Source organism: Lissotriton vulgaris, chromosome 7 (assembly GCF_964263255.1).
Source record: "Lissotriton vulgaris chromosome 7, aLisVul1.2, whole genome shotgun sequence".
Taxonomy (NCBI): Eukaryota; Metazoa; Chordata; class Amphibia; order Caudata; family Salamandridae; genus Lissotriton; species Lissotriton vulgaris.
The window spans coordinates 1,696,944,260-1,698,097,692 of NC_141695.1; the positions used below are offsets into that span (position 1 = coordinate 1,696,944,260).

At 44.1% G+C, this 1,153,433-nt stretch overlaps 1 protein-coding gene across 1 annotated transcript; it reads left to right on the top strand.

Moving 5' to 3' along the window:
* The first annotated feature begins 125,422 nt into the window (after window positions 1-125,422).
* On the top strand, window positions 125,423-925,082 carry NTSR1 (neurotensin receptor 1). The gene is made up of 4 exons (XM_086932828.1): window positions 125,423-127,276; window positions 702,898-703,099; window positions 863,994-864,084; window positions 921,115-925,082. The coding sequence occupies exons 1-4, from the start codon at window positions 126,587-126,589 to the stop codon at window positions 921,365-921,367; spliced, it is 1,236 nt and encodes a 411-aa protein (XP_086788954.1). The 5' UTR covers window positions 125,423-126,586; the 3' UTR covers window positions 921,368-925,082.
* The last annotated feature ends 228,351 nt before the right edge of the window (window positions 925,083-1,153,433 follow it).

Below are 1,153,433 nucleotides of genomic sequence, written 5' to 3' on the forward strand. Positions count from 1 at the left end.
CTAAGTCTTTGAAAAAGGGGACTGAGGGGCATATTATCAAGGGGTTTATCTCCGCTTTTGTGGCTTTAAAAACCAAGAAAGCGGAGATAAAATTATCTCCCTATTACCTAGCTGTCGCTAACACCAGTTAGCGACAGCTAGTAGTGTCGTAATTTGACAATGGCCGAGTTAGCGCTTAGCTGTGCTACACGTTTTTTCCCTTAACTTGACTATACTTGGAAACGCCATTTTGTGTGTTACGGCGGCCATTTTAGAGAATGAGCGGCCTCGTGGTCAGCATGCCCTTTAGTCCGTTGTCCGTACCACTGACCACTCGACTTTGCCCAGCAACAGGCTATTTTTAGCAACGGTCAAGCCTGTACATGCGTAGTTTCAACTGACCAGTCACCCCTCAGGAATGTGCCGCCAAACTGACCAGTGGGGTTCTAACCCCTCCCATGAGTTGGCTGTGTTCCAAAAATGACCATATATGTACATAAACTCTGTAACCTTGTGCCGCCTATCTTTTATTGCTTGTAAATTGTATAAAAGAGGGACTCACACCAACGTTCGGTGTGATACTTCTTGCATTGCCGAAGGGTGCTGTAGGAATGTACCACCACCCCACGGGGTCTTAATAAACTTGTTCTTTGTACTTTTCAGTTTCCGTGCCAACAGTTCTTTCAGTGTAAGTGGGGTATTTACGGAGCATGTAGGTCTTGGGAACCCGATACCACAAATTGGCGACCACGAAGGGACTCATCGGCGACTCGGATGCCCGAAGGAGAGGTCGTGACGAAGGTTTGGAAACTCGCCATGGATGCGTACGCTGCCACCGAGTGACCCGAGTCTTGGCACCCACGGTGTTTCTTCCCTTCCTTCCGATCTGACCTTCCAGGTGGCGCCGGTCTCCGACTGAGTTCTTCATCGTCTGCGTTGCTGGATAAGTGCTGTTTGGCTGATTCGATTAAAGACCTTGGCAGTCGGAACCTGGATATTTGATTTGGGTAAGATTTGTGATAGGTAAGGTAGTCTACGGACGCTTACTGAAGTTCTATGATTGTGTCTTTGATTTGAGTTAGCTAACATTTGTGACTTTGTGACCTTTGAATCATATGTGTAGTGCACTTCACATAGGCAGGCATGTAGAGATGTTTCTCTAATTTTGTTCTTCTTACTCTGAGCGGCACATTTGTGTGAAGTACTGTAAGTGCCAGTTTACATGGTATCGGGCTTTCGTGATTTCTTTTCGAACATGCCTGTTTTAAGCACACTCCGAGGGATGTGCTGTCTTGGAAATGGTACCTCAATTAGGTTAGCGGAATCACAGCCGCCTCCCCCAGAAGGAACTCCAAATCATGAAATGTACATAAAATTTGGCCTTCCCCCTATAATGTATAGTAAATTATGGCATAAATACACCAAAACCGATCCTGAATTGCAATGGCCACCACATGGGTCGTTTGATTTACGAAAGGTGCAGTTTGTGGAGCAATGTTTGTTTCAGCGCAGGTCTAGACAGAATATGTTTGATTGTGTACGAATGTGGGAGAAAGCGGTGCGTGAACGTATGAAACGAGAAGTTGCCTTGGCGGACAAAGAGCAGCGCAAGGCTGCTCGAGATAAGGCTTTACAGCTTGAGGAAAAGGAAGCGCAGGAAAGGAAAGAGAGGGAGGAACGGGAACGAAATTTGCAAACGACCGGTCAATTTCCTATTCGGCGACCACTCTATCCTGTCCTTACTAATGAAATTGATGATTTTTCATTACTAGATCGATCACCGCCTCCGTACGTTCCTCCTACGGCTCCAACTGCAGAGTCTGACGATGAAGGACAGGATAAGTGGGGAAAAGGGGACAAGTCCAGTGTCAGGTTATCTGCGGAGAAAGCCGCGGATTTGCGTAGTTGGGCCCGTAAATTGAATACAAATTTTGTAACTGTGTCTGACGTTGTTGCCGAGAGGGGTAAATGGACAGAACGAGAATTGATGTGTTTTTTGACTACTTTGGCTGATGAAGTTGTTACTACATTTCGTAAATATTTGGATACGTTAGAACCTAAGGCTGTGTCGGTTCATCGTGAGAATCTAGATAAAGGTTTATTTGTTCTTGCAGATGTTGATACATTTTTCAAGCAACTGATCCAGCTGCGGGATGAGACGTCCAGATTGCGGGACGAGCGGAAAAAGAATAAGGAGTCCGGGCCGGAGTCCACTGAGCAGTCTAAGGAGTGTTCTCTCCGGGGTTCAGATAAAAATTCTAACGTGCATGTTATGCCTATGCGTGAAGCTGCACCTTTGTATGTTCCCCCTAAGGGGGATGGTACAGATGAGGATAAAACGTCGAAGGATGCGAAGGGGTACTTTATATATATTTGGGTGTATACGCCTTGGAATAGAGCAGATGTTATGGCGCTTAAAAATTCTTTGCCTGATCTTCGGAAAAATCCGGCCGCATTTTATGAAGGGGTGGAAGGGGCTATTTCGTCCTGTGTCATGACTCTTGTTGATATAGATCTGTTTTTTGGGTTAATTCTTCCTCCTGATATGTGGAGATTGATTCGTAAAAATAATGATGAAACACTGCTCGGGGGAACGTGGAAAGAAATAAACCAGGCTGATTTAGACAGGGAGCCTGCATGTAAGCCATGTGACTTGATTCTAGACCTTCCAGCGGCAATCCTAACTAAACTGAAAACGCTTGTTCCTTCTAAGAAGATCGATTGGACCATGCTAGCTTCGTGCAAACAAAAGTCAGATGAAACGGTGTCAGATTTCTTTACACGCTTCGAAGAGGCATTTCATGATTACAGTGGTCAATCGTTAACAGACGATAGGGGTAGGCATTTGTTTGTAGATAAGTACGTGGCTAATCTCCTACCGGAGATTGCGAAGAGATTAAAGTCGAGTGAAAGTTCCTGGGCCACGGCGACCCCTGCATCTTTGTTAACTATGGCTCAGTATTATGAGCGGCAGGAATTGGAGGCTAAAGAAAGTATTGATAAGAAAGCGAAGGAGTTGAAAACGAAGGTGATGTTGGCACAGGTTCGTGGAACGCAATCTAGAGGGAATGATAGAGGCAGACGAGGAGGGGGTAATGCGTCGTACGGGCGTACGGATATAGCGGAGGATCAATGTGCTTACTGTAAGGAGTTTGGGCATTGGGCTGATGATTGTCCGGTACTTCGTGAGCAGCGTAGTCAGCGTGGTCGAGGAGGTGGACGGTCGAGGGGAAGTTACTCGGGGGCGAGAGGCAGCGGAGGTGATCGTAGCAGGTTTGAGGAGAGGGGCCGTGGCCAGGATGAGCGTAATACATTTGATAGACGGAACCAGTATCAGATATCAGAAGGTGAGAATGTGGAGCATCAGGATTATGTTCATGCATAGGATTGCGTAGGATGGGGTACGGAATCAGTTGAAGTGCCAGTAGATCAGAGTGGTCCATATGTATCAGCGGGCATTTTGGGTTCTACTGATCAGTTTCTACTCGACACAGGAGCTACTCGTAGCGCTTTGTCTAAAAACTTGGTTCCAAGGGCTCCCCTGTCTGGCGACATGATAACATGTATAGGGTTTGATGGCACACCCACTCCTAGCCCATTATCGAAGCCTCTTGCACTTTGTCTTGACAAATTTTTCAGTTTTGGGCAATTTTTACTGTCACCTTATACCCCGGATAATATTCTGGGCATTGATGTGCTCAAATATTTTCGAGCAACGATACGGTGAGCTCCGGAGGGAGTGCGAGTTATTTTGAATGATAATTATCCAGATTCAGGCAGGTTTTGTACTATACAAGAATGTGAAGCATTAGCTTCTCTCCCTCACACGTTATGGGCAACCTCAGATACGGATGTGGGACAGATGCTTATTCCACCTATTCGCATTACTGTAAAGGAGGGAGTGCTTTTGCCACGTGTACCACAGTATAAGATCTCCAGGGAAGGTGAAATTGCTCTGACACATATTGTCCAAGATTTGATCATTGCAGGGGTAGTGGAAGAAGTCCCCTATAATGTTTGCAATAGCCCTATTCTTCCAATCCTTAAGAAAGATACTGACGACAAGGTCTATCGATTTATTATTGATTTGAGAGAAGTTAACAAAATTGCCATCCCCCAATACCCGGTGGTGTCTGATATCACGACATTGCTCAAATTGGTCCCCCCAACGGCGACGACCTTTAGCGTCATCGACCTGAAAAATGCGTTCTTCTCCATCCCCATCCACCCTGATAGCAGATATTTATTTGGCTTTACGCTGAATAATAAATCGTGTCGATTTTGTCGTGTTCCTCAAGGGTACACTGAGAGTCCTAGTATCTACAGCCAGGCCTTAAAAAGACAACTTGATTCTTTCCAATTGCCATCTGGAGTTGCTCTTATCCAAAATGTTGATGACCTTTTGTTAGCTGCAGACACTTATATACAATGTGAGGAGAGTACGCTTGCTTTGCTTTCCTTTCTGGTTCAGAATAATCAAAAAGTTTCGAAGAAAAAGCTCCAATACTGTAGACCCAAGGTGACCTACCTCGGTCATCTTTTGTCTAAGGAGGGGCGTGCATTAACATCGGATCAAATTCAGGCGATTCTAGATACACCAGTTCCCCGCACACAGAGAGATGTACGTGCCTTCATAGGATTAACGTCCTTTTGTAGACAGTGGATCATGGGGTTTTCGCACATTATCAAACCTTTGTTAGCGTTGCTGTCCAAAACTACACCAATGCCCCTTGAATGGACAGATGAATGTCAAAATGCTTTCGAACAATTGAGACAGGCCCTTTGCTCTGCACCCGTGTTAGGTACACCAGACTATTCAAAGATTTTCACATTGTACGTGCACGAGAAAGATGGGTGCGCGTTATCAGTGTTAGTGCAAGCACACGGGGATAAGCAGAGGCCATGCGCGTATTTTTCAGCTATTCTTGACCCTGTAGCACGAGGATTACCTGGGTGTTTTCGAGCAGTTGCAGCAACAGCAGTAGCTATACGACAGAGTGAGGGAATAGTATTATCGCACAAACTGTTGGTGCTAGTTCCCCATGCAGTAGAGACCCTGTTAAATCAAACAAAGACACAATATCTTACCAGTGCACGTTTAACAGGATATGAGCTTACACTTTTGGCGCCACATATCACACTGAAAAGATGTGCTACCCTGAACCCTGCCACTTTATTGCCCTACCCGGTTGAGGAGGGTCAGGAAGAAAAACATCATGATTGTGTTTTCCTGACCGAGGAACAGACAAAGGGTCGCGTTGACCTACAGGATATTCCACTTCCAGATGTGGATGGGGAGCTGTGGGTTGATGGGTCGTGTTTGAGGCTGCCAGATGGCACGACTTCCGCAGCATATGCGATCACGACACTTAAGACAGTGGTAGAAACGGCACGAATACCACAAAAATCGGCTCAGGCAGCAGAGCTGATAGCTTTGACAAGAGCCTGCAAATTGAGTGCTGGCCTATGTGTGAACATATACACAGACAGCCGGTACGCCTTCGGAGTAGCACATGACTTCGGGCTACTCTGGAGAGAACGTGGGTTTTTAACTTCTCATGGAGTACACATTATGCACAGAGAACTGGTGCGTGATCTCCTAAACGCGTTGCTTTGCCCAAAGAAAGTAGCGATAATTAAATGTAGTGCCCACAAAAAGATCACTGATAAAGTGGGTCAAAGAAATGCTTTTGCAGACAGCATAGCGAGACAAACAGCTATGTCCCGAACTGACTCCCCCATGTACGTAACAAAATCACAAGCTGAGCGATGGTATGATGCTAGAGCGGAGATACTAGATATCCAAAAATCAGCTACTGAAGCAGAACTTGCGGCATGGGCAGCAGATGGGGTGCTAGATGATGAGGGTTGTTGGAGAAGCAAAGACGTGGAGAAATGGAAATTGCCTGCAGCTTACTTGCAAGCGATGGTTCAGATGACACACGGATTAGCACATGTGGGAGCTCTTGAGATCACTCGATTGTTATCACGAGTTTGGGAGCATCCCGGGATTGCCAATACTGCCAAGAGAGTAGTGCAGACCTGTCTGATATGTTTACAACACAATCCTGTGAAAGGGACCCATACTCCGAAAGGAGGGTTCGTTCCACCTTCTGCACCATTTGAGGTACTCCAAATGGATTACATCCAGCTTGAGCGCTGCAATAACCTTAAGTATGTCCTAGTGGTGGTGTGCGCTTTTAGCAAATGGGTTGAGGCTTTCCCCACGAAGGATAATACAGCTTTAACAACAGCTAAGGTGTTGCTCAAGGAGTACTTTCCTCGCTTTGGAGTTTGCAAATTTTTGTGGAGCAATAATGGGCCTCATTTTGTTGGGGAAATTGTGGAGTATGTGCTGAAGGGGTTAGGGATCCAGCAGAAGTTTCATGCTGTGTTCCACCCTCAGTCAGCAGGTCTTGTTGAGCGGTACAATGCTACGTTGAAGCTGAAACTGGCTAAGATTGTGGCGTCCACGTCATTGAAGTGGCCGGATGCCTTACCGCTAGCATTGCTCTCTCTTAGATCAGTACCCCACTCTCGAACAGGCCTCACACCGTATGAAGTGGTGTTTGGAAGGCCTATGAACATATGGGGAGTGCCTAAGCCGCGATTGATTCATGATGTGCCTTGTATAATGATGAATGATTATTTGGCACGATTAACAAATGATTTGCTTTCTATTCATCAACAGGTTCGAGAAGCGCTCCCTGACAATTCTACTGGAGAGGCTCACAATCTCCGTCCTGGGGATTTTGTTATGGTCAGATCGTTTGAGAGGGCGAATAGCTTGGAACCGAGGTGGCGTGGCCCCGAGCAGGTCCTCCTGGCTACTCGGACAGCTGTATGAGTGACCAACAGAAAGCGGTTGGTGCACTCAACTCATTGCTGTCGTGTTTCTCCGGATCTGGTGAATCCTGCCGTGCTGACTGACTACAAGGAGATTCTGGATAAAGAAAAGAGCCCAGCTGTGACATCGGCGGAAGTCGAGGGAGCCTTCCCGGACCACACTGTTTCTGGACGACAGTGTTACGATCTGCGGCCACGATAAGGAGAAGATTTTTTTTGGTTTTCGAGACTGGTTGGCTACCGCTCTGGGGTTTGTGAAACGGAAGCCGGGAATCTCAAGGGGGGGGGGATCAGTTCTGCCAAGAGTAGCGACACCCGTCTTGACCCCGGAGAAGAAAACAACGGCTACCTCGGAGCTCAGCACCGTACTTTTCTTTTTTAGGTATATATTTGAGACATTGAGAACTCTTTGAACTATGGCGTCTTCTGCATCACGAGACAAAAGAATACTTGGTGCCATCCTGTTTGTCTTGACAATCGTGGTGATAGCAGTAATAGCCTGGGTAGTGGAACTTGTGGTGCCTGTACGTGAACATTTGCTGCCGACTACCCCGGCTCCATCTGAACATTTTCATTTCACTTTGCCTTACCATGAAGAACGGCATCGACAGACTTATTTGAACAATAGCTTTATTCAGATTTTGCATCATACTCACAATATGACGAACACTTCAAATTGTTGGGTGTGTGGGATGTTGCCTGGGCATCAGAAGAAAGGGGGGCACTCCACTCATTCCACTCCCATTTTCGCATAATGGTTCCTGTAACGCCTGGTACACTCTTCTTTTCACCTTACGATGGCCAACGAAAGGGGGGGTGCTCTTCCGTTTGAACAAAGTTTGCTACCATGACCGAGATGGGTATCCACGAGCTGAGGGTACTCGATTCGAATGGGAAGAGTACCGCCCCGATAATGTGTCTGCACCTCGTGTTTACAGCAATCAAAGGAACATTAATATGTCCAGTACACATGTTATTAATGTCATCACTACTAAGGCAGACCTTTGCATTCGTAATAAAGGCACGATCCCGGTGGGGAAAAGTGAATGTAACACTACACTTACATTTGACAATCCAAACGGTATATCATTTGTGGCATCCCGAAATACGTACTTTATTTGTGGCAATAAAGGTTACCATCAGCTCCCTTTAGGATGGTTAGGCACATGTTATGTATCGTTTGTGTTGCCCCCTGTATTCATCGCCCCACCAATGTACCATAATGACTATATTCTTTATCATGACTTTGTACTAAATCGTGTTAAACGTGCTGTGATCTTGGATGACATCGATCAGACTGATACTGCCTTACAGCAATATGTGGACTTTAATTTGGGATTATTTTCCTTTGTGGGGGCTGCATCGAATAGTCGGAAAATACGACGGCTGACCCGTGTTGTTGAGGCTGTAGCCAATGATACTGCTATTGCATTGGGGAACATAACAGAAGAACTCCAAATTTCTAGGATTGTTACGCTCCAAAATCGCATGGTTCTAGATGTTGTTCTAGCTGACCGTGGGGGGGCATGTAGAATCATCGGAAGTAGCTGCTGTGTGTACGTGCCAGATAATTCGCCTTCTGTTTATGATGCCATTTCAAAATTGCACAAAATAGCTGCTGAAATACACCCGGACAATGGAACTTGGACTCTTTCAGGGTGGTTCTGGTCGATGCTTACCACCTGGGGTTGGAAACTGCTGACGATTTTTTGTATCATTGTTGGGATACTGTTCTTTGTATGTTTATGTATACAATGTGGCCCAGCTTTATGTTACATGTGTTTATCGGCTTGCATACCATCAAGACGAGCTCTTGCTCAAAACAAAATAATGCTTCATAAAGAAGTAGCTCAAATAATGCTAATTGATATTGAAGATGAACATCCCGATTACGTCCACTATGAGGTAGCTTCAGCTAAACGCTAAAAGGGTTGTCTGTCGTAATTTGACAATGGCCGAGTTAGCGCTTAGCTGTGCTACACGTTTTTTCCCTTAACTTGACTATACTTAGAAACGCCATTTTGTGTGTTACGGCGGCCATTTTAGAGAATGAGTGGCCTCGTGGTCAGCATGCCCTTTAGTCCGTTGTCCGTACCACTGACCACTCGACTTTGCCCAGCAACAGGCTATTTTTAGCAACGGTCAAGCCTGTACATGCGTAGTTCCAACTGACCAGTCACCCCTCAGGAATGTGCCGCCAAACTGACCAGTGGGGTTGTAACCCCTCCGATGAGTTGGCTGTGTTCCAAAAATGACCATACATGTACATAAACTCTGTAACCTCGTGCCGCCTATCTTTTATTGCTTGTAAATTGTATAAAAGAGGGACTCACACCAACGTTCGGTGTGATACTTCTTGCATTGCCGAAGGGTGCTGTAGGAATGTACCACCACCCCATGGGGTCTTAATAAACTTGTTCTTTGTACTTTTCAGTTTCCGTGCCAACAGTTCTTTCAGTGTAAGTGGGTTATCTATGAAGCATGTAGGCCTTGGGAACCCGATACCACAGTAGGAGATAGCGACCATCTTGGGCCCCACTTTGCATGTCAGTGATATTTATCACTAATGACATGCAAAGTAGGCGTGCCAAGATGTTAGCGACTGGAAACAGTCGCTAACATCGCTATCTCCTATTACCAACTTTTGGAGATATTCGCGCTAAGCGCGAATATCTCCAAAAGCTAACACCTACCCTGAGCAGTTCTTAGCCATGTTATCCAATGGGAGGTGGATAACATGGCTAAGAGCATTAGCTCGGTAATGCATGAATATCGCTGACTTTTCAGCGATATTCATGCATTGCGGCCGTTTTTTATCGCATTTGCGATAAACCTTTGTAATACCAAGGTTTATTTGCGATAAAAATCGCTGCAGGTCAGCAGTAATTTTTTGTCTCTAACCAAGCAATAGCGATAATTATCGCTATTGCTTGGTAATATGCCCCTCAGTTCTACCAAACCATTGGATTATTGCTAGGGCTTTTCATTTCAAACAGTTTTGATTTCTGATTTCAGTGTGCTTTGAGAAGGAACTACATAATTGAGTTGGGTCCATGGACAATACCAGCACCACGATTAGATTTTTTGGTATAAATTTGACACCTCTAAGTTCTCCTGAAAGGTTACATTGGAGGTTCCCCTGTAAGCTGATAAACAATGCTGGGAAATTATAAAATTCCTTAGCATCCCTTGTTATAATATGGATCAGTCACTGATGGTTCTCCAGATAAGCCAGAATGCTAGCAAGATCAACTTTGTAGAACATTACAGCAATCAGGAATGAGAATCAGACATGATCTCCTGACAGAAGGTGCTAAAATGTCTTGCAAGAAGATGTGACAGCTTCCAACTGGAGATCTTTCTAGGTTCTTACGTCAACATATATTCAGATGGCTCTAAGTATTAAAAACTGGGGCCTGCCTCATGGTCTTTGAGACTGCAGTGAACCAGAAAACCAATATCAGGAAAGAGGTGTAACTATGGTACATGTTACTCCAAGAAGTGGCAGAAACCAAACTGGATCTGCTGGATCTCATCTGGAAGAAGAGTTTATGTAAACTGGAAAAAAACCAATATACAGCAACTACTTCTTCATTCTTTACACAGAATTGTTCAACCACCTGTGCTAAAAAGAGACCATTATCATGCCATTTCTAGGTCCTATATTGGTCCCAGATGAAACTACATCACACACAACCTGCTGGTGAAGTGCCCCAAATGTTGTCTGGAAGATAGTGATGATGTGTTTATCAGCTACCATGATTTTGAAAAATACTTCTCTGCAGTGGGTAAATGAATCTGTAAGGTTTTCAGGAAACATTTTTAGGTGGTGTTGGACTTGGCTCTTTTTGCAGGGTCATCCCAGAGCTTTTTGCCTTCCTCCTGTATTTTTTGTTTACCATTTGTTGGTGGTTGTGTGGCTCTGGACACTTTATCACTGCTATTCAGTGCTAATGTGCATGTGCATTGTATTGTAAATTTGGTAAGATTGGTCTACACCTGTTTGGCATATTTAATTTACCTATCAGTCCCTTGTACAGTGGTATCTCATAAACCCAGGGCCTGTAAATTAAATGCTACTAATGGGCTTGCAGCGCTGCTTGCGCCACCCATTAAAGTAGCCTCTCAAACCTATCTCAGGCCTCTGCCACTACAGGGCTTGCATGTGCAGTTTACTGCTGCTGTGATGTGACACATAAATTGGTTGCCACGTCTGTGACTCCCCTTTTATTATATATCAGTCACCCCTAAGGTAGGCCATAGCTAGCACTATGGGCAGGGTGCAGTGTAGTTAAAAGATAGGACATGTGTCTTAACTGTGTGGCATGTCCTGGTAGTGACAAACAGTCTATTTGGTTTCACACTGCTGTGAGGCTGCCCTCTCATAGGAATGCATAAGGGGTTCCCTGACATGTGCTTCAGTGGTAATTTCTGAGAGGGGTAGCGTGATCAAGTTTGGCATGTTTGGCATAGTAATGATAAATCCTGCTGATTGGTGAAAGCGGATTTATTATTACTATTTTAGAATTGCTTCTTTTACGAGTAATTATTTCTGTGTGCTATGTGTCTTTGGTCCTCTGCTAGGATGTGTATTGACTGTCTTGCTTTGGAGTGACTGGGGCTGGGGGAGTGCAGTGGAGTGGTGGGAGTAGCACCTGCACCTGAATAGGGCTGTGCCGGCCTTCCACAATGATGGCTCCCCCCCTCTGGTAAGTCTGGGTCCAGGGCTTACATTTACAATGGGGATTGTTGTGCACTTGCAAAATGCCCCAGAACTGGTTTGGACTGGGCTCAGAGCCCTGGGCCAGGAGAGGACAAAGACGCCTAATGATATAAGTACTGGGACTGTGACCGTATGTCTGGTGAACTTCTGGAACAGTACTGGAGGAAGAGGACGGCTGTGGCCCGGAGGAACCGCCATTGGGGACTGATCTGCTGCCTGCTGGGTGGCTGAAAGAACTGACACTCTGCAGGGTGACCCTGTGTGCTGGCCTGTCTGGACCTTGTCCTCCGCCCTAGTGTTCTCTGGGAATATGTGGCAATGCAACGCATGTGTTTACAATGCATGCCTTTACAACGCAGCCAGTACAACGACTGCATTGTTACCACGCATGCCATTACATCGCAAGTCGTATCAACGACTTGCTGTAGGGGCAGACTGGACTTAGGAATAGTATTCATTACTATTCCTACTCCAGTTTGTGCAACAGCAGGAAAGGTGTTCTGTTATAATCTAGTAAGTGATTAATGCATCCTCTCTGTTGTTGCCCTTTGCCTTGCTGCTCAGTCTATGTGATGTCATCAGAATGTTGAGAGTGTTTGAGTGGAAGAAAGAATCAGTTTGTGTGGAAGGGCTGAGCGGCAAGGAGGCTGCTCCTGGTGGGACATTGTATGTGGCATAGTATGAGGCATAACTTGGACCCTATCTGAAGAATAAAGCTGTGATCCTAATCTACATCACTGGACTACGTATCTTTCCTTTAATTGTAACATGTTGGATTTATAATCCAACACATTCCCTGGTGTTGCACCCCCCCTACAGCTAGTCGTTGATACGACTTGCAATGTAATGGCACACGTGGCAACAACGCAGTCGTTGTAACGACCGCGTTGTAAAATTACCACGTGGAGACAGCGATGTAAACGCTGTTTCTCCTTCTCTGGGGACTCAGTGCCACATCCCCCTCATCCAGCTCATGAAGGGCCCCTGGATTTATCCCTGACAATTGTGTGGGGATCATTTCCCCTTTGCTGTGGCCCTAGGTGCTGGTGTCCTGCACCCTAAAAACGCGTGGAAGGCGCTTTCACTTTGTTTATTCCCTTGTCCATTAGAGGGAATACAGCGTTTTGAGCACTTTGAAATGGGCAGTGGCTGAGCCCAAGATGTGGGCTCACATTGCCTTGAAGCATGTGGAGGGCTTTGTTGTTTTGCGCTCAAGAGCGATGTGCCCTGCAGCCAGTTTCATTCCGGACTCCTGCAGAGAAGGAATCCTGGTGCGGGAATACCTCTGTGTTGCCCGAGCCTCCCCCTCGAATCAGCAGACACCGGAGGCAACGATGGACAGAACAGGCCTCGTTATCCTGAGTTAGGATCAGGTGAAGTGAGGTGCAGTCTCCGGTCAAGAGGAATGCCATCTGCATCCCTTGAAGTGGAGGATCGGTATAAGTAGAATGTATTTATTCCAACCTTACTGTGGTGTTAATTTTTCACTCTATTCTTTTTACACATGTTTTGTATATAGACTTACGCAGTAGCAAATCTTAAGAACAGAGGTCCTGAAGAAAGCCTAAGGCACTTTTACCCCATTGGCTGAAACATGTTGACCTTGATAATTTAGCAGTCATTTGTTAACACTGCTTCTTGCACTGTTCGGATTTTAGATTAGAGTGTGAGGCGATATTCCTAATAAACTTTGTCTCTCTCCTCACAACTCTATTTTAAACATCACACACTCTTGTTTCTTTGCACTGCACCTAATTCTCATGTGGTCATGGACCCAAAGAATGTATAATCTGTCCTCCTTTTCTTTGGTGCTCCTGCTCTGATTCCATTGAGCGAATCCCTTTCTGGAAGGTAGTCTCTATGATCAAGAGACATATCATCCATATGGGTGGATAAACAGATGATAAGATTGATCACATTGACAATTGATAGGAATCCAAGCTCTGCTCAATGATTTCCTCTCTTTCACAACACTCCTATTTCTTTGCTCTTTTATCTTTGTCTTTAGCAGCTTGAGGCACCTGGTGGCATTGTATCTATTAGACCCCCAGTTCAGTTGGTTATTGTTATTGTGCACATTGGGGATTGGAACTGTAGCAGGTTGTTAAAATATCCCTCTAACCCTATCTCTCTCTGTTGTGTTTCTGTTGCCCAGCAATGCCCCTGTGACCCCAGGGTGGAGCCCAGGTGAGGAGTAGTGCAGGGCTGGAGAGAAGGAGTCGACGGAGACTCTGCTCCGTGTTCTTCTGGGTGCTACCCTCTTCCCAACACGCAGCGGCTACCCCGTGGGGTTAATGGAGGTTGCAGATCAGAGAGCCAGGGCAGAAGGCCCTGGCCCAGTGAAGGCTTTTGCCGGCCCAGGAGTGAGAACCGGCCCCAACGAAGGTGGTCTCCCTCCATTGGAGCCACCAGGTCAGTGAAGCTGGAGGCCGGGGAAGGCCTCCGAGGAGTTGATTGTCCCCACCTAGGGCCCAGGAAGCCTTGCGTAATATTTGCTCAGGAAGGGTCTCCTACCTATTTGGTTTACCAGCAGCAGCGCCACGTAAATCGTGGCAGCTGCCGAACTGTGTCCACTGCTGGGGGCTTTTCATGCACCTCTGGCCATCGCAGGGCGAGCCCAAGACGGGCCCCCACCCCAATTACCCCAGCAGCTGCACCACGGGTCTGTGGGCAGGGCCTCTCACTGTTGGGGGCAATCTGGCGCAACAGGATGTACTTATGTGCACTCTAAAAGTTACGGCTATGGTGCATGGTTGAAGATGTCTAGGCAAAAGTTGTTATGCTAAAGTACCGCCCCTACCAGTTGTTACTGGGTGGGGACAACTGAAATGTTTGTTACTGCAACATGTGCACTAATGCTGATGGTGCTGGTTATTGTTAGGGTGCACTATGGATAATTATGTTCTGCCTAATGCTTTGTGCTATGTACAATCCTGTCAGTGGTTACTGGTCATCCGGATGATGTTATGACAGTGGCCTGATTGGCCTAATGATTTATGTAATCCCTGTGAAGTAATGACAAGTGCCTGATGGCACAGTGCATATATGTGATTGGTGTTCTAATGTGTTTTTATGCATAATACAAAAGCTATTTTTGATATAACCTTGTGTGGAGTTTCTTTTGTGGTGTGCCTAGTGTGTTGCTACTGTGTGAGTGTGTTGCGCAAACGCTTTTCACATTGCTTCTGGGATAAGCCTGACTGCTCTGCCAGGCTACCCAGGGGGTGAGCAGAGGTGATCTTCAGTGTGTAACTCGCTTTCCCTGACTAGAGTGGTGGGTTCTGCCTGGTGGGTGCATGCCCTAGCCAACTAGGAACCCCATTTCTAACAGGTGGGTAAATGTCTAATTAATTTGTGGGTCACAAAAGATATTACTGGTTTGAAAAAGGCTGAATATGAATTATAACTATATCTAATAGTGTTGCCAAGTAATTGCATCTAAAAGAGAAAACATAAACACACGGTCCACAATCAGTGACTAGGTGGCCGAGGTTTTTAGAGTTGTTATCCTTGATACAGTGCACAATACTGAAACTACTATTCTGCTCCCACTGCTTCATCATTTTTCAGCAGATATCAGTTCCTTGACTGAGTCAGTCCAATGAGTAAACACTGATAGTGAACCACTGGTGGCTTTCCTGACCTAACTTTTTTTTTCTGCAGAGAAAACCACCATCATGATGAGCAGTAAGATGGTTAAGGACACAGTTTGGTATCTCATGCTTAGTGACACGAGGACAATGAAAAAAACAAGAATTAGCCAAGACAATAGGTCTGGGCTTAATTTTCTAACACATGTTAAGACAGGCATGCTCAAGCGTACATTTGTGTAGGTATTAGCAGGGAGAAGTTAGACGAAGCAAATGCATTAAGAAGTAAAATAGTCCCTCATGCTTTGTAGTGCATGTACTTCCGTGGCAGTGGAAGGACTCAACCAAACATTTCAAAACAACAGGTAGGAGAGAAATACTCTTTTGCGCTAAGGCTGGATGTCATTGACAAAGTCTCAAGCCAGTGCCTGAAAGAAGCCGGCTGAAAAAGTCTGGTGATTAAAAGGGAGGACCCAAGCCCCACTGTGTGTATTTTGGAAACAATAATTCTATATAGACAGCTTCTCTTTCAAACTCAGTCCTAAAAAGAATGTTGTTTAATTAAAACGTAACCATCCCAGAAGGTTAATGAACAGGACGAAAACAAGTATTATTACTTAGCATCGAGTCCGATTACTTTAACAATGCCCCTAAATATCATTCTCCACTTAAAGTGATAATGTACTAATCAAAGAGTAGCTCATAAATTATTTAGGATGAATAAAACATCCAAAAACATATAGAGTGCAGCTGTGGATAGCTGAGGCGACTTGCTTCTGGGGTGAAATGTACCATGGAAAGCTGTCAAGCAGTAATTAAAATGGCTAAGTGAAGCTGTAATTAAATTGGCCACAGGTCTGGCCTCCTGGTCTCTTTTCAAACCACCCTGGATTGGCAGATATTAATGGTGGAGGAGAGATGGGATCGGTGGTTGAGAGAAGGAACACTACCTCCTGATGATGCATGCTTTCATGCCCCCACAATAAACTTCTACATAAACACCTCTACAGCTAAATCAAGAAAGATGCCACACAATGCACAGATTTAATAGTCTGCAGCAGTATCCATCAACATCTCTACAACATGGAGCGGAACACATGATGAGTTACTTTATCAAGTAGAGGGGCATATTGCCAACAAGTAGCGATATTTATCGCTAACGATTTTTTTATCGCTGCCTATCGCTGGATATGTTAGCGGAGAAAACATGCTATTAGCAACGTTTTTCTCCATTGTGCTAAAATATCCAGCGATAGCGGCGAAATGCGTGAATATCGCTGAGAATACAGCGATATTCACGCATTGGCGACGAAATGCTCTTAGCCATGTTATCCACCTCCCATTGGATAACATGGCTAAGAAGTGGTCTAGGCAGGTGTTAGTATTTGGAGATATTTGCGCTTAGCGCGAATATTTCCAACACTACGCCTGCCTTGCTAATAGGCGATAGCGACGTTAGCGACTGCTTTCAGTCGCTAACTGGTTGGGTACGCCCACTTTGCATGTCATTAGCGATAAACATCGCTGACATGCAAAGCGGGCCCCAAACCACTCGCTATTGCCTAAAAGCTGTCGCTAACATCAGTTAGCGACAGCTTGCTAATAGGGCGATAGAATTATCGCCGCTTAGGGGCCGAAAACGGCCGTTAAATCGGCGATAATTGCCTATCGCCCCCCTTGGTAATATGCCCCAGAGTCTTTAGGAAATCACTCGACTGCCCGCCTGATGAGATGGTTTGATGGGATTTTGAATCTTTTATGTCATCCAGAAAGGTCCCTCGAGGAACATTTGGAGGTGGTGGTGTGGTGTACCTACTACATCTTTCATACGTAAAAAAAAGGAGGCAACTTTCCTCAAAGCTCATTGAGCGATGTGTAAACAACACACATCTTTACAGCCTTTCTCCGGCTTCCTGTAGATTTCAAGGAATATAAATCTTTCATCCCATCATAAAAACAATTTAAGAAAAGGAAATGCTTTCACCCTCTTGAAGCTAAAATACATCAGGAACAGCAGGAGCTTCTGTAACTTGCATGTTTGATTCTTAAAGACCCGGAAGTGCCAGACGTGATAAATTACACCTCCTTGGAGGATGACTCATCATATTCATTTTCACAGAGCTTTGCAGACACCGTACAGAGATTGGAACTCTGACTAACATTATTTTGCCATTTCTGCCTATTTCTTCCTGTGATGCTATGTTTTTATAAAAAGCTCTGTTCTGTTCTCTTTAAGTGTACAACAGGATAGTGTTGTAAATGTGTCTTTGTTCATGGAAGCTGTTTTTGACCTTTTTGGACCTCACCTGTGAGGTTCAGCTTGATTGCTAAAGGTCTTTGGGACATATTAGCAAGAACCTCATTAAAAATATAGCAGTTTTAGCGGCAGGAAATTGCCGCTAAAACGGCGATAATGGGCTTGCTAATATGCGGTATAGAATTCCAATAGAAGCCCAGGTTCGATGTCCTGCACATCTAACCAGGGCTTCTATTGGAATTCTATAATGCATATTAGCAAGCCCTTTATCGCTGTTTTAGTGGCAGGTTCCTGCCGCTAAAATGGCAATAATTTTAACGAGGTTCTTGCTAATATGCCCCTTTATCAGGGGAAAAGATCACAATTTGGCATAATTTAGGTGGTAAGGAGATACAATGAGGTGGCAGTGCAGTGCTCAGCATAATGTGGTCAATGCAGTGAAAGATCAAGGGCCCGATGTAGGTAAACGCGATTTTCCGATTTCAAAATACCGAGGCGGGCCGAATCGGTATTCTGAAATCGGAAAACGATATGTAGGAAAAAAATACCGAATGAAAACCGAATCGGTCGGCATCGGTAATGAGAATCGGTACGTTCCGATTCAGCTCGTTCCGAATCGGAAATTACCGATTTGGCCAACAACGAATCGGAAAACACCGAATCGGCTCTCATCGAATCGGATAGTTCCGAATCGGCGAATACCGATTCGGTAAAAGCCGAATCGGTAAAAACCGATTCGGCAATCATAGACCCATGGCGAAAAAGCCCATAGGAATGCATTGCATGAACCGATTCGGCTTTTACCGATTCGGATAATACCGAATCGGATTTTACCGATTCGGCTAATACCGAATCGGTAAAAGCCGATTCGGCAATAGGCGATTCAGCCAATGAGGTGGCTCCCCCTCCCCCACCCAAACAGGGAGTGGCAACCCTGGCAGGTGCAGACAATTAAGAAGTTTCTAGAAGTTACTGGAAAGCCTGCCTGAGCCCAACACACAGTTAGCAGCAGTGGGAGAAGGAGGTTGCAGACTGAACAACAGCAGAATGGCAGATCAGGCAGGAAGCCAGAAGTCCTCCCAAAAGAGGAAGCCCAAATTCACCACCACAGAACTGCAGGTGCTGGTTGAGGAGGTGGTGAGGGTGCACCGCCAGCTCTTTGGCAGGCTGTCCCTCAACGTGCCAGACAGCACGAAGAGGAGATTGTGGACCGACATCGCACAGAAGGTCAATGCTGCTGGAGTCACCCCCAGGTCCATTGAGGAACTAAAGAAAAGGTTCTACGACCTCCGCAGCCTCACGAAGAGGAAGCTGGCCGAAATCCAGAGGCAGGCTGGACACACCGGAGGAGGCCAGAACCCGGCGCCACCCCTCACCGAGCTGGAGGAAATTGTCTCCAGCACCATCGAGAGGGCGAGCATCGTAGGGATCGGGACCCTGGACAGCACTGCGATGGCCACAGCTACAGGTAAGAAGCATGCGCATCATGACACACCCTACCAGACACCTCCCCATTAGACACAATGCATAGGCAAACACCAGCACTGTACTGCCACCAACATACAAGAGACAAGCATCATGGTACATGTAGTCAGCAGAAGTTAGCCAGATATGTCAGTGCAGAATCACAAGACAGGAAACAGTGTGACACGGTGTAAGGAGATGCAAGGACATGTGGAATGCCATAATTGTACTGCCTGTAATACATCGGCACTCAGTTTACAAATGCTTCTTTGTACCTAGGGGCACCATCAGGCAGCACCACTGTGGCACCAGAGGGAGCCTCGACATCTACTACTGCAGTGGCAGGGCCCAGCACCAGCCAGCCTGGCCAGGAGGAGGAGGATGAGGATGAGGAAGGAGACACCACAGGGCTTGGAATGGAGGGAGTCCTGGTGATTGATTTCCAGGCAGTGCACTCCCCAGTACTGCCCAGCTCACCCCCCTTGCAATTTTCACCATGCAACTCCCCAACAAGGCAGACCATTCCGCCAACAACAGCTCCTGCCACAACCGTGGCCTTGCCACCCGTCCTACCTGTCCTGGGAGCAGGGGCACCGGGACCGGCCAGCACCACACCACCACCAGTGGCACCCCAGCCCACTCAGCAGGCCGGAGGCAGCAGTGCCAGACGCCGTGCCACCACCACCACCACCACCACTGCTGCACCAGCACGGGAGGGCAGTGTGTTCCTGGGCCTGGAGGGCCAGATGGTCAAAATCCAGCGCCAACAGGCCAGATCCACCATGGCCTGCCAACGCCAGCTCCTGCAGCACAACCTGCAGATGGGGGAGTTGGTGAAGGGGTTCCAGGCTGTTGTGGACAGCAACAAGGAGGTGGCAGCAGGGTTGGGCAGGCTGACCACTGCCATCACCCACTCCTCTGCCAGGCAGGAGGAGCATGAGGTTGCGCGCAGGAGGGATGCCCGGGTGCTCAACCGGGCCATGGCCCGCCTTGCATCGGCGACCGCCCAGCTGTGCATCCGAAGCGCAAATCAGGAGTCGGTGCAGAGTCAGCAAACGGCTGAGCTGACCAGGGGGATGGCCAGAATCACCACGGCCATGGAGGCCATGTTAATTTCAAACGCCGCCTCCAATCCTGCCCTGGACCTGGGTGATGCTGGAGACAGCAGCAGCCGCAGCAGCCCGGCCAGCGCTGCATCAGAGCCAAGGAGGAGCACCAGGCGATCCGCTGATGCTGCAGGCCATTCGGAGGGGGCCGGGGGACACCCCAGTGGGTCTGGAAAGCGGGCCAAAAAATAGGCTGGCAAGGGGGGATGATCATACCAGGACCCTGGACTTTATTTGTTTTGACAGACTCCATTTTTTAATGCACTTCAGTGATGTAACTGTGGTGCATCACTATTAAAAATTTTATTTTCCAAGCAACATTTAGCTGTCTTTGCATCTGTACTCAGTCAGAAATAGTTCTCAGTGATCTCCTCACGTCTGTATCTGCCATCACATGGCGTACACACCCCAGCTGGCTGTGTCAGTGGCACAGCTTCGTCGTCGTCATAGTCCTCGTAGTCAGACAACTCCACCTCAGTGCCCTTCTTGACCGCAAGGTTGTGTAACATTGCACATACAGCTATGATCTTGCAGCAGGTGATGGGGGTATACTGCCTTGCACCTCCACTCTTGTGCAGGCATCTGAATCTACTTTTCCAGATGCCAAAGGTCCGTTCCACAACATTCCTGGTGCGTATGTGGGCCCGGTTATACCTCCTTTGGCTGGGTGTGGAGGGGTTGAGGTAGGGGGTGAGTATGAATGAGCGGAGGGCATAAGCACTGTCGCCTGGAAGAGAAAGGGGTCACATTAGACACATGCATACATGTATTACACCTACCTACCATGTGTTATGGGGGTCTGATGATGTGTCTCACCTAGGAGGTATCCTTCTCCAAAATCGCCAGCCATCAGCCGTGCATATATGCCGCTCTGTTGGAATATATAGGAGTCATGGGTACTCCCTGGAAATTTTGCTACCAGGTCTGTGATGGTGCACTTGGCATTGCAGATCACCTGCACGTTGATGGTGTGTGTCGATTTCCGATTGCGGTATATGTATTCGGTGTCCGCTGGTGGGCAAATCGGAATATGCGTGCCATCTATGCAACCGATGACTTGGGGAAAGTGTGCCATCTGGTAGAAGTCCGCTTTGGTTTGTAGCAGTTCTGCGTGGGTTGCAGGGAATGAGATGTATTGGTCCATCCTGTCTATCATGGCGTCAAGGAATGTGTGGAAGAACCTTGACAGGCTGCTCTGGCTCACCCCTCCTGCTGCTGCTGCTCCACTTTGATAGCTGCCAGACGCTACCAGGTGTAGGCTGCATAGCACCTGGACGTGCGCAGGGATGGCGTGTGCCCTTGGGGTGTGGTGGTCCAAGTATGGCTTAAGGTCCCTGATGAGCTCAAGTATGGTGTCAGAGTCCAGCCTGTATCTCTGTAGGATCTCAGCCTCAGTGAGCATGAACAGGGTTATCCTCTGTCTGTAGACCTGTTCATTTCTTAGCCATTCCCTCTGTCCTTCCTGCTGTAGCCGTAGCCGCCTCGCAATGACATAGAAAGCTGCCATCCTGCAAGTTGCAATGCATTTTGGGACTGTTTATATGGGTTGGAGTTGGTTACCACCTGATTGCAATCCATGGTAAATACCGAGTGAATTCTACCGATTTTGAGCCGATTTCGGTGTTTCTGTGCCTCCCTACATCTCCCCAACTGTTGGAATCGGGGAATTTCCCGATCGGAGATTCATACGAATCGGCATGTTTTCCGATTCGGTTCATGTCCGAATCGGTATTTCTACCGAATCGGTACATGGACCGAATCGGTGATTTCCCGATTCGGTGTCACTAACGAATCGGTAGTGGGACCGAATCGGTGAATTCCCGATTCGGTGTCACTAACGAATCGGTAGTGGGACCGAATCGGTGAATTCCCGATTCGGTGTCACTAACGATTCGGTAGTGGGACCGAATCGGTGATTTTCCGATTCGGTGTCACTAACGATTCGGTACATGGACCGATTCGGTCTTTGTCACCGAATCGGTGTTTTTCCGATTCGTTACATATCCGATTTTCGGTATGTACGTATCGGATCCTTTCACGTTCGGTACACATTCCGATTCGGTTTTCTATCCGATTCGTTCTGGTTTTGGTTCCCTACATCTCGATGGCTGTTTACCGATCGGTAAGGGCCAAAAATCGGTATTTTCGGCCGATACCGATCGGTAAAGCCCTACCTACATCGGGCCCCTAGTGAGTATCTAGTCATCGTGCAAAAGGCCAGTTGCGCCACACCAGTCAAATTGAAATATAATATCTTCCCCCCATTGGTTAAGCGTGGATCCAGAGCAAGTTTGTCCTTCAGGTTTCTCTCACAATATTTTGACTGAACCATTGATTCTGTGATACACAAGTTGGTTTCTGGGTTATGCCTTGAGCCCTCAGATTTCTGTCATCAGCAGCTACATATTGCCTTGAGTCCTGATGAAGACCTAAAACATATATATATAGTATATTGAACACCACAAAACTGGATCTGCATGCCTTCCAGCATACACCTCTCTGACCATTTTCTCTATGAAATGAATTGTGCATCTATATTCTGCCACACATGTTCTTTACACTCTATTCTATTGGTCTTCTCTTGTTCCCTTTACTCTGAGTGTTGTGCCGTCACCTCACTTAATCACCTTAGCACATATATTATGAATGAAATTACAGTTTGAGGATGTATCAAGACCAATATATATTTCTCACAATTGCAGTTCCCAGTTTGCTCAAACCTCTGGCAAACAATGTAGTGGAGATTACACTCATACTCCTTGGGTATAGCTCATTTTACGTGATTTTATCACTTTTGACAAATGAATCCACTTTAACCATCATTTCCACTGTATTAGCCATACTTGCCTTTCAAAGAAGACAGGGTAACCCCAATTTTCATCTACTTTTCACTGGTGAACAAGCCACATCATTTTGGCAATGGGTCCGCCTTGACTTGCACAGCATGATTATGGTCAATTTTTTCACCTGGGACAGCAGGAATTACACTGGCAGTAGTATGCTAAGTAGTGCCATCTTTAGTTATAACCTTTTTCTGAATTTTGGTGAAGAAAAGTTTTTTTTCTAGGGATATAAGTTCTATAGTGTCTTGTAGTATAATCATGTGGGATTACCTAAGGATTCCGTGAGATGACACGGAATTACGCGACAAGGGTAATTCTGCTTAGTGCTATTTGTTTGCTCATTCGCGTCTACGAGGATGCGTTTTTTGGGCTATGAAATAGCTCTAAATGCAGCAGATCACAATTAGCGAGTTCGAGCTGCTGCTTGCACTTGCTAAATGTCCTCATGGGGTACGATTTTACCCCAACTCCCTCCTGACATTTAGTTCTATTTTCTGAGCGCAAAATGCACCCTCACATACAAAATGGACACAAGGATGCATTTCTGTACGAACAAATTGTGCTAAATGCAGCAGAACACAATTAGCAAGCTGTTGCACTTGCTCGCAAAATGTGCTCTCGCTCTAGGATTACTACCCCTCCCAAATTACGCAAGCAGGAGGTATTAATTATCAGTAATTCCACATCAACGACTAACGCAAAATGACCAAAATTACTCCTATTACTCCAGTGTAATTGAAATTTTTCCCAAGCCTACATTTATTACTTCAACAGCACCCTATAGAGAGGGTGCTGTGGTTGATATAAAAAGACCGGTGTTGGGAGATTGCGTTCTGCACAAAGACACACCACTCTCACTCAGCCATGAGCCAGAGTTTGAGCGTGTAATTAGCAGATGAAGGATCAGTGCATGTGCTGTGCAATGCTTGCTGTTTATTGCCAGTGACTCTCTTCCAAACTCAAGAAAAAACTCAAGGCAGACTTCAGTGTTGGTGTGCATGCAGCTCTGAACCTACTGCTGTCATTTGTCCCAGTAGTTTTCTACAATGATAAACTTGAGGACTGTCCTGTTGAAGTGGTGAGCTAAGAAGTCATTTTCTACAAGACGTTGAGTGCATACGTATTTCAGCTTAAAATTGAGTACATTTCAAGGCTGGAAAGCTCGACCTATCGCAAGGAAATCGCAGACACTCCAATCCAGTTTGTGAAAGAGCGTCCTGATTTAATTAAAGACAAGGAGGTGAATATTATGCTTTCTCTCTTGCTTTTTAGGTCTCGCCTACGGATGCGCTGCTCACGTAAGCGAGACTTATAGTCGCGGGTGCTTTGCGAAGTGGGACAGGAGAGGTGCACGAGCTTGCCAAACACATAGGCGACAATGGCTGTGCCCGTGCGCATTAGGAGACACGTGTTGTGAGCGCTCTCACCGGCTGAGACCTCGGCTTTAAGCACGGCAGGCGGCAGGCAGAAAAGCAAGCAGATACTGGGAGCGTGTGGGACAGCGGCCATCAACCCTCTCGTCCTGCCAGCTCTCGTGCATTTCCTGCGCACACCCCCACATCTAGAATTGATGCCTGCTTAGGGCAGATGCTTCGGGCCAGGGACTAGAGCATCTGCTAAATTTATGGAGGAGAGATGGTGCAGCAGGTAATTCACTTTCTTTTCCGCTTGGTGCTGGCATTGCGTCACAGGGAGGGCACTGCGGGTGTTAATCTGTCCCCCGCCGCTTCCGAAATGTTTTTGTTAATGTAAGGGCACTGCGGGTGTTATTCTGTTCCGCGCCGCTTCCGAAATGTTTTTGTTCGTGTAACTTCAACTCTTGTGCCCGATCCCTCTCGTTTTATTGCTCATTGTTTCAACCCCTCTTTGTTGCCTTTCCTCTGAAACAGACCCCTCCTACCTCACCATGGCCGTGCACCTTTATTTATTTAATAACAGCACCGGTTTCACTTAAGGCACATATGCTTAGAGTGTTTTTTTGTGGGATTTCCTGCAAAGCAGACCTCTCCCGCCTCCCGACACCTTTATTTATTTAATAGCGGCGCCTCAATCTGACCCCTCCCACCTCCCAACACAGCATGGCTGTGCGCCTTTATTTCTTTAATAACGGTGCCCGTGTGCTTCGAAAAATGTTCTTAGCTTGCCTCCAAAACAGGTCCATTAGATCTCTGACAAAGCATGGCTGGGCACCTTTATTTATTTAGTAGCCGTGCTGCTTTCACTTTGGGCTCATCTGCTTAGAGTGTTATTTATGGGATTTCCTCCAAAGCAGTCCCCTCCCACCCCCGACACGGCATGGCTGCACCCCTTTATTTATTTAATAATCGCTCCGCATTCAGACCCCTCCCGCCTCCGACACAGCATGGGTGCGTGCCTTTATTTATTTTTATCTGCGCTCACGAGCTTCATAATTATTTCTTGTCTTTGCTCAAAAGCAGACCTCTCACATCTCCGACACAGCATGCCCTTACGCCTTTATTTATTAAATAACAGCACCTCTTTTACTTTGTGCTCATCTGCTTGGTGTGTTGCTTGTGGGATTTCCTCAAAAGAACCTCCCTTCCACCTCCCGACACAACATGAACGTGCACCTTTATTTATTTATCAACAACACTGGTTTTATTTTACATTTAAGGGCTAGAGCTGAGAGCTGCGCTTCAAAACTCTCAGCTCTATTTCTCCGCAGCGCCATGCAACTCCGCCCCTGTTGTTGGTTGCTTCCCCTGCAGCTCTCACTTCAGAGGGGCTGTGGTTGCGAACTTCGAACCACTCCTTAATGTTGCCGTTAATACATTGTTAAGATCCAGATGGTAATGTCCCCACCACCAGCATCCTGTTCAAAGAAGCTGCAGCCTGGGGCTCTACCTGCTTCTGCTCTGTGCCCAGTACATAGGGGCTGAAGCTAGCCTGCTACTGCCTTCCACAGCTATCAGTAAGTGCAGGACATATTAACTTCAATGCATCCCGCAGCCCTAGGCTGCCGTGCCATAAAGTGCGCATCCCGGCAGTGCTGTGTGCTGCCTCACACCACTCACCCCGTCAACTCCTGTGTGGTGTCCCCAGTATTAACGCAGTACTCAGCCTAGCACATCCAACTCTATAAAATATTGCCATTCACGCCAGCGCCAATAGCTCTAACTCTCCTTGTATTTCAGCTCGACCCCCAGCCATGACGCTTTACATAGAGCACATACAATCATGGCATCAATTTGTCTATGCTGCCTGCTGCCTGGTTTTCAGCCATGTTTCCTATACGTTTTCATTAAATTTACAAGCTATTATTACTTTGTGTTTATACACCATAGCTGTCGTCCCCGGGGCTCAGTCATTATCAAACCAGTCTCGTTTTACACAGCTTTTAACCCCAGAGGCTGCTTATCTCACTGCCATGCAAATACTTAAGCTTTGCCAGAGGAAACTCAATGTTTATAAGCTCAAAAACACTGCTTTAAAAAGATCTAAACTGCAAAGCCAAGGCATGCTCCCAGTTAGTATTTCAATTCAATTGCAAAGTCAGCTGTTTTACCTGTTACGTTTCTGCACTGCAAACAAATAAACATAACTTAAAATGTACCTTTTGACATTTGTTTGTTTACGAGTGTTATTTACTGATGTTGCGGCAGTAGAAACCAAATGTCAGGGGCGTCTAGACATCTAACTTTGAACTGCCTTGAAAAAGCCTATGTTAGGCGAAACACGTGTTGGCTGAATCTTTGCTGGAAGTACCAAATGAATAAACCAACAAATTGAATAGGAATTGATGGACTCTTGTGTTTGTCTATATTTCGAGAAACGATATCATTGACCTTTGAATTTTTTTGCTAAACGCGAAGTTGCGTATAACTACATTCGTGTTGTTAAACTTATCCATGACATGATGGACATTTGCATTTACCTCTGAGAGTGCTGAACAAGGTTCTATTCTATATATGTTGGTACACATTAGATTTCTAATGTGCAATTAGCACCTTTTGGTAGTAGGTAAACTGAACCTATATAGCACCTCAACTTGACTAAAATTAGCTTCATCAATATATTCACACATGACTTGATTGAAAACAACGTAGTAATATTCGAGGTGCAGTAATTTTCCCATTGGTGACCACCACTACTGCAATTTAATTCATAGTGGGCCCCATGCATCAAACTAAATACCGGTCGCAAACGGGCAGATTCTCAGATTCCGCCCCTTTGCCACTGGTATTTTTGCATTTGGGATGCATCATCCCAAATGCACAAATCGCAATTTAAGGAATCTCTAAATTGCGATTCCTTAAATTGCGATTGCATTTAAGGAATCCCAAATTGAGATTTCTTAAATGCAATGCATGAAAGTTAAAAAATGTGGCATATGTGTGTGCAACATATGTGCAGAGATCAATTTCATGGGTGCAACAGGGTGTCATTTTGACAGCCTTGCACGCTTGAAATGCATGAGCAATTTGCGAGTACCTACTGGTACTCGCAAATTGCTCATGCAATCTCCAATTCATTCCAATGGGCCTGTAGGCCCATATGAATGAATGGGACAGCATTCCTTAATTGCGACTAGCAATTTGCGAGTAGCAATTAAGGAATGTTTAGGAATCGCTATTTTTATAGCGATTCCTACATGCATAGGCTTTTGCGATTCCTAAATAGCGATTCCTTAATAATCGCTATTTAGGAATCGCAAAAGCCTACGTTGATGCATGTGCCAGTTTATGTTTTTAATACCATAGCACCCTGGCAGAAAAAGCCTAAAACTGATTTGCATCCAGATCCGCTAGGGGGAGGACTTTTTTTACCCATAGACTTAGGTTAGAAGAAGAACTCGAAGCATAAGATTTACTAAAATAGATCAGAACCTGATGTGAGGATTTTCTCAAGTTCCTTGTAGTCTGTACATGTTGCTTAATACAGCCAACCACACTTGGTCAAGGGTGTAAAGGAAAAGCAAAAAAACTATATTGTAATAAATGTATTTAGGTATGTCTGGTGATAGTGAAGTGAATCCCAACTTGAGAAAAATGCATTGAGGAAATATCCAATGGTCTAACATCTGGACTCTCCTAATAGACACTTAGCATGGCAAGGACAAGCTTAGCAGATACACATTTCAATGAAAGCTTACCATTGTCTTCCCATGACTGAAAGAGCTGTAAAACTACACTAACATCCCAAAGCACAGACTATCGCAGCTTGGGCAAGTTTAAATATCTGATTCCCTTCAACCCCTTCGCTGCGGCGGCTATTCCGCCGCAGCGCTAACGGAGAGGCGGGGCCGCGCGGCGCTCTCGTGCTCGTGACGGAACCGCTCTGTCACGGCCCGCGGGTGAGCTGTGCTTGTGACGGAACCCCGCCCGCTCTTCAGAACGCTCAGCACAGGCGTGGAATTTGCGCCGCGTCGGCGAGGCGAGCGGCCGTGATGGAACCGTTCCGTCACCAGCACAGCCCACCCGAGGCTCGTGACGGAACGGTTCCGTCACGAGCATGGGAGGGGTTAAATTAGGGGTGAGCGGAGCTCGTGGTGTTGCACTAAGCGGAATTCCGCGGAGTGGCATAAAAACTAAAGATGCGTCCTGCTCCTCTCCGTTTACATTTCTGTTCCCGGCTGTGATTATTCAGGGTACATTCAAGAGTTCAACTCTTCTTCTGTGAGCAGTGTTCTGCATTGCTATCAGCATTCAAAATAACCCACCTTCCAAGTCACCCTCCTGGGAGCTGGGAGCTCGATTGTAGGAGAGTTAAGGCCTAGCCGCACAGAGATATTGCTTCTGTACCTTGGCAGTTGTGTATGTTGTTGCACACATGCTTCAAGTGCACACAATGACAAGGCCAATAAATCTCACTAGCGAGGGCATCATAAAAGAATCATTAACTCATTTATAAATCAAAGGCATTCAGAAAAACATTTCTAGTTTGCCATTTAATGCGGTGAATTCATATTATGCCCTTGTGTCTCCTACAAAATGTAAACAAATGATGAGCGGCAAACATCTATGCATTTCCAGACAACATTGTAATTTGAAGCCACGTACGCCAGAAACTTTGTTTTTATAACCTATTGACCCAGGTCCGTTTGATGTTCCTTAAGTACACCCCTATCTACATGCAACAACTAGATATACAGTAACGGCCACATGCATCATTGTTGCCGTTTGCGATTTCTTAATTGCGAAAATTAAAGGAATCGCAATTTAGAAATCGCAAACGGCTATGCATCAAGAAATCGCAATTTTTTTTGCGGTTTCTTAAATTTCCTTAATTGTGATTCACAATTTGCGAATCGCAATTAAGGAATCCCTTCCCATTGATTCCTATGGGCCTAGAGGCCCATAGGAATGAATGGGAAGTCATTTTCAATTTGCGATTAGCAATTTGTGAATCGCAAATTGAAAATGCAATTTCAAGGCTGCAGGGGGGGTCCAAAGGACCCCCCCCTGCACCCCTGAAATTTAACTTTGAGTGCATTTTTCACACACACATGCCCCAAGGGCATGTGTGTGTGTAAAATGAAACTTTCAAAAATGCACTTTTGTGCATTTTTGAAAGTTTTCGCAAATTACCATGAATGTCAACTTCATGGTAATTTACCTCTCCCTATTTGCGAATTCGCAAACTTAAAATGTTCATGCATTGCATTTAAGAAATCTCAAATTGCGATTTCTTAAATGCAATCGCAATTTTAGAAATCGCAACATGATTGCGATTTCTAAAATTGCGAAAAACATGATGCATCCCAATTTTGTCAATTGCTTTCGCAAACGGCCAAAAATTGCAATTCGCACCGTTTGCGAATGCAATTCACAATGATGCATGTGCCCGAAAGTGCCTGTTTATGGAGTCAACCACATTTCCGGAACCTTCAATGGAAGAATTCCAATACCGAAACACTTCAGTGTCCACCCTTTCTCCTAGTACCGTGCTGCCCCACATTTCCCTGTAACCCATAACACAGAATGCTTCCCCTTTCCACAATGAACCCACACGCTGAAATCACTTCACCACATCTGATAAAACTTCTATTAAAGTAGAAAAAATGACATTGCCTTACTTCACCTTCTTGCTTTGTCTGTGTCCGCACTGCGTGTAGTGTGTGCGAAGACTGCTCAGTAATTAGGTCAGGACTGGAGAAGGATGTGGTAACTTGCAGCCATGTCGTTGCGGGGGCACTCTCAGAGGTGTTCTCGAGGTGCAGCCAAAGGGGACATGGCAAACAGATGACACTTTCACTCTGTGCTCGTGACTTGAGTGTAGGCCTGAACTGTAAATTCGGTTCCGCTCACTGAATTTGCGGAATTTGGGTGATTTCGCATTCTGAAGAGAATGCGGAATTGCCAAACATTCCATGATCCGCGGCTTCGTGGAATGTTTTGCTTGTTCGCGCTTTCAAAATGCGTGTTCACAAGATATTTCTTCCTAAGCACCCAAACAGCGTTTGCGAACAGGAAAAAAGCATTGCAAATGGGTGGAACAAGGAATTCCGCATGTTTGCAGAACTTATGTGTGCTCGCTGAGATTTTTTACCGTTTCGCGGAGCATTGTGCAGCGTGTCTACGCAAATTCCGCCCACCCCTACTTGAGTGCCAATGATCACGTTTTCCCTTTTTAGATGGAGGAGGCTCCACTAGATATTCAGTTTCACTTTCAATTTGAGCAGCGTTGGCTCTAGCCTGCAGAGAAGGAAGTGGAGGGAGAGTGGAGACTGAGTCCGACTGTCCATTGCCAAGCCCAAGTTAGTGGGGGCTTGTAAAACTCGGGCACAATCTGAACTCTTTTGAGTTCTGACACTGTTTACTATCCCCAAATAGCAGGGACCACACCTACAATGTGGGCTGGCACCACCAAACTCTGCTATGCTTCGCCTGAGGTGGTGTACTTTTGCCAGATTTAGCGCTCCAAGTGGAGCACTGGAGTTCACCAACCACCCCTTCCTTTAATATCTTACTTATAAAATAGTGCGGTCCACAAGTGGCTTGCCATCCAATTTCTAATCTCTGGCTGAAATCTCTGATCTATAGCTATTTACCATCCAGTGTTCTTTCTGATGTGATACCATAAATGCTAAGAAATGAAGAACCTCATTGGCATCTGTTGAAACAGGATCAGTATCCTGTTCCATATGTCAGCCAGTCCAGATGTCCAAGGCCGCCCTGTTTGCTTAATTTGTACGCCTCAACCGGATGTACGTTGTTACAACACATGCTTTTACCACGCATGCCTTTACAACGCAGGTTTTTCAACACAAGTCGTTACAACGACTTGCGTTGGGGGGTGCTGGATAGTGAATAGTTTAATTTACTATTCCAACTCCAGTCCCCGTGGATAGTAGGGAAGGTGTTGGATAGTAAATTAAACTATTACCTATCCTAGAGTGCCCCCCAGCGCAAGTCGTTGTAATGACTTGCGTTGAAAAACCTGCGTTGTAAAGGTACTGCGTGATAAAAGTTGCGTCGTAAAGGATGTTTTCCGCCTTAACCAGGATGTCCTGATGTATACAAAAGCTGATTCTGAAAGTCCTGCATGTCTGTAAATGACCCAAAATGTTCCAGGTCACTAGTTCAAGATTACCATCTAGTGCTACATTTTGAAACAGCCCAAACAAACCCATGTATCAATTGAAGCCCCAAAAGTATGATAAATGTAGAGAGGCTCTGATCATACTCTTACAAGGAACTCTCACAAGCAGTAATAAGCACTGACGCAAAGCGCATTACACACAAGATGAACTTAACTCATGTAGCAGCTAGAAAAGAGGAATCTAATTCTGGATAGCTCCTTTATAGACTTTTTGATGTCCCTTTTCTCTGTTTCTATCTCCTGTCCAGTGGAGAGGGACTCTGGTAAATGTAGTGTCACGCTGAATTATGTGGTCCTATAATAAAACAGCAAGAGGAGAGACTGCATGCTGCAGCCTCCTGTGTTTCAATAAAATTGTTTGCTGAGGAAAAATTCATAGTCTGAGGAATTATTGGGTTGGTTGGTTATGGAAAAGCATGAAGGGGTTTTGTGGTTTTGTGGTTTGTATGTACAAAGACGTGTTGGAAAAGTGAGAAAGTGCATTGACTGAGAAGGAAAGAAATGAGACTTCAAAGGGACACTCAGTTTTGGAAGGAGATAAAATTGAACTCTTGGAGAGCAGAAATGTAAAGGACTCTGATTGGAGCTGTGTAACCCTTCTTCAGGGTGGCTAAAAAACTGCCAAAGAAAAATGGTATGAACATTTTAAATCTTCTGTGTCGAATATGTGAGAAAAAGTCAGATGAGTAGGCTTCTGATTCAAACCTTGTAGAAATAAATGCAAATACAAAGACAATTTCTGGTGGTTTCCATACACCAGGATGTTGAAGATTGGGTTGAATATTACATTGATTTGTAGAGGAGTAATAATGGAAAGGGGCGACCACTCGGTCCCCCCGAACGTATGGCGGAATACCACGATCCCCCCGGGAAGCCATCTTGGGCGGGTGCTCTGAAGCTGCACCTCCTCGCTGCACGTGAGCTCGAGACGGAACGAAGAGCCAATTTTGAGCGTTGTAATCGTTCTTGTTTGTTTTTCAGATACTCTGTTGGAAAATGCCGAAGAAGGCGGGAAAGCGCATGACTACTGATCAGATGCTGCGCGTTCTCATGAAGGAGGTGACCGACCTAAAGAGGCGAATGGATAAAGACGAGGAAGGGGGGCCGAAACGTCCTTTGGTGGGAGCAGCCCCGGGAGGGAAAAACAAGAGGCCCAGGAGGGGAGCAGCTGGGGGAGACATTCCGGGTCCCAGTACCCCGCTCGAGGCACCCACTCCCGTGCCGGAGGAAGGGAATCCGATTCCCGTTGTGGTCACCCCCGTGTCCGGGGAAGATATGCCGCCCGAGCTGGCAGCACAATTAGCAGCGTGGTTGGGTAAAGGTAGCGAGGACGCCACGGCTGTCGACGCGCAGGCGCTGATGAAGCAACTGCGTGAGAAACGGGAAGCAGCGAAGGTGTCCACGCCGGCTGCAGCAGTAGAAAAGCCACAGGGGACGAGTTCGGCCGCAGAGGCAGCGTCCGGTTCAGGTAAGCGGCCATTGCCGGTTGCGAGGGATGAGTCAGCACCCTCTCGTAGGGAAAAGTTGGGTCAGCATGTTCCTTTGGCTATTAAAGAGAAGATATGGGCAGGGGAGTATGTAAACATCTTCTCGTTGCTTACTGATCACTATGAGATGGAGCATGTTAAGGGCCAGAAGGACCTCATGCATCCGAGTGTTTGGCGCGCTAAAATGGCCGCCTTTAAGGTAAATGAAAACATTAACAATTGGGGCAAAGCGTGGGGGGTTTTTACGTCGATCTTGGGGGAACGAAGGGCCGATTTGCTACCCGAATTGCCGATTTATCAGTCACGAATCATGGGGTACTCGATATCACACGAGGGTAATCATTGGTTCTGCTATGATAATCTTTTTAAGAAGGCTAAAGAACATGATAAAAACTTAACTTGGGATTGTTATGATTCTGTGTCATGGTCTAAAATGAAGGATACTGGTATGTTGAAATTGCCATTAGTAGGGAGTAACGTTGGCGAATCCTCCCGTCAGTATGCGGGGACGCCCTTTCGATCAGGTGCGGGTACCGATAATTACTCGAGGCCTGCCGGCAATACAGGAAAAAGGGGGGTTTGTTGGAACTTCAACAGGGGTAAATGTACTAGGCCCCAGGGATCGTGCAAATTTAGACACGAATGTAGTGGGTGTGGGCAATCATCCCATCCTGAGTCCACGTGCAGAGCCAAAACGGGTGAGAACGGGGGTAGAGGAGGCGCCAAACAGGTCTAACATAGTCCGAGGGGCGCCTTTACCTACCCCGATTGATACCTTGGCAATGATTCCCTGGCTCAGTGAATACCCGGATCGTACTTCTGCTGGGGTGTTGCGGAACGGGTTTTCTTATGGTTTCCGCATCCCAGTGGGGGACTTTCAGGGTGTGGAGAAATGTAAAAATCAGCTCTCGGTCCTGCAGCATACGACCGTGGTACAGGATAAGATCCGGAAGGAGGTTACTCGAGGTCGAGTCGCCGGTCCGTTTAGTGTACCCCCGGTTCCTAACTTTGTTTGTTCTCCTTTAGGAGTGGTCCCCAAGAAGGACCCGGGTGAGTTTCGGCTGATACATAATTTATCAGCCCCACGTGGTCTTTCTGTAAACGAAGCGATAGACCCGGAAGTGTGTTCGGTGCGGTACGCATCCTTCGAGGGGGCCGTAGCCATTTTGAATCGCCTGGGGCCCGGGGCGCTGATGGCAAAATCGGATATCGAGTCAGCGTTCCGGTTGCTCCCGGTACATCCAGACGATCAGCGTCTCCTAGGTTTCATGTTTCAGGGTCATTATTACATGGATAGGTGTATGCCGATGGGGTGCTCTATATCTTGTTCCTACTTCGAAAAATTCAGTAGTTTTCTACAATGGGTCTTCACAAAGAAGACGGGTTTCCAACATGTGATGCATTACCTTGATGATTTTTTGTTCCTGGGGGCAGCCGGGGATCCGGAATGTGGGCAGGCTTTGGCTGAATTTTGTGTCTTAATGAATCAGTTTGGCGTGCCATTGGCACCAGGTAAGACTGTGGGGCCTTCCACTTGCCTCGAGTTCCTAGGGATCGAGTTAGACTCCGGAGAAGGTTGTTTTCGTTTACCAGGTGACAAAGTGTCAAAGTTCAGGGCATCCCTGCAAATGTGTATAAGTGGATCTAAGGTTAAGCTGCATCAATTACAGCAGTTAGTTGGTCAGTTGAATTTTGCCCTGAGAGTTATACCAATGGCCCGCCCCTTTTCCCGTTCGATTGCTCAAGCCATGGTCGGCCTGAAGGAGGGCCATCATCGCACAAGGCTCTCGGCAGAGGTCCGCCAGGACATGCGCATTTGGTTGGCATTTCTGGCGGATTTCAATGGTCGAGTCGTCTGGAACAAGCCGGCCGTGTCCTCTGAGGAACTGGGGCTGTGGACAGATTCGGCTGGGAGCATAAGTTTTGGTGCCATCTTCGGCACAAGATGGTCTGCACAAAAGTGGCCGGCATGGTGGCATGACAGTGGACTGACAAGTAACATTGCTTTCCTGGAACTTTTCCCCATTTTGGTGGCCCTGAGAACTTGGCCTGAAGGGTTCAAAGATCATTCTGTGGTATTCTGGTCTGACAATATGACCGTGATCGAGTGTATCAATAGCCAGGCAGCACGATGCAAATGGATTTTGAGACTGCTCAAGGAAATTGTTTTACTATGTATGCAATTGAATGTGCTATTCAAAGCAAGACATGTCCCGGGGGTAATGAACCAGGCGGCTGATGCCCTGTCTCGTTTTCGTATGCAGGCTTTCTGGGGTTTCCTTCCCACAGCGGACCCGGAGCCGGCACCCTTTCCCGAAGCTCTCTGGTCTCTCGGTGCCCCGAACTTCGTAACCTCGTGGGAGAGAGTTTAGCACCCAGGACGAGGAAGGCATATGAAGGGGCGTTCCGGTCCTATTTAGCCTTTTTGGGGACTACTAGAGAGGAGCTTTGGGGCCAGGAGGAATGGGTAGTGAATTTTCTGATGTCTTTACATCTGGCAGGGAAATCGGTGGCTACGGCTCAGAGGCATCGGGCTGCCATTTCCTTTGTTGCTAGGGCTCATGGGATCCAGGACCCAACAGCGTCTTTCGTTGTACAAAAGGCGCTACGGGGGTGGCAACGCCTTGAGGGCCGCAGAGTAGATGAGAGGCGCCCGATAGGTTTGGATAGGTTGGCCCAGTTATTATCCAGACTCCCTGCAACATGTTCATCTCAGTTTGAGACAGTGTTATTCCGAGCCGCTTTTACCCTGGCATTTCATGGGGCTATGCGGGTAAGCGAACTAGTGGCGAGGAACAAGCAGGATGTGACGGGAGGACTGTGCCAAGAGCACGTTCAGATCAGAGGGGAGACAATGACTGTCTCATTTGTGAGGTCCAAGACCGATCAGAGTGGGATGGGTGACTGCATAATCATACGCAGGATTCCCGGGTCCTCCATGTGCCCGGTGAAGTGTTTAGAGGATTATTTAGCACGAAGGGTGGCATCATGGGAGGGGACCTTGTTGAGACACGCTGACGCCACCCCACTGACAAGGTTTCAGTTTCAGCGGGTGCTTGCGATGTCGATTACCGCTGCGGGCTTGAACCCGGGCGAGTTTGGGACCCATTCCTTTCGGATAGGGGCTGCTACAGAGGCTACAGCCAGGGGTCTGAATGTGGAACAAGTTAAACGGGTGGGGCGTTGGTCCTCCAATTGTTATAAAAGGTATGTGCGGTTGCACATGTTGTGAAGCTGTAATGATGTACTCACGCTTCTTGTTTTTGTTTGGTTTTCAGTTGCGCAAGCCTACGAGGCGGGGCGGACTATGCAGTCGACCCAACACCGGGCCAGCGGTCAGACATCACCGGCTGTGAAAAAGGAGGTGTGGGTCGTGGGCCACTCATACGTGAGGCGTGCCGCGGACGTATTCAAAGCAGGTGACATGATTCACGAGGCTGGGGAATACGGGTACAGTGTGTCCTTCTACGGAAGAGGCGGTCTCTGTATTGACCAGTTTCAATCATTTTTCGAGGGTCTGCTAGGGCGGACGAGGTCACCGCCGTCTGTAGTCATAGTACATCTTGGAGGTAATGATTTGGTCACCACTGGTAGACGACTTCTTCTTGAGGCGATGCTTTCCACTGTAAGTTGGTTAGCGAGGAGAGTTCCAGGGTGCACAATTGCATGGTCCCATATGATCCCACGAAAAGTGTGGCGGGGGGCTATTTCTGTTCCTGCTTTGAATCATTCTGTTAGAAAGCTTAATAACAAAGTGAGTAGGTTGTTCCGTTCCAAGACACTGCATTCTATTTCGCATGGGTGTATTAATGATGACAGTATGTATTTGGGGGATGGTGTGCATTTGTCTCGGGTGGGGAATGAGTTACTCATAGGAGACTTCTTAGCATGGCTAAAGACGTTATAACATGACCTTTAGGTAGGAGTTTTGTGGGGGGTCCGGATAGCCGGTCAACTATCCGGCCTGTGGCGGTAAGGTCATGATCGGTGAGCACTAATTGGAAGATCCCTATGAGTGGGCGTCACCCAACACGGATGGGAGCGCTCGGGGGAGGTGGCCATTGGCCCCTCAACGGGGAGGCGGTCCCTTCTAAGGATGGGTCGCCGAAAGAAAAGGAAAGGCGGTCAAGGCCCCTTCCTGGGTAGGAGGGGTTACAGCCCCCTCCTGGGGAATTTCCCGGGGCCAGGACGTCTGAGACGGCAGATGTGGTAAGTTGTGTGGGGTTTGGGGGGGGTCTACGCTACCTTCTAGATACCTCACACGAGTCCTCGTACGACCTCTAAGTGGCATCGAGTTTTATTGGGGCCCCCGTCAAGTCAAGGGAAATTGGTAATTGCACTTGAGGTACGCCTCTGGGCCGCCCCTCACAAGTGAGGGCGATATTTCTGGGTTAGGGATCTTGACACCGGTTACGACCTTGCCGTTGGCCCTTAAACGTTAGGATGTACAATTTCAAAATTTCAAGTAAATGTTTTGTAGGATGTTAGTTCGGCTAGGAGAACCTTTGTATTAGAGAATCTGTTAAGGTTAGCCAAACATCGCAATGTGGTAATGAAATTGTACATTAATATGAAACTGTTGATTTAATGTTTTAATTTTGTTTCATATTTTAATAAATACGGCCGGGAGGGTCACTCCCTCCCGTCTTCCAAAAACTTCAGAATTGTTTCCGGTTTCCCATCCTTGGGGATTGTGTTGAGAGGGGGTGGCGGGTATCTCAGCCATATGGAAAGGGGCGACCACTCGGTCCCCCCGAACGTATGGCGGAGTACCACGATCCCCCCGGGAAGCCATCTTGGGCGGGAAGCGAGTCTCGGCTGGTATGCCCGAAGCGGCGTAGCCGGGGCGCGCTTTTTCCCGCCCTAGAGTGGGTTGGCCTAGACACTGACGCGGCTGGCCACGCCCTTGGGGCAGGCAGGGGCGGGTTTACGCCCGCCCTGAAGACGGATAAAAGGAGAAGCAAGACCAGAAGGCATCCTCTTGTTCCTGTGCTCTGAAGCTGCACCTCCTCGCTGCACGTGAGCTCGAGACGGAACGAAGAGCCAATTTTGACCCACCCACCAGCCCCTGAGGACAGCAAGTGGTTTTGAATAAAGTTGATGGATAATTCTGAATTTTGTTTGCAGGTTGTGGTATTATCGTGATGATTTTGAGTATGTAATAAAGAATGGTCGATTTGTTTATGTTTCGCGAATAAAGAAATTCTGCTTTAGTGTTCATTGGTAAGCATGCTTTTAATAAAGTTGTAGTTGCCACTGTCTTTTTAGTTTAGTTATTTAGTTAGCATTGTCGTATTTATTTTGGTCGGGCGGTAAGGTCATGATCGGTGAGCACTAATTGGAAGATCCCTATGAGTGAGCGTCACCCAACACGGATGGGAGCGCTCGGGGGAGGTGGCCATTGGCCCCTCAACGGGGAGGCGGTCCCTTCTAAGGATGGGTCGCCGAAAGAAAAGGAAAGGCGGTCAAGGCCCCTTCCTGGGTAGGAGGGGTTACAGCCCCCTCCTGGGGAATTTCCCGGGGCCAGGACGTCTGCGACGGCAGATGTGGTAAGTTGTGTGGGGTTTAGGGGGGGGTCTACGCTACCTTCTAGATACCTCACACGAGTCCTCGTACGACCTCTAAGTGGCGTCGAGTTTTATTGGGGCCCCCGTCAAGTCAAGGGAAATTGGTAATTGCACTTGAGGTACGCCTCTGGGCCGCCCCTCACAAGTGAGGGCGATATTTCTGGGTTAGGGATCTTGACACCGGTTACGACCTTGCCGTTGGCCCTTAAACGTTAGGATGTACAATTTCAAAATTTCAAGTAAATGTTTTGTAGGATGTTAGTTCGGCTAGGAGAACCTTTGTATTAGAGAATCTGTTACGGTTAGCCAAACATCGCAATGTGGTAATGAAATTGTACATTAATATGAAACTGTTGATTTAATGTTTTCATTTTGTTTCATATTTTAATAAATACGGCCGGGAGGGTCACTCCCTCCCGTCTTCCAAAAACTTCAGAATTGTTTCCGGTTTCCCATCCTTGGGGATTGTGTTGAGAGGGGGAGGCGGGTATCTCAGCCATAATGTTTGCCGCTGAGTTTTTCTTTTAAACATTATAGCTTCCAATGAGTTATGGGAGAAATTATGGCTATATTTTAATGGCTTAGAAATGCTAAGAAAAAGAGTGTTTAGCTGCAGTGTCTTCTAATTTTATGTCAAAACCCGGAGGCCAATATTATGCAGTAAATCCTTTATTGCCACAGCATATTTAAAGCTTATAAAACGTAGAATATTAAAACGTTCCAAACATTTTTAAAAAAACAGCAACCAGTCCTCTTCCTTCTTTTATTGTTGCTGCTCACTCAGATAACTTCATATGTGGTCCACTTGTTTCTGCCTGTGAATATAATTGTGTTGCCTTTTATGTTTTGATGAATTACCTGTGTGATTTATGGGCATGTTTGTGATTTTCATTCTAGGGTGAATGCCGTTTTATGTGCAGATACAGCGTGTGACTGATTTCATATATTGTGAACCCTTCAGCCCGCCGCACTATTGTTGCAGAGGAAGTGCTTGCGTTCATTGGAGGGAATTGATGATCAATAGTTTCTTTTATAAACTTGTGTTGAAGATGATGCCTACCTGTGCTGTCTTTGCGTTCTCAACCGTTACTTTATATTGTTGAGACTCGGGGCTGTGTGCGTCCTTGGTGACGTCTTTGGCGAGCCTAATCCGTAGTGGTGTAGTATCGGGTTCCCAAGGCCTACATGTTCCGAAGATAACCCATATACATTGAAAGAACTGTTGGCACGGAAACTGTAAAAATCAAAGAACAAGTTTATTAAGACCCCATGGGGTGGTGGTACACTCATACAGCACCCTTCGGTAATGCAAGAGGTATCACACCGAACATCGGTGTGACCCCTTCTTTTATACAATTCTACAGGTAATAAAACGAGCACGCGGCACAAAGTTACAGAACATTATGTACATATAAGGGCATGTTTTGGAACACTGCCAGCTCATTGGAGGGTTTCAAACCCACTGGTCAGTTTGCGGCACATTCCTGAAAAGTGAATGGTCAGTGTGAACTGCGCATGTACAAGCTTGACCAATACTAAAAATAGCCTGTTGCTGGGCAGACTCGAGTGGTCAGTGGAACGGACAAAGGACTAGAGGGCACGCTGGCCACGAGGCCGCTCATGATCTAAAATGGCCGCCGCTACATATAAAATGGCGTTTCTATGTATAGCCAATTTAAGCGAGAAACGTGTAGCAAAGCTAAGCGCTAACCCAGCCATTGTCAAAATACGACAGTGGTCTACGGATTAGGCTCGCGGCTGCATGTGTGTGGTAGTGGCCATGAAAATCTAGACTGCTAACTGTGCATGTGCACGAGGCTTTAGCTCGTTCTCGAGGTTTTTTGCCAGTTTAAAGACTTTGTATGAGGCGCTCCTGTCAGAACATTCATATTCTGACAGGATTACTCTCAGAGGAAACTAACACTTCTCAAGTGTTTTTTCTGGTGCACTGGTGAAGTTTTGGTTTGCCAGAGTTTCATCGCATATGTTACGCTTCATTATTTGGAGTGTGAAATTGTTTGTGACGCTTGGGGGATTTTGACTGAGACATATTTAAAAGAGCATTTCAGGTATTTTTAAATCTGTGTTTGAGAACTTTTCCAGGAATTGTTGAATGTGCATGTAACAGATATTTTGATTAGTATTTAGAATCATTTTTTAATTAATTAAATATTAATTATTTATTACATTTTATTAATTGATTAAATAATGAATTATGTCAATTGGGTTATTTTTGGAGGAGTGAGTTGTGGGTGTATTTGGGAACAGGATGGGTAGTAATTTATTTTGAATAAAGTAATTAATAATTTTTATTTAATAGTATTTATTTTAGATTTAGATTTTATAGTGTTGTTTGTGGCAATGTATTTATTATTAATTAATTAATAATTGTTTGGTAATTATATTTTATAAATCATTAAATATGTTAATTGTGTCAATTACATCGGAGTCTTTTATGCGTTTATATGGGAATATGGTGCGAAGTGAAAACAATTGAAATCATTAATAAATATTTTTTTGATTAAAATGAATTTATATTAAATAAAGTTATTTGTCTGTAAAATGTTTTTTTGAACTTCTATAAAATAAGGTTTGTAGTTAGTTTATAGTACTTTTTAACGTTAAAATATTTTTCTATGTTTAGTAATTTTTTTTTGCGTTATCCAAAATTTAATTGACATAAAATAAATCACTTCTAAAAATTTCACACATACATTTAAAAAAAGAAAAACAGCTAAACGTATGCAAAAAACATTAGATCACATACTTTTAACATACATACTAAAATACAGAACACTAATATAAATATCGATATTATTAACAACGATATTTTGACAAACGATATTACCTACTTTAATATCACAGAAAGCGATATTTCTTACCTTCAAGTCGATATTCTGGGAACGGATATTCTTGAAGCCGATATTCTGGCACTTCGATATTTCCAACTCAATATTCTGGCATTTTGATATTCCAGACTCAATATTATGTCTGTGCGCCATAAAAGGGAACAGGCCAGCTGAGTGAAAGCTGGGACACTTTTGGACCCTTTTGGACAGAATATGTTGACCCTTTATTAATTAAATATCCATTATCTCCTGAGTGGTCACGCTTTGATCGTGTGGTGCAATATATTTAATATTGGATTAGAATGGAGATACCTAAGAAGTTCGGGTCAGATTGTGATCAGAATGTTCAAGACCCACAGTGGACAAGAGAGTTTTGGCAAAACCTGAGGTAGATGCTAAGATACTTGCTTTCATTTCTAAAGGGGGTTGTGGCCATAGGAAGGCCTTGATAAGGGTCTAAGGTCACGCTAGGACAGTCTTTAAGACATAGCGGGTCCACTGACGAATATTTTTGAAATAGCTGAAGAAGCCTGTGTGTTTTAGAATCTCATTGATGTTGAGAAGCTTTGACAGTGTATTCAGAAGGCAATTTCCCTTCTACACAATGCCAATACGGCATTGTCTAATGAAAGAAGGAAAAGCATCCTGTTACAAATAAATTCTACATTTTTGGACCTTGCAGGCAAAAAAGAGGGCCCATCTGGTCTGTTGTTTGGTGATGCCTTTAGTAAGGATCTTTCGAGATATGTGGGTGGTTTCAGTTTCCTTCAAACATCTCAAACAGAGATTAAGAAAGTGTTTCAGAAGCATGTTTTTGGAATGACTGGGAGAACAAGGAGTCAGTTCCCTGACCATGGTCAAGGTATCACAAGAGGCTGCTTTATTCAATGATTTCGAGGCTATCATGAACAGCAATCTTACTGCAGAGGCAGATTGTAACACAGAGGCAGAGAGCTCATGGGAGATAGAACTGTGGGGACAGAAGTAACAGAGGACCAACAGGTAAGACTAGACCTTTCTGTTATCCCCTTAAAATTGGGTTGCAGACTTGCCCAGTTTTATCAAAATTGGTTGTTGATTACAAGGGATCCTTAGGTGTTAGAGACTGTGGATTTCGATTAGAGTTTGTATGAAGACCAGTGCAAAATTTCATGCCAAGGAGGCTGGTCTTTCCAAAAAATCAAATCAAATCAATCAAATTAAATTAATAGATTTGGAGGTTCAGGTATTGATTGCAAAAGGAGCAGTTGTAATAGAAGAAGAACAAGTGCATGGTTTTTTAAGCAATGTATTCCTTGTGGAGAAAGAGGACAAGGGTATGCGTCCAGTAATACATTTGCAGGAGGTGAGCGACTAAGTGGTTTACCATCATTTCAAGTTGCAAGGGACACTCTTGTTGAGGGATGTGTTGCAAAAAGGGGATTGGATGACACGGCTGGACTGGAAAAATGCTTATCTGACGGTTTCCGATTTGGGAGAATCATCAGAGGTTTCAGTGGAGGAAGAGGTTGTGGAAGTTTGTGGGTCAGTCTTTCGGTCTCTCATCGGCACCTTGGTGTTTTACTAAGATCCTTCGACGAGTGGCTGTTTATTTGAGAGAGAGCGGTATACGTCTGCTGCTTCTTTGGATGACATTTTAATTATGGACCAGGACAGAGTATTTCTCATCTAGCAGTGAGACTGTTGGAGGATTTGGGTTTTGTTGTAAACAAAACAAAGTTACAGTTTATTCCAAGTCAGCAAACACAGTTCATGGGTTTTATAGTAGACAAAGTGGAAGGGGTACTGAGTTTACCAAAAGAGAAGCTGAGGAGGATACAAAAGGAGATAAGGGGGCAGATGTACGACCGTTTTTTGCAGTCGCAAATGGGACTTTGGCCTGTTTGCGGGCGCAAAATAGGTCAGCCCTAGGTACAAACCATATTTTGCAAGTCGCTAACCTATTAGCGACTTATAAAATATGGTTTGCAACTCACAATTAAGAAGAGGTGTGCCAAGGGCGTCCCTTCCTAATAGCGAGTCTCACACCAATGTATGATTGTTTTGTAACTGCATTTGTGATCGCAAAACACTCGCAGTTCACCACCCTTTTCAAAAGGGTGGTAAGCCACTCGCAAATGGGAAGGGGTCCCCATGGAACCCCTTCCCCTTTGTGAATGGCTGCGAAAATATTTGTTAAGAACAGGCAGTGGTCCCAGGGACCACTGCCTGCCCTTAAAAAATGAAACTGAAAAGTTTCATTTTTCTTTTTTAAATGCATCCCGTTTTCCTTTAAGGAAAAACAGGCAGATTTTTTTTTAAAACTGCTTTATTTAAAAAGCAGTCACAGATATGGTGGTCTGCTGACCCCAGCAAGCCACCATCCCTGTGAAAGCTAGCCATTCCCAAAAGGGGTCGCACATTGTGCTTGCCGCATGAATATTGATGAGGTATGCAATTAGCGACCCCATTGAGGATCGCAAACAGTGTCTGAGACACTGTTGTACACTGCATTTTGCAAGTTGCAAATTGTGAGTCACATTTTGACGCAATTTGCGACTCGCAAAATGCAAGTGTCGTACATCTGGCCCAAATATTACTCTCAGGTCAAACAGTGTTTCTCTGAGAATGTTAGCCCATATTTGAGCCCTTTCATCCTCTACTATTGAAGCAATATTCCAAAGAGCCCTTTCATTATTGGGCCTTACAGAGATTGAAAACGAAACACTTAGGGGATGGATTGAGGTGCTCAGAGAATGTTTGTCTTTCTCAGGGAACAAGACAGGAGTTGATTTGGTGCTTGAGGAATATGGATGCTAGGAACGGGCCCGCAATTATTGGAGAAAATGCAGATTTGATTGTGGAGTAGGATGCAAGTTTGTAAGGTTGGGGTGCAAGGTGTGGGTTGCTAAGTACTGGTGGACGTTGGCTGGAGCAGGAAAATAATTTGCATATAAATTATTTGGAGTTATTAGCAGGTTCTTTTGCAATTGGGTGTTTTGCAGAGCAGACAATCAAATGTTCTGTTGTTTTGAGAATAAACACTGCATCTGCAGTGAGATATGTCAACAGGCTGGGAGATCCTCATTTAGCAAAACAAATTTGAGAGTACGCATGGAGAGGGGCCTGAATGTTCAGGTGGAGCACATTCTAGCAATGTCACATTCAGGGGCGGATTGTTTTTCAAGGAATTGCCACAATTCTATTGATTGGATGTTGGACAGAAGTGTGTTCAGGGATTTTGACCAATTGTGGGGTCCTTTTCAAGTAGACCTTTTTGTGAACAGACTCAATACACAAGTGGAAAGATTTTATAGTTGGCATTCAGATCCAGAAGCTGCCAGGATAGATGTTTTCCTCCAGGATTGAAGAAGTTTTGAATCTTACACTTTCCCACATTTTGCCATGATCGGCAGAGTGAAGGGATGATTTGCACATGAAAGGAGATAATGGTTGTGATCACTCCATTTTGGAGCTGTCAGGAATGGCAGCCAATTATGTTGGAGAGGAGTGTGGATTGCTGGTGTTATTACCGTTTTTTTCTGGAGATTTTGTACGAGGTTCTCAGGGAGAGGCACACAGTCGAGTAAAAAAACAGGTCTGCTAAATTGGTGGCATGGACACTTTCCGGATTGTTTGGTAAAAGCCAGGTCTTTAACCAGAAGCTTTGAGACTCATTGAGTAGTCATGGACTCCAGGGACTAAGAAGGCATATAGATTGGCTTCGGGGAAATGTCTCAGCCGGTGTGTATAAAATGGCGTTGATCCATATTTCAGCAGATATAGTACAAGTTACTAAATTTGTGACCGATTTATTTTATAATGGCGTGGCTTATAGTTCTCTGAACTTGTATAGATTGGCTATTTCAGCTGGGCACAATTTGGTGAATGTTTTTTCTACAGGACAGGATGTTATGTTGAAATGGTTATTATGAAGCATTAGAATTGTTAAGCCTCCAGGTACTAGGTATTCACCCCTTTGTGATCTCTCAAATGTTCTCCATTATCTAGAATCTTGGAGTGATAATCGTGATTTGAATCTGAAGGATTTATCTTTGAAGTTGACATGCTGTTGTGCTTGGTATCATTCCATAGGGTTTCGAATGTTTGTGCTTTGGAGGTGTCTTTTAGATCTTTTACACCAGAAGGTATATGTTTCCATTTGAGACAGAGAACTGAAACAAATTCTTCAACAATTTTTAATCCATATTTTGATGAGAGGCAGAAATTTTGTGGTACACTGTATAAAGGAATATGAACACAGAATGACATTGTTAAGACATTCTGGGGTAGAACAGTTACTTATGTCTTTCAGACATCCACTAAAGGCTGTTTTATCACCAACTCTGGCAAGATGGGTGAAAGAAATGTGGTGTGGATGTGAGTAGGTTTGGCAAGCACTCAGTGCGAGGTGTAGCTGCTTCTAAAGCTTGTATGGTATGTGGATGTCTGCAAGACATTTTGCATTGTGCTGATTGGTCTTCTAATTCTTTATTCAGGCATTTTTACTTTAAGGTGATTGAGAGTGCAGCTAGATGTTTAGTGAATAAGCTTTAAACTGGCCTTGGTGTCTTTTAATAAAATGTAGATTTTCCACAGCCATTGTGGGATGAAAATCTGGATTTTATTAATATTATCCCTCCCAGTTTGTTACGCATCCCTGATTGCATTTATTCTTTTTAGTACAGGACAAGTTTAAAAAGTTGCTGGAGTTTCGATGGAATTTTTTGGACGAAGGGTTTTCTTAAAGAAGAGTTTTTTTCTTATGTTGAGGGACAGTTTTGGGAGCATATATACAGTCCAAGTACGCAGTTCATAAAAGAAGGAAGAGGACATGTTTCTGGGGGGGTTTTATTATGTTTTGAAAATGTTAAGATTCTACATTCCAGATTTTTAGCCCATCATGGCTTATGAGTTGGAAAATGAATTTATTTTACCTCTGAAACCCCCATTAACAGTAACTGCCCACACCGAAACAACAGAACGGGTGACTCAAATGTACAAAAAATGCCAAATTAGCCATAAGAGGAATCTGCCATAAATATATGATAGACTACCTTGAATGTAAATACAGTTAAGTTATGCATATCACTCATACATACAAGCCACAAAAACATAAAAGGTAATTAAATTGCACAAGCAGAAGTAAGTAAACAGCACATGTGAACTTATCTGTGTGAGCAGCAGCAATAAAACAAGGAAGGGGACTGGTTGCTGGGAGGTTTTATTATGTTTAGAATGTTTTAAGATTCTAAGTTCTAGAAGCTTTAAAGATGCTGCTGAGTAGTAGCAATAAAGAGATTTACTGCATAATATCAGCCTCTGTGTCTGTAATAAAAGCTATGTTTTGGTTACCACAAAACCCAAATCCTCCAATAATCTCACTGCTAGATTTGTATGGGTAATAGTTTGCCTCCTGTCCTGGTCCATAATTAATATGCCATCCAAATAACTTATCAGTCGTGCACCTCTCTATCTCAAATAAGCCACTACCGGTCGAAGGATCTTCATAAAACACTAAGGTGCTGACAAGAGACCGAAATGCTGGCACACAAACTTCCACAACCTATTCCTCCACTGGAACCTTAAAAACCTCTGATGGATCTCCCAAATCGTTACTGTCAGATAGGCATCTTTCAGGTCCAACTGTGTCATCCAATCCCCATTTTGAAACACCGCCTTCAACAAGTGCATCCCTTCCATCTTGAAATGATGGTAAACCACCCAGCTGTTAAGCTCTCCCAAATGTATTACTGGACACATACCCTGGTCCTTTTTCTCCACAAGGAATATATTGCTTACAAAACCATCCATTCATTCTTTTTCCATCAGAACCACTCTTTTTGCAATTAATTCCTCAATCTCCAAATATATCATTTTCATTTGATTTTCCGGAAAGACCGGCCTTCTTGGCATACAATTATGCACTGGTCTTCCTACAAACTATTAGAAATCCATGACCAGTCTCTAACACCCAAGGATCCCTTGTAATCAACAACCAATTTTCATAAAACTGGGCAAGTCTTCCGCCCAATTTTAAGTGGATAAAAGAAAGTTCTAGTCTTACCCGTTGATCCTTTTTATTTAAATAAAAGGACAAAGACAAATTTGCAGACAATATTTTATCCATATTTCGATGATCGTGAAAATGTGTGTGTGGTACATTGTATGAAGGAGTATGAGAGAAGGATGTTGCAATTAAGATCGGTGAATGTGAGAAAATTTCCTTTAGATATCCTCATAATGGTGCATCATCTCCAAATCTGGCAAGATGGTTGAAGGAAGTTATGTGCAACTCAGGTGTGGGTGTGAGTTTGTTTGGAGCGCATTCAGTAAGGGGTGCATCTGCTTCGCAGACTTTTATGCTGGGAGATGCATTACAAGACATATTGAGGTGTGCTGATTGGTCAAATTAAGCTGTTTTTCAAAGACTTTACTACAAGCCTGTTGAGAATGCAGATTGTTGATTATTAAGAAAGCATGGACCTTGCAATAATTTTAGTCTCCGGTCTTGATATAACATGTACATTTTCCCCAGCTTTGATGGTCAGAAAATCTGGATTTTATTAAAGACACAATGGATATTATTCTCGCCTTGTACCCAACCCTGTTTACATGTGAATTTGTTATTTTGTGGGCCGTTTTCAATAATAGAAGAAACGGGTGGAGAACACGGCAACCATGTAGAAATGCAAGTACAAAGACAATTTCTGGTGGTTGTTCTTGAACAAGGATGTTGAAGATTGGTTTGATCATTGCATGGATTTGAAGGGGAGTAATAAATGTTTGCTGCTGAGTTTTCCTTTAAACATTATAGCTTTCAATGTAGTTATGGGAGAAAGTATAGTTAGATTTTACTGGCCTTAAACATTCTTGTAAAAAGAGTGTTTAGCTGCCTTGTCTTCTGATTTTCTTCTGCAAAAACTGTATTATGAGTGGTGGGAAATGCCCAAATGGCCTCACTGACTGCCAGCTTCACAATCTGCCTTTACCCATTTTGCAAACACAGAAGAACATTTGAATCCTTGTTTGTTGAGAAGAGGAACAATAGTAGTAAGCTTTGAAAGAAATAAGTCGGAGGGAGAGTAAATGTGTAGAGGCTATTTACCTGTGCGGTTGGGTGAAGGTGATTTTCTTAAGACTTCAGATGCTACTTTTTCTGAACCAATGTTTGTTGAAGATGAGAGGTATAGTTGTATGATCAAAAGTGCAATATACATAAGATTGTTATTTATAAAGAGAGGTTAAAGATGATGCAGGGAGAATTGTGGGGTTATAGAGTAGTTATAATTCTGTACGAAGTGTAGTCATGTTAGCAGGTGATGAGCAGCGAGTTGTTCATAGAGATTACTGCAGATGGACTATAGAGGGGATTGTAAAATAGATTGGTCTTTAGAGGGGATGATTGTGTTTGTGGAGGGAGTATGCCTTTAGGTTTAAGTGTTCATTTATTGGAGTGATTTTTTGTGTCTTCTTTCCATAAGGGTATGTTTATGTTTGTCTGGATGCGTTAATCAAGTCTGTTTCTGGGCCCTGAGGGAAGGGCCTTAATGACTTAACTGTGAGACCTGTCGTCCTTAGGGTGGTCTTTCCCCAGATTTTTGCCTTTTACCTCCTGTTTGGCTGATGCTTTTTGGTGGCTCTAGGACTCTGAGCACTTTACCATTGCTAGCTAGTGTTAACGAACATGTGTTCCTCCCCTAAAAATGGTGACGTTGGTGTATACCTGATCGTCATATTTGATTTACTAGTAAGTGCCTTGCAAAGTGGTATAACATAACCCAGGGTCTGTAAGTCTTCTTATATACTTTATTTTGACAACGTTCACTTACAGTACAGAAAGTGTATTAAATGGTACTATAGAGTGCAGATCTTAGTCTAAACCTATTCAAGACATTAAAAGTACAAGACATATTTTGATACATTTGCCATATAGCACATGCAAAGATGGATAACAGCAATACTAGATTGGTGTCATTACTTGAGGTACATACATGTCATAAAATAGGGTACTTGTAATTGGTTTTGATCAATAACATAATTTGAGCAGGCAATAATAATCCACATCAATTTCTTTGTACCAATTACAATCAATAGTGAACTATATATATGTCACATTTTACTAGTGAACCTGCAGTGCCGAGCTCACTCACCTGAAAAGCATGTTTTCTGCGGGGGCAATGCTTGGCCCACCCCGATCTCTTATACAACCTCTCGATACTACCTGAAGGGTGCGAGGGAGTCTTGGCAGGTGTCCTAAAAGGGACAGAAGAGAAAGAGACACTCCTATGCCTTGCTGCCTGGTCCAGCCAGGCACTCAGGTTCATTGGGAGTGTAGGGAACAGGGCTCTTCTTGAGTGTGAGTGGTGTTTCCATTGCAAATAAAAGCACAGATTTTTAACACTTATACAGGAGGTATTCCTAATACTAGTATCATACCATTGGATGAGTATCTCTAAATGTTAATCACCTTCAGGAGAGTTGTCACTCGAATTTTGAGATATTAAAGAAGGTGTCTGTTCATGAACTAAGGCTGGTGTCTTGAGTATACTGGGGTCAGCACCAATGAGCCTGTCTCTGTTGGTGCAAGTGCACGTTTTACACAACATCAATTATAGCACACTCATGATGCCACATGAAAAGCAACAAAACAATAATCCCCAGCTCTCTCTCTCTCACGTGCAATATTAAAGAAATAAAACACCAATAATAAAACAGTGATCAGGCATAACACATCCCGCTTTCACTCTTATCAGCAATAACATAAAGGGAAAAAACTAGGCCCCTGAGCGAGGTCTGCGCTGGGGGTGCTTGCAAAGTCAAAGCGCGTGTGCCTTTCAAGTTCAAGCGCACTGTTTGGAGGCAAGATGCCAGAGTGAGGAATGGAGTGCTTTTAAAGTCAAAAGTGTGAACACGGCACTTAGCTTAGGCTGATGGGCGATCTCATACTTCGTCCGAAGCGGTGACCGCGGAGATTTCTAGAGAACTTGCCAGTTCCACACCCGTTCCTTTGCACATAGGCCACCCGATGCTCAGGAAGTGCTTGGAGACGTGTCCACTTGTAGGGACGAAGAACAATGCCAAGCAAGATGCGGGCTGGGGCGTGACTGTAAATTCCTGTAAGCTGGCAAGGAGCCATCAAGCAGGAGGCTTACGTTGGCCACGTGTTGCCCCTCCCACCAACAATAATACCCGGGCATGAATCACATGCCAGGACAAGGTTCCATGAAACATTTCGACCATAACAAAGCACAGGACGTTTATGAGGGGGCAGAGTGTCCGTAATAAATTAAACAACACAAAGCAACATGATGTCATGTCACATATAATGAATGGAACCTAAAATATTGCATTGTGTAGAGGCAGGGGAGAGGGACTCCAATAGTCCTATGGTAAAGCTGCAAAATTTAGGGGGTGCTAAGAAATGGTAGAGGGCATGGTGTGACCGTTGCTGAAATGCAACAATGATTGTGCCAGCCACATAAGTAGCCATTCAAACCTGTCTCAGACCTGCCTTTGCAGGGCCTGTGTGTGCAGTTTGCTGCCACTTTGATTTGGCATCTAAAACTACTTTCCAAGCCTTAAACCACCCTTTTATTATTTATGCTTCACCCCTATGGTAGGCCCTAAGTAACCCTAAGGGCAGGGTGCCATGTAAGTAAAAGGGAGGATATGTGTTTTAAATGTTTGCATGTCCTTGTAGTGACAAACTCCCAAATGTGTTTTTCTCTACTGTGAGGCTAACCCCTTTCACAGGCTAGCATTGGGAGTTCCTTAATACATTTTAAAACTCTAACTCCTGATCAGAGAGGAGTCGTTTTATTATGTTGCTTATCTTCTGAATGGTAATGATAAATCCTCCTCACTTGTGAAGTATGATTTAACATTACTGTTTTAGAAATAACACTTCTGAAATTACTGCTTTGTGTGCCTGGCAACCTGTCTCCAATACATGTCTGGGGGGATGACAGCTACACTTTGTGCATTCCCTCTAGAAAGTCACATCACAGGATTGATAGGTGTGTTGTGAGTACCCATCTACATACATGTGCATTCTGATGGGCTTGCCTTGGCAGGACAGAAGAGAGGGACTTCTGCTCTGATACCCTCGGGTCAGGCTAGCGCTATATAAAACTACTAAAATAAATAAATAAATAAATAGACAGTGTCCTATCCCCACACAAAGGACTGATTAGCCCCCACAAATAGCCTAGCAGACAGGACAGGGTTGAAAGGGATACTTGTGCATTAAATAGGGTTGCTTTGGAGTTGCTCCCCACATCAAAGGCCCTTTTGGATGTAAGTACTGGGGTTCTGACATCTAAAGTCAGACAATACCAAACTTTTAACTAAAGCTCTGCCAGGAGAACTGCTGTGCTGCTTAAAGGACTCAACTGGACTGCTGATCTGGAAGACCTGCTTTTATGTTTGTTGCCCTTCTGCCTGCTCCTCTCTGACTCTGCTGAGTGAGAGCCAGACTCTGCCTTAACTCCAAGTGATCTCCAAAGGCTTGCTGGCTTGCCACTTGTTGCTTGAGACTCAGGGCTATCAAAGTCTCTACCCTGATCTTATGCCTGGCTGATGACGTGGGGTGAATATACAGTAGGTGAGTTGCAGCACCCCAAGTACATATACTACTGAAAGAAATCAACTTAAAATGTGTGCAGTTCTACTGGAAGGGGAAATCACCCTGTCCTCTCAAAATTGGATCATCAAGATGAGGCGCCAAACTTTGAAGTGTACTCGCTCACAGATTGACAAGATTTTGATAGGGATCAAAAAGAATGTATGAACCACACATATGAATAGTAAATTGACAAGCACCAATTACTGAGCCACGCCAGATACAGAGAACATATATTTTGGAAGGCACATATTGAACGGTCTAGGCGGAATTAAAACTGGCTTGGAGTTTGGAATTGCTAAGTGACATTTATAGGATAACAGCTCTGAAGAAGTCGTGGGGAACTCCCCTTACAATACAACATGTGTAGGCTGGGCATAAGAGGTTAAGAAAATAAAGACAAAGAACAAGAGAACCATTGTGCATTTACTCTTTATAATAATTATGCGCTTTTTTTGGATATTGATTTTGTCTTATGCCATGATCACTGAAAGCGGTCCTGATACATGCAACATGGATTTTGACGCATCTCCTGTCTGAGTGTTGCAGAACTGGTGCATCGACCTAGTTTCAGGAATAAAATTGGCTCCTCGCCTTGGAATCAGAGCTTTCCACTAGCGATCGACGCATCAGACAGCGAACCGGCCTCTCCACTTTGGCACCCGTCTTCAGAACAGACGCATTGTCTTCACTTCATGGACAAGATCGACGCATTCTGCACCTGCTGGCCTTGATATCGACGCATCTCGCTGTTTGCAACTAGGAAAGGTACACCAGAGCCATGCATAGGCCCTGTAGCCAGCTGGCACTTTATCGTGTTTGGCCCAAAGTTTTACTTTGCTCTGTTCCAGCACAACCTAAAGTAACCTTTTTAGAGTTGCTTGCCTCTAAGTGCTTTACTGCAATTATTCCTTTAAACTTCAATGTTTCAAATTCCATACATTTGATTTTTGTCATTTTGAACTTGTTTTGTTCAGAATACAATAATCTATTTTTCTAAACCTGGATGGAGTCACTTTGTAGTGTATTCATTGTGGTACTCTGTGTGTGTGTGTGTGTGTGTGTATGTGTGGGTGTATTTGTGTGTGTGCTGCACAAATACTTTAAACATTTCCTCTTTAGATAAGCCTTACTGCTCTGTGCCAAGATAACAGAGGGTGAGCACAGGTTATTTTTTTAGTGTGCATCTACTTTACCCTGACTAGAGTGGGGGTTCCTGCCTGGCCTGGGTCCATACCTCATCCAACTAGGAAGCCTGTTTCTAATATTAACCATTGTCCTAATCTTTCTGTGTATGGATCACATGCTCTGCTGTGTTTCAGAGTAAAACACTGGTGAGGATTTGTGTGTGGTCATTCCCCAGGGTGGATGGCTATTGCGGGTCAGGACATTTACTGTTTATCACGCTGATGCTAATAAAAATTACAACTTTTCTATCATGCTCTGCCTTATTTCTGAACCTTCCACAAAAGAATACCAGTATAAGACCTAACTGACTGATTCTCCATGATGATGATGCCTCAAGGGACCAAGTTGATCAGGATTCACAGGTTTTCGTGCTGGCCAGAATCGCCAAGAAGTAATCAAGCACCACTAAAGGTTTAGGAGCTGCAGAAACACTTTCCAGAACAACATCATCTGTGGAGGGCACACACCTCCCTGACCTCCGGAGAATACCATTGCCTATATGTGACTGATTGATGCCTACAGGGACTTTGGGCTTGAGTCACAAAGGTACACTTACATGTTTGTGTAAGTTTACTTGTTTTTGTTATTCTCAAAACATCAATTTAATAGTAACTTTATGACTGGAGAGACTCCGCAGTTGGGGCCGACAACTCCACACATAGAAAGACAGGCCTTTCCTATGAAAATCACATTCCATTCTAAAAGCATAGTTTCATGAAATTCTTATGAAATTTCACATCATTTTGTGAAAAAAAATTAAGATTTTGCACAGATGTTATGAAGCCCCCAGTCTCCTACCAGAGATTTGAGACGAGATGTGTCCTTAACGGGTTTCTGTGCCTAGATCTTGTGCCCAGATTACTACATCGAGGTAGACCCTTTAATTGAGCTCCAAAACTGTGTTTGAGTTGACGTTAGGCAGTCTCAACACTTCATGAATGTTGGTGAGAACCCTGTTTCTATGGTGGTGGGTTTAGAGGATTACTGGAAATTTTAGAATTTTGATCTGGAAACTGAGTTGCAGGTTCGCCTCTCAGACTTCGATTCTTATGCTATTGTTAGGATCATTACAAATACTGTATTTCTTTTCAAGATGGACCGTATAGAAATATGCATGTGGTCCTGTGCTCAGTGTCGAAAACAACATCACCACAGCGACTGTCCTGCTACCAGTTCCCAATACGTACCATTAAGTTGAATAACAGTAACACTTGCTATTAACAGAGCTTAGAAACAGCATGCATGCGATATGAAGCGCTATATAGAACTACGGGGCATATTAGCAAGAACCTTGTTAAAATTATTGCTGTTTTAGCGGCAGAAACGGCCGCTTAAACAGCAATAATGGGCTTGCTAAATGCCTTATAGAATTCCAATAGAAGCCCAGGTTAGATGTCCTGCACATCTAACCTGGGCTTCTATTGTAATTCTATATCGATCATTAGCATGCCCATTATCTCAGTTTTAGCGGCAGTTTCCTGTCGCTAAAACGGCGATAATTTTAACAAGGTTCTTGCTAATATGCCCCTACATTTTTTGTGATTATTTTTACGGCACTAACCTTTATTTTGTGGGCAGAGAATGACTTCAGGGCAGATTTATAAGCCCCTTGCTCCACTTTTGTGTCACTTTTAACATGGGAAAAGTGATGCAAAAGTGGCGCAAGGGGCTTGTAAATCTGCCCCGAAAACTGCAAAAATGTTTCTTCTAGCGCCAAAAATGATCCCCCATTCCTACAGTATATGGTTAGCAGTCTAGATCCACAGTTCCGTGGCATCACGATCTTCAAATCTGTATTATTCCAGATATATTGCAACAATTGAATGAATCATTTAATACCTTTATGAGATGATTAGATCAGATGCGGCGGTAGTGGAAGTACCGGCCGGGCGGTGACGTGGGGAGGGGGAGGGGCAGGGTGGGGGGTAGTAATGTAAGGATTATGAAGCTTCACAGGTAAGTAAACATATAAACATATAAATACATAAATAAAATTACATACTAGGTATACTAGGTATTATAGACAGACCATCCACTGGAAGTTTCAAAAGACTCTCATTGTTCTAAAAGAGAACTTTTATCTGCTGTAAACCTATTTTATGTTTCAGACCGGAACCGGGGAGCATAAACCCTCTCGAGAGTGACGGGGTAGCTGCGGGAGGCGATCCCCCGCAGTGCTCACTACCCAAACTCTGGCCCTCTTGATTCTAACCGACACACAAGTACGTCATGAGGGAAACGGTGCTAGTTAATGCGCCACCACATCCGGCAGCAGGCTGTTCTTACGACCCACAGCACCAAACCCCCCACATCTAGGGTGACCAGGCGTTTCCGTTTTGCCAGGTAGGTCCCTGGCCCTCATTTATGAAAAGTGACGCATCGCTGCGTGAAAACAGCGATGCGTCACTTTTCACTGCGCACTCCTTACGACATTCCTGATGCGTCATATTTAATGTATGACGCATCATGTCGCAAGGAGTTACAGATACGTCAGTATTTCTGACGTATCTGTAAGCTCAAAAGTGACGCATTGCTGGAGTGTGTCACAAAAGTGACGCAACTCCAGCAATGCGTCCTTTCACATGGGGAAAGCCCCATGTGAAAGGGCTTGCGTCAGTCTTACGCCTGCTGTGAGGCAGGCGCAAGATTTTGACGCAACAGCGTCCTAAAAGTGACGCAGTGAAATCTCATAGATTTCACTGCGTCACTATTACGAGGCTTTTTGCGGGGGAACGCCCCCTCTGCATACATTATATCTGACGCAGGTATAATGTGGCGCAGGGGTTTAAAAAGTGACGCATCTACCTAGATGCATCACTTTTTAAATATGGCGCAACGAGGCGCATTTTTTACACCGCTGGTGCGTCACAAAAAGTGACACACCGGCGGCGCAAAACTGACGCAAGGCCTTCATAAATAAGGCCCCCTGTTTTTAACCTGCTGTCCCAGCAAATTTCAAGAAATTTAGCTTATGTCCCCGTTTTTGGAGAGGGTCGACTGAAAACGGTGGGAGGTGTTTTTTATGTTTTACAAAGCAGGGATAGTTAGCAGTTGTTTCAAGAAAGCAATTTAATTAACAGGTAAGCTACTGGGCTTAAGAATTGCATTTTATGTATGTTCTTACTGCCAATTCTGTAATTCTCTGCTGGGGAGCACTCTCATCGCTTAAAGTTAAATTGTAGTCCTTCTTCTATTTTTGTGAAATGTCCCGGTTTTTGACTTTAAAAATCTGGTTACCCTACCCACATCCAGTATCAGAGGAAGGGTCTGTTGCCCTCGAAATACCCTCCCTCCTTGCTGAATACACCATATCTCTGCTGCCCTCGCCGTGATATGATGTCATATAGGTGGTGTCTGCACGCTGTGTTTAGCAAACCTTCTCTCCCAAGCCTTCCCTCTTTCCAATTTAAGGCCAGTCCCATTTAAGCCGGTTTTGTCCCAGGATGTTGCTCTACCTGCGTGCGTGCCCCCCGACGCATCCCCTTGCGCTCTGAGGCAAACACAACTGCGAGTGCAATCCTCATCTGTGATCGTCCAATCAAACAAGGGTTCTCCATCTGAGATGGTTCAATCTGTCTGTCCTCCCATTGGCTAGCGGTGCTCACCCCTCCGTAGAATCCCATTGAGGGAGGGCTTCAGAACCTTGGACAGAGCCGTCGCTGTCCTCGGTGCTGAGACCGGTAGACTATCGTGTCTCATAGGCTAGCAATGCACACATTGAACGTCACTGGACAAGCAGTCACCAGTTTTCTCTGAACCTGTTTGGAAGTGGATCTTAAGGAAGGTTTGGGTTACAAATATGTGGCTGTTGTTTGTCTGGCGTATTTGTACAGGCTGGAACATATTCGTAGGTGTGGGTGAAAGAAATCCATTGAAATGTGGCAAAGTTCCCTCACCTTCGGCCGCCTTTGCTGGGCGAGCTGGTCAAACTGCAAATGTAAAGGGTGCCTGGAAGCGGGTATTGGCTTTAATTGATAGAATTACTTGAAGCTTCCTGATGACGCACATTCATTCTTTTTTAGAGGCATTGTAAGCGACCTATCAGCTAAGATGTGACCTGTGTGCTTTAAAAAGACAGTTACCAAAAAAGTAGTTTCCTAATGACACACATTTGTTCTTCATGAGGGATATTGTAAAAGACCTACCAGCTAAGCTGTGAAGTGTGTGCTTTTAAAAGACAGTTATAAAAAAACGCCACTACTTACAGCCTGCAATAAATCTATATCTTGGAAACACTTCTTATCTGAAAACGTGTTGTCCATTCTGTAGAAGCCTATCTTATACTGTGTGTAATACAAGTTTAAAATAAGGACTTATATGTTCGCAGTGCTTTCTGTCACAGGCTGGGATCTTGTAACACTAAACATGCACAAGTCACTGTTCTCCACTGCACCAACCAGGATTTAGTGCTGTGCATTAACTTATAGAGGTTTCATACTGTATGATAGCGCATTTCCCACTGATTACCAGAACTTGTATTTAATTCGAATTTAAGTGGTGCATTAATTTTTTATGTAGTTACTGGAAGGTGAAAGACCAAAAAATATTTAGTTTTTAGCCACGCCCACACACTAATTCACCCCACCCCGTTGCCTGCAGCATCCCAGTTCCCATACTTTTTTTAATGCACTTCAACCACTGCATATGAGAGTGCAATACACTAGCAAAAAGAGCATTTTGGGGGGATGAAAGTGGCATGAGGTGAAATAAAATCTAGACTGCCTTGGTATTTTGCATCCCCATCATTCAGCAGCAGGGCCAGCGGGGTTCTTAGTAACATTTGGGCCTCAGCACTGCTTTTTTGTCTCATGAGGGATGTTTTTGGAGCTGGTGATGGTGTATGAGGGACGCATGCCATGTAGTACCAAGGCCATGCACAATACCATCATGCGCATGCTCTTCCGTGTCAGGGCACAGGCTATGGGGGTAATAAAAAGGACTAGGTGCACACAGGCAGACGTGCAGTGCCCAATGGCCGAAAGGCATTTAGCTCCCACTCCCATCATGTCTGCTAGCCAGGGCTGTTCAGCTTCTAGGATACACACACAGTTCTGCGCCTGCTGTGAGCTCAGCCAGGCAGGGGCTGCAATCTCAGCTCCATCCAGGTACATAGGTCTTCAACAGACAATTTACTGTTAACAAGGCTGTGTTTGTGTTTTTCACGATTCCAAGCACCCTGCAGTGCCGCTAGGCCTCTTCATTTCATTTATAATGACTTTTCCTGCCAGAGTGGCAAAATGTATTACCAGAAAAGAAACTAGGCATATGGAAGTGATCCTGGCTGAAGACGGCTGATAGCCAGAAACTGTTCCTAGGATGCTTGATTCCGGTCCAGGAAAGACATGGCTTGGCAGTTCGGGCTGGTCTGTTCCCATGAGGCACAGGGTCAAGGCTGATTTGCATATGGTTGTGTCTGAACTGGGGTGGTGTGGAGTGCAAAAACGATGGATTTACGCCCAGATCTCTGTACTGGGGTGAATGTATGACATTGTTCTGCATTCTGTCCATCAATTGCGTTTTTTGCATATGGAAGTGACAGACAGTTTGTTGCAGGATCAGTGAATCATTTCTTTGATCAACCCTAAAGCCCTGATTGACACCATAACATTAATCCATTAAATTACAAATAAACCTCCCACTTGTCAAAAGTCAATGATATCAATCATTCAGGATGTGTAAAGCGTGGCTAATCACCGGATAGCATATTCAGGCGCTTGCAGACCCAGAGGCTTACTCAAACAATCTGGTCTTGAGGGCCATTCAGAATTCTGGAAGTGAGGTGATGGTACAGAGCTGCATGAGGAGGCTGTTCCAAGTCTTTGCTGTGATGTGAGAGAAGAAGCATCCTCCACTTCTGCTTCAGTAGATGCAGGGAGTATGGGTAAGTGAAAGGGAGGTGGAGCGTAGTCTTCCTGATGGTTGGTGGAAATTCAGGGGTTGGTAAATGTAGGAGGGTCCTTGGTTGTGTAGAGCCTTGTGTGTTTGGGTCAATGGCTCGAATTGGTATTTCTTCTGTACGGGGAGCCAGTGGAGTTTCCTGAGGTGGGGTGTGATGTGGGTTCATTGGTAAAGACCGAGGATAAGTTTGGCTGCAGCGTTCTTTATGGTCTGAAGTCTCTGTAGAAGGTTTGCAGCGGCTTCTACGTAGAGGGCACTGCCATCGTCCAATTTGCTGGCGATGAGGGCTTATGTCACATTTCATCTCGTGTGTAGGGGAAGCCAATTGAAGATCTTACGCATCATGTGCAAAGTGAGGAACCAGGTGGAGGAGATAGTGTTGATCTGTGATTTCATGGTGAGCTTGTTGTCAATGAGGATTCTGGGGTTTCTGGGATGTTGGAGGGAGTGAGTTGGGGCCCTGGTGATGTCCACCAGGATTCATTCCATGTATTGTTGCTGTTGCCAAAGATCAGTACTTCCATCTTGTCTGTCTTCAGCTGCAGGCAGTTGTTCTTCATCCAGTTGGTGATGTTTGTTATATCCAACCCGGGGGACTAAGAGTGCCTATTACCCTCTCTCTCTAATTGTTTCCTGATGTTTGTCATGCATCTGTGGAAGTTGGTTCTGGTGTTGTTGGGGTTGTTCATTAGTGAGAGCATGAGTTAGGTGCCATCGGAATAGGAAATTATGTGGAGACCATTGGATTTGACGATGTTGGCCAATGGGGTCATATATGAGTTGAAGAGTATGGAGCTGAGGGATAAGCCCTGGGTGACACCACAGGTGATCTCCTTGGGTTCAGAGGTGGGAGGTGGATTCTCTGGGCTCTACCGGTGAGGAAGGTGGTGAGTGCGTCCCCTTGGATGCTGATGTGTTGGAGTCTTTCAATCAGTATGCGGTGGGATACAGTCTCAAAGGCTGCCTGAGAATCTCCACACAAATGCAGACCACACCCTGCGCTCAAAGGGGCACATGGCTTACAATACTCACCCTGCACACACAAGGGCATTCCACTCACCCATCATTCACATAGCGTACCTTTCACTCTTACTGATCACCCAGCACTAATATGGGCAAAATGTTCTGTCAGCACACAGATGGGTGAACCGCTCACTCTGTCCTCAAACAGGCAGATCGATTCCCTTGTACTCGCACCACCCATTCTGCATGCAAATGGGCGCAAAGATCTGCTGGGACTAACAGGGACACACCATTCACCCTTCATTCACGCAGTCCACCCTTCAATCTCATGGCTCACCCTGCACTCACACAGGCTGAATGGTCTGCTCAGACAGAGAAGGCCACATAGCTCTTCCTGTCTCATGCCACATACCCTGTAATATTACCTCTCACCTTGCACCTAAACTCAAAAGGGTAAATTTCTCACTCTGTACGGCATCACTTAACTTGCACTCACTCCTCTCACCTACACTCACTGGTCATCATGCACTCACTTATTCACACAGGTCACCCTGCACTCACATAGGCTCTTCTCTCACTCTGCAATCATGTAACTCAGTCCGCACTCACATGAGCCCTCCTCTCACTCTGCATTTGTGCAGCTCAACCTGTGGTCATATTGTCCCACCTCTCATTCTGCACTCGTGCAACTCAAAGTATACTCACATGGGCCCTACTCTCACTCTGCACTCATGCAACTCAACCTGCACTTACATGGGCACACCTTTCACTCTTCACTCACACCACTCATTACTCACCATCACCCAGCACTTACATGAACATACTGCTTACAGCGAACACACAAAACTACCAAATACTTGTGAACATATGCATATTTATACAAACCCTAAAACACCTGCTATTTCCATTTAACTAGATGCCTCATCAGTTCCATCTGAAACTAGGAAGCGGGTGCAAGAGGGGAAGTGAACTGAGGCTGTGGGATGGTGTGAGAAGGAAGCCCAGGCTGAGGCCCGGGATGTGGTTCGGGATTGGGTAGGTCTGAGCCTGTGGGGATGAGCTGAGAGGGGGTGGTGAAGAGGAAGAGAAAGCAGGCAAAGGCTGCAAAAGGGAGAAGCAAGTGAAAACTACTAAAGGTAAAGCGATGCAACTGAGGCTGTCGGCTGTTGTGGGGATTCATTGGGGACTGCAGGCTAAGGGTGCGATTTGGGTGGGGAAGCAGGTACAGGCTCCAGAGGTGCTTTTTAATCCTGTGCCTGGTCCTATTACCCTACACAAAGGCCTACTATTTTTGCTGCTGCAGAAGCCAAGAAGTAGATCAGCATTTGGGCACTAGTAGCCTACATGGAGGTAGTGCTCTGCAGCACGGAGGGTGCTAACATAGTGGACATCAGGCTGGGGCTGTGGTCACGGGCGCCAACTTCCAGGGGCACAGGGGCTCAAGACACAGCAAAATGTCAGCTTCTGCGCTGGGGCTTGAGCATGCACACCAAAGTGTAGGGTTTGCAATGGAACACGTGTGCTCACAATGAGAGTTTCTCTTTATCTTCCCAATTCAGCCATGCTCCATTGCTGCTGCTACACAAGGGGACCAGAGGACCGGTGGCGTTTGCAGGTGCTGCTATGACATTGGTCTAACAGCTCCTGGGGGCTGTTACTGTGACGGGCAGTCATGTTTTTCGCAAGCTCCATTGTTTTAACTGGCCATAGCATACTGGAGGCATAGTTTGAAGAAAGGGAGCTTCCTCCTGGCACACCATTTAAGTACTGTAATATTTCATGAGAGTTCTTTCATGGTCAATTGTGTTTTAGCAAATGTATCTGAAAACTGTGCTTTGAAATGCACAACTTGATCCTGTACTTGTTTGCTAAAACAATTTTGATTGATTTTCATGTTGAAAAAACAAACAAGGACCAAAAAGGTCTGTCTTATCCCAGACAATGGAACATAATTGTTGTGAGACAATCTACAAGAACTACAAAAACTCAACACATTCACCATCAGGGTCACAAATACCATCACCATTTTATGCACCACTCTATCCCATTACTGCATCACCCAGTGACATATGCCTGTTTTCATGTGAATTCATTGTAACCTTCTGTATTGAGTCGAATATTTCCAGATTTTATGTTACTGCAGGCGCTTTCCTACCTGGAATAGCTTTCTCCAAAAGTGTGCACTTATCGGGACTTTTTTTTCCCAAACCCTCTCAAGAGGAATGGTTTGAGTACTTCCACTGACAAGTCATGACCATCTTTGCAATAAGAAGCCCCAACCATAAGTGTCATTTTATATCTGTTTGAGTCCATATGACGAATGGTCATCTTGGGGTCAGTGGGCAAATCCCATGATCCCATATTTAAAAACAAAATCAGGGAGAAATCTCAGGGGAGAGTCCCCACTCCTCCCAATTCTGACAAGAAGAAGTCTGTTTATTGCCTTTTCTGCTGGCCCCTGGAGCAATATTCTTAGCCAATTCTATTACAGCATGGTTTAGGGTCTGCATACTGTTTCATCATTTTTGGTTAGGTGAGGCAACATTCCTCAGGAGTCAACATGGAGGGCACCAAGCAATATTTTGTGGTGTCAGCAGACAACGTCTGCCCAATTGAATGCTCTTCTACAGGTAACCAACATGTGGGTTAAGCCAAAGCCCCTCTCTCAGGTATGCTTTTAAAACTCTCTTAATTACATAAGGTCTGGCAGCAACTGGGTTGTGAAGCCCAATCTATAAAGTCAATCTCAAATTTTCTAAAACACACTGTTATGTAAAGTGCTTTAAAAAAATGACCATCACAGCACTATACAAGTACTTCAAAATTTCCAAAACTAATGCATTGAATGATATCATGTGTTGTAGAGCACTGATAACTATCCAGAAGAATATATTGTTTTAAATTAAAAATCACCTTGTTTTCATTTCTTTCCAGTAGTTCCTTTAGTGTCAAAAATCCTGCACAGTTTTTACTTGAACCCACTGTTCTCTTAACTCTCCTTGAAATCTGAGTACTAAGGGCACGTACAGCAGGCCGGTTTAGTGACTCGCAAATTGTGATTTTTAGTGACCTACAATTTGTGAGTCACGAAAGCTGATGTACAACAGAGTTTCAGACATGGCTTGCGATCCCCAAATGGGTCGCAAGGGACGTGCCTCAATAATATTCATGAGGAAGGTCGCTATATGCGCTCGGACTAGAGTTGACGAGAGACGCATTTTTCACTGTATGGTTTATTAAGACCAGCAACAGCTTGCACATATTCCTCTGGGCCCACAATATACTAAGAGGACCCAGATCTACTAAGACTTTGCCCTGTAACAAGCAAATCATACCTGTTTTAAGGGCCCTAATCACATTTGATCCAATAGCGTTTCATGGATGTTTTTATTACTTTACATAACCATAATGGCGTAAATTCAACTGACCTATGAACAGATTCTCGCTCAAACATAAGCTAACCATTTCCCAAGAAATCTAAGAAGAAGACCATACTGCATCAGCCATTTCTATAACCAGTTGGCCTGCTCTCCTCAGATAAGAGCAACTTTTATACCCATGCCCTGAAGAAGTCCATTTGTATGGACAAAACGTGTCGGTTGCACAAAACTATCAAGATCATTGTTTTTATGCTGTTTGAATAAAAGAAGAACTTTGAAGAACAAACTGTGGACACAGATTGAATATTTTTCCTTGTTCTTGTGGTGCACCTTTGCTTTTTGCTTTTAGAGTTTCAGACACTTTTTGCGGTCCCCAAATGGGTTGCAAGGGATCTGCCTCATTAATTTTCATGAGGCAGGTCGCTAAATGCGACCTATTGGGAATGTTTGGCACTCACAGGGTTGGTAGCCTGCTGGGGTCAGCAGACCACCATGTCTGCCGCTGCTTTTTAAAAAAGCAGTTTTTCGTTAATGCAGCCCATTTCCTTAAGGGTAACAAGACGCATTTCAAATATAAAAATGAAAGGTTTTCTTTTAAGTTTTTTTAAATTTTGCAGTGGCCCCTGGTACCACTGCCTGCTCTGAAAAAAATTTTGGTTACCACTTATTTGAAATTGGTGGTAATCTCTGAATGTATTGCGACCGCATTCCTGGCCGCAAAACATTCATACATATCTGTGCGGCTTGCTGTTAGGAAGGGACGCCCCTCACACACTACTTCCTAAAAGCAACTCCTAACAGGTTTCCAACTTACAAAATAGGGTAGGTACATATGAAATCAATTTTACTGGTCGGGCCATTTGCAACCGGTAAAATAGTTGTACATTTGGCCCTATGTGAATAACAGTAACCTTTTAGTAGAGGGCATGTTTATGCATGTTATATTTTCCTAAATTAAAATGGCTTCTCTTGTGGCCTGTTCATCCTTACATGTTTAGTCGACCCCTGTAAATATGACTTTGAGTAGATACTAAACTTATGGAAATTTGTATTTGAATTGAAAATCATTGGAATAAGTATATATATTCTTTCCAATCATTGCCCATGTCTATACAGAGCACACCTCCAGAAATAGCCACTATCACCCTTTAAATGGTGACCTACATAGATATTTCATTTTCTTTTTTGCAGGAGAAAATCCCACAGTAGGTAGCAAGGAAAAATGATTGAAGCAAGTAGACCTGATGCTTGCCATGCTTCATGGAGACCTGCCCTATATCCTGGAGAGCTTATCTGCGCCCGAAGAGCTGACCATTAGTGAGGAGAGTAGACAATGGTCAAGAGACCTGAACATGAAACAGGAGATTTGAACAGAGAAAGGGAATAAGGAGACGCAAATCAGGAAAAATAGAAGAGTTCACAGGAAAAAGTGTCATCCAACAAAAATTCCTGAAGTGGGAATACCTTAGGTCAGCCTGATGCCTTGGTATCACAGCTGAAGGCCACACCACCAGCCTGTGCTGTATAATGGCGCACCTGCATTATGTCTAACCCTCTAGACATTTTCAGAGTCCCTGTTTACCGGGAAACAACACTTACAATGCAACTTTTACAACGCACTACCTTTACAATGAAACTTTTACAAAGCAACATCCATTACAACGCATGCCTTTACAACGCAACCATTACAACGAATGCCACTACAACGCATACCACTACAACGCATGTCATTACAACGCAGTCATTACAACGCATACCATTACAATGCATACCTACACTATCCAACACTTACCCTACTGTTGCACCCCCTGGAGTTAAAATAGTAATTTTTACCCCTACACTATCCAATACTTACCATACATGCAATGTAATGGTATGCGTTGTAATGGTAAGCGTTGTAAATGTAGTATGCGTTGTAGTGGAATGTGTTGTAAAGGTAGTTTCAAAGAATTTGTTGTAATGGCATGCGTTGTAATGGAATGCGTTGTAATGGATGTTGCGGTGTAAAAAATGCGTTGTAAAGGTATGAGTTGTAAAAGTATGCGTTGTAACGACATACATCCCAGTTTACCTCTCCACTCCTCAATCACAATTCCAGCATTGAGGCTCACTAGAAAATAAAACATGAAAACAACTAGTTGCTCACCTTAACCCTTTGGGCACGGCTGGAATTCCATGCGGTGTGGGCAAATTCCACATGTGTGCAAATCAGACGGCCCCCGGCAGTCCGATGCACACGCCCATCGTGAAGTCGGATGGCCAGGGACCGTCCGACGTATGCAACGGGTTAAACCTCCTGACCACACAATACTTCATCAAGGCTGAAAAAGCTTGTATGCCAGCACGCTCTCTGTCAGACCTGTGTCCTGCTCATATGTTCAAAAACCTCCTCATGAAAAGTTCTGCAGCTATTCCAGTCAGAGCTACCAACAACTCTTTTGATGAAGGTATCATCTCAAAAGAACTCTAACAGCCCGATTCATGAAACAAAATTGCGCTTGCAAAGGGCCAGATTCTGAGAATCTGGCCCTTTGCGAGTGCGATTTTTGCATTTGGGATTCATCATCCCAAATGCAAAAATCGCTACTTGCGAAATCGCATATTTGCGAGGAATTGGATTTAAGGAATCTCTAATAGAGATTCCTTAAATGCAATTCATCAACCAATTTGAGATTGCGAATTCGCAATATTTGGTCGCTATTTACCACGAAGTCTGACTTCGTGGTAAATTGCGAAAAAATAGAAAAAAGCACTTTAGTGCATTTTTTTCTTTTGCATGTTACACACACACATGTCCTTTGGACATGTGTGTGCGCACCACCTGTGTAAATTTGCATTTCAGGGGTGCTACAGGGTGTCCTTTGGACACCCCTGGCACCCCTGAAATCGCTATCTTATTTGAGAATAGCTAATTGCTAATCGCAAATAAGGAATACTCCCCATTCATTCCTATGGGCCTTTAGGCCCATAGGAATGAATGGGGAGTATTCCTTATTTGCGAATAGCAATTTGCTAATCACAAATAAGGAATGTGTAGGAATCGCATTTTATTTTGCGATTCCTACATGAATCCCGTTTTGCGAGTCTGTAATAGCGATTCCTTATGAATCGCTATTAAAGATTCGCAAAACGGGTCTTTGATGAATCTGGCTGTAAATGCCTTACATAAACCCTTCTAAAAACAAACAGACCTTCAACATAAGGTGCATTCTAACTTTTGGCCAGCTGTTTCTAAGCAAAATGATTGAAAGATCCTCTTTCATGGAAGAAAATACCTTCTCTCAGATTACCAACCAAAATCTGGTTTGGCAGTAATGCTGAACTAGCATCGCTTTCCACATTGGATGATTTTAATACTATACCAGATTCAATTGGAGTACACACATGCCTATTACTTGAAGTCTCCCTTGCATTTGGCTCTTTTCAACATTGCAGGCTTCTATGGGGACTTGAAACTGGAAAACTTCTTCTAAAGAAACTTAGCTTCAATAGGCATGCTAGATCTCTGCAGCACTCTAGATTGGAACCTCTGCTTACATTATCCCATGCAAAGATATGTCAAGGCAGCTGTGTTTTTTGCCAGCTCTTTAATAGCAGCTTGGCACATTTCTGTCTGGATGTGGCTCAATTATGGAAAATATATGAGAACTTCATAATGTGTAATACTAGCAATAACTATGTAATTTGTATTTAGTGCAGCACAGATGTGTGGCAGGGCAATTACAGGCAGCAATATTACTAATTTATAGGCACACATGTGCTCTCAGGAGGGAGAGGGATATTTCAGGAATTTAACTCGTGACTTTGAAAGTCATACACCCCCAGATTATTCTGTGGTAATCCACTAAACCTAATATTTTGAACCTGTACACAAGGGTAGCCTCAAACAAGAAAATGTTTTAGTGACTCAATGGGTAAACTAAAATTGTGCCTTCAGTCAACAATTTGTCAGGAGAGTTTTCTTTGGCTTGCAATATTTCATATTTCATAAGCAAATTGTTCTGCTACTGAAGTAATCAGCTGACTGACAAAAAGGGTTGTTGCCTTACAGTAAAGTGGAAAAACCCCATCTAGTGTGCTTTGGATTACCATCTATAAAAGCTGTTTTTAAGTTGTTAATGCAGTCAATCTACTTTTCAAAGATCGCCGTCAGTAGCCTAAGAACAATATCAAACCCACAAAAACATGTTTGTTCGTATTGTATCACATTTGTTGGATATGTTTAAATTGCACAAATTTCACTTCTTTTTTTCAATTTGGTTATGAGGATAGCTTCGCCCCATTGCTTGAAATGCTTGTGGCGCCTCATTGCTGGAAGTGATACCCCCCCCCCCCCCTCAGAAGTTTAGGTCTGGTTGCATCCCTGCAACATGAGCCACCGTTTTGGAGTCAGAATCTAGCATGGTGCCACCCTAGCCAGCCTCTATTAGTACACTAGCAGGTACATGCATCAATATTGCATTTTGCGATTCCTTAATTACGAAAAATAAGGAATCGCAATTAAGGAATTGCAAACTGCAATGCATCAAGAAATCGCTATGAAAATAGCGATTTCTTAAAATTCCTTATTTGCGATTCTCTAATTGAGATTCGCAATTAAGGAATACTTCCCAATCCATTCCTTTGGGCCTAGAGGCCCATAGGAATGAATGGAAAGACATTCTTAATTTGCAATTCACCATTAGAAATTCGCAAATTAAGAATGCAATTTCAAGGGTGCAGGGGTGTCCAAAGGACACCCTGTTGCACCCCTGAAATCTGCTTAGAAGTACATTTTGCACACTCCCATGCCCCAAGGGCATGTGTGTGTGTAAAATGGAACTTTGAAAAATGCACTTTAGTGCATTTTTCAAAGTTTTCGCAAATTACCATGAAGGTCAACTTCATGGTAATTTGCAGCCTGATTCATGAACGGGCCGTTTTGCGAGGCTCAAATAGCGAATCCTAAGGTATCGCTATTTGAGACTCGCAAAACGGTAATCATGTAGGAATCGCAATATTAATTGCGATTCCCAGTGATTCCTTATTTGCGATTAGCTAATTGCTAATCGCAAATAAAGAATAACTCCCCATGCATTCCTATGGGCCAAAAGGCCCATAGGAATGCATGGGGAGTTATTCCTCATTTGCGATTAGCAATTAGCTAATCGCAAATGAGATTGCGAGTACAAGGGTGCCAGGGGTGTCCAAAGGACACCCTGTAGCACCCCTGCAATGGAAATTAACACAGGTGTTGCACACACACATGTCCAAAGGACATGTGTGAGTGTAACGTGCAACTCAGAAAAATGCATTTAAATGCATTTTTCTGAGCTTTCGCAATTTACCACGAGGTTTGACCTCGCGGTAAATTGCGGCCCGAAATTGCGATTTCGCAATTGTAAAATGGATGATGAATTACATTCAAGGAATCTCAAATAGAGATTCCTTAAATGTAAATCCTCACAAATGCGAATTAGCAAATAGCGATTTTTGCATTTGGGATGTTGAATCCCAAATGCAAAAATCGCACTCGCAAAGGGCCAGATTCTCAGAATCTGGCCCTTTGCGAGCGCTATTTTCATTGATGAATTGGGCGGTTGGTCCTCTTATTTGCGAATTCGCACATTTTCAGAGTTTGATGCATTGCATTTAAGGAATCTCAATTTGAGATTCCTTAAATGCAATCGCAATTTAGGAAATCGCAATTCTGAGATTTCTTAAATTGCGAAAATTACAAAATGTTAATGCATCCCAAAAATGGAAATTGCATTCGCAAACGGACGAATTTTGCGATTCGCACCGTTTGCAAATGCAATTTCCTTTGATGCATGTGGCTGTTGGCCTCCCTCTGTCATGTTACACTGCCAATGAGGGCTGTGCACCTGACGCCATGGACCAATCCGCACTGCATGGGAGGAGAGTAGTCACCGCAGCAAACTCCAGAGGCATAGTAGCAAAGCGGAACAAACCAGCTCACTTTAAGTTGCATTGGTCAGGTTTCAACACCACCAGAAAACGTGACCCACCGAGAGCCCATCAAAGGCCTGTAAGCCAGGCAGACAGCCCTGCAGCATACTCACATTAAACAGAAATTGATAGACAACAGAAAACCACTGGCCAACAACTAGGAGTACAGATGGTCACCAGGTGGCACCACAATCCCTGACCAACCCTCACTGCAACTACTAATAAGCAGAGAGAAGAACAATTAAAGCCACAAGTCAGCTCACAAGGACAGGAACAAAGACTGCACAGCCACACTCTCCACAAATACCGTTCAGGACCCTCTCATCATAATAATGAGCGAGAAAGAAGAGAAGAGGCGAAGAACATAGTAATCACCCAGGCAGAAGCTTAACACATGACAGGGCACAACCACAGTATAAGACATCCAAGCACTGGCTGGAACTCCCATGCACAAAATAGGGAGTGCTGCCAGCAACCAACTACCTACATTCAGCCAATTTGCATATCTGGCCACAGCAGCATGGAAATAGCATATTTGGCTAGGTAAACTAAACAATTACTTTAAAGCACCAAAAGAAACAGATGGAGCAATCAAAAGCCTGGGACAAGCCGCTACTCCTGGGAGGAGATATTTAAACTGTCTGAAATTCCGACTAAGAGACGAGAGAAGCTGAGGAAGCAGCACTGGAATCAAAAGTTAGAACCCAGTACAATCCTGACTGTGAACTCTTTAAAACCCCCCTCACAAATCAGCACAAGAATTAAACCATCAATGTATTTTATGCACAACTAGGAAAAACTGGTAAGTTCCTGCACAGAAGATCGCAGGGCGAAAGAAGTTTGAGAACAACAGACACCATAGTTGCAGATCCAGAGTGGGCAGAAGACTGATGTTCTAAAAAAAACTGGTCACTTGATGATATACTGCATCTAGGATGGTCCCATGAGTTGGAAAAAGTGAGAGTAGAGTGCATGCGGTCAGCACTCACCAAGCTCTCAATCAAAGAGGAACCTGACATGATGTCAATGATCAAGAACAAAACTATCAATACCACGAGAGGCAGACGCAGGCTGAGAGGTGATAGCAATTGCAGACAACTTGCCCACACAGGAGGAAATGTATTTGAACTGTATAAAAGGACACCACTTCGCAAGGGTATATTGAGAAGGAAAGGGTGGTCTACTACAGCCAGAAGAGGATGCTTCTAGCCATCAGACAGGAAAATAAAGAACACAAAGCTGGTCCAACACCATGGCAGCCATCACAGAACCGGAAGTAGAGGGAGAAGACAATGAAAAAATCTTCGTCATACCTTTCACTGGTCAGCTTCGAAGGATAAACTCCAAGACAAGCTGCACATTCCAGCACATTACTTGCTCACTTTGCCACTGGATTCAAGCAAGCCGGGCTGAAGACGGCTCTCGGAAGCTTGTTTCCGGTCCAGGGAAGACATGGCTTGGCAGTTCGGGCTGGACTGTTCCCATGAGGCACAGGGTCAGACTGATTTGCATATAGCCATGTCTGAACTGGGGTGGCAGAGTGGGCTAAAGAACGGTGATGGATTAAACCCAGATCTTTTGACTGGGTGTGAGAGTTTGATTGATTCAGATGCTCCGTCCATCACCACCCCCTATTGTACCATTCCGGCACAGTAGACAGTAAGTACTGCCCTCACAAACACCGCAGCCTCAGAAAACGTTATGTGTCATCAACAATTCTGGCAGCCAGACCCCTGCCCTCAGCTGAAAAAGACAAAAACCTGCCATATGTGGATGCACTTAACCTCCCTTCTGCAAGGCACCTCCAGCACCGGTGCATCACATGAAGCAGAAACCACGGGGACAAAGTTATTGTAGCAGCGCAAGCATGGTAAAAATGTTCCTGTACTCTTACTTTCTTTTATTACTCTAACTGTACCAAGCCTTTTACGATTAGACAATCTTCAACCTTTCCTTTTGCCACAGAGGGATTGGCACTCTGATGGATCATGTGGGCTCTAACTACTTCAATCTGCTCAACAACACCCAGCCATTTCAAAACCCACACTCCTAAGCAAAAGCAGTAGCAGCGTGCATCCCCATTAATACTCAAACTCCTTTTCTGCTGCTCATTAACTCTTATTCAAAACGATATTCCATTTGCATCTCATCAGTCAATCTTTTTCCCAAACCAAAAAATTGTGGACTCTCTGGACTTGGGCAGAGGACCGTTTTTGGCAGCCTAAAATCTCACTTCACTACCCCGAACCATAGCTCTGCTACCAAAGTTTTGTTGCAGTGCAAGCATGGTAAAATGTGTTCTGTACTCTTACGCTCTTCTATTGCTCTAACCATACTGGGCCCTTTACGATTAGGCAATCTGCAACCTTTCCATTTACCACAGATGCAGTGGCCTTCTGATGAATCTTTCTCCTCTGATAGGAGGGGTGGAAATTAGAGTGACCAAAACACCACGTTAGCTGCCTAATGAGGACCATTATATTACAGCTACCGATATAAATAAGAAATCAGGTTTAAGTACACCACTCTCAGGACTATGCCATAGAAGAAAAGAATTGTGATAGGAAGACCCAATCTCCTAAAAACGTTTAAGTCGGACAATAATTATTCAAAACAAGAGTTCTGCTCTAGCTGCACAGAACGAATGAAGCAGAACTTGATGCTCGGTAAAAGCTTGCTGATTCTCCCTAGAACGCATTTAATTAATTGGATAAATAGCACAGTTTCAACGAAAGAATCAACAAGACTCAATAATAGACTCTGATATATATTACATTAATTTTGGTTATTGTATTAAAGATTCAAAGTTCATGGCAATAAGCAGTCTCTTTGAGTATCTCAGTCAAGAATATCACAGCTTACTATATAGTGCCAAAGATTTAGGCCAAGCTTCAGAAGATGGTTGTCACATAAATCAATTTACAGAGTTACAGAATCCTACTACCATCAGAGGAGAATGGTAGTTCATTTATCTAACAGCTTCAAAAATCCTTAAAAAAAAGGGAAAAGGGTCCAGGTTTAAAATCAATTAAGGGCAAGTCCATTAGCATGAAACAAACAAAAAAATAAGGAAATGATATGGTTTGGCTAAGAATGGTTCAGCATAACGCTAAATGTCTCAAAGAATGAAAAATCAGAACAGCATTCATCAAGAGGCAGCAATCAAGCGGTGTTTGAAGGAAAATCAAAAAATACATGGCATTGCCTCTCTTTTGGGTTTTCTTGCTTTATAATTCTCTGTTACAGTCCCAGTGATGCTGCATCACACCACTGTTGTCTGTTTGTCAAGTGGTTCATTTCACATAATGTCACCTAAGACATTTGCAACTATAGAATAGTTTCCCATGCTAGTCATGAGAAACAAGTAACTTGCTGTCCACATAGGCCTAACAACAGGGAAAAAGAATACATTGTCTCTGTCTATGACAGCAACTGAAATCCTGGTTCCCACAGGAAGATTTCACCATGTACGTAAAGAATCCTTTAAGAACATCAAATGTTTCAGATTTGCTGAACAAATAAAGCAACATTAAATAGCTGCAAAATAACCATTGTATTAGGCCAAAGAATAAGTCCGCATTAGGGAAAAAGCACATTCAAAAAGGCCTAATGTTTGCAGATGAAATTTAAATAAAATAAACTTTACATCTTTATCAGATATAATGTAATAAATTAATTTCATATGGGAAATAAAGTAGAACTGTAACCAAATATTATCACATGGAAATCACTAACATTAAAAATATCCTACTACCACAAATGTTCACAACTTTTCACATGAGTAAATAATTCTCTACGTTCATACAGTAATATTCGTTTCTAGCTTTTCACAATCTATAAGATATCTAGTATTATCAGTTAACATTTCAAGTTGATATCTATTATTTTGACAGTTTTGCACCGACTTTTCTATGTGATGCATATTAATGAAAGGTAATACAAACTCGAAGCCACTTTATTAATAGCTCATTATTTCATGAGTAAATGACAATAGTCAACATTTTCATAAGTAATCTCACATCCCTCATTTAAAGCACGCTTTTATGGTGCTTCTACTAAACTTGTCTCTTTTCATATGTCACTGCATCTAACGTGTGCAAGGTGCACTTTCAATTTTTGTGTCTTCAATCAATAAATGTGTTAAGTATTATGATTTTTGAATTCCTGCGTCATCATTATTCGTCATCACTGAAGGGGCAGATACATTGATCAGCTGCCACATGGTAGAGTCATTGTGGCTCATAGCATTTGTCCACCATGTCCACATAGCAGGAGTTTAAGATGTACTGAAAGGAATTTCTGCACCTATTCAGTGACATAGGGTGCTTAACCAGTTGCGTATGTTGGACGGTCCCTGGCCGTCCGACGTCACAGTGGGTGTGTGCGGGGGCCGTTGGAAACACGCCCACTCATTAATTCCCCAGCACAACGGCGGAATTTGTGCCGCGGTCAAGGGGTTAAAGTCAAGTCCAGCAAAGTGGATTATTGGCGAATCAACCTATACACAACCATTACACCCTAGGTCAACAGTCGGTCAGGAATTGAGAAAATTAAAGGTGTTTGACATAATAGATAAGATACCAGGACCCAGTCTGAATGACCCCAATTCTAGTCACACGTAACTCTAAGCAAGCAGGCACCATATTAATTTGTGTAACTATCGAACAAGGCAATCCGAAGAGAAAGGCACCCTGATGATGGATGACATCCTACATGACCTCAACAGGACACAGTGGTCCTCCAAGTTTGACCTGAATGCTGAGTGCCATCAGATCCAATTGAACAAAGGCCGTTGGTACGTTATGAAATTCTTGACACACACCGGCCTATAACATTACAAGAGGTTAAACTTTAAGATCTCCTCCACCACCTAAGTCTTCCAAATAATGAACAACGAGGTCCTGTCAAGCTTTCAGGAGTGCTAAATGTCAGTGATGACATCTTCATACAGTTAGGCCCACATGCATCATTGTTTCATTTTGCACTTCCTAATTTGCGATTTTTAGGGAATCGCAAATTAGGAAATGCAAAATGGGGTGCATGTACATTTTCGCAAAATATTTGAGAATCGGTAAAAATCGCAATTTTTACCGATTCTCAAATATTATGCGATTAGCAAAGTGCGAATTCGCAATTCCCATTCATTCCTATGGGCTAAAATGCCCATAGGAATGAATGGGAATTGCGAATTCGCAATTTGAAATCGCAATTCAGCAATGCATTTCAAGGGTGGAGAGGGGGGTCCAAATGACCCCCCCCTTCACCCATGAAATGTACTTTTGAGTATAAGTAAGTTACATACACACATGTCCTAAGGACATGTGGGTCTGTAACTTTACAGTTTAAAAAATGCATGTTTGTGCTTTTTTAAACAATTTCGCAAATTACCACGAGGTTCAACTTCGTGGTAATTTGCACTTGCAATTTCAAATTTCGCAATTTGAAATCAAATGATGCATAGCATTTTAGAAATCGCAAAATTGCGATTTCTGAAATGCTATCGCAATTTTAGAAATCGCAATAAAGTTGCGATTTCTAAAAAGCATGATGCATCTCAAAAAGCATTTTTGGAATCGCAAACGGACGATTTTAAGGAATCGCACCGTTTGCGACTCCAAAAATGCTTGATGCATGTGGGCCTTAGTATGAGAATACAGCACGAAACTTGAAGCTACCCTACCAAGACTGTAAGGCTGTGGGTTGAGCCTTCAGAAAATGAAATGCATCTTCCTGACAGTTAAGGTAGAATTCTAGGATTATGTTTTCTCCAGCAACTGAGTCAGTGTAAACCCCTAAAAGGCCCCTGACATTTGAGACACCAAAGCCCTGTGATATGACATGGAGGCAGTGAGCATTCAGAGAATTGCCACATACTGTGAGAGATTTTTTACTCAGTCGTGCCATCCTCACAGAGCAGCTGTAGCAGCTGACAAGACCAAACAAGCCATGATGGTGGGTAGAACAAATATATGACATTACAATGCATGCAATTTCAATGCATTCTTTTACAGCACAGTCTTTACATGACAACTACCATTACATTACATGATTTTACAACGCATGCCAAAACAACACATTTTTAAAAACTACCATTACAACGAATACCATTACAACACAAAATACATTTAGGGCAACAGTAGGATAAGTGTTTGATGGTATAGGGGTAAAAAATACTATTCTCACTCAAGTGAGTGCAACAGTAGGGTAAGTGTTGGATAGTGTAGGGGTAAAAATTACCAAGTGTTGGATAGTGTAGGGGTAAAAAATAGTATTCCCACTCAAGTGAGTGCAACAGTAGGGAAAGTGTTGGATAGTGTAGGGGTACAAATTACTATTCTCATGTACCCCAAAACCCATACCCACCCTAATACTAAAATAATCTCTATTATTTACCTTATAATGCATTGTAAAGGAATGCATTGTAATGGTATGTGTTGTAATGGCATGCTTTGAAGTGACATGCGTTGTAATGGCATGCATTGTAATGACATGCGATGCAAAGGCAGGTTGCGTTGTAACAGTTGCATTGTAAAAGTAGATTGTTGTAATACCTGCATTGTAATTGGTGTTTCCCGGGTAGCACCACACTAAGGTGCATTCACAAATGTAAAGAACACCCCTCTGTGCAACACTGCGATGAGGTACTCCAACTCTGAGACAAGAACTGAACTGGTTGTCAACACTACCACCATGGACATTCACCCGTCGAGCACACTTGACCACAGAGGTAATTGCATGCAGTATATCCTGTAGGGTTCCTTTCTTGAAGGTATGTTGTACAGAGCAGACTTTGCACCAAAGAAAGCACAGCATTTTACAAGACCATGATTGCAACAGGAGCATTTCATACATGAGGTGCTGTACCCAGAACAACATTGCTTGGGCATTTTTGAGGCAAGAGTACAGTGCCAAGATGTGATGGGCAGGAGGGAAAATGGGAGCAAATGGGAGCACGTAACTGTCATAGGACTAGATAGCACACTATGGGCATGGTCTTCACCTAAATGTATTACCCAAATTTACACATCCGTGATCTGTGTGTTATATTTTCAGAGGGCCCGATTCACAGAACTAACTTAAGACAAAATCCTAAACTTACTACCATTCTGGTATTCACAGAAGGCACTTACTCATTTTGGTATTCACAGAAGGCACTTACTCATTGATGATTAAGTGCCTTATGTTAATACCAAAATGAGTAACTTACTCATTTTGAGTAATTTACTCATTTTGGTATTCCCAGAAGGCACTTACTCATTCATGAGTAAGTGCCTTCTGGGAATACCAAAATGAGTAAGTGCCTTCTGTGAATACCAAAATGAGTAAGTGCCTTCTCTGAATACCAGAATGGTAGTAAGTTTAGGAATTTGTCTTAAGCTAGTTCTGTGAATCGGGCCCAGTTTGTAGATATCGTAACCTACTTCATAATCCACCATACAAGGATGCTATAAACAATCTGCCTCAAGAGACAATTTAGCTAATGTCTGAGATTATTCGAACTGGAAGCACTGTTCACGTTCTCCATTCCCTAGGGCCACTTTAACAACCTCCCATTACTTCTCATAAATGCTTTCTCTCCAGGGTACATGTCAGGAAGGGAGGGGGGAGACAAATATTTCAATTGCAAATGAAAGTTAGGATTGTGGTGAATCATGTTCCTGCTCTTGCACCCCAGCACACCTAAGTTAATTTAAAGGCATGCCTGATACTGTTCTCATTTGCATTCCTAAATTGAGGTGTTGTGGGTTTTCTTGACTGTGATATCTGCTAAATTCAACATGGATGCAATTGATGAATTGGCCAGTCGCTGCCCGTGCAGGTCAGAGCAGCTGCGGCCGGGTGTGGTGGGATTTCGACAGACGACATAGAGGTAAAAATAATTATTTATTTAATTTTCCCTTGTCATCCTCCAACAAAGTCCCCCCACCCAGCCACACCGCCCCACTACTCTTACCTGCACGAGTTGCAGCTGGAATTGGCAGTTTGCCTGGGGATATTTCAATTACCCTAGCGCAATTTGCATAATTTTGGAAATGTTGTGTTTTACTTTTTAACTTGAAATTCCTGACATTATACCATTGTGTTAATTTGTGTAACTAAGCTGCGATTGAGGAAAAATTATAAAGTGGGAGCACTTCGAATGACTAGAATGCTATTGACAGTCACTTGCGCTACTTTTTGGTGCTATTTTTTGTGGGAAATGTACCTTTGCGTCCAAAACACACAACTCCCCTCCCCATCTAGCATTACATATAGTGTTAAATGCTATATTTTCATTTTCGTGTAATTTCACATAATGTTTTTTGAAATTTCACGTGATTACCCAAAAGTAAACTATGCAAATGCTGCACACTCCTAGCTCTGCAGGTGAACCAAACAGGAGAGGCTATTGGTAAATTCCATGAACTATTGTCCCTCCTCGAAATTACGACTTCAAGGGCTAGGTTGGCAGCTGGGGACAGGGTAAAATAGATACCTTTTTTTTATTGGTAGATACTTACATAGAAAGCGGTAAAGTCATATGATATGCAACATTCAGAATAAACATTCTCGATGAATAGCATGAGAGAGGCATTGTAGGGTACCTAAAATCGTACAATGTGAACATGGCACGTATATTGCAGTACAAACAATTTTTAAATACAGTTCGAGATCTGAGACAATTCGAAAAAACAGGTAGAAACTTTACATATGCAAAGGATATAACCGAGCAATTTAGTTATTCTGTACAGTATTTACCTCGTCTAGTTCAGTATTATTTAGGGAAGTAATCCAATTCACAAACGTACCCCAAATGTCTTTTGGTCGAGACGCTGTTGTCATTAGGTTCCAAAAAGCAGTAAGCTGTTCTTGACAAAATGGTATGTCTGTGATCCAATCTTTAACCAAGGGGGGACGAGGCCTACCCCAGGCCACAGCAATCCTTCTGTTAGCCAAGAGTGGTAGCATGGCCACCAACCTCCTTACACCCACTGGCACCTCCTTTACATATCCAAGTACACCTATACTAGCAGTGGGAGGAATATGTATCATTAACATGTCCTCAATTTTTTGAAAGATTTCCTTCCAGTATGTCACCAAACTCGGGCATTTCCAAGCCATGTGCAAAAAATGAGCCTGGTACGCGTGACATCGCCGGCACTCTGATGTCGGTCTGAGTCCAAAATGGAATAATTCCATAGGGGTTCTATAATACTGATTCAGAAACTTAATAGATACCCTTATTTACAGAGCAAAGGGCAGACTAGATGGGTGTGTTAGTCTTAATCTGTAGAGAAAAGGGCAGCCTTGATGGGTCAATGTGGGGCCATTTATGTTCTGGAGACCAGCAATCTAGGTTACTCTGAGGGTCCATGTTTGAAAGGAAAAGGACACAGTTACTGGGCGTTTTGTGGAAAGGGGCGACCACTCGGTCCCCCCGAACGTATGGTAGGGGGCCCGGATCCCCCCGGGAAACCATTTTGGGCGGGGGCGTGTCTCGGCTGGTATGCCCGAAGCGGCGTAGCCGGGGCGTGCCTTTTCCCGCCCAAGAAGGGTTGTCCTAGACACCTACACCGTTGGCCACGCCCCGTAGGCGTACCAGAGGAGGGTACACGCCCTCCCGAAGAGGAATAAAAGGAGCAACGATCCAAAGAAGCATCCTCTTGTTCCTGTGCTTGGAAGCTGCACCCTCTCGTTGCACGTGAGCCCTCGACGGAACAAGGAGCAATTTTGACCCACCCACCAGCCCCTTATGGCAACGTTAGTAGTGCAATGAAGTTGATTTGCTTTGATAGTGTCTTTTTTCTCCAGGGTTTTTGCATGTAATAAAGATGTCAAGTTTGAACGGCAATAAAATGACTTGCTTCATAACATGTTTTTCACTCAGTTGAGCGGAGTATCACAGTCTAATTGACAATGTGTTGCATGTGTAGATAAGAGGATGAATATTACAATGTTCACTTTAACCGCTTTATCACTCTCTTCATTAGGTTCAAAAACGTCGTATTTATTTTGGTCGGGCGGTAAGGTCATGATCGGTGAGCAGTAATTTCAAGATCCCTAGAGGAAGGGCGCCACCCATTATGGATGGGAGCGCCCGGGGGGAGGCGGCCCTTGGCCCCTCACACGGGGAGGCGGCACCCACTAAGTATGGGGTCGCCTAAGGGAAGGTGGTCATAGGCCCCTCCCAGGGGAGGAGGCGGCTCGATGCCCCTCCTAGGAATTTCCCGGGGCCAAGATATCCGCGACGGCGGATGTGATGAGCGGTGTGGGGTGGGAGGGGGGTCCACGCTACCTTCTAGACACCTCACACGAGTCCTCGGACGACCATTAAGATGGCGTCGAGTTAAATAAGGGGCCCCCGCTAAGACAAGGGAAATTGGAAGTTGGCACAGAGGTACAGTCCTCTGTGCGCCCACCCCTCACACAGTGAGGGGGGAGTACTTGTAGTAGGGATCTGACACCGGTTACGACCTTGCCGTTGGCCCGTAATGTTAGGATGTACAATTTTTTAGAAAGTATGCATTTGCAGGATGTTTAGACTCGGCTAGGATAACCTTTGTATTAGAGATTTGTTAAGGTTAGCCAATAAACGTGACTGCATCGTATGTATAAATGAAAAATTGTACATGATATGAAACTGTTATTTTAATGTTTTAATTTTGTTTCATATTTTAATAAATACGGCCGGGAGGGTAACTCCCTCCCGCCTTCCAAAAGTTCAGAACTGCATCCGTCTTCCCATCCTTGGGGATTGTGTTGGGAGGGGGTGATAGGCATTCCGGCCATATGATGTTTTATCCTGTTAATGACGAGACACGTCAAGGATCCTTATTTGTAGATCAATGTGCAGGCTCGATGGACTAGAAGAATAACTCAGTTGCTTGAGGCAGTGGGAGTAAAAGCTTGTCCAGTCACCTTGATGCTAAGTGTGATTCCCAAGGTGAGGTTCACTCAGCCTTTCATCCTCCCAAGGTCAATAAAAAGAGTACGCATTCAATTGGCTGATAACTAATGTCCCCACATCAAGTGCCTACACTAAGGTAAGAAACACTATATAGATAAAAAAAAAGGGAATGATCCAGGCCTGGGTTCCTTTTCTGCAGAATAAACAGCCCACTAATAGTTGGGCAGACCAGCTTCTATGAGGGGGATACTGCTTCACCAAATTACCAAGTTTACCACGCACAGGAATGCGATCTGATAACCATATGCTTTACTGTGCATATTCCAGCAGATGAAAAATAGGCACTGCAAAGGCCCTGCAACTGGGGAACTGCATGTGGGAATGACCTCAGTGATCTGGGCACCCTCATGTTTTCCCTGATTCCAGAACCAGTAACTGGTGATGCCTTGTAACTGCGGGTGGTGGACGGATCATAAAATCTCCTGCTCTTGTACCATGCATCTCGTAATGAGAGCAAAGATGTGTAAAGTGAAGCGGTGTAACTCAGGTCCCTGCAGCCCATGTGGTCTTGAGGGGGGCGGAAGTGGGCAACACTCCAGGGGGCTCGCAACCCTGCAATGTAATGTAATGTAAATTGATACTTGTATAGCGCACTACTCACCCGCAAGGGTCTCAAGGCGCTTGTACGAATACCGCTGTGGAACCCATCCTGGCTTTCCCTGTGAGGCATCCACTCCTGGGCACCCCCAAGGTGGAGGCCAGGCATCCTTAGCGTTGTGGGGGCCGTTGTGGAGATTAAGCAAGCTATTGCCCAGAGTTGCAGAGTGGGACTCCATGATTGGAATAGGCACCGAGGCGAGAATTATCAGGTCTGTGGAATTTTTGAGCCCAAGACCCGCTGAGGCGGGGAATTGAACCCTGGTCCCGGGCTAGACCTCTGCATCAGGGTCTGCCGCTCTAATCATTGAGCCACACTTCTCCACTAGAGGCTCCTACTCAGCCAAAGGCCAATGAATATCCCTAAGATATATGAGACTCATGGGCCCCTCATCACATTCTTCTGAGGAGCCCCATCATTGTGTGTTATGCGACTGGGCTTCAAGGTTTTATGGTTTTGTAAGATTGTCCACAATTTAGCACTTTCTGCTAGTTTTTGAAAGATGCACATATTTTTAGGTATGCAAACTTTGGAGCAACAGGGTTTCTAGCGAAATGTGTCAAGGAGCCCGGTGGCATAATCTAACATACATTACTGGTTATCGCAGACTAAAGAGTGAATCACAAGCAGACAGACTTAGGGGTCCAAAGACAGTCAAACAGTGGCAAACTACAGGGTAAGTCAAGGCAGGAAACAAATTAACTTCTGCATTTAGAGGAGGGTGATGGTGGGACAACCCCTTAACTATAAGTAGAAGTCCTGTTCACCATCCTTTCTGTAGCCTATGGGAGTACATAAGACTGATGGAATGTCATCTGAAGGGTCAAGCAATGTATAGTGGCCCGTCAGATGCCACCAGATTCTGTGTGTTGTTGTCCCTTTTGCCTGGGACCATCACTGAATTCATGGTGGTCCTGGACAGAAAACCTTTTAAATGTCCCTCCTTTTCTTCCATTACCTGGGTCACATATTTTATGTGAGTCCTTGAAATGATCTCTCACATAAGGGGTGTATCTCTAGAACATATGTAGGTGACAAACAAGTTCTGCCATGTCACCATGGCATGACAATCCTTCTGCCTGGTCATTTTTCACAGAAGCTGCTGCACCCACAACACCACCCCATGCAGGGGGGATAAGTTTATGAAAAAATGACCACTGCCATGTAGGTAATACACAATTTATTGACTCTACAGGCAATTAGGCAGCCGTAAAGTCAACAAATGTTGTATTGTCTTTATTCGAGTGGTCATTTTCCCATAAACTGGTCCTGCCTGCATGTGGAGTGGGTCAGTAGAGCAGCTACCACTGTTTCGTGTCAAGACTTAAAGTGGTTTATGATCCTAAATTGAATATCACAACATCATACACAATCATATCACTGTTAGGTCGAGCCTGGGCAGCGCATGCGCTGCTCTGCGAGCCATGCTGTATTGGAGTATGTACTTGAAGCCCCGCCCACTCTCTGCCCTTATTTGTCCTTGTCATTGCCATTCATATATGCTGGCTTCTGATTTCTAAATAGACTTCTCAGTCCCTCCTTAGTACCGCCTTGTCTTCATTTGTAACCTCCCATGAGGACTGACCCTTTAACTTCGGTTGTTACCCGGTATGTGTTAGTTACTCTGTAAGCACTATTTTCTTTAAAGAGTTTCTCTCACTGCAGGAACGATATGGGTGCCTGCAACATTTGGCACATTCAGCACACCATGCGCGCTTACACGGAGCGCTTTGACAAAAAAAAGCGCCCCATATCGCAATGTTACTTTAATAGCGACCACGGGCGTTTCTTTAGACACAGCTCGTCTAAAGAAAGTGGCACGGTCTCTATCAACGTGAAAGGGCAGGTCTTACGCTTTCACGCTTAAAATAAAATAAGGTGGTGGGTATGTGCTTGAGTGGGTGGGTTGTAGACACAGGGCCACGGGAATTATGTGGATGGACCGACTAAATTAACCACCAGAAGAGGGAAATGACACAGTGCAAACTGGCACTATTTCACTGGTTTATGTTTAGCACACATTAACATTACGTGGGTACAGTTTTCTCGTCAGTAATGTCCGTTTAATACCCGATTACAGTACACAGCGATAAAAGGTGAACAGTTGACCTTTTCAAAGTGCATGCACTGCCTGGCAACGTTTCAGGTAGAACATTTTTGTTGAAATCTGCAAGTATGCTGAAACAGTGGATTTTGAGGCTAGTGTTGTAAATACACACTTCCGCACACCATGCTTTGACTTCAGACCCACGTAATAACAATGACCCTGATTATATGTATGCCATTTGTCCGTTTCACATTTTAATTGCGACTGCTTGTAAGTAACTTTCGTGGTTGTCATAAATAATGTTGTGTTCTGTTGTGTTTGTAGGCCCTGTGCCAACTTGTTTTGGCTGTCAGTTTACTAGGTATGCTGTTTTCATATGGCAGTGGCATCTGTGGTGGTGTGTGTGGGCTTTTCTCACGTTTATAACAACTTTCTTCAGGTGATTTGCGTTTCATTTTTATTTTCGGTGTACTGCAGCTATATATGCAGCGGGCTGATTGTCACATGTTTGTTTTTTATTGTGGTGTCTGTGGCCCTGGACCTTTCTTTAGACACGGCTTGTCTAAAGAAAGGGGCGTGTCCTCTATTAACGTAAAAGCACGGTATGGGGGGCCTAATTTATGAGGCTGTCTGTCACTTTTACGCCGCCGGTGCGTCACTTTTTGTGACGCACCAGTGGCGTAAAAAATGCTCCTTGTTGCGCCATATTTACAAAGTGACGCATCTAGGTAGATGCGTCACTTTGTAAACCCCTGCACCACATTATACCTGCGCCAGGTATAATGTATGCAAGGGGGTCGTATTGACGCAAGGAAGGTTCGTAGAAGTGACGCAGTGAAATCTATGAGATTTCACTGCGTCACTTTTAGGACGCCGTTGCGTCAAAATCTTGCGCCTGCCTCACAGCAGGCGCAAGACTGACGCAGGCCCTTTCACATGGGGCTTGCCCCATGTGAAAGGACGCATTGCTGGAGTTGCGTCACTTTTGTGACACACTCCAGCAATGCGTCACTTTTGCGATTACAGATACGTCAGAAATACTGACGTATCTGTAACTCCTTGCGACATGATGCGTCATACATTAAATATGACGCATCAGGAATGTCCCAAGGAGAGCGCACTGAGAAGTGACGCATCGCTGCTTTCACGCAGCGATGCGTCATTTCTCATAAATGAGGCCCGGGGTGTTTTTTACCAAAAAAGTATTTATTTGTCAACTTGACAGACAAATGCTTTTTTTGTAAAACCGCAAAAGCATTTGTTAAACAAATGCTTTTTTGGGTGAAAACACCCCATACCGCGCTTTCACTTTAATAGCAGCCCTGGACCTTTCTTTGGACACGGCTCATCTAAAGAAGAGGGCGTGGCCTCTATTAACGTGAAAGCGCAGCATGGGTCGCTTGTAACTAAGCATTTGCAATACAATAGGTCTAGCATTTTAGAAACTTTGATTTATTGTTATTGTAAATGACAGTGCATTTTTTCCAGATGTTTTTTAAACACATAAATAAAAGGCATACATTTACAATGCCAATGGGTCAAAAGCTCACAATTGCGAGACCTATTGCAGTGCAAATGCTTGTCAGTATGTGCTATATGTTTTAGCATTGTATCATACTGTTATGCCATCTGTGTTATATGATATAATTGTACACCACGTAAGCACTCACTAAGCCCTAAACCTAGCCCTAACCTGTGCTACGACTTATCCTACCCTAAATCTGACCAAAACCCTACTTTAGCTTGAAGGAGGATGTAAGCGCATATGAACTAACTGCAGACAATATTTTGATTCCCCATGTCTTTGTCTTTGCATTGTGAATTCCAATGTTGTTATGGTAGCATGATGCTGTTCATGAGATACTGTGGTGGTGCATTGCTAAAAGACCCCCTGAAACAGACACAGACACAGGCAGACCTCTGGACCCATAAACACAGGACACAAGCTGCCCAGAGCATCAGTGACTACACTGTGGTGAGTGAACCAGGCAGTAAGAATACTGGAAGCACAGCAATGAGAACTATACCTCGTAAGAAAGGCGATCCAGCCCCACACTGTCCCAAATACAAAGAATTAGGGAAATGCTGCTGGACATTGCCAGGCAGATCACAGACTTGGATAAGCTGGGCACAAAATGTAAGATTCACAAGCCACTGAAGTGTAAACAAAAAAAATGGATACATGAATAAATAGAAGCAAATTTATCAGACTGTGATGCTCTTTAACCTCGAAAGCCTCATTGAAATAGAATAGATTGAATGAAAGCAGACATGAAAGGAGGAGAGAAGAAACAAAGAGACCAAACTCTACAATACAATTGTTGAACTCTTGAGGCACTTCCTTTTGTGTGTTTTTTCTTAAAGCAGCCTTGCGTTCCTGAGGGCAGCATGAGCAATGAGAAGTGGTATGAACAGCCTCCCGCCATTTATTTCATGAAGGTAAAGTCTCTCAGGCCACCCTTTAACCTACACATAATGAAAACCCTGGAGCACATATGGGTTGCCCCTTAATCTGCGACCCACCCAGTCTTCCATTAACCTACAGCTAAAGATCTTAAAACAGTGCTTAATTTGTGCCAGTGTCTGCTGATGTTCGGCACCGGAACTTATTTACAAACACCTGCACTTTATTATGACAGTCCACCACATGGTGGCACTGTATGTCTTTTTTATTAAGACCAGAAACGTGTTTCACGGTGTCATATACTTAAAAGAATGTGATGAACTAGTTCATCTAGTCCATTCTTACAAGTTACAACCCCAAGGGACTTGAAATAGTGCAAAATGTCACACTTGTGCCAGTCTGATGATTAGTAGTAGGTGCTACAACTGGCATTTGGCAGACCTAGCACTATGAGGCGGGAGCCCCGGTGGCTTCCTGAAATATAAGTTGGGCACTGGCACGTACTTATTTTACAAATTAGCCACTGCATAAGACCTAGCCTGCCTGCCATTAGTCTAGAGCTAAAGGAACTGAAACCCACCAGGGCTGATCATTAACCTGCATCTAAAATGTCTGAGATCTGGAAGTCATTGACTTGTAGATGATGACCCTCAAACAAATACTGACTGTCCGTTAACCTAAAACCCAGGCGGTCCGCAATTTACTTCCAGCTAAACACCAAGACCCATCTCGTCTGCTCACTAACCGGCAGCTAAATCCCTAGACTCAGCCAATCTGCCTATAAACCCACAGCAACAGACGCTGAGACCAATCCAAGCTGATCAATAACATGCACCTAATTAGTAAAACCAAGCCAATCTGCCCCATTATCCTAAATCTAAAGACCTTGAGACCAAGCCTGGCTGGTCCTTATTCTTCAGCTAAAGACCCAGAGAAGCAGCCACTTCTCCCACTAAACTTGGACCCAGCTAGTTTGTCCATTACCAGTCAGATAAAAACCCCACCAATCGACCATTGGGCTAGAGCTAAAGATCATGAGATCCATCCTGTGTGCCCTTTAACTAAGACTCTTTTGGTCCACTGATAATTATTCAGTGGTTGACATGTGAAAAAATAAGTGCCGGGGGTCTCGTCATGAGGCAGCTTGCATCAGCCCAGAACTAACTGCTAACCATGCAACCCTACAAGTGGCGAGAGGATATGGAGTAACAACCTGAGCTGCAGACTTTGAAGCTGGGGTACCAGCTTCGAGTCTCAGCGTAGGCGCAACATCCTGTGATTCTGATCAAATCACTTAACCTCGACGTGCCTACAAAAAATGAATGTGTCCTTCACTGGTGGTCATGAAAAAGCGGGTTGTGTTTGCACTGGTGTTGACAATTAAGTGCTGGTGCCGAACACCGGAAACCACGGCTCAAATTAAGCACTGATAATTATACAGACAGTGACCCTAGAATCAGGGCTACTGCAGGAATAAAGGACCACATATTACCACTGGATTGACTAAATTATGCAGCGCCATAGGGAAAATTGTGAGGCATAAGTCAGAACATTTTGTGGCACTATTATTTTGCTGTTTTGTCAAATATAAAAGACATAAATACTTTGTGGGAAAATGTTTCACCTCATTAGTACCAATTTAGCACTAGAAGCAGCAACTCAGGTGTAACCTGTTAACCTTTGCAAAGGCTCTGCCTCTTTGCAGGACCAGGTGTGAAGCTTTTTTAAATAACTTTGGATCTGTTTGAGCTAGAAGGTTATCATTTTTGTTGAAATCTACAAACTATGCAGCAGAGAGCGGATTATGTGACATAGTTGAGAAATCCATAATTATGTGGGAAACAGTTTAGCTTCAGAATCGCATGATTCTAGTGGCCCTGCCAAAAATACACACAATCAGTCCTTCAGCCTATGGACCCTAAAGAACCTGAGACCCATCTGGTTATCCCATTAATATTCAAGTAGACACTCCAAGACCATCCAGAGTGCCCAATCCCAGGCAAATAAAACCCCCAGTCTCCATCCATTATGCCCTTGAGCAGCATGTGAATTTATAGACTGTAGAGTGGTGTAGCATTAGTGCTTTTCTTCGAAGTGCCCCATCTTTTGTGGGCACTTTGTGACTAGAAAAAGTGCATTAATTCAGATTTTTAAAAATGCAAGCTTCCCAAAGTGTGGATCTTTAGTGGTATTTGCAGCACCAAGATATGGGCGGTGGAGGTTGTTGCCAGATGACTCTCAGGGAAGCACAGAGAGTGTGGTGAGCTGGCACCACTTTCCAAATGCCCAGTCACCTGAAGGTTAGCCTCCTGCCCCACACAGCACTTCCCAAGAGCGACAGATGCTTTCATTTGCTCCTGACCACTAAAAAGAGTCACTGCTGTGGTCAGTACTTAATTTGAGCCAGTGGTTGCCCGTAGGGGCCCATCAGCACTCATTTTTGGGACTGGCACTTAATTCCCCTCATTGGACTTTCACCCAGAGCAAGAAAGAGAAAAACCCAAACTGGGGAAAGAAAGACCAGGGCACAATTTGGAGATATAGGTGGGTAGACGGCGTCCAACCGTTACTTTCAAGGGGTGACACCGTCCACCCTGTCAAGAAGGTGACCCCATAAAAATATGCTAAATTCATCGTGGTGAATCTTTCAGACTCGGGGACACTTTCAGCAGCTCCTGCACGTTGTTTGCATTCATTCTGAGCAGCAACGTGCGTGCAGTTGAGATGACTTTCTTATTTTAAATTCCAGCTGGGCTAAGAGCTACCTGGAGCCTCACACCTAAGTGCAATGGAGGGAAAACAAAGGTACGCTGGTTATCACTTCACGGGTACTTAAGAGAGGCATGCTTTTGACTTTGTTTGGTCCCTGTATATAAGAGATATGCATGCCCTGTAAGAATGTCACATGTGTTGGTCTGTCTCAGTATTTACGCAAATAACAATTTAAATACCACTATTTTGTTGTATTTCTTTTATAGCACTACTCATCCCAATGTAGGGTGTTAAGAGTGCTTTACATCACAAGTAAATCTTATATTTTGACATTAATCATATGTGTGTAAATAAATGTACAGAATGTGTTACATAGGACAGTGAAGGTTACAAGGTTTAGGAGTCACATGTCCTTCATAGCTCCTTGTGCGATATTAGGATTACAATTAGGGCTCCCGGTTCTACAGTATTTATAGTTTACAGTTTACAGTTTATTTTTATTTGTTTTGGTACTCTACTGAGGACCACAAATTTTATACGGTAAAATTCAGTTACATATACTTTTAGAATTTCATACAGTATTTATTATTTTAACATTTCCTTCTGTATTTATCCATATTTCATTTTTGCCCACTTTATCTGTATTCATCCATATTTATTTTGTGTTTTGGAGATAAATGAAGTTGTAAAACTCTGCATTTCCATATTTATTTAACTGATAGACACGCACTCATACATTGATATCTGTCAAATTTGAGCTATTTAAACTGCCAAATATTACTTACCAATACATCCACTGGTAAATACTAGCATTATACTGCAAATGTATGTTGACATACAGGCCCGGACAGGCCATAGCGGGCACCGGGCAATCCCCTGGTGCGCCGCACGGCTGGGGGCCCGCCTTGGGGTCGTTTTAGTTACAGGGCCGTTTTTGCAGCATAGCTGCAAAAATCGGCCCTGTACCAAAATCGGCCGAAAACCGGCCCCTTCAAAGAGCTCGGCGGCACTCCCAACCCCCACGAGTGGGGAGGGGGGCCGGCTGAGCACTTTGCCGGGGCCGATATTGTTTCCCAGTCCGGCCCTGTTGACATATGCCATTATTTAAAGAAATTGCATCCTGTTTTATAACTTCCTAGGCTGTCTATCTGCTCAGCTGTTGACCCATAATTCATGAAAGCACAGAGTCACTTAAAATAACCCCAATTTTCTGTATTTATCCTCTTTTTTTAAAAAAAATGCAGACAGAAAACACATTGTTTTCTATCTGTATTTATCTGTAGAAATACGTAAACGGAAAACTGGGAGCCATAATTACAATTTATGAAATGCAAGTGAGAAAGGGTTCTTTGTGTAAAAATCAGTAACCCACTTACCTAGCTACATACAAAAAAATCTGTCATCTGCATATCACATGGTGTGCTTAGAAGGAGACACATTAACCCTCTACACTACTTTGATTCAAAACTGGGACTAAACTTTTAATTCACTTTCTTCCGTCTCCATACTGCCATATGTGAATTACACCCTCAATTCCCAGAGTGACCCCCCTACTGCATGCACTGCATGCTTTACTGACTGGCACAACGCGTAAGGGACTCATAACAAAGTTATATGTCTTGGTTCAAAACGATAGGCCCGCAGCCCCTGATCCGGTGCTGGAGAAATGGAACGCCGTGTTGGATTAACAGATGGAGCTGAATGACTGGGCATTCTGTTTTGCACAAACTAGTATGCTTACACCGAATTTTAATTTACGTATAATTCACTTCAAATACCTCCACCAAATATATTATACACCTGCTAAGCTGTACAAATTTGGTTTGAGAGAGTATGTTAATTGTTTCAGGTGCGGGATGCCTGAAGCTGACTACTGTCATTTGGCATGGTCCTGTTCCCCCATAAAGCAATTTTGGATGCAGGTCACAGATGCTCCTGATGCCATCGCACTGGAGCCTGTGGCGTGTCGGTAACACATGTGCCTCTGGGTATAGTTAAAGATCTGCAGCCGGCAAGCCGTAGACTCACAGCAGTGGCACTATCGTTGGCCAGGAGGTGATTTTTGATATACTCAGGCAAGCGTGCGAAGCCCGCTAAACAACAATAGATATCAGATATGGTTTATTGTAAGGAACAATAACAACTCTAGGCCGATGAAATGTAGGTACCCTCATGGCCCAAGGACTTACGGGGCCCCCTCACTACCTACCTGCTGACCATCTTGGATTGCTCCTAAGGGTGTGGAGCATGAATGCTTCTAATTCCACAGACAAAACACACATATCTCAAAAAAACACAATTATCTTACCAATATTATTATTACTTGAGATTTAATGGCACACAAAGATCTATGCAGCAGGTGTCTTAAACCCATAAGATATTCTAAAATGCAAACTTTTCAACCAGTAAAGCAGAACAGATTTACTGACACATTTCTCCATGCTGTTAATTTCTTTATTGCAGGATTTAAAAACAATGTATAGGTTGAACCCCAGATTTTGTGTTGGGGCAGTGTCACTTTTTTAGCACAACCCTGAGGCAAAATTTCACTTTTAAAATCTTGTAATGCACTTCAATATATTCATGGTAGAACTGCTAAACATATGTCTGAGATGTTAAGATCTGATGTCTCTTCTTGTGATGTCACTTCCTGTGAGGCCATGGGTTATGATGCCACTGCTTGTGATGCCATGTGCAATGTCACGCACCGTGTTGTCATGTGCCATGTCACTTGTGTACTGCCTAACTAAGGCCCTCATTAGGATTGCGGTTTTTACGCATCCTCCGGGCCAGCGGAAGTGTCCGCCGGCCCGGAGGATGCGGAAAAACCGCTGTGGACACTTCAAAGACCCCCCGCCAGATTAGGATGGCTGGGGGGTCAGGAAGACCGCCCGCCACTTTTCCGCCACGGTCACCTTACGACCGCTGCGGAAAAGCTCTACTATGGAGGCGGTGTCTAACAGACACCGCCAGCCATATTAGGATGGGGAAAACTGATGCCTTTCCGCTACAGCTTCTCCGCCCTGGAAAGGCATACCAAGATGTCTTTGGGCGCCCGTTGTGGGCCCCTAGGCTGATGGGGGGTGGGGGGTGCACATGGGGGGTACCTATGGTACCCCCCTGATTTGCGGGCACGAAGCAGCAGGCACCGCGCGGTGCCTGCCGCTTTGTGCGTGCAAATGCGATGCATGCATATTTAACCTTGCGGCGGGTGCTGCTTCAAGCAGCACCCGCCGCAATGTTAAATATTGAGGATGTGACCGTCAGGGTGGCGGTCACATCCTAATCTGCACGGAGGGACCTCCGCTGCCCCTACGGACGGTCCCTCCTACTCTGGGGTGGTGGACGGACGCAGGTCAGTCCGCCATCCTAATGAGCACCTTGGTTAGTCCCCCCACTTCTTTTTTTAGGGACTTTTGCCTAGAGAAAGAGGAAGAAAAAGTCAGAAAAAAACCACTGGGAAAGGAAAAAAGAAGGTACGAAAAAGAATGTACAAGAGTGAGATAAAAGGGCAGGGAGTGTATAGTGATGGATGAAACATGTATGAAGTGGAATCAAGATTATATAGCACTGGCCACAGGCTTATGAACAAAACCTTATGTTCCGGCACTTTTTGTTTTACAAATTAAACACTGACTGTAGTGCCCTATCCAGCACAACCCTTAGGTGCCCCACACCCATCCAGATCCTTAAACACATTATGACCTTCCAGTGAAGTATGATCTTCTCATACCACTTGCACACACGCCAATGTGGCCTGGCCACAGCCAACTCTGAGATGCACACCACCAAACATCCAGATCATCACTCGCTTTGCCCTTCCCCTCATCTATCCCCTGTGGCCCTTTCCGTACCTCTTATTTGGTGATGGGGGAGGGCTACCAAATGCAATTATCTGCTTCAGGATTTGCTGCTGATGGGGCATCCTGGGTCAAAACAAATCATCAACCCATGGGGGTGGGCAAGGTTTTCCAGTACACGCCCAGAGAGTCAAATGATGTCAGGAAAGATCAGCAAATGTCCTTAAGACTAGTATGTCCTGATTTCATTTGTCTGCACAGCTGTAATGAACTCCAAGCATACCTCTGGTAGTTTGAACAACCATGTGCTTAAATTTAACACTATGGGGCCAATTCTGATCTCGCTGGGAAAGCCCTCTGACCGAGTCGGATACAGAGTGCTTTCCGAACGGCTCGCACTCCGGGGCTCTGAATGCCCGAGTTCGATGTGAACACGCGCTTACGGACACAGGTCGCTCGGAGCCCCATTTAAGTCAATGAGAGCCTGTTGTAGGACGCGTACATAGGCTCCCTTTGACGAAAAAGGTATAATGCACAAAAGAACGCCCCCTGTAGTAGGGACGCGTCTGTGCCACCCGCACTGTTCATCTGTTCATGCACGTGTTGGGGAGACCCTTGGGTCCCCCCCATGTTACCGACTCTTAAGGCTACGGGTGAAGGGGGGTCCGACGTAGACCCCCGAAGTCCACTTCTCAGATCTTTTACAGTCAGACACTCTGTCTCGATCGGGCTGTCCGAATTGTGCATCATACTGGCTCGGTCGGAAATCGCCTCCATTGTACGGCACAGTTTGCTTACGACTAACACGTACGGAGTGATCCAGATTCAGAAACATGCCTGTCGGCGATTTCACGTTTCCCGCATTGTACTTGCTTGCTCGTACAGTTGTACGAGTCGGTCGGACAACACGCGTTCGGCTTGTACTTTTCCCGGTCGGATCGCGTTCGGAGCCATTCTGAGCGAGATCGGAATCGGCCCCTTGATTGTATGTTATCTTTGTATGTGAATTTTGTTTGCATGCTTTTTTATCTTAGTTTTTACTGCATACACATTTATGTTTATATTTTGAGACATTAATAATGTTTTGAGCCTTTATCAATACCCAAAACTCTCACTGGATATTCACAACTGGGATAGCTGTGTTGCAATGTACCCTGACCCACACTCACACAACCTCAGTTGAGCTAATTCTTGTCTTCTCGACCACAACTACCACAAGAGTCAAGAACGGTTTGGAATCAGAGTTTCCATAGTAGAGTGGGTAACAAGTGTCCTAATTATTGTCAACTACAGTAATGTCACATATATTACTTATTGGTCTGTTGGACAACAAAGATTAGCAAAAAAAACTTGCCAGATAAAAAGTTATTTTGGCAAAAAAAATAGGAAGAAACAAGAAGAGCCATGAAATGATAAGGCAAAAAACAGGAAATGTGCTAAGAAATCAAATGAAAAAAAACCTAAAAGAACTGTAAGAACCCGAAAAATAATTCTGATACTATGAACCAATAGACGAAACTGGAATGATCAGAAAGCAGAAACAAACAAAATAGATAAAGCAGTATTATGAAATGGAAACAGAACAGGAAGAATCAGAAGGTGTTGAGAAAAGAAAAGGAAGAGACAGAAAAATAACTGGAAAAATAACTGGAGAACTGGAAAATGGCAACAGGGTGTAGAAAGTGAAGAACTTTAATAAGAGGCGGGCTACAAAATTAAGACAAAGAAACTAGAAGCAAACAATGCAATACTGGTAACGAACATGAAGAACATGAAAAAGGAATAGGTACATTGAAATTGAAATATTAACGGTGGGAATCTGGGAAAAGACAATTGAATTGGAATAAAGATGATGAAATATGAAAAGAGCAGCGCGAGGGAGAAAAAGAATGGAATATAAACTGGAAGAAATATGAAGGAACAATAAGAACAAGAAACACATGTGTAATAGGGAAAAGAACATAAGGAAACTGTTGGAAATAGAAAAAAGACAGTAACGGAAAATCAAGGAGGCACAAAAGATCAGGAAGTAGTGGGAAAAAACGATGGCAATGGGAAACAACTGTCTACACATCAAGAAAATGGAATAGAGCAGGGTAAAATAGGGAAAGAATAGGAAGAAACAGAAAAAGAAACAGAAAACCTTAACATGACAGAAAAATAGAGTGACTATAAACTAAGAAGAAGAAAAAAGGGAAAATCACAAGGATATAAAATAACTGATTGTGACAGGAAAAGAGAATGTACGGAAGGAAAAGAGTTTGTAGCAACAAGCAGGAATAAGAAGAAATTAGAAGATGGAAGAGTATGTGGATCTGGGACATTGGAGAATGGTTAATTGGGGTGTTGTGTCGAGAGGTTCATTTTTAATTTGCCCTAGTCTCTTTGAGACACTGTCCTGGCATTATCATTTGATAAGAATTTTGCTTTGCATAAGGCTCACTTAATGTGGGGGAGAATTTTTAGCTCCCTCCTGCCACTTTTGTGTCAGGACCCTACAAAGAAACCCAGCTTAAAGACACATATGTTAAGGAACTCCCAGCATTCTTCTAGGTTGCAACAAGTAGGGAATCATTAGAGAGATCAGGCACTTGAGAAGAAATCAACCATAATAGGAAGGGAACTATGCAACCACTGTGCTTACTTTTTTAAAGAATGAGTGTGGGCGCCGAAGCTCTACTCAGAAGCCTAATACCAAGGCTGGTAGTCTTAAATCCACCTCTGGCCTCTTTAATCCACTAAATTAAATATGATCCAATTGGAATGTGGATTGTCGCACTACCTTTTCGTCAACTGATTGTTCCACAGATGACTACCTACATCAAATACACTACTAACTTCCTAAACACCATAGAAGAACACAAGGAGAGTTTCAAGGAAAATGTAATCATGGGTACTATAGTCGTAAAGTCTTTATATACATCCATACCTCATGATTTGGGGTTAACAGCAGTAGAAAGCTCTTTGTTAGAGAGTGATAAGGATGAAGATTTGAAATTACTGTTAATGGAACTACTCCATTTCACATTATTTCACAGTTATTTCCAGTGGGGCAATCAGTTTTTTGTACAATCATCTGGAACATCAATGGGAAATTGTGCAACACCATCCTACGCCAATATTTTCATGTATCATTTTTAAAAGAACCACATTTTGGAAAATTTGGAATGGAAACAAAATCTCATTCTTTATAAAAGACATATCGATGACATTTTTGTGCTCTGGAGAGGATCAGAAACCACCTTAAATACAGCTATTGAAAATTTGAATAAAATGAATGAGAGGAGTGTATTTATATCAACCATTAATAAACATCAATTATCATTCTTGGATGTCATGCTTACAAACAACAATGGCACATTGGAAACTAAAGTATTTTGCAAACCCACGGATAGGAATAATATATTACATTATCAGAGCTTCCACCTACTATCCTTAAAAAATCATCTGCCATTTTCACTACTCCTTCGAATTAAAATAATTGCATCATCAACAGCAATTTATGACAAACACAAAGATATTATCAAAGAGAAATTCACACAGAGAGGATATCCTGAATCCATCTTAAACCAGGCTATTAAGAGAGTACAAAAGTTGGAAAAAAAACAATTGTTGAGAACACAACGCAAACGTGACGACCCAAGGGCAGTCTTCGTGTCTAAATTTTCGACGAGGAGCCAGAGAATTAAGAAAGTCATATTAAAACATTGGCCACTCCTTGTACTTGAGGAAGATTTCAAAGGCATTTTTTCAACGAATCCGAAATTTGCGTATGAACGCACAAGCAACTTGAAAGAATTGTTGAAACCAAAAGAAACATGGTCCACCATTGGTCATCGATTTACCCTTCCATGCCATAATTGTGGTAATTGCCAGTGGTGGCTCTTCTATGGGGGCGTCTGGGCGCTGCCCCCCTGCTTTCTCACCGTGCGAGAAGGCAGAAACAAATGGTAGTTATTGCGGTAATAACTACCATTTGTTTTTGCCTTCTCGCACGGTGAGAAAGCAGAAGTTCCTGGTTCGGGGAGGGCGGAGTTGCTCGAGGGCAGGGGGAGTGGCTTGCCCACTGTTCTTCACACTGACTGCTTGGGCAGCCCGAGGCAGCCCGAATAGACAGTATTAACAACAGTGGGAAAGCTGCTCCCCCCTGGACTTGAGCAACTCTGCCCACTCTCCCTGTTCTCTCTGTATGCTGCAGCATACAGAGAGAAAATGACACAGGTGGGGCAGCGGCCACACCAATCAACAACGCAGCGGGGAGGGAGGCTGCCTGCCACCTTCCTGATGAGTCATAACGTGCACAGTGCTGCATGAATTCGAAACTAGGACGGCGGGAGTCGGGAGTCTCAGCAGTAACGGTAAGTTTACTTTATTTTTATATATTTCCATTAATCCCCTCACACCTCCCCACCATCCCTTACGCAGCGCGACCCCCCCACCCACCCGTAATGCCGGCCGGGACTGTAGTCAGGTGTTTCACGACTTGCACATTCCTCAGGACGCCTACAGATCGCTTTTGGGACACATATTACATACAGCGATGTAAAGAAAGTTACCCCTCTTCAGAAATCTCTGACCAGACTTTCACCAACTTTCCTAGAGGCACGCGCCTGGTGACAAACAAGCTTGCAGTGCGTGCTCTGGTAAATAAATAACAGGATGGCTCACCTTCCGGTAGAGCACGCTAGCCTTGCGGAGCGACCCTACAACGAGACCAGGATCCTGCTGTGGGTGCCTCACGCTCACAGTAGAAGAGTCGGGCAGCCTACATGTGCACTCACTCTACACACACACAGAGCTTGCTTTCTTCACTACATGCGAAGCGCTAGTTTTCTGTACGTCCCCTCAGGAGGAAATTAACTGTTTGTAAACGTGTGGTCGAGATAACGCAGGAAGTTGTGGGACCACCTGTTGCCAGGCCTTCCAAGCTAAACCTGACATTAAAAAGTCAGGGAAAGCTGTCGTCCTCATGAGACGGAGACAGAGAATAACCACCTTCCTCACCAGAATCCACTGGCAATGATTATGGTGCTGTCCGTCCTTTGCTTTATGACTGCCTCGCAGCACTACTATATGTAGAAAAGTGCTGAGTGAAATGTTTGAAAAGTTCGAGGGTAGTTACAGTACACTTATGTATTGCTCCTACTCCTCAAACTAGTGGATGCCGGGGAGCTTGCAACACTACTAGGCGCCATGTTTTCACTAGGAGTCATGACTCATGTACTTGCGTGCTCAGCATACACTGGGACTGGGTCTGTGTCACACAAGTGCCGCAGCGGTGCATAGCCCTACTTCAGTCTGCCTGATCTCTGTTGCAATAGAAGATCTGGGATTGGGTCACTACATTGTGGTGTGCCAGCAGTAATCTCTGGATTTAAATAGCGGCAGTGTAATGATTAGTCGGGGGATTTGGAGCACAAACGTATTGTGCTCATATGCTAATTGATGCATTGTTTATACTGTAACATGATACTACAAATGTACTAGTATATGGCAGTGTTTTGTTCCACTGACTCTTGTTCTCTGGTTTGTGTGTGCTGCATTCACGTAGCTCTCTTTGTGCTTATTTTCTGGGTTTCCAAGTTTAATGCTGGTTTCATGTGCTTGCCAAATCTTGTTTTGCACGTTGTACCCATAATGTCCTCAGACTATTATTCTCAGGATTGCACACATTATGGTGTTGTGTCGCATGTGATGGCAGTGTTTATTTAAGGGCTGTGGTCCTCTGGTTAATCATTGGAGGCTGTCAGCAGTATTCAATGAGTGATAACATGATGCGGTTAGATCTTGCACACTTTTTATGGTTTGGTGTGGCAGTTTACGCCCCACTATTTTACAAGTTCACCGCCACTGCTAATTGCAATGTGATAATCAAAGGAAGCAAAATCTCACACCCCACGAAAGGGACACCTATAAAATTGAGGGTCACTGGAACATGTGATCGTAGTAATTTGGTATATATGTTAAAATGTCCTTGCGGACTGATTTATGTTGGAAAAACATCAAGAAAACTAAAGACACGAATAATTGAACATAAAAGTAATATAAGACTTAAAAACATCAAGTCTACAGTTGCAGCACATTTTACCCAGAAGAACCACAATCTTAGCCAGTTGTGATTCTGTATTTTAGAAAAAGTGCCACTCCTGCCTGAAAGACACAATAGGCAACATTTAACATTTATTGAGAAGAGAGACATTTTGGATAAATTATCTATCTGCACTACAACCAAAAGGACTAAACAAGCGTTTAGAACTGAGTTGTTTTTTAAAACACTGTACACATACTATTTCGAATGCCATAAGATTTTTTACATGTAAACAGTAAGGAGTATAAAAGTAATGATGTGTTTTAATGTGTATCACGAGTAAGCACATGGTATTAAAAATAATGAGGTCTTTTATTTATATTATGGAGATGTTTAATCACCATATCCGATGATTTGAGCACATTATTATGCGTTTTTTTAATCAAATCACCTTTTTATTATACACATTTCGCGATATGTTTTGTTATTCTATTTTTTATTGTCAATTAAACATCTTTATTGAGCGGTCAGCACCTCACATTTAGCGCGTTCATCTAAACGTGGTAGTATCTCTCCAGTGTCTACTGAGTAGGCACATCACGTGACCAGAATGGGGAAAGCGCAGCGTTCAAATGCTGTGAGAATTTGAGAAACAGGCACACAAAATTTTCGATAGACGGATCATTTCAAGCGGCGCAACTGTACGGGAGACTTCTTTACACCCCACTTCTCACTGCCATACTGGTAATTGACGCTGAAGTATGTTCAGATTTAAACGAGTTGCATGTTCGACTTTAAAACGAGTTGCAATGTGGTTTATATTGCTATCTAACCGTCGCGTATCTGTTTCTTTTTCCCAACAGAAATTTGGTCACTGTCCTTTTCTTTGCAGATAGCAGGTAGATTTTTTTCGTGATACACCCACATCTACGCTCACTCGAGTTTTGTGTTCACTTATTGTCAAATGAAAGCACCGGTCGGGTGCACATCGGGTCACACAGATGTTTTTTAAAGCATGAGCACAGTGTTGATTGCGTTTATATAACTATCAATGCACTAAATACCACCATACATGAAAACATGATAAAATGGCATGCATTAGGTTGTGTAAAACAGATAATTTTGGACTGTTCTTTTGTGTTCCCTTTTTACAAATGTGATATTATTTATGTTTGAACTGGTGCTTAAAGAAGTTACACCTTATATGCTTTCAGACATCAAGTCCCCTGAAGAAGGGCCCCAGCCTGAAGTGCATTGGGCAGAAATTAATTGAAATTGAATTGTTAAACCACATACTATGGATTGAATAGTACAAATATGATGAAAGAATAAAAAACACCACAAATTTTTATTGAAAACATATGAAATCACAAAAAGGAGTGCCTAATTGGAGACTTTACTCCTAAGGGAAATAATGTGTGTTTCTACTCTTTAATCCACTACCAGACACTCCCTACCCCTTTATTTCACTTTTGCAAGTTCTTGCTTTCTCCATTATCCGGATTTTCCGTCTTTCTCTTCCTCCATCATTCCGATCTGTGTGTTTTTCTTCTCTTGTGATAGGTAAATATCAGATGCTGAAAAATAAGTGCTAGTCCCCAAAAATAAGTGCTGGTGGCCCCCACTGGCTCTAATTAAGCATTGACAATTCCTCGTTCAAAGAAAAGGTATAAAATATTACTAGAGGCAACATTAAAAGATCCACCTTGATAAACAATGGATGCAATTTCCAGAGATTTGTAAACCAGGCAATTTAAGGGAATTTTAGATAGTAATTATTAGCCTGGGAGGCGAAAGAATTGGCAAGAGGGGAAACTTACTTTTGGAAAGTGATTGGGTAGACTAAATATCCCATCATTAGTACAGTCTAATTGTCAAGAAGCTCGGGTGCCATCAAGCTTGGAGGACGAAATTGAAAGCCCATGTACCTCAGCAGATATTCTTGATACAAGCAATACAATAACAGTGGATCGAGCACCAGGGCATAGCAGCACTCCTAACAGACAATTTACTGAGAATTCTGACTTTCTGTCCCTAACAGGGATACTAGTAGCCTTATTTATTCCATTATAAAAACATGACTACAAGTCCCATAATTCAAAGAAAAAACCTGGACTGGAGCAGCATATCATGCACGAACCTGGGAAACTTGACAGCTCTGCCACAGGTTTTAGCAAGGGTTATTTTGCTCTCACTTTATTAGAAAGGACATTACTTCCTTCCAACACCCTATCGTGTATTAGCCCTGCTAGACACAGATGGTAAAATAATATGTATCTAGTATTTATAGACCTAGGATTGAATTACACTGAGCAAACGAACCCCTCCACATCAAACATGATTTCCTATGAGCCTGTGACACCATTGAAATTATAACACACTCTATATCTATACTACTATTATAAAGGAAGAACTTTGAACCTTTGAGGCGGGTAAACTTGGGAACCACAGCGCCAATCCACACACCCGATACATCGTTGTAATCGTCAGGATGTGCAGATGGACATAGGCTATATAAACGTAATAAATATACGTTATTTAAAAAATTTACAGGAAAAAAAAGTAGTCCCTTGGAAAAAGCGCCGGCAGCGACTTGCGAGCCCGACGTGAGGAGCGCGGGGAGGAGCGGCGTCCAGGAGCGGGGGGTGGACCGGCGGACATGGAGCGGTGAGGAGCGGCGGACAGGCGGCGAGGAGCGGCGGACAGGCGGCGAGGAGCAGCGGAGAGGCGGGTAGGAGCGGTGAGTGGCGGATGAGGTAGGTTATTTATTTATTTATTTAGGAGCAGTGAGCGGCTGAAAAATGAAGCAAAAATGAAAATCGTGAGCAAGAGGAAGCAAACGGAGCATTACAAAAGTGAGCCAATCGGTGCATTACAGGAGGAAAAAGTTACGTGTGCAGGTTACAAAAGCATACATCGTGAGCAAGAGGAAGCAAACGGAGCATTACAAAAGTGAGTCAAACGGTGCATTATAGGAGGAAAAAGTTACGTGTGCAGGTTACAAAAGCGTAGAAAGTAAACATAGAGGTATAGGAGGAAAAAGGGACATGTTCAGGTAGCAAGAGGAAGAAAATGGAGCATGAAAAAAGTGAGCCAAACGGTGCATTACAGGAGGAAAAAGTTACGTGTGCAGGTTACAAAAGCGTAGAAAGTAAACATAGAGGTATAGGAGGAAAAAGTGAAGTGTGCAGGTAGCAAGAGGAAGCAAACGGAGCATTAAAAAAGTGAGCCAAACGGTGCATTACAGGAGGAAAAAGTTACGTGTGCAGGTTACAAAAGCGTACAAAGTAAACATACAGGTATAATACTGCAATATATGGAGGAAGGCTCCGGGGGACCCACGGACAACGTCGGGGCGGGCGGGGGCCCTGAAGCCTAATTGCTCCCAGACAACGCCGGACGGGCTGCTAGTTGATTTATAAAGCACATGCCAACAAGTCAAAATAATATGTATGCTCCGTTGATTGTTAACTAGCTTTCAATATAGTAGACAGGGCCATACAGTACAAAGCCCAATGCAACCGGAGGATAAAAGCAACCGTATAAAGTGCTGGGCAGTCTCTTTACTTAAATCCCATGGAAGAATTGTTAAGTTTGAACAATCATCTTGCATGTAAAGTCAATATAAATAGTGGTCTTAAACAAGGTTGTATCTTGCCAACCCTGTTGTGCAGTCTTTAAACAGTATGGGCAGTGCTTAATTTGAGACCGAGCTGGGGTTGGGGCCCATCAGCACTCTACTGTTGGGGGCCAGGTACTTATTGTTCCATCATTAAACTCAGACCCAGAACAAGAGAGAGAGAAGAGTAGCAAAGGAGAAAGAGAAAAACTGTGACAAAGGGAGAATGCAGGGATGAAAAAGAACCTGCAAGTGTGAGAACAGGGAGTGTTTGGTAGTGGGTAAAAGAGGCATGAAGTGGAGATCAGACACAGCCACAACTTTAATAATTTGCAGCTTCTGCTAAAATGCTTGGGCCCCAGCACTTATCATTTTACAAATTAAGCACTGCAAATGAGTCAGGGACTTTTACAGCTGGTAAAATTTCCTAACTGGGCCCTTTTTCAGGTAAACATTTTGCAATGTGCAGAGGACACAATTAGAATGGCTCCCACTTCAAAGATCATTTACTCCTCTTTGTGGGTTTAATCAGAATAGCTTAGTGATAACCACACAAAAATCTGCAAACATCATCTTCTGCTGAGTGCATGAAGAAAAGGAGTACTAGTAAATAGGAGCGATGATGTAGATCGGGGAACTAGGTGTAATTATTGAGGGTCCTGGTTAGTGGAAAATGGAAATTGTAAGTCAGGCTTACCTAAAGACTGTTAAAGTAAGTGATTCTTCATGTAAGGCCATTAAGCTTAAATTTAAATGTTAAATGACAAAATTTGCAGTTTTAATTGCCTGCAGTGTTTTCGTATTACCCTAAACGGTCTTTAAGGGCTCAGATTTGTTCCCAAAGTCGCGGTAAGATCATAGGCACTAATGCGTGCTTTTAATTGTTATCCCTTTCCTGGTCCAAGTTACATTGACAATAGTTTGGGATACTATATAAGGCCCTAAAATGTTTACTTTAGTGGTGAAAAAACAGATTTCATACAATTTATGGTAATTGAACTAGAATGATTTTAGCACCAGGAAGGACGTGGTGTATATCAAAGATAGTTGTCAATTGGGTTTTCGCCATGTTAATTTCATGCAGCCTTTGTCAAGATTATATGTGGGCTAAAGTATCCCCTACCATATATTATACGGATAGTATATGTCAGAGAAGAGTTTCATGGTCATATAGAGGCAAGAGGCTGAAGGTTTAGTTCATTTAAATGATATGGAACTCGGAGGTGACTTGCAATATCCTTATACAGCATGGGGTACTTTATTCTTTATAATACATTTCACATCATCACCATTCCAACAAACCACTTAAAATCTCGGTTCATAGCTCCTTCATTTAAAATTGCATTTGCATTTTTGCAAACACGAAGAATAAAAATAGACTATCTAATGAAAAATTTAAATAATCAAATTAGCTTTTAGATATTTGTTGCAAAAATATATTAGAATCTGTTTAATATAAGTCCATTAAAAAAAGGTTCAGTCGTTTGAAATGTGTAGAAACATGCAAAAAGAGTCTAACTTTTCTATACTTACTCAAGGAGGGGAAAAAAACCAAGTTGGCATAAATATCTCCTTTCCTTTTGTCAATGTCTACTAGGGAAAAAAACAGAGCAGAAGAAAGAAAAGCATCCTTTTTTAAACAGCTGCTTTAATTATGCTCTGTGACCTGCGACCACTGTGCCTTCCTAGGCCGGGCCGCCCCCACGCTCCTCCTGCTGCTGCTGCCAGTTCTGCCTCCTGCCTCCTGCTGTATTTTTTTCTCCGCTGCAGACGACCCAGCCGCCGCTGAGCCGCCTGCACTCGTGTTCCCGCTTTCCCGCCGCTGCCTCCCTGCGGCCCCGCCCCCGCCAGCCGATTGGGCACCCCGCTCCCGCCACCCAGCGGACCCTCCCTCTGGGCTCCCTTCTTAAGGGGACTTTTGCACCGCGTCAGGAGCGACCACTGTGCCTTCCTAGGCCGGGCCGCCCCCACGCTCCTCCTGCTGCTGCTGCCAGTTCTGCCTCCTGCTGTATTTTTTTCTCCACTGCAGACGACCCAGCCGCTGCTGAGCCGCCCGCACTCGTGTTCCCGCTTTCCCGCTGCTGCCTCCCTGCGGCCCCGCCCCCTGCCAGCCGATTGGGCACCCCGCTCCCGCCACCCAGCGGACCCTCTCTCCCGGCTCCCTTCTTAAGGGGACTTCTGCACCGCGTCAGGAGTGACCACTGTGCCTTCCTAGGCCGGGCCGCCCCCACGCTCCTGCTGCTGCTGCCAGTTCTGCCTCCTGCCTCCTGCTGTATTTTTTTCTCCGCTGCAGACGACCCAGCCGCCGCTGAGCTGCCCGCACTCGTGTTCCCGCTTTCCCGCCGCTGCCTCCCTGCGGCCCGCCCCTGCCAGCCGATTGGGCACCCCGCTCCCGCCACCCAGCGGACCCTCCCTCCCGGCTCCCTTCTTAAGGGGACTTCTGCACCGCGTCAGGAGCGACCACTGTGCCTTCCTAGGCCGGGCCGCCCCCACACTCCTCCTGCTGCTGCTGCCAGTTCTGCCTCCTGCCTCCTGCTGTATTTTTTCTCCGCTGCAGACGACCCAGCCGACGCTGAGCTGCCCGCACTCATGTTCCCGCTTTCCCACCGCTGCCTCCCTGCGGCCCCGCCCCCGCCAGCCGATTGGGCACCCCGCTCCCGCCACCCAGCGGACCCTCCGTCCCGACTACCTTCTTATGACGCCTCCTCGCTCGCGCAGCGGTCACGCGCAGCGGGCGCACCGATTTTGCGCCAAAGGCGCGCCAAAGGCAAGCCCGTTTGCGCCCGTCCGTGCCTGGACCGCGCCCAGTGCCAGAACCCCTGGCCCCCCCGGATGCCAGCCCATCCGCCGGACCTACGACGCCGCAACACTCAACGCACTCAACACCGGCCGAACCTCCGGATGCTACAGAGCCACCCCGAGACGCACCCACGGACCCTTCTGCTGCCGATCCTGCAACTTCTCCTGCGCGCGAACCTGCGATGCACCCGCCAAGACGATCACCAGCAACAACCACCTGAAGTGCATCCTGCTCAACACCCGCTCCATCCACAGGCACGCCGTGGAACTCTGGAACCTCCTCGACACCGCATCTCCAGATGTCGCCTTCCTGACAGAAACCTGGATGAACGCCTCCTCAGCGCCCGACATCGCCATCGCCATTCCAGACGGATACAAGATCAGCCGGAAGGACCGCATCAACCAGACTGGAGGAGGCATCGCCATCGTCCACAAGAACACCATCCGCATCACGACCTACTCCGACGACACCCTCACGGCGGCCGAACATCTTCACTTCCAGATCCACACCGACCCCAAGACCACCCTCAGAGGCACCCTCATCTACAGATCCCAGGACCCCGCACACAATTCAGCAAAGACATCGCCGACTTCATCAGCCCGCACGACCTCCCCTCCGCCGACTACATCCTCCTCGGGGACCTCAACTTCCACCTGGAGAACAACAACGACCGCAACATCACCACCCTGCTGGACAACCCCGCCAACCTCGGACTCAAGCAACTGATCAACACCCCCATCCACTACGCCGGCCACACGCTTGATCCATCCTTCTCATTCAGCAAGCACATCACCTTCAGCCACTCCACAGGACTTCACTGGACCGACCACAGCTGCTTACACTTCAGCTTCAAAAGAACCACGACCCACCACCACCCGCAACAGGTTCCCCACAGGAACTGGAGCAAGATCACCGCTGAACAGCTCACCACCTCCCTCAGTCAGAACCCACCCGCCAGCACAACGGACCCCACCAAGCAGCACGCAACCTCACGAAGTGGCTGACCGACTGCGCCGAAGACCTCGCGCCAATAAAGAGCCCTACCAGCAGACCCAGAAGCAAGAAAGCCTCCTGGTTCACTGACGAACTCAAGGACTCCAAGAAAAACTGCTGCACCCTCGAGAAAGCCTGGCTCCTCGACCAGACCACAGACAACATGACCGCCCTCAAACACGCCACCCGCAAACACCACCAGCTCATCCGCACTACCAAGAAAAAATCACTGAAGGAATGACTGGACAACAACGAGCACGACAGCAAGGAACTCTTCAGCATCGTCAAGGAGTTCTCGAACCCCAGCACCGGCAACAACGACATCACCCCCTCACAAGACCTCTGCGACGCCCTCGCCTCATTCTTCCACCGCAAGATCGCTGACATCCACAACAGCTTCGGTGCACCTTCAACGCACCCAACCACCGAACCAACGACCTCCACCACCACCCTCCGCTCCTGGACCACGGTGACCACCGAAGACACAGCCCGCATGATGAACACCATCCACTCCAGATCTCCGACTGACCCCTGTCCCCACCACGTCTTCAACAAGGCCGACTCCATCATCGCACCCCAACTACGGGACATCATCAATGCCTCCTTCAACACCGCCACCTTCCCGGAGAGCTGGAAGCACACCCTCAAGAACTTTCGCCCTATCTCGCTCCTCCCCTTCCCTGCCAAAGTCATTGAGAAGACCGTCAACAGACAGCTGGCAGCCTTCCTCGAGACGAACGGATCCCTCGACCCATCGCAGTCTGGCTTTCAAGCCAACCACAGCATCGAGACCGCCCTCATTGCAGCCACCGACGACATCAGAACCCTGCTCGACAACAGGGAAACAGCGGCCCTCATCTTCCTGGACCTCTCCGCAGCGTTCGACACCGTCTGCCACCGCACCCTAGTACAACGCCTCAGCAACATCGGTATCCAAGAGAAGGCACTGGAGTGGATCATCTCATTCCTCACCGGAAGAGCTCAGAGAGTCCGCCTCCCCCCGTTTCGATCCGAAGCCACCGAAGTCATCTGCGGCGTCCCGCAAGGATCATCAATCAGCCCCACCCTCTTCAACATCTACATGAAACCTCTTGCAGCCATCGCACACCAGCACAACCTCAACATCATCTCCTACGCGGACGACACCCAGCTGATCCTCTCCCTCACCAGAGACCCCGCCACCGCCAGAATGAACCTACACGAAGGGATGAAAGACGTCGCTGAATGGATGAAGAACAGCTGCCTGAAACTGAACTCAGACAAGACGGAAGTCCTCGTCCTGGGACCATCGCCCTCCGCCTGGGACGACTCCTGGTGGCCCCCCGCCCTGGGCGCCACCCCCAAGCCAACAGACCACGCACGCAACCTGGGCTTCATCCTGGACTCCTCCCTCTCGATGACCAGACAAGTCAACGCCGTCTCCTCATCATGCTTCAACACCCTACGCATGCTCCGCAAGATCTTCCGATGGATCCCGACCGAAACCAGGAAGACGGTCACCCAAGCTCTCGTCACCAGCCGACTGGATTATGGAAACGCCCTCTACGCCGGAACCACAGCCAAGCTACAGAAAAGACTCCAACGCATCCAGAACGCCTCCGCCCGACTCATCCTGAACATCCCCCGACGCAACCACATCTCCGGCCACCTGAAGGACCTGCACTGGCTCCCCGTCAGCAAGAGGATCACGTTCAGGCTCCTCACCCACACACACAAATCTCTCCACGACCTGTGCCCCAAGTACCTCAACGACCGCCTGACCTTCTACACGCCCACCCGCCAGCTACGGTCAACAAGCCTCGCCCTCGCCGCCGTACCACGCATCCGAAGAGCCACCGCTGGTGGCAGATCCTTCTCCTACCTGGCGGCCAAGACATGGAACTCTCTCCCCATCCATCTTCGGCTGACCCAGGACCATCTCGCCTTCAGGAGACAACTCAAGACCTGGCTGTTCGAGCAATAGCAGTCCCCTTCCCCCAAGCGCCTTGAGACCCTCCCGGGTGAGTAGCGCGCTATACAAGTGTTATGATTGATTGATTGATTGACCTGAAATGCCTTTCCTCTTGGCTGCTGCCTCTGGCAGAAGGCATTGTGATGTAAGATCTCAATTGTAAAAAGTTATTACAGTTGATTTCTGAAATCACTTCTTTATAATCCATAACTGGGTGCATCACTAGTTACTGATTAGACAGAAGTTAGAGGCCAGTTTTTATGCAGGAAGTGCAGAATCCCATGTATTATATATGGAAAATTCATACGTTTAGGACTTAGCGTCACCCATTTATCTGAATTTAGATCGGGTTGGAAGACTTGCAGTGTAATTACTGGCATCTGTAGACGTGAAATGTAAATTAGAAAAGACTAGAACATCTTACTTCTAATTATTGTACCTTAGCTAGAAAGAGGTACCTAAAATACCTGTTTAATGATTTGCAAAAGACACTTGTCTTTCAGCGACCATCTTCAAATTTACCAGTTTAGATGCGAGAATGACTGAATGCTCAGAAAAGTTTATTGATTTTACTGTGCTTGTGCTAACAAGATGACCACATGTTAAAAGTGTTTTGCTTTACACAGCCAGTTCAAAGCTTATATACTTCACGCTTTTAGTTTCAGTATTGTGCTAGGCTAATTTATTATCCTAATGGATTGCTATTTGTGGCTAATGCAAGGGATATGATTATATAAATTGTTGATGAGTTTAATTATTCTGAGCAATACAAAATTTTACTGACAATGATATAAAAAAGAACATGTAATGGAGGAAAATGAAATAATAATAATAGAAAAGAACTGAACAGAAGACACCAGTGGCTGCAGAACAGAATGACACATAAAAAAGTTGCGAGGAGACTAGAACAAACAGGATGAAATAGAAGAAGAGGGGAAACGGAGAGAATGGATTGAGGTCCGAGAAAGAGGAGAATGAGCATAAAGCGGGAGCAGGATGGATTCAGATTCCAAATGCCCCTCTTAGTGTGGACCTGGTCTCTGGTCCACACCCTTCGAGCTTGGGGGCATAGTCTTAAGAAAATGTTGGAGCATGGAGCTGTGCCAAATTTGGCAGCGCTGTACTCTGAGATTTTCAAAATGCAGAGATGCGCCTTATTCACAAGAATACGGCACTCCCCTGTATTTCCTCTAGCACTGGTGCAAAAAAAACCTGCCTAGCACCATGGCAGGCAACCTGCGGCCATGCTGCAGGGGTGTCTGCACTGCCGTGACAATTGTTTTTGTGCAAGAAGGTGTCCCTTCCTGCACATGGACAATCAATAACGGTGATTTGCACCTTCTATGTGTCCTGCAGATTACAGCACACATGGAAAGAGCAAAAAATGGGGAGAAAATAACAATTTCTCCTTGTTGTGCCTGGTATTCCATGGCGTTAGTTTTTGGTGCTGCCCCAGCATTGTAAATATGGGGCAGTAGCAAAGCAATGGGTGTTATGGAGGAACGCTCACAGCAACACCCACCCATTGCACACCCCTTTGCCACAGAGGACTGCTGCAGAAAGGGGCATATTTACAGGGTGGCGTTAATCCACGCTACATGGCTTAGTACCACCTTGTAATTATGGAAATGGTGCTACGCCACCAGAGAGTCAAAATAGTGATGCTCTGGTGGCGCTAAGCGATTGTAAATATGCCCCTTGATATCATATTTGTTGTGTCTCCCTGCAGTTTTTACACACCAGGACACTTTGTTGGGGCGGGAGCCGATTACGGCTGGGTTTATTGCACTGTGTGCTGTAAATCATTCAAGCAAAAGACACACAGCTTGTGAAGCAGTGGTCTGCAGAGCGGATGATTCTTCCCAATGCAAGCACCCAACCCCTAGAAGCTCACGTCAGGGACAGATCTTTATTCATTTTTATCGATTTGTGTATCCTGACTTGGAGCCAGTGCCTCAATTCACAGGGAGCCCAGCCGGCTGCGCTGCAGCCTTTGCATGATATAAACCAGGATATAAAATGGGTCTACTTAACCGCATCGCTGCTACGGCGATTTGTGGGCTGCGCGGCAATTTTTAAAATACCGCGCTACATGACGAGCTGAGCACACGCCACCCGTGGGTGATGACGAGCTGAGCTCGTCATCAGCATCGAAGGGGTTAAAGCAATCTACGTATGGAACATAAGTCTGTCTGTATGACACCAACAATTACTATTCACCCCGTAGCTTACTTCATGATGATTCTTGTCTGTGACCAGAAACTGAAACAGATGTTTGCAGAAGTAACCTAATTAATCATCTATGCTATTGTACTGGTATGATACCACACAATTTCTTGGATACTAGATGTGGGCCAGCCAAGGAAGGCTCTAGCCAGGCTCGAGCCAGATGTCTGGCTCTGGCTCGGCTCGAGGTCTTCTTGGACGCTCAATCTCAATACGAGCTGAGCTTTCATTTGACCCATATTTTAACCTTATATGTCGAGCTAGAAACAAAGCATAAACCTTAGATGCTTAAAAGGAGGGAGCGAACAAGATATCTATTGGCAGAGTTACATAATGTGAAACCAGAAAACCTGGGGTCAATCACGGCTTCATCACTTGACCATATTGTGTTGTGAAAAGCAAATAGTTTGTATCTCCTTTTTCTTTAAATCACATATGAGAACATGTTCAAATACGTATGGTAAGGATGTGTGCAACACCAACACCTCTTGTGTTTGATTTACTAGACTATAATGTTGCGCCATCTCTTTTAAGAAATTAGCCCACATGTAAGGTACACATGACTAGTGAGTTGCTCTCAGTTAGGCAATGACATTGCCATTGAGCCAAGAAGTAGCAATGTGTTTAAACCCATATTTTAAAACTATCACTTTTAAAAAATGCCACTCAATGCAGTAATATTATCAGAGGCACTGAGGAGAGACACTTCCAGTGTTAAAGAAGCACACTTTTTTAATTTTAAAGAGACTTTATCAAAGGTTTCCTTTACGTTGCATGATTTAAGTGCCAACTCTTTTCAGGGCTCGGCTTGTGCACTGGCTCATAGGTCCTTGACTTGGCTCGGCTCACCCTGTTAATTTGTTGGCTTGCCCACCTCTGCCAGATACCCCTGGATGCCTACAACAGCATCCTTTGCCCCAAACATACCTGAAAAGGTGGGATGCCTGTGGCTACTGAAGTAAGTTGTGGCTGCATTAGTATGTTATGGTGTTGTGTTAGGTGTTCTTTTAAAGTGCTCGAATACCAAAAGAGGCGTCTTGGCGCTAGCTGAAGTAGCAGAAAGATTGAGAAACCTGTGCATGGGATATAGCAAGAAGAGAAGAGCCATCAAATCGTCGCCCTCACATTGTTAAGAGTATCATATGATACCAGGTAATAATCTTTAGGGGTGTAATTTGGCAAACATTGCACATGCCCTGGCAGCCCAGGAGCTAATGGTCCTTAACTCTGCTCCACTTGGCTTCACCCCTTAAACTCAAGCACTTAAAAAGGATTTTATAAAGCGCTGCTACTCAGATGCGAGGGTATCCAGGTGCTAAGAGCCAGTCTGCTCATGGATCCTCCAGTGCTTATTTTGAGCCTGTGGCTCCTGGTGCTCACCACAGCACTTAATTGTCAACACTGGTACTTATGACAGTCTGCCATATGGTGGCTCTATTTCAAGTGCAGGTCTTTAATAAATAAATATGCATTAAAAATGACTAATGCCTGCCTCCCTGGCCATTACTATAGCTTTGGGGACCTGGATTATTCTGAATGTTCTCACTTAGAGTAATGTGGTGCTTGGTAGTTGTATTGCGGCTGTCATTGGAAGCCCCGCTAGGTTCATTGGGTGGTGCAAGTTACAGAGGCCAGAAGAGGTCCCTGTCACTTCATTTTTTTTTTAAAATTAAGCACTCCCTTCAGGATTACCTCCCCACCTGCTTGCCCCAATGTTTTCGGCTCCCCAGGTCTTTCAAAATGGTGTCCAGCGCCGGGGCTGAGACCTTGTCCTCGCTTAAGTGTCCCTCATCCAATATATTGTTACATTATCTCCTGTGCTGGGGGGGGGGAACACACCCACTGATCATTTTCAGATTTGTCCAGGGCTCCAGTCGGGGTACCACGCGGGTGGACGGCGTCCCCCCACTAATTTTACTGGAGGGACGCCGTCCCCTTTGCCAAACAGTTGGACTTAACTCTTTGGCCTCTCTGGGACGAGGAGCTCGGGACCTTTTGTGACATCACTTCCTATCGTGACATTACTTCCGGTGACAGCGTCCCCCCACTTCTTTTTTTACAACTTGTGCCCTGGATTTGTCCTATTTTTCCGTAAAATAGTTCGGTGGGTAACACTCATGCTGCAAGACAGGGTGTGCACCTCCAACGTTTGAGGATTCGAAATTACCCCATCTAGTTGGTTAGTAATGGAAGAAGAAGGAAGGTCGGAGTCTTCGATTGCCAATGAAACTGTAATTTGTATTATTCGGTTAGAATTTAAATCCTCTTAATTGTTTTAGGGTAGTGTTCAGTAACGCGCTGTTTAAAGGGTCCGCCTGTGATAGTTCTTTTTCAGGCAGTGGCACGTGACACCTAGCAGGCCCGGGCACGATACATTAATCGGCGCATAAGCTTGAATCCAAATGAATTGGAGCAAAATACAGTTGTTGGTTCTGAAGCGCTCTAACCGTTTTATTACGAGCGAAGACCTGCTCTCCAGCATGAGCCAAAGATGTATCCTGCCGCGCGCTCTCTGCATTCTTCATGAATGACATCAGTAGAACTGGGAAAAAGCGCGCGCTGTGACGCGCTCGGAGTGTGTTTTTCGTGAATGGATTACGCAGGCTCCTTGGTCTGATAAAGCAGCCTCTCTGCAGTGGCAATACCTGCCGGCCTCCCATTTCGACTCCACCAGCTCTTGTGCCTTACCTACCGCACCCATGGACACCCTCCAGACCCTGCATGCACCTCGTGCTCTATACACTCAGGTGCTGGCTATACACCCGCTCCCTGCCTCTACACCCAGCTACACCCTCTACACACACTCAGATGCTCTACAAACAGATACCCTATACTCTCAGACACTGAATGTAAACCTTCCCACTGCCTAGATTCACTCAAATGCTCTGCAAACTCCTCATACCCGATACACTCAGACGATAGCTATGCACCCACACACTGCCTAGACAGTCAGCCACATCCTCTACACACACTCACACACTCTACAAACACCACTACCCTATACACTTATACAGTGACTGTACTCAAGCTCATTGCTTTACGCTCAAAACACACCCTCTACACACTCCCAATATGCTCTACAAACACCAATACCCCATACACTCAACCACTGACTATAAAATTGGGGTGGGCGGAATTTGTGTAGTCGCACTACGAAAAGCTCAGCGAAATGGTAAAAAATCTCTTTGCGCACGCAGAGTTCAGCGAGCTCGCGAAATTGCTTGTTCTGCCCGTTCGCACAGCTTTTTTCCTGTTCACGAATGCTGTATGAGTGCTCAGGGGGAAATAATACAAGCAAGAAATTCTGCGAAGCCGCGGATCACGAAATTTTTGGAAATTTTGCGTTCTCCAGGGAACGCCAAATTACCCAAATTCTGCAAGTTACCCAAATTCCGCAAGCGGAACAGAATTTACTGCCCAGGCCTACTATATAAGCGCTCACTGCCTGGACATTCACTACAAATACCCACACGCTCTATAAACACCAATACCGTATGCACAAAGGGCCCGATTCACAGAACTAACTTAAGACAAAATCCTAAACTTACTACTTTTGGTATTCACAGAAGGTAGGATTTTGTCTTAAGTTTGTCTTAAGACAACCTTAAGACTGACTTAAGACAAACTTAAGACAAAATCCTAACTTCTGTGAATACCAAAAGTAGTAAGTTTAGAATTTTGTCTTAAATTAGTTCTGTGAATCAGGCCCTTAGACACTGACTGTACACCAGCCATCTGCCTATACATTGAAGCCACACCTTCATACACACTCACACTCTCTACCAACACCAATACCCTGTAAACTCAGACACTGCATATACACCTGCCCACTGCCTATACATCCAGCCACACCCTCTACACACACTCATGCACTTTACAAACACGAATACCTCACACACTCATACAATGCCTGCACAGCCACCCATTGCTTATACACCAACCACACTCTCTACACACACTCTCAGATGCTCTACAAACAAATACCCTATACAATCAGCACTGACTGTATACCCTCCCAGTACCAGGACAGCCAACCTTATTCTCTACACACACTCACACAATCTACAAACAGTGATGTCCTAAACACTCAACACGGACCGTACACCCTCCCAATGCCTAGATCCCCTCACACTCTGCAAACACCTCATAGCCTATACACTCAGGTGCTGGCTATACAACTGCCCGCAGCTTATATACCGAGCCACACCCTATACACATGCAACATGCTCTACAAATACTTATACCATATACACTCAGACACTGGTTATACACCTGCACCCTGCCTAGCCATCCAGCCACATCCTCCACACACACTCTACAAACATGATACGCTGTACACTTATACGATGACTGTACTCCCACTCACTGCTTATGCTTCAAACACACCCTCTACACACACCCAATACTCTCTACAAACACCAATAGCTCATACACTCACCCACTGACTATATAAGCGTTCACTGCTTAGACATCCACTACAAATACCCACGTCTATAAACACCCATACCGTATACACTTAGACACTGACTGTACACAAGTCCCTTGTCTATACATTGGAGTCACATGCTCATACACACTCATACTCTCTACAAACACCAATACCCTCTAAACTCAGACACTACATATACACCTGCCCACGGCCTATACACCCAGCCACACCCTCTACACACACTCACAGACTTTACGGACACCAATACCCTACACACTCATACAATGACGACACAGCCCCCCACTGCTTATACACCACACACAAACTTTGCAAACATCAATCCCCTATACACTCATACAATGACTGCACGGCCACCCTTTGCTTCGACACCAGACACACCATCTGCACACACTTAACAAACACCAATCCCCTATACACTCATACAATGACTGCATGGCCACCAGTTTCCTTGACACCAGACACATCCTCTGCAAACCGTATGCACTTAGACACTGACTGTACACCAGCTATCTGCCTATACATTGAAGCCACACCTTCATACACACTCACACTCTCTACAAACACCAATACCCTATAAACTCAGACACTGCATATACACCTGCCCACTGCCTATACATCCAGCCACACCCTCTACACACACTCATGCACTTTACAAACACGAATACCTCACACACTCATACAATGCCTGCACAGCCACCCTTTGCTTAGACACCAGACACACCCTCTGCACACACTTTACAAACACCAATCCCCTACACACTCATACAATGACGGCACAGCCACCCTTTGCTTAGACACCAGACACACCCTCTGCACACACTTTACAAACACCAATCCCCTACACACTCATACAATGCCTGCACAGCCACCCTTTGCTTAGACACCAGACACACCCTCTGCACACACTTTACAAACACCAATCCCCTATACACTCATACAATGACGGCACAGCCACCCTTTGCTTAGACACCAGACACAGCCTCTACACACACTTTACAAACACCAATCCCCTATACACTCATACAATGCCTGCACAGCCACCCTTTGCTTAGACACCAGACACACCCTCTGCACACACTTTACAAACACCAATCCCCTACACACTCATACAATGACGGCACAGCCACCCTTTGCTTAGACACCAGACACACCCTCTGCACACACTTATCAAACACCAATCCCCTATACACTCATACAATGACTGCACGGCCACCCGTTGCTTAGACACCAGACACACCCTCTGCACACACTTTACAAACACCAATCCCCTATACACTCATACAATGACTGCACGGCCACCCTTTGCTTAGACAACAGACACAGCCTCTGCACACACTTATCAAACACCAATCCCCTATACACTCATACAACGACTGCACAGCCACCCTTTGCTTAGACACCAGACACACCCTCTGCACACACTTAACAAACACCAATCCCCTATACACTCATACAACGACTGCACGGCCACCCTTTGCTTAGACACCAGACACACCCTCTGCACACCCTTTACAAACACCGATCCCCTATACACTCATACAACGACTGCACGCACGGCCACCCTTTGCTTAGACACCAGACACAGCCTCTACACACACTTTACAAACACCGATCCCCTATACACTCATACAACGACTGCACAGCCACCCTTTGCTTAGACACCAGACACACCCTCTGCACACACTTAACAAACACCAACCCCCTATACACTCATACAATAACTGCACAGCCACCCTTTGCTTAGACACCAGACACACCCTCTGCACACCCTTTACAAACACCAATCCCCTATACACTCATACAACGACTGCACAGCCACCCTTTGCTTAGACACCAGGCACACCCTCTGCACACCCTTTACAAACACCAATCCCCTATACACTCATACAACGACTGCACAGCCACCCTTTGCTTAGACACCAGACACACCCTCTGCACACACTTTACAAACACCCATCCCCTATACACTCATACAATGACTGCACAGCCACCCTTTGCTTGGACACCAGACACACCCTCTGCACACACTTTACAAACACCCATCCCCTATACACTCATACAATGACTGCACAGCCACCCTTTGCTTGGACACCAGACACACCCTCTGCACACACTTTACAAACACCAATCCCCTATACACTCATGCAATGACTGCACGGCCACCCGGTTTCTTGACACCAGGCACATCCTCTGAAAACATCCATATGCTCTACAAACACTGATACCCTACACACTAACACACAGACTATACACTTGCAAACTGCCAGCCACAGGCTCTACACTCACCCACTTGCTCTACAAACCTTGATACCATATACAATCAAGCCCTGAATATGCACCAGTCCACTTCCTCTATACCCAGCCAACCCTCTATTCCATCCTCCCCATCTACATCCACCCACAGTTTTGTAATGTACCCCTCTGTCTTGGCACCCATCCCTACTATATTCACCCATTGGTGCCCACTTAAACCACCCATTCTCTTTAGCCACACCTTCTTGCAGTGCTTTAAATGGGAAATTAGAAGTGCCGGTACTCACTAATTAGACTGGGTCGGTAGTGAGGGGCGTGTCTGGGGCGTGGCTGTGAGCCAGGAATTTAGCAATAGCCACATAAGTAAGCTTTAATGCAAATGCTCTGATTGTCATGTAAAGCGCTTGAATGCCCATGGGCCAAATTCACGCAATATCAAACTGCCTAATTACATAGGAGACATGGCAAGCATTAGCTTCTATGTCATACCTGCAGAGCCTCATTTTTGGCAGTTTGATACTGCGGGAATTTGGGCCACTGGCATTTAAGCGCTTTACATGACAATCAGAGCATTTGCATTAAAGCACCCCTGGTTAAGGGAGTTGTCCAGAATCACAGGATGATGAGCCGACGTCAGGATTCAAACCTGGTTCTCCAGTTCCACTGTCGGCACCTCTGACCATATCCTCATTCTTGTTGCATTGCCAATGACAACCTAACACTGCAGGAGCAACCCAACGTAGGAATACACAGGCTGATGCCAGCCAGAGCGGCACATAAACACGCTCCATCTGAGAGGGTCATTTTCAGTTTTTGCGTTGCACGTACCCTACTTCAGGGCCTGAGCCCGGCTGCTTCTGGGAGTACTGGTACTCCCCTTGCCTGAAAATAAGTTCCGGTACTCGGGGGGGGGGAGAAAACGGAGAAGTGCTGGTACTCAATACCGGTGTGTACCGGCCCATTTAAAGCACTGCCTTCTTGTCAATACAGGCTTATTCTACACTGCTGAATGCAACTTCTTTCAAAGGTTCGATTGTTGACTTTAGCCTCGATTATATCACTAATTTGTGATTTGACACTAGACACCTGTACAAAAAAATCACATGAGGGTTTCTCAATTCACGAGGCACACCCGTCAGGAAAAAGAGGCAGAGGTCTCAACTTTATAATCCAAATCTCCTAGAACAGTGCAAAAAAATATATATTTGCGACTCAGCACTGGATGCACTCACAATGAAGTTTAAAATCCCTCAGGTATCTATTGGTCCTGCATATTAGCCAATCGCTTGCTGTCTGCCTCAGCATCTGCATGTGATTCTGTGGCATCAGACCTAGCCCAAGCAACCAGACGCAACTCACATTTGGTTCTCATGGCGAATTTAAATATTCACTTTTAATCAAAACTTTCTTTTCTCTGGCAACAAATCTTTTGGATTTGTTTGCACTTTTTTGATCTTATCCAAGTTTCAAGTTTATTTTATTTATGTTTTGGAACTCATAACAGAGGTCCACATAAAATCACCAAACATTAGAATTTGTACAATTACAGCAAATGTATCCCTTCTTTCCCACCCATAATTTGGGTATTTAACTTCATATTATTGGTTTAGACTCTCCGAGCTGTCAGGCATACCTGCCCCACCCGTTTCCTTATGCTGATTTTCTAGGTATATCTTCTTTTCCCTAGATTTTGCCAAATTTAAAGGTAATTCTAAAACCTCCCTCTTCTCAGTTGGTAGGAGGAATTAGAAAATGGTGTCAGGTGAGGGATTATGTAATACCTTCCCTTCATCTGACTCCCTAAATTGATTGTTGCTTTTTCCATCTTGGCCCAGGTGGACAGTACTATCCTGTACTGCAGTCTTCAGCAGACACTCCAGCCCCCCGCCATGCAAATAACTAAGAAAAAGTTTGCTGATAACAACTGGTACACATCTGAGCTGACAGCTCTTAAATTGTCACTGAGTGTGACTGAATGCCACTAGCAGCAGATTTATAGCCGTAACACGGAGACAAAATGAAAAAAATTGTAATCCCATCTACAAACAAGCTATTCGAAGGCTCAGTCTGCCTTTTATTCCAAGAAAATCTCTGATTTTTCTAACCCTGATAAAGCTATTTTCTCTATCAATAGAAGCCCCCGGGAGCCATCGCCTCGGGAGCAGACTATACATTTAAACTCAAAATGCAATTTGATTGCAAATTTCTTCATAGATAAATTTGATGATATCCAGCTGTCCCTTGATGTCTCTCCTTAACTACTCACAGACAGTTATTTATGTCCCTCCTTGTTGAAGTTTTTCTCCTCCTGGCTGACAATGATTTTAGCTCGCTGGTTGAAGAAAGTAAAACTTTAGTGTCTTCTTTGACCCTGTCCCAGTGACTCTGCACACGGATTACTTTATGCATGATAACAACTGAGCAAAACCCATTATTAACTCTTCTTTTAGAGAAGGGTGTGTCTCAGATATCTTTGAAAAGTGTAGGTATCTCCCCTTCTGAAGAAACCCTCTTTGCTCCCTGAAGACTTATCGAACTGTATAGACCTATTTCACAACTGCAATTCCTCTGTAAGCTAATAGAAAGGCAGTCTATCTACAACTTTCTAATTTTGGGATTGTAAAGGACTGCTACATCCCTTTCAAAAGGATTTCTGAGCAGGCAACAGACCTGATCTTACCCCAGGTGAGAGACCATACCGTTACCTATACAAATCTATCCACCAAAGCTTCCCACCCCCCTCCTGCAAGGTTGGAAGCTTCCTCCTAGGATGACAGAGACAAGCTAAGGAGATTCTTGCATTAGAGTATGTAACAATTCTCAGGCCGTATTTATTACAATTCATAAACACGATATTTAACTATTTCATAGCTTTCTTGAATCTTATTTAATAAATGTATATCACTTCATTTGGGGATAACTAGTACATGGAATCTAATAACAATAGCTCTTGATGTGGTCACGGATTACCATCTCCTGGCACCAATGGCATTGACTACTCCAATTGACTCAGGGGCTGTGATCCCCCCAACAACAAGTTGCACATCACAAGGTGAACTCACCTGCCCCTTCAAGATGGACGCCGCATTGGCCAGCATGGAATCTGGACCCCAAAAACCAACTAAGCCAGAACCTACCCAAAGAAGGGATGCCCCCTGGCACCCAATGGGAGATGGGTCTGGACAACCCCGGGCCATACCTAAGTCTCCTGCGCAGTCACCATCCCCTGACAGCCCCAGAGCCATGTAATGGAGTACAGTGGGAGGCTATGGACAATCACTATAGCAGGTGTCCAGAGCCCTCCTCAATATATACAGTAGTACCCCAGCCCCAGGTTTGATTGAAATGTTTCTAAATTCATCTGGAATTTGCCTGCACTTCTGTTCCTGATGCCAAGATTGTCGACCGGCTTTGTGTCCAAACATGGCTCCTTCCCGGCCACAATAGCCCCACCGAAAGAGGCTATCTACAGGGGTGGGCAGATGGGAAAAGAGTGAAATCATTGCTGGGTCCACAGTAGGCATGGGCGGAAAATCCGTTCCGCTCGCGGATTTTGCGGATTTTCGGGAAATCCGCAATCCGCGAGATTTGTGAATCTCCCGCAAAATCCACAAATCCGCGAGCAGCGGATTTTGCTCGCACTGCTCGCACTGTTCGCGTGAGTTCGCGTGAGTTCGCGCCCCGCGAATAAGTGCAAAATTGCAGAAATACGATCTTAGCAAAACTGAAAGTAACTACTTACCAGGTTCAAAAGTTCAGGCTCATCATTAGTAGCCATTTCCTGTAGTGCTTCCTGAGGGGCCCCTCCAGAGTTCAGTTGCCAGTTGCAACTAATATGTGACCCTGCTCTGAACCTCAGAATAGTTACACATATGCCACAAAGGTCCTGAATTACAGCTAAGGGAGACAAGCAGGAGCCAGGCTGGAAGTTAAAATCCATTAATCAGCCCCTAATTCATTATTGTCAGTTGGGGCAGGGCAGGTGTTGTAACTAATTTTGCAACAATGAAAGCACTTAGCAAGTGCAAAAGATCACTAATCAGGGCGCACTAAGGAAGCAGGTGCCAGCTAAAAAAATATTCTGTGACACATTAATCAGCCCCAAATTAATTCAGGTCACTTGAGGCAGGGAAGGTGTGCTTTGCTTTGCCGAAAATAATGTACACTGGACAACCAGAGGGTGTGGTGATGAAACAGAGGGTGGCATGGGTGGGCCAGAGGGTGGCATGAGTAGTCAGAGAGTGGCAGTGGTGACAGAGAGTGGCAGTGATGAAGAAGAGTGTCCCAAACAGGCTGGACACGTAGAAACAACAAGTTCGCGAAACTTGCGACCCGACAGGTAAGTTCGCAATTTGCGAAAGTGTACAAAACCCTCGCGAACTGGCAGAAACACGGGCGAACACAAAAAAAAAAATCCGCAAATTCGCGGATTTTGCGGATTGCGAATCCGCAAATCCGCAAAATTCGCGAACGCGAGATCCGCAAAATTCGCTCATGCTTAGTCCACAGGAAGGAAGATCATAGGTGCAGGCACGTAGGTGGTCGCCATGGGCAGCCAGGCAAAAAACAGGTAGCAGTGAGTGGGGCTGTGCCCCCCTTTTTAATCAGCCCGGCTGTTCCTGGCACCCACTTAGGTCACCCCATAACACCCCTACCAGCCAAACATGGAAATTCAAAAACATGGTAGCCACCGCTGACCGCTGCCTTGAGCCAGTTCGATGCGGCCTGGACCTCTCTTCAGACCCACCCCCACCTGCCATCGCCCCTGGTCCATAGTTTCAGTGCTCAATGATCTGCTACAGGCTGCAGATGCCGGCATTCCTACTGCCTTGTTCATTTTAGATCTCACAGAGGCCTTTGACAGTCAACCACAGCGTCCTTCTGAAGCCGCTTTTAGAAGTGGACATCACCACGCAAGCCTCAGGATCTCTGGCAAGCTATTTATCCCTGAGATCCTTTCGGAAGACCCAAGCATCTTTTGGTTCCTCTGAAAGGTTCCATCTTCTTCTTCACAATTCTTTTTTTTTATATGTTATCTATTGGCCCTCCTTATTGAGCCTTTGGTTTTGAGTGCTTTCTATTAGCAAACAATACCTTAATCATTAAATCTGAAGATGACCCTCTGACTGCGGCAGCCAAATTGCATGAATGCCTCTTGCATGTTCCGCGGTGGATGGAATGGAATGGGAATAAGGTTGAGATTTTATGTTCACTCAAACCACCAGAATTTTACATTTTTCATTCTGGTCCTTCTCAGTGAGCCCAACACCTGCCCCAGTGAAAGTGGTGGAAAATCTAGGAATAAAAATGGGCTCAGTGCCAACATTGGCTGCTCCAGTATCCGAGGTGGTAAAATCGTGCCCTTTCCAACTCCACCCCCTTGGGTGTAGGCTTTATTTTTTCTGTCTGGCTGTTAAGATCCAAATTCTGAATGCCTTTGCATCCTTTCTGTCCTCTTGCTTAATTATTGCAGTGCCACTTATTAGGGTTTGACCTCCTGTCTATTTAGTAAACTGCAGTTGATCCAGAATTATGCAGCCAGACTGGGTGGGGGCACCAATTGTTGGTAATATATTTCTGTTGCCCTTAGTTCCCAAGACTGGCTACAGGTGAGGGAGAGCATTCTCTTTAAATCCCTCTGTTGGGTCCATAAAGCTTTCCTCTCTCCCAACAGGTCACAACTATCCCAATATTTTACGTGGTATCACTCATCCCTTCTAATAAGACTTGCAAATCTTACCTTTCTTATGACCTCAAAGCCCCATCTAAAATCTGTGGGTGCCACAGCATTTTTGATCGCAGCTGCAGCTAACGGGAATATGTTGCCCTTATATCTTGGTTCTGAATCCGAATTACTGCAGATCAGAAAGCTGTGAAAATACTAGTATTTCCCCGTATGTAGTGGCTTTCTGTAGTTCTAGTGATTCTGTATATCTGTCAGGAATCTTTCGTTTTAGTGCCATGATTTCCTAGTAAGGGTGATAGACCACATTACAAAAGCATAAACATTATTAACCTGAGAAGGATGAATGTTGCTTTGGCCTCTTGAGGAGGGCCCTGGCACTTCATGATTTTATAAATTAAGCACTGATGAAAGGGGGAGTGTACCCACTGGGTTTTGGAAATGTGACCAGGAGGTAAAGTGAATTACTGATCACTGAAGTGGATGGATTAGTGCATGACACACCACACCTGCCCACCTACTACCTATACAACCAGCCACAACTTTTACACACACCAATATCCCCATCTACTCCCTTTCTCCCTGTCCACACCACCTGCACTTTCTATAGCCATCAATATATGTTTAACCTATCCACACTCTAAACCCCCACACATGCCCTCACACCCACTCATACCCTCTACACCTTCCCACTCCCACCCCATCTCCTGCACTCACCCATACCATAGCCCCTTTACACTCACTCATATTATCTATATCCATGCACATCCAATTCACCCACCCAGACACTCCACAAATACCTGCTTAGCTCACACATAATCTCTACATCCACTCATACATTTTACACCCACCTTCAACCTTAACACCTACTGATGCCCTCTGTACAATACTCATACCTTCTAAGCAACTCACGGATTCTATACCTAATCAACCATATGCACCCATGACACCCTTTCTGTATCCACCTATACCATATAACCCTCTTATACCTCTACAGAATGCCATATGCCCTAAAAAGTCACCCACACCCTTATCCCTCACTAATACCTCCAAATCCCAACAGCCTCTTCACAACCCCACTTGCTTACACTTACTCACCAACTCTTTACTAGGAGTGGGTGTAACTCACATAATTCCGTGATGCATAAACATGCAGAATTATGCAGGAATTATGTGAGATTATGCGAAATGCGAAAGAAGAGTAATTCTGCATTCAGCATTATTTCCTAGCAGAAAAATACCCCATTGCGTCCAAAATGGGCACTAGGATGTAATTTGCACTAAGTAATAGCGCTAAATGCAACATAATATGAATAGCAAGAGTGAGCAGCCACGTGTGCTCGGTGAATGTGCTCTTGCTATAGGATTCTCCCCAGCTTACTCCTGGAATCTGTGGATATTTTCTTAATGCAAAATGCACCCTGGTGTCTGAAATGGACGTGGGCAGGGCCGGACTGGCCATAACGGGCACTGGGAATTTCCCCAGTGGGCCGGAAGGTTAGGGGCCAGGTTTCTTGCTCAGGGGGGGCGGTGTTCTCACTGGGGGCCGGTTTTGCATCAAAGCTGCAATATTGGCCCCCTGTAAAAAAGCGGGAGTAGAGCGTTTTACTAGCAATGTATACCACTTAGACCACCTCACCATGCTCACTACGTGCTCTAAACCATCTAAAAACCCACTCAAATCCTGTACGTCCAGCAAAACCCTCCCTATACACCTACATCCTCTTTAATGACTGCTACCCTTCTGCACTCACTCTTTCTAATTTACATCTACCTGCGTCCATACTTTCCACGCAACCAAATATACATGCATAACACACCCACCCAACATCACCACCTACACGTATTCACACCCATTCTACACACACCCCCAACCTCTATTCTCACCAAGACAATCTCCCAAAACACTGCTCAGTATCTAAAAAAAACAAGCATATAGCAAGCTCTCCCAGCATACTTTTAGCCACCCCCAATCTACACTGAAAATATTTACACCCATCAATACCCTCTACATACCTCGCACCCTCCACAAAAAGAACATCTGTACCCACACTGACCACACACAAAACACCCAGGTTAATTCTTCTATAACCACCTCAACACACATTCACCAACCTGTGGCATCTTTTTATTTAAACTCACTACTTTTACCCTAACCTTCTGTACTATGCTAACCCATATCCTGCCTACTGTCCCAACGCCTCCATGCACTATAGACCCCTTTGACCACTCTACACTCACCCCACATCTTCTGCACCACGAGAGAAAACCACTTCCGAACGATCACACGTCGGACCGCACCGCCATAATCCTCCTGGATGCCCTGCGTTCGATTAATAAACCCGCTTAACACACAAATAGAAAACATTCCCCCAACTCCACATTAGCATTCAAAAGTCGTCCCATAACCGGACATCTACATGTCTCCCTTCAGCCTCTCTCCAAAATCCATCATCACCAACGCCTTGGTGTGAGACTCATAGGTTTCACCCCAAGAACCTACCGCTTACATTCACAAACCCTACAAGATTCCCCCACCCATGGCACGCACTCCAAACACTCAAACTTCACACACTCACATACCCACACACACACCATCTATAGCCACATCTACACCTTGATGTATAGCACCCACCCACATCACACCTATAGGCTCCACTGAGTCTTCTTCGACACCACACACCCACATCAAATTTCCAGTAAGTACATTACACAAACACATACACATGCCACACACTTAGAGCACAACCCAACACATATACCCAAGAAACTACCTTCTCACGTCCACTCATACCCTTCGCATGAACACGAAACACTCGTCCAACACCCATTAACACTTAGCCCCTCTCAACTCCCCTACAGAATCTCTACGCCAGTCAGTAAGTCCTACACCGACCCCACCAATTTGACACCACAACACCTCATTCACTCCGGCGCACCCCACGTCCCCATGTCTCCTGCATACCTGCTCACTCGTACGAGTTCAATTCAATTAGGAAAGCAACGCATTTTATTTAGAGCGCTTAGAAACCTAGAGGTGTTGTGTGAAGCGCTATATATTTTTTTTGTTTTATAGCGTCACTGGTACTGCTAAGGACGCCGCACACTGTTAAACTCCTATGCCGTACCACGCCGACCTCTCGCGCCCGTTCCAAGCACCACACAACATTCCCACCAAGCCCTGCCTGCACACCACACCCGCCGCACACCCTCTTCTAGCGGCTACTGACCTGCTGCAGCATCGAAGCGCTGGCAGCCCCAGCCGGTTCATTGTTGAGTGGTGGGTGCTGTGTTTGTTTGTGTTTGTGTCCTGCGGGCGTGTGTGGTTCCAGCGCAGACGGCAGAGCGGGAGAGAGGTGTGTGGAGATGCGAGGTCTGTGCGGCTCTGCTCTTATGTGCGTGCGCGTGTGGGGGGGGGGGGGGGGGGGGGCGGTTGCGGGGAGGCGGCGCTGTCTCGTTGAATCAACGAGAGAGTGGCGCTAGAATATTGGATGGGAGGAGAAATGGATGCTCTGGGTGGGATTCGGGGCTGTCGGAGCGGCTTCTTGAAAGAGATTTCCACCACACGGCAAGGACAGCCCCCCTCGCCCCCCTCTTTTCCTCCGATATATTAAGGACAGGCAAGTTTCACGCGCAGCGCCTTCCAGCTCTGAGAGGCTCAGAAACTGGACATCGGAGGTGGCGGGCACTGCCTGGCACTTTATGGATTGTTGAAACTAAAGGACTCGGCACTGCAGGGACGGTTGACTTTGAAAGGGTCACTGCCTGGCACTGCCACCCGGCAAAGGGGCGGAACCACCTGCTACTCCGGGAACGCTGCATTTCTTCGCAGCGTGTTCATTATCACTGCCAACATCTGTCCTGGCAAGTTGTCAGGGGGCATTAACAGTTCACCAGGAGCACTGCCTGTATCTGAGGGGTGCCACCCGGCATGCACAAGTCAGCCTGGAGCAGTGATTTAACGCTGCCTGGCACCGTGAGTGGACATACCCTGGCACCGACAGTGTTTACTGCATGGCACTGTGAGTGGACGCTCGTGGCATCGTGAGTGAATTCATCCGGACAGTGTTGGTTGGCTGCCTGGCATCACGAGCGGACAATTCCTGTGAGTGGTCCTTCTCTGCCATCCTGGGTCTACAGTGGCTGGCACTATAAGCATAAGGTCCCTGGCATCATGTGTGGCTGGCCTGCGCCGTGGGTGAGCACCCCCTGGCACTGCGAATATATGGACTGAGGTGGCACTGTGGGGGCACATTTCGTGCCTTCGTGAGTGGTCTTTCTCTGGCATCGTGAATAGCCGTGAGCGTCATGACTTTGCACCATGGGCAAAAACCCATCGCACGTTGAGAAGATCGACCCTGGCATGGAGAATGGGCACTGCCTGGCACCAGAAGGCTTGGATGGCACTGGAAATAGATCATCGGCTGGGGTCGCTGGTGAAATCACCACGAAATACACCGCACGCGCTGAGTGCGCAGTGCCCAGCGGCATGAGGGCGCACCCCGCTCCCTGAGTGGAACACGGCAGTACAGTGATTGGACCTATCCTGGCAGAGTGGCTGGGGCTCTATCGGGGGCATTACCGGGCTCTGAAGACTGGCAATGCCTACAATGCTTGGCACTAGGAGGGGGATACCAGCTGTCACCAGGAAGCGCAGCATGTCTTGCCACCAAAGTGAGAATCGGATGCCACAGTAGAGAACGGTTCAGAACTTGCTGCCACAAGAAAGTGGCACTCCTTCGAACCAGTTAGGGGCACTCCCTGGCACCGGGGGGTCACCTACTGCTGGGACTCCAGCGGGCGGGAAGCAGCCACCAGCCATGGATTTTATACTGAATGCCACCTCGGAGAAGCCCACCGGGCTGGCATGGGGCGCCCTCCAGGACGAGGACTTGGCCCTCAACTCGTCCAACCAGAGCGGGGACCCCCTGACCAAGGCCAGCCACGCGGAGGACGACCTGGACGTCAACACGGACATTTACTCCAAGGTGCTGGTCACCGTCGTCTACCTGGGGCTCTTCATTGTGGGCACCACGGGCAACTCCATCACCGCCTACACCCTGGCCCGGAAGCGCTCGCTGCAGAACCTCCAGAGCACGGTGCACTACCACCTGGGCAGCCTGGCACTGTCCGACCTGCTCATCCTCATCCTGGGCATGCCCATCGAGCTCTACAACTTCATCTGGGTGCACCACCCCTGGGCCTTCGGCAACGCCGTGTGCAAGGGCTACTACTTCCTGCGGGACGCCTGCACCTACGCCACGGCGCTGAACATCGCCAGCCTCAGCGTGGAGCGCTACATGGCCATCTGCCACCCCTTCAAGGCCAAGAGCATCATGTCGCGCAGCCGCACCAAGAAGCTGATCACGGTCATCTGGCTGGCATCGCTGCTGCTGGCACTGCCCATGGTCTTCGCCATGGGGCAGGTCTACCACTCCGAGAACCGGGACCCGGACAGCCTCATCTGCACCCGGATCGTGGAGGTCTCCACCTTCAAGATCGTCCTCCAGGTGAGCGCGTGACGTCACCGCGTAGGATATGACATCAGAGGAGAGGCGCCATAGTCTCCATTGGGTCAAAGTCAGGTCTAGCTGGGGAGGCTGGGGTCACGAGGATACCCGCCAGCCAAGGGCAGAGGGGAGCCAGGCCTGCTGGGCCAAGTGCAGGGTCAGAGAGCTACAGCCAACCCCGGCCGGGCTCACAAGAGTCTGCCAAATACAGGCAGTCGGGGTCAAAGGGGAAGAACACAGGATCGGGGTCTGTGGATATGTCAGTGTCTGGAATGCCAGGATTTGGGTGGGGGCTGTCAGTGCAGCGTCTGGAACGCCCCAGAATGAGGGGGTAGTGTAGGTTATGAAATGCCAGTATGGAGGGTCCGGTCTGTGTAAAATCTGATACGCCACAACCTGGGGTCAATGCAGTGCACTGAACGCCAAAATTGGGTGTGTAAGTATGGTCTGGACCACACAAAGCCAGGCCGGTGGGCTAGGGGTCTTCAGTGTTCAGATCCGAGGGTGTGACGTGGATCTGGGGTCACGGGTTCTAAAAAGATCAGGTTTTGGAGGAGGAAAGTCTGCTCTGGGGAAATCGCCTCCGCAGCACGTGCGCAAACTTCTCTGGGGTGTTCAAGGTGAATGCGCGTTTTATTTCAGATGTGTTAACACGCGCACGCCATTCTCGACCTGGCAGCGACGAACAGAAAGAAAGACAGCAGGGAAGGAAGTTCTGATGTGTAGTCACGTGGGCAACAACATTCAAAGTCACAGAAGCACGTACACTTGCTGTCCTGAATTTGCACCCATGCCAGTTGTTCACCCTACGTAATAAGTCAGCCCATAGATGCGTTATCCTATGGTATGGTACGTTTTATAGCGCTGTATTACCTTGAGAATGAGCTTCCGGCGTACAGCTATATTTCGAGGCATTTTAAAGATACTTTCAACTTGAGCCTCCTGAAAAGTTTACGGGGTGTTTTTGTTTCCGCTGATCTATTTGAGTATTGTTTCACAAACGTGGCCTATATTCATAGTCAATTGTTTTCTTTTCGTCTGAATTTCGTGAATTAAAATGTAATTGCAATTTCACTCCTAGTAATATTTATGAGTTATCCAATAGTTCATTCGTCCACCTGTTTTGATAAACTAGGCACTATTATAATGGTCACGTGGCTTAATTTGAAGGGGGTCTATCTTCGCCAGCTAACAACATGTGTGATCTTTGGCGTGCCAGCTTTTCCTCGTGTATTCAGTCAGTGGAAACCAAATCACGCGCACGCGCTCTCCCCCAGGTTCGGTGACCCGTCAAGGGGCGCGCAGGTTGTTTTCAAGTGCTAAGAGTCGACCATTAGCGGGGAAAAACACTTCGCGTGCTTTCAGCCTCCGTGGAGAAATGTGTAGCGTGGAGTCTGCGTGTTGGGGGCTGCGGGGACTCTCTGGCATCACTAATGAGCCCACGCCGGCAAGATTTACGGAAGGCTGTGCAATTATGTCCCATCTGCTGCCTGCTCCTTCCGCCCTGTGAGCGGCGGATGCCAGGATGTCTTTCACCCGCAGGGATGCAAGAGGGGCGAGTGGGTGTGTTAACACAGAGCCCATCTGACACCGCATCCAGCCAGCCTCAGGAAGACCCCGAAGCAGGGGCACCTGGAAACTTCCGTGCTCAGCCAGAGAGACGCGTTCCAGAGCAGAGACACCTGGGGACATCCGTGCTCAGCCAAAGAGACGCCGTTCCAGGGCAGAGAGACACCTGTGGAACGTCCGTGCTCAGCCAAAGAGACGCGTCCCAGAGCAGCCAGAGACATGTGGGAACGGCCATGCTCTGGACTGGAGAGAGACGTGTTCCAGAGTAGAGACGCCTGGGAACCTCCGTGCTCAGCCAAAGAGACACGTTCCAGAGCAGAGACACGAGGGAAAGAAAGTATGTCAGTAGTCAGCCAAACAGACGTGTTTAAGAGCAGGGAACGTCCGTGTCTCTCCAGAGACGCGTTCCAGAGTAGAGATACATGGGAACGTCCGTGCTCAGCCAAAGAGACGCGTTCCAGAGCAGACACACGTGGAAAAGTCTGTCAGTTGTCAGCCAAAGAGACGTGTTTAAGAGCAGAGATACCAAGGAACGTCCGTGTCTCTCCAGAGACGCGTTCCAGAGCAGAGACACGAGGGAAAGAAAGTATGTCAGTAGTCAGACAAACAGACGTGTTTAAGAGCAGGGAACGTCCGTGTCTCTCCAGAGACGCGTTCCAGAGCAGAGAGACACCTCGGGACGTTCGTGCTCAGTCAAAGAGACGTGTCCCAGAGCACAGACGTCTATAGAAGCCCCCGTGCTCAGCCAGAGACTGCACCAGACCCCCTGCACGCAGGAGGTTGGGGGAGGGGCGGCGAGGGGGCGCTCTGCTGCGCAAGTCGCGCCTGCGGAGCGTCCCATTAGGGCCAGCTGTCCTGATGTCAAGCATCTCGCATTCAATGACATACTTAACTCTGCTCTATGCATCGCTATACAGCGCCATGAGGCGGATGCGATGGAAAAGCTGAGCTATACAGGCAAGGTTTCCATCCGCCCAGTCCTTACTCGTGATCTGCGTACAGTGGAAGCGCTACAGGGAGCGCTATCATGATAATATAGGGTCGCGCGCTGCACTTCTGACAAAGTGTACCCTCATTTAGGAAGCCCGCTAGTTCGTGCAGGAGCTGCAGGCGGTTCACAGAGCGGCAGGTTCCTGTTTTCCCATTGGGAGGTGCGTGCAGAGCTCAGCAGGTGAACCCGGGGTGCATTTATGCTGCAGAATTGGCTACGGTTTGCCAGACTCAGCGATGGCACGCACCTTCCTTCTCCCACACGCGAATAAAGTGCGCAGTGCTCCCCGGGTGCACACACGACACACCTCTATGGCTCGCGCGCCCCCCTCCCTCCAGTGGGAGATATTTGGGAGATGTTTGCAGCGCTTCCTGACAGAACACTCTATTCTGCTCCTGCGTCTTCGTGGCGGCAGTAGGTGGTGTTTACAGCCCCCCTTGAGTGCACGCACCTCTCTGCTCCAGCATCACCGTGTCTGTGGTGGGTAAAGTTTGCAGTGCTCCTGAGTGCACGCACTTCTCTGCTCCTTGATCGGTGTCTGCAGTGGGTGATGGTTGCAGTGCCCTTGAGGGCACTTCTCCTGCAACCCAGTGTTTGCAGTGGGTAAATGTTGCAGTGCCCCTTGAGTGCACGCACTTCTCTGCCCCTGCCTCTCTGTGTCTGCAGTGGGTGATGGTTGCAATACCCCTTGAGGGCACACACCTCTCTGCTCGTGGATCCTTGTGTCTGCAGTGGGCGATGGTTGCAGAGTTTGTTGAGTGCACACACATCTCTTCTCCTGGGATCTGTGTCTGCAGTGGGCGATGGTTGCAGAGTTTGTTGAGTGCACACACATCTCTTCTCCTGGGATCTGTGTCTGTAGTGGGCAATGGTTGCAGTGCCCTTTAATTGCACGCACCTCTCTGCTCCTGCAACCCTGTGTCTGCAGGGGGTGAGGGTCGCAGTGCTCCTGAGTGCACGCACCTCTCTGCTCCTGGGTCAGAGGCGCAACTCGAGTCAAATTTCGGGGGGGGGGGGGGGGCGGGGGGAGGGGGCTAAGAAAAAAAATCGGGGGGGGGGCTGAATCTTAAGGCAATTGGCAGAGTCGAGCTGCAGGGGCTCTTAGAAGGGGTGAAACAACAAAGCCCCATTAACATGCACAAGATCTTTTAAAGACATGTGAAGTGCTCGGGTGCGGCTGTGAGCTGGCCTGGAAGTATCTCATCCCGGGCTGTGAGCTGGCCTGGAAATGTCTCATCCCGGGCTGCCACACACGAGGGGGGGTTGAAGCCCTTTGAGGCCAATGGGTGTTGCGCCCGGTCCTGGGTCCCCTGTGTTTGCAGTGGGTGATGTTTGCAGTGCTTCTTGAGTGCACGCACCTCTCTGCTTCTTGATCAGTGTCTGAGGCGGGTGGTGTTTGCAGTGCTCCTTGAGTGCACACACCTCTCTTCTCCTGGATGTCTGTATCTGCAGTGGGTGATGTTTGCAGTGCCCCTTGAGTGCATGCACCTCTCCTGCATCCCTGTATGCAGTGGGTGATGTTTTAAGTGCTCCTTGAGTGCACACACTTTTCTGCTCCTGCGTCCCTGTGCCTGCAGCGGGTGATGTTTACAGTGCTCCCTGAGTGCGCGCACCTCTCTGCTTCTGGATGTCTTGCAGTGGGAAATGTTTGCAGTGTTCCTTGAGTGCATGCACCTCTCCTCTCCTGCATCCTGTGTCTGCAGTGAGTGATGGTTGCAGTGCTCCTTGAGCGCACGCACCGTGCGCCTCTCTTCTCTTGGTTCCCTGTTTCTGCGGCGGGTGACATTTGCAGTGCTACTTGAGTGCATGTACCTCTGTTCCTGGATTCGTGTCTGGGTGATGTTTGCCGTGCACGACTTCTTTTCTCTTGGATCCCTGTGTCTGCAGTAAGTGATGGTTGCAGTACCCCCTGAGTGCACGCACTTCTCTTCTCCCGCATCCCTGTGCCTGCAGTGGGTGATGGTTGCAATGGCCCCTGAGTGCACGCACTTCTCTTCTCCTGCATCCCTGTGTGTGCAGTGGGTGATGTTTGTAGTGCACGCACTTCTCTTCTCCCGCACCCCTGTTCCTGCAGTGGGTGATGGTTGCAGTGCTCCTTGAGTATACACACCTCTCTTCTCTTGGATCCCAGTGTCTGCCGTGGGTGATGGTTGCAGTGCTACTTGAGTGCATGTACCTTTGTTCCTGGATTCGTGTCTGGGTGATGTTTGCAGTGCGCGCACTTCTCTTCTCTTGGATCCCTGTGTCTGCAGTGAGTGATGGTTGCAGTGGTCCTTTGGTGCACGCCCCGCTCTGCTTCTGTGTGTCTTTGTCTGTAGTGACTCCGTTTGTGAAGAAAGACTTCACACACCAGCGCTTCCCGCTGCTTATCGATGCCAACCCTGACTTTGCCCCCCCGTGTCAGCGGTTATATGTATGTGTGATGGAGTGTGATAAAGCGCCGCGCGTTCCCTCGTGGCTACTTCATCGCGCTCTAATGTGCCTCAAAGCGCTGGATGTGCGACGATCAAGTGCTTTAATTAGAATCCTCACAGGGGCGAGGTTTGTTTTGACCCCTCTCTGTATTTTCCAATGTCCGTCTTTAAGTTAATTCCGCCCCGTCACGCCTCACGCTGCGCCCTCATGCCAGCTTCCCTCGAGTGCCACCGGTGCTATCTTCCCGCGCAAGTCGCCAGTGCAAGCTTCTCATACATGGATGCCCTGCCTGCCGTCGTCTCACACAGCTCACTAGTGACTGTTTCTCACATTGGTCACTAGTGCACACAAGTGCCCGCTTCACACTCTATACACCAGTTCCAGGTCTTTACATTGCACACCCACCCATACCAACTCTCCACACCTCGCACAGAGCTTTCTCACACACACACGCACGCACCCACGCACACACACACACACATTTTATCACCAGCAGCAGCAAGGGCGCAACTTATCTTTTCGCCCGAGCTCAGATCGTCTCTGCCTGCGCCAGACTCTCGCCCTTCACACCAGTCCGACTCCCTGATTGTCACACTTCTCACCAGTGCACGCTCCTGACAATATACATCAGTGCCAGGCAGAGGCGCAACTAGAGTCAAAATTTTTTTTGGGGGGGGGGCTAAGAAAAAATTTCGGGGGGGTGGGGGGGGCTGATTCTTCAAGCAAAAGGCAGAGTGGAACTCCAGGGGCTCTAAGAAGGGGTGAAAAACATCAAAGCCTCTTCAACAAAGAAAAAGGTCTTTTAAAGACCTGTCAAGTACTCGGATGCGGCTGTGTGTGTGCCCGGAAGCTGTCTCATCCCGGGCTGCCACACACGAAGGGGGAGGGGGGGAGCTGAAGCCCTTTGAGTCCAATGGGCGATGCGCGCCTAGTGCCAGGCTCTCACCCTTCACACCAGTCCCACTCCCTGATTGTCACACTGCTCACCAGTGCACGCTCCTGACACTGTACATCAGTGCTGGCTTCTCATGCTTCACACCAGTCCCATATCCTGATTGTCACACTGCTCACCAGTGCATTCTCCTGATACTATACATCAGTGCCAGGCTCTCACCCTTCACACCAGTCCCACTCCCTGATTGTCACACTGCTCACCAGTGCACACTCCAGACACTATACATCAGTGCCGGCGTCTCATGCTTCACACCAGTCCCACTCCCTGATTGTCACACTGCTCACCAGTGCACGCTCCTGACACTATACATTGGTGCCAGCTTCTCGCGCTTCACACCAGTCCCACTCCCTGATTGTCACACTGCTCACTAGTGAACACTCCTGACACTATACATCAGTGCCAGCTTCTCGCGCTTCACGCCAGTCCCATACCCTGTTTGTCACACTGCTCACCAGTGCACGCTCCTGACTCTATACAGCAGTGCCAGCTTCTCGCGCTTCACACCAGTCCCATATCCTGATTGTCACACTGCTTACCAGTGCATGCTCCTGACACTATACATCAGTGCCAGCTTCTCGTGCTTCACGCCAGTCCCATACCCTAATTGTCACACTGCTCACCAGTGCATTCTCCTGACACTATACATCAGTGCCAGGCTCTCACCCTTCACACCAGTCCCACTCCCTAATTGTCACACTGCTCACCAGTGCACGCTCCTGACACTATACATCAGTGCCAGCTTCTCACGCTTCACACCAGTCCCACTCCCTGATTATCACACTGCTCACCAGTGCACGCTCCTGACACTATACATTAGTGCCAGCTTCTCACGCTTCACACCAGTCCCACTCCCTGATTGTCACACTGCTCACCAGTGCACGCTCCTGACACTATACATTAGTGCCAGCTTCTCATGTTTCACACCAGTCCCACTCCCTGATTGTCACACTGCTCACCAGTGCACGCTCCTGACTCTATACAGCAGTGCCAGCTTCTCGGGCTTCACACCAATCCCATATCCTGATTGTCACACTTTTTACCAGTGCATGCTCCTGACACTATACATCTGTGCCAGCTTCTCGCGCTTCACGCCAGTCCCATAACCTAATTGTCACACTGCTCACCAGTGCATTCTCCTGACACTATACATCAGTGCCAGGCTCTCACCCTTCACACCAGTCCCACTCCCTGATCGTCACACTGCTCACCAGTGCACGCTCCTGACACTATACATCAGTGCCAGGCTCTCACCCTTCACACCAGTCCCACTCCCTGATTGTCACACTGCTCACCAGTGCACGCTCCTGACACTATACATCAGTGCCAGCTTCTCACGCTTCACACCAGTCCCACTCCCTGATCGTCACACTGCTCACCAGTGCATGCTCCTGACACTATACATCAGTGCCAGCTTCTCACGCTTCACAGCAGTCCCACTCCCTGATTGTCACACTGCCCACCAGTACACACTCCTTACACTATACATTAGTGCCAGGCTCTCACCCTTCACAACCAGTCCCACTCCCTGATCGTCACATTGCTCACCAGTGCACGCTCCTGACACTATACATCAGTGCCAGGCTCTCACCCTTCACACCAGTCCCACTCCCTGATCGTCACACTGCTCACCAGTGCATGCTCCTGACACTATACATCAGTGCCAGCTTCTCACGTTTCACACCAGTCCCACTGCCTGATTGTCACACTGCTCACCAGTGCATGCTCCTGACACTATAAAGCAGTGCCAGCTTCTCACGCTTCACACCAGTCGAACTCCCTGATCGTCACACTGCTCACCAGTGCACGCTCCTGACACTATACATCAGTGCCAACTTCTCGAGCTTCACACCAGTCCCACTCCCTGATTGTCACACTGCTCACCAGTGCACGCTCCTGACACAATACATCCATGCCAGGCTCTCACCCTTCACAACAGTCCCACTCCCTGATCGGCACACTTCTCACCAGTGCATGCTCCTGACACTATACATCAGTGCCAACTTCTTGCGCTTCACACCAGTCCCACTCCCTGATTGTCACACTGCCCACCAGTGCACGCTCCTGACGCTATACATCAGTGCCAGGCTCTCACCCTTCACACCAGTCACACTCCCTGATCAGCACACTTCTCACCAGTGCACGCTCCTGACACAATACATCCATGCAGGCTCTCACCCTTCACACCAGTCCCACTCCCTGATTGTCACACTGTTCACCAGTGCACGCTCCTGACACCATACATCCATGCAAGGCTTTCAGGCTTCACACCAGTCCCACTCCGTGATTGTCACACTGCTCACCAGTGCACGCTCCTGACACTATACATCAGTGCTAGGCTCTCACGTTTCACACCAGTCCCACTCCCTGATTGTCACACTGCTCACCAGTGCACGCTCCTGACACTATACATCAGTGCCAGGCTGTGACCCTTCACACCAGTCCCACTCCCTGATTGTCACACTGCTCACCAGTGCACACTCCTGACACTATACATCAGTGCTATGCTCTCATCCTTCAAACCAGTTCCACTCCCTGATTGTCACACTGCTCACCAGTGCACACTCCAGACACTATACATCAGTGCCAGGCTGTCACCCTTCACACCAGTCCCACTCCCTGATTGTCACACTGCTCACCAGTGCACACTCCTGACACTATACATCAGTGCCAGGCTTTCACCCTTCACACCAGTCCCACTCCCTGATTGTCACACTGCTCACCAGTACATGCTCCTGACACTATACATCAGTGCCAGGCTCTCACCCTTCACACCAGTCCCACTCCCCGATCGTCACACTGCTCACCAGTGCACGCTCCTGACACTATACATCAGTGCCAGGCTTTTACCCTTCACACCAGTCCCACTCCCTGATCGTCACACTGCTCACCAGTACCACTCCTAACACTATATATCCATGCCAGGCTCTTACCCTTGACACCAGTCCCACTCCATGATTGTCACAATGCTCACCAGTGCACGCTCCTGACACTATACATCAGTTCCAGCTTCTCTCGCTTCACACCGGTCCCACTCCCTGATCGTCACACTGCTCACCAGTGCATGCTCCTGACACTACACATCGTTGCCAGGCTCTCACCCTTCACACCAGTCCCACTCCCTGATCGTCACACTGCTCACCAGTGCACGCTCCTGACACTATACATCAGTGCCAGGCTCTCACGTTTCACACCAGTCCCACTCCCTAATTGTCACACTGCTCACCAGTGCACGCTCCTGACACTATACATCAGTGCCAGCTTCTCATGCTTCACACCAGTCCCACTCCCTGATTGTCACACTGCTCACCAGTACATGCTCCTGACACTATACATCAGTGCCAGGCTCTCACGTTTCACACCAGTTCCACTCCCCGATCGTCACACTGCTCACCAGTGCACGCTCCTGACACTATACATCAGTGCCAGCTTCTCATGCTTCACACCAGTCCCACTCCCTGATTGTCACACTGCTCACCAGTACATGCTCCTGACACTATACATCAGTGCCAGGCTCTCACGTTTCACACCAGTACCACTCCCTGATTGTCACACTGCTCACCAGTGCACGCTCCTGACACTATACATCCGTGCCAGGCTCTCATGCTTCATACCATTGGTGCAATTTTTCCACACACCTCATACTGCACACAGGGGCGCACCCTGCACTAGAGTTCATGTATGCACCGCACATGTGCAAAAAGTAAAAAGGTGCTCACACTGCCCACCTGGGTCCGTTTCATGGGAAACTACCGTTACAACGTAACTCTTACAACGCACACCGTTACAACGCACACCATTACAACGCAGGATCCGTTAGAACGCCATGGCTTTACAACGCATGACATTACATAGCAGATGCTATTACAACGCATGCCATTACAACGTAAGTATAGGTAAGTAATTTATTTTATTTTACCTTTTTTTAATGACTAAAATATTTTAAATAAATAAAAAAAATTAATTTAAGTAATTTTATATATATAGTTTGGATTTTTGGGCACAGGGGTATTTTTAGGGTTCAGGGTTGGGTTTGGATTTTGGGGTACAGGGGTATTTTTAGGGTTAGGGTTGGGTTTGGGTTTTGGGGTACAGGGGTATTTTTAGGGTTCAGGGCTGGGTTTGGGTTTTTGGGTACAGTGGTATTTTTAGGTTTTAGGGCTGGGTTTGGGTTTTGGGGTACAGGGGTATTTTTAGGTTTTAGTGCTGGGTTTGGGTTTTGGGGTACAGGGGTATTTTTAGGTTTTAGGGCTGGGTTTGGGTTTAGGGGTACAGGGGTATTTTTAGGTTTTAGGGCTGGGTTTGGATTTAGGGGTACAGGGGTATTTTTAGGGTTTTGGGCTGGGTTTGGGATTTGGGGTACAGGGGTATTTTTATGTTTTACGGCTGGGTTTGAGTTTTGGGGTACATGGGTATTTTTAGGTTTTAGGGCTGGGTTTGGGTTTTGGGGTACAGGGGTATTTTTAGGTTTTAGGATTGGGTTTGGGTTTTGGCGTTCAGGGGTATTTTTAGGTTTTAGGGCTGGGTTTGGGTTTTGGGGTACAGGGGTATTTTTAGGTTTTAGGGCTGGGTTTGGATTTTGGGGTACAGGGGTATTTTTAGGTTTTATGGTTGGGATTGGGTTTGGGGTACAGGGGTATTTTTAGGTTTTATGGCTGGGTTTGGGTTTTGGGGTACAGGGGCATTTTTAGGTTTTAGGGCTGGGTTTGGGTTTTGGGGTACAGGGGTATTTTTAGGTTTTAGGGCTGGGTTTGAGTTTAGGGGTACAGGGGTATTTTTAGGTTTTAGGGCTGGGTTTGGGTTTTGGGGTACAGGGGTATTTTTAGGGTTCAGGGCTGGGTTTGGGTTTTGGGGTACAGGGGTATTTTTAGGGTGCAGGGTTGGGTTTTGTGTTTTGGGGTACAGGGGTATTTTTAGGGTTCAGGGTTGGGTTTGGATTTTGGGTTACAGGGGTATTAGGGTTCATGGTTGGGGTTGGGTTTTGGGGGACAGGGGTATTTTTAGGGTTCAGGGCTGGGTTTGGGTTTTGGGGTCCAGGGGTATTTTTAGGGTTCAGTTTTAAAATAAATAATTTAAAATAATTAAAAAAATATTTTGATTAATTTTATTTTTTAATTATAGTTCTTCAATAATAATAGTTCTTTTAAAAATAAACTATTTTTTAAAATATATATAAGTATAAATTAATTATTTAAAAATAATTTAATTTATTTAATTAATTAAATGTTAATAAATTACATTTTTAAATAAAATAATATACTTACCTATACTTACGTTGTAATGGCATGCGTTGTATTAGCATCTGCTATGTAATGTCTTGCGTTGTAAAGGTACGCGTTGTAAATGTATATGCGTTGTAAAAATTGCGTTGTAACGGTGTGGGTTGTAAAAGTTCGCGTTGAAACGTCATACATCCCCGTTTCATACACGCTCATCTCTGTAGTCTCCACACAGCAAGTAAGCGTGCAGATAAGTGTACATAAAATTCCCTGACACAGTGAGGAGTATTCTCAAGCTGCGGTTCACAGCATGCGCTGCATGATTAACCATTCATTCATTCATGTAACTATTCAATCATTCATTAAGCGCTACCTCACTGCCATAAAGTGAGTAAAAGATAATTCTCAGCCCACTGGAGTGCCATTCATTTGGCAAAGCACTAAAGATGCTCACCTTGTTCATTGCTCTTTGAAGTTTCCTCATTTTTGATTAGAAAAGGCAGGTGGCCTCAGTACCGGCTCGCAGTGGGAGTGCTGCGGGGCAGTGGGGCGGGGCAGGGTGGGGGGTAGTGAAGTCGGACATACGACGTCCACGAGTAAAGTAAGTAAATCAATAAATAAAACAATTTACCTTGCGCTCGCTGCATCGCCGAGTTTTCTTTTGGGGTATCCTGCCTTTTATGAATGGAACCTTACGTTTCAATAAAAAAAGCTGGATTAAATAGAGTATGTGTTAGCCCTCCCCCTCTCCCACTTGTGCTGCTTCCTCTAGGGGGCGCCTTTCTACTGACAGTGCAGCAGCCGCTGTTACTCAGGGGATTGGGGGTCTCAGGGCTTCACTGCTCCCCAGTTATGACTGACTGGGAGGTTGGGAGTGTGGACACATTTTCTTTCCTTGTTTTGGGGATAATGACACTGTTAATGACGCTGTTTCTATGAGGTAGCACAGCAAGGATGCCATTGGCCCTCGTCCAAGCAAGAACATTGTCCCTTTTAACGGCTGGGGTAGTAAAACACAGCAAGTATCATGGTTTAATGGGCGCCGGCTCCACTGCACCTGCTGCACCATTGGTACCAATGCTCCTGTTTCCTGGCCGTGTTTGCAGATTGTGCAGAGCTCCTGGGCCCGGACTGCGGCAGCTGCTCCCCAAGATGTGTCCCACTGCTCAGTAGGGAACTGTCCCACATAGGAGCTGGAAGTAGGTAGCACCCCAAAATAATCGTGCTGGAGTTCAGAAGGTAGCGAACAATGGCTTGCTTGAATCCAGTGGCAAAGTGAGCATGAACAATAAAGATTCCTTTATACTTTGTTTTCATCTTTTCACATTTTCTGTGCCTTCAAAGACCGAGGTCAAATGTCAGGTTATGTTTCTACCAGATTGTCATTTATTATTTGAACATGGGCATTGGACGTTACTTTTATTTCTCTGACTTCTAAGGTAGAGCATTTTGTAATGTGAACTATCTGACAATCTTGCTAAGGTATAAGGAGTGTGAAAGGAGAGGATGGAGACTGTCATTTTGTTCTGACATAAAACAACATTTAAATACCTGTAAATTAAATGTACACATTTTCCAAAATATATCAGCAGTTAGGAAAGCACAAATGGAGCACATGTTTTTGTAATTTTGGAGTCGAATGCAAAGATTTTAATATGATGAAAATAAATTAAGACTCTTAACTTGGTGATGTTCAAATGATAAATATTTTAGGAAACACTATTTCCACGCATTACTGTTTGTGCTTTATATAGTTTTATCAGTAAAATTGCATGCCAGTGCGAATCTTGTGGCCATTCAAATGAAAATGAGCTGTCTGTAATTGGCAATGCACTTCTGTAGATGCTTAAATAATATATTTGCGGCAGTGTACTCCAAAATACACCGTAAGATACACAACGCACCCTTACTGCTCTCCTGCTGAATGGGCATGGCTCAATTGCTCAATTTGTCCTTGGTGCAACTTGTGGATTTTTTACAATTCCTATGACTTCAGTGATGTAACATGCAGACCAGCCCCCTCACCTTTAACAAAGGCCCAGTGCCGAAACGTGTTTGTCAGCAGGGGGTTGCACTTATGAATTCAAGTAAACTTCTTGGAAATTAAGAGCCTGGAGTGCCCAGCGACTTCTTTGGGAACACATATTACATCCTTGTGAGCTGGTGCACTTACCATGACAAGAGCGGAAGTCATTGACGGGAGAAGTGGGCAGAATATATATATATATAAACTGACTGTGAACAAGGGCAACTGCCCGAAACGCGTCAGTTTCGTTTGCTGCTATTTGCCAAATAAAATAACAACTTGCCTTGATTTTGGGATTCGTGTAGCTTTCTGTTCCTGGGAGACCGGAGTTGCAGTTTGCACTTGATGTGTATATATATATATATATATATATATATATATATATATATATATATAAAAACCACAATCCTGAAGTTCAAGCAGAAGCACAGAAATCAGGGACGGACCACCAACGTAGATTGGGCAATAAAGTGCTTTATTCCGCAAGGGACAGCAGCATGACGCGTTTCGACCGGGTAAACCCGGTCTTGATCACACATATATCCGTTAACCCATCTGAGCGGGAAAGAATATGAGGTAAAAAACAATAGATGTGCACATATAATTTTTTTAAAAGTGTCCTCAACATTTCTTGAACAGTCACATGATTATCAAAAAGAGGAATTGACCAGGAGTTTCCTTGGGAACCTGTTTAAGACTCTTAAAGTAAATGAACCTATAGTGCAGCTCTAGGCTGTGTTTCACCCTTTGTGAGCACCTTCGACGGTTCTCATCAATTTGGAAAGATGCATCACAAGATGGTGCAGGACCTCGCTCACAGGGCATGCGCCTTCCAAAGGGTTTGTAAGGAGTTGGCGGGTGTGCAAAACTTGAACATACAACATGTCAATGTTTATAACATAAAGGAAAGAATACAAAGCTTTGTTGGTTCTAAATGATCTTTAAATTTTGTTTTGTTTCTTCTTCGCAAATACATTTCCATACCAAACTCATTCAGGATTAGTTTAGGCTGTTAAACATACATACACAGTATTTTATGAAAATATAGTGAGGGTGATTTAGGACACATTGTTCTCTTGGGAGAACACAGGATTATGGTTCTCTTGATAACCTTCAGAGCTTGTCTTTTACTGGAAAGCAGCCCGACAGTGCTTAATTTGTATATAAAAAATAAAAAAATAAGAACCAAGGCTGTCGTTAGAAGGACTTTGCAGTTTATACCACCCATTGCCCTGGCCAGTGCTGCCGATGACTGTAAAAACACACATACAAACATCACACTACTTCAAGTGTGACACTACAGACTATTCTAGGCCCCCAAAGCTAAAAGAATGGCTTGGGTGGCAGATATTAGCCATTTTTAATGAATATTGAATTAATAAATAACTGTTGTTGTGCTCATCTCCAAATAAGACAAACAGCGCCACCATGTGGCAGACTGCCAAAGTTACCAGCTTTGACAAATAAGTGCTGGTTCCACTACCAAAAACCACCGGCTCAAACTAAGAACTGTCCTAAAGTAACACAAAGTTGCACTAAGCTCTACTTTCTGATACTTTCCATCAATGGAATGTTCCATGGGTGCCACATGGGCATTCCCATAAGTTTTGAAGCATATCTTTGTCTACTAACATTGGTAGACAGGGTTTTGCATAAAATATACATTCTTGAAGCAGGGACGAATTTGGGGATAGGTTTTATTTCCTCCTAAATTTTCTGACTTTTACAACCAAAACAGCTGCCAGTGGGAAGCAGTCATAGGAACACAAAGGTGCCACATTCTGCCTGAGATTTCAGTTTTTTCCTAAACCTGAGAGAACAGACCTCCACTTCAGCAGAAGCATTCCTGACCTGCTTAAGATTCGTATTTATTCTCCATGGCAACAGAAACACCATTTCAGAAGTGTTAGATGTTTTCAAAATTCGACAAGGAGTGAAGAATCAGTGTGTGGGATTCTGCATGGACAAACATAAACATGTCAAGCACTGAACAATAAAGCGGAAAGGAACCGAGAAACAGCAGTGCAGCATAATTACAAGCAATTTTTCAATTTTTCCCCTTCTCTCGTGCTGTTTTTAAACACTGTGGGCCCGATTCACAAAGGGCATACACACTCGTGTTGGAGGCTCCGCAGTCATGGGGGAGTTTCTGCACTTTTGACGGAATCTCTGTAATGCTCTCATTGCGGAGATTCCGCCCCAGTGCGGAGACTCCCCCACGACTATGGGACCTCTGCCACGAGTGCAGAGACTCCAACGGGACTGTGGTGCCTCCCCTCCAGGGCCGAGACTCCTCCATGACTGTGGGGCCGCTGCCATGAGTGCAGAGACTCCCTCAGGACTGTGGCACCTCCAAAACCAGTGCAGAGTCTCCCCCAGGACTGTTGCGTCTCCACCATGAGTGCAGAGACTCCCCCAGGACTGTGGAGTCTCTACCACCAGTGCAGAGACTCCCCAGGACTGTTGTGCCTCCACCACGATTGCAGAGACTCCCCAGGACTGTGGAGTCTCTACCACAAGTGCAGAGACTCCCCCAGGATGGCGGGTCCTCCACCATGAGTGTAGAAACCCCCCCAGGACTGTGGGGGCCTCCACCATGAGTGTAGAAACTCCCCTAGGACTGTGTGGGCCTCCACCATGAGTGTAGAAACTCCCCGGATAGCACCCTGACGGATTACCACCAAGAGTGCTTGCGGAGTGGCATTGTTTAGACGTTGGTGCCTCTCTTCGCGTGGTTTCTGTCGGGCACTTTTCTCCCCTTCTCTTCCTCCCGCCCCCCCGATGCGCACTTAGCAGATCTTGTGATTAGATCTTCATTAACGATATAATGCAGAGCATGCCTGTTCCCCCCGCCTGCCCCGAGAGCACCGCACATACACACGCACTCGCTGTTGAACACCGACTAGTATCTCGATTCCGCAATTTTCAGTTTGTTCTTTACACTTGTTAGTTTTTTGTAATAAAGCTTTGGACAAATGTTAAATTGCTGATGTACCCAACTTACCTCGATTTGCTGCCACAGCGCACTCTGTAACCCGGTTAGAACAAATCTCTGACGTGCTATTGGGAAGCAACACTTGCATTATCATCACCAACGTTGATCAATATTCTCCCTTTGATATGTCTGTGGCTAATGATGTTGACAACCTGTTTTAAGTAAACTGCTTTTAAAGTGATCCTTACGATCAGACTCCTTTATGTATCTGAACAACCGAAGCAGCATGAGACTAATTTTCTGTACTACGGCAGAACTAATCATTTATATTTCATATGTGTAATGCTGTGTAACGACAAAAAATGCAATAAACGTATTCAAACAAAATGAGTGTAGAAACTCCCCCAGGACTGTAGAGCCTCCACCACGAGTGTTGAGCCTCCCCCAGGACCGTGGCACCTCCACCACGAGTACAGAGTCTCCCCCACGACTGTGGAGCCTCTGCCATAAGTGCCAAGACTCCTCCCGGACTGTGGCGCATCCACCACAAGTGCAGAGACTCCCCAAGACTGTTGCACCTCCACCACGAGTGCAGAGACTCCCCAAGACTGTGGAGTCTCTACCACAAGTGCAGAGACTCCCCCAGGATGGTGGGTCCTCCACCATGAGTGTAGAAACTCCCCCAGGACTGTGGGGGCCTCCACCATGAGTGTAGAAACTCCCCCAGGAATGTAGAGCCTCCACCATGAGTGTTGAGCCTCCCCCAGGACTGTGGCACCTCCACCACGAGTGCAAAGACTCCCCCACGACTGTGAGGCCTCTGCCATGAGTGCCAAGACTCCTCCAGGACTGTGGCGCATCCACCACAAGTGCAGAGACTCCCCAGGACTGTTGCACCTCCACCACGAGTGCAGAGACTCCCCAAGACTGTGGAGTCTCTACCACAAGTGCAGAGACTCCCCCAGGATGGTGGGTCCTCCACCATGAGTGTAGAAACTCCCCCAGGACTGTGGGGGCCTCCACCATGAGTGTAGAAACTCCCCCAGGACTGTAGAGCCTCCACCATGAGTGTTGAGCCTCCCCCAAGACTGTGGCACCTCCACCACGAGTGCAAAGACTCCCCCACGACTGTGGGGCCTCTGCCATGAGTGCCAAGACTCCTCCAGGACTGTGGCGCATCCACCACAAGTGCAGAGACTCCCCCAGGACTGTTGCACCTCCACCACGAGTGCAGAGACTCCCCAAGACTGTGGAGTATCTACCACAAGTGCAGAGACTTCCCCAGGATGGCGGGTCCTCCACCATGAGTGTAGAAACTCCCCCAGGACTGTAGAGACTCCATCATGAGGGTTGAGCTTTCCCCAAGACTGTGGCACCTCCACCACGAGTGCAGAGACTCCCTCACGACTGTGGGGCCTCTGCCATGAGTGCCAAGACTCCTCCAGGACTGTGGCGCATCCACCACAAGTGTAGAGACTCCCCCAGGATTGTGGCGCCTCCACCATGAGTTTGGAGGCCCTTTGTGAATAAGGCCTTGTTTGTCTACGATTGCCACCTTAGCATATCCACAAACCAGAGCAAATGCAAGTCCACTTACCAATGCTTCAGGCAAGGATTCAGGGGCTGTTCCCCCTACTTCCTTCAGGAAGATTTTTTGTAAAAATTGTGCAAAACGTAGTGCGCTATTTGAGCATAAACTAGAACTTTTGCAAACGCATGGCAACAGTTTCACACATCTATTTTAAACACACGCTACATATAGTACACTCACTACCACCATGAATTATAAATTTAGGACAAAAGTCACAGATATTATAAGACGAGATTTATGATGAGCTGTGGGAGGCTTGCCAGCTACCACTATGCACTACCTTTGTCGCACATCAGACATAAAGATTACCATCATGCAGTTTAGAAGTAGCAAGATAATGTATTCATTAAAAAACACAATAGACATGTTGTAATCTGGATATAAGATCTCAAGGAAGAAAGGGGTTTATAATGAGAGGTTGTATATTTCAAATTAACCTTAAACAGTGTAACATTAGCAAGTAACACATTTTATTGCAGTCATCAAAATTGGATCAAAGTCCTTTGCCAAAAAGAGGCACAATCTGCTGAAAATTTAATTTGGGAAATTGTTTCTTTTGAGGTGCCTGAAAGTAAGACCTTTACCTGCAAAGATGTGTACATTTTGAACATTTATTAAAGCATGGCTTCCCCCCCAAGGACTGCACAACTGTAGTTGTAATTTATATTTATATAGCGCTTACTACCCCTGATGAGGTGTAGAAGAACTGCAATGTTTGTGAGCCACAGGAAGGGTGGAGCATCCCGTAGCTGGGAAAGGGCCTCACTGTATGATATAATAGCTGATGGGGCCTAGGTCTTTCGGGTGTCTGAAGTCCTACAAATGGTGAATGGAAAAGTGAGTTTCCCTAGAAGGAAGGAGGCGAACTTGGCAGGGAATCATACAAGGCATTGGATGTGCTGGGGAGGGCTCTCATGGGGCGGCTTCCAAGAAGTGTACTGAAAAACACATAACAGGTGATGGGAGGATGCTTGCAATAAGTCTAACCACTGGCAATCACTTGGGGTAGCATTCCAATCCACTGTTATTTTGCTCACCATGCCACCTCAGATTAAGGTACAGCCGTACGCAAATCATTTTAGACCCTGCTTCAATGGGAAGAGTCTAGCACGAACTGACAAGTCAGGCCCATTCTGAACCATAACACAAAGCACCCCAAGACTGGTTTCACCATGTTTGGGGTTCTTCAGTAGGTGTAGCTTGGTTCCAGTGGCACAGTGAGTAAGGGCCCCACGTCTGGGCATACCCTTGTCAACCTATGCGCTACATGAAACACACAACTGGTGATCGGAGAAGGCTTGTAATGAGTCGAGCCAATTGTTATTCGCACAGGTGCCAGCCTCAGATTAGAGCCAGACATCTACAACTTTTTTTGCATGCATTAGTCCAAGCAGTGTACATTCACTTGTGGACAGTGTAGCATCGGAAATGGGTTTCCACTACCAAGAAGTGTTGCTGAAGTTGCCTCATTTTTTAATGCTTTACCTGCTTCTCACATTGAGAACCGCACGAACTGTAAAAAAAAAAGAGAAAGTTCGAGTCCCTCGGCTTCATAACTTCAATTACCCTTGATATTAATTTTCAGACATTAAACAAAATGTGCCTGCATTTTGTGTTTCTGGTCTACATTAAACTCTTTAAACTCTTTAACATTCTGCCATTTACCGGTGCTCCTACATTTTATAGATTTTTTTGTTTTATTAAGGATATGATTATGATAAAACATGGAAAAAATATTCAGAATGTTTGGTTGTTGGGAATGATGGCATCAGTCAAAAAGGTCCACATTTAAGTAATTCCATAAGACATCAGATCTTGACTTCTGTGGACCACCACTGAATCATTACTGAAATCCGGGGACCCCTAGTAAATCATTATTAGAAGCCGGGGACCCCTGGACTCTGCAATTCGTATGATTTGACCTTCGAAACCAAACACAAAAATATAAAAACAAGTATATATCAAACAAATGGTCAAATATTGAAATATGTTGATTATTTCACAAAAAAACCTACAACATGTTCAAATATTTGAATGTTTCTTCATTATTTGTGCATGTTTTTAAATTTTTATTTTAATACCTTTAATAATATTTAATTTTGTAAAACAGTCAAGGACAGCCTGAGTAGGCCTTTCATACCCCCAGGGGCCCTCGGACCACAGGTTAAAAAACAAAGACCACATATAGAAAGTACGAAGTCAAGAGCAGTCTTAACAGAACCACCAAATATTTATGTCTGAGTTCCCATGTTTTAAAAAACTTCTTCGGCATCCACCTTTTCTCATAAACTACTTTCTCTGAGAGCATGCCTCAATCCATGTCTCAGTGCTAACCTCAATTGAGTTTTTTTTGTGTCTATCGTCATCAGGGCAGCATCTGTCAACGTCATCACAAATCCCAAGAATACCTTGTTAGTCTGTGTTTGGGTATGTCCAAATCCCCATAAATGCCTAATATTATAGCCTGTGATGTCATGGGCACGTCCATACTCAGGACAGGTCTAAGAGAACTCTGCCTCAGAACTTCTGCACATCATCATGCAACCAGATTATTTCAAAGGATGGCCTTGGTTCTCAGCTGTGGGGAGAGGTGAGTCTGCACTGTGGTGCAAGGTTGTCTGTGGCCCAAACAACTCCTAATAGGGTATTAATTAGGCTATCACTCACTAACACACATTTGCAATTGTGATATTATTTTAGCAACAAGCTTATCTGAATAAATAACAGCCGCAAAGGCACCTTTTTTTCATTCTTTTGGCTTTATAATGTAAATAAATGGACCATATTTTTTCAAACTTGTGAAATACTTTGTATTCTGTAGAGTTAAGGGCATGTCACTATTGCAAACACAGATTCCTCTTGTTAAAAATGAGTGAAAGAAAAGTGCTCGGTGCTCACACGTGTGACACACTGTGATAAAAATACATTCCAATGCAAAACACTAGGGGCCAGATGTAGGTAAATCTGAAATACCGATTTCTTAATAGCGAATTTTACCGATTCGCTATTAAGAAATCGGTATTTCCTATGTAGGTAAAGATTTGGTAAAAAATACAGAATCCTTAATATTCCTTATTACCAAATTGGTAATTGAGATTCGGTAATAAGGAATACCTACCCATTCATTCCTATGGGCTAATAGGCCCGTAGGAATGAATGTGAAGACATTTACTATTAGCGATTCAGTATTACCGAATCGCTAATAGAGGGAGCACTTTCAAGGGAGCCAGGGTGCCATGAGGACACCCTGTTGCACCCCTGAAATGTGCATGTGTGCACATGTGGTGCACATACATGCCCAAAGGGCATGAATGTGTGCCACATGGCACTTAACACAAAACAAAAAGTGATTTTTTTTAAAGGAAATCGGTAGTTATCACCAATTTGAAGTTGGTGGTAATTACTGATTTCTTAAGGCTCAAAAGCACTCTTTAATGTGCTTCCTACATTGCAATTAAGGAATAGGTATTACCGATTCCTTAAATGGAAGAGCAATAAGGAATCGGCATTTACTGATTCCTTATTTACCGATTCCTTACCTACATTAGGAATGGCTAAATACCGGTCGGTAACGCTGAAATTAACCAATTTTCGGTATTACCAACCGGTATTTAGCCACCTACATCTGGGCACTTGGTGATTATCTATAAGGCAAAAAAAAAAAGAAATACAAAACATGAGTTTGTAGGCTCTTAAGGTATGGTTTGCAACGTTTCGATCCCATCCTTTTTCGGGGTCATCAACAGGTCTGGGCAATATAGAGAAAAAGTATGGAGAAGCTGTGAATACGAAAAGGGACAGGAAGTCAGAAAAGATTGATGGCTCCATTGCAAAAAAAGTCCTATGGAATAGTGTGTGGAAACGAAGCATGCAGTACCACCATGGATCCTAAATTGTTCTAAAGGGGAAATGAAAGGAGGGTGTAGGTTAAAGAATAATAGACAAACCACAAGTTAGAGATCAACTCAATGCCCTTAACGATAATTGAAACTTATCTAGCTTTTGATCCCCAATAAGATAAAAAAAGGGAGAAGTGTTGCTCTATAAAGAGATGGCCAGAGTGATAAAGGGGTAAAAAATGAAAAAAGGGATCAAAAACGATAAGGTCTTTACGACCGTCATTGTAATAGTTTTCAGTGTGGCCAATATAACAGAGTACAAGTTTATTAAGTAGCCAGAAAAACTTTTGAGATGTTTAAATGGAATTTTTTAAGGAACCACAACTAAAGAGCACACCAGACCCTGTTGATTCAGTGTTCTTGCACTTGGAGGTTTTTTTTTTTGGGATATATATCTGTAGACGATTAGGAAGAAGGGAAATGGATTCTAGCCATAACTTAAGATGATATATTGAATATTAATTATATAAAGGAATAACAACTGCTTATATAGTCAAAATTGCTCATTGTAAAGTTTTAATTCTGCTCACAAAATAAAATATAAAAAAAATTAAATAATGCTTTACAGCATGGCTGAAAAAAGAAGAAGCACTATGATATGGTCAACAGTGACCGCGTCATAGCACTTTTATTTTGTTTTGTACTTTCAACCATGCTGCACAGCAGCTGTGCTACTGTACAGCGTAGCAGCAAAAACATTGACAAAGCAAAGAAATACAGCATAGACTTAGTCAATGCTTATTTTAGTGCCTGTTACAGTCTCAGGCTATGCCCTGCGCACAGTTATAATAAATGGATAGGAAAACGGATATGAATTCCTTCATGTGCCTTAGAGAACAAACTATGATAAGTGCATTGGGTTTCACCTATGTGAATAATAATAATTATTTGTGTTGTAATTTGTAGTTTTGTGAGTAGTTGTGCAATGTAAGTTACTGAAACTCTGTTAGTGTTGCAAGTTGTTTATTGAAAAAGGCAATATAATGTACTGTTATTGGTGGTATTATAAAGCGGGATAGTAGGTAAAGTGGTATAAAATGTCTACTATTAATAACAGCTGCTGGGCAATGCTCACGTTTTATGAAGTAAATGGAGGATTGATATTCACAGAAAACCCTTGGATCTAAATTACCAAACAAACAGCAAAAAAACAGAGATTATCTCATGATGCTTGTGGGGAAATCCCTTTGTTAGGACGAAATCCCTCACCCACCTTAGGCTACAGCACACCGCCGCCCGGAGTACCGACGGATAGAGCGGTGCCCCTTCCCTGAGCTGTTGCCAGGTCGAGGTGATGCCTATTTATCCATAAGACACGAGTATGACCAGTGAATCATCCATGCAATCAGCAGGATCGCTGGTTTTGTATTAATATGTATTTCCTTTGGTTTCATTATCATTTTCAACACTTCACAGTTTGTGAAGCAGTAGCAAAACTAGGTGCTGACGAAAGCCGCGATGCCTCTCTGGGGGCCTGATTTATGAAAAGTGACGCATCGCTGCGCAAAAATATCGATGCGTCACTTTTCATTGCCCCCTCCTTGCGACACCAATGATGCGTCATATTTACAGTATGATGCATCATTGCGCAAGGAGTTACAGATACGTCAGTATTTCTGACGTATCTTTATGGCGCAAAAGTGACGCATTGCTGGACAGTGTCAAAAAAGTGACACAACTCCAGCAATGCGTCCTATGAAAGGGCCTGTGTCAGTCTTACGTCTGCTGTGAGGCAGGCATAAGAAATTGACGCATTTGCGTCCTAGAAGTGGCGCAGTGAAATCTTATAGATTTCACTGCGTCACTTCTAGGACCTTTTCTTGCGTCAGAACGCCTCCCCCCCTGCATACATTATACCTGGCACAGGTATAATGTAGCGCAGGGGTTTACAAAGTGATGCATCTACCTAGATGCGTAACTTTGTAAATATGGTGCAACAAGGCACATTTTTTACGCTGCTGGTGCGTCACAAAAGTGACGGACCGGCGGCGTAAAAGTGACGCACAGCCTCATAAATGAGGCCCAAGGTCTTTAGGCTGAAACTTGAGACTTGTCACTTGAGACCTACTTTGTATATTATCTGCAGTCATAAATTACCACTTCCGGTGTTCTGTTTTTAATCCCGGCCCCAGGAACGACGCAATAACGTTTTTTTCGTACCTGGTAGCTAGTTTTAATATCACTACCCTCACTGTTTATATATATATATATTTTGGCACTGAGCCCTCTTCTCAACCTGATATCTTTCTTCTCATGTAGGATTTAGTATACCTAAAAACTAGGAATAAAACATCCCTGAGCTCCTCCCTCCCAGTGAGGCCAGACTAGGTTTTGCCATCACGAGGAGAATCCCAATGATGAAGCATGTCACCTACGGTGGGTGAGGGATGTCGTCCTAACAAAGGGATTTCCCCACAAGCATCATGAGATAGTCACAGTTTTTGTGTGTTTTTTTTGGTGTTTGTTTGGTAATTCAGACCCAAGGGTTTTCTGTGGAAATCATTAATTGTTTGGGGAACTGACCCTTGCGGGTCTATAAAGTTCCCTCCTCTCTCTTGTGTGTACTGTAAATGGAGGATTTCCACCAAGTGTCAAATACACCTTCTGCCTCCTAATTAGCTTGTGCAATAGGTGCAGCATGGCCGGTAATTACTCGAGTGAAAATTTAGCAATTTGTTCACTAATCTGCATATTTTCTGTTAACATGCAACTCTCAATAGGGCCCAGAGTCTCTTGTGAGCCCCCACCAAGGTTTCCGGGAACTAGTGAAGTGTGAGTTAGAAGTTGCCACTCGTGAATTCAATCATTCATTTGAAATAGTTGTGCTTGCTCTGCCATTGGCCCACACAATGTCCATCGCTGGAAACGTCCGGGTGGACGCACCTTTTTCGGTGCGCTTAGAAGCCTTCCTATTGTACATGACTGCACGTTGCATTTTGAATCTTACAAAGATGCGCATGAATGTTGCTTTTAAGTGATAATATAACTTGTGGTTGCACACTGATAAAAAAAATAGACCTGCTCCTATTAATTACAGTGAAAGCAAATTTGCAGACAACAGATTACAGGGAAAGGGTTTGACCTAATTTCTATACATGTATACATATGTACATGTTATCAGGTGGTTGCATTTATGGGATGCGTTCAAACCATGCTGCATTAAAAATGGGGAGAAAAGCAATGGCTAGGTTCAGTAATCAGTAATGGATGACCGCTTACACCCTGTTCCACGTGGACAAGTTAAACCTTTATTTATCCTGGTTTACTGTATAGAAATTAGGCCTGGGCAGTAAATCCGCTTGCGGAATTTGGGTAATTTTGCGTTCCGTGGAGAACGCGGAATTGACAAAAATTCTGCGATCCGTTGCTTCGCAAATTTTTTGCTTGTTTGCGCTTTCAAAATGCGTGTTCATGAGATATTTCTCCCCGAGCACACAAACAGCATTCACGAACAGCAAAAAAGCATTGCGAACATGTGGAACTAGCAATTCCGCGTGTTCGCAGAACTTCTGCGTGCACACAGAGATTTTTTACTGTTTAGCGGAGCTTTGCGTAGAGCGACTACGCAAATTCCGCCCACCCCTAGGAAATCCACTCGCCCATCTCCCTTTATCCCGTGCCCGCCTCTTCCTACCTCCAAACATGAATAATGAATGAATGAATGAATGAATTGGTTTTTTATAGAGCACAGCGTTCACTCCAAGGAGCATCTTGGCGCTATTGAACAGAGACTGAAGGAAAGACAGGGAAGGAAGGGTGCAGAAAAGAGGATGACTGAAAAAGGATCAGATTAGGGCTAAGATTTCCTGATCTGAGGTGCTGATGATCCAAGTTTTTAATAGCTTTCTAAATATGGGCTCGTTGTTGGTGTGTCTTAGTTGGGTGGGCAGGTGATTCCAAGCTTTTGCTCCCAGTGTGGCCAGGGTTTTCCCTCCTCGGGTTTTAATTTTAAAGTGGGGATTTGTGAGCAAGTTCTCATTGGAAGACCGCAGGGTTCGTTTTGTTTTGTAGGGTCTAAGATGATTTCTAAGATAGTGTGGCCCACTTCCAATGGTGGCTTTATAGGTGATGGTTAGGATCTTAAACAAGATCCTTTTATGAATGGGTGGCCAGTGGAGGGTTTTTAGGGCATCGGTCGAGGATGACCGTTTGGGGAGTCCCAGTACCAGCCTAGCAGCGGCATTTTGGATCACTTGTAGTCGTTTTATCACCATTTTTTGTTCCTGCATATAGACCATTGCCATAATCAAGGCGAGATAAAATCAGGGCCACTGCAACAGTTTTTCTAGCGTGCTGGGGAAGCAGATCAAAGATTTTCCTCAACAGTCTTATGATTTGAAAACAAGTACCTGCGACTGTGAGTGCCTGTTTGTGAAAGGAAAGCGTGGGGTCAAATTTAAAACCTAAATTTTTGGCCGTGTCCACTGTGGCGGGCGGAGGGTCTGAATTACTGGGACACCAGAGGGTTGGGTTAAAGTTGTTAGCTTTCCCAAACAACATAATCTCTGTCTTGGAGCTGTTACACCTGAGATGGTTTGACTCCAACATGAGGAAAAGGATGTCAGGGGCTGTGCCCTTCAGTTTGCAAAAGCTTCTTTGGTAGTGCTGCAAATTCTGCTTCACATCTCCAGATGTTGTTTACTTTTTCGGATTAGATTACAGGTTAATGATTAACAAATGGTGCAGCAGATTGCCTTCAAACTCCCACCTCAGGTTTGCACTCACTAAACACTATGTAACAGCTGGATCCTGAAATGCTGCTAATAACTGTACAGATGACAGGAGCAGTACTGATCAGTTTACCAGCTGTCGATTATTATAGGCATCGGGAAGATGCAAGGCGACTAATGACTCTAACAAGCAGGGATAGCAAATGACTCTGAGGCGGGCTCAGGACTCAACGAGAGGCTTAAAGGACGAGTGTAATGATACATTAAAGGAAATAAAGCATTGGTAAATGCATTGTAAAAAAAGTGGAATGTAGTCCCGGGGCGTTGAAGTTAGGGAAAGTTTACTGTGCAGTGAGGAAAAGTTAAGTAAATAATGATAGTGTAGAAGAAATATAGGCAGGCATGCCGCTACAAAAAGAATTCTTCAGATGCATCGGCAAAAGTAGTTCCAGTCAATAAAGCTGATGAGAGGTGGATGAGAATGAGTAATAAGGCATCGGAAAATTGATAAGAGAAGCACACAAAAAAACAAGCATTGAAAAAAGGAATTACAACACTCAACCAATGGAAAGAAAGGAAAACGAAAGTGACAAGTCCATAGACAAATAAGAAGTGAGGGCGGGATGTATGTCCCTTTTAAGATATATCAAATACAATAGATTTCACAAACACCGCACAAGCACTGTGCAGACAAAACCTGAAAAAGGGCAAGGGCAGTGCATTTTGAGGCCAGGGTGGTGCCTCTGAAGCAAACACTTTTTAACCCGCTGAGCTGTCTTAGTGAAATGTGATCTGCAGGTTGGACACAGTGGCGGCTGGTGAAATCTGAAAGGGGTAGGGCAAGAACTTTGAGATGTACTTTAAATGGAAAACAGCATATATTTACAGATCCTGTTTTCATCTGTGCTCGGATTTGAGATTGAGGACTGAAAAACAGCAGTGCGGCTGCACTTTCGGGTTCACGTTTCCTAATCTGCCTAACTTGGTGAATAAAGTAAACTTGGTAAAAACTGTTTCACCCAATTTTCAGTCATAAATGTGAGCTCCAGCACAGCTAAAAATCAAAAACAGAATGACTGAGAGACCAGTCTGCATGTTTTTCAGTTAGAGGACGGGACTGCAGCAACAACAAAACATCAATCAACTGGTGTTGGTTGTTGCTGAAGTCACAGGTGGTATACTTTTATTGAACTAGCAGCAGGGCACAAGTCCTAAAAAAATAAGTGGAGGGACGCTGTCACCGGAAGTGATGTCACAACAGGAAGTGATGTCACAAAAGGTGCAAGGGCCGGGAGCAGGGGGGGGGATTAGCGATAGGGATGCGGGCGAGCAGTTTTTCAATATTTTTATTTTTCTTCAACTTCCAGGTTAATTGGTCATGGGAATGTGATTATTGGCACCTGTTCTGGATTTTCAGGGGTGTGGAGGGACAGAGAAGATGTGTGTATGTGAGTGTGTGTGTATGGGGGTGGGGGCGCACTTTAGCCATCCACTGGACGCCCTCGCGACGCAGGTGTGAATGTCAGCCCTGAAGAGGGGGCAAGGATTCCTCGGGTCTTCCGCGAGTCCATTATATGATGGGGAGGGATGAAATGATAATTAGCGATGGAAGCGCCCTCTCATTTGTAAGGGGGGGCTCTTTATTCTGCCACTTCAAGAATCTGCCTCTCACCCTCCCCTCTCACCCCCGCCGAGTGATGATAAAGAAATCTGGAAGGTAGTAGTAGCAGCTCAGAGAGCCCCCAATGCCCCCCCCCCCCACTCCCTCAAGTGATGCAAGGTGTTGGGGGGCATGTGTAATTATCAATAATAGAAACCCCGTCGCTTGTGATTGGGGGAGGAGGGGCGGTGAGTGGGCGGCTACTCCCTTCTCGCTCCAGATGCGAGATGCCGGCCGTGCAGGCGAGTAACGCCATAATCGGAAGTCCAGCTTTTGCACAGGGGGGACGGCGTCCACCCGGTAAAACCCCTTAAAATAAGTGGGGGGATGCCGTCCACCCGCGTGGTACAACGACTCGAGCCCTGACTAGCAGTGCATGACAAAAGCAAAGTCTGTTCAGTGGACACAGTTTTAAAAGTAAATAGCATTGCAATAAAGCCACTCACTAGAGTTATGCTGAGCATAACAGACAACGTGCTTGCTCTTCAATGCTTCTGACTCGATAGAAACCAAAAGTCAGAATGCAGGTCTCTTTCTGCAGCTAGCCCCTTAGCTTTGAGAAGTAAACAAACAGGGGCTAATACTAGAGGAGGTGGAGCACTCACTAAGCTGATCACTACCCACTCCTTCCTTCAACTCATCGGTCTGCTTGAAAGGAATTCTGTTGGCCCTGTCCGGGGCCACAGCAGTAAACGCCCAAATGGAAGCCTATTCATCACTGCTGAACCTAGCCCCGCCCATCACTGTGATGTCACCTGCGTGGCTTGTTCCTCCAGGACGAGGGTTTCCTCGACCGAGACATGCACGCAGGGCTCTATTTTCTTAATCACTCAGAAACAATAACACAATCTAGGGTGAAACTGACGCGCATCTGCTTGAATGTCCTTCCCCTCCTCCCCCATGAGTGGCAGGGCAATGCCCATCATACCCTTAAGCACCAGCTGCCCCTGCACATATCTCTTTGACAAGTGTGTTTGCACATTGAGCCCTTGGTCTGCAGATTGCGTTGCAAATCTTCAAGAGCTTATTTTATTTGCATTCAAACATGTGATCCGCATGTTGTCCCCAGATCTCTGCATCCAGTACATTAACGGTGGAAAAAAGAGAGAGATGACCCCACTAGTTCCAGGGAACAGGGTACTCAAGACAAATAAGCCTAAGGAAAAATCCCTGGAAACAAACTATAACATGACATGATATAGTTTGTTTCCAGGGATTTTTCCTTAGGCTCATCCGGTACAATAATCCCTGGATTGGCCTTGTTATGGCTATAGCCGACTGCCTGTAGGCTGCAAAACACCGCTCTACAATGTCCAAAGTAATTCCCTAAACTGCCTCACAGAGGATGAAGCATATAATCTTCCTGTTGCACAGATTTTGGCAACGGATATGGCAAATCCTGATATGCTGTGCTGGGAGGGAAGACGGGTTGCACACGCATCCCTGTCGCATGTTTAGTACCCAATAAGCTGTATTACTAAGAGTGACACCTCTGGTCTGCTCTTGCAATGAGATCTCTGCAGCGGGTACAGTAACCCCATAAACTGTCATATGTGGGGTACAGACTGTGATCTGTGTATTGCAGACAGATCCCTGAGGGGGTACAGTAACATGCACACTGTCTAATAGGGAGTGAAGCCTGAGAGTGGCATGTTGCACACAAATGTGTGCAGTGGGTGCAGGAACCCTGCCAACTGCGTCATGAGGAGTGAAGCCTGAGAGTTGAGGACTGGGCAGTAAGAGCAGGAAAGCCACGACGGGATGGTGGGCGGGGCAAGTTAAAATTTGTAGATTTATATAGCGCAGCTTATCGCCCACAAGGGTATCCAGCGCTGTCCATGGACATGGGGAAGATTAAGTGATTTACCCAGAATCACAGGATGTTGCGCCGATGTGGAGACTCGAACAGGAATCCACAACACCCAAGTAGCAGGTCTGACCGCTGTGCCGAATATTCTCACGGCAAGCAACTTCAATGGGCAAGTGACGATAAGGAGGGGGATGGGGGGTTGGATGGGGGGACAAGCACTGATGACAGGGAATCAACCAAAAACAAAAAAAAGCATGACCGAGCAATGGAAGGGCATTCATAAAGTAATGAAGCAGTACTTGGTACATGATCCACTGATCAGCCAATCAGAAGATGATAAAGCGAAACTGAGAGACAATAAGAAGCAATGAAATGACAGTGACATCAAAGCCAACCAATGGTAAGTAATGGGCGGGCTCTAAATCCTTTGTTTTTTACAAGAGGTTTTGCAGTGGCCACACACACATGCAGTGTCTCAGGTGAGACCTAAAAAGCTGCAGCTAGGAGTGTCTGCACTTTTAGGCTGATCCACCAGATCCACGTGATGGGTTCCTCTCGGTTGCTTTTCAAGCTGCAGATGTCTGGGGGCGAATAATTCTCTTGGTAGTAGGCAGTCTCTGAATAGTTCCACAGCCTCGGGTCCACTAGTAAGGAGCTGATTATGAAAAGTCTTTGTAAAAATGTGTTCAGTTGGAGCACCATGTCAGGTACAGTGAGCATCTCAGAAAGTCTCTCCCAGTCAGTTTTTGCGAAAATGACATCGAGTCATTTGTGGAGTGTTCCCAGTGCAGTTCTGACACTTACTGCTGAAGGCCTGAGCACTTAAAATGTTATGGACTCTGCTCTCAAATGACAGAATCTTGGCACAGCTCCTGTCACAACACTAACATGGTTATATTTTAGAGCATGGACAGACTGGCCTATAGTGTAATCAGGCATTGCCCGACAAGGTGCTCTGACAGGTCAGTGTGTGGGCTGATTTTTTGGGGCTTGTTAGCCGTCTTAATGGTCTACTGGGACAGTTTTTACTGTTGATATTTCTAATATTAAAACAAACATTGTCTGCAGCAAACACAAATCCATGCAGACTTCCATACCTTGCAAAGCACTAACACAACATGTCTTTACAAGTTCAAAAATACCCCAATTTGCAAACTTGGCACTTTTTTCTATTTGATTAATTAATTGGGGCCACTGTAATTTTGGTACCCTGGCCTGTTTTCTGTCTCAGTTCGACCTTGTGCTAGAATGTTGTGTACAGAAATATTGCCGGACCTATAAATATTGTCCTAAATATTAATTACAAAAGTAGTGGTCCAATGGGTGTATATTTTTTATTAATAACTCCAATGCAGTAATATTTATACAACACAACATTTAAAAAAGGATTTCATTTTTTATGCCACATGAAATGCAGGCAATGATACTGTGGCACAACACCACATATATTCTAATTTTGCCCCATTGAGAAGTAAATAAGCCGAACTCCACCATAAAGAGAGCCTCCAGAGAAGCTGCTAAAGTTCACATCTCCATTTAGATGTGTTTTTTCAGACGGTGATCTAACTACACCTAGTAGAAATTTTCATATTCTCATCAATATCAAAACCCATTTTAGTAATAATTTTAAAAAAAATCACAACTAAAGACTGTAAGTTTTCTCAATCGCTATTCAATTGTATAACATAAAATGATGGCCGGCCCATGCAGAATGTGAGGAGATGCCCCTGAGTCTCCTATATCTCATAGATATATGTAAATGTAAATGAATTTATATAGCGCAAATCACCGAACGGTTTCTAAACGCTTGCTTAGGGAACCCGTCCTGGTATCACCCTGTGAGATAACCCCGGCAGGGTATCCGCAAGGTGAAAGCCAGGCATCCCGCCGCGAGGGGCCGTTGTGGAGATTAAGCAAGCTATTGCCCAGAGTCGCAGAGTGTGAACCCGTGAATTGAGTAGGCACCGGAGCGAGAATTGTCAAGTCCATGGACATTTTTAGGACTCAAGACCCCGCTGAGCCGGGAATTGAACCCTGGTCCCAGGCTGACCTCTGCTTCCAGGTCTGCCTCCTCTAACCAGTGAGCCACACTTCTCCATAATATATTCATTAGTCATTGATCACAATGGGGCCCCCTCAAAGGGTTTGGGGCCCCGGAAGAGTTGGGCCCTCCCAGGTGCTGATCCGGCTTACGGGGCATGTGTTACACCCTTACAGCTATCCAGATGTGAAAAAATCTTGTAATTCTATGCTCATGACAAGAATATATTAAAATTAAAATGTTAGTATGGTGATAGAATTTGAATTCCAGCAAAGCAGGAGACCCAGTGGTGGATTCATGCTGACATGAAAAACACACAGACATATCACGAGAAGGTGTCCACCTTCTTTCAGGTCTTTATAGATTCTGTTTCCAGTACTGGGCTTTATTGTGATGGCTTAATGCATTCTGGATGTTGAGGTCTTGTTTAACTTTTATTGAACAAATCAAACTAACACACCCAAAATCTGTGATTTTTAGGTGAACGTTCAGAACTAAAGACAGTGGGCAAGATGTATGACCATTGGCTTTTGCGACTCGCAAATTGCAAAAAATTGCGAGTCGCAATTTGTGAGTCGCAAAAGCCAATGTACAACAGTGTCAAAGACACTGTTAGCGATTCCCTATGAGGTCACAAAATGCGGGGCTCATGAATATTAATGAGCCACTCGCAATTTCCGACCCCATTGGGATTGGCCGGCCCTCCCAGGGATGGTGGCCCGTTGGACTCAGCAGACCTCCATGTCTGGGACTGCTTATAAATAAAGCAGTTTTTAAAATGTTTTTAAATGCAGCCTGTGTTCCTTAAGGGCAAAAGGGATGCATAAAAAAAAATGAAACGTTTTTGTTTCATTTTTTAAGAGCAGGCAGTGGTCCCTGCCTGTCTTTAAAAATATTTTCCCATGCACTCCCAAAGAGGAAGGGCTCCCCTGGAGACCCCTTCCCGTTTGCGTATGCTTTACCACTTACTTGAAGTAAGTGGTAAATTGCGACTGTTTTGCGACTGTAATTGCGGTTGCAAAATAGTCATACAGAGGGCTCAGACTCGCTATTAGGAAGGGACGCTTTTGAAACGCCCCTTCCTAATACGAGTCACAAATCCTAATTAGCGAGTCGCAAATAAATAGTGACTCGCTAATTAGGGTTTGTACATGGCCTTAGGTATTTTTGCATGCGCAAAAGGGTCGCAAATCTGTTTGCGTATGCACAAATATGCAGTACATCTGGCCCAGTTTTTCTTATGACCTGGAATGAGATGGCAACCCAAACTGTGACACCAGAAAACTATATCTGAAAATTATAACACTGTTACTCTGTTGTATCCAGGCACGCCACTTTTTCATTTTGGATAAAAAAACACAAGATTACATGTACAACAAGCACATGGTCGGCTTGTCGATTTAACATATCTCGTTATGTTACCAGTGTGCACTAACTGTGGTCAGGTGATGTTGTAACAAGAGAAACAAGTGAGTCTTAGGCAAAATAACCACGAGATAGATAAAAAGTCCAGACATGCAAAAGAAAAGTGAGGTGTCAGAGAAGGGCAACTGGATCCATTATAAAAAAGCTCACATTAGATAAGCCATGCGTTAGAAATAGAAAGGTTTTTCTGGGTCTTTGACTGGTTTGGAAGACATGAGTAATACACAACTGCCTTTGTTTTTCTTTCAGTCTAATGTGTGGATTAAAGGGTTTAAGATCTGTCCTAGGTGATAAATCGAGTGCTCCATTCTGGGAGGTCCAGCGGTGGCTGGTGCTGGAGAAACTTAAAAGACCAAATTTTGGCTGCAAATTCAGTGTCTTCTAGAATTTATACTTTTGGCTAAAAAAAGACTGTTTTCAACTGCAAAGAAAGTTCCCAGCTTGAAATCTATATATACACTGTCACCTCCAGCGTGCTGCTGTCGCGGCTGTCTGCAGGAGCAGGGAGCTGCCACTTGGATATTGCAATTTAGTGATGCAATAATTACATAAATCCGAAATGGGAGGTTCAGGGGAGGGCTGGCTGCATTAATAGCTACCTGCCAAGATCCAAGCACTACAATCTGGGAGCTTTGAGGGAACGTCGGGGAGAGGTAGGAATGCCCCCATGCATGCACTGAAGGGTTGCAATTCAAATCAGAAAGGCAGCAGAGAGAGGCAGGCGCCCACGCTGAGAAATGTTAAACAATGTACGAGGAAACAGGGACCTGGAAGCAGCAAAACCTGTTCTAAAGGTGTAGTGATCAAGGGAAGTGCCTCCATAATGTCTGATGGCCCCAAACTACTTCATATGCCTGAAAATGACCTTTATTACTGTGTATAAGGAGGATTCCAAACAATAATATACTTCTGTGGTTGGAGCATCTAACATTGATAATAATATCTTGTCCATTACAGAAATAATATATTTTCTTTGATGTTAACCCCCAAAAAACTGTCCATAGATAGCATAGTCATCCTTTCATTTAGCTTGCCACTTAAAGGTGCTAAACTTGGGGTCAAGCAGCCTCATGTGACAGGGTGAACTTCTGCCATTGGTGTTTCTTATCTGATAGGATTTTTACTTTCAACTTCCCAATAAAAGTAAAGGCTTCCAAACTCTGCATGCTTGGTGCTGGGGCTGAATAAACAGGACTAATAGAAAGAAACCATCATGGGACGGGGTCCAGCTGACAGTGATGCAATGGGGTGGGGTGCAGAAAACCAGACATGTTACACCTGCAACAGAACCTGACCCCACCCAAATACACCCCAGAACACAAAGATGTGCTAAAGGTTCCTAAAAGCAACGTGCAGCACTTTATAAAACTACCATGTAAATAAATGCATAAGCAAACACACATGCATGATAATGTTGCTGAAATGTCCAGTACACACATGTGATATGTCCCACTGCATTTACACCCCCAATCCCAGCCACTTACACACCACCCCCACTTGCGCTGCAAGTTTGTTGACTAATAGTTGCCCACACTCGCCTCTCACACTATGAATGTAGCATATAGTTTGAGTTATTGAGATATAGAAATTACTGGCCACCAAGGACCACTGATCTCATAAAATGAGCCAATTTTCCTGCTGTTGTTACCTCAGAATCTACTTAGTCTCTGTTGCCTGTTGGTATACATGCTTTCATTGCCAGAATACATGTGAAACTGTGTTGGAAAGTGGGTTATTAGTAGTGGCCAATATGCTTAACCACTGGCAACAAGGCCACTAATACAGGCTAGGGCTCATTACAGGTCTCAATAAATTATTCCCATGGTCAACCTTGGGTCGCTTGGCTGCGAGCAGGCAGGCTTAACTTAAGAGACAGATAGGCAAAGCATTTCGAAATACCAATACAGTAAGTAATTAAGGCACTGCACAATGAAATACCAACACCAATGTATACAAATAAAAAATGTTTCTATCTTTAAAATGACATAAAAATGGCAAAAACCCAATTTCAGGGAACCGGAAATATGAATTTTTTAAAATGAAACACTTTCTAGCAAATAGAAACCTATAACGACCCCCTGAGACATCTGGTCCCGCTTGACAGGGACAAAACCAAACCTTCAGGCCAACTGCAATGGAGCCCTGAATGGTGATACTGAGCGGGAGGTCCCAGTCAAAGTTTTATCTTTGGACTGTCGGGGTTCCTTGACGCTCTTTGCCAGTACGTATTTGGTGAGGGTTTGCCGGCATCCCTTTCAGGAAGCTCCCGGTCAAACTCTGAATGTCTGACCTCCGGCGCTCTTCAGCAGGACGAACCTGGAAAACTGGCTGGGTCACGGTTGAAGGTGCCTGGCTTGGCTCTCGCTGTTGAGTCAGTCACCTTATGGAGCTTTTTTTCTGAATTTGCTCTAAGCTTCTCTAAACTTCTAACACTTCTTCCTGAAGTTCCTCTTAAAGGTCCAACGTGTCCAAAATACAATCCAAGGGTCTGGAAGATCCTAGTTGGCCCTTGTAAGCTTGGGATCACAATTCCCACAATACACCTGGACAAAGCCCTTACAAATCCACTGGATGCACTCCAGGCAAGGAATTGTTGGTGGTGATGGTCCAGGTGAGCTCTGTTAACCTGTGGCTTGGAGGAAGCCCACACTTTAATCCTTCAGAAGCAAGGTACATCCACAGGGCAGTAGTTCCATATAATGCAGCAGGCGCTGACAATCTGAATGCAGAGCCTGATGGTGCAGATCAAGTTTCCAGCTTGGAAAACCTACATCTTCTCTTAGTTTCAAGCAGCAGATTTGAGAGGCTCTGCTTCTTTCCCATATGTATTTAGTTTTCTCAGGGAGCAAGCAGGATAGCACTCCTGTCCAATGAGGTGCAAGGCAATACCCCAGAGCATGACCACTTCCTCCAAAGTTAGGCATAATCTCCTAGAAAGCACTATTCCTTCAACATTCAACATGGCTGATATCTCAGCAGGGGAGTAAACTATTTAAACCAACCTCGAGTATGTCTCATTTCCAGAGCTCTCCTCCCTCTAACATCTGCTTTCTTCCTTAAGCCTGCCATTTGGTTGGATCAGAGGGAAAGGAGGGTAGATGGACCTGGAATTCCTGTGTAGCAGAGTTCTCTCCACCAGATAACCCCTCCCTGGGTGAGCCACTTTTTTCTTCTTCAAAGCAGCCTGGCTAATCCTGTTAATTGTGGCCAATCAGAGAAGACCGCAGGAAGGCTGACTTTTGGCTTACAGACAAGAAAGTCTTATAACTTATTTTCTGTGTATTTGTAGGATAAATTCAACAATTGCATATTGTTAGATTTATCAATACCATTCTCCTAAGTCCTTGAATGATAATTATTCAATTCCTAGTGAAATGCATGCATTCATAAGCGATTGCAATGTTATCCAATGGGGCTAGGCATCTACAACGGGGAAACTAAAATGTTCAATATCTCCATCATCAGGGCATGTAAAACGTCTTTTATAAGGGCCCTGCTGATAGTTACAGGGTCCTCACCCCTGGGACACCTTGGGGAGACCTTGAAGGTTCTGAATATGCAAAATATATGTAGATCCACACTTCATAGCACAAAAGTCAATTTAGAGAGGCATTTTACTACAATACGGGAAGTGAAATGTGCAATTTCTCTATCCCTGGGGCATGTACAACATTTTTTATAAGGGCCCTCCTTATAATTACCTACCTCCCCCACCCCTAGGATATCTAATTATATGCCTCCTTTCCCCCCACCCCTGGAACACCTAGGAGAGACCTTGGGGGTTCAAATTGTATAAAAATATATTGTAGATTTTCACTTTTTAAGTGCCCTTCAATCAAAGTCTGGTTTGCAGTGAATTTACTTTAACCACATGGCTGCTGGGCGTTTTCCCCCCCCTGTGCTGGAAAATGCCATTTTAGTGGCACCATGACGAGCTCAGCTCGTCATCAGCACACGACACCTTTTGGTGATGACGAGCTGAGCTCGTCATCAGCGTCGAAAGGGTTAAAAAGCAGTGCTACTACATAAGGCTGCATTTCAAAAGACCTCAGGCGCTCAGCATTGTACACATGCAAGTGCACAATGGGCTGTGTCTTCCACACTGCCATGCCTTATTATATATTAGGGACTTATTGGTAATCGTATTACCCTCTGCCCTGTTATCTAATAGGGATTTTTGGGTAGGTTATGCCAAATGTAAGTGTGCCCTAATGTATAGTGTACCCTAAGACATGGGTGTGTTTTCACATGTGTTTTCAACGTAGCACTGGCCCTGGGCCTGGTTAGACAGAGCCTAGGTACAGTCAGAGCCAGTTACCACCTGTAGCAATCAGCAAACTAATGGGGGTGCACAGGGTATACAGGATAACTTTCCAACAAACTGGTATAGCAACTTTTTGTTTGGCCTTAGCATCACACTAATCTAGGGTGTGTTTGAATTCCTTAATTGTCCCTGATAATGTGTGGTCCAGAACCTTTTCTGTCATCTTGGAGCTGCAAGTTTCAGTTCGAAGCTGTTTTGACCAATGAAGGGAGTGCTCATAAGAATACTCAAAGCGCCGCTATGTGACCAGGGCCAGTTTCTGCCTTACCGCCAGTGCCCCAGAGGTGAAAGGACATCACCTCTGGTCTGCATTTTCTGCTGGAGAAGCTGAAGATCTGCCTTAAGTGCCCAGTTGCATGCCTGCCTGATAAAAGAGCGAAGGGGTGTGTCTGGCCCTGCAGGAGGAGGGGACTGTCTGGGCGAGAAGCCTGATGTATTCCCAGCATGGGGACCACAATGAGAAAGATGACTGCCATAGAAAGTGAAGCTGATAGCAACCCATGCTATGAGGGAATCCCCCGGTCTCTCTAAGCAGTTCCAATATGAACTCTGCCAAGACCTTTGCAAGCATCATTGTGTTGACTGGTAATCTGCAGTGATTCTGAGACACTGGTGCTGATGCTTCATTGTCAGGAGTAGTGCCACATTGCCATCTAAAAGCAAAGCCCTGATCAGCCCGAAGGCTGCATATGCAGAAAACACACCACCACAGATTACGTGCAACTTCCGTACCTCAAGACCTGTCTGCACCCAGCAGAGGAGACCTCCACTGCTGAATACATGACCCGAGCTTCTTGTAGCAGTCCATCCAATGAAAGGTCACCAGGTATAATGGATGTAGGGTGGGTGCACCCCCGCAAGAAAGGGTTGTAAGAGTGGCGCAGCGAAATCTATGAGATTTCACTGCGCCACTTCTAGGACGGCAATGCGTCAAAACCTTATGCTTGCCTCATGACAGACGTAAGGGTGACGCAGGCCTTTTCAGATGGGGCTTGCCCCATGTAAAAGGAACATTGCTGGAGTTGCGTCAGGTTTCCGACACAACTCCAGCAATGCGCCACTTTTTGCACTGACAGATACGTCAGTTATACTGACGTATCTGTCCTTCCTTGCGAATGATGCGTCATATTGTAAATATGACGCATCATTGGTGTTGCAAGGAGGGCTCACTGAAAATTGGTGCATCGTGGCTTTCACGCAGCGATGCGCCACTTCTCGCAAATGAGGCCCAAAGGTTTTTTGATAAAGTTTCTAGGCATTTTGTAAAATGATGCATGTTTTTTTAATGCAATTATCTGTGCCTTCTTTGAAAACTGAACACAAGGGGATAAATTGCGCTCCAACGTCAACCGAAATTCCAGAAATGGTGGAGAAATGTATTTTCTCACTTGATTTTACACTTTACACTTCACAGAAAAACCACTCACTTTTACAAATTGTGTGTAATAAGATTTTCCTCTTTTTCAAGGCTTGTCTGTTTTTAAAATGACTTTTGTTTTGGGCTCACTCTTTGCTCCCAACACAGGGTTTCTGGGAGCACGCCACTTCCTTCGAAGTAGAGCGAGCCCTTCAGGCATATTTATTACGCACGTCTATTCTTAAAATCACTTTAAAATACAGTCTATGGGTGGGAGATGTGGCCAGGCAGAGAAACAACACTTACAACGCAACTTTTACAATGCACTACCTTTACAACGAAACTTTTACAATGCAACATTCATTACAATGCATACCATTACAATGCAACCATTACAACGCATGTCACTACAATGCATACCACTACAACGCATGTCATTACAACGCAGTCATTACAACGCATACCATTACAACGCATACCTGCACTATCCAACACTTACCCTACTGTTGCTCCCCCTGAAGTTAAAATAGTAATTTTTACCCCTACACTATCCAATACTTACCCTACTGTTGCACCCCCTGGAGTTAGAATAGTAATTTTTACCCCTACACTATCCAACAGTTACCCTACTGCTGCACCCCTACCCTACTGCTGCATCCCCTGGAGTTAGAATAGTAATTTCTACCCCTACACAATCCAACACTTACCCTACTGCTGCACCCCCTGGAGTTAGAATAGTAATTTTTACCCCTACACTATCCAATACTTACCATACATGCAATGTAATGGTATGTGTTGTAATGGTATGCGTTGTAAATGTAGTATGCGTTGTAGTGGAATGCGTTGTAAAGGTAGTTTCAAATAATTCGTTGTAATGGCATGCGTTGTAATGGAATGCGTTGTAATGGATGTTGGGGTGCAAAAAATGCGTTGTAAAGGTATGCGTTGTAAAAGTATGCGTTGTAACGACATACATCCGGCCAGGCTTTGCTTAAAACCTTCCCTAATGTTTAAGGGAATCTTTGCGACTTTGTATAGTTTGTGAAGTGTTTTACTTCAGGACATTACATCTTGCCTTTTTCAATACTGTATATTGTGTCTATCCTTGTTTAACCCTGAGGAATGGGACGGGAGTGTGTGCACTTTGCAGAAAGCTGTATTCGTCTCCTTTGCAAGGCAAGGGTGCACAGAAAACCTCTGCACAATGTAAACTTGTAAAAGGAAATGATGCAGGTAGATTTCCAGAATGAAATTGTGATGCGCATGTGGCCCAGCTTGCATAACATTCAATCGTTTATAGACTGCTGGACTCCATTACAGTGAAAATAACGGGGGAAATGATCTTGCTAAGAGGATGAAAAACTATGCATGTGTGAAGGGAAAACCGCAAACTTGTGAAGGACAATGGGGCATAATATCAAGGGTGGCGATAGGCAATTTTCGCCGCTAAGCGGCAAAAATTCTATCGCCCTCTTAGCAAGCTGTCGCTAACAGCAGTTAGCGCCAGCTTGTAGGCGATAGGGAGCGGTTTGGAGCCCGCTTTGCATGTCAGCGATATTTATCGCCAATGACATGCAAAGTGGGCGTACCCAACCTGTTAGCGACTGAATGCAGACGCTAACATCGCTATCGCCTATTAGCAAGGCAGGCGTAGCGATGGAAATATTCGCGCTAAGCGCGAATATCTCCAAATACTAACACCTGCCCAGACCAGTTCTTAGCCATGTTATCCAATGGGAGGTGGATACCATGCCTAAGAGCATTTCGTCGATATTTCGTGAATATCGCTGTATTCCCAGCGATATTCACGCATTTCGCCGCTATCGCCAGGTATTTTATCACTTTTGAGATAAACATTGCTAATAGCACGTTATCTCAGCAATAAAATCCGGCAATGCTTGGCGATAGAAAAATTGTCGTTAAGCCTATTTAGTGATAATTTTTGCTAGTTGTTGGTAATATGCCCCAAAAAGTCTTGAAAATCTTAAAACCCCTACAAATGTTTGTGTGTTGTTTGATATACTTCTAAGCTGTGAGTGCATCCGTGAAACTGCTACTTTGAGAACATTGCGGCCTAAACATGGCCTTAATTTGCCTGAGAATTGAAACAAAATATATTTTTGGCAGAAAATAATCATTCTTTCCGTCCTGTTGGAGTGAAATGTAAACACTACAGTTTATGTTTCCTGCTACAGACAAAAGCCTTTCCTGAGATGCATCAGCTGGAACATTTACACCGTCAGAGCAAATAATTTCACCTGTTTAATATATTTGTTTGAACTAGTTCTGTAGGGTGCAATTAGCCATGAGGGCGACAGAGTGTTTCACAGATAATATTGGGGAATATTATCAACAAATAGTGATATTTATCGCTAAGTAGGCTTAGCGGCAATTTTTTTTTATCGCAGCGCATCACTGGATTTTATCGCTGAGATAACGTGCTATTAGCAACGTTTATCTCAAAAGCGATAAAATTCCCGGCGATAACGGCAAAATCCGTGAATAAAGCTGTATTCTCAGCGAAATATCACTAACCGGGTCTTAGCCATTATATCCACCTCCCATTGGATATAATGGCTAAGAACTGGTCTGAGCAGGCGTTAGTTTTTGGAGATATTCGCACTTAGCGCGAATATTTCCATTGCTATGCCTGTCTTGCTAATAGGCGATAGCGAGGCTAGCGACTGCTTTCAGTCGCTAACAGGTTGGGTACGCCCACTTTGCATGTCATTAGCGATAAATATCACTGACATGCAAAGCGGGCCCCAAACCGCTCGCTATCGCCTACAAGCTGTCACTAACTGCTGTTAGCGACAGCTTGCTAATAGGGCGATAGTATTATCAAATAATGCCAAAAACGGCAGCTAAAGCGGCAAAAATTGCCTATTGCCCCCCTTGATAATATGCACCATTGTCACATAGAACTATTGCAAAAATCGATAGGTGCAGCAGGAAGGTGGACAGAGATTAATAAAGAAAGTAAAGTCTCAGGGCCTTATTTATGAGAAGTGACGCAGCGCTGCGTGAAAACAGAGATATGTCACGTCTCAGTGCGCTCTCCTTGCGACATGATGGATGCGTCATATTTACTGTATGATGCATCATGTTTCATGGAGTTACGGATACGTCAGTATTTCTGATGTATCTGTAGGCGCAAAAGTTACGCATTGCTGGGGTGTGTCTGAAAACAGACACAACTCCAGCAATGTGTCCTTTCCCATGGGGTACGTGTGAAAGGGCCTGTCTTAGTCTTATGCCTGCAGTGAGGCAGGTGGTAAGATATTGATTCAATGGCGACCCAGAAGTGGCGCACTGAAATCTCATAGATTTCAATGCGCCACTTCTACGAGGCTTTTTGAGGGGGAATGCTCACCCTGCATTCATTATACCTGGTGCAGGTATAATGTGGCGCAGGAGTTTACAAAGGGATGCATCTGCCTTGATATGCCACTTGGTAAATAGGGTGCAACATGGCGCATTGTTTTACAAAAAGTGAGGCACCAGTGGCGTAAAAGTGACGCAAGGCCTCATAAATAAGGCCCTGAGTGTTTTCAAATTTTTTCAGAATTGAAGGAGATTAGGAGGACTCAGTTTGATGTGGTTAGTATATGCAGTAGACCGTTGTGCTCTCTACCATTCCTATGTGACTCTTAGAGTATATCCATTTGTATCCCTTCCCTATGTATATAGAGATAACTCTAATCACTAGTATATGCAGTAGACCTTTGTACTATCTACCATTCCTATGTGACTCTTAGAGTATATCCATGTGTATCTCCTCCTTGTGTGACTTTACATCTTGTACATTTGCAATTTTTTTCTGTTTGTATCCTTTATGTAACGCATGTATTCCTAAGTCCTCATGTTTTTCAACTGGTTCTTATGTAAAGCGCTCTGACACCTTCGGGTAAAGTTCGCGCTATATAAAATCGCATAAATAAATAAAAAAATATCTCCAAGTAAAACATGAGAAGGCTTGCTTTGAGGTTTTGGCTTTTCTGGCTTTTGGGTTTTCCAGAATTGTGTGGTTTCTGTTTCTGGTTTGTCTTTGACCATCTGCAAGGTGGAGTTTCCGTTTTTCAGGTGGTTAGTAGACCATTGTGTATTTCTTTGTGTGTTATACAGGCTATCTTGAATTCATTTCTAGCTTCAAGGAGCCGATGGAGATGTCTTGAGATGGAAGTGTTTTTTTGCTTTGGTATCTACTTGGTTGGCCGCAAGAGGGCAGCTTTCAGAGGTACAAGAGAAGATTTGGGAAGTCTGATCAGGATAGCATTCTTTCTGTCAAATAGTGTGAGTACAAGTGTCTGTACCGCCTATATAAAGTCCTTGTGGTCAGTTTTTTGGTATGATCATTTACGCCTAGGTTCTGCTTGATGGTGAAGATGAGGGACTTGAAGTTTTCGTCCTATGTGCATAAGTATCCAGAGCATATAGAGTACTGTGCCATTTCTGGACTGAACAGGGGTTCATTGCAAAAGAGAAGTAGAAATTCCATTTTGGTAGAGTTTGTTGTCAGAAAAAATGAAAACGTCCATTTGGTTGCATTTTCGAAGAAGGATTTTAAAAAACGATATTGGTCTATTTTGCTTGAATAACTTTGTCCTTCAACCAATATCTGAAAGTTGACTAGTCAACTTTGGTAAAGTGTCATAAACTGTGTAGTTCTATCAGTAAAGTTTGATCAATTTGAACCAGACCAAACATTTTATAATTAAAGCCTACAAATCGTACTGCTGATGCCCCCAAGTCATCTTGTAATTCTGTGTCTTTATAAAGGAATTCAGATTTTTGGCCTTGTTCTTCCCTACGGTCATGTAAAAACATTGCGACTTGCACTATTGTTTTAACAAAATAATTAGTCCTCATATAAAGAATGCTGTTATATCACCTAATTTGAGGAATAAACTATCTCTATGATGCATTACAACGATGATGCAAATAAATGGGAATTTCCATGGACATCTAGAATTGGAAGTTAAAAAACACCTACATCTTTTCACCTATGGTCGCAAGCATTTATTTTTCTAAAAATTATGAAAGGGTTCTTCAACTTATAAGCAGGGCCACTTTAATTACATGACAGGGGATGACCTATTTATGCAGCAGGATCTACAAAATTATACCGCAGGAAAAGGCAAATTATGTGGTATAATGCTGCACATTTTGTGATAGTATCTCTATTATTTTTCATTTTACTCGTTAACCGCATGGCTGCTGCGGTGATTTTTGCGCTGTGCTGCAAATGATCATTTTGCTGTTTACATGACGAGCTCAGCTCGTCATCAGCACACGACACCCGTGGGTGATGACGAGCTGAGCTCGTCATCAGCAGCGAAAGGGTTAACACTGTCTTGACAAAGGTTTCCCATCATTAGTACCAGTTCACACCCAAATGCAGCACTAACAAAAAGCAACTGAAAGGTGACCCAGCCAACCTTTACAAAGTGTCTTCCACTGTTTTGCAGCATGTCACAGGATTTTAGTAACTTTTGATCGGTTTGAGCTAGAGACAATTTATTTTTGTCAAAATGTGCAAATTGTGCAGCAGATGATGGATTAAGAGGCCAGTGCGGAGAATCCATTACTATGTGGGAAATCCAGCAGCCACAGTGACATATGTCTTTATATCTATGGATGGGATAAACCCCCCTCAGTGTAGGGTAAAAGGCTATTGAAATGACCAGGAAGTCCCATTACCATGAAGAGCTAGAATAGGAAACTTACAATAAGCTTCTAAACGTATGAGAGGAAGAAATTAATTCTTCCTAGTATATGGCACCCATTCCCAATGCACCATTGGCTTCTTGATCTTTTGCTCCCTTAATACAAATGTTTGAGTTTCAAATGTCTGAAAAAATTGAATGTATTTTGAACCAGCCAACATGCAGCTAGTGAACTGTTGCTAATAAATATGTTAAGCAGTTGTATGTAATTCACTGCTGTCAAAGTTCATTAGTACACTAATTACATACATGGGCATAGATGTATCCATAGCAGTATTATCACAGAGAGACACTGTATAGGAAGACAAAAGTCTGCACAGGTGAAAGTTTAAATGTCACAGCGGGTTCTGCTCAGGGAGTACTTTTCACCCTGTCTCTTGGCTCTAGCATCAGGCATTGAGACATCTGATGTGAACATTACCAAATGATTGCAGAATGGTGTCATATCCTCAGTTCAAATGAGTAGTGAGGTCATGATTATATTGTAATAGGAAAATGACTCAGATGGCATACGAATGTCATATGCGGGCTGGTTTATGGTGTGTGTGCGCGTGTGAGCACTTGTATATGTACAGGTACAATAACGCATGCAAAGCCAAAAGAAATGTCAGCGTGCATGCCACACACACACATTTTTCTGTAACCCCCAACACTATTAGGGCTCTGTCATTATAAATGACTTAAGCGTAAATACGTTAAATTAACCCCTTGCATGCTGATGACGGCCCCCATCCGTCATACACTAAGGCGCTCGTGTGCTGATGACGGCTGGGGGCCGTCATAAACCCGCCCACTCGCGATTTTGCCGCACAGGCGCAGAATCGCGGCAGCATGCAAGGGGTTAATAAACAGTGGCCAGTAGGGCCAGACTGGCCGGACCGGGCATCGGGCGTTTCCCCGGGAGGCTTGAAGGGTCAGAGCCGGTTTTGCAGTTGTGGAGGCCAGTTTTATTACTAGAGCTGGTTTTGCAGTGGTACTGCAATATCGGCCCCCAGTAACAAAAGCAACAAGCAAGCTTTTCCAGCCGGGGCCAGCCAAAGCTTCAACAGGGGTTGGTCCGAGAAAATTTCCAGGCCTGCTCTGGGTTCCCAGTCCGGCCCTGGTGGTAAGAGCCTATTAATGTGCTACAAACAGTTGCTTGAGTGTGGTACCTGCCTTCAGGAGGACCCTGAGGGAAGGTGCTGCATAGAGTCTTTCCTTCTTTAGAATTTGCTTTGAAGCACACTCTCCGCCATGGTAATTGATGAATGATCCTGTTACAGGTTACTGTTTTATTGATTTACATTCACTGTTTGTTGACTTGATCTTTAGCCTTCTTGTTTTTTTCCCGATGCTTACTCGTGTTTACTTTATAGTTTGTTTATCCCATTGTGAAGCCTGCTGCTATTGCCGAAGGGGTCTAGTGAGCACTGTATAAAAACGTATAAAGACCTCTAGGTCTGGCTTGTCATGGCCTCGTAAATACGGCGTAAACCCCAAATAAGCCTGCGTGACACCACTGGTAGCTCGGCACAAAGCAGTCGTGCTTATCTTATAGGCAATGCTTAAAGTATTTACACAGCACATCAAATAGTAATAAAGTGAAAATACAACACAAGAAAAATTGCACACCAATTTAGAAAAATAAAGTAAATTCTAATAAATTATTTAACACCAAAATGGCAAAAATCCAATCAGTAGAACCTGAGTTATGAAATTCTAAAGGTATTGGAGAAATCAAGTGCTAAGAAACAAAAATCACCAACAGCTGTTATCTGGTCGCAGTGGACCAGGTCCAAGTCACAAGTTCAGGCTGGCCGCGATGGAGTATGGCTAGATACAGGGATGAGTTCTGTCTGCTGACAAAGCACCTTGTGGCATGGCTGTTGAGATGCAGAGTCCTTGTTTAGAGCTTCATGGTCCAGCATCGAGGATTTGTCGATCAGGAGTTACGATGTGAGGTCCTGTGTTTAGATGCATCACACAGCGGCGGAGTCAATTAAGCTGATGACGGAAGCTTGTGATGCGAGACCTTGCACCATTGTGGAGGAAGTCATCGATGGGAGCTTGCAAGGACTTGTGGTGTACTGTGTCAGCACTGTGAAGAAGATGCATTGGGCTGGGCCGATGTTTGCGTTGAGATATATTGTCATAGAAGAAGCCACTTAGGCTTGCAGGGCCTTGCACTGTGCTGCATTTCAGTCATGGATGGGATGTGTAGAACCGGCCTGGTGACAAATTATTAATTATTTGAGACCAAAATTGCAAAAATCCAAGTAGTAGAACCGGAGATATGCAATTTTAAAGGTCTAAGTAAAAACAGTGACTAAAAGCACAAAGCGCCAGCTGTGAGTATCTGGTCGTGCTAGACTGGAACAAAGTCATAAGTTTAGGCTGATGGTGATACAGCGCGAGTCCGATACAGGGGGCAAATGAGGCCCACTGAACAAAGTATCTTAAATCCTGGTTGAGGAGCGTTGGGAGATCCCTCATGGAGGATACCTCATCAGGTGGTGGCTCTGGTGAGCTACTGGCCTGCGATGTGAGGTCCTGTTTAGAGGATGCTTTGCACAGTGGTGATTCCAGAGAGCTGCAGGGCTGAGATGAGAGATCCTGCTTTGAGTTGGAGTCGCACAGAAGGTGGTTTTGAAGAGTGGCAGGGTCCTACGTTGGGGATGTGCTGGGACGGCAGCGATATCAATGCCGAGCTGCAAGGAGATTTGGCGCACTTCATTTGTTCTGCCCAACTGAGCACAGCTTGGCAGACAGATCTCCTTCAGGCCCTCTTCAAAGGGTCCATTCAGGACTGAGGTGGCACAACTTGGGGGACAAGAATCACAGCAGGCAGAACCCAGGTGCAGAGCTTGATGTGGTTGGAGGTATTTCTGTCCCTGAGGCTTTGATAGGGCTGGGCTCATGATGCAGGTCCAGTCCTTCTCACTCAGGCAGCATGGCAGCAGAGTAGCAGGGGTAGCAGAGAAGTCCTTCTTGCAGGAGAGAAGCAAAGCAGTCCTTCTTCTGAGTCCTCTAGAGGTCCAGATGTCAACTGGAGGGTTGAGTCTGAGGGTCTACTATTTATACTTAGTGCCAGCTATGAGGTAGGAGAAGTTTCAAGAGGCTTCTATCCTCTGAGCTGTCTGGAACGTCCTCCCTGCCCTGGCCACAACTTGTAAGGGGATGCCAAAAACTGGTGAAACCCTTTGTGAGGGTGCTAAGGCATAGTCTTTATGATATTCAAGTGTGGTAGGTGACAGGCTCCCTGCTTATCAAGTCAGAGATGGCCCATCCTGCCAACACCTAAACCTATTCCCCCTTTGTCTCACTGTCTTGGAGTAATACACAAGGCCAACTTCCAGCTACACCTAGTCATGTGATCTAGGATACGGGCGACAAGCATTTTTAAATGCCATCCTATAAAAGTGTTCTTTTCGGAATTGTGATTTATAATCCAACTTCATCATTAAAGAGAGTTTTGAATAACAATTTGTGGACACCAAACTCGACATTTCTTTCTCCTCCCAATTGAAAGTTATCATTTATTACATGTAATAAGGTAACTCAATTTTATCCTATTGGAGAAGTAGGCCTTGCAGTCATGAAAAACAAATGTAAGAGTTTTTTTACTACCATGATATCTAAAAGTTAAAAGTACATGTCCAATCTTCTGAATACACTGCACCCTGCCCTATGGATTGTTTAGGACCTATCCTGGGGGTGACATATTTATATTCAAAAAGTAAGATTTGGGACTGGCAACATTTTTATTTTGATAGGTCCAAATGGTTGTTTAAAACTGCACACACAGGCTGCAAGGGCAGGCCTGAGGGATGTTTAAAGGGGTTAATATAGTGGGTGGCACACTTAGTGCTGCAGTCCCACAAGTGCAAAAGGAACAAATGATGGACAAAATGCTGAACAATGCAAGCATGCACCCCCAGTTGCAAAGATGTGGGTTTAATACATCGTTATTTTGCTCACCACCCCATCCCAATTTTGGACCCAGCCATGTTCAAATCAGTAAGCATGGGCGCAAAATCCGTTCCGCTTGCGGATTTTGCGGATTTTCGGCAAATCGCAATCTGTGAAATCCCGCGAATTTGCCGAAAATTCGCAAATCCGCGAGCGGAACGGATCCGGGGGGCAAAAGTTCAAGCTTGTAACTATTTTAGAATGGCGCCGGCAAGCTGCCAGCGCCATTCTAAAATAGTTACTAAGTTAGCTTCAACAGGAAGCACTAATAGATAAAATGAAGCAGGTGCTCAAGTTTAACTGAATTCGAGCTTCAACTCGAGCACCTGCTTTATTTTATCTATTAGAGTTTCCTGATGAAGCTAACTTAGTAACTACTTTAGAATGGCGCTGGCTGCTTGCCGGCGCCATTCTAAAATAAAACAGGAGTGGGGCAGAGGGCAGAAGGGCACAACAATGAGTGTGGCAGAGGGCAGAAGGGCACAACAACGAGTGGGGCAGAGGGCAGAAGGGCACAACAATGAGTGGGACAGAGGGCAGAATGGCACAAGAATGAGTGGGGCAAGGGGCAGAAGGGCACAACAACGAGTGGGGCAGAGGGCAGAATGGCACAAAAACGAGTTGGGCAGAGGGCAGAAAGGGCACAACAATGAGTGGGGCAGAGGGCAGAAGGGCAAAACAACGAGTGGGACAGAGGGCAGAATGGCACAAGAACGAGTGGGGCAAGGGGCAGAAGGGCACAACAACGAGTGGGGCAGAGGGCAGAATGGCACAAAACGAGTGGGGCAGAGGGCAGAAAGGGCACAACAACGAGTGGGGCAGAGGGCAGAAGGTCACAAAAAAGAGTAGGACAAAGGGCAGAATGGCACAAAAATGAGTGGGGCAGAGGGCAGAAAGGGCACAACAACGAGTGGGGCAGAGGGCAGAAAGGCACAAAAACGAGTGGTACAAAGGGCAGAAGGGCACAAAAAACGAGAGGGTGGCAGTGATGAACCAGAGGGCGCATCGCAGTCTCGCACAAAAAAAAACCCAGCGAACACGCAAAGCACCGCGCGAACACGCAAAAATAAAAAAATCCGCAAATGCGCACTAATTCGCAAATTTTTAAGATTGCGAATTTGCAAATCCACAAATTCGCAGATCGCGAATTCGCAAATTACGCCCATGCTTACAAATCAGTCTTGTCCCTGTTCCTCATGGGAACAGTCCAGCCCAACCTGCCAAGCCAGGTCCTCCCTGTACCGGAAACAAGCATCCTGGGATCGGTTTCGAGGCATCACCCCTCATAAACCAGGCTAGCTTTAATCCAGTGGTGCAGTGCACATGGGACCCATATCTGGGCATACCCTTCCCACTTAGGGCGACAAATCCAAAAGGAACAAATGATGGACAGAATGCTGAGCAATGCAAATACTCACACCCAGTCACAAAGATCTGGGTTTAATCCATCAGTCTTTTGCTCACCATGCCACCCCAGTTTGGACCCAGCCATATGCAAATCAGTCTTGACCCTGCTCCTCATGGGAACAGTCCAGCCCGAACTGCCAAGCCAGGTCCTCTCTGGACCTGAAGCAAGCATCCTGGGACCGATTTTATGGCATCACCCTACATCAGCTTGCTAGACTGAATCCAGTAGCATTTAATGTACAGGTCCAGGGTACATTTAGTATCACTTAATTAAATTAATTTACAAGTAAATTAAATGTTCCAATCGAGTAAAAGACAATTTTGCCATGTATAAAGGAGTGAACACAAGCCCTTTATCACTGGTTAGAAGACAGTCCTAAAACCAACAAAAACGACTGCAGAAAACAGTAAGGTGAAGGCCTAAAATCTTTAGGGATGACACTGCAGAAAGGGCCAATTCCAACAACTGGTATCCATTCCTTCCTTGCACACCGCTCTCAGTCAGTTTTTCTCTCCCATACCAATCCTCTGCCACATCACTCAAACGCGGCATTCCTCTTGGTTACAATGAAGCCCTAAACTCTTCAGTGTCTATGTTATCATTTTGGCTCACTTGAGTCATTTTCATGGTCCCCCTCATGGCCTTTGCAGATGATAAACAGAAGATCATCAACAAATACAGCTCGAGTAGCAAGGCCCAATTCCAACTCCAAACATATCTGTCCGATGTAGCTCATTGGATGAGGAGTAACTCATTTAAACTAAACTAGGACAAGACAGAAGTTCTAAATATGTCTGGAAATCCCTGTAGAGGCCTTCAGTCCTCTCTTCAACCTTCCACTTCAGTAAAGAACCTTGGCATTTGGTTTGATGAGGTTTAATCCTTTTCCGTATTAGTGGATTGCACCTCTGCTACTTGCTTTTCTGTCATTCAATCTGTCATCTCTTGCCACGATTATGGTAGCGCTCTTTAACTGGGCTTCCCAAAGACCTCCATTGGCTAACTTAAGGTAAAACAGAATGCCATGCTTGCATCCTGTGCAGTCAGCTCAGCAAATCATCAATGTCTCCTCTTGTTTCCAAAGTGCACTGATTGTCTATCAAAAAATGGATCATATTTAAAGCCTTTTTACATGTCATTGAGATTATTATCAAACATATCTTCTTTACTTACAAACGTGCTTCCAACTGTATACACATGACAGCCTCCTTCATTCCTCTCAACTCTACCTCATGTAACTACGCCAACCACCATGGTACAGAGGGTCTTTCCTAAGAGGCGTCGTTTTCATACCATGTGGCTAAACATTGGAATGTTCTTATTAACTCTGTTATGGTTGTACCAACTCAAGTGTAGTTTCAGAAGCTTCTGAGAACTTGACTGTTCTCCCTCTGTAACTAATATGCCCCTTTCTTCTCTTTGATTATGCCATTATAACTCCAGGACATCCTCTGGAATAACCGCCTCCTCTACAAACATTTACGCCGCCATCAAGATAGACATGGTTTCAATAAGCAAAGAGCCCTGCTGAATGCCGCAAAGGGAGGCCAGCAGGAATGAATCCAGGCAACTCCCATGACACACCTTACTGATGCTACTAGTTGCCACTAGTATGCCCCTTTTAATGATTCATGGGCCCGGTCTTCCTTATCTTGCCTGTACCCTTGAAGGCTTATTTGAGCATTTTGATAGAGCATCCTAAAAAGCCAAATAGCTTGGTTTCTATTCTGGCATGCAGATCACTCAAGCTTCACACTCATTGAAACCATGGGCACCTCCCATCACACCTAATCCTTGAAAAATGCAGCCGTGCTATGAGGTCACTCTGGTGTCACTCAGTCACTGAATGACACATGCATTTCTAATGACATGCTCTATACTATCTAAATTAATTGAACAAAGACTATTCTTTTCAGCTGCGTGCTGTCCCCTCATGGCAGTCCAAGATAAAGAAAGTCTGTAGACACAACCTTTGCAACTTCATGAAGTACAAAAGTTGAACTTCACTCAACTTCAGCAGTTGCATTAAAAATTGACCCATCACTAGCTTTGAGCCTCCCCACAAATTGACCAATGGCGCAACTGATGGATTTCTTAGCATTTCAGAGAACCTGCTTCTTACCAGAGGCCCACAATTCCTGCAGGTCAGACTTGTCACCACAGACAAAACACATTACTACAGAGGATTTGAACCTCAGACCATCATTGATTTCACAGACCCCACTTGGCTCCCCAGATCCTACATGCTTGTCATAGCTCATCATAGGTACCACTGATCTTGCTTAGTCCGAGAGAAAAACTAAAGAGAGTAAAACCAGAAAAAAATATGATGCCTACAGAAGGCCCTTAATGGACAGGCGTGCTTGGTTCAGCTGAGACATTTTTTACTTTAAAATTCTATATTTGTATGTTTTAATCAGGCGCAGCCGGTTCAGATAAGTGCGGTGGAAACCAGTATCTATATTTAACTTTTAGAAACTTGTTAGAACATCACAGATCTGTGGTCACCCAACAGACAACCCAATCCATTGGTAAACTTTTGATTGACAACAGAAGGAGGAAAGGATGAGTTGGACCTTACAAGATCCAATTCTGTGACCTGTCCTTTTTGCAGAGATCTCATTAGCAGGTGTTCAAACTAGTCAGCTACTTTTATTTCTTTTATTAGAAATCCCTGTTTAGGCTAAAATTGTTCTGAGTAGGCAAAATGTTATTATGCCAGCATAACAACATGTAATTCCAAGAATTTTGTGCCAACCCATGAGATCCCAAGAACTACAGATTCATGTCCTTGCTCCCCTTCTCAGCCGAGCTCATTGTAAAAGCTATCAACATCCAGCTAGCCAGACACCTGGAGAACCACAACCTTCTGGACCCTTCCAAGCCAACTCCAAGAAAACTACAGCACCAAGAAAGCTCTAGTTGCAGCCACAGATTACATCAGAATGCTGCTATACCACAGAGAAACAGCAGCCCTTATCCTCTCAGCAGTTATCAACACCGTATCCCACCACACACTGATTAACAGATGTGGGAAAGTAGATATCTGACTATATGGTTACCCCAACTTTTTGCCTAGTGTTTAGCTGGTTTTCGACTTAGTTGGCCTGGGATCCTGCTAATCAGGGCCCAGGCTTTCTGCTCTCACTGTAAAATGGACTCCATGTACTTTAGGTACATCTCCAATTGGATATTGGGTCCCATTATGAGCCCCTGTATAGTGTACCATAGGTACCCAGGGCATAGGTGCATCCAAGGCCTACCAGGGGCTGCAGCATGTATTACGCCACCCCTGGCTGGCCATCCAAACTGACACAACTGGCTGATCACTCAGCTGGGGCAAGGTCGTGTAATCACCCCTTGCTTGGGTATAGTATTCCTATACCTACCATTATATATAGACACATATATACCTATAAGTCACTCCTATGGCAGGCCTTGACAATCCTGAAGGCAGAGTGCTTGGTTTTATGTGAGATGGTGCTCTAGCATGAGCGTAGTCTGTCTGCAGCTTTTGGAACCATGTCCTTATAGCTGTTCTATGATATAGCAATACCATATACTCTTAAGTGCATTATAATCCTCGCGGTTAAAATGCTAAATTTGGTTTGACTTTATCAAAACATGTTGTGTAAGGTGTCATACGCTTTGGAATACTACCCCCCCCCCCCACCACCACCACCACCAGTCCTGGCGGCGGGGGTAGCATTCCACCCTTATAGAGGGAGAAGACATGTAGTTGTAGCTTTACCTGGTTAATGTTAAACAGAGCCTCAGCATCATAAAATGGATGCTGCTGCCACAGACACGAGTCTGACCTCCTGCTGATGGACGAAAATCCGGCAGGGGAGGCCTTGACAATAGGTTTCCTGCCTTGGGAGGTGCGAGCACCTCCCCAGACAGGCTATAGTGTATTGGGGCAGGGTGGGTTGAAAAAAATGAGACACTGCCTGGGGAATACAAGGTGCTCCATGCATAGCCCGGTTCAAACCAGTTGCTGGGGCACTCCAGCCCCAGCTCTGGTGCGAAACTAGACAAAGGGAAAGGGGTGTAACCACCCCCTTCCCAGGTTCCACCCATAGGAGGGACCTAGCAGGTAATCCAGCCCCTTAGATTAGTATACAGCTAGGAGCTGTGTCTAGAGACATTGGATTATCCTGAACTGAAACTCTGAAATGAAACTCTGGACCTTCGACATTCTACTGCAACTAGAAGACTGAAGAATCTCCCTTGTGGTCAAGGAGTTACCACCCTGTGCAAACAGGCACCATCAGTGACTTGCTGGTTTGCTTTGTCGACACTCCTGCCAGAACCCGAAGACTTAGCAATACAGCCTCAAGATTTGCAGACTTTTCTGACTCTGACCCACATCCACAGCAAAGCTGAGACCCGTGGCGGACACGAGAGACGTGGGACCGGACTACCTGCAGTACCTGCTTTTGCTAACTATGCAGCTTCTGAGGCATCCTTGAAGTTGTGCATTGTGACTGGAGAAGCCCCAACCCCAAGCCATAAGTGCACCGAAGCTCAGCCCTCCATACTCCACGAGTGCCGCGTGGGGCCTGCGCCTGCATTTCTCTTTGATGCGTCTTTGCGATTGCTAGCCCGTTGGCTAGTCGCCCTTCTGAGGACATCCTTTTGAATCAACACCACTTGCCTGATTGCTCTGGGCTTGCTCCGGCTTTCCTGAACAGGGGAAGCTCCCCAGACCTTGCTGGTCTGAACAGAAGCCGATCTTCCCTTCCTGCGTGGGTTGCCTTTGCTAAGGCTTGTTGACTCCAATCCGGAAGCCAACACCGCCAACAGTGAGATCCTTTGTGGGACAGTCTGTATTGAGCTCTTGGTTGTCGTTGATGCCTCCTGGTCCACGTGGCTGTTGAGACAAGCTTCACCTCTTCACCAGTTTGCAGCTCAACATCGCCTGGTTCCTTCCTGGTCACTGGCTAGTGACAGATACTCTGTCCCCTCTGCTTTCAGGTTCTTCACTGCTCCGATCCACCCTTGGATCCATCCAGACATCTTCCTCCTGGTCGCCTGCAACATCTTTGTGCAGCTCTCCATAAGATTCGACGATGGACCCCGACATGAAAGAACACCTATGCACCCGGCTTCCCTGGGTGAGGTAACTCGAGTACTCTGGTGCTCCCGTGGGTAATAACTATCCAAGTGTCCTAGTTTAACTGGGTTTTCCCGTAGTGCATACGGAAGTGCCCGAAATCAACTACTTTGTAAAATGTATGTCCCCATTCAAAGTCTATGAGAACTTGCGTGTGTCTTTAGACACTGCACATGCATCCTGTGGGACTCCTACTTCCTAACCTTTGGTTGTTCAGTGTAGCCCCAGCGATTTCCTAGGCCCTAGGCCTACTCACCTTTCCTGAAGGGGTTCTTATACCACTTACTTAGTATATGGTTTGTGAGGCCCCTAGGGCAGAATTGTATTTGTGCAACTTATAGTATGCTTATTGAGTCACTTGTGCTGTATCTCGAACTCTGACCTCATAAAGGGCCCGATTCACAGAACTAACTTAAGACAAAATCCTAAACTTACTACTTTTGGTATTCACAGAAGTTAGGATTTTGTCTTAAGTTTGTCTTAAGACAGACTTAAGACAGACTTAAGTTAGGATTTTGTCTCAAGTCTGTCTTAAGTTTGTCTTAAGACAAACTTAAGACAAAATCCTAACTTCTGTGAATACCAAAAGTAGTAAGTTTAGGATTTTGTCTTAAGTTAGTTCAGTGAATCGGGCCCAAAGAGTGCAGAGGGGTTGTGTTAGTAATAAATACATATATATTTGATATACACCTTGTGTGGTGTCCTTTCATTTGGTATTCAAGGGGTTATTATTGGTAAAACAATTGGCTTCACATGCTCTCTGAAGTATTAGCCTAAGACTGCTTTGTCCATGCTAGGATAGCTGGTCTATAAGGTTGACTTTACAATCATCACCATAAGGGTTGTTTGGACTGATACAGAGTGCCCACTAGAATAGTGGACATCACATATCAGGCCAACTTCTCCCAACAGACTCCACCAGATCGGAATCCAAGGAGTGGCCCTCGAGTGGATCGCATCCTACCTCACAGGAAGAACTCAGAAGATCATCCTCCCTCCCTACTCCTGGCTCCCTCAGAACATCCGCTGTGGTGTACCTCAAGACTCATTCCTTAGTCCAGCCCTCTTCAATGTATACATGGCACCCCACGCCAACATCACCAGGAGCCACGGAGTCAACATCATCTCCTATGCTGATGACACCCAACTCATCTTCTCCCTGTAAAACGAACCAACAATCATCAAAGACAAGTTCCAAAGATGCATGTAGGACCTAGCCGCCTGGATGAACAACAACCATCTCAAACTCAACACAGACAAGAAAGAAGTACTCATCTTCAGGGAAAGGCAAGGACACTCTAAGGAACAACTAATAGTGGCCACCTGAGCTGAGCCCTACCTCCAAATCCACCAAACACTCATCCAACCTGGGCATTATCCTCAACAGTCAGCTATTCATGAAGGAGCAGATCAGCACCATCTCTGCTGCTTGCTTTCTTACTCTCCGAATGGTCAGGAGAGTCTTCAGATGGCTCCCACCCAACACTAGGCGAACTGACACACAAGCTCTCATCACCAGCAGACTCGACTACTGCAACTCCTTCTATCACCACCCAACTCATGCGAAACCCCAGACCATCCAGAACACAGCAGGCAGACTTCTCGTTGACCTCCCCAGACAGATGCACATCACCCTCTTACATCAGGAAACTCACTTGGCTACCAGTCGCAAAGAGATGCCAAAGAGATGGGTTCTATAGCGCTGGGACGCTCCCGGGTAACCACACGCTCTATAAATCCGCATCCAATCCAATCCAATCCAGTTCAAGCTGCTCACCCATGCCTTCAAGGCACTAGACAGCGAAGGACCGGCATACCTCAACAAACAAATGAATTTCCACCAACCTACCAGGAAACTCTGTTCCAGATCCCTCTCCCTAGCAGCCACCCAATGCATCCACTGATCAAACAGTGGAGACTGCTCCTCTCCCTCCTGGCGGCAAAGACCTGGAACACCCTCGCCCTGCACCTCAGACCCTCACCCTCCAGCAGTTCAGGAAAGCCTCAAGACCTGGATATTCAACCAATAGGCACAGGCAGCATGATCCAGCTGCATGAACCCCACATCGCCTCGAGACCCTTACAGGTGAAACAGCCACGCTTTACAAATTCTGATTGAATAATTGTGCTATGTACATTAAGCAAAATTCACAAAATTGTGCCATTACGCCACATGGCGCATTAGCACGGGAACAGGGTGAATGACGACATAACGAGTGACTGTTTTTCGCAGCACTTGTGTTTTTTGTGCTCATTTTAGCACAAAAAAAGTAATTGCATCCAAAATGGATGTAAACATGAATTTTGCCCTTCAGCATAACGTTAAATGCCAGTTTTGCATGTTGCTTAATTTTGCATAATTTTTTTGTGGAATTTAACCTTATTATTTTAATAGCAAGTTCCACGAATTTCGAACATTTCCCTTTGCTTCTTTTAGAGATAGCATAATGGTTGCTAATTACTGTGAAGGTGTTCACAAGGCAGTGTTCGTAGGCACCGAATTCCTTTTCAACCCCCCCACGAATTCTGCTTTATCAAGCCCATGTAATTATTGTTTCAGATCCAATTAGGATTTCTTTGTCCCCAAAAGTAAGGAGCACGTTACATTATCAGTCAGATCAGAAAGCAACGTCAACGCTTCTAAAGGCTCTTCGACATCGCTGCAGGTGCGAATGCGAAGAAATGATAATCCCACAATGCCGCTGCCAAGGAAACTGGGCTGCGGACGTTATCACTGAAAGGGAGCTGGAAGTCCACACAATGTCTGTGCTTTCCGCTGTCGCAGAGTTGCTCATTGATTTGATGATGGTTGTTCTGCTGCAATTGTGCTGAAGAAAGACCTTAAGGGTTGGCCTTGAGGGCATCCCATAGGAAAGAGCAGCATTCATTGGAACACCTTGTGCAGATTTACCAATTATCTATCAGGGATCTGACAATGCAAGAGAAGAGCTGTGTCTACAGTATTGCAGTCCTCTCGAAGGAGCGTGCCTTCCGCGCCGGTGAGTCAGAGCGAGTATCTACGGAACTCAATATGGTTACAGTTTTTTTCGACAATGGTTCTTGGAGTCTGTTCGCTGCAGTCACCTCTCTCCCTCCATTTGTGATATCATATCTAACGTCTTGCCTTCTACCATCTGCAGTGTTCAGCTGGTGTCTTGGAGTACTGGCTAGATAGGCCCTTATGAGAGTAAAAACAGATATGTTCATCAAAATCCTCTTCCAGTTTCCTTCACGTTTGGAAAGTCCATAGAACCTCTACAAGCTCTAGATTAAGGGACACAGGGTCCGCTCGATGAGGGACCACGGCATACCACAGCAAGATAAAGGGAGTCTCAGATGTGGCTGGGGACATCTGATAAATATTCGAATGAGGTTAGTTATGGACCACAAGGGACAGAGGCTAGTGAGCACCAGGAGGCTATATAGAGCTCAATTTAGTAACAAAGAAACAAGCAAACTCTATCTGTTCTGGAGTGTTGTTGTCGCTCTACACTATATTCGGTTCATATCCTCATTGTCATTTTTCACTACCTGTAGTGGTATTGTCTTACTACATTATCTCTGGCCAGTTTTGTTTATCGGACCGCACTCTCTTTGGTTCATGGTGTGATTCCCACTCTCCACTGTCTCTGGCCCATTGTCTGTGTCTCGCTACCTTATCTCTGGCCCTTGATGTCATTTTTGTTCAACACCATCTCTGGTCTGTGGTGTCCTTGTTGCTCAACACCCTCTGTGATCCATGGTGGTGCTATCATTCTACAATGTCTCTGGCACGTGCTGTCATTGATGTGCTACACTATCTCTGGTCTGGAGTGTCACTGTCACTCTAGAATATCTTTGGTGTGTACTCCACACTTTCTCTGGCCCCTGGTATCTTTGCTCTACACTTTCTCTGGAATCTGGTGTCATTGTTACTCTACATTATCTCTGGTCCATGGCATCGTTTACTGCACCATCTCTCGAATGTTGTTTCATTCTCACTCTACACTGTATCTGGCCCTGTGGTATAATTTGCTGTGCTACACAATCTTTGGCCTATGGTGGTGTTGTCACTCTACAATATCTCAGGCTACTGGTGTCATTGTCCCTTGCAAGGGATTAGCAAGAAAATAAAAATATCCCTCCCACTTCGATCCATACCTCGAATGCCATTCGGTCAGCGAAGTCAATAAGATCTACCCATCATAAAAGAAGTTCCATCATCCCTTATTCATCCATCTGTCTTCCATCCTTTAAGTCGTCCATCCATCAATCCATTCATCCATCACATTTTCACACTTCTATCCACCCAGCCTTCCTTTACCACGCTATTCATCCACTCTTATCATTACAATGTTTATCCTTCCTTCCACAAATCCTTCCAAAAATTCATCCACCCTTTTACCCATCTGTACATTCTTTTCATCCATTATTTCACAACTTTTTATCAATCCACTCACCCATCCTGTCACCATTTAGTGTAAGTTTCTATCCACCCATACATTCATCCCACCGTTCATCAACTCTCCCATTCTTTCTTTCGCTCAGGCATGCAGATCTTCTTTTTCCCCTTTTATCTGTCAGTTCTTTAACATTTTTACCTATCCTTTCATCCTTTCGACCATTCTTTCTTGTAACAGTTTCTCCATTCTTTTGTTAGCTTTCTCCCTTCCCTTCTGCTTTCTCTTTCTTTTTCTCTTTATTTATCCATCTGGGCCTCCTTTACTCCAATTCACTGTGCATCCCTCGCCTCTGTTACAGGTTTTCAAAACTTTGCATTTTCAAGCACTTTTGTCAGTTGAGCTGCAGACAAAAGAGGCCTATGAATAAACAGCATTTCTACTGTCAACTTCACCCAAGCTTCAGCTGCTAAAGCTGGGGCTTCACAACGCCACTGGTCACTGACACTCTATGGTCACTGACATTCTATGCCATAGAGTGTCAGTGACCATAGAGTGTCAGTGACCATAGAGTCTATGGTCTCTGACACTCTATGGTCCATGGTGTCCTGGTCAATCTAAGCTATCTCTGGCCTGCAGTGTCATTATGGCTCTAAACTCTCTCTGGTGGTGGAGTTTTTGCCACTCAACTATTAGTGGTCCATGGGGTCTGGACAGCTTCAACCTGTTATGAGTCGGTGCCTCCGTCCTCGTCCTACTGGGTTGGCGGAGAGCTCTCCATGCACTCAGAGCTCCATGCAGCAGGTACACAAAGCAGCCGAGCCCCGGGATGTGCTTCATGCTTAGTTCCAGCCTAGGAGGACTCGGTCGGATATCTACATCCATGACTGGACCAGGACAGGTCCATGCCAGAACGTTCTTGGAAATGTTCCCCCATTTCCTAAGGTAGCGCTCGAGCTGGATGGTCAGCCCCCCCCCCCCCCCCCCCCCAAAAAAAAAAACCAAGGAAGGCATTATCAGCCATCATCCCGCCAACAATAAAAGGGTACAACGAGGTAAAGCTCTAGAAGCAACGAAAAAATTACGGAGCATCCATTTTGGGGGATACCCTACTCCAGCAGATACCAGGGGTGTCAATCAGGAGCACCGGTCTTGGTGTTCGCGTGGCTCCACGGGATCTTCGTCGGAAATCAATACTGCATGAAAAATGCATGACAAAAGTGAAAATCGAGGAACAGGACAGCTGCAACAAACAGCTCCAAATTGTGTCCTATACGCCCATCCTTGACCTGTGTGATTACATCAAAGTTCCGCGACCTTGGCGAACAAGTGGCGCTGGTATTGAGTTTAGTGGTTAATGCTGCTTATGAATGACATCATGGACTCCCTTTCATTGCCTTTTAGGGTTAAACAGACTCTGTTCCCTACTTGCATAGGTGTCGCGCGCCTCCCCACGTACCCTTTTCGCAGATAGTTCCTTTTACGTTAGTTTATTACATTTATTTGCAGAGAGAGCTGCACTTCAGAGCGTGCATTATGTCTGAGCACTTTATAGGTAAACGTAAACTACAGATGATACCTATCACGCGCCACAGCAGTTTCTGTGATTGAAGGGAAGTCCTCATGAGATCAGGTTTGCAGTCTCCTTCAGGTGTTATCACCGCGTCGATACGCCGCTATGAAACAAACACATTGTTTTTGTTTCGCATTTCCTGAAACACTGCAGATTTTGTGGTTGGCTTCAGATCTGCTGGCGCTGACTGCTGAATCGGTGGGACCTGGTGTGGAGCAAGAGAGCCTGTGTTCCTCAGCAGGAACTAGCAGCTTTGTAATTAATAAACAGGATGGCAGCGAGGCCTGGAATAACTTGGGCTCCCTGCCATGGCAGCGATTTATGGAACATGTACACTGACTTGGACTGGCCACCCTTGGGCACAGGAAACCAAGACAGAGCTCCGGCGAAGACAGATTGGTGCACAGTCCAAGGGTAGTAAGGAAGCTGCTGACAGGCAGGGCTGGATTGGGAACCAAAACCGGCCCTGGCAAACTGCTCTACCGTGGGGGGAGGGGGCTGCGGCCGAACTGTTTGCCACTGCCGGTTTCGGACGGTTTTGTTACAGGGGGCTGATATTGTCGGCCCGTTAACAAAAACACGCCTAAGGGGCCCAAAACTGGCCCCCAGCCTGGCAGCCCACCATGGAAATACCAGGTGCCCACTATGGCCAGTTTCGCCCTGCTGACAGGAGACATGTCCGAAATCAAACTTTTCAGTGGTGGCAAGGGGAGCGGATGCGGCCTAATGGCTAGGGTTGGCGACCTCGAAGCTGGGGAACCGGGTTTGAGTCTCAGCAGGGTCGTTCCACATGCTGTGATTCAGGGCAAATCACCTAGAGCCTCATTACGATTAATCTCCAAAAATAGAGAGTTTCCCAGGGACCAGAAAGGACTGGGTATCAAGTATTTATCAAAAGAAAATCCTTTCTGTGTATTAGTCTTTCATATGGTGACCATGAGGCCTACGCATTCAAGTCAATACCTATTACGATTAACCCTGTGCGGACAACTATGCTATGCTTGCGAAGTTTGTGTAGTTTGTGCTACTTCACGCTACGTGAATTGCACAAAGCACAGTGCATAATCGTGTAGCTTAGCTGGCATTTTTTGCTCGCTCGCGGTCCTCAAAGTCAAGTTGGCGACCGCGTGCGAGTATGGAAAATAAAACTCCCGGCGAGATAGTCAATGCGGGAGGGCAGGTTTCTCATTGCGAGTGGTCACGTATGCTCATGGCCTCTCGCAATGAGAAACTACCAGTCTGCGTTGAGAAAGCTGCCGCTCAAGTAAAAATCTACTTGAGCGGCAGAAAACAACAGCTCACACTGTGCGAGATGCCGTTTTCAATGATTGCAAAGTGCCGACAAGCATCCGGCACTGTGCAATTATCCCGAACAGCGTACTACGCAGTTCGCGGAGCACTACTAGGCGAACTACACCCAGGGTTAATTACGATGTCGAGCAGAGTTTCCTCCGCATGACATCGTCTCAGTCAAGGGACCAACCTACACCCGGTCGGCGGACCCGGCCGACTAATTAGGATGCGGCAGAACACTGTTCAGTCGCACTCCTATACTTTGCAATGGGAGCCTGCATTCTGACCGGAATGCATGCACCCATTGTAAAAATGTGAGGTACAGTTCATCCCTGCATCCTGTGGCAGGCACCTCGAGGTGTCTGCCACAACGTTCAGGGATCAACACAACTTCGTACTGGAGGTCGCGCACCAAAGCGGGCCCTGCTGGGGTGCCCCAAAGTCCTGACAGCCTTTCTGTGTCAGAAGGGCCAACACAGAAAGGCTGTCTCCACCCGACATCGTAATCCCAAGGGCTGCCCATGGGATTACTGGCCACTTTCCGAATGGAAGATGGGCTCTCGACAAGAGACATGCATGAACTCCAACAGGCCACTGACAGCAAGCAGCTGACAAGAGACATGCATGAACTCTAACAGGTCACTGGCAGTATTAACAATAAATGATAGAAAAATGCTATTTACAAAAATCTCTTAAAAAATTATTCAAGGTCATCCGGGCAAGACTCTGCAGAACATAGCTGGCTCTATCAGGGGGCCCCCTGAATGGCTGGTGTCCTGGGTCAGAGCCCACTTTGCCCATGCCTTAAAATGTCTCTTTTACCGGCATGATGCTTTATATACAAATCACAATTACTTAGTTCCATAAGACATTCTTGGGACTACATGTGCCTTGTCAGTCCATCTGTGCTATTTCACGGTAGAGTTGTAACCTGCGTTTCTCCATTCAGCCATCTTACAATGATTACAACTGAGAGTGCTTCGAAGTAGGCATAGAAGTGAAGTGTATTTTGTATGAGCAGCACAAGCCACCTGTCTTAAATAGTTGGCCCTGCAACACATTCTGGTTTTTGCCAGAGCACTGATATTTGTCACTGCACCCACACGTGCGGTCGGGTTCTTGCTGAACATAGCCTTGGCTGCAGTGCACAGAGACTTTACACTGCCACATAAAGTGAAAGAAATAAGAGTGAACATTGGCAGTGACATTTTATTTTTATAATCATCACTTCTTGTGAGAGTAAGAAGGTTAAATTAACCATTTCTTAATATCCCCATGGTATTTTTTGCACTACAGGTCAGCTTTGTGAAGTTAACTACATGAATACACCTTCAAGAATATATGTAGAATGTTTCCCATAAAAAATGTGGGCTTTTCATCTGCTTCACAAATCTCAGTGCACCACAGGGACCCAGATTAAGTTTTAGGACTTCTCCAGGACATGCTCTCTTTCCAAGACAGTTATGTCACTGAGTGTGTAGATCCAGTGACTACCCTTCCTGGAAGGCAACCAGGCATGTCATGACAGGTTCAAAGGATAAGTGATGTCATTTCTGCTATCCCTGGGATTTTGTTCAATTGACATCAAATTCAGGTAGTTTTAGCAAGCAACTGCCAAGAGCAATGTCTTGAAGTCTATAAGGGACCTGCCAGCAAGCAGATAACAAGAGAAATGGGCTGCATTCTAACAGGGGAAGCATCCTTTACAACGCAACTATAACAACGCATACCATTACAACAAAACTTTTACAACGCAGGATCCATTACAACACATGCCATTACAACGCATGCCATTACAACGCAGCTGCTATTACAACGCATGCCATTACAACGTAAGTATGGGTAAGTATTTAATTTAATTTTAACCCCTACACCATCCAACACTTACCCTACAATTACGCCCCCTGGAGTTAGAATAGTAATTTTAACCCTTACACTATCCAACACTTACACTACTATTACGTTCCCATTAATTAAAAAAATAAATACCCAAACTTACATTGTAATGGTATGCGTTGTAATAGCAGCTACGTTGTAATGGCATGCGTTGTAATGAATCCTGCGTTGTAAAAGTTTTGTTGTAATGGTATGCATTGTAAATGTATGCGTTGTAACGTCATACATCCTTCTAACAGGCCTGTCAGAAATCAGTGGGTAAGGGAAATGTCCTGGAGTAAAAATGGCCCTGTTAGCTACCTACTGACAGGAGAAATGCCTGAGGGTTGACAGGGCACTACCGGCAAGCATCTGACAGGTGAAATGGGTTGCAGTCTAACTGGCCCTGTCCACAATCAGCTGACAGGAGAAATGGGCTACACTCTAGAGCAACCTGTCAGCAAGCATCTGAGAGGAGAAATCTTCTGCAGTCTAACAGTCTCTTGAACAATCAAAGGAGAGGAAAAATGAATTAGATACGAACAAACCCTTACAGCGAGCGGCTGGCAGGAGAAACAGCTTAAGTCTCACGGTACTTGCCAGCAAGCACCTCACGGGAGGAATGCTCTGTAGTCCATTGGGCCATTGACAACACACAGCTGACAGGAGAGATGGCTATGGGTCTAAGAGACAATGCCAACAAGCGGCTGATAGGATTATTGGCTAGCAGGAGAAATGGCCTGGAGACTGAGATGGTGCTATCAGCAGCAGTCGATGATGGACGGATGAAAAGCAAATAACCTGATGCGTAGCAAGGCATGGAGGAAGACTGTCTGAAATGCTAAGGGACGTGGAAGTGACATAATGATCCCTTCGACTCTGATGACATCAAAGGTTGACTCTCTGCCCCACTTTTGTCTCTCAACAGCCCTGTCAAAGATGATAGGCTTGGGGTTACACTTGGAGGACTAACATTTCAGAAAGTAAACATTTCTGCTAATGTTTTTTGACACCTCAAACAAGGTATAGCAAAGGCAGGGCCATTGGTTCCAAGGCCAAAATCAATTTTAAAATTCAAAAACTTGATTTGATACTTATAAAAAGATGTATTCAAACATAGATTTTTGGATAAGTAAATCTACCCCAAGGACTAAGAGCGGTAACTGCTGGGATGGGGTGCCCTTAAACTTTGGAAAGGTTTACACATGTATGGGTATTCACAAATGTTTTCTGGACCCATTACCACTTAGAAAATGGTCATACATATTTACTCTTGTCAAGGGCAGGAGTAAATTCCTATCCTGGGTGTCAATAAGCAAGGAACACCACAAACAATGCTCATGGTGGTGTAGCTGAAGGGCATTCTCCAAGGGGGAAAATATTTTTAGGTAGAAAAAAATCACAAATGCACCCAAAGGTATTTCCATTGCAAGTGGGCAATCGTGTCCTGTTTGTTTATGCTTGCACAAAGCACTTTCTTTGCAGTAAGAAGTAAGTAAGAATGAATCAATTTTTTTCCACACGCACTCTCAGAAGCTTTTGTTAATGTCAAATATTATAGATCTCTTCACATGCTAGGTAGTAAACCTACATGTGCAGATTCCAATTTTTTTAAGTACCACTCACCAGTTCCTGATCAACCAAATCTCCCTAATTTTAAAATAGGCTACCTATTGAAGATTGACTCGCATTGATTTTCACAACTGATCTGTCGTGGGTGGGTCAGTTCGAAGACAGTGAATGGAAGGGGGCATTAATGGCACCAAGGGAGTTGGCAATGCCCTCCAGGCTCCATCTAATTCAATTGAAATATCTTCATATTTCTTACTTTACACCGCTGCGCTTAAGGAGGGCTCACCAATGCTTGTCTCCCGTGTGCACTAGGTAAGAGCCGACATTTTCAATGATTTGGACCCTCCCAGTCATTGTGAGGTACTGGGTTGCGGTTTTGCATTCTCTTATCCAGGAAAGGACTATTGACCTCTCTCCAAGTACCGCCCGTTTGGGTAGATTTGGGGACATGGGAGGTGACAGAGGCATCCTTATTGCCAAAAGAGATATTGTCCAAGCCTGAAACAGCCTTCTGGCCATGTTGCTGACATGGTGCAGGGGGAAAAACTGGTACTCAAAATGGGAAGCACTATTTATATTGCAAGAGGCTGCCCCCCCCCTCCCCGAAGCACAAGCAAATGTGGGGCAAATGGTGGTTCTGTCTTGGACTGGAATAACCCGAATGCTGTCAAATATTGTGTTCTATATATCAGTGTTGTATTTGAATGTCTGGTATATTGATTTCTTTTTAAAACTTAATAAAGTCTTGATTAACAAAACAAAAACAATTGACCTTTCTTTGTATCATAAGAGTTCTAAGACACCAATGTAAGCTAATGGGCGAGAGACAAATCACCATCTTGTAATGTACCCTTTTCCTTTGCTGATTTGAAATGTTTTGCAGATTCTTCCAATCATTTTAATGTTTAGCCCCAAAATTCTATATACAAAATCTATAGGAATTGTGACACTTGCATCCTTATTTATCACTAACAAAATGGTTCTAAATTATAATTTGCTGGTCTGGTTTCTAGGTTGCTTGAAATGATATGATGGTGATGCACCTCACCCTGGCACTAGTTTTGCAACTGCACATCTTTGCGTCTTTAAAAAATTTGCCACAATTGTGCATTCTACAGTTTTCCTACAGCTACTATTGGAACAAGGGTTTTGCTGACTTGAGCATCTGCTAAGGTGCTGCTCAAGATGTAAATGAATACTTCATGTTGCTCTCTCCGTCATGTGCTTCCCTCCCCAGTTTGCACCCACCATTGTTTGTATCTACACTACCCTCTGTGTTGCTCTCCCCTGCGCCTTTCAGTCGTTCCTCCTTTGTCTGTTTCTCCACCTTCCTGTGTTGCTGTTTACCTTGGGCTGTTTTTCTCTCCCGCACCCACCTACCCACTCCCAATCCGCTATCGAATTGGAGAAAATCACATGGGGAGACAAGAACATGGACCACTGGGGAGGTCGAGTGGAGGTACAAAAGTATAAAGAGAGAGAGCAAGTATTTCAGAGAGAGAGAGAGAGAGTGAGAGAGAGAGAGAGAGAAAGAGAGATAGAGAGAGAGAGAGTGCAAACAGGGCACAAGGATACGTATTTTTTTGGGGGTGAGAAATGCAAGCGGGATAGAGCTGTAAGACACATGCACTCTGATGACGTGCTTGAACAAGAAGGAAAAAGTAGTTTTTTTTGGTTTCGTTTTTATAGCGCAAACTCAGCCCAAAGGTATCAGAGCACTTTACATGAACTCCAGTTACCTTACAGACAGACACATGTATTGTTGTTAGGCACAGGGAGATTGAGGGATTTGCCCGAATCACAGGATGTTGAGCGCCCCTGCCAAGACATGAACCCAGTTACCCAGGCTTCGAGATTGACCGCTCTAACCGTTAGGCTACATCCTCTAAAAGTGAGAAGTGGATAGACACATATCAGCCAGTGAAGAGGATGGTAAAGAGGCTTTACTCCAAGGGAGGGAGAAACACAAGATGAAAAAGGAAAACCGTCAAATAGGAAGCAATCAAAAGACAGTGACCATAAAGCTAACCAATCGTAAGCAATGGCTGGGCTCTAGGACCATGTAAGTTCTCAGTAAGCCCACAATAGGTCTTTTGTAACCAGAAAGCTCCCCATGTCAAGAAAGCTCTACCTAAAAACACTTGCAAACCTCTGCACAGGGGTCCTTCTTATGTAAGGCTCGAAATGCATGTAACTGTAAATCGTTGGTAAATACTGTACATAATAATTGCTCCAAGCAATGCTGCAGTTGGGCATCACTTCATGCCAAAAACTGTAAATGAAGATGGTTCCAGGCCAAAAGCTTAGGATGGTGGAGCTGGTGAAGTGCCATAGGGCGAAAATCTTTAAACGTAAATCATTTCATGCCTATAGAATGTAGGGTCATTCCATGGTCAAAAGCAATAACTACAAATTGGATTGTGGTTGGAACCAGCCGCGGCCCGTGCATATAAGACTGGTGGGGCCGGGTTGGGGAGATTTCGACAGACGACAACAAGAGAAAATTAAATAATTAATTTTCCCTCCTGCTCCTCTGTCGAAAACACCGGCCTACCGCTCTTACCTGCACAAGCCCCTCTGGTTGGAAGATACTCTAAATCAGGGGTCTCCAAACCGGAGGCTGGATCCATGCCAGATTTTTTGGATATCCGCATTGAGATACATGTAGTAATTTTAAAAATCTGGCATGGATCCGGCCCTCCAGGACCGGTTTGGAGACCCCTGCTCTAAATGTATGGAATCCTTAGCCACCATGGAAGAGCTTTGCAGAGACCTTGATGAACACTCCCTGTTCCCTCTTTCTACTGTAATGTAATGTAAGAGACATTTCTATAGCGCTTCTTTCACTCCAAGGAGTATCTTGGCGCTCACCCAACCCAGATGGAGGAGTTGGAGGGAAAAGGATGACTTACACTCTACACCACAAATTACACCAAGGCCCTACATGTCGCATCGGGCAAAGAGAAGATCCAGGTTTTTAATGCCTTCCTGAAAGAAATTTCTTGGGAAAATGAACGTAAAAAGGGCGGAAGCTTATTCCAGGCCTTGGTGCCTAGTACAAAAAGGGATTTACCACCTTTTGTAGCCAGCTTGAATCGGGGAGGTGTGAGTAGATTCTGACTGGCAGACCTCAGACAGCGCGTCGGGTGATATCTTTTGAACCCATTGCATATATATACTGTACATAGGCACAGTTGCTTCTTCAGTAACACTTTGCTGTTGTCAGTTATCTTCAGCTGCAGTTCTCAACATGACACCAATATCAGGCGGTGGGTCATATTTGAATTGTGAAAAAATGTATACATTGTCTTTCGCTGAGTACGTCAGCTGCTTTCATTCGCTTTATCCCTGCCGGTGTTGATTGTTACACAATGTACTTGCTGTTACATGCTGTAACACAATGAACTTGCTCCGCTGTGTGGTAACACAATGTACTTGCGGCTGTATGCTGTAGCACAATGCACTCGCTGTGGTGCACAGTAGCAGAATGTCTTCGCTGCTGTACGTTGTAACAAAATGTACTTGCTGCTGTATGCTGTAACACAATGTACTTTCTACAGTGTTTGGTAACACAGTATACTTCCTGCAGGATAGGTAACACAATGTACTTCCTGATGTATGTTGTAACACACTGTATTTGATGCGGTGTATGGTACATGATGGACTTGCTGAGGAGTGTGGTAACTCAATTTACTTGCTGTGGTGTGTTAACACAATGTGTTTTCTGCTGCATGCAGTAACACAATGTACTTGCTGCTGTGTGTTGTGCTGTGTTGTACGGTGGGTGGGATGAAAATAATGGCTCAAATTCATGGCTTTTTGGAGCCAAAACAAGATGTGGGTTGTCCTCTAACCGATGTTACTTCTGTGGCTTCTGTGGCTATTCCCCATGTACTATAAGGTTGCAATTGCTAAGTGCTGCAAATAGTGTAACTATTATCTAAGTTAGTATCACTCAATTTACAAAAATGTCATGGCCAGAATATCACCTACCACAGCATTGCGAAAATGTACATATTTACATAGGTAAGTATAGATATACTGTCCTTAACTCCAGATCTACCTACCCTTCACGCGTTAGTCAAAGGGCATATCTAAAGAGTTAAGTATAGTGAATCTGTATTTGCCCACTGTGCATACTTATCTTCACAATATTGTTGAAGGTGATATTCTGTCTATGACAAATATGTACGGAAATATTTACAACACAATATTCTAACAGAAAACCCTCTTTGCCACCCCTTTATCTTTTCAGCACACAGAATGTGGACCCCTGATGTTGTGTCCCCCCTGCCCCCCAGTCAACAGCAAGGGATTGTGTTATGCCCCAGGGGCTACACCCTCTCTCCCATCTATCTCCATCATCAGGATGATGGCCTATCTCATTTATGGTCACATTTAGGCTTTGACGGAGCTTCTTCCCTTGAAGCTTCACCTCATTGGGGGCCAGATGTAGGTCGCCCAATACAGGTCGGTAACGGCCGAAATTACTGAATTTCGGCCGTTACCGACTGGTATTGGGCTTTTTAGATGTTGGTGGCATTTTTTTAGGATTCGGTATTTTACCGAATCAGTAATTTAAGGATTCGGTAAAATACCGAATTCTTAACATAACGATTTGGTAAATTACCGAATCCAGGATGTAGCGAGCACTGAAGTTGGTGCATTTCTCAGTTAAGGATTCATTATTTACCACCAACTACAAGTTGGTGGTAAATAATGAAAACCTTTGAAAAATATTTTATTTTGCTTTTCCTACAGTGCCATGTTGCAGACATACATGCCCTTAAGGCATGTATGTGTGCCACATGTGCACCCATACACAATTGAGGGGTGCAACAGGGTGTCAAAGTGACACCCTGCCATCCTTCAATGTTTTCCCCCTTTTACTGAATCGGTATTTACTGATTCAGTAATTGCTATTCATTCCTATGGGCCTCCAGGCCCATAGGAATGAATGGCAATTACTGAATCGGTAAATACCGATTCGGGAATTACCGAAACTTACCGATTCAGTAATTTTTAACGAAAAATTACCTACATCCCATTTACCTATTCTTAAATACCGAATCGGTGTGATTTGGTATTTAAGAGTAGGTAAATTGAGATTACCCACATCTGGCCCTTAGTGTTGGGTGAATCCCCGGGTTGCTGACAGCACAGCCTCAGCTGGCTCTGCTGTCGGGGATGTTTGACCGGGTCACTCATTGGCCGCAGAGCTGCCAGGTCACAGTGGTGGGGCTATTCAGTGCTTGGCTACAGTCACTGGTTATCCACTGATCAAAAGAGGCGAATGAAATGATAATGCATAATGCAAGCCTCCTGTCTTGCCATAAAATCCGCTTCACATCAGGATCGACTATGCCAAACAATTGCACTGAAACCAGACAGGCATGCATTGTTTTACTAGGGCAGTTGTGGTGATCTTAGGCTCTGGAGATACAAGAGGAAATATTTAGAGGTGGGCAGATGTGGGACATATGCCATCCAAATGGTAAATTTTCCACTTATTGGAAGATGTCCAGCTCTGCCAAACTCTCAATAAAGACCTTCATACTCTCCCTTCTGGCTGACTCAAGGGTCCCTTGCCCACCCCAATGGACTACATTTGAACTGTGGGACTTAAACTTGATGCCAGTATTTATACTACTGCTTGTTTCAAAGTTGTTCATTAAAACCTGCTTCACGAAAATACCTTCACCTGCTGAAAATCTTGAGAAAGATGAAGCCTGCGGTGAGCCAGAAAGCCAGATCTGTTGCTGATGATAGTTGGTTTATGAAGTGACCATGGCTAGATGATTTTTTGGGAATGCCTGCCTATCAGAGAAGCAAATTCAGCTCATCCAAAATGCCACTGCCTTGCCTCTAATCATGATTGCAATTACAACCATGTGTCTCACTACCATTCAGCAGATCACAGATTACCGAAAAGCACTAGATCCTTTTTAGATCATTCTTTGTGGTCCACCAATCCCAAATATGTGCCCTCACCACCATTCCTGAAAGGATAAACCTCACAGTATCAACATTGAACATCAGCAAAGTAATGAAGGGCGCAGCAGAACTGAAACCCCACATTGTTTCTTTAGAAACTGCTGCACACATGGTGCAGATGGAAATTACTTTTCTAAAAGAGGAGCAGGCTGCAATCTATTTAAAAGGAATAGAGGAAATTGCTTTCTATAGAAATTGTATGGAATAGGAGTGCTCTTCTAGAGCAGGCAAACAACTGACAGAAGTAATTGAAAAGACAACCAAAGATAACCCCCTACTATCAATAGAAGAACCTGTGCAATTAGTGGAACACAGGACAAAGAGCATCTCAAATGTCTAATGGACGTCCTTTCATCACTAGGACCTGACGCTGACGACTCCTTGTTGAGCAAGTGACGCACTGGCTACGACACAAGTGTCAGAGCTTTTCAATTTTCAAGGACGATATAACCCTTGTGCATGTCTGTTGAGTATGTCCATCTGAAGCCTGGGAGAGTGTGTGGCCTTACTGCCGGAGATACTGACTTTGGAGCTGGATAACCAGGTGCGAGCCTCAGCGGAGGCTCAGTATCCTGTGATTCTGGGCAAATCACTTAATCTCCCCGTGCCTACCAAAAAATGAATGTGTCCTTGTGTAATGAAACTGGTTTTCATTTGAAAAGCTCCAATACAATGCACATAGAGGCATATTTATTAAAATTCTTTGCAACACAGGGCAGCAAGCAAAGTTGTATGAATGGATGAGAGTATTACAGCACTATATCTAATAGGATACGGTGCTCTTCAGATTGCTAACTGCACTGCCGCACTTGAGGTTTGCCTATCGCCAAAGCAGGCACCCTTACACCATGGTACAAAGGTGCCTGCATCACAGGCTGGATTGTTTTTCTGCAGAGAGGCATACCTTCCTGCACAAAAACAATCTTAAGAGGCAATATCCTCTGTCTATGGGTGTGCAGAATGCTTACCACATAGAAAGAAGGAATAAAAGGGAGAAGAAAATATTTTCTCCTTCGTACTCCATAGTCGGGGTAACATAGTATTTTGATGCACAAGCCCCTGTGTTGCATTACATTTCTTTACAATGTTGCAAAAGGCTTAGCAAATCTAGGCTATAATTTTCAAGAAATGCCTATTAAGCCAAATGCATTTCACTAGTACGCCAAGTAACTTTTCTCAATGAGGATATAACTCACACCAAAAGTCCCCCCTTATAACGGCATGACACTGGTAGGATGAGGAAATGTCCCTTTAGTGATAATGTCTCTCTACAAGACCTTTTCAACTCAAACTTACATCTCTCGGACAAAAATCATGTAAAAATGCATTTTATGCAAAACTGTGAAAATGTCACATTTCACGTAATGCAAAATTTGGCCATTATGCAAGATACACTAGTGTCACAAAACCTTCCCCAGGCCTACCCAATGACAGCTCATTAATTCTTGAGCTAAATTGTTCCTATCAAGAAGTCTTACAGTCATGCAGCAGTAGGTGTCCTCCAGAGGACTTTCCAGTTTCGCACACAGTAACATTCGGGTGATCATGTCCCACTGATGAGCAGTGAGAAATTAGGCTGAAAATGTATTGCTAACTAATATGTAATAACGGGGGGCCCGAATCACAGAACTAACTTAAGACAAAATCCTAAACTTACTACTTTTGGTATTCACAGAAGTTAGGATTTTGTCTTAAGTTTGTCTTAAGACAGACTTAAGACAAACTTAAGACAAAATCCTAACTTCTGTGAATACCAAAAGTAGTAAGTTTAGGATTTTGTCTTAAGTTAGTTCTGTGAATCATGCCCAGGGAACCTATGATGGTATCAACAGAAGCTGCACCAACTTAAGTCTGCTCTAGAATATCAGAGGTGCAGAAGAAGAACTGTGGAAACTGACTGCAGACATTTCATAAATAAGGTACATATTTGTAGGCTTCACCAATTTTGGCCAACCACATAGATATAATTGAAAAGCAACTCTGATCCTAGGAAATTTGCCTTCAAATCTCAGCAGTATGTCAATAAGGTAAAGGATTCTGCTCATATGGTCATCTTGCCTGTGAGATAAAAATCATTATATATAGTTCTGGTATTTTTAAATGATTACACTCGGGGCCAGCTTTAAGGTAAGTGGTATCTGGTACGACTATCATTATTGGTGTCCCCACATCCCATGAGCGCCTGTTCAGATTCTCTCACTACTACCAGGCAAAAGTTCCCCTCGTCTCTCCAATCAACCGTTGTTGCTAAACATAGCGCACCCCCTGAGGTCAGCGCCCCCCTCCTCAGGTCAGCACCCAGTGCGCCCGCACCAGTCGCACTGCCCTACACCTGGCCCTGCTTACAACAAGAAGATTCATTTGTGAAATATTTACTTTACAAACATTCATAACAATGCTATGGCCTTATTCTGACCACTTGGAAATGCCAGGTTTGGGTGCAAACACGTTTATTGTCCATTCCCTGATTTCCTGGTAGTATGGAATTACAGCACCTCAGTTTGTTTTTTCAGCCCTTTGCAGATTTCGCAAGAAAAAAAAACGATAACATTTGCAACAGGAAAACAGGTTGGAAGAATGAAATGTCTGTCAATCATCTGCAGGAAATATTGCAATGAGTAGCTAAAACCTCAACAAAGAAACAAAGCCCTGTGCATTATCGGTATTTTCCCAGACAGGTGAATTACACATAACTAAATGTGAATCCATTTTTACATAAACACTTGTTACCTCTGATCATGATGAGGGTGGAGATGGGGAGGGGTTTGGGTGATCAAACAAGTGGGAACTGTTTTGAGCATTTTTAAGCAATGAACTCAGTTCAGTTCAAAATACTTTATTCGGTATGTGTAAACAACCATAAAAGCGATAGCAGCAATAAAACAATTGCACACAATTATAATCTAAAATAGCAGTACAAAGAGTGAGTGCTAAAAATTGCCTAAAAGCTTTCCACCATGTTCCATAAAAACAGTTATTACACAACAGACACTTCATGGTAGCATTGTTTAACAGGAAATACTTTTAAGTACATTGATTGCTTTTAGAGTAAAAAGTGCAACATTAAAACACAGACCTCGCTATGGTTTAACTCAACCATAAATTTCAGGGCAACAATGTGTGATCTGATGTTTTGTGCTAACAAGAGGGGTTTTAAATAGCAGCACCTAAAGTTGGAGTGAAAATCACAAAATAGCATGAAGTGGATTGGATGTGCTTGCTCTGGCCATCACAAGGACGGTTGGTGGTATCTGGAGAACAGGATTTCATCCAGAGCAAAGAACTCTTGTGGGTGTAGCATGTTGGTATTAGGTGAACATATGCTCTTGTTATAAAAACACTTGTTTAACATTTTTTTACCAATTGTTTATATTTTCATTTTTATCTAGGAATGCATGGCTAAAATTACTCCTTGCACGCTTTGTAAAGATTTTAGTAATCATCAGTAAACTTTATTACTACTGCTCCAGATTTGAACTGTGGCTTATAGCTCGAAGAGGTGACCTCAGTGCTAATGCACTGGAGGAAAGCAACATTTGTAGCAAATATTTGTGACGTGGATGTTTTCCATGTGGCTGGCATTTCTTCCACGATGTCCAATTAGGACAAGACACAAATGCATCTTAAATGTTTCTCTACAAACATTACATTCCTTCTCGTCCTGTTAAGAACAGTAAATCCATACTTACCTAGAAATACTTATATTGATGAGACAATGATAATCTATATTTTTGTAAGTCGATTTGAAATCTTTTTCATTTTGAAGAACAAATGCAGGAAAGGTGTGTGTCAATAGGAGCACAATTATTATATAGACTTTTTTTTAGCTTGAATACAAAGTGACATTGCTTACTTACGGGTGAGTAGTTGCACTTAACAAACACCTTATTGAGTTTAGAAATCCGACAGGCCCCCCTTCATGCTGATATGGCCCAGACACACTCTCAGCAATACGTTTTTGCTTCTGTAGCATAATGGATGGAAACCATAACTAAAATAATTTAAGCTTAAAGCAGACATATTATAAGCAATTGATATGCATATCATAACCGAATTATACATTTTCTTATCATTTGTTTTTTATGAGCAACACTGAAATTCACTGTCTCCCCGACTCCCCAAATATTTCCTGTCCACAAGGCTGACAATTAGAGGTGCCCTTTGGTATCCACAGCTCTACTCTTGCAAACCCTGGCCTTGGAAGTAAATAAATCTTAAATTACCCAGCTCTTCAGGAGCAAATAGGCAACTAATGAGGGGCTAAAGGAGAAACAAGGTTAATGGACTTATAACATTAGGTGTGATAGGGTGCTTGATGACACATTTGCATCCCCTGGAACTTTTCTGATTGAACATCCATGTATAGCCTTGTCGACCAAATACCCATGATGCATCACTGACTATTCAACTAAAATACATGCTTAAGTATACAAAGTTATTGTAGCCGTAAGGGGCTTTCCAAACACCTCACTTAAGGTTTCATTTAACCACTTCCCTCATTCAATACCAAACAGAGAGATAGGGTATCTTGACAAGTTTTTGCATGCTACTTAGAGCTGGATTTACTCAGCTTGATTTTGTGCAAGATTGGGCCAAGTTCTTCTGGAGTGTAGGCCATCCGTCCTATTTACCACCTAGAAACCTCTGACTTTGAAATAAGTAGGGCTTATGTGAAATTGAAACTTTACTGACAACATTTTGCAGGATGTTCACATTTTGTGACAGAGCAATACCTCAAAAGTCTGACATTTTTACTTTTTACTTCTCAATTTATTAGTTTTTAAGTTGTTCTTCAAAAAAAATTCTCACATTTTACAAAAGAAAAATGCAAACATTGGGAATTCTAGGGTTGGAAGGCATAATGAAAGCCAAGAAAGAGAAAGGAATCATCAGAGGGGAAAGAAAGGTGGCACTAACAGTAACCGCCATGAGAAAAAAAGAAAAAAGGCAACACCAACTCAATGGGGACAAGCATGTGCATGATCATAAAGAGAAAAAGAGATAGAAAACAACAAGGAAAAAGAAGGTAAAAGTGTTACCCTCTAAGAAAAAAACAGGAAGCAACCATTTTTTTAAAAGTTTGAAGAAGCAAGGGAACAATGTCGCTGTTGAGGTGTGCAACGATGGGGAACGTCATTTTGGATGAATACCTCTGATTAGGGCATGTGTGTTTATGCTGTTGTGTTGCTAATGGGAAGGTTAACAATTGATTATAACTTTAAAGTGTGTATACAATGTGTATCTCGTTTTGATTTTAATGAGTGTGTGATTGCAAAAACTAGTGTTATACTAAAGGTGTGGAATTTTTTGTGGTGTACAGAGTGTGTTGCGTGGGTGGTGCTGTGCCAAGCTATCCAAGAGTGAGCACAGGTTATCGGACACGTGTATCATACTCATCCTATCTAGAACGGTGAATTCTGACTGGCTTCGATGCATCCCTGCCAGCTGGAAATCGCTGGGTCTAACAGACATTACTTCCATTACATTATACATATACACATGATATACCCTAGGGCAGTTGCCTTGCTATTGAGAGTTATACAGGAGGGTGTGCCTTAAGTAAAAACTCACTTCAGCAATACTTTTGCGCTACAACTTAACTCTCAATCTTATTTAGAATCACGCAAACAAGGCATTTTTAGCACGAGCTGTGACTGATGACATCAGCACAGGACATGAGATAAATATGAAGCTGCACATTTTTTTAATTTTGCACAATGCAACAATGCAGTTTTAAGCATTGCGTTGCACAAATTTTAGTAAATTTGGCTTCAATTTCTATTCTTAGAGCACTTTGCCTCTGGAGGTGTGTCAGCAGAACACTATCACAACTGACGCGTAGTTACAAAGTCAATGCAATGTTGTTCCTGCTGTTTGACGTCCATGAATAGTTAATGAATGGAAAGGTACATTTCAAAGATGGCCTGCTCTTGCACCAACACTGCCTCATCTGTTTGTTCTTTAGAATATCCTTTGAAGGACACTGAACACTCTTGCTCATGTGACATTTTACCTTTAAAGGGCAAGCGCTCAGAGCAGGGCAAGACTGGGAACAGCAACCAGCCCAGGCAGATTGCTGCTCGACCAGCCCTGAGAGCGGGAGGTGCTAGCAAGCACCACTCCCCCTTTTGTTACAAGGGGACAATATTGCAGCACTGCTGCAAAACTAGCCCCCTCAGGCACAAAACTGACCCCCAACCCTCTGGCCCACCGAGGAAATGCCTGGTGCCTGCTACGGCCAGTCCAGCCCCGGCTCGGAGATAACCTACTTTACCTTCTTACCTGTGAGGCTCAGTAGTTTTGCCTTTTTTCTTAGGTCATACACATAATGCAACATTATGTGCAGCTTTTCCAGTGTGTTCTGATTTATTTTTTACACAGAGGCATAGAAACTAAAATGTCATCCACTTTTATCTTCGGACTCAGTATCAAGAACATAGTTAATACTGATGAGCGAAATCCCAATGTTTACAACCTGCCATTTTGTAAATTTCCCCCATTTACTGTGTGCCAATGTGTGTCATTCTGAAGTTTTGTTTGGTAAATCCGTGTCACTCTTTGATGCAGAATCACTGATAATAATTAAGGGTAATTTAAGGGAAACATTCCAACCACAAAAGCACATTTCACGTGCGCAAACATTTAGTGTTCTGCTGCATTGAATGCTATTTCTCAGTCAAAATTGCATCCTTTTGTCTGTTTTGAGTGCAAGGGGGCTGTTGTGAACCAAGAAATAGCACTAATTGAAAATTTACTCTTCCCTCATAATTAGGAGAAATGTTGCAGAATTTGTAGGTAATTCCGTGTGATTATGCTACACTGAATTAGATGGCTTTTACCCACCCCTAGTGAAATCCTGATGTGTGAACTCCTAATGTTTACTGCATGATGTTCTGTGAAATCCCAATATTTATGGTACATCAATAAGTGAAATACAAATGATTACACTTTGTTAAAGATTAAAATTACGATTTTTACATTTGTCTTATAAGTGAAATTCCAATATTTGCATCACATCTATTTTTAAAAATCTGACGTGTACAGTATGATAACGGAGTATTTTTCGATTTTTGCAGGGGTCTCATTCATTTTAATCCTAGTATTTACAGTAGGACAATGTGTGAAATCTTGATGTTTATGATATGCTTATGTGTGAAACCCTAACATGTATAGTGTGGTGGTGTGAACATCTAATGTGTGAAATACCAATGTTTACAGTATGTCAATGTGTGAAATTCTGAGGTTTGCAGCATGATGAGTTGTGAAATTATTATATTTGAAGTATTCCGATGTGTGCAATCCTGAAGTTTGTGCTATGCCTATCTGTCAAGCTTAAATGTTTGCAGGTATGATGATGTACAGCATCCCCCATCCATATAAATGAATCAAGATAATTGTTAAATTAATAAAATAAACCTTTACAGTAATAATAAAAGAACATTCAAGCCAAAAAAGCAAACATAGAACGAGAACGTCAGGTTTAGGACTGGGGGATGAACTCCGCTCCGTTCGGAGAGTTTGCGTAGTTTTCTGCACTCTGCAGTCCTTGGAGCACGAGGAGTTCTGAAATCTTGGAGCTGAGTTTTTTCCTCGCTCGTGCTCGCCAACAATAAGTTGGCGAGCGGGAAAAATCCAACACTAGACCACTCCCAGTGAAGTTGGTATCGACCACTCATGCTGAGAAACCATCAGTTCATGTCGAGGAAGCTACCACTCGGGTAGAAAATCTACTTGAGCAACAGAAAGAAGCAGCACCCTCTTGGGCTGTGCATGCCGCAGTTTGGGATGATTTTACAGCGTGGGACAACCACCCATTGCTGAAAATCAGCACGAACGGAGCAGCCTAACGCACTCTTGCAGGACTCCCCATAGCGCTGCAGACTTTTTTGGTCACGTCATGGAGTTCCGCATAGCTAAACTCCACAAACTCCCCCAAGCCTAGTCAGGTTGACCAGTGGAGAGATCTAAGTGCGCATGTTGGTTTGGCTGCCCTAAGACAACTGGCCAAACCGGCAAGGGCCCTTGCAGTGTCCACCACTTCTCCTCCCTGCTGCAGCTGCTGTCCATCAGGATGGCCGCTCCTCACCCTGACTCTTGGCCCGGTGATGAAAAATAAAATGGTAATAAAATAGTTTTCCTATCATTTTACTTTTCATGTTTGAATCTGCTGGCTCTCAGCAGTGGGGCAAGACTCCTCCGCCCTAATGGAGGAGCTGCCGCTGTGACCTTGGCACAAAGCTTAAGACCAGCAAAGGATCTAGATGTACCTTCAGTAGATCTTCGAATGCCCATAGCCCTCAAACTTGGGATAAAAAAGACATTTAAGGTCCAAGGGGAGAAGAGAACAAGTGCAAAGTATGCAGACAATGTCCTCACTCTTGGGACTACATACAGGTGGAGCACTTTTATTGGCAAAGCAAGAAATCTAATAGGGGGCATTTTCCCTTCAAATAATTTGATATCTGGTCTAGAAAATATTATATGTAGAGGCAGATGGTTAGATAAGGTGCCTGCAAACCAGACTTCAACAAAAACTCTCCAATGCCTTCTTGTAAACTCTCCTGCAAGGACCCAAACACAATCTGTATAGAAAAAGGGATCAGTGCACCATTCTGATACCGGGAGGCACTGCGGCAGATGTGTTCTCTAAATGTGGTGGGGAATGTTATGTATAGTGTGCTTGTAAATCCAGTGTCCACCCTGTAATTATGATGCGATTGTTGGTCCCTGGTCAGGCTACCGCTCCCAGGCTCCAAAGCAGACATGGACAGAATCAATTCTTGGATTAGGAGAATATAAAAGTCTGTGCTCATCCTTTCACTGTGGTGGAGGGCATTCCAAAGGAAAATGTTGGTGGATCCATAGAAGATGTTCTCAATGAGTTGTGGCTGAGATAAGGTGAAAAGTAAAAAGTATGTTCAGAGTGGGTTACTAAAGAATTCTAATGTATGTTTAAAATTTTTTCGTTGAAGCTCTGAAGCAGGCATCTTTAGAGCACTCTCTGAAGGTAAAGATATGCAACATACATTATGGATATGTATAAAAAATGAATGTGATGAGGCTGATGGAGGGAATTTAAGATTCACATGTGAGCCTCGCACAACCCAGGCAATGGTTATTCTAACTCTGATATTAAATTTGCAATGCCCTATCAAATGTAGGGGGATCCCAATGCACCCCATCTTTTTTCAATGAAATGTATTGCGCTTCAATGTGTTAATGAGGTGGTGTTACGTGGTAGCCATTTGCTTCAAAATGGCAGCTGCTTTATGTAATAGTCACGTGAGCCTGCCTGGGCTCAGAAACTGTCCTCCTCCTCTACCACTCACTCCTCCAAGCCATATTAGCAGCACACAACCTGCCCAGCTCGCCTCTGCTAGCCCACCATGATGTTCCTGGACACCACTCCGAATCTAAACTTAAGGGCCATGGGGAATCAAAAGTTTACATTCAGCTCTGTAAGAAAGAACTATGCAACCTCACTTACATTCCACCAGGTGCTTTACCTGCAACCGGGAATAAAGCGAGATAAGGGAGAATGTGCGAAAGTTGGTTGTGGTAAACCCGAATACCCATGTCATTCGCTACTTCGATCAGCGGAGCTTGGATTGGGGCTGTAAAGATTCCCGGATAGTGCAGTATGAGTAGTCCTTCAAGTGGTGTTTCAACCTTAAAATACTAGGACACTCAGATTGACATCCTTCTGTGTGCCTTGAGGAGCACCACCATCCCTGCTCCCAGTCATAGGAGCACCACCAGCGATGGACTCAGTCATGTGAGCACCACCGGCGATGGACTCAGTCATGTGAGCACCACCAGAGATGCACTCAGTCATGTGGGCACCGCCAGCGATGGACTCAGTCATGTGAGCACCGCCAGCGAGGGACTCAGTCATGTGAGCACCACCAGAGATGCACTCAGTCATGTGAGCACCGCCAGCGATGGACTCAGTCATGTGAGCACCGCCAGCGAGGGACTCAGTCATGTGAGCACCACCGGCGATAGACTCAGTCATGTGAGCACCACCAGCGATGGACTCAGTCATGTGAGCACCACCAGAGATGCACTCAGTCATGTGAGCACCGCCAGCGATGGACTCAGTCATGTGAGCACCACCGGCGATGGACTCAGTCATGTGAGCACCACCAGAGATGCACTCAGATATGTGAGCACCACCTGCGATGAACTCAGTCATGTGAGCACCACCTGCGATGGACTCAGTCATGTGAGCACCACCAGAGATGCACTCAGTCATGTGAGGACCGCCAGCGATGGACTCAGTCAAGTGAGCACCACCAGAGACGGACTTAATGTAATGTAATGTAATGTAATGTATTACTTGTAAAGCGCACTGTTGCCAGCCGGCGTCCAGGCGCTGTATTCCACTGGGGAACCCGTCCTGGCTTTCCCTGTGGGATGGTCCCTACTGGAAGTCCCCAAGGTGGAGCCAGGCATTACCGCGTTGATGGGGCCGTTGTGGAGATTAGGCAAGCTTAATGCCCAGAGTTTGCGAGTGGGACCCCTGGTTAGAGTAGGCACAGAGGCGAGAATTATCGAGTCCGCTGACCCTGGTCCACGACCCTGCCGCGTCAGGAATTGAACCCTGGTCCCGAGCCGACTTCTGCTTCCGGGTCTGCTGCCTCTAACCAATGAGCCACACCACTCCACTCCACTCCACTTAGTCATGTGAGCACCATCAGTGATGGACTCAGTCATGTGAGCACCACCAGTGATGGATTCAATCATGTGAGCACCACCAGCCATGCACTCCATTATGTGAGCACCACCAACAATGCACTCAGTTATGTGAGCACCACCAGTAATGGACTCAGTCATATGAGCACCACCAGCGATGGACTCTCGCATGTGAGCACCACCAGCAATGGATTCAATCATGGGAGCACCACCATGCATGCTCTCCATCATGTGAGCACCACCAGCGATGGACTCAGTCATGTGAGCACCACCAGAGATGGAATTAGTCATGTGAGCACCACCAGCGATGCACTCAATCATGTGAGCACCACCAGCGATAGACTCAGTCATGTGAACACCACTAGTGATGCAGTCAGTAATGTGAGCACCACCAGCCATTCATTCACTCCATCATATAATTCAGGCATTCTTTTTTTGACATTATTTTCTGATTTTCAGTTGGCTAATTATTGAACCCCCACAAACTATCAGAGAAGTGCTAAATCTAGGGAAGAGTCTGTCTGTATCATCTCAGCCACTACAATATTCACTAGCAGCGCTCTGAAGTGTCTATAAGCCTACATACAGCACTAGCGGTAACTCGACCAATAAATAAACAGGGCTAGCACAGTGGACATGATTCTACCACTGGGTTCTCTAGATATGTCACTCATCCACATATCGGATGTTTTTCCATTAGCATCTTCTTTTAAAGCAGGCCCTTAGTTATTTTCAAACTAAGGCCCTCTTCAATACAGGTTTATTAAAAAGTATATTTTATAATTTTTGTTTAGCACCCGATATTTGGAGAATTACTGTCTTATACATTTGCCTTTTATTCTTTATTAAAGATTCAAGACCAAAGCGTGTCTACTTGCTGCAGTCTAACCAGTCCCCTCATTTCCTAAAGTGCGATTTTTTGCTACTATGGCAATTAAAAATCTGAAGGGCACAAAGGAAGGCCTTGGCAATGAGGTAATTCCCGAGCGACCTTGAATTCCCAGAGTGACGTCATCAGTGGGGGACAGAGCCAGCTTTCTGTTGCATGTAAGACGTTGTCTAAGGCTATGGAGAGGCAATCGTTCTTTAAAAAGGGTGAGATAAAATAGGAACTGCTTGAGGAGTGATTGATGACCCACTCTGCATAATCAGACGACAAAGCCTGCCAACGGTTCCTGGGAGCCTCATAAAGCACGGAAGCAAAACTCAAGTTTGAAGCTGTTGTCATTTTCATTGAAGATTTAAAGCCTCTGCCCAGGCAGAGTTTGGTCTGTTTTCAAGGGCTGTGAAAGCACAAGTGTTGGCAAAGCCTTATTTCTCGATTTATTAACTTATCAACCTTGCTGATGTTTTTGGCAGTTTCTATGAAGCATCTGATGAAAAAAAAGGAAAGAAAATGCATGCTGGCGTGGTGGCTGTTAAACTATGCACGGGCAGTGATTGGAGGAATCCATATGATGAAACTATCGATAGGACACAACAAATTCAATCCTATGGTACACAGTCCCTTTATATTTCCAATTATTCACATTAAGGCACCTAACAACTCTGATTCCAATAGGAACAATTAGTAAATTCTTTTAATTGGTCTCTTCTTTTTATCGACACATAAAATACATAAAGTATATCAATACAAAACATGAAATACAATATATAATAATACAACAGCTCACAACACTGAACATGAACAAAAGACAATTACATGCATACAATTGCCCATAATAATACACATATTCATATATTCCTTTCTACCCCAAACTTATAGTTTCGTGTTTGCTATGTAACTATGAGCAATCCAGCTACAAGATAATCCTATACACAAGAGGTAAATACTTACACCTCTAAGTCAATCCACAGAGCGTATATCAAATTATTAACAACATTTTTTTCATTCATTGGACTCCTCTTATTAATGCAGTTGATGCGTTTCGGCTCGTTCATCTGGGCCTCATCAGGACAAGGGCACAAGGAAAGCACATCACCCGAGTAGAGCAGCGCTGTACATCAAGGTCCAATCAACACTAATGAGGCACTTTCCATGGGGATGCAAAAATATATATTTTCCAAATTCAAATGGGCAGAAAACTGTGTCTGCGCTGTAAGCATCAAGTTAATACAGGCCCCGGGGAGAGTCACTGCATGCCCCCTTGGCATGCTCACAACTTGTAACGAGTATTTATAGAAGCTGGCAACACTAAACGCTATCACATACGGTCATCCTTGTCAGTCACATTATTCCCTAGGCACCGTCCTACTAGATGATGCACAGGAAAAGATGCAGGCACCATTTTATTCCAGACCCAAGATGGCAGACACTGCTTGGATCAGTTAATAAAAAAATGAGATGGTAGAGGTGCAAAAGTGCTTTTAGTACGGTGGTGCAGCCAGGAACATATGGCAACTGCCAGGCCCTCAAAACAAGAAAGAAAAACATTTAAAGTATTGTGCATAGCAAGAGGTTCAGGGAGTAACAAACTATGGACCAGGTGGAGAGGAAAGCAATAGGAAGTGGACAGGGAGCAAAGGAAGCACTGGAGGTGGGGTTAAGGAGGTCTCAAAAAAATATTAAAAGCCAGGGAAGCATGTAGAAAGCAAAAGTGGCATAGCTAGACCTTTTGCTGCTCATGGCAGTCCCTGCTTTTTCCGCCCTTCGGACACGGGTTAAGAGCACGGGGTGTTGACGATTCCTGCTTTTGCCGCCCCGCAACAGCTGCAGGTCAGAGGGGGGAGGGCCCTCCAGCTCCCCATGCTAAACTACTGGAAAGCAATTGGCGAGCTTAGAGACAGGGATGCGGGAGCAACATTGAGTGTGGATAGGGGAGCAGTGTCTGGGGGAAGCAGCACAGGAAGGAGAGAGTTAAAAAACATTTGCACTCCGATAGAGTGCTGAAAGAAAAATAAAAAAAATAACTTGCCTAAGTGGGAGCAGTGGAAGTAAAGTAAAACACCAGTCAAAAAGATGATAGAGAGGCTAACCTCTGGCCATTACGCCACATCCTCTCCCCACTTTCATGGTCAGTAGTTGCTTCTGTTTTAGGCAGCACTAACAGAAGAAATGGGCTGTTGCAAGCTGCCTCCTGACGAGAGCCCAAGCACTTATTTCTTTTACAAATTAACAACTTGTAACATCCCAGGAGCTCAATCGGATACAACTGTGTTTCATAGTTATTCCTATAGTCAGAATTCTGTCTGTGCAAATTGTGCCCTCTGTGGTGAAGGTAATGCATAGAGATAACAACCCATGCTTCACTACAACTGTAAGAAATGGGAAAGAGCACACGTCTCTATGGATATATGTTTATTCAAATAAATGTATGCATTTTTTAATTATTTTTTATTACAAGACCCTTTCAGATAGCTTAACCTACCACACCTTCCGAAGCGATTTTAGGAAGAATTATTACAGTGTAAATCTTCTGTCTAGGCTCTGTCAGAGGTGGTAACCAACTCCAAAATCCTTCAATACAAAGGCAATCTTTGGGATTACATGCTGCAAAATGCCCATCTGTAGACTTTCAAGAAATCAAAACAGTCCCTATCTTTAACTTAAAAAAAGGATAATCCTATCTATAGTGTACCACCATAACTCAAGAGATCCTTACAACTAAAACCACTTTGTCAAAGTATATACACAATGAAAAAAAACTATTCTTGTAAAATTTGAACAATTTATTGCAAAATGTACAGTATCGAATATTAATCACAGTGCCACAATATAAAATAGTTAAAAGAGTGTCAGCACCCTTCCAATGGTTCAGTGGTGCAAATGTTTTAAACACACAAAATCAGGATTAAAAAGCAAATGGCATAACTCAAGAAATCTAGTTGCCACTGTTCACTGTGCCCCAGTATAATATGTATCTTTTAGAAAATGTGTTCCCTTGTTCTACCTGAGAATGAATTTATTAAGCTGAATATATATAAATAAAAAGCAAAGGGCAGAATGCAAAAGAGTGATGATATAGTTGTTTTCTAAAGAAAATGTTTTGTTAATACTATGTTTCTTTATTGTATAGAACCCTGTCCTGATGAAGGTGTCATCATAAAAACCGAAACGCTGCGTCGACAACTTGTTTTTAATAGCCATTTGCTTTTTAATCTTGCTTTTTAATCCTGATTTTGTGTGTTTAAAACATTTGCACCACTGAACCATTGGAAGGGTGCTGACACTCTTTTAACTATTTTATATTGTGGCACTGTAATTAATATTCAATACTGTACATTTTGCAATAAATTGTTCAAATTTTACAAGAATTGTTTTTTTTCATTGTGTATATACTTTGACAAAGTGGTTTTAGTTGTAAGGATCTCTTGAGTTATGGTGGTACACTATAGATAGGATTATCCTTTTTTTAAGTTAAAGATAGGGACTGTTTTGATTTCTTGCTTGTCTTTCACTCCTCGTCCTGACACTGGAATCGTGAGGAGACCTCCCTTTCTGTTTTTGATCATCTGTAGACTTTGACACAGTAAAAAAACAATCCACCCTTAACCCCTCCCACGCTCATGACGAGCTGAGCTCGTCATGAGCCACGGTTCTCGTGCGCTCATGACGAGCTGAGCTCGTCACAGCCGTTAGAATGCTCACACGCTGGGATAATTCCCCCTGCTGTGCTGAGCGTTCTATTGAAACGGGCAAGGCCGTGACGGGCTTAGCTCGTCATGAGCACACGAGAACCGTGGCTCATGACGACCTGAGCTCATCATGAGCACCGGGGCCCTGTGCGCGCCCCCCTCCCCCCAGCACGGCAGGGGAATGACCCCAGCAGCGAAGGGATTAAATGACTATTGATTTTAACAAATGATTTTCACAATCAAACAGTCAGCCCTTTTGCCTTTGTCTTAACGTTTCATAATAAACAAATCAGACCTACAGATTCTGAAATATCTTTTCCCAGTGAACCAGTCTTGTTTATAGCTGTTACGAACAGCTTGCCACCTTAACCAACACAGGCCTTCTGTATTGAGCGAAAGCTTTCACACAAGGCAATCATCAAACATGCTTAATTAAAATGATAAAAATACAAAATTACAGTAGGAGTAGCAAAATATTCTTTCTATTAAAAGGTCCAAAGAAGGATTCTTACAGTGCAAATCTTCCATACCTACAGTTTCTCAGAGGAAATAACCAGCACCAAAACCATTGACTAGTAAGCTAGACTTTGAGATCCCTTGCAATAAAAAACCTATCTGTAGGCCTTAAAATAGAGTAAAAGCAATCTGAACTTTAAATGCTTATTGAGTTTAACATATGTTTTATGCGATCAATATGTCAGGCCATTATTGTAACTTTTCATTTTAAATAATCAGGCTTATGTCCTTCATCATTGGCTTGTCACCATGATCAACTCAAACTTGCTGCATTAGGCATAAGTCTTTCCATAAGACAACCATCGGGTACACCATATTAAAATAACAAATATGTACACAATTACAGATGTTGAAATGAAATAAAATCCCTGCCAATAAACTATTTTAAGGATTAACATAATGATAATCTTCTATCTCCATTGTTTGTTTGTGTAGATTACAACACCAGATCTGTTCCCTGCTGCTGCAGTAGCAATCCACTCTTAAAAGCCTGCGGCCTTCAACACATGCTTTTCACAATAAGCCAGTCGGCCACATTTGCTTTTCCGTAATGTTTCATTATAAACAGATCACACCTATGGAATCTGATGTAAGTTTTCCCAGTGAACTGTTAAGGACTGGACCCTTAATCATTGGTTTTGTACTGTGTCCAACACAGGCCTACTGAAGTGCACCTACGCTGGCAACCATGGTTATAAAATTACAAATATGTACAGAATTACAGTTGGCAAAACAATATACAACCCCTCAGTAAGGCCTAAGAAGAATCATCACAGTAATTTCTTTTCCTCCTAGGGTTTGTCGAGTGGTTGACCAACACCAAAACCCCTGCCTACTATTGCAATCTACAAGGCTACTTATAGCAAAAACTCCATCTGCAACCTGTAACATTGCAGGACAATTCATTGTTAAGTTCCTATTGGCTCCAACAAATGCTTTTCACAAAAAAGCCAGACCTTCTGCCTTGTAATAGCTTTTCCTGATAAACAGACCAGGTCTCTGGCATCAAATTTCCTTGTGAAGCCTATTGCTGTTGTCATTGGCTTGTCACCATAGCCAACTCAGCGCCTACTCTATTGAGATTAAGCTACCCAACCAGACAAATATGAGGCATGCAGTCAAAATATTAGGCATGTCTCTTCTTCCCATGATCTGGGCTAGGTGCCATAAAGTGTATGTGCTTCAGCCTTCATCCAGCTGACATGTGCCGGCTTAAAAAGACAAGGATGAGTTGTTCAATTGCTTCTGACACCTCTTCTCTGACAAGTATTAGACCCATGCACAGTTAACACTTGGTCTATGTGGTTGTGTGTAGTGAATATGCGGATGCAATGTTATATGAGACTCGTCAAGGGAATAAGCATAACATTCTGTGTAAAAAATGTATTCAGCCACAACCAAAATCAAGGCTTTAAATCTGTGCATAATGGAAAGATTACACCGAAAAGGCCTATGACATTTAGGGAAGTTACTTACACGTATAAAGTTATTGTAGCATGCAGCTGGTGAGGCAGTAAACTTTTTTTCATATACATTTCTCAGTACTCTGTTCATAAACTGTACTTTGTTCTTTGTGCTGTAGTAATAAAGTGTGAATCAGCATTTATATTTACATTTACTCTAAATAACCTGTGCTATTGGGCATTTTTTTACTGAAATTCCTTGTCAATACTTGTTTGGGTGCTTTTATTGCACAAGATTAACGGGTATAAAATAAATAAACTCTATAATACGCAAAATACGTCTTCCTGTGTAATGTGGATCTCATCTCTCTAATGGTATTCCAACATAATACTTGTTAGACCTGTCAACCTTAATTAAGGGTTGTGACATTTTGCCTTTTGCTTCTCCTTTTTGCTGATTCTTTTTGTATTTCTTAGGACTTTGAGCACTTTACCACTGCTAACTATTGCTAAAGTGCATGTGCTTCTCTCCTAAAAATGATGACACTGGTATGTGTATACCTGGTTGGTATATGTGTTATACTGGTAAGTCCTTGTAAAGTGGTATACCATATACCCAGGGTCTGTACTTCAAATGCTACTAGTGGGCTGCAGCACTGACTGGACCACCGACAGAAGTAGCCTTTCAAACTAGTCTGAGGCCCACCACTACAGTGCCGTGTGTGCAGTTTACTGCCACTTCGACTTGGCATCTAAAACTACTTGTCACACCTTACACTTCCCTTTTATTACATGTACGTCACCCCTAAGGTAGAGTAACCCTAAGGGTGGAGTGCCATGTAAGTAAAAGGTAGAACATGTACCTTTATGCATTGCATGTTCTGGTAGAGACAAATAGTCAATTACATTTTCACTACTGTGAGACCTACCCCTCTCACACGTCAGCATTGGGAATCCCTTAATGCACTTCTGACCTGTAATCCCTGATCAGAGAGGAGTAGCATTTTCATGTTTGATATGTTTGGAATGGTAATGACAAAAAAAGCATCCTTACTGGTGGTGTTGGATTTAACATTACTATTTTGGAAGTGTTACTTTTACAAAGTGGAACCTTCTCTGTACTTACGGCTCTTTGTGCCTGACTGCCTGTCTCCAATACACATCTATGTTGGGTGCCAGCTACACGTTTTGCATTCCCTCTAGATAGGCTCAAACACAGGAAGGTGAGGCTTATCTGCATTCTGAGCACTCGCGTTCATCTGCATTCTGATGGGCCATCCTAGGCAGGGAGTAATTTGAGGGAATTACACTTATACTTCAATAGATAGGATCCTGTCCACACACAAAACACTGTTCTACCCCCCACAGGTAGCCTGGCAGACAGGGCTGGGTTAAAAGGGATTCATGTGCACTTTAGAGAGATCCTTTGAAGTCACCCCTACATCAAAGGCATTTTTGGGAATAAGTACTGGGTCTCTAACCCCCTAAAGTCAGACCCTTCTTGATCTTGAACTGAACCTCTGTCAGAAGGACGGCCGTGCTGCTTAAAGGACTAAGTTGGACTGCTTTTCTTGAGGTGAGGAACTGCTTTTCTGCTTGTTGCCATGTTGCCTGCTGCTCCCTGACTCTGTTGAAAGTAGAGTTGGACTCTGCCTTCCCTCCAAGTCATCTTCTCGGGCTTGCTGGCTTGCATCCTGTTTTCTGAAGTCTCAGGGACACAAAAGAGTTCCTGCAGTTCTGCTGGTGCTGCTGAACTCTGCCTTCTGTGAGTCCTACCCTTGCCTGAGGTTCCCCCTACACGCTCTGGACCTCAGAAGTGGGTTCTGCATCTGTTTTAATCAAAAATGGACTAAGTGCATCGAAATTCCACTGTATCTACCATCAACGCTGATACAGAGGCTTCCCATATGACAGCCGTTCCATAGCCTGCACAGCTTGACAATGATGCTCTGCGCAGGTCGATGGCGACACATTGCATTCATTTCACCGGAGCTCAACGATGATGCAGTACCCCCTTTGCGTGGCTCAACGATGACGCCGCAGACTTTCAATGTTGACAAAAGCTCCAACCAAGGAATTGTTTCAGGCGGCCTGCCGTTAATCGCGGTCAGCCTGAACTTTGGATTTGCGCCATTCCATCAAGACCTCAAATATTCCTTTTGACCGCTAGTGCCTCCTAAGCACTATTTTTGCATTTAAAAATTCATACCTCGGCTTCTACTGATTGGATATTTGTTGTTTTATTCTTATTTTTCTCAGTTCAATATTTTCTTTTTTTCTAAACCTGTGTGGATTTTTTTTGTGGTATATTTATTGTGTTACTGTGTGTGTTGCACAAATACTTTACACATTGCCTCTTTAGATAAGTCTGACTGCTCATTACCAAGCCACCAGAGATGAGCACAGGTTATCTTACTGTGTATCTCACTTGCCCTGACTAGACTGGTGGTTCCTGTCTGGGTTGGGTGCATACCTCAGCAACAAGGAATCCCCTTTCCTACACTTCTCTGAAGAGCTTTACCATTTTTAGCCCTGCTAGGATTATGAGGCTTAGGAGGACCAAGTTATGAGGTAGGAACATGCAAAATATATAGCTAGCCTAATAGATTCATAATTACATAGTAAAAGTGTCAGCCATACAATCACATAAATTCCACTTCACTTGTCCTACCCATTCTTGGTTGTTTTATCAACAATGTATTCATGAAAGATAAAGAACACCTACACATTCTAATTCCAACTTGAATACAACAGCTTCAACAATACCTTCCTACGAATGTCTGACATAATATCGACAGACAGAATATCGAAATACAAAAATATCGGCACAAAAATATCGACATCAAAAATATCGGAGTCATATCTTCATAAAGGTAAGTACAAAAATATCGAAAAAATAATATCGTAGTACAAAAATATCGAAATTAAAAATATCGTTTTTTTAAATGTATTAATAATAATGTAAAAATAATTTTAAAATACATATAATTTTACAAATATTAAATAAAAATATTAAAACAAAATTAAAACTAATACATATACATTTAAAATAAATAAAACACTTAATAATTTAATGTAATTTTCTTTTTTTTTATTTCATTTAATTGATTTAATGTAATTTTTTTTTATTTTTACCCTGTACGCCTGTACCCCAAAAACCCAAAACTGACCCTGAACCCTAAAAATATCCCTGTACCCCAAAAACCCAAAACTGACCCTGAACCCTAAAAATATCCCTGTACCCCAAACACCCCAAACTGACCCTGAACCCTAAAAATACCCCTTTACTCAAAAACTGAAAACTGACCCTGAACCCTAAAAATACCCCTTTACCCAAAAACTGAAAACTGACCCTGAACCCTAAAAATACCCCTTTACCCAAGAACTGAAAACTGACCCTGAACCCTAAAAATACCCCTTTACCCAAAAACTGAAAACTGACCCTGAACCCTAAAAATACCCCTTTACCCAAAAACTGAAAACTGACCCTGAACCCTAAAAATACCCCTTTACCCAAGAACTGAAAACTGACCCTGAACCCTAAAAATACCCCATTACCCAAAAACTGAAAACTGACCCTGAACCCTAAAAATACCCCTTTACCCAAAAACTGAAAACTGACCCTGAACCCTAAAAATACCCCTTTACCCAAAAACTGAAAACTGACCCTGAACCCTAAAATACTCCTTTACCCAAAATTAATTAATATTATTTAATTACCAATAATTATTAATTAACAATAACAATAAAGTAAATATATTAGCACATTAGCTGTAATTAATTTAATTTAATAATTAATATTATTTTTTCCAATTAATTAATTAAGAATAACAAAAAATTATATATAAAAAAATTACTCTAATTAATGTAATTAACTAATTAATATTAATTAATTACCAACTAATTAATAATTAAAAATATGTACAAAATTATATTCATTAATTAACTAATTAATATAAATTAATTACCAATTAATTATTAATTAAAACATGTACAAACATATATTAATTAATTAATTATTATTAAATTACTTCCCACCCTATTCCCCTATAAACCCATAACCCGCTACAGAACATATTTATCAATTAATAAATTAATTAAAATTAATTAAAAATTAATTCTCAATTAATTAATAAATAATTCCTACTAATTAATAATTAATTTAACATAATTAAATTACTTCCCATCCTATTCCCCTATAAACCCACAACCCGCTACAGTAGTAAAAGACAATATTTAATTAAATTACATTAAAAATAAATAATAAAACATAATAAATACAATATAATATACACTAAATTTATTTAAAAATTGATATTAGTAACATCGAAGTTATTTATATCGATATTATTGACATCGATATTTAAAACTTCGATATTACTGATATCATACTAATATCGATATTAAGACTGTCGATATTACTTACCTTCGATATTTTGTCCCATCGATATTTAAACTTCGATATAATTGTATATCGAAATTTAAAACTCGATATTTTGTCTGTGTACCCTTCCTACTACTGAAAGTTTTTATTAAAGCATACTATATTTTTGTCTAAAATTCAACATTCTTAATAACATAATTAAATATTGTTCTCTTCTCATAACTGAAGACAACCACCCGATATAGCCAGTATTTCACTTACTATTTTCCAAAAACATTTCCCTGTGTGTAAAAAAAGAACCTTTTAAAAGGTAACTACCCAAAAATACATACATAATAATAAAATTGCAAGAGTCACATGTACAATAAAGTCCTATAGTGCCATAACGGCACTCTGGGGACATTTACAATCAATTCTCCCTTCGTTCTATTGGATTATGATGTCACCAGGCCCCTCAATGGCAATGTTTAAGCATATTTTACAATTACTAGCCTGTTATGCATCTAACTATTGGCTGCCCCCTGTGCGGTTCATGTAAGTTATTTAATTCCCCGCTCTCCCCCATTGTCAATCTCAGCTATAGGGGCATATCTCTGAATGGAGCTAAATTGAGCTGGAATAATGCCTCTTTGACTCTTCGTACTTTGTTCTGTGACACTGAAAGGGAGAGAAAAAGAATAGTAATGCAATGCACAAACAAATACCCCTAAGGGTGTCAAGGCGCTTGGGGCCGTCAGGAAGATTAAGCCAGCTATTGCCCAGAGTGACATGGTGCCGGTGGTTGAACCGTGAGCTCCCATGTTCAGGAATCAGCCGTCTGACTGCTGCGCCACACCTCTTTCAGTAGTCAAGAGGGTGCATCGAAAGGTAAGAGACAAATACAAATTAGGCCCAGGCGAAATTAAAATGTTACCATGGAGTTTGTAAAACTTTTAATGTTTTTAAACTTGTCCCATTTCCCTTTAAAGGAAACAGGCTCCATTTAAAAAATATATATTGCTCTATTAAAAGCACTCCCAGACATGGCTGTCTCCTGATCCCAGCAGGCCACCATCCCAGTGATGTCCGCAAATCATATTGGGTCGCAATTTGTGACCTACCTCATTAATACTGTTGAGGTACATCGAATTGCAACCCACTGCTATTTAATATTTTGTGAACTTATCTATATAAATAGATCAGTTTTCAAACTACCACACCACAAATTTCAACCAGTATTTTGTGGCCAGAGCATAGTAAATTCTGCCCTAAGTAGGTTATAGTTAGATCATCAATGTCTTCACAGTATAGCAGAGTAAGCAAAAACAAAAACCAATGTCACTTTGAGGATGGTGGCTCTTGCCCTCCACAGAGTAGCAAGCACACAGCTCTCTCTGAAGCACCATTGAGTAGAGGACCAGTTGAGCCATACTCTATTGCTCAGCAAATGCTGCTCTTTCTCAGCCATGCTAAGTGTGAACAGTAAAGCTGTGCGTGGCAGCACATCCAAGGTACGCTTCGCAAGCTCTTTGATCAGATGGGATTTTCAAAGTTCTAAGGTGACATGTTTCTTCTTACAGTTCTCTTTTCTCTTTTTGTGAATTGTCGCCTGGAGGGAGAAGGTGGGGGCTAGGTGGTGCAAATGTGCAGAATACAGATCTGCTTATTAGCATGTCTCCAGTGCACCGTAAACAGCCAAAGATGTGAAGCTGGGGTAATGATCGCTTAAGCAGGGGAAGCGGAGTCGCTTTGGCTTCCAGGCATCTACTTGGATCATCTGGCTTCATCGGGTAATTGCTTTTCTTGAAGGCTTTTCCGCTGGGGTTCCCCAGTACCAGCTGAGAAGCCAGGTCTAAGCATATGGTGTCTTCACAGGGATAGAATGAAGACATGATTGCATTTATATCTTTTAGAAAAGCTCCATTGTAAATCACCCAGGTTTCACACATACAGTTATCAGACCAGCCAACTCACACAGTGCCGGCATATATCGTACGATTACAGAACCCCCACATGGGTACTGGGGAACATACTTTATCACACAATGAGCACTAATGGGAGCTGCCAATCATTACACAGAGTTGGTTTCCAAATCAGTTTTTGAGCATCTGCTCTGTTGTCATACATTGGCAGATTTGCCACTTTCCCAACAATGGTAGGTGGATTCAGACACATCTGAAGCTGAGGTTATTTTCAGTGGCTCAGCTTTTCAGGCAGTTTTGGTGCACCAAAGCCCCAGGGAATTATCCGGGACCACACCTCCTTTAGGGCCTCTCCTCACCTGTTGGACCGTTTCCTTGCTGTATTTTTACATCCACCCAAAAATGCAACTGCATATTCCCCAGTCCTACAAACCTTCAGAAGTTGAGGTCTCCTGGGAGAATTAGAGTTTCATGAAGGTTAGACCATCTATCTTTAGACCCTATTGGCAGATGTGACCAGAGCTCAAAGGAGCATTAGAAAGGAGAAGGGAAAACTTAGCAGTGTGACCCTGTTGTTTTTGCACCCACAAGTAATCTGTTTGGGATATTTTCTTTATAACTCCAAAGAGGCCTGCTTCAGGAGTGTCTCTCTAACTCTGTCTGTCTGGCTTGAAAGACAGAATCACAGGACCTCCATGGTGTTAATAGATATTGTGAACTGTAAAGATTTCTCTGTAGACAGGAATACCAACATTCTTCCCCAGCACCATTTACTAACCCATCTAATACAGATACCACTCCTCCCTTCTCAATAAATACAAACACAAAAAGAGGAACAAGCACACAATAGACATGATATAACACAAGCAAATATAATGCTACAATAAGAAACAAAACATTTCCTAAAAGAGATAACAAATATTAAGATAGCCGAAAAGCAGTCAAGATTAATAAAGAACTGGCTAAACTCAGGGATAGAAGTGAAAATTAAATGAAGCAATATGAAACACAACCCTTGAATGCCACCACTTTATTGAGGTTTCTAATTCTTCCATCTTCCAATTTAACAGCATTGCAAAACACTTTCACACTTCTTTGCAGAACTGGAAATTTGGGAACACTTCCAGTCCTCAAAGGACTATGTTACCCAATACCAAAATTACAATGTGTTACAGTTTTCGGCCAATTATAGTTCCACTTATGTTGAGCTACAGATCTTGATAACTTGGTTAAGACATTATTCGATACCCATTGAATGCTACTGTCTTTCCCCCAACTCATCCAAACTAGTGACATTTCCGTGTTCGCTCTTCTTCCCCTGAACACTTCAAATGGAACTTTACCCATCATAAAATGAGGAGAAAATCTGTGGCATACAAAAATTTCTTCAAACCTTCATTACAGTTCCTGCCGGCACTCGTTTCCAACTGTACATACTTTTTCATTGGTTCACGGAACCTCTCCACTGTTCCGTTCACTTCAGGATGATACAACTTGCACCTTCTATGTTTGATCTTCTTACGAATCAGAAAGTCTTCAATCTCTTTAGAAACACGTTGTGGCCCATTGTTCGTGAGAATCACACCTGGGAGACCTTGTCTACTAAAGATCTCACTTAGGAAATATGTAACTCTCTTAGTCTCAATACTGACTACCATTCTAATCTTAGCCCAGCAGGAAAACTGGTCCACAAGAACGAGGAGATATTTACTTGCCCCTCTAATATGTAATGTTCCTACAATATTAACTGTAATAATGTCCTAAGGTTTACTAGGCATATCTCTACACTCCATGGGTGGTCATCTTACCTTGTGCACTTTATCACTCCTCACACAATCCACATACTCTCTTATTAACCTCTTAATCTGTGTCCATACCAGGCCATCACTATGTCAATCTCACCCTCACCTTTGTATTGCTAACGCCCTGATGACCTTCATGCCCAAGCATCATAATTCTTTCCCTGAGAACTCTTAGCAGCACCAATCTCATTCCACGCATCACAACACATTTCTGACAAGATAACTCAAGTCTTCCTCTCCAGTACCAATCCAATTCAGAATTCTTACACAGATCAGAGTTCCAACCATCACACATTCCCACCATCACTTTCTGTAACACAGAGTCATTCACAACAGCCTCCAATCATTCCTCCTGCAAAATTACTCCCTCAGTCACACGACAAATGTCCTAATGATCTTCATCCTCCTCTTCCACAACCAGACTGAGTCTAGAGAGACGATCTGCTACCCGATTGTAAGAACCAGGCATATAGTATTAATCCGGGGCATTATTCGCGTAGTAGCGCTACGCGTAGCTACGCGAAGTGCACTTCACACTACACGAGCTACGCCTAGCAGTACGCGAACTGCGTAGTGCGGTAGGAAATGCTGTCCGCAATGATTGCACAGTGCCGGGTGCTTGTCCACACTGTGCAATCATTGCAAATGATATCTTGCACAGTACAAGCAGTCGTTTTCTGCCGCTCGAGTAGATTTGTACTCGAGTGTCAGTTTTCTCTACGTGGACTGGTAGTTTCTCATTGCGAGCAGTCGCGAGCATACGCGACCACTCGCAATGAGAAACCTGACCTCCCCGCGTTGAGAATCTCACTAGGAGGTTTATTTTCCACGCTTGCGATTGGCAACTTGATGTTGCTGATCTCGAAGTAGGAAAAAGTCTCACGGGATGTCATTTTGCCCGCTCACAGTCGCCAACTTGACGCTGAGGACCGTTGGCAAATAGAAATGTGAGCAATGACAGCTTCCGTAGAACTTCACAGGCGAGTGCTCGCGGTGCTTGCAGTGAGTCATACACTCAATACCAAGAGAGTTCCAAGTGCTGAAATGTCCATGAGAGAAAATGCAGAGCGCGTAAGCAGAATCTTGGGCAGCGCCTTAACGATTTCTGTATGAGAGCTTGGATTATGGTTAAGCAAAGGTAGCCCAGTGTCTGACAACAAACACATTGCAAACAATCCTCTATGCAGTGTATGATGGTGCAAATGAAACAGTACCAGTTTATCCGATGCAACAGTAAAAATCCATTCAAGCATTCTTTGCATTGGTCTTCAGAGTCTGTAGACACCACGATGTTGAGATGTTCCTGCCCGATCATCGCCATTGTAAAGATTGCTCTGTTGACAGGAATAATTATAAAAGTTCTTTGTAAGGACCGCCCCAAACACATCCAAGATATCCTTGGTTCAGGCTCAACTGTCAAGAGTGGAACAATCCTCACAGATCATCACCAGCCTTGAATGTTGACCAACCTTCTACCCCAGCAGCATTCTCTAACCCATCGAATACAGATACCACTTGAAGCTCCTCTTGATAAACCGGCCACCACCTTGGTAGGAATGTGGTCCAGTGGATAGATAGAACCCTTGGACCAAACTAACATGGCTTCATAATAGTATTTTGTGACTGTGGCAAATCTACCTGTGTCTCAAGATATCAAAAAGTAAAATGCTTTATTTTCTTTTTTGCCTTTTTTGTAAAAGTTTATTTTTGGAGAAGCTGCCAGGCCTTCTTATCGAAGAAGAAAAAAATACAGTGGCAAAATATTTTTTATTTGCTCAAAAACCACACATTGCCATAGTGGTTTCTAACACTGAAGGGGACATCTTTGTGTGGAGATGAGCAGAATGTAATGACTCACAGTGACATCAGCCAATGACTGAAGTGGGCGGAACCACTGCCCCATGCAGTAGTGGGTAATAGAAAAACTTGAACGACACACTAACAGACACTTGTAGGAGGAAAGCTAGCTAAAAACCCTGATAAGTAAGTATACTTTGTTATAATTATTTTAGAGAAAATCAAGAGGTCTTGAATAATTGATGATCTCAAACTCTCTACATAATGTTCAGTTGCTCTTTCGAGGTAGGTTACATTACTGTATGAAATGTCTACATTTAGATTAAAACCTCATCAGGAAATGTACTGCATTACGTTGTATAAGTGTGACAGCAATCAAGGTCGCTTCTTTCTAGCGTGAATGTTGTTCCCCATTTGTGGGCAGTCACTTTAGCTCAGCCTGTAATATCTCACTCTCAATACCTTAAAACAAACTCTGGCATCAAACTGGAAATCCACACAGACAGCTGCACTTAAGGTGTTAAATAAATTCTTCTAGGAACTGTCACTGCCACTTCACTAAGATTAAATGGAACCGGTCCATCGTTAAAGGTCTGTCTTACAGAAGGGTAATTAATCATTGCAACAGCAAAAGCATGACCTTTTTGGCGGAGCACATAAAGATTTTAGCACCAAAAGCTGTTACAAGTGCGTCGTTTACTGTAAAACCCCTGAACATCTAAGCAATGTGGCTAAAGCAGGTTGGAACCTAACCAAAAACTCTCATGATTTAATCAGTGCTGGATTTAGGGCTGTGCGACTGGTACTGCTGCACCGGGAGCAAAGCTTGGGAGCCCCATTCTAAATCTGGGATGGGCGAACACTGCACACAGCTCAGGCATGACACGTGAGACAAGAGGGGCCTGCAGATGCACATGTATGACCAGCAATTTTCAAGGGATAGCAATAAAGGCAAGATTACTCGGTTAATGTACTTGCTGGTGAGATCTAAATTTTGCTAGCCATGGTTTTGACTTTCTGTTAAAGCTTTATTTGTTTTGTAATAACAACCATATAAGCATACATGAAAACATAGATTACAACTTTCATTTCACACTTTGATTATAATGCTTGACAGAGGAACTAATAAAAATGTGTACAAAATCGCAAGATCACAATATTCAATATATGTAAATAGCACATCGTGTAGCATGCAGATCACAGGTTTGTATTTGTTGTAGCTAGCTCGGTGGGTTACTGCTTAAGTCACAGAGATCCCCTTACACTTGCAGGTTCCTGCTATTTAGGCCAGGTGTTTTTGTACCACGATATTTCTGTCCTCAATTTGTGAAATAAAGCCACACAAGGTTCAATTGTGCTTGTCCTCTCCCTGCAACTTCTTGCCGGTAAATGCGAAAGCACCCTGAGCCGCCATCCGGATAAGTTGTCAGCGAAGGGGCACTGATGGGCCTGAGATGGTAGTGTGCTTGGGTGGTAATCAAGTAATGCCCCACAGTGTATGCTCAGCCTGTGGTGTTGACATGTGCAAGAGTTTAGAGGAAAGTACCCAACACCTGATGGAGCAACTCTTCAAAATGTGACACTCCCTAAATATTTGTCTGGAGGAAGGGGTCCTTTAAGTGAGGACTGTCGCCTTTGTGGTGAATATGTAAACCCCACACTCTGACCTTTGCATGAAGGGCAAGCTGGTCCAATGGGCTTTGAGCTCCCTAAAATGTGCACCTACATTCCAGTGAAGTATGGTTGTGATGCCAAACTGGTTATAAGGCAACTGGAACCAATCAGCGTCCAATACTCTGTCACATTTTTTGCTGCAAAGAATGAGGCTTACCATGATGTGGGCCGATGGCAGATCAAAGCTCCAATTAGCTGGGGTGCCAAGCTAAAGCGCAACCTTGGAATCTGGTGATTGGAGGTCATTCAGACCTCCCAGCAAATGTCCTTCTGTATATTCTGAACAGGCGATGGCCCTATGATATTAGGACTTATCATCCAGGAAGCCATGACCATGACTTAGTCAGAGGAAGGAAACGGCATGGCTGCCAGGTAAACACAGAGACCAGTGAGTGTCCTAACACTCAAGCAGACGTATCCCACCACCTTTTCGAGGTCTATCCTGAAGTCAAAAGGTGGAATATTGCAGTACCCATGGCATGCAATCATTGACTGGCGGAGATTCACATGCTTTGGTGATGTTATGTTATGTTATGTTAGATTGCATTTACAGAGCGCCTATCACAGAGAGGTCTCTAAGCGCTACAACGTAAATCAGAGGTCCGGAATCCCTACACGCAGCTGCCTACAACCCACGACCGAGTAGGCTTATCTAAACGCCTCAGTAAAGAGAAGGGTTTTGATTGGGAATCATCTCATGAGTCTACCTGGGTACTGGAGGGTAGCATACTGGTGGTCGCTCGTTTGCACTGGTCGCATTGCAGCCTCTGGTACCAGGTGCAACCAGGTTGCATCCACCAGCATGACAGAACCAGTTTCAGGCAACTGCAGACTGCCCAAGCTCTTCTGAGTGGTTTGGCGTATTTCCACCTAAGGAAGGGCCCAACGGGGAATAGAGGACCAGGCAGACCCGATGCCTCAACACCCACAACCCATCAAAATATGGCCACTGTGTGGGGCAAAAGAGATTGATATAAATGCCAGGGGCATGTGGAGCTCTCCGCTGCAGAAGGTACATTTCTCCATTAACAGGTATTTCCGGCCATCTCGTAGGGAACATATCTCTGCACAATGAAGCTTGACACGCTGTGTCCTTGGAGACATGGTGTTATCTGACAACACGAATCTAGGCTCCAATGTAAGGAACAATTGTCTCAGCAAAATTGGATTATTTTTATTCCTTGAACTCCAGCTCCAAGTATCAAAATACCTAATGCTTAAACTGAACCCAAAAAACCAATACAAATTCATTTCTGCTCCTGTCACTGGATGATAATGCTGACTGTTATCATTCTCTGCTGTGCATAACCAGCACTTCACCGCAAGTGTATTATCTCTGCAAACAGCCTCTATGTTTTATTGCTTGTGCCTAAAGCTCTTGGAACCTGAAGTCAGATTATAAATGATTGGTGACTGGGGCCACTGGGTCACCACCAGGTACAGAAAGCTGCAGAACACTCTCCAGAAAGAGACTTTCTAAGGAAAGGAGGTGCATGGGAAGTGTCCACAGTACAGCACCTGCTTGGTGCCAGAGGAAAGCAAGCACTGCTGCCTCTGCTGTTCCTGTTCTGCAGGTGAGGGAACCTTATGCTGCCTCACCCTGTGCTGCACAAGAGATGTGCTCTGTGAGGGAAGCTTGCCTGCTGCTGCCTGTGTAGTTGGCTTAGTATTTTGTTTAATCGAAGTTTGCCCTGCTGCCGACCCTTCTGCACTCTTCTGCCTGTTATTTAACCCCTTGTATGCTGATGACGGAACCGCTCCGTCATCAGCTGCGGTGGCGCTGTGCTGATGACGGAGCATCCGTCATGGCCCGCCCGCCGCTCATGCGCGGTGCGAATTCCGCGCCTGCACTGAGCGTTCTATTGAGCGTGCGGGGCCATGATGGAACTGCTCCGTCATAAGCACAGCGCAACCGACGCTGGTGACGGAGCGCTTCCTTCACCAGCATGCGCCCGCCGCTCTTCCGCCCCACCCCGTTAGCACTGCGGCGGAATAGCCGCTGCAGTGAAGGGGTTAAATGGCTTAATTAGATGAAAGATGTGTACATCCAGTTTTAGGAACAGAATAACTTTTTTGCCCAGAGCGAATAGCACAACCACATTGGTATCCTTGTAAAACATCAAAAACTGAGAGACAGAAAGTTCAATAAATAAAAAGATATACACCCTTTTCCTTACTTCTAGAGTGTGTACCATGCAAAACCAAATCCGAACCTTTCTCAAGATAGTGTTTATGAGCCCACATGCCCATATTGCTGCACGCGCAAAGTAAACATCTGGGGCCGTATTACAGAAAGTGACCCGGTTTTGCCACAAGCATGCGCACCCACTTTGTGCTCCCGGGACAGCAGACGCTTGTGCGGACCCCCCTGTAATTCAGATAGTGCTGGCAGACATGTAGCACCCGCGCTATCTCAAGAGGTCATTCCCGCACTTGCATGACGGTGTAGCTCCATGCAGATGTAGGAATCTCTTTACCTCTGCGCCCACGCTGTATTAAGGATGCGGGTGCAAAGAAGCTGTCGGGAGCCGCACTGAAAGTGCATCACAGACAGTCGGAGCACTGTTAGTGCGCCCCCTGATGGCGGCCTTCTTGAGGGAGAAAAGAGGATCCCATGGGGCCCCAGACATCCTCCTGCAGACTGCACCCACCTGCAAAGGGGTCTCTAATCACTTTTGAAAGTGCAGGCGGGTCTCTACCTGCACTGTGAAACAGAGAGCCACTTTAAAGCAGCTGCACTGCATGATGGGAGCACGTGGTTGCGGCTCCTTTATTGGCAGTGCATTCAATATAATGGCACACTTTCCCTGTTTGCCCATGGTGCACCTGTTTGAAGGTATGCCGTGGTGCAAACGGGGAAAGTTTGCCCATATAATAAAGATTGTCTTACCCTGTAGGAATACAGACCATATTTGCTGTCCAAAAGGAGAGATGCAAATTGTCTGTATTAACCTCTAATGAAGCTGTTTTAAAGTCTCATACACTGAGTATAATCATAAAGAACACTTGATTGCCACTTCTAAAACTCGCAAAACAAATGTTATTAAGGTGGGATGACTTGAGACAGCTTTATTAACAGAATTAATAGAGCAAATCTTTATGTTTAATTTGTCTACTACGATCACAAAAAAAAGTAATAGTTAATCAAGTTACTCAAAATGATGACTCCCACAGAAATGCTGAGATGAAAGACGGCCATTGAATTTCTAATATAAACAAAATATTGTAACTCACAATATGAACTGAGACACTGGTGTGTACATCCACAGCCTCCTTTTCCATCAGGATAAACTGTCTGTTTGCTCCTCTCCTGTCCATAGTGAAGTGGAGGATACCAAACATTCAGGGCCGGACTGGCTGTAGCGTGCACCGGGCGTTTCCCCTGTGGCCATTTTACAGCATAGCTGCAAAGTCGGCCCCTGTAACAAAATCGGTCGAAACCGGCCCTCGCAAACAGCTCGGCCGCTCCCAAAGGGGCTGGCCGAGCTCTTTGCCAGGGCCAGTTTTGGTTCCCAGTCCGGCCCTGCAAACGTTTACATTTGGTCGATATTTAGTGGTTTATTATGGTTATTGAAATGATACACCAAAGATTGATGTATGCCATTAATTTTAATAGCTCTTAAAAATTCCTTCCCTCTGACTTTAATTTCTCATTTAGTGGAGCCTACGCATCTTTGGTCACAGATGCATACAATTACATAAATGCAAAATGTCAGATTGCAAGTCATAAACGAATGCATTATGTACTATTTTGTTCTATTATAATTGCTAAAGGAGTCAAACATGTCTGAAATTAATGGACAACAAATACAATTCTATCATTCATAGAAACATGTTGAGGGCACAAGCACTGAAGCTGGAAATTCTTTTGTGTGGTTATGGGAAAGAGAATCACTTTTAACCACAAAATTACATAAGGGGGCATATTATCAAGGAGGGCGATAAGAGATTATTGCTGCTTTAGCGGCCGTTTTCGGCCGCTAAGCGTTGATAATTCTATCGCCCTATTAGCAAGCTGTCGGTAACAGCAGTTAGCGATAGCTTGTAGGCGAGAGCGAGCGGTTTGGGGCCCGCTTTGCATGTCAGCGATATTTATCGCTAATGACATGCAAAGTGGGCATACCCAACCTGTTAGCGACTAAAAACAGTCGCTAACATCGCTATCGCCTATTATCAATGCAGGAGTAGCGATGGAAGTATTCGCGCTAAGCACGAATATCTCCAAAAGCTAACGCCTGCTCAGACCAGTTCTTAGCCATTATATCCAATGGGAGGTGGATATCATGGCTAAGACCCTATTTGCGTTAATGCGTGAATATCGCTGTATTCTCAGCGATATTCACGCATTTCGCCGATATCGCTGGATATTTTAATCGCTTTACAGATAAACGTTGCTAATAGCACGTTATCTCTGCGATAATATCCGGCGATGCTTGGCGATAAAAAAAAACTCGCTAAGCCCATTTAGCGATAAATATCGCTAGTTGTTGGTAATATGCCCCAAGGTTCTTACCCACTATCGGTGATCAATGGTCTTCTGCCAATGTGAGAGCCAACGATTAGCTGTATCTAATAAAGCTATGCATATAACATTATTGTATTGATCATCATTATATTAGTGATAAACATTTCTGATAACAAAGAGAAATATAAAATCTAGTTCATTTATATTTTAAATACATTAAAATGAATTAGATTTATTAGCATAAGAAGGCACTCCCATCATCATATTTTAATTTTGAGAAAACAAAACCAAAGATCAATTAACCCAATACTATGTTGTCTTATTTAACAAATGTAAAGACATTATAAGTTACAGCACTGAATTACATATTGTGAAATTTGATAATTAATAGTAACTGGTTCACTGGGATTCTTTTGATACTTATAATTTCAAATTGTTAATTTTCAAGATTGGTATTTTATTGCTAAACTTAAAAAGGGAATATTGCTGGGCTTTTTTCTTTATTCAAACATTTCATTCATATATTTGGAGATTATAATTTGTATATTTAATACCTTAAAGGGAAGAGACTATGAGAGATTTCTAAAGAGAAGCTGTATTTATATACATTTTAGAATGGAGACAGCAGAAGAATTTGGATGTAGATGTTTCCTAAACTTTGTTTATTGCTATGGAAAGTAGTTGGTTACCAGAATATGGACATAATTGATAATTATTATACTGTTTGAAATCTGGAGCTCCCTAAATTGCCCTTTTTCTGAGGATATTGTGCAATCTTTGGTAAGCATCATAGCACGGGACCATTTATCGCCTACACCACAAATTAGATTCATCGTTTACTGTGTTAAGGAGAGTGTTGCAGGTTACATTGACAGTGTGTGCAATGGACTTTGTTCAGCCTGTCCTTTAGAATTATTCAAGAATGTAACTCACTCAGTCAATCTCTGTCACTTTCTCACACTATCTCTGACACAATCTAATATTTTTATTGTCTTTCACACTCACTCTCTTGGGGTTCGATCTGGCATCCTGAGATATTGATGACATATGAATTTGTTGGGGTCGGAGGTTGCTTAAGAAAGCTTTTCTTGTGCACAGCTGGAGGCATTGCAAAATATGTAGGATTGTTTAGCATTGTCCACAAGAAAGGACCTAATTAAAAGTATCCGCTGAAAAATATTAGTTATACTCCTTTTCTTCATACATAAATGCTTTGCTGCAATCAGGGCCGGCTTTAAGCAGAGCGACCGGTGCAGTCGCACCAGGCGCTGACCTGTGGAGGGGGGCGTGGACCTCATAGGGTGTGCTGTGTATAGAAAAAACTTATGATTGGAGAGATAAGGGGCACTTTTGCCTGGTGATAGAGAGAGAAGCCGAGGAGGAAGTCATGGAGGTGAGGGTACCAAAAATTATTGTCATACCGGGCGCCTCCAGTGCTAAAACCGGACCTGGCTACAATTCTGCATTAATGCATACATCACAGTGATGCTGCTACTATATGTATGTATCTGACAATATGTGTATGTATATAGTTGCAAAGACACTACATGTCAAAGCGCATTACTTTAAACTTTCCTTACTTTTTATCCAGATAACACTGCATTCTGTGACTTGTAGTTTTCATTTGTCATTGTTGATATGCAATGTGGAGTTAACTAAAAAGACAAGGCTGGCTAAACATGTCAAAACTAATGTTTTTCTTTTCTTTTCCAACTTTGGGCTCTACTGTGAAATGTATTGTAGCTATTAAATCTGGTTCTTTACTAGATCCTTGTCCAGTGTATGTTTTATTACATTGTAAATGTCAGGTCCTGACTGGCCATAGCGGGCACCAGGCATTTTCTCAGAAGACTGGAAGAGCGGGGGCGTTTTTTTACCCATGTGGGTCGCTTTTGTTACTGGGGATACTGCAATATCGCCCCTGTGTAACAAAAGCGGCAGCCCTGCAACATTGCTTGACACTTGCACCACCAATAACCCCCAGCCAGTTCTACTCAGTACCACCCCTCATTGACCCCCCCGCGCCTATTGAGCGGAATTGCCAAGGATGGTTTCGGTTCGCAATCCGGACTGGTACATTTATTACATCGATCAGATGTTTCAAGAGCTGTGCAACCATTGATTTCTAGTGCTTTTGTGCCTCCAATCAGAAACATGCTCATGTTGTTCTCCCAAGGCTTATCCAGTAATTTTAATTGATGGACATCCTAATTCTTTTCTTCCATTTCACATCACAATTTTAAAAAAGGGAAATCAATACTCACATCACTAATTTCCTATAATCTTCCAATCGATTGGATCCTTATTAATCAGGCTTCAGCTGGCTGTCGAGAATCAGTACTGATTGCTCTCTTAGATGATTTGAAACTTAGAGTTGACCAAGAAAGTAGTGAGGCTCTGAATCTTTTAGATATGTCAGCCGCTTTTGACACAGTATCACATCAAACTCCTGTTGACAGGTTCTTTCCAACAGTAGAGCAGGGCAACACTGTCTCGGCTCACCTCCTACTTGACGGAAAGGTTCCAATCTAGGTCCACCCATCCGTTTGTCTTACAATCCCAACCCACATGGAGCCCCTCAAAGTTTCATTCTTGGTCCCAAGTGACAAAACAATCTGTCTCCTGCCCAAACCGTCCACAAGAAGCAATGCATTGGCATGTTTTTCCCATTGTAATAAGCAAGAAACATAACAGCCAAAAATATGGAGTGAATTATATATAGTTTGCCCAAATCTACACCTGCACTGATCTAATCTGTCCAGAGCAGCTAAATCAATTGCTATGTGCCATGGGGAGACACACTGTTACTGACTGCTCTGATGAGGGGCTGTAGGGTGAAAAATGTTTAGTTTCATGAAGTGAATTACTATGTTTAGAAAGAGGATCCGATAGCTCCACTGAAGGTGCGATAGTAGATTTTAGATAAACATTTAATAAGGGTTTTTTAATATCATCAAAGATGTCTCTTGCACCGGCGGCTTCCTTTGTTATGGCAGAGGAGTGTTGCCCCCCTGCTGAGTGCCAGGCAGCTGACAGAGCGTGATAAATAACATGATAAGAAAAACATTTTTTTTTATTTCTGCTAAAGGCAGCCAAGTCAGGGTGTAGTCATGATGAGAGCAGGAGAGGAGCAGTGCACACTGTAATGAAAGTGAGTATGACGTTGAACGTGAGCTCTTTAGAAGCACTAGGGCAACATGGAATACATGGATGATATACAAGGATGTTTGAGCCAGTTCAATTAGACCTCATTATTCATGGCGAAGTCAATTAAGCTTGTGTCCAGAAAAACAAATTAATCGTAAGGGACTTTAGGTCATCCGACCGCAACTCTCCACGGTCATCTTACCGCAACTCTCCTAGAGTTGCTGTCGGATAACCTAAAGTCTCTTGAGATTTATATATATGGACACAAGCTCAATTGATTTGGCCATGAACAATGATGTCTAATTGAACTGGCTCAAACATCCTTGCATATCATGCATGTATCCCATGTTGCCCCAGCTGATTCACACGCCCTGGCGGCTTATTGGGAGATCCTTTGGATCACGTTGAATTTTTTGGATTAGGAGACTTGGGTCCTATATGGGGTAGTTCCGATCGGGAGCCCGTTACCCACCTTACGCATGCACTACTATAGGTTGCCCTAATAATTCTTCACTACTGTCCTGATGAAGACCTGTATGTAAGGTTTTAATTCACCTTATACAACAGTCAGGTCGAAACGCTGAAATTGTTTTCCAAGCCTAGATTGAATACCTATGTCCTTGTGGACAGTGTGTTATAATTCAGTGATTGCTGGCTCTTAGCTATGGATCATTAGTGTTGAGTTGATAATTGTTTGTCAAACAAGCATATTGGCTAAGTTGAGGCTCATTAGCCATTGTTGAAAATTGTATAATAGAACTTTGTGACAATCATCATTCTTAATTTCTGTTTCACCCTGCTCAAGAGCACTTCAATTAACACTTTTTCTATGCACCTTTTAGAACAACCATCATATAAATGTCTATGTATGTATGTATTACTCGAAAACCTTTGAAAAATATACATTGAACTGATTTTGAAAATCCCAGTGTGTTCATATCTCATTCTCGCCATGAATACTATACGTTATTATGTTGTATTTTTCCTTGTAAATAAATTGCCAGTGGAGCACATTGTTGCATGTACCGTACATTACCCAGGTCCTCTGTCTTACCATGAGTTACCCCATTTGTTTATAATGGCCCAGAAATCGAATTCTCAGTGGGGACCATACGCTTTTGTGCTTTCTTCATTGGCATTGCATACAAAATGAATGAACCCAAAGGGGAAACAACAGAAAAACCCAGGAGTGAGGGCAAGTCAACCAGCACAAATATCAGCCTTACATAACAGATTAATTTCAGTTACACTCAATCAATCAATCAATAAGTGCATTGGAAAGCGCAGATACTCACCCGAAAGGGTCTGAAGGCGCTGGGGGTCTCAGGGTGCTGGGGGACACTGAAGCAACAAGGGTATGCAACCACCAATGTGAGATTTATCATGTCCATGCTGATCCCAAGCCACATTAGACTTTTTTTAAATTTATTTTTGATTGTAGTCCAAAAATAATAATGCATTAAATCCATTACAGCCAATACATCCATCCAAAGAAATTACCTTTAGGCAAACATGAAATTTCCACAATATCCTAAATAATACACAAAGCATCATGAAGTCAGGGACAAATGCACAGAAACCCAAGAAGAAGTTTTTTAACCGCATAAATAAGGTAATCCCCCCTCTCAATCTCAGTCAAAGTTCGTAGCCCATATTTTCCCAAATTTCCTAAGACCCCCCCACACGTAGGGCATACGTATGTTCACTTTTTCTAACTGCTTTCATTTTATGGGCCCATTTCAGGACAGAAGGAATTACAGCAGTGCACCACCTTTGCAGTATAAGTGATCCGGCTACTGCCATTGCAATATATGGAAATTTAACCACGTGATGAGAAAGGGAAAGGTCAGGATCGTAATCAATAACGATTAACAAATCACTCACTGCTAATTGAGTGCCACATTGGACTTCCAAATAACGAAAGATATCCTTCCAGAATTTCTGGATCATAGGGCATTGTACCATTATATGTGACCGATTGGCTAAGCAAAAATGGACAGAACGAAAGCAGCGTGGTGAATAATTGGCATACATTTTCGACAAAGATAAAGGGGTTCGATAAAGTTGTCATTTGCTAAAGAAAAGCATCCTATTGGCATACATTTTCGACAAAGATAAAGGGGTTCGATAAAGTTGTCATTTGCTAAAGAAAAGCATCCTATGCCAGTTCGCACCTCTAAGCGTGTGGAAAATATGATTGCTGATAGATGACCACAGATTAGCTGATATATCTAGGTCTTCAAAATCCTTCCATTTTTTAATAGCCTTCTGCCCATGATCTGGGGCCCTAACTGAGGCTGAGCGCTTTTTCCATGCCCCTGGTTTCCTCACTGATGGATCTTCTAAAAGTTTGTTAATTAACTGATATTGTTTATTAATTTGAGACACATCTAGCTCAGCGAGAAATTTAAGGAAGGTGTTATATGACCCCAAAAGAATAAAGTCATTGACTATTAAATGTGCTATTTCGATCATGGTCGGCCATTTTCCATTCCTCAGAAAGTCTAAAACCTTACAAAATCCTACCGACGCCCATTTTAGAGTAAGTTCTGAGGATTGTGTGATCCCTGCTAATGGTAAAATATCAGCTAGTAAAGTGGTTGAATTGATTACCGGAATAGAATATCTTTCATAAAGTGCCTGTCGTTTTTAAAAAAAGGTACTTATAGAGAACCCGCTTAGGGGATTGGAAATAAACAATGGGGAATGGGTTTGACTTTCCTTACACATTAATTCCATAAAGCAATTAATAAAAAGATTTGACTGAGGTTTAAATCTAGATAAATACTGAGCAAAATAAGCATAATAATAATCCCTGAGATTCGGGAGGGCTAAGCCTCCTTGGTCCTGTTATTCATATAAAGTGCTGAGTGCAATACGTGGTGATTTTTTTGCCCAAAGAAAAGATGTAAACATAGACTCTACTTGGGTGAAGAAAGAGCTGGACAGACAACAAGGAATGGTTGAAAACTAAAAATTAAACAGAGGAAGAACAGACATTTTAATCAAGGCGACCCGGCCCAAAATAGATAACGGCAAAGAGTTCCAGCGGGAAAACAAGGCCTCGATTTTCAGCAAAAGCAGAAGAAAATTTAGATGATATAAATCGGAAACTCTTTCAGAGAAATATTCTCCAAGCCACATTGGACTTGTGAGGCTGCCAAACACTTGCAGTGGCCATATGTCTGACCTGTAATCTGTTTCAGTGTTGCTGACTTCACCAGGCAGTACCAACATGTTAGGTTAATCTTGGGTCTTTGCAGATGCAAGGATCCTTCGATGCATTTGGCTCAAAAATACTTCTCCCAATGATGGCAGACATGTCCATTCTTGCTGAACTTGCTGAACTTAAATCCTCTGGAAAAAAGACGATTAATCCTTCTGGTGGGCCTGTCACAAAAAATATTAGGGAACGCCCCGCAGACTGCAGCCACAATGGAACAAATCAAGCTGAGCCTGGGATCTCTGATGGATAGGAACAAACCCCGACTAAAACAACAATGAAACTCCAGTGCCTTAGAGCACATTACAATAATCAATCAATCAATTTCTTATCAAATCAAAGCTCACTCAGCAGATGACATGCAAGTCGTACCAAACATTTAGGTTTTACCATTTACCACCCTTGTGACTGAGGTACCACTATACTTCCTATTTCTTCTTTTTTAGAAAAGGATCAGACCAAAATAAAGATATTGCCTCTCAGCAAAAAAATGAAAACATCATAACCAGTTCTGCTATTGTGGTATTTATGTCCTGGGCTACCAATATCGTTTCTAAAATTATGATTACTTTATAGTGAGCAATGCTATATCTTATAAAAGGGACTTTAGGGATGCTAATCTCAAAATCCAATCACCCTTCTGATTTTCAATTTTTCAATAACGTTCACATACGCAAAATAATACGGAATTATTCTGCTGTTTATTGACTTAAGTTTAAATATTTGATTGGTTTTAATGAAGTCTATATTTATTAATCTTTTTTGTCTGCTAATACTAAACTGAAAAATTACTTTTAAAGTACATAAACAGAAAAATATTACAGACTTCATTGAGGGAAGGAGGAAAATCTTTTTTTAATGGGTAGTATGAGATCAGTTATGTGCCCTCTAGCAATATAATCAAGAAATTTCTTCGCAGGAGCATATGTCTGCCAGCTTTTGTTATCAATGTTTAGATGGTTAGAAGATGCTCTGAACAGATTTACACTACACGGGCAGGTCTCAGACCTTCAGACCAAAGCAGGTTTTAATTTAATTTTAACAAGTCTCTAGAGTACTGAGGATATCTGAAAGCTGCAACTTACCTTCAGCCTCTAATGTAAGGCCATAAAACCTTCTCTGTCCCCTTCCTTGGAACAAAAGTTATCTGGGATTTAGAAACGTATGAGGTGTGAATTTCTCATTTTTATTTTGTCAATTGCTCTGTGAGAAGAACAGCTGCTCTAACTAAGTGTGGGCGGCCAGCTACGCTCCGTCTGCGGAGTGTGCGTAGTGCCGCCTACTCCGCATTTTGCGGAGCTGGCGGAGCCAGGCGGCACTACGCACGCTCCGCAGACGGAGCGTAGCTGGCCGCCACCCGCCTCCCTCCCGCCCTCCCTAAATACTTTAAAATAAAGGAACACAATCATTTTAAAAGCACTTACCTTGCCGCCGCTGGCCGCCGCGTTCCCCGGGGCTCCTTATCTTCCGTCTTCCGTATTTTTCAATAATGCGCATGCGCGGGCGGCCGCGCATGCGCATTTTCACGTGAAAATGCGCATGCGCGGCCGCCCGCGCATGCGCATTATTGAAAAATACGGAAGACGGAAGATAAGGAGCCCCGGGGAACGCGGCGGCAAGGTAAGTGCTTTTAAAATTATTGTGTTCCTTTATTTTAAAGTATTTAGGGAGGGCGGGAGGGAGGCGGGTGGCGGGGCTGGCGGCCAGTGGTTTTGCGGAGTGGGGCTACGCGGAGTGCGGAGGTGGGCGTAGTTTCTCGCCCACTTCGCGTAGCTCCGCGAAGCCCCACTCCGCAAACTCCGCCCAGGGTTAGCTCTAACACTGTTGTAGTATTTTCCTTAAGATGTCAAGAGGGCAGTGTCAAATTACAAGGCTCCTCTTTTATATCAATGAGAAGCGAAGACGGTCTCCGGGGGCAGCGGGCATGTCTTCTCAACTCCTCTTTCTATAACTCAGACCACACCTCTAAATCCTGCTGCCATATCATGTATTCATCACTGTGGTACAGGAAGCAACATTACACACCACGCTATTAAGTTAAAAATAACTTTGAAAACACACATGTATTTGCCATCTCAGGTCTAGTTCCACTGACTCTGTTGTAGTTGGGGTATATTGGTAATCTACAAGATTGAATCACATGTTCTGATCACAGCAGATGAAACCCATGTTTAAATGGTGTATGCATGGGAGGGCGTTGAGATCTTCCTCCCAGAGAAAATTGATTACCCCCAGAGTCCGCAAATCCAGATGAGGCGGCCGTTCCTTCTCGGTGGCGGCCGCAAAACTTTGGAATACCCTACCTTCCTCGATTTCCCAGGTAGAATCGCTTCCGAGGTTCAAAAAGCTGCTGAAGACTTGGCATTTTTCAGTTTAGTCAGCAGCTGTGCACTCGCCTCTCCTCTTTTCTACCGCCCAGCGCCTTGGCACTTACGGGAATTACTGTGCTTTATAAATCTTCATCCCATCCCATCCCATCTCAAGCTATTGTTTCCAACTGAGAAAAAAGTTCCTCTTTTTAAAGAAATGTAATACACTTGATGATAGATGCTTAAAAAACACAATTGGTAAATAAGAGTTCTTCACATTCCTTTGTCACATTTCTCTTCCTCAAGGATATGTTGTGAATGTTCTGCATATCCAAAATGTAATCTTGGAAATCTTTCTAATTCGAATTTTATGGACAAAACTGGAATGCTAATTCACAAGTCGGAGTGCCCAGCAACTTGCTCGCCCACCAGTGGACACTCAGATGTTTTTGAAGTCATTCTAAATTTCCATTTCTTATCAAATTAATTGAGACTTTTAATTTCCAAAAACATATTTTTAATGATCACACCAACATTTGCATTTCAATTATATTTGGAAAAATGTTGACATGGATTCACATTATACACGATTGGGTTATTATATTACAAATTCAAAAATACTACCGGAGTCTGCTAGATTGTAGGTTTTTTGGCTCATGAATTTGTCTATTTGATTATCTACCCCAGGACCACAAAAATATGTGCCCAGGTCCTTATTACGGTTGCTACTGTGCTAGAAAAAATTATATGCAGAAAGCCTTATCCCAACTTTTATTGTAACAGGACCTAACACACTTTTGTGCAAATTGACTTAATCTCAATGTTTTCTATGTAATGTGCATTGAGCAGCACTGCAGTGCACTGAACACTTTTTATTACATTCACCCATGCACCTTCCTCTGGATAAGGGGCCATGCTAGATGCTTCTAAGACCAAACCTGTGCTCTCATGTATAAGTGTATATGTATGTGTTGTATGTATAAAGTTTAAACTTTAGACATATGGGGCGTTTGACGTTGGAGACATCCTGATGTATCACTGGCATTAGACCAGCAGCGAGAAGGCTGCGGGTCAATATCACCAGCAGATGGGACAGTCTTGAATAGAGGAGCTGTCAGTTCTTTTCTGAAGTGCAGGAGCTCTGTAGCAGCATTAGTAAGGAGTTAAAGGATGGTTACATACCTTGACCGTCTGTGTCTCATGGGAAATTTGATTTGCTCTTCTTGCTTTGCTGAGGCCTGGTGAGATGGTCAGGTTTTCAGCCAGGTAAAGTGACGCATTGTTCATTACATCCTCGTCAAAGATTCACTGGCCTTGAAGGTGGTGTAGGCCTGCAGGCTTGGAAGAGTGGTTTCTTTTAGGTGGAGGCAATCTTGTAACTGTCTCATTGTCTATCGGGCAGGCAACCAACATGCAGGGCTTCCTTCAGTAGGGCCATCATTGGGAGACTGAGACGGGTCACCCTCAACATGCAGAGCTCCCTTCAGTAGGGCCATCATTGGGTTACAGAGACCAGCCACCCTCAACATGTGGGATCTCTTCAGCAGGGCCATCATTGGGAGACTGAGATGGGCCACCCTCAACATGCAGGGCTCCCTTCAGTAGGGCCATCATTGGGAGACTGAGACGGGCCACCCTACACATGCAGGGCTTCCTTCAGTAGGGCTATCATTGGGAGACTGAGATGGGTCACCCTCAACATGCAGGGTTCCCTTCAGTAGGGCCATCATTGGGAGACTGAGATGGGCCACCCTCAACATGCAGGGCTCCCTTCAGTAGGGCCATCATTGGGAGACTGAGACGGGCCACCCTCAACATGCAGGGCTTCCTTCAGTAGGGCCATCATTGGGAGACTGAGATGGGTCACCCTCAACATGCAGGGTTCCCTTCAGTAGGGCCATCATTGGGAGACTGAGATGGGCCACCCTCAACATGCAGGGCTACCTTCAGTAGGGCTATCCTTGAGTTACTGAGACGGGCCACCCTCAACATGCAGGGGATCCCTTCAGTAGGGCCATCATTGGGAGACTGAGACGGGCCACCCTCAACATGCAGGGCTCCCTTCAGAAGGGCCATCATTGGTCGACTGAGACGGGCCACCCTCAACATGCAGGGCTCCCTTCAGTAGGGCCATCATTGGGAGACTGAGGCGGGCTACTCTCAACATGCAGGGCTCCCTTCAGTAGGGCCATCATTGGGAGACTGAGACGGGCCACCCTCAACATGCAGGGCTCCCTTCAGAAGGGCCATCATTGGTCGACTGAGACGGGCCACCCTCAACATGCAGGGCTCCCTTCAGTAGGGCCATCATTGGGAGACTGAGGCGGGCTACTCTCAACATGCAGGGCTCCCTTCAGTAGGGCCATCTTTGAATGACTAAGACGGGCCACCCTCAACATGCAGGGCTCCCTTCAGAAGGGCCATCATTGGGAGACTGAGACGGGCCACCCTCAACATGCAGGGCTCCCTTCAGTAGGGCCATCATTGGGAGACTGAGGCGGGCTACTCTCAACATGCAGGGCTCCCTTCAGTAGGGCCATCTTTGAATGACTAAGACGGGCCACCCTCAACATGCAGGGCTCCCTTCAGTTAGCCATCTTTGGGTGAATGAGACGTGCCACCCTCAACATGCAGGGCTCCCTTCAGTAGGGCCATCTTTGAATGACTAAGACGGGCCACCCTCAACAAGCAGGGCTCCCTTCAGTAGGGCCATCATTGGGAGACTGAGGCGGGCTACTCTCAACATGCAGGGCTCCCTTCAGTAGGGCCATCTTTGAATGACTAAGACGGGCCACCCTCAACATGCAGGGCTCCCTTCAGTTAGCCATCTTTGGGTGAATGAGACGTGCCACCCTCAACATGCAGGGCTCCCTTCAGTAGGGCCATCTTTGAATGACTAAGACGGGCCACCCTCAACATGCAGGGCTCCCTTCAGTTAGCCATCTTTGGGTGAATGAGACGTGCCACCCTCAACATGCAGGGCTCCCTTCAGTTAGTCATTTTTGGGTGACTGAGATGGGCCACCCTCAACATGCGGGGATCCCTTCAGTAGGGCCATCATTGGGTTACTGGGACGGGCCACCCTCACATTTCTGAGCTCCCTTCAGTAGGGCCTTCATTGACTGACTGAGTCGTCTGAGTAGTCCCTTGTGTCTATCTGGGCGGGTGAGGACCAGACTTGAACAATGGCATGACTCCTTAGATACAGATTTATAGCATGTTTTCTGGTACTCTTCCACATTGATAGATACCTTGATGGAAACATAACCAAATAAAATAGTTTAAAAAATAACAATCACATATTTATTCACGGATATATAAAATACCATATGCTTGATAACGACAGGGTCAGCCTGAAAATCTTACATACATAAATACATTTTGCCTGACTACCCCATAAAATAAAACAATCAATATTATATATATATATATATATATATATATATATATATATATATATATATATATATATATATATATATATATATATATATATATATATATGTATATATATATTGATCATGCAAGAGCTTTGACTGCATTTTAATTTATCTACAAAGCATAAGAGCTGAGACAACCCTTCCTCCACAGAGTATTACGAATTTTAATATGGTCTTTTCCTCTGAATTAAGTCCCCTGAGCAAACAATATTCGTAATTGTATTCTTTGCATTTCATTTTCCTTTTAGCTGCTGTGGCCAAGGTCGCATGGCTGCTCTGTCATTTAGTTAAAACCCCCACAATTCAATTATTCTTTGCGGCTCTGTGTTCGCAGACCTCTGTGGTGGGAGTGAGATGTGATGTCTCTGCAGGCAGCCATTAGGAGCCAGAAATGGATGGAGCCTGCCTGCCCTGCTCAGCCCATAGTCAAGGCTTTCTAGCCCAGAAATAGAGCAGTCCTGGGGGATTTTAGAACACTTATTAATAGGTGATAGAAAGTTTGCAACTCCCCTATATGCCTTCACATGCAGATTTCAGGGGAGGGAGAAGTTTACACTATTTCTGCACAGACACATTTTGACAGAGAGTCCTCTCAAGCTATTTAACCAGAAATAATATGAAATGGTAGATTGGAGTGATCAGCCGTCAGAATTCTGATATATGTCTCACAGGCAACATATGACCATCTGTCTATATGCATCAAGCAAGTGCTTGCATATAGGGCTTGGCATGCGGCTGTATGACAAATGCCTGCAGACCTATGGAAGCTGGCCTGGGACCAGCTCTGTTTCTGCCCTACTGACCTGTCAGAAGCTCTGTCCTCTGTTCTGATGTTTTATGGACACGTTTGCCTTTAGGCTCAGCTGCTAGGTATGAAACTTGACGGATAGCATTGCTGTCTAATGTCTGAACCTGTAATACCTGTTGGATACGCCCTGGGTATAAGTCAGGTCTTAGGGGCCCTGGCCTGTGTGCTATGTGTAACTCAAGGGACATCTCTGCTCGATGAGACATGTAACTTTAAGATATATTTATCAAAAGGAAAAACACTGCTCTTTAAGGAGTAAACATGTAATCGAAGAGGTTTAAAAGAAATCAACACAGCCTAACAAATATTTTATTTTTCTGACATGCATGCAAACCACAACTATTCATTGTTATCCTGACTAATGCGGTGTAAAAACAAATGGCCTGATTTCCACCTAATTTCCACCAAACAAGCAAATCATGTGAGCTTTCCAGCCTCTTCCCTAAGGGTTAGGTAATGTTCAGGGTTAGGTAGTGGTCACCCCTGCGGTAACCTTGATTTAAAGGGTAATTTGACAGTACACTTTCTCTAAGAAACTGGCTAAAACACAATAGATTAAATAGACATTTCAAATAATCCGGTAAATAAAATATTACATTACCTCATGTTAATTTTTCAAAAATAATCATGTATCTTCCTTCTCTTCCCCCTCTTTCTTCCTACTAGAAGCAACTGCATGTGAATTGAATAAACTACATAGGTCATAAAAATACGGCCGAGAAACTATTGAGGGCATGGTGAGGTTGTAAGTACAACTAGCACACATATTTATTTTAATACACTGATTTTACAGACTGGAATGTCAGTCAGGACTTTTATCTTTTATTATTTTACACTTTCGGTGTAGATCACAAAATAACCTCACAGGGTTCGTGAACTAACTTCTCTGGCAGCAACTAAGTGTCATCTGACACCTTAGGAATGGTGTTCTTTCACCAAGAAAGGTCCCCAACTCCAGGTGAATTGCAGATAAAATATCCCTTATGTATATTTATAAATGCGCTCTGTGTCCGCAGACACCAGCTTGGCACATTTCTGAAAATGTACCCACGTTGCCATCGAATAACTGTTGTTTAGTATTTGGCAAGTAGGCAATTCTTTCTCAAATAAAAGCTTTTCTAAATAAAATATATGCTTTTGTCGTCTCGAAATGGCAATGTTTCATTTTCCGAAACGGATGTTTTTTGTGTCAAATCATCATCTTTTTGTTTAAAAAAAAAAAACACAATAATTTTTTGTCACATGTCAGATTTGAGTAAAGTCACACTTTTTGTCCCCGTAATTCGACTTGTGATTTACATTAAGTAATTTTATCAGCTGCTGGTTGACATGGAAGTTACTGCGAACTGGGTCATACCGATAAGCACCAGAGGCCTCATTTATGAAAAGTGACGCATCGCTGCGGGAAAACAGCCATGCGCCACTTTTCACTGCGCCCTCCTTGTGACACCAATGATGCGTCATATTTATAGTATGACGCATCATTGCGCAAGGAGTTACAGATACGTCAGTATTTCTGACGTATCTGTATGGCGCAAAAGTGACGCATTGCTCGAGTGTGTCACAAAAGTGACGCAACTCCAGCAATGTGTCCTTTCACATGGGGCAAGCCTCATGTGAAAGAGTCTGTGTCAGTCTTACGCCTGCTGTGAGGCAGGCGTAAGAAATTGACGCATTTGCGTCCTAGAAGTGGCGCAGTAAAATCTTATAGATTTCACTGCGTCACTTCTAGGACCTTTTCTTGCGTCAGAACGCCCCCCTGCATACATTATACCTGGCGCAGGTATAATGTAGCGCAGGGGTTTACAAAGTGACGCATCTACCTAGATGCGTCACTTTGTTAATATGGTGAAACAAGGCACATTTTTTACTCTGCTGGTGCGTCACAAAAAGTGATGCACCGGCGGCGTAAAATTGACGCAAGGGCTCATAAATGACACCCCAGAATCATTAAATTTGGGCAGCAGTGGCCCATGCAGATAAGAGCGGTGGGGCAGTGGGGCTGGTTTGGGGGGATTTCAACATACAACCGCGAAGGAAAATTAAATAAATAATTAATTTTCCATTATAGTCGGATGTCGAAATCCTTCCGCCCCCCACACCCCACGGGCCTCAGCGGGCCCCAGCGCTCTTACCTGCGTGGACCACAGCTGACTTTGGGGCATATTTATGAAATTATCACGCAGTGCAGCAAGTCACTTTCTTGTGCTGCGCCGTACTGAGTCAGAGGGAAAGAGCAGGAATACTTTGTAATTAACAATATACGGTGCATTCCTGCTTTTTTTCCAGCACTGGCACACAATGTGCTGCCTAACGGCATCACAGGCACCCTTGCACCATGGTGCAAGAGTGACTGCTTTGTACGCAGGATTGTTTTTGTGCAGAAAGGGGCACTTCCCTGCACAAAAAAATCCTGTGAGGCATATTCCTCTTTCTATGTGTGCTGCACAATGCATCACGCATAGAAAGAGTAAGTGACGAGGGGAAATCATGATACTTCTCCTCGTTACACCTCACTTGGGGAAGCGTAGCCTTTTGTCCACATTCCCAGGTCTACCAGTGATGGTAAATCTGGGAATGTGCCTAAATCCATGGGTTGATGCATGGAAACACCCAAGCTCTACCCATGGAACGCCTCCGTGGTGCATAGTAATGCAACACAGCGATTTGTGCTGTTTTGTGCTGTTTTGTATCTGAATTTATCAAGCCACGGTGCATTCCTCCTTTCTTCCAGCACTAGCAAACTATGTGCTGCCTAGCGTCAACACAGGCACCTTTACAGCATGGTGCAAGGATGCCTGCTTTGTAAGCAGGATTTTTTGTTGGGTAGGAAGCTATAAAAAATCAGGCATTTTCCTCTTTCTATGCGTGCTGCAAAATGCATCTCACATTGAAAGAGGCGGTAACAAGGAGAAATAGGGATATTTCACCTTGTTACGCCTCATCTGGGCAGGCGTGGCCTTTTTACACATTCCCAGGTCTACCAGTAATGGCAAATCTGGGATTGTCGCAAAATCCATTGGAGGATGTATGTAAACACCCACACTCCACCCAAGGAACGCCTCCATGGTGCAGAGTAACACAACACAGTGATTTGGGCTGCATTAAATTATTCAGAATTTATCAAGCCACTCTGAGCCACGCAAGGTGGCCTGGCCCATCTTGATAGATCCTCCTTAGGTTTTGCGTCACCCTTTCACCCCCCTTCATGGTGCAAGGGCAACACAATACCTAGACTAATATGCCCCTTAATCTTTATTTCTGTCACTGAATATTATCACTAAGAAACTATTATTTTGCTGTGTGAACACTCAATAATCAAAACATTGGCAAAAAGCATCATAACATGGTAGTTCCCTACCTAATCTAGGGGCCTATTAGGATGACGGGCGGACTTAGTCCGCCCGCCATCCTATCGGTCATTGGGACCGCCCACCATAAGGGCGGGGGTCCGGTGGGGGTATTAGGATGCGCCCGCCACTGTGGCGGGCGCATCCTGCATTTTTAGCATTAACAAAGCGGCAGGCATCGCGCGGTGCCTGCCTCTTTGTTAATGCAAATGCGGGGGGTACCACAGGTACCCCCCCCGTGTGCACCCCCCACCTCTCCTTCGCTCTGGGGGCCCGCAGGGGGCCCCCGAAGTGAAGACCGCATGCCGATGCTGCCACAGAAAGGCATCTGTTTTGGCCCATCATAATAAGGCTGGCGGTGTCTACTAGACACCCCCACCATATTAAACATTTTCCGCCCGGCCGCAAGGCGACCGGAGCGGAAAAGCGGCGGATGGTCTTTCCATCCGCCACAGACCCCCCAACCATCCTAATGTGGCGGGGGGTCATTTCAGTGCGGATGGCGGACGGATTGCCCCCACCAGGCCGGCGTTGGCTACCGCCAGCCTGGCGGGGGTAATCCTCCTTCCATCCTAATGGGCCCCCTAGTTCCAAACTTCTGGAGTGCATTGATGGCCCTCATAAAATGAAGGGGCAGATTTATGAGGCCCTTGCGCCACGTTTACGCCGCTGTTGCGTCACGCAAGGCAGCGTAAACGTGGCGCATCCCTACGAATGATTTACAACGTGACGCATCTAGGCAGATGCGTCATGTTGTAAAGCCCTGCGCCGCTTGTGGGCGTTCCGGCGCAGGGTTGGCGTTCCGGGGCAGGTGCGCCTCGCAAAAGTGGCTGAGTGAAAACTATGAGATTTCACTCAGTCACTTTTAAGTCAATGCTGCGTCAAAAGCCTGCGCCTGCTTGAAGCAGGCGTAGGTCTTGACGCAGCATTGTTGAAATGGGGCACCCCCGAGCCTTGCTGGAGCTGCGTCGCGCTTGTGACGCAACTCCAGCAATGCGACACATTTCCGGCACAGATGCGTCACGCATCTGTGCCGTTTTTGCACCATGGTGCGCCGAATTATAAATGCGGCGCACCATGGCTGGCGGAGCTGTGGCGCACTGCGGCGCATGTTAACTGGCGCATCCCTGGGGATGCGCCAGTTAACATAAATCTGCCCCGAAGTTTTCTAGGAGTAATTGCCTATTTCCAGGATCTCTGGCTATCAAACATGATGCCCAAGTAGAAAAAAGAGGAGGTAAAATAAATATTAGTACCTCCAGTCATAAGATCACAGCAGCTCATTTTTATCCTCCCACATTGCATTGCAAAGGCCTTGCCAATGTTAACTAGCAGTCCCAGATTGTTCATACAGTCTCCAAAGCAGGAGAGAAGCCGTTGCAGAGCCAAAGGGGTGCAAACCATAAGAACGGCATTGTCTGCATCTGTGAGAGCCGGAATTGGCCACTTGCCACCTTGAGGGAGGTCAGCACAGTTTTCTGTTAAGACACTACCTAAATTAATTAATACATTGAACAGAAAGTGGGCTAAAATGTACCCCTGTCTGACTCCCCGTTCTACACTAAAAAAGCTTGTAAATTCCCCCTCAGTCTATAGCGGACCCTGACTCTGCTTCCCAAGTATAGCTCCCTCAGAAACTGAATTATGGGAGGATCCGCTCCAAGTCTCAACATAATAATCCACAGCTTTTCGTGTATTATGCAATCAAAAGTGCTAGATAAGTCAGCAAAGGCTAATAGCCGTTGCTTCACTTTATTAAAGTGTATTTTCTGACTACCAAATTTAAATTAAGACCCTTATTCACAGTTCCGGGACTACTACTGAAGCCGTATTGCAGGACTGATTATGTATCCTTACTTGCGGCCCACTGCACCAATCTACCCAAGATAATATTCCCTACAACTTTCACTAAGGAATCTAACAAAGTTACTGGGTGGTAGCAGGCTAGTGAGGAGTGGTTGCCCTTTTTAAAAATAGGGTCTATAAGTGATTCTGACCAAGTACTCCGGAACCCTGTAGTGCAAACCGCATCTAACAAATGAGTTAATAGTGGACTCCTGTATATTATATATACAGACCACTTTCTTGTTTTAGTCAGAGGAGCAATCAGCTGACACTGCGAGGTCACTGCGTGCTGGAATTCCATCGCAGCTGATTCCTGTTTACCAACACAAGGGATGTGCAGCTCTACAACAAGATGAACACTGATAACACTAACCCACAGGTAATGGGGAGTTAGACTACCTGGCAGGGATTTGTCAGATCACCCACCCTAGTCAAAACTTGGATAGGGAGCGCTAGGTAGAAGTATACTATACACAATATTTATATACCAGCATATATTCAGTGTTTTGTCACAATGGTGACACTAGTCTCATAATGCTAATTATGCTGCTCTACTTCATTCTACTGATCATCGCAGCACACATATTTTATACAAGAATCACAATGTTTCAGTAAATATCAGAGGGCCACACCTAGACCAGCGGTTGGCTGCTTGAAAATGCCACTTCGCTTCACTTAGGAAACGCTGCTCAAAACCCTGCTAATTTTTAAACTGCTGACGTTTTAATAAATTTTAAGAATTTTACCTGTGTAATTTGTGATTTGTACTTTGCACTTGTAATCTCCTGCATCTCTCTCCCAGCGCCCCCTCACTTCCGCTTTTTGCACTTCCTGGCATTCACACGGTCTAGTGCTTGGAACAGGCAGCCGCTGCACAGCAGGGCTGAGTGGTGGGTGTAAGGAGTCCCTGGCCTTAAAATCAAAGCTGGAGCAAGCACACAGTGCGCGCCCGCCGCAGGCGTGCCTAAGGCAAGACCGTCTGCGCCCGTCCGCGCCCGTCCGGGACCAGGGTCCAGAACCCCTGGGCCCCGCCTCATGTACTCTATGAAGGAACTCCAGTCCTTAAACTAAGGCTTGCCGCCGCTACATAACAAAATAACAGCTAAGCTCAGATGGGAAGGGTTGCTGAAGCCACAATTAAGCACAAGGAGGTTAAACCTTACCACACCACTCCCAAGGCCGGCAAGGCCGGCGAGCCCACAAGGATGTAGTTTTGCCACTCTCAACAAATGCTCATTGCAGAAGCACTGCCTCGAGGTCTTGTAGCTCCTTCAAGAGGATAACCTGGACATTCTAGGTGTCATGGAAACGTGGCTGGAAGAGTCCTCAACCCCGGATTTGGTAGTTTCGCTTCCACCAAATTTTGCGGCTATCTATCATAACAGACCTAGCAGCACGAAAGGGGGGGGGGGGTTGCCATCCTTTACAACGGCTCACTAAAGACAGAAACTCTCTGCTCAGAAAGCATTGAGGGTGCTGATGTTCTGGGCATTAAGTTCTGTTCCCCCATGGACTGTTTTGTAATACTGATAGTATATCGCCCACCACGTACGCCGCCCGGGTTTGTGGAACTCTTCCTGGACTTAGTCAACGATCTCCGCTCACGCTATCACGGGTTGATGATGATGGGGGATTTTAACTTCCACTGAGAGAAAACACTTAAGGATAGCGAGGCAAAACAGCTAGAAGAGGCACAGATCTCTTTAGAACTTTGCCAAATGGTGGTTGGGCCTACGCATGAGAAGGGCCACACACTGGATTTGGTCTGGTCGTCGCACCCATTGACCAGCCCCATTGTTATCTCCCCTTGCTCCTGGTCGGACCATTATTTAATCCAGGGCCGACTCTCCCTTCCCAACCTAACGGCAAATTCTTCGCCGTAGTGGAAAGTACTGAGGAGTTGGAACAAGATTAGTGCAGACGACTTGAAAATCACCCTACTACACTCTAACCCATCAATGACATTAAAGGGAAACCTAGAGGCTGATAGTTCCACCCTATCGTTAAGGCTTAAGGACGGCCTTGATTTCGTGGCTCCAGCGCAGGGTGAGAATTAAGGACAAGGGCAAAGGGGCTCCCTGGTTCAACGATGTACCTAGGAAAATGAAACAATCACTTTGCCAGTGCGAGAGAGCCTGGCGAAAAGTGTACCAACCCAGTGCCTGGGCAGTTTATGTATCAATGTTTGCCTCCTACAAGAATGCTATTCTATCAGGGAAAGCTGAATTTCATGAGGCAAAGATTGCTGCTGCCGTCAATCCCCAGAAGGAGACTTTTAGGGCCCTGAACGAGGTAAGAAAGGATAAGGGGCTATAACCCTCCTTTAGCCAGAAAGATTGTCATAAATTCCAGTCCTTTTTTTCAAGAAAAATAAAGGATCTCCTGACTGAAATTCACTGCACCCCGACTTACCTTCTCACCCCCTAAGTTCACCAACCCATTAACCACCTTGCCATTACTCACAAAGGAGTCCATGACAATATTAACTGGGCGGGTGAAATCAGGCTCACCATCAGACCCCTGTCCACCAAAGATCTTCAAGATGGCCCTCCTGGGAATTGATAACGAGGTGCTCTCGCTCCTTAATAGTTCCTTGGAAGCAGGGCTTATCCCTGCTAACTTTAAGGAGGCCCATGTTATCCCACTCCTAAAAAAACAGGCGCAGACACCAAGAATTTAAAAAAGTTTATGCCAATCTCACAGCTGCTTCTCTTGCCCAAAGTACTAGAACAGCGTGTTTTACAATCCCTTTCACGCCATCTTGAAGGCAATCACCTCTTAGAATTTAATCAGGCCGGATTCAGGGTCCACCAAAGCATGGAATTGGTCATGCTTTCCCTGCTGGATGAATTAAGACTAAGGGCAGATAAGAAAACGCCTTGTGCCCTGGTGTTACTGGACCTATCCGCGGCATTTGACATGGTCAATCATGACCAACTACTGCCGTGGATTGCGGATATGGGAATCCGAGGCACAGCTTTGGCCAGGATCACTTCCTTTCTTAAAGACCGCTCTCAGAGACCAGTTAGCTGATTTGGTGTCCAATCCAGCCACTCTTTCATGCAGCGTTCCTCAGGGCTTGGGTCCTTTTTATTGCCTATCTGCAGCCCCTGATCTCTGCACTGAACCAGATGGAGTGCTGGATTTATAACTACTCCGACAACACCCAAATCATCATCCAGATTGAGAGCTCATCGACGGCTCATTTAACAATGCAAAACATTTGAAAATTTACTGTCAACTGGATGTCGGCGAATTCCCTAAAGATCAATCCCGATAAAAATGAGGTACTGGCCGTCATCACAGTTTCCAATCCATGGAACAATCTCTTCTGGCCAAAAGAACTTGGGCCTTATCCGGAATCGGCTGGGGCCATGAAAAGCTTGGGCATCAAAATTGATGACAACCTATCCATGACACAACAGGTGCCGGCAGTTGTGGGAACCTGTGTAGACCTGCTGAGACAGCTGCGGAAACTGTCCCCGCTTCTCACCTTTTCCACACCCAGACGGGCGCTCTCAGCAATGATACTGTCATGTCTGGACTATTGCAACTCCTTGTACTTTGGCTTCCCGCAACAACTGTTGGCCAGATTACAGATTGTTATGAATGACGTGGACAGACTCATTTTTAAAATGCCGAGATGAGTACAAGCCACTCCTCTGCTACGCGAGCTACACTGGCTCCTGGTCAGGCAGAGAATTAAGTTTAAAGGTCTCTGCATTACACATAAAACCATGTACGGCCAAGCCCCAAGACACATCAAGGACCGCCTAGACAACTATGTCCCCAGCAGGGCGCTTCGGTCAGCAGAGGCTAGCCTACTGGTCTGCCCCCATTTTAAACTGTCTTCCAGGGGAGGGAGAGTCTTCTCAACATCAATCCCTCAGGTATGGAACAGCCTCCCGGTAAATCTACGCAAGGAAGCGAACCTCCTTCCCTTTAGGAAGAAGCTGAAGACTGTGCTTTTCTCAGAGGCTTGAAGCACTATGTAAGCAGCCGCCCTCCCACACCACACGGTTAGGTTCTCCCTCTGGCAGCGCTTAGAGACCTCTGGATGAACACGCGCTTTATAAATATAAATTACAATTACAATTACAAATATTGAAATGCCTTGCTGAGTATTTCTTGTGTATTTATTTGAGTATGCATGAGATTCAAAACAAAAAGGATTCCAGATATGTTACCATGATTTGCTTTGGGGGATAGGGTTGTCATGTTCTAATGGTGCACACATTTGTTACCCTGTAAGGTTAGGGGTCCAGACTATAGGCCAACATATCCTGAGGGTGTGCACTGAATCAATCTGGCACAATCCTGGTGTTTACTTTGTCCAACAAATGCACAGTTGTACCGGAACTGTACAATCCATCTGACAATACTAGTGCACATTCATACAATGAAGTATTAAAGCAGAGACAGCATTTCAATGTCACAGGAACATTGTTCAGCATTTTGAAGGTTAAGTGCTTTGCCAAACTGCACTCCCTTCGTTCAGCAACATTTGTTCTTGTGTATTGTCTGCTCTGTGCCTGTCTACCCCCCTGCAGGACAGTTAATAAGATTATTTTCTAAATAGACAGCTGGTTGCTCAACACCACAAGGGGGCTGTAAGAAGCCGCTAATGTGTAAATCATTCCTTTACCTGGCACACCTCTGCCTGGGTGTAAAATTGGTCATTTTTGTATGCAATCTTTGCACACACACATCACTGGTGCTACTTTTACATACATGCACAATAAAATGGAGTCTATCAATGTGCAGGGTCAGAAAGGGAACCAAAAGCAACAGTGGCAAAAATGCTCAAAGCAGCCCACCTATTGCTTTTTATTCTCTCTCTCCCTCTCTCCTTTCCTCCTTCCCTCGTCTCGCCTCACTGTGCCTACTGCCATAAACCCTGGGGGCGGTGACAAGACTAATAGAGGCAGAGGCCTTGGTTCTTAAAACTGTCCTCATAACAGCAGGCCAAGTTTACTATGTCCAGGAATTATTAAATACTCCAGTACTTGTTTTTGGGAGTTGTAGTCTTGTGCATTCCATTATAAAACAGGAACAACAAGTCCCAGTATTAAAAGGAAAAGATCTGGTTAGAGTAGCTCGTCTCGCATGGAGCAGGGAAACCTGGGAGCTATGCGTCATGAGTCTCCAGTCCTTTGGAAAGCCTGATAGGAATAAATATCCAATCCACCCCTTGCAATGTGTGTTGATGGGCTGAGACACAAATAGCTGCTGATTCAGTGGTCCCAGCAGACCTCCAGTTACTTTTGGAGCATACATAATGCATTATCAAGGGCAATGTCTTGATATAGAATATCTTTGTCCTAATGTTCTTTTGTAATCTGAATCAGAGATGCAGGACTCGCTTTCCCTGTTTGGACTTACCTTATGCGTAACTCACTCTATTGGATGCTTTCCAAGCAGGGTTGTTACTTATTGTATAATGTAAACTTGTGTTGCATTTTGTTAGCAGAAGAATAAGTAAACATTTATAAAGCACTAGAATTTACACAAAAAGGTATACCGGTACTAGAGGAAGAAGCACACAGAAAAATACTTTATTGGAAGTAATCTGATGTAAGAGCCAGGTTTTGGGATGCTTATGAAAATGTAAGTGATTAATTTCAGAATGCAATTAGAAGGAGAGAAAATTCCAAAACTAAAGTGCAAAATTAGAGAATGCTCTGCCTCCTAATCTATAAAATAATGGATTCTCAACGTCTGATAGATATTGCCAGAGGAAAGAAGTGATTCTGATACTCATGGGAGAAAGTAAGACTTATTGTGGTGGAAAATATAAGGTACAGATCCTCTCTCTTGGTGGTATTTTCAGTTCATACAAGTTAATATGAGGATATTTGTGGAAATGTGATTTTCTTATTTCGTGGTGTGATTAAGGATGGGACCAGCTAACCTCTGCCCTGCTTTAAAGCATTCTCAGCCCTGCTCACAACTCTTAAATTCCTAAAGTACTGAACCTATCGTACCTGCTAAGATCTTCTTTCTATTTTAGCCAATATTTGTGCAATATTAGAATTCTTATAGATTTGTGTAATATTTGTATTTTTATATTTGTGTACTATTTTGTTTTTATGTTCGAGTAATATTTTTGTTTTTGTATTTGTGTAATATTTTTGTTTTTGAATCCTAAATAAGTTGATTTTGTGTCCACCATTTTCGGATTCTATCAATTTGATTCATTTGAATATCATAAATTATCTAAATCATATCACTTATATTGTTGTTAAAAATTTACTATTTGATGGCTGCAGTTACAAATAACGTCATGTCGTTTTGGCTTTCAGACCTTAGCGTGCTCTTCATCAGGAGCTTGCAGTGCCTTATTAAATAAAGTTTTTTTATTTAAACTATAATTAAAAAAAAACACAAGATAATCTCCATTACCTTTTTGTACCCATAACAACATTTCAGTGTCTTAAATATTTCCCCAAACTAGTCTTGTCTGCAATTTTGTTCTGGTGCCGAAATCGGACCTGCCAAGGACCCCCCTCTCCTAGTGCTGTGCAAACAGTCTTAGCTGTTATCCATTTCTGTATGCCATGGGACCACTGGGATCTGTGACGTGTGGTTCTTCAGTAGTTTTTTGGACAACCTAACAATCAGTTGACAGTTTTATTTATAGTTCTTACCAGGAAAAAACGAAACTCTAATTTGCAATTTAAATCTTTTGAATATAATCTGTGCAGTCATTTTATCTTTCTGTTTGTGAAAGAACTTTCTTTTTGCCTCTGTTTGATTGACTTTTTTTATCACTTGAAGTATTTAGCATTTTAGTTGATTCATACTGTGTCATGAGAAACTTTAGATGTTCATTGTGGGTGTTCCTTTGGTGTATATTTATTCAAGCTGTAATTTTTCTTTGAGTGTTCCCATCATATGTGAGCCGTCATGGCAATAAAATGCATACATAATTGCATGTATCGCATGTGGCCCAACGTATTAAAAGACAGGTCACAAAAATAAGTTCACAAATTCCACACCAACTGTTTGCAACCTGTCTTTGATTTTACAATGTGACCTTTGTACTAATCACAGTACAAAATCTCCAGTTGAGTTAGTTGCAGAATGGCCTTCCTAATAATTATTATTTAGCCAGGTCACTATTTGCGAGCTTCGGTGATTGCTACAAACACAGGGATGGTGGCCTGCTTGCACCAACATCCCTGTGTTTGCATTCCCAAACAGGAAACGTCCATGTTTCCATTATGGAAGTCGGAAAGGATTTTCCAATTTGCAAAATGGTGTTTGAAAGAAGACATTTTGTGGTCACAAACTCTATGTTTTTTTTAATTGCTGGATTTGCAATAGCAAAATGACTTTGTACACTTGGTCCTTAATCATTGAATTTAATATTTCTGCCACTGTCTGGAAGTGTAACATCTCCTCTATTTATGATAGACTTGCAGTGGATTCAATTTGGGCATAGAAAATTTTCCTTGTTGTTTCTTGTTAAGAATGCACTGTTTTTCTGAGTCTTCATCGTGGGTTTTGAAATTATTTCTTTTATTTTCATTCTTCGTTGGATATTGAGGTAAAGGCGCTCATGAGCGCTTTCAGGTTTCTTTATGTTGGAGATACTACGGATTTTGTCCGTTGAAATAATGGTAAAAGAAATGAAAGACTAATAATTGTAAATAATTGCTTTGTCATTTTCTCAAAAGGATCCCTTTAACTACCCTGATTATATCACTATGTGTGATTGGCTTGTCGAGAGTATTTACATCTACAGTGATAAAATAATGTCCTACCTATCATTGTAGAATGCTGTCAGCTTCTGGATCAGTATGATCCTTTGCATCATAATATCTCTTTTTCACCTTATCTTATACAAATATATTTTTCAATAGGTTTTCAATAGGTTGATGTATAGAATCAATACTAGCTATTATTACCATAACAGGAATAATGAGGCTCTTTGGGAACACGTAGATTTTAGCCCATCTTCAATTTTGTTGAATTGAATTTGCTGGGTGTTACTGGAGATGTAATCCATGTCAACACCATTTCGCAAAAGTTCTCTCTAGATTTCACCGAATTTGGGTGTTACATCCATATCCCATTTAAAGGTATTCTCTTGAGTGACATGTTATTCTACAGTGTTTAGAGAGAAATTAGGAGACCACCTGCTGACCTTTCATTTTCACAGTAACAGTTGTGTGTCTGATGAATTTGTCAAGTGTGACTTTCTATTTATTCGTCAAATTTGACTGTTTTTTTTAAATCAAAAATCAGTTTTTTAATTCATTGGTTGCCAATCTTTTGAAAGAATCCGGGATTTTATGACTGGCTGAATACACGGAGACATGGAGGTGAATTCCATATGTTCCAGTGATACAATTGTCTCCAAAATGTTTTCCAATTAATGTCTTAATGATGTATGAATTAAAACAACAAAATCTTTGCATATTATAAAGTTATTTGATATGTAGGGACATACAGATTTTCTTTTTATAGAACATTAAGTTTGTTTACATTATAACATGTAGATCATTAATGTTACATTTCATTCCTAAGTGCTGTTTCTTCCCCGCTGGGTTATTTGTTTATGCTGGGCTTATCTGTAAGCAACAATAGTATGTAGGCATTGTGGAAGCACAGAAAAGGCTACAATACCTATAGATAAATCTTTTTTAACAGATTAGAACAGCAGTAAATGAAACAAATGAGGGTAGGGGATGTTATCATATAATAGAGCTCTGCTCTCTCCCTATGAACAGCAGACTGATGCTGAAAAAACATTGAAGACATTACATCATTAGGATCTGCAGTCAATTCAGTTATGAATGATGATTTTTGTGGTTTCAATTGAATTAAATTGCATATTTGCCCATTTCAACATTAATTATAGATTCAAAAGCAAAAAGTGTATCCATATACATGATAATAGAGACAAAAAACTTAGAAGGTGCAACAAATGGAGCATGTTTGTCAGTTATGTCCCCTAACCCAAAAAAGGAACATTTACACAAAGAACAAGTTATTTACTACTATCAAGTCCAGAAAAATGATTGTGAAGGGCCAAGTAGTAGTTTATTTGTCCTGCCACAACACTCCCACTGACATCATATGGTCACTAACTTGCCATCCTATTCTAATTCCATCTGACATCTTTCCATGAGAGTCGAGTCACCCCTTCAACAATACTCCACACACCACACTACAGCAGTCAACGTGTCTTTCCACAACATTATACACGTGTCTCCCAGGACAGTCCACACATCATCCCTTGACAAGAAAGGAAGTCTGTACTCTCATGTAGGAGGCCTAGACTATAATGGGAGTAGACTGTGGTGGGTGGATGTATTGACTGTTGGAGAAGTAAGATTGATCTCATTGGGAGTCAAGGTTTTAGAAGGAAGATGCTAGGAGTTTCATGTCAAGAGGTTTGGAACTGCCAATGAATAATGCTGTTGGAAGGCAGGTGGATTGTTGAGGAAGTGGAAAGGGTCTTTTAACAGAGGATATTTGTACTGCTAGGAAAGGAACTATGAACTGTCATGGGAGAAGAACTGGAGGATGTTGATTGCCATTGAATGACCTACAGATTGTTAAAGGGCATGCATTAACTGATGACTGTGCTCTGTTGTTCGATCATGGATGGAGTGGATTCTCATAAATTGGCAAGAATGTTTGTTGAATAAGCATTAAATTACCTTAGAATGACAAGTGAATGATCATATAATAATGACGTGTGTGTGAGCTAGTGTTGGATAATTTAAACTGTCGGAAAGCATAGATTGAGGATGTGTGACTGATGGATTGTGAAATAGTGTGGGTTGTCATAAGACCTGTGGAATGTAATTTGTACTTGTAAAGCGCACTAATACCCCAACTGGGGTGTCCTGGTGCTGTAACGCATACCGCTGTGGAACCCTTCCTTGCTTTTCCCTGTGAAATGTCCACTCCTGGGCCCCCCCAAGGTGAAGCCAGGCATCCCAGCGCTGTTGGGGCCGTTGTGGAGATTAAGCAAGCTATTGCCCAGAGTTGCAGAGTGGGAACCATGATTAGAATAGGCATCGAGACGAGAATTATCAGGTCCGAGGAAGTTGAGCCCAAGACCCGCAGAGGCGGGAAATTGAACCCTGGTCCCAGGCCAGACCTCTGCATCAGGGTCTGCCGCTCTAACCATTGAGCCACACTTCTCCACATCGGATGGGGACTGTGGGAAGATGACGTGGATTGTTGTTGGATACGTATTGGGTTCATGTGAATTATTATCATGTGATATGTGAACAGCCATGGGATGCTATGACCACTCCCACACCAAGACAGGGCTGTACATTTCAAGCATGGACAGGTGTGATGCAAATGCAAGTTGGGAATATCAAGTCCCATTTATAAGCTGGACAGAATATTGCTACAATATTAAAGGGCAACATAAAAGGTATGCTTTATGCATTCTGTACTTAACTCCACATCTACGTACCTTGGTGAGATATGTATATGTATGTATGTGTGTGTGTGTGTGTGTATATGTATATGTGTGTATGTATACATATATATATATATATATACACACACACACACACACCTTGGTGATATACATATATCTCTCGTAATTGTAACAATAGTCTGCCCCGTCGATATTCGGGATTCGCTATTCCCTACCGCAATCTTGTGACTTTCTTTAACAGGCCTCTTCCATTTCTGTGCTCTTATAGGCAGAAAGCGCAGTAAATGACCGAGGTGAACGCACCCGTATCACACTCTTTGAAAACAGCAGTATTTACGCTGGGCAGTAAACGCTAAAAGGTACTTCTGTGGACCGTGCCAGAGCTCTGCGGGCGATACACTTCACTCCTGGGCTTTTTCTCCTTTAATGGGACATTTATGGAGGGCTGTTGTTTTACGGGCCGTTTCCAGCTCTCCGTGGGGTTCTTTATCAGATCTGGCTTCCCAGCATCGGGCTGAGCTGTGTTTATATGCACTTTAAATAGGTTTAGTCTGCGTCGGGCGTCTGTCAGACAGCGCCTCGGCGAGGAACACCCAGAGGCATCATTTTAATACCCTACTCACACTTGCCGACCTCCAGCTATTGCACACTACATACGGGTAGAGTAGTTACACCTGCCCCAGGGTCATAGGTTGAGGTGCACGAGCATGTAGTTTAAGGGACATTGGCCCACTCATCTTCTTCAGTGTGGCCACTAGAGTTCTCCTGGGGCTTTCGATTACTATAAGGTACAGTGAAAGAATGAGGATTTCCTACAAGTTGTGCTTTTGGCCTTTCATATTTTGTTCTAGTTCATTCCAGAGTTTGCGATCCTTAACTTAAAGTGTTTCTTATACAACTTTAGCTTTAAGGACTAGTCTCGGCATCTTTCGGCTACTTTTATGTCCGGCCCACTTTTTACGCACGCGGTTTCCAAAGGGTCCTTTGCCCGCAGCGCTTTGTGCACAGAACATCACACCTATCTATGCCAGTCGTGTTCATCGTTGTTCAGGAGAACAGGAACCAAACTAGATTTGTAGAAGGATTGTTAACCGTGGAAGTGATTTGCATTTAGTCAATGAATGCACATTTATCTTACGTTGATTTCTTGTCTTGCATCCAGCTCCCCTGGGCCCACTTTGGACACCCACGTGTATGCTCTGTGTTTAGAGCAGCAGAGAGTCATCGCCTGGTTTTACTTCAGTTTCTTGGTCAGGATGTATTTCGGCCCAGTTGTGTTAAGGACCCTTGTAGGGCTGTCCTACACATTACAAAGGCTTATTATATGCAAGTGTTGCCGGGAACAGCTAGGTTGCTTCTGATATATGGTTTCCATTTTAGGTGCGGCGTCAGCTAGTTTCTGATAAGGGTATGAGGCCTTGCCTTACTACGCCTTGTGCATAAGACACGTTTTCATTCTGAGTCCGATCCCTTTGGTTTTAGAATGAGGAGGTCTGTTTAGACCTGTGTGCTCCTACTGCCTGCCATGATTCCAACCGGAAACACCCCTAGCACATTAATGTAACTCGGACACCACTTATATATGTTAAATGGCATGACGCTTGTGTTAGATCAAGAGGTGGCAAGCCTAACTTGCATTACTTTAAACATTACTACCCAATCAGTACTGCGTATTTAGGTATAATTTTTTAGAAAAAGTTATATTTCACCTTATGGCCACTTCAGAGCGCTATACTGTTATTAATACCCCGTATTAAACCTAGATTTAGAGCAGCAGTTAGAGTCCAGCGAAAGCCTCTATCTGGGTTGTATGTTGAAATATTGACTATATTAACATTGTGCTACAAAATATTGTGGCCAAAATATTGAAGACAGAGATATTGAGGGTGTATATAGATGAGTAAAAATGTACCTTTCTGAACCCCAATCTATGTACTTTGAATATACATGTGTGTGTGTGGGGGGGGGGGGGGTGCCGTCTCTGTGGTGTGGAGTTGGGTAAAGTAAAGCTTTAATTACCTATATAAACTTGTGTTATAGATATTTTGGTCTGCGATACTTCGTCCACAATCTTCTGGAGTCTACAATAGGGTTCAATATCCTCTATCAGAGCATTTCTGCTCACTGCCACTAATTTTTTGATGTGAAACAAAGACGATGCAGTTTCTTTCAGGGTGAGGTTCAAAGCGTTAGAGTTCCGGACCCTGAACTCCCAAAGATTTGCCTCCTTGTTTCTGTTAGAAGTTTGTTGTTGGATCAGATACAAGTTGGTTGATTGTTATTTCCCGAGGATGGTGTGGTGGGTGATCAGATTAAAGAAGATATCTGGAACATATGTTCCACTGTGCCATGTGGACAGCACACGTTCTTGCTGTCTTCATCGTGAATCAGTGAAGTGCTTTAGGGCTCAGTTGTTGTTGACATGTTTCGGCAACATGAGGCACAAATTCGCTGCCTGGATCTGTACCCTTTTGTAAGCTGTAAAACAGGGTGGGGGCTGGTACGGATAATATTGTAGTAGGCCACCTGGCCCAAACCTTAGCACCAGGTATACAGTTACTCCACTCACGGTTTACTTGCAGCAGTGGGAGCATTTTCTGAAGTAATAGTAGGTTCATTCATTTAATTATTGCAGTGATTTGTGGAGGAGGACGGATCTTAGTCACAAATGATTCCGAAGGTTCTTTCTGATTGTGCAGTGTTGCCGGTGTGTTAGCAGAGGTTTGTGAGACATCTGAAAGGCAGCCGTTTGAAGTCAATGCCTGCATATAAATGGGTGTGTGTTTTTGCACTGTTCAGAAAATGTTTTCCTTCTTCCCAGGACTCTGGTCAAGGGTTTCAGTAGTATTTGTCTTGTTTTCTGGTTCATAGTCTATTGTTATCAGTAGCATTATTGAGCTATTTTTAAAAAGTACAAAAGTCACTCATATAGTAGTCTGTTGGCACTGTCTAGCAACTTTGACAAAGTCTTAGAGGAGATGCTGGCTCAGTTAGTTCACAAAGAACAAGGTTTTATCCTGGTTTCCATGGGAATATCCTTCCAGGCCATGGCTCCTTGAACAATGAATGCTCTAAATCCATTTAGGAATGAAAACACCAGCATTGAGCTCAATCTAAGACTGCAACCTGGAGACTATTCATTGAACTTCATGGCTCGAGAGCTTGGGACTTTGCTAAACAAATCTTATGCATACCGCATGCCGTCGGATAAAATCTCTATTTCTAATTAGAACATTGGAATGTTGAGCGCTCCCTTGAAAACAATGGAGTGCTTCGGGTTTCTAATGGCTGGTAGAAGCCCAGAGCATCAACATTCCAATGTTTAACAAAGGCCGTATGGAGCCCACAGGTTTTTCAAACCCCCCTGGGCTCTATGAGGCATTTGTTTTAAAAATTAGAACATTCTGCCCTCTAGGGGTCTTTCAGGTGAGATGCTAGTTGCTCTCTTCACCCTCAGCCTCAAGGCAAACTTTTTGTGTGCCATTTGCGGCCTTCTGAGTTAAGCTGGCAGAAGCCCATCTGATTCCAACATGTGGCGATCAGTATGTCAATTTGTCCAATCCCGTGAGGCTGATCATGCATGGTCAGTAAAGTGAGTACCATCAAATTTGGGAATAGTTACACCACTTAGAAACTGCAGACTTGTGGCAGGAGATGACTGCAAGAAAAGATGGATGGGTGCATCTGGAAAGCCTGGAAGGCACCTACACCGCGAACAGCAAAAAGGACGCCCCACAATCAGGTCTGGCTGCTCCCCAGATCTCTTGCTGCATCCACAGGAGAAGATGAAGTTTGCCATGGACTCTAAGGAGTGGAGATACATGCAAGGACAAATGAGAAAGGAAGTGAGTGTGTGAGCATGTCACATCCACACTCAAGGCTTTACCCTTTGTAAATTTGGCGCATTATTAACATATAGGCGTATGTAAGTGTGATGTCATCTCTGTAGCAACATGATTGTGCACGCGTCTGGTCATCATGTACAATGCCCAATGCTTTCCGCAAGTCATGCAAAAACATGGATACTTATTCAGAGACAGATGCCCCATTCACCCTGTTTAGATTTTATTGGGCCTCTAAGCATTCTAAATAGGGCGGAGGGGGACTCCCTCAATTTCTGTTGGATGTCCCACATCCACCAAATTCTAAATAAAGGCCACACGCTCAGCCATTCATCCATAACTACCAGGATAGCATCCCCCTCTACTTCCATACCAGTGGTGTGGGGCAACACCAGTGGTATAAAGGGCTGTGCATATGTTAAAATACAATATATAAGGAGACATGTGATCAGTGACTGAAGAATTGGCCTGTGACAAGTGAATCGATTTAGTAGTGCACAGGCCACATTATACACACATATGTCTAACTTCCACCCATTGGCTGAGGAAGGCGCATTATACCACCGCACAAGGTGGCAGGAGGTGAAAAAACAGCCATCCGGCAGACAGTAAGTGGTGAGGACAATATGTAAATATACATCCCTGCATTGCATGCTGCCAGCCCACCCAGAAGTATTAATTGATGAGCACACCTTACAGCTGCTCCACATGACACATCTGCTACAGTGGTCCTGATGAGAGGCCTGTACCAGCTGTGACAGCTCTACCAGTAGCAAAGCCCCCACAGCAATCACCTGAAGCCTAGCATGCCCACGTGCTCACAGCTATCACACTTGGGTTTGAAATATTACATCATCTTTTACCCAGTACATCCTGCAGGTACTGGGTGTAGTAAGGGCTGCTGTGCCCTGAGAGGTAAAGGAGAGCACCGATAACATGTATTTAGAAAGGGCATGTTAGCCCTGTGTTTCTTTGTGCTGAACTGAAGATTACTTTATCGACCATGGAAGGATGAAAGTTGCTGGAATTATAAAGAGTGACCACGTGGCTAATGACAAATCTCTAAATTGGATGCATTGGTCCACCGAGCCATCTGATAGACAACACAGGTACTTCCTGGATGACATAACATCTCGCCTGTGCACAAAGCCACGCATTGCACACCAGCCAATTGCAGTACCATGGACATCTGAAAAAACACACGCCATACTGAATGAAACAGTGAAGGAAAAGAGGCAGACAGCACACAGTAAAGGAAATGAAAATGCCCGGGAGAAAGCAAAGGCTGTATTGTTGTAACTAGCCTGTCGACAGGCCGGAAATGAGGATGCTTCCGTCGCGAATCGGGTCACAGATGAGTCACCCTCAACTCGCCTCTGTGTACTCTTCCATTAATTAAAGGTGTCTTTTCCTGATGACATGGGTGTTTGTTGATGTAGTGTTCCTTCTTTTAAGTCTTGCCAAGGTTTCATTAGCGTTGGTGTGTTGTTGCTCCCACTCTGCGTTGTCTCGCCGTCACACTTGCTGCCAATGTCTGCTGTGAGTAATCTTCATGGATTTCTATATGGGAACACGTCTTAGGACATACTTGCAAACCATTTGAGTAATGAGGGATGCAGTTGTACCAATTGTTTCTTCTCTTTTGTGTTGTGTGGTGCTGAGTCAGCTGTGTTTGTCTTTGCTTGTGCATAGTGACTGGATGATGGTGTGATGTTTTAATAATGCTATTTGGCCCCTCATTACGAATGTAAGAATACAACGAATGATAATACCAAAGTATATCGCAAGTTAAATCACACACTCAATATTGTGACAAAAGCAAATGGTAAATAACATAAAACAGAAAATTTAGAAACTTCTTTACTCATCTTTTTTTAAGTTCTTTTCTTTCCTTTTCAGTGTTCTTCACACTCTAGCATTTAATAATTCTAGGTGATATTGAGACAAAGCCAGTACATGTTTCGCCCCTTCTTTGGCTCGCAGACTTGGGCTTTTTCAGGTCTTTGTACTTCAGTTGTGAGAGTTGATCAACAATCAGTCAATGCAGAAGGTGCAGGTATGATGTTAGAGACTGAAGTAACATTGCGGCATCACACACAGGTGGGAGCCTTGGAATCCAGAGATGTAGTCGCAGGTCAGGTAGGCTGCCTGATGGTCAGTGTATTATAGGACAATGGGATCTGGCTTCTATATGCTCTGTAATGAATCTGCAGATCCTATTAATCAAAGTCAAGCTGCCCTGGAGTCACAGTGTTTAGTTACTGAAAATCAGTCTCTCCATTGAGGAGTGTAGGGATTCTTCATGAGAGAATTAATATGCTTTAAGTCTTGTGGCTCTCTTTGTAGTGAACTTTCTCTAGGGATGCTGGTGTTGAAGGACTTTTCCATTGAAATTTGCTAGGTTGTGGCCTTTACAGAGGTGATTGTTATGTTGGGCGGTGTCAATAGCCGTATAGCTTCAAGACACTGCTTTGCATGTGTAGATATGATCTACATAACACATCTGAGTGGTTCAGGTTAGTATGTTGATATTAGGTTTTGGGTTGTCGTGCGGGATAAAAGCACACACTGCAAACAACACACACCTTGCAATCATAGATTCAGAGATCTCTTGGCAGAGAAAAGAGAACAAGTTGCATAAGTAAGTTCTCACACTATCTGCTCTTTCACTATAGGAAAGGGCAGATGAGACGAGAGTATTGGTGCTGGGGTCCCATATCATTCGGTGCAATGGTAGCCCCAAGTTCGGCAGAGCTCTAGGTTTTCGGTGAGCCTATGGACATCCAGATCTGGCCAACCTTAGGACCCAAACATGGAGCGGTGAGAAGCTGGGGCATTAGTGGAAGAGGTGACGGGTGGGTAGAAGGGGCTTTGGGAAACTTTAAATGTGGGAGGACATGAGGAGGTTGTGGGAGATGTCTGCAGTAGTAAAAAAAGGAGACCAAAGCAATAAACCCAACCGCAACAAAAGGCCAATGAGAGTGGTCAACCAGATCTATTAAGACCAGAGCAGGTTTAAGAGAGGAATGAATTAAGACCAGAGCAGGTTTAAGAGAGGATGAAGCACAATACGGTGGTTGTGTTTTGAAAGCCTACAGCCAGGGCCAATGCCCATCTTAAAGGCACCCAACGCTTGCTGCACAAGTTCTTCAACAAGATGCATTGGGACTTGACGTTGACAAGTTCTGCAAGAGCCAACTTCACATCCAATCCAGCTGCACACCTTCTTTGCCCATTTGCAGCAAGTTCTCGGTGTACGGGTCTGGCCATAGGCATGCACAACATGTTCTGGCCTCTGTGCTACGCCTACAGCTGGATCCTGAACCCCAAACAGTGCTTTGAAAATCTGAAGCCAGAAAACATATATTCAAGTAATTACTTAATTTTTTTAAAGAGTGGATCTGGATTCACTTATCCACCCAAAAATGACTGTTTGAGGGAACTTCAAATCCTTGGATAGAACTGGCAAACCATCATGATAAACATATTCCTTTTATTTAAAGGGACAGAAGAATCTTCTTCACTGGCAGCAGCGGGCGGTGCAGGTAAGCACAGTGGGGCGGAGGGGCAGGGCGTTGCGAGGGGAATGTCGACAGATGACAGAATAGGGTAAAATAAATAAATAACTCCTATTCCGTTGTCTGACGCCATTGCCCCCGCAGCGCCCCGCCCAACCACCCCGCCGCGCTTACCTGCACCTGCTGCTGCTGGTCCATAGAATGATGAAAGTAAACCCGTTGTGATTCCCCGACAGGACAGACTCAATTGCCACCAGACAAGGGTGCTGAGGGAAGGCCAGATACCTGAGCCCAGGACCTGGAGATCTGAAGCTGCTGAGTGACAGTGAGACCCGAAGCAAAAAAAAGTCCAACAGAGTCAAGTCAAGTCAAGTCAATAGATTTATATAGCGTGCTACATACCCAGAGGGTCTCAAGGCGCTTGAAGAAGGGTGGGGAATTACTTGTCAAATATCCACGTTTTGAGTTGCTTTCTGAATGCTAGGTGGTTCTGAGTAAGGGGAAGGTGAGTGGGAAGTGAGTTCCAAGTTTTAGCTGCTAGGTAGGAGAAGGATCTACCTCCCATGGTGGTTTTGTTGATGCGAGGTACAGTGGCAAGGGCTTGGTTGGAGGATCGTAGCTGGCGGGAGGGGGTGTAGAAGGATAGTCGTGTGTTGAGGCATTCGGGTCCGATTTTGTAGAGTGCTTTTTGTGCGTGGGTTTGGAGCCGGAAAGTAATCCTCTTATTGAGGGGGAGCCAGTGGAGGTTTTTCAGGTGACCAGAGATGTGTTCTTTACGCGGGATGTCTAATATGAGCCTGGCTGAGGCGTTCTGGATGCGTTGTAGTTTTTTCTGGAGTTTTGCGGTGGTGCCGGCGTAGAGGGTGTTTCCGTAGTCCAGTCGGCTCATGACCAGAGCGTGGGTGACTGTTTTTCTAGTTTCGGTAGGGATCCAGCGAAATGTTTTTTTGAGCATGCGAAGAATGTTGAAGCAAGATGAAGAAACGGCGTTGACTTGTCTGTTCATCGAGAGTGAGGAATCCAGGATGACGCCCAGGTTCCGTGCGTGGTCCGTCGGGATGGGTGCTTTTCCAAGGGCCTCTGGCCACCAAGAGTCATCCCAGGCGGAGGGGGAGGTGCCTAGGATGAGGACTTCTGTTTTGTCTGAGTTCAGTTTCAGACGGCTGTGCTTCATCCATTCGGCTACTTCTTTCATTCCTTCGTGCAGGTTGGTTTTGGCCGTGTTAGGGTCTCTGGTGAGTGATAGGATCAGTTGAGTGTCGTCGGCGTAGGAGATGATGTTGAGGTTGTGTTGACGTGCGATGATCGCGAGGGGGCTCATGTATACGTTGAAGAGGGTGGGGCTGAGTGAGGATCCTTGTGGTACGCCGCAGATGACTTCAGTGGCCTCTGACTTGAATGGTGGAAGGCGGACTCTCTGGGTTCTTCCGGAGAGGAACGAGGTGATCCATTCCAGTGCTTTTCCTTGGATTCCGACGTTTCTGAGGCGTTGTAGAAGGGTGCTATGACAGACCGTGTCGAAGGCTGCGGAGAGGTCGAGGAGGATGAGGGCGACTGTGTCTCCATTGTCCAGTAGAGTTCGAATGTCGTCTGTTGCTGCGATGAGGGCGGTTTCAGTGCTGTGTTTGGCTCGGATGCCGGATTGTGAGGAGTCGAGGGATTTGTTGGTTTCGAGGAAAGCGGCGAGCTGGTTGTTGACCGCTTTCTCGATGACTTTGGCCGGGAATGGAAGGAGTGAGATAGGGCGGTAGTTTTTGAGTTCGGTGGGGTCAGCTGTGGGTTTCTTCAGGAGGGTGCTGAGTTCGGCGTGTTTCCAGCTTTCCGGGAAGGTTGCGGAGTTGAGGGAGCAGTTGATGACGTCTCGGAGGTGCGGTGCAATAATGGAGTCTGCTTTGTTAAAGATGTGGTGAGGGCAAGGGTCTGTGGGGGATCCTGAGTGGATAGAGTTCATCAGACGGATGGTGTCCTCAGTGGAGATTGGCTTCCAGTCATTGAGGATGTTCAGGGAGGGTGGGGGTCCTGCAGGGGATTGGGTGGGTTGGTCTCCGGGTTGGTTGTTGAAGCTGTTGTGGATGTCCGCAGTTTTGTTGTGGAAGAATGAGGCTAGGGAGTCGCAGAGGGCTTGAGAGGGGGTGATGTCGTTGGAGTTGGCTGAGGGGTTGGTAAATTCCTTGACGATGTTGAATAGTTCCTTGCTGTTGTGGGCGTTGTTATCTAGACGGTCCTTGAAAGCGGCTTTCTTGGCATTTCGGATTAGTTGGTGGTGTATGCGGATTAGTTGGTGGTGTATGCATATAGTCATCTATATGGCGAGACAGAGATTGGTGTGGTCTTCTACTCTACTACTCTCGCCTCAAGAATGCAGCATAGATTTACTACCACTAACCAGCAGAGGGCGCTCCTTCTCTCACCTGGTGGTTAAGACCTGGAACAACCTCTCCCTGAACCTCAGATCCTCATCATCGCTCCAGAAGCACAAGAAGGATCTCAACACCTGGATGATCAATCAATAGGTACAAGCAGCATGATCCCACAGTGCCTCAAGACCCTCATTGGTGAAGCAGTTGCGCTTTACAAATACTGATTGATTGATTGATTGGCCATTATGCCAATATTGAGCTTTAGCTAACTGGGAGCAGATTGCAGTGGCCTGCAGGGGACTGCAGAGGGAAAAGTAATCAGTAATTAGAATAATGAGACAAGATACACTGAGACAAGGTGAAGTCGTCACCAACAAAGAGAATGACTGACCGATTGGGCCTAATGTTTAGAGGGGAGACCCCTGGGGCCTTGCAAAGAAGGCTTAAAGCTCATTTATAAAAGGATACACACTTGTTTAACTAGTTCACAGCACCAGACAACCTTTTGTAGCACAAATTTCTCAAAACCTACTGAGCAGATTTACACCAAACCCAAAAAGCTCTATGTATAGTAAAGATCTATGTTCACTCAAAGTTTGGTATGAGGGAGTTGCATAATTTGCTTAAAAAATACGGTGCTTCTGTAATGAAGCTTCTAATTCCTGCTAAGCAAACTACAATTTCTAATTCAATAAAGTACTGCCCACAGCACTCACTTGTTTCAAATCCTTTTGGAGATATCAGACTAATGGAGTGAGGTGCACTTTGTGAAATTGCTGATTTTGTGGTCTGTTAAGAGATGGGGGTGCAAGCCGTGTGCTTTATGGACTGAGCTTAGCATGTTCAATTTTCTAATGTGTCATCTGTTTCATCATTGATTAATTTGAGTTTCAGGGGTCATCCCAGAGAGGGTGGGTTAGAGGGGCATGGGAAATTAAGTGGTCCATGAGCAATAGAACGGATTCCCTTCCAAAAGAAGTCAGTAATTGAGTGGGTGTTGACATCCCATACATTTCTTCCCTTCAAATTTGATTTCCTCTTCAGATGGGTTGAAGATTTATTCGCGAATGAAGCCTACGTGCATCTATCTGACTATCTGTCCTTTTCTCCTTTGGGGCAAGTATGATCGAAAAAAGCCTAAGGAAGGACTACAAAGAAAACAGCAGAGAGGAGTGTTATGTAGTAGTACAGAAGTGGTTTTAAGCCCTGAAGGTAAATCAAGAGAAGGAAGGGCAGATGGACCAATCACTGATAGTCATGGTATCAACAATTTCCTGAGTGTAAATAACAAGGCCTAGACTGGTCATTGTGCCACTCTGGCGTTTTCCTGGTGGACTGAGACTACTTTAAAGCAGGATGTGCTACCATGACTCAACCATAACCCTATGGCTTTATTCTAACCACCACCTCCTGCAACAGAGGGACGGGCTGAACTTTCATGCTAGGGTTGACTTTGATTTACAGGGTGGCAGTGGGACTACCTACTTGTAATGATAGGATGACTTTTCCTGCTAAGTATGGATTTTAAAGAACCATTTTGTTCGTGTTAAACAAGACTGTATGCTGCTTACATATGTGCAAAATTCCCAATTTTCACACAGATGAGTAACAGTGAAAACGTTTGCAACTTTGCAAGTCCTCTATAAACCTATGATTTGGTTGCAAAAAATATTTGCAACTTTCCACACCACTAGCACCACTAGACTGTGATGCTCAGCACAGAAAAAAATTGGTTCTGTCTTAACATCTGTAAAAAGCAGAAAAACATGAAAATTCAATTTCCGCATTTAATTGCTCACTTAATGGTAAATTCTCTGAATATCATGATTACTGACTGTGGTGTAATTACTAAATGATTGTGTTACACAAATGATCTAAGGAAAATAAATTACTGGCAATGAGTTGGATCTCTTTAAAAAAAACTTGACCGATTAGTACCACATGCAGTGAACTGGGTTCTGGGCTAGCTTGTATTGGCAACAGTTTGCCACCATCCAGTTCCTTTACTCAGTACTCTTTGTGAACGGCGAAAGCAGTATTGTAGTGAATATATACTGTCATGGCCCTCAAAGTGCAGACTTTGATATGTGCCTATGTGGTCTTGTTAAATAAAAACAGTCTTGGCGCCAGATTACGTGGCCTTGCAAATTCTGTGAATACTTTCTTGATAATCCATTTTAGGGGTTGTTGTTCCTGAGGTAGGTCTGTCAGTGAAGTGAGTTGTTTTTGTTGCATGAATGAAAGATTGGAATGAAAGAGAGCTCCCCTTCTACAGTGCTTTGGGTCAGATGTACAAATATCTGGTTGCATAGTACTAGTTGCAAACCACGACTAGTGAAGAATTTTAAGAACCGACTTATGTAGTAATACATCAGCTCTTAAAGATCTGAATCACAGTGAGTCGGAATCCGACCTTCCTCATGAATATTACTGAGGTACGTCTCAAATTGTGACTCAGTATGATTGGATGCCATCATAGGAATGTTGGTATACTGGGGTCAGCAGACGACCATATCCGGGATCACATGTCAAAAAAAAAATATTTTTTAAATGCACCCGTTTACCTACAAACTATTAAAAAAATTCACAAAAGGGACAAGCGCCTCGAGTCTCCTTCTCTTTTGCGAACGGGTTACCACCCCAACTTGGGGGGTCTGTGCCTTTTCAATGGTTTACAACCAGTATTTCTGACCTAACCCATTGATATATACGCTTAGGAATCACTATTTGGAAGTGGCACCTACAACATCTCCCTTCTAAATAGCGATTTCTTAGTCCTATCTAAAACCATTTTAGGAGTCAGTGATCTGTCACAGACTCCTACAATGGTTTCAGTACTTTCCTAAAAGCAAAGCAATTTTGGGGTGCAAACTCCTAATTGGATGGGTTGCATCCAAACACTCTGCTTTCTTCACCGGGTCCTAGCTCTTTGTATCTTCTGTTATTTAGGTGAATCAGCTACATACCTGTGTTATTTTGCTAGTCCATTGTCACTGTTGATGGTCCTGTGATGGCAGCTAGAGATCAAAGTGAAAACAGGCAGTGTCAAAGCCAATAGGTATGGTGTTGTCTGTCAGCTTCCCAAAAGCAATATATATATATATATTTTTTTGTTGGGAGTTTTATACAATGCAAGCTTGACCCGAAGGTATAAGAGCACTTTACATAAGCACCAGTTGCATTACAGGATGTTGAGCATCGTTGCCGAGACTAGAACCAAGTTCCTCAGAATTAAAGGTGACTGCCCTAGCCATTGGACCACATCCCCTCCCGGGAGAATTTGTCTCAAAATACACACATTGCCATAGTAGACTCTGGCATTAAGAGCTTTACTTTGAGTGCAGATAAGCTACTTATGAAAGAGCAGAATGCTGTCACTCACAGTTAAGTTAGCCAATGGCTGAAGTGAGCTGGCAATTTGTCCCATGCAGTATACTGTAGTGGGTGGAAGAAAAACATGAATGGCAATAATAGTCACAATAACAGACCAATGGATGAAAGCCCCTATAACTAAGTATATTACAAATATATATTTTTAGGAAAATCAAGAGGGCTTGGCTGATGCCAGACCTAGAAAGACATAAAACTGAGCATTCCCTACTAGACATAGGGAGGATTAAAGGCTTTAATGTCCTGCTACCTACTGTGCATAGCTTTAAGGTAGCACACATTGTCTTGAGGATGATATAATTTTCCCCATTGTGTGTATGCTCAGGCAAAACCCAACTTGAAAACCCTAACTTTGAATGATTTGCAGCTGTGCTACAACAGGTGTGTTCAGTTACACACACACAGGAGAGCACAATCTCTGCCTTGCATCATCTGCGTGTACACATCCTTGAGAAGCAGCTCTGTCCTACATGACCACCTCTTTTCAGGTCATTACAGACACTGTGGCCAGTCCTGAACTTTTGCGTGATCCTAATACGTTCTCGATGTTGTTTCCTTCCATTGCTTCCATTGAACTAATTAGACTAACACACCTGAAAATGGTGATTTGTATTTGAAAAGGTCAGTACTGAAGGCAGTGTCCATAGTGACCTAGCTTGAAATGGTCACCCTGACCGCACAGCATAAGTATCCCAGATCGGCACTCCCATCTGTAGTCAGTTTCAGTTTCAGTTTCAAAATGCTTTATTCGGTTTGTACAGGTACAACCATATAGCAACATTCATGAATGCAATTGAAGTCACTTTTGTAAAAGATTAAAGAATAATGAAACTTTCTAAAAACAATTACATTAATTCAGCCAATCAAGTTAAAACCTGCAAGATATCACATTTATGTACAGTAGAAAATAATCACTATGTGTAGCGTCAATTTAAACGTCTGGTGCAAGGCATGCCGTGGGATGGTACTAAACAAGAGGCCTATGCTGGACGTAAAGTGCAATAATATGTGCAAAATATGCAAAAATTGGACATAGTGTAATTTAGCAATTTAGTGCAAAGCATATCACAATTATATACAGTAGAATAATCACTTATATGTAGCAGCCGTTTTAAACGTTTGATGCAGAGCATGCAAATGGGATGGTACTAAACAAGAGGCCTATGCTGGGCATAAAGTGCAATAGTATGTGCAAAATATGCAAAGATTGAACGTTGTATTTAGCAGCAATTTTAAAATTTTGTGCAAAACATGCCAAGTGAGGTAGTACAAGTCGGAGAGAGGCCTGCGCTGGGCATAAAGTGCAGTAGTATGTGCAAAAATATGCAAGGATGACTAAAGTGCAATGTCTATAAAATCTCTTACGTATTTTAGCTGCAGTTATGTACAAGAAATTTAAAAAGCATTAGTCCAGGGAGGTACAGAACCGAGGGAACAATCGATACCCGGGTCTAAAAACATAATAATAACAAAGTTCATGTATAAGAGAAATGCAAAAGGTTTGGCAGTAGCTCACAGTTGGTCAATAGGTGTCTTTTCCAACGGAGATCATATAATGATTGATTTCCTGTGCCCGATGCATTTAAGAACATAGGTGGCTACACGGTAACACACATTAGGGGACGACAGGTCAAACAACAGTTGCATTGCAGCTCTTATATCACACGTACTATATTCTAAAAATAGTTGCTTTAGGTAAAACTTTCTAAAACCAATATAAAAGTTACAAAGTAGTAAAAAGTGGCAGATACTCTGTTTAGATTTCCCGTCGCATGGGCACGGGCAAGACCCGGGCTTCTTTACAGTAGGGAAAGCCACCAGATGGTGGACTATACCCAGCCTCAGGCGTGCCAGAACGAAGCGATGGGAGTTAATACTGACAAATGTAAGGTATGATGGGAATCCTGTGCTTAGATTATATTCCAGGTACAATTTAAAAGTACTTTGTGTAGCATACCCCTTCATTCTAATCCCTTTTGCATGATCCATATAGGTGGATTTAAGGTCACGCTTCGTTAGAACTAATTCTGTTGGGGTGTCTTTAAAAATATCCTGACCAAAAAGGGAATTATACCAGTGGAAAATGTGTTTTAGCCAAGGGATTTTTAAGTGCTGGTCCAGTTTAATGCAGTCTAAAATTACTTCCTGGGTAAACTTGGTTTCGTCTTTAGCCCAAATGGATCGCCAGAGGGAGAGGGGGCGTAGTGCAATCAAGTCTGTGGCATGGTGTATGCCCAGCTCCCTATGAATGATTTCGTTGGATGCTGAAGCAGGAAGACATAATAAGCGTTTAAGGTACTTGTTTTCTTCCTGCTGAATGGAGAGGGCGATCTGCGAGTTATATCCCCATATCCCTGCTCCGCATAGAGCAGAGGACATGCACCTGGAATTATAAATAGAAATCATCTCCCTTATTCTACGCCCCCCTTGTTTGGAAGCGAATCTGAAGATACAGTTTGTATTTCTAATCATCTTCATGCCTATACAGGATTGCTCGTTTACCCATCTCCCATCCCCTGAGAAAGTAATGCCTAAGTAACAGAAATGTTGCACAGACTCAAGTTTATCCCCATCAAGGAAGAATGACTTACTTTTCTTTAGTTTCTTTCCACAGGTCATAGTCATAGTCTTGCCCTTGTTAATTTTGAGCTTTCTGCCCTTGATAAAAACATTGAATTTGTCAATTAGCTTTTGGAGCCCGTTTGCGGTCCTGGAAATCAGGACCGCGTCGTCCGCGTATAAGAGGACGGGTATTTGTTTGCCATTTATCATAGGGGCGTCAGCAAAAGACTCTTGTAGGGACTGGTCGACCTGGTTTATAAAAAGGGAGAACAGCAAGGGTGCAAGAACACACCCTTGCCTAATCCCTCTGCCTATTTTAAAAAAGGGGGTGCATTCTCCGTTTGGACCGAATCTAACTTTACTTGATAAGCTGCTATACATTCTGGCCAGCAAATGAATAATTTCGGGGGGTGCGCCCATAGCAAGTAATGTTGGCCAGAGCAGTGTGTGTTCCACTAGATCGAACGCTGAGCTTAGATCGGCAAAGCACATGAACAAATTCCCTTCCTTTGCTTTTGTGTACTTGCCGATGATAAGCTCAAGGTTCACACACTGCTCCATGGTTCCTATGCCCCTACGGAACCCGTACTGGATTGGTGACAGGACATTTTTGTCCTCGACCCAGGACTCTAATCTTCCCAGAAGCACGCGACTCAGTATTTTTAGTGACGAGTCCAAAAGGGAAATTGGGCGATAATTTCGTGCTAGTCAGACAGCGGGCCTGGAGCCAAGGCTTTATTCTAGAGCCGAGGAATTGTGCAGCACGTTTCAACGTCTCCCCAAGGGGGAGTCAACAGACGAGGGTATAGGTACAATTGAATAAATACATAACTAAAACCACTTACCTGAAGGTAAGTGGTTTTATTTTTTTTTTAATTTAATTTTACCTATCCCTGTCTGTCGACTAGACACCCCCACCCTGCCCTGGCTCACCGCTCTTACCTGTGCCAGCCGCCCCTGCTTCATACCTTCATAATAAGTTTGCGGCCTGTTTTGTTTTCCTATCAGCAGTGTGGGTGGGAAGTGTCTTTGCTTCCCATCAGCACCACAGCAATTAGTGTTTCTTTGTAGTTGCCCCTAGAGCACTGGCTAATTTCTGCCTCACAGGTTCCGCCACAGTCCAGTAAATCCATCCAACCTGGGAAACAGGCAGGACTACCCGGCTGGACGGGCATCCCAGCGCGCCTGAAAGGATGGAGCCACAGCAGCGTGAAATGTGGACCCTGGGCCTCAGGTCCTGCTCTTATCAAGGAGTAAGTCAGGTGATCAGAACATCACGTGCACTAATATAACCTGTAGAGACAACAGGCCAACCACAGGAAGGATAGAATTGAGTGAAAGGGTCCTTCTACGTCAATGATCTCTTCAGCAATTCAAATTCTATTTGCATGATTGGATATGATCAGGAAATGCAAGGCCTGTACTGAATTGCTGATGATACTATCGTCACCTGACCAGGCATTGTAGGTTGAGCTAATTTAGCAGTGAGCCTGTAGTTTTTCCATTCACACATTTGCCAGATAATACCTGGCAATATCTTGAGAGGACAACATCTACCAGATTCTGTTTTTGTAGCTTGAAATGGAGAGAAAACGTAAGGTATACCCCCATTTCAGCCTGTGGAGTTCATACCACACCAAGGAAAAATGCACCCTGGAGCCTTGCGATATCCACAGACGATGCTTCTACAATCAAATCACGGGCTACTCAGAAAATGAGAGCATATAAAGGTGTTTTTAGCACCATAAACATTTTAAAACTTCACCGCCATCCCCTTCATTGCCCCGGCATGGATTTTACATTGATTCCATTGACCAATCAGGAGGCTGAGTAACAGAGGATCTGACTGGGCCCGACAAAAAGTATGCCCTACAATTCGTGAGCACCTTTTTTCAGACACTGTCTACATTGCAGAACATTTTTCTTTTTTGAGCTAGATGTGGCTGAAAGTGGGGGTTCTGTCACAATGATGCAGGATATCACTGTGAGTCTTTTTTACAACCCCCTCGTGCCACCAGTGCTTCACTTTTAATATGGGAAAAAGTGACGTACCGCCGGCGCATGGAGCTTGTATCTAGTCCTAATACAGTAGGAATAGAGGGCATCTTGGTTAATGCCCGCTCCCTTGTCAAGAACAAGGTCATGTTCAAGGAGATGGTACTGGATAGAACGCCCACTCTAGTGTTTGTGACTGAAACATGGGCCAAGGATTCTTCCGACCCTGATCTAATCGAGGCGGTCCCTGAAGGGTACTGCCTGGCCAGACTCGATAGACAGGGACGAGTGGGAGGGGGGATAGCGATCCTTTACAAAGATCACCTACAATGCCATACTGTTCCCATACCCGATTTTCCTGACAGTTTTCAAGCATTTTATTTTTCAATAAAGGAAGCGCAACGCCCCTTCTTCAACGGTATCTTAGTCTATCGACCTCCCGGCTCGAGAACCCACTTTACGCACAACCTCCTCCAGTCCCTTGAACCCTATTTTGGCCGAGATAACTTCTCCATCATGGGTGATTTTAACTACCATCTAGAACGGCTTGACCTCTCTGATACCTCCTGTCTCACTGAGGCCCTGGAATCTTGTGGGCTCACGCAACGTGTCACCGGAGCCACACATCGTGCAGGACACACTTTGGATGGTATCTTTTCCAATGACCTCCGTCTGACTACCAAGGACCCGATTCATCTTTCCTGGTCTGACCATCTGGCGGTCCCTTTTCTTTTGAAATATCATAGGATGGACTCCGGTAATAAAGGGAACCATCTAATGGAGACTGCCAGAAACTTTAGGAATGTTAACAGCGATTCCTTCAAGCCCTGGGCTGCAAGCCTTGCTATCACTGGCCTAGATAACGTACAGACTGCAGTCGCTCACTTTGAACAGGTCACCACCGAGGCCTTGAATAAACTGGCCCCAGTACAACCTCGGCGCCGAGCCAGAAAGAGACCATCGGCCCCTGGTTCTCCGACTCCCTTAGGCTCCTCAGGCAAGAAGTGAGGAGAAAGGAGAGGCTTTGGCATACTAGTTGGGACCTTAAGAACAAGGAAGCTCATAAACTCCTTGTTAAAAAATACAAAGATGAAATTGCACAGGCTAAACAGGAATACGTTGTTACCGTGACCACCTCGCTCTCCTCCCCGAAGGAGCTCTTTAAAACTGTTGATTCCTTGGTCAAACTGCAAGCCCCTGACCCTGTCATTCCTTCACAGAATCTATGTGATAAGATCGCCTCCTTCTTCCACACTAAAATCCAGGATATCCAACAGGCCCTCGAGGAACAAAGAGCTGGTCTCATTGCATCCACATCCGGGGTAGAGATGAGTTTAACCACCACAGAAATCTCCCCTTCAAGCACCCTGGACTCTTTTTCCCCCTTGGTCTTGCAAGATCTTGAGGTATTGCTAACTAAGACCAAGTCTGGCTCTCCCTTGGATACCTGTCCACTGAAAGTCATCAAGCAGTGTAGGGATACCCTCCTACCTCCGCTGCTAGAGGTAATGAATCTAGCCATTAGAGACGGTATCTTCCCTATAGAATGGAAGAAGGCGGTAGTAAAACCCCTGCTGAAAAAGGCCTCCCTGGATCCGGGGGTCCTAAAGAACTTCCGGCCTATTTCCCTGCTCCCTGCCCCAGCGAAGATGCTTGAGGCACATCTTAACAAGCATCTCGCTGTTTTTGTGGAAAGCTCGGGATGCCTAGACCCCTCCCAGCATGGATTTAGGAGAGAATTCAGCACCGAGTCAGCCCTCACCATTGTGCTCGATAAGATCCGTACGACAGTAGACGAGGGCCAGACCTCTCTCCTGGTCCTGCTCGATCTAACTGCGGCTTTCGATACCCTCTCCCCCTCAGTCCTTACATCTCGGCTGAGGGAGGTGGGGGTGAAGAACGCAGCTCTGGATCTTTTGACCTCCTTCCTCGCGGGGAGGGAAAAAAGAGTCAAGCTGGGGGAGTTCCTATCTCCATCCCGATCTGTGCTATGTGGGGTCCCTCAAGGGTCAGCACTTAGCCCGACCCTTTTTAATATCTATGTTACCCCACTAGCCAAACTAATAAGATCTTTCGGGATGGAGGTAGTCTCTTACGCAGACGACACTCAAATCCTCGTCTCTCTTCCCCATGCAGATGAACTAATCGCCTCCAAGTTTAGATCCTGCATGAAGGCGGTTGGTCATTGGATGATTCAGAACTCTCTAAAACTGAATGGGGAGAAGACTGAGGTGATGGTTTTCGGGGGGAAAGAAAACATCTGGTCAGCCAACTGGTGGCCTGACTCACTAGGAACATGCCCTTCCCCTACAACTTCTGCCAAGAACCTCGGGGTGCTGATAGACCCGGCTCTCGACTTAGGCAGCCAGGTGAGCAGAACTGTTTCCACCTGCTGGGGTCTTATCCACACCCTACGAAGGATCAGGAAATATCTCTCCTTGCAGGCAAGGAAACAAATAGCTGTTGCTCTCATCGGCTCGCGCTTGGACTACTGTAATGCACTGTATGCTGGGCTTAATAAAGGCCAGCTGCAGCGCTTACAGGTAGCCCAAAACGCCATAGCTAGATTTGTCCTGGATATCCCCAGACGCTCTTCGGCCACTGCAGTCAGGAAAACGCTGCATTGGCTGCCGGTAGAACACCGTATCCGGTTCGAAGTTCTATGCATGACCTACAGAGCCATTGCCAAAAATAGCGACACAGGGATTGGGTCCATCATTTCCCACTATATTCCCGGAAGGAACTTGCGTTCCTCTGGGAAATTGCGTCTGACAGCCCCCCGTGTACGAAGAGCCAAATGGGGTGGCAGAGCCTTTTCCACTCTTGCTCCTAAGTGGTGGAATGACCTTCCCCTGGACCTGAGATCTCTCCCGTCTTTACAGCACTTCCGCTCTGCTCTAAAAACTCTTCTCTTTCAGCAAGCTTATATGTAAGGTTTTCCTGTCTCCTTCTTTGATCACTCTCTGATCATTTTGTTAGGCGCCTTGATACCTGCGGGTTATTGTCTTGCGCAATATAAATCGCCATTCAATTCAATTCAATTCAACCCCCTGTGTTTTTGGCTCCTCGGGGAAATACATGCTACGCAAAATGCTGATGTTGGGCCACGTATACGGGTTGTCAGTCTGCATGGGTAATCAGTAGGCCTGGGCGGTAAATTCCGTTCCGCTTGCGGAATTTGTGGAATTTGAGCAATTCCTCATTCCGCAGAGAATGTGGAATTGCCAAAAATTCTGCGATCCGCGGTGTCGCAGACTTTTTTCCTTGTACGCACTTTCAAATTGTGTGTTCGCACGCGCAGGAACTACTTACCCGGATCCCTGCATTCGCCAACGAGTTTTCCTATCCTTTCGCTTGCGCCACAAGATTTTGGTAGCGGGATGCGCTATCCCACGAGAGTGTGCGAACGCAAACACGTCATTCGGACACACCCGCGTTCGCGAACAGTAAACACGCATCACGAGCGGGCGGGGCAAGTGGAAGAAGATGGCCGACCACATTGGTAAGTTTGTGAATTATTGTTCCCTGAGCACGCAAACGGCGTTCGCAAACAGGAAAAACGCATCGCGAGAGGGAGAAACAAGCAATTCTGCATGTTCACAGAACTCTGCATGCTCGCAGAGATTTTTTCCCATTTTGTGGAGCTTTATGTAGTGCGACTACGCACATTCCGCCCACCCCTATGGACCTCTTTGGGAAGTTATTGGCAGGTAGATTCCTAAAGGGATGTTGCAGTATACTTGAATCCTGTATATTAGGATAAAAGTCTGCTAACGGCTGGGGTTTGTGATGGAAAAAAAGTCTTGCAGCTTGATATGGACAATGCATATATATGTATGAATGAATGTATGTATTTATTTGAGTTCCTCTTACAGTGCTTCAAGACCCTTGCACAGGGTGACAGAGCACTTTACAGCACAGTTATTCAAATCAGAGTTGCAAGATATGTTATCAGCATGATTTAGAAATCCAGAATAGAGAGGCATTCATCTATCCCTTTGGATAGTCAGGTGATGAAAGCAGCTTATTGAAGGGAAAGAGACAGTGCTTAATTTGAGCCAGGGATTGCAGGTGCAGGCTACCGGTACTGGTTTTTGGGAACAGGCACTTATTTTTCCTCATCAGACTTTGAACCAGAGCAAGAGAGAGGAAAACACAAAAGTGGGAAAGAAGAAGCACGAGAAAGAAGGAAAAAAGTGATAAAGGGAAAAACAGAAATGAAAAACATCTTGCAGCAGTGACAGAAAGGGGCAGGGAGTGTCTGGTGACGTGTTACAGAGAGAATCAAGACAACGCAGCCTTGATTTTCGGCACCCCGACCTTCGATAGAGCCGACCACGGATTACTGAGCCAAACTGGGCCCCATCACTTATTCTTTTACAAATTAAGCCCTGTTTGTGTTGTGTACCAGGACAGCATTCCACATCCTTCAACTTCAACTCACCCCGACAATATGAAACCCCCTACAGTCTGCATGATGGATCAAATTACTTGGTTGACCAAATTATGAATGGAGCAAAGGGAGCATGTCTATTCATATCTATTCCTCCATTTTCAGGAAAGATCAATACTTGTAATCTGAGGTCCCCTGACTCCCTCCAGCACACTATTTAAGAGACAAGCACGTTTGTGAAATTGATTTTAGCAAGTCAATTGCACCAGAGGGTTGCTGCTTAATTTCCATAAATTATTCACTCCAAAGAGACAACAGAATAATAACGGTCTTGATCAGTATTTGTATCCATCCTACATAGATCTAAGTCTCAGAAAAGCTCTTCTTTTCCATCCCAGGATTTTTTTTAAATTCCATAAGCAATCAGTGATAACATTTACCTGATTGACAAAGTTAGCATAAATATAAAATATCTCATTAGCTTTAAAGATCACCAAGGCTATGTGCTGCATTTGATGAAGCGCCTGTGTGCTCTTCAAAGCTAATATCAGATTCGATCCGTGTTCTGAATGTTCCTTCGTGAGTCTGTCGCACTGGTTGTGGCATCCACGGAGGGGGCTCATCAATCGTGCCACAGGTTTCCCTTGATGGGGCCAGTGTGCACAGGTTACTGTTGCTCGGCTTGGCATTTGAAAAGCTATGTGCCAAGGTTCTGCATGTCTCTTGCTTTATCAGAGTTCTTCCTATTGACAGGGTGTGGTGTTAGGAAGTGGTAGGGCAGGTGCCGTTACATGCATGGGTCAAGAATGGCACCAGATGGTGTCTTTGGTACGATGGGGCCTGCTTCTCACATTGCATTAGCATGGGGAAAGGTAGGGAAAGGCTATTGAGCAGTATTTCTTACGTGCAGAATAGTAGTAGTATAGTGTTTGATACTGATGAGTTCGTAATGGCAAATTCTTTCCGGTAGTGTGAGTGGATCTGGCATTATGTGTGTGGGAATGTCACTGTGGGAAGGTGGGCATTTTGGTGCTCATGGCTCTGTGTGCCTGTCAGCCTGTCTCCAACCCAAATCTGGGTGCTGGAGGGGCATCTACATCTTTGCATTCCTGATAGGAGGCTATAAACTATCTTGTATATAACAAACTGCCTCAAGCTTAACTCCGATAAAACGGAGGTGATGACATTCGGGAGCTTGAAACCAGCATGGTCCCCACAATGGTGGCCACCGGAGCTGGGATCCTCCCCCCCAACCGGTGACTAAGGTTCGCAACCTGGGAGTTACCTTCGACAACAAACTGACCTTCCACCACCACGCCAATGCCGTCGTATCATCTGCATTCTATACACTCAAAAAAATCAAAAAACTTCTTCCATATCTACCACAGTCAGCCGGTAAAACACTTATTAGTACTTTAGTGTTTACAAAAACGGACTATTGTAACTCTCTGCTTCTTAATGCACAAGAAGGAGTCCTCAACAAATTCCAGACCGTTCAAAACGCGGCTGCAAGAATCTTACTTTCTATCCCCAAATTCACATCAGTATCCCAACACATCAAAGAGCTCCACTGGCTCCCAATCAGGAGCCGAATAAAATTCAAGGCTCTTTGCATAGCCTACAAGACTCTTAACTACCCAGGGCCTAGGTTCCTAAAAATAGCTCTTCATCCATTGGAGCATCGCAGAACACTTCGATCCTCTACAACCTTTATCCTGTCTGTCCCTCGGACAAAAAAAGCCACTTGGGGAGATAGGTGCTTTACTACAGCCACTGCTAAACTATGGAACACCCTCCCATTGCATATAAAAACTGCCCCACCCTCATTAAGTTCCGAAAGAGCCTCAAGACATGGCTTTTCTCCTCTGTTTAACCACCCTCAAAGAGTAAGGAGTTCTCTGATCACTAGCGCTGAGACACCTGTATAGGTATTTGCGCGCTTTAAAAATAGCAAAAAATAAATAAATAAATAAAATAAACTAGGGGATCAGGGGAATCCGCACATCTCAGATTCTGAGGAGCCTCTCTGGGATGGTACTGTGGGAGTAGAATTGGCACTTGCATTCCAAGGGGCAGTGTCTTTGTTCCACTAAAGATAGTGATCAAACTTCCTGAGGTAGGATGGCAGACAGGACAACATTTAGCGAGGGCCTGTACATTTCAATGGTGGCCTTTTGTACTAATTAAATATTCAAAGGCCATTGTGGGTATAGCTATTGGAGCTCTGGCCTCCAAAAGTAGGGACGCATTTGGGTTAGGAACCATACAATGTTGGTTCGATGCTGGGACATCGACATGAGGAATCATTAGGGGAGGAGGGGCTGCAACTGGATTATCCGCAGACTTGTGGTGGCCTGGAGCTTGTCGTTCTGAACATTGCTGGCCTGCAGCTAAGTGCCAACTGTCATGGCCCAGTTACCTAAATACTCTCCAAAGGTCGGTTAGCTAACATTCTGTCCAGGAGATCTGAGGGACACTAAGGATCTCCCCATTTCTGGAAGATCATAAGGACTATGTAGGGTACGGTGGAAGCAAGTAGAAGTGACCGTCAGTTGGGACAAGGACCATCCTGACGTACACTATCGTCACGCTGTGCAGAAAAGTGTGATTCTAAAGATCAGCAGCCCACCTGAGGTGCCGGGACACCGAGAAGTTCAATCAGTGCAGGGAAAAGCTTGCAGAATCCATTGGACCTGTGCTTGCAAACCCGTGCTAGTTTGCACTCCAGAGCATGTGGTGTCTGAGGAGTGTTGGGGGGCCTTAGCTGAGACTGTCTCCAACCTCCATATCAGGAGGACGACAGTGCCTGACATTGCACCTCTGTCTCAGGCCACTGGCTCCCTCTCACTGGACCCAGGCCACAAGGTACTCTGTTGTGAAGAACATCACGACGGGCCCAAGGGGCTTCGTTGTGCCTTGTGGGCACCTACAGCTGGCTGTAGGGAACTATGGCAGCTCGTACCTATGACTGTGGGGAAAATAATTTCCAGACTTGGAAGAGCGCTAGGCTACTGGGTCACAACTTTTTGTCTATGGGAGGGATAGCGATGCCGCTCTCATGCAGATGCCACCGGGCACCTGGAGGTCTAATCTAGATGGACGAAACTAAGTAACTGTTTCTTTCCATTTTAGGTAATTCCGTCAATCTAATCAACTTGGCACCGGCATGGGCAACGTGTATTGTTGTCTGTGTAGTTGAGTGACTGAGGAGTTTGGTCATGAGGCATAGTCAAAGACCTGTGATTGCTTGACCATTGCAACAGTTGGTGATACACGATGTTGGGGAATGTTGTGTCAGAGGAATACCTCTGACTAGGGCATATATGTTAATGCCGTTCTGCTTCAAATGGTAAAGTTCAATAATTGCACATAACTGTAAAGTGTATGTGATATGTGTATTTCATTTTGATTTCAATGGGAAAGTTCGACAATTGCATATAACTGTAAAGTGTATATACGAGGTGTATCTCATGTTGATTTCAATGTGTGTGTAATAGAAAGACCAATATTTTATACGTACAGTGTGGTGCCTTTTTGTGGTGCATACAGTGTGTTGCAGGAGTGGTGCTGTGCCAAAACATAACACCTGGGACCTGAGGATAAGCCTAACTGCTCAATGCCAAGCTACACAAAGGTGGGCAAAGGTTATTGGCCACATGTATTGTACTCATCATATCTAGAACCGTGGATTCTGACTGGCTTCGATGCACCCCAGCCAGCCGTAAAACCGTGGGTCCAGCAGTTAATATGTGTGGTCACAAGCACAGAGTTCAGAAAGAGTAGATTGACTTGTTTAATCATGCAATATTGGTTTGTGTGGAGTAAAGTGCCTTGTATACTGTTTTATGCATTGTAACATGTCATGTTAAGTGTTTTCATTATTTATTTATGTATGTATTTATTTATTTGGGAGTTTTAGGATATTGTGTGCAGCATTTCAGTTACTTTAGAGCACTAAAAGACAAATAAAAGTGTAAATCTGAAGAACAAAGGGATGGTTTGTGAGGAATGTGCCCAAACAAATAGAGTGGGTGCCCATATATCTAGTTCTCTTATTTGTGGTCCCTGAAGGTCTATTGAGAGTAAGTCTGAATAGATGAGTTTTCACGAGTTTCCGGTGGTTCAGTTCAGCTCTCATGAATGGGTTGAGGGCATTCCACAGTGTTGAACTCTAAACTCCCAACAATCAGCCTCTATGCTGTGTGATGTTATGCTATGCTATGTTAAGTTCCGTGCACATATATAGTGCACTTTCTCAATTTGCTTTACATTAATCATGTGGGGGCTTCACCTCGGGCACATCTGTTCTATTAATGTGCCACTGTGTCAAATGTGTGAAATAATTCCACAAAAAAATGGAAACCTGGCATTTCCAATGGGCCCTAGTCACAAACGTAACCCCCTTCTCAAGGCACCAGGATACCCTACCGGGTGACATGCATGCCATACAAATACACATAACATAATATAACATATCTCCTTCAACTAACTACAAACTCACTCAAAGTTACCTTCTTCAGCAGCACTACTTTTGCTGCTCTTACCATGGGGGCTGGCTCTAGGGTGGTGCGATCGGTGCGACCGCACCGGGCCTTGACTTGGGGTGGGGCATTGTGTACGCAAGTAGTTTACGGTTTTAAAAACACCTGCTGATGGGTTTTTGGCCTCCAGACATTTTCAGGCAACAATATAAATGTCTAGTTTACTCCGGTGATAAATGTTTTTCCTGGAGAGAGATGGGAGGTTTGTCTAGTGGAAGTTTTGACTCATGGTAGATAGTACAGAGGGTTAATGTGCCTGCTGCAAAGAAAGTGTACCATTCAAATTACAAAGTGCATATAATGTAAATAGTAACACACAAAAGATTGCCCCCTCTCAAGTTATTTTAAATTGAGGACCAAATAAACTATTGTATTGAATCCGGTCCGGTATATTTATTCATACCTTTTAATCATGTTCTTTCATACAAAAATCATTTCAAATGGCAGAAAGAGAATACACAAAACAAACAATTACTAACAAACCTATTAAATGAACAATTGACAAAAAAGCATATTACGAAAATATCAAACAGTAAACATCAATATTACATCCAACAATCAATATAAATTGCAGTACAGTAGTTTTGCAATATGTTAGATCAATTCAATGATCAAAGTTCTTTGCATGAAAAAGAATGAAATTACTACATTCAAAGAGCAAATAGAGGCATGTATCACTATTATCCTGAAACACTTTAGTTGTTGCAATTCACTCTTGCTGGGGTAGCCTTTTTTTTATTTTTTTTTTATATTTATTTATACCTTTTAATCATGTTCTTTCATACAAAAATCATTTCAAATGGCAGAAAGAGAATACACAAAGCAAACAATTACTAACAAACCTATTAAATGAACAATTGACAAAAAAGCATATTACGAAAATATCAAACAGTAAACATCAATATTACATCCAACAATCAATATAAATTGCAGTACAGTAGTTTTGCAATATGTTAGATCAATTCAATGATCAAAGTTTTTTGCATGAAAAAGAATGAAATTACTACATTCAAAGAGCAAATAGAGGCATGTATCACTATTATCCTGAAACACTTTAGTTGTTGCAATTCACTCTTGCTGGGGTAGCCTTTTTTTTAATATTTATTTATACCTTTTAATCATGTTCTTTCATACAAAAATCATTTCAAATGGCAGAAAGAGAATACACAAAGCAAACAATTACTAACAAACCTATTAAATGAACAATTGACAAAAAAGCATATTACGAAAATATCAAACAGTAAACATCAATATTACATCCAACAATCAATATAAATTGCAGTACAGTAGTTTTGCAATATGTTAGATCAATTCAATGATCAAAGTTCTTTGCATGAAAAAGAATGAAATTACTACATTCAAAGAGCAAATAGAGGCATGTATCACTATTATCCTGAAACACTTTAGTTGTTGCAATTCACTCTTGCTGGGGTAGCCTTTTTTTTATTTTTTTTTTATATTTATTTATACCTTTTAATCATGTTCTTTCATACAAAAATCATTTCAAATGGCAGAAAGAGAATACACAAAGCAAACAATTACTAACAAACCTATTAAATGAACAATTGACAAAAAAGCATATTACGAAAATATCAAACAGTAAACATCAATATTACATCCAACAATCAATATAAATTGCAGTACAGTAGTTTTGCAATATGTTAGATCAATTCGTCGTGTTCTTTGTTCTTGTGAGGCGAGAGGCGACGCCTCGTTCTACTAAAGGCACAGGTACGAAAACCTGTTTTAACAGCTAGGCGGTCATTAGCATAAAAATTTGAGAATTTTTGTAATTATTGGGTACTTATAAGTGTGTTATATAAACAGGTAGACGTGGCAGGATTGAAAGAACAAGAGAAAAAGAAAAAGCGAAGTCCCTTGAATGGTACCATCACGTGATTTGAAGGTACGAGATGGGTTTGGTAATGACACGTACCCACATATTCTTATTTACATACAAGGGTTATCTAAAAGCAGGTTATATGTCATTTAATTAGGATCATAAGAACAAAGAACACGACATTCCTCCGCCGCCCGGTGCATTGCAAGATAGCGCAGACCAAGGTATGAAAAAACCACTCCAAAAAAACAGTATTAGGTGGTTTTTAAACCCCTGATATTGTGGTGAGCAAATATAGACAATATGTTGTTTGTTTCACAGACTGTTTCTTGTGGAATAAGGTGCCCAGCTTGACAGTTGAAGAAAAGAGTTGTGCCCAGTGATAGAAGCTAAACTACATAGTATCACACAGGTACATTTGTTTTTATCCAAATGGTTGAGTTTCAATAACAGAGGCCAATTGGTTGTATTAAAACTACGTTTTTCTGCATCCTAACAGAATAATACACAGCCCTGATGATGGTTTGGACACTCATGGTCCGAACTTGAAACGCGTCGGCTACCCCAGCGAATTGCAACAACTAAAGTGTTTCTGGATAATAGTGATACATGCCTCTATTTGCTCTTTGAATGTAGTAATTTCATTCTTTTTCATGCAAAGAACTTTGATAATTGAATTGATCTAACATATTGCAAAACTACTGTACTGCAATTTATATTGATTGTTGGATGTAATATTGATGTTTACTGTTTGATATTTTCGTAATATGCTTTTTTGTCAATTGTTCATTTAATAGGTTTGTTAGTAATTGTTTGTTTTGTGTATTCTCTTTCTGCCATTTGAAATGATTTTTGTATGAAAGAACATGATTAAAAGGTATAAATAAATATACCGGACCGGATTCAATACAATAGTTTATTTGGTCCTCAATTTAAAATAACTTGAGAGGGGGCAATCTTTTGTGTGTTATAATTATATAGTGCCCAGCCCTCCCTCAGCCTCACCAAGGGCCTACCTCCTTTTTGTGTATAATGTTAATAGGTCAGTGGATTGCTGCTTTGGTCTGAGAGATCTTTTTGTTACTTGCAGTTTATACCTCATAATCATAACGCTCTAATCCATACCTTGCAGTTTGCATTCAGCTCTTTGATGACAGTTAGTAGATCACTGTGGTTCTGGTGGTGTGCAAATGCTAAGCTGTTTGGGGTTTGCAGAGGTGCGTGCAATATAGGTGATGCTTTCTACCTGTTGCAGACTAGGAGTCTACTCTCAGCTTCCTGAGCTGAGCCCCATGCTGAGTCCTCAACAGGGGAGACACCTTCTCTGCCTCTCACACTGCACCGTCAGCAGCTGAGTCTCTGGCTTGCCATTTGTCCCCTGAATGTCATGATCTGTTTGCACCACATCACTTCTATGCCTCACACTAGCCTTTGTCTGTGGTTCATTTATCCTACACCCCCCTACTCCCATTACACCCCTTTGTCAAGGACTGGATGCAGTGAGGCTCTCTCTTGTTTCCTTTATGTGCTTTAGAGCTGAAAATGAAAAGTAGTTTCTAATGGGAAAGAACTGGTTAGAAATGTGAGAAATGTCTGTCCATTTAAAGTACTGTTTGCCTGAAGAAATTGTGACTCCTCCCAGTACCAATAGTGCCACTCTGCACATAACATGCATATTTCACATGCATGTTATGTGCAGCATAGCACCACAAGGGGCTGAAAGACTTCCTTGGAGATATGGATAGTTCCTGAATTGCTTTTGAAGAGTTGGGAAGCAAGACACTAAAACAACCCTGAGCAGAGAAAGACTCTGAAACAATCTTCTAGGTTGATGGATCCAACAGGAAAACCCGCTTTAGAAGAAAGAAGCAAAAATCAATACCAAAGGGTATAGCTAAAGTGTATGATAAACTCCTTGCAAAATTAAGAAATAGATAACATAGTTACACATCATTCTCAGAACTAAGCTCTCTCATATATAAGTAGACCAGTAAATGACTTAGGAAAAAAGAGGCTGACACCATCTTGGACAGGGAATCTCAGTCTGCACACACCAGGAGGAGGATCCATTTGGCTAAGGAATGAATATGGATCTAACACACCCACTGTCACAATACGGTACTCTCCTTTTATGCAGGTTCAAGAAGACAGATCAAATGCCTGACATCCTGCCTTTGATCGATGTGGTCTCTCTGATCCTATGAAACAATATGCTCTTTCCTTCAAACTTTCAACTCGACATTCTCGACTGTATGCAGCACAGTCCACCAGCAGCAGAAACCATTCCGGTCTTATATGACCATGTCAGCGCCTGCCTACAGTCATGGGCGAAGCAGATGAAGAATCTTTCTTGAAAGCCAAACATACTGCCTTTGAATTTGCTAATCTCAAAACTGATGTCCATGCGACAGCCTCCGTCAAACCAAGGCCGCTCTTTGCAAAGGTCTCTCTGCAGATGTGACAGCCTCCTGCCTCTCCCTGTCAGACTCAGAAGAGTTCAGCCTGTGCTTGTTCTCCATCCTACCCTTCCTGTCCAGAGGCACCATCAGGGCAGAACACCAGTCCTGCCACGATCCAAACCAACCTCCTGAGATAATACTTGGGTCCCCATCACTCCATTCATCTAATCTCTTTCCTTATGTACAGATTTGGTTGAAAGGGGATTCTAGGTTGCATTTTCTGGCTAGAGTCTGCAGCCCATTCAATATCGTTGGGTCAGTTCCAATAGTTCAACGGTACACAGCGTCGGTCCAATCATGTACTGAAGATACATATTATTGGAGGCTCAGCAGAAAATCCACCCTGTGAAGTTTTGCAAATTCTTCTGCAGAAAATTCTGATATTGACGGACAACCCTCAGCAACTTAATGACTCAAAGATGAGGACATCATTTTGGGTACCAAGAGTGGGCTCAGATATTCTGTTCTTAAGACTTCAAAACATTTTGGTTTACAGTTAGGCAGAGCCAAGATGGTGAAAATCTGAGGGTTGCTCTTTGACTAGGGCCACGTTGTTTCTTGTCTTCCCAGGTTAGGTTTTGGCTAGCTAAGTGCTGTATTTGTCATCAATTAAAGTTAAGATTTACTCTCTCCCTCTTATCAAACGTTAATTGCACCTTTGTGGTTGGTAGCACCATAAACTTCTATCTGAACTGCTTCAGTGACCGTTTCCTGTCTCTTTATCAACATGTTTGCACTCCAAAGGGCACAAATGTCAAATTTAGGGCCATAGTTAGGTTAAGAAGACAAGGCAATATCTTTACCCCAAGGTGATCCATGCACTTACTTATCCAAATGTCTTCAATTCAAAGTGACAACCCTTTTATATAAATGCCCCCACCCCCTGCGACCTGAATACTTTAAATGCATGATAGGCACATACATTCCTTCAAGGAGCCTTTACAGTGTGATTCAGGATCCCCCACAATTCTGTGGCCATATACAGTGATGTCTGAAAGACTGAATCTACAATACATCACTTCATCAGATTTGTTTAATATTAGCAATTCTAAAATCCAATCTTCTATTATAAAACTGAAGTATGACTTCTACACCCTCAGGGCCCGATTCACAGAATTAATTTAAGACTCAATCCTAAACTTACTAATATTTTGGTATTCCCAGAATGCACTTACTACTTTTGGTATTCACAGAATTAACTTACTACTTTTGGTATTCACAGAAGTTAGGATTTTGTCTTAAGTTTGTCTTAAGATAAACTTAAGACAGACTAAAGACAGACTTAAGACAGACTTAAGACAGACTTAAGACAAACTTAAGACAAACTTAAGACAGAATTTAGACAAACTTAAGGCAGACTTAAGACAAAATCCTAACTTAAGTCTGTCTTAAGTCTGTCTTAAATCTATCTTAAGTTTGTCTTAAGACAAACTTAAGACAAAATCCTAACTTCTGTGAATACCAAAAGTAGTAAATTCATTCTGTGAATACCAAAAGTAGTAAGTGCATTCTGTGAATACCAAAATATTAGTAAGTTTAGGATTGAGTCTTAAGTTCATTCTGTGAATCGGGCCCTCAGAGCGGTGCTCAAGGTCACTGTGGATGGCTAAATGTTGGCATTTTGCATTGCACTTGTTACGGGAAACGTCAGAGTAATTATGCTATGTGGTGTAAATGCAATATCATTCAGGTTAACATTTCTATTGCGTTAGCATTGGGACAATGCAAACAAACAAGGCGCAAGCTGTTGTTTTGGCACCATGTGCCATTTCCCATTATTTTTTAGTGCAAGATGCATCCTTGTGTCCTTGTGGGCTAAAAGGACGCAAAGACTCATTTTGCACTGAAAAATAGGGCACAGTTCTGGTCTGCATTATGCATACTTTCAAGTACACCGGTTTAATTTTTAGGACATTTTACGTCAATACCACAAAGGAATTACTCACATTTTGCCAAGGAGTTATTAATATCATAGGTATCTTTAATATTATGAAGAATTTGCTGTAGAGTAGATATACCCACATGAATTCTGAATATCAATTCTACTCTAGTCTGTCAAAGACCTCTAATCAAAACTGGGTCTAAATGTTCTAATCAATTCCTGGTTCCATCCAACTTGCATTCAGTTCCAAATGCTGGAAAGCCTATTGGGACATAATGCAAGAAAATCCTTTTCACTTCTTCCTTATTTCTGATGCTTATTGAGTCTATCCCATGCTATTTTTCTTATGACAGATACCAATGAACCAGGCTGGACAGCCGAGGGCATATTTAATTATATTTCAACTTCATACTCCACCTGGAGAGCTATTTATATAGCTGTTACAGAACATAAAGCTGAAATGATAATTTGGCCGCTGAAGGATAATTGCATTGAGCACAAATAAATCCAAGATTAAAGAAGAGAAACTGGACCAATTATCCCAGGCTTTGGAGACTGCAAGTAATAAACTATGAGTGTAAAGGCGTTGAGACTGGACAAATGTATGTATTTGATTTTCGTACTTTTATTTAGAATGGAACAGGTGCCATTCATGAAGGTCAACAGAGTAATGCGAATTTAGAAACCGAATAATACAGAAGTTAATGGAACGGTCAATATAGTAGCACAGATATAAAAGCAGTTATTATGCAGGTTTTGGTATTTGTAGAATAAATGTTTAAATGTTATACACATAGTGCAAGTGCCGAGTACAATTAGAAAGAAGTCTTAAGGAGAGCATATATATATATATATATATAGGGAAGCAACCTTTACAACGCAACTTTTACAACGCACTACCATTACAACGAAACTTTTTCAACGCAACATCCATTACAGCGCATGCATTTACAACGCAACCATTACAATGCACACCACTACAACACATGCCATTACAACGCAGTCATTACAACGCATACCATTACAACGCATAGCATTACAACATATAGTACCCTTACACTATCCAACACTTACCATACTGTTGCACCCCCTGGAGTTAGAATAGTAATTTTTACCCCTATACTATCCAACACTTACCCTACTGTTGCACCCCCTGGAGTTAGAATAGTAATTTGAACCCCTGCACTATCCAACACTTACCCTACTGTTGCACCCCTGGAGTTAGAATAGTAATTTTTACCCCTACACTATCCAATACTTACCTTACATGCAATGTAATGTTATGCGTTGTAATGGTATGCGTTGTAAATGTAGTATGCGTTGTAGTGGAATGCGTTGTAAAGGTAGTTTCAAAGAATGTGTTGTAATGGCATGCGTTGTAATGGTATGCGTTGTAATGGATGTTGCGGTGTAAACAAATGCGTTCTAAAGGTAGGCGTTGTAAAAGTATGCGTTGTAAAGTCATACATCCATATATATAAGGCCGAAATGCATCATGCTACGCTGTGCTGAATAAAGAAGCTTCCGACATTTCCCTTGAGTGGCCTTCTCCTTTTTCCGACAGAATTTGGATGTGTTACATGTGTACGCGCTGGCCAGAAGCGCGTTTGAAGGCCCCCCTCCATCAAGTAGCTGGAGTTTTACTGGTCCCCTGTTGCTTGCAGCGTTTCTGCACATTAAGTTATTGATAAACTCCAGACCCGCCCCCGAATGCATGCCAAGCAAGGAATCGCTGCTTGATGCAGATCGCCACTAAGACGAGGAGGCAGGTTTAACCCCTCCTGTTTCACGATCCTGTGGACACCCGCATTCAGAGGTTGGAGCGACAAAAGGGGCCGAAGGCAGAACTTTGTTTGAACCAAAACTCGGTATCACAACATCCCGCACCTTCCAGAAAACTTTTCTCCCCCAACCAACATTTACCTGGGAATACTGATTTCCGGGAGCTGTAGTCGTGGCAGGACTGCAGCGAAGTTGGTATCAGGTGACCACAGGTCAGCGGACTTCCGCCAATGAGGGAGATGCTGGACATTCAAAGGAGGGGTGGAGTTACACTTGGTATACAGCGGCATTTGAGAAAGGCCGTAAGGCCAAAATGCATCATGCTACGCTGTGCTGAATAAAGAAGCTTCCGACGTTTCCCTTGAGTGGCCTTCTCCTTTTTCCAACAGAATTTGGATGTGTTACATATATATATATATAAATACAGATATATATATATATATATATATATATATATATATATATATATATATATATATATATATATATATATATATATATATATATATGTATATATATATATACAGATATATGTGTGTGTGTGTGTATATATATATATGTATTTATATGTATATACATACATTATACATATATATCGAGAACAGATTTTTTATATGGAGCACCCGACAAAACCTTGCAACACTCTGAGTCTGCTCACCTTCAACATCTATTTTTCTAGCAGAATTTAAAGCATAAGATTAGCACCTCCTCATCCTTCTGATCGGGTTTATTTCTGACCGACAAATCAGCTTACTTCGATGCTTCGTTTGGGGTTTGACTGTTACCCCGTTTGCCGTATTTGGTTCCTCAATGTTCTTAATTGAAGGGGCGTTCTAGATAGAGTATAGTTCCCTCGTGTCCTGAATCAATGGACCAGTATAATGGCCCAAGGACCTTTGATTACTATGGAGGGTAATACTTTGGAGATTTGTCTGTGAGGGGACAATTAACAAGGTCACATCACTGGTTGTGACATCATTTCTTGTCATATATTGCCCTGAGGAAGTCAACTTTGGGAATACTTCCCCGTTTCATAATAAATGGGGATATACAGATTAGGTGCGGTTCCCTTGAGGGGTCTGCTGTCACTGTTGGATATTGATAGGATTAGCACCATTCCAGCCATGCTGAGCTAAAAAGGGATAAAGTATTTTGCCATTTTTGCAACAAGAGTCTTTAAGCATATCATTAGCACAGTGACATCCACATGGAGGAGAAAAATGACAAAAGTCTTTTACCACTCCGGCACTATCCAGAAGCGCTTGCTTCCTGTGTTGCATAAATTATTCAGCACTCTAAGCCTGAAAGGGTTTTTGTAGGAAATTGAGTTATTGGCTAAGGAGGGTGTAAGCCTTGATCAAGCAGCAACCACAATCTATGTCAATGTGAACCACAAACATACCCCAAATTAACCTGTGCTATTGTAAAAGTTGAAGTAAAAATAGTGCTTAGACTCACCGAGCACCAACTGTGGATATCTGTTGTGGCGGACCAGGACAAAGTCACAAGTTCAGACCGACAGAGATGAAGCATGGGCAGGATACAGGGACTGAGTTAGGCCAGCTGAATATAAAACCCTAAATCCTGGTTGCGGAGCTTTGCAAGAGCCTGCGTTGAAAATGGGTCACACACCGGTGATTCCAAGGAGCTGCAAGACTATCATGCGAAGTCCTGCGCCATCATTGAGGGTGCCGTCAGCGAGGCTTTTGCGATACAAAGTCCGGCATCAAAGATGTGTTGCGCACCAGCTGTTCTGAAAAATCCACAGGGCTGCGATACGCAGTCTGTCATAGAAAATGTCATAGATGAGAGGCTTGCGATGCAAAGGCCTGCTTCAAGGACACATCGCAGAGTGGCCGTTCCAAGAAGACTGCGGACTGCATGGTGAGGTCCGGTGTCGGGGATGCATCGTGCTGTGGAGGTTTCGAAGCAGAACTGCAAGGAGATGCATCGCGCTGCATTGGCTCTGCCCACAAGACTTCAGCTAGGCTGGCACTGCACCTTCAGGTCCACTTCCAAGGGTCCAGGACTGGGGTGGCACCATTTGGGAGGTAGGAGTCACAGCAGACCGAGTTCAGGTGCTGGGTTCAGGGTGGTTGGGGCCTTTTTGTCCCTGAGGCCTAGATCAGGAGGCCAACCAACTAGCCCTTAGAGTCACTCTCGTAGATCAAGATGCAGGGCCAGTCCTTTCACAGCACGACAGCAAGGCAATAGCGTAGCAGTCCTTCTTGCAGAGCACCACAGCAGTCCTTCCGAGTCTTCCATACTTCCAGAGGTGGACTGAAGAGTTGAGCCAGAGGGTCCAACATTTATACCTGGTGCCCACTTTGAAGTAGGAAAAGGTTCTGGAGGTTTCCATTCTAGAGGTGTTTAGAATTTCCTGTCTCCCTGCCCTTGCCCCAGTTTGTCTGGGGATGCAAAGGACTAGTGTCAAACCCTTTGTGAGTGTGCTCATGCAGAAGCTTTGTGATGTGCAAGTGTGGTGGGTGACACCTACTCACCCTCAACAAGTTGCAGGCACAAAATGGTTATAATAAGAAAATGTCACTTTCAAACGTAAAACAAAGAAGAAACACATGCCATTTACAGTTCTTTTTAAAATGGTATATTATTTTGTCATGTACAATGAGGAATTAAAGGGTGATCACAATAATTAAGTTGTGTTATCACATTTGAAATCATTGTGTTGTCTAAATAGAGTCAGCACTGGTGTATGTTTGTTCTTTTTGTTGCAGTGGCCTAGGCTTGCTGACATTAAATAAGCCCAACCCCTTGTTAGTTATTGAAGTTTCTAAACGTGGCATTTTCAGAATTGTGACTTAAAATCCTATTTTACCATTAAAGGTTTTAAATTACATTTCTTTAGACACTAAACTCACAATTCCTATTTGCGTCAAATTGTTAAGTTAGCACGTATTAAAGTGAATAAGGTAACCCAATGTTATCCTACGGGAGAGATAGGTCTTAGTGTAGTGAAAAACGAATATAATCATTTTTTTCACTACCAGAACATGTAAAAGTTAAAAGTGCAAAGTGCATCTCCAAATTTTTAAATACCCTGCACCCTACCCTAAGGGCTGTTTAGACTTACCCTAGGGTGACTTATATGTATTCAAAAAGAAGGTTTAGGCCTGGCAAAAGGTTTTTTTGCCAGGCCAAAATGACAGTTTAAACTGTACACACAGGCTGTAAAGCAGGCTTGAGACAAGTTCGAAGGGGTAAATCAGTGCTACAGGCACTCTAGTGGCATTTAATTTACAGGAGATAGATGGATGGATAGATAGATAGATAGATAGATAGATAGATAGATAGATAGATAGATAGATAGATAGATAGATAGATAGATAGATAGATAGATAGATAGATAGATAGATAGATAGATAGATAGATAGATAGATAGATAGATAGATAGATAGATGCCAAATGAAAGGCCTGAAGTAGAGTAGAGTAATCAATACCTAGATACTCATCTTGAGAATATGGCTTTAGGAGGCCCTGAATAATATATATGTCTTGGATAAGATGTGTATTTCAAATGCTGGGGAAACACCCAGAGAATGCACATCATGATACAATGTTTCTTAACACCTTGGGTCTCCTGAAGATGACTCTTTCTGTCGCGAATGGATACCCCTGATACTCATTTTTTGAGCCAGAGCAAGCTCAAGGTACTTGCTGAGCCGGTCAGTATGTATCATTTTCTCATTGCCTCAGCTGGACAACCAATGAGTCTGTTCCTTTTGCATGTCCACGTTCTCCTACAAACCTGAGTGAACAGTCTTCCTGCTCTTAAAGCCAAAATATGGGTTCTCCTGTTTGACGTGCTTCCTGAAACCAGCTTGTATGAATGTGGACTGATCATATCTAGAGGGCCATTTCGCATTTACACATTTGTCGTCAGCAAAAAATTGTGAGGAGTGTTCTACTTTATAAGAGAAACTAAGCCAATTGAAAGGGCAATCAGTTGACTGTCACTTCCACTCCCCAGTTTCAGGAAGGGGAATAGGAGAATTGTACATTTGTGCAAGCATAATCACAACTACAACAACACCCTGAACAATGGATATCACCATTGTTATATGATTCCTACAACTATGACAGGACTGCGCACTAGACCAACACAAACTTCATGGTAGAGGGGCTTAGTCTAAGTATACCATCAGGAAGTGTTGGTGGGTTTCCGACAAGCTCACAGTACCACATCTAACCCCTAAACTGACCAGGGTAACAGATGTTGTTGACAACCTCAAGCATCACAATTTGATTCTCTAGGAATCTGTGGAAACAAATATAACCCTTTCGTTTGGTCACTCTTGCATGCCCAAGGTAAACACAAGAAAAATACAAAAATGCATTTTCAAACATTTATTGAAATGAGGGTATTCTTGCAAAGAAAGCATGGGCTGCAATTCTTAGAAAGATAAGACATGTTGCTGTAACGAGCATTATTAAAATAGCAAACAATATGAAAAAAATCAACCGTGTTGATTGTTTCTAATGTTTTCTTACTCACTCCTATCTGTAACTAATACTATACGGAAGAGAGAACAGCTGGAGTACCCTCTGCCAGCCGAACCCCCCTACCTTGGTTTTATGTGTCAGAAAGCCGGTCACAGTGCACAGGTTATCTTCCTTAGCAGGGCAGAGGTCGAAGTCAGCAGGGCTGCATCTCATTCACCATTCGCAGCAGTTCCATGATAATCAGAGCATACAATGCTCCTATCTAAGGGCCCGATTCACAGAACTAACTTAAGACAAAATCCTAACTTACTACTTCCTCACAGAAGTTAGTTAGGATTTTGTCTTAAGTTTGTCTTAAGACAGACTTAAGACAGACTTAATTTAGAAAGAGGCTCCTTACTGCGATAAAACAATCACAAGAGGTGTTTTCCTCTTTCTATGTGTGCTGCAAAATGCGGTACAAAAGGGGGTGGTGATGGACGGAGCATCTGAATCAATCAAACACTCACACCCAGTCAAAAGATCTGTGTTTAATCCATCACCGTTCTTTAGCCCACTCTGCCACCCCAGTTCAGACATGGCCATATGCAAATCAGTCTGACCCTGTGCCTCATGGGAAAAGTCCAGCCCGAACTGCCAAGCCATGTCTTCCCTGGACCGGAAACAAGCTTCCGAGGACCGGTTTCTGGCATTCCAGCCGTCTTCAGTCCGGCTTGCTTGAATCCAGTGGCAAAGTGAGCAAGGGACTCACGTCTGAGCATACCCTGCCAACTTATGGCGGCCAAAAGCAGTACAAAAGGTGCAAAATGCAGCATATGTGGAAATAGGAAAAAACATGGAGAAAAGTAAACACTTCTCCTCGTTAAGCCTGCTCTAGGGAGGTGCAAGGCTTTGGTTCTGCCCCAGGTTTACCTCATGTTGTAAATCTAGGACAGCATCAAATTCCATGAGTGTTGAATGGAAACACCCACAGCAACACCTAGGGAATGCCTCTTTCACACAAAGTAAGGCAAGGCAACAACTTTACGTGACTTTGTAGATAGAGTTAAGCCTTGTGCGTCACAAAAAGTCACGTTCGGGTGTTACACAGCTTTTAAATATGCCCCTAAGCTCTTCACTCATTGCTAGCAATTGTTTAATTTGAAGGTATTTTCGAAGTGTTGGAAACGCCAAGGGAATCGCTGTCTAAGCTTCTATCCATAGAGGGAAAGAACAAAAAGCTGATTAATGGTTCCGCTTCAGGTATGAGAGTGAGCTCAGAAAACATTTTGAGAGTGGACAACACGCTTCTCACACATAGTAAGCCTGCAGTAAGTGATTAGCAGTAAACCATGTTTTGAGGCTCTGTGAGCTAGCTTAGTGGGCTAATGCAAGTGCTGCAGAGCCCTTGTGTATAAATTGTTGGTCACATTTTCGAATGCTGAAGGATAACAAAATGAGTGGGATGAATTTAAATATTAGCAACAACTGTTTCCCAGATTGAGGATTGAATTATTTTATTAAACTCAAGCAGGGCAAGAGTGTGCAAGTTTCCAAAGTTTTTTGCACCTTTTGTGATGCTCTATGGAAATTGTGGGAACGTTTTGGAGCTTCACTAAGTTACAGACATTTATACTTGTTGCCATATTTGAGCGTAACTTGTGACTTTTGCAAAAATATATAATGGAGAAGATACACTTTCAGAGAAATTGATGCATACAGTTTTCATTGTGCATAGAAAAGCCCTGGTAAAGGCAAATTTGCAGAGTAAAAGGCTGTGATAGAAAGGGGACTGCCTTCCTTGTATCCAATATCTCATCTTTACGGTGGCCAATTTGGTATGATTTGATGTCAATAAATCCAAATGGTACAATTTCTATATTTCACTTTAATAGCCTGTTAACAGACCTAAGTCCTCCAATGGGGATGCAATACGGTGACATTTAAACGCTAGGTGTGCCGCATATTATCATTTGATTAAGTTTTGCTGGAACCGAAACGCATTATGCTTTGAACATTTTTACCTTGCCTGGAATAAATGCATCTTTTTATTGAAGCACGTCTGGTGGACCTGATTACGCAGCACTGAAGTTGTGCGTGTTCTTCTTTTGGTGTGTGTGTTTGCGTGCATGCGTGCGTGTGTGTGTGGATGCATGTGTGGGTGTGTGGTGTGTGGGTGTGTGTGTGTGTGTGCTTGTATATAGAAAAGAAGGTTGAATTGTGTTGCCCGAGAGTAAATCTTTTTTCTTGAACAGTGCAATCCTGGAAGGCAAGATTTTGTGTCCTGGACTTGGGGACATATTTCTTCTAAATATATGTGTGTAAGTGCTAAAATTACCCATACCCCACTTTTCCTATACCCACACCTAAACCCTAAAATCACCCTTATCTCCCTTTACCTTGACCCATATCCAAACTGTGAAATCGTCCCTTTTAATCTACCCCCACCTGACTCTAAAATAACGCTTATCTCACTTTTCCGTTCCATTAAAATCAACCTCACCTCTCTCCCTAAACTGTAAAATCACTTATTTTTTTTAAAATAGCCTAAAAAGTATGGAATTTTTTTCACAATAACATACCTCTCTGGTAAAGTACTGTGTGGTAAAGATATACAGCTAGATTCATGAAGCTCAAATTGTGCTCGCAAAAGGCCATATTCTGAGAATCTGGCCCTTTGCAAGCGCAATTTTTGCATTTGGGATTCATCATCCCAAATGCAAAAATCGGTAAATGCGATTTCGCTAAATTGCGAGGAATTACATTTAAGGAATCTCTATTTGAGATTCTTTAAATGCAATTCATCAACCATTTATAAATTGCGAATTCGCAATTTCGGGCCGCTATTTACCGCGAGGTCAAACCTCATGGTAAATAGCGAAAACTTAGAAAAATGCTTTTAAATGCATTTCTCTAAGTTGCATGTTGCACACACACATGTCCTTTTGACATGTGTGTGCGCAACACCAATGTAGATGACATTTCAGGGGTGCTACAGGGTGTCCTTTGGACACCCCTAGCACCCTTGAAATCGCATCCTTATTTGCGATTAGCAAATTGCTAATCGCAAATAAGGAATAACTCCCCATTGATTCCTATTGGCCTAGGCCCATAGGAATCAATGGGGAGTTATTCCTTATTTGCGATTAGCAATTTGCTAATTGCAAATAAGGAATGTGTAGGAATCGCATTTTTTTTTGCAATTCCTACATGAATACCGTTTTGCGAGTCTGTAATAGCGATTCCTTATGAATCGCTATTAAAGACTCGCAAAACGGGTCTTTGATGAATCTTGCAGATAAATCCTTACCAGGGTGGCACTTGCCAATATGGTAAAGACTGTGAGTCCGATTCACAAAGAGCCTCCGCAGTTATAGCAGAGGCTACGCACTGGTGACGGAATCTCCGCAATGAGAAACTGTAGTGCGGGGATTCCGAGACGAGTGCAGTGACTCCGCCATGACTGCGGAGGGTCTTTGTGAATCAGGCACTGTGTGGTAAAGGTCCTGTGTGGCTAAAGGTTGTGTGCTAAAGGCTGTCTCCTATATTGTATAAATATTGGGGTTTAATTGAGGGAAATTGTGCCGACTAGGTTGGACATAGGGGCCCTTAAATGTATGCGGGAAAAACATGCCACCCTTTTCTGGAGGAAATGGTTAGCCTGGGTGGGCCTGCTAGAATGAGCATGCTGGGTGATCCCTGGGTCTCTTAACTTGCATACGAGCAGTACAGGCAATCCTACAACTCTGTCATTTCCCAGTAGGGTGCAGGCTAGGGGGCGGTTTTCAAAGCAGACAGTGTGCAGTGACCTAGCCATGTCACCATGTACACATTCTAGTCATGGCCTCCTGTAATGTGGTGCTGGTTTTGACATTTTTGCCAGGGTTGATTTTGGTTTCCAGTTCAGCCCTGTCTGTTGTATCCTGTTTAGTGGAAAATCCCATTCTGAAAATTTCCTGACCCTAAAATTTGCTGTTTTGAAGATTTCAGTGTCAGTGGATGTCGGAGGACTGCCCTGAGAGCTCCCTGTTAGTGACTCTGAATAATTAATCTCTTTACAATATCCTCTTGTCCCCTGCTTGGTAGATATTTGCGTTTCTTCCACAAACTGTAGCACCTTCGCAGACGAGCACTGCTCCGAATCCGCTATTATGCAGCTGCATACCTGCCAACTCACACAGTGCCTCAGTGTGACACATGATATCAGCTCCCATCACAGATCTCCCACGAGGAGCCGACATCACACCGTGTCAGGGAAAACGAGCTGACAACCACTGTAAATAGTGTTTTTCCTGCTCATTTTCGAGAGGCTTTGAACTGCCGACATCCGTTAAGGGGCGTGAAAACACCTCAGGACATCGGCACCACCCTCTGCAAGCTTTTGTTCTTGGGGATGAGGGGGTTTGAGGGCCGGGTGTGGTTCAAAACTGCATCCTGCGTACTTTTTGGCATGAGCCCTCTCCGCCATCAAGCCCCGCCCCCTTCTCACAGTGGCGGCTCCTTGTGATGGGCGGAGGGGCTGCGCCCCAGCCGCTTTACAGGCCTTATGAATGATAATTGCACAAAACAATTCCATCCATATTTTCATCATATTGGTGTGACTTTGCCTTTCTAGAGTGACGCTCCCGAAACGAACGTTAGACAGTTAGGCAGCTTTTTGTGGCAGCTATGCCTTTCAGTTTCCAGTGGTCCTCAGGCTGACATGGTGCCCGACCGGGCCGACAATACTTCGGGTCCTCGAGGACCGCCCAGTAATGACGTGATGCAGCATCATGGTTTTGAGCAGCCCAGGGCGTCTGCGGTATCAGCCCTGTACTTCCCTGGGCTGCTTGTCAATTATTTCAAGCTGCCTATCACCACACCTCCCTTTCTCAAGTTGTGTGGTAAGGGAGGAGTTACAGCCAGGAGGCCTGACTTCAGAGGGTCAACTCATAACTGTGAGGCAGGGACACGTGCTGCATGCTCTAAATAGAATACACTGCACATCCTTCTGTGCCTTGTGTATTCTGCTTACAGCAATTCAGTTAGAGAGCATGTCAGCAGCTGCCAACATGGGGAAAAGATGAGACTTCTGGTGCGCTTGACCTCCGCTTTGGAAACCAGCCAGACAAAGTTGTTTGGGTTAGTGATCTTTGCCTTGCTCTAGAATAGTCAGCTGCATAAATGCCTTAATTTAGGCATTCTTGTGACCAGCAGTTTGTGGCAACATTTGGAGATTGCAATTCCCAATTTAACCCGTGGAACGTCCGCACCGCGGCGGAATGTCCATCCGTGGTGCGGGCGTTCCACGGAGTGGGCGGGGCTTTGTTGGCCGTTGGTCATGAGCAGCCCCCCAGAGGTAGTGCCAACGGCCGACGCGAGCACGCAACGGGTTAAAGGCAAATGAGTGGTAACACCGGGTTACCGATTTCGGGAATTTATAGAGAAGCTCTCCATGAGGTCAGAGAGTGTGTCACCTAATACCACAGCATGTCTATGACACTGAGTGTGTTCATACAAAAAGGCAGCGGGCTAAATACTTCACGGTCTTAATAACAATCACACCCTCACCATGAGTGTGCTAGCCTGCTTGTAATGCATTCGGTATGTCTCAGAGTGTGCGAAGCCCTATAGGAAAGCAACTGCAGTACAATGTAAAACACAGGGTGAGCAGCCTTTACAACGCGGGCATTACCACGCGCTGCCATTACTACCCTGCTTTTACAACGCTGGTCGTTACAACGACTTGCGCTGGAGGGCACTGTTGCATAGGGAATAGTTTAATTTTCTATCCAACACCTTCCCTACTGTAACGTGGGCTGGAGTTGGAATAGAAAATCAAACTATTCCACTATCCAGCGCTTACAGCGCAAGTCGTTATAACGAGTTGCGTTGTATAAACAGCATTGTAATGGCAAGCGTGGTAATAGCCCGCGTTGTTCTGTCATACAACCAAACACAGGCACGAGAGAAGCAGTGTCCTCTGGCCACTGCCTGTCTGTGCACAATGTATTCATGTGAAATAAGAAGAAATGCACAACAGCCCGCCCAGCAAAGCTCAACACCAGCCATTCGTCTTTGTGGGCTTTTCTGAGGCCTCTGGCAGCCTTCCCTCCTCGACTCCCTCATTAAATCCAGGGAGAGCCCCTTCCCTAACTAAAAGAGAGAGCCCAGTAGTGACATCACTGAATCGTCGCCACTATTCTCAGTTAGCCACTCATCTGGAATAAAATACAAATTATAAATAATAACTGCTAACTGAAAGATTAAAGTAACCATCTGGAAACAGAAAGTTTTTGGAGCAGGCACAATTTCCGACTTCAAAGTGGGCTCTTTGTGCAGTGCATTTGTCCCGTGTATTCCCACTCCCCCACCACCACCGACCCCAAGGGGGAAACATCCTTTACAACGCAACTTTTACCACGCAGTGCCTTTACGACGCAACTTTTACAATGCAAACCATTACAACGCATTGCGCTGGGGGGCGCTCTAGGATAGGGAATAGGTTTAATTTACTATCCAACACCTTCTCTACTATCCACGGGGACTGGAGTTGGAATAGTAAATTAAACTATTCACTATCCAGCGCCCCAAACACTATGCGTTGTAAAGGCATGCGTTGTAAAAACCGCGTTGTAAAGGCATGCGTGGTAAAAGCATGCGTTGTAATGTCATACATCCACCCCAGGCTGGTGTACACTTGTCCTTCTCACCCTTCTATCTGCAGAATCTACCCCTTTGTTGTAATTTCAGTTCTTCCAACCCTCCTCTCTCTCACTTCAGCTGATGAGGCTGAAGGCAGTGCAAGTTTCTCGTGTGTCTGTCAGTGGGTCAGGGAGTTGTTCAAAATGTTAGGCCTCGCTGCAGGGTGCACTGAGCAATGGTCACGTATTCCAGTTGCAGTTGAGATTCTGTGCATGCATATGTGAAGGAGGTACACAGTTGTCAAAATTGTGTAAAGGCAAAAGTCAAGAGGTTGTGCTTACAGCTGAGTGGGTCCATAGAGTGTTCAGGAAGTGAGGGAGATGCAAGGAAGGGAATTCACGAGATGTACAAAGAAATAGGGCACCAACATTGCACCAAAATACACCATTTTTAAAAATGTTTCTTGGGGGAAGCACTCCCGTACTCCATGATAAGCGTTAGGCTGGTTCGATTCGCTCATGCCCATAAATAGATGCATTGTCCTTCTTTCCGCCTCACCACTTTCAAACTCCACCAGCCACCACTGCCTCCTCACACTTTGAGATTGTTCTTCATGTTGGCAGGTATGCGGCTGAATAATCTGCCACATTTTTCAATTTTCCTGAGAAAATCACATAATTTCGACCCGCACCAAATTTCAACAATTTTGTATCTGCCATCTTGCAAAGTTAAGGTGAAATTTGTGTGGACCACTAAATGGTAAGGTGCAACACATTTTCCAAATATGCAAATATTTCAAAAAAGGTGTGAAAAATCACTTGTTGAGGGATGCGGACTGTAACAATAACCACAAACAAACCGTGGTAATCCCCAAGAATGCAGATTCGGAGCAGTAGAATTTGTTTTTTAGGTTCAGCCAGCAGGGTGGGAGCACTGGCACAGAAGAACCCCCGGGACAGACCCTAGCATACAACTGGCTTTCTACACAGGGCCGGACTGGCCATTGCAGGAACTGGGCATTTCCCCGGTGCGACACTAGGGTGGGGTCCGTTTTGTTACCGGGAGCCGGCAATATCGGCCCCCTGCAACAAAATCGGCTGAAACTGGCTGTTGCAAAGAGCTAGGCCGCACCGCTCCTCCACCACAGGGGGGGCCGGCCGAGCAGTTTGCCAGGGCCGGTTTTGGTTCCCAGTCCGGCCCTGTTTCTGCAGTCCCCAGACCTTTGACAGGCACCAAACAGCCTGCCAGACAACCTGCTGGTTCCCCCACAAGGGCCTGCACGCGCCACTGACTGGCACCGCGTGAGCATTGTGCGTGATGGGTTCACATGCATTATATATTCATGGGACATCAGACCAGAAAAAAAACGAATCTGTGTTGGAGTGAAGCTGTTAAAGGTAAAGCGAGATGACATTTATGGTGTCTGTAAAGCATCACTAAGTGGTGTGTGTTTTCAGAAGATTCACAGGTAGGATTTTACAGGATTACTTCAAACAGGACTAGAATAGAACAGCGTGTATATTAGGGAAACATATCACCATAGTCTTGTATTTTTACCCTTACCAGTGCATACTTTAAGCAGTAAATGTAAGCAGAAAAACTTTAAAACATGCTCTACAGCTGCCCCGATGACCCCTGACTGATAGAGTAAACAAAAACAAAAGAGCCATGTAAAAATTTAATATGGACGATTTTAAGTAAAGTTCTACTAAAGAGTCATGTCTGGGCCTCTGCAGAAAGTTGAACTGTGAACAAAGAGCAGGGGCCTCATTTATGAAAAGTGACGCATCGCTGCGTGAAAACAGCGATGCGTCACTTTTCATTGCGGCCTCCTTGCGACACCAATGATGCGTCATATTTACATTATGATGCATCATTGCGCAAGGAGTTACAGATACGTCAGTATTTCTGACGTATCTGTAAGCGCACAAGAGACGCATTGCTGGAGTGTGTCACAAAAGTGACGCAACTCCAGCAATGCGTCTTTTCACATGGGGCAAACCCCATGTGAAAGGGCCTGCGTCAGTCTTACATCTGCTGTGAGGCAGGAGCAAGATTTTGACGCAACGGCGTCCTAGAAGTGACGCCGTGAAATCTCATAGATTTCCCGGCGTCACTTCTAAGACCCTTTCTTGCATCAATACGCCCCCCCTTGCATACATTATACCTGGCGCAGGTATAATGTGGCGCAGGGGTTTACAAAGTGACGCTTCTACCTAGAGGCGTCACTTTGTAAATATGGCGCAACAAGGCGCATTTTTTACGCCACTGGTTTGTCACAAAAAGTGACGCACCGGCGGCGTAAAAGTGACGCAAGGGCTCATAAATGAGGCCCCTGGTGTTTTCCTCTGTGTAAAGAGCCGTTCTAGGGCCAGGCCTTGCTGGGTCTGAGCACTGGCAGTTTTAAAATCCCATTGTTGAGACTGGTCCCTATTAGACCCTCTTTTATGGCTATCCCTCCAAATAAAACAAAGTTGAACCAAAACTGAAAAATAAGCATTGGAAAAGTCAATAGGTCTCACATTTGGAACATGTACCGCACTGCAATACTAAAACAAAAGAACACTCAAACACCACAATCTATTGTAATAATATACTTAAAAAGATTTTGCGTCTGGAAATATTTTACAGTGCCTTTTCGATAATTTCAATGCAGTCGAAATGAATGATTTTGTAGAGTACATCACACTACAGTTTATGCCAGTAGTCTTCAAACGTTTTAATGCTGTGCCCCAGTGAAAAAATAAAAATAAAAATCACCCCCCTTTTTTCCCATTTAGTTTATTAAATGGCCAATGTTCAAATATGCCTAAAGTTTTTTTTAAATGGCACTGAATTTCTGTTACCCCTTTGAGTGCCAAACAAACTATTCTAGTCAGATAGGCCTTACTAACAAGTACAATTATCCACAGTGTGATGGTTAGAAATATGGGTGGGCGTGGAAGTTTTGAAGAATATTTGGAGTCCCTTCCCGATTGACATATACCATCAGCTAGGAAATGCATGACAAAAGATGTTAGTGATGGCTCACAACAGAGCTTCTTACTGTTGCTCAATTTGACCCTCTTAAAACAAAGCACTGTTATCAGCACAATGCTTCTTTTTCCCAGAGCCTGGCACCACCCCGTCATCACTTGAGGCCCCCCTAGAGGCCCGCCCCCACTGGCGGCTGCTACCTGAAAGCCGTCCGTCTGGCTGGCCTGCCGCCGCCTCTCCTACGTCTTCTTCCTGGCTTCTGGGGGGAGACCGGAAGCACCAGGGCTCCCAGCAGCCAATCACAATGCTGCAATGCAGTATTGTGATTGGTCTGAGTGCCGTGACACTGCACTCAACCAGGGGCTGGAGGGGTGGGCATGTTCTCACACAGGCTGTAATGCTTCCTGCATGGAGAACACAGTATGTGCGCATGACGGTTTTGGGTTGCCCGAGAGGACCTGCCAAGCACTCATGCTCAAAAAGGGAGTGAAAACCACTCCTCCCCCTGCTCTGAGAGCAGCCCCGTCCCACAAAGACGCCATAACGAGGAAAACTAAAATGATAATATCCTCGAGTTATTATCATTTTATTTTCCCTTTTTTTTACACTGCAAAAAGCAGTGGGGCGAGGCTCGTCCTCCTTAGCGGAGGAGCCGCCACTGCCTCCCCCCCCAGTTTAAGAGCTTTGATTTATGCCATCAAAAACACTGCTAGTCATGTTTGTCCTAAACTGTTTCAATGTTTCCATCGCCATGGCAAATTATGGGACATGTGTGTCCTAAGAGACCAGAACATATTGTGTCCACAGTGGAAGAGGTGTGGCGCAGCGGCCAGGGTGCCTGACTCCAGACCACGGGTTCACAGTTCGATCCCTGGCGGCAGGTTAGCCCAGCACCATGTGACTCTGGGCAATATCTTGCTTAATCTTCCCGAGGGCCCCCAGCGCCGGGACACCACTTCGAAGGTAGCTGTGCGCTTTACAAATACTGGTATTTCATTTCAAGTGAGAATTATAGGAAATTTGTGTTTCAGGAAAGTGGCAGATGGGTTTTATGAGAGCTATATGAATGAAAGGTCACTGGTTGTCAAACTGGTTCTGTCAATTTCTTTAAACAGATTACACTGCAGGCTACCAGCATCATCCAGATTGAAGTTCATTTCTGAACTCAATTCAGTACAGGGGTGAGTGCCACCTGGGTGAAATGGAAGAACAAAGAAGATGAGGTGCAAAAGTAGTGAATTGTGGGAGGAGGAGAACTAGCAGGATAAAGTGGTGGTCCAGGGTGACAAGGGGTTTAGGAGGACCAAAAAGTCCAAGGGAAGGGAGATCAGGAACAATAGAATGATCAGAAACATCAGGACTCAGGTGCACAGGTATGGACCTACCATTGGCTGAGAGTGCTTGGATTATTATGCAAAATGAGTTATTTTGGCTCAAATGAGCACCAATAAGGGGATTTGCCCTTTTGCAACTCTTGCTGGAGTCATGTGAAGACATTTTTCTGAAAACGAATGCGACTAAATCTATCATGTTTTGAAAAGTGACCGACGAGGGACATTTGGAAAAAAAACACACTAAACCCACTGTCTAAACACACAAGAAAAATGGACGGTTTTATTGCCTGAACACAAAAAAAACACCTCTGTAGGGCCTATTGCTCCTCCCTGGGTGCTTGTGGTCAGATGGCAAAACGCTGTCCAGAAATGACCTGGCTGCCCACTGGGATTCTGTTTGGCCAATTAGAATGACACTAACGCAATGACCAGTCAGTGGCAAAGCTACACTTTTTCCCACCAGTGATGGTCCCTGCAGGGAGTGCTAGCAATTCCTGCAGCGCCTGTGCCGCAATGTATGTTGGTAAGAGCCGGGGGAGGCCGCCGCCCCCAAAACTAGTGCAGTCCTGGGCGTACCCCCCCCCCCCCCCCACATCCTCCTTGCTATGCCACTATGACCAGTTCTGGATTTTTGAAAGCCTGGACTCCTTTATAAGCAATCAGACTTATAGCTGGTTAGCTTCTGAAAGCCAATCAAAACAGCCCATGCACAAACCACTCTAACTACTGTCACTCATGCCACTTTGCAGCATTCTCAGGCATGCTACAAATCAACCTGCAGTTGATCCTCTTTTTAAGCTTATTTAGGCGATAGTATGTGATATGAAAATGGTAATTCTGTGCAGTGATTTGCACCTGCGGACAGAAAAAATTATCAACCATGGCAACATATGGCACCGACCGTGCTCCACCTAGGAACTGATAATCAGTCAGAAGTTCTTCGGTGCAGGAATAATGACTGTCGAAATTTACATTTTCAGACAGTATCTTGGCACCTTGCTACACCTCCTACAAATCTTAGAGCCGGATATAAGTATTCAGGGCCTTTATCTCCGTTAAGCTCTGATGTACTGAGAGTTTTTGGACAGATGGAGGTCTTCTGGCACTCTACCTGTGCTGATCAGATCTTCCCTGATCGATCGAAGACAGCTCATCTTGTGTGCACATCACAGAGCCCTTTGCTCATCTCCAGAGATCATTTTTTTTCAACATCCCATTGCAAAACTTGAAATCAAGCTCTGGCTTCACAGGTGGTTGATGGTACCCCCGCGCAATTACATTTAACGAGCTGGTCATGGCGGTCTCCATAGCGAGGATTTGAGTATTGCTCACATAGAAACGGTTGCAATTAGGCTTGGTATGCCGCCTTTTAAGTGTACATCTGACAGTGCGATGGTGTAGGCATTGCTTACGCTCATCCACGCAATACCTCATTATAGTCATTCTTTTGACCTTTTGGTAATGATCTCCTTAGCTAGGCCTGCACATGAGATTCAATCAAGAACAGTATTTGTTCTCTCCTTGGAATCAGGCCTATATCTTTTAATGAAGACAGTCTTTTTTTCACTAAGCTGTCTTAAAGACATGGGAGCATATATTTGAAGGGATTGACTGTGCTTCCTGAGGAAAGAAAGTAGGGGGAGATATCACTACAACTAATGCTTGTTTACAATAACTCAATTGCAACTCCTATTTGCCTAATTAGTCTTTTTGATACAGATTCAGAGTTAATCTTGCTGTGGACAAAAAGTATCCATAAATTGACATAATCATGATCTTCTCAGATGCCTACTGAATTGAACAAGTAAAACAAAGTATGACTTTAATGCATTTTATCTACCTTGGCATACCCAATATCATCTTCTAGTGGCACCTACTAGGCTGTTCCAGTGTTTGGTTGTGTCACTACCACAGGGCATGCAGAGCCATCAACACCAGCCTGTGTGACTCAAAAATAAATTGTCTGGATAGAAATTTCAATATTGTCATAGTACAAAAAGCCTTAAACACAGATCCATTAACAACAAGCACTTGCAATTTTAGATGCAGAAGTAGAAAAAGAGGATACTAATAAAATGTAAAATATTTCAGTATCTCTTTTTGCAACTTGATAACACAAAACGAGGGAAGACCTAGTGAGGGGGGAGCCTCGCCATACAGTTCATAGCTCTTCATAATCTATTGAAATATAAAGCAAATAAATACAATATAGAATCTCATCCATTATTTTTATTTGGAAAGAGAGATAAGAATTTCTAAGAGTGGAGAAGCGTGGCTCAATGGTTAGAGCAGAAGACCCTGATACAGAGGTCTAGCCCGGGACCAGGGTTCAATTCCCCGCCTCAGTGGGTCTTGGGCTCAATTTCCTCGGACCTGATAATTCTCGCCTTGGTGCCTATTCTAATCATGGGTCCCACTCTGCGACTCTGGGCAATAGCTTGCTTAATCTCCACAACGGCCCCAAAAGCGCTGGGATGCCTGGTTTCACCCTGGGGGTGCCCAGGAGTGGACACTCACAGGGAAAACCAGGAAGGGTTCGTAAGTAGAATACGTACAGCGCCGGGACACTACCTTCAGGAAGTAGCTGTGCGCTCTATAAATATCGGTACGGTACAAGAATAACAAACATGTAGGAATAAATTAATCATTAGGAATGATGTTGGCAACATGATTTAGAGCGCAAAAGAAAAGTAAAGATTAAAACATTGATGAACTAAGGTCTTTGATCTAAAAAATTTAAGAGGTTCCATGTAGTTGAATCATGGTATGTTTACATTAATAGTCTGCAAGAGCCATCGGACAATAAGCAAGGTGCTCCGGATAAAAAATCACAGTTGAGTGAGACAGCAGGGCTCTAAAACCAAGTAGGTTAAATCTTTGGCAGTTATGCATCCAATTTATCCTGTAACGGCGTGCCTCAAATTTTTACTTAAATTCAAGAAATGTTAGTTTAAAACGTTGAGGGCCAGATTCTCAAAAAAGGTCACGCAACACGATGCAGTGACAAGGAGGTAGCAGGAGAGCTCATTATCTTCAGAGGTATGGCTCTCTCCTCCCCTCTCCCTAGCGCCTTCACTGATTTCGGCTGCCGAGCGCCACGCACACACCTTAGCGTCAAAGCGCTACGGCGTGTGTGTGAGTCTAGCATAGGTTTTGTGCAGGAAGGGTAACCCTACTGTACAAAATACCATGCCTGAGCAAGTTTGAAAGCTTTTCCCACTTTGTATATTTGCTGGACAGTAAAGCACTCATGCAAAGTCAAAAAAGAAAGGAGAAATAAAAACACTTCTCCTGGTAGTTCTTTCTTTACAGTGCTGTTAACTTTTGACGCTAAACCCTGTTTATAATTCTTTGTATAAAGGGTTTTGCATCAAAAGACATGGGTGGTTGCATGAGAACACCCATGTACCACACGTGTACCGCCCACTTGGCGTTAATTTAACTCAAAGCAGTCTGCTACTTTTAGTACTTTCCAGTGCAAAATTTTGCGCTGGAAAGTAAATTCCCCCAAAAACATTTTGTGCAGGCTAACCCCACGCAAAATGTTTGAAAATCTACCCCTGAGTCTTGACGTAAGTCTAGTTTCAATATGTACATTTTATGAGGTAGATTCTGGAAGCTGAATAGCGGCCTATACAGCCGCGGCCCGTGCAGGTAACAGCGGTGGGGCGGTGGGGCCGTGTGGAGGCAGATTTCAAGGGACGACGCAGAGGGAACATTAATTTTTCATTTAATTTTCCTTCAGCGTTGTCCTTCAAAATCCCCTCCACGCGGACCCATTGCCCCACCACTGTTACATGCACAGACCGCGGCTGAGCCTAAACCCTTTGACCACAGGATGGTACCCAGTTTAAACAGACTTGTCTGAGGTCTTGGTTCATTTCGTGTGAAGTAACCACTGAAAGTATTGTTTTATCATGTACCTACTCCCATCGACTGAGAAGTCGTGGTCAAATACTGAGACCCTAGTATTCCCATTAATAAAGTGCCAGAGAGCACAGATTTCAGGCATCAGTGATGTGAGCAAAACACCTCATGCCTGGGTATAGTGCAAATATAAACTATAAAATGATAGACCCCCATATAAAAAGACTCAGAAATATAGACTGTAAAGGTAAAAGACTATGCCAACAAAATATTGACATAAATTTAATCCCACAGTCAACCATTGTCAACCACCGTCGAGTATGTTATGACCTGAATTAGGAAAGCGATATTACCAAGTCCTACAACTTGTGTGAAGTAAACATGGCTGGATGTGTGCTCTCTCTACTAAATGCTATTGTAAATAGAACATTTTTGAATGTTGTTTATTTTGTAGTGTGTACCTTTGAGCCTTTTCTTAACTTTTTGGCCCATTCAGATGCATTTTGAAAAACCAAGATGAAATATATGTCAATAAAAGCATGCAGTGTCAACCATGTAAAGACAATGCTGTCCTTTGACTTGCACAATCTGTCTGCCTGTAAGGAAGGACATATTTATTTGCTTACAATATGTCTGCATCCACCCTCTTCCTTTTCAGAGATGATGAAGTATTTATAAAGACCACATCAAATATTCAATACCTGCCTTTGTCAGATGTTTACAGTCTTTTTGCAGTTCTGGGTTTCAATTCTCAGAGGAAAAAAGTTTGAGAGTTTGCTTCATGCAAGGAATTGAATGTTAAATCTTGTGCAGGTACCCAGGCATTATGTATCAAAATATATGATTTCACAGCAAAGAGTACATTTGGAATTGACCCCAAAATTAGAGGGTCTGTTCAAGTCCTTTTAACTGACACGAATGCATGAAGTCTTGTGAAAACCTGCTATTTTATGCTATGTTCTATTTTGTTATACGAGATTGAGTTATGTTATTGTCTGTTGTGTTGCAATGATGCATTTTTCTACACTGTGTGTTATACTATGTCATTTTGTTTTTTTAATACATTACTATTAAGCTTTTTAACCATTTTCCCCCACCCAATCATTTTACAAGTCTTCTGCAGCAAGTCTACATAAATACAATAAATAATAACAAATCCAGCAATTGGGTTTAAATGAATATTCATCTCAGATCAAGTTTCAACAACATAAGAAATGCAGAAAATCTCAGTCATGCAATACAGTATATAAGATTAAAACACCTGGGTCACCTGAACAACCTATCCTAATTCCCTTCAGCTTACTTCAAATGAACAAGTAACTAATGATAGGATAACACCCAGTCCGAGAGAGACCCCCATATCCTCGTCCCTTTTAACCCCTTCAGCGCGGCGCGAATTCTCACGCTGTGCTGAAGGTTCTAATGAGCCTATCGGCTCATGACGGAACGGTTCCGTCATGCGCACAGCTTAACCGACGCTCATGACGGAACCGTTCCGTCATGAGCATGGAAGGGGTTAATTTACCTTTCTTCCCCTTTTGCGCTTAAATTGCATTTTCCAGGAAACTGATATATAGAAAGTGCCCCTTCCATTGATGGAATGTGGGAGGTAGGTGAGCCAACCAAGCAGAGGCTTTAAAAATCCTAAAGTCTGCCATCGCGACATAAATGAGCTCAACCCCCATCCATAAGATTGATTCTTCTAGACCCAATAGCATAAACTGTGGTGATCGGCTAGAGATTCTCCTTAAGGATCTCCCCTAGAAGTAGTGCAATTTCTGAACTCAGTATATAAAGGCGGGAACACAAACAAACCATTTGAACTATATATATATCAATCAAAAATCGTTTTATAGTGTTGGGTTTGTAAATTAGATGAACATAAAATTGACCTTCCCAACTCTAAAAATTCTAGAAAGCAAGAATTTTCCAAATCTAATCTCGCCTGCCATTTGATATCACGTGTTTCCAGATTGTGTGGGATCCCCTCTATAAGGCACCCATATACTTGTGATATTGAATAGTTGGTTCCCCCTCTTAAAACCCCCAGCGGGGGTATCCTAGAAAAGCCCACAACCCCCCCGCCTACTATGTCATTTTGTAAGGTTATTGTCTTTAGTTTTTGTATTATGTAGTGTGTATTGTTATGCTCTGTTGACAATAACACATCATGTATATGCAATACCATCCTTTGGGCATTCATGCTAGCTGAGGCAATTTGTGAATGGTGACTATCAAACTCTATTTAGAAACTGGGCTTGTGGATGAAAGATTAGTCATAACTTGCCTTTTGTTAATTTATCAGCATTCAAATAGCACCCTTTCTGCCAGTGGTATAGCATAAAAGAGCTTTGGTCAGTCATATGACTATCCACATGGTCCTGAGGGTACCAGTGATTATGGAAGTCTAACTGGGTGGATAGTTTGCACAACTTTGTAGGGAATCTGTGCAAGCTGCTTGGAAGCATGCTCTGGGATGAGCAGACCTTGTTGAAAACCACACAAACAAAGGTATTTGGAGGTGTGCGTCTGTGTGTGGACGCATGCTGGGGAATATGTTTTTTTTTTGTTTGTTATTTGAAGGAGGAACTTAATATTAGATCAAAGCGGTCCTTCATGTACCAGGTCATGACTTAGGCCCCTAAAATGACTTTGGAGGAATTCTGCGGCCAGATTCCAGGCAGCTGGAATTATTTTTACAAGCAGGAATCTTCACTCAGAATTCCTTCAATTTTAAGTTAAACTCCTCACATTTGGGAATATTTTACGATTTGACACCAGAGAGGTGATTGTTATTGCAATGACAAAGTCTTTGCATGCAGCTTGGCTCATTTGCAAATGCAGTGTTAAAACTTTGAAGTGTTGATATGTTCAAATAGCACTTCTCTATCTGATGCGAGCTTTTTATTATAGTTTTTCTGCACCTGTACCTTGTTTTAAGCTGAACGCTGTCATAACATCATCAGGGTTATCCTTTTTACTACACCTAAGGCTGTTACAATCCCTCCAGCAGTTATTCTTCATGATATGCTTAATATTATTTATGGGCAGGCGCAGGTAAGAGTGGTGAGGCTTTGGGGCGGGGGAGGGGGATTGGGGGGGGTATTGACAGATGACGGGATAGGGGAAATAAATAAATAAATAAAACCACTTACCTTTCTCTCACTGCATCGCCGAGTCAGCGACGCGGCGAACGCAAGGGAAGTGGTTTTATTTATTTTATTTTCCCTATCCCGTCGTCTGTCGACATCCCCCACCCCGTTGCCCGACCGCACTTACCAGTACCGGCTGCGCCTGCTTATAGGCAATTTTATCCTTCCCCGTCGCTGTGCTTTATGAATCATTTTCTTCTCTTATGATTGTGGAACTGGCCCTTTGTATGCCACTGTCGGTATTCACCATTTTTAATTTACCATATCTATTACGTTTTTTAACTCTTAAATTTCCATAACTTTGGTGCACATTGTTTTATGGATTGTTATATCCGAAATAAAATGTTATTGTTGATGATAAATTGTGGAATATGCTGTTGTGCCTTTCTTTTCTTTGTGCCTTGGGCACTGGCAGTCGGTGGTTACTGCATAGTACACAATGTGGGTGCAGTTGTGTATTGGTGCTTTATGGCCTGTGGAACTGATTAACAATTTGCTAATTTTGTTGACTTGACCCTCCAAGAGTAAGAAGTCGATTATTAGGGTTTACTGTATGAAGTATTGACGAATTTGGAAGTCAGATACTGAATGAGACAGATAATTACATTCAATCAACCCAATGCTAGATCAGAAATATATTTTTGAAAAATATTATCCAGGTTATTTAGGTTTTGACAGGAGGACAACGGTAAGATTGGAGAAATCGACTAATCTGACCCAGCTGTGGCCTGCATACCAAAATTAAAATGGCTTCCCCCATTATATCTGTTTTTCCCCTACAGGGTGTCTCCCCTTTCCATAGTGGGAGCTGCTTCAGCGGAAAAAAAATCAGTGATGACATTAGGGAATGGAAGATGGCAGGGACTTTCTTCAGAAAAAGAACTTGATGTGCTCAGAGTTTTCTCTCAACATGTGAAGGTCATTTGTGCATTTTCCGATCAGAGATCACCATGGTGTCAGTTCTGGATTACCAAATAGGCAAAGTAGGCACCGACCTCTGGGGCCGATTCACAGAACTAACTTAAGACAAAATCCTAAACTTACTACTTTTGGTATTCACAGAAGTTAGGATTTTGTCTTAAGTTTGTCTTAAGACAGACTTAAGCAGACTTAAGACAGACTTAAGTTAGGATTTTGTCTTAAGTCTGTCTTAAGTCTGTCTTAAGACAAACTTAAGACAAAATCCTAACTTCTGTGAATACCAAAAGTAGTAAGTTTAGGATTTTGTCTTAAGTTAGTTCTGTGAATCGGGCCCTCTGTGCCTCGCACTTTTTAGGGGCCCCACGACAGCGGATCAAAATAATATTGTTTTGCTCTTAAAAGAAAATTACAATCAAGCTTTCTCAAATATTGTTTCCAAAAAATAGAAAAAAATGAATCCACTCAAAGAAACAAAAACTTTACATTAAAGACTCCATAGAGAAAATACTATGTTAATGTAATGCACCCATAAAAAACTTAAAGTACATAAACCAGAGACATGAGATCCACATAAAAGTTTGTCTCTTAAAATTTCATCTTCTGGCAGCTGTCAGTTTGTAAAACAAAATATGGAGCATTAGGTAGTAGGAGATCATTTACGAGGAGGCCCCAGAAATTTTGACTGCCTGGGGTCCTCCAGAGGGTTTAATCTGGCACTGCATGGTGAATGTAGCAGTTCCCGTCAAAGAAAAAAGCAGATGCGCATGACATGAAAAGGTCCATCCAAAATCTAGCGGCCTCCACTATGCCCGACACTATAGGAAAAACTTTCCCAAGAGAGTTTTTCCAATGGCAGAAGTAGTAGTGACTGTGCAGTCAGGAAAACCACCATCCCCCGACATCTAAATGAGACTCACACATGCAAGAGGTGGGTGGATGGTACAGCTGGCATGTTTGGAAGCGGTTCTGTTACAACCCACTTGTCAATGAATCCTTATGTCTTTTGTTTAAATGTTGTAAAGTAGTGCAGTTAAAATTTGGATAAAAAACACAAAACAGGAGGTCATTTCACCATCTGGGTCTAAAAACAACATAAAACACCATTATATCGTTTTCACACTAAGCATTAGGTTTTCAAATAACATGTTAGTTCAGTGGTCTTTGTTTAAATGGGAAAGAGCTGGGGTGTTTTCAGGAGTAACGGCTGGTCTGCGGGTGGAGTGCAGGACGGGGAGGTGACAGACACCAGTTTTCCTGAGATACATACCCAAGATTCTCTTCTCTAGTCAACTGAAAGCAACCACCTCCCTCTTCGCTTTCAAGACTTCTGTTTGAGCCTATCTCCTTGGACTAGAGGACAAAAAATCTGAACCAATCCTACACCCAAAATGTTTAACCCTTGAAGCTTCTGCATCCCCAATGTAAAATATGATATGCTTTCTATGTCTGTAATGTTGATTTTATTGTCTCATTGACAACCAGTTATGGTTCTTTACCACTCCTAAGTGCACCACTCAAGGTTGCCAATTTGGCTAAACTGCTGGGGACTTATAGCGTGGAGGCACACCTCTTGAACCTTGACCACTTAGAGGTAGAAGAAACTGCCAATGTTTGGTTGGGTTTGTAAAACTGTTACCTACTAAATCCAAGGGCATGGGGAACTTTGCTATGGCAATGCCAGGTAATTTGTTATGACTTACTGCAAATTCACCAACACAACGTTTTACCACCGGGGTGTTTTAACACCTGGACTGCCATCCAGCAAATGAGGAAGACATCTTATGACTGGTAAAAAGTCAGTGAACTCCATATATGTGTGGGCATTAGTGGGCCTAGGGCCACTGCTGGGGCTTTTTCAGGAGGCCACAGCATTGTGCTGGTTGGTTGGATGAGAGTCAAGGAGATCTTTGTGGGAAGGGAGGGGAGATGTGGCATATTATGAAACGAGGGGCAAACCTTTGAAGGTAAATGTAAATGTACAGGAATTTATATAGCGCAAATCACCAAGCGGTTTCTAAGCGCTTGCTTAGGGAACCCGTCCTGGTATTCGCCTGTGAGATAACCCCAGCAGGGTATCCGCAAGGTGAAAGCCAGGCATCCCACCGCGAGGGGCCGTTGTGGAGATTAAGCAAGCTATTGCCCAGAGTCGCAGAGTGTGAACCCGTGAATCGAGTAGCACCGGAGCGAGAATTGTCGAGTCCATGGGCATTTTAGGACTCAAGACCCCGCTGAGCCGGGAATTGAACCCTGGTCCCGGGCTGACCTCTGCTTCCAGGTCCGCCTCCTCTAACCAGTGAGCCACTCTTCTCCACTGGTGCTTGGGTTGGCAATTGTCCGCTGATTTGCACAGTAATTGGCGCAAGTGTGAATGATTTCCTGCTGCAGCACAAGGATGCTGAAACTACTCTTTTTATTTGACTTTCCTAGCTTCTCATTTTGTGATGCTTTCAAAGCTGCAAAAAGAATTTGCTAAGCCTGTTAAATAATGCCTAATCATGTGATATATGTATAAATTTAGGAATATTTTTGCTTCCTAAAGAAATTCTTAAGATATCTGGTTTTGACCAAGCCCAGTCCTCCAGTACACTTGAGAGTGCTGAGAGAAGATGCTCCCTCCAATCCTGACTCTACTCTCTTGCTGATTAACAGCACAAAAGCAGTGCCAGGATCAGGGCTGGCTTTAACAATGGTGGCGCCATGTGCGAAAATATTTGTTGGCGCCCCCCAAATAACCACCGCTGCCATGAATTCCCTCACTAGCACCCTTTAACAGTGCCCCTCAAGTCTCCATAACCACTGTCTCTTAGATTCATTTAGTTTTATGGAACCACTCATACTAGTGAAAGGTGTCAGAGCACTTTACATCACACAACACATTGTACAGAGACAATCATATGTGTGTAAATGAGTGTATAGGAAATGATACATCAAACCGGACCACAAGGTGTAGTGTAGGAGTGACATGTCATCAATACTGATGGGCAATATAGTTAGAGTCCTTAATCTTGAACGGCACAAATTCAGAATTTAAAACATAACATCATTGTTAGGGGTTCTGTTTCATAGTAAGAATTGTTTTCTTCCCAAATGAACCCTTTTGGCAAGATTAGGATAATGAAAGACTAGGCAAAAAATACATATAGTGCTAACATATATCTTGCAGTTCTTTGATAATAGCTCAATGTTCTATATTAGGATTTTGACTTATAAACAACAAGTAACAAAAGGGGCTCTTTTACGGAAGAAGTAACCCACTGACCTATTTCCATTATATGCACTTTGTTATCTGCATGGTGCACCTTCTTAGCAGCAGGCATTTTAACCTTCTGTACTACCTTAGGATGAGTCAAAACTTCCACTAGACAAACCTTAGGATGTTTAGGGGCAAGGGGCGGGACAAAGTGCCTACACTGTCTAACCCATCAGGGATAAGAGTGCAGTTATCTAATTTCCACTCGCCTGGCTATTTTTGTGCACTAACGCCATTACTTTTCCTCCTGCATAGGATGTATATAATCCTGGCCCAGTGATATCTAGTGCTTAATTTGTGCGGGTTGTTTCCGGTCCTTAGCACCGGCACTTAATCATCAACATCGGCGCTATAGTTTCACACTCATTTTTGGTAGGCACAGAGATTAAGCGATTTGTTATGTTATGTTATGTTATGTTAAAAGGGACTTTTATAGCGCAACGGCTACTCCAAAGGAGTGTCCCGGCGCTTTGTGCTCCAGACCTTAAGAAAGAACTGGACAACATAACAATAACAGACAGAAACCAAAAAAGAGAAATGCTCTAACCAGAAAACAGCCAAGTTTTTAAGCCTTTCCTGAAGGCAAACAAATTCGATGTGGTCCGCAAGGATAACGGCAGGGAGTTCCAAAGCTGGGGGGCAAGGAACCTAAAGGACCGACCGCCCAGTCGAGCCCTTTTTATACGTGGCACCACTGCCAGCGCTAATGATTCCGATCTTAGGGATCGTGTAGGCCGGTAGAAATCCAGTCTCTTCTGGAGATATTTTGCACCATTGGCATGCAGGGCTTTGTGGGCTAGTGTCATGGCTTTAAACATTATCCTCTTCCGTACAGGAAGCCAATGGAGGGATAGAAGAAGGTTTGAGGCACAAGAGCGGCGATGCAGGCCAAAAATCGCTCGAGCTGCAGCGTTCTGGGTCACCTGCATGCGCTGTAAAAGATATTCTGGCAGACCCAGATATAGAACATTTGCATAATCCAATCTGGATCCTATAAGTGCCTGGACGGTTATCCTCCGATGTTCCTCGGATAGAAGAGGAAAGAATTTACGCAACATCCTGAGGATCCCGAAACACGTTCCCGTAAGAGTGGACACCTGGGATTTGAGCGAAAGCTCATTGTCAATTTTGACTCCTAGGTTCTTAGCCCATTTAGATGACTGAGCTGGGGGGAACATGTCAGCGGGCCACCAACCATGCCAATCTGGTTCCGATGGGCATCCGAAGAATAGTATCTCGGATTTGTCCGAGTTGCACTTGAGGCTGTTAAGTTGGAACCAATTAAAAACAGCCCCAAGGCACTCACGGATACTTTCTCCATCGAAATCTTCTCTCTTGCGGCAGGTGAACAGAAGCTGGGTGTCGTCAGCATAAGAGACGATCCGGGCCCCATAGGACTCCGCCAATGTCGCCAGAGGGGTCATGAGGATGTTAAATAGAGTGGGGCTCAGTACGGAGCTCTGAGGGACTCCGACTCCCAATGGCGGCATTTCGGCGGATCCCGGTGGGACCCAGACCGTCTGTCGGCGGTTGGCTAAGAAGGAACGAAACCAGTTGAGCACCGTCCCCCCTAGACCGATGTCATGTAGCCTAGTGAGGAGATCCTCATGGGGGACGGTGTCAAACGCCGCCGACAGGTCTAACATAACTAACATCACCCTGCCTCCGGTATCCAGCACCTCCTTCACAATCTCGGTGACTTCCAAGAGCGCCGTCTCGGTGCTTAGGTTAGAACCAAAGCCCGATTGGGACTCATGGAGTAGCTCGTTAGACTCCAGGAAGTTAGATAACACGCTATGAACGTGTTTCTCTAAGATTTTGGTGAGTGCTGGAAGGAGCGAGATTGGCCTGTAATTGGATGGCACTACTGGGTCCAGGTTGGGCTTCTTGATGAGAGGAATGACCATGGCCTGTTTCCAAGAATGAGGCAGAGACCCCTGGCTCAGGGAAAGGTTAAGGATGGGATTAGCTATAGGGTTGACAACATCTGCCATTCTCGCTAGAAATTTTGCTGGGCAAGGATCAAGCGGTGAGCCCGATTTAAGGTTCCGCATCAAAGCTAAGGATGCGGAAACCGTAAGGGGCGGGAAGTCTAACAGGACAGGGCCTGAGGTCGACAGAAGAGTTGTCTCGGCCGACAGAGTCAGCGGTCATCCATAGAGCTCGAAGGAAAAGAATCCTGTATTTGCCTAATTTTGGTGGTGAAAAAATTAGCAATAGTATTGGCCCAGGTCTCCGTCGGAGCGTCCTGAGCTGAGATTGAGCGCGGGGTGGTAAATTCTCGGACAATTGAGAAAATCTCTTTGCAGGAGTTTGCCGCATCCTCAATTCTTTTGGAAAATTGGCATTTCTTGCCCTGAAGAATTAAATCATGATAGGATTTCATCATGGATTTATAGAATTGTTTAGCCTCAGGATCATACTGGGCCCTCCAGGCTCGTTCTGCAACTTTACATTGCCTACGGTGATGGGCCAATTCCTCCGTAAACCAAGGGGCCGAGATCCGTTGGGTGGCAGACCTAGCTGGCTGTAGTGGGGCGAGCTCATTTAATCTAGCTAGAAGCCAGGATTGCAGGCTCTCAAGGTCATTCTCCAAATCACCCGTATACGACAGAGGATGATCCACCAGAGCCTGAGCTAACAGATCTGGTGTCACCCGATGGAACGCCCTATGGCTGCTACCCTGTAGTCTTGTAGCACTGACCGTAGGTTTCACAGTAGAAGATATTTCGAAGTGAACGAGACAATGATCAGACCACAAGACTGGTAGAAGTGTAACAGCCATGATAGGTGAAGTGGAAAAGACCTGGTCAAGTGTATGGCCTTTATCATGGGTCGGGCCGAAAAGATAGGGAGACAGGCCCAAGGTAGATGTAATATCCAATAGCTTGGTAGCATCTTGGTCTTGGTGGTCGTCCATGTGGAAGTTAAAATCTCCCGCCAATAGACACTGCTCAGATCTTAAAACAAGAACCGACAGAACCTGTTGGAGATCATCAAAAAACGATCCCACAGGGCCCGGAGGTCTGTAAACGACAAGACCCTTCACCGCTTGCTGAGGCGATAGGGAGAGGGTGAAGGCAAGAGAGTCGGCCCCTGCGATGGTGTTTGTGTGCGTGACCGTACATGAAAGAGATTTTTTTACAACTAGGGCGACTCCTCCCCCTCTTCCCTTGTCTCTATCTTGTCGATGGATGATATAATCAGAGGGAATGGCTGCCATAATGTCCGGATGGGAGGACTCATTGAGCCAGGTCTCAGTGAGCATCAGACAAGCAGGACTGGTCGTAGAAAGGAGATCGAAGATCTCCTGAGTGTGTCTATGCAGCGACCTTGTGTTAAGGAGTAGAAAAAGATGTTTAATGCTACAATCCTTAATAAGACAGGTGGAAGGGAGGTTGCTGGTAGGATGCCACTTACATACAGGGCACTTATGTTTACCCCTATAACGGCCAGGAAATACTAAGTGACAGGCAGCATCCGCGGCGCGCAGGGAGTAGAGCTCCTGAGCGGAGTAGGAAAGCATAATGGCCAGAAGTACCTGCCACGCCAGACGCCTCCGGGACGCTGACGGGCGCAGACGGGCAGGACTCTGGCACAACTCCGGCGCAGGTCCGGCGCGTCCGCTGTACGCGTCCGCTGCGCGGAGGGAGGGGGGAGCTTTTTATAGCGCTACTAGAGCGTGAGGGCGGAGAGTCCTACCCCCAATATGGCGGCCGAAATGAGATCCCAGCCCTCGGCGTCAACACTCAGCCGAGGGCGGTCTACAATCCCAAGTAAGGGAGAGGGAGCAGGGCGAAGCGCTTACAAGCGCTGGGAAGTCTAAGGCAAGGCAGCAGCACGCTTATAACACAAGCGCGAACTCAAACTGCGCAAAGTAAAAATAAAAATAAAAATGACAAGCATGTAAGACAAAACACACTCGATATAAAATTGCCAAAGAATAGAAGAGAGACCTCCCGGCTTCCGCCTCAGGAGGGAAAGGTAAGGTAGCAGTTGTTAATCACATGCACGATGTTCCAGTTCCCTTTTATAGCGCTACTAGAGCGCGAGGGCGGAGAGTCCTACCCCCAAGATGGCGGCCGAAATGAGATCCCAGCTTTCGGCGTCAACACTCAGCCGAGGGCGGTCTACAATCCCAAGTAAGGGAGAGGGAGCAGGGCGAAGCGCTTACAAGCGCTGGGAAGTCTAAGGCAAGGCAGCAGCACGCTTATAACACAAGCGCGAACTCAAACTGCACAAAGTAAAAATAAAAATAAAAATGACAAGCATGTAAGACAAAACACACTCGATTTAAAATTGCCAAAGAATAGAAGCGAGACCTCCCGGCTTCCGCCTCAGGAGGGAAAGGTAAGGTAGCAGTTGTTAAATCACTTTGCACTGAATCACAGGATGTTGAGCCAATACTGAGACTCAAACTTGATTCCCCATTTCTGAATCGGCAGCTCCAGCCATTAACCCCCCCCCCCCCCCCCCCCCCCCCACTTCTTGCTTAGTAGTTGGCTCTGTTTTAGGAGGCGTTACCGGAGAAATGCACTGGCGCAAGCGGCCTCCTAACGAGAGCCCTGGCACTTATTTTTTTTACAAATTATTAACTGGCGATATCTCCCCAGTGGTTACACGTGGATGAGAAAAACCCTCTCCCGGCTGCCATTTTGACAATCACAATAGAGTCAAGGTTGAGAAATCAGTTTCCAAGACCAGAAATCTGCTTCTTAGAGGTTTGCTTTTGTTTCTGCCTGCTCATCAGGGTGTTGGCAGATGATGAAGGGCCTGGCTTGCATCTTATTCAACGGCGCGCGCTGCATCACAAAAGGCAGCATTATCTGGCACCGACTGGCAGCAGAAAGCTCTGTTTGTTCTATTTTGCGCTCTTGTCCCTCGAGATTTAGCAAGAAGTTTTTTCTTTGTGTGATATATCTGTAACCTTTCACTTTTTATGAATAACTAATTAATTGCTCTGTTGAGAGTCTGCCAGCAGAGAATGGCTGGCACTATAAAAAAAAATCCCATTAGCTGGTGAAGGCAAGAGAAGCGGATCACGTTAATAAAAATGGCGGAATGCTTACTAAAGTCTCAGCCACTGGCAATCGCTCGGGCCACATTCCTGTCCACCATTTTATCGTTCACTCATAATAGGGACCAACCATTATCAAATCAGTGTTGAGCCTGCTCCAATAGGAACGCCCAGCCAAACACAAGCATCTCTAGCTCAATTCATTCTTGTTAGGCCTCATCAGTGGGGCCAGCCTAAATACTATAGCCCAATACAAGCATAGGACCCCAGTCTGGGCATATATGTCCAACATAGCAGTAGAGGCCAAAAGAGTCTTCAATATGATCAAAACAACATATAACTCTCTCAGAAGACTGTGTGGGATGGCCAAACATTACTCTTCACCTAAAATTAGGTAATTCAATTGGCATATGAGAAAATCACTACCCCATATATAAGAATACAAACATCTGGCAATATTTGAAAATCTCTACCTCATAAATAAGAAAACAGACAGAATGAATAGATGTGGTATGCAGTCAGTAGGTGAGAGGCATTCGTAGGTTGTGGGTTCCCTTCCAAAATAAACAAGCATTTGCAATGCAATAAGTCTCGCATTTGCAAGAGTTTAAGCTATGGGCATTGTAAATGACAAAGCCTTTTATTTATCTATTTTGCTATTTAACACATAAATAAAAGGCATTGTCATTTACAATGCCAATAGCTCAAACTCTTGTAAATGCCAGACCTATTCAAAGAAGCGTCTCTCATTGTCCCGGCTGCTCAAAAAGTGAAAGCACGCATGGCACACTGAATCTGCTGCAGGAAAGTATGTTGTGCCTGCCGTAGGAGAAATTCCTTAAAGAAAATAGTGCATAGAGACTGAAAAAAATATACTGTGTAACAACCGAAGTAAAAGGGCCCGTCCTCATGGGAGGTTACAAATGAAGACAAGGCGGTACTAAGGAGGGACTAACAAGCCTATTAACGAATCAAAAGCCAGAATTTACGAAGGACAATGGCAAAAGCCAATGACAAATATGGACGAGGATGGGCGGGGCTTCTATTCTATTCCTTACTCCAATACAGTATGCCTCGCAGTGCGGTGCATGCATTGCCCAGGCTAGACCTAAAAGGAGTCACACATAATAGAAACACTTGAGTTACTTGCTTCCTGGTGATTCGGTACAGTTTGCAGTTTAGGCCAGTGAGCCGCCTCTCTGGGTGATGTGATATTCCGTAGAAGAGGGCGTATTGGTGGTGTCTCTAGAATGAGTGACATTTTCCTTTAAGGAGACACACTCTGCTGAGCTTCTGAGGACAAAAGGCCATTAAGTCTAATAATGTTCTCCCTGGACTTCATTATTGGTTTATTGAATGCCTGCACTTTGGCGGTGGACAGCATGTGTTACGCCTTGCAGTGAAAACCATGAATGGTGCCGGGCGGACGGTGCCAGGAAAAGGATAGCAGACTAGTCCAAAGGGATGAGTTACTCTGTCAAAAATAAATCAATAATCTCTCACAAATGATTAAAGAGCAGCAATTCAGCTTTAATGTAAAATGTCATCTAGTGCATTCCTTGCTATAGGTCTTCCTCTTGACTCCTTCTTCATCGTTTTAGGTCTCTCCTGCAGGCAGCGCACATGTGCTGTCGCAACGGCTGAGCTATGGTTTATTAAAAAAAAGAAACTCTAAAAAGGGGCTTTTAGTCTGTCCATTACTTACCATTCTTCAGCATCATTATCACTCTTCTTTGCTGCCTTCGTATTTAGCAGCGCGTCCCAGACGTCACTTCCCGCATTGCTGCCTTTTCTTTCCATGGCACAAGTACTAAGTACAGACTGATTGCTCTTAATTAGTGCAGTCGATAATATCGTTCCTAGGCAATATGCAATATATCAAAATGTAACAACCTAACCTAAAGTTAAGAAAAGAGCTCAGTGTAAAGACCAAAAAAAGGTAACTGTAAATCTGTGGCATTTCCTGACGAAAGTGCTACTCGCCGCCAAAACGCGCTTCGAAGATTCTTTTTCTGCCACCCTTGGTTTTAATTGTATTTTTGTGACATTTATGTATGGAGAAATTAAAACATTGTCAGCATAATTAATGTATTATGTAATGCCATCAATATGATTTTTTTTAAACAGTATTTGTTTATAGATCATTATTGTATTGAATTTATTGAGATTAAAACATTTATTATTAAAACAGAAACCTTTTTTTGGTCTTTACACTGAGATCTTTTCATAAATGTAGGTTAGGTTGTTACATTGCAAGGGATTGCGAAAGTACATCATACACATCTAAAGCCCTAATAAAATCACTGGGTTGACCCCATGTCCCCACCTCAGCTTCTCAGCAGCTTCCTATTTGTTGCAGACATACTAAGTGGAAACTATAAAACATAAATAGGCTCTTAAATCCCTGTTTCCTTCTGTTTCTGCCACTTCATTCGTTGCCCCTGAGACAGGGTATTGAAGGAACTTCCGGTCGAACGTAAAAATACATTAGGAGCAGTATCTGCTGCTTCTAACCAGCACTGCCCTTTATCAGAACCAGATGCCACAGGCATCTTGGGCAGTGTTGATTGTCTGTAGTTTGAATTGGTGGCTAGGAAGTTACAAAAGTCACCACCACTTTGCAAGGGGCCCATGTGATGGAGCATTCTAAGATGGCGGCAAAAGATGCTTTTTCATCCAAATGATTGGTAGGCAGTTCAGAAAGAGGACTTATGAAATACTCAAACAATTAATCTGCAAACATGCTTGAGCTCCCTCCATAGCAATCATCTAACTTTGGTGAAGTATAATGTTGTCTTCTTTTATTATGTGCACCTTCTCTGGTCTCTTAAAAAATGTTCAACGCTAAATTGATACTCTATCGGCACCTTTGTTGCCGTTCTCTGTACCAGCAGGCTTACTCGATTGAGATTGACCTTATTGGTGCACCTTTCTAATGTATTTCACCTGGTGAATATGGGTGGACATTATTATTATTATAATTATTATTATTATTATCTTTCTTCTCAGACACATGGTTGTTTTTTACTTTCCTATATTGTTTAGCACCACGAGTCTTAGATTCCTGGACGTTTCAGCCCATTGCACGAGGACAATTTCTCAGCTATCCTTGTTGCACTAGGTGTGTAGCGTCATATACAACTTCTAATTTCCATGTTAACCCCTTCGATGCTGATGACGAGCTCAGCTCGTCATCAGCTACGGCGCTCGTATGCTGATGACGAGCTGAGCTCGTCCTGTAATGCAGTATTTTGAAAATAGCCGCACACAGCGGGAAAAGTCGCCGTAGCGATGCAATTAACATAAGATTCTGGATGGCTAATATATTTTTCTCCAGGGATCAAAACCCATTTCTTGGGTTTGTGCGCCTCAATCTGGTCATTCCGACTAATCAGGTAGATTTCCTTTTGTTTGTTCATGCTGTATGATAGGACACAAACTGGGAGCCATTCTGTTATAGGGATATTTCACTAGTGGTGATTTGACTATTTCCTTTCCCCTTTTTCTTATTTGAACTCCCTTTTGGTTTCTTTTGAACAATTCTTTACTTGAAGCTCACTATGATCTGACTATGTTAATGATTTTATCAAATTTTATCAAATTCTTCTGGTATTTTTTCACACAATTTAGGCGATTACTGCCCTTCATCTTGGATCATACTATGATCTGTCAATGATAGCAATGGTTTCGTCTTCTTTGGCTACACCAATCTTCACTGGTGTTTTGATCTGTGGCATGCTAATTTGGGGGCCTAACTCTATGCACCCAGTCTAATTTCAAATAATATACTGATGTTTGTATATTTGAACTTACAGCTTTGAAAACGTCGCCTGTGACAAAACACATGTCGGCTTATGTTTAAATAATACAGTCACAGCTGGACTTTGGTATCTATCAGTAATAAAAATTGGACCTGCTTCACTGGCAGACCAACAAAAAATAATGTTGTAGTGCTCTGGGCTCACTATTGTGTCAGCCATTTGTTAGCAGTGATGTTATATTCCTTCCAATACGACAAGACTTACAGGCTTAGATGAAGAGCTATCGCTCAAGCGAGTCAGATCTAATAAACTCGGACCGTAGAGCGATCACTCAGTTTTAAGGGGCTCTCAAGCTTCAGACACATTCTTTAGTTTCTACTGATCTGGCTGTCACAGAGATGCATAATGATAAAAAAGATATAAAGAGTTATGAATAGACATAATGAAATGCCTTCCCTTGAGTCTTGAAATGGCTACCACAGCAGCATGTAAGCAGGCTCTGGCACCAAGCACATGATATGATAACAACTGCAACAAATGTCTCCAACTATACACGTGATCAATTTCATATCAGCTTTGAACCTATTAGGGGACACTGTCAATTTCCAAACTAGCTTGTGGTTTTCCAAGTACACTAATTTTCCGCTCAAACGCCAACTTTTCATTTGTTGTCATATGAGTTGATTTTTTTCAAGCGTCATTTTATCACAAAACACACTCACTTTGCCTCGAAATATGAACATTTGAAGATTCATTGATTATGCCATCTCTTGTCTGTTTTACAATTGGGGCAAATAAGCAAATGTTTCCAGCCATAAAAGCTTTTATTTGTTCCAAATATTAGAATTTTTATCTGCGGGTTCGAGTTTTCGTAAAGTATCAAATTTGGTCCCCAAATTTCTGATTGTCATTTTCATCTAGTACCTTCGTTAGCTTCTGTCCCAAATTGATAAATAACAAGTCACACTCAAGAAAGCACTAACAAAAAGCATTTAAAGGGCTCAATAAATGACAACGGATCTAGCTTTTTGGTGTGGGTGAGGTAGTTGGACGGCCAAGTGAAAGGGAATTTGCCAGAGAGACATGGAGCTACCCACAGAGATGGTAATGGTTCCTTTGCAGTTCAACTCCTGATGGCGTTTGGGCTGAGGCAGTGGCAGTACCTCGGCGCTACGCTCGAGAAGGGCAAGCAGATTGCGAGGGCTCTCCTCTGCTTGAAATTATCATTGCTACATTTGTACTGATGTGCTTTTAAAACTACTGATGTGCTTTTAAATTTACCGATTTTAAAATCTTTTACATGGATTGTGTGACATTATTTTCTTACTCACCGCTACTTTGCCTGTCACTGACTGTATTCCCCCTAAGCCCCGGTCCACCGCGGCTTCACGTGCCGTTTGCTGTGGAGGGCTAGGTCGGCCGCCATCTTAGGTGTGGGTCGGACCCTGCCGGACCGGAGTTAGCGGTCCAGCGGAGGTTGGGGCTTCAGTCTATAATTAGACCTGATGCTCGTTGGATAGCGCGTTTGGGCTGAGGCAGTGGCAGTACCTCGGCGCTACGCTTGAGAAGGGCAAGCAGATTGCGAGGGCTCTCCTCTGCTTGAAATTATCATTGCTACATTTGTACTGATGTGCTTTTAAAACTACTGATGTGCTTTTAAATTTACCGATTTTAAAATCTTTTACATCGATTGTGTGACATTATTTTCTTACTTACCGCTACTTTGCCTGTCACTGACTGTATTCCCCCTAAGCCCCGGTCCACCGCGGCTTCACGTGCCGTTTGCTGTGGAGGGCTAGGTCGGCCGCCATCTTAGGTGTGGGTCGGACCCTGCCGGACCGGAGTTAGCGGTCCAGCGGAGGTTGGGGCTTCAGTCTATAATTAGACCTGATGCTCGTTGGATAGCGCGTTTGGGCTGAGGCAGTGGCAGTACCTCGGCGCTACGCTCGAGAAGGGCAAGCAGATTGCGAGGGCTCTCCTCTGCTTGAAATTATCATTGCTACATTTGTACTGATGTGCTTTTAAAACTACTGATGTGCTTTTAAATTTACCGATTTTAAAATCTTTTACATCGATTGTGTGACATTATTTTCTTACTTACCGCTACTTTGCCTGTCACTGACTGTATTCCCCCTAAGCCCCGGTCCACCGCGGCTTCACGTGCCGTTTGCTGTGGAGGGCTAGGTCGGCCGCCATCTTAGGTGTGGGTCGGACCCTGCCGGACCGGAGTTAGCGGTCCAGCGGAGGTTGGGGCTTCAGTCTATAATTAGACCTGATGCTCGTTGGATAGCGCATTTGGGCTGAGGCAGTGGCAGTACCTCGGCGCTACGCTCGAGAAGGGCAAGCAGATTGCGAGGGCTCTCCTCTGCTTGAAATTATCATTGCTACATTTGTACTGATGTGCTTTTAAAACTACTGATGTGCTTTTAAATTTACCGATTTTAAAATCTTTTACATCGATTGTGTGACATTATTTACTTACTCACCGCTACTTTGCCTGTCACTGACTGTATTCCCCCTAAGCCCCGGTCCACCGCGGCTTCACGTGCCGTTTGCTGTGGAGGGCTAGGTCGGCCGCCATCTTAGGTGTGGGTCGGACCCTGCCGGACCGGAGTTAGCGGTCCAGCGGAGGTTGGGGCTTCAGTCTTTAATTAGCCATGCCTTTCAGGATGCGCAGCGGCCACGCGCAGTGGGCGCGCCGTCTGCGCGCCGAAGGAGCGCCAAAGGAGGGCCCGTCTGTGCCCGTCCGTGTCCCGGACGCGGCTAGCGCCAGCCCCCCTGTGGCTGCCTCCCCATCCACTGATTGGCCGCGTGTCTCCTACTCTCGTGAGCATTTAATAGCACTTAGTGCTAACTCTTGCCTCTGCTCGAACCGATGGGACTTGGTAGATTCATCTCAGCGCACTTGTCAAGCATGCACATTCCGCTTTCAACCTACTCTACCTACCCCTACACAGTGTTCTACTGACTCGTCCTGCCTCCGGGCCGGCTTGATCAATGCCAGATCACTTGTAAAACATTCTAATGATATATTTGAGCTACTAAGTGACAACGAGTTTGATATTCTCTTTGTCACAGAAACGTGGCTCAATGAAACATGTAACCCAGTGATCGAACTTGCCATCCCACGTGGCTTCAAAATCATTAGACAAGACCGCCCCCTAGGCAGAGGAGGTGGCATAGCAGCCATTTTTAGGGATAAGTGGAGCATTTTCTCTAGACTCCATGGGCCCATCTATTGACGCCGAGGTACTCCATTTCTCTCTCACTCTGGGATCACATTTTACCTTAGGGGGATCTCTGGTGTACCGACCACCTGGCCACGCAGGAAAATTTCTAGAGGCACTAGAGGACATGATAGTCCCACGTGCCCTGAAATACCCCACATATCTCCTTTTGGGGGACTTTAATATTCACGTGGACCAGCTTGATCTACCTGACACAGTTCGGCTAAACGATGCGTTTGCGATGGCCCAGCTAAAACAGTGGATCAAGGCTCCCACCCATTCAGGGGGTCACGTCCTTGACCTATTATGTACCAACTTTAACATAAATATGTCTGAGCCTGAAAGAGTAAACTGGTCTGATCATATGCTAATAAGATTCTCCTGGCCCCTGTCTCGCCCTGCTGAGACCAATCACCCCGCGGCTCATACACAGAAAATTAACATAGCTATGCTCTGTGATCATCTTGATACCTCTCGCCCCTCACTTCCTTCAGAAATTGAATCAGCCGTGAGGTCATTTAACTCATGGATCGAAGAAGGTGTTGCTCTTTCAACCAAAACAGGTCGCGTCTGTAGAGCTCGCTCCTCCCCTTCTAAACCTTGGTTCTCCAATACTCTTCGCGATCTCAAATCAGGCTGCAAAAAACTCGAAAGACGTTGGAGACAAGCATATCTCCCTGAGGCCAAGAAAGAACTACGAATGGCTCAAAAGAAGTATTATGCAGCAATTAAAGTGGCAAAAAGCTCATACTATGACGGGCGCATTACCAAGGCCAATAACAATAGCGGAGAAACTTTGCTATTGTTAAAAGCTTTGTCTCCCCCTGCGCCGCTCAACCTCTTTTAGCCTCATCGGCAAAATGGTGTGAAGAACTCTCTGTATTTTTTGTGGAAAAAATTGAAAAAATCCAAGATGATTTGCTTACTGTATGTAGCAATTTTCCAGTCTCCATGACTATTCCTTCCCCTACTATGCCCATCTCTATGGATCAGTTTGCCCTCTTCACTCCAGTGAACACAACTGAGGTTGTGAAAATTCTGGCTACCTTACAATCGGGTTCCCCCGCTGACCCCTGCCCAGCCAGAGTCCTTGCTGGCCTGGCTAATACAGTCGGTCAAGAGGTGACACATATTGTCAACCTCTCTCTTTCCAGCGCCACTGTTCCAGCCTGCTGGAAACAGGCAAAACTGTTACCACTTCTCAAAAAAAATGGCCTAGATCCAAAGACCCCCGCTAACTTCCGGCCCATATCTCTATTGCCAGCTCTGACAAAGATATGCGAAAAAGTTGCATTCTCACAGCTGGACAGATTTGTTGAAAGCTCTCAAGCTCTTCACCCTGCGCAATCAGGCTTTAGAGCCGCTTTCAGCACAGAGACGGCTCTAGTCGAGGTTTCTGAGGCTATCCGTGAGTGTTTGGATGGAGGTGGCAGAGCGGCGCTGATCTTATTGGACCTCTCTGCCGCCTTCGATACGGTTCCTCACTCCCTCCTACTTACCAGACTAGCAGCCATAGGCATAACTGGCCCAGCTCTCAGCTGGTTAACATCTTTTTTAGAAAACAGGTCCCAGCAAGTGTGGATGCCGCCTTTCTCCTCCTCTCCCAAAAAACTTTCTACTGGTGTACCACAGGGCTCCACCTTGAGCCCCCTGCTTTTTAATGTATATATGACCCCCCTCATTTATCTTGCGGAACAACTAGGTGCCAAAATTATGGCCTATGCCGACGATACTCAGCTCTTGTTTATATGGCCCAAAAACAACTCGGACACGTCGAGAGTTCAATTCTGCTTATCATCGGTTTTCCGCTGGCTGGCCTATGCTCAACTTAAATGTAATGAGAGCAAATCTGAAATTCTGCTGTATGGCTCCTTTCCAGATAACTTTACTGACTCTCTCTGGCCCACCGACTTTCCTAGCCCCAAATCCATAGGCGGACCTGCAAAAAACCTAGGAATTTGGTTTAGCAACAATCTCAGATTTGAGGACCACCTGAAAAAACTCACTGGAATTTGCTTCTCCACCCTTAAAACCTTGCGCAGATTTCTTCCTTTGCTTCCGAGAGCAGCCAAGGAGACGGTCATTCGCGCTCTGATATTATCCAGATTGGATTATGCGAATGCTCTCTACTGCGGACTCCCAGCCTATCTGATCCACCGCCTCCAAGTCATTCAAAATGCTGCGGTCCGGCTGCTGTTTAACATACCCAGAAGATCTAGCGTCCGCCAACCTCTCAGAGATCTTCACTGGCTCCCAGTTGCTCAAAGGATCTTATTTAAGATCCTTGTGCTAGCATACCGAGCACTACATCTAACGGGCCCAACCTATCTGAGAAAAAGATTTTCCCTCTACGTTCCCAACCGCCCTCTCAGATCAAGCAATCTTCACCAAATGACGGTACCAAAGTTCAAATATAGCAGGCTTGGCGGACAATCCATCTCTGTCAGAGCAGCGAGAGCTTGGAATACCCTGCCTCTGCAGTTGAGAACAGCCCCTTCCATCATGGCTTTCAGGAAAGGCTTAAAAACCCACCTCTTTAACACCACTGCCTAATGGCTGTCTCTCTTTTGCATATACTGTGATCTGTTCCCCTCTCTTTCGCACCAGGATACTATACTATTTAGTAACAGAGCGCGCTACAAAAGCCTCTATAATAATAATAATAATAATAATAATAATAATAATAATAATAATAATAATAATAATAATCTATCCAGGTTCTGTAAATTGGTGGCCTATTTTTCTCCCACCAAGACCACAAGATGTTGTGCAAAGTTTTCATTGATTTTCAGAAAGCATTCATTGCACCTCAGTATTGACCGGGACATTTATCATGATTTTATGGTTTGAAAACCTATACGGGTCCCTACAATCTACCTTGGAACAATGAAAAGCAGAGTGTATGTGCTGCAGGGTGTCTGTGCAATCTAAATAGAAATGCAGGAAAGCTTGAGAGATGATTTCGTGAACCACTCTAATAATAAATGTTACAAATTGGTGGAGAGTCCTTAAAAGGAAATCATAATAACACTGTTTGAATTAAAGTACAATTTTATTTTTTTGTTGAACATCTCAATACAATATTCATTTAATTCGTATTTGATTTAGAAAGGTCATATCTTCACGTGGCACGTAAAATACTTTCAAAATTCTGTATTGATAGTTTAAATGTTATTGATGTAGTACAGTCAACCACCTTCAAATTTCAATAGAGTCACTTTCCATTCAGATCAAGTGCAATAATTGGCTTCTTTGATGTTGGAGAGATAACAGGTGTTTCACGACTTAAAGTGAACTGTTGCTTCTTCAGGACAGTTTGGAATTAATATTTGCAAAATAATTAGAAAGCCACATTAATTGATCCAATTTAAAAAAGCAATCTCAAAAATAGACAGTAGTGTTCTCAAATCTCTTATTCCTATTTACTTAATATTAAAAAATGAAACAGAGATCATAAAATTAAAAAAGATTGAACAGCAAAGGAGAAATTACATATAAGCATTCACTTAATTAAAATTTGGCTGCAGGAATCAATATTTTGTCAATCTTTTTTGCTTTTATGATCTCATGCCCATATGCCAATTGGGTATATGCCAATCTAACATGTTTTAAGGATAGAGCAAAAGCACTTTGGCGCTGGTTTGCAGTGGCAAAGTGCATACAGTCCCAATGCCCACACAAACTAATTCAGAAAAAATAGAAAGAGTGACAGCGAAAAGTTTGGGAATTACCTTGCAGAATGGGCCAGGTCCAACCGTGATGGACTTGTCCGTCCCTGCAGGGTCATCTCCAAACATTTGCCCTTCACCCCTGCTGTTTTATGAACCAGTTTTTGTTGGCTATTAGGACTCTGTGCACTTTGCCACTGCTAACCAGTGCTAAAGTGATTGTGCTCTCTCCTTTCATCATGGAAAAATTGACATACACCCAATTGGCATATATAATTTACTTATAGGTCACCAGTAAAGTGGTACAGAATGTACTCAGCAGCGACGGCCCATGTAGGGCGTTCCACTGCATCGCATTTGGCGTTGAAGTGCGCGCAACAAAATTAGTTTTATTTATTTTTTACATTACTTACCTGTAATCGTCCGTTTCCCGTATTTTACACCCCCCCACCCTGCCCCTCCCCCGCCCCACATCACTGCCCGGTGGAACGCCCTACACGGGCTGTCGCTGTACTCAGGGCCTACGAATTAAACACTTCCAGTGAGCCTGCAAATAAGTAGCCTTTTAAAACATGTCTCAGGCCTGTCATTTCATCCTCTGTGCAATTTTAAACTGCCAATTCGACTTTGCAAAATAAATCTGTTGTCAGCCTACAGCTATACAGCTAATGTTTAAAAAAAAAAATGTATACTCCTAGGGTAGGCACTAAACAGTCCATAGGGTCGGGTGTATTCTATTTAAATGTTTTTTTCACTACTGTGAAGTACACCTCTCCCATTAGAATATGTTGGATTTCCTTATCACATTTAGTAAGTGATGACTTTGGTTTGGGAACAGGTAGAAATGTCATAGTTGTTGTCTAGGGAATTGATTTTAAGTTACAAATCTGAAAATGTCACTTTTAGAAAGTTGAAATGTTATTGTCCTAACCATTTTGTTTCTGCACCCTGTATCCTGGGTCACATCACAAAGTGGGGTTGGCAGGTGGCCTATGTGTATTCCTCCCAAACAGTAACACAAGGGGGACTCCATTTCGGCTAGATGGGCCATCCTGGCAGGATGGGAGGAGCCAAGCTGTGCACAGCACCAATTACATTTCAAAGGAGCTGAATCAGTGGCAATCAAAAGGACTTCACACAAGCCTTTTGTCACCCCAGACATCCTGGGACCAGAGAGTGAGGGAGGACATTCCAGAACCATTTGGGGGGGAGGGGACCTTCAGAAGTTTCTTCCACTTCAAAACTTGCACCAGGTATATATAGGACTCTCAGATAGACTTTTCAATAAACTCCTGGACTTGAAATACTACAGAAAAGGGACTACCGCATTTGATGTAAACAATGTCTCCCGGCCCATTTTCCATTGCAGTCAGCTTGAACCTGTGACTTGTCCCTGGTCTAGCACAGTCAGATAGCCACAATTGGCCCGTTGTTCTTTTAGGCACTATACTTAAATCTTTTAATTTGCATATCTCCGGGTCTACTGATTTGATTTTTGCTGTTTTGGTGTCAAATAATTTGTGAATTCTACTCTTTTTCTAAATTTGTGTGGGCTTTTTCTTGCGTTGTGTTGTTACTTATTGTTTAAATGCTGCATAAGAACTTTATACATTGTTTCTAAGTTACGCCTGACTGCTTTTGTGACAATCTACCACAGAGAGTTAAGAAAAGGTTAATTTAGTGGCTTTTTGTGGTCACCGTGACTAGAATTGTGACTGTGCTTGAGTAGGGCTCACCCCGACCAACAATCCAGTTTCTCACAGATGGGGTTCTGCACCATATCCCAGAAAGGCTGATCACACTTGCATATAAGCTTTCCATCCCCAAAGCTCTAATCAAGTTTTCTTTAAAATGGCTCCTACATATGTAAACAACAACAGCTTCACACAACTACTCAAAACAGTTTTGAAATGGTAACTTGATTCAGATGAGCTATTGATGGAAAGCATATATTCTTAGGTGAATTATTTGAAGACCAACCACCAGAAGGTGTGCCTTTATTGATAATTTAAAGAGCAGCTGTACCCAGATTAACCCCATTGCTGCTGCCGTCGGCCGCTGAACGTTCGGAGCACTACCTGGCTGGTGCTGCGAACATTCAACGGCCGACGTGGCCCCGCCCACTCTTTGGAACGCCCAGCACTGCGCCGAAATAATGGCCGAAGCTATGAGGTTAAGGTACTTGTGTGAAGAACAATCTATTGTCTTGCCTTACTTCAGCCCTCTTGGGACGTGGGAGTAATTGAATTCTGAATCTGGCGGGTGCCTCTTCTGTAATCTGGACTTTGGTACTGCAGAGCATCTTTGATTACGGTCCCCAAGACATCACAACCACAGAGCAAAATCAAGCATAACTCTACTAGGCACACGACATGGAGTTACACAATGCTCTGACTGTGCTCTTCACACACTAGGTGGGCCTGTATACAAACAAAATGGCTACTTTTTCAAAGTATATTTAAATTGTATTAGAACATTGGAATGTTGTGAGCTCCATCGAAAACAATGGAGTGCTCTGGGCTTATAATGGCTGATATAAGCCTGGCGATCCAACATTCCAATGTTTCTTTGTTTACAGCTCTGGCTGTGAACAAAGGCTTCAAGGAGCCTGAGGGGATTCTAATCCCCTCACGCTCCCATAAGGCTTTGTTCTTTTTTAGTTCTAATAGCCTTATAGCCCTTCGTAGATGGGCTATACCGGCCATTAAAGTTCCTCTCCCTTGTTAAAGGCCTGAGCCAGAGGGCCTTTAATAACCGGTATAGCCCTCTACGGCGGGCTATAAGGCTATATTAATAAGGGTAATATTTTATCATGATGTACAATGTTGATGTTTGTTTTTCTTTTTTAAAGGACATTTTATGGCTTAATAAACCAAATGAATATACTTTTAGGAAGATATCCATTCTCACTTGGGTGACTACTGCCTTCCCGCTCACTACAGACATTAGCACCAGTCCTGAATTTTGTTGATCACAAATGTATTCTTTGTAATCTTACTATACTTCCATTAATTAGACTAACACACCTGAAAACAATGATTTGTATGTAAAAAGGTCTGAGCTGGAGCCAGTGTTCACAATGACCTGGAGTTAGGTGGTCGCTCTGATTCTGCATGGATGTAGGCAGCTTTTCCCTACTTCGTTCCAGAGTGCATCTGGTGCCTGATACCATGTTGCCCAAAGTCAGTGAGAATCTCTGTGTGGTTTCAGTCTCTTATTGTGATTGTGAGTAATGGATTTCCCTGAACTACTGTATCTATAGTTGATGGAGCCATAAGTACCTCTTATTATTAGCTTCTAGCATTTAGGCTTATTGAACCATTGATCTTTGGACATACACATAATCTGTATAACATGAAATAAAGTTATCTGTATCTTTTGACTGGATTACCTTATCATTGTGGCTGTGTCTCATAAGTTCTGCTAGCTCCTCTATCGTCAGTGTGAACAACTGGGGTCAATATGGACACTGTGTAGTGTGTTCCTGTTTAATTCCTTTGATAGTATTTCACATGCCTGTGTCTAAGAGTTTGATCAGTGTAGCAACGATTTGGTATATTTTGTGCTAGTTGAAAGAAACTATGTTTACATCGCTAATATCAGACTACAAAAATATCACATCCACTACATTGTCATGGTGAATACATATTTACTAATTTTAACACCACAAATACTTACCTGAGCTTTACTTTTAATATAGTGGTTAGGTCAAGTCAATGTATGCAATATTTATACTATGCGATATATCACATACAAATATAATAATGTTGGACCTCCTGCCCTTACAATATACTTTGAATATTTAAATACACAACATTGATTCGACTGAATTTTCTACATCTCTTGGTTCTATGCAAAAACACTAATTTGTAAAACTAAGGCCCTTAAGTATAAAGTTCCATAGCATCGACCTGATCATTTCCAGAAAAGTAACTTCCTCTAATTAATTCCTAAATCCAGCAAAACTCACTTACCACATACTTTAGGATTGTGTTACTTTACTAGTCCAACTTCAGTCTTAGACTATTTAATAGCAAGTGCTTGGAAGAAGAACTAAGTCCAGGCTAACAATATGGAGGACAATTTACTACAACTCACATTGCAGCATTTGAAATGTATGTCGGTTTTCCTGTTTTCAATTTCCATTTATTGTGAATTCCAATATTCTTTCTGTGGTTTCAAGTGTTTTCAAAAAGTGTAAAAATCAGTGGTTATGTTCGTCTACTCCTTTTTTGCTTCATTCAAAATCATGAGGTTAGTATTTTTCATATTCTTATAAACAAAAATTGCATGTTTTCAATCGTCTGTTCTTCATTGACATTGTTAGGTATTCCCCAATTCTTTCATACTCATAACTCTCTTCTCTATAGACATTCCTTGAATTTGTTATTTCAAATAACTTTTCTTTATTTTGCCTCACTGTCTAATTTCTCAGTATTCAAACTCCCTTTTTAACAATCAAATTCCATCACATCAAGCATGTGCACGGATGGAGATATGTTTGAACCTCATTAAGATTTGATTGCAAAATATAAATGTTTGGTATTTAACACATACTCGTGTGTTTCTGTTCTCTAGACAAATAGCAAAGATTGGAGGAATTCATATTTTTTACTTTGAGCAATAGATACACTTTGTGGGGTGCTGGTGCTCTGATATTGTAGACCAGTATCACACTGCCCTGTTCTTTGTCTCGAGATACCATGATAAAACTGGCCTTATTACTGTAGGATATGGGCCCATTCCTGCTCTGTGTGGTCCTGCACCTGCTCAGAAATTAATATGCACAGTTAGCCATAGGGACTTTGGTGACAGCAAATTTTGCTGCTGTGTAAAATGTAAATGTACATCCATATTTGTAAAGCGCTACTACTCACCCTTACAGGTCTCAAGGTGCTGGGGGCCATCATGGAAATTATCGGCCAGATTCATCAACGTAAAATCGGCTCCCAAAGGGCCAGATTCTGAGAATCTGGCCCTTTGCGAGCGCAATTTTTGCATTTGGGATTCATCATCCCAAATGCAAAAATCGCTATTATAGAATTCACAATTTTGCGAGGAATTGCATTTAAGGAATCTCTATTTGAGATTCCTTAAATGCAATTCATGAAACATTTAAAAATTGCGAATTCGCGAATTCGCAATTTTGGGCCGCTATTTACCGCGAAGTCAAACCTCGTGGTAAATAGTGGAAACTTAGAAAAATGCACTTAAGTGCATTTTTCTAAGTTGTATGTTACACACACACATGTCCTTGGGACATGTGTGTGCGTAACACCTGCGTCCAATATCATTTCAGGGGTGCAACAGGGTGTCCTTTGGACACCCCTGCACCCTTGAAATCGCAAACTCAAAATGCGAATCGTTAATAGCGATTCGCACATTGATATGTCTTACCATTCATTCCTAGGCCCATAGGAATGAATGGGGAGTTATTCCTTATTTGCGATTAGCAATTAGCTAATCGCAAATAAGGAAGCTGTAGGAATTGCAAAATAAATTGCGATTTGTACATGAATCCCGTTTTGCGAGTCTGTAATAGTGATTCCTTAATAATCGCTATTACAGACTCACAAAACGGGACTTTGATGAATCTAGGGGTAAGTGAGCTATTGCCCAGAGTCACATGGTGCTGAGCTGAGCTGCCGCCTGAGCCGGGGCTCGAACCATGAACCCTGTGCTTTGAAGTCAGCTGCCCTGGCCGAACCAAGAACCCTGTGCTTTGAAGTCAGCTGCCCTGGCCGCTGCACCACACCTCTCCAACTAAAAGGCAATAGAGGTATTTAATAACCTACAGGATGCCTTGGGTCATTTAACCGTTCAGGTCACACAGCGAAAGAAGTTTATTTTACAGTAGGACGTGTCTATACGGTTTTGTGTTGATTTGAGGTTTATTTGAAGGCCAGCACTAGGACATCTTGGCATCGATTTTAACCAGTCTTGTGTGCCTTTGTTTATTTGAAAGCAGTGTGTGACTGTGTTCATGCCAGGCATGTGTGAGAATGACACAAAACGCTTTACCATTGGGCTCTGTGCAGCGTGCAGTATTCTGGCACATTTTCCATCTTGCGAGAAAGAACAAGCGCAGATCAATAGATTTCAATTATGTGCAGTCACAGGGGTTTGTACAAGTGATTTTACTAAGCGTCAAGCCTTATTTCAGCACAATAAGTTCCAAGCTTCATTTTGACAGGTAGGAAGTAGGAATGAAAAGTTGAGTTTGTTGATCCAGGGGCAATTTCATGAACGTTTCCTACTTTAGGACATAGACTCAAACTGAACCTATGCACCTGTTTTTTCTCAAATTGAGCTGCCTGCAGAAAATACCAGGAAGTGCAGAGCAGTGATTGCTTCTTCATGTTTCTGAGCTGTACTGCTGACATCTCATACACCAACTCATACATATTTTGAATTAATGTATGTGCACTGTCTCAGCAAAACCAATACAGGAGCGATTGACTTTGAAGATAATCACAATATGGCCCCTGGTCGTTCTATAATAATAGGCACATTTATAAAGCGCAATGGTTACACTAAAAACAGTGTGTCCCCACGCTGCGGTAATGTTGACGAGATTCTGCGACCCTCCACCGCCTACATATCTCGGGGGAAGAGGTACGTTTTTAAGTTTTTCCTGAAGCAGCTCTCCTGCACCTCCATCCGGAGACCCACCGGGAGCGCATTCCATTGCTTAACAGCCAGTAAGCGGAAGGACCGTCCACCCATCCTAGCTCTCTTGGCAACGGGTACGCACACCAGACCCACTCCACCCGATCTCAGCTGACGCATGGGGTCATAGGGGGTCAATAGATCAGACAGGTATGATGGAGCACTCCCCCGCAGGATCCGGTGACAGACACAGAGTGCCTTGAATATGTCTCTTTCCTTTATCGGGCGCCAGTGTAGCGCCGCCCGAGCTGCCCTCGCAGACGACCTTCTTGGGCGCCTCAGGGTTAAGCGGGCTGCCGCATTCTGTACTCCCTGAAGACGGAGCATACATTTTGGTTCTGTATGATAGGATATGGCCCATGTAGACATGCGTTTCAGGCCCTCATGAAGTAAACATAGGATGAAGAGTGTCAGGTGTGGTGTTTTATGGGAGGCCATTGATTCTGGAGGCATCCATATGCTGAGTGGTATTTGTTGGCACAATCCTGATACCACAGCTTTCAGAAAGCAAAGCTCTGTCCTGCCCTGAATGAAGGGGGACGGAATCATGGAGGTGATGCTTTCCTGCACAGACACCCTGCTTAAAGTTCAGCTGCAAAGGTGCTGGCCACTGCATAGCAACATGCAGTGAACATTGAACTCATGCTATGTGAAATGAGCCAGGCTCCCAAAACAGGAGTGTAATAGAGACCTTGTGGATGGTAAAAAAGGGCATAGTAAGTGACTTACCATTGCTCAAGTTGGTCACAGTGGGGTAAATCCATCACTATAACGATAGGGCTGACCTTTCAGCAGATGCCACTCTTCTGGTTCGCCCACGCTTTAGACTAGCTACCATGGGCGGGCGTGCTTTCTCAAATGCGATCCCAGTGGCATGGAACAACTTGCCAATACATCTCCGCAAAGAACCAAGCCTCCTGCCTTTCAGGAAGATGCTTAAAACTGTGCTCTTCCGGGAGGCATGGGGCTCGTCCTAAGGTTGCTTTGGCCCTGTGAATATTCTGTGTGTACCTCTGGACAAGCGCTTAGAGACCCCTGGGTGATAAGGCGTTATACAAATCTAAATAAATAAATAAATAAACCTGGGAAGCAAAAGCAGTCCTGACAAAAATGCCCAAACTATTGCTGCTTCTCATAATCAGGGGGGGGGGAAGGATCACTAGTCCTGCTTGAACCAAGGTTTTGCAGGTCGGTAAGTAGGTATCTCCCAAAAAAGACCCTCATACACGTGTATGTTGGAATAATCTCGTAGCGGTATATAATGTGTCCCCGCTTTTGTTTACACGTGCATGCGTAATCATCGGGTCGTTTTTTTTGTGTGTGCACCCTCCACCAGGAGGTTTTACCTTTGGTTTAAGGTAGTAGTGATCATCGATAAGTGGTGAGGTGAGTGGTGATTTAAAAAAAAGTCCGGACAGCCAGAGAAGGAAGTTTTAAGGATTCTGGATTCCGACAATTACTGAGATAATTCGTGCAGCTTTAGAATGGGTTAGGGTTTCGAGCGCACTTCATTCGTGGGTTAAAAAGGTCAACATGTTTCAGCCTTAAGTTGCCGACAGGTCAATAGGCTTTCGTCAGGACCATTAGGGGTGAAAACGTGAAAAAATGTATAAAGAATAAAGAATAGGTGAATTGTAACCTGATTCTTCAGGGAGTAGAAGGCTTCATTGTACCTCTACAATGTGGAAGAAGTACTTCCTCGGGGATACGGCAGGAAAGAGAGAGGCCTCACTCCGGTCCTTCTTCTCAGTCCTGGCAGCTTGTGATTGCTACACCCTTTGCCTCCCCATGCAAGCTGTCTCTTTTCATCCATTCATTCTCTCTCTCTCTCTTTCTTCTCTCTCTCTCCTCTCTCTCCCCCCTTCCACCTCTCTTGTCCATCTCTGTTTTTTTTTCCTCTACCTTCCCTCTTCCGCCCTTTTTTTCTCCTGAAGCCTCCCCGTGCCTGTTTCAAATACCCTAGGGGAAATAGGGAAAGTGACAGAGGCACCAAGCAATGACTTGGGCTTTCAAAACTGGCCTCCCAGGTCTCCCGTCCTTCAAGGAAATGCTCAGTGGAATAAATGATCTGTCCAGCCCTGAATAAAGAGATGAAAGATAGATGGGGGTTGTACTTATGCTGATTGACACCAGGAAGTGCCTAAGCAGTATGGGTGCAGCAAAATTAAGTGTTATCTGGTTTCTACACAAATAAAAATATGCCCTTGAGAGGGGTCCTGGAACCACCCCTGACAAGGTAGCTGCGTGAGCGCTCAGCGCGCATTTGCTCTCACCTTCGTGAATTTTAACAACTTTTGCTTTTAAATTGTTTGTATGCCTGCTTTTAGACAGCGCCCTTTACTTGCACCATAATTGGCCCCCGCACTGCCGTTTTGGCGGATTTGGCTCTGGGGTGGGTGACCTGTCCGTTTTGGCGGCCATTTTGGAGTGGGGTGTGTGGACAGAGGTGTCTCTACCCTCCAGCGCTTCAGTGCGCAGGAGCAGCCTGGGAAACACCTACTTAAGGCGAGTCCCTCCTGGAACCACCCCTGACAAGGTAGCTGCGTGAGCGCTCAGCGCGCATTTGCTCTCACCTTCGTGAATTTTAACAACTTTTGCTTTTAAATTGTTTGTATGCCTGCTTTTAGACAGCGCCCTTTACTTGCACCATAATTGGCCCCCGCACTGCCGTTTTGGCGGATTTGGCTCTGGGGTGGGTGACCTGTCCGTTTTGGCGGCCATTTTGGAGTGGGGTGTGTGGACAGAGGTGTCTCTACCCTCCAGCGCTTCAGTGCGCAGGAGCAGCCTGGGAAACACCTACTTAAAGCTCCTCCCTTAGCGCAGCGGGATCGCGCAGCGGGCGTGTCCTCGCGTGGCCGGAGTCGTGCCAGAGTCCTGCCCGTCTGCGCCCGTCCGCGCTACGGACGCGCTGGACGTCGCGGTACTCTGTGTAAGGACTATCATTCCATCCTGGGTCCAACATGCTGACTTACTCGCGGGATCGCCTGTTTGCCATCGGTCAGGTGAGCTGTTGTTGTACCCTCCTACCGGTACACCCATTGCGTGGTCCATATCATTGCCCTTGTAATGGGTGGGCTCTCGACTCTCCGCATCCTCTCCCAAGGTTTATCCCCTCGGAGATCCGCCGTACTACAGACATTTCTACCACTCTGAAGATCCTGAATTTAAACGTCAGGTCTGCGCTGAAACACTATCAGCACATCTATGACCTCATTGAGGAGGAAGCTCCAGACGTATTTGCCATGACGGAAACATGGCTACAAGACGCTGATACCGCTATTACCAATCTAGCCTGCCCACCCGGCTATTCTATGTACACCCTGAATAGGCTGTCTAGGGGTGGAGGTATCGCGTTAGTGGTAAAATCTATCTATCCCTGCGTCTGGAGTGCCCTAAACATCTCCGGGTGTGAAAGTGCCATGTTCAAGGTCTCTGTCGGCCCTGAGTTTACCCTGTCCGGGATGGTCGTTTATCGCCCACCCGGCAGCGATGTAGCGTTTAGAAATGCTTTCCCTGATACTGTTGGTCCTTTGGTCGCCGACTGTGCCAACTTCTCTATCATGGGTGACCTAAACCTACATTTTGACACCCTCTCTGGCCTGACAGTGCGTTCCATCTCTTCGGACCTGGAGGCCTTTCAACTTCCCCAGATGGTCTCCCAGCCTACTCACCTGGGGGGGCATATTTTGGATCCCCTGTTTACCAATCTGTTGGGGATTCAAATTACTTCTGTCTCTCCAGTGGAATGGACAGACCACTTCTTGGTGTCCATCCTCTGCCCGGTCTCGGCCACCCCTTCCATCTCTACGGCTAGACGGGTTCAGAAGAGGGCTTGGAAAAAGCTTCGGTTAGAGGACTTTCACCGTCTTCTATTAGAGGAGCCGCTGGGCCCTTTGACGGATGTGGAAAGGGGGTATGACCTCTTTTGTTCATGGATTACTAGGGCCTTGGACTCTCTGATACCCATCGTTTCAACTAAAATCAATCCCAGAGAGTCGAGTCCCTGGTACGATGGCACTCTCCGGGCCCTAAAGGGCGCCTGTAGACGAGCAGAGCGGGCTTGGAGGAAAACCTATGGGGCTGATCTAAAAGCTGCATACGCCAAGTCCGTTAAGCTCTACCATCGAGCTATCTGCCGAGCCCGTGCGGCTTTTTATGCCACCGAATTCCGGAACAGTCCGAATCCGTCTAAAGCTATCTTTAAGGCTGTTAAAGATCTCACAGCGAAGCGGACTACCTCTACCACCGTGAGCTCCCTTTCCCATTGTGAATCCCTTGCATCCTACTTCTTGGGGAAGGTCCAAGCTATATATAGGACATTCCCTAGCATAGGGTTCACTGAGGAAAATATTATTGGGGTCCACCATCAGACTACACTGCTTGCTTTCCCCCCCCTCACCTTGGATGGTTTTGACAAACTTGCGCTCCAAGTCAAATCTGGGTCCCCATCCGATCCAGTAAGGCCTGCTCTCTTTCGAGACCAAGCTTTTATGGGCCGTACAGCCGTATGCTCCCTTGTCAACCTTTCCTTGGAAACGGGGATTGTTCCATCTAAGTGGAAACAAGCTGTGGTGTCCCCGATCATTAAAAAGCCCACCCTGGACCCTTCTAAGCCTGAAAGCTATCGCCCCATTTCGTTGTTGCCCTGGCCAGCCAAGATCACGGAGGCCCACGTCAACCTGGCCCTGTCCGAACATCTGACTCGGACCAAGGCCCTGGACCCCACACAAAACGGATTCCGTGCTGGGCACAGTACGGAAACTGCGTTACTTGTGATGGTGGAACATCTCCGGGCAAAGTTGGATGCTGGTCAAACGGCGGCGCTTATTTTGCTAGATCTTAGCGCCGCCTTTGATACGGTAGACCACAGCATCCTCCTACGCCGGCTCGAGGAGACTGGCATTGGCGGTCAGGTGCTGCAATGGTTCCGCTCCTTTTTAGATGACCGCTCCTTCTGTGTTGCCATCCCTCCCTTCAAGTCCAACTTTCAACCACTGGCCATGGGGGTTCCCCAAGGGTCCTCGCTGAGTCCCACGTTGTTCAATCTTTACGTGAGACCGCTGGCTGATGTCGCTAGGCAGTGGGGCCTTACCTTGGTCTCATATGCCGACGACACTCAGCTGGCGGTTACCCTCAGCGGGGATGCGGAGATTGAGGCCCCCAGGTTTCAGTCCGGACTGAAGGCGGTGGCTAGTTGGCTGACAGGCAACTGCCTTCAGCTAAACGCCACTAAAACAGAGGTGATGGTCGTCGGGAAGGGAGTGGAGCTGTGGGGTGACCACTGGTGGCCCTCAGAGTTGGGACCTACTCCGATCCCGGTATCGGAAGTGAAAAATCTGGGGGTATGGCTGGATGCGGGCCTCTCTTTTGTAGGCCATACTAAAAGAACCGCGGCCTGTTGTTTCGGTCTCCTGAGGGGCTTGAGACCTGTTCTCAAGTTCTTTGATGCCCCGACCAGGCAGTTGGTGATCCAGGCTACTATCATCTCCCGCCTGGATTACGCCAGCTCTCTCCTGGCTGGGGCTAACCAGGCTGAACTAACCCGCTTACAACGGGTTCAGAATGCTGCGGCGAGGGCGATTGTTGGTTTGCCCAGATTCTGCTCAGTAACAGGTGTCCTTCGCTCCCTACACTGGCTTCCGGTTAGGAAGCGTATCCTCTTCAAGGTTTTGTGCCTTGCTTTTAAAATCTTGAGAGGTACAGGCCCGGAAATCCTGTCGAGTTGTCTGTCTTTCTATGTCCCTGCCCGTAGCCTCCGCTCTCAGGGTCTGGCCCTTGCGGTGGTTCCCAGATTCAGGCTTAGCCGTATGGGGGGCCGCTCGTTTAAGGTAATGGCTGCGTCAGCATGGAACTCCTTGCCTGTTGAAATCCGCTTGCTGGAGGACCTTCTGACCTTTCGGAGGGCGATAAAAACTTTCTTGTTTTAGCTGCTTCTTAGTTTCTGTTCTTAGCCTGTTGTTGTGTTACGTGCTACCTTGTCTCTGCGCCAGGACGCTCCTTGGCTGGAGTATCTGTGCGCACAATAAATAGTCGTAACAATAAATAGTCGTATACATGGTTTAATTGAAAAATAGAAACCCTAAAAGTATGCAATATACATCTTTATCAATGAAGTACAGCATCTTTTCTTATCACCTTGTTTGCCACCTTTAACCACCTTTAACCATTAGCACCTGCTCAACCTCTGGAAGATTTGTCACCGCCTCTCTTGGACTCTGCTAACCCAAAATTCAACACGTTCTACCCATTCTGGTTTTGGTTACCAGAAATTGCGATATACTCCTCATAACCGGCTCACGATGGGCAGTTTTTCATTTTGATTGGCGGAACATCATAACAAGCACAAATGGCCCCAACCTGAATCCCACATTAGCAACGTGGTCAGCCCACCTGCCCACCAGCAATGCAGCAAAAATACCTTTTTTCAATGTAATAAATTCAGCTGCTTCTATTTCCCAATTTAATTACACTCATGTTTAGTAAAAAATATAAAAGGTGGGGCCAGCCTTTGACAGGACTTGTAACCTTCACATCATAGTTGATGTCACTGGTGAGCTTTTAACTCACTGAGCCAAGTGCTTACCTGGAAGTATTAGTGAACTCTGATCTCCCTCAGATCTGAGTGAACTTCAAAACAGCCTATAGAAGCCTCTCCTGGGAGCTTCATCTGCTAGTGGGACAAATCTAAAGGAAGCCAAGTTAATCCTAGGCCTCTGGCTCACAATGCATCTCTGCGTCTGGATGGCAGCTGTTCATCTGTATTAATGGCTGCTATGCATCACTAAGGTCACAGGGAGTTATGTCTCCTCGTTTATGTAAACATCTATATGTAAACTGTTTGCTAGTGCATGCAGCTATAGTGATCATTGTTCACACTCACACTGCTTTCTATCCATATACAGAAATATTGTCTGACATAAACATCTTGTCCTAAATATAGTTTAGAAATACTGCCTCATTGGATGCACATTTCCTGTAATAGGCTCCAATTGGGTGATATTTTTGGAGCCAATATTTTTATCTGTCAGATAATATTCTGACAAGTGATATCCTGGGAGCACAGCTGTCGCCACGTCTTCATATAGATGACCTACTTCTATGTACGCAGGCCACGAAGTATACCTGCAACACACAGACATATACATATTGCGAATATCTATCTCTTTACACTCTGTCTGCACGGCATTTCTAATTACACCTGTATACTATGTATGCTATGGCTGCATAGGGTCACTATTTATATCTATGTACATAGTGTGATTAGACATCTCATTAATCAGAGATACAAGTAACCTGTATTCAGAAAAGGGCTACTATCTGTCTCTCTGGCCTTAGGAAAACCAGGATCCTCGTTTACTTATGCGTTCATGCTCGGGCAACCGTGCACCCAAGCCTTTAACCCCTTCCCCGCTCATGACGAGCTCAGCTCATCCTGAGGCACACTGGAGCTGTGCTTATGACGAGCTGAGCTCGTCAGGAACAATGGTATATCTTACTTTGTAGCACAGGAGGGGAAAACCTCTAGCACCCAAGCCTTTAAACATGGTATGTAAATTGATGCCATCTATTGCATTGCAATACATCATGTGAGCACCAGCATGATATATTACAGAGGTCCCATGAACCGCCACGTTTGCAGGCCTTTTTTGTGTCTATATACAAAAGCACCCGTTTTTATCCATATGTGCATGTTACTTTTGCAGCTCTCTGTTCTCAAAAAGACTGTGGCCATGATTTCAATTTTGTGGGAATTCAGGGGCTCTTTAATCCACTAGTTAAATATTGATACCCTGAGGTACGTTATATATCTGGTGCCATAAGTATCATCTAATGGTAGTTTCTGAACAATAACATGCAGATTTTGGTGATTACTGCACTAAAATCCGCATGGTATGGTAAATATTGTGCCCTTTTCCTCTGTTATATTCTGCAGGCTTGACCTGACAAAATTTACCAAAGGGTGAGATATTTATTACAACTGGTAATTACTGACTGGATGAGGCCAATACTACACAACTTCTAATTCTGACCCCCTGCAAAAACAGGGTTATAAGTAGGGGTCGGACTACACCAGCCCAATCGTGGTCGGGCCTATGTATCTGTAAATTACAGTGGTGGCCGGCATGAATCGCGTGTGGCGGGTTGGAGCCGAGCAGGGGGGCTGCGGGCGCAAGGTAGTAAAACAAAAAACAAAAAAACCCCAGAAAATTAAAACACTTACCTTGCCGCAGGTCTCGCCGCCGTGTCTCTGCTCCTTGCTCCTGCACTCCTCCTGGGACAGGAAGCCAGGCTCCCCAGACTAATCACAGCACTGTAATGCAACATTGTTATTGGTAAGCACCCAGGCTCCCCTGATCAATCACAAAGCTGCAATGCAGCATTGTGATTGGTTTTTGTGCATCCTGGTTCGACGCTCAACCAGGAAATGGGGGCCTGGGCTTGTTCTCCATGCAGGCTGTAATGCAGCCTGCATGGAGAAAGGGGAAAGAGAGTATGACTGGATTTGGAGTCCCGAGGGTGCCGACCAAACAGTCATGGTGCAATTTGGAGTTGCGCCAACCACTTCTCCCCTGCCCTGCTCTGTGCGCATTGCAGCCCCGCCCACCCACCCGCCCACAAAGGAAGGAAACATAAAATGATAATAACTCAAAGTTATTATCATTTTATGTTTCCTTCCCTTTACACTGCTCAACGCAGTGAGGCGACACTCCTCAGCCGCAGCGGAGGAGCCTCCACTGGTAAATTATATATCTGTACACAGGATTGTGTGATTTATGTGTACACGGCTCATGTTTTTACCAAATTTACACGGTCACGGTCTGACCTCACACCTTTATGCATGGAGAGACTTTGCAACTTTATGTACGTTTCTGTTCTCAGGGCATGTATGTATCTGCACATTGTTTATGTTTCATTACATATAGTTCATTGGTCCATAACTCTGTGCTTTCACAGGGTGTGGTGCATCCCTATGAACACAATGCTGATGGCTAAGGGGCATATCTATGAAATGAACACACAGCACAGCAAGTCACCTTGCTGCGCTGCATGACAATATATAGGACAGTCCTATAATTTCCCAGCACTGTCATGCGGGATTGTTTTTGTGCAGGAAGGGACACTTTCCTCATAGAAACAATTGCCTGAGGCATTTTCCTCTTTGTATGTGTGTCCCAGAATGCAGCACACATAGAAAGTGGGAAAAAAAGCTAGGAGAAATAAAGATATTTCTCCTTGTTACACCTTCCCTGGGAAGGGGTAGAATTTTGACACATTCCCAGGTCTAACACTAATGGTAAATCTGTGAATGCGCCAAAATCCATGGGTCTATGCGTGGGAACACCCGTACGCCACCCATGGAACGCTGCCCTGGGACAGAGTTACTCCTGACTTATCAAGCCACGCAGGGCCACGCAAGGTTGCCATGCGCGGCTTGCTAAATCCAGCGTAGGTTTTGTGTTACCCTTGCGCCCCGTTGCATGTCACAAGGGCAATGCAAAACCTACATAAATATGCCCCTGTGGGGCATATTTATGAGTTTTGTGGTGCAGGGCAATGCAGCAAGTCACCTAGATGCACTGCCGTGCTTCATAGAAAAAGGGCAGAAATGAGCAGAATCTATTCAATACGGCAAATTTTTTCCCCCTGCGATGGTGCCGTTTTGACACCCTAGTACCAATGCAAGCACCCTTGCACCATGGTGCAAAAATGCCTGTGCACCTTCCTGCACAAAAACAATCCTGAGAGGCTTTTCCTTCCAGAATGCAACACACTTAGAAAGAGGAAACAACTGGGAGAAATAAAGATATATTTCCTCATTATGCCTCTCCTGGGGAGGTGTATCTTTTTGGTGGATTCCCAGAGTTGCAAGTCCTTGTAATAATGTGTAAACAAAACCATGGGAGTTGCATGGGAAGACCCACTGCAACGCCATGGAATGCCTCCCTTGAGCAGAGTAGGGCAACACAGAGATTTATGCTGCGTTGCCGTAATCCAGAATTTTTAAGCCATTCAAATCTACACTAACATGTAGATTCATCATCGGCATGTTTTGCGAGTCTGTAATAGCGATTATTAAGGAATCGCTATTACAGACTCGCAAAACGGGATTCATGTAGAAATCGCAATATTTATTGCGATTTTTACAGCTTCCTTATTTGCGATTAGCTAATTGCTAATCGCAAATAAGGAATAACTCCCCATTCATTCCTATGGGCCTAAAGGCCCATAGGAATGAATGGGAAGACATATCAATGTGCGAATCGGTATTAGCGATTCACATGTTGAGTTTGCGATTTCAAGGGTGCAGTGGTGTTCTAAGGACACCCTGTTGCACCCCTGAAATGATATTGGATGTTGGTGTTACGCACACACATGTCCCAAGGACATGTGTGTGTGTAACATACAACTTAGAAAAATGCACTTAAGTGCATTTTTCTAAGTTTCCGCTATTTACCACGAGGTTTGACTTCGCGGTAAATAGCGGCCCAAAATTGCGAATTCGCAATTTGTAAATGTTTCATGAATTGCATTTAAGGAATCTCAAATAGAGATTCCTTAAATGCAAATCCTCGCAAATTTGCGAATTCTATAATAGCGAATTTTGCATTTGGGATGATGAATCCCAAATGCAAAAATTGCGCTCGCAAAGGGCCAGATTCTTAGAATCTGGCCCTTTGCGAGCCTATTTTACTTTGATGAATCTAGCTGTAAGTGGCTTCATAAATCTGAGGTTTGCGTCACGCATGTTGTTGCGTGGTGCAGGCATGCCTCAAAGTTCTCATAAACATGCCCCATAGTGTTTACAGGTTTAAAGTCTGTTGCACGTGCATTTACCCACCTCTGAGACAGTGCTTTGCACAAATGCCAGTGGCATATGTACATTTCTGCACTAACACTTCCTTGCCACAGTTCCACTAAACAAAAGGTTCCTCGCCGCAGACTTGTATTTTTCGAATGCAAGTAGCTGGCTGATAAGGGGCAGATTTGGTCTATGATGTTCTTCCCGTTCCTCAGATCCCCCATCCTGACCAGTGTTAGCAAGAGCTTTATCTGCAAACACCCATATTGTGGCTGCAGGTGAAGCCTCCAGGACGCCTATAAATCACCGAAGAAATTGGAATCTCACAGAGCGAAATAAAAGATTATTAAAGCACAGCGGCGGTGATGGAACGCTGCCTCGATGAGAATTGATTAGCATGAAAGTGAGTAAATCCTTCCACTCGCTTCCACGTCGTTAGCTATTACCGAAACTCTGTATCTTGTTACCTGAAAAAGAAAATGTATCTTTCGCTGCTTTTGTCTAACCCTCCAAGACTCATTTTAGAGCAATTTCATCTTTTTTATGTGCAGATTGATTTGCAATGTTTTGCGTTTTAGGAGAATACATCTGATAGCTACAGCTATTATTCACAGAGATGGTCAGGAAAAAATGCCTCCGGAAAACTAAAAGGTGGGAGAATGTGATGGCAACAGAAAGGGGTGAATCTACGTGGGGCAAAGCCACAGAGATGTTCAGATGTCTATGCATTCAGGGCCGATTCACTAAGGTAAAGTTAGACTTTGACAAGCGTGGAGAATCACGACGCGCGCACTTAGGACCCGGCCTCTCCGGACCCGCCCGCTCCTGGTCTCTGGTGGTTGGTCGGGCGGACGGCCCAATCAGCGTCCGGCCCACCCATTTCCGCTCCGGCGATATCGCGTGACCCGAGGGTCAGGGGGTGGAGACTCTGGGCCTATTTAGGGTCAACTCCCTGTGACTGGGGTCTCTGTTCCCGCTATCACTCCTTGATACCTGACTGCTCACGCCGGCACCTGGCCAGTCTCGTGTTCCGGGCCGGCTTTCCAAAACTCTAACTTTACTCCTTTTGTTTATTCACAAAGGTAAATTACGAGTATCATCTTAACACTGCCGAGTTTCTGCACTTGGGGCAGATCTCGCTATAATCCACAGTCGTAGAGATACTACTCTTAACCTACGTTTGTGAATACCAAATAGTGGTAAAGTTAGACTATTGATCTAAACTTAGACCAAAAGCCTAACTTCACCTTTGTGAATCGGGCCCTTAATCTTTTACCAACTCTAAGCCAAAATACATTTGCAACGTAGACGATAGTGAAAGTAAAGCTATTCTGCCTTACTTATATGGTCGCAAAAGTGCATTTTAAGATACCTTAGGCAGTTAAAGCGCCTGCTGTCGAGATCTATATTGCAGGATATGATACTTGTAAAATCACCCCGGAGGTCAGTACACCTGTTGGGGGGATCCATGTGGAGTCTCTAATGATAGACTTGAATTATTATCTAGCTCAGAAGGTCAATGTGCCTGCTACAGAGAGTTAAAAGTAACATATGGGACAGAGAATTCTACTTCATGTCAGATAGATCAGTGGGTTAATGCTCCTATTGCAGACATCATTATGTCACCTGTGAGACATGCAGATCACAAATTACTTTCAAGGAAAACAGTTGAGTGAGGTATGTACCCATTGAAAAGATCTAAGTCTGGCTAGTTTTAACAGTCTTTATTTAAGGTTGGTTAAATGGGTCCAATTGGGCACTAATAAATTGCATTATGAAATATACAAATAAATATTAGTTTAATTATTGCCAGATAGACCTACCATTTATATCTACATATCAGCCTAGATAGAGCTCAAGCCAAAAGCACTCTCACATGTCACATCATCACTTGGAAACCTGTGTTGTGACGTTGCGTGAGCTTATGTTAGTTGTTGGATGTGAAGGCGAAGTTCTCCAGCTTGTACTCCAGCTGATTCCATCAGCGTCCTCATCTAGGACAAAGGGTACTCCTTGTCCGTGAAGGGAGCCATTTACTGACTTGCTCCTCTGGAGAGAACCAGAGCCTTGGCCACTCTGCACGTGCAGCGATGCGTATCGAAGCCCCATGAACGTGTCTCGGTGTCATGGTCCATCATCCAGATGATTCACTGTTGACCATCCATATCTTGGCACCATCTCAAAGAGCTACCAAAGCCGGAATCCAGCTGGTTCCCGCTCTATTCCAGCATGGACTACAGAGGTGTACCCATGAGATGAAGGTGTACTTTAGATATCTTTCAGTTTTGACCCACAGAGACCAAAGGGATTGAGCGCTCAACTTGATCGTCCAAAAAGGAGCACATGTTATTGATGGGCTCCATCAGAGGCTGATGGAACACTGCATCATGGTGGCTAATATGACAATGTGTGATAGAAACAAGGGCAGCTTTGCTTGAATAGAACAAATTGATGCTAGCCTCAGCAACCTCCACTTACCTTGTGTCCTCCACAAAAAGAATTGGCCCATATCGCTTGCCCTTTGCTGACGTTTATCAACAATATTTTCTGATCACTAAAAACATGTATCTATTGAATGTCTGTATGGGAAACATTGTTTGCTCCTTCTGCGAAAGCAAACATATACAAACATCCAGGCACATGCCTAAGACACTAAGGGCCATATTTATGACCCGTTTTACGTCGCTCTTGCACCACTCAACGTGTGGCTTTGAGCCTTTGAGTAGCTTGAAAAATCTAGAGCAACACAGCTCAGAGCAAATCGCTGTTTGCATTACTCTGCCCTGGGTAGGTGGTACATGGGTGTTGCATGGGTGTTTCCACACAATTCCCGTGGTTTTTGACGTATTTACAAGACCTTGTAAACCTGGGAATGCACCAAAAAGATATGCTTCCTAGGGTGAGGAGTAACAAGGAAAAATATCTGTATTTCTCCTCACTGTTTCCTCTTTCTATATGTGCTTCATTCTGCAACCCTCTTAGAAAAAAGAAAATATCGCTGAGAATTGTTTTTTGTGCAGGAAGGCGGCCCTTCATGCAAAAAAACAATCCTGCCTACAACACAGGCCCCCTTGCACCATGTGCAGGTATGCTTGCATTGACCTTATGGTCCATAAACGGTGCCAGTGCAATGGAAAAGGACAGGAAGGCGCCGTATTGGAGAAATACTGTGCAATTCTGCCCATTACCCATGACACAGTCCCACGCTGCAAGGTAACTTGCTGTGCTACCCTGCACCACTAAAGTCATAAACATGCCCCTAAAAAATGTAAGGGGTTATTTACAAGCTCCTTGTGCTGACGGTGCGTCACTTTTAATATGGGAAATAGTAACGCCCCGCCGGCGCAAAGGGTTTTTAAATAAGCCTCTTAATGAACAAATCCTACCTCATGTAAAATTGTTCAATTAATGAATAAATCATTAGAAAACGTTTAAACTTTATTACAGGTCAATATTATATTTAATTTAAAAAATCACACAGTGACGTGATCATTGGCCCAGAAAGGGACAAGTAATCGCACTCGTTCCCATGCAGACAGTGATATGAATTGAGGCAGGGGGAGACTGGCAGCGTGATTGATGCGAGGACCACGTCAGATTTTAATGAAATGCTGTCGTTTAGCTTTTGCCTGTGGCACAAATGACAGGGGTAGAACCTTTACTGGTATTGCAGTTATGCATAATTTACAGCCATTTGGGCTTAAGGCGAAGAAACAGGGGGTGGTGGGTGCTACAGGGAGCTCAGCACAAGCTGTACCCAGGTAGGTCACGTCAGCTCTCCAATTGGAAAAAGGCTTAAAGAAAATGGTTATTTGCCAAAAATATGAATGATGTCCACATTAAAAATTATCTTAAGCAGATGTAAAGGCCTGGCTTACATTCTGGGGCATATTCACAAGGAGTTAAAGTCACTGTTTTGGACATTCCGGTGGCGTTTACTCCTTCGCCTGATTTACAAGACAACATTAACCCCTTCGCTGCGGCGGATATTCCGCCGCAGTGCTAAGGGGGCGGGGGGGCGCGCAGCACGCCCATGCTGGTGACGGAACCCCTCCATCACCAGCTGCGGTCGCGCTGTGCTCATGACGGAGCGGTTCCGTCACGGCCCCGCCCGCTCAATGGAACGCTCAGCACAGGCGTGGAATCTGCGCTGCGCAGGTGTGCCAAGCGGGCCGTGATGGAACCACTCCGTCATCAGGACAGCGCGATCGCGGCTGATGACGGAGTGATTCCGTCACCAGCAGGGGAGGGGTTAAGCCACGTAAGGTGGCTCAATGCTGTCATGTAAACAATGCCCCTATTCATGCAGCACTTAGCATGAAAGGGCAATGCAATAGGTGTTGCTGCTGGCATTCCGCTGCAACATCCGTTGCTTTTTGACGCTGCTCCATATTTACAAGGTATGGGGCAGCTCCTCAAATACTGCCAGGGAAGACCTGGTCTTAAGCAGGCGATATGAGGAGAAATGTTTTATTTCTCCTCGTATTTTGATCTTTACGCGTGGGCTGCATTCTGCAGAACAAATAGATAAAGTAAATATCCTGTAAGTATTCCCTTCCTTCATATAAAAAATTGTGCCTGTAGCACAGGAACCCTAGCAAAATGGCACTAGGGTGCCTGCGCTTGTGCTAGGCAGCTTTTCTAGTGTCTGCGCTAGCGGTAACGGAGTGGTGCGCCATATTCTTGTGAATACGGTGCATCCTTGCGTTTTGGAACTGTCGGAGCTCATTGTTACCAATTTTGGCGTAACACAGCGCTCTGCCAGTTTCTTGTAAATATGCCCCTCCGTGTCTTCACTAAGACATTTAAATGAGTATGCGGAATTCAGCGTTATTTTTAGGTGTAAAATAGTCCCTTGTGCACTACAAACCAAGCTCTCCCAATGGATGCTATGCTAAATGATACAGCTAACAGCATGAGGTGAGAGAGGTTTATTCTCTGGGTTGAACCAAAGCCAGCTATGCATATTTTAAAGTATTGGTAATAATATAAGCAGTCAGTGGGAGGCGGAATGATAAACTAAACATCCAGTAGCATGAGGTGAGAGAGCATCTTCCTCCTCTAAGTTAAATCAAAGCCCACAATCTATATTTTAAAGTATTGGCAACAATGCAAGCCCTCTATGGGGGCAGAATGATACAGCAAACAGCCAATAATATGAGGTCTGAGGAGATCTAGGCCCACCATGTATATTTTAAAGAGTTGGTTTTGCAGACAGCTTTTTTCTAAAGCTAGACCTAAAAACACAACGTGACACAGGTTCTCATTTGGAGAGTGTTGACATCTAGGGGTAAATCCTAAAGTGCTAATAGTGTTTCCACAATTAGGAGGTAAACCTTTAACTCGAGATTTAGGGTTTTACTTTACTGCCAGTTCTTCTGCATTTAAGTGCAGTAGTTACAGCTAGCATTGTTGTGGTCAGAACGTCATGCATTTTCCATTTTGTAATGGTGTATATTACTCAACATGGGTTCCACAGGTCAGAATGGGGAGTACTGCAGCAATCCCAAGTTCTTACCTGTACTAAGTTTAAAACTTGGAATAAGGTATTTTCTTCCTGCATAAATTTGAAGATGTTTTTTCCTGTGGAGCAATTTCGCTCACATCTTAATCCCTGTGGCGCCACAAACAATAATTTGTGCTCAGATTGGAATTATTACCGACCAGCCTGATCAGAATGCGGGGTTTAGTGTCAGCTGGAGTAAAGTGAAAAGTAGAGCACAGCATCACAGAAACAAGCATTGGCACAGACAATTAATCTGGCTTTGCCTGTCCCACTATTGGTTATGACAGTGCTTGTTTCCTTTTAATACTTTCTTATATAGTTTAATAAAAACTATTCAAAGATGGCAACATGTGTACGCATGTGTGAGGACGACAAGGTAGCCATTTTTTTTGTACTTTATTCAAAACCTTTCAAAGAGTGAACATCAATGTGCACTGATCTTGGAATTTGATTGGTTCTTTACAAACAAAAAATACAATTGGCCATATATGCTGCATACAAACACCTGCGCATTCTTACACCGATATGGGGTGGCTAATTTGTAATGGTATTTATTGTCCTTTACAAAGAAACGAATTCAAATATGTCAGCGTGCTCATGCAGAGATATACTCATGCATGCTCCGCATAGGTATTTATCTTAGAATTCTTTTTTTGAAACGTCCAACAAAGGAATTTAAAATGTTCTTCCATGTTCACTGACATATGTGATTGCCAGTAGACCATTGGGGGCATTTAAGTAAAGTGGAACAATGGGGCATATTAGTAAAGTGGACCAATGGGGGCATTTTAGTAAAGTGGACCAATAGGGGCATTTTAGTAAAGTGGACTAACGTGTGCATTTTAGTAAAGTGGACCAATGGGGGCATTTTAGTAAAGTGGACCAATGGGGGCATTTTAGTAAAGTGGACCAATGGGGGCATTTTAGTAAAGTGGACTAACGTGTGCATTTTAGTAACGTGGACCAATGGGGGAATTTTAGTAAAGTGGACCAATGGGGGTATTTTAGTAAAGTGGACCAATGGGGGCATTTTAGTAAAGTGGATCATTGGGGGCATTTTAGTAAAGTGGACTAACGTGTGCATTTTAGTAAAGTGGACCAATGGGGGCATTTTAGTAACGTGGACCAATGGGGGAATTTTAGTAAAGTGGACCAATGGGGGTATTTTAGTAAAGTTGACCAATGGGGAATTTTAGTAAAGTGGACCAATGGGGTCATTTCAGGAAAGTGGACCAATGGGGGCATTTTAGTAAGGTGGGTCAATCGGGGCATTTTAGTAAAGTGTACCAATGGGTGCATTTTAGTAGAGTGGTCCAATGAGGCGTTTTAGTAAAGTCGACTAGCCTGAGCATTTTAGTAACGTGGAGCAATGGGGGCATTTTTTGTAAAGTGGTCCAATGGGTGCATTTTAGTAAAGTGGACCAATGGGGGCATTTTAATGTGACGCCTATGCGTGGGTATCAAAACAAGTGATGGGCCACTTGTGTTTGTAGTGGGGCTTCCGAGCCCTTGCGAAGGAAAATTCAAATAAATAAAAATAAAAAAGTAAAGCAATCATTGGCCTAAGAGCCCTGATGGTGAAGTGGTTTCATGTGTGCATGAATGATGATGTAGTGTTTTCAGAGAATAGCATAGCTCACATGGAAACGAATCATTGGCTGCAATGGGCTGGCCCTTTGCACCATGTTGTATTCTATGGGCAGAAGGAAAATGTGCATGATACTCCAACTGACCAATGAATGAAGAGGGATGACTGAAGGCCACTCTGTCTCTGCATGCATATTTATATCTGTTTTAAGGATTCTTTTTAAACAACAATAGATCTTTGGTAAGACCAGATCTACAAAGCACACAGCTTACAATGCTCAATGCCTTGGTCATAGGAGACCTCAGTTTTCCAAGAAATAGATCTTTTATAAGAAACATCATGAATGGAAGTTACAATCTCTTTATATAAAACTATATACCTGAAGCAAACCCATGCACATTAAATGTATACCTGTCATCATCTAGGCTCCTAATATGATGTAGGAGGCATGTTGTATCAGTGGTTGGAGTTGGGCTCAAGAGGGGAGATGAAGCAAGGAGAATAGTTAGAACCCGTTCGGCCTCGGAGGTAGAAGCCTTGCTAGTGTGGCGGGACATCCAGATGCTAGGGCCTTTGCAAGGCACGCAAGATCCCTGGTGTGTTGTATGTAATCAGGGCAGCAACCTCATCATGCTCAAGACATACCAAATGCAAGAAGAAAACAAGATTCCAATCTATCCCTTTCTACTTAACCAGTGGTTAATTTGTGAAAAAACATAGGTGCTGGGGCTCTCTCAGGAGGCAGCTTGCACCAGCTATTTCCCCTGTTAGCGCCACCTATAATAGAACCAACCACAGACCATGAAAGTGGGGCGAGGATGTGGCGTAATGGCCAGAACTGCCTATTTCGGAGCTGATGAACCAGGTTCAAGTCTCTGCATGGGCTCAAAATCCTGTGATTCTGGGCAAATCACTCAATACCTACCATTAATGAATGTGTCCTTAACTGGTGCTCTTGGAAAGATCTGGTGTTGATGATTAACCGCATCGCTGCGGCGGCTTTTCCCGCTGTGTGCAGCAATTTTTAAAAAGCCGCGTTACATTGTCTTACTGGTCTGCTTGAGTATCTAGGGGGCATTATTACTCCCTGACTCCTCACCATCCTATGTACATTACCTTTTACTGTATTAAGTTCTAATGAATGACTCTAAATTCATCAACAGATAGGAATGTAACTTCTTTAAATTGTACTAAATGATTGTATAATTTGTGCAGATCCAGTATATTCTTTGTTTCACTATAGTGGTAGTATGTGGTATGACTGATTGAGATATGAATGTGATGAATGCTGTGTTGATTGTGATATGATTGAAGGTCTAGAATGTATGAAGTCTCTATTGAATGTGGTTTGTTGATGTGTCCTCATTTCTTATATGCTTCTCTTTTTATAAAATAGAAAAACTTTGTAATAACTGTTAATTTTTAAAAATACAAATTGCGAGTAATGAGCAAATACCCCATTTTGAATTAGTTTTCTTGGTGTGGATGTTAAGAGTGATAATTGAATAAATATCATCAGCACTGGCATCTCTTTTGTTATTTGCGTTACATGATGAGCTCAGCTCGTCATCCGCACACAACCACCGTGGCTGATGACGAGCTGAGCTCGTCATCAGCAGCGAAGGGGTTAAAAGCCAGTGCTGAGAACTGTCAACCACCGGCTCAAATTAAGCACTGCACCCACCTAGAATATGGAACCATTTTTACCCTATCAATCCCTGTCAAGCTCCCTCAATCCTGCTTTTCTGGAAGCCTCTGAAGATCCTCCTTTTCAAGCCAGACCACATCCACATGTGGCCATCTGGATGCAGACCCAAATGAATCAGAGTTCCAGATGCTAAACTCCATTGTCCTGTCTGCATCTATTCAGAGATGCTTCATTTCTCTACTCCTCTTGGGACCTCAATTTCTTTACAGTGCTCACTTACTTTAGAGATTTCTTGTACGAAATATCGAGGAGGGAATATCCAGGACACACAATATCATGATCTGATTATCGATGACAAAAATATTGAGAAGGTAAGTGCGCAGAGGGAGGTATAGATTTGCTATTCTTAACTCCACATCTAGGTGCCTTGGAGATATATAAATATCATAAAGTTGTGTATATGTACATATTTAATTACCTATTAATATTTTAGTTATTGATGATCTTGTCTCATTATTGTATGACCTTGATGTTCTCTCCTTGACATTCTGAAACCATGCCTTGTGGACAGGGCGGGACAGGGCATAGTGGGCATCGGGCGTTTCCCACGGGAGACTGGAAGGGTGGGGGGCGGTTTTGCAGCAGTTGGAGATGATTTTTTGTTATTGGGGGCTGGTTTTGTAATATTCGCCACAGTACCAAAATCAGCAGTTTTGGGAGGGGGCAAAAGGTAGTGCAAGCTGGAAATGCACTCCTGACGAAGGCACTGGCACTTATAGTTTTTTGCAAATTAAGCATGGTCGGGACTGAAGTCCATGCCACCCTTTGTGGTATTTTGTTGTTGTTATTGTTGATTCGTCAGTTTGGCAGCCGAACTAGCAGATCGGAAAGATATGTGTAACTTCTTAGATAATTAATATGTCTACAGGTGACAGTCGTGAGTCAAACCAACGTAATTCATGCGATCATCAAGGCATCTTGCTTGAGCCAAGGACCTCATTTAATATTATGTTCCTAATGAAGAGGAGACTTCCTCAACTCCCTAAACATCAAAGTTTGTGTGTTAGAATAGCAACAGAAAAATTATCTAAGTACAAAAGTGTCAGAGCCTAATATTGACAACCAAAATAGTGCCAAGGTAGGTGTGTGCAGGTAAGTGTAGATTTAATACTTAACTCCCATCAACATACTTGGAAGGCACATATATCATCAAGGTTCCTAAACGAAGAACTAAGTATGTTGATGTTTAAGTCGCAGTAGGTTTGTACATCAATATTTCCGCCGCGATTCAGGTGGTATCCTGCTTTGAAAGGTCTCTGACGCTGAGCCTCTTCAAGAAAGCTTTTTCCAATCACACTCCTCTTTAGATAGGTCTTTTTTATCTCCCTTGCAAGCAAATCTGTGTGTGATGCAGACATGATTATGCTTCCTACCTAGAAGATAATGATGCCATTCTTCTCCTTGGCTGACTTTGCCACCCAAGAGACAATAACCGGCTGTGTACAACCTGGGGCTATCCTGAAGCTCCTCTGAGGAGTCCTGGTATGAGGCTAATGAAGCAGATCTTCTGCAGTGACTGTTACCATAAACGTTTAGTTATCTCACAGACAGCTGTGGTCTTCTCAGCACATACTCATCTGGAGAGACTACTGACCGAGACTGTGTACTACAGGGCAGCAGTTCTTTAACTTTTGATTTCATTGTACCCTCCCTAAATCACTATTGAAAGACTGCGAACACTGGCTAAGCAATTTCTATAATTGAACCTCAAAACAACGCACAAATTTACAGAATTTTTTTTACAGCAAACAAATAGCGCCAAGATGCCTCCGGGCATGTGAGCGCTGTACAAACCTCCACATCAAATCAAATACGCAAATAGGGAGTATTTAATTCACAAATACAATAAGCAAAAAATCCGATTTTGGTTTTCCCTGAAAAATAGGAGCATTTCAAAATATAGTTTTATTTCTCAAAGAGATATGGTATACTCAAGTATAGCATCTTTTGCTCTTAATGCATGCTTTCTTTTTGTCGGTGCTGCTTCGATTGTGGCCACCATTCATCCATACTGTAATCCGTTTGCAGTACTTGTGCTCCCAGCAGCTCCAATCATGTCAAAATATCCTCTTATTTTCAGGTCAATTGTCCTAACCCATGAGATTATTCATTTTGTAACACATAGGCTGGCTTCCCTTGGGAGCCAATCACAAAGCACCATATAATATCTAGCAGCTGCTTCCATATATTTCTATAGAGTGCTCTGTACCTTGATATTTTCCTTTGTTGCTAGTGGCATGGCCAAAGGGTTCCTCTTAGCTATTCAGTTTTCAGGTTAATTATTTCCTGCTGAGGCTGTTACTCTCTTTTAATATTATTCACTCATCTGAAAATGGCCCAGAGGCACAGATGGAAATATAGTACTTTGTCAGAGGAGCACGAGCAGAAGCCATCTTGTATTTTTCTTTCAATGCACTGCCATCCAGAGCCAATGTCTTTTCTTCAAAGGTCAAAGATTCTGCAATAATCCTCAGGGGGAGTCAATAGAGCACCGAGCAAATTTTGTATTACACTAGTGAAATACATATAATTATTTTGCATGCTGAAGTCTTGTTCATGCAGAAACTGTGTGGCTGAGTTTATTTACTGGAGAGACCCCTGTCACACAGACTTGTTCACTTGTTGAGATCAGGCAGGCAGATGTTGAAGATCCCATGTACAAAATCACGCTGCACAGGGTGTTGGAGGTTTGCACAATAATGACCTAATATATGGAACTCTCTGCCTAAGGAAATTAAATACAACACCACGCTATTGAGTTTAAGGAAGCAGTCAAAATAGTCTTGCATAATCTCTTCCTATATTTCCTTGAGATTCCATTTCCAATTTTCTTTTATTGATTTTTTTCTATTTTTGACATTGTATGAGCTTTTGACACAACTCTCTTCAAGTACAGTAGACGCTAAATAGATTTGTAGCTGCACCCTACACATACATAAAAGGGCAGAGGCTGAAAGACATTCTATCTCACTCTCATCACTTGTTCTTAAAAGTTAAAGAGAAAATAAATGTAAAACTTTACAGAAGTTATTTGGATTAGATAGTTAAAGAGAAAATAAATCTGAAACTTTATAGAAGTTATTTGGATTCGATAGTTAAAAAGAAAAAACTACTTTATAGAAGTTATTGGGATTAGATCTACTGTGCATTTCAAATGTAGTTGTTGTGACATAAGTAACTTATTTGTGGGGTCTTCTGCCACGTCATAGATATCTGCAGGAACTCCCACCCTCTTGGGCATCAGACTAGGGTGCATCTCACAGGGTGTAGTTTGCACTCTTACGTATTCTCCTCCAATGCATTATGGTAGATTTTGTTCAGTTTATGATGTTTTCGGTTATATTTGCAGTCAAATACTTGCTCAGCCGTACCGAAAAATTCGTGGCCAATGGGTATCATAGCTTTTGCCATTCCTTAGAGGGGAATATTTCTTTCATTTGGGGGTGCTTACCTGCTGTATATCTGTTTTAGGGGTAAATTGCCACAACTGCAGCTTTCAAGGTGTGGTACCTGCTGCATTCTGTTGGCTCAGGCAACCGATGTAGGAATTCCTTGCCACCCAAAAGAGCACTTTCAAACATCTCACAGACTGTTGTTCACACTCAACATGCAGTTGCGGCCGGTATCGCTCACGGGTGTGGGCGGGTGCAGGGTTGCGGAGGGTGGGGTTATGGAGAAGTGGTCGCGAGGGAAGGGGGTCGCACGGGGAGGGGGGGTTAAATAATAAGTAAAAATAAAAAAAAACATACCTTTCCCGGGTCTGCCCCGGCTTTCCTGCCTCCGCAGAAACAGGAAACAGGCCACCTCCCTCCCCTGCCCTAAGCCAATCACAACGCTGCAATGGCAGCATTGTGATTGGCTGGGACCCTGACCGCTCAGGCGTCTTTGGGGAGGCCATTTTCTCCATGTTGGCTGCATGCAGCCTACATTGAGAAAATGGAGAGTGCACATGACCGGTTTGGTTGGCCCCAGATGGCTGACCAAACAGTCAGAGCCCACAACATTTTACTAGCCACTCCTCCCCTGTCCTTGAGCAGGACCGCCCAAGCGCCCGCCCCCACCCAAACCCTTCTTCTGCTTTCTCGCAGTGTTAAAATGGTATTTACAATAACATTTTATGTTTCTGCTTCTCGCACTGCGAGAAAGCAGTGGGGTTAAATAATAATATATTTTTTTAAACGTACCTTTCCCGGGTCTGCCCCGGTTTTCCTGCCTCCGCAGGAACAGGAAACAGGCCGCCTCCCTCCCCTTCCCTAAGCCAATCACAACGCTGCAATGGCAGAGTTGTGATTGGCTGGAACGCTGACCGCACAGGCGTCTATGGGGAGGCCATTTTCTCCATGTAGGCTACATGCAGCCTACATGGAGAAAGTAGAGAGTGCACATGACTGGTTTATTTGGCCCTAGAGAGCCGACCAAACAGTCAGAGCCCACAACATTGGGCTAGCCACTCCTCCCTTCCCCTGGAGCAGGACCGCCCACGCGCCCGCCCCCAACCAAACCCTTCTTCTGCTTTCTCGCAGTGTGAGAAGCAGAAACATATAATGGTATTTATAATAGCATTTTATGTTTCTGCTTCTAGTACTGCGAGAAAGCAGTGGGGTGACGCTCCTACGCCCAAATAGAGGAGCCGCCCCCGTCAACATGTTGCAGCAGTTCCCCCCTCCGTACATTCCAGTTAGTGTCATCCAGTTTATTGACAATCCAATTGATTTTTCAGTTATGTACTTGATCAGTCACACTAAACTCTCATGACACCTGTGATTCATATTTTTCCAGCTCTTTCTTCCACTTAGAGGTGATTACATCAGATTTGCGGCTGGTAAGGTAATACCCTATGGATCCTCAATACAAATATTTACTGCAGGTCATGAATGGAGGTACCCAGGCGACTCTGAACGTGGAAGGCGCTCTGTGGGTGATGCCTCTTCACAGGCAGGTCTAGGGGTCCTTTAGCTTGATAAACACAGAGCTCCATTACAAGAAAGGCTGTGCAATGTCTCCCTTTAGAAGTGCCACTGTGTCAAGACAAAACCCTGATTCAAAGTGACAGGCACTTCATCAGCTCTTCACGGTACAGTACATGTGAAATCTCCTTCCAAAGCCTCTTAACATCAGACCAGTTTCAAAGCTCTTTCCAGGATTATTCACAATTTTCAATAGTCAGGATTCAGAGAGGATGCCGCTTGGCATGCCACTATCGAAGACTGAAAGACACATATTTCTTAAATATTTTAGTTGGTGCACAGACATAATATCGAGTCCAAAATAAATAATATAGACTGGCCAAAATATCGACTGGACTTAATATCGACTACAAAAATATCGTTTGTAAGGTAAGTGAAGTAATATCGACTGTATAAAATATAGATAGCAAAAATATCGATTTTTTAATAATATATAATATTTTATAGTGTATTTTTATGTAATAATATGTGTGATAAGTGTGTATTTATGTTATAAATAATTTTATTAAATGATTTTTGTTTTTATAATTATTGCATAATGTAATTCTGTAGCGGGTTGTGGGTTTATAGGGGAATAGGGTGGGAAGTAATTTAATTATAATTAATTAAATATGTAAATTTATTAATTGATATTAATTTTTAATTAATTGTTAATTAATTTATATGTGTCAATTAATTTAATAGTAATTGCAAAATAATTATTAATAATTGATTAATTGGTAAATATGTAAATTTTACTAATTTAATGCAGTAGCGGGTTGTGGGATTATAGGGGAATAGGGTGGGAAGTAATTTAATTAAAAATAATTAAATATGTAAATATATTTATTGATAGTAATTAGTAATTCATTGTTAATTAATTTATATGTGTTAATTAATTTAATAATAATTGTTAATTATTTTATATTAATAGATTACTTGGTTATTATGTGATTTTTACTAATTTAATTTCTGTAGCGGGTTGTGAGTTTATAGGGGCATAGGGTGGAAAGTAATATATTAATAATTAATTAAATAATAAAATAAAATACACGTTATTTATTTGGAAATATTAGTGAAATAATGTTTAATTATTAAAAAAATAATTGTTTATGTTTAATTAATTTGTATTAATAGGTGAATAATTAAAAGAATTGTTGTTAATTAGTAAATGTCAATTATTTTTTATTCTATTACATAAAATTTTTATTTGATTTTTAATAATTATTATTAGATATTTCTTGTTAGATTTTTGATTTATATATGAAAGATTTACTTTCCCTAATGTTGTATTCTCTGGAGTGTGAATTGTAATTTTTACAACTACTCTTTCCAACGCTTTCCTTACTGTTGCACCCACTGGAGTTGGAATAGTAATTTTAACCCCTACGCTATCCAACGCTTTCCCTACTGTTGCACCCACTGGAGTGGGAATAGTAAATTTAACCCCTATGCTATCCAACGCTTTCCCTAATGTTGCACCCACTGGAGTTGGAATAGTAATTTTAACCCCTACACTATCCAACACTTTCCCTACTGTTGCACTCTTTGGAGTGGGAATAGTAATTTTAACCCCTATGCTATCCAACGCTTTCCCTACTGTTGCACCCACTGGAGTGGGAATAGTAATTTTAACCCCTACGCTATCCAACGCTTTCCCTACTTTTGCACCCACTGGAGTGGGAATAGTAATTTTAACCCCTACGCTATCCCACGCTTTCCCTACTGTTGCACCCACTGGAGTGGGAATAGTAATTGTAACCCCTACGCTATCCAACGCTTTCCCTACTGTTGCACTCTTTGGAGTGGGAATAGTAATTTTAACCCCTACGCTATCCAACGCTTTCCCTACTGTTGCACCCACTGGAGTGGGAATAGTAATTTTAACCCCTACGCTATCCAACGCTTTCCCTACTTTTGCACCCACTGGAGTGGGAATAGTAATTTTAACCCCTACGCTATCCAACGCTTTCCCTACTGTAGCACCCACTGGAGTGGGAATAGTAATTTTAACCCCTACGCTATCCAACCCTTTCCCTACTGTTGCACCCACTGGAGTGGGAATAGTAATTTTTGCCCCTACGCTATCCAGCGCTTTCCCTACTGTTGCACCCACTGGAGTGGGAATAGTAAATTTTACCCCTACGCTATCCAACGCTTTCCCTACTGTTGCACCCACTGGAGTGGGAATAGTAAATTTTACCCCTATGCTATCCAACGCTTTAGCTATTGTAGAATTCACTACAGTTGTTACAATAATTGTTAACTATTTTGCTATGCTACGGTAAAATTATTATATATGTTTATTTAATATTTAAAAAATTATATAAATATATGTCTTATTTTTTTAGATTTATTTTTATTTTAAAATAAATAATTATTAATATAACATTATTTTAATAATTTAAAGTAAGTTTAGACTAAACATATTTATTACTACATTAGTATTACCTTAATTTAAAGACATTTAAAAAAAACGATATTTTTTACAGTCTATATTTTAGTAACTCGATATTTTAGAGTTGATATTTTTGTACTTACCTGTTTAAAGATAGCCAGTCGATATTTTGTCCATCAATATTTTGTCAACGATATTTTGTCAACTCGATATTTGTGAGGTCGATATTATTTCAGTGATCCATTTTAGTTTGTGCAGCTTATAAAGGAATATGTGAATCTTCTTTAAAATGTAAGCCAAATAGCATCCATTTTAGGTCTCTCCTGAGTCAGCACCTGCGCTGTCGCTTGTGAGACGTATCTTTGCTTAGAGAGGGTCTGGAGCCCACCCATTGCTTACCATTCGTTAGCTTCATTGTCACTCTTTTTTGCTGGCTTCTTATTGGTCACTATGTATCTGTTTCACATTCTCCTCTAGTTCTCTCTATGCGAGATTGATTTGGCTTTATCAATGTGTTTTTTAACCAGGTTGTACGCATCGCGACTACTGTGCAACATGGTTGGAATTTTATTTTTTAAAGTGCTACAACACTGCCATTATTGACCACATCATAGTTCTCTTTTTTTTTACATTCAGCTATGCTGCGCAGCAGCCGCTCTGTTGTACAACATGGCTGAAAAACAAAAACATTGACAAAGCCAATAGATCATATGTAGGCGAGACCTACTGGTATTGCCAATACTTGTTGTTAGCGTACAGTTTTTCAGGTGTTTTTCACAATGAGTATTAAAGATGATAAGTGAGTTGCTATCACAAATGCCAAAGAGTTGTAATGTTAAACAAGTCGATTTAAATTGCTGGACGAAATTATATGTTTACCTGTTTTTTCAGTTTAGCCTGAAGATTTTTTTCTCTGAAAAATAAAAATCAGACATTTCAAGAACTCCAAATGATATGTCTCTTCTCAGTTGAACTAGCAGGTCATGGAAAGTGTCAGAGCCTGGGCACAGTGCCTTAATTTATTTCACATCGTGAATTACAACGCAGAATTCATCAAATCACACCTTTTGCGAGCTGCTCTTTTCAGACGTGCCAAGCTGTAAACTATCAAACCTCTTCACATTTAAAGGTGAACTTGAAAGTACAACGTTTATAACGGGTTTCAGTACCTGAGGTGAGTCTGGAGATCCCACTTCTGTCTCCATCAGTGAGCAATGATGCATCCTGTATTTCATTGGAGTTCCGGACCATTTATACTAGGGTCAGCAAAAATATATCTCAAGTCAAAAAAATAAAAAAAAAGGTACTTTATTCGGCCACTAAAAGCCCTAACAGCAAATAATTTAAAAGAAGACATCTGATAAGAGATACCATGTTTGAAATCAAAATCCCACATATACAATTAAAAATCCAAATCACAATGTTTTCAGTACTGGTTACACCTAATGTTCAATGTTTTGCACATGTCTGTAATTTAGTGTAACTATTTCCCAGCAAATGTTTAGTATCTTATAAGGAAGAGCCATCCAAGATATTTAATACAAACCACTGATCTTTGAGCTTCTATGTACACATTCTGAGACCAGGAGAGGGGAGAATGGAAAGAAAGGGGCATATTTTCAAGGGCCTTATCTACACTTTTTTGGCTTTAATAACAAGGCAGTGCTAACATGCATTAGCGCATGTTAGCAGTCTTGTTACCGAAACCTTGCTTTGTATCTCTAATGAGATGCAAAGTGGGCGTCACTGGGCAGTACAACCTTGCAAATATCGCTGATGTGCACATCGCAATATTTACTAGGCTGCCCCAGCATTTAAGCAGACTTTAGTTTTTGGAGAAAACAGCTGAATGCAGACTTACCTATCCCTAACATTGCGGTGGATAAGGCTGTTACGACCACAGGGTCGTATCAGCAAGGTTATCGCCGTTTTGCAAGGAAAATCTCTGGAAAACCGGCAATGTTCCCTGTAAAACGGCTATTTCCCAGCTATCGCTGGGATTTTTATCTCCCAGGAGAAACGCGTTGTTAATAACGTGCTACCAGGGAGGTAAATTCCAGCGATGGAAGGCGTTATTTATCGCAGACAACAATTGTAAACTTCTCAAAAGTATGCATGTGTAACTTCCCATCTTCGACCTATTACTAGCATGTGTGAAACTCGCGTACATTTTTTTCATGTAATTATGTGAAAAATCCACAGTAATTTGTGTAATTATACAAAATACAAATCCTTCATTTAGCAATATATATTGAAGTGTAAAAAGGATCTACATTTCAATTTTTGACACAAGGGCTGTAAAAAATACCACAACAAAGACAAGTAGTGCGGGCAACTCCACTTGAGGTCTGGCCAATTGCATTATTCCTGCGTGCTCATTCTAAGGTTTAGCCCCAAACAGCCCACAATTATGCAATGTGACTTAATGGCGTAATGTCAAGAATTTAGCGTTATAAGCATAGCACAAAATTCCCCAAATCACGCAAATTCCGCCAGCTTAAATTTAAACTTGCCCGGGTATATCTATTACTGAATCATCCCCTTCTGTATGAGTTACGAAGAACGCTGCATTACTCAGAGTGAGGATTTAAAGTAGAAACAGACATTGTAATACATATAAGTTCAAGTTCAGGAATTTGTATAGCGCACTACTCACCCAGAGGGTCTCAAGGCGCTTGAGGGAGGGTGGGTGCATTACTTATCGAAAAGCCAGGCTTTCAGCTGCTTTCTGAAGGAGAGGTGGTTCTGTGTGAGGCGGAGGTGAGTGGGGAGAGAATTCCAGGTCTTGGCCGCCAAGTAGGAGAAGGATCTTCCTCCCATGGTGGATCTATGGATGCGCGGAATTGTGGCGAGGGCTTTATTGGATGATCGTAGTTGGCGGGTGGGTGTGTAGAAGGAAAGTCGAGTGTTGAGGCATTCGGGTCCTAGGTCGTAGAGGGCCTTGTGTGCGTTGGTGAGGAGACGGAACTTTATTCTCTTGTTGACGGGGAGCCAGGCTATTCTGGATTAAGTCCTAACCTTTCTAGAGTCGGTATCCAATCTATTAACCAGTATTCCTTGATCAACAAAATAAGCACAACTTTCCACTGTTGTAGAAAAATACCTCAGATATGAATACTTTTATAGCGTTTTCCATTTGGAGTTAAGAATTATGGCTATGGAGTTTTAATGGTTCGATCGTTTTTTTTTACAGAAACTTCCCGAATGCAATTAAGCCCTTCACTTCAGCATTTGGATGTAATAAGGGGAATTTAAACTGAGTCAAGCAAGTTTTAGGGTGAAATGTCAGCGAGCTATTTTTATCCCAAGCTGCGGGTTTATTCCTGTTAGAACAGCACTTCTTTCAGAGCCAGGGAGTTCACCACTTAGCAAATAAATCAAGGGCAGCCATTAAGTGGTTGAGGGGGTGGGGGGGGGGGGATGGATGGGGGTCTAAAAATAAGTATGCAATGAAATAAGTGTAAGTGCCTACCAATAACTTCCTGTATCATTTAATATTTCTTTTAAACAGAATCTCTAGATTTAGGTGTGTGCTGAAATACATTTCAGTGCTTTGTGGAATTTATTTCTGCCCATTGACAGGACCAAAGTTAGAAGCAGATCTGGGCTTCTCACCATAAATGTGGCACTTTAACAGCACATAGTGGTCTTGGAGGAGGGGGAGAGAGGTGTGCAGTCAGCCTGCAAGGAGCTTCAAGATCCTGATGGAAAGGCTGAGTGAGAGGCTGGTCCCTAGAGGAGGGAATATGCTCTTTCCCAGTTGACCAGGCAGAAGGAAATGATTGGTGAGAGTGCAAAATGTGATTCGCTGTGGTGTAAAAGATGGACTGTGAATGCTGATTGGATGCACAGTCTAGGGTGAAACGATCTGTGATTGGTTCATGTGTGTTGCCTGGGATGTGGTTAGATTAGGTGCACCAAGACATAGGATTGATCAGAGTTGAAGCGTGACTGGCACAGTGGTGCAGAAATAAACATGTGAAAAAATTATAACAGAGTTTATTTCAGAGAAATAAATACGGCAAAAGTGGCCAATATGCCAAATGAATCAATGAAGCAAATAATTGACTGAGGGAACTATCGTATGTATAGTTGTATGTATGTATTTATGTATGTATGTATGTATTTATGTGATTTATAAAGTCCAACCCTAGTTACAGAGCCATAGAGGAACATACACAGCAGTGGTTTACAGTGGTAGTATAATGAGAGCGCGGATGAGCTGAAGTGAGGTTGGGGATTTACAGCAGAGAGGGCAAGGGAGTTGGGGGTCGATTTAGAGAGAGGTTTACGCAAGTTTAGAAGTGGTAGAGTAGCGTACGGGAGAGAGGTTGGAGCTTGAAGAGTTGACAGTACGAGCTCTACGGGTGTGATCCAGCATCCATGTGGGAACTCTGTGATAAGTTATTGATCAAAGAGAAACACCAAATCTAGAGGCAATGAAAAAACTCAATCCACCAACTGAACAACATTGCACAGACCCCCTCCCATTTTTGAAGCAATACTTTCTGGAATCCATTAAGATTTTGTGAACAACCCTGAGCAACTATCACACATTCCTTTGATCACAAAGCTGTCTCTTGCCATGTTTAAACACATCAATCACAAGAAGGAGCACCAGGGGGTAGGTAGTCAGGTCGCCCTCCCACTCAACAACAATATATCTCAAAAAAGACCTGACATACTTGGAACAGTGTATTATAATTCACAGGCCGGGGGTACATACTCCCCTTACAGGACAGTACAATTGTTACTTGCCTGTATGTCCCACTGTTCACAATTTACATTAAACATCATCATGTCCCACAGTTCACAACAAGCTTTTTAAAATTAAAAATTGTACCACCACACAACTTTGTGCTGAAAATGTGTGAAAGATTGAAAAGCACCTCACATTAGTAACACCGAGGGGGCTGCTGTCATATATTTACCAGTATGCCCACACAATCGTCATCGGTAGCTTTCCATTTTGAAAAAAAAGGTGAAAGTAAAAAGATTCTTCCGAGGTGAGAAATCAAATAAAAATTGAGTGAAAAGACAACACTGTCAGTGCAAGAGTCACCGAGTGCCCCCAGGTCCCACAAACTACAAAGTGAAGAGCTGCAATCCTCAGTTAAAACGAGGTACCGCTTACTTGCTCAGGAGATTTATTCAATGCAGTAAGTGTCCTCACATAAAAACTGCATCTATTTGGCCATTTACACATAAATAGGCCAACATGTTTCGTTGCCTGCTATCATTCCGGCAACTTCATCAGGACTAGTATGGGACTATGCATCTCCTTGCTTGTTGGTCACTCAGACCAAGTGGTTGCTGTATTGTAGTTCTTCGTTCCTGCACACCACCATCAGTGATTCTGCTCCAAACAGTCGCAATCCCACTCGTAACTGCTTATGTCACTTCCATCGCGTCCGCGGTTTCTGGAATTACTTGGTGCTCCATCCCCGTCATCCGGTACGAAGTTGGAGGGAAAGGTATATGTTTTTTGGGTTTTTTGGGCGCCTATGGGTTTCTCTAGGGGAGAGTGGTGTGGTGATGAACATGGTAATAATGGGTGGTACAAGATCATATTGTATTGCGAAGTTTACCAATAGGTAGGCATGTGAGCTGCTTCTTTTAATTATTTCAGAATCCCCTGATGAAGAGCCTGTTCGGCTCGAAATGCATTGGGCATATTGTAATGAACCTTCTTTGATGTACATTTCACCTATCTGTGTCACTGTGAAAAAGCCTGGTTTGGCACACAGATGACATAAGAAAATGTTAAATAAAGCAATAAGGTGCCACTACGCAGTCTCTTCAGTGCTTCAGTACGTTTGGAAAAGTATGGATTAAGGAGTAGCATTAACATTGGCATCAAGTGATGAAACTGGACGATCAAGAGTAAATGAATTAAAAGAGAGGGATGTTTTCCTCCACTGCAGTGCAACGGATGGGTGCAAGAGAGATGTGTCCTATCAATGTTAAGTTTCTGAAAGCAGCATTTTCAGAATTGTAATTTAAAATCCGGCTTCACCATAAATTAGGTTTTTAAATTAGGATTCCAGAGACACCGTACTTAAACCAGTTCTATCTTCCCATTTGGAAATTACACATATAAAATGTAGTAAGGTAATTCCAATGTCATCTTATAGAGATAGGCCTTGCAGTAATGACAAATGAATTTAGGAGTTTTACACTACCAATACATGTAAAACTTAAAGGTACATGTCCTACTTTGTAAATACATTGCACCCTGCCCTCGGCTATCCAGGACTTTCCCTAGGGGTGACTTAAAAGTATTAAAAAGGAAGGTTTGAACCTTGCAAATGTTTATTTGCCTAGTCGAAATGGTTGGTTAACTGCACACATAGACTCTGCAATGCCAGGGTTGAGAAATGTTTAAAGGACTACTTAAGTGGTTGACACAATCAGTGCAGCCCGCCCACCAGTTAGATTTAATTTACAGGCCCTGGGCACATGTAGTGCCACTTTACTAAGGACTTGATTAAATATACCAATTTGGTATAAGTCCATTCTACCATATCCCGTTCTTCCTTAACTGTTAAACATTTATGCAAAAGTTTCCTAATGTTTAACTTATGCAACTAATTTTGAACTTTGTATTAGAAATCGTTTTAAAGCTGTCACATAATTTATCAAGGTTGTTTCAGGGTTTAGAAACGAATTCTTTGAAGTTTAAAAGCTTTTGTTTAAATGTTAACTGCTAGAGTAATTACTCAATAAAATCTTAATTTTTGTTAAAAACTGTTAATGGAACATTTTCAACTTAATAACATTGCTCGTTTTTCTTTATCTGTAAATGTTTAGTCCAAAAGATTGACTAGCTGTCAGTATGCTGACTTGCAAAGTACACAAAACTTGGATTAACTATTTTAACACAATTTTGGACTGGAAGAAAAAGTTTAGGGGCAAGAGGCATGAACAATGAGAGCCTTCCTGGATTGTGATTATGTGCACATTTTTGTGAAGGAAGTACGCAGTTGTCAAAATATTGACAAGGCGAAAGGAAAAATAAATACAGGGCTTACTGCATTTACTTCAGTGTGCTGTGGGGTGGTGAAGTGAAGGAGACGCAAGTAAGTGCATTCAGGGAGTGGCACTAGCATCTACAGGGGGTTGGGCATGAGCGCACATGCGCAAAATAAGATAAAATAAATACAACTTAACGAAAACGACATCCTCCTCTCCGGTTTTCTTCTTTCCACAGGAACTAGATGCAGCGACTCCCTTGACCAATCCTGGCACTGCTCTCATGGAACATGAAAGCAGTGCCCTGACTGGAGGGAGTGGCCTCACTCGTCACGCCACTGCGCTCTGGAGGCCCGTACTTGCTCTAACTCAGCTGCTGGGTGAGAGATGTTTACAGTGCGTATGTGTGGTTGGCCGTTGTAAAACAGTCGGCCAAAAAGACATGCGCAGTTTGAACAGTGCATAGACTGACCACCCTCCTCCCTGCCGTTGTCAATCAGCGGTGGTCCTGCTCCTGTCCTGACACCCTGTTTGGGATAGGGGATGAAAAATAAAATGGTAATAAATTATCTCTGGGGTTTTTGGGGATTTTAAGTGGAGCACCACTCCTCTACTCCAATGGAGGAGCTGCTCGTGCATTCAGGAGAGAGTCAAAAGAGGGTGCTGAAGAAAGAGATGTGCTGCATGAAATGCAGATTGGTGTGATATGGAGAGCAACAGAGCATACATATCCAACAAATAGGAAACACAAAGGGAATGATTGAGACACTCTGAAGACACTGCCCCTTTAACAGGTCTCAGTAATGTTTATTCACAGTCTCACAAATACAGAACTGAAAAAAGCAATATTATTTAAAATAAAATCACAGTTGTTACTCCTTTATTTTAAACATCAAACACCCATTGACAAAGCCAATAGTCCTGTCCGGTTTCAGATTTATGTCAGTTGTTGAGTTATCTGGATGCAATAACAGAAAGCTCAGAGGAACCAAAATATCAGATGGTTCGCAGACCGTTGGAATCACAGACATTTAGGGGCATATTTACAAGCCCCCTGCGCCACCACTACGTCACTTTCAAAACGAATGAGTAAAGAACACAATCATCCAATTAAAACATAACACAATGTATTACTACAAATGTATTACCATATTGTTCAATTATATATTACATAACTAAAAAATACGCAATTATTTATATAATTCAGTAATTAAAACTTATAAAACATGTATAATCAAATGAGTACATTTTAAACTACTTCCTACCCTATCCATCTACCAAACTGATAACCTGTCAAAAAGGACTTAAAATAAAAAAATCCTTAAGAGGAATTACCAAAATAAAAAGACAACAGTAAAATCATAATTAAGCATACATAACATCTAAATAATTACACCTTTTAACAGAAAACTAACAAAACTAAACTTACAAATTAAAAAAGATTTAATGTACAACTACATTTAAAAATGATACATAAACAAGATAAAAAATTATGTTCTTGCGATCTATATTCTGTCATTCTATATTGTTGGCATCAGAATATTTCTGACATGCAATTTGTGTCTTAAAATTTTTAATACGATATTTTGCCAGAAGAACATTTCATGTACCTCAGTATCTAACCATATAATTCCTTGTGCCGTGTCCCAGATATCTTTCTCTGCATTCAATTTATCCATGTGATTCACAATGTGAGTCAATTATGTCAGAAAGTAAAGTAGATAAGAGATGGTAATTTGGTCTATCAGAACAAGTAATAAGACTCAAATTAAAGTCTAATTTTCTCAAAATTGGTCTGTTTGACTTTACAAAGTTGCTAACCGGGGCTGAGCACCCTCGAGCCAGGTTTGTGCGTGTGACTTGCCAGTGACAGGTTTGAACCCTGGTATGATCATCTCAGTTTTTCAGCTTTTCCAAGTTGATAAAATGAGTAACATTGAGTTTGGTAAAATGCCAAGCTTTATAGGAAAAATTAATATATTATGGGTTAATGCAGCCATTGGCGGGCCAATGTACCTAAACAATACACCATTTGTCAGTGGCACAAAATTAGCTGAACATCTACATAATAAGATTATATGCTGTACTGTTTGTTAGAAGAATTAATTGTTGGTTAAGGATAATATATTTTATAGCTGATATTAGTAAAAACATAAAACAGTATGGTTAAGCTCTCATAGTCCTTCTTAGGTGGAACCTTAATCCAGGGTTTGAGATAAATTTAAAGGACAGGGAAGTGAGTCCATTAACTCAGTCAGTCATGCACGTTATTTAAATGTGAAATTTTCATGCACAACTATTACAATTAAAGTGAGCAAGTTCCAAATTATTTATCACTAGCAGGCCGTCCCGACGATGTCTGGGTATGAATTGCTGCCTGCCAGTAGTATATTGTTTTGTAGGATTTCGTTTTGATAGCATTTCTTATCTGTGACAGGCTTGTGAAACGCTCCGATTCACAGTGCACTGCTGATGCACTTAAGAGTGCGCATGTGTGAACTCGAGTTTCCCTACTTTATTTTTCTTGCAATATTATATAGCGCAAACTCAACAACATGGCATGAGCACAATTTAGATTACAGAAGAACACATTCATTTGTGGTAGGCACAGGGAGACAAAGCGATTTGTCTGGAATCACAGGATGTTGAGCTGATGCCGAGATTCGAACGTAGCTCCCCAGCTCTAAAGTTCGCAATTCTAGAACTTGTGGCGGGAGGTGTGTCTAAAAGGGTATGTCGGTGCTGGCCATCAATGAGAGAGACCTGTGCATTTTTCAAATGGGTGGTGAAAAAATATGAGTATGTTGCTGGAGATGTGGACCGCCGTACCCACCAATGTACTTACCGGGGGAGGGTAAACACCCATTATTCCGCAACGTTCTTTCCGCATCCCATCACTCCGCATACTTTCATTACAAAAGTACCATGACTCCGCAATGCCAATTTAACGCATGGCATTACATTTTATATGCTTTTACCACGCATACATTTACAACAAAATTAGTTGTAAATGCATGAATGGTAAAAGCATGTTTTTTTAAAAATGTTTGGATAAGGTAAGTATGGGTATAGGGGTATATGTTTTGGGGTACTGAGGTATATGGTTTGGGTATTTTAAGGGTTCAGTTATAGTTGTGGGTTAAGGGGTAAAGGGGTAGTTTTAGGGTTTAGGGGTAGGTATGGGTTTTGGGGTACAGGGGTATTTTTAGGGTTCAGGGCTAGGTTTGGGTTTTGGGGTATAGGGGTATTTTTAGGGTTCAGGGGTAGGTTTGTGTTTTGGGGTACAGGGGTATTTTAAGGGTTCAGGGCTAGGTTTTGTTTTGGGGATACAGGGGTATTTTAGGGTTCAGAGGTAGGTTTTGGTTTTGGGGTACAGGGTTATTTTTAGGGTTCAGGGCTAGGTTTGGGTTTTGGGGTACAGGGGTATATTTAGGGTTCAGGGGTAGGTTTGGGTTTTGGGGTACAGGGGTATTTTAAGGGTTCAGGGCTAGGTTTCGGTTTTGGGGTACAGGGGTATTTTAGGGTTCAGGGGTAGGTTTGGGTTTTGAGGTGCAGGGGTATTAATAGGTTTCAGGGCTAGGTTTGGGGTACAGGGGTATTTTTAGGGTTTAGGGATAGGTTTGGGTTTTGGGGTACAGGGTATCTTTATAGGGTTACGATGGGTTAGTGTTTAAGGATGTTAGGGTATTTTCAGGAGTAAGGGTGGGTTATGATTATGGGGTGCAGGGATATTTAAAGGGAGCAGGGTGGGATTAGCACACAATATGAGTTTACTATCACTGAGATATAGGAGTGATAATGTACAGTACTGTGATCAAGCTATGGGGCACAGCATCATCATAGATGCATAGGACGGACAATGTGCAACACTGCCATTGAGATACAGAAGTGACATCACACAGCACCACCATTGAAATGCTGGATTAGCAACGTGCAGCATTATCCCTGGGATAAAGGAGCGGCATTGTTCGGCATCATTTGTGGAATATAGGAGTGACAATGAGCAACCTTGTCGCTTTGATGTAGGAGTGACAATGCATAGTCCCCTTTTTTATACAGAGGAGCGACAGTGTGCACTACTATCCTTGATGCTTAGGAGTGACAATGCGCATCACAATCATTGAGAGGCAAGAGTGACAAGGCACAGCACTGCCATTGAAATATTGGATTGGCAGCATGCAGAGATAAAGGAGTGACAATGTGCAGCACTGTCATTGGTATATTCTTGTCTTACATTAATTGGTACCTTAGTTTAACAGGCAGCACACCTTTCTTGATTTTAATTCTATCAGAAAAGTCAGTCAGCTTCCCTAAAGTGTCATTGAATATGTTAGGACATTTCTCAGTTGTGTAAGATTCTTTACTCACATCCGTAATAAATGACACTGGTTCTTTACTTCTGGGATTCAAAATTATTCACAACTTGCATTGGTCCATCCACTCTAATACGTCGAAAACTTTTTCAGCCACATACAATTTCATGTTAGCACTCCTACCTTTAATTTCAACCTTGACCCATTCAAAACCAATGATATCAATAGTGGTACCACCAAACACTTTCAGCAATTATATCAGAAATGTGTAGTTTCATAAGATCCTAAAAATTTCCCAATTTTTCCATAGAGTGTTCTTTGTAATCATGTAATGTAATGATGGTCCAGGGTGAGCCAGAGACAGCCATGAGCCCGAATTCAATTCCGAAGATCAAAACATTTACATTTAGGAGGTTTTCTGATTAGCAAACTTTCCTTACCTAAACATGAATCATTAGCCAACAACACAATACCGTAATTCTCTATTTTCTTCCCACATTCAGACTCTCGCTTGGAATCCTCATCGCAAGTGATACATGAAACTTTCCCACAATTTTTTATACATCTTTACACGGAAAAGACGCAAACGTCCACACTTTTTACACTCCTTGCCCATTGCAGGACACCATGCAAACGAAGAAATATGATGAATACTTCTGCATCTGTAACATACACCAACCTTGTTGACTTTCTTCCGAGAGGCTCCATTATTATGGCAAGAGTTGTTCATGCTACACCCACAGGTTTTTCTCATGCTACACACGTCTTCAGGACTGCTGACATTTACACTCTAGTTATTTTTCAAATGCATCCATTTTGTCAATTGCTCTGCTGCCTTAGCAGTGGCAATGGCATCCTGCAATTTCGGATCACCCATGACCCACAACTGTCTGTATTTTTGTTTTTTTACATGTACAATTATTTGATCCCTAATCATCTCACTCATCATGGGACCAACATTGCATGTCATAGAAAGGACCATATGCAGTGAGACACTCATCAAAAGACTCCCCTTCCATCTGTTCACTGGTATAATAAAATTTAAATCAATTCAATGCAATTCTCATAGTGGGTTTAAACCAATGCTCCATCCTCAATAGTGCCTCCTCATAATCAGCAATATCTCCTTGATCTTCCAACGGTACAATGTGTGGTAAAGTTCTGAAAACAGCTTGGTCCTACTTAATGGAGAAAAATGTTTTTCCCTCTCTGCTCCCATCCTTTTGCCATCAATGACCTTCATATAAGTCATACATTCTTCCTTCCATCTTGTCCATGGAACAGGAGGGTCTCTCTTATTCTGTTAAAATTCCATAGGAGGTGCAAACTGCATGATGTATAGTCCACTCCCCAAAGAAATAGAGGACAAATACCTTCAGTGTCCAAGCACAGATGAATATAAGCCAAAGAGAATGTGCTGGAACAGCAACAGCCCAACAAAAAGTGTAAAATTGTGTTCAATGGGCTTATTCCAGTACAGCCAGTCCATTTTATTTTGTGGTAAACAAGAAGCAGGTACTATTGTCCAATGATCATGATGATAAGATCACCCTTTCAATAGAATTGCAATGTATTCCTATGCCACCCAATATCCAATAGAATAGATTATAGTTTCCACAAATCAGAGTGTACGATTCATTCTAGCCAGTCCTTCCGTGCTCTGGTAGAATCATCAAGTCCACTTTTCCATCACTGTAGCCCCCAAACCCCCCCACCAACCAGCACAGCACCTCCCACAGGAACAGGCCAAGATTCCTGAATCCCATGGACCAACACCCTCAACACCTCCTTTCCAAACACCTCCTGGAGACTCAAAGTGGCTGTCAATAACTTCAACTCCTGGATCTCCAACTGTGCCAACTTGGTCACCCCATCAAATCTGCAAAACTAGGCAAACTCGCCAAGCACAGTAGCTGTTACATCCCGGAACAAAAAACCACCAAAAGCAACTGCAAACTATTGGAAAGGATCTGACATGCTAGCAAGGAGCTAAATGACCAAGCTTTCTTCAAGCTGGCTACCACCAGTGCCTGAAAAACACCAAAAAACACTCTAGCCTCCTGCCTCGAGGCCAGCTCGAACCACAGCAAGGAACTCTTCCTCATCATCAAAGAGTTCTCTAACCCCTCAGCAACTGAAAACATTGTTGCTCCATCCCAAGATCTCTGTGACACCCTTGCAGACTTTTTCCACAATAAGATCTCCACCATTTCTGAACACTTTGACTCCCAACCGCCTGCTGCCAGCATCCACAGCTTCCTCAACTCCACTGACTCCCACCCCAACCTCTGGATTACAACATGGAACCAACTCACTACACAGATCACCTCTGCCATCATGAGTTTCATCTAATCAGATGTGCCCATGGACCCCTGCCCCCACCACATATTCAACCTAGGGAACAACACCATCAGCAACCAACTCACCATCATCTTCAACACCTGCATCCCCTCTGCCAACTTCCCAGAGGGATGGAAACATGCAGAAATCAAACCACTCCTAAAAAAACCATCCACAGACCCCCAAAGAGCTCAATAATTACTGGCCCATCTTCCTGTTCCACGCCAAAGGACTGGAAAAAGCCATAAACCACCAACTGACCAACTACCTAGAGAACAGCGACCTTTAGGACCGGTCCCAATCTGGGTTCCACTCATATCCCAGCACAGTAACCGCCCTAATCACAACCAGCGATTATATCAGGACCATCCTAGACCAAGGAGAAACTACCCTCATGATCCTCCTAGAACTCTCAGCATCTTTAAACACTGTGTCCCTCTACACCCTCTGAGAAAGGCTCCACCAGATGTGGATTCAAGGGGATGCCCTCAAGTGGATCGCATCCTTGCTCACAGGAGGATCCCAGAGCGTCTGCCTGACGTCCTACTCCTCGGGCCCAAAGAACATCATCTGTGGCATCCCACAAGAGTCCTCACTCAGCTCTACCTTGTTACAAGCCCTAGGTAGCCCCACTGGCAGCCCTGGTTAGGACCTATGGAATGAACATCATATTGTATGCAGATGACACTCAGGTCATCCTCGATATATCTGCTGACCCTGCCACCACCAAGGCCAACTTCCACTAATGCATGATTACCATCGCCCACTGGATGCAATACAACTGCCTCAAAGTCGACACCAGCAAAACAAAGATACTCATCTCCAGGAGCAACACATACCTGTGGTATGACTCCTGGGGGCCATCAGAACGGAGACCTTCACCCACACCCACAGAACACACTAGAAACCTGGGCATCTTACTGAATAGAAAACTCACCATGAAGAACAAGATCAGTTCAAGATCCTCAGCCTACTTCCTCACTCTCCGCATGCTCTGTGCCAGCACCAGACGCACCCTCACCCAGGCCCTCATCACCAGCTGTCTAGACTACGGCAACACCCTCTAGGTAGGAATCACCTCACACCTGTTCAACAGACTACAGATCATTCAGAGGTCAGCCACCAGACCCGTCCTTGACCTTCCAAGATGGCCCACATCACCCCCACCTCAGAAATCTTCATGGACTCCCCGTCCAAAAGAAGTTCCAGTTCAAAATGCTAACCCACACCTACAAGGCCCTTCACAATTAGCATCCATCGTACATTAACCACCGGGTGAACTTCCACCAGCCCCCCAGACAACTGCTCTCTGCCTTCCTCTCCCTCACCCAGACCCCCCGCAGCAGGAGTGATGTCCACTCCTTATCCTACCTGGCTCCCAAGCCCTGGAATGGCCTCCCCTCCACCTCCATACCTCTCCCTCCCTGCAGGTATTCAGAAACGATCTTAAAACCTGGCTCTTCGAGTGACTATACCCCGTTGCAGAAACCCCAGTGCCTGGATACCCTCACGGGTGACAAGCAGCACTATACAAATGCATTTAATTGATTGATCCAATGAAAATGCACCTCGACGCGGTCCACACAGGATGTGGCATGCTTGAGCTAGTCCCTGATCACTAGCATGCTCCAGGTGATGCACATAAAATGCTTTTTCTGCCAACTAAAACAGTGCACTGGAGCCGGTAACTCTGTGCTCTCAAGTGACCATAAAATGCAAAATGGCCAAAGGTGGAAAAGAAAGGTATGCAAGTCTCCAGTAGTAGTAGTACATCTATTGTTATCACCACAAGGTTCCTTGAAAGTATACACAGGCAACCATAATGTTCCAGTGCCGTTGTAAAGACAAATGCACCTCTATAACTCAGCGTCAATTGTTGCAAAGTAATAAAATCCAGAATAAAGTTGACAGCTCTTTATTAGTGCAGCACAGCATCTTCTTTCAGCCAGGCAGTCCAAAGAGAAATGAGTCTAAATATTCTTCATTCTAATAGCGAACCCTGTAGACAGTTCCTCAGTTAAACATAAACAACACACAAACCACAATAGCTAATTGAATGTAAACTCATTACTACAACTAGCTCATAAAATGTGTCAGTCGCTTAAAAAACAATGGGGCATATTATCAAGAACGAAGTTAAGATTATCGCTGCTTTAGCTGAATGAAACTGCTGCTAAAGCGGCGATAATGGGCTTGATAATAAGCCATAGAGAATTCCAATAGAGGCCCAGGTTCACACCAGAACATGGGCTTCTATGGGAATGCACAAGGGCATATTATCAAGCCCATTATCGCCGCTTTAGCTGCAGTTTCCTGCCACTAAAGCGGTGATAATTTTAACCCAGTTTCTTGATAATATGCCCCAATTTCCCCCCCCCCCCAAAAAATAATCTTTTTCAGACTTACTATACTAATGGCACAGAAAAAAATGTCTGCATAAATTTAAATATAATAATGCTAATGGTTTTCTAGAAGAACTGTTTATGAATGTGTGCAACATAGGATTCTAGCCTCTCTATTAGACCATGCCCTTCATTACAGAGTTTTTTAGAAACAAGGGGGACCCAACGGATAGCTAAGGACGATGGGTATAACTGCGTTATAGAAAACAAAGGTGCCTAGCTTATTCAACATAAATGCAATACAGTATAGGAACACAATGGAATACTATACGATTTAAGATTTCCTGACCCAGCCGGGAAAGGAATTTATTCTCAAGAAACAATGTCCAATATACAATACAAATGAGATAACATGACACAAGCCTGTGCCGTACCAAAAGAGGAAAAGGAAAAATAGGAGTAGGGTGAAAGGGGTGTTTTTCAGGCAAAGGAAGGGAGCAAGAACAGGGCACTGTAAATAAATTAAAGATCAATGGCAGTGTCGCCTGGAGTGGAGTGTACACAATCTCATTTGACAATATTGTGAGTGTAAACCCACTCATGGGTGTCGACGTTTCGATCCCTATTGCTCAACTAGATACATGGGATCATCATCAGGACTTTAACAATAAACAAAGCATGCCTGAATGAAATAAAGCCTGTTAGGAGAAACAAAAAGATAAAGATTTTTTAAAAAAGGTTACCACTAAGGAGTAGTTTACACATGTCTGCCAACGTTGTAACACAGTCGAATTCGCAGTGTGTGAACAGGTGCAGGGTGTTTGTGCCAGGTACGAGAACATAACAATACTAATTTGACAATACTCGGAATCGCAGTGGCATGCGTGAAATACTGCGTTCACGGACTGTGCAGTGATAGTGATTGTTCCAGTTCGTCTCATGATATGATGGTGAGATGGGATTCTCATTGTGCAGTGATAGTGCAAGTTTTGAGTCGTTCTGATTGTTAAGTGGCTACGAGTGGATAAGTGGCTGGGGGTGACTCTATGAGCCCTTTTGTTGGACTGGTTAAAAATAATTGGTTCATACCTCTGTTGTTCGAGGTAAGAAGCCTCACATAGGAGGTTTCCTGCACTTCTAGGTTTTGGCGGAAGTTGTCGCGCCAGGCTGGGGGCACAATTACAGATTAGAAATTTTAGTTGTGAATCCACCTGTTTATTTTAAGCAGTGAAAAGTAAGCTATACATACTCAAAACATACCACGGGGTTGTATGTCGTGGAGGTCCTTATTAGGGTCCAGTCGAATTGTTAGTTTTTTAACAAATTAAAATAAAACTCGTTGCCCGTTTTCGGTAACGTCTGGTGGCCGCACTGAAAACAATTTAAACGGGAATTCCTTGTAAGTATTTCAAGGGTTGAATTTAATTCAGAGTGTTAGAAACAGGGCCAGGAGGCTCCGAACAATAGTAGTAGGGTGTGGAGGGACCTACCTTTCTTCACTCTGCGTGAGAGCGAGGTACGGGATTTAAAGTGTAGGCATCAATGGCCATACACGCAGGGCACCAACAATGTGGCGTTCAGGCGCTGAAATGAATAAGGGAGGTCAGATCAGTGCGCGGCTCCAAAACGGGCCATGACTGGAAAAGGCTTTCTAGTTCTGGGTTACTTACTCAGTCTGAATGAAGACTCGCCTCTGCCGGGGATACTCGGTCAATGCCGGTTTCCATGCAGCGACCAGTGTTTGGGAGCGGATTGTGTACTCCCTCACCGGTCACTTCATTACAGAGGGCACACCACTTTACAGGAGTCCTAGTTGTTTCTTGACCATGTCCCTTTTGAGACCCCCTGCACACCTTTTCAAGCCCATTTAAAGCCCTCCCCTCAGTCCTAGGATGCACGGCTAGCCTCAGAGGGCACACACTGCACCATTCACCTGGCCTAAGACTAATACTCTCCTTTGTGTGTCAAGATTCTTAATCGTTGAGCGATTATTTCTCCGGAAAGTGACCAGCTATGGTCGCTCTGGAACCAGGTTATGCAGGGTTTGCCATTCCGGCTATGGTCGCTCTGTGCCCAGGTCATGCAGGGGTCGCCATTCCAGCTGTGGTCACTCTGGACCCAGGTCATGCAGGGATCGCCATTCCAGCTATGGTCGCTCTGTGTCCAGGTCATGCAGGGGTCACCATTCCAGCTATGGTCGCTCTGTGCCCAGGTCATGCAGGGATCGCCATTCCAGCTATGGTTGCTCTGTGTCCAGGTCATGCAGGGGTCACCATTCCAGCTATGGTCGCTCTGGAACCAGGTCATGCAGGGGTCGCCATTCCAGCTATGGTCGCTCTGTGCCCAGGTCATGCAGGGATCGCCATTCCAGCTATGGTTGCTCTGTGTCCAGGTCATGCAGGGGTTACCATTCCAGCTATGGTCGCTCTGGAACCAGGTCATGCAGGGTTTGCCATTCCAGCTATGGTCACTCTGTGCCCAGGTCATGCATGGATCACCATTCCAGCTATGGTCGCTCTGTGCCCAGGTCATGCAGGGGTCACCATTCCAGCTGTGGTTGCTCTGTGGCCAGGTAATGCAGGGGTCGCCATTCCAGCTATGGTCGCTCTGTGCCCAGGTCATGCAGGGATCGCCATTCCAGCTATGGTTGCTCTGTGTCCAGGTCATGCAGGGGTCACCATTCCAGCTATGGTCGCTCTGTGCCCAGGTCATGCAGGGGTCACCATTCCAGCTGTGGTTGCTCTGTGGCCAGGTAATGCAGGGGTCGCCATTCCAGCTATGGTCGCTCTGTGCCCAGGTCATGCAGGGATCGCCATTCCAGCTATGGTTGCTCTGTGTCCAGGTCATGCAGGGGTCACCATTCCAGCTATGGTCGCTCTGGAACCAGGTCATGCAGGGTTTGCCATTCCAGCTATGGTCACTCTGTGCCCAGGTCATGCATGGATCACCATTCCAGCTATGGTCCCTCTGTGCCCAGGTCATGCAGGGGTCACCATTCCAGCTGTGGTTGCTCTGTGGCCAGGTAATGCAGGGGTCGCCATTCCAGCTATGGTCGCTCTGTGCCCAGGTCATGCAGGGATCGCCATTCCAGCTATGGTTGCTCTGTGCCCAGGTCATGCAGGGGTCACCATTCCAGCTGTGGTTGCTCTGTGGCCAGGTAATGCAGGGGTCGCCATTCCAGCTTTGGTCGCTCTGTGCCCAGGTCATGCAGGGATCGCCATTCCAGCTATGGTTGCTCTGTGTCCAGGTCATGCAGGGGTCACCATTCCAGCTATGGTCGCTCTGTGCCCAGGTCATGCAGGGGTCACCATTCCAGCTGTGGTTGCTCTGTGGCCAGGTAATGCAGGGGTCGCCATTCCAGCTATGGTCGCTCTGTGTCCAGGTCATGCAGGGATCGCCATTCCAGCTATGGTTGCTCTGTGTCCAGGTCATGCAGGGGTCACCATTCCAGCTATGGTCGCTCTGGAACCAGGTCATGCAGGGTTTGCCATTCCAGCTATGGTCACTCTGTGCCCAGGTCATGCATGGATCACCATTCCAGCTATGGTCGCTCTGTGCCCAGGTCATGCAGGGGTCACCATTCCAGCTGTGGTTGCTCTGTGGCCAGGTAATGCAGGGGTCGCCATTCCAGCTATGGTCGCTCTGTGCCCAGGTCATGCAGGGATCGCCATTCCAGCTATGGTTGCTCTGTGTCCAGGTCATGCAGGGGTCACCATTCCAGCTATGGTCGCTCTGGAACCAGGTCATGCAGGGTTTGCCTTTCCAGCTATGGTCACTCTGTGCCCAGGTCATGCATGGATCACCATTCCAGCTATGGTAGCTCTGGACCCAGGTCATGCAGGGGTTGCCATTCCAGCTGTGGTAGCTCTGGACCCAGGTCATGCAGGGGTCGCCATTCCAGCTATGGTCGCTCTGTGCCCAGGCCATGCAGCGATCGCCATTGCAGCTATGGTCGCTCTGTGTCCAGGTCATGCAGGGGTCACCATTCCAGCTATGATCGCTCTGTGCCTAGGTCATGCGGGGGTCGCCATTCCAGCTATGATCGCTCTGTGCCCAGGTCATGCAGGGGTCGCCATTCCAGCTATGACAGCTCTGTGCCCAGGTCATGCAGGGGTCACCATTCCAGCTATGGTTGCTCTTTGCCCAGGTCATGCAGGGATCGCCATTCCAGCTGTGTTTGCTCTGTGCCCAGGTCATGCAGGGGTCGCCATTCCAGCTGTGGTTGCTCTGTGGTCAGGTAATGCAGGGGTCGCCATTCCAGCTGTGTTTGCTCTGTGCCCAGGTCATGCAGGGGTCGCCATTCCAGGTATGGTCACTCTGTGCTCAGGTCATGCAAGGATCACCATTCCAGCTATGGTCGCTCTGTACCCAGGTCATGCAGGGGTCACCATTCCAGCTGTGGTTGCTCTGTGGCCAGGTAATGCAAGGGTCGCCATTCCAGCTGTGTTTGCTCTGTGCCCAGGTCATGCAGGGGTCGCCATTCCAGCTATGGTCGCTCTGTCTCCAGGTCATGCAGGGGTAACCATTCCAGCTATGATCGCTCTGTGTCCAGGTCATGCAGGGGTCACCATTCCAGCTATGATCGCTCTGTGCCTAGGTCATGCGGGGGTCGCCATTCCAGCTATGATCGCTCTGTGCCCAGGTCATGCAGGGGTCGCCATTCCAGCTATGACAGCTCTGTGCCCAGGTCATGCAGGGGTCACCATTCCAGCTATGGCCGCTCTTTGCCCAGGTCATGCAGGGATCGCCATTCCAGCTGTGTTTGCTCTGTGCCCAGGTCATGCAGGGGTCGCCATTCCAGCTGTGGTTGCTCTGTGGCCAGGTAATGCAGGGGTCGCCATTCCAGCTGTGTTTGCTCTGTGCCCAGGTCATGCAGGGGTCGCCATTCCAGCTATGGTCACTCTGTGCTCAGGTCATGCAAGGATCACCATTCCAGCTATGGTCGCTCTGTACCCAGGTCATGCAGGGGTCACCATTCCAGCTGTGGTTGCTCTGTGGCCAGGTCATGCAGGGGTCGCCATTCCAGCTGTGTTTGCTCTGTGTCCAGGTCATGCAGGGGTCGCCATTCCAGCTATGGTCGCTCTGTCTCCAGGTCATGCAGGGGTAACCATTCCAGCTATGATCGCTCTGTGCCCAGGTCATGCGGGGGTCGCCATTCCAGCTATGGTAGCTCTGGACCCAGGTCATGCGGGGGTAACCATTCCAGCTATGATCGCTCTGTGTCCAGGTCATGCGGGGGTCGCCATTCCAGCTGTGGTAGCTCTGGACCCAGGTCATGCAAGGGTCTCCATTCCAGCTATGACAGCTCTGTGCCCAGGTCATGCAGGGGTCACCATTCGAGCTATGGTCACTCTGTGCCAAGGTCACGCAGGGACTGCCATTTCATTCTGCAGAGATACCAGATATTGATTCAGTCCCCAAAGAAGGCCGTAAAGAAAAAATGAAATATTTATAAAGCTGAGCGAATAAATGGGAATGTATTTTACAGCAAAGCTCATTTTCCCGCCAAGACCAAGAGGTTCGAGAGGCTTTCCTTGCTTTATAGGTTTGTTCCGAGGCCTGATGGGGGCTATTAAAGGTGCCTGTAAGGGCTCTGCAGTGCAGGGCCTGCAAGACATCTTTCTTTCACCCCTGAAAATCAATACCAGGATGTAGGAGCCCTCCTCCCAACCAGACTATAAAATTCAAACCCGAAATACTGCATTTCAATTGGCTAAGGTAGCACAATGTCCTGATCAGGAATCGAGAATTTAGAGGCATGGTTAAAATCCAAGTGATAGCTGGTTTCAAGATTATTTCTTTGCTTCTTAATTTTAACAATCAGAATGCTCAAATTGTGCTGAACAGCTGAAAGCATTTGGGGGAGATTTTAATGTAGCATCCTGCAAAACAAGAAATGCCCATCGTTTGCCCAAGAGAGCTGCATCTAAACAAAATGTTCAGTGACTATGTAAAATACTCTTAGATATTTAAATGTAAATATTTTAAACAAGGTTTGGCAGCTCCTGTAAAGCTCTTTCTTAATGGAAAATAATCTTCTAAAGGCCCACAGTGTGGACTAAGAGTAAACCCAATGCCGAATAAGAGCTCTTTAAATATTACTAGTATACACAGAATAAAATAAGTATGCATTTAATTGCAAGACGTGTGTACATATAAGCTTGGTTTGATTCAACTATTTTATTTTTGCAGAGAGAAGGGACAGTGTTAACAAAACGGTGTTCTCCATTTCCCATGCAAGACAATATCATTAATTGTTGGTGAGGTATTAATATGTTACCATGTCAAAATAGATAATTTACCCACACAATGTGTCACTTAATCCCCTATAACTGGCTCGTCTTTGCTGTATAATTTAGTCAAAGCTGCTGCATAATTTGGTGCTTCTTTGCCATTTAATTCCAGTGGCCATGCCCACCATCTCAGATGGTACTTTTGATGAGGTACTTCTTGGCGTCTGGTTTGCCCTGATCTGTCTCTTTAATGTATACTTTTAGTTTGATACTTGAATGAAAATTGCTTAAGATTACTAACCCATTCCTATGGCTGAGAATATAAGAAATGCCCTACATATTACTGATTCTTCATCAAGCATGTTCTTACTTAGAACAGTTAAAAGTAGCGTTGGGCGTAACTGGCCTAATTCTCTCTTGCGTAATTACATGTAACCACCACAGAATTACTCATAATCATGTGTAATTACATGAGAAGTGTAATCCAGCATTTAGTGCTATTTTCTTAGTGCAAAATGCCCCCTCACATCCAAATTGGGACCAAGATTTTTTTTTACGCTAAGAAAATAGTTCTAAATGCTACAGAACATAAACAGCAGTCACCAGCAGCCACTAGCTCTGTTTTAGGATTTTCACCTCAAACTACTCTTAAACACTCAAGCTGGTGTATTCGTGTAGTTTCAGTAATGTCACATCACAGTAGTTTTTAAAAGGATTTCAACAAAGATGCTGAGAATGAGGAGATATGTGCAAATGTGTCGGTCTCTGCTTCCATACTCTTTGTAAAGGTTGTTAAGTTTCTTTGTTAAAATCCACAAAATTACTTTTGCAGGAGAAAACACTGTAAATCCATATCTTCCAGGATTCTGCATCGAAATGTGAGAAACTGCTCCCTAAGGCGGATCTGGGTAAAGATCAGAAACGGTGTAACTTTCCAAACTTCAAAAAAAGATGAAAATGTTCCTGAAAAATAGCTCACTGGTGGGAAATATTTTTAAGAACTTTTAAAAAAATAATTTTTCAAGGGTCCTGGTAATGTCTTTGAGAAATTCAAGGTTTCACAATTCAGTCACTGGAATCAGACCTCTAAATCAGAAATTAGACATGCTGAAGGGATTAAGAGATACAATGCAAACCAGAGATGGAACACAATTAACAAGATATCTGCAAATCTTGCAATAGTGTTAAGAGCAAATGTCAGTATCCGCCTTAGTCATTCACCCGAGCTATATGTGTAGGCACTGTGGATTCCATGGAAACAGTGTTCTGGTTTCAGACTCCGTGTAAAAACTAATATTTCATCTTGCCATTTTTTATATCACATCTCTCTCTGCCTCACCCATCAGTAAAAGCCCTCCATTCTCCTTAACACAGTTATCTATCAACCCCTCCCTCTAACTACCTCCATCTACCACTCTCTCTTTCTTCGTCCGGCATATATTTCTCTTTCAAGCCTCTCTCCTTCATTCACTGTACCTTATATATCCCATACCTAACTTCTTTCTGTTTCCACCTATACCTATTTCGACATCCTTCTGTATCCACCCCATATCTCTAGTACTACTCATTCTACCACACTTCGAAGTCGCACCCTCTAAACATTCATCACGTCACCTTTACCTTTTGTACAATCCAGGTACAAGCTGGCTTGACATTGACATTTTCATAATAGGCTGTTGTTGAAGACAAAACAAAATTAGATCAAAATGCAAGAAGTAATGATTGTATTAAAGAGTGCTCGAACCTTATGGTATGATTTGATTTGCAGTTTTGTGTACGCCTTTGTTTCTGTTTAATGTATAATACAATATTGTTTGGCAATATTTGGTCTTGAGTGAGCTGGAAATGGGGAATACATTTGAAACTGTTCCAAACGGGGGGACAAGAGTATCTCTTGCCATTACAAAGGTCCTAAAACTCAAGATATCCCTGAGTAAGATGAATGACTCTGATCTGAACTGAGCTAACAGTATTCATAACACATGTACCACTGGAAAACAACCTTTATAACGCAACTTTTACAACGCACTACCATTACAACGAAACTTTTACAACACAACATCCATTACATCGCATGCCGTTACAACGCAACCATTACAACGCAAGATACTACAACGCATACAACTACAACGCATGTCATTACAACGCAGTCATTACAATGCATACCATTACAACACATACCATCACAACGCATAGTACCCTTACACTATCCAACACTTACCCTACTGTTGCAACCCCGGGAGTTAGAATAGTAATTTTTACCCCTTTACTATCCAACACTTACCCTACTGTTGCACCCCCTGGAGTTATGAATAGTAATTGTTACCCCTATTCTATCCAACACTTACCCGACTGCTGCACCCCCCTGGAGTTAGAATAGTAATTTTTACCCCTACACTATCCAATACTTACCATACATGCAATGTATTGGTATGCGTTGTAATGGTATGCGTTGTAAAGGTAGTATGCATTGTAATGGAATGCGTTGTAAAGGTAGTTTTTGAAAATTCGTTGTAATGGCATGCATTGTAATGGAATGCGTTGTAATGGATGTTGCGTTGTAAAAAATGCGTTGTAAAGGTATGCGTTGTAAAAGTATGCGTTGTAATGGATGTTGCGTTGTAAAAAATGCGTTGTAAAGGTATGCGTTGTAAAAGTATGCGTTGTAAAGTCATACATTCGTACCACCTCTAGGGTGAGGCCTCCTGACAAAGGTGTGAACCAAGTAAGTTGATAACAAACAACAACAATATGTTTTCAAAAGCTTCTTGGAAGCTTGAAGTGGCTGAGAGCACCCTAGTTTGATAGGCAGTGAGTCCCACAAACAGGCGTCTTCAGAGTTGAATGCCCTGCCGCGATCCCAGACTTTTGAATACCACACTGGCAGATTTTTCTGAGTAGAGTGCAGAACTTTTGTAACTGCATTTTCTCTGCAGTTGCACGTTGCTTGAGCAAAAAGCCTTCTCTCTTCCACAAACATCGAAATGAATAGTTAGAGCTGTGTTTTTTTCTCCAGGCCACAGATTTGTTTCTAATCTTGCATTATCCAACAATTCTATGTTTTGAGCCCCTTTGGAATACATTGCACCCATAAATCCCACACACAGACTGTGGAAAATGAGCTCTCAAATGAACTCCAAGGTGTGGTTAGATTTGGAAGTTTATGAGCATCCTTAAACCTGCACATTTGTGGGTATTCACCAACACCTCTTGTTCAGGGAAAAATTCCTGCACAAAAACAGTCCTCAGAGGTATTTTTCTCTTTCTCTGTGTGCTGCTGCAGCACACGTAGAAAGTGGGAAAAACGATGGGAAATAAAGATATATCTCCGTGTTACGCCTTCCCTGAGGAGGTGTACCATTTTGACAAATTCCCAGGTCTACCACTAATGGTGAATCTGTGGTTACACCAAACTCCATGGATGATTGCTAGGGCACAGCCATACTCTACCCAAGTTTCGCCTCCCTGGGGCAGAATAACACATGACCACAATTTGCAGGGCCTTGCATTACTCCAAAGTTATCAAGCCATGCAGGATCACACAAGGCCACCTTGCGTGGCTTGAGAAACCTGAATTTAGTGTTGCATCGCCTTTGTGCCCCCTTGTGAGCCGCAAGGCTGACAAAAAGTCTTGATAAACCGTTTCCCCAAGGGTGACGAAAAGCCTTGATAAATCTGGCCCCTAGCTTGATTTTAATCGCTAGTCCACCTTAATTCCCTTGGCATCACTTTTCCCTATTCAAGCCGCCTCTCTTTTGAAACTCCAGGAGTCCTATAATTAAGAGTATATTGGCAGATTTATGAGTTTATGTGGATTCAAACCCATCATTTGGAGAAGCAACATGCCACTGGGCACTCATAGGGTGTGATTAACAAATTTGGCTTTCAGATAGATTGGAGGAGGAGAAGCCATTTGTAACATCATTTTAAGGTTCATTTGTTCAAACAGCAAAGAGATTATGGTGCCTCTTAAACAGAAAAGCCATGAATAAAGCGATTTAATAAATGAAATAAAATGCTTATAAGTTTTTTTTTACCAATGTGAAAGTTGTCAGAGTAGATCAAACAGGATGAGTCGAATTTTACAATAAGTGTGGAAAGGATTGCATTGAAGAAATGTAGATTTGCAGTTTGGCACTCACTTGTTTTCTCGCTGCATGGGATTGAACATCTGTCATAATGGAGAATGTTCTGCTGTTGATTTCTTTGCATCCTGGGGGGACAGTGGTTGTGGTGCAGGAAAGAAGGCGGGAGATGTAGTAAGCAATGAGATGCACAGATGCTTTTAGTTTATTTCCATTAAACTTTCAACATTAATTTCCCTGCAGGGAACTCGACCAACCTCCTCCGATAAGCCTAAATTCTTGGTCTATCAGAAAAATTTAAGAATTTTCAGAAACTTGTATCCTCATTTCACAGGGGTTTTGGCCTCAAGTTTCATTCAAAGGATATCCACTTTGACCAGGGGTGGCTCCTCCACCCACTGTTGAAATGCCGCAGACAGAAAAAAAAAAATACCAATAAAAAGATTTTATTGTCATTTTATTTTTCACTTACAGTACGCGAGTCTGAGGCGGGCCATGTCTCGGCTACAGCAGCATGGGGAGGAAGGAGCGGGTATAGGCACTTAAAGTGCACATGCGCACTTTGATATTTCCAAATTCTCCCTGGGAGATATCATCAGTGGTCAGGGGCACAGGCCTGTAGACCCTGCTGGAGCACTAAATTGGCCCGCTCCGCCCAATCCCAGTGCTTCTCTCATGCTGGGAGATATGCACGAGAGAAGCATTGGTATTGTGTAGGGAGTCTGGAGCCAGTGCTCCTGGGGATCGTAGTGACACGGAGCAGAGGTGCAGCTAGGCGTGGTGAAGGGGCAGATCGGGCGGCCAGCCACTGAAAGGTGTTTGTTTTTTTTTAATTCTTTTTTATGCCGCCCTGCCCACCCAAGTTGGATTGGCTGCAGCCGCCAATGAGTTTGACACTGATGTAGAATCAATTTTGGGGTTACCTTTTCTTGATTAAGAACTGAAGGGGTACGAGCCTGCCACACTATTTCATACTGAGAGATAGTAAGTGTTAAGTCTACCAAATGGTATCTGGAGACATTGGGCAAATGTCTCTGATGGATGCCAACGTATGGTCATCATCAGGAACTGACTCGGGATAATTTAAGTATTTGCATTTCTGCCAGATAGGTAGCAAATCAATTTCTTGCAATGTGCATGCATGCTATGACTTTGTGCATAATCTCTCTAATCCTGTTTTTCTTTTAAATTTTAGTTCTATTTCTGCTCCTTCTCCGTCTTGCTCTCTGTCTTTCAATGTCTCTCCCTCCTTCTTTCTTTTGGATCCTCTTTATCTCATTTTCTGTTGCTTTGGCTGTTTCATTAATCCCAACACTGTGCTGTAAAGAGTGACTGGGTTCTTTACAATTCAACACCCTATAAGAGCACATGAGGTCAGTAGCGCTGTTCCACACTCCTAGGTTCCAAACAGTACTAATAGCATCCGCACTGGTAGCCATTGTTTAGATCTACACTTTGCATAGTAGCCTGTAATTCACAAGAGAGCCATATTAATTATCTGATGTTCTTACAAAGACTCCATTTATCTTTCTAAGTGCAGTGTGTGTGCGCACGTTTACATGAATACATGTGTGTGCACACACTGTGACTCAATTATCTGAACACTTGCCTGAAATGCGCTTGCCCCTGACTCTTGTGGAGGGAGGCTACCAGACAATCCTCTCTACGTATGTCTCATTGTCCCCATCACCACCACATCACCCAACACCTCCGCGATCCGCCACCATCAAAAGAAAAATAACCTTCAAGCTCCTCAGTCACACTTACAAGGCTCTCCACAACATCGGTCCAGCATACCTAAATGACTGCCTTTCTCTCCACGCACCCATGAGGCACCTCCGATCAGCTGACTTCTCTCTGGCCACCATCCCATGCATCTACAACACCAGAACAGGAGGATAGTCCTTCTCCTACCTCGCAGCCAAGGCCTGAAACGACCTCTACCTCCGGCAAGTGCCTACACTGCTCCAGTTCAGTAAGGACCTCAGGACCTGCCATGTCACAAGCACAACGTGCACCAAGTTTCTTAGGGTTGTCTCTGCATTTTATGCTCACAAAGCTGCTATAACTGTCTTGCATAAACTGTGTTTTCAAATATATGATGCCATGAGCACATTTGAACAAACTACTGGGAGTCTTCCTTTCTTTCCCTTTATGTAATGTCGTGTACATACATGTGTATTTGCCTTTTCATTGAATCCGGTTGAGACATTGTTGCTAGCTTTCTCACACTTACCCAGATCTCAATCTGGTCTCAGGGTTAAACTCCTGTTGTCATTTACTACTACTTCATCTCCTCCCTGACACCTTACAATAAGTCACACACTACATATACCCCACATTTTTCACCCCTCCCCCCCACATTGTGTTGCAATCCCAGTTTCCTGGCTACCCTTTCCAAGGCACTCTATTTTTCACATTCTTTCCCTCAACACAAACTCTTTGGAGTGCATTAAACCATGCTTTGGGAAATGGGCCCTATATGTCTAATAAATAAATTTAACTTTCCTTTGAAAGTCACTATGCTCCATGATTTTGTTGCATTACTGAATGAAGGGATTTGTAAAGTGCTCGGCTACTGAGAGAGTGTCCCAGCGCTAGGCACGTATCCAAGGGAGAATCGAGAATATCTTATACTGTGAACAGGTAGGTTTTCAGCTGTTTGCGTAGGAGTTTTTTTTATCCGTAATACATCTAGCACTTTTCTATGTACAAAATATTGGGGACCATATAACGCTATCGGTTAGATCGAAGTTCAGAATTGAGCTTGATCAATTAAACAATAAATTCAATAAATAAGAAACACATGAGGCTCCACAAGAAAGTTTTCAAACCATAATAGTTTATTTAAGGTTAAAGGTTTACATAAATCAAAACCAGATTAATAGCCATTAATCAAAATATGAATGCATCAAATAATATGAAGTTTAAAGTCATGTAAGTAAGAAGATAAACCAGCAAGGAGTCACCTTAAAGGGAAGGGTACAGAAAAGTCAGGGGCATATTACCAAGCAATAGCGATAATTATTGCTATTGCTTGGTAAGAGACAAAAAAGTATCGCCTACCTGCGGCGCTTTTTATCGCAGATAAACCTTGGTATTACCAAGTTTTATCTCAAATGCGATAAAAATCGGCCGCAATGCATGAATATCGCTGAAAAGTCAGCGATATTCATGCATTAACGAGCTAATGCTCTTAGCCATGTTATCCACCTCCCATTGGATAACATGGCTAAGAACTGCTCAGGGCAGGTGTTAGCTTTTGGAGATAATCGCGCTTAGCGCGAATATCTCCAAAAGTTGGTAATAGCAGATAGCGATGTTAGCGACTGTTTCCAGTCTCAGCCCACTTTGCATGTCATTAGTGATAAATTTCTCTGACATGCAAAGTGGGGCCCAAGATGGTTACTATCTCCTACTAGCTGTCGCTAACTTGTGTTAGCGACAGCTAGGTAATAGGGAGATAATTTTATCTCCGCTTTCTTGGCTTTTAAAGCCAAAAAAGCGGAGATAATCCCCCTTGATAATATGCCCCTCAGTTCTCTCAATCTGAGAGAGTACTCTGAATCTCTTACTCTGCTCTAAACTGCATTGAAAACAGAATAACCTGTAATGTACTCTTCAGTAACTTAAATAAAAAAATATATAATTTAATACAACTGTGCACAGTGCTCATCAGATGGTGCAATCAGGTTAAAGATGATACAAGCATATGCTTGTTAGGTTCCCAGCAGTCCTCACAATACAGCTTCTCTCAGCATCCTTCTATCTTACCTCATCTGCAACAAGGTGAGATACAGGGACCAGCCTGTACTCTGCTGGTTTCTTCGAGATTTTTTCTACTCACTAAAACATTACCAGGCACATGCATCAAGCGATTTGGGAATCGCAAACGGTGCGAATCGCAAAAATTGGCCGTTTGCGATTCCCAAATCACTATTTGGGATGCATCAACTTAAAAGTGAATAAATCGCTATTTTAGCGATTTTTTCAAGTGCGATTGCTTTTAAGGAATCGCAAATTTGCGATTCCTCAAAAGCAATGCATGAAACAAAAAAAAATTGCGAATTCGCAATTAGAGAGAAAAAATTACCATGAGGTTGGACCTCATGGTAATTTTGCGAAATGTAACAAAAATGCAATTTTTTGCATTTTTTTAACTTTCATGTTGTGCACACACATGCCCTTAGGGCATGTGTGTACACAACATATGTGCATTGTTTGATTTCAGGGGTGCAACAGGGTGTCCTTTGGACACCCCTGCACCCTTGAAATCGCAATCTCAATTTGCGATTAGCTAATTGCGAATCGCAAATTGAGATTGTCTTCCCATTCATTCCTATGGGCCTCTAGGCCCATAGGAATGAATGGGAAGGGATTCCTTAATTGCGATTCGCAAAATGCTAATCGCAATTAAGGAATTCTAAGAAATCGCAATTTATTTAGCGATTTCTTGATGCATAGGCATTTGCAATTCCTTAATTGCGATTCCTTAAAAATCGCTATTGAGGAATCGCAAATGCCGAGTTTGATGCATGTACCTGTACATGATTAGCACAAAGAAAAGAAAACATTTCATGGGAAACAAAGCAAAAGAGCATTACATTCTTTAACTGGCATCCAGCTTCACCTAGACAAAGAATGGTCACATGTTACAATGCAAGATGGCAACCGATGTTAGCCATTTTACAAAACAAGTCTACATTAGTTATGGTCAATCTAAATGTATTTGAATATGTCCTTCTACAAACAGTGTTAACATATCTAAGTGTGTATGTTGTATTATTGCCAACATTTAGCAAATGAAAAACTTCAATAATTAATAGAAAATATGCTTTCTATTTCCCAGTGAGAAGTCCATTCCCAATGGACAAAAGCTACTGCAAACAGACTGCAACTAGAATCTGCTACCCAGAAATATACCCTCGATTATAGGTCTTGTGTGAGGAACTTGGTTGTTTGTTGAAGGAGCTTAGAGCCCTTCTCAAGCAACAGCCACGATCCTTGTCAGGGTGAAACACAAAAGTCAGTAAATTTACCTATGCTTAACCCTGTGGAAGCTTGGTACAAAAGCAGTCAGGCTTAACTTAGAATTAATGTATAAAGTATTTAGCAGCACTCAAACAGTAATAAAGTAAAAACACAACACAAGGAAAATCTCACACCAATTTGGAAAAGTAGAGTAAAATGTAATAAATTACTTGACACCAAAACGACGAAATCAGTATAGCTGGAGCTCAGTACAGACAAAACCAAAGACCCAATGTTCGGCAACAACCACTTCCCCTGTACGCCTGTTGGTGGCCCTCTGAACTAGGTCCCCAACCCACCCCTGCAGACCGTGCCAATAATTTCAAGATCATCCTGGACCCCAACATCTCCATGAGCAGACAGATTAACTCTGTCTCGTCATCATGCTTCCACATCCTGCGAATGCTGCACAAGATTTTAAAGTGGGTCCCACTGTACACCAGACGAATGGTCACCCAGGCTCTAATCACAAGTACCCTTGATTATGGAAATGCCCTCTACATCATAATCCCAGCTCATGCCCTACAAACCACCCAGAACACCACCGCCAGAATCATCCTTATCATCCCGCAAAATAACCAGATCTCTCCACACCTCAACAATCTCCACTGGCTCCCAATCTAGGAATGATGCAAGTTCAAGCTACTCCCCTTTGCCCATAAAGCTCTCCGTAACACCGATCCAGCTTACCTCAACCACTGCTTCATCTTCTGGCAAGCCACCAGACACCTTTGATCTGCATCCCAGGCGTGAGCACACCACCCTTGCATCAAGAAGCAGAGGACCCTCCCTCTCATACCTTGCAGACAAGACGTGGAACAACCTCCCAAAACACCTGAGACTCTCCCCCTCCCTCATGGACTTCGAAAGGAACCTTAAGACATGAGTTTCCCAGATGAAACAGGCAGGATCACCTCCGCCCCCTTCAGGCATGCCCTATTCAGTGCCTGGATTCCCCTCATGGGTGATTAGCCGCGCTCTACAAAGTCATATAAACACATCATAACAGATGTGAATTTTCAAAGATTTAAGGTGAGTATAGCTCCTAGAAACACAAAGCACCAATCTTAGTTATCGTGTGTCCTAAAAGCTAATACACTTGATGCAAATGACCTCGGAGGTGCTGTCATTCGTTTAGTAAGAACCCATGGTGGAGACCCAAGTGATGATGAGAAGAGGCACTTATATTTGAGCTACTTTACCACAGAGTGTGCCGTTGAAGGCGGCAGCAACAAACCGCTAACCAGCAGTATGTTCAGTGTTGGTTTCACCAGAATGAGGTTTAACCTCAAAACAAAATAAGGCAAACAAGCACTGGCAACGCATTAGGAAATGTGTGGTGCAGCAGCCACAGCGGCTGACTGTGGAGGGCAGAGATCATGGTGCAGTAGCACACCTGAGGCCAGATTCATGAAAGACCCGTTTTGCGAGTCTGAAATAGCGATTCATAAGGAATCGCTATTACAGACTCGCAAAACGGGATTCGTGTAGGAATCGCAAACTTAAATGCGATTCCTACACATTCCTTATTTGCGATTAGTAAATTGCTAATTGCAAATAAGGAATAACTCCCCATTCATTCCTATGGGCCAAAAGGCCCATAGGAATGAATGGGGAGTATTCCTTATTTGCGATTAGCAATTTGCTAATCGCAAATAAGATAGCGATTTGAAGGGTGCCAGGGGTGTCCAAAGGACACCCTGTAGCACCCCTTAAATGCACATTTCAACAGGTGTTGCGCACACACATGTCCTAAGGACATGTGTGTGTGTAACATGCAACTTAGAAAAATGCTTTTAAAAGCATTTTTCTAAGTTTTCGCTATTTACCACGAGGTTTGACCTCGCGGTAAATAGCGGGCGAAATTTGCGAATTCGCAATTTTAAAATGTTTCAAGAATAGCATTTAAGGAATCTCTAATAGAGATTCCTTAAATGCTATTCCTCGCAAATTTGCGAGTTTCTAAATAGCGATTTTTGCATTTGAGATGATGAATCCCAAATGCAAAAATTGCACTTGCAGAGGGCCAGATTCTCAGAATCTGGCCCTTTGCGAGCGCAAATATGGTTGATGAATCAGGCTGCTAATCTCTCCGACAGCCCCCAGTGCTCTGAAACATTAAGGGGTGATAAGTTTGCACTTTTACAAATGTGGGTTATTATTATTATCATGCTTGGTATTGGCTGCTGGCCTTTTGGCTCTGTTAATCGTTGTTTTGGATTCTCAAGTTTTTTGAAAAACTGTATTGTTGGGGAAGCTGCCGGGCCCTTATTATTCTAAAAACTACTGATAAAGAGCAAAAATATGTTTTGGTCTCAAAAAGTGCACATTGCCACCAGACACCTAAGGGAACTTCTTTGTGGGTGGATGTGCTCCTTGTAAAAGGGCAGTATGACATTACTCACAGTGAGGTTAGCCAATGCCTGGTCCCCTGCACCAGGATGTATGCCTTGGCAGGAGCAAGAAACTGGGAATGACACAATAAAAGACCAATGGTTGAAGACGGCTGGCTGAAAGCCCCCATAAGTATATTATACATATAATTGTAGTAAAATCAAAATGTGAGGGCTAACGCCAGACCGAAAAAGGCAGTGCATTACAGGACAGCTTGCATTATATCACCACAACGATTCACACAATAAACTCAATACCTGTAGTAATTGGTTTTGATCTGTTCTGCGCTTACAAATACATATTGGGCCATTTTTACTATGGCTGTGCATTGGGGCCTATGCAATGCTAAACAGCAATGCCAATCAACTTTCATGTGCCAGAGCTAATTTGCACCACAGGTTCATGCAAGTGCAACACCAAAGTTGTGTCATTGATGTTTATGACCAATGCAGACTGATTGGCATCGTTTTTGACCAAAGAGTGACACTGGGTGGGACCGATGCAGACATCCCCCCTTTGATTCCACTAAAGCCAGATCGATTAAAGTAGTACACCTGACTGAGCATAGGATTCTACACGTACACATCTCACGTAAGAGACCACTCGCTCGGGTTTGCAAATTTTTGAAGTGAGCAGGGGGCACAACTTGTACTAAATATAGTGCAGTACAATTTTCTCCCATTTTTATAATGCAGCACTGTAGGCATGCTACCCATTTCTAGTAGGAGTGGGGATTGTTTGAATCTCTGCTGCCTCTGTCTCTTCCATCACAACCCAATCCAATAAAATGTGGTCTGGAGATTGCTAAGCTATTAATCAGAAGGACAATCCTAATGCCAGCTTGTACTGTTTAAGCAACACCAAAAAGTGACAATGATTTGTAATTTATAAACATGGCAATGCTGCCAGATAGAATGCACTGATCCCTTTGATTCCAATGTAAACCATGGTTGCGGAACATCAAACTGTATTAACAAAAACTGAAAAATTGACGCAGCCGCCTGCCAAATTCTGGGTGAAAATAGGAGAAAAGCAGTTGGTGTAGAATTTTTCAGTCCTGTAGAACTTAAATATCAAACCATTGCCCCTGTCAAATGTGCAAGGGTAAAGGGTGATGAATAGGTCATGTAGAAGGAGATGTGGCCTAATGTATTGAGCTTCAGATTTGGAAAATTGAGATCCACGTTCAAATTCCAACCTCAGATCAGCATCCTGTGATTCTGTGCAATTCACATATCAAACCCCACTCCCACCTTGCTTAAAAAAAAAGAATGTCTCACTTTCAAGTAAAGCATTCCTATGCCCCCAGGCTAAGTTCATGTACAACTGCAAAGCTTAATTTGTCTGTGAACATTAGAAAAATGAGAAGCACCCTGAACAATACCATCATTAAAGACCATTACCTCCCAGGTCCCTTCTGTCCTTGTCCCATTCATTATTAAGTGAGATGCAAACTGTCTCACAGACAGGAAAATGACAAAAGGAATATTGGAATCCATACCCCACCCCCTCCCACCGGATGGTCTTAAGTCATACTTATGCAGCATTCCTTCTGGTTTTTTTTCTGTCTGCCGACAGAATGGGACGAGTGACCATCCATTCGGCCAGGCACCTTGATGAAGTGGGGGCTATGATTTCTAGGGAACCCTTTTGTCTTTTTCTGATAATGGTGTAGTGTTGTTTTTGGAATCTTCCTTTGTGCCCAAGGTGGCGTCTCAATTCAATAAGTCTCAGGAAGTGATTCTGCCTGCTTTGGTTGCAGATTTAGGGTCAGCAGAGGAAATTCTGTGGTCCTTGTTGGACATAAAGCAGGCCTTTCTGGTTTCTTTTGGTCACATGAGTTCCTTCAAGAAGACTGGCTCTTTATTTGTTCGTTTGGGGTGTCCTCCTGGGGTGGTAGGGCTTCTTCATTGTCCATCAGTAGGCGGATCAAGCAGCTGACTGAGCTGGCTTATTCTCTGTATGTGTCTCCCCCTCCGGCAGCGGTTTCAGGGTGCTCTAATTGGGGGTGGCAGCTTATTGACTGCAATTGAGAGGGGTGTCCCTTTCGGAAATGCGCAGCGCTGCTACTTGGGTTTCCTCAAATATCTTTGTACTGCATTATTGTCTGCAGAATGTGTTGGGTGATGATACCAATTTTGATTTGGGAGAGCTGCATGCTGCAAGCTACTGAATTGTTTTTTTGCCTGTGTTAATAAATCACTTTTGGATGCTGCTGTATTGTGTTGTATCCTTTTGCGGGTTCTTTCTATATGATTGCCGGGTTTTTGACTTGGGTATTCTCACTTCGTACTAAATGGGTCGAGAAAAGGAGTGACCTGGGATAATGCCCTATTACTTACTGGTAATCTTTAGTCCTGGTCCTGTTGTCCTCGTCCCATTCATTATGCTCGGCCAAAGTTCATATGTGTGGCTTGGAGTTCAGAATGAACACTGGGTAAGTACGACTTAAGTACTCCAGGTGGGAGGAGGTGGAATATGGCTTCCAGTATTCCTTTTGCCTTTTTCTGTCTGCAAGATAGTTATATCTGACTTAGCAATGAATGGGATGAGTACAACAGGCCCAGAAGTAATGAAGATTACCGGCAATTAGCAGGGCATTAACATCAGTCAGCACTGAGTTCTTCAATTGCATACATTTCATTAATTGTATTCGATGATTCCTGTGGTGCGCGGCCACTTATAGACATGGATCTACTCATTTGTAAAATCAAAAGGAAGCCTATATGGTGATTAAGTATCCTAAAAAGATTGTTAAAAGGAATTGAACAGTGAATACTGTTTCTAAATCAAGCAAGCATGTTCATATATAAACTAATCTCTACACAGGTCATGATAGGAGTTGAGAGCATGAAAGCATTCTGCTAATACAAATTACAATTTGTTTTTTTGTAAATAAATCACTGACCCACAGCATCTATTTGCTTATAAGATTGGGGATAAGCATGGTATCTCATAGGTAACCTAAAATGTCATGGTCTATTACCTTCCTTGTATTCCTATTGTCATATTGTAAACATCTTAGAAAAAACACTAGTGTTGTTAATAAACTATTTCCACCACACAACTGAAACAAGAGTCTGTGATTCTCAGTTTGTGCAAGACAAAGTTTTTTAAAATTATTTTTTGGCTTATAAAAGGTCAAGGGTAGCACAGCTGAGGGTATCATCATTTGTAGTAAAACATGATCTACAACATCTTTGCCAAAATAAGTTTCCATAGACAATCCGCAAATGTACTGAACCATTTATGTGTTTCAGCCTTTTAGAGAAGATTGCCACTGGGGTATTACTCAGGACAAATAATGTAATTTATGCAATATCATTTCGTCAAATGATATTGCATCAATACAATACAGGGTCAAATGAAAAAAGAGAAATGTGTGTGATTTGAGTTTACAAGGATTGAAACAAAAATGCAGTGACCCTCAGTGACCAAACATATTTTACCCTTTTTAAAACCCAGAAATTCAAATCAGGCAGATTAAGAGAAAAGCACGATCCAGTGCATAATTTGAGCTGGTGGATTCCAGTGCTCAGCACCTGCACTTAATCATCAACACTAGCACTTTTCATGAGCACCAGTTAAGGACACATTCCTTTATGGTAGGCACGAGGAGATTGAGTGATATGCCCAGAATCACAGAATGTTGAGCCAACTGTCAAGACTCGAACCTGAGTCCCCAGCTCCGAAGTCGGCAGCTCTGACAATTCTGCCACATCCTCTCGCCACTTTCATGGTTAGTAGTTATTCTGTTTTAGGCGGTGCTAACAGCGAAATAGCCTGGGGCAATCTTCCTCCTGGCGAAAGCCCCGGCACTTCGTTTTTTACAAATTAACCACTGGTGCGAAAAGTGCAATGTTGCTTTACAATTAATAATGATATGCTGATAAAATTCTACACTGTTTTATTAATCTAAGAACCAGGCATCAAAGGGCCTGCACTATCAAAAGCCCTGCAGGGCAGATAAGCATTGCTCATGTGCAAAGAAAGCATAGGAAACATATTTGATGATCTGATTAAATATCCTTTTAGACAGATAGTGCCATTGCACACATTTCCGACCAATGTACTCTGATTGATAAGGTTTTTGACTAGTAGGTGATTTCACAAGCAGCAAAAAGATTATTGTTTTGTAAAAGCGGGAGTGCCAAGCCATTATTCATGATGTAAAAAAACACATTAGTGGCTTGGCTTCACTGTTGTACCAAATTGAATCTGAATTATCATAGGGTCTGAACAGCATTAAATTAATAATTCTGCATTCTGCATTATTTTTTCAACACAGATAAACAGAACATGCGTGGGTGAGATTAGCAGGAATTCGAATACATGTTTTGTTCCAGTTTACAAATAACACAGCTTTCCATCTGTTACCTCTTAAATGCCAAGAGGTTTCTTTAGTGGGCTTCATATGTGGCACATTATTAGCAAAAACACCGGGGAAGTATTTTTGTCAATGTTGCATTATATAGGTAACACACAGCTGAATAACATAGCAATAATTTGCTTTGTTCTTCAGTGCTTCCTACCACCCTTCTGCCCCTTTCCAGCTAAGCAAATAACATATGTTACTAATACCCGATTTAATGGTACTCAATTTACTCACCTTGAAAGTCTGAGGGGGATATTTACAACAAAATGCCGTAGAATGGCGTTTCTCCAAAATTGGTATTGCCACGCTCTGACATTTTTTAAACACAGGGATGCACCGTATTTACAACAATCCAGCTCACAACTTTGTTTCCCCTAGTGCTTGCATTAAAAAAGCTGTCTAACGTGAGCGCCGGCACCCTTGCGCTCTATTGTAAAGGTGCCTGTGCTGCAGGGGTGATTGCTTATGTGCAGGAAGGGCACATAAACAATCTTTAAAGGTGATTTGATCTTTCTAGGTGTGCTGAATGCAGCACACCTAGAAAGAGCAAAATACGAGGAGAAATTAATATCGCCATCATAAGACCAGGTATTTCCTGGAGTTAGTTTTTGGCACTGCTCCATCCTTGTACATATGGGGCAGCATCTAAGGGCAATGGATGTTGCAACAAAACATCCGCTGCGACACCCATTACCCGCCCCTTTGCTGCAGCGGACTGCAGCAGTAAGGTGCATATTTAGAAGGTGGCATTAAGCCATGTTAAGTGGTTTAACGCCACCTTGTGAATATCAATTTGAGAGCAACGCCACCGGAGCGTCAGAAAAAAGTGACACTCGGGTGGTGCTAGGGGGTTATAAATATGCCCCTTAGTTTGCTCTGCCGGCATTTAAATTTATGATCCCTAAAGTCAGCCCAAAAAGTGAAGATTTAGTAGTCCTATTATGGTAAAAGAAAATTGATGTTTCTGTTGTTTGTTGTTGTTGATCAATTTATAATGGGCTCTGCCCTTAAAGCAATCCTTGGCCTGCACCAGAGCTGCATCTGTTTTGTGCAACACAATGTCCTTATTACCAAGACAAGATGAAAACTGTATGCCCAGCTGTGTGCCCAGCTGCTGGGAGCTGAGTTGGTGCTCCTTTGGCAGCAGAATGTTCACTCTTTTTTTGTGTGAGAGTCATGTAGAAGCAATCATGACTCTGTGAAATTTGCAAAGCCGCCATTTACCAAATTTGAGAATTTTTATAAAAACTTTGCTAATATTGCCTGTTTTGTAAAGTCTGTATTTTTAAAGAATAAGTAATTGGTGAGAAGATCTGCAAAAAGTAAGCTTTGTGTGAAAAGAAGAAACCCAATATTTTTTACAAAATATGTTTTCATAAAGTGCTTGAAAGATATACGTGTAATACAACAATGTTTATTTGTGGGACATTTTATCCACACACAAAGATTTTCTGAGGTGGCAAACTTTGCATCCTTTTAAACTTATAGTAAGTAAATCTTTATTGTTTGATTATTTAAAATCTTACAATATTGCCAATACAAAACATATACTATAATAGATAAAACTATAAAAAAGCAAATGCTCCCTAAAAATCATTACAATTCATTATACCGCTTCATTTTATAACTTCATCTCCCAATTTTGACTTAGCTATCAACTTATAAAGTTTGCCTCCTTTGCAAAACCTCTTGAGTGAAATTAGAACTTTTCGAGAGGCTGAAATATTGCCACTTCTCACACATTGTGTATTTCAAATATTTTCGGCACTGCTTAGGTCAGCAAGCTCAATTATGATTCAGGTGGGCTTACAGTTTTCTGATGACAGTCACACTACTCACCGGCTCAACTGCCAGAAAATAATTCTGATGGCCTGACAGAGTAGGGGCTAGTGTATGGCGGCATCATACCACCCTATTTAGAATAGACGGTCCGATGCCCTTTTCTTCTGTCGGTCACAAACATTTTCACCACACCCTGGGAGAAAACTCCCAGCATGTGGGGGTCATTCGCTTTTTTTGTTTTTTATAACAAATTCCTGAGTTGAGAGTTTTTTTGTGACAAAAAAAAGAATTGGCGCACAGCTGCCTAAAAGAAATTGACCACGCCCAAACTTTCAGTGCCTTCATAGGAGTCGTCATGGCACCGACTTCTGTGAATGGGCAGAGATCACTTCTAGGCCAGAGGTGACATATCAATATGGTGGTCTTCTGTTTTCAGGGTGTCGGATCTAATGTTCTCCCCCAACATTATGTACAGAGGTAAGGCCCAAAGATTAGAAATCCTAAGCATTGAAAAAATTAAATGTAGGACATCGTTTTAGGGTGTAGTCCAAGAATATAAGATTAATTGGACCTCAATAATGCGAACGTGTGCAGTGGCATGACCCTCAAGCAATTTGGTTGGGCACACTGGTTGAAAAATTGCAGCTAGAAATTATGACACTCAACAAGCATCCTCTTTTTGGACATAACAAATGGAGATCTCTGAGTGGCATTCTTCAAGATATTGATTTTTCAATACATTGCATAGGGTTGCGTCACAGAAGTAAAAGCTGGTGGAAAGTTGACTAACATAATGCAAAATATTGCTATGCACTACTTGGCTCTACTATGAGCTGTTTTGCATCACAGCGGCATTCCATGCAAAGTACGTTGGTGTTCCCACGCAACCGCCCATGGGTTTTGAGGCAAATCCCTAACTAATAACATTTGTAGATAGGGTTTTGTACCAAACAATTATACCTCCTTGAGGCAGGCGTAAAAGTGGAGCATTGTTCAACGTTTGTCCAACTTTGCATGTGCGGGGAATGAGATTTTGATCTCGTTTATGATTAATCTGATGACTTATCTCATTCAACTAATTTTTGGACCGTTGGTATCTGTCATTGAGTAAAAGACAACCTCTGTATAGGTTAGATAAACCCCATTAACTGACGCCACTCTGAAGAACCACTTACAATTGTTAAAGCTTAAAAGGTTTAATATAAAATTAATAAAAGTTGCATATACAATCCTCTCAGGATTAAATTCATCAAATATACAGGAACCAATAGGAACATATATTCCCTAAAGAACCTCAGTCTACAAACGAATACAATTAAAGTCAGTTAACCAATCAGCAAATTAAAAAGCATCGATATGAAGTGGTTCTTCTGCGTCATCTACAGAAAGAGAAAAATAATCAAGTTAAATCTGTCCCTACTCTATACTAGGTGACATCCCTACTTCGCAAGTTTCTAGAACCCTAAAAAGGTGTCAGCAGTTTGACTCCCTAAGAAGTTCAAACTCTCTTAGCCTCTAAAGGTAACTTAAGTTTAAGAAGCAGTACCCTCTCTGCCTACCCATCCGCTCTTCTAAGGGTCCTCGGCCTACTGCTCCCTTGCGCTCTGATCTCTCTCAGCGCATCTGCTCAAGTCATCTGCTCCTTCTAACTTGCCTCTCGCTGTTCTCTCTGAGCTCTTGCCATCTTCTCCCCGGGGTGCTGTCCCTAAAATACACAATCACAGTGTGGGTGGAACGCCCCTTGACGCCCACCACGGACTTTCCCCGATGATGTCAGTTTCTGGCTCTTTCCATTGCTTCATCTCTTTGCGTCGTCCGTTAGATTGACCCTTCTCCTTAGATGTCATCTTCGTCTTCTTGTTGGCGACTTCAACTGACACTTTTCAGATCAAAAGTCAAATGAACTTAAACAAGACTTTAACTTACAACTATGATTCTTGACCTTACTAGGTCCTGCGAATGGTCATTCAAAACAAGACTCAAATTCCAATCGTCTCCTCTCATGTTTAGGCAATAAACTTCGTTCGACATTTGTCACCTTAAATCTAACAAGTGCTAGACTCTTCGGCTCGCACCTTTAAATGAAGGCTATTCACGACTCCTGTGAGCCCACTAAATTACCAACAGCGGACTACACTCCTGCGAACCCTTGGTCAGTCAGGTTATAATCACAAATGACCTAAACTCTTCTAAAATTCCTACAAACTTCTTCTACACAGTATAACCTTTAACATACATTCATATATGATCGCATTTAGCAAATACTTTGCTCATGTGTGATTACATCTTACATAGAATACAATTACGTAGAATATGAACCTTAATACATAGAATATAAATTATATTCTCATTGATTACATCGTTGTGTGTATGCTCCTTGCACATTTCTCCATGTTACATTTCTTGCCGTTTCTGCTTTTAATATTACACACGTACATGAATTCTACTTTGCACGTTCTTCTGTTCGTAAGCATTTCTACACATTTCTACATTAGTCCATTACATATACGAGCTTTCTAAATCTAATACATCCTAAAGTGAATACAGTTACATTTATTTCTTATACCACGTTGTCACTTCTGTTGACCTTTATGCTATAGACGTCACTTTACGTTCGATATTCATTTCATTCCTACGTTTATACGATATACCTCTAAATATGACTCGGATATACATTTTATTCAAATTGCGCTCTCTCAGTTCCCCCCTTTGATGACTTTTAGGAGTCATCACTAAATGCAATTTGAATAGCACCTTTAAACAGAACTAGTTACATCATTCCCTCTTTTCATCATTTCAAGTGCTCTCAAGCTTTTATACTGTTGATCTTGTAAAGCAGCTAATCTCCTTTCTTGTTCTCTCATAGATCTTTGTAACCGGTTCGTCCTATACCATTTATATAGTTTTACTAATCCTAACAATGTGATTATACAAATTAATACTATTAATACAGGTTTTAATATATACCACACTATACTTTTGCCAAGGTTAGCAAACCAACTTCCAACCTTTCCTACTCCGTTACCTACTTTTTCCCAAACATTTATTTTTGTCAAATCTTCGATTTCTTGATGAATCTGTGTAATGTTTCTTATGACCTTCTCAAGTGGTTTTGAATTATCAGGAATATAAGTACAACATTCCTGAACCTTCAAAGCCTTGCAAACTCCGCCTTCTTTTGCTAATAGCACATCAAGAGCAAGTCGATTCTGAAGAACCATTGCTCTAATCGATTGCATCTCACCTTCTATTAGCATTAATGACCTTGCAGTACTTGCAGATAATCTATCTACGACTGTAGCTAGTCTCCTGATCTTAACATCGTTAAGTATTAAACCTAACATAGGAAACATCGCTCCAAATACGTCTCCTACTACTTCTGCATCTCCTACTTCTCTTTTCGTTCTTGTCGAAGCCTTTTCTTCTATGATTGCTAAATCCTTTGCATGATATATTTTGGGGAAGACAATTGCCAAGTAACACGAACCATACCAATTGTCAGGCAGTTTTACATAGGCATTTCTCCCACATACAAAATATACATTAGGAATCACTTGCATCTCCTTCATGAAATCTTTCGTATAGTACTCTAATCGAAAAGCATGTTCGCAATTTACTTCACCTACAAATACACTCTCATAATATGTCTTGCTTCGAGTTAAACATAACTTTCCTTTCTGCGTTCTATCCAATGCTATTGGACCATTGCTCCCTTTCTTTTTATGTGCCTTCTCTTCTTCGGTCCAATCAGTTTTCCACTGTCCTGACATTTTTAGAATCTTCTGCCTTCTGTATCGGTCATCTACTTGTGCTATGAACTTTTTCTCAATCTCTGACACTTTGCAAGTCAGATTATTTCTACGTGCGTATGATGTATCTAATGTATCCCAAGGAAGGAAGAATTTGGCTAGTCTATCCTCCTTTTTGTAATAGTCCCACTTATTCATTTGCTTATAATTCGGAACTTCAGGCAGTACCGAATCATAATTTGAAAAGTAGTACTCAAACCCTTCTCTACCATAAAATATACTTAGCAGTAAACTACATGTTATCCCATAAGTCAATGGGAGATGATGATATCGGATGCCCTCATCTACAGAAGCCGGCAATTGCATACAAACGTAGCAATCTTTGGCCTCCATGGCATCGATATATTCGTATAACAGTTTAGCATATGCGTTTGACCTAAAGTTTCCCTGTGACTCATCTACATGTAATCTACGAGCTTCATCTACCAGTAACGCCTTTTCACGTATAACATTGCTCTCCTTTGTCTTCCCATCAAGAGCAGGTTTCAAAGTCGTTACAAGTTTTACATCTGCTATTTCCTTATCGGTTTCATGTCCTATTATGTATGATATTGTCCCTACTGTAATTATGAGAAATATTACTACAGCTATAAGTGTACCTATTATACATCTAGCTTTTCTGTTTGGGTTGCCGTTCTCCATGTTGTCAAAAACAGCGCAACTCTTTCTTTTGCGAAAAAGTTTTTCAGTTCAGTCTTTAGTTTGCTTTGTTTTCTTCTCAGTTTGTAAAGTGCTCTTTATCAACAAAAGTCTCTTTTTCGCAACAATGTCTCTTTATTTTTAACAACAGACAACCCTAACCCTTCTCCGTCCTCTAAATGTAATCCCTAATTTTATTCTTCTTTCCACTCGGCGCTAGGTTATCTTCTTCTTTATAACTTATATACAAAAGTCTTCATACATCAACAATTATTCTCGTACCTGCAGCTCTTGCAACAAGTTCCAATAATTCAAAACGAATGACTTTTTCTTCTTCTTCCGGAATTCGTTGACCAAATGTTGGAAATTGTAATCTGTTTAGCACTAAATCTTTAATCTGACTCAAGTATGGGGGTATGGGAAGTGTGAAAGTCAGTAATCCCTCAGTCTCGAGTCCAGGCGTCAACATCCATATCTCCACTGCCACAAATGGATCGAGATCGATTACTTTCACGTTCTTCACTCTCCCAGATTTCTGTCCCCAAGACATCTGCTAGATAAGTCCACTCTGGGGTGGCGTACCTTCTGCAGGGCACACGTACCCTTCTCGATCTTCTTGGACTCTCAGTTCCTGAGTCTGTAGTTTCTTCTTCTTGGTCTGATTCTTCAGAGATTGGGACAAGAGTTTTCTCCGGTTGTGCCTTTAAGCTTGGCCTCCTTCTTCTCTCTAGCCAACTGGCTTCGTCACTCCTTGTCCTCCTGCTCCTTGTTCTGGGACTTGTCTCCTTGTCACTCTCAGCTTGTTCAGTATCCGATTCAGTCTCCCAGTTACTTTCTTCTCCTGAGGCGACTTCGGTCTCACTGGTATCTTGACCTTCGTCGACCTGTTCTGACACAGTCTCAGCCTCTTCGATCACCTCCACAGCTTGGCTTTCCCCCTCTGTGGCTTCTCCGCTTTCCGCCGGATTCTCATCCGAGAGAGGAGCTGTTTCTTCTAGAGGTGTTGGCACTCTTCGGGTGTGTGAAGCGTGTATCCAATTTGGCAGGCCTCCACACTTCACTGCAGTGTTCGTGACAAGTATGACTTGAAATGGTCCTCGCCAACGCACGTCTAAGCAGTTCTTCCTGACATGCTTTTTCACCAAGACCCAGTCCCCCGGACTCAGGTCATGGCACAAGTCTTGTGCTGATGGAACCTCTGCAGCCTGGACCTGGAGGGACACAGAATTTATGGCATCAGATAGTCCCTTGCAGTAATCCAAGATCAAGTTGTCTGTGATGTTCAATAACGCTGCAGTTGGAACCGATGGCAATCTCATAGCTCTCCCCATTAGCACTTCATGTGGAGAGAGACCTGTTCTTCTATCTGGTGTGCTACGTATGCTCATAAGAACCACTGGAAGTGCGTCTGGCCAACTCAGGGATGTTGACGAACAAACTTTGGCAAGTCTGGACTTAATTGTGCTGTTGATTTGCTCTACAATCCCTGAAGCTTCTGGTCGATAACTGCAATGGAGCTTCTGATCGATACTCAAAGCTGAGCACAACATCTTCACTATTTCGCTGTTGAAATGAGTTCCTCTGTCCGATTCCAAAGAGGATGGCACCCCAAACCTCGGTATTAACTCTCTAAGTAACAGTTTTGCTACTGTAAGTGTATCGCATCTACGTGTAGGGTAAGCTTCAACCCATCTAGAAAATATACAGACAATCACTAAAACATATCTGAGTCTGTTACATGGAGGCATTTCTATAAAATCAAGCTGCATTCTATTGAAAGGCCCCCCAGACCTCCCAATGTGACTCAATGTAACTGGTGTTCTCTTTCCCACGTTTAGTTGCTGACGGATCGCACATCGCTGACATACTGCTTCTGCCGCTACTCTAAACTTGGGATTAAACCACGTATGTCTGAATACTCTCACCATGGCATCTCTACCTATGTGTGCTGATCCATGCAATTTCCTTGCCATTGGACTAACAAGTTCATTTGGTAAAACTGCTCTCCCATCGGCAGAGACCCAAAAATTCATCTCGCTTTTCATACAACCCGCTGTTTCCCAACTCTTTTTCTCATCATCTGGTGCATTCTCCTGAACACTCCTTAGCTCATCCCACGTATCTGCAGTGTCTAACAACATTGTCAATTCAGTTCTTTCCTGGATTCCCCCCACTTTCACATCAGTGTGAGAATATCCTTGCTCTGCGCAATAACGTGCTACTTCATCCGCATAGCGGTTACCTTGTGACACAAAATCTGCACCTTTTGTATGCGCAGCACATTTGACTACTGCGATAGCTGTCGGGCCTTGCAATGCCTCTAACAATAATCTCACGAATTCTCCATTCCTAATGGGAGAACCCGAAGAGGTCATGTAACCTCTTTGAGACCATAACTGCCCGTAATCGTGAACTACCCCGAAACCATACTGGCTATCGGTGTATATGGTGACTCGAATTTTGTTACCTGCTAAACAGGCACGCGTCAAAGCAATAATTTCAGCTACCTGAGCGGAGTGTACTCCTTCCAGGCAAGCGGCTTCTACAACTCTGGTAATTGTACAAACTGCATAAGCTGCTCTCAGCTGACCAATATCGTCTCTTACGCATGAACCATCAACAAAGAAAATTTCATCAGGGTCAGTCAATGGCTCATCTACGATATCGGGTCTTGGTTTGGTGCATAGTTCAGTCACATCAAGGCAGTCATGATCTGTACAATTTTCATCATCCACCTCATTTGGAAGTGGCATCAACGTAGCAGGATTCAAGACGGAGCATCTTTTTAGGATCACATTCTCGGCAGCCAGTATGACTTGCTCGTAGCGTGTGAGCCTGCTATTCGTCAGATGCTGAGTCTTAGTCCTGGTCATTAACAATTCCACAGAATGCGGTACGTACACCACTAACTGATGTCCCATCACCACACTTTCAGATCTTTCAATGCTGACACCCGTTGCAGCAACGGATTTGAGACATCCGGGCAACGCTGCGGCTACTGGATCTAATGTAGCCGAAAAATACGCTACTGGCCTACGCGCATCTCCGTGAATCTGGGCCAAAACTGCTAAAGCGCATCCCTCTCTTTCGCAGCAGTAAAGCAAAAATGGTTTTGTGTAATCCGGCATTCCTAAAGCCGGGGCGCGACATAAGTCCTCCCTCAGCTGCAAAAACGCCATCAAACAGTCTTTGTCCCATGGTACCGGATCACTCACTCCTTTGTGCGTCAGTTGTAATAAAGGTTTTGCCTTCAGTGAAAAGTTAGCTATCCACTGCCGACAATAACCAACCATGCCTAGAAACATCCTGACCTCTCTTTGTGTTGTAGGCGCGTTCATTTTCATAATCGCCTCTATTCTGTCTGGAGACACCTTCCGTTTCCCCTTTTCAATCCTGTGGCCCAAGTATTGCACTTCAGTAAGACAATATTGCAATTTACTTGGAGACACCTTATGCCCGTTCTCGGCCAAGTGATTTAACAAGGTTATGGTGTCTTCTCTGCAAGCTTCTTCTGTTTCTGACGCAACTAGGAGGTCGTCTATGTACTGGACTAGAACTGAGTTCTTGGGCAGCACTAGACTTTCAAGATTTCTCTTTAAAAGCTGGTTAAAAATCGATGGGCTTTCTGTATACCCCTGAGGGATACGACACCATGTTAAAACGCGATCTTCCAGCTTAAAAGCGAAAAGATACTGGCTCTCTTCATCTAAAGGAATCGAAAAGAAAGCCTGGCACAAATCTATCACGGTGAACCATTCAGCTTGGAACGGTATCTGAAATAATATCACTGATGGATTCGGTACCACTGGACAACATGAGACAACAATATTATTAATCTTTCGAAGATCCTGCACTATTCTGTATTTTCCACTAGGCTTCTGCAAACCCATAATCGGTGAGTTACATGGGCTACCCACGATCTCCTTCAGTATTCCCTGTTTAATCATGGATTCGATCACAGGCTTTATTCCTGCAATCGTCTCTGGTGTCAACTTGTACTGTGGTGTTCTTGGATACTCGGCATTGGGTCTTACCATGATCTTTACTGGTTCTACCCCCTTGATTAATCCTATTTCTTCTCCAGTAAAATCCCACACCTCAGCTGACACTTTCTCCCTCAAATCCTGTGGAAGCTCCTCCACTGTTAAGGTAGGATATAATTCCACGCATTCCTGCGAATTTACAACTTTAAAATCGGCATCTTCATCATTGGTCTGCACTTCTACTCCTTCAGGTGTGCAATGTATTGTGCAATTCAGTTTACACAACAGATCTCTTCCTAACAAACACACCGGGCTAGAATCACAGATCACAAACTGATGTTCATCACTGTAATTCCCTATTTTCACTGACACTGGTTCTGTCAGAGGATTCGTCATCCTCTTGTTTGCGACTCCTACCACCTGAATCATTTCTCCTGATATTGGCAGACCTGGGACTACCGCTGATCTCAACGTGGATCTAGTGGCTGCCGTATCCACCAAAAAGGTCGTAGGACATCCAGCTACTTCAGCTTCTACGTATGGTCCTCTCTGATCTACTTCCAGGGCTGCTCCTAAAGTACAGTCTTCTTCCCTATTGACTCGTTGCCCTGTAAGAGGATCAACGTAGTAGCATTCTTCTCCTCCTACGAATAATGGCATTTGTCTATAGGTTTTCCCTCCATTTGCAATTCGAGGCGGTTGAGGAAACGGGGCTCGAGGAGTCTGAGTCCCCCCTTTGATAAACTTTCCCTTCGGGACTGTTGCTCCCTTAACCACGTTATTCTGTACCTCTTCCTCCTCCTGTTCTAATTCCCCTGTCTCAACATTATAAGGACACTCGCGTCTCCAATGTCCCACCTCGTTACACTGATGACACCTGGTTGTCCTTTTCAGTGTAGCGATATCCATTCTCGGTCTCGGTCTTTCTTCCTCATCTCTGCTCTGATTATTCTGTTTCTTTGCTTGCGTTCCTGTTCCCTGCTGTCGCTGTCCACTCTTTCCGGCTGCTTGCATCTGTACTAACATCAGCTTTTCCTTGAGCTTCTTTGCCTTCGAGTCTATCTCATCGCTACAGTATCTAGCATACCTCAGAATTTCGTCTAAAGGTTTGTTCTGCCAACAGATCAAGTGCTGTTGAATCATCAGGCTTATGTCTGGTCTCAATCCGAGAACAAACTTCGACACAAACTGTCCTATGTCTTCAGGATCCATTACGTCTAACCCACTGTACTGCTTAAATGCTTTCAGTAACCTCTCATAGAACTCATGAACTGTCTCTTTAGGCTCCTGAGTTGTTCGATCTATCTTAACCCAGTCTATGTCTTGCACCGGCACTTTCTCTTTCAGCCATGTTATTACTCTCTCGTATTTTTCCATGACTCTGTCTGATGGACCACCTGTCTGGGTATCTCTCTGAGGCTCACAAGTGGGCCATTCAATACTAAGTTTGCATGCCGTCCACAAATCTCCGGGTACTACGATATCGAACAACGTGTTCAAATCGATCCACAGTACTTTAGAGATCTTCACGAATCTCTCTACCTGCTTGTACCACTCTACGGGATTTTCTCTAAGCTTCGGGAAGGAATTAGTGAATGCCGCTAAATCCCCCCTACTCCATGGTACATGCACGTAGTTTCCGTTCGCGATTTCTCGCAAAGGAAAAGCTTCCATTCGCATTAGGTCTGTATCCTGAGACTTCACAAGTGTACTCCGTCTGACAGATCCCTTCTTGGACCATCTTTCCTCCCATCTATCCAGATCTCTCCATATTCTAATACACATGACCAATTCCCTTATGTGTACTCTCAGCCCAATCGTTCTGCGCTCATCTAAATCTAGATCCGTGCAATTCAGCCTATGGTTGGCCTGTAAAGCCTTAGTTCGCGATATGTCTATCATGTACCTTTCTGCCAATTCAGATAACTTTTCATGAGCTGCTCTCGCTTTCCGAGTAACATCTTTGGATAAAAACAGTATCTCATCTGGTGCGTACAGCTCTAACCTCTCGATTGCCACTGTGCCGTCAATTATTTCGTCTAAGTCTGACTTCAGACTCATTACATCAATCCGTCTTGCTTTTATTTCAGCTTTCAGTACGTCAGTCCTAGGTTGTTCTCTCATATCCCTCTCTCCTCCACTATGCGCCCTACGCCTGAGCACAGGTGAGTTATGAGGAATTTTTCTTCCATCTCTTTGTTCCCACCTCTCTAGATCCCAAGCCTTTCCATCTTCCCTTGGGGTGTGGTGGAACAATGCTCCATCCTTCAACCTTACATTCCGTCTTTTCGATTCGGTTTCTCCAGATACAAGATAAGATCCTCCGTGCTGTTCTAAACCACTGTAACTTGCTTGCTGTCTGGTATCACTTAACAAACGATAAGGACCTTCATGGCTCTCCATGCTCCCGTGATCTCGTTCGTGATCACCGGATGTATGGCGAGACGTTTCGCGGCTCTCCATGTTCCCGTGATTCCGTCCGTAATCACCGGAGGCATGTCGAGACGTTTCACGACTCTCCATGTTCCCGTGATTCCAATGTTGCACATTTTCGTCCGGAGTATGGTGTGTGCATCTGAAAGTGTTTCGGTATTCCTGCGTCCTTCGTTCTCCCTCACTGAAAGTGACGCGAGGCACTTCCCCACACCCTGCACTCCTATCGTTGCACATTTGCCTATTGCCGCTAATGGTAGGGCACGTATCTCTTCTGCTTTCTTGACTCCCTCTCTCCCACTCCGGGCTGCTTTCACCAGCTCCACAATGAGAGAGGATCTTGTTATCCTGGTCTCTCCAATCTGCTCCCGTTTCTAAACTTTTATTCCGAGCCTCTTCGGCAGTATCCCATTCTTTCAGGTATTCCCTTAATTCCTTATAGGATTTCGGTTTTGGTCCCCTCAAATCCATTGATCCTCTTTGACCCCCTTGTTCGATCCAGGGACCCGTTGCGGAATCTAATGGGGTACTCCGACTCATCGGTGCTAAAGTCTGCCTCTGAGCATTCATTACGGCATTCCTATTCTCCATCTCTGCCCTTTCCCTGTCCCATCGTGCCTGTTCCTCCTGCTGGACCCCCTCTGGGTTGTAGATTGACACTATAGGGCCTATAGTAACAGGTACTTGTAAAGCGTCTGGCATTTGGTACGACCTTGCACATTGCGTCTCTGGCACCTTCTGGACCACAAATCTTCCCACTACTCCCTGTTCGGAACTAGCTTGGGGTATTTCCTCACTCTTGTTGGAGTCCCACTCTGTTACTGGGATCGATTTATATTCACCCCACCTAGCTCCGTCCCCTTGCTGTAATATGGGACTTGCAGATTCACCGCTATATGGAGGTGGTCTATCTGTTAACAGCCTATCTATTAGATCCTCCTCCGTCTCGCTTTCCTCATCTTCTTCCTCTGGAGGTTTCTTTTCTCCCGTAGCTTCTATCATGGTGAACAGTTTGTCTGCTTCTATCTTTTGTACTCTCCACTTCTTAGCTTCCTCATCCCATTTGGCATCCTGCACTGCCTTTACTGATCGTCTCACTCGTTCCTGGCGTCTCTTTAAACTCTTCTCGTGTGCTGCTCTAAACCATGCACTAAGAGCTTCGAATTGTGTTGGCCTCGGTAGAGGTCTTGTTGCAAGCATTACCGCTTTCAGTTGGTTCAACACGTCTAGTTTAAACGTTCCGAATCTCGGAAACGTCAGTTCCTTTTCCCCTTCAGTTAGCCTATTCCACTCGGAGATCCACATTATTGAGTGTAAGCCGACATTTACTGCCATATGATAAGCTGGTGTGCCTTCTGGTGGAGCTTCTTCTCCAGCATATAAGTTTCTTCTATTCCTCCTAAAGATTTTCCTTAAACCCTTAAAGCACTTCATTTTTTATAGTCTACGATTTTCTCTTATTAATTCTCTTCCTTGTTTATGTCCCGATGACAATCCACCAATCCCTGTGCGACTCTCGCTAATCAGCCTATACCAGTGCTGTTCTACGCTAACCGACCAATCTCAGCGCGATTCTACGCTGACGTCACTCGTTCTCTCTGCAGCAATTTCCTTCGTTTCTCAACTCGTCTCACGGTCTTACATGCGTTTCATTCATACGCCGAAAAATGATTACTTCCGTCCAAGCGATCACTTTTCTCTGACTGTACGGCCACAGTCTAACTGTAATTGCTACCTCAACTGGCGAGACGTCTTTCCTCTTACGGTCGGACGCTTGCCTCAACTGATAGGTTACTTACACACAGTAAACGTACGACCAGCATGCGTTTACTCATACACTCACTCAAACGCTCCCCCTATCATCGGTCTGTGGGCGATCAATGGTACCTCATGACCCCCTTTAAATGGTAGACAAATTACTCTGGGTGTTCGATACACCCGAACCACTTAAGCCCTCTCTGGACATAAGATTTTTATCCGGTTGCGCGCGCTCACAACCTTCCCTCAATCACACTACAGGCATTCAACTCCGCTTGACATTACAACACAGGTACAACATAAAACACCGCAATCTTACAACGCATGACCCTTATACTCACTCTCGACCGATTCTGCTGCTTTTCTCTCGACGTCTCGACGCACCGTCAGCACCGTCTTCGGCAGGGATTCTTCTTCTGGTCGTCGATGACTAGGGACCTTGGGGTAAACTAAACCTGGCCTAGGTCGTCTTCCTCAAGAAGATAACCATCATTACTCTGCTACCAACTGCGGGGAATGAGATTTTGATCTCGTTTATGATTAATCTGATGACTTATCTCATTCAACTAATTTTTGGACCGTTGGTATCTGTCATTGAGTAAAAGACAACCTCTGTATAGGTTAGATAAACCCCATTAACTGACGCCACTCTGAAGAACCACTTACAATTGTTAAAGCTTAAAAGGTTTAATATAAAATTAATAAAAGTTGCATATACAATCCTCTCAGGATCAAATTCATCAAATATACAGGAACCAATAGGAACATATATTCCCTAAAGAACCTCAGTCTACAAACGAATACAATTAAAGTCAGTTAACCAATCAGCAAATTAAAAAGCATCGATATGAAGTGGTTCTTCTGCGTCATCTACAGAAAGAGAAAAATAATCAAGTTAAATCTGTCCCTACTCTATACTAGGTGACATCCCTACTTCGCAAGTTTCTAGAACCCTAAAAAGGTGTCAGCAGTTTGACTCCCTAAGAAGTTCAAACTCTCTTAGCCTCTAAAGGTAACTTAAGTTTAAGAAGCAGTACCCTCTCTGCCTACCCATCCGCTCTTCATAGGGTCCTCGGCCTACTGCTCCCTTGCGCTCTGATCTCTCTCAGCGCATCTGCTCAAGTCATCTGCTCCTTCTAACTTGCCTCTCGCTGTTCTCTCTGAGCTCTTGCCATCTTCTCCCCGGGGTGCTGTCCCTAAAATACACAATCACAGTGTGGGTGGAACGCCCCTTGACGCCCACCACGGACTTTCCCCGATGATGTCAGTTTCTGGCTCTTTCCATTGCTTCATCTCTTTGCGTCGTCCGTTAGATTGACCCTTCTCCTTAGATGTCATCTTCGTCTTCTTGTTGGCGACTTCAACTGACACTTTTCAGATCAAAAGTCAAATGAACTTAAACAAGACTTTAACTTACAACTATGATTCTTGACCTTACTAGGTCCTGCGAATGGTCATTCAAAACAAGACTCAAATTCCAATCGTCTCCTCTCATGTTTAGGCAATAAACTTCGTTCGACATTTGTCACCTTAAATCTAACAAGTGCTAGACTCTTCGGCTCGCACCTTCAAATGAAGGCTATTCACGACTCCTGTGAGCCCACTAAATTACCAACAGCGGACTACACTCCTGCGAACCCTTGGTCAGTCAGGTTATAATCACAAATGACCTAAACTCTTCTAAAATTCCTACAAACTTCTTCTACACAGTATAACCTTTAACATACATTCATATATGATCGCATTTAGCAAATACTTTGCTCATGTGTGAATACATCTTACATAGAATACAATTACGTAGAATATGAACCTTAATACATAGAATATAAATTATATTCTCATTGATTACATCGTTGTGTGTATGCTCCTTGCACATTTCTCCATGTTACATTTCTCGCCGTTTCTGCATTTAATATTACACACGTACATGAATTCTACTTTGCACGTTCTTCTGTTCGTTAGCATTTCTACACATTTCTACATTAGTCCATTACATATACGAGCTTTCTAAATCTAATACATCCTAAAGTGAATACAGTTACATTTATTTCTTATACCACGTTGTCACTTCTGTTGACCTTTATGCTATAGACGTCACTTTACGTTCGATATTCATTTCATTCCTACGTTTATACGATATACCTCTAAATATGACTCGGATATACATTTTATTCAAATTGCGCTCTCTCACATGTGTGCTGCACTGTGCAAAGCACATACGAAATGAGAAATTTATTAAAGGATAGGCTTTGTACTGGAATTGTCCTCCTCCAGTGCAAAATCTATGATTTGGGAGAAAACACATGCTTATGGTCTAAGGTGTAATGGGGTGTAATTGGAGAATGGCAGCCTTAACCCCTTCGATGCGGATGACAAAGCCAGCTCACGTTACCCGCGATTTTTAAATTTCAGCGCGCAGCGGGAAAACCCGCTAGCGCGCATGCGGTTAAGTAAGCCAGGGCAGGCGTAAGAAAAATAGCGCTTCTCTGCTCCCTCCCTTTCACGCAATGCAGCGCTGAGTAGCAACTTGGGTTGCTGCACTCCGTTGCTTGAAAAGTTAGTATATCTACCCCATAGTGTCTAGAAATGACAACATGAAATATGTGTCTCGTAATATTGTCAATTAAATATTCTTACTTTTTAAAGGTCTTTTTTTTCTACATAGCATGATTGTGGGATTTAATAAGTTGTTCAGCTAAGCAAATATCATTGATTCTTAAATCATTTCTTATCATCTGACCCAGGTTTGCTTTTTTATTGATCCAGAAATCAAAGATTAAATCAATAAAATATTTATAGGTGTGTTAAAGAAGTGATGTCTTATAACTGATTTTTCTGTGCTGGACTCCATACGGTTAGCATATTAGTAGAGTACACTTATTAAGTTTGATTAGACATATTAGATCATTAGGTATAAACTCCTTTAATCTGTCCACACACCAAATCTGGTCAATGAGTGCAACATATTCTGGTGAATTTATCTTTCATTGGGGTGGCACAAACCCAAGATGGAGGCAACAATAGCCTCTGCAGGCCAACAAAGTCAACTGTGTCAAAGGAATCCTAGAATCTCTTAAATCGAAGACCTGTGCCAGTGGAGAGGTGTGGTGCAGTGGCCAGGGCAGCTGACTTCAAAGCACAGGGTTCATGTTCGATCCCCAGCTCTGGCAGCAACTCAGCTCAGCACCATGTGACTCTGGGCAACAGCTCACTTAAATTTCACAAAGCCCCCAGTGCCTTGAGACCCAAAAGGATGAGTAGTTTGTGCTTTACTAATACAGATTTAATACATTCAGGAATGCAAAAGTAACAGCAAACCTTGAAATCGTGGCCAACATTTGCATGGTGTCAAATCAACACCACCTAGACCATTTGACTCTTTTCACTTTCAGAATGAAGAGGGGAACATAAAGCAATAGTATCATTTTGGAAATCTCCCATCCAGGAACTGCACATACCTTGCCACTGCTTGACTGTAATAGAACAAACAGTGTAATTCGCAGCACTGATTCAGCAAATGGCACCATGGTTGACTTTTTCTTAATATTTGGAATGCAATGTTAGTTAAGTTAAGTTTAAACATTTGTATAGCGCACTACTCACCCAGAGGGTCTCAAGGCGCTTGAGGGAGGGGGGGAGCTTTACTTATCAAATATCCAAGTTTTTAATTGTTTCCTGAAGGAGAGGTGGTTCTGTGTGAGGTTGGAGGTGGGTGGGGAGGGAATTCCAGGTCTTGGCCGCTAAGTAGGAGAAGGATCTTCCTCCCATGGTGGATCTTTGGATGCGTGGAATTGCGGCGAGGGCTTAATTGGACGATCGAAGTTGGCGGGTGGGGGTGTAGAAGAACAGGTGCGTGTTGAGGTATTCGGGTCCTAGGTCGTAGAGAGCTTTGTGTGCGTGGGTGAGGAGGCGGAACGTTATTCTCTTGATGACGGGGAGCCAGTGAAGGTCTTTTAGGTGACTGGAAATGTGAGCTTGGCGGGGGATGTCTAGGATGAGTCTGGCTGAGGCGTTTTGGATGCGTTGGAGTTTTTTCTGTAGTTTGGCTGTGGTTCCGGCGTAAAGGGTGTTTCCGTAGTCTAGTCGGCTTGTGACCAGTGCATGGGTGATCATCTTTCTTGTTTCGGTTGGGATCCAAAAGAAGATTTTGTTGAGCATACTTAGGATGTTGAAGCATGATGATGAGATGGCGTTGACTTGTCTGGTCATCGAGAGGGAGGAGTCCAGGATGAAGCCCAGGTTATGTGCGTGGTCAGTTGGTATGGGTGCGATTCCCAGGGCCAGTGGCCACCATGAGTTTTCCCAGGCAGAGGGGGATGATCCTAAGATGAGGACTTCCGTTTTGTCTGAGTTTAGTTTTAAACGGCTGTTCTTCATCCACTCGGCTACTTCTTTCATCCCTTCATGTAGGTTGGTTTTGGCGGTGTTTAAGTCTTTGGTGAGGGATAGGATCAGTTGAGTGTCATCTGCGTAGGAGATAATGTTGAGGTTGTGTTGGCGCGCGATGGATGCGAGGGGACTCATGTATACGTTGAAGAGGGTGGGACTGAGTGAAGATCCTTGGGGTGCGCCGCAGATGACTTCGGTGGCCTCTGATCTAAAAGGGGGGAGGCAGACTCTCTGGGTTCTTCCGGCGAGGAACGAGATTATCCAGTCCAATGCTTTTCCTTGTATTCCGATGTTGCTGAGGCGTTGTATAAGGGTGCTATGACAGACTGTGTCGAAGGCTGCAGAGAGGTCAAGTAGGATGAGGGCAGCAGTTTCTCCGTTGTCCAGTAGAGTTCGAATGTCGTCTGTTGCTGCGATGAGGGCAGTCTCGGTGCTGTGTTTGGCTCGGAAGCCGGACTGTGAAGGGTCGAGGGATTTGTTGGATTCGAGGAAGGCGGCGAGTTGACTGTTGACAGCTTTCTCAATGACTTTGGCAGGGAATGGGAGGAGCAAAATGGGGCAGTAGTTCTTAAGTTCAGTGGGGTCTGCTGTAGGTTTCTTCAAGAGGGCGCAGAGTTCGGCGTGTTTCCATCTTTCCGGGAAGGTGGCGGAGTTGAGGGAGCAGTTGATGACGTCTCGGAGATGGGGTGCGATAATGGAGTCTGCTTTGTTGAAAATGTGGTGGGGACAAGGGTCGGTTGGCGACCCTGAGTGAATGGTGTTCATCAGGCGGATGGTGTCTTCAGTGGTGATTGGGTTCCAGGCGTAAAGGTTGTTGGAGGGGGGTTTTAGTACAGAGGTAGGTGGGGTGGGCTGGTTTCCATAGCTGTTATGTATGTCAGCGATTTTGTTGTGGAAGAACGAGGCTAGAGAGTCGCAGAGGTCTTGGGATGGAGTGATGTCGTTGGTGCCGGCGGTGGGGTTGGTAAACTCTTTGACGATGTTGAATAGTTCTTTGCTGTTGTGGGCGTTGTTGTCGAGTCGATCCTTGAATGCTGATTTCTTGGTGGATCGGATCAGTTGGTGGTGTTTGCGGGTGGCGTTCTTGAAGGTGGTCAGGTTGTCAGTGGTTGGGTTTTTTCGCCAGGCTTTCTCGAGGCTGCGACAGATCTTCTTGGATTTCTTAAGGTCATCAGTAAACCAGGGGGCTTTTTTGCTGCCTTGTTTGGTTTGATGGTTTTTCAGGGGTGCTAATTCGTCAGCGATGTGGGTGATCCATTGTGTGAGGTTGGTGGTTGCTTGGTTTGGGTCCGATGATTTGGCAGGAGGGTTTTGGTGAAGCGATGTGAAGAGCTGGTCGGTGGTAATTTTATTCCAGTTTCTCCGGGGAATTGGTTGTGGGTGGTTGTGGGTCGTAATCTTTTTGTAGTTGAAGTGAACGCAGCTGTGGTCCGTCCAATGGAGAGCTGTGGTGTGATTAAAGGAGATGTGCTTGCTGGAGGTGAAGATTGGGTCGAGCGTGTGCCCAGCAAAGTGGTCGGGGGTGTCGACAAGTTGTTTGAGTCCGAGATTGGCGAGGTTGTCCAAAAGGGTGGTGGTGTTGCTGTCGTTGTTCTTTTCCAGGTGGAAGTTGAGGTCTCCCAGTAGGATGTAGTCCTCGGAGGGGAGGGCGTGGGGGCTGATGAAGTCAGTGATGTCTTCGCTGAATTGTGTGCGAGGTCCGGGTGGTCTATAGATGAGGGTGCCTCTGAGTGTGGTCTTAGGGTCGGTGTGAATCTGGAAGTGAAGGTGTTCGGCGGTTGTGAGGTTGTCATCGGAACTGGTTGTGATGCGGATGGTGTTCTTATGAACGATGGCGATTCCTCCTCCTGTTTGGTTGATGCACATGGAATGGAAACCATAATTATGATTACTGTGTACAGGTGAGTGTACCTCCAGATACTTCTTCAAAACATGCAAACCTGGAAAGAGCAAAAGAAACAGCACCCATATTAACAGAAGCCTTGACGTTAAACTGAGGTTGAGATTGACTTATTGTACATTGATGGGTGCCATGGCTGTCCTTCACCACAGTTATTCAGAGTGTCTTTATTAGCCAGTCTCATGATGTCCAGCAAATATTATGGATTTGGGGCCAGATGTAGGAAGGCAAATACAGGTCAGTAACGGCCGATTTCGGCCGTTACTGACTGGTATTTGAAGATGGAGATGTAGGGGCATTGTAAAATGCAGATTCAGTAATTTTACTGAATCGGTAATTTTAGGGGGATTGGCAAAATTGGCTCCCCAGCTTATTCATCTTGACCAGAAAGGGTTTATTCCAGGGAGGCAAATCCATTAACTGACCCAGCAAGTAATTGGTTGCATGGATATTGGTTGCATGAATCTGGCCACAACATATTCGATCCCCTTGGCTATAGTTACTCTGGATGCCGCCAAGGCTTTTGATCATGTCTGTTGGGCATATCTATGGGAAGATTTGGCAGCTATAGGGTTTGGTCCCTATTTTAAAACAACATTGAAGGCCTTATATAAACAATCAACAGCTAAGATTCTCCTTAATGTTTCCCCTACAAATATTTTCCCGATATCTAGAGGTATACAGCAGGCGAAAACGGGCGATTCCCTCTCAAGATTCAAGTGTCTCCATCTATCATCCTGGGCGGTGCCCATCAGGCAAGGATTGGACTGTGTTTGAAACGGAGGATAAGAAGCTAAAAGCTTCATATGAGATTCGGACAGATGCCATTCAGATGACGGAGCCGCAATCAATCTGGCAACTTTCCTTAAATATACTTTATAAGGTTGTCAAACCCTCAAATTTGAAAAGAAATCATTTCTTCACAACAAACAGGCTGTAGAATTCTATGTGCAATCAAATAGCATTTACAGCTAGATTCATCAAAGAAAAATGGGCTCGCAAAGGGCCAGGTTATGAGAATCTGGCCCTTTGTGATCGAAATTTTTGCATTTGGGATTAATCATCCCAAATGTAGAAATCGCTAATTGCAAAATTGCTAAATTGCGAGGAATTGCATTTAAGGAATCTCTATTTGAGATTCCTTAAATGCAATTCATGAACCATTTTTAAATTGCGAATTCGCTATTTTTGGCCGCTATTTACCGCAAAGTCAGACTAAATAGCGAAAACTTAGAAAAATGCACTTTAGTGCATTTTTCTAAGTTGGATGTTACACACACACTTGTCCTTTGGAAATGTGTGTGCGCAACATCAGTCTACATTGACATTTCAGGGGTGCTACAGGGTGTCCTTTGGACACCCCTGGCACCCTTGAAATCGCATCCTTATTTGCGATTAGCAAATTGCTAATCGCAAATAAGGAATGACTCCCCATGCATTCCTATGGGCCAAATAAGGAATAACTCCCCATTCATTCCTATGGGCCTTTAGGCCCATAGGAATGAATGGGGAGTTATTCCTTATTTGCGATTAGCCATTTGCTAATCGCAAATAAGGAGACTGTAGGAATCACAATTTATTTTGCGATTTCTACATGAATCCCGATTTGCAAGTCCTTAATAGCGATTCCTTAATAATCGCTATTAAGGACTCACAAATCGGGACATTGATGAATCTGGCCGATAATGTTTAAATGTAGACAAATTGAGCGTATACAGCACTTAACATGAGTAATAATACACAGTGCAGGGAGACAGGACATGCTCTTCTGTTTCAGGAACTAGGCCACATGCTGAACACTTATCTGAAGCTTTCTCTCTATTCCAATCACCAAAGGTCCTTAGTGGCAAGCAGCCCAGACGGAATCTCAAATGCAAGCTCTTTGCTCGTGGCGGTAAAAATAATTCATATTTGGGACTATACTTGAAGCTCAGACATTGACTAGTCAAGCGTCCTGACTTTGTATTCCAGGTATATTGGTCATGCACATATTCCCAGTATTTTGTTTTCACAGTAGGTATCACTGCCTTGCTTATCCCCTCAGGGTGATCACATAAATAAAGCATGTTTCAACCAGCGAATCTTTTTGCCACTATTCATCTTCAACAACTCCTTCAAAGCCTCTAGATAATTGAGTAGCTCAGCTTTTATACAGGGTAAATAACATTGGTGCCAAAACGCACCCCTCGCGTACTCCACGCTGTATCGGTATTCTTTCAATTATCTCTCCTTGCTTCCCCCAATGGACCTGCGCTTAATTGGCATCATGCATCCTGTGTATCAAAGTTACCAGGTTAGTAGGGGATCACATGCTGAACAATACAGTCCTTTCTCGAGGCACAAGATCAAAAACTGATCTTAAATCAACAAAAGCAACTTACATTTTCTGGTTGTTTAGCAACACATATTAAAAGTTAAATAGTGTGAACCTAAAATCTTGGTCACAAGTACTTGTTTGAGCACAAAAACCTGATGAAGAGGTGAAAGAATACAGTTTGCATCCATCCAGGCCTACACTGTATCCAATACTTGTCTAGAAAAGATTGTTTGCAAATTGTCAATCAAGTTAAGTTAATGGGTCTATAACTCATTGGACTAGAAGCATCACCTTTCTTGTTCACTGTAAAAATCTCTGCACCCCTCCAAGAGTCACAAACTTCTCCCCTCCTCCCCCCCCCCGCAGCGATGGCATTTGATTTAATATTAATTACTGTCCAGTGCCCAGAATAGGGGCTCTGACTTACAGAGGTCACCAGGAATATGATCAGGGCCAGGAGCCAGGTTGATGGCTGTGCATTTGTATCCAAGACTGAAAACTAGTTCAGCATCTGTATATCTATCATAGAGATTAGTGTTTAATACTATGGGCTGGGGTATAATAGCAATAGTATCATCTTTGGCATAGAGTGCAGAAAAATGATGAACCCACTCCTCCGACTGAATGTGATAGCTAGGAGCGCTAATACTATCTAAACTTCCATGGGAAACAATATGCCAGAAGGAGTGGTCATCTTTGACCCTAGCATTTGTCAGCAAGTCCTGCCAATTCTTATCAGCCCATTTGTTTTTCACTTTGGCAAGTGTAGCTTTATATCTGAGCTGGGCTACTGAGATGTTCGGATGGCTACAATCTCTAGTAGCCGCATTGAGATCCTTCCTTGCCAACATACACTTGGCATTATACCATCCATGCCCATTTTGGGGAGCTAGAGTCTTTTGGGTTGCCACCTTATAAACTTCTTGGCTCAGCATTTTAAAGAAATCACTGTGGATAGCCAGAAATAAAATAGGGGGAAAAGTGCCATTGTCATACCTAATAAAAAAAAATGCAAAAATAACTGGTAAATCCTAGAGTGAGAATCTGTTAAAACTCGATGACATGTGATTCTTCTTAAATTGTTTGTTAGGATGGGCTCTTGAGCTACAGTGTGGCAAGGAGGCAGACAGACCTCTCTTGAGCGAATTACCGGTCAGCGATAAAAGCAATGGATTGTGATCGCTATCTGATCGAAAAACAATTCCCATGCCACTGAGTAATGGCCAAAGTCTTACATCAAGCTGGATGTGATCAATAATAATGCTACTAATTCCTCCTTTAAAAGTTGGCTGTCTATCTGGATCGGGACGTGTTTGCCCGTTGCAGGCCCTTAAGCTCCTTCTTACCACTAGGAAAGCAAGCTGAAGGGCAGCACTAGAGAAACCATGTTGACCTTTGCCTGACAAATGGGGGATGTGCCAGAGCTCATCTTCCACCTTTATCAAGGTGTTAATTAGAGGAGACTTCCCAAAAGAAATATTGAAATTCCCTGTGACAATAATCTTAGCCTGCTGCTGATAAAGGCCTGCTAGATCATCTAACATATCAAAACTAATGAGTAAACGCCTGAAGAGACCTATTTTGCATAAACATTGAGTACAATCAGATTTAACCCTTGAACGTGAGCCCCATTATATCAGGGGAATTAATTTTTAGCTGCTTTTGGGTACAGGCAATCTCATCTTTTACTAAGATCATTTAACCCCTGATCGCTCTCCCAGCTTTTTCTGGAGGGCGGGCTTCAACGCTATATCTAGAATAACCATTAACATACATTTTACCCACTGCCCATGTCTCCTGGAAAACACATATGTATTTTTTTCCAATAAACGTGAGCCAATCAGGATCAGAAAGTTTAGAATGAATCCTTGCCAAGTTCCTTGACATCAAACCATCACATAGGGCACTCCTGCGCTCAGTGATAGCCTCCTTCCTGCCAGATCAATTTCTGTTTCCACAACCCCAATTGCCCTCTGCAACATTAGATCAAATTATGTAGGGTTGGGTTTGGAGGGAGGAGTGGTCAACAAAGGCCCAGCAGTGCATTTCTTTTTTCCCATAATTCCTAGTTAGAGGGGTGGCACCGCCTAGCCTTGTCTGGCCATGGATGGGCGCAGATGGGCCTGCTGCGCAACTGCGAAGTGTGCTTTAGTGCCGTTGAGGCTGGCCACGCCCCCTCAGAGAATCGTGTGCAGGAGCACCTCTTGGCGCGAGATGTGGTGGATAGAGTCCCCAAGTGTCTGGCGAGTCTGTTGGGGCCAGAGAAGCCCTTTGCTGCCATCAAGAACCTGTTCTTTTCCCATGAATTGGATTATTAGTGCAACGCAAGAGCTTTATGTATTTTATTTTTTACCTTTTTTAGTACCATGAATTACTGCTTTCTTTTGTGCTGCTATTTCTTGCACTTTCTCCTGGATTTATTTAACTGTTTTATGTGATGATTTTAATGGTTGTACTGTTCAGATCCATCATATCTTATGTGCTTTTATCGTAATCTGCCAAAATAAAGAATATAGAATGAATGAGTGAGTAAAAATGACAAAATAATCAAGTTTTACTATTAAAAAATCAGCTGCATCATGCTGCATAGTTTGTATTTTCTTGTACATAATGTAGTCAACGTTGCAGCATAGTTTGTGCACTCCCTGCTGCCTAACTCCAGTGGCCTTGTCTGTACCACAGAGAGCTTTTCACATAGTTTACTTTACAAAATCCTCTCACTTTGCAGTCAAAGGAAGAAAAGTAAACAACATCGCCACATTTAAAGAATGAACAGCAATTTTTCAGGAAACATAGCCTGACAGTTAACCTGCCTTGGAAAACGCAGAAAATGTAACAAGATAACATTTAAGTGCATTTCTTTTTTTCTCATTTGCCGTCTGAATTCCCACATGTCTACACTGTGCCAGGTACCTACACTGTTTGTGGGGTGGGGAAAATATTTCTATGGGCTGGACTGGCCCTCATATGCCTCCCCCACCACCCTGTGGCTATGGCAATGAGGTGAGCAGTAGCTACATCAACATCCACCCCTTCATTTTGTCTGAAGATGGTGTGAGCGGTCCCCGGCCTCCCCGTGCTGCTGCGTCGCTCTTGCTCCTGTCTTCTTGCTTTTCCCCCTGTTTTTTTGTCCCTTCTCCTTGCTTTTCTCTCATTCTCACTGCTATCTCCTTGCTTTTCCCCCAATTTCTGTGCGCTTTCTTCTTGCTTGTCCCTTATTTTCACTGCTTTCTCCTTGCTTTTTTCCCCTTTTTGTTTGCCTTCTCCTTTGTTTTCCCTTATTTAACTGCTTATTCCTTGCTTTGTTCACCGTTTTTGTGTGCCTTCTTGCTTTTCACTCGGTTTCTCTGGTTTCGCCTTGCTTTTTCTGCAGTTTGTTGTGTACTTTCTCTTTGCTTTTCCCTCGTCGTCTCAGCTTTCTCCTTGCTTTTTCCCCTCGTTTTTTGGGCAGTCCCCCCACACAACTCCAGACCATCACCTAACTTCCAGAATTAGGGCCCCTCAAGGCCTGGCTGTTCGAATGAGCCTCTGGGACCTTCAAGCGCCTAGGTACCCTGTCGGGGATTAGCAGCACTTTACAAATCCTGATTAATTGATTGATTGATTGATTGAGAGAGGACCCTTCCTTGGTGAAAAAGACTGAAAATATAAGCATTGTGTAAAATTATCTACTCTTTACATTGAAGTGTGATGACTGTTGGACAGGCCACAGGAAAGGCCGCTCCCCCCCGGCCCGACCAGGCCCGAGCCCGGTCACGCAGGTACCACGCACCACCATTGCACGTCCTCCGTCCCCTCAGGGACCCCTGCCCTCGAGTATGCCGACCTCGTGGGTCCGATCCACTGCCGGCCCGCGCGCCCATCCTGGGGCGCCATCTTGGACTCTCCACCACGAGGCCGCCTGGCCCCCGATCGACCTCAACCCGGGGCCTGGCCCGGCCTCAGACATCCCGGCACCACCATCCACCCAGGAGGTGAGCGGGCTACTTGGCAAGTCAATGGGAGAAAGAGGTGTCGATGGCTCTCCCCCACCAAGTGCCGCTCGGCCATCGCCTCCCCGGGCGCTGGCTCCACCCCCCTGCTGGGTGTCTGGACTCCCTCATCCCGGACCTCCCGACCTCCAAGTGCGAGGGTCCGGACATCAAAGCACACCAGCCCTATAACTGGGGCAGCTCCAGAGCAGGAAGGCAGTTGTATCTTGGAGTCGAGAGACGCAAAGAAGAACTCATCCTGGACGGACTACTGGCGCTGCCGTAGCTCTGTCTTGTGCACCATCGTCTTGTCTGCTGGCGCTGCCGCAACCTTTTGCAACCTTCGTATCCTTCATCGTCGTCGGGACCTGCTGGCGTGGCCGCGGACCGTTTGTAACCGTCATCTTCATCGGGACCTGCTGGCTCCGCCGCGGACCGTCGCTTCCTTCGTCCATCTCGGGACCTGCTGGCTCCGCCGCGGCCCGATCTTCTAGAACGCCGAGCTCGAGGATTGAGAGCTATTTCCATCTTTTGGTGATAAGACTGTCCCGCTACCCTTTCCCTAAACCAGAGACCAGAATCGAGGGGACCCCTGAGTCCAGACCTCCTTGTACCATCTCATCGTAACGTAAAGAATTGCCTATAAAGTCTCGTTGAACTTTAACCTTGTGTGGTGTCCGTCTGTGGGGGGGAAGTTACTTGTCTGTACGATCGCTGGAGACGGCTCTCCCCGGAGACCTCTCCCCTTATCCTCGGCCGACCCTCCCGGTCCGTCTAACATTGGTGGCCAGCGGCGCGATCCGAATCACCGCATAATCGTACAGAGAGTAGCTCACCCCGCGACGAAATCACGATGACAGCTAAAGAAAGCGGAGCAACCGAGAAGTTCCAGATGGAGAAATTGGACGAGTACAGCCATCGTGAACTAAAACAATTCTGTATCGAACTAGGTATCGCTACCACCGGACTAAGTACCAAAGATGATTTTAAGCAGGCCCTAGAATCTTGGGCAGAAACCGGGGCTGCCGGAACCCCCGATCAAAGCACCGCAGCAAAAACCACCACGGCCCCTGAAGGGCGAAGAACGGGTCTCTCGCAAGACGAGATCCAGGAAAGAGAAAAAACCCGACTACATGAGCTGGAAATGGCCCGACTCAAAATGGACGTTGAACTTAAGCTGGCCGAACAAAAAATCAACTTAGAGCACCTGCGTCTCCGAGAAGAAAGAGAGGAGAAACAGAGACAAAGGGAGCTCGAGGAAAAGAAACTGGCGTATGAACACGAGCGGAAACTAGCTGAGATCGATCTACGCAAGCAGAATAAAGAGGTAGGGGTGTCCGAGCAACCCCACACCCCAGGAGCAACAGAGAAAAAGGTACACATCCCCAAGGATGTCGTTCGAGAATACTTCCGAGAGGACGACATCCAGCAATGGTTTAAGGCTTATGAAATCGCTATGACTGCACACCGGATCGATAGAACGATTGGGGAGCCGGTCTATGGGGGAGATTCCTCAATGAGGGCCGCGACGCCCTGCTACAGCTCCCGGACCACCAGATGACCTCCTATGACCATATGAAAGCTGCACTCCTCACCCGCTATGGCCTCACACCCGAAATGTACCGTCAGAGGTTCCGAGACTGCACCCGCATCCCGGGTACAACTTGGGTGGACTATGTAAACTACTTCAGTCGAGCCTTCGAGGGCTGGATCAAAGGAAGCAAGGTCACAACCTACGAACAACTGTTCAATCTTATGGTATGGGAGCATCTGTCGAACAATTGCTTCATTGAACTCCGCCAGCACCTCCTCGACAGCAAATTAACTGATCCCCGGCAGCTCGCAGCCGAAGCTGACCGGTGGGAAATCACCAGAGTGGGCCGGAATGGGTCCTATGAACAGAACCGGAACAACAATGGTCAGCACCGTCCCCGAGGAGGAGGAGGAGGCCAAGGACGCGGAAGAGACAACGCTCCGGCCGCCCCCGCTACCAGCACCACCCCCCCGGCCAACCGGGGCAGCACCCCGGCACGACCGGGATACCGAGCCAATGTTACGTGCCATTGATGCCAACGAGTCGGCCACTATGCAAACGACCCAAACTGCCCCCAGTACCAGAGCCCAAGACCCCGCCAAGTAGCCGCTGCTGCTCTGGGGGAGGAACAGATCTCAGAGGAACAAGAAGAATATGAGCAGGAGCATCAAGAATGGGAACCAGCCGCCATGGCTCTGGCCTGCTTAGGGGGGAGAGACATGATCCCGCGGGTCCCCCTACCCGCCAACACCCAGAAGTACAGCCAATGGGTGAGCATCAATGGACGCCAGGCCGAAGCCCTTCGTGACACCGGGGCCAGTGTGACAGCTGTCCGCTGTCACCTGGTGACCCCAGAACAGTACCTACCGAACATTCTCTGCCCGGTACGCTCAGCCGATAACTCAGAAAGTCTGTGTCGGATGGCCTGCGTCCCCTTTGAATGGGGAGGGGTCTCCGGCATGTTGAAGGTAACGGTCCGAGACGATGCCCCCGTGGACTGCCTCCTGGGGAATGACCTGGAAAGCTCCCCATGGGCAGCCGTAGAACGAAGAGAACACCTGGGGATGTTAGGCGTCCCGGACTGGGCGTGCGTCACCACCCGGTCCATGGCCGCCCGTGCCAACCACCGCCCAGAAGAACCCGACTGGCCGGCGCCACCGCCTCCGGTCGCCCCCGCCGAAACCACCGACCGTGACGTCCCCCCAGAACCAGCTCAAACTTCCGACCTCGCTAACCTCGACCAGTGGCCTCAAGAGGGGGGGCCCACGCAAGAACAATTTCGCCAAGAACTGAAGACCTGTCCCTCCCTCGAGGGACTCCGCCAGCAAGCGCTCGCCCAAAGCGCAGGGGATACCTCCGGAACTCACTGGGTCTACTGGGACAATGATCTGCTGTACAGTGAGCAAAGAATCGCAGAGCTGGGGGCCAGCCGAGTACTAGTGGTGCCCCTCCGTTTCAGAGACTTTCTGCTAAACCTGGCCCACGATGTCCCCCTGGCAGGACACCTGGGTCAAGATAAAACCTACAGTCGCCTAGTGACCCACTTCTTCTGGCCCAAAATGAGGAACGATGTACACCAGCATTGCCGATCTTGCCCCACGTGCCAAGCCAGTGGAAAGAGCGGCCGCAAACTAAAGGCCCCCCTGCAACCTTTTCCCGTGGTCACCACCCCGTTCGAGAGGGTCGGGATAGACATCGTGGGGCCCCTGGACCCACGCACAAAACAAGGCCATCGATTCATCTTGGTGCTAGTGGACCACGCCACCCGCTACCCTGAGGCTGTTCCCCTGCGGACTGTGACAGCCCCGGTAGTCGGCCGGGCTCTGATGGGGATCTTCTCCCGTGTGGGCTTCCCCCGAGAAGTCGTCAGCGACAGAGGCACGAACTTTATTTCTAAATATATGAAATCCCTCTGGCAACAGTGCGGGGTTACCTACCGATTCACGACCCCCTATCACCCTCAAGGAAACGGACTCGTTGAGCGGTTCAACCGCACGCTAAAAGGGATGATCGGGGGGTTGGAAGAGCCCCTCCGTCGCCAGTGGGATGTGCTGCTGCCGTGCCTCCTCTTCGCATATCGGGAGGTCCCCCAGAAGTCCCTGGGCTTCAGCCCGTTTGAATTGCTATATGGACACCCCGTGCGGGGGCCGCTCAGCCTAGTCAAAGAAGGCTGGGAGATGCCCCCTCTAAAGAACCCACCAGATGTCTTCCGGTACCTCCTCACCCTCCGCAACCAGACCCGGCGGTTCAGAGAGCTGGCAAAAGCTAACCTAGAGGCCAGTCAAGAGGACATGAAAAAGTGGTATGACCGGAATGCCTCATCCATTGAATTTGAACCTGGCCAACAGGTATGGGTGATGTCCCCCACCGAGCCCTGCGCCCTGCAAGACAAATGGACGGGGCCCTTCAAAGTAGTCGAACGCAAGGGCCCTGCCACCTATCTCATCGACATGGAATCTTCCCGGAACCCCCTCCGGGTCCTCCACGCTAACCGACTGAAACCCCACTTTGTGCGTACAGAACTCAGCCTCCTGATGGCCACAGACAATGGGGCTGAAGAGGACTCCGAGCCCCTCCCTGACCTCCTACGGACTCGGGAGCAAGACGGCTCCGTAGATGGGGTCCGACTCTCGGAGGCCCTCACCAGAGAGCAACGCCAGGAGTGTCGAGTCCTCCTGTCACAGTTCGCCAGCCTGTTCTCCCTCACCCCAGGTGTCACTTCCTGGTGTGTGCACGATGTGGACACAGGGGACAGCCCCCCTATCCGCCACCGGGCCTACCGCGTGCCAGATCGGGTACGGGCCTGCATCCAAGAAGAAGTAGCCAAGATGCTCACGCTCGGGGTCATCGAGCCCTCAGACAGCCCCTGGGCCAGCCCTGTGGTACTGGTCCCCAAAGCAGCTGCCCCCGGCACCACACCGGAACTCCGGTTCTGCGTCGACTACCGGGGCTTGAATGCGGTCACCAGAACAGACGCACATCCCATCCCCCGGGCAGATGAACTAATCGACCGCATGGGAGCTGCCCGCTACCTCAGTATTTTCGACCTGACGGCGGGCTACTGGCAAATCGGCCTCACACCCCGGGCACAAGAACGTTCTGCCTTTTCCACCCCCGATGGCCATTACCATTTCACGGTCATGCCCTTCGGCATGAAGAATGCCCCAGCAACATTCCAACGGCTCGTCAATCAGGTCCTGGCGGGGCTCGAAGGGTTCAGCGCCGCCTACCTAGACGACATCGCTGTCTACAGCCACCATTGGTCCGAGCACCTCCACCACCTCCGAGCAGTGCTGCAAGCCCTTCAGCAAGCTGGCCTCACGATCAAGGCCAGCAAATGTCAAATTGGTCAAGGGTCTGTAACCTATCTCGGGCACCAGGTGGGAAGCGGCCTGGTGGCCCCTCTGCAGCTAAAAATTGCCGCCATCCAGTCCTGGCAGCCCCCCATCACCCAGACCGAGGTACGAGCCTTCCTGGGCCTCACGGGCTATTACCGAAGGTTCGTGAAAGACTATGGTACCATAGTGGGGCCCCTCACAGAACTCACGTCAAAAAATCAACCCAAGAAAGTCAACTGGACCCCAGAGTGTCAAGCTGCATTTGAACAATTGAAAGCCGCCATGTGTTCCGCCCCTGTGCTCCAGGCCCCCGACTACAGCCGAGAGTTCGTCGTCCAGACGGATGCCTCCGACCATGGCATTGGGGCAGTCCTGTCACAAGTGAACACCGAAGGCCTTGATCAACCGGTGGCCTTCATCAGCAGGCGACTCCTACCACGGGAACAACGCTGGAGCACCATAGAGAGGGAGGCCTTCGCTGTGGTATGGGCCCTCAAGAAGCTCCGGCCCTACCTCTTTGGCACACACTTTCGGGTGCAGACCGACCACCGACCCCTGCAGTGGCTGATGCAAATGCGGGGGGAAAACCCAAAGTTGCTACGCTGGTCCATCTCCCTACAAGGTATGGACTTCACAGTTGAACACCGGCCTGGGCCAGATCACGCCAACGCGGATGGCCTGTCCCGGTTCTTCCGCCTCGACGAGGAGAGTCCCCAACAGGATGGGTAACTCTCCCCGCCTTCAGCTGGGGGGGACGCATGTTGGACAGGCCACAGGAAAGGCCGCTCCCCCCCGGCCCGACCAGGCCCGAGCCCGGTCACGCAGGTACCACGCACCACCATTGCATGTCCTCCGTCCCCTCAGGGACCCCTGCCCTCGAGTATGCCGACCTCGTGGGTCCGATCCACTGCCGGCCCGCGCGCCCATCCTGGGGCGCCATCTTGGACTCTCCACCACGAGGCCGCCTGGCCCCCGATCGACCTCAACCCGGGCCTGGCCCGGCCTCAGACATCCCGGCACCACCATCCACCCAGGAGGTGAGCGGGCTACTTGGCAAGTCAATGGGAGAAAGAGGTGTCGATGGCTCTCCCCCACCAAGTGCCGCTCGGCCATCGCCTCCCCGGGCGCTGGCTCCACCCCCCTGCTGGGTGTCTGGACTCCCTCATCCCGGACCTCCCGACCTCCAAGTGCGAGGGTCCGGACATCAAAGCACACCAGCCCTATAACTGGGGCAGCTCCAGAGCAGGAAGGCAGTTGTATCTTGGAGTCGAGAGACGCAAAGAAGAACTCATCCTGGACGGACTACTGGCGCTGCCGTAGCTCTGTCTTGTGCACCATCGTCTTGTCTGCTGGCGCTGCCGCAACCTTTTGCAACCTTCATATCCTTCATCGTCGTCGGGACCTGCTGGCGTGGCCGCGGACCGTTTGTAACCGTCATCTTCATCGGGACCTGCTGGCTCCGCCGCGGACCGTCGCTTCCTTCGTCCATCTCGGGACCTGCTGGCTCCGCCGCGGCCCGATCATCTAGAACGCCGAGCTCGAGGATTGAGAGCTATTTCCATCTTTTGGTGATAAGACTGTCCCGCTACCCTTTCCCTAAACCAGAGACCAGAATCGAGGGGACCCCTGAGTCCAGACCTCCTTGTACCATCTCATCGTAACGTAAAGAATTGCCTATAAAGTCTCGTTGAACTTTAACCTTGTGTGGTGTCCGTCTGTGGGGGGGAAGTTACTTGTCTGTACGATCGCTGGAGACGGCTCTCCCCGGAGACCTCTCCCCTTATCCTCGGCCGACCCTCCCGGTCCGTCTAACAATGACCAAGAGCATAAACCTTAAATCAACATGTTGAGAAAGCTAATCCCACAATAAAACATGGTTTAGGAGTGGCGCAAGCAAAACCACTCATCCTCTGAAGATTAGCCTGTTACAAAACTGTGTGTACAGACCAATCCCAAAATTCAAATCCAGAAACTGGAAGGCTAATGAACTAAGCAATATAGATGTGTGTTAAAACCCAAAATCCATGAGCACACGCTCCAGTTCAGGAAGCCTTTATTTGGTTACCACTGGAGCAAATTCATCACCGGTGGAGCAAAATACAAAATTCAAGGCACTTTGCATTGTACACATTATGTCCAGAGGAAATGGTCCCCCAGTAACCTTCACAAATAGAGGTGGGCGAGCCACTGAAATCCCAAATCCAGGCTCAAGTCTAAAGACTGCCTCTGTTTCAGTTTGAGGTCCTATTGGCACCTTAAACCCATAACAAGCAGCTTTCACATGGCTTCTGCCTTCCCCACTCTACCCAGGATGTGGTTTTACGGCCAGAGGTGCCGACTTTGGAACTTGGGAAACAGGTTTGAGTCTCAGCGTCGGTATCATCATGTGATTCTAGGCAAATCACTTACTCTCCCCATGCCTATAAACAATGCATGTGACCCAGAGTACTGTATCTGATGCTCATGTGAAGATATCCATTACCTTTGCGTTGAGTTTGTGCTATATTTTTAAATCTATAGAAGAATGCACCAAGAGATAAAAACAATTCTTAGCCTAAGGAAAGACAAATAGATGCCCATTTACTGGCTGATTTGTGCAGATCGAAATCAGAAAACCTAGGTATATTGCGGCATCCCTGCTGAAATTGTGTGCTTCTTAGGCAAATATTTTATTTCACCAAAACTCTTTTTTCTTCATTATCGCGTATTAAAGCACTTTCGAATATGTGAGTTTAGACTACAGGTTGTACAAATTTATCCCTTTTAATATGTACTTCTCAGTGCAGTGCTATAATGTGCCTTATTAATGTCAAAACTACCACATTTTAAAGAAATACACTTGTTTGAACTTTGAAGAGACTTTATCATATTTTATGTAGTTTGTTGTTTGATTTAGATCACATATTATCAGGACTCGACTAATGCACAGGCTCTAAGATCCGAGCCAGACCATTGGCTGGGCTCTGTCTTGGCTCTCTCAGTTCATTTGTTGGCTCGCCCCCCTCATTTCACAACACACTAGTAGCTGCTCCTTTTGGTGACTTGTGGCACAGGTATATGACCATTTTCTTCAGACCCCCTCGCAATACAGGAAGAGAAGCTGAACATACTCGCCATCAAGGTTTTATGCCACATCAAAAATGCTCAGTGAAGGGAATGAAGTAACCATGAGGCTGCAAGCCGTACAACAGAAAAACTCAAAAACAAAAAAAACTACTTCTTCAATTCATCGTTATTAAACAGGACCGAACCAAATGGAAACAGATGGGTTTACAGATTCGAAAAAAGAGTAAAGGAAGGAATAATGGGGAGTATTAGCAAGGACAATATCGCCGCTTTAGCTGGACTTTTTTCCGCTAAAGCGGCGATATTTTTTTCGCCCTATCAGCAAGCTGTCGCTAACAGCAGTTAGCGACAGCTTTTAGGCGATAGCGACCGGTTTGGGGCCTGCGTTGCATGTCAGCGATATTTAGCGCTAATGACATGCAAAGTGGGCATACCCAAACTGTTAGCAACTGAAAGCAATCGCTAACACAGTTATCACCTATTAGCAACGCAGGCTTAGCGATAAAATAAGTCTTGCTAAGCGTGATTATCGCTAGAATCTATTGCCTGCTAATAGGATGACTTACCTGTATATTCAACGGGAGGTGGATTTTCAGGTTAAGCCCCCATTGGCGTTAATGCGTGAATATCGCTGGATTTCCAGCGATGTTCACGCATTTCGCCGCTATCACTAGATATTTTAGCACAATGGAGAAAAACGTTGCTAATAGCATGTTTTCTCCACTAACATATCCAGCGATAGGCAGAGATAAAAAAAATACGCTAAGCGCGTTTTGCGATAATTATCGCAATTCCTTGCTAATATGCCCCAATGTCTTTTAAGTGCACCTAGGTGAAATTTTAATTATACTTACAAAATATGTGACATTTTCGAATTTCATGAAATGCAAATTTGAAAAATGGTCCAATGGGTAATTTTGTGCATCCTGGAGACTGATGTTCTCGTTTTCTGCTCTAACCAATCTCCTGCCATTATCCCGAAGGGCTTTAAATGTTAAGTATGCCTTGAGTGAAAAAAATCACATTTAAATACCAGCAAATCAAACTTAAGCGTTTTCAAATTATTTAATGTAATTTCCCCAAACATTTGCACATTCCTGCTTTCAACGTTCTTTGCCTGGTTCACCGTCCCATCTCTGTTATGTCTCCAGGGTTACTGAATTCATACTCCTACATCCATGCACACTGTCTCCCTCAAAGAGTCTCGTTTTAGAAAGGCCAGGGCACAAAACTACCCCTTCTCAGTCCTGGATCCCTAATTCTGAAATGCACTTCTTTTAGTTCTTCTCAAAATACAACCTTCTGCCATGTACAAATACAGTTCAAGACACTTCTTTGACCAAAATAAGGTTAGTTAGACTCTTTCTCCAGCATAATGAGATACCACAGGTATCAGAGCACATATAAAGCTCCAAAGGGCAACATCGCATAAAACTATACAGAATAAGATAATGTAACAGAGCATAACTCAAAGTCATGTAACATGACCAGATGGCATTGACCAAGGCATGACATGTTTATTGACTGGCAAGGAATAGCATAGCATGGGATGGTGTTACGTAACAATACATAACATTACATTGAATAACAGCCTAAAACAGATCATAATACAAGCATGAAGACCATTAACCAGATGTAGGAGAGGATGGTGTTTAGAACATTCAAGGAAGGGCTAAAGGCCAATAAGAAGTTGAAGTCGAGAGAAGAGTCAAAACTGTCTAAATAAATAAATACCACTACTTAAATAAACATACACCTGGTGTTGGAAATGGAAACATTTTACTTTTGGATCCCATAAATTGGGTACAGCATAAATAGGGAGAAGTCATGCGGGCCGTACCAGGAGGGACGATGTCCTGAAGGGTGGAGCCAATGATAGCATATGTGGTAAACTATGCACCCAAAGAAATTGGCAAATAGAAAAAATATATTATCAATATTTTGTGGCTTGTAATTGAGGACATGCGTTTTAAGATAGCCGTGGAGTTGAGCAGTGCTTTAATTTGGTTGAAAAAGTCACGGGTCTGTAAACGAGCTATGGCTCAGGAAGAACACAGAAATGTGTACGAGAGGTGTGACTTCTGTAACTAAGGGCATATCCTTATAAATGTAGACCAGAAACATGTTAGCCCCTCCTCCTCATTTCCTCTTCTTTTTCTGTGTGGTCCTTCTCCTGATCATCCTCTCCTGGTCCTTTTCCTTCTCCTGGTCCTTCTCCTCCTCCTGGTCCTTCTCATCCTCATCCTCCTCTTGTTCCTTCTTGTCTTGGAACATCTCCTCCTTCTGGTCCTGTCTTCCTTCCCCTTCTCCTACTCCTGTCCTCCCCCTCTTGGCCTTGGTCCTTCTTGCACTGGTTCACTGCTCCTTATCTTCCTTACCTTGGTCCCTTTGGTATTTCTGGTTGTGGTCATGTTGATCTTAGTTCAAGTCCTCTTGCTACTTTTAGTCTTGGCCTTACTTTCCATCTGGTTCTGATACTTTTGGTAATAGTCCTCTTCATCTTTTTGACCCAGTACTAGTGCCCCATGTCCCGGTCCCCCTAAGCATTGTCCTCCTCCAGCTCTGGGGTTACTCCTAATTCTGGTGCCTTGGCTCCTTGATCCTGGTCCATCATGTCCTGTTATTCTTCTATTCCTGATTGACCTTCTCCTTGCCTTTTCTGTCCTGGTGCTGTTGCCTGTCCCATTTCCTCCTCACCCTTTCCAACCCTCTGGATTTGGTCTTTCTGGCCCAGATCTGCCTGAACCTCCTAATTCTCCTGTTTTTCTTTCACTATCTAATACTTTTCCTCAGGGTCCAGTTTCTCCTTTTTGGTTCTGAACTGGTACTCCTGGTCCTTTATTTTGTTTCTTCTGACCCTCCAGGTCGAAGTCCTTCTTGTCTTCTTGGTTCTGGTCCTCCTGATCTTCTTTGTCCTGGCCTTTCTGATCGTAGTTCTTCTCCAAATCCTGGACCTGGTTCTTATGATCTGCCCCTTGTCCCCTGATCATAGCCATGATCATAAACATATTAGTCCTCCTTGCCCCCTAGCATCATGGTCTGTGTCAGTCCCTGTTGCATTTGCTCTTCAGTGCCCAGGACTTTCCATTCCAGGTCTTAGTCATTCTGGCAGTGGTGCTTATCACCCTGGTCCTGGTTATTTTTTATATTTGTGGTGTTGGTCCCCATGGCAGGGTCCTTGTAATCCTAGCCCAGATCCTTGTGTTGTTGATCCCCCTGGTGTTGATTCTGTATGTTTTATTGATCCTAGTTGTCCTTGTACCAGTGGTCTTGATACTCATGATCATGGTTCTAGTTCTGTTCAAGGTTTTCCTGACCATGGTTCTACTCCTCTTGCTCCTCCTGTTCTCTTTAGTCCTATTCCTCCTCATGAAACCACTAATGGTGCTGGTCTCCATGTCCTGCTTCCTTTCGTCTTGATCTTTTGTGCAGTTCCAGACAACTGGGAGACTTGTAAATACATGTCGCATTGAGAAGCAGGTCATACTTTCTGGTACCATTAAAATGATGATAAAACATGTTTCTAAACAGTTGACTGAGGTCAACAAACCTTCTACTTGTGCTGTAGTGTAAATGCATGTGAATAGAAGGTATTTGCAACATTCAACAACATAGCCCAATGAATCACATATTTTTCTTTGAATTCTTGAGAACAAAAACTCTTTTGTATATCTCAAATCTGTTATGTGAAACTTTCTGTGCAGAGTATGCACAAGGTGCATCTACATTTTTCAACAGTAGAATAAGAGGGACGGGGAGTAATCAAGGTCCCACATAAATAACATCCAACAAAACAATGTGCTGTTCCTACAAAGAGCTAAGGTTATCTAAAAATCTCTGGCTGAAAGGGATATTGAAAACATCAAAGCATGAGCCCTCTCCCACCCATAAAGGTGGCAATTCTCATCATGTGGCTAGCTCCTTGATTCTCTGGAGCTGTAATGGCCAATGGACCCCTAAAAAGGGACTATTTGCCAAATATCTTTTCTTCTTTATGCCATCTCGGAAGCCCAATGTTGACTTTATGTGCAGATTGGTCAACTCAAAAGTGTTAAAATGAACTAGAGTATCCCTTAAAATACTGAAAAGATGCTGGTTAAAGGTTCACAATAAAGTAAGCAGGACTATGGTATTAGTCCCCCTAAAAGGGCGACATGTTTTTTGCCTAATGTGTCTTAGCAGATCAATGACAATTCTTCAGAACCAAATCACCAAATCTACAGTGAGAGGGACCCCGTTCTTATTCCATATAGTATCCCCACTTATTAATTCACCTTCATAAGTTAACAAAAAGGCATTACATTATACCTCTTGTATATTGTAGGTCCCCACAATATCCATGGCCTACCCTGTCCCCAGAATCCTGGAGGATATCGACCACCTGCAGTAGACAAATAGCTATGGGTGGCCGAAGATCCTGCGAGTTCCAAGGGACCCAATTCGAGTAGGGATAGGTCAGGTTTAGGAGGACCTACAATGTACAAGAGGTATCATTTTATGCCTTTTTATTCACTAACAAAGATGACTTAATAAGTGGGGCCACTATATGGATTAAGAACTAGGTCCCTCTAACTGCAGATTAGGCAATTTGGACCTCATTAAGTCACCTTCATTAGTGAACAAAAAGGCATAAAATGATACCTCTTGTATATTATAGGTCCTCACGATATCTGTGACCTATCCGGGCTCCAAGATCCCGGAGGTGAGGCCATATGCAGTAGATATATATCTATGGATGGCCAAAAATCCTGCAAGTCCCAAAGGACCTGATTCATGTAGGGATAGGGTCAGGTTTAGTAGGACCTACAGTATACAGGAGGGATAATGTTATGCCTTTTTGGTCACTAATGAAGGTGACTTAACAAGCGGGGTCAATTTAGTGATTTGGTCCAGAAGAATTGTCATTGATCTGCTGGTCACATTAAGCAAGGAACATGTGGACCTTTTAGGGGAATATAGGAGGACATCATATTCTAGCTTCATTTATTTTTAACCTTTAACAGGGGTCTTTTCAGTATAGTCTTTCTAAGGGACACTCTTTAATGTTAATACTATTGAGTTGACCAAACTACACATCTAGTAAACATTTGGCTTCTGAGACAATTTTCAGATGGCATAATCAAGAAAAGATCTCCAGCAAAGAGCATCTTTTTAGGGCTGGCCCAATGCGAAGCTAGTCCAATGATGAAGCATGCCACCCCTAGGGGTAGGTGAGGGCTCTTGCTCCAATATTTTCAATATTCCTTCCAGTCTGAGGTTTGTTTGGTAAGAGGATTGGTGGTAATCTAAACTCTTTGTAGGAACAGTGTCTACATATTCTACATCACATCCATTGCATCAGGAGCAGTCGCGGCTCGCATGACTCGCGGGTGGCAGAGTCCCGTGGGTGTTCGCACGGATTGGGGCAATTTAAAATGAAATAAATAACATACCTCACTATGTCCTGCGCCGCCTCCGCTGTTGGCCGGGTACCGCGTTGTTTCCGGAGAACAGGAAGCAGTCATCCTCCTTACCCTCCCATAGCCAATCACAATGTTGCAATGGATTGGGTGTGAGTCTAATTTCTTACTGCAGAGTCACCCTTATTGAGTGTCTCACTCCAAATATTCACAGACAAACTCATTTCACAACTACTACAGAATTATTATTGCAGTATTAACGCATTTGAGATCCAGTTCTTTATAGTAGATGTAGGTGCATGTTGATGTTTTTTTAATTGAGATATTTGTGGTGGTAGGCATTTTGCCAGGCAATGTTATTGAGTCAAGGCATTTTGGAATATCTAAAATGGGAATATTGATCAAGCACTATGGCCCTGATTACGATTTTTTAATGAAGCGGCGGTGACGTGGCGGTGCAAACTGCCATGCCACGGCTCCGCCAAAGTTCTCCCTGCCTACCAGAATATAACTTTTACGTAGTCTTGCAGGTGGGCGGCACAGCGGTCCAACGGCATGAAAAAAGGGGAATCAACACTTACAACGCAACTTTTACAACGCACTACCTTTACAACGAAACTTTTACACCGCAACATCCATTACAACGCATGCCATTACAATGCAACCATTACAACGCATGTCACTACAGCGCTTACCACTACAACGCATACCTATACAACGCAGTCATTACAACGCATACCATTACAACGCATACCTACACTATCCAACACTTACCCTACTGTTGCACCCCCTGGAGTTAGAATAGTAATTTGTACCCCTACACTATCCAACACTTACCCTACTGTAGCACCCCTGGAGTTAGAGTAGTAATTTTTACCCCTACACTATCCAATACTTACCATATAGGCAATGTAATGGTATGCGTTGTAGTGGTATGCGTTCTAAATGTAGTATGCGTTGTAGTGGAATGCGTTGTAAAGGTAGTTTCAAAGATTTCGTTGTAATGGCATGCGTTGTAATGGAATGCGTTGTAATGATTTTTGCGGTGTAAAAAATGCGTTGTAAAGGTATGCGTTGTAAAAGTATGCGTTGTAACGACATACATCCTGAAAAAAGGCACCGCAATCCATGCTGTGCAGGAACCTATGTGCACGCACACATCCACATATGTTTGAGTCCTCTAATAAATATCAATTATGTTGAGTCCTCCTTTGTCCTCTCTGATAAATATCAACTGAAACCACCACTGCATCTTATCATTATCTCACGTCCTTTAGTGCTCCCTTTGTTTCCTCTCTGCCAGGGTTTTCCTAGCAGTGGAACCACCATGAAAAACCTGGCTGAGAGTAAACTCGTAACATTCTTGACGGGACCCAGACGGTCCTACCAAGCATATTGCAGCCTCTGACTGCTGCTCCTATGCCGCTGTTCCCTGGTGGAGCCAGTGGTTCAGGGCGGTCCGACTGCCCGAGTCGTAATTGGGCAGTGGCTGGATACGGCACCCCTGCGCCACCACGAGTATGGTTGTCCTCGGACCCCCAGACTCATAATAGTCCTCTTACTCATTTATGAATAGTTAGTTGGAGTCTTTGTCTTAATTCACATAACCATTTAAGAGTATGCTAAACCATACTCATGTAGCAATACGTACCGAAGTCTGAAATATAAGAGTGAATAGCCCCTTATGTTTTTGAGTCTGTTTTGAAGTCCACTTTTTTACTTTGTGTTTTAACCCGTTCAGTGCTGCGAACGTCCAACGGTCGTCGCATGCACTACCTTGCTAGTGCTGCGCACGACCGTTGGACGTCTGGATCCCGTTAGCGCAATCGAACGTCCGCACTGGGGCGGAATTTGCGGCGCGCTTAACGGGTTAATGTACTCCTGTATTATTATGTCCCTGTTCTTCTCTTACTTTTTTTCTTTAGCTGCACATTCTTTCATGTGTGTCTTGTTTCACAGCTTTATTTCATTTTTCATGTGTTCCTTTTACTTCATCCTCTTTATTTGCGAAAAATAAGGATTTTAGTGCATTTTTCAAAGTTTTTGCAAATTACCATGAAGTGCAACTTCACCATAATTTGCTCCCCATATTAGCGAAATCGCTAGTTTTTTTTTACTTTAATGCATTGCAGTTAAGGAATCGTTGTTGTAGTACTTTATTCGATAGCAAAGTATCATAAAAGTAAATACATCATAAATTGAATTAAAAACTATTACATCATAAAAGGGATAAAAGTTGCTAAAAGTATTCAATATAAATTTTGTTTAAAAAATAGGTTTTTCTAAAAATTCCAGATTAGTAAAAAAAAGAGAGGAACCCAAATGAGTACGTCACAGCAAAAGAAAAAAGGGTGCTAGGAGGTAAAGTGCTAATTCAAACAATTTAACAAGATTTGAATGACTACCCAGTACTCAATCGCACCAGCTTAGATCGTATTTGCCATGCACTTCCCAGAAATTTTGCAACCCCGGCAATTATCAACATCGAGGAAGTGTCCGTTGTCAAAATGCGAAGAGCCACTGAACACTGCCGTGTCCCCAATTCTCTGCATACTGGGCGTAGCCATCTTTTCCTTGCCCCCTTGTATGCTCTACAGGCAAACAGGAAGTGCCCAAGCGTTTCAGTAGGATTAGGGCACCCCGGACATGCCATTTGGTGATGTTTGAAATTTTTCCACCTGCTGGTAAAGATATTCAGGGGTAAGGTGCCATGCCGCATTTTGAGGAACAGAGATCTGTCTCTTGGTAAGGTGATAAAATCAAGGAATGGCTCCAGCTTCGGGATAGGCTTATGTAATAAAAATTGATCAGTTAAAGCACCCCACTTCGGGTTTGACGAGTCCCTTTCTTGAATCCTCACCCAATACAACTTTTTAACAATGTCTTTCGGCGGCGGCTGCTGAGATAGCCATTCTTCTTTAAGTCCCATGTTAAACACCAAGTCCCTTACATTTTTCAGCCAGGGGATCACCCCAAAACCATTCAACTCAATAAGTTCGTCGAGGACTGCAGCATAGTGACTAAGGTCCGGCGTCCTTCTTAAGCGGACCCAATATAATAAAGGTCGGAGACCGACAATGTCTTTAATGGAGCAACGTCCCAAATCATAGAGTAGCGGTTTAATAGGGGTGGAGACCGGGAGGCCCACTAGCTCTCTCATAAATTTGTGCTCAGCTGTAGCTAAATCAGTAATTCTTTCGAACCCCCAAAGTTCGGAGCCATAGGTTGCAGCAGAAAGCGCCTTGCCCTCATACACTGCTAGGACAGGGCTAATAGGTTTGCTGGATGTCAAACGGTGGTCTCTAGCAATTGCTCCTGACACCCTTTTAAAGTTAAGCAGCATCTTGGCAATATGAGCATCCCAGTTCATCTTACGATTTATTCTGACCCCAAGGTAATCAAATGCATTAACCTCCTCCAATAAGGTACCATCCAATGCAATATGAATTTTCTTCAATTTTTTATTTCTAGACAAAACCATCAATTTGGTTTTGGTGGTGTTGATTATGAGGCCACGATCTTTACAAAAGCCACTAAACCTGTCTAGAAGTTTCTGAAGACCAGAGGGGGTTTTAGACATGAGGAGAGTGTCATCAGCAAAGAGGAGGGTGGGTGTTTTTTCTCCAGCCAGGGTGGGGGCATCCGCTGGGTCCTCCCTCAAATGGTCTGCCACCCCATTTATAAAGAGGGAGAACAAAGTCGGAGCCATCACACACCCTTGGCGGACCCCCCTCTGCACAGGTATTTTCGCTGTCAGCTGACCTTCATTCCCCCATCTGATTCTCGCGTATGTACCATCATGTAATCTTTTGATTAGTTCCAAGAGGTAACATGGGATGCCCATTTCATGCAGTACCTGCCACAATTTGACCCGGGGGACCAAATCAAATGCGGTCTTGAGGTCAATGAAGGCCAAGTATAACGACCCTTTACCAATAGAAACAGTCTTCCAATAGGTCGCTATGAATCTAAATACTTGGTCCATTGTACCTATTTTTTGTCTAAAACCCGCTTGTAAATGTGTTAAAATGTCCCCCTCTTCAAGCCAAATCCCCATTCTGGAGATAAGAACCCTGCCAACCACCTTTTGGATGACGTCAATTAGACTTATTGGTCTGTAGTTGGCAGGGTCCTCTTTCGCCCCCTTTTTATAAATTGCAACCACCTCCGCTCCCTTCCATGAATCTGGGACTGGGTAGCCTTTTAACAATAAATTCATCAAATGAAGAATAAGGTTGGCCCATAGGAGGGGGTCATGAAGAATAAGATCGCCTGGGAGCCCATCTGGGCCTGCGGCCTTCCCACGGGTTATGCTTTTAATGGCTGACTGGACTTCCGAAAGTATAAAATAGTCAGCAGGTTCAGGTAGGATAGGGACTGTCTCGGGGTCTTGGGGGATAATCAGGGATTGCTCTGACCTTACCTCGCTGCAATAGAGATTTGAAAAATGCGTGAACCATTGATGTTCAGTTATGGTATTAGGGATGGAATCTGAGCCCCGTCTAGTTAGTTGGTTTATTAGGGCCCAAAAAGTAGTAGAATCTTTTAGGTAAGCCGCCTTTTTTAATTCCTGCCAATGGTCCTCCTCCCAAATCCGTTTGGCAGATTCTGTAGATTTTTTATATTCATGTCTGGCCAGCCTTACTGCTACAGGATCTTTTTTCTGTAAGGCCAAGGAAATCGCATTCCTTCGGACTCTACATTCTTTAGTGAACCATGGATTACCTTTTTTAGGTACACATTTTATCCCTCCCTTGGAACCTCTTATTTTAAAATGAGAACCTATATTTTCTATAAATTCATTATAGGATTTTCTAAGGTCTACACTGATTACAGGATCAAGCGCGGAGTTGAGCTGGGAAAATTCTACCACCATTGAAGCCACTTTAAGTCCTATGCCGGCTAATGTATCCTCTTGGCATGCTACTTTATTCCATTTGAGCTTCCGATTGCAGTTGGTAGGCATCACTGCTTTTGAAGTTAAGGGAATATTACTGGGGTTCCCGCTAGTTTCCCATCTAATATCTGCACAGAGGGGATTATGATCACTATCAGGCATCTGCTTGACCTTCATGTCAACAACATATCCCCATGAATTTACATCTAGGATAATGTAATCAATACGTGAGGGCCCATTCAATCTGTTAAAAGTCATTGCCCCGCTAGGGTCCGAAATGGTTCTCCCATTGAGTGCCCGTAGATTGAACTCCATAGTCAGAGCATTGATTTGCAGTGCCCTCACCGTCCACCTCTTGATGGGAGTTAGATTTAGAGGGGGTACAGAGTATCTAATATCTTCCTCCTGGGACCCTAAAAGATCTTCAACACATAGGGGTTCATATGTACAGTTTAGGTCCCCTCCCAAAATGATGTTAGAATGTGGGGGGATACCTGCCAAGGCCATTTCCAAACAGGAGATTGTAACCGAGTTTTGGTGAGGTGGGCCTCCTCTTGCATATACATTAAAAAGGTCAATTCTGCTACCATTCAATGGCCCTTTAAAGGATAAATGGAGGATGTCTTCTGAGTTAGCATTGTGGATTTTAATATTCAAGTTCAATGATACTTTAACCCAGATATGGAGTCCCCCCGAGGGTCGTCCCATACCTTGGGTTACTGCCGGTATGTAAAAGGTGGAATAACCAGGGATATACAGGAGTTCCAAACTCCAGGTCTCCTGGAACATGCAGATCTCATATTTATTAATAAATTCATGCCAATCAGGGATGGCCAGTTTCTTTTTGAGACCTGCAATGTTCCAGGACAGAATATGGATTATTCCAAGGTTGCCCTCTCCTACCCCACCTGCCCCTCTCATGATCTGATTTGGAGGGTCCAAGCTGGAAAGAATCGGGGGAGCGCTCAGTGCATTTGAGATATTTACCAATGGGTTCCCCTCAAAAACAGAATCTTGAAGTGAACTAGAATTAATACCAATTAGTCAGTCTATTCTATTAAGACCTGAGTCGTCGTCTGCCCCTTCAGTAGACCATGAGGGCAAGCGTCTGATCTGGATGTTAGAGTGGCTAGGGGGAGAGGACCGGAACTCCAAATTCACCAGATTATCCGCCATGCTATGGTTATTAAATTGGATTTCAATGCAATCACTACTAGAACTAAATAAGGACAATCTCTTGACACTTATCAGGTCTTCTCTAATGATGGATCTGCAGCCCCTGACGTGTCTAAGCCAGTGTATGGTTTTATTATGTAAGGAATCCCTGGGTTCATGACCATATTTATTGTTTAATTTTGGGACCCCTGTCATATAAACTATCTTATTATCAGATCTTGTAGGGTTATGCCCAGGTGTAAAGAATTGGCTCCCCGTGGTCGGGCTATCTCTTTTCGTCCTCCTATTACTGGATGATGGGGCAGTCGAAGGACCAGACTTACTTTTGAGATCTAACCCTTGAGGTCTTATAGTATCAGCATATGATTTTAGATGGGACTTAGTGCTTAGAGGTGTGTTCTTTAAGCGCTTACAAGAAGCCGGGGAGCTAGAGGCGGTGTGCAATAATTGTTGTGGTGGATTTGAAATTGGTAAAGGAGTGGCTAAAGGCAAGGTTTTATTGGGGAAGGCTGCATTTCCTGTATGGTGTAATGTTGTCAGAATTTTCTTAATATCCACCATATCATGTTCTAGTTTCTCTAATTTAGAGAGGATAGCTTTAATTGAACCAGAACAATTCAGGCAACCCTCCGATCTTGGAACACAAATGTCTAGTACATTATCAATGTCACCCCGTTTTGACACCTGAGCAATTACATCTGCTGCATCACCTGTTTCCCCCTCCAACACAGCATATTTATTACTACATGGGATTGTAATATCCCTAGGGTTTGGCTGTAAAGACCCGTTGTCGGCGATATAACTTTTAGCCATTAGAGGATCATCATCTATAGAGCCTGGTAGACCCACTGTAGCCAGCACAGAGGTGTTCTCAGGGCGGGTGTGTACTAAACAGATAGGTAAGGATTGAGGAGTAGTAATTTTCCTTTTAAAAATATCCGGGATCACTTTCCCTCTACCTATACCTGGCTCTTCTAGATTGAGTGTAGTAATCACCTCCAATTGTGGTGTATTATCAGCTAAGATTTCCTCAAAATCACCGACAAGATTTTCAATACGTGTCAGGGTGGAATCTGCACTCTTGACATTAAGCTTTTTTGTCTTTTTCCCCTTCTTTGTTTTCGGCTGCTGAACACCCCCCTCCATGGATTTGCGTTTGCCCATTGCACTGGTGTTTGGCCGGTGTACTTATCAATGACACACAGCTACAACTAAGTTCCCCCAGCTAAAACTCCAGTGTACCTTGTGGACAGGGTTTGATGTCCGAGCTGTGTAAAGGGGATTTTGTCGCGGACGTAATGGGATGGGCCCAGCCCAGCTTCCTCCTGCTGCTGACGGCTGTAGACGGCCCGCCCTCTGCCCGGGCTCAGCCCGGCGCAGCCCGCGCGCGTCCCGCGAGGCGGGAGGCGCTTGATGAACTTAAGGCGCCTCCAGGCGCGTTAGTGGCGTCTGAGGACTGCGCCGGCCCCCAGTGCTGCTGGGCAGTGTAGTCCTAGTGTGACTACTGCCGTTCCCGTCACGGCGTCCGTGGATGCTGATGGTGCAGGATAGTACTGCTGGTCCTGGCGCTGGTGCCGTTTCCCTCACGGCAAGCAGCGCTCTGCAAGTTGGTCCCAGGAGCGCTCGGCGCTTGATGAACTTAAGGCGCCTCCAGGCGCGTTAGTGGCGTCTGAGGACTGCGCCGGCCCCCAGTGCTGCTGGGCAGTGTAGTCCTAGTGTGACTACTGTTGTTCCCGTCACGGCGTCCGTGGATGCTGATGGTGCAGGATAGTGCTGCTGGTCCTGGCGCTGGTGCCGTTTCCCTCACGGCAAGCAGCGCTCTGCAAGTTGGTTAAGGAATCTCAATTTGCGATTCCTTAAATACAAAGGCAATTCAAGTAATCGCAATTTAGAGATTACTTAAATTGCGATTTTTGCATTTGGGATGATGCATCCCAAATGCAAAAATACCGGTCGCAAAGGGGCAGATTCCTAGAATCTGCCAGTTTGCAACCGGTTTTTGCTTTGATGCATGTGGGCCATAGTTTCTTAATTTACCACTGCCTATTGTGCCTTGTCATTGCTCCTCCACCTCACACCCAACTTCTCCACCTGCTTCCCGGTCGCGTCATCTTCGCCGAACGTGTTTGCAGTTGAAGGCTCTCTGCATCTTTCTGCATTTGTCACGTCAACATCCACAGACATACTTTTGAGTTGCGTGAGAGACGTTGCAGTAGCTGCACTGTGAGAATTAAAGCAAACAGCTGCTCACCCTCCAGCAAATTGTTGTTTGGGAAGCAAATCCAGATGAGGGGTGATGCGTGAGAGAGGAACACCGCTGTATGAATATGTAGGGGAGTATTGGACTTGCAAATGTGATTTAAATGTCATCCTTCATATTTGAGATTTGGGCAAGATCCAAGTCGAGGTTCATGAATCTTGATTAGATCAGAGGAGACACTGAGAAAATGGCAGAGGGGAGGCATTTGGAAATACCCCCAACCCGCTGTGATATTTGCTAGTTTCGTACAGTCGTTCCCTGATCCTAACATGCAACAATGTGCCAATTACCTCTAATTAAAAGCAATCTACCAATGTATTAGTCACTTACGCTATAATTACCAGTGACATTTGTGGACCTCTATAATGAGATTAGACAACGTGTCATGGTGACCAAGCAACAAGAGCCGCCATTTCATGACCCGTCAGAGCCGCCATTTCATGACCCGCCAATTAGACTGTTCACGCACAGTGAACGCACACATTAGGAGCTGTTCGTCCGACGTCACAATACATGAGTCTGTGTCGGCCCTTTCATGAAAGAAGTGAGCAGTTGCCCACTTAGAAATTCTGGATTAGTATTTCATACCTGGGAAGGTTAATTGTTTACTTCCCTCATCCACCGCCCGCCCAATCATGACAGCATTGCCTTCAATTAGGGGTAGCCATGAACAGCACCTGCTACCTGTGGTTTTCCCTTTGCTTTCCCTGCCACTTTCCTTACTACTGCCTGCTTACTCTGGAGTAATAAAAGCACCAACAGAAACAGAAAGAAAACAGTCCTCAAAGAGATTATAACAGCTGTAGTTACTTTCCCTCTAGCCCCTCAGCAGCAAACAGGAAGATGTTGGGTTGGACAATGAGTGTAATTTATGATGTCTTCAATGTTCAATGGCTTTGGGATGTCACTTTCGCTAACCCTGGCATTTTAGTGTCTTTATGTCGAAGCACAAGAGGAGTCGTTGTGGGAATATGTAGTTCTTTAAACATGGTAAGGGAATGAAAGAGGAGAGAGAGGAGAATAAACTTTAACTTGAAAAAAAAAGTGACCCACTGGAAATAGGAACTATTTTTGTAGCCTTACATATGTTGTCCCCTACCTGGGGCGCGCAGAGATATAGGGCCAGATGTAAGAACACATTTTCCCACAGACACAAAATGGGTAAAACTGTTTGATACATCTGGCCCATAAAGTTTTCCAAAGAATGGATCCTTTCTTTTTAGTTACTATAATCCCACATTCATGAATAACACTTTGCTCGGGCAAGACAAGCTGTTTGTTTTCAATGGGATGAGCGATCTACTACCTAAATGTTCTTTAAATATACACAGCCCCTACTTGGACCTTTTCACTGGGCTTTTCATTCATAAATTTAGCCACAGTGAGGTTTGGAGTGCCCTTTGAAAATTTTGGGGTGAATCCCAACCACCACACAACTTGATTTGAGCTCTGCGGGGCTTGATCTCACAATCACCCTGCTCTCTCCTCCCATGATTGCCGCAAAGACAAGTCAAAATACACTGTTCTACCATACATTCAAACCACACTGAGAAAGAAAGCCCTGCAAAGAGGATCTCTAATGGGTTAGAGGGAAAATAGATATTCTCATTAGCAGCATCATAACATGTTATCTCTTCAAAGAGCCATGAGTGACCGAAAGAGAGATATTTCTTAATTTATTTGCAGTTCTGATTCCTTTCTACCACTCCATTTCCACACCTCTAAAGCTCTTACGCAGAGGTACAAAGGTATCCGTAGAATTCCTAAAAAGGTCTTAGAGAAGCTCTCCAAGGGATTTTTACAGACACATTTTGAAGGGCTAGCCAAGAGGGGGGTCAGAGGACATTCTTCTTTGTGTAATGACAAATTATAATATGAAAGATGCCACAAGCTATGTCTGATTACCTTTAGAAAATAGGCTACTTGGATTCACCTTTCTTATATCAAACTTGTGCGACTTTAGAATCTCAATACATATAACTATGTTGACATCATCATGATATATTGAAAATAATAACCTTAGTCTGATATGTCCTCGTGAAGCTTGGACATTTCCATTGTGTAAATGTTTTGGGCCAAAGAACTGGCATTGGATCTTAATATGGTGAATTTGAGACTTTTCTAGTATAGTTTTTACACAGCGCAAATATTCAAAATCAATGTTTTCTGTGCAGATCCTTGTTTCTGACAGGAATTTGAGTGTTTCTGCAAGAATTACAAGGGGACGTAAAGAGCTGAAATGTGCCTCCTCTGAGATTTTATTAACACAATATAGTGGGCTCCACCAATACAGAACGCAGCAAAATCATCTTCATTTTCAGATTGTTTCTGGGAATTTGCTAATGATTGTACCTATATGTGTCAATTTGCTCTAAAGATGTGCTACGATTCCCAATTCCCGTCTTACTGGAAATGTTTCATTAAACTGGCAGAAAAAAATTATTTTTTTGAATTTAATTTTTTTTATTGCGTTTTGTCTTTCAAAGAACAAAATCAACATGAGATCTTAAATACTGAGATGTTAACATACAATTGAATAAAACAGTCAGATTTATAACAGTATAATGATTGTAGGAGTACTTCTATATGTATATCCTGAATGTCTCATATAACATGGTACATGTGTAAGAGGAGGAGAAAAGGGTATGCACCTGTTACAACGCAATTTTTACAACGCACTACCACTACAACGCAGGCATTACAACGCATACCATTACAACGCATTGCGCTGGGGGGCGCTCTAGGATAGGAGGTAAGTTTAATTTACTATCCAACACCTTCCCTAGGGTCCACGGGGACTGGAGTTAGAATAGTAAATTATACTTACCACTATCCAGCACCCCAAAGCGCTATGCGTTGTAACGGTATGCGTTGTAAATACCGCGTTGTAATGGTATGCGGAGTAAAAGTATGCGTTGTAACGTCATACATCCGGAGAAAAGAGCAGGGGGGGAAGATAAAGAAAGAAAAGAAGAGCCTGGGGTCTGAGTGTTGTCAATCACGATTGGATAAAACTTGTACAAGAAGCCTCTCGAAATACTCTAGGGCGGGCTAATCTTTTGCAAATATAGGTTGAGTTTGGGCCATAAGACACAAGAAGACTTTCATTAAATAGTCGGTTGTGTATAAGATTATCAGCACTCCTGAAAATGATAACCATCCCTACCACGTGTGGTATGTGTTGTTATCATTTATACAGTTTGCAAGGATAATTTTGATACCCATTGAAAGAGTTCCAAGATGACAAAGAATTTTGTGTATACGAGACTGATGCTGCATGTATACTCAGGGAGAATAAGGTATGTGATAGTGAAATTTTTATATTGAATATGTTTGCAAGTGTCACTTAAATAGATTGCCAGAAAGGAGTAATGTGTTTCCTGTAGAATAACAGATATTCTAAATCACCTGAGGGGCGTTGGCAATGACAACAAGGAGCCTGAAGAAAAGAGACCCTGTTTATACAGCCGTTCTGGAGTCCAAAATTCCCTATATGTTCACAGAAAAAAATTCCCTCTGAAGATTCGAAAATGGCATAGATCAGTTCACTAGAGCTCCCACTCAGGATACCCACTCAATTGGAAAATTGAAATGAAAACAAAATGTGCTGAATTTTTGCAAAATCTGTTTCTTGGGAAGAGAAGGGTAGCGAAAAACTGTTCCAATGTGTCGTCAGCGTTGTTGAATTCAAGTGAAACTCACAATTCTTCAGAAATCAGTGACCCAGCGTCTGGCTTAGGTTCAGAGTCACTGAAAAGGTTTGTTCCTAAGATTAGAGTGCAAGATTGTCATGAAATGCACCCACTTGTTCCAAGCTAACCAGAATAAGCATGAGAAGATGGCTCAGTGAGTGAAACGCTTTTGTCAAATAAATGCCATTTGCAAGGCGCGAATTTCAGTCTCAATCAGACCAGTCTTCCATCCTTCTCAGGTTAGTGAATTGAGTCTCATCAAATTGGGAGGCAATGACAAGCGTTATTTTTATTTAGGGTGCTTGGAAGTGACAGAAGTGATTCGTGAAGCACTATAAGAAAGTAATTATCATGTTATGCAGTGCTGTGCTATGGTGTTTGATGTGGAAGGTTTTGGCGTAGGCATGGCAGGTTGTTTAAATTATTTATTCTTGATGCACCTGCAAGTAAAGATGGCATTTAGCATTTTATTAAACTTTTTTAACCTGATTGTATTTTTTAATGGTTTTTGATGTTCATGTTGATCTGGAAATAAATTAACAACTATATGAAAAAACAAACCAGACAGCAGACACTGCCAGTGGGCATCATCATGTGTGGTGCAGTACGTGCATAAGACCACAGGTGTAGTGATGGCAGAACTCCAAGCATAGAGATGAACACAAAGGGCCTCATTTATGAGCCCTTGCGTCACTTTTATGCTGCCGGTGCGTCACTTTTTGTGACGCACCAGTGGCGTAAAAATGCGCTTTGTTGCGCCATATTTACAAAGTGACGCATCTAGGTAGATGCGTTACTTTGTAATCCCCTGCGCCACATTATACCTGCGCCAGGTATAATGTATGCAAGGGGGGCGTTTTGACGCAAGAAAGGGTCATGGAAGTGGCGCAGTGAAATCTATAAGATTTCACTGCGCCATTTCTTGGCCTCTGATGCGTCAAAATCTTACGCCTGCTGCAGGCGTAAGACTGACGCAGGCACTAACAACATGGGACTTGCCCATGTGAAAGTACACATTGCTGGAGTTGCGTCACTTTTGTGACACACTCCAGCAATGCGTCACTTTTACGCCTACAGATACGTCAGAAATACTGACGTATCTGTAACTCCTTGCGCCATGATGCGTCATACTGTAAATATGACGCATCAATCATGTCGCAAGGAGTGCGCACTGAGAAGTGACGCGTCGCTGCTTTTACGCAGCGATGCGCCATTTCTCATAAATGAGGCCCAGAATGAGCAGAGACTGGTGAAAAGGCAAGCACTGCCTCGGGACAGGAGGAATGGAATTGCAGGGAAAGGGCAGCACCCCCAAGGGTGGCCGGATGCTAACCAGCCTGTCAGCGAGATGAGCAGAAAAGAGCAGGCTGTCTCTGCTGGAATGAAGCGACTGGCAGCGGGGCCTGTGACAAGCAGAGTGTGGTGGGGGGAGGGGAAGAGTGGGGGAGATCTCCCACATCGTGAACTTTCACGTACTACTCTGACTAGCTTCCTTCTGCAGGAAACTGAATGTTCTTTTAAATGTAGTGCTTCCTTATGTGCCTGTGTATTACAGGAACTTTAAGATTGTAATATCAGTCGGTGCATGTAATTGCTACATTATTCATGATATAGGAAAGTCAGCATTAAACCCTTTGGTGACAGGTGGTAGTAAAAGGATTGACAACATAAGAAGGAAGTGGGGGGATTTTTTTTATTTCATTCCACCCTTCTATTACTCTCCATCGAATGCCCCTTAAATAATGGACCTGGTACTGCTAACGTGTCATTTTTAGTTACATTATATGGGATAATGGACCCCAAATGGTACATTATGAGGATATTGCCAGTAACTGAGTTTACTGTTTGCAATTTTATGTAGTGCGGACATGGCCCAAAGGCATCACAGCGCTTTACAACAGTAGCATGATACAAGGGTACGGCAAGTTACAGTTACAATATTTATGTTCAGACATTTGCATCAGTAGCTGGGGCCAAGGTGAATGCAGCCGTTGGACAAGAGACGTAAATGGGTCAGCATCGATTCAGATGGTGGGGACACACAATGATGGTAGTTCGTCTCCTGGATAGAGTACTTGGGCGTGGTCGTGGGTGATTAGCCCAGATGTCTGTCAAAATGGGAGGAGCTTGAGGTCCCTTTTGAAGGCGGCTATGCAGGTTGTTAGGCGTAGGAAGGGAGGTAAGGAGTTCCAGATTCCTGTGGCACTACCAGCAAATGACTGGCTCATCTACCATTTTCAATTGAAGGTGAGGGGTTACCAGAGCAGGGATTGGGCATTTCTGGAACCCCTATTTGCTCCAGAGATTTTCATTTTCTCACTTTGATAGGACAGTAGAGAGGAGTGGATAATGCAGGCGGTTTTGAATTCGGCCCAAGCTTCAATGAGAAGCCATTGGAGGGTTAGCAGAGCCAGAGAAATGTGATCACATTTCTTGAGACCCAACACAAAGCACACTGCTGCATGCAGTTTTGCTTTCAGTGGGCCTAGATGAACTTTAGGAATGCCTGACAGAAGGCCAATTCCGTAATCTAGGTTGGAGAGGACGAGAGACTGACCACTGTTTTGAGGTCTTGTTTTGAGCTCAATTGTCTGACGTCCCACAGCTGCCTGAGTTGGTGTTGTGCGATTTTGTCCATAGCTGTGATGTGGCTGTGGAGGTTTTGATGACTGTCAAGGGTGATTCTGGACCACGGTGGGGGAGCCATCCAGGGCAGGAAAGTTTGCCATCCATTCCTGTACTGGGGGTTTTGTTTTCGGAGGCGAAATCAAAAGAAATTCTGTTTTAGTTGGGTTTAGTTTTAGATGATGGTTAGACGTCCAGTTTTGAATCTTTAGGAGCATGATTGAAAGGAGGGCCAGGTGTTCAGGGGAAGAGATTTTCATGTAAATTTGAGTGTGGGCAGCATAGAGGTGGACAACGAGAATCCCAGTTTTTTCTGAGATTCACACATTGTGGTTCTAGGTTCAGGTTAAAGAAGGTTAAGAAGAGGATTGAGCCTTGAGGGACCCCTTGATGAACATTGACTGGTCTCAAGAACGAGCTGCCCATTTTCACAATTTGGGAGCGGTTGGTTACGTAAGAGCAGAACCAATTGAGGACAGTGTCTCCACAGCCCATGTCTTGCTCAAGAGTGTGAAGGACGTCTAGATGGTTGACAGTGTTGAATACAGTGGACAAGTCGAGGAGGACCAGGAGGCAGGAGTTCCCGGAGTCAAGGGTCCTTAGGGAGTTGTTGAATATTTGTACAAACTTGATTTTGTACTGTGGCCCTGGAGGAAACCGGATTGGAGAGGTAATATATGAGGTTGTCTGTTAGAATGAATGAAGTGAGCTGGGAATCAACACAACTTTCAATGACTTTGCCTAAAAATGGAAGTGTGGAGACTTGGTGGTATTTGTTCATCTTCTCCCTGGGTCGTGAGATTGTTTTTTCACGAGAAGAGAGATTTGACGCACTTTTTTCATTCTGGAAAGAGACTCTGTTAAAGAGAGGAATTGACTATGTTGGTTGGAATGTACCTCCTAGCTTGCAAAATGTTATTGCAAGGTAGGGGTCACGCTATAGAATGTTCCTTTAGTAATAAAATAATATAGGACACAATGTATGCTCATAGCATTCTCACACTGAATACATAATGTAATAAATGCAAATAAATGTACTGATAAATATGCATGCAATGTGTTGCGATCAACTACATTTAAAGTGCCTCTTATATGTTTTTGTCTTGCTGGAAAAACCAGTAATATCTTCTAAATGACCAATAAATATTCAGTCTCCACAGAAATTTACAATATGTGTATTTTCTTCATGCATATTACTTTTAGATAACCTGTAAAGTTATATAGAATTTGATATTTTCTGACTTGTGAAGCCAAGCCCTATTTTTTTATACATGTTGACGAATTATTGTGGTCAACAAGATCCGACTGAACTTTAAAGGGGCAGAACATATTTACATATATTAATTATCTGTGTCTGCAAAGAAAGTGCACATTGTGGAGAAGTGTGGCTCAATGGTTAGAGCGGCAGACCCTGATGCAGAGGTCTGGTCTGGGACCAGGGTTCAATACCCACCTCGGCGGGTCTTGGGCCCAATTTCCTCGGACCTGATAATTCTCGCCTCGGTGCCTATTCTAATCATGGGTCCCACTCTGCAATTCTGGGCAATAGCTTGCTTAATCTCCACAACGGCCCCAACAGTGCTGGGATGCCTGACTTCACCTTGGGGGTGCCCAGGAGTGGACATTCCACAGGGAAAAACCAGGAAGGGTTCCTAAGTGGTATAGGGACAGCGCCGGGACACCTCCGTTGGAGGTAGCTATGCGCTTTACAAATGCCATTTACAAACATACAATACATACCCTTATGTGTAAGTTAGTATCATCACATTAGTAGTGACTGTCCAGGTAAGATACCCACACGCCTTAGAAAGACTGAAACATGGAAGCAGCCAAGTTTCTAGGCTCTGGAAATCCCTGAACCCAAAACTGAGACCGTAGAATGTTCCGGGAGTATCTGATAGTTCCACCTTGTTTCTGATGCAGGGGTTCTGACACCATTCACATGTATTCAGAGAAATACCAAACTTTGGTCTAGGTGATGAACATTCGAATTACCTTATTTAAAAAAAAAATCTAATATATTGATCCTAGGGTCAACTTTCAAACTGTCAGAAATGTCCTTCCTAGTGGAGTTTCAGCTTTTACTCCAGGGTCCAGGTGACTCTAGATGCCTTCACACTTGTTGGCACTTATGAAACCACTACCTATCTTTCTGAGCTCTTGAAAAGCTCTATTCACTCTGTGACTGTGAAAAATATATCAAAAACATACATCCAGTTTTCAGAGCTGTACATTTTTAATTACAGAGTTTGTGCCTTGACAAGGTCATAACACTGACAAAAAATGATCAACTTGACTTGTTCAGGTCACAAACTATCTAGCCTGGTGTCCCTATCATAAGACGTTTGAGGTGGGATCTGGGTGGTACTACTCTTGGGTGATAAAGGGTTAGTGGACTCATGGGATACCTGACAACGCTGAACCACAGCTCCTTCCATGATCTTGTCCCAAATGTCAAGAATTTGAATCAAGCTGCAGCTTGAAATCATAATTCTGACCCACAGGCCTCAGCCTTGGAGGCTGATGTCAACTCCACAATTCTGCTTCAAATATGCTCATACGCATGCCACAAAATATGTGCATGCCCAAAACATTCTGTTTCTCTAAAACATTTTTAAAAAACAGTGAAACTGCCAGTGGCGTAGCAAGAGGGGGCGAGTTTTGGGGCCGGCAGCCTCCCCTCCTACTACCTGCGGCCGTTGCGGGAATCGCCAGCCACCCAGCCTCCCCCCAGCTCTTACCTGTGCCGACGCGGGAATTGGCAGCACCCTTTCTCTCGCTCTTACATGCTGCCAAAAATTTCTAAAAGTGAAAACTCCTTTGAAGAGTCCTCAGAATGTATTTCTGTGCATCCTCTCAGCCTTCAATCACTGTAGGAATATGTTCATTGAACTGCACTCTAAGGTCATTGTTTCTCTTTTAATTTTTTGAAAAAAGCAACTCACAATTTATGCACCCCATCTTTTAGTTCTTAATAGATTTTTTCATGATTTATACAAATTTCCAGTTACACTACTTCACCATGGGAGTAATGAGATTTTACTAATAAACAGTCAAATGAAGTCATTGCCACTCTATTTTGCCTCGCTTTTCCCTTTTTTAACACAACTCACTGAAGTATTGTGTTTGCTTTTTCTTGCTAATGGCAATATTTTTGCTGTTGCACTATTGGTTGCTACCCTTGATTTGCAATTACTTTTTCAGTCAGTAGTACCAATGTATGGTTTTTTTGCACAGCCAAAGTTAAGTCTGGTCTGGCCACATAGAGCCCAGTTTATGGGTACTCTGGGGGATGAGTGAATCAGACCCATTACAAGTTAGACCCTGAGGGTCCACTAAGGATGAAGCATTACCAGGGAAAATGGTAATTATGAGTCAGGTTCCACAGGTAAGTACTTAGGGCCCGATTCACAGAACTAACTTAAGAGAAAATCCTAAACTTACTACTTTTGGTATTCACAGAAGTTAGGATTCTGTCTTAAATTTGTCTTAAGACAGACTTAAGACAGATTTAAGTTAGGATTTTGTCTTAAATCTGTCTTAAGTCTGTCTTAAATTTGTCTTAAGACAAATTTAAGACAAAATCCTAACTTCTGTGAATACCAAAAGTAGTAAGTTTAGGATTTTGTCTTAAGTTAGTTCTGTGAATCGGGCCCTTAGATTTTAGCAGTCAGAAATCGCTGGGTAAAAGTTAAGAGATCTGTATTGTTTCTGCAGATCTCATAATTCTGATGGGGCAAGTAACTAGTGTTACCGGTCCCATCAGAATTAAGAAGCCACTCGTAATGAGGCCCTTAGTAATATGTCACTTAGGGTAAGATCGGTGCCTATTCACAGAGGAACTTTGGAGTAAGTGTTCTTGTTCTCTTGTTGTAATCTTATATAATCTTCCTGCCTTTGTAAATTTGCCACAGAACATCTAAAATGGGAATTATGAGGGAATACAGATATAGTTTCGGTATAATATATATTTTTGGTAAATTCGCAATCCGCGAGATCCGCGAATCTCCCGCAAAATCCGCAAATCCGCGAGCAGCGGATTTTATGGCTTGCTCGCACTGTTCGCGTGAGTTCAGTACAACTTCGCACCCCGCGAGTAAGTGCTAAATTGCAGAAATACGATCTTAGCAAAACTGAAACTACTTACCAGGTTCAAAAGTTCAGGCTCATCATTAGTAGCCATTTCCTGTAGTGCTTCCTGAGGGGCCCCTCCAGAGTTCAGTTGCCAGTTGCAACTATTATGTGACCCTGCTCTGAACCTCAGAATAGTTACACATATGCCACAAAGGTCCTGAATTACAGCTAAGGGAGACAAGCAGGAGCCAGGCTGGAAGTTAAAATCCATTAATCAGCCCCTAATTCATTATTGTCAGTTGGGGCAGGGCAGGTGTTGTAACTAATTTTGCAACAATGAAAGCACTTAGCAAGTGCAAAAGATCACTAATCAGGAAGCACTAAGGAAGCAGGTGCCAGCTAAAAAAATATTCTGGGACACATTAATCAGCCCCAAATTAATTCAGGTCACTTGAGGCAGGGAAGGTGTGCTTTGCTTTGCCGAAAATAATGTACACTGGACAACCAGAGGGTGTGGTGATGAAACAGAGGGTGGCATGGGTGGGCCAGAGGGTGGCATGAGTAGTCAGAGAGTGGCAGTGGTGACAGAGAGTGGCAGTGATGAAGAAGAGTGTCCCAAACAGGCTGGACACGTAGAAACAACAAGTTCGCAAAACTTGCGACCCGACAGGTAAGTTCGCAAATTGCGAAATTGTAAAAACCCTCGCGAACTGGCAGAAACACGCGCGAACACAAAAAAAAAAAATCCGCAAATTCGCGGGAATTCGCGGATTTTGCGAATTGCGACTTCGCAAATCCGCAAAATTCGCGAACGCGAGATTCGCAAAATTCGCCCATGCTTATTTCGGTATAAATAGAAAGCAATGTGCCCTGTTTTCTCTTTTACTTTCAGAGAGATGAAGGATTTAAGTAAGCCTGGGCGGCTAACTCAGCTCCACCAGCAGAGTTTACAACGTTTTTGAACTCCGCGCTGGCAGAGGAGCGGAGTTTACTGGTGCCGGGAGGACAGGAGTTTAGGACTTACCTACTCTTGCTGCTGGCTACACTTGTCTCCTGCTGCTCCGCCGGCTCCTAGAATTCAATTAACAGGAAGAACTGCAGTGCGCATGTGTGAAGGCATGCCTTATCCTAATATAGCGTCTGGAATGAGTTCACGCATGCGCACTGCAGTTCTTCCTGTTAATTGAATTCAGAGCCAGCCGGAGCAGTGGAAGACGAGGGCAGCCAGCAGCAGGGGAGTAGAAAGGAAGGACGCAGGAAGGTAGCTGGTGTCCCCAAACCCACCCATCAAGGATAGGAGTAGGCCCACAACAGGTAAGATCAGACCTTCTAACGTGAGGGAGCGGGGGCGGCAGGGGGTGCAGGGTGGGTGGAGGGGTGCGGATGTAACTCTGCCAGGCCACAGCTCTCGGCAGAATTTCACGGAGTTGCCCACTAACTCTGTGAAATTCCACGTAGTACTACTCCTAATGCTCCGCCCAGGGTTAATTTTAAGGCCAATGCACAAAGGCATGTAAGAGTGCATAAAAGATCACTCCTGTAGTACTACTTCGCGTTTCATGAATGATTTGGGGCCAGATGTATGACCCACCAATTTGTGACTCGCAAATTGCGTCGCGTTTGCGACTCGCACATTGGGATCTACAACAGTGTCTCAGACACTGTTTGTGATTCATAATGGGCTCGCAAATTGCATGCCTCATTAATATTAATGAGGCAGGCACAATTTGCGACCCCATTGAGTATGGCTGGCACTCACAGGGATGGTGGCCTGCTGGGGTCAGCATACCACCATGTCTATGACTGCGTTTAAATAAAGCAGAGGTTTTTTTAATGCAGCCCATTTTCCTTAAAGAAAAATGGGATGCATTTAAGAAAAGAAAAATTAAACTTTTCAGTTTCATGCCTGCCCTTGAAAAATCTTTTTTGACCCATTCACAAAGGGGAAGGGGTCCCCTAGGGATCCCTTCCAGTTCGCAAATGGTTTACCACGTACTAGAAATAGGTGGTAAATTGTGAGTGTTTTGCGACCGCAATAGCGGTCGCAATACATTCATACATACAAATGTGAGTCGGTATTAGGAAGGGAAGCGAATCACAACCTTCATTTTGCAGATCAGTAAAATTTACTGATTCAAAAAATGAGGTTTGTACATGGCCATGCCCTAAATTGGGTTGCAAACGGGGCAATCGCACAGGAGAAATGGGCTGGGGCAAACTGCGTCCTGATGAGAGCGGCGGCACTATAATACAAATTAACCACTGCCTAGAATGCTTCCAGCACCTCCGCCTGTTATTCGTTTCACCTGGGAGGTAGTTTGCCCATCAGTTTTCTTGATATCTCCAATCAAGCGCAAGCCCGTCAAAGATTTCAAATCAATCAGAGGGTGTTATGATGATGCGTGCATAATGATGGGGCTGTCAAATGGAATCTATAGGACAATTGTCACTTCTGATTCAAGGCACCAGATTTGAAAGAGTACTGAGGCATAAGGTGCAGATGAGCAATCCTTCCATTCCTTTTAGGGCATCACTAGCCTTGGGCAAAAATTGTCAAAAGTTTTAAATTGTCATTCAAAAAACGATACAGCAATCAGGTTTTTTCAGAGGTGCATTTCATTTTAGCTCTCCTTAAGTAGACCATAAGCTTTGGTGCAGACAGCCTGTTGCCTCGGTTGTATGCTTTAGAATACTTTTGCCTTCTTGCTGACATCTGGGAATGGCATGCTGACAACTCTCATGGGGGTCTTATTCCACCAGTGCGTAATTGTACATAGCAGAGAATGGAGCGCCGGTTGTATATGGACATTGCTTTTTCATCTGTAGGCAAAACATTTTATCTCCATGGAGAAAGCTTTTCTTCTGCATCCACACCACATGTGGAGGGGGTGGGAGGTGAGGGTTGTCCATTCCCTTCGCCATCTCAGAGTGGGAGTTTCTCCAGCTCTTTGCTGGCCCTGAGTGAAATTTGATTTATGCCGGTGTAATAAGCATAATTTTAGTAATTTTGCATTACTCTTTTTACATGAAATTTTGTAAAGCTTTACTGCATAATAACGTGACATTCATGGTAAAAACAAATTACTGTTTAAAAAATTAGTGGGAAAGAACGCGAACAAAGCAAATGACAGAGTGGTGCAAGAACACTTTTCCTACCACAATACAGAGCCAAAAGCCAGTTTTGCGTTTCACTTAATCTTGCCATAATTTTGAATAGTTACCGAAAAGCAAATTACGTGAATTTAGAACACCCCACAATAAATCTTCAATGATTTCCAAGGAGAAAAAGAGTCAGATCGAAGTTTAAGAATGACCAAAACATACATTTCTGTGGGCATTCCCAACCTTTGGAGCACCCCTTCCTGACCCCTTAAGTGGATTTATAACTACAGATTTCTACCCACTGTTTTAACAGCATTTACACCCACCAGAAATCCTTTCCTGAATTCCTGACAGGGGTATATGGAGGTATTTACAGCCACACACATACGTTAGAAGTTGACCTTTTTCTTCCTGCCTCTCTTTTGCTTTTCAGTTTTTTTTAAATGCTCATTGTGGAGAATCCCCCTTGTCACATTTGTGAAGTTACCTTTTCATTTGTGCTCACTGTTCACCTGTGACACTGTTTTTTTCACTTGCCTTGCCCACCCACTCCATGTTTTGCTTTTGACCATTCTTGGTTTCACTTTTCCTTGCAGGGCTGCCAGGTTGTCCCACCTCTGTGTCCCTCTCTCAGATCATCCTTGCCCTTTGCCTGTCTGCTTCGTCTGACCTATCGGAGCATTTTGATATGTCGACTGCATATGCACTAGAGTGTCAGAACTGAAAAGTACAAACTCTGTCACCATCTAGTGATCAGCTATACCTGCATGCCAGGCCTTTGGCAAACAGAAGCATGTCCCCAGATTCATTCTGCCACTTAAGCTCAAGTGGGTTTACACTGGCCCCAGTTCAAATGAGAATAGGGTTTAAAGCCCTCTGTATAACTTATAAAGCACTTCAGGGATCAGGCCCACCCTTTTTAACACCTTGGCTGTGGCTGGAATTCCACGCCGGTGCTGAACATTCCAATCGCGGGCGTGGTCATAACGGCTCCCAGCCGTCATCAGCACACGCCCACCGTGACTCCTGATGGCTGGGAGCCGTCATGAGCACCGAAGGGGTTAAGAGAGAAACTCAAAAGGTATGCCCCTGAGAGAACTCTTCTGTTGTACTTATTCCTGCTGCTCAGCCTAGAATGTTGGTGTGAGAGCTTGTTGGAATGTGGAGTATGTAAGGAACTACAAGGACTACGCTACCTTTATTTACAACATCTTCATTCTAGTTCAGCCACACATTTGGTGGTGCCTCTTCTTGGGGAGGCGGGAGCTTTGTGGTCTGTCCTACTCGGAACTGGAACATGCTTCATCTGGAAATAGAAACTGCTCCCTCCCTTTTGAGTTTTTGGAAGTCACTAAAAACATGGCTTTTTGGGAATTAATGACCACCCTCTTTTCTCTCTACCTTATTACTTTAGCGCCAAGACGCCTCTGGGTATGTGCTTGTGCTCTATAAAAAAGCTGAATCAAATCAAATCAATTGTTCTCATCATTGATCTGTTGGTCTTATCTTCAAATTGTAATAAGGTGCAAGGTGTTAGGCAGACAGGACAGATGTGATGTAGGTGTTCTCTTATATGTTAACTGACTCGTCCACAGTCAGCTTAGGACCAAGAATGGCTCAACCTTGTCAACATTGCGATTTGCCACTGTTCACTGATGGTGCAACTAGACAAGCCTGGGATCTGGGATCTCAAGCAAACTAATCCTACCAAAATACCTAGGGGGAGATTCACAACTTCTGGCGCATCTCTGCTAATCAGCAGGGATGCCCCAGAAGAGTTGCGATGCATCTGCCCACTCGTGTGCCACCACTGATGGGCCGCATTTACAATGCGGCGCACCGTGGTGCTCGGATGGGCAGATGCGTGATGTATCCCTGGCGGAAATGCGGCGCATTGCTGGAGTTGCGTCGCAAGCGTGATGCAGGTCCAGCAAGGCTCAGGGTTCCACTATCTCTGACATGCTGCGTCAATCCTTACGCCTGCTTCAAGCAGGCGCAGGGTTTTGACGCAGCATGGCCCTAAAAGTGACTGAGTGAAATCTGTACATTTCACTCAGCCACTTTTAGGAGGCGATCCTGCGCCGGAACGCCCCCCCCCCCTGCTCCACAATGCCTACATGTGGTGGAGGGCTTTACAGCGTGACGCATCTCCCAGATGCGTCACATTGTAAATACCCCGCAGCATGGCGCTGGCTTTGCACCGCCGCTGCGTCACAAAAGTGGCGCAACGGCGGCGTAAAAGAGGCGCAAGGGGTTTGTAAATCTGCCCCTTAGACCCTAACATGTTTGGATCCAGGAACTGAACCCCTCTAGCACAACTCCTTCCATTATGCATACAGAGCAAGGAACACAACCCATCCAGTACCAACCATTCCTTAATGCAAGCAGAGGTGAAACCACAACCCATCTAGTACCAATCATTCATGAATGTGCATAACCCAATGTACTCATCCCTCAAACTCCAGCCATTCCCTACTGCATACTGAACCAGGAACTCAACCCATCCACTAGAACCCACTCTCAATCATGCTTATATCCAGGGTCTCAACTCCCCCGGTATCACCCAGCTCCATGTTTGTACCCACTGGCCTCTCTCTGAACTAAGGTGGTCATTCCTTCCCCGTCAGTGGAAGATTATACCTGCTACAATGTTATGTTGACAATCCCATTAATTACCTTCCCAGCCTTTCTACGTCTGTAGGGGCTGTGGCTGCTGGTGACATTTCAAAGTGGAAAGGCCTAAAAGTTGGGGACGAGGGCGGAGCTAAGCGAGCCAACCCGCCAGGCATAAGGGGGTTCAGGTGGGGTGTTCCCCCATCCCAGAAACACTTTTTAAAAAGGAGAAGCAAACTGCACATTTTAAAGGACATTTTCATAAAGATTTTTTTTGAGAATAAAACAAAGATTATAAAGCAATTGTGAAAGTGTTCTCTTGAAATAGTTCAAAACATGTTCAAATGAAAGAATATCGCATGTTGTTTTTCGCTTTCCCTGACCTTGACTTTTCCCAATCTATCCCATTCAGAGCGCTGGCTCATTCTTAATGTTTTGAATCAACTAGACGAAATGCAAATGTGCCATGAGAAATTAAAATATTCATCTCTGGTTGAATGGGCTTGGTTGCTTGCACTGATAAAACGAGAACATCCTATATTGGTGGTGCAGTATCTGAACTCCCTCCCTCTGTCTGTGACCGCATCAATCACAACGCCTAAAATGTCACAACCAAGAAAAATATTTATTTTCTGCATGTGGAGTCCCTAGACCATTAGTGACATTGAAGAATGAATTGCTTGTCTCCGGTAGCCTGCTCTGATGAAGTGCACCTCTATGTATTGATACAGTGTAAAATAAATCTGTTTTACTTACGTTCAGAATGGCCACTGTACAAAAAGCTCTGTTGTGTTTGATTTACTGGGCTATAATTTTGCTCTAAATATAATACGAATCTAGGCTATATATATGTGGCACCTGACAACTGACTCGCCTCTAAGTTCACTAATGGCATTGTCATTAAAGCGGGGGGGGGCATTAATACAATTTACAATAACTGGCGCATCCCTGCATATCAGCAGGGATGCGCCAGTTATTGTACGCCACGCCTCCGCCACCATAGATGAGCCGCATTTACAATGCGGCGCACCATGGGGCAAAAATGGCACAGATGCGTAACGCATCTGTGCCGGAAAGGCGGCGCATTGCTGGGGTTGCGTTGCAAGCACGACGCAGCTCCAGCAAGGCTCGGGGGTGCCCCATCTACACAATGCTGCATCAAGACCTGGGTCTATCAGCTATCCGATGCTTATGTGATGGCCGCTATCTAGAATTTCCATCTTCTAACTCCATCCACACACAATTTCTCAGCGCCAAGATGCTCCCTCCGGAGCGATAGGTTGCGCTCAATAAATACTTACAAATACAAAAATACAAAATACAAAGACCTACGCCTGCTTCAAGCAGGCGCAGGGTTTTGGCACAGCATGGGCTCAAAAGTGACTGAGTGAAATCTTAAAGATTTCACTCAGCCACTTTTAGGAGGCGTTCCTGTGCCGGAACGCCCCCCCTCCTCCCCCCCCCTGCGCAGGAACGTCTCCTTCCGGCGCAGGGCTTTACAATGTGACGCATCTCCCAGATGTGTAACGTTGTAAATGGCACCTTTTTTGCGTCGCTGCTGTGTCACAAAAGTGGCGTAAAAGAGGAGCAAGGGGCTTGTAAATCTGCCCCAAGGATTTTAACTTCAAGTTTAAAAACTTCGATTTAATAAATGCCTGTAATGCAGTAATGCAGTCTAAAGTAGGCTGGTAAAACGCTTCCCGTGTTATAGAAATACACTTTTTTTGCATTTTGAAGGTACTTTATTATATTTAACATGGATGTCTGTTGCAAGAATTATATGTCAAACACTTTGATGAGCTGGCTCGTGCACAGTGGGGCTTGGCGCAGTAGCCCCGTGTGTCTGGCTGCATCTCGATGCAGATGCTGCGAGTCCCGGATGTCCAGGGTCACACGTTCTGCACGAATAGGTACCAGGTGGAATGTTCTTACCTGCTGCAACCCCTGTCGGCCCTCCCTCGAATCTGTGTGCTGCTGCCACTTCCAGAAATGAAATACAGGAACCTGGTAGTTGGCCCCATAAAGCGGGATGACGTCCTAATTAAGTGCTACCCTACAATACAGTCAGCCGCGGCCGGTAGTGGAGTACCTGCTGTGCGGTGACGTGGGGAGGGGGAGGGGCAGGTTGGGAGGTAATAATGTATGGATTACAGAGCTTTACAGGTAAGTAAACATATAAATAAATAAAACGAATTTCTTTGCGCGCACTGCATCACCAAATGTGATGTAGTGCGCGCAACAAAATTTGTTTCATTTATTTATGTTTACTTACCTGTAAAGCTCCGTAATCCATACATTATTACCCCCCACCCTGCTCCTCCCCCTCCCCACGTCACCGCCCAGCAGGTACTCCCACTACCGACTGAATACAGTGCACTGCGGACACAGTCAGCGCAGCACCGAGGCCAGAGAGTCACCGGAAGAGAAGTCACCAGCTCTCTAGATTGATTGATATTCTAGATTAGGCCCCATGAACTTGTACTGGCACTCAGTACCAAATACCTTTACAGGTAACGACAAACCGATGAGGCCAGCCCTAGTTTGTCAAATGGTTTTCCACCAAGAACGGACCGAATTGAAAGCAGATAGAGACTGCAGTAATTTTTTACCTAGCACAAATGGTGAGTGATATATTAGTACTAAACGAGATCCCAGTTGAGTCAATCACTAGAATTTTAATTAAGGCACAAATTGTAATCCCTTAGGAAAATTACCGACAGCAGCGGTTATAAAAATGGTGGCTCCTCCTGGCAGGCAAATCCAGCAAGAATACATCTTAGTCACAGGTACAAGGTGAACTGAACTATATTAAAACAAATAGGTGGATACGACCCATGTAAACCTAAAAACTAAGGGGTACCTTTGTTTGTTTTTCATGCCTATAGACATTTACTGATGGTGATCAATAGATGTAGATGACAACAGAAAGGAACGTTGACATAACTCCTCATCCAGTGAGGTATGTAATGACGGTATCGTCCGCCTAATATAAGCAGCGACATATGAGAGTATCATTAAAGGATCTAAAAAATAAAAAATAGAAATTGTTTTTTTATTTAAAAACAACACACTTTGCTAATTGAGTACAGCATCCTGTGATGGGTCAATCATCTAAAAGCCTATAGAAACTCTTTTTAATCAGCACTCTCCAGTAGAGATATGACCTCCATCTGGGACAAGCTAGGCGTGCTGCAAATATTATGCTAGAGTTTTTAAGTCTAAATATAGGGGCCAACAGCATTGGACAAAAGGTCCAAGGGAGAGGCAAACAAATCTAGCTGTATAAATATGTGGAGATAATAAGGAATATAATGCCAGAGGGGATGACATGTACATGATATTAAAGAAAAAAAGGAATATGATATTGTGTTGTTAGGCAACAGTGAAAAAATGGGTATAGGGACATATGTTTTGAAATATAGATCTAAATTATATGACAATATGAAAGGGTAATCACATCTGTGGGACAATGTGAGATATAGAGATATATCCTTATAAAACTGTATGAAAAAATAGATGGTAACTCTGTGTTTTTAACCATTTAGAATCAGTCCTGAGGAAGGTGTACTAACAGAAAACCGAAACGCCACGTCAACTTTTTTTGATTCTTTGTGTCTTTTATTCTGTAATTTTTATCAAAATGTATACTATGATATGTTTTTAATGTTGTGATTTGAATAATGAATTATAAATTTACTGTATGAATAAATCTTAACAGAGTTTTACCAAACATGTATTGTGATGATTATCATTATAGTCAGTAATATTGTCGGTAATTTATGAAAATCTACAATTGTCCCTATTGTGATACTGTTATAACTTGAACACACCATATTGTACCTTTGCCTTTCCCGCCCACTTGATGGCATGCTGTTTTAAACAAAATACCCCTATTAGTAAATACTGAAATCGGACATATCCTTTACTGTCCATTCAATTGGGACTTCTTTCTTTTAAACATTCTTCCCCCCAGTCCCTTACAAGTCTGTGTGGGGTCCTCCTTTTCTTTGAAATATTATGCACTATGGGCATAGTGTTTCGTTGTATAGAGTTATGTGGCAGCTTAATTTACTAAAATGCGACAGTGCAGATCAAAGAGTTGAATACATGCGGAAATATGCTATTTTATGATTTCATTTATTGTGAAAACGCAAAATAAATATAGATGAACACCAATAAAAAGGATCAAAAAGAAATATGGATAAATACAGACGGAAATGTTAAAAAAATAAATACCATAAAACCGGGGGCCCTAAACATATGTGTGAGCACCTCTATTATTTATATCAAAAGAGCACTGTACCCTGAGACAGGAGTGGGGGGCATACAAGGCCTTGTTCATCAAACCGAGAACTTGCCGATTTGAATTAGACAATCAGATCTGATATTTGAAGTGCCATCACATTAGTGATTCAGACATGTTGAGCAGATGAAGGGATTCGCCACAATCATACCATTTAAACCCACATGCCAACCTGTTATTACAGGAGTTCCAAGGCGGGTAACTTTACCATGAGACCACTTCTTATCCCCTGTGCCTCGCTGCGTTGACATCAAAGCTGTGGGGCTCCAGGTTCCTGATGAGAGTACCAAAAAGTTGTCCTATATGGGCCGGGTACATCCGAGTAAAATGAGGATTCGACCTTCCAAACATTAGCGGTCGTGGTAGGAGTAGACGCCGGGCAGTGACGTGAGGAGGGGGAAACGCAGGGTGGGGGGTAGTAATCTATGGATTATGGAGGATTACAGGTAAGTAAATATATAAATACATCAAACAAATTTTATTGCACGCACTGCATCCCCAAATGTGATACAGTGCACGCAACAAAATTTGTTTTATTTATTTATATGTTTACTTACCTGTGATCCTCCGTAATCCATAGATTACTACCCCCCACCCTGCCTCTCCTCATGTCACAGCCCGGCAGCTACTCTCACCACCGACCACTACTGCTTCCAAATACAAAACTCAGGGGCTTTATGGTTTTGTATGCAATCCCAATTATAGGACAGTAGCACAAGGGGCTGGAGTGCCAACTGCTGAGCAGGGCCGGACTGAATACCGGGCGATATGGAATGTGTACTGAACAAAATTAGTTTTGCTTTAATTATTTCAAAGTACACGCAGGTCTCCATGCACGAAATCAGCCCCCACCACAATGAAATCAGCCCCCAGCTCGTCAGAATTCCAAAACACCCGGTAGTCAGTCCGGCCCTGCTGCTGAGGCGTGTGTGTGTATGTGTGAGTGCATGTGTGTGTGTGTGTGTGTGTGTGTGCGTGTGTGTGTGTGTGTGCTTGTGAGGAGTCCTCAGATTAACGCGTCTCGCCACAGGAAACCAGCTCAACGGGTCAGGGTTCCTGTGACTGGCATGTGCCTTTAACCCTCGGGACGTAGCTCATAAAGAATAGCTTAGCTGGTTACTCTCCTTGCCAATAAGATCTGTGTGCAACGAGCATATCCTGAGTGCATTCCCGAAATAGCAAAGCACATTATAAAGTAGTTGTTATGTATGATATAATAAAGAAACTTCCCCAAACAGCCAATCTCAGAGCCCCAGATGTTTTACAAGTGACCCTAATTACAACAGCCTCTGGGTCTCTAACCCCTCCTTTTGGCACCCTCGATCTCAGTGGCGGCTGGTGTGGATTTGGGGCGGCAGGGGGGGTTAAGGGGATAAAAATAGAAAAATAAACTTACCTGATTGACGTGTCTCTCTTCGTTGTCCCTCCTCATTGTCCCTCTGCGCAGGAAGCACCCAGGCTGCCCCTTCTGAGCACAGAGGTTCAGCGCTCAGCCAGGGAACGGGAGCCTGGGCATGCTCTCCACCCAGGCTGTAATACATCCTGGGCGGAGAACGTGCAAAGAGGCAATGAATGTTTAGTCGACCAAACCTTCATGCACACTTTCAGAGTGCTCACCACTCCTCCCCCTGCTCCTCTGTCACCAGAGCAACCCCGCCCCACCAGCAAAGCTGCTCCAGCAGGAACAAAAAGAATGGTAACATTGAGGTATTATAATTTTATTGTACCTTTATTTACATTGCTAAAAAGCAGTGGGGTGACGCTCCTTCACCTTAGCAGAAGAGCCGCCACTGGGTAGGGGAATGATTGATGCAAAGACCCAGTCAAACAATACACAAAACCAGTTGAACACTAAATCCCCCTCTCCTGCCCACTCCTGACCATCTTTTTAATAAGCGAAACCTCAAGTTTCCAATCCTCAAGACTGTGGCTCAGTCTCCTGCTAGCCCAAAACTCCTTCCTGTCTCCAATGCACACGTCTATCAGTGACTGGGATTTAAGTTGTGTCCCAGTCTCGTGACCACCCCTCCTGGACGATGACTGACCCACTAAATAATGATTGTCCAGACTAACCTGCTATCTAAGGGGAGTTACAAATCACTACCTGGGTCAGAGTTGCGTTCTACACATTGGGGGCATATTTACTAATCTTTCTTGCAACACAGGGCAGCAAAACAAGGTTGCTGTGCAGTGTTAGGTGAAAGGAAGAGAGCAGAAATGCTTCACATTCACAAAGATCTAGAACAGAAACTTCCCTTGCATTGGCACTTATGCAAGAAGGGATACTGTCCTGCAGAAAAACAATCCTTAGAAACATTTTCCTCTTTCTATGCGTGATGCAGAATGCAGCCCCCATAGCAAGAGGAAGTAACAAGGAGATATTTCTCATCTTTATTTCTTACCGAGACAGGTCTAGGCGTAGCATTTTGGTGCATTCCCATGTGCACTAACTTCAGTACATCTGGGAATGCCCCAAGATCCATTGGTGGATGCATGGGAACTCCCACGCTCCACACATTGAAGGCTGCCCAGCTTGAAATGTAACATAACGCAGCGCGAGCAGCTGCGCTACATTTCTTGGCAGCGCAAATCACCTCTTGCCTGGCTTTGTAAATATTACTGAAGCCTTTGCATTGGCATTGCGTCACCTTGCGCGACACAAGGACAACTCAAAGGCTTGATAAATCTGGGCCTTGATTTCCTCCACCGATAGATTACTCAAGGATGACGTGTCCTAACGCTGGACATGCCCACCTTTACCTTTCAAACTGTTCTGGAATGCGAGCAGCTCGGGCCTCCCTAGCTTCAGCAAGCGGAGACCACTGTCTGATGACGTTGCAATCTCAGCAGTAGCGGCCCGTGGTGGGAGTGCTGCCGGGTGCTAACGTGGGGAGAGGGAGGGGCATGGGGGGGGTAGTAAACTATGGATTATGGGGGATTAGAGATAAGTAAACATATAAAATAATAAAACGAATTTCATTGCATGCGCTGCATCGCATTTGGCAAAATTCGTTTTAATAATTTATATGTTTACTTACCTCTATTCGGCTGTAATCCATAATTTACTACCCCCCACACCACCCTCACCCTCCCCACTTCAGCCCCCTGCCACACTCTCACCACGGGCCGCTACTGAATCTCAGTATTCACAGTTCGGGCCCGATTCACAGAACTAGCTTCAGACAAAATCCTAAACTTATTACTTTTGGTATTCACAGAAGTTAGGACAAACTTAAGAAGGACTTAAAACAGACTTAAGACAGACTTAAATTAGGCTTTTGTCTTAAGTCTGTCTTAAATCTGTCTTAAGTCTGTCTTAAGTTTTTCTTAAATCTGTCTTAAGGCTGTCTTAAGGCTGTCTTAAGTCCTAACTTCTGTGAATACCAAAAGTAGTAAGTTTAGGATTTTGTCCTAAGTTAGTTCTGTGAATCGGCCCCTTTCTTCCTCCACCAATAGAATACTTAAGGATCATGTGTCCTAACTTTGGATACATCCACCTTTCAGAATATTCTGGCATGCGAGCAGCTCAGACCTCCCTAGCTTCAGCACGTGAAGAACCGCTGTCTGATGACGTCGCCATCTCAGGATGCACAGTCCCTCCAAATGTTCATGCGTACAATACAACACATTTCCTCTGCACGTCTCATGTACCATAGCGCACTTAACCAATGCTCAGTAGAAGCCCAGGAGCATTCACGCGAATCCATCAAAACGACACGTTAATCGTGAAACATAGAAGCGTGTTTACTTCTTTACAAAGACAGGAAATTATTGCTTTTGACAAATACTCGCAAGCTTTGGTTTGCAAGCCAAATATCTGTGTTTACCACTTGCCGCTGGAGGATGACAATGGCCAGTTATACAATGGTCAGTATTTATAGCCAGAGATGGGGAAATTGAGTCAGATTTCTGGCAGGAAGGGTTGAGCCGATATAACCTATTGCCCAGGAGAGTTTCAATTATCCCAACCAACTTTCCTTGCCTCTATGGTGAATTCTTATTCATTTAAAGCATGCATGATGGAATTTCTTTCTTCCTGCAACTATAAACAAATTATTACTATGAGTGAAAGCGAAAAAAGAAAATTATTTGTCTTCAAACTCGTCGTTTTATTTACAATTTTATTGAACTAGAAAATACAAAAACACCAATGGCTGCTACTGTAGCATCAAAAGCAACTTACTTTTATAATGGGTGTCACTACTCAGGGGGTGTGGTGAGGGGCTTGGGGCTGAGATGGGCTGTGCTGGCACACACAGCCAACTGCATTGCCAGGCTGTGCTGTGCATACATAATTCCATTCAAGGGGTAGAATTAGGCCAGTTTTACCACAAAATGGCCTCAACCTGCCAAGACCAATAATTAAACCCTCCCCCCCCCCGAATCACAACTCACCTCCACCCAACGGCCCACTATACATTTCTTTGAGTTTTATATAGCGTGAACTTGACCTGAGGGTATCAGAGCGCTTTACATGAGCACCAGTTACGTTATGGATGGACGCATTCATTTTGTTAGGCACGTGGAGATTACGTGATTTGTCCAGAATCACAGGATGGTGAGTGTCCCTGCTGAGACTCAAACCTGGTCCCCAGCTTCGAGGTCGACTGCTCTGGCCGTTAGGCCACATCCACGTTCTGCCTCCACCCCCCACCCCACGCGGCTGCACTTGCTTCTGTGAGCTTGGCACCGTGGCTGGTTGGTACATCAGGCTGCTTCTCTTTGGCAGGAGATGCTGGCACAACGATTACAGTGATTGAGGAGCTGAAGGCAGCCGGTGGGGGAGCCTGCCAGCAAGCTCAGGTTTTTTTTCTTATCAAGCAAGGCACATTATGAATGAAGAGCCGTCTGCTGCCTTCCGATGTGTCAGAGTAATGTATTCTGCAGCCACGGAAGAGGACACATATTCTATAATTATAGTCATTCATTATGTAGCCACCACAGACGAGATAAATGCTCTTCATCCGGGTAAAATGCACAAAAATTCTTTAAATCGGTCTCAGGTGTTGGAACGCAGACATTGCATTAAATTAAAATATAGAAATGCAGGTACTCTTTACTTAAAGTACCTGTTTGCTCCTGAGAAGTGCCAGTACTCTTCCATTAAAGCATTGCAGCAGTGCTGAGAAGTGCAGGCACTCTTTATTTAAAGTACCTGTTTGCTCCTGAGAAGTGCCAGTACTCTTCCATTAAAGCATTGCAGCAGTGCTGAGAAGTGCAGGCACTCTTTATTTAAAGTACCAGTTTGCTCCTGAGAAGTGCCAGTACTCTTCCATTAAAGCATTGCGGCAGTGCTGAGAAGTGCAGGCACTCTTTATTTAAAGTACCAGTTTGCTCCTGAGAAGTGCAGGTACTCACCCAGTAAATGTAGCACAGCAGTACTTAGAAGTGCAGGTACTCTCCCTTTCAAATGAAAGAAGTGCAGGTACTCAGTACCGGACAATACCTGCCCATTTAAAGCACTGAACACAGAGGAAAAATACTTTATACATAGCGCTCCTCCCTCGTGGGCGTTAAAGTGCATTATGGTAGGTTGAGTCCTATTGCACTGCTCAGAGGAGGCTCTTAACAATGTGAACAGGTGCAACAAGGTTGAGTGTACTTGAGTGTAGGTCCCAGAAAAATGTAAATTGTGACAGAGTAATTTGCATAATTTTGGGAATTTCGAGTTACACATGTTTCGCGAAATTGCCAAAATCAGCACCAAGCCACATATTTATGCTACAGATTGCTGCAAAATTATAGCACGGGAATAATTCAAACAACCACAACACGAGCAGATGTTGTTCAATGCAAATGTGTTCTATATTTAGTGCAAAATGCGTCCTCATGTCAAAAACCGGTATGAGTATGCATTCGGTGCTAAGATATAGTGCTGAATAACAGATTTGCATTAAGCAAAATTAGATGTAATTTCATTTAATTTTCCCTAAATTTTCCGTAACCACGCGAAAGTCCTCCTTACGTAGGAGTCCATTGGGCATCTTCAAATAACACTGACCTAAGATTTCAGCTATTCAAAATACCATGGCCTGGGACCTTTTTCAGGCCGGTTTTTAGGGGCTGGGGGCTGCTGCTGGCACCTCTATCATGGAGGAGAGAGTAGAGAGAGAGGAAATTGAGACATGAGACTCAGTGGTGGCTGACAAAGATAAAGTGCCAGATTTTTTAACATTGCATTTTGCAATTCTATAATAGCAAATATTACCAGTTCGCTATTATAGAATCGCAAAATGCAATATATGTAGGTTTCTCAGAAGGAATAGTGATTCCTACAAATTCCTTAATAGCAAATCGCAAATTGTGATTCGATATTAAGGAAAGCCTTACCATTTATTCCTATGGGCCTAGATGCCCCTAGGAAGGAATGGGAAGGCATTCGCAATTTGCGATTACCAAATTGAAAATCGCAATTGCAAATTAAATTTCAAGGGTGACAGGGGGCCAAAAGGCCACCGTGATGCACCCCAAAAATGTCATGTGTGCACATGTGGCACACACACATGTCCTAAGGGCATGTGTATGCGCCAAATGGCACATGACACTTGTAAAAATGCAATTTTGTGAATTTTTCTAAGGATTTGAAAAGTTGGTGGTAACTTGCGATTCCTTAATGCAAAGTCACATTCTGAGAATACTTCTTGCATTGCATTCCCTAACTGCATTCGCAAAATAGATAAAATAGGTAATCACAAAAATTGTAATACATCCCAAAAGACTAATACCGTTTGCAAATGGGCCAATTGCAGGGGTTTAGTAATAGAAAGAAACAAAAGACCTACCTGGTGATGCCAGCCGCCCTGTGCTCCTCTGCTTCCAGTTCCTGATCACAGCAGTCCCTGGGACAGCATTACGGACTCCCCATCCAATCCCAGTGCTGCTCTCAACCTTGAGAGCAGCGTGGGAATTGGCCGGAGCGGGCTAGATTAATCCTCATTCAGGCACAGGGAGTATGTGCTGTTTCCTCAACACGGCTGTGTAATACAGCTGGGTTGGAGAAACCTAAGTGGCCTAAGAGAGACCTTCAATCTGATATGCGCACTTAAAAGAGGATCTACCACTCCTCCTCCCCCTTCCATGGCTCGGCCCCACCCCTCCCTGCAGCTAAAAAATGAAAACAATAACAAAATAGTGTTTTATTTTTCAGCTACTGGCTCTGAGCCAGTGAGGGACCGCTCCTCTGCAATTGTGGAGGGACCGCTGCTGGAGAGAGCGAGGACGAAGGATGTAGACTGGCTTGTACATTCTTGCCGGGGCTGCTGCTGGTTTCCTGACTGTCCCTGAGGAGCTCCATATGATATGATGGTTGCAGGAGTTTCCACCTTCACTGCAGGACTCATAGTAGGTGCGGAAATCTATCAGAGAATGACAGCATCAGGGTTTGCATCCAGTGGCAGCAGCAGTAGAAGCAAACATTGGCAGAGAAAGGCAGGATGAGGACTTTACATTTTCAATAAATGCTACCAGTGAGTGGCTTTAGTAGATATATGAACATGTGACAGATACAGCCATTGGAAGACAATCTGATTATTGAATATGAATGAGAACCAATAAGGTGGAGGGTTTATTGATAAATCCAAATTTCCAGACTTGCAACCAGTGCCTCTAAAAAGCATCTGGGTTAGTAAAGTCAGACACATGTCAGAGCTAGCCCCTCTAGACTTTTGGAGGGTTTGTGTTGCGTCTGTGGAGGTGGTGATATCATTTATTTTCCGACATAGAACACCTCGGAAGAAGCACTGAGTGAGTTCTAAGAGTGATAACTGCTGTGAGATTGAGTGCTGACAGGAGGTGCTGCTGTGGGCCCCAGATATTAACCTACAAAGTCCTCACCATTGCTGGTAAGACTTTACCCTTCACCTGGTGGAAAACAATACAGCTAACTTTTGAGGCAACGACCACCTGTACATGCAAACCCCTTGCTTAGATAATTGCATTGAGCAGAGAGTAGAACATTGGCAGTGCTATATGTACAAAGAGTTGTAAGAGGAAGATGTCATTGGTTGCACTGGTGCAAAAAATTGGTTTTATGAAAAGCCAAGAATTTTGCTGTGGAACTACTGCACAAAAGACCAGTGTTTTGCATAACATGTGAAATCTATGGACACCCTTCAATAAAATTTCTATATGCAGACAACTGCCCATGGGAGAATCATGTAATATGTTTAATTTTGCAGTGATTACAGATGTTGCGCTCAGTAGAAACACACTATTTCCCTTCTGCATTGTAGGCATCTGCTTTTAGTTTGCACTTGAATTTCATGCAAAGCCCAGTCAGGCTAAATTAGTAGATCTAAGTTTGAGGGAGTGCTGAGAGTGCCTATGCTTGCCCCACCTCATTGTACATATTCCCGGTTGTTTAGCAATTTGCAACGCGAAGCCATTTTGTGGTGTGCTTGAGTCACCCTGCTGGCATTAGAAAGATTTTGCATACAAAATATGATTGACACTGCTCTTTGTGCTTCTTTACGCTGTTTGAGTACCTGTGCTAAAGAACAGTACATTTAGGTGCAGGTGTTTAGAGGAAGATGCTTAAGCAGACCTAGCAGAGAAGTGTTGTTGCCAAGTTACGCAAAGCTGCTCAATTCCTGGGCTTGCACTACTTTTCATCAACGGTGCTTTCCATGGGTGGTGGATGGGCAATCCTACTCAGCCACCCGTGGGCTCTGATGAAAATACCTATCTAGAAAGAATAGCCATCGGCAACCCCAGAACACGGCCTATCCATGCTGACGAGGAGTGATACCCCGAAACACGTGTCCAGGGATGGCGAAGAACAGCGAAGATAGCAGAAGATCGAAAGATGATGCATCGCGAACACGTTACTACATTGACCAGAGTCCTTAGGGGCGACACCGCCGGTGTGTGAGTAGTGTGCGACCCCACCCCCATTAGAAAGAATAGTAGACAGGGATTTATGCCAAGATATTATGCCTCCTTTGGGCAGGTTCAAAGAGGAGTAATGTTTTCATTTCTTCTTGTTTGTCTCACTTTGCATGTGTTCTGCATTGTACACCCACAGGTTTGTACTGGAAGACACCCCTTACAGTATAAAACCTATGCTTCAGACAATGCAGACACCCTTGCACATTGACACATGGAAATCTGCCTTAGGGCGTGGCTGTCTTAAGTAAACCCGTACCCCGTCTTAGTAGATATGGGGCTGTCCAGCTCTCTTCTTCTCAGGCAATGCAGCAACTTACTTGCGTCACATGACTTCTCGATAAATCTCGACTCTTATCTTCTGTTGAGTATGAACTTACACATCAATGACTATCGTCCCCATCAGGGATTTCCTCTGAATACATGCTAATATCAAACTACTACTGACAGGTGTATATTGGCTGGTCTGCCCTGAGGAAATAACCTTTTCAAAATGAGATGCAAATATTAGTTCAGATGTGCCAGGTTAACTGAAGACGGGGATCTCAAGTGCTCCAGGGAACTGTGTCACTTCTAAGCCAAAAGCCTTTTGTAATCATATTTTCACAGTTAGAAATTAAGTTAATGTGGAGCAATATAATAAGATTCATAAGACTGAGTTAAACAAGTAAGCAGCACCATGAACATACTTACTTTATAAGTTTATATTGACTCATACATCCTCCTCATTCTAAAAATCTTTTTTTCAGTAGGGCATCTGGTCTGGGGGTTTTCACAGAATATTAATCCATTCATTACTTATTTTCTTCCATAAACAACAACTATTTTTCAGAATGTTGGATCCTATAAATATTCTATAAGCCGAACTGCTTTGTCACTCTCCAAAAATGCACATAGGAGAGAGTTACTCCTTGTAGAATGTCCCCAACACTCATGCAACTTGCTTTTCCTTCAGTTTTGCATTCCCTGAACCAGGTTAAGATTTACTGTATTCCTACTCTGTGGTACTAAGTGGTAACATTCTAGAGGGTCACAAATTTACCATTAACTCATTCTCTCATACATTTAGTCTTACCTGCTGGCTAATAAGTATTGTGGGACAATAACCTATGTTAGACCTTTGGAATGTTGAAAGCTCCATTGAAGACAACAAAGTAGCTCCAGGCGTATAACCCTTCTGCTCCAGCATTTCGATGTTTCTCTTTCTGTTTCTCCTTTTTTTTAATTTAGAACATTCTACCCTCAGTGGGTGGAGTGTTCTAATAGCCTGTTAACCCTTCTGCCTCGGGCTGTACCAGCTGTTAAAGGTCGTCTCCCCAGTTGTAAGCCCCGCATGTAGCTTGGGCCTATAACTCAGGTTCAGGGCTTTTAACAACCAGTATAACTTTAGGCAGTGGGCTAGAAGGCTATATTAGAACAAAAGAATGTGGAGAGCTCCATTGAAGACTCTGGGGTGACCTAGAGCCAAGATTCCCTGGTAAAAACCTTCTGCACACACATTCTGAAGATTGTCATTCACTTTCAACAGTCAACCCTCAGTGTGTGGAGCATTAAAATAGCATTATTGCCCTTCTGCCAGATAATATACCAATTGTTAAAGGCACTCGTCACCGTTATAGACCCCCCCCTGCAACTCGTACCTCTAACTCAGAGTCAGGACCATTAACAACTGTAATAGCCCCCGGGAATTGCCTATAATGCTTTATTAAAGTCACTTAAATTGGGATCCTGATGGTTCACATGAGTTCTGTGATACAAGGTCAAACTCCCACCTTAAAGCTCCAGTTTGGATCAATAATTCAGCAGCCAGAGACCCATCCCATGTTCAAACTTCTAGAAACATAACTCTCACCTAGGACACCCTTAAATGAAGATTGTTTAGAAGTGTTAGTAAACTGCCTTGTATGCAGCTGTCAGCATCAGCCTTAACATTCTACAACAACGTGATATATTCTCTGCATCTTTGGCTGGCACTAGGTGGTTTCCCCCGTGAATGCACACATAGCGTTCACACAGACAAACCTCAGTACAAATGTAACCAACAAAGCATAACAATCAGTGCTCTGATTCAAAAGAATAACCATTCTGCAGCAAAATTAAATATTATCCACCAGCATGGTGATGCGTTCTGCAAAATTCCAGGAGTAGCTGAAATATATCATGCCCGCTTTAACCATAATTGAAATCACAACTATGAACCCTTTGTCCTGCCTTCCAACCCTATTAGATAAGAAGGGATTTGGGCAAACACAAAGAATAGAAAACACAGAAAGGAAAGAGGGCTCTCAGAACCTTTTTTCCCTTATGTTCCTTCTACTGCCTTCTCAATGGCTAAGACCAGGGGAAGCAAGGGCAGTGCTAGAGGTACTAAAGGGGAAACTGAAGATAGCAGCTGCAGTCCCCAGCAAGGTCTAATTAATGCACATGAATCAATAAAAAGAAATGCATGCCCACAACATTCTAAGTTGCAACTGGTGCTGGAGCGAGAGTCAGGTTAAATTAAGTATAATGGTTTACAAAAATCATTCAGGCTAACCCTCACTTGGACTTGTCGATATACCTTGGCCATGGAATCAAGAAGAGTTATCTGATCACTAATCAGTTTAACAATATCATCAATAATTAATATTAGGTGCAAGTCAATAAAGAGAGTGTAAAGAAATGTTTAAAGGTTTTATTATTCTAACTCTTTAGTAGCTCACTTTTAAGAAATCAGGTTTATTCATCACTTGATAATTCAAATCACGTTAGTATCAATACGCAGAAATCAATAATAGGCATGTTCCATGAAGAAAAAAATCCTTATTCTATGAATAAATGAAAAAAGTCAGCTAGAGCCCTTAAAGTGCTGTAAATCGAGAGGGTGAAATGAAGCATAAAGCTTCAATAAATTCAGTTCACTAAGATGAGCAGAACAGAACATCCCATTAAGAGAAGTTCAAGAAACTTAGTAGAATCTCAAGGCAATATTGCACAGCATCCAACACAATAGGAAAGGGTCTCAATCAAAACGATTTGGGCTAAAGTCTGCAATGTGTGTGCCAGCATGAGGTTGGACAGGGAGGTAAGGAGAAGTGAAGAGCTCAGACTAATCTAGGAACACACACTTATTTAAACAACACATTTTGTTAGTATCAGTAACTGTTGCATCTTCTGTCTTCTTCTTTCCAATCACCATCTGAGGTTTTCCTGGGAACAGGAGTACTCCTCTCCGTATCTTCAAGAAACAGTTAACTAACAATTTTATTAACTAAAATTATTTCAACTAATAATTAACAAGGTTCAGCTCCCCTTTTGGCTGAGTTTTCCCACAAATACTTCTATTAGACTATCCTTCAAACTAAAGTAAGTTATGTAGAAATGTAAACATCTTCTAGGAAAACTATAAACATTTTGCAATGAAATAACCTGAAAAGGAAAATGAGTTAGTTCAAGGGGTCAGCATGCAGGATTTTCTGCTGATTCTTCATATAAGATTGCAATGTTTCGTGTTTAAAGCTTTATCCTAATCAATTCTACTAATGAGCTTTTAACAAAACAGCAACATTTCTACAAAATAAATGAATCATGTTATAAAATGTTAATCTTTTAATGAAAAAGCATATTTCAGGGCGGGTCAAAAGTATCCATCTTTAATATATCTTCGATTATTTTACTACCCATGTTTGATTCATGATCTGATTGTTACCTTTCCCTATAACTGTTAAGCGCTCTGATATCCTTCAGGATCTAGTCCGCGCTATATAAAACTTTCGAAATAAAATTAGCGCATTTTTCACAAAAGAATATTTGTTTCTTTAACATTTCTAAGTGAAAGACTTTTAACATTTCAATAAAACAGCTTGAGGCTTAGCATGTGTAAGTGTGACAGCTGTGTACATTTTCTCCTTACGCATTTTTTTCTGTTTATGCTTACGTTAATTTCTACACGTTAATTAAAATCTAAATTATTGCATTTTATTCAAACGCTCTATCACTGGCAATCCACCCCTGAAGTGAAGTCTCGATATGATTGTAATACTGAATATCAACATTAACAATACTGTGGTACAAGAATATTAAGAACAGAATATTGAAGGAAAAATATTGAAAGGCAATTGCATATAAGGAAGTATAGATTCACTATTTATATCACCACATCTAGGTAACTTGAAAATATATGACCACATAGGTACTTATATGTGGAGTTAGGTATAGAAAATCTAGACTTACTTACCTGTCGATATTTTATTTGTGATATTCTGTCCTCGATATTGTGTCCCTTCGATATTGTGTTTCCATATTCAGGAGGTACATCCATGATATCACAGTTTCAGCCATTAATGTTGGGCCAGGTTTCCTGTCTATGTCAGAAAACTGAAATGGTGGAGAAAATCAAGAACGCTTTAAATCAGTAGGGTATTGACTAGTTAGATGTTAGCGAAAGCACAGTGAAAGCAACATGCATGAAATAACAATCATTCCACAAGACCGGAAAGGAAAAGAAAACAAAAATACCAGTTTAGCATGTGCGTGCAAAGCCTACCAGGGTGTTGACTTTATTAATCACAATGCGTGTGTGAAAGATTCTGCCAAGCTGTTAATAAAAATGTTAGTTTGTGGCAAATTTGAGCATTTTACTAAAGTCTGCAGATAGGGTCTAAAACATAAGACTGAGGTGGTAGAAGGATGATGGGAATTGGAGAAGAATCTAATTTTGGCGGTGGAAATCGACGGGTGGATAACCCCAATGTGTAACATTAAAATTTTGAATATAACACTGTGATGATCAATCAATTAGGATCTGCTGATAACCTTTGTATCCAGCATATGCTACAAAGTAGAATATTGTATTGCAAGTTACTGATATCCACAGAACAACAGAAAGATAATTGAAGGGCATTTTTGGAGGAGCATTGTACGCTAACCTACGGAAGGGTATGTAGTGTAGGCAGAAAAACATTAATGAATAGAGGCATAAAAGGGCACCACGGATGATGCTTCATCTTTGTGTTTGCCCCAAAGCTATGCCTCTTTCTGCTAAAGGTAGGTCTCTCTTCATGGCAGCACTGAAATGCAATGAGATCACGTTGTGCATTGATTTAGGTATTCTAAATGTCAACATGAGTTTATATTGCCATTACCCCTCCACGGATCCACAAAAAGGCAGTCTTTCATGGTGGTGTGTGTCAACCTTTGATTTCAAACAACACGTGAAATACATGAAACTGAATGCCAAGAGGATTTGAAATCCATAGCATAATTCAAAACTCAATAGGGCATCTACTACTTTCTTGGACATGTTGTTTTTCTCCCTTCTGGCTCTGCAGTTTTTTCTTGGTTGTTGTAGACATTGTTTCAAATTCTCGGTGGTGGGAAGGTGAGACTGATCACACTGTTGTGCTGCACACTATTTTGAAGATTTTATTCAAGAATCATTCTTTGACAGGACAGGTGTTGATACCTAAGTTGTTAGGCGGAGTACTTGGACCATATTATTTCAGAAGAGAGTGATTCTAAAACTCAGCTTAGTGTCTTTTATTAGGGCTGTCCAACTCATGAAAGATAGGGACAAGTTAAATTAATTGTTGCGTGGATATTATTCAAAGTTACTAATGCGTTTTGTGACTTTGTTCAAATATTTCTCAAAACACGGTCTACCATTTGATTACAAAACATGAAAGCAAGGCTGACTTCATTTCTGCATACACACTTTATGTGTGCTAATACTTGAGTATCAGAGGAAGAGTTGAGAGAAGTGTTAGGTAATGATGAGGGTCTGTGCAGGGTTGAAAGTCAGCATCATCAAAGTAAACTTTATTTGATCTCTAAAAATAGACCATAAAAGTGCAATAAAAAGGAAAACATTACAGTACAATAAATAAACAACAGTATATTTTCCAGTGCATTATAAAAATCGTTCATAAAAAGGCCATATCACGTTTTAACAGCAGGGTTGAAAGTCATAGGATAGGGAAGATATCTCTAAGGTCTATTATTTTACCAAAAACGCCCACTCCATACTCATGTCTTATTTAGGAATATATGCACAAATCAGTACCTCAAATTTAAAATTCATCCATCTATTTAAACATGGACTGCAAAATAGGAGATGTTTAGAATGCAAGAAAGGTTTCTCTGATCTGATTGTCACCTGGTTAAAATAAAATATAATATCAAAGGATAACAGTGAATAACTGGGATATTTTTCAACGAGGGATTCAAATAAAAAAAACTACTGGCTATTCACATTTTAGCCTTGTATAATTTAAAGTTATATGTGCCACCCCCCCCCCAAAGAATCTGCCCCTAATTCCATCATATACTCAAAAGCTGAGGAGTAATGGGGGAATCATACATGACAAAAAACCCTGGCCATCGTCCCAAAACACCTACCACCCTCGATGTATTTACTCCCTTCCACTACAATTTAAAAATAAATACCTGGCCTCTTGCAGCCCACACCTACCACTCTCTGAAAGCTACCCATCACTGCCCAGAGCCCAAGACATAATTAAAGCATCAGGCCATGCACCCCAACCACCCTTTGTGCTATCCTGCTCCCTGCCTGCCAAAAACCTTACTTTTCACTTTCACATTGAAAGAAGAGAGCGGGCACTGAGTTGATAGATGATCTGTGAGAGCTGCTTGTCATCACAGGGTATTGTCGCACCAGTCATCACAGTTCTGCATAGACCTCCACTGACAGGGCATAATGCAAATACTGGAGGCACTGCAGTGCCCGCCTTCTCCCACCTCCATCTGGTCTGTGGAGACCCGAGGAATCCAGAGCCTGTCAATCAAGATCTTCCACTGCACTAGGGGCGTCATTTATGAGCCCTTGTGTCACTTTTACATCGCCGGTGCATCACTTTTTGTGACGCACCAGTGGCGTAAAAAATGCACCTTGTTGCGTCATATTTACAAAGTGACGCATCTAGGTAGATGCGTCACTTTGTAAACCCCTGCACCGCATCATACCTGCGCCAGGTATAATGTATGCTAGGGGGGCGTATTGACACAAGGAAGGGCCGAAGAAGTGACACAGTGAAATCTATGAGATTTCACTGCGTCACTTTTAGGACACCGTTGCGTCAAAATCCTGCGCCTGCCTCACAGCAGGCGTAAGACTGACGCAGGTCCTTTCACATGGGGCTTGCCCCATGTGAAAGGACGCATTGCTGGAGTTGCGTCACTTTTGTGACACACTCCAGCAATGCGCCACTTTTGCGCCTACAGATACGTCAGAAATACTGACGTATCTGTAACTCCTTGCGACATGATGCATCATACATTAAATATGACGCATCAGGAATGTCGCAAGGAGTGCGCACTGAGAAGTGACGCATCGCTGCTTTCACGCAACGATGCGTCATTTCTCATAAATGAGGCCCTAGGATTTCTAGAGACCAGGGCATAGTGGCAGAACAAAAGGTACGCACGCACTTTTCTTTTGACATCACAACAGTAGCCAACCAATTTGCTTACCCACTATTTCGACATCACTGCAGTCAATACTCATATTTTGATCTGGTTATTCAAGATAGAGGCTTCCCATGGAAACCATATATGCCAAAACAATAATTAAAAAATGGACAAATAATTAATCAATATACTTCAAATTCATCAGCTCATAATACCCACTTTTTCAACTGGAAATGCATAAATATTACATAAAAGACTTTGATTTACATACCTTATACTAGGTGCAAAATTGCAATTAAAGAGCAAAGTTCAACAGCGTTTCCAAATTGCAAAAAAAATGAGTGGTGGGCAATTCAAAGCAAAAGCACATATAAAAAACATAAACGTAATTTCCAACAGTCAAGCAACTTCGAAAACAAGAAAAAAGTTGAACATTTTTATTCATAGCATTCCCAATTATTGAAGGGTTTTTCTGTTTTAAGCCGGATCAACCAGGCAATCATCTTGAGTTCCAATATTAGTTCTTACCCTGAACATGAATTCATGATATGTTATATAATATATATTATATATAATATATATATACCATATGTTGGTCAAATTTTCCCCAATGACGGCTGAAGTAATTTTTGCTAAATATTTCAAACTGAGGCTGTTATCAGATAATTTTATTTAAAATGTTATTCTAGGGGATACTGAACTGTCTAATGTTTTAAAGCAAGATGTTTATATCAACACAAAATTCAACACCTTGTAAACTATGACATGATCATATATGTAAAATTCTTATTCAGTGCATTTTGGTCTGTTGAGTGGCATTGGTTATCAATTTACATTAATTGAAATGTCACAATTTTTGCCTGATTAGAAAGTTAACCATTCTCCAAATGCCACATATCACCCAAAGGCTAATAGGTTAGCAGAAAGCATAAATGGTGCTTTAAGAATAGGCACTGTAAGACATTTTCATAGAATTTAGCACTCTACGTTACAGGTGTTAGAACATTTTTACATTTTAGTGGTCAAGAGATGTGTAAAGTTTGTGCATGGGCTACATGAATTTGCAAAGTGATTATAATTTCATGAACGAAAGTGATTGCGATTTTGGATTTTTGGCCGAGCTGAATTCGGACTAATAAGGGAAGGTTGGAGGCCCAATCGTGATGATAAGTATTGAGCGTAAATGCGTGAAATTGCATTGAGAGATGTGGTATACGTGAAAAAGGCCTAGGAGGTAGAAGTGTAATAAAAAAATCTGTCCATGAGTGTGGAGGGACGAATATGGTGGAGAAGGACATTCCAACCAATTGAAAAAAATACATCTTTAATAGGTAAGGTAGGAGAACGTTCACGGTTTGAGTGGTGCCCCTTTTGGTTTGAACCAATTTTTTTTATATACGGAGTGACAGCCCCTTCTGCTGCAGATGTTGAAAGAAATGAACGTGCAGAGAATTAGTGAAGTGGCCAACAAATGAAGGATGTACTAGAAGAAGACTGATGAATATTAATATATTTGTTCACAGTTTAATATTTTTATGGTTGTGTTAATTGTATCTAATTTTTATGTGCATCTGTTTGTCTTACTGTGTTTTGCTCACAGGTTGTAAGGGGAAACTCAGGTTCATATAATTAGGCTCTAATGCCACCTATGCTTAATCATAGAACAACTATAAGTGACATTTCATGGGGAGGTCAACATTTGCCATTTTGTTACTGATGCTTCTGATGGTCTGTCATTTCACATCCGTTTTCTGCAAATTATTCCTAGTTGTCCACCTCTGACGGTTAGAGAAAGAGGGGGCTGCTGAAAATGATGTGATATTTGACTGTTGGTAACTTAACAACTTGATTCTCTAACAGTGTCTGTGCACTCCAGGTACCCCCCACCCCCGTGCCATGGGTTTGTGATTCTCTAACAATATTATGACAATCAGACTGAGTGTTCTAAATGGAGCAAGCATTTCACTGTAATTACCGTCATTAATGTCATTCTGCACAGGGTGAAAAACATTAATCTCCTTCAAACGGAGGGGAAATATGACAATGCTGTCAAAAAACACAAAATAATATCACTGGACGCCTATGACCTTTCCCAAAGGGGGTTTAATTATGAATTCAAACAGAAAAGGTAATTGCCGAAATAGCAGGGTAATTAGACGGTTATCTTGCACATCCTATATAAAGAAATAATTGTACCACTGCCTGTCAATCCGCGATAATCACCCGAACCCAAAAATAGGATTAATAATCAGTATCCAGCAGTTAGGAGGAGGAGAGCTGAGCCATCTTGTTGACTGGAAATTGGAAGTTGCAATTTCGAACCTTCTGCACATGTAGGAATGTTCATTGTATTTGGTGGTAATAGTAAGAATAATACAAATAATAAACACAACAACAACATTAATAATAAAAATAATAATAATGGGCATTTACTGGAAGACATTCGGTCCGGGCACCAATGTCTTCCATCCAGTGATATGTCACCATCTTTCCAATCTCATTTTTTTCTGCATGGTTCTCTGCCCCTCTTGTCATTAAGGGCATACCTAAATCTCAGCAGACCTAGTGGAGGGGATGGGTGGGGCCAGGGCACCATTCATCTGAGGGCTTCCACTCAGGTCAGGGTTTAGCCTACGTTTCAGCGTGGAGTCAGCCTTATTTTAAGTACCCCTCGTCTCAACTAAATGGGACACTTTTTGCATCCTAGCATCAGCAGACTACTTCTCCTGAGGTGTTTTCCTTCCTTCTCTTTCCGACCAAATCCACATTCACTAGTTATATTCTTGCCTGATTGCTGCTTTCCAGGCTTGAGTACCACTCCAGAACTTGGGGTATCCCTGTCACGGTGTCACCTTCTACCTGTTTCCACGCCAGGCACTGGTGGAAGAAGCTTTCCTAAATTGTAAATTGGGTTTAATAGACAGCAAAAGGCCATTTGTAACTTTCAAACTCTGTGATTTTGTGAATTCCTGGGTCTGGGACCGCAGAATGGCTTTGAACAATGAAGCCCTAGTTCTAAGCACGCTAACAGGTCTATATACCATCTCATGCCCCCACAGAAAGTTTGAGCTCTGAGGCGAGGACCAATCACCCCCACAGAGCTCCAACATGAGAGTTTGTATCCTTGCAAAATCGTGTCTGACTCAAGTCAGACCACCTTGCTTAGTCCACTGCTCCTACTGAGAATAGTAGTGGGAAGTCCTGTTATCTACCTGCTATTGAATCTCACTGCGACAAGATGACTCTGCAAGGCAGGAAACACAAGTCAATGTTGTTAGACTTGGATGATGTCATCATAATGGCATGGGTGGAAGTAGTGATGAAATAAATGAGTGGCAGACTCAGGGTTTGAGCTGTTGGTGTTGCATCATTATTTGCAACGCCAATAGCTCAAACTTTCAGTAATGTGAGACCTATTGCATTGCAAATGCTTGTTTTTTCAACAAGATCTTGAACGGTCTTTGGTAACCAGAGGCCTTTGCAGTCTGCAAAGACTACAATATAATTCTAAAGTTGTGTGGAATGGCATCATCTGTGACAGGATGCATACGTGTTCACCGTGAAGGTGAACTCATTCTCTTTGATGAAGTTATACACACATAATGCACTGAGGTACAAAAGTTCTTATTTTTAATGAATGAGTAAATGTAGAAAAAATATAGAGCCTTCTTAGGCCATGGCTTCAAGTTGTATGATGCATGGGGTTCCAGAAGTACTGGTACCTGCAGCACAAACTCTGCCCCTATTGTGTGGTTACATTTCAGATGTAATATGGGGGTTAACATGCTCATCATTAAATTACCTGGGTTCCATAGTGCACATGGGGCTGCCCCTGCTATTGGCTGCCTCACACCTGCCAGACTTTTATTTTGGTCATGGAACAGCAACCGGCAACAGTGTGTCTGCGCCAGGTGTGTTATGCACACATTTAATTAAATACTGGGGGCAGGTTTCTGTGCTGGACATAAGACGCTGGCAACAAAGGGCGCTTCAAAAGTTTAGCAACAAGCCGCAAGTGTTTAGTTGGGTGAACCACAAGCATGAAAAGAAAAGACGCACAGACCCCAATTTTTAAAGATTTAGCACGGTGTGCCACACTGGTAAAGAAAAAATCATTGAGTTGGGTGAGCAGCACACAACAAGACTTGCAGCCGCCATTGTTTACCATCAAGCGTGGTGCGCCGCGCAGCAAAATAATAGATATAATGTTGCCTTGCATGCGCTTTAACTGAACAGGGCATGCTAATACAACAAAATCATAACAAAACGCACCCAAAATTACAAGAACAATAAGAAGAACAACATGGACAAAGAAGTGATTATCAAAAAAGTGCTGTGAAACAGTAAATAAAACGTCCTGAGTAAGGTCATATGTAAAAGGGGTAGTCTTTATGAGAGGTTACAACAGTAGAAAAGGAGGGACTATGGAGGGACTACAAAAGAAATTAACCAATTAAAAAAAGCATTTACAAAAGACAGTCAAAGGAGACAGTTAAAAACATGGCCAGAGTTTAAAGCACATATCATCAATACAGCATGTCTCGAAGAGAGCACAAGCGCTGCCTAGGCGAGACCTAAAAAGGAAAATGTATGTCAATATCAGCCAGACTAAAATAATGGCTCATGTTGGCCCTTATTGGATATGTGATTGGCATTATCAGATGCTGGCGCTAAAACATTGTTGGTCTGATTACGACTTTGGTGGTCGTCCGGCAGCACTGCCATCACTCCGAACACAGGAGGACCGCCAAAGCCATGGTGAGCCTGCCTGCCAGATTCAGAGTTCAATCCATGTCAGGCGGGCACTGCTGCAGAGATCTCACGGCTGTGAGCTGTTAGGCTCATAGGGGTAACATGCAGCCCCCCACTGTGGCATGGCCTGCAGCGCATTCTTGCATAGTGTGGCATGCACTCCCAGGCCCAGATCTGGATGAGGGCCCTGTTAAGGCCCCCTTAGTTGCCTATTCGCCACCCTTTTCATCGTGGGCTCACTGCCATGAGAAGGGAGATGAAAAGGCAACTCGCAATATGCACGATGCATGATCTTGTGGCAGCTCAACCACTACACTCTGAATACTGTGGGCGTACCCGAGGTTTGGCGGTGGCTGGTCTGCCTCCTCAAGTACTGCAGTCTTATGGACCACCATACTGTGTTTCTAAAAAAACTGTTTGAGATACCGAAGAACAAAAGTTAAAATGTTTGTGTGAAATTGCGAGATACCAATATTTTGTGTATTTGCTAATACCATATCCCAATACACTCCTTTTCTTAGAGCTATATATTTTAAGCGTAACATTTATGAATTGACTGAAAGTTACATTAAAATCCCCATATTAAATGCAATAGAGAAACTGTAAAAGTACACTGATTTAAAAATTAATTAATTGAATATAATTGTATTTTCATGGATAGATAAAAAGTATTCTTGCCTGTTAGGAATATATTGTTGTATGTATCTAGTTGTATTTGCACACCTGGTTGGAGTGCACATGAGCAAAGTACTGTACATAATGGTGGATGCGGGGAAACGATCTATGTCTTTGAGGAATGTCCACCTTTTTAATTAGAATATGTTCACAATTGCATATCACTTAATTACAATTTCAGGCACAGGCAGTTTAAGTGATTTGCCCAGAATCACACAATTTTAATTCAAGTGTTGAGGCTGGGTTCCAAAGTAAGGGTGTGTAAAATTTGTGGAATTTTTATGTGTGAGAAAAATGTTGAGAAATTACTCAAAATGTCAGTTTTGCATTTTGCACTTTTTTTGTGTGAAGTGCATCCTCGCATTGAAAACTGACACGAGGACTCATTCTGGTTTAGAAAAATGCATAGAAACACAGATGCTGTGAATAAGAGCCCCTCGCATTCTGTCCATTCATATTATGCTGGTCAACAGGAATTTTGATCAAGCGACCCAAACTACCCCACGTGGCGTAATGACATAATTGCTCTTGAATTTGCTATAAAAAAGTGTCACCCAGCATAATTGAAATTTTGCCTAGTACCAATTCAAATTCACCCACCAAATTCGAAAGTCAACATCTTAGTCACCAGCCCACATCTCTCTTTGTTTCCATTAGCCTTTATTACAATGACTGGTTGAAATGCGGTGATTGACTTATATTGGTGTCTTAGGGGGTCATTAGGATGTTGGGCGGATTGCCTCCGCCAGGCTAGCGGTAGCCACCGCCGGCCTGGCGGAGGCAATCTGCCCGACATCCATTGCCCAATTCCACCCCGCCATAGTAGGATGGCGGGGGGACCGCGGCGGTGAAAAACACTGCCCGCCTGTTTTCTGTTTCTGTTTAATAGGCTGGCGGTAGACACCGCCAGCCATATTACAATGGGCATTTTGGCAAGCCTTTCCGTGGTGGCAATGCCGCCACGGAAAGGCAAGCGGTCTTTGCTTTGGGGTCCCCCTGCGGGCCCCCCTGGTGAAGGCTGAGGTGTTTGTTGCATACCCTCTGCATTTGCATACACCAAGCAGCAGGCACCGCGGGGTGCCTGCCGCTTCGTGTATGCAAATGCGTGCATTTCATTTTAAGATTGTGGCGGGCGGTGCAGTGAACACCGCCCACCAAAATTTTAAAATGAGGATTGCGCCCGCCACTGTGGTGGGCGCATCGTAATGCACATTTCGGGACCCCCGCCCTTAAGACAGGCGGTCCCGTTTCCCGATAGGGTGGCGGTCGGGCAAAGCCCGTCCGCCATCCTAATGAGGCCCTTAGTGTCAGGAATCATTGATCTTATTAAAATCAAATACACCTGACTTTGAACCTGATATTTATTTACCCCGAACAAATGCTCAAGAAAGAGTAAAATCAAGCAATATATCTAAATAGAAGTGGGCTCTGCAATGGTGCGGCTGGTAGACAGTAAGGCATTGGCAACTAAGTACATAGCTATAATTCACAAATGAGAAGACTAGAGCCAGGGACATCATCATGACCATAGTTTCCCATTAAAGTATCACTCATGGTTCTGGAATCAGCCAAAATACCAAAGGCAAAAAAGTTTGGGAGGCCAAACATTCATAATTATTCCATTATTTATTTTTCTGTCATCTCTCTCCATCTCTTTCACTCTCTTTTGTTCTCTCGGTATCTCTACCCCACACTCTGCTCTTTCTTTCTCGCTCCATCTTTTTATCTGCTGCATCTCTCTCTTTATCTCTCCCTCAAACACGTACACACACGTATACACACACACACACACACAGGTGTGAAAGGTATGTACAGAAATGAGTTGAGGTTCATAGTGTTTACCTGTGAAACACTAGTGAGCTAACAGTAAATATGCCAAAGTTTACTCCCATAAATAAACTGCAAGAGACCTGGGCCCTTATTACAGATAGGGAAAACAAAGAAGGCTTGGGTCTATATACTATCTGGCTTAGACCACTCAAATTCTTACAGATAGGGCATAATGTTCCTGTCTGTGCCATGGCAGACGTTTAAATAGGTGCGCCCTGTGCAAACAGGAAAGGTGTGCCCTATGACAGAGAATGCGTGCCGCTCAGGACAGCCACAAGCTCGTGCTGCCCAGAGGCCAGCGTATTGAAGTGAAATATGGAGCGGCCGCTTCAAAGTCACGCTGTGTTTCACTGTGCGAGTGGCAACCCACCTGTACTTTGAGGAGAGATTAGAGATCCCTTTGCAGGGGGGTGCAGTGACTGACTGCACGCGCCTGCAAGAGGAAGTCTGAGGGTCCATACAGACCACTTTTTCTCCCCCCAGAGGGCTGCTATCAGGGGGCATACTGGCAGTAAACCACCTTTTTGTTGCACACTTTCAGTATGCCTCCTGACAACTTCTTTGCCTTTGTGCCCACCTCCACTATATGGCGGGAAGCAGAGGCAACCTCATTTGCATGAGGCCATATCCCATCTCATCTTGCTATAGTGCTGCTGCTACATGTGCCCCAACACTATCAGTATTACAGAAGAGGCCATATAAGCATCTGTAGCCCCTTCTCTAATAACAAAGTGCCCGACGGGTGCACAAATCGGGCGCCCAGGCCCTTTAATGCCCTTGGCACTTTCTGTAATACGGCCACAGAGTCGCAACATTTCTACCACAAATGTAGGTTTTGCTGGGTTTTACATTAGACTTTTTCCTTCGTTATTATGGTTTGCAGCTTTGTCAACAGTGCAAAATGTGGTGGTGGTGAAGACAGACATCGGTACTCAAACTTACAACATGCAGGTTCACTATTAATCAGAACACCTGCAGTCCTTATGTAAACTTTGGCACAACAAATTGCCAAAATGCTTCTGCTGTATGCAGTGTGTTAGAACATGAGATACAAATAATATATTTTCTGGTAAATAAATGTAGGATGCAGTGGCGTAAAGAAACATGATAGTCCCCCGCAGATTATGATGAGGGGCCCCTAAGTCTCCCATATCTCACATATATTCATTGGCCTTGTGTTGAATTGGGACCCCTGCAATGTTTGGGATCCACTGAGAGGTTGGGTGGCCCAGGGTTCTGCGTTATGCCCCTGGTAGGAGGGAAAATATAGCAATTGTAGTTTTCTGAGTTGTGCTAATACTGATCAATATAGGCTACTGATATCAAGATAGTGGCCCCTGGATGTTTTTGGGGTATTTTGTAATGGTTAGAAGAAAGAGTGAACATGAGAAGGAAGATTAGAAGACCTGCACTTAAGTAAATGAAGACAACTTGTCCAATTTAGCTTATAGCATGTCATGTGCCCTTCCAGGTTTGTCTGTATCACACAGCTTTTGTGAATGCTGAGAAGGAGTGTTTGTCTTTCTTTATGCTATTGTGAAAAACTCAAAAGAAACATATTGTGTGCAACCCTCTGAAAGCATATTCAATGCATAGGGATCTCATTAGCATTAGGAATGCATAGGGGTTTTAGATGTCTTAGGTAAAACTTGAAATAGGTTGGAGAACAATTATGAGAAAATCAACAAATGAGCAATTTCAGACAGAGGAAAATATTAGAAGACACTGACAGTACGAGACGAGGCAGATAAAATAGTGAGAAGGCCATGAAAATCTATAACGAGAGGCAGAGAGAGTTGTTAGAATTCCATGGATGGGTCAGTGATAGACTGAGAAAAACAAGAGAAGGTCAGGAAACCACCAGCGATTGATGGAGAAAAGCGCAGGTAATGTTACAAAACCACACAGGTCCTACAGTTCATTATTTATAATACCTACACATGAGCCTCTCTCGTGGTGCTGGCCCAAATCATGAAGGGACGTATGCAGGGCACAAGTCCTTAAAAAAGAAGTGGGGGGACGCTGATGGCACAACAGGAAGTGATGTCACAAAAGGTGGCTTGCACCATCAGACTCATTGCCTCCCCTCGCCCCCCCTTATATGCGATTGCATCAGAGAAGCCAACGCATGAGCAGCGTTCTGAATAAGCTCCGATCTCGCCCCAGAGAGGCCAAAGAGTGAATGTGTGGCTCGATTTGCTCCAGTTATCGAGGTCCCGTTAAAATAAGTGGGGGACGCCATCCATTTGCGTGGTACTCCGACTCAAGCCCTGGACGTATGACTCATAAAGTTCTGAATGCGGAGTCTCCACACACGGGCGGAGTCTGAGCACTCGGGGTGGAGTCTCTATGCTCATGGAAGACTCTAAAAACTGCACACTCTCTGCAGTACGCCATACAGCGTTTCTGCCCCGAGTGCAGAAATTCCCCAAAGAGTGTGGAGATTCCAACACAAGTGTAGAGACGCCACACAAGTGCGAAGAATCCACACTCATAACTTTACGAGATATATGCCCCTTTGTGAATCTGGCCCTCTATTTCTTAAGGTGTGTGCTGATGCAATTTATTGCTGGTGTGAGGCGCGAGGAACAAGAATGTACTAAAATAGATGTTGTATCTATAGAAAGAAGTTTTTGTTCTTTATAGAGTTAAACATAGGATGCATTCATTCTGTGTCCCATACATCCAGTACCTCTAGTGATGTTACCATTATGAAAAGTGCAATCCAAGATCTCTGAATAGAGCATCCTTTATCTGGAACACCTAGAAGACATAATGTCACTCTTCCTTCCGCTGTTTTGATTAAAATCCCATTGACATTTCAGTGTGAAAATATTATCCAGTGACATTTTCCCACCCAGATGTACATTTTCCGCTGCATGGCAGATCTTCAATTAACTTAGTATCAACCATCAGTGTTGGCTGCACTGTAACACTCACTTGACTGGGTGGAATTATCAGGATGTAAACCGCTCTGTGGAAATATGCTATAACAACTCATGTTTTCATGGTGGAGGAGTTATATCTAGATTCTGAGTTTCACAAGTCAGAATGGGGAGGAACATGGACCTGGAACAATTTTAACAAATTTAAACGGGGCACAGCCATCCCCGCACTGCCATTACAACGCGGGGATTACAACGACTTTCGCTGGAGGGCGCTGTTGGATAGGGAATAGTTGAATTTTCTATCCAACACCTTCCTTACTGTCCACTATCCAGAGCCCTCCAGCGAAAGTCGTTGTAACGACTTTCGTTGTAATCCCCGCGTTGTAAAGGCATGCGGGGTAAAAGCCCTCATTTTAATGCAATACAACCATTAAAACTAGAGTTGGAATTCCACCCACGGAATTGGCAGAATTTTGCCCACTCCGTGTTAGTCTTTATAACACAGAGTTCTGGCGGAATTCTGCCAATCGCCACATGGAGGAATTTTATTTCAATGAGGCTCCAGAATACGCGAGCTGGAGAGTGCAAGCAAGATTTGGCATCCCCTAGCGTGATTTTTTAATGCGTCCGTTTGCAAGCAGTTGCAGTCCGAGGGCTGCCATTCGAGTAGATGTGCTGCCATTTGAGCAAATTTTCTACTCGAGTGGCAGCAAAAAAAATCTACTCCAATACAGCGCACTTTTGCTCAACGCATGGTGCCATGTACTACAATTGTCAGCTCTACTCACGCTAACAGTGCTAAATTGGAGCAGATGCTGCACATTTTCCACCGCTGGTGGAATTCCGAAGCTCAAGGAGTTTTTCTGTAACTCCATGGAAATCCACAGAATAAAACTCTGCGAGTATAAAATCGAGCACAATAACCATTTATGCCTGACTTGGAACTCAGTATGGACTCTGCCTGACTTGGAAGAAAGTATGGGATCAGATGGAAGTGGAAGGCATATGAAATGTTTGTGGAAAAATAACCAAGAGGGTCACAATTATAGGCAGTTCGAAAATATGCTCAAGCAAATGATTTGGATAATAAATTTGGGCACCAAAGGCAGTTGTGAATGGTTTTCCATGGATACCCAGTTACAATAAGCGTTCACTAGATCTGCTCCTTTCAAGATGGCCCCCTCTCTGGAACAGCACAGAAGCCACTGGCCAGCGTCCCTGAAAACTTGCACAGGAATCTGGGAATCCATAAGCAAACAGGATGCGCCTGGGCGCAGTGCCATCGAGCAAGGCCTGGACTTACTCGGCATATGGAAGAGAGACTTGTCATTTGGGTTGGCTCAAGCCTGGCACAGCTTGTGTGCCAGGCAACAGCTGGGAGGTGAAGAAGCATATGCCACAAGGATGATCATAGTCCCAGGTCTGGTGAAACCATTGCCCAAGTCAATGAACATATCATCTTTGTGCAAATGTCACTTGTGCAGTTGGCAAGTAGATGCAAAGCTGCATGTTTTCCTATGTCGATCACAGGCTGTCGCGGACGACAGGCACATACGGCAAGTTTCTTACCTCTTTGGGAGCACCTGTTTGCAAACACGTCACCCTGCTTACACTACAGAACCAGCTCTATTCCATCCTTAATGTGTCCTTCTCCCTCCTTTTATGTACTCTTCATCCAAAGGTCAGCTGGTCCATGGGCAAGGTGAGAACTGTTGAGGCAGGCGAGCATATGAAAGGCTGGGAGTGCTCGGGCATGCCCTGCCCCAGCTCATCCCAGCTACAAAGACCTATCCGATGCATGACATGTGACTGACACTGTCCAGGCCCAGTAGCGGTGGGTGGTGGGAGTGCTGCCAGGCAGTGACATGGGTTGGGGGAGGGGCAGGGTGGGGGGTAGTAAACTACGGAATACGGCCAAATACAGGTAAGTATACACATAAATAAATAAAACAAATTTCGTTGCGCGCACTGCATCGAATTTGGCGATGCATCGAGCGCACCGACCGCTACTGTCCAGGCCCTTCCAGCCCTGTAGACTCACAGGCCTACATTTAAACCGCCTGATTCCCTCAGAGAGTACCATCCTCTGACTTCCACCTCCTGACTTGCAACAAATCCATGAAAGAGGGCCCACTTATTACAGCTGATGTCACGGCTGCAGGCAAGCACATTGTGGACCAATGATGTGCAGCCCGCTCTTTTTGCAGGATACTGTGGAGTAGGGAGGTAAACATTGACAGATAGATGCCGCCTGCCCTGTCTGAAGTGTAGACACAGGTTTGGACAAACTCAAGTGTGTTAATGCGCCCCTTGCACGGATTCCGTGATCACTTCGACACCATTGGCTCATATTCCAGGTCGTCACATGACCTTATATTCTATGGATACTGAGAAAATGTTTAGTATTGACTTAGTAGCAAATCCAGAGCAACATGTATGATTTTAACTGTGTCAATGCTATATTAGGTCAATAAAACTATCGTTTTCTTGTAAAACTTTGCTTTGTAATGTAAAGCCTACTTTAATCCCACCTAGATTTGCATATCAACGAGAAATGCATTTTCCTTCACAGTTCCCCAAGGTAGCAACAAAAGTAGTGCGCCCCCTTGTGGCGCTGTGGTGTTTTTGCTCCTGAGCCGAGCAGTGCAAGGGAGAATAACTCCTGTCCAGCCGACGCTTCCTGTATTTCTGTTCTGAAATAAAGTTAGCTCCTGCGGTTACCTGTTGCCCTGGTAACTCTTTGTTATTTGCAGCGCTGTAAACCGGAAAACATGCAGTAAAATTATATATAAAAAAAGTTATTGTTGATAATACACCTCACAGTAAGTGCCAAGGACAGAGGCAGCTGGAACACCTCATTCCGGATTTGCTGGCATTAAGAATTCGAGTCTTTGAGACCCATTTTTGGAAGCGGTCTATTTTTACAGACTGACTCACGAGTTGAAAGCCCTGAGAAAAATGACACTTTTAATAGTGCTAACTGAATTTCGCTGAGTTTCTCTGCAAGCTGTGAAAGGTTTTCTCAGCCAGACGAGGCATAAGAACTGTGTGAAAGTTGGAGAAACTGTCTGCGTTCTTCTCTTGCCCAGGCTCTAGGGGGTGACGTTCGCATTTTGCATTAAACCCTCGCTGCTTTCTGGTCAGACATCACCAGGGGGCAGTCTCGAAGATTCTACAGTCAAGGGAGGACTCGGACAAGCGATTCAGCCTGAACTCTTCAACCGAAGGTTTTGCACAGATTCGCAGCTTCTGGAAATGTGTGTTATTGTTCTGCCAAAACTGAGATTAGAAAACGTATAAAATGTAATTCCAGAAACAGTGGCGGCTGGCGTGACTCGCGGGTGGCAAGCGCGAGTGGAGCTTTGAACGTCCTAGTTCGACGCTCAACCAGGGAATGGGGGCCTGGGGTTGTTCTCCACGCAGGCTGTAATGCAGCCGGCATGGAGAAAGGGGAACGTGCGCGTGACTGGTTTGAGCGGCCCGAGCGGGCCAACCAAACTGTCACTGCGCACTTAGGAGTGAGCAATCCACTCCTCCCCTCGCTGGTCCGTGAGCAGAGCAAACCTGACCACCCGCCCGTCCTCATAGGAAACATAAAATGCTAATAACTACAAATTATTATAATTTTATATTTCCTTTCCTTTACACTGCTCAAAAGCAGTGGGGTGACGCTCCTCTGCCATAGTGGAAGAGCCGCCACTGTCCAGAAATATGAAGAACTACGCCATGTGAAGTGAAGTAGTGTGGCTCACTGGTTAGAGGCGGCAGACCCGAGAGCAGAGGACGGCCCGGGACCAGGGTTCGATTCCCGGCGCGGCAGGTTTCTGGACCAGGGTCAGCGGACTCGATAATTCTCTCACCTCGGTGCCCACTCTGATCAGCGATCACACTCGGCAACTCTGGGCATTAGCTTGCCTCATCTTCACTAACGGCCCCACCAGACCGCCGGGGATGCCTGGTCTCACCCTGGAGATACCATTAAGGGACCATCTCTCAGGGAAGCCAGGAAGGGTTTCGCAGCGGTCGAAGCGCCTTGGGACCCTACGGGTAAGTAGTGCGCTATATAAATGCCAATACACATACATGTTTGGAACTAGTGCTTCAAGTGGACAGAGCGTGTGAGTTTGGGGCAGGGTCTCTAAAATGAGCATGGTCATAGAAATGTAATTATAAGCCTTTGCCAGGAGGTGTGGCCTACATGATGAGGGTGTGGTTTGAACTAAAATTAACTAAAATCCTCTGCTTCACACAGCTGCCCCCTGAGGGGTATTTGAGCACCTCTCTGTGAGCTTTCTGTTTTGGCATCCAGACATATAACAAGCCCAAGAGAACTCCTACCTACTGGCGATGTATGTTAGCAGTATCAAATAAATGAGTAACAGCAATGATTTTGTTCTGAATAATTACAATTGAAAACGTTTTAATTATAAAAACATGAAACTGTGAACTAGTAAGGTCTGTGGAAGGGACAGTGGTATTTGGGGGGCCTTATTCACTTCCGTTCTCCCCAGCGGCGGGCGGTGCCAGTAAGCGTGGTTAGGCGGGGCGGGTGGTGTGGGGGGGGGGAGTCAACAGACAATGGAATAGGTAAAAATAAGTAAATAAATAAGACCTATTATGTCGTCTGTTGACTTTCCCTCCTCCCCCGCCCCCCCCCACCACGCTTACCTGCACCGGACGCGACTGGTTCACCACTTCCTATCATGTTCCTCTACAGTGTCTCACTCTCGTAGAGAGTACTCTCTTAGTCTACCTAAAGTTTCTAAACTCCATCTGAATCCTGTTTCCTGTCTATACAGCATCGTATTTCCACTCCTTTCTGCACCTACTTCCTTTTACCTCCTCTACTTCAACCCCACTCCCCACCACCCACAAACAACCCATCCATGTACCTAGAAGCACTACATTTTCATTTCCTTTGGCACTATCACTATTGCAACAGTTGTGTACCTCCGTCACATACTTTCCAATATAATAACACTTTGCACATATGTGGTCATTGCTCAATACATTCTGCAGAGAGACCAAGGATTGAACGTTCATGGATTTCTTTTTTTTTAAGTGAACATTTTTATCACACGATTACTTTACATCATTGCAATTTCCCAAAGTCGTACAAAAACAGTAAGCTAGAATGAATAAAATTACCCCATACGAGTTTGTGCATATTATACTTTAGTATGTCCTTAGTATTAGCTTCAATCATTGCAGAATTACTTTGAAATCTTTACAGTTTCCCAAATTTGTGCCAACACATTAAGCTAAAACAGAATCAAATGGACTTAAAGCTGCTTGTCCTCTAAAAGTGCAGATGTGATTTCTTTGCCAGAACATATAAAGGAGTATGAGTAAGCCACCTATATATAAAAAGAACTTTGTAACACCTAACCCCACTCATTCCTGATTTTCTTGTCCCTGTATTGTGAACACCTTTATAACCCTATGGGAGGCACTGCAAGAAACCCACATTGCCTTCAGTCTGAGCTCCAGGGCTCTAAATCGGTAAACAACGTTTACCACAAATCTTTTCCCCCGCAGGGAATCACAACGCGGTCGTTACAAAGACCGCGTTGTGATTCTGCATACCATTACTACCCAAGTCGGAACAACGACTTGCGGAGGGGGAGGGGGAGGGGGGGGGGAGTGTTGGATTTAAAATCCAACACCTTCCCTACTGTCCACACAGACTGGAGTTGGAATAGTAAATTATACTATTCCAACATCCAGCGACCCCCCCCCCCTACGCAATTGTATGCGGAATCACAACGCGGTCGTTGTAACAACCATGTTGTGATTCCCTGCGGGGATAAAGACTGCGGGAAAACAAGGTACGTTCCTCTAAATCGTGTCATGTCATGATCACTTACCGACAACCTGAACTCATCCATACACCTGTAGGCAACTTGGATTGTGCATGCTTTAAGCAAGAGTCATACATTGCATAAAAAAGCAACTAAAGAAACACAACACCTGGAAAAAGCAAATACTTTTAGAGAATGAAAAATGAATAGAAATATGTGAAATATATAGAGGCTCTCTGTAAGAAATTGGATTATTTGGGATGGGTCTCTACTCACCTCAAATAATCATCACAACCCTTGTCAGGGGGAGCCCTGCAAGTAACTGTACTAGCCTGAGGTCAATCCCTGTTACCTATGGAACAGAGCAGCCAGGCTTAACTTAGGGCTATGTGCAAAGTATTTATGTAGTACCAAAACAGTAATACATTCAAAGTGCCAAACTATAAAAATCCCAAATCAAATTTAAAAAATAGGACAAACTTGAGTAGCCAAAATGACATAAAATTGATAAAAATCCAATCAGTGGAACTGGAAATATGAGTATTTAAAGGTTTTAGTGAAAATACCACCGAAAAGCGCAAAGTTGCAATGATGGTCGAGGTAGGCTAGGATCTAGGTCCAATTTCAAGACTGACGTGATAGAGTGCGGGTTGGATACACTAGCCAGATTTGCCCCTGTCAAGCATTTAACTTTCTGACTTACTAAGTCCCAATCAACCAATGTTAGTGCACTTCTAAAGTCCCCAGCACCTTGGGGAGGCACTATGAGACTCACAGAGTGTCAGGCAGAGGCCAACATTTATGTCTAATCCAGGTCCAGTTGCGACTAGCCAGCTGGGTACTTCTAGGAAAAGGCCTCTTGCACCTTTGTGTAACCCTGTATCTACACAGGTCAATCAACTGACACTTGGCATCTACTTCATTGTCCTGAGTACAATAGGGAGCAGGTCTCGTCCTTCAGAGCTTCTCACAGATCACAGACAGCTGGTCCAATCCTCTTCTGATCTTCTGTAAGTCGTCCAAAAAATGTTCTGAAGTGGATTCTTGAAAGTACTACATTGTGCCTAAAAACAGCTAGGAGTGGTGGGGTGACTTTTGGGCAGGCTGTAACCAATGGGTTAAAAGTTCCTGGTGCCCAGCAACCCACTTTTTCAGTTGTTCTTGTTTGCCTTACAGCAAACATGCCCAAAATGCTATGTGCCAGGACATTTTTAAGATGCTCAAGGTCTTCAGCCATGCTAAACTTCAGCTCTAAGGACTGCGGTGTGTGTGTGTGTGCAGTGTAGTATGTTAATCCAAGTGCACTCTCACATCTCAAACTAAAATCCAGTTTGAGGCAGGCTGTGTACGCACAACAAACCCAGACACAAATGTCTGGTAGGGCAAAAACAGGGTCCTCCAGCAACTAGACAGGGGATGCACAACAATTGTATTGGCATCCTGTTCTCTCTCTTTCATATACGCCCCAAGTGTTACATGTGGCTCCACAGACCTTTCACGCATGTTTTCAAACTGAAGGGTCAAAATTATGTCCGCACCCTGAATATTCTGGGTAGTTTAGAGGAGTCATCTCTGCCCATTCATATCAGTCTATTATTTTCTCCTGGGGGGGCATTTCACATCTTTTTCACATCTACTCAAGGCTGAGCATAGCCATAGCATAGGCATAAGGTAATTAATATGCCTTCTGACAGTTCCGGCAGATAAAGAGTAACTTTCTAACACTTAATTTTGCTTAATATTTTTTTTTTTTAAATGTACAATTGAAATGGAATTTTAATAACTATTAAAATAGTTGCATAATTATTTTTCTAGCTGTTTCCTTTCTCAGTTTCACAGCATTAGTTTTTTGATCTGAAGTCTGGTTTTCTACATTTAACAGCTAGGCTGCCACAGTAAATATAGTTTTTATTGCCTTGTCACTGTCAGGACATGGTAACTTTCCTTTTCTATACGCCCCACTTTTAAATATCATGCACCATGCCTTCTGATCTACAAGGGCTGCACAGGTGTGACTGACTAATGTTAAAAAAACTGGTTTTTATATGTTAAAATGGTTCATTTAACAGGTCGCGCAGCAGGATTACATAGTTCAATCTATCTGGCTACAAAGGTTACCTCTGAAGTCATATCTGCACTGCCACTATGGTGGATGGTACAATAGGCACTGCAGTCCACTAGTGACATTTACCTTCCAGGCCTTGGGTGCACTTTTTACACCATGCACTATGGACTTACCGGCAAGTTGAATGTGCCAATCAGGAATATGCCAATTTAACCAAAGTTAAAGGGGCAGCAGAGACAATTTACTGCTAGTTAGCAGAGGTAAAGTGCATAGAGTTTTTTCTGCATTGATGACAAGGGTTACCTTAAGGGATTTTATAGTCATTGCTGAGAAAGCGAAAAGTGCTTTTGCCGGTGATGACATGATAAAGGGTCTGGTAGGGACTTAGTTCAAAATCATCAATTGCTGCTGGGTCTGAGACCCGGCAGGCCCTGCTCAACTCAAATCAGTTTGTAACTGCACATCAAGTGTGGTTGTATGTTATACTGATAAACAGCATCCTAAGAAATAACATTCTTGATTAATGTGACACTGTCAGGTCAGATTCACCCTTCCTTACTGACAAATGCATTTTCTAGCACTGCATGTACATTTTCCTTTTTATGGGTGAAGGCTTTTTACACTATACTTTTGTGTGGTTCAGTGTGCTCTTGGGAAAGAGAAGATGAAGAGGTTATGGATTTCCACTAAACAGAGAGCTATAAATTCCTCTTTGGCCTGAGACCACACTCTAGATGATGCCTTTGAAAAGAGATACAACAAACCAAATGAGGCTTTTGGAACCGGGCACAATATTTGAAATATGGTCTTCAGAACTAGACACAATAATGCAAAGGAGGCTTCCCAATTTAGACAAAATATAATTGAGAGCCCTCCAGAACGAGACATAATAATACGTGTTCAAGAACTAATACCCCAAATGAGGCCTCCAGCCTTGACCACAATATTGCAGATGAGATATTCAGATCTAGTTTCTATATTAAGTCTCAAGAACCAGACTCAAAATTTTAGGTTAGATAGCCAATACTGGGCATAATACCTCACTCCAGAACTGGACATGATAATCTAAATGATACCTCAATTACTTGGCACAATGCTTATACTGAGTCCACTAGAGCTACACAATTCTCAAAATAATTCCAAAGTTCCCATCTGCACTCATCATGGTGTCCTCTAGAACAGAGCGGGCCCCCGAACATGGCAAAATACAACACAAAGCAAGACCGAATTATTCAGATAAGGCTTATAGAAGTGGACTCAATACTTCTGATAAGGCATTTAAAACTGGGCCCACTATACCAAAAGAGGTCTCCTCAACAAGGCACAGTAATCCAAATGAGGCCTCTAGTTCCGGACACAATACTTTGGATGAGGCCTTTAGTATAGGCAAACATTCTCGAAATGAGCACAAAACATCGAATAAGTTATCCTTATATGGGCACAATACTCCTGATGAGGTCTTCAGAACTGGATAAACTACACTCCAGAACGCACCTCACTGGTGATGTGGATAGACTAACCTAACCCCAATTTCTGGGGTGCACCTCTCCCACTGTGTTCCGACATTTCGTATTGTTCCTTTCATTTCCTCATCACATTTTCTTCACCTTCCTCATATTGTCTCATGCGATAGCTAATACCTCAGTCCTATTCGATGGTTTATCTAGATGTGTGAATCAATTAACCCCTCCCATGCTGATGACGAACCCCAGCCGTCATGCACTACGGTGCTCGTGTGCTGATGATGGCTGGGGTTCGTCACGGCCCGCCCCTGTTCGTGCTGTTTACAGCACACCAGGGGAATCGCGGCCGCATCGAAGGGGTTAATATATTGCACTTTTATACGGCGTATAGTTGAGAGTTAATTGTCTCTATGCACTACACATCATACATTAAATTCCAACAGGATTATTAGTTCTTTTATCATTCCATGGTAAAGAAAGATATTTAATAGGACACACAATATACAGGTTGTACTAGGGTGAAACACGAACCAACTTCATTTTCGCAGATTGCGTAAAAAGAAACTGATACAACACATTTTTCAACAATCTTAGTCCATGCCATGTTCCGAAATGTGTTCCTCTTTTGTAAATGAATGCTGAGCAAACTCATTTTGTACTATTGTCTCTGCAAACATAAATGGAAATTTGTAGCAAGACTGTTTTGAGTAAGTTGACTTATTTTTGTTGAGTTCAATAGCTTTAGGCAACGCTGCTTACCATCAAAGCATATTGTACAATTGCTTATTTGTTAGGAAATAAAATGGTGCGACATTAATGCACACTATTGTGCATTATGTGTTATGCCCCAATGTAAAGTTTGCATTGATGTCCTCTAAATTGCCAACTGGTTGTCGTTTCTGAAGTCCTAACATGTTCTTTAAACTCCATGTTCTTTAAACCCCATATCTGAATATTTTTCACAAGGAAGACCCTGCATCTGAATTAATAAATATACCAATTGTGTAGCTCATCACTGTGGGTCCACACTTGTTCAGCTGCACTGAGTCCATCTCCAGCTAACTGGATGGGGTAATTAGGCCAAGTTACCGTCACAGGTCTGCTTTGGTTTAAAGGCCGGTGAGTAGTTGTTGGCCTTTTTGCCCATGGAGTCCTGCTGGTCTTTCAAAAGTCGACAGCAGATCAATGGCCGCTTGTGGTCAAGATAGCCAATCAAAGGCTGCGGCTTCTGGGACACTTCCCATATAATCCGTCAGACTTTGTTGAAAGGAGCTAATGAAGACCAAGCAACAAAGAGAATCTTTACAACGCGTGTCCTAATAAGCTACGTGTGAATTGTAGATCAATCACACCTCATTTTCAATAGAAATGCCTTCCACTGCCACCGCTGAGTTCCAAGAGGAACCCTAGGCGTGGGAAAGGACTTTGGTCTCTGCTAATGGGCTGTGTATCCAGAGATGATCTGTGGGGGAGGATCCGAGAGACTGATGACACCCTCATTAAAGGCCTCCATCAATCATTTAAGTCTACCATATTTGGAGCCGAATAGGCAGTTGCTATCTAATACGCTACTGAGTGGGATGTGGTAATAGTACAAATAGCTTTCCAAAGCAACATTACTACAACTAAAATAAAGTAAAAACAACATCCAAAATGTAAGTTAAAATGTGCACCTACAATGTAAAAAGGTTAAAATAGATTTAACATGACAAATTGTTTTTTTAATGAATGCGTATTCTTTTACCTGCTAAAACCCACGGATAAAATGTCAAAAGCAACAAAATACATCAAATCAAAAAAAGGAAGTTGTTATTACAATATAGAGGATATGATTATAGTGAGAGCAACACCAGTGATAAAACACACTGGAATAAATACTATTCAAACATATGCCATGGCTGTGCTAGCACTAAAAATTAAATCGTTTAAAGAAATCTTGAACAAAACTATCACCCTACTATTACTGAAATAGAAGTCTGAAATATTCTACAGGACCAAAAAGAGGCCAGTATGAGCTAAGAAGAGCCAACAGGAAGGGTAAGTAGAAATTATCCCAGATGTTTCTTAACAAGCTACAGTCTCACTCCATGGTATACCAACCCTAAAAAGATTAATTGCCAGAGCACATAGAATAGCCAAGGGAAACGACTGCAGCACCTAAGAAATATGAAGCTATAGACATACCCCAATATTTACTAATCTTGCATACAAAAGACACATTTTAACTATGTGACAACCTCAATAACAGTGAAAAATAATAATTTATGCCACCAAAAAGAATTTCCTAACCTTAACTCCATGTAACGTATTATGGATAACACTTTTGAGTCATGCTCACCACCATTCAGCCAAGAATATGCACTTGAGGCCTGATTACGAGTAGGGCATCCCATAGAACCGCCATACTTGCGGTGGTGTGGCAGGACCCGCCGCATGGATGGTCCCACCGCCACATTCCAAATATGGCGATCCGACCCACGTATTACGAATGTGGCGGTCCCACCGCCAGGAGACAGCCAGGATCCACAATACCATGGTGGTTGCATGGCAGTCTGGCCCGGCAATATGCTGGTGGTGTTGCTGCGGCACCACCAAGCATGTTCTGAATCCCCTCACAGCCACAGTTAAGGTGGCAGTGAGCCTTCCATGAAAACTGTGTCAGTGAGGAATTTAATGGGGTCCTACAGGGCCCCATCTTCCTCATGGACTGGTGATGCATGCAGAGGGGGACATGTTGTGCCCCCTGTGTGCATGCTTCCCCTGTTCCAGCACTGCATGGATTTTACAGTCCATGTGCTCTGGAACGCGCTGTAGCTGTACCACGGAGCAGCCTTTCTAAGGCCCTCCGATAAGCCTTTGAAAGGCAGTGCCGTGGGCCCGCCACGGCAGAACCGCCCGCCCGGAATCTGGTGGGCGGTGGAGTTTGGCAGTGTGGAACAGGGGCGATGGTGTGCTGCACCACTAGCACACTGCCAAACTCAGAATTAGGCCCTTGATCAATATCAAAGTACACACATCTCATTAGCATGTGCATTGTTACCTAACAAACAAAGTGATACTTACAATTAAATAGTAACACATATAAAACAACAAACTAACAACCAATGGACCATTATTTCAACCATACTTAAAATCAGTCAAAGCACTGCAATTCAGGGGTGCTACTTTAACTAGAGAGTATGGAGACACTTACAAAATTCCACCCTGAGCAATGAAACTAGAATCTGCACATGAAATACAAATATTAACAGCTTCCCTGCACATCACTGTAACAAAAGTCACTAAACATTACAATATGTTAATTAAGCTTCCCTAACACCAACAACATAGAACAAAACTTAGTCCACTAATGGATTATTTTGATGATACTTGGGTTGGTTGTCTGCTCCAATCAGGCCACAGATTTTAACCCACGTATCACATTCACATATGACAGCACCATGTCCCAAGAAGCATAGTCAAATAATGCAGTGCAACAGCGGCATAATTCCTTCCAAGGAACATTTAGATGAAGTCACCATACACCTTACCAATTCCAGAAATATTTCAAAAAGAAAAAGCTATTATGTGTTAAGAATGGAACAATTCAACTCAAAACAAAAATCTCCAAACAAACTAAACCAAATTATGATCTACTAGTATTTCATGTAAGGCTCTTTATTAGCAACCTAGACCTGCCCTAGACAGTCCTATCCTAACCAATACTTTCATATCCTATCCTACCTTATCTTGTGCTATTCAGGCTCAATAGCAAGGAACTTCCTTTAAAAACACAATACAAATAACACCATTTAACATCCCTAAGCACAAACACGAGTATTCTGCTAATATGTATTGTGAAATATTATAGAAACAAATATAAAATGCCAATCCTAATATCAAAAATATTAAAGACTAAAATTTTAAAGAAATACATTCAGACTGATAACTACACTTTACTATAATAAATATTAAGAAATATATAAAAATACAATGCAAAATAATCTTCATTATTTTAATGAAATACTTTTTATGACCTATAAAATTATTATTTCACTATCAACTATCATATATACATACAATAACTATATAAACGTAAGATAAAAAAATACCATTGGCCACCAATAACATAGATACTAAAAAATAAGTTAACACTTATGATTTTGTTGTTGAAATCATGGTCAGTGAAATGAAGATCCAAAAAATTAAATACCAAAGCAAAATTGATTGAGAAAACGCCTAAAAAATGCAAAAAATCCCAGGCGATCAGAACTACAACAGAAGAAAAATAGAATATTTAACTGAAAAAATAGAAAAATAAAAAATGAGAGTTTCTGGTAAACCTAGAAACCAAGGAGAGAGTAAAAACTGATTTTGGTTGAAAAATAGCCAAGTCTTTCCCCTTAAAGAAAAAAAATGCCTCCAGGTTACAAATAGACATCAACATCTCTAAATAAAAATCTGTAAAGGAAATATCATATGAAGACTTCCAAAAACACTTACAACCCTAGTATAAAGCAAAGCACAGAAAAAAAGCATTAAAATCAATGTTAAACAAAAAGAACACACTTATGAAAAACAAACACACATTGCATTTTACAATAAGGCCAATCGGAATACCATAAGCTAACTAACATGCTATGCTAATACAAAAATGCACCAAAAGAGCATCCATTTACAAAGACTAGACTAACTAGACTCTGCCCCCTCGCACCAAGGTCTTAGAAAATAAGTTTAAAATAATCTTACCTGAACAGGAGACCAGCAACTGGAAACCTCAACTCTAGGAGAAACCCAAAATGATGGACAAAGACTGCAAAATTAAACAAACTGAAAAATAATTTCGGAAATGAAAACTAAAAAAAAGTCTTGCATACAATAGAAATCAATGCTAACATTTTTATTTATTAACATCTATAAAATTATAAACAATACAAAAATGTTTTAAAATCTCTCATTTTTTAAAATTTATAAATATACATTAAAATTACTGATAAAATATACAAGCAATTGTTTCCAATGATTTTTTAGTATATTGTAATGTTTCACCAATGTTAGCAATGTCAAGAGGCACATATTTATTAAACCTTACAGTGCAACATATATTAGAAAATTGTATACCTACAAATAGAAAAAAGGAATATACACTAAAAATGTATCATATATGTATAAATAATTATTCAAAGTTTAAAACAAAAAATGTTTTCTTTAAAATAAAAAAACCCGAAAATGTGTTGTAATTCATGAACAATAATGCTTGGAAAATAATGGCACAATTTAAAATAAAAATATATATGCATCATTAAAATGTTAATGATATTACTTTATAAAAACTACATTAAAAAGAAAATAAACAATTTAGACTATACATGAGTATAGCTTTTTATTGTACAAAATAAAACATACAGATGCTAGCAGTTTATTTATTTCAGATTTACTATGTCCAATAAACCTTATCCACTTTGGAAAAAGTGTTATAATTTTGGTTGGCAGAGCTCTACTTTTTTACTCCCAATACACTCTTAGCCACTTTGGGGAAAGTATTGGACTTTGGGGATTTTCAGATTTATTATTCCCACTACAAACCTTATCACATTGCGAAAGTATTGAACATTAGGGTGTTGGATTTAATATTCTCATTCCACACTTAACCACATTGGAAAAAGTGTTTGACTTCGGGGGTGAGGGGCTTTGATGTACTATTCCCACTCCACACTTAACAACATTCTGGAAGGTTTTAGCCTTTGGGACATTTCGATTTACTATTCACACTTAATCACATTGGGAAATGTCTTAGGCTTTGAGTGAGTCAAGTTTACTATTTCCACTCCAAACATAGCCATATTGGGGAAAGTATTGGACTTTGAGCATTTCAGCTTTTTTGTTGCAGGTTTTCAATAAATAACAATCTGCACAATTTTTCATACTTTGGCCACTTTCTACCATGTATCTGGCACTGGACTTGCTTGTGTTTTCGAGAAGAAAACTGTGGTCACCGCTATTTATTGAATACCTGCAACAAAAAATTCGGTATGAATTGGGCTGGATAGAGGAGAAAAAAGAGGACATTCAGAGGAAGCGAGCTCTCCTTGAGTTCTGAGTTCTGAGGAGAACCCCAAATTAGTTGAGAAGGGTTCAAAACGCGTTGACTGCTACGATGTACCAAACCATGGATCCACTATGTTTTTCCACTGTGGCTCATTATAAAATGACTTGTTAATTTGAAAAGGATTTTCAGATGAGCCTAGTAGGGTCACTGTTGGGTCTCTGCCCTTGTAGAATAGAAGTACATAATAGAGAATTGTTCTCAGAAAGGGCTATTTATGGTTTAATTTCAAACTGTTTAAAGTGTGCAGAACCAAGAGCTGTGATCTGTTTTGAATTTTGAAGTTTTTTCCTTTGTTTTAGGTAATGTATAGAGTTTAGAGGTAGTGTCTTTTGTGTAGTAACTCATATGTGTTATTTCTCTGTGTTATGTAAATTGTTGTAAATATTGATTTTTTTCAATAAAACAAGTATGAAAAAAGACACATGTTTGAAAAAAACTCATAATCAAAGAACAAATTCAAAATAAAAATAAAAATTCTCTGTAAACAAAGAAAAATTATAAAGGAGCAATATAATCAGACATAAGACAGTGATAACAAAGAAAAAATAAGAAACTGCGTCACAGTCTTAGACCTCTTAAAAAAGTTTTGAAACATGGAAATAAAAAATGAACTTTTTTATGTTACTTGCACCTAAATGCATGAGTAATTAAGAAAGGTTGTTAAATACCACATCAGAGCGTCAAGGAGCTTCCATCTATGAATGTGGCGCCTGTCCAGCTGTCGCCACCGGGCCTTCTCTACCATCTTGATGGAAACTGACATTTCCACTATCAGAGCCTCATTAGCCGCTGCAGATGGCAGAACCAAGCCTGGCTGCCTCCATCAGCTCAACCTTTTCCACCTTTGTCAAATTTTGCCTTTTATCTTCTCTGTCTTGTTGAATCATTTACTGACACGAAATTACGCTTACTTTTCTTCTTTTGTGTCTGTTTGAAATAAGCACAGATGACATGGGTGGGCGAGATGGCCTCTGATAATGATATGGCTCAGGCAGGGTAGGCCAAGGAAGGCTAGTTAAAGGGGGGAGAGGTGTGTGTGAAAGCAGTTTAGGTAGAAGTGCAAAAACAAATGTCTGCGGAAAAAGCGCAAATGACTAGATGTGGTAAAACATTTTCGTGATTACAAAACCGCAGGGTTTGCAATCGCAAAATGACATTTTAGCATTTATAAAAGTCTTATTTCAATTTGGAAAAGGCCTTAGAAGAGCAACATTCCAGAATGTCAATTATGGAAAAACTCAAATATATTCACAGTTTTAATATTTTAATATTATTTCATATGGGGTTTTATTTTAATTCCCTATATATATATTATCTTTTATGGGACGGTGTTGTAGTAGCAGTGGTTGGCCATGTGCGATGTGGGCCTACTACTATTTTTAGGTCGAGCCTGAGCAGCGTGCATTGGTTGCCCTGCGAGGCATGTAGTGTTGAGTTAGGGATGTAAAGCTCCGCCCACACTCTGTCCATATTTTTAATTGGCTTGTGTCGTTGTACTCCTTAAATGCTGGCTTGTGATTCCTTCATCGCCTTGTTACTCCCTCCTTAGAACCGCCTTGTCTTCATTTGAAACCCACTATGGTGACTGGCCCTTTTACTTCTGATATTATACAGTACATCATGTTAAGTCTGTATGTACTATCCACTTTAATGGGTTTTACCCTACTGCAGGAAGAAGTGCTTTCCTTACATCTAGTATGCACTTTCACTTTCCAAATGTTTGTATTCAGTGCGCCATAGGCGATTTCACTTTCCCAACTTTTGCATTGTTTGGCCACCCGATCCTGCGCTTGTATTTAGTTGATTGTTTTTCCTTCTCAGCGCAAGAAGCATTTGCAATGCAATAGGTCTCGCATTTGTGAAACTTTGAGCTATTGGCATTGTTAAATGACAATGCCTTTTATTTAGGTGTTGGCTTTTAAAACATAAATAAAAGGCAGTGTAATTTACAATGCAAATAGCTTTAACTCTCACAAATGCGAAACCTATTGCATTGCAAATGCTTGTTTTCTTAGTAGTCACTTACACTCTGATTTTGTGAATACGCTAAAACGTAGTAAACTTAGTCCAAAGCTTAAATTACTCAAAAGGGTAAGATACCTTTGTGAATCAGGCCCTAGGCGTTAGCATTTGGCATTTGAGATACAAATGATTCTTACTTTCAGATATAAGAAAGTTGAGGGCAAAAACATTGTCTATTCAAATATTTCAAAGCTTTCTTGTGATTACTTTTTATCAAAGTGCACTGCTATGAATGCTATTGTATGACTCATGTGGCGGCATTTCATTATCAATATATATGCAAATCTTTTTAATGATATTATCACAAATGTTGTCTCTGGCTTGAACACATAAGATGCCATAAACCTGTTTTCAGTCTGATCTTGTACGTCTATGCAATTTGAGAGATGCCACTGATATACGAGCCTTTAAGGTGTGTCTTCCTCTGTTTATTGTGGGTAATTGTGTAACTGTTGATTGTTTCGATGGAGCAGGATGGGAAAATGGGTGGAATTTGAATAAAAATCAAATAAGATGCTACATCTACATTATCAAAAAAATAAAGTTCATGTAAAATTACATGCCTAGATTTTATGAACTGCCAATATTGCCTATAACAAATACATAGGGGACAGTGTGCATATAAATGCAGCATTTCTCAACACCTTAGTACTCAAAAGTGTGTTACCTTGGTAAATCAGGCACTAAAGCTTGGACAAGTAAGATCACTTTAACACAAACAAAACTTGCCATTTTAATGAAAAACGCATCTGTTCAAGGTGCTAGCCTTTCATTTTTAGTCAATATTGTTTTGTTCCCAAGCATCAGTTTTGCTTTTTCATCATCTAGAGTCCTATGTGCTAATATATCCCCATCATTGAGTACCAGGGATGCCCACCATCCGTTAGCAGGGCATGGTCTGCAAAGCTGCGAAATCTTGTGACTCACAACTCACACATTTAAAAATTTCTAAAACTCTGCGAGCTTCCGCAGGTGTGAAGCTCACTATGTTGTCGGGGAAAATAGGGAGCAGCTTCAGTGGTCACTAAAAGACCATGCTGGAGACGCAGCAGATTAATGCCACTTCCCCGTACTGTGTTCTCTCACCCACCCCACTTGGGTTCCTAGTCATACGTTGGACCAACACCTTGGCAGCTCCATTCTCTCTCTCCCACAAACACCAGCCGGACGCCCCTGACTGTGGTCCCCATGCATTCTGGTACCACTCCTCATGGCTCCTACCTATATGGTTAGGGTTGTGGTAGCTCCCTTCAGTTTCTGATGCTTTTCCTATTGCAGCATTTCTCTGATCCAGGGCAGTCTTTTTGAAAGAGTGACTCTACATACGCTTTGAGCGAAGTTGGGCATTCCATGAAAATAATGGCTCACTTCCACAGACTAGAGGTCTCCGAAGATTTCAGCTGCACTCATGAAGCCAGTTCATGAGTGCAGCTGAAATCTTTGCTTAGTTATAATATCCTCCCCCATCATTCCAGGAAATCCACAATTGAGTCAAAAATGCAAGCAAAATGTAAATATTGAGCTCCAATATGCCAACATTATTAATTAAATTGATACTTGTATAGCGCACTACTCACCCGCAAGGGTCTCAAGGCGCTTGTGCGAATACCGCTGTGGAACCCATCCTGGCTTTCCCTGTGAGGTGTCCACTCCTGGGTACCCCCAAGGTGGAGGCCAGGCATCCTTAGCGTTGTGGGGGCCGTTGTGGAGATTAAGCAAGCTATTGCCCAGAGTTGCAGAGTGGAACTCCATGATTAGAATAGGCACCAAGGCGAGAATTATCAGGTCCGTGGAATTTTGAGTCCAAGACCCGCCAAGGCGGGGAATTGAACCCTAGTCCAGGGTTAGACCTCTGCATCAGGGTCTGCCGCTCTAATCATTGAGCCACACTTCTCCACCATAGGAGGCCACAATAAAAGTCAACATTGCTTCAATGTGTCAGTGTGGGACACCATTATGCAAGGGCACTGTCATACCAGAGAAAGTCACAGTCGGTCTAGTACGCCTACAATACGTTTACAAAAGGCTATCATTATGCTACTGATGTTCACAATTATGTCATGATTTCCCACATCTGGGCAAGATTAGGTACCACAAAGTCAGGATGATATTTATGATAGAGATAGCCACACTTATGACAAGAATATATATCCACTATAAGGCAAGGATGGGTACCATTATGCCAGGACCAACTTTATGACAGCAGTGGGTCCCATTGTTAAAGAGGTGCCCCTGTATCTTAGCAGGGTTCCATCAGGTGATTTGCTTGTGGATGGGAGACATCTTGCCAGAGTCTAGCACACACTCACTCACATAATGCACAAACATGCACAGAGAAACACACAGTCACTCAATGAATGCACATTTACCCACACGTGTGTGGCAAAAAGGGCCCTTCAGTAAGTGGCTAAGGGCCATACAATTTGCAGTAGTTTTTTGTGTGGGACTGTCAGTTACACTCAATGTGGGACCAGGGTGGTATCCTGGGAGAAGCTATGAGCAGTGTGGCTTGAGTCACCCTCAAATCTGTAATGGACCACCTCAGCCGCCAGCACTCTGCCGGATGGTGCATGTCGAGCAGAGCGTGCCATTGAGAATTTTCATCTGCTGCTTTAGACTAGGATACAGAAACTCCTGCACCTACAACCAGGGCTCGAGTCGGGGTACCACGCGGGTGGGTGGCGTCCCCCCACTTATTTTACCGGGAGCTCGATAACTGGAGCAAATGGAGCCACACATTCACTCTTTGGCCTCTCTGGGGTGAGATCAAAGCTCATTCAGAACGTGGTCACGCGCTGGCTTCTCTGATGCAATCGCACCGAAGGGGTGAGCGAGGGGAGGTAATGAGTCTGATGGTGCAAGCCACCTTTCCTGACGTCACTTCCTGTTGTGACGTCATTGTCCCCCACTCCTTTTTTTAGGACTTGTGCCCTGCCCACGACTGAAGTCAGGACTACTGCAGAGTGCTTGGAAATAATGCATGACTTATAATTGGTATTAAATGCTCTGAAATCCTAATATTTTACCTCTTTTCAAAGCATTTTTCTCTGACTCATTTTAGCAAGATTGACCTGACGAAATCTTTCAGGGGAAAACAAGTGGGGTGCAACAATTGTAGCACAACCCCAAATACCATTATGTGCATACAAGTTTTTGAACAGGGATCACAACTTTCCTCTTTATCCGGTATTTAGGTCTTGGTGCCTTTAGAGCAGTTTACTGCAGGCCTCCACACTTGTTCTTTTCTTCCTCCTCTGTTGCTCATTGCTACTTGGTGGATCTTGATACCCTGACACAGATGTCCCTCTTGAACTTTTTATTCAATATACAAATATTCTGTCTGGGCATATCAATGACCCAATTGCCAAACAGTTTTGTACCTCTAGTATAGTACAGCAAGCTGAGTGTGGCTCCGTTTGTGTCATGGATGAAGAGTTGCACTTAATTGTGTGAAGGCCAGTGCTTAATTTGAGCCAGTCATTTCCGGTGTTTGGCATTTAGGACGTATGGCATGGTGATTCGGTTTGTCTAATTTTGTGACGAGCACACCAGTTCTTAAATAATTCAAAATACATAAAAAATTATTAAAACCTGCCATCCAGAGCTATAAGAATCGCTAATGTTTATTAAACATCAGAATTGTCACCCTTGTAGGAGTGTAATGGTTAGTAATGGAGTTGGTACTGTCACTGGTAGCGCTGACAGGGCCAATGGGTCGAGCATGCTGTGATGGCTTCCTGACAAGGGCCCTAACCCTTATTTTCTTTTTACAAGGTAAGCACTGGTGAAGACCTGTTTGAAGATGAAGGTTTTGGTCTGCTAGGGATGGCCAATCTCCTCATCTTGTCACCACATTCCACAAATAGCTGAGCTCACCACTCTCACTCCTAACTATTGGCCTTGAGTGTGCACCTCTGGTTTCAGGTATACATTCTTTGCTGGTTGGAAGATGCATTTAGTTAAACTTGGAGACCAAAGCTATTCCAATCTCTGGCCCTATGTCATTCTGGGTATAAAGGAGGTCTTTATGGCTGTTTTGTTTGTATACTGAATGTTCTTAGATGTACATCCTAGCCTTAGTAGACCTGATGAAATTGATCACAAGGAGCAGCAAATTCTTTTTTTTTAAAACTTTTTTTTAAATCTTAATAACAGGTCTGGTCTATGATATTTTCTTGCACTTAACACTGGTTTTGAAACTCTCCTTTACTGATTTCGACATTTTCTGTTTTCCCCACTGAATTGGCCACATCCTGATGCTGGAGCAATTGTCCCATGCCAAACGACCACTAGAAACGTGATAAAAATGCATATTGTGTGCTATACCCTTTACTAAGCTTGACCCTTTTATTCCAGCCTGACCAGTGGACTTATAAGTGACTCACACCCACTACCTTCAGTTACTGCATCTCCAGATGTGCTCCCCTGATGTCTGCTTTGAGTCTCTCACTGAGAGTGCCTTGTCTTCCCCTCTGAAACATGAGCATCACTGAGGTTGGCTCTCTTCTCTTTGTTCCAAAATCTTGATATGGGGTGTCCTTCACTAACCTGCATACCAAGTGCGTGAGCTCATAGAAACAAGTCCAAAAAAACTAATTCTTGCACAGGTCACCAACCAAATAATAGACAGGATTTAGGCTTCAATGAGTTAGCTCTCAAACCTCTTTCATTTGGCAATAATGTGAACTGCCCACATTCTTCATACCCTTCTCTCCACTTCTCATCCACCTAATAACCTAACCCCAAACTTTATTACATTATATTTTATCTGGTCATTGGTCCTTTTCATATGTTTTCAATGGTGTATTCACATATTCCTGCAGATGTATCGCAGTGCTTAGTATAAACCCAACCTCCTCCAAGCTCATGTATGTGTGCGTTGCGAGAAGTGGTCTGCAGTGTTTGGAGAATCATCACACATCTCCAGTATGATATGTGCTGAATGGACAAGGTTTGGAAACCCTAAACTCACTCACACATGCATGCATGACCCCGGAATTTGATAAAGGGCCATAGTTGTATGGGAGGCAATGGGGTACAGCGCTCACTGAGCTGAGAGTCACAAAGTTGTATTCACTGCAAGAGGTCTGAGTGCTCTTGCCCCCAGCAAACCTAAACCAAGCTTGTGGATTGGACTACTTAAGCCAACTGCAAATGCACTGATTACTACCTTTGCTGCATGCCATTCAAAGGGCTGTATCTCTACGGTGCCTCCTCGCATACAGAAGTCAGTGCCACACACTTCCAGTTCCTCAGACTAACAAGTGAGCCTTCAAATAGTGCTGCAAAACTTACTTACTGGATCCAGCCACTTACTGACGTGGCTAGAGAGTGGGGGCTCACGCTGGTCTCGTACGCCGACGACACCCAGCTGGTTGTCACCCTCTCGGAAAGCCCGTCCTCCGTGGCATCCAAGTTTAAAGAGGGTATGACTGCTGTGGCCCGCTGGATGACGGACAACTACCTCCAACTCAACGCCGGAAAAACCGAGGTGCTCCTCCTAGGCCGCAACACCAGCCTTTGGAACGAGCACTGGTGGCCGTCATCCCTAGGCGCCACTCCACTCCCCAAAAATTGTGTCAAAAATCTGGGAGTCTGGGTGGATGCCAACCTTAGCTTCCAGTCCCACACTAAAAAGGTGGCAGCCACCTGCATAGGCCTTCTAAGGAACCTCAGGCCCATACTTGGGCTCTTCGACTCTAAGGCTCGCCAGCTAATCGTCCAGGCCACCATCCTATCGCGCCTGGACTACGCTAACGTCGTCCTTTTGGGAGCCAACAAAGCGGAAACAACTAGGTTCCAACGTATCCAGAATGCGGCAGCCAGAACGCTGGTCGGCCTCCCACGCAGATGTTCAGCCAGAGCTACCATCCGTAAGCTCCACTGGCTGCCTGTGGAACTCCGAATTAAATTCAAGGCCTTAGTCACGATCTTTAAGATCGTTAAACAAGGAAATCCCCCTCTGCTTCGTAGCCTTGCCCAACCTTACGTTCCTGGCCATGCTTTGCGCTCTTCCAACCAACTCCTCCTGACAATCCCTAGGATTCGACTCTGCCGAACTGGAGGCCGTTCCTTTAGCGTCTTTGGCCCCAAATTGTGGAATGATCTCCCCCTCAGCATTTGTTCCCATTGATTCCCTCCCAGCCTTCCGTAAAGCAATTAAGACTCACCTCTTCCCCGCTCCCTAGATTCCCCTTCCCCCCCTCCCCCTCTATCCTCAGTCTGCGTGCCTGTTTCTTAGCGCCGGGACACCCCATTGCTGGGGTAGCTGTTGCGCTTCACCAAATCCAGAAATAGAAATAGAAAAAAATAATCAGTGACATCCATGTATCCAGGATCTGGACCATGTCCACCTCATCAAGACCACTTCTAAACATCTTAACTTAAAATGGCTCTCTATCCCTTACTTACTGCATAAGTAAGTAGTCTCATCTATGCATCCATGATCTAGAACATGTACACATCATCAGGACCACATCTAAACATCTTCAATTACAATGGTTCTGCACCCCATACCTACGGCATAACTAGTCTCATCTAAGCATTCAGGATCTGGGACATGTCCAGATCATCAGGACCACTTCTAAACATCTTCAATTCTGATGGTACTGCATCTGTTACCTACTTCATAACCAGTCACATCCATGCATCCAGGATCTGGAACATGTCCACCTCATCAAGACCACTTCTAAACATCTTAACATAAAATGGCTCTCCATCCCTTACTTACTGCATAAGTAAGTAGTCTCATCTATGCATCCATGATCTAGAACATGTACACATCATCAGGACCACATCTAAACATCTTCAATTACAATGGTTCTGCACCCCATACCTACGGCATAACTAGTCTCATCTAAGCATTCATGATCTGGGACATGTCCAGATCATCAGGACCACTTCTAAACATCTTCAATTCTGATGGTACTGCATCTGTTACCTACTGCATAACCAGTCGCATCCATGCATCCAGGATCTGGACCATGTCCACCTCATCAAGACCACTTCTAAACATCTTAACATAAAATGGCTCTCCATCCCTTACTTACTGCATAAGTAAGTAGTCTCATCTATGCATCCATGATCTAGAACATGTACACATCATCAGGACCACATCTAAACATCTTCAATTACAATGGTTCTGCACCCCATACCTACGGCATAACTATTCTCATCTAAGCATTCAGGATCTGGGACATGTCCAGATCATCAGGACCACTTCTAAACATCTTCAATTCTGATGGTACTGCATCTGTTACCTACTGCATAACCAGTCGCATCCATGCATCCAGGATCTGGAACATGTCCACCTCATCAAGACCACTTCTAAACGTCTTAAATTAAAATGGTTCTCCATCCCTAACTTACTGCATAAGTAGTCTCATCAATGCATCCATGATCTAGAACATGTCCACATCATCAGAACCACATCTAAACATCTTCAATTACAATGGTTCTGCACCCCACACCTACGGCATAATTAGTCTCATCTAAGCATTCAGGATCTGGGACGTGTCCAGATCATCAGGACCACTTCTAAACATCTTCAATTCTGATGGTACTTCATCTGTTACTTACTGCATAACCAGTCACATCCAAGCATCCAGGATCTTCAACATATCCACCTCATCAAGACCACTTCTAAACATCTTAAATTACAATGGCTCTCCATCCCTAATTTACTGCATAAGTATTCTCATCTATATGCATCCATGATCTAGAACATATCCACATCATCAGGACCACTTCTAAACATCTTCAATTACAATGGTTCTGCACCCCACACCTACGGCATAATTAGTCTCATCTAAGCATTCAGGATCTGGGACGTGTCCAGATCATCAGGACCACTTCTAAACATCTTCAATTCTGATGGTACTTCATCTGTTACTTACTGCATAACCAGTCACATCCAAGCATCCAGGATCTTCAACATATCCACCTCATCAAGACCACTTCTAAACATCTTAAATTACAATGGCTCTCCATCCCTAATTTACTGCATAAGTATTCTCATCTATATGCATCCATGATCTAGAACATATCCACATCATCAGGACCACTTCTAAACATCTTCAATTACAATGGTTCTGCACCCCACACCTACGGCATAACTAGTCTCATCTAAGCATTCAGGATCTGGGACATGTCCACATCATCAGGACCACTTCTAAACATCTTCAATTCTGATGGTACTGCATCTGTTACTTACTGCATAACCAGTCATATCCATGCATCCAGGATCTGGAACATGTCCACCTCATCAAGACCACTTCTAAACATCTTAAATTACAATGGTTCTCCATCCCTAACTTACTGCATAAGTAGTCTCATCTATGCATCCAGGACCTAGAACATGTTCACAATATCAGGACCACTTCTAAACAAGATGATGATGAAAACAATGTGTATTGTGCACAGCTACTCCAAGGAGTGCCCCAGCACGTTGCATTGATCGAGAAAAGGTGACACCATTTGTCATTAGTCAGCCAGGTTTTGAGCTTTTTTAGCATCGCAACATTACTCACAGCACGCAACTCCAGGGGTAATTGATACCATGCTCCTGAGCTCTAGGTAGGTGATAAATTCTCCTCATGCTCTAGCTCTTTGAATTCTGGGAGTCACTACTAATAATTTATTAGCAGACCTCAGACTTCTAGAAGGAGCATAGAACCTGAACTTGGTTGTAAGGTAAAATGCTCTAGTGTAGTTGAGAGGACTGTGCAGTAAATCATCTCAATTACAATGGTACTGCACCCCTCACTTACTGCATATCCAGTCTCATCCGTGCATCCAGGATCTGGAACACGTCTGCATCATCAAGACCACTTCAAAGCATTTTTGCTTTCAGGAAAGAAACACCTTCTTAAAGAGCACTGTACGTGATGCAGTAAATACTTCACCCCCACCCAGGACCTAGTACCACAACCAAGATCACTACTGTATGGCTGACTTTGATTGTGTACAGCTCTCTGGGGCCTTTCTGCTGGATTGGCGCTATTAAAATACATATACCAACATACATCATATATACTGGTCAGAGTTAAATCTTTCTAAATGTTACTTGTGTCACATGAGAGTCAAGACTCTCAAACCCAGGAACTACTGGCCACACTACTTTCTTCGATCACTACACATGTGAGGTGCAACTTTCAGGTTTTTTTCTGGGGGGGGGGGATTTAAATCTCCTCCAGAAAGCCAGTGAGAAACTTAAGCTGACATTAATATTAAGGGGCCTATTAGCATATCGGGCGGATCGCTACGACCGGGCCGGTGGTGGCGATCCGCCTGCCAGATGCTCCCGTTTCCCTCTGCCAAATTAGAATGGTGAAGGCCACCAGGGCAGAAGGAAAGACCGTCCGCCGCCTTTTCTGCTGGTCGGATTCCCGGCCGGGCAGAAAAGGCCCCCAATATGGTGGCGGTGCCTTGCAGGCACTACCATCCAGATTAGGATGTGCATATTTAGAGGCCTTTCAATGGCGGAGACTCCGCCATGGAAAGGCATGCAGTGATCACTTTGGGGGCCCGTTGCGGGCCCCCGGAGGTTGGAGGGCTGCACTTGGGGGGTACCTATGGTACTCCCCTACATTGGCATACTCAAGGTGGCAGACGCCGCGCGGTGCCTGTCACTTTGTGCAATGCACAAAGTGCACATTGTGCATTGCGGCGGTGCTGCTGACAGCAGCGCCGGCCGCAATGCATAATATGCAGGATGCGACCGCCAGGGTGGCAGGCGCATTCTAATTGGTATAGTGGGACCGCCGCACCTCTGGTGATCGGTCCCGTTTACCGTTACGGTGTCCGCCCACAATCGTAATGGGCCCCTTAGTTTGGTCCATGTTGAAAATAAACTAAAAAAACAAACATTCCGGTGATTTAGTAACCCTTTTTCTGGACTCTGGTGGATGGCTAATATATTTACTGCTTTGCTGAGAAACGAAATTCCATCTGCAACAGGAAGGTGTGGGACACTTTGTTAGTGAATAAAAAGGTGTGAGACACTTTTTGTCAGCAAATAACACCTGACATACTCCAATTTGCACCTTCAAAGGCGGTTGTGGGCTGAAAGGAATGTCTTGGAGCACTCGGTTACCTGAAGGCATAAGACGTTATCGCCTGCTCCGTCCAGGGCTGGTCCTGGCATGGGAAAGCAAAAAATACTGTTATAATGGACACGTGAAACTGCGCATAAACGCATTCGTCCATCCTAAACCCAATTTATTGCTAGGGAAGTACCCTTCTGCCAGCCAGTGCCCTCTCCCCCCTTCCCTCCAGATATGTCATAGACTGCAGAAATGTTCCCTGGCAGAGAAGGTGCTCAGATATAGGCCCAGAGTTATGTATATTGTTTTAATGCATACATTGTGTTCTTTTTCTTCCCGCTCTGTCGGCAGCCTGATTTCACACACTTTCAGCTTTCCTTTACACGTACCCCCAGTGAGACTAGACGTTGCCATAATGCATGGTCCACAAGACGTTGCCATACTGCATGTTCTACATACGTCACTGTGGTTCATGCAAATCCACCAGTATGTCACCCCAAGTCAGGCCAGGCCAACATTGAGCCAAAACCAAGATATGCTAAACCAGCTTGAGAGCAACAGAACACTGAACAAAAGCCATGAACCCCAGGATATGAGATGGGTGGGAATAACTGGCTTAATTCTCTCAAGTGTAATTACTCATAATTACTGCAAAATCAATCATAATTATGCAAAATTACAAGAGAAGCACAATCCAGCATTTAGCTATATTTAGCGCAAAATGCCCATCAGACAGCAGCAGTTCACTCCCTCTTATTTTGTTGCTCCTGTGCTCCTGCGGTAGGATTTTTGCCCCAAGTTACTCTTAATCACCCAAAGTGGCGAAATTGCATAATTTTGGTAATTTTGCATCACAAGATTAATGCACAATTACTGAATTTACTCCGATTACACTGGCCTAAGTAAAATTTTGCCTAGGCCTATATCTATACTAATATAATAAAGAGAGAGCCCAAACCTTTGAGGCGGGTAATCTCAGGAACCACAGCACCAATCACAACACCCAATACAGCGTTGGAAAGCCACACTGGTCCCCCTCTGTCCTGCGAATTACAGGCCCATCTCTTTATTGCCCTTTCCAATTAAAATCTTGGAAAAATATGTCACCAAATCTCTGTCTAGCTTTATAGAGACCAATGACTGTTTAGATGTAGCCCAGTTCGGCATTCGGCCAGCACACGGTACGGAATCTGCACTGGTGGTGGTTCTGGACGATCTTCGTTCGCGTGTCGACAGTGGTTGAGCAGCATTTTTGGTGCTGCTCGACATGTCGGCGCCGTTCGACACGGTAAACCACTCTACTCTAATCAGTAGATTGGAAGAAAATGGGGTGGTTGGCTTGGCCCGGGATTGGCTTTTCTCTTACCTTCACAATAGGCATCAAGTGGTGGCCTTACCTCCATTTAGGTCCGGCTCCAGAAAGGTGGGGCAAGGAGTGCCCCAAGGGTCCGCAATCAGCCCCATTTTGTTTAACCTTTATCTTTGCCCCCTGATTAGGCTGATTAAATCCTTCTGCATCTCTGTAATAAACTATGCCGATGACACGCAGCTTATCTTCTCTTTTGAGGGTAAGGATGCCGTCTCTACAGAGACCTTTCATCGGTGCATGCTAGCCACTGCGGACTGGTTGAGACATAATCCCCTCCAGTTCAATGGATCGAAGACAGAGGTGCTGCACTGCTCACTGGATAAAATTTCTCGGACTTTGACTGTGGACTTTTGACCACCAACCACCTTGGTCACTGTCGAAGCAGCGAACGCTGCTCGCAACCTCGGCGTCATCTTTGGCCCACAACTACAGTTGGATGCCTTTGTAAACAGGACTATTGGCACCTGCATGTTGTTGCTACGAATACTGCGTAAGATCCTCCCCATGTTACCTGTATCAGCCAGACCTGAAGTAGTGCGTAGTATCATACTCAGTAGACTTGATTACTGCAATGCACTGCTTCTAGGTGGCACTAGTTCCCTGATTAGGCAATTGCAGCGGATCCAGAATATGGCAGCCAAGTTGGCCCTCTTTCGGATGCGATCAACCTCATCATCTTTGGCGCTTAGAGACCTCCATTGGCTGCCTATTCATCAGCGGATCTGCTTCAAGGCTTCCTGCATAGTCTTCAGGGCACTCCATGGACAGAGGCCTATTGTACTTCAGGAACTTTTTTCATGGTATTCGCCAGCCAGACTTTTAAGTTCCTCTTCTGCTTATTTAGTGGCAATTCCTCGAATCCAGAGGACACGGATGGGCGGCCGCTCTTTTAGCTTTAATGCTGCTAAACTCTGGAATTCTCTCCCACTTTCCTTGAGGAGTTTGAATTAATTATCTCTTTTCAAAAAGGGGCTGAAGTCCCATCTCTTCGCTAGGGCTGTGTGATCCTGTCTGTGTGTGATGTTTGTAGAGTCAAAGCGCCAGGATACCCTTTGGGTGACAGTTTGCGCTATAAAAGTATGTCTTAATTACATTACATTAAATTACAAAGGGCATTTGCAGCAGAAGGACATAGACTATGCAGACGCCCACCATATACTTTTAAAAGGTAAAAGAACCGTGTCACAAAGTAATCCCTTGTGGGCGTGTCTGCGTTGTGCTGTGGGCGTGTACTGGGGGCGTGACAAACGCTGGGGGCATGTGGTACGTTCCGCCCTTCATGCCATGTCTCATATCGTGTGCTAATCCCACCCTGCTCCCTTTAAATACCCCTGCACCCCATAACCATAACCCACCCTTACTCCTTAAAATACCCCAACACCCTTAAACACTAACCCATCTTAACCCTATAAATATACCCTGTACCCCAAAACCCAAACCTATCGCCAAACCCTAAAAATACCCCTGTATCCCAATACCCAAACCTAGCCCTGAACCCTAAAAATACCACTGTACCCCAAAACCCAAACCTACCCTTGAACCCTAAAATACCCCAGTACCCCAAAACCCAAACCTAGCCCACATCTCCAGCAACATACTCTTATTTTTTCACCACAGATTTGAAAAATGACAGGTCTCTCTCATTGATGGCCAGCACCGACATACACTTTTAGACACACCTCCCGCCACAATTTCTAGAATTGCGAACATTAGAGCTGGGAAGCTACGTTCGAATCTCGGCATCAGCTCAACATCCTGTGATTCCAGGCAAATCGCTTTGTCTCCCCGTGCCTACCACAAATGAATGTGTTCTTCTGCAATGTAAATTGTGCTCATGCCATGTTGTCGAGTTTGCGCTATATAATATTGCAAGGAAAAATAAAGTAGGGAAACTTGAGTTCACACACTACTGAACGCGCACTCTTAAGTGTATCAGCAGTGCACTGTGAATCGGAGCATTTCACAGGCCTGTCACAGATAAGAAATGCTATCAAAACGAAATCCTACAAAACAATATACTACTGGCCGGCAGCAATTCATACCCGGACAACGTCGGTACGGGCTGCTAGTATAAGATAAAAGTGATCAAGACTGCATCTTTTTCCCCAGTAAATTTAGCAAAATGTAAAACATTCACAAAATTATGCTTTTAGTGTGAAATATGGTTTACTAGTGTTGTAAATTACTTTTTTTCACGCAAGCAAGCACTTTGATAAAATAAAGGCTGTGAGATGCCCGCAGTGTGCGTAAGAAAAATGTGGAAAACCTGCAGTGCGAAGTACTTACCCAACAGGGATAATACCTCCAAATGTTATTTACTGGTTGGAATACATCCTTCAACAGTAGTCTGTTCACTTTTAATCATGACCTAACTGTCTTACCTGCTGTTGAACTTGGCCCATTTTGCAGGGTCATCCCTGAACTTTATTGCCTTCCTCCTGCATTTTTTCTGACCTGTCGTTGGTAGTTTTATGACTCTGGGCACTTCACCACGGTTGATCAGTGCTAAAGTGCAAATGCTCTCTTTTGTAAATTGTTGTTATGTATTAGTGATTCCATGATTGGTTATTTGATTTACTTGTCAGACCCTAGTATAGTGCACTGTGTGCGCCCAGAGCTTGTAAATCAAATGCTGCTGGTGGGCTTGCAGCACTGATTGTGCCGCCCACAAAAGCAGCTTGTAAAATCTGGCTCAGGCTAGCCATTGCGGAGCCTTTGGGCAGTCTGCGACTGCCTTGTCAACTTGGCAAGTGCACACACTTGCCAGTCTCTAAACCTTCCCTTTTCTGCATGTTAGTTACCACTAAGGTAGACCCAAGGTACCCCTGTGGGCAGGGTGCATTGTATGTGAAAAGTAGGGCATGCCCTGATGTGTGTGACTTGTCCTGGTAGTGAAATACTGCCAATTTCGTTTTTACTATTGCAAGGCTATCTGTTCCTATAGGCCAGAATGGGCAGTTTGTTTATAACATCTTATTACCATAATTGACCCTAGGAACACAATAAGAAAATATAGTTTAGTATGCCTGAACTCAGAATGTTAAAGTGCATCTTTTAGTGAGGGTGATTTTTACAATCTGTGTTTGAAAATACCACTTTAAGAAAGGAGTTTTTTTGTTGCCTAACTATCCAGTGTGCCTCTGCTAGGTTTTGTAGGTTTGTGTATTGCATGTCTGGCTTTTGGATGATAGGGGGCTGGAGAGGGCTGTGGCTCCAGAAGTCTGATGAGTCAGAGCTGGGCTGAATGGACCTGGGTTAAATTTAGAGTAGGGGGAGGAGATTTCCTTTCACTGCCTGGGCCAGGTCTGCTTTCAACAATACTGTGTCAACCTCCTGCCAGGAAGCTGCACCATTGAGGACAGAACTGTTTTGGGCTGGGTACAGACACTTTCTGCATTCAGAAAACAAAGGATTTGTATCTATAAAAAGTGGGGCCCAGACCCCAGACTTTTAGATCACTTCTGGGAAATCAAGAGGAAACCCTTCCGAAGGAGAAGAGCTGGAGAAGCTGAGGAGGAATACTGCCCCTGTGCTGTTTGCTGTCTGGGGTTGGCCTGTAGTGGCTGCTTGCTGTTTTGTTTTGTCACCTGCTTGAAGAAAAGTTCTCCTAGGGCGTGAAGCTGAGCTTGCCTCCTGTACTGAAGTCACAGGAACACAAAGACTTCACCCTTTCTGTCTGTTTGCATCGAGAACTGCTGTTTTAGCTCCTACAGAAGGAAATTGCAACACCGATGCCGGCGAGCGATGCCAGAATATGCACAGAAGCCGTGAGCGCTGCTCCAACTTGCAAAGTAGACCCGCCGCCGGCAGTCGTGCCACATCGACACCAGAGAGCGATGCCGTAACCTGCCCAAAGCCATGAGCGCTGCTTCGAAAAGAGACGTGGGCCCGACGCCTGCTGCTGTGCCGCATCGGCTCCGAAGCCGACTTCATCATCGCGGAGCCGATCCTCGACGTGGGTGACTCCCCAAATCCATCAAACCGCACCATCGTAAGGAACAGTGGTTTCTGCGCCATTGTGATGTCATCTCCACGACGCAGTAAGGAGCCGTTGTCTCACCTCCCCTGCGCTGTAGTAAGGAACAGAGCCTGCACTTCCCCTGGGGTCGTAAGGAGCAGAACACCGTGCAGCGCCAACAAACCCGGACCTCCCCAACGCCTTGAACTGTCTTTGTTTTTACCATCTTCCAAGATACTGTTCTGCGTGGGCCAGACAGCACGCACCTTGCGGTCGGTGCCATACTTTGCGATCTCCAGCAGTCACAACGTCGTTATAATTCCAAGTGGAGTTATTTGTTGCAAGAAGCTTGATTTAAGTGAATCACCTATTTTTAAGAATATTTTGAGAACCTTATTGTGAATTTTTGTTGTTTGGTCATGTTTTGGTTTAGATAAAGATTCTTTATTTTTCTAAACTGGAGTGGTATCCATTTTAGTGTTGTCACTGTATTACTGTATGTGTTCACAAATGCTTTACACACTGCCTCTGAGATAAGCCTGTCTGCACGTGCCAAGCTACCAAAGGCGTGAGCAGGGGTTATCCTATTTGGACAAAGGAACTTACCTCTGCCAACTAGAGACTCCCTATTCTAACACCCGCCTTCTTCCATGTAAGATAGTTAGCAGGGTGCTACAGCTGTGAAAAATTACCATCCTTGCTTCATTCCCAGGCTCCAAGACTCCCCCAGGAGCCGCTCTGCAGGAGTCCCTACTTCAGTTGCAGGTGCAGGCGGTTGTGCATCTTCCACAACGGCAATTTATGGGGACCATTGCAGATGTGAGGGTGACTCAAGCCACACTACATACAGATGCTTCCAAGCTACTCCCCTGGTCAAACATGCGGTATAACCACCAGTAATGTGCTAGCAAAAATGTCTCTTGGGAAGATATCTCCTGGGTGAAGAAGTCTTACTGATGCAAAAGCACACACAATTGTGTAAGGCAATATTCCAAGTAATTTTGGGAATTTCAAATAAAGAAACATTGACAAATTACATACAGTTAATCACCTTAATTTAAATTTCTTCCAGGCTTGGATATTAATGAAGATTCTTTATAAAGGTAAAACATAAGTTCCTATCGTGTTCTTTGAAGTGACAAGTCTTCAGGTTCTTTCTGAATTGTAGTGAGTGGAGTAGTTGTGATGATGATGGGATATTGTTCTAGATCATCTATGCATGGATGAAGAAGGCTTGTTTTCAGTTTTTTTTTCTTCCTTTGTCTCTGGTCTGGGAATGGACTAGGCCTTGTTGTGGAACTTCAGGCCTGGAGAAGTAAATTTCTTAGCCAGGTATTCAAGGGAGTTGTTGCTGTTCACCTTATGTTTTCAACAGCTGGTTGTGAAGAAGTTGCAAGCCTAGAGGGGATATCATACAATTCTTTCAGTGATGGGGTGATGTGGTCTAACTTCTTCAAGTGTAGGATACATTTCAAGGGTACCAACGCAGAGCAATGGACTGTGCTGAACAGGGCCCCTTTCAACATTTCGAGGTGCAAACAAGCTAGCAATTCATTGTTGTTACAAAATTGGTTTTGGATTGAAAGAGTTTTAGTTTTTCAGGAGAGAGTGCAGGTACCATGCCTGATGGACATTAGGAGTGATTGGCAGCATCTTGTGTAGGGGCAGAAAAAGGTATCCATATAAAACGTGAAATCTTCATGGCCCACCCGAAAAGAATTTGCGTACAAAAGTCTACAATGCAGTGCTCGGATGACTGTCATCTTACAATATAATTTTTTTTCCATATATGACCTTTTATTGGTATTTGTGAAAACGAAAGAAATCATCATTTTACACAATATGGCAGTTAGTCAGTATGTGTTTCTGTATATAATCATTTTTCTCTTCGGTAATACCACACCACATGCAAGTACTGCTCTCTACATCCTGTTATGTGTATAGAAGCATCCTCTTGATTTATACATTGTAAATTCAACAGAGAATTATCTATCTGTTCCAGACAACCATTCACATATCAAGTGCTTTCTTGGACCTCTGGTATTTGGTTACATCTCACTTAGCCAACAGCAGTCCCAGCCCTACCAGTGAGTGTTGCCTGTTCCTACATCCTCGGTACTCCATCACCCCCAGAAGCATCGGTTTGGGGAGAGGATAATCTGACAGCCCACATCTTTTGCCAGGACCTTGCATATCCTAAGCACATACTGTTGAATAACTAGGAATATGACAAGGGAAAAATCACCAGGTGGAACCCTACATCTTAGGTCATTCAGATGCTATATTTTCTTTAATCTTCCAGTCACTCTGGGGAGTAAAACACCCTATGAAGATATTTGAAATGTATTAAGAATAGTTCAGCTGAAATTATCAGTTTATGAGAGGCCATATGTGATTCCCTCCAGTTGTGGTCATCTAAAGAGCCTATATCAGTCTCCCATCGTGATTTCAGTGTCTGGATCTTTTGGGGTGCTTTGATAACTCATGTACAATATCTTTCGGATACCTTTGTTGTTTGGCTCCAGGAAGAGTTGAGCTAAATATTTTTTAAGAATCATGATTTGTCTAATTGAAAGTCTTCACTCAGAGTCAGGAGTGTTTTAATCTAGTTACCCTCCCATATGTCCCCAAGATTTGTTTTCCCAATGTGACCCTATCGTTTGGAACCAGTTAGCAATTTCTACACACACAAACCTGCTGATAGTTGTTAGTCTTTTTTCCTCCCACAAAGGTGTGCAGTGTAACATTATCGCTGTCCACTAGAGGCCCTCACACCAGCATTTGCAGTGCAAATTCTTAGACCTATGAAGACACTTTACCATTGAAGGTTGCAGGAGATGTGAGTGAAAGAGCTAATTTAACAGCAGTGTTAACCCCCCCTCATTAGTGATATTTGTTAAACGGAACAGTGTCTGTTTCAGATTTGACCACTCTTTCTAAGGTTCTGAGAAAAAAATCAGATTTTTCACTATTCCAGGCACATTGTGATGTCTTATTATGTACAATCAAATAATCTGAATCTTTCGAGCTCAGTCATTTAAGTGGTCTTAACAATAATCAGCTCACTCTTCATCCCCAGGTCCAGTACTCCTCTGGATCTGAATTTTTGCATCCCATTTTCTAGCTTCGCAATATCCCAAGTGAGCATTTGTATCCCCTATAAAGTCTGCATACATTCTCCTCTAATACATTCCTGAAAGGTATCTCATTCCACAATGCAATCTCCCACCACAACAGCATTTTCCTTGAAATAGGGAATAATTGCTTGGAGTGTAGAAGAAGATATTTAACCTAGAGTATAAATAATGTCGGAAAGAATAGAAGAATTCCATGGAGAATGGGTTGGCTACCCGTCATGTGGCGACCAAGCAATATTCCTTAGTCCATTTGGAAAACTTCTCAGCCACCTTAGCATTGACTGCTCCTGGGAGAGGCGGATGTGATCTATCATATGATACTTGTGGGACATAGCCAATATCCCCAAACATAATAATTAAAGATACCCCATCTAGAATCTCTTTTTTTAATTTTTAAAAAAAATTTTTTTTATTGAAGGTACATTGCAATATACATCTTAAACAATTGAATAAACACAAATAGAGCATTAAAACCAAATATGTACATAAAATGACATAAATAGATAAGTTATTCCAAATAGGATAAAAGTTCAATTCATGATAAGTGGCTGGAATTCAATCAGGGCAATTAAATACAGATAAAAGAATAAAATTTAGTCAAACTCTGTTCATAAAATGGTTCTGCCTTCCCTCCATTTCAGAATAGGCGCCCATAGACGTCTTCCCATCTCGCGTTTTTTAACTCCTTTAAATTCATACAGACAGGACTCAATATTATGAATGCCTAGGAGTCTCGATAACCACATCTGAAAGAAGGGGCGTTTTCATCTTTCCAATTTGCAGAGATCAGTATTCGCATGACCGCTACTGACAGAAAGACAAGGGCTTCCTCATCTTCTTCAAGACCCAGTTTTGAATCAGTGCCTATTAATACAAATGTCGGGGATAGATCGATCTTATGACCTAGCAGCCCCTCCCAGAATTTGATTATCTCATCCTTAGGAGGGCCCAATCTAACACATGTGACAAACATATTGTCCGCTTGATGTGAGCCACATCTAGGGCAACAGTCGTCCTGTCTAACACCCCACTCAAATAATTTAGCCGGGGTATGATACAGCTTAATTATTGTCTTATAGTGCTGAGCCCGTAGATTTGAGGTCCGAAAGAGCTTTTTATTCAGTTCGATAGAAAGATCAAGATCGACATCGGGATTGTTCAATTTCCTAGCCCAACCGCTCTCCGTTTTCTCGATGTCATCTTGAATCTTATCTACTAGTAAGTTATATATTATTTTAATTTTTCTGCACCCTCTGTCCAATGCCTCCAGTACAGTGATATCTATTTTGGGCTTTAATTTAGGTCTTAGGCCCCGTAGAGTGTGGGCTATTTGTTCATATAGAAGCCAATGAGTGGTTGGAATGTTATATAGCTTTTGCAGGTCCTAAAAACCCTCTAAGCTTATCTCCCTCCATTACATCTTCGATACTCTTAACCCCCATTCGCTTCCATTCCTGAAGACTCCTATCTGACCTCAATTGTGGAAATAGACATTATTTTTCCAGGAGGAGATATGAGTTTACTTTAGGGGCTTTAAAATGTTTCAGGATGGTTTTCCAAACAGACCAAGCCCCTAATAAGGTCTTAAAGCGTGCCTTTTCATAAAACCCTCGCTCAACTTCACGGAGCAAAAGTCCAGTGTCGTTTTTTCCTAGCAACATTTCATAAAATGAGGGTGGTCCTTGAGTCCCAGGATTGGGGTTCCCCTCGACAGAGTTGGTATTGATTTGGAGTAATATAGGCATTTGAATTAGAAGGCAAGACCAATGGTATAATCTAAGATTTGGAAGTGCCATATCACCCCTTTCCCTTGGCAATGACATTAGATTAGTAGAGCGTCTGATCTTACCATAATGGCAAATAAATTTTATGAAGGCTGATTCCAGCTTGTTCAATATTTTATCATCTATCAGAAGGGGAATCGCCCTAAAAAGGTACAGGACTTTGGGAAACATTACATCTTTATAGCGTTTACCCTTCCGACCAGAGAGAGATGAAACACATCAATTCTTCTCAATTCTGTCTCTATGTTTTTAATTAAAGGGAGATAATTTTCTTCTACTATTTTTTCGACCGATGCATTAATTTTGACCCCCAAATAAACCGTAGAATCCACAAATCAGGAATCAGACTTTACAATGTTATTTGAACAGATTATTTGAGTCTTGGATTCGTTTAAGAGGTACCCAGAACTCAGTCCAAAGGTCTTTGCCATTTGTACCAAAACCGGTAAAGTCTGTTGGGGGTCCGTTGTAATTACTGCTAGGTCATCAGCATATGCTAATAGTTTATTTGTGTATCCGTTAAATATCACCGGGGGAATATTTGGGTTCTCTAATATTTTCTGGATGAGGGGATCGATATATAAAGAGAACAAAATAGGGGAGCAGGGACAGCCCTGACGTGTCCCTCTCTTTAGAGAGAATATATATGACTTTTCCACCATCTAGAATCTCTATTGTTGAGGTGTCTGATGCATAAATACTCAGACTCCCAAAACCCTAAAACAGAATGTCATAGTTCAGCTGATCAATGGGTGCTTCATTTTTTCAAAGTTTTGGGAAAGGGAAAAAATTATTTGTACAGTCTTTTCCAATAGAAACACATCAGTCTAACTTTAATAATGCACATATTCTGAGTAAATCCATTGACTGTAAAGATGTTTTAAAGCTGTTATGAGAAGTCCAACAGGCAAAGCCCTAAGTCAAGATGGTGTCCCAGTTGATGTTTTTAGATAAAATCCAGATAAATTGGGAGCTACTAAGATCATGGAGTGAATCAACCATTGTCCCAATTTTCTTTTAAAAAAAGGGATATAAACTTCCCAACCTGCTATCACCCCTTATCTCTCTTGGATTCATCCTCCAAGACATTAGGCGGGGTTGTTTTTCAATTGGAAGCCCGGCTGGAAACAAATAATTTTTTCCTGTTGTTCAATATGTTTTTCACACCAGTTAAGGCGCAATAGAACAATCTCTAAATCAATCCTTAACACCTTGGCTGCTAAGGGGTTTTCCCGTCCTGCGCTGATATTTAACAATTCCCATTTTACATGACGAGTTATCCTTGTCATCAGCACAGGCCAACCAGTGCATCATGACGAGTTACCCTTGTCATTAGCATTGAAGAGGTTAATAGCTGGGAAATATGTCAAGGCTAGGAGAGGATCATTACATATGGCATTTATGGACCTCTTCTGTGCCTTTGACCAGGTAGACAGGGGGAAATTATGGGAATTGATAAGTAGGGCAGGTATGGAGGCTCATCATTCAGATCTCTATAGACGCTTACACTGGGACACAGCCATAACAACTCGCTATGGTTCGGGTGGCGAATGCACCTGACTAATTGGAACAAGTTGGGGGTGAGACAGGGCTGTATCTTAGCACCCTATATATTTCTTTTTATATAAATGCACTGGAATCATTTTTCACACAAAAGGGGAAAGATTTACCCAAAGTAGGTAAACGTCCAGTCCCAGTGCTACTCTACACCAATGACGTGGTTTTAATTGCCCGCACCGCCAATGGCCTACAGATTTTGGTGGATTCCTTTAATGATTTTATGGCAAATTTAAATTTAACAATAAATGACCAGAAATCCTTTATCATGACTGCTGGCCCTAACAATACCCATTCTAGGAAGTGTCTTATTGGTCGGCTCCACAATATTGAAGGTTCAAATTTGTTAAATATTTGGGGATTGTTTTCTAATCTAATTTAAAATGGAAAAAGGTATTAACTCGGAGGGCTATCAAATACACTTGGGACATCGAAGCAATCTTCAAATTTACTAACAAATTAGGCCATAAGCCTATAAAAGAGAGTATTTTACTATATAGAAGCAAATGTCTTTCTGCAGGTTGATATGGAGCAGGATGCAGGCCCATGAACACCCAGGCATATTGCAAAAAAAGGAGAATACGTTTTTTTGTAGAGTGTTGGACGTTCCGTATAGTACAGCTATTTACACCGCTCATTCAGAAATGGTGCTCCCATTTTTGGAGGATGCTGTGAAAATTGCACCTCTGCTTTTATAATTAAAGATCTGGCACACACCCGAGGCTACCTGTTCGCTATCGGTCCTCGAAGACTGTTTGAATCAGTATAAGTCAGGACAAATTCCTTGGATAGCCTGTGTCAAGCAGGCTTTTTCTGCACTTGGGACTCTGAATTTATATCAACATCCAAATAAGTGTATGGATTATACTAAATCACAGCTAAAAGATACATTTTTTAAACAGTGCCAAGATAATAGCTTTGTAAGCACAATGCAGCTGACAACAGTGGTACATTTTGTATCGATTTTAACTTTGGGGGTTTGGAACCCTATTTATCATGGATATCCATCCCTCTTTATAGGTTTTATCTCATACGTTTGAGACTGAGCACTGTGCACTTTTTGATAGCCTTTCCACAGAAAGGCTCTTGGTTTGCTTCATTACCCTGTTGTTCCTGTGATCAAGTCTCATTACAGTTTGAAGCTCATTTTTGTTACTTTTTGTAATCTCTAGAAGGCAATTCTTATGTCCTATTCTGAAAATAAATCACTTTACATCTTATAAGTTAGGCCTCCAGTACCTTCAACGTTTAGAAAGCCAGCATATCTGCCGCACTGTGATAAGTTTCATGAGAAGGCCATTAAAATTTTGAGGGAACTATGCAAACTAGGCTTTTTGGATATTTCAGGTGGGTTTCTTTTAGGCCAAAACATTTAGAATCACATACCTAGGATGGTTTGAGTGAGGCTAAAATATTAATATTTGTCAGTCAGGCTCTTTATACACTGGATTGTATTTTTCATGTGTATTCTTGATTTATGAGCATTTTGGGAAATATCTTTTTGTGGCAAACAGGCGAATAAGAGGTTTTTGACAGGTGTTTTGATTGATTGACTGACTGACTGACTTACTCTCCCAAAAATATAAGTTGAAGCTTTACCACGAGAAAAGCAGAAGCAGATGATGAGGCCCTAAAACTTTACACCTACCTACATTGCCTGCAGTCTAGCAAATTGGAGAAATATTTAATAAACAAGTAACATTTTAACGAAGCCATTCTCTTCTATCAGCAGATCAATTTAGCAGTGGCGGCTCGCTGAGGGAGTGCTACGGGTGGGGGAGGGGCAAAGTGGGCGATGCAGCGGACGCAAGTTGAATTGTTTTATTTATTTAATTACTTACCTCACTCCTGTCCGTCGTATGTCGGACTCTACTACCGCCCCACCCTGACCCTCCCCCACATCACTCCCTCGGCGAGCCGCCACTGCAATTCAGGTACTACAGACTGTAGTTTTAAGTTTAGGTAAAGGATGAGAATCATACAATTTATTCCAAACATCCTCCAGTCTCCAGCTGTAGTGTATGTCCTGACATTCTGTCGGCTTTGTTGCAACAGTCATTATGGAGGACGTCTATATCACAAGTGGTAAATCAGATAGATGTACACTACCAAAATGATACATTTTGATTGGCTCCTGGTCGGTCGATATCTACCCAGGAGATTCATAGCTAGTACCTGGGACAAGCCTCATTACGTATCAACCCCATATATCACTATGTCTTCTTCCCCTAACAGGCGTCTATAAAGATCACAAAGTTTTTAATAAAGAACTAGAGTGTTCACCTAGCACAGAGAATGTGTTTGCACTAGGAGACATGCTCCTGGAGACAGGAGCAACATAATTGTTCACTTTTCAGTGCAAATGGGTGAATATGTGCATGAAAATATTTTTCCTGTCAACTACTACAAGTTCCTGAAATAAAGGAGTCCCTAAAACATATCTTTCCAGGGATGTGTTTTATTTGTCATATGTTAGATGTAAGGTTTAATAAAGTACTAAATATTGCAATTGTTTATGAGGTATACATAGAACAAGATTGTATTTAAAATAGATGCACATACATATATTTAGATCTGTTTTATCATTTTCTCTCATTGAACATTTACTGCAAAAAACCTGGAAGCCAGTGCACTGGCCTTAGGAAGCAGATGAAGTAAAAAGAAAAATGAACTGTCCAAACAGCAGCGCATTCTGTTGCCATCAGTACCTATAGGAGCACAAATGTATTCATTCTAAAGATAAGATCTGCGTTTAAAGAGCATCCTGATCCCTTACAAACCTCATGCATTCAAATGGAAGATTGAAAAAACAGCTTTTATGTCTAACAAAATGTTGTTAGTTTAAAATGATTTACTATTTATGGCATTGAGCAACAGAGAAGAGGAAACAAACGTTTGTAGAAATGAGTTTCTAGACTTAGGTGGAGCTCTCTCTCACTAGCGATTTTAGCTATTAAAATTAATATTATGCCATAAAACAACCCATACATTCTCTGACGTTTTGAAACAACTGGTTTAATATCTGCATGAAAGCCACAATGATCATTCACTTCTGTCTGTAATACAGGAATGCTCAACATCCAAAAGATCCTGTTCTAGAAATATGGAGATAAGGTGTACCTAACATTTGTCATGTATATAAAATGTTAGTGCTCCAGTTGTTCATTAGAAATTTGCAACAAAATGACAATAGACCAGCTGGGAGTCAGCTGACAGACTGCTGCTGCAGTTGGAAATATGCTTCACTCAGCATGACAAATATTTCTTCTTAAATGTATATGGAAAATTTGAGAATGTATTTAAAAAAGTGTCTTCATTTTTGAATTGTGGAACACTAACCATAATTTTTCTCACAAAATTATATCCCGCTTTTTATTCGTACACCACAGTGCCCGCATATGTTTCCAATGCTTTCCCTTCTACTGCTCCTAGTCCAGCGACATATTGCATTCCGCATGCACATATAATTTTGAGATCAAGTTGTTCATTAGAACTCTGAACTAAAGCTGCAGCACTACACCACGGAATCAACTGATAAGCTTCCTTTGATTTCAGACATGTCTGTTTTGTTCAACATGTAAGACTCTCTTTGTGAATTCTTAGAAAGGGTGTCCTCATTCTACCTTCTTGGACAATAACTGTAATTAAAACATCATGATCGAAAACAGTTTTCGTAAAAAGGTGGTTTCTGAAATCCTAGTGGAGGATCAGCACTTTTCAAAAGTGAAACCACTGTAGGTCTCACCGTTATGCTCCATATTGAGAACCTCAGAATTCGGCATTCACTAAAGTGCATTTCAATAGGAAAAACATGCCAGAGACCTATCACAAAAAATTATTCAACAAGTCTGATTTTTATAAGTTTCCTCATAGAAAGTGCCAAGAAACTCACAACATTTATCAAGCAATTTTGTGATTTTCAAACTAAATTTTAAGGGTCTAATTTACAATATAAATATTGTGCATACTAAGCAATGTTATCCCAGGTAGGTATTGACCAGGATGGAGTAGGTCCCTTGCCTATATTTCAGGCCCTCTGACTTCCTCTTAGTCAATATCTGCTTGGGAGTCCCTTCTTCTTGAAAAATATTGCTTAATTGGGATATTGAAATGTTTAGAGCTTCTTTTAAGACAATTATGCAGCAAAGGGCCATTACTGCTAGCATAGACTCTATGTACCAACCTTTCAATGCTTGTCTCAGTATCTCTCTTTTCAGAACATTCTACTCACAGTGAGTGAAATGTTCTAATTGCAGTGCAGTCCTTCTGCCTTGGGCTACCCTGGTGATTGAAGGCCTTTTCTGTTGGCACTGGCTTTCCCCTGTGGCTCTGGCCTCTAACTCATGGACAAGGTCTATATCAATCCAGTATAGCGTTCTGCAATGGGCTATAATGCCTTGGTTGGAAACTCCGCCTCCGGGCAGGAATTTCCGGCCCGAGTGTGGACCTAAAGTTAGTAGTCTTAAATCTATTCTGTGAAGACCAAAAGTTGGAAGTTCATTCTGTGAATCCCGAAAGTAGTAAGTTCACTTTGTGAATCCCGAAAGTAGTAAGTGCATTCTGTGAATACCAAATAGTAGTAAGTTTAGGATTTAGTCTTAACTTCATTTTGTGAATCGGGCCCTTAGAGCGGTTGGTTGAGCTGGGTCAAGAGTAGGTCATTTTTACTCGGGTTTTGTGGGAGATCTACAGATCTCATCTTATTTTTATTGGGATGTTGTTTGATATTTTTAGGGCCAGCCCTAAGAATAAGTAAAATAATTTTGAGATCTTGTGGTATTGTTTAGTATTGAGGAGGAAATTATTAGAACTGTGAAGTAGTTTCTGATCCCCTGAAATTGAAGTTCCTCTCTCAGGTGGTTGAATGTTGAACGTCTCATTGCTTGAAAATGATTCAGGCCTCTCTAGGAGTACAGCGAGCTTGGAGAAGGAGTCTTTCAAGTCTAATTAGGATTTGTGGTATGTGTTCATATTTTCATTAGTCAGACATCAGACTTGTGGCATCATTAAGAACTGCTTTTAGATGGGCTGCCCTAATTGCAGGGAGGTCTTTGAGAAGGGCTACTGCATATTATAGTCTTATAACCCACTTCCAAAGAATATTCCATTTGTTAAAGCGCCTGAATCCGAGTTAAAAACCTGAAACTCAGACAAGTTCCTGTAACATGGGAAAGGGCCTTTACCAACTGGTATATCCTGAAGCAGAAGGGCTATAAGGCTACAAGAACATTCCACCGACTGAGGGTAGAATGTTCCATAGTAAAAAGGGAGAAACAGAAATGTTAGAACGGAAGTCTTATACCAGCCATTGTAAGCCCTGAGCCACTCTATTGTCTTTAATGGGGTTCCACACATTCTAATGTTCTTATCTAGGTTTCTCTGTTTTTAATGTGAAACCTTTTTTTAATTTGTATTTGTCATTTGTTTTTTGAAATAATGAAGTGGATATAAAACATGATATCAATGTGCCTAGGAAATTACTGTTTGAAATATACTGGTGATCATGTAAATTTGTACTTTATAAATTTGCATCTGAAGAATTTCAAAACAATTTGTTTATGTTTTTATAAAGGTTTTAAATAAATCATTTAAATGTGAGTGCATTATTGATTCTTGAGCTATTATTGTTACACATCTAAGCAACTTGTGAATTAATTTGTTGTATTTTTTCTTTGTAGTTACAATATTAGGAGTTTTTGTATGTGCTATAACAAGTACCTATACCATGTGATCCAAATTTTGGGTAGGTTCTAACATTTACTTGTATATCCATCTTGTTTATATTTGATCTCTATGAAAAGGTATTTCTTTGTCTTTGTGTTTCACAGACCCATCCAATTTCCAAGCATTAGGGTACCTCCCTTATATTGTTGGAACCTCACCATGTAATACTATCATAATACCCCAAAGATGGTCCTTGGATTCACATGAAAAATTCTTTAGCTCAATCCTGGTCATGGGGCAAAGAGCAGTCAGGCTTTAGTAGAGGAACATGTGTTAAGTATTTCAGAGTACCAACATGGACAATAAGTAAATGACACGACTTGAGAGAAATCTGTCACCAATTTATGAAACTAAAATGTATTTTTTTCTTCTAATTTCAACATCAAAATGAACAGAATATAACATTGCGGTCAATGGCAAAATCCACGAGTGACATTCGTTCACTTACCTGTTGAGGCACGTGGTACCCTTACAGGGTAAAGGTCATGCAGAACCCTAGATCAATTCCCACAGACTGATCTATTTCCGTAGCCATGAAGTCTGGGTGCAGAGTTGTCCCGGCTCTCCCTGGTGCTGAACGGTAGCCATGAGGAGGCTGATTTTACTGCTTACACAGTGCTGCAGGAAACAGAATGCAAAAACACAACCGATACACAGCTGCTGATGTCGGATGAAGGGTGCACAGTGTTCCCTGTAGATGCAGCATTGAGCGTGGAGGTTAATTGCTGGATTGGTGACCAACATGCCTTTGTAGTGGTAAGCACACTGAAAACATACTGCCACTTCACAGGGTCCTGCGGACCCTCGTGGAAGGTGAGACTACAACTACCACAATGCACTGGTCCACCTGGATTTGGGCAATCCCACGGAGGGCCCAATGACCAGTAATTCATCACATCCAGTGAGTGTTTTTACCTGCAGTTTGAAGGGGACTAGTGCCACTAGTTCAGGGGAGTCTGAGGGTTCTTCTGATTTCCACAGGGATCCCTCTCTCAGGGAATGCTGAGTTTTAGCCAAGGATGAAAGGTAGAAAGAGCAAAAAACAAGGAGAAATAAAAGTATTTCTCCTTCTTGCGCCACATTAACACCTCTTTTTGAAAGGCATTAGTTTTTAGTGCTGCCTCATATTTACAGATCCTTGTAAATCTGGAGCAGTGTCAAAAAGTCAATGGTGTTGCTTGCTTGCCCCTTTGCCGCAGAAAACTGCATTGCTGGGGCCGGATTTAAAAGGCTGTGTTAAGCCACACAATGTGGGTTGGTACGGCCTTGTAAATATGGGCTTTCATAGAGCGCCACCAGAGCATCAACAAATTCACGCTTTGGAGGACCAATGGTCTTGTAAATATACCCCATTATGTGCACACCTGTCTCTAGAATCAAAGGTGGAACTGTTTCATGCTGCTATGCATAATATGCTTCGCTCAGTTCCAGGAGAAAAACCTTGGTAGGAAAAAGCTGTAGGAAATCTCAATTTCCTCACTCACTTACCTCCACCTAATACTAAGAGCAAGTGTAAAGTAACTAGCATTTTTTGTACTTGATTTTCAAAAGTGGAGCTGTTGAAAGGAAGCGAGAGTTAAAACACTCTTGTGACTTTTAAGGCTCCACAAAATGTCTGAAAAATATTCCACAAAAAGAAATACAACATCCTTTAGTAGTTTTCTACATAATGCAGATTCTGACACTTGCAATGAAGGCATATTGAAATGGCAGCCCTGTCTGAGAAATTTGCTGTTTGGATTAACGAATTCATGTTTACTGCATTTTCATCTGGTTTAATTTCCTCTAACCATATTTGCATTCTTTGGGCGCTTCAGCTGAATAGATTTTAATAAACATGATTTAATTTTCTCTGATTTCATGTTTTTCAAAGGCAATTTTGCCTCTTTTGCATCATTTTACCTTATTACATCGTGCAATGTTTGTTTGATGTCTCAAGGTTGTATGTTAGATTTTAATGCACACCTGCAGACTTTATTCTATTTATTCTCTCTGCTTTCGTTTTCCCTAAAAAATATTGAGATGTGTTGGATGTCATGCAATGTTGTCATGCTATGTTGAGGAGTGCAGCAATGTTGTACTATGTCATCATAAAATGTTGTGTACTGTTATATTATGGTATGGTATGGTATGGTATGGTATGGTATGGTATGGTATGGTATAGTCTAGTATGGTATTGTATGGTATGGTATGTATGGTATGGTATGGTATGGTATGGTATGGTATGGTATGATATGGTATGGTATGGTCTAGTATGGTATTGTATGGTATGGTATGGTATGGTATGGTATGGTATGGTATGGTCTAGTATGGTATTGTATGGTATGGTATGGTATGGCCTGGTATGGTATGGTATGGTCTGGTATGGTCTGGTATGGTATGGTCTAGTATGGTATGGTATGGTATGGTATGGTCTAGTATGGTATTGTATGGTATGGTATGGTATGGCCTGGTATGGTATGGTATGGTCTGGTATGGTCTGGTATGGTATGGTATGGTAGGGTATGGTATGGTATGGTCTAGTATGGTATGGTATGGTATGGTATGGTAGGGTATGGTATGGTATGGTCTAGTATGGTATGGTATGGTATGGTATGGTATGGTATGGTATTGTATGTTGTCACCTAACACTGAGATGAAATTTACAGGATGAGATTGCAATGCTGCTATGTTACAGGGGGGGCACACCATTCTTGTGGGAAAAAACCTGCTTTTCAAATAGGTTTTGTCAGAAAGACATGATCCTCAATAGAGCATTTACGACCTAGACAGAAATTGTGTAGGTATGATTTTTACAAAGAAAAGGTGTTCACCTCTCACCTCAACCAACATATTGTCCCCGCCTTAGTAATTCCACTATAAGTGTAATAAACGTTTTATTAACGTGAGAAATTGAGAATCTCAACCATCCAAGCAAATACAAACAATTATATGCCATTAAAAAATAAAATAACACAATACGCAATGTATTTCAGACAACCTCATCTAGCTAAAACTGAAAGCAACCAACCCACACAACAGAAGCAGAAATAACGAGCATGGTATTCAATTCCTTGGTGGGGATTTTGTTCCAAAGGAAAAGAAACAGGGATGTAATTCCAGATATGAGTATCCCATAGAGAAAATTATGGGGTTCTTGTCTTGAAGGACGGAATTTCCAACTTGGAAATAGCTTGCAGAAAATAATCAAATCTCACAATATCAAATCTCACAATAGATAATCAAAATGAATAGCCCCAAAGCCCAGGCACGGTATCTTAAAACTACACCTGAGAGAAAGGATTTGCCTATATAACAAATCTTCCAAAATTCTAGGGGAATTAGGATAGGGAAACTTCTCAAACATTTCCAAATTTCAAAAGATCAAGTTTTCTGAGAATGTAATTTTTTTTATTGCCCTGTGGAAGAGGGTTGGCTACCAAAAGGCACTTAAGCGCTATACCATAACCTCCACAGACATTTTAGTCTGCCTATTATGTCCATGCATAGGGATGAACAAGATGGAAGACAGCTATTAGAAGTGCCCTGTTTCTTCACTGTAGAATTTATAGACACATAATAAAAACCTAGCGGAAGTCTCATCACAGACATAATAATCTTCGATTAGTATAAGGCACTTATAGGGTGAGGATGGCTGATAACTATGTTCTCGCAGCTACAGTCTTACATTCTTACTATAAATCTGTGTGTTGCCCATGCCCGCATTCCACCATAAACATAAGAGAAGGTGTGTGGGGATTTTGTGTTTAAGGGTTGCAGTGCCCTGCAGGGTCCTGTTCTTCCTCCTACGCATTTACTTCTGGTAAAATGGGCATAAGCCTTTGTGGTCAGCCTGCTGGGTGGGTAGGATTGAGGTTTCTGAGACCCAGAGGTGAATGTAAACACGACAGAAATGGACCTCTTTTAATCTATAATAGGTTCACTGCAACCCAATAGGAGAGGGAATGTGATAAACGGTTGTATGACACTACAACGCGGGATATTACCACGCGTGTCATTACAACGATGTTTTTACAACGCAAGTTGTTACAACGACTTGCGCTATAAGCGCTGGATAGTGGAATAGTTTAATTTTCTATTCCAACTCCAGCCCACGTTATAGTAGGGAAGGTGTTGGAATAGAAAATTAAACTATTCCCTATCCAACAGCGCCCTCCAGCGCAAGTCGTTGTAACGACTTGCATTGTAAAATCAGCGTAGTAATGGCAGCGCGTGGTAATGCCTGCGTTGTAAAGGCTGCTCACCGTGATAAACGTTGAGGTCCACAAACTAGGCCTAGAATCTCTGCAGTGTGTGAAAACAATCATGATGTGTACAGACTTAATTGCCCATGTGAGATGAAGGATGTGCGGATGATAACCGGAGGGAAGGAATGAGAGAGGGTGGTTAAGGGAAGAGGGGATGATGAGATTGACACTAGGATCATTTAGGCAAAAAAGTAAAAGTTTCACACTGAAATAAAATACACAAATAGGTGTAGAAATAAAATAAAATCAAAGATAGAGATGAAGACTTTTTGAAGTGTGTATGGCTGCAGCATGCTACAAGATCAGCATGGTGGTACTTATCTACCATCAATTTCCATAGAACCCTAGGGGCCCCATTACGATATCGGACAGATTGCCTCCGCCAGGGTGGCGGTGGCCACCGCAACCCAGGTGGAGGCAATCCGCCCGACAACCACTCTCGTGTTCCCCTCCGCCTGATTAGGATGGCGGAGAGGACAGCGGCGGACGGAAAGACCGTCCGCCACTTTACCGCCGCGGTCGGCTTGCGACCGCGGCGGTAATAGATTAATATGGTGGCGGTGTCCAATGGACACCGCCAGCCATATTACAATGGCACGAAGCAGAGGCCTTTCCGCGGCGGCAATGCCGCCACGGAAAGGCATGCAGTGATTGCTGCGGGGGCCCCCTGCAGGGCCCCCTGGTTGGCGCCACTGTCTGGGGGCACATGGGGGGTACCTATGGTACCCCCCCCCCACATTTGAATATGCAAAGCGCCAGGCACCGCACGGTGCCTGCCGCTTTGCATATGCAAATGCAAAACAGCATTTTTTACATTGTGGCGGGCGGTGCAGAGTGCACCGCCCGCCACAATGCAAAAACTACAGGATGTGCCCGTCACTGTGGCGGGCACATCCTAATTCCCCCCACGGGACCCCAGCCCTTATGGCGGGCGGTCCCGTTCTATGATAGGGTGGCGGGCGGACAATGTCCGCCCGTCATCCTAATGGGGCCCTTAGTGTGGGGTACCCCCTTACTTTGATTGCTGTTACTTTAACTGCCCATTACTGAGGCAAATAATAATGTCAACCATGGTAATAACATCAACATCACTCTCTGGCCAAACTGCTAGAACTGGAAATTGAACTGTAAAGGGCATCTTTACAAGGAAACTGTTGGAGCGCGGCGTTAAAGCAAGATTGCTAACGCTGTACTCTGACAGTTTCCAAATGCAGTGATGCGCCGTAATTTAGAAGATTGCAGCGCACCCCTGCATTTCCCCTAGTGCTTGCGCTACATTTAGCTACCTACCACCAACGTTGGCACCCTTGCACCATAGTGTAAGGGTGCCTGCGTTGCAGGGAATGATTGGTCATGTGTAGGAACATGTTCCTTCCTGCACATAAACAATCAGCTATGGCGATTTGTAACTTCTATGTCTTGTGTGCTGCTATGCAGCACACATAGAAGTTGCAACTTTGCATTTTTTTAATGATTGTTTATGTGCAGGAAGCGATACCTTCCTGCACGTAAACAATCATTCATGGCAATTTGCTGTTTCTGTGTGTGCTGCAAAAAACAGCACATATAGAAACAGCAAAAACGAGGAGAAATTAATTATTTCTCTAATTCCGCCAGGTTAAGACCAGGTTTTCCCTGATCTTATTTTTGGCATTGCCCCATATTTATACCACCCCTGTAAATCTAGGGGCAGCGTTAAAAAGCAATATTGTGGACGAACGGCCACCGCAACACCAATAACCTGGCTCTTTCATGCGGAATGCTGTGTGAAAGGAGGTCTTATTCACTAGGCAGCGTTAAGCCACGTTAAGTAGCTTAATGCCGCCTTGTGAATAAGGCAAGTGACATTCTGGTGGCATTAAGCTCTTTTAACCCCTTCGCTGCGGCGGCAATTCCGCCGCAGCGCTGGGGGGTAAGGGGGGGGGGGGGGCGAGTGGCGCTCGCATGCTCTTGACGGAGCCGCTCCGTCACGAGCCGCGGTTGCGCTGTGCTCATGACGGAGCGGTTCCGTCATGGTCCCGCCCGCCCAATAGAATGCGCCGCGCCGGCGCGCCGGCAGGGCCATGACGGAACCGCTCCGTCATGAGCACAGCTCAGCCGATGCTCATGACGGAGTGGCTCTGTCAGAAGCTTGGGAGGGGTTAAATATGCCTCTAAATCTTCCCAGAGTATCCGATTGTCAAAGAACAAAAACAATCACAACACGCTCAGCCATCACAGGTCAAGGTAATAGACCTTGTCAAAGCAATGGCCCTGATCGATGTAGAGGTCCATGCATACAATGGTGATGAAAGTTTTGACAGACATCCAAAGTACATACAAGCAAAACAAGCATTGGCAAAACCAATAGATCTCGCCTATAGAACATCTATTGACTTAGTCAATTCATTTATTTTTTTGATATGCTGCCTACTGCACAACATGGCTGAAAGAGAAACCATTATGGCACAGTCAACACTGGCCACATCATAACATTTAAAAAAAAGATTTAAGCCATGTTGCACACCATCCTGTGTTGCTGTGAAACAAGGCTACAAAACATTGACAAAGTCAATAGATGTTGTATATATGACACTGATTGGCTCTGCCATTCACTTTACATGTTTTAAAAGATTTGGTGTATGATGTAAAAATTGAATGTGTAGTTTATGGTTATTTGATGGATTATCCAAAATAAAGTATGATTTGAGTAGAAAATCGCATGCTGTGTAATATTCGAAATTGTCCTTATTTTTCCAAAAATTATAGTAGGAAAAAATGGGGTGTTTGGATTTGATAACTATAACAGGAAAAATATAATTTCGTATATTTGGCTTTTGCTTTTCTTATTAGATTTTACTGCAGGTAACAAGTTATATATATTTAAAATTTCAGAGAGAGTGGCAGGTTTTTTTCTAGGCACATATTTTTTTCAGGGGAATTTAACAAACATACAAAGGATTCCCATCTGTGATTTCCAGTATTAGCGTTGGAATGATAAAAACTGTGCATGTGTGCCTGTGCTACCAGAAAGCATTCTGCTTTACCACTGAGTAGAAAGATCTGAGCATGTTTTATACAATGGAAGCATGCATGGGGGTAAAGGACACATCTTACGCAAGCACATCATTACATTTATTGGCCAATATTTTACATCTTCTCAACCTTCTGGGCATATTTCTGGTTGCCACATACAAACTAAGGGTTCAGGGGATTACCAATGAATATTCTACCGACCGCGGAGACCTAGCAATTTGGCCGATGCCCGGTGGAGCTACCTAGGTAGCTATAGAGGAGATTGGCTGTCAATCATCCCCTCGGCCGTCACCTACCCAGCCAGACATTGGCCAGACTTACCTTCATCTCTCCGCCGTGTCTCCTTCCTCCCCCGCCTTTCGACGAATCAGCAGGCATGTTTGATTTTCACTCTGTCTTTTTGGTTCTCCTGAATTACTTTTCCCCTTGCCGGTCTTTCCTGACCTGATCTTCATTCCAACCCCATTTTACTTTTCCCCTCTTCCTTCTCTACCCCATAGGATCTGGGTATATGTTAAGCTATGCTCGAGTAACTCATGTTACTGTGTGAGACTGTTTTTTTCTCTATGTTATACTAGGCTCCTGTAACTGACGTAATTTTGTAACTCGCTAATCCTCATGGAAAGCGCTCTGATACCTCCGGGACTAGCCAGCACTATATAAAACTCTGCAAATAAAAATAAAAAAATAAAACCAACTCTGAATGCCAGCACCCAGTGTGTTTTAAAAATGATCTTTGATTTCAAAGTCCTAAAAAATTTGTATTCCCATACTTTTAGAATTAAATTCTAAGGCACTTTCTTTATAGCAGTGCAGTTGGATAGAAAAAGCGAGCACCTCAGTATCTCCTATTTGGTTCAAAGCAAACACGCTCTCCTGCAGGTAACCTGCAAACACCCACTACATATATTCCGTTGGAGATCCCGGGTAGTATCAATGGATTTCCTGCCATTCGCCACTTCTGTTTTAGGATGAGCGATTCTGTCTCGGGTCTGGTATTTTTGCACAGACCTCCCTTAAAATGACCAGTCTTTTTCCAGGTGTGTAAAATACTGGGTCTCTCAGACAATCCATGAGAAACTATGGAGCAGGAAAGGCGACCCTCTGGCAGTGAATGAATGTGCGACTCCGGCACAATCCCTGCTAAGGGCCCTTTTGGAGTCCCAGCAGGAATTTAGGACCAGGCTGAATTGCCTCTGCTGGAAGCGCTTGCAGAATGCAAAGTGGTTAAAGGCAAGCTGAAAAATAACTTACATCCAGTCACAACTGGTTTACAGAGCACTTTGCTACAATAAATAAGTAAACATAAATGCATCTCTTTTTTCTAGATGCTTCCTTTAACACTGAGTACTTTGTGAAAAACAGTAATTAGGTAACTTCGCATACATTACATATGTGAATTGCAGTGTGCTGGAAAGCACATGGACAAAGCAAACACAAGGAGATGATGGACGGAGCGCTGAAACTTTTCAGGCACTCACCCCCAGTCACAGATCTGGGTTGAATCAATCATCGATCTTTAGCTCACATTGCCACCCCAGTTCAGACACAGCAATATGCAAATCAGTCTTGTCCCTGTGCCTCATGGGTATAGTCCAGCCTGTACTGCCAAGCCATCTCTTCCCTGGACCAGAAACAAGCTTCCGAGGACCGGTTTCTGGCATTTCAGCCGTCTTCAGCCCGCATTGCTTGAATCCAGTGGCAAAGTGAGCAAGGGACTGCAGGGAGAAAAGAGACATAAAGGGAGCAGCAACAGTGTGAGGAGGGAGTAGGGTCAAGGACAAGGTTAGCAGAAACATGCACTCCAAGAGTTTATATAAAAGGTTCATTTAAAAAAAGACCACCTGGAGGAGCCTGCGGCCAGTGGAAGGACACTGGACACACAAAGCGGTACGTGGTCAATGCTCCATGGCAGGGACACACACAAAACTCCAGGAGGAAATGAAGGCGAGGATGCTCTAACCAATAAGAAGCAAGAAAATAAGAGTGATATCAGAGCCAACCAATGTAAACTGTGGAAAGTAAGGGGTGTGCTCTAACCCTTTTTAAGATGTATTTTTATTTACAAGAGATTTTGCAAGGGCTGTGCAGGCGAACCTAAAAAGCACTGATGTCATTACACAATATTGAACAACTATTTGTTCAACCAGGAAAGGAGCACTGCACTCACCTAGCAGCCCATATCAGGCTCTGGCAGTAATAAGGCCAATTTTGCAACTTGATTAAGAACATCGCATCAGTACTTTTTCTACACCCATCGCAGTGTTGGTCGTGGGTCAGATTCCTTCCCCTCCCATACTGAATTCATAAAGAAGAAGCGCAGATATATTGTGCTTTGCTCATTTTTCTACATTAACTATGTACTCCGCATACATTTTTATTCTCGTCTTAAGCCTCATAGCTTAACGGATGGACTCAATCCCGAGGATCTTTTATATTTCCAACGAATTGACTTGAATAATCTCTTCTTTGTGAGGACATTAGAACTCTTTTTCAATATTGTCCCCTGAAGAAGTCCACATGTATGTGGACGAAATGCGTTGGTTGATCCTTTTTTTGATATATGCAACAATAAAGAGAAGATTTTCAACTATCACTCGATTACTGTGGTTATATTGAAATACATATGTATGGGATGATCCAGCTCAGGGCTGCCAAAGGATTACACGTAAAACTCTTGCCCATCTGTACAAGAATAAAATCTTGTCTCACATGGAAAATGCTCATAATAGTGGCACCCTGACGGCACGTTTTATGGAATCCAAAAATTCTTATGTTTTCGAACCTTTTATGGATTTTATCTTTCCTGTCCTGGCGAGGAAATTGTTTGTGCAATGGAGGTTCGGTACACTCCCCACCAAAGTATTTACCTGCAAATGGTCCATAGGGGGTGACAAACTTTGCCCATGCTGTGAAGCCCAGGATGAAGATGACCTACATATAATGTTTGTATGCCATGCTTACCAGAGACCCAGGAAGCGCTGGATAGCTCCGCTCTGCCGGAACCTGGGGTTCAGGAAGTACTTACAGGCCTACAGGGTCATGAAAACTAATACTCTGGGCCACATTGTCTTTGCTGTTTCAAAATTCTTAATGGCAGCGTGGATAATAAGGAAGAAAATGTCCCCCTGAACTGGTACTACCTTGCACCCCCTATCCCCCGCTGGTCCAGTAGAGTCTTTTTATATGTAAATACTGTGTTTTAAATGTATGTATTGTATTTTACTGCATCTTTTATGGCCTATATGGCCGAAATAAAGAATTTTTGGAATTGGAATTGTATGCATGCCAAAGTGGTGCATCTTGGCTTGCTTTGTTTTTGCTTTTACCGAATCTAGGTTGGCACTCTTTGGGCAGAGGGTGTTTGCATTGTTTGCACACATGGTCATACTTAAATTCTTTGTTCTAACAGACCCTTAGTTTGGGAGATATCAGTTGTTTGTGCTGCACCTTGTTGGTCCACTTCCAGTTATTATTATTATTAGCTTTATTTTATAGTTAATAAAAAACATTACAAAATATAGATACGACAATGTGTTAGAAAGCAGAAGGTTAACACCGCTGTGCGGAAGTTAAAAAAGTTATTAAAATGACGATGTCTTTCAAATTTAAAATTAAACATGTTGCTGATTCAACTCTTTGCCAGTAATCTTCGCTTTTTCTCAAAATTGGCAATAAATTTGACTGCTCCTCCAGTTGATTTTTGTTTCAGATTTACCCTGGCCATAATGATGGTGTGTAGCCCAAAGATAACACTCACCAAAGAGCCATCTACACCCATCTAACACATAGTTGAGCCTGTGATTAAATCTTTCTTTTGTATTAATTTGTTTCTGGAAAGATTATTTTGTGAAGGATGGGTTTACTATTTGAGTCGTAGACTTTGCCAGTCAACTTTATTGAAAATATTAAATACAGTGTAGTGATTTAGCTCTAAAAAAACACAACTATCCCCAAAGTATTGACTTTGCCGTAAATATAGAGACATGAGGACGTAACACCTGTGATTTCAATTGTAGGCCCCTAATCGAAAACTTGGGCTAAAATGATGGCTTCTACACTTGCTCCAATAGAGCCAATTTGGCAAACTTCACATCACTGTCTTCCATTATACTTAACTGCAAACTGTTGGCACACAGACCTCCCGCCCTGCCCACCCAAAAAATGGAGCAGAGAAAACTAAATAAACAAAATCAACGAAAAAAAAATCAATCTTAACCAAACATAACTTGTAAAGCATTAAAGTGAAACAAAAATTGCAAAATGTAATATTTTTTTTGTATTAAGCAGTCTTGTCAAGCTTTCAATTATTCTGAGGTGTAAATAATGGGGTTTTAGGTGACCTGGCTTATGTGTTGGGGTTTATCAGACCCTGGGCGTAGTTGGCTGAGCACTGCCAGGGCCGGTTTTGGTTCTCAGTTCGGCCCTACCTGTACAGGTTTGTGCCAATCGCCCAGGTATGTGCCCTCGATGGGTAGGTGTGAAGCTACATGTCTGCTTGATGCAGCTCCCTCCCCAAGACACTTAAGATGCATTGAATCCCCACTAAACTAGCATTATTGTGAGCCACTGATAAGGAAAGATGCATACCCACCGTACTAGTGCACACACAGCACACGTCTGTACCTTTATTGTGAGTGGAAGCGGGGTTCAGCAAGGGAGTGGAGTTGATGTCGGTCTCCTCAAATTCATATCTGCCCTCCAAAGAAAAGCTGGGCAAATCGATTTTAATATTTTACTGTATTGATGTGATCGGTACCCACGGCCTATTGTCGCCATGTGATACAGGATGGACATACATCTATGCACACACACTACGTACAGATCCTCTTTTTTTTTTAGCAGAGTTTTATATAGCGCGAACTTGATCCGATTCAGGTATCAGAGCGCTTTACATAGCGCCAGTTACATTACATGAGCACATATTAATTTTTTTGTTAGGTACGGGGAGATTAAGTGATTTGCCCAGAATCACAGGGTGTTCAGCGTCATTGCCAAGACTCAAGCCCAGTTCCCCAGATTCGAGGTCGACCGCTCTAGCTGTTAGGCCAACTCCTCTACTCCTTATTAATATGTATTTTTTAGCTCAACTCAGTTTCATTCTTGGGGTTGTAATCATATTTTCCCCATATTAACAACTTATAAACTCCAGCATGAAAAGTGCCGGTGGAGAGGGGAAATACGCAGCAGGGCAAAGGGTTCACATGGGACATGGGGCCACTTAACAGCTATTAATACATATACAACGTTGGATGCCACCCTAAATTGCGAGGAGTAACCCATGTTTTACTTATATGCCATAATAGCAACCCAGTCTTCAGGCCCACCTTTACATATAGGAGCATTCACAGACATATGGCACAAAATGTTAAGTCCAAGCAGCCGCAGAAACAAGGACGCAACTACTGCTTTTGCTGTCCTGGGCACAAAGTTCATTTATTTTATTTTTTTACAGATTTATATAGCTCGGACTCGACCCAAAGGTATTGGAGTGCTTTACATAAGCACCAGTTACGTTACACAAGGACACATTCTTTTTTTGGTAGGCACAGGGAGATTAAGTGATTTGTCCAGAATCACCGGAAGCTGAGCTAATGGCGGAGCTCGAACCCTGTTCCCCCTGGTCCAAAGTCAGCAGCTCTGGCCGTAAAGCCACAACCTCTCCCACCGGGTGCACATGTCATATGTCATCATCATGGCCAGGTTCCCCAAATTCTTGGTAAAGTCCAGGTCAGAACAGTTTCTCTATTGATACCCGATGCTGAACTTTTTTATAGTGCCAACCAACTAGCGCCAGACCAGAGTTCCCCTTTGCATCCCAAAAGCAAGGAACAGGCAAAAATATTTAGCACTATTATAAGTAGTCATGTTGTATCGATAACTACTTTCCTACATTTTCAATACACCTTCCTATGCCATGATCTCAATTAAGTTGCATTTCTTGTGGGGATGATGACAGCGTTGAGAGATTTCTTTAATTTTGAATTATTTCTTTTCTTTTTGAGAATTGATCGATCTGAGTTGGTTGATAAAATGTATGTTACAAATGATTTATAAGAGCAAGTAAAGAAATGATATAGCTTCTCAGCTGTAACAAATTACTGTTGACTGCTGACATCACAATCAAAGTAAAATCCATAATTATGAGGAAAATGCTGCTGAACCACATATTTATGAACCAACGGCTTAATGCTTTCCGAACATGTTGTCAGCTAAGGGCAAATTAAAACAAACCATCGCTTCAGTGGATGCCATGGCTTGGAATCCAAAAAGGAAAAAACGTCAAATGCTTCTTCCAAAAGATCACCGTACCTCAGCTTGCAGTGCTGCGGCTTCTGTCTATTCGTGCCGAGGTAGAGCACCGGGCTCCTTGGCTGGGCGGGGCTACAGTGTAGACGTTAAATAAGGACAGCGCGTCAACTGTAACTGAAGAGCAATGGACATGATGTATTATGTTCGGTGCATTAGGCACAGCTACCTAGCGTTGCAGTGATCTATTTAATTGTCACGCTAACAAACCGACATCTGCACTCGGTTAAGAAAGTAAACAAGGAGATAAAGGCACGCAAGCAGTGTGCGTGTCCCTGCTCGCTCCTGCAGCAATACGCCATGGGAGTGAACTTGCAAGAAATTGTGGGAAATACACCCCCCATTAGCCATTTGCAGGCTACGATTTTTAAAGGACACACACAAAAGCCAATCCAGAGCGTTGGAGGAGTCAGATCCCACAAAGTATAGACAACAGATCACCAAACAGAGCAAGCACTGTTTAAGCACGACCTAAAAAGGAGAGACTTAACCTAGATATGTTACCCTAGAAGGAAAGATGTATATCATGCCATTCCTTTGCATTCTCAGTAAAAACAAGACAGACCAAGTGGAAGACTCTTCTGATGAAATCTACAACAAAAGAACCTAGGTGGTCATAATGGATTTACAAGAATGGCATGATTTACATCTCTCCTGCTGCAAAACATATCAAATCAACTTCTTTCCAATGTTCCACCTAAGTCCTTTACCCTCAGGAAATTACTGGCTATGGGTTCCCTCTGAATTCATTGAACTTCCGCCAGCTCACTGCAGCGAGAGAGGATTGTGTATGCATACTATATGTGCCACATGAATCATGGATCTACTGAATGATGGGATGCGAGCTATAGAAATAGAGATGTAAATTAATAAATCATTACTGAGGGTTGAGAGCTGTAGCAGAGCTGACAGCTTGAGTGTCAGGCTGTTTCCATATCCATAGGCATAACTAAAGGGACATAGGTCTCCTCGATGAGAGACACAGCGTACTAAAATAGAAGCAAAAGGATGTGAAATGCCTCCTTTTCTAGCCAATTAAAACAGTGAAATGCACGAGAATGAAAACTGCTTAAACATAAAAAGCAATGGTAAAGCCAATAGGTCTCACCTTCGTTTTGGTGGTGTGGTGCAGTGCTGTGATGGTGTGAAACATCAATAAAAAAAGTAAAAAAGGCATGATGGGGGTCAACTCACCAGAATGCATGCTACTTGCCTTAATTATTTTTTATTTACCAATCTAACATGGCAGACATAATTTGGATAGGAAAATAATATATAATATATATATATATAGATATATACACACACACACACACATCACACATATATATACATCCTCAACACGCCTGCCCGTCTTTGGAACAAGCTCCAGGACACTCTGGCTCCCTTTCAAAAGATGATTTATTTGCTACACATATATATATTTCTCTGTTTTTACGCGAAACTCAAATAAAAAAGGGCCATGAGTTTTGTAGGTGTGTGGATAACTGATGAGCGGGTGGGAGGAAGGGGAGAGGCAGCACAGCAAGGTTGGGGGAGAAGCCAAGAAGGAGAGAATTCCAGAGAAGCACATGGGCAAGAAAGAGCAATGCGAAGCTCACTGTGGGGGGGAAGCACACGGACAAGAGAGAGCAACACAGAGTTAGTGGGGACACATAGGAGAGACAGGTGAAAAGACATGCATTTGAGGAGTGCTTAAGCAAAAGGAAACGAGAGAGAGCAGTGAAGGAGGGATTACAGCAGATGCACAAGAAAAAGCAAAATGGAGTGAGACAGTTGAAAAACACATGCACTAAATGTGAGCAGTGGAAGGGCACACGTAAACAGTCTAAGCTCTAAGGGAGGGACAAACACAGGGTGGACAAGGAGAGTCACTGAATAAGAAGCAAGTAAATGAGAGTGCCAATAAAGACAACCAATCATAAACAATGGGTTGGATTTAAGCCCACTGTAAGACCCTTGTAAGGTGACAATAGATCTTTTACAACCATACAGGTTGTGCTCCCAGGTAGGTTCATTCTAAAAGGATAAACAGGCTTCAGCACAGGAAACAGACCTAAATGATTGGTCCTTATCTAGATTTCAGACCAATGAGCAGAGCTGTAAAAAAAAACTCTACTGGGATATTAAAAATATAGTAGGACCACTTGGACCATGTATCTTATAGAGACAGGTGTCATAGAAAATCAGACAAAGTTCATAATCCCATAAATAAACTCAAACATAATGACGAAACCCTTCACTAAAGTAATATTACCAACACCAACAAACAACAAAAAGATTGTGAAAAATCACTATCTAAATATTAGTAGCTTAACATAATATAATATAACTTTCAATGTGACTGAAACAGAGGAAAAAGGGGTTCACTGTGTGATGTGCTGGTAGAGGATCTAATACTGACCTACTACTGACTACAAATCCATACTCAAAATATCAAAGAAGATGGATATGTGGCAAACAACAGCACCAATCACAGCATGAATTGGAAGAAAAGGTGTGCCTCAAAATTCAACAAATGGATAGAATAAAGTGTTGTTATTTTGTTTACAGGTGGTCATTATCGAAAGGCTTCTTGGCACTAAAACTCAGAAACAGAAAGAATGGCCAAGGTAGGTGCATGTGAACCACCAACATACAGAGTGAACACTCTAGAGGATCTTTAAGATATCATATGGAGGGGAAACATCCTTTACCCTGACTTGCATGGTAAAGTAACGCGTGGTAATGTCACAGTCGGGTAGTGACTGGGTCGTAAAGGCACACAGGGTGAATGCATGTGGGGTTCCGCCATACAACCAATATGGAGAAGATATCTGAAGCAGTGGATGTCAAATAGGAACAGTAAGATGTAGCAGCTGCTAGTATGCCCCTCTTTAGAAGGCACTGCCATGCCTATGCCCGGTTTCAGGGTGATGATGCAGCAGAAGGATCAGAAAGTAGGTACTTTAGTCTTTCAGCTGGAAATAGGAGGGTGTAAAGGAGTCAAAAGTGAGACGGGTGATCAGCCTGATGATGTCATCCCATGTCGAAGAGCGCCACTTTAAAGATCCCTGATGTTCAGGAGAATTAAAGTCACTACTTTATGCAAAGCGATGAAAAATTGGGAAGGCAACAAGGATTTGAAACAAAGAGTCAAAAGAGAGGGGAGAGGAAATGGGAAATAAAGAACTTTAAAGAACGTACGTGAAAGAAAGAGAGAACAGGAGTAACCCAAAAGATGAGAAATCTGAACCTAGAGAAAGTGTGTGTGTACTAAAGTGGAGAGGAGGGAAGGGAGGGGAGAGGTGAGAGATGGTAGAATCTGAAGAATGGTATGTGGAATAAATTACACATAGACAAAAACAAAAGAGACTGAATGAAAGAAATAATTGATAACTTGAAAATAACTTCAAAAAAATTGATTAAAAACTATATGATAATTTACAGTGAGCTGACAGCTAGTATGTCTTATAAAATGACTACTTGACATTAGACACCTTTTGATTTCATGAAGCTGCATGTTACCTTTGAGGCTAATAATTGATCTCTAAATATTTTACGTTTTCTGCTTGCTCCTTAATAAAGATGTATTACCTCAGATATCCCCAGTTAATAATCAGTAGACGACAGTCCATGTAGTCATGTTTCTATACAATTACAAAAAGCTGCATGCTATTTGTTGCACAGTTGCTGGTATGGTATGGTATGTTATGGTATGGTACGAAATGGTATAGTATGGTATGATGTGGTGTTGTGTGTGGTGTAGTATGGTATGATATGGTTCGGAATAGTATGGTATGGTATGATGTGGAGTGTGGTATGGTGTGGTGTGGTATGGTATGGTGTGGTACTGTATGGTGTGGTATGGTGTGGTGTGGTATGATATGGTGTGGTATGGTATGGTATGGTGTGTTGTGGTATGGTTGTTGTGTGGTATGGTATAGAATGCTATGAAATGGTGTGGTATGGTGTGGTATGATGTGGTATGGTGTGGTATGGTATCGTAGGGTGAGGTACGGTGTGGTGTGGTATAGTATGGGATGGTAGGATATTGTGTGGTATGGTATGGTATGGTATGGTATGGTGTGGTATGGTGTGGTATGGTGTGGTGTGGTATGATATGGTGTGGTATGGTATGGTGTGTTGTGGTATGGTATGGTGTGGTATGGTATAGAATGCTATAATATGGTGTGGTATGGTGTGGTATGATGTGGTATGGTATCGTAGGGTGTGGTACGGTTTGGTTTGGTGTGGTGTGGTGTGGTATAGTATGGGATGGTATGATATTGTGTGGTATGGTATGGTATGGTATGGTATGGTGTGGTATGGTATGGTATGGTGTTACGAATAATATGTCTTTTGTATTCTTGATATTCCTCTCCATGGGTTACATATGCATGTCAATCCAAATTGAATACACTAATTAACATGGCGCTCGTTGAGTTGATGCCAATATGTTCTGCAATATGATAATCAAGCTTGCGTGAATATATTTTGCAGTATTTAAGCAAACCTCTGACAGTTCTAATTTACAGCAATTTGTAATTGATTTCTAAGAATTTCTAGAAGGCTGGCAACAGTCCCACAGAATGAAAATACGAAAGGTCATTAGACCACTCGGTGTTAATTGTTTAAGCTAAGAGTGTCTAACAACAATTAAGTAAGGTTTAACAAAAACAAGCTTAAAGAGATTACATTATTTGTAACATCAACTATAGGAGTAGTGTGTCATGTTGCTTCTAGTGCAGGAGCTGTGGGATTTTTCCAGTTTGCACACGGCAGTACACACCAGTTGTGATCCTAGCTGCAGATAATGCTGATCTGCAACAGAAAGGTGGTTAAAACTCCTACCAGCTGCATGCATTAGTCAACCAAACAGGAATAAACCAGGTATGAGCAATCATTCATCACAGCCACTGTAACTCTGAGATTCCATAACTGTGGTAAATTCCTATTAGCTGTTAGTTTGCCGCATCTTCCTCATAATCCATCATCTGCTGCATAAACCCAAGGTTTGAAAGAATGTTTCTAGCTAGGATAGATCAACACGTGTCAGAGTACTTCAGGAGTTGGGCACATACCATCTTTCAATAGCTGTGTTTAACCATTAATGATCTGAACATTCTACACTCAGAAGGAATTAATATTCCAAATGCACCTAATCTCCTGGTGGCTTTGTGAGACTGGTCTGTGGTATTTTTTCGAAAGCGGGAAAAAAAACCTACATATTTAAGTGAGATTCAAATAAGGGAGAAGGATCTTGCAGTAAAATGTTTAGCCCAATAGCTGATGCCTATTTAGTTTAACATCACAACAGATTTCAAGGGAGCAATTATTTCAAGAGGGCACTCAGAATTTAAAATCATTCAAGCACTTTTCCTGTCTTTCTAAGGCCTGGTGTCTTGAATATTAAAGTACCACTTCATGAGACAGTTACAAAATAAATATGCAAATTACAACACCCTTCTGCAATACAGTTTCCCCTTCTAGAAAATTAAAATCTCAAACTCTAATTTTAGAAAGGTGTTAAATCTTAGCTGGAAGGTAGAAAATAAGAGAGGCTTATACTTTATCATAAAAAGTGTGCTCGTGCAGGTTTGCGGGCCCCCAGGGTGAAGGGGGGTGGGGGTGCACATGGGGGGTGCCTATGGTACCCCTCTGCATTTGCATGCACAAAGCGGCAGGCACAGCGCGGTGCCTGCCGCTTTGTGCATGCAAATGCAATGCATGCATTTTTAACATTGCGGCGGGCGCCGCTTGAAGAAGCACCCGCCGCAATGTTAAGGATACAGGATGTGACCGCCAGGGTGGTGGTCACATCCTAATTTGCATGGAGGGACCACCGCTGCCCATGCTGACGGTCCCTCTACCACCCGTCCGCCATCCTAATGACTCCCCTAGTTTGGCAGTATGCAAGTGCCATCACAGCACGCGACATCACGGCGTGCAACATCACGGTGCATGACATCACGGCGCACAATATCACACATGGCATCACAGGAATTTACATCATAGAAAGTGGTATCACAATCCACGACTTTACGGGAAGTGACGTCACAAGATGTGACATCAGAACTAAAGCCCTCACATATATGTTTAGAAGGTCTATCATGTGTACGCTTGAGTGCATTGCAAGAATAATAGCACAGTGAGCTATGAAAGATGATATGTGACTTCTACACCTTGCAATCCCCCAGTTTTATGTAACACGTCCTGTACATTCATTTACAAACTTATATAATTCATTGTACATGTAATGTGCACGTGTTGATGTAAAGCGCTCTGACACCCTGCATTGGAATGAGTAGGGCTATACAAGAAAAAATAGTGGTACTTAAAATATTTCAACGCCTCCTCAGGGAAAGTAAGCTCGGTATAAATGCAATTTGCTTTGTGTAAATTCTGGGAAAGACCAACACATCTGATATTCTTACAGTGCATGCATATCTCCTAAACAAGGACTGAACAAAGTGAAAAACTGCCTCTATTAAGTATGTGTGAAGTGCTAACAAGGTGTAAGCCTTTGTTTCCGCTTTGTTTCTTTTGCATCAGGTGTGAGGCTCCGAGGGCCGGATTGGCTTCCGGGCGTTTTGGTTCTTCGGGCTGATTTTGTTGATGGGGACCTGCGTGTGCTTAAAACCATTCATTTTGCTTTGTTGGTTTAGAAGCACACTCAGGTCTCCTCAAAAAAATCAGCCCCCAGCACAAACATGCCTGGTAGCCAGTCCGGCCCTGGAGGCTCCTGACTGCTCCCAGCCAAGAGACTCCAACAAAAGGAGGCCTGATGACCCCTCAGGTTGGGCCTTTGTTATGGGCCCAGCAGGAGCCTTAAATAAGAAAGCTCCGTCCGGCCTAGATGTCATTGCTAGTTGCAGATTGAAAGCAGACAACGTACTGGCACTACTGAAATTGTCCCGGTGTTTGGAAATTACACCGGGACGAGTTCAGCACATTATTTAGTGGGGCCCAAATTCCTGGCAGGATGGAGGGCGTTCACCCTGTAAAAAAGTGCCCTGTATATATATATATATATATATATATATATATATATATATATATATATATATATATATATATATATATATATATATATATATATATATATATATATATATATATATATATATATATATATATATATATATATATCTATTACAAAACGTTTTGATCCTTGGAATTAGTGAGTAGTGTATAATGTTTTAACTGTACTGCCAGACAAGACAAAATCATTAATTGCTGATGAGTTATATTTTGGTGGCATCTGCTAAATTTCAATAGTTTGCATTTATGGTGAAAGCACATATTTTAAAACATTAGGATCCCGTGGTGGCTGCTATCCAACGGGGGTGGCGTGAATGGGGGTGGATTGAAAAACTAAATTCCGTTACCTGGATACTGCTGCCACTCCTCCGTGTTTCATCTTGCGATGGACGAAGCAGGAAGCACACAGAATCCGGGGCTCTCCTAGCCAATCACAACGCTGCTGTCACCAGCATGACAGCAGCGTTGTGATTGGTCTGAGCACTGTGGTTCAGCGCTCAGACAAGGTGTGGGAGCCTGTGCATGTTCTCCACCCAGGCTGTACACTACAGCCCAGTTGAGGATATGCTTGGGGCCTGATTTTGGTTGGAAACTAAACCGCCCAACTCCTTGTCAGATTCAGGTCGAACCAACTCGTGGTCAGCGGTTCGGCCCAACCGGTTATGATGCTTCTGAACACCGTTCGGAAGGACTCCCATTGACTTAATGGGAGCCTGTGTTCCGACCGACAACACAGGCGCCTATGGGGGAAATGGGTGTCTGCAGAAAACCATGCAACCTGTCCTGGGTACCCCATGGTGCCTGCCACACATGGTATGGTTTTACCGGGGGATCCCTTTTGTACCCCTTTAAACCCAAACTGGAAGATTCAGGATGAAGGTGGGCCTGCCAGGGGCCCCCAAAGTCAGTTTCCAACAGCCTCTTCATGTCACACAGACCGAGTTGAAAAGACTGTTGGAATCTGACATTGTAATCGGTCGTTCAGAATCGCTGTTTGTTTAGCTGTACCAATCGACTCCGACCAACTCAGATTGTCCGAATGCCGGTCGGAACCGATTTGGAATGACCGAATGGTTCCCCTTCAGACAAAAAGCATCGTAATCAGTTGGTCAGAAATGTTTCCGACTGACCCGGGACGGATGGGTTTTGACACGGTTTGGGAGACTCCGACTGTTCGTCAAAGGCTTTCTGAATGACAGCGCAATCAGGCTCTAAGTGCACATGACTGTTCAGCCAGCCCAAGACGGCCACTTAGAGAGTGCCCATCACTCCTCACCCTGACTGCTCTGAACAGCCCAGCCCAGCCCCATCCCGCACTTAAGCCAGTATGGAAAAATAAAACGATAACAACATAGAGAAAGTATACATTCATTATACCTAACCCCACGTTTACATACCTTGATAAATATATGTGTGTGTGTGCGTGTGTGTGTGCATGTGTGTATAAAATCAAAGTATGTATATGGGGTTTGGTATCGCAAATCTATACTTACCTTTCAATATTTTGGATTCAATAGTCTTATACCTTAATATTCCATCTTCAATATTCAGGGTGTACACCAAGCAATTTATGAAAATCTAACCATATTTCGTATAATAGCTAAATAGTAAAATCCTGGGAATTTGCGAAATATGAAGCAAATTTGCCTTTTCACTGACTAGGAATGCACTGAACCTTGCAACATGAAATTTTCATAGATTGCTACATAAAGCATATGCAAAGGATTTTATTGTACCATTAGCTTGGCAGAAAGAAGCCATAAGTAAACCTCTTTGCAAAATATGCATTGGTTCGCAAACAATATAAAAAACCAAATCTCATGATAGTAATACAAATATTAGAGCAATCGGAAACACAACCTCGGGAAAGTGTGCCGCATGGAATCGAGCTGGCACTCTGAAGATTGTAGAGAAAACATACAAGATCATGACGCAGGGATCTGCAGATTGCCCTCAGGATTGCTCAATGAGTTCAATGCTCCGTGCTGAGAAATGAAGAGCCCTAGGTTCCACAAGTTTGACCCCTGGCATGGCCAACTTAACCTTCCATCCTCTCCGGTACTAAGGGCCTCCTACTGGCAGTATTGTTTCACTGGAACGTCACTTATAAGACGTCGGGTGGCGCAATGTGCCACAGACATACTTATAAGGCCACGTGAAGCCACGTTAGGTGGCTTTTCTTGGCCTTATAAATATGTGCCCCTTTCATGCTGAAAACCCCATGAAAGAGGCGTTCAAAGGGCATTGCCGGGAGCAGTCTCAGCAACATTCATGACTTTTGACACTGCCCCAGATTTACGCGAAATCGTAACTCTGAGGCAGCGACAAAAACCTATGCCATTCTGCAGCACACATAGAAAGAGGCAAAAGCCTCTTGTGATGTTTTTGCACAGTAAGGGTGCCCTTCTTGCACAAAATGAATCATTTCCGCAACGCAGGCACCCTTACACAATGGTGCAAAGGTGCCTGCGTTGGTGCACGGCTACCCATTGTGTGCAGGCGCAGGGGAAACGGACAGATACGGTGCATTCCTGCCCTTTTCTTTTGCCGTCGGGCAGCACAGTAGCAAGGCCTGCTGTGCTGCTCTACGGCTAAATGAGTCCCTCTGTTGATTATCATTAAATTGAGAAATGATAACATATGCTGTTTACATTTACACAGGTTATTGTTAGTAGCCACTCATGGAAGGATGAGGCCAGCATCTTTTAACCGACCTGCAGCTGCTCTTGAGCAAGGCAGAGACTGGGTGATTGCAGTTTTAGAAAGAGTCAAGAGCAGACTATCACCCAGATTCATGAAAGTGCCATTCTGCAAATAGCAATTTGCGAGAAATAGCGAATCGCAATTGCTAATTCGCAGCTATTGCGATCTCAATTTGGCTTCATGAATCTATCTGATAGCCTTTACTTTCCTTCTTCAAGGGGAAGTACAAAGTCATTTACTATCAGCTGAGCCCTGGGTGGTGGAGCAGGCATTCTCAGATCCGTGTGGAGTGCTGGGTGCCAGCAGCAGAGCTGAGAGAGGGGATGGATGGACGCTGCTTTCAGTTGTACCGCGTGGTGATTGTTAATCGATGAAGTGCTGCAGGAGGCGTCCAACCTGCATAAGTGCTCTGTCAGCAGCGTGTCGATTTGGATCAACTGGAGAAAGGTTCATGGTGCATGCCAGCCTCCATCAGAGAGGCTTCCAGGCGCTTTAACCCGATGAGCTTACTCGGGATGGTCTAGTCTGTTGCCAGAGAAAGAAACACAGGCATAGTTTATTATTTCCTGTAAATTGACCAAGATATGCCTGTAGCTGCATACATCAAGCGTGCATTTTGTAAAGGAATTGTGTACCTGTGCGATCTTCACATGTACTCGCAAGTTCCTCATACTTATAATCCTACATTTAAAAAAATGTACATATTGTATAGCGAGTAGAATTTCTGGTTAGGAATGACGGGGCATATTACAAACAACTAGCGATATTTATCGCTAAGTAGGTTTAGCGGCAATTTTTATTTTGCCGCGCATCGCCGAATATTATTGCAGAGATAACGTGCTATTAGCAACGTTTATCTCAAAAGCGATAATATTTCCGGCGATAGCAGCGAAATCCGTGAATATCGCTGAGAATACAGTGATATTCATGCATGATCGCTAACAGGGTCTTAGCCATTATATCCACCTCCCATTGGATATAATGGCTAAACACTGGTCTGAGCAGGCGTTAGTTTTTGGGGATATTCGAGCTTAGCGCAAATATTTCCAGCGGTACGCCTGCCTTGGTAATAGGCGATAGCGACGTTAGCGACTGCTTTCAGTCGCGAACAGGTTGGGTATGCCCACTTTGCATGTCATTAGCGATAAATATCACCGACATGCAAAGCGGTCCCCAAACCTCTCGCTATCGACTACAAGCTGTCGCTAACTGTTGTTAGCCACAGCTTGCTAATAGGGCGATAGAATTATAGCCGCTTAGAGGCCAAAAAGCGCCACTAAAGCGGCAATAATCACATATCGCCCGCCTTGGTAATATGCCCCGACGTCTCCCTGAAATTAAAATTATTTTATGAAAGGGCTGGCACCGAACCCTACACAAAAAGTGGGAGATCTGGTCTGGCTGATGTGTTTCCTCGCTTTCTCAATTGTTTGATTAATGAATGCCTGATTCATGAATGTTTACATTTTGCCAGGTTCACTCCTTGAGCTTTGTGAATCCCCCAAAACGTACTACTTTTTGGATTCTAACTCAATTTGCGATTTGGTTCTCCAGCAACTCTTCTAACACTTCCTTAAGTATGCCAAGTTCCCGTACCTAAGTCAAACTATACCTGTGCATACATGTGATCACGTGACTTTCATTTTACCCTTGTAAATGTCACTTAAACACTTATGCTCCACAGCAATGCCTCTTGTGAATTGCGCAGAATGTGCCCAATTCATAAAGCCTTTAGTGCTTTTAAGTTCAGGTTAAGTGTGCAAATAGGCTTTTTTATGCGTGTAAAGTCACTTATGCTATTCACAAAACGCGATTCAAAAGAGGCAGTGTCCCGTAATTTGTGAATACCTACAAACGTACCTGTTTATTCCTAGTTATAAAGTGTTACGAATGTCTCATGGTATGTGAATACCCACAAATGTGCTTGTTTATCGCTAGTTATATTTATTCTTGACCCACTCCCATGTACATCAATTCACCAAAATGCCAGGGGTAGCGGAAGTGACTTCATATGCCCTCTGACCTTCACTTTCACTCACACATACATATGTCTATATGTACACATGCATTCACACACACTCACCCATACGCACACTCTGCCTACACCTGCACACATGCTCACCCATACACACACTCTGCCTACACATACACTCACATTCACACATTCACACATACCCATACACAAGCAGCCTACATATGCATACACTCACACATACGCACAATCTCTTTTACATAAATACATTCAAAACTGCAAGCACGCACACAAAATACATACATTTAGAAACATTTTTTTAAACTTACCACCACTGCCAGGGAAAGTCATACTCTATTTTCTATTAAACTAATAACAAATAGTGTAATATTATTCACTATTAGTGTAATAAAAAATTGAAAAAAACGCGGTGAGTGAAGCCCCCACTGACGTCCATAAGGACGAGCTGATTCAGTTCCTGGCACTGATTTTGCCACTCCTGGGGCCAGGGGTCTCAAAGGTAGCGCCAGGGGTCACAAGGGGCATGCCAGAGGTCGCAGCAATGACCCCTGGTGAACCCTAAATTATGTCCATGCCCATTCCCAACAGGAAATGTAAGAGATTTACTCATGTCAGGAACTGGAGTAAACAGGAGAATGAGAACCGCTCTAAAATGTACGGTTTTTGTTAGGAATGGACCAGATACCTGCAAGGATGCATTAAGACTTGTGAGCCTGTAGGTTTAGCGGCAATTTTTTTTTCGCCGCGCATCGCTGGATATTATCGCGGAGATAATGTGGTATTAGCAACGTTTATCTCAAAAGCGATAATATTTCCGGTGATAGCGGCGAAATCCGTGAATATCGCTGAGAATACAGCGATATTCATGCATGATCGCTAACAGGGTCTTAGCCATTATATCCACCTCCCATTGGATATAATGGCTAAGAACTGGTCTGAGCAGGCGTTAGTTTTTGGAGATATTCGCGCTTAGCACAAATATTTCCATCGCTACGCCTGCCTTGCTAATTGGCGATAACGACGTGTCTTCCCCAGCTTGGTGAAGTTGAATTAATTGTGTTTGTGCTTTATAAAACCTTTTTGAGCATGCATTTCAAAAGCAATAATTACGCTAATTTAAATGCAGGTGTTCATAATTGCAAAAGTGATATCTGAAAATGCAAAGATTACCAGCTCAGAAAAGCTGAGAACATGTACCAAAACAAAAAGGTTAGAAGTTTCTCACAGCAGAAAGATCTCTTAATGAGAGGATGCTCCTATTTCCAACTCAGTGATAAAAACAAGCATGGCACACGCTGCACCTTCATTGCATTGGGCTGAATCCTACCAAAGTATCCTTTCCTTGCATTCGACCTCTTCAGCACATTTGGTACAGGTGCCCACCAGGGCTAGAGGGGGAAACCAAAACCAGCCCAGGCAAACATGTTCAAACCAGCCTGATCCGGCCATTTCCTCATTCAATTTCTCTTTCCATCCATCCATTCCCTACTTCCCTCTTCTCCCTCCCTGATCACTTTCTCTCTACTTTCTTCCTCCATCGGTTCACCCTTGAAGCCTCCCTGTTCCTGCTGCAATTAATCTTTTAGAGCTGGGGAAAGTAATAAAGGTACCAGTAGCTGCCCTAAGCTTTCAATCTGGCCTCCCAGAGTTCCAGCCCACTGGGGAAATGCCCGGTGCAATAAAAGGCCTGTCCGGCTCTGCTGGTCCCCCAGTAACTTTCACAGATCTGAACTCTTTAGGAATTCCGTCTTCACATCTGAGCATTATTATTGATTTGCGCACCCTTAATTGGATCAGTGTTGCCATGGTAACACAATGAATTGTTCTTGGTAGGTAATAGTCTAAAACAGCGGTGAGTATTTGCACGCCTGATGTTTTCATGGTGCACTTCTGAAGTGCCTGTTGTTTACCTGATGAATGTACAGTATTTTCCTTGTAAGGTTGGCCTAAATCCGAAAGCAGAGCACTAGCATAAATCAAAGGGAAGATATTTACTATTTAATTACAATCTAGCAACATAAATCAAGGAAGTGAACATGAGTAGTCTAACTCCAATCCAACTAAAAATGGGGAAAGTGCATAAATAGAAGGGGTGGGATTTTCAAATCTCATTCCAGCCTCACAAACTTTTGGGAAAGTGCATATATGTTAGGGTTGAGATTGGCCACCCCCCTCCCCAAGAATGTTCAAGGCCCCTGGGACCGCACCCCTTAGGGGGGGGCTCTTTTTTAATAAGGTGGTGGTATGCAGCCACCTCCTAGACCCTTTTCAAGGCCTCAGGAACCCCATCTCCCAGGTCCCATTTTATTTTTACATAATCAGTTTTGTACTTAAAAAATTGTAACTAAAAAGAGCATAGGTTGATGTCAGGGTAGCGTCATCCATGGAGGCCAGAAGAGAGTAAATTGACTTTAGGCTTCTGGTTCCTGCGGGGAGTGGGATATGGGAGCTAGGACCAACGTGAGATCATGGCCTCGATCCGTGTGTCCCGGTATTTGGGTGAGGCAAATGTGCATGGTGCAGTATTTGTCCAATGTGGGATTATAGTTCCAGTACCAGACCTGCAGGTGGAAATGCATGGATAATGCAGTAATGCTGCACAATTTCCCCCTTCTGAGCAGCAAAACTCTGAGGGGCAGATTTACAAGCCCCTTGCGCCTCTTTTATGCCGCCGTTGCATCACTTTTGTGACGCAACGTCGGCGGTGCAAAAGATGCGCCATGGTGCGGGGTATTTACAACGTGACGCATCTGGGAGATGTGTCACATTGTAAAGCCCTGCGCCATAAGGAGGCGTTCAGGCGCAGGGGTGAGGGGGGGCATCCTGCGCAGGAACGCCTCCTAAAAGTGGCTGAGTGAAATATACAAGATTTCACTCAGTCACTTCTAGGTCAATGCTGCGTCAAAACCCTGCGTCTGCTTGAAGCAGGTGTAAGGCTTCACGCAGCATTGGAAGGCCCCCCCAGAACATTGCTGGAGCTGCGTCACGCTTGCGACCCAACTCCAACAATGCCCCGCCTTTACGGCACAGCTCAGTCACGCATCTGTGCCGTTTTTGCCCCATGGTGCGCTGCATTGTAAATGCGGCGCCTCATGGGTGGCCGAGCTGTGGCGCACAATTACTGGCGCAACCCTGCTAATTTGCAGGGATGCGCCAGTAATTGTAAATCGGCCCCATAATGTTCAGTGTTTCTTATCACAAATGTCACCAGGTTTAACCTGTCGAAATTGGTGCAGGAAAAAAGGGTGACATCTGTGCACTGCCTGTGATCTTAAGTGTGGCAATACATTTTCTTTGTCTTTTATCCTGGATTCCTGATGCATTTAGAAACTGGCCCATATTGGAAAACATCACTCTTTAATTTCCCATGTCAGCAGGTGCTTGCTTAGATATTAAATGCTTTGAAAGAGAGCTATTCTCAGTTCCTTTATACATCTTTCTTTAAGGACACAACAGTGTCAGACAGTTACTTAACTTGGTGACAGTATCTTTAAACTTGTCGACAGCATTTGTTGGCTTTGAGGAGTGTTTGACGCAAAGCGGGCTTCGGCGGAAGGAGAGCGATGACTACGGTGGTGTCGAGTCGATGTGAAAGCGAGACCACGATCAGGATGCTCCGGCCCTATGGATGTGTGATTGGAAGAGACGGGCTGCCACTAAGACTTAGAGAGTTGGCACACGGTGGAGGGAGGGCAAGGCTTGTGCCAATGTCACTTACAGAGAATGACCTTGCGGCAGGTGAAGCGGCTCACAATGCCAATGAAAGTCAAAGGGGGGGCCGGGGAAGAGTTCAGGAAGGCGGAAGCTGTCAGGACAATGGCCAGGCAGACATTGGCAACTGAGATTGGATGTCGCTCTGATTTAGCGTCACTTCTTTTCGATGCGGTTTTCTTGTCCTTTGTTTTCTAACAGTCAAACGTGCCACAATATATCCTGGAGAGAAGGTGGGGCCATTTGTGGACCTCGGCAGGAAGCATTTAGGGCCCTTCTCTATATTATTATTATTATTATTTAGCAATTTATAGAGCGCCTGGTGACCCGGAGGCATCCCCGCGCTATAATACTTGTGGAGACCAGGGGGGGAAGGGGAGCTTTATTTGGGGAAAAGCAGAGTTTTCAATTTTTTACGGAAGAGAAGGTGGCAGGGTTCCAGCCGCAGGCAGCGGGGGAGTGAGTTCCATCCTGAGGACGCTTTTACTGCGAAGCGTCTACCGCCGGTGCGTGCCTTCCTAAATCTAGGGACATTGGCCAAACGCTCGTTATCCGAGCGCAGGAGTCTGGGGGCCTTGTATGGGGTGACCATGTCTCTCAGGATAGAAGGGCCTAGACCATTGAGGAGTTTGTGGGCGGTACACAAAGCCTTAAATTCTACCCTCTGACGCACTGGAAGCCAGTGTAGGGCCTTGAGCGCTGGTCTGGCAGAGGCTCTGGAGGGGAGGCTCATAAGGAGCCGGGCAGCCGCGTTTTGAGTTCGCTAGAGTTTTGCCAGGGTAGATTCAGGGGCTCCAAGATAGACAGCGTTGCTGTAGTCTAGCCGAGCAAGGATCAGACCTTGAACCAAGAGTTTCCTTGATAGGGGCGGGAGTAGTGGGAGGATCTTGCGGATGGAGCGCATGAGTCCGAAGCAGGTACCTGCTGTTTTGGCTGCCTGGGTCTTCATAGACAGCTCAGGTTCAAGCCAGACTCCCAAGGTCTTGATTTCTTGTTTCGGGGTGGGCACCTCGACGAAAACGTCTGGCCATACCGATGGGGGGATGGTGGTCCATTTCTTGCCCATGAGCATGACTTCGGTTTTCGATCCGTTGAGCTTAAGTGATGACTCGCACATCCAGTGGTGGATTTCCTGGAGGCAGTTCAACAGATTGTCTGGGTGGTTGTCAAGATGTGAGAGTGAGACGACCAGTTGCGTGTCGTCCGCGTAGCTCACTATCTTGATCCCGAATGGAGTGACGACATCCTCGAGAGGGGCCATGTATGCGTTAAACAAAGTGGGGCTTAGCGAAGACCCCTGGGGAACTCCGCTAGAGAGGGGGAGAGGGGCTGAGTGGGAATTGCCATCCCATACCTGGAACGAGCGACCTGATAGGAAAGATTCTATCCAAGCGAGCGCGGTGCCCGCGAGTACAGTACAGGGATACTGAGGCCCAAATTTACAAAGCTCTAGAGTTGCCATGGTGTCGCGTAAGGCGGCTGTGCATGGCTCTACCTGGCCCTTGCATGGCTCTGTGTGGTCCTTGCATGGCTCTGCCTGGCCCTTGCATGGCTCTGCCTGGCCCTTGCATGGCTCTGCATGGCCCTTGCATGGCTCTGCATGGCCCTTGCATGGCTCTGTGTGGCTTAGTAAATCTGGAGTAATGCTGCCTTGCATTACTTTCCCCAGGTAATGCATTCCACGGGTGGAGGGTGGGTGTTCCCACACACCCACCCATGGTGTTTGGCATATTCCCAGATTTACTAGCACTAGTAAACCTGGGAATGCATCCATATGCTATGCTTTCCCAGGTGAGTAGTAACAAGGAGAAACACCTTTATTTCTCCTTGTCTTTCCTCATTCTACACGTGCTGCATTCTGTAGCCACATAGAAAGAGGAAAAAGCCACAAAGGATTGTTTTTGTGCGGGAATATGTCCCTTCCTGCAACAAAACAATCCTGTCTGTGGAGCAGGCACCCTTGCACCATGTAAGGTTGCTCGCATTAGCGTTAGGCTGCACTCAGTGCTCCAGCACAGGGAGAGAGAAGAGAAATGTGTCATATCTTAGCAGAAATGGTGCATTCCTTCTCTCTCCCTGTCATGCAGTGCAGTAAGTATTTCTGAATGGATGAATTGTTAGTAAATCTGCCCACGAATGTGTCTAAAGAGTAACCTCATTAAAGCAGGCCTCATACTCAGGGTGTATAGAATGAGATAGATAGGGTACTATACATGGTCAAAGGCAATTTTTTTTTTTAAGTTTAAAAAGCTTTATTTGAAAAATAACAAAATATACAAAAGACCGGCAATACAGATTTAAGCACATTAAAATAGGAGCATAACGGTAGAATTGGCTAGTGCACTGATAAAAATAAATGCTGTTTTTTTTAATGGGAATAAGGAGGGGAGATGAGGAGGGGAGAGAAGAGGAGGTGGGAAAGGGAAAAAGTTCTTGCACATTGCTATAATGAGATAACGCATATTACTAAGGAATGTGAATTAAATCCTAATTAATTAATACGTACAATAAGCCAACAAGGTTAAAAAAGTAAAGAACAGAGAAGGTAAGCATTCAAGGAGGTTTAAAATTTTCTGAATTTAAACGAGTTTTATCTGCTAAAACTGGCTGGTCTAGATAAGTGGTAAGAGGTAACCTAAAAAGATCTCTATTAACCATTGACTTACAGGAGGATGCGAAAGCAATGTCAAGTCGATGAAAATGGCAAAGTCAAAGGCAAGTCGGTGAGCAATAGGAGAGAAAGAGGAGTTATGGATGGTTATCCATTTCGATGTAGGTGATCATAATGAGCATTAAAAACAAGCACTGATAGAGACAATAGACCAAGTTTGCATTTTGAGTCCTGAGTAACATACTTAATTAAAAATGTCTGCTGCAGTTAAAAAAACATAATTGAGAATAATTGTTTCAGTATACAAGTCATTAACTCTTCTATGAGATATTTTAATGTGTGATGATTTAGTGTACTTTTGAAATGTAAACTAGTCACATATGTACTTCAATGCAAGCACTCCAAAGTATCAGGAGTGATACACCAAACAGCCAATAGTATGACAGTAGAGGGAAAAAAACTCCTGTAGACAAAGGCAAAGCCCATTCTATGTCTATTTTAAAGGATCGGTTATAATAGGTCGTGCAAGGATTTTCCGGCACAAGTTACGTTTTGCCCCTCACCAAAGCATGTCACTCACCAAAATTAGGGCCAGGAATTAGGGCCAGGTGATCTAGTGTGCAAATTGTGCATCAACATTTTGTGGGCAATAATTTATTTTGCAAACCGATTAATATATTAATAAGTCAGTTTGCTAAATGAGGAATTGGATGGCGTGGGGGGCAGAACAACATGACTAATTAATACTCATAGGCAGGTCACAAATTGTGACTACCTCCAATAACAGGGACGGTGGCTTGCAAGTGACAGCAGAGCTCCATCCTTGTGAAAGTATTTCAAAATTGATTTGTTTTTCAAAGCCCATTTATCTTAAAGGAACCAGGACTGCTTTAAAATAAAGTGTTCCTCTTTGGAAGACTTCAATGTGAGCTGGCAGTGGTCCCCTAGAACACAGTCTACTCCCCCTGAAGCTGAAAACATGATTCTCAAATGGCACACTCGTGCCCTAAAGTAACTATTACTTGTGCCCTCACCATGAACTGCTTTTACCTTCACATATTAAATCACTCATGAAATATTCATTGACTACATTTATAACATCCCTAATCACATGTGACATGGCACCATTATTGATAATGCTGTGCATGGTGGGGCGCGAGTTATAGTTACTTTAAGGTAAGAGGTATAGTTACTTGAGACAACTATAATTGGTGAATTTCAATGGTTTGTTAGTTTCAATGGTATGTTTTACCTGGCACACTTTAACAGAACTATAACATCCCTTTAACCTTTTTGTCAGTGATTTTCTAACTTTTTTTAATGTAAAGTTAGATATTCTTATAATTTCTAACTGTAATGTCACTGTAACCTCTGGGGGCAGATTTACAAGCCCCTTGCGCCTCTTTTATGCCTCCCTGTGTCACTTTTGTGGCGCAGCGGTGGCGCCAAAGATACGCCATGGAGGGGGGTATTCACAACGTTACGCATCTGGGAGATGCATCACGTTGTAAAGCCCTGCGCCATAACGAGGCGTTCCGGCGCAGGGAAGGGGGAGGGGGCGTTCCTGCGCAGGAATGCCTCCTAAAAGTGGCCAATGCTGCGTCAAAACCCTGCGCCTGCTTGAAGCAGGCGTAAGGCTTGATGCAGCATTGGACAGATAGGGCTCCCCTAGCCTTGCTGGAGTTGCGTCGCGCTTGCGATGCAATTCCAGCAATGTGCCATCTTTGCCCCATGGTGCGTTGCATTGTAAATGCGGTGCACCATGGGTGGCGGAGCTACGGCGCACAATAACTGGCGCATTCCTGGGGATGCGCCAGTTATTGTAAATCTGCCCCTCTGTTTTTATCAGTGAATTCTTTGTATATATATATATATATATATATATATATATATATATATATATTGAAACGCATTACCAAGAATAAACTGTTTTTGGCATATTCCTGAGCGTGCGTCATACTAGGAAGGTTCGTGTGGATATTATTGCCAGCAGGCTTTGGTGGCGTCACGCACCACTTGCCAACGGGCCAGGGTTCCAGATGAAGCAACCTTGTGCAGCAATATATATACTTAATGACCAATTGATTGTATCTGGATATCTAAACATGCCCACCCCTTACTGAAGCCTGCAGCATTGCCTGTTAGTTGCAGAAGTCAGTAGTAAGCTTTTAAAACAAGTCAGGTGGTGAAGGATAGGAGGGCATCGCTAGAGGTTTCACTCCCACGGATAACGTGCTAACAGTTTCAAAGTGGTCCTGGTTTTTAGAAAATCACGTTGCTTGCCTGAAAAACAAGCCTTTCAAACTCATTTGCCAATTTCTTTTTTAATGCTGTAAATTCACATTACTAGAATGTGGGACTGCTGTAAATATGGCATGACCTGGCCCTTTCCAGACCTTGCTCAGCTGTTTCAGATTCACACCATGCTCTGCCGTATCTCTGCATTGATGTGGGCCTTAAAAAGTCCCTTTACATGCATAATATGAGTTAATTAATTATCCAATTACTGGCACCCCCTTAGACTTTAATAGATGAAATGTCACAATTAAGTCTTAATTGTTCACACCCAGCCGCTTAATTGATCCAAACCCAGCAGTTACTGTCTTTTCTCTCCCCAAGGCACCTCTACCAGGAGCACTGGAGGGAGATGGGAGGTCACCAGGCTGAGGGCTAGAGACAAAGGGGCATATTTACAAGCCCCCTTTTGACATCACAACGTCACTTTTAGTGACGTTGTGGTGGCAATAGGGGCCTCGCCTTTTTTAGAAGGCAGCGATAATCGCTGCCTTTTAAATAAGGCACCCTTTCATGCTGAATTTAACGTAAAAGGGGAGGGCAATGGGTGTTGATTTTGACACTGCCCCCTATTTACAAGGGCAGTGTAAATAGGAGGCTGTGCAAAAATTTATTCCAGGGAAAACATGGCCTTTATATCTCCTTGTTTTTGCTGTTTCCATGTGTGCTGCCTTGTGCAGCAAACATAAAAACAGCAAGTTGCCTATGATTGTTTATGTGCAGGAAAGTGACTTTTCCTCCACATAAAAAATCATTTAAAAAAAATGCTGTTTTGCCGCTTCTATGCGTGCGGCATTAAGCAGCACACATCGAAGTTACAAAACGGCATTTAAAGATTGTTTATGTGGAGAAAGGGGGAGCCTTCCTGTACATAAACAATCTTCCCCCCAATGCACACACCCTAGCACTATGGTGCAAGGGTGCCTGCGTTAGCGCTAGGCAGCTAAACTCAGCGCCAGCACAGAGGGAAATGTCGGGGTGCGCCGCATTTTTGTGTATACGTCACATCCCTGTGTTTTCAGAATGGAGAAGCGTGGCGTTAGCAATGTTTGGTGAACATCATTCTTCTCCATTCTGTTGTAAATATGCCCCAGATTTCCCATAAATTCCTCCACGGTGTAAGTTAAAGGATCCGCTACTCCCCCTTGAGGCAGCTAATGCTCTGATCCGTGATTCCGCCTGAGTGGACTCCAGTCCTCCAAAACCAGTGTCATGGTCCCTTGAAACACATTTTGCATGGCTATGGTACTGATTCGGGGCTCCGCACTACCCGTCAACACAACCCTTGGAAACACAAGGGGGCTTAGTTACACGCTCCTGGCACCACCCGTATGACACTTTTCCCAGGTTAAAAATGACGTAAAAGTGGCACAAGGGGGTTGTAAATGCGCCCCAAGATACTCTTTGCCTAAACTAAAGGTGGCCAGGACATATATCTCAAGGCTAAGTAGTAAAGATCTTTTCATACTCGGGACAACTTAAATTTTTTTCCCAAAGAAGATTCTCTAACCTCCATGTTATAGTGTCTTTTGAGATGCACAACAGAGTACTAAATTGTTTTGTATCGCCTCGGAAATGTGTACGGTTGACAGCTCAGAACTTGCGCTTCCTCGTTGCTCGGCCTCTGTCTTCTTCACCACTTCCTAGTTTTTCGGCAAGGGGATTGGAGAGACTTGTGCTCCTACCCTCCCCGTTTTAAGAACCCCTAGATGCCCTGCAGACACGGGCCCAACGTTGTGCTTAGGAGGACACCAACGGTACCCGCCATTGCTGGGTTTGCCAAATATGATGGCTGCCTTGTCTTGATCCCATCTCATGGTTCTTTCTTGCACCACTCTACTCTTCCTACCTCTTTATCTCACTCGTCTAGGTTACTTTTCAACCCTGCTTTCTCCCTTGGTTTGTGTTTTTTCTTTTGTTCTCTTCCTGCTTCTATCTCTCTTTTCCACCTTGTTCTCTTGCTCAGTCAATGAAAAATAAGTCCTTGCTGTATGCCAAAAGTGAGTGTGGGAGCCCTCTGCCTTCAACGATCACCACAAATTAAGTATTGACCGAGGTTCAAATCTCATAAGCATCACTATGTAGTGAGTATATAAATCATTAGGGGCCAGATGTAGGTAATTCTGTTTTACTGATTCATAAATACCGAATTTTACCGATTCAGTATTTATGAATCGGTAAAATAGAAGGGGGAAGATTTAGGTAGAATCGGTAATTGAATTACCGATTCTGTAAGAATCGGTATTTACGGAATCGGTAAATACCGATTCGGTAATGCCCATTGATTCCTATGGGAATCCCATAGGAATCAATGGGCATTACCGAATCGGTATTTACCGATTCGGTAAATACCGAATGTTGCAAGGGTGCAGGGGGTGTCACTTTGACACCCTCTAGCACCCCGAATTCAGGCATGTGTGACATGTGGCACACAGACATGCCCTAAGGGCATGTCTGTCTGTCACATGGCAGTATTTTACCACCCAATTGGATTGGGTGGTAAAATACCGATTCGGTAAATTTAGGAATCGGTAAAATAGGGCCCCTACATGCCAAATACTAAATACCGGTCGGTAACGGCCGAAATCGGCCGTTACCGACTGGTATGTCGGTTCCTACATCTGGCCCTAGATGCGCGGATTGCATGGAGCAGAAATGTCATTGTTTCAGGGCAAAGTTAAATTATTTTGTTGGTCTGTTTTCCATCCAAAAAACGTAAAAATACATCGTTTTGTTGGGGCTAAGCAGATTTCTTAACCTGTTATACATGCACCTTTCAAGCAACAGTATGACTAAAATCGATTTTTCTAAAACATATTCTACCCCCAATATTGCTATAGTATTATCGATATACCTTTTATTTTTTACTTTTACAGCTGCTAATAAATCAGAGGCTTACGCTATAGCACATAGATAATGCAAGCAATTCAAAAGTGTTTATTAAGCTCGTAAAGCAGAGTCCCCAGTCAATATTTATGATTCTGTAAGGGAGTGCAAATGAATAGGTTCATCGGTTAAACATATTGTATTTAAAATGTGGGCTGCCCCAATCAATGAAAAGTAAATGTGTGTCTGGCATAAAAAGGTGCACGTCTGAGCACTGAATGCTTTTTCTACCTCACTGTAAAAAAATATTGAAGTCAACAAAAAGAGAACATGTTCTTCTGTTGGATAAAAATTCTATGTTTTACTTTGGCATGTTTACATCGCTAAATTATAGATACATGTAAGAGCCATGCGTGTGGCACACTTCCATAACCAGCTAGCGTCCTGAATTCTCTCTGATTACATTGTAGTTGCCAGTGTTATCTCAAGGATTTTTTGCCCCCAGCAAGACATATTTTAAGGCACGCAGGGGCATATTACCAATGAGTAGCGATATTTATCGCTAACTAGGCTTAGCAACAAATTTTTTAGCGCTAAACATCGCTGGAAATTATCGCTGAGATAACGTGCTAGTAGCAACGTTTATATCCAAAGCGATAATTTTTCTGGCGATAGCGTGAATATCGCTGAGAATACAGCGATATTCACGCATTAGCGATGAAATGCTCTTAGCCATGTTATACACCTCCCATTGGATAACATGGCTAAGAACTGGTCTGAGCAGGCGTTAGTTTTCGGCGATAGCGGGAATATTTCCATCACTACACCCGCCTTGCTAATAGGCGATAGCGACGTTAGCGACTGCTTTCAGTCGCTAACAGGTTGGGTACGCCCACTTTGCATGTCATTAGCGATAAATATCGCTGACATGCAAAGCGGGCGCCAAACCGCTCGCTATCACCTAAAAGCTGTCGCTAACATTAGTTAGCGACAGCTTGCTAATATAGCGATAGAATTATCGCCGCTTAGCGGTCGAAAACGGCCGCTAAACTGGCGATAATTGCCTATCGCCCCCCTTGGTAATCTGCCCCCCGTTTCTGAACAACTTTGGACTTTACTTCTCCATTGCTGCTGATATAAGCCTGCAAGATAGCAACAATATTGAATTATACTTAAATTTTCAGGAAAGGGAGTCACCAAAAATATAACTTATAAAGCAAAGGGGAGCAAGAGGAGACCGAATCAGAGGGGCTTGTCTACCTAACAATTGTTTCAGAACCAAAGGGAATCCTACTGTTTGTATGGACTAACTCTCCAAAAGAAAAAGAAAATGCTAGGTTTTCTTATATAACTCTGCCCCACCAGTGTTGCCCCTTGGTGGCATGCTTCATCCTCGGGTCCATCCGGTACAGCTGCTGAACGGGGCGTACTACCACGGTATGCAAACTTTACAACGCAACTTTTACCACGCAGTGCTGTTACAACGCATGTATTAAAACGAAAACCATTACAACGCATTACACTGGGGGGCGCTCTAGGATAAAGAATAGTTTTAATTTACTATCCAACACCTTCCCTAGTGTCCACGGGGACTGGAGTTGGAATAGTAAATTAAACTATTCACTATCCAGCACCCCCAAGTGTAATGCGTTGTAAAGGTTTTCGTTGTAATACTTGCGTTGTAACAGCATGCGTGGTAAAAGCATGCGTTGTACCGTCATACATCCACTACCACCTATGTGTTAGGTGGGAGCACTTTTTTGTTGATTATTAAATGATGTAAAATGATTACAAAAATAGGAGCGGGGAGGAGTCTTGTGTGGAAAGTGAGAATAAAAATACCTGCCAAGTAGGTAATTAACTAATTATTCGGGCCTCTAGTTGGTATGATTAAAAACAAGGAGAACAAGAAAGTGTAGGCCATAAAGTACCTGCCATTTCTAAACGGTGAACATGTTTCAAGCTGTACCCCAAAGCTTTTCATGAAGACCAAGGAAACTAATTCCCTGATTCCACTCCTCTTGTATTATTTTAGTTGCACACATATTCCTTGGACAGGTCACTGCGCGTCCCACATTCTCTAAGGGCTGGTGCAGGGGCGGCCTTAGGCATGTGCAAGCTGTGCACCTGCACAGGGCCACCAAACCCCAGGGGCCAATATATATCCTTAATATAATAATAATCTGAGGATGGATACATATTTGCGTGGCGGCCCCTGGCAGGGATTTGGCGGCCTCCTGCTCTGTTCCACTTCCAAACACTCTGACCCCCCTCTTCACTGGTCTCCGCGCTCCGCCCCGACCGGACCCCCTCTTCCGGGGCCCCCTACCTACGCTCCCTGCCCAGGGCCGCCATGAGCCTAGAGCCGCCCCTGGCTGGTGACTTGTAAGACATCATCAGGAACTTGTACAGGCTCTATCTCCTTCTCCAGAGTTGTAATGTATTGGGAAGGGTACAAGAGGGCGATGGATAATTGTTATTTGTATGTTAGAGCAGTAAACATGTAGGGCCTAAGTTATGAGGCCCCTTGCGCCACAGGAACATCACTTTTTGTGGCATATTGTGGCACAGGAGCCTGCTCCATACCTATGAGGCAGCACTAAGCCACTTTTTTTCGACTAATGCTGCCCCGTAAATATTGTCCCCTTTAACGCAGTTTTCTGCATTAAAGGGGCGTGCAACGGGTGTTGTTGGGGGGCGTTCCCAGTGACATCCCTGGCATTATGACTGTGCCAAAGATTTACAAGAAGTGGTATATCTGAGGCAGCTCCAAAAATTGTATGCCTCCTGAGGGGAGGTGAAAGGGAGGCGCAACGAGGAGAAATATCTTTATTTCTCCTCGTTTATCCTCTTTCGAATTGTGCTACGTTCTGCAGCACACATGGAAAGTGGAAAAAACCTCATTGTGTTTTTTTTGTGCCGGAAGGTTTCCCTTCCTGTACAAAACAATCATCCCCTCAACGCGGGGAACATCCTTTTCAACACGGATGTTACCCCGCAGTGCTTTTACGACGCGTCCTTTACAACGCAAGTCGTAACCACGACTTGCGCTGGAGGGCGCTAAATGATAAAGAATAGTATTTTTACTATTCCAACTCCTTCCCTACTATCCACGGGGACTGGTGTTAGAATAGTAAATTATACTATTTACTATCCGCGCCCAACAACGCAAGTCGTTGTAACGACTTGCGTTGTTAAAGACGCGTTGTAAAGACACGTGTTGAAACGGTACGCGTTGTACCATCATACATCCCCTCAACGCACACATGCTAGCACCATGGTGCACAGGTGCCTGTTTTGTCAGACAGCAGCGCAGCCTATTGTGCGCCGGCACAGAGGAAAAGGACAGAAATGCGCTGTATCTCATAGATATGGCGCATTCCTGCCCTTTCTTTTTGCGGTAGGGAAGTGCAGCGGGAAGGCCTGCAGCACTGCCCCATGGCAAATCATCATAAATGACTGAGAAACACAATTAACATACTTCCCAATGAGTAGGCGAGCATAGGATCCAAGGCATAGTGAAAGTAAAATACAAGCATTATTGGCTATAAGAATTCTATCCAAATTTCGGTTATAAGGTGTAATAGTTGTAGTAAACAAACATTCCTCCAAGGTCAATCACATTAGCACCGTTCAGTTGGGTTAAATTTACACCTATGATTATCCGGCAAAAACAATTCTGGTTGCATGATGCTCTAATGACCGTGATCAGTATAATTCATTATGCGCTGCGCAGACATATAGTGCAGAACATAACATATTGGATACCTTGGATGTGAAAGTTACCTTGCATGCCTAAATTCAAAATAAGATACTACAAAGCTTGCAGCAGTTAATGGCACCTGTCTCTTCTCTTCTGCATTCATCACATACATTTTTTTTTAAATCAGCTTTTTTAGACATTTAAAAAAAAACATAAGCATCCTTTCTATTGGTCCAGCTCCTCGCCAACTTTTGTTTCTCGGATTCCCCTCTGACGGCCTGTTGAGTAGGTGTGAAGACATTTAATGGTGTGGGTAACTATTTCCGTGGACAAAACTTCACAGGACGTATTCCAGATTTCCTTCAAGTCAGACTGGGCGGCAGCCCTGATTTCTTTTATCAGCACTAATCACTGGACTTTTAGTGGTGAAATGACAAACGGAAGCTTGACCAAAGAGGCAACATCTGGGCGAATGGATTGAGCAATGAAACTATGGGCTGGCCAAACGTAGGGGCATATTATCAAGGGGGTTTATCTCCGCTTTTTTGGCTTTAAAAGCCAAGAAAGCTGAGATAAAATTATCTCCCTATTACCTAGCTGCTGCTAACACCAGTTAGCGACAGCTAGTAGGAGATAGCGACCATCTTGGGCCCCACTTTGCATGTCAGTGATATTTATCACTAATGAGATGCAAAGTGGGCGTGCCAAGATGTTAGAGACTGAAAACAGTCGCTAACATCGCTATCTCCTATTACCAACTTTTGGAGATATTCGCGCTAAGCGGGAATATCTCCAAAAGCTAACACCTGCCCTGAGCAGTTCTTAGCCATGTTATCCAATGGGAGGTGGATAACATGGCTAAGAGCATTAGCTCGCTAATGCATGAATATCGCTGACTTTTCAGCGATATTCATGCTTTGCGGCGATTTTTACCACATTTGCGTTAAACCTTGGTAATACCAAGGTTTATTTGCGGTAAAAATCGCCGCAGTGCTGCGGTAAAGTTTTGTCTCTAACCAAGCAATAGCGATAATTATCGCTATTGCTTGGTAATATGCCCCTAAATTCGAAGTAAAATGGCACTTATTGTTGACTTTAGGGCAGTTTAACAAATGTTCCTGGAAAAAAAGACAGAAATCTACCCTGTGACCATACACTCACGCTTCCAGTGTACTTCACAAAACATTCTAGAAATAATCCTGGATCCTCTGTTGCTCATTTCAAGGGGTAAAATCTTGCAGAATTATTTCTGCAGGCAAGAAGGTCACACATTCCAGCTTGCAAGCTGTTCTTATTTCCTGCATGGAGTAGAACTTTCCTAAATGCTCCAATCAACTTTTTTTTGGGGAGGGGGGGGGCTTCACTCACCAGATCCATCCAGAGAATGCGTTAATGCGTTTATCCCTGTCTGTAACAGAAGATAAACAAATATTGTAACAATGTGTGTTTTGTTTCTGATAAGCTTTCCTTTGAATCTCTACTAACTGCTTTCATGAATAAATGTATTTCTCTCACTATGTGTCCGATTCCATTATGTTTATTCCACTTCTTTTGAAGTTAAATAAATCTTACCCAGCTAAAATGTGATTTGGCTAATGGAAGTTTTCTCAAGGCTGAACACAAGCTCCTACTGTACCCAGCCTGTTATGCGAATGATGGAAGGCCACGCAATCCAGATAATAGGCTGGTTTATTCTTTACTCGGATGCTGTATGCCCTTCAGCGGGCGCGATTTTAATTATAAAGAGACATATGGATTTGTTTTCAGCCTTGAGAACTTGCATACAGCGAAACATGTGTCAGCGAGGAAAGTTTTATGTAAATTCAAAAGGAATGAAATGAGCAGAGCAAAATAGCCACATTATCGGTGAAAGAGCATTTAGCCATGAACCTACTAGCACAAACACAAAAGAAACCTTATTTGAATGAAAACTCATTGTATTGAAATATATGATTGAGAAAGGAGAACCGTAAAATGGCTGACCGCCTTCAGGACAGACAAAGGCTTCAGCCATTTGCCATATGCATTGGTGTCCTCAGGTCCAGGCGACTATGAGTCTGCAAATTGAGAATAGCACTAACCTTTTTTTCCACTTGATTTTCAGGGCAGGGAAGGTGAGCAGTCAAAGGCTTCTCAGGGAGGTAGTGTGAAGGGCCAGGATCTCAGAACTCAATATCAACCAACCGACACAATATCTTGTGGCATATTACCAACAACTAGCGATAATTATCGCTAGGTTGGCTTAGCGGCAATAATTTTATCGCCGTGTAGCAACGATTTTTATCGCTTAGGAGCCTTGATATTATCAAGGTTTATCTCCTAAGCGTTAAAAATCGTCCGAAATGCATGAATATCGCTGAAAAGTCAGCGATATTCATGCATTACCGAGCAAATGCTCTTAGCCATGTTATCCACCTACCATTGGATAACATGGCTAAGAACTGCTCAGGGGCAGGTGTTAGCTTTTGGAGATATTCGCGCTTAGCGCGAATATCTCCAAAAGTTAGTAATAGGAGATAGCGATGTTAGCGACTGTTTCCAGTCACTAATATCTTGGCACGCCCACTTTGCATGTCATTAGTGATAAATATCACTACCATGCAAAGTGGGGCTCAAGATGGTCGCTATCTTCTAATAGCTGTCGCTAACTGGTGTTAGCGACAGCTAGGTAATAGGAAGATCATTTTATCTCTGCTTTTTTGGCTTTTAAAGCAAAAAAAGTGGAGATAAATCCCTTGATAATATGCCCCCTTGTCTTTTTGAAAAACAAACTATTTTAATTACACAGTAGTACTCAATACTACACAATTCAATTGTACATCAAAGTGCTACCCCCAGATCACAATTCCCTTCTAAGCACTACACCCCATTCCTCCTGTCGTTGTTTTCTAACATCCAGATGACTCTATCTTAGATTGTCTCCAAGCTTTGATAGAAGCATGAATAAGGCCCAGGTTGTGATTATACTTTCTCATAAGTCATATGCACAATCAGTTTACTGTTCATACCCCCATTGCTGTAGTGGGCAGAAAAACTGCCATTACCCCCTCATTGATCCCCCTAGTCCCAGTCGTCACAACGTCAGGTAGCCCCGCCCACCATAGGCCCTTTACCACGCTTCGAAAGCAAATTCCTACCTTAACCCCCTTGCATGCTGCCGCGATTCTGCGCCTGTGCGGCACATTCCGATCGCGGGTGCGGTCATGACGGCCGGGAGCCGTCATCAGCACACGAGCACTGTGAGCCATGACGGCTCCCGGCCGTCATCAGCATGGAAGGGGTTAATATGCATGATCTACATGGACTTAAGGCTCCTCTTCTCATGCCCATTCTGTTAGTAACATGACACCAGAGAAAGGAGATGCAGAACCCCTCACCAGGGAGGGAGGGGCTCTGACAGGGATGAGGGGGACCATATTCGGTGTAATGAAGGTTACCGGTAAGTAATGGAGTCATTAGTCTTCACATGCACCTCTGCATCTTTACAGCAGCTCAGTATGACTGCAGATTGGGGTCCATGGTAGCTGCATGTGTTCCAACGACCGGCCTGTGGAAAGGTCAGGTGGAGCTTTCCTATTCACCCTGGCCTGTCAGATGCTCCTTGACGGGCTTTGGTACAGCTGTGTAGATGCCCTTAGCAGTCGTAATCCACCTGTGGGCCAACCAAGATTCCCTGCTAGGTAGCTGCGGTCCATACCGAGTCGATTGGCACAACAAGGCAGTTGTAGCCAATTTATATGATACAATAGAGCAAGATAAATACTGCGAACCTCAAGCTGATATATGGATGTACATAGTCTTTCGCAGTTCACACCAGGAACTGCAGAGAAAGACTGAAATACATTATTCAGCAATGTTCACTCCGAACTTCACTCTTCCAAGGATTCCCCTTTCTCTGGGTTTTCCTCAGGCCAGGAACATGCTGGGGTTCCTCCTTGTGACACTCTCTCTTCCTTGTCGTCCAGGCAGACATTTTCCTCTATCAGCAGATAGGCAGGATTCTGGGCACCAAGAAGACCTTCAGCTCGTTCAAGTGAACTTGTAGACTTCAAGTGATATCCCCTTACCAATGGGAGACTGGCTGCCAAACAGACAACAGTCCTGGTCACTCAGACATCTTTCAAGTATTCTGTGGAGCACTCCTTTCTACAGTCATGAAGAACTTGGGGCCTGATTCACAAAACTAACTTAAGACAAAATCCTAAACTTACTACTTTTGGTATTCACAGAAGATAGGATTTTGTCTTAAGACAGACTTAAGTTAGGATTTTGTCTTAAGTCTGTCTTAAGTCAGTCTTAAGTTTGTCTTAAGACAAACCTAAGACAAAATCCTAACTTCTGTGAATACCAAAAGTAGTAAGTTTAGGATTTTGTCTTAAATTAGTTCTGTGAATCGGCCACTTGGAGTTGGAGTCAGGTGGGATTGTTTGGGGTTAGCTTTGATACACATATTCTAGATAGGGTTAGGTAGCACTGAATCTGTCTCCAAACTTCAGCACCTACAACATGGGCATAGTAGAGTGTGAGGCTTCAGCACCTGACTGCATTCAGCCTCTCTTTATTAGTCATTAGGGACAGATAAGAAGACAGGCCTGACTAAAAGATTTCATCAAGTTGAACAACAGAAACTGCAGGCCCATCCCTCAGCCTTACCATCAACCAAATGGCCGTGCTCCGGAAGAACTAATCAGCTGCCTAACATAGTCTTCATGGAATTTATAATAGTAGCCCACTCTCCGTTTTCTGGTTCTCTGCCTTCCAACCACAGGAATCCAGGCAATGGACTTTCACTGTCTAGAGAAGCTGTGCTCAACTTCCATCTTGTTGCAAGCTAAACCAGGGACTTCCAAAACGGATCCTACTGGCTTCAGTAGTCAGACTGAAACATCACACAGTCCTATGATGCATGTACTACGTGCATACTAACACACACACACATACATATTTGACTTACACACAGGTAAGGTTCTGGGTTTTACATAACAGTGGAAATTTACAGAGGAGTCAGTAAGCTACACTGTCACTAACAGAAATAACGGTTTGGTCATACTAAGTATTCACAAAACCTGTGCTAACACCACTGCTTCAATGTTCTAAACCCTGGGCAGGGGCACTAGTCCTCTGTCCACTATGCGGACATGCTTGGTGCTTCTCTCCAGGTCACAGGACAGGTCTTGGACCTCACATAGACAAGGATCCTGCTTTTGTTTCCAGAATTGTCTCTGGGTTTGTTGTGGGTACAGTGCCGGTCTCAAACTGGATTTTAGTGTTAGATGTGGAAGGACATTAGGATTATCATAGTAGACTCCCCACATACATGCATAACCCTCAGAGATCAAATTTAGGGGGTCATTATGATTGCGGATTTTCCGCATCCTCGGGGCCGGCGGAAGGCACCACCGGCCCAGAGGATGCGGAAAAACCGCAGCGGACTGACCAAAGACCCACCGCCACATTAGGATGGCTGGTGGGTCCTGGTTTCCGTCCGCAGCTTTTCCGCCGCGGTCGGCTTTCAACCGCAGCGGAAAAGCTCTAATATGGTGACGGTGTCTCTCAGACACCGTCCACCATATTAGGATGGCCTGTAAATTATGCCTTTCCGCGGCGGGTTTTCCGCTGTGGAAAAGCATACGGAACTTCACTGCGGGGGCCCGTTACGGGCCCCCTAGGTGAAGGGGGGGTGGGGGGTGCACATGGGGGGTACCTATGGTACCCCCCTGCATTTGCATGCAGAAAGCGGCAGGCACCGCGCGGTGCCTGCCTCTTACTGCATGCAAATGCAATGCGTGCATTTTTAACATTGCGGCGGGTGCAGCTTGAAGCTCCACCCGCCGCAATGTTAAAAATAGAGGATGTGACCGCAACCCTTGCGGTCACATCCTAATTGCACAGGAGGGTACTCCGCATGCCATGCGGAGGTTCCCTCCTGCTCTGGGGTCGCGGACGGACGCAAGTCTGTCCGCGATCCTAATGACCCCTTTAGTGTGGCCAACACTTGTGCCATTTTGGAAATAACCTGACCCCTTGCATTTTGGGCCTGTTTGCAATAAGGCAAACAGGAACTAATTGCAAAGGTTGGTAGTTCAAGGCCTGGGAACGTTTGCCCCATTGGTTAGGGAGGGGCCAGGAACCACCCCACCCACTAGCTACTTCCAGTCGGCCTAAATATGGTACCTCCAGACACCCTCTTCAGAAAACTTTCTTTACCTGCAGATGATCAGAAGTGGGCTGGGCCTGCTGTCTGTGACATGAGAGGAGCCCTGAAGGACTGGACCTGATCCCTCTTGTACCCAGGATAATGAAGTGAACGCCTGGGTTGGACTGGCTAATGGGCATTTCCATGTACTGGCAGGATAGAGGCCAGTTTCACTGCAGTAAGGGCCAGTTTTGTTGCCGGGACCTGACTGCCATGTTCCTACTTGCAGCACTTCTTAATAAACAATTCTAAAACGAATGGTTTTAAAGTAGGCTTTAAACGCTCTTTAAAAATATTTGTTTTGCATTGTTTATTTAGAAGCGCTGCAAGTAGGACTGTGTTCAGAAGGTCCTCAGCAACATAACAGGCCCCTCAGCAGTGAAACCAGCCTTCACCCTTCCAGTCCATTGAATCCATGGTAGCCAGTCTATCCCTGATGGACCCCAAGGATCAGATGTCGGACCACCTGTGTGGCCATAGGGGGACAAGCAGCAAGAGACCTATTCCTGGAAGAACCCAACTGACCAGTGGCAAGTGGACTTGGAATGGAGCCTGCTGCTGGCCTCTGCCTAACACACTGTGAGTCTCTAAGTGTTTCCCCTGAGGTCCTGAGGGGGCTTTATAAGTGTGCTACTGTGGTTGATTGGAACTTAAAAGACTAATTCAGAAGGTAAAAATCTTTGACCAGGACATACCTGGTTGGCGTATCCAATCTACTGTCTACCACAAGCAGTGTTAAATTTCTTCTAGATCCTAGTCTACTGTGACCATAGACTATCATTGCAGCTCTTTGCTTTTCGGCTATATTTTGCTGTAACATTTAAAAAAATCATATCTCTGATTCCCATAATTGGATGTTATTTCTGTTTGGTGTTATTTGTTTATTACATGTTACTCTATTTTTCTAAATCAGTTTGGGATTTTTCTTTTATGACATTCTGACTTTATTACTGTTTTGATACTTCATACATACTTTACACATTGCCCTAAACCTGCTCTGTGCCATAGCTAACAGGAGGTTGGGGTCATGTTAATTCAGTGGTTCTGAGAGATTACCCAGACAAGGGATGTGATTACTATTTGAAGCAGTTAGTTACCCATCCTAAATAATCATACACTTTCTTACAAAACCCCTATAAAGTTTACTTAATGAGATTTGAAGAGGAAGAATCTTTCAGCTTTTCACTTCCCTATCAGCTGCTTAATGAAGATGAGAAGATCATGTATTGATGATCGAGTACTGGATATCAGGGAAAGTATCCCCCTAGTTAAAGGACGATGGAAATTCTATAGTGAAAAGTGATCTGTTAACTGACAAGGGAAAGGGAGCTGAGTTCACACTGTCGTCTTCTTATAATCTCATAGCCAATGGGGACATTTTAAACCAGATGTACCAAATATTGATCCCAATTTGTGACCAGTATAGAACTTTACGATCCGAGCCTAAATACTAATAAGTTGGCTCATAAAATTCCAATTGGTGACCAACACAGGGATGGTGGCTTGCTAATGTCTGTGGTCCTCTTTAAGCCCTTGCCTGCGGTCGGAATTCCGCTCCTGTGCGGCACATTCCAATCACGGGAGTGGTCGTGACGGCTCCCGGCCGTCATCAGCACACGAGCACTGACGGGAGCCATCACCAGCATGCAAGGGGTTAAATAAAGTACTTTTTTTTTAAATGCAGCCTGTTTTTTCTTGAACCGCGACCCATACTGAGTTTTAAAAAAGGATTTTTAATTTTTTTTGCTTTCGTTTGAATGTTGGCAGGTGTTCCACATGGGACCCTTTCCCTTCAGTGAATGGCTTGCCACCCCACCTTGGGAGTCAGTAACTTCTCAATGTTTTGCACCCAGATTTAAATTGCACAACAAAGATATATGTCATGTCGACTTGGTATTTGACTGGGACAACTACAACAGACTCCTTCCAAATACGAAATCGGTTTGGGGATGTAATCCCATTTAAGGAGTCTGTAAACGTTTAAAGTCTTTTAGACTCATATATTTAGAAAAAAAAAAAATTGAAGTTGCAAACTACATATTGGGTTGTTTACGACCCTAAAAAATGCTTATAACATTAAGTACACATTTCTCATTGATGTTTTCAAAATCTCCCTGACCTGTTCCCAAATGTTATTGTGTATGGTCCCTATGTTTTTTTTATAAGTGATCAATTTTTGGTTCATGAAATATACGTTTGTGGTGAGAATAACATACAGAATGAAGTGCACATTGCTCGTGTACAAACTAAAAGCGACATTCACAATTTAATCATGATAAGTTGAAAACTTATCCTGAAGGATTCTCCAATCATGCAGTTGTTGTCTTGCAAGAACATTTTTCGAAATAAATGATTTTGCAAACAAAGTAATTTTCATGAGAATTATCACTTTGAAGTGAAGTTTTGCAGAGTCCACAAAACTTTGCAAAATTCATGAAGTTCAGAACTTGAAAAGTTGCAAAACTTTGCAGGTTCTCTTTAAATGTTAATGACCCTGTCACCCCTAGAAGCTCTAATGAGATCCTTTGGGAAGGATAAATGGATCCTAGCTGCAGGGACTCTTTGGATATTGCCCTCTGAGACACCCCTCATCACTGGCTTCATTACAATGAAGCTTGTTTCTGTAAACTGTTCACGCACTAGGATTCTGACGCAAATGGAATTTGCCTCAGAGATTTGCCGCAGAGACCCGGGGCTATTTGAAAAGGAAATCAGCTTTCGCGGTCTTTGCGAGAAGCCTTATCATGCCCGTCAGAGGCAAGGAAATCCAGTAGGTGTGAGCTGCCCATGATCTTATCCTCTCTTTGAAAGAGATTGCCAACTGTGCTCAATTACTTGCCTTCTTCCTGATCCCCGCTAAAATGGAAATTTGAAGCCGTGCCTGAGCTGCGGAGTCGAAGAACGTAGGCCAGAGCTTTGAAAAGGCTTTCAGAGCCCGATGGCGGAAAATGAGAAAAACAGACAGGCATGCTCTCTGAAAATGTCAGAGGAAGGAATCCAGATAATGGCGGCTGGTCGAAGTCACCTGTCGCGAACCCATCAATGAAGACTTGTAAATGTCAGCCCAAGCGCCGTGTTCCAGTCGGCAGCAGCCGGCATGTGAAAATGGCCGCCTTCTCAGAGCACGTGGCTTAAACTTGATTAGAGCTTCATTCTGTACCGGCAGGGGTTTGGCTCAGGCAATGGTATTAGGTGTGTATGAAACTGAGGTTTCTCAACAAGCAAAGAGGTGTACCCAACTAAAAAAGGATTGGGTGGGCTGGCACCACTGGTCGGTGGTAATCGACAGAGTTAGGGGCATTCGTTTGTTGTTATTTTGATTAGTGAGGCTAGCCAGTGAATAGTGTCTGTAGGACAGTCAGACTATGGTATTCACTCTTGTCCAGTTGTAGGGCAGAGAGGCAAGGAAGAGCAGGCTAGCATACGTCATAGAAAAAGAGCCCCAGCAAACTAAACTTAGGACGGGCAGCGAGTGCCGACCTTATTTTAGTAGCCCGTATTGCATATGCATGAAGTCTGAAAACCTTAATGACACACTTACAGGCAGTGTGAGAAAAGCTCTCTGCCATTAGACTCTTCTCCAGAGCTCTCACTAATGCCCTGCCATGAGTACTCGCCTACAACCAGAACTCACCCAGGCACCTGGAAGTAACTCGGTTCACTTACAAGAGTGAAATGTTGCAGGAAAAAACACAGAAACACAACATGCGGAAAAAAGAAATACACTTAGAGAATGCACAATTAAGTGAAACTGTAATGTATACAGTGACTGTATTGCTTTTATGTACTACCTCAAGACTTTCTACAGCTGAGACTTTCTACAGTTGTTTGGAATTTGAGAATTGTTTTTGCCTCAAAGAGGCATGAATTTAGGACCTAAGAGGAACCCATTTCAGCTTTGGGATTACTTCTTTATCTGCGTCCTCACAGTACCCGACCCACTCAATGCTGTGCTGGCAAACACTGATGTTGAGGGAGGCAGGGGCCCAATCAGATCCATGTCCTAAACCCTGCCTGCGCATCACTCACATCTTTGTAAGGTCAGTATGCAATCCTGAGCCCAGTCTTAGAGGTGGGTGAGCTACTGAATTCTCAAGCAAGACACCTGTTCTCAGACTCTTTTGATATCCTCCAGCCCAAAACCAGCTGAAATAATGTGGTCTCTATGTGCCTACCCTATGTTGAACCTAAGGCACCAAGTATTAACTAAAGGATCAGGAAAAGGGCCTTCAAAAACCTCTTATGTTCAACAGACTATAATGTTGTTCCATCTATAATAAGGATCTAGGTCACATATGGGGTACACATGACAACTGACTTGCCTCTGATTTCTGTAGTGGCATTGTTGTCAGGGTGGTGAGAGGCATGAGTATTTCTAAGTTTATGATTTAAAACTATTGATTTTAATTGTCTTTTAATGCCCTGATATAATCTGAAACACTGAGTTGAACCCATGCACATGTAAAGAAATACATTTTTGTAATGCATCATAATAACATTTTTACATTTGCTGCATAATTTACATGACAAGTATTTTCATGTATCGGTGAATAGGTTTTTATTGCTAAGTCCTACCCATGGCTCAGTTCTGGCTCAGCATCCCCACTTAGTTTGTTGCCCCACCAACGTCTACCTCAATCTGCAGCAAAAAATGACTTGATTTCAGTGTTGCTGTAGATAGTCCATCCCACTGACGCTGCCACGCCAAGAGCGACTAGGTAAATATTAGGCGGGTGCCGCTCCCCATGCACCCCACCTCCAAAGCTATGCCCCTGGCCACATTCAGTGAATAGCATTGACACCGGAACAGAATGGTGGTTGTTTAATGTCCCTGATGGTATAGAATTAGAAAAACCATCTAAAGCCAATTTTTACCCATTTTCAGTAAATACATTAAACAGTAAATGTTAGAAGAAAACACTTTAACATATATTCAAGAGATACCCTAATGACCCCTGACTGATTATTAAAGTGAACAAAGACAAAAGGGCATATTAAAAATAAATACAGATAATATCATACAATGTTCTTCTTAGGAATCTGGTCTGGCCTTCTAAGAATCTTAACCCCTTTGCCGCTGGGCTAATTCCCCCGCTGTGCGGGGGAAGGGGGGTAGTGCGCGGTGCGGCGTTGCTCATGGCGAGCTTGGCTCGTCATGCAGCACGGTGGCGCTGTGCTCATGATGAGGTGAGCTCGTCATGACCACGCCCATTTTCGTAGAATGCTCAGCACGGCAGGGGAATTATCCCCACGTGGGAGTGCCGCAGCGGTTATGACGAGCTCAGCTCGTCATGAGCACAGCGCCACTGTCCCTAATGACCAGCTGAGCTCGTCATGAGCACCGAAGGTGCTAAAACGTGAACGGATGGTCTGTATTTTTCTCTGGCAGACGTCTGTCCCTAGTCAAGACTCCTAGGAGGCAAAACAAAGACTCCTAACTCACATTTATTACACATTTAGCAAATGTCAGGTCCAAACCAGCAGAAAGTTTGAAGTTGAAATCTCCTGCACTTTGATTGAGCATGCAACTTTTTTCATTATTGCATTTTAATGAGTCATCTGCAACATTGACAGCTTTACCCAGAAAACATTTGCATTTATATTGTTGTGTTTTTTCCTCAGACTACCTTTCATGAATCTTAACCAAGCACTCCTAATCAGAATATCTAATCTGTAGATATTTATACAGAAGCCCACTCTTTAGTTCCGGCCAAGTGGCACCTTTAGTATTTATAACAGCTTCATGCACTAAAACAAATGATAAGGGGAAGAAGAGTTGAGAGGGGGAATGTTTGGTTCAGCCCTCTCCATCTATTTGTCTGTTCACCTGTCAATCATATTTTGTTTCTGCCTAAAATATCATACAGCAGGGCTGGCTCTAGGATGGTGTGACAGCTGCCATAGTGCTGTGTTTGCAAGTTTATTTTGATTTTAAAAGTACCTGCTGCCACGTTCCTTGCCTCAGCCATTTCCAGGCAAGAATAAAAATTTCAAGATACCTCTGGTAATTAATATTCTCCCTGGAGAGAGATCCAAGTTCTGCCTAGTGGAGGTTTTGACTTATCATAGCCCAGAGGATTAATAGGCCTGCAGCAAAGAACATGTTCCATGCATATCACAAAGTGTTTATAATGTAACTAGGTCAGTGGGTTACTGGTTTTCTAAGAGACATCCTTTTGTTACTTGCAATTTATAAGTTATAATCTTAATATTGACCAGTTAATCATTAACTGTCATCAAAGAACTGCATAGAACACATAGATTAATGCTGTAAAAAGTGTTCATTTGAATTTAAATCCATTCTTAATATTGAAGAGATCCCCCATCTATGGTGTTTCATTTTCAATTCTGAGTTTGTGCTTCCCCAGACCAAGGACGCAAACTATACTGCCTATAAGTATAGACATGTCACTCCTATACCTTGCAGTCCTCTGGCTTAGGTAACATTTCCTGTACACTGATTTACACACATATGATTTATTGTCTCAATGTAATGTGTGTGTGTGTGTGATGCAAAGTGCTTTGACACCCTAAACTGGTATGAGTGGTGCTATATAACTAATTAAATGCATCTGAAAGAGAAAGGTTATGGAGACTTGAGGGGCACTTTTAAAAGGTGGTTGCGAGGGAATCTGTGGTGGTCACCACCTCCACAACGGATAGGGTGGCACCAGCAAACATTGATGCACGGGGCACCACCTGTGCTAAAGCCTGCCCTATACAGCATGGGTCAATGGGTCAGCCCACATAAACCATTGGTTCCTTTGCAATGTGCTTGACAGTATTTTATTTTACAGATCACATGGGTACATCCACCATAAAAGAAGTGCTCTTCAGTGCTTGGAATGGAAGGCCAATTCTTAAACTTGGATTTTTTTCTTTCCATTCTATATGCTTTTTTATATTTTTGTAGTCATCATTGAGTCTTAAAACTATGTCTCAAGATTGCAGGAATTCACACTCTATAGTAATTTTTCTGAGCATCAAGAAGACTCTTATTCTCTTGTGAAGTGAATCAATTCTGATAATAGATACAATCATTATTTTTTTAATTAACATTTTTTATTGCAAGCATATATATGCCACTACCTTTAGGCAGCAGTATATTTCTTTTTTTTTCTTTTTGTGGAATAAGCCTGCAATAATTTTTTCTTTTTTAATATAGCAATTACACTAATTTGCCAAGGCCTGACCCACACTTGCTCCTCACTCAAGCTCGGCTCCCCACAAAAGGTCAGCAAATAACTGTAGGCGAAGAATTGTCTGCTCTGCAAAGATTTATTGCAGGGATTCTGCGAAGTCACTGAACTAAGCTTGAGATCATGGAACCTTAGGTGGCAGGGACTGAGTCATCCTACCACCTGATTACCCATGAGCCCGGGGACCGACTAGGTATAGTGTTTCACCGACCCTCCAACTCACTCACAGAGGAATAAGTGATTAGACACCCCAGAACACAACACGCCCGACCCTCTCAGGAATTGCCATTGCAGGACACACCCTTTTGCTCTCACTCTCCTACCAGTCCACAATAAGATTTGACAGAGGTACTAGAAAAGTTTAAAATGATTATTATGCAGTATATCTCCTACAACAAGTCGAAAAATGCCTAACACAAATACGGTTAGCATAGCAAGTAGTCCATAATTCATAAAAGGTGCTGTAATTGTATACGATAGTGGAGCTTAACCCCTTCCATGCTGATGACAAACCCCAGCCGTCATGCACTACGGTGCTCGTGTGCTGATGACGGCTGGGGTTCGTCACGGCCCGCCCCTGTTCGTGTTGTTTACAGCACACCAGGGGAATCGCGGCCGCATGGAAGGTGTTAAATCCCCCTCCCCTTCTACAGAAGCAAGATGATTATATATTAGAAGATCTCTGGGAGTTTAGCAGCAGACCCTGCACCTCAGTCTATTTGTGAAAAATCGACATCAAAGGTACTGTCAGGCTCCCTTCTCTGGAAAAATCCCTCTTCAAAATGTGTGTTACCCACCCATGTATACCTATAAGACCAAAGTACAATTTCCCAAACAACAGCTGCATCTGCATGTTTTGTCTAGGTCCTAAGGCTGACCAGACCTGAATAATAAGGGGCATTGTTATTAGACCTTGTCTGCAGTGTTCAGACTAAACCCCAGGAAAGAACAGAATGCAAAAACAACAGCATGTTCTGTGTGAAAGTTGCAGTGTACCACAAAGCAAATTATGCTGGCATAATAACGTGCGCAAAGCAGAAGACAGTCTGCCTCAGGCTCATGCTAACATAGGAAAAACTACAATGGCCACATGGACCACATGACAGATTGAGCATTTGTATGGCAAAAATCCTTCCATGTTTTTTCAATACTCTGGTGGAAATATCCCCTTTTTGTCTCAGGTTACCCTTCCCACATCTGTGCAGCCAACCATCGTCATCTTTTCCAGGATACTCACTGACAACAATGTCTTTCAACTAACCTTGAATATAAATGTCAGTGCTGCTGGCTTGATGGGGAGCCACTATTTATTCATAACATTTTAGAATGTGCACCTCACCAGTGATCCTGACCAGTTTAAATGCAACAATTTCTAAGGCTTTACAAAGCCTTAGAAATTGTCAAAGTCAAATGTTCAAAATAGTTCAAAGTTTGTTTCTCAAAATGTTATAATTTTCAAAATACTTCTCTGCATTCACCATATCCTCCAACAATCTCTCAAGAAAGAAACATTTCCTTGTGAAATTAAGCCCAAAATCACAAAATAACAAGGATCCAAAACAGCAAGGTCCCAGCTGCAGCAACGCTGTAGCATGATTGCCTAGGAAGACACCATCTAACACAAAGAAAGTTATACAAAAATGATCCAAGATGGCTGCTCGATATCCAAACAGCACAAGAGTTCAAGAACTGTTGATAAGTTATGAGGCATATTTAACATACTTTTACTCAGTGCAACACATAAAGCCACCTTGATGCACGGCGTGAAAGGGCAGGAATGTGCCATATTTAGCATCATACAGCACATTCTTGTCCTTTACTTGCGCTGTTTGCATTTCTAAACACCTAGCACCAATGCAGGCACCCTTGAACCATGGTGCAAGGGTGCCTGTGTTACACGTAGAATTCTTTTTATGCAGGAAGGGACACCTTCATGCACAAAAACAATTTCTCGAGGCATTTTCCTCTTTCTATGTGTGCTGAAGGTTGCAGCACACATAGAAAGATGAAATAATAAGGATCGAAATAATTATTTTTCTCCTAGTTACGCCATCCTCTGCAAGGCATAGCGATTTCAAGCAAACTCAGGTTTACAAACCTGTGTAAATCTGGGATTGCGTGAAATCCATGTGTGAATGCATGTTCCACCCATGTTCCACTCATAGAATGCCTCCCAGAATGAAATGTAATACAATGCAGCGGCTTATGCTGCATTGCGTCACAATTTTGTTTACAAAGCCAAGCAAGGAGGTGCAAATCCCCCCTTGCGTGGCTTTGAAAATATCCACTAGCATTATGCATCATGGATGTGCCACAAAAGTGTGCATCCATGACGCAATATGTAAGTGAATCTGGCCCTCAGTTTCTCATCAGAGTGTAGTCGCACAGTGCATTCTTTACACGCGTGAAGCGTCGCACAAGGCAGAGCTGATGCTAAGTGAATGATCCAGCTTTCCTCACTCTGCAATCGACTCCACATGTGCAAATTAGCAGAATTGAGCTCCCAGCTTGCCAAGCCCTAGCGGTAAGTCATGCCCCCTGACAATCAGCAAACACATAGTGCATAACTGAACACCGCCTCAGTGCCACATTACACAACTAAGGCTCTGATTACAAGGTGGATTAACTCACTGCACCTGCTCAATACCCTGGCCCTGGGGAGAGGTGTTTCACAGGTGCGGTAAATAGCTGATATTCTGAGATTTGTCCTACACAATGAGGCACAACAAATATAGGGGCAGATTAGGATTGCGATTTTTCCGTATCCTCCAGGCCGGCGGAAGCCACCGCCGGCCCGGAGGATGCGGAAAAAGCGCAGCGGACCCACCGCCACATTAGGATGGCTGGTGGGTCCTGGTTTCTGTCTGCAGCTTTTCCGCCGCGGTTGCCTTACAACCACGGCGGACAAGCCCTAATATGGTGGCGGTGTCTCTCAGACACCGCCAGCCATATTAGGATGCCCAAAAAGAAATGCTTTTCCACGGCGGGTTTTCTGCCGTGGAAAAGCATACAGAGCTTCACTGCGGGGGCCCGTTGCGGGCCCCCTGGGTTAAGGGGGATGGGGGGTACCTATGGTACCCCCCTGCATTTGTATGCAGTAATCGGCAGGCACTGCGCGGTGCCTGCCGCTTTCTGCATACAAATGCAATGTATGCATTTTTAACATTGCGGCGCGTGCAGCTTGAAGCCGCACCCGCCGCAATGTTAAAAATAGAGGATGTGACTGCCAGGGTGGCGGTCACATCCTAATTGGACAGGAGGGAACCCCGCAGGCCATGCGGATGTTCCCTACTCCTCGATGGTCGCGGACGGACTCAAGTCCGTCCGCGATCATAATGAGCCCCTTAGTGTGTTAACCGAGCCGAATTCAACATATTTTGCTTTATCCATGGCCTTAAATGTTGGCTTGGGGTCAGGGTTAACTCTTCAGGTCATAATCAAGGCCTAAATATACAACATAACACTAATTACACAATACAGCATTCACAGGTTACACAACACTAACAAAGAACACAATGCACACAATACAGCATTAAAATATAGAAAACCACTATAACACAATAGGGCAACAAGCACACACCATGTAGCTCTCACAACACTTGACTGCACATTTCTACACACCCTTAAATGCACATGGTACCACACTTATGCACACAGTACTGTACTAAATTCCGAAACTCATACACAGTGTGGCACCAAACAAATACAGTACCAAACTGACGGTATAGCATCAAACACAGAATACAGCAGGACGCACAACTACACACCTCCCAACATACACAGAGAATCACCAAGAATACAGACAGCACATCACTAAACCTTTAACACAGGATTTGCGCTAACAGTCCTTGCTAAAGGCAATGGGGCATGTCTAAACACACAGAAGTTAGATTGCAAAGAGAAATACACAGTACTTCACAAAGTATGCCATACTACACAGCATCAAAGCAGCAATAGACAGCACGCAGCACAAAGTCAAGCAGGCTCTATGTAAAACAAGGCACACAGAACACAGCACTAAAAGATTCAATAATGAATCCGTGCACAATATTCATCTTCCAGAAAAAACATTAGACAAATCAACACACACTGTATCTATCACACCAAGCTGTACTCACATACAGTGCAGAACTAAGCAAATGTAGCAAAAGTACAAAGGCATACACAATCCAATGCAAACAGAGATTAAACCACCAAGGGGCAGATTTACAAGCTCCTTGCGACACTTTTACGCCGCTGTTGCGTCCTTTTGTGACGCAGCGGCGGCGTAAACAATGCGCCACGTTGCAACTAATTTACAACGTGACGCATCCAGGCAGATGCGTCACGTTGTAAAGCCCTGCGCCACATGGAACCTGTGTCAGGTTTTATGTGGGCGTTCTGTTGCAGGGTGGGCGTTCCCTCGCAGGAAAGGCCCGTAAAACTGACGCAGTGAAATCTACAAGATTTCACGGAGTCAGTTTTACGACGCTGCTGCGTCAAATCCTTACGCCTGCTTGAAGCAGGCGTAAGGAGTGACGCACCGAGTTGAGTATGGGTGGCCCCTGTGCACTGCAGGAGTTGCGTCACGACTCCAGCAATGCGCCGCTCATACGCCACAAGATGCGTCAAGCATCTTCCCTTACTTGCACCATGGTGCGCCGCATTGTAAATGTGGCGCATTTGTGGTGGCGGAAGGAGGGGATTGCATGACGCAGCTGTTCTGGCGCATCCCTGCTGATTTGCAGAGATGCGCCAGAATATGTAAATATGCCCCTAAGACTTCTGAAGTCAATTCTGAAAGAAAGCTGTAAATATGCACCCGCAGGGTTACAACTTCTCCTGGGTGCAGATATGCGGCTCGCGGGAATTCACTAAAGTTTCTAAAAGTAAGCATGGAAACCTACAACAGTCACAAGCATACTCCTGGAAAAACCTTGCATGGGAAAATTGGCAAATGCACTTGCTAACCGGCTGGACTTACCCCTTGGAGAACTTCCTTCTCTTCCACCCACTAATTGTGAAGTTTATTCCATCCTCCATCCAGGAAATAGATTTGCTCTTCCTCCGGTAAGGAGTAAATCTCCGTCTTTTTCCCAGGGTGGAAGTGTGCTGAAGATAAGCTTGAACAGGACAGCAGAATCTTCAACAAATGGCTAGAGAACTCTACTGACACCATCCTCCCCATAAGAAAAACAAAGCTAAAAAGAGCCTGAGAAACCGCCCCCTGGTACTCGGAAAAACTCAGGGAACTGAAAAGACAGTGCAGAAAAACTGAAAGAAAATGGCGCCTGGGATACGCCACCATCGACAAAGAAAGATATAAAGAAAACATCAGAGCCTATAAAACAGAAATAAACTCTGCCCAAACTAACTACTACACTGAGAAAATCATGGCAGCCCGCTCCAAACCTAAAGAAATATACCAGGTAGTCAAAACCCTTTCCAATATCCCCCCATCAACAACCACAACCCATGATCCCATCTCCCGCTGCAACGAATTGTCTAAATTATTTTACCAAAAAATAAACAAAATATATTCATCATTTGCAGCCCCCAACCCAGAGGAAGTTACACCACAACCCGCAAACGCTATAGAGCACCACGCGCAAGTCCATCTGAATGAATTTCCATTATCAGACCTGGAAGCACTAAACTCTCTTGCATCTCAGGTAAAATCTGGCTCCCCCCTTGACCCAGTGCCCCTAAAGTGATGAACATGGCCTACCAGACCATCTTTCCCACCCTTTTGGACATTCTCAACTGCTCTATATCAACAGGAGTGGTCCCCCCTGTATGGAACCAAGCAATGGTGAGAGCATTGTTAAAAAAAACCAGCCTCAACCCTTCAGACCCTAATAACTCTCGCCCAATATCCCTGCTACCATGGGCAAGTAAAATTTTGGAGAAGTACATCAACCTCCAGCTTACCAAATACCTTGAGGAGAACCGTCTATTGGACGCAACACAAACTGGGTTTCGCCCCAAACACGGCACAGAAACGGCGCTGTTAGCCGTCACGGAAGAAGCCAGAAGGATCTTGGATCGAGGGGGATCAGTGGCAGTGGTCCTCCTCGATCTAAGCGCAGCGTTCGACACAGTATGTCATAAAACTCTGTTGTCCCGACTGCTCGATCTTGGCATCTCAGGAACAGCCCTCGACTGGCTGAGCTCTTTTCTCAGCAAAAGAACCTTCCAGGTCTTTGACAGCGACTCGTATTCTGAAAGCCAACCCCTGAACTGCGGCGTGCCCCAGGGCTCCTCACTAAGCCCCACGCTGTTTAATGTGTACATGAGGCCGCTGGCTGAGGTCGTCCGAAAATACGGTATCAAAATCATATCGTATGGTGGTCTCCCTGGCACAAAAAAACAGCGAGCTCCCTCAATCCAATCTAGCAGCCTGCATGGAGGATGTCAGAAGTTGGATGACAATGTCATCCTTAAAACTCAATGGCGAAAAGACCGAGATAATGATCCTCGGCCCCCCCCCTTCATCACCCTCAACCTGCTATGGCCCGCAAGTTTAGGCCCACCACTAACTCCGAAGGAAGACATTAAAAGCCTGGGAGTATGGCTAGATAAGAAGCTCACCTTCAACACTCAGGCAACAAAAACAGCGGCAACCTGCTTTGGAATCATCCGAATGATGAAAAAAATCCTACCAATACTACCCTTTGAAGCCAAGCAGGTGGTTATCCAGGGCCTCGTCCAATCCAGGCTAGACTTCAATAACACTCTATATCTAGGAGCCCCTGAGTATGTGCTGGAGAAACTGCAACGAACACAGAACTGTGCTGCCCGCACTCTTCTCCAGATCCCGCGCAGACAGTCGGTCAAGGCAGGGATCAGATCTCTGCACTGGCTTCCGGTCAGACAGAGAATCAAATTCAAAACACTCTGCCTATCGCACCAAGCATTTCACAGAGCGAGCCCCGAAATCAAACCCTTCGCTCCACTAATGCATTTCTCGCTGCAGTTCCGAGAATCAAAAGGGCTAGAGCAGGAGGCAGGTCTTTCTCACTCAACGCTGCCAAGCTTTGGAACTCCCTGCCACTTTCATTAAGATCTAACCCTACCCTTCCGCTATTCCGCAAAGAACTGAAAACATTCTTATTTAAAAATTAATCTTCTCTTATCCTCTCATCTCCTTCCCCCCCTCTGAACTCTTTTTCTTCACTAGCGCTTGGACGCCTTCGGGCAGCAGTCGCGCTCTATAAAACTCCCTCACTTCACTTCACTTGTGAATGCCTACATAAGAGTGAATTTGTGGGTGCCCCCAAACTCGCAGGGCATTCCCAACCTTTAACACAGTGGTTAATTTGTAAAAAAATAAGTGCTGCGCCTCTCATCAGGAAGCAGCTTGCACCTCCTGTTAGCGCCGCCTAAAACAGAACCAACTACTACCCATGTAAGTGGGGAGAGGATGTGGCGTATTGGTCAGAGCTGTCGACTTCGGAACTGCGGAACCAGGTTCAATTCTTGACATCGGTTCAACATCCTGTGATTCTGGGCAAATCACTTACTCTCCCCGTGAATTAATGTGTCCTTAACTGGTGGACATGACAAGTGCCAGTGTTGATGATTAAGTGTGGCTGCTGAGCACCGGAAACCACCAGCTCAAATTAAGCACTGCTTTAACAGCCACTTCCCAATCACAAGGAAGAAAACCGTGGTGTGAGTAAATATATCATGAAAAGGCATCTTTCTGCTGGGAGAGTAATGGTGCAGTCCTATTAAAAATGTCTGTCCATTTCAAGCACAGCTGCTGGTCTGCGTTAACCAAACTTACAAGCCCAAATTACATTGTGACTCAGGCCAGCAGAGTTCTGCATTAAGTTCACACAATACAGCAACAAAAGTACACAACATCACTGAAGCCACAAGGATGAGGTCACAAATCTTGCATACACAGCACTGGCCTGCATGACCCTCATTGTTGAAGCTCCCAGTAAACAGAGGTACAACAGCAGCTGACACAGCAGAACAATTCTTACAGTGAAATATCCAGTCCTGCCTTGGATCTCACTTGCCCCTTCGAAAGAACTAAGCCCGGTTGCTTTTCTTTATTTATCTTTAACTTTATTTAACTTCTTCAACTTATCTTTATCTTATATTTAACTTATCTCTCTTTGATGACCCTAGGAAGAGTTTTCACCCAACCAAAATTCTACACTTCTCCACTTCTCATCTTCTCCTTCAGGTGATAATATTAATAAATAACTATTTATGGACTGCATGTATGTCCCTGGTTGAGATCTCTTGTATATTCACAGACCTTTAATTTCACATGGTGCCACCTGGCATACAATATCAGCTCTCTTCACATAGTTTCAAAACCTGTGCACACAACCAACTGGAAACCCACTGAGTTAATTTGTTGGAGGCTCTGCACAGCTGGGATGAAATAGGCCTGGGCAAAATTATAATTATGCCGGAGTGATCTGAGTATTTTAGATGTTACTCTTTTGACACACATTTACCAAAAGTTATGCGATTACGCCTATTCACGTAATTATGAGCAAATTGGCACAAAATTCCTACAACTAGAGCATTAGAGCTGCAAACTTAGCGAGCACCAGGCACTGATCTCTGCTGTTGATTGTGTTCTGTTGCATTTAGTGCTACTGTCTGGGTGCAAAATGCATTCTCTGGTCCATTTTGCACGCAACAGTGCATTTTCCGGTAAGAAGATTGGGCTAAATGGCGGGTTACGATTTGTGCGTAATTCCACTTCACGCGTGTAGTTACACAGAATCTCATATAATTTTGTGTAATTGCACAACAGCAAATTACGGGTGTGAGCAGGAGAGGCATTAAGTGAAACTGCCTTAGGTTGTGTGCATCTCAATGCCCTGCCCATACAAGGCCTCACCTATTACTCACACTGTGCACATTTTTTAGAGGTAAACAATGTTTACCACAAAACTTTTTGCCCGCAGGAAATCACAACACGGTCGTTACAATGACCGCGTTGTGATTCCGCATACCATTACTCCGCAAGTCGAAACAACGACTTGCGAAGGGGGAGGGAAGGTGTTGGATTTAACCCGTTGGCTGCTTCAAACGTTCTGCTCCAGTGCTGAACGTTCAAAAAACGGGTGGGGCAGCATCGGCGAACAGACGTGCGCAGCACTACCAAGGTAGTGCTCGTGACGACCGTTGCCCGACTGCAGCAGCCAACGGGTTAAAATCCAACACCTTCCCTACTGTCCGCACAGACTGTAGTTGGAATAGTAAATTATACTACTTCAACATCCAGCGCCCCCCCCCTGATTCCCTACGGACAAAAAGAGTGCGGCATAACAACAAACATTCATTTTTTGCAAAATGGCAGGTCTGAGTCTCATTATAAAGATATGTTGGGGATGGTTCAAAGACATGCGAAAGGCCAAAATAGCCTTACTAAGGTCCGAACCAGAATACCTGAGGCACATGATAGCCCTAGGTATCAAGGACTCTGAACTTATCCCACTTACCATAACACTGAAGGATAAATCTGCAGTCTTTCATTTGTAACCCAGCAACACCGATGCGTCATTGGAATTAAAGTAGATGGAAAAATGGCTGTGTATAGCGGTTGATTATAAGTAATTGGGAAAAGGGCTCTTAAAGGTAAGACAACTCTATCTGCATTGAATACTTTTCAGGTTCATGTGGACAGCTGGGTGAGTCTGCGTTGAAAGTGTTCTAAATGCGTATACATAATCCAAATGGTTCTCATGGTACAGTAATGTAAGAGTTGGTGTAGCAGGACTTTGAGACTAGTGCACTGCAGTGCTTGCCATCAGCGACTGAGACATGATTGGTCCACCTAAAATTGCAGGCCTTCATTTACAATGTTTTGGTGTAGGGCCGCGCCGCAAGTCTTCCTGCTGTAATGCCCTACGGCAAAAGAAAATGGCAGGAATGCTCCATATCTATGAGAAACAGCGCATTCCCGTACGCTTTCACAGCCCTGGCACAGAAATTGGCTGCCATGCGTCAAAGCGCCATGGTGCAAGGGTGTCTGCATTGAAATCAGGATTTTCTGGGGAAAGGGACACCTTCCTTCATAGAAACGACCCTTAAGCCGCCCCTCTGGAGGTGTAGGCTTTTGACGCATTCCCAGGCTTACAGCATGTTGTACATCTGAGATTGTGTCAAATGCCATCGGTGTTACATGGGAACACCCAGGTCATAAAAAGTGATGTTCCGGCAGCGCACTGGACTTGTAAATAAGCCCCTGAATCTGTGTGACCTTGAGCAGAAGACATGATTTGTTGTTGGCCTTAGTCTCTAAAAACTGTGGGCTTTTAGAGACTGTGGCCCTCATTTACAATACTTCGGCATATGGCAGCGCCACAAGCCTTCCTGCTGCGCTGCGCCATGTCATTGGAAAAGGGCAGGATGCGCCATATCAGTGAAATGCAGCGCATTCCTGTCCTCCCTCACAGCGCTGGTACACAAATGGCACAAGAGAGTTTGCGCTGAAATCAGGTTGTTTGTGTGGGGGAAGGGACACCTTCCTTCACAGAAGCAACCCTTACGCCACCCCTGGGGAGGCATAGGCTTTTGACGCAGATGGAGAAGTGTGGCTCAATGGTTAGAGCGGCAGACCCTAATGCAGAGGTCTGGCCGGGACCACGGTTCAATTCCCCGCCTCGGCGGGTCTTGGGCTCAAAATTCCACGGACCTGATAATTCGCGCCTCGGTGCCTATTCTAATCATGGGTCCAACTCTGCAACTCTGGGCAATAGCTTGCTTAATCTCCACAACGGCCCCCACAACGCTAAGGATGCCTGGCCTCCACCTTGGGGGTGCCCAGGAGTGGACGCCTCACAGAGAAAGCCAGGATGGATTCCACAGCAGTATTCGTACAAGCGCCTTGAGACCCTTGCGGGTGAGTAGTGCGCTATACAAGTATCAATTTTATTTTACGCATTCCCCTTTTTACAGTACAGAAATATGTCAAATGCCACGGATGGTATGTGGGAACACCCACCGTAATGCCCATGGCACCCCTCCCCATCCTAGTGTGAGGCAGCGCAGTGATTTGCTTTGCGTTGCCTCACACCATATCTACGAGGCCATGAAAAGCCACGTAGGTTGGCTTTATGAGGCCTCGTAAAAATGAGTAAGCCCAATGCGCCGCAGGAACGTCATAAAAAGTGTTGGCACACTGAGCTTGTAAATAAGCCCCTGAGTGAATGGATTAGATGTGCCCTATTATTGGTAAACTCAACTGGACTTAGCACACTCTGGGAACCGAGTTCAAATTTTTGCATTAACTCAAGGCCCTGAGTCTAGCCAATTCACTTAATTCCAATGTGCCCGAAAAGGAAAGATATTGTTATAAAACAGGGGTTGACCCAGTATAGTCCAAGGACCTGGGTATTCAGTAGTATAGAAAACAATTGGTCCTTGACATAATTATAACATAGAAAACAATTATTACATTCGGTTAAGTTAATTTACTTTAAACCAAAACTGAATCTGTATTGTTAATTCAATAAGTAATACTAGCCCTCATTGACAGAATATCACACAGTCAGCGCCAACAAACCAATAGAACTAAGAAAAAGTCCAATCAGGTCGGTCTGTTTAATGTACAGTATAACAAAGTTTAGAATTCAACGTATCTTTATACATGTATTTACATAGATAATAAACCAAAATATATTTCTATAATAAAAGAGAACGTGCACAGAAAAAGATTAAAGTGTGTGCTCAAGTCAATGATCAAGAAGATCAGAGAAACATAGTGTAGGTCATTTATATACAAGGAAAAACGAGCCTGCCCTGGGTAACGCTTGTAAAAAATGTACTTCTTTTTTACTAGCTTGTGCGCTATATACAGTTCCGTAGTCCTCAGTTTGCACGGATGGCAATGGGATTTATATGATCTAGTATCACTAGATCATATAAAATAGACCGTCACCATTGGACTCATTTTATATGATCTAGTGATACTTAGCCCCATTCTTCCATTTATCATTACAGGTGCCCAATGATACTAGTTTTTAACTGACGTGCACTCTGAAAGACATCCCCCCATTACCCCGTCCTGATGAAGACCCGTTGTTGAGGACTTGAACCACCCGTTGTATGGTTGGGTCGAAACGTCGACGACATTCCCCTTTGGGAGCCTGCACCTACTGACCCCTGTCCCCTGCCCCAATTCCATAAATCCCATGCCATTAAACAGACCGACCTGATTGGACTTTTTCTTAGTTCTATTGGTTTGTTGGTGCTGACTGTGTGATATTCTGTCAATGAGGGCTAGTATTACTTATTGAATTAACAATACAGATTCCGAAAAGGAAAGATAGTCAAATTTAGTTGGGATCTGCTGTAAAGCACTCCACGGGCCTGGGGCCATATTCAAGCTATAAAAATCTGCGAGCAACAAAAATGATTGCTATGTGAATATGCCTACTTTTGGGTTTGCAAATCAGTGTGCCTTGGGCTTCATGGAAAAGCCTTCAGTTGAATTACAATAATATGGATTCATACAGCCGACGCCACCTTCTGATTTGCAAGTAGGCACTAGAAATAGGGTTTGTATTGTCCACTCTTATCAACCCCGGAACGATGAAGGGTTGAGCCAGCCCACTTCTAGCCTATAACCTGTAGCTCCCAAAGGAGACATCTGGGATACAGTATAGTCAGGTCGAGATTTAACGCCTTAACCGTGGCGGTTTTTCCACCGCGGTGCAGGCGTTCTGCAGAGTGGGCGGGGCTACATCGGCCGTTGGCCGACGGCAGCACCCGCGAGGTAGTTGGCCGACGGGAGCACGGAACGGGTTAATATATAATTCTGATCAATACATTTCTTTTGTTTTACTGTGTACATCTTTTCTATTTAGCTTTTACACGGATGCAGGGACTTTATGCAATTCATTATTTTCAGGATTCCTGTATTCAGGTTCAGTGCTTTCTACCCACAACCACCTTTTCAAGGCAAAATGGAGGCCAGAAACTTGTCCGCCACTATATTTTTCACCACAGGCATGTCAGCTACTTAGTATTGTAAAAGGGGTGAAAATAAGGGTAAATGCATGATAGCTCATTCCAGGGTCCAAAAATGCAATTGAGTTGATTTTATTTATTTATAATTGAGGTGCGCGACCCTATGAATCTCTGCTTGGTTCTCAGCAGGACTCGTGCACATCTGGACCCATACTTTACGGCCATACAAAAACTCACAAAGAGTTTCACCAGGCACCCCCCCAGGTCCAAGGACCTTATGCAGGCCCCAACTGGGTTTATCCCGGCCCCAGCTGTGTACATGCATGCACCCAGCTGTGTCTATCCAGGCACCCATCTGTGTCCATTCAGGCACCCACCTGTGTACATGCAGGCTTTCCAGCTACGTGTTGATGCAGCCCCCAGCTGTGTCCATGAAGTCACCCAGCTGTGTCCATGCAGGCACCCAGCTGTGTCTATGCAGGCACCCAGCTGTGTCCATGCAGTCACCCAGCTCTCTTCATTCAGGCAGACAGCTGTGTCCATGCAGACCCCCGGGTGTGTCTATGCAGGCCCTCAGCTGTGTCCATGCAGTCACCCAGCTCTATTCATTCAGGCAGACAGCTGTGTCCATGCAGACACCCAGCTGTGTCCATGCAGTCACCCAGCTCTATTCATTCAGGCAGACAGCTGTGTCCATGCAGACACCCAGCTGTGTCCATGCAGTCACCCAGCTCTATTCATTCAGGCAGACAGCTGTGTCCATGCAGACACCCAGCTCTATTCATTCAGGCACCCAGCTGTGTCCATGCAGACACCCAGCTGAGCCCATGCAGGCACCCATCTGTGTCCATGCAGACACCCAGCTTTGTCCATTAAGTGACCCTGCTGGGTTCATACAGGCCCTCAGCTGTGTCCATGCAGGCCCCCAGCTGTGTCCATACAGGCACCCAGCTGTGTCCATGCAGTCACCCAGCTCTATTCATTCAGGCAGACAGCTGTGTCCATGCAGACACCCAGCTGTGTCCATGCAGGCACCCAGCTTTGTCCATTAAGTGAACCTGCTGGGTTCATGCAGACACCCAGCTGTGTCTATGCAGGCACCCAGCTGTGTCCATGCAGACCCTCAGCTGTGTCCATGCAGGCACCCATCTGTGCCCATGAAGTCACTGAGCTGTTTCCATGCAGGAACCCAGCTGTGTCCATGCAGGCACCCAGCTGTGTCCATGCAGGCACCCAGCTGTGTCCATGCAGTCACCCAGCTGTGTCCATGCAGGCACCCAGCTGTGTCCATGCAGGCACCCAGCTGTGTCCATGCAGTCACCCAGCTGTGTCCATGCAGGCACCCTGCTGTGTCCATGCAGGCACCCAGCTGTGTCCATGCAGAAACCCATCTGTGTCCATGAAGTCACCCAGCTGTTTCCATGCAGGCCCCCAGCTGTGTCCATGCAGACACCCATCTGTGTCCATGAAGTCAACCAGCTGTGTCCATGCAGGCACCCTGCTGTGTCCATGCAGGCACCCAGCTGTGTCCATGCAGAACCCCATCTGTGTTCATGAAGTCACCCAGCTGTTTCCATGCAGGCCCCCAGCTGTGTCCATGCAGACACCCATCTGTGTCCATGAAGTCAACCAGCTGTTTCCATGCAGGCACCCAGGTGTGCCCATGAAGTCACCCAGCTGAGCCCATGCAGGCATCCATCTGCATTCAAGCAGGCGCTCAGCAGTTCTCATATACGTACTAAGCTGAGCACCTGCAAGGTCTCCACTGAGCGTGTGTAGGCGCACCAGAGAGCTCATGTAGGAACCCATTGATTTCCCTCCATTGCCTACACTCAATTGAGTGCCTACAGAGGCCTAGCGCATTTACTGCAGCGATAGCACTGAGCTCCTATCATGACTAAGCAGATATCCTGCTGACACACACTTGACCTGCAGGCATTTGGTTCAGCTCTTGCAGAAGCTCAGTGGGGCTTTCGCATGTGATGAGCTACACTCCAGGTGCCATCCAGCAGATCTTCTGTAGACACTGGAGAACTTTGCAGAAACTCTGCCATCACCCAACTGCCCAGGTCAGTATGTGTGTATGTGTGCTGCACCATGTTTAATGGGTATAGAAAGACTCTTCCATTCTCATTGGGCCATCAGTGACATACTTGTGAGAGTTCCAGATGGCACACTGATAACACCTAACATGTTGGTGCCCAATCAGTGACATAAATGGGCATTCTTGGTGACTTCCTGCTATCTCGACCTGACAGTGGCCCATCCTGAACAGATTGTATGGGCTCGGCAAATTTCTAGCTATCGCTAGAATAATTGCTGTAATTTCCATAATTCTGACTATCCTGACATAATGGAGGTTAAAATACTTGCCATGGGCATGTATCCCTGGTAGCTGATGAATATAAGGTAACATGAAAGGCAGAATCGCTCAATGTGTGAAAATAATATATGTGAGTGTTTTGTCAATATAAAAAACTGATGTTTGGGGGCAAATATATATTTTATAGAAATGTACTATACATTTCTGGATAAAATGACAGAGTTAGTTTGGAAAATGGCTAGCTTCTCTTGGGTGATTTTTTTTTTTTAATCCATTTTATTTTTGGTTTATGATGACATGCCTGTTTTTTTATATATCGGCAAGATGATGTTTTAGACAAATGACAGAATGTGTTAAATATGTTTCTAGCTAACATTAGTACAATAATAATTCACATTCAGGTTAATTTGAGAGCTATATTTGCTTCCTTGGCAGTATAGTGCAATGTCTTTTATGGTCTCTATTTGATGACTTGCATGGAGGCATTCATCATAGTAAGACATTGGGTTATTAGCTGAAAGAGGTGAAATCTCCACTTAAGTAATAAATACAATCCTTGTCATGGTGAACCACAAAAGACACTAAATAACATGCTTAACCCTCTCGTAGCTGGGCACAAAAGCAGTCAGGCTTAACTTATGGAAAGTATTTATGCAGTACTCAAACAGTACACAAATGAAAACATGACACAGGAAAAATCCCAAACTAATGGAGATGATTGTTGAAAATGACCATATTTAGTTTTTTGTTGGTTTTAGAACTCTGCTCACTTTACTCCTTCTCATCAATGGAAAAGTGCTTGTGCTCTCCCTTCCAAATATTGATAAGGATGTGTTGATATTGTCATTACTTTTGTCTGAGGCCTGAGCATGTAAGAGTGATGTAATCTGACTGCTGTTTGATCCTGTCATCTTGTTGTATTAGAGCAGAAGTCTCATAGCATGAGTTTGTAAGATTTCTATTCAAAGAGTTGATTGTGAAAACTGTGTGTTTAAATGTTTTCAGCTTGCCCTTTCATACAGAGTTCTTCATGCAATAGAAATGGAATCTACTGGAAGGGAATGGATGTTAAAATAAAGTGTAAACAAATGCTAAAAACATTTTGAAAGACAATGGCCATATGACACAGAATAACCAAATGTCCTTACCAACTTGTAATACAGCTTTAGAAAACTTTAAAGATACTTCATATTGGAAAATCAATTGTTTGCGACCTTTTAAAAGATTTTCTTGGGACATTGAGCCCCTACACCCCTGGGGAAGACAAGGCTGGCCTGGCATACCACAAAGCTACCGGAATATTTTATTAGTGATGTTTCAGGATCATTTGATTGCTACCTCACTTATGAAAGGCATAATGCACCATTTGGTCTCTTAATTTCAAAATTATCAAATCAGTCTCACACCCTGTGCTTGCTTGTTTTTTCAATTTTGAAGAAGGCCTTTATGCCCTATTACTTTGAAAGTTCACCAGCTGGCACTACCATAAAGGTTTGGGGCTGAGCCATCAGAGATGCCTACTAAGTAAATCATCATGCTTTTTCGGTCCTCAAAATGCATGGAGTTAGCAGGCTATGAAATGAAAGCTAACTATACCATCTGATTATGCAGAAGCCTCTTCCTAGACAACTATATAAGAAAGGATGGACATTAAGCTTCCATAATGTTATGATGTGAGCGAATTAGATAACGGGTCTGATCCACGAAGGTAATTTAGACCTGAAGTCTACGTTTAAAGCTTAAGTCTAAGTTTAGACCTAAAGTCTAACTTTACACCTGAAGTCTAACTTTACAACTGATGTGTAACTCTAGACCTAAAGTCTAGCTTTGCACCTGAAGACTAACTTTACACCTACAGTTTAACTTTACACCTGAAGTCTTACTTTAGACTTAAAGTCTAACTTTACACCTGAAGTCTAAGTTTAGACCTGAATTCTAACTTTAGATCTGAAGTCTTAGGGTAAGGTAATACTTTATTGTACAGTTAATTAAAACCATTACAAACCATCATCGATAAAAAACTGTTTCGTGTATCTATAGCAGCCATAGGAAATTGCATTAATACTGTGATAGAATGTGACAAAAACTGCAATGAAAAGGTGCTGAAGCTAAAACTATTAAAAAACAGGCAGGATGTAAGATTGACCCAAAGCTGAGTCGCTTCTGTCATACAATTGAAGAACTTTACATGATTGGGCTGACTTACTTTCCGCTTCAAAATACATTTAATTATTGCAGTCCGTAATCTGCCTGGGTAACAAGAAGTTATCCTCCCTGTAAGCTTGTGCTCTGTAGCGATAAAGCCCGATGGGCTCCAGAATGCCAACTGGGCCCTCGTTATCATACAAATATTTTGGCTCTGAGGATACAAGTGTTGCACTGGGTTCCGTCAATGTCCTTACTGATTTTTCACTGGTATGAGTGCCGTCCCTTCTTCGTGCAGGTTGTGGTGCTGGCTTCTGCTCTACAGCCAGGTCAATTTGGCTTTTGCTGTTTGTTCTTTCTTTTTGTTAAGACGGGCATCCGCGACTTCAAGGTATTTTTACGTGCGGCAGCTCAATTGGACTTCGTCACCCGAGAAGCATGCCTGGACCGCTTGCCTGCATGACCTTATTAGTTTTTTGTTGAATAGTGGTCTCAGGAGGTTCCGGCGATCTTGTAGCAGATCCTTACAGATGGTAATAAATTGTAAGATGTTTTCTTTACCATTCCCACAAAGGCGGCACTTTGCTGGCCTTGAGGGACGCAGCTGAGGAGCCATGTGGTCTACAGAAGGCAATAGTCCTAGGCAAAATCTGAAGATATATTTGTGGCATGATTTGGTGTAAGATTGTATAGTTAGCCAGTAAGGCTTTGTCCTGCAGGAGAGATTCTTTTTTGACGATATTGTTTACTGCTTTTTTGAAGCCCGTCAAGGGCCCTTGCAGATTTCATAGTTGACACAACCTCTGGCGTTTTATAGTGTCCTCCAGGAAAAGCCTTGCAGGGCAGTTTTCTTTAGTTTGCTGTTCCTTCCAAAGGAGAGTGTTGAGTGTGTTTCCTTCTCCCCTGCTTATTTTATACCAGCTTTTTAAGTATACTCCTTTACGTGCCAGCTCTTCAGTTTGACATAAAGTCTAAATATAAACATGAAATCTAAATTCAGACTTCAGGTCTAAAGTTAGACATCAGGTTTAAACCTATGGCCTGATTAACGTTGTGAATCAGGTCCACAGTATTGTAGAGGGTTGGACAGTAATTTTTAAAGGGCAAATAGCATGGTGAAAAGTTCCTGCATAGTAGAGAGAGAATTAAGGGTAGGTCTTTGATGTTTTTTTTCTGTCACGGCAGTGCACTTTAAAACTCCTAATCTTGTACTGATTTAAGATAAAGAAGTGATGTAAACCTAAGTGAGCCACTGCTCTTAGCATCTTTTTGTACACAGAGGAATGGCCCTGCACACAGATTGCAGGTGCTGTCCCTACATGGAGCACCACTTTCAGCTAGGTAAGCCTGTCCTCGTTAAGCACCTCTTCTGGATCAATAAAGGTTGGGGGACTAGGTCTATGCATCGATTCCTCAGTTCATGTGGGTGCAGTGGCGCCACATTGGTGGATCTGTTGCAAGGAACTATTGTGTTCGGAATACTGAGTATGATTCTGAACGAAAAGATAGTCCTGATCCAACCATTAACGAGGAACCGGATCAAAACTTTGCATACAGGGCTTATCCTCCCAGACATTTAACCCCTCAGCTGCGGCGGCTATTGCGTCGCAGTGCTAAGGGGGAGGCGGGGCCACGCGGCGCTCCCGTACTCATGACGGAACAACTCCGTCACGGCCCTTGGGTGGGCTGTGCTTGTGACGGAACAGTTCCGTCACGGCCCTGCCCGCTCTTTAGAACGTCAGTGCAGGCACGGAATTCGCGCCACGGAGGCGAGGCGAGCGGGCCGTGACGGAACTGTTCCGTCACCAGCACAGCCCACCCGAGGCTCGTGACGGAACGGTTCCGTCACGAGCACGGAAAGGGTTAATGAAAGTAAAACTTATCAAATCTCGAAGTGGGAAACAACGCGCCAATGGTGACTCACACGAGAAACTGGGTATGGGAACACTGACTGATGCAGTAATTCTCCATTTCTGACTGAACAATCAGGGTGAGATACATGCCCCCTACACTTTCCATTACACAAGGTTTTTTGCTAATTTGCGATGCGAGATTCATGCTATAGGATTATCTCATCACTTTGAATGGAGCCTCAGAGATGTTATTACTAAATCCCAAGATCAAATCTGTCCCCTTTGTCAATGAATAATTTGGACGAGATTCTCCAGCTTTTTAACCTTGTGTATTGATTTTTAGATGCTGGCTGAGAGCCACTGATAAACCTAATTCCACCGGTCTATTTGGGATTTCATTGTTAATTTCATTTTATGTCTGCAAAGCTATAGATAGCAAATATGCTTCGGTGAAATGTGACTTGTTCTGGACTCTATGGAAATTCTAAAAAATACGTCTGCAGGTTTTTTGCTTATATATGGTCTAATTTTTAGATTTATTTGTGCACACACAAAGTTTTCTAGGCTTCCTCCTGGAATGCTGCATCATTTGCAGGCTTGTTGGAGTTCACCTGGAAAATGTTAGCAAAATGGCCTTTATGTCAATGGAGAATTTTCGCATCCAGAAATACCCTTGGTGTACATATATATAAGTAGAAATGTCTCGCATGAGAGAGATTGGACAATGAAACTTAGGTTATTTTTTCTCCCTGTGGAAAACCAATAATCCCACGCACTTGTCAGTTCCTGGGGTGTTAATTCCACATCTCTACCCTGAAAATGAATTTACTCCTGCTATAGACAGGAGTAAATCTCCACTCATTTCCAGGAAGCGAATGGGTCATGGAAAAGTTTGTGGAAACCCAGAAAAGTGTACATTTGTAGGTTTTCAAAATTTTTCCAGGTCATTCCCACTCTGCATGACTTACTCTCTGCCCGGGGTAAAAAGTACCTACATCAAAATAATATGTGGAAGTAAATATCTTTACAAGTTTAAACCCAAATTATGTAAATCAAATAAATAGCAGGGCACTGAGAACTAAGGGCCAGATGTACGACCCTTTTTTGCGGCCACAAACGGGAGAACCTCCCGTTTGCAGCCGCAAAAAAGGGTAATAGCATGCAGGGCCGGTCTGAGAACCAAAACCGGCCCTGGCAAAGTGCTCGGCCGGCCCCACTACCCCCCCGGGGGGGTTGGGGGTGCGACCGCGCTCGTTGACAGGGCCGGTTTTCGGCCAATTTTGTTACAGGGCCATTTTTGCAGCTATGCTGCAAAAACTGCCCTGTAACAAAAATGGCCCCCAGGGGCCCAAAACCGGCCCCCACCCTTGCGGCGCACCGGGGGATTGCCCGGTGCCCGCAACGGCCAGTCCGGGCCTGATAGCATGTACAAATGCTATTTTGTGAGTCACTAACTCACCAAATAGCATTTTCGACTTTCGCTATTACGAAGGGGCGTCCCTTCCTAATAGCGAGTCAACATGCTATGTACTAGTGTTTTGTGACTGCATATTTGGCCGCAAAGCACTCGCAGTTTACCACCTACTTCAAGTAGGTGGTAAACCACTCTCAAAGGTGAAGGGGTCCCCAGGGGACCCCTTCCTCTTTTTGAGTATGTTGGAAAATATTTTTAGGAGCAGGCAGTGGTCTCAGAGACCACTGTCTGCCCTTAAAAAAATGAAACTGAAAAGTTTAATTTTTCTTTTTTAAATGCATCCCGTTTTTCTTTAAGGAAAACAGGCTGCATTAAAAAAAACTGCTTTATTAAAACAGCAGTTCCAGACATGGTGGTCTGCTGAGCCCAGCGGGCCACCATCCCTGGGAGGGCCTGTCATTCCCCATGGGCTACCAAATTGCGAGAGGCTCATTAATATTCATGATCCTCGCAATTTTCGACCCCATTGGAGATCGCAAACAGTGTAAAACACACTGTTGTACATACAAAATAGCGCCTTGCAAATTGCGAGTCGCAAATGACTCGCAATTTGCGATGCACTATTTTGCATGTCGTACATCCGGCCCAAAATGCTATCTGCTCGTGTAAATAAAAATTACGCCATCAAATGACTTTGTGGATTGGTCCTTCTTTGGCTGAGAATCGTGAGGTCACAAACCACAATAACAGTGTCCAGGGCAGTTACTGAGCGAGATCAGACCTGTAGCCATCAAGTACCATGTATATTTTATACGGAGGCGAAGGGTATGGTTTTGTGACATTTACAGATGTCTAGAGTGGGGGAGGTGACTTCTTCCCCCTAGTTTTGGGTAGGGGGAAATGAGTGATGCAATTCCAGCTACTTTTAAAATCTTTTTAAATAGGAAAACAGCATATGATATATTAAGGGTAGCAAAAAGGTCTTTTTTGTGTACATGTGCGGCATTAAGAAGAAAGACTCTCCCTGTCTACATTAATAGAAAAAAAGCTGAATTCCTAATGGGTCCTTCCCTTGCGCGAGCCATTTTAAGTGGAGAGCTGCGTGCTAATCCGCGGCTCCACAGATGGTCTGTAAATTGCTGCTTCTTTCTGCATTAATTAAGTGATATTTTCACTCCATTAATCACTGGAGCAGAGAGATCCTGTGCGAGGATTTATTTTCATTGGCTACTCCTTTTGAAACAGGACTTCTACCATGAAGGCTGTCACAGCAGCAGAACTGGTGCTTCAAAACACAGGCCTGCTATGTACCAGGTGTTGGGTAGAGGTATTCCATTGATAAAATGAATGTTTTGGAATGAAATATATTGTTTTTTGTTTCATTACCTAATATTACATTATAATATGTCGCACTATGTTATATAATGGTACTTTACAAAATGGTATCTAGTGTTGTGCTGTGTGTAGTGTTGTGTTGTGCTGTCTTGTGTTGGGTCGTGTTGTGCTGGGCTGTATCGTGTTGTGTTGTTGTGTTCTGTTGTACTGCGTTGTGTAGTGTTATGTAATATGCAGCACGGATTACTCCATAGCAATCCCGTAAAATGGAATAGTAGATTTACGACAAAGTACAAATGCAAATAAACACATGGGGCCTCATTTATGAGGCTGTGCGTCACTTTTACACCGCCGGTCTGTCACTTTTTGTGACGCACCAGTGGCGTAAAACATGCACCTTGTTGCGCCATATTTACAAAGTGACACATCTAGGTAGATGCGTCACTTTGTAAACCCCTGCGCCACATTATACCTGCGCCAGGTATAATGTATGCAAGGGGGCGTATTGACGCAAGGAAGGGTTTTAGAAGTGATGCAGTGAAATCTATGAGATTTCACTGCGTCACTTTTAGGACGCCGTTGCGTCAAAATCTTGCGCCTGCCTCACAGCAGGCGTAAGACTGACGCAGGCCCTTTCAGATGGGGCTTGCCCCATGTGAAAGGACGCATTGCTGGAGTTGCGTCACTTTTGTTACACACTCCAGCAATGCGTCACTTTTGCGCTTACAGATACGTCAGAAATACTGACGTATCCTCAACTCATTGCGACATGATGCGTCATACATTAAATATGACGCATCAGGAATGTCTCAAGGAGTGCGCACTTAAAAGTGACGCATCGCTGCTTTCATGCAGCGATGCGTCATTTCTCATAAGTGAGGCCCATGTTGTACACCTCATTCAGGGTAAGAAAGTGACTATAAGGACGGTGCATTGTGGGAAACGGCAGAAATTACATGACAAAAATAAATAAAACATTGGGGCAACATCGCCTGATACAAAATGGAAACACCAATAGACTACCTCTTTGCTCAAGGCTATAGGACTTGGGAACGCTAGTGCTTGTCAATGTGGGCTAAAGAAACAACAGGGAAATGTGAATCTAGCAGTGTTTTGATTGACAACCACATCAGTGACGTCAAGCAAAAAAAAACACAAATGTAACTTTACTGTCCCGACTCCCACCATGTAAAAATGTTTATGCAGTGTCTGGCCACATCACCACTGGCATTGCCACAGAAAACCCAGATGGCTCCCAGACACCCACTAACTACACATTCACTCCACTGCACAAAAAAGATCACTTTGAGATATTGTAACCTACACACCCTTTAGAGGACTCCAATTTCAGAGTATAAGGTGGAGTACACAAGCCGGATACCAGTGCTTAGACCTAAGATGTACCGTGATACTCATGGACCATGTACCTTTCATCAGCAGGTAATGTTTTACTCCATGGGTAGGGCCACTGGAATTATGAGGCAGGTGTGGGCCGAATTATGCGGCAAGGTTAACTAAATTATATAGTAAGAAAAGACAAAATTATACAGTGTGATGGAAGACATTTTGTGATAGTGCTGCATCCTTATTTTATCATTTTTACTGAGGTTAACACTACCTGGGAAACACTTTCATCCCATTAGTACCAATTTAACACCCAAATACAGCAATAAGCAACAGAAAGGCGAAGAGTAAATCTTTGAAAATGGCCTTCCACTGCACTGCAACACTTCCTGCCATGTCTTTAGTAACTTTTGATCCGTATGAGCTAGAAACAATTTTTTTAATTAAAATCTGCAAATTATTAAGCAGAGGATGGAATATGTGGCAAATACATTATAATGCAGACAACACCACAGCCACAAACTTGCACAATTGCGGTGGCATTGTCCATGGGATCCAAACTCACGACTACTTAGTGTCCAACCAAGTCTAGAAATAACAACTGGAAAAGGGCTTATCTAAGGTTATAGTGATGAAAAGAAGCCCATCTGTTAAAAGATATTCCCCTGTGCAGCATTACCAGTCAGCTTTTATAGTCATTAGGTCTTGCCTAGGCAACACATGCGCTGTCTCTTCAAGACATTCTGTATCTTGAACATTGGCTTGAAGTATCTCCTTTGTTTTCTATTGGCTCCTGTTAATGCCTTTTGTAAATGGCTGTGTATGATTGGTGAATACGGTTAATTTCTCCCGCCTTTTGCTGTTTCGGACCCTCCCAGCAGACTACGCGTAACATGTGTTCTTAATATTTTAAGTTTATGTTCATTTGTGGCACTATTTTCTTGTTTGTTTGCTCGAGAGCCCAATCCCTTACTTTGACATGGAGCACTTCTAGCGTGTCATGGCATGCTTTATTTTAGTCTGACGTGGAGCACTTCCAGCGTGGCATGCCTCGCTTTATCTTTAAGTATGGAGACCGCACCATTTTTTTGTTTTGCACAGTATGGCTCTCCTCACAAAGTTTATGATTTGCATTGTCTTTTGGCTTCATTTTGCCCACTTTTCACAATGGCAGCCTCCTGCTGCACTTCTGCTCCTATCACTGCTGCTGTCAGTGTGGTGCGACAGTCGTTTTCTGCTCTCGTTCATCATCCCCCACATACCTACGACGCGGTATATGTTGACCGCCATGTCTACCGATTCCCGCTAACCCTCACTGGGGTTTGCTCTGTTCTAAAATGTCTCCCCTCTACTTCTCCTAAGTATGGGAAGAAATAGCAGAGCCTGCCTAGATCAAGGTGGGCTGTTATCATTCACGTTCACGTGTACCCAGCGGAGCTGAGCAGGGCCAGGCACTGCAGTTCTGAAATAGTAAAGGTGAGTTAATATCCTTCGTAGCAATACACTTGTACTTGTTAAAATCTTTTGCAATATTTTACATTTTCCAACTTTCCTTGTGTCTCTTTGTGTAATGTAACTGGTGATCATGTAAAGCACTCCAATACCTTCGGGCGAGTTAGTGCTGTATACAACTTCAAACAAAAATCAATTTCGAATTTTGCCTCTTTTGGAGTATTGTGTGAACACTTGAAGACGTGAGCAGCGGAGGGGAGGAGTTCGCTGTAATCTTATGTCCTTTAATGCTATCACTTCAGTGGCTAAACATTCCAAACCTACAGAGTATTGTTACTTAAGTTCAAATACTCGGCTGTACCTTTTACCACATGGCATCATCACTCGATACCTCTTGCCTTCACATATTCTCTCAGTACAAGTGGCGTAACAAAAGCCCCTGCAGCCCCGCGCTGGGGGGGGGGGTGGCTCGAGCCAGTGGCGTATCAAGGTCAAGTGGTACCCGGTGTAGAACATTTCTTGTTACCCCCGGTTTGAAAAAATGGCAAAAATATGTGTTTAAAAAACATACTTTTGTCATTTTGTCACCCCTGTCAGAGATGACACCGGGACGGCCCGTACCCACCGCACCCCTTTCATATGCCACTGCCTTAAGCTCCAGAGGCTCCCCTCAGCGCAGTACACTGGCCTGAGAACTCCTGAGTATGTCTGGAATGGGCCCCTCCATGCACTTTGCAGGGCGGTCCCCTCAAGTTCCCCTCAAGTTCAGGGCCGGACTGGTCATAGCGGGCACCGGGCAATCCCCCGGTGCGCAGCACGGGTGAGAGCCGTTTTTGTTACCGGGCCGTTTTTGCAGCATAGCTACCAAAATCGGCTTTGGCAAAAACCTCTGTGGCACCTCCAACCCCCGCGTGGGGGGGGGGGCGAGCACTTCGCCAGGGCCGATTATGGTTCCCAGTCCGGCCCTGCTCAAGTTTCATTACGTCACTGGTCAGCATGAGTGAAGTTCGCGTTCAAGATCTGTTTCTACACCAACACCACTTGAGTGCCTGCTGGAGCGTCCTCTTTCAAGGTATACCCGGAAGTAGCTTTAGTTCACTGAAGCGAGAGCGCATGTCTGTTTTTCATAAACAATATCTTTTTTCACTATATGTATATTAGTCAGTTCCGGTTCCATTATGGCCTTCTCAGCAGGGTAAAGGCTGCTGCAAGATGTCCTGCATCCGGTTGCAATCTGTAGGCTTGTGTTCATGTCTTTTTATGCATCAGCATGCTTCTCTGTTTCTGTTCACATGTGTCTGTGTGTGTGTTTACCTGGATGTCTGTTTGATTAATGTATGGCTTTGTCAACAAGATAATCTGCTATTTAAATTGGTACTAAATACTAATGAGGTGCAACCAATGCCCAGGCAGTGATTAATACATGTAAAAATGACAAAATACTATTACAAAATGTGCCACATTATGAAGCTTGATTTTTTTTCTTGCCACCTAATTTACTCAACCCTGCCGTATTTTTTCGCCCTCCCCTGCCTTTGTCAACAAGACAATCTCCTATTCTGCCCTACGATAAGGGATACAAGCATCACTCTGAAGGTGCTGCATATGGAATTGGTGGTGTGGGGCTGGCGTACTTTAGTCCAAGGCTTCCGGGCAGCCACGGCTCGAGGAGGGAGTTTTGGTGGGCCAGAAAGGTGGGGCGGGGGAGGGCAGAGTGGGGGGTGCTAAAAACCGGAATATGGATAATTGGAGGTAAGAAACCAATTTAATTAATGAAACGAATTTCGTAGCGCGCACTGCTTCGCATTTTACGATGCAGGGCGCACTACGAAATTTGTTTTATTATTAATTAATTAATTAATTAGCACCCCCCACCCTGCCCCTCCCCCGCCCACCTTCCTGCCCCATCGTAACTCCGTCCACGGGCCGCAACTGGTTCCGGGCAGTGCAGGCCACGGTGCTGAAGAGGCAGCGATGTTGTGCCTTCCTTTATTAGCGCTCCGCCTCCATTAGTCTCTTGATACAGCATATATGGTCCCATGTGTAACATACTGCAATAGTGCCTAGGAAGAGCACAGACCCGATCCTATCAATATGCCCTCTCGCAGTCATATTACAATTAAAAGATACACCCTCAACTGATACTGATTTATTTCTTTAGCAAATACTCTCTGATTCTTTGGTTAACTTTTGGCCAATCACTGTCTAAGAGAGCGTTTTGGCAGTCCATCCCTTGGTAGGTAAAATAAATTGCTATTTACAATGCGGATAGCACTAACTTAAAAAAAATGCGAGACCTATTGCATTTCCAATGCTTGTTTTTCTTTTCGCTTTTATATAATCACCATAATATGCAAAAATGTTCTATTTGGGAACAGTGCACATCTTTGATTTAATCAGGAGCTGGCATATAAATTATATATACATTTTTGACAAAATAAATACATTAAAAATTAAAGCACATCATTATCTGCTTGTTCCCAGTATATATATTTTGCAGTTTCCAGACTTTCAACTACTGCAGCCGTCTGTTTATAAATCTCTGAAAGAGTCCCATTTAGACACCACAATGGACCGACTCCTGGCTATTTGTAAATTAAAATAGCTTGAGTAATTAACGTGCAGGGGGATTTCAATGCCTTCTTTCTTGATCTCGCTCCCAAGACCAATTTCTACCCAGTTTTACCTTCAAGGCTGTGATGAGGATTCGTGAGTTTTAAACCAGTCAGCCTCTGAGGTGATGCATGTCTGGCACAGACATGTTAATTCCATATTTCGTAGGTTTCATGGGACTAGGGCCAGATGTAGGTAAATACAGTATTTACCGATTCGAAAATACAGAATTTTACCAAATCGGTATTTTCGAATCGGTAAATGCTATGTAGCAAATTAATCGGTAAAAATTACAGAATCGTTAAGATTCGGTATTTACCGAATCTGTAATTAGCGATTCGGTAATTGCCATTCATTCCTATGGGCCTGGAGGCCCATAGGAATGAATGTCAATTACCGAATCGGTAAATACTGATTCGGTTAAAGGAGGGAAACATTGAAGGGTGGTAGGGTGTCACTTAGACACCCTGTTGCAACCCTCAATTGTGTATGGGTGCACATGTGGCGCACATACATGCCCTAAGGGCATGTATGTCTGCAACATGGCACTCAAATAATTTGCATGTAATAGCTTTTTTGGGGGTTTTCGTTATTTACCACCAACTTGTAGGTGGTAGTAAATAACGAATCCTAACATGGGATAAGCACTCATTTAAGTGCTCCCTGCATTCAGAATTCAGTAATTTACCAAATCGGTATTTAAGAATTCGGTAATTTACCGATTCATTAAATTACAGAATCCTTAATTTAGACCCCTACATATGAAAAGCCTATTACCGGTCGGTAACGGCCGAAAATAGTTAATTTCGTCCGTTACCGATCGGTACTAGGCTTCCTACATCTGGCCCTAAATGCCAACACTGTTTCAGTTTGAGTAAAAAATATTTTCAATTCATCTAAGCCAGATCTTGAAAATCTATTTTTGAATACCAGAAGAAGAGGTCTACAAAATCAAGTTTGTTTGGTGTCTTTTGACTGGATTAACATGGCGTTGAACCATTCTTTGCACATAATATGTTATGTTCCATTAGTTACATGATGTCATGTAGTAATATACTGTAAAAAAAAATTAAAGTGCTACCTTTAGCCTTATGGGGGCATCTTGGTACAGTAAGAACAGAATCTGATGTAAGATGGTTGAAATGATAGATAAGTGAACAGAAGTGTCTATATAGCATATGCCATTTTCAGTGGGGAGGCTATCAGGGCAGCTACCATACCTGTGTGGCCTATGCATAACAAAGGTCATAAGAGCGGGGGTTTACATGGGAAAGGATCCATCTTCCATGCTAGGTTGTTTGTCTAAACAATGGCATTTTCAAATGCATTGTGTTTGGCAGATAGGAGAGGCTGACCCAGAGAACCAAAAATGTACTTGCAGAAAAAAAGGGGGCCATCATTATGGAAAGCTCTACGGCCCTCGTTATTATTCTGAGCTGGCCGATAAGTAATTTGGCATATATTGCACCCAATAAAATCTGAATCTGCTGGGTTTTAATTTTTCAGTAGCGGCAATTACTTCCGAATTATGAGTTTTTCTATGATAATGCACTGGGAATGTGGCGTAACGGCCAGAGCTGCAGACTGTGGAAGAGGGGTCCCAGGTTCAAATCTTGGCAAAAAAACGGGGAAATAACAAGACGATTCTGGTGCTTACAGTACCAAAATTCACATGTCCCGGGATTCATAGTACATATTTCCCTCAATAAATTTAACCTGGGGAATGTGATTTGTAGCAGAATACTCAACATTCCTATACATGTGGTAGCAGGGGTTACTAAACCTATCAGAATTTATAGGCCAACTCACAATGAGGTAATATCACTACCGTAGACTGGGGGTCAAAGGGGAACGTTTAAAGACCAGCAGGTGTAAGTTCCCTAAATATTAACTGTGTATACCGAAAAACACCTACAGTCTAACTCATGTGTTTAAAGCTTCACATCAAGTAAGGCCCTTCCTCTCTCAAACCAACTCACTTGTAATTTATCATTAAGGGGGAGACATCCCTTAAGGATTAGAACCCTCACTCACCCGAAGGTGACATGCTTCATCATATGGGTCCTCCTTACCAGTGGGGAAAACCTAGTCGCCACTGGGAGCTACCACTTTGTAGTTAAGGAAGGAGCTCAGAGATGTTTTGTTTTATCTTTATGAGGATGGGTACTATTCCCATATGTGAGGATGATGAGTGTAGTGAGGTTTGCAGCGCTGTGTGAACAAATAGAAAAGTGAGTTAAAACTGTCTAGATAGAAATCACTAACATTCGTTTTATTGATGTGTTCCACCTGACAGGATTAAAATGAAAATGAAAACAGCACAGTGGTATGGATGTATAACCACTGTCACATTGTGGGTCAACTCACAATGAGGCCCAAAATCTCTAGAATAGCCGTAAAATAGTGGCACAGGAAATAAACTTTAGATTGTAACCATCCCAAAAAAAGCTAGTCTGTTCCTATTGATGCTGCAGCAAGGCTGATTTGCAGGTGGTTGGTTGCTGTCTCTAGGGGCACAGACGAGCTAAACGATAGACTGTAATGTGTGCTGGAGTAATTACTTATGAGCAGGGCCACTGGAATTGTGTGGCCACGGTGAATTTCACATTATTATAGCTTTGCCGCATTTGCCACACAATCTGTCATCTGCTGCATAATCTTCAGATTTTAGCAAAACAAAGGGGCAGATTTACAATAACTGGCGCATCCCCAGGGATGCGCCAGTTATTGTGCGCCGCAGCTCCACCATCCTTGGTGCGCTGCATTTACAATGCGGCGCACCATGGGGCAAAAACGGCACAGATGCATGACGCATCTGTGCCATAAAGGCGGCGCATTGCTGGAGTTGCGTCGCAAGCGCGACGCAGCTCCAGCAGGGCTCGGGGGTGCCCTATCTGTTCAATGCTGCATCAAGCCTTACGCCTGCTTCAAGCAGACGCAGGGTTTTCACGCAGCAAGGGCCTAAAAGTGACTGAGTGAATCTTGAAGATTTCGCTCAGCCACTTTTGCGAGGCGCACCTGCCCCGGAACGCCCACCCTGCGCCGGAACGCCCACATGTGACGCAGGGCTTTACAACGCGACGCATCTCCCTAGATGCGTCACGTTGTAAATGCCTCGCAGGGATGCGCCACATTTACGCCGCTGTTGCGTCGCGCAAAGCGGCGTAAACGTGGCGCAAGGGGCTTGTAAATCTTCCCCAAAATGTTTTAGTTCGAACAGTTAAAAAGTTATGTAAAGCACAGTGACAGCAGCAGCAGAAGGCCCTTTGCAAAAGTTCACTGGTCACCTTTCTGTTGCTTATTGCTGCATTTGAATATTAAATTGGTACTAATGAGGTGCAACTAATGCCCAGGCACTGATTTACAAGTGTAAAAATTATAAAATAGTATTACAAAATGTGCCACATTATGAAGCATAATTCGTTTTTTTTCTTGCCGCCTAATTTACTCAACCCTGCCGCATAATTTGGCCCTCCCCTGCTGTATAATTCCAGTAATCCTGCTACTGAGTGAGATTAATTCATGTTTCCCACCCTTCATTTATTTGTTTTTTCTCAGTCATACCCTATTTAGGATTTCAAAGATAGAACATGTAAAACCAAAAATGAGTCACAAAGTCAAATACCTTCAGAGATTGCCACAGAAGTAATTTTCTTTCTGGCTCGTTTTTGCTTCCCCAGCTTTACAAATATTCAAAAACTAATAAAATGCAGCTGAAGTGCTGGAACGGATGATCACGTGTTCAAGACATTTGAACATTACTTTCTCAAGCATAGCCTCGGGGAAGATGGTAAAGAGGATCTGCAAAATAGCTTTTTTTAGCAATTCAAATTTTGTGTTTACTCTAAAATATATTGTTCCCCTGCGACTTGCAAGCATTGATGCGAGGCTTCTGTTTTGAAATCTGTGCCAATATTTGAATTACAGGGTCTTTTTGTCTTCTATGCACCGGCATTTGCAACAGTCTCATCTACTATTACGCTGGTTTGAACACCTTCTTGTCTTTTTTTGTTTTACATTTTCGGCTGTATGGCTTGCATATTTGTTTTTATTCTATATAAAACTGAGAAATTAACTAATTGTAATTTTAATGCTATTATGTTATTACAAGGATACTCAACGCTTGATTTGTTGACAGTTGTATTCAAGACAAGTCAAATAAATCTTTACTAGGTTAAGAAAAACCATAAAATACATACAAATTGTATTTAAAGTCATATGTTAAAATCACCAAAGATAGAGTTATCATACTTAAAATCAGGTACCTGCCCCTTCATTGACTTCTGAACAGCGCTAAACCAGCGGTGATTAAGCGCGTTAATTTGCAATAATAAAACAATTCATCAATAATGCCATATATAAAATTTAAGGAGAATCAAATAGTTCTAGAAGCATATCCAGAGCAAATAGTTCTAGAAACATGTGTACACCCCTTTGCACATTTGAAGCTTCCTATATACAGTACTCGCACCAAATTATCTTTGCTCGCCAACCAATCTACGCAGCTTAACTGTGGCTGCAAAGAATTTGTAGACTGTATGTGAGAAGTTGGCCTGATATGTGATGTCCACTATTCTAGTGGGCACCCTGTATCAGTCCAAACAACCCTTATGGTGATGGTTGTAAAGTCAACCTTATAGACCAGCTATCCTAGTGGTAGCATGGACAAAGCAGTCTTAGGCTAATACTTCAGAGAGCATGTGAACCCAATTGTTTTACCAATTATAATCCCTTGAATACCAAATGAAAGGAACCACACAAGGTATATATCAAATATATATGTATTTATTGCTAACAGAACCCCTCTGCACTCTTTATGAGGTCAGAGTTTGAGATACAGCACAAGTGACTCAATAAGCATACTATAAGTTGCACAAATACAATTCTGCCCTAGGGGCCTCATTCAATCAATCAATCAATCAATCAATCAATCAATCAAGTAATTTGTAGAGCGCGCTACTCACCCGCTAGGGTCTCAAGGCGCTGGGAGGAGGGGGAGTCGCTACTGCTTGAACAGCCAGGTCTTGAGTTGTTTCCTGAAGGAGAGATGGTCCTGGGTCAGCCGTAGGGGGGTGGGGAGGGAGTTCCATGTCTTGGCCGCCAGGCAGGAGAAGGATCTTCCTCCGGCGGTCGCTTTGCGAATTCGTGGGACGGCGGCGAGAGCGAGGCAGGCGGATCGGAGCTGGCGGGTGGGTGTGTAAAATGTGAGGCGGCTGTTGAGGTGTTTGGGGCCCATGTCGTGGAGAGCCTTGTGTGCGTGGATGAGGAGTCAGAACGTGATCCTCTTGCTGACAGGGAGCCAGTGCAGGTCTTTCAGATGGGCAGAGATGTGGCTGTGACGGGGATTGTCCAGGATGAGTCGTGCAGAGGCGTTCTGTATGCGCTGGAGTCTTTTCTGGAGTTTGGCTGTGGTTCCAGCATAGAGGGTGTTCCTGTAATCCAGTCAGCTGGTGACGAGGGCCTGGGTGACCGTCTTCCTGGTGTCGGTGGGGATCCCCCGGAAAATCTTTAGGAGCATGCGCAGGGTGATGAAACAGGATGACGAGACGGCGTTGACTTGCTTGGTCATCGTGAGGGATGAGTCCAGGATGAAGCCCAGGTTGCGTGCACGGTCCGTGGACTTGGGGGCGGTGCACAGCGCAGAGGACCACCAGGAGTCGTCACAGGCAGAGGGGGATGGTCCCAGGATGAGGACTTCCATCTTGTCTGAGTTCAGTTTCAGACGGCTCAGCTTCATCCATTCCGTGATATCTTTCATCCCTTCCTGGAGGCTGGCTCTGGCGGTGACGTGGTCGTTGGTGAGGGAGAGGATCAGCTGGGTGTCGTCAGCGTAGGAGATGATGTTAAGGTTGTGTTGGCATGCGATGGTCTCGAGAGGGCTCATGTAGACGTTGAAGAGGGTGGGGCTAAGCGAGGATCCTTGAGGAACGCCGCAGATGACTTCGGTGGCCGCGGATCGGAAGGGGGGGAGGCGGACTCTCTGGGTTCATCCGGCGAGGAACGAGATGATCCATTCCAAGGCTGGTCCTTGGATTCCGGTGTTGCTGAGGCGCCGTATCAGGGTGCGGTGGCACACGGTGTCGACGGCTGCTGAGAGGTCCAGGAGGATGAGGGCAGCTGTATCCCGTTGTCAAGCAGGGACCTGATGTCGTCGGTAGCTGCGATGAGGGCAGTTTTGGTGCTGTGGTTTGCTCGGAAGCCGGACTGCGAGGTGTCGAGGGATCCGTTAGTCTCGAGGAAGGCGGAGAGTTGTTTGTTGACGGTCTTCTCGATGACTTTGGCAGGAAAAGGGAGGAGCGAGATGGGGCGGAAGTTCTTGAGGTCCGTGGGGTCCGCGGTGGGTTTCTTCAGGAGGGCGCTGAGCTCGGCATGTTTCCAGCTCTCCGGGAAGGTGGCGGATGCGTAGGAGCTGTTGATGGTGTCCCGGAGTTGGGGTGCGATGATGGAGTCGGCTTTGTTGAAGATGTGGTGTGGACATGGGTCGGTTGGGGAGCCGGAGTGGATGGTTTTCATCATGCGGGTGGTGTCTTCGGTGCTGCCTGGGGTCCAGGTGCAGAGGGTGGTGGTGGGGGGCGCTGGTTCGGTGGTAGGGTGCGTGGTCTGTTCGCCGAAGCTGTTGTGTGTGTCAGCGATCTTGCGGTGAAAGAACGAGGCAAGTGAGTCTCAGAGGTCTTGCGAGGGTGTGATGTCGTTGTTGCAGGGGCTGGGGTTGGAGAGCTCTTTAACGATGCTGAAGAGTTCCTTGCTGTTGTGGGTGTTGTTGTCCAGTCGTTCTTTGAAAGTTGTCCTTTTCGTGGTGCGGATCAGCTGGTGGTGTTGGCGGGTGGCGTACTTGAGGGCTGTCATGATTTCTGCTGTCTGGTTGCGGCACCAGGCTTTCTCGAGGGTGCAGCAGGTTTTCTTGGAGTTTTTGAGGTCGTTGGTGAACCACAAAGTTTTCTTGCTGCCGGGTCTGCTGGGAGGGTTCTTCAGTGGTGCAAGGTCATTGGCGCAGTTGGTGAGCCACGGTGTGAGGTTGCGGGCTGCTTTGTTGGGGTCCGTCGTGTTGTTGGGAGGGTTCTGGCTGAGGGAGGTGGTGAGCTGGTCGGCGGTGATCTTGCTCCAGCTTCTGCGGGGAACCTTTTGCGGGTGGTGGAGGGTCGTGGTTCTCCTGAAGTTGAAGTGGACGCAGCTGTGAACTGTCCAGTGTAGTCCGGTGGAGTGGCTGAAGGAGATGTGCTTGCTGGAGGAGAAGATGGGGTCAAGCGTGTGACCTCACGAACCATATACTAAGTAAGTGGTATTAGAACCACTTCAGGAAAGGTCAATAGGCCTAGGGCCGAGAGAATTGCTGGGGCTACACTGAACAACCATAGGTTAGGAAGTAGGAGTCCCACAGGATGCGTGTGCAGTGTCTAAACACACACGCGAGTTAACATAGACTCTCAATGTGAACGTAAAAGTTACAAAGTAGCAGATTTCGGGCACTTCCAGGTGGACAACGGGAAAACCCGGTCAACTAGGACACTTGGATAGTTATTACCCATGGGAGCACCGGAGTACTAGAGTTACCTCACCCAAGGAAGCTGGGTGCATAGGTGTTCTTTTGTGTCGGGTTTCGTCGATCAATCCTATAGAGAGCTGCAAGAAAGTGCTGCAAGCGACCAGGAGGAAAGTGTCTGATGGATCCAAGGGTGGATCCAAGCAGTGAAGAACCTGAAAGCAGAGGCGACAGAGTCTGGGTCACTAGCCAGTGACCAGGAAGGAACCAGGAAGGAACCAGGTGATGTTGAGATGCAATCAGGTAGGTGAGGAGATGAAGCTTGTCTCTGCAACCACGTGGACCAGGAGGCGTCAACGATGACCAGGAGCTGGATGCAGACTTTCCCATGAAGGATCTAGCTGTTGGCGGTGTCGGTATCCGGATTGGTCCCAACAAGCCTTGGCAAAGGCAATCCACGCAGGAAGGAAAGATCGGCTTCTGTTCAGACCAGCAAGGTCTGGGGAGCTTCCCCTTTACAGGAAAGCAGGAGCAAGCTCGGCGCAACCAGGCAAGTGGTGTTGTTTTAAAAGGATGTCTTCAGGAGAGCCACTAGCCAACAGGCTAGCAACCGCAAAGATGTGTTGAGTAGAAATTCAGGCGCAGACCCCACATGGCACTCGTGGAGTGTGGAGGGCTGAGCTTAGGTGCACTTACTGCTTGGAGTTGGGGCTTCTCAATCCCCAATGCACAACTTTGAGGACACCTCAGAAGCTGCACAGTTAGCAAAAAGCAGGTACGCAGGAGGTCCGGTCCCACGTCTCTCGTATCCGCCATGGGTCTCAGCTTTGCTGTGGATGTGGGTCGGAGTCAGAGAAGTCTGAAGTCCAGAGGCTGCATCGCTAAGTCTTTGGGATCCGGCGGGAGCGTCAACAAAGCAAACCGGCAAGTTACTGTTGGTGCCTGTTTGCACAGGGTGGTCACTCCTTGACCACAAGGGAGATGTCTTCAGTCTTCCAGTCGAAATGGAACGTCGAAGGTCCAAGAGTTTGTTTCAGAGTTTCTTCCAGGATAATCTAATTTCTCTAGACACAACTCCTAACTTTATACTAATCTAAGGAGCTGGATTACCTGCTAGGTCCCTCCTATGGGTGAAACCTGAGAAGGGGGTGGTTATACCCCTTTCTCTTTGTCCAGTTTCGCGCCAGAGCTGGGGCTGAAGTGCTCCAGCAACTGGTTTGAACCGGGCTATGCATGGAGCTCCTTGTGTGCCCCAAGCAGTGACTGGAAACAGCAGTTTCCATTAAACCCACCCTGCCCCAATCCACTACAGGCTGTCTGGGGAGGTGCCAGCACCTCCCTTGACAGGAAACCTATTGTCCAGGCCTCCCCTGCCGGAGGTTCGTCCAGCAGCAGGAGGACAGACTTGTGTCTGTGGAAGCAGTATCCATTTTGTGATGCTGAGGCTCTGTTTAACTTTAACCGGGTAAAGCAGTAACTACATGTCTTCTCCCTCTAGAAGGGTGGAATGCCCCCGCCGCCGCCAGGACTGGCGGGGGTGGGGGGTAGTATTCCAAAGTGTTTGACACCTTACACAACATGTTTTGATAAAGCCAAACCAAAGTTAGCATTAACCGCGAGGATTATAATGCACTTAAGAGTATATGGTATTGCTATATCATAGAACAGCTATAAGGACACGGTTCCGAAAGCTGCAGACAGGCTCAGCTCATGCTAGAGCACCATCTCACATAAAACCAAGCACTCTGTCTTCAGGATTGTCAAGGCCTGCCATAGGAGTGACTTATAGGTATATATGTGTCTATATATAAGGGTAGATATAGGAATACTATATCTAAGCAAGATTGCCCAAGCTGAGTGATCAGCCTGTGGTGTCAGTTTGGATTGCCAGCCAGGGGTGGCATAATTCATGCTGCAGCCCCTGGTAAGCCTTGGATGCACCTATGCCCTGGGTACCTATGGTACACTATACAGAGGCTCACAAGGTGACCCAATACCCAATTGGATATGTACCTAAAGTACATGGAGTCCATTTTACAGAGAGCAGATAGCCTGGGGCCCTGAATAGCAGGATCCCAGGCCAACTAAGTCGAAAACCAGCTAAACACTAGGTAAAAATGTGGGATAACCATATAGTCAGATATCCGCCTACGTACACTGTATAGCAAACCAAGTCAGATTGCAACAGCTGAAGATAATACAGGGCTGCTTTTCACACCCTGATGTTAAGTCTCCATAATAGAGCCATTAAAATGTTCTTCTTCAAGTCTTTATATAAATAAAAAAAAAGAAAAAGTGCGGTTGGGGCTGAGGGCAATTACACAGGCAGTGAACAAGATCTCTACTGTGGTGGGCATCAGAGATGCAGAATACCAGACAATAGGCCATATCATTGCTCAATTTTATCAGCTAGAACCTCTGGTGCCTCAGTAGCTTGTACATTTATGGTTCCATATCAAAAGTCATAATCAGTGGGACTCTGTCTTGCTATTAAACCCAGTAATTCATTCTTTATTGAAATTTGATAGATTGATTAGCACTCTGAGGGGTGTCATACAAATCTAGCTTTCTGAACAAGCACAAATGTGCTTTCACATTGGCCAGTCAGTTAGTGTTTTGAGGTTTTGTTAAGTTTAGACAGTCGGCTGTTACCAATTGACTAAGTGCATCTTCGGGCCCGGACCACACTGAGAGTCACAACAGGGTTGGTGTTGTCTTTAGGAGGTCTCCTAGATAGTGTAGGCCCAGTTTTTCCTGAAATATTAGAGTTGGGACACTTTTTGGTAATTAGAGCAGTCTGCGCAAAAAGTTATTTTCACTAATCTGCATCTGTGCAGAGTCACTATACTCCCAGATAACTGCACAGTAGGAGACAATCGAAATACATTTTGCCTTGTATGGCCCGATTCACAAAAGTAATCTGAGACAAAATCCTAATTTAATGAATTTCGGTATTCCCAAAGGACAGTTAGGAGTAATAACGTTAGTAATCCTAACTTTACTACTCCTAAATGCCCTCAGTGAATACAGAAAGTCGTAAAGTTAGGATTTTGTCTCAGTTAAACTTAACTTTTGGTCTTAAGTTAACCAAAACTTAAGCTTAACTGAGACAAAATCCTAACTATACGACTTCCGGTGTCCACAAAGGGGATTTAGGAGTAGCAAAGTTAGGGTACCTAACTTTAGTACTCCTAAATGCCCTTTGTGAATACCGAAAGTCATAAAGTTCGGATTTTGTCTCAGATTACTTTTGATAATCGGGCCCGTAGATTTTAATTACAGCTTCCAGTGGTAACGACCACAGTTTGGAGGCAAACTGGAACAGAGATGCAATAGTCTGTTCAAGTTGTGAAGATCTCAGCCTCAACAGATGTTTCATTAACTCATATTATCCAAAGGAATCCCCAGTTACGTAAGGTAGAGACACAGTGTAATTTGGTGCTGCCGAAATGAAGGGAGCTGATTAAAGGTCAACCACATACCATAGAGAAAGATTTTGTTTTATTAGTCGACATTCCCAGGTTGTTTATAAATGCAACGAACCTGCAGTTGCAGTCATTTATACAGGATGCATTAGCGATTGTATTCTGAATTAAAAATTACTCTGTTGTACGCCAGATGATAGTTCTCTGCTTGAGGGATAGAGATTTCAGAACAGTAGCACATTCCACCCACACAGAAAGCCATTAAACTTCCGCAGCACTCCAGGAATGCTATGACACTATACAGATAAGCCACAGTATGCCCTGCAGACATTGAACATGCGGAAAACAGCATGAGGCAAAATGTTATTTTCCTCATTGCCTGATAGTTAAAATATTGCAGTACATCTGTTGTTTCTGTTGGGAAGATGGCTAAGTGGCAACATCCATGCTTAACACCATCCAACGATGCACAGAATGCCACTTTTTTTGTTAGGTCTCGACTAGACAGCACATGCGCTCTCTCGAAGAGACATGTTGTGTTCTATATCTGTGGGATTACAGGCCGCCCATCTCCTGCCATTGGTAAACTTCAGAGTTACTCTCACTTTCTTTGATACTATTTACCATGACCTGCAGGCATCAGGGCCTCTCCATGTACTTGGCCTGCCTATAGCACATGGATCAAGTACATGTCTCCTTACACTGTTGCAGGCTTGAGGAGCTATTCTTTTCTTTGTTTTCAAGAACTCAATAGGAGTTCTTGTGCTTTCAGGCCATCTCTCTTGTACACATACACACATACCACTAGAATGCATGTGCATGTACATAAACTAAAGCATTTCTTAGAAAGTTGTAAAAACACGAAGAGCACTTGATTATTTCTTTGCACGATCCGATTGTATTGGAGCGCTCGCTTCGTTGTCCGTCTTGCCATAGCGCGAACACAAGCCAATGGTATTGGAGTGCTTTAAGTGCTCACCAGTTACATTACACAATGATGCATTCATTTTTGTGTTGATCCTGCTTCAAATAAGTTGTTATTTCCTGTCATTGCTTGCCCATCTCCCCATCTCCTCATGCTTTCCTGTTTAACCTGTCCCCCCACTGCCTCCCTCGTCGCGGACTCTTTATTTTGTGCATGATGCACCGGTATTGGAGAGCCTTTTCCATCCGCCATCTTTCCATAGGGCTAGCACTAGTCATAGTGCTTTCAATGCTTACCAGTTACATTACACAATGACACATTCATTAACGTGGCATTGGGACCGCAAGTTATTTGTCCAGAATCACAAATTATTCATCTGACTCAGAGATTTGAACCTGGTTCCTTAGTTCCCCTGTCGGCAGCGCTGGCCATTATGCCAAATCTTCACTTCACTTCAAAGCTCTTCAACTGTTTCTCACTCTCACTTCCATATTTGTTCAGCAAGACCCAGTCAAAACCGAACAAGCATTGGTAAAGTCAATATATCTTGGCAATGCCAGAGCTATTGGCTTTGTCAATGTAAATGTCTTTTAGTCATGTTGTCTAGCAGCACATCTGCTGTTCAGCATGGCTGAAAATCAATGAAAAAAGTGCAATGATACGGCCAGCACAGGCCACGTCATTGCCCTTTTTTGTGCTAGGAGAGGCAGGACAATAAACTCAGCATGGGGGGGGTGAAGAGACTCAGCATTGTCTCAAAATCCTGAGATTCTAGGTCTTCAGTAACTATCAGTCATGATGAACAGCAGATGTGCTGCTAGACAACATGGCTAAAAGGCATTCACATTGACAAGGACAATAGCTCTGACTTTGCTGAGACCTATTGGCTTGGAAATGCTATTTATTCGTTTTTGGGCTGTAGCGGTTTTGTACACTAGGAGGAAACTACTAGCACATCATTATAAAATGGAGTCATATGGAAGAAAGTTACAAGAATATTTACTTTGCCTAGCTTTTCAAAAAGGCTAATTCCATTGTGGTGCATCAGCCGGCGGGCTCATTGGTATAACTTGGACACACGGCCTGATTCACAAAGGTCACTTACACTTTCTAGTAAATTTGCTACTTTTTGGTATTCACAAACTGCACTTTTGTAGTAAATTGTGGGGCAGATATACAAGCCCCATGCGCCGCTGGTGCATCACATTACGTGACGCACCGGTGGCGCAGCCTGCTAAGTGATATTTACAAGAACAGGTAAAGTCACACTGCGTGATTTAACCTGTGCTTGTAGATATCGCCCCTGTTCATGCAAGACTTTGCGTGCTAGGGGCGTAACATGGGTTTTGCTGTGGGTGTTTCCACACAACACCCATGCCCACTGATGCATTTTCAGATTGACGAGAAATCATAAATCTGGAAATGCGTCAGAATGCTACGCCACCCTAGCAGTGGTGTAGCAAGGTGCAACAAGGAGGAATGTTTTCATTTCTCCTCATTTGTTTCCTCTTGCAATGCACACTGCATTCTAGAGCACACAATAGAAGAGGAAATCACCTCAATTGATTGTTTTTATGTAGGACTGGTGCCCCTTCCTGCACAAAAACACTCCCCCACGATGCAGGCATCCTTGCAACATGATGCAAGGGTGCATGTGCCGGTACATGGCAGCAGTTTGTGCGCCAGCCCAGGGGGAAGCACAGAGATGCAACATATTGTTGTAAATATGTTGCATCCTTGTGCTTCAAAACTAACGCAGGGCGGTACAGCAAAAAGCCTTGCGGCTCTGCGCCACGTTAGTTTCTTGTAAATCTGCCCTTGTATGTATGTGGTTAGTCAGGCGCTACACATGGACAACCACAGCACCTTCTTATAGGAAGTAATGGAGGTAGGGACTTACTACTAAAGTTTAAGTACAAAAGTGTACGTTTGTACAAAAGTGATGTTTGTGAATACTGTAAAATAATACACTTTTTCAAAAGTGTAAGTCACTTGAAAAGTGCAGATTCGGAATTGCACTTTGTAGTACGCTTTGTAATACTACTGTAGTATTACAAAACATATAACAAAGTGCAGTTTATAAATCAGACCCCAAGACTATGTATACAAATCGATACAAGCATACAAGCATACACAGTGTACCAGAAAACTGCCTTTAATGTAAATGCAAAATTAGAATACAGAAGCACAAAAGCAAAGGAACAGTGGGGCATATTATCAAGGGGGTTTATCTCCGCTTTTTTGGCTTTAAAAGCCAAGAAAGTGGAGCTAAAATTATCTCCCTATTACCTAGCTGTCACTAACACCAGTTAGCGACAGCTAGTAGGAGATAGTGACCATCTTGGGCCCCACTTTGCATGTCAGTGATATTTATCACTAATGACATGCAAAGTGGGCGTGCCAAGATGTTAGCGACTGGAAACAATCGCTAACATCGCTATCTCCTATTACCAACTTTTGGAGATAACTCCAAAAGCTAACACCTGCCCTCAGCAGTTCTTAGCCATGTTATCCAGTGGGAGGTGGATAACAGGGCTAAGAGCATTAGCTCGGTAATGCATGAATATCGCTGACTTTTCAGCGATATTCATGCATTGCGGCGATTTTTATCGCATTTGCGATAAACCTTGGTAATACCAAGGTTTATTTGCGGTAAAAATCGCCGCAGTTCAGCGGTAAATTTTTGTCTCTAACCAAGCAATAGCGATAATTATCGCTATTGCTTGGTAATATGCCCCAAAGTTGCTAACTTTAATTAGTTACGTGTCAAAAGGTCAAACATTTTAGAACACGTCCTGAGGAAGGGGTTGTCATTTGCAATTTTAGCAGTAGCAGTGTAGTGGTCTATTAACCCGTTAAGCGCGCCGCAAATTCCGCCCCAGTGCGGACGTTCCATTGCACGGGCGGAATCGGAACGTTCAGCGGACGTGCGCAGCACTAGCGAGGTAGTGCATGTGACGTCTGCCGAACGTTCGCAGCACTTAACGGGTTAAAACTTAGCTTTTCAATACACTGATGTTTATGTTTTTCTTTAGGGAGGCAATTATTTTTAGAAACATGGAAAGTAGAGTGCCTTTCACCTTGTAAAGGTGCTTGTTATATTTATAAAATTATGCATACCGATTAGCAAAACTGCAGATTCAGCATGGTATGATCATAGTTATATCACTTTGGGCAAATCAGAATAAACAGCATAACAACATTCATATTAATACTAAACCACTTCCTAAGGTAAGGTAAATCTCCCTTCATTCCCTCAGCAACGGTTGTCCGGAGATGCAATAGTACAATTTGAAACATTTTCAAGGCAAAGTCGTTACAAATCACTCCTTTATCAGGCCCACATTGGATCTTCCATCGTAAGCCCTTCAAAATGATACATACAAAACACAAAGAAAGCTTAATTCACAATACACTTTTTCTAACCGTACATCATTTACGTCACACTCCGTAGTCCGTGGAAACTGTGAGGAGGGAAGGTTTGCAGAGGGCATCTGATTGGGAGGGGGAATGAGCAGGGTGAACAGGAAAATCTGAAAGCAATATCCTCCATTTCTAATCAAATGGTGACTCACTCGAAAACATGACGACTAAATTACAGTTTAATATAGTTCTTTATGAAATGTCTTTGTCGTTAAAAGTGCAATATCATCAGTTCACCTTTTACGACTACATACAACATGAAGTTAAGAATTTGGGTGCATATTAGCAAGAACCTCGGTAAAATTATCGCCGTTTTAGCTGCAGGAAACTGCCGCTAAAATGGCGATAATGGGCTTGCTAATATGCGTTATAGAATTCCAATAGAAGCCCAGGTTAGATGTGCAGGACATATAACCTGGGCTCCATTGGAATTCTATAACGCATATTAGCAAGTCCATTATCGCCGTTTTAGGAGCAGTTTCCTAAAACGGCGATAATTTTAACGAGGTTCTTGCTAATATGCCCCATAGGCACATAATTTGTCACACAAAACTTTACACATAAAAAAGAACTTTTACAGGGGTTAAACCTTTGCAGGGGTATTACCAAAGCAAAAAAACATTAGACAGTTCCCCCTCTGGTTGTTTACAGCCACCTTCTAAAACATAAAACTAATTTGCATGCAAAAAAATGACTTATTTACATAAGATTCTGCTAGGAAAAAGAACCCACAAAGTCTACTTACATCCTGAGATGATACAGTTGTATCCTCCATTGAAAATATGATTTTCAAAATGAACGAGCTGTAGTTGAAGAAATAATCCCCTTACTGTCTCAGAGATTAAAATGCTTTTCATCCTTCAGAAGCTTTTGAAAATGAAGCGCACTTTTCAAGAAGTATGCTTACAGATCATTAATGTTCTTCAGTACAATTATTTATTCTGGCAAAATCTTTTTCTCCTTAAATATCAGTGCATTAAAAATGTAACTTTACCATTTCTGTAAATAATACAGTTACAGATTTGTTTTTATTTCAATAAAAGCAGCATTAGCGGAATAGAATATAATGAAGTAGAGCAAGAATACCAGTGAACACACAGTAAATAAGTATTGGCAGGGAATGCCCAGATGTGGGTTCCTTGCTTTAATTTGCCACTGGTTTCAAGCAAGCCTGGCTGATGAGGGGTGTTACCCCGAAAATGGTCCCAGGATGCTTTTTTCCGGTCCAGGGAAGACCTGGCTTGGCAGTTTGTCATGGTCTGTTCACATGAGGAACAGGTTCAAGACTGATTTGTGCACGGCTGGGTTTTAACTGGGGTGGTGGAGTGAGCTAAAGAACAATGATGGATTTAACCCAGATCTGTGACTGGGGTGAGTGTCTGAAAAGTTTCAGCGCTCTGTTCATCATCTCCTTGTGGCAGCCAAAAGGTCTGGCCTTAGTAAGCAACTGTGATGCTTAATATTTTGTATATTTTGTTGCAAGCATATGCTACAAAAATAACAAAAAAAAGAAAACATGCAGCTACCATATGCTTTCAATCAACCTTTTAGATCAAAATAACTTAATCATCACATATAGCTGTAAAAGAACAGAATGATTGGTGCAGCATATATTTTAGTCCTACCTGAACACGTCATAAATACATGATTTAAACGTACATTTAGTCCAGGTTTCTTTTGTGATCTAATGACATTAATGTAAGTGTTGCACTTGAAAGCAGTATTGAAAGTGCAGTCACTGTAGAATTAGGAAAATTACATATACTGTGTGTCTTAAACATATTCAAATATATATTCTTTGGAGACTTGATGAATAAACCATCCTCACTGATTGTGTGAAATGTTGTTTCATATATTTAATTTAAATGTAGTTCATATCCATATTCACACACTCTCATTTAGGATTTGACTGCATGCCCCATGTAATGTGAATCTAATGTACTGACATTTTACATGTATTTGTTTTAGAAAGTGCACACACATATTAAATGTGCACCATTGATTTAATACTTTAAGTTGACATTTGTAGGAGTACATTTCCATGCTACCTAAAATACTTGTTTTCATTTTCTGCTTACATGACTTTTCCTTGCTGGTGATTTCCAAAGGATTGTTAGCTTGAGAATAGATACAATACTGCATTAGTTATAGAGAGAGAGCCTGAGAAGAAGACCTTGGCAGAAGAACATGGAGCCAGAATGCTAACTGAAGACTCTATTCAGCATCTTTTATTACATGGCTTGAGTGAGCAAGGACAACATCATTCCCATGTTCAGTGTGGGATATATCACAGATGTTTCAGTTTACAACGTGAGAATGGAGAAGGACAATGGAACCCTGGATGATGAGCACAGGGGGGTGTTCCCTGGGACAGTCTGGTGCAAATAATTGGAGTATACACTGTCTGATGTTATGGACACGATCCCAAGGATTTGAGAGGTTTAGACCCCTAAGCTTGCCCTTGATTCTCTACTGAGTGTGGATTCGGCAAACACTTTTCCCTGACCCAAGAAGATTCTTGACCAAATTTCAGAAATGCTGACACCTTCCCATTCTTCCTATTTTATTTTTATTTTTTCTGACCCGTTCTATTTTTCCCCTTTATTGAATTTTCCTAGTTTTTCAGATTCTTTTAGAATACAGCCATCCATTTAGTTTGGACATTAACATAGACAATATTAGACTTTACTCATGTATAGAAGAGAGACCCAGAATCCTTTCTCTGAGCATCAGTTCTTACTACTGATCTTTTGTATTGCTGTGACTGAATTTCTTGTTTGATTAGTACTAATCTGGCTCAATGTTTTCTTCTGGAGGATGGGCTTCCCTGTTGTTGTCCTGTACATTTACATCATGCTGCTGAGATTTGTGTACCTTATCTTGACTTCTTACTTGTAATCAACCTACTTAGATACAGCCACTGATTCCTGGTCCATATTGTGTAGCCAAATGGATTACACTGTTCATTGAAATGTAATTGGTGTAATGTTAACTGCCATCACCTCTCAGTTGGAAAAGAAAAGGTCCTTTGGAGGACAAATAGTAAGAGAGTAGGCCCAGTGCACTGGAATAGTGCCTAGCAGGCAGGTGTTCAAAGAATGGTTAAAGAAACTATTTTTAGTTTTAGTGAACAACAAAGGTAAATATAATTCGTACTGATGCAAAGAAAAGGCTTTAAATTGTAAAAAAGGCTGACAAAAAAGCAAAGGATTAAAAATGGAATGAAAAAGACATTGACAAAGTAAAGTATTTGGCTACCAACTTAGTACTGAAGTACAATTCTTTTTAGGCATGCGCGCAGATGTGATCAGGAAAATGCCATCATTCATAGTACAAATGAGCCAATTGTTGAAATGGAGTAACCCTTCGAAACATGCTGCATGATGTGCTCAGTGGAAGAAAATTGTGAATAACAAAGATGACTAATAGACGTAGCACTACGTGAACTTCATAGTACCCTGTTCCCACTGTGCATGATGCCATTTTCAATGATTGCACAGTGTGGACAAGCATCCGGCACTGTGCAATCATTGAAAACAGCATTTTGCACAGTGCGAGCTGTAGTGTTCTGCCGCTCTAGTGGATTTTTACTCGAGCTGCAGCTTTCTTAACGCGGACTGGTAGTTTCTCATTGAGAGCGGTCGCGAGCATACGTGACAAATCGCAATGAGAAGCATGACCTCCCCGCATTGAGAATCTTACCGGGAGGTTCATTTTCCACACTCGCGATCAGCAACTTGATGTTGCTGATCGCGAACGAGGAAAAAATCTCGCCGGGATGTCATTTTGCTTGCTCGCAGTCGTCAACTTGACGTTGAGGACCGCGAGCAAGCAAAAAATGACCGCAACACTACGCTATGCTACGTGTGTTTGAACTGTGCTACGTGCAGTTTGCGTAGTGCAAAGTAGCCCAAACTTCGCAAACTACGCGAGCGGAGCGTAGTGCTTTGCCCAGGGTTAATCTCTAGGCAGGACCTAAAAAGCTTGAACAAAATGAGAATATGTAATAGAGAGCAGGAGGTCACAAGGAACTAAGAGTCAGCAGCAGGGCCAGCTTTAGGGCAGTGCGACTGGTGCAATCGCACTGGGCGCTGACCTGTGGAGGTGGGTGCTTTGACCTCCGGGGGCACTGTGTTTAGCAATGTCTTATGATAGGAGAGATGAGGGGCACTTTTGCAGGTTGCAGAGAGAGAATATGAGGAGGTAGTCATGGGACATGGGGGCCGCCAAAAGTGGCTGTCATGCTAAGCGGCACCAGTGCTAAAGCTGACCCTGGTCAGTAGAGGCAACCAATTACAGTCTCTCTAATTTGAGTGTGAGCCTCATTCCTTGAAACACAGTCTCACTTATTTGTTGTGGGTCTTACATCTTGAAGCACAGCTTCCCTCCTTCGGCCAAGATCTTTCACTTCGGTGCACAATCTTTCTTGTTGTGTGCAAGTCCCATAGTTAGAAAGCTTCTTGCACTTGGTGCGAGACTCATGTCTTGGAGTAGAATCTATGTTGTGGCTCGTAAGTATCACTTCTTGGAGCACTTTCTTTCATTGGATCAAAGATTTGTTTCCTACACCTTAGTGAACAGTCTCTGTTAATGTGAATAAGTCTCATTGTTTGTAGCATGGTCTTTCTCATTTAGGTACGAATGTCAAGCATTGCAGGAAGGTCCCCTTAGTGGAGTGAGCTTCAGGTTTTGGAGTACTTTTTTTTTTTTTATTATTAGCTGAGCATACGTCTTATATATTTGATGATGCATCCCAAATTCAAAAATAGCGCTCTCAAAGGGCCAGATTCTCAGAATCTGGCCCTTTGCGAGCCGATTCTGGTTTGATTAATCTGGCTGTAAGTCATTTTGGGAGTCCCGCATGTTTGTGCAGAGTGCCACTCTTTTGGATGGGATACCAAACCTCTCACCAACTCACTTACTGTGTATGTCTCATTCCTAAAATATAGATTCCCTCTAGGCTATGGGGGGGGGGGGGGTAACCACGAGTGCCCCTGTACAGTGGAAAGTGCCAAGCAGCTGAGGGGCCAAGGGAAGGATACCAACAAATTCTTCTGCAACAAGTCATCAATGGAAAAAGTAAGGTTTCTTATGATCACTGTCATTGCCTCAATTCAGGAGAGAACTCAAGACCTGACTCTTTGACTGAACTGCAGATCCCTCCTCCCCCCAGGGCATTGAGACCCTTACAGGTGAGTAGCTGCGCTATATAAGAAACCTGAATAATGAGAAAATGCCCAGAACCACATCTTGTGCTACTGCCCTGCTTCTGTGGTGATGACCCCTGTGTACAGATAGGAAGAGTGGAATGAATAAAAAGAGACACCAGGTGTACACAAGGGATAGATTAAAAGGGAACTGCAAGGAGAATATTGGGGAAATCTCTGATTTGTGGAATGTCGGAGGAGGAAGAGATAGGGTGGAAAAGAGGCGTCGAATCACCCTCCTCATGTCACTGGATCCAGACGCCTGTGGGAATCTGCCAGAGTGAAGGAGCCCATTAGCCTGTTAGTTACCAGCTTAAAGCCCCATAAGAAGTCTGCAGCAAGGCAGACAGACAGACAGTATAAAGGCAGCTGAAGGACAGCCGATAAGGCAGTTATGGATGCTGAGACTTGGGAAATTAGGTGAAAATTAGAACAAACCACCAAAGAAAACAATACCTGCAGTGGCTGACTGAAGATGCTAGAAATGGTGAAAGGGAGGGGGGAAGAGGAGAGTGAGAGGTGAGAGCTCGCTCACCTACCCACATCAATATCACAAAACAAAAGAGGAGCGACCAAGTTCCTTAGAGAAGTCCCTCACACTAAAGGTGTTTTTTTTCACAATGTTTGAGGGACATCTTTTAGGAACTTGGGGCACAAATTTGAAAGGGCAGGAGTGCACTATTTTCATGATAGATGGTGCATTCATGTCCTTTCAACTAACACAAAGGGAAATTAAAAGGAGAAAAACTTGTGTTATTATCATTTTATTTTCTGCTACTTCCACCCACTTTGCGTTAGGGGGAGCGGTCAGGGAGGAGTGACAGCACCCTCCTAAAGTGCGCAGTGCCTCTCAGGCCGCCCAAAACAGTCATGCGCACTTTGCATGTTCTCCAGGCAGTCTGCATTACAGCCCACATGAAGAACATGCCCAGGCCCCCAGTTAGCTTCTGAGTGCCGAAACACGGCACTCGTAACAATCACAGCGCTGCTAAGGCAACGTTGTGATTGGCTGACTGGTCGCCTGGATTTGCTTCCAGTCAGGCCGAGCGAGGGAGGACTACGGAGGTGAGGAAGCGGTGAGAATGTAAGATGTTTATTTATTTTTTTATTCCTGCTTCCCCCATGTCCTCCCCCACTCCTGCCCTTGCCCTCATCCCCCTACCTTCTGCGTCTTCCCCCTCCCACCACTGCCCCCTACCTCTGATCTGTGCCAGCCGCCACTGTCCATCGGAACTAGCGAAAGTATCAAATGAGTTCCACCCATTTATATCACCAGGATTTTTTGCTTATTGACTATCTGGTGTTTGTACCTTTACTGTGGGTTAGTCTCACAACCTGAATGTCACTCACAGTAAATTCATTCAATTTGACTGAGCATGTTTACCACCAGTGTCTGCATTTGTTGTTGTTTTTTTTTAGTTCAAAATATTTTATTGAGTTTTCATATTGAACAAAAAACAAAGACAATACAGAAGAAATATAATTGAGTGAAAATACCTAATCACAAACATCAAATGAATTACAAAAGGTAAAGAAATTCATTGAAAAAATAATAAGGGAGGAAAAGGAAACAATTATAAAATTAATGTATTGACTATAAACCAGTGTCAGCATTTCAAGATAAGGCCATAGGCTAAGAGGCCCTGGCCAAGTTACATATGAACACGTGTGCACAAATGTGTGCAAAACATTTGCAGGCTGCACATCTGAGAGTACTGTTATACTCTGCCCGGTGTTTGCCACAAGTCGCCTGTCGCAGAATGGACTGAAGTTAAGAGTGTGACCCTGGCTGTAGAGTCTTCAGCATGCTGGCCACATTAGGAACACAGGAAGTGGGTCCATCAGTAAGGAGAGAACGTGTGGTAAAAGTGGGTGATTGGAGACAGCATCAGCTTGGCGCAAGACAGTCAAACCTGCCCTGGACTCTCCTGGGCGACTAGTACCGTAATAGTTTCAATATCAAATCAAATTCTCAGTCAAGAAAGAAAGACAATAAATTCCCACTTGATCAATGTTATCAAAGGGGTGTTCTGGGATACGATCACTCATTAAAGGAAGCCCACATAGAAGTACAGATGATCTGTAGATAGAAATTGAGCAGGTGAAGTGGGGTGGAGTGGTGTGGCTCACTGGTTAGAGGCGGCAGACCCGGAAGCAGAGAACGGCCCGGGACCAGGGTTCAATTCCCGACGCGGCAGGGTCGTGGACCAGGGTCAGCGGGCTCAATAATTCTTGCCTCGGTGCCTACTCTAACCAGGGATCACACTCAGCAACTCTGGGCATTAGCTTGCCTCATCTCTACAACGGCCCCCCACATTTGCCGGGGATGCCTGGTTTCACCTTGGAGATACCCAGTAGGGACCATCTCACAGGGATAGCCAGGACGGGTTCCCCAGCGGTCTACAGTGCCACGACGCCTCAGGGCAGCAGTGCGCTTTACAAGACACATTACATTACATTACATGAAGTAGCTAACCTAATAACAAACGCGGGAAGTTACAAAAATGATGAGTCAGCATGGCGTTCCATGGTGGTAACCCCTCCCCCACACTTGCTGATTCCTTGAGTAAATTACATCAGGATGGCCTCCCTGGGAGCTTGGCAATGGCCTAGACCTCCATGCAGCTGCGGGATTTCTTTTCATCCTATTCTATAAGTTGTTTTTGCTTCTTTTGCTGAGATCTGGGTAAGTAGTCATCTAAATGCAACAAGGTCCACAGCATGAGGGACGTTGCTCACACTGGGGAGAGCAGGAGTATTTCTTCTCTGTTGGGGTTCTCACTGCTCAAGTGCTTGGATTGTGCTTTGGTGTCTGCAGTCGAGCAGTGGTTGGAATGAATTTTCTCCTGGATGTAAGTGGTTGATCTTTTTCATTTGTGGCTCCAACACCTGTGTAAATCTTTTTACAAATCTTGACAACTACTGTCTTTAAGTACTATAAAGATCCCTTAATTGCAGTATAAATAGGCTCCAAGCCATAGGCTTGCTTTTAAGCCTTCGGTTACACTCTATAAATGCCATTTTATCTCATCCATCCGTCATCAGTGTTTCCTGTGATTAGGAAATTAAAACGTTATCATTGTGAGAGTGTTCTAGTTTAGTCATCCTATACAAATTACAGAATATACGACATATTGACTTTAAAACTAAAAGCTTACCCCTTGTTTCGTGACTGTGCATTACAAATAACAAACAATACAACATAAATTATTTTATCAATGTTTTATCATTATGTCCTATGATTAGAAAATTAAAACAATTTCATCCCCACTGTCGTGGAATTTCAGACTGGTCATCTTATATTAATTACACAATTTAAGATCCCAAATTAGTGTACCCATTCTTTCATCATTATGTCCTGTGCTTAAGAAACAAAAAGACTATTTCTTATGATTTGGAAATTTAAACAATGCAAGGTATGCATCTCACTAGCGGGTGCGCCATATTCTAAATCTGGTTGTTCACTGCTATGACACAGCAGTCAGACGTCGAGGTTCGGAATGTCACCTTAGCCAACTTGAGTTTTACTCCTGTTGTCTATATTATGTCACATCAAAACCCTAGGAGAAAAACATCCCTGTTATTCACTGTTACCTATCTATAATTCTATATGTTGTCCTGGCTCTGTGTGACTTCTAATCTAGTCTTTCTATATTTTTTGCAAAATGGAACGTGTTGGACTTGGCCCTTTTTGCAGGGTCATCCCTGAACCTTTTGCCTTCCTCCTGTATTTTTTCTGACCTGTTGTTGGGTGTTTAATGACAATGGGCACTTTACCGCTGCTGATCAGTGCTAAAGTGCATATGCTCTCCCTATTGTAAATTGATGTATGGATTAGTAATTCTATGGTTGGCTGGTTTGGTTTATTTGTCAAACCTAGTACTGTGCACTGACTGTGCCCAGGGCTTGTAAACCAGAGGCTGCTGGTGGGCTTGCAGCCCTGGTTGTGCCATCCCACAGAAGCAGCCTGTAAAAGTGTGTCTCAGGTCTGCCATCGCAGAGCCTGTGGGCAGTCTGGTACTGCCATGTTGATGGGGCAAGTGCATCCACTTGCCAGTCCCTAAACCTTCCATTTTAAGCATATTAGTCACCCCTATGGTAGGCCCAAGGGTAGGGTGCATTGTAGGTAAAAGGTAAGACATGCCCTGGTGTGTGTGGCATGTCCTAATAGTGAATTACAGCCACTTTCGTTTTTCACTATTCAAAGGCTACCTGTTCCCCATATGCCAGAATGGGCAGTTTGATCATTACATCTTATAATCCTAACTGACTCAGGGAACTAGGTAGAAATTTGAGTTCAGTATACCTGAACTCAGAATGCTAAAATACATATTTTAGTAAAGTTGGTTTTGACATACTGTGTTTGAAAATACCACTTTTAGAAAGTAGGTATTGTCTTGCCTAACTGTCCAAGCCTGCCTCTGCTTGATTGTGTATTCCTTGTCTGGAGTTTGAGTGCCAGGGATGGGGGATTCCAGGAGACAGGATGAGTCAGTATAGGGCTTAATAGAGCTATCTGCATGTAGATGGGTGGGAGGGGTGCACCTGGGACCTGAATAGGGCTGTGCCTGCCTTCCACAATGCTTGCTCCACCTCCTGTGGTGCATCTGATGTCCCTGGCCCACACTGTCAACAAAGTGCTCCAGGACTGCACAGAACTTGTTTGGACTGGGTACAGGACCCTCAGAGGACAAAGGATTTGCTAGTATAAATATTGGGACCAAGAACTTTAGATCACTTTTGGGAAATAAGAAGGACTTTTGCTGAGGAGAGGTACCAGATAAACGTAGGCAGAGACTATCCCTAAGCTGAGTGCTTTTTGGAGGAATTGGCCTGTAGTGGTTGCCTGACTGTCAAAGAAAGGAGAAAGGACTTTGTGCTGCTTTCAAATCAACTTGTAAAGGATCTCCAAGGGCTTGAGATAGAGCTTGCCTCCTGCTGAAGTCTCAGGGTCAACAGACTTCACCAACCAGCTCCCCTGCCTTCCCTGGCTGGAAATTGAAGTGCCTGCTGTTGAGCTGTTCCTCTGAGGAAGGAGGGATTAACCTTTGAAAAGCGCCAGGCCAAACATGACGGAATCGCAGTCAATAGGATTTGGCAGACGGGACACTGTGAGTACCTGAAGAAATGCTTACAGCCTCATGTTGGTGTTTGAGTGCTGTCCTTGCTTATGGAATCTTGGGAGCTGACAGTTATAGGCGGGAGTCCAGCCGCCGAACGCGTACCACCCCGCAGACCTAATGGGGGCCACAAAACCTGGTATCCAACCGAGCTACATTGTGGAGTACCAGCATAGGTTTATGGAGAGGTCCCGTGGGCTGAGGCCCATCCAGGGCTTGAAAATATTTGGATCCGGCAGGAAATTAGTGCAGCCATCTATGGCAAAAGTGGTTTCCTGGACTGCATTCCCCATAATGCCCCACAGACTTTAATAAGCAGCCCAATGAAGGGGCGTGGAATCAAGCATAATTAAGGTGGAATGGAAACCAGCAGCATGTACGCAAACCTTTCTGTCAACAGCCTCTGAGGAAGGAGGGATTAACCTTGGAAACGTGTCAGGCCAAACATGATGGAATCGCTGTCAATGGGATTTGGCAGACGGGACACTCTGTGTACCTGAATGAAGGCTTAGAGCCTAATGCTGGGGTTTGAGTGCTGTTCTTGCTTTGGGCATCTTGGGAGCTAACTAAGCATGGGCGGAAAATCCGTTTCGCTCGCGGATTTTGCGGATTTTCGGTAAATTCGCAATCCGCGAGATTCGCGAATCTCCCGCAAAATCCGCAAATCCGCGAGCAGCGGATTTTATGGCTTGCTCGCACTGTTCGCGTGAGTTCGCGGCTTCCCAGTACAACTTCGCGCCCCGCGAATAAGCGCTAAATTGCAGAAATACGATCTTAGCAAAACTGAAACTACTTACCAGGTTCAAAAGTTCAGGCTCATCATTAGTAGCCATTTCCTGTAGTGCTTCCTGAGGGGCCCCTCCAGAGTTCAGTTGCCTACTTGCAACTATTATGTGACCCAGCTCTGAACCTCAGAATAGTTACACATATGCCACAAAGGTCCTGAATTACAGCTAAGGGAGACAAGCAGGAGCCAGGCTGGAAGTTCAAATCCATTAAACAGCCCCTAATTCATTATTGTCAGTTGGGGCAGGGCAGGTGTTGTAACTAATTTCGCAACAATGAAAGCACTTAGCAAGTGCAAAAGATCACTAATCAGGAAGCACTAAGGAAGCAGGTGCCAGCTAAAAAAATATTCTGTGACACATTAATCAGCCCCAAATTAATTCAGGTCACTTGAGGCAGGGAAGGTGTGCTTTGCTTTGCCACAATAATGTACACTGACTGGACAACCAGAGGGTGCTGTGATGAAACAGAGGGTGGCATGGGTGGGCCAGAGGGTGGCATGAGTAGTCAGAGAGTGGCAGTGGTGACAGAGAGTGGCAGTGATGAAGAAGAGTGTCCCAAACAGGCCGGACACGTAGAAACAAGTTCGCAAAACTTGCGACCCGACAGGTACGTTCGCGTTTTGCGAAATTGTACAAAACCCTCGCGAACTGGCAGAAACACGCACGAACACAAAAAAAAAATCCGCAAATTCGCGAGAATTCGCGGATTTTGCGAATTGCGAGTTCGCAAATCCGCAAAATTCGCGAACGCGAGATTCGCAAAATTCGCCCATGCTTAGAGCTGACTGGTATTTATTTATCCGATTACCTTTTTTACTCTTTGTTAGATTTCACGGGAATATATACAGATAATTTACGTGTTGTATATAGCGCCAGCATGTGGCTTTACATATGCTTCAGAGCACTCTGAGATACTCTAAGTTCCCAGAAATGTCAAAACAATGTGTCATTCAGATAGTCACTTTGAGAAGAGTAAGTATCCTGCATCCGCTCATGATTTTCTCTCTCTCGCTGGTGTCTCTACATGATCCCTGAACCTCCAGGAAGAGTAATAAATATCCATGGTCTATGTGTGGGTGAACTTCATGCGACTAGGAACATATTTAGATGAGGCTGAGCTGCAACCACTGAGGAATATACTCTCACTTGGAATGTGGCCACAAAACCTGGTATCCAACCGAGCTACATTGTGGAGTACCAGCATAGGTTTATGGAGAGGTCCCGTGGGCTGAGGCCCATCCAGGGCTTGAAAATATTTGGATCCGGCAGGAAATTAGTGCAGCCATCTATGGCAAAAGTGGTTTCCTGGACTGCATTCCCCATAATGCCCCACAGACTTTAATAAGCAGCCCAATGAAGGGGCGTGGAATCAAGCATAATTAAGGTGGAATGGAAACCAGCAGCATGTACGCAAACCTTTCTGTCAACAGCCTCTGAGGAAGGAGGGATTAACCTTGGAAACGTGTCAGGCCAAACATGATGGAATCGCTGTCAATGGGATTTGGCAGACGGGACACTCTGTGTACCTGAATGAAGGCTTAGAGCCTAATGCTGGGGTTTGAGTGCTGTTCTTGCTTTGGGCATCTTGGGAGCTAACTAAGCATGGGCGGAAAATCCGTTTCGCTCGCGGATTTTGCGGATTTTCGGTAAATTCGCAATCCGCGAGATTCGCGAATCTCCCGCAAAATCCACAAATCCGCGAGCAGCGGATTTTATGGCTTGCTCGCACTGTTCGCGTGAGTTCGCGGCTTCCCAGTACAACTTCGCGCCCCGCGAATAAGCGCTAAATTGCAGAAATACGATCTTAGCAGAACTGAAACTACTTACCAGGTTCAAAAGTTCAGGCTCATCATTAGTAGCCATTTCCTGTAGTGCTTCCTGAGGGGCCCCTCCAGAGTTCAGTTGCCTACTTGCAACTATTATGTGACCCAGCTCTGAACCTCAGAATAGTTACACATATGCCACAAAGGTCCTGAATTACAGCTAAGGGAGACAAGCAGGAGCCAGGCTGGAAGTTCAAATCCATTAAACAGCCCCTAATTCATTATTGTCAGTTGGGGCAGGGCAGGTGTTGTAACTAATTTCGCAACAATGAAAGCACTTAGCAAGTGCAAAAGATCACTAATCAGGAAGCACTAAGGAAGCAGGTGCCAGCTAAAAAAATATTCTGTGACACATTAATCAGCCCCAAATTAATTCAGGTCACTTGAGGCAGGGAAGGTGTGCTTGGCTTTGCCACAATAATGTACACTGACTGGACAACCAGAGGGTGCTGTGATGAAACAGAGGGTGGCATGGGTGGGCCAGAGGGTGGCATGAGTAGTCAGAGAGTGGCAGTGGTGACAGAGAGTGGCAGTGATGAAGAAGAGTGTCCCAAACAGGCCGGACACGTAGAAACAACAAGTTCGCAAAACTTGCGACCCGACAGGTACGTTCGCGTTTTGCGAAATTGTACAAAACCCTCGCGAACTGGCAGAAACACGCACGAACACAAAAAAAAAATCCGCAAATTCGCGAGAATTCGCGGATTTTGCGAATTGCGAGTTCGCAAATCCGCAAAATTCGCGAACGCGAGATTCGCAAAATTCGCCCATGCTTAGAGCTGACTGGTATTTATTTATCCGATTACCTTTTTTACTCTTTGTTAGATTTCACGGGAATATATACAGATAATTTACGTGTTGTATATAGCGCCAGCATGTGGCTTTACATATGCTTCAGAGCACTCTGAGATACTCTAAGTTCCCAGAAATGTCAAAACAATGTGTCATTCAGATAGTCACTTTGAGAAGAGTAAGTATCCTGCATCCGCTCATGATTTTCTCTCTCTCGCTGGTGTCTCTACATGATCCCTGAACCTCCAGGAAGAGTAATAAATATCCATGGTCTATGTGTGGGTGAACTTCATGCGACTAGGAACATATTTAGATGAGGCTGAGCTGCAACCACTGAGGAATATACTCTCACTTGGAATGTGGCCATTAGACAATGGTGTAAGCTCCATGTGGGGTCTCTGTGGCTGGGAAACAGCCATCACAATGCAACTTTAACAACGCACTACCATTACAATGAAACTTTTAAAACGCAACATCCATTACAACGCATGCTATCACAACGCATGCCATTACATCCCAGATGCTATTACAACGCATGCCATTCCAACATAAGTATGGGTAAGTATTTTTATTAATTAATATTAATTTAATTTTAATTAATTAAATTTATTATTTTAAATATTTATATATTTTTTTTATTTAATTGTAATATAATTTAGTAATTTTAACCCCTACACTATCCAACACTTACCCTACTATTACACCCCCTGGAGTAAGAATAGTAATGTTAACCCCTACACTATCCAACACTTACCCTACTATTACACCCCGCTGGAGTTAGAATAGTAATTTTAACCCCTACACTATCCAACATTACCCTACTATTACACCCCCCTGGAGTTAGAATAGTAATTTTAACCCCTACACTATCCAACACTTACCCTGAAATTACACCCCCCAGGAGTTATAATAGAAAATTAAAAAATTATATTAAATAAAAGTAATAATTCATTTAAATTAATACAAACAAAAAATTATATAAAAAATAATATTAATAAAATAAAATACTTACTATACTTACGTTGTAATGGTTTGCGTTGTAATAGCATCTGGGATGTAATGGCATGCGCTATAAAAACATGCATTGTAATGGATGTTGCGTTGTAAAAGTTGCGTTGTGATGGTATGCGTTGTGAATGTATGCGTTGTAACGTCATACATTCCTGTGGTCAATATGGCAGTAGGTTGGCAATTGCCTTCTCTCCTGCCAATGTTATGTTATGTTGTGCAGATTTGTAGAGTGCGCTATCACCCGGTAGGGTATCCTGCCACTGAGCAGGTGTGAGTCTAGCAAAAGTAGGGCCTAAATGGTGCTACTCAAAAACCCAGGTATCCAGCTTCTTATGGAATTCAAGAAGGGAGGAGGAGGCTCTTATATGTAGGGACAAGTAGGTCCACACTTTAGGAGCAATTTAGGATAAGGCTCAACCACTGGATCTGGTTTTCCATATGAGAAGGATGTGTGCATGTAGGAGTCTTGATGAGCAGAGATGTCTTGAAGGTTTGTGAAAGCGGATGTCATTTTTGAGGTATGCTGGGCCAGTGTTATGTAGCGCCTTGAAAGTATGGGTGAGGAGGTTGAATTGTGCTATTTTGTGCATGGGGAGCCAGAAGAGCTCCTTCAGGTGTGGTGTGATGTGATTGCAGTGTGGAAGGGTGATAACATTTCTGGCCACCATGTTCTGAATGATCTGCTGTCTTCTTGTGAGTTTTCATCTTATCCCAGCATAGAGGGTGTTCTCGTAGTCCTGCCTGCTTGTGATGAGGGCATGCCTGAATTTTTTCCCGGAGCCATTTGAAAATAATCCTCAGCATCTTCAGGGAATGGAAGCATGAGGTGGTGATGACATTGACTAAGGTGGCCATGTTGAGTTTGCTGTCACAGATGGTCCAGAGATTCTTGGAGTGGATGGTGGGGGTGGGTGTCAGTCCTAGCTTTCTTGGCAACAAGGTAGAGTTCCACTGTAAAGTGCTCATCCTGAAAATCCCAATTTCGGTCTTGTTTGTGTTCAGCTTCAGGCAGCTGGTCTTCATCCAGTGGGCAATTTCAGCCATGCAGGCATTGAACCTGATCCGGGTACTGGGCATTTTGTCCATGAGGGAGAGAATGTGTTGTGTGTCATTAGCTTAGCAGTGGACAGTGAGGTCATGAGAACAGATGATGCTGGCCAGAGCAATTATGTATGCATTGAAGAAGGTCAGGTTCAGGAAAGATCCTTGCTGAGCTCTAAAGATAAAGTCACAAGTGTCCGCTGTCTGACTGGGTCCTACCATTCAAGAGGGAGCATGTCAATTGGAGTCAGTTTCCTTGGATCCTGATGTCTTGTAAGGACTGGATGTGGACAGGGTGAGAGACCATGTCAAAGGCTATGAACAAATCTAGAAGGATGTGGGCTGTCGTGTCTCCTCTACCCAGAGTCATGCAAATGTCATCCATGGCGAGGATGAGGGCAGTTTCTGTGCTGTGGATGGGCCTCAAACTGAGGGGGGTTGAGAAGTTGGTGGTTGATGATTTTCCCTAAGACCTCAGCCGGGAATGGTTCCAGGGAGATCAGTCTGTAGTTAACGAGATTTTAAGGGATTTGTTGATGGTTTCTTCATCAATGGAAGGACAGCTGCCTGTTTTCAAGCATCTGGGATGGTCACAGAAGAAGTGGAGGTGTTCAGAATTGATGTGAGCATGGTGCTGAGGGTTACAGTCCTCTGGCATAGACATAGAGGGGACAGTGGTCCGATGGGGTTCCTGAGTGGGTTAAACTTCGTGGTGGTGGCAATTTCTTATAGCGTGAGGATGAGCAATGTAGTTTGCTTTAGTTCTTGGATGAGATCAAGTGACATTTGATGAGGTTAATCAGGTTCAGTTTCTAGTTGAAGTTGCTGTAAGTGTTGCTGAATAGGTTGCTGAAGAATTAAGAGAATTTGTTGTAGAGGTCCTGCGTTGGCGGCGACTGCTAGTTAGGTGAAATCCTTCACAATGGTGAAGATGTCTTTGTTTTGAAGGTGCTGGCATTGATGAGGTCCACCTGAGCGGCACACTTGATTATCCAAAACATTTGGTGGTAGGGTCTCAGAGCGGATCTGAACACGCTCCTCTCTACATTGTCCTGGTTCATGCTCCATTTGGGCTCCATTTGTTTGCAGGGGCATTTTATCAGTCTCAGTTTCTCTGTGTACCAACTTGGCTGGGGCCTATATCTTGCTGTTTTGCTGTATTTGAGTGGGGCCAAGAGTCGACGCAGGAGGAGATACAATTGTTGAATTTCTTGATGACTGTGGGGAGTCTGTTGGTGTGTTTGTGCCAGGGAGTGTTAAAAGCAGTGTTACCTTCCTTGTCAGTGATGCTGTTCCAGTGTCGTCTGGCCAGTCTGGTGGTGGTGTGCCTGGTGGTGGAGCATGTGTGTTGTTCCAGGACATAGATGCAAGGGTGTGGTCTGTCAAGGAAGCTGATGTGGGCTCTTCTACTCGGATGTTGTCAAAGGTGGAAAAATTAGGGTCAAGGAGGAGTCCATTGATGTGGGTAGGTCCCTTTATTCATTGGGTGAGGCCCAAGCTTCAAACGTCTTCAGTGGATGTTTTTGATTTGGGTTCGATGTGGTCATTTAGGTGGAAGTTCAGTTCTCCAAGTAAGATATCATTACTAGCATCGTAGCGAGTAATGAGAAAAAGTCCATGATGGTGTCCGTGAATTTGATGCGTGGTCCCGGTGGTTTGTAGATGAGGGTGCCACTTAGAAATGTTGTGACATTGAGCACGAATGACAAGTGTTTCATGTTAGAAGATGTGTCCATAGGGCTTGTGAAGTCTGTCTTGTCTGGCGATCTCGATGACTTTGGTGATGTAAGATTTTGATGGGGGGTTCAGTCAGATTTCTGTGAGAAAAAGGAATTATGGTGTGTTGTCTGCCGCCTGTCCCAGATTTCTGCGGCGTGTTTGGTGAGTTAACGGGTATTGAGGATGTTCAGGAGAATGCATGTGAGAGCGGAGTGTTATGTGGTTGGTTGCAGGACTCTGTGAGTGTGTGGGGCATTGCATGTTGTTGGTGCAGGTGAGGAGGCATTTGGGTGTGGGTAAGTGCATGAAGACTTGCAGGAAGCTCAGGAGAACACTCCCTTGATGTGGTGTGATGGGGCAAAGCAACAGCGTGTGTAGAGGCATCTGGGTTGAGGGCATGAAGTGTGTGGGGTAGCAGCAGATGGGGGAGGACCAGGGTTCATGATGCTGTGTGTGGCCATTTTTGAACAGGCACAGATGGACATGCCTTTGGTGCGCTGAAGTGTATTTTCACTTTGGCCACTATTAAGTAGGTCATGGGAGGGGTGATGTCACTTCCTGGGCGATGGATGATAGGAAATCCAGTGAGATCAGCAGGATCTACAGATGGATCCCCACCGGAACCAGAAGGATGGTCACCCTGGCCCTCATCACCAGCAGGATGGACTATGGCAACACCCTCTACACAGGAACCATGGCCAAACTCCAGAAAAGACTCCAACACATGCAGAACGCCTCTGAACGACTCATCCTCGACATCCCCCACCACAGCCACATCACTGCCCACCTGAGAGACCTGCACTGGCTCCCCATCAACAAGCAGATCACCTTCAAGCTCCTCACTCATGCTCACAAAGCACTCCACGATGCCGGACCAACATAACTCAACAAACGACTCACCTGCTACGCTCCAACCGCTGGCTTTGCTCCTCTGACCTCGCCACTGTTCGACGCATCCACCGAACAACCTCCGGCGGCAGATCTTTCTCCCACCTCGCCGCCAAGACATGGAACACCCTCCCCATCCACCTGCAACAGACCCAGGACCTACTGACCTTCAGGAGACTTCTCAAGACCTGTCTGGTCGAACAGTAGCAGCTCCCCCACTCCCCCTGCCCTTAGCTCCTTGAGACCCTCGCGGGTGAGTAGTGCGCTCTACAAATGCTTGATGGTGCCACTTTCTGTGTAAATGGGTGCTGAAAATGAGTCCTCTTGCTTTCCTCTTGAATCTTCTTCTTGTAAAGCCTCTCCTGGATTTCTTCTGAAGACCCTAATGGCTTCTCCCACACCTTCAGTCTCCCACAAAATTTCTCAAAAAATTTCTCTTAGGAGATTCCTCTGGACACCCTATCCTGTGCTTCTTATAATATTTCTCTGGACACCATTCATGCCCCCTTCCACAGCCTGAACTGCTTCCCCGTTACTTCTAGACACCCTCATGTCCTCTCACCCACTTTGTGCTTCTTATGGGATTCCTCTGGATACCACCATAACCACTCACACACATTGGAGCACTTCCCAGTATCTTTTAGACACCCTCCTGCACTATAGTCCACCCTGCACCTCTTACAGAACACCTCCCAATATCCCCTGGACCCCTCCTACCCTCTATTCTTCTTAAGGACTTTCTCTAGGACCCTCATGTGCCCCTTCCCCACCATGCACCTCTTAGAGGATTCCTATAGATACCGCATGTCCTCTCCAAATCATGTGCCTCAAATGATTTCTCTTGACACTCTCATAACCCCTGTGACACATTAAACCTCTCCTGGTTACTTCCAGGTGTTCTTACATCTCCCTCCATGTCCTGTGCCTCCAAAAGGATTCCTAAGTCACCCCATGCCCTCTCTCACAGCGTATGCCTCTTGCAGAATTACTCTAGGCGCCCTGATACCCATTCTGGTGCCTCCTATAGGACACCATCATACCTCCATGGTCCTCTGCGTCCCTTATCGAATTCCTATGGATACCCTCTTGCTCACTCACACATCCATTAGCTCTTAGGTTTCCTGGGCATCCTACTGAATAACTCTAAAAATCCTTATGGCCTCTCCCCCAACTTGTGCTTCTTATACAATCCCTCTGGACACTCTAATGCCCTTCCACATACCATGTGCCTCAACTAGGATTCCTCTATATAACCTCAAGGCCACTTCCCTTTCATGTGTCTTTTACAGGATTCCACTACATACACTCTCTCACACCTTTCACCTCTTACAATGTTCTTTTAGATACCCTATGGCCTGCCGTCCACTTCATGCCCCTTGGAGGATTTCTCTGCATTCCCTCATGCTTTCCCCTGTGCCTATTCTATATTCTTCCACATGTCCTCATGCCCTCTCTTAACCTGTGCCTCTTTTAGGTTTCTTCTAGTCACCCTCATGCCCTCTCTCACACCCCGTTGCTCGTATAGGATTCCTCGGCTGGCCCCCATGCCCTCTCTCAACCTGTGTCTATTAATGGATTTCTCTGCATGCCCTCTTGCCCTCTCTCGTTCGCTGTAGCTCTTCTAGATTTCTTCTGGTCACTCCCATGGTCAGTGCCTATTCCATACTTCTTTGTTCGCCTATATCCTTTTTCCTCCCACCTACTGCATCTTCACCGGTTGTGATGGACAACTTATGGTCTCTCCCCTCTTACTCCACCCCACACCTGTTGCCTCTTATAATTTCTTGTGTAAGGTCAACATTCTGGGACTCACCAGCTTTTTGTATTCATTGTTTTTTCTATTCTTCTTTTTTGTAACTGGCATCCCAAATTTTATTCCTCTCTCTTGTCTTTCAGGTCATTTATGTAACTCCAAACACTGAATATACAGCTCAAGTTTCACCATATTTCTAATCAAGTCCAGCGATTCAGAGATTAGCATCAAAGACATCCTACAATTATCGAATAAATATATTTGGTAATTGTGTATGCTGTTATCACCATGGGCACAATTTTCTATATCCCTAAAATAAATTCCAACATGCGCCATATTCCACTGTATTTTTAATTTATATTTCAGCCTAACAGCAGCTTCCAGGTTTTTTTGTGTAGCAGCATGTAGATTTGTAGAGTCTGAGGACCGCTTCTTCCTTTCAGTTAGCAACAGAGCATTTTTGGAGGCCATTTGTTACAATAGGGCACCCTCTGGTGGCCATTTCTGGTGCCATTGTAAGGCAGCTGCCTACATGGGCACTGAGGAAGCACTGCACTGAAACCACTCAAAAATCATATTCTGCTCCACAAAATGCTCATAAATCTATGAAAAAGATGTGAATACTCTTAGGGCCAGATTACAACTTTGGCAGTCCTCTCGCAGGCTGACTCACCAGCGCCAAAGCCGTACTCCCACCACCCGCCGGATTAAGATTGTAATCTTTGGCGGGCGGGCGGTGCTGAGGTGGTGTCACTGCAGTGTCTGTCTGAAGGCCCATAGGTGAGCCTCAGACAGGCACCGCGTGACACCGCTGCAGCATGTTCCTGCATGGTGCAGCATGCACAATGTGTTGCATGCTGCTTGATTGCAGGAACTGGGGTGAAGATCTACAGGGGGCGCATGCCTGCATGCACTCCTAGGCCCAGAGGCACAAGGGGGCCCTTTGTTGCCTCAGCGCCAGCCTTTCCATGGTGGACTCACTGCCATGGGAAGACTGATGGTGAGGCAACTCATTATGTGCTCAGCTGTGTTGCAGCAGCACCACTAGCATATTACTTAGCCTGACTACAGCGCAGCTGCCGCAGGATTCAGGATCCCCACTGAATACTGCGGGTGGACCCCAGTCTGGCGATTCGTGGACCACCGCCACAGGTTTGACCGCCAAACTCGTAATCAGCCCCTTAGAATTGCATATGATACACATTCATTCAATACATACCAATAATACTCCGAACTCTTCGAACCAAGTATTGTACAGCACATACAATACAAGAATTAACATTTCTATGTTTACTAAAGGCCAAATCCAGAAAACATTTTGAGGTTGCATGACTGCAAAAAAAAGTTACATTTGCCCCTGGAATTCCCAAATTCTGATTCACAGAGTCAGGGTTGTCTGGAATTGCAAATTTTGCTTACTACTGCCGAACTCCTGACTGTAAGGTTTATTTTCTGCATTTGTATGTGTAGGGTTAGGGACAGAGCTGCTGTCCAGGTGAGAGGAAAAAGGGCGGCCATTAGGAATTTGGCATTCACAAGCATTCCAAGTAAGAAAAGATGGTTGTTCATATTCTTCAGATGTCTCATAGGCTTCAGATGTTGGTGGGACCGACAATGACATGCCATCGGTGTCGGTCCCACCGACACCTTAACAAGGCCCTAAATATTTAATAAATGGATTATAAAATAAATTAAAATTCATTTTCCAAAGCTTGAATTAAAAAAGCAAACCCAAATAAAGAAAAACAATATTTGCTGAGTACAAAATAACAATTATCAGAAGTGATTTATAAAATGAATAAAAATGAATTTCATCAGTTTTAATAAAAACATATTTTACATTAATTTTCAAATTCAAAATGGGTAATTAACATGCTTTAGGTTTAAATAATAAATACATTATATTATATATTTTAACATTAGTTTACATTTATTTATATTTTTAAATATTTTAAATAATGTAACTTTTGTTTCCTATTAGGTTTTATTTTAATTCCTGCATCTAGTAATTTCTATAGGCAGGCATTGCAGTATCAGTGTCATCCATATGTGGTGCTGAACTAACTACCGTTTTTCTTTTAGTAGTAGATTATTTTGTAAATAGGCAAAAGTAGTAAAGTTACTCAAAAGTGTAATTTACGTTTGTGAGTTAGGCCCATATTTTTCAGTGGGGGGAGGAGAATGCTTTTCTTGATCTGGACACAAATTTTCCATACATGGAATGAAAAGAAAAAACATTAAGGGGCCAATTCCGATCCTGGAAAAACGCTGTACTAATCGTGGTATGGAGCGTTATCCCCATACAACTCATACTTGTAAGGATTCCCCTACAACCTAGGAAGTACGATCCGTACAAATAGACGCACTCCATACAAATTGTAAAAAAGACCATGCAACTCGTATATACAAGCGATTCCGATTAGGATTGCTCTGTACGCGACGTCCCCATGTATTCCCGGCAGCAGTTTACAACCCGTCAAGTACGATTCGTACAAACGGCACTCCGTACGGCTCTTTTTTTACAGGAGCCAAAAAGTGCAGGTAAAACCTTGTACGCCCCGAAAACAGTACGAGACAGACCCCCCCATGTACGCATCATACACCCCATGAATACAGGTGTACGTATGTGCGGTGCGTACAGATGACACGGAAAGTGGGGTACGGTGCGTGTACACGCGATGAAGGGGTACTGTCGTGTACACACCGTACAAGCACCATACCCCAAAATCGCGTATGTATGCACCGTACCCCAAAATCACCTGTGTACGCACCGTACCCCAAAATCCCATATGTACGTTGAGTACATGTGCGATGTTGGGGTACGCACCATACACACGCCTCGCATGTGGGGGGACCCCTGTATGCCTCATACCCCTATATGACCCATACCCCGGTATGAGTCTTACCCCCAGAACAAGTCATACCAGGGTACGAGGCGTATAGGGGTTCGCTTCGTTGCCCGGTACGATTCATTCCCCGTATACAGGCCATTTTCCATACAAATCGTATGCTGACAACCCGGTACGAAACGTACTTGACGGGTTGGACAGCCTTTTTACAAATTGCATAGTCTTTTTTAGAAGTCCGTGTCGTACAGCTTTTCCCGATCCGATTTGTAAGGATCGGGCCGAACTGTATGTATTTTTCCCGTACGAATCGTACTACACGGGTTGGAAGGGACTTGTACAATTTGTATGGAAAAAAATATGGATCCGATTTGTATGGAAAATAAAAATCCAGGATCAGAATCGGCCCCTAAATGTACAAATAGACATTTCCAACAAATAGTCCACAGGCACAAATATGGGCAAACTGGAGTGTGCCTTCAAATTTATGACTTGAATTTATTTACAGAAATAATCATGAGGATTTTTTTGTGACTCCATACAAATGGTTTCGGTAATCTTATCATATGTGGATTTCATATTTTTGTGAGTCAAGACCTAAGTAAGAAGGTGGGGTCAAATCAATATGCATCTAATCCTGAGAAATGTGATACTAAGAGAACCGATAGTGTTACTGATATTTTGCACAGTAAATTAAAATGCTGCACATTTTGCTAGTATAAAAACCTTTACACGCTCTATAAATTATGATTTATTCATCTGTCCTGCTTAAAAGCACTTGCTCCTGCAATTTTGCCGTGCTGTCAATAATAAGTGTTACTTTTTCTAGTTTTTTTTAAATGGTTCTGAATTTATCGGCCCTGGAAGGCTGAAGAACTGAATCATCGCTGAAAGGGCTAACGTGCAAGTTACCATCAGATTGCAGGTTAAAACTCTTAAAATGCTCCATCAAGTAGGCTAGTTTTATGCTCTGGTATCAAGAAAAGGGATGGCTAAATGTAAAAGTTTGCTCAAGTTTTTCTGAAAATGCCAATTCAAGGACAGAAAACCAATTTCCTCTAAGCAGGCACCTTTTGGCCTTGCCTTGCTATCTTGTGCTCTGAATCCCATTCTATATACTCAAGCCTGTGGAGCTGTTAATTCAGATTAAAATCATGTATATTTCTGGAGACGTGTCTCACTTTAAACATCCTCTCTGGCCCTCTGGGCCTCTGACTGGCTCATGCATAAAACATGTCTCATTTGCTAGCCTTGTCAGCTGAAAGGTTTTGCGTGTCATGGAGGGTAAGCTACCAGATTTTGTAAGTGAAATTAAAAATACATGATAATCTCAGCATGTTTCTGCGGAAGTGTAGCCCGGGAGGTGTCACTTTACATATAGCCTTACAGGGGCGCCGATAGGGGGCTTCAGGAGCGACGGCGTCATTTCCGCCTCTCCATCTCTTCTGACGGGTTTTAGAAACAGATTAGTATCCCTTGGATAGAAGACTTTTTACATTACCCTGAATTCTACAGATTTTAAAAGTATCCTCAGGAGTGGGCACACCACTCCACCCCCGCTCGGCGAGCAGCCCCGCCCCACCCGCCTGCCCGTAACCAAACCCTTTTGTTTTGCTTTCTCGCAAGGCGAGAAGCGGAAAAAATAAATTAGTAGTTATTACCATTTTATGTTTCTGCTTCTCACACTGCGAGACAGCAGTGGGGCAGCACTCCTCCGCCCTAGTGGAGGAGCCGCCCGTGAAAGTAGCTACTAACATTTTCGAGAGGTGCACACCACATTCAGCCGCTGTTTGCAATGGCTCCTTCCGTGTATGCCATTTAGGGATCACCAGGGGTTGCTGTTGCGCCCCCTGGCATCCCCCTTGTGACTCCAGGCACTTCCTTTGCAACCCCTAGAGTCAACAGTGGCAAAATCAGTGCTAGGAACAGAAGAAGCTCGTCCTTATGGACGTTGGTTGGGGTTTCACTCTCCTTGTTTTATGTCCATTTTTTATAATACTAATGGTGAATAAATTACATTATTCACTATTAGTTTAATAACAAAATAGTGTACAAATAAGCGGTCTATGACTTTCCCTGGCAGCTGAGGTAATATTAAAAAAATACTTCTTTTAAATATATGTATGTTGTTTGCGCGATTGCAGTTTTGAGTGTGTTTATGTAAGAGAGAGTAATCAATCAATCAATAAATCAAGACATTTGTAGCAAGCACTACTCACCTGTGAGGGTCTCAAGGTGCTGGGGGCGAGGGGTGCTGCTACTGCTCAAATAGCCAGTTCTGGAGGAGCCTTGTGAAGGTTAGTAGGTCCTGGGTCTGCCATAGGAGTATCGGGGGGTAGTTCCAGGTCTTGGGAGCAAGGTGGGAGAACGATCTGCCACCTGTGGTCGCTCTTCGGATGCGTGTGTATGTGTGAGTGTGTGTATGTGTGAATACGTGTGTATGTGTAAGCATGTGTACGTGTGAGTGAAAGTGAAGGTCAAAGGGCATGGGAAGTCACTTCTGCTACCCCTGGCATTTTGGTGAATTGACTCCCATAGTTCCTCCTAAAATCACAAGACAGCACTGGAGAACAAAATTCTAGTTGACAAGCTCGAAATCATTTTGTCCTGGATCCTGTTGCTGCCATGTAGGTTTTTGGACATTTCTTGATCAACAATGGGGAAAACAATCAGTTGTTTCCAGTGGCTTCTGAGAATTTTTTTCTTGTTGTCTAGCGGTGTGTATTTGTTTCAACAACTCATGTTCTTTAAGCAGCAGAAGTTATCTTGTTGTTTTTTGGTAGGTTTATGCGAGCTCAATTAGAGATGGTCAGTAATGGGCCAGCCTTCCAAAAATGGCACTCGCCCTTTCCACCTCTTTTGCACCTCATTTATAGTGAATCTATGGTGGATTCCCCAACAGCACAGCCCTTGCGATTGGCTAGAATGGTGAGGAATGGGCCACTCTCTATATATATAAGATAAAGCCTTTGATGCTCTGTCCACCTGCGTTTTTTTTTTACATGTCCTCAACTGCCATGTAGATCATGGTAGTAATGGTGAGGAAAGCACACACATACCTCCCCCCCCCCCCAACTGAAAGAAAATTACAAGTGTGTGGTGGACAACTGTTTTTTTTATTCCTGTGCACAGACACCTACCTATATTGGGAATTTATATTTGGCAAAAACAGAAAAGAAGTGTTGTCAGGTTTGCAATACCTCCTTAAACACATTGTCAATGTCTTTGGCTCTTAGCCCAGCCAGAAGTCCCCAAAATGTGATGTGCACTTCACTCTCCCTTCACTGGGCAACAACATGAACATGTTGAAGTATCACAGTGTGAGTCCATTTCCTCTTAGTTTTTGTGAAATATTATCTGAAATATACATGTCATCATAATTCGGCTGCAGCAATTGTGGCCTCCACGTTTATCTATGTGGAGGATTCCAATTCCACACTGCACCTTTCCCAGGCTCTGAGATACCACCCGCACCTTTTTTTCTTACATTCTAGATTGACTTTGAGCTGTTCTGTTTGTTCATTATCCAAGTGCATCAGTTGTCCTGTCAGATAACCCTTCCCTTTCTGTCCTTTTTCCTAGCTAACTATACTTGTATCATTGAATTGTTTTGCCTAACACTATCCTTTGTGTCTCTCTCCTTGAACATTTCTTTCTATTGCCTTCCCACTCACTGCTGAAATCTGAGCTGTTAGTCTAGCTCCTTGTAACCCTGCTGAAGGGTTCCCTGAACATTTCCTGGTTCTCTGTCTGTTCTTTTTCTCTGTGTCCTTTGTAGCACCAACATTGCTTTCACATAAGCATCATCATCATCTATGCTATTCACCCAAACACTTTTTATTCCACGTTTTTACCTTGTCCCGCATTTATGCATCTCACCTCTTCCTTCTCCTTTTATCTCCATGAATGCCTCCTACTCCTTTTCATCATCTCATGCTTCCACCCTTTCTAATACTCCAGTCTCCTTCCTCCTACCTTTGTTCTCACCCTGTACTGATTAATCCCTTGTACTCCAAATGTCCACTTTGCTCTTGTTCACTTTTGGCCCACTCTCCTTCCCTTCCTTCCTACTCTCCCTGGTGACTGAGTATCTCTGTCCTCACCACCTCTTCCTTACTCTATGTTGAGTCTCTGGATAGGCAGCCCAACAATATCTGACCCCCTCCCCCATGGCCTCAGATTGTGCCTCATTTACCTTCATTGCTTTTAGTTCCTCTTTGTCCCCTTGGAACATTCACCCATTCAGCTTCCAGTTCTCCTTGCATAGCATCTTTATTGCTGCTATTTTTCCAACCCATTTACCCCATCCCAACAGCCAGAGGTTTCAACTCATTTCTGCCGTTCATATCAACCCCACTTATCTGGAACAAAGGAATGGTGCCCCAATGATTCATATTTTCTACTTAACCACCAGATACAGCTGATTCCAGATGCCCTACCACTGTCTGTTTTCCACCATGCTGCTAATAGCCTCATGATAATCAACTGTTGTTTGCTAGGCCTTGACAGTCTTCACTTATTTCTGATTTGTGCTGTGCTATGCCTTCCAAAAGACTCAATAAATTTACCATGTTTCCCCAAATCATGGTAAACCTATAGTTTTGTTGGGCTATTATACACTGAGATGAGACCGAGCTTATGATACTCTGGAACAATCCCTGTTTGCAACAGGATTTGGGTTGGCCTGCATGTCTCCCCCTCCTGCCCCCAAAATGGCACAAAAAGGTCTGGGGGTTTGGCTGGATACATCCATTTTCATGGAAATATTGGCTATCAAACTATCAGCCAGTTGCTTCGCAATCCTGGAAAGTTTTGCGGTGATCCATCGTGCAGGGGTCGTGAAAAAAGGAGGTCTCAAAACACAAAATACCCATGCATGTTCCATAGATTTCTCTAGGCAGGGCTACAGCAAATGCTGCTGAAGAGAATTACACCACATTTGGCAGGAAGCTAAATCTTGGTGAAGAGATTATGCCTTTAGTGAATTGGTGTAAATCCGTTCAGTAGTTTTTGAGATTGTAAGGTTAAAAAATAATTGTATATCAGGATGGTTAGGTTAGGGGGACTATTGCAAGAGTACGTTGGACCCAATTGATTGGTTCAGGGAACTTTTTTTTCCCTTGGGCCATCTCGCTACCCCAGGAGTCTGATTGCAGCAGGAGCAAACGCTCTGACTGCCTGCCGGCAACATGAGAAAAATGCTTCTGGCAGCCAGTACAGGACTCGGGGACTTAGCCCCCTGCCTTGAACTTGTAAAAAACAAAAACTCTCCTTGGGCCAACATTTTTTAAAAATGTTCTGTATTTTTGCCGCAATCATGAGGGATTCATGCTGATTGTAATAAAAGAAAATGTCAGCCCGGGACTGCATTGTTAATTAAGAGCAGTGGATGCGCCACCCCACTCTCAGCACCACTTTCGGCCCTAGAGATCCCATCCCCGGGGCCCGATTCATTAATATGCCGAGGGAGGCATGCCACCCTTCTCCTGAGCCGAATTCAGACCCAGGGACCCCATCCTCTGGTGCCCAAATTTCACAAATATGGGAAGGGGACATGCAGCCACCACTCCCAAGCTGTATTCGGCCCAGAGACTCCATCCCTTGGGTCCCTCTACAATAATATGGGGAAGGGGCACGTGGGCCTCTTTCCCGAGCCACATTCGGACTTAGAGAACCCACCCCATGGGGCCCCGTTTTATATGGGGAGGGGTGTCATGTGGGCCGCCTCCCCAGCCATATTCAGCATTGGGGCCCACACTCCTCAGGGCCCACAGTATTGGTAATGGGATAGGGGCCACTCAACCGCCCCTAGACTGTGCGACTGGGAGCCCGGCCCCAGTCCCCAGGACGCAGTAGGTTCCCTTCCTGCATTGGCATGGGCAGGGAAACAAATGTTTGCTCCCATCTGGCAGGACCATTTTCTAAACTCCAACCAAACAGGAGCAAACACAAAGTCTGCTCGCAGTGGGAGGGAGCTTTACAAATGTCCCTGTATGCAGGGAGCAGACTTGACATGAGAGTGCTGATGAGGACAGGGAAACAGGTCAGGATATTGCTCCCACCCATAGATGACATCTCAAATCACATCAATGATGTCATTTAAGATGTTATCAGTGATGTCATAAATGATGTCATAAAAAATGTCAGGAGTGATGTAATATGTGAGATAATAAGCAGTGCAAGGTGGGTCGCAAGTTATAGTTAGCTCTGCTAGCTATGACTGATGAATTTCTGTGGTTGTTGGAGTTCAAAACGTTAATGTTTTTGCTAACTTATTCACCTAATTATAACGTTACTTTAACCTTTGTGTTTTCTTCAGTGACTATAGGTTATAGATATGGATATAAACGTACCACTCGAGATCACAGATCTCGTTAGAGACAAAAGAAAACAAGAGTTAGCGGAGGGTTATTCCCTCCTTCGTATCAATGTAATGGGGGCTGGGTACTGTAGAACTAAAGTCTATTGGAATAATCCTCAAAGGTAAACTTAGTTAGTTAATAGTACGTTTATAGTATGTTTTCGACTGCGAACACTCCAGTAGCTAGGGTGGAGAACTCCGCACATGAAAAGATATGCATAGCCTACGTTTTATTTGCGGAATTCTCCGCCCCAACGGCGGAGTGTCCGCAGTCATAAACTTACTATTAACTCTGTGGTTGTAAATACCAAAACAAAACTTACACAAAAGTGCAATTTACCTTTGTGAACGAGGCACTATTCTTTTAGTTTTTAGGGAGTTAACACGGTTTACACCTGAGGCAAAAGGCTTATTAGTAAGAACTGAACTAATGATGCATGCTGTGACAGGGGAATTCGTGTAAAATGTTAAATTATAAAATGCCAGGATGAGGGAAGGCCTGTATAAAAGTACACCTAAATGTCATAAAAAGTCCGGACTAACGCCAATAAGACTGGAAGCATGTAAATATATATTTTTCTACAATAAAAAATTACAGAAATAAAAAAAAAAAATAAAAAAAAAAGAAATCACTTTTTTCCACAGAGATTCCTGGCAGAAGACAATGATCATTTCACACACTCTTCTCCTATGAAGGCTATTTTTTGGTATTTTAATGATTGTACTATTCAAGTGAAGCACCTGCATGGGAACCAAGGAGAGAAATCGAATTAGTATCAGGCTACGGGAGAGAAGTAATTGAGGGCACCATACTGCAGCGGGAGGTTTCACTTCAGGGAGTTCACCCTTTCCACAGCCGCCAATGTGTGCTGCATAACAGACTGAACAAATGGAAGGTGAAATGCTAATTGTGAACTAGTCATCCCCTTTGACATGCAGCAGGCTATGTGTGGCCAAAGATAATAATTATAGAAGGATTAGCAGAGTTCTCCCTGGGGGCTTTCAAACACTGCTTCTCTACAATCAAAGTGTAATACAGGGACTAACAACTCTCACTGAAAAGGTTTGTGTTTTATTGCCTTTGTCTAATGATAGGTGCAAGGAATACCCTTTTTGGATAGCTGTGCGCCATACAAATGCAATAAATAAATAAATAAATAAATAGCTTGTGACCTCACACACATCAGAGGAAACTGGTGACCTCCATTGAGAAGAGTCTGTTTGCACAACGCTTCCACCTGAGGGCCCTGTGTTTGACATTATTGTCACTGTTCCGTGCTTCGGTAGGGCCATTCAGGCATTCATCCTCCCGAGGCCGATAATATGAGTATCGTTGATTTCGGTCAAAATAAACATCTGTTCTTCAGCACCAAGCTGTTCCGAGTGGTGAACATGTTCTTTACAAATTCACATTTTATCTTAAGGCTAAGAGAGTGCGGGGTTGGATTGGGATAAAAAAATCGGCCCGGGCACACCAAAAAAAAGTGGCTCACATTTGCGTTTACTTCTACAGGAAATCCTCTTCCCTTTCTCAACTTATGATCTGACAAGACTTAGATGAGACACCCCAATTTTAAGGAAAAAAAGGGTGGCAAGGAGGAAAAGGCAAGAACCTTCCTCACGAAGAGCAAAAGAGGGGAACCTAACCCAGTAGAGTCCGTTCCGCATATATCCCTCAGAAATAAATAAGATAACAAACATCCTTGAATGATGTCAGAAACAAGGAGCTTGAAGTAAATTGAGACAGCGATATCCAAAACGCACTCTACGCAACGAGCTAAACAGAGTCCATCCATATTAGAAGATAGCCATACATGGTGAAAATGCTGAGTGAGGATACAAAGAAACTTATGAATAAGAGGCAACTAAAAGCGCCATTCTATCTTTTATCCGAAAGCACTGAAGGATTGAAATAATAACCATTGCCAATTGATTGAGCCTTTAAAACAGTACCAAATTCAGATGTTTTTAAAATTGGAAATTGTAGTCCTGAAGAAGGTGACGATATTTTAGAACACCGAAACGCCGCATCGACAGTCATTTTTCAAAATATCTTTGTTTTATTATTATGTATTGTATATGTTATTTTAATAAATAACATGGAAAAGTGTTTTTGACTGATTGGATGAATAATGAAGAATGTACTGGGTAATAGAATAGGTAAACATCTTATTCCTTTGCATCTGTGTAGTTGGTTCGTTTGACTGTGTACTCACAAAGCATTGAATTACTTTATTGTAAATTTGGTAACCTGGATAAGACTCTATGGCACACTTAGTCCCTTTTTCTCACATTGAGAAAAGAGAGGCCCAGGAGGACATAATCTCTTCCTAATTACATCAACAGGAGAAGGGAACTTTTGTTTTTTGTGTGTCACATTTGCATATTGCCTTTCCGCAAAACACTGTTTCAGCAAAGTTTTATGAAAAGAAAGGGGGTGGGGGGCATAATTTATTAACTTCACTTAGATTTTTAAAAAATGTGCATATTAGGTCTGTTAGAACTGGCTATTTCTGGTAGGCTAAGGCTGACGCCAAAGCCAGGCAGAAACCACCATTCTAGTCAGGGCAAGGAAGTCACACGCCAAGATAACCCCTGCTCACCCCCTTGGTAGCTTGGCACGAGCAGTAAGGCTAAACTCGGAGGCAATGTGTAAAGCATTTGCGCCAGCACACAACAGGAACAACATCCTAGGCACACCACAAAAGGAACTCCACACAAGGTTATTATAAAATAACTTTTGTATTGTCAAAACACATCAGATAGGATCACACAATATACATGGTGCCAACTGGCACGGGCAATATTCACAAGGGATTATTTACAAGACAGGGCCACATGGGCCACTGTCATAATCAACACTTTTTAGTAATAGAAATACTGTCAGAAATTCGAATAAAAGGATATAAAATCACTTCTAGAACTTAGAATAAGTATAGCACAAAATAACAGTTATAAATCACATCCAGTAACTACTGGGAACAGGTACCAGGACCTCACTAGGACCACCTGTACTAAAAAGAACAACCACCTAAGTATCACACAGCATTTAGGGGTATAAACAAGAACACATTACCCATGATGCATGAAACACATTCAGAGGAGTAATAAAGGAAAACACATGATGCCTAAAACATTCGGAGGTGTAAGGACAACCACCTAAGTATCACACAGCGTTTAGGGGTCTAGGAAAGAACACATTACCCATGATGCATAAATATACATTCAGAGGAGTAGTAAAGAGAAACACATGATGCATAAACCTACACATTCAGCGGTGTTCAGAACAAAGCACATGATGCAATAAACTACATTCAGAGGTGCAGCGCAAGAAGACACTTTGGGCCAGATGTAGGTCGGTCGGTAACGGCCGAAAATCGGTATTTTCGGCCGTTACCGACCGGTATACATGATTTGAAATGTAGGGGCACAATTTTACAGAATCGGTAACTTTACCGATTCGGTAAAGTTACCGATTCTGTAAAATACCGAATCGGTATTTCTACCGATTCGGTAAATCTCAGATGTAGGTGGGACTCTGAGTCCCAAAGGCCCTACAAAATCGGTATTTTACCACACAATCCTATTGGCTTTGAAGCCCATAGGAATCAATGGGAAATACCGATTCTGTATTTACAGAATCGGTAAATACCGAATTTTGCAAGGGTGCAGGGGGTGTCACTTTGACACCCTCTGGCACCCCACAAATAGGCATGTGCGCCATGTGGCACACAGACATGCCCTAAGGGCATGTCTGTCTGTCACATGGCTAGGTGTGCATGCACACATGTGCATGCACACCTGAAATCGGTATTTTACCACACAATAGGATTGTGTGGTAAAATACCGATTTTGTAGGGCCTTTGGGACTCAGAAGAGTCCCACCTACATCTGAGATTTACCGAATCAGTAAAAATACTGATTCGGTATTTTGCAGAATCGGTAACTTTACCGAATCGGTAAAGTTACCGATTCTGTAAAATTGTGCCCCTACATTTCAAATCATGTATACCGGTCGGTAACGGCTGAAAATACCGATTTTCGGCCGTTACCGACCGACCTACATCTGGCCCATGATGCCTAAAATATTCAGAGGTGCCAGAACAATACAATAGCGCAAAAATCACATGATGCCTGAAAACATTCAGAGGTGCAGGAATAACACATGATGCAAGAAAACACATTCAGAGGTGCAATAACCATACAATTGCGCAAAACTTACATAAGCCACCACCTGTGGCAGTCCCTAGGCCAACTGGCCTTGTTGGGGCTGAGACGCCCTGTGTCCAAATGTCAGGGCGCGCTGCCAAGCAGCGCCAGTCCAAGCACAAGCCTAAACGTAGCAGGTGCCCACTACTTGCTGGGCACCTGGGCAATCCCAAGACCTAAACGGTGCAGCTGCCCACTAATTGCTGGGCAGCTGGGAACTTCAAAACTGTGACAGGGTCCTCACTGACCCTTAGGCCGGACTGCGCCAACTGTTGGAGCCACACAGGCTCTGGGCATATCACACATGCCCCATGGTGCAGAACGTTGGAGCCACACAGGCTCTGAAACACTCGTGTCCCCCAAGAGCCTCACTGGGCTCTAAACATCAGGTGGGCGGTGAGCCCCTCTGGACTTAAATAATAATATGCCCCCCCCCCTAGAGCCTCCGTGGCTCTCGAAACAACTGGGGGAAGACACGGGCCACAGGGACCATTGACAGAACGTGGGGGCGGCCCACTGCCATCTGGGGCCACCAGGAATGTACCCCTGCCGTGGCGGAGCTCTCAAGCTCCTAAAATCATGCCCCAAAGGTTGGAGCGGCCCGCTGCCAAGTGGGGCCGCTCTTTGCCATCACTGTGCCTTCAACAAGCACCCACAGTAGCCCACACTGAGCCCCCCAGCCCTTCGACTCTCCGGGCTGTTCTTCTCCTGGCGGGGGCTCCTCCAGGCAACGGTGCTTCCTCTGCGGGGCTTCACTCGAGCAGCGCCGAGGGGCAGGCTTTGGCATTGCGCCTCCCGCCCCCTCGCAGGACGACAGGTTGCCCGTCTTCTCCCGGGGCTCCCTCCAGCAAACGGGAGCCCCGACGACCAGCCGCCATGCTCCTCTTCTCTCGGGGCTCCCTCTCGGTCACGGGAGCCCCGCAGCAGCCGCCTCCATCATTCTTCTCCTCTCTCCTCGCGGCCAGCCTTTCCGGTCTCCCTCTCCACACGGGAGACCGGCAACGAAAACAAACAGGCTTCCCCCGGCCAGGAGGGGAAGCGGAAGTGACCGCCCCGAGGCCCGCCCATGTCACCAAAGGATCTGCCTGGCTTCCTGTCTCGCAGGGCCGCCAATGGCAGCGTGGCCATGGGCAGGGAGGCGGGCTCAGCACCTCCTCACACGATCTCCGGGCCGGCGGCGGTGAATCAAACACGGGGCAATGCCGGGTGGGCACCGGCCTCATATAATTAAATAAAAACGGTGTGGCACCCGTAAATCATTAAATAAATACGGGCAAGAAATCTCAGCGAGTCCAGCGCTATAAGCGACATACAGCGCTCCTAAGCGCTACAGGGCAAGAACACGCGCCCTCACGCCCAGGAGTAAAAGTAAAGCGCTATCAGCGCTAAGAATCAAGCTACAGCGCTCCCAGCGCTATAAGGACATCCAAAGTCCAGCAAAGTCTTTCAGGGGATACAGCAAAGTCCTGGGGGGTAGGAAGAAGGTCCAAAGGATCCCAGGGCAAGGCAAAGTCCCCCCATCAGCCCAGGCAAGGCGAGGGGTCCCCCAGAAGTCCTCCAGACATCCAGGGGCTGGGCAGCGCCCACCCCTGGTAGATTCAAGTCAGAAACAAGAACATTTTGGAAGGGGACACAGCCCCTTCTTATACACAGAAAAGTCTTTGAAGTCTTTGTGTAGGTAGTGGGAGAACCAGCTAGAACTGGTTATAGGGAAGTCCCTTCAGTATCAGGGACAGAGGTGACAGTCGCCCAGCGGGGGGTGGATCCAGCATTGTGGTCTGGCAGGCACAGCCCTTCACTATCAGGTGCCATCTCTTCCCACTTCCCTGGCAACAGATGCTGCCTTTCATCCATGGGCTGACTCAGACAACCTCCTGGGCTCTCCAGCCCCCGTCATCCTCAAACCAGACAGTTAATCCACAAGCAGGCCCAGGCACTCCTGACCCAGGCTCACCAGCCAATCACACGCCAGACACAAATTACACAAATATGCCAACTTCTAAAAGTGGCACTTCTAGACTAGACACAATCATGCCGCATATACCATTTCGCAGCATTCAGTCTCACAAGTTCTCTCATACCAAACTCGCCCCTGCACTCCCCACACATCAGGAACTACCATGGGCATACATATTCCCCATTCATTCCTATGGGAGGGCAGGTCACTCACCACACATACACAGAGAGCTCAAGCACTTTACACTGTACCACAGCGAAAAAGTGCGCAGAGGCCTAAAATCACCAACACCAGGTTCCATAAACAGGCTAGGAAAAAGCAAAAAGTCTTGGGGTGAATCTGCCTAAAGGGCCGGGTCCAACACAACCCCCTTCCAGCCAAAACGCAGGGTAGACCAATCACTCCACTGATGGGCTTCCTTGCTTTGGGCGACAAAACACGGACACGGACCCGCACAGCAGGGACACCCTCCGTTTTTTTGCCACTCTGAACCTACATGGTTTCCTCCAAACAAGAACTCTCTGACACAACTAGGATACCCCACTGGTACTCCCTAGTCATCCACGGCCAAGACCAGGCCCTAGGCCATCCAAATATCACAGGTCCTAACCAATCCACAGAGCGGGGGTAGTAACCCCTGGCACACAATAGCCATTCTCCACTCTCTCTCTCAGTGTAGCTACAACTACCATTGATCCAACAACCTAGGGTCCACACCCCCAGGCTGACCAGAGGTCACGGGCAAGAATGCCCCACCCTACCTCTACTTCTGGGTTTCCGCCCCGTCACAGAGAAGCACTCGCCAGAACACAATTCTCCTACCAGATCAGGACCTCACTCCATCACTGGTCTACCACCTGGAAACTATTTCACTTCAGAGGTACAAAAAACACAGCACAGTCCCTCTTCAAGCAGGTGGGGGGGCAGCACTCAGCAAAGTCCCCTTTCAAGCAGGTGGGGGGACACAGCACACAGCAAAGTCCTCTTTCCTCTACCTTAGTGGAAACAACAAACTGCAGGTGAGCCCCAGATCACACAGCAAGGGCAGCCCCCTCAGTGTCTTCAGCTGATCCACTTTGGTAGAGATTCCTCTTGACCTGGAAGCTTCATAATCTCCCAACCTAGGATCTAAACCCTCAGGTTGCACCGGGGTCAGAAGTACACCGTCCCTCTGCACCCCCTTCCAGAGTTCTGCACCCTCCCACCTTGGAGCGATACCCCTAGAAGCCAAAACCGGTCAGGACACTGAGTACAGATGCCCTTCCCTCCAGGTCAGGCTGAACCTGAACCTGGCCTCCCCCCTCCTCGGGGAACAACCTCCAGAGGCCCCACAAATGGGCAAGCACTCTAGACAGTCAAATGCTCAGCGAGCCAGGACTTCTGCACCCTCCACTAAGGAGCGGTACTGCCCAACACTAGGACCGCCGGAGTTCTGGTTACAGACACTCCCCGTCCTCTAGACACAGGAAGATCCTCCTCAAATGACCTGTAAGTACAGCATAGGCCCCTGACCTGGCGCTCCCTTAGGGAACCCTCCAGGCCCTCAGGCAGGGTTTCAGGCCAACGTAGGACACACCGTCCCACACTCACTCTGCCTCCACTGAGACAGGACGTGAGCCCCTACACCTTACCCTTTCTACTGGGATCTAGCTGGGCTACACAGTAACCTCTTCTCCTACACAGGATCATCAGATACTCAAGCCACTCCTTTTGGAACCACTCCCTAATGCCTCTGCAAGACATCTAGCACACCACCAGACATCCACCTTCTTGTCCAGTGCCTCTGCAGGACCTCCTGCACACCACCAGAGGTACACCTCACGTGCAAGCTCCTTAAAAAAGAACTCACACCAACTCCTCCAGTTCAAGACACCATTCATCCACACACTCCCCCTCCAGACTGGTGAGACAGTTCCTCACTGCCTCTGACTCACAACCTGTACCCCTCTTACTGAGCACCAGGCACCATACTCTGGGAACTGGGAATGGGACTTCACACGCACTGGACACATTTAAGCTGCCACCACTGGATCCTACCATACTGGGGAATCCAGACACACACACTACACTCAGGCGATAACCACCCTCCTGAGCTAGTCATTCCTCCTCCACACTCCCTCTCTTCCATCTACCCACACAGGGACAGGACCAGGGATGGGCACTGGACGCAGCAAGGGATTCCTAATCTATGGGAACCTCCCCCTCTACTGGCGTCCCGCCCTGTCAATTTCTCTCATCTGCCACTAAACATAAAGCGCTGAAACACATTTGAAAATGACACTCTTGAGGAAAAACAAAAATCCAAAACAATAATCCCAAACATGTGACTATCTAAAAAATGCAGAGTTTTGTAATGTAGCCAGCTGTCGCTGTGGCACTGCGCAAACACAAGCCCAAATCCGCACCGCTGACCAACAATGTTAGAACTGGCTATTTCTGGTAGGCTAAGGCTGACGCCAAAGCCAGGCAGAAACCACCATTCTAGTCAGGGCAAGGAAGTCACACGCCAAGATAACCCCTGCTCACCCCCTTGGTAGCTTGGCACGAGCAGTAAGGCTAAACTCGGAGGCAATGTGTAAAGCATTTGCGCCAGCACACAACAGCAACAACATCCTAGGCACACCACAAAAGGAACTCCACACAAGGTTATTATAAAATAACTTTTGTATTGTCAAAACACATCAGATAGGATCACACAATATACATGGTGCCAACTGGCACGGGCAATATTCACAAGGGATTATTTACAAGACAGGGCCACATGGGCCACTGTCATAATCAACACTTTTTAGTAATAGAAATACTGTCAGAAATTAGAATAAAAGGATATAAAATCACTTCTAGAACTTAGAATAAGTATAGCACAAAATAACAGTTATAAATCACATCCAGTAACTACTGGGAACAGGTACCAGGACCTCACTAGGACCACCTGTACTAAAAAGAACAACCACCTAAGTATCACACAGCATTTAGGGGTATGAACAAGAACACATTACCCATGATGCATGAAACACATTCAGAGGAGTTATAAAGGAAAACACATGATGCCTAAAACATTCAGAGGTGTAAGGACAACCACCTAAGTATCACACAGCGTTTAGGGGTCTAGGAAAGAACACATTACCCATGATGCATAAATATACATTCAGATTAGGAGTAAAGAGAAACACATGATGCATAAACCTACACATTCAGCGGTGTTCAGAACAAAGCACATGATGCAATAAACTACATTCAGAGGTGCAGCGCAAGAAGACACATGATGCCTAAAACATGCAAAGGTGCAGCGCAGGGAAAGAAAGGAAGACACATGATGCCTAAAACATTCAGAGGTGCCAGAACAATACAATAGCGCAAAAATCACATGATGCCTGAAAAAATTCAGAGGTGCAGGAATAACACATGATGGAAGAAAACACATTCAGAGGTGCAATAACCATACAATTGCGCAAAACTTACATAAGCCACCACCTGTGGCAGTCCCTAGGCCAACTGGCCTTGTTGGGGCTGAGACGCCCTGTGTCCAAATGTCAGGGCGCGCTGCCAAGCAGCGCCAGTCCAAGCACAAGCCTAAACGTAGCAGGTGCCCACTACTTGCTGGGCACCTGGGCAATCGCAAGACCTAAACGGTGCAGCTGCCCACTAATTGCTGGGCAGCTGGGAACTTCAAAAATGCGACAGGGTCCTCACTGACCCTTAGGCCGGACTGCGCCAACTGTTGGAGCCACACAGGCTCTGGGCATATCACACATGCCCCATGGTGCAGAACGTTGGAGCCACACAGGCTCTGAAACACTCGTGTCCCCCAAGAGCCTCACTGGGCTCTAAACATCAGGTGGGCGGTGAGCCCCTCTGGACTTAAATAATAATATGCCCCCCCCTAGAGCCTCCGTGGCTCTCGAAACAACTGGGGGAAGACACGGGCCACAGGGACCATTGACAGAACGTGGGGGCGGCCCACTGCCATCTGGGCCTACCAGGAATGTACCCCTGCCGTGGCGGAGCTCTCAAGCTCCTAAAATCATGCCCCAAAGGTTGGAGCGGCACATGCCAAGTGGGGCAACTCTTTGCCGTCACTGTGCCTTCAACAGGCACCCACAGTAGCCCACACGGAGCCCCCCAGCCCTTCGACTCACCGGGCTGTTCTTCTCCTGGCGGGGGCTCCTCCGGGCAATGGCGCTTCCTCTGCGGGGCTTCACTCGAGCAGCGCGGAGGGGCAGGCTCTGGCATTGCGCCTCCCGCCCCCTCGCAGGACGAAAGGCTTCCCGTCTTCTCCTGGGGCTCCCTCCAGCACACGGGAGCCCCGATGACCAGCCGCCATGCTCCTCTTCTCTCCGGGCTCCCTCTCGGTCACGGGAGCCCCGCAGCAGCCGCCTCCATCATTCTTCTCCTCTCTCCTCACGGCCAGCCTTTCCGGTCTCCCTCTCCACACGGGAGACCAGCAACGAAAACAAACAGGCTTCCCCCGGCCAGGAGGGGAAGCGGAAGTGACCGCCCGAGGCCCGCCCACGTCACCAAAGGATCTGCCTGGCTTCCTGTCTTGCAGGGCCGCCAATGGCAGCGCGGCCCTGGGCAGGGAGGCGGGCTGAGCACCTCCTCACAAGATCTCCGGGCCGGCGGCGGTGAATCAAACACGGGGCAATGCCGGGTGGGCACCGGCCTCAAATAATTAAATAAAAATGGGGTGGCACCCGTAAATCATTAAATAAATACGGGCAAGAAATCTCAGCGCGTCCAGCGCTATAAGCGACATACAGCGCTCCTAAGCGCTACAGGGCAAGAACACGCATCCTCACGCCCAGGAGTAAAAGTAAAGCGCTATCAGCGCTAAGAATCAAGCTACAGCGCTCCCAGCGCTATAAGGACATCCAAAGTCCAGCAAAGTCTTTCAGGGGATACAGCAAAGTCCTGGGGGTTAGGAAGAAGGTCCAAAGGATCCCAGGGCAAGGCAAAGTCCCCCCATCAGCCCAGGCAAGGCAGAGGGGTCCCCCAGAAGTCCTCCAGGCATCCAGGGGCTGGGCGGCGCCCGCCCCTGGTAGATTCAAGTCAGAAACAAGAACATTTTGGAAGGGGACACAGCCCCTTCTTATACACAGAAAAGTCTTTGAAGTCTTTGTGTAGGCAGTGGGAGAACCAGCTAGAACTGGTTATAGGGAAGTCCCTTTAGTATCAGGGACAGAGGTGACAGTCGCCCAGCGGGGGGGTGGAGCCAGCATTGTGGTCAGGCAGGCACAGCCCTTCACTATCAGGTGCCATCTCCTCCCACTTCCCTGGCAGCAGATGCTGCCTTTCATCCATGGGCTGACTCAGACAACCTCCTGGGCTCTCCAGCCCCTGTCATCCTCAAACCAGACAGTTAATCCACAAGCAGGCCCAGGCACTCCTGACCCAGGCTCACCAGCCAATCACACGCCAGACACAAATTACACAAATATGCCAACTTCTAAAAGTGGCACTTCTAGACTAGACACAATCATGCCGCATATACAATTTCGCAGCATTCAGTCTCACGAGTTCTCTCATACCAAACTCGCCCCTGCACTCCCCACACATCAGGAACTACCATGGGCATACATATTCCCCATTGATTCCTATGGAACGGCAGGTCACTCACCACACATACACAGAGAGCTCAAGCACTTTACACTGTACCACAGCGAAAAAGTGTGCAGAGGCCTAAAATCACCAACACCAGGTTCCATAAACAGGCTAGGAAAAAGCAAAAAGTCTCTGGGTGAACCTGCCTAAAGGGCCGGGTCCAACAAGGTCACACTCCTGAGCCACACATGAAGTGAGACCACTTCTGCTCAGGCCCTCTGTCAGTGGCGTAATGAAAATTGAGGGGGCCTCCCTGCAAGGTACGTGAAGGGCCCCCCTCCTGACTCTAGCAGGAGCTCTCTGGCTGAAGTGCTGTGCTGATGGAACCCCCTGAAGCTTGGGGGCCCCCCTCTCCGTGGGGACTGAGGAGACCTGTGTTACTACCCTGCCCCCACTCAATCAGCATACATTAATGGGCCGGCCCAGCGAGAGAAAGGGAGTGAGACCCCGCACATCTGCCTCTAGAAAGGCCACTCAGGCACTCACTGGGCTGCTGGGGGCATCCTAACAGCACATACAGCCCCCAGACTGCCCAAAAAAGCAGCCCACAGCTAGAACTCGGCTACAGGCCCTTCAGCCATTTCCTGAGTGCCCGCATTGCCAATCCAACCCAGGGTGTATCTATCGACTCTGAACAACATGATAGTGCAGTGCATCTGAAAAGGAACCTGGCTGGCTACGTTCGCTACAAAAATCACCCTTCTTAGTTGTCGAGAGGAGATAAGAGTGCACCTTTGCAAAGAACTGAATGTAGCAACTCTCCCCATGAATTATGCAAATCACCTAATGGATATTAATATGTATTTTCTTGTTTACGTTTGTCTTGATGAAAAGTAATCTCCATCATGCTTCCTTGGCTTGTTTCAAGTATATTGCTATGTAGTTTTTTCAGTTTGTTTTTTTCTCCAGAAAATTAGTACTGGTTTCTCTCATCCTGTATTCCTCTACCTTTCAGCCTCTCATTCATTGGCACGTGCTCTCTTTCTATCTTTCCTACGAAGACCATTGGGCGCACCTCTGTTCGGTCTTAAAAGTATCCAGGAAGGTGCCCCAAAATCCCCATTCTTTCTTCTCAGAGGGTTGTATCATATCTGCCGCACACACGTCATGAATGTTGCCAAATATTCAAATTTTTTTAAAAAAATGAACACCTTAAAAAGGAATTATATTTTAAACAGATCTCAAAAAGGGCTTAATGTTCAAACTGTGGCCTCCTCTTCTTTTTTATTGAGCGTTTAATTTGTGGTTTATGCTCGACTTTGGGGGTTGTGTGATGGATCCACACATGCGTTTACACGCATGCCGGTCCCACGCGGTCTCGACCATGTAAGTCTTAACCACAGGTATGCCTTTACCTTGCATGCCTTTACAATGTAATAAGCGTTGTTAAGGCATGTATGGCAAAGACATATCCCTGGTTAAGACTGGCCAGGTAAGTCTTACCCTCACCAAACCCCTGCACCCGCCCTCAGTCCTTAAACTACCCCCTTCCTCCTGAAAACCAACTCCCTCTCCTCCGAGCCCTAAAAGCGTCCCTGCCCGTCCTAAAAACGAGTCCGCCCTGCCCTAAGTCCTAAAAACTACCTGATCCCTGCCCCCACCCTGAGCCCTAAAATGGCCCTCCAAGCCCCGCACTAACACCTAAAACTACCCCCTCCTTCCTAAAAACCAACCTCCTCCACTCCAGCCCAAAAAACGTCCCTGCCCCCCCTAGTCCTAAATACTACCCCTCCCTCCCCTAAGCGCTAAAAGCTACCCCGACCCGCCTGAGCCCTAAAAACATCCAGATTTCACCCCAGTACTGTAAATTACGCCAACAGCTCTGAAATCTACCCCGACCCTCCCAGCCCTGATAACTACTCGAACCCCACCAGCTGTGAAAACTACTCAACCCCCCAGCCCATAAAACTATCCTGACCTCCCAGCCCTGAAAACTTACCCTACTCACCCAGCCCCGAAAACTATTCACTCAACCCATACAAACTACCCCCCACCATCCGAAACCAGGCCTCAGCCCCAGCCCCACTCACCTCGCCATGTACCTGGCTCTCCAGATCCTTCCTGCTTCCGTCCTGCAGCAGCTAGACCGTAAACTGCCTTAACCACCCATATGCGGGGTTAAGACATATGTGTGCCTAAGGCAGGTGTGGTAGTGCTTGCGTTGTCGAAACACGCATGGCTGTGCCCAAGTTGTTCCGACTGTTTCCCGTCTTTGGGAGTGTTACTTTGTGTCCCGAGGTAAGGCTAGTAGGGGCCTGTGATAGCCGCCGGGCTGACTCTGAAGCTTGACCAAGCGAGCTTCAGGGCCGGATAAAGGAAAGAGAAACCTTAACATGAAGTACAGAGTCAGAGCTGGAAGGAAAAAAGCCCAGCGAGACCCAATACTCTATCTACAGACATGAGGAAGGAATCCGATTATCTTACTTTCAGGAAGCACTGAAACCCCACCTGCTACAGTGGTATGCAAGTTTAAAACTAGGCAAAATTGAGGGAAGTCAGAAAATATCCCCTTTCCCCCTTCAACTTTAAGCAAGATTGAATTTGACATACCCAGCTCATGAACAAACAGACATTGTGCCAAGAAGCTTACAGTGGCTCTGAGAGACAGCAGGAACTTCACAGTCATGCAGGCCCCTGGTTTGCAAAAACTTCTTAGGGACATTTTCTGGGAATGCATTCCGCCCATTTCTTTCCATTGACTTCGCGTTTTGTATCTCACAATTGCTTGCTTTCTATGTACTGGCTTTATTTATTTTAGGCTGTCCAGTATGTCTTTGTCACTCCTACGGAGCATAGCCTCCATACGAGTGCAAGCTTTCTGTAAACAGGCCTTTACATTATTTTCTTATCTTGTCACATTTGCTGTGGTCAAATGTCGGGCTCTGTCTTCTGAGTTAGCATGGTGTTTACTTTTCTTTCTCTGACTTTAAAGTGAGAGGATTTATTTGACAATCATGCTGGGTACTGGGGGTGTGCTAGAGGAAGGCAGTACAACATTATCTTTTTTCTAGCAAACAGCAACATTTAAATATCTGTAAATAAACTGTGTCTGCATTTCAGAATATATCAGAATTTGGAAAGCATTAATGAAGCACATTTTTTTGTAATTCTGAACGGTCCTGTAAACAAATATTTAGTATGGTCAAAACAAATCAATGCATGCCATTCCCACACATTATCGTGTGCATGCTGTATAGTTTTATTAGTAAAACTGTATGTCTGTGTAAATGCAGTGGTCATTTCAATTGAAAATAAGTTGTTTGCAATGGCAGTGCAATATCACACCCTCTACTCCACGACATTTTACAATACTCTTCTCTCCTCTACGCTACACAACTCCACTCTATGCCACTCCACGCCACTCTATGCCACTCCACTATGTTATACTCTACACCACTCCACTCTAAGCTATTCTACTCCACAATACGTTACTCCACTCTACTCTATGGCACTCCACTCTACGCTGCTTCACTCTACTCCACACCATAACGCTCTAGGACACTCTAAAATACTGTACTCCACTTTATGACAGTTTAATCTACGACACAACACTCTACACCACTCTATGGCACAACACTCTACTTCACTCCACTCTACAACATTCCACTCTTTGCCACTTCACTCTACTCAACTTCACTCTACACTACTCTACTACTCCTCACTCTATGACACTGTACTTTACAACTCTTTACGGTATTCCACTCTATACCATGCCACACTGCGGCATTCCAGTCTATGACACTCTATGACACTTCACTCTACTCCACTATACACAACTCTACACCACTCCACTCTACTCCACTCTACACCACTCCACTGTACAACCTTCTTCTCCACTCTATGCCCCTCTACTCTATGCCCCCTACACTCTACAACACTCCACTCCACTCTACAACATTCAACACCACTCTAACCCACAACACTCTACTCCACGTCTCGCCACTCTACACCGCTGCACTCTATGCCTCTCCAATCTATGCGACTATATCTCACTTCATTCTACACCACTCCACTCTACACACTCTATAACATTCCACAACACTCCACTCAACGACACTCCTCTTCTCTGCACTCTACAACAATCCGATCTACAAAATTACACGTTATGTTAAGAACAACAAGGGACCCCAAATGAGTCAGCACAGGACCTCGGGGAGCATACTTTATAAGACAACAACGGTCCCATGCACACGGGAATATGCGAGGCAAATGAATATAGGCGAAATCACTTCTATATTTGGAGCGACATGTCCAGCCGGACAGAGGTCTTTCAATTTTTACTCAATTGAAAATATACACAGACAAGTAATAACCTTCAACAAGGCAGTGCAGCTTCTTCAGTCCTGACACGGCATCACACTATAGAATTCAACCCCATTAACTGTACTCACCCAGCAGTTCCTGCTGAGGGCACCTAACCCCATTTAATTCTCTGCAGAGGCAGTCACACTATGCAAGACAGATGTGTTGGCTTTGCCAATGCTTGTTATTTAAACGTTACAGCTTCACAAAATGAGAAGTTAACAAAAGGTAAAGAAAATGCAAGTTTGGGTAGGGCTAAATTTCATAACTTTGCACACCTCTTGCAATAATAGGATTGAGAACTACAAACCCAAAGTATAACCAAATATCCAGAATTATGCTGCATATGACAAACATAAACTGCTTCTACAATTGACACCTGTCCCCCCTCAACAACCCAACACTGAACACCATATCCTGAAGATTAGGCAAACATACATCAATTTCAATAGTAAAGGCTACTACCCTCATAAGTAATATGCATCCATCTCATTATGCATGTGCTCCAAAGAGGCCGCAGGGCATCATGCTGGTGCATTATAAAAGACTCAAATGAATGCATGAATAAATAATTAGCAGAAAAGCCAGAGTGGCATATATCACTTTCTTTATACAATGAATGCAGTGAGCAGCACACATTGTTGTGTAATCGAATTTTTAAACCTAACAATTCTTGCTTTTCTTCAGTTATGGCATGCTATGCAGGGCCAGGGAACTGCCTGTCTCCCTGATGTGTGATTACCTGAAATTACCTATATGCACTGCCAGTGTGTTTAACATACACAATTTGTATTAATTTATCCCAAAAAATACTGACAATATACATCACAGTTTGTTTTAAACCACAATACTACATTTATTAGATTGTCACATCACCTTCAGATATTTTTGTATTCAAAGGCAGACAAACTTCACATATCAACAAAACATCACATTGTGATATGACATAACATCATCTCTTTGTATTCTCATTTATTTTTCGTCATCTGTAATGTCTACTGAGTTTCTTGTGTTGGCCACCCTATACATTGAGGACCAAATAGCCCTTCTTCAGGGGACGCTAAATAAACAGAAATACACAGACAATAAATCTTGAGCAACTATAATCTCCAAATAACCTCTGTCATCAACGTCCACAAGGACAATAAAAACAAAACACCAACTTCACCATCTTCATCATTAATTTATCAAAACAAGCCAGGCACCCCATGATGCCTGCCACACTGTGCATGGTTGGAAAGAGGGGACCCATGGGTACCCTGATGGGCCCCAATTGGGCTACAGGCCCCCAAAGTGAGTTTCTGACAGCCGATCCAGGTCGGAGAAACCGAGTTGGAAAGGCTTTCCGAATCCAACATTGTTCTGAGTCAGTCAGAAACTCGGTCCATAGATCTGTACGAGTCGGCTCTGACCGACCTGGTTTCTCCGAATGTCGATCAGAACCAAGTCGGAAAGACCGAATGGTTACCTAACATCGTAATCGGTTGTTCGGAAATATTTCTGAATCGGTTGGAAGCATGGGTTCTGATACGGATTCGGACAAACCAAATGCCGTTTAGAACATCTCCGACCAGCATCTCAATCAGGCCCTAGTTGGACATTACAGATGAAGAATAAGTAAGGAAAATACAAAGAGATGATGTTATGTCATATCACAATGTGATGTTTTGTCTAGCCTCTTCGCTACAGAGGGCATTCCGCTGCAGTGCTGAAAAAATGACACATGCGCGGTTTAGACAGCCCTTGGCCGCCCTCCGCACACGCCCACTGTGACGTCGGACGGCCGGGGCCGTCCGACGCATCAAAGATGTTATATGTGAGGTATATCTGTTTTTGAATACAAAAGATACCTGAAGGTGATGTGACAACCTACGAAATATAGTATTGTCATTTAAAACGAATTGCGATGTATATTGTCAGTATTTTTTTGATGAATTAATACAAATTGTGTATATTAAACACACTCGCAGTGCATAGATGTTATTTCAGGTAAACTTTGATCTGAATTATTTATGTATATCACTTTCTTGCCATCTTTGTGGCTCTAAGGCACCTTACTTCTATAGACTTGAACTGCAGCTGATTTCTGCTAAATGCTCAATGAAGGTTCTAGATAGGGACCGCAGGACTATGGCATAAGCCTTCTCCCCAGCCTCCACATGCCCAGAAGAAGTGCTAACTTACAAGATCTGCTTACCCTATAAGATTAAGTCCGGGGGCACACTGTGTATAACAGGTCCCTTAGAACCACATTCTGTTTCTGACAACATCCCACTCACCACACACAGCAACTCCCGCTTCACCTCTGCTTACAAATGGTAAACTTCTGCAGGATTATGAAACCACCATTTGCTACCTAGTGAGTCAGATCTTGTCTTTCCTGTTAAATGTGCACCAGAGTACCCCGACTCTTCACCTAACATCTGCTTCTAGCCTAGGCACCCATAATAGGGCCCTAGAAGTCTAGACACATCCTGTAACTGAAGGGATCCCTGCCTCACGACCCGATCCCCACAGATCTAAGTAGGTTGGATGGGAGATGACTGACAATGAGCTCTGTGGCTGCATGGTCCCAACACTTCTGAAAATGACACTTCTGACCTTAATGTCAAGATTGCACAAGACATAAGTAGACGCCTATAGACTTTCTTTCATCCTCCTGTTGTCCCTCTTCCTAACACTCTCTTTTTGCACCTTTAGCCACCACCACTACCACCACCCATGCTTCCTATCTTCCACTGCATTCTATTTGCATCTGAGTGGCAAGGGAAAACCGTATGTGCAATCTACACAAAGTAGCAGGACTCTAAGAGACCTGACTTCTTTCTTTTCCATCCAGCAGTGCCCTCATCTCCATCAAGATATGGCACACTAAGGTCAATGTCATGGATACCAAAGGGCAAGCTAGATGTAGGTACTGCTACCGCGAATGTCCCTATGAACATCAGCGCTCATGCCATCCTCCTTCTCCACCCCATTTTTGCGGATGTATGATGATACACCGCAATCATTTGGATCGCGGTATATTGCATCACTGTTTTTTTGCAAGGCAAGTCGTTTACCATGACTTGCGCTGGACTAGTTTGAGTTACTATTTCAACTCCAGTCTATGAATAGTAGGAAAGGTGTTGGAATAGTAAATTACACTATTCCTTAGTCTAGAGCACCCTCCAGTGTAAGTCGTTGCTTTTTAAAAACAGCGATGTAAATGTATTGCAATGTTTTGCCCGCGTTGTAAAGGTTGTTTTCCCATTTCTGCATGTGACCTCTCAGTTCCTCCTTCCTTCTTTCTCTTGCCTCATACCTGAAAACTGTAAAATTTCACCAGCTATAAGCTCCCCTCCTCTGTCCTACCCCCTCCATGTCACACTCACTCACCTTGGCCAGAGTTGTACCTTAACACTGGACGTAAGTGCTCCACCAGTCAATCTGACGTGACACCTGCGGATCAACTACAGAAACATGTTTTATCCCTGTACACCTATGCAGCTAGGATGCAGACAAGGAAAGGCACAGGAGAAACTAAAGCTCAATCCACAAAAAAAGGAATCCACAAAAAAAAAAGATATCTCTTTCTCGCCCCTGAACACAGCAGCAAGACTCTTTCTGTCTCTCTTTAAGAATTCTGATCTGTAGAATCTGACACTGATATTGTCACCACTCCTAAATCCCTACGGATTACCCCTTATTACAGACTTCACATAGATTATCATATCAAAGCCATGGCCAAGAGTGCATTGTATAAACTTAAATTGATTTGATGAATGGACATTTTCTTCTCAAAGTTGACCTAAAATTGTTTGTCATAGTTTTGGTTATTTTTAAAATTGACACTGGCGGTGCTCTGGTCACCGCTCGTCCCAAATCATGCTTTGCCACCCTCAAAGCTGCTCTCCATTCTGTTGCCCTTTACATACCAGGAAGAGGAAAAATTATCATCTCAGAAACATATGCAATTTCTGTCCAGAAATGATCTGATGTGCTCAGTTCAAGTCAACTGAACATTGAGAGCTGAACATAGAAATGCCCTATTCACCATCATCCCTGAGAACTGACTACTTCCAATAAAAGTGATTTTCACTCTGCTATTCTCATACCCTGAACATAATAACTGAACCACATCTTCCTAGTCCTAACTTCATTGGAATTCCAAAAGCTGGACAGTATGTGAAAGCTTCTTTCAGTGCTTAATTTGAGCCAGTGGTTTCCGGTGCTCAGCACCAGCACTTAATTGTCAACACCGGCAGTCATGATAGTCTGCCACATGGTGTCACTGTGTATCGAATTTAGAGGTGAACACAACAACAGATCTTTAAAACTTCAACGTACATTAAAAATGACATATCATCCCCCCCTAACCATTCTTATAACTTTGGGGGCGCAGCATAGTCAGAATTTTCACATTTGTAGAAGTGATGTATTGGTATTGTCATTGGCAGTGCGGGCAGGGGCAATGGGTTGCGCATCTGCAGTGGTCTCCTGGCGAGGGCCCTGGAACCTACTTTTTTACAAATTAAGCACTGATTGTGGCTTATAGTAGGAAAGCTGGTGCAGTGCCGCTGGGGCCCACGGTTGTTAGGGACCCGGTGGACCCCAGAAAAGTCTATTTTCTGCTGCTAAACTGTGGCTGGCGGGGTGACATTTCCTTTTCTTGCACAATGGTCCATGACACCCTTGCTTCGTCACGGCATCCGATTTCTGATGAAAGTGATAACCACGCACTTACTTTACAGTACTTACCCAGACACTAACCCCCAGATGCATCAAGAACCCATTTTGCTATTCCTTAATAGCGAAAAATAACGATTCGCTATTAAGGAATAGCAAAATGCAATGCATGAAGAAATCACTAAAAAAATAGCGATTTATTAAAATTCCTTAATTGCGAATACCTCCCCATTCCTCCCCATTCATTCCTATGGGCCTAGAGGCCCATAGGAATGAATAGGAAGACATTCTCAATTTGCGAATCGCAATTAGCGAATCGCTAATTGAGAATGCGATTTCAAGGGTGCCGGGATGTCCAAAGGGCACACTGTTGCACCCCTGAAATTGATCTGTGCACATATGTTGCGCACACACATGCCCTTAGAGCATGTGTGTGCGCAACATGAAATTTTGAAAAATGCACTTTAGTACATTTTTCAAAGTTTTTGCAAATTACCATGAAGTTCAACTTCATGGTAATTTGCGAGCCCTATTAGCGAAATCACTATTTTTTAAACTTTAATGCATTGCATTTAAGGAATCTCAATTTGAGATTCCTTAAATGCAAGTAATCGCAATTTTGCGATTCCTTAATTTGCGATTTTTGCATTTGCGATGATGCATCCCAAATACAAAAATACCGGTCGCAAAGGGGCAGATTCTGAGAATCTGCCCCTTTGCAAGCAGATTTTACCTTGATGCATCTATGCCATACTAACTAATATATCCCAAAGCTTGCAGACATATTATCTTATAAGAACCATCCCCTCCAGTGTAAAAACGTGTTGAAGCCCCGCCCCTCCCTCTGATCATTCAAAAGACACCGCAATAAAAAAAAGCCTGACTGGCACAAAAGTAACCAGAAGAAGTAAACTGATGGCGCACTCCACAGCAGGCAAAAAGTGAAAAAACAGATGGCTCCATCTTTTCTCTGCTAATAAAGCAAAACGACATACTAATCGAAAAGCGGCGAACTGCGCATAAGATTATTCCAGGACCAGAAAATGTATTAAAGTGTTCTTTTCTTGAGAATTACAGATACATGTGCTGAAACTCCCAAAGGGCTGTTCAATTTTCTTGTCGAAGCTTTGAGGATAAGGCAGCGCGCTCATGCAAAAAGAGAGATCGTCTCGAGGCTGGGAACGGTCGAATGCACTAACAGAAAACACAATGTCCTGGTCGTAATTTATAGATGCATTCAGAGAACTTCTGAACTGTTCGCTTTCTTCAGACAGTTATTGTATTTCAGAAACTCTTAAGTCTGTTTCTAACTCTAGACAGGTGACCAAACCAGACAAAATTCAGGTCCAGTTGTTTCAGAAATTTTACCGGCCATCAATACATGGATCCCCGAGTGCTTAATTTGTGCCAGTCCTTCCTGGCACTTATTTTGTTGGTTTAGGACTTATTATTCATCATCAGTTTTTTACCAAGAGCAAGCAAGAGAAAGGCAAAAAGGGAAGAACCATTGACAAAGCCAATAGGTCTCACTTATGCAAGAGCTATTGGCTTGGCCAGTGCGTTTCAGCCTTGTTGTACACAAGCGTGGCGGCTGTTTAGCATGGCTAAAAGTTAGTGGCGTGGAGGAGGGAGGTCTGGAGTGTTTTGGTGTGGTCATAGAATGGAGTGGCATAGAGTGGGGTGTCATATTTACATTTTGTTTTGTCACAAAAAATCCTCTATGAAGTCAGAGAAAGAAAAGTAAACACCAAGCTCCCTTGGGAAACACCATTTGACCTCTGTCTTTGAACCTTTGCATGCAGAGCAAACGTGACAAGATTAGGAACAAGAGTTAGAGGCTTGTTTACAGAAGGCCAGCACTTGTGGGCGATTAAAATAAATAGGCTATGCTCCACAGAGGGATTTACTCACGTTGGACAGCCTCAAACAAATAAAGCCAGAAAATAGAAAGCAAGCAACTATGAATTACAAAACACGAAGCCAAAGGTAAGCAAAGGGAGGAGCGCGTACCCAGGGAAGATTCCCGACTGTCCTTAAAACGTTTTTACCAAACCAGATAGCTGCGCTGTCTGGTAGGTTTCAACCTAAAAAGGGAGGGGAAAAAAGGAAGGAAATTAGGAATACTGTGAGAAATGGGGTAAGAGGGGCGAAAAAAACCTACTAGAGTGACATAAAGACACAGGAAGTGTAGGGGGTGGAAGAAAGTGGCATTATGTGGGATCAAGATCTGGCAGCCTTGGGACTGAGCAACCCCCAGCATTTGACAATGCTGGCATCACGCTCCAGGGAAAAACTTTGGGCCCATGCACTTACAGGTACATGCATCAAAGGATTTTGCGATCGCAAACGGTGCGAATCGCAAAATTCGTCCGTTTGCGATCGCAAAATCTGCTTTTGGAATGCATGAAGGGTGAAGGCCCTCGCAATTTGAGAATTTGCAAATATTTGCGAATTCTCAAATTGCAATTGCATTTAAGGAATCACATTTTGCGATTCCTTAAATGCAATGCATGAAACTTAAAAAAATTGCGCTTCCGCAATTAGGGGGAGCAAATTACCATGAGGTTGAACCTCACAGTAATTTGCATTAACTTTGAAAAATTCACTTTTGTGCTTTTTTCAAAGTTTCATGTTGTGCACACACATGCCCTAAGGACATGTGTGTGCACAACATATGTGCACAGATTGATTTCAGGGATGCAACAAGGTGTCCTTTGAACACCCCTGCACCCTTGAAATCGCATTCTCAATTTGCGATGCGCTAATTGCTAATCGCAAATTGCGAATGTCTTCCCATTCATTCCTTTGGGCCTCTAGGCCCATAAGAATGAATGGGGAGGTATTCCTTAATTGCGACTCGCAATTTGCGAGTCGCAATTAAGGAATATTAAGAAATCGCAATTCATTTATCGATTTCTTGATGCATTTCTTTTTGCAATTCCTTAATTGCGATTCCTTATTTTTCGCAATTAAGGAATCGCAAAAAGCAATATTGATGCATGTACCTGTTAATTTATAGGACTGACGTTAACCAAGACCTTTTGATGTTATTAAAATTATACAGATAATGTTCTTGTTGTTCTTTCAGCCAGCCTTCCTCAACCAATGAACATTTGCTCTGTTATTCACACCTTAATTTCACCCATTAGAGTACACACCATGGAGGAATGCGTCCGCCCACCTCAGCCATTGGTGAACTTCACTGTGAATGGTGGCATTCTGCTCGTTCACAAAAAGCACGCCCACACAAAGCAATTCCCTTCAGTGCCAGAGACTACCTTTGCAAAATGTGCTCGGTGAGGACAAAACTATTTTTACTGTTAGCTGAGGTTTATTTTTTAATATTGTTGAAGGTTGGAAGCTTCTCAGAAATAAAGATCACCAATGCAATGACAAAACAAGTGTTGAAAAACAAAAGGCTGTTTATACTGGCTAAGCACTGCATGCCACACATGACTTTGTTCATGATTATTCTTTGGGGAGGATGAATTGGTGCTGATTGTGTTGTTGCTCTGTTTGTGAATGACGGAAGCTTGCTCTGCTGCTTCCGGTGTTTGTGCTGAGGTTTGTCTGATAATTTCTCCAAATTTATTTTGTAACCTTTAAAGTGAAAATAAAAGGGGAAATAGCAGAATAATTTGCTTCTCTGTCATATGACCATCCAAAGATTAAGCCTGCAGCAGCGGATCGTGTTGGGAAAAAGTGGCGGGCGGGAGAGGAGGTGGGGGGGGTAGTGAAGGACCACGGAGACAAATGTTTTATTTTTTTAAAGAACATACTTGCCCCCTCCATGATTGTGTTGCGCTCTTCTGCTGACCTCTTTCCACTGCTGGGCAGGCACAGGCTGCCAACCTAGCCTGCAGCCAATCCTGAAGTTGCTCTCATTATGAGAGAAGCTTCAGAACTGGCCTGAGTGCCAATGATTTGCACTCCACTACAGACTGGGAGCCTGTGCCTGCTATCTCCAACTCCACATGCGTAACTGCGCATGTGGGTTTGCCTGGCCTGAGACATCTGGCAAAACCCACATGCGCAGTGATGGCAGTGCCCAGCACTCGCCACCCAGTCTGTCACCATCTTGGCCCCACCCCCAAGCCTCAGCACAAGGAAAAATAAAATGATAATAAAACGGGGTTTAAACCCATTTTATTATTGTTTAATTTTTTACACTGTTAAAAATGCTGGTAGGGGGCGGCGCTCCTCAGCCATAGCAGAGGAGCCGCCCGTGCCAACCTGGTAAAATAATTCCCTCTGTTGCCCCTTGGTTTCAAGAGGGGGGTCCCATCCTTTCTCAAGAAAGTATATCATTAGCATTACTTCATCAGTAGAGTAGGTACTAACTGACTGTTTAAGCCTTGGCCGGTGAGCCACCATCACGTTGTGGTTGTTGGAGAAAAGGTTTGTATAATCCATCCATAGGGGAAGATGGGGATGCTATCTACAGGTTCCAGGAGCATAGTTTCAGGGGAGGTGTTAAGGGCATTACACCCCCCTAATAAAGGTATTAGATGGTAAGTAGTTAGGAACAGGTGCTTTCAATCGGGTATGGTGAGGTGTCAGTCGGATTCACTTAGGATTTTATATGCACACACAGACTAACACACAAACCCACACACACACTCTCTCTCCTCTTTGTTTTGAAGTTCTTAAAAATTTTGTTTTTTTCCCAAAATATTTTGCTTTAAGTACAGCTAACAATCCTTACTGCTCTCCCCTTTCACTGCCCCTTAAAATCCCCCCCGCGATGTACTGCTTCTCAGATGATGTATGTTAACATGATATGCCAGCATGATTGTGGGAAAACTGAAGACCCCACCGCCCCAATCTTACTGACCAAGCTACCCCCCGGACAGGTTCCGGAAAAGAGGGTCCACCTTTTGCATGGTAGAATAAGAGAACAGGGGCCAGGAGCAGCCAGATGTAGCAGCTGCTGCTTCTGGTTTACATGCAGTGCCCCTGGCACAGCCCTTGCTATACCAGGTCTCAGGGGCCATGAACCCAGTGAGAGAGACTGGACACTGAGAGGCATTCTTACTTTTGATAGTTCTCACTCGTTGCTCTTCCCATGGCCTTTCAGAAGCAAATAAGAGGCTACTGGTCGGCAATGTGTGAGACAAGGAATAAATGACTTGATGTAATAGGAGTTCAAAGGATGTGTGTGAATCCACTGCCACTATTTCTAATATTTGGGTGAATCGATAGGGTGGGTTGCCTTCAGGGCTGGCTTTAGGGTAGAGTGAAAGGTGCGGTCGCACTAGACGCAGATCTGTGGAGGAGGAGCTTACTTTTAGCAGAAACATGATTGAAAAGATGAGGGGCACTTTTCCAATGGTAGTGAGAGAATCTGAGGATGTTGTCTAAGGGTGGGGGGGTGCCAAAAATGATTGTCGCCCCGGGCGCCACCAGTGCTGAAGCCGGCCCTGGTTCCCTTATTAATGCAATGACATTGACTCTTATCTGGTTGCTACAAGACATATTTCCACCAATTCCCATCTACTTATGCAAACCCTATGGCATGCTACCTTCAGAGTACCACTGTAATGTTTGCTGGTTTTCACTGAAATCTTTCTGCAATTTTCACCATACTCAATTTTGACTGAAAATAAAAAAAAGTGAATCATGTTGCAGTGCTATTCTATGCTGCCAGAATCCTGATGATGACCATCGGACAGACGCTGCAGGGTCGAAACATCGATAAGACCCCTGCAGACTGGACATCTTGACTTTGTCTCTATTAGCTAAAAGAAATGTGGCCTGTGCTTCCAATTTCATACAATTATACTGGGAATATGTTCTTTTCAACTTAGTTTGTTCCATTGTTCACATTGTTTCTGTGAAACAACTGTGACAATAATTTTGAACACCTTTAAAATAGAGCTGTGATTAACTGCACCTTCAGTACCAGATGTTGCTTCGTATGCACCCTAGTTTTCAGTTACTTTTTAGTATTATCTGTGTAGAAATATTGAGTTTTCCAAATAAGATACTTTTATGTGTGGTTTTGATTTAATTATTCATGCTCAGCAGATGAGCTCGAACAGGCCCTAAACTCCAAGGAACCATTGCAACATCCTTTACATTGCATGCCATTACAATGCAGCCATTACATTGCATGTCACTACAACGCATGCCATTACAACGCATGTCACTACAACGCAGGCATTACATCGCAAGTCATTACATTGCATCCCATTACAACGCATAGTACCCTTACACTATCCAAACTTACCCTACTGTTGCACTAACTGGAGTTAGAATAGTAATTATTACCCCTATACTATCCAACACTTACCTTAAATGCGATGTAATGGTATGCATTGTAAAGGGATAATGCGATGCAATGGAATGCGTTGTAAAGGTAGTTTCTGAAAATGAAATGTAATGGCACGCTATGTAAAAGAATGCATTATAAAGGATGTTGCGATGTAAAAACTGCATTGTAAAGGCTTGCATTGTAAATGAATGCGTTGTAACATAATACATTCTTATCAAGCATTGCACCTGACCTGGTCTTTCCTTCTCCACAGATAAACGCCTTCCTCTCCTTCGTGTTCCCCATGGTCGTCATTTCCGTCCTGAACACCATCATCGCAAACCAGCTAATCGTCATGTTCAAGCAGGCGCACCAGGAGAGCCAGGTGTGCACCATTGGTGGTCAGCAGACCGTTCTCAGCATGTCCGTGGAGCCCAGCCGCGTGCAGTCCCTCAAGCATGGAGTCCACGTCCTACGTATGTGCACACTTTGTTATACTTCATAACAATGTTTAATTTGAAAAAAATAAGTACCAGGGCCCTCTTCGGAAGGCCACTGTAGTGTGCACCACCCATACCCTTCCAGCGGCGGTACTACCATAACACAAAACCAACGCACTCCTGGAAGTGCTATTTAAGGCCACACAAAGCTATATTAATGGCATGAGAGGCTGGTATTAATCATTTTCAATGGTATTGACCTAATAAACATGGTTGTTGCGCTCATCTCAAAATTAAACAGACAGCGCCACCATGCTGATGGACTGTCACTAGAGCCGGTGCTGACAATTAAGTGCCGGTGCAGACCACCGGGAAACCACCCGCACACTTTAAGCACTGCTTCATAAGCAAGGTGGAGAGGGCGAGTGACACTCATTCACGCTGTGCCACAAATCTGAGGCCGCCATGTTTTCAAGCCCTCTGTTCCTTACATTTCTACAGCTCTAACCCAGATCATGTTATGTTATGTCCATGAACTGGTGCACTGAAATATTCTCATGTAACCCAATGCTTCTTACATCTTCCGAATACATATTACTTGTTTTGACCCATGTTACTTAGCTGAGTGCTCTAAAGACATGACAGTGACAATACTTTTGAATTTGAATTTTGTATTCACTGGTATCCTGCCAACAGTCTTTGAGTAGTAACCTTACGTCACACAGTATTACAAAAGTTTGATACAGCTTTATTTAATGGTAAAACCCAACCCTACCCAATATTTTTTGAAGCTCCATGCTCGCCAGAGAGCTGCGTCACTTTGGGTGTAGATTTCTACGCCTCTCTCCATCTCACTTTGACGCTGTGCAATTTTCTGGTGTTTGGCCAATGTTCCTAAGATCTATGTCACAATCCCGAATGGAAATTTAAGAAATGATGGACATCATTTGATTGAGATTAGTTTATTGCGGTGATTTGAAACATACAAAATTAAAATTATGCTTGCAATCAATTAACACATGCAATTCATAAACTGTAAAATCAGACTAAACAGTAAAGCTTGCAAAACAGTAAAGCATAGCACTCAAATATGGCACTACACTTATTACTTATTGCTTGGTTTCTTTATATTTTCTCAGAACTGGGTGCACAAAAATTATTTCATACCCATACCATTTATATTTGCATATTGGTTAATGTAAAATCGTTGTACTAAAAGGTTCTTATTGAAAGCCATTATCACACAACTTGGAATGAGGGACTCATTTGGCTCCTTGTAAGGGAAGTGCCTCATTGCAAAGTATGGACCTGAATGTATAATTTGTATTCCATAATAGATATAAATGTATAATAAAAAGATAGTGGGTCACTATAAAGAACTGCACAGCCCTCCCCACCGAAATCATCATTGACAGGGAGATACTCACCTGGCTAATGAAAACTGACAAACAATCTAAACAGGCTGCATAGTGCCGATCAACCTACCGCTGTCAAGTAAAATATGGCACATACCACTCAAAAAATATCTTTACCTCCTATATCAGGCTCATTATAGCTTCACATTGACCTATAAAACTTCTATGTAACCAGACATTTAAATTGATTTCTAACAGAAAACCCAAGAGAGACTATCATTAGACAAAAACATTGTGGCCTGAATATTAAGTGCAAAAATGTTGTGAAGGTAAGAATGTCTAGCTGAGTAGCAACTTGCCAATCTTGCCTCCATGTATATGTACCTTGATGATATACTTACCTTTGAAAGGACTTAGATGTGGAACTAGGAGTAGTAAATATGTACTTACACATTTTACCTTCACAATGCTTTTGTAGTTGTTCTTAGGCTGTGATATTTTTGTGCGACAATGTAGTTCTCCTAATATTCTGGCATACAACCCATTTAAAAAATATCTACTGACCAAACTCAATCAAACAACCTTCACAATTCATCGATATAGACCCATAACTGTATGAAAAGAGCACACAGGTCAAGAAAGTGACTCTGTCTTAATATTTGTCAAAATGCACGCAATAAAAGTAACAATAAATACTACAACATGCCATGGATCAAGGGACTACAAGAGGAGTGCATAGGTCTTAGAAGAATTGAGGCATTTAGCCCTCTGCTTCTCCATCTTCCCAAAAAATCATACTGTTAACAAGAATGCTGCAGTTTCTTTTGTGATTTGATAGTTGATAATGCATTTATATAGCACATGTTTGTTGGAGCTTAAGTGCCAGGTTCCACGCGAGTTCTTATAATCTAATGCCTAGGCATAACTGCTTTGACTGAACTCACTCCTTTAGCTTTTAGGACAAAGTCACAAAACAGAAGAATATGTTATGTTTTCCACATCAACCTGTCCCCACACATGACAAGACATTCATGCTGTGGTTGCTTGTTCCGTCCGCTCCCACCTTGACTTCTAGTTGAACATGACCCAGTCATGAAGGAGTATATATGATGACGAGCCAGGGGACAGTGAGCTCCAAGATAGGGCTCAAAGGCCCAAGACTGCTTTTCCAAACAGGAAGTCCAGGGTGCCTTAGAAAAGCATTGGTTCCTATACATGCCTGCGGACTGGGGCTTGGCTCTCAACTGGAAGAACCACGCAATACTTTGTGGGGCATGCCGCAGATGAACCAGCTCAAGAGCTACAAACACCTTCTTAAAATGTGCTACCCAAGTTCACACTGACCAAATCTCCAATGTTAGAACCTAAGTGAAGGTTGCGTTATATACAGCAGCGAGAGGTTCAGCCAAAGCTCTGAGTACAAGGGGACTGAATGTGCCTTGTTCCTCAAATGAATATATCCATGTTTCTACCAGCACTGGGATCATATGTGTGCCTTCAATTTATAGAAATGAACTAAACAAGTCCAGAGTACTAATTCTAACTTTATTCTGCGTTTGGAGAATGGTGATGACAAGGAGAAGCACAAAAACACTGAAACTGAACTAAGAATCTGAAGAAATAAATTAAAGACTACTAGAACATATTTGCTTACAGGTCTCCCTGCTGCCTAATAATAGTTTAAGCCCATAGTAAAGAACATTTCACACGAAGTTAGAAGAGCAGGTTCATTTTGCATGTTTGCACGTTGAGTTAGACTGTTTTACCACAACACAAACAAGGTTGGATCAGATCCAAACAGCACAATATATTATTGTAATGGAGGGAATATCCTCAGAACCAAGGATAGTCCCCAAAATGCTCTCTGGGTTCCTTGTGGATTATGCATGGATGAGCAGAATGATTATTTATGTTAGCGGTCTAGTCTTTTTTCATAGTAAGATGGCTGCATCCACAGACTCACAAGGCTGTTGCCATGTGCAAACTGCAGAAGTTCACCATTTATGCGAGATTTGTAGCCTATCACATTTAGATAAATGTTGTTATCTTAATAATCTGGCATGGATTCGGCCTTCCAGGGCCGACTTTGGAGAACCCTGAATTATGCAATGTAGATCCTGGGGGCATATTACCAAGCAATAGCGATAATTATCGCTATTGCTTGGTTAGAGACAAAAATTTACCTCTGAGGTGCGGCGATTTTTATCGCAGATAAACCTTGGTATTATCAAGGTTTATCTCCTAAGCGATAAAAATCGCCGCAACGCATGAATATCGCTGAAAAGTCAGCGATATTCATGCATTACTGAGCTAATGCTCTTAGCCATGTTATCCACCTCCCATTGGATAACATGGCTAAGAACTGCTCAGGCAGGCGTTAGCTTTTGGAGATATTTGCGCTTAGCGCGAATATCTCCAAAAGTTGGTAATAGGAGATAGCGATGTTAGCGACTGTTTCCAGACGCTAACATCTTGGCACGCCCACTTTGCATGTCATTAGTGATAAATATCACTGACATGCAAAGCGGGGCCCAAGATGGTCGCTATCTCCTACTAGCTGTCGCTAACTGGTGTTAGCGACAGCTAGGTAATAGGGAGATAACTTTATCTCCGCTTTCTTGGCTTTTAAAGCCAAAAAAACGGAGATAAACCCCCTTGATAGTTCCCTTCAAATATCTCTGACCCTCCCCTAACTCAGAAAAAACACTTTTTTATCCATTAAGTCTTGTTTTTGTGCGATGGGCAAGTGGATCTATAATTCTACAAATGACTCCCCTGGCAACTTCCCAGGAGATATCTAATGAAATATTCTGAATACTAGCCTAAGACTCTGTTGAAAAGGAGTTTTAATTTGCGTGTAACAAAAAAGATCTGATGCCACAGCCTGCCTGTAATAATAGACACATTAGGAGGTTTTCGTTAGATATTGAAGTCACTTCTTTATAATAATTTTACTACTTCACTGCACAAGCCAAGTAAAATACCAAAACGAGTTCACATAAATATTCTTTATAAAACGTAAGGCTTGTAACTTCAAAGGAAGCTTTGATATAATTGAAGAAATGGAGAATGAAACTTACATTTCTTAATTTAAAGAACAGTTTTTCCTGACCTTGATGAACTATATTTTAAGCCTCACTAGCAAACTAAAAAGGATCTAAGTGAAAAGAGGTGGCTTTGTTCTTTGGACTGAATGGCAGCCGCCTGGGAGAAAATCTTAATTGTTGCCTGATAGACTGGCTTCTGACCACTTGTGGATTATGTCTTTTGTGCAAGCTGAGCCAAAGCTGTCTTGATGTTCATTCCAAAGGTTGTTCCGGGACAGTAATGCCCTTCCAGCTTATTACCATTTTAAATTTCCAGCAGAAGTAAAATCTGTAATAAGGTATCCGTATGGTTCCTTGATGCCAAATACCCAATTCTATATCTCAGTGGGTGCTACAGAATCCCATTGATATCAATTGTGACTGTTGAAACTCTGGACGTTCTTATGTATGGTATGAGCAACACACATAATGGTGGAAAATAACAAACTGTTTTAGAAAATATGCAGAGACGTTTTGTGCTTCTGGGCAAAAGGCTATAACAGTGGCGCTACAACCTGGCGCTTAAGAGGAATCCGGCTGCTTCAAGGCGAGGTGAAGGAAAGAGACTCTTTTAATGCTTATAGGTATCTTTGTTTCAATTGTGTGATATGTCAGGTTAACGTAGATATTTCGAAGATTTGCAGAAATTTGACCACTTGGGATGGGAAAAGAAGTGTCTCCGTTAGTTCGTGATATTGATATATGTTTACAAATTCCGTAAAGCTGATTGGAACCTAACAATAAGGTGACACTTTGGCCCAATCTTGTGGGGTGTGAAACACCAGTCCCCTCAGAAGACTGTCCCTAATTGCACAGTAACTTCCAACTCTCATTCAGCTCAGGTCTTCCAGAACAATGTGATCCAAGCTAACTTCAGGCATGTCCATCCATTCGCCCGGCCAGTGAGGCACCCGCGTTGGTCAACATGGCAACAAAGCCCCACCCATTCAGTCCTCATGTCACCCGGCTATCACTATGGAAATGTCCACCTATACCCCTCTCACTGCCATCTGGAGGGGCTAACAGGAAAATACAGGTGCAGTTCCTTCCCCCTCCTAACACTGACTTTCAGTCTGTGACCTAAACCCTCTACATACTAGATTGTGGATCCAGACCCATCCTATTTTAAATACAGTGTCTGTGTGTTTTTTTCCTGCATGTTTTGCTTGCTCATTTGCAAATAACCCTGCTGGTTTTGTTTTTTCTTTTCTGCTGACAGAAGAAGTCCTATAAGTCTGTGGTCACTAGCACATGTAGCGGTATAATGCTACTAAATGTAAATGTAGTGCTTATATAGCACACGTATCACCCCAAAGGGGTCTCAAGGCGCTGTACACATACTGGTGTGGAACCCTTCCTGGCCTTTCCCTGTGAAATGCCCACTCCTGGGCAGCCCCAAGGTGAAACCAGGCATCCTAGCACTGTTGGGGCCGTTGTGGAGATTAAGCAAGCTATTGCCCAGAGGTGCAGAGTGGGGCTCATGATCAGAATAGGCACCGAGGCGAGAATTATCAGGTCCAGGGAAATTAAGCCCAAGAGCCTGCCGAGGAAGGAATTGAACCCTGGTCCGGGCCAGACCGCTACATCAGGGTCTGCCACTCTAACCATTGAGCCACACTTCTCCACTAGACAGGCAGAGAATGTAAACACCACCTCCTAGTAATACATAGCTGTAGAAGGAGGAGCTAAGAACCTTCCCATTGAGACACTAGTGTGTAGCTGTACTTCTCAGACCGCTACAGTCAGAGCAAGGAGATAAGAGACACTCTTAATGAATTATTTGCTAACCTTAAGATCTGACACATATTCTTTAGAATGTATCGGTTGAATAGGTTTGGTGAAGCAGACCCTACTCTCTGATTGACTTCTTCCAATTAAATGGTGGTTTGTGTGCTGGCCTTTGTTTCCTCAGGTCTCGCCCACATCAAGAAGCCTGAGTCATTATCAACGCTCTGCTGGCTCTATTCAGGTGTTGTGATTTGCGCGGTGCAGAGGTCGGGCTTCTCACCTAATAAGCATTCAATCTATAAAAAGCTAATTTGCATAAGTAATCTTAGACTGCAGCTCCATATCGATCAGCCCATTGCAGGAATAGTATGGGTACATTTGCTGCAAAGACTGCTGCTAGAATCATATTCTGTGCAGTGCCAGAGTAATATTCAGAGAAATCAGGCATAGTTTCTTCAGTAACAACTGTAATCTGCCAAGTTTGAAAATTGTGCAGGGAGAGGTTTGGCATGTAACTCAATTATCTAAGGGGTCTATTTACAAAGGTACATTTACACATGAGTACATCTACACGTATACATTTACTCTTTTACACTGCAGCAAATTTGCTTCTTTTGTCTCATTCATCATTTCTAAGTGGAAGGTTACTGCAAAAAGTAGGCTCCGTGTCTTCACTCCATCAGATTAGGGGAGGGAATCTGCATAAATATAATGCCCATTTGCCGAATGGATGGCGGTGAATCCGCATCCTCCGGGCCGGAGGATGCGGATTCACCGCTGCAGTCCCTGTGAACACCAAACGCCAGACCAGGATGGCGGTAGGATCAGCGGCGGACGGCAGGTCCGTCCGCCACTGATCCGTGGGGTGTAGCCTGCTATTTGGTGGCGGTGTCAGCAAGACACCGGCAGCCAAATTAGGAAGCATGTGTAAACATGCTTTTCCACAGCGGTTTTTTCGCCGTGGAAAAGCATGTGGACCTTTGCTTGTAGGGTGAAGGGGAGTGGGGGTGCACATGGGGGGTACCCTACATTTGCATTTGCATGCACAAAGCGGCAGGCACCGCACGGTGCCTGCTGCTTTGTGCATGCAAATGCAATGCATTCATTTTTAACATTGCGGTGGGTGCTACTTCAAGCAGCAGTTAAAGATAAAGGATGTGACGCCAGGGTGGCGGTTACATCCTAATTGGCATGGAGGGACCGCCGCTGCCCTTGCGGACGTTCCCTCCACCTCGGGGGTGGCGGACAGACGCAGGTCCGTCCGCCATCCTAATGACCCCCTATGCTAGGTATGCTGTTCTGACAAGTGAAAAACGTTTGATAATTCTTTTCTTGGTGCCATGGCTGAAGAAACACCATTCTTTCTTAAATCCCAAAATTCCTTTGGAGAAGAACCTAAAAAAGATTAGATATCACACACGCAAGGCTTGTATAACTAAGCATAAGCAATTGTTTTGATGGTTACAAGTTCCAAATATTCATGCTGAAAGTCCTATTCATATTTGGTGTTCTGTGCAGCTGAAGAGGGTAACTTTTAAATTGGAGAAATATAGTTAGGGGGAAGTTGCATACTGGGTGTGGTGTGGAATGTGGCCCTGATTTCTTGGGAGAATGCTCAGTTTCTTTTTCTGAACTTCTGGAGGAAGGATAAACTGCTATATCATCAGATTACGCCTATCATAAAGAAACTCCAATCACACTACAAATTCAAAAAACCCAGGAGGTACTTGGGGCTCTCTTTCATAATGTGCAGGTTTGTTCAAAACAGTCTCAATGGGTAAAATGGCTGAATTTAGAGGTAACTACCATCTTGACCCAGTTCCTAGGCATGAAAGCCAAGTGGTCACAAAGGAATGGGGTAAATTTAACCCAGGCTCAGTAGTTGGAAGTTTTGGACCTTGTTGTGTGGTTTCTATTTTTGTAAAATGCACCTATATTCTCAATGGATGGGATATTACACTCCTGGCTTGCTACATAAATGGAATACTAGAATATTTGGGAGGTGCCCTAGATGCACAGGATTGGTCACCTTAATACATATTATTTGGAGATGCAAACATGTTCAAAACTTTTGAAAAGAGGTACTGAGAGGGCTGTCTGTGGAGCTCCATCTGGAAATAGTATTCAGTACATGTGAATGCTGTTTTGTTGGGCTGCTCAAAACATTTAGGTATTAGCCCCATTTCAGCCAAGCATTGGTGGTATATAGCAATGTTGTTGGCGAGGTCAACAATGATGGCATTATGGCAATCCGCCGAATCACCAAAGCTAAAAATGTGGGAAGAAAAGGTTAATAAGGAATTTTTAGACCTGGCACCATTGGCGTGGGTCTCCCTTCCATTTTTGCTGTTGCCTCATTTATTTTTGCTGGTGTTAGATGCTTGGGGCACTGTGCCATTGCTGTCCAGTGCCACAGTGTAAGTGCTCCCTACTGTAAATTGATGTATTAATCAGTGGTTCCATGTTTGGCTATTTGGTTTACTTGTCAGACCCAGTACAGTGCACTTAGTGTGCCCAGGGGGTGTAAATCCAAATGCTGCTGGTGGGCTTGCAGCACTGGTTGTGCCACCCACAGAAGCAGGCTTGTAAAATGTGTCTAAGGTCTGCCATTGCAGAGCCTGCATGCAGTCTGGTACTGCCATGCTGACTGGGCAAGTGCACCCACTTGCCAGTCCCTAAACCTTCCCTTTTCTTCATATCAGACACCCCTATGGTAGGCCCAAGGGCAGGGTGCATTGTTAGTATAAGGTAGGACATGCCCTGGTGTGTGTGGCATGTCCTAATAGTGAATTACAGCCATTTTCGTTTTTCACTATTGCAAGGCTATCTGTTCTCCGTAGGCCATAATGGGCAGTTAGATTATTACATTCTTATAATCCTAACTGACTCAGAGAACATGGTGGAAATTCGAGTTTAGTATGCCTGAACTCAGAATGATAAAATGCATCTTTTAGTGAAGTTGGTTTTAACATTCTGTGTTTGAAAATACCACTTTTAGAAAGTATGTATTTTCTTGCCTAACCTTTCAAGACTGCCTCTGCTAGGTTGTTGTTCCTTGTTTGGAGTTTGTGAGTGACAGGCCTGGGGATTCCAAGAGACAGGATGAGTCAGCCCAGTGGTGAATAGGGAGATCTGCATCTAGATGGGAGGGAGAAGTTGCACCTGAACATTGAATAGGGCTGTGCCTGCCTTCCACAATGCTGGCTCCACCTCCTGGGGTGTGGCTGATGTCTCTGACCTGCACACTGAAAGAAGAGAAGAAGTCCTGTCAACAAAGTGCTCCAGGGCTATACTTGCATTCCACAATGCTGGCTCCACCTCCTGTGGGGCATCTGATGCTTCTGCCCTGCACTGTGAAAGGAAAGGAGACGTCTGGTAAACAGAGTGCTTCAGAACTTGTTTGGACTGGGCAAAGGCCCTCTCCCCTCCGAGAACAAAGGATTTTGGGGTATACATATTGGCAGGGCCGGACTGGGAACCAGAACCGGCCCTGGCAAAGTGCTCGGCCGGCCCCCCTTCCCCCTCCGGGAGGAGAGGGGAGGGGGGAGAGGTGCGACCGCGCTCTGTGACAGGGCCGGTTTTCGGGCGTTTTTGTTACAGGGCCGTTTTTGCAGCATAACGGCCCTGTAACAAAAACGGCCCCAGGGGCCCAAAACCGGCCCCCAACCATGCGGCCCACCGGGGAATTGCCCGGTGCCCTCAAAGGTCAGTCCGGGCCTGCATATTGGGACCCTGATCCCAAGAAATTAGATCACTTTTGGACTACAAGAAAAAACCTCTGCTGAGGAGAGGATCCTAAAGAAACTGAGGAGAGATTATTCCTAAACTGAAGTTCTGCTTAAGGGATTGGCCAGCAGTGGTTGCCTTACTGCCAAAGAGAGGAGAAAGAACTTTGTGCTCTTTGCTTTCAACTTGTGAAGGATCTCCAGGGGTTTGGAAAAGAGCTTGCCTCCTACTGAAGTCTCAGGGACAACATACTTCACCCCCCCAGCTCTCCAGAGTTCTTTGGAAGTGCCTGCTGCTGTTTTGGGCTTTCTGAGGGACTGCATGTCACAAGGAGCTGGAAGCGCACTCGAAGAAGCGTGTCGCCGTCGCTGCTGCTGCTGTCGCACTTCTGAACAAGAGTGTCGCCGCTAGAGTTGTAGCACTGCACCGCATCGAGAGGAGCGTCTCGCAACGAAGAGGAAGCGGGTTGTCGTCACTGCTGCCGTCGCACTTCTAAACAAGGGTGTCGGCGCTGGAGCTATCGTATTGCACCGCACCGAGAGAAGAGTCTCGCAACGAGGAAGAAGCGTGTCGCTATCGCTGTTGCTACCGTCGCACTTCTGTTCTGTACAAGGGTGTCGCCGATGGAACTGTCGTAATGCACCGCAACGAGGAAAGCGCCTTGCTTCCCCCGAGAAGCGCGCCGCCATCGGAGCTGCTGCTATTGCATTTCTGAACAAGGATGTCGCTGCTGTAGTTGTCGCATTGTGCGGAAGCTTCACGCAAATGTGGGAGAAGAGTGTCGCAGCTGAAGCTGTTGCCGTTGCATCGCTGAGCAAGGGTGTCGCAGCTGCAGTCCACGCATCGAACTGAGAACTCCTCGCATCCCCGGAGAAGCGTGCCGCATCTGGAAGATCTTCACGTCTTTATTTCTTTGCACCGGAACTTTGCCACATTTCCCTCGCTGAAACATTACTTGTTGTGGAAGCGCTACGCATCTTAAGGTACATTGAAGCAAAGTGTTGCATCTTAAGAACTGTACTGAACTAAGCTAAACTACCATCTTAAAGTAACAGTATTGTGTATTTTTGACGTTTATGGTCTTGTGGTAAATCTATATAAAGTATACTCATTTTTGATAAAACCTTGTGTGCTGTCCATCTGTAGTGTTGTGACTGGGTTACTGTATGTGGTCACAAATGCTTTACACACTGCCTCTGAGATAAGCCTGTCTGCTTGTGCCAAGCTACCAAGGGAGTGAGCAGGGGTTATTTAGGAGTGTAATCCCCTTATCCTGACTAGAGCAAGGGTCCCTATTTGTTACAAGTACCTACCTGTGCCAACTAGAGACTCCCAAATCTAACAGGAATTTTTAAGGGAGCAGCACAATTCAATACGATTTGGGAAAGGTAGAAGCTTTGCATAAATCTTGAAATACTCCGGCCCATTTATACAGGTTTTAAATAAGATCATAATAAGTGTATAGGAGTTGGCGAAAGTATTCAGCTGTCTCTAGAGTGGAATACATTTTCACTTTCAGGGCCCGATTCTGATGCAAGTTGGTAAAGCTTCCGCACCAAATGGGTTGGGGAATGGTTTCCAACTGAATCGGATGGGGAGAGCCAACCGACTGAGTACGATCCATTCGGATGCTTCCAGATATGAATTGACTACATTGGGAGCCTATGTTCCTAACTGTATCGTAATCGGGTCCTAGGTGGGAATGCTTTCCTAACCGTAATCGGACCCTCGGTGGGAAAGACACGTTCCCGAGTCAAATTTGGACGTTAGGAGGCCTTCCTAACCGCATCAGAATCAGGCCCTTAGTATGCATATATCTATATGTGGATAGTTATGTACCTAGCATTTAGCATTTTCATTTCTACATCGGCACTTTAGAGAAAGGATGTTTTAGCACTTGACACTTTTGAAATCACACTTAGCACACGCAGCTTGATTTGTACTTTGGCATTTTAGAGAAGGAACACTTAACACTCAACAACTTCTTAAATTGCATATTAGCTTCCTTTATGACACAACAATACTGTTGCAACTGATCTATTTGCTCCTTTGTGATGTTAAAGTATATCTGTGTTGTTTTATATTTTGCCCTGTTTGGACTTGCTCTTTATACATTGTATTGATGATGAATTTGATAATGAAGTAGTAAGATGTATTTTTGTAATGTTTGTGATCCTGCAAGAAAAACACTCCAAAAAACATAATTTATGACTGTGAAGTTACAACTAGTGACTTTACAACTGTATTTTATGTTCCACACACTTAGCAAAGATGGGCATCTCCCTATGGTAATGCATAGGGATATTTTAAAATATTTGGTAAAGTTTAAAAAGTAATTAGTAACAATAATTTTGAATTACAAATGTAATTAATTGAAATATATTCGTTTAATTGAAAATTAATTTTAAATATTTATTTTAAAGAATTCTCCCTATGTAAACTGTTCATATATATTACTAAAAGTTAGGTAGAGAATTAATTTGCATTAACTTGTTTATTTAATTAAAGTTACATTTATTGGTAAATTTGATAACATTTTAAATAATGTTAGAATAAAATAATTACTTGTTAAATATGTACAATTTCTAACATTAAGTTGAATTCAGAGTTCTATATATATTGGAGAGGTGAACGTGCAAACTTCCATACTTACATTTGTGAATAGTATTTTGGAGTATGTGAGTACTACTATTGTATTACTTCTCAACATGCTATATAAATGCAGTTTGTGGGCATGGCCTAAGTGTTATTTATCTTGAGTAAGCATATCTTTTTGGGGAAACCGTCTTTGATTGGAAACTGAAACGTTTGGAAACTGACACTCGGTGCCATGTATCTATTTTCCTCACTATTACTGAGGTAAGGCTATATTCTCGTTGTCTTTGCCAGAAATTCTAGTAGAATCTGCTGCTCCAGCACCTCAGGTCTGGTGGCAGAAACTGCATCAATCAGAAGCTGTAGCATTATTGGTGTTATGTGATTGTTTGTTACTTGAATAGTGCATTTATACCACTTGGGGGGTCTTGTATTGGCTTCTGGAATCTAATGCACGGTGCAGCAGGAGTTGCAAGGTTGGCCCCACGGTCTGTTTGAGTGTGCCTACAGACCCCTTTGATGCTAGTGTGTAAGTTTTCAGTGGAATTGTATGCACCATCAATATCCAGTCAGAGTATTCTCCTAAAAGTAGTTACTGGTGGATCAGCAAGGCCTTGTAGAATGAAAAACGTGAGCTTCCTCCCAAGGACCCCCTGTTTCTCTCTGTATCCACAAAACCGGTTGGAAAGTCTAAGGATGCATACTTGTAAATGTGAAGAATGGTCGTTTCTCCAATGAAATTGGGCAATCACTACAACTGCATTTCACAAAAGTGTAACATTTTTGCACTTTGCTTGAAGGCCAAGTTCTCCCACTGAAAACTTTTTGGCTGAATAATTTCCCAACAAAAATATATTTTATTGCAAAACTTTCTCACAATAACCTTCAATGTGTGAAAATTACCTTGCTAAAAATCCATTCTGTTTTATATTCACACCCAAAAAAAACAGTTACATAGATTTTGCACCAGTGGCAGCTCCTCCTCTGTCGCCTCACTACTTTTCAGCAGTTAAAAAAGGGAAAAATAATATGATAATAATGTAATGTTATTATCATTTTATTTCGTCCTCCTGCTGCGGCAGCTGTGCATGAGGGGGCGGGGTGGGGCTGAAGACCAGGGGAGGAGTGGTTTGCCCACTCTTAAGTGTGCAATGACTGTTTGGTCGGCCCTCTCGAACCTTCCAAAACAGTCATGCGCACTTCCCTGTTCTCCATGCAGGCTGCATTACAGCCTGCGTGGAGAACATGCCCACCTCTCCAACCCCTCACTAAGTGTTGTGTCACAGCGGTAAAACCATTCACAAAGCTGCATTGCAGCGTTGTGATTGGCTTAGGGAAGGGAGCCTGTCTGCCTGCTTCCTGTTCCTGGGGTCTGAAGCAGGAGAGCAGGAGCAGAGACGCGAGACCTGGCGGCAGGGTAAGTGTTATTTATTTATTTTTTAGTTTGACGCCTGCGTCCTCCCCTTGAGAGCCCGCCCTGACACCCGCGAGTCGTGCCGGCTGCCACTTGTTTGCACTCGCTTAGTCTTACATTTTGTAAACTTTATGAAATTCGGAGATTTAAAGAAAAATCTTCACTATGCAATAGTTGGTGATGGTGAACAATTTCGCCCCTGCTGTGTTGGACTTTTCCACTGTTGGTGACAGTCCAACTCACTGCCTGGAGCATTCAGTCCCCAGAAATCTCAGTGCAATGCATCTGAGCTATTTGGGTTATCTATACAGTTTGAGTAAGATGACTTTTGCTCTTGAGAGTGGAAGAACTGCATGGCATTCTGCTTAGTTTCCGGTATAAATTTGGTATATGTAGGGGTGTGCGAATCTGTGAAGCTCCGTTCTTCTCAACTTTATAGCGTTTTAAACTTTGCAAGCTCCACGAACTGTAAAATTTGCAAAGTTAAAAACCACAGCAAAAAAGAGACCCTGTGCAGCATTGGCAATGCGTCCAGCTACTACTCAGGGCAACACGTTTTCAGCTCACCAGCTGCAGCTTACAGATTCTTTCTTTGCATATACTGGAGATGGAAGTCCCAAGGCAGGAGTAGCAGCAGCGGGAAAAGGGGCTCACCAGTTAGCGGCTATTGTGTTTCCTCACTTTCCATCAGGGCTGTTATCCCTGATTGAGAGTGAGGAAACCTAATAGCTTATAGCAATGAGTGACAGTACTCTGCAGCCGAAAGCCTCGTGGCACTCCAATCTACAGGTAGTAGTATGGGAGAGACATGGAACTTTACTCCACTTCATGAAAGGCACATTTTCTCAATGTTAATGCATTCACAGCTGGCAACATTTAAATATGATGGGGTGCAATGCCCAAAAAACTCACCATATATGTTGCACTTGTGGACCTCCGTCCCATCCGGTGTGTCCTCGGCGGGATCCTGGTGAAAGGGAAGAGCTTCCTTCCTGATCGTGGAATGCAAATCCAACCAATCCTGGAGCTGCTCTCATGCTCTTTTTAGCATGAGAGCAGCTCCAGGATTGGTTTGAGAAGGCTAACCCAGAGCTCATTTTGAGGTTGGGGGCCTTTGCCAGTAATCCCCAGGTTGGTTTGCAGCACTTGGATTGCTGGGTTTACAGTGCGCATGTCGGATAGGACAGCTGTAGACAGCCAGTGAAACCGACATGCGCACTGTAGACTAGTGAAGTCATCCTGCATTTGCCGGATTCAGCCCCGCCTCCACCCTCGCGCTGTACACAGTGCAAGTGGTGGTAAAATAAAATGACATTGACATGCCAGTTTCTTTATTTGTGTTTGCCTGATGCACTCGCAGCAGGTGGGGCGACGCTCCTCCGCTCTTAAGGAGGAGCGCTCCCCTGCTTCCAGGGAGTACCTGGAGAAACCTTTGAATTCACAGCCACCTAAGTATAAGTTGACTCATGCTGGTAGAGTGAGGCCCCTGGATAGACCCAATACAGCACCACCCTAAATAAGCAAGAAACACGCCACCTCAGAGGACCAGATGTTCAATGTTCTCTGTTCTAACGCTTCTAAAGGCGAATGTGGGATTTGAGAATAAGGTCACAATGCCTAGGGCGTAGTCTAATAAAGTTGATTTGAATGTTATCAGCTGCACCAACGTTCATTTCAATAGAGGAGCTTTGAGGCTTGGCTTTGCACAATGGGTATAGTTTTCTCTTGGGTATTAATTTAAGCCCCACAAGGCGGCATGAGCATTCAGCGCATTAATTAAAGAAGCCGCATCTTCAGCCTCTGGGGACACAGGAAGCGCTTTGCATCATCTTGGTTCCATTGAGTGCCAACAATAGCGTGCTGATGTTTTTAAGCTCTCTGCAGAGCCCCGCTTCGCTTGCGTGCCTTCCAGAAACTGCCGCAGAGCAAATTTAGCAGCTTTATTCTTTTACTAGGTCAAGTGGGTTTTAGATTTATCTTCATAGGACGGAGTTAGTTTGATACAGTAATACACCCCCAATTGCCCCCCCGCAGGCCTTTTGTCCCCATTTCCTCTTCTCGCGTCCTGTGGATTGTACAAGTGTGTGGATAGCATTCTCCCTATGCTTCGAGGTCTGGTAGGTCTAGCAGCAGTGGCGTATCAAGGGGGGACGCCCAAACCGGGTGGAACGAGTTTTGGGGGCGGCAGCCTCCCAACCGCCACAGTCATCGCTGGGCGGCAAACGCAGGAGTCACCCCTTAAATGTGGCCGCCACAGGGCAGCAAACGCAGGGACCGCCACGGGCGGCAAAAGGTCTAGCTACGCCATGATCTAGCAGGCGCCACGTAGTCCTGGTTTTACCCACAAGCCCTTGTGAGTTGTATCGGCTATCTCTAGCCCCAACGTATCTGCTCTTATAATACGGGCACTTATATTCGCCACAGGAAGTTCACCCTATACATGCCACAAGATTCAATGGGGTGTGCACAGAGAGAAACAAAGTGCCTGACTTCACCTGGCACGTTGGCTCCTGGAGTCACTGGAGAAAGCTGCTCTCTTTACACGGGGTCTTCCATTCTCCTGTTGCATGAAAGGTTAACAAAACTCCTCTACCTAATCAACTGCTGAGCCAGTTCCAGACCCTGTCTCTCCCAGGAAGAATCAGTCACTCCCTCAAAGATGGTCTGTATGTATCAGCAAATACAACAGTGTGGCTTGCTTCACTTCACTCAGTGCTTAAGCACAGTGCCACAACATGACCTGTGCACACCCCTGCAGGTCTTACAGACAGCATCACAACTGTGCCCACATGTGCCACACTCCACCAAAGACTCACACGTAATGGCTTAGAGTTCTACTTGTCCAATGAAAAATAATTGGAGGCCTCACCAGGAATATAAGGCACTTAGCAAATTATGCAACAAAATACAAATTGGAGTTGGGCAACCCGTCTCGACCCCTGGTTTCTAGAGAAATAGCCTCAGACTCTTCAGAGGCGTACTGTTTACAAAAGACCCACTTCCTGCTGAAAACCACCAACATCACAATCACAAGAGGAAGGTCTCAAAGCTTTCCAGACAGGCAACTTACCAATTGAGTACTTGGAGACTGTTCCCTGCATGGTCAGCCACCTCCAGTGTTTGATGCTCTGCTGTTTTCCAGCTATGTCTGTCAATCTATCTATTATTCCATCTACCTGTTCCACAAACCAACATTATCAATAGTTAGATTGCTCTGCGTTCAGTTTATTTACTTCTTTTTAGGAAAAGTCCCTTTTTAATTTATTGGAAGAACAAGGGACAACTTATATAACTTCCCCGCACCATCCTGTGGCGCGACCCCTGTCAGCTTGCTGTCGTTAATACCTTCTCACATGCTGGCCAGAGGGTAAACGGTACAAAAGGGGTGGTAATGGACGGAGCATCTGAACCAATCAAACACTGGCACCCAGTCAAAAGATCTGGGTTGAATCCAACACCGTTCTTTAGCCCACTCCGCCACCCCAGTTCAGACATGGCTATATGCAAATCAGTCTGACCCTGTGCCCCATGGGAACAGTCCAGCCCGAACTGCCAAGCCATGTCTTCCCTGGACCGGAAACAAGCTTCCGAGGACCGGTTTCTGGCATTCCAGGCCAGAGGGTAAACATCCTTTACAACGACTGTGTTGCAATGCATGCCATTACCCCGTATTTTTTACATTGCAAACCATTACAACGCATTCCCCATGACAACACCCCAGTGGAGTTAGAATAGTACATTGTTTTGTAATGGACAATGGGTATTAATGGATTGCGTTGTAAAGGCCTGCGTTGTAAAAGATTTTGCGGAGTAAAACATGCAGGGTGATGGCACGCATTGTAAAAGCTTGCGGGGGGGAAAGTTTCCTATTCTGCCTGGAGACATGCCCTCCCTCTCTTTCTGCTGCCTCTTGCCCCTCCATTTATTTCACGTATGTAGCATTCATCTAGCCTTAATCTATCTGGGCTAGGGTGGCCAACTCACTCCACATTATTACAAACACAATTTCTGGTCTTGGGATTTTGTGTGTCAGGATAATGCATTCAGAGTGTTGCAGCCTTCTTTTGCTTCCATGAACTCATTGGATGAGAAAGATTTGTAGGTGAAAAGCTCAGGACTGGAATGAGTGAATGAGTATCCGTGTTGACATGAACTCCGGTAGTCACCCTAGTTTGAGCCTTCCATCTACACAGACTATTAAACTATTATATACTATAATATTAGACTTTAAAGTCCAAGGCGTTCCCTACTGTTGTGCAGACTGGAGTTGGAATAATAAATGATAACCCTCCAAAGTCCAGCGCTTTCCCCAAGGTATGTTGTTGTAATGATATGTGTGGTAAATAAATATGTGGTAAAGACGCTTTCGTTGTAAAGACTGCGAAGTAACACTATGTGTGGTAAAGGCATGCGTTGCTCCGACATACAACCGAATGCATTATGTTCAAAGTGACTGGTTCATAAACAGCAATATAATAAACACATTAGGATTATACAGTTCCCCTGACAACAAGCAATCTCTTTCCCAACATACATTGATAACTTAATGCAGTACAAGTGTCGGAAATGCAAACAAAGCCTGTGAAGAGGTGGAGATGCATCCGCTCCCACACAGAATAATAATGTGTACAAATGCAAGGTCCTAATCTTCAAAGGATATCTCTTGAAACAGCACTTATAAAAGCACTTTAAATCCTCGACTGCGAATGGGTTCCTAGAATACTTCTCTATATTTACAGGCACATGCATCAAGAAATGAGTTTGCGATTCCTTATCTGCTATTTTTAAGGAATCGCAAATAAGGAATTGCAAAACGCAATGCATCATGAATTCTGCGAATAAAGAAGAAATCTGTAAAAATCGCAGAAAATATTGCAATTTCTTGTGTTTGCGATTCGCACATTTTGCGATTTCTTAATCGCTTGATGCATGTGCCTGTTAGTGCAGAATTTTGTCGATCTCAAAAGCAGCACAACATTCTTACAGGTTTCTCTGAATTCTGGCAACAAGGCCCAGACTGCAGCTGCTATGAACATTGATTGCTTAGCAAGGGCGATATGGACCGCGGGGAACATTTACTCAGTTGCTTCAAAATGGAAGACACTGCTTGCAAATCCAATTAGGGTACCGTGGCTTCATAGGACCTGTAGTTTCATTAACTGAACTAGTGCGTCATGGGTAGCATATTCAGCGAGACACGAAGCCTCTCTCCAATTGGTGCCAGCACTCCGTACACATTGCAGCCTATGCTGCTTCTGAATGCATGCACAGGCAGGCACTTCAGAGCATCACACTTCTGTGCTGGCCGAGGTAAGTGAAGGCCACAGATTTGTCTTTTTTTTGTTGCAGTTTTATATAGCGCACACTCTACCCCAAGGAGTGCTTTACATGAGCACCAGTTTTGTTACAGACAGAACCATTACATGTTTTAGACATGGGGAGATTAAGTGATTTGCCCAGAATCACAGGATGCTTGAACCTTCCGTCAAGACTCGAAATTGGTTTTCCAGCTCCAAGGTCAGCCGCTCCGGCCGCACTACACTCGCAATTTTTATTCTCCCAGTGCTACAGAACTCAAGCTAGACCTACTGATGAATTTTACGATGGTCAGAATTGGGCTTGAATTGCTTGTGAGTTAGATTTTGAACATATCAGGTGCCATCGAATCAGCGATTGCCACTTCACTGGGGCCTTTTGTTTTCAGGTCCACTAACTCACCTCTAACAAATTGACCTTCCATATATTAGTTTGTTTTTCTGCTTCCCACATTGCTTGGCCACTGACTAAAGGATGAGATACCATTGGATATGTTTTCACTGTGATTAATGCAGGTTGAGGATTGATGCTTTAATTGAAGACACAGACCTAGATTACATTTTTGTTCGCCCTTCCAGAAGGTGGCCATGCCATAGAACCATCTCCTTTCACATTTGGATTTGCGCGTGTCTCTTCTCCCTGGCAGCTACCACCTTTACATGTCTGCCTACTGTTTTAACTGTGCATCACCACCCAACCAGGAGATGCTGCTTACTTGACCCGTGTGGCTGGATAACTTCCTGCTCCAGCCTACTCTAAGCATACTGGTCCTCATCCCTCAAAAATAGCTAAATCTGTCTCAGTGCCGGATTAAACCCTGTAGAGGCCCCGAGGAACTCAAAAGTTTGTGCAACTCCTCACAAATTATCTTCTAATATATATTTAATTTTATCAGCCAACAATTTCAATAAACCACTACATTACATTAATACACCAGGTTCCAGGTTCGCCGAGTGTCCGTTTTTAAAGGTTGGGAGAGGACTGTACGGAAAATAGCCCCCCATCTTCAGCGCACATTTACAGCGCTCAATGAAAAGGAGAGTAAGCTGCACATCAGGCGAAAAGGGACAATATAGCCCGGAACTGGCACAAAGATACCTTTGAAAAGGGTGAAACAAAGAACAGCCTGATTGTCCGCATTTGACGTAAAAGTTATTGGCACGGCATAACAACCTAACCCAGACGGTGCACATCAGTAACCATGTACCTGCTCGATAGACACCATTTAATCATATGTCAATAAGAACCCTATGAAAGTCAATGATTCAAAAAGACCTCCTAGTGAAAGAACCTATCCGCAACTACACAAGGAGATACAGCTGTCCTGGAAATCAATAGAAGGACCTTAATCCCTATAACTTCAAAAAGAAGTAAAATTATCTTGTGGTGTTAAACTCGTCCGTCCTGAGGAAGGTGCCATAATTGTAACCTACGCACCGAAACGCGTCGACAGTGAGACTCTTAAATGTATATGTTGTATATGTATTTCGTATTTATTTTGTGAGCATAAAAATGCATGATCTTTTTAATGGGGAGTGACTCTGAGGTAGATACCGTAACTCGGAATTGTTAGATAGCATTGAAGATTGTACCAGAGCACCCAAATTATAACATTAATTGTCTGCAATTTTAAAACAATGGTTTCTGGTCTTTGGGAAACTCTCTATTTTTTGGAGATTATTTTAAAATTGCACATATATTTTGACTCTGAATACTTTTAAAATCACGAGCATTGCCTTTGCTCGGCGCTCAGCGCTCTGACAGCTGACGCGGGCGGGTGACTGGAGCACTAACGCGAACGCCATTGGCCGATTGAAGGCCACGCCCCCTGCCGAGAGACACACCCCTCTGCATTACTAAAGCGCGCGCTGATCACGAGCGTGGCGCTTAGAATTGCAGCATCTCCTGAGGCTCAGCCGGGAGTAGGCCCCTCTGTATTATTTTAAAATTGCACATATATTTTGACTCTGAATACTTTTAAAATCACGAGCATTGCCTTTGCTCGGCGCTCAGCGCTCTGACAGCTGACGCGGGCGGGTGACTGGAGCACTAACGCGAACGCCATTGGCCGATTGAAGGCCACGCCCCCTGCCGAGAGACACGCCCCTTTGCATTACTAAAGCGCGCGCTGATCACGAGCGTGGCGCTTAGAATTGCAGCATCTCCTGAGGCTCAGCCGGGAGTAGGCCCCTCTGTATAATTTTAAAATTGCACATATATTTTGACTCTGAATACTTTTAAAATCACGAGCATTGCCTTTGCTCGGCGCTCAGCGCTCTGACAGCTGACGCGGGCGGGTGACTGGAGCACTAACGCGAATGCCATTGGCCGATTGAAGGCCACGCCCCCTGCCGAGAGACACACCCCTCCATCTACTCCTCATATAAAAGATGTGTCCTTATAGGAAGCGCAGCGGACGAGCGCAGCGGGCGCGACGAAGGCGCGCCGAAGGCTCGCCAAAGGCGAGCCCGTCTGCGCCCGTCCGCGACCGGCCGGGACCAGGGGCCACAACCCCTGTCTCCCAAATTATAGATAGACCAGGCAAACCTCCGCTGGTATACTCGCGTGGCGAGCTGCTTATGCTAAATACTCCTCTAACAACTTCCCTTTGTGCCAAAGTTGGACCCTCCTACACCATGGGCCCCTTTAGCTGCCGTCATTGTCGATGGAAGTGTAACCACTTGGAGCCACCCTTATCGGAAGCCACACCTACACAAGACTACACATGCGTTTATGTCAATGCTAGGTCCCTTCCCAAACACTCCACTGAAATATGGGACATGTTACAGGATAGCAGACCCGATTTTGCCTTCATTTCAGAGACTTGGCTCGGCGAGCACAATACCCCGGATATTACCGCAGCCCTACCTATTGGGTACAAAATCATTCATCTAAATCGACAAATTAAGAGGGGAGGTGGAGTGGCTATGATATTTAAAGACAGTTTCTCATGTTGCCAAGACAGAGTCACTCAACTTGGCAAACACGACGTGTTAACCATCTCCATCTCCATCAACACTCAGGTTATCCTCGGATGTGCAATCATCTACAATCCCCCAAACTGTACAGCTGACTTTAGCACTCAACTCCTCGAACAAATCCTTCCATTCTGCCTTAACCATAAAAATATTATAGTCATTGGAGACTTCAATGTTCATTTTGATTTAGCTGATCATTTCCTAACTAAACAACTTGCCTCAGATATGGAAATCCTACAACTATCACAGGTAATAGCTTACCCCACACACAGTGCGGGGCACATGCTAGATCTCATATTTACAAATATATTGAAGACCAACATCACGAATATAACTCCTTTGACATGGACGGACCACCATAGGATAGATTTTACCTTAAACCTACCTTTAAAAACTAACAGATCGCCAGCCCAGTCGGCTAACTCCACTAAATGTTGGAGCAAATTCTCCTTGGAAAAGTTCAAGGAAGTTTATTCCTTTTTCTCTAGTCCTGAAATGACATGCGAAGAAGAAATTTGCCTCCTACGAGAAAACATAGAGATAGCACTTGACCACTGTTCAAGGACTCGCGTAACCAATCGATTAAAATCAAAAACCTCTGAGAAATGGTATGGCCCAGACCTAAAAATTGAAAAAAGAAAATGCACCTCTCTGGAGCACAAATGGAGAATCAGTAGAAAAACCGAAGATAGAACATCTTACAAACATCAGTTGAAAATATACCATACTGCCATACGCAAAGCAAAGAAAGACTACCTTTCTCAAAAAATTCTAGAGAATAAAAATTCGTCCAAGGAGCTTTTTAAAATTGTAAAAGAACTTTGTAATCCTCCTAGCCTTACATCCAACTTGACACCATCACAAGAGAACTGCACAAAAATTAGTGACTTTTTTTGTAATAAAATTGACAAAATATATGCCTCTTTCACAAACAACGCCCTGGCCTCTGTGGAGTATCGGACCGACCCGACTTTGCAAACCAGCTGCTCTACCTTTGGCCCATTTTCAGAAGACGAGGTCACTAAAGCCATGTCAGAAATTAAATCTGGCTCACCATGGGATGTGTGCCCACACTTTATTTTTTCTCAACTGACTCCCATAATTGGCCCCGCAGTTACAAAAGTTCTTAACAAATCTCTGGAGCAAGCTGTTTTTCCTGAAGTTTGGAAAAAATCAGCAGTAATTCCATTACTAAAAAAGGCAGGCACGGATATAAATGACCCAACCAACTACCGCCCCATCTCACAGCTCCCCTTTCTATCGAAGGTTTTAGAAAGACTGGTAACAAAACAACTGTCAAGTTATTTAGAAACCAACAAACTCCTCGACGCCTCCCAAACAGGTTTCAGATCTAATAACAGCACAGAAACAACGCTACTGGCCGTAATGGACGACATTCGTATGCAGGTCGATAAAGGCAAAACGGTTGCCCTGATACTTCTCGATTTATCAGCGGCATTCGATACCGTGTCCCATAAACTGTTAATTCACATACTTGCCGCAAAAGGAATTCAAGGTAAAGCCCTAAACTGGCTGGAGTCCTTTCTATCAAACAGATCCCAGTCTATTTGTTTAGGCAACTTTACCTCTACCCCCCGTAAGATTAAATATGGAGTCCCCCAAGGAGCCACATTGAGCCCAACATTGTTCAATGTATATGTCTCCTCTTTGGCGTCGACTGGCAAGAAATGGGGCATTAATATCTGCTCCTACGCTGACGATACTCAGCTGATGGTTACCCTAAATGGAGATAACGATGCCAAAAGTAGACTACACAACTGCCTGTCAGAGCTATCCAACTGGATGCAGGGCCATTATTTAAAACTGAACGCTGACAAATCAGAAATTCTACTCTTTGGTGGGGCCAAACAGCTTTGGGATAACACCTGGTGGCCAACTACCGTAGGTTCTCCACCAATCCCTACATCATCTGCTAGAAATTTAGGAATTCAGATGGACACCACTCTATCAATGAAAAGCCATGTCTCCCTAATATGTGGCAAAGGATTTGCCATACTAAAAAAGGTTGAAAAGGGTCTTCCCCTGGATCCCACTTGAATGTAGACAGATCCTAGTCCAGTCATTACTAGTGTGCAGGCTGGATTATGGCAACTCACTATTTGTAGGTATGCCGGACTTCTTATTTAGAAGACTACAGCTGGTCCAGAATGCCGCAGCAAAAGCTGTCTGCAACAAGAAAAAGTACGATTCAGCCACAAGTTGTCTGAAAGCCTTACACTGGCTGCCCATGAGACAAAGAGCCACGTTCAAAATGCTATGTATTGCCTATAAATCAATTCACAATACTGGCCCCTACATTTTACGAAATAGAATTAAGTTCTATGCCCCAGCGCGGAACTTACGTTCACATTCAAGCCTCAGCCAAAGCAGCCACCACTCGGATTAAGCTATCCAGAATGGGCGGAAGTGCTTTTTCTCACATTGCTGCGAAATGTTGGAATGAATTACCCATCAACCTTAGACTCACGGATTCCTACCCCACCTTCAAGAAAAAACTAAAAACCGCACTATTCCCCACATCAGATTAAACAATATGCTTCCTGTCTACTGCCTGGGTTTTACTGTTATTCTTTCCAGCGCCGTGATATCCTTGCAGGATGAATGTTGCGCTTTACAAATACGCCTAACAATAACAATAACAATAACACCATTTTCTCTATAGAGTCTTTAATGTAAAGTTTTCATTTCTTTGAGTTAGTTCATTTTTTTCTATCTTTTGGAAACAATTTAAGAAAGCTTGATTGTAATTTTCATTCAAGATCAAATCAATATTATTTTGATACGTTGTTGCGGGCCCCCATAAGGAGTGGGGCCCATAGGCAGGTGCCTACTTTCCCTACTTGGTAATCCGAAACTGGTCTACCTGTGTCAAGAGGTCAGAATATGAGTCAGCAGAGACACTCTGAAGGTGAAGAGAGGCCAGTCGCGCAGCCTTGTGACAGTGTCTACTCGCATCACTGAGAAAGACATTTCGCTGTGGTCTCCCTTGAAAGCATCTTGATGGACCTCAGCCCACTAATTTCTTGGCTTCCCCACCAGGAAGTGCTTGTGGGGTCCAAAAGAGCCACATTCCCCATTTGCTGATGGAGCAGATTGACGTTGCCCCCTGTAGGTGCCCACCTTGCATTTGATTCTCCCATCCTATGATTGGTGGTCCCATCCTGCCTCCTGGATTGAGTCCTGCACTGACCCGAAAGTGCGCGGTGTGAGACTACGTATTGCCCTTGTGAGCAGAAAAGATGTCCGGCCTGCCACTATACCTGTAAGAGCATCATCTCAGGCCCAGAGGTAAGAAAGAGGAATTGTGATCCCAACTTCAATGGCAAACTACACTGGGCGCCTGAAGGCAGGAGCTCAGTATAGCACAGTAGTGCCACTGTTCCTGTTTCCCTCACACTTCATGCTGCTTCTGCAGGTACTGCACCACCCCCAATCTTCAAAGGAGCAACAGCTTTAAGCAGTAGGCAGAGATATGGGTCTGAGAGTGTCGCAGCACAGGGGGACCTGACCACGCCCTCACGCCCAAACAACCCAATGGCTTTCCTAACTCATTCAACCCTTCAGCCACCCCTCGCCACAAGCAGAAAGGCCAGTTACAAGTCAGCACCCAGCCACAGAAGAAGGCCTGGTCAAGAGGCCAATGCCTGGAACAAAAAGGGCACCCACCCATTCTAACACCCAAAAAAAGCAAGCGCATCCATTTACTCTGATTTAAGGTTGACTTTATCATCCTTATTCTAGCAGACATTCTTCTGACATGGAATAAGGGCTGTTCCTTTATTTCACCTTCAGCTGATTTTTCACAAAGATCAATTCTTATTTCTGTTAAATTTCCATCCACTCTCAGCAAGCACCTGGCAGATACATCCTCTTTATCCCAAGGCCAGAGGTTAAATTCACCATGTCATCTCGACCAATTAGTTCTGAAAGAACACCTGCTCCCCGCCTCAGCACAATCCAGTGAGCTTCTGTAACAATGTGTATGAATATTGGGGCCCACCAGGTCGAAGAATCAAATCTTATGGCATTTGGCATGTCTAATGGACCGACTTAACTCGCCACAAAAGTCCATGATTCTTCTGTTCCAAACCTCATAATTTTACATTTGTGGTCTCTTTGCTGATCCTAATGTAGCTAGGTGTAAAAGTCCCTGTCAACCATCATGCATTGTACATTCCAGGGGCGTAGCTAGAGCTTGTGGCGCCCGGGGCTGGTGAGAAAGGTCGGCGGTGAGCACTTGAAAGATGTCCGAGTCTCCGAGGAGAGACACGTAGTATTACTGCTAACGGTTACCTCGATCATGCAAGTTACACGCACATACATGACACAGTCAAAGGCTAGACAGTTGAATACAACGGTGACTGGCAGTACAAAAGAGAACACACAGACTGCATGATCTAACTGGGGACTCAGAAAAACTACATGTGACATCCATCAGAAAGCTGTGTGAACAATTACCCCTCAGCGCAAAGTAAACATGCACATACATGACACTGTTCAAGGATCCATCATCTACAGCTGACATTAAATGACCATACATCATAGTCCCCCCATTAAAGCAGTGGGGACCTGCACAAACGTGATGTGCTCTGGGGACCCAAAACCAACTTAACAGTGTTGAAGCCTGTGTTTCTTTACCTTTCAAAAACAGCAAATTAATTATTTTCACAGGGACTCACTGTGTGCCCTTAGAACTAAACACAGCACAAAGGGGTCAGTCAGCTCTACCTTGCCAACTCAGACTGGATACACAGCCCACTCTGGTGGCCCAAAGGCAACAACCAGGGCTCGCGCCCTGTCATTACTTATAAGCAGCAGCAACCAACTCCCTGGGAATGAAAAGACGTGTGCTCTTGGGACACAAAACCATCTTGTAATAGTGCATCTCTCCTTCTGGCTGCTAAACATGCATACATTGGTTCATCATGGTAATGGCATGCATGTTTAGCAGCCAGCCTTAGCTTTTTAATTGTATAGGTTGCACACAAAGAAAGAATAAAAGTGCGAATAGCGTGCAAACCTATTTTTATTTTCTTCATTTTTTTCACTCACAGTGTAAATGTTATTGGAGTGGACGTATTATAAGTTGATATATACGCCATTTATTCTGTGCATTTACATAGACTGTCGTAATTGGGATGGATATTTTATAAAATAGGCAAATGAATGTGATACGCTCTACCCCAAACACATAAAGGATAGGGGAGAAAGTTGCCAGCCCTGACTCCACCTGTCGTCCTCGCCATGTGGGGCAACTGAAGCCTAGGTCGTCATGGTGTGGAGAGGAAGGAGCTGCGCCATCCGTGAAGCGCAAGCGAGGGGTATATCTTGGCCCCGCAAGGTGAAGAGATGCGCCACCACAGCTGCAAGAGCCCCCTGGTGTGCAAAGAGCCACGAGAGCTCCCATGACCGACCACAAAGGGCGACAACGACACTGCTCCACTGATGATGCAGCCAATGTGAAGACTCTGAATGGCTGGCTGAAACCCTGCAGCGATGACAGTGTGAAGAGCCCTATGGGAATGGGATCACTTCCAGGAGCGTGAGGTGAGGCAGGGCAGTAACACCACCGTGGGCAGAAGAGAGCCATGCTTCCATATGCCCTGTAGCGAGAGCCTGCATGCACATTTTAAATACTGGTGTGGTGCATGTCAGCAGCTGCTAGCACATGTGCATGCATGGCATATAAGGGAGTCAGTTGCAGGAGGCCAAAATAGAGCAGCAGGGCAGTCTCTGGACACTCATGGGAATTGAACTACAGTGACCGTCCACCCTCCTACTGAAAGAGCGCCTTAGCTGCCTGTCCCATCGCCATCCAGCCTAAAGCACAGCCCATCAGCTACACCATGTTACTCCCCCCCCCCCAGAGAAAAGGCACTGCACTGTCTAGTCTTTCATTTTGTTAACAGACGGCTATACAAAAGGAGGGGGCACACGCACACGAGCAGCTCCTAGGCCATGATCATCACCTACTCTCAACTTCTTCAGGGTTGAAAAAGAGCACATGGCTTTGTTAGTTACAAAAGGTGCACAAAAGAAAGCATAGACTGCATGTAAATCCCCAACAAGTTATTTCTAGAAGGGCCCACCTTACTGCATTGTTTTCGTTTCTAACTAAATTACTTGTAACCTTGACACAGTTTTATTTGCTCAGTAGTTTCACACCTGGCATTGTTACGTTTTATTTTCCTTCTCAAATGCAAACCATTCCCTCCTTGATAAATCAGTCTACATATATCTATCTTGTACCTGTATCTGGTGCTGCGGTGCAATCATTGTCCGTCCACCTGAATGATTACAATCATTGTAATCATTCAGGTGGACGGTGGGACGGATGGTTCTTTATTTCATTTAATTCTTCTCTCTCTCACCTGCTGAATTTATTTTATAGTTGCGTGCCACTGCCGCCCGGCGCCGTAAAAAAGCAACAGGCTGGCTTCAGCAGGGCCAGGCACGACGCACAACACTTGAATGATGGTGGTCAGTGGTCTCAGTCTCTCCGCGCACTCCGTCTCCGACAGCAGGACGACAGGAGGGGCGATGAGCGAGCACTTGCGCAGCGCGTAAAGCGCCATCATACTGGCTGGCTACGATGCGGCGAGGGCTGGCCAAACGGTCCTTACAGGGCCGTCATTGGTTGCGCTGATTAACGGCCCTGAGAGGACTAGTAGTGTGTGTGCACTCCAGGCTGGAAGGTGGCGGGGCCCCCAACAACGGTCGGTGACGTCGGTCGAACCGATTATTTAATTCCAGGCTGCACCATGTATGCAATTTTATTTCAAGCGCCGCCACAGTCACTGGGGCCACCGCGGCCGCAACGAGCCTCGGCTCAGCCTCCACTCCAGTCAGTGACAGTCAGTGACAGTGTGAGTGCCGGGCCGGGCCGCGCGGCCGCCTCAATAAAGGTGCCGCCTGGGGCGGACCGCCCCCACCGACCCCCACTAGCTACGCGGGTGGTACATTCACATATTTAAAGAAAAATGTACCTGAAAAAGATTTAATGCAGAATAACACGTGTGCGTGTGTGAGCTTGTGTGTAGATTTATCTGATTTCTAAATAATATTTGACCATGAAAGATCAGTAGACAGTATTGATTTCAAATTAATATACAATACACTCTGCATCTTTTTTTAGGTCGAGCCTGGGCAGCGCATGCGTTGCTCTGCAAGGCATGCTGTATTTAGGTATAGACTTGAAGCTCCGCCCACTTTCCGCCTATATTTTTCATTTGCTTGTGTCATTGTCCACAGTAAACTGTGGATTTTCATTGGTGTTGGTTTTCATTGGCTTAGTGGTCCCTCCTTAGTACCGCCTTGTCTTATTTTGTAACGTCCAATGAGGACACCCGTTGTTACATATGTTGCTACTCAGTAGGCTTTATTAACAGCCTCTGAGCACTATTTTTTCAAATAGGTGTGTCCTGCCTGCTGTTGGACGCGCTCTCTCCTAACTCTTTTTAACAAATTTTATAGCACGGGCGCTGAACACATTTGCAATGCAATAGGTCTAACATTTGCGAGAGTTTAAGCTATTGGCAATGAAAATGGAATTACTTTTATTCATCTATTTTAAAAACAACACATAAATAAAAGGCATTCGGCCAGATTCATCAAGCCGAAAACGGCTCGCAAAGCGCCAGATTCTGGGAATCTGGCCCTTTGCAAGCGCTATTTTTGCATTTGGGATTCATCATCCCAAATGCAAAAATCGCATTTTTAGAAATCGCATATTTGCGAATAATTGCATTTAAGGAATCTCAATTAGAGATTCCTTATATGCAATTCATGAACCATTTAAAAATTGTGAAATCGCTATTTTGGGCCGCTATTTACCGCGAGGTCAAACCTTGTGGTAAATAGCGAAAACTTAGAAAAAGGCATTTAAATGCATTTTTCTAAGTTGCATGTTACACACACACATGTCCTTTGGACATGTGTGTGCGCAACACCAATGTAGATTACATTTCAAGGGTGCTACAGGGTGTCCTATGGACACCCATGGCACCCTTGAAATCGCATCCTTATTTGCAATTAGCAACAGGCCATAGGAATGAATGGGGAGTTATTCCTTATTTGCGATTAGCAATTTGCTAATCGCAAATAAGGAATGTGTAGGAATCGCAATTTATTTAGCGATTCCTACATGAATCCCGTTTTGCAAGTCCTTAATAGCGATTCCTTAATAATCGCTTTTAAGGACTCGCAAAACGGCACTATGATGAATCTAGCTGATTGTCCTTTACAATGCCAATAGCTCAAACGCTTGTAAATGCGAGACCAATTGCATTGCAAATGCTTGTTGTATCTATGTTATCATTCGAAAAATCTATATTTAAGATAAAGTTAACAAGGTGTATTGGTATATTATTTCTATATTATGTGTTAATTCATTTTTTAAATTAAACATACAAGTATCATTTCCAGAGGCATTATTTGGTGTAGTTGTGGGTGAGGTAAAGAACAGGGTGAAACACTTTTGTTACTGTAACAGTAACGTACATAATGTTCGATTCTGAATTTGGAAAATTGTGAAAGATCGTCAAAAAGTATTAATTTCAGAGAAAATGATGCTGTAGTGTGAGGCTTGATGGATTGAAAACATGATACAGTTATGCCACATGGATTAAAAGAACTATAGTATTTATCTTGCTTTCTAAAAAAGAGTGACTTGTAACATTTTATTACAAAAGTCTGTGTAGCAGGGGCAGGATGAATATATCAGTACTTAACTGATAAGGACAATAATATCGATATAGGATAGTCACAAGACCAGGTGGCCCTTGGTGTTAAATGGCTAGCGACAGAACTGCCAATCCTCTGATGTAAAGAAAAAATACAATGACAGCTAAGATGCTCCACAACAAAAAAAAGTCTATTGATGGTTTCTTAAGGACATTTGATTGTGTTTCCACAATCTGGGTTGCAGGCTGAACGCTTGATTATGAGAGCTTTTCTCTCTGAAAGTATAGAGCTGACTATGTATCAGCCACAGAATCTTTATTGTGGATACAATGAAGTTGTTATATACATTTGAACTGAAGGTCCTTTTAATAATGGATGTTATTTAAGAATGAAAACCATCACCGTAAACATTGAATTCAATATAGTTTAATACTCACCTATCAAAGATTCCAAAGATGGACCAGAGTGTTTTCTTGGTTGTGAGCCGCCTTTAAAGAGGACATTTCTTCAAGCTTATTTGGTGACCATTGATTCTAGGGTTAGGACTAAAACAGTTTTGATCTTCTTGTTGACAAATAGATAAACTTTTAATTTGTTCCGTGCTTGTGTCGGCCAACGGCCGTCGCAAGCACTACATCGCTAGTGCTGCGCACGTCCCTTGGCCGACGCAGCCCCGCCCACTGATTAGAACTTCCGCACTGTGGCGGAATTCGAGCCGCGGTGCGGGAGTTAAGGTCTACTCAAAGTGGGGCTGCAAAAATAGGGTGCAAATTGCAGCACCTGTTACAGTTTCGATTGCGCAGGGTGTAAAAATAAATAGCTGAGCAATTTGCTCCTGGTTACCAGTTGGTGACCTCAGAATGCCCAATATCTTGCTTCCCTTTCTGTGGTGCAGAGTGTATGCCAGTGGTTAAATTGTAAAGAAGGAATTGTTGCAACTCTCATCAGGAGGCAGCTTTGACCAGCCCATTTCTCCTGTCAGCGCTGCCTATAACAGAATCAATAAAACCTACAATTAGGGAGGGGGTGTGGCGTAATGGCCAGAGCTGCCAACTTCAGAGCTGGCGAACCAGGTTCGAGTCTTGACTTGAGCTCAACATCCTGTGATTCTTGGCTAATCACTTAATCTCCCAGTTCCCACCAAAAAATGTTGCAAAGGGTTGCGGAAGGAATGGCGAGGATTCCAACCCCCAGACGGCTTTGCTGCCACGTGCTGCATCATTCCTGCGCCCGGAGGCGCATAAATTATTGCCGGGTCCCACAGCCCTAGACGCCAAGCGCAGCGGAGGGCTGTGGAAGGTGGGGCGAGCACTCCATCCCCCAGACTGCTTTGCTGCCGCCTGCCGCATTATCCCAGTGCCCGGAGGCTCATAAATTATTGTCGGGGTCCCGGAGTGTGGGTGGGCTTGTGGACTGCGTCAGGGCGGGCCCGTCCCATACCGACCAGCACCCGGAAGAGGCTGAGCTAGGCCACTCCCGAACATCTTCCATAGTGACTTTCTCTGAAGCTGGTAAGTGTTGTATACACCCATTATGTGGGCCTTTTGCTGATCTCTTATGTAGACTCTGATTGCCTTATATTAGGCCTTTGATCATTTTAAATCTGGTAGCAGTGAGCTCTCTATAGCATGGGGAAGAGAAAAGCAGAATCCACTTATGGGACTGATAAAAGACACAGAGCCAGCAAATCTATATTGTCCTTTCCCAACCATGCAGTGGTAGTGCTCTCGGACGAAATCTCATGTGCAGTGGTTGAGCTGGCCTCAAACCACCAAGCCATCATTCTTCCTAGAGTGCTCAAGATGAGGGAGAAGCCACCCCTAGTACTGCCTTCTTTGACCCCTCGCTCAATCCACCCCCCGTTGTCCCCATTTGCCAACATCCGCCCACAAACTCTACATCTATAGTGGCTCATCGTAAGATCCAGGAACCCCGTGTTAATAAGGAATCTGACGACATTCAGAGGTTCGGAGCTAGACGCAAAACCAAAAATCCAGGGCAGCCACGCCCCAAAAAATCTATCAGGAAGCCTGGTAACGGCTCAAAGAAAGATCACTCAAAGCCCATAACTGATAATAACATTGACAACCATATCGCTCCTGGGACTGACAAGGTGGAGAGCAATTTCTTCGAGCTGATTCATAACTTAGAACTTAAGGTTCTAACTGCCTTGATGCGTTCGGAACTCGGCTTATTACTCTGGAGTCATCGGTTGGAAGGCTACAAGGCTCAGTGGACACCATACAAATTTCTTTTGACAAATTGCCCTGTTCTTCATGCCCTATGTTTAGTGCCCACGCGGTTGCTGATTCCGCAAAAGGCCTTATTAAGAGCCCTTTACATTGCCCGGAGTCTCCTATGCTCCAGGTAGCTAAAAATGGTCCAGCGTCTGAAAATGAGGTTATGTGTTCAATACGATCAATGGCACCACATATACACTCCAATGAACCAGTTCACCAGTGGTCTTTCCATTCTGCCCAGCTGCTTAATCACAGTGTTATGAATGGCCCCATGGCAGCAGCTCAACTCTTGCCACATAAGGCCGCTTCTGCAGTTTATTCTTGTTCTGATGTAATCCAGTTGCCTCCCTCTGTGACCCCTTATGTTCTTATTATGGGGAATTCCCCCTTAAGAAAGAAGACTCTATGGACAACTCAAGAACAAAATGGTCCACTGGTTAGCATCCAGGGCTAATTCGCCTAAGCCCTTATCCCAGCTTCTATTGAACAAAATCATCATGGCACGCAGAATTGGCCCCTCTCAGAAGATATTTTCAAGGGATTGTATTAAAGTTAATTTTCATAATACTGTATGGGAAGGGAGCATCCTCCATACTCTTTTCTATCAATCAATCAATTAATCAAACAGGGATTTGTGAAGTGCGCTACTCGCCTGTGAGTGTCTCAAGGTGCTGGGGGTGGGGGGAGGGCTTGCAGCTCCAAATCAGCCAAAGAGCCAGGTCTTGAGGCTCTTGCTGAAGGTGTGCAGAGTGCGGGAACGTCTGATGTTCAGGGGGAGTTTGTTCCAGGTTTTAGCCGCGATGAAGAATTAGGCTCTTCCACCTGTTCTGGCTCTGCAAATGTGCGGAGGTTTCGGCGAGGGCAAGGTCGGCGGAGCAGAGGTTTCTCTTGGGTGCGTGGAAAGAGGCTCTTTTGTTGAGTTATTGGAGTCAGGTGTTGTAGAGGGATTTGTAGGTGTGTGTGAGTAGCTTGAAGGTTACTCTCTTCTCGACGGGGAGCCAGTGGAGGTCTCGTAGGTACTGGGTGATGTGTTCATGTCATGGGATGTCGAATAGGAGCCTAGCAGCGGTGTCCTGGATGGTCTGGAGTTTCCGGAGCAAGGATTTGTTGAATCCGGTGTAGAGGGTGTTTCCATAGTCCAGTCTGCTTGTTATGAGTGCGTGGGTGACTGTCTTTCTGGATTCAGGGGAGGTCCACTTGAAGGTCTTGCGAAGGATGCAGAGGGTGTTGAAGCATGTGGAGGGGACGGCGTTGATCTGTCGGGTCATGGTGAGGGAGGAGTCGAATATGATGAAGAGGTTCCTGGCGTGGTCTGTGGGGGTGAGGGGGCTGCAGAGGGTGGTGGGCCACCAGGTGCTGTCCCAATCTGAGGGGGTGGGTACAAGGATGAGGACTTCTGTCTTATCCAAGTTGAGCTTCAGACAGCTGCTGGTCATCCAGGATACAACGTCTTTCATTCCTTCCTGGAAACTGAGTCTGGTGGTGTCTGGTTGCCACGTGAGGGAGATGATGAATTGGGTGTCATCGGCGTAAGATACTATGTTCAGTCCATGCTGCCTGACGATGGCGGCGAGGGGGGCCATGTCGCTGTTGAAGAGCGTGGGGCTGAGCGACGATCCTTGGAGTACTCCGCAGTTGATCTCTGTGGGTTCATAGAGGAAAGGCAGGAGTCTGACTCTTTGGGTTTGGCCGATGAGGAAAGAGAGGATCCAGTCGAGGGCAGTTCCCTGTATGCTGTCGTCGTGGAGTCTGGCGGTGAGAGTGCATTTGGAGACAGTGGCGAAGGCTGCAGAGAGGTCTAGTAAGATGAGGGCCGCCGTGTGGCGCTAGTCGAGGATAGTGCAGATGTCGTATGTTTCAGCGAGGAGGGTGGTCTTGGTGCTGTGGTTGCTGCGGAATCCGGATTGGGAAGAGTCGTGGATGGAGTTTGCTTCAATGAAGTTCGTGAGCAGGATGTTGATGATCTTCTCGGTGACTTTAGCCGCGAAGGGGAGGAGAGAGATGGGTCTGTAGTTGTTGAGGTCGGTAGTGTCTGCGGAGGGCTTCTTGAGGAGGGGCTTGAGTTCTGCGTGTTTCCAGTCGTCGGGAAATGTGCCTTATTCAAAGGTGCCGTTGATGGTGCATCGTAACTCGGGTGCTATGGCGGTGGTGGCTCTTTGGAAGATGTGTGGTGGGCAGCAGTCCGTGGGGGCTCCTGAGTGAATTCTCTTCATGGTCATGGCGGTATCTTCGGTGGTGGCTGATGTCCAGGTGGAGATGGTAGGCTGGCTGGTGTTGCTGTGGGTGGGGGTGGTTTCGGAGTCTGGTGTCTGTTCATTGAAGTTGTCATAGAGGGACTTGATCTTGAGATGGAAGTAGGATCCGAGTTTGTTGCGGAGGTCCTGGGAAGGTGTGACGTCCGAGGCTTCGCTGGGGGGTTTGGTGAATTCCTGAATGATGCTGAAGAGTTCCTACGTGTTGCTGGAGTTGTTGAGGATTTTGTCCTGGATGAAGGTTCTTTTGGTGGTTCTGATGCGTTTGTGTTATTCTGTCTTGGCGTTCTTGTAGGTGTTTCGAGCTTCTGGGGTTTTGGTTTTTCTCCATACTTTCTCAAGATGTCTGCAGGTTTGTCTGGATTCTCAGAGGTCAGTGGTGAACCAGGTGGCTTTCATGGGGCGCTGTCTGTCTGAGTTATGGAGGGGGCGAGCTTGTCTGCACAGTTGGTGATCCATCTGTGGAGTTCGTTGGCTGCAGAATCGACGTTGGTTGAGGTGGGAGGGGGATCGTGGTTGAGGGTGGAGTTGAGGGGCTCCTCTGTGGCCTTGCTCCAATTCCTTTGTGGAGGGCGTGGTGTAGGCTTGTGAGCAGTGATTTATTTCAAAGGACCTCTCATTGTAAGTCCATCGGAAATAGGAGGACTGCATTCAGGCCAGCACAGGCCATGAGATGGACTGGTCAATTACCTATGCCACAGTAAAACCGCAAGTATACCACGCATTTATCGCTTTGAACCCCTAACTCCATTGGAAGATCTTGATTGACTGGGTCCTGTCCCCGATGAAGAGGACCTGCCCAAGTCTATGGTACCCAGAAGACCCACGAACCTAAGGGTTCTTAGCTGGAATATTGCTGGGGTGTGGGGTAAGCTACCAGATGCTGGCTGGATTAGAATGTTGGCTACCTTAGACATCTCATGTCTACAGGAGACATGGATGCCGGAGTATGCCTGCATCTGGAAAGCTTTGCCTCATTCCCTGTACCAGCCACTTTGTCGCACTGTGGACGCACTAATGGAGGCCTTGTCACACTAGTAAATTTGGGCCTTAACTGTAATGTTGAACTTATTAGGTCCAAGTCAGAGGAGGTCCGGGGCACTCTCTTAACCTTCAGAAATGAATGTAGACTGCTGGTCATAAATTTTTATAATGCAGTCACACCCAGGAATGAAATAGATGCCGGTTCCAACCTAAACGTTTTTATAGATGCTTTTTTTCAGTTTGAATCTTTATTTATAGTGATTATATTATTGGGTGATTTGAATATGCACCCTTGTTTATCTTGTCAAGCCAATGATGCATTTGAGAATGCAACCCAGGCACTGATCAGGTGGATGTCCTGCACACACACAGCACGACCATAACATTAATAGATTATTTGCTGAAAATAATCTGGTCAATTTATTGGATCCAAGACAAGAGAGGTAAGCTGAGAGGATCCCCACGTTCAAGGGGAGATGTTATAGTACAACTATAGATTATAACTTTGTATCTTTCTGTGTATTCTTAGCCCTTTTAGAATTTAAGGTTATGTGGGATAATCTTATTGACCACAACCCTTTGTCTGCCACCGTTGTATGGGTCAAAAAGACCACTGAAGTGATTTGTTCCTACAAGGAGCCTGTACTGCCTGTCGACCAGGGTCGGCGGGTGCAGTGGGTTTCAGTTGTACCATTGGGTTTCATCTCAAATCTGGTTATCTCTTGTAGTGCCGGTTTCTTTTCATATCTCACTGAGTATGTCACAGCTCATAGTATTATGCAGTCCTGGGATAATTTACTTACCGCTAGTATGCTGCGGGATAGTACCGCCTTTTGGTGAGTGGTTAATCTCTCCTCATTTAACAGTGACCGACTTTCTATCCAGGCGTCAACTATCACTTCCCAAGCTTAGGTTAAGCACTTCAAGGCCATTCACAATCCAAATGAAGAGGCCACCTTGTCAGAGGGTAGCAAGGCGGATCATATTACCATATTCAACTGGCTGAGGTGACCTCAGCAATTTCTAAACTTCCTTCTAACAAAGCCCCAGGGCCTGATGGAGTCCCTTTGTACCTTTTCAAATTATGTGTCAATATCTGGGCCCATACAATAATCGAGCACCTGAATGCAGCCTCAAGAGGTTCCATCCCACTGACTTGGTGTCGATCGGTTATAGTTCCAATTTTTAAAAAGTGAAATAGGTCATATAAGACCTGTTACAGGCCCGTACCCCTTATTGATTTAGAAGTGAAAATCATTGGATGGGTCCTGTTGGAGCAACTCTCAACTTTGGCAGAGGAGCATAGTATGTTGTCTGACGTGCAATACGGGTTCAGGTCGGGACGGGGCACCATTGAGCAAAATCTGAACCTCTATTTGCTGATCTGTAAGTATACTAAGGCCAAGAGGGGGGCAATCCATCTGGCCTTCATGGACGTCAGCTCAGCTTACGATGGAGTTAATCGCTCCAAGCTGTGGTCCATGATGGCTCAGATGGGTATGGAGCCCGCCCTAGTTCATTTTTTGTGTGATTTGCACAGGAACCTTTCGGCTTCTATTAGATATGGCCCCAGCGGAGAATACACCCTGTACTTTAAATTGAAGCTTGGGGTTCGCCAGGGTTGCATATTAGCATCATTTTTATTTAAGTTTTACAGCAATCATCTAGAAATATTTCTAACAGATTCTCACTTGGAAGTCCCCAGGACTGGGGACCATCCAATCCCTGCTCTACTTTATGCAAATGAAATAGTATTAATTGCTCGGACTGCAAGGGGCCTACAGAAACTTTTCGATCTATTTATTGATTTTAGGAATGGCCTAGACCTGTCCACTAACTTTTCTAAAACATAAGTGATGAAGTTTGGCCCGCCCAAGACAAAAACCATGAAATTCATAGTAGAAGGACACCATATTAGCCAGGTTGATAAGTTTTGTTATCTGTGTGTCCAACTAGATTCTGGTCTTAATTGGCACCCTTTAATACATCCTAACGTGGCGGCTTTCAATAGGGCAATGTTTAGCATAGGAGACTTCTCCCAGCGATTGGGGCACACCCTCATAAAAACATTTTTGGACATATTGAAGGCTAAGTGCACTCCAATAGCTAACTATGGGTGCAGTATTTGGGGATATGGGCCAGTAACTCCAATTCAAATAGTGGAAAACAAATTCCTCAGGGGTCTCCTAGGGGTCCCACAAAACACACCTTTTGAGGTTGTTCAGGAAGAGCTGGGGATGGGGTATGTGATTTACTATATCCGGCTCTGCACTCGTTGCTCTGGCCTTCTATTAGGTCAAAGGATGAGCTAGGCCTCAATAGATTGATCATGCAAGACTGTACGAACCTGGATAACTCTTTTCTGATTCCTCGGCTGACCTATGTCTCCTCCACTATGAAAAGTTTAGGGAGAACTATAATCTACTTCTATCCAAATGGTATTGTCCAAACTGACAAAAAATGGGTCAAAGAAGCGTTCAGAGATAAAATGGCAGCAGATTGAGAGGAATTAGCACTGAATAAGCTTTTAGCATGTCATGAGATTTTAGTGAACACTGTAAGTGGTTTGGAGCCATATCTTACCTTGCACATGCCTTGCCATCTGTGACGATTTTTTTAGTTTAATTTATTCCCGCGGCCACTGCCCTCCAATCATGGTTGCTTTAAGGATTCTTTGATTATGATAATGTTTCCGTGAATGATAATCTGCACATAGTCATGATCTGCCCGAAATATAACTATCTGTGTTTTAAATATATACACCCACTCCTGAAGCCCATGAATTTTAACCAAGTGAGACCTGCATTATTGTTCCTTCAATTTTTAACCACTCCCACATTGTGCTATTTTTTTGTCTTGCTACTCTCTGGAGTTTTAAAGCTAATCTAATTAATTTATTCGATGTTGATATTTATGAAATGTAACATATTGTGCTTGACTTTTATGATTTTTGTTTAATTGAATAAAGACTATATTGATATTGAATGTGTCCTTAACTGGTGCTCAAGCACCGGTGCTGATGAGTAAGTGCCGGTACTGAGCTCCGGAAACCACCGGCTCAAATTAAGGACTGGACTGTATGCATACTACTTTTCCACAGTGGATGTTGACAGGTTTCACCCACTGCCAATCGCAAGAGTGGATACCCACTATTTGCACCCAAATTGTAATCCTGTTTTGGGCGCCAACAGGAGTTACCGTCTAAAATGGGATTATCTAGCTTTCCATTCCTCGCCTTTTATTTCAGAGGCCTTCTGCAAATGAAGAGCACATCTTTGTGCATGGTGTGATCATGGTGAGCAAATAAACAAAGGATTTAGGCCCAGATCTCTGTACTGGTGTGAATGTATGACATTGCTCTGCACTCTGTCCATCAATAGTTCTATTTGCAGTTATCTAAAGGAAGCCTGAATGTAATCATAAAATATGATCAGCTCCACATTCTTGCAGAATCCACCCCATTGGTTTTTTTTTTGGGGGGGGGGGTTTGCAGTCGTGCAGTATTATCCGATTCTCTCCTGGGAAGGGAAGTGAACAGTTAACCACATCTCACCTCCTCTTCGTGGAGCACAGCTCACATTTGTGCCTTGAGCACATTACAGTGTTGCTGATGTGCATTAACCGCTGGATGCAAACTCCCAGCACAAATCGCCCATGGTACATAAGCTGGTTTTGGATCCGGCACACATAGCAGGAATATTAAACATTCATATTGAAGTGTTTCTGCTCCGGAGTTAGCAGCTGTGAGAGGATACAAGTGGAGGAGAAGCAGAGAGCCAGCTGCAACAAATTACTTACGAAACATGTCACCAGCCTTGGGATCAAGGGTGAAACACTTACAGGCTGGAAAAAACATAAATAATGCTCTGCCCATGAATTACAAAACTTTAAGAGGGGCTGAGTGTTTAGAGAATTATCTGCCCACCATTTAATTTCATCTGGTGGCTGCAGGTGGGGCCCACCTGCACTCATTTTTCTAGACCAGAACATATTTTTTTACCAAATGGCTTTGACCCAGAGTAAGAGAGAGAAATGCAGGAAAGGGGAAAGAAGGATGGTGAGAAAGATGTGCAAACAGTGACAAAGGGAGAAAGCAAGACTGAAATGAATATGCAAAAGTGACATAAATGGGCAGTGTTGGACTTGGGCCTTTCTGCAGGGTTATCTCCAAACTTTTTGCGTTCATCCACCTGTTTTCTGAACCCATTTGTGTTGGCTTTTAGGACTCTGCACAGATTACCACTGCTAACCAGTGATAAAATGATTGTGTTCTCTCCTTAAACATGGTAAAATTGGCTTATTCCCAATAGGCATCTTTTTTTTAACTTGTAAGTCCCTACCAAGGTGGCCCTACCTTTGCCCACGGCCTGTAAATTAATAGCTACTAGTGGGTCTGGGCTACTGGTTGGCCACCCACTTAAGTAGCACTTTAAACATGTCTCAAGACTACCATTGTAGCCTGTGTGTGCAGTCTTGAACTGCTATTTTGCCACGGCAAAATAAAACTTTTTTCAGGACCAAACCCTCCTTTTTAGGTTTTACCTTTACCGTGCTTAGCTGTGGTTGTAAAATCTATTGTATTTAATATATCTTAAAGGGGGCTATTATCAATTCCCATCAACCGAATTACTGTGCTCATTCGTTTTTCTGTGGAACTTTTTTTTGTTAACTTCCTCTGGCTGCAAGCATTTATGATACTTCTACTAAAGCTGTTCACACTGTTTAAGCCCCACTCACTGTCAAGATACAATCTCTACTGTCAAAAGAAGATCTCTTCCCACAGAAATGAGCTTCTAACAGTATGCTGCAATGCTTGCTTTTTATTACTCAGTTGTGTAAAGCAGATGCTTTAGCCTTAGAACGTTTGTGGCATTTCCTATTCATGTCTCAGTACGTTTCTTTGCACTTTGTAGGCATTATCGGACTGATTTTTTTCAACCTAATCTATTTGGCCATTATGATCAAATTCTAAATGTTGTAAAAAACATTACACATTAAAAATAAAGTTAATACACAAGAGCAATGCTACATTTTACTACTACACAGGCAGCCACATGTGCATTTACTTGCAGACAACAGGGTCACGATTTGAATGATGCAGCAGGTGCAGTAACACCGGGCCCAAAAGTTGTCAGAACTCCTCTAAACACATAATATTGCTCTATTTAACTACTAAACAGGCGGTCGCAATTGAAGTTACCTTGCAGGTAAAAGAGACTTGATTTGAAGGGTGCAACGGGTGCAGTGGCACCAGACCAAAAGTTCTAGGGAACCCACTAAACCCAGATTATTGATAACATTTAAAACTAAACAGGCAGTCACAATTGCAGTTACCTTGCCGTTGAAAGGGTCTTGATATAAATGGTGCAGTAGGTGCAGGGGCACTGGGGCCAAAAGTTGTCATAACTCCACTAAACACAAAGTATTGCTATATTATACTCCTAACAGGCAATCACAAGTGCAGTTATCTTGCAGGCAACAGGGTCATTATTTGACTGATGAAGCAGGTGAAGTGGCACTGGGGCCAAAAGTTGTCTGAACTCCTTTAAACACCTAATATTGCCATATTTTGCAACTAAACAGGCAGTCATAAGTGCAGTTATCTAGCCTGCACAGGGACATGATTTCAATCACGCAGCAGGTGCAGTGACAACCAGACCAAAAGCTCCATGACCCCACTAAACACCTAATATTGCTATCTTTTATTCCTACACAGGCAACCACAAGTTCAGTTACCCTGCAGACAACAGGATCATGATTGGGATAGTGCAGAAGGTGCAATAGCACCGGGTCCAAAAGTTGTCAGAACTCCTCTAAACACATATTATTGGTATATTTGACTACTATACAGGCAGTCACAATTGTTGTTACCTTGCATTTAAAAGGGACTTTATTTGATTGGTGCAGCAGGTGCAGTGGCACTGGGGCCCCACTGAACCCAGTTTATTGATAAATGTTACTGCTAAGCAAGACCATCACAAGTGCATTTATCTAGCAGGTAATGGGGTCATGATTTGAATGGTGCACCAAGTGCAGTAGCACCAGGACCAAGAGCTCTAGATTCCCTACTAGACACCTGATATTGCAATATTTTACTACTAAACAGGCAGTCATTAGTGCAGTTACCTTCCAGACAGCACGGTCATGATTTGAATGGTACAGCAGGTGCAGTGACACAGGGCCCAAAACTTGTTACGAACTCTTCTAAACACCTAATATTGCTATATTTTACTACTATATAGGTAGACACAGTTGAAGTTCTCTTGCAGTTAAAAGGGGCTTGGTTTGAATTTTGCAAAAGGTGCAGTGCACCAGGGTGAAAAGCTCCAAGGACCCCACTAAACACAGAATATTGATCAGATTTACTACTAACAGGCAGTAGCAAAGTGCAGTTATCTAGCAGGCATTAGGGCCATGATTTCAATGGCACTGCAGGTGCAGTGGCACCAGGGCCAAAATTGTCAGAACTACTCTAAATACCAAATACTGCTATATTTAACTACTAAATAATCAGCCACAAATGCAGTTACCTTGCAGGCACTAGGCACTAGTGTCGTGATTTCAATGGGGCAGCAGGTGCAATGACACAGGCGCAAAGCTCTATGAACACCTTTATACTAAATATTGCAATATTTTACAACTAAACAGGCAGTCATAGGTGCAGTTACCTTATAGGCAATATGGCCATGATTTGAATGATGCAACAGGTGCACTGGCACAGGGCCTAAAGGTTGTTAGAACTCCTCTGAACACATAATATGGCTTTACATCAATTAATTCTATTATTTCCCCCTTTCACTTAATTTTCCAAAATGTTGCTATTACTTATCCACACTATATCACTAGTAACAGCACAATATATTGCCTTTTTGTACATAAACAAGTCATAACACTTTAACAGACTTTCTGTAACTTATGTTGTACAACTACTCAGCAAAACAAAAAACTCTTATTATTAATCAAATAGGTGAAGCCTAATGCATTTTCCAATGCTTGTCATATATATATGTCACTCCATAGGGTAGGCCCTGAGCCAGCCGAGAGAGCAGGGTGCAATTTATTTAAAAAGCAGAACATGTACTATTACATTTTACATGCTCTGGTAGTGAAAAACTCTTATTTTTATTTTTAACAACTGCAAGGCCTACATCTCCCAGAGGATAACATTGAGGTTACCTTATTACATTTAATAGGTGTAATTTCCAAATGGGAACAATTAACCAGCTCATCTTTGGTGTCTTTGGAATTGTAATGAAAAATCCTAACTTATGGTCAAGTCGGATTATAAATTACAATTTTGAAAATGCCACTTTTAGAAAGTTGGCATTTTCCTACCTTAGCCATTTAGTGCCTGTACCCTGTCTCTGGGTTGCATGACTAGGTGTACTTAAGAATTGGGTTTTGTGTATTCCTCCTAGACAGCCACCCACAAGAGGGAGTTTAGGTGTACCTCAGTGGGATATCACTGGCAGGATGAAAGGGAGGATCTCCACTTACACTTGAATAGGCTGTGGCCTGCCTCCACACAAAGTGCTGCATGCCTTCTGGGTATAAATACTGGACCTCAGACACCAACTCTGCAGACTACTTTTGGACCTGTGGATGCTTTACCAGGAAGAAGAAGGACTACTGCACTTCTGAAAGGACTGGCCCTCTGCTGCACTGCAGCTCTGAAGGACTGCTGCCCTGCTGTGCTGACCTTCTGCCTGCTACCCTCTTATCTGGGTGTAAAAGGACTGGATCCCAAAGTGACTCCAAGGGCTAGCTGACTGGCCACCTGATCAGAAGCTTCAGGGACACAACAGGCTTCACAAACCTTGCACCTGGACACTGCCATCTGTAAGTCTATGTCACAAAAGAAAGAACCCAATGGTGGACTTTTCAAACCTGCACACACTCTTAGTTTAGAAAAATCAGAAGTCCTGTGCAAAAACCCTCCGGCACCTGCCATTGTTCAGTGCCACTATAAACCAGATTCTGGATCATTAAAGCATGTGGAGGTGCACCAGATGCAGAAGTCCATTCATGTGTATTGTAGCAAATTCTTTATTATTCCATCATCTTTTCTTGTTTCACATACATGGTGCAGCCAACGCGTTTCATTCCATATACAAATGGAACTTCATCAGGGCTTATTCTCTTGCAAAAGGGTGTAGTCTTCCAGTTAAGTATCACATCATGATTCCAGCTTAGTGTGCTGGTAAACCAGAAAGACAAATGACTAAGTAGTTTGTTACTTATCAGGCTAACAATCAGGGGGGTCACTTCATTATCCCATGAGAAACCTTATTTACCAGCTCACTCAGCTGGAATCATCATCTGTGAGTCTACCCTGCCATGTGACCTTACCCCAGTCAATGACCCCTGGAATTGGGCTTATGGTTCTCTGTCAGCCTCTGTGGATCCAGCACAACTGATGCATCTCCTTTGCTGCGTGGCGCAAACCCGAGCAGAACTGATGTTTCGCAATTGCTGCATCAATTGGTCCCATCGCTAAGACATGCATCTAATTGCAGCCCATTGGAAATGCCTCTGTGTGATGCATCCTCGGTGCAGGCCCTCACATCATCTGTCGACGGGAGACTCAATAGTGATTTCGGACCCCTTAAAATCTATGGTTAGCATAGTGTGCCGCTCGACTACTATTTCACTTTTTGTCATTGCAACCAGATCTATAATAGAACAAGTAACAACACGTATAACAAGTCAGGGCTGTTGGCGTTCCAATGGTTGTTAGTTGCATAAGATAAATAAGCAACAACTATGGCTTTGTTGTATATAATATTGAAAATGTTTCCATTCTGAAATGATTGGACTGTGAAAGAACTATAACAATTCTCTTTGAAGTTACATCAAAGGCAGTGAAGGGCGGCACTGCTGCAGAGTTAAGATTTTTTTTCACCCTGAGGGCAAAAACAGAGAGTCCTATAGGGACCTGTCTCCGCACATGCTTTTTAGAACTGCCAGTGCTGAGCACCGGCAAGACCCGGCCCACTTAAAGCCCTGATTGTGAGGATGTTGGGCGTTATGGAACTCATTCTTCAGGAAGATTCCACTCAACGATTTTCCTGACAGTTGCACTTGGATTTCCATGGAGAGGGTTCCGTTCCAGTGGGCTTCTCTTTAACATAACATGTGTATTTGTATAGCGCATGTGTACATGGTTACCCAACGGTATTATTCATTTTATCGACCTCAGTTGGATGGAAGGCTGAGTGGACCCACCGCCGGAATTAGAACCTGTGACCATGAGGTCGAACATCGACCCATACAGTGGACGCATTAGTCCACTGTGCCACCATACCCGGCATAAGTAATTAAATTCCTATGCACTTCTTTTATCATACCGTTGTTGCTCCTGATTGTTATTCCCTACACAAGAGCTGTGATCTTCGCATCAAACAGACCTTCTCCTAGGAGAGCGACAGAAGGCCTTATCTGTCACGTGACGGCCGCGTCGGTGATCTGAGGCAGCGCGGCTTCGGGACGCCGAGCGCGCGAGGCGCGGAGCTGCCAGCCTCGTGCGCGCCGAGCCGGGATGTCTTCATTAGGTGATAACGCGCACCCGCGCGTGACCTGACCTCGCGTCCCCCGCCTCCATACAGTGGAGGGGACCTCTGGGAGAGAGTCTTGGATGCGGTAATAGAGCTCCGCATCTCGCCTTCGCTCCTGTTATTGCTGGCCTCGCTGCTCCTCGCACGCGCCTCTCCTTTTATAATGGCGGTGCGTCTCGAGGACAGAGCTATCCGAGTAAACGGTTTGGTGGCGCGAGCCTTCGTTGCTAGGAAAGTATAAAAATTGTAAAAGAAAAAGGGCTTTTGTAAAAAGAGGGTGTTTTTCCCAACTAAGTCCTCGCTTGTGAGTAGCCTTTTGCTGGGGGAGAGGTCGATATTCATTGGTAATATTCTGGTGTAAATCACTAATTACGTACTCAGTAATTCCCTCAGTGCACCATGCTATTATGAGTGTTTCCATTCCAGCCAGAACGGGGAATAAAATGCGGGCCCGTATTTACTAGGCCCACAATTTTTTTGGGGGCTTGTTTGTTGAATAAAGATTCTCCCAGATTCCAAAAATGTGTGTCCTTCCAAGCAGACTTATCTTCCTCCTACCACCCCGACACTGACTTGTCTCACCTTTCTTTCAGCAAGAAGACCGAAACATTTCTCTATATTTATCAGTGCTGATACATCCACAGATTATATTGTTTGTGAGCGGCATGAAACATTTTTTTGTTACATTCTTCAAGGATAATCGACCCTTGAAAGATGAGAGGCTGAGTGGATAAGGCAGGATTCACAGATTCGTTGAGCAGGTGCAATAGTCCACCAAGCTACTAGACATGACTTGTACACTAAAGAAATATAATATCCAGTTAACATTTAAAAAAAGTAATTTCACATGCAACCTTTTAAAAACATCCTTTCACAATTGAAATGCCCTCATTCAATGTGCATTTGCTTTAGTTGTTCTAAAAGGCACCGAAGGGCTACACTGAGGCAGAGAGTGTTAACAACTTGAAAAGTCAAGGGAGCACTGCTACTGCAAAGCTTGTTTTACGAACTCGCAAAGTTAGCTGCTATCCTAGTGCAAAGAGTGTTTTACTAATTCGCAAAGTTAAACCAGTGATGCACAGCTCGTGCAAAGAGTGCTTTACCAGCCTCCAAAGTTAAACCAGTGATGCATAGCTCGTGCAAAGATTGTTTTACCAGCTTCCAAAGTTAACCCAGTGATGCTCTCCTAGTGAAAAGAGTGCTTTACACATTCGCAAAGTTAACCCAGTCATCCACTGCTCGTGCAAAGACTGTTTTAGTAACTCGCAAAGTTAACCCAGCGATGCACTGCTTATGCAAGGAATGTTTTACCAACTCGCAAAGTTAACCCAGCGATGCACTGCTCGTGCACAGAGTGTTTTTTACCAACTCGCAAAGTTAACCCAGTGATGCATAGCTCGTGCAAAGAGTGTTTTTTACCAACTCGCAAAGTTAACCCAGTGATGCACAGCTCGTGCAAGGAGTGTTTTACCAACTCGCAAAGTTAACCCAGTCATGCACTGATCGTGCAAAGACTGTTTTACCAATTCGCAAAGTTAACCCAGTGCTGCACAGCTCTTGCAAAGAGTATTTTACCAACACACAAAGTTAACCCAGTGATGCACTGCTCGTGCAAATAGTATTTTACCAATTAAAAAAAAATCCAACCCAAAAAGATACCATAATGCTAGACTGTAGGTGCAAATGGTTTTAAACCGAATTGAATAGACTTCTAGAGCGGCCCTGCTGGTGCAAAGAGTATTTCCAAACTAGAACACTCCAAGGCTACACTGCTCGTGCAAAAAGCTTCAACAACCCAAACAGGCATTCCTAGGCTGTACTGCTACTGTAAAGATTGCCGCACCGACTCGAAAAGATAACCTTAGGGCGACATTTTGAGTGCAAAGAGTTGCAACAATTCATAGGTGCTGCATTATTGGTTCAATGAGTTTAAACTACTCAAAAAGTGATCTCCGGTCTGTACTGCCAGTGTAAGAGTGTTTTACGAACTGAAAAGACACCCCTGGGCTGCACTGCTGGTGCAAAGAGAACTCCACAGTTCAAGGAGTCATCCATGAGCTGCACTAATACTGCAAAGAGTGTTTTACTAACTGGAAAAGGCACCCCAGACAGCGACAAAACCCTTGAAGGAATGGCAACACATTAGCAAGGGAACACTACTTGTGTTTCAGGTGATTTGATTTTATGCTTGTGAATGATTCTTTCCTGTGCCTTCATTTGCCTCTCCAACCTTCATTCCAAATAAAGCTGTTGTCAGCAGTTAATGTTTTCTGCACGCACGACATTTTTAAAATGCAGGAATGCGCCGTATTCACAAGAATATGGCACATTCCTGTGTGTCCCTGAGGTCTGGCGCAAAAAAGCTGCCTATTGCCAGTTCAGGCACCCTGCCGGCATGTTGCTGGGGTGCCTGCGCTGCGGGGTTAATTGTTTATGCACATAAACAATCAATAATGGCGATTGACGCTTTCTATGTGTGCTGGAGAATGCAGCACACATAGAAATAGCAAAAATCTAGGAGAAATTAATAATTGCTCCTCGTATTGCCATCCTTAAACCAGATATTCCCTGGCCTTAGTTTTTGGCGCTGCCCCATCCTTGTAAATCTGGGCCAGCGTAACAAAGCAGAGGGTGTTGCAGTGGAACACCCACTGCAGCACCCATTGCACGCCCCTTTGCCGCCGAGGACTTCTGTGGAAAGGGGCATATTTACAAGTTGGCGTTAAACCACGTCGTTTCTTAGCACCGCCTTGTAAATATGGGAAATGTCGTTATGCCCCGAAGTGTCACAAAAAGTTACGCTTCAGTGGCGATAGGGCCTTGTAAAATCTCTCCCAAACGTCATAATATAGTGCTACTTTTATATTAGAGGTGGACCAACCAATAAATTACCATAATGGCAAGACTGTTTTGAAAAAAAGTGGAACGTGGCGGATTTGCACAATTGCACAGTCAAATGTACCAGTTTATGAACATTTTACTCATACCTAAAGGCTTCTTAACTGTTTAGAAAGTGCTGTATTTTTTTGTCAATTAATGTTTATCATGTTATTATCTGTGTAATGGTTTTAACTAATTATTCACTTTACAATAAAAAAACTCTTAAATACATTAACAGTGAGAGCCTACCCCAATGACAATTCTGGCTCTGACAGCTCATAAATTATACCACAAAAATAATGCTAGAGTGTAAAAAGGTGCCTTCAAAGTTTAAAAATATGTCTTTCTGTAACATGTAGAAGCATTTGACCACAGTACCTCAGATTATGTCTTTACATTGAGACGTATATATTGAAAGTGAGAGTTTTTAACCATATGTCACCCTGATGACAATGCTGTTTGTGAACTAAGAGTAAAGTCAGTTTCCATGTGCACCAATGTACCCTAGATTCTTATATAGCTGGAGCAGCATTATACGTTAGTAAATCAAACACTTGAGGTTTTTGTACAGTACACATCTTGAACTCGCATATTCTTTTTTCAGAGTTTTATATAGTGTGAACTTGACCCAAAGGTATCAGAGCGCTTTACATGAGCACCAGTTGCGTTACAGACGGACACATTCATTTTGTTGGGCATGGGGATATTAAGTGATTTGCCCAGAATCACAGGATGGTAAGCATCACTGCCGAGACTCAAAGCCAGATCCCCAGCTTCGAGGTCGACCGCTCTAGCCATTAGGCCACATCCTTGAAGGTGGCTCTCATATTTGGTAATGAACAAAAAGGAGGCTCGGTGAAATCAAGTAGTTGTCTAGGAGTACACAATTTGGTCATGCGCTGAAGCTCGGATTAAACCCAGGTTTTCCTGTTTTACACTGTGCAATTGGGCCACTAGATGAGTATCTTTCCGACATCAAAGATGAGTGTTTTTTCCTTAACTCTTGGAAGATGAGTTTGGAGCTTTAGTAACAGACAGAATCCACACATTATTTCTGGTACTTTTATACATCGTCAACTTTGCTGATGAAGGACATAAATGCACTCCGTAACAGGCATACCCTCCTCTAGACCTTCTTTTTTAGCACACAGAAATTTGTTGGGATTTTCATCCATTAAGGTATCCTGGTGCTCTACATGTGTGTGAGGCTACCAGTGGCAGCTGGTGGGGCGGAAGTACACGTCGCGTGGCTGGCAGTGGTAGCCACAAGCCCACATCACCTCCCATCAAAGGTCAGCTCATTTTAGCCTCGAGGTTCCAAGAGGATCTCGTGCTAAGTCAGAGCCTGGCTTCTGGCTGGAACTTTCAGTGGCCCACCCACCTTTTTTTCATATAGGGCCTAATACACATGACAGTCTTCAAAGTGCTCCTTGAGCCATTGTTGCTGTGATATTTCAATGTGAGTTTCTGGCTGGTGGCTAAGAATCGACTTGTATGTAGCATGATGGAAAATGTAAGTGAATTTTGATTTACATTTTGAAAAATGGTAGGCATTTGTAAAGGTTTTTGTTTAACTGCCTGTAATATTTATATTGTACTAGCTTACCCGTCACGCGTTGCTGCGATCTCAGAAGAAAGGAAATTTAAGGAAACTTGTTATGATAACATTTAATTTACATTGTGTCATTGCAGCGATTGTCCTTGTGCTTTGTTGATGGTGATTGCAAAAGCGAGTCACACCGGAAACTGTAAACGTTCAGTATTGGAAAGATTATGAGAGCCCTGGGGGCCGGGGGGCAAAATGTTTATTTTTTTTGCCAGAATCCTACTCAGGAGTGTACTCAACAACTTTTAACAAATTTTCTTTTTTTTTTTTTTTTTACCCGAAACCTTCACAGGAGTGTACTCAACAACTTCCCAAAGTTTCATGCCGATCGGATGAATGGTGTTGTAATGCATGAAGGACAAACAGACATACTTTTGTTTTTATATATATAGATAGGCCAATTTTTAGGGAAATAGTGCTGAAAAATGCACAGCTTTCCCCTCATTTGCTCAAGGTTGTCCCCAGGAGGGTGTACTTCAACTGCCCTGGGCAAGAGAAGGCTGCTTGTCTCACTTCACAGTTACTATCTCTCAATCAATTATAGAGCAGCTATTCACCCGTGATTATCCAGGCACTGGGAGTCCTGCTGCAGAAGTAGGGCTCAGCTGAACAGCCAGGTCTTGAGTCCTTTCCTGAATCCAGCAGAGAGGATGAGGTTTGAAGGTGAAGGGGTAGGTTGTTCCAGGACTTGGCCACGAGGTAGGAGAAGGAACGTCCTCTGCTGTTGCCTCTACGAATGCGAGGGGTGTGGGCGAGGGAAAGGGAGGTGGAGCATAGGTGTATGTCAGCTTAGTTGACCTATGCTGGTCCTTGGCTGTGCAGGGCTTTGTAGGTGTGGATCCGCATCTTGAAGTGAAATCTCTTCTGAATGAGGAGCCAGTGGAAATTTCGGAGATTGAGTGTGATGTGGGTCTGCCTGGGGAGGTCACGGATGAGGCAGGCTGCTGAATTGTGTACTGCCTGTAGTCTTCTCAGGTGGTGAGAGGTGATTCCTGCATAGAGTGCGTTGCCGTAGTCCAGGCAGCTGGTGACTAGGGCTTGGGTAATGGATCGTCTGGTCCTGATGGGGAGCCATTTGAAGATCTTGTGGAGCATGCCAAGAGTGAGGTAGCAGAAAATGACGACTGCTTTGATCTGGATTTTCATGGTGAGTTTGGTGTCAAGGATGCTGCTGAGGTTGAGGGCGTGGTCTATCAGATTGGGTGGGGGTCCTAGTTCAGAAGACCACCAGGAGTTGTTCCACAAGGATGTGTTGTTCCTGAAGATCAAAACTTCAAGTTTTGTCTGTGCTGCGTTTCAGGCTGTTGTCTTCATCCAGTCAAGGACATTTGTCATGCACATGCGGAAGTTGGACCCTGTGGTGGAGGGGTCATCTGATAGTGAAGGGATGAGCTGGATGTCATTGGTGTAAGATATGATGTTCAGTCCACTGTCTCTGATGATGTTGGCTAGGGGGGTCATATAGGTGTTGAATAGAGTGGGGCTGAGGGATGAGTCTTGAGGAACACCACAGATGATGCGCTTCTGTTGGGAGGTGAAGGGGGAAGGCAGATTCACTGGGTTCTTCCAGTGAGGAAGGAGGCGATCCATTTCAGGGTGTTTCCTTGAATACCAATGTGGTGAAGCCTCTTGATAAGGGTGTGGTGGAATACGGTGTCAAAGGCTGCTGAGAGATCGAGGAGGATCAGGGCGCCCATTTTTCCTCGGTCAAGGAGGGCTCTGATGTCATCAGTGGCAGCATTTAAGGTGGTTTTGGTCCTATGGCTGGTACAGAATCCTGACTGGGGGCAGTCCAGAAGGTTGTTGTTCTTCAGGTTTTCCGTGAGTTGACGGTTGATGACTTTTTCGAGGCCACTTGTGCGAAAGTGGAGCAGAGAGATGGGACGGTAGTTCTTAAATTCGCTAGGTTTGCAGATGGTTTCTTGAGAAAGGGTTTGACTTCTGCATGTTTCCATGCTTCGGGAAGGTGGCCGTGGTGATCGACGCTATGAAGATGGTGGTGAGTTGCTTGCTGATCAACTTGCTTCCTACATTGGACAGGTGGTGAGAACAGGGTTCTGTGGGTGCTCCTGAGTGGATGGAGTTCATGATGTCACAGGTGTTTTGAGCAGTGAGCAAACAATATGTTTCAGGATTTTTATTGAGAAACAAGAGCTGTGTGCTAACACCCGCATCCATCCTTACCCACAGCCTTGATTTAATGGTCAATTGAAAATTTAAGGGAAAATACCACATTCTTCACTTTCTGTGAAGTATGTGGAGTTGTCTCAAGATCAGAAGGCCAATTGAAATGCAGTGATTTTATCTCTCTCTGCACTATTTTATTAAATGTATTTATCTATTTAATTATTGAGCGAAACATTCTTCCCAAGGGATATCAAGGCACTAAAATGTCTGCTACCTTGCAACCTACCCCACGCTCAATTACAGAGGAAATAGCCAAGTCTTCAAACTCTTCCAGAACATGGCATGGCCCGAGGTCTTACGAAGATCAACAGGCAACGAATTCCAATCCACAGCAGCCAAATGGGAGAAAGAGCAGCTGCCCATCCAGTTTTTTTCCATATGTTTAGTGTTGACCAACGCTGAGTTAGCCAAGCAAAGAGTTTGTAAAGGCTTATTAAAAGCCATTCAGCTGCACAGAATAGCTGGTCCAGTGTCATATCGTTCATTGTAGACTTGGCATAATAGCTTGAATTTAGCTCTCTTATGATCAGGCAACCAATGACGTGAATTTAAACAGCGAGAACCTGAACTATTTCGGACACTGTAACGAATGAGACTGGGTGCTGCATTTTGAACGTACTGAAGATGATTAAATAAAAAATCAGCCATTCCCAAATATAGGGCATTACCGCAATCCAGCCTGCTCATTATCACTGCCTGGACTACTGCCCTTCGTCATTCTCCCGGAATCCAGTGGAAGAACATACACAAAAATCTGAGCAGGCCAAAGCATTTGCCACAGGTGGCATGGAGTGGGAACCATCTATCAAGAATCCAAGATTCTTTGCTGCTCTCTTTGGTTCTTGTACAGTGCCCAGGCACATCGGCCACCATGAATCGACCTATACACTACGAGCTCCGCAAAAAGGTAAGGTCTCCTTCTTTTCCGCATTAAGCTTCAAACAATGTGCTTGCATCCTGGTAGCTACTTCTGACAGGCAACCAGTGATGTTCTTCCGGGTCTCCCTATGTCTCTCCTCTATGGAAATAATGAGCTGAGTATCATCAGCATAGGAGCAAATCTCAAACCCCAAGCGTTAACGATACCAGTCAAAGAGGAGACATATACATTAAATAGCATGCGACTGAGAGAGGACCCCTTCGAAATCCCACATTTAGAAGCATAAGGAGTGGATCTAAAAGTGGCCATTTCATTAAAAAAGATCCAACGCATTGTAACGCTTTTGCGTACAGACCAGGCTCAGATAATAGCAGACTGTGAGAAACCGAGTTGAGGGCTGCAGACAAATCCAACAGGATCAAAACCTCAGCCTTCCCCTGCTCAGCTTCAGATGTAATGCTATCCAGCACTGCCAACAAGGTGAACTCCTTACTATTTCTGATTCTAAAGCCTGTTTGTGTCGCGTCCAATAAATTGTTACTTTCCAAGAAGTAAGTTAACTGGGTATTAACTTTCGAGTACATTTGAGATGTATGGCAAATTATTATTGCAGTATTGGAACTTGTTGTGTTACAGAAGCTCTTTTCAGGCACATGGATATCATGGCGGATTGCATTTCTCTATGTTTAGTGAATTTGGATGGAAAGGAAGGGACGAGGAACTCTTATTTTCACACAACCAATAAATGTTTTACACTGTGCTCACTGCAAACCAATGTCTGTCACTCCCCCTCACCAACATTGTGTGCCCGAGTTAGTTCTGTATGAATATTACCACAATCTTCACACCATGGGGGAAAATGTAGCCAACTGAAATGCTTTGACTCAATGGTATAAATGTCCTTTAAGGATCAACTGCAGCAGAAGCATCAAGAACTCAGATGAAGGTTTGGTGTACATCAGAGTTAGCACTGAGGTCATCCATCCTCTTCCCAGGCTGCTTTGCTGCAATCCTATTGGTGCAGCACTCCAAGATGAAGAAGCACCAGTCCAGCAAATCAGGGCAGAGAGATCCCACAGGATAGACTGAGGCTGCCATGGTAGCTTTGTTTAAATCTATTTTTAAGACGTTTGTTCCTGTACCTGGCCAGAGGGAGGTGTTGGTGGGACTGTGTTCTTCTACAACTACCGAAGTCACATGAATATTTCAAGTATGTAAATAAGTTATTCTTCACTGGTTAATTTTCTTTCTTAAATCACTGTTTGAATAACAATTTTTTATTTTTATTGGTATTCTTTTTTATTATTTGCAGTTCTCCTGCTTAATACAATGCCATTTATCTCTGAGATCACAAGGCTTGTTTTGTTTATATATAATATGCATGCACATGCCTTCATTTTAGTTTCCAATGAGTCTTGTCTCACTCTTGCACCATTGTCCAGGTGCTGGTTCATTGCTGTTCAGTGGTAACACTCCATTGCCCTGCTTTAGGATTGTCCATCACTAGCCTTCCTGCAGCCATTCTCTCCACAGAACCCCTGGAAGCTGCATGGACTGCAATAATCACTGAAGGCTAACAACAGGTTTAGGCCACTGTGAGTAATCAATAGCTCAGATCAAAGAACGAAACAACAAAACAGGAATGTGAGTGGGTGGGACATTATTATAGAACCTACTGAGAAATAAGGATACAAAAAAACTGCCATAAGGAATATGAGATGAGAGAAAGATGTGGGAGTAAAGCAATGTTAAAAGATCAGTGCATCTAGCTGCAAATAGAGTTTGAGGTGATGAGGCAGGGGGTATTCATTTCCACTGTAACAGCAAAGATGAATGACAGCCAGTCACAGAGAAAGAAGGGAAGCTCACACCATACCGAGCAGGAGGGACACGGGAAACAGCCGACGAGCTTAGCATAGAGGTACATGGGGGTAGATGAAGTAGAAAGCTGTACATGATGGAGAGAGAAAACAAATGTATACAGTCCCATAGAGTGCTTGAAGTAAAAATAAAAAGTAGTTCCCTGAACGTAAGACGTGTCAGCAGTGCAGCCACGGCCAGTGCAGGTAAGAGAGGTGAAGTGGTAGGGGGGATTTCAACAGACGGCGCTGAGGGAAAATTAATTATTCCCCCACACCTGGCCCCATCGCTCTTACCAAACACAAGGAGATGATGGACGGAGCCCTGAAACTTTTCAGACACTCACCCCCAGTCACAGATCTGGGTTGAATCCATTATCAGTCTTCGGCTCACTTCGCCACCTCAGTTCAGACCCAGCTATATGCAAATCTGTCTTGACCATGTGCATCTTGGGAACAGTCCAGCCCGCACTGCCAAGTCAGGTCTTTCCTGAACCGGAAATAAGCATCCTGGAACCGGTTTCTGGGTAACACCCTACATCAGCCAGGATAGATTGAATCATGTGGCAAGTGAGCAAGGGACCCACCTCCTGGCATACCCTGCCAACTTAGGGCAAACAAAGCAAACACAAGGAGATGATGGACGGAGCGCTGAAACTTTTCAGACACTCACCTCCAGTCACAGACTGGGGTTAATCCATCATCATTCTTTAGCTCACTTCTCCACCTCAGTTCAGACCCAGCTATATGCAAATCAGTCTTGACCCTGTGCCTCATGGGAACAGTCCAGCCTGAACTACCAAGCCAGGTCTTTCCTAAACTGTAAACAAGCATCCTGGGACTGGTTTCTTGGTAACACCCTTCATTAGCCAGGCTAGCTTGAATCCAGTGGCAAAGTAAGAAAGGGACCCACGTCTGGGCATACCTTGCCAACTAAGGGCAAACAAAGCAAACACAAGGAGATGATGGACGGAGCACTGAAACTTTTCAGACACTCACCTCCAGTCACAGACTGGGGTTAATCCATCATCATTCTTTAGCTCACTTCACCACCTCAGTTCAGACCCAGCTATATGCAAGTCAGTCTTGACTCTGTGCCTCATGGGAACAGTCCAGCCCGAACTACCAAGCCAGGTCTTTCCTGAACTGTAAACAAGCATCCTGGGACCGGTTTCTGGGTAACACCCTTCATCACCCAGGCTAGCTTGAATCCAGTGGCAAAGTGAGCAAGGGACCCACGTATGGGCATTCCCTGCCAACTCAGGGCAAACAAAGCAAACACAAGGAGACGATGAAAGGAGCACTGAAACTTTTCAGATACTCACCCCAGTCGCAGATCTAGGATGAATTCATCATCAGGCCGCGGCTGCAGCAGTGGAAGGATACAAGGCAACTAATAAGAACACTGTGAGACAGAAATGCCCTAAATTGGACATTCACAAGAATAGAGACGTAAAACGAATGAGGAGCAGAAAAGTGACTTATATAATAAATTCAAGAGCAAGGAGCTAGCCCTATGTATATTGGAATCATTAGATCTAGCCAATAAAAAGCTTAAGCTGCCTGTAGCCGAGTCCTAAAAAATGGCACACTATTTCTATACTTCTAAATCAGCTTGAGCTGTAAAAGCAAGTGCAAGAATGATGCAAGCAAATGGCTTATGGAATTTTACCCGATTAACAACAACACATGTCCCTCCTTACAAATTGTTTTTACAGTCTGAGAATTTAATTGAAAAGAAAATTAACTTCAGACAGGTGGCATTTCGTGACATAAAACACAGACACATTTGACAAATGTACACTTAACTTAGGGCCTGATTACGAGTTTGGCGGACAGGGTTACTCTATCACAAACGTGACAGATATCCCGTCCGCCAATTTACAATTCCATTATGTCCTATAAAACTTGTAATTTGGCCGACGGGATAGCCGTCACGTTTGTGATGGAATATTCCACCCGCCAAACTCATAATCAGGTCCTTAGTGTTCATAAAAAATCCTTGCCCGGTGTGTGCACGAATCTCTTTATTCAAAAAATATGTCTAACTGCAGATTCAATTGCTTTTTGATTCTTATCTTGTATTTCTTAAAGTAATTGTTAAGTGAGCATGTTGATAGAATTAACATTTTTAGGTCAAGCCTAGGCAGCGCGCATGACCTGTTGTTATCTCCTCTATCGGCTTTTGGCATGCCCATGAATTGCCATTTGTTCATTGGTGTGTCATTTAGAAATGCATTCCAATACGTCCGCGGTTCCTCCTGGTCATCCTGATCTGCCATTTCATTTTGTAGGCTATCAATTAAGCATGGGCGAATTTTGCGAATCTGGCGTTCGTGAATTTTGCGAATTTGCGAACTCGCAATCCGCAAAATCCGCGAATTCTCGTGAATTTGCGGATTTTTTTTTTTGTGTTCGCAAGGATTTCTGCCAGGTCGCAAGGATTTCTGCCAGATCGCGAGGGTTTTGTACCAGTTCGCAATTGCGAACTTACATTTCGCTCGCAACGGTCACGATTATGTTGTTTCTACGTCTGGTTCATCATCAAAGGTTCCCAGCACCCTCTGTTTCACCCCTGCCACCCTCTGTTTCACCCATGCCACCATCTGGTACATCAATGCCACCCTCTGGTTCATCAACACTGTAGATTATGGGGGGAAAAAGCAAGCACACCTGCCTGCTTCAACTGACATGAATTAATTTGGGGTTGATTTATTAATGTGTCACTGTTTTAAAATTCCAGTCTGGCACCTGCTTCCTTATCTGTATTTTGCTTTCTGTTGCAGTGCAATTTTTTTTCCAGGACCTTTGTGGCCTACTTGTAGCTATTTTATGAGCCTGCTGTGAGGGTCAGAGCAGGGTCATACAATTGTTGCAACTAGCAACGGAACTCTGGAGGGGCCCTTGTCAGGAAGCACTACAGGGAATGGTTACTAATGATGAGTTTGAACTTTTGAACCTGCTGAATGCGTTCACTATTGCAAAACTCGTTTTTCTGCAGAACAGCATTACAGCAACTGTAATGCCCCAAACAAGCTTATATGAGAAAGTTGATTTCTAATCCAAAAGTTATCCAAAGAAAATCAAAAGGCCTCAAATCCAAAAAAGTGCAGGCAAATGTCAACCTGAGGAGTTATTCTGATAAAAATCATCATTTTCAGAAGGTCTATGCTGCCTGCTAGTAGATTTCTTGTGCAGAATTGCAATTTTTGTAATTTCGCGGGTGCGAGATTGTTGCTGCCCGCCGCACCTACATGTTCGCAATTGCGAACTTACACCGCACGCAGCAAAATTGTATCACCAAGAAAAAAAAATCCGCTGTGTGCGAATTTGCGGATTTTCGGTAAATTCGCGAGCGTTCCCGGATTGCAAATTTACCGAAAATCCGCAAAATCCGCGAGCGGAACGGATTTTACGCCCATGCTTACTATCAATACTGTTTTTGGCTTTCAGGCCTTTTCACTGAGCAGTACTCTGTTCGGCACCTGCAAAGTGGCTATTTCTGTCCGGTAGCTGTTGAGCTATGCCAGTAGCTCATCTCTAAAAAAAATATAAATTATAAATATTTTATAATTTAAAATGTAAAAGTTAACCTATTTTAAATAATGAAATTGGTAAGTTTGCATTAAAAATAAAAAAATAATATATAGAATAATGTAGTACATAACTTTAATGTAAAAACTATTATTTTATTACTATTATTATTATTGTTATTATTAATATTATCATTATTATTTAAAAATAAAAATGCTAGTGAGAGTTGTTTTAACTAATATTAACAAAATAAATTATATATATATAATATTTAATTAATTTAATAAACATTTATTTTAATGTGAAAATGTACTTTAACATTTGTAATAACTCTAGGTTAGAAATAATTATTTGTAATTATTTTACATTTACATTTAGCATTAACATATTTGTATTTTGTTAATTAATACACTTTATTAATTTCCATTTTTCTTTTCAGTAGGGAGAACTCCACCCCACTGAAGGAGATCTCTCACCCATGATTGTAAAGATTGTAGTAGAACATTCTGTCAAAGATGTTCCACTCTCCAAGCCAATGTCAGAGGTGGAAACATGTAAGTCTATACTTAGGTGTAAATCCACACTGTAAAATAGCACTAAAGTGTAGATTTACACCCAGGTGCAGGAGTAGATTTACACATGAGTACATTTTCACATATAAATATACCTTTCTGTGAATAGGCCCCAGGGACTCTAGTTGTCAAAGCTATTTGAACTTAAAAGTGCAAGTATCCTTACTAACGAGTGCAAAATACATGCTTCTAATTCAAAAGCTTGGTTTCACACTCTTAAATGGAATTAAACACTATCTTGGTTACGTGCTTAACATTACTAGCAGGAGCAGGAAGTGAGCAGAGAGTAGGCAATGCATCAGGATTTGAAAGCCCCGTGAGCTCATGCAGGACACAAATGTATGCATTTGTGAACATTCACAAATTTACCTTTGAACCCTTCTCCTGCTCAATGAGTCAGATGATTTATTCATGCCTAGTGTAGAACTACATTCCTTTTCAGTAAGGGAAGGCAAAGGGAACACCTTTAACTTTAGGTGTGATGTTATTCTGCAGGGAAGTGGTACGAAGGGAGGTTTTTTTTTTCTCATTTGAAGAAAAAAATAAACAATGATTGACAAAGCCAATAGGTCTGACATTGTCTGCCAACATTTTGGCAATTCTTGTTTTGTTATGGTTTTTGCAAAGCTTCATTGTTTTAGAAACTGACAGGTGTTCATCAAGCTAAAAAAGAAAAAACCTTTACTAAAGACAAAAAACATTTTTTGGTCTCAGAAAGCACACCATAGTGCTCCTTGGAACTGAAGGGAACTACTTTGCAAAGTGGATGTGCTCATTGTGAAAGGACAGCATACCATAACTCACAGGAAAGTCAGCCAATGACTGAAGTGGGGTAACACATTGTCCCTTGAAGCGTGCGTGCGTGAGTGAGTTGGAGAAAAATGTGAATGACACAACCACAGACAGAAAGAAAGAAAGAAAGACAGAAGGAAGGAAAAAAATAAAGACAGAGAAAATGAAGGGAAGAGAAAAGTAAAGGCAGACAAAGAAGAAAGGAAAAGGAAAAGAAAGAAAGAAGAAAGGAAGAGAAAGAAAAAAGGCATGAAAAAACATGGGAAGAGAGACAAAGAAAGAATGCAAGAAAGAAAGAAGCAAGGAAAAAAGAAAGAAACAAGCAAAGACAACAGAAAACAGGAAAGAAGGACAGGAGGAAAGAAAGAAAGATGGGAAGAAAGAAAGAAAGAAAGAAAGAAAGAAAGAAAGAAAGAAAGAAAGAAAGAAAGAAAGAAAGAAAGAAAGAAAGAAAGAAAGAAAGAAAGAAAGAAAAATAGAAATATGGAAACAAAGAAGAAAAGGAGGATATTGTAAGTAAACAAAAAAGAAAGAAAGAAAGAAATCGTCAAAGAGAGGAGGAAAAAGAGAAAGAAAGAAGATGAAAAGAAGACATGAAAGAAAGAAGGAAAGAGCAAACAAAGAAGGAAAGAAACAAAAAAGAAAGATAGAAATATTGTAAATTAAACATGTGAAAGGTGTATTTAATTTCTTTGCAAAGTTTATTAATTAACCACTGGTGAAATTGAGTCCAGAAGAAACCTTCTGATGAATTGTCCGCCTATGAACTCACATGTATAATAATGAAGCTTTCAGTTTGTGTACTGCATGCATAGTAAAAAGAGGATAACTTAATACAGAGCTGTTCCAAATGGACCCAATCTGTTATGCTGTGAAATAGCAACAGTTAGGTAAACAAAGGGCAATTGAAAAGGAATTTACAACAGCACTGGCAGGAGCTTATTATTAACAGATAAAGTCTGTAATGTGGCCAATTCGCATATCTAGTTGAAAGGCCCTGCTTTCACCACATGCCCTAAACACAAAGACAACACCAAAGTAATTATAAATTAAAAACAGAAAATACTGGCACAGGAGGGAGCAACTTTGTTTGCGGAGGTGCTCATTGTGAAAGAGCAAAATGCAGTCACTCAAAGTGATGTTAACCAGTGACTGAAGTAGGCAGGCCCACTGCCCCATGCTGTATGCTGTAATGGGTGGGAACAAAGGGGCCTATTAGGATGACGGGTGGGGATTGGGTCCGCTCGCCATAAGGGCGGGGGTCCCGTGAGGGGTATTAGGATGTGCCCGCCACAGTGGCGGTCACATCCTGTATTTTTAGCATTGTGGCTCTCAGCACCGCCCGCCACAATGCTAAAAATGCATTAAAGCATTTGCATAGACAAAGCGGCAGGCACCGCGCGGTGCCTGCCGCTTTGTTTATGCAAATGAAGGGGGGTACCACAGGTACCCCCCGTGTGCACCCTCCACCTCTCTTTCACTCTGGGGGCCCACAGGGGTCCCCCAGAGTGCAGACTGCATGCCTTTCCGTGGCGGCATTGCCGCCACGGAAAGGCATCACAAGAATCCCATCATAATATGGCTTGCGGTGTCTGAAAGACACCGCCACCATATTAAACCTTTTCTGCCCCGGTCGCAAGGCGATTGGGGTGGAAAAGTGGCAGACGGTCTTTCCATCTGCCATGGTCCCCCCCGCCATCCTAATATGGCGGGGGGAATTTAGGTGCGGATGGCGGGCGGATTGCCCTTGCCAGGCGGGGGCAATCCGCATGCCATCCTAATGGGCCCTAAAATGTGGACGAGACAACAAAAGACCAGTAGATGAAGAGAGGTAGCTGAAAGCCCCTTTAAGTAAGTATATTATACGTATTCCAAAGGTCTTGGCTAACATCAAACTTAAAATTAGCATTTCATGAATGTGATCCGATTTTGTATGTGCAAACTGTGTATTATGTGCAATTTTTACTATGGATGTACACCATAATATTCAAGGTTGTGAACCTCTGGGTGTAGATTTACAAGTGTCTTCGTTAATTGAGCCCTGTGCTATATGTGTTTGAGAATATGTTGACAGGATTCTCTCTGAGGCCTCAGAATGCAGTTCTGAGGCACCATGCTGCGGGGCTCCCCAATGTGGATGAATGGCACCAGGCTATCGAATTCATGCAATCTTGCCACAGCCTGAAGAGGTTAAAAAAAATAGTAACAATTTCAAAGAACATTGGCATATCAAGGGCCTATTGCAGAGTACCTGACCCTTTCCAGTGGCAAATACAGCACATGCAGTACCAGGAGGGGTGTTTTGAGAAACCTCACTTTCTCTTCTAGACACTACCCATCATTTTTCTTTTTAATCCTGGTGGGGGAACCTTGTAATAAAGTTTGGTTTGGTATCCTCTAACCAGTTTTAAATCACATCCTTATTCAACTGCACTTTATGTTGCATCACTAATTCCAATCACTTGGTGATATGCACTGTTCTATCACTTTGTATGTTAAATGTTGAGTTCTGTGGTCTTATGTTTTGTTGTGCGTGTTTTTATTATTTTTACCCCTCCCTTATGCTCCGCCCTGAGTGTGGCTACACCAGGGCTTATTGTTAGCAGGCCCAATGATGAAGCATGTCACATACTTCGGTATGTGAGTGAGGGCAGTTTTTCTAAACAGATGAGTTTTTCTGTTTTGTTGTATGTGTTGTTTTGTGCTCTCCATCCCTCACAGTGTGTTTAACTGAGACTTTCGGGGGTTCGGGTGGTAGAGTAGAGTCTTTGACCCTCTCCCCTTTTCTGTGCAAAGTAAATACAGCACATGCCCTTTGACACAGCAGGGAGTACATCCCATCCCATTCCCATGCCCGGGCCAGGGACTGTACTGAAGCCTGCCATGAATAATGCACTTTTAGATGTGGGATTAACCAAGACCTTTTTATTTTACTAAACTTGTATACATAATTAACTTATAAAGTATTTAATCCAGCCTCCTTTGCCCTTGGTCTGTTGTTGAAGCATTCACATTTTTCTTCCCAATTCAGCAAACAGCTTGGGATAGTGGGTCAGCCCATTACATCCACTAACTACCTGCACTGGGGAGTGATGGCACGGTGCTCTTTCTCAAAGACCACATTAGCACCAAAAAGGTTCCCTTCAGTGCCAGGGACTACTATGACAATGTATGCTTTTAGAGACTAAAGAAATAATTTTGCCTATAGCCTTTGTTGTGGATATATTGGTGAGGGCCTGGCAGCTCCTCCCACAATCAAGTTCTACAAATACCACAATATAACAAACCAAGCCACAATTAAGTCCAAAGGCTGGTAGCTAATGCCCAACTTATGGGCTTTAGCAGAATATATGACATTAGTTTGCATGCAATACATCGAATGCCATTACAACTCGGTTGTTACAACGAATGTGTTGTTACATCGTATACGACTACATCGCAAGTCGTTACAACGACTTGCTGTAGGGGGCGCGCTGGACTTAGGAATAGTATCATTTACTATTCCTGCTCCAGTTTGTGCAACAGCAGGGAAGGTATTGGATTGTAAATCCAACACCTTTTGCCCCCTACAGCAAGTCGTTATAATGACTTGCGATGTAACAATGCGGCTACTGTAACACACCGCGTAGTGATGGCATGCGAAGTATTGCATGCTAACTAAACAATGTCTCCTGCTTCGGTATTACTACCAGTCCAGACACATAGGGCCTGATTTAGATCTTTGTGGACTGGTCTCTCCATGACTGTTGTGATGGAGTAACCTGTCTGCCAAGATATAAATCCGGCCCATAGTGTTGGACTATGTGAATTAGCATCTAAATAAATAGGTTTTAAGTATCATTCTGAAGAACAAGTGATTTCCTGTGTGGTGTAACTGATAAAGAAGTATGATCCTCCTAATCTTAGTTAACTAATGTTTGGGAGGGGGGTCGTAGTAAACACTCTGCACCTGAGTGAATATTTCTGGAGGACACATGAACAGGCACCCGGTCATTAACCCCTTCCGTGCTCATGACGAGCTCTGCTCGTCATGAGGCACGGTGCTCGTGTGGTCATGACGAGCTCAGCTCGTCATGAGGCACAGTGCTCGTGTGGTCATGACGAGCTCAGCTCGTCATGACCACACCCGTTTCTATTATGGTCCACCACACAGGGGAATAAGTCAAGCAGCCAAGGTGTTAATGAATATAATCGCTATTCTGTAATTAGCTGCATGACATATACAGAGCCTCTTAAATGAAATCATTCTTTCAAACAGAAGCCTATGTATATCAGTGAGATGGTGAGAGAGCAAAACTTGTTGGGGTGAATTTAGCATTAACCTGACTTCCATATTTTGAATAATCTGATTTGTTTTCAATTGAACATTTCAGAAGTGGCAGATATAGTCTGTCACAGTATTCTAGGCATGATTCTATAATTGTACGAATGACTGTAAATGTATGCTCTTCTGGGAGAAGAGGCAATAGCTTTCTTAAAACACGCCCATGTAAAAAGCGAGATGATGTACACCTTGCAATAGTGTTGAACAGTTCAGTTTGCAGTCAAATATGAACCATAGATTGTGAAATGAGGTAATTTGGAGTAAGATGGTCCCAAAACTCAGAAAGCCACCATGATTCAAATATAACCCAGCTTGAATGAGAATATCTGTTGTTTTCTGAATTGGCCATCAAGCAGTTCTGTTCCATCCATGTAGCTACTTTCTTTCAGTCCAAAATATTAGGGTGAACTCCCCATTCATAATCTAAACTATTTGATTATCATTGGCGTATGGCATAAGATTCAGTTCAAATTATCTGATTACCCGGGCAAGAGCGGCCACATAGATGTTGACCCGAGTTTAAGTTAGTGGTGTGCCTTGTGGATCACCATACTCTATTCTGTGGTAGGGGAAGTGTGTGAAGGTAGCATAGCTGACTGATGATGATTCCTTAGGAAGGATGTTAGACATGACATCTTTTTCCCCGTCAATTTGCTTCTGGCGTCCTGTTTTTTTATTGTGTGCTGGACTTCATTTTTGCTGGTATTTCGACTCTGAGCACTTTACCACTGCTGACCAGTGCTAAAGTGCATGTGCTCTGTGCCTAACATGTAATGGCATTTCGTTTCTCCATGATTGGCATATTTGATTTACTAGTAAGTCCCTTGTACAGTGCACTGCATGTGCCCAGGGCCTGTAAACCAAATGCTACTAGTGTGCCTGTAGCACTGATGGTGCCACGCACATAAGTAGCCGTCCAAAGGTGTCTCAGGCCTGTGACTGCAAACCCTGTGTGCACATTTTTAACTGCCACATCGGCCTGGCAGGTACACCTACTTTCCGGGCCTTACCTTTCCCTTTTACTACATGTAATGCACCCCTAAGGTAGGCCCTAGGTAGCCTCAGGAACTGAGTGCTGTGTATCTAAAAGGCAGGACATGTGATTTTATGTTTTACATGTCCTGGTAGTGAAAAGCCGCTAAATTCCCTTTTCATCACAGCAAGGCCTGCCTCTCCCCTAGGTTAGCCTTGGAGCTGCCCTGTAGCATTTTACACAGGCATCTTTCAATGGGGAGCTGATGAAAAATTGGAATCTGGACCTGCAATTTAAAAACACATCTTTTAGTGAAATTGAATTTTAAGTTGCAGGTCTGAAAATGCTACTTTTAGCAAGTTGGCATGTTCTTACTTTACAATTCGAAGCCTCTCCCTCTCCCTACAGTACACGTCTGGGTTGGATGACAGTTCTGCTTTGTGAATTCACTCTAAACAGTCACACAAAAGGGAGTTGAGGTATGCCCTGCATATCCCGATGGCCCATCACAAGGCTGATTGGTCTTCTTGATTTAGAGTGGCGGGAGGAGCTGACAATTGCACCTGATTAGGGCTGTGCCTGTTCCCACACAAATAAATGAATACCACCCTGTAGTGGGCCTGCAGCCAGGACCAGAAAGGGCAGGGCCTGTGCATATAAAGACCTTTCTTTGAAGTCTCCCTACTTCAAAGGCCAAAATAGGTATACATACTGGACCTATAACACCATAAAAGTTGAAACACTTTTGGACCAAGGACATTCTGCCAAGACGAAGAGCTGTTGGACTTCCAGGAGGGACTGCCACTTTGCTGATTGTTTTGCTGTGTTGGTTATGTAAGAGCAGAGAGGCGCACACAGTGAAGTCAATAATATAAGGGAGTCCAAAATGAAATGTAGATCTTCAGTTCTTATTTGTAAAAGTTTTCTTTATTTTCATGTACAGCGGCACAGCCAACGCGTTTCATTCCCATTCGTGCCTTGGGAATTTCATCAGGGCTGCAAAAATACATTAACATGTATAAGTATTTATCAAATGTTAAAAAGACATTTACCCAAAAGGGGCATCAGTCCAAGCCAAATTGCATCAACGTGCGCACCCATAGATCCAGATACTTTAACGAAGTTATGCAATTACTGACGGTCAATTTCAAATTTAAATTTGAATTTAAAAATACCCCGTGAAAGCATATACCCCCTCACCGGTACTATGCTTTCACAAGGCCAGTCCAAGCCAAGATGCTTGATCCTGATTAAAAACACCACACCATGCCTATTGGAGAATTAGGCACCCGAGATGTGCGAGTATTCGGGCCATACGGACCCTTAGAGAAGAGCGAAAGAAAGAAGAATGGTGATTCAGATGACCTTATTCCCAGTATGAAAAAATAAATAAAGATCAAAGAGAAAGCATGTGGTCCAACTGCCCTGTGCTCAAGCTTGAGATCCAAGATATGTGAAAGTGAGAAACCGAGGAAAGAGGAGGGGGTCCCTGGTAAAGAGGTCCAAAATGCATAGGTCAAATGACCCTGAAATGCAAGAGGAGATGGTTGAGAGAAGATAGACGCTCACCATGTATTAGTCAGTCTAGTCTGTGCGGTTTCTCTCGAGGTCGTACTTCTTCGAGAACAATTTGAAGGACGGTCACAGTAGGTCACAATGTGTACCTATAATGAAAATATTATACGAAAGTGCGTAAAGACAATGTTGATTACAGATTTGGTTTCTCTCATGGGAATATTGGGAAAAAACAAAAAACAAAAAGCGAGGAACCTACGGAGGGAAGATACTCTAAATATTGCATCTAATGCAAGACAACACAAAGAAACTGACCGTAGTATCACCTTTATAACTCAATACAATTCCAACAGCAATCGAATCCATAATGTATTGAGGAAACATTGGGATATACTGCAAAGTGCCTCTGGGTTACGGGACCAAATATCTAACAGACCACTCATTTCGTATAGGAAAGGCAGATCTCTCAGGGATGATCTATGCCAGAGCTATGTGACCACCCCACGTGAATCATGGTTTCCATCAAAACCATCAGGCTTTTACACATGCGGGTCATGTATTGTCTGCGACTCAGGCCTAAACAAAAAGACGAATTTTACTTACAACACCTCAAAAAACTATAAAATCAATAGCTTTATCAACTGTAACACGACTCACGTAATCTACGTCTTAGGGTGTAGTTGCAACATCATTTATGTGGGGAGCACCACCCGCCCTCTGAAATCAAGAATCCAAGAGCACAGAAGGGCAATCATTAACAAAGACAAACGCTACCCTGTAAGCTCACACTACGATGAGAAACATCCAAACGACACCTCATTTTGGTTCCATGGAATTGATCACATACCATTGGATAAAAGAGGGGGTGACCGTGAGCTAGCTGTTAGACAGAGGGAAGCCAAATGGATTTGCCGCTTGCGGGCGACACAAAGGGGGCACAATACAGATAAAGAACTTCACTATTTCTTGATGTAACTTCTCCCCCAGTGCAATAGGTCCCCCCCTTTTCTACACCTGTATTTGGAATTAGGGGCCTTGCTACATTCAAAACACAGGAGAGGATAATTTAACCAGGCTGAACAAACAAAAGGATGTCATGTTGCTCTGTAAGAAACAAATCGCTGTAACATTTTTCCTTCCATGTTTTTCCTATTTTTCCACAGGTAAATTGTCTATTTTCTCCTTAGATGTTTTTTCTATTCCTTGCTTAATAACATGTGATTGCGTATACATATTGTAATATTTTTGCATAGTATTTTCATAACCCTGTACAATATTGTTTTATGGTGCATCACCCATTTCTCCTGCAACGTTGCAGTGTCCATGTAACAACTTGTACAACATTTTGCAACTTTATTTAGGATACACTTGACAGCCTACTCCCCACTGCAGTCTTTATGAGGGCTATTTCAACACTTTGACACCTTGCATGTCATGATATTCCACCATATCTATCTAATTTGGGAACCACAATCCTGTCTGCTCGATCTACTAAACCTACTAATTGTAAACCACGGACTATTTCGATTAATTTGGCTATTGTGCTCTATTACTAACCTATATCATAATCAGAATCGCCTCGCCGGCACTATATTACATCTAAAAATCGCCTCGCCGGCACCACTTTGAAATGGCCGCCGAATCAGAACAGACATTCCGTCATCCACAACAGGGGCTGATTCCTGGGTTATGTTACCATTGTTTAGTGACGACGCGCCGTGCTTTAAAACATGGCAATCGAAAATCATATGCGCCATTCTACTTGTATTAGCCTTTTAAATGATTGGCTTTCGGTCAGGTATCACATTATAATCAAAATTGCTCTGCCGGCACTACATTACAATTAAATTTGCCTCGCCGGCTCCACTCCAAGATGGCCGCCATATCGGAATAGATATTCCGCCACCCATGACATGGGCTGATTCTGGCGTCATGTGACCGTTGCTCAGTGACGACGCAATTCGCTTTAAAACACGGCGCGCGACGATTCTCTGGTGCTTCCAATATTCCAGGAGGAGGAGCAGCGGAGAACGGGGGCCATACCTAAGGTAAGCGAGACTACCGGGCATTGCTGGACTAAATTAAACGGGCGTCCGAGGGCTGGTTCAGATAAGGCTGCAGAACCTGACATCTTTGATTACTTGCAGGCACCGTGGCGTCACTACGCTTCTGCAGACCCTACTGAAGCCGGAGACTTCTCTGGGCGCTCAGACTCCCCTTCCCCTCCGGAGTCCCCCCGAGGTACACCTTTCTATATTAGATGTAATGGCAGCTACTGGGGGAAACAGCATATGGGGGTAGGACCGGGAGTGATTGCACAAGCATATAACTTGTATGTGGCAGTTATTAGCAGTCAATCTTTGATACTATTCTCTTTATAAATGTCGATTTCATTACTTTTTTGCTCCTTAGACAGGGCTTGTTGATGTACAACATCGTGACACTATTACTTTCTTTTTAGATGTCGGTTTTATTGCCTTATGTTCCTTAGACAGGGCTGGTGGATGTATAACAACATGATATTGCTAATTTTTGTATGCCGACCTCAGGGAATCATATGCTGCCCAACAAAGGAGCGTAATTATTTAAAGACCTCTCAATAAACTATACTGTGACTCGGCTACTCTACATAGTTAACAGAAGGGGGCTTACAACTGGTTACTTCGAATGGGGACATCAAATGGGACCAAAAGACACATATTGGTCCATGACACCTATTTAAATGTGATAACTATCTCTCTATATATGTAGGACTATGACTACAAGGATCTAGTTTTTAATATATATGTATACAGGACTAATGCTTATATATCCGCTTACCTTCTTACGTACAGGGGTCCGGAATCTCTATTTTTATTGGTTTGTCATAGTGACAGTGACCTGATATCTCGTGGGAACTTGGATCTTCATTTCACTTGGAACTTAACACAAAGCATTCTGCAGGTATTATATACCCTCATTTTTGATATATTCTTCCAAAAGGGATCATTTTAATCGCCCTGTTGATTATCTTCCATCAATAATATCCACAAAAGTCTCTTTGTGGCCTAAAAGACAATTCAGTACTCTAGACTCCTACAATTCCTCATATTATCCTGTTTCGCAACTACCTTTAATTATACAAACTGGAACCCAATATTCCCATGAGAGAAACCAAATCTGTAATCAACATTGTCTTTACGCACTTTCGTATAATATTTTCATTATAGGTACACATTGTGACCTACTGTGACCGTCCTTCAAATTGTTCTCGAAGAAGTACGACCTCGAGAGAAACCGCACAGACTAGACTGACTAATACATGGTGAGCGTCTATCTTCTCTCAACCATCTCCTCTTGCATTTCAGGGTCATTTGACCTATGCATTTTGGACCTCTTTACCAGGGACCCCCTCCTCTTTCCTCGGTTTCTCACTTTCACATATCTTGGATCTCAAGCTTGAGCACAGGGCAGTTGGACCACATGCTTTCTCTTTGATCTTTATTTATTTTTTCATACTGGGAATAAGGTCATCTGAATCACCATTCTTCTTTCTTTCGCTCTTCTCTAAGGGTCCGTATGGCCCGAATACTCGCACATCTCGGGTGCCTAATTCTCCAATAGGCATGGTGTGGTGTTTTTAATCAGCATCAAGCATCTTGGCTTGGACTGGCCTTGTGAAAGCATAGTACCGGTGAGGGGGTATATGCTTTCACGGGGTATTTTTAAATTCAAATTTAAATTTGAAATTGACCGTCAGTAATTGCATAACTTGGTTAAAGTATCTGGATCTATGGGTGCGCACGTTGATGCAATTTGGCTTGGACTGATGCCCCTTTTGGGTAAATGTCTTTTTAACATTTGATAAATACTTATACATGTTAATGTATTTTTGCAGCCCTGATGAAATTCCCAAGGCACGAATGGGAATGAAACGCGTTGGCTGTGCCGCTGTACATGAAAATAAAGAAAACTTTTACAAATAAGAACTGAAGATCTACATTTCATTTTGGACTCCCTTATATTATTGACTTCACTGTGTGCGCCTCTCTGCTCTTACATAACCATTGGTCTGATATACATCCTTGGCAGCGGATGGTGAGAGTAGCCGCACCGCCTAATAATTTTGAAACACGAAGTGGATGTGCGAAACCTTGGTCAGCTGCTGGTTGCTTCTGCTTATTGTTTTGCTGTGTTGGCCTGCTGTCTTCTGCTTTTTGCCTGGGACTGAGAGGACGGGACTTTGCTCTTTGCTTCCTGCTGTCTAAGGTTTCCCCAAGGGCTTGAGTAGAGCTTGCCTCCTGTTGGAAGTCTCAGGGCTATCAAAGCCTTCACCTGCAACTGGTAACAGCACCCAGGCTCCTCTGATGTGAATCTTGACCAGCCAATAGATGCCAAACCTAGTTCTGTAGGTGAATTTGGTGCTGCAGCCATGAAATTGATGAATCGACTCCATGTGTCACTTCAGAACCAGCACAATCGTGTGAAATCGACACATCACCGGTGCTTGCACCGAAGCCGTGGTCCCCGCTAGCTGAGTGCGCAACACAACAACTGCAACATACAACGCAAGCCCTCACAGTGCTGCACCGCCTCCAAAGTACTGTCACTGGGTAAGTCTCGAGCACAGCTTCACCGAAGTCCGTGACACACCGCTCTGACTCCAACACAGCACCTGTGGCCTTGTGGTTTGACATTTATGCCGTGGAATCAATGCACTGCGCTTTGACATCGACAAATCTTCGACACCGCATTACCTTCAGGACCCGAGGCCTCATACCTGTAACAAACACATCACCTCCCTTGTGCCCCACATCGTCCTTGGGTGTTAGTGGCTTAACGACCCAGCACCGCCTCCAGGAACCGAAGCATCACTTTATACAGTGACGCCTCACCTCCTTTGCGCAGCGCATCTTCCTCGAGCACCAACATACCCACGACCAGCATAGCAGTAAGCAACCGATGCACCACCTGCCTTTGCAATGTCTCCTCTCCTCTGCGCATCGCACCGTCTTTCACTTTATGACGCATCCAAAGTACGTACTGTGGGCCGTCCAAATACGGTAGCTGGCCCGTGCTCCATCACGATCGGACTGAACTTGAGGATTTATCTCAGTCAAGTGCAAACAAATAGCCTCAGTTGGAACTATTGCTTTTTAAACGCTGTAACTGCATTTAATATTTAGGGATTCATACCGTGACTTGTGATTGTTGGATTTTTATCATCCTGGTCTTGTTTTACTCAGATAAATATTAGCTATTTTTCTAAACTTATGTGGAATACTTTTGTGGTGTATTCACTGTGTTTCAGTGTACACAAATATTTACACATTGCCTCTTTAGTTTAGCCTAACAGCTCTGTGCCAAGCTACCCAAGGGTGAGCACAGGTAAACTTTGTGGAATATTTAGAAGAAATGAAGCATCGTTGTGCCAAGGCAGCGATGCGTCAAACTTTCTTGCGCCTACTTGAAAAATCCTTATGATGCCAAGGATGCCCGTATTTACAAGATGGGGCTGCATGGCGCAGGTCCGAAGGATGCGTCAGGAATTTTAACTTATCTGTGGGAAGGATGCAGCAAGACATCCGGCCCACATGTGGCACATTGGTGTAGTTGGTCCTAAAAAGTACTCAAATACAGCAAAGCCTCATAAAACAGAGGTGATGCATCAGTTTTGACTGACACAAGTGGCCTACTGTATGGGGACCAATGTAATGCAGTGTCAAAAGGTGAAGAACTCACCTTGCACTCTATTACATAGGCCCTGGATGTCACGCATACAAGTCGGCATTGTGTACTTATGTGTACCACTATGCCTACGTATATGGGACATGAGTCATTAATGGTGTGTAATGTGTGATTTACTGTGTTACCTACCTTACTTGTGCACTTACCTGTTGACGAGATGTGACTTAATTGAAGATTACACTGTTTAAAGTCCCTTCGGCTGGTCAAATTCCTGTGAAACAGTCAATGCGTCATTCCTACGCCAGGAATTTAGAGGCGGAGAAATTTTTGACTCATCTCAAACTCAGTGGCCTGCCTTCCGAAGATGTGTCACTTAGGGGAAAAAAAATATACCACTGCGTTAGTTTTACATGGGATTTTAGGTGGGAACGCCTACCTTGCATATACTAATACTAACATGACGCAGCAGATTCAGTAGAAGGAAAAAAACTGGGAAGACTGGCAAAAAGTAACGCATCAGCCTAGATGGGTCACCTTGTAAATATGGAGCATTGACAGTGCAGCAGCATGTATAAAATGTGATACAGTGTCAATGACTGAGAATCAATCCAGGAAGATGAGAGCCACCCCTATATCCTTTTCTTGGGTAGTCTGTAGCCAGGATCTGTTTTGTTCAGTAAGGGCATAATAATTGCCTTTTACCAGTCTTCCCAGGACCACAGCACGCACTAGACATATTGAATATTTCTGTTATCACAGGGGCTATTTTATCTTTCCTAGATGATATATCCAACCCCTATGAAAGGGATCTAATGGAGAACCAGATATTTCCTCCCTGGCTGCCTACGTTATCTCTTTTACTAGAAATCCAGTCAGTATAGAGTGTGTGTATTGTGATTTAGGACGAATGCTGTGGACAGACATCTGATTCCTGGCTGGCAACTTATTGAACGACCCATAAATTATTTTAATTTTATTGCAAAAATACTGAGCTACGTAGATAAAAAGGAAACTTTTAAAATAACACATAGCAACTTATCAGATTTTAAATGAACCCTTCTTTAATGAAGCATACATCAATTTAAAAAAATTAAATGTGGGTTCAGTTTATGACTCTGTAGAGTCTCAGTTACCTCCCAAATGTCATTACATTTGAGCTTCAGCACATAAAGTATAGCTGCCCAGTCTATTTCATAGCTGCCTGATCTTGTCCATGGTTTGCAGCTCAGCATTATTCATATGGTGCTTGAACTGAGCACATCATCTCTCTTTTGGCCTCTGTCATACCCCTTTACTGCATAAGGTCTTTCAGTCAATGTAAGTAAGATAAAGGCTATGAGCAGCCGTTTGGAATAGGTCTGCTGCGTACCATGAGCCGTATAAATAGTCAATGCAATAAACTATCAAAGCATTTCTCATTTCTAGCCTGACACAGGGTCATGCACACAATTTTCTTCTCTTTTGCAGATTGATTTTTCGCTCATATAAAAAGAGAAGAGAATGTCTTTATGTTCCGCTTGGCCAAAAGCAAGTAAATGCACTCTGATCAAGAGTCAACTGCATCATTCTTTACATTGATAATGGAGATATTATGGGCCCTAGTTTTCAGTATTTAATAGAAAATCAGGTGGTATCTGAAGATCCTTCATTTCTTCCAAAAACAAAATACTGGTGGCATCCCTTACACCTCGTATCCGTATAGTGGAGGACTTTCCATCAGTGAATAGTCCTCCCGATCCATCACTTCCATTTGAAATCAGTTTGATTTTCAAATATCACTCTACTCAAAATAAGACCCAATGGGATTTATTCCTTCAGGGATAAGACTTTAGGTCAGGAAGGAGTTTCTGAAAAATCTCTTTTACTTTCAGTTTTGAAATAATTCTCAGGGCCTTTGAGTGTTCCACTTTGTATTAGAACATTGGAATGTTGAGTGCTCCATTGAAGACAATGAAGTGCTCTGGGCTTCTAATGTCTGGGAGATGCCTGGAGCATCAACAATCCAATGTTTGTTTACAGCTGTTGCTGTGTACAAAGGCCTCACTGAGCACAATGGGATTTCAGTCCACTTGGCCTTTGTGAGGCCTTTGTTTGACAAATTAGAACACTCTGCCCTCTAGGGGTGGAATGTTCTAATAGCAATAGAGCCCTCTGTAGCGGGCTCAACTGGACATTAAAGGTCTGCTCCCTAGCCGGTGGACCCTGCTACGGCTAGCTCTAAGGCTTATTATAAAGAGGACACAAACAAAACTAATAAGGTGAAGGATAAAGGTCGACATATGATATTTCTTGAGAACAAATGATCACAATGGATATAGCTAAGGCTTTAAATATACATCCTGTGTAAACAGGAGATTAATTATGAATTTGTAGGGGCTTCAACATTGCTGCTAGTAATTACTTCAGGTTTTTGCACAAGCCGTCTGCCTTAACCAATCTGACGATTAGATTTTGAAAATTGACATTTAGCTTTTAGATTGTTAAGTAGCAATTTGCTATCAATCACATAGGTGCAAGAATATATTTCAAAGAGGAATCTGGATGTTTCAATGTGCGACTCACCAACAGCGTAACATTACTGGGTTTCCAAGGTAACACCAACCTCATTTTCAAGATTCACTTCACACAGAAAAAGAGACAGACTGGAAACTTCCGTCCCTTCTTCACCAGGTAAGCTTATCCTCACCGAATTTCAGAGGCGAACGACCATCAAGAACACCGGGTTTATCTTAGTAGTGAAAATGTCCTTCTGTCCGGTGTCCCACAAACACAATCAACTATATCGTAGACTGTGCTACATGCATCGGTGGGTGCCAACACTCCACGGGCTTTCACTTCCTCGCATGGATCACATTCAATACTTGTAGGAATCAGCACCAACACCCCACCATATCCATGACCAAGACTTCTAGAGAAACATACCCAAAATGCAGGAGTAACATTACTGGACTAGAAATGAGGACATACAAATCAGAAATATGAGACGCCAAGGCTTCCCACGGTATACAGCCAACCAGGTAATGGAACGTCTTCCTATTTCATATCTGTAAGGCCATTCTATCCTGGAAAGAGTTGGAAACTCATCTTTTCAAGCAACAGTCTATGCCAATATAAAATTGCATGCTCTGAAAATTGCACCTCACCTTTCCCATGTTCTGGGCTCTCATGCCTTGTCACCCTAAACAGCCATGCATTACCTCAAAACCCCACTCCAAATCCTATCAACAACACCCCTCCTCTTTACACAGCCTTGTGCCTTCCTCCTTGCCTGTCCTTCAGGTGGGTCCTGTCCCCAGCTGCTTGCTTGTGTTGGAGAGTTCTCTCCTATGTACCGCTCTGATGGTGTGTAGCTAGGCACAACAGCAGAGGAAAGCTGGTAATATTGTGTGGTCCTAACCAAATCCAGATTCTCTCAGCCAAGGTCCCATGGTTCCTAGACAATTTTCAGCCCATCGGTCAGGGTCCTAGGAAGCTTTGGTTGGGTACTGTTGAATTGACGAGGTTCTGGCTGGCAGACTGTGGATATATTTTCCTCATACTGACCAGGCATATACTGAATCTCTAGGTTAGGACCCAGGCATGACGCGCGTTCATTAGTTTCCAAGGCACTCACAGCAAAACTCAATTGCTTCTAGACACTTGTGAGCAGAAAGGCGATTGGGTTAGCTGTACTTGTCTACATTAACTCCATTAAAAGGTCAGGCATTTTGTATAAAGCGGTGCCGTGACAGGATCTCTTTTTTTGCAGTTTTATATAGCGCAAACTCGACTTGAGGGTATCTTAGTGCTCTACATGAGCACCAGTTGAATTACAGATGGACACATTCATTTTTAGTCACAGGGAGATTAAGTGATTTGATCAGAATCACAGAATGCTTGTGTCTCCCGCCAGACACTAAACTGGTTCCTCAGCTTCAAAGTCGGCCGCTCTAGCTGTTAAGCCAGGGCTGTGAGTGGAAGCAGAAACATCATCATTCTGGATAACATGAAGCCTATTTTTAATCAATGTGAAGTGTGTCTGAGAGAGCAGGCAATTCATAGTCTGTAACATTGTACATTAATTGTGTCTCCACATGGTTAGTTTCAAGGGCAGAAGACAAGATTAGTTTCATGAGCCAGTACTTCTTTCTTTGAAGAGTATGATTTATGGTCGACTTTCGATTCTTTTCCTTGGTGTTAAGAGAGTAGGGACATTGCAAATCTTTACAGGTTGGCTGTTCTGATATGTTGGTTGTTGATGTAGTATTTTAAGACTATGAGCGCGGGGACCCCTCAGTTGTGGGTAGACTCAATGAAAGAATTACGTCACCATTTAGGAGGTGTTAAGGTGTGGTCATGAACGGTTATGAGATAATGAGAAGTTTCAGTTTGAATGTTGTACACAGACGAATAAAGACGTCGGTTACGAGCTCTGTGTGTCGTGTGTTCATTTAGCACGCGCTCCTTGGCTATGGAGGACGTGGCAGCTGTCACACTCAAAAGGTAAACAACGACATCATGAAGGGAACCGCCATTTTTTTGTGAGCTACCACTGGGACACCATGCGCTTGCTTTCCATGGCTGACAACATATACGTAACATGTTACAGATATTCATACCTGTAACATGTTATTTGTATTCAACATACATGTAAGATGTTAGGTATGCTGACTACACAACATTTTACACGTATTTAACATACATGTGTCTTTTCACATACAGAGTACATTGCACACTGTGAGGATAAACTAAGGAGCTCTGCTATGGGGACTGCACAGATGTTACAGGAGAGGGGGAGAACAGTCCTCCCTCGCATAGACTACAGGGAAAAATCAGACACCCATCGCCAGTCCTGGAATGATGGCCAAGTAACCAGTTTCTTATTGTTTGGAGGACCTCTGGGGGTGTGGCAAGGGAATATCAGCAAAATTATACAGCCTGCTTTAATGGACTCCCAAATTATTTTTCCCACTGGTGTAAGAACATATGGTCAGACGAAAAAAGTCAAACTAAGCAAGGTGGAGCCGCTTTATCATCAATGGAAGGAATTTATGCCTAGATGCATCAACCTTTTTAGGAAGTGCAAACGGTGCGAATCGCAAAAATCGGCCGTTTGCACTTCCTAAATTGGTTTCTGGGATGCATCAAGCATTTTTGGGAAATCGCTATTTTTAGCGAATTCCAAAAATGCGATTGCTTTTAAGGAATCGCAAATTTGCGATTCCTTAAATGCAATGCATCATTCTTAAAACATTTGCGATTTTACAAATTGCAAGTGCAAATTACCACGAAGTTGAACCTCGTGGTAATTTGCAAAATTGTTTAAAAATGCACAAAAATGCATTTTTTAAACTGTTAAGTTACAAACACACATGTCCTTAGGACATGTGTGTATGTAACTTACAGGTAAAAGTGCATTACATGGGTGCAGGGGGGGGGGGTCATTTGGACCCCCCTCTCCACCCTTGAAATGCTTTGTTGAATTCCGATTTCAAATTGCGAATCCGCAATTCCCATTCATTCCTATGGGCATTTCAGCCCATAGGAATGAATGGGAATTGCGAATTCGCAATTTGAAAATCGCATTTTTTATGCGATTTGGTAAAAATTGCGATTTTTACCGAATCACAAAAAAATGCGAAAAAAATGATGCATACCATTTTGATATTCCTAATTTGCGATTCTGTAATTTTCGCAAATTAGGAACCGCTAAAAAGTACTTTGATGCATCTGGGCAATAATTCCTTCGGTAATATTTTAAGAAAAATACATTTAACTGAATGTGAAAATTATTTGAAAGTAGCAAATGTGGAGAGCTTGGTTGAGTGTGTAGAGACAATGCTGTTATTTGTGTGTTGCTGTGGGAGTTTGATGGCCCAGCAGATCATCAAGGGCACTAGAATGCAGACAGTACTCATGGGATGATGTGGGTGACCATGCTTGCAGGTTTCTGAATGTTTACTGGAGGTGCGTACCTGTGTGAGTTGGATCATGCCAACAACCCCTACCAAGGGCTTCCGGCCTGCTTGATTCACAGATTACAGATAATAAGAATGCGGCGGCGAGGTTGATCCGTGGGGTACCCTTTCGGAACCACATTTCCCCGCAGTTGAGACAGTTGCACTGCCTCCCGGTGGTGATAGAGTTTAAGGCTCTGACTTTGGCCTTTAGAGCCACAAAAGCCTTCGGCCCATGCTACCCTAAGCAGAGGCTCAGCCTTTATCATCAGGAACCAACCCTGAGATCCAATCACTTGCGACTTCTTTGTGTTACGTGATATTTCAAAGCACGACAAGGAGGAAGGTCCTTTTCGGTAAGGACAGCTAAACTCTGGAACTCTCTGCCTGCTCACCTGCACCTGATCAAGACCAAACAGGAGTTTAGGAAGGCCTTAAAAGCATGGCTCTTTTCTCAGGTGTAGTCTTCTGGGCGGATCTTTTTTGTCAATCTGCTTTAGTGCCGGGGCTGAGGTAGCTGCGCGCTTTATAAATGCATATTGATAGATTGATTGACTGATTGAGTGAAGTGCGTATGTTTTGGGAGTCGAGAGCCTTCTGAGGGTAAATGGTGAGAGACGAGGCTTTTTCCTAGATAGTCACCCACAGAAGGACACCACCAGGACTCAGTGACAGAGACGCTAGTCCATTCTGGTTCAAAACACCACTGGGCAGATTTCCCAGGGATGTTCCCTGGTCCATTTCAGTAGAGCAGGAACAAGCTGGACGTGAACCAGAGGTTTTGGTCACCTAGGGCCCGATTCACAGAACTAACTTAAGACAAAATCCTAAACTTACTACTTTTGGTATTCACAGATGTTAGGATTTTGTCTTAAGTTTGTCTAAAGACAGACTTAAGACAGACTTAAGTTAGGATTTTGTCTTAAGTATGTATTAAGACAAAATTGAGACAAAATCGTAACTTCTGTGAAAACCAAAAGTAGTAAGTTAAGGATTTTGTCTTAAGTTAGTTCTGTGAATCGGACCCCTGGATCTTCAGGGTTCTGGAGAGGCAGTGAGAGAAGCATGGCATCCCTCTCATTACTAAGAACTCTAATGGAGAGTTGAGGTCTGGATGGGACACCGCTCCTTTTTTCTAATCATTGTATGTCTTCAAGCCTAAGGCATCCCTAAGAACTCTTCTGCAGAATATTTGTACGGCGCGCAAAATCCGCTTTTCTGCAAATTCTTCAGCCGCAAAATGTCAGGCAATTTGGCTCCACTGGAGTCCGTTACGAGGTATTCATTTATACCTTTAAGCTCAATTTTCACTCTCAGACATCCACATTTTGTTTTTACAAAAGGACATGTTATTGGATGGAATTGTCACAAAAAAGTGCAAAAATAAAGTTGACAATTTTGTGCAGACCTACCATCAAGTCATACCGCCCAGCCAGGCATCCCAGCTGCGCCTGATGTTTTTTTCAAACAGGAGGGCTGACCACTCACTGACTCATCAATGATCCAGTCCTTGCCTCCCCTTTAATCGATACTTCCAGTCATCAGTGAGGTGAAGAAGACCCTGAGAAAATAAGAATGGATGAAACGTGCAGTACCTCGTACCTGAGCACAGAAGGGCTGCTAGGGCCAACTGTGACTGTGGGAGTGGGGTTATATGTCCACTGTGTGATTGCTTCCAGTTTTCTGAAACGACACAGCGGACGGCTGTGCTGTCCTTTCCGTAAATATGCTGGATTTACTATCTCCTTGTGAGCAAGTGAGAAGTAGAACAGCTCACCCCGTGTTTAACAAGGGCCCTGATTTATGCTTAAAACAAAGTCTAGAGCATGGACCGCGGCCAGCAGCATGCACGGCTCTATTCTTTATATGAAGCTGAGCTTCCTGGAGCCATTACAGATGTGTGATACGCTACTATGATTTACAAGGTATTATGAAATTATTTGTATCTATCACAGGATTGCCTCATAATTGTACCTCTTCCCCCTGATGTTGAATGTGAGAAGCTTGTTGTTAAAGTCAGTGGCAGATACCCACACAGATGTTGGTGTTCAGTGACAGGGAATCAATAGTTACACAGATATTAAAGGCTGATAAATTCCTCACACCTTCACATTGATAACTAGTGGCAGCTCGTGCAGTGAACATGTGACATGTGAAAGTGGTACAAGTAATACTTGGAGTTCAAGCGAGAATGTGTGACTTCTTCTTTGAGGGTTAGGGGGCGGGGGTTCGCGCCAGGACAAAAGTATGTTCAAAATGGGTTCTAATCGTGCATTTTAAAGCACAATTGTCTTACAAAATTGCTCAATGTCATAATCTTTGAAAAAAACAGTCATTAAATATCAAAGTGCGTTCATGGTGTGCCAAACCAAAGCATACCATGGGCAAATATGTCAGAAATATCCTCCATTGTGCCAGGGACAGCATTTAGTCATGGGTGCACGCACATCCCAGAGGTTTCCACTTATGCCAAAAATTGTGTATAATATTTCAGTGCCAGAATGTTGTCATTTTTTGCATCCATACACCATGGACAACCCTTATGTTAAAAAGTATCTCTGGTGTGGCAGAGTCAGCACGTTGTATTGTTTCCTTCCAAATGTAATGTTTGCCCTCCCATATGCCAAGAACTACCTAAACTGTGACAACACCAGCATGATGCCACTGCTGTCCTATGTACCAAGAATTGTCTCCAGTATGACAAAGACAACATTTTTCTATGGGTGCTCCGTATGTCGATAGTTACCTCTGCTATGCCAGTGTCAGTGTTTTCCCACATGTGCTTGCTATGCCAAGAATCACCTTCTGTGTGCCAGGGCCAGAATTTTGTCATTGGTGTCCCATATGCAAAGCATCACACCTAGAACACCAGAACCAAGTATTACCTGCTGTGTGCCAATAGCAAGAATTAAGTCTAGCATACCAGTGCTAACTATTACCTCCTGTATGCAGTATTTTTCACATGTACTGTTATGCCAAGAATGTCTTCAAATATGCCAGCACCAGCATTTATCAATGAGTTTCTATATAAGTCAGTCACTTCAATATATGAGGGAACATTTTTGACTTTAAGGCACTACACCATGTTCTCACTCATCCATTCATGCTAACATTCACTCACTCACTCATAATCACTTATGTCCCCGATTTACACACATTCTTACTACACCCATTCTCATTCACTTTTATACCTCTCACTCATTCACCCTCATTAACTTACACTGACGTACTCCCATTCACTCATATTTAAACAATATCTTCCACTCACTCTTACTCTCACTCACTCTATTACACTCATACTCACTCACTCGCTCTCACTCACATTCACACTCACTTGTACTCAGTTTATTCTCACTCACTCATTCACAGTCTCCTTCACTCACATGCACTTACTCTCATTCACACTTATGTTCACCTTTAATCTCAGTCCTACATTCTTACTCATACACCCTCTCTCTTAGACACTCATTCTCACTCAATCTCACTTATTCTATCTCTGGCCCACTCAATCTCACCTATTCACACTCTCTATTGCTCACTTAGGTCCTGTTAGGGCTCACGTCGCTTCATTTACCCTCAGGCAGCCGCAAAGTGTTGTTCCCACTTCAACCAACACTGCAGCATGAAACTGAATCCTCAAACCTGCGCAGTCACATAGTCTTCTCTTTTCCACCCTACCCTTTCCCAACTCGGTGATGAGATGTGACCGGCTGATTGGCACCACAGGGCTTAAACCTGCAGTACCTGGGGCTACCTTTAACTGTCACACATCAGCATATCACATATGGGGAGGAATTGAGGCATGCCATCCCCCAGGGAGACATCGTTTACCACGCATCCATTTCAACGTGGTATTATTACATAGTGGTTTTCACTACGCAAGTCGTTACATCGGCTTGCACTGGAGGGCACTGTAGAATAAGGAATAGTGTAAATTACTGTGTCCAACACCTTCCCTTGTATGTAGACTGGAGTTGGAATAGTAATTACAATATTCCTAAGTCCAAGTCCGATGTAGCGACTTGCGTTGTGAAAACCGCGATCTAACAGACGGCATTGAAATGGCCCTCATTGTATCGTCATATATCCCCATCCCCCTGACTCCAGGGCTAGGGATTTAACAACACTGGAAGATCTCTCTGACTGCTGGTGCATGTGCCATGCTCCTGTGCCAGCCGTCAGAAAGTGTGCCAGGGATGGCATTTTCTTATTCTAACATAGAATAATACATTAATATTCACTGTTGGTCTAATAAAATTAGACCAGAAAATAAGGTGGAAGTAGCCCTAAAGCCCACAAGGACAAGCCGCCACTCATGATTTTAGAAATGGCTTTATTGATGTCATGTATGACAGCATTTGTTTTATACGCCCATCATCAGATTAATAGCAAACTTTAATTCCATGAGCTTTAGCCTCAGTATTACTGAAACATTTTATAAGAATCAAGTCATTACTTACTCCTTTGTGTCTATGAGGGTGGATGCAGCAAAGTACTCTCTGCCACCTATCCTGCTGGATTAGTGTGGTGGATTCAACTACTGAAAAATGCCAGTGCTCATTAGACTGAGGTATCAGAGCTTTCATCGATTACAAGATGGCCGCGGCGGGATTTAAAACACGCTAAGTGAATTATCTTTTTTTAGGCTGCAGAAAACAGAAGAGAATCTCGAGGCAAATCCACCTTTTCAGGGACACCCTTCTGCCTACCAGGGGCTAAAAAACATAAACAGAATACATATATGCAGCATCCCACATAGGGTGGCCAGATACACAAATTGAAAAAACTGGGACAGGTCACAGACACGGAAGTAGGACTTTTAATTGACACTGACTGGGGAGTGGGAGTCACAAAATAAATTATTTGCATCCTCTACACATAGAACAAAGTACAAAATACTCAGAGTACATTTTTAAAACATTATAAAGTATTAATATTTACATTTCTGTTAAAATGGTCTTAGGAAGATACTTCAAAATATTAATTTATTAAATACCCTCTTACATTGTCCCTTCCAAGACAGTAATAAAGTTAAGAAGATTTTTTGTAAAAATGGATCATGCCCACGTGTGTCTTTGTAATTCTGATTCACCCCAAATTCTTCTGTGCTTCTTGATCACAGCAGTTGAGTATTTAAAGCAATTACTCTCTGTGCAAAGTGTGATGTACAAAAAAGACCACTGGAATCATTAGCATTCATGACATTATTCACTTATGGGGCACACCCGATTCTTTTGTCAAAAACCAGGGCATGTATTTATTTTAATGAAAAGTGTCCGGACCCCGGTTCAGATGCTGAAAAACCTGAGACACCTCCAGTAATCCAAGAGGCCAGGTCACCGTAATGCCTCAGTGGATATTAGACCGTATAGGGATTACTGGCCTGCGTCAAGTCACAGCGCTTCATCCAAGGGTCATTGTGTTTAACAACCAATCGGAATGGACCTAATGTAGGGCCTGCGGCGGCCTGCTCAGGTAAGCGCGCTGGGGCGTGGCAGGGCGCAGCACGGGGGTAAGCCGACAGGCGACGGAATAGGTATTATTTATTTATTTAATCATACCTATTCCATCATCTGTCGACTTCCGCCCTTCCCACCCCACAATGGTTACCTGAGCAAGCCGCCGCTGTGTAGGGCCCTATTCTGACTGGCTGAAAGAATGGGCAGTTAGGTTGTTGAAAAAACAGCAATCTGATCAGCCACCCTTCTAATCAATCAGAATAGACACCTTTGTTAGAACTGCTCTCATTGGCTACTAACCACTAATCAGAATCTCTGTGAGTATCCTCTGCCTCCCAAGACACGCTTTGCAGCCTAAACACAGCAAGTCTGAAATCTACACTTTTATCAAGTCTGTCTGCAGGCTGAATTGTGTCAGTTCATCAAAATGAATTTTGATTTGTTGGGATTTAAAAATTCAGAGGATTGCTCTAGTTTTGCTCATTGGTGAAATATTTAGCCCAGCACTGCTTATCACTTGTCATTCATTAGTGCTGAGTACAGTCTAGCATTTTTAGTCTCTCATGTTTAGGTGCTGACTGTAGACACCACTCGCCTAACCCGTAAGGGTGCCCTTAGAGTGAAATTCTAAATAAAAATATTTGAATAACCTTCTGTGCCGCTTTACTCTCCCGTAGATGATACAGCATATGGAAAGGTTGATTGTTCTGCTAATAGGACTTTCAGTCAAGTTGGGTTGCTGCCTCACTCTTATGTCTAACACCTTCTGGAAAAATCTGAATGATGATGTGTGCTGGCAGCATGCAAGGGTCCCCAGATGGTCACCCCTCCCCTTAGCAGCTCCCTTTAATCTGTTTTCTCAGCCAAAGTATTTCAGAATGACACTGAGAGGGTGTACAGAGTGATGGGCGATATCTCTGAGGCTTCACGCTGTGTGACAGATTAAGACAGAAAGCAGTTTTTCCATTTTTTATGATTTTAGCATCGGATTAATTTATAGAAAGGTCCCACTGTTAGGAGTCCACACAGACAACCTTCCCAAATTCACCATAAAACACATGTTAGGGTTTCAGAGTGACCCTTCATCAGATCAACGTAACACAGCTGTCCTCTGTTCACCCCTAGTGCTTCCTGTGATGGAAACACCAAAGATGGAACAAGCCTCAAACACACCTGATAGATTGCAGCAGTATACGCCCCAGGATGCAATACCTAAAGAAACAAGTCAGATGCACACACTCATAAACACAAATAAATACACAGCAGATGGCCCCAGGACACGGTGCCAGAACAGCTGGTCAGTTGCATTCATCAGATAAAGCCCAAACAATGACTAGTAGTAGGTGTCACCCTACATTACACACATGACCCACCCGCCCACCTGGTCTAACTCAGAATGTGATAATAGACACATATGTTGTGTCAGATATTGTATGGCAGAGGGGGATGAGTACAATTTCGAAGGGGCCGATTCATAGAACTAACTTAAGACAAAATCCTAAACTTACTACTTTTGGTATTCACAGAAGTTAGCATTTTGTCTTAAAACAAATTTAAGACAAAATCCTAACTTAAGTCTGTCTTAAGACAAACTTAAGACAAAATCCTAACTTAAGTCTGTCTTAAGACAAACTTAAGACAAAATCCTAACTTCTGTGAATACCAAAAGTAACACAGTGGACCAGTTTTTTTCCTAACTAAAATCCAAACCCTAGATACAAACTTCAAAGAAGCAATAAGCACACGTTTTAGATGATTCCGACGTGTTTTCATATTACTGACATCAGCACAGCTTGTCTTCAAAGAAGTAAAACTCCATAATAACAAATTTATGCAAAGCAGACATTTAGTGAAATGCTCATTTCTGTAACAAATTTATTTTCGTCAGGATCAGCATTTGGCAAACTCCAGCCTCCAGTTTGGAATCATGCAGCTAAACAGAAAATAACTCTGCTCAATATCTGAATTCCGGGCGAAATGTTTATGAATAGCAACTTGAAGCTGAACTTCCGAAGCAAAATGTAATGCTTCCATTTCTTGGAACCAATGAAGCTAAGGCATCTGCATTTATTTGCTTCCGGTTTATTGAAACCCAAGGTCCATACATGTATATGTCACTAGCTTATCCATCAGAAATCGTTTGCAGCTGTTTAACTGGGCTCAGTGGACTTGTATACAGCATTAGAAGATTAACATTTAGTGATTGTGAATAGTTCAGCAGTCTGTTTATAAGAATTGAGAGTACTAGTTACTGCAGTGCCTAATTTGAGCAGGTGCTTTCAGGTGCTCAGCACCTGCACTTCTTTCACAGGTCCGGGGCTACAATTTCTGATCCTGCAGGTGGTGGTCTCAATATTAATTGTTCAATTCAAAATAAAAAGAATAACATACACAAAAGGTGATAGAAAACAATTAGAGAGGTGAGAGGATAGACTCTTAGAGCAAAGACTTAGGGGGCAGACAACAGATCAAGGTTAGAAGATAGAGACTGAGGTAGTGAGAGTGTTGAAAGTGGGGCTCACCGGAGGAAGGCGTGTGCGGTGGCCTCCTTGGTAAAATGTTCAGCACCTGCACTTGTTGTTTTACAAATTAAGCACTGAGTTACTGTCGGATTTAGCTATCCTTCAGCCTATTCAGCCTTGGCGTTCATTGTGCATTCAGAGGCTGTACAGAGCTGCCTTCCCTCCATAGGCGGCTTTCATGTACACAGAGCACACGTCCACTGCGGGCGTTGAGGTTCCGTGACAATTGTAAGTGGTGTTTTCGACTCACACGAATATGGTCGAGTCTAGTATCTATGAACCGCAAATGACGAGTTTAGCAAGTGTGCGCAGTTTCGCTGTGCTAACTTAAACCGTTCGTTTGTTATGTGGGTTTGTCATCTGTACCCACGGGTTCCATCTTAGATACGGCATCCATTTTGTCTCTTGCCCTCAAGTAGCCAGCGAACGGACGCTGTCCGCTTCGCGACCCTGGGACTCCCAAGATGTTTGCGGAAGACACATGTTCTTTGAAAGTGTCTTTATGACGAGGGGGATGCTATTGTAAGGCAGATGGCGCCGCTCGAGGCTCATCTTGCCGCACGGGCTTATTGTCTCAGTTGTGCATCTCATTAGGCACGTCCCTTTGATGCCTGTATCTCGTGCTTCTCGACACTCCCCTTTTACACCCTTTCCGATCTCCCCACTGTCTCCGTCTTCCTCTGCACCTGTCTTCGTTCCTATTTCGATCTACTTTACTGCTGATTGGAATTTGCTAATGGTGGGAAGATGGGTTTTTACAGTTGGGAACCGCCAAATGTTTCCGCACTTATGTTCCGGATCTTGTGTGTTTCAAAGTGATCTAAGCGACCCCTCTGAGAGCGACTTGTGGGAACCAGGTTGTAAACTATTGTGTATCATGTTATCCTATGGGTAGAAACTGTATAAAAGGAGCGATTCACAAATACAATTTGAAGCAGTCTCCCCGAACTACACTCGATGTACTTCCTGTGACTTCTGTGTTCCCTGCAGTAAATAAACCTTGACTCTTTGACGCCGAAGGAAGTGTCCCGTGTCTCTGTGATTTGTACGCCGGAGCAGGTTACCCACGAAGGTTTCAGGTGTTGTGCCCTGGCACCGCTGGGTCCAAAGAACCCAGTCCTTCAGTTGGCGCCCAACGTGGGGCTGCATCAGTGGTACCGGTCCAAGCCTGACGATCGTGAGGAACTTCGTGTGAAATCTCCGAGGGAAGGTGCACCCCGCTTCATCGATCCTGTTGTCGAAATAAGTGGCCCGAAGACTTTTCCCGCGAAGATTCCCGCCTCCTAACGGCTGCGACGGACTGCTGCCCTGACTGTAGACCTGTTTTGGCGCCTGGCGTAGACCTTGGTATAGCGAGACGATTGACGGGCCTTCCTGAGGACGCCATTGATCTTTGAGTTAAGTATTTGTGGGTCGCTCCCAGAGTTCTTGGTTGTAGACACTTTAGCGAGTGTCTTTGTTGTAAACACTTTAGCGAGTGTTTTTGTTGTAGACACTTTAGCGGGTGTCTTTGTTGTACACGCTGTGTGAGTGTTTTTGTCGGTGACACTTTGCTAGCGTACTTTGTTGTTGTTGTATTTGTTTGACGACTGCAGCCGCCAAAGACCGAGGGTTTAGTTCTTGCTGGGACTTGGTAAATCCCGTAACCCTTGAAGTTTGTGAAACTCGGCTAGTGTGCAAGATGCCTGGTCGCAGTACTTTGTTCAGTTGCTTTAGACCTTGTGGTGCGGATTCCCTGCTGGAGGACTCGTGTCCGATACCTCCGGTTGGAACTCCTACATATGACTTATATAGTAAACATGGGCTAGGCCCGATTGCTTTTAACGATTATTGGATCAAATATACAAAGAAAGACGGCGATCTTCGTTGGCCACCTCACGGTAGCTTCGAAGCGTCGATCTTAGATAATTTGGAAATAAAGTTGTTCGAACGTAAATCAAGGCCGGCCATGTTTGATGCCTTTCGGTTCTGGCGCAAAGAAGCCCGACAGAAAGAGATCAGACAAAATAAACGTAGTCAGCGAGATACTGTTGCCACTATAGTGAAGAAAGCTGAGCAGTTTCAGCGTGATAAGGAGGATAAGGATAAGGAAGTGTTTGAGAGATTACAGCGTATGTCCATAGACAAATGCTATCCTGTTTTGTCTACGGAGTCGGATAAGAAGGAAGAGGCAGTTGAGGATTCTTTAATGTCCTATCTTATGAAGTCGCCACCTCCGTACGTACAGGGTACCGCAGCTCCTGTGGTCCCTGCCGTACCTGTTCCACCAGTTCCTCAACCTGCACTTGCTCTTCCGACTGTTCCTGCTCCTTTGCCTCTTTCTATTCCTACTGCTCCTCCGCTTCCACATACTCCTGTTCCCGCTACTGCTCACGCTACTGCTCCTGTGTTGTTAACCCCTGTTGCTGCTAACGTCTCTACTCCTTCTCTTGTTAGTCCTGTGTCTTACTCTTCTCCCTCTACTCGTAATCGTGATTCTCCCCTTGCGACAAACTTCTTTCAGTCGCTCGGACCTGTTTTTGGGTCTGCAGGTTCTGATGGTCCACAGAGACGTAGCCAGCTTCCTGGTAATAGAGAACGTGTTGCGCTATACAATATGGCGATGGGTTGGATGATAAACCCTGTTAGAAATCCACCTCGTGTTGTCCTCGAAACGTTTGATCAATTCAACATACCTACTCAGAGATATGTGTTTGATGAAATGTGCAAGTTCTTACATGATCAGATAGCGGCTGTTGCGCCTGACGAGGTGCTGACCGCCCTGTCTAATCTTCGGCTTCAGTTCGCAACTGGACTGATAGTCGACACTAATGTCCGACGTGCTATTGAACGGTTGCTATCTCTTCGTCCTGCTCCTATTCCTCATGCATTGTTCGTTGAGGACATTGAACAACGAGATGGGTCTGGCCAATATCCTATGCGAGAAGTTCCGCCAGTTTGGGTACCCGCTGATAATACTAATGCTAATGCTCCAATACCAGCACATTTCCAGAGAGTGTGGATACACCTCCCTTGGAAACGATCGGAAGTGCTTCAGGTGAAACAAACTTTGCCTGATCCTCGCAAAAATCCTGCGGGATATTACAAAGAATTATCGCAGCTCGTAGACGCTACGATAATGAATCTGGCCGATATCGACATGTTGTTTGGCAATGTCGTACCGCAACCGGTATGGGCCAAGATTCGTCACCAAGATCACGCGAATGAATTAGGTGGTGATTGGGCTGCCATTACAGCGGCAGACGCTGGACAAGTGGCTGCTACTAAACCCGATCAGTTGATTGAACTTCTTCCCCAGCGAATCATTACGTTAATGAAAACGCTTATGCCAGCTATGAGGGTAAATTGGGATAAGTTGTCAGCCTGTAAGCAGAAGAAAGATGAGAGTGTTTCAGACTTCTTTACGAGGTTCGAGGAAACATTCGTCGATCATAGTGGGCAGGATATGGGTACTGAGGGTGGACAGAGGCTGTTTGTGGATAAATTTGTATCGAACTTATTGCCCGACTTGTGCAATAAATTGAAAAATTCAGAAAGTGCGTGGGCCGTTTCTACCTCAGCTCAGATTCTGGCTACGGCACAATATTACGAAAATAGAGAAAAAGAGGAAAATGACCGTGCCGATAAAAAGACGAAAGAACTGAAAACTAAAGTGTTGTTACAACAAGCATATCCGCCGCGTTCTAATCAGAATGCGCCTCAGCAGAATAGATCGCAGTCGCAATCGAATCGATCGCAGCCGCGTAATGATTCATCTTTTCAGAGATCTTCGTTGGGGTACAATCAATGTGCTTATTGTAGACAGGAGGGACACATTAAATTCAATTGTCCTGCTTTAAATGACCGTAGTGGTGGTAATTCGTCTAGAGGAGGTCGTGGTGGTGCACAGCACGCATCACGTGGTAGAGGTCGTGGTGCTCAGAACGACCGTTCTGATAACTCGTCAAATTCTAATAATTGTTTCGACCAACGTGGATCATCGCAAGGACGATCTGCGCAGTACAATGTAGACGATTATTACGTCGATCAGGGAACTGACGATAGTAATTACTAGGACAGCCAAAGACAAGGAGAGGGAGTGGTATCAGTTCCGGTTGATCAGAGAGGGCCTTACGTCGCAGTTGCTACATCGGGCGTCGTTGAGCCTTTTCTGTTGGACACTGGTGCAGCGAAAAGTTCTATCATGCATTCGAAACTCCCTGGCGCACCTTTGTCTGGCTTAACAAATGTTTCCGTTGGATTCTCTGGCGCCCCCGTTAGCAATCCAGTTTCGCGCCCTTTGCCCCTTAAAATTGGGCCACGTGAGCTCGAAGCTCCATTGATTTTGTCTACTGGTTGTGGCGAAAATCTTTTGGGTCTGGATTTGCTTAAACGCTTGTATGCGACTTTGTATTGTTCTCCTGCGGGTGTAAAGCTTACGTTCGGAGAGAAAGTAGTCTCTCCCATGTATTTGTCCCTCGATAAGCTTCCACCGGAATTGGATTCTCTTCCTGCATCTTTGTGGGCGACGGGTCCAAACGACGTGGGCCTACTTGATATCTCCCCTTATGTTGTTCAGTTGAAATCGAATGTGCGATTGCCACGTATTCCCCAATATCGTATCTCCCTGGATGGTGAACGAGCTTTGTTAGCGATCATCTATGATTTGATCGAGAAAGATGTCATTGAAGAAACTCGGGGAAACGTGTGCAATAGTCCTGTACTGCCCATTCTTAAACGTACTGATCCTACCAAACCGCCTGTTTATCGTTTTGTTATTGATTTACGGGAGGTGAATAAAATTGTGGTTCCTCAATTCCCTGTTGTGCCTGACATTACGGCGCTACTGACTCTGATTCCAGCTACGGCTTCATGGTTTTCGGTGATTGATTTGAAAAATGCGTTTTTCAGCATCCCGATTGCCGAAGAGAGCAGGGACCTTTTCGGTTTCTCTCTTGGTGGACGTAGCTTCCGGTTCAAACGCGCTCCTCAGGGCTACTGTGAAAGTCCATCGATTTACAGTCAAGCTTTGAAGGGTCAACTAGATGCGTTTAGGTTGCCGGTTGGTGCGGCTTTAATCCAATACGTCGACGACTTATTGGTGGCTGCTGATACTCAGGACATTTGCAAAATTGCTACAGTGTCGTTGCTGCAACATCTCTGTGAGTTAAATCACAAGGTGTCACCTTCTAAACTCCAATATTGTTGTCAAGAAGTAACCTATCTAGGTCACTTATTGTCAAAGGAGGGAAGGAGATTGACCCCAGAGAGAATTGCAGCGATTGCGCGCATGGCTGTGCCACAAACCCAAAGAGATGTGCGTGCCTTTCTAGGTATCACATCGTACTGCAGGCAGTGGATTCCTAATTTTTCATTGCTAGCGAAACCATTGGTGGCTCTTACGTGCAAGGATGTTTCGACTCCTTTACCATGGACGGAAGAATGTCAGAAACGTTTTTCTGAATTACGTGATTCATTGTGTTCGGCCCCTGTGTTAGGTACCCCTGATTACAGCAAGCCGTTCACGTTATATGTTCACGAGAGGGAAGGTTGTGCTTTAAGCGTCTTAACGCAACCTTTTGGTGGTAAGCAACGTCCATGTGCATATTTTTCCTCGACCTTAGACCCAGTAGCTAGAGCATTGCCGAGTTGTTTGAGAGCAACTGCGGCAGCTGCGGTCTCCATCCGACAATCAGCAGGATTGGTCATGGATAATATGCTTACGGTGATGGTTCCGCATGCAGTCGATACTCTTTTGAACCGTACGAAAACTCAGCACTTGACGAGTGCGAGGTTATCTGGGTACGAATTGACGCTCTTGGCAAGCCACATTCAGATAAAACGTTGTAATGTCCTAAATCCGGCAACTTTGTTACCAATTAGTGCAGAGTCAGATGTAGTAGCAGAACATGACTGCTACTTGCGTACAGAGGAGGAAACAAAAGGTCGTGTGGACCTTAAAAACACCCCATTGGAAGACCCGGATGGCACCCTGTATGTGGATGGGTCATGTTTTAAATTGCCGAATGGTGATGTGACTACTGCTTATGCTGTGGTGACATTGAATACTGTTGTTGAGACTGCGAGATTGAGTCAGAATTCTGCCCAAGCTGCAGAGCTGATCGCTCTTACTAGAGCATGTGTATTAGCAAAAGGTAAACGTGTGAATGTGTACACCGATAGTCAGTATGCTTTCGGTGTAGCGCATAGTTTCGGACGATTGTGGCGAGAACGTGGTTTCTTGACGTCACATGGCACGAAAATACAGCATGGCCAGCTTGTGAACGATCTTTTGGATGCATTGACTTTGCCTGCTCAAGTTGCAATTGTTAAATGTAGTGCGCATCGTAAAGTGACGGATGATGTTGGTCGTGGTAATGCGTTTGCAGATGAGATTGCTAAGGAGACTGCCCGGAACCTTAGCACTCGAATGTATGTGACGAATTCGGTTAGGTGGCCTACAGAATCAAGTATGTGTGAGAATACTATAGAGAGTGTGAAAGCAATTCAGAATGAGGCCACCGACACTGAAAAGATGAAGTGGAAAGAAAGTACGGGAAGGTTGGATGTGAATGGTTGCTGGATTGATTTGTCAGATCAGAAAAGATGGATGTTGCCTGATGCGTATGTACTGGCCGTTGTGCAAATGGCACATGGGTTAGCACATATTAGCGCGAAAGGTATTTGCAAGTTGTTGGCTGATGTGTGGAAGAATGATGGAATTACTAAGTGTGCTGAACGTTTGGTGAAGAATTGTATGGTGTGTATAATGTACAATCCTGGCAAAGGAACCCCAACTCCCCCTGGCAGTTTTGCTCCTCCTTCGTATCCCTTTGAGGTGATCCAATTGGACTTCATCCATATGGAGCGATGCAATAACCTGAAATACGTTTTGGTTGTGGTTTGCGCATTCTCCCGATGGATCGAGGCCTATCCCCTCAAAGATAATACTGCTTTGTCTACTGCGAAAATCCTACTGAAGGAATACTTTCCTCGGTATGGAATGCCTAGAGTCGTGTGGTCAGATAACGGAAGTGAGTTTGTTGGAAGTGTGATGAGGAGTGTGTGTAAGGGCCTTGGAATTAATCAGAAATTCCATAGCGCCAATCATCCCCAGTCAGCTGGATTGGTTGAAGGGTACAATGGCACCCTTAAACTAAAATTAGCGAAGATCCAGGCTACGACTGGACTTTCGTGGCCTGACGCTTTGCCTCTAGCATTACTGTCAACTAGGGCGACTGTACACTCCCGAATAGGGCTTAGTCCCTATGAAATAGTGTTCGGCCGTCCTGCGAATGTGTGGGGGGTTCCTAGGCCAGGTATATTCGTTGATCTTGAGTACCCGATGTTGATTGACTACTTACATGACTTGACTGCTAAACTGAGGTTAATTCATCAACAGGTTTACGACGCCTTGCCGACGCAGACGGAGGGTCCAGGCCACCAGCTCCAGCCTGGTGATTGGGTTGTCACCCGAAATTTTTCGCGCAAGAAGAATCTGGACCCCCGCTTTGTTGGACCTCACCAGGTGCTTTTGGCCACGAGGACTGCCGTTCGTCTTGAGGGACGGAAGAACTGGGTACATGCTACCCATTGCAAGCGAGTCCCTATTCCTTTGCCGGCAGACCCGTGGGTGAGGAAAGGCATTGCGTCAACAGAAGCAGCGACATTGCCGGCGTTTGTACCTTTCAGTGACGCACAACTTGTTGGTGAACACTCAGCGCAGCAGAAAGCCATTGTTGGAACATTGTCAGCAAGAGACTCAAGACCAGACCAACGAACTGATCAGCAGGACGCTGTCTCTTCGACAGATCCTTTGTTTGACGAGCAGACACGTCCTGGGAAACATCGATATTCTTTGCGTTCTCATACTAAGGACAAATAAATTTTTTTTTGCTTGCTTTGCTGAAACTGATAACTGCAATATCTTCGTTTCCCCTGATCAACTGTGAACAATTCGTATCACTGAAAATTGTTTTGTACATATATCAAGATTTTTTTCTTGTATCTTTTTCCTTCCACAGCTGAATTATTGTGCTAAATAAATACATATTGTGTATTGAGGGCCGTAGGGCCGCGCGCGTACTTCCTTCTGGACAGTAGGTCTTGACGCTAGGTTAAAGGCCGTCGGTTCCTAGGAACTCCTGGGAATTGACTATTGCTGCACAGAACGAAGTGCGTCAAGAAACGTTGCGGACGGTCATAGGGAAATGGCATTTTCAAAGCTGAACGATTTGGAAGGAACGCAGGCGTATAGAGTCAAACTGCAGAAACTTAGTCGTACGAAATGTTTTGTATTCCAATTGTTTGTACTGTTTTTAACTGCTTCCGCATTTTTGGCGGGTGGGGTGTATTACACTATGTCTTACTTCTTACTTCCTACCCCTACTCCTACTCCTTACCCTAACATTACTTCTACTGCTTCTCCTCATTCCTTTCATATGTTACCAGAACACGAACAGGCTAGACGTGTAGAATTCCGCAACAATTCCTTTATCCAGCTCCTCCATCAGCATCAGTTAGTGGTTAACACTACTAATTGTTGGGTGTGTGGGTTGATGCCACATACTACGGGTAAGGGAATTCCATATCTGGTGTTACCGTATAGTTCCCAAGGGTCAGCTCGAGCATACCAAACAATGCTTCGAAGCGCACTAGGTTTCCACCCCTCTCCAGAACGTTCCCCCAAACCGGGTCCTACCTCATGGCAGTGGGTGGTATCGATGATAATACAGGATTTGGAAGATGAGATCTATGATGCTTATCTCATCCCTAAGGCAGAGGTACAAGCCTATAGGGCACCGAATAAAGGGGAATATAGTACGTTCACTAATGAAAAGCAGCTTAAAAGCTCGTCTCCAATATGGGTCGTACCCCACACTGGTAATCTTTGTCTTGTGGGTCGTGGCTTGCAAGCCTCACTTGGAGTGAGTGCTTGCACTGAAAGTTACGTTCTGTCAATGTCCCCGATCCCTGTGCTTCTGGCTGCCAAGGGTACGTACTTCATCTGTCATGATCGTGCATACACATGGTTGCCCGCAGACTTCATGGGCTCATGTTTTGTTGCAAATCTGTTGCCTCCGACGTTTACTGTAGATGCCGATTATCATAAGACTAGAGTTGTACGAGGCGTAATTAGTGAAGAGGATACTGCCGGTCAAGAGGCAGGAGACTTTTTCAAGGGTTTCCTCCCGTTTTGGGGACCTATGGTTAATAGTAGGAACCTGAGACATTTGACTCGAGTGGTAGAATCGACAGCTAACATTACTGCCAGTGCCCTTGGTAATATCACCACAGAACTTCAGGCGGAGAGACTTATGACATTACAAAACCGTATGGTTTTAGATGTTGTCTTAGCAGATCGCGGTGGGGTATGTAAAGTGATCCATTCGAGCTGTTGCATTTTCATTCCAGATAATGCTCCTACTGTCTATCAAGCCATCTCGAAGTTGCACAAGATCTCCGAATCCATACACGTGGATGTAGGGGATTGGACGCTACTTGGTTGGTTTTGGGGCCTGGTGTCGACTTGGGGTTGGAAGATTCTGACGATCATCGGGGTTGTGGTAGTGTTCCTGTTCACGTGTTGCCTTTGTGTGCAGTGTGGTCCTGCCTTATGTGGCCTCTGTGCTACAACGTGTATGAGACAACCATCTGTTACCAAGGGGACTCGGTTGGACAGAGCTATGCTACAACGACATCTTGATGGTCTGATGAATATCGAGTATGATTCCGACTAGTGCTTGCCTACATGAGGGCAAAAGGAGCGTCTGAGGTTCCGTGACAATTGTAAGTGGTGTTTTCGACTCACACGAATATGGTCGAGTCTAGTATCTATGAACCGCAAATGACGAGTTTAGCAAGTGTGCGCAGTTTCGCTGTGCTAACTTAAACCGTTCGTTTGTTATGTGGGTTTGTCATCTGTACCCACGGGTTCCATCTTAGATACGGCATCCATTTTGTCTCTTGCCCTCAAGTAGCCAGCGAACGGACGCTGTCCGCTTCGCGACCCTGGGACTCCCAAGATGTTTGCGGAAGACACATGTTCTTTGAAAGTGTCTTTATGACGAGGGGGATGCTATTGTAAGGCAGATGGCGCCGCTCGAGGCTCATCTTGCCGCACGGGCTTATTGTCTCAGTTGTGCATCTCATTAGGCACGTCCCTTTGATGCCTGTATCTCGTGCTTCTCGACACTCCCCTTTTACACCCTTTCCGATCTCCCCACTGTCTCCGTCTTCCTCTGCACCTGTCTTCGTTCCTATTTCGATCTACTTTACTGCTGATTGGAATTTGCTAATGGTGGGAAGATGGGTTTTTACAGTTGGGAACCGCCAAATGTTTCCGCACTTATGTTCCGGATCTTGTGTGTTTCAAAGTGATCTAAGCGACCCCTCTGAGAGCGACTTGTGGGAACCAGGTTGTAAACTATTGTGTATCATGTTATCCTATGGGTAGAAACTGTATAAAAGGAGCGATTCACAAATACAATTTGAAGCAGTCTCCCCGAACTACACTCGATGTACTTCCTGTGACTTCTGTGTTCCCTGCAGTAAATAAACCTTGACTCTTTGACGCCGAAGGAAGTGTCCCGTGTCTCTGTGATTTGTACGCCGGAGCAGGTTACCCACGAAGGTTTCAGGTGTTGTGCCCTGGCACCGCTGGGTCCAAAGAACCCAGTCCTTCAGCGTCTCCAGGCTTGTCTGACCTCTGGCCACATGTGTCTCTTTAATTCTGCAATGTTTCCCCGGCTTATGACACATATTGCTTGGCCTGCTGGCGCGCGGGAAAGGTCAGTGCCAAAGGCCAAGGGAGCGTGATTGGATCAGAGGCGCGCGAGGGCCCCTGGGGGAGGCTGGATGTTGAGTGCGGGCTTCTCTGATTTGAATCGCTGAAAAAAAAACACATCGATGAAATGGGGGAGTAAGGAAAATGGAGGAAGAGGCATTCATTGCATTGAAAAAGGCGTATTTATTGTAACCGCGTGAACACCACTGGTCACCCCTGCAGACATCTATCGAGGGATTTCACCGCCAAATTCAGCCACGAGCTTTGATACTCTGGTGAAATCCATGAATGAGGGTTATGTTGGGTGTAAACACCTTATAGCATCCCAGTGGTACAACTGGGCTAACGGCGAGGGCGGTCGACCTCGAAACTGGGGACCTGGGTTCGAGTCTCGGCAATGACGCTGAACATCCTGTGATTCTTTTCAAATCGCTGAGGGGCATATTATCAAGGGATTTATCTCTGCTTTTTTGGCTTTAAAAGCCAAGAAAGCGGAGATAAAATGATCTCCCTATCAGCAACACTGTGCCAATACGCAAATTCGCATGTTAGCACCCTTTTTCTCTACGCTTCCCCTTGCAACTCTAATGAGATGCAAAGGGGGCGTTCCAGAGAAAAATAATAGGAGAAATGTTGTTAAGCGACATTTCTCCTATTATTAAGGATATCGCTAACCCTGTAAGTGATAAAAAAAAAGCAGCGCTAACCGCGGTTAGAGCTGCTTTTTTTACACCTGGTATTTTCCTGACTTAGCCATGATATCCTATGGAAGGTGGATATCATGGCTACGTTTGTGAGCCCCTATCATCAAGCTAGCGCCAAACTTCGAGAGATTATCGTTGGCCTTCCAGCGATAATCTCTCATTTGGCAGTTAGCGCGAGGATTTTTATCACTAAGCGTTGCTAATAGCACGCTATCTCAGTGATAAAAATCCACGCTACCCGGCGATAATTATCCTAGCCGTAAGTGCGCTTAGCGATAATTATCGCTGGGGCTTCATAATATGGCCCTTAATCTCCCGTGCCTAAAAAAATTAAAAAATGAATGTGTCCTCATGTAACGCAACTGGTGCTATGTAAGGCGCTCTGATACCCTATTCGGGTCAAGCTCACGCTATATAAAACTCCGTAAAATAAAAGTGGCAACATAGGTCCTGTGGGGCCAGATTTGCAGGAGAGCTGTACAAAATAAATGTGCTTTAAGTTTATTTACATAGTCTGTAGGCAACTGTACTATCTGACTTGGAACAAGTCCTTTTGTACCTACGTTAGACATGTCTGGTGTAGTGCATATCTGGCACTGAGATGCCCGCGAGGACGTGGTCGAATGCTTGTCACCACTTGTTCCCAGGCCTTTAGACCCTGGGACAGAGGGAGCATCTCATGTCTACTTCTTTTAAAAAAGCATTGGCACCTGTGTCAACAGAGCTCACAGAGTCTGTGTTTTCTTAGTCCTTGGCACTGCCAAGATGGTGCACGTAAAACTTGTATACGTGCAAAACACCCGTTATTTGTGTGCTTGCTGAGTTGCAATTGTTCCACGCTAGAATCAAAAAACAAAGACAGTTTATTAAAAGAGTAGTTTTAAAATGCAAGGACATGCTCCAGTTCCTATGAAAAACACATGGCCGTATATGCTTTGCCAATTCTAGGACAAAAGTAGCAAAAATGATTGTTCTGTGTATCAAAAGCATATGTTTTAAAAAATAATTTGATACACAGCATGATGATTCAGTGTACTTATCAGATGTTAAATAACCTCTCTTGCTTTCCAGTGGAAGCACTTTCCGAAAGGCGGAACGATACATCACATAGTCAATAGCATGAGGTGACAGGGTGTTACTCATCTAGGTGCAGCCAAAGCCCATTCTATGTATATTTTAAAGAACTGATAACAATACTTCTTGAAGACAGCTGCACTGTCAAGCCAGACATAAAAATCTGAGTTAGAAAGAAGAGAAACTTCCAATTCCCATATAAATGCATTGAGCAGAATTTACATTAAAAGGGTGGACAAAACTGAATAAATACTTAAAAAATGGCAAATTGCAGATATCATCTTTGTGGCTGACTAACGCCGGTAAGTTAGGAGGTTTTCTGGTGCATGGAGACCGTCTCTTTATTGAAATAGTTCAGTTAATAGTTCATTTATTCTGATAGTTCTCTCACAAAATCACCACTCAAATAATATTCTAAAACCTGTTGAAGGGCAGGAAGCGGTGCTGATTACCTCCCAGCCCTCCCCTTTAAGTACTAAGTTGACTTTGTTTAGGCTACGATGACTATATTAACATTTTGCTATATTTAAATACATTTTTGGGTGAACTGTAGCAGGTGTTTCTTACTCAAAGAAGGAGTCAAACAGACTCAAACACAATTTTTGTATCCACTGAACATATCAGCTGCAATACAAACTTTCTCAGTCTCTCCTGGGTAAGTAGAAACCTAACATAAGTCTAGACCTCTGGACTTCTAAACTGTGAAGACCCCCTGTAAAATGAGTGCAGCACTCAGCACGTACTGATTTTAACCATTCAACAAAAAGCACGCTGGGATATGTAGTTTAAGGGAAACAGCAGGAACAACGCAGGCAGAGCCACACGTGCCATTCCAACGCGAGTGCAGCCACGCACATATGCATGGTTAAGGTAATGTGCGATCTAGATGCTCAGATCAGGAAGGACCGGGAGAGGATGCGGTGAGATAAGTGGGACTTGGGACAGGTTTTTAGGGGTTGGGGTAGTTTTTAAGGGTTGGGGTAGTTTTTAGGGTTCAGGGTTAGGGCTGGGGGGCAGAGTTGTATTTAGGGCTGGGGGGCCAGGGATGCTTTTAGGGCTCATGGGGTGGGTCAGAGTAGTTTTTAGGGCAGGGGGGTCACAGTAGTTTTGAGGGTTGGGGGTCAGGGCAGTTTTTTCGGACTCAGGGTATCCGGGTACTTTTTAGGGCTTGGGGGCCGCAATAGTTGTTAGGGATTGGGGGGTCAGGTAGTTTTTAGGGCTCAGGGGAAGTTATGGCTCAAGGAAAATCTAAGAAGTTTTTATGGCTCGGGGGGGGGGGGCCAGTTTGTTTTAAGGGCTCAGGGTGGTATTGGGGTAATTTTTACGGCTCGGGGGGCCGGGGTAGTTGCTAGGGCTAAGGGCAGGTGGCATAGCGTGTGATCTTTACCACTGTCCCTATACCAGTCATGCCTTTACCATGAAATTCTGTGGTAAAGGCATGCATGGTAAATTCATGTGTGGTACAGGAATGCGTTGTTCAGGAGAATTCATGGTTTAGACAGCGTAGCATAGGCATACGTGGTTTATCCATGCATGCCTCTGTCATACAACTGTAGTTTAATATTTCTCTTTATGCATATCGATCATCAAGTTATAGCATGCTAAATGTTGTTAGTAAAAACCCAGACTGGTGAAAAGTCTCTGTCATGACATGAATGTTGAGAGCTGGAGCAGGTCTGGCTTTTCCCTCTCTGGTCCAAGATCCTGGTAACATGCCCACCTTCTGGTGGTGTTTGCCTATACCCCTGGAGATTCAACTGACACTAGGTTGCAGTCTGATATTCTCCTAAAGAAAAATCTCCAAGCTTCTCTTGACCAAGCCCAACAGCTTCATTTCTAGGTCCCTGGTAATTCCAACAGGCCATAAACAGTATTACCTGCCTACCAGCTTCATCAGAATTACAACAGTGGTAACTCAGCGCATCAGTTGTTTTTCACTCTGAGACAGCAGATACAGAAAGCATCCACAGCCTTTGGGTGTAACTCCAAGGCATGTGACAAATAACATGCGGAACCAGGAGCAAAATTTCCAATTTTTCCAGTTATAAGTCATTTGCTGAGGGGACACTCAAGGTCCACCTCATAATCCCCTGATAACTCTGCCCCCCTGAAGCTTCTGATAACCTGCTCTTGGTTACTCCCAGGCAGTGGCTTAACACAAGCCCCTGCAACCTCCCGATGCGGGGGAGCCCCCAAGCCCCAGGGGGTCCCCACAGCACAGTACTCTGGCCGGAGAGCTCCAGATTGAGTCCAGAGGGGGCTTCTCCACGTACCTTGCAGGGGTCGCCCTCAAGTTTTTTTTACACCAGTGCTCCCGGGGCATATAGGGCAGAGTTACTGCATCAAAATCTGGGCACCTCAAATTGAGGCTAACGATCAGCCTTCTCTGTATGAACCTGCTTGGGCAACTCAGACTCTCCCTAAACTGTAGCCCTGCAATTGGGGTGAATAGACGCCCCAGATTTGCCCTACAGTTTCTTATTTTCTGGGCCTGTCCTAGTGTCTTGACACTTTTAGTTAAAAAAAATACTTTTCCCAGTTTCTGAGAAAGGTCGGATGAGAGCACACATTAATTTCCGATTAGTGGATACACACATTTTCACTGGCCCTCTTTCTCACCAGGGGCATGAGCTAAATTCTTTAAAGAGGTGCCTGCTGTCCTTCCTCACAGCACAGCAGGTTTTACAGAGGGGGTGCATTAGTTTCATAGGAGCCTATCAGCCAAGCCTAGACATGCCCAGGTCTCATTACAGCGTGAGAGACGTAGCGTTTTCATCTAGGTTTGACAGGTTTGCTCAGAAAAATAAAATTTAGAATGTTTTTTTTATCCCCAGTGAAAATACATTAAATCATATTCATTACTTTTGTTTGATTCTTCTTTTTTTTGTCCTTCTGGTACTTGATGTCTTGTTGTACCGTTATAAAAACAGGATCACAAGTTCCAGCATGCAAAGCAAAGTGGGTTGTGCTTTTCATTTGTGATATTAGACAACTTGAAATCTTTGCTCTTTCTTGAGCTGTCCATTCTTCATTTGAAATGCTGTTTTTTTAGGTCTTGCCTAGGCAGCGCTTGCGCGGTTTCTGTGAGATGTGCTGTATTCAAGATAGCGGTACAAAAGGGGGTGGTGATGGACGGATAACAGCTTTAAGAGTTCGCCCATTTTCAAGGACAGACTGTGTTACATGTGTTGTTACTCAGAGCTTGTGAGCACTATTTCTTTCTTTAAGGTGGAGCAATCGAGACCAGTGCTCGTGGTTTACAGAGTTCTATTGTAAACAGGGCTGTAAATCTTGCTCTTATCTTACCACATTTGCTGTACATTCAAAGACTGAGGTCTGTTTTGGCATCAGCTGCCTCTTCCTTCCTCCAGATTTTGAAATGCAGGGCCTGGCGTCACGGTCCCTGCCTTCCTATGGCTCAACAAGCATTTGCAATTAAATAGGTCTCGCATTTTCGAGAGTTTGAGCTATTGACATTGTAAATGGCAATGCCTTTTATTTATGTGTTTTGAAAACCTGCAATTGTGTATAAACACGCACGTTGTACTTATAGTCCTTGCTTATGAGAAGCAAGGATGGCAGTAAAAGAGGTGCAGTTACCACCAGCCTTGCTTCTCATAAGCAGCTACTGTAAGTACAACGTGTGTGTTTATGCACTGCTTGCAGGTTTTGAAAACATATAAATCAAAGACATTGTCATTTACAATGCCAATAGCACAAACCCTCGCAAATGCGAGATCTATTGCACTGCAAATGCTTGTTTTATATATATATTTCTTTTTAGGTCGAGCCTGCCCTGCTCTGCGAGGCAGCTGTATTCAGTTAGGGATTTGAAGCTCTCACCCACTCTCCGCCCATATTTTTCATTGGCTTGTGTCATTATCCTTTGTAAATGCTGGCTTCTGATTTTTTAATCGCCTTGTTAGTCCCTCTTTAGTACCGGCTTGTCTTCATTTGAAACCTCCCATGAAGTCTGGCCCTTTTACTTCTGTTGCTACACGGTATGTTTTATTTCGTCTGTAAGCATTATTTTCTTTAATGGGTTTTGCCCTACTGCAGGCACAACGTGCCTTCCTTTCATTCAGCTCGCCATGCGCAATTTCACTTTCCAAGCAACCAGGACAATGGTGGCCGCTTCTTTGCAATGCAATAGGTCTTGCATTCAGGAGAGTTTGACCAATTGGCATAGTAAATGCCAAAAGTTTAAATCTCTCAAATGCGAGACGTATTGCATTGCAAATATTTTTTGTTGTTGTTGTAAAGCCCCCAAGCCGCACTTTGACATGCATGAAGCCAGCACCCCTTTCTTTAAAAAAGCTGTGTCTAACATAAGGTGCGTGGTAGCTATTAAAGTCAAACCGCGGCATGGGAGGTTTTACAAAAAAAAAGCATTTGTTTGTCAAACAGTTGCTTTTTATAGAATGCTTGTTATAGGTTTGTCAGATGTGGCAGTGTAGACTTTCGTCTGTGTTGGTGAGTGTTGTGTTGTAGGCATTCTGTGCCCATTGTGGGTGTTGCAGGTTTATTCTACTTCAACATCTAAAGCCAGCCCGGTTTTTGTGGTCACCCTACATGCAAGCTCCTTGAAGCGCCTTCTGGAGTCTAGTCTTTCCTCACCATGGTCCAGATGTAAGAAATTGCGTTTGCGATTTACAAATAACAAATTTTACTGATTTGCTATAAGGAAATCGCAAACTGCGATGTACAACAGTGCTTTTGACACTGTTAGCGATTAGTAGTGGGTCGCAAATAAACTTGTCTCATCAATATTCATGAGGCAGGTCGCTATTTGCGACCTATTGAGAATGGCTACAATCACAGGGATGGTGGCCTCTTGGGGTCTGCAGACCACCATGTCTTTGATTGCTTTTTAAATAAAGCAATATTTTGATTGTAATGCAGCTCATTTTCCTTAAAGGAAAATAAGATGTATTTTTTTTTTAATTAAAATCTAGCTTTAATTTTTTAATAGTAGGCAGTGGTCCGTGGGACCACCGCCTGCTTTTAAAAAATGTTGACGCCCACATTCACAAAGGGGACGGGGTCTCCTGGGGACCCCTTCCTGTTGGGAAATGGATTACAACCAACTTGAAGTTGGTGGTAACTGCAAATGTTTTCCGACCACATTCCCGGTCACAGAACATTCAAACCTACCAGTGCTATTCGGTATTAGGAAGGCACCCCCTAAACGCGGCCCTTCCTAATAGCAAAAGAAAAATGCGATTCAGTAACAAGTTACCGAGTCACATTTTGACTTTTGTACATGGCAAAATGCAGTTTGCAGGTCGTGAACTACCTGATGGGCCCTTTGCGACCAGTAACATGCTTCATACATCTGGCTCTTGGAAGTAGGCAACCTTCTCAGATGCATTTAAGGGTATGGGCAAAGTGGGCATTGCCAAGGTCCTCCACTCTCCAAAGGCCCCTCTGGGAAAGTGAACTTTCTCTCTAATGCACTTCTGTGTATTTTTGCATCTTAACCGTTACCATTAATATATACTTCGATAATTGTAGGGCTTATAGTAGAAAAAATGGGTAATAAAATTCAATGTTGCTCTAAACCCGGGCACCCCCAAATATTTCTTGCCCAGGGATCTCAAAATCCTTAAAACAATGCTGCTTCTACTAGAAGCAATTTCAACTAACTCAAAGGTCACTGCACTCACTGAATTGAGTTGGGCTTATGCGCTCGTGTTTTTGTTTGACTTGCAAAAAACAAACTTTCCAGAGCTGCTTTTACCTTCCAGTGTCAGTGCAATCTATGGCGAACTCTGCTGCCATCTCGAAGACGCCTCGCGTTCGCCTGTCTTGCGCACGAGATGCTTGCGCACGCGTGCTCACCGCCTGGGCTGCTGGAATCTCTTCAAGCCTCCATGCTTTGTTCCTAACTCGAGGTCTCGGTAACCTGCTGAGGAAAATGCTCCTCTCGAGGACTCTGTGAAAGTGTGAGTTTTTTTAAATAGACGACAAACATCCACGCTGTCCTCGTTTTTATATGTCATAAGCTTTAATTGCCCTCAGAAGTTTGCGCTTTTCTGCACGCCGCTTTATTTGCTGTCTGTGCTCCTGTAGGCAGTGGCGTCCTCTGAGACGCGGATTTAAAATTGTAAGCGTCGTGTAACATTGAGCTGAGAAACAAGAAACCCCTGTTATTCACTCCCGAGGTTCTAACAGGACAAATATAAGTTACATTATGGCCAAGAGTTCGACTGGTACTGCCGCGTCACCACTTTAAACCCGTGAAAATAGACATCAAACAGGAGACACCATTCATACCAGCTGCTATCCCTGACTTGTCCATTGGTACCATGGCACTGCCTTCATAATGCACTCATCAGAATATATGAAGGCAGTAACAAGAACCGGAAGTAAACAGGAGTCTATAACCTCTGGTTGCTCCCATGTGCCTTTGCCACCTGCTTGGTTCCTTGGCAACAAATAGCATACTTTTAAAGGGGCAGACAGTAGGACAAGTTTTCACACCTGTGGTCCTTCTGATACCTCTGGATTTTTGGTGAATAGATGGCCATCCGTGCACAGCTTGTATATATTTATTTCCCTTCCATAGAAGGTGGAAGCAAATTTCACAGTATTTTGTCACAATTTCCTTCAGCACAGCATGTAATAAAAAATACTTCAGCCAGAATTCCATTCTTCTCTAACCTTTCCTTCGCTTTCCCCAACTCCATATCCCCTTTTCTCCTTACACTGCACCTCTTTTTCTCTTCTGCTATGATTTGGTTCTCATTTTTTTATCTCCTTACTTTCAGATTTCACTCTCTCTCCCTTTCACCCATCCTACTGAGTATTATTTCACTTGTATGGCTTTCTTTCACTCTTTAGGAGGATGTGAGAATTTTAGGGTGCATTTTTTGGTAAGATGATGGTGTTACCTTATGGACACAGGTTACCCCAACAATCAAGAAATGGAGCCGGATACTGGGCCTCCATAATATTACAAGCAATGGCCAAACCAATCCCCAAAACTCGACTCAGTATGTTCCAAACATAAAATACTGCCTCAAGGTGGAAGGATAACAACTACGACGAATGTGTAAGGGATTTCCCCTGGGTCATTGGGGTTTTGAGAATGACTCCCGGTGATAGCAGGAGAACAGAGAGTCAAAGGGAAAGCATAACAGGGCTAAAACCAAGAGCTGGTCACGAGAGGGTTTAAAGAAGCCCAGAAACAGGAGCGTAAAATAGGCCCCTGATGTACAGGGGGCTCCAAACCCAACTGGGGGCCCACAACCCTTCAAGAGGAGCCTCATCCAGCCCACGGCCATTGACTATCTGTGAGATATGGGAGACTCGGGAGACCCCCATTCTGCGGGTGTGGCATTATTTTTTGTGTTGCACCACTGCCCAGAAACAGAAAAGCTGTCAGAGACAAGAGGTCCCAAGCACAAAAAAAAACAACACCAAAATTGAATGGAGTGGGAACGTTGGTTGACAAGAACTTTATCCTTACTGGACAACCATCAAAGGGAGAGCCATGAATGAGAAAAGAGACTCTGCTAACTGGAACACAAGATGCCCGAAAAGAAAGACCTAGGCTGGCTGACCATAGGTCATAGACACAAATGGATTGCTGCAGGTGTTGATGAAGGAAGCAAGACCCAACTCGTACTCTGGTGATACCGCGGCAAGGCTACCAAACTGGGAATGAGGCAGAAACAGCAGTCAATACCAAGAAGTTATGAAAACAGCAGACATTGTGCTTTATTAAAACACTGCAACATTCAATAACCTAATAAACCATCAATACATATTCTTGGGTCTAAGTTCTTGAAGCTGATTTGACGTTCATGTAAGATTCTAGTAGCTGGCTGTCTGTTTACTTGCTGCATTGTTTAGTCCCAATCACTTGTTGCTTGTTCCTCCCGGTTGAGAACAACAAGGAATGTAGGAATGAAGCATTCCCAGGAGTCCCCATTCTTACACATTTGTGTTATGTGAATTTGTAGAGTTTGACTAATCACCCATGAGGGTATCGAGTAAGCATGAGCGAATTTTGCGGATCTCGCGTTCGCGAATTTTGCGGATTTGCGGATTCGCAATCCGCAAAATCCGCGAATTCCCGCGAATTTGCGGATTTTTTTTTTTTTTGTGTTCGCCCGTGTTTCTGCCAGTTCGCAAGGGTTTTGTACACTTTCGCAAATTGCGAACTTACCTGTCGGGTCGCAAGTTTCGCGAACTTGTTGTTTCTACGTGTCCAGCCTGTTTGGGACACTCTTCTTCATCACTGCCACTCTCTGTCACCACTGCCACTCTCTGACTACTCATGCCACCCTCTGGCCCACCCATGCCACCCTCTGTTTCATCACCACACCCTCTGGTTGTCCAGTGTACATTATTTTCGGCAAAGCAAAGCACACCTTCCCTGCCTCAAGTGACCTGAATTAATTTGGGGCTGATTAGTGTGTCACAGAATATTTTTTTAGCTGGCACCTGCTTCCTTAGTGCGCCCTGATTAGTGATCTTTTGCACTTGCTAAGTGCTTTCATTGTTGCAAAATTAGTTACAACACCTGCCCTGCCCCAACTGACAATAATGAATTAGGGGCTGATTAATGGATTTTAACTTCCAGCCTGGCTCCTGCTTGTCTCCCTTAGCTGTAATTCAGGACCTTTGTGGCATATGTGTAACTATTCTGAGGTTCAGAGCAGGGTCACATAATAGTTTCAACTGGCAACTGAACTCTGGAGGGGCCCCTCAGGAAGCACTACAGGAAATGGCTACAAATGATGAGCCTGAACTTTTGAACCTGGTAAGTAGTTACTTTCAGTTTTGCTAAGATCGTATTTCTGCAATTTTGCACTTATTCGCGGGGCGCGAACTCACGCGAACTCACGCGAGCAGTGCGAGCAAAATCCACTGCTCGCGGATTTGCGGATTTTGCGGGAGATTCGCGAATCTCGCGGATTGCGGATTTCCCGAAAATCCGCAAAATCCGCGAGCGGAACGGATTTTCCGCCCATGCCTAGTATCGAGGTTCAGAGCAGGGAAGGCCTGAGGGTTAGGAGGAGATCATGCCTGTTTCATCTGGAAGAGCCATGTCTTGGGGTTCCTTTGGAAGTTCATCAGAGAGGTAAAAAAGCCTGCTGAAAACCGGTAAAACAATGGCAAACACATGGGCCAAAAAACAAAAAAATGACCATGAGAATTTGGTTCGGTATTACAATTCAATTCAAATATTTTTTAAGATTTGGAACTCATATGAGGTCCACATAAAATACATATAAATTAATACAAGAAAATGTAAATATAGCAACACTCACTCCATAAACAGTAAACAGAATAAAGTGGCAAGATGTATCCTGAAAAGTACAAAAATGTGCAAGGGGCAATAACTGTCAGCAAGCTAAAATACAGAATAAAATGCAGAATTCATCCTCAACAGAGTATTTGATTTTAGCAGCAAACGGAATTTACAAAGCTTATCTTATCCTAAACAAAAAGCAATACAGTAGCAGCAGTGCATTTGCAAAAAAAATGCAATCCAATATCTCACTTTATCTGAGTCTTTAAGTTAACCGCGGAACAGAAGATGGAAAAAGAGCACAGCATCGCCCTCTTGTGCAACCAGCAACAGAGAACAGGATTAAAATATACACATGAACTCCTCAAAATAATTAAAAAGTTTTAGGCACACCTCTTCATTTTTTGGACAAAATAGAAAATCGCTTGCTGAAGATACATTTTTGACACCATTTTGTAAGAACATTGGCTGAAGCCAACGACGGCGGCTCGAGGTCAATGCGGGACATGCAAACAAGACATGATCCAAGTTCTGAACACTCAAATTGCAAAAGTTATAGACTTTTCCATTACTCAGATTTGGGGACCAGTGTGCAGTTAGATCGTTTAAAGGTAGAAGATTCAGCAAACAAAGTGTGAGAAGTCTTCGGGTTCCATGATGTAAATTCCAGTAGATATAATTTTGGGACGTTTTTGGTGTGTTTGTCCTTGCAATTAACTCTAGTCTCTTTTTGCAATTACAGAATTCATTGTCTCTAATAAAACTGATCTTACCGCTAGAGGTTTTTAGGAAAGATTTAAATTCTGTAGGAAGAAGAGTATTCACTAGGACTTCTTGTACAGAGAAGTTTTTTTCTGCAAATAAAAACACCAATTTCTTGGCACATGGTCCCTCTTAGTGAGTCTTGCTTGAACGTAGAAGCTTATTAAGACAGATTCCAGCCTAATATCACCAGTTGGAACTAACATATTAAAATTACTCAATTTGCGTAATATCTGACCTTCGATTCTATCCCAAAAATTCCAATCTTTAACAGGGATGGATTCAATGGCTTAAAGCAGCGTTGATGGAATTTTTACTTTAAAAACCATTAATACATGTAAAAAATGCCTTCTACCCATAGCATTATTAAAGATGCGCAAACCATTGGTGTGAGATACTGCTTTAGATGCGTTGTGTTCAATATGGAGGTTTTTTTTGTGCTACCTGCCATTAGTTTCCCTAAATAAGGATATGAGTCTACCACCTCCAATTTTTCAGAACCTATGTGCCAATTGAAATGACATAGTTTTCTATTTTTCTTACATTTCATGACTAAAACTCTTTTTGAAACATTTATTTTCAAGAAGTGATCAACTGTATAGTTCTGCAAGGAAATCAACTTTCTGTTCAACCCAATGGGGGTTAAGTCCATTACTACGATACCATCTGTGTAAAGGAGGCATGCAAAGGACTGGTTACTTATCTTTGGGGCGTCTCCCTCAGCACAATTAAAACAATCAGGTAGATCAGCTATATAGGAAGAAAACAGCAACGTCGCTAACAAGCAACCTTGTTTCAAGCCATTTTCAGTAGGAATAGCTTCAGATAAGCCTTGATTTACACCCATTAGTATCTTGCACCAGGTTTGTGAATGTAGTGCAATAATTAAAGTTGACAGTGGATGGGGCACTCCCATTTTTTGCAATTTTCTCCATAATAAAGGGTGATCTATCTTATCAAATGCCGTTGAGAAATCTATAAACGCCATATATACATTTGAATTGTGGAGAATTGTATATTTCTCCGCTATTAATTTCAGCATGAAGATGTTATCTAAGGTGGAATTAATTTTCCTGTAACCTGCTTGCACTAAAGGAAGAACCTTCTTCTCCTCCACCCATTCCGTAAGATGATCAAGGATGCTACTGGCGAAAATCTTTCCTGCAGCATCCAATAGAGCTATTTGCCGGTAGTTACCAGGATGTGTTCTAGAACCCTTTTTATATAAGGGGACTAGAATACTTCCAGGCCAAGATGGAGGAGTCTTTCCCTGGGAGTAGCACCGATTAAACAGGGGAGCTAGATAAGTATCCCACAGAAGTGGTTCTTTTTTAAATGCTGTCATAGGGATTTCATTGGGACCCATTGCTCCAGAGGATCTAATTTTTTTGATTGCTCCGACTACATCATTGATTACGCATATATAGTCGGATTAAGGAATTTGAAACTGACTAGATGTCACAAGGGTTGAATTAGTAGAATTAGGATTAGCCAAATACAGTTCTAATGTTATGTTATGTTATGTTATGTTAAATTTTTATTTATTCAGCGCACGTACGCCCATGGGCTTCATGGCGCTATCGAAGTTTGTGAGAACACAGCATAACACTTAAAAATACATTTGCGCAAGGGTACATTTCACACCTATTTAAGAGTAGGCCTGTTTAAAAAGCTAAGTTTGTCTAAAAGTAAGAAGAGTGTCACACTGTCTTAAAGATAATGGAAGGGCATTCCTTAGGGAAGCGGCAAGATAATGAAAACCGCTACCACCCTTACATTTTTTCTTAAATGGGGGACCCTTAATAGTTCTTGATGGGCTGAACGGAGATTACGTGAGGGGGTATATTTACATACCAGATTCTTTATGAATTTAGGACCCTTGCCCTGCAAAGCTTTAAAGATAATGCAGCCGGCTTTAAAAGCAACTCTCTGGGCTACCGGCAGCCAGTGTAGATTTTCCAATTCTGGCCTAATGGATTGCCATTTAAGTTGGTTTACTTATGAACCTGGCTGCCTCGTTCTGGACATACTGTAATCTCTTAAGATGACCTACTGGAAGGCCTAAATACAAACTATTAGAAAAATCAAGCCGAAATAGCACCAAAGCGATAATTACCTGAATCAGAGCTGAGTGAGTTAGAAAATGGGCAATTTTCTTTATTTTTCTCAATTGGAAAAAACTAGATAAAACTACCATCCCTATATGGTTTTTAATCAATAAATCCTCACTAACAGTCACCCCCAAGCTCTTCACAGTGTGGGATTTAGTGGAAGGAGTTCCCATATCAGATGGCCAAAAGTGGGGTCCCCAGCTAATTTCACTTTTCCCGTGCAAGATAAGTTCTGTCTTGCCCGGGTTGAGCTTAAGATGGTTCAGATTCATCCATCTCTGGATATGGGACATAGTTTTTTGAAATTCAGCCACTGCATCAGGGTAGTCCAGAGAGACAACGAGTGGCAGGTCGTCCGCATATTTAAAAATTGTAACTTTGTGGCTTCTCAAAAAGTACAATAAAGGGTGTAAATACAGATTAAAAAGTAGCGGGGACAAAGAGGATCCTTGCAGAACTCCACAGCTAGAGACAATTTTTGGGGCTGTAAACGTCCCCAATCTAACGGATTGAGAACGTTCAGAAATAAAGGATTTTAGCCAACTCAAGGCAGGGCCCCTGAGGCCATCCTGCTCGACACGGTTGACAAGAATAGAAAAGTCAACCATGTCGAACGGTTGACTTTTAATAAATTTAATACATTTAACAACCATTTAATAAATGAACTTTCCAATCCTATTCTTTAATGGGGATAGGAAACAAATTCACTCTTGTGCCACCACAGCAATCAGCAAATATTTCCAATATCTTTTGGCATGATTTTTAGATGCAGCTTCTTTTAATTGCAACAAAAGAGTTCTTCCGAGCACTCCAAAATCAGTAAAGCATTATCAATGAAAAAAGTCTTTCTTCAATCGTAGGTTCAGTCGGCACAGTTTCCAGAATGGATTTATTAATTCCAAAATTCCAAATCCAAAGAACTCAGTTCCAATTCAAAATAAATAAGCGTAGCCAGTTCCAATTCAAAAGAAATAAGCACAGCCAACACGTGTTTCGTCTTGCCAGTATATAGCAATTGACTTCTTCAGGGCTTGTTTAAATTCTGGTAATACAGTGTTTCCTCACATTGATTATTCAATTCAAATCATAACGATAACAGTTTTCCTCCAATCAAAACAAAGGTCACTAAGTATATATAATCGAGTGAATTCAAATAAGCCTTGCAGTCTCTCCGTAATCTTCAGCCGAAATATGGCAATAAGTCACCTCCAATGATAACAGCAATGTCAATGCTTCACACTATCATCGTATGGCTCAGCACCCAATAATCACTCTGCAAAGTTCACCAGTACGTGATCGCAAATCTGTAGCAACGCCCCGCTTCTGGGTTTAATCCATTGTTATTTTGATCACCACGCCACCCCAGTTCAGACATTGCCATATGCAAGTCAGCCTTGACCCTGTGCCTCATGGGAACAGTCCAGCGTGAGTCCCGTGCTCTCCATGTCACTGGAATCAAGCTATCCTGGCTGATGAGGGCTGAAAGTCCAAAGATCAGATCTCTGTACTGGGGTGAATGTATGACATTGTTATGCATTCTGTCTATCAACTGTTGGCTTAGCACTAATATCTCTCCTCAACTTAGTCAAGGGATCTCTACCTCAAGACATGTTCCTCAGCAACTCAAAATAGAACAGATCCTGACACTTTTGCTGAAATCACATAATGACCCCGGGAACCATATTTACCTATTAGCAGGGTTACTGGAGTTATGTGGCAGGGGAGGTTGAGTAACTTATGTGGCAAGAAAAGGCAAATTATGAAGCATAATGCTGGACATTTTGTAATAGTATTACTTTGTTATTTTGACATTTCTACACTTGTTAACACTGCCTGAGCATTGGTTGCACCTCACTATTATCAGTTTAACACTCAAATACAGCAATAGGCAACAGAAAGGTGACCAGTCAACCTTTTCAAAGGGCTTTCCACAGCGTGGCAACACATGTCGCTCTGTTATTAGTAACGTTTGAATCGCAACGGCGAGAAACAATTTTTTGTTGTTAAAATTTGCCGATCATGCACCAGATGATGGATTTTGTGGCAAATGCAGCAAATCGATAATCATGCAAAAAACGCATAATTCCACTGGCCCAGCTTATTATCCGTATTGAAGATATTAGAAAATTAGAAAGAAGACTCACCTTGAAGGTCAAGACTAAAGCAACAACATCAAGTTATTTTATGGGGGACCCAAGACTGTGATGAACGACTTCAAGACTATACGCATCTACAGAAAATGGGGTACTTAGTCTCCTGTACATGGAACTGTACTGGTTGGCACATCAAAAAGCCCAAATTAAGTATATGCTGCTTGCACACACAAAATGCCAAACCAGGTACACCTAGAAAATGCTAAATTGCACACAGCTGGTGGCAGCAAGTTCTTAACCACAAGAGACTCAAAAGTAACAACGATCAAACCCCATCATTCATTCCGACTTGCAGCAGAATTCATGAGGGGTCACCAATATGACACAATGGTGGCATTTGTATTAAAAACTACAAAGTAAGGTGGATGGACTGGGAGAACAGATGCATACAACATATAGAACATTTAACCCCAGGCCTAATTACCAGCTCGCCAATTATGGAAACACCACCAACTTACTGTTTAAAGAAAGTGCTAAACCCATTGCTCGTAGAGCTAGTTCAGTCGCCCATTCTCAAACACTTACACACACAGGTTCAGAAAGGGGAGTGGCATTGAGACTTTGTGGGACCCTTATCCAGGGCACAAGTAGAAGGTAAAAAAATGAGAAATGGGAACGACCCCACACCCAAGAGAAGGGGTACCACAGGTAGGTAAGAAGAAGATTTCTCCTGGGAAAGTTTTACACCATACTCAAGTCAATAATGTTTATAGGTCTCAACCATACAGCCTTACTTTGAATTATTTCACAACACCATATCATTCATGATACATTGGGACCCCAATAGTCAGTTATGTGGAACAATACAAAAACACCACTAAGTTATAAAAATACTCAATCTGCTTTAATAAAAATTATACATTCAATATAAATCAAACAATGTTTAAAAAAACCCTCATAAAGACGGATCATACAATGCACATAATTTAAAAGACACACAATTGTGTCAGCAAAGACGATCCTAAAAGTTAGAGAGCAAACAAACCAAAACAAAGTGCAAAATCATAAAAGCATCCTAATTTACGTTACTCCGTATGGAACTCAATGTCATTATATGTAAGTGTCCATTAATCATCTCATCAATGTGCCACCCGTATAGTCCCTTGGATATAACACTTTGTGTTGCGTCAACGCGTTTCGGTGGTCTGTGAGTTATTATGTACCACCTTCTTCAGGAAAATATATACATTTAGCTCTCTTTCTATACCAGCAGATATTTCCTAATTAAAAAAACAATTAAACAAAACATTATATTACAGTTACAACTCTATGATTCATAATTCAACAGTACATCATTTCTTCTACCGCCCCCCATCATTGTAAAGTACAAATACTTTATGCTCCCGTCTATCAACCCCCCCATTTGTTGTTATTACAACATTGTATTGTGAGACACAACATCCTACAGGGTTCCCTCTTCACAGGCACAACAACCATCTTATCCAGGACACATATCTATCAACCACAACCATATCTTCCCTAGATGGGGCACACATAACTGACTATTGGGGTCCCAATGTATGATGAATGATATGGTGTTGTGAAATAATTCAAAGTAAGGCTGCATGGTTGAGACCTATAAACATTATTGACTCGAGTATGGTGTTAAACTTTCCCAGGAGAAATCTTCTTACCCACAAGTAGAAGGTACATGCGATTAGATGGTGTCTACTCACTCTTTTCAAAGTGTGGATGCTGCCCACCCTGCCAAGAAGTTGTGCCCCACGGAAATATGCTGCAATTGTTCTGGTGTCATTTTCAGACACTTAGGGGGACATTAGTATGGCGGGCAGACTCCATCCGCCTCCCATACCCCCGGTAATCAGGACCGCCTGCAATGCTAGCAGCCGTCCTGCACCCTCTATTAGGATGCGCCACACTGGGGGGCGCATCGCAAATTTGAAACATTGCGGTGGGCGTTGCTTTCAATGCCACAAAGGCAGGTTGTGCCTTTCAATGCCAACGTGACAGGAACCGCGCGGTGCCTGCCATGTTGTACATTGTGCATTCCCCACCCCCCAGAGTCTCTGGGGGCCTGCAACGGGCCCGCAAGTAAACTTTGCATGCATTTCTGTGGCGGCAATGCTGCCTCCCCATTGTAATATGGATGGCGGTGTCTAACAGACACCGCCACCATATTGGACCCTTTTCCACCCAGTCGACTTGTCGGAAAAGGGGCAGACGGTCTTTCTGTCCGCCGCGGACCCCCAGCTATCGTAATATGGCGGGGGGTCTTTGCTGCATGGATGGGGGGTGGATCGCCCCCGCCGGGCCAGCGGTGACTACCACCGCCATCCTAATGGGGCCCATAGACACATTCAGTAGCGTCTGCACACTGTCTGCTTTCATTCCGGGCAGCAACACACAGATGAGGGGGCTTTCTTATTTTAATTTGCAGCTGAGCCCAAAGCAAAGGCAGAATTTAAGGGGCCATCAGCATCAGGCATTCTTTTGATCAAGTATCCTGGCTTGGAGCTATGTACAACCCCACACCTAGCTGAAAATGCAATGGAGGGGAAACAAACGCACATAGTTTATCACTCACAGGTACTTAAGAGAGGCATCTTTTTTACTTTATTCAGTCCCTGTATATAAGGGATGTGCATGCACTGTAAGAATGTCAGATGTGCTGGTCTGTCCCAGGATTTACACACATAACATTTAAATGCCACCATTTTGTTTTATGTCTTTTATAGCACTACTCATCCCAACCAGGATCTTGGAGTGCTTTACATTACATTTATAAGTTATACATTGGCAATAAATTATATGTGTGTAAATCAATGTACAGGATGTGTTACATAAGACAGTGAGGATTTCAAGGTGCAGAATTCACATGTCCTTCATAGCTCTCTGTGCTATTTTAGAAGGATTATAATTTATAAACTACAAGTGACAAAAGGATCTCTGTATTAAAAACAGTAACCGATTTACCAATTTACATAAAATAAAAATTTGTTGTCTGCGTGTCGCATTATGTGCTTTGCAGAATACATGTTAACACAATATGCTGCTTTGACTCAAAACTGGGACTAGACAAAACACAGATCTCTCCAGCAAGTGCATTACCCTCCAGAGTTATCTTGCCTTTATTATTATTCTCTAAGATTTCCTGAACACAGAAGGATCAATAAAGCAAGTGCCTTAATCCCATAGGAGATTTTAAAATGCAGACAATTAAGCAGAACAGATTTACTGCCACATTTATCCTCGTTGCTAATTTCTTTGTAGTAGATTTTTAAAACAGAAATATTTAGGTTGAGGCTCAGATTTTGCGTCTTGGTTTCATCACTTTTTGGCACAACTCAAATCCAAAATCTCATTTGTTAAATATTCTAATGCCCTCAAATGTACTCTTGATGGACCTACTAAACATATGTGTGAGGTCTTCAGATCTGATGTCACTTCTTATAAAGTAACTTCCTATGAGGTCATGGGTTGTGATGTCACTCACTGTAGTTCCACTTGTGATGTCACATGCCATGATGTCATTTGCAACTTCCTAACTTGGTTAGTCCCCCCATTTATTTTTTTAGGACCTGTGTCCTGCTCTCAAAGGCTATGATGTTCCATAACCAATAGCCCGGAACAATCTGGTGGTCGCATCCACTGCAAGCAGAAGACACAGATGAAGACTGTTAACAACCTTCAATTAAATCACAACAAAGAATTGCATAAAAACAAACTGAAAGTAGAATATTTTAAAATATTGGATAGACTCGATAAGTACAAAACAGAAATTCCACGAAAACAGAGAATTGACCTTGCCAGCAATATCTCAACGTTATACTACACGTACTGGGAAAATCAACTCCAAATATACGCCAAGAAACCGAATACAACACTTTTGTTGACGTGTCTGACACGTATGGCCTCATTACGGTGTCACCCAGAAAGGCTCCAAACGGCATTCGGATTTTCCAAACCCGAGTCGGAAGCCATGTTTCCAACCGACTCTGAAACTTTTCCGACTGACCGATTACGATGTAAGGTAACCGTTCGGTCTTTCCGACCTGGTTCCAACCAGCATTTGGAGACTCTGAGTTGATCGGAGCCGTATCATACAGGTCTATGGATCGTGTTTCCAAACTTTGTATTACATTGTCGGATTTGGACAGCATTTACTAATCAGTCTGTCCTACATGAAACAGCTGTCAGAAACTGACTTTGGGGGCCCGAAGCGTACCCATGGGACCCCTCTTTACAACCATGCACAGTGTGGCTGGCACCATGGGATGCCTGCAACAGGGTGCAAGGTTTTCCGCAGCCACCTAATTTTTCAATGGGAGCAGGTGATGTCGGTCAGTACACAGGCTCACATTGAAGTCAATGGGAGTCCGACTGAACAGTGTTTGGAAAGATCTTAATCGGTTGGTCGGACTTGCCAAACCAGAGTTCATCGGAACCGATTCCGACACAGAGTCGGTCAGAATGCTTTCTGGCCAACAACATAATGAGGCCCTTAATTGCACAAATGAGGAACGCATGGGATTTTTGAGGCAACGTCGTCCAGCGGGAGAGGAAAATGTGGGGTGGGCTATGCACATATATTGGTTCTTTGCATTTTTCACAAGCGTAATCCTTGTCCCTCCTTGAGGATGTAGATGATCGTATGTGTAGCTGAAATAAAATAGTTAAAATGTTTAAACCTAAAATATTTCATTGCTGACCCTGGTTCTCATTAAAGTTATAAATGGCTGGGCTGAACTCATCCTTTAGTGTAATCAACCAGACAGGTGCAATCAGCCCGACAGTGACATAGTACACCAACTCTGGGAATCCCAACAGCTTAAGCGACATTGGGCATATATCTGAGAAGACCTGATATGAACCCTGAAATTTTCAGGCCCTTCTACATACACACAGCAATATTACACATCAACGACACCGGGGAGGTCACTGACAAAATATTGTGTCAAAAATATTGTTTACCACAATATTGTGCTCCTATACATATAATAGTAAGTACAAAAATATTGGAATGATAGAGTTTAAAGTACAATAAATGTTAAATGTTTTAATACTTAAATTTAGTATGATATGAATGAAAGATGGTACACTCATATTCAATACTATATATTAATATACCACACAAAATCATATATATATGTATGTTTGTATCATACAAGTATGCATGTATATATATATATATATATATATATATATATATATATATATATATATATATATATATATATATATATATATAAATATATATATGTCATACAAAAGCCTGAAGCTTTTGAACAAACAGCGCAGTGAACCATCAGTAATGAACTTGCACCAGGCTTCCACACCTTACTCAAAGGATTTAAAATGACAATAATGTTAAAAATATGTAAAATGAAGTGCAGCTCGTTTTTTCAAGGACTACCAATCCCAGTATGCAAAGTAGCTCAAGCACATGAGCAAGGCCAATCAGAAGGCTTAATACTGAAATAAAGGAACTGAAACACATGGGAAACGAATTTGCATCTCATTTCATTTAACTGCCCAGGAAGAAGGGTCTTTGGGACTCGAAACGCGTTGGCAAATGAAAATCACATTGGGAGAGTGGCTGCAAGGTGATTTAATAATCCGGATGGAAGGTGAGCTGCGTGTGACCTCCTGAAGCTTCAGGCTTTCGTATGACATATATATATATATATATATATATATATATATATATATATATATATATATATATATATATATATATATATATATATATATATACATAGTTTGACATAATTAATAAAAATGATTTTACATTAGATTATTATTCAATATTTGTGATGTACTATTATGAATATGCATATATATAAAAGGCAATTTGCCAAAACGCGTCGTCCAATCTTTTATATTTAATTGATCATGTGTATTTGAAATTGAACCGAGAACGAATAAATGAACTTTTTTAACCCATTGACTGCGGCGCGAATACCGCTGCGGTGCGGGTGAAATATTGAGTGGGCGTGGTTTGTACGGCCCCTGGCCATCCTCACCACACTCCCACCATGATGTCGGGCCGTCCGACGCATCAAAAAGGTTAAAAGGATTACCTGGAATGCAGTAAATTTGCACTTTGTTCACTGGGTGCTGCTGGATTCGGTGTTCGGGAGGTAGAACGCCAGAGGGAGTTATATATATATATATATGTATATATATATTACAACAACGATTCCGCTCCTTCTTACGTGAGCTGAAAGTAGAAAGCACTCGGGTCATCCAGTTTCAAAAGTGGTTTATTGGCAGACCCCTTGCCCCTCCAACAGACGCGTTACGCCTCACGGCTTTGTCAGTGTCGGTGAGTGTGACAAAAGCAAACCATTATATTGTCCACCATTCACATGTTGTTGTGATGGGCAGTGAAAGTGGACTTCACCTCTATGGTCCAACGCAGCGGCCATCTTTCAGTATGTTAGAATTTGGAGCATAGTGCCTTTTTAGGTCGAGCAGCGTCTGCTCGAGACCTATTGTTGCCCGTATTTGGGAATGTAGACACGAGAGGGGCACGAGCGCAGATTTCACCTTGTGGGCGCGCACGGTGCCGTGCCCATCTCGTGCCTCATATTCCTGTGTGCAAACACACACAGCCACACTCACGCATGCGCACAGCCACATGCATACACACACTGCATGCACACGCACACACACACTGCATACACACATGCACCCCCCCCGTCGCCGCCGCACCTCCACACACACTAGCGCACCTACACACACACACAGAGATTCCCCCACACACACACCTGCGCACCTACACACACGCATGCACACATAAAGAGACCCCCCTCCCCCCGCCGCCGCCATCGCACCCATACACACACACACACAAGCGCACCCCCCTCCCCCTACAACTAAGCCCCACTTACCGCCAATCGGGACTTCTGTAGCCGGGGCTCTCCCTCTGGCTTGGGAGCCCCGCTCTCAGGCACTCCGTGGGCGCGTGCGTAGGACTTCCGAAGACGGAAGTCCCGCCCAAAGGAACTGGCTCTTCTGTACGGCACTGACGCTTCGGATACGGGGAAGACTCAAGTGCACTCTGGCGGCGTGCGCCCCGTACTTTCCAGGACGCTGCAGGTTGGTGCGAAGGGGTACGCTTCAGGCGTATGTGGCGTGCGGGGAGCACCCGCGGACTGCTACGCTTCCGGCGTACCTTCGGGCCTCACAGCGGCAAGGAGGCAAGTGTAGACGGGGCTCCCGGGGCAATCTGGCGGCTCTCCTCCCGGTGGGGGCTCGACCGGCTCGTACAGGCATCTCCAGCTGAGACGTACGGGCGGCGCGCCCCCGAGGATGGAAGCGGGAATAATCAGGCAGACTCCTCAGTTGCAGGACGTTGCTTCGGGGCGTACCTCTCCAGGCGGGGGATGGCTCTTGTGACCCACAGCGCACAGCTCACAGGGGCTGCGGATCTCAGGGGCACAACGCACAGGGCCGGCTGCATTTAAAAATGATGGGAGGTTGGTTCAGAATCAGGACTGTACACTTCTACTCCCACACACATTAGGGCAAATAGAATATGAATCATTCCCTGGGAATGAATAGCGCTAAACTCAGCGATTTCGCAGCAGATGTAAACAATTGTGGAAAAGAGAATATCAGACTACAGCCTCAGCTAACACGTAACCACTAGTGGTTAATCTTATGAATGCCATGGGGCGAATGGACGTCTTGTCTATGAATTTCTTCTGCTGGATCTCCTGTCCTTTGAAGATCACATGGAACTACATTTCCCATGAGGCACCTCCCGGTGGCCAGCTGCACATCATAAAACGAGCACCGAGCCCAGCCCTTATGAAGAGGCAGGGTGACAAACATGGTAACTTCAGTAGGAGGAAAGGGATAAACTCGAGTCTAGGTTATCTGGCGAAGGTGATCCTTGATGAAGTAAGTTAGACATAAGAAGATCAGTGGTGCCTTGTGATTTCTTAATTCGTCCGACTACCTCCTTTTGGCTAATCAGAAAGTGAGCTCCTATGTAGATATTTTACACCGCATTATCACTCTCTGCCTTTTTTTTTTACTATTTACTCCGTTGCAGTGTGTGACTACAGGACTCCTTCACCTGCCCCTTCATGATGCATACTATCTGCAAAAGTAGGGTAAGGTGTGCATGAGGAGAAAAAATATAATCTGCACATAATTGGGTACCGTAACCTGTAACATCTGATTGGAGGATAGAATAGTTGGAAATACGAGCTAGAAGTCCGTTATGTCGGGTTGATAATATAGACGATAACCATTAAAACACTGGTTTAAAACTTGACTAACATAACAACAAGTAGTCATGCAATAAGAATAGTGGACTGTACATGACTCTGGTCACTGCACATTGGTCAAACTACAGTCTCATGTATACAGCATGGGTCTCACGGACCATAAAATAGGGAATGAGAAAATTATTTTGTTTAACTGTAATATATTGTACATATTTTGCATGTATGTTTGTCTTTTATGAAGTATCTTACTACAACTGAAGGACTCCAGCAAAACCAACTGGTAATCCGGTACTTCATGCGTAGATTAGGCACGCATGTGTGAAGAGACAGTATAGGGAAACATTGCAGGAGTGAATAGGGTCTGATTGGGTCCTGACAAAAGCCCAGGTCCCCCATGGGGCCAATAGAAAGGCTGAAACATGTCGACCAACGGTGCATACTAGCACCATAACAAAGCTGTTAGCATCCCTCTTCCACCAATAAATAAAGATTTGAAAGGGGGAGCTGGTAGGGGTCAGTGATTTTTATTGGAATAGTTTCCTTTTTTGTCCCCTTAGTTTCCTTCTGATGTCAGATATATTGCCCTAAATAAAAGGACTCATTTGCCTTTAGAGGATTATTTTGTGAATGTGGGATGGCTGATGATAAAGCCTGATCCCCGGGGCAGGGTCTATGAGGCCATCCCGATTCATTGTTTTTACACTCATATACACTGAACATAATCTTCCCAGAAGTTATTTACAAAAGTTTAAGCCATTGCCATTATAAATTACAATAACTTTTATTTAAGTATTAGTTATCAAAACAATAAAGGCCATTGTTATTTGTACTATTAATACATCAACACATATTGCATTACAAATGCTATAGGTGTCACGCTTTCGAAAGTTAAAACTATTGGCATTGTAAATGGCAAAGCTATTAATTTCGCTATTTTCAAAACCAACACATAAATAAAATATTTGTCATTTACAATACCAATAGATCAAACTTTCCTAATGCGAGACCTATTGCATTGCAAATGCTTGTTTGTCTTAGTCATAACGGTTTCAAAAGTGCAAGTGCAGTGTTTAAAAAGCAAATTTACAATACAATTCATTTTGTCTATAAGTATACAAGATCTAAGAAAAGGGGGGGGGGGGAGAAAAAAAGGTGCAAAGATATACAAAAATTACCAAGGAAAGAAAATATCTTTTCGTTCTGAGACAAAAGTATTTCATATTGCCCTAGAACAAGTATACTTTCACTTTAGTATTTCAGCTGATTTAACACAGTTTTATATTTTCCTTTGTTTGAAAATATTTGTTAAAGCCTCTCAATGAGCAACTGATATGCCTTAATATGTGTAGGAATTCTTCCATTTTTGCTCACTGATCGTGAGCAAGGGAGAGGGCTCCCGAAAAGCGTTGATCTGTGTTTGCTTTGCCACATTACCTATCTGTAGGCAAAAATAGAATAAAAAGAGTAAAACAATTTGAGCACGCGAGTTCGTCCTAATTATTCACTCTGTGAGAACCAACCGACGTGAGAGCGCTGCAATTACCCTGCAAAGAGGAATCAAGTGGAGGGGGATATATATATATATATATATATATATATATATATATATATATATATATATATATATATATATATATATATATATATATATATATATATATATATAATAATGCTCAAATCCAGTATCGCACTTGACGTGCACAAAGAAAACCGCACTCCGGGCAGCTATGATTGCAAGTATCTTGTTTATTACAGCAACAGACACGTTTCGGCGGAAGTGCCTTTTTCGATGTTACCGGCACTCGTGTAAAACACCATGTTATATTAGCATTCACATTATCAAAATAGAGGAAGGACTTGCGTACCACTTCTAACGTGGGCGCCATTTTGTAACATGTTGTAGTATATATACATTGTGTGACAGTTACTCATCTTAAAGGTGTTTCATGATTCATTACTTCATTAAATAACGTTTATGAATCCAACATTTCACCATAGATGAAAAACTTTGCTAATAGAGCCGTGGATCGGCTAGTATCCTTCCATATATCATCCCAATCGTACCATAGATCAGAATAGACTGTGACTAATCATAGATATCAGGAATGCGTGAACATATTGCTATGTAATAATACATGAATTCATCTAGGTGCATGTCAAAAACAAGACAAAATATTACGGTATATATATATGCTCTCAGCGCAGCAAGGGCATCCTTGCATAGGATGCATTTTGCTAATAAGAAAGATGCGCATTCCGGTGACAGTTGCAAATTAATATTTGGTTTTATTGTGCCACAAAGTAAACCAAAAACTGACAGACGCGTTTCAGCCCCCTGGTCTTTGTCAATGTCAGCATTCTAACATAATTTCCCCATTAAATACCCAATACAGTACAATTGGACAGCAGTGTCACGGCCTCAAAATCAATGATGCGGTTCCTAATACATCGATGTCAGACGTTTTCAGGGTGGGCATTTTGTACTGATGTGGCGATATTCTGGCATGGGTTATTGATGTCTCATTATATTACATCTAGTAAGCGTTGGACTATTCCTACTCCAATCACTATAATAAGGAAAGTTTTGAGCTTTGGAGGAGTTAGATTTACTATTGGGGTGGAGTTTACTATTTCCACTCCAGTGAAAGCAACAGTAGGGGGAGCATTGGAAATCAGAGGGCTGAAATGTACTATTCCCACTCACAACAGTAAGGAAAGTGTTAGACATGGAGAGAGTTAAACTTACTATTCACACTCCAAACAATGGGACAGTAAGGAAAGCGCTGGATTTGGGAAGGGTAACATTTACTATTCCACTCCAAACAGAGCAACAGTAGGGGAAGTGTTGAACTTCAGACGACTTAAATTTACTATTCTTACTCCTAAAAGGCCAACAGTAGGGAAAGCATTGGATTTTGGAGGGGTAACATTTACAAGTCCCACTCCAGTCGGTGCAACAGTAGAGAAAGAGTTGCATTTCAGAGGGGTAAAATGTACTATTCCAACTCCAAATATCGGAACAGTAGGGAAAGTGTCGGACTATGGAGGGGTAAAATTTACAATACCCCCTCCGGTCTGTGCAACAGGAGGGAAAGTGTTGGGTTTCGGAGGGGAGTTAAATTTACTATCCCCACTCCAGTCTATGCAACAGTAGGGAAAGTGATGGATTTCGGAGGGGTGGAAAGAACTTTTGCCTCTCCAAACAGTGCAACAGTAGGGAAAGTGTTGAACTGCAATGAGGTTAATTGGACTATTTCTACTCAGTCTAAGCAAGAGTCTGGAAAATACTTTACTTCAAACACATTACATATATGAGTAACCCCATGAATGCATAACAAATATTGAACTCCTAATAAAAAAAGATTTATTAACATTATATATATATAAAACTAAACCCAATAAATGAATTTACTTAATCACTATTCAATAAAAAAATGAATAATGAGTTAATAATAACTGCTATTCAGTTATTAATTCATCAACTTGCCACTTGTACCCTTACAAACCTAGCAGCCTGCACCTAAAATATAACGTAATACCTATTCCATACCTTGGATGTTTAAAAGGAATTAAATAATTAACAATTTATAATTAATTGTTAATTCATTATTTCCTAATTGATTCCCCACTTTATGCCCCTATAAATCTAGCATCCCGCAACTAAAATAAAATGGAATTAAATAAGTGTTCCTCAATTTGCATTCTTAAAATGCAATTCAATAATTAATTTACAAACAATAATGAATAGTTAATTAATTATTACTTAATTACCTTCCCACTCCTACAAACGTAGCATCCCACAACTAAAATATAAGAGAACTAAATCAGTTTTCCACGGAGAGGCGGTTGTTTAGTATGCTAGTCCAATGTTGTGGAGGGCCTTGTATGCCTGAGTGAGGAGCTTGAAGGTTATTCTTCCTTTGATGGGGAGCCAGTAGAGATCGCAGAGGTGTTGGGGGATGTGGTTATGATGGGGGATGTACAAGATCAGTCTGGCTGCAGCGTTTTGGATGGTCTGGAGTTTCCGAAGTAGTTTCATGTTGATTCTGGAATAGAGAGCATTGCCGTAGTCAAGTCTGCAACTGATGAGGGTGTGTGTGACCATTTTTCTGGATTCAGATAGAATCCATCTGAAGGTCTTTCAGATTATGCAGAGGGTGTTGCGGTGTTGAAACAGGGTGAGGACACAGCGTTGATCTGGCGGTTCATTGTGAGTGATCAGTCTAGTATGATGCTGAGGTTTTGTGCACAGTCTGTGGGGGTTTCTGATGGCGGGGACCACCAGATGTCGCCCAATGCGGAGGGGTTGGAGCCGAGTTTGAGGACTTCTATTTTCTCTGAGTTGAGATTCAAGCAGCTCTTCGTCATCCAGGTGGCAACAGCTTTCATCCCTTCTTGGAAGCTGTGCCTGGTGATGTTGGGTTCTTTGGCGAGGGAGAGGATGAGCTAGGTGTAGTCAGTGTAGGAAGCAATGATGAGCCTGTGGTTTCTGACAATGGTTGCAAGGGGGGCCATGTAGATGTTGAAGAGGGTGGTGCTCAGGGAGGATCCATGAGGCACTTTGCATCTGGTCTCTGTTGGTTCCGAGAGGTAGGACGGGAGTCTGACTACCTGAGTTCTGCCTGTGAGGAATGAGCATATCCAGCTGAGTGCCTTTCCGTGGAGGATGGCGTCATGGAGTCTGGTGGCTAGTGTGTAGTGGGAATTAGTGTCAAAGGCGACCGAGAGGTTCAGGAGGATTAGGGCTGCCGTTTGGCCTTGATCGAGGAGGGAGCAGATGTCATCGGTGGCTGCGAGGAGGGTGGTCTCTGTGCTATGGCTGCTGCGGAATCTGGATTGTGTGATGTCCAGGACGTTGTTAGCTTCAAGGAAGTTTGCTAGCTGGGTGTTGATGGCCTTTTCTATGACCTTGGCTGCAGAAAGAAGCAGAGAGATGGGCCTGATGTTTTTGAGGTCTGTCGGGTCTACGGCAGTTTTCTTCAGAAGGGGGTTGAGTTTGGCATGTATCCAGTCATTGGGGAATGTAGCGGTTTCGAGGGAGCAGTTGATCGTCCAGCGTAGTATGGGTGCGATGGGTGTGGCAGCTCTGTGGAAGATGTGGGGTGGGGAGGGGTCAGAGGGTGCTCCCGAGCGGATGCTCTTCATGATATTTATTGTGATTTCAGTCGTGAGTGGGGTCCAAGTGAACGGGGTCTGTTGGGTGACGTTGTTGGGGGGGCTGGCATAGTGCAGTGATCTTGGTTGTCGAAGTTGTCCTATATCATTTCAATCTTGAGGTAATAGAAGGTGCTGAGTCAGTTACAGAGGTTTTGGAAGGGTGGGATGTCTGTTGTTTCGCTGCCAAGTTTGGTAAATTCCTTGATGATAGAGTAGAGTTCTTTGGAGTTGTGGGCATTAGTGCAGATTCTGACTGGGAGGAAATTCTTCTTTGTGGATTTGATGAGTTGGTGGTGTGTTGTGGTGGCTGCTCTGTAGGTGGTGTGTGTCTCTGGGGTTTTGTTGTTCCTCAATGTCTTTTCGAGTCATCAGCAAGAGCGCTTGGATTCTTGGAGTGCAAAAGTGAACCAGCTTGTTTTCTTGATGTGTCGTCCTGTTGCTCTCTTAATGGGGGAGTGTGTCGGCGCAGTTTGTGATCCAGCGGTGGAGGTTGGTGTCGTGGTATTGGCATCTTGCATCATCTGTGGTGGTAGGGTGCTGATGAGGGCGGAGGTGAGCTGGTATTCGGTGACTTTGTTCCAGCTTCTACAGGGGAGACAGTGGGGTTCTTGTGTACGGTGTATTTTCTGAAGGAGAAGTGGATGCAGCAGTGGTCTGTCCAGAGGAGTTCCATGGTGTGGCTGTAGGAGACGCTGTTTCCTCCTGCGAAGATGGGGTTGAGCGTGTACCCGCTGTGTGCATGGTGGCAGTGACAAGTTGCTTCAGTCCTATGCTGGCAAGGTTCTCTAGGAGGGCGGTGGTGTTGGGGTCATCCTAGTTGTCCAGACGGAAGTTTATGTCTCCGACTAGGAGGTAGTCTGTGGAGGCAAGGGCGTGGGGTGCGATGAGGTTGCTGATGGCATTGGTGAAAGGGGCGCGGGCTTGGTGGCCTGTAGTTGAGGGTTCCGCAGAGAGTCATTTTAGGGTTGGTCAGGATCTAGAAGTGGAGGTGCTGCATGGGGGGGCGTAGTGTCGTCCGTACCGGTGGTTGTCATGCAAAGGTGCTTTTGTAGACAATGGCGAAGCCTTCTCCTGGGTGGGTGTGGCGGCATTTCCGCATGTTTTTGGACCCGCCAGGGATGGCGGTGGCGATCTTGGGCACGGAGTTGGTACTGCTCCAGGTTTCTGCGGGGAAGGTGACGTCATTCAAGTAGGTGTTGAGGAGGTCCAGATTTCAATGGCATGCTTGTGTAGGGAGCGCATGTTGAGGAGGATGTGGTTGTGTGGTTTGTGAGCGGTAATGTCTGGTAGGCTGGGGCTGCTGCTGGGGTGGTAGGTGCACCGGCAGAGTCAACAGGAGATCGCGCCTTGGGGTGTTGCTCATCAATGAAAGCTGTCAGTTGCTGCGGCATCTGGGGTTAAGAGCGTGGAGGGTGCTGAATTCATAGAGGAGGTGGGTCAGTGGACCAGAGTCCCCAGCGCTGGTCGCAGTCGGGTCACGTATGGGCGCAGATGGGCTTGCTTTTGGTGCACCTTCGGCGCGCACAGCCGCCATTATTAGCGGTGGGGAGAGGGCAGTCAGCTGGGAGGTGATGATGGGAAAGGACACTTTTGAGGGAGGAGGGGCAATGGCAGCAGCAGCCGGGAGTGCGAGGGAGTAAAGAGAGAAGAGGGCAAAAAGATAAGAGCAAAAAGGGAAAAAGAGAGAAAAGTGAGCAGAGAGAGCAAAAAGAGAAAAGAGGGCACAGAAAAGAGCCAAGTCAGTCAAAACAGCAGAAGAGCAGAGTGCTCTCCTTCTGCACCACCAGGGAAGAGGCGCAGGCAGGAGCCTGCGGGTGGAGGAGGATCTCGAACACCCAGAAAACAGAGAGCTCATGGGGCTCAAAGGGTGGAGGGCAGCACTTACCCTTGGAGCTGTGCAGTGGAGAGCAATCACACTCACCAGGTCAGTTGTCTTGCTCTTCTTGCAGTGCAGCACCCGCCAACAAGTAGGGGTCGGGGGGAGGGTGGTCAGCTGGGAGGCAGGAGCGGCAAAGGACACACTGGAGGGGGGAGGGCCGCGGGGGCCTCAGTAACGGGGATTCTAAGGGAGGAAAGAGATAGAAGAGGGCAGTCATCTGGGAGGTGATGGTGGGAAAGGACACTTTTGAGGGAGGAGGGGCCATGGCAGCAGCAGCCGGGAGCCCGAGGGAATAAAGAGAGAAGAGGGCACAAAGAAAAGGGCAAAAAGGGAAAAGGAGAGCAGAGAGAGCAAAAAGAGAAAAAAGGGCACAGAAAAGAGCCAAGAGAGGCGGAACAGCAGAAGTGCTCTCCCACTGGACCACCAGGGATGAGGTGCAGGCATCGATGATGCAGAAACAAGTGGTTACTATCAAGGTCATGGATTCTACCCTTTACTCAGGTACCACCCTGCTTAACATAATAAGAACTAATCATCCCAAGAGTCCATTACAACACTCATACCAGGATATTACCAATCTCAAATCAGTGAACGCATGGATCCTCCAGCTGTGCCTCTTCTTTGTAACAAAACTCCAACATTTCATACGAGAGTTCAAAACCCGCCTCTTCAAGAAGCACCTCTTCCACCACTGAAATGTAACTTCCTCCATCCACAATAACCAGAAACTTCTCTCCCCCTTCACTGATTTACACAACCCTAGCACCCAGCATTATGCAGAGCACAATTTTGTTCCTAGGTGGGTTTATGCTGTTTACCTACCAACATTAGTACCTTTAAAAGATGCATTTATATTGTGTTTTCTCTAACTCATAAATGTGTCTGTACTGTCGTGAGTACTGTTGATGCATTCTATCCATTTCATTGATATTTGGCGTCAAACTCCGGATTGGATCCTTTTCCCGCCAGGCCGAGACATCCCGCGGAGACTGTCTGGGTTGTACGCGTAAGCTTCCCATCAGGCATTAGCCGTTCATTCACTCCTTTTAGTCCCCCGTAGGTTTTTGATCCAGAGGAGACAGTTTTTCTCTAAAGACTTCATTCAAGGGTAATTATTCAGAAATGACATTTTTGACTTCCTGTGAATTGATCGTACCTTGAAAAAGCTCTGAGTCCTTCAATACACACGCGGGAACCACGGGCGGTAGAGAAATCTGAAAACCCTGAGTCATTTTCAAAGGAACCTGAAAGCCTGGTGGTTTTTTTTGCTTTTGCTTTTAGCATTCAAAATAGCTTTGACACAAGATGGCCTTATTTTGAGCAGCTCCCATCACACCTTTACAGAATGAGAGGTGGTCTGCAATTACACAGCGTCTTTCAGAAACGTCTAATCAGAACAAATCCCTGATTATAATGTCCCACCGCTGGATTTGTGCATGCCTGGTGAAGGGCCACCTAAGTACCACCGATGAGTGTGAGTGTCTGTCAGATGACGTTGCAGATGACACTCTAGGGTGACTGCTGAGAGTAAGTGGCCACTACCAACTTACATAGAATATCTCTCTAATCGCAGCTCTGAATTGATCCCATGTCTTGCAACCCAGGTCCCTACTAGATATACATCTATTTGAGATCTAAGTGCCTCAATTTTGTGCAATGGTACAAGAAGGGAGATTATATATATTATTGTGTAATTCTATACTTGGGTTCTATATCCATCAATGCTATGGGGTTTTATTATCCACCCTATTCCACATTTGAAAATCATTGCTACTTTTCAAAGACACAGAGAAAGGGGAACAGACCAGGCCTGGGTATGATGAATTAGCAGCAAACAACAATTCAGTGGTCTGTCGAAAGCAAGGATGGAATCTAATGTACCTTGTAATCAAATCTTCAGCCATGTCCTTTATTCTCTGTATGTGTTTTTTAGGGTGAATTGCTAAATCCTAGTAAATTCTTCCTATTGTCATGAATTTGTGGATCTCTGCCTCTGCCATGCGGAATCTGATTCTAGAAAATTGCCATCCCATGTGCCCATTTTTGAAGCCACCATAACAATTCTTCCCTGACTTATGAGGTCACCTTGGCCATACTGCCACTGAAAGTTGTACTAAAGATACTATTACAAATATGTAATTTAAAAGACAGTCAGAACCACCTCTTGGACATAAGTTGGCAGCAGGCCAATGACAATTGCCAAGTTTTTTTGTGGAATACATCCTTGCAAAAATCTTCCCTTACCTGCATTTTTGTCTTAGCTGCAACGTTCTGCAAAATTTTACAAAAGCTTTGACTGATGTGTTTTGTTGAGCCCCCAAAAAATAATCTGTAGCACTAGGCAGGGTCAAACTAGATTTCTCTGAAATAGTCACAAAGCAAAGATTCTTCAACAGAATAGTTCTAAATAATAATTATTGCAAGAATCTCTTCAGAAGGCCTGACTGGCTTCGCTGTCTGCCAGGAGAGTGTAATATTTTTTTTATTATTATTATACATAGACACATACATAAATATATATATATATATATCAATATAGATACATAAAGGGTCTTTGGGTCATCCATCTTCTGTCATGTACACTCTGCTGCCATTGGTGAGAGTGTACTACATGGGCTAATGCCTGGATTACTTACTGGTAATCTTCATTACTCTGAGTTATAATCTTCTCATCACATTCCTTTGGTCCCACCCTCCCTTTTTACTTTGAGTCCTCCTCAAATTTTGTCTTTGGATTTCAGGATGTGGGGAAGCGTTAGTCTTCTTTTGTTACAAAGCCATTAAAGGGGAAGGTCTATCTCCATTGGGGGATTCATGTGTTTCTTTTTGTACTTTGGATGGTCTACATTGAAGGCAGATGCCTCATTAGTAAGGACTGGGATGAGGAAGACAGATAAGGAGGTAATGGTTGAGTCCACATCAGCCATTGGCTCTCTTCTCCTGTGAATGATCACATGTGCACATTCACCTGAAAATGAGTATGCTTTAGTGTCAATGCTGGTTGGCCAGTCCTTTAGTTTTCATTTTCTCCCTTTAAAATTTTAGTTTCATTTATTTGCATTACCTCTTTTTGTTTCAATTTTTCTTAAGAGGATACTACATCTCTCCAGGTGGTGCTACTAGGTAGCTTGCTTACCACTCATTTCATGTGCTGTGCACCTCTTCCCACATAGCCACTTCCTCTAAACCAGGAGGCCAAAGCTATTTTGAATGATGTTGTCCAGGGTGTATCAGTTTTTGCCATTCCAAGATGATCAACACTTTGATTCTAAATGTGGCAGCCACCCTGGAACTTTAAAACATAAATATGTTGGTTTACAATACCTCTTCAAGAAGGACATCCACAGTCATATTTAGCTTTGGTACTGCAAGCATATGCCCATCGTGTTTAGATAGAAACTTGTTTTCTTTTTTTACCTCTTGTATTGTTTAATTTATCATGCATGTGTTGTTGATTGTGCGGGTGTTATTGTGGTTGTGTCAGAGAGTGAATGAAACAATGGGCCAGTGGATGGATAAAAGAATGCATGAGTTCAAAGATGAGTGACAGAGTGCATGTATGATGACATTGAGTGAATAAATCCATCAAGGACACAAGTCACTTTCATTCATAAGCCTGACCTATTGCCGTTGCCAATGCCTGTTTGTCCCTTTACTGTTATCCCCTCAGTAATCATCATGGTTTTGAGAATTTTTGTCCAAGGAAGACAAGTGTCCTTCCTCACAACACTAGGATCATGACAGAAATTACTTCGGGTACAAGGGTTGGGCTTCTCAGCTTTAAGCCCATGCTACAGAATTGTGGGACCATATGGGAGTTGCCAAGGCAAAATCAACAGGCACATGAGGAACAGCTCAAGACACTCTGTGGCATTGGAGACATAAACCAAAAGCGAGACATCAGGGGAGGCAGCCAGAGGCTACACCGAGTCCCCAGGAGGGCACTGAGCTGGGGCCCACAGAGGCAGCCAGCTGGTGAAAAGGCTGCAGTAGGCTGGAGGGGCCATGTTAAGTCACCTCAGTGCGCATGTGCAGGAGGAGAAGGTGGGGAACTGAGTGGCAGCGTACTGGAGAAGCACCTAGCGGTGGCATAGAAGGAGCCCTGATGGTAATACACATCTCTGAGGAAGGGTCTTCTTGAAGCCTGTCACTGACAGGAATTCCACGACACCACCTAAAAGACTAATTTCTCCTGCGTCACCCTACTTGTCAGTCCGACTCTGCGTGTTTCTCACATCACCCAAAAGCAACATATTGCTATATTTTAGTATTTAACGTAACTCATCGAAGGATTAATATCACGTCATTAAAATTCGATGTGGTATTCTTATTGGGAGTGACGATGTCCTCACACGCTCACTTGAATTTGGCTGTCCCAGGGCTCAAGCACGTGCCTGATAGCTTCTTGCAAAGTCAGCCTTGGCTGATGGTATAAAGTTTGGATCAGCCTGGCGCTCTGGGCCCGCGTCGACTGGCCCGAGGCTGGCACTCATTCGAACCCAAAATCCACCCTTGTGCAAATCTCCCTCTGGTGCAAGGAGCGACGCCAGCCAATGGCGTGCCTCACTCCTCTTCCGGGAATAATGTGAGGGATGCTGGGATCTTTTTAGGTCCCGGCCTAGCGTACACTGCGCAGCAGTGTCGCACAGCTGAGATTTTATGTTTACAAGTATGGGGGCTTGAACCCGCCCCTCTTCTCCATTGGCTGGCTTCCTAAATGGAGGCCAGCCATTGGGGGAGAGGGGCATCACTCCGTTCAAGCCCCGTCTTTTTTGGATACGGGGCGTGTTTTTTGCAGTTTTTAACTCCGTGACATCATCCGTCACTCAACAGCAAAAGCCACGCCCCTCAATGCGAAAATGGCAGCGCTTTTCTGACGCCATTTCTGCCCAGTGAGTGCTCACTTTTCTTGCCTCTCATCCCTGATTGTGCCCGTGTTATTGCCTCTGTCCCCTCTGTTGTGCGTCTGCCCCCTCGTTGTGCTTGCTCCCCTGCCCCCTCGTTGCTTGTGCTTGCTCTCCTGCCCTTGCCCCCTCGTTGGTTGTGCTTGCTCTGCTGCCCATCCTCGTTGGTTGTGCTTGCTCTCCTGCCCCCCGTTGGTTGTGCTTGCTCTCCTGCCCCTGCCCCCTCGTTGCTTGTGCTTGCTCTCCTGCCCCTGCCCCCTTGTTGCTTGTTGTGCTTCTGTGCCCTGCTTGTGATCCGTTTTTTTGCCTCTGTGCTCTGCTTGTGAACCGGTTTTTGGTGTTTGAGCCTCTGTGCCATGCTTGTGATCCGGTTTTTGTGCCTCTGTGCCCCGCTTGTGATCCAGTTTTTGTGCTTGCTGCCCCCTCGTTGCTGTGCTTGCTCTCCTGCCCCTGCCCCCTCGTTGCTTGTTGTGCTTCTGTTCCCTGCTTGTGATCCAGTTTTTGTGCCTCTGTGCCCTGCTTGTGATCCGGTTTTTGTTCCTCTGTGCCCTGTTCATGCCTCTGTTCCCTGCTTGTGCTTCTGTTTCCTGTTCGTGCCTCTGTGCCTTGCTTGTGATCGGTTTTCGTGCCTCTGTGCCCTGCTTGTGATCCGGTTTTTATGCCTCTGTGCCCTGCTTGTGATCTGGTTTTTGTGCCTCTGTGCCCTGTTCGTGCCTCTGGGCCCGTCTTTTGATCCGGTTTTTGTGCCTCTGTGCCCCCCTGCCCCCTCGTTGCTTGTGCTTGCTCTCCGGCCCCTGCTCCCTCGTTGCTTGTTGTGCCTCTGTGCCCTGTTTGTGATCCTGTTTTTGTGCCTCTGTACCCTGCTTGTGATCCGGTTTTTGTGCCTCTGTGCCCCTCTGTCCCCTCGGAGCTTGTGCTTGCTCTCCTGCCCCCTCGTTGCTTGTTGTGACTCTGTGCCCTGCTTGTGAGCTGGTTTTGGTGCCTCTGTGCCCTGCTTGTGATCTGGTTTTTGTGCCTCTGTGCCCTGCTTGTGATCCGGTTTTGGTGCCTCTGTGCCCTGCTTGTGATCCGGTTTTCATGCCTCTGTTCCCTGCTTGTGATCCGGTTTTCGTGCCTCTGTGCCCTGTTCGTGCCTCTGTTCCCTCCTTGTGCCTCTGTTCCCTGCCTGTGCCTCTGTTCCCTGCATGTGCCTCTGTTCCCTGCCTGTGCCTCTGTTCCCTGCATGTGCCTCTGTTCCCTGCTTGTGCCTCTGTCCCCTACTTGTGCCTCTGTTCCCTGCTTGTGATCCGTTTTTTTGTGCCTCTGTTCCCTAGTGCGTTACTGGGCAGAGAGCTGTGTGTGTGGCTCTGTCTGTGTGGGTGGCTCTGTCTGTGTGTGTGTGGCTCTGTCTGTGTGTGTGTGGCTCTGTCTATGTGTGTGTGGCTCTGTGTGTGTGTGTGTGTGTGTGTGTGTGTAGGGTGGATGCAATTGCAATAGGGCTCACATTTGCTAGAGATTAAGCTATTGGCATTGTAAATACCAATGCCATTTATTTATATGTTTTAAAAACAAAAATAATGTCATGAGCAATGCCAATAGCTCTAACTTTAACAAGGACGAGACCATTGCATTGCAAATGCTTGTTATTATTATAATGAATTTGTTTACTTGCACTCAGCATTTTTTAACAATAACTTGGAAAACAGCATGTAGAAAAATCAAAATACAGAACGACTGAGGACATGCTGAGAAAATGCGCCAGAAGAGAATCTCCTCAAGTGTTGCGCGCGGGGCTTGATTGTGAGTGGATAATAGGTGAATAATTGTGGCTTCCAGGTACCACCCTGGCAAGCAAAGTGCACGCCTGGAAAATATCCGCTGCTGAGCCCTGGAAGACAAGAGCAAACTGCAGCTAAAATCTTTAAAACTCTGTACACAACTGTTTACAATTGTGTAGGCAACAAAATTATGCTTTTTTTGCAGCATAAAAGGAACAGATTTATCGACAGTTTGCACTGCCACAAAGTCACACAAAGCGGGGCAAAGTCTTAATATCGAATTTATCTTGGAGAGCATAATTGTTCTATTTTTTTCCCTGCTGGAAAGCTGTGTTTTTGTAGCTCAAATAGCTCTTTGGGCGACATTGCTTCAAAGGACAAGGGAACATTAAATAATTAATTTCACCTCGTTGTCATCTGTTGAAATCCCCTCCCCTATCCCTCCCCCTTCCTCACCCGGCCCCACCGCTCTGCCTGCAGGAGACACAGCTTCTTGGGTGTTGGAACACAAAACATGCAAAGCCAGATTTACAAGCATTGTCATACCTGGCATTGAGCCCAAAAATTACGCCCCCTTGCGGCTTGGGTAATGTTGAAAAATGTTTTAATTACACCAAATATCACATTGCATGTGCGCTGCACTGTACAGCACAGAGTCAATGAATGAAATATTACAAAAAAATTTAAGCAAGCGATTTTATACTGGAAGGATAGCCTTCCACTGCAAATCCTACTGCTAGACAGTACGCACTCACCTTTACAAACAGTTCCAGGGTGTGTGCATGTGCTGCTATCTTCCCCAGAGCAACACACCACACAACCTTGGTTACAACACTACATTGTCTATATGTAAATCTGCCCCAAACTACAACGACCTACTGCACTTTTTGGGAATTATGCGGCAGGGGAGGGCCAAATGATGCAGGAGGTTAGTTAAAATATGCAGCAAGAAAAGCCAAATTATGTGGCATAATGCAGCACATTTTGTGATAGTATTATTTTGTCATGTTTACGCATCTTAAAACTATATTGGCATAGGTTTCACCTCATTGGTCACAGTTTAACACTTAAATATAGCAATAAGCAACAGAAGGATGACCAGTAAATTCTTTGCAAAGGGTCTTCCACTGCACGGCAACACACGTTGTTGTGTTTTTAGTCACTTTTGAACCGTTTGAGATAGAAAGAAAAAATAGTTTACGCACAAATCTGCAGATTTTGAGGCAGATGGTGAATTATGTGGCAAATGCAGCAATTAAATAATAATGCAAAAAAAACGCAGCTCGCGCACAATCACATAATTCCAGTGGCTTTGTAAATAGTGAGCAGATTCAGCACATTCCTCTCCAAATGTAACTGATTCAGTGGAGTTATTTACTAGGAGCTTTGCAGTGACTTGCGTGACACACTGCCATCTTGTGCTATTTCTGGGGGATTTTAAAATAACTAATAACCACCTGCACCGCCTGTGCTGTGTTATGCAAGGGGGAGAAAACACAGCAAAGAGCCTATTTACAAATATATGGTGCATTTGCGAACCTCCCCTTGCTCTGGCATTCAAACAGGCCACCTTGCACCAAACAATAAACTTTGCATCGGTGCAGAAGATATTTGAGTAATGTCTAGCATAGGTTTTGTGCTGGAATGACTGAGCCACTTATGTATTGATGTCATCAATGATGTCATTGAGCATGTCATCAGTGAAGTAGTATGTGAGGCTATAAGCAGTCCAGGGCAGGGGTGCAAGGTATAGTTAGCTCAGTAAACTATGACGGGTGAATTTCAGTGTTTCTTTTGTTTTAAAACAATAGTTTTTATATTGTTACAAAGCTTACCTATAATGTCACTTTAACCTTTGTTTTTGTTTTTTTCAGGAATTTCTAGGGTTTTTTATGCAAGATAAAATCTTAGTAAATTACCAAACTATAAAGTCACTTTAACTTTAGTTTTTTTTGTGAATTTCTGATTTATTTTTATTGCAAAGTATGATATTATTACTTAACCTAGCTATGTCACTTTGAACTTTGTTTTGTGTTAAAGTAAGATCTTATTATCTCACCTAATTGTAACGTCACTTTAACTTTGTTTTATCAGTAAATTTCTGTTTTTTTTAATCATATTTACCTAACTCTCTCACTTTGCATACCTTAAAACCATGTGCAGGAGAGGGTTGGATGCAGGGCCTGGGTCAACACCCCACAGTCGGCCATTCACCCACCACTCACAGCCTTTCCCCATTTGCTCTGCACAGCATGGACTTGGCTGCACACCCGCAGTCGACCAACCCCTCCAAAAAACCAGAATTCTTATTATCCATTTATGTCCTATTTAAAAAAAAAAGTGTGGTTCCACTTTAGCCCATTGGGTTCTCACTGGATCCTGCATGAGTCCAGCGGTACCTTATGGAGGTTTCTCTGAGTCTGTATGAGTACAATAATGTTTTTTATTTATTTTGGCCCTGGTGGTGTATCTTTCGCACACCTCCACATTTTTTTAACCTTTTTTCATTCATTAATTTCAGGACACAGGGACCAGGTGTCCTCTAATTGCAGCTGCAAAATTACTGTGGATGTTGCAGCCAGCCAATCAAATCACTTGGTCCGCTGGGACAGGGTCCATCCCAAAGGACCAAAGCAGTGGAAGTGAGAAAAGGCCTTCTCGGCCAATCAGAATGCCCAATTTTTAAATTTTCAGTAACAATGGAGTCCCTTGGGGACTCCTGCAGGGCCAACACTTGCGGGACAACCGTCCAAATACATACATTTCTCCAAAACCACTGGACGGATTATCACCAAATCACAAAAAGCATTCTTTCTGAGTAAAGATCTAGCTTTGTGCTAAATTTGGTCCTAAACTGTTCAGCAGTTGTGTTTTTAATGTTGTTCAAAATTCCTATGGGAAATTTCATGAGGAAAATGCATTTTGGATACCCCCTTTTCTCGACTGCCCGCTTGACAGATTACCCTGAAACTTTCCAGGAAGGTGCAGAGGGGGATTCACTTTTTTTGGAATGTTTTGGGAAGGTTCATCAAACAACGCTAAAGTTATTAGCAAAACACTATTCCTATGGAAACTCTGACCAAACTATAACTACACATTGACGATAAATGTGGAACCTTCAGCATCAAACTACTACACACATTCTTCAACTTCTCAGTGCAGCAGAACTGTGCTGTCTGTTTCAATGAAAGCATGTTCATCTGTCATTGGACAATAGCCAGACACCTTCAAAGGAGAACCGAGTTCCATTTCAGCCAAAATCCACAACTAAGTCTATTAATCAGTCTCCTGCATGTCTCTGTACTTGTGTAAATGTAGCTTATATGGTGGTTGTTTTTACATGTTTCACTGCAAGACCTTCTTGAATTAGTTGACCAATAATAAGCACAGAAGACAGACGCCCACAACCTTATTGCTGGACAGTAGTATTTACCCTGCACAGCTTAGGAGTTGCAGAAGTGCAGGACTGTAATAAAATTATTGCTATTACTGGTATCATTATATGAAATCTTTCTAATCCTGTGTGATTTAGCCAACAGGGTTTGAAGATTTTGTGGCATTCTTTCCAGAAACCAGAGCACCCAAGATGTTTTAAGCTATGGGCAAAGTGAGCACTTGTCCAGGCCCTCCACCTATCACAGTGCCTCCTGGGAAAGAGAACTTTATGTCTGTTTCACCTCTGTGTAGTCTAATCTGTAGCTAAACCTCACTTCTATCTGGCTCCCTCTACCTCTTAATTGGTCACTCTGGCAAGTACCATCTGGAGTATGCTTGGGATTCCATGCAAGACATATCAGCTGGTTTTGTGTTATCCTGTAAAAGTTTGACAATTAATTTAGTATTAGTTTGGCTTCCTGTGGACTTCGATTAGCAGGAAATGGGTAATAAAATTCGATTTTTTTCTGTACAGTGGCACCCAAAATATATGTTGCCCAGTGCCTCCAAAATCCTTAAGATGACAGTGAGAGCATCTCAGCTTTGTCACTGCTCAGATTGGAAACTGGTCACAGGACCATCTAATGTCTGTGACCTACTGGGGGCTGGTGGGTGCAGACAAACTCTCACAGAAGGCCACTTGTGACCCATTATTGGAAGACTTTCTCCTTAGGCGGATGTGCCATTTTGTGCATGACAGTTAAAAAGAAGGATAGGATGTCTTATGAATGAGTGAGAGGGATACGAAGACTGTGCTGACAGAATTAAAGAAACTTCAACCAGCCTGCATGGCATTCATAGCCAAGATTTAAGTTACCTTGGCACAGTGCCTGAGAAAGCTGTATGTAACAGTCTGTCCTTGGAAGCACCCACCGTCAATCTGTGAACATGTGCAGGAAATGTGGTGGCACGTCTGTTTCTGCCTTGAAATATAGAAAGCTGAAGATAAAAGTAATTGTGAATCTCACTGATGGCACTGCCAGACTTTTTCCTATAAGTGATCACCTTATATTATCACAGAGGCAACATCTCTTCTTTGCACATTGTCATTTCAAGCCTATCCCAGCGATAAACAACCCTAAAACATCATATGCACAGACACTTCTGACTTGGTGATGGCAAGAGCGTGACCATCAATTCATCAGAATGCCTAGGGACGTGTAAGTGCCATCACCTGCAGTTGGAAATGGTTCTTTCTGCAGCATCACCCCCGTATATTTCGCCTTCCTCTTCCCCTTTGTGCTGAATTATGTTTGTTGGCTTGTAGGATTCTGTGCACTTTACCACTGCCAACCTGTGCTAAAATGCACATGCTCTCCGACTAAACTAGGTTTGATTGACGTATCCACAATTGGCATATTTGATTTACCCATAGGTCCCTACTAGAGTGCACTACATGTGACCAGGGCCTGTAAAGTACTCAAGTAGCCCTTTGAACAGGACTCAGGTCTGCCACTGCAGAGCCTGAATGTGCAGTTTACTCTACCACGTTGTCTTGGCTTTTAAAATCAAGTCTTTGGTCAAGCCTTAAACTCCCCTTTTAATACATACAAGTCACCCCTAAGTTAGGCCTGAAATAACCCGAAGGGCAGGGTGCTGTGTGACATGCACTTTCAAGTTTTGCATATCCTGGTTTCGAAAAACAACCAAATTCGTTTTTAACTACTGTGAGGCCTACCCCTCTCATAAGTTAACAATGGGAATCCATATTACACTTTATAATTGCTGATTGAAAAGAGGTTGACCTGTCCTGTTTCATATCACTGGAATGGTAATGCTAAATCCTCTTTACTTGTAAAGTCGACTTTACCATTATACATTTAAAAATGGCACTTTTAGAAAAATGTATATGTGAATTAAAAGATGGCATTTTTCTGCTCTTAGCCCAGTGTGGCTGCAGCCTGTCTCCAATACACGTCTAGGGTGGGTGACAGCTGCACTTTATGCATTCCCTCTAAACAGCCACACACAAAGCGAGCTTAAGCATCACTGACTGGCCATCCACATCCCGATGGGTCATCCTAAGCAGGATGGGAGGAAGGAACAGACACTTATACCAGAATAGTCTGTCCCCTGTCCTCACACAAAGGGCTGCAGAGACCCTGTAGTGAGCTTGGACCCTGGGCAAGAAGAAAGGACCTCTGTGCACTTCACAGACCCTTCTTTGAAGTTTCTCCCACTTCGAAAACACAACTGGGTATAAGAATTGGACTTCTGACTCTACCAGTCAAGACACTACTGTGAAGAACTCTGCCAGGAGGAGGGACTCCTGTGCTACTGCAAGGACTGCCACTCTGCTGGACTGCTGTTCTCAAAAAACCACTTTTCTGCTGTGCTACTCTGCTACATGCTACACTCTACCCTGCTGATGAATGACTGGACTATCTTACTTGAACCCAGAGTGATCTCCTGTTTTTAGACTCAGGGATATCAAAGTCTAACACCCTGCTCCTATGCCTGGTCCATTGGAAGTGGATCCAAGTGCCTACTGCAATCGAACCAACACATCCTCTGCTGGTAAGCAGAATCAATGCATTGCCACTGTTGTGGGAACAGATCTGGTGCATCGCACTTGGAACCAACGCATCCCCATCAGAACCGGCGCATCAGGACTAGGGCATCGCTGCCACTCCAGAGACAATCGATGCATCCCCTTGACTGCGTGGAGAAACCAGAAGCATTGGCCTATCAGAACCAACTCTTCTTCTTCAGAACCTGCACATCACCGTTGATGCATGGAGAAAATAAAGGCATCACCTGAACTGGGGAATCAACACCGACACATTGCTCAGGTGCACCCGCATCTTGCTGTAGCAACCAGCATCAAGGTACTTTGATGCAACAAGAGTTGCATGGCTCTTATATCCAGCCTGAGCTCCATCAGAGTCAGCCTGAACTCTTGACTTTGTCCTAGTCCAGAGCGACCAAATGACCCCAAATGAGCTTATTTTTTCTAAGTGCTATTTTTTACTTTTGATCTTTAAAAATTAATATCTTGACTTCTACTTATTGGATTTTGTCATTTTGGTCCTGTTTTCTTTATAAAAATATAATCTATTTTTCTAAACTGATGTGGAGTATTTTTGTTGTGTTTTTACTGAGTTACTGTTTGATGTGTTGCTCAAATACTTTTCACATTGCCTCTTAAGTTAAGCCTACCTGCTGTGTGCCAAGCTACCAGAGGGTGAGTACAGGTTAATTTATGGTATGTGTCTGACTTTCTCTGACTAGGATTGTGGTTCCTGCTTGGACAGGGTGCATACCTCTGCCAACCAGAAACCCAACAACCATCATTTGACCTTTACTCTGACTCTAACATTCATACACACACACTCAAATTCACACCTACCTCTCAGATAAACACACTCTCACCCATGAAAACACACAACATGCATTTAAAAGCAGGTTTTACTTAACGAAGATGCCATGGAGAGTCATATACCAGGTAATTGTACTGCATTTTTTATTACATTAATAGTTAGTAATATAACAATATTCACTGAAGCTCCAGCCTATGTCCATAAGGGCAAGCTGGTTCTGTGTTACTGGCACTGATTTTGTCACCTCTAGGGCTAGTCGTCGCAGAGGTAGTGCTAGTGGGATGTATGACGTTACAACGCATGCATTTACATCGCATGCCTTTACAACGCAATTATTACAACGCAGTCCATTACAACGCATAGTGCTTTGGGGCGCTGGATAGTGAATAGTTTAATTTACTATTCCAACTCCAGTCCCCGTGGACACTAGGGAAGGTTATTGGATAGTAAATGAACCTATTCCCTATCCTAGAGCGCCCCCCAGAGCAATGCGTTGTAATAGTTTGCGTTGTAATGGTTGCGTTGTAAAGGCTCTGCGATGTAAAAGTTGCGTTGTAAGTGTTGTTCACCGTGCTAGTGGTCTCAAGGGCAAGATAGGGGTTGCAGCTCCAACCCCTGGTGACCCCTAAATGACATCCATTGGCACAACTTGGATATCAACCAATCAATTTTGGCACAGCAAGTAACACCCATATATAGTAAGGGGCTCAGCAGCACCATTCATTTTCAGACTGAAGCCTGCCACGGTGATAAGAGCATGCCCAGGATCAAACCAGATGTGAGATGGGCACTCAGATGCACTACTAAACTGTTTCACCTACCTACATTCACCATGAGCCGAAATGCTGCCCTTCACCAGCAAGTCCAGCTTTTATTCAAGTTATAGTTTTTGAGGTAGTTCCACATGAGGTGGGTTCAGTGTCAGGGATTCAGTGCTTAATTTGAGGCTGTGGTTTCTAGTGCTCAGAACCAGCACTTTTCATGAGCACCAGTTAAGGACATTTATGGTAGGCAGAGGGGGATTAAATGATTTGCCCAGAATCACAGGATGTTGAGCCAATGCGTAAACTTCAACCTGGTTCCCCAGCTCCAAAGTCAGCAGTTCTGGCCATTACGCTACATTCTCTCTCTCCCCACGTTCATGGTTAGCAGTTGGATCTGTTTTAGGTAGTGCAAGCTGCCTCCTGACGAGAGCCCCTACACTTATTTGTTTTAGAAACTAACCACTGCAGGTATTTCTTGAGAAGTCGGGGACCCTGAAACATTCGTAGCTGGAGCTGAGGGTCAAATAGTCTACGGGACATAGATATGAATGGCGCAGCCGGTGCAGTGGCACCAGGGCCCTGGGATATGAAGGAGGGGGACTGTGCGCTGCACTGGCAGCAGATATTTTAGAGGTTGCTCGATCATTGCTTGGCCAGATCTGTGTTTAACCTTCGGGGGAGTGTGAGGTTGGAGGGGAAAAATGGAAAGGAGAAAAAAGATAAAAAGGGAAAGAGTATACAACAGAAAGGAGGAGGGGGAAATATAACAACATAGGAGAAGGAGATATGAAAAAAGAATAAGTAGATAACAAGCATTGGAAATGCAATAGGTCTCGCATTAGAAAAGTTGGAGCTATTGGTCTTGTAAATGACAAAAATTTTATTTATTTGTTGGTTTTTAAAATAGCTAAATTGATAGCTTTGTCATTTACAACGCCAATAGTTATAACTTTCGCGAATGTGACACCTATAGCATTTGGAATGCAACATGTTTTGTATTTACGTGACATAGATGGCAGCTCTGGTCGTTAGGCCACATCTCTAGAGAGCAGGAGAGTGCAGCAGGTGTGATAGGGTGAGTGGGTGTGTGAGGGTGTGTGAGGGTGAGGGTGTGGGTGTGTGAGGGTGAGTGAGGGTGTTTGAGGGTGTGTGAGGGTGAGTGAGGGTGTGTGAGGTGGTGAGGGTGAGGGTTAGGGGGTGTGAGGGTGAGGGTGAGGGTGAGAGGGTGACAGAGTGTGTGTGAGGGTGAGGGGATGAGGGTAAGGGTGTGTGAGGGAGAGGGGGTGATGGTGAGAGGGTGCGAGGGTGAGGGTGGGTGAGGGTGTGTGAGGGTGTGTGAGGGTGAGGTGGTGTGAGGCTGAGTGAGGGTGAGAGGGTTGTGAGGGGTGTGAGGGTGAGTGAGGGTGTGTGAGGATGAGGGGGTGAGGATGTGAAGGCGCGTTTGGCAGTGTATGTTTTAACGCTCGGAATATGATAATTAAACGGACTGCCAGCAGTCTGTGTGACAGGTAGCCATACTCCTACACCATTTTTCTTTGTTTGGCATTCCTCTGCGCATGTCTGCCTGCACGTGACCCACTAGGACAAAACAAATCTTTCAAACCAATGTACAATACAACACAATACCAGCAGGTACAGCCTGGATAGGTTAACATTTCAGTTAGGTTATTGGAGTGCAGGTTTCACTGAAAGCAGTAGGGCGAGGTAGGTGATATGGAATTCTCGTTTAAGCCCCTTGCAAGTCATACTGTTATACACAAGCGTGCATTAGTTAAGCATTGCTACCTGTCTCTTTAAGCTGGTCTGTCATTCCCTGTAGCCTGAAAGTCATAAGATGCATTTGTTGTCATGACAACAAGCCCTGCTTACTTAGCTATGCCGAGTAAAATCCATCGCAAGAAGCCAGCTTGTTAAACCTCACCATAGCCAATGGAAACGTTGAAAATGCGGTTTTAAAACAAATACTTCAAAATTCCATTTGTGAGGATATACGGGCTAGGTCATAAAAAAATAAAGACGGCACCATTTTGATTGCATAAATGCAAATGTGCTGTATTGTACTACTGCAGGTACCACTGTGAGTGTCTGCTAATGTTGCAGACATCGATCAGTCTATTTTCTGATAACGTTTAGAGTACTACACAAGCACGCATTCTTAACACACATGGACACGTTTCTAGTCCACGAGCATCCACGCGGACCCCGAGAAGCGCCACTGCGTCTGGTTAAAAGGAAAAAAACGTAAGGATGGCATCTGTCTAAAAGAACTAATGTCTACAGTTCCACAAGGCCGGCTGTTCATTGCTGAAGCGCCCGCGAGGGAGCAGGCCAGCGCCAGCCCCGGCACGCGCGCGAGGACCTGTGAGGACATGTTCGCCATTGGCTGCGCTCGCACCTGAATGCCCTGTAGTACTACCGGTGTCAATGCCGCGCGCTCCCTGAGGGAGTGTCGGAGCTCTTCACGCATGGAAGGCGGACTACTCAAGCGCACGCATTATCTAATGCAGCGTGAATTATTAAATAATGCGTAGCCTTCCTCAAGGAGGTTTGTTATTTAAATGAAGCAATATATTAATATTCACTACATCGAAAGGAATAACATAACATTCAATACTTACACAGTAGCAACCAGACAACACATGCACAAAAGATACAAACACATTTCCAAACAGAAACAAGCAGTGGGCCGGAAAGTGAAGGGTGCGGGGCGTCGGAGAACCTCGAGGAGGGAAGGCAGATAAGGGGAGGGGGGAGGAGAAATGCGACACGGCGGGCAGGGGAGGGGGCGGAGCGGGGAGAGGGAACAGACGGAGGGAAGCCAGATAAGGGGAGGGGGGAGGAGAAATGCGACACGGCGGGCAGGGGAGGGGGCGAGGGGGGAGGAGAAATGCGACGTGCGGATGAGGGAACTGATGTGCATGCGCTTTTAAGCTCAATGCGCATGCACATTGAGCTTAAAAGTCACGGCCACTGCAAGGAATCGCCACGATTCCTTGCAAGTTGGTTCAAGAGTGGATAAGGCCCCATAGTCTTGCAAGCTCGATGCGCATGCGCATCGACAGGCGAGACCTAAAAATGAGTAAGCGTGGAAGAGGAAGAAGAGAAAGGGGAAAGAAAGAAGTGTGTCAGGGTGAGAAGAGAGGAAGAAGATAAAGAAGAGTGAGAGGCAGAAGAGGGGTAAAGGGAGTCAAAGAGGGGAAAGTGAAAAGGAGGTAGAGGTAGGAGGTGAGAGGAGAGAGAGGTGGAGATTGGAAGGAGTAAAGGAAAGACAGGTAGAGTGAGTATCCTAATATATGAAGGGCTCATTCCACCCCAATTAGGTCTGTATTTCAATACGGACCTGGGGGGCAACCCCTATTTCATTTGCTTGCATGAGGACCCATGACACCTAGGCTGCATTACGGGATAGATCCTTGGTAACTTTAATGTAATAAGGTCTCAGGGCTCTGACATCATAGCACATGGTTTTGTCCCTCAGTATGCATGCACAGCAGCCCACCACAAATCTTCCTGTTTGAACCTGGATGGTGAGAAGGATGCTTTAGACCCACTTACTCTGGTCTTAAATTGTATCCCAACTCCAGCAAAGTATCCTACCAAGGGCCACATGTACGAACACATTTCCCCATAGACACAGAATGGGTAAAACCCTTTGATACATCTGGCCCAAAACTCCCAGGGACTGTGCGGGGAACCGGTGGAAGAATATTGAGTTAACACAAATTTCCAAAATTAGTTGATTCCTTTGTGGCCATCCGCTTCCTTTTGCAGTGAAGTCGTTTAAGCATCTGTTGGTGTCCTAATATAGAGCAGATTAATGGAGTATGCAAGTAAATAACCCTATCTGGTTCAAGTGCTTTCAAGGTAATCGTTAAAATATATGAGCTTGCAAAAGAGTCACAGCTGTTTCACACTATTGGCATCCCCTTTGAAGTCCTGATTTAAATGATCATTTTGTTAATTTAAAACGTTTTAAATATGTCTTTATTTTTTTTTATGTGGAGGACTGCCCCATTTACACTGACTACAAATATACCTTGAGCCCTAATTAACATTGTTTGGCGTGAGGGAATATGTGGATTTGGGTGCTGGTTCCATGCGGTAATGTGGTTGTATTAGATTAGTATACACTCAGTGGTCTTTATAAGGGATGAACATGAACTGCTTTGTTTTTTCATTAACTACCTTCCAGACACCTGAGTGTGAGGAAGATGATTATGCCTTCAATATCAGTGGTCCAGGTTTATGTGCGATAATCATTGAACACGATAAAAACTAACTATGTGAGATAATTATTGAACACAATAAAAACCGACACCAAGGTGAAGGAACTTATTATGGCAAGTACTTATCGCCTGGTATGAGTATTGCCCCTACAGTGAGGCAGCACATGCCTGTATGTATGTATATATTAAAATAACAATCTTTGATGTTTATATAGTTTAAACCTAGCCAAAAGTAACAAAACGCTACAGAAGTTTAAAGGCAAATATACAGTGGACAAGTCATTTAAGAGGCACCTATTTTGTGGACTGTTACCAGTGCGTAATTTGAGCCGGTGGTTTACGGTGCTCGGCACCAGCACTTAATTGTCAACACCGGCACTTGTGATAGTCTGTCACAAGGTGACGCTGTCTCAGATGATCACAACAACAGTCAATTATTATTTTAAAATACATAAAACATACTATTACCTACCATCCAAGCTATTCTCATAGCTTTGGGGGCCTGGAATAGTCTGAATTGTCGCACTTGTAGGATTGTGGTGGTTAGCAGTTTTGTTGTTACTATCACTGACATGACCGGGGCAATGTGTGGGGCAAGTTGCAGTGGTCTCCTGACGAGAGCCCTGGCACTTATTTATTAACAAATTAAGCTGTGACTGTTAGTGCATCATGACATACTGCTGTGTGTAGAGGTACAAAAGGGATTGGTGATGGACGGAGCTTCTAAATCAATCAGACACTTACACCCAGTCAAGAGATCTGGGTTTAATCCATCACCGTTCTTTAGCCCACTTTGCCACCCCAGTTCAGACATGGCTATTTGCAAATCAGTCTGACCCTGTGCCTCATGGGAACAGTGCAGCCCGAACTGCCAAGCCATGTCTTCCCTGGACCGGAAACAAGCTTCCGAGGACCGGTTTCTGGCATTCCAGCCTTCTTCAGCCCGGCTTGCTTGAATCCAGTGGCAAAGTGAGCAAGAGACTCACGTCTGAGTAGAGGTACAGCTTCAACTTTTTCCTAAACTGCAGCGGGATTGGTGGAAAAGGTCCTGATCAATAATAAGCTGAAAGAAAAGGCAGATTATCATGCCTTTTCTTTTTTTCATACTTCTTAGTCATCAGTCTGATGCTGCCCTGGCTGCGAGTCGCTAGAGATGGTGAGCTTATCAGTTAGATGGACAGGGTGTAAGTTATTATGGCTTTGTAAATGATGCAGCTGGTTTTGAAGATGGTACAGACTGGCAAGGTGAGCAATGTGAATGTCAACAGGATGGGGACTTATCTCACTAAAATATGCAGGCTTCTGAATTTACTGGGAATGTTTTCTTCAATAAATATCAGCAGGTTTGACCTGATTGACTTTGTGCAAGGATGGCATTTTCATCATATACAATATACACCAGTTGCAATAAAAAAAAGCAAAACGTTTAATTCCAATATGTGCGGTAATAGATGTTTCACAAAACTGCACAGAATGTTTGCTTTACTGTTCTTTTATATCAGCTGCTTACATTTGTGACTACACCCAAATAAGAAACTGGGTTACTGGTTGAGGGGGGCGAAACCCCATTCAAGTAGAAATCACAATCCTTGTCAGTGTGAAGCCACAAAGCAAACCCTAAATTAACCTGTGTTCAGCCCTTGGGTTGCATTGTCACAAATCAGTCAGGCTTAACTCATAGGCAATGTGTAAAGTATGTGTGCAACACTTCAAATAGGAACACAGTGAAAGCACACCACAAAAGGATCCCACACCAGTTTAGACAAATGGAGTAGATTTTAATAAATAAAACAAGACCAAAACGACAAAATTCCAATCAGTAAACTGGATATTTGCAGGTGAAAAGGTTTCAATGAAAATAGCTTGAAAAAGCACAAAGCGCGAACTCTGGCTATCTGGTTGTGCCGGACTGAAACAAAGTCACATGTTCAAGCCAAACACTAAGCAGTGCAGGCTGGCTACAGGACCCAGTTAGGCCTGCTGAATAAAGTACCTTAGGTCCTGGTTGTGGAGCGCTGCAAGGTTACGTGGTGAGGATGTGTTGTGTAGCTGAGGTGATGAATCAGTTCCAAACTCCTGCAAAGCTGCGATGCGAGGTCCTGCTTCATCATCGAGGATCCCGTCGATGAGGACTCGCGATGTAAAGACCAGTGTCGGGATGCGTTGTGAAGTTGAGGTGATGTGTTGGTTCCAAGGAGCTTTGACGCTGCAATTCAAGAGCCTGTGTCATCATTGAGGCTGTCATTGATGAGGATGCCAAGACCTGAGTTGGGAAGACCGGTCACATGAAGTGGTTCCAATGCAGCTGTGGCGTTGGGTACTTTGCTTCGAGAGAACCCTTGCAGCAGAGGTGATGCATCGGTTCAACTCAGGTTTGCGCTGAAAACTAGAGAGGATGTGTTTGTTGTGCTGAGTCCAGAGATGGGCTTGCATAGCACATTCATGCCCACTTCCAAGGGCCCAGGACTGGGGTGGCACCACATGGCAGAGTAGGACTAACAGATGGCAGAATCTAGGTGATCGGTTCAAGGATGTTGTAGCTTTCTGTACCTGAAGCTCTAGTCAGAAGGCCAGGAAACCTTTCTTTGGATTCACTTTGGGGTCCTGGGTTCCACGGATGCAAGGCCAGTCCTTTTCACCCAGGCAAGAGGGCAGCAGGTTGGCACAGCAGGGCAGTAGTTCTTTCAGATCAGCAGTCCAACTGAGTGGCATTCCTTTCAGCAGCACAGCAGTACTTCTTACTGGCAGAGTATCCACAGGTCCAGAAGTGTAGTAAAGAGTTGGTGTTTGAGGTCCAATATTTATACCTGGTATCCTTCCCTCAGAAGGAAGGAGAAGTTTCTAGAGATTTCCCTTTGAAGTCGCCAGGCATCCTGCCTTCCCTATTGTGGCCACAGACTAACTAGAGCGGGTATGCAGCCCTTTGTATGGATGCAGGACACAGCCTATTCAAGTGTAAGTATGGCTGTGCCCAGCTCGACCCTCACATCCTGCCAGGAAGGGCACCTCCAGGAAAACCTAAGCTCTCTTTTGTGTTTGACTGTAAGGGAGGAATATGCAAAGCCCAACTGTCAGCTACACCAAGTCATCTGACCCAGGGATAGCCTACATGCACTAAATAGCTAAGGAAGAAAAATTGCACTTTCTAAAAGTGCCGTTTTCAAAATTGTAATTTAAAATCCGACATTACCATAAAGGAGGAAATTTCATTACAATTCTAAAGACACAGATATGAACTGATTACCTGCTCCCATTTTGGATGTACAGCTTATTAAATGTAATAAGGCAGGCCTTGCAGAGTTTTTCACAAACAGGAAATGTAAAACTTAAACCTACATGCCCTAACTTTTTAAATACATTGCAATCTGCCCTGTTGGCTGTTTAGTGCCTACAGGGGCCTGAGCTACTTACACGGGTGGTGAAACCAGTGCTGCAGGCTCACTATTTGCATTTAATCTAAAGGCTTTGGGTACATGTAGTGCCACTTTACTAGGGAGTTATAAGTACATTAATTTTGCCAATTAAGTATGAGCCAATGTGCCAATGTTACCATGTTTTAAGAAGTGAGCACATGCACAGGATTAGCAGTGGGAAAGTGCACAGTCCTAAGGCCAGCAAAACAGAGATTAGCAAAAATATGGAGAAGGAAAGGAAAATGTTTGGGGGAAGACCAGCCTAAGAACTATAGGTCTAACAATTATTATAGACATGCAGCACACTGCTGGTTGTTAAAGACTGTGAAGCCGAGTTATAGGTCCAAGTCGCAGGCGAGGGCCTATAATGAGAGAAAGGCCTTTGAAAAACTGGTATAGGCCTTAGCAGAAGGGATATAAAGCTATTACAGCATTCCACACACTAGGGCTAGAATGTTCTAAATTATTAAGGGAAAGCATAAAGATAAACATTTGAATGTTAGAGCAGAAGTCTTATACCAGCCATTATAAGCCCAGAGCTACTCCATTCAACATTCCAATGTTCTAACAATGCGCTTGACCTGTTTTGAAGCCACAAAATACACTGCCAATTTCGACAGAAAAAGGAAATGTTTAGAACAAGGCAACAGAAATAAATATATCCCCAGGGTCCCAGAAGAAGGAATTTTTAGGTGGTGATGAACCCGCAAATTAATCTTTGTTGAGCACGGTCAGACTGGGCTCGTCCAATATGTCAGTGGGTGGGCTGGTATTTTGGCTGTTTGTATGCCTGTTTTGATTTCCCTCTGGTATCACCACAAACATTATCCTCAGCAAGCACGAATGCATGCAGGGTCTAATGTCTTGCAAACCACATATGAAGTTTGTCTTTAGAAGTTCAAAACTGACCTGATTTGAAAATATGGGCCACTTTTAAGGGAGAGAGTACCAGACAGCCCAGCTGTTTGGTTTTCTGAAGACATCTTGGGGACATTCAGGAAACTTACCTGGGAATGCATCCTGCCCATTACTTACTATTGCCTTTGAGGTTTATAACTCACATTTCCCTGCTTTCTATTTGCCGGCTCTCTTTGTATTCGGCTGTCCAGCTTCAGTTTGTCTCTTCCCTTGCCCACATTTTGTCTGCTGCATTCTTCTGAGATCTCACTTTCTGTGAATAGACCTTTAAATCTTGGTCTTATCTTGTCACATTTGCTGTGGCAGAAAGGTCAAATGTCAGGCTTCATTTTCTGAGGGAGATTGGTGTTTACTTTTCGTTCTGTGACCTCAAAGTGAGAGCGTTTACAGCCAATCAAGTGGAATGTAGATTACTCTGCCCATAGAGCCCACTCATGCTCCTCCTATGCTCCAGTTTACGAGGCTGTAAGACAACCCTTAAAACAGGCCTGCAGGGAGTAGGTGCACACACATTCTGTGGTGGTGCTGAACAAATATTCATGTTGAGGTTCCTCTGTCAAAGCACTGTTAGATTTTGCCTAATGTGACCCTCTAGTGAATGTCTAATGATCTTTCTGTTTACAGTCAGCTAGTCCGAGTACCATATCCCTTTAATAATAACATGCATAGGCAAGCCAAAAGATGGTGCCTACACAACTACATTTATTAAGCAATAGCTTCAGCATGGGCAACACATGCATTAGCACTTGTGCCAGAAAAAACAAAATTACACAAAATACTGATTTCCTGAAAACTGCAAACAGGAGCCCAAAAAGCCACTACATTATTAACACTATTGCTTTAAACATCGTGCCTATATCAAAACAGATTTAATACTGTTTGGTGGATGCATGTGTTGTCAACAATGAAATAGGAGAACATGTAATACTGAAACAACAACGGCTCCAGGGTTAGCTTTACCACTGCGACACTCCACGCCACTTCACTCTATGGCTCCCTACTCTACTCTGCACCACTCTACTCTATGCCAGTGCACTCTGTCCCACTCTACTATTCACCACTGCACTCTCCGCCACTGCTGCTCCACACCATTCCTTTCTAGGTAACCCTTCTCTACTCTGCACCACTCCAAGCTGTGTGACTCCACTCTATATTTATTTATTTATTTATTTATTTATTTATAGTGTTTTGTATAGCGCGAACAAGACCCGTGGCTATCAGAGCGCTTAACATAAAAAGATTACAGACTTGACACTTATCACATCAATTATAACAACAAACAGTTATGAGGTAGAAGCGGTGAGGTAAAAGGGTGACTAGATAAAAGGCATTGAGAGGTGCATTGGTCTCAGATTGTGTCATAGTCATATCTTCAAGCTCGTTGAGGTAGGGTTATATAACATTATCAGTATCATTGGCTATCTAGTTAGCCATTAGGAATTGCATAGGTTTAGCTTGTCATAGTAGTCATAAACATAATAAAGTGAGGTAGAGGTTATATAGTTTGAGCTGTGAGATACAATATATAGGCTCCCAAATATATGAGGTAGCAGTTCAGTGTGTAGCCGAGGCTCGGACGGGAGTCTTTCATTTGTTTGATATTGAACTTCCAATTATTCATGATGAGTACCTCCTCTTTGGCGTAGATGTTCATATCAATAGTCTGTAGTTTCTCTACGTAGGGTATTTACTCATCAAGTGGCTTTTTAGTTCCCGTTTGAATGTTTCCGTATTTTGAATTTTCCTGATGTTTGGAGGGAGTGAATTCCAAATTCTGGGTGCAGCTCCGGAGAAGGCCCGATCGTAGGTCCTTTTCTTGCGGAAGAAGGCCGGTCGCAATAGCAGCTCTTTGGCACTTCTGCTTGGTCTGTTGCCTCCCGAAAGTTTAATTTTCTTGGCTAGGTATCTAGGCATGTTGTAGTGAACCGCCTTGTGGGTTATACAGGCCATTCTCATTTGAATTCTGGCCTCGTACGGTAGCCAGTTTAGGGCTTTCAGGTGGGGCGATATATGATCGAATTTCTTCGTTCCCGTGATGAGTCTTGCCGCTGCGTTGAGGCAGGCTTTTAGTGGTGCTATGGATGTCTTGGGTAGGCCAGCTAATGTGGTACAACCATATTCAATCCTCGAGATAACTAGCGATTGGGTGGCCAGTTTTAGATCCGCCTCAGAGATAAAGGGTTTTAGTTTTCGTAAATAGTTCAAATGGAAGCGGGCGCTCTTAGCCATTGAGTTAATGTGGGCTTTCATGTCGAGGTTCTCATCTAACGTGATTCCCAGTGATTTAGCTGAGTTAACTAGGGTCGGAGTGCAATTTAACGCAGTCACCAATTTCACCCATTCCTTTACTTCAGGTTGGCTCCTTGTTGGTGAGATTAGCAGGAATTCAGTTTTGTGGGCATTTAGTTTCAGATGATTAGTTGTTAACCATTGCAACGCTTTCTTTAGTGTGTCATTCATTCGGTCGACGTCATCACGGGAGGCGATCTTTATATATATTTGCGTGTCGTCTGCATACATGTGATAGGATATCCGTGATTTTTGAAGAATCTCCGTAAGGGGTTCTACATATAAGTTGAATAGATCTGGGGATAGAGTTGAGCCTTGTGGGACCCCGATTGTGTTAGGGCATGGGGAGGAGGTTGCTTGGTTGATCAGGAATAGTTGAGTCCTGTTCTGTAGGAATGATTTGAACCATTTCAGTACGTTTCCGGACAAACCCATCCTATCTTGAAGCCTGGTTATTAGTATTTCGTGATTTACAGTGTCAAAAGCTGATGACAGGTCTAGTAGGATCAGTAGGCATGCCTGATTTTGGTCAAGGGCTTGTAAGGCGTCATCAACAATATGCAGGATCGCAGTTTCAGTACTATGTCCTGTTCTAAATCCTGATTGGCAGTCGTCTAGTAATGCGAACTTAGCGATGTGTTGACTCAGTTGGCCTTGTACGCATTTCTCAATAAGTTTGGCCAGTAAAGGTATGTTGGTCACTGGTCGATAGTTATTCGGGTCTGTCGCATCCGCTGTTGGTTTTTTAATGATAGGCAATACCTGCCCCGTTTTTAGGCAGTCAGGGAGGGTCCCTTGTGTAAGTGAGGCATTTATTATCTGGGTCCAGATCGGGACTAGAGTGTGGCTGATTTCTCTTACACACTTTGACGGTAGAGGGTCTTGATAGTGGTTGTTCGGTCTAAGTTCGGCTAGCTTTTTGGCAATCTTACCCTGGTCATATAGTTCAAATGTGTCCCAATTTGCTTTATTTTTTGTTTGAGGACCTTCTGTTGTCTCATTAGCCTCATTTTTAGGTGAAGGAAGGGTCACAAGGTTGGCTGCTGCACTTGTGAGCTCAACTTCTAGTAGTTTGGTTTTTTCCGAGAAAAATGAGGCGAATTCCTCGCAGCTTATGGGAGTTTTTGCGTTCTCTTGGGTCGTTTTGGTTAGTTTGTTTGACTGTTGTTTTAGGATCTCGAAAAGTTTTCGTGGTCTGTTTCTGGCATTATCCAGTTCAGCCCTTATAAATTCTTTTTTGGAGTTGATTATCTTTTTGTTATATTGTTTTCTGGTTTTTCTGAGGGCTTTCAACTCGGGGGAGGAGGGATGTTGTCTCCATTTCCTTTCGGCCATTCTTAGTTTTCGCCTGTCCTCGTTCAGTGCCTCATTAAACCAAGGATTTTTTGGCTTCTCTGAGACGTTTTTCAGTTTTTGAGGCATGGTGTCATTGACGATGTTACCGATCGAGGTTATGTAATGGTCAGTCAGCTCATTGACATTCTGCCTGTTATTAGGTGGCTTCAGGTCTTTCTCACATCTTTCAACCAATTGTTGGATATTGGCTTCCTTTGTCTCACGAATCAGTTTTTTGATCTTGCGAGGTTGCACGGTCTTACCCTTTTTTATTGTAGGTATCGTGAATGTTATGGCGTGATGGTCAGACCAATCGCATGGATCTATAGCAAGGATTAATGTCTCATTATTTCCTGAGATAATCCAGTCTAACGTCGCTCCTTGCGAGTGAGTGGGCTGGGTGCATGCTTGAGTAAGGTTTAGTTCATTGAGGAAGTCTTTCATCGTGTTAACCAGCTTGTCATTGTCGTCGTCCCAGTGTAGGTTAAAGTCACCTAGGAATATATTATTGGCATCCGGGTTTGAGTTGGCCGTTATGATCTCTATTAGTTCCTCTGTGAACTTTGCGTTATCCCCAGGTGGGTGGTAGAATGCATGCAGGTTGCAGCTTTGCTTATTTAGTGCTCTTATATTAAGACCAAGGTATTCACAGGACTCTATTGGGTCAGATTGGAATTGGCTGACCTCGATCTCCGAGCGGTGAATGCACGCTATACCTCCTCCCACTTTCTTTGGTCTGTCTGACCTGACGATGTTATATTGTGGTGGAACTAGGAGATCAATGGTAGGAGATGATGATTCGTTGAGCCATGTTTCTGTGAGGATGGCCAGGTCGATATCATTGTTAATGATGAGTGCGGCTATGTCTGATGCATGTTTATTTGCCGAACGGCAGTTGAGTAGTAGGCAATTCAGGGTTTTCTGTGAGTTATCGACATTACTGTTTTCGGTTTCCGTTGTAGTTAACTGAATATGATGTAGGTTGTGGTGTATTGCTTTCCTGTCATTCTTTCTGGTCATTCTACCGTGCAACACTGACTTCTATCCCACTGCCATCGGTGCCAATGCACTCTCCACCACTATTCTATACCACTGCACTCTATCGTGCACCACTCCACTCTACTCTGCCCCACTCAACTCTATGCCACGCCACTTTACACCACTCTGCGCCACTCTACTCTACAATGGATTCACACAATTCCAATCAGGACCAGAAAATGAAACGTATACAACACTCAACCTTTACCAAATATGCACACTTCATTCAAAAACAATTATTATTTCTACCAAAAATGAGCATATAATAATTGTTTTTGAATGATGTATGTATGTTAGGTGAATATTGAGTGTTGTTTGTATTTCATATTTTGGTCCTGAGGGGAATTATGTGAATCCATTGTGCAGTGGTACCCTGTCCCCTCGGTGTGTGGGCTCTCTCTCAAATCCTTTTTCAACTCCACTGTGCGCCACTGCACTCTACGCCGCTCTACTCTACTCTACACAACCCTACACCACTGCGCAGTTCCCCACTACTGTATGCTATTGCATTACATCCTGCATCACTCCACCTTACCCTGCACCATTCCACTTTATGTCGCTTCACTCTAACCTAATCTTTAATCTATTCTACGCCGTTGAATCTATGCCACGGTCCTCTATGCCACACTACTTCACTCTGCACCACTCTACACCACTGCACTCTATGCCTCTGCACTTTACACTGCACCACTCTACTAAGCATCACTCTACTCAACTCTACTCAACTGCCCTATATGCCACTCATCTGTAAACCACTACACTCTACGCCAATGCACTCAACACCCTTTATTCAAAACCAATGCACTCTACGCCAACTACACTGTATCACAGCACTCTACACCACTATACTCTACTCTGCAACACACTACATCACTGCACACTATGCCACTCTACTCTACTCTGCACTACTGTACTCTGTGTGACTCTACTCTGTACCATGTCACTCTGCTTCACTCTACTCTGCTAGAGCCACTGTACTCTATGCCACACTACACCATTCTATACCACACCAAGGCACTCTATGACACTCTCTCTGCAAGACTGCCCTCTTGGTCACTGACCTCAACACCACTCTACACTGCACCTCTGTGAGCCACTACACGCTTTGTAACTGCAAGCTACACTACTCAACACCATTATGCTCTATGTCACTGCACTCTAAGTCACTCTTTTCTACTCTGCATGACTGTAATCTATGCCACTGCTTTCTGTGCCACCTTTCTCTGTGCACTGTATACTGTGCCACTCTACTTAGAGCCACTCCACTCTGCAAGACTGCACTTTTTGCCTCTCAACTCAACACCACTCACTCTGCACCACACCACTCTATGCCACTGCATACTATGCCACTCTATACCATTGCTCTCTATGTCATTGCACTCTATGCCATTTCATTCTACTCTATGCAACTTTCTGCACCACTCTACTCTATGCCTTGCTCTCTATGCCAATGTGCTCTACTTTGCACCACTCAGCTCTACACCACTACACTATGTGTCATTCCACCATGCAGATCTACACCATTGCACTTAATGCCTCTCTACTCTACACATCTGTACTTTACACTGCACCACTCTACTCAACCCTGAACCACTCCACTTTATGCCACTTCACGTTACTCTAAAACATTGTACTCTATGCCACTGTACTCTATGCCACTACACTCTACTCTGCACCATCCTTCTCTGTGCCACTGCACTCTACGCCACTGCACTCAATGTCAATGCACTCTACACCAATTTACTCAAAACTAATCCTCTCTATGCCAATCTATTCTGCACCACTGTACATAACGTCACTTCACTCTAGGCCCCTCAACTCCACTCTACAACACTCCACTCTACAACACTATACGCCACAACACTACACTCTACAATACTCCACTCTATGATGCTCTACTTAATTAAAATCTACTCCACTCTATGACACTCTACTCCACTCTATGCCACTCTACACAATTCTGTCTATGTCACTCCATGCCACTTCATGCCACTTCACTCTTTTTCTGTTCTATGACACACTGTCCTTTTCTGTTCTTCACTGTATGCCACTCCTCTGTATGCCACTCCACTCTACTTGACGACACTTGACTCAACACCACTCTACTCCACTCTATGACATGTCACTCTCCTACACTACTCCACTCTACGCCACTCTACTCTACGGTAATCTTCTCTACACTACATTACTCAACTCTACAACACTCTACTCCACTCTGCCCAACAACCTCTACACCATTCCACTCTTCTCTACACCACTCCATGACACTCTATGCCACTCAGCAACACTCAACTCCACTCTGACAATCTACGCCATTCAGCTCTACTCCACTCTATGCCCTTCCACTCTACGATACCCTACTCCCTCCACAACTCGCCACTTTAGTGTAGACCACTCAACTCGACTCTACAACTCCATATGCTATAACACTACATTCTACGATACTCCCCTCTATGATGCTCTACTCTATTAAAATCTACTCTACTTTAAGACCACTTTACTCCACTCTACAACAGTACTCAACTCTATGATGCTCTATACAACTCCCTTTATATCACTCCATGCCACTTCACTCCACTCTGATCTATGACACACTACTTCACTGCATGCCACTCAACTCTATGCCATTCCACTCTACTCTACGACACTTGGCTCTACTCCGTGCTATGCCATGTCACTTTCCTACACTACTCCACTCTAAACCTGGAATCAGATTTAAAACCTGGAATCGGATTTAAAACCTGGAATCGGATTAAAAGCGATCACGACAACCAAATATTGCAGTTATTATGGAAAGAGATAAGTAATAACACAAAGGCAACAGCATGGAACTATCTTAAAGAAGCTATAGAAGAGTTTGCGGTCACCTCAATTTGGAATAACTAATGCATCATTCAAAAAAATAATCAATAGAACTATAAACCATCTATCACTCGTAAATGACAAAGATAGTCTGACAAAAAGAAAACATGCTTGGACAATAATAAATGGATATAAAAAAAGAAGGTACAAGACTATTTGGAAACCCCGTGGTCAGAAAAAAAAAAAAATCCTTCTCAAAGCAAGATTTGGAATACTCCCGGGAACTTGCCACCTCCCAATGAAAGGTGCACATTATGTAGACTATGTAAAAGTGGAGAAGAGAACATTGTCCACCTGTTATGTATTTGTCCGGGACTTCAAAATGAAAGGAAATCTTTACTTAAATTCCCTTTTAATGTACTTGGAATACGGACATGTAGGCAAGCCCTGAAATGTTGTCTCCAACCAAATGATATAGGTATGAATGCTACCTTTGTAAAGTTCATATTAATAGCAAAAACAAAATTAGGAGACTAAGGGCCCGATGTAGGAGCCCTAATACCGGTCGGAAACGGCCGATTTCGACGGTTCCGACCGGTATTAGGGTTTTCTAATGCAGGAGCATGCTTTACAGAATCGGTATTTTACCGAATCTGTATTTACAGATTCAGTAAAATTACCGAATCGGTAAATACAGACTCGGTAAAAATACCGATTCTGTAAAAGCACATGTAGGTAGCACATCTTTGAGTGCCGCAGGCCTTCAGATTCGGTATTTTACCACCCAATCCAATTGGGTGGTAAAATACCGAATCCAGGTGTGCATGCACATCTGTGCGTGCACACCTGTGCAATGTGACACACAGACATGCCCTTAGGGCATATCTGTGTGCCACATGGCACACAAGTCCGGAATTGGGGTGCCAGAGGGTGTCAAAGTGACACCCCCTGCACCCTTGCAAAAATCGGAATTTACCGAATCGGTAAATACCGATTCGGTATTCACCATTGATTCCTATGGGCTTCAAGGCCCATAGGAATCAATGGGGGATACCGATTCTGTATTTACCGAATCGGTAAATACCGAATCTTACAGATTCGGTATTTACCGATTCTGAAATACCTACATGTTCCCCCTTCTATTTTACCACCTCTTAAATACCGAATCGGTAAAATTCGGTATTTTTGAAGTGGTAAAATAGAATTACCTACATCTAGCCCCAAGTCTTAAATGAAGTATCTTAATGATATTTAATGAATTTTATGAAGAAAGTGTTTTTTATTGGTTTTAGATATTAAAAGTATTTATTGTGGTAATTGTACATTGTATGATTTTAAATAATCAAACAATAAAGATATTTGTCAGTACTCCACTCTAAGCCACTCGACTCTATGGCAATCTTCTCTGCTCTACACTACTCAACTCTACAACACTCCACTCTACGCAACAACCTCTACACCATTCCAGTCTGCTCTACACCACTCCATGCCACTCTATGCCACTCAGCAGCACTCTACTCCACTCTGACACTCTACACCATTCAGGTCTACCCTACTCTTTGCCCTTCGACTCTACGATACTCTACTTCCTCCACAACTCTCCACGACTCTCCATGACACTCACTCCACTACATGCCACTTAACTCTACTGTACACCACTCTACACTACTCCACGCCACTCCGTAACACTCTACTGTACTCCACTTTATGACACTCAACAGTATTCCACTCTCCTTTACCCCAATACATTTTAGCCACGCTGATGTGCCACATGGCTAAAACGTATTGGTAAAGCCAATAGCTCTTGCACAGACGAGAACTATTGGCTTTGCCAATGCTTGTTTAACTATATTATTTCCTAATGGGGACCACCTATAATTTGGTGCCTGGGCCTATTTTCTGCCCTAATCCATCTGTTTCTACCAGTTTTGCCTGAATAGGAGTAACATTGCATAGAAATTTGAGTAGAGAGTATCAGGGAACCCGACAGACAGTGCTTGAAGTGTTGACTTTTTGTATTCCAGGCGCTGTGGTCATCGCGTTCGTCGTCTGTTGGCTCCCGTACCACATTCGAAGGCTTATGTACTGCTATGTTCCTGAAGACCAGTGGACCGAGTGAGTAGAGCTCTCATTTCCAGTGTTTCTCATAAAGGGCGTGGGTGGGAGGCATGCTGTGTGTGTACGTCCGAAGAACCCCACACGTATGATGATACAACTAAGACCTTAACATTCACTTGACATTAAAGGATTTCTGGGTACTGTTTAGTACTACAAGACTCCACTGTGACATCCCAGGCATGCAGTACTGGCTGGTGCCCTCCTTGCTGTACCAGCCACACAAGTGTGCACAAGAGGGTGCATCACTAGTAGTTACCACTAGGCCTGGAACCAGTATTCTCAACCTGTGGGACCATGAACACACATGGGTGAGGCATCAATCAAATGCACAGGGAAAGAAGGCAAACATCAATAAAGGTTTACCTGGTACATGGGCTGGGGTCAGCCTCCCGCATAGACCCATCAAACTACTGACTAATGGCATTATTTGATGTTGAGGTTATTGCACAAACCAGAAAAGTGGGTTTCACCAGTGTAGTAGCGCGCTCTAGTGTATGCACGTCACGTAGGCCACGTGACGTGCCGCGCCCGCGCAAGGCTACGCAGGCTGCGTAAGTGTTTGGCGCGCAGAACTGTTAATAGGCAGTTGAGGCGCGGCGCTCTTCAAGGGTAGACGTGTTTGAATAAAGACGGTTAAACACCAGGTTGCAGCGTCATCATTGCTGGGGAATCGATAACATCACAATGGCGATGAGGGTGGGATTGACTATCCCTACCCCGCAGTGAACCAGACGACAACCAAGCAAGCACCCTGAAGAGCGCGGCAGGGCCGAACAACCCTAAGCCCCCCCAGAGGTCGGAACGGCGGAAAGTCAAGGAAGGCACGCAGAGCAGTGAGCCACGAGGTAGCGTCCATTGGTCAAGGAACGAGCTGGATACCTTGATAAAGAGCGAGGGGGCTGACACAGGTGGTCCCCAGAACCACGCGTACAAAGCAGAACGAAATAGTGCGCCAGGAAGCCCCAAGGGCCAAACGAGCCACCAGCCCACGATCAAGAGCGAAAGAATGAGCGTTCAAACAGGATATGCGACAGCGCCGGTGCAATTCCTGCCCAGGCCGGGAGAGCCGTTGATGAAGTGGGAGGATTGGAGAGAGTACATTGACAACTTCATTGGCGTGCTAGAGGACGAGAGCGAAGAGACATTCAAACCATAGAGGAAAAAATGCATCCTGCTGTTGAACCTAGGCCCGGAAGGGTTGAGAGTGTATAAAAGCCTGGTGCCGAAGCAAAGGAACAGCACGGACGATGATGTGTACGCTCACGCAGTCGAGGACCTGAACGAACACTTTAGACCAGCGGTGTGTGTGTCTGTGGACAGGTTCAATTTTCAACAAAGAAAGCAGCGCCCAGGAGAGACGGTAGAGGAGTACGTGGCAGCACAAAAACGGCTGGCGGCCACGTGCAAGTACGACAACTGGGAGGAGGGGTTCATAAAGGACCAAGTGGTAATGCACACCACGTGCACCTCCGTGCAAGATAAGTTGTGGGCCAGCGGAGAAACCACCCTGAAGGATGTGATGGTCATCGTCAAAAGGGCAGAGCTGGCGAGGAGGTGTGCAGATGCAACAAAGAAAGAGACGGCGTCCAGCGCCATGGTGAACAAGGTAGATGAGACGAGCCCCGTAAGGACCACTCGATGAAAAAGACAACAGAAAAGAGTGGCGCCAAGTGGAGCAGTAATGGCGGACCTCCAGGAAGGCACGCGGGCACCAACCGGAAGCCATGCTACAGGTGCGGAAACTGGACGCACGAGGCGCATGATAAAAAATGTCCGGCGTTTCGGGCCAAATGCATGTACTGTGGAATAATCGGACACTTCGAGAAGGTGTGCAGAAAGAAGGCCTCCAAGAGCACGGTGAGACTCATCAGCCAGGACAGCGACACGCAGGAAGACACACCGGAGGAGGAGGTAGCCACGGTGCTGGGCGTATACGACCAGGTACTGGGAGCTGACGGACAAGTCATGAATGTGGATGGGAAAAGATCTATGAAGCCGGTGTTGGAAATGACCATAGGAGGAATCATGATCAGCGTAATAGCTGACACCCGTTCGCCATATACCATCGTCCAGAGGGCCGTGTGGGAGGAGAAGTTCGCACCATGACTAGGCCCGGAACTGGAGAGGTTAGATATCCGCCCAGTCACGTACAACGGGGACCGCATACCAATGGCGGGATTCCGACCACTGAAGTTTGAGTTCCGGGGCCGATCGGCCTGCTGCAAGCTCTACGTATCGGAAAAGGGACCATCCGTGCTGGGGTGGCTGGACCAGGGTGACCTGGGCATCAAGTTGGATCCTGGGGGTGTGGAGCAGATCTTACTAACTGAACACGAATCGTGGCCTGACCAAGACAGATGGAGGAAGACATTCCCCAAGGTATTTGGAGGCACGGTGGGGAAACTAGAGACATTTGCACATAGGATCATCCTGAAGGACAAGGCAGTACCCGTGGCCCACCGAGCCAGTAACATTCCCATCGCAGTGCGAGAGGCGGTGCAAGAGGAGCTCCAAGAGCTGGAAAAGAAAGGGATCATTCAGCCCATCACATGTGCGGAATGGCTGGCGCCACTGGTGGTGGTTAAGAAGCCCAACGGGAAGGTCCGGTTGTGCGTGGACCTCAGGGAGCTTAACAAGAACATTGTAGTAGAAAGATTTCCCCTGCCAAGAATAGAGGAGATGCTGGCCAGCACCCGGGGCATCAAATGGTACTCCACCATCGACTTGACTTCCGCCTACCACCAAATTGCCCTGCATCCGGAGAGCTGCCACCTCACATCGTTTATCACCCCGTTTGGGTGTTACCAGTTTCTCCGCATGCCTTTCGGGCTGGCGTCTGCTGCGGCAGTCTTCCAAAAATTGATGCACCAGCTCTTCGAAAATAGCACGGGCATCCAATACTTTCAGGACGACATCCTGATAATGGGCCGAGACAAGCTGGACCATGACGCAAAACTGGGGAAGGTGCTACGGATTTTGGGAGGGAAAGGTCTCACCGCGGAATGGTCCAAGTGCCGCATTGGAATGTCGTCAGTGACATACCTGGGACATGAAATAGGCGTGGAGGGAGTGACCCCCAAGGCCGAAAATGTCAAGGCGATCCGCGAGGCACCCCCTCCAATCAGCAAAGACGAAGTAAGATCATTTCTCGGCATGGCGGAGTACTATGGAAAATTCGTGCAACATTTCGCCTCCAGGACCCACCATATGAGGCAACTTACGAAGGAAAACACCGAGTTTCGATGGTCAGGAGAGACACAGAGTGAGTTCGATGATGTCAAGAAAGCGATCACAGAAGCCATTCCTCTTCAGGGGTATGACCCCCAAGGCAGAACGGTCTTGACCACGGATGCCAGCGACAAGGGCCTGGGAGCAGTCCTGATGCAGGACAGAGGGCAAGGACAGATGGAGACAATAACTTTTCCCTCGCGCACGCTGTCGGACACTGAGAAAAGGTACAGTGTAATTGAGAAGGAGATGCTGGCAGTGGTGTGGGCCACTGCGAGGTTCAGACAATTTCTGTGGGGCACACGGTTCCTATTGAGAACGGACCACAAACCCCTGCTAAAGGTGCTGACGTCAATTGGGCATGCCGAAGCCACACCAAGAATATCAAAAATGTCGTTGAAGCTACTAGAGTTCCGGTATGACGTGGAGCATGTACCAGGGAACAGGAATCGTGTGGCAGATTACCTAAGCAGAGCTGCTGCGATGGAATCCAGCGGAGAGAACATGGCAGGAACAGAGGAGTGGGTGGCACTCACAGAGGACCAGGAGGCCTCCATCTGCCTCACAGAATGGGAACAGGCATATGATGAGGATGCAGTGTTAAAGGAGGTGAAGAAGTTTGTGATGCAAGAGTGGCCCGAAAAGAGAGCACTTGTAAGGGAACTCAGACCCTACTATGAAGTCAGAGAAGAACTATCGATAGGCGACAAGGGAGTGTTTGTACACAGGGGCGAGAGAGTAATACCACCCGCTAACCTCATCGACCGGCTACTAGACACACTCCATGAGGGACACCTTGGGATCTGCAAATTGAGGCTGAGAGCCAGGCAAGACTACTGGTGGCCTGGAATGGACTTGAAGGCAGAAAGACATGTCAGGAACTGCACCAGGTGTCAAGGAGCGGATAAGACCCTCAAACTCCTCCAACCTGAGCTGGGCAAGTTTGATCTACCAAAGAACCCTTGTGAAGAACTGAGTGTAGACATCCTGGACCCTGTCCTGGACATGCAAGGAGTGCAAAAATACGTGTGTGTCATGGTGGACAGGTACTCGAAATGGCCGGAGATAATGATAAGAGAGACCATGGACACAGATGCAATTATCAAGTTCCTGGCAGACACGTTCGTGAGGGAAGGCATCCCCAAGACTGTGCTTAGTGACAATGGGCCCCAGTTTAAATCGGAGAAGTGGAACAGATTCATGAAAAGAAATGGCATAGGAGCCAAGCACACAGCCATATATCACCCAGCCGGGAACGGCTTAGTGGAACGGTTCAACAGGGTGGTAATGGGGTCAATCCAAGCTGCCATAGCTGATGACAGGACTGGGAAGCAGAAATTTGGCATATGATCTGGGCCTACAGGATAACGCCTACCAGCACAGGATACAGCCCGTTCCAAATACTCAGAGGAAGAGAACCTTTCACACAGGACAATCGAGTGTGGAAGGAGAAAACAGTCACCAGTGAATGGTCGCCCGCTGTAGTGCGAGCCAACCTCGAGAAAGCCCAAGCAACCTACACCAAACATTACGATCGCAGACGGAATGTACGGGACACTGAACTAGAGGAAGGAGAGTGGGTGCGAGTGAGGTTGGCCAATGCGCAGAGGAAAGGAGAGAGCAAATTCAGCAAGCCCATGCAGGTGAAGGAAGTACGGGGCAGGGCGGCCCTACTGAGTGATGGCAACGTCTGGTCGCAAGACCGTATGGCGAGGTGTAACAAAATCTTGAACTGGAATCAGAGGACCATGGACTTGGATAAGGATGAAACGGAGTTGGGGGAGCAGGAGACTCCGGAGGGGGGGCTCGAGGAGAATGGAGAAGATGCGCAAGAACTAGAGGCAAGGGAGCACGAGCAGGAGTGGATGGGCCGAGGATGTCTGAGAGAAGAAGAAGGCGCGGCCGTGCAGGAGTCAGAAGGAAGCAATGAATGTGAGAGCCTCAACACCCCGGTAAGACTGATCCGTAGTGGCAGGGTGGTGGTTAAAACAGCAAAATTTAGAGACTATGAACTGAACTGTGGACAATGAGAAACTGTCTCCATGTTGGGAAAAAAGGGGAGATATGTAGTAGCGCGCTCTAGTGTATGCACGTCACGTAGGCCACGTGACGTGCCGCGCCCGCGCAAAGCTACGCAGGCTGCGTAAGTGTTTGGCGCGCAGAATCGTTAATAGGCAGTTGAGGCGCGGCGCTCTTCTAGGGTAGACGTGTTTGAATAAAGACAGTTAAACACTACCAGGTTGCAGCGTCATCATTGCTGGGGAATCGATAACATCACAACCAGTGCCGTAGCTAGACTAGTTACCACCCGTGGCAGTCCCTGCAGCGACCGCCCTGCAGCCGTATGTAAGAGCGGGGTCTGTGCTGTCGATACCTCAGCCGTAAGAGTGGGGAACCGACAAATGCCTCCCGCACTTCCCTTGCTACTCCACTGGTTTTCACATCAAAATTATTTGCCATTGTTTAAACAGGCGTCCTCGAATGGTACATCATCTGACACATTTTTGGCACTGTCACTTCACTTGATTGAGCATACAAAACTGTGCTTACACAGTAATGCCTTGCTTAGGTGGGCAAGACCCTCAAATAACAAGGGGTTTTGTGAAATGTACTGATGCCATATTTATAGTCAGGATGGAAATGGAAGACCATTGAGTTGAAGAATATTGCTTTTTGATATGTACTGCACAGGTTGATTTTAGCTTCTTTAGTAAGGCTGGGTACTGCCAAAAATGTAAACTGTAACTGCGAATATTTAATGCTTAGAACATAGATATTTAATGCTCACAAGCATATACATATTTAATTGAATTAATGTAAACCGTTTAATCTGTAAGATTGATTTATAATATTACTATTTACCATTTCTGTCTTTTATTATTGAGCATAACAGTGCCGCTTCTCTACCTAATTGAGCAAACTCCTTCATCTCAGGCTTCTAGGTCCCGCCTTTCTTCGTGTGTCTCTCTGGGAAAACAAGTAAATACAAGTTTCTGATTGTGATGAAACATTACAAGAACCAGTTTCCACAACTGTTGTACCTTTCTTAGCCGCGGTTCCACCAGTAAATAGCACAAACCTAGCCAGGAGGCAACAGAGCACAGTACATTACATAAGGGGTTGGGAGATGATCTACGTAATTGTAGGAAATTACCATTTTTTGAGTGATGTCCATCCAGATATTTGACCTATCTTATTTGCTGACTTTAGAACTCTATGCTCTCTACCACTGCTAATTACTAGTAAAGTGCCTGTCCTCCCCCTGTAAACATGGCTAAATTGGCTTATTCCTAACTGGAACATTTGACTTGTCTGTAAGCCCCTAGTATATGGTATACAAGGTGTGCCCAGGGCCTGGATGTTAAATGCTCATCCCCTACAGTTGCAGTGCAACAATGGCTTAAGGCCTACTTGATGTACATTGATTGCTGCAGTGCAAACTCCGCAGTGCGACCTGTCAAAATAATCCTTTTTGAGAGGTGAAATCCTTCCTTGTAAATATTAATAAGCCACTCCTGTGTAGGACTTCTAGCTCACAAGGCTGGGTAAATGGTTTTTAAAAGTAGGACATGAGATTTAAAGAGAACATGTGCTAACAGTGACTTGCCCCCAAATATATTTTCACTGTAGGAAGGCTGGCTGACCCACAGGGAAACACTGGGAAGTGGCATTATATATTAATTTTGCTATCGCCAGTTAGGGACTAGCTAGAAAAAATCAACCATTGTTATCAGTTATTAAATGCCCAATTCAATTATATATTTGGAATTTTAATAAATATTCAGTAAAAGTAATTTTTTGAAAGTTACCTTTTCTGTGCTTGAATCTCCTGGAGACTAATTTTAATTAGCTTCCCAGCAGTAACCCATTGACTGATTAGCCCTGATGAATTGTGAAAACTGCTCCCAGAGCGAAGAAAAAGGCCTGGGTGTGGGGAGGTGTTTTTGTTCCTCTGACAGGAAGACAGGTTGATGTGGGCACAGAAACTTAATGTACTTCCAAAGGGCCTCCCTATCACAAGCAAATGTTTGGTGACAGTCAGAAAGGCCCCAGCCTTTGTCAACCCAGTCAGGCAAGCATGAAACCCAGTGGGGTGTGATTTGCCCCCAGAAGTGGTTAAGAGTGGCCATAGAGGAGAGGGCTACTTATTATCCTGGGGGGACACAGGCTCTGAACAAAGGGGGAAGGGTGGCTACCTGGACATCTCCTACCCTTGAAACTTGGAACTTAAAACAGTTTTAGACTTTAAGATGTCCTGACGAACCACCCCAGCCTATCTGCCCATGGTGCAATCTTGCTTGGCTGAGAAGTCAAGTTTCTCCCACTCAGAGTTTCTCTCATCAGGAGAAGATCCAATTCAGCAGGCCCTTGGTGAGAAGGTATACAGTCTCATGGAGTCCACTGTTAGAAACAGGCTGCTACCTTGCCCCGCTTGACAATTCCGAGATCCAAAAAAGAGACTAAGGGCCTTACTTACAAAGATTTGGAGTAGGGTAGAGGGGCAAGTCTTTCTGCCTGCACACAAATTGGTCCCTAGCACCAATGCAGGCACCCTTGCACCATGTTGCAAGAGTATCTGTGTTGTTGGCACAATTGTTTTTTCCCTCCTCCCCAAAAAACAATTGTTACATGTCGCCTAGGGAGGCGCACGGTTTTGATGTATTTCCATATTTACGCTGTGTTGTAAATCTGGGAAAGTGTCAGATACCATGGGCATTCAGTGGGAACACCCACCGCAATGTCTCCATGGTACGCCTCCCCGAAGCAATGCGAGACAATGCAGCAACTTGTGCTGGGTTGCCTTACACCATATTTATGAAGCCACGAAAAGCCACACAGGGTGGCTTTTTGTGGCCTCGTAGATATAGCTCTTCACTCTGTGCCACCAGAACATCAAAAAAGTGATGCACAGCGCTTGTAAATAAGCAGCTAAGTTTGAAGATAGAAATCCTGACTGGGCAAAGGTGTCATATGTATCAAGTCGGTGAGAGAATTTTCATGTGCATAAATTTTGAAATTTCTGCCTATGAGCTTTTCCGCCAAAACCAATGATTTCATCAGGATATCAACTAACACTTATCTGACTTCATGAAGACTTCTCTGGATATATGCAGCTAGCTTACTGCGCTGAAGGATTTTGGCTTCTGTTTTTAAGACTAGGTCCCAACGAATAATTCAGATGAAGTGAACCTGGTTGGTGTATATGACCCAGGCTCCATCGTGGTCAGCCTGAAATCACGTGTAGGTCCTGGTCTACCACAACTGTTGACTACCATTGGCTCTTTGCACTTTAAGATGCTATTTTGCCTTAAATGTTTGAAAATTCATATCTCCAGTTCCCCCTAAGTGCTTTATGTTTTTTTGGTGTCATTTTATTTATTAAAATGTACTCTATTTGTATAATTTGGTTTGGGATTTTTATTGCTTCCTGTTTTGACTTTATTACGGCTTTTGTGCTGAATAAATACTTTACACTTTGCCCTATGCTAGGCCTCTCTGCTCAGAGCCATAGCGACCAGGGGGTCGAACTCAGGTTAATTTAGTGACATTGGGGGGGTCCACCCTGATAAGAGCTATGATTGTTCCTTGAGATGGGTAATCACCCACCCCAGACAATAATCTAATTTTTACAAAGACGTGTACATCAAGTGGTGATTATGCAAATACTTTTTACACACACTTAGGCACACTTAGGCACAGTGAGATTATGTGATTTGCCCAGAATCACACATTGTGGAGTCTAGCGCTGGGACCAGGATTCGAACTGTGTGTGGAGATGAATCAGTTTTCAGAGGAATCTGATCATTTTCATTGATATTAGAATTCATAAATCCGATCATCAAATGTATCAATTTCTCAGCTTTTGTGGTATCAGGCAAAGCCTAATTACCAAGATTTTAAAAACAATGCGGGCAAGTAACATTGATAAGAGCACAAGATGGTATATAGTTAAGAGGGAGATAAGGTATCAGATAGGGTATCCTTAAGAACTATTGGGGAAAAGTAGTGAATGTTGCATTGTAATGCATACTAAACCGGGAGCACAGCTTAAAACAATAGGAATTAAACATAATTTCAAATGAAGCTTGTAGTTTCTCTAGAATAATTACTTACAAAAAAGGTGTGGTGCATGTAAAGCACTTGCAGCAATAGGAGTGATCAGAGAATGGTAGGGTTTTGTAAACAAGCATTTGCAATGCAATAGGTCTCGCATTATTAAAGTTAGAGCTATTGGCATTGTAAATGGCAATGCCTTTTATTTATGTTTTTGCTGTTAAAACATAAATAAAAGGCATTGTCATTTACAATGCTAATAGCTTAAACTTTCGCAAAAGTGAGACCTATTGCATTGCAAATGCTTGTTTAAAGGACGCCCCAGACACTTTTTCCCCAACCTTCAGCGATAGGACAAAACTGCAAGCTTATCGCCCTGCACACACATGCCATTAAAACTTGTAAAACTATTAATTAGAAAAGCACCGCGATCATTTTAAATTTGAAAATAAATAAAGAATAGCTACATGAGAAGGGTGTGATCTGTGTGATGCAGGCCACTCGTTTACCCAAACTTTTGATAATCATTCCATCTGCTTTCCTCAGCAAGCTAAAATTTAGAATTCAAATGTACTGTACACCTACTGTCATGCAGGAAAGCACCCCAGTCGGTGCTCATGCCCCTGCTCAGCATAAGACACAGTGGCCTGCCCACTGCCGCACAATAGCAGGACAACTACCCTACATCGCGCGCCGTGTTGAAGAGGTAACATGGGACCGGTATGACGCAATATATGAGTGAAAATTCAACTCCTGTGTATGCACTGAATAAAAAGCTAAATAAATACATAAATAAATAAGGCCGTCTCTTTAACTCCTTTATCCGCTTTGTGATTACCCATTCTGGGTGATGTGGCTCAATGCGATGTGTAACATTGCTGAACGTTTCCACTAGAAGGGCGGCTGACTACTCTGGAAGACCGGAAGACCTGAAGACCTGAACACTGGCTGTCTGTCAGGGTGTGGTCACGAATAACCAAGTGCAGAGCCAGGGTCTAAGAACTGCACTTTTATCATGTCAGGGGTCCGAGCCTCAGCAGGAACCTAAGCAACAGCCGAAAAGCGGCACAACTCTGGAAGGCTGTGTCCATGTTTGACGGCCTGGGCATTGTGTCCGTAAACAAGCTGCAAACATCTGCCCTGTCTGCACATATCTGCCCATGAGCAGTGCACACAGGTTTACATACATGCAGCAAACTCTCGATTAGAGCCGCTCAATCGGTGTAAACTGGGTTGAAAACCAATTGATTTCTGTTGACTTTCCCAATATGACGAATCTTAAAACACGTAAAACTATTAATTAGAAAAGCACTGCGATCATTTTAAATTTGAAAATAAATAAAGAATAGCTACATGAGAAGGGTGTGATCTGTGTGATGCAGGCCACTCGTTTACCCAAACTTTCGATAATCATTCCATCTGCTTTCCTCAGCAAGCTAAAATTTAGAATTCAACTCCTGTGTATATTCGAGTATAATCAACAACAATACACTGGTTTTCTTTCGCCCGCTCTTCCATGACGTGCCAAGATAAATAAAACATTACTTTTGACACACATTAAAAATATGCTGCGCGAAACCTCTCATCAAAGCTTGAGTTGTATGTTCTTTTTAGGACTCACGTTAGTTTCCAGCTGCGAAAAGCACGGTTTGAATAACAAGTTTCATATGGGCCAGGTGCGAGGAGGCGCAGAGCTGCTTTGGCTGGAGCGTTCGAGCCAGTTCCTTTGGGCGGGACTTCCGTCTTCGGAAGTCCCGCGCACGCGCCCACGGAGTGCCTGAAGGCGGGGCTCCCATGCCCGAGGGAGAGCCCCGGCTACAGAAGTCCCGAATGGTGGTAAGTGGGGCTTAGTTCTAGGGGGGAGGGGGGTGCACTTGTGTGTGTGTGTGTGTGTATGTGTGCGATGTCGGCGGCGGCGGCGGGGGAGGGGGGTCTTTGTATGTGTGCATGCGTGTGTGTAGGTGCGCTGGTGTGTGTGGGGGGGGTCTCTGTGTGTGCGTGTAGGTGCGCTGGTGTGTGTGTAGGTGCGGGGGAGGTGTGTGTGCCTGTGTATGCGTGTGGCTGTGTATGCGTGTGGCTGTGTATGTGCGCATGCGTGAATGTGGGTGCGCGTGCACGCAGTGAAATCCAGCAAAAGAGAAGCGCGTGGCACTTTCTTGTCCTTCATTCCCCCGAGTCAGCTAGCTATAAGTCTCCAGCTAAATCCAGGCGAGACCTAAAAAGCACAAAAGAGAATGATTTGAAAATGCACTTAGAAAAAGTGGGGTTGATAACAGTTTGCTGTCTTTATAAGGGGTCAAAGGCTGGGAGAGACTAAAGGACTCAGTTAGATCTTCATTGACGGGTTAGTCCCGTCCGCCAAAATATAAATCCCATTATTTCCTATGGGATTTATATTTCAGCGGACTAAATATCTGTCACCGCTGTGAGGGAGTAACCCGTCCGCCAAGATCTAAATCAGCTAACAATGTGATTAGGTAGTTTTCCGGGCTGTGATTGACTCTGAATCAGCCCTATGAACCTTTCAGAGACACAACTGTTTCACCATCAACCATCAATGGGTAGTTTGCCACCTTGCTAGCATTTTACCAGCCTAGGATGCACTTTCATGTCTAGACTGGGAAAGCAAATGGGAAAATGAAAAAAGCCTGTATTTTTCTATTTCATGACAATATTAAAACCGCACACATATGAGCAAAACACTTCCAATGTTCTGTACAGTAAGCTATACTATTCCTAGGTAATCTTTAAACCAAACAAGGAAGAATTGCTTGGTGGAAAATGAAAGTGGATAATTTTACACATTATGTGCTTACCAGCTTAGGGTCCTTCCAGAATCTCCTTAAGGGAGGAAATTGCCTTCACTTTTCTCATAAAAAAGAAGCAATCCTTTCAATTGCCAGTTTACAAATTAGTCTTGACAGGGAAAAGCTGCCCCTCACTGACATTGAGAGTGCCTTGTGAGCAACAAAAGAAAGCCTTGAATGTGTTGCAGCAAAAAAGTGCTTTCCCCTCAGCTCTCTTGCGAGTGAGACGCCAGGCAAAGAGGACAGGCTGCAGGCCCAGGACAAACATTAAAAAGAAACACAAATGGACACTCTTCTGCTTCTGACTGGGTCTTGGGAGGGCCACTGGGCTCGCTTGGGTGGGCCTGACCCACCTGCCCCCAGCTCTAGAAATGGGCCTGGTTACCACACTGGCTGACACACACTGACCACGGGCTGCTGTGAATAGGTTTCTACCGTCCAGTTGGCACAGGCTTCATCCACAATGTGGATGAAGACTGTGCCAACTGACCATGATGAAAACAATACCAGTAGGAAGAGATGAAAATGGATGTAGGTGGATGGAAGGGGACGAAATGGAGATGAGGGAATAAAGAAAGTGAAAAAATGATGGGCTAAATCTGCAGCGGATGGCTGAGTTATTCAGGAATATGTGAGGGGCCTGTGAGTATAAGAAGAGGAAGAACCAGATATCCTTAAAAGAGAATCTGGGGGAAGAAAAATATTGGTCCAGACCAAAAGAACATAACAAATTACCTACAAGGTGGGAGGGTCTGTTCCATGCATTACTGAGGTCTGTATCAGAAGGTCTACCCCCCATTCCAATATGTTAAACTTGTAAACACTTTGGGGTCTATTACAATGGCGGGCGGACTTGCTCTGCCCACCATCGCCCCGGGAAATGGGACTGCCCGCTATGTGTGCAGCGGTCCCGCATGTGCAATCAGGATGCGCCCGCCACACTGGCGGGCGCATTCCGCATTTTTTGCATTGAGTTGGGCGGTCCCAATTCATACGGGCCACCAACTGTGGAACCGCATGCCTTTCCGTGGCGGCGAAAAGCTGCTTCCCGCTGCAATTGTAATATGGATGGAGGTATCTAGCAGACACTGCCACCATAATAAACCCTTTTCCACCCGGTCGACTTGTCGACTGGGCGGAAAAGCGGCGGACGGTCTGCTCGTCCACCGAGGTACTCCCCGCCATTGTAATATGGCGGGGGTAAATGGGAGGTGGGCGGGGGATGATGTCGGGCGTCTCACCACCCGACATCATAATAGACCCCTATGTGTTTTGGGTGACAGTGAAACAATATGGATTGCGGCCAAATATGCTCGGAATCATGAGGGCAAATGTATAGCGAATGTAAAACAATGAGTCAGATGTGTGTGATGAATTTGACATGAATGTAGGTCATCTTTTTCCTTCCAATGTGTCCCTTAATGGGAGGTACTGTACTGGGATCTTCTGCCTGGGACCGGATTGGTCAAGTTTAGGTGCAATTATTCAACGAAGTTTGCACTATCTGAAAAGTAAAATAAAAAGTACTCTCTTAAGTTTAAGTTGTGCTGCTCACATTGCTTTTTAGCGCTGAGAGTTTGTCCCATGCTGTAAAACCAGAGTGAACAGCACTGCGCATGGCGCCAGAGGACACTGCTGCTTTCTGCCACTTAACTTGAGTAGAAATTCTCGATGGGAGGAGGTCTAGCGCACAGTTTTTTCTTGTGAGTGCGCACCGACTTAACGTTGGCAAGATGCGAGAGAGAAAAAACTCCGCTCCGCGTCACTTCACTGAGTTTTTCGGAACTCCTCGCGGAGTGGGCAAAACTCCGCAAACTCCACCGGAGGAGCGGAACTCTTCGCCCACCCCTAGTAATGTTATGAAGGTTGCCATATTGATGCACCTGTGTTGCAGGAAACCGAATTATGTGCAAGATTCCCCCATGTCAGTGCTACTGTTTGTACTGAGCATTGGACCTGGTATTTGCACTCAGTTGAGCCTGTTTGCCATGGATTCGTTGCAAGGAGGAGCGAGCCCAATTTAAAACTACCCACACCATATATAAGGCACTGCACTCCTCATCACCCACCTACCAAAATGAAAAATTGAATATTTCGGGGACAGGATGTGAATGAAGATACACTCACTCTCTTCTCCTCGACCACCTCACATTCCATCTAGAGCGATTCATGAGTCAGTCATTCTCAGGAAGCACAAGTATTTAGAACTCACTCTCTCTGGCCCTCCCTATGACCACACTCCATGCTACCTTAACCCCTTCACTGCGGCGGCTATTCAGCCGCAGTGCTAAGGGGGCGGGGCTGAAGAGCGGCGGGCGCATGCTGGTGACGGAACCGCTCCGTCACCAGCCGCGGTTGCGCTGTGTTCATGATCAGTCACGGCCCCGCCCGCTCAATAGAACGTTCAGCGCAGGCGTGGAATCTGCGGAATCCGAGCGGTCCGTGACAGAACCACTCCGTCATCAGCACAGCGCGACCGCGGCTGATGACGGAGTGGTTCCGTCACCAGCAGGGGAGGGGTTAAAAAAAAGATCCCAAAATTCTTCTCCTTGAAAGACACCTGGGGTACATAATATTTCTCACACTCTCTCGGGTGTTTGCTTTACATTTTTCCTATGTTGTATTTTAAACATACTCCTGCATTGATTGTTGGGGGGACTGTACTCATGTATGGCTTATCTCACACTTTTTCTCGACTATCTGTTCCTAATTCTTCCTAGGTTGTATGCATATTATACTCATGTTGTCATTGTTTGGTAACTGTACTCCTTTAAAGCGCTCAGATGCCTCCGGGTCACAAACATAATGACTGATAATAAAAATAATGAGCAACTGGCCAATTGAAAGCCAGAAAAAGCAAGGCCAGTCTGACTCCAGCCCTTGACGCCTCTCTGAGAGGCCCCACCCTGCAAAGGTCTCTTCCGTTTCCCGCATACCCGAGTCCACCTCGGCTGAGTTCCCGCTTGCTCTGTTTCCTTGCTGTGACTCACGCTAGTGCATTTCTGTCTGTTCTTCGCTTCATTCAGTCGTTTTTCAGTGCAGTCCTTGTTGACATGTCCTTGGCTCGCGCTGTAATCCTGCGGATTAGTCCGCAGGTACTTCTGTCATCAGTCAAGTGTTGCATCGTATTTTTGTGTCTCGATTACAGATAGATTAACACTGAGGTTTATTTTCCTTCGAGTCTGTTTTCTATCAGCTGTTCCTGCTTTTGCTGCTCTGTGAAGCAGGTGCCTGGGGGGAGGGACTCTTATGTCTGGTGCTGGCCATCGCCTTTAACCCTGCTCGTTTTTAGAGGTAACAGAGGAATAAAACTAGGAAAAGAAAGGCCTTTTATTAAAGGTCAACGCGAGCTTCTTTCTTTACTGAACTACAGACAGACAGGCCTTGCTGCGTGACGTCATGGAGGACTCAAGTTCAAGTTCAGAAATTTGTATAGTGCGCTACTCACCCAGAGGGTCTCAAGGCGCTTGAGGGAGGGGGGTGCTTTACTTATCGAATATCCAAGTTTTTAGTTGCTTTCTGAAGGAGAGGTGGTTCTGTGTAAGGCGGAGGTGTGGATTAAATACATCTTTACAGTGGGTTTGTTTTTTGGGAATTCTAGGAAAAGAGTGGCAACATCTTGAGTTGCAAAGTGCTTTAGCTCAGTGACCACCATGGAAAGGAATAAGGTCTCAATTCAATTTCGGAGGGGCCTTGGGACTTCTCCCCCGAGAAGCATCAAAGAAAATATTGAAAACATCGAGGTTTAAAGCACATTCTTGAATGCCCCTTGTCTAGAGTTATTAGCTCATTGGGGTTCTGAGAAAGTCCCAGGCCATTCTGCTTGGCTTAGACAACTATGGGCAGTGTTGGGCATGGAATGAGTATGGTTGGTAGCAGACAACAAGGCAGATGTCTTTCAGGAACTTTGGGCTCCTTTTATAACTATCCTCAGTAAGGAGTTCAGAGACGTAACCTGCCCCAGGCTCCTACAGGTTTTACGCCTCACCGATACAGACCAGCTTCATAAGCCATGGTAAATATTGGGCAGGAGCCCCCACAAAACTGCGACAGAGGTCAAACACAGGATGCAGAGGAGACTGGGAGGGTTGGGGGGGGGGGGCTGTTGTTTCTTTTCTTCTTTCTTTCCTCTTTTCTTCCTCTAAGGCTTGTTGCCGGGTTAAAAGTTCAAGTCTCATTTCCCTTCCCCCCTTTCCTATCCCTTAATTTCCCTAAAACTGTAAACAGCTTTCTACTATGATTCTGTTACCTACTCTATTTTGCTTACAAGTTATCCTTTACATTTTTATTCTTTAGGCCTTTATTGTATGGTATTGATTTTTATGATTCAATAAAGCTTATTAAACTTTAAAAAGTTCAAGTAAGTGATGTACTTCACTATGGCATCGCACGAGACAAGGCTCAAGAAGACTAAGATTATAAAGCAAATTCTTGATGAGTAGCCTATTGTAGCCCTTAGCCCACAGCTGCCTGCCTCTGGGTTGTTGGCATTCAGCTGAGTCAGTTTCATAAGGCTGCTGGCTCCAATGCCGGCTACTGGCTCCAATGCTGGCTACTGACAATGCATCATAGTAAGTTTCTTTGTTTTGTTTTTTTTATGCTGTGCTTTGATATAAACTAATAAAAAGAGTTATTCCTTAAAGCGCATTCGACCAGGAGCGTATGACAAAAATCATAGAATACTAAGATAAATTTTCCAAAAGTTTGAGAAGCTGCCTTGAGGATGCTCTGGGACATAGGGCGGCAGATGGACGATGTTGTTTTACTGGACTTGCCACATGCCTGAAGATGGACGGGGTGCAAATGTAGTTCCAATCTCAGGGGCAGATTTACTAAGGTTTTGTGTCAGGCGGGGTTGCAGCACTTTTATGGCACAGCCTTGAGGCAAAATCCCCTTTGCCATTTACTAAGCTGCACAAAGGCACCACTTTGCATATTTTTGCTTGGTTTAATAAATATGAAGCAACACGAGGCAGCTCAGCGGATACTTTGCCGTGGGAAATCATTCCATGGGTGGAACGGGCCCATCTGCCCAGCCATGGATTTTGGTGCTTTCCCAGATTTATTAAAGTTAGTAAACCTGGAAATGCCTCAAAAAGCCACACCTCCCTGAATCAGGCATAATGAAGAGAAATATCTTTATTTCTCCTTGTTACTTCCTTTTTCGTGCAGCACACATAGAAAGAGGAGCATGCCTCTAAAGATGATTTTGTGCTGGAAGTGTCCCTTCCTATACAAAAACAATCCTGCTTGTAACACAGACACCCTTGCACCACGCCGTGCCTGCATTGACGCTAGGCAGCCTCAAGTGTGCCAGAGAAGGGAGAGAGCTGAAGAACAACATATCTTAGTAGAGAATGGGGTTTTCAGATCCCTCCCATTCAAGCAACACAGCTCAGCAACTTCCACTGCTGCACTGTGTTGCATGAATTCTAAGTAATCTGCTACTCAGTCTCACATATATAGACACATAGGCAGAATTACAAGTACTCTCCTATAAAACTCACAAACTGGAAAGGCCTCCTGGTACAGCCCACAGCAGAGCATATGAACAGGCACTGGTAAGTTCTTTGGCAGCATGAGCAAGACCCGGTAAGGCCAATGGAGTGGCTAGGGCAACAGTTCTTAACCTGTGGTCCATGGACCCCTGGAGGTCCACAACACCTACTCAGGGGGTCCACTACCGTAAAATAAAATAAAATGTGTATTAGCAGATCCATTAAATATATACACGTAAAAAAGCAACATTGAAAATTATAAAAAGTTTTGTAAACGTGAAGGAATTTGAAATTGGAGGCTAAAAATTAAGTCTGTATCCTTAGCTTGATTTGTAAGGGCAGCAAAAGTACTGTGGGAAATTGGTAAGCTCAATTGAAGCACTTCTATGTGCTGCCAAAAAAAGAGCCTGCAGTAGGAGCAAAAAGACCAACTGATATGCTAGATATGCTAGTCTTCCATATCACTAAATTCAAATTCTGAAAAGCTCCACCCATCCTATTACAATTTTGATTTTGTATATCTTTTTGTTTGTGAATTAAAGAAACGTTTTATAATTAGTGCATTAGTTTGCTGTATTCTTGGGCAGGGATCACCAGCTAGGGTTTGTGATTCAGTGGGGATGCACAAATGTCGAAAATGTTAAGAACACTGGGCAAGTGTATTAGCCTCCTCTCCCCCTTTAGTCACAGGATGAGATCCCAGCCTGGTTGCTGCCCCATCGTCCATGAAAGTCACCAGTCCCTGAGACTTTGCCGCTGAGATATGGTGTGTAACAAAATGGACACCGAATCCTGCACTGAGCTGATCTTTCTTGCTGTCCACTGCTGCCTTTGTGACTTGCCTTTTGTCTGATCTGCACCTCATAGTGCAATTCAGACAGTGCAGAAAGCTAGCTGTATGGCCTGGAGAAAGGTGAAATCCTCTTCTGTTCCACAAGGAAAAGGCCCAGCAAATGGCAAACTCATCTCATGGTAATGCTCTCCATGAAGGTGTCTGACTTTGCTTGGATAAGCTCCCGCTGCTGGACCTTTTTGGATGAGCCACTTTCTACAGTGTGGCTGACGAAGTTAGTGCAGCCTCACCGTCTTAAGGCTTTTTGGAGCTCTGGACAAGACATATTTTGGGGCACCCTCTTAGGAAAAACTTTGAATTTATTAACCATTTTAGCTCATTCAAAACTTGATGATGCTAAAATAAATATTGAATTTTATATTAAACTTTCAGAAATGGTGGTACACAAAAACTGCCAAAAGCCCAGGATGCCCTTACATCAGCTAACAGTAGGAAAGAAAACTTGAACAAGGATGGATAAAGCCATTTCTTTCTGCTGTTGGATCTGAACTTATTGTCTTACAACAATAATATATTATGTGGAATTCCAGGTACCGCCTGCCTGTTCTTTCCACTGAAGAAAAGAAATGGTAAGGGCAAGGGTGACTTAGGGGATGTTTGATGGACTAGTGGATGATATTAAATTACAATAAGCTCACATAGCTCTTCTAGTTGTCAGATATTTGCAATCACAAATAAATTCCCCTTGACAGTAGCCATTCTCAAATGCATCAGTGAAAATCAAAGCACTGCCTGGAGGGTTTTCACCATTCCATCAGGTTAAAACTGATAATTATCTCATTAATTCCCTTCCCCTTATCTTGTTCATCCTTACCTCTTTTTATGTAAATGCATTTCAGGCTACATTAGGAAATCTACCGTTGCTGAGTATGAGAAACAATAGGAGGTGCGGTAGAGGAAAAGGATGGTGAGGTACAGAAAACAACAGAGAGAAAAAAGATAATAAGAAAGATACAGAGAAGTAGCATGAGGAAGTGTTAGGTAAGAGAGGTATAGAGATAGGTAAGCTTGTTGAGTGAGGTAGGAAGGTAGAGCTAGACATTTGGGTGGATGAAATGTAGTGAGAAAGAGAGGATGGGGACACAGAGTGGATAGGATGGAGATGGTGTTACAGTAGAAAGAGATGTGCTTTAGGTGTTAGAGGCAGCGAGAGGTAGTTGTAGACTGGTAGAGAGGTGAGGTAATAGGAAAAGTATAAAGATGTGCAAGGTAGAGAGAAAGTGTTGATATTGCGAGAGGGGCAAACTGTGAAGTGAGATGTCGAACGACATATCAGAGAAAGAGAGTAGTGACAGAAAGGTGAATCAAGTTAAAGGTAAAGCAAGAGGTGTATCGGGTAGAAAGCAGTGCTTATTTCGAGCAGGTGGCTGCCCGCACTCTTTTTTGGGGACCAGCACTTATTTTTCCTCATTAGGCATTTCCTGAGCACACAAGTCAAAAAAAGGCACAAAGATGAAAGAAGAAGGAAGAGAAAGGCAGGAAAAAATATCACCAAGGGAGAGAGCAGGGACTGGGAAGGGTGCAATAAAGGGCAGGGGGTGTCTGGTAGGGATTAAAGAGGCTTAAGGTGGATTCTGCACTATGCAACCCTGGTATCGCACGTGCTGACATTCATTAGACACCCCCTCGGCAGCATTTTGGGCATTGGCACTCCTTATTTTACAAATTAAGCACTGGTAGAATGAGAGATTAGTTGTGGAGAGGTAGGTGGTGTATTAGAAAGACAAGAGCGAAGTGGAGAAAGGAAGGTGAGGTTGAATGAGTGTGTAGTAAAAAAGAGTGGGAAGGTAAAGACAGAGGTGTGGTTGATTGATGTATACAGAAATAGGTGAAATCGAAAGGTTGAGTTGATATTGAGGAGACAAAGGGTGACGGAAGTGAGAGAGTAAGGAGGTAATGAGAAACTGAAAAAAAAACAGTAGAGCTACTGTAGCTCTTCGGCTACTTCTGAGTAGCTCAACTGTGTGCAGCCCAGCTTAATAAATTAGAAAGATTTTGATTGGTTGAATTATTATACATGTAAAAACATTGAAATTATAAAACACTTTTAATATTAGTAGCTCTCAATTGAATATAAGTAACTCCCAGTACAGGAAAGGTTGGAGACCCCTGTGTTAGAGTAGAGAGGTAGCAAGAAAGGAGTATGGTAGAGAGGTGGTAGAGGGAACAGATGTGGAAAATGATGGAGGGTGGAGAAGTGAGGGAGGGAATGACTGGTAGGGTAAATTAAGAGGACAGTGAAAGAGCAAGAGATGGGATAGTGAGAGAGGAAAAGGTAGAGGGAGGTGAGGTACAGATATCTGGAAGAAGATAGAGAGATGAGGTGAAGTGAATAGACAGATGAGGCAGAGTGAAAGGGGAAGCAGATTGAGGGAGGTGAGATGGAAAGTGAGCTGTGATGCACATATATAGGGGTGAGGTAGAATAGGAGACAGAGATGTGGAGATGTGACAGCAAGCACGTGGAATGTTAGAGAGAGGTGGGATAGAGAGAGGTGCATTTGAGAGAGTAAGATGAGGTAGAAAGAGTGGAGGTATTGGGAGGTAAGACGGAGTACACACATAGAGATGCAGAGCTTTTCAGCAAGAAAGAGACGTGACAGAAGATGCGAAGTAAAATGTGATACAGGTGAGAATAAAGGTAAAATAGAGACAGAAAAGTAGAGGGTGATAGAGACAGGTGGCATGGAAGCTATCAGAGAGTGGGGTAGATAGGGCAGTGAGATAAAGTGAAGAGGAAATTTAGGGAATGTTGGGGATAGAGAGAGCTGAAGTGCAATGCTGCAGAGAGGTAGCGAGAGGTGAGTAAGAAAAAGAGAGAGGTAGAGACAGTGGCATGGTTTATAGGGAGATAAAGTGAAGAGTAAAGGTAGAGGAAACTAGAGAGAAAAGTAGAGCGGCAAAGAGGGCTGAGGTCAAGTAGGGAAACATAGGACAGAGACAGAGACAGATGAAGAAACAAAGAGGAGTAGATAGAAGGGTGAAGACTGCTAAGCAAGAAAAGATATATACATCGAGTGAGGTAGTGGTAGGCAGAGAGGGAGAGAGGTTGAGTCACAGAAAGAGACTGACATGAGGAAGAGAGCGACTTCACTTTTTTCCAGGGGGGCGCCGGGCAATAGCCCACTTTGCCCATGCCTTAAAAAGAGTCTAAGCAGGTTGCTGGGAGTATGAAACTGGAAAAGAGGTACTCTAGAAGTTCACCAGCTGGCGTTTTTTTTTTATTTAGTCTGAACTGGCTGAGGTATTTGATAGACACCTCACTGTAAATGTTTTTTTCAGAACTTAGTGTAATTTTGGGCATGGAGTGAAGGGGAACAGCCATAATTCTGTGGTTCTCCTGCCACATTTAACGCCTTAACCCCTGCGCCAATTCTGTCTCGGTGTGGGCATTCTAATGGGTGGGCGGGGCTGCGATGGCCAACGGTCGTGCGCAGCACCAGGGAGGGAATACTCCCATCAGCCAACGGCCGACGGGAGCACGGAAGGGGTTAAAGTAAGGAGAAATGCAGATTCACACTGGTACAGCCAATGCCAGCTGTCACTCAAAAGCAGTGGCATACCTCTACAAGATGGCTGTCTTTCATGCATTGGGTGGTCCATCCTACTCATAAACAGCCGTCCCATTTTAATTTTCCAAATCATGGAGGACCCTGGCAGGGAAAACAAATAATCGGTCCCCAAGTGAAGGGTAAAAGCTAGGGGTGTGCGTAACTCTCATAATTCCGTGTAGCTTAATCATGCAGAATTACCTAAACATTCTGAAAGATTATGCAGAATTACGCGAGAAAAGTAATTCTGTATTCAGCACTATTAAAAATGCCATCTCACACCCAAAATGGACTAGAGGATACATTTTCCACTAACAGCGCTAAATACAACAGAGCATTAACAGCGAGCACCCGCTTGCTAAATGTGCACTTTGGGTTGGATTTTCCTCTAATTTACTCCCGGCGTTTAGCGCTAGTTTCGTAGTAAAATGGACCCTTGCATTAAAATGGACAGAAGGGTGCTTTTTGCCCTACGAAAAAGAGCTAGATGCAACAGAACATAAACAGCAGCGCGGCTCACACTTGCTAAATGTGCTCTTGCAGTAGTTGTTCTTCCCCTAAATTACGCTTAATTACGCGAGTTGATGTGAACGTTTTATTAGCTGTAATTCCATGCCAAAGAGTGAAATAGAATTAACGAAATTACTCCAATTAGGCCGGCGTAAATAAAATTACTCACAGGCCTAATAAGAAGTCCCTGAGCATCAGAACCATTTTCACTTTGTTAACCCTTTCACTGCGGTGGCTATTCTGCCGCAGTGCTAAGGGGCGGGGGGGGGGCGCGCGGCGCTCCCGCGCTGGTGTCGGAACCGCTCCATCACGCCCTTCGGGTGAGCTGTGCTTGTGACGGAGCGGTTCCGTCGCGGCCCCGCCCGCTCAATAGAATGCGCCGCGCAGGCACGAAATCAGCGCCGCGCAGGCACGGCGAGTGGGCCGTGATGGAACTGTTCCGTCACCAGCACAGGCCACCCGAGGGGCGTGACGGAATGGTTCCGTCACAAGCGTGGGAGGGGTTAATTAGATAACAACCCCTGCATTAGGGATTTGTTCCCGAAAAATGGAATTCAGTGCTAGTGGACCTCACCAACACGGCAATACTAACAATTGTAGGAGGGCTTTGATGCATGCACTGAGACATGATCAGTTCCTGTGTCCTCATTAGAGGCAGACAGCTACGTTTTGTGAAGTTTAGAGAGCAAATACCTTGCAAAGTGTTTGTACATTTTGTGTAAAGATGAACATGTTAGAAAAAATATTTGTACATAAGAATTTACCTCAGATCATTTTTCTGAGATGATTTTGCAAATAATTGTTCAAGTTTTCTCTGCAAAATATTTTTTTGCCACCATGGTTTCATGTCTGGGAAGCAACCGCTCTTCATAAGGCTTGGTATCCTTGTCGGAAATAGTTTTGTTGATTCAAAATAGATTTTCTACCTACAGGAAATGCGTAGACAGACACTCCCAGTCTCATGTCTACAACATCTAGCTCACCCAATTATTCATCTATTGAGGCACCATCAATGCACTCATTCTTGTACATCCATCAATTCACTCATTAATTCACTCAACTTTCATGCATGCATCTGTCCTTACACCACATCCATGCATTTCCTTATGAATCCATCAACCCTGACATTCATCCATTCACATGGATGATTCCATCCATCCAGCTTCCATCATCTGTCTAGCTACCCATCCCATCCACCTATTGGACCATCAACATCCATCCATTGATCTATTCATCCAGATATCTGTTCACAATCATTCATCAATGGTTCCACCCTTGTGTGCATGCTTGGGCATGAATGTCCTTTCTGTGACTGCATATATGCCTTTATTTGTACGCCATTGCATGCTATCTTTGTGCATATGAGTCCCTGCATGTGCATGTGTGTTTGTATGTCTGTTGGCTTACGTGCATGGCTCCCTACTCTTGTATTTATCTGTGTGTTCCTGGATTTATATATGGTTTTTACTCCAGTGTCATAAAATAAATTCATGGCGTCCCCCTGCAAAATGTGTCTCTCATATCTCACAGATGTTCATTGGCCTGGGGCAATATGAGCCCCCTCTAAAGGGTTTGGGAGCCCAAGTAGGGTTGGGCAGTGGATGCTGGCAGGGATCGGGCGGGGGGTAATTAATCATTAGGATTAGTCAGACCGCCATGGTTTGGTGCTCAGACATGGACTGGGAGCCTGTGCACGTTCCTCACCAGGCTGTGCATTACAGCCTGGTGGGGAACTTACAAAGTGTGCATGACAGTTTGGGCCCGCCGGCCAAACAGTTATGCACACTTACAGTGTGACCATCTCTTCCCCCCCTGTGATCCCAGCCCCGCCCTAACCAGCCCTGTAGCCCAAAAAATAAAATGATAATAACGAAGTTAATAACAATTTTTCTTTTTTTTTTTTTTCACTGCTCTGAGAGTAGTGGGGCGATGCTCCTCCACCTTAGCGGGGGAGCTGCCCCTAGGGTTGGGGCCCCCCTGTGCTGCAGGGGCCTGTATTACACCCCTGATTTACTCTGTGTTTATGTGTCCTGTGAGTGAGCATGTATGTCTGTACATTGTGTTTCTGTTATTACAGAAATCCAAACTTCTTAACTTTGACTTTGTTCTGTCGACTTTGGTCGTTTAAACAGACCCCTCCTCTTCTTTCACCAAAATACATTTTTTTTCTTAATGTACTTTCTTTATTGATTTGTTCCTTAACAGCCCCCCTCATTCCATCCTCAAGCTTGCTTCCACCCTGACCCACTGCCCTCAGAGTTTCCTCTTGCTAATTACACACAATCCAGTTGTTAATGTTTTACAGCAAGTAACCAACTCCAACAAGCATAACACGTGACATAAAGTAACACACGACATCATGACATTTTGTGTTGCCTTCTTCCCTCTGCTCTTGGCTTGCTTCCTTGTTCCCTCTTTCCCTCTCTCCTGACACATAGGGGTCTATTACGATGGACAAAGTCCGCCTGTTACCGTAACAGTACAGGGGACCAACTGCAGAGGTGTGGCGGTCCCGCCATGGCAATTAGGATGCCACCGCCACGGTGGCGGTGGCATCCCGCATATATTGCATTGTGGCAGGCGGTGCTGTCAGCAGCACCCGCCACAATGCAATATATGCATGTTGTGCATTGGTATGCACAACATGACAGAAACCGCGCGGTGCCTGCCACCTTGTGTATGCCAATGTTCGGGGGCACCATGGGTACCCCCCAAGTGCATCCCCCCCCCGGGGCCAGCAACGGGCCCCCAAATTGAACACCTCAAGCCTTTCCATGGCAGAGTCTCCGCCATGGAAAGACATTAAACTGCCAACATCATAATATGGGTGGCGGTGCCTGCTAAGAACCCCCACTATATTTAGGCCTTTTCTGCCCGTTAAGCAATCGTGATGATTGCCTACCGGCGGAAAAGCAGCGGTTGGTCTTTCCATCCGCCGCGGTACCCCTGCCATGCTAATGGGGTTGGGGGGTAAAAGGCTGTCTGGCAGGGTGTTTTAGAGGGCCCGCCATGCTAATGGTCCCCATAGTGCCCCATAGTTCCCCTTCTGGATGGAACTCTCAAATTGTCCCGAGAGCGATCTTGGACCCTGGCCCCAGTTCTCTATAAGCTCCTCTCTCCACAGAGTATCCTCAGGAGTCGTGGAGATTCTCAGAGGAAGCCAGAAATTATGTCCAATAATGCCGGAGTCCCTATGCTTAGTTTGCAAAAAAAAAAAAATTACCAGGGCTCTAATGGGGATGCTACTACACCTGGTACCACACATTACCCCTGCCATCGCCTCCAATGATAGTAACAACAAAAGTACTAACATTCACACTCCTACAAGTGTGACAGCTCGGACTATTTCAAGCTCCCAAAGCTATAAGAATGGCTTGGGGGGCAGGTAATATTATTTTTTATGTATATTGAGTTAACAATTAACTGTTGTTGTGGTCATCACCTAGTGGCAGACTGTCACAGGCCCGGTGCTGACAATTAAGTGCCCTCAAATTCACAAGCAGAACAACCTGTGCTCTGATCAACGAGGCAGCATTCTTGTGGGGGTATGTGAAGGTCTTTCCATTCTCCCCCCCCCCCTCTTTGTTGTCACTACCCATGGCACAGGCCTTCTTCTACTCCCTGCTCTAGTTGTACTGCACGTGGACCCGGCCTGTCCGCGCACCGTGCTTCTGAACACCCAGCATCTTTATCACTTAGACTTTCATTGTTTATATCACTGATCTATTTATGAGTGTCCCTGACTTCCCTGTCCTAGTAATGGTTTCTTGTTGGCAGGCAGCCACGGTGCAAATGGGCTGCTGCGCTCCCGCCGCCATCTTTCTTTCTCTGACGCACACAGAGGGACTGCTGCTTCCCGTAGGATGAAATGTGTGTTCAAGAGACAGACGGGGCCGTCGAGCCCCACCACACATGCGTGAGCCGAGCAGGGCCTGTCGGGCTGGAGACCTGTCTGCACCAATGAAGAACAGCCTCGCCTAAGGCAGTCTGGTTCCGCCTGTGGCTCTGGCCTTCTAGCCCCAAGTAAACAGGTCCAAGGAGAAGAAGCAGACTCTCAAAATGGGACGGAAGACATGAGACAGTAGGGGGCATATTATTTAGGAAACGTGACAAATATTGGATTTCCCACTTTGCGCAATTTAATCGCCAAGATATCACATTATTATCAACTCATATCTCCATGGCGATTTAAAATCCGGCGATAGTGGCAAAATGTGGGATTATCACTGGGAAACCTGCAGCGATAGGGGAATCCTCAATGATAGGGAGATGTGGTATTAGCCATACAATCCACCTCCCATGATACAGAAAGGCAAGTCAAGTTTTTTGTTGACGTTAATTACTGCTGATAACTGAGGTTAGCGAGGCTTTTTTATCGCTTTGCGGTTCTGGGGCCGCGTTGATAATAGGGCGAAGTTGTGTCTGCTAGTGTTTCAATGACGTGTTAGTCAGGAATGCCTACTTTGCATATCATTAGCGATATATATCGCTGGCATGCAAAGAGGAAGAAAACGGCAGCTAACACCCGCAATCCTGCGCTAACGCCTGTTAGTGCAGGCCTGTTAATAGGGCGATTAAAATATCGCCGCTTTTTCGGCAAAAAGTGCTGCAAAAGTGGCAATATTTCCCTTCATAATATGCCTCTAGGTCTCCTCCCAGTGCTTCAAGGCGCCTGGGGTTCACAGTGGAAGGGGCAGAGAGTGAAAAGGAAACTGAAGTGATTCTATTCAGGGAAACCAAAGGAGGCTTCAACAGCTACAGGTTTCAGGGGAGCTTCTACAGGGAACCAATGGAAAATTCCACATGGAGATCAAACATCTTCCTCAGGGGGTTCCAAGTGGAGGCTCTACTGGGACACCAAAGGGGGCTTCAACAGAGATACCAACCTGGGATTCTAAAGGGGACCCTAAGGAGGCTTCCAAAGGGGACCCTAAGGAGGCTTCCATAGGGATAGGCAGTAAAATGGGCTTCTACCGGAGATCCAAAAGAGAATTCCTCAGGCGGACCAAAGGTGACTTCTCCAGGGAAACCAAGGGGAGGCTCAACAGGAACACCAAATGGGGCATGCACGTAGGCACCAAATAAAGTTCCATAAAGGAACACAAAGATGCTTTAGCAGGGAAAGGAAGCAAAAGAGGCTTCTACAGGTTAACCAAAGGAGGCTTCCAAAGAGATATCAAAGGTGCACTTTACAGGGAAAGCCAGAAGGCACCGAAGGAGACCTCCACAGGCACACCAAAGTAGGCTGCGACAGGGGAACCAAAGGAGACTTTCATAGAGACATGCAGCAAAGGAGGTTTCTATTGGATACCCAAAGGAAAATTCCACAGGGACACCATAAGTAGCTTTTATAGGGGAACCAATGGGATGTCTATGGTGTCCACAAATGTTCTTAAATAGGGAACTAATTGGGGATTCAACAGTGGACTACATGGAAAAGCATGGAATTTCTACAAGGAACAGGAAGGCAAGAAGGTCTTTCACAAGGAAACTATTTGGGTCTTCCACTGGGAAGCATAAGACAGGATCCCCATGGATCAAAACAGTTTCTAGCAAAAACGGGAGATCTCTGGTCAGACGGGTGCTGCCCTCCGAAATTCTTCCAAGCCTGTGGCCGAGTCAGCCTGAGATGTGAAACAGGCAAAAGAGACCGTAGGCAGTAGAGGGGCAGCAGTCAGTCCCAGATCAGGAACGCGCAGGTGCTGCAGCTATGTTCCACTGCCCGCAGCCTCCGCCAGACTTGCTGCAAGTAATGGCCACTGAGAGGTCTGTAGCTGCTTCTCCATCCACTGAAGTAAGAGGTGAAGCAGTAAGAACAATATTGTTCCGGTAACACAGTGCTCCATACCACCGAAACCTGGGGCATTCGTTGTCGATTATAACAAAAGCTGCCTTGGTCACTGGTTCCTGCTTCCGCCTTTTATGAGTCCTGCTCCCAGTCCTTCCATTTCTTGACCCCTATCTCATGTTGCCGCAGGTAGATTTTTAGCAGAATCTATGTTATGTTATGTTATGTTATATTATGTTATGTTATGTTATGTTATGTTATGTTATGTTATATAGGCTTGTAAAGTGCGCTGTTACCCAAGGGTGTCCTGGTGCTGAGCACTGTCTAACTGGAACCCACCCCCTGAGCACAGACTAAGACCAAACAACCAAGTCTTCTGACCTTTCCTGAACGATAGGAGCTCTGTAGCAGTCCTTAGATGTACAGGAAGGTCGCTCCAGGCACTGGTGGCTCCTTGGACAAAGCTCCCTCCGCCCCAATTTGTCTTTTTAGCTCTGGGAACGATCACCAGCTTTGCATCTATGATTGACTCTAGGAGTAGAACCTACTTCACCGTTTACACCTGCCGCCTATTCTGCTTCCAGACTCTCAATAGGAAAATAAACGTGAACCTTTCTCGCCTACACTGTCCAGTCCACAAGTGTTGCCCGTCCTCAAGAGAATTCTATGTATCTTCTAGCTTTGCACTTCTCCAAATCCTTACTATCCAAGAAAGTCATTTGGGGAGGCACCGCTTTTTCAGTCTCTACAGCCAGGCTGTGGAACACTGGCTACTTCTACTCATAGAAACATACTCTTTGTACTCATGCACACCCATGAAGTCCACATGGATATAGAGGAAGGGCCACAGCAAAAAAGATCCCCACTCATCTTCCTGCTTTATAAACACTGGTAATACAAAATGCAATGGCAACCAAATGACAATACTACAGAGAATTCAACACATAAAGACAAACAAGTTGCAAACCATGATAATACGAAATGGCCATTAAGCTCCGGCATACAAACTCATGCCGGCTATCGACACATCTTCATGCTGTGCAAAGACGTACAATGCAACATGCAGTGACAGTATAAACGATAACTCTTGTTTGATCAACTATCGGAAAACTCATTGCAAGGTTATATCCTGTTGTGTAGTGGAGTGGGGGCATCACTCCAGGCCAAGTTATATAGAATGGCGCTTGCCCAGACATGATACAGAGAAACTAAAGGACTCAAACCTATTTAAAAATCGATCATACCAAAATACAGTGGATGTGTGAACATTGTTTTTTCTCTTTAAGTTTCCAGTGTGTTTAACCTGTTCCCTGCTCCCGTCGGCCATGAGCACCACCTGGCTGGTGCTGCGAACGACTGTTTCTTTGAACGTTCTGCACTGGCGCGGAACGTTCGAAGCAGCTAACGTGTTAAAATGGTGCTTGCACTAACATAACTGAAAAATGCACTGTCTTCCGTTTTGAAATGACCTCGCACTACACCATGTAACAATTGTTGTTGGTATTTCCTTTGCTCTGTTAACCCCTTCTGTGCTGATGACCAGCTCAGCTGGTCATGATGCACGGTGCTCGTGTGCTCATTACGAGCTGAGTTCGTCATGACCACACCCATTCCTATTTCTGTCCAGCAAAGGAGAGGAATCAATAGCAGCCATGAGGTTAAGGAATTGTGAGCTTTCCCAGCCTTTGGAAATAAGATGGAACTAACTAAGGACAAACTCGCTGCCCCAGTATGCAATGCTATAATTCTTGTCAGCTGAATAGACTCTGGGAGCCTTTGAATTCAGTGCAATAGTAATATGAGAGAATCTTCTAATGTATTTCGTAGTAAAATGTTTCTTATTACCTGTTCCTCATTGGTGAATATCCTGAGAATCATATATGAGTGTAGAAATGTGAATTCCTTTACCTAAGGACCTAAAAAAATGTATCATCAGAAGCAAACCCTAAGCAGATGAGATTGTCCGATATTGTGCTCTTGAGTCCAGTACCTTTCACATGGATAAGGAATGGTGGAGGAGTGTGGCTCAATGGTTAGAGCGGCAGACCCTGATGCAGAGTTCTGGCCCGGGACCAGGGTTCAATTCCCGCCTTGGCGGGTCTTGGGCTCAATTTCCTTGGACCTGACAATTCTCGCCTCGGTGCCTATTCTAATCATGGGCCACATGCTGCAACTCTGGGCAATAGCTTGCTTAACCTCCATACCGGCCCCAACAGCGCTTAAATGCCTGTCTTCACCCTAGGGGTGCCCAGGAGTGGACACTTCACAGGGAAAGCCAGGAAGGGTTCCACAGCGTTATGAGTAATAGCGCCAGGAAACCGCTTGGTGGCAGTGCGCTCTACAAATACCTTGACATTTAATGCTGAGAGTGAAACTATGGGAAATAAATTGAGAAACACTATACAGACTTTCAATGCGCTAAGGGAGTTACAAAATGCTGCCCCAGAAATCGAAAAGGTGAGGTGGGAAAGGATATGATGAGTAAAAGATACTGGTGACATTTGGGTGTCTAGTGATAGACCGCCGGTCCTCCCAGATTCTATGTTACCTATTATGGTAAGACACATGCATGAACCAACACATGTGGGTAGGGACGGAATGATGTGAACTTTGAGCAATTTTGACATGAAAGCCACTTCAATCCAAGGTTGAGAGTTTATACCAGCGCTGTATAATCTGTCAAAAACAAAATGTGGGCAAAGAGGTTGTAGTGACCATGAGTCATATAGGAAATTTGATGGTCCCTTCAACTGTCTCCAGATCGATTTTGTGAAGATGCCCAAATGTAAGCAGCTACGGTAAGTCTTTGTGATTGTAACCTTACTTTACCACTGGGTAGAGGCATATCCCAACAAGAGATGGGACAGTCTTACAGTGGCCAAACTGCTATTGCGAGAATTAAACCTGCATTTGGGGATGCCAGTTCAACTTGAATCAGACCAAGGAAGTCAATTCATGGAAGAGAGGATGTAATTGCTATGCAGAACTTTAGGGATAGATCAGAGATTCCATTGCAGTTACAGATCCGAAGCTTCAGGCATCATTGAAAGATTGAACAGGACTTTCAACTCCAAACTGGCCAAAGCCTGTGCGTGTACATCTCATAAATGACCCAATGCCTTTCCAATTGTACTATTGAGCATTTGAAGCACTCCCTCGAGGCGGACAGGATTGTCTCCTCATGAGATGTTGAAGGTTAGAGCCATGTGAATCCCTTCTGTTCCAGCAACTACTCTTGTGGATATCACAGATGATCTGGTTCTCAAATACTGCAAGAGATTGGCTGATGTGGCGCATTCTATGTTTCATCTGGTTGACGCTGCTACTCCAGCTCGGTGAGAGTCTCCATGGCCATGACTTGAAACCTGGAGACTGGGTTCATGTGAAGAAGAAAGCCCACAAATTGTTCCGGGAAGAGCTTTGGAAAAAGGCCTATTCCAGGTGATATTGGTCACCAAAACTGCTGTGAAGTATGCTGGTCGCCAAACTAGATCCATGCATCACACACCAAGAGGGTGAGATGAAAAGAGAAAGAAGTGGAGAAAACATCCACTAATTCCTTGAGTCTGCCCAGGTTTGAAGTTTCTGTAGCCTCTGAAGAAGGGTAAGACCAGTCCGAGAGCTCATAGTCTCTCAACGCGAACCATAATCAAAAACAAGCGCAAGGCAACCGTGCTGTCATTCCGGTGGCGACTATGACACCAACCATCAGGTTAAGAATACACATTTAACGTAAGCGGAAATACTCAGCAGTGAAACTGGTCCCTATAATTCCACTAAATTTTGCCCTCCAAAACAGTCGATATGGGCTAACCAAGAAAATCCCGGTCCCATTGATCCTATAACTGATCAAGTCACATTGAGAGTTCTTTCATGGAACATAGCTGGGCTAAGATCGAAAAAGGTTGATACTGCTTGGCTACATTTTGGGACCACTCACCATATCATAACATTACAAGAAACATGGGAGCCCACTGACCACTTTTTTTGGATAGCTATATATCATTTTGGAAACCCGCTATAAAGTCAAACATGGGCAGAGCCAGGGGGTCTTCTTTTGTTGCTTAGTCTTAAACTCTCCTACAACACCAATCTGATCGACGTCTGCTCAGCCGACGTGTTAGCTGTAGAACTGACAGGGAAGAACTTACCCACACTCCTTGTGGTCAATTTCTACAACTCCTTTACCAGCACCAGTGTGACTGAGCACCTAATGGCATTGGAGGGCTTTTTAGTGGCTTATGGGGAAAGCACCGAAAGATTTCAACACCTGTACTTGCCCTCTTAATTGTTTGGCAGTGTTGGAGGAGGAGGTCGGCTTGCAGGGGCAAAACCATTTTGAACATTCCCTGACCGGCACCTTCTTAAAAGGCATTCTTTCAGTCCATAACCTGACCTGCCTACAGCAATCATACAGGCTTGTACCTATAGCTACCTATATTGGCCATGGCTGTCAAAGTATAATTTACCATGTTATGTTATGTTATGTAATGTTATTCGAAATTTGTTAAGCGCACGGGCACCCAGGGGTTTCATGGCGCTAGAGGTGAGAAGGATGGTAAACAGTACCCTAACCGTGCGCTTGCTTGAATAACCAGGTCTTCAGTGCGCCCCTGAATTCCGCCAGATTGGTGCAGCTCCGGAGTGAAAGGGGAAAATGAGTTCCAGATCTTAGGGGCCAGATGAGCGAATCGGCATCCGCCAAGTCGTTTCTTTTTGAAAAGGGGCAAGGTGAGGAGGAACAAGTGAGCAGAGCGGAGATTACGGGTCAGTTCCTGTTTGTTTATCAGATGGTTAATGAACTTGGGACTTTTGCCATGGAGAGCCTTAAAGGCCAGGCAGCCTACCTTGAAAGTCACCCGGTGGACTATGGGTAGCCAATGAAGAGTGGCTAGCAGTGGTTTCGCCGAACTCCTGCCATTGCTTTTAAATATTAGTCTGGCCGCCTGATTTTGCACAATCTGCAGGCGTTTAGAAAGAGCCAGGGGAAGGCCTAAATAAATAGAATTGGAAAAATCTAAACGGGAGAGGACCAAGGCAATTACCACCTGGATGAGGGCAGAGTGTGTGAGCAGGTGAGCAATTTTCTTGATCTTTCGTAGCTGGAAGAAGCTAGGGGAGATCACCGTTCCCACCTGACTTTTCAGTGAAAGGTCGGAGCTAAGGGTGACCCCGAGACTTTTCACCGAAAGAGAGGGAGACGGAGTAGATCCCATTGAAGATGGCCAAAAATGAGGTCCCCAGCTGGTTGCACTTTTGCCTGGGAGTACCAGCTCCGTCTTTCCAGGGTTAAGTTTTAGATGGTTCTGCTCCATCCACCCTTGAATGTGCAGCATAGTAGTCTGGAATTCCTCGACGGAGTCCGTTGAGTTTAGTGGGAATATAAACTGCAGGTCATCCGCGTAGCTGTATATTGTGACCTTCCTGTTTTTGAAGGAATGCAACAACTGTTTAAGGTACAGATTGCACAGGAGGGGGGACAATGACGAACCCTGCGGAACGCCGCAGGTGGTGGAGAGTTTAGGCGCCATAAAGTTCTCGAGCTTGACTGCCTGGGATCGGTCATTCAGAAAGGACTCGACCCAGCCAAGAGCCGAGCCGCGAAGGCCGGCTAGTTCGACACGGTGTAATAAGATGGTATGATCCACCGTGTCGAACGCTGCCGACAGGTCCAGGAGCACCAAGGCCTGATGTATGCCCTTATCGGCGTTGGACCTCATAGTGTCCAGGACAGCGAGGATCACCGCCTCGGTAGAGTGTGCCTGGCGGAATCCGGCTTGGTTGGGCTCCAGGTAGTCAGATGTCTCTATAAAATTAGAGATACAGCTAGCCACATGGGCTTCAAGAATCTTAGCAATATAAGGGAGGAGGGATATGGGCCGGTAGTTCGATAGATTAGAAGAATCGGCACCAGGTTTCTTAATTAATGGGACTAGCGTGGCGTTTTTAAATGAATTGGGAACTATTCCCTGTGATAGGGACTCATTCAGGAGGGGGAGTATTCCTCGAGGAAGTGTTGAATATACTTCCTTCAGTATATGTGGGGGACAGGGGTCGTTGGGAGACCCGGACTTTACGTGGTTCATCAACTCCACTAACTTGGGTTGATCTATATGAGGGATAGCCTCAAGTTCGTAGGGGTTTCTGCAGATTTCCACTCTGTCCGCAATGGTAGAGGTGGTCTGAATACTATCCTTTATGATGGCGATCTTATCCTTAAAGAAATCAATAAGCTGATTACACATCATTTGAGTAGGGGGTTGAGAGGGGGAGGTTCTGACATCATTACACAGTTCGTTTACGACCCTAAAGATTTCTCTAGATTTGTTTTGGGCGTTGCAGATTTTTTCTGAGAAAAAGATTGCCTTAGCAGATAGAATGGAGCTCTTGTACTTCCTGCGGGCTGCAGTATATGACGATCTATCTTTGTCAGAGTACCCGTGTCTCCATTTTCTCTCCAGTTGGCGCAGTTCTAATTTTTGATTTTTTAGGTCTGTGGTAAACCACCTATGGGCGTCCATGCGGCGAGCGCGTGAAAACTTGGTTAAAGGGACATGCACGTTGCAGGCAGCCAGGAGCCATTCGGTGAGTTCTTTGTCCATCAGATGAATATCAGGGGAAGATGCTGGGAGAGGATTAGCCAAGGTGGACAGGAAATCTTGATTATTTAATGAGCTCCATTTCCTGACTAGCCCCCTGAGGGAGCAGGGGTTTTTAGATGGCCATGAAAGATGATAGAGTATTGCAGTAAGTGATTATCAGACCATATGCAAGTCAAGGTCGTCGGGGTGGATAAAGGGACATTGCGTGACCAAATCTGGTCCAAGATGTGTCCATTTTTCATGGGTGGGAGTCAAGACAGATTGAGAGAAGTTCATATGGGAGAGAAGCTCAAAAAGTTCTGTGGCCTGGGGTCCTGCTTCCAGGTCGTTGTACCAGTAATTTAAATCCTTAATCAACATGACCTTATCGTAATCAACGACTGTAGGCATAGTTTTGGGTGGGCAATAAATCAATACCAGCACCATAGTTCCCTTGTCTGTATCGGATTTGATTACAAGGTTTTCAGTGTCTGGTAGATCCAAGGAAGATAAGGTGGTGAACGTATGATCTTTATGAATGATGGCGGGGACGCCACCCCCAGGTTTTCCTGGTTCTCTGTTTGCTAACAGAATGTAACAGTCTGCCGGTAGGGCTGTAAGGATATCCGGTAAGGAGTCCGCCGTGAGCCAGGTTTCAGAGATAAATAGTATGTCTGGTCTGTCCGATTTGACCATATACTGGTCTCCTCCCCGTTAATATCTGCTGTAGGAAACATAAGTGTTACCCAGAATCCATTTAGTGATTATTACCCCTTGCAACTAGATCTCTATCTATGAGACGCTTTTAAGGGTAGGATTGCTAGTCAACTCACCAATATTAACACAAACCTAAAGACAAAGCACATAGAGTAAGGTGGGACATGATCACTCCCGAACGTTTTTTGGATAATCTGTATAATACCTGTGCCCCAGAGCTTAACCGCATCGCTGCTGCGGTGATTTTGCGCTGTGCGGCTGTTTTCCCTTTTCCGCGTTACATGACGAGCTCAGCTCGTCATCAGCACACGCCACCCGTGGCTGATGACGAGCTGAGCTCGTCATCAGCGTCGAAGGGGTTAAAGTGTGTTTAGATCAGGAATCTCATGCCAGTTCTATTTTGGACGCCTTTAGTTAATCACTAAACGGGTTGTCTCTAATTTATCTACCACGACTAGAGCAATGCCCCCGAAGCTAAAATGATGGTTTGATGACACCTGTATGACTACCCATAAGGAGCTCATGCAGACTCTTAAGCAAAACCAGAGGGTGATCTCTTTAATCCAAAACAGCAGAAAGGCTTACAAACTCGCAGTACAGACTAGAAAAAAACAACGGAGGGAGATGGCCTGGGTGGAGCTCAGCCAAGTCAGCGTGCTGGCAAACAGTTCAAAATTTTGGTCTGTTGTTAATAGCCCCCTCTTTGATGATTCACCCAACTCCTGCACAGGGGGTTTAGTTCCCGCAGAGATATGGGTCCAGCACTTTGGCAAAATCTACAGTGATGATAACCTTGGGAATTTCGTGGGACAAACCGTTCCCAGATTAGTAGGTTCTCCGCTTGTTTTTAACACAGATGAGGTTCTCAAAGCTATCGTCACAACTTCAGGAGGAAAAGCGCCTGGCCCCAATGGAGTACCGGCTGACTTATATAAGGCAGATCCAAAAAATTGGGCCATTATTTTAACACATGTTTTTAATGCAGCCTGTATGTTTGGTTTTCCCTTGTCATGGGCAAAGGCGGTGATCATCCCCATTTTTAAAAAGGTGCCAGGGAGGACCCAGCTTGCTATTGGCCCATTTCGCTTCTTGATTCCTCTGAAAAAATCATGGGGAAAGTAGTCCTGGAGCGCATGACAGCCTGGCTTGACAGAGCCAACATTGTTTCGGACCTCCAGTATGGTTTTAGGTCGGGGAGGGGGACTTTAGACCAGTGCCTTAACCTTCACCTGGTGATAAGGAAGTATACTATCGCCAGGGCGGGCGGGATCTGCACTTGGCCTTCATTGACCTCTCCTCAGCTTTTGATCTTGTTATCAGGTCCAAGCTGTGGCTGGTTCTTCAGGAAATGGTGCTGGATGCGGATCTGATCTCCTTCCTGGCCACTGCCAATGATAACACCACAGCCGCAGTACGCTTCAACAAAGACGGCAGCCTGACTGACTCTTGGGCAGTAAAAAGAGGGGTGCGGCAGGGATGCATATTGGCCCCTTTGCTGTTCACCCTCTATATTAATAAATTAGGGGATTCCTCAACAATTTGCTGCAAAGACATACCAAGAGACGGTACCAAAATGATTCCAGCACTCCTGTTTGAGGACGACGCAGTTCTAGTGTCCAGAACCGCCAGGGGGCTGCAACTGCTTTTAAATTGTTTTAGAGATTATATAGATTCCCTGGATTTAATTAAACATTTTTAAAAATCGCACGCTATGACAATAGGTTCTAGGAGGGCAGCAAATGCAAAATTCTACTGTAAAGGGGCTAAGCTAATCAAAGTATCTACCTTTCCATACCTAGGGGTGCTCTTTGATAATCAGCACTCGTGGTGTGCACAATGCACACTTAAAAAGAATGTCTTAGCTAGAGCAGCAGGGGCAACCCTAGATTTCACTAAAAGAATAGGCTCTGAACCGTTTCCTGCAATTTTAAAGGTGTATAATGCTAAGTGCATCCCCATGACCACTTATGGCAGCAATATCTGGGGCTATAAGGATGTGAAAGAAATACAAGGAGCAAAAAATAATTTTATGCGCAAACTTCTTTCCGTCCCGGCATCCATCTCAATTTACACGAGGAGGGAGCGGGCTATATTTCAGGCATGATCAGGGTTGCTCCAATTGTCCGCTGGCTGAGAATTTGGGCTCAACCAACTCCAAACTTAAACTAACTGATCATTCAGGATTGCTTTACCTCGGAGAAGGCATTAAATATCCCATGGCTCAAATACATTAAAACCCAGACTGAGAACCTTGGATGCCCCGACTTGTTTTTGTTCCCTACTCCCCTGACGTTCCCTACTCCCCTACTCCTCTGCCGTTAGAGCAGTTAAATTGAAGTTTTTAGATAGATGTCAATGTTTAAGGGAGGAAAGAGAACTAATTAAGCCCTCGGTGAGAAAGTATGTCATATTGAGCCTGGGCCAGCAGATGCAACCATATTTAACATATATAAACAAAGCTTACCATCTTTTTGTTTTAACAAGATTTCGATTGAACATGGTTCCCTGGTTACTGGCCTTTCCTATAAGCTATTTTAAACCGGACTCAGAAAATTTGTGCACATGTGACAACTTCTCAGAGCAAGACACTTTACATATTATGTTCTTTTGCACTCACTGTGACCCCCTGCGCAGAAAGTACATTCTTCCATTAAGGGGACAAAATTTTGTGCAAGTAAGGCCAGCCCTGGTTATTTACAAATGTTAGGCTCACCTATAATATGTGTTGGGGTAGCAAACTTCCTAATTGGAGCGACCAGACACAGTAATAGGATGACACAGAGTTAACCCCTCTGAATAAGTGGGTAGTATGTCTATTACCACTCAATGTAAAATTACAGTCATGAATGTGGTTTTATCCTTTTTTGTATAATATTTTAATGGGTTTTAAGCACATTAAGACATGAATTGCTATTTACTTTATATGTTTTATACTGATTTGCTGTCTTATGCTGCACGTTTATGGCTCTAATCAGCTGAATAAAGTTGATTTTGACTGACTGGCCTTCACATAGACTGTGAGAACTCGGGGAGAGCTGGTTAAAGTCAGCCTAAACCAGGTTAACAGAAATCAGGAAAACAAAATTGGCCAAAAATGCGCCACCTCTGAAGGCAAATCAGTTTCATCCGAACCAAAGAACACAAGCATCTCCAAGGGTTGTGCATCAAAAAAAGAAGGATGGCCTAAGACTAACTGTAAGACACTGTTAATAGTGACAAAATGACCAGACTCCATAAGAGAGGTTAGGGAGTTAGAGGAGAATGAACTTCCAAAGTAATAGGACCTTCAGGGATAGAGTTCAGAACTTACCGAATATAAACAACCTAAAAGGGAAAGGAATAGCAAGTACGGAGGTCCTGATTGGACATATCATGCCAGAACTGGCATTGAATCCGATGACTGGCTGACAAATGTTGATGAACCTTTATGAGCTTGAACCAGACAACAAAAGGGACTTACCTCATAGAGACCACTGACAAAAGTCAAAAAGGACAAATAGAGAGCTCCTGTAATGGTTAGAGGACTTGCACAACCTTAGGCCTCCATTTGATGCAGAATAAAAATCCCTTTAGCTTTCAAGATAGGGTAGGGACAGTAAGGTAGGGATAGAAGAAGTAGTAGCTTTTTCTGGAATAACACTAGTTTGCTTGGTCTGATTTAAGATAACATGGCACAGCAATGCTGCAAAGTGATGCTTTTAGATTTGTCAGTTGCCATTTCTTAGTCTTTAATTGGTTGGATGTTGGACATCTATCTGCTGGATGGAGATGTTCCATACCTGTCAGCAAACCTTGGGGCCCATTAGGATGTCTGGTGGATCACCACCGCTGTGCAGGCGGTGGCAATCCGCCAGACATCCATACCAGCCCGCCACCCATTTCCCCCCGCCATATTACTATGGTGGGGGGGACCGCGGCGGACGGAAAGACCATCCGCCGCTTTTCCGCCCCTGTCGCCTTGCGGCCGGGGCAGAAAAGGTTTAATATGGTGGAGGTTTCTATTAGACACCGCCAGCCATATTACCATGGGCCAAAACAGATGCCTTTCCGTGGCGGCGATGCTGAGAGCACCGCCTGCCACAATGCCAAAAATGCGAGATGTGCCCGCCACAGTGGCGGGCGCATCCTAATAGCCCCCACGGGACCCCCATCCTCATGGCGGGCGGTCCCGATCACCGATAGGATGGCGGGCGGACTAAGTCCGCCTGCCATCCTAATGACCCCCCTAATGTCTAACCCTGTTATTGATAATCACACATATGACTGTAGAAGTTCCCATGCCGCCCAGTCCAAAAGTGTCTATAGCTACAATGTGTACTCTCAGATGTTACATGAAAATATCAGGATAATGCAGGTAAAGAATTGCTTTGTGTGTTCCCATCCTCCTGCTTCTTCAGCCGAGGGTTCCGCATATTTTCACTTACCTCTGTCCTACTCTTTTTCCGGCAGCGTCGTTCTGTTTCTATGAAACTATTTTATACTGATTATGGAAAACCGTTGGAAAATATGTTAATTCTGACACATGAAAATATTTATTTGTGGTCTACTGAACATGCTTATCATTACTCTAAGGAGTTTAAACGAAGGGGGCCAATGTAAGTATATAATGTAATTATTTACCTCTATAACTAACTTTGGCATTACTAGCCAGAGGATGAATGATTTAACCAGCAAGATCAGTAAGGATGGGATACGTTTTGTAGATGGGTTAAATGAAAGAGTAAGGCAAGATAAAGAGAGGGAAAGTAAGGAATTTAAACTAGAAACTGAGAAAGGGGAATTTATAAATTCCTCCACCGAGATTAATCACTCCCATGCTTGTGACGGAACCGTTCCGTCACGCCCCTCGGATGGGCTGTGCTGGTGACGGAACTGTTCCGTCACTGGTCAATCGCCGCGCCTGCGCGGCGCTGATTTCGTGCCTGCGCGGTGCGTACTATTGAGCCGGCGGGGCTATGACGGAGCCGTTCCGTCACAAGCACAGCTCACCCAAGGGGCATGACGGAGCGGTTCTGTCACCAGCGCGGGTGCGCAGCGCGACCCCCCGCCCCTTATCACTGCGGCGGAATGGCCGCCGCAGTGAAAGGGTTAAGCATTGATGTTGCCAAGAAAGTAACCGGACATAGACGCGAAGGGAACAAAACTGTGGTGGTATTGGGATGGAGGGAGTGCGGGCATAATTACTTAAGGGGGAGTCTTTTCTGAATTATAGGTAGTCACTTAGGGTATGTCTAATGTCTGTGGCAAAATAGCTTATTTTCAGCTGCTACATAATTGGGTGCATGGCCGCTATGCCACTTTAGTTTTCCCTAGAATTTATCACACTGAGGTGATAGACTCACAGCTTGAACAATTAATATAATGCGTAGCAAGTGCAGCTTCAAGCAGATACTTAGCGACATCTTTGGAGCATTAAAACCCTCAGTAGGAGTGGCATTAAATAATGTTCAGATTAGAAAGCTGTCAACTTTCTTAGATAGACTTCTTACTAATACAGAAGGTGCCCTAAACGTCATTAATAAGGAATCGATTGCTATGAGAGTCATGATCCTGCTGTTCAGCCTTGCGTTAGACTTGCTGTTTGCGAATGAAGGTGGAGGCTGCAAGATCATCGATGCAAGGGAATGGCGTGTATACATTCAAAAAATAGATAGCCAGCTTAATGGCTATGTCACTAACATTACAAATATCACACCTGAATTAACTGAGCTGGAAGAGACAGTTGCCTGAGAAGGAATAGGTTCAGTATTTTGGAAAAGGATTTGCTAAGAGAGACCAGTTGCTAGGGAGCGTAGATGGATGGATGCTAAAATTGATTATACTAATGAGCTTAGTATGTGTGCTCTTATTCACAAAATTCTGCAAAATAATTTTCTTAGACCTCTCATCCTTAGGGTTGTCTTCCCCTCAAACGTTTTGCCTTCCTCCTTCTCATTTTTGCTGATTTCATTTTTGCTAGCCTTAGGATTCTGTGCACTTTACCACTGCTAATCAGTGTTAAAGTGCAACAGCTCTCTCTTTAAAACATGATAACAATGGGTTATCCCCAATTGGCATATTTAATATACTTATACATCCCTAATAAAGTGGTACTACATGTACCCTGGGCCTGTAAATTAAATGCTGCTGGTGAACCTTCAGTACTTCTTGTGCCACCCACTTAAGTAGCCCTTTAAACATGCCTCAGGTCTGCCAATGCAGCGTGTGTGTGCAGTTTTATGCTGCCATTTCGACCAGGCAAAATAAACCTTTTGCCAGGCCCAGACGTTACTTTTTAATAGATATAAGTCACCTCTACAGTAGGTCCTAAACAGCCCACAGTGCAGAATGCAATGCATTTAAGAAGTAGGGCATGTCATTTTAAGTTTTACATGTCATGATAGTGAAACACTCTTAAATTAATTTTTCAGTACTGCAAGGCAACATCTCCCATAGGATAGCATTGGAGTTACCTTATCACACTTAATATGCTGTAACTTCCAAATGAGAACAGGTAAACAGTTCATGTATTGTGTCTTTGGAACTGTAATAAGAAATACTCCTTTTTGGTGACTTCAAATTTTTGATTACTGTTTTGAAAATGCCACCTTTCGAAAGTTGGCATTTTCCTGCCTTAGCCATTTAGGACCTTGCAGTCTGTCTCTGGGGCACACGACTGGGTGTAGGCTCTGTGTACTGCCTTCACAAAAAGGTTTGCATACCCCCCTGTTGTTCGGTTGGAGCCTGCTGTGCTGCTGAAAATACTGCTACTCTGCTGGGCTGCCGCACTGAAGGACTGCTGCCTGCTGTGCTGACCTGCTGCCTTCTGCCTTGTTGCCTAGCTGAGAAAGACTGGACCTGCAACTGGACCAGGGCCACCTAAGTGATTTCAAGGGCCAGCCTTTTGTAACCGGCACCTGGCCTCTCCAACTGGGAGTCCTACCCTACTAAGTGGTGTCACTCCTGCCTGGACCCTTAAAAGTGGGCCTGAATGTGCTCTGCCAGTAGGCATGGGCGGAAAATCCGTTCCGCTCGCGGATTTTGCGGATTTTCGGGAAATCCGCAATCCGCGAGATTTGCGAATTTCCTGCAAAATCCGCAAATCCGCGAGCAGCGGATTTTGCTCGCACTGCTCGCACTGTTCGCGTGAGTTCGCGCCCCGCGAATAAGTGCGAAATTGCAGAAATACGATCTAAGCAAAACTGAAAGTAACTACTTACCAGGTTCAAAAGTTCAGGCACATCATTAGTAGCCATTTCCTGTAGTGCTTCCTGAGGGGCCCCTCCAGAGTTCAGTTGCCAGTTGAAACTATTATGTGACCCTGCTCTGAACCTCAGAATAGTTACACATATGCCACAAAGGTCATGAATTACAGCTAAGGGAGACAAGCAGGAGCCAGGCTGGAAGTTAAAATCCATTAATCAGCCCCTAATTCATTATTGTCAGTTGGGGCAGGGCAGGTGTTGTAACTAATTTTGCAACAATGAAAGCACTTAGCAAGTGCAAAAGATCACTAATCAGGGCGCACTAAGGAAGCAGGTGCCAGCTAAAAAAATATTCTGTGACACATTAATCAGCCCCAAATTAATTCAGGTCACTTGAGGCAGGGAAGGTGTGCTTTGCTTTGCCGAAAATAATGTACACTGGACAACCAGAGGGTGTGGTGATGAAACAGAGGGTGGCATGGGTGGGCCAGAGGGTGGCATGAGTAGTCAGAGAGTGGCAGTGGTGACAGAGAGTGGCAGTGATGAAGAAGAGTGTCCCAAACAGGTTGGACACGTAGAAACAACAAGTTCGCAAAACTTGCGACCCGACAGGTAAGTTCGCAAATTGCGAAATTGTAAAAACCCTCGCGAACTGGCAGAAACACGGGCGAACACAAAAAAAAAAAAATCCGCAAATTCGCGGGAATTCGCGGATTTTGCGGATTGCGAATCCGCAAATCCGCAAAATTCGCGAACGCGAGATCCGCAAAATTCGCTCATGCTTATCTGCCAGCCTATCTATGAATCCGGCAGAACTGACGCCTCTCCCCTGCTGCGTGGCACAACTCCGAGCAGCACTGATGCATCTTTTCTGCTGCAAGGATTCTTGCATCACAAGGACTTTGCATCCACTTCGTAGCTCACATCTGAACTGTCGCTGCGCAACACATACCTGACACAGACACTTGGATTGCAAACCTCTCATCTACGGCAGCTTCGACAATGACACAGGATCTCACATTACAGCCTCCCAGCTCCTATAAACTATTGCATCGCCTTGGCTTCGCAACACATTCTCAATGCCGGGATTTTCAGCGTAACCTTCCCTCATCAACAAACTTCTTGACAATGACTCAGGACCTCACATCGCAGCCTTGCAGCTCCATGGAACCTATGTTTAATCTCTCCTGCACAACGTATCCTCAATGGGGACCTCCCAATGCTCTGCAACCAGGATTTACAGTACTCATGCTTAACTGGGTCATGCAGTTTGCCCACGCCGCATCGGGATCTGACTGAAATTGTGGCTTTGTCCTGGTCCGGTGCAACCAGATTTCCACAGTTTGCACTTTGTGATTTTTGGCGCTATTGCCACTGAAGTCTTACAACCCAGGTATCCTCTGTTCCACTGATTGGAGTTTTGTTGCTTTGGTCTTGTTTTATTTATTAACCCCTTCGATGCTCATGACGAGCTCAGCTCGTCATGAGGCACGGTTGAGCTGTGCTGATGACGAGCTGAGCTCGTCATGAACAATGGTAAATCTGCAAATGCAGCACGGGGGGAAAACCTCTAGCAGCCAAGGTGCTAAATATTACTCTACTGTAATCTGGAGTGAAATCATCCTTCCTGTGGTGTGTTTTCACTGTGTTACTGTTTGAAGTGTTGCACACATTTTCACACATTGTCTTTGAGTTGGGCCTGACTGCTCTGTGCCAAGCTACCTGAGGGTTGATCACTGGTAATTTTAGCTTTTGCTTGTGACTTCGCTCTGACAAGGATTGTGGTCCCTGCTTGAGTAGGGTTTCAATCCCTAACCAGTAACCCAATCTCTTACAAATTTGATCAGCCAAGGGTGTGGTTGTAATTATAAGAAGCTGTCAGCAAAAAGAGGATGAAAGAGGAAGAGAATTGACATAAAAGTTGAAAAGATGCAAAGTAAACTATACAAGGAAGCCTTGCATCATTTGCCCATTTGCACTCTACAAGGACAGGAGGACTGCGGAAGGGTCGTTACCCTACAACGCACGGAGCACTTTTCGGCCGCGTGGGGGGGGGGGAAACTTGCGCCTGGAGGTGCCGCACACTGCATGCAAGCACGCCCCTTGTGCCTCAGACACCGCTCTTAAGTGGCTGCGGGCTCCCGGACGTGAGAGCTGTGGCCCAGCCAGGCCTCTTATGTCCATTATAAAGGTACTGTACTACTAAATATATTGGGAAACCCATTTAGCGGATATACCGGGAGGTAACGTTGAAGCCAAGTACTATTGACCTGGACCAAATTTGGACCTATTTTAAAGGACTTGAATTGTTAAGAAGTTTTAGTCATATATTGCTGCTTTGTAATTCATTATAAGTATTTTTTCTCATTCTGCTCTATATAAAATGTGTTGTGCCTGCGATTAGTGCGTGACTACCCAAGTATGGGGAAAAGAAAAAAAATGTCTGCGCAGACTAAGAAGTCGACAAAAAAAGGAGAACATTCACGCCAGTCGTTACTTAGTTATTTGACTGGTGCCGTAGGTGCAATAGAATGCCAGATTACTACAGTTGAAGAGGCACTAAAACCAGGGGTAGATGAAACCATCACAGGGAAAGTGAGCTCTGATTCCCATGTTTTACAGAGCAATAAGCCGGGTAAAAACGGTTGTGTGGTTAATACATCAGATCATCTGTCATGTAGTGAGCAGGATTTTGAGTCGCAGCTTCAACCCCCAAACAAGCATGCAAGAAACCTGAGTGAGTGTCATATTACCACAGAGGGTGAGGTTATAGATCCCACTGTATCAGGCTTTCACCTAGAAGGCGTAAAAGGCCCGCTAAAAGGACAAAGTCCATATCAGTGAACAAAACGGAAAACTGGGGTAATTAGTACCAATATGCGTATGCAGAGTGAGGTAGGGAAATTAAAAGTAAAAATGGATGAGCTAGACACTTTGAGTAGGGACAGTCTAGGTAGCCTGACATCTAGAATAGGTACCATCAAGGAGTCACTGGCCAAATGCCTAGATACTTTACAACTATTTGTATCGGGCAGATTGAGCTTGCCATTGCGGACTACTAAGTAAATCCAACAAGTTAATAACTCAAGTAGCAATCACTCAGGTCTTACTAGAGTCACTCCTAATACCCCTAGTTATCCCCCTAGTTATCCACACCCTATTGCATTGGAAAAACCTCCTACAAGAAAAACTAATGGTCATTCAACTAGTACTGTACCAGCTGTGGCTAACCCTGTAATTATTCCGCCCTTACTAAACCCAAGCAATTTGAACCGGATTCAGGGGGCAGACCATCCCACACGTTTAGACCTACCTCCAGCTGCCACACCGTATGTAGTGATTTTAGTGAATGTTCCTAAACTGGCAGACGATATGGGAGAATCATGGGAGAATTTAAGGAACAAATCACCACAGTGGTTGGGTTTGAGGTCTGGTCTAACTGAGAAGCTATTCGAAGAGTTTACGATGGCAAGGAGAGTGGGATGGCTAGGAAAAGGACCAACAAATCAGGAAGGGGATTGTGTGGTACTGTCATTTAAAACCCCAAATTTTGTAAGACTAATCTTGAATCTTGAGTAGAGTGGGAGACAGCTTTTTAGGAAACTCATATATTAGCGTAGTTCACTTACGATATTTTTATCAGCCCTCAAGCTGGAACCTGCCTAGGTTAAACTGGGAAAATCCTACTCCACTTTATAGGAGACAGTTTAACATTCCCCTTCAAAACCGGTTTGACAGTCTAACTCTCCTTAATGAAGTGGACTGACTAAGTTCTGCGTCCACATGCAAGCCATTACAACTGGTTCATTGGATGACCCTAGTTGTAAGGGTTTTTCACCATCTAGTTCTGGTTGTAACGTGGTAGTACAATCTGACCATGAGACATTATTTGCATGGATAATAAATCTGTGGATAAGTCGGAGTTCATTGTCCACATTCCCACATCTAATAATGAACTTATTTCCACTTCCCGTACTGATGAGGGTACTGGTGGAATACAAGGTAGTGATGTGAATAATAATAAATGTGAGATAATGTTCTGGAATGTGTCAGGATTGAAAACAAAAGTGACCAACAAACTATGGGTGGATTTTGTGAACAATTATGAGATATTCTGTGTACAAGAAACCTGGGTTGAGGAAGCAGTTCAATTGTGTGGCTATAAAACGTTTCATACCCCAGCAATTAGATCGACCCATGGCAGAGCAAAAGGGAGACTTTGTACCTATATCTCTAATTACTTAAAAACTAGGGAAATTGAGTTTGTGGTTAGTAATAGCTACTATCATATTGTTAGTATGCATGTGGACCAGAATTTATGTGTGATTATAGTGAATTTCTATAACAATGTCTCTTCTGGAATGATGGGGTATTTGCTTGGAAACTTAGGTAGGGATATGAATAGATTGCAAAGCTCGAACACCAAGGATGTTTTTATCATTTGGGGTGGGAACTTCAATTGTATTTTATGTCACAAGGGGGATAAAGGGATTTGTGGGATTAACGATGGTAAAGATACTAGTTTCCCGCATTTTTCCCATTTATTGCATGGTGAGTTTCTGAATGATATTGTATTCACCAGCGACATGGGGTTTTCAAATAGTTTATGCTCACATGAGGTTTCATTTAGTCCAACTTTTAATGGTCGAGGTGTTTTCTCAACAATTGATTATATCCTGATATCATGTAGACATCATTCTCGAGTTAAGAATTTCAACACACATGATATTGCTCTGAGTGACCACTTTCCGTTAAGCATCAAAATTTTGGTGTCCAATCAAGATTTTAATAGTAAAGGTAAATCTGGGGAGCTTGTAAATAACATCGAGCCGAGTAGCCAAAATGGGTATGCACGGAAGTGGATTAAGGTGAATCCAGAGGATTTTCTCACAACATTAGTAAAGAAGTGCAAACAGAGTTTTCATGTATATCTTGCTGAAAAATCCTCCCACACATTAATAGCAGAAACGTTTAAAGTTATTTTAGTTTTTATTAAAGAAACCCTCTGGATTAAAACAAAAAAACGCAAAAAACATAGCAAGGGGTGGTTTGACTCCACTTGTACTAAGGCCCATACTAGACTGCAACACGCCTTAAAAGCTAAAGTTAAGGGTTATGATCTTATTAGGGATGCCAGAAGGGGCCATAAGAGGGCACAAGCAGTAAGGAAGAATGAGCTAAAAGAGGAAGCCTGGGACGCCTTGCATGAGGTGTCATTAAATCGTGACCCTGCTGCGTTTTCGAAGGAGGTTAATGCGCCTTTCTTTACGGATAAATCCAAATCAACTATAGAAATTGCTATTATTCAATACCACTCAAACCGTAGATGAGCAAACAAGGGAGGGGATCGAGGTTGATCCAGAGTTTTCCCCCGCCCTGTGTAAATTTAATATGGATTTTACTGTGAATGAGGTGACTAGGGCCATACAATCTAGCTTGGGTGGAAAGGCACCGGGCCCGGATGGTGTCCCGGTCGACCTGTATAAAAACAATAAGGCTTTATGGGAACACAGTTATTTAACGCCTGTTGCTCCAGGAGGGTTTTAATGTCCTGGTATGAATCCCTTATTGTACCAATTTTTAAGAAGGGCGATAGGGCAAATCCAGCCTGTTATCGCCCTATCTCATTATTGGATTCTACAGTACATATTACAGGGCATGTGATTTTAGACAGACTTCAAATATGGGCGGAGGAGCATTCCATTATAAGTGATGACAATATGGTTTCCGCAAGGGCCTAGGTACCATTGATCAGGGCCTAAACCTTTACATTCTTCTGGAAAAATACACAAAGGCAAAAAGGGGGAGGCTGGTTTTAATGTTTATTGATTGCATTTGTTGTTGTACATGAAAAGCTCTGGGCGATGTTGGAAGGGCTGGGGGTGGATGACTCTATAGTTTTATTTCTAAGGCAGCTTTATTCGGGTGCTAGGGCTAGGGTCCGTTTTGGACAGGATGGGGACTGCACTAGAAATTTTTCAGTCATGAAAGGTGTGCGGCAGGGCAGTGTCCTTTCCCCATTCCTATTTACGCTATATAACAATGAACTTGAAAGTACCTTAATCAAGGAGGGCGGGGATTTGCCAACAGCAGCCACACGTCCTATGCCTGCACTCCTTTATGCAGACGATGCAGTCCTTATGGCCCGTACTCCCATTGCCTTGCAAAGGGTCGTAACCTCCTTTACACAATTTATGACAAACCTGGGTTTAACTATTAACTTCTCCAAAACTTTTACTATGAGATGCGGGTTAGGGTCACATAAGAAGAAAATCCCCATTCTTATTAGTTCTAAGCCATTTGAGAATACTAACATATTCTCATACTTAGGAATTTTATTTGAAAAGACAGGCGCTTGGTGTAGTGCCATTAAGGCGAGAAGACTCCTATTTTGTAAGTCACTATTGGCATTAACTAATTTTAGCAGGATGATGGGTAGACGTCCACCAGGGGAATTGTTGAGTATTTACAGGGCAAAATGTGTAGTAATTGCCACTTATGGGGCAGGTATCTGGGGGTTTGCCAATGTTAATTCACTTCAAATAGCTGAAAACATTTTCCTCAGGTACCTCCCTCCTGGCAGTACTGGAAAGCACTTCTACACTTATTTGCCACACTGAACTGGGTACGCCTTATCCTGAAGATGTGATCAAGATACAGCCTGTACTGTTGTGGCACAGGGTTTAGACCACTGAAGAGTCCGTATTTAACCAGCACATTTTAAAGGATGTTTTAAGTATTGATGGGGCAAAAAAGATAAGATGGCTAAACTATGTTGAGAAGTTTCTTACTCAAATAGGCCACAAGAAATATTTTAATGACCCATCTTCCATGTGTCGGCTATCAAGAAAGGACCTTAAAAATATATGTATGTCATACTTGAGCGAATTACAAGTGAAATGACCAAACCATCGGTGGCGGCACATCAGCTTACTTTGATTACTGTTAACATACAGCCTTACATTTTGTTATCTACTAAGGATTTTGATAGATTTATGTTAACTCGCCTCAGGCTTAACATCTTGAATATAATTTTAAGCTTTCCTGAGGTAAATGACTGGTCAAGATCACTTTGTAACTGCCCATGTGATGATATTTCAGCTCAGTCGTCCATACACACCATGTTCTTTTGTAAATTTGATTTCATACCCAGAAAAAGGTGGATTGTCCCCGTGCTAAAAACATTGCAATTAAGATAGTGTTGTCCTGCTTTTTTGTTTAGATAGTGTATTTACTATCGCCTCTGTCACTGCTTTAAAAAAAAATATTTTTAAATCTTGTAAATCAATTTATTATATATATATATATATATATATATATATATATATATATATATATATATATATATATATATATATATATATATATATATATATATATATATATATATATATATATATATATATCCTCGTTGCCTCGGAAAATCGTCACCGCCTTTAAACCAACGGGTGTCTCGCCTGAATCGAAGACCTCCGATGCCGGGTCTTTCAAAATCACCACAAAACGAGTAGAAGAACCACACGCTGGCGAGACCATGTACCAGACAAATGAATTTATTTGTGAACCCTCGGACGCGTTTCGCCTGACCAGCAGGCTTGTTCACCAAAGTTACAATACAAACATTCACCTTTTTAAAGTGCAAAAGTGCTGGGTCACGTGAACGGAAACACATTTCGATCAAGGTAATGGAAGAAAGACTTATAGTTACTTCCTTTACACACTTTTCATGAAAAAACATTATCTGTCAATCATTGACAATGCACAGCAATTTAAATAACATTTTGCGGGCTCAGATGACATATTTATATTACTCTTAACCAACAAGTGATTGTAACAAGCCGGGGAACATCCCCAATAATATGCGACAGCGGTTTGATCGTTGGCGCTTTGTGCTCTTCTAAATTGACAGAGCTTTGCTAACCCTAGTCGAGTATAAAATACAACTTTACTCGGGCTTTAAATTTTTCAATATTTTCTTGCAGCCTGTTAGATAACGCCCAAGTGGGCAAATGTCATTAATGTGTCGTATTGCCATAATACCTCATAACTGTGCAGGCAAATGTACAAATAATACAGCCCAAGTGGGCAAATACAATACGTTTCCGCAGTTTACCCATCAAACATGTGCCACCCTTAAATCATTTTGTGCAATTAAAACCAACTTCATTGAAGGAGCGGGGATCATGAACCTGCCTCTCTCCCTTTACCCAGATTTTTTACAGCAGCCATTGAGCACACTCTAGTATGTTCTAAGACTTGATCACATCCTCGAAAGATCCCTCTCTACAGGTGTGTTTTCATGTCTTCTTCCAAATTAAGACCCCCAGGGGCCTTGGTGTTCAGTTCCAGGATTTATCTGGATTCCAAGCGCCTCAACTTTTGTAGGCGATCCCCGCCCCGCATGCTGTTAGGAATGGAATCAATAACAAAGTAACAGAGCCCTGCTACATCCTGATTGTGAATTGTCTCAAAATGCCGGGCCACCGGATAAGCTTGATCTGCGTGCTTAATGGCTCTCATATGCTGCAGGATGCGTACATGGACTGGATGGATTGTACTGCCCACGTATCTTAGCCCACAAGGGCATTGAAGTACGTAGACGGCATAGTCCGTTTTACAACTGAAAAAACCTTTTATAGATTTTAGTCTTTTTGAAATTCCTGTTTGGTATGTGCGGGTATTGACTCCCGCAGTGCACGCCTTACACTTAGAGCATTTTATGAAACCTGGTTTTCTTTTGAGCCAGTTTACCCCGCTTTTTTGTTTCTGAGGTGCTACCGGCAGCGTGTTAGAGACCAACATTTGTTTAAAAGATTTGGCTTTTCTGAAGGTGATCTCGGGTCTCTTTTTCACCATATTTTCAAGTATCGGATCGTTGGCTATGAGATGCCAGTGCCTGGTAATAATGCCCCTCACTGCCTTATGTTGTTTGTTGTAAGTAGTGATCATTCTGATTTGGTTCCCAGAGTGTTCCTTTGCTCTGTCCCTAGGGGGCTTCTTAAAAAGAATGTCCTCTCTGCTTCTCATTCTAGCCTTACGTACCGCACTTGTGATGTTAGATTGTGTATAGCCTCTAGCTTTAAACCTCTTCTCAAGGGTATTGAGTTCTCTGGCCTGTGCTTCAGGGTCACTGCAGTTACGTATAACACGCAGACTTTCCCCATAGGGGATGCTTCTAATGAGGCTAGTTGGGTGGAAACTGTCTGTGTGTAGCAGTGTATTCCCTGCTGTGGGCTTTCTGAACAGTTGTGAGTGCAATCGGCCATCTTTAACAAAAATTGTTAAATCTGGGAAATTCAAGGATGTAGAACTGATTTCACTACTAAATTTCAGATTAAGATTGTTGGCCTGAATTTTCTTCACAAAACTCTGTGCACTGGTCTCAGTACCCTTCCAGACTACAAATAGGTTGTCTATGTAACAACTCCACTGTAGTATGTTGTCCCTCCATTCAGTGTAGTATTCCGCTCGGACCACCTGCTCCTCCCACCAGCCCATATGCAAATTAGCATAGCTGGGGGCGAAGCAGGTGCCCATCGCGGTGCCACATATTTGTTTAAACAGAGTAGACTCAAAGAGAAAGAAGTTGTTATTCAAACAGACTGACGTCATATCCACCAGCATTTGTCAGTGTAACCACAGATTGATTGGTCTAGCCCTCAATGCATGCTTGATGGCCCTAAGGCCATCTTCATGTTTAATGCTGGTGTAGAGTGTTGTGACGTCGATTGTCAAGAGGAGATAATCATCTTCCCATGGTAGGTCATAGATTTTCCGCAGGAAATCTCCCGAGTCTTGGATGTAGGATGGGAGTTGTTTAACCAAGGGGCAGAGGAAAGCGTCAATGAATTTAGAGGTGTTCTCGAGTGCCCCCCCAATTGCAGAAATTATGGGTCTCCCGGGGGGGTTGTTGGGACACTTATGCACTTTTGGGATTAAATAGAACACCGGTGTTACTGGATTACTCACTTTCAAAAATTGCAACTCTTCTTTAGATATTAAATTCTGATTGTACCACTCTTGCAATTGTTTGTTATATTTATCAAAGTTTTCACTCAACACATTCTCATTGACTTTAACATAGTTGTTCTTATTGTTAAGTTGTTTGTAGCTTTCAGATAAATACTGTTCTCTGTCCCATAGGACGACATTGCCCCCTTTGTCTGCATCACGTACAATGCAACTGCTGTTAGATTTCAACTTATTAACTAAGGCAAAATACTCCTTTTCCTGTTTAGTAAATATTTTATGTTTTACACTAGTACACTTCTCAAGATTCTTAAGGTCATTGACCACCAACTCATGAAAAATATCGACAGAGTCTCTCACATTCAAGGGGGTGAATTTTGATGTTGGTCTGAATTCAGTGCTAACAGTTTTTGAAATGTCCACATTTTGTTCTTTAGCTATTTCCAAAGCTCGGCTATTGGCACCCTCTGATTCACCCCGAACATCGCCATTCACTTCCAGATCCAGAAGTAAAGCAGTCTCATTGTCAACAATGTCCATACTTTGCAGCTCCATCATCAGGTCCATATCGGAGACTTGCAGGTTACCATCTTCGTTACCAGGAGCCTTGTTCCCCATGTTTTTCGGTGGTTGCTTAGATTTATTAAGAGCGAAGAACTTTTTCAATTTTAGAGTTCTCACCAGTTTATAAGTGTCTATACGTGTGTCAACATAGTTGAATTCCGCTGGCGGGCAGAAGGACAGGCCCAATTTTAAAACTTGCTCTTCCTTGGGCGTAAGTGTCATCTTGGTCAAATTGATGATAGTTGAGTCTTTGACCTCTTGCTGCTCTAGCTCAGCGGCAATCATTTCGCATTTTTGTTGGCGTTTTTTCCTCCCCTTGCGCCGCCGGCTCCTCTGCCTCTTCCTCTTGGTTTTGCTGTGTAAGACACTTGTCGTCTCGGTCTCAGATTGAATCTTCCTTCCTCCTCTAAAAAAGCAAACTCGTCTATTACAGATGGAACTGTTGTCATTAGTCCTCCTCCCCCACTTGCGCCTTCTTCCAGGTCAGTTTCCACGTCCAAGCTCACCACGCTGCCTGCATCGGACTGAGGTGCTGCTTTACCGTGTGGTGGGTTCATTTTTTGTTTCCGCATGGTATCGAACTTTTTGGCAAAAGTATAAATTTGTCCCCGTTCATAGTCCAATTTGTCTCTGATGAACTTTTGGCTTTTGCGCTCTTTGATGGACGTTTCCAGTTTTTTTAATTGATCTTTCATATCATTCATGTATTTCGTGACAAGTTCTTGATCTGGGTCTTTAGTTAGCATATCTAGGATCTGCTCGATCTCCGTTAACATTTTCTGTCTGTCGGACTCTGCATATTTGATTAGAATCACTAGCATTCGGCATGAGGCATCATGGTTATTGACTGCCCACTCCTTAAGCGTGGTGGGGTCGGGGTTCCCATAGGTTGGAGCTACCATGACTCTTAGACCCCGGGGTATCCTCTTCATTTCTAGATAGCGCTGGAGCGATCTTTGCTCCCACCACTTAGACAGCTCCCCTCTTTTCAACTTCTCCAATCTCTTTAATCTTGTCACAGTATCTGAAGTGGGATTTACGCTTGCTAGCGTTGCGGCTCTACTGGTTGTTGTTTGTACATCATCAAAGACGGAGAGGGCGGCCTCCTCCCGCTCCTGCATTTCTTGGGCTGACATCGTTTTATTTTAAGTGTAGCTAGGAACGTACGTTCCTATCTGGTAACCGCTGGGTACGTGGAACGCTGCCGCTGTCCCACGTTGTTAAAAAGTCCACACCCGGCTTCCCTGTTTCCTGGTCCCAAATCGGAGTCTCCTACCTGGCCCTGCACCTTTCACCGTGTGGGTCCTCCGACTCAAACACGGGTTCGATGAGGCTCCCGGCACTTTTCCGCTCGGATTCGCTAGGCACTCCTGCCTCTGCGTAGTGGAACCAGGGGCGCGGCAAACATCAAACTTCTCTCCTCGTTGCCTCGGAAAATCGTCACCGCCTCCAAACAAACGGGTGTCTCGCCTGAATCGAAGACCTCCGATGCCGGGTCTCTCAAAATCACCACAAAACGAGTAGAAGAACCACACGCTGGCGAGACCATGTACCAGACAAATGAATTTATTTGTCAACCCTCGGACGCGTTTCGCCTGACCAGCAGGCTTGTTCACCAAAGTTACAATACAAACATTCACCTTTTTAAAGTGCAAAAGTGCTGGGTCACTTGAACGGAAACACATTTCGATCAAGGTAATGGAAGAAAGACTTATAGTTACTTCCTTTACACACTTTTCATGAAAAAACATTATCTGTCAATCATTGACAATGCACAGCAATTTAAATAACATTTTGCGGGCTCAGATGACAAAGTAAAGTTGTATTTTATACTCGACTAGGGTTAGCAAAGCTCTGTCCAATTTAGAGGAGCACAAAGCGCCAACGATCAAATTGCTGTCGCATATTATTGGGGATGTTCCCCGGCTTGTTGCAATCACTTGTTGGTTAAGAGTAATATAAATATGTCATCTGAGCCCGCAAAATGTTATTTAAATTGCTGTGCATTGTCAATGATTGACAGATAATGTTTTTTCATGAAAAGTGTGTAAAGAAAGTAACTATAAGTCTTTCTTCCATTACCTTGATCGAAATGTGTTTCCGTTCACGTGACCCAGCACTTTTGCACTTTAAAAAGGTGAATGTTTGTATTGTAACTTTGGTGAACAAGCCTGCTGGTCAGGCTAAACGCGTCCGAGGGTTGACAAATAAATTAATTTGTCTGGTACATGGTCTCGCCAGCGTGTGGTTCTTCTACTCGTTTTGTGGTGATATATATATATATATATATATATATATATATATATATATATATATATATATATATATATATACAATAGTTCTTATCTAACATTTTAATGCAATTCATGCAATGATCATTGTATTTTATTATTGTACTTTTATGGTTATTTCTTGTAGTATAACCGAATAAAGTTCTTTGATTTGATTTGATTTGAAACTATACAACAATATGGCAGATTTGGGAGAATCTAAAAATGAGAGCTCCAAGCTGATCAACTCTGTGTTATAATTTAAAATGTAGCTGTGATAATTTAGAAATCATCAGGGGGTTGTGAACATTGATTTATCTTTTCTAAGTTTCCAGTGTGTTTTAAAGCGTGCTTGCACTAACAATACCAAAATATTTACTGTCTTCCATTTTCATATGACACCTCGCTACACCATGGGACCATTGCTGCCGTTATTGCTTTAGTTCTAATAATGAATTGTTGGCTTTCCCAGCCTTTGAGAATAAGATGTGCCTAACCAAGGACAACCTCGCTGTCGCAGACCGCTCTGTATACAGTGTTATAATTCTTGTCACCTGAATCGAGTCTGGGAGCGTTTGAATTCAATGTATTAGTATTAGGAGAGAATCTTTGAATGTATTCTGTAGCAAAAAGTTTCTTATTGAATGTTACTCATTAGTGCATATCCTGAGAACTGTGTATTTATGTACTAGTGTTTAAAATCTTTTGTCTAGTGTCCTATAAAAGGACATGCATTTCTCACATCGAGGAGACACCCATTTTACCAGTCTTAGAAGGTGAATCTATGCTGGAGTTACTATATAAAGAAAGTGATGTGATCTGACTCAGTAAAGGGGAAGTGAGGATCTAAGTTCTTGATATGGAGGGGACAATGGTGCCGGACCTATATATAAAGGTATTGATGCAATTAGGTCTAGATATTGGCGTTGCATGAATAAAGCCCTAAACACTGAGATAGGGAAGATCCTGTGCTTGTATTTAGAGCTTGTGGAGTTTTCAGGGTGGACACTGAGAAAATGACTGGGCTGGGCTGGATAAATAAGCAGAATAAATAGAGTTTAAGGGTCGTGCAAAGAGGGGACGGGGTTCCTACTGGCTATTAAGGGCTTCCAGACATTGAAATGTCTGTGTCAGACTATTAAAATGTAATTAATAAGGGTATGCATGGTCCACGGTACCATATCGAGCTGTGTTGAGTAGTTTCAGGGTAGGAATCCCCCTTGGTTTGTGTCACTTCTAATGACTTCTTCCAAATCAGGAGTCCCATAAACTGTATTTGGAATTCTGCAACGAAGTCTTCCTTATACCAAGGAGTGAGTTTGAAATGTGCTTGTGCTAATAAAATGATAGCCATAGTCCAGCCCACATGCTTGCTATTCCAAGTTGTTCTCTTTTTGACCTATGATATTCTGTCCACGGCACTAATACCTCCTCTCTGTTATCTTTTTCCCTAGTTTCCTGTACGACTTCTACCACTACTTCTACATGTTGACCAATGTGCTGTTCTACGTCAGCTCCACCATCAACCCCATCCTGTACAACTTGGTCTCGGCCAACTTCCGGCAGATCTTTGTCTCAACGCTTAGTTTTTTATGCCTGCCCTGGAGAAAGAAGAAGAAGCGCCCAACCTTCACCCGCAAGTCCAACAGCATATCCAGCTACAATCACACCTTCTCCAGTCAGATAACTCGCGAGACCCCATACTGAGAAATAAGCTGTGCCGCCCAGGTTGGGGGAAACGTGACAGTGGTCTGCTACTCTTCTCAGCCACACCTTTACATGACTTTCCACTGGAGAGACGGCAGAGCCAAAACTACCACCAAAACAGCTCCCTTGCCTGGATTGAGGAGGACATTTTAGAAGATTGACTCTGCCTTTTGTATATCTGTGACTTTGCAAAGGAGCATGTTTTATGATACATGGGACTATGGATTCTGTCTCTTTGGACTACAGGAGGTCAAATGACCTAAATCAATGACCAAGATATTTGAAAACAGAAATATGTGGGTACCCTACTAATGTTATACTCTGCACGAGCCATATGATTCTTTCAGCAGTACTTCTATTCAATCCTGTGGTTTTTCTGGCTCAGACATCAGCTCCTCTTCCTAATTAGCCAGTGAAGGCCATCTCAAGGTATTTGAGCACCCGAGGGGACAGCCTATATGACTGATGAAGCACCCCTTCATTGAAAGGACATGAGCAGCTACCCATGTAGTAGGACATGCAATATGTTTTTTCCTTAATGCGGGCGTATGGCATACCCTGACAATAAAAACCTCTGGCTGCCCCAGACACGTGCACCCTGCATCCCGCCTCTACCGCATTAGAGGCAGAGAACTATTCCTCCTCTGATTTATGAGCAACCAGACATGTTGGCATATCTCATCATCTGAAGAACAGTAATGTGAAATACAAAAAGTAATAAGCTAATATCTAGTACTAAGGTTAAAATAGTTTTATTTAAAGTCAAGATTCCACAAAAGGGTTAGGCGTGTAAGAAAAGATTTAACAGGTCAGGGGTGGGGTATGTTTGAGGGTGAATTCTGAAGACACACATTCCTATTACTTTGAATCAGGCTCTTAGGTCTTTTAGGTGGTAACAAGACCACTAAAACAATGCTCAGGCAGCATTTGGTAGCAATCATGGTAGCAAACCTTGTGATCACCCTGGATACGTGGAGCAGTGACATACTATTTGATAACACATTTCAGTTTACTAATTTCTACCTTCACAATAGGTCCCATCTCATCACAGGTCAACTGCATCTTCCTCGTCCTGCTCAATATTTGTATGGTTCTCCTTGAAAGGTTGTAGACCAACCAGCCCACGCAAGGAAAATCTTCATCTCCACAAATTTCACAGTGGCTACTTCAGCAAAAGATGCTTACCCATCTTTTTCTTGAAGGCTTTAGTTAGGACCAAGAGAGACCACATATTCAGACATAATGCATGTCTTGGCCATGGGAGAGCTAAGCATTGATAATGTCTCACAAGGCTTGACTGTGCTATCTCAAACATTAATTCAATACTAGACGAGGTAGAGAAATTAAACATTTCCAGCCACAGCTCTCGACTTACGTCATTGTGGCTACATCTCATCTTGATGAGTACGGCTTAAGGCAGAGTCTCAAGAAACAACAATAAGGCGCATCATAAACCATAGAGAAGTGGAGAAGAGAACTTTTAAGAACTCCTCTTTGTGGTTCCACTCAGGACTGAAAGGGCTGGTGGCATTAGGGAAATCCCCTGGGTTCCCTGTAGGATGGTCAACCTCTGTGCAACACCACAGCCTATAAGAATGGAACTTTCATCAATGAAGGAGCTGGTACAGAGCAAAGAGAGGACAGCACAGTCAATGTATACATTGGGAAGAAATTGGTTGACAGGTAGTCTTGGTAGCACCTGCAAGCCTCAATGATGGAAAAAGTTCTTTATCCATCGCCATTCGCATAAAGGGGCGAGAGGAGGGCATCCCAGCAATATCTTGAGTCAGAACATAAACAAGCCTGTTGCATCCCCAGTCCCTGCACATTGCTGTCCATCCCCAGCATGTCTAAGGCAATCCGTGTACATTGAGTGTTTGGAAGTAGAACTGTTCTTTGCCACTGTGTGTTTAATGCTTTTCCTCTGCTCACCTAGACACCTTAAACTGTGAAACCAGTTCTGATGCCAGAGTGTTGAAAATGCCCTTCCTGCTCTTGGCCACTCCCAAGATGTGTTGAACTCCCCATGTATGAAGGGTACGACCACAGCATGCCAGCGTACCAGTGCACTGCCCCACCTGTACATGTACATCCCCCAGTCTTCATCGTGCTGCTGCTTTCATTCCGTGAGAAGAGTTCATTGGAGGTTACATGATGGTAATAAGGGAAAACAGACTGCAAAAATATTTTTTGTAAAAACATAGAGGGTGTGTGTTAGTGGTGGGCTTCAAGGGGCAATCTTCAAAATTTGGCAGATGCCCAACTCTTGATTCCTTTGCTCAAATAGAAGTGGGGGGGCTACTTTCTTTCAAGTGATGGAAGCTCAGCCTTGTGCCAACTCATCCTTTGCAGCAGGCACATTTCAATTGCATCCAAAGGGCCACCCAATTTAGGATGAGACCAGAGTCCAGCATTCACAGCACAGTGGTCCTGCATCAGAAAAAGCAATTGTGAACCCCATATGCCAGGAGGAAACTCACAACTCACAGGGAGACAGTGACGGTGCTTGTATTAGGGATTTGTTTCTGGACAAAAGTGTCAGCTTGGCCAACAAATCACCGTGACATGGTTATTATATTTGTATTTGTATAGCACACATCCCAAGAGATTCTTAGCTATAGAAAAATCACCCAACAATGCGAGGATCAGGCTGGCATACACCACCTTGATACAGTTCTCCCTTTTCTCTGGCAAAGCAGTTTTATCAAACATTCTCACTAAAGTGGGAGACAAGTCTAAATATGGAAGGCGAGCTGTGGCTGGGTGGCTGAAAGTAGTGCATCTGCCTCCCTGGCCTTGTTGGAGCAGGCCAGCCAATCTTTAAGTGAGCCCAAATACACTAGGAAATACAGTCTTTCAAAATGTCGACCGTACATCAATGCCCACCTACATAAATTCTGACCTGGATTTAAGTGCTTGGCCCAAAATACACTAGGACTGATATTAAAATAGCTAATTAATAGGTCTGGTTGGAATTTATAGTTACACCGGCGTAATTGGTGTAGTTTCCGGAATTTTGTATAACTCTTATAAGGCGAAACTACCATATTGTGCCAAGTCATATAATTAAACACCGTTCTCAGCAAACTTTTACTTCGATCGCACCACTTGTCTTCCTCATGCAATTTCTTTTATTGCGAAATGCGTCCTTGTGTCAACATTTTTGCAAAGGCATGTTTCACTGTAAATTAGCACACCAAACAACGGGCTTGCAATCGTTTAATTACATCTCAAGTCACATAATTTTCTGTAAGTTTCACATAATTGCCCAACATCAAAGTTCGCAAATTTCGCGCACCGCTAATAATGAACCCAGTCCTAACATATGTGGAAGTTGAGTTAGAACATAATTTTTTTATGGGAAAATATTTATGGTAGTTCAGGATTTTTTTAACCATTGTGCCAGTCTTTATTTTTGAGTCTAGTTTTTATACAATATTTTTGCAGTCTTTGTTTTCATGGAAATGTACATGACGTCATTCACCGTGAAGTGATTGTGAAACAGCCTTCTTGACACATGCACTCACACAAAGAGGCACTAAAGTTCCCACCCAATGCCTGTGGAAGTGGCTCACGTACTGTGCTCTGGGCGTGTGCCTTCATTGTGTCTGCACATCACACTGGGGTCAGATATCATGTGGGTCAACCCAAGTGTTATACATGGACCTTGTTTTGTGTCTTACCTGTTGTCCGTCAGAAATACTCAAGTCTAAAATAAAATATAAAAACGACATTAAAACTGGAAAGACCTGGTCTCTGTGATTGCAATTAGGGGTGTGCCAGTTTTTTTCGTTTTTTGAATTTATTGTTTAATGTTTTTTAATGAGGTTTTGTGAATTTTCTGCTTTTATTCTGTTTGCTAAGATTCAAAAGTTCCTTGGAGTAAATTTGCCTTCCAACTGTGCAAATATTTTCTGCACATTGTGAGATAATTTTCAGGACACTGTGAGATAATTGTCACTCTAATCCTGTTTGCATATTTTTTTGTCTGCAAGTTTCCTCCTTCAGGCTATTTCTAGGCACAATGGAAACCCTTTCCAGATTTTTCTTTATCGTTTTCAACAAAAATTATCCCAATATGTATGAAGTTTTTAAGTTTTCCATTGAGCTTTACGTATATTGTGAAAGAAAGAATTGCATACCCCGTATTAAAACCCATGTTAAGGATGTGTTGATTCCAGTATTGTTTTAAGGGTGGATCACTTTAGGGGAAAATTGACAGTGCAGTATACGGGTCCCATTATGGACAGAAGTATGGTAGCCAAAGATGAGCATTGGGGTTCATTGGAAAAGCTTGAGTAATTCCAAGCATATACTGTATTATCGATTCTAATGTCTCTCTGAGAAACACGGACAATGTCAAACTGAGAAAGGTGTAACCATCAAATTCTTCTCCGCTTCCTTACTTAGCCCCTTCGCGGGAATAAACTCTCACACCCTAATTGCTTGCTTGCACACATCAGTCTTCCACCTGAGTCATTACTACAAACGATGCAGTGGCACCGGATCTCAGGTGTGCAAAGACTGACTGTACCCCAATTATGACAGTTTTTTGCTATCAAGCCAAATGATAGGGAAGCATTTTCCTGGGTTAAATCAGTACCCACTACACTTGGGGCCAGATGTATGACCTGGCAAATAGCGACTTGCAAATTGCGTCACTTTTGCGACTCACAATTTGGGAGGCGCTATCTGGCAGGTACAACAGTGTGTTTAACACTGTATGTGATACCCAATGGGGTCGCAAATTGCGAGTCTCATGAATATTAATGAGCCTCTCACAATTTGCGATCCCATTGGGAATGACAGGCCCTCCCAGGGATGGTGGCCTGCTGGGCTCAGCAATTGACGTACCAATATTTAATAAAGCTAGCTGCTGTCTTCTGAGCAGAGCTTTAGTTACTGACATTCATTCTTTTACAAATTAAGCACTGCTAGTGCCTTTCCGTTTGAAGCAGGAAGGACTCTGTGTTCAGGTTAGGGACGAGCAAGGAATGAAGAAAGAGGAAAAGGCACACATTCAGCACAGATTTTCCAAAATACAACCTTTTATGCCTTGTACTGATGAGGGCTGTTATTGGTTGGTGTTTTCTGAATAATCATTTAGGCTGCAGACAAATATGGGGGAACTGGAAGCAGGCGAATGGGGTTCACTGATAGAAGATAAATATCAACAATATTGTGTGGGCAAAATATCAAGAGGGTAAGTGCAAATAGGTAAGTATAGATGTACTATTCTTAACTCTACATAAATGTAACTTGAAGATATATATATTGTCAAGGTGCATATATGTGGAGATAAGTGCAGGAAAACCTTGTTTACACATAGAAACTTACCTTCACAAATGTTTTGGTCAGCAATATTTTAGGGACGATATTTTGCCCAAACATCAACAAATGAAGTGCCATGACTGCTATGAGTGGCCATCAGGCTCAATGGGATGTCTATGCGAAGATAAGTGAAATGCTCTGGCCTTTTGGTGCTCTTGTGCATGATATCGGATGATTTGATGCGGGTTATAAAAACTGGTATGCAGACAAAATATCGAAATTAAAATATCGATATACAATAATATCGATGTTTTAATTTCGACAGTATAGAATATCAATGTCCAAAATATCGACAGACAGAATATCGTTTTTAAGGTATGTATGTTACTAATATCGAATTTTACTAATATCGAAATTTTATTTAGTGTTATGTATTTTATTATGTTGTTTATATGTTTGTTAAACATGTTTTGTAATGTATGTTTGAAAATTTGTAAATTTGTTTACATTTTGCATTTTAGTATCAGAGCAGGTTGTGGGTTTATAGGGGAATAGGGTGGGAAGTAATTTAATAATAATTAATTAATTAATATATGTTTGTAAATATTTTTAATTAATAATTATTTGGTAATTAATTAATATTAATTAGTTAATTAATTAATATATTTTTGTACATATTTTTAATTATTAATTAATTGGTAATTAAATAATATTAATTAGTTAATTACATTAATTAGAGTAATTTTTTATATATATAATTTTTTGTTATTGTTAATTAATTAATTGGGAAAAAATAATATTAATTATTAAAATAAATTAATTACAGCTAATGTGCTAATATATTTACTTTATTGTTATTGTTAATTAATAATTAATTGATAATTAAATAATATTAATTAATTTTGGGTAAAGGAGTATTTTTAGGGTTCAGGGTCAGTTTGGGGTTTTTGGGTAAAGGGGTATTTTTAGGGTTCAGGGTCAGTTTGGGGTTTTGGGGTAAAGGGGTATTTTTAGGGTTCAGGGTCAGTTTTCAGTTCTTGGGTAAAGGGGTATTTTTAGGGTTCAGGGTCAGTTTTCAGTTTTTGGGTAAAGGGGTATTTTTAGGGCTCAGGGTCAGTTTTCAGTTTTTGGGTAAAGGGGTATTTTTAGGGTTCAGGGTCAGTTTTCAGTTCTTGGGTAAAGGGGTATTTTTTGGGTTCAGGGTCAGTTTTCAGTTTTTGGGTAAAGGGGTATTTTTAGGGTTCAGGGTCAGTTTTGGGTTTTTGGGTAAAGGGGTATTTTTAGGGTTCAGGGTCAGTTTTGGGTTTTTGGGGTACAGGCATATTTTTAGGGTTCAGGGTCAGTTTGGGGTTTTTGGGGTACAGGCGTACAGGGTAAAAATAAAATAAATTTAAATTAAATCAATTAAATGAAATTAAAAAAAATAAGATTACATTAAATTATTAAGTTTTTTATTTATTTTAAATGTATATGTATTAGTTTTAATTTTTTAATTATGTTTGAATGTTTTTATTTAATATTTGTAAAATTATATGTATTTTAAAATTATTTTTACATTATTATTAATACATTTAAAAAAACGATATTTTTAATTTCGATATTTTTGTACTTACCTTTATGAAGATATGACTCCGATATTTTTGATTTCGATATTTTTGTGTCGATATTTTTGTATGTAGATATTCTGTCTGTCGATATTATGTCAGACATTCATAAAAACTTGTGTTATTTACAAGAAAAAGTTTGGGCTCATGTATTTGGACACATTGGCTTCGGTTGAGTTGTTAACCTCTTTTTTAATGTCCTGAATGTGTTTTTGATTTTTCGTTGTAAAACAAAACCCAATAAAATTGTTTTAAAACAAGTGAAAAAACAATAACAACATTATAAATTCAACACTGATGGGAGCTGCAAAAAAAAGAGAAAATTCCTCGAAGATTGTTTTTCAAAGGTTAAAGCGCATTTCTCTTTGTTTCTGTATTTCGCATGATATATGAAGTACAACTTTACCAAGAAGCTGAAGTCCCGTGCCTCACAGAGAAAACCAGTTGAAATGTAGGATGTTCTTACAATAAATTGTCAGTTAAGCTCCACAGGAAAGAGGCACCAGAAACACAACCCACACAAACAGTGAGTGTCAAAACATTCAAGTCCTCATTTACAAGCCCATTGTGCTGTCGGTGCATCACTTTTTTTAACGCACCGATGGTGCAGTGTCCCTGCCTATATTTACAAGGCCATGTAAAGTTACCCTAAGGTAATGTGCATGAAAGGGGCGTTACATGGCTGTTGTGTGGGTGTTCCCATGTAACATCCATGCAGCCTAAAACATTCCCAGATTTATAAAATGTTGTAAACCTGGAAATGCATCCTCAGGGGTGGCGTAACGTGGAGGAATGTTTTTATTTTTCCTGTTTTTTTCTTTTTCTTTGTGTGCTGTATAGTGGAACAAAAGGGGATGGTGATGGACGGAGCATCTGAATCAATCAAACACTCCCACCCAGTCAAAAGATCTGGGTTTAATCCATCAACTCTTTAGCCCACTCTGCCACCCTAGTTCAGACATGGCCATATGCAAATCAGTCTGACCCTGTGCCATATGGGAACAGTCCAGCCCAAACTACCAAGCCTGGACCGGAAACAAGCTTCCGAGGACCGGTTTCTGACATACCAGCCGGCTTCAGCCCAGCTTGCTTGAATCCAGAAGCAACGTGAGCAAGGGACTCCGGTCTGAGCATACCCTGCCACACTTATGGCGGCCAAAAGCGGTACAAAAGGGGATGGTGCTGGACGGAGCATCTGAATCAATCAAACACTCACACCCAGTCAAAAGATCTGGGTTTAATCCATCACCGTTTTTTAGCCCACTCTGCCACCCCAGTTGAGACATGGCTATGTGCAAATCAGTCTGAGCCTGTGCCTCATGGGAACAGTCCAGCCCGAACTGCCAAGCCACGTCTTCATGGCTTGGCAGTTTGGGCTGGACTGTCGCTGCCGAGCACTTTGCCAGGGCCGGTTTTCGTTCCCGGTTTTCGTTCCCAGTCCGGTCCTGGCCCTATTGCTTTGGTACTGATAAATGGTTTTAATGCCTGACTCGTAGCTAATTTGTGATCTCCAGGTCAAAGGAAGAGATGTAAAAGTTGCCTTTTGAGTTGCCGGCTGTTTGTCTCCCGCTCCTAGCTAACCCTCGCTAACCATCCACAGTAAACACCAATGGTGCCCTCCTGACACCAGAAGTGCAGTCATTTTCTTCCAGGAGGAGGATAATTGCCAGCCAGCTAGGGATAGGTAGGCAGACTCCAGGGCAGGGCTAGGAGGCAAACGAGTTCTCACTGCACACATAACAGTTTGTATAACGTTTTCTGCTAAACGATTCCAATAAACAGCATTTACTGGTGAGTTAGATTTTTAAAACTAAGTAAAAAATAACCGTGATTGTCGACTTTAAAAGTTTCCCAAGCCAAGACACAATGAAGTGGCTTATATTAGGCCTGCTGATGCAGATACCATTTTACCTACAATGTGGCATCACCCTTTTGTAACTGTTTATGGTGTAGACATACTTTACCTTAAAATATAGCATGCCCCACTATAATATACCAAGTAGTCAGCTCTGTGAACTTATAAGGCAAACTATTAAAAAGTAGATTTTTCTACACAGCAATGGCACCTTTTCTTACCAGGTGACACTGCGGGGCAGACGGAGCACAATGGTGCTCCCGGGCACAGTAATGTTGTGTCTTTTTAAGTAAGTGGTGGAAATACACACTGATCCACATATGCCATTTAACTTCCATGCCAATAGTGCAATGTCTATAGCAACTTAAAATACCTTATTGGAAAGTTAAATACCCTATTTTGGTGAACTCAATCTTACCATACAGTTTTTGGGACAGAGCACATGTGCGGTGGTGAAGAGGGCAGTGTCACAGGGCACAGTGTCATAATAGCACCAAGAATAAGGTCCATAAAAATGATACATCCAAAGTGACAATGCAGAAAAAGCAGATTTCCTATAAAAATGTTAATGAGGTTTCACAGCACCTGCTATTAAACATTCCCAGACTCAATGCACAGCCTGCTGACCAGCTGCCTAAACTTTGAAGGGCCCTCCTTGTCTTGGCAAACACAGCAACACTTTAAGGGTTATGGAAGAGATGGTGTCAGACCCCCTTCGGGCAGCCACAGGGCAGTCAGGGGCTACTTGACCTCAACCATGGGTATGGAAGGTGTTTATCTTCTATGTTCAAAGGTCCATACTTCTATGGCTCTGCAAACTGAGTCAAATACAACCCCTTAGGCACTTGAGTTTCTCTAATACCGATGGTGAGCCGTCACAGGCTTTTCAGGGAGGTAAGTGTGTGGGTGCTCGAGCTCAGAGCTCAACAATCACACAACAGTGCAATAAACACATATTTAACTCAATGCAAACAAATGTCCAACTCACTGCTCATCTTCCACGAATGAACACAATTTATTACACACTAGAATGTAATACTACATATTAACACAACAAAATTAGAGCTCAGGTAGTTCTCACTACTAATTAGGCTTGCTCTTAGGTTCCCATGGCTTAGGGCCTGATACTCCTTTGCAACAATGACAGAGTATCGTTACTGCCAATATAATAGTCCACCCACTTAATTTGTATTGGGTGGACCATATTTTGACAACAGCCGAGACTAATTTAACTCCACCATTGGCAAACGTCTCCCAGGGCAGGACTGTCAGAGAAATGGCTATGTGTCCACCCGTCCAATTTAGATGGGTGGACATAGTTGTTTTTTACTGCCTGCCACCGCTAGGAAAACCTGAGGGTTAAGAGGCAGTAAAAACTAAAGATGCCCCCTCACCATGGGAGATTACTCCTATGGTGAGTAGGGGCATTTTTTCTTTATTTTCAAAAAGAAAATCCCAATTTGGAATTTGAAAATAAATAAAGCTTGACGGATGGCTTTGAAATGTTGATGAAGCCATGCGTCAAACGTACAAAAGTATTGAGAGGAACCGCAGTGACGCTGGCTCCTGTCAATGCTTCAGAAATGACTGCTGGCTAGACGGTCTTAATTTGGCAGGCGGAGACTCCATCAGAGCGACAAAGTGATTTACTCCGTCGCCCGACAGACTTACTTCTGCCCACCAAGTTATATATCAGGCTGTGAGTCTTAAGTCTCTTACAACACACAGTGGATCAGTCATCAAGGCAACTTCCTGGCTTCTTCTTTGAAGTGCTCGCCCACTCTCTCTTCCCAGAGGTGGCAGACCAGCCCAGCTTCATTGGTGTGCTCCACAACAACTGCTGGGCTACCCGCCTGGCAGATACCAGAAGCGCAGTCCCAATTGACTGGAGGTTGTTGAGACTCAGCAAGGGCCAAGCCAGTCAATCTCCACACACGCTTATTCTTCTTGGTATGATGCAGCCTTACCCAGGCCAAATCTTTGGTGATAGTGCAGCCATGTGTAGGCTGATACTCTTGTGGGGATGCACTTTTGTGACTCGTGTGACAGTACAGCCAAACACAGTGCAATTCTCTTCACTCTCAGATCACAGTCCCAACTCGGCCACAAGAATCTCTATCTCAATCTTCTCAGTTCCTGTCCAGAACTGCTGGCTGCAGGCTCACAGGCATTGGGGTCTACAGATCACTCTCCTCATGCACTGCTTCTGAGTGACCTACAGTCACCAGGACACCATGCATCTTGCTCCTCCTGGACAATCAATCCTTCACATAATTAGCAGGCTCCTTCCCTCTCTCATTAGGCAGGTAAGTTTCAGGATGCTTCAGGACAGGTATGTACCTTTCCCAGCAAGAGGACAGACTCCAGTGATGTCCCCTCATCTTTGAATAGCTGGCTGTCTGGTAGACACCAGCTCATACACAGAGGTCCAATGAGTACTGTGCTGAGCACTCCCTTTATTGGCCATAGAGGATATGGAACAGGAACAAGTAAAGTAGTGAGTACCCCCTTTTGAACAGCAAAATCAGAAGAGAGATGCATATCCAATGTCTGCACCTTCAGAGCTGGTTTTGGAGTGGTTCTCTTCTCAAGTTTCCTTTCAAGGCTGCTCTCAAGACACAGACCTTTTGTAAAGTGCTGCTTCTCACAGCAGGACAGGCTCCATCCTGGATCACCCGCAACCAGGGCACAAAGAGATGTGAGGTTTCATCCCTTGCTTTTCATCAGCCAACTAAAAGTGTAATTAGGTAAAGACCAAAGGCTGAGCCTTACCTAAAGCTCCCTCTCATCTTGCAAAGAGACTGAAGTTCCCCCTTTTACCCCCAACCATCTATCAAATGGCAGTGTGCAGGTAGACTAATAAAAATCGAAAGCTCCTTACCAAAAACAGGTCTAATTGTATTTCTAAAGTAACCCTGTTTCCTGTTTCCCTTACTTTAGTGTCCTCCAGCTTCATAAATGTCATCAATACTCTTCCACTGTCCAGGAAAACAACCTCACCTACAACTTGTGTAAAGGCCAGGCCTGGGGTATCCATGATAAATGCCACAGGCCTCTATTACTCTGGCTCACACACTCACATCACACATGTTCCATGCAGCTACACACACAAACCCACACAACATACACTTAGGATGTTAACACTGGAATTGGGAAATGGGACAGAAGGCTTACTGTCCATTGACACAAATGAAAGGTCTGGTCATACCTATGGATGCACAAAATACAGTACGCTGACCCATCGCTCTATGTACTAAACCCATAACAGGGACAGTAGTCCACTGTATGTTAATGAGGGCATGCTTGGAGCACCCCTTCAAGTCATAGAATAAGTCAAGGACCATACCCATGTCAAGGAACAAGTCTAGCCCTCAGTGGACACTCTAGATTAGTCTGACTCTAACATCAGGATACCATGGTGGGGGATCTCAATTACACCATGCAGGGGACATTCCGGTCTCAAGACCTGTCCAGGGTCTATGAGAGGGGGAGGTAGTGTATTGGAGTTCGACTAGCTACTAGGCTAGTCCTTTGAGAGTCTGATTGCCTCTGCTGATATTACACTAGAATACTCACTTCAGATGGTATGAAAGACCAGAAATTTGCAAAAGATGATGGTGCCCGCAGGTACAGGGGTACCAGCATTAACCACAGAAACAGGAAGGACAGCAAGAACAAAGCTGAAGATCATAATTTTTTCTAACACATCTTAGAGATTTTGGTTCCTACATGCAGACAGTATAGCAAGACAATTGGTATAATAACATAACATGCCCCGTCTCGGCTCAACTGCCCATACACCCCCTGACACCACCTTTTTCCAGACTGCTCAACAATCTCATTGTGAGTATCACGGATAGCCTCCTCCTCCCTTCCTCTTGGGTGGCTGTGCCCAATAACCCCAAACCTCTTTGTCCAGATCTGTTGTTGAAGGATCAATTGGATCGAGGTCAATCCCTTGGTAGTGACTCCGAACTTCCCATATTTTGGAATATTTGTGCGGGTAGCCGCTCCATGAACATGCAACGGTCCAAACCTTTCGATCATGTACATTCTTGAGTAGGGATCTGAAGTTTAAGTATAAATATCTCCAGAACCACTTGGTGTCATGCATGAATGTTTCCTAACTCAGGGAGACCTTATCCAGCTAAGAAGGTCCACCTTGATAATTGAGACACATGACGTGACAAGCGTTTTCCTGGGACCCAAAGGTGATGTGCAGGTGCAAAGGACGATGATAAAGGACCCCCGAAAAGTTTGCTGAGAGTTACTACATGCCTTGGAGCCAGGTGACACCAGTGATGGGTCCTGCTGGTCCACTCTTGTGGGCTCTGTTTTTTGTTGGCAGTCCAGTATCTTGCCCCCAGGCGGGCAGGACCCTCTTCTTATCGGTCAGTAACAGCAGGATCTTATCTAAAAAGTAGGCCTAGCATTTAAAGGATAAATCAAAGTGCATGCACTTATCTCTGGTTCACAGTGCTTCTCAGCTACACTAGTGTTCAGTTCCTTCTCTGAGTGAGGAAATATTTTAGAGCTAAGTATTGGTCAAGCGATCCAGTATTTATAGTCAGACTTGACTAATCCAAGGATCTGCACCTTTACGTTTGGCTGGTTCCCTCCAATCTTCAAAGGGCATGGACACGGCATGATCAATGCTGGCTGGGGCAATGTATTCCTCCTCATTAGAGCTGACTGTTACCTCATAGTTGTTTTCGTAATTTTTTTCAAATGATTTTTTCCTCATTTAAAAAAAAAACTCTTTTTATTGAAAAACATAGGCTCCACACAGTATAAATTAAAGAGTGGGTTGACATTTGTTACACTTCCACAAGTCTTTGGTTCGGTGCATATCAGGATAAACGTTTCCATCAATGCCAAAGTGGCGCTTTTACAGCCCGGCATCATTTGAAATTAACAAATTTGTTCTCTCTTACCGCCTTCCCTTTCCCCCTCCTGAAGGCTGTCTCCTTGTCCCTCTTTCAACCGTATCCCCTGTACTCTTGCCAGGCCCCCCACACTTTCTGTTCCGCATAGTTGTTTTCTTGATGTACCATACACTGGTGTTACATCATAACTTGTCAGTAGCTCATAGGGGAGGTCATTGAGGCTGATCAGTACCTCATAGATGTGCTCATTGCAGCCTGTCAAACAGGACTGCCCATAACAAAGACCATCTAAAACTAGGGGCGCACGGATCCATACAGAACAGAGGATCTGTCTCATGGTGAAATCAACGTAAACAACAGTCAATGCTTCTGATATGTCAAACATAAATCAAAACAGAAGAAAAATGAAAGTCTTTGCAAGTGCAAGAGTATTTACTGCTTCAAAAAGTAATTGATGGTCATGAGATCACACAAAAGAAGGATACAAAAGATAATACTGTGGGTATGTTACAGTCAGCAATGGAACAATAGTTATTTGTTAATTAATTACACTGGCTCTACATAGTTGACCCTCTATGGTTAGTAGGTCATCACCACAACATGAAACATTGTTGAATGAAGCAGGGAGAAATGTATTAGTATGAGTAGAATCAGTTTCCAGAATAAATGCTTAGCCCAAAAATGGATGAACATTGTGACCTGGGCCACTGGTGCATGTCTCCGGACCATCACTGGATGCGGACATTGAGGGTTCAGCCATCACAGGAATAAGCCAAGGTAGGCGAGTACCGAGGTTGTTCCTGTGATAGTGGAACTCTTGACATATCATTGAGGCTGGTCAACATCTCATATGTGTTCTCCTTAATGCAGCAGGCTGGTACCTCAAAGGGGATGTATGACATTACAACGCATGCTTTTACCAAGCATGCCTTTACAACGCGGTTTTTACATCGCATACCATTACAACGCATAGCGCTTTGGGGTGCTGGATAGTGAAAAGTTTCATTTACTTTTCCAACACCAGTCCCCGTGGACACTAGGGAAAGTGTTGGATAGTAAATTAAACTTATTCCCTATCCTAGAGCGCCCCCCAGCGCAATGCGTTGTAATGGTTTGCGTTATAAATACCGCGTTGTAAAGGCACTGCGTGGTAAAAGTTGCGTTGTAAAGGTTGTTCACCCCTCAAAGGCGACCAGCTCATGCTAGCTGGTCAGGACCTCAAAGATGTTGTCCTCATTGTAGTTAGCCAGTACCTCACAGATGTCCTCATTGCAGCTGGCCAGTCAAAGACAAGTGTCCACCTAAAGGTATTTGGTCAGTATCTCACAGCTGTCCTCAACATGACTGGCAGGTATCTCATCAGTGTCTTCCTCATTGTTGCTGGCAGCTTACTTATAGGTGTCTTCATCACAGCAACTGGTCAGTATCACACAGGTGCCCTTCTCATCATAACTGGCTGGTACCTTATATGTTTTGTCTTTGTAGTTTTCTCATTCCTCATAGGTGCCTATCTTGTAATAGGTGCATGGATCACATAGATACCTTCCCATGATAACTAGTCTGTGCCTCATGGATGCCCACTTTGTTGTAACTGGTCACACCTAATATGTGCCCTCCTTGCACTAGGCGGTCATTCTTCTCCACTGTACCCGCACCTCATCGATGCCCTCCTCATCGTAACTGGTTCGTACCTCACAGGTGCACTCCTCCATGTAGTGGCCTGCACCTCTAAGGTGCCCTTCTCCTTATAGGTTGCTATGGTAGGGTGTTCAAATATCGATTACAAAAATATCGTTAACAAAAATATAGTTGTATAAATATCGTTTACAAAAATATCGACTCCCTATACCTAAACAGGTAAGTACATAAATATCTACTAAAAAATATCGATGTAATAAATATAGATGTTAAAAATATCGACTTTTTAAATTACTTAAAATTACATTAAATAATTAAAAATTATAAGTACTATTAACAAAATACATTACATTACTTTTATATTTTAACTATTTATAACACATTAACTACATTTTTTCATTATAAACTTAATAAATGGGTACATATACATATATTTAACACATAAAATTATATAACAACAATAATACATACATTTAATAAAATATAAAAAATACTATTAGTTAAAACATTTGATAGCGAAGGGGTAAAAATTACTATTCCCACTCCAGAGGGTGCAACAGTAGGGAAAGCGTTGGATAGCGTAGGGGTAAAAATTACTATTCCCACTCCAAAGGGTGCAACAGTAGGGAAAGCGCTGGATAGCGTAGGGGTAAAAATTACTATTCCCACTCCAAAGGGTGCAACAGTAGGGAAAGCGTTGGATAGCGTAGGGGTAAAAATTACTATTCCCACTCCAAAGGGTGCAACAGTGGGGAAAACGTTGGAAAGCGTAGAGGTAAAAATTACTATTCCCACTCCAGAGGGTGCAACAGTAGGGAAAGCGTTGGATAGCGTAGGGGTAAAAATTACTATTCCCACTCCAGAGGGTGCAACAGTAGGGAAAGCGTTGAATAGCGTAGGGGTAAAAATTACTATTCCCACTCCAGAGGGTGCAACAGTAGGGAAAGCGTTGGATAGCGTAGGGGTAACAATTACTATTCCCACTCCAAAGGGTGCAACAGTAGGGAAAGCGCTGGATAGCGTAGGGGTAAAAATTACTATTCCCACTCCAGAGGGTGCAACAGTCAGGAAAGCGTTGGATAGCGTAGGGGTAAAAATTACTATTCCCACTCCAAAGGGTGCAACAGTCGGGAAAGTGTTGGATAGCGTAGGGGTAAAAATTACTATTCCCACTCCACAGGGTACAACAGTAGGGAAAGCGCAGAAACTAAAAAAAAATAATAAACCATCTGTCAAATTTAGTATACAATTTAATGTAGATTATAAACATATTTAATATATACTTTTAAATATATTATTATTAACAAACACCTACACACCTAAAATTAATTACTCAATTACATTTAATATTTACTAATTAATTATTGATTAGTATTGTATTTTCAAAATATTTACATAGTTAATTAATTGACAGCTTTCACACCATATACACTTATAAACACCACAACACAAACTAAAATGTATTTACTCGTTTAAAAATAATAATTATTTATTTATAATTAATCATTAATTAATTAATTATTCAATAAAAATTTAATTACTTGACTACATTTTCACTTAAAAATTCCAGTACACACACCTAAAATGTATTAAACAATTAACATAATTAATTAACATAATTAATTATCAATTAACTAATTGAAATTAATTAACTAATAATTATTAAACTATTTATATTAAATTAACACATTAATTAATCAATTATTTTAATATATTTTACTTACTTCCCACCCTATTCCCCTATAAACCCACAACCCGCTACGGAACTATTAACACTAAATTCAACATAAAATACATTATTAACTAATAAAATGCTATAAAATCTACGGAATTGACAAACAATACTCATTAAAAAAACTAAATTACATATAATTATTAGAATATCGATATTTTTGTAAACTATGTTTTTGTAAACGATATTTATTACAACTATATTATTGTTATCGATATTACTTACCTGTCTGTCGATATTCTTGTCACACTATATTTTTGCTATCGATATTTCTTCTTGTAGATATTTCTGCGGCGATATTAATGTAACTCGATACTTTCCCGTCGATATTCCCGCTCTACACCGGTTGCTATAGCTCATAAGTGCCATATTCATTATTGCTGGCCTGTAACTCCTAGCTATCCATCTCATCATAGGTTGTGGACCACATATAAGCCTTTTTCATTGTAGCTGGCCTGTACCTCATAGGTGCTCTCCACATTGTGTCTGCACTATGCCTCATAGGTGCCATCCTCAAAGTAGCCAGATGAACTGTCATCAGTGACCTCCCCATCATAGCTGACCCACGTTACATTAGTACCGTCCTTGTCGTAAATGGCCCATACTTCACAGGTACCGTCCTCATTGTAGCTGGCCATATTACACAGGTGTCATTTTCCTCATAGCTGGCCCTGTACTTGATAGGTGCCCTACTCCGTTGTAGCAGATGCATACCTCACATGTTCCTTCACAGTCCTGCCAACTCACATGTAGCCACAGTGTGACACATGATATCAGCTCCCTTGACAAGGTCACACGGTGAGGAGCTGATATTTATTTATTTATTTAGAAGTTTTATATAGCGCTTGCCAGACCTTAGGGTATTGGAGCACTTTACAACAGAAATTGAGCTGTAATCACATAAGAAAGGCATCGTTCCACATAAATGTTCAGAGAACCCAGTGAGCTGCGCGTCATTGAGGTGTTATCATATGGTGGCAGGGAAAATGGGCTAAAAACTACTGTAAACAGTGAATTTCCAGCTTATGTTCATAGGCTTTGAACTGCCAACATCCATTAAGTGTGTGTAAACACCCCATGACAGGCCCCACCCCCAGCAAGATTTTTTTTATTTGTTTTGAGCGGTGGGGGTTTGGGGTGGGGTTGGGGAAAAAGTGCCTTGTGAGTACTTCTCGGCACAAGGCTCAACCAACTTTGCAGCCTGTCCCTCCTCACCTAGTGAATATTGAGTTTGAGTTGGCAGGCTCCTACCGCAAAGGGGCCCTTCTCATTGTAGCTGATCTGTCCTCCTAGTCATGGCTGACCTGTACCGGGCCGGGTTGGGCCAGTACCTCATAGGTGTTGTCCATGTACCTGGTCAATACATAATAGGTGTGTCAGTGTACTTGGCCAGTACCACGTAGTTGCTATCATCATAATAAGCCGGTAGCTCTCTGTTGTCATCACGGCTGTCCGATATCTCATAGGTGTTGCCGTGGCAGCTGGCTGGAGGCCGGCTGCATGCTCTTCATCTGGCCCAAGGAGCTAAAACAGCTCTGCTGAGCGTCTACTTTATGTGGGATGTCTGTGTTCACTTTAATTAGATCCATTCTGAGCGTGTAAACTTTAAATCAACCATAAGGAAGAATCGACTGCTGGCCACAAACTAGTATTTCAAGATCTTAAAAAAGTGGCATCTGTGTACAGAGAACAAACAGTTTGGACATCGGCCAGATTGGACAATGAGACTCTCCAGAGGACACTTGGGACAGGCTGATCAGCACTACACCCCCGGCAGGTAACAGCAAGAGGTGTTCGCTACATATTCCAAATAATACGTTAATACTGTGTTTAGTTCTGTGGCATGGGGGAAGAACTCCAATACTCACCTGAACCCCAACATTTGATTACCCTGAGAATTTACCTAAGTAGTTTGGCTCCATTGTCTCCAGTTGATCTAGCCATTACAGACTGCACTTCTCATCAGAATAACACAATCCAGCAGAGTTAGACAGAAACACATATTGGGATCGTAAATAATTGAGTTCTAGGCAACAAATAAAGCAAAAAGTGGGATACAGAAAAATACAGAAAAAGTTAAATGGGGTGCAGAGAAAATATACATGAAATGCCAAAAAGACTAAAAATACAGAATTGCAAAAATAAATGCAAAATCATAGAAAGCATTAATCCCTAGTTAGCAGAATTCAAATAAATAATTAAGTGTCAAATTCATAAAGAGTATCGACACATCCCATAGAGAATATAAGTCAAATGGACATACAAAAAGTGGTCTTAATGACAGCAAAGGCAAAGCCCAAACTAAACTTGAACAGCTAAAATCCAAGAACTTTTATACACAAATCACACCTTCTCAAATAGATTCTGCAAGTTCAACAGAGCATGATTATGATTAGGGTCACACTGACAAATCAGAATCATACTTTTTTTTTTTAAATAAGCTTTAACACTAACCCACTCCTAACTGTAAGTGAAATCTTCCATCTTCTCTCTCAGCAACCACCCTCTGTAAATGATCAACACAAAATGAAGCATCCCTCTAACAATGGCTCATAGGCTCTGCACGTCCACACCAACATTTCCAGCGGAAGTCCTTGAAAATGATACTTCAGGTACATGGTGAAAGCTTCATTCACAATACAGACTTTCTAATAATGTTGTACATCCCTATTACATTTACGTCATTCGCTTGGTGCTCTGTGCAGACAAAGGAAGAGAGGGCTTTGGAGCAGGATACTGATTGGAAAGGGGGAATGAGCAGGAGAAGGTTTACAAATGTATCAGAAACTACATCCATTTGAGAAATAATTGAGTCTTGCTCAAAAATGTGGCATAACTATTTTTCTCATTATCTACCCTTTGAAATGACCTAAGTAATTCATTTCAGGTGCAATATCATTAGTTCATCGGTTACAACTCTTTGCATTGTAAAAAAACATAATTATGAAATAATAATTGGCAAATTTTCCATATTTCCGAAAATGCTATAACAGCGGGATGCCACCCAGCATAACACGAATGAAAGACGCACACAGTGACGAAGAAGAAGATCATCATTAAGTAGATAAAAGGGGTTATTGCGTAAGAGTGCCAGTGCTCATTTGGTGGTATCAGTCTATGGTCCCTTTATTTGCGGCCCTACCCAGTCACAGCATACTGGTTCTGAGGCAGAGGTACCCCTGCACCACCTGCTTCATCATACATTGTGCTCTGCACATAATTATAGGTGCAAACTCGCACCCTGCAACTCTACCTGGAGTGGGGAGCAGCACTAGCAAATGAAAGACAGACTGCTGACCTTGTGGAGGTGAGCACCCCCCTGAAGAGGACTGGTGGATCCGCGGGCTCGGCAGCACACAGACCGCCTATGCAGAGAGCATAGTGTCGCTCGTCACTCAATCTGCATAGGAGAAGGATGAGAGAGAGAGAAAAATAAAACACCTCAATATCTCTGTAGTGCCCCCTAGAAGCTCTAGCATGACCATGCACTGCAATTCAATTGAACTCAATGGAAAAAAACATCAACAGAGCAATGCACAGGGGTAAGGCACAGCACACATCCAGCCAAAAGAAGATATGAGGAGAAAGTCTATCTCTTTAACAGTCATGACACAGGCAGTGGTGGCATAATGATTCACTGACCACTCATGGAAGAGGGACCAGAAATGCTGCCACATTCCCAGCAAAGGCAGCTCCACAGGCAGGAGCCACACCCAGGTGACCATCCACAGGGGGAATGTAATGTGCAATATATTCCATCTTTAGAGAACTGGCAGTCCCAGCCACAGCCTTTGCTAAGCGGGCCATATGGACAGGCAGATTAAAAACTACTCTACTGCAAAGAGGGACATGGACCCATAGAAAAACAGGTCACCCATACTCCACTAGGACATGGATGAGCTATATCAACTCCTTCTCAACTTACTAACGCTGTTGATGATGGCACCAACGAATCATCAGTGGAAGCACTAGAAGAACACTTTAACCCTCAACTTAACCCAGACTACTAGCCTTTCATCCGCAGGCAGGCAAAACCAAAGTAGGGAGAATGCATTGACAGTTTTTACACTCACCTTGAAAAATTAGCAAGTACATGTGTGCATGATGATGACGACAAGGGAGTCCAAGCACAAATAATTCAAGGGTGACGGTCAGCAGGCGTGCGATGATGGATCCTTCGCAAAGCGTGCAGAACCCTCAATGAAATCCTCACCATGAGAAGGTCACTTGAATTCGCTGATCCCCGAACCATCACCATGGAAAAAGCCATGGCAACAATGGAGCTAGAGGAAGTTCAGGAGCCAATGCGACCAACAATCCGCACCAGACCAGCACTCTAGACAATCCATGCCAGAGGTAAATACAATAGCAGAAGTTCATACCAGTGTGGACACTGTGGATAAGAAACCTGTTATGTAATAGACTACCCTGTACGGTGCTTGACATGCTCCGTATGTGGCTGCCAAAACCATTTTGCAAGAATATACAGAGGAGTTATAACAATTTGCTATATTATTTAAGTGAAAAGTCTCATTTGAAAGTTATTAGATAAAAAGATTAAAAGTTAATTTGATTATTTAATTGTTTGAACTAAGCAGGAAGGTGCATCAAATAAATAGGTGACTGAGAGTCCAATAGTTAAAAAACAATAGTTCCAGATTACATTTGCAAGTTATTGATCATATGTGCTCATAACATGCCATAAATTACTAACACAACACAAAAAGATGATGGAAGAAATGCTGAACATTGTCAAACATGCATCCCGCTTACTCTTAACTTCTTGGGCACCCACAAGGTACTTCTCTCACACTGCTGATCCACCAGAATTGACCTCTTATCAGCCCCCTGTCTCCACACCCCTCCCCTTTCCTCTATTGAGGACTTGTTCTTCTCTGTTTGTCTATGCAACTGTAATCCAATGTAACCATGAATAAGTGTTTCTTTTGTTATCCCTGACCGCTGAGACCTGAGCAACATGGCTGATGCCCGGTGGAGCTGCTAGACAGCTATAGAGGAGATCGGCCCTGGTTCACCCCTCTGTCATCACCTACCCAGCCGGACATTGGGCACAATTATCCCCGTCTCCTTGCCGTGTCTCCTTCCGCCCCCTCACTGTGACAAATTATTGTGTACTATGCTCTGGTAACTGATGTTATTTTGTAACTTGTAACGCAACGATCCTCATGTAAAGCGCTCTGATAGCTACGGGTCTAGCCAGAGCTATATAAAACTCTTCAAATAAAATAAATAAGTAAAATAATAATTTATTTGCTCACCATGCCAACCCAGTTTGGACCATACCATATGCAAATCAGTATTGACCCTGCTCCCCATGGTTCCCATGGGAACAGTCCAGCCCACATTTCCAGGCCAGTTCCTCCCTAGACCAGAAAACAAGCATACTGGGACTGGTTTTGAGGTATCACTCCTCTCAGACAGGCCAGCTTGTATCCAATGCCATAAAGAGCATGGGGCTCACGTCTACACTGGGCAAAGCTGGAATGGCATGTTGAGGACCAGATATCTCTACTGGGGTGAATGTATGAAAATGTTCAGCATTCTGTCCTTCATCTTTTTGTGTTGCTGTAGTCACCCTAAGTGGAAAGTGCATGCCCAGACGTGGGTCCTGTGCTCAATATGCCATTGGATTCAAGCTAGCCTGGCTGATGAGGGGTGATACCTCAAAACTGGTACAAGGATACTTGTTTCCGGTCAAGGGAGGACCTGGCCTGACAGTTCGGACTGGACTACTCCCATGAGGAGCAGGGTCAAGACTGGTTTGCATATGGCTGCATCCAAACTGGAATAGCATGGTGAGCAAACAATTTATGGATTTAAGCCTGATCGGTGTACTGGGTGTGAATGTTTGACAATGTTCTGCATTCCATCCATCATCTTTTTATGTTGCTATAGTCACCCTAACTGGGAAGTGTATGCCCAGACGTGGTCCCGTGCTCACTATTATTGCTAATGCAAGTGTTACGATCACTTGCCCCTACTGGCACTGCTGGAGTGCAAAGAAACTTTGCTAAATGTATTGGACTACTTTAGAATATTGTACTGGCATTAATACATGACTTATCAAACAATTTCTTTTTCACATTATCAGGACTTGTTTATTATGGATCTCTATGCCGCAATTATAATACTGTTATTTTGTGCAAAACATAACATGAAATATTAACACATGTCTAATATACAATCTTTGTACAAAAAACGACACAAACATTTTTTGTGAATGATTCCCAATGCATTTCGGGATATCCTTATCCCTTTGTCAGGGGAACTGTAAATGAAACATAAATACCATTGTTTAGACATACAAGGAGGAAAAACAACACATTTAGATGCCATTGGATTAAAATTAGCCGGGCTGATGAGGGCTGATACCCCAAAACTGGTCCCAGCATGCTTGTTTGCAGTTCAGGGAGGACCTGACCGGGCACCTCGGGCTGGACTGTTCACACCAGGAGCAGGGTCAAGACTGATTTGCATATGGCTGGGTCCCAACTGGAGTGGCATGGTGAACAAATAATGAATTTAAGCCCAAATCTCTGTACTTGGGCTGAATGTTTGACAATGTTCTGCATGCCCTCTATCATCTTTTTGTGCTAGTATAATATACTAACCACATAAAAGTCTTGCTCATGTCATATTTGCTATATTTAATGACTCATACCTTTCTAAGCAACACCACTGCTGATTTATGGCTTGCTCTTTCACTAATCCAATTTAAATTATGTGTTTGAAACTGCAACCATGCAAAGTGATGCTGGCCAATGAGCCAACGCTGAGCACACCACACATGCATGAGCACCGTTCCAAATTCAATTATTATTCTTTGCATTTTTTGCTTGAAAATTTGTTTCTCAATTACAAATACCTCACTACAAATCCTAGAATCCAGAGAAAACAGGACTGGACTGGCTGCTCACTTCTATCATGGGAAGTTTGAGGTTCTTTTAAACTCCACACCAGCACAGAAACGTAAATTGTGTAGCCTGAAAATAACACAGGCTAGGAATTTCTGATTTGCTATAAAGAATTTACATGTCAGAACATTTGACACTAAACATACATGTTGCAAAGCCTTTCCACAAGTAAACTAGCATGTTTAGGTCTCGGATAGACAGGGCATGGGCTGTCTTGAAGAGATGTGTTGTGTTCTATCTGTGGGCTTACAGGCCACCTATCTCCTACCATTGGTAAACTTCAGCGTCACTCTCATTTTCTTTGAAGTCATTCATCATGGCATGCAGGTGTCATACCCTCCACTTGTGCTTGGCACTTCCACAGTGCATGTTCCAAGTACATGTTTCCTTACACTGCTCCGGTTTGCAGAGCAGTTTATTACTTTGATTTCAAGAACTACTTAGGAGTACTTGTGTTTAAATTCCATCTCCCTTGCACACATACCACTAAAATGCATTGCTGTGTACATCAACTAATAAATTTCTTTAAAAGTTGGTAAAACCCAAACAGCATTTGTTTTTTTTGTTTTTTGTTGTACGATCCGAAGGTATTGAAGCGTTCACTCTGCCGTCTGTCTTGCCATAGCGTAAACACAAGCTGATTGTACATGAGGGCATTACATGCTCACTAGTTACATTACACAATGACCATTCATTTTTCTCACTGATCCTACTTCAATTAGGGTTTTTTTCCTATTGTTGCTTGCCCAACTCCCCATCCCCTCCTGCTTCCCTGCTTGACCCGTCCACCCACTGCCTGCCTGCCTCCACAGCTGCTTTTTTTCGCAATCCGATAGTATTGAAGCACTTGTTCCGTCCTCCATCTTGCCATAGTGCTAACACCAGCCAATGGTATTGGAGACCTTTCAGTGCTTACCAGTTACATTACGCAATGACACATTCATTGTTGTACGCAGGGGGAAGCATAATTGATTTGCCCAGAATCACAAATTTCTCAGCTGACCTCGAGAATTGACCCTGGTTCCTCAGTTCCAGCTCTGGCCATTATGTCAAATCCTCACTTCACTTCAAAGCTCCTCAACTGTTTCTCGCTATTACTTCCACATTTGTTCAGCAAGACCCCATCAACACTGAAAAAGCATTGGCAAAGCCAATAGATCTCAGCAATGCCCAAGCTATTGGCCCTGACAATGTGAATGTCTTATAGCCAGGTTGTCTAGCAGCACATCTGCAGGTCCAGCTAAAAGTCACTGAAAAAAGTGTTTTTGTGCGACCAGCACAGGCCACTTCATATCGCTTTTCAGAGTTAGGAGGGTCAGGACAATAAACTCAACATGGGGGGAGCAAAGAGACTCTGTGTCTACTCAACATCCTGTGATTCTTGGCTTTCAGTAACTTTCAGCCATGCTGAACAGCAGATGTGCTGCTAGACAACATGGCTAAAAGCATACCCATTGACAAAACCAATTAATAGCTCGAGCATTGCCAATGCTTATTCTGGTTGGTGTTCCTATACACTACAGAACCAGGGCCCTTATTTATGAAGGCCTTGCGTCAGTTTTGCGCCGCTGGTGCGTCACTTTTTGTGACGCACCAGTGGTGTAAAAAATGTGCCTCGTTGCGCCATATTTAAAAAGTGACGCATCTAGGTAGATGCGTCATTTTTTAAACCCCTGCGCCACATTATACCTGCGTCAGGTATAATGTATGTAGAGGGGGTGTTGCCCCGCAAAAAGCCTCGTAATAGTGACGCAGTGAAATCTATGAGATTTCACTGCGTCACTTTTAGGACGCTGTTGCGTCAAAATCTTGCGCCTGCCTCACAGCAGGCGTAAGACTGACGCAAGCCCTTTCACATGGGGCTTTCCCCATGTGGAAGGACGCATTGCTGGAGTTGCGTCACTTTTGTGACACACTCCAGCAATGCGTCACTTTTGCGCTTACAGATACGTCAGAAATACTGACGTATCTGTAACTCCTTGCGACATGATGCGTCATACATTAAATATGATGCATCAGGAATGTCGTAAGGAGTGCGCAGTGAAAAGTGACGCATCGCTGTTTTCACGCAGCGATGCGTCACTTTTCATAAATGAGGCCCCTGGTCTGAACACATTTTCATTTCTTTCCCAGCAACATTTGGCCCCAAGTCACCAACATAACTAGTTGATACATTGCCTTTCATGAACAGCCAGCTTTATTAGTTCCCTGACATTCAGCCTTGGACACACATCATTAACCCAAGTATCATTCCCTCTCCAAGCTGGCAAAGCAACCAAAACATTTCAAGTAACCCAGAAATTGGACATATGAACCTGACCTCAGATCCGGAAACTCCAATCTCAATACCTCAAAACTAAGGTGATTCCAGTTCAAAGAGATTCATCTCTCCCAGGGCCACACAGGCTTTTGAGGACAGGAGCTGCATATTACATCTGATAGTCTATCGTCTTAAGCTTTACGATTATATGGCCTTTTACTAGGCTTTTTCTCTGCTTATTGGTAGAAATCCATTTTGTTCCTTCTCAACTCATCTATTCTGACATCCTATTTTACGATATGAGATTAATCGGCATTCTTTGGTACAACAGCTCTGATGGCTTTTCAGCATTTATTTCTGCAAGGCGCTTTATAGAGGCATATAACAATTCCCTTTGAAATTCTATTCTCTTACCTGCCTCTCTGTGATTTGGAAGCAAGTCAACATTGATTTGTTCATGGTGTCTGCTTATTTAACTCCCGAGCTATGCTGGTCGCTTTTTCTGACATCTCTGTGGGATGTATTGAAAGACCTCTGGTTTTGTTCTATTTTAAACCTAATTCCATCCTTTTTTTCCTGTTTGGTAGTAAAGGCTTGGCTTTAGACAGCATTTTATAAATTACTAGCTGAACATTGTCATTGGATTTCTTTGAATCTGACATAATCCAATCCATCTTGTCTACATATATGTATGATTGTGCGTATTATATGGGCTTTGGTTGATTAGGCAACATTGTAAATGCCAAAGGTACTGAAAATATTGCCTAATACAGGCATTTTTCTTTTATTTAATGCTCCTTTCATACGATTTCTTTTTTTTTTTTACAAGATAGTCCTGAGCAGATGGAGATAGCTGCCCCCTTTTATCTTTTAGCTAATATTTAAAATATATTTTATATGTTTTTAATTTCTCTACCATAAGCCTTATTATAAGTACAGTGGGGTGGGAAATTGTAAGTTGGTCTGTCGGTGGTTTGTACTTTGTAAAATAAATATGTGTGTTAAGTCACCAAATTGGACACAGCTAGAAGTGGGTATACGGTTAAACCTGTGTACATAGAAATAAAAATGTTTGATACGGCTCAATAACAAATATTAGATACTTCTGTTTTAATTCCATGCATCTCCTCTTTATATGTATGTCATTTGTGTGGCGCATCAACACAGCGGTTTGCTGTACAAAACAAATAACTTTCACAGGCTAGATTTTTACTTCTTAAAGGAAATATAGGGCCTGATTAACAAAGGTAAACTTACACTATACACTTGTTGTCGTAACTTTACTACTGCTTTGGTATTCACAAACTACAAGTCAAATTTTAGTACTATTAATTGTACACTTTTGTGGAAGTTTACACTTGCTCTAGTACCTTTTCTACTGCTTTGGTATTCACAAACTGCAAGTGTAATTTTACTACTAATTTTACTAGTTTGTGAATACCAAAACAGTAGTACGGTTACTATAGCAAATATAAACATACGCAAAAGTGTAAAATTACTAGTAGTAAAATAATATTCACAGTTTGTGAATACCAAAACAGTACCAAGGGGAACATCGTTTACGACGCGGTTTTTACACCGCAGTGCCTTTACCCCACAGCTATTACAACGCAAGTTGTTACTACGACTTGCGCTGGATGGCGCTGTGGGATAAGGAATCTTGCAAATTTATATTCCAACACCTTCCCTACTGCAGGGGCGGCTCTAGGCTCATGGCGGCCCTGGGCAGGGAGCGTAGGTAGGGGGCTCCGGAAGAGAGGGTCCGGGCGGGGTGGAGCGCGGAGGCCGGTAAAGAGGGGGGGTCTGGGTGTTTGGAAGTGGAACAGAGCCGGAGGCCGCCAAATCCCTGCCAGGGGCCGCCACGCAAATATGTATCCATCCTCAGAGGATTATTATATTAAGGATATATATTGGTGTGGTGGCCCCTGGGGTTTGGTGGCCCTGTGCAGGTGCACAGCTTGCACATGCCTAAGGCCGCCCCTGCCTACTGTTACGGGGACTGGTGTTGGAATATAAAATTATACGGTTCCTAAATCCACGCCCTACAACGCAAGTGGCGTGGCAAAGGCATGCGTTGTTACAACATGCGTTGTAACAACGTACATCCCAGTACCAAATGTACTACAGCAAATGTAAACCTTTGTGATTCAGGCCAATAGCTTTCAAGCCACTGCACAAATACCGCATAATGAAAATAAGACATAAATAAGATCAGAGCCCAACATTTATTTTTGAGCAAGAACCCATGACAAAACATCCATAGTCTCTAACTTTACCCTACTTGTTTGTAGGTTGTAGCTAAAACTAAGACAACCGGGGAAAAACAGAAGTCTCAAGCTAGAATCATTTCTGAGTTTTATTTCCAAAGAGCTAGGGCCTGATTCAAAAAAGTAATCTGAGACAAACTCCTAACTTTACGACTTTCGGTATTCACAGAAGCCATTTAGGAGTACTAAAGTTAGGATTTTGTCTCGGTTAAACGTAAGTTTTGGTCTTAAGTTAAACTTTAGACAAACGTAAGTTTAACTGAGACAACATCCTAGTCGTAAAGTTGGGATTTTGGCTCAGTTAAACTTAAGTTTGTCATGCGTTGTAGTAACATGCAATGTAATGGCTGCGTGGTAATGACATGCTATATTAAGGATGTTGCGATTTATTGACTGCGATGTAAAGGTAGTGTGATGTAATGACTGTGTTGTAAAGGTTGTTTCCCTCTATGAACAGTACAGGCTGGGTAGCACAGTCATCCTAGACCTCATTGACACCCTGAATAACGTTTGGAAAGCAGAACTCAGTGCAACAATGCAATCCCAACACATGTGCAGGTGTTGTGCTCCCTCCACCCTTTGGCCACTGGCAGCTATCAAGACGTAATTGCAGTGGCTGGAGGTGTTTCACAGAGTGTGCTTTCGCGTTTCTTTCACAATTTCCTAGATGCCCTGCTACACCACATACATGAACACATCTTTATGCCAAGAAATAATCAGGAACTTGAAAATTCCAAATTGCAATTCTATAGAATTTCAAGATTCCCACAGGTCATAGGGTGCATAGATGGGACCTATGTGCCCATATGTCCACCATCACGCATAGAATACATATTCCGTAATTGGAAAAGCACACATTCACTCAACATACAAGTTGTCTGCGATGCTAAAAACATAATCACAGACATTGTAGCCAAATTTCCAGGTACCACACACAACTCTTATATCTTCAAGCACAGTGGCATATACCAGAAATTAGAAAGAGGTGGTTTTGATGAAGGGTACATACTACGTAATGAACCCCCACACCCACAATAAGATATTTTAGCACATAAATGTATGTCTGCATATTGTCTCAAAATCTAACATTTCTTTGCAGGTGACAGTGCGTATGCCATGCGTACATGGATCATCACACTGTTCCTGTCTCCCTCCAACACACATGAAAGGCGATACATCATGGCACATAGACCCACGAGGTCAGTCATTGAGCACACGTTTGGCTTACTAAAATCAAAATTGGGATGTCTACACAAGAGTGGCGGTGCATTGGAGTACATCCCTGAGGCAGCCTGCAAAGTTGTCGCAAGCTCCGCAATACTCTACAACATTGTATGCCGGTTGGGTCTGCCCATGGAGTTGTCAGATGAAGACCCTGGACCCCCAGCACACCAACCAAATGAGGAAAGCACAGCAGCAGAGGGAAGAAGGCGCAGTGACCACATAGCCAGAAATTACTTTTAAAGGTAGGTCATTGTCATTCACAAATATGCTACAGAATTTACACAAGAGAGAGTCAAACTGTGTTTTTAAATATGCCTTTAATTTAAGATCATATTGACTGTGTCTATGGGACAACCTGTCCATCTCATATAACTGTCACTACACAAATTATAAATGCAAAGTGGTTACTTCACCACAAATACAAGTGTAAATCAAAAAACAAACAATTACATTATCTTTTGCCTCCCTGTCCTGCATATGTTGATCTTGCACTTTGGTTCATAGCGTGCCGACTGCTTCTTCTCTGCTGGGTTGGGGCATCAGCAGTGGAAACACTGCTGTGGCTGGACACTTCAAAATTTGCAAACATTCGTAACAAGAATTTTCAATTCTATTAAGTACTAGGAGGCGAGGATTATGCTTTCTCATTTCTTTAATGAAATGCTCAGCAGCCAATAAAAACTAAAAGTACATTTCCCATGAACACCAGGGAATGATCATAGAGATTATGCTATAAAAGGGCCAAACATTAGTCCTTCTTCCTCTTTCTTTGTGGAAACAGTTCAACATCGAAAAACAATCCCAGGTAGAGTAACAAAAACAGTTCCAAGCACGCTGCCGAAATCCAAAGGATCCTGTAGCAGAGGATGGAGGAATCCTGGGTCCGAGAACTAGCAAACATAGGAGACTCCCTAAGAAGATCAACAGCATAATTTCTGGTCTGAACCTGAAAAAAAGATACAGAGCCGCAATATCCAAATAATGGAGAAAAAATCAAAGCAAATCAGGGGGGGAAAAAACAAGGAGATATAGACCTGCAACATTATGCAATCCTTATACAGTACATAACAATGCAACAGAGTCATATTAAAGGGTGGGATAATCCTCGCCTCCTAGTCCTTAATAGAATTGAAAATTCTTGTCACGAATGTTTGCAAATTTTGAATTCTATGTCAGGACAGGAGGCTCCGATTATGCTTGTTCAAAGCTGGTCCACCACAACAGAAGCAACACTAATAATTGGTTTATAATAAAACTTTTTGAAAACAGAGTCTGAAGACCAATCTGCAGCTTTCATAATATCAAAGAGGGTGACACCCATGGAAAAAGCTTTAGAGGCCATCGCCCCTCGTGCAGAATGTGCCCCAAACACAGAAACATCAATGCCCGCCTCAGACATGAGCCAGCGCACCCAGCGAGCCAGGGTAGCCGGTGCAACAGGGCGAAAAGGCTTCTGCAAGGCAATCAATAATTGACCTTGCATATCCGCACGTAAAGAAGCGGTACTCACCTCATAATCCTTCAAACACTGGACAACACAAAGATTGGGATGATCAGGAAAAGAAGGATACGTAATGGAGGAAGTGTTGGACTTAGTCCTCCTAGAAAGAGTGAATGTAACACCCTCAGGGGTGAAACTGCGACCCGCAAGGTCCAAAGCGCGGATATCAGAAACGCGTTTGCAAGACACAAGACACAGTAACATGGTCAGTTTCGCAGACAATTGCTTGCGAGACAATAAAAGATTAGAAGGCCAAGCCTCTAAAAACCGCAGTACAACAGAAACATCCCATAATGAAACATATTTAGGAGTGGGAGGTTTCGCAAGACGAATCCCCTTAAGCAGTTTGGACAGTAAATGATGTTCACCAACTGGTTTACCATCAATCTGGACGTGGCCAGCAGAAATAGCCGAACGAAAACTATTAACCGTCCGATAGGCCAGACCAGAAGTGGCCAGTGAAGTCAAAAAATTATTGATCAGACTAACATCCGGTGAAACAGGATCAACTTCCCGTTGAACACAACAATCACACCAGCGTTTCCAAGCCCCTCGATAGCGCTTGTGAGTATTGGGAGACCAGGCGTTACTAATGAACTTGGCAGCGTCGCTAGAAATGCCCGGGATCGACCAACGATCCCCGAGATTCGCCATGCCAGCAACTGGAGAGAGCCGGACAGAATGAGGGGATGCGGATCTCCGAGAGGATCCAGCAACAGATTCCACTTCAGGGTAAGAAGGAGAGGAGAGTCGCAACACATCTCCAGGAGAACCGGGAACCACGCCTGAGCCCTCCACAGAGGAGCAATCAGAATCAGCTCCGCTTGAAACCGCTTGGTGTAAGCTAGCACTCTGGGAAGCATCATGAATGGGGGAAACGCATAACAAAGAGTCGATGGCCACTGCTGAAGAAAAGCATCCGTGGCCAGAGCCAAGGGATCCGGTCTCCAACTGTAAAACCGGGGAAGTTGCGCGTTGAGGCGAGAGGCAAACAGATCCAGGTGACACTGGCCCCACTGCCGAAGAATGGCACGGAAGACTCGAGGATGAAGTCTCCAGTCGCTGAAATCCCGAAGATGTCTGGAGTGCCAATCCGCAACCTGATTGTTGCGGCCCGGAAGGTATTCTGCAATAGCCGTGATCTTCCGTTGAAGGCAAAAATGCCAGAAATCCTTGGCTATCTCCGCCAAGATCTTGGACCGAGTCCCGCCCAGCTTGTTGACATAGCGGACTGCGGACACATTGTCCATTCGGAGAAGAATGCAACAACTCGTCTGTAGGGGAGAAAAACACCGTATCGCAAAGGAACCCGCTAGAAGTTCCAGACAATTTATGTGGAGAGACAACTCCTGGGGTGACCAACGACCCCCCGTCGAGACAGACCCGCAACGGGCTCCCCAACCCCATTGACTGGCATCCGATTCGATCACCAGTTCCGGAGATGAACCGAACAGGGCTCGACCGTTCCAGGCCTTCATGTGGTCTAGCCACCACTGCATCTCCCCCCGCACTTCCTCCGAAAGAGGAATCTGATCCGAATAACGGAGGCCTTTCCAGAGATGCTGAATCTTCAGGCGTTGCATCGCCCTGTAATGTAGAGGACCCGGAAAGATCGCCTGAATGGAGGACGCTAGAAGACCTACCACACGTGCCAACGACCTCAACGACACAGTCTGTTTGGAAATAACAGACGTCAATTCCCTCCTGATGTAGCGCAGTTTCTGATTGGGCAAGAGAAGCTGGCAAGTCACCGAGTCTATCTGAAAGCCCAGAAAATCGATAGATTGAGTGGGGACCAAAACCGATTTCGGAACATTGACTAGAAAACCTAGAGACTGCAAGAGTGTGATGGACCACTCCAGATGCTGTAGTAGCCGGAGAGGACAATCCGCCATAAAAAGAATGTCGTCAGATATATGATCAGTCTGACTCCCCTGGAACGAAGATGTTCTACAACTGGTCTCAGTAATTTCGTGAAGCACCATGGTGCCGACGAAAGGCCGAATGGGAGAACCTGATACTCGTACCAACGCCCCAGCCATTGGAACTGGAGAAAACGACGATGGGGCCCGTAAATCGGGATTGACAGATATGCATCCTTCAGGTCCAGACGGACCATCCAATCTCCCTCCCGAAGGAGATCCCGCAACAGATGGATGCCCTCCATCTTGAAGTGCCTGTAAACCACCCCGCTGTTGAAGTCTTTCAGATTGAGAACCAGGCGAGACCCGCCTCCTTTCTTCTTGACCAGAAAGACTGAGCTGACAAAGCCCTTCGGATGGCGTTTGGTAGGAACAATCACTCCTTTTTTGAGGAGAACCTCGATTTCGTCTGATAGACAATCCTGAGAGTGACAGGAAAAAAGCATAGGAGGGGGAAGACGGGTCTGATGCATTGGGTGATAGAACTCTATCTTGAAACCCTGAACAGTTTCTAGCACCCAAGCATCGGCGGAGATCGTACGCCAATTGGGTAGGAAAAATTGCACCCTGCCCCCCAACATCACATCGCATGCTTGAATGAGGCTCACCTGTAGCGCCGGAATCTTGGTAATGGCCTTGGTGTCCACCTGATCGCCCCTTGCCGTATTGACCTTTTCCTTTTCGGGACGGGTAGAAATTAGCACGGGTGGAGTATCCAGCGTCATACTGCCCACCACGCTGCTGCGAGGCTCCTCTCTGGGACTGCTGCTGCGACCCACGGCCAAACGAGCGTCCCCGTTGTCGTCCGGCCTTGGTAAAAACCGGACGCATGGCCTGGCGTAAGGACGCCTGTGCTTTATCAATTCCGCTGAAGGCGGACACAAATTTTGTCAGTTCCTTTAAGAAGGGTTGACCAAATAAAAGGCCTTGCGCCTCCGGACCAGCCCCTGAGGATGCCAATTCCGCCAATTTGGGATCCAACTTGAGGAGAATGGACCTACGCCGTTCCGCAGAAATTGCGCAGTTAACATTCCCCAGCTGGCAGACAGCCCTTTGCGCCCACTGGATGAGCTCCTCTGGGTTCACAGTCGCCGAAGCTTCCTTAGCTTTGAAACCTAAATCTAGGATCTTGGAAAGGGGGCCAAGCATGTCCAGCAATTTATCCTGGCAAGACCTCCAGGAACGGTCCAGGCCCTTCTTAGGATCTTTTGAATACTTTTTAAGGTAGGTAACCATTATCGGGTCCACCTCCGGAGTCTCCGCCAGGTGGTTCGCAAGGTCTGGCCTCGGGCACTCGGAACGTAGCCTAGCCCGCACAGACGCCTCAAAAGGTTGGCGAACATGTGCCTCAATATAAGCGGCCGGAGCGGGCAACCACGATGTCGAGTTTGGATGGACAATGTCCTCTGGCTGGAAATTTAGGAGGGAAGGACGCTCAGGGGCGTCAACAAAATGTTCCTTGCGAGGACGCTTCTTGGGAGGGGGAGAATCCTGACCAGAAGAGGCATGAGCATGGTCAGACTCTTCCATACAATGAGACGCAGAAGATTTGGGCGCTTCAGAAGTCAAAGTCTTCGCCAGCCTCTGAAAGTCCGATTTATGGGGATTATGTGGAGATTTGGTGGACTTTTGGGAAGGAGGCAACCAACCCTGTTGCATCGCATATTGATTCAAATGGCGCTTCAGGGGATTAATAGCTCTAACAAGCGCCTTATTCACTGAAAGTTGGACACCCTTATCTAATTCCTCCACAAGGTTATATTCAAGAGAGTCATCCTCTTCATCATTATAGAAACAGTCATCATCTGTATCATAGTAATCAGCCATTGCACGAAAGTGCAGAAAATAGAGCCCACAAGATGACTGTCACAGATATGGAGTATCAGAGATACCAATAAGGGGGAGTGACCACCCCAAAGCAGGCTTAAATGAGGCTGGAATAACCAAACTCAAGGCAAACAGAATAAAAAGTGGAGGGAGACAAGCCTGCCAACCAAAATTCACTCTAGGCAGAGCCTATGCACGCAAAATAACAACCAGAACACTTTCCTGTGCTCCGGCGTCAAAACGGGGTCGAAAGTTCAGGGCTGTGGGGGTGAGCGCTGGGGAAGCGTTCCTTCAGTGAACCGGCGTGAGGAAACAGCCTGAAGCCGGAAATAAACGCAGCGTGCATGCGCGACGCTGCTGCCGCTGACACACCGGCTCGAGAGCGCTCGCGCTCTCCGAGTGAGCCGACGACCCTTGCTCCCGCTCCACAATAGCAACCAGGCACAAGCGGCCAGGCGCAGGGAGGCGAACACACGCTCCCAAGAAGACACGCCGCGAACGGGCGCCTGAGAAACACCGGCACACGCGAAAGAGGAGCCGAGTGCCTAACACACGCACAAGCACCGCGCACAAGCGTAAACAATGCAGCGGAACACAAGGCAAGTGCATGCAAGTACCAACAAATATCAGCATAAGCAGTAGTAAATGTAAAGAGACTTAACTGGCTGCGGAGCAGCAAAGAAAGAGGAAGAAGGACTAATGTTTGGCCCTTTTATAGCATAATCTCTATGATCATTCCCTGGTGTTCATGGGAAATGTAGTTTTTGTTTTTATTGGCTGCTGAGCATTTCATTAAAGAAATGAGAAAGCATAATCGGAGCCTCCTGTCCTAACATAGAATTCACTTTCAGCAGTATCTGCGCCTCCTCCTGTAGCTACCAGGCTAGTTTGCAGAGCTTCAACAGCAGCTGTGATCTGTTGTAGTCCCCTCCCTACATCACCACTGTAGTGACCTATTTAGACCTGCAGTGGTACGGTGCATTTGCTGTGCAGGCTTGTTGCATTCATCAGACGCCCAATTTCCCTTGTCATGGAGTGCATGTCATGTGATCTGCTGCGCTCCATCCTACAGTTATGTGCCCTGTCCTCCTTAAGCTCTGTGCACAGCTGCACAATAGCATCAGTCAAGGCATCCAGTGGCGGTTCCTACATGAGGGCTTAGGGTGCGGAGCCTCACCAGTCTTGAGGGAAGGAGAAGGAGATTAAAAGACTGCTCTGAGGCAGTACTGTCAGCCTGTCAGGAAGTAGCAGTGCAGCAGCCCAGCTGTGTACAAACACATGCTGCACATGTGAGGTAGACGACTTCAATATCGCCGAAATTCCCCGCATGTGCAGTGTTCACCTGTGAGGCAGAGGTGAGGGCAACGAGGCGCTGCCTAAAGCAGCACTCAGCTCGCCAGTATCTATGACGTAGTTGAGAATATCCTTCTAGGATTCCGCCTCCTCCTCTGACTGGCTGACCCTTGATACTCTCAGCCTATGAGAATAGGAGGCGGGATTTTCACGTCCGTTGCTGAAGGCTTTTAACTCCTGTTCGTCCTTTGGATCTCAGTCGTCTCCAGTCAGCTCAGCCCTCAATGTGGCCCATCAGATTCCTGACTCACATGCTACCAGAGCACAGAGCATTCAATGAGGTCAAGTACAAGCTGAAAGGTGAGTACAAGTGCGCCTAGCCTCCTCATCTTTAAAGCTGCCTCAGAGGTCTCTGCCTGCCGAGGTGGCATCACTTAATTCAGCAGCCCCCACAATACAATTTTGATTTGAAAAATATGGTAGACTTTGAAAGCCATTCTTGGCAAGCTTCTGTAAATGCAGAGAACGCCCTTCCTCGTGACAGTTCTCCGTTACACGTTTAAGATTTTTAAATAAACGTGTCACCCACTATGGTCACGGCAAGAGTTGAAACTTTTGTATAAGTAAACCATGCGGGCTAATATTTCTGGCCCTTTTAATAACAATGTTGGCCCTTCGTGACTGTGAAACTCATTTGCATGCACTACGCACCCAGTCTGTATGCGCTCTGAGCATAAAGTATCAATCTGACCTCCTCCAAGCATCACAGTCAATCTGATCAGAAAATGCGTGGAATTATGGCAAGGCAAGTGGCAGCGTATTTGTTTTGTTTGTGGGGCCAGTCAGCTGAGTGTATATTAACCCGTTCTATGCTCATGACGGAGCCGCTCCGTCATGAGCCTCGGTTGAGCTGTGCTCATGACGGAGCGGTTCCGTCATGGCCCACTCGGCGCGCCTGCGCGGCGTGAATTTCGCGCCTGCGCTGGACGTTCCATTGAGCGGGCGGGGCCATGACTGAACCGCTCAGTCATGAGCACAGCTCAACCGCGGCTCGTGACGGAGCGGCTCCGTCACGAGCATGCGAGCGCTGCTCGGCCCCCCCCGCCCCCTTAGCGCTGCGGCGGAGTTCCCGCCGCAGCGAAGGGGTTAAAATCAATAAAATTGTTCCTGATTCCTGCTTGTTTTAAAAAATTAACACCATACTTAACTTACTGCATTATGAAAATGGCGGCACAGCATGAACGGAACACTGGCCCTGCGCACACTGCCATCTCGTGAGTCATGATAATAAGAGCAGAGGTTAACTTTAGTTTCATCTCAGAGCAGGTCTCAGAGACTCGCCTTTGTTAAAAAATCAAATGCTGAGTATAGAGTAGGTTTCTGTCCCGCTTCTTCTAGCGTTTCAGCTTACATTTTTTCATTGAATACCATTAGATACTGCAGTACCCCAAGTGTTCTTTCCATGTTTCTAAGTTTGACACTGTTTGTCCCAGTCGAAAGGTAGCAGTGTAAAAAAAAAGGTTTTGGGATTTGGATCGGATGTAAAAAAAGTAGTGTTTCTCCGCCAACTTTTACGCCTCACCACTTTTAAAAGTCACCATCCACCACTGATGGCATCTATTTTGCACTCCATAAGTGCCTGATTCTCTGACATCTGATTTGTGATCCTGTCAAACCCCCTGCTCAACTTAATGTTCATCAGTCTCAATACAAATGTGCCTCCAGTGCAGACATCAAAGCACTCTCAGAGTGCTCCCACCCTGCCCCAATACACTAAAGACTGTCTGGGAGATGGTCCCTTGCTGGAGTTTCATCCAGCAGCAGGAAGGCAGGCTTGTGTCTGTGGCTGGCAGCATCCATCTTGTGATGCAAGGGTCGTGAAAGCTGGTACTGGGTGTACCAGTGTTGTCATATTTCTCCCTCTGGGGGGTGGAATCATAGAGGTATGATTCCAAGGGGTTTGACACCAAACACTACATGTTTCCTTGCAGACGTTTTAAAGTTATCATTAATCGCAAGGTTATAATGCACTTAAGAGTATATGGTTGGCTGCATCACAAACAACCCTGGAATATAGGTTCCGAAGGTTGCAGAGGGGCTCTGCTCATGCAGGAGCACCCTCTCACATAAAACCCAGCACTCTGCCTTCAGGACTGATGCAGCCAGCCATAGGGGTGACTGATAGGTTTATATGTGCAGTGATATAGGATAGATATAGTGAACCTATAGCTAAGTAATGGGTGCATGCACCACGGTTCACAGGCTACAGTAGCAGATCTGTTGTGTCATTTTGAATGGTCTCCCTGGGGTGGCATAATACATGCTGCAGCCCCCTGGGAGGCTTCTGGGGTACCTAAGCCCTAAGTACATAGTATACTGTCTACTAGGGACTTATAAGGGTACCCCAGAATCCAATTTAGAGTGTACCTAAAGTACATGTACTCAATTTAGAGGCGAAAGCAGCTAGGCTAAGGTCCTGGATAGCAGGATCCCAGCCAGTCTAAGTCGAAAACAGTGAAACATCAGCAAAAAGTGGGGGTAACTATAAGAAGCAGATAGTACTCTCCTACAGAGACCTGTATGACTTAGAGTGACATTAAGTCTGTTTAATGTTGTTTTTTAGAAAATGTATGCTTTTATGATTTCTGATGAAATCGAATAACGTAGATTTTAACATTGTCTGTCTTTAGTTTGTTGCCAGTGAAACCTGAGGAAATGTACTATAACCAGGCTCTGTGCAAAGGACTTTATGCCTGCTGAAGGCAATGTACAGGTGCCTTGACATTCCAGGGGGAAGACTGCTGTACTCTCCTAAATAGTCTGCAAAATTATATTGGTATGTGCAATACTGCACAACATATGTTTGAAGACAAATGTCCCCTAAGATGGTGAAATGCAACTACCTTATCCAATGGAGGAGGATGAGGAGGATGCCCAAGCTCAACCCAATGAAAACACAGCTGCAGGCAGTCACCAACGCGCACACATTGTGCAATTCCTTTTGTCATGAAACATGTTTGTGAATGTGCATCATACAAGATGAATGGAGATTTCAACATCATAATAAATGAAAGAAACCCTTAATTGCCTTTGTGTCCATTTCATGTTACCAAGAAATATTAAATTGCATACCTTCTGTCAACTAGGAGTAGCCCTCAGAAATGTACACTCCTGTAGGATGCCAGACATAAGCCACCAACAGCTGAAAACTATGCACAGTGCATTGTCAAGTGTTGTAATCACTTGTGCCTTTACAAATGGCATAGATATCAAACAAACATGGGACATATGTGAAGGTGACACCATAGTAGGAAAAGTCACACTACGGTTAAAAATGTGACAACATTGCATAAAGGGTGACTAAACAGTAGAAACGTCAATTATTTGAATGCAAAGTCATGCATAAGCATCGAAAGGACATTGGTGAACTTAAAACAACTCAATGGAGTTGAGATTTTTGCATGAAACATCAAAATTATGCCATGAAAAATCATGTATCATTAGAAAGTTGACATTTGTGCATTAAATGTCAAAATTATGCCATGAAATGTCATGCATCATTAGCAACAGGTACATTGGTGAACTTAAAACAACTCAATGGAATGAAAGTTGATGTTTGTGCGTGAAATGTAAAAATTATGCCATGAAAAGTCATGCAAAAGACACCGTGATGGTAGTGGACGGAATGCAGAGCAAATCAAACATTCACCCCCACTCAGAAGATCTCATTTAAATCCATTGTTATTTTGCTCACCATGCCACCCCAGTTTAGACCCAGTCATTTGCAAATCAGTCTTGATCCTGTGCCTCATGGGAACAGTCCAGCCCAAACTGCCAAGCCAGGCCCTCCCTAGACCATAAACAATTATCCTGGGACCAGTTTCGGGGCATCACCCCTCATCAGCCAGGCTAGCTTGAATCTAGTGGCACAGTGAGCCCGGGATCCATGTCTGGGCATATCTGGCGCACTCAGGGCGATAAAGAAAAAAAAAACACAGATCGTGGACGGAATGAAGAGCAAATCAAACAATCACCCCCAGTCAAACGATCTGGGTTAAATCCATTGTACTTTTGCTCAACAAGCCACCCCAATTTAGACCCAGCCATATGCAAATCAGTCTTGATCCTGTGCCTCCTGGGAACAGTTCAGCCCAAACTGCCAAGCAAGGTCCTCCCTAGATCGGAAACAAGCATCCTGTGACCGGTTTCGGGGCATCACCCCTCATCAGCCAGGCTAGCTTGAATCCAGTGGCACAGTGAGCCCAGGACCTACATCTGGGCATACCCTGTGCACTTAAGGCGAGAGAGCAAAAGACACACAGAGGATGGACGGAATGCAGAGCAAATCAAATATTCACCCACCAGTCAAGAGATCTGGGTTAACACCATTGTTCTTTTGCTCACCATACCACCCCAGTTTAGACCCAGCCATATGCAAATCAGTCTTGACCCTGCACCTCATGGGAACAGTCCAGCCCAAACTGACAAGCCAGGTCCTCCCTGGACCAGGAACAAGCATCTTGGGACCGGTTTCAGTCTTACAATAATTTGCCTTCCACCTAATACCATTTGCTACTGTTTGACTGATTGACAGCATGTCAGACAACCATGCCACTCAGCAAATTGTATGTCTTTCCTGACATTCACCTGTAGTACCGCATATATCTAAAGTGTGGACTGCAAGGGGTTTGACTGAGCATCCTAGTGTAGATGTGCCATATGTATTATTTATGGTGTCATGTAGCATTTCAGATGACATCAACAGTGGTCAAGTCACATATCCCCATTTGTTTCATTTAGACCATACATCTATTGCCATTGAGGAAGAGGTGTGGCGCCCCGGCCAGGGCGACTGACTCCCGAATCTGGGGATCACAGTTCGATCCTCGGTGCCGGCAGCAGATTAGCCCAGCACCATGTGACTCTGGGCAATAGCTTGCATAATCTTCCCGACGGCCCCCAGCGCCCAGAGACCCTTACGGGTGATTGTTCGCGCTTTACAGATGTGGATTATTATTATTATTATTATTTGAGTCAGTTGGGTCCACCCCTTAGTCTAGATTGCTCATAAGATGCCACGTCTGTCATCCTGCAAAATGGGTACCAGCACATCACTCAGTATACTGCACAACGTTGATGTCTGTGAAGTTGCGACAGAGGAGAGATAAGCAATATGGTGTGCTGGACCTAAGGACTTAGTGATTTGCTTCAATGCAAACATGCAATGTTTGGAAGAAAAGGTCTCTGCATGGCTACGGCACATTGCTATTAAACGTGTACACATACTCATCAATGTAATAATCCTGTGTGGCAGGTCAAAACAGGCTGTGATTATCCCAGCAATGAGGATAAATCTTTTCATTTCTCTTCCTTATTTACATTTTTTCTATGTGTACAGAATTCTGCAGCATACATGGAAGAAGGAAATTGCATAAATTGATTGGTAATGTGCATTAAGGTGTCCCTCCCTGCACAATATCAATCAGCCCTGCCATGCAGCCACTCTTGCACTATGGTCAGGGGAGAAGGATAGGAATGCACCGTATCTTTTAGATACGGTGCATTCCTGCTCTATTGTATAGATACAGGGCTGCACAGTAAGATTCCTTGTGGCACTGCCCTGCACCAAATTCTCATACAGGAGGCCCTAAATACCTGGCACTGAGTTAAACTATGGTGCTAGGCATATGGCCTGTGTCCTATTAATGAAAATTGTACTTTACTTGTTCACAATATGTGTATGTGCTACCCATCACTCATTTCAATTGACTGTTAGCACATAGATTGTATCCTCTGCCATGTGTCATGTCATACACTAGCGTGTACATATATGAGTTCATTCTGCAGCACACATAGAAAGTGGAAACACCATTATTATAGTTTTTTGCAGGAAGGTATCCTTTCCTACACAAATACAATCACTCCTGCAACACAGGCACTTTGGCAGAAAAAGAGGAATGTACTGTAAACTGGTAGATAATGTGCATTCCTGCTCTTTTAGTTTGATGCACGCCATTGCAAAAGGAAGGCCAGCTGAACCGCTATGTGTCTATCTCTCGTAAGTGAAGACCAGAATGTTTGTGTTTACTATGTAGTCACTTAAGGGACAGTCAAATGTCCAAAGTTGATGTAAGTGTAAACTTTTGCTCTGAATAGATACACATCCCAAGACACGTATTATGGTAATGTTGCAGTGTGTGTTTAGGAGTTGCAGCACGTTACATATCGGTGATGTGGTTAACACATTGTGACAAATCTAGGATGTTCAACATAAAGAGCAACGGGTGCACCAACTCATCAATAATGTAACAATTACAAAGTCTGAATCCAAGATTTGTTCTTCAAGTCCTCTTTTTTATTGAATAAACGTATCATGAACAAGTAGGGTAGACCAGCCAACGCGTTTCAACCAATTCAATGGACTTTTTCAGGGCAAAAGCGAGTTCATCTCAAAGTGAGGGGCCATTATATCTGTGAATGAGCCATTGGATGTCCAGACACAATCCATGGGGAATACATGTCATGGGACATGTTGAGAAGAGGGATGTTCCAGTGAGGAGGAATATCCAAACTGCATTAACAAAAAAAGAGCACATACACAGTCCAGAGAGGTATGAGAGATCAACCAGTGGTAAAGTAAATGGAGGACAGTTTCTGTTGAAAGGTACACTGGCATGAGCATTAGCACAGGGCATTAGAGACATTGGCCATGTGACAAAGTGATATGTACCAGGCAGTTTTCCTTCACAAAGAAGTGAAGTCCACATCTCATCCTCTGATGTATGTGTTGGCTCACGTGAGGGTGTTATTGAAGGGGGGCACACACATCAGAAGCTGAAGATGTACAGCCCTGGTTCCCAGCTGCATTTCCCTGTGCCAAAAGGTAAGACAGCAAAGCATTAAGGAGGACTTGCTGATTTACCAGCACAGCAGCTACATCATGGTGCACGGCAGCCATTGTAGCAATGTAGTTGTCCTGCTTCCACTCCATGGACTCCAGGATGTTTTTGATGGCCCGCAGACTGTTGGCAACCTTGCTAGTACCACTTTGGCTGGGTATTTGCTCGTGCCTCTGCTGCATTACACCAGTGACGTCAGCCAGGGACCGGTCCCAGCCACGGAGCAGAGAGTAGGTGCAACTTACTGCCTCAGAGCTGCCTCTATTGGGGCTCAGGCACCTACAAATTTTCCAGGGTGGCTGCCATGGTCTCCATTCCTGTCCACACCTCATCTACCAGCTAACACTGCACTTCTATCACACATTGTTGGAAACCATTTTGCTGGTCCTCTGAGTCCGGGGCTCGGGGTGTGCTGGGAGGTGGTGTTTGATGTGAGAGACAGATCATGTGGAGACCCTGCAATGCATCTGGCCCTGCTTGTGACTGGAGAGGGGGGTAGAATGATTTCAAAGTTTTCCTGGAGGATGTCTTGATCCAGGATCCACATACAGGACAGGTAGCTACTCCGGAGAGGGGTGTTTCATCCTCTGAAATGTGAAACAATGTAGGTTGATGTTTATGTTTGACAGCTGTTCAAAAGAGTCGACATGGTTGAGGGTAACACACAGATTGTTGTGAATCTGGGAATTTCTGAAATGTCATGACTGTGACCTGGGAGCACACACCTTGAGGCTCATGGCACACCTTCTCATCATAGTGTGAGACAATCAACAACTTGCACAATGTTACCTCAATTCATGTCTACAAGGCCATAAAGGTCCACCGAGGGTGTATTTAATGTGGACTTATAGATATGTATAATGCCATTGCACAAATGCTGCATATTCATGTGTGTAGCTCCGTTGGTGCACTGGCATTTTGATTATGCAACAATCAATGTGGAGGGATAATGGGCCATATGTATCATCAACCTGATTTGCGATTCTCAAATAGCGATTTTTAAGAAATCGCTATTTGAGAATTGCAAATAGGTATGTATGTACAAAATTGCATTTTTTTTGCGATTTCTTAAAAGTCCTTAATTGCGATTAGCAAATTGCGAATTGCAATTAAGGAATAATTTCCCATTCATTTCTATGGGTGAAGAGGCCCATGGGAATGAATGGGAAGTTATTCTCAATTTGCGATTCGCAATTTGCTAATTGCAAATTGAGAATAATTTCAAGGGTGCAGGGGTGTCCAAAGGACACCCTGTTGCACCCCTGAAATATGCATGGGTGCACATGTGGCGCACATTCATGCCCTAAGGGCATGTATGTGCGTCACAAGGCACTTTGAAAAATGCAAAAATTTGCATTTTTCAAGGAATTCGCAACTTACCACCAACTAGAAGTTGGCGGTAATTTGCGATTCCTTAAGGACATTTTGCTAATTTTTTTTGCTTCATACATTGCATTTAAGGAATCGCAAAATGTGCGATGCCTTAAATGCAATTGCAAAATAAGGAATCGCAAATTTTGCGATTCCTTGTTTTGCACCAGAGTTTGCTTTATACATACCATTTAGCAAATTTGCATTTGCAAAGGTCGAAATTTGGCCTTTGCGAATGCGAATTTGCTTGATACATATGGCCCTTTGCTTTATACATACCATTTAGCAAATTTGCATCCGCAAAGGTCGAAATTCAGCGAATTTCGGCCTTTACGAATGCAAATTTGCTTGATACATATGGCCTTAAAGCACAACTGTGCACAATTGGTCCATTACCCACGGGAAGGCAGCTTTCCCTGTGAACACCTGTGAAAGTGATGTGGCTTGTTAATTTCTTTAGTTTTGTACTTGCAGTCTGCCTTTGTCACAGCACACAAGAGCACTTTTGACTGTTCTGGTGTCTTACATGCACACTGAACAATCATGTAGGCAGGGGGGTTTGTGGTCCTCTCATGTCATCTACTCTGCTTCATACGCTGATACACTGCAGAAATGTGTGAGGGTATATCCTTAGGGTGGTGTTCTGAGTGGTGGATACTGATGTGATTTAAGTGCGCACACTTGACTTCATGTTGGCGGGCAGTGTTCATAGTGTAGACACTCTGAGGGAATGGGTAGAGTAAAGATATGACATTTTGGTAGAACAACATATTTTCACACATAGGGCTTTATTTTCAAGTCCCTTGCGCCGCAAGTACGTCACTTTTTCACATGTTAAAGGTGATGCCCCGGCGGCGCAAGGGGCTTGTAAATGGTGCTACATTGCCCGTTGTTGCAACATACCCTGTGGGTCTTGGAATTCCTCATGTTCAGCACTGTCCTGTCCTGAAATCCCTGCCACCAACTCCTCCCGGATGACAGCTGACACCTGCGCCTCCAGAGCATCCAGCTCTTCCTGGTGTGCTGGACTCCCTCCTCTGGTCTGCATTGCTGGCCATTTTCTCCTTTGTCCTGCGCTTAATGTCATGCCAGCATATCTTCAAATCAGGCACTGTCCTCTTTGCTTGAGCCACACAGTTGACGTTTGCCAGTATGGACTGCCAAATGGCATCTTTTTTTGCTAATGACAACTTAGAAGTGACCAACAGCTGGCGTTGGTGGTCTGTCACCTCATTAATTAGGATCTCATTCTCTTTTGCTCTGAAGTTTAATTTCCTCTTCCTCTGGGTTTCTGCCTGGACATCCTGGCTGGTGTTGGGGTTGTTCTCCCGACTGCAGGTGTCTTCTCCCAGCTCCATTGATGTCTTCTATAGCTTCAAACTAGTTTTTTTATTGATTTGCGTTGATTTTGGAGCATACTGAAACAAAGGAAACTGGTGCAACGGTTTTTTGGCTTGCGTGGGGTGACGCGATTCTGACTTACGACACTTTTGCAGCACTAGTGTTACTTTATTGTGCATCAGAATGACGGCGTCAACGTCATTTTTTTAAACCTTACTCACCGCTTGCGACATGGGTCGTCAACCATGAATTTGTCGCATCCATGTCGGTATTAAATTACGCATCGCTTCGTAACCAATTTTGATGCATCCCGGCGGTAGCGCAGAGATGCATCACTTCTCATAAATGACCCCGAGGGGGCTTTTAAATAAGCCCCTAGGGGTTATCGAGGCTTTGAATTTTAAGATGTATACTACATTTGCCAAAACATAGCTCATCTGATATGCTCCTCTTTCATTAACACCTTCGATGCTGATGACGAGCTCAGCTCGTCATCAGCTACGGCGCTCGTATGCTGATGACGAGCTGAGCTCGTCATGTAACGCGGTAATTTAAAAAAAGCCGCACACAGCGGGAAAAGCCGCCGCAGCGATGCGGTTAAAGCAGCCTTTTCCATAGTTACAGTAGTCATGGAACATACAGACCTGACCACAGGTCTCGAAACTACCTCGATCCACCTCAAAATTCAGGCGCTTCAAGTTCATACAGATTCTGTTCTCTCAGAACCACACAGGCTTTTGGGCACAGGAACTGCATATTATTACATTTGAGAGCCTTTCATCTTAAGCTTTACGCTTATATGGCCTTTTATTAGACTTTTTTTCTGATTGTAGGTACAAATCCATTTTTGTTCTGTCTCAGCTCATCTAACCTGACATCTTATTTTACGACATGAGATTGATTATTCGGCATTCTATGGTACAGCAGCTGTGATGGCTTTTCAGCATTTATTACTGCAAAGCTCTTTATCCAGGCATATAACAATTCCCTTTGAAATTCTATCATTGTACCTGCCTCTCTGTGATTTGGAAGCAAGCCAACATTTAATTTGTTCAGAGTGTGTGCATGTGTATAACTCCTGAGCTATGCTGGTCACTTTTTTTGACATCTCAGTGGGATGTATTGAAAGACCTTTGTTTTTTGTTTGGTGTTGATCCTAATTGAATCTTTTTTTTTTCTTCTTGCTTGATAGAAAAAGCTTGACTTTTGACAAAATTGTGCAGTGTAAGTTGCCTTACATATGTGTGTAAGTATGCATATGACATGGACTTTGGCTGATTATACATATATATTTTTTGTTTATGTAATTTTTTATTGAAAAAATGCCAAAGATTTAGAAAATATTGCATACTACAGGCATGCTTTCTTTTACTCAGTTATCTTTTCATTAGACAAGATTATATTTAAAAAGTGTTCTAGTGATCCAGCATTTTCAAGTATTGTGGGCCTTGGTAGCGGAATACCACCGACTATTTAAATATAGGCAAACTCAGTGTGGGGAGTGTGCCAGTAACTCTTATTTTCAATGAGATTCTCATGAAAAAAGATTTCTCATGGAAATAGAAAAAAGGGATTTTTAAATGTCTTTAATTACCCTGCCCTAGGCATCATTGTAAGTCATATATAAGTCACCAAAAAGGGCGCATCTAAAAAAGGTCACACAGATAAACACACCTAGCTCCCTATAGATACATCCTTAAATAAACTGGGAGACTGGCAGGGCTGGATTGGGAACCAAAAGCAGCCCTGGCAATGTTGTCAGACGAGCCCCCAGAGTGGGTGTGGTGGGTGCAAGTGTGAAGCACTCCGGCTTTTGTTAGGGTGCCGATATTGCAGCACGGGTGCAAAACTGTCTCCCAGTAACAAAAGCAGCCCCCACCGCTACAAATCCAGCCTCCCCCCTCCAGCCTCCCGGGGAAACGCCAGATGCCCGCTATGGCCAGTCCGGCCCTGGAGACTGAGGGCTCAGTTATTGAAAATTAGTTGTTAAGGCTCAATAAAAATGAATAAATAACCCTTGTTTTCATTCCGTGCAAACTGTTTTTTTAATTGTATTTCAATTGTGTGGTGTATCAAAACATCTTTTTTCCTGTACAAAATAAGTCTCAAGGGGTAGATTTGTACTTCTCAAAGGAAATATAGCTAAGCCACTGCACATATATCGCATAATGAAAATAAAGGCACAAAGATGAATGCCAGAGGTCTCTGTAAAACATTTTCAGCAAGAACCCATGAGAAAACATCCATTGTGTCTGACTGTACCATACTTGTGTGGGCTTGTAGCTAAAAAAAATAAGACACACATCGGAAAAAAAGAATCCTCCAACTAGAACCATTTCTGACTTTTAACCCCAAACAGGTAGTGTAAAAATGTTGCCTTGTCAGGAGCCAATACTCACAACTATCCATTTCTGGATTATTATATATATCTTAGTTGAAATATGAGTTATTTATCTGGTGAACTTAAAAAGATGCTTCTTTACAAAGTGAACTCCTATAGTCACAGAAATTGTCCAGAGAGTAGTGACTTGACCGAACCGTGGGTTTGCAACACTACTTGAGTAGAGATGCATGCAAAGATGGTGGACAGCGCCTTGAGGGCCTGCTGATGGATTATGCTGTGCGCTACAATGCATGCGATTACAATACGGTTCTTACAACGCAAGTCATTTCTACGACTTGCTGTATGGGGTGAGCTAAACTAAGGAATAGTATAATTTACTATTCCAACACCTTCCCTACTGCTGCACACGCTGGAGTTAGAATAGGAAATTATACTATTCCTAAATCCAGGGTGCCCCCTACAGCAAGTCGTAGAAATGACTTGCGATGTAATGGTTTGCGTTGTAACAACCGCGTTATAATTGCATTCGTTGTAGTGCATGAGATGTAACATCGCATATTCGATTATCCTTCACCAATAGGCTGAAGGACCATTACTAGGATGATTAACCCAGGGTTCTTTGAAGCAAAACGGTACTTGACTTAAGTGAGTGATCGTATTTGGAAGCAAATAGATTAAACTAGGTTTAATTTGGCCACTAGAAGTTTTTAGTTACCCAGGAAAGTACCAAAAAAAACCTAGACTTCTAAAGCCCCAATTTGAACAAAGGTGAACTTTGTCTTAGCCCAGTAATTAGAAAACGCAATAGTCTCAGACTACACATGCAGGTGAGTGCTGAAACCATGCCATAAGTCACTAAACACATAAAAGTCAAGCTCATGTCATATGTGATGTATTCTATGGCTCCTGGCTTTCTAAGCAACACCACCTCGGAGTTAGGACTGGTCATTTCACTGATCCCATTACAATTATGTTTTTGAAACCGGGACCATGCAAAGTGATGATGAGGAAGGAGCCATCACTGATCGATCAAGCCACTCATGCCTGAGCACGGTTAACACTCAGGGCCCGATTCTGATGCGGGTTGGAAAGCATTCCCACCCAGGGCCTGATTCTGATGCGGTTAGGAAGGCCTCCTAATGGCATTTGCTCCTTCCAAATAGGATCGGGAGCGACCCAGTGCCCAATTATGATGTGGTTAGGAACATGTGCTCCCATTGAGGTCAATGATAGTCCAACCAAATCGCATCTGGAAGCATCCGGATGCATCGTACTTGGTCGGTCAGACTCTCCCAATCCGAGTGGGTCAGAAACCATTTCCAACCCGGTCGGGAAGCTTTTCTAACCTGCATCAGAATCAGGCCCTCAGTGTTTTCCTTTGCTCTGTTGTTTGCAGATATCATTGTAATTATTCAAACACATATACATCACAACAAGTCCTAGAATCCACTGAAGTAGCTGTTCCCTTATAAAGTGGGACAATTTCAGATTCCTTTAAACTCCACAACAGCACAGCAAATAAATTGTACAGCATGAAAATAACACAGTCTGGAAAGCCCATTCGTGTTGCAAAGCCTTTCCACTAGAAAAAAACATAAACTTGCGCTTTTCTGGTGCATTACCATACATTCAAAGCATGCACTGCCGAGCCAGAGCAGAACAAATTGTGACTTTCTTCCCGGCAAACACCTGCCCACAAGCCACCGGGATAACTAGTAGTTACATGGTCTTTATCAACAAGAATTCCCTTACCAGTTTGAGGGAATCAGCCCTTCTGGAGTCATTGGCCTCTGTGGTGGTCCAATAGAGCTTCTTCAATAAATGTTTTGATGAAAAACAAGTGGTGGCGGCATGGTCCCAAAGGTCATATATCCCAAGGATGTGAAATGACTCTTTGATGTGCAGAAGCCAAGGTGCTTTGGCAAATTGATCTGCATGCATTATGTCCTGGAGGGCTGTGGTATAGTGGGCAAGTTCTGGGGTTGTCCACAGCTACCTCTAGTATAGCGGCGGTCGCATCCTGAGGATGCCAGCGAGGCTCCTTAATCCCATGTCCAGTAGAGCGGCTGCATAGGAGTGCTGGGGAAAGAAATGCGTGTTTGCGCGTGAATTTGCTTCCAGCACTGATTAGTGTTTCAATGTTTGGAGAAGCCCCACAACGTTGCCCAATGCAGAGCTGAACCCGTAGCAATGGCCTCATAGAGGTGGATTGAAGGTGGAATGGGTTTAGTTTGGGAGGCCCAGTATTCTTTGAGGATAGCCCCCATGGTTTGTTTAAGTTTTAAAGCAGATTTAGTAACAGGGGGTGTCCAGGACATGCATGACCTAAAGATGATACCCAAATAAGTGAAACAATCCACCATCTGAAGGGGTGCCCTTGGCCCAATACTATGCCCTTCTTAAAATATGCATGGGGATTAAACATCATCAGCCTAGTTTTAGTAGTGTTGGTCTCCAGACTCCTGGTGAGACAGAACTCTTTGATACGGGCCAGGAGTTTCTGCTGTCCGCTTGGCGTCTTAGAGGCCAAAAGTGCATTGTCGCCAAATAGGAGTATTGGGGCTTTAGTATGGATGAGTGTGTCTGCTTCAACCTGGGATAAAAATGACACAATGTCGTTCATATACAAAAAAATAGTGTGGGAGCCAATACTCAGCCTGTTACACCTTTAAGGGCTGGAATCTTATCAGACAACCCATCCTGATACCCCCATCTAATACGTGCAAAGTTGCCCTCATGGAGGCAAATTATCAGTGCCAATATATTTTAGTGGCATTGTGACATCGATAAAGTTCAGCCAAAGAATAGAGGGTGACTAAGTCGAACGCGGATCTGAAGTCGACACAGGCAACGTAAAGGTTGCCTTTACCGATAATAACAGTGTGCCATTCGATCAAGAGGAAGGCCTGATCAATGTTAGAAACTTTTGACGGAAAGCCCGCTTGAAAGGGGCTAAGAATGTCCATTTTGGACATTCACTCTTGGATTTTGGCAAGCACACAATGGTAGAAGACTTTCTGGATACAGTCAATTAAGCTTATGGCTCTGTAGTTGTTTGGGGCAGACCTATCGCTTATCTTGTGAATGGGTATTACGGTGGCACCTTTCCATGACTTAGGAATGGAAGCCCTGGCAGCGATAGTAATAATGTAATAGGACCAAACCTCCTTGTCAGAAGGAAGCATATCGGCTAAGCCTCCATCTGGCCCTGCAGCCTTTACCATTGCGACAGCTGAAAGGGATTCTGCCACATCTGAAATTTCAAACAAGGGCTCGGAGGGGGGAAGTCAGGTTAAAGTGGAGGTGCTTTCAGTTGGAAAGCTTGGGGAAGTGTTTGGATATAGATTCCTGAAGTGATCAGCCCACAGAGAAGGGGCGACATTATTTTTGGGTTCCAGGGCGACTGTAGCTCTGTTGCGGGAGATTAACCTTCAAAATAGAGTAAAGTTTCTATCAGCACAGGCGCCATTAGGGCATTCAATCTCCGCTCATCCCAACTGTTTTTAGCATGAGAATGGGCATTTTATAGTCTTTCCTAGCCAAGGGAATGTTGTCCATGTCTTTGGATTTGGTGGCACTAGCTAAGGAGCGCTGAAGCTTACAGCATTATGTCTTGAACCAGGGACTGGTCTCAGGGGTACCTCATTGTTTACGATTGGCCAAGACTATGACATGACCTGATATGCGTTCGACTAAGGCATACGTGAGTGAGGATCAGTTGATCACAGGCAACAAGATGGCCAACCACAAGTCCATTCTTGTTTTGGGGATAGAAAACTCACATTACATTTGAGTCTTTCATCTTAAACTTTACAGTTATTATATTTTGGCCATGTATTAACTTTTTTGAATGTTGGTAAAAACCTGTTTCAGTTCCTCCTCAGCTGATGTATTTGGGCATCTTATTATAAGTAATGAATGTATTTGCAATAAGCACAGGAAGAAAGGCTTCAGGGTTGCTGCAGCAAGTAATGTCTTATGACAAATTGCAGTTTATTCTCTCATCATCAAGCTTGGTGCTTACTTTTCTTTCTCTGATATCAAAGTTAGAGGATTTTGTAAAGTGAACTATCTGACAATCTTGCTGGGGTACAATGAGTGTGAAAAGAAAGGATGTCACCCACAACCTTTAACTACCTGTAAAATAACTATAAATATTTCAAACCATAACAGCAATTAGGAAAGCACCAATGAAGAATATATTTTTGTAATTTTGAAATAGGAAACTAAGATTTTAATAGTATCCAAACAAGTCAAGACACTTTACTTGATGTGCAAATGGTAATTACTTGCTGAAAACAGATTTCCACAGATTTCTTTTGTGTGCTAAGTAGTTTTATCAGTAAAACTACAAGTCAGTGGAAAATGTGCTGTTTGTAAATGACGGTACAATCAAAAACAATGTCCCAATAGGTAAAAATAAACAGACAATTAAGCAAGCATGCACATCGCATTGCTAAAAGGAAAGAAGGAGAACACTCTTGAATTTTAAGACAAGATAGTCTAATCATCTTATGTATATTACATGGTCATGGTCGAGTGTATACAGTTATTAAGCAGCACTGTGTAAACTCAATTACGTGACAACCATAAAAACTTGGTGCTCTACAAGAGTGACTGTCGTGAAAGTGAAAGTGGCGACTGTAGATAACTTGCACCTTGTTCACAGTGCGCCGTTCACGCTGTCTTTCTTCACTTGCGTCGCCACTTTCACTTTCACGACAGTCACTCGTGTAGAGCACCAAGTTTTTATGGTTGTCACGTAATTGAGTTTACACAGTGCTGCTTAATAACTGTATACTCTCGACCATGACCGTGTAATATAAATAAGATGATTTGACTATCTTGTCTTAAAATTCAAGAGTGTTCTCCTTCTTTCCTTTTAGCAATGCGATGTGCATGCATGCTTAATTGACTTTTTATTTTTACCTATTGGGACATTGTTTTTGATTGTACCTTCCTTACCCAGTCCTAATCAGGTATATGGGTCATACTCCTGTTAACTATAACACGTTTGTAAATGACAGTACGCTAACACACCATGCTTTAGTATATGTTTGTGACAGTGGGCTCCAAAATGCACCACAGCTTACATGCCACACCAGCTGCGGTCCGTGCAGTTAACCGCGGTTGGGCTGTGGGGCCCTGTAAGGGGGGATTTCAAGGCATGATGCCGAGGAAAAACTCAATAAATAATGAATTTTCCCTTGGCGTCGTCCCTTGAAATCCTCCTTACACGGCCCCACCGCTGTTACCTGCACGGACAGCAGCTGTACCACAGCTTACCACTCTCCTGCTTAATGGGCACGACACATTTGCTATGAATCCAATGCAAGCCGCCTTCTCTACATGTATGTGTGTACACTTTAGTGCCTGTCGATGCCTCAGGAGTGACTGCAGATGCCTTGATTGCTTGCTGAGCCCCAGGCAAGGAACCACTCTTAATCAGCGTTCTATGGTGCAGCAGCCTTGATGGCTTTGCAGCATTTGTTTTAGCACTGCTCATTATCCAGGAACACCATATTGTCTTTAAAATTCTATGTTTTACCTGTATCTCTGTGATTTGCAAGCATGTCAACATTTGATTTGTTCAGAGTGTGTGATTAACTTTTAGGCTATGCTGGTTGCTTTTTCTGACACCTGTGTGAGTGGTGGGGGCATTGAAAGTCCTTTAAGCTTTGTTTGTGGACTAAGCAAATGCAAGTTTTTTATTTTTCCTTTGTACCTCATTGTGTCTTTTTTTCTTGTTTGGTAGTAACATTGTGGCTTTAGAAACATTTTACAAATTACTTGCTGAGCTTTTTTAGAGGATTTTTTAAAAATGAATCCAATGCAAGCCGCTTTCTCTTTATGTATGTGTGTACGCTTTAGTGCCTGTCGACGCAAAAGGACTGCAGATGCCTTGCTTGCTTGCTGAGCTTTTTTAGAGGATTTTCTAAAAATGGCATTGTGAATCCAATGCAAGCCGCCTTCTCTTTATGTATGTGTGTACGCTTTAGTGCCTGTCGACGCAAAAGGACTGCAGATGCCTTGCTTGCTTGCTGAGCTTTTTTAGAGAATTTTCAAAAATGACATTGTGAATCCAATGCAAGCCGCCTTCTCTTTATGTATGTGTGTACGCTTTAGTACCTGTCGACGCAAAAGGACTGCAGATGCCTTGCTTGCTTGCTGAGCTTCAGGCAAGCCACATGTTTGAACGCCTGGGAGAAAGCAGATGATGTATCCCCCCAGACCTAGCAGCCTGATTCATGTACGGGCCGTTTTGCGTGTCCCTAATAGCGAATAATAGCGACTCGCTATTGAGAAAACGCAAAACGGCATTCATGTATTTTTCAGGGAAAAAATAGCGACTCGCACGCGGGCGCAAAAGCCGTTAGCGACCTACATAAAACGCAGAAAAATCGCAATTTCCGGCCACCAGCGATCGGTATTGCGACACGCCATCCCGATCGCACGGGATTGCGACTCGCAATCCCGTGCGATCGGGATTGCGTGTCGAATTATCGCGGGATCCGGAAATGCGGGATTACGCATTCCGAGCACCGTGATGACATCACAACCAGGAAGCTGCCAAATCCCACCCCCAAACACCACAGTGACGCAATCATCCGACTCGACACGACGGAAAGCAGCCGCCAAACCGCCGATAGCGACTCCTGACCCGGCAGGAATTGCGCCCGCCATGTCTGAAGAACCACTGCCCGGCCCCAGCAACAGCGCTAGCCGAAAGCGCAAGCTGAAATTCTCCGAGTCGGAGTTGGAGAACCTCATTGAAGGGGTGGTGGCCCAACACGCCCAGCTGTTTGGTGCAAACTCAAGGAGGGTCCCCGAACAGGAGAAGAGGAGGATCTGGGTGGGGATTGCCTCCAGCGTGAACTCAGTTGGCGTTGCGGCAAGGTCGGTGGAAGAGATCAAGAAGCGCTGGTACGACCTCCGAGGGCGTGCCAAGGAGAGGGTGGCGGCGCGTCTCGGTGAGTCATCAGGCACCGGAGGTGGTGGACCGACTGTCCCACCCAACACCCCCCTGGAGGACCAGGTAGAGGACACCCTGGAGAGGGAGGCGTGTGTTGGCGTGACCACCCTGGACTCCTCCCGCCCAACCCACAACACCCAAGGTAAGTGGCATGCGACTGCGACCCTGTCCCTTATGACCGTCCCTGCCCAAATAGGCTCACTCATTGGCCCTTAATCATGCCTATGTTGTGCATCAGGAAATGCCCTGAGGCATTGTGGGAGACGTAGTATGTCCACAATGTAGTTGTACCACTATGCGGCCTGAAAGGTTCCTAAGCGCACAAATCCACAGCCATCCAGGGAATGTCACCCAGCATGCATGTAACATCTGCACGTCTGACAGTCACATGCACCTAATGAGTATCCACTTACCCTCACAGGTGCAGACGATAGCAGTGACAGTGAGAGGCTGGTGATCGTCGAGGAGGCCCAGGAGGAGGTATCCCTACCCGCCACCCAGCCACCATCCCCTGCCGCTGCGCCAACACCAGCAGCCAGGCCCACCACCTTACCTGCATCAAAATCTGCAGGACCACCGCCTGCCAAGGCCAGGCCCCCCACCAATGTGCCTCCAGTGCCTGCCGCACCTGCGACGCCAGCTGCCACAACACCTGCAGCTCGTCCTCCAAGATCTGGCCCAGCCACATCCGCAACACAGCGGCAGCAGAGCAGGAGGGGCAAAGGGCATCTCCATGCCTGCATGAGCGTGGAGCGGCGAATGCTCCGTCTCCACCAGAGGCAGTCGCAGCAGCAAGGAGCCATCCAGCTCCAGCTGCAGAAGATCGGCCGCAATGTGGCCGGAGTCGGCCAGCGGGTGGACCGCATGACGGCGGCCATTGAGCGCATGGCGGTGGCTATGGAGGCCAATACTGCTGCGCTGGGGAAGCAGCGCAGTGTAGCACGCAGGCGCCACCACCAGCTGGTGAGCCAGATGGCAACCTATAGTCGCTCCAATTATGTGGCAGCAAATGCTACCACCCAGCTCTCCCGGCGCTCTATGACCCAGCAGCACCAGCTGGTCCAGTGCTGCGAGGAGATCACCCGAGTGCTGGAGCACTTGACCACCGCCGTGGTCCCACTGCTCCAACCTGTGGTACCGGCCGTCGTAGGGGGAGACGATGGGAGTGAGGCTGCCTCCAGCGTGAGCAGCAACTCTGCCACGCAGGCCCCCCCACCTAGGCGCAGCACCAGGGCTACGCCTGGTCCATCTGCCCAGGATGAGGATGAGGAGCCTCAAAGGCGGCTGGGAAATGTGCGCAGGAAGCAGCATTGACATTGTGTCAGGGACACAGGCACAGGCTGAGGATAAGCCTGCCATGCACAATAACATGCAGTATGCTGGAATACTGTATTTTTTTTGTAAATAGTTCTTTCCATGTCCCTTTTCTGTTGTGAATCAAACAAATACATTTATTTTGAAGCATACATTTGCCTTGTGTTATCATTATATTTAGCATGCAATTGTGATATGTGGGGTGGGGGAAGGGGGTGGGCTAGAAATTGTTATCTGTGATGTGGTTGCGACGTCTGTGGCCTTCAGCTGGGTTCTCCCCGCGTGCATGGTGCGCATTTGCTGGTGGCCGGTCGTCCCCCTCAGATTCACTGCCTGAGATGTCAACTGGTATCCGCCGCTTGGTAGCAATGTTATGAAGCATTGCACAGACAGCCACAATGCGGCAGCACGCTGCAGGACTGTAATACATGGCCCCACCTGTCTTGTGCAGTATACGGAACCTGCTCTTGAGCAGGCCAAATGTCCTTTCAATACAGTTCCTTGTCCGGATGTGCGCAACATTGTAGCGCCGTTGCTGAGGTGTGGCAGGGTTGAGGTAAGGGGTCAGGAGGTATTCCCGTAGGGCGTAGCCACTGTCACCTGAATGAGAGGAGCAGATGTTGATTGCCTGTGCAGCGCAGTTACTTCATAGCAATGTGACATTGTCGACAAAGTGTACTTACCAAGTAGGTGTCCTTCCCCAAACTCTCCCCTGATCAGTCGTGTGTGGAGTCCGCTGTGCCTGAAGATGAAGGAGTCATGGGTACTCCCTGGGTACTGGGCCACAATGTCAGTGATGATGCTCTTGGCATTGCAGACCATCTGTATGTTGAGGGAGTGGTAGCACTTTCTGTTGCGGTACATATACTCCGTGCCAGCTGGTGGGCAGATGGCGACGTGGGTACAGTCTATGCAGCCGAGGACATGGGGAAAATGGGCAACATTATAAAATTGTAGTTTAGTGAGGTCCAATTCCTGTTGGCTCGTGGGAAATGTGATGTACCGGTGGAGCTGGCTGAGCATGGCGTCAACAAAAGTGTGGAGGCAGCGTGACATGGTGGGCTGGGATATCCCCCCAGCAGCGGCTACTATGCCCTGGAAACTGCCGGAGGCCAGGAGGTGCAGGCTGCACAATACCTGCACATGTGTGGGCACAGAATTGTTTCGCCTTGTTGGGTGCTGCATGATGGGGTTGAGTTCTTGTATCAGCCAGGTGATCATTTCCCCATTCAGCCTGTATTTAGCATAAATCTGTTCTCTGGTTTGGCCCAGCAAGGTGACCCGCAGCCGGTAAATCCTTGCCTGCCTCATGCGTCTCCTCCGTGCTGCTCGCTGTAGCCTTCGCCACCTCACCACCATGTACATCCCTGGCATTGTGGAAAGCCTAATGCTGCTGCTGAATGTCCTTATGTGTGATTGGTCAGGCCTGGCCCTGTTGGTGATAGGACAACGGTTTTTTGAAAAAAAAATTCTATGCCTTTCATGGTTACCACCTGCTTTGAGTTGTCCTTATTTTGCGCCGTGCAAATAGCGATTTTTGGGGTTTTCGCACATTGCGATTGTTCTTGAATGCCGATAGCGATTTTCTATTGCGAATTCGCTATTATTTTCGCAGATTCCGTGGTGTGTCGCAATTTCCGATTCGCTAATGCTCAGCAGCAGGGATTCTGCGATTATATTAGCGACTTCGCAAATATGTGTTAGCGAATTCGCTATTTTGTTGTTGAATGCCGATTACGGAAATTGCGCCCGCATTTGCGTTTTCGCAGCGATTGCGGGCGCAATTTCACTTCATGAATCAGGCTATAAGTCTGCTTTAAGGTCTGATGAGGAAATGGGTGGTTGTGTGTTGGAGGCTGTGCTATGTATGAGGATGCACTACATTTAAGCTAATAGTCTTGCCTTCGTCTTTTGCATGGCAAAGTGCCCAGACAAGGGGATTGTGTGATCACAGTAAGCTCATGAACCTCTGCATTGAAAAATTGCCTCTTCCCACCTACCATAAACTGCGCCAGATCTAGCTTGTTGTGTAGACTCCTCAGGCCCGATTCACAGAATGAATTTAAGACTCAATCCTAAACTTACTACTATTTTGGTATTCACAGAATGCACTTACTACTTTTGGTATTCACAGAATGAACTTACTACTTTTGGTATTCACAGAAGTTAGGATTTTGTCTTAAATTTGTCTTAAGACAAACTTAAGACAGACTTAAGACAGACTTAAGTTAGGATGTTGTCGTAAGTCTGTCTTAAGACAACTTTAAGACAAAATCTTAACTTAGGTGAATGCCAAAAGTAGTAAGTGCATTCTATGAATACCAAAATAGTAGTAAGTTTAGGATTGAGTCTTAAGTTCATTCTGTGAATCGGGCCCCTCCTGCTCACATAGACAGACTATGGAAGCACAGCCTCTTTAAGGCTGACAGAAAATGGCTTTATTTGGGAAGCTGTATGTAATATATTGTTGTTTCAATGTCATTACTTCTGTATGTGTAACTGTTAATGCCATCTCCTTGTTTGTGTTATTCTCTGACTATCTCCATAGTTATGGAATCCTCATGCCCAGCTATCAGTCAGTTTACCTTGAGTCCAGCTGACAGGTGGATGGGACCATTTCTACTCTGGAAAAAACGCACTTTCCTCTTCTCATTTTTGAATGGACTTACTTAATTTTACACTGTCTACTCTCAAACTCAGGCAGATCCCCCTAATGCTAAAGCTGGTGACCCTCTTAGCTCCCTCATAATTAAGTAGAGTTGTGGTTTCTTCAAGGGCTTTCTCTCCTATGAGTGCAACTGGCCTTCAGGCCAGTGTGGCTTCTAGATTATCCTAGCCCCCCTCCATGGACTGCATTTCTAGCATGCCTCTGTTTTGCAATCATGGCTTCCTTTTAATAATCCGTGGGCCCCTTCTTGCTGGATTGCAGTAAAGGGAGTAGCTCTCTTCCCACCACTTTGACCCTTGGAACTGCCTCCTTTGGACTGGGTCTATTTCTGTTCTGTATTGTCCTTAACGCATTTGACTCTCACCATGAAAAATCTGTTGTTGTCCTATTGTGATGTACTAGTAACCACAGGTGGGCAGGAGGAAATCCAACAATGTATTCTTAAGATGTAGCCACAGTAGTACAAGACTCCAGCCTCATTGATCATTTCCGCTCCAACCTCCAGCCTACATTAAATCACAACATTCTCCCTCAAAAACTCAGTACACAGAGGTTCTACATTCCGCCCATGGATACTACACCTCCTCGGGTTCAGTCATTGCAGATTATGAAAGGTACATATGAGTTTCTGAGTAACAATTCTTTAGAAGTATTTAGAGGCCACCATAGGAGGCAGATAATAAAATATTTATTTTCCTTGAGCTACAAGCCAGTAATTCAACCCAATTCAGAGATCCCAGAGAACCATGGCATCTGAGGGAAGACTACTGTTGGGACATAAATAGAACCCTACCTTCTCTTTGGAGATAACACACATCTGCCTCACGTTCATGGCAACAGACTCAAGTTTTTTTATCCCAACCTCAGCACATGACAATCACACTTGCGAGCTGGAGAGAAGATTGTGACACAAACTGTGACCAAGAGTAGGGCTCTGTGAACAGGAAGAGCACTACGTGTTCCTTTTCAGGCATGACTTCTCTAAGCTCGCTGGACTATAGAGGACTGACAGTGGTGGTAGTTCTGATTATAGTGGCAAGGCATTCAATCAATCAGGTGCCTATTGAGCGTGACTACTCACCTGTAAGGGTCTCAAGGTGCTGGGGAGAAGGGGAGGTGCAGGTTCCAGTCCATCAGGGAGGAGGTCTATCGAAGAGCCATGTTTAGAGGTTTCTCGTGAAGATGGGGAGTGATGTTGTCTGTATGAGGCTGGCTTTTACTTGTCCATACCCAGAAGTGCTTCATACAGGCCTCTCCACCTCTTTACATTTGTTTACCTGTCTTCTACAATTGGGACCATTGCCCATCTATGTGGTGCATGGATGCTGTATGTGGTCTCCTTTCTTCATATACAGAAGGTGCCCTTATGAAGCTTATGTGATACATGTGGCAAGAGTCACTGAGTTCCATTTTATATTTGCTGCATCCAAGTTGTATCCTAGATGGAGGGTTGGGGAGAGCCCAGACAGAATATGCAAATTGCAGGGCTCACATAGGACTTTCCAGAGTTTTGTTTTAGTTGGGTCAGGCTGCTGAAAGGCAAAGACCACAGAAAGAGTCCTTTTGAAGCTGTAAAGTTTCTTCCTCACCCTTCCTGGCCGATTCTTCACTTAAAGGGCTTCCCTGAGAAGTTAAGAGGAAGTTAAGTAGGGCAGCCTCCCACCTTTGAGCCCTTGTTTTTGTGTTGTTCTACTCCCCACGTGCACCTTCGGAGAAAGACCAAAGTCTTTGTCACTGGGTGCTTGTGGGGAGCAGGCCTTAGCGGACGGGCCAGGTGAAATAAACAAAGAGTTAGAACTAGTCCCAGATCAAGTATCAGAAGTGTCAGCTTGAATACACAGCTACTATGTGCAACGTTTGTAATATGATTAGCCAGATGCTGTCATCCAGTGTGATGAGAATTCTTTACTGGAATCTATGGTCACAGCAGTGGCAACAAGAAACTCTCTGTGCTGCAGTGATAGTGAATCCGCCATCAACTCATTTTGCCAAGTTCGGAGCTAGAATGCTAGGAGCTTCACCCAAGACTGTCAAGAGAGGCTGCCTATGCACTCCCTTGAGAGCCCGACAATTCAGGCGGGAACAGTGGAGATGCCCTTGCACGAACGAATGCGATGCTTAAAATAAGTGGAGTCAGGAACATAGGCGAAGAAGGACAACTCAAAGACATCTCTTCTCAGCCAGGAAACAACAGCATTGCTCTGTGAGGGTGAGTCCCAGGATTCCCTGCAGTGATGTCTCAATATGCATAATTTGAGGATGCCTGAAGACGAAAGGTATCAAGGGACTCAAGTCTTTCTGAGTTCTGCTATGACATCTGAAGCAGTGATGTGCTGAAGAACCTTTGACCACTGTCCATATTCACCACAAGAGTCAAAGTAAAGTGCTGTAGGGGAACCAAACTCATGGAGAGACCTATAGCAGGATCTACTCACTTCTCAGGGATGGGTTCATTTGGGATAGTGGGCTTTGTGTCTGAGTCCGAGGAAGATTCCCAATCTGCAAGATCTGCTGATGCCGCCCACCACCACTCCCTAGAAACATCCTCAGCTGGTGCTGATACTGCCTCCAAACACCTGAACACTGCACCAACACCATAGTCACTGATTGCATGCCAGATGAATGGGCCAGGACAAGGTCCCTTCCATTTTGCTTCAAGGCCCGTGCAGCGCCCAACTTTGTGTTACAGTTGAAATGGTCTAACAATGCTGGCTCAGCAAATTGACAATGAAAGGAACTATACATTCGAACCCACCAGAGGGGAGACAATCTGAAAACAAGCATTGGCATAGCCAATAGGTCTCGCCTTTGGGACCTTATAAGTATTTAGATATGCAGCACAATATCCTTGGAACAACAACATTAACTGTTGCATGGTTAAACACTTATAAGGTCCCAAAGGCGAGACCTATTGGCTTTGCAAATGCTTGTTTTCTTTACGCTCTGACTCTGGATTACTAAAAGTGTGAGAGAACGAGGGATAGATCAAAATTGGCATTTATTTCGAATTAAAGACAAAGGCATATAAACGACTGATGGGCAATAACAATACATATTTCAAGAAGACATTTAAAACTATCCAGTCTAATTAATATTTCTTTCACCGATATCTGAATAAACCTGGGAGAGCATGTTCCCAAAGCAAAGCGTCAATGTACTCTTGTGTCCAATAAATAAATTGTTATGGGCTGCTTCAGGACCCTCACAATTAACAATTAGGCATGAGGATAATGGAGGAATGCCGCTTCCCAAGAGGCAGGAGAGGAGCCGGGGACAGCTCTTCATTTCACTCTCACCATCTTAGCATCAGCGCCATTCGGGCATAAAATAGGTTGAAATACAGGACCGCTATAGGCTGCGCCTTTGGGTACAGAATCGCTCTCTCGCCTCTCTATGGGTGGTGCTACAAGGAAGTGGAGCCGAATATAAAGCAAATGATGCCTAGGACACTAATTACGCCATCTTGGTACTAGGTGAAATAGCTCAATTGTCCCCTCCTATGACAAATATATTATCTTAAACAGAATAACTTCTTGTATTTGTTTTTATAGGCTTCCCACCTCCACACAGAGCACACAATATACTCTTTTTTTATATTTGCTTTTCAATTTAATTGAAAAAGAATTAAATTTGGGCTCATGTAATTTTTAAGCCCATTTCCTACGTGTAAACAAACAAACACATATATATATACACATCACTTAATACATAAATATATACAAACAAATATATATACATTGATCCATAGGTATTTCTTTTTCAAATGTCGTAGCCCAATTTCTTTCAAAAGGATGCTTGCTCCATGTAAAGACTCAGCATTCCTTCTCAAGTAAGATCAACCAGACCAACAAACAAGGAGTATAACAAGTCTATATCTTTTTTTAGACCTATATTAAGTCCTTTGCTCCTTGTACAAAAATATATTTTCTTCACAACTTAAAATATTTTGGCTGGAGTCTTCTTTAAACAAAATGTCGATGCGTTTCAGCCCTTACAATATGAGCCTCTTCAGGACTCGGGCTAATGAGATATTCCGTTGTGTTATTTGCCTTCCAAAATATATGTGACCTCTCAGAATACGCTTTCCAGAAAACGCTCTTTTTCAATCAAGGGTAACTGTTGTGTATGTGGCGGTCCCTTTACATTAATCCAATACTCGTTCTTTAAATTTCCTCGTATGGGCCCCCTTTATAATATGGTACTCCGTAGTTCACCATCTCTCGTCTTCAATACACATTATGTCATCCGGTTAAATCCAAAAGTATGCTGTGAACACCATCACACAAACGCTAGCCAGCTTTTCCTGCCGTGTAATCGTATCCCAGTTCTTTCTCTCTTCAAGCCTTAATGTGACAAGAGCAGCAGCGGTCTGTAGGCAGAGAAGTGAAGAGTCTGCTGATGGCAAACGGTCACTTCAGCTCAAATCCTATGGGGTACGTTTGGGGCAGTGATTAAGGGGAGGGCCCTTGCCCTAATGGTGAGTCATAAGAGAGAACTTACAAGCATCTTCTGACAGAGACGGCTAAGGCAAAACAGAAATCGGCTTGCCATAAAATGTATGAACACGGGGAGAGAACGGATAAGCTTCTAGGTTGGCTGGAGCAAAGGGAGCACGAAGTCAAGGTGGGTGCAGCAACTGTTGGGGCATGAAGGGGAAGAAATCATTGACCTCCACCAGATTGTAGAAACAATGGCTACCTATTTCGATTCGGTGTATAGATCTACCATGACAGTCTTGCCGAATGTGGCAGGGGAACTCCTCTCGACTATTTGAGTGATATGTCTGTCAATAGAAGGTGGTTATGGGACCAAATGGGCTCCCGATTGAGTTTTTCAAACTAATGGCTTCCAAATTGACACCTCTCCTTCACCAGATGTATTTAGAAATCTACGAAACCGGAATGTTGCCAGATACTATCCGACTAGCCTCGATTGTGGCCATCCACAAACGGGGCAAGTCAGTCAATGACTACAAGGTGTACAGGCCTATTTCTTTGCTTACAGTTGAAGCCAAAATCCTGGCAAAACTACTTGCAAATAGACTTATCCCACTGATTGCCGGGCTGGTGCATCCGGACCGGTCCGGCTTCATGCCAGGCTGGAACACCACTCTGAACTTACGGCGCCTACACTGGGTGCTGGGTAGACGACATACAATCGTGGAAGACATAGCTCTATTGTCCCTCGATGCCAAAATGACTTTTGACACCGTTGAGTGGAATGACATGTTTGCTGTCAAGGAAAGAATGGGATTCAGGCCCAACTTTATTAAATGGATAAAACTACTATATACTGGCCCGATAGCCCAAGTAGATGTGAACCGACATACTTCTAGACAGTTCCAACTAGAAAGGGGAACCCGGCAGGGATGCCCTCTGTTGCCCTTAATATTTGCCTTGGTGCTGGAGCCCCTAGCGATCTGGGTGAGGGGAGTTCCTTTGATCCGTGGTCTTAAATGGACAGAGGGGGAAAATTACTAAAAACAATTTGATGGACAGAGGACCATGAAGACAGAATCTCATTATACATGGACGATATTTTGTTATACATGGCCTCTCCGACGTCTTCCCTCCATCGTATCCTCCACATTTTCCGAATATTTAGCAATCACTCAGGATACACAATTAACTGGTCAAAATCGCAAATATTTTCGCTCCAGGACAATCCACCACGTACACCGCGGTAATACAATATCCCTGTAGCATAGAGAGGTTTCCGATATCCCAGCATTTTTTATAACTACGGACTCAGACCGCTTTTATGAAGAAAACCTACATGGGCCCCTGACGCGCTTTCGAGCTGACGTTAAACGCTGGTGCTCTCTTCCCCTGACTCTACTGGGTCGGGCAGCTCTTTTTAAGATGCTAGCCCTGCCGCGTTTTCTCTATGTGATGCAAAATACCCCAGATAGAACTCCCAATGCTTATTTCTCCAGTATTGATTGTGCTGTACGCACGTTGCTGTGGGATGGTCGTGCGCCACGTATTGCAAAACAAAAGCTTTTGGTGGGTTGGTATGATGGGGGAATTTCCATTACCTGACATCAGGTCATATTATTAAGCATCCCAGCTGGTTGCGATTAACCGTTTGGCACACAGGGAGCAGGGGGACCCGGGTTTCCGCACTGATAGGTGGCTAATGGTACGAGGAGGGTATAATACAGCACTATATACGAACCCAAAAAAATTAGGCCTCACTGAACCGACAGCACGCACGATAGAAGTCTGGCACACAGTCAACAAACAAATGGGTTGGCATAATAGAATCACTCGTGCGACCCCACTCTGGGATCCCGAGCAACTGGGTCGATTGAGCACTTGCCGCAGGTTCGATAAATGGGATCTGATTGATATTTCTACGGTGGGGGACATGTAGAATTCTAAGGGGCTGGCCACCTTTGCTGATCTTCAGAAAGAGTACGACCTCACACAAGCCGAAACATTTAGATCTCTGCAGATTAGTCATGTGCTCAAAACAGTAATACCAGAGAGTGGCCCACTTCCTGAGGCTTGCCCACTCGAGGATGGGCTGATATTAGACCCCATGACTAAAAAGGCCATATCCCTTACTTATAAAAACAAGCACTGGCGTTGCCAATAGGTTTCGCATTTGGAAAGTTGGAGCTATTGGTTTTGTAAATGACATTTTATATTTATATATTGTTATTGGCAATGCCAATAACGATATATAAATATAAAATGTCATTTACAAAACCAATAGCTCCAACTTTCCAAATGCGAAACCTATTGGCAACGCCAGTGCTTGTTTTTTTTGCGTGGAAGGAAGCGGGTCTTCGTGCTTGTTAACGCTCCCTTTCTGACCTACATAATTTGACATCGTCTTCTCGTATCCTATCGTATGTTTGCCTCCCTCAGTGTGTTGTTTTGTTGTTACTAAATACTTGTGTCTGGGAGTTTGCCCTGCCTGTTTTTATGCATGAATTATTTAAATTCCTTACATGTCGACATCTGTAGCGCCTATAAGCATGAAAGATAGGCTGCATAGCTATCAATGTTCCACAAGGCGTGATGCAATATAAAGTTTGCGCTATATAAAAATGCATACATAAATAAATGCTTTTGTACTCCGGTTTTAGTAGGTCAGCCTTATTTTTCTGTTTGCGTCATTGACATCGGCTTGGGAGCTTCTTACTGATTTAGAAGTTGCGTTTCGTCAGCGTTTTCATACTGCCTGTATTCAAGGTGTGGGTATCCTTGTTGTGAAGAATATTCCAGTGCCAGCCAACACGTAGGGAATTTTGTCTGGGGTCTGTCCCTTTTTGAATTCCAGAGTTCCATTATCATTAAAACTTGGTATGTGCTTCAGAGGAATGAAGTAATTATGTGAAAACTTTAGGAGCCTCTCCCTGTATTTTTCCATTCTGTCTCATTTGTCGGCAATGCTGGCAAATGGCTGGAGGGAAGCCGGATGGGGGTGGGAGAGCCTGGTGGGGGGGCGTGAATGCGAGCGAGGGGAGGAGAAGTGTGGCAGGCGGATTAGGGAGATGCGCGGAGGGAAGCCGGATGGGGGCGGGAGAGCCTGGTGGGGGGGGGCGGGAATGCGAGCGAGGGGAGAAGTGTGGCAGGCGGATTAGGGAGATGCGCGTGCTTGTGTGGTCACGTGACCCGCTTTTGTGGTCACGTGACTCACATGCACTGTGAAAAAAATGCAGTGGTTTGACGAGTCGATGGAGCACTTGAATTCTCGCCTACTACATTCGCAAGCGAATGATAATAGGCGAAACCTAAAAACTGATCAATAACCGTACAGATTTCTTAACATGCCGGCAGCAACACTGGGAAACAGATCTAGGCGAACTTGAGGAGGAAGATTGGTGAGACGCCTTGGCTTCCCCTAGAGAGGTGGCCATCCCCATGAGACTGGGGCTGGTCCAGCTTAAAGTCCTGCCTCAGGTCTACCTGGCAGTAGGAATATAGGTCATGAAGGGCAGACGTGCTGAACCCCTTTGCCTCCGACAATGTCAACAAGAGGGGACTTTCTTCCACACGATCTGTGCCTGTCCAGCCATTCAGTCATACTGGAATGGCATCGCCAAGCAACTGGAAAGAAATTAACAGTTACCCCGCAACTATGCCTGCTAAATATATGGGACGCCACTGACTTTATTCAAACTGAGAAAACATAGGTCTCACTGGGGTGGGCCATCTCCAAATGCAACATAGTACAGAAATGGGGGTCGGGGGAAGTGCCCCAAACTAGAGATTGGAGAGTTGACATGGATAGAGCAATGATTGCTGAAAAAGACGTATTCAAGTACAGAGGATGCCCCAAAAAATGGGCTTGTAAGTGAGCAGAATGGAATACATATAAAGGGGAGGTTTGTCTGTCTCCAACAGTGGCGCTGCGATGTAGTGTGGTCGAAAATCATGAAATATTCACTGCCGCAGAAGAATTATAAGAACCATAAGTCAAAGTGTTATTTATGCATGAATTGTTACCTCATATCGATTGTATAACTAAATGTATGCCGAGACTTGAAGGCATTGCTGTGTTGTTTGTGGTGTTTATCAATAAAAAAAAGTTTAATTATAAAAAAAAAGCATGTGCATGTCATTCCCCACAGATCCCACCCACTTCGACCTCTGATTCTACCCCAATATTTAGAGGGTAGCACTGTTTTTTATGAGGGTGGCCCCTCCACCACCCCAGCCACTTTGTGGCCGGCCCATCACAGTCTGAATCAGTCCTTGGCCTTTTTTCCCCATTCATTATTCAGGTCTGGTGCTGCATTCCTTCTGGATCAAGACTCAGTCACAGACAAGAGGCCCTGGTGGAAATGCCAGACAGATTTCAATTATTTTTCAGGGTTATTGGTCAGGGTAACGCCTGGACGTAAAGGTTAGGCTTGTAATAGCACGAAAGGAATGCTATGAATTAATTCCCTTTACCATTGGTGACGCGCTCACATATTGTCTATTCTGCGCCCTGCACCTCTATAAGGCTTTTCACTCCAGGATTGTTGGAATAAGCTTTCTTCAGGGGCAGACGTATGAAGAAGCAGGAGCATCAGGGAATGGAAAAAAAGAGCATCACAGGCAGGAATGTAAATCAACCTAGACAGTGGCGTAGCAGGCGGGGGGAGGGGCAGTCCGCCCCGGGCGGAATACGTTTGGGGGGGGGTGGCCTCTGCCCACTCTTACCTGCAGTGGCGGGCGGGTAACATTCCGCCACCCGCTCTTCTCTCCGGCCGCCACGGGGGGCAAACTCGGCAGTCAAATGGCTAGCTACGCCATTGAGCCGAGAGCTCGGCGATTAGTAAAGCATCTCTTGGGGTGTATGTTTGTATTTAGGTCCTGGATTGGGGAACCAAAAGCAGTCTTGGCAAAAATGCTCAAACCAGCCAGCTCCCTCTGTTTCCTCAATTCTATCTGTTTCTTCCCATCCACTCATTCTATCTTTCTCTCTCCTTCTCTCCACTCTCTCTTCCTCCTGTCTGATCACTTTCTCTCTACCTTTCCCTTCCCTCTCTTTTGCTCTCTCTTGAAGCCTTCCCTGCACCTGCTGCAATTAAGCTTGGGGAGCTCCAGAAAATTAGAGAGGGGATGGGTGATGTAAATGTCATGGTACTTATAGAGCACACTGTCACCAAACGGTCACCTTGCGGTGTCGCCTATTCCGCTTCCGGGCGCTGATACTCATACCGCTGTGGAACCCGTCCTGGCTTTCCCTGTGAAGTGTCCACTCCTGGGCACCCCCAGGGTGAAGCCAGGCATCCTTAGCGCTATTGGGGCCGGTGTGCAGGCTAAGCAAGCTATTGCCCAGAGTTGCAGCTTGGGGTCCGTGATTAGAATAGGCACCGAGGCGAGAATTAACAGGTCCGAGGAAATTGAGCCCGAGACCCCGCCGAGACAGGAACCAAACCTTGGTCCCTGGCCAGAACTCTGCATCAGGGTCTGCCGCTCTAACCATTGTGCCACACTCCTCCACTGGGTGCCCTCAAAACTGACCTCCAAGGGCTCCTGCCCACCAAGGAAATGCCCAATGGAATAAAAGGCTTATCCGGGTCTGCATATGTACCAATTTTCACTTAAATGTATGCTTCAAATTGTTACTATGAAGCTGGAAAATTGCTTGGTAGGTAGATGTTTCACGGATAAATAAAAATGTCTGACTTGGGGGCGTGGCCGAGCGCGAAGCGAGATGGCCGCTTAGGCTGTGAGCTCCGCTCGCCGCGGCATTAATCCTGGAATTATCCTGCCTTCCCCCACTTGCTCCAGCTTGGCGCTAATCTTCCGCGGCGTCGGAAGGTCCGGGGTGTAACTGGCCGAAATTTTGGGGCTTAACGATATTGGCATCCCCCTTCTCTGATTTCTGCCGCCTGAGCCGAGACGGAGTCGGGCAGCTGACCGAGGGGCCGGATGCGGACGCCGGCTGTAGAGGACACCGGAGACCGCGGCTGTGCAGGCCGGGACATCCAGGGGCCCGACATGCTGCTTATGGCATTGGAGCTGAACGGATGAGCGCGAGACCGAGCGCAACACCAGAAGCAGACGCACACATTAAGGAGTCCACGATATCGGCTTGTGAGGTCGTCCCTTTGTTCTCGGAGCTGCTTGTACAGCTTGGCTGCTCGGAGATGGGACGCCATTTTGAAGCAGACTTTGCTTTGTGTAACTTGTTTGTTGAAGCAAGCCCTACGCACTGTGTGTCCCGGATCCCATTGGTACGAGGATCGGTAATCCTGCATTGGTTATCCTGAGCATCACGACCCCGTACCATGAAGCGCGACTGTCGCCAGCGTCTCCCGTGGGCTGCTCGAGGTCTATGATGGCGCTACTGTGTGGGGTTACGCGCTTGGACTGGCCTCGCAAGATGGAGCCCTCGGCTCGACACATCCTCATTGCATTGGACTCCCTCCGTGTTGCTTGGGTAAGGGGAGCCGAAGACCTCGATAGACGGCTGGACGCCATTATAGCTCTGCTGATGGATGAGAGCCCCGCTGATCCGACGAAGAGGTGGGCCACAGACTTTGTTATGCGGGAGATGGGTGTGGCGGCTATCCCTCCACGGGTGGTCCTGTTGGGGACCCTGGCCATAGATGGAGGCGGCTTCGAGCCAGCCGATTGCGTTAATGTGACTCTGGGACCTGAACCTACGTTGCAGGCGGATCGCTTCCATGGAATTGCTCCTGTGACCATTGAATCCGATCTGCCCTTATTGAGTTGCGACTTGGTGAGGTGGCCTGGTACTTTGTTGATGTTCTTAAACGTTTGGAAAGTTTGGTTTCTCAGCCTCTGGATGGCGGGATCACCCGTGCGGCTGGTTTTGCCTTGCTTGCCTTGCCACCCTGATCTTTTTAAGTATTGCACTACCAACTTTCTGTGGCCACGCTTGGATGGAAGGGTCAGAATTGGTCAGGGGTGAACTCTTCCTCTCGATATCGTAGGATGGATACCCGGTTGCCCATTTTGATGTGGACGCTTTGCTGAACTATACTACGACGCCGCCATTGCTTGTTGACCTGCGGGTCTGTATGTGATCGAGTCTGAGCTGCTTTGTGCGAGTGGGTTGGGGCAGGAGTTTGGTTGTGTTGACTCTCCCCCGTCTTTTCCCTTATGTGGGTATTCTTGGGGCGACAGGCACGTTAGTAAGGGGGGGAGGGCCGTAGCCTCTTCAACGTGCAGGGTGGGGGGGTTGGGGCTCAATTTTTCCTTCCCTTTCTTTTTGGTTCTATGGCCTTTTCTTCTTGTTCTTTTTCTTCTTTCTCTTTTTCCTTCCTTATATATCTTGGGTCAGACGAGGGGTTGGGGTTGGTTCTTCCCGGGACGATTTTTGCGCTTTGCGTCTATGTCTTTATCACATGGTTTATTGTCTCTATGACCACGAAATCGATTTTACTGCATAGTCACTGAATGATTACATATCTTGCTCTTCCTTCCCTTTTCTACTACTGTCTGAGGGCGCATATCCTGATACGCTTTTTCCCAAGTAATAATTGCCTTTCTATATGTCGACGGATTCTTCTTATTGCTGCTATAGAATGATCCCTCTCATATCCTATCATATCCTAGACAAACTAGATTGCAACTCCTGTGGTGCTATATTGATTGGGCGGGCGCTAACCAGGGCGACATGTGCTTCTGCGCTTTTTTATCCTTATTGTAATGATTTGCCCCAGTGTTTTGATAACGATGTTTCACTTGTGGATATCCTGTTATGTGGCTCGCCCACTCAACTATCCAGTCTGACTTTAGGACGAATCGTCAAAATTATAAAATGAAACCTCTTTATCCTTTTCCTGTGGCTCCTTGCCAGTCCATCGTGGTGCTGTTATTTTTGTCAACTATTGAAGCGCAAGGTACCTTGGTTGTATATTGTCATAGCGGCCGGCCCACAGGGGTTGTAGGCAGACGCTGTGTACTATGTTTACGATAAATAAAGGTTTTCAAAAAAAAAAAAAAAATGTCTGACTTGTTTAGGCAGAGGGGAACTTGGCATTTCACTTAAACATACCTCAAAAGTACTGACATTCCATTTTCATGTTAATCTTATATCCTCAATCTCATATTTGCATTTCAAATCTAGCCTCAAATGAATGTAACCATCACAGCGTCTTAAGACCCTCACGGGTGAGTAGCCACGCTTTGCAAACTCCTGATTGATTGATCTCAAAACTTTATTTATTCAATTTCTTTCATTGTTATAGTACCATAGTTATCATGAACCAACCATTCTTCATGAAGAGAAGTCATTTATATACTACGCCTTAAGTATCGTGTTATATTAAGCGACAAATTATCTCATACCTGGTGGCAAAACATGGGGTCTCCTTCAGGTAAGTATCTGCTTCTGTTTTCAGCTTTATAAAAGCAATCTCAATACTTTCCTGTTTGATATGGCTCCTATGGCCAAGTAATTGTTCACTTCTACTTTCCTCTTTTGGGCTGTCCGCTAGCACCAGGACACCTCTACAGAGGTAGCTGTGCACTTTACAAATGTCATGAATTAAATCGAATTGAATTCTGCTTCCATCTGTATCTCAATAGTGCCGTCTCCCACTGGAGTGGGCTAGCGGTGCGGTCAGGTCAAGAGCGGCAGGGAGTCGTTTTATTTGTACTGCAATGGTAAATGATGTAAAAGTCCAGAACTAAGGACTTTCAGATATTAAAATATATTTTTGTTGCTGCTGTGTTTGCTTCATTTTAAAGTTTGCTTTGGAGATTGGAGAAGTTGTTAGTTTTGGTGTGTTGCAAGAGGGCCATCAGCCTGGTGAGACAGAGCGGCTGTGGAAGTGTGGTAGATCTAGCATGACAATGGAAGGCCGGTGCTTCCAACATGTGAAATCCAGAGAGGCAAAAGAGATCTGCTATCTTAAACTTTGAAGAAGAAGGGATGTGCACCAAATATTATGCTAAGCAGTTTGTTGTAGAGCATAGTGCTTGCTCTTTATTGGCCTCCAGGCGTCTTCCGTTCTTAGGCGACTTACAATTTGGTCAGTTGTGAGCTATTCTTGCTGTTTCTCTTACTTTCTAGCTCTGTGTCCATTTGAGGCTCTTTCCAGCCATGTCTTGCACTGTGTCAGAGTTTACAAGACCCAATGATCTAAGCCACAGGATCTACCTGACACCGTGATCCAGGTCTCAATGTTTTCCCATTTCTCTTCTTTCATTGTCTCGCTGTGGAGGCTTCCTCTGCCCTGGGATGCACAAATTGCAGAGCAAACCCCTTATCTGCGGATAGGAGAAGCTGAAACACCATTTTGGTGTGTGTGTCAGCTTGCTGCGGAAATAACCTCCTGATGTGTGCATGATGTGCTGTGTACACAGTGTTTGTATAGCAGAGCCCTTCCCACTTTCATGATCTCCACCACGCCTGTGTCTTTTTTTATCGTATTTATTTTCATTTTTCCAATGACTTGTCAACATTCAGGATTACTGAGTAGGAAATGTAACAATGCAATCAATAGCTACTGTCAGTGTTCCATTCCCTGCCTTGTTCCGATATAGCGTTCCAGCCACTGGTAGCAGGCCCCTGTGTGCACATTAAAACACATACTGTTCATTATAATGAAACACCCTTCCCGTTCCTCCCGCATCCACCCGCCCAGCTTCCAATCAAACACAGAAATGCCACAATAGGATATATACTCAATAAAGGTCACAGAGCCATTCCACAAAGTCAGGCAAATATAATAAACCATTTCTGGGCTAGAAACAGAGTCCTGGGATTCGTGAATCACTCATCCCTCCCCCTTCCGTCTCAATGTTCTCCATTACATTAGCCTCGTCTGGGGGTCCCAGTAATATTTTCGTCATAGCGCCCCAGGCCAACAGGGCTTCAGCCGCCTTCTCGTCTCTGCGTGTTGTTTTCCTGTGTTTCCCTCTTCGGCACCAGCCCACTCAATAAGGTCCTGTTTCCAAGCCTCAGCTTTCGGGGACCGAGGGCTGATCCAATAAATCGCTATTCGCCGCTTTGCCACAATGAGTCCTGGCATCCATATCTCCTGCTCAAGGTTTTTGGGGGTGAGAGAGCGCAAATCAAGTAAAATGTAGAGGTGCACCATATTTACAAGCACATTGCACCAGTCTAGTTAAAGGAACATATAAGAGTGTCGAATTTATAGAGTGCATACATATAAGAGTGTTTAATTGATACAGAGTGCATATATCAGTGTGAAAAGCTAATGTAGAAGTGTTTAGAGATGTTAGAATGATATCAAATTCCATGTTGTGTGACTGTTGCAGAGGAGAATGTAATGCTGCTAAACGTAGAAATGTGTAGGCCTCATGGCAGTTCACTGAAAAAGAATGTGCCTTTACAATTTCAAATGATATGGATTACTGCTGTTATAATTCAAAGTATTATTGATCATAGAACTGAAAATATACGTTTTATAGAAGTGTTTCCTATAACCAGTGTGTGTAATAAGTTAGAATACTGTTTAGGCTGAGAAATAAAGGTTCATAGAGTGCACAGGCCTGTTTCATGTAATTCTAGTAGGCCTGGAGAGATACGGTCGTTTCTTTTGATCTGCATGTGCTAGTTAGAATCAGGTCGTGTTAAGCATAAATCGTGGACCATGCTCGAAGGTTTACGACTCAGGAGATAAGCTGGAGGCCGGAATTTGGGGCCCACTTCATGGGTGTCTGTTTGCAGGTGCGAGGGGGTTCCAATCAAGAGAGTGATGAATAGAGCTCTGTTCTGGGAGACAGGCACAGGCCTGAAGGAGGCTTCAGGAATTTCCTGGGGGGTACCGTCTTGCCGGAGAAAAGCCTGAGAAGCAAGGTCAACGCTAACAAGGAGCCCAGAGGAGTATCAGCATGGAAAAAGCCAGAACCGACACCACGTGAGGGGTGTACGTGAGGGGCGTCTCTGAGAGGCGTTTCTACTGTAATTGTGATTTTGTGTTAGGGACAGCACCCCTGGGTGGAGTTAGAGCAGATGGCCTGAGGAACCTAAGAGAGAGGATGGGTAGGCAGATAGGGCATAACTGCGATGCACAGATTTACAACAAAGACTAAGGGAAAGTGAGTGATCTTCTTTGGAAGTCATCACGGCTGACACCTTTTTAGGTTAAGATCTCGCTAAGTAGGGATGTCACTTAGTCTAGTGTAGGGACAGTCTAATCTGGATTTTCCTTCCCTTTGTAAATGTCGCACAAGTTACAACTTGTGTCTATTCTTGCAAATTTGCTGATCTTTGAATTTGTTTTGGTGATATTCTTCTGTCGCATAAGAACCTTTAGAGAATTCATGTTTGTATTGATGCCAGTGTATCTTTTGAACCTTATATTGAGATGTTTGTATCTCCAGTTATCTTTGGCTTTATAATAAAACTTTTAAAACTAATTTGTAGTAAGTGGTTCTTCAGAGTTGTGTAAGATTTTAAACTGATTAACCTAGTAGTGGATTGCGTTTTACTCTATGACAGGTAACAAAGGTTCAGTCGACCTGAGTTGGGATCTAGATCTATAGTGATCTGATAAGAGATCAAAAATCCCACCGTAGCAGGGGTTTATCGGGGAGTCGCCCTAGCAAACAGCTAAGAATCCATTTGGGGATGTCCCAGCAAGTAGCCCATTTAATACAGGACAGAACTTCCATCCAGGAAGAGTCGCTATATAAAACTTTATAAATAAATAAATATAAATAAATAGAAGAGCAGTGCAGCGCCATATCATGTGCAAGAAGTCTGCTACCATCGTACCGCAGCGAGGACAGCAGTGCCCCCTATCTGGGTATATGGAGAGTGCAATCTCCTAGGCAACTTAAACACCATGGGCCCGATTCACAGAACTAATTAAAAAAAAATCCTAAACTTACTACTTTTGGTATTCACAGAAGTTAGGATTTTGTCTTAAGTTTGTCTTCACTCACTGTGTGTCAAGCCTCCTCCACATGAAGATTCCGTAAACTCTGGTCCTCGCAAAGCTCTCTATATATGTGTGTGTGATGAGTCGACGACCCCCCGCCATAGATAGTAAAGTTGCAAGTGTATGTGAAGAATCAGGAACCTCAGAAAAGGACGATCACAGTTTGCATGCCGTGGCTGCTATTTTAGCATATTGAAAAGATTGCCCCCATACCAAAGGATTGCCCCAATATCAAAAGATTCTGCCACCCCTGCTTAGTGATGAAAAGGCCCTCAGGATAGAGGTCTGACAACATTATAAAGCCCCCTGATTGTCATTTGTCAACTGCCATGATGTCAGCTATTTAGGCAAATGGGTGCAGAATCCAGTTATTTAGGTCAGGGGCGTACGGATTGCACTGGATTTTATGTTTTACAGTTCTGTCCGAAAGCCTACCCATGAATCGAATCAGGTGAGGAAGAGAATCTTGGACATCCCAGATGCATAGTAATAGCGCTCCAAGTTGATTACCAACATGCGTGCCCTACAAGAGGGATCTCTTCCGCTTTGGCTCACCATCTAACCAATGAACCGCGTTCTGTAATTGAGCCGCCAGAAAGTAAAGTTCTAGGTCTGGATCCTGCACCCCTCAATCTCATTCCCTTTGGAGTGTAGTGAAGGCTACGCTGCACCGCTTACCAGATTAAAGGAGATCCACCATCAAGAAGTTCAATTTCGGAAACACATCTCTGGGAATTTCAAACATGGCCCCCTGGAATGAGTACACACGACCACCATGTTGATCAACACAGTTTTTCCTATCAGGGGCAGCTTTAAAGTATTCCAGAAAGCGATCGAGGGTTGGAGACCACGAAGCACCCGACCCATAATGAGGTCAAATAATCACTGTTCCCCATGCTCGATGTGCATGTCCAAAGGCAGGATTGCTGGCTGTCCACTCCCGTATATCTGTAAGACATATAGGAAATATAGGCTGAGATAGTATAGTTCAAGATAGAAGCCTTTATTTGTCTCTTGTACTTGGTGATCCCAGGGAAGCTTGGATTAAGATGTCTGTCCTGTAGGATGGCTATAAAGTGGTGACGTATCTGCTCTGGTGATGCTTTAATTACCATGGAATGTGTATGGTTTGCGAGATCTCCGTAGGGATACAGAAGAAGCATAAGTCACAGATGTCCTCTGTTTACATTCCAGAATTTAAGGAAAATAGAATAGAAGGCACTGGCAGGAAGTTGTAAGTTTCAAGGATTACCATCCTTAGCACTCATCCCATTTGGATTACAATTTGTGTGTTACAATAACATTTCAATAACATTTTGCTATTAGAATATGGAAGGGCAAATTATCCAGATTATAATATTATATAAGTACAGATTTATTATTTTAACTCCACATTTATACACTCTGACATGTATATGGTCACGATACATATATTTGGAGTTAAAGAAAGTAAACCTATACTTAACGCTCTATACCAGGGGTCTCCAAACCGGTCCTGGAGGGCCGGATCCATGCCAGATCTTTTGGATATACCCATTGAGATACATGTAGTAATTTTAAAAATCTGGCATGGATCCGGCCCTCCAGGACCGGTTTGGAGACCCCCGCTATATACTGACCTTCTCGGTTTTTTGGTCCTTCATATTTTGGTCACGATAATATTGAGACAATATTCTGTTGGAATACGGGGTTCAGGATGGGAAAGGCGTATTAGCAGGTCGAGGATATGGAGAAGGAATGGCAGGTTTAGGAAGTTTTCCCAGTATGTAAGAAAGGAGCTGGAAGGAGGAAAATGGCTGTCATAAGGAGAACCAGTGGTTGATAAGCAAATGGAAAGCTTGAAATAACCAGTCACAGTCAAGGCCCCAAATTCACTAAAACCAGAAATGTTGCTGTAAGGGGCAAGAGGATTGAGAAGTTGACAAATTGTACCTACTTGGGGAACATATTTGACAAAATGATGTATTGGGAACCACTCATCACTGCAAAGGTTCAGCAGACAAGCAGGGTTGTGGAGGGTCTTTTACTTTTGTCTGTAAGTTAGGTCAAAAGATTGTGACAGAGCTAGTTACTCTATACAAAGCATAATGCCTGTCCGTTGCATCCTATGCGGTGGGGGTCTGGGGCTACCATAAAAGTCGCCAACTTCTAGTCATGGAAAAAAAGTTTATAAAAAGGCCCTTGATGACCCCAAATAGTGCCCACAAACTCCTATGTCCTATGAATTTTTAGAGGATCACATAGACATTGCCCCTCTGCTGTTATTGGGCAAAAATGTGGCTGGCTGAGGAACTAACGTTCTTAAGGGATGTGATTCAAGATTGTATTAATCTAGATCATGTATTGTCGATCCCTTGGCTACGATTTGTGAGAGAGATCAGTTCCTTGAGATAGGCCTGGGGCACTACTATGTTAATCCATCTAGCATCCCCTCAAACGCTAAAGGTATTATAAAAGAGGTGCATTATTCTTGTGCAAACACGTGTCACACACAACCTGAGGCGACAGGTCCCTTATACGTGTTGCCTGCTCTTCAGCAATTTTATCTAACCTTCACCATTAATGTACAGTTACGATTTCTTTTACCTAGACTCCGCTTACGTACCCTGCACTTTCTATTGGCAGCCCCTATACAATCTGGGTGGGTCGACTATCTTACACCCTGCCCATGTGATAATTTGGCGACTCTGAGCACTTTGCAGTTTATGTTATTTTGTATCCTTTATAAAGAACAAGAGAAAAAAGTTTAGCCCCACTCCTAAGGGAAATTCGGCCTTGCACTTATGTTGAAGGTTTTAATTATTTGCACTCTTCGGCTACCCCGGCTATTTATATTGCGGTCTCTAATTATATTAAAGTTGCAATGGCTATTAGAAATCGTTATGAGCTGTGTTAGATAGATAGGAATGGTGTAATTTTTTAATGTGCAGTTTTAATCCCTATGACATTTTATGATTGCTGATTTGTCTTTGTGGCACTTTGCAATTTGTGTTATGGATCCCGTCCTTTTTTAACTGTTTGAATCTCATGAATTTCTATCTTGATACTTTTACCCATGTTGTTTTACAGATACGTGATGAGATTTTAACTTGTAATGACTGTTTGTCAAACTTTTATGGTTTCCGGAAATGAATAAAGTTCATTTGACTTGACTTGCATCACCTGTTTTTGCTCCATCTTCACACAGCATGGAGATGTTTTGCTGTCACTGGAGATGCAGGACCACTCCTACTCATATGGGTACTGGTCACCAGCACTTATTTTTGTGGACTGGTACTTATTTTTCCTCATCAGACTTTGGAGAAAAAGAAAAAAAAGCACCAAACGAAGAATGGTGGACAAGAAAGGGAGTAAAACTGTGACAAAGGCATGAAGGAGATCCTGTAAGAGTAAACTAAAGAGGGAGGAAGTGGAGGAAAGTGACATGAAGTGACCAGGCAGCCTTGGTATTTTGCAGCCTGGCATTTGGCAGAGCTGGCGGAAGATTCCTAAGGAGAACTTTGGCCTCCTGCACTTTACTTAATTTTTATTTTTGGATACAAATTGTTGTGATTGATCTTCGTTACTCTGCAGCTTCCATAGTTCTATGTTCCCAGGTTCTCAGCCTGCGTGTGAGGTCATTGGAATGTGGATGAGTGTTTGTGCTCGGAGAGAGTCCGTTTAAGAGTAAGGGTGGGCGTAGTGAGCGTAGTGGGGCTACGCGGAGCTACGCAAAGTGGGCCTGAAACTACGCCCACCCACACACTCTGCGTAACCCCACTATGCGCCGGCCGCGCATGCGCATTTAGATGGCAGACGGCGTCGCGAAAGAGAAGAGGGAGCCCCGGGACGCTGCGGACCAGGTAAGTGCCTTTTAATTTACTTCTGTAGTATATTTACATTTAATAAGGTATTTAGGAGAGGGCGGGAGGGAGGCGGGTGGCGGGCACTATGCTCCGTCCACGGAACGTGCGTAGTGCTGCCTACTACGCCTACTCTGCAAAAAGCGGAGTAGGCAGCACTATGCACACTCCGTGGGCGGATCGTAGTAGTACGCCCAGGGTTATTTAAGAGAGTGGACTGAGCAGCAAGGATGCTGCTCCTGGAGGAAAGTTACTTGCAACCTGCAACTATTGCTAAATAAGCCTATAGGGGCAGATTTACAAGCCTCTTGCACCGCTTTTGCGTCACCTCTCCCATGTTAAAAGTGACATTAAAGTGGCGCAAGGGGCTTGTAAATCTGCCCCATAATGTATAACTCAGAGGATCCATCTTTATATTTACACAGTCGCCACGAGCATCAGCTCGACTGCAGGCTTGGACTCCCATTGAGGATCTCCACCACATTTCTTACCGGCACCTCATCTCTCCGTCTCCCAAATCGCTGCAACATTCCAATTGCGGTTTTAAGCAAAGCACATTATTGTCTCGGTCTATTATCTTGACCTAAACCTCATATTATTCCTTCGAGTAATATGAATAAGGCATGAATCATAATGTCCTGAAGATGATCCCGTTATGCTAGAATAGGGACCGAAACGCTGTCGACACCTTACACTATATGTTTTGACTATATTATATGGAAAGTCACAATAGTGCATTCTTGAATCATTAATCTGCGAAACTTTGACTATGCAAATTGCCTTCTCTTGCCTGACACCTCCCTTGTATGTCACACCTGTCTTTAGGTGGTAGTAGGACACAGGCCGTGTCCCACTTGATATTGTACAGACAATTGACTACACTATGATATATGTTATTAAACCCTGTCCGGCTGGACAGATAATATAGATTCCAATGTTGATCTATATTTATTTCGCTCGACTATCCCTGACTACTTGGGGACCATTGTTCTTTGAAATACCATCTTTATTTACAGCACAAATGAAGCCAGAGCTCTGTGTATTTATTGCTGGTACTTCACAATTCCACCCGCCCAGCGCCTTAGGCAGCCCTGTTTCTTCTGCAGCATCTTAGGAGGCATTTAATTCAGAGAAACTAACACAGCAGCCTGTTGCTGGAGTCTGTTGCTGGAGTCTGCTGTGGGTCCCCACCAGACATCACATCCAAGAATGACAAACCAACAGGGACAGGTCCAGCTGCTGCAGCCTCGGCGGCGCTGGAAGGGGTTTGCATCCAAAACAACAGCACGGCGACGTTTGAAACGAGAGGAGACATTATTTATTTCAATTAGGCCTGGCTGATGTCTCTGTCTGAACGGGGGGAGGGGGGACGGTGTTTGGAAGATGCGCAGTTTGAGGAAGAAATTACATTCTGACACAATACTGAGAAAACATCATGAACCCCCGCGGGAAGTTAATGAGGTTTGGCTCCCGCAGCCGCTGCTCTCATCAGAGCTTCTAATTCTGTGTGCTCATCAGAGCTGCAAGGTGGCACCGTGCCACGCGGGAGCACTGTGGGCATCCAGTGATGTCTACCGCCGCAAAGGTTTCACAGCTCTTCCTATATAATGTGGTGTATTTTGGGTTCTTGCAACGGTGCCCCTCCATAAATAAGTGCCCCTCAAGACCTGATCATGCCAAGGCCTGACAGGCCTTTTATTCCACTGGGAATTTCCCCTGTGGGTGGAGCCTCTTTAGGGCAGGGGGCACTAAGGTGCATCTGTCACTTTAACCAGCTCCTTAATTACAGGGGGCATGGGCAGCCTTCAAGAGAGAGATCAAGAGATGAGGAAGGTAGAGAGAACACGATCAGAGAGGGAGAGGAGAGAGTGAGAATGGATAGATGGAAAGAGAGAGATTGTGCAAGGAGATGAAGGGAGCCGGGCTGGTCTGAGCACTTCTGCCAGGGCTGCAATGGTTTCCCAGTTCAGTGCTGGATAATGATGCCGACAGGCGATAATTTTTAATTCGACATAAGTAAATAATTTTGTGCTGCAATGTGGTAACTAGTAAATTGTGAATAATACCTGCCTATCATGGGTTCATCATATTTTACTGTAGCATTTAAAAATGCTGGGAAAGTTTCTCTACCTCCTCCTCCTCCCACAGCAGAAGATGGGGATCCAGGTCTTGATTACACCTGGCTAGATTATGCCAACTCTGTACTGGGGTCTACCAGCCTACCTCCTGAAGAGACTACAGCTGGTCCAGAATGCTGCCGTCAGGCTTTTATCACTTCTTCCTGGGAAAGCCCATATTCAACCAGGCCATAAGGAACTTCACTGGTTGCCGATAAAAGAATGTGTGAGATTTAAAGGTTTGGTCCTGGCACACACAGCCTTCTATCTTAAAGGCCCTCAGTATCTGTCTAAGGGCCAGATGTAGGTCGGCCAATACCAGTCAGTAACCGCCGAAATTACCGAATTTCGGCCGATACCGACCGGTATTGGGCTTTCCAGATGTAGGTGGCATTTTTTTAAGGATTCGGTATATTACCGAATCGGTAATTTAAGGATTCGGTAAAATACCAAATTCTTAACATACCGATTCGGTAAAATACCGAATTCAGGATGTAGGAAGCACTCAAGTTAGTGCATTCCTCTGTTAAGGATTCGTTATTTACCACCAACTAGAAGTTGGTGATAAATAATTAAAACCCTTGAAAATGCCCTTAGGGCATGTATGTCTGCAACATGTGCACCCATGCGCAATTGAGGGGTGCAGCAGGGTGTCAAAATGACAACATGCCACCCTTCAATGTTTCCCCCAATTACCGAATCGGTATTTACCGATTCGGTAATTGACATTCATTCCTATGGGCCTCCAGGCCCAAAGGAATTAATGGCAATTACCGAATCGGTAAATACAGATTCGGTAATTACCGAAACTTACCGATTATGTAATTTCTTCGGTAAAATTACCTACATCCCATTTGCCTGTTCTTAAATACCGAATCGGTATGATTCGGTATTTAAGAATCGGTAATCTGGCATTACCTACATCTGGCCCTAATTGATTTACACCTTACCAACCATCGCAGTCTCTTCGTTCTTCTAATGCTTGGTTGGTAGCAACCACTCACTTCAGATGGAAAAAGCGAGGGGGCAGCTCCTTCTCTTATCTGCCCGCCAGGGAGTGCAATGCTCTTCCAGTTCAGCTCTGTGCATCTGGGGACATGGAGACATTTAAGAGACTTCTTAAGACCTGGCTCTTTAGTTACCCTTTCTAGTGCATTTGTTATTTAGGGATCAGACCTGCTACTTAGCACTGGGACAAAGCTTTGAGTAGCTGATGCACTCTACAAATCCTTAAATAATAATAATAAATCATTTATGAAGTGCTTCATACCCCAGTGGGCAAGGACAGTGTCGGGCACTCTTTATGGGGTGCACGACTGAAGGGGTTTTGATTAAACATGTATTGGAGATGTTGGGTGAGGTGTATGTAAGTTTGAGGCACACTTTAATACGGTGCAGTGGTGCTGCAGCGCATAAGCATGAGGTGTTGCCGAAAATATGATACAGTTTTAGATCTCATAAGCAGTTAATTATGTGAGCGGGTAAAGAGCTAGGGTATTCATTCTGGAAATTGAGATGGTTGTAAGTTATTCTTATCCTAGCAGGGAGTGAGCTCCATATCTTGAACTAAGAACCAGGTCCCACCTGTGTAAAAAGGAAAAGATGGTCTCCAATGTCTCTGGACTCTACATTTGTGCTTTAAAATATATTAATAATGAGGCAGCTACTACAGCTGATGCCATCAGATGACATCATATCCTGCAGGTCCCTTGTTTTCTCTTATTCTATAACATGTGTTTTATTAATTGAGAAATAGGCACTGTGCAATGTCAGAGAACCTTATGAAGTGTTTTACCCAGGCCTTGCACAGTTGCATATTGTTTTGCTGAAGGAAGAAATGTCCAGAAGGATTAATGACATAGTGAACAATGAACATTCTTTGAAAATGATGTGTCTAGTGACTGGGGGGTCAGGAAAGTTTAACAGCAGGTGAGATGCAAGTATGGATAGTAAGGTTAAGAAGTTGTCTTGCAGTTGCCTTCTGGATTCTCTACAGATTCACACACAAGCGATGAGATGCTCAATAGATATATACCCTTGGCATAGACTAGATGGGTGAGTAGCACATTGATGACGTCTTGTAGCAAACCTAAACATAGGCTTCTAAACATGGCAAAGATTCTCTTGTGGTTTGGTTTGCTTGAAGAATCAGAGAGAGGTTTGTCTATATCCGCACGCCTCCATTACTTACTTGGAGTGATGGGTTCAGAGCTACATTAACCAGATGGTGGTTAGGAGGAAGGTGGTTCATTTGCCACAGGTGGGTTATAATATATACTGGAACTGGGAGTTACTTGAACATGAAAAATATGTTCTTCTTTTTTGGGATTGATCTCAGAAGCGCCCACAAGTTCTGTTACTAGGTTAACAAAAATACTGATACTGAGCAAATTTCCCTTCCAAGCCCACATCAAGTCTAATCATGTTTATTGAGCAATAACAATAAAAAATAAGTTTTCAGAGTGGTTCTCCTCACTAGCATACTGAGCATGCTGTTATAACCCCTCGTACAATTTACCCTCTTATATAGATTTTTAACTCCTAAACTGCAATGGAAAGAATGCATGTGATTGCGAAACTGTTGTTGTGGGGAGTTAGCAGGTGCATGGATGCTTCTCATGATAAAAAAGAAAATGACCTTTCTTAAAAGATACTTATAATATACAAATCCAGGCCCTGAGTTAGTTGTTTTGAAAATCCTCACTTGTAGGTGCCAAAAAAAGTGAGCATTGGCTAAGCCAATAGTTGTGGCATTGTCCACCAGCCTTTTGGCAATTCTTATTTTGTTTTGTCATGGCTTTTGCAAAGCTTTTTTGTTTGGGAAGATGCCAGGTGTTTGTTATTCTAATAAAACACTGACTAAAGAAAAAAATATTTTTTGGTCTAAAGAAAATGCACACATTATCATATTACTCCCTGGCCATAAAGGGAACTAATTTGTGTGTGGATGTGCTCCTTGTAAAGGGGCGAAAATTGCAAAAAACACAGTTGATGGACAGAATGTAGAACAGTGTCATACATTCACCCCAGTACAAAGATCTGGGCCTAAATCCATCTTTTTTTGCACTCCACACCACCCTGGGTTAGACACTGGCTATATGCAAATCAGCTCTGACCCTGTGCCTCATGGGAACACTCCAGCCCGAACTATCAAGCCATGTCTTTCCCAGACCGGAATCAAGCATCCAAGGACCGGTTTCTGGCTATCAGCCTTCATTCAGCCTGGATAACTTGGCTCCAGTGGTGTGGAGAGCCTGGGACTCACGTCTGAGTATACCCAGCACACTCGGGGTGAAAATTGCAAAAAACACAGTTGATGGACAGAATGTAGAACAATGTCATACATTCACCCCAGTACAAGGATCTGGGCCTAAATCCATCGTTTCTTTGCACTCCACACCACCCTGGGTTAGACACTGGCTATATGCAAATCAGCTCTGACCCTGTGCCTCATGGGAACACTCCAGCCCGAACTATCAAGCCATGTCTTTCCCAGACCGGAATCAAGCATCCAAGGACCGGTTTCTGGCTATCAGCCTTCATTCAGCCTGGATAACTTGGCTCCAGTGGTGTGGAGAGCCTGGGACTCACGTCTGAGTATACCCAGCACACTCGGGGTGAAAATTGCAAAAACACAGTTGATGGACAGAATGTAGAACAATGTCATACATTCACCCCAGTACAAGGATCTGGGCCTAAATCCATCGTTTTTTTGCACTCCACACCACCCTGGGTTAGACACTGGCTATATGCAAATCAGCTCTGACCCTGTGCCTCATGGGAACAGTCCAGTCCGAACTACCAAGCCATGTCTTTCCCAGACTGGAATCAAGCATCCAAGGACCGGTTTCTGGCTATCAGCCTTCATCGGATAGCTTGACTCCAGTGGTGTGGAGAGCCTTGTAAAGGGGCAGCATGCCGTAACTCAAAGTGAATATATTTATCAAAGGAGGGAAATAGAAGCATTTGGTGATCCTACACAGCTTCCAGGTGTATTGCGAAAAATATCAAAAAGAAAGTGGGGCCATACATAGGCTGCCAACCTCTTGCCTTGGAGAAAGAAAGACAGAAGAAAAGATGTAACGAAGAAAGAAGGCAAGGAATAAGGAAGATAAAAAAGAAGCAAAGTAAAGTGTCAAGAAGAAAAGGAAAAATGGAAGGCAAGAAAGAAGGAATACTAGAAATAAGCAGAGAAAGAAGGCAGGCATGACAGAAGTTAAGAAAGCAGGAAAGAAAGAAAGAAAGAAAGAAAGAAAGAAAGAAAGAAAGAAAGAAAGAAAGAAAGAAAGAAAGAAAGAAAAAAAACAAATAAGGATAAAAGAGAGAAATAAGAAATAAGGAATGAATAAAAGCAAGAATAAAGGAATGAAGGGATAAAAGAAGTAAAGGAAGAAAGAGGAAAAGAATGATATAAAGTAAGAAAAAGGAAAGAAGAAAAATGAAAAGAGAAAATGAAAGAAAGTTGGAAAGAAGGTAAGAGAGAAGGAAGGAAAGAAAGGAAGAATGAAAGCAAGAAAGAAGGAAAGAAGAAATACACGTATGAAAGAAGCAATGACAGCAAGAAAGAGGGGATTCAGAAATGAAAGCAAGTGAGAAAAAAGGGGCAGAGAAAGGCAAGAGGAAGAAAGCAAGAACAAATGAAAGAAAAAATGTAAGCAAAAGGAATGAAAAATAGGAAATCAAGAAAGAAGGGATAAAAATAGGAAATCAAGAAAGAAGAGATAAAAATAGGAAATCAAGAAAGAAGGAATGAAAGAAATAGAAGTAGAAATGAAGGCAAGAAAGAAAGAAGGAAAGAAAGAAAAAAGAGAGAGAGAAAGAAAGAAAGTAATAAGGAATGAAAGAATGAACATGAAATGGAAAGTGGAACGAAGGCAATAGAAGGAGCCAAAGAAACAAAGGAAGAAGGAAGAAGGAAGAAATAAAGAAAACCCAAAATTAAAAAAAATGTTATAAGTGGTGTAAATTAAACAGGATAAAGGCTGGATTTCTTTCTGGGTAAAGGATATTAAGGAACCATTGGTGAAATTGAGCCCTGATCATGTTCAGAGCAATTGCCAGCTTATGAATTCACATGTATAATATTGAAGCGTTAAAAAACTTAACACAGAACAGTTTCAAATGGACACAATATATCATGCTGTGAAATACCAGCAGTCAGATAAATGGCACTCCAAAAGCAATTTACAACAGTATTGGCAAGAGGCAGGAACTGATAAAGTGTGAAATGTGGCCTGAGCATACATCTAGTATGAAGCATCAGGCTGTCACATTAGAGTTTAAACACAACAGGAACATCAAAGAAATACATTAAAAACAAAAGCATTGGCAAGATGGGAACTAGCTTGGGTGCTTCTTGTGAAACAGCACAATTCAATAACTCGAAGTAAAGTTACCTAGTAGCTAAATTGCTGTGTTCTATAGTGAGTGGAAGCAAAATGTGAATGACAGACCAATTGATTAAGAAAGCTGACAGAAAGCCCCTTAAAAATAAGTATCCTGCACAAGACATATATTGTTTTTTCAAGCAAAAGGTCTTGGCTAACACCAGACCTAAAAAAGAGGCTGAACACATCAGAAATAGAATTGCCGAGCAGGCTAAGTATATCAGAGGTAGGGTTCCCGTTTTTTTTCGTTCAAACAGATTTTTACATATAAATACAGATCGAATACATGTTTTCCTTTGTCTGTATTTATATGTAAAAACTGGAAAATACTACTGCCATGCTCCCAGGAGAGTTGCCTCGCCAATCCCTCTTCCTGATTCCAGGGTTGTGCCTGCCAACATTAACATGAAACGTTTTTGGTGATGCCCCATCCATTTCCTGGGCTCAGCTCATCTCCTGGAGTGAGCTCTGCACCAGCCTTTTGTAAACAAAAGTAAGTGCCTTCGGGGAAGAGGGGATGGGGGCTGGAGTCAGTGGCGTATGCAGTTTTGGGGGCGGCAAAAATAGGCATCAAATGCCAGCACCCCCTGGTGTGCCAAAGCCTAGCTACGCCAGTGGAGTGTTGCCGAGTTTGTGGCCAGACTGCAGAGCAGTACACTGTGTGTGTGTGTGTGTGTGGCTGCAAGAACAATCTGGCTACAAACTCAAAACCTTTCTAAGCCACAGACTGGAGTGTTTGCAGAGTTTGTGGCTGGACTGCATAGCCCATAGCCATTGCGTTCTCTTCCTATTAAATGGACAAGACAAAGACAGTGCCCACTTCTGCTGCCCCCCCCTTTCTTCCTCTTCTTCCCTCCCTTTCTGTTGCGCTTCTCCTCACTTGTAGAAAACCGTGATCGTTCTTTCCTCTCCTTTCCGTCATTCGTTCCTCTGTGTAATGGATCCAAAAAAGGAGAAACACGTTTGCTGCAAATGTCTTTGTCTGAAATTTTTCTACACCAAAATGCAGCCTCAGGAGGAGAGGAAAAAAGTTTTTAAGATGCAAGCAATAAATACATAACTAAATTAAACAACTTAGTTACAAAATGGCCAGGTTGGTTTTATTTACACCCAAACACATTAGCACCACCTTTCAGATTTTGCCAGTGAAGCGCTACTTTTATTTTCATGTTGTTAGTTTCTCAAGCAAATACACTCATTGATTTCTGAATAAAGAGTGTAAAAGCATTATGGTGTATTCCCTGTGAGTGTTTGCTTTTTTACAGTACACTGCTACTTTTTTTTAAGGCAGCATATTACTCTAGTCTAGTGCATAATTTGAATTGAGTTGCTTCCAGGTGTTTATAGCGGGGCACAATTGGGTTGTAGCTGAAGGCAGTGTGTTTCTCTCAGTGGGGCAGTATGGTGTTCAGTGAGGGAGAGGATGTGGCACTCTGTGCCGTTGACAGAAACTGCAAGGCTCTGAGACAAATGGCTTGAGATAGCACTTTTAAGCGTGTTTGGGCCATTCTGCAAATGGCAAATTTTTCAGATGAATGTATTGTGTTGGCCAATAGCAACCGAGTGCATGTGTGAATTGTCAATTTAAATAAATGTGGAAAAATACTAGCTGCAGCATCAACTTTTGCTTGTGGCAAAAATAAAAGTGGATAAATCCAGATAAAATGCCCCAAAAAGTAAATATGGATAAATACAGACGGAAATAGCAAAAAAATAAATACCTTAAAACCGGGAGCCCTAATCATAGGTGTCCAACATGGCTATGCACTAAACAATATGGCATCATTTAATGTGTAATACAGAGCAATATTATTCATCACAATGCAAAAATGAATTCACAGTCCCCTCCATTTTTTATCCTTTAGGTAGAAACTAAAGGATGTCTATAGCATCAGTTTGTTTATTTTCATAGCACCCTCATGGTGTCTTCCTGATAGTGACAGCCATTGTAAAACAGATATATGTCCCCCAATCTAAATTAGGTGGGCAGATATATAGCCAGACCTCTGACAGCCCTTACTTACTCTGTCGGGCTGTTGGAGGAGTATGCTTCCATCAAACTATGGTTTTCCTACATTTAAATCAGGCAAATGTACCAATATGTTGGCAGGGAGGGAACTCTGTTGCCGTTGCGATGGAGTTACCTCTCCACCACCATATAAATTGAGCCCATAGTTAATTGAATAAAGCTCATTTGTAGATGGACGAAGGAGCCCCATTGATAAGAGCTTGACAAGTGATGCAACAGTGGCAATAGTGTTGGGCAAAGACTAGAAAATGTGAGGATACCAATGGGTTTCTGCGGCACGAATCATGCCATCCCTTCCAACATGGACAATGCCATGACACAAGTGTGCACACTCTCTTGATGGTGTCCCACCGCCGTCCCTTGAGCTCTCTTTTACCATTCTGTTTGGGCCACACCTTCTTTTAAACACTAAGGGGCAGATTTACAATAACTCGAGCATCCCTTCATATCAGAAGGGATGCACCAGTTATTGTGCGCCACGGCAGACACCTCTTGCGCCACCATGGATGCGCCGCATTGTATATGCGGCGCACCATGGGGCAAGAATAGACAGATGGATGACGCATCTGCTGCCTTAAAGGTGACGCATTGCTGGAGCCGCGTCGCAAGCATGACGCAGCTCCTGCAAGGCTCGGGGTGCCCCTATGCCTAACATGCTGCGTCAATCCTTACGCCTGCTTCAAGCAGGCGCAGGGTTTTGACGCAGCATGGCCTTAAAAGTGACTGAGTGAAATCTTATAGATTTTACTCAGCCACTTTTAGGAGGCGTTCCTTCGCCAGAACGCCTTCCCTGCCCTGGAACGCCCACATGCGGTGCAGGGCTTTACAACGTGATGCATCTCCCAGATGCGTCACATTGTAAATACCCTGCAGCATGGCCCTGGCTTTGCGCCGCTGCTGCGTCACAAAAGTGACGCAACCGCGGCGCAAATGTGGCAATATGGGGCTTGTAAATCTGCCCCTGAGGGACAGATTTACAATAACTGGTGCATCCCTGCATATCAGCAGGGATGCGCCAGTTATTGTGCGTCACGGCAGACACCTCTTGCGCCACCACGGATGCGGCACATTTACAATGCGGCGCACCATTGGGCAAGAATAGACAGATGCATGACGCATATGCTGCCGTAAAGGTAACGCATTGCTGGAGTCGCGACGCAAGCGCAACACAGCTCAAGCTAGGATCGGGGTGCCCCTATGCCTAACATGCTGCGTCAATCCTTACGCCTGCTTCAAGCAGGTGCAGGGTTTTGATGCAGCATGGCCTTAAAAATGACTGAGTGAAATCTTGTAGATTTCACTTAGCCACTTTTAGGAGGCGTTCCTGTGTGGGAACGCCCCCCCTGCGCCGGAACGACCACATGTGGCTTGGGCTTTACAATGTGACGCATCTATCAGATGCGTCACGTTGTAAATACCCAGCAGCACAGCGCTGGCTTTGCGCCGCTGCTGTGTCACAAAAGTGACGCAACGGCGGCGCAAATGTGACAATATGGGGCTTGTAAATCTGCCCCTGAATGCCCGCTTCTACTATCTATTCTAGATACCTTTGAGAGTAGGTACAGTTGATACATCTTTTTGTGACTTCACCATCAAGAGACAGATCAGCATCTTAGGCTGCATGGTCTGCAAGTGCATTTCCCTGCCACACTTCATCTAAGGTCCATTGGTAAGCAGCACATTTAACAAGAGCAATCCTATTAGCTAGAGCGAGCATATCCAAAAAGTATGGATGTTAAATCAATTGTTTATAGGAGTTCTGGCTGAAGTAAGGAATCCAAGCTGCATCCCATGAAGCACAACATTGTGGGCTACCCAAAGAAGCAGACTTAGAGTCTGTGAACACAGTTACAATCTTTTTTGCAGCCAAGATTCAAGAGGTAGTTAATAAAGTGAGCTTGGCCACTTGGGCAAATCTAACATTGAGCCGGTTAGACCTTCAACAATCTCATACACGATCCTCATAACATATCCAGCTACCACTTACACCACCTCATTTCTATCACTATAGCCATCTACAAAGAAAGTAGATGAGATCACTATTAAGTATTGGCTCATCTTGCGAGAAAGATGAAAAGGGCTTTGAAAAGATACAGACAATATATAATTCCAGATTCTGAGACGGTCATTTTGGGATTCTCACTTGGAGGTGCCAGAATGAAAATCAGAAGCAGTTGGACAAGACAGGTCTAAGTATAAAAGGGACATATAACCTAGCTGCTGGTTAAACAAGATGGGTTTGATAGGGGCTTGCTAGCCCTATCTCCAGCTTCCCTGCTCCTAAATCCAGATGTTTGATGGATTCTTGTTTATATCATCACTGGCTGTTCTGCCTACGTTATTCAGAGGTTTGAAAGGGTCTTGTCCCATCATTGGCTGACCTGCTTCCACATCCAGACATGTTATGGGGTCTTGTTAGTTCCATCATAGGCAGGACCGCCCATAGACCACATGTTTAATGGGATCTTGGTAGCTCTACCATAGGCTTCTCAACCCCCTAGTCCATATGTGGGACAGGGTCTTGGAGCTTCTATCAAAGGTTGTCCTATATTCTTTTTCAGATGCTATCGGGTCTTGCTAGCTGGATCACATATTCTGTATCCCTTGTTAAGATGTATGACAGAGCCTTGAAACCACCATCAAAGGCTATCTTAACCCCAGTCAGGATGTTTTCTTGGGTCTTGCTAGAACCACCCCACTCTGTTCTCTTCAGTTAATTGTTTAATGGAGTCTTGGTAGTGCTGGCCCTAGTTCTGATGCGTGATGGGGTCTTGCTTGCTCCATCATAGTTGTCCTGCCTCCTTGTCCAGAGGTTTGGCTGGGTTCTGCTAGTAGCTTTACAGGTGACAGCCACCTAGCCAAGGTATTTGTTGGGTTCTTTTTAGCTACATCACGTCTCTTGCACCCTAGTCCAGAGGTTTGGTAGTGTCTTGCCAGCAGAAACATAGTTGTCTAGCTCCCTAGTGCAGATGTCTATTTGGCTCTTGCTAGCTTAATCGCAGGTGCCCTTCTCCTAGTCCAAAGGTTTCATTTGATCTCGCTAGCAACATCACAGGTGTCTTGCCCCCTTGTCCAGATGTTTGATGTGGTCTCAGAAGCTCTATCACATGTCCAATTACTCCAGTCCAGATGTTTGATGAGGTCTTGCTAGCAGCATAACAGGTCTCCTGCCTTTAGGCCAGATATTTGATGGGGTCTTTCTGTTCCATCAGAGGTGACCCTCCCACTGGCCCATATGCTTGATGGGGTTTTGCTAGCTCTATCGCAGGTGCCCTGCCACCTAGTTGAGAGGTTTAATAGTGTCTTGCTAGCTTAATCATAAAAGTCATGTCCCTATTTGAGATGTTTGAAAGGGGTTTTCCTAGCATCATCCCAGACACCCAGGCAATTATTCCAGATGTTTGATAGGGTCATGCTAGCTCCATCATTGGAGCCGTACACTCTAAGACATAGCTTTGATGGGGTCTGTGTAGCAGCATCATAAGTGATCAGATGACTAATCCAGATGTTTGATGGGGTTTTCCTAGATCCCACAAAGTTGCCGTACCACCACGTCCAGAAGTATGACTGGAGCTTAGTAGCGTCATCACAAGTGCCCTAGTCTTAATCCAGACCTAGGATGGGGTCCTGAAAAAACATCAAAGGTGCTCTACCCCCTAGTCAAGATGTTTGATGGGGTCCTGCCAGCAGCATAATGAGTGTCCCATTGTTCAGAGGCTTGATGGGGACGTGCTTGTACCATCACAAGTGCACCACCCCTAGTCCACAGGTTTGATGGGGTATTGCAGGCAGCATCACATATGTTTTGACACTGGTCCTGTGGTGTGATGGGGTCTTGCTGACAGCATCACACCCTGCCCAGCCTCCTGGCACAGATACTTAAAGCAGTCTTTCTAGCTCCATCACTGACTTCCTGTCTCCTAGTTGAGATGATTGAAAAGGGCCTTGCCAGTTCCATCATAGGAGCAATGCACCCTTGTCCAGATATTTGAATGGATCTAACTAAATCTATCCTGGGAGACCTGTACCCCAATTCAGACATTTGATGGGGTCTTCATAGCTCCATCTGAGTTAGCTTGTCCCAAAGTCCAGATGTTTCAAAGGATCTTTCTATCTCCATTCTATTCTATTCTCAACAATTCTATAGTGCATGGCTGCCCAAAGGGCCTCCCAGGGCTTTAGGTCTTGTTGGGCTCTACACAATGCATGCTAGAGTAACAGGAATGACTTAACTGTTTCTGGAAACTCGTTCTTACTTATTGCTACAGGTTAGGTGTTCCATAGTTTAGGGTTAGGGACTAGATATGAAAATTAACGTCCTCCATTTCTGGCTTTTTTGATGTTGGGGACAGTGAGAAAACCGCACCACTCTACGTGTAGCCACCCCAACACTTTTCTGAGGTTCTCAGCAGACCAATTCAACTGGCAGCTAAATTCCTGGCCTGGGCTTCTATCCTAAGGTTGTTATCTATTAGAAAACCTAGATTTTTCACTGCCAATTTGGTGGGTGGTTGTTCCCCAAAGAAGTTCGGTCAAAAATGTCCTTCCTGATGGAAGGATTGTTGCCAGCGACAAGTACCTCAGTTTTGTAGCCATTGAGTATTAGCTCCAACATAGGAGTCCTGCCCTATAGTCCAGCCAGAGGTTTGATGTGTTCTTGGTAACAGTCTCGCGGGCACCCTGCCTCTGCCCTTAGTCCAGAGGTTTGATTGAGTCTTGTTAGCTGCATTACAGGAGCCCAGCCTCCTATTTCGGAGGTTTGGTGCGATCTTGCAAGCAGCATAACAGTGGTCCTGCCCCTCATCCAGATTTTCAATGGGGTCTTGCTAGCTCTACTGCGTGTGTTCTGCCCCAAGTCCAGAGGATTGCTAAGTTCTTGGCAGCTCCAGCACAGAAGCCTTGTGCTCTAGTCAAGATGTTTCAAGGGGTCTTCCTAGTTCCATCAGAGGAGTCCTGCCCTCTTGTATAGATATTTGATAGGGCTTTCCAGCTTTATCACAAGTGCTCTGCCCTCTAGTCCAGAGTTTTGATGAGATATGGCTAGCTACATCACAGGTGTCCATTGCTCTGTCCTAGATGTTTGGTTAGGGTCTTGCTAGCACCCTCCTATGTCATTCTGCTCCATAGCTCCTGGATTCAGTGGAGCCTAACTTACACCTCCCTTGTTCCAGGCTTGTGTCAGTGGCGGCTATACTCAGGGCCATTAGAATTATGCAATTATGCAGCTGCTGTGTTTTGTGCATGAATATAAATTTGCCGCATTTGCCACACAATCTGTCATCTAATACATAATCTACAGATTTTAACAAAAAAATTGTTTCAAGCTAAGCGGTTCAAAAGTTGCTAAAAATGCAGTAACACATGTTGCAGCTCAGTGGAAGGCCCTTTGGAAAGGTTGACTGGTCACCTGTGGAGTAGCATACCTTTGGCTCCATCCCTTTATACTTGGCTAGGCCACATATATATTTACACTTGGCTTTAGGTACTTGTGTGATGTAATGATACCAATGAGAAATGGTGCACTAAAGGTATAGAAAGTGCATTCATTGTGTGTTTTGTATATATATGTGTCTGCATATCAACATATTCCTATTCAGAAACATCTGGATTGCTGATATTAATCTTCTATAGGTTTAGGTTGTAAGGTGGTGGGGTAAAATGCATGTAATGCAGTGCATTTACCAGGGATTAGCGAGAATTAATCATATGTGTGTTTAATGCTTTCTTTATAAATTGTGACCAGTTGTCATTTTCATTTACTAATACATGTATTTGTGTATTGTGTCGCATATAAGAGTACAGTATAATTTAGCTTGATTCATTTACTAAATATTTCATCTATTTGGTTATATGTAGGTTGTGCAACTAAAATGCATTGGAAGACAACTGTTAAGTTAGGATGATTTTGTGCCTTACGTTTACAGTTGAGACATTTAAAACTAAAGTGAACGTTGTTTTTCTGCATGCTTTCTTCTCTGCAGGTGCATACTAAAGGCATTCAATAGTTAGTAAAAATGCACATTGTATTTCTGAGCTAGTGAGGAGAGGAAGAACTGGCAGGGTCAAATAATTTTAATGAAGAACTAAGGGAGAGTTACCTGTTGGTACTATCAGACGAGGGGGGAACCCAAGGATGCTACAGAAGCTAAGACTGGAATATGAGAGGAGCGTTCAAGGTTCCAAGTTCTTTTCTTGGGAATTGGAAAAGCACTGTGATATGTATGAGTTCATATTTCTCAAATGTTCTTTCTGCATTTCAATTAGGGGATAGTCCGATTCTCTAGACTTGGAGAGGTAAAGACTTCTCTTGACATCTCTGATTGTATGCTTTCATCCTATACATGATTACTTGCCAATAGAACTTCTCTAAAGGTTCTAATGCTGACACCTTTCTTGCTTCCTTTATTCAATATGGTTTTCCCTATCCTTAGTTTAGTGTAGGTTTTAGTAGATGTCGTGAATCTTTTCTATGTACAGGAATAGATGTCGTGAATCTTTTCCATGTACGGGAAGAAGGATCAAAACCATTTGTCTAGTAATCAAATTCTTTTCCTTATTGTCTGCATTGCTGGTACAGAAAATCTTCCATGCTCTCTGATGTTAAGGACCAATATTGTATGACGCGTTGGTCTTCCTTTGATGATTTTGTATTTTTATACTATGTTCTTGAGATTGATTTATATTAGTCTGGCTTTGAGTTTGTAATCTTTCAACTTCAAGTTACAGACTCAGACTGTTATTGTGTGGCCTTAATGATCACACTGTTTCTTGACATTTAAGTTGTTGCTAACCCCTTTTCTTCTCACGCTACTATCAAGGGCTATTGGCCAGAGTTAAATTGGAAGAGACGGCCCAAAGCGTTCTCATTTGCCTGTTGCTTATAAATTGATATATTTAGGTGTTAACCGGCACTAATGAGGTACAACCAATGCCAGTCAGTGTTAATAAGTGTAACATTTTCGAAATAATGAAGTGATACTAGCATAAAATGTGCTGCATTATTACGCCGCATAATTTGCCTTTTCTTGCGTCATATTTTACTCAACCATGCCTTATAATATGGCCCTCCCCTGATGCATAATTTAAGTAGCCTTGGCTATACCTCCCTCTCTGTAGATTAGTTGAAGGTTTTGCTGACACAAACTCTCTGTTCAGACCTACTGCAGCTCTGATATATTTGGCTGCATCAGCTAACTCTCCCAGGGTCTTAATTAATTCTGAATCTGTCCCTGCCTCTTTACTGAAATTGATTTTGGTTCAATTCCAAGAATTTAAAAACCTAACTGCAGCCTTAATTTGTCTTCATTTGTCCCTAAATGACATCTGAATAATCATACAGGGCCAATTGCTTAGCAGGGCCTGTCGGCCATGAGAGGGAAAAGAGAACAAATTGCACATCAGAATTTCAACACTGAGGGCCAGAGGTACGACCATTTTTTTCAGTTGCAAATGGGGAATCGGCCCGTTTGCGATCGCAAAATAGGTCTGCCCTATGTACGAACCCTATTTTGTGAGTCGGTAACCTATTACCAACTAGCAAAAAAGGGTTTACGACTCGTTAACCTCATCCGTGCGGCGCATTTTCCCGCTGTGCGCTGAACTTTTAAAAATCCCGCTGTTCATGACGAGCTCAGCTCGTCATGAGCGTACGAGAGGTGTACTTCATGACGAGCTGAGCTCGTCATCAGCGTTGAAGGGTAAATGGAAAGAGGCATGCCAAGGACGCCCCTTCCCTAATAGCGAGTCATACTTCAATGTACATATGTTTTGTGACCTCAATTGCAGTCGCAAAACACTTGCAATTTACCACCCATTTCAAAAAGGTGGTAAGCCACTTCGCAAACGGGAAGGGGATCCCAGGGGACCACTTCCCCTTTGTGACTGGCAGTGAAAATATTTTTTAAGATCAGGCAGTGGTCCCTCGGACCACTGCCTACTCTTAAAAAATGAACCAGAAACGTTTAATTCTTCTTTTTTAAAAGCAGCCCCTTTTCATTTATGGAAAACGGGTCGCATTTTTTAAAAACTGCTTTATTTAAAAAGCACTCACAGACATGGTGGTCTGCTAGCCCCAGCAGGCCACCATTCCTGGGAGTGCTACCTTGCTCATGAATATAAATGAGGCAGGCAATTTGCAACCCCATTAGTAATCGCAAACAGTGTCTGAGACACTCTTGTAAATTCCATTTTGCGAGTCGCAAATTGCGATTCACAAAACAACGCAATTTGTGAATCGCAAATTTGAAGGGTCATACATCTGGCCCTGAGAGTAGAATCTGAACCAGCAGGGAAAGAGTTACCAAGGAGGGATTGTTTTCTGAGACTTAGAATTCTACCTGTGCTCTTGGAGATAGTGATTGCAGCCTCTGCACCAGCAATATTTGTACAATGACAAGTAGGAGCACTCAACATAAAATCCCTGATTACTCGTCAGTCTTTTCTTTCCCAACTCATTCGTAAATTCCTGTTTATTCATGCGTCCGAATTATGAGTTGAGTGTTATTTAGTGCATCCGATGGTTATCTGCTGTATGAAATACCTCAAACTTTGTTAAAGTTTGGCTGGTCAAACCTGCCAAAATATAACAGGGGGAAGCCATACTGTATTTTTTTATATAATGTGGATTTGTGTGCATTAAACACCAAAATCTGCATGCCATTCCCACAAACTCATAATAGGATAATAGGTGCTACCCCACGGTATCGCTATTTGCCAGGTGCGATAAATAGCACCTATACTTGTACTTAGGTCCAATATGTTAAGGAATAACAAACAGCCAAACTCAAGAATGTGTTGCGCCTGTTTCTTTATTAATATTTCTGATTTAGCTCTAAAACATAGTTTCAAATCACCTCAAAATGCTTACGTGTGAATATATCAAATGCCAAAGCAGGATTCAGACCCTCAGAGTGGACAGTATTGCGCATTAAATATTATCTACCATGTGTCCCCTGAAGCTTCTCACCTACCTCCTGCCCATCCCCATGTGGCTCAAGCATGTTCACGAAATCCAGGCTTTTGGACCAAATATAAATATACCAGCACTACTGAGAGCATTTTCAGAGAGACATTAGTTTATTTGCAGGGCAAGTCCTCGATAATGGTAAGATGACTGCGAATCAAAGTCGACCATCTACATTTTCTGAACAACTGGGAATACCCATGTGTGGGTACAACCCACATTTTTTTTATTACTGTTGTTGCAAGTACCTTTAGAAAGAACTGACCTCTTTATGCACGTCTAGTGGGCATCGTTCTATCCACAATTATGTTTTTGTTTGCAGTACATATCCAAAAGGAAGTCAAAATGGATAAATAATTATTTGGGGTTGATGTGTATTGCTGCCCCACCTTGACCGATTTGCACAAAACAATCATGTTTCAAAAAAGTAAATAACTTTGTTTAATTACGTTTTTAATGCAAATTTGTAAAATGGCATCAATATTATTAGCCAAATGTACTTTTGTTAAGGTCTAACTGATTTAACGTAACTATAAAGGTACCGGTCTTTGGGGCCGATTACGATGGCGGGGGCGATCCACCCGTCATCCTGACTGCAAAGATCCCTCCCCATATTATGATGGCTGGGGGGTCCGCGGTGGACGGAAAGACCGTCCACCGCTTTCCCGCCGGTTGACTCGTCGACCGGTGGAAAACGGGTTTAATATGATGGTGGTGTCTGGAAGACACCACCATCCATATTACGATGCAGGCTGTGATCAGCCTTTCCATGGCAGGTTTGCCGCCATGGAAAGACTGACGGTTCCTGCCATTGTGGGGCCCGTTGCGGGCCCCCAGGGTGTTGGAGGGGTGAGGTGTGGACATTGGGGGTATCTATGGTACACCCCTTTTCTCAAGTGTGCTGATAAAACATTTGAGCAAGATACCTCTTGAGGCAACCTGAAATCCTTTGTGCTTTGGGGTGGCGTTGTACCGTAGATTGTGATATAATAGTCTAACAATAGTCCTATGTTCACTTTCTTTTTCTTTAAACTGTTTGAGAAACAACGTTTGAGAAGTAAAATAGTTTTGGAGTAACTACAAGTGTAGTTATGAGGATATCGCTACTGCTAGGCAAATATTTGTAAATGAAGTTGTGACACGTACACGGTGCTCATCTCAGAGATGGTCTTCAGGAGACTGTTTTAAAAGTTTGAGTAGAAAGAAAGAGATGCGAGTCCCAAAAGACCAGTGGGGAGGCCTATTTACAATAAAGTATTGGCGCGTGGCACTGCGCAAAATTTGGCAGCACCTGCTCTGACAAATTTTAAAAACTCAGGTAGGGGCCGTATTCACAGGAATACAGCGCACCCTGTGTTTCCCTTAGCACTGGTGCAAAGGAAGCTACCTAGCGCCAGCACAGGCACCCTGCCGCCATGTTGTAAGGGTGCCTGCACTGCAGGGGGTGATTTTTTCTGTGCAGGAGGGACATCTTGCTGCACATACACAATCAATAATGGCAATTTGAAAACATCTATGTGTGCTGCAGAATGCTCCAGAGGTGGTAAGTGCGTGTAAGTATGCCCCCTGGTGCTACTTTAACCTAGAGAGCATTCCCCCAATCTCTGTTACAAACCAGAGCTCTGCAATGCTGGAAATGCTGCATGGTTTAAGTGGTGGGGGGCCCCCTATATCCCACGGTCCTGCCCCTGGTTGGCTTATCACATTGCAAACCAAGAATGGTATTCACATCTGAACAAATTATAGCTTGGCAATACAAAAGCACAGGTGCACCACATAACAGACTCCAAAGTTGCATCAAAAACTTATTGAAATGACTTCCAATGTTTTTGATCTTTTTTATGCCAATGCGTAAGAAGGTACATCTGACGCGTTTCGTCCCTCTTGGGACTTCTTCAGGGCAAAATTATGTCTATCTTCCTAGATGGATCGGCAGCTCGTGTAGGAGCAAAGAAGTGGAAGTGGTTGCAGAACTGCACCCGGGGGTCCAAGTACGGCAGGGATGTATCTGTCCCAAAGATGCTGGGGTAATCGTAATCCCTCCGAATTTTGTAGATATTAAAATGTTTGAAGGTACTGATCAGGATGCGGAGTAGGATAGGGACTGGGCCACCGGCTAGGTATAAGAATTCCCCGTCTGTTCCAATAATTGTGGTTCCGTGAGGTAGAGCAACTCCTACAAATCCGTGTTTTGCCTCTAGATCCCCCGTTTGTCCCAATGATTATGGTTCCGTGAGGTAGGGCAAATCCTACAAATCCGTGCTTTATCTCTGCGTCCTATAGTATAAGACGGTGCTCATAGCATCATTATATGTGTGGTCGTCTCCCTTTTCCTGTCAGCAGCTGGCTCACGAGAAAATAGTTCACGGCCCGATCAATCTTCTTCAACGAACGTCACCACTCCCTCCAGTACGTATAGCACCTGGTCAACCAGAAGATTGATCGATATAAACAGTGGTAGGAAACAATAAATAAGTATCAAAGGAAAAAAAAGGAGAAACTCAAAGATTAGAAGACAGAGCAGGAAGAGTCAATGAGAAGAAGGAGTTGTTAAAAAGACAAGGTACAAAATATGAGCATGGTGGGAAGCAGAAATAGTGGTGCGTGAACCGAATTGGGTAAAGGACTTTGGGTCTGATTACGAGTGGATTAGTGAATTCCAACCTGTGGATAAACCCCTGATTGCACACGTGTCATAAGTACGGGTTTTGAGTTATTTATCGCATTTGATAATTATTGGATGTGTTAAATATCTCAACATTTTGTAAATGTTGGAAAAGGTCAAAGCTGCTGAAGTTTAACAGGGGGAATGTGTATGATATTTACCACTACATACAGATTTTGGTGCTTTAAACCCCAAAAGCTGCTTGTCATTCCCACAAAACTCATAGTAGTCACTATTTATTGCACCTGATAAGTAACGTACCCTGGGGTATCGATATTTATGGGTTGTGTTAAATACCACCTGCTTTCATACCCACTTGTAATCAAGCCTTATGTAGTATTATATTTTGGTTGTTATCTTACAGTGAAATAAGTCCTGTCTACTAGTGTAATGTTTCTACTCTACAAATACTGGTATCATATCAACTTTGCAGTCAATTGTTGTTGCAAAAGGAAAGCACTGAGGTGTGTGGTATCTTCAGTGAAGGTGGGATTACACAATAGGCAGCTAGAGGTGGTTCTACGATGAGATGCCGTTGAAGAGACTGGTAGCAGAGCAGAGGACGAGGTGCTAATAAAAAAGAAACGCATTTCCTTTGATGACATTTTCAACTGTGTCTATCTTCAGTAAAGTAACAAAGAATGAAAGAAAACAGTAGTTATGAAATGGTGGTCCAGTTTGTGAGATACAAAACACCCTATGTTAGGACACAAATACCCAGTCTTATTCCGGGGCCAGAGTATGGGTGGGGTGAGGAGTAAGCCAAATGTGTTTCTCGCTCAGCCTATGTGACTTCAAGTAAATGTGTGTGCTGTGCTGTTCTAGCGCCTGCCTGCACTTTTAATTTCCAGCAGAGCAGCACTATGTGATAACTACCTTTACCCCAAAAGCTCACCTTACCCCATTTCCCTCCCCTCCTCCAGCCTACCGGCTTCCTATTTCTAGGGAGGTGCAGTGCTCACTGGTGTAACAAAAGTTGAGGGGGACCCCTGCAAGGTACATGGAGGGGCCCCCACTCAGGATTTAATCCGGGGCTCCCAGGCCTAAGTACTGTGCCAAGGGGTCCCCCTGCATTTCAGGGACCCCCAAACCCACAGGGGCTGCGGGGACCTGTGTTACACCACTGGCAGTGCTAAGGATTAGAGATAAAGTCCCAGAGAAGCTCACTTTTAGGCTGACCTAGTGCTCAGGCAGCCTAACAGGCTTTTTAGCCTGATGCTGTAGTGTGGCCCATGACACACCTCATTCAAAAGGCAGAAAGGGAATTACATCTGCTGGGGTTTGCCCTAACACTGACAGTATAGCCTACCAATGTCCACCCTCTGCTTTTCTCCTTTCTCTGAGCACAGCCAACTCTAGGTCATTTGCATGCTTGCACTTATCCCTGTTGTTATATTTCGGCAAATTGCCCACACTTTTTTTTAATGTTTACAACCTTCTTCTTTGAAAGTAATATCCTGCATCTTGGAAAGATCTAATCTTCTCAGGCTCATCTATCAATCTCACCAATCAGCTGCATGAACTCACAGGTTTCTGCAGCCCCATCTATTATAACAACTAAATCCTATTAATATAATCAACTATGCCGTAAATAGATAAATGATGAATTGGTTTCTTTGACAGGAGACCACTAATCACAGTAACAAACAATTACCGATAACCACTGGGCTAACCACTAATATTGAGTTCTAGAACAGCATGCTGCCTATTGTAATGTTAAGAGCAACAAGGGACCCCAAGTGAGTCAGCATAGGACCTCGGGGAGCATACTTTATAATACAACAAGCATTTCAGTGCCGTGTCAGGTGTAGTAAGTGCTAAATAAATGTATTTACACAACAGCATAGAATTGAGTCTGGACGGAGTTCGCAGTCATGCTCCGTGGAACACCGCAAAGTGTTCACGGAATTTAGCCCCAATACGCAGTGTTCCGCGAGCGGGCTGATTGCCCGGCACACCCATTCACGTTGCACTTCCATGTGAAACACACGCGGAGGGCGTCCTCACATTGGAAATTGCACACGAAGGGCAGCACGCGATTTGCTTGGGTGCGGCCATCATATTTTCTCTGTTCTGGTCATGGTGCTAGGCCTATATTTGAATCTCCTGTAAATCCTGTCAATTCTCTGTCCTTCTAATGAATCTACCCCTAATTTTTATTTATCAAATTAGTATGTGTTTTTGTGTCTTTTGTATTTTGCGTTTTTTAGGACTTTTTTTATTTTTCCTTTACTTACCATGGGCCTCATTTATGAAAAGTTACGCATCGCTGCGTGAAAACAGCGATGCGTCACTTTTCACTGCGCACTCCTTGCGACACCAATGATGCGTCATATTTAATGTATGACGCATCATGTCGCAAGGACTTACAGATACGTCAGTATTTCTGACGCATCTGTAAGCGCAAAAGTGACGCATTGCTGGAGAGTGTCACAAAAGTGACACAACTCCAGCAATGCGTCCTTTCAGATGGGGAAAGCCCCATGTGAAAGGGCTTGCGTCAGTCTTACGCCTGCTGTGAGGCAGGCGCAAGATTTTGACGCAACAGCATCCTAAAAGTGACGCAGTGAAATCTCATAGACTTCACTGCGTCACTATTACGAGCCTTTTTGCGGGGGAACGCCCCCTCTGCATACATTATACCTGACGCAGGTATAATGTGGCGCAGGGGTTTAAAAAGTGACACATCTACCAAGATGCGTCACTTTTTAAATGTGGCGCAACAAGGCGCATATTTTACGCCGCTGGTGCGTCACAAAAAGGGACGCACCGGCGGCGCAAAACTGACGCAAGGCCTCATAAATAAGGGCCTATGTATTTCAGTTAATTTCCTTCCTTCCTTCCTTCCTTCCTTCCTTCCTTCCTTCCTTCCTTCCTTCCTTCCTTCCTTCCTTCCTTCCTTCCTTCCTTCCTTCCTTCCTTCCTTCCTTCCTTCCTTCCTTCCTCTTCCTTCCTTCCTTCCCTCCTCTGTTTTTCTTCCTCCCACACAAGCACCATGTCAGAGCAGGGCGAACAGGGGACCAGCAGCGCCAGGTCTCCCTTCCCCCTGAAATGTTAGCATCCACCTCGCCTGGGGATGGCAGCGTCACCAAGGTGTGCAGCCCCGGTCAATCTTCAGTGAGGTGGAAGTGGCAACACTAGTTTTTTTGTGCAGTGTTACCTCCACTCTATGCTGGCAGCAGGTCTGGCAGTGGGTAACCCTTGCGGGAGCATCAGCTGGGCTGGTTGAGTATGCACAGGTGTGTAGCACACCAGCCAGATTGAGTACACCATCCAGCAGCTGACGCACTGCTGGGCCCATATCCTCAACCAGGACCTACTTGGCATTGAAATTCTGCGGCTCATTGAGTATTCATTATTTGTTGTGTTTGTCTTCCGAATAGTATGATGCTGATACTCAGAGGTAAATTACGTTTAGTTTATGGTAGGAATATTATTTGTATTATGTGATCCAGTTTCAGCTAGGCAGGTGCTAGGCGATACATAATCATACCCATTGTTGCTTGCATTGGCTGATTAATTAAGAAGTCATTGCAGACTTTTCTGACCTCTGGTCACCATAGTGAATCAGTAATATCAGCGAGGCAGTGCTCTTTGTGACTTTCTTTACGTAGCTTCTATGGTCCCAAGTACTTCACAGTGATGTGTAGTATGCATCTATGATTTGCAAAAAAGGGAGACTGAGTTGGTCCATCAAGGGGTTTGAGAAATGAAAATACAAACAAAGATTATTCATTGCAATGCATCAGTTACAAATGTAGCTTTTGTTAAAGAAATTTGGAATAGAAATTTTAGGATTAGTATGGCCAACTCAACGATAGTCGATAGACTCAATACAAGTACTATAGGTGATCTGTTTTAGATAAGTATAACGTGACTGCGTTTGCCTGTCATAATAATTTTGTGGAGCTGAACTGTAACACTAATCTATTTTTATATCTTCTTTATTTCTTACATCAGCACCCAAGTGCCATAGGAGGGTCAGTTCTGAAGTGGGTCTGGGAAGAGCTGGGAAGGAGGCACCAACCACCATCGCTGCTGCTGAAGGCTCTGCTCAGCCTGGTAAGCCCTAATATTTATTATTATTATTTCACTAATGTTGGGTTTTATGAATGATTGTTGTGGGGTATTGGAATGTTGGTGCAGGGTTACAGGTTTGGAGTTGCTGTCTGGAGCTTGGTAAAGGGATGAATGGGTGAAAGGATGGCTGCAAAAAAAGGGTGGATACTGAATGAATGGATAACGAATTGGAAATTTTGGTGAAAGACTGGATGAGAGAAAGTAAAGCTTAAATCATGGTGGCTATGGGTGAATATAGAAGAATGAAAGGATGAATGAATAATTGGCTTGTTTGGATGAATTAGAAAGTGAGCTCTTCTGGAGAGGGGTATACTTCGTACCTAATTCCCGTACTTTGTTTTATGGTTATCAAAGCTATGGTTCAAAGTGGGGGGTATTTTTTTAAATGTGTTCTATTCCCTTGATCCACTGTATTTGTTAAGCAAGGCAGATATGTATCCCACCCCTTATCTGTTATTACCCTCTCCCTGCCCATGGCATTTCACCACCCATGAACCAAAGTGCAGTATGGTTAAATTTGTGACTGCAATGTTGGCTGTGCAATGGGCACCTGCTTCAGTTAATGCGGAATTTCTAAGTTTTCAATGCATTGGAACCCGAACACACAAGGTGTGTTTCTCTTCGCCCACTCACTCACCTCTTAGTACTTCACTCCTTTATTCTTTCCTAAGTTCTTCCATCCCAGCCTACCAAAAAATTTAACAATCCATTTTGGCACGTGCCACACTTTAGAGCCATGAGAAATGATTGCAAAATATATTTTATAGTTTCCTATAACAGATTTATTCTACTTCTGTCCAGATATTTCCCTTTTCACATCCATCAACTAGAGTGACTGAATAGGCTAAAGCTTTTAGAGAAGAGCAGGGCCATTGGAGTTAAAGATAGATAATTGTCAACTACAGCTGCCCCAGCTGCAGACAGTAGCAAAATACCCGACGTGCTGGCTAGAATGCCTCCATTAATTTAGTACAACACAACTTGTACTCCATAGTGTATAATGCCTTACTCATTAATGAAAGGTAATTTATTTTTATTTTTCCACTCAAAGTGTCTGTTTGGTTACTAGAAAAGCCTCTAAAAGAAAAAAGTAATAAAATCACTGTTTTTTAAATCCATTGTTATTCTGCCTTATTACTTTTCTACCAGACAGTCTGTGCTTTTTATGAGAGGCATGACTGCCTAACATATCCACCACTCAAATTACTTTTCAAATTTCACTATACTAATTCACCACTAATCCTTTATGGGTTCCGGATTAGCATACTACTCATCGAAAAAGCGATTCAACACCTTGTTAGGCGTAGTAAGCGCTATATAAATGCAATTACAACACAATACAATACAATATGTGGGTAAAATATAACATTGGCCATGTGGCTCTACAAACATAATCACATCAAATTCCAATGGCCCTAGAGGACCAGCAATGAACTGCTACTGTGCCACCCACTAATTGTAAACAATTGTTTGCACACAGCATTACTTACAATTTGCCCTTTTTTCTTTTTGTTTTTCTCGATATAGCTACTCCTGTTGGTCCACCCATACCGACCACCAGGCAGGAGATAGCAGCCTCACTGCAACAGCAGAGGCTGGATACTATCCAGCAGGAATATTGGCGGGTGGTTACCCAGGCAAATAAAGAGGTGGAAATGGCTGTGTCTGAGCCGGGCATGAGTGCAGCCAGTCACTCCCAGTCTCCCAGACATCTCATTGACAGTGCTGCCGTCAGCAGTCAGGGCAATAACTGGAACTGCTGCCACCCCCCCTCCTGCTCTGACAGGACAATGCTGCGGCGCTTCCTGCAACGGCTGGACCGTATGGAGAGCCTGCTCAGCAGGATAGAAAAAAGCATGGACCAAATCTGGACCCAAATGGACAATGCCCTCTTATAGATATTTTTTAATGTTTTTGTTCTGGTGGTAGGGGCTTGGTGTGGGTAGAGAGGGTGGTAAGGGAGCTGGGACCGAGTTTTTCATTTGTTGGACATTTTGATGGACATTGTGGAATGGGGTTAGGTCTATTTGTTTGGGGAGAGTGGTGGGGCTGTTGTGGGTGGAGAGGGTGTTTTTGTAAAAACAAAAAAGGGTATATTATATTTCATCACTATTTATGCCTGAAGTAGTGTATGTTTTTTGTTTACTTTGCACTGCTGCCTTTTACACAGCCAGTTAAAAGAAATCTGACATATTAAAGTGTATACAGGTTAGTTATAGTTAGTTATGGTCAGTTATATACATATGTAGGGGGGCATGCCATGACCTATATTGCCTACAGCAACCTAGATAAATGATTACTTATCTGAAGTAGCAGTTAGTTGCTTACTTACTAACTTAACTAGTTCATTTCACTCTATAGTTCTCTTACATGAATATAGATGAAGAAATAACATGGAAGGCATCACAACTTCACAAGCGAGGTCCCACACCCACCCAGGTGAGGTCCAACTGTAGGATTAATCAGAAGGACTATCCATTGCAGGCAACTAAATGAAAATAAAAACACTCAGTTAGGGGGTTATAAATCATGTCATATCTTTACAATGAATTGAGACCTGACTACTACATGACACAACAAAGAATACCCAATAGTGATTGAATAACACAAAATAGCAGTAGTAACTTCTTCTGAGCAAATGGGGAGGTAGTATTTAATTAAAACAAAAGCTACAAAAACCTCGAGTCATGAAAAGTGGACTCAAAGACAGGGGCAGACAAGGTTGAGCGTTTACAAAAACTCAAGCCTTAACAATGATGCTGATGACTTTTATGTGAGAGTGGGTAAATGGGACCAGTGTGGGCTATTGCTAAGTGTTGGAAGTGGAGGTCCCTCTCACTTACAGCTGCCACAAATGCTGGAGGCATGCATCCCCGACCCCTCGCTTCAACGTTAGACTATGTAAGGACACCGTCTGAGATAGTCCTGCTCACCCCCTAGGTAGCTTTGCACGAGCAGCCAGGCTTATCTCCAAGGCTCGAGTGTTCAGTATGTGCAACCACGCTCACAGTAACCCCATGTAATCACAAATAGACTCCACATGAGTATTGATAAAATGAGTATAATCTTTATATAAGCAATTATACGATACGACCACATGAAACAAAATCAACATATAAGAATTTGTAGTATTCTTTCCGGTGGGTTGGTTGGTTCTAATCCCAACCACCGCTTCTAACTAACAGTTGAGTTCACTTCCAACCGTTTCCCAAAAGCTTAGGCAAGTCATATTGCTAGAATCACACGCGTTGCAAAAGGAAACAATACTGCAATGCGTAATGATATTCTCTTATACTGTGCAACAGAGAAACAATGCCATACGTAGCGCCACAGCCATGTACTTTGTAATTGAAGGAATAATGCAATGCGTATCACCACCAGCATGCCCTGTACCAAAAAGAAACAAAGCAATGCTAAACGCTGGAATCCTGTATTTTGCATTGAAGAAATAATAAACTGTGCTACATTATACTCAAATATTGTGCGCTGAAGAAATAATGCAATGCGCCATGTTACAATCAGGCAATATGCAAGGGAGAAATAACACAATGCTTAATGCATCAAGCATAAAGTTCGTCAGGTACAAATGAGGTCAGACATCATACGATAGTTCGATAGTTCGTTAGCAGCAATAATGCAAAGTGTAATATGACAGTTTTACGTGCTCCTTTAACATTGCCCCCGTTATGGATCAAATCATGACACAAACAGTACTGCTTACCACTCCGGCCCCAGTACTGCCCCGTCTTGGGTCAGCATGGGCTGGGATCTGAGCCAAAGCAATGGCTTGCGCATCTGACTGAAGCGAGAGGCTGAGAGAGTGTCCCTCCGGCAGCCGCGGTGCGTCCATTGGGGCGTAGGGGCGTAGCCCCTCTAAGCCTGGACGCACCGTGACAAGAGCATAATTGCTGCCTGCAATTATAATTCACAAATAATGAAGCGCCGCAGCACAGCGCTTAAATTTCGGGACACACCCGATGGAATGCGGAGCGTGCAGGGGGTGAGGCTGGCTGTCTGCAGCATGCCCGCAGCAGTACAGTACTGTCTGCGCATGAGGATTTATGGGCTGTATCTAGCCCAAGCATGCGCATTAGTGGCTGACAGCGTGAAGTTAACATTAGAGAGGGACCGAAGGGGCCGGGGGTGCTGCTTAAGCCAGGGCAGGGGTTTCAAAGGTGCCAGGGCGAGCAGGCAGTGTGCCCCCCCCTAGCGCCAGGATTGGCTGGTCCACCCGCAAAAGGGCAGGCAATCCATTATTGGATGCCGCTCGTGGGTGGTGGCACACTGGCTGAGCACTGCATATCATGGCCAATCACTGTGTGGCTTCAGCAGGTGAAGCCATGCAGTGATTGGCCATTCGGGACGCGCGCCGTGACGTTTTTCAGTAGTTCGTTTTCTACTGCACTTGTACTTAAAGTTTATAGTGTGTAGGGCAGCCCTGGTGTAGGGGCTCTAGTCGTCACCATGTGCGCGCAGGCAGCAGTAGACGTCCGACACAGCACTTCACTCGAGTCGTTTGTCTACGCTGCGGCTGTCACCACCTGGGGTAAGAGGCATTTTCTGGAAAACAAAAACGTCGCTAAATTTGTAATGCCTGATAAGCCATTCGAAATATGTGTGGAGGCAGGGGAGAAAAACATCGGAAAAGGGAGGGGGCGTTTTAGTTTTAGAAACACTGGTGCCATATTTTCGAACATTGTATGCATATGACAAAACTCCGACGAAGGGGTGGCCTACAGAGCCAAAGTAACCTCTGGGTTCTGAGAGTTCTCTTTTTTTATTTATAAAATTGCCTTTATTGCTTGACAGCATAGTACAGCATTTTAAGTTAAGCTGGAATTACACATTTAAAAATGGTTGGAACTTTAGCTCTGCACTCTGCTGTCATCATTATGTAATTTTGCATGTTGCTAAAGGCCAGAGGGGGCTATCAGCATTAGACAGGAGAAATAAATTATCTTTGCAGCAACTACAAGACACAACTCAATAGAGAGATGTTTGTTTCTTGACCACGAGCAGTTTATTATTATAAATTGAGCGAGGATCCTTCTGACTGGGAGGAAGGGGGTCTGGCTGGCTGAATGGTTGTGCATTCGGGATTGGGGACATTTTAGACTCGTCGCTTTACAAGACAGAAAGAGCGGAGACAGCGCTACAGTGAGCACTTCTTTGTCGACTGCCTGCTGTCTGGCATGCAGAATATAATCAACAGCGCAGGGAGAGCTTCTGGACAGACCGGGTCAAGACACAAGAGATGCAGTTACACACCTAACTCCGGGCTACCCCGCTGAAACGTTTGATCTTGGGCAGCACATTCTTTATGTTGGTGGTGGTAGTTGTAAAAATGACGTAAAAATGTCTTGTACATAAAATGTATCACATTTTGCCCTCCTGTCAAAGCCTTCCTATGCCAGCCTCAAAGACGTGATTTTCATCATGGCTGCCTTCTTTCACTGTGGTTTGGTCGCTGGCATCCTAGTGCCTGGTGTGACTGAACTACTTTGCATAGTCATGGCACTCTCTGTTTCTGTTTCGTGCTTCAAAAAACATGTAATACCCTGACAAATGAAATCCTAGTGACACAGTGTGAGCCAGCACCAAGTCGAAACTACTAAAATGTGAAAAGTGTTTTTTAGTAGGGCTGGCACTCGAGGAGCTGTACCACCCCTCCAGGGATGCTAAGAACAGATCACCAGTGAATATGCAAAATATCCAATTTAGATTCTTGCTATTCGCAAGATATCACATGAATATTCAATTCCGAATACCTGGTCCATTTGTGGCTTTGAGGATAGGAGCATCTCCCCCATGTCTCGTGAAATCTGCATACCCTACAGTCAGGCATTATGTATGGCCATTCCACCAGGTGACGTAGATGCATCTTATTTTACCCACACTGTCAAATATTATTCTTTTACTCCAGCGTGATTTATGAACTAATTGCTTTTGGGATCCTACTTAGCTAATATGAATATTTGCACATTGAATGCATGGGAGAATTGCGCTCATAATTAAGAACTTCCTGATTTGCTTGAAAGCAGAGACATTTATAAAATACATAAAGCATGAACGTAGATAGCATTTACACCCCTGAAGTACAATTACACACAACTCGTTTTGCTGAAGCCTTATAAGAAATAAAATCCTATTTGGCGGCTTTGTCAAGCATCCCCCGTTTGAAGGATCTTTGAAAAATGCCCAAGCTTGTTTGCAGTATCCCTTTTTTCAAACTGCTTACAATGCCTTGCTTGTTGAGAATGTTACATCAAAAAGTCTAACATATTTTGTAATTCAAAGTTAACAATGTGGCAGTGGTTCAATGACATTTGTTGCTGCAGCATGGACGGCAGGGTGGAAGGAAGGGCAAGGCATGTAGGGTTCCAAGGGGTTGAGATGAATAAGCCAGCTGCCACTTATGTGTTGTGCTCATTCACCTATTTATCCAAGACTCTTTATAAGACACATTCATGTAAAGTGACGTTTATTTAGGCATTAAGTCCTGTGGACTGGATGTGCTCTTCCTAACGGAAACTTGGACACGAGCGGACAGTGGGGTAGAACTGGGTATGGTCTGCCCTCCGGGCTATAAAATTAGGCATACCCCGCGCTTAAAGAACAGAGGTGGCGGAATAGGTTTCATCTTCAGGGAAACCCTAGCCCTTTCACAGCTAGAGATTAAGGAGGTACCAGGCTTTGAGCTCATGGGCTTCTCCTTTAAAGGGCATGAGGGAACGCTATATTCAGGGGTTCTCTGCTATAGACCGCCTGGTAATGCACCATCATCTCTGCCGGAATTCATCGATCTCATTTACGATCTATCTAACTCTCATACCAGACTGTTAGTCCTGGGAGACTTTAATCTGTGGCAGAACGGTCCTTTGGATACCGCCTATAATGATCTTTGCCAAGCCTGTGGCAATATTCAGCTGCAACAGCTGGTCCTTTCTGCCACCCATGTGAAGGGTCACATCCTGGACATGGTTTTTGCTGATGCTCAGAAGGTGGTGGTGAAGGACATTCTGCCCCAATGTTGGACGGATCACGCACTCGTATCTTTCCACCTCCATCTACCGGCCATCTCGTCGAATGACACAGGACTGAGACATGCTAAAATTGGCCGTTCCTGGTCTAGACTCTTAAAATCTCTGGCTCTGCCCACTTTACTTTAGTTCCTTTGGTATTTCGGTGTTTAATTACGCCGACGATACCCAATTGGTCTTTTCTTCGGAGGGGAGGGACGCTGTCTCCTTAGAGACCTTCCACCGCTGTATGTCAGCTACAGTGGACTGGCTACGTTCCAACTCCCTCCAGTTCAATGGGTCAAAACGGAGGTGTTGTACTGTTCTAATGATCGGACTCCACGTCCTCTGCCAGACGATTTCTGGCATCCCTCCTTTCCTGGGGCAGTGACTGCAGCAGAATCTGCTCGTAATCTAGGGGTTATGTTTGGCCCCAACCTACAACTGGACATCTTTGTTAATAAAACTGTAGCCACTTGCATGACTCTGCTGCGGATGTTACGTAAAGTTCTTCCATTGCTTCCAGCGCGGGCTAGGCCTGAGGTAGTGCGGGGCATTATTCTAAGCAGGTTGGACTATTGCAACGCACTGCTTCTGGAGACACCTGGTACGCTGGTGGGCAAGCTGCAGCGGGTACAAAATATGGCAGCCAAGTTGGCACTGTCTCGTCCGCGCACCGCCTCTTCCTCCAGGGCACTCCTGGATTTGCACTGGCTGCCGGTCCATCAACGAATCCTTTTTAAAGCATCTTGCCTAGTTTTTAGAGCGTTGCATGGACAGGGCCCAGTTTTGCTGCAGAATCTATTTTCATGGTACTCCACCTCTCGGAGACTACGCTCTTCCTCGGCGTATCTGGTGACGGTTCCCAGAGTCCAGAGGGTAAGGATGGGTGGTCGGTCTTTCAGTTTTGCGGCCGCAAGACTTTGGAATTCTCTCCCGATATCATTGAGGAGTCAGGGTGACTTTCTACCTTTTTAAGAGAGGTCTGAAGACCCACCTGTTTCCGAGAGTAGTGTGATTTCGCATTGGTGGTTTCGGCTTGCTGAATCAAAGCGCCAGGATACCCTCTGGGTGACAGTACTGCGCTATATAAATATGCCAATACATACATGCCAATACATACATTAATGGTAATGTAACAAAACTGGTGCTCATGTAAAGCGCTCTGATACCCGATGTCTCGGGTCTAGTTCGCTATATAAAACAAAAAATAGAAAAATCAGTTGTTGACCTATATATGGAGGTGCGTTGGCAGTCTGGCAGAGCTAGCCTATGTTTGTGGTCCCAGTAGTGAACAGGGCAGCAGGCGGCAGCGCAGAAGGTTAATGTGCCTGCTGCAAAGAACATGTACCTCATGCAGATCACAACATGCATATGATGTAAATAGGTCAGTGAGTCACTGCTTTTGTCAGAGAGATCCTTTTGTTACTTGTAGTTTGTAAGTTTTCAAATTTGCTTGAAAATGCACGATTTTTCTTCTCTTTTTTCAAAACCCCCTTATGGGTTTCGGGCTCGCTCGCTCGTTATGGTGCAGTATGCAAATCAGTTTACGCCTCACCACATTTGGCCCCTGAACAGTCACCTGTCTCCGAAAAAGTACCACCATAAATACCACGGCAGGGCAAAGGGCTGATAATTGACTTGAAAAAATACATGATTCTTGCACAAAAAACACATTATTTCCTTTCAGTAAATATGCTGTGGTGTTGAAATGTACTGTCAATGGTCGGTGTTGTAATTAATCTTGTGTGGATATCTAGAGAAATGTCTTGGGATTCTGGATGCACCTCAAAAGGCCCAGGGATACCATGGGGGTATCAAGGATTGCCTAACAGTCACAATGCGACTAAGTGAGGGATAAGGTCTGGGGTGGATTTTGCAGTAAAGTGAGACGGTTTCTAAGTGATGTTTGTGTGTGTTTTAGTTTTGGCTAGTATTTTTCTTTACCTGTTAGCATTTTCTGTGTTTTTCCCTGCCACCCACCCAGGCCCAGTTTATAAATAGATGTCCAAGGTCTCCAATGCCGTAACAGAAGCACTACATACCTTTTGGTAAATTGTCAACTAGGGTTCTCACTAAAATTTGCATTTCAGATCACCTGTTCCACTTTGAGAACAGTTAGGAGAACAAAAACAGGAACATTCTTGCATTTGATTTTAGAAGGTGTAGACAAATACAGAGGACTACCTTGGGCTTGGGCAAAAGTACTGGCAGAAAGTGAATATTTTTCCAGATTTAAGATCCCGGGCTAAGCTTCTAAATGCTATCAAAATCACACAGAGGTCTAGTAGCCTGAAAATGAGGGTAGGGGTAAGTGCATGTTTTTGGTATTGATACATTGGACAGGGCAACATTTCTCATTTCATGTGACTAACAAACACAAATATGTTAATACTTTATTATTTCCATTATTTACTGTAAGCGTGGTAAAGGTAAGGCGTGGTTCCCAATGCTTTGTGAAGGCTGTTTCCCAACTGCTGTGCAACTTCTTCTACTTTAGAGCTGAGATTTCCATGAAAGTCTTATAGTCTGAATTCAGCACCTGAGCATAATAGGACGTAATGTATGAAGCTCTGTGGTTATACTGAATAAGCAGCTACCTATGTTATGCCATCTATTAATGTAATAACTGCACTTTCACAATTGCTTTATTAACCTTTCTGCTTTCTCAAATTTGCTTGAAAATGCATGATTTTTCTTCCATTTTTTCAAAATTTTCTAGGGGGGGATTATCCCCCCAAACCCCCCTTTTGGGGTTCGGGCTCGCTCGCTGCGCTCGCTCGCTACCGTGCAGTATGCAAATCACTTGCCGCCCCACCACTTTCAAATGTCACCCACCGCCCCTGCCCTCCGGGCCCGCACTCCAACCCAGGTGTTGATTCATATTACCTGGTGGGGCGCGATCCTACTCTCCTCCCCGACATTAGCGACGTGGTCCTTGATCCAGAACTCAGTCATGGGCTGCGGCTGACTCGATCCGGTGGCTCAGTTCTTCTGTGGCTGCCGGTCCGGGCCGCTGCTGATTGACTTGGCCTTCACTCCTGCGGTCTCAGTCCACACCAAGACCCGCCCACAGCAATGTGGAGACTTTACTTCACTCCGGTGCACACCCTCGCCAGGCACTCCTCACCAGCACCTCACAAGCACCTCAGGTTGCACTTTAACACGCACACTGCGTGTCCGAGACTCGCCTCTTCTCTGGTGCTCACGACTATCCGGCGCTCTTCACTAACCTTCCGCTTTCACCTCAACACGCTCACTGCGCGTTCGAGCCTCCCCTCTTCTCCCGGTGCACACCATGTCCAGGCGCTCTACACCAATGCCCTGGCCGCACCACGACACGCACTCTTGCGTGTCTGAGTCTCAACTCTTCTCCCAGTGCACACAATGTCCAGGCACTCTTCACCAACACCTGGGCTGCACCACAACACGCACCCAGCGCGTCCGTGTTATGGCAGAGTTTTTGGCTTTATTTAGCAGTGATATAGATCATTAGTCTTGCTCGCATCTAGTATAGGTATTCTTAGCCTGTGTTGGCCCTTTTAAGCCCTTTTTTCCAGACCTAGAAGAGGATAGCTGCTTAATATGCCTTTATTCTTGACTTTCACCTGTCTATTGCCTATTGGCTTTGACATATTAGACACATTGGTATGGTTTATGTAGGTATTCTGACAGAGCTAAGGAGCATTTCACCCCTTTTCAGGCCTACAGGCCTAGAGCTAGAGGGACTCCATCTTGATGAAGCTGAGAGGCTTTTCAGGGCAAAGGCAATGTTTTTAGTTAAGGCTGTTGTGCTAGAGGGAAAATCCAGTTAGGACTGCTTCTTATCCGAGAAATGTGTTTTTCTCTTGGGCCCAGACGTAACAAGCAGATGGCCACTGCGGTTGCGTGGAAGCCTGGGAGCTGGCACAGGAATTCGGTAGGAGACAGCCCTCCGGTGGAAATTTCCATGAGGGGAGAGGAATCCATATTAGTGAGCTACAGGAGAGGAGGAGTGCTCAGTTCAGTTCAGTTTTGGAGGTCAGTCCAGCGTGGTGTGCAGTTCAGCGTGGTGCTCAGAACAGCTTGGAGCACAGAACTGCTGGGAGCTCAGAACAGCTTGGAGCTCAGAACAGCTTGCAGAGAGAGAGAGGATGTCTGCTGAAGCTGCAGAATAGAGTGCAGTTCTTGAATGGAGAAAGAAGGCAGACGATTGCTGAAGATGAGGAGAGAGAAAGCAGTGCAGAGAGCATCAAAGAAGGCTGTCAGCTGGAGCAACTGAACCAGAGGCGTGGTGATGTGGTGAAGGAGGGAGAGACAGAGAGAGCCCTAATTCCACCAGAGGCAGAGAGAGAGCCCTAATCCCACCAGAGGCAGAGAGAGAAATCTTCCTTCTAATAGGTGAGGTAGTCTGAATTAGTTACACTTACACTTTATGTCTAATCTTTTCCCTTTCAGCGGAGTGTTCCTGTTATGTTTATTCTTTTCTCTTTCAAGCGGTGTGTTCTACCTATAGTCTTTGTCAGATCTGTGTAAATGTTTATATTGTTGTAATAAAATAACCCCAGTTTATAACAAACTGGTGTGTAGCCCCTATTCTTGTTCACTGAAGGTAAATGTATCTCCTAGGTGATTACTAGGTATGTGAATGGATGAGTAATCCCAATCAGGTAAGTGGTGATCACATAAATAGGGAGTGAGTGGACCTTTGATGCCAAGAGCAGGGAGTACACTATACAATCTGGAACCCTATTCAAAGTTATTATTGTAGTTCTATTCGAAGTAGACCACTGAGATAATACCCCAAATAATGGTTCATAGGAATGTGGTCGTCGTTGATATGCGGCGTTAGTGACAGCACTGGGTGGGAGACCAGTGTTAATACCCACTGGATTGTGGCTTGAGTAAGTGAGAGCGTTAGGAGGTCGAACTAACGTGTAGTTTCGCAGGATTGCGAACAGTTTGGAAAAGGGAGCATTGGGTTCTGCAGGCCCGTGTGTAGACGCACCGGATTGTGTGTCATATCTGCCCTAGGGTAGAACGGTCTGGGTCAGGGTGGCCGCGAGACCAACTGATGTGAATAAGTGTGGTGTAGGGTATGGATATCCCTAGTAATCAGTGAGTATTCTTAGTATCCCTATAGATTTAGTGGTGTTCTTAATAATATGAGCTTGTATATTGCGAGTTCCCCATCCTCAGGTAGGTACCAGGTGCCTGGATAGAGGAGTCCTGAGGAGGGAAGGTGAGTACGTTCTGGCTGGGTTGGAGGGGCCCCTGGGGGCTGATCCCACCTACTCAGAAAATCCAGCCATTACAGTCCGAGACTCACTTCCTCTTTTGGTGCACATGATGTCCAGGCACTCCTCACCAATGCCGTGCCTGAACCCTGACACGCACACTGCGCTTCAAAGTCTTTCTTTTTCCTTTGGTGCACACGAGGCCCAGGCGCTCTTCCCCAACACCAGGGCTGCACCACAACATGCACCCAGCGCGTCCGAGTTCCACTTGGAACCGCAGGTGCCCAAGATCACAGGGCACAGCTGGCGAAGGTCTCAGGCTAGACAGAGCACCCACAGCGTATCTGAGAGTCTTCTCTGGAAACTTTTATATTCCTGTGTTTCCAAACAGGGAGTCAGCTCACCTTGAGTCCTTGGAGTTACAAGATACAGCACAAAGCACAGTCTTCTTCAAGCAGGGGGACCCAGCGCTTTCAAGCACAGTCCCAACAGCCTCTTCCTTAGTTAGAACATCAAACTGCAGACCAGCCCCAGATCACGAAGCAAGGATTGGTCTATCCACAGAAGTCTCTTCGTTGTTCTTTCTTTAGCAGAGGTTCCTCTTGACCACAGAATTGATCCAAGCCTTTTTCAGTCTCAATCCATATCTGTTTTATTCCAACGTTCATGGGTTTCAGCTCTCATAGTTGTACCACTTAATGTCTTAACTCAGAGGTCCCTGACCCCTCCCTAAATCAGTTCTGGGGGTCTCCCTCCAAGTGTCACCTCACTCCCTTTGATTCTGGGGGTCTGGTTGCACTTGTCAGGACTGTATGCTAACTTAGCATTCTGCGCGCATGCCCTACACTGAAGGCCTGAGTTCCCTTCTCTGCGCGTCCTTGCATTATTAGCCTTTGCACACACAGTGCACATCACTAGGGACTTTTACTAGAAAGGCAAGCATACCAATCATGGCCAACCAATCACCATTACATGGGGAACTCCTGTACTTTGACACTGATCAGCAGTGGCAAAGTACTCAAAGCATCTAAAAGCAAAGGTGGTAGAGGCAAAAAGTCAGGGGTAATGACACCAAGATATGCCCGGTCAAACACTAAGGTATAGATGATCTTGCAGTGAGTTGGTGTCCCTTTCACAACATCCACCCCACCAACTGTGGGATTTATTAAGGTGTGACAAATGGATGGTTAAGGGGTTTGGGGAAAGGTGTGACAAAGACAAACATTATACAAGAACAATATTAATCTGGGCAATGAACAGCACATCACCGTCATCAATCTGTTGTGGAAGGAAACAAAGGAATGAGTATGATACCGTATAATTGTAATGCATTGCAAACAGTTACTTTGGTAATAACCACTATAAGTCAAACCACACCATAATACCATAAAATGTAATTCCCGTCAGGATCATACATAATATGCAGATAGAGCTCTTTCCTTTATGTCTATATATGCTAATGGAGACATCCTTGGCAATCAGGGAACTACTTGGGTAAATGGAAAAATAATCTTCAAAAAAATGGACGTTAGTATGAGCCTATGGTAGGCAATTTGGTCCAGGGGGAAATAGAATAGTCATTAAAAAAATGAATGATGCTGATGTGTCTGCAGTGCATCACAGCCAAGGTGTCCAGGAGTAAATGGAATTATACCTAAAAAAACTGAAGTGCGGCTGTGCGCCTATGCTGGCTGATTGGATCAACTGAGGCAAAAAGAAAAGAAAAAGTCAAAAACAAATACTTTAAAAAAATCTGAAATATAATACATATATTTTTAAAAAATATGAATAAAAGAAAAATAATAAATACATAAAACATAAAATATTAAATGAAATAAGAAATATAAAAATGTAAATTACAAAAACTAAAAAGATAACATTCAAATTCAAATTGAAAAAACAATCAATAATTTCTTATGTTTGTATGGAAGGGTTGAGAAGAAACCTATTGTGAGGCAAGGAGGTGCAAAATTAAAAAAAATTCATGTAATATATAAGCACTGTTCATCAAAATCAGATTCTTAATATACATACTACAATGATCCTCAAGCATATTATTAAACTGATATCACATCCATCCATGCAAGCCTGTGGCAAAGGCACACTAGCTGAATGCACAAAATGGCTGTCAACCGATGCCAAATGGTCAAACAGCAGCAAGCAAGGTGGCATGGGAAACAAAGCACACATGCATGCCTATGGCAAATGACACTGGCTGAATGCACAAAATGGCTGCCAACCAGTGCCACATGGTCAAACAATAACAGCGAGCAAGGAGGCATTGGGAACAAAGAACACATGCAAGCCCATGGCAAAAGCACACTGGCTGGATGCACAAAATGGCTACCAGGCCAGCAAGTGCCACATGGTCAAACAGCAGTGAGCAAGGAGGCATGGGGAACAAAGAGCACATGCATACCTTTGGCAAAGGCACACTGGCTGGATGCACATAATGGATGCCAGCCAGTGCCACACGGTCAAACAACAACAGCACGCAGGGAGGAATGGGGAACAAAGAACACACGCAGGCCTATGGCAAAGGCTCACTGCCTGGATGCACAAAATGGCTGCCAGCCACAAGGCCAAACAACAACAGTGAGCAAGGAGGCATGGGGAACAAAGAGAACACATTTAGGTCTATGGACATAGACTACCCAAAATGGACCCTGCTCACATGGAATGGAGAACAAAGTCAAATCAATGGTGGCCTGTGGCAAACAAACATACACACACACATACACACTAACTGGACAGGCAAGGGATGCATGGTAACTCTGAAGAAAACACTACCATTAATTCAGCAGTCAAAAATAAAAATTAACTAACCTATACATGTTTACAACAACACACATTTTCCAAAGGCATCAAATATTACCCCACATATACACTTTTGTACACAGAAAATAGGGCAATACAAAAAACCCACCACATTTTTAATGTAAACCAATGCCATCCTAGCTCTAAATGATGTTTTAAAACAGCATATACACCACAGAAACAGTTCTTTCATGCACCCATGACAAGCACTGGCCTGGGGCTACTGGGAGGCCCCTGGTCAGATTAGGCCAACATAGTGAAATAAATAAATATTGCAAATTTAACAAACATAGAGAAAATTTACTGAACTGTGAAACATTGTTCCTTTACAAAAGACGAAAAATACAATGCAAAAAAGTAACTAGGCAACTGCTATAAATGCAGGCCACTCACCACAATAACTTTGAAAATTTGAATAAAAGTACAAATAATGCTGGTGTATGCCCTCTATCAAATAAACAACAGCCTTATACAAGAGTGTGTAAACTTACTTCTAAAATCTCAAATGCAAAGTCCTTAAATCCAATGGTATATATGCAGCAGACAAGGAGAGTGATCCCTCCTGCTTCAAATCCAAATGAAAAGTGACCTTGAGATGAACAAAGCACTGGGAGGAGCCTGCTGGAGAGGAACAGGAAGCTAGAGCCTCTCGGACACTTCTATCCTTTTGGGAAAAAAACATTTTAAAAAAGGCTTCTCACACAAAAAGACAACTTCAACAGCCCAATATTTGGCGAAAAAGATCCTGTCAAAAACCTCTTTAGCTGCTTCTCAAGCACAAAAGCTACTCAAGTAGTGCATTCATAACCACGAGCTGCACTACATTGGCGCCGTCTTGGTTGGAAGCTGTGCGAGCAGCGCAAAGTCCCTTTCACGCTTGCTAGTGGCCCAATAATAACGTGGCACTCACGAACGAGTGCCAAAACAAATCTCAAGTGTGAACAGAAAAGAAAAGTCTGCTTCGTGCCCGGAAGGCAGAGTCCAGGAAGTCTTGGGCATGCTATTGGCCCAAGAATATCGTGGCACAAGAGAGCAAGTGCCAAAGGAAATCTCGGAATGGAAAGACACTCTGGCTCATGCCCGGAAAGCGGAATCCAGGAACTCCACGCTCCATTGTGGAGCGCGGAGCACCTGAATTCCGTAAACTCCATGAACAGAGTTGAGTTTACCATCTGGGCTTTTATAGAATCAGGCATCTACTGAAAGCCCAGAGACTAAAGCAAGTTTAAGCACTGTCTTCTGTAGCATTTGATTAATTCTGTCAGATGTGGTATGCACACAAACTGTGACACCATGCCCAATGTTTCCATGACTCCTTGTGAGAGATTATGTCAAGGGTGGGGTTATTTGTACTTGATCATGCACTGTTGTTGGGCCCAATACGGAAATCAGAGTATCACATCCTGAGCAGAGTGATCATCACCCAGAAGTAGGCAGCTCATTCACCACAAGATACTAGTAGAACGACCTTCGTTCTTTCCTTTCATGTCTAGGGTCCCAGACGGTGGGTGGGCATGGACCTCCAGCATGACTTGTGACCTTAATCGAGTACGTTTTGTGTCTGTGCCCGCCTACAGCACTGGTAGCATTAGGTGGTCTCTTTATCAAGAAGTTATCTACCCTGTAATGTATTACTTTCTTTCTCATTGATATGATCGTAAAAGCACATGTTTTTTTCACCTTGTAAAGGAGTGGACTTAAGGAGACAAAAAACACATTTGTTTTACTAATAGCCAATAAAACACCCCAGAACAGAAGCATACAATTCAAACACTTTAAATGTTCAACAATGAAGAAACATTGTCCTATTCATGTAAAAACCCAATAATCAAAACAAGTTCTGTTTATTAAATAATTAGAGTTGCAATATATGGCAGTGCTATGAAACAGTATAATTGAGGTAGCAAGTATTTTAAAAGCAAGTTGTTCTAAATATAGAGATGTCCGTGAAAGCTTTGAAAATTTACAATTCAGGAATTCCTGGAATTACATTGTGTAGTGTAAGAAAGAACTTCATTATCAACAGTGAAATACTAACGAATCGAAAACAACAGGCTAACGTTTAGTAGCTTTCATTGTGTACTTTTACAAAAGGTAACTGAATGGTTCTTTTAATTCTTAAGGCTGAGTTGGCAGAACGTCTTCTTCAGACTTTAGAATGAGTATTTGGGAGAATTTGGTCTAGCTGTGTAAATTTTACACTTTGGAACCTACTGTCCTGGAATCTGAAATTCAACACTTGATCAAATGTCACAATTTTTGGGCAAATCACTTTAGTTCCCTATGCCACAGCTTGCAATATCTGCAAAAACAAAGATATGGCACAATCCTGTCCTTCTCCCCTGCGCCGGTGTGCAAACAGCAGTCGTGCGCCAATGCAGGCACCTTTGCACCAAGTTACAAGGGTGCCTGCGTTGCAGGGATAATTGTTTTTGTGTAGGAAGGGACACCTTCCTGCACAAAAACTATAGTTGAAAACACAAAAGAACTGGCCAGTGGATCAATTTTTTGCCCGGCACCAAACAACAGAAAAGTTTTACCAATATCTTGTTACTTAGCTCAATCCTGTGTGCAAAACCTTTAAAAGCACCCTCTTTCCAAGAGTGCCACCCTTACCACAGGGTCAAATGAGTTCTTCAAACCATATATTAAAGTTGCTCCACCTCAGCATGTGTATGTTTAAGCACAATTATAGAGAGTCCATTCAATAAATACAAGTCCTTCTTTCTGAGTTTCTCTGTTCTTCTTTTTATTTTTTGATAAATCACAGCCAACGCATTTCGTTCTAAGATAGAACTTCTTCAGGGCATATAGTATTTTGCAATTGTAGACACGCTCATGTAGATTACCTTGATTGTTTCTCTTCGAAGGCCATACGATTCCAATAGTTTGTAAAGTCCCCCTTTCCTTTTGTATTTGTATATTGTTCCAAATTGAATCCGAGCCATTTGAGTTTCTGCTACAAAGCCCACAAAATATTCATCCACAAGTGTGTATTCCGGTAAGGTAATCCAGAGATAGTCACTATTCTATTTGGAACACATCGTGTGCACTATCTCAGACCGGGCTCCATATCTCAGACTCTGCAATTATATTTTCCACAAGTGCCCGCCAAATCTGCCTGTACATTTTCAGGCGGATTTGGCATCTGCATGAGGCCATCCTAATATGGCTGGCAGTGTCTGGAAAACACCGCCAGCCATATGAACCCTTTCCGCCCGGCCGCAAGGCGACCGGGGCGGAAAAGCGGTGGTTGGTGTTTCCGTCCGCCGCCGTTCCGTCCGCTATTGTAATATGGCGGGGGGAAAATAGGTGGCGGGCGGTCACGGATGTCGGGCGGATCGCCACCGCCTGCAAGGCAGTGGCGATCCGCCCAACATCCTAATGGGCCCCATAGTGTTTTTGTGGTTTAATAGGTGGGTGACATAATTTAAGAAAGGCTTCCTGCAATTAGAAACAGTTCCAGCTTTCCAAAAGATGATAGTACGTGACATGCTTAACAGTTCGATTCAGAAAAGGGGGTGGTGATGGACAGAGTATCTGAATTAAGCAGAACACTCCTACCCAGTCCAAAGATCAAGGCTTGATCCATCACCGTTTTTTAGCTCACTGCACCATCCCAGCTCAGAACCTGGCTACATGCAAATTAGTCTGTCCCTGGCCCAGTGCATCATGGGAACAGGGCAGACCAAACTACCAAGCCAATTCTTTTACTGGAAAGGAAGCAAGCTTCCGGGGACCGGTTTCTGGCATTATAGCCGTCTTCGGCCCGGCTTGCTTGAATCCTGATGGTGCAGTGAGCAAGGGACTCACATCTGAGCATACCCTTCCACGCTTATGGTGGACAAAACGATTCAGAAAAGGGGGTAGTGATGGACAGAGTATCTGAATTAAGCAGAACACTCCTACCCAGTCCAAAGATCAGGGCTTGATCCATCATCGTTTTTTAGCTAAGTGCTTAGCTTGTCGACCTCATCCACTGCCTTGGACTGAAGACCACTCATTCTTTTTAGTTCTGCATTCAGTTTGTCAATCTTGGCAACTAGGGGCTTGATGATTGTTTTAATTTTTGAGTCAATGATATCTGTTATCTTCTGCAGCAAATCATCCTCATTATAGTTTTTATCCAGATGACTTTTTTCCGGGGCATCATTTTCTCCTTCTTCAGTAAATTTTGCCTTATTTTTCCTTACAGGTGTAGCTTTTTTCCTCCTATTTCCTGAACGTAGACCTGTCCGTTTTTGTTGGACTTTCCTGTCTCTTCTCGCAGGTCGGGATTCCTGTTCGGGAGATGAGAGATCGTCAGGTTTATGGGCCAAGATCTCATGCTCAGGATCAGAGTTAATTTCTATTTCTGGTGGCACTGTATTTGCTTCACTGTCCAGTAAGAGGCTGTTTTGATCATCAGGATTTTGATCAGAGTGGACTGTTATATCTATCAGATTGGTGGTCATATCAGATGTTAAGGAAAACGACTGGTGGGGGCTTTGAGTTGGACTGAGTAGCTGTAAAGTGGGTGACTGACTTAGACCCAATGACTGCCTCCTTTTATCATTGATTTTAGTGACCACTTGAACCATGTAATTATCAATAGTCTTGGTATTAGGAGGGGGCTGTTTTCTAGACATGTTTTTTGACATATAAAGGCTGCGTTGTAGATTACCCCGTTTGGATAAGGGTAATGCGCGTGGGCCCCTCCTGCACAAACCTATTGAGCTAACTAGGGACACAGAAGATGGCAAATAAATGAAATTACTTTTATTCCTATATTTATATCATGCATGGATGTTATATGAAGTGACTCCACAGAGAAGCAGACTTAGTAATGCACGTTGTTTAAGAACTTTCTTACTTGGTTACGAGCAGGTGGTAAGGGGGGTGGCCCAGTCCAGTCCCGGCCAGTCTAGGACTGTCTAAGACTGTCCCGCCCTTGTCCCGGGCTTCTCCCGGGCGCTTCCCGCGCGCGGCTCGCGGGCGAGAGGGGGCGTTTCCCTTTCAGCGCCGCCTGGCGCTCCTGCCGCGTCACGAGCGCGTCGCCCCTGGTGCTGCTGGGGGCTGTAGTGCGCTTGTGGTCAGCGCTTTCTCCCGGTACTGCCGTTTACCTCACGGCTACACCGCCCGATGGCTCTGCGTGTCCTTTCTCGTGTCCTTTCTCTGATTATGCCTCTGCAAATGCTGGCTTTAATTTATAAACAACTGTTGTTGTGCTCATCTCTAAATAAAGTAAACAGCGCCAATATGTGAAAGACAAACATCTGCCGGTTTTCACAACTAAGTGCCAGTGCCGAGCACCAGAAACCACTGGTGCAAGTTAAGTACTATATTGGTTTCAAAGTTCATCCCTTCCAGCTTTCTAGCTGTGCTGCCATAAGTGTATGGCTTTTGCACAATATAAATAGTTTGTCGAATTAGGTTCCCTCCTTACATGCTACTGCAGGATAGTACATTTGATAATGCACTTTTAGAGTTTGGCTATAGACAGCTTTTGTTGTCAGCTGACATTCTATTGGGGTTCATACCAGTGATCCACGTAATATGTTAGATGTGCACATAGTTTAATTGATCCCATTATGTAACAGGTGAAGAACCACATTTTCTGTCTCACTTGTTTGCATGCATGGAAATATGACACCATCATGTGTCTATTCCATGCCTTACATGTAAGCCACATGTGTTGGTTTGGCCAATGCTACCTTACTTTTCTGCAGAGATACATTTCTGTGAAGTCACTATGAATCCAGAATGATGCAATGAATTTTAGCTTTCCAGTTAGGACTGTAATGTGCTTGCCTGAGAACTCCACCAACCCTAAAAAAAAGTTTTACTTTAAAATGGCAGTGTCACAAGATGGTGCCCTGCCTAGGCCTTGACCTATGCAGGCACTGTCCCATCAGTGAATACATTTGTGAAGGAGTTATGTGTTGCCAGTGTTGTGACAATTTGTGAAAGATCTTTTGTGAGTATGTGAGAGGACATACATAAAAATATGGATAGCATGAGTGTGACATAGAATACTCTGCCAGCCCCAGGGCACCCACTGAAGTGTGTCTTACTCTGCAGCAGCTCAGGTAGTTTTTTAGAATTACATATCTGTCATACCACTAGAAAGATTGGCCTGACAATTTCACAGAAGGTGATGACATGTCTTAGGTCCTCAAATGGACCTGGCTCCATCCTTTGAGATTCAAGTGAACGGCATAGGTGAGGCAGTGCGCACAGTGGGCCTCATTTATGAGGCTGTGCTTCACTTTTACACCGCTGGTGCATCACTTTTTGTGACGCACCGTGGTGTAAAAAATTCGCCTTGTTGCGCCATATTTACAAAGTGACGCATCTAGGTAGATGCGTCACTTTGTAAAACCCTGCGCCACATTATACCTGCACCAGGTATAATGTATTCAAGGGGGGCGTATTGACGCAAGGAAGGATCGTAGAAGTGACGCAGTGAAATCTATGAGATTTCACTGCGTCACTTTTAGGACGCCGTTGCGTCAAAATCTTGCGCCTGCCTCACAGCAGGCGTAAGACTGACGCAGGCCCTTTCACATGGGGCTTGCCCCATGTGAAAGGATGCATTGCTGGAGTTGCGTCACTTTTGTGACACACTCCAGCAATGCGTCACTTTTGCGCTTACAGATACACCAGAAATACTGACGTATCTGTAACTCCTTCCGACATGATGCGTCATACATTAAATATGACACATCAGGAATGTCGCAAGGAGTGCGCACTGAGAAGTGACACATCGCTGCTTTCACTCAGCAATGCGTCATTTCTCATAAATGAGGCCCAGTAAGTGGGAAATAAGTAGGGTAGGAGAGAGTGCTGGGCCTGTATTTTTGGTTATTCAAGTTGAGGAAGTATCTAGGGCAGCTCTGCCCTTTTGCATTATTACTGCTTCTATGGCAACCAGGTGGAGGGAACTCACAATTCATTGTGCCCATGTTTTAGGTGCTCCTATTTGGCACCAGTGTCAACTGCGTCTGTGTCTAGGGTTGGCCTATTTACGACAAAAAAACATCAAATGTTCCTCTGTTTACTTAATAGAAATGCAAAAACTACAATGCAAGAGCCTGGACTTAGAGAAGTCCCACGTTGCTGTATACTTTGCATTTGGGAGACTCCCACATCTAAATTGTTGGAACAGTGAATGGACATGCATCGGGTGAATATAATCCTGGAATTTCTCTGCGTTGGGCGCAGGTTTGTGCATTAAGAAACACCTTGGGCCTCATTTATGAGAAATGACGCATCGCTGAGTGAAAGCAGCGATGCGTCACTTCTCAGTGCGCACTCCTTGCGACAAGTATTCATTTTGGGCAGCAACTCTCTCCCAGTATCTTAATTTGACCATTAGACCTACGTTGGTTGGGATGGATGAAGTCTCTTCCAAAAAATATGCTAGGCCTACTCCATCCGTGCTTTTTTTATGTAAGTGAACCCTTTGATCTTGTTGGAAGATTGGCGTTTAATAATGTCAGTAAGTCCCTCTCTATAATTGTGCAGTTTGCTAGTAGCCCAAATACACACCCAATAAAGTAGTGGTCTCAAGTACGCCAGGTAAGTGATGGGTTGATGTCAAGGTCGAAGATTAATGGGTTCCCATCCTTACCCTGGTGAGGGCTCTAATAAAGATATTTTCTTTAGTACCCAGGGTACCCAAATTACAATGACCACATAATCCTGCTCCATGTAGTGCCTCACCTCATGCTTGTATTTTGTAAATTTCCATTGCATGTGAATTGGGAACCATAAAGCCTTCTTTGCAAACCCAAGGATTGACCCTGCTCTATGGATTACAATTAACAAGCTTTGATTGATCTGTGGTGCCCAAGAGCCAGGGTTGGCCAAGCGCATCCCTATGTAATCAAATTCTCTGACCCTTTCTAGTGCTTTGCTTTCCAGATTTACAAGGTCCTTTGCCCTTTTCTTTCTCTAATAGGTCATCTGCTTGGTCTTAGAGGCATTAACTTTAAGGCCATATTCAGAACAAAACAGACTAAAGTTGTCTACAAGGTTTTGGAGACCCACCTTTGTTATGGCCTGTAGGAGGGTGTCATCTGCAAAGAAGAGAGCTGGAGCTTCCAGACCTGCAAGGGTAGGGGAATCATTAACACAATTTGTCAGATACTTGACACTATTGTTGATATAGAGAAGGAAAAGGGGAGGAACCAGAATACATCCCTGGCGTTTGACACGGGGGACCTGCTGTGGACGCTACCTGTCGTTAAGAACGATGGACTTGGCAGCTTATTAGGGTTGCTCAGCTATCTCAAGTTACACTTTATCTCTATTTCAAAACGGAATTCTTTGATAACCGCATATCCTTGTTGCTTCAGTATACTAAAATTGTCTTGGAACCTGATCTTATATATTCGATCAACATCTTACTTATATTCAGCACGTACTCTTGTGCGTTCCTTGTTGTCCACTACATGCCTATTTGAATTTCTAGACTGACTCTTATACTGCTTGCCTGATGTGGATCTGAATATTCCCGTTTGTATCATATCTTCTTTGACTTTGCCCTGACGAAGCTCCCAAGGTGTGGAGCGAAATGCGTTGGCTGTCCTGTGCACCTCAAAAAAATAAAAACGATCAATAAAAGAAGAATTTATTTTCAGAACACTTTGACTTTGTGACTTACTTCTTATCTGGTGCTGCCTCTACAAGCCTTTTCTCAAGCATCACAGAGGTTGACAAATGCCACAAAGAGTACACCCCCACATACATCAACTTAACCCAGAGTAAATGAAGGACCTGATCAATTGAGCTAGTTTTGGATCTGAATCCTGCCTGCAAATTAGACAGAATGTGGTTACCATTAAACCACTAATATAGCTGCTTCAGGACTTGTTTGCAGAAAGCATTTTGGAGGATTTCCAGAAGTCAACCGAGTGGAATTTAACTCCATAGCAGCTATTACACATTCCTCCCCAGTGCTGCGCTGTCCATTAGAACTAGTGCTGAATGGACGTTCAATGGTCGTGCGCAGCACTGGGGAAGTAGCGCTGCTGACGACCATTGGCCGTCAGCAGCACTTAAGGGGTTAAGGTCCTCTGCACTGCATTCAAAATTTTGAAATCTTCCTCTCCGGCCATCTTGTCCAATCTGTTGTCACCTTACTTCCCTATGTGCCAACTTCGCTCAACGGGACAACATCTGGCAACTGTGCCCCTCGTATGAGGAGGGCACGGGTGGGAGCTCTTTAGGTTTATTGGCTGCCAAGCTTTGGAATGCTCTGCCATTTTCCATTTGTGCCACAGAGAACTGCATGGCCTTTCGCTGAGCTATTAAAAGTCATCTCTTCCCCACAGCCTAGTGCTTTCTTCTGATCTCCAGCATCTATGTTCTGCTTCAGCGCTGGGACGCCTCTTTGCTGAGGCAGCTGTGCGCTATACAAAACATGCTAACATAACATAACAAGTCTGATTGGGTGATAGTTAGAAGAGATGCGGGGACTGCCCTTCTTGAAAACGGGGACAATCTCTGCCCTTCTCCATGTGAACGGGCAGCATCGCTGCCACTGCTACAATTACTTTTATGATGATGTTAATAAAGAGAACCCAAATATTGGAGTCGGATTTGAAAAGACCAGCTGGGATCTTGCCTACTTCCTGAGCCTTCCCTTGTTTCAACGATTCAAAGGCAAGGGTGGTCTCTGCTAGATAGAACACTACGATAGTAGAGGGTGAATTCAAAGTAAATATGCCTTCAAGCCCAGTAGAGGTTGAGTCTGTGTCGTGTACACAGGAGTAAAGATTATCGAAGTGGGCGGCCCACTCACAAGGCAATATACAGATGACTCAGCTATAATCCTAGAATACCTGTCACTTACACTGACTAAATGCCAGAATTTATTCTGGTCATTAGCAGATAAAACCTCTAGTAGATAAGACCTGGGGGTATATTAACAACAACTTGCGATATTTATCGCTAACTAGGCTTAGCGGCAATTTTTTTATCACCGCGCACTGCCGGATTTTATCGCTGAGATAACCTGCTATTAGCAACGTTTATCTCAAAAGCGATAACATTTCCGGCGATAGCGGCGAAATCTGTCAATATCGCTGAGAATACAGCGATATTCACGCATTATCGCTAACAGGGTCTTAGCCATTATATCCACCTCCCATTGGATATAATGGCTAAGAACTGGTCTGAGCAGGTGTTAGTTTTTGGAGATATTTGCGATTAGCGCAATAATTTCCATTGCTACGCCTGCGTTTATAATAGGTGATAGCGATGTTAGCGACTGTTTTCAGTCGCTAACAGTTTGGGTACACCCACTTTGCATATCATTAACGATAAACATCGCTGACATGCAAAGCGGGCCCCAAACCACTAGCTATCGCCTAAAAGCTGTCGCTAACTGATGTTAGCGACAGCTTGCTAATAGGGCGATTAAATTATTGCCGCTTAGTGGCCGAAAACGTCCGCTAAAGCGGCGATAATGTCATTTCGCCTGCCTTGATAATATGCCCCCTAGTTTTACACTCCCAGGCAGCTTTTGCTTGCTTTATTACAAACCGATAATGCGCTCTACATGTCCTTATCTCTTGGCGAGTTCCCTTTTTCATTGGCCAAAGGAGAGTATTCTTAGCGTCTCTACAGGATTGAGTAAACCACTCATTCGTGGTGCCCTCCCCCAAAGCTTTTGTTGACTCAATAGGAAAAAAATCTTTGAGCCTTTCAAAGGTTTATTATGCTTGGCAATGATCACTTCGCTTTTTCTCCACTCATCACCAGCAGCGGCCCATGCTGGTAAGAGGGGTGGGGCCAGGTATTTGAGGATTTCGAGAGACAACAACAAAGGGAAATTAATTATTTATTTAATTTTCCCTTGTGGTCGTTTGTCAAACTCCCCGCAACCCAGCCCCACTGCTCGTACCTGCACCGGCCACTCCTGCTCGTCACACATGACCTCCATCTGTGCAGATAGACCTGAGTGCATGCCTAACAGAGGATTAGGAGAGGAGCACACTGCCTCCCACTTACCTTTTTTACAATTCTTTGTGCCCTTCAACTCTTGCTCATGCATTTTAGCGGAGGAGGAGGGGACGAAATACATTAGCTACCTCATGTTTAACACTAGAGGGTCATGAACACTCTCATCCCACTCTTTCTTCCATCTGCCTCCATTACCTAATGTCTAAAGGAATAGATTCAACAAAACTTGTGTATGAGCCTCTTTTGAATGTGGGAGCAGGTGTGGCATCAGAGGGTGAGGGACCATTGCAAGCTCGCAATCCCTGGGTTAAGGTAAGGTCCACTACTTGGAGGGCAGCCCTTGAAAGATTTCTCCTTAGTGGAGATGTTAACCCTGGGATTCCTCATGTTCGATCCTCATCATAAGATGGTCCTGAGTTCTGGCATTAGGCTCATATGTGAGATTTAGAGTGACTGCCACTATAACATAGTGGGAGCCTGAGTAGCCGGCCAGGATCTTGTCTAAGATGTGAAGAGTAGGTGATTCGCAGAATTTTCCATGACTCCAACTGTATATATTGATTAACAAAAGAGACATACCCTATGCGATTGAAAACATTAACCCTTGGATGTCCAGAGTTCAGCTACTGAACAGGAGATTTAAGTACTCACCCAGACAAGCTACCCACTGATGGACGCCCTGCTAAGGAACTACTTGCTGGAATATAACAACTATTACAGCCACTTCTAAATGGTGGTCAATTGCCCATAATTCCTAGGTGAACCAGAACATGTGTTTGTCAATAAACTGACCCCATAAAGGGTTATCAAGCTTAGGCTTGATTTCTGTGATGTTCCAGCTAATTATAGCTGTAGAATTAAGTAGTGGAGTGGCAGGAGGAGTGCTAATACCCGGGGCAGACAATAGCCGTTGGTGACCAAGAGACGTTGGCAAAACATGTTCACCAGTTGGCGACTGAGTCGCAATGGCTTTTGGATGTAGGACTTGCAGCACAATCAAAGGGTGTCAGAGAGGGAAAGGAATGCAAACTATAAGGATACAAGTGACGATTTTGGAAAACTGATATCCCTCTTAATCCCACAGAGGTGTAGAGATGGTAGTATATTATTGTGTCTGTTGGTTGATTGTCGAGTTCTGAGCTCTTGCCTCAACACAACTTTCTTGAGAAGCCTTTGACGCGAATGCAGAAAGAGTTGTACGTGGCTTCATTTTCAGAGCCATAGTAAAACTGAGCTCAAGACACTGTTGTCAAACTACCTCAACCACCTCAGTTCTCTGTATTCCCTGTGCTCCTACAAACAGTGTCTGACTGCTCTATTTCTCTTCCTGTCTTCCCTCACCCATCTCTGCTTTGTATTCTACTCCACACTTTTTCGAATTTTCCCCATTATCATGTTTTTCAGATGAGGATTCATGAAGTCTGTGCCAACAGCATTACATTTCATGCTGTAATTCATCTAATACCAATTTTCATAATAATTTAAATTGCAACTAATATGGGAAGCATGTTTGTGTGGCCTGTGGGTCTCTTCATAGCAGAAAACCTATGAAGTGCATCACACAATTCTTATTAGCAGCCTGAAGGGGCATTAGTATAATTTTTCAGTTCCAGAGTATAGTCCATCAAAATTAGTTCCAAGCATTGGAAGGAATTCAAAATGCACCTTCTTGGAAGGAGGCGGGGAGGGATAATTCCCTTGCCCAAAAAATCAGGCCCTAAACAATATATATAGGAAACATAAGGACTCACAATATCATTTCCTAACCTATTTGTCATACTTCCTGTTTGGGTTGCATTTAATATTTAGCATCAATTAAAAGGCTCTCTTTTTTGATACACTTCTCTGTTATTTATTTTCATGGTTAAACCATTCCCATGATTAACAAGCATTGGCATAGACAATAGGTATCGCCTTTGGGACCTTATAAGTGTTTAGTTATCCAGCACAATATCCTTGGTGCAACATCGACTGTTCCATGGCTAAACACTTATAAGGTCCCAAAGGTGAGACCTATTGCCTATGCCAATGCTAGTTAATAATGGGAATGATAACCAACATTGCACATGAGGAAGGTAAGCCACAGGAACAGGCTGCATTAAAAAACATGAGCTATAATCTTGGCCCAAACTTCCGGGTATGTGAGTCCTTTGCCCTGGAGGCATGTCACTGTGTTCCCCTTAGAGATGACAGTTCAGAGGTGCAAATTTTGAGGATCAGAAGACTTTTCCTGTACTTATTTCTTTAGCTTTCGGCAAATTCTTTACTAGGATCTAAATATAACTCCACATGGAAGAGTCGGCAGCAGCTTGGCTCCAAATGAATGCTCCTAGCGATAGGTCTCAGGGAGTGTTATCAAAGTGAGGCCACTGGAAGATGGCAAGGCGGGCAGCATGTGTGGTCGTGGGTAGGGTGCTGATCAAAACAGTGCCCGTTACTGCAAACCTAACTTCTTACCAAAGTTAAACCTTTACATGGGCACAGGGCTCCAATTCCGAGTTGATGCTGAATAGACCTGGAAGTGTGGGAAGCCGGGAGGGCGCCTTACAGACTCGTGCAACCAATAACTGACGGGCGAGTCGATAGCATCACACCAACAGGGAGTGGCTAGTTCGCCTCTATAGACACAGCTTCCATCACTCGGTACTTCACTGAGTATGATGTTATGGCTTTGCATAGCGCTTTCAGTCCTTGTTATAGCATCAGTGCGCTGTCTTCATCTGGGAGTTCTTTTGTGCTTATCAGCCAGAGCCAACCGTTTACAGTGATTGTTTATTGGCGCGTGGTTGTGGGATTTTATTTGGGAGTATGTTCCGTGTCTGGAGGTGATTCTGGTGTGGTGGGTTGTGTGAGTCAGCGTGGAAGTAAAATGAGTTTGATTTAAAATGACTATAAACTGTGTCTAAAAAAAGAAAAAAACAACACACTCCAAACCAGAGCGCATATTAGCTTCACACCAGGCTCAAACACTGGAATTTTGCGATGCTGCAGTTGTTTATATATGCTTTTACGAATATAAGGATATTTGCATGCATCTTCATGCTCTCATGGTCGCATAAATCAGAGAGATGACCCTGAGGCCCATTGACAGCTGATTTCGTAGTGTACACCACACTGATATCATCACATAGTGCATCCCCAAGCGCTATAGTTTATTAAAGCCCCTTCGAGGCGGACACATTAAAGACACTCGAATAGGGCTGGAGATTGTGGGTCCCAGTAGAGGCCTCTGAAATGCAACACCACAAGTGTTTACAGCAGGACACATATTTGCTTCCGGTGATAGCGGGACATATGCAAATGAGCATGCAAATGCGGGTGCCCCGATCCCAAGCCGTACAAAAGGGGGTGGTGATGGACGGAGCATCTGAATCAATCAAACACTCACATCCAGTCAAAAGATCTGGGTTTAATCCATCACCGTTTTTTAGCCCACTCTGCCACCCCAGTTCAGACATGGCTATATGCAAATCAGTCTGACCCTGTGCCTCATGGGAACAGTCCAGCCCGAACTGCCCATGTCTTCACTGGACCGGAAACAAGCTTCCGAGGACCGGTTTCTGGCATTCCAGCCGTCTTCAGCCCGGCTTGCTTGAATCCAGTGGCAAAGTGAGCAAGGGACTCACGTCTGAGCATACCCTGCCACTCTTATAGCGGCCAAAAGCGGTACAAAAGGGGGTGGTGATGGACGGAGCATCTGAATCAATCAAACACTCACACCCAGTCAAAAGATCTGGGTTTAATCCATCACCGTTCTTTAGCCCACTCTGCCACCCCAGTTCAGACATGGCTATATGCAAATCAGTCTGACCCTGTGGCTCATGGAAGCAGTCCAGCCCGAACTGCCAAGCCTTGTCTTCCCTGGACCGGAAACAAGCTTCCGAGGACCGGTTTCTGGCATTCCAGCCGTCTTCAGCCCGGTTTGCTTGAATCCAGTGGCAAAGTGAGCAAGGGACTCACGTCTGAGCATACCCTGCCACACTTATGGCAGCCAAAAGCAGTACAAGCCTGGCACCCCTGGTAGGGCATCAACTGCTGGTGTGAGAGAGGAGCTCTCTGGTTCACCTGAGGGTTGAAGTGTGCAAGTGTGAGCAGAGCCTGCGTAGAGATGCCCTGCAAGAGGAGTGGGGGTACCTTTTTTCTGGAGTGCAGCAGCTGTGCCTGGTGTAATGTCGTGATACGACCTGACGTCACGACCACGCGATATGCGTGCTAACCATGTGACCACTGTTTAATAAAAGCAAGGGTCACGTAGACGTACGCCAGTTCAGGCGACAGAGACGAAGCCCAGTAGGTATACTACAATCTGGCTCCTGTCGTACTTTCAAGTGTTTCACCCACCTGTGTGCCTCCAAGATTCCCCACCATTGTGTCGGCGCTGCCACTACGCCTGACACAACAACTGGTAGGGAGCTGAGGCACCTCCCTGGGAGAGGAGAGGGTGCCTTTGTCCACATGCCAAGGCACTCGGACCAGACAGTCATCCTGATGTTTGTGTAACTTTCGTCAGCAGGGAGAGTTGGTACCATTCTATGTTGGATTGTTCTATTAAAACTAGGGCCACTGGAATTATGCGATTGTGCGGCCGCACCATTCATGCTTGCAGCTCAGGGAAACAATCTGCTGTATCGTAAATAATATTAAAACGAACAACACGTATACATTTAAAATTCGACGTACCCGATCATGAACAAAAATGCTTGATTCAAGGCGCTACACTCACCAGATAACACCAGAATTAAACTAGACAAAATCGGGCTGCCCATGTTAGCGGCTGAGGGGTCTCCTGTGCTTTAGGAAGCGCTAGGTGCGGCTGCTGCTGTCTGTAGAAATGGAGTGCAGGCACAAAGTAAGTAACTAGTGAGTGGGTGAAGGGAGGGAGGGGGCGCCTCGCTCAGTACAAAGTTTACACCTGGGCAGTCACGTGCAGAGAGGGGAGGGAGCCTAACTTTCTACTTCTCGTGTAGTCAGCGAGAAATGAAACTGAATGCAAGCGGATTGAGTAACCGTCGCCCACCCCTTTCCCCCTATGCTTGCATTGCCAAATACTGTTGAGAACTGATGCAGTGAGCGGAAGTATGGTCCTGTGTGCCGTCTAGCGATTACCGGTCCCGTGTTCGAGTGCATGCTCCTTGGGTTACCCGGAGAATCGCCATCAGATCTACTCGGAAGAATTACTTCCGTTCTCTTTACAAACCACCCCGCCGGCTACAAATGTCTTGCTATAAGAAATGCTGCCAGAAAAGAGTCAGACGTAATAGAGGATGTGAGAAAAGCTCACAGCCGGGATATTGACTTTAGCTGCGCTCCACTCACCCCTTGCTCAATGAGGGAGACACCATTTGTGAAAGAAAGTCACATTTTCACCTTGCAGTCGCGAAAGTGAAAGTGGCACTCCTGAACCACGGTCTTGAGTAAGGACCATGCATGTTCCCCCAGGCGACCCTTCTGCCCTGTAGTGCCAGTTTTTTAGCACTGAGCGTTGAGACCCGGTTGATGGAAGCATGCAATGATCCATCCGCTTTTAAAGAAAGCCGGCGCAGACCCCAAGCTGCCAGCTAACTTTCGCCCTATCTCCTTGCTGCCCACCTTTGCAAAGATATTAGACTAGCACGTACACCGTTGCCTTACTGATTTTATCACCATTCACGACCTGTTACCTTCCCATCAGTCGGGATTCTGCGCAGGCTTCTCCACAGAGACTACCTTGCTGGGCGTAACCGAAAATATCCGCCGTATGGTGGATCAGGGCGAAACAGTGGCACTTGTGCTGCTCGACCTCACCGCGGCATTCGACACCGTGTCGCATGCGGTCCTCGCCCAGACACTCCACTCCATAGGCATCCGTGGTGCGGCTCTCAACTGGATCAAGTCACTACTGAAAAATCGCACGTTCCAAGTCTTCTCACAAACCGCATGTTCTGACACTATGACATTCAAACACGGAGTACCACCAGAGTCTATTCTCAGCCCGTTGCTCTTCAACGTTTATATGAGTCCCTTTGCCAAAATTGTGGAGGAAACAGGACTCCTAATGTTCTCTTACGCTGATGATTCTCAGCTGCTCTTTTCTTCATCAGCTGCAGACTCCGACAACTCCGGCAACTGTATGTTTTATACGGGGAGGAACGGATAAGATTAGAATACCCCAAACCCTCAGTTACTAAATATATTTCCTATGCTGAGCCCGATAATGACATTTTAGCTTCACCACAGAAGTATCTGTCAATTACATTAGGAAGATGGAACAGGAGCCTTCTGTTCCGATTTCGGGACGGAAGCGTTGTAAATTTATTAAGCTTTCCCCTTGGCTATAATAAACATCTGGAACAGTTGGATTGCCCTTGTTCCGAGGGCGGTAAACAAAGTTTGATACACTATTTTGTCTTCTGTGGTTTTTATAAATGTTACACTTTTCAATATCTAATGCCGTATTGTCGTAAATATGATTTAAGGGACTTTACTCAGGCAATGAGAACTTTTCAAATGTTGCTCTCAGATGAGGTGATATTTACTGTGAGCTGTCTCCTTAAAGCTAGTGTGCGTTCACGGGCAACTATGGAACTTGCCTGATGAACATTAGTACTCTGCCTTTTTGCACATTTGCTCTTTGCACGTCAGAGTATTGTATATTTGCACATAGATATGTAGACGTTTGGGTTTAATGGAAATGACTTTTGTGGAAACTTATAAGTAAAATATCCATACACTGTGAACTTTTGTATCATTGCCATTTGCACATTTGATGATTTGACATATAGCAGCTCTCTTGTATTTGGAAAAGGTCATTTTTATGTAACAGCATAATGAATTTGTCTTTTATCAAAAAAATGTTTATTGTATTTTAACCTGTGTGTACTTTTATGGATGTATTAATTCCGAATAAAGATCATTTGACTTGACTTGATGATTCTCAGCTGCTCTTTTCTTTATCAGCTGCAGACTCCGACAACTCCTCTTCTCTACAACTCGGACTCAGTAAAATCGCTGAATGGATGCATAAAAACTTCTTAAAATTCAACGGCGAAAAAACCGAGCTCATCGTGCTGGGAAAAAATAAAGAACTCTGGGGACCCCAACATTGGCCATCTGAAATGGGCACCCCCCCTACCCCTGTCACGCATGCTCGCAATTTGGGCGTCATCATTGATGACTCGCTCAATTTGCATCAGCAAGCGGTAAAAACCTCAGCTACCTGTTTCGCCATATTAAAATGGCTAAAAGAAATCTGTTGGATGCTGCCTGAAAACACCAAGAAAACTGTTGTCAATGCTCTAATAACATCGAGGCTAGACTATGGCAACATTCTGTACCTGGGGGCAAATAAAGCCACTGTCCGCAGGCTACAGACAGTACAAAATGCAGCAGCGAGATTACTATGGAAAATTCCCATCTCCACTCCAACCACTAAATATATCAGAAAGCTACATTGGTTAAAAATTGAAAACCGAGTCAAGTTTAAATCTCTATGCTTTATGCACAGGATTGCCACCAATACCGCTCCAAAATATCTGCAAAACCTGGTGCACCCCTATCGTCCCTCCAGGATCCTCCGGTCTTCCACGGCCAACCACTTTGATATTCCAAAGATCAAGCTGTCACGCATGGGTGGCAAGTCCTTCTCATTCCTTGGACCTTCACTTTGGAATTCAATGCCACATACACTGCGGTCTGAGCTGAGCTACATTAAATTCAGAAAGGCCTTAAAAACGTGGCTGTTTAATATCTAGTATTCTGAAGCCATATTAACAATTGGATCTACTGCGCCGGGAAACCCTTTGTTGGGTAGCTGTGCGCCCTATAAATGCAAGAAATAAATAAAAAAAATAATTGATGCCTATATGTTCTCCGGGATTTCTCAGCGTGTGGAGACAACTTTAAAAATAAAGATTAGAAACTAGACAAATTATTGCCATTAAGCGATAGTTTAAGCCAGGAGGGAGGCTTCATGTAAAAGGGGATGCAGGGTCAGATAATCACATACTTTCAGCCAAGAAAACCTTTATCGTGATAACTCAGAGTGAACTTATAGCTTTTCATCTCCTGTGTGAGGGAGTGGAGAGGAAGAAAACAGCAAATGCTGCTTGCTGTGGCCACCAAAACGATATTGGTAAATCAGAGGAAAGGTGCTGCGATCAACGTGTACTTCGCATTGGTTAAGAGTGCTGCAAATGCAAAAACAGCTTTGGAAAGAAGACATGCTTGAAGCCTGGCGGTGGGAATGCGGGACCACCAAAGAAACCAGGAGAAAGCACAAATAACAAGCCAGGAGTGACAAGTGGTGCAAGCGCCACAGCGAGACATCTGTTTTGCATTATCGCACACGCGTCTGGGCACAATAATTCAAAACAGATGTCGCCCATGCGGGTAACCGCAAGCAATAGGCCGTGGGCGGAGCAAAGGAGGGACATGCACCCGAATTTGCCCAAATCTATGCTGTCTTTCTTAGAAAGCCACACGCAAAGGCCAACAGCATGTGAGAAAAACAAAAACACACGCAAGAGCGTGTGGTCAGCTTTCTTAAGCCCCTTACAAGAAGTCTCGCAGGGCAGCGCATGCGCGCTGCTCTAGGCTCAACCTAATGAGTGAGCAGCCATTGACAACCATAGCTTAATGGAATCTCTTACTGCACCCTTGTTAAGATACATCACTTGTTGTATGAAAAACGCCAATCACTACAGTGTTGTTGGTCTCAAGTTATCATTCTCAGTGCACAATTTTTGATATCTCCACCGAGCGCATCACTATCATCTGACGCAGAGCCCTTCACTCAGCACAAATCCAACGTTCCATTATGACAAGCACAGATTTCATCAGCAGATGTTAAATATAAATATTTCTCCTCATTACGCATGCTCTGGGGAAGAGTACGCTTTCGGCGCTTCCCCAAGTTTCCTCCTCCCACCCACCGCAAAGCCTATGAAAAGCCTCCTTGATACAGAGTAACGCAACGCAGGTTACTTGTGCCCTTGGCTCTGGAGTAGCTGGTTTACGTGCATGCTGCTCCTAGAAAAGTCATTCGCAAAAAGTTATCCCATGCACCCTTCTTCAAATCCAGTCATGGGTCAGAGTTTCAGTACTGGTCAGTATCCCGTGCTTAGGGGTGCAACCGTCTCTCATCAATATATATTTATAATAATAATTTTCGAGAGACGAAAAGGAATAAATTACAATATGTTGAAGGGGAAACATAGATGAGTTGCAGTCCACTTTAAAAAATATTTTTCAATTTTTTAATAATAAAGACGTACGCGCGCAAACTTTGTTTCCTTACTTTCAGCACTATTTAATATTTTGTTGGGTTGTGCTGGAATGTTTCAAGAAAAAATAAATTAAGACGTTTTGGTGGATATACAATTGTGAGGAAAGCCAAAGAATATCTTACACTACATATTGGTAAAATCCTCGTGTCCAAAACCTTTTCTTAAGCACGAGGAAGAGTGTGCATCAAAACATTTATTTCTATATCAAAGATAACGTGTGTTCCATATGCCTCCTTTTAGTATAGTGGGGCATATTAACAAGATATGCGTTAAAAAACGCACATCGCTCATTTTACTATCGCCGGCTATCACCGGATTTTTTCGCGTTATTATCAATGCGCAACACGTAGGCGATAGTAAATCCTGCGATAGTGAACATTAGCGCATGAAAACAAACGTTGTTTTCATGCGCTAATGTGTGCCTTGATAATATGGGGGGTGGATTCAGTGTTATGATCCACACTCCCATGTTATCATTGCCCTAACACCTGGTCAGAGCAGGTGTTGGGAGACCTGCGATAAACGAGTTTATTGCAGGTCTCCCTCTCCCAACGCCTGCCTTGGTGATAGGGTGTTCCCACCTCCAACCACATTTTACATGTGGTTGGGCGTGGGAACGCCCACTTTGCATGTCATTAGCGATGTTTCTCGCTGACATGCAAAGTGGGCTTGAGGCAGGTGTTGCCATGCCCTTGTTAATAGGGCGCTGGAAGTATCGCCGCTTTCTCAGCACAATTTGCCGAAAAAGCAGCGATACTTCAGCTTGTTAATATGCCCCAGTGTTTCTTCTTTCAATTGTAATCTTATGTATACATTTCAAACTTATCTCTTATTAGGCTGACTTTCCTCAGGAGAACATTGGACCAGTTTAATTTATCATTTCACGTTAGTTTTCTGGGGTTAGGCAAGCTAAAGCAATGTAAGACAATTCCACATGGCCGGGTCTATGGCAGTGCGACTGGTGCCACCGCACCAGACGCTGACTTTAGGGAGTGCCGTATTTGCAAGGTAATTATAGTTTTAAAAGCATCTGCTGAGTGTTCCTTGCCTCAATCAATGTCCAGGCCACAATGCTGACTCCGTTTTCTTAAATCTCTGTGTTGTGTTTGTCTTTTTCAGGTTGTCAATAAAGCGCCGGGACACTCTTTTCGAGTAGCCAAGCGCTATAAAAGACCTAATTAACATAACATAACATAACAATAAAAATGTCAAGATAACTGCGGTGATGGAGTTTTTTTGTACTTGAGGTTTTGAATCATCATAAAATTGACAGAGAATTAATATGCCTGCTGCAGAAAATGTGGACCATGCAGATCACAAAGTGCACATAATGTAAATAGGTTAGTGGGTTACTGCTTTTCTAAGAGACATCCTTTTGTTACTTGCAGTTTATACCTTAAAATCCTAACACAGAGCAGTGACTTATTAACTGTCATCAAAGAATTGCATGCACACTGCAAAGTAGGAGAGATTGGAGCATAAATTAATGTTGTACAAAGGGTTCAATTGGGTAGAACGCAATTCTTATTATTAAAGAGAACCCCAACTATTGCGTTCTGTTTTCAATTCTGAGTTTGTGATTCTCCAGGCCAAGCACTTTTAAACTATAGTGCCTATAAGTGTGGATGACATGACCAATGTTCCCTCTAATTTTTTTCTTCTCTGTGCGTCAGTGTAAGGTCTATGTGCGCTGCAACCAAGGCTATGTGCGCCAGTAACAAGACCGCGCGGGTGGGTGCAGAACTAAATAACACTCCAAACGTTTGCTTAAAAAAGTGAAAAGACAGTGCATTTTCTCACATACAGATCCACGTGAAAGGTGTTAAGGCTGGTTTGAAACCGTCCCACATAGCAATTTGAAACCTGGGCAGCTATGTTGCTGCATTTCTTTTCTTATTAGAGGTGGGCTGCAGAGTGATTGTGTGCCTTTATTCAAGTTTTAATCTTAATTTTAGTTCACGGTGGGCACTGCGATTAACATCAACATTTTAACAAATGCTCTCTTTGAGCAGGAAAAAATAAAATTATAATAAAGTTGTAATTATAATTTAACTTTTTGCAGTTTCAGGGCTGGGTTAGGGTAGGGCATCAGGCGTTAGAATAAAGCATTTTAATGCTAGTATCCGCATCACCTAATTAAAATGCATTAGTTACGTATTCTAGCGCCCCTCTGACAATACCGCAATTGAGGCACACTGCCAATGAGGCAGCACCAGCACGCTAAAATTGTCTAACATAAATGAGCATTCAACTGCGCCATCAAATTTAAAATGCTATGCGTCAGAGATAGAATATTCATGAACAGCGCTGAGCAGGCAGGCCAGAATCTAACCAATCAATTAGCCGTGCCCCAACCAGCCTTCCTGTGAGTCTTCTCTGGGGGTACCAGCCATCACGTGGGTGATCTGTGGAACAGGTCTTGCCTGCTGTTTTCCCACAATTACACCACCCTTTTGGTGACCAGAAGCACACACTTGCTTTGAAAATTGAACACACCAGGTGGTAGCTTTGTTTTTCCTTCCTGCATCTCCCAGCAGAGAAGTCACACTACCCGAGCCTCTTGCACAGGATGTTATAGTTTTACAGCCTGGTGGTCCCATTCCCTCCTAAGCCCCTGCATCAACCTGGACAGAGATTGTTGACAAAACAGTCAACTTCTCAGCCCCTGCCGTGTCCTCTGAACATGTGTACTTTCGTGAACCGGAGGCACAGTATTGGTCTTGTCACTTGATCCCGGGACTTGATCATCGTCAGAGCGGCGCACAAGTGTTTAAGTGCGACCAGCAGAGGTAGGAGGCGTTTTTAAAAACAAGCTTATAATCCATATTTTCAGACATTCTGTTTGTATGATCTGGGTTTAACGCAATAATCGCTTATATTCTTCAAAACACTTTGTTTTGGATTGTGTATTTTTTAGGTTTGAATGCTGAGGACTGTCAAAAACGGTTTGCATGTTATATTGGACTGCCATGGTCAGCCTGAATGAGATAAAAAAAATTAGGGGAAGATTGTGGTACGTTGTGAATTGTTGTATAAAGAAGTGTGATAGTGAACTGCAATGAAATGTTGTTGTACACCGTGGTGAGCCACAGTGCTTTACCATGGTTAATGGTGCATCACTGTTCGTTCTAGTTAGTTATCATCTGGTGTAATGGGCTACTCTGTTTCCAAAGGTCGGCAATGTGGATTTTCCACACCCAAAGATATTTAATGAATGAATGACACCTGACCAGAGTCCCTGCAGGTCTAAGTCATGGAAGGCATTATGTCAATAGCTGAGACTGGAGGTTCTTTTAATCATTTTTCAGATCTGTGACACATATGTGCCTGGGTGCTTGCACGTCTGAGTGTTTGTGATGTTATGTCTTCATACGTGTGCTTTTGTGGATGTGAATGTGTGCTTGCATGTGGCTATATGTGCCTGTGTTATCTGTTTCTGTGGGCTGTGTGTGTGTGCTTGTGTGATGAAGTTGACACCAGGCTTCAGGTACATCTGAGATCTACTGTGGCATCTCATTGAGACAGTTTAGGGGATATGAGAATGTTCATAATCATTGATGCTGAGCACACTCCCAGTGTGGCATGGATCCACTGGTTCATTTCAAATATAACATCCTGCTGGAAACAGGCACCTTAACCAGGGCGGTGCTATTGTTATCCTCTAAAATGACTAATTGAACTGTAGGGAATGCTCCCTATGCCTTTAGGAATTTTAGCCTTAGGTCCACAAGTGTTTGAGTGTTTCCTTGCCCCAGACCAGAGTAATACTCTGCCCTTTCTCCTCATCCTCCTAGCCTGGTCTCTCCCCCCATGCAAAGCTCCATCATGCAGCACCTCAAAGAAGGATGAACATCATCATCTGTACCTCCAACCTCTGCCTTTCACCCAAGTCACAAGAGGAGATGTTCTTTTCTTCCAAGGGCTCCAGTAATCAGCTCTTCCTGCCAGTGTCTCTCAGTACTGATGATCACTGATTCATGCAGGTACCCAAATCTGGCTGAGAGTGCTGACGCCTTTATTGTTGGGGATCGTGTGATCTCTCTCCCGGCAGATGCTGCTCATGTTCAGTCAATCATACGTACCTCTCTGCATATGATCTCCTGTAAATGCATACTGCAGGCTACTGACCTGATCCTCTGATGCATGAACGTCTACTGCAGAGATGCACCTTGGCCCCCTGCAGCACATGCAGTGCATGGGGCCGCCTTTCGGGTCCAGTCCTACACTATGAGGTGACCTGTGCCACTTGCATTTCCAGACTGGATTGTGGGCATCTCAGGCACACATCTCAAAGGTACTGTGGGTCTCATCCTTACACATTATACCATACCAATTTGTACATGGTATCCTGCTGCACAACAAGCCCTGGAGAATCCCATACTTATTAGAATTGGTCGAGTAATAAGCTACAGAACCTCCTGCTGCACATCGCTCTGGTTACCAGCTCTTCTTGTGTATGTTCTCTAGCTGCACCGAACGCTAGCGACCTTCTCTTTCGGCACATGGCAGCAGAGACCTGTACTTTATGTAGACAGCCACCTGCTGTATATTGCTCTGTCCTTCCTGCACATGCACATGTCCATCGGCTCTTCACATACAGGGCCATGGTAATGTCCTGATCTACCCTATAATATACTGCTGCATTGGCCTTCGTTAATTGCCCTTTCCACACAGGCCCTTATGACCAGCTCTTCTTTGACACCATGTTTTGTTGAACGGGATGCTACTGTCACCTTGACTCGATTTCCAACATGTTACCTGCACATGGCCTTGGTGATATGATCTTCAAGCATACCATCTGTCAAGCAGATTCCTGGTGAAATGCTTAGCAGCAAATGCCCATGAAGACCTGTGCATCTTTCCTATGATGTCCTGCTACCAGACAAGGGTACCTGCTACTCTTGCACATGCTCTCCTGCAACACCAGCCTCAGTAGACTAAGTAGTTGTGCACCTAATTTTCTTCTGTACAGAACCTAAGTAACTTGCATTTCCTGCACAGGGTCATGGGCACTTGTTGTCTTTCATACACATCCATACTACACTTTGCCCTAGTCACCTCTCACTCACAAGTACTCACTTTTCCATGCACAGTGCCACTTTCTTCAATGAACAGGTGCATGGCGTATAGCCTGCATCTTTACGAGTCAGCTGTTGTAGAAGTAGCAGAGGCACAGCTTGACTTTTTTTGCATTATAGTGATGTTCGTTACCTTATGAGCCAGTTTATTAAAATTCAAGGTTCGTAGGACTTTTGGTCGCTAGGCAGGGGCATTCAGTTTCAGGAATTTGCTGCCTAACAAGTACAACAGAGTCATCTTTGGCAACATTTATTGATTTTAGTTCTTGAATAATGGAGGGGCCGTTTTGTGCAGAGGTTCTAAACACAGAAATATTTGAACAACTCCTCTTTGTTTATTTTCAGTCAGTAGAGATCTAAAGAAACGGCCAAAAATAGAGGCATGATGAGGAAAACTAAGTAGCAGTGCAGTACAACTATAATGTTACTCCCGACAGTTTCAAATGTCACTAGCTACCACTGTTTTCATGTTAATGGCAGCGCCGTTCATGAGCTGCAATTAACATGAAAACTTTACAAAAAGGCACACAATCACCCCGCAATAAGAGAAGAAATGCAGTAAGTCTGCAAACACAGCGTGTGCTTTTAGGTGATTCTAAAAGCACACGCTGTGTTTGGTGCTGCATTTCTTTTGTTTTCTAGAGTGAGGCTGCGGGCAGATTGTATACTTTTGTTTAAATCATTCATGTTAATTGCAGCTCGTGACGGGCTCTGCAATTAACACAAATGCTTTAAGCAAAAGCACACAATGAGCCCCACAGCCACACTCTAAATGCCTCTTCTTCTGTACTTTGGAAATGCCTGTTTTTCACACTGCAGTGGCAGCGGCACGAATGCTCCCTGGGGATGTGTGTGCGCACATCACACAGAAGTGCGCGCTCGGGGGCACTGATGTGCGCGGGCGCCCAGGCGCGCACCTTTGTGGGAACACTGTACATGACACTCCTACACCTTGTAGTCCTCTGGCTTATGTAATGTTTCTTATACACTGATTTACACACCTATGATTGATTGTCTCTGTGTATTGTGTGTGTGGTGCAAAGTGCTCTGACAGCCTACACTAGTATGAGTGGCGCTATATAACGTTTTAAATGCATCGGAAAGAGAGTGGTTATGGAGACTTGAGGGACACCGATAAAAGGTGATGGTGAGCGAATCTGTGGTGGAGGTGGTCACCACCTCCACCATGGATAGGGGGCGCTAACACCAATGTTGCACTGGGTGCCACCAGCTCTAAAGCTGACCCTGCAACCCCAAGACAGACAACGTATCCTGTTTGTCTCTGGCGTTTTGCTTTCAAACTGATTGCACCTGACATCCCTCTCCTCACACAATTGTTGTTCCTTCCCTCCTCTGTCCTTTTCCTGTCTACAGCACAAGTATCTGGAGGTGCTTGCATTCAGGAACTCTCCTGACTCCAGTGACTCTTGTCTGCTCTCGTTCCAGTCTTCCATGTCAGAAGCCATTTTCCTAAGCAGGACCTGTGTCCAAGGCCCCCCAGCTGGCTTTTCATGACTATTGCTATGCAGAAACCATTAAGTTATTACGTCTAAGCACTGTCCGTAGGAAAATCAATGAACCCATTATTGCCTTATGGCATTTTAGCCTGATGCATTATGGTCTTTCTTAATGGGTCAATGGAACCACACCTGTGATTATCCAAAGCAATAAAGGAGACATTATCCAAAGCAGGGTCAGCTCTAGACATGGGCAGTGTGGGCAGCCGCCCAGGGCCCCACTCTCAGCCCACCAACCTGGGGCCCGGTACCCCCTTCTTGTTCGCCTAGTGTCACCAACCATCGTGTAGTTTGGAGGGGAAACAACCTTTACAGCGCAGTCATTACATTGCACTACCTTTACATAGCAGTCATTACAACACATGTCACTACAAAGCAGACATTACATCGCAAGTCATTACAATGCATACCATTACAATGCATAGTACCCTTACACTATCCAACACTTACCCTGCTGTTGCACTCACTGGAGTTAGAATAGTAATTATTACCCCTACAATATCCAACACTTAACTTAAATGTGATGTAATGATACGCATTGTAATGGTATAATGGGATGTAATGGAATGCGTTTTAAAGGTAGTTTCTGAAAATGCGATGTAATGGCATGCGATGTAAAATAATGCATTGTAAAGGATGTTGCGATGTAAAAACTGCGTTGTAAAGGCATGCATTGTAAATGTATGCGTTGCATCATCATACATTCTGTTTGGAGCTTCATCCTGCATTCATAGCTCCTGGGTCCTGTCCTCTGTCTGTGCAAAAGCTGCTGTGGAAGGCCCATTGTCTCTCATTTTGGTTCTCCGCCTGATTTAACCGCGCCAAAGGACAAGCAGCTCTTGCTGTTTCAGCCCTTTATGAGCTGTTAAGGATGTGCTTATGGTGGCTGGAAGATAGGGCCGGCTGCCCAGGAGGGGGCTCCGCACAAGCCACCTTCATGAGCACCTTCAGTCAGGGGCATATTGTTTGTTCTCTCTTTTGTTTTCTGCTCTCGTTCGCTAGGGCCTGGACACTCCTGGGAGTTGCCGTGCGCTTTACAAGTCCCGCAATTCATTCATTCATAAAGCAGGCCTCAGTGGTGCTGGGTGGAGACACCTCATCACTTTCTGCCAGGGGCCCCATCACCTTGAGTTACTTCACTGCCTTCAGCTAATGAAGTGAAACCAGCTTTAAATATGTTAATGAATACCATGCCAGGCACCTGTCCAGGAGGATGCCATTGCTGATTATGTCTTCCATTATGCGCCTTTCAGAGAGCGGACATTGTCAAATGAGATGAGGGAAGCACAGGGAGAGTATTATTTGCCCATGATCAAACAGTTTGTTAAATTATCAGACGCAAGACTGTAGCACACGGCTACTTGCTGCAAAGACTCTGGGCCTCATTTATGAAAGCCTTGCGCCACCGGTGCGTCATTTTTTCCCATGTTAAAAGTGACGCACCGGCGGCGCAAGGCCTTCATAAATAAGGCCCTATAAATTTACCACCATATTGCATTTAGGTGAACATTCCGTGTGGCTGGGCACTTCCCCTTTTCCCCGGTAATATCCACGGGTGAGTGAAATCCACGTTGTTTACCTTCATGTCATTATGTGAAATATATGCAAACTTGTGTAAAACTATGCATAAATAGGCAAAATGTAAATCTGTCTTATAGTGATATATATTAGCATAAAACGCGTTTTTGCATACATTTTTGATGCAAGGACTAATTTCATGCTGAAAAATAGTGTAAAAACAAAAAACAAGAAAATGATCGCGAACAACAGCCACTCGCATTCTGTTGTTCCTGTGCATTTGTGGTCAACGTTATTACCCCAAATGGCACATTCGCTGTAAATTTTCACCCTGAATCATGTGAAATGATTCAGAGAGGCGTAATTTATACTAATTATTATGGCATAATTCAATTACGCTCAGGCCTAGTAATATCCAGTCCATTTTTAACCACACACTTCATAGCAGCTCTTACATTGAATATCAATACTCACAGCCTTGCCAAAATGGGATCAGAGTAATATGTTCAGAATAGTGACTGCCCAAGAATGCACAGTTTGGACAAATGGGATGCTGGGATTAAAATCCGTCTACTGGTTCCATGTTTCCTGGTTTCCATTTAGTGAACCAGACTCTTAGCATCGTTTAATTGCATTTAGACGGGTGCCTTCCAAGTGAGCTGCTCAACTAGGAAAAATATGTGCATGCAGGTGAAAGTATGTTATGAGCTCCAATGTACCTCAATCAGCCACGACCCGTGGAGGGAGTTTGGTGGGGTAGGGAGGCGGTGCGGGGGAGGGGCAGGGTGGGGGGTGGTAAACAACGGAATATGGATAATTGGAGGTAAGTAAACAATTTAATAAATAAAGCGAATTTCGTAGCGCGCGCTGCATCGCATTTTGCTAAAGGTCTTTTGTCTAAAGGTGCAGATCTTATATAGATTTGTAGTACGACAAGGAGATATATCTCTAAACTATTCATTAAATCTGCATCATGCTAAAAGGAAAAGCACTCTGGAACTTCCAAGGTTTGAAGGCAGTTAATGGGGTCGTGTAGCCTTAACCTTGGCCTACATCTTATTGTATTCTAGTAGTTTCAGGTGTTTTACAGTGACTTGGGTGAGGTGTGATGTCTTCAATTCAAGCTGTTTTCAACTGTTTTGTTTGCTTTCATAAGTATCTTGCTTAACAATCTTTTGTCATTCACCATATCTTGCACTGGGTATCTGGGAAACAAACTTGGAATCCACATAGGCCTCTTTTGGGGGAAGCCTATACACTGCAGCACATCTCATTAGACATTAATAAATAGGACCACATCCCCTCAACCTGATGAAAGACCACTGGCTCCTCTTGCCATTACCTCCACCTTCAAAACCAGCTGCATTATTGACAAAGCCAACATGGCTGGCCATGAAAAAGAATTATCTTTGACACTGTACAGGGCTCTTCTGAATTCTGGCTCGGTTTGCACTATAGAAATACTACATACACACAAGTGGCTTCTCTGCCTACTGGGATGACAAGATCACCACCTCTGGCTTTCTTTCTGCACAATGTGAAGCAGCCCACTAACTAGGTTGGTGGGTGAGGGTTCTTTTAAAAAAACTACGGGGCATATTACCAAGCAATAGCGATAATTATCGCTATTGCTTGGTTAGAGACAAAAATTTACCGCTGAGCTGCGGCGATGTTTACCGCAAATAAACCTTGGTATTACCAAGGTTTATCGCAAATGCGATAAAAATCGCCGCAAAGCATGAATATCGCTGAAAAGTCAGCGATATTCATGCATTACCGAGCTAATGCTCTTAGCCATGTTATCCACCTCCCATTGGATAACATGGCTAAGAACTGCTCAGGGCAGGTGTTAGCTTTTGGAGATATTCCCGCTTAGCGCGAATATCTCCAAAAGTTGGTAATAGGAGATAGCGATGTTAGCGACTGTTTTCAGTCTCTAACATCGTGGCACGCCCACTTTGCATGTCATTAGTGATAAATATCACTGACTTGCAAAGTGGGGCCCAAGATGGTCGCTATCTCCTACTAGCTGTGGCTAACTGGTGTTAGCGACAGCTAGGTAATAGGGAGATCATTTTATCTCCGCTTTCTTGGCTTTTAAAGCCAAAAAAGCGGAGATAAACCCCCTTGATAATATGCCCCTACATTTTTTTGAGCCAGGAGTGAAAGGCATTAGTGATGCTATATATGAGTGGTAGCGAGCACACTTGTATTCGATTGTAATGTTTACAAAGTAAAAAAGCTTATCTCATCTTCTCACTCTCTTGTTTTATTATCATAAACATTTGGATTAGCCAGGTATCTTTGTCTATTAGTTGAATATTAAATCAGTGCTGATATTGTGGCCTCTGATAATCTCTAAAAAAAACTTTCAAAACGTCCTGATAGAGGTGTCGTGCCAGAGCAAAGGTGGATTATTTCCATACAGAGTCCAACAATTTAGCATTATGAGTGGGAAATAAATTGCTAATACTGCTATGAATCAACACTTACTGATATCTAAGATAATTTATTTCCCATTTAAGTGGTTTTAGGCCATTTGCTGTAACAGGGGTACACAGAGGGCACTGCAATAGAAAGTGTGAGATAGTTTATTCATGTTTATCTTTAATGTGTGCATGCCCTGGTCACAGGGGCCTCAGAAAGACTAATGTATGAATGGGGGAGGGGTGGCACACTGCTAGCATATCAGCATAAATCCCCCAGCACATTCTGTTAACTGCAGTTCGCAATAATATTAAGATCAATATAATTGTCTAAATGTTAGGCAATGAGCTTCATGAGCTAATCAATTCTCCCCTATTGCCTGTTTGTAGCATTTTACTGAATTTAGCTTTACACATGATTTAAAGAGCCATCAAGATGTCCCATGTTAGGCAGAGGTAATAGGCAGGGGCATAAAAAAGGTCCCCGCAGCCCCGGGAGTGAGGGGGGCCCCAGGCTTACCCATACTGGAGGGGGCCCCCTCAGCCCCTTCTGATATGAGCGTGAGGGGCCTGTTCAGCATATCTTGTAGGGGGGCTGCTTCACATTTTGTTACGTCACTGGTAATAGGTTTAATTTTGCGATTTTCTTAGCATTTGGTTGTGTGTTGCTAAACGGAAAACTACAAGTCTAGTATGGGTGGAAAGACAAGCATCAGGTAATCGACTCACATCTGACATGGAATTCTTAGAGAATTCTGGGTTTTATTTTTTTGTCCATGTCCAATATCTGGTTATCACAGGAGAAAGGGTTTCTTTAACTCATCATATGCATCCCACATATGTTTAAATAGTTAGGATATTTAAAGCAAAGGCCACCCAGCAAACATCTTCAGATATTTCTACATTTAACAAGTCATTAAGTTCATCATGATATAGGTCAAAACTTTTTAACCGGTTTGTTGGGGTTGAAGTCCCTAATGGATACGTTCACCCCAAGAATAGAACCCACAATATGCGTGGGACAGAATATTGAAGTAAAACTATCAAAAAAACATATTCACAGGCGAGTAAATCTAGATTATCAATACCTAGCTTCACATATAAGTACCTACATGGTATATGTATTTTCAAGGTATGTAGTTGTAGAATTAGGAATACTAAATCTACACTTCCCTTTATGCACTTACCTTTCGATATGTTGTCCCTCTGTGCACTGTCCTCGATATTCTTGTATCTCAATATTGTTGGTGTTGACACTCAGAAGTACAACTCTTCGGGATTTCCTGCTTAACATTGTGCCATCTAGTTAAGTATGAACTGCCCTGTGTTTTCTGCGAGTGTCCTTACTTATGGAGACCATTAAGAAATGTTCCACATTAGTCTGTTTCCCCACCAAGAGTGTTCCAGACTGGGCTGAACCAGGTGCAACATCCAGTCATAGTGGCAGATCACACAACCCTTTCACAGGCTACGCTGTGACTGGTACGAGGCAGCACAGAGTGAACCAGTCCAAGTATAGAGCAGAAATACTCCATTTCTTTGTAAATAAAGAACATTTATGCTCTCTCCCTTTCATGCAATGCAGCACTTTGCTTCGTGCACTATTTGAAAGAATAGTAAATCTGCCTCTCTGTGACTTTGCTCCAAAATCCCCAGATCTACCTAGTAGCATCCTCTGAATATCTACTGTCTCCTTCTCAGAAGTCCACACTTTTGTGGCTCCCAATCTTGGATTCATAAGCCGTATTTGTTATCGTGTTGTTGTAATCTTGCATAAACCCCAATTATCGTATTTCTCCTATTACATGTAATGTTAGATTTTTGTCACTCTAGCGCCCACCACATAACATTGTCTCGTGAGAGATTTGGATCAAGCAGAAAATGTCTCTGAGGAACAGTCTGCTGCATCCGCATGCAGTACCAGTACCTGGGCTGGACTGGCCATCCAGGTATTAATCTGTCATTTCCCTAGTTGGATGCAGACAGGGACCTGCTCTCAGTGCTGGGTGGGCAGTCATGCATCAGCTTTATGAGTGCTTATCAATCCTATTGAAAAATTGTGCTGTGATTTGCATGGCTGGGTCACAGTATTTCTAAAACTGTCTCTGGGAGAAGAACCCCCATACACAGCAGGGAGGATTTGACTTGCTCTCACACCTTGCAATATGGGTTGATTTCAACATTCTTCCAGTACTGGCTTTGGTATCCCGTCTGGCACTGCAATGGAAATGTTCATCTTGTGACTTACATACTGCATGGACATAGGCATCTCATTAACCTGGATGTATGACGTTACCACGCGATCAAAATGATCGTGGTACATCACAACGCAGCTTTTACAACGCAAGTCGTTACCTAGAATTGCGCTGTAGGGTGCTGGACTTAGGAATAGTATGATTTACTATTCCAACTCCAGCCTACGTACAGTAGGGAAGGTGTTGGAATAGTAAATCACACTATTCCTTAGTCTAGAGCGCCCTCCAGTGCAAGTCGTGGTAACGACTTGCTTTGTAAAGCAGCGTTGTGAATGTATTGCGGTGTTTTGACTGCGTAGTAAAGGTCTCCACATTAACTTTTTCTATCCAAGTGCACATCTTCAAATGCTTTCCACACAATAACATTATTTTCCCATGGACTAACATTAGTTTTAGGTCTTCGAACTAAAGTCATGATATATTTACCCACCTGTGCTGATATGCCTTCCTGCACAAAAACAATCTTGCCTGTTAAGCTTAAAAAAGCTTTTACAGTCATTAAACCTTTTTCGCATCTTAAATGTACATGCTCTGCATTTTGCTATTTTAACTAAATTAAATACCTGCACTCATATTGAGTTGTAACTCCCAATTAGACAGGACAATTTATAGAGTGTTACTGCTCTGAGTCATACTATATACTACATATAAGTTCCACTCAACTCCCCCAACTAAAGTAAGCTATCACGGCATGACCATAGTGGAGAGATCATTGCCGTGGTACCGAAGACCCTGGGATACCACTTGCAAAGAAAAATTACTCACTAGGGAATTGCCCTGTAATCAATGGCTGCCCCAGGACCTGGAGAATAGCAGGCGTGACACAGACCATCTGAGACCGCTCTAAATGTATGGGTTTAGCAGAGCTACCTGTTCACTTCCCAGTACTTTGTATCTAAATGCAGAATGAGATAATAGGAGTAAAGTGTGGAAGTTTCAGTAGGATTTAAAAAATCTATATTCTCCCTGTTTCTTGGTCCTTCTCTCTCAGAAACTTTTCCTGGCTCCGCCACAGTTTCGTCCCTCAATATTATTTCATCTACTTTTCCAAATGTACCACTCGTCTCTCATTTGTTCTCTTATTTTACTTTCATACACTGTTTCCAGTTCTCAATTTGAGCCAGTGGTTGCAGGCATGGCACAAGGGAACTCATTTTTGGGGACTAACACTTATTTTTCCTTATCAGTCTTTCATCTGGAGAAATAGAGAGAAAAACACAAAAGGGGGGGAAAGAGGATGAGAAAGATGGAAAATAGTGTCAATGGTAGAAAGCAGTTAGGAAAAAGAACCTGCAAGAGTTTGATGATGGAGTAGGGGAGTCCGATGGTAGATGAAAGAGATTCTCCTCTTCCTTTGCCCCCACACTCTCCAATGCCACTCTTTCTTTAACTTGTCATAGACGAAATATGATGGAGTTATTGCTTGATTGAATGACCTTTCAGCGTGCCACCGACAACTTTCAGTTCCCAACCCGCAACAACCTTGACCCCGCAAAATGGAACAAACCACAGCACTAATCAAAATCTCCAATACAACAACGTTTAGTACTTAACTCAAATTAAAAGTTCAGTTAGTTCATGTTGGCTTTTGCTATTAACATTGAAAGTAGATTTTCAATTTTGCCGACTAATGGTTTCAGTGTTTGTCGGATATTATGTATAAAAGCCTAAGTATTGAAAATTGTATTTCCCAATCCAAGACGGTGGCCCATTCCACCCGAGATCTGAAGTCCTGAGGGAGTCTTAATGTGAACTGCTTAGTAGTGGCCATTTTAAAATCTTCAGTATATTTAGATGTGTACTGTGGTGAGCTTTGCTTCTCAATTTAAGGTCAAGTCTGCTCACATCTCGTTATCTTTGTAGCCAATTGCTTCTTAGAATCCCAGCAACAATTGCTTTGCAGTTGTCCTCCCTCCATGTTTTTCAGTACTCCTTTTCCGATACTAGCATAGTCTGAGATTTCCTCCTTGCTACCAAATGGGTTTCAGACAATAATGCTAAACATTCTTGAATGTTCCTTCTAAACTGAAATATGGGGGGCTGTGGTGTAAACACATCTTTATCCTGATCAACTCTGAACTCAGATATATGGTCTTGAATTAATAACGCTGCACTCTGCAATTGCTATCCTTTTTTCATTATCAGGCAGTAAATGTACTTGCATTATTGTATAGACGGCACATAGACAAGTGAGAGGTGTTGTACAGGTTATACTGATTGTTGCATTATATATTACAGAAGTAACATTCCTATTAATACATAGCACATGCAAATGCAGAATGATAGCCCACTTCATAAGGTGTATGTCGTTATGCAATAATTCTCAAGAAAATGAATTGATGTAGAATATAGAATTTATGTACCCTTGTTTGTTTATAGGACAATAGCTGTCAAAATTAACTTTATTTGGTTTGTCACAACCATAAAGTGTACATATACAAATTACAAATAGTAAAAAAGATAAAATTCATTTTCTTAAAATATTTTTTAGTTCTAAAAAAGTAAGACATTGTTTTCCTGTCTACAGACTTAAGCTAATTCGGCCTTTGAAAGAAGAGTCTCTACTTTCTTCATGAATTTTACCCCGCGGCATATCAAAATGTTTGAGACTGCACCCATCCAGCTAGTAACAGCCTGCCTGCAGGTGCGGATCTGAAGGGCATTTAGAACTGATTTCAGCAAAGTTCTTCTCTCATCTTTTATTGACTCACATGTACACAATAGATGGCATAAGGTTTCCGTGTGGTACCCACATAGTCTACATCTTATTTTTTGTTGTGCGTTTTTCCACGATGGTATCAAATCTTTAGAAAAATGGTAGCCCAGTCTAAAAGCCATAAATTTCATTTTTAAAGATAGCCGGAAGTGTGCCACGAGGTAAGGTTGAGGTTTTAATCTTTTGTATGAATTTAATACGGTCCATGCGTGTCGACGTTTGGCCAAGATCATTTTGTCTTCTACCAAGGATAGAGCCTTTGCATTCAATTTACAATTTTTTTTAAAAGACACTACTTCCGGTTAACTGTTCCAGATTTCCTCTATTTTAAGGGTTTCTAAGGCTATACGCAAGTCATCACCCCAAGAGTTTGGTTCATGTTGATCGTATTGTTTCTTGATTTCCAGCCAACATAGGTTATTTAATGATCCTGATTCTGCTGATCTAAGCTTCCAGCACCATTTCGCTAAGACTGCTTTCCTTTGGTATGTTTGGTTTTGCAGGCCAAATTCTAATCGTATTTGTGCTGGAACTGATCCTTTATAAAGATTAAACACTGATTTATATATTTTTGTCTGGAGTGTATTTAAAATATCGGTTTCTTTCCCGTGCCATATTTGTAGCCCATAGGACAGAGATGGTAATACTTGGGCTGCCATTACTTTTAGAAGATGGTCGTATGACGGGCATTGAAGTTTCTTTAGGAGTGTTCTATAGGCGAAACTCAATGATTGAGCTTTAGCAATGATGTTTCTTTTTTGATGTAATATGGACATGTTTTTGCGTAGTGTAACCCCTAAGTATTTATATGACGTTGTCTCCTCGATATGTTTGTTCTTTCTGTACAATTTAAATGATCGTCTACTTGAGCCCGCCAATCTCACCACTTTAGTTTTTTTGATGTTTAATTCCAGTCTTTCGAAGTCAAAGTACTCCGTTAATCTAGTTATTACTCTTTGGAGGCCTCTCGGGGTTTGACTTAAAATCACGATGTCGTCAGCATATTGTAAGAACTGGATGTATTCGTTGGCCAATTGGGGTGGGTGTCCGTTCACATTCTGCAGGTGTCTTTCTAAATCTGCGAGGTATATATTGAAAAGGCTTAGAGAGAGCACACAGCCCTGTTTGAGGCCATTTCTTATTTTTAATTCTGAGGATATTCGTCTCCCATCGCCAAGCTTTACTTTTGCCCACGTTCCGCTATATAGAGCTATTATAATGTCAATTAATTTCTGAGGGAGACCCCATGTTTCAAGTTTTTTCCACAGACGGTCTCTTGGAACTCGGTCCAAAGCGGATTTCAAATCTATATAACACGCTAGTAGTCCGGTCTTCTTTTTTCCTGCTTCTTCGATTAGCAGCGCCAGTACTGAGAAATTTATTGTGCAACCCATGCCTTCCCTGAAACCTGTTTGGAATTCTGGTACTATTTTATTTTTATTTATCCATTCCCGAAGATGAATCAGTATACAAGATGCAAAGAGCTTTGCCTCAACATCAATAGGGGCTATCAACCTATAATTCCCAGGTTCCATTCTACAACCGTTTTTGTATATTGGGTGGAAGATGTTGCCCTGCCAGGACTGGGGTATTTTTTTTCCATGAATAGTTGGTTGAATAATGGTGTGAGGTACTTTGCCCAAAAATCGAGATCGTATTTGAATAAAGTATTTGGAAGCCCATTGGTGCCTGCGGCTCCTTCCGCTTTCAGTTTTTTTAATGCTGGTTGTTGTTTGTTTTACTGTTGTCAGCAAGGTTAGGTCTTCTAGGTCACCATTGAAAGAATTTTCATACTGATCATCTTTTCCGTGTCTGGTTACTGCTTCTCTCTGGTCCATTCCTTTTATTGAGTCTTTATTTATTTCTTTGTGGGGTTGATACCTGTATGTGTTATACAGGCTTTCAATATCATGTAGCCATGTGGTTTCACTAATTCTGATGATATGCTGTTCACCCGTTCCTTTTGATAATTTATTTATTAAACTCCAGAATTCACTACTACTAGGTAGCTTGCTCGTCCGTAACAGATCTTCCCAAATTTTCTCTGTGTGCAATGTTTTCGTTTTTCTGCATTCCTCTTTATATTCTTTTCTCATTTTCAGTATTTCGTTATTTTCTACTTCTTTTCCCAACCTGTTGTCTACAGCCTTTATTCTTAGTTTTTTCACAATTTCCCTTTTTTTATCTCTTAAGTTAGCAGTATACCATGGGTCTTTGTTAGAATCTTGTCCATATTTTACTAATGTTTTTACCGGAAATGTTCCTAGCACAAGCTCGATTGTGTGAGTGCTTGAGACCCTCCTGAGGCGGAAGCCGGGAGGCTGTGTTATTTAGTGTGTCTCTGATTTTATTTGCTCTTAAACTGAAAAAACTGCTAAATCAGCGTTTTATTTACTCAATTGCAACTCTACCTAAAATAACTTGATTTGCAAAGCTTTAATCGCTCACTCCATTCCCCCTCTTTCCTGCTGCCCGGGGCCACTCCCAGCCGAGCATTGACGCTGTGGAGCCGGTCCCGGGCATAGATTAGCGGCAGCCATCTTGTGTGTGGGTGGGATTCACAGCGCTCTAGTTGCGCATAAAAGGGGTCCCGGTTAGCCCAGCGCTCGATTGTGTGAGTGCTTGAGACCCTCCTGAGGCGGAAGCCGGGAGGCTGTGTTATTTAGTGTTGCTCTGATTTTACTTGCTCTTAAACTGAAAAAACTGAAAAATCAGCGTTTTATTTACTCAATTGCAACTCTACCTAAAATAGCTTGATTTAAAAAGCTTTAATCGCTCACTCTGTTTCCCCTCTTTCCCGCTGCCCTGGGCCACTCCCAGCCGAGCATTGACGCTGTGGAGCCGGTCCCGGGCATAGAATAGCGGCGGCCATCTTGTGTGTGGGTGGGATTCACAGTGCTCTAGTTGCGCATAAAAGTGGATGTCAATGCCTCCGCGCAGCGGACGCGCATGGCGGATGTGCCGAAACCACGACGGAGTCGTGCCAGAGTCCTGCCCGTCTGCGCCCGTCCGTGAACAGGACGCGGCCGCGACAAGCAAGATCTCTGTTCCACCTTGCCCCTCTACTACCATCTCCTACGGTAGGAAAGCCTTAGTTCATCTCGCCTTAAAAATGTGTTCGTATGCGCACACTTCCTCTTCCGATCCCTCGTCACTACCCTATAAACCCTGTAGTGCACAAAACCGAGACAACAACTCTCTGCCACCATGTCATTTCCTACAGTCTTTCCCCCGACACTCCCCGGCCCCCAAGAAAATTGCTATTAAAGCTGGACTGATTAATTGTCGCTCACTTGTGAAACACTCTCTAGATGTAGCTCAATCGTTAGAGGACAACCATTGGGACCTTCTTTTTCTCACCGAAACCTGGCTTGGGGAAGAATCCAATCCTGCTCTCTGCCTGGCCATTCCGCCAGAATACAAGATCTTGTGCGCCAACAGACAGAACACCCACCCCGGTGGAGGTGTGGCCATTATCTATAGATCAATCTGGTCCATCTCTTCCTTCTCCTATTCCCAAATAGAGTGTATCGCGGCACTACCTTTCTGTATCAAATTAGCTGCTAACTGTACATACTCAGGTTTATTAGTATGCCGCACCCCCAAATCTAAAATCACCCATCTTCCGGCTCTTCTTGATTGTGCCTTACAAGCCTCCTCCCATTATGCCAATTTCACCCTCATTGGGGACTTCAACCTTCACGTCGACAATGCCGATGACCCCACCATCGTTAATTTTCTGTCCACCTTATCAGATGGTGGGCTAAACCAAATAATCTCCGGTCCCACGCATAAAGCAGGACACACCTTGGACCTTATTTGCACTAACTTAACAGATATCTCATCAAGTGACCCCATCCCTGTAACCTGGTCTGATCACTATGTGATCCCTTTTATCATCTCCATCTGCCATCAGGATCGATCGAGACCCCCGTCCAATCCAGTGGGCCACAACTGGAGGATGATTTCCCCTGATAATTTAGCCACTCATCTCTCCTCGTCTGCCCCCGAGGAGGCTACAGGCCTAGACATTAGATTGTCTAACTTCAACCATTGGATCACCTCCGCTATTGACCTCCTATCCCCTATCAGACCTATTAAATCCTCAAGAGCCACCCCCTCCGCACCGTGGTACTCGGACGAACTCCGCAAATGTAAATCGGCCTGTAAACAGCTTGAGAGAAGCTGGAGACAATCTTACTCTCCAAACAGTAAACTCAAATATAAATCCACCCGTAAGGAGTACAGCAAGAAAATCATTGATCACAAAAGAACCCATCTAGAGGAGAAAATCTCCCGGGCACAAGGGTCTTCAAGAGAGATTTTCAATACCGTCAGAACCTTCACTGACCCAAATGCCCTTAAACGTCAAACTCCGGTGTCCCAGACGCTTTGCTACCGTCTAACTAACTATTTTGAAGACAAGATTGCCACTATTCAAAATTCCTTTCCCAGCAAGATTAATTCGGACAATCACGAACCATGTACAGTCAGCTCTAACCCCATTCATGTCTTCTCTAACTTTGAGGTGATTACCCCGGAACACTCGCTGGCATAATTACTAAAATGCAAATCTGGTTCCCCCTTGGATCCCTGGCCGGCAAAACAGTATAAATCCTTAGCCCCCATGCTCAATCCCATCTTAAATGATATATGGAACGACTCCTTCCAGACAGGAATCTACCCCGACTCCTGGAAGCACGCCAGACTGGTTCCCATACTCAAAAAGGCGAATGCAGACCCTACCGAACCAGCTAACTACCGACCCATCTCCCTGCTCCCCGCACCAGCTAAAGTGCTTGAGAAACTCGTACAACGGCAACTGGCTAGCTTCTTGGAAACAAACGGTTTCTTCCATAACTCACAGCACGGATTTAGGCCCCGATATAGCACCAAGTCCGCCCTCATTGAGATGGCTGATGCCATCCGATGGAAGTTGGACGAGGGATCTAGAGCGGTGTTGGTGTTGCTCGACTTGTCGGCAGCATTCAACACCATCTCCCACCCCGTCCTCCTTGACCATCTGCAGGCATTAGGCATACAAAGCAAGGCCTTGGAATGGTTTGCCTCCTTTCTGTCCAATCGGACATAGGCAGTATTCACACCCCCATTTACCTCGGACAGTCGCCCTCTCAGGTGGGGAGTCCCCCAGGGCTCCTCACTGAGCCCCCTCCTGTTCAATGTATATTTTTCCCCCCTGGCCGAGATCATCGCTCAATCCGGAATCAAGGCCACCTCTTACGCTGATGATATACAGCTACTGTTTTCATACGACTCCCCATCCCAAACTACCTTCGACCCGTTGAAAAACTGCCTTCGCAACATCGCAAGCTGGATGGATAACAACTCCCTCCGGCTTAACGCCGGCAAAACCGAGGTTATATTTTTCCACCAGCCCGCGCCTCTGGACTCCAACTTCTGGTGGCCCCTTGAACTGAGCACACCCCCTTCACCTAAAGACTCAGTTAAAAATCTCGGGGTAATTTAGGATACCAACCTCTCTTTCCAAAAACCAATCCAGACGGTATCCGCGGCCTGTTTTTCTAAGATGAGGATGATGAAAAAGTTCATTAATTTCCTCCCCAGTCAGACTAGGAAAACTATTTTGCAGGCTCTGATCAACTCCCATCTGGATTACACCAATGGACTGTACCTTGGTCTCTCTTTGAGCCTCCAACGGCGTCTCCAGACAGTCCAGAATGCAGCTGTTCGTCTGGTCTGTGGCCTCCCCCTTCGTGAACGTATCACTCCCCACCGGCATAAGCTGCACTGGCTGCCCATTCACAAAAGGGCGGAATTCAAGGCACTTACCTTAGCTCACCGGGCAGTCAAGGGAAAGGGCTCTGCATACTTATCCTCCTGCCTCCATCCTTACAGCAACACCAGACTTCTCCGTTCTAGCTCTAAACATCTTCTTTCCACCCCCAGATTCAAAAAAGTTCGTTCTGGGGGAAAAACATTCCAAGTCTGTGCCTCTTCCCACTGGAACAAGCTACCTATGTCCATCCGGACCATCCAGGAGGAACTCCCCTTCCGGAGAGCTCTAAAAACCTTTCTCTTCTGTTAGTACCATCTGAGTCAGACACAGCATCAGTTCTCACAGAAGCGCCGGGACACCCCGTTGGGGTATCTGTGCGCTATACAAAATTCCCTAAATAAATAAAATGAGTTCTCCCATCTTCTTTCGAGCAATTGGTTTCCAAAGGCCTCCGTGTTTTTTACTTGTTCGAACACCAAATCCATTATCTGATCTGTGTTTACATGCATTATTTTCTAGTTTGATGACTTGTATCCAATTCACCCCTGGGTCGAGTGATTCTGTTTTTCAATTTAGATCGTTTGTTATAAAAGTAGATAATCCTCCCCTTGGGTGCCCGTACTTTGTGATTTTCTCCACCATTACGTGGTGTTCCTCATATCCCATGATTTGTCTCGGAATTTGGTTCCATGTTTCCTGGAGTAGTATTATTTCAAATTTGCTCAGAAAGGCTATTGTCTCTTGATCTTGAATCATTTCTTTAAAAAACCATGAACGTTCCAAAAGCAAATTTTTATTGTCCTCTCTGGTTTCTCGCATACCTTGATATTTTGCTTTTGCTTATTTCGGACGAAGTTACTTCCATCAGGATCGATGCGAGTTTAGAGCTAGTGCTATCCAAGACCAATCTTCGTCTTCTTTCGATCCATGGTTCACTTGTCTTATTTTTGTGCTGTTCGACAGTTGTTGCATGATTGTTTTATTTCTTGCCCCCGTTAGGATTGAGTATGTTTTTTCGGTTGTATTCTTAGATTGGGAAGCCGTATTGTTTAATGAAGGGAATGGATACTTTATAGGCATTGGGAGCTCTAATGTTATTCCCTTTAATAAAGGAAATGGATACTTTATAGGCGTTGGGAGCTCTAATGTTATGTTTATAGGACAAAAGGTCATTTAACAGCAGTTCAGGAGAAGAATCTGTACCAGATCCAGTTGAAGGTACCAAGCAGCATGTACTCCTTTTCCTAATCCTCTTCTCCTTTTGTTCCTGGGTGGTGCTTACAGTGAATATAGCGCGTTACAACCCGTGCTTTTACTATGTGGTAGGTAACAACTCCATCCTATGCAGCAGTAGGGAAGGTGTTGGAATAGTAAATTATACTATTCCTTATGTTAGAGCACCATCTTCTGCAAGTCGATGTAATGACTTGCGTAGTAATGGCATCGCGTTGTAAAGGCATTGCGGTCTAATGACCGCAATGTAAAGGTTGTTTCCCGCTTACAGTTAGTCTGACCCAGAGAGCAGAGTCGGTGTGAATGAGCATCCTTGAAGTCCAGACATCCCTGCAGAGCCTGACACCTCATTGGCCGCTTCTGTGTCAATGGCACAGTGTAGGGTAGTATCAAGGCTGCTGCTGTCTGGCCGGAGACTTAAAAGGGATTAGCATATGTGATCCCCAACAGGTTTCAGAAAGTCATTAAAGGACACAGGTTGCACCTGATGTATGAATATTATAAACTATTATATAATATAGCAAATGAAGAGCAATTATAACAATGATTAATAAACACTTCTAAAAAAACATTGGCAAAGGCAATAGCTCTCTCCTATGCAAGAGCCAATGGCTTTCCCAATGTCTTTTTACCATGATCTACCACAACATGGCTGCTGTTCAATATAGCTAAAAGTTAGTGGTGTAGAGTAGATTGGTGTAGAGGAGATTAGAGAAGAATGGTGGTGGGGCATAGTATCATAGCGTGGAGTGGAGTTGTGTAGGGTAGTGGCGTGGAGTGGTGTGGGGTTGATTGGAGTGGTGTAGAGTGGTATGGTGTGGTAGAGTGTCATAGAGTAGAGTAGTGTGGCGTAGAATATAGAGGTGCAGAGTAGAGTGGAGTGGCAAAGAGTACATTGGTGTTGAGTGGAATGGGATGATGTAGAGTTTGGTGTGGAGTTTCATAGAATATAGTGGCATAGAATGGATTGGAGTGGCATAGAGTGGAGTGACATAGAGTGGCATAGAGTACAGTGGTGTGGAGTGGTTTCGATTAGAGTGGAGTGGCATAGAGCACTGAACCACAAGTTGTCAAAATTCCGGTGGGAACTTATATGTCTAATTTCCCTCCGATTGACTCATTAGGTCTTGAAACACTGATGAGGAAAACAAAGTCAGGCTCCCCAGCAGACCCATGCCCCCCAAGTGTGTTTTTGCTTAGCTCGCCTTAGCCTAGAGGACCATATCTTGTCCATGCTGAATAAGTCATTAGACACAGGACGGCTACCAGCTAGCTTTAAAGAAGCCAGAGTAAAACCACTAATAAAGAAAGCAGGGGCAGATCCCAAAGTGCTGAAGAACTATAGGCCGATCTCCCAGCTACCATTCCTGTCCAAAGTCCTTGAGCAGCATGTGTTGAAATCCCTGGCATCGTTCCTGGAGTCCAACCATCTTCTCCATGAGATGCAGGCAGGGTTTCGGGCACACCACAGCACCGAGCTGGTTATGCTCTTGGTGCTGGACGATCTCAGAGGGAGGCTGACAGTAAAAAACCAAGCGCCCTGATACTTTTAGACCTATCAGCGGCGTTTGCTACTGTCAGCCATACCCTACTTTTGGACAGGCTGGCCGGGTTCGGGTTTCGGGACTCAGCCTATCACTGGCTGGAATCTTTTTTGTCCGGGAGAACCCAGAGGATTCAGTTGGGAGATATGGTATCAGGAGTGGGAGAACTCACATGTGGGGTACCCCAAGGCTCCGCCTTGTCCCCCCTCCTGTTTAACCTGTATTTACAACCACTAATAAGTGCCCTGGCTGAGATGGGTTGCCGCGTGTTCAACTATGCTGACGACACTCAACTGTTGTTGAGCATAGATGACACCGCACGGGCCCAGTCACAGGCACAGGAGGTACTCAGATACACAGTCAACTGGATGTCCAGGAACCTCCTGAAGATTAACCCCGAAAAAAACGAGGTGTTAATAGTCTCATCCACCTGTTACCCCTGGAGTGACCTGTATTGGCCCCAGGAATTAGGTCCCACTCCTAAGCCAGCCGACTCGGTCAAAAGTCTTGGCATTCAGATAGATAGTGCCCTCTCAATGGTCAGCCAGATCTCTACGGTAGTGGGAACCTGTAATGGTCTCATAAGACAACTGCGCAAATTAGTTCCGCTCCTTTCCCAGTCCATGCTTCGCACTGTAGTTTCTGCCACCATACTGTAGAGGCTGGACTACGGAAATGCGCTCTACCTGGGCTTACCAAAAGCCTTAATTAACAGACTACAGGTGGTCTTGAACGACGCGGCAAGACTCATCTTCAAACTCCCAAGAAGATCACATGCCTCCCCGCTGCTGCAGAGCCTTCACTGGTTGCCAGTGACGCAAAGGTCTGTTTTTAAAAGTCTCTGCATAGCCCATAAGTCCATCTATGGGCAAGCCCCTGCCTATAATAAAGAAAGGTTGGAGATGTATCGGCCTGAAAGAAGCCTAAGGTCCACCGAGGCTCAACTGCTCATGTGCCCCCGGTTCAGATTAGCTACAAAAGGAGGGAGATCTTTCTCGGTCTTGCTGCCTAGGATTTGGAATGAATTGCCTGAGGCTCTTCGCAAAGACGGAAACCTGCTTCGCTTTAGGAAAGCCCTAAAGACCATCTTATTCAGAGCAGCGTTGAACCCAGTATAGTTTCTACTCGTTCTCTTGTTGCTGACTAGGTTGTTGTGTTTTGCGGTCAAAAGCGCCCTGAGACCTGCCGGTGATTTGGTGCTATATAAACTGACACTAACAATAACAATAACAATAACAATAAGAGTGGAGTGTCGCTGAGTAGAGTGGAGTGGCATCAAGTAGATTGAAGTTTCGTAGAGTAGAGCGGTGTGAAGTGGCATAGATTAGAGTGGAGTGGCATAGAGTAGAGTTGAGTGGTGTAGAGTAGAGTGGCGTATTGTGGAGAGGTGTAAATTGGAGTGGAGCAGAGTGGAGTAGAGTTGAGTGATGTAGATAGAGTGAAGTGGAGCGGAGTGGTGTGGTGTAGAGTGGCATAGAGGGAAATGGCGAAGAGTAATATTCTGGCTTGTACATAAAAAGAAGTGTATTCTAATAAAAAATAAACATGCAATGGGGAAAAAAATATAAACATCAGGACGTGCATGACTGTAAAAGAATTTTAAAAAGTGCACTCAAAAGGTCTGTTTAAAGAATCTGACGTACAAAAATGGAAGTTATACTAATTGAAAAAAATGAAAGGTAAAGAGGTAAAATTGGTGCTCATGTAAAGTGCTCCAATACCTACAGGTCGAGTTTGCGCTATATAAAAATGCAAAAAAAAAAGCACAAACGGAGTGGGAACACAAGCAACACAAGACTGGTTTCGAACATGTGTTCTGGTTCAGGGAGGACCTGTCTTGGCAGTTTGAGCTGGACAGTTCTCATTGCAGCAGGATCCAGACTGAATTGCTGCTGGGATCAAACTGAGGTGATGTGGGGTTCAATATAACGATGGACTGTGATGCGGCCTGAGTAATATTCAGTTGCTGAGATTAATTCAAGCATTTCATCCATCACGTTTTTTGTATACTTTGGTGTTTCATTCTAAGTGCGATGGGTGTGCTCAGACGTGGGCCCGTGCACACTGTGTCATTGGAGCCAAGCTAAACCTGGCTTATGAGCCCTAACTAGGGAAAAACAGGTCCTGGGGTGCCTGTGTTCCGGTTAAGGTAGGACCTGGCTTGGGAGTTCTGGCTGGACTGTTCCCATTGAAGCGGAGTCAAGACTAATTTGAATATGGCCGGGTCCAAACTGAGGTGGCATGGTGCGCAAAATAACATTGGACGGGGATGTGTCCCCAAGTAATTACTCGTTGCTGAGATTAATTCAAGCAATCCATCCATCACTTTTTTGTTTACTTTGATGTATCACCCCAAGTGGAATCGGTATGCCCAGATGTGCATCCCGTACCCACTGTCTCACTAACACCAAACTATACCTGGCTGATGCGCCCTAACTAGGGTGAAACCAGTCCTTGGTTGCTTGTGTTTTGGCTCAGGGAGGACCTGGCTTGTTACTGTGGGCTCAACTGTTCCCATTGCTGCAGGATCAAGACTGATTTGCATATGGCTGGGTCCAAACTGACGTGGCATGGTGTGCAAAATACCGATGGACAGGGATGCCGCCAAAGATATCAACATTGACTGAGATTAATTCAAGTATCCCATCCATCCATCACCTTTTTGTATATCATGGAACAGTTCAATAGATGAAACGTAAATCAAGCGGTCACACACAGACTACATAGAATCAGGCAAAGTGATAATGAAACAAACCAATTGTAAGCAGTGGGTGAACTGTGTGCCAGATGTACGGCCATTCCATTTAGTAAGTCGCAAATTCTGAATGTACAACTGTGCCTCAGACACTGTTTGTGATTCCTAATAGGGTTGCAAATGACTTGCCTCATCAATATTAATGAGGCAGGGGTCACAATTTGCATCCCATTAGGAATGGCCAGCACTCGCAGGGACGGTGGCCTGCCAGGGTCAGCAGACCACCATGTCTGTGACTTTTTTTAAATAAAGTAGTTTTATTTATTTAAATGCAGCCTGTTTTCCTTGCAGGAAAATGGGCTGTATTTAAAAAAGAAAAATTTTATGTTTCTTTTTCATTTTTTAAGAGCATGCAGTGGTCCGTAGGAAGGTGGTAAACTGCAAGTGTTTTGCAACCGCAATTGCGGTCGCGCATACATACAAGTGCGACTCGTAAACACTATTTTGTGAGTCACTGACTCGCAAAATAGCATTTGTACTGTTTTATGAGGTCACAAACGGGCCGCTTTCCTGTTTGCGACTGAAAGAAATTGCCATACATCTGGCCCTGTAAGCCCACTGATACCAAACAAAATATCTCAAAGAGAAAGCACATGCACTGTATAGATGGGACCTAAAAAAAATCTCAACATGGTGGAATATTAGTTTCACAAAGCCGCCTCCATTGTATTCTGCCACAATGAAGAATGTATCCCTAAGAAATTCCCACCTTTCTCCTACATGGCCTCCCCTTGTATTTTATACAATCCGAGTACCAGGGTAAATAGCCTATTTGTCTTTCGCAGACAGTCCCAGCATAACACGCCTATTTGTGTGCAGCTGACTAAACAATCAATCAATCAATCAATCAATTCATTTGTATAGCACGCTACTCACCCGGAGGAGTCTCAAGGCGCTGGGGGAGAGAAGTATGCTACTGCTCGAAAAGCCAGGTCTTGAGTTGCTTCCTGAAGGAGAGATGGTCCTGGGTTAGCCGAAGGGTTTGTATACTGTTGGACAGAGGACAGTGTGTGAAAGGGTACTCTTTACTTCCTAGGATGTGGTCAGGACTTATTTGTGTGAATTATACAGGCATGAAAAAATGTATCTGCAAAGAAAATGATGATGATGAGAAATCCTCCTCTTAAGAGGCTCATACATAATACTGACACATACCCCTAAGTAAACAAGTATGTGTAAATAAGTCAAAATGTAATTCTACAAAACAATACCAAGATTATAGTATGGTGCATTACCTGTGATATTGTTAGATAAGGCAAAAGAGTAGAGGTCATATGTCAGGATACCTCTTACAGACGAATAAACGCAACGCTATTTTCGCAAAAGAAAAAGCTCATTTAGGGCCAGATGTAGGTAATTCATATTTACTGACTCTTAAATACCGAATTTTACCGATTCGATATTTAAGAGTCGGTAAATATGAAGGGGGGAGATGTAGGTAATACAGATTCTGTAAATACCGAATCGTTAAGATTCGGTATTTACCGAATCTGTAAATACCGAATCGGTATTGCCCATTGAGTCCTATGGGCCTGAAAGCCCATAGGAATCAATGGGCAATACCGTTTCTGTAATTATAGAATCGGTAAATACCGAATTTTGCAAGGGTGCAGAGGGTGTCACTTTGACACCCTCTGGCACCCTAAAAATAGGCATGTGCGCCATGTGGCACACAGACATGCTTAAGGGCATGTCTGTCTGTCACATGGCTAGGTGTGCATGCACACATGTGCATACACACCTGAATTCGGTATTTTAACACCCAATTGGATTGGGTGGAAAAATACCGAATTTGTAGGGCCTTTGGGACTCAGAAGAGTCCCACCTACATCTGGGAATTACTGAATCGGTAAAAATACCGATTCGGTATTTTACAGATTCTGTAAATTTACAGATTCGGTAAATTTACAGAATCTGTAAAATCGGGCCCCTACATCTCAAGATGCCAAATACCGGCCGTTTCCGACCGGCATTTGCCACCTACATCAGGCCCTTGGTATCTTTACTGCCCAAAAAAAACCATTAAACCTTTTCTATCAATACTGAAAGCTTGTGGAAGGATCTTTCTTCTAATCAGCCATACATATTCATTTCTGAGAGACGCAGAAGCATCCCTACAGACATACTAGATTAATCTAAGAAATGAAACACATGGGCTACATTCGATATTAACAAACCGCAGCAGTTTCCAATCATGCCCCATTATTTTCCCATCTAGAGCAGGAGATACGTTTCAGGAAAAGTGTACTTCAGGCAAAAAAAGGTTTCGGGGGAATGGTTTGATCTAAAAATGTCTCAAAGTCAGATATTTTCTGCACAAACGAGTAATTCGCATGAAAACAGAAATAAAATACAAAAAATTTCATTAATGCTAAATTTCCAGTAATTTTGGTAATTCCGCATAACGTGAAATTGTGGAATTACTTGAAATTTGCCAATACACTATGACTAATGCAGATAGGAATGCAAATAGACATGTTCTGGCAATATTTTAATTGAACTAACATTGAGCGGCTTGTTATGAAAAGAAGAAATACAAATCCCAGAAGGGCTGTAAAGACCAGAGCAGTGGTCGAAGTGGGCGGGATCAGCATGGCACAGCGTGCCCCCATTTCTTTAATTCTATAGACTTTGTTCTCCTATTTTTATTTTTATTTTAAACATGCGTCCCAGGACGGCAGAAATAGCCAAGGCCTACGGATAAGCCTCTGGGTTCCTGGCCGTTCGTGGACGAGCAGGTGGGCAGAGAAGGAAAAGGACTCTATCTTTTCCTTCTTCGCTAAAGCTGGCCCTGCCCTTGAGGCCAGTCTGCCTCACCCATTGGTACCTCCTTCGGCCTTGTTTCAGCAGTAGTAGCTGCAACTCACCAGGGATTGGCAATGCAGGATTTGCAAGCACATCAAACTAAGGGGCTCATTAGGATGGCGGACGGACCTGCGTGGCGGACGGATCCCCGAGGTGGAGGGACTCTACGCAGGGGCAGCGGCGGTCCCTCCCATGCAATTAGGATGTGACCCCCACCCTGGCCGTCACATCCTGTATCTTCAACCTTGCAGTGGGTGCTGCTTGAAGCAGCACCCGCCGCAAGGTTAAAAATGAATATTTTACATTTACATGCACAAAGCGGCAGGCACCGCGCGGTGCCTGCCGCTTTGTGAATGTAAATGCTGGGGGGTACCATAGGTACCCCCCATGTGCACCTCCACCCCCCCTTCACCCTGGGGTCCCGCAAGGGCCCCCCAGGAGCAAAGTTTCACATGCTTTTCCTCGGCTGAAAAGCAGCCGCGGAAAAACATGTTCCAACACACATCCTAATTTGGCTGACGGTGTCTTGCAGACACCGCCCCCAAATAGCGCCCAACAACCCACGGATCAGCGGCGGACGGACTTGCCGTCCGCCGCTGTTCCCACGACCATCCCACCGCCATCCTAATCTGGCGGTGGGTGTTTCCTGTGGCCGCGGCGGTGAATCTGCATCCTCCGGGCTGGCGGTGGCTTCCGCCGGCCCGGAGGATGCGGATTCACCGCCATCCTAATGAGGCCCTAAGTTTGCAAACTTCACAGTCTCTCTGCTTCATGCACAATCACTTTTAACATGTGCTGCCTGCTTTGAGACCACTGGAATTTGCAGCAAAGGAAGACGTAATTATGCCGCAGTGCTCACTAAATTATGCAGCAAAAAAAAAAGGCTGAAGCGTAATGCAGTATATTCAGTGGCGTAACGAAACTTGAGGGGGCCCCCCTGCAAACTACATGGAGGGGGCCCCCCTCCCATTCTCCGTGCCAGTCTAGATCTCTCATGCCAGCGACCCGCCATACTGCAGGGGATGCAGGCTATTGTTACGCCACTGTCACCAATCCAGCCGTTATAAGTAACACTGGATGGTGGAGTTAAAGGTTTGGCTTAGTCTGCCCGCAGGCTATCATAGGTTGTGGTCCATTCATTACAGGGCCCCTGCCATCAGTACGCCGGGGTAGTTTGCCCATTTTTAGGTGGGTTTCCTGATGCAGACTCCTGTCTTGATATACAACACCGGGCCCACTCATTGCTCAGTTTTGAAAAAAGTGCATCCACTGCTCCTTCTCATTTCCGTTTTAAAACATTAGACAATGCGACAATGCAGTATTTCAAAAGCAGATGTAACTACAAAGAGCACATTTTGATAATACATTTTTATCATTCGGCAATAGCAATCTTAAGAGGCATTGCATAGCTTCATACACACTTTGACCCCAATTTCATCACCGTCTCTCTCTCTTTCTCTCTGTCAGTCAGTCTCTCTCTCTGTCAGTCAGTCGGTCTCTCTCTCTCTGTCAGTCTCTCTATCTCTCTCTTTCTGTCAGTCTGTCAGTCAGTCAGTCTCTCTCTCTTAGTCAGTCAGTCTCTCTCTCTTTCTGTCAGTCTATCTCTTTCTGTCATTCAGTCTCTCTCAGTCAGCCAGTCTCTCTCAGTCAGTCAGTCTGTCAGTCGGTCTCTCTCTCTCTCTGTCAGTCTCTCTCAGTGAGTCCCTCTTTCTGTCAGTCTCTCTGTCAGTCTCTCTCTCTCTGTCAGTCTCTCTCTGTCAGTCTCTCTATCTCTCTCTTTTTGTCAGTCTCTCTCAGTCAGTCAGTCTCTCTCTCAGTCAGTCTCTCTCTTTCTGTCAGTCAGTCAATGTGTGGCTTCTTTCAGGAAATTCAGAGAGTCACAGGAAGCACAGGTTCAAGCTTCCATACCACAGACTGTCTCCAGCACAGCAGTAACATTGAGTGATTGAAAGCTAAGGTGTTGAATGAAGCCTTCAATCTTCCTGGAGAACAGATTCAGTCTGCACAGCAATGTCATGCTTGGTTTGTGTCCTAAGAAGTACCCACCCCTCTCCTGAGACTGGAGGGTAGAGCCAAACCCATATGAATTGGGTAGCAATGGCAGACGGTCTTGCCTTGTAGTACTTTCAATTGACTGACCATCAACAGAAGAGGGATGGGTGGACAAACACCAAGGGAAACATGCTTCAAAGTTGTATTCCTCTTGGAGTTGTGCTCCAAATATCTGGACCGATTTATAGATCCTCAGCAAATAACAAGTGCGTTAGTATTGATGGTTAGGTAGTTGATAATCCACCAAAGACTAGAATATATTCCTATGGGCTCGTTAGAAAAATGACATTATACTGTACAATTGGAAGTATGAGTTGCAATACATACGGTACTCTCTCTCGGAGAGCTTCCGATAGTCTCCAATTTAATCGCAAATATATAATCCTGTTGAGCTGTATTGCCTAGTCTTTGAAATAAAATAAAAGAATCAACAAAATCAATGCAATTAACAATGACAGAATAACAGACCAAAAAAGTGGAAATCAACTAATTGATCGGCTGAGATGTGATTTTCAGATAATATTATCACATACTTTGGGGAAACATATGCATTCGCATCTATCAAGTAGGTGGGCTTTAGCTAGGGCTGCTTCACGCGTCTTATAATCAATGAGGAATTAATCACTTGTGTCAACAATCCAGAGGCTCAAGGATAACCCTAAACCACACTTTCACAGTGAGCAGGATATGTTTTTTATCCGCTTGTGTGATAAGGTGGATAGTGTGATCATGGGGACGTAATCACTTGGGGGTTTGGTTCTCTAAGTGATTACCAACCTCCACCAGGAGGTAGACTGTCTGGGTGGTTGCAGCCGTGAGAAGTAATAAGTGATTAAAAATATCTCCATTCCTGTGAAGGGCATTTATTGATCAGGAGAGGGATATGGTTCAAAGAAACAGTGGTGCTAAAGTGGATTAGTTACTGGTCCACAGTACCTCACCTGCCAGCTAATGATAGCCACCAAACCTATCTGTGCAAAGCAATATCCCCCAGAACCCCAAGCAACAAATTTGCATTCACCATTTGAGGTTGCACCTGGACTGCTTAGCTATCACTTCACCACCAGCAACCTTTAAACCAGACAATATCCCTGTAATTCGATTGAGTGCCCTCATTGTCGTCTCTGCACCCAATCACTCTGCCCTCCACCCCTCTGAAAGAAAAACAATGAATCACTTTAAGCCCAATACCCCCCCCCACCTTTCTTATATTTTCTGTTTCTTTTCTTAGGCAAAGAAGGCAAAATTGGATCTGATGATTTCATTAGAGCAGGTGACTGTGCAAGCCCCAGGCAATTTCTTCTGTTCTATAATACTTACTTGCAAGCTCGAAATGCTTTGTAGCAGCAGCCACCAGGAAAGGGCAAAATACATCTTTTTTTCCTCTCTGGATTGATGGGATGCTGTTCGCGCGCCCTTGTTTACTGGGTACATTTCAGCAGCATGCTCTGGTGCTTTTTAATATGATCCTTGCAATACAAGCCTCATTGCCACACTCACATACGCTTCATTTCCCCCATTCAGAGCTCATAAGTGGATTTGCCTCTAGGATATCAGGGGAGAAAAAAAAATCTATTTTTCTTTCCTGCCGCCGCCGTTCATTTCGTGTCGCGGGTGCAGAATGGCTCCACGTTGCAGGCACCGTCTGTTTTTGCACTTTATTTTCATACTCTCTTTTTATTAAAAATGAGGTGATTACCCGTCACCTCTGTGCCTATGGAGCTACCATGGGTTTTTCAGGCGCTGCTCTTGGAGAACAACATTTTAATTGATGAAAGCTGAGTGGCCCCCGGAGGATCTAGGGAGGGAGGTACTCTACCATAGACTAGAGAAGCGAAAGCAAGTTTGAAAATCAGGAATTTGGGGGCATATTACCAACGCTTAGCGATATTTACCGCTAACAATGCTTAGCAACAAATTTTTTACCGCTAAGCATCCCCGGAAATTATCACAGAGATAACTTGCTATTAGCAAGGTTTATCTCAGAAGTGATAAAAATCCTTGCGCTAACTGCCAATTGAGAGATTATCGCTGGAAAACCACCGATAATCTCTCGAAGTTTGGCGTTAGCTTGATGATAGGGGCTCACAAACTTAGCCATGATATCCACCTTCCATAGGATATCCTGGCTAAGTCAGGAAAATACCAGGTGTAAAAAAAGCAGCGCTAACCGCGGTTAGCACTGCTTTTTTTATCACTAACAGGGTTAGCAATATCCTTGATAATAGGAGAAATGTCGCTTAACAACATTTCTCCTATTATTTTTCTCTGGAACGCCCACTTTGCATCTCATTAGAGATGCAAGGGGGAGCGTAGAGAAAAAGGGTGCTAACATGCGAATTTGCGTGTTAGCACCCTGTTGCTGATAGGGAGATAATTTTATCTCCGCCTTCTTGGCTTTTAAAGCCAAAAAAGCGGAGATGAATCCCTTGATAATATGCCCCTTGGATCCCTAAATTCCCCACTCCAAATTTGCATTGCCTAGATTATGGACTTGTGAGTAAGTAACAATAAATTCACAGGTTTGAGGCGCACATCAGATAACATCCTAGTGATGCTACATGGACTTGTGCATAAGTATTAAGAAAATACCAGATTTGAGGCACACACCAGATAAAAGCCTAGTGATGCGACATGGACTTGTGTGTAAGTATCAAGAAAGTTGCGGCTTTGAGGCACACATGATATAACATCCTAGTGATGCTACATGGACTTGTGTGAAAATATCACGAAAGTCACGGGTTTACAGCACACATCAAATAACAGAATAGTGATGCTACATGGACTTGTGTTTGGGCATGAATAAAGTCACATTTTTGAGGCACAAACCAGATAACAAATTAGTGATGCTGAATAAACATGTGGTTGGGTATCAAGAAAGTTATTGTTTTAAGAAATACATCAAATAATAGCCTAGTGAGTACATTTGCTAGTGCTTTAGCATGAAGAAAGTCACAGGTTTGTCAGATAATGGCCTAGTGATATGCATGAACTTGACCTTCAGCATAAAGTAAGCCCAGGGTTTGAGGCTCACATCAGATAACAGCCTAGTGATGCTGCATGAACTTTTGTGCAAGTATAAAGAAAGTCACAGGCTTACAGCACACATCACATAATGTCCATGTGATTACATTTAATAGTGCTTGGGTTTCAAGAAAGTCCTGAGTTTGAGGCACATATCATATAACAGCCTAGTGATAAGGCACAAACTTGTGCGAAAGTATCAAGAAAGTCTTTGGTTTGAGGCACACATCTGGTAATGAGTTGGTAACACTGCATGAACTTGCGCTTGAGTATCAAGAAAGTCAGGGGTCAGAGACGCATATCAGATGATAGCCTAGTAATCCTGCATGAACTGCACTTCAGATAATGGCCTAGTGATGCTGCATGAACTTGTGATTGCCTATAAAGCTTGCTTTGTTTGCCCTAAGTTGGCAGGGTATGGCCAGAGTGGGGTCCATTGCTCACTTTGCCATGGGATTCAAGCTAGCCTGGCTGATGAGGGGTTTTACCCCGAATCCGGTCCCAGGATGGTTGTTTTCGGTTCAGGGAAGACCTGGCTTAGCAGTTCGGGCTGGACTGTTCCCATGAGACACAGGGCCAAGACTGATTTGCATATAGTTGGGTCCGAACTGAGGTGGCAAAGTGAGCTAATAAACGATGATGGATTCAACCCAGATCTGTAACTAGGGGTGAGTGTCTGAATAGTTTCAGCGCTCCATCCATCATCTCCTTGTGTTTGCTTTGATTGCCCTAAGTTGGCAGGGTATGCCCAGACGTGGGTCCCTTGCTCACTTTGTTGCTGGAGTCAAGCTAGCCTGACTGATGATGGGTGTTATTTATCCTACTGGGGTGAGTTTGTACTAGGCAAATCCTGGCTCTCACAAAATGTGTCTTAATTCTATAGCATAGGCCCAATTAATTGTGGTGCTCCAGGGGGGGGTTTCACCCTAAACCCTCCAAATCTTGACCCTTATGTCCTTACAAGATGAATGCAATCCTCAGCACATGCCTGATTATGCAAAACATTTCATTAATAATTATTGCACACAAAAGAATGGTTCGTTATTTTCTGGTCTTTATCTTTAATTTTCTGCGCCCAGCCAACATGTGTTTCGATGATAGGGGAATACCCCACGACTTCTTCAGGGCTAAAAGAACATGATAAGACCAATTTCAACATATACAGTAGGTTGTGCACTGCATTTACAACATGGTGAAGCAACACAACACCACCGTGCAATATCTTTTCAGTTGGTACAAACATGGAAAGGAGATGTCACAACCTATTATTTAAGGTGGAAACCAATGCATCAAATATTTTATGTATGTGAATACTGTAATGCTACAAGAGCAGCCCCTCTTAATGTCATGTCAATAATGTCACCTTGCCTCAGTAATTCATTTCATGGTACCCAATACCTCTATCTCTCCAACTCCACCAATACTATTTGTCTGAAAATTGAGGATCAACCCGGGACATGTCCCTGCATCTTCCTGTACAATCAAAGTGCCTACCTATCAGGCTCGCAAATTCTACCTTTCTTCTTTTCTCACCTCTAATTGGGAGCGCACTAAAACCATCACTGCTGATTTATTCTATGCATCACAATTATAACACTTCTATCAATTCTTTCCCAAACATATCCAGCTTTTTTTTACCTCTCCGCCGGTCCAACTTCCATCCCAGCTGTTCCTATGTTATTGTCCTCTCCCATGTATTGCTTTAGCTTCAGTGTTGTTTTACCTTGTCAATCAAATTTCAATGATACTCAATACTAGAGTCTGTAATACATCATTATAATGCATATCCACAGGTGTGGAAATCTATATCATCTTACTCCCAATACAGATTATGTTCAAAATGACTACAATCCAGTCGAGTGTAATGCAATCTGCACTTTAAAATTTCAGAATAATCTCCTGCAAGTTAATATGTAAAAACATATCCGTTAAGTTTTACCAATATATTCAATGATATAGGGCAGCGTTAGATATTTTAACATGCATTACTACAGACTCTCACAAGAGGGCTTTCGCCACTAGACAAATGGTTGAACCTCTCAAATGGGTAGAGAGACAGACACTTGGTTGATTCAGACTGAGCATTCTGACAGTTCTAGGGCCTTATTGAGAGTTTGATTGACAGGTACTTTGTCCTCCAAACTGATGGTCCACAGACTCTATTTGGAGCCGGACAGACAGTCATGCTTTCACCAGTGGAAGCCCTACTGGCTCCACTGCTGAAACCTTACAACAAGGGACCACCTGACTTGTGGCCATCGGTGTAAGCCCTTCAAACCATCAAACAGCAGCAATGCATGTTACAACATCTGATACTGCCACAAACGACTCCTGCAAAAACAACAATTGATGGACAGAATGCAGAACAATGTCATACATTCACCCCAGTACAGAGATCTGGACCTAAATCTGTCGTTTTTTTGCTCGCCATGCCATTCCAGTTCGAACCCAGCCACAGGCAAATCAGTCTTGACCCTGCGCCCAATGGGAACAGTCCAGCCCGGACTGCCCCAAACGACTCCAGTTTCGGATAAAGGTCTGGGATCAATTTTTGATACTTGGGTACTGGACCCACAGTTACATGGGGGCTCAAGGAAAGTATCCACCTGTCTGGCTGTCACGTGATTGGCAGGATTCCAATCTTTTGTTGGTAGGATGTATGACCCTACCGGGTGTGTTATTCAAATCAGCAAGGACAACATAAGCAATGGAGTATGGCACGATGGCATAGTCTAGGCATGTGGAGTTGAACAAAGGGGAATTGGGAGTGCCCTTTTTCTGTTCCATCCCAAGAGGATACGCCTGGAGGTACCCAACAGAGAAAATGAAAAAAAAGACCCACACACTCTTGGAGAAAACTCTCAGGGTGCCATGGTCATTAGTGTTTTGTTTTTCAAAAACAAACTCCTGCTTTGATAGTGGGTTTTTGAAATACCAAAAAAGTTGCTTAGCTGCCGCATGATAATGGTGAAGAACCAGCTAATACTCAGCGCCTTCCAAGGCAGCCTAGAGATGTCTGCCATGATGGGTGGAGATCTGTAAATATGGTGGGCAACATTCCACTAGTATGGCAGAGGTTATGAACACCAGTACCCAATCCCAGGTGGCAGCAGGCCAACCACCAGACCTGTGAATTAGACTGACAGTCCTGCTGCAGCTCAGTTCTTAATTTGCAAAAAATATGTGAGGAGACCAACATGTTTTAGGAGTCCACTGTTAGTGTTGCTGAATTCCCAGTTGACAAAAACCAAGGCTGCCTACACTTGATCCTCTCTTATGACTCTTCCTCCCACTATCTTACTATTTCTCCATCTTTATCTCACTCTTGAAGGTTCTTTTTGATCCCTGCTTTCTCTTTTTGTCAGTTTATTACCCTACTCCTCTTTATTTTTTCCTATTTTACATTGGCCAGAGTCTTATGATGAAAAATAACATGTGGTTCACAACATGGCCCCACATGCAGCCACTAACACAAATTGAGCACTACTCTTAATTGTATTCCACTTGTACTTCCTGTTAACCAGTACGGGAACCATCTAAGTGACGTTCTGTAAGACATATTTAGCTGACTCTAGGTTTCCAAAAGGCAAGCACAAAAAGTGATAAAGACGGGATACTAAGAACTTTCTGCCACTGGACTTGTTAAGAACAGGACCAGTATTTGTAGAGGAAAGCCTAAGATGTTCCACATCTAATATGCATCTGCAAGGGCTTGGGAGTGGAACGAAGACAGTTATGAAAGCAGCGCCTGGTCGAAAGCCAGGTATGAACATGCAGGCAGTCGGTAAAGGCTTGCTTCGAGGGAAGCAACGTGCGGTTGGACAGTAGCCGTGTTCGGTTTATGAGAGCAGCAAAAGCAAAGCTATCCCTGGAAGTACCCTAATAAATTGGTCATCAACTTAGGCCCACCATCTTCTGAGTAATCCATGGCATCCCTGCTTAAATGAGAACGTCCTTGGCAATTTTGTCTATCACCTCGGTCTCTCCGCGTTATGAAGCAGTCACCATTGGGATATGAATCAGAAATGGCAGCACAAAATTTCCAAATCAATCATGTCACCACAGGCTTAGCAACAAGGGCCAAGGCACCAGCCAATCACCGACATGGGAATCACCCGACAAGAGGTGCAAAGAACTGGACAAGTAGAGGACACGACGAACTGCAGATTGTAACTGTCAACAATGAACTTTTGGTTGCTCGCTCACAGACTTTAATGTTATTCAGACCAAAATACTCAACAATCATTTTAAAGGAATTGGCATTGCAAGGGAATTCTCAGTAATTAACACTTGAAAAACGTTGTACCTTTCATGTCACTCTATGCACCTTACTGGCCACATTGTATACCAGCTTCTATTTTCTTGTAATTTTATGGAGTCACTGCACTTTTTTAAATGCATTTAACTAATTACAGTATTATAAATGATGCTGATTTGCCTTTTATACATATGTTTTAACTGATTGCAAAGGTTTTAATTAATCATGCAATAAAGATTACTTGCCCTTGCCTATATAGATATATCAACCTCACATGCAACACAACTAAAGGAAGGAACAGTCTTATCCACAACAGACTGTAAAATACAGAGCCTGGCTGGCCCAGTGGCTCTACCCTAAGATGTTTATCATCCTCTGGGCCTGGCACCACAGGTATTAGCTGCAGAAATCAGTGAGCCTCATGCAGTAGTATCGGCTCTGTCAGCCACTGTCTGCTCCTGAAGTCCAGCTCCTGCTTCTTCCTACAAGTGGCCCAGAGCATTCAGGCTACTTCTTCTCAGTCACTGAAAACAAGTGTTAGAGTCCTCCTCATCACATGTCTGCATCACCCATAAAGAGTGGTCCTATGGTCAGAGCCAGAATGGGACCACAAAACCAACCCTGGCAATTACGTCCGACCGGCCGCGGGTGGGGTACATTGCCACTGTTCTGTTACAAGGGGCTGATTTTGCAGCCACCACCCTTCCAGGCCACTGGGGTAACGCCTGGTGCCCGCAACGGGCAGATCGACCCTGCCCATGGTCCATTCCAACGTTCCAACTCCTTGATTGGTCAGAAAGTGTTTGATGGAACACCTGGCCCGCTTACTTCTGATTTACAGCTTCCCACACAAAGGAAGTCACATATCTAAATTCCTCTAGTTTTCCCGCGCTTTCTCTCCAGCAACCTAACCAAGTACACCCACCACCTGGACAGTAGTGTGGGCAGGTAGTGCATGCAGGTGTCATGGAGTGATATTTCCTGACCTACAAGTGCAATCATACATCAAGTGCTATTCGTTTTACCTTTAAGGACTTAAATAAATAGAATAAAGCGCTACATTTCCACTAATGAATTTAAACTACATTGGAATTCCACATCTATTTCTTTTGAATCTCAGTTGGTCGTACATTTGTTTCATGAGACCAAGCTAACAAACATGAGCACTTATCAGTACGATGGAGATTGGGGTTTGCCTCTCCAGTTCCTCCTTGGGAGGAACTGGAGAGGCAAGGTATCGCTGTAGATAACTATTGTGTTATCACAAGTTTTCAAGTAATGCTTGAACTGCATGGTTATTATTGATTTTCCTTTCACCTTGAGTGCCACACTTGGACACCTTGGGGCAGATTTATGAAGGCCTTGCGCCGCCGGTGCGTCATTTTTAACATGGGAAAAAGTGACGCACCGGCGGCGCAAGTCCTTCATAAATCTGCCCCCTTGTCTTTTTCAGGTCTCATTTACCAGACAGCACAAGCTGTCTAGTTGTGAGAGACTTATTGTGAACTTAGGCCCACATGTATCATTATTTCGAGTAGTGAATTCCTAATTGCGATTTTCTCCGAATCGCAATTAGGTATTCACTATTTCTAATGTATGAAACTGTTTTGAGTTCCATTAGTGATTCCTAATGGGTTGCAAATAGGTCTACATCATTCATATTAATGAGGTAGGTCTCAATTTGCGATCCATTAGGAATCTACGCCATCACAGGGATGGTGGCCTGCTGGGGTCAGCAGACCACCATGTCTGTTACAGCTTTTAAATATAGCAGTCTTTTTTTTTTTAAGCAGCCTGTTTTCCGTGGGACCACTGCCTGCTCTTAAAAATATTTGTTTCCTTTCTCAAAGGGGAAGGGGCCCCCTTAGGACTCTTTCCCAGTTGCGAATGGGATACCACCTCCTTCAAGGACTCAGTAATATATGAATGTTTTGCAACCGTAATTCGGTCGCAAAACATTCATACATCCCATTCAGATTCGGTATTTGGAAAAGACGCCCTGAACACGCCCCTTTTAAATACCTAATTGCAAACACAAATAGTGATTTGATAACATGTTACCGAGTTGCAATTAGTGTTTCATACATATGTAAAAGCATTTTTGCGTTTGGAAACTGACCAATCGTCCATTTCTGTCTGCAAAAATGCTTAATACATGAGGCCCTTGAAGTGGACTTACAGCCCACCTATGCTTGGCTTTATTGCCCCCCTCATTTGCTTTCTTCTCATTTGGCTGCTTTCCTTTCTCTCCTCTTTGGCCCTCCCATAGCGCATGGCCTCTTTACCCCAGATTTGATTGATTGATTGATTTAGTTGTAACCTTCCACTTCTTACATTTAGGGAACTGCTTTTATTCCTTTTATAAAACACTCCAATAGAGTGCACCCTCCCATATAGTCTGCATGACCCAGTCCATGACCCAGGCCCTTTGCCCTCAAACTGGTCCCCGTTGCCCCTGTGGTTCCTAGCCTTTTTTTTAAAATACCGACCCCTGCCCTGAGCCCGAAAACTAGACCCCAGCGCGACCCCCACCCTGGCCTCCAGTCCTTGTTAAAATACCCAATTCCGTCCTGAGCCCTAAAATCAACCCCAGCACTCCCCCCCCCCCCCAGCCCTTGTTAAAAATACTCAACCCTGCAATGAGCCCTTAAACTAGACCCCAGTGCCAGCCCCACTGTTCCAAGCACTTGTTAAAAATACCCTGGAACCCTGTGCAACGCACACCTCATCCCCCCCATCCCCCCCCACCCCCCGCCCCGGCCTCAAGCCCTTTTTTCACCAGCCCTCTCCCCGGGCCAATCCTCCTTATCTCACCAGGACGAGGCAGCTCTTTTCAGGCACTGCGCAGGTCGTAAAGGTTCTCTCTAATGACACCGGTATTTTGACCACGCCGGTTCCTTTACCACCATGCTTATGCCCCTATCACCAGTGCCATGCGTATGCCCTTACCATTCATAGCTGTACAGCGTTAATTCATTGTAAAGGCATGTGTGGTAAAGACATATGCATTGTAAAAAAATGCGAGGTAAGGGCGATGCGGCGCAACAGTGCATGTGTTGTTACGCTTGCGTAGTAAAGGCTCTGCATGGTAACAGCTATGTTCTAATGGCGGTTTCCGCCGCAGGTAGGCTGAAAGCAAACTTTTAGAGTTGTTTTTGAATCGTCTTCTGCATTCCACAAATTGCATTTATTCAAAGGCTTTAGAACTCATAGGTGTGTAGGGCACCGGGGGAAGGACCATCTGCTGCACTCACTCATCAGACATCTCCGCAAGAAGGTGTACTTAGCATGACCCTTCTCTTGGAGGCCCACAAATCCTCTGCCTGGATTTTCACAGACAACCCAAAGGGGTGAATCTTGACAAGAGTAAATAAGACCCTGACATGCATTTTACCTTATTCTTTTGAAATTCTGCTTAGAGTTCTTGAATGAAGAGTATTTGAAAAACAAAGAAAGCTATTTAGAAAGATTGAACACATTGAATTCAATGTACAGTTTTGAGATACCATAAGATATAGGTTTACTTTACCTCCAGTAGTTTTTAATGTTTTATTTTATATTTGTTAATTACATTTTTCAGACAAACATTGGCAAAGCTCAGCACTAGCCTAGTACAGGTGAGAACCACTGGCTTTGCCAATCCTTGATCTATTTGCTGATGGAAAATGTAAACAAATGCAAATCATATTTCTCAGTGGGTAAATAACTCCTGTGCAGCATTCTTTTCATTATTCATGTCCCTTTGTCGTAGTCCCCACCACACCACAGGCGCAGTTCATAAACCCGGCCTTCGCTGTCTCAGAGAAGCGAAGAGCACCCTGCTTTGTACACAAGACTTACAGCAGGCTTCCGTATTGATGAATGTATTCCATTGAGGGCATCTGAAATGGAAATGAGATGCCTGGCATATATTTAAACTAATGAGACGAGCAGGTGCTCGCTGCTTCGCATTACAGGCTGAGTGCTGTTCCCGCTCCGTCTTCGCTACGGCTGGTGCTCGCTCTTCCTCCCAGAGACATATCTGCATTATTAGTATCACTTAAAATGAAAATTGGACGTTATGTCTCTAAAATTATACAATCTCCTGTTGTCTCGTTTTGTTTGCACCTAGGCAAGCGGTCCCAACCCGACTGCATGGAGAACACGCTGCACCGTGCCGTGCCACAGGAACAGATTAACATGGCCCCATCCTTTCTGATAGGCGGGATTTATGCAGCGCATGTTTAAAGAACAAGATGAAATTAGCTTGGATTTAATGCAGTGTACAGCAGACCTATAGCTGCCCTTGCCTGGTTTATAGTCTCCTTGATCAAACCTTTCAACAGCTTAGCAGGAGAACAGTGCAGTGACCGCTGGAAAAACAAGGGCAAATACCAAATAAAATACTTTAGAGAATTAGAGAAGTTAGAGAATCAGAGAAGTTATATATGTCTCTCAATCTCACCCCTTTCCAAACTATAGAGAGCTAAGATCTATGTCACCTGCTTGCTGTTTGACTTGAAACAACATGGCCACAGTACACAAACATTTAAGCCCCTTCACTGGCTATCACAATGAACCCCAAGGCTGCTTTAATACGCTTTACCTTATGCACAAGGCGATGCAAGGCCATGCATCAAACTACTTTTCAAATGTGTTTGCCCCTTACCACCCAACCAGAAGGGAGACAGCCTTGGCAATGCTGTCTTTAGAACGGGATGGCTTTACAACATATCTTTCACCATGTTATCCATAAACCCTAAAAACACCCTTACCATCCTATGCCCCTACCCACCCCTAAATCCTGAATTTAAAAAAAAATATATATATATAGACCGGTGTAATAGAAATCGCACCTGTCACATGTAGTGAATTTTTACAAATATGGTGCTTTGGTCAGGAGGAACAGTCTCCTAATCCTCCTCACAGGAGTATACCTCCAAACAATACAACACAAAGGTGACCAGCACACACAATTTCTCTCCTATAAATATAAATTCTCCATTGTTCCAAGTACATTAGTTGCACATTATTCATCCACAGATTCCGCATACCCTCTAGTACAGAAGGAATTCAGAGCACGTATACACATTGACATGTCCAGTGTTAAACGACCAAAACAACTAATCAAGCCCTGAAGAAGTCTCTTTAGAAGAGACGAAACGTGTTGCCTACTTGTGAAAATGTTATGAAGATTTGAATAAAATAAGTTTGTAAAATATAAAAAGAATCTGTGGATGAACAACCAGACTTCAGCTACACCATTCAATGGTTGTGTAGCTCTAGAAGCATTGTCCTCTAGTTTCTTTCCTTTTTCACTTTTTATTTCAAATCAGGTCATGCCATGTGTATGTTAGAGTGGTCGGCTGAGATGCTGAGTTTTGCTGCAGGTAGGCTGGTGAGTTTGTTGTTAGTGGCTTGTAGTTGATGAAGGTCCTTGTCACAATGTTGTTGACCTGTGCATTCTGCAAAGGCATCCACTACAGATTCTATAGCTGGAAGTGAAATAGTCATACTTTTTAGTACGTTGACAATTTAATCAGTAGCATGTTAAATTGTCTTCAGTGAAAGCAATCAATAGGCATGGATGCCAGGATAAAAGAACTTTCACAACTCTTAAGAGAAATGACCAGAGCTTTATTGCTTTCTCTGAAGCCTGACTTGTATGAGTATGATCTGATAACAAAGTCATCCCTTTAGCTATATTGATGGTGCAGGCTTCCAATACAATGATTACACGTCAATTTCCTAATATCAGAAAATGTCTGGAAGATAGATAACCAATGTCCTACATAACAAGTCTCAAAACCTGGTGGTGGCACACCATTGTGGGTGGTAAACGTTCCAGGGTACTAAATATATGGCTCAATGCAACCGATCCACTCTCAAACCTCTCACCACCCCTTTCCTCCCCAAAATATGCAGTGACCAATAGATTTCAAATATATTTTAGAATGGGTACGTAGATTTGTTATCGACAAGTTCAGCATCCAGACTGGTACGCAGTCATTTCCTAAAAGAGATAGGCTCAGGCAGAAGTCTATTTTTAAGAAACAGTTATATATTCACTTGGTAGACTGCTGGCAGCTTAGGGTACTTCAAGGCAAACTTATTCCATAGAACCAGGCAGCAGGTCTACAATCATCCATTACAGATAACATGCCATGGGCAGGTAGCACGGTTAGCAGCACAACACAAAATGATGGGCCCCCTGAAGAAAGTAAAGAGGAACAATGAATATGTCAATCTTCACAGATATTCATTGGCCTTATGATGGTAGGGGATCTCCTGAAGAGTTTGGGGGGGACCCCGGCGATGAAGGTACCTGCGTTACACCCTGAGCACCACAATGGCTTTGATCACACACAGAACAGCGGTGCCAGCTAGCCTCACGCACACAATAGGCAAAGTGCAGGGCCAATGAAGTTACGCAATTGTGAGGCTGTGGTGCTAATCACATAATTATAGATTTGCCGCATTTGCCACATACTCCATCATCTGCCACATAATCTGCTAATTTTCACACGAAGAACAATTGTTTCTATTTCAAACGGTTCAAAATGTACTAAAAATGCAACAACACATGTTATCACACAGTGGAAGGCCCTTTGGCAAAGCTGGATTGGTCACCTTTCTGTTGCCTATTGCTACATTTGGGTATTAAACAGGTACTAATCAGGTGGAACTAATACCCAGACATGGTTACCAAGTTAAAAAATTATGAAATAATGACGTAATACTATTACAAAATGTGCTGCATTATGCTGCATAATTGGCCTTTTCTTGACGCATAATTTACTCAACCCTGCCGCATAATTTGGCCCTGTCCTGCTGCATGGTTCCAGTGGCCCTACAAAGTACAGGCAGCACCAGTGTAAGATCAAACAGCAAGCGCCTCATCGCCTAGAGCACAGAAAACTACAAAATAAAGAAAGTCTACAAGCAAATAGAATGGCGTAGATGTTTTCACTTCTCTTGGAATCACGCTTGTTTTTGTGTCTCCTCGCAGTTATTGATTGCAGAAACATTTAACAAAATGGCGCCACTCCCAGCAGGAGCTCTTGTGATGGGAGGGGATGCTACTCTATGAATGTTAACGGGGTGAAAAATCCACTGAGCAAAATAAGGAATGCAGCTTGCATGCCAGGAGCCACCTCGGTTCTCTGCTGTTTGTTGTAGACATTACCTGTGGAACAGGCTAATTACCACGACAAAGAGCCCTCCAAAAATTATGCAGCCCGCAGGACTATGGGGCCTATTACCAAGATCAAGCGATAATCATCGCTTAACACGGTTAGCGGCAATATTATTATCGCCGAGCTCCGCCGATTTTTATCGCAGATAAACCTTGCTATTATCAAGGTTTATCTCAAAAGCGATATAAATCGGCCGAAATGCATGAATATCGCTGAAAAGTCAGTGATATTCATGCATTACCGAGCTAATGCTCTTAGCCATGTTATCCACCTACCTTTGGATAACATAGCTAAGAACTGCTCTGGGCAGGCGTTAGCTTTTGGAGATATTCGGGCTTAGCGCGAATATTTCCAAAAGTACGCCATTGTAGGTAATAGGAGATAGCAATGTTAGCGACTGTTTACAGTCGCTAACATCGTGGCACGCCCACTTTGCATGTCATTAGCGATAAATATCGCTGACATGCAAAGCGGGCCCCAAGATAATCGCTATCTCCTACTAGCTGTCACTAACTGGTGTTAGCGACAGCTAGGTAATGGGGCGATAACATTATCGCCGCTTTAGGGGGAAAAATTCCCGCTAAAGCGGCGATAAGGCCCTTGGTAATATGCCCCATATTGCTATACTAAAATAATCCTTTTTTTGCCACTTGAAAAAAAATGGGTTAACATCTTTAGATTGGCTGCATTCGTTTTATTTGTTCAATTACAACCACCGAAGCAATAAAGGCTTTTCCAGAGCAAAATACCGGCTATTTGTTCAGGTTTTATTGATTCTGCAAAGGCCAGAGGTGATACTTAAATAGACTTTATATAAAGAGGCCTATAATGATTTTTATCATGACCTTTCTGTCTTCGTTCACTTTAACTATCAGTCGCGGATCATTAAGGCAGCTCTAGAATACATTTAAAGTGCTTCCTACATTTACTGTTTAAAGTATGCACTGATGTGTATAAAGAATACCGACTTTAGGTAATGTTCCTAATTTTTGTACCGGCAGGGACAATAAAATACTGCTTATGCTGGTTACAAAACTGTCCAGGTAGAAACTCTACCGAGAAATGGCTCTGTGCTTCCTGTAAATAACACCAGGGCCTAACAGTTGTGACCTTTTGGACTTAGGTTTATTAAATCTCTCTGGCGTTTTCCAAAGGCAGTCAGTCTTTTCCAAGAAGTACGAAAAAATAAGAAAATTTGAATAAAGCGAAAATTAGGATCATTTAATTTGCCTAAATAAATTCACCCAACGTCACAGTCAATCCTTGCATATTGGGCATTGTAGAAACAAGCAATGTCTTCTCCAGGCCCAGACCTTATTTGCGACTCGCAAATAAGGAATGGCTTCCCATTCAGGCCCATAGGAATGAATGGGAATTGCATGCGCAATTTGCGCAGTACCAAATAGGTACTCGGAAATTGTCCATGCAATTTCAAGGGTGCTAAATGGACACTCCGTTGCACCCCTGGAAAATGCCCTAAGGGCATATATATACGCCACATGGCACCTTGAAAAATGCAAAAAAGTGCATTTTCCATGGAATTCGCATATTACCACCAACTTGAAGTTGGTGGTAATTTGCGATTCCTTAAAGGCAGGTCGCAATTTTTTTTAACTTCCTGCATTTCATTTAAGGAATCGCAAATTGTGATTCCTTAAATTCATTCGTAAAATAGGGAATTGTAATTTTTGCGATTCCCTATTTTGCAAACAGAAAAAAGCCTTTTGGGATGTATCATCCCAAAAAGCTTTTTTTCTGTTCGCAAACGGGCCGATTCTGTGAATCGCCCCGTTTGCGAACTGGAAATGCACTTGATACATCTGACCCTTTGTAATCAGCCGTTAATGTACCTAGGCTTATTTGTTACCACCCCTTCAACCCATGCCCTCCTCCCATCTTCCTCGCACCTCCTGCCATCACCCAGAAATAACCACTGACCCCCGGGACAAACACCTAGGGACAGATTTACATGAACTAGCACATCTCTGCATATTAGCAGAGATGCGTCAGCTAAATTGCGTGAGAGAAAAAAAAACTTGCACCACCATAGATGCATCGCACTTACAATGTGGCGCACAGTGGTGCAAGGATAGGTGTGACGCATCTTTTGGCGGAACGGCAGCACATTGCTGGAGTCGTGTCGTAAGTACAATGCAACTCCAGCAATGGTTAAGAATGCCTATTCCCATCATGCTGCATCACTCCTTATGCCTGCTTCAAGCAAGAACAAGGTTTTGGCGCAGTGGCGTCGTAAAAGTGACTCAGTGAAATCTTGTAGATTTCACTGCGTCACTTTTACGAGGCTTCCTTGCGACGGAGCGCCCACCCTGCATACATTATACCTGACGCCGGTATAATGTAGCACAGGGCTTTACAACGTCACGTTGTAAATATGTCGCAAAGCGGCACATTATTTACGACGCCACTGCGTCACAGAAGTAAAGTAACGGCGGCTAAAGTTGTTGCAAGGGGCTTTTAAATCTGGTCCCTAATTTTTTTTCTGCCCAGGGCACTGTGCTAATCAATCCAATTTAGGGCCAGCCCTGCCAAACCCCCCAGTTTAATCTTTAAAAGAATCCGTCCTTCGCAGAGCTCAACTAAACCCCCTCTGGCTCAAACCTCTACCCCCTGTAAAATGATGCTGAGCTCTTTCAAAATTTTAACACAGAGTGCATTTAAAATGCTCCACATACCACTGATTTCTCTGAAATTCTTTAAGGGCCGCTTCCAAACCAGTGCTTAATTTGAGACAGTAGTTTCCAGTGTTCAGCACCGGCACTTAATTGGCTAGAGTGCCTGTCCATCACCTGGTGGTGCTTTCCAAGGTGTGCACAACAGCTGTGTTTATTAAGTCAAATGGCACTGAAAATGAATAATACCAGCCTCTCAACCGTTATTATAGCTTTGCGTGGCCTGAAATAGTCTGAATTGTCATACTTGTAGGTGTGCGATGGTTAGGTGTCATGTTGGTCCTGTCATTGGCAGCGCTGACAGGGGCAATGCATGGTGCAGGCTGCAGTGGCCTCCTGAATAAATTAAACACTGTTCCAAACAGACCCTTCAAATAGTTGAAAAATGTCACTGGCCCAAAGTGTGTTCTCAGATACGTCCTGAAGTTCTCTGTTGGATCTATGATGCAGGATCATGAATAAAAATCTGCTAATTTCTCGGTTGGGTTGGCCGAAAGCAGCACTGAACAGAAAAGCAATATAACATGAGCGAAATCTATCGAAAGCGAAGGCTACCAGTAGAAAGCGTTCACTGTATGATATAAATGCTAATAAAGCTGGGGTATATGAACTGTAAATTCATATTAAAAGCTAAACAGTTTATTCTGCATTAAAGTTAGTGATAGGCAGGCAGCCTCTTATCTCCACACACAAATACAGAGAGAATCACACAGGCACAAATGCAAACAAATATTGAATAATTTGTCCACCTCGCCACATGTTATCAGGGCACAGAGGGCCCCATAGGCAAAGCCACTTGGACATTCAAGAGTATTCACAATCACAAAAGATGACTCTGTGCCTATAAGTTCTTTTACTAATGCACAGTGTTACTCCATCTTGATATACTACAGCATGTCATATTAGTGGACATCAGTAAATTAAACTCTTGGTATGAGGAATGGGTGTTGCAGTACAGGGTCTTACTAGAAAACGCAAATGTTTCTATAACCTGCAATTTCCTAGAAATAGTTGAAGATTTACTCCTTTCAAGTTCAGGAGTAACTCCCTTCCCATATCAGAAAGGGAAATGTCACATTCTTAATTACTGGTGGAGAAGATTTGCAAGAGTTGCCACTGTTTTTAAATAACTAATTGCACATGTTTACACCTGCTGCAAGCAGAAAAGTACTTGCAAAATTATTTTATTGCAATCAGCACAAAAAACACTGCAACAAACACAGGTGATGCGTTTTGTCCCTACGACCTTTTTCTGGCCAACAGTGCCAAATAAATAAAGAACGAAACATCCATTATGTGTAAACATAGTGAAAAGACTTCTGATTGGGAAACGTTCATAAGATTCTTCCTAATGTTTCATGGGTAATTCTCACATGATTTTAAACTTATATGCATAATGTATTTTATCAAATAATCTCCAGAATTGTTATGACTTCAAGTGTTCTTATTGTAAAAATCCCACAATGTATGAACACAGAAGAAAGACTTTATCATGTTTAATATTCAATTAAATATTAAATATTTGTCATTCAAGGGTGGTGCTTACAAATATAAAAAAAAATGAAAATTCTTTATACAATTGTAACCTGTTTACGATCTATCTATGCCAGAGTTGATCGCACAAGTATTTCTTATCCCATTATTTCCAAATGCATTAAGTATGTGAACTGTTTCTTCTCGTGAATAGCCATAAAGACCTTGTGAATTAACTATTCCCCAAAAGGGCCACTTTATTGTGATTTATACCTGTTCCCTAACACTCTAGTGGTGAACTATTAAACAATTACTGTCCCGGCGATGTGGTTCTGTCTATGATTACGTATGCAAGGTAAAACGAGTGACATGGGATATTCTTATCTTATCTTATCTTATCTTATCTTATGCTGTATTTATAAAGCGCGCTGACACCAAGGTGATAATCAATCTTTATGACCTGGTAGAGAATTCATACTTAGAGTAAACATGGGATGTTAAATTATTTAACATAAAATAACATTAATAATCACTATTTATTCCATTTGGATGTTTCGTTTCTGATTAAATGATTTTTCTCAGTTCTGACCGTCTCAAAAGAGCAGTTCAGTCTCCCTGTCTTACACTTTGTTTTACAGTGTCAATGTCAAAGTACACCATCATCTCTGTAATGCTTTGGATTCCTGGGACGCAAAATGTCTAGGCACTGAGTATTTTTTTAGTTAAGATCCTCCATGGGTCCTATTGATGAAGGGAGCTTTTCTTTTGTTCTTTTCGGGTCTAAGACCTAAAGATGGATTTGCACACTAGAAGGTTCTGATTGCTGTCAACAATGGAGAACATTTTATTACAGCTGTCATCACAGGAACCAGGGCTCTGTCCCACAACCTGGGAAAACAAAAGCTGAAAGAGCTATAAATGTGCAGGCTGCCAGGCTCCAGTGTGGACCCCATAGAGATTCCCACTCCCGCCCCTCCATGGGGACAACATAATTTTTTTAATGTACATTTTGCCATGAGGTTTGTGTATTCACATATTCACGATCTAGAAACAGCTTCACATACCCTTCTGGAGATCCTACAAGAACATGTGGGTGTCTAAGTGTTTGTAGGCCTACAGTGGGGTTCAAAAATGCTTCCAAAATTCTTTTAATAACAATAATAATAATTTAAGAAAACATGAAAAATTAAGTAAAATAATATAAATGCGCTGTCTCCTATTCTCAGGAATGGAAAACCAATTTTGGAAGTTGTGTAGGTGACCTCGCTGAAAGCCACGCCCTAAAGCCAAACACAGTGAGGAGGTTTGGTTGAAGTATAGAGCCTATGGCCAAGTCCGGGTCCATACCATTGAATATGCTTTCAGAGAACATGCCTGTAGTATACAATCATAAAATACAGAAACTCACTAACAAGCTATGGTTAGAGTGACTATAGGTTTAGAAAAATCTCAGAAATTCACATTAAAAATAAATTTAAAGATAAAGAAAAGTTATTGTTACATAACAAAACCTACAATCATAGAGTGAACAATGGGGTTCATTGTGCATTGTATACCAAAACAGGAATTTAAGGACCTTTTCTGGGTGTTATTTGCTGAAAACTGTCTTTTTTCAGAGGATTTCTGGTGTTTGTTTTCTCATTGACCCTTCTAGACCTGCATGAAATATACTAAGTCTCTGCCAAGTTTTGTGCAGGTCCATCAAATAGTGTCAACGTTTTTAGAAAATGTTAATGTTCTGACCCCCACAATTTAACTTGGCCTCTTCAACCAGCATAAACCCTGGCTTACCTACACTGGGTGTAACTTGCTAACTGCCTGCCACTTTTGATGTACATTAATCAAACAGCAACAATGCTATACACAACTTAAACAACGATGTCCTCCCTGTAGTTTTGCCCCCCTTGATGGATTGGTACACAACTTGTCATTCCAATAGAAAACTAACCATGTTAAGCTTCTGAAAAAACTATTTGCAGATTTGCCAAACAGTTCCAAATGTATTGGCAAGTGTAAACCTGTTTGGCCTCCACGTTATGACTATGCAGCCCCCCCCCCCCCCCCCCACACCAATTGGATCACAAAAAATGTGAAATACCAAGAGTAATCTCAACAGAACAAGTGTCTGATGAACTTTATGGATATTTGTCAAATATTTACAAAGTTATAAGCAAATCAAAAAATGACTTTTCAACTTCAAAGATATGAAAAAGAAATAAGGCCGTTATTTATGAAACCTTTGTGTTGCTCTTGCATCACGCAAGTGAACACAAGGGCAACGCAAAGGCTACATATTTACAAAGACATTCAAGGCCTGATTTGTGTGGCCCTGAGTGACTTTGTGAAGAAACATAACACAAGGCAGCTGCTTGCTCTGTGTTACGCTACATTTCAACTTGGGAGGCATCCCTTGGGTGGAACATTGGCGTTTCCATACATCCACCCATGGATTTTGGCACATTTCCACATTTCCAAAGACTTACAAGCGATGCTCCCAGGAAAGTGTGCGCCTGCGCGCGCACACACGTCTGTTCCTCTGAGTGCTCAGTGCTGTGTGTGGAACGCGCACCCACAGCACATCCCAGGAGAGAATTTGCAACGCTGCTTTTAAAATGCGAGCGGTGTGAAAAATTGAACTTTCCTGATTTTGGCGGCTTATACACTTGCTGCATTTCCTTCTTTATGAGGCGCGACTAGGGGCTATTTGTGCGCCTTTGTGAAAATATTTGTTAAATGCAGCACCGTCATGATCTGCAATTAACATAAATATTTTCACAATGGCCCACAATCAGCCCGCAGCCTCGATCCTTTAAGAGAAGAAATGCGGCAAGTCCAAAAGCACAATGTGTGCTTTACACTTTGTTCTTTTAAACTTGATGCATGTCTTTTCTTAATGGAGCAGGCCTGCAGCCTGAATGTGGGCGATTGCGAAAATATTTATGTTAATTGCAGCGCATGATGGTGGTGCAATTAACAAGAATACTTTTCTAAATGCCCACAATCAGATTACAGCCGTGCTCTATTAGGAAAATAAATGCAGCAAGCACAAAAAACAACGTTTAAAGCACAGGTCGTGAGATAGGTATCAGAAAAAAAGAGAGCAGAAAAATGCATAAACAAACTCAGTAAATGTAAATAAGGACAGGAGAGCGGGCAGAGGAGGGGATTCATCAAGGAGCTATAAAGGCAGTGATCCTTAATAGCAAGATAACGCAAATACATTTATTTAGAAAGATATTCGGAGGCGTAATTTATTTAGGTGTTTTCAGAATGTCAAGTGTGTGGTGCGAGTGCAAGGACCGGAAGGTAGGGATTTTTGAACTGTTTCCACTGCGCCTGAAAAACACAATTTCCAGAATTAGCGACGGCTGGCTTCAGTTATCCTAGGATGAGTGTGAGACATACACTATACTGTGTGCTGAGCTTTGGGATTTGATTTTGACTTTCAAATCATGCCGGCTAAGGCACGTAAGGGCTGAGGTAAGGTAATCACACTTTAAGGTGCTTGTCAGAAGTTGAAAGTGCATGAGCAGTACCGCTCTTTCTCACTTAGGTTTTTTTTTTTATCAAACATTGTACCTAAAATGCAGACAAGGCTTTTTTTTTATAAAACATCATACTTAAAATTCAGACAAGGAGAACAGATATTAAGAAAAATCCATGTTTGTTCAAGTAGAGCCTGCTTCAGCTTTCACACTATCCGCCAAATTGTTGCTGAACGGGCCCCATCATTAGATCCGGCTCTAATCTGTTGCAATATTGTGGGCATGTTGCCGCCATTTCACGGCAAGCTCCTGCATATGTATCTCAGCTTTTCTTGAACTTTTGGGGAAGAACCCTACATCTATATTTTACCTGGCCTAAGCTTCACTAGTAGTATTAGCTACACAACACCTCTGCTACATATCCTAACATCAATGCTTGGGCTGTGCTGTCTATTTCCGCAGAAACTATATTCGCTTGTTTATGCATTTATTGTCCAGTATCGGTGATCAGGACAGTTACAAGCTATTTAAATGAAACTGGTTAAATCGTACATACACAACTATGCCAAGTACCATGCATCAAGCGTTTGATTTGACTGAGTAGTATTTGACTGAGTAGTTTTTGAAATACAGCACTACGAAGCTCTGGCTGCCAGCTATGACATATGTGGGACTGTCTGTGCCTCAGTCTGAGGCATGCCTAATGCCCAGAGCTTATCCGCCAGTCGGCTGACTGTGTTGACAGAGACGTTTTAAGGGATAGACAAAGTGGGCTCTGGACCAGGGCCACAGCCTTTCAGGGGTCCCCCTGATAGATCTAGATCTGTTCTGCATAAGGTCTTTCCCTGATTCCCTTTTATAATTCCTGAACAGATTGTCTGAATACTGTTTCCCATCAATTTATGTTTAATGTGAGTGATGTGTGAGTCTACTACAGACATTTTGCAGAGAAATGTTGCATTTATGTTTCATGCAACATCCATAAAAAAGTTTCTTTTACATCAAAACAGGACCTCACATATGAGAAATGGGAGGGTGTCACAGAGAATATTTGCTGTAATATTGTTGAGCTGCTGCTGTGTTACAATATTGAAAACACACATCACTATCCCAGAATATTAGATGTAACCACTTCATAATTTGGACAAGTGTTCCTGTGCACTGTCAATGGCTTGGCCAAGGAGTTCATGAAAGAGCTGCAAAAGGGTAATACATTCAAATCTGTTTGGAGCAGGGTCTTCCAAAATACGTTTTGCCCAGGGACCCCAAAATCCTTAAGATGTCCCTGTGTGTTGACTCTTAATTAGGCAGCTGAGAATAGATCCATCGTTGTTCATGTTGGGGCCTCACATCTTTCTGTTTTGGGCTCGGTCCTACGTGTGACAGAGAGGCCCTTGAGTTTACACTGATGCTCTGCATCTGATCTCATTGACTGCCTGCAATGACTTTGAAACCAGCCGGTATGTGACGCATCTCCGACACAGGACTTTCCATCGCATGCCCCTAATTAGCTGCATCCTCGAAGGCGAGGCAGGACCTTGCTTTGCAGCATTGTATCTTACAGGAACCGCTGCTGAGCGACGAATGTCCACATCAGAACCTCATATCTCCTCCACTACATGACTGATCATCTGCGCTGGATCTCGCAACGCTCTACAACCGCGATTTAAGGTACTCTTGTTTAGCGGGTGTAACTGGGTCCCTGTATCTGACAAGCGTTTCATCGCGGTTGGCCTGAACTAGTGACTTTTCCCCAGTCCAACATGACTAGATAGCTATGGTTGGCACTTAGTGCTTATAGGCACTGTTTGTACTTAAATCTTTAAACATGCATATCTCTGGTACTACTGATTGGATGTTTGTTGTTTTGGTGTCAAATAATTATTACGGTTTACTCTATTTCCCTAAATGGGTGTAGGAGTTTATTGTGTTGTGTTTTGACTTTAATACAGTTTGAAGTGCTCCATAGATATTTGACACATAGCCTCTAAGTTAAGCCTGACTGCTTTTTTGCCACGTTACCAGAGGGTTAAGAACAGGTTAATTTGGGATGTGCTTGTGTTTCATCCTGACAGAATGCGGTTTCTGTTTGAGTAGGGTTTCACCCCACTCAACCACAAGCCCAATTTTCAACAAGCAGGGAATTTTACACTCTGACTCCAGACAAAAGTCCAGGACTTAGAGGATAGCAATTGTAGGCCAGGTCCACTGTTCCCTGTATGGTGCGCGCACCCAGGTCACTCGAAGCGCACAGTGTCTTCTTTAAAGTGAGCACACACACAGTACATCCCAGAGAGACAAGTATTCATCTTAATCGCAGTGCCCTGTAGAACCATGACAGGAGCTGCAATCAACATGAATACTTTAAAAAAGCAGCCATCTCCCTCCAGCCGCACTCTATTAAGAAAGGACATGAAGCAAGCCTAAAAGCACAAGTGCTTTCACAATCCCTAATATGGCTTAGTGATTGTGAAAAAAGCACACGCTGTATTTTAGGCTTGCTGCATGCCTTTTGTTAATAGAGCGTGGCAGATTGTGTGCTTTTTTGAAAGTTTTTCATGTTAAATGCAGCCCTGTTTATTAGTATGTTGGGCTCTGCATTAATTTAACATGCAAACTTTCAAAAAGGCACGCAATCTGCCGCGACTCTATTAAATAAAGGCACGCAACAAGCCTAAAAACATGACGTGTGCTTTTACAATCACTAATATACGTTAGTGATTCTGAAAGCATACGTCCCGCTTCTAGACTTGCTGCATGCCTTTTGTTATTAGAACATGACTGCGGGCAGACTGTGTGCATTTTTTTAAGTATTCATGTTAACTGCTGCAATTCACATGTATACTTTCAAAAATGTACACAATCTGCCCGCACTAAGCAGTAGATTTTCCCTCATTGACCGAAGTGAATCAATAATGATATACTTCTATTTCTTTATAGTCCATTCCAGAAGTACATTAGTGACAACCACAAAAAGTTCATTTTATTTTTTATTGTTTACACAAGATATTTTTTTTTATTTTTTTGAAAAAAGATTTTCTTATATCATTCTTTTTCTTAAGGACAATTCATTTTATCTTAAGTAAAAAAAAGTTAAATTGCTTTCCATTATTTTTACACATTCTTTCATGGTTTACACATGTGAATACATCATAGAAAAAAAATCATCATACAATATATACATGGTAAAAAACACAATATGTTAGACAAATATCAATTCATAAAGAGTATGAACCCCTGATACACATCACTCTCACAACAATCACACTATCACAAACTCACTCTCACTAAATTCACTCAAACTATATCTATACAAGGACGTGATCTTAATGACAAAGAAAATCTCTGCCAAAGAATAAATCTCAAATGCCAGGCATGAGATTCCGCACTAAGTCGACGCGCGTTTCGATGGAAAAACGCCACCTTCCTCAGGACCTTTGCACACAATCTGCCCCCAGCCATGCTCTATTAACAACAAGCATGCAGCAAGCCCAGGGCTTTAAGTGGGCTGGGTCCTGCTGATGCTGAGTTTTTAAAAGCCAGTGCTGAGACAGGTCCCTATCAATTCTGCAGCAGTGCAACTGCAGAAAGCCTTTGATGTAACTTCAGACGACTTTTTATAGTTTTTTCACAGTCTGATCATTTCAGAACTGAGGCATTTTCGATATTATATTCAACAAAGCCGTAGTTGTTGCTTATTTATCTTATGCAACTAACAACCATTGACAAAGCTAATAGTCCTGGCTTGTTATAGGTATAATGTCACTTGTTGTATTATATATCTGGATGCAATGACAGAGGCAGCACAATAACGGTTGGGCGGCACACTATGCTAAGCCCAGATTTTTAGCTTATGTGTTTTTAAGCCATGCCCTTAATTACATCAGGCACGGCCCTGTGAAAGACCCCCAGATTTTCATTCCAACTTAAAGCCCCGAACAAGGCCTCAAAGCACCAAGTGTACTTTTAGAATCACTAACATATATTAGTGACTCTGAAAGCACACATGGTGGACTTCTGTGTACATTCTCCCCCTGCGTATCCAGGAAACCATCTGATAAGTGAACTCATGATTATCAGTTTTAAAGTGTGGAGTAACCCCCGCCCTGGTAGAGCCAGCTCTGTTCTGCAGAGTCTTGCCCTGATGACCTTGAATAATTCTTAAACAGAATATTGCAAATAGCATGTTCCTTTAATTTATTTTTAATATGGGTAATGTGGGAGATTGTATTACAGACATTCTATGACAAATGTGTTTTTGTTTCATGTAACATCTATAAAAACATTCTTTTAGATCCAAACAGGATCTCAGAAATGAGAAATGGGACCATGTCACAGTGATTATTTGCAGTACTATTAGTAAGTTTCTACCGTTACAATATTGGAAAAAGACATCACTATCCCTGAATATTAACTATAAACAGATTTGGAATTTGAACCAGTGTGTCTGGGCACTGTTTGCGATCTGGCCAAAAGGACACGAGAAAGCTGAAACTGGTACCAAGGAGGGGGCTGGGTTGTTCCTGATTTAGAAAATACAGGTCAAAGGAGAGTGGATCTGTGTAGGGGGTTAAAGGGTAACCCGCCTATGGGTATCCATTTTGTTGGATATATTGGCCTCACACACCCTTGCAGGTGTCATGCTTCATCATGGGCAATGCTCCTCGTGGGGTGGGCGGTGCAATACCCAACGGGCAACACCTCAAAGAGGGGCTCTTTAACGGAGATCTTTTAATCCAACTGCCCTTAGGGTGAAGTGCGGGTGGGGGGCCAGAAGTGGTTGGTTAGTTAGGAAAGAAGAGGTCCACTGGCACTGTTGAATGACGGTGGTTGCCTTGGTTTCCTAATATATATTAGTGTAGCTTTGTCATGGTTGCAGATGCTCTGCGCTGCACTTTCACATTTCGAACATGACACAACCATTGTACTCCAGTCACCAATATGAAGGCCATCCCCCTGGCTGGACTTGCCTTACCAGGCATCAGGCGTTTGCCTGGGAGTCTGGAAGGGTAGGGCAGGGCTGGCACTTGGTGTGGCAGCTGCCCAGGGCCTCACACTCAGCCCACCAGCATGGGCCCCTGCACTGGTGGTGTGTCCTGTTGTTTCCCTGGGGATCCATTTTAAAGAAAGGTGTCGCCTTGCAATTAGGGACAATTGGAGGAGCCCCTCTGCCAGGGCCTCTCGGGGATGGTGTCTGGAGGCCATCGGGAGGGAGACGCTTCAACTTGTCCCAATTGCATGGAGACCATTCAGAGACACTATGGGATGCCCATAGTTTAGAGCCCCCACAGTTTTAACTTTTAGCCCACAAGCAATTCTCACACCCATCGGACTGAAGGTGTGAGAATTGCTTATGGGCTGAAAGTTAAAACTGTGGGGGTGCTAAAATGCTGGACAATGGACATCCTGCAGTGTCTCTAAATGGTCTCCTTGCAAGGGGCCACTTATCTAAATTAGAGGGGCCTTGCACATTCCCTTTTAGCCCTGGGCCCCGCAAATACGATACCGGTCCTGGGGTGGGGGTCAGTTTTGGAGCAGTGGGGGCCAGTTTTGTTACTGGCGGGTGGGAGCCGGTGCGGCAAAATTGCCAGGGCTACTTTGGGTTCCCAGTCAGGCTCTGGCTGCCCCATCAAACAGGCCTCCTCCTTTCCAGTACCTTCGTCAGTTATCTGCACAATAAAACAGGAACCCAGAAGCAGAACCACTGTCGCTGCACCCACACATGCAGTCGGGTTCTTGGCGCACATTGCCGTGGCTGGAGCACACAGAGACCCCACACTGCCGCACACAGAGTAAAAAAATTAGAGGGAACATTGCTTGCAAGCATGGGAATGCATCAAAATGCCACAACTTCCCAAGTGAGGCATAATGAGGAAAAATATCTTTATTTCACCTCGATAATTCCTCTTTCTATGCATACTGCATTCTGCATCGCACATAGAAAGAGGAAGATGCCTCTAAGGATTGTTTTTGTGCAGGAAGGTGCCCCTTCCTGCACAAAAAATAATTCTGCCTGTAATGCCAGAAAGCACACAGTGCGTCAGTGCAAGAAGAAAGCAGATATTTTTGTAAATAGGGATACTTTCTGCTCTCTGTCAACTTTGTTTCCAGCCCTGCATGGTGTGAAATGTTAGTAAATGTGACCCTAATTGTTAAAACCCACTGGGCATTCGTTTCAATCACAAATAAATCAAAACTTGCTGAACATATTTACACCTAAACCTAAAAAGTGAGCTTTTCAAGTATATTTCTACTTTCATGACAAGTTTGGCATGAATCATTTAACAATTTATTTTCAGTAGATTCTAGCAGAATTACCATGGCAGCTAAACTTGGAAAGCATATATTTTTTGATACCACCCACCTTTAGCTTTTTTCCCAAAACTTAAGTGCATAAAAATTGGAATGGAAGACCTTAGCTGCATATGTATATTTTCATATATGATGCTCTATACTACACAGTGGTTTTCACAACTGTGTAGTCACAGTTAGGTCACAGTGTCCATAGGAAGCGTGTTTTTGGTTTTGCTATGACTTTTGCACCAGTTAATTAATCTTCACAAAATGTTCCAAATAAACGTTCATCCACCCCTGCTCCTGCCTGGAAAGTTTTGTGCAAATCTGTCAATTAGAGTCAAGAAAAGGGGGGGGGGGTTCAGAAACATTGATTTCCTATGTTAACTCCCATGGGAAGTTTCGGGAAGCAATAGTGAAAAGGCAGTTGAACAGAATTTCAGCGAATTCTGCAAAAAGTTAGAACTTTACTCTGAAACCATACGTTTCATTATTTGGTGTAAATCTTTTGAGATGTTTAAAGAGATGCTCTGGGTGGTCATGAAGGGGTTAAAATGTCATGGTATCTGTAAAGTTGGCCCGTGGGATTGTCGTTGGACAGCCACTTTAAATAAGGTGTCTTCTGATTAGCCAAGGGAACTTTTTCTCTCCTGTGCCTTTTCGGTACCACAGGACTAGAACTGGTCTTGCAGTAGCGAGAAATTTGATTGGTTGGCCACACCAAAGCTCCACAGAGGATGCTGAGGTAACCATTACAGGACTCAGGGATTCCGTCCACAAGTCCATTTTTTTGTCTCCGAAAAGTCCATATGGGGACCGGGTGGGTGCACCTGACTCCCAGGGCCACTTTATTAAAAATATATGAATATATATTATCTGGCCAGAGGTGAAACGCGTCATGCGGGCTTGCTGGGTGGTAATTCTATTGAGAAAATAAAGCACTGAATTTTTGCACCAGGATTGGGTTTGACTTGTTCATCTTTTTTGGAAAGCAGTCCCACGACAAGGATTGAGACGTGCAGGCGTCGGACGAAGTGACTGGATATATATATATATATATGAGCAAGGCGAGAGGTTTACTCGCCGAAACGCGTTGGGTTTTTGTTCCGTTATTGCCGTGATTACATGCTGGAACGCTATGGATAAATAAATCGATTTGAAGCACACGCACTGTCTCTGTGGATTTCTAATAACGCTGGATGGGAGTGCATATACACAGCTGCCGCTGTGTCTTTGTGGCAAACAATTAAGACAGGGCGACCTCCGCCCCTGGAATGCACCACAGTCGGAAGGTCCCGGTGTAAATGGAGGAAGTGGACTGTTTTATATACATATATATATATATATATATATATATATATATATATATATATATATATATATATATATATATATATATATTTAACTTTTAACCACTCCTGCTAGCAACCCTTCACCTTCCGTAGGGGTGGCTCGAACTGGCGGAGCAGCCGGACTTATTAATATTCTTGAGACAACGGCGTTCCTCACGAGCACTCAGGCTCGGGACGTACAAACCACAATCCACTCGTTAATCCAAAAAAGGTTGATTTATTCCTTCATAAATCTACGTGACGCGTTTCGTACTCCACGGAGTGCTTGATCACACAAATTGCACCAGAGACTACACATCTTTTATGTTTACATTTCTCGCAATACTGCAGACATGAATGACGGACTTTAAAATCAGATAGCTGTTATTAGTATTCTAACATGTCGCCATTTTGTGATGGTGTAACCTCTATGTTGTTACCATAATATATATGTATACCAAACATTCTGGTCAATTTAAACAAACATAAATACAAGGCCGTTCATATAAACAGTAATGAAGTGATTATTTAAATAAGATCGTGTCACATTATTTTGGAATCCAATTATTACATCGAGTAAATTCATTGAATGGTGTACATAGAATGTTATTCTGGTTCAGATTCAGGTTACCCGATATATGTTTTACAAAGGGGTTACTATGCATGAATATATTAATGTTCGAGCCAGTAGTGGGGAGGAGGGGACAGAACTCCTTCGTGTTTCAGTACTCCGCCCCAGAGAGCGTCATGTTACGTCACTGGTAGTCAAGGTAACCCGTGTCTGGTATACCTCATCCAGGACCCCAAAGAGAATTATTCTATCCTAATTAGTGGAGGATTGAAAAAGACTTTTTACAGGGTAGGGTAACCAATGCGAAGTCATTTGCACCAGGATTGGGTTTGACTTGTTCATCTTTTTTGGAAAGCAGTCCCAAGACAAGGATTGAGACGTGCAGTACACTGAAAAAACCATAGGTTTTAGCCCATATATAGTTAGGGATTAGCATTTACAAAACCTTAATTTACTCGCACAAAACCATAGAAATTCGCATATATAGTTAGATGCAATAACTATATATCGCGCACCCGCAACCCACTGCTGATGATGTCATATATTACATCATTCATAACATGGTCAGTGACATCACTGATGACATCACTGATGACATCTCAAATGACAACATCTAGTGACTGTATGTTTCTGTAAAGTTAAAATATGTCTTACATATTGAAGAATGAGTGGATGTATATGTGTTTGGATGAAGGATTTAGTAGGTGCATGACTGACTGTATGAGAGAATGATTAAATGTGTCTCACTGAGTGCATGGGTTAGTGACTAAACTGTTTTAATTTGTGCATCATTATTACTGTAGTTCTGTAAACTGCTGCATGTGTTGATCAGTAGCTATATGAGTAACTATATGGGTTATTGATTGGTTGCCCAAATATTTGTATGGGAGACTGAGTGTGTGTGTGGGAGTGGCTGGGAGGTGTGTGACTCTGTGCATAGATGTGTGAGCAGTTGATTCAGTAGATGTATGGGTTCAAAAGTGCATGTGAAAACAGCTGTGTGTGTATGAGTGTATTGGTGAGTGAATGGATATCTCAGTGCTACATGTCAAAGTAACTACATATGTAAAACACAGTACATGTAAGAGTTGACATATATAAATAACTGTGCATAAGAGCCAGTGAATGTGTGAGTGGCTGTACGGATCATTGTGAACTTGTATCAGGGATTGTATAAGAGAGTAAATATGTGTTAGTATATGTTTGATTAAGTAAGGTGTGTATAACTGTATAGTTGAGGAAATGGAGGTGTGATTGATTCTTTGCATGACTGACTAGGTGTGTGAGTAACTCCATGGATGAGTGACAGTCTGTGAGAGTCTGTTTACACTGATTGTATCTAAGGTTATATTAGAGTCTGCATGAGTGTATTGGTGAGTGAATGGATATCTCAGTGCTACATGTCAAAGTAACTACATATGTAGGGGAGGGCAAGTTCTTCCCTACCGGGTCACGTTGGGGCGCTACCGGAACTGATCGAATTGGTAGTCTACAGTGTTTCTGGATGTTTCAAACTGAAGCTGGCGTCAGCATGAGAGCACCACCATCTCGTGGCTCCGTCGTGGTCATTCCGCGAGCAATCATGGCAGCCGCTCCCCACCGGAAGCCTGCAGGAGTCGGGGGCCCTCAAGACTTTTGTAAAATCTTCAAGGCTCAGGGGGCATCCGAGTTCCAAGGTGTCCCAGGGCCAATTTAGTGGACCAGGCCCAAATCCGAAGAGCCGTCCGCCATTTTAAGAGTCCTGTAGCAGCCGCCTATCGCTGCACCGCAAGAGTGGGCGCAACTCAACTACATGGTGAGCGAGACGCTGTAGCCACAAGAGCGGGCGATAACCAGCTGAATGGAGGATGAGGCACAGTGTAGCAAAAGCGGGCGGAATGGCAACTGAAACGGTAAAGGGGCGCCCCAGTACAGCAGACGAGCCTCCACCTGGGGAGGCCCGTTCACGCCGCCTCCCCCCCCCCCCCCGGGGCGCCCCACGCTGTTTTTCGGAGCAGCATTGTAGGATGCCAAAACCAGTGCGGCAACTTACTGGACATCACCTGGTTGCCATCCACATCTCAGCGCGTTCTGCTGCCTTGGGACTATTCGCACAACAGACCGCTACTGACGAGGCCTCCCCCCGCACCACCCGGGACGCCCCATGCCGTTTTTCGGAGCTGCATTGTAGGATACCAAAAACCAGTGCGGCACCCAGGTAACATAACCTGGGTGCCGTCCAGAACTCAGCACGTTGTGCTGCCTTGGGACTATTCGCACAAAACACAGCTACTGACCATTGTTGCTTCTTTTTTAAAAAAATGTTTAAATGTATTTACTGTTTTTGTTGCGTTGTATATATTTATAAGTTATTAAAATGTTATAATCCTACTACTTTGTTGGAGTGTTATATATTTTTTATGTGACACATAATTGTAAAAACTTTGATGTACAAAGAGGCATCCCTGGAATCTTCCGCTTCAGGCTCGGACCCACACACCCTCACAGTGAGAATCCCCTCCCCAAGCACAATACAGGATGGTTATCAGATAGTAGGAACGCGTGTGGTGTGACGGATCTCATCGGGTGGGGGCCTTGATCTACTGTAACTCCTTTGAAGAGGGGTGATTCTCTACAGCTGGGGCCATAAACTACACCTGCAGGACTAGGTGATAGCCTGGGACCGGCCTGGACAATCGGACACAGAGGAGGAGGAGTGTCAGAGGGTGCGGTAGTGAATAGGGTGAAAGGGAGGTGTCGGGCGGGCACAGGGTGTGATTCTCAGAGAAGAACAGCGCAGATGGGAGGAGGTTTCTGGCCCATGCATGAGAGAGAGAGCGGGGGTGACCAGTGCGTGGGGGAGATGCTTGCGAGGGTGGGAAGCCATGCTGAGGATCAGCGGCGTGCAGAGAGTGGGTCTGGTCAAGGCATCTAAAATGGCAGCCGTGCTCAACAAAAGTGTAGCATTGCAAAAAAGGCAAGATGGCGCAGACAATGTTTATCAATAAGGATTAATTTATAACAATTATTTTTAACAAAATATTTAATCGCAGTGACAAAATGGCGGTCAACAGTTCCTGATTTCCATCGAATCGAACGTTAACAGACGTCACGCAACAAAAAAAAAAAAACGCTCACGAACAGCGCAGATGGGAGGAGGTTTCTGGCCCATGCATGAAAGAGAGAGCCGGGGTGCACGCAGCAAAAAAAAAAAATGCTCACGAACAGCGCAGATGGGAGGAGGTTTCTGGCTCATGCATGAGAGAGAGAGCGGGGGTGACCAGTGCGTGGGGGAGATGCTTGCGAGGGTGGGGAGCCATGCTGAGGATCGGCGGCGTGCAGAGAGTAGGTCTGGTCAAGGCATCTAAAATGGCTGCCGTGCTCAACAAAAGTGTGGCATTGCAAAAAAGGCAAGATGGCGCAGACAATGTTTATCAATAAGGAATAATTTATAACAATTATTTTTAACAAAATATTTACTCGCAGTGACAAAATGGCGGTCAACAGTTCCTGATTTCCATCGAATCGAACGTTAACAGACGTCACGCAGCAAAAAAAAAAAAACCGCTCACGCACAGCCGCTGGAAGACATGTATCAACATATATGAGCCTCCTCAGCCACCCTCAGAAAACATAAGGGGTCAGGATACGTCTCCCGTACCCCCTTATACCTAGTAATTTAATTAAATCGAAACACAAAATGGCGAATTCACGTTTCGCTACCAGTTTGCGACCCGGTTCGCGAACCGAGAAGCGCTTCTACCGCGAAAAATCAAATTTTTATTATTTGCCCAACGGGACCCTTTAATAACCCCAACATCATTCCTAGGGGGTCAAGAAGGATCTACCTTGCCCCCTTTCATTAAATTCCCCCTTCGTTTTTCTCCTCCTCTTGTCTCTCGATCCTACCGAGAGACAAGATGGCGGCCGCACCGGACTGTTTAGAATGTTGACAGACACCGGAGAGCCAATCAGCTTCGCTACGCAAAGCTCCGTTACGCGAAAAGTACGCGATCTGGTGCGCTATCTGGGACGCTGTCACAGATATATCTGTTTTTTTAAACATTAATTTCTCAAAATCCACTGGAGCACATATATTGAGACCTAGCAAAGGCACATCGGGCTAACAGTCCCTATAATTTTGCCAAGTTTCGTGTAAATCCATTCAGCCGTTCGAGCTAAAAGTGAGGCCAAAGGCCCTATGGAAAAATGAATGGGAAAAACGCGTTTTGGGACCCCCCTTTTTCTCGGCCCCCCCTTGACGGAACCCCCCCATTTTTTCAGGGGCTGCTCAGAAACAAAATGTGCCATTTTCCTGAAAATTTCAGCCGATTCCGTCCACAAACGCCAAAGTTATTAGACATAGAATTTTCAAAAGTTCCATAGAGAAAAAATCCTAACTCTATATACCTACTGGCGACCGCCAGTAGGTAATATATATATATATATATATATATATATATATATATATATATATATTACAGCTGGCACTGTGGTACCCAATGCAGCCCCCCCTGTTGTTCTGTGGTACCAGCTGTTTGGTACAGTGGCACCACTAATATTTTAAAAAACAAAATAGAGAGAACTCCTGTTCTCTGCTTGATGTTTTTCAGGCTGATGGACAGCTCAACTTCTGCCTGTTGTAATTCACAAAAGGTTGGAAGGTTTGATAAGAGAACGACAAACTGAGGAGCTGATCTTCATTCAACAACAAGTATGTCCTTCTGCTCTGAGAGGAGAGGTAATGCTCTACAAATCTTAAGGAGCAAAATCACCAAATAGCCCTGAGCGCCTTTTCCTACAAATGTTGCTGCATCTACTCTATACAAAGAAATAGAAGGATATCTCCACAAAACAAAAAGAGAACTCACTTCATTTAATTAGGAGTAACTACCCTTGTTTGGTAAAAATTCCCATGTCTCATCTTATTCATGTGAAAATTACCTTTGCCACAGATTCTTGTTAAAAGAAGTTTGAGGACCTAACACAATGCTGAAAATATATACAAACATCACTGGAAACAGTACCTCGTCATCTTTCATGCAGCAGTAGTGTAGAATGTGTACTAAGTATTCACCCAACGAGGTTGTACTCACTAATCAAACAACAGAAAGACTTTCAGTTTGGTAGACATTTGATGAAAAACTGAGGACGTTTCTTGGATAAATATGCCGTCAAGTTTCCATTCTGGCACAAATGCGCAATTCACAGAAATGAAACCTCAACGGGAAGCATATACAAATATGAACATAACAGGTGCACCAATTGAAACTCCACTTCTGTAAATGTCAAAACGATGCTTTATCCTTGTGTTTAATCAAGCTGAAGCTAAGTGTGTTCTCCCCACACTTCCACTTTAAAAACTATTTGAACATGGGCTTCAGGGGAAAGGGGCAGCAGTGGGGGGAAGTTGCATCACATGGGCAGTGGCATCACAACAGACCAGGGTGGGATGGGGCAGGGGCAGGCACCCTGAGAATGGGGTGGCAGGGTTTGAAGAGGCGGGGCAGCAACAAAGGCCAGTGGCAGTACAGGGGCAGTGACTGTACTACAGAGCAGTGAAGGAGTGGGATAGTCATACAAAGAAAATAGGACAGACAGGAAGCGGAAGCACAATGGGCCAGAGAGGGGGGGTGGCCGGGCAAGCACATGGAGAACAAGGAGGGAGGGGCCAGGGGCTTCAACAGAAGGGAGTGGAAGCTCGGGGGCTGTGGCACAATGGCTCAGGGACGGAGGCAGGGGTACGGTCATCAACATGGAGAATGAGGGGTGAGGGAGTAAGTGGCTGCCAAAGGACAGTGGCAGGGCAGAGACCATGGGCAGAGAGGGCAGTGATATGCACACAGAGAATGGGGGATGCAAAAGAGAGCAGTGGCAGTACCGGGTAGTAGCAGGACAACGAGCCAGGTAGAGGGTATCTTAGTACTCTCACTGACCATGCCCAAGCATCACCCCAGTGGTACCATGGTGTAATATTGAGACAATACACAAGACAGGATGTCCATTATTTTAGTTTTATTGCAGTAGAGATGGTGAGATGCTCCCAGCTGACATATTATTTCTCAACTGCCCTCCTTACATTCTAACCCCCAACCTTCCATTTCCTATGTTTTAATTCTACAACATTTCATCATTACACGTTCCCCCTCCCCCTCTTTTTAAAGAAAAGAAAAAGAGAGGAAAGAATAAAAATAAAAAGACAAGAAGTAAGATGATTAAAATAAAATGAATTAGGTATCTCAATATTTAGAAATGTTCTATCAGTCGATTTGGTTTACGAGAAATTCTCTCAGATTTTCTGTTTAATTGCTCCAAATGTTGATCAACTGTTGTGCATTTTGTTGCTTTTCAGTGCTAGAATTGAATTTCTTGAAAAATGGTTTGTTCCTGGTTATCACTCTATTGTCATTTTTAGCTGTAATAGCCGTTCCATGAATTTGTGTTACTTTCATGGATGAAATTTACTTTGTGATTTTTTGATTTGTTGTTGTTTCACTAAGAATAGATCTTCAATGGTATAGTACTCTTTGGAATGTTTGTTTTACTGTCAGCATAATATTTCATTTAGCTTTTTGCTTCTGCATCTTTTTTCATTATTTCATCATGGCCTTTTGGAGAAGCAGATGGAAGATATGGCAAACGTGTTTGTCTTGATTGACCAAACATCAATTCAGAAGGACATTTACCTGTAGAACCATGAGGAGTATTTCTGTGTTCTCTTAGTACTTGACACATAGCTTAGTTTATAGAAATTTGAGATAATGTTGCTCTTTGTATAGCTTTTTTGATAGTGGCCATCAATCTTTCCACCATTTGCTAGTGGCCATATTGGTGTATGAGTTATTCCCAGATAACTCATAAACTTTTTGAACTCATTTCCATTAAACAGTGGCTTATTATCTGTTTTTAACACATCTGGTATTCCCCAGGTCGAGAAAACATCATCAAGAACAGGAAGCACAGTTATTGCAGATGTGGATGATATCACTTTCACAATTGGGCATCGAGAGTTCTCATCAATTAATACCAGTAGATAATGTCCTGAGTCTAGAGGTCCATAAAAGTCTGCTGCTCTACTAGACCATACAGCATTAGGCAATTTGGACATGAGCAACTCTTCCATTACTCTTTCCTTTGTAGTGCATTGACAGAGATGACTTTTTATCACTTCTTCTACTTGACTATTTAGTCATGGGAACCACATTTTTTTCTCTTATTAAGTCTTTTGTTGCCGATATCCCTCTGTGACTTTCATGAGCCAGATCAATTACACGTCTTTGTAGACCTTCTGGAATTATCAATTTCTTTACGCTTAAAAGTACTCCAGATGGGGGGGGCGTGGCTTCGAGGGCGAAGATGGCGGATGCGGCTCTGTAGAGCTCCTGCCGGCCCGATCCTTATCCGCTAATTTATCCTTGCCCTAAACCCTCTTCCCTCGTCTCTTACTGTGCAGGCGCTTGCTGGTGTCCGGCGGAACATGGTGGTGTGGTCGTTGGAGCTTCGGACATCCGCTGATGCGGCCGTTGGAGACCGTGCCTGTTGGGCCTTCTTGCCGCGTGGCGAGCCGGGACCTCAATTTCTGTCCCGCCCGCCGGATAACTCTGAATGCCGGCCGGACGTCGTACGTCTGGGCCCGCGAGGTTGGAGCGGAGTCACCGGAAGTTGTGGGACAGGGTGCCCGTCTGCTGTGTCCTGCGGAGTGGGGTTCCGACGAGGCGGCTGTACAGATCCGGCGATCGTCCTGTTCGGGCTACCCTAACAGACACGAGGGACCTGCCGCGCTGACTGAAGCGGATAGATTGGAGGTGCCTCTACGGCGGTCCCGCTCTGGGCCTATGCCTGGTGATTACTGTGCCGTGTTGGAGTGACTTTCCCTTGGTTCTGGCTTGTGTCTTGGAGGGCTGGGGCGAGTTGATACCGAGGGGCTTGGTGTGCTGTGGACGCCCCAGAACCTGCTTGTTGGCCATTTGCACGGGGCGACCCCGCTGCGGGTACGTGCCGCCGGACCGCCTCTGCTGCTGCCATGACTAGAGGCGGGGGAGGCAACGCCGCCGCTAAGACGGGGCCCATCGACAAGTTCACCGGCTCCGGAGGTGGTGCCGGGGCGGCCGGAGGAAGCCAAAATGCTGGACCGGACAATGCAGCGCTGCTGACGGCCATCACGCAGTCTCGTGACATGCTGGATGCGAAGATCGGCGCGGTGGGTGCCGATGTGATGCTGCTGCGCCAGGACCTTCGCAATGCGGTCGCCCGCATCACTGAAACAGAAACCAGGGTCACAACGGTGGAGGGCGACGTCGGCGCCCTGAAAAAGAGGGTTGCCGACCTGGAGCAGACGCAGCGGGGCCTAGCGCTCCGGGTGGAGGACGCTGAAGGACGGGCGCGGCGGAACAACCTGCGTTTTGTCGGCTTTCCGGAGGACTGCGAGAAGGGGCCTATGGATGTTTTCCTATCCCGGTGGCTGAAGAGCCGGCCACCTCCGGACACCCTGTCACGTTGCTTCGTGGTGGAGCGCGCCCACCGCGCCTTGACACAGAAGCCGCCGGCTGGGGAGCGGCCTCGCCCGATCATCGCTCGGATCCTCAACTACCATGATAGGGACGTCATTCTCCGGGAGGCACGGCTCAAAGACACTCTGCTATATGATAACTGTAAAATAATGTTCTTCCCGGACTATACCAGGCTGGTCCAGCAGCAGAGACATTCCTTCCTGGCGGCCAAGGCCAAGCTGCGAGGCCTGAAGATTCAATACTCGCTGCTCTACCCGGCCCGCCTCTGCGTGATCTTCAACTCAAAGACCCACTTTTTCGATTCCCCGGAGGCCGTCTTCGCCTGGACTGACGAGGCGGTCAGGCTTAGACCACATGTCCAGCCGGGGTTGCACTCCGGATCCTCACGCAGCTCCTCTCAGGAACGGGGCGATCAGCCGAACAAAGGGAAGCGGCATCGCAAGTCTCGCTCGAGGCGGAGGTCCTTGTCCCGGGACCCCCTCTTGGGGGACACGCAGCCTGATACCGATCATTCTGGCAAGGGGCCCTGATTTCTGTCCACTGCCTGTTTGCTCCTTGCTTTTCTTCTGTGGCCGTCCACTGCGGCGGCGGCCTGCCGGTCGGCGGTACAGACATGATTTGGTGCAGTATTTCTTTGCCCTTTGGCTTATGCTTGGGACTCTTGCGAACTGATGTTTTCTGTCATGCACTGCTCTTGATTGTACTCTATGCTGGGGGGGGGGGGTTTGGGGCATGTTCCATGGGCTGCCTCCTCCTGTTGGGACTGGGGGTAGTGTTGGGAGTGTGTTTGGTTGGTGGTAGGGGGGCTGTTTGGGATCCTTTGGCATGCCTAGCTTTCAGCGCTATGTTTTGGGCCTGAAGTACCGTATGCCGCGACAGATACTTCATTGTTTCTTGAGGTATTGGGGTGGGGGAGGGGGGTCTTGGGCTGTTGGGTTGCTAGTCGGTGGGTCTGTTTTTCGGGGGCTGTGGGTCTTGGGGTCCTGTTTTGTGGGGTGCACGTGGTCTTCGTGATTTTTGCAACTGTGGTGTTGGAGGCCTGGGCCGGGAGCCGGGGATTGTGGTGTTGGGCGCATTGTGATAATGGTTGATGTCCCGCAGATAGCGTCTTCTGGCGCCTCCATTCACGTTCTTAGCTGGAATGTTCGGGGACTCCTGGACAAGATTAAGCGGAGGGCAGTGCTTCGCTGGGCGAAGAGGGACCTGGCGGATGTACTCCTTCTCCAGGAAACACACATGCTGGGTACTAAGGCCTTGAGTTTGCAGCGATTTGGCTTTCAACAGGTGTTCCACGCTGGGTTTACTAGGGGCTCCAGGGGAGTGGCCATCCTTATTCATAGACGGCTGGCGTACACTCACGAGCGTCAGTGGCTCGACCCTCAGGGCCGCTTTGTGTTTGTTCAAGGGAAGATTGGTGTGGAGCCTGTGGTGTTTGGTAGTGTGTATGCCCTTTCCCCTGCAGTGGACCTTAGCGGAACGACTGTTTGCCCTATGGACTGAGCTCCCCCACTCCTTGGCTGTGATTGGTGGCGACTGGAACGATGTGGTGGATGTGGCATTGGACAGGCAGAGGAGGCCTGGGGTGGCGGCCGTGACCTCCCCTACACGGTTGGGGGCTATGATTGATGGTCTTGGATGGGTGGATGTGTGGCGGCACCTACATGCGAAGAGGCGAGAGTACACATATGTTTCAGCTGTTCATGGCTCCCTCTCGCGCCTTGATTGTGTGTTTGTACCAGGAGCCTTCCTTGATAGGGTGAAGGGGGCGGCGATTCGGCCTCGCGGGCTTTCTGATCACTCCCCCGTGGCGGTCCAAATTGATTTGTGAAAAGCACGCCAACCGTTCAGATGGCGGATGTCCACATGGCACCTGCAGCGCCCTGATTACTCCCAGCACCTCCGTGGCGCGATTGCCCGCTATTGGCGGGACAACCTTACCGGGGAGGTGGACGCAGTGACTGTCTGGGAGGCTATGAAGCCCACCCTGAGGGGTTTGGATATCGCTTGGTGTGCCTCTGCTCGCCGAACTCGGCAGGAAAGTATTGTTGCTGCTGCGGAGCGAGTGGAGGAACTAGAGGCTCGTCACCGGGAAGTGGCCGATGATATCTCGCTGCGGCTGCTCCTACAGGCACAGCAGTCTTACTCCTCGCTCTTATTAGATGAGGCTCGCCATGCGTGGTTGGCCACACGTAGTAGAGTGTACCAGTGGGGTGGCAAGTCTTGCTCTATGCTCCACAGGCTTTGCCAACAGACCTTGCAGCCTCTCACTCTACCGGGACTTGTTGACGATGCCGGGGTGGCGATTATGGACCCGGCAACTCTTGCAACGAGCTTTGCGCGCTATTATGGGCTCCAGTATGCCGCCCGGGAGACTCTCTCCCCCGACGACATCGCGGGTTACCTCGCGACAGTCCCCCCGCTTACTGTGTCCGATGAAGTACGCGATGCCCTAGATCTTCCCCTAACGGCTGAGGAGCTGGGCGACGTGTTGGGTCAACTGAATGTGGGCAAAGCACCGGGGGCCGAGCGGATTCCCCAGTGAATTCTACAAGAAATATTATCTGCAGCTCGGGCCGCATTACATGCGGGCCCTGGAGCAGGCGCGGGAGCACGGCCGCCTCCCACCGGATTGGCGCCATGCCGAAATTGTGGTATTCCAGAAGCCGGGTAGGCCCCCTGATCGCCACGAATCTTATCGCCCCATATCCCTCATTAACTTTGAAGCCAACCTCCTGGCCAAGGTGCTCGCGAACCGCCTGCTTCCACACATTTCGGCCCTCGTTCACCCGGATCAGGCGGGCTTTATGCCGCGCCGGGCAACAAGGCACAACATTCGGCGGGCGCAGGCTGCGATTGACGCGATCGGGTCTTCGGAGGATAAGGCGGCGCTTCTGTTGGCTGATATCGACAGTGCCTTTGATTCGGTCAGCTGGACCTTTCTCTTTGCTCTCCTACCGCTGCTGAACCTAGGCCCGGTCTTCGTCTCCTATGTTAAGTTGCTTTATACGGATGTCACTGCCTCGGTGCGTGTATCAGGGGCAACTTCCGCTCAGTTTCCGGTGACCAGGGGCACTCGTCAGGGGTGTCCACTCTCCCCTTACCTTTTTGCGCTGGTCATGGAGCCGCTGGCCGCCCGGGTGCGCCGTGATGTGCTTTATCAAGGCTTCGTGTGGGGAGCGGATCATTCAGACCGCATAGCTCTATATGCCGATGATGTGCTATTCTTCATGACTGACCTGCAGCGCACGGGCCCTCGTGTCCTGGAACTGATGCAAGAGTTTGGTCGGGCGTCGGGGCTCTTCCTTAACCCGCGCAAGTCGACCCTATGGGTGTTGGGGGGTGACGCGGTGAACTGTCCTTGGGCTGCATCCCTTCAGGTGGCTGTGGATGGCGTGAAGTACTTGGGTGTTTCCCTCTCTGCCTCGCCCACGGTGGCGTGGGATCGGAACGTCCAGCCGGTGTGGGATCGGGTTCAGATGGACATCAAGACATGGACGCGTATGCCTCTTAACATCTACGGCCGGTCGGCCATCTTTAAGATGGTGGCCCTGCCTCGTCTCCTCTACCAACTACAGAATCATCCATTCAAGATTGACTCGCAGTGGTTCCGGAGTGTTGACTGAGTGCTGGGCCGATTTCTGTGGGCTGGGGGTGCCTCCAGGGTGGCACTACGCACGTGCTTTCTCTCTACATACTGCGGCGGCTTGGCGACCGCGGATATTTTGTCTTACTATCAGGCCTCCCATCTCCTTGTGCTTAACGAGTGGTGGTATGGGGACCGTAGTGATCCGGCCTATGCTCTGGAGCATTCTCTAATGGGTGGCGCCTCCCTCCACACCCTGCTGTACTCGTCCAGGCGGCGGCGACTGCTTCCGCAGGTTACCCAGGTGGTCTTCGCGGTCTGGCGGCGGGCTCTGCACCGTATGGGTTGGTGGGGTAGACTGACGGCCGAGACTCCACTGTGGCGTAATGGCCTACTTCCGGCGCTGGCGTCTCTGTCCGGGTTCGGTGGCTGGGACGCGATCGGGATCTCATCCCTCGGCCATGTCCTCTCTGGCACTACGCTTAAGTCCTTTCAGGACCTTAGTTCTGAATTTAGCTTGCCCAGGTCTCAGTTCTTCCGGTACCTCCAATTTCGCCACGCTCTTACCCCTAGCCTGGTGGGCCTGGAGCAACTCCCTGACTTTAGCCCCATTGAGGCAAAACTTTTTGTGGGGGGCCTGGGTGACAAGAAGGTCTCTCAGATATACCGCTCCCCGGTCACACACTGCTCCCCTTCCCTCTCGACATTGAAGGCCTCCTGGGAGAATGATGTTGGTCCCCTGGATGAGGATGACTGGCGTGAGGCCCTTGAATCTCCCTGTGGTGCTGCTATAGCTATCCGCCTCCGCTTTATCCAATTCAAATACCTTCACCGGGCTTACTACACTAGGGACCGCATGTGGCGGGCGGGTCTTATAGCAGCTCCGGAGTGTCTGAGGTGCGGTGCTGAAAGGGGGACGCTTTTCCATACTGTGTGGTCCTGTGAGAGACTGACTAGATTTTGGGCAGGGGTTTGGGACTGCCTGTCGGAGGTGTTGGGGTGGGACCTGCCTCGTACCCCTCGGCTGGGCCTTCTTCATGTTCTTGAGAACGTTGGGGGTAACATTTACAAACGTCATCTGTTGTTGCTGGGGCTTGTGGTGGCGAAGAGGGATCTGGCACAGGCCTGGAAGAGCAAACGTGCCTCCCCGCTCGGTGCCTGGAAGGCGGGCCTGGACTTCCTCATGGGTCTGGAACAGCCTGTTTTCGAAGCCCGGGGGTGTCCCCGCAAACATTACAAAATCTGGAAATGGTGGGCGGACTACAGGGGCCTGACCCTTGACCCCCCCATGGACATTGATGATGCACTGCCTCCAGATGTGGATCCCGTACCCTAGGCTGCTGGCCAGCACCACCTTTGTTTTCCATCTCATGTTGCTGAACTGTGATCACGTGCACTGGGTTAGGGTGGGATAAGGGGTGGGTAGCTAAGGGAGGGGTTGGATGGTGTTCTTGGGATTGGGTGGGTTGGGGTAGTTGGGGGTATATCATTCTAAAGTACTGGGTTCAATGCTGTGTCAATGCTGTATCTTTCCATATTTGTCGTTGACAGTCTCCTCCTGACTGTGGAGGGCTGTACCCAAAATTTGCTTGAACTCGTAATAAAAATGGTTTTGAAAAAGTACTCCAGATGATGCAATTGCTAGCTCTGAATGTAAGTTTTTGAATGCTAGGACATCACTACTTTTTACATTCATTTGAAATCGTGTTGCAGTGTTAATTAGTCTTCATTTATTTTCAAGTATAATGTTTTTTACTTCTCCAAGAGTTTCATCTTTGTTGGTCTTTTCAATCAATTCTTTTTTCTGAAATCTTTTCTGGTACCATAGATCTGAGGATGAAACATATATAATCTATTGCTTCCAAATGTCCTTTTGACTGTGTTTCAGCAGGATGCTGATATAGATAATCTGCTGGATGAAATTATTTTCCGGATTTGTGAACAATCCTAAAATCTTAATCCATTAAACGCATTCCCCATCTCTCAGTATGTGGTGGCATTTTAACTTTTGGATTTCCGTATATTGCAATTAGTGCTTGATGATCTGTTATTGTAACAAATTTTTTACCAAATATCTAATTATGGAAATACTCACATGCCCGTATAACTTCCAGACTTTTTTCTTTTGGTTGTGAATATTAGCTGCTCTACATTAGTTAAACTTTTATTAGCATGTGAGATTACATATCTAGGAGTCTCCCTCCAAGGTTTGTGCTGTACTAATATCGCACCAAGTCCGACTGGTCTAGCATCCTCCACTATTTCTGTGCACAATTGTGGATCAAAATACTTCAGATTAGCTGCAGCTGATATATCTTGTTTTATTTGTTTAAATGCTTGCTCGCAATTTAAATCCCAATTAAATCTGTTACCTTTCTTTGTTAGTTCTCTAAGCAGGGTACTTATGGTTGCATAGTTTGTATATACTGTGAACAATAACAAGCCATTCCTAGTAAAAAAAAAGCAGTTCTGATGTATCTTTAGCAATGGCTATTGAGTTTAGAGATGATACTTTTTGGGGATCAGGTCTCATACCTTTGTGAGAAAATATGTGTCCATAGAACATTAATTCAGATGTATGTATGTCACATTTCCCAAGGTTGAGTGTTAAGCCAGCTGTTACAAGTTGTTGACAAACTTCATTTTTAGCTTGATCATGTTCCTCTTGATTTTTCCCAAATATTAAAATAACATCACTGTAATTCATAGCATTGTTTATTGGTCTTATTATATATTTTAATGGTTTCTTGAAAATTTTAAGCAGCTGAACATATACCAAAATTCATCTTTTGTATCTGAAAAGACCTAGATGCGTTGAAAAAGTTGTTATGTACCGAGATTGGTTGTTTACCTCCAACTGCTGATATCCTTTATATAAATCTAATTTCGAGAACACAGTTGCACCAGAAATACTACTTATCATGTCATTCAACAAATGTGGGCCCGGATATCTCTCTCTTTCAATTGCTGTGTTAACTACTCTCATGTCCACACAGATTCTAATATACTCTGTATCTTTTTTTGGGACTACTACACTTGGAGATATCCATGGTGTTGGCCCAGACACTGGTTCGATGATGTCTTGTTGAAGAAGTGAATTTATTTCCTTCGCAACCTTCTTCTGTAAAGGTACTGGAACCCTCCTGTGAGTTTGTGCAACAGGTCTTATAGCTTCATTAATATGCAATGTTTTTGCTTTGTCTTTTGACTTTCCTAAACTGTGAATAACTGTGTGTATTGTTTTAAAATATGATGATCTGTTGTAACATTACAAGTCAGTGCTAACAGACCCATTACTTGAGCAGTGACATTGCTCAACAAACATGGTCCAGGAGCTTCACCTTCTAGGACATGAATTTCTTCTTTGCTGCTTTTCTCTCCGTACCACATAATTTCTTCAAATGTTCCTAAACATAGGACAGGGTTCTTTGCTCCCCACTGAAAGACACTTACACAGGATGGGGTTAAAGATGACCATTTCTCCATATTTTGAAACACAGTTACACACATTATGTTACATGTTGCACCACTATCAAACACAAAAGGAAATTTTTGAGAACCCACAGTCGTTGTTTTCTTAATTTCTTCTCTCTAATCATGTTGATTTGCTTAAATTCATTTCCTTCAGACATAATATAGAGTCTTTCTGACTGTTCAGGTTCTCATACTCATAATTCTGTTCGATACTTTGCATTTGTCTTACATGTTTAACATTACCTACTTCCCATTTATATTCAGGGTGTATTTATTTACTCCAATTCTCTTTTTTATTCCATGTCTCTCTTTTATCTTTTTTAAACTTGGATACACTTGTAAAGTGATTAACATGGAGAATCCAGCGCGCGTACACACATGGCAGTATCGGTCTTTCCAATGAAATACATTTACATTTTACAGCTCTCACACATCGCGCTGGATCAGAAAAATTACTCACTGCTTACAACTCGTTTTCAGGAATGAAGCGACCTCAAAGGACTTCTTCACTTTTCTTTGAGTCCGTCCAATTCAAAGTATGATTATAAAATGTAGTTTATATCGCATGAATATCATTCCCAGTCATCGCCATATGTAATCTTTAGATAATGCACAAGAAGGATGTCCTTTCTTTTAGTTTTATTGCAGTAGAGACGGTGAGATGCTACCAGCTGACATATTATTTCTCAACTGCCCTTCTTACATTCTACACCCCCTTCCATTCCCAACCTTCCATTTCCTAGGTTCTAATTCTACAACATTACAGCACCAGGAAGTAGCAGGGCAACTAGCCAGGGAGAGGGTATTGTAGTACTCTTACTGACTTTGCCCAAGCATCATACCAGTGGTACCATGGGACTGGCCAAGCTTTTCTTAATGAAACTTGCACAGTCCCTCTGTACAATTACCATGGGAGTGCTGCATCACCTTATGGAACGGCTGTGCTGGATTCGTTGGGAGTTCCGCTGTACCAGCAGCATGAATTTTAATTATATTTTTACATGCAGGGTACCTCTTGGTTCCCTCGAGGTGTGCCAGGGTATTAAAGTATCCCTTTTTTTACACTGGATTTCAGGTCACAGAGACTGAGTCCCTGATTGCCTAACCCCAACCGGCTGGCAACCCCTGGCATACATGGGCAAATGCCATGCTCTATGAATAAACTCCCCTCAAAGAAAGTACCCCACATTTTCCCATTTTTTTATTGTTTTTACTTTACCATGGAAATACGTGGTAGCGTGACCAAGCATCACCTCAATGGCACCCAGGGAAGTTTGCATGGTCCTAAGGTATGACTCCCGTGGGAGTACCACACCTCAATGGAGGGCCACGCTGGGCCCTGTGGGAGTACCTTTGTACCTGCAGCATAATTTCTTTTGTTTTTCCGCTTGGGTGTGGGCCCTCTGGATCACCATATGAGTGTCAGGGGACAAGGTGGCCCAAACCTGCTCACTTATATGTTTTGTTTAACTTATTTTTAAGACATGGGCACTGAGTCCCTGTGTCCTATAATGGCAGCTGTAACATTTCTGTAGGAGTTATGGCCAGCCAATCATATCTCTTGATTGGTGGTCCCACGTGAACGAAATGGCTGATGGGGAAAAAGCTCCCTCAGCCACTGAAATTTTCACAGAAAAGCGAGAAAAAAAACACTTTCTGAGTACAGTTCTTACTTTGTGCCAAATATGATGTAAATCTGTTCAATAGTTTTTCTATATTGCTTCCCATAATTTCCTATGGAACTCAACATCGGAAAACAATGTCTTGTGGCCCTCCTCCCCCTTTTTCTCAGCCCCACTTGGCAGATCACCCTGAAACTTTCCTTGAAGGATCTGTGGTGGATTCACTTTTTTGGGAACGTTTTGTGAAGATTCATCAGACAGCAAAACAAAAAAACACTCTTACAATGGAAACTCTGACCTAACTATAAATACACAGCGATGACCGCCACAGAATGATATTACATACTTATATACAACTCTGTTAGATAGCCCTGCACTTCTATTTCCAAAGGAGTGTGGTAGCTGCCCACGCTCCTCAAATAAGCCAAAATCACCCATGCTCAGCCCACTGAATTTTAAGCATAACCAGGCCAACAGGCATAGCAGACTCAATCAACATAGGTTTTTTGATGCCCAAAATACCACAAGGGGCGCACTGGGCAGCAACTAACATCTGTTAAAAGTCAACAGAGGATGCGACTAGCAGCATGTCAGGAGGACGGTGTACAAATGTCACCAAAGTTATGATGGGAAATGCTCAAACGGAACAGCGAAGCTTCCAGTTGGGCATCGGGCTCTGGACAAAGGGGATAAGGCTGTTAAGCCGTTCAAACTACTTCCACTGATCCTGGACCATGGGTGAAGCTCAGGAAAGCTCAGACCTGTAGGCCACTGCTGACTGCCGAAAGGAAGTGACTGAGTTGCTGTTAGTGCATCATCTTCAGTAAAATGTTTCTGTATATTGCTAAGGGACACCATCAAAATGACCGTGGAGCTCTAAGACCATCTTGGTGCAGTTGTATAGATGTGATGACTAACAATATATAGAATTAAAGATGGGTAACAGCGAATTACAGGGATATTTTTCACCGAGGTGCTCTGAGTAACATCAAATATGCAAAGAGTGCGAAGCTCAAGTTGTCTATGATGTCACTCAGAACCCTGAGGTTAAAAAAGCAACGCAATTCACTTTGTACCCATCTATAATTTGATGTTATGTATGCCTATAAAAATCATCTGCCCCTGCTTTCAACTGCTACGCAGGGGCAGAGAAGTAATGGGGGGCCTCTCCTCCATGTCCCAAATGTAAAAAATAAACAATTCACCTGCATTCCTTCAGCAGCCAGGACCACTTTCCCTGCCTTCCTTTTCCCTCCTACAGCTATGCTTTCTGCTTTCAGTGAAAGCAGACGAGTGGCACTGCACTGACAGGCGCTCAGAGGGCCCTGTCACCCTGGCCTGGAAGGCCTTCATGACATAGCAGCAGTGGGTATTGTAATCAACTGCTGTTACGTCATAGCGGTGAGTTATGACATTTAAAAACAGAAATGGACACTAGTGGCTCACTACCAGAGACATACATCACATATAATGTTCTTTTCAGAAGAGTTTAACAGCATATAATCCCTTATATTGAAAAATGTGCAGAAAAGCACAGACTGTGGAAAGAGAGAGGGCCCCGCTGACTGTGCCTGCAAACAGCCTCATCGATTGCTTTTTGATCCGAAAGGAAAACTAATCAACTCCCTCAATAGGTTATGCCTTTAGGACCAAACAAAGACTTCATTACTAACAGCTGGAACAGGGGAACTCTGCCAGAAATATTGAAAATGCACTTGACTACACTTTGAAAATCATGTTAATTTGACTTATTGACAAATGGGTCTGTGTTTATAGCAGAAACCTGTGATGCATTCACCAAACACCTCCTTCTAAATTAGAGTCCAGGGCAATCTACCTAAAGATGTGAATCGAAACCTATCAATATCAGAAACCTCGCCACTCCGTCCTTATTGGTTTTCAGAATGACCTTGAAAGCAGAGCTTAATTTGTGCAGGAACCAGCAATCCCATTTGGGAAGCATGACTTATCTGCACCTCCTCCTTTTTCCTCTTCTCACTGATTGCGCCTAGAGATGATTTTGTTCATGGCGTGCCCTTAATCAGTTCCACAAATGTATCAATATACAACCAAATACATACTTTCCTACAGACTGTGTGATAATCAAAGGAGAATCTACAGAGAGATCACTCATGGCTTTGTGATATCATTAACCCCTCCCCTGCTGATGACGGAACCGCTCTGTCATCAGCTGTGGTGGCGCTGTGCTGATGACGGAGCGGTTCCGTCAGGGCCCGCCCGACGCTCATGCGCAGCGCGAATTCCGCGCCTGCGCTGAGCGTTCTATTGAGCGGGCTGGGCCATGACGGAACCGCTCCGTCATAAGCACAGCACCACCGACGCTGGTGACGGAGCGGTTCCGTCACCATCATGCGCCCGCCACATTTCCGCCCCGCCCCCTTAGCACTGCGGCGGAATAGCCGCCGCAGTGAAGGGGTTAAAGGGGAGAATGTTGGCTTGCCCTCACTGTGAGTGATGTCATGTGTCCTGTGCACACTCTGCACCTGTGTAAGAGAAGTAGTCCCCTTCAGTGTCAGGGACAGATGGTCAAATGTATCCTTTCAAAGGCATTCTCCCTTTGTATTACTTAATATTTTTCCATTCTGAGAGCCCAGCAGTTCCCCAGAAACTGCCAACAGGCCTTACCAAGGGCCTTATTATGAGTTTAGCATTGCGGGAGCAGCCCCACCTTGCTCCCGCACCCCAAAACCTGTGTAGGAACTGCCCGGCAGATCAGGATTTTTCATCTGGTCTGTCGGGCAGTTCTTTGTCATATGTTATGCCCCCCTGTGTGCATCCATGTGGAGTGAGGCGCCAGGGGGCCCTTTAAGATCTCCTTTGCTTCCTCACCACCACACTTTTCATGGCGGTCGCACCACCATGAAAAGTGTGGCAGTGAGGAAGCTTGTAATATGCCTGGCAGGGCCACAGCCGCCCCACCAAGCATATTGTGGCCTCAGGGCTGCCGCACAACCACCAGGGAAGGTCATTTCCTTGGTGGTTGGTGTGGTCCAAGGGTGGACCTCCAACAGTCCCACCAGCAGTCCGCACAGCAAGCTGGGTTCTTCTTGTGTAGTCCAAGACGCCAGAGATACCAGTATGCTGTGATTTTAGCAGCCACTTCTATACTTGCGGTGTTGGTGCCGTATGCCGTGCTCTGTGGTAAATGGCCCCTCACTTCTTCCACGTCAGGGTCCATCCCAACTCTTGCTCTCACTGTTTCTGCCCTGACCTTTTCTCCTCATGTTGAGTTTGCAGCAAGAGGGCGTATAAGTCAGTGATAATGCGTTGCTTGGTTTCCGTGGACAGAAGCCACTTTCTTAAAAGGTTTGAGCACCCACTAAGCTCGCCTCCCCAGTGGCGAACCTGCAGGTACCGCAGGTGTTCTGTCTCCAGCAGACGATAGTACGCCTTTAGTTGTTCACAGGGTATGAGTCCTTTAGCGTCAAACTAAACATGTTGCCTATGGATCTACAGCTGGGCGCCCGGGGCATGCCAAGCGGCGAATTCTGTGGGGTGAAGGACAGGAGTAAACTCTGATTTTCCCATTATGGGCATCAAAGGCGAAGGGAAGGGAATGGGGTTATGGCCTTCCGGATGGAGACTCAATTCCACACCCCAAGAGTGCCTCTAGTACAGGCGCGGCAGCATAGGTGAGAGTGGTGAGGCAGTCGACAGACGACGGGTTAGGTAAAATTAAACAAAATAAAAATAAAATCACTTACCTTGCGCTCGCCGCATCACCTAATCGGCGATGCAGCAAGCGCAAGGTAAGTGGTTTATTTATTTTTTAAATTTATTTTTACCTATCCCATCGTCTGTCGACTTCCCCTTCCACCGCCCCACAGCCACCGCTCTTGCCTGTGCCAGCTGCGCCTGCTCTTGTAACAGAAGAGGAGTACAGGCCCCAAGCCTTCTGATTTTAATTTAGCAAAGCGATTTTCCAAAGGTGCTCTCCTGCTAGCCCTATCCATAAAGCACCAGCGCTACTCTGACTCCCTACGGCCCCACTCCACCAGGAAACGTAGATGCAAGAGGCTAGGCACCCCCAAACTCCCTTCCCAGGCGGGGTGGAGAATCTGAACGCGGTTCATGCGTGGCCGCTGTCCTTTCCAATCAAAGTGATTTCTTTCCACCTAGAGGCTAATTTGAATTTACTAATAATCTGGAACCAAGATGGCATTGACATTAAGACCCCAAAACCAATCTGTGACTCCCTACAGTTTGCTGCCACCACAGGAATGGTGGCCTGCTGGGGTCAGCAACCACGTGTCAACTGTTTTTAACCCCTTCGCTGCGGCGGCTATTCCGCCGCAGCGCTAAGGGGGCGGGGGGGGCGCGCGGCGCGCCCATGCTGGTGACGGAACCGCTCTGTCACCAGCCGCCGTTGCGCTGTGCTCATGACGGAGCGGTTCCGTCTCGGCCCCGCCCGCTCAATAGAACGCTCAGCACAGGCGTGGAATCCGCGCAGGCGTGCCGAGTGGGCCTTGACGGAACCGCTCCGCATCAGCACAGCGCGACCGCGGCAGATGACGGAGCGGTTCCGTCACCAGCAGGGAAGGGGTTAAATAAATCCATCCTTTATATTTTACATGCAGCTAATTTTCCTTAAAGGAGATTTTTTTCGAATCGTTAAATGGGCTTAGAACTTTTGAAAAAGGGTTTCAACATTCTGAAACCCACTGATTTACAGGCATCTTACAAGTTTTTCTTATATATTGCTAAACCGGAAGCAGGTTACAGACTTACCGCTCAGAATACTTAAGAAAAGCGTGGGTGCTGAAGTTTGCATTTCCACCATAAAAGCAACAACAATCCCAAGTTTGCTATGCAAAGGCAGAGACCTGCTAGCACCAGTGGCTCGAAAAACTTGGAACACAATTACTGATAATTTGAAGATTGAACGATAAACCTACAAATCCTTTGTTGGCCTTGGGTCTGACTCTGGTTAGGCCTGGCTTAGTCCATCCTGAGGGATCTTGGGAAATGTAGTTTATTACCGTATGACTTTCAATATCATGTCATTAGGAATTGCCATTTAGCGGGGTATTGTCACGTGATGTTTTATGCTGTAAAGTGAACTTCATAATAGAAGCATTCATGTTTGGTTTTCCTGGATCTGGTTGTCTTAGGGCAGACTGTGTGTCCTAGGTTTATTGTTGGACCAACAAGGTATCTCCAGGGGAGCTTGAAAACTTGAATCACCTCGCGATTGGGCAGATACAAGCCAGCAAGAAAATGAAAGGCCACAGTAAGTGGACAGCAGTTCAGGCCAGGGGCCAGCAAAAAATATTATCACACCAGGCCCTGGAAAAACATGTAGCGCCATGAAACCTTTTTGGTATACACGCGGTCTATAAATTCCCCCAACTTCAACTTCAACTTCAATAATGCAAGGAAATATAGTACCCATGTTACTTGCAAGAAATCGCAATAACAAACATTAATTATAGTAAGCATAGGGAGCAAAAGCAGTTTGGATGGGATATACACCAGCCAAGCTATTCACAATGTTGATGGTCTCATATGCATGTACAATAACTATATATGCGCCTGTGCACCAAAGTACTAGTGCAAGTTGAAACTGAAGTTTCGTTTCCTTGAATTAGCCAAATCGCCCAGCTCTGGAGTGCACTGTGTGAAAGTACCTAGAGTGATAGAGGCCCCTTGACATGCTTTCTGACTGGTGAAGTGTTGTGCACTTACTGTCTTTAGCAGGAGCTTAGACAACCATGCAGATTGAATGCATTGTTGGTTGCATGATAGGGAACTGCAGCCCTCCATGACTACATCACGTGGGGTAGACTCTCAAAATGCTTACAGACAAGAAGGCCAGGTCACAGCTGGACATAGTAATCTCTGTAGTGGGGTCAAAAACACGTCTTTATCCCTTTTGTGACAAGGGAGCTGTGTGCAGGTTGACAACATGGAGAATAGGTGCTGTTGAAGGATAACTAGTCCTTGAGCCACACAGGTCATCTAGCCTTCCTTTGCAAGTGTTCCAGCATCAGTGTTTGGTTGCAGTGAGAGCACGCGGTGTTCACAAAATTATAACAGAAAACTTCTTTCTGGGGCGGGTCATATTCAACAATCCCTAGAAAAACAATCTTTTTTAGAGGCCTGTCTCTCCCCTTCAGCTCGCTTCCTGAGTGAATTGTCAATCCAAGCACAAGGAGATGACGCAGAGAGAGCTGAAACTTTTCAGATACTCACCCCTGGTGGATGTACCTCAGTAAAACGCGATCATTTTGATCGCGATACTTTACAACTCGGTTTTCACAACGCAAGTCGTTACAACGACTTGTGTTGGAGGGTGCTGGATTGAGGATTAATTTAATTTTCTATTCCAACTCCAGCCCACGTAACAGTAGGGAAGGTGTTGGAATAGAAAATCAAACTATTCTCTAAGCAAGAGGGCCATCCAGCGCAAGTCGTAGTAATGACTTGCATTGTAATGGCTGCGTCGTGAAGGTTGCGCGGTGTAAACACCGCGTTGTAAAGGATTTTTCCCCCCCTGGTCAAGACTGATTTGAATATAGCTCACTCTGCACTGGAGTGGCAAAGTGAGCTAAAGAACGATGATGGATTCCACAGAGAACTGTGACTGGGGGTGAGTGTCTGAAAAGTTTCAGCGCTCCGTCCATCATCTCCTTGTGTTTGCATTGTTCACCCTTAATTGGCAGGTTATGCCCAGATGTTGATCCCTTGCTCAATTTGCAGCTGGATTCAAGCTAGCCTGTTTGATGAGCGGTGTTACCCCAAAACCGGTCCCAGGATGATTGTTTCCGGCCCAGGGAAGACCTTTCTTGGCAGTTCGGACTGGACTGTTTCCATGAGGCACAGGGTCAAGACTGATTTGCATATAGCTGTGTCTGAACTGGGGTGGCAAAGTGAGCTAAAGAACGATGATGGATTCAACCCAGATCTGTGACTGGGGGTGAGTTTCTGAAAAGTTTCAGATGTCCATCATCTCCTTGTGTTTGCCTGAATGGTCAATCCCTCATAGGAATCCTTGCTGCTTGGGTCTTTGACGACGATCAACAGCGGCTTCTGTAGTCAGGGGCATCCTGAGGGCTACCAGATCTTACAAGCTACCTGTAGTCTGATCAGGAGCTGAAGACTTGCTGCATGTCAGTCTAAGTAGAGACTGTCGACATAGGCTGAGCCTACCAGCGGTCAGTGGCTCTCTGTAGAGGAGGAGCAGTGCTAGATGTCCCTCTGGTCTCTGGGGATGAGATAGTCCCTCCTCAAGTCTCCTCTTGTACAGTGGCGTCAAACTGAGAAGACTTCAGCAAAAGGAGGGAGGTACTCATTAACATCCTATATCCTGCAGGGCCTCTCAGAAGAGCCCAGAGGGGGGAAGGCTCCTAATATGTCCCTCCTTCCTCAGGATATATAAAAAAGCGCTGTCCAGACAATCCTTGAGGGAGAAGGAAGCGTTTGACCAATGAATGGCATGCTGCACTCTCACTGAACTGTCATGGTGATGTCAGCACACCACCTGTCTTTTTAGAACCAATGAGAGCCTAGCATCTTTTTTCTTATCTTAAGCATGACAGTGCTTACATACACAGCACAATAACATTTCTGAACTGAGGCCTAACACTGTAGCTCGCCTTAAGTCATGATCTTGCGTCATGGAATCAATTATCCAGCAGTCGATCCAAAACTCTCAACAAGTTAGCTGCTGAGATCCCTCTTATCTCCAGGAGTTCAATCAAAACACCAACCCGCCCTAGTGTACCCTGAGCTAACAAGCCCTCAGTGGTTTGTGACCAACTCATATCCAGCCCTAGGAGATTTCCAGAGGGATCATCATATCAGGACCTATTAAGGAACCTGCCAGCATCCCTAGGCGACTCGACCTTCGATAACCTTTCGGTCAGCCAGTTAGATGGTCTCATTATTGAGAAGGGGGTTTTACATCCTGTCTAGTTCCATTTATGCATGACTCAGAAAGTCCTGAGTTTCAGCTTAAATCAATATACAAAAAGACAGTTGTGCTGAGGGGAATTACTTACATTTATGACCGTGAGAAGATAACACTTAACGTGAAGAGTCCATTAAATTAAAAGAGGTTAGCACGTGGTTGAACACTGATAGCTTTGCGTCACGGTCCATCTGAAGAGGGCAAGTGTATTATAAGGAGTCCGGGTCAGGTAGTAGCTGCCTGGAACGAAACTAATGATGTGACATTTAAAAGGCAAGCAGAGGACGCCATGTCTAAAACACTGGACCTGCCGCGAGCCAGCGGCTTGTGACACCAGGTGACTCCTCAACTGATATAACAGTGACTTTTGAAGGCCCATATTTTTTGCTCAGCTTCTGCGTACCCTGACAGTGCTTTAAATAGAAAGATACTATCAAATAATGAGTACCTGAACTTCTTAAATTGCAGTGGAGAATACTATCACTTCTCACATTTGTCATTTACTTAATCTTTGAAGAGGAAGAGATGTTAACCTTGAACAGGAGGTGGTGCAATGCAATGTTCCTCACAAATTTGATTAAGACCCAGAACATCTACGAATCAAATGTAGCTCATACAGAGAGCTCAGATTTACAACCAGAAGTGGTGTTTCTTAGTATGAGCTGTGGTTGGAGGGATAATGTTAGAGGTTGGTGTGTGTGTCGTGCTATATGTGGAATTCTGGTGGTTGTGGTAGGAGCTGAGCTTTGGTAGTTCAGTTGGGGAAGAGAATGCTGATAAGCTGTGACATCTTAAATAATTAAAAAAAAACAGGGGGAAGATGCACTAAGAGACAGGTCACAAAATGTGGTTGCAAATTGGGTGCTGACAATTTATGACCTGCCTTTGTTTTTGCAATGAGACATATCCAGTAAATGCTATGGGCCATATGTATCATTGAAATTCGCTGTCGCAAAGGACGAAATTCACAGAATTTCGGCCTTTGCGAATGGGAATTCACAAAATGATATGTATGAAGGAAAATCCAATGCAAAATAAGGAATCGCAAAATTTGCGATTCCTTATTTTGCGATTGCATTTAAGGAATAGCAAATTTTGCGATTCCTTAAATGCAATGTAAGAAGGCAAAAAAAATTGCTAAATGGCCTGAAGGAATCGCAAATCACCCCCAACTTCTAGGGCCATATGTATCAAAATACCAATTAGCAATTCTTTAATTGCGATTATTAAGAAATCGCTATTTCAGAATCGCTAATTGGTATGTATCAAGAAAATCGCAATTTTTTAGTGATTTCTTGATATTCCTTAATTGCAAATTTGCAAATTGCAAATTTGCAATTAAGGAATACTTTTCCATTCATTTCTGTGGGCTTCCTGGCCCATAGGAAGGAATGGCACTTTGAAAAATGCTGAAATATGCATTTTTCAAGGAAATCGCAACTTACTACCAACTAGAAGTTGGTGGTCATTTGCGATTCCTTAAGGGCATTTTGGATTTTTTTTTGCTTAATTCATTGCATTTAAGGAATTTGCGATTCCTTAAATGCAAACGCAAAATAAGGAATCGCAATTCCTTATTTTGCACCCAAATTTTTTCATACATACCATTTTGCGAAAATGAGTTCGCAAACGCCGAAATTCTGCGAATTTCGGCGTTTGCGAACCCATTTGGCCTTGATGCATATAGCCCCTAGTTGGTGGTAAGTTGCGAATTCCTTTGGACACACCTGCACCCTTGAAATTATTCACAATTTGCGATTAGCAAATTGCGAATTCGCAAATTGAGAAAAAATTCCCATTCCTTCCTATGGGCCTCTTGGCCCATAGAAATGAATGGGAAAGTATTCCTTAATTGCGAATTCGCAATTTGCGAATTAGCAATTAAGGAATATCAAGAAATCGCTAAAAAAATGCATTTTTCTAGATACATACCATTTTGCGATTCTGAAATAGCGATTTCTTAAAAATCGCTATTACAGAATCGCAAATTGGTTCCTTGATAGATATGGCCCTAAATCTCCAGTCGCAGGATTGTCACAGAATGACCTACCTAATGAATATTAATAACAATAAATATTTATTTAATCGGGAACAATTAAAACCATAAAAGATACAATCATACAATAAGAAAATCATCATTACAAATCCAGTAAAAATGTAAGATAAAGCACAGCTCATAGTCTCGAGTAATTAAAAGAAGGTACGAAAAGACAGTGCAAGGACACAAAAAGCCATTCAACAGTCAATCGGGTCTAGAAAGTCTTGATCAATAGGTAGCCCACAAGTCGTTTGTCATTGCAAAGAGTGTGAACTTGTTATGCTACAACTGTAAATACAGAAGCACTACTCTGCCTTGCCTAAAATTCTAAGACTTTTATTTGGGGCAAATAAACTGCCTTCTTGGGAGGGTAACTATTTGCATAAAAGGACAAAATGTAACATGTCCTGTGGAGACCTAGAATCGGAGCCACAGGGTCCTCGCACATTTAGGTGAACAAAACCTGACGAGGATGCCTAAAGATGGTGGAGCAGGTTGAACCTAACACGGGTAAACTAGACACCTGTGGGTTGCACTTGTAAGGGTAGAGACATACCTTTCCCTTCCCTGCACTGACTTTAACAAGGCATGCGCCCGCACTGTAGGTTTCAAGAGTTCGGTGTTTTCATGGTGGGCAGAGGCGTGTTTAAAAAACAATTATTTTACCATGTTATGGTCCTGGGCCTTACTGTGACATGTGAAAGAAAAAAATCTGCCCTACCTAGAGCAGAAAGGGACTCCTTGACGTAACCATGGGTTTTTAAAAGTGTGATCAAGAGACAAGCAGACTGATATGATCAGGCAATTTAGATCCATGTCCTATCTAGACCATATCTTTACCCAACACATCAAAGGCTTAACTGCCACCTGGTCAGCTAAAACGTTCATGCCTAGCTCTTCGTGTACAGCAAAGGAAGGTGTGTTTTGAGGCACCTTCTGTATTCGTCGCAAGAACTTGTTTTGGGCCACTTGTATCTTATGTGCTGAAGTATACCCCCAAACTTCACTACCATATAAAACCTTTGAAGTGCATATAGACTGATACAATTTTAAAATCACATCTGGTGCCCTAGAGCTTAACTGGCAATAGCCTCTAAAGATTTATTCAGGTCACTCAACTTTCCCTCCATCAATGTTTTCCAATTTAGTTTTTTGTCAAATAGAATTCCAAGATAGGGAAAAGACGGGAACTTCGCAAGAGTATGGAATCCTGCTCAAAAAATTTTAGACCAGAAAACCCAAGGCCCAACTTCCAAAATGCACGTCTTTGTAAAGTTGACTGGCAGGTCCAGTCTGTTCATAAAATTAACAAACCCATTAATTAAAAACTGCAATACCTAAGCTGTGCCCTCCGTAAGTACTGCGTCGTCAACGTATAATAGTACTGGTAAAAATGTCCTGCTGACTCTGGGGCAAAGAGACTGTAATTGCAAGCGGGCCATTTCTAGACCATTAATATAAATAGTACTTAAAAAAGGAGATAAAATACAGCCTTGGTGAACCCTCCTGGAGCAGTTAAAATGTTCAGTAAGCCCCCTCCCCCCGAGAGAATCTTGCTGCCGCTGTGGTATGGACATGAAGATTCATTAATAGGGATACAATGTTGGGTTCGACCCCCAAGGAGGTCAATAAGTCCCACAGTTTCTTCCTGTTAACCCGATCAAATGCGGACATAAGGTCCATAAAAGCTAAGAACAGGGCTCCCGGTTGAGCAACCGTATATTTGTTTATTAGTAAGTAAAGATTGAGACATTGCTCAATGGTTGACTTACCCGAGTGAAAGCCAAACTGGACCTCAGATATTATTTGATTGGTGTCGGCCCAATACCTTAACTACTGCATCAATTAGGGAGATGGGGCGCTAGCATTGTGGGTTATCCATGTGCCTTTTTTATAGATTGGTATAATGGTGGTCGTTGACCACAAGGGCAGCATCCCTTTCTTACCTGCAGCATTTAACACTAGTGTCAAAACCGTGGCCCAAACTTCAATGTTGTCCCGGAACAGATTTGGAGGAATTAATTTAGGACCTGGCACCTTGTTCCCGGACAGTGCCTCAATGGCCGTGTGGAGTTCCTCCAATGAGAAGGTGACTGCAGTGTCAACCAAACTAGGAACAATATCATTGCAAGGCCCTCTCAGATGGCCAAAGTGATCTACACTGTCAAAGTGGGTGACCCACTGTTCAGGGGTAATGTGGTGACATAGGACAGCCCTTGATGGATCGGATAATCAGGGACTATCTATAATATGCCAGAAAAGTGAGGTATCCCTCAGTTTGCTTGCTTTAATCAAATCAGTCCATGCCTGTTTTTGTAGCAAGTGCCTTAAAGAATATTAATTAGACAGGTATTTGTTTACAAAGCTCTGTGACTGGTTATGAATATAGGGATATTGGCCATCCAGGAACAACAGGCTGTCATGCTTGTATTTGGGAGATAATTTTTTTTAAAGCACTGACTTTTCCTTAATGGAGCAGTGCTGCTTAAAAATTAATCCTGTTTAGGAAAGCTTCAAGGGGAAGCAGGCTGTGGTCCTTCAGATGTTCCCCCCAAACGTGACTCGAAACCAATTTCAAATGGGAAGGTGTCCAAAGTGGAAACCTTCCCCTTTGAAAATCACTTACCGCCTCATTTAAGGTCTTAATAATGATCATTGGTGTGCGGCTGCCCTTGCGGTTGCCAATCATTGATACATGCCATACCGAATCACAATTAGGAGTGGATAATACTTTCATGCCCCTTCAAATTGCGATTTTCTATTGGTCACAAAACCCATTTTGCAAGACGAAGAGACTTTTCCGACATGCAAAAATGTGTTTAATACATACCTTAAAGCTATTTTGTGGTTGCAAAAACTTTGTTTGTGAATCACAGGGTTTGAAATTGTGAAATGACTTTATACATCCAGCCCTACAGCTCGTACTTATGTCCCTGCTTATTTCAATGGTACCTAGACTAGGTTGATTTCCTGTGGACAGAGCAGTCATGCACACATAAGCTTTGCTGCATCCTTGAATCATTCATGGTGCTTGGAGACTCCTCATTCATTCCTTGTACCACTACTTACTAATTGAGGTGCATCCAACTATTCTCTAAGATACGATATATCCAGCAACAGTCTTGGAAACCTCCACTTAAGAGTGCCATAAAAGGGCAGAGACCAGT

Bases quoted from the DNA above. Each gene is read 5' to 3' on its own strand.
- NTSR1 (XM_086932828.1), top strand. From the start codon at position 126,587: ATGGATTTTATACTGAATGCCACCTCGGAGAAGCCCACCGGGCTGGCA. The intron at 703,100-863,993 runs GTATGTGCACAC...TTTGTATTCCAG, and splicing joins GCATGGAGTCCACGTCCTAC to GCGCTGTGGTCATCGCGTTC. The intron at 864,085-921,114 runs GTGAGTAGAGCT...CTTTTTCCCTAG, and splicing joins CCTGAAGACCAGTGGACCGA to TTTCCTGTACGACTTCTACC.